The sequence below is a fragment of the Strix uralensis genome, chromosome 15, assembly GCF_047716275.1.
Source record: "Strix uralensis isolate ZFMK-TIS-50842 chromosome 15, bStrUra1, whole genome shotgun sequence".
Taxonomy (NCBI): domain Eukaryota; kingdom Metazoa; phylum Chordata; class Aves; order Strigiformes; family Strigidae; genus Strix; species Strix uralensis.
Window position 1 is genome coordinate 941,107 of NC_133986.1, and position 1,153,433 is coordinate 2,094,539.

Here is a 1,153,433-nt window from a genome sequence, read left to right on the forward strand (position 1 = left end):
ATAGACTGTTGCTTTGTTTTTAGAAGGTCTGGATTGTCACTACTGATAGTTCACTTCAAGTACAAACTGAAAGTTAAGTTTCCCATGCTGCTATTTCTGGTTTGCTGTGAGCATTAGCTGTTCTCATTGTGTATGTGTTTTTCATGTGTTTATGGGCTGTTGGTAACCATAACAGACAAAACAGAATGTAGAACAGTTGAGATATCTCTCTTTGTGGTCAGTTTGGTATCAAGTTTCTATATGTGGTCTTATCTAAAACTTACATGCTTGATAACAGATTAAAGAACAGCTGTCATGCTTGTTGGATTAGAGCAAAACTGAATCGTAATTCAGTCTTCTTGTTGATATAGTCACTTAGGTGGAAGATTTGCGACAGTCCAAGGCTGAAAGCTAGGTAGCTTTGAAAACATACACTTGAGGAAAATTTGCGGCCCTTGTAGGAAATGATTCTCCTGTTGATAGAATCGCGACCTGGGTTCTCACATCTCTCAGAATCACAAGCAAGCAGTGGATAGATGAGGTATGTACGCTTGATGTCACACTGCTTCACATAGGAAGCTATAAAGTAGTATGAGGAAATTAATGCAACTAAAGAAAACTAATACATGCAAGGTGAAACAAATGGAGCACTGCCAGCAACGTCAAGTATGAGAGTAACCAGCTTTTAGCAACAGGAAGGAAGAAGAAAATGTACAGTACTTAATATATCTTAGTGGAGATGTATTGGAGGTAGAAAAATGTTTCTGTCATAGCCTTCTCATGTTATTAATGGTATCTTTCTTACAAAAGCTCTGAAGGTCTTGATATGATGCTGTATGTAGCAAAATATATTTTCTGTAGGTAAAAGTTAGCTCTAGATAAAGTGCTGAGTGGGTCTTCAGATCAAACATCCAGTTGGAGAGAAATATTTTCAGTAAGTGTAAAATAAAAGGGGTTTCCATACATCTATTATCTGAAAAGTAAGTGGATTTTTTGAGATTTCCACAGTCAGGAGGCTTGTAAGAAGAGGTTATAACTTGAAAGGGTTCAAAATGCATGATACACAAGAGGCCAATCAGCAGGGAAGGAAAGGGGCAGGCGATGCTTTTGCTTCTGTGTTACCCTGCTTTTACTGAGCAAAAGGAGGAAAAAAAGAAAAAAAAAAAACCAGGAGTCAACATTTCTTTTTCCTCCCCTTTGATTAGGACGGTTAATAGAAGGATTAAGGTTACATAAAAAGTCACATGTTGCTGTAATTGGAGAGAAAGCTGCGTTTTAGCTTAATTCATATTTTTCTAATGCTTGTTTTCTGAAAGTGCAATGGTGGAATAATGTTGCTGTCATTCTCTTGGCAGCATTCCTTGCCTTCTGAAGTAGGTGGCTGGCTTGCAGCTATTAAATTCCTTTATTTATAGCAGTAATCTATTCCAGAATAAAATACAGGGAGTTAGAAGTTTAATACTGCATTTCTATAGAACTGCTTTATTCCTAGTTTGTTATTCATCCACTAACAAGTTGCATGACTGTATGAGAAGAGGGTTTCCTATTGAGCTGTTGCAGCTTAGTATTTTGCTCTCCTCACATGTGAGCAGATCTTCTCTAGAATACAGTAGAAAAGGATCGTGATGTTTGCTGTTAGCAAGCAGTTGATTTAAATCTGAAATTTATAGACTGGCCCTTCACAGAACAAACACTTCAAATGTAACTTAAATAACTGAAGTTGCTGAGTTGTTGTGTGGCTTGGGGTTTTTCTTTTGTTCTGTTTTGGTTTTTTTTAATCCACCTACTCAAGCTTTTCTCTTTCAGAAATTTTTCCAGGTCAGTACTTGGTGGGAAGGGAGTAGCTGTCACTTTGGAGCATATAAATTGATTCATTCTCTTTCTAAATGTTCTGCTAATTTAACTCTGAAAACAACAGTAGTCTATCCACATGGAAGGTGCAGGAATGTATTTGGAAATGTGCTGCCAAGGAATGCTTTGGACAAGGCAGGACCGGGAGCTGTAGGAGCACTACAGCTAAAATTATATCAGTTCTTTTTATAAGGAAAGGCCTCTTTCTGGGAATAACTTCCTTACCATGGTAAATATTTCACTGTTTAGAGCAGGGGTTCTCAACCTTTCCTTCACCGCAGACCCCCTTTAAATACCTTTTGTGGCTGCAGAACACCAAGACTTAATTCCAGATTTAAAGCACTAGACTGCATCAAGTATTTATTTCAATTTTCTCATGAAGGGTCTCCAAATTTGGAGAGAAGGGGGAATAAGTTAATCTGTTAATGCACACACTCCTATTATAAATCTTTATTGCAATGAGTCCATATGAATTTAAAATAATAGCACGAACACTCTTCTTGCTCAAATGGCCCATTCTATGGTATTTTAATGTGCTAATTCTAAATTTGATACCAATTTTTACATTAAAATTTGAAAAGTTTTACAATTCTTCTCACCTCCCCCCTTGTTTGTCTGTGTTCAGTCACCATATATTTTTGTGTATGGGTCCAGGGCCACCACTTGGAGGAACAGACTTCAGCCCAGTTGTGGCCCTAAAGAGGGCCATTAGGTTAAGAAAATGTTTTTAGGAGAAAAAACGCCTAGTTAAAGTGAGTCTGACCAACCACAACTACAACCACATGGAACCATTAATACAACATACACCTACAAAAATCAGATGACAGTGAAAGCTAGAAAGCCTGTGTGGACCCCCTGCTATGACATCGTGGCCCCCCAGGGGTCCACGGAACACAGGCTGAGAACCACTGGTTTGGAGCAATGTTTGTTGTAGAAAGGCCTGTTCCTCCTGCACAGGCTTAAAGTGTTACATTAGGGATTGATTGCTACTGTTGACGTCTTAATTAAAACTTGCAGGCTTTCTGAAACAAGTTTCCTCCCTACTTCATTTTGTGCAGTTTCTTTGCTCTTGTGACGTAGTGCTCCGGTGATCTATTTGTTCAATAATAGTAGCTAACTTCCAGTAAATGAATCTTGAATTCAGAAGTTACCTGGAAAAATTCCTACAGCTGGAGCTGCAGTCAGCAAGGACAAATTCACTATTAATATGGCTAACAAAGCAAGTTGACAAAATGGGTGTGAAAAAGGGTATGTAACCAAATACTTATTCTTCTTATAGCTAGTAGTACTTAGCACTCTCCTAATAATACTTTTATTATTTAGCAGCTGTAGTTGCTCTGCAGAAGAGGATTTGGAGATAAAATCAAAGGGAATACCAAATATGGGAATACTTAGGAGAGAAATTCAAAGTATACAGAAAATGTCTAGGATTTCTATCCTATCTGTGAATTTCAGTCCACATCCATTCAAACTTTGAGTGGTTTATACTAGAAATACTTGAAACTTTAGGATTTTTTTTTTTAAGTCTTGGCAGAACCTATAGAAGGTGAAGTTGTATAATCATGCAGCTCGTAAGGCCTTTTTTTTTTTCTTCAGTCTGTAACTACTAGAGAAGTTAAGAATGCTCATCATAGTAATGTTCTTTAAATTAAGATTATTTTATTGTCAGGGATAGATCTGTCCCTCTGGGTTGTTCTCTTTCCCCTTTTTAGTTTTTTCTTTACCCTTAGGCAAAAACTCTTCGTTTCTCTGCAATCTCCAGAGCTTGGGACTGGCTAAGTACTTGGTCTACAAACTATGTCATATTGGCAGACTTGATTTGAGTTTGCCTTATTCTTAAGGCTCCATTTGAAATTATACATACTGAAGAGCCCATATCGTTGATGCTAAATATGTATCATCCTTATCTTGTGCATGTCCCTGTATCTGACTGTTTGGAGATGCCCCCAGTGTTGTTATGGTGTTGCTTGAACTCCAGATGTGCTGTGTTTGGCTGTATAGCATGTAAGAGTCTCATACCTTCCCACCCATTCCTTTTTGATTAAAATACAAATACCCTGCTTTAGCCAAAGAAAGGGTTTCTGTTTAGCACCTTCAAGTGAGTGTGAAGTGGCAGTGACTTCAGTGGTGTTTTCTGTTGCCTTGGAAGGGTCCAAGCAATGCTCTGGCTCTTTAAACATTTTTGAACCCTTCAGAGTCCTTAGCAGATGAATCTGCTCTCTTGCCTCTCTTGAAGGCTGTGCAAATACCATATGCTCATTGCAATAGCCAAAGCATTCTTGGAGACGTTGAGGGATATCCTGGGTCCACTCTGGTTTTTTAGGGCTCATCTCACTGGCCTCCTGTGAAAGGTACAGTTCACTGGTCACACAATACCTTCAGTGACAGATATTGTCTAGAAGGTTCTGGCTTAGACCTACTTTAATGCATAAGTGACTTTCTAATTAGGTCACAGAGCTAGTAGTAGAGAACTTCATCTTTGCTAGCTGCTCATTCTGTAACAATAGGACAGAGGAGGTTGTAGTTTAAGAAGAACCTCTTGCAATGCTGTATTTCCTCTGGGTGTTTCCACAAATCTGTTAAGAGAAAATTGTCTTTAGTCTTCTCACCTTTGCACCTGAAGGTTCTGGCTATACAGATGCTGCTAAATCAACAGACTGCTTTAAGCAGAACTGTTTCAAGCAGAGGCAAGATACTAATAAATATCAGTCTTGACTTTCCTTGCACTGGTGACTGGTTGCTACCAATTTTGAAGATGCATCAGAGAATATGAAACATCTCTTCATCCATCTCCACTCTTTCAAGACAGATAACTCTTTTGTTCCAACTTTCAGTAGAGTTTGAACTGTTCAAACTGGCTCTTCTGTCTGTATCTGCCATGCTGTATGTCTCATACATGTCCCATTCTCACATGAGTCTGTCTAAGCAAAAGGTAACATTCTTTTTTCTTGTGGGAAGCTGTCCTGGACCAGCTGGAGAGGAAGAATTATTGTCAGCAGCTATTTTCTAGCACTAAGAAGGGAAGAGAAATTACATCTCATTTGCAGGAACTAAGCATATTCATGCACAAATTCAAGTTGGTGATTTTAGTCAAAATGATCTTGACTTTTCAGGCACATACCTTTTTAACCTCCAGGGTACCTATTTCTGACTTTAGCAGGGACATACTTTTTAAGAATACTGGCACTTAATGGTGGGTAAAGACTGCTTTGGGAGCATGTTTGTCTGCCTTTAATATCTTAACAGAGGTACTCAACTTGTTAAGTCTCCTGATGCACTACAAAAAGTTGGAATTTGTCTTGCAATGTCAGAGCTACTACTTCTGTTCATAATCTCTTTGAGATTATTATCAGTTAGTTGAGTTTCTGTTAAACGCTCCTTGTAGATGAAGACTGTGCTGGTTAGTAAAAAGAACTTCCCTAGATGTGTACCTGGATACACTGGATTTTCTGCCTAGTATTTATACCAACTAGTCCCTCTCATCCTCATGCATCTGTTCTGTTCTATGGTCACTGCATCAGGGGAATTAATGTATACTTGCAGGAGTCTTAACTCATAACTGTTTCTTGGAGTGTTCCTCTCTTTGTTCAGTCTGTAGGCTGTTCATGGCTTGTGCAAGGCAAAAGAGCCTTACAGGCATTAGCTGAGTTATGGACATCAGCTAATTAGGTGTTGCCATATAAACAAAATGGTATTACTGGAAGGGACAAGGAAGGAAAGAAACAAAAAGAAACGAGATGCCAGGTGAGTCCTTATAATAGATATTATTTATGGTTTTGCTACTTAATTACTTGGGTCTCTGTATTTCTAACTTGGATCTTCTATTTGGACTTTCTATTGCTCTGCACTCACTTATTCATAATTGATGCCCAGAGAGACACTCACTTTGCCCATGAGTGTTTCCATTGTCTTTAAACAGTGCAGGGGAAAGGGTATTTTTTTCAGTGCATATGCAACAGCTATTGATCTATCCAACCATAAAACCAGAGAGTAGAAATTGTAACAGTAAAATCAAGCAAAATGGACATGAAAAATAGAAAAAATATATCACAAAAAGCATAGAGATGAAGTCATTCACGCACAAGAACAGCGCTCCTTGGCTGCAGTTGCAGGGGCAGTTTCTTGTATAAGCAGCAGCATTATCAGTGGAGTTCTGTGCATTCCTAATGGGAAGTTAAGTTTGAATGGACCATACGGGGAAAAACCTGCCTTGGCCACCTCTCTCAGCTGCCATGGTAAATCCACACCGTGGATCTAAGCTGGCTTGTCCAGTTCAGTCAAATTGTGCTGTGATCCAAGAACCCAAGGCTCACCAGCTGGCTGCAATGCAAGCTTGTACGTAAGAGAAAGGTTGGTAATATCTATGGTATTGACATGGAAATGATTCTCAGTAAAAAAATAATTGCAAATTTTAGGTTGTTCCCTGTCTTGGTCTAAATTGCCTACAAACATTAGCAGTTACCTTGAATTGTACTTTTGCAGAATGGCCTGTTTCTTTATTCCGGCAGAAGTGATGTAGTGTTTCTTACTGTTTTTACACACTTTTGTCTTTTGATGTTACTTTTAAGAAATGTGTAAGAAAGCATAGTGGACAAGGAGGTGGACTACAGATCAGTAGACCTGAATTTCACAGAGCATGTTCTCACAGATACCGATGTGTGCAGGAACAATCACTCAGTCTTTTTACCCCTTTGACAATTTGTGTGACTTGAATAGGATTTAAGCTGCTTTGGGCCAGGATGATTTCTTACTCAGTTGTACAGTACCTAAAATACTGGAACCCAAACTTGTTCAGATCTCCAGCTGCTATTTTAAAATCATATTTATTATTTCTTTAACTTTTATGGTGGTTGTTTTTAATAATGCAATAACATGTTTTGCTAAACTATTGTACTATTTATAACCATTTCATTTTCTTGTATTAGACTATTGAAAGCATGTATAATTATTACTGTGGCAAAACCCCATCACTTCATAAAATAGAATACAGATTGGGTCAATGTTTTTCACTCAAATTCCAAGATGACTTACCCTTTATTTAGCCTTTAACTCACAACAGGAAAATACAGTCTTCTGTAATTCATGTCAGATCCTTTCTGTCTGATCTACAAGGTCTTTGGAGCATAACTGTATCTTACTTGATTATAAAATGGCAAGCATTGTTGCTTGATTAATAATAATAAGATACTATCTCCAACCTCCTTCTCCTCCTTCATAGTAGAAAGGGTAGTGAAAATGATCTGGGTTTAGTTTTGAATGGTTTAATTTAAAAAGAGAGTACAAACACATAATTTTTCTGTTAGAAAGGGTGAAGTCCTGGCTAAGAGTATGACTTGCAAACCAATTAGGGCCAGAATTGTCTTAAATTAAACCTTTACTCCTAAAAGCTAATCTGCATTGTTGATCTCTACGTTGAAGAGCTAGGTTTTGGGCCAGGCATGCCTTGATTCATTTCCTGTCTTAAGTGAACAGCTACAGAGTTGCTTTGCTTTTACAGAGTGCTTTCTGTAGGCAATTAATCAATATCTTCTGGAAAGCTTCAGCATAGGCTGTGGTTATAGTTGCACAATCACTGAGGCTGCCAAATAATCACATGCATTTACTGTTTGTAGAAACTTCCCATAATGATTTGTTCAAAAAACCAAAACAAACAATTCCCCCCCCCCCCCCCCCCCCCCCCCAAAACAAACGGACAACCACTCCCCAAGCCCAGATGACTATAACTGAGGGCCTTATAAATCACTGGAAGACTGACAGCTCTAACTGAATTACCATGCTGTAGTTAGCTTTTTCTGGTGTATAGGGGAAAGAGAAGATACTTCCCTGGTGCCTGAGGCGTGCTAAGCCTTAGCTGGTGCCTGAGGTAACTCAAACTTGTAAGGTTCCAGCTCCTCTGGTATTGGTGAATCACTGCAGAGGGATCTGGTACAAAGGATCTGGTCTTTCATACCCCAGTAACCCTCAGTCCCTGCCAGCAGGGCACATGACAGACATGATTCAGCTTAGATGTTTTTCTGAATTTCTTGAAGGTACCCAACTAAATAACTGTCTAGGAAACTTCTTCTCAGTATTTGAGTTGTGCTTGAGGCTGGGTTATAGAAATGTTCATCTCCTCTTTTGAACCTGTGGCGGCTGAGGCTACATGCTTCCCAGCAGAAAGTAGATCTGTGCTTCAACTTAGTGGAGGCATCTCTGGCTCTAGCAGAGGCAGAGAAATCCTGGGCAGAAGCTCATGGATGTGCAGAGCACTGGCACAGCACACAATTTGTGTACAGTGCAATTATATGTTCATATGGCATTATGGCAAATTTTACTTCAGGGTTATATGGCCAGGTGATTGAGATGAATTTAATTTATCTTCAGACATCTGAAAATTAGCAGTCTAGACACCTTGTATGGCCTATGGAGGCCCAGGGACTGGCATCCCCAGAGGGGATCCTACCCTAAGATAATGATCTAAGGGAGGTGGAATGAATCACTTTGAGGAACCTGTTTCTGTCTGTTGCCTAAGGAGTGTGTAGATGTCTAGACACTCAACATTTGGATAGTTTAAGTAAGAGAAAACCCACCCAGCGAAACAGTAGCTCAGGCATTATCTTTGTGATTTGATTTGAATTAGTTTCCAATTTTAGACCTAATTTACACCACCCCCCCACCCCCCCACCCCACCCCCAAGAACAATTGGGTAGGATCAAGTTTATATGAGCCTTGATGGCTGGCTCTCTAAAACTTAAAGGGAGATTTCCAAGAAGAGGCTTGCATACAGGTGGTATCCCTCTACCAGTTCCCTTCATATTTTGGCTTTTATGAGAACTTTTTTTTGTTACATGTAGGGTTTTTTCCAAATTGTATTTTAGGTCTGCTGTTTCAGCAAATGTCAACAGCAAACTTTTTCTCGTAGTGTCTGCTAAACTTAAGAATTACTTCTTGTGCATCTGTGGAAGTATCTAGCAAATTATTGTCTGAGAAATCCAGATGGAACTCTCACAAGCTTTGCAATAAGTACACAAAGGCAGTAGAGTGTGTAATTTAGCAGATGGGCAGCGCAGGGGTGAGCGGGGCCCTCCTCCACGGGGGTATGTACTGGAGTCACCCCTGCCCCTTTCAGTGGGCCTCCACAGGTTTAACCTATTGAAGGCATGTGCCAAAATGCAGAGATGGGGTGGGCGTTTTCAGCTTTTATTGCATCAGGATCCCTAACGATGTTGTTAATCTACTGCGCTGTTTAATTAAATTTATGAATGCTCTTTCATCATATCCTAAATAATTCATGGTCTTGAAAGTGCATCAGGTTGGTACTGCCAGCACATGAATTCTGTAGATGGAAAACTACAGGAAATTGCAGGTCACCATGGAAATGCTCACTGGAGCAGGAAATGACACAGATGTATTGATCTAGTGAGTAATCACAGTTACCTACCCTCTCCCCAAAAGTGCAGTACCCTAGCTCTCATTACCTTGTCATGCTGGGCACTTCCTCCCCTCTTTAGAACAGTTTTCTTTGTATGAAATTGGGACAGTCCTACACTTCTCAGATTGGCTCACTGCACTGCATGTTTTGAGAACATTTGAAGTTAAAATGTCAGCTGAACCCGAGTACAGCTCCTGTTGTTTTGCTGTGTCAATACTGGGAAGGGGGACTAGTATTAATGCTTCTACTATTAATCAGAATCTGAAATGTTAACTCAGCAAGCAATGTAAGCTTAAAATAATTAACTGAATGGCATTTGTCTAAGAGGAACAAAAGGAATATAAATAAATGGGGACACATCTAACACACAGAAAAACTATACATGATTGTGTGTATATATGTCTAGAAAAACCAAGGCCTTAAGTACCGCCCCTGCTTTATACATCTGGCTTGGGAAGAATGCAGACAGCCTAACGTGCATGCTTGGGGCCTTGTTTATTACTTTGCTGTGCAGAGCAACTGTTTTGTAAAACAGCAGCTGTGAACTGATTCTCCAGATTTGTATGATGTCACCTTACCACTGAATCATAATGGCCGAGCAGTATCACAGGACTCTGCTAAGTTGATTTCCTCAGAATGTGAAGTCTCAGCACAAAAGTATTAGACTTTAGGTTTACAATTTTACTAATACATAGGAAAAATGTTATGACACCTGTTCCATATCTGATCCTACCATGGGTCCCCTGAGCTGATGCAGATGACAGTACTAGCCCTGGCTAACAGCAGAAACAAAGCAAGCCTCTACCACAGCTAACTCTGACTTTGGTGTAATTTAGTATTAACGTGAATATTTAATTCAAATCTGCAAGATTCTTCTCTGAGAAGGGCCAGTCACCCAGTATTCTACGCTCTGAAGTGATTAAATCTTCAACTGCCTACAAAGTCTGAAAGACTATGCAGTTATTCTTTAAAGGGTCAAACAAAATCACCATAGCAATGCAATCAAGCCTTCACCTCTATTTTAACTCTAATGCTCTTACCTTACCCTGCCTTTCTCAAATTTCACTTGGTCCTACCAGAAACATCTCTCTTATACCAGAACAAATTCTATAAACTCTTCATCCTCCACATACTTTATCAAACCAGTTGAAGACCCTTTTCTTTCACAAACTTACGTGTTCTCAATAGCTTTGTAGATAAGAAAATTCTGGGAATACTTCACACATCAGATCCTTCAGGCATATTCACTGCTAACATAAACAAATCCTAAATGTACAATTTATGTTGTTATAAACTTCAAAATATTTGAAGATAAAAATCCTACTCAGATGGTTGCTTTCCTCACTCCAGCCACGTATTTATGCCAAGTGTAACTCCGTTGTCATGGCTGCTTGGTCAACTCCTAAAAAATAACATTTCACTAGTCTCCAACTACCAGCTGTATGGAATCTGTTGGAGGAAATGGATGTGGGCTCCATAAAATGAATCCAGATGAGCCTGTATCACTTTTAACATCAGCACATTAAAAGCACACCATTCAAGGAATTTCTTCTACCTAAACAATCTTATTCAGTCCCTGAACCTCAGAGGTGAAAGGCCTGAGTTTGTTCCAGACTTGGTCATTTGGGATTCTCCCCCTCTGCTCTCGGGGGACCCCCCTGCAGGGCTGAGTCCAGCTCTGGCGTACCAACATCAGAAGGACACAGACCTGCTTGAGCAGGTCCAGAGGAGGCCACGAAGATGCTGGAGCCCCTTCCCTGTGAGGACAGGCTGAGAGAGTTGGGGGTGTTCAGCTGGAGAAGAGAAGGCTCCAGGGAGACCTTACAGTGGTCTCCAAGTACCTAAAGGGGCTAAAAAAAGCTGGGGGGGGGGGGGGGGCCTCTGTATCAGGGAGTGTAGGGATAGCACATGGGCTAACAGTTTTAAACTGAAAAGAGGGTAGATTCAGATTAGCTCTAAGAAAGAAATTCTTCCCTGTGAGGGTGGTGAGGCCCTGGCACAGGTTGCCCAGAGAAGCTGTGGCTGCCCCCTCCCTGGAAGGGTTCAAGGCCAGGTTGGACGGGGCTTTGGGCAACCTGGGCTAGTGGAAGGTGTCCCTGCCCATGGCAGGAGGGTGGCACTAGATGATGTTTAAGGGCCAGCTGAGGCTTTCAATGTGCAGCATGTGCAATAAGCAAGTTAATAAACGTGGGTTTCTCCAGCTACATGTAAGAGCAAGCTCTGCCGTTCTCTTTGCTGCACTAGCTCTCTGGAAACTGATTTTGAGAAGTAAGCATGAACTGGTAATAAACTGTTTTTTTTTTTTATCAGTCAGTGCAGCTGCCTAACCTGGGTTGTGACATAAACTAAAGTTTGTAGCAATTATTGAAGGTTGTACTGAAATCATCTAATCATTATTTGGATTTATTCACAGCACTTGAAAAAACCTCCCGCTAGCATTCAGGGGGAAGCTTCTGTAATTCTGTACCCAACCCCAGCTCTCAGCCATGGCTTCCTCCTGCATTTTTACCCAAGAACAATGCACGTGCAGACTTATAAAGATGTTTTGACTCTTGGAAATGCCAATTAGAATGAAAATCTGAACATAGTGAAGCACCATGCTCCAGCTTGAAAGAGATTTAGTCTTCTATTGGTACCAACAGTCCAACAGTTACGCTTCTTATTTCTTGGAAGTAAGTAACCAACATGTAACTTCCCTCAGGAGGAACCTTTAAATCAGATACAGACCCACTCACTGAACTGGACACACCTGGTGGAAATTGTTTCATTGTAACCTAGTTCACCATTTCAGAAGGTAAAACTTCATGACTGAACAGGTAGGAAATGTGTTTTAATATACAATTTTTTCCCCCAGTCCTCCTGTGAGTGTATTTATGTTATACCTAACATTTAACAAAATTAATACTAGCCAAAGCCATTATCATTGATCAATTATATTGGTTTAATTTTGACTGACTTTACTATTTAAAATGGAGTACGCTCTATTTACATTTGAAGTACAATGCAACTCAAAAGCCACACAAAGTCAGACCCACTGAACCCCCAGCCCCTTGTCCAGCTTCGCTTAGGCACAAGCACTGCAGTCAAGCACTACAAGCTTAACAAGTAGCTGAAGATCAAGTGAAGATGCTCCCACTCCTGATCTATGGAAATACCATTTTGATGCATACCCTGCAGTTGTAAGAGCCATTTTTATACCAGTTTCAAGAAACCACATCTGTTCACACTAACTGCATGTACATTTTTCAAGTGTCTTACCCTAGAGAGTAATTCCACTGTTTAGTGGCATTTTCCACTGTGTCTGTTCTATTCCAGATTTTTGGTCATGGTTCTTACAAGAGTTTTACTCTTCTCTAACAGAGTTCCTAACTCAGTGACTAGTTACAAACAAGCCAAGCAGCAAAGCCTCCATGCACAAGTACATAAGATCATAGTAATTACATTTTGGACCGGGCAAGAATACAAGGCTTTAGTTATGCTTTCAAACAATCTACAGCTGCCAGCTTAACCTTCCCCAAACTTTTGGCAAAAAGAGTGGGTTGCACACTCTGCTCCTATTCTCCTGAAGTTTTGACTACAAATTGTTTTACTTGCACCTCCTTCTGCTGTTGCCTTTTTCTCTCACCTCTACAGTAAATTTAGTTGAAAACTACTGGTTAGGACTGTTCTTTCATGACTTGTGGTTCCTCTCCATCTTCAGCTTTGCAGCACAGGGGAATGAAGTGCATTGTTTACCTAGTCACCTGTAACTGAAGTACATAGAGTCCTATTACAGTGGCATGCACCACTAAACTGATCAGCTGTAACAGCAAAGTTTAAATACCAAAGAAAGTAACAACTGACTTGGAGAAACCCTAAGCCTGTTATTGTAACTGCTCAATTTCTCTACACTGCATTTTACTACATTCAAAACTGCAGTTCTGAAACAGCAGAATTTGGAATTTATTAGGAGAAAATGAACCTTGAAACTGTACTTACGTTTACTCTATCCCAATAAATGATATTTAACCACAGAACCTTAATGAGTATGAAGGACAGCCACTTGGGAAGCACCTGTATCTACCTACCCAAGATCAGACATGAAGTGAGGGTAGGCCCTGCAGCCCCTGCAAATCTATCATCAACTGTAGTACTCTACAGGTACGATATGCTTTCCTAAAGATTACTGTCATGACTGGGAGGAACAACATACTGGTAAAAACTTTTCTGGCAGCCCCGTGCCACCACTGGCTCACCACTATTACACAGAAGTTGCAGCTACATCAAAAAAGCAGCCAGCTCCTGGCCTTGAGATACTTAAGTGTAGTTAGTGCTTTGCTTTCTTTCTTAATTGAGCTCAGGTCCACAGAAGTATCCTGCTCTCCTGTTTACTGCTGGATATGCCACATTTCTGAAATGCAGAGACAGTGTTTTAATTGTCATGACTTTTTTGTTAGCAATTCAGAAAGTTGAAATACCCTTTATGAACGTCATTTGGTTTAGAGCAGCACTGTAGCAAGTTCCCGAGGCAGCTCGCTGAAGGAATTGAAGTGCCAAGCCAAGTGTAAGTGGAGGTGGGAAGCCTGCCCAAAGCCTGCCCTTCCAGCAAACGGCCAGCCCCAGGAAGAACCAGACCCACTCAGAGCACTTTAAGGTGCAGAAATGCAAGCTATCCTTCCCCTCTAAGAAAGCCCTCTAATGTCTTCCTGTGCTCCACTTTCTCATCTCCCACAACGCAGAAGACAGTATTTACTCTAGAGCACTTCCACCACAGGTAAAAACAAGTTTCAGTCAAGGAGACACTGCTGTTTTGCCATTACAAATACATGACTTTACAACAACTAAAGTCAGAACATGAACAAGGAAGAAAGTTTCACTAGGAACAAAGTTCTAGGAAGTAAGGTCTTTTGAGTATTTAATGGATGACATTTCAAGCCTGTAAAATGCAACATCATTAAACCCTTCTGTGGGGTTTTCCTACCAATCTGATTTGAGAACCAGGCAGCTAATAGTCAGTGCCACTTGATGAAGAGACATGCATGTGACCTAGGGAAAGTTCAAAGCATTAGGAAGTTAAAAAGCACATACTCACTCATAAAGCATACATTAGACCATAGGGCAAACTCCTACCATTTCTTCAGCAGAAATCCTGAGTTTTGCTCCTGCCACAGCAAATCTGTGGTGTCTAATCTTGTCTGTGACCTTATTTAGAATTCATTTGCATGTCAAGACAATTATAAAAAGACTCTTTAAGATGGGCCCAGTCTAAGTCAACTCCCACTGATGTTTCCTTCTGTAAGTAAACTAGTTGTCAGTCAAAGCTTTTCTACTGGGAGACATTCAGAAACAAGTCAAGTATCACAATGTTTATTGATAGATACAAGTATATAAAATCAGGGCATGAACATGTCTTGATAAATTAAGTAGACTTAATTTCAGTACTATAATAGAGGGACCAATTCCAATTTCTCACGATGTCATGTTTCACACCCACAAAAACCTCTTTTCCAAAGGGCATTAAACCATCTCTTCAGCTGATCAGTTTTTGTGCAAGTAAACTGTTTCTTTTAAAAAGACTTGTGCACTTGCCCAGGCTCAAGGATATTAAAACCTAGCACATAAAGCCCATTACTAGAGGTAGAAATACAGGCAATATACTATTACGGCAACAACCATCGATTACAGTTAAGGAATCTCTGTAACAACCAAATGGATAATCAAATATTGCAACAACTCAAGTATTACACTGAGCAAAGTGCATTTCTACAGTATTCAGTGTTGCTATTCAGTTTTCTAACTTAAAAACAGCCTATGGTAACTGGCAGCAAAGACGACCCTTGCAACAGACTGCTTCTGCTCGAGAACTTAATGATGTAATTATTGCATGCTGCTAATACACTGTTATCTAAACATTAAAGATCCTCTAAAATATTTTTATTGTAGACTATTAAGACATACTACAAAAACCTTTTGCAGAGGATATCCTATTGACATACTTCTGCTTTAAATATTGTGAAACATTACAGCGGAATGAATTTTCGCAGTGGTTAGGTCAAATGCAGTTACATCATAGCAACAGTATGTTTGCACAATTTAAGGCTTTGGCTGGTTCTTTAGTCAGCTTCTTCTTCAGATTCTTCTTCTTCAGCAGTTTCCAGCCAGGTTAGCCACTGGTTTACCTGCAGTTATATAAAATTGGTTTAAGGGAAAAGGAATTATTTCCCCACCATGTACTTCTGCAGAACACTGCTTTTTTCCCCCAGCTAATTTTAAAAATCTTTCAGCCACACTTTGCAGTAAATGTAGGTCTCTAGTAAAGGAAAAAGGTTTAGTTCATCTTGCCTCACTCCTTCCTAGTGGAAGTTTCTAGACATTAACAACTCCTAAACACTGTTTGAAAGCGTTCTCAAACACTCCAGTGCAGCAGAGCTCACAAGAGACAGATCTCTCATGTTAGCGAGTTTACCTGGAATAAAGCTTTGCCTTTCCCTGGAAACTCTTGAGTAATATCTTCTTTCCATGCCAAGAAGGCTTCTTCTTCGATGATCTCCATGTCATAGAAATGAACAAAGAAGCGCAGTAACATGCCTATGAAGTAAATTTAAATTTCATTAGCTTTGTACCTTCTGAACAGCTTGCTTCACTCTGAAATGTAGTGGCAAGCCTAAAAGCCATACACAGACACAAGTACGTTAAATTTTGGGTAAGAGCTTGATGCACATACCTTTTGGAAAGTTATTGTTGTAGCAGTGCACCTGGAGTGCATATAAAGCACTCACTTGCAGATCAACATGGTCATGGAGGAACTTCTGCATCACTGGCTTGAAGGAAAGAAGCAGTTGTTTTTCCTGCTCTAGCTGCTCTTTAGATGGAGCAGATGAAGAATCTGATTCGTCACTAGGTGGGTTTACTTCACTAGAAATATACTGCAAGAAACTGACCAAAAATAAAATAAAGGTAAGTCCTGTAAACTAAGATACAGCAGCTAGATTTCTGAAACAGTAATACAAGTACTCTCAAGGTCAGTTTTCTAGCTATTACTAAAAATACCCTCCTGCTTCTACCAGCAGTTAAGTGCATGCACAGCAGATTAGTGTTGTGGTTCAGCATGCACTGTGAAAATCCTAGTTTTACTTCTGTTATGAAAAAGAATAGACAGGTCTAGAATTCTCCCTCCCAAGCAACACCAACGCTTCAGCAACACTGATGCAAGCCTATAAATGTGGCTTTCTTCTCAATATAATGGGTGTTTTAATACAGGGAAGGTTCACTCAAGATTACCTACCTCCCTGCGTACTGTATGTTCTTCTGCATAGAGCTACAGGTCAGCCTTTACAGTGAGTGACTTACTGGTAGCTTAACAAAACAGGGGCCTAAACTACATCACGATTAGCATCTCACCTGGTCATCAATATATTCACAAATCCCTTATCTACATGAAGTTTGGGTGAAATGTTATCTTTAATCCACTTATAGATGGCTTGAGGGGATGGATCCGATTTTATTTGCTTTAGCAGTTCCTTCTCCAGTTTCAGAAGTGGGAACAAGAAGCTAAGCCCCTTCCCTTCCAAGATCTCCAGCATGCGGTCCTTGTTCTGGTCGATTTCTGACAAGGGAAGACAGACACACTTCAGTACTGGTGCTAATCACAAGCTGTAATCAATGGTTCATGGGTCTAACCACCTCTTAGCAAACACCATTCTTTATTACGACAGTTGATTGCATCAAAATAGCCTTCTATGTTATTTCGCTCTGCCGTAAAAAAATACAGGTAAAAACATCTTGCATACACTAATAAGAGGTGTCATACGAGCTACAAGGTAACTCTTACCTGGTAACATTTTCTGCATATTCACTTTGCTTTGCTGGAACAGTTCTGTTAGCCATTCACGGTCTTGTAACTTAGCTAACTGCTGAAGGCAAAGCAGGAAGAGAGGGAAATGGGTGCCACTTTCCAGTGGTTGAGCCAGTTCGGAAATGCTCACCAGTTCTGAAATAATGGCACGGGCTGCAAACTGTGCTAAGTAGGATTTCACCAATGGGATGTCCACCTCCAGTTTGGGGCACTGGTCCAACACATTCAGGAATGCCTAAGGAACAGTAAACACCCACAAGTTGGAATTCTTTGGTATTTTGTTCTCATGCACAAACTTACTACACGTGAGCCTTGACCCTTTTCTGCTTTCAATCACCTGCCAAGAGGTTCCCCATTTCCAGTTCCTGAAATCCTGTACCTATGTTTCTTCTTTTCATGACTTCTTATGCCCCTCACAGCTTTATACATTATGTTTATTACCTCCTCAGATCAACAGGACTTCAAAAAATCTGCACACTGCCCTTACACAAGCTAAATACCATTAACAAAGCAACAAGGACTGTGAGCCTATTAGATTGCAGTACCTGCATGAAGTTGTCACTTGTGGCTATTCCTTCCTGCTTGAGCAAGCTGATCAAAGTACTTGCTTTCTCTTTGTCTTCATCTGATCTATCTAGGGATTGAATGATTACTTTGCTCAACATCTCAGGAATGAAGTGTTTCGGAGCTCTCATTTCTCTCACAGTATTGACAGCATCATTAGCATTTCCATTGTTCAGATACTCAGTCACAACAGCTTCCTAGAGAAAAAAAAAGTATAAACATTCATTTTTAAAGAGCATATACAAGGCTTCAAGCAAGCACTATTACATACTTAACTTACAGTTTGTTTAAGTAGCTCTTCTTTAGAAGGAGGTGGCTTCTTGGTGGTCTTTGCAGGCTTTTCTTGTATAAGCGGTGGATTTGTTTTAAGACCAAGTTGAGGAGGCTGAAAAATAGAAAACTAGAATTTGTTTCTTTTATCTACCTACATTTACAATCAAGTTTAAGAACACCAAATACGTACAAAAGCAGATCAAAGTCAATTAGGTTCTCATACATTTTTTCCATATAGCCTGCTCTGTGCAATGAAGACTTCTCTCCCCCTTCCCATATGAGAAACGGGTCCAAGTTTTACATGCATTAAGAAATTAAGCATAGCCAACAATATGCAGTAGTTTTTGTATTTACCTGTCCCAAAGGTGGTGTCTGAGTGCGTGGTGGTTGAGCACTGGGAGGAATCATAGTTATCTGGGGCTGAAGCTTTGGCACTTGGTTTTTATTCATTAGAAAAGACTGAGCAGGTCTCAGGCTAATCTGTAAACAGGTAAGTCAGAAAAAACTCAAACTGTTTCAAGTAGTCTGACCAAGAATACACAGTCATGGAGTCACACCGATCCCACTGAAGCGTGACTTTTCCGTTTCTACAATGTTAACACTCAAATACAGATTAAGACACATGTGTACTGAAATTCCCCCAAAAGCACGACTCGATGAATCACAACTTGCTGCAAGTTACTGGTATTTAGTTCCATTGGTATAAAGATGTGGAATTGCTCCTTTTAGATGCAGTATGTTAGAGACCCAAGAAGATACTTCACATGTTTGCTGATGTATTTTACAGACAAGATAAGACTCTACCAATTGCTCAGAAATCAGGATACAAGTCTGGTCAATACTCAAAATAAGCAATGCAGTTTACTTAGCATTTGACATTTTGCCTATCAGCCAGTTCTAAAAAAAAAAAACTAAATTTAGCCTGGTCCAGCACTTCAGGGTTTCTAAAGTGTCTAAAGTTCAGGATTTTCTGAAGTTTTAATTCAATGTTATTGCTATCAGTATGATGCATGGGAACTGATGTCAGAGTAGTGTTCTTGGGGAGGTGTGGGGGAAGGGACACCCCAAGAAATTGCCCTCATATCTCAGTCTTGCTCATAGGACGCTGGTACCCTAAGGAAAGTGAGGGATAAGGTGAAAAAGGAAGGGACAAAGAAGGAGGAGGAGAAGGAGAAAGAGTTCCAGCATTAGTCCTCATAATAACGCGTCTTGCTATAATCATTGGGCAATATTTAGAACAGGCTTTAAGTAATGTAGGCATGTAATGTACCTCATCTGCATTAAGCTGTCCTTTCTTAGAAAACCGAGGTGGCATATCCTTCGACTGTCCTTGTTGCTGGGATAAGAGTCCCTGATTCTGGTTATGGTAGAGCTGGCTTTGCCCCTATTTCAGAAAGGGAGATATAGAGAAAGAAGTGCAGATGATGGAGTGGCGTACATCATATGGTAAGTAGTACCAGAGGGACCAGAGGAACAAAGATTCTATTTGCCAGGAAGGGAGAAAGAAGGAGCAGGGGTGGTGGGAGAGTAGCACCTATCCCTAAAAACAGGGCTATCTTTTAAATAAAACACACCATTCTGACCCACCAAAGCCACATGCACCTTTTCTTGCAGTAAAAAAAAAAAAAAGAAAGTGTATTCCTTGCATCTCTTGCACAATTTAAAAAGTGGTTTAGAATTTTTGTATCAGCTGAGCATCAGTTCTTATCAGAATCAAATCTGAGGAAGTCTTTCAACATAAGCAGACTATAATCCATAACATACGCATCTGTAGAAGAGCTTCTAAACAAGCTGAAGTCAGCCTGTGAACAACATCCTCCTTACCTGACTTTTCAGAAAAGATTTGCCTAGTTCTCCAAACTGGGATTGAGCAGAAGGCATGAGGTGACCCCCATGGCCATTGAAAAGTTGGTTTGAACGATGGCGTCCCATGGTGGGTGAAAATCTATCCTGAATAACCCCTGGACCAGTACCAATTCCGCTACCTGTATTATCAGGGAGACAAAAGACAATTTTAGTTCTTGTTCAGTACAGAACAGCTGCAGTCATCGCTCATATCAGCCCTGCAGTTTCAGTGTACCTGGCATTTGTCCAAACATATCAGCAAGCCCTCCGAGTGGGTCCCTGTCAAGTTTCATCCTGGGTGGCATAAAGGGTCCCTCCAGAAAGAAGTCGCTTCTCATCCCTTGAGACATAGGAGCAGGAATAAAAACTCCCAGATCCTTTAAAACAGGAATTATAGCATTTTGGTCAGTTTGGACTAAAAGTCCCTGAAAAAGTCAGGTTTTTAGCCCTCACCTCTTAGAAGTCCATCTGATTTTAACCCTTAACCCCTTACTATCACACTCCACTGTGACAATTACTTCCAAGTAATAAACAGCATAAATTTGGTGATGTGGAATAAACAGCGTAAGGGATCACTTTAATAAGCAAAAGCCAAGCACAAGATCTCACATGCAACACTTACTTTTACTGCATCTTGACGGATTTGATTGATAGTCTTTGGTCCATTGTCAAGAAAAGCTTTGCGAGGAACCCAGTTGTGTTCTCTCAACTCCACAGTATCCTTGGAACATAACAAATTATTAGGAAATGATTCAAGACAGTGTTGTGACAAAAAGGAAGCAGTAAGCAATTTTATCATACCTGCAGCAGGAAACGAATCCTTGCTGGCAATTCCTTACTTGACATCAAGGAGCGCATACGGGCAAAGTACTGATCCATTAAGGACTGGAGGAACAAAAGCAATGTTGTAAGTGAGGACTAATTCTATCAATGTCTTGAGTATTTTCAAGAAAGGTGACCACGATCAACACATCTAAGACCAAGTAACAAAACAGACTGCCATTTAAGGAAAGCTAATGCATCAGGACATCTCATCTGAGCGAAAGATGAAAACCTATCAAAATCCTCATTACTATGGCACCATTTCAAGCTTACATTCAGAACTTGCATGTCAAGGTCGAAAACAAATCTGTCAGATCACCTAGTTGTGTTCAAAAATTCCTCACCATATCTTCTCAAGCAGCATTTAGAGAAACAACATTCTTACTTTTATGACTTCCTACTGACCCTAACTGCATTCTGGAAAGCCATTTAAAACCATTTCAATTGATATTCAGTGGATATGCACATACCTTGGCTTTTGCATGGTCTAATCTAGGTCCCACTGTCCTCATTATCTGACAGAGGCACTCCAAATCCTCCCCCATATCTTTGAGTTGGACTCTCTTCTTCTTTTCCAAAAGCTAAAACATTCAAGGAAAATTAGGTATTTCAACGTATTATAAATGACAATTTGTAATAAGTAGCAACTACACAGATACATGCAGACATTTCATCTTGTTCTGAAACAAACGGACATGAAAATTAAGTTTTTAAGAACTGCTAATTGAAGTTCTTGTTACTCAGAAGCCTGCGTACTTTGAAGTACCTGTGGTACTTCTGTCTAGGCCAAACTACATCTTCACTTGGAGACAATTCCCATGGCTTTGAACAAAGCCAATTTTACTTCTTAATTACACCAGAAGACTGTTTATTTCAAATAGTGGGGGGCAGATAATCAACAGGAAATATTTTTTACAGTATTTTATGCTCCAAGATTCCTGAAGCAGCATAAACACATTTTTTAGTTTACAAGTCCAATTTTGCTCTTAGCCCCCACCCAATACAAATACTCACTGTTTTGATGCACTTATGAAGGATAGATTCATGAATAAGATCAAGCTTGCCAAGTTCTCCAATGAATTTGATGTTCCCCAGCATCTTGATCTTGGCAATGGCTCTCTGTTCCTCCTCCTCAGGGAGGAGGGGACCATCATGCTTATCATAGACTGTAAAACAAAGAAGCCTGTTTAACACGGCTGTGGAAAGAGAAAAACAAGTAAATTCTGTATTAAAGTGGTTTTAAAGCTTACTATCAACATTTCTGGTTCGGTTTTCAAATTCATCTTGAAGTTTAGATATTAGGAGGCGTCTGAATGTCTAAGAAAAGAGAACAAAGAAAACAAGATAATCAGTGCAACTATACACGCTAGCAAAACTTATTGTTTCAGACTGACATATACTCACTGTGCTTTGCTTCTGTCCTGGATGACTCTCTGCTGATGGGCCATCAAAGTTGGGTGCATCTTCTGCCAGTCGCAGACATAGTTGAGCATACAGTGAGCTATACTTGGGCTCTTCAAGGGCTTTGTCTACGATCTAAATAAATTTGGTCTGAGTTAGGTAGCATGTAGTGGGATGCAAATGTTACTAGCAAAGTGAATTGTCATACATACAATGGAATATTACCACTCTATGGCATCTAGAACATCCAACTACTTTTTGCTATTTCATCAAACATACAGAAATAATTAAATTTTATTTTGACACTAATGTCAAAGCAAACAAAAAAAAGTTACTCTACGCTACCAAACAGCTTCTATACTCCTTAGCCAATAAACGGGACAGATTTGAAGTCTATTATCAGAACACCAAGTATGTCTAATCTGAGGTCAGGTTGGTGATATTAAGTGACATGATCAGTTAATCAGTGTAGTACCAAGAGGTCACCTGTGGCACCTTTTCCAAGACCATTAGGCCTGTTTGTCAGGAGAACAAGGTGGGGGAGGGAATTAAAATTGCTGACTAGCATCTTAAAAATTATTTAAAAAACCCCAAACAAAAAAATCCCCGATCATGTTTAGTGATTCTTGAACCTTCTAAAATGGAAAGTTAAGAGCATTAAGCCTGCTTCCTCCCTAGTATATCCTTTTTACACAGAAAAGGAGGAATGGTATTTCTGTCTGGATTATCACACATACTAGCCACATTACTCCTGTACCCCAACAAAACCAGGCAATCTCTTTAGTTTTAACATGCATGAAAACTGTAGTTAGAAGAAATGCAGCCAGCTTACCAGCAGTATGACCCCTTTTAGGATGAGCTTAGATTCTACACCCACATTGAGGAGCTCAAGGCATAGCTTGTCAAACTTTTCAGGAGTAAGCTTATTTAGTATGCTAAAGAGGAAAAAAAAAAAAGATTACAGACAATGTAAGCATGCCACAAGTAATTTTAGACCCAAATTTACCTTTGCTACTTGAGTCTATTTAAAAAAATAGAAAAGTGTAATTTTCAACTATGTTTTTGGTATACCTTTAGAATGTAAAGTATTACTGAAAAGACTAATCCCCTCTAGAATTACTTCAAGTATTTGCTGCTACTGGCCTCTCAGTTTCTGCCTCCTTCCCTTCAAAGGAGGCGACATGCCCCCCAGACCAAACTCAAGACCTGCATCTCTTCCTTTTCTCCAGACCATTTATTAGAGAGATTATTGCTGAAAAAAATAGTAAGGAAAGAAAAAAATAATCTTACAAAGGACTTACCCTCTTACTTTCCTGAAGATTGCATCATGTCGTTCTTTGTCATTTGCGGAGTCGTCATCTCGTCTAGTGCTTCGTGAAGGAATCCATTTCTGAGCGTTTTGCCCTGGGGTTTTCCCCAGGAACTCGCTGCAAGATTTTTTAAAATTGTTATAACAGAAACAATTTCAAGAACTGGCCTTCTAACCTTTAAGTGTTGCCTTACTTAGGCTAATTTTGTTACTAGCTTTGTTAAGAGCATGCACTCACCCCTACAAACACTGCAACATCTATGGCATAGTAAAGTATTCCCTCAACAATAATCATTTAAAAGATACCCAAAAAACCCCTCTAAATTTTAAGTGAAACGCATGAAAAAAGTATGTGCACCTCATATCACTCATGACAAACACTTTCAACAGATGATATGTTTATCCCGCCACAGACTGGATGGTATCAACATGTCATGAACTCTTGTAGGTAACTCCTTAAAGATACTCTATTTTCAACTCAGTATTCACCATCAAGCCTTTGAAATCACGTCAAATCAAAGAGTAAGATGACATACCTGTTGCTGGCAGTCTTGGGATAGTGCTGAGGTGCACCCCTACCACCTCCTCCGCCTGAAGAAGCACTGTTAAAAACAACCATGTGATCTCGTGTAAGTTCAAAATCCCAATGCTTTCAATTACATGTCAGTTTTGGTATAAACATGAGACAAATTTAAATTCTCCTCAAAGGAATGTTTCCACTGCCAATTGTTCATCAAACAACAACAAAGAGCACTAGTACCTGAAACGAGAAGCACCCCCTTCTGCAATCGCACTCTCCACTTTGGCGGCTTGACAACGAAGAATCTTCAAAAGAATAAAATTAAATTGACGGGGTGGGGAAAAACAAAACCTAGAAAGACAAATCAAGCATTCATATTATAGTTGTTTTACTAGCAGCCATTGTATCTAACTTACAATACAAGTACAGACGTTTGTTAGAGAAGAGGAACCCTCAAACACTTAACTTCATAAAAGGTAAGAAAACTCTTCATTATGCAATACTTGCGATACTCACAGAAAGGCCAATTTCATCATTATAGCCATGTTTTCCAACTGGGGTGAGGGAGGGGAGATAAGGGAATCACGGACTGAGAGAGCAAGAGCCTCAAATTTACCCTGTCAACCCCCCGAAAAGCACTAGTAGGGGAAAAAAAAGTTTTCCGCTAGTACAGCATAATTAAATGAATCCTTTATTGATATGCTCTACAAACTACGATTAATTACGAGACAAAGTAGTCAAATTTCAACGTGAGAAGTACCAGACCACAAAATGCACACTGAATACACTTAAACGGATATATTCTACACCGAAGTCCAAACGGCCGATTAAGCTACTAAATAATGAAAAAGATATCGCCCCTCCCCACCTCCAATTTTAGCTTGCAGGACAGCAGCGGGAAGAAAAATCTCACTGCACTGCTCACGTAGCAGAAAGCTAATCACGGGTATAGAAGCGACTGGGGAGCACATAAAACACCCCAGGGGCATTTTGAGGCTCATTTACCGATCTGCTGGCAGCCCCAGCGCCGAGCAGCCGGTCACCTTTCGGAGAGGCGGCCCGAGCAGCCCCAACAGAGCGCTGCCCGCCCCGGCACGAGGCACGGCTTCCAACATGGCGGCCGCCGAACAAAAGGCGCGGGAGGGGCGCCCCCCGCAGGAGGCAGGCACTGCCCTGCCGCACGCTGCTGGCGGCTCCGGCCACACCGAGCCGCCTCCCCTTCCCCCACCGGGCGCCGCCCGTTTCCAGGCTCGGGCGCCGCCAAGAGCCCGACCGGCTCTTTGTTCTCTGCCAGGGAGGGGAGCGGGCTCCGCTCCTCCGCCCCCGGCGGAAAACGGCGCCCTCCACGCGCGGCACCCGCCCCGGTCCGCCCGGAAAGGGGGGGGGAGGAGGGAAGCGGCCAGAATGCCCCCGCATCGCCGCCCCCGCTCGAGCGGCGCCTCCGCTTTACTCGCCGCCCGAGCCTGAACAGGAAACATGGGCGAGGCGAGGCTGCCGCCGACAGACACGGCTTCTCGGCAGTCCGCGCTCCCTTCCCGAAGGACCGACAGGAGTAACCGAACAACAGCAATAAAAATCCTCTCGCCACCGACTCTCAAGAACAAACAATTTTCCTCCCCCCTCCCGCCCCCCCCAGCAATGCGGATCCTGGAAGATCACAAGACCGCACCCGCTACATGTACCGAGGCTGCCCCCGTCCAAGGGCAAACCTCTCGGGCACCCGCAGCCCCCAGAGACCGCTGCTAGAAACGAGGATCCTGCAACCGACCTCCTCCCCCGAACGCCAGACCTACAAAGCGGCACTACCCGACCCCATCTCCCTGGCCGCAGATACGCGGCTCTAACCTCAAACGCTTCTGTTCAGCTTCCCTTCCGCGCCTAGCGGGGGCTGCCACTACCCTCTACCCCTTCGCTTAGCATCCGCGGTAATCCGAAAGCAGACAGCAAGAGCGGTCATCGACCCGAGCCGCCATTTTGTGCGGAAGAAAGAGAGAAGAAGCCGACGAGAAAATGGCGGCCACTCCGGACAGCCGCCATTTTAAGCGGCAGCTGCGGCAGTACCCGCTCCCTCCCGGCCCCAAATCACTCTCCCGCTACTCCCGCATTTCTCACCTTCCCTAAGGCCTTGTCAGCTTCCCCGGGTCCCGGCGGCTACCAAGGGCAGGGGAAAAGGCAAGAGAAGGGGGGGGAAGGGGAAGGGAGCCGGGGACCGGGGCTGGGGAGGGGAAGGGGGAGCGCGCGAGACAGGGCGAGTCTCCGAATCACCACAACAGGAGCAGCAACGGCCCAACGCTTCCCTCCGCCACCTCCATAGAGAGCCGACTCGCTGCCGCGTCTAAAGCGCACCGCGGCAGCCCCACTAACTTTATTACCCTTCACGCAACCTACCCCACCTCCCGTCAGCAGCCGCCAATGGCCGCCAAGGGCTCCGCCCGTCTTGCCAATCACAGCCGAGAAAGGGGGTGGCCTTAACGTCGAAGTGGGCGGAGGAGAGAGGAAGTTTGGTTGAACTGTGCCATCGCCGCAGTGCAGCATCCGTATTCACGAAAGCTGTTACGCCACATGATTGGAGGTACGGCCTAGGAGGGAAGGGGAATTTGCGCAAGTGGCGTACCCGGTTAATGGCGGCAGCTTGGCTGCCGCTTTCCTTCTCTGTTTGCTCCTGTGCTTCAACCATCAGAGAGCCCCAGTTCTAGAGGCCTAGAGTGTGAGTTACAGTTGATTCTGTCACAGAAGGTTAGTTTAATATAAATTCCCCTAAGAGTTTGGGGTTTTTTTTATTTAATAAATTTATTTAAGCCCAGCTTTTCCTTTAGTCAGACCACACTTCAAATTTGGTTGAGGTAAAAAATTAGCTGATCATAGACTGTAGTCCTCGGCTTGCAGTCAGATCCGAAGGAGGAGACTTGCTATTTGAGCTCCAAGAGCCTGTTTGTACGGATCCAATTTCAGGTTTGCTTTCTGGGTTTGGAAACTATTTCTATCTCTGTATGTGCTTTTAGCTATTAACTGGCCTGTTCTGTGGCAGGGTGTCCTGTAGGCAACCCATAGACGACCAGGATTCTAGAGAGATATTTTTATGCATTTATCATGCTAAGCACACAGCTGGTGGGGTTTGCTTGCTCCTGCTCAGTTAAACAAAACAAAGATGGCCAGGCTTTTAGCTGTAGGTGGAAGTTTGAGTAATGGGAGACTCCCAGAGACTTACCAGTGGGAGGTTTTATTCTTTAACAGTCAGGGCTCAGTCCCAGATTGTGGCTGAGGTAGCAGCTACCTGGACTTGCCAAAGATTTGAACTTATTTGCCCTAGATGAGGCAGGACAGAAAACAAGAGCTTAGTAAACCTGACAACAGGCCCCACAAACATCTACATCTGCTTTGTTCACACATACGCCTTCCGCTTTCGGTTTGTATGACTCATAATTCAGATGACTGAGAGAAAGTGATACATGTAATAACTCTTGAACCATATAGACGACAAGTCCAAACAAATGGTATTGCAGAACTTCCAGTTTCCCAGAGCCAACCTCATTCCTAATGCTTTCAACACAGTGTGCCACAATGTACCAAGGGTTATATAAGGCCTAAAGTGTGCTGTCATACAGGAGTTCTTATGTTGCTTGTTATCTGGGATGAAGTTTGTTCAAGATAGGTTTCCCCATCTCATACCTGTAAGCATTAAGGACAGTTTACTTACCAGATTGTGTTACAGAAAATCTTGAATAAACGACCTGAAAGCCAGTTTTGAGCACAAACGTATTGCATAAGGGTGAATGTAACTGTGACAGGTACTTGTCATACCAGAATTTTTATATAATGACTCTTTCCTGCATTTAACAATAGCCATATTACTGCAAGGTCTTAGACCTCGTGTATGAATCTGCAAGAACAGAACTGTGCAGAAAGAACTCCATTGAAATCAATGGAATTCAGTTTGAAAGAAGGGGTCAGTGGGCACAGAGGCAACAGCAAAGTCAACAAGATTTAAACCAATATTAAAACCAGTTAACATTATTGAAATAAACATTCTCAGAGTAAAAAGTAGTAAAAATACTTGCAAATCTTAAAAATGGCACTGAAAGCAAGGATATTTTTTGCATTGGATGGCAGAATATTCTCATGCAGTGTTCCCAGCATAAGCATTCCAACACTGTTTAGGGCAGAGACTCCATAAGTGAAAATTAAGGATAATTTATCTCTTTTTCTGGGGTGGGCAGGGGGAAGGGGAGGAAGGGGAGAAGAGAATGGAAAAACCCTCAAAACATGGTAGGTACATGTTGATAAGCCATCACGTTTTTTTATTTATTTTAAAGCATACTATAAAATACTTATTACCATAACAACAGAAAAAAACCCAACATTTGGTCGGTAAGAGAATAGCAGCAAATGATTGCTGTTTTCTTAAAACTGTGACTTTTTTTGGGACTCAATCCTGCATTATATTAAGACCAGCAGGATATATGCTATTCCATAGCTCACACTGACTTCGGCAGGTGGGAACCTAAGAAGTTTCTGCACTTGGCTGCTCATAGCTTTCTTTCACATCTGAGCCACATTTTGTCAGCCTCATAGACCAGCTGCACTAGTACAATTGATGAAGGCAATGAACTGTAGTACAGAGGACAAAAAAGATTGTGAAATACCTTCTATTTTATACATCTCACTTCTTAAATTCCATAATGTGGAAGACACCATTATTCATGTCTGAGAATGTAGCAGCCCAATTGTTTATAGGATTATTCAGTAACAAATTTACCTAAATAATTTTTTTCAATTTGTCCCCTTGACTTCACAAAAAGAATTAAAAAAAAATAATCAGCAAATGAAATTTAATAGCTATCAGTTTCAGTATCACCTTCCACCCATCAGACACCTTAGTGCATTGTCCAAATTCCCCCCTGCTTTGTATTTTCCCCCTTTCTCTCTTCCATTGGCCCTGAACACCAGTGATGCTTTAATTCAAATAAGCTGTTTTAGAATAGACATAGTGGTAGTTCTGGATTTGTTTCTGCAAGTCTGAACTTGCAGAATCTATGCTAATACTAACTTGAGTGCACTGCCACTGGGTATTTAGAGGAGAAGGGTTGTCTGTAAAGTGTCATGAGGAACCTACTGTGTTGCAGACTGTGTGGCACAGAAACAGGAGTTGCTGCCACAGATGCAGCATCTGGCTGAGAGGAAGAGGAATGCCTCTTGCTGCGCATATGGCATGGCTCAGAACCCGGACTGGCTGCTGTCGTCTACCAAAACAACCCACAAAATGTGGAAAAGGAGCTTTGCAGAGTTTTTCCTTACTATTGCCAAGCTGGAATCACCATGACTTAGCCTGTGTAGTAGGTTCCATCACAGTGATTACAAAGCTGAGTCCTGCTGGGTGGAGATTCCAGATGGGTTGCTGATGACAGGGTAGCTGTAGCAGTGTGGCATTGTACCATCTCCACTAAATACTGCATCTCATCACTGTACTGGTTGTGGATCTAGCTAGGTCGGGTTTTATGCAGAGTGCCCCATTAATGTAGTATAGACATGCATATAATAAGAACCAAAGCATCCATGTAGAGAATTGCTGCAAAGTAATTCACACCCTAGCTTACTCCATGCTCATTTCTCCAACATAATCACCTCCTGCCCCTTCTTACTTTCTAAACAGCTTTTCTGCCTGCCTTTTCAAGCAAGCCTCATTTTCCTACAAAGCCATGTATACCTAGTTCCTGACCCACCCCATGAATGAAGCAGCTGGCTCAAACTAACCGAATGTACTCATACAGTTTTTCCTGTGATAGAAGTCTGTCTCAATGAGAGCTGTACTGTAGAAGAAAGGCCTGGGGGAAAAAAACAACAAAAACCAAAGCCAAACTGAAAAAACACACCTATATTTTTCATTTAAACATTTTTTTTGGCACTTACACTGAAGCAGAATGCTCTTAATAGCAAACCCATTTATACTGTGCAGATGCACTATTATAAGAATTGTTTGCATTGTCTTTTGGAAAAATGCACTAATATATTGGTTATATGCCTAATTTGTACAATATAGCATGGGTGGTGTGAAGGTGTTGCAGAAGGCTTTGTGCTTGTTCTCTACAAGATTTTAATTTGCAGAGTATATACTGGTATTAAACTTCTGAATATCTGTAGAGATGACTCTTAGTGAGGCTGATTTAACAATCCTCACTGAGGCAAGAGCATTCCAAACCTTCTAAACAGTGGTGGACTTTCAGCCACCTGGGAGGTAATTTCTTTTTTCTCTTTCTTTGGAAAATCCTTTGCAGTAGATTTCAGTGAGTCTTCTATCTAATAAAATCAATGATTTCACTTTCATCCAGTTGTCTTCTGAAATGCTGTTCCCTATACCTTAACTCAGCACCTGGATTTCCTGCTGCTCAGAACCAGTCCTTTATCAGATACATTTTTTAAAAATTAAGAAACCTCCTTATTCTCTATTTAAGACCCTGAAGACTTGCTAGATTTCTGAAGTATAGAAATTAGTCTGGCAGTTACAATTGCACAGGTCTCTTGTGGTGGTTCTTTGTCAGAAATTTGGAAAGATATTTGGGGTGTGACTTCATAGTTAGCCAGTGAAAACTGCCTAGAATACTCAAGTGTCGGAGATACTGATATTTCATCAGTGAGTGTTTATACAGGCAACTAAGGAGAGTGAGACAGTGCCCATAACAGTACAGCTTGCTTTGCTTTCAGAGTCCTATTTAGAACAGTGAATATTTTTAGCTGATATAATTGTACTAATGCATAATCATCATAACTTTCAAAGAGGAAGATTGCATATGTATTTCCAGAATGGTTTAGGAAAAAACCCCAAAAAACCCCCAAACCCAACAGAGACTGTCTTCTCAGGAGGTCTAGTTCAATGAAACATGTAAGCTGCAAAATTTTTACGTTCTCTAGTCTTCTAAAATGACAGATTTGTTCATATTCTTTAGCATCAGCGGAGTGAGTGTGATGTACTGCAGTGTTCTGTTTCTGACATTGGTTAGCACCAGCTTTACAATAAAGTAAGAAAGCTTTAAAATTTATCGTTTTCATTATTTGCCAAAAGAGCTTTTTTTTCTCCTAACCACTGCCAGTTCGTGTTTGAACTACCTTAAAGCATGTCTATAATTTGTAATTTTTGGAGTTATTAGTATTTCAATTTTCTATGTTAATGTCTAATTTTGACACGTTTTAGGCCTCTCCAATATCATGTCTTAGTGAATTCTGTGGTTTAATTCTATGGTCTTTAAGAAGCAATAATCCTTGTATCGGTTTTAAAATGTATTGGCTTGATTCCATTGTAATCTGCCTGCTTAAGTGGTTTTGTGGCAGTCATGAAATACCATATTCATAAACACCTACTGGAGCTAAACACAAATTACAGCTGATTGAGTTGGAAGAGCATCAGAGTGTCCTATAGCTGCACTGCATTACTCTTGTCTTTATAAAAATGTATTATTGATGAACTCAGAAGCATGGATAGGAAATTACTATTATTAAAATGTCCAAATAATTTTGTATTGTATTACCTTTTTCACTGCAGAAAATGCTGTGTCACGGTTTGTCTGTGTAGGAAACACTAGGAATATACCATGGAACATGTATATACTTTTAATTGCTAGTAGAAAATTACTTTTGTTGGATGTAGTGAGCTACTCCTTGCTGTTTGCCTTACTTTTCCATAGTCAGAAATGTGGCATGTTTTCTTACAATTTAAGGTAACATTCACATATAGTTATCAAAGGTTGATGTTAATATAATTTCGATTAATGACAAAGGATAGCATTAATACTCTGTTAGGTTTCTGTAACGGCCAGATTTTCTCTTATTTAGGGATGGAAGATCCATCTGATCTAGAAAAAGGTTGAGGAAAAGCTACTTACTATCTTCAGTCATCAGGAGGAAGCTAAAATACAGGGAAATCAGGCAAATAGTTATAAATCCAGGTTAACCTTTTGGAAGTCAGTGAAGTCTTGTTTTTCCTTGTTAACTGAAGTTCTGTTTTTCCTTGTTAACTGTCTGAACAGTTCAAAACCTCTCCTTAATATGATTACTTGTACATATGAGCATATTATTACAAACCTGTTATTTTTAAATAGGTTCAAGAACATTAAATCATTAGATTACAATAAACAGCATTTCCAGTTTTTGACCTATGGTTCTCTTTATTAAATCCAGTCTACTTACAGTGTGTTAAAATTGTTTTGCATTTCTGTAGAGTATTTTTATATTGCTATTCTTTAGTCTTTAATCCATTTAAAGCAAGTGCAGCTACTCATTGAAATTATGTAAATTTTTCCTATTTTGGTGAAACCAGTTTGGTTTCTAAAGAAACTGCATAAAGGAGGCTTTTTCCCATTCATACCCAGATTGTTGCTTATACCTATTTTGGGAAGAAAGTCGGGGGAAGAGAACCGAAACCACTATCAGAACGTGACCTAAATCAGGCCAAACATCTGAAGACTATCAGATACTTAAAAAAAAAAAAAAAAGCTAGATCTGACTCTGAAGCTTTTATTAACCAGTAGGTATTTCTGGCTTCATGTGGCATGATTTTATGTCATACAGTAAAACTTAAGCAGGTTCAGAGGAGGCCACAAAAGTGATCAGATGACTGGAGCACCTCCCCTGTGAGGACAGGCTGAAAGAGTTGGGGGTGTTCAGCTGGAGAAGAGAAGGCTCCGGGGAGACCTTAGAGTGGCCTCCCAGGACTGAAAGGGGCTACAGGAAAGCAGCGGGGGGAGCTCTGTATCAGGGACTGTAGGGATAGGACAAGGGGTAACAGTTTTAAACTGAAAGAGGGTAGATTCAGATTAGATATAAGGAAGAAATTCTTCCCTGTGAGGGTGGTGAGGCCCTGGCCCAGAGAAGCTGTGGCTGCCCCCTCCCTGGAAGGGTTCAAGGCCAGGTTGGACGGGGCTTTAGGCAACCTGGGCTAGTGGAAGGTGTCCCTGCCCATGGCAGGGGGGTTGGGACTAGATGATCTTTAAGGTCCCTTCCAACCCAAACCATTCTATGATTCTATGAAAATGTTAAATGTGTTCTGGAGATTGACAATATTTACGTTTCTGGGGTAACACAAGCCATTTCAGCACCATAGAAATTATTTCCCATTAGCCAGCTTCACAAGTTTAATGAATTTACAAATGAATAATCATTAACAAAAAGTAAAAAGGACTTCAGAGATGTATTTGAATAGCATGATCTCATTTCTCTGGATTCTCTTTTGTGCAATTTTGAGTAAAAATGGAAGGTCTGAAAAGAAAAGATCATGAAAACTTAGTTCTTTTGCAAGTTCTGAGCTAGTATGGCCTTACCACCTGGCAACAGCCTCAAAAGCAGCTGTGGGAATTGCTGTATTATGGTTGGTGAGCAATCTCATGAAGGGTTGCAAGGTGAATGGGGGAAGAGGTAAGCTCTATGTATGTTTATTGTAAAATACCCTGTAATCAGAAGAATCTCCAACTGGGGTATTTTTTCCTGGATTTCCTTGGTAAAAAGGAAGTGGTTTTGTTTCTGGATGTTTGTTTTTGTTGTTTTAAGAGAAAAAATACAAGTAAACATAATTTCATACTAGGTAGTTATTCTGCTTAATATAAATGGTTACTGAAATGATTTTAATTTTGTAAGGCTTTCGGGCTTAGCATTTACATGCAGTGTGTCTGAAACAGAAGTCCCACATACAGTGAATCCAAGTTAACACACCTGCTCACAGTTTGTTTCGGATGTAAAGAGCTGAATCCCTAGATTGAGGTGGTACTGGGTTGAATTACAAAATTTTCTAGAGATTAAGTTCCTAGATAATTTCTGTTTTCAGCATTGTTCAGATACTGTGAGAGCTGAGCCTGGTCGGGTTGAAGTATTTAAGAGAGTGACATGAAAAACACTCTTGAGCTAGTCAAAAGCCTTTATTCCTTCTATAGACTCAGTACTGTATTTTTAGTGAGTGGAACTCTGTTTAGGCCCTAAAGAAAGGCAAAAGGACATAGCCTTTTAACTACTGATTTAGTTTTCTCGGGGATTATTTTGACTCAGCATTTTGTATACTTTATTGACTCATTTAGCGAATGTGTCAGCTCAGAGAATTAGCTGAGAGCAGAGCTATAAAGGTACTTGCTTCAAATATACTAACTCAGATTTTCATCTACCTCCATTAGAAAATAACAGGTTTATTACTGTTGTTTCCTAAATAACATTGATGGAAAAAGCTTAAGAAAAATAGGAATCGGTAATTTAAAGCCTGTTCTGATTAAAGGAAACAGATTAGAAGCTAGAGTAGAAAACATCAGCAAGAGCTCAGCTTTTTACTCCTCTAAAGGGCTAAAGTACCTAGAGAAGCCAAAACATATACAAATGATGTCAGAACTATTCCTGCCAATGGCTGTTTCCATTCTCAGTTAACTTCGTAAAAGCTTTCTGGTGTTCTTTATACTTGTCCTTCTCTTCCTTGGTCATGATTTTCTTAAGTAATAAATACATTCTTAGCCAGCTCCCCGATCATCTTGCTTCCAGCAACCACATTGTAAATATACTCACATTATGTCTTTTACCCAAACAGATACAGAATCACGATAGCACTGTGACAAATAGAAAAAGCACAAGGCTGAGGATGTGTCAGCAGAACACTCTGGAAGATGAGTCCAAATGCACAGAGTTTATGGATTAATTGAAATTAGAATTTGGATACTTTCTGCCAGATGTCTTAAATTAAATTATTAACACACTTTAAGTAAATTAAAAAAAAACCTAGTTAAACCAAACCAATTTTGAGCAATAAGAATGCCTGATTATAAATATAGCACAGTTTAACTGGTAATTAAAAAAGGTAAGTAGGATTACTTTTCCTGTGTATACCTACGTAGAAGCCACAGAGAAAAGTTCAAGGACTTAAGCAAAGCAGCTCACCTCATATAGGTAAATAAGGACTAAGGCTGGCTGCCTTTAAAGTGGAGTGAAACAACAGCTATATTCTCTGAGTCTTTATAAAACTCTTCTACTTTTTCAGGACTCCAATCTCTGTTTCCCAGTTTCACTTTTCATGGCAATCAGAACCCATAAGGGATTGATTTCGAGTAAAATATGTACAGAAAAAAAAGTGCTTATTTTGTAACACTAACATTTGCAAAAAGGAAAACAAATGGTATATTGCTCCTACACAAATATCAGTGACATAGGATATGGTATTTGGGTGTACAAAAAATGAAAAAAATATCAGTTGTGCTTTATTTAGCATAAACTTCATTTTTGTTCAGTCTTTTTTGTCTTTTCCTGACTACCTTTTCCTCATAAACAAAAGATACAGCTTCCTTATTTTCAGATTTGTGCCCTTAAATTAATAGTAAAAATACAATGCACATTTGTTTCTTTAACAACAGATTTGGGTGGCATCCTTAACCTCTGTAGTTCTTAGCAGGAATTATGGATACCATTAATTTCTTCAACATGAGCATTATTTTCCAGGAAATTGATAATGAAGTTTGGTAGGCAAAAGGTGTAGTCGCATCAGTCAACTAAGATGAGGAAGAACTAAGCTAGATTATAGTATGTATGGGAAATTATCTATCCTCCTACCTGTAATCATCCAACATTATACTCTTCCTGTTTAACACACAACTGTATCTACAGATAATACATTGCCAAGAGGGTCACTTGCAGAAAAGATGGCTTCTTTAAGAAGACTACACTTAAAGGGACTGACAATTGCTTTGCGCTCAGTGAATTCTTCACAGCAGTACAACATGAAGTGGCAAGGCAAAGAAAGATGCCAAGAACAGTTATACTCCATTTGAATTGACTGGAGGTGAACTTTGGGTGCAGAGTGCTCCACTCTGTTTTTTCTTTATGGTATTAGCAAAAGTTGCAAAGCAGCAGAAGCCAAGTTACAGAAGACAGATTTTATCTGTAACAAGCTTCATCCTGCCCAAATTGTATCATAACTGCTACAGAAACATCAGATAGAATACAGGCAAAAAAACCCAACCCACCTGAGCATGTACTCTACCTTCTAGCAGCTATGTTTTGGATGCTGCTTCTGAAGTCTTTTCTCTCTTCTTATCAAAGGTGCATAGACCCTCTAAACGTTTGAGTGTAATCTTGTCTAGTTCAGTGTGGCCTCTTTATCCTACCTTGAGCACCTGTGTGAAAGCGGAACAGGAAATTTAACTCTATAGTTGCTGGAGATTGTTGTCACTTCTCAATGGAAATAAGAACAAAAGGTCTTTTAAAAGAAATTGTAATTCACGTTCAGGTCCTTTGACTGTCCAGATCTGCAGAAATTCTGAGTAAGATACAGCATTTGAAGATCTGATATTTGTGTTGCTGATACATTAAACTCATTAGTGACTTCCTCCATTCTGATAGTGGTCTCTTCACAAATCTTTGCAGGACAGGTGGCTTTAACAGGTTACAAGTCTTTATCAAGATCAAGGATATTTCAAGAGAAAGAACATCCTAGTTGGTATTCAGTCAATTATTGCTCCTTTATTCAAACTGCTATTTCATCGATTTACATATTTTAGGCAAAAAGAATCTAAAAGAAGTTATCAGGCTTCTTTAAAAAAATGCAGAATGTCACCATGGTATTTATGTTTTCAGATGTGAATTCATATCAAGAATATTATCTTTTTATTATGTCTGATGAAATTTAATATCTTTTTCTTTTCCAATCCCTGTAAATATTGCTAAGAAGCATTGTTTTCTTTGGGGTTTAGCCAGCTATCAGAAAAAAGAGGGAAAAAAACCCCACTTCAGTGTTTATACTCTAGGCCAGCAAAGTCTCAGAATCAGTGAACCTTAGGATTCAATAGAAGCTTTTGCAGCTGGAAACTTTACTGGAAGGTAAGCAAACAAAACTGATGTCAGAAACCTCACTCCTCAGTCCTTCTAGAGCTGATCTTAAAAGGATTGGCACTGATGTTTCAAACCGTTCATTCTTTTACAAGATGCAAAGCTGTCACTTCTGCTGTCCCTCTCAGAATTGCTGTCATGGAGCTCTTGAAGGGAAATCACTACTAATGCAACTAGGCCTGCCTGGAAGAAAAAGAACTGAGAACTCTGTTGGCCTCCTTTTGATGTCAGTTGATGATCTAGCTTCATGTGATGCCATCTCCTCTGTATGGTGTTATAACCTATTACAGGTAACAACTGTAATTAACTGTAATCTAATAAATTGTGGTCAGACTACTATAATATTGATTCTTGCTTTCATGGACTTGTTTTTTAAGAGGGAGAATTCAAAGGAATTCGCTTGAAGGACAACATCTTGTCTCACAGGCAGGATTTGCCTGAGGTGTACCTGACTAAGAGGACAACAAACACAGAATGTAGGATGGGTATTTTCTACTTACAGTGAGAGAGTACAACACTTGCTTTATCTCAATTTTAAGTATGGTTACTTAGACAGGGAGTGTAAATCTCCAAATCTGTAGAGGAAAGAATACAAAATATGCTTGCACCAAAATGTCTTTTTTTGTTATTCCGTTGCAGGATTTATGCAGGCCTTATAATTACTAATTTTTGAAAGGAATTTTAGAAATGGTGAAATAGTGAAAGTGTGGTTTAGGTGGTAAAAAGAAAGAGGATAAGACTACCTAAAGCAGTGTATGCTCTACTGACATTTAATTGAAGAAAGAGTGGCATTACTACCTTGCTTATGATACTGTGGGTAGAATTTATGGTGCATTTAGCTCGATAACCTTTGCTGTTAGGCCAGACAAAAAAAATGTTTTGGGCTACATACATGTGTAACATGTTTTATTATCAACTTTAATTGCTAAGACAGTTTCTTGGCTATTCGCTGGTGTATAATTTAGATAGATAGAAAAGAGTTGTCACACTTCATACAGGGGGCGTTTAAATACTCACCAGAGCATGTCCCTTTCTCCACACTGGAGTAACCATAAGTAACCAGGATTACTTGATCTTGGTTGGGAACATGAAGTACTTTGGTTTCTTGTGCACTGTGAAGCGTAGGAAAATGTCAAATGCAGAGTAACCTGTTACTGTCACAATACACCAAGTAAGATGCATTGTCTTGTATATTGGCAACATAGATTTGTTTGCAGGCAGTGAGTATTCTAAGTAAGTATGTTCATAATACCAGTTTCTTTCAATTCATCTTACAAATTAGACATGATCTTTGCTATGTAATTGGCAGCAGATCTTTGGCTATTGTTTAAGCCAATAGTAATGTGGAAATACGAAAGTGGGGTAGGCAATGTACTACTTTCACAATGAATTAAGAGTTCAAACTTAATGTTAGATTTCTTGTGACTTGTCAAGATCAAAATAAAAAGTTGGAGTGAAGAGCAGAGGTCAAATTACAGGTGCGTGTCACTGAAATTAATAGCTCAAGCTATTATTTCTTATGACAGAGGAAAAAAAGTAAAAGTTGGATTCTGTATTTATGATATCAGATCAAATGGAAAGATTACCACATTGCCCCAAATGAGGAAACTAATTACTTCTGCCTTGGAGGTTTCTATCCAGTTCATTCTTTTTCAGAAACTCTATGAAATCAGTGTTTGAAACTTGTGAGAATCAACAAGAGATCAGAGCAAACTCTGTGCCTCTACTCCTCTACAGTTTTTTTCCAAAGAGATTATGATTTTTTTATGTTGACCACATGGATTTCCTTAGAGCTGGATTGTTCTGGGGATCTGTGAGAGATGGGTAGAGAGGGTTGACCACACTTTTTTGTACGGTCTCAAAATTGCAGATGTGTGTAGAAAGACCTAGAAACAATGCTTTTCATCCCAGACCATCTATTCTTTATTGACAGATCTCTGTAAACAGCAGGTGTCTTCTAATGGATGTGTGCAAATAAGTACTATTGTCTCTTAGCTTTTTTAGCATAAAGGTGGTAGGAGCACAGGTGATTCAATTATTGGAAATCTGTAAATTGCTATTACACAGAAAGTACCATAATGAAACAGCCAATCAATTTGCATCTCAGTAAATTAACACTGGTTGAATTTCTGTACGATTCATACGTCAAATCTTTGCTTGCGTGTCCTTCATTTTTATCTGCTTTTGCTTTTCCAGATTTGTGTAGTTTCTATAACTATAGTGTATGAACAATATAGAAAAAATCAGTAAATTCCTGTTTTATTAGGACCTTTCATGTAGTAAATATGATTTATGTCCCATTTAAGGGTGTTTCACACTGCTTTAACAAGGACAAAGGAGCCACAGTACAAGACCAAATCAAGATGCAGTTAATTAGTCTGTGTAGTAGTCTCTGCATCTGGGAAAGGAAGATTAAGAAATAAAGGCGTTGTCTTAATGGAAAAATTAGTGCTGTTTAAGTATGAAGTTATGGGCTATTCTGTACAAACATACATTGTGCACAGTGAAAGGGTATTTTCATGCCAAAATGCAAAGCTGCGTACAGCATCTAAAACTACACATAATTAAATGAGGGAACATTTGAGAAGCAGGATGTATATGACAAGATGAAAGACATGCTGCTTTCTGATACTGAGATTTTATTTTTGTAAAGCACTGCATTGTGGAATATGATTACACCTTTGGATTTTACTAGGACTATCTTTGTTCGAAGTAGTTTAATCCACATTCAGAGTGGGAAAAACTGCCTTTGCTTTCTGTGTGGTGAGAATGTTTAAACTGGAAGTTAGATCAGAGTTGGTACTGTGTTCTGAATTGAGCCTAGTTTCCCTTTATGTTTACTTCCTTGTGTAGACAAACCCCAAGTAAGTGCGTCACACAGGAAGTCTGTGGAGTTAGTCTAAGATTCATGCTGGTGTAACAGACATGACAGAAATTTTGTGACTGTTTCTGTCCCAAGCAGATGGAATACTGTTAAGTGACAGCTCCAACAGGAGCAGATTTTGGGATGTACTGTCTTAAAGGCTTTGTTAAGGAAGAATTAAAGAAAGGTTGGATAGCAGAAAGATGAGTCACATGTCTTCTTCCAAGTTTAAATAATGCATGAATGTGCATTACAAGTCCACAGTGCTTATAAGCAGTGCTGGAATACTATCCAGTGGCCTCTGTTTTCCCAGTTTTAATGTAGACTAATCTATTTAAATTTGGATCATAAGGGAAAAAGATCAATGTCAGTACTTCTCCAAGAAGTAAGTACTTCCAATCTGCTGGACTTGTAGTATGCTGCATATCCTTGGCTTGTGACCTTCCTGTTCTACTTCTGAAGTACTGAGAGAAAAACATTTGTAATATTGAAAGGACTGAGAGAAGAGACTTTATGAATGTGTTAAAAGGCATCAGTGCAATTTTAAAGCTCTTCATAACAAAAAAACCACAAGTGTGGACTTTTGCCTTTCCACAAGTGTAGTAAATCTCATGAAACTTTCCATTAGTATCATACTGTGTTTTCCAAGAAGAGAAATGCCATAATGTTCATCCAGTTCAATTTTTAAAAATATCTCTCTGTGTCTCCAGCTTCCAAACATTATTGAGGGGGCTGGACAAAGTTAAACACAGCAATTCAAAAGCCAGATCCATTAGCCAAGATGGAATTAGACTTTCTGCTAAAAGAAGAATAATGATGAAAAATATTGACAGAGTGAACAGACTGAGGCTTTCTTTAATTTATATATTGTAGTTTCTTCCTACCACATATTTCCTGAATAGATTTCACTAGATAGAATTGATTTTTTCTGGCCTAGCATTTCCCTTTCTTCAATAGCCCTATGTTCCTTTTTGTATGATACATTAGATACATTAAATAATTCTATTCCATTCTCTAATCAGTATTTGTTAGCTTCCAGGAGTCAGATCTTATTGCTAGGCAACTAAACAAGAAATCTCTGTCTTTGTATTAGGCAGTTTGCTGTATCCATGCCTGACCCTATGCTTATCTATACATACATCTATAAAATTACCTAAGTGCAGCTGTAAACACCAAATGTAAACATGCTGCATATATTATGCATATTGAATTTATCTTGAAACTGAGCTGTTAGTAGTCAAAATAGCTTGGAAAAAGACACAGATTTTTCCCTCTCCCTTTTTAGATGTATTTCCCTCACATGCAACTAGCTTTAAGGGCAGCCTTGGTGCTGAAAATTACTTTTTGTCTTTTGGGCTATTAAAAGAAGAGCTATTTATATAATAACCACTAGAATCTTCATGAGAATACCTCCATATTTTTATTAATGTCTCTCTAAGATTTTGATTACTGTAATTCTCTGTTTGCAAATTTTCCAAAAGAATTGTGAGACAGATGAGTCAGTCTGAAAATACAACAGCAGGGCTTCAACAGATTGTACAGGCAGCAGTCTTTCTGCAGTTTTAATAGAGCTTATGCATTTAATATTTTAATGAGTTCATATCTGCCATCTTGGTGCTTGATTGCATTTCCAGTGCCATCCAGCTTATTTTGTCGATCTAATAATAAGATGTCCTCAGTAACATCATAGTTGTATTACTAAGGTTTTATTCTTATTTTCTTTAGTGTCATTTTTGTAGCTAGAGTATCACTGTTCTGCCACGGAGAAGAAGGTTTCTGATGTCACACATCGGCATGACTTTTCTTTTTTTTTTAAACTATTTTATATTGATTTTTAACCAGTTCATGCCATGCTTCTAACATGCATATATGTATGTGTGATGTGTGAGTCTTGGTTTTAGAATTGTAGAATTAAGATCAGAAGGGATGTGTGGAGGTCATCTAGTTCATAGTTCTGCTCAAGGCATGGTTAATCTCAGAGGTTCAGGGCCTTGTCCTGTTCAGTTTTGAAAATCTCCACAGGTGGAGTTTGTGCAGCATCTCCAGGGCCTTGCTCCGGTGCTCTCATGGTGAAGATTTTTTATCTTGTACACAGCCAGAATTGTCTTTTGTTCTTTCCCTGTGCACCTCTGGAAAGAGTCTGCTTTTGTCTTCTCTGTAACTGCTCTCTAGGTGGTAGAAAACCGCATTTGGGTTCGTTGCAGCCTGTTCCTTTTACTTGTTAAACAAATCCAGTTCTCTTAGTCTCAGCTCATGTAATGTGCTGCAGTCCCCTAGCCATTGGGGGAGGCTGCCTCTGGACTCCTTCCGTTTTGTCTTTCTCTCTCCTATACTGAGTGCCAAAACTGGACACAGTATTCCACTAAAGGGTATTCTGGATGTGGCCTCACAAGTGCTGAGCAAAGGGGAATAATAGCTTCCCCCAATATGCTAGCTACGCATGTGCTAATGCAGTCGGGTATGTGGTTTGCCTTCATCACTGCAAAGTGCATTGCTGACTCACGTTCAACTTGCTGCCGTCTTGTATACTGGTGTTTGGAAGCTCCCATCTCTGTCAGGGCCTCAGTGCAGATCCGCAGAAACATCATAATGAAACCAAGGTGACAGAGAGGTGAATCTTACAGGTGTTTGCTTAGCCATGCTACTGTCACCACCCCTTAGATGATCACTTAATTTAGCTGGCTGAATTACTTAGCCAGTTTTCTATGTCAAAGCTTTGGAGAGAACAGGCCCTTTCCAATACCCAATTCTGTGTTTTGAATTACACTTTAAACCAGCTTCTGATGCTCAGTATCTACAGGAGCTTATGGATACTCTTTTTTTTGTTCTGATTCACTCATATAGGTACACCTAAAGTTGGTTAGTATAAATAAAGGAACTGAACTGATCCATTTTCTGTTCTAATTTTGGTTCAGCTGTGATTAAAGTTGTTCCGCTGTCCTTCCTGTTCAGATCAGAAATAGATTGGTAACTGACTCATGTTAGGAAATATGGCATTTAAAAATAGAAATGATTGCATGCTGTGGGTGATCCCATGGAATGGGACTTCAGGTGGAGGTAGGCTTTAAACCCTTTTTTCTGCCTTGCTGTCATAGCAGTGCTGTTATTTGCATTTCCCACACAGCACCACTGCTTTTCTCACCTCTTCAATCTCACTTACTGTTTTTAGGAACTGAGGCAATCTGGCACGTACAGTTGAGGAGATGGAGAAAAGCTGTAGGTCTGCACTATACTTAGTATTTTAGTGGTGCTCTCAGCTGTGCCAAGGAGGTGGGAGATTGGAAGGGAGATGCTGAAGCCCTCTCAGTCTTGCCCTCCTGGAAGTATGTATAGACACAGGTGTTTGTACTGTGAGAGACGCTGTTACTTTTCTTGAGTGGAGGGAAACACAGGCTGATGGTGCCAAGCGGGCGCTCGCAGTGCACTGGTGGCACTGGGAGCACACTAGTGCTCAGGCTAGCCCATGTGACAGTTTGTGGTCATCATGTATCAGTTGGCTGAGTGCACAAAGAAGGCAGACTGTGTAGCACAGATCACAGAACATGTGGAAATAGCGTTTCTCCCTCCATTTCTGCCAATTTAAAGAGAGCAGTTCTAAAGACGAAATAGTATCTCACTCTGACATACCTATGCAGCAATTAGCCCCTCCTTGAACTACAAGAATAGGTGACAGATAATGCTGGTTGTGGTGATGTACATCTCTGATGTAAACCAAACTAACAACACAGGTATATTCCATATAAGCCACCAAATAGCTTTCAGGTTAAAGAGAGGCTTGCATCCTCCCATTAGGAATACACTAAGCTGTCCAATATCCACAAAATGATGTTATATTTCATATTGTTTGTTCAGTTATAAATTTCAGTTTAAATCCCAAGTTGCTGCATCCAACCAATCTGTATCTACTATAAATATTATTCTTAATGTAATATTATATTATACCTCTACACTGGCTATTTTGTCTTACTGATTCTAGCCAGTCTTTTTTTTTCTTGTAATATGAGATTTCTGTTGCAAAGTAGCTAGTTCTAAGATGTTACAGATGAAAGCATGGAAACAATAAGTTATTTAACAATTACAGATAACACCTGCAACATTAATATTTTTATATTGTATGCCATTAAAAAAACCCCTACATTTTTGTGAGTTTAGCTTGGTTTCATTTAAAAACCCATGTCAGTTTTGGTTTCTTATAGGTCAATTTTCTTAATCTACTTCACGAAATCTCTAGATTATAAAAACTTCTATCTACATTTTCTATGGACTAAGATTCTGTGAAGATATAATTGGAACGGGCTTCCCAGAGAGGTAGTCGATGTCACTGTTGGCATCTGGCAACTGCGAGGCCTGTCAGTGTTGAAGAGGCATTTGGACAATGTCCTTATCAACGTGCTTTAACTTTTGGTCAGCCCTGAATAGGTCCAGCAGTTGGACTGGATGATCGTTGTAGTTCCCTTCCAGCTGAACTGTTCTGTTCTGTTCTGTTCTGTTCTATTCTATTCTATTCTATTCTATTCATCTATTTTTCATTTTGTTTGACAGAAAGATTGGGGTTATTTTCAAAAATGAGTTCAGTCTCCTAATAGAGCTAGTTCATCTACTCTCCTCAGCCTTTGGTGCTTCAAAAATAGCAAAACTCATCTCAATTGTGAGTTCATATCCAGACTAAATAAGTGTGTTTTATTCATCTGTCAGATTTCTTAGTTCTCTCTCACTGATTTAGCAGTGATTTCCAAACTTTTTACAGTGCTTCAATGGAGACATGAAGCTATTTGCCACAAAATATTCTGAAATAAGTGTACATAGGTTTTTAAACCTCAGGTAAAATGTGTTGGAGTCACAGGATAAGCATGATAGCAGATTCTAAACATGATAAAAAACTATGTAAGCCACATATTCATCTTTGTACATGCAGATAACATGCACATACATGCATTTAACATGCCAGGCTGTGATTGCTAGAACTTGGGAGTTTCCACCTTGAACTTCCTGACATATGTGAATCTAACTTGCATCCATTTCTCCTATGCAAGCAAAAAGATCTATTTTTAAAACAATTTCATCAAAGGAAATTTTATTAAGAGGAAAGCTGAGATGGGAGAAGGAAATACATCCTGCTGTGCAAAATTTGGCTCCAGCCTCCCCACCACCCTGAGCTGATACTGTCTGTGTCTACATTAGCAAGTAGTGCTGTGCAGTAAGAGCCAATCTGTAGTTGATGCTGAGAACCTGATGTCCACATGATATGTGAGTGGGGGGAAAGGAGGGAATCTCCTTTGAACAAACTCCGGTTTGCTCCTGCGAACTGGAAGTCCATTAATAGTTGGAACACATTAGATGCTCTGTAGAGTGCATATTTCAGTTTGTTTCATTTGGGGGATATCTAGCTGTACTCTCTGATCTGTGCTGTGTGAAACAAAGTAAGATAAGAAGGAATGAACAGAAGATTCACTTCAGAAGCATACTCCTGATCTGAACTTAAAGACTCATGTAGATGCAACTGTTGATTGGATGGTTTGAAAAGCTAACATATTCAGCCAGGCTGGAATTAGTACCTTCTCCCCTTTGAAAAGAAATTACCTCTATATTCACTGATGCTTAAAAAACCTATGCCAGTATATATTCTCTGTGCTAGGATGGGAGAGAGGGAAACATCATAGAATATAAGGGTGTTCACAATGGAAACTACTTGTTAGGTTAATAGCAAAGGGCTAACCTGTTAAGTGATGACATTCTGTTTCAAAACTAAAATGGAGGGTACATGGACAGAAATGTATCTTCTAGATATGTGATTTTACTATTTGAAAGCCTTCACTATTTACTTTTTTATAAAGCTTCAACTAAGAGAACTTGCCCCGATTTCAAATTTTTTGTTCTCCATAATCTGAAAACTGATATATTTAAGACCTTGCATGAAACCCAGTACACCACTTAAGCCTATAGGATTAGTTGCAGACAATACAGACTACTGCTACTTTTATTCTTCTGAGTCGTTACTGTAAAATACTACAGCAGTGAATACAGAGAAATATGATAGTTCTGTAATAATGATGGAACTGAAGAAGGTTATGTAATTCAAACACTTGTGAAATTAGTAGAATTATGGATTTCTTGCCAAGACTTGTCTTCTGAGACTGCGGTTGTTTACAGGAGCTCTAGCATAGAAGCCCATGAGGAAAGATGGTATGAGGAGGCTGATTCTGCAGTCTTATTCAGATGAAGCAGGACTTGCTCTGAGCAATGGATGCATTCATTTTCATGAGGTAGCCTAATAGTGGAGTACTAAAGCATGATGGAATCAAACCCTACATCTTAGTGTTCAAACTCTGTTTACATAACTGAACACATAATGCTTTATTGCACTGATGTTTGCTATGGTTCTCAATGGAAACTGGTAACATAGTATATACTACATAGGTAAAAAAAAAAGTGGCCATTTCATTTTCTATGCAGACTTTGCTAAAAATAGGTAATTGATCAAGCAACAGAGGTAACGAGCCATATAGAAATTTGTTATCAAAGCTTTTACAGGCCTTAGCATGTTAGCTGCAGCATTTATGTAGCTTTGAACACGAGTATTATTGGCTTTATGTAAAGGAAATCAATCCAAATATGTGTAAAATGAGAATTCTTTAAACTCAAACTTTCTCTCCCCTTTTCTGAACCACTATATATTGGTGTTCCACATATGGTACTTCCTTCAGCACTATGTCAGCATGTCTGCTGGTCAGTGGGAGTTTTGCCAGAGTACAGTCTAAAGCAGTTTCGGGCAACCCATGATGCAGATTATGAAAGGCTGGCAGCAGAGCTAGCATGGGGTTGGGAGCCATAACATACTGAGGGCATTGGCTAAGAGAACCAATACCTTCTTTGGAACTCAGCAGAAATCCCAGAGTTGGGAAATCCCTTCATCATACTGCTGATTTTAAGATCATTTGGTGAGCAGTGTTTCATTTGTTTGAGTTGGAGGGGTTTTTAAATTCTGCTAGGTTTCTGTCAGCATCCTCGGCCTTTTATTTGGGAAAGGATAGTATAGTCTAGTGCAACACATTTGAAAAGCCTCTGACCCCTGAGCATTTGAGCTTTGATATCTTACTGTGAACGTCTGTTTTGAATCATATTTAGGGCCTGAGTAATTCTAACCATTGCTTGATTATTAAGTGCTAGGGTAGTTTTTTGAAAAAAGGCTATGGCATATGTAAGAATTAATTAATTCCCTGAAGGTCTTTGTATTCTCTTCAACCCTCAGTCTGATTTTCTGCATCTTTCTGCATGTTCATATGTCTTCAGCAGCTAAGCAACTATGGTTAAAAAAAAAAAAAAAAAGTCACTGTAAAATACCAAAATGGCATTTCCCTCCTCCAGCCTTTCATAGGGTAACTGCAACAGAGAGGACCAGGAATTTTACTGCCAGATGATTTCAGACCTAGGAGAACAAATAACTACACAACAGTTTTTGCCAGTGTAATCTTTGTAGATAATTATTGATTGAAATGAAGCTTAAAAGTATGTTTCTTCTAAAGCCTTTTGAGAAATGTTGGCTCTTGATACACATTTAAGGCTGAAATATCTATCACCAGTGCTGTAAAGATGGTGAATTAGTTCTGTTGAAGTGTGTGTGATGCCTGGGAGAGCTCCTCAGTCTCTGATGGTGAAATCAGAGGTTACTGTAAAATTTTGGACAGAGATGGAGGAGAACAACTTCTGTGCAATGTGACAATTTATGGGCAATGAGCCAGTGTAATATGCAGGTTAAAAGCACCTTTTTTGAGAAAACAGCACAGCAGAAAGTATAACATTGTGTCCTAAGATCTGATCCTACAAATATTCACTGTTATGAAAATTATTCAGAGCAGTCCTGTAGAACTCAGAGAGACCTTCCTGGGGAAAAATTGTTTGAGTAGAACTTCACTAGTTTCATAGGGTTGTGATCTGATTATTTACTTCTGTGAAACTTATTTAACTTCAAATACAATTAGAATTATATTCCAATTGGATAATTAATTGGATAATTACAAGTAAAAACATAAATTATCACAAAGATATATTTATATGTTAAGAAAAAAAATAAATCTGCAAACTAAAGCATTTAAAAAATAGGAAATGCCTCAGAATTTGAATTAGCTGGGCTGAATTGTTTGATCTGAAAAGTAGGAAATAACAGTAACTGAGATCCAGAAAAAAAGGATTTCAAGCCAAAAGCTTTCTATTTATTGCAATTTGTGTGAGTGTAATTGAATAGGTGACTCCCAGGTACACTCAGGTGCATTTAGATACATGTAATACAATAGGCTTAGTTTACATGCAGGTGTGTACACTACTCGAAAGCACATCCATGGCTGTATCCTGGACCAGTGAAGTCTTATGATAGATGTGAGAGATGTATACAAGTAAAGGCAAAGTAAAGTTGTTGCAAACCAGAACACATTTGCTAATTGTTTTACTGTGTATTTGGACAAGTTAAAAAAAACACTTTTAGAAGTAATCACTAATTTGGGAGGGTTTAAGACAAATTTTATTGCAGTTTTCAGAAGTACGAGCAGTTGAGATCAGTGAAAGTTGAGGATTTTGAGTACTTAAGGAAACTGACTCAATATTTTTGGAAATCAACTCTTTCATATGAGCCTAGTACCCTTTAAAATCCTAGTTTCACTCACCTCTGAAATTTTTTGCCCTAACCTTAACAGAATGACCATAGCCTATAATCTCAAAAGAATATATTCTGATGATTGAAGAACTCATGTAGAAAAGACTTTGTTTTTTTCTCAGAAGTAAAAGACAACATATTTCCTGCTGCTTTTTTTTTTTTTTTCCCCAAGGTGATATTTGACATCTGTCAATTCGAAGGTCCTGCACAGAAGTGGAAGTTATTTTACCAAAAGTTAGGTGTTACAGAAATATTTGATTTTCAAGTGCATGGTCACATCTACAAAGTCCTGAGAAGACCATTTTCACTAGTTTCTACTCCAGAAGGCAGCAGTACATATTTACATTTAAGAAAAACCAAGTGTGAAGAATAAAGACAGGTATGTTCTGGTAATATATACAGATTATACTTAGTGATTTGGTTAATATATTATGTACAGATAATCTGTAAACTCCCTTGAAGTAGAATAAAAGTTTTAAAGATACTCTTACAATCTAATTTATGATATTCATAAATGTTATCACTGAGGAAGTAGAAAGCAATTTTTCCTGAACTTTACTTCCGTGAATAATTGTTGACAAAAGGCTCTTTAGAATGAAATGCCACATCTTTTTTTCCTGTGGCTTGTGATAAGTCATATAATCAAAATGTTAGGGTGACTAATTTTTTGTTAGGAAAGAGTTTATTATGTCTGCATGCCCAGAGGTTTTCAGTTCTCTGTAACTGAGGCCACCATGTGTGATGGAAGTAAAGGAAATCAAGGTAATATTTATGCCTGCTAGTACAAACACAGCTGTACCACCTCTTATTAGTGAGATAAAATTCTGTCTGCAAAGTTCAGATCTAGAACTACATATCAAAGATGACCAATGTTAAATTTGTTGTTTAGCTTAGGTCCAGTGTTTGTTTCCTACCATAGTTTTCTGTGCTTACACTGGCAATCCCCAGTTGCATAAAACCAACTTAAACAGATAATGCTTTTGCCTCTACAGCTTAATAAAATAAACTCAAAAGCAATTTTCTTTTCTCAAATACATTTATGTCTTTTTGGAGTGCATTGCTGCATAAAATTACTGAGTAGGGTTGTGACTCTTTTTGTCATCCTTTTAGCCAACCTGGCTAGATTGGCAAACACTTTCAATTATAGATGAGGCCTTATTGAGGATTTTTGCAAAGATTGGATTAATTTATTACAGTACGTAAAGCAAATGTAATTTTGACTCATCCTGTGTATAAATAGCTCCTCTAAGGTACTAGATTTTTCTCAATTACTCAGATTATCCATATGTTTCTTAGGTTATAAACACACTTTTTTTATAAAAAGAAGAAGGAGGATTGATTCTGACATTTTCTCAGTTGTGTGCAATGACACATTTGAAATTGTAACAGTGTACTGCCAACTATGGATGTTGACTCAGGCATGAGATTTTCAAAAGGCATGCTTACTTTAGAGATTAGTTTATCATGTTTCCATCTGTTGGATAAATATTTTTTTGACTAAGTGTAAAACCCCAAATACATGTCATCCCAGATGCTCAAGAAATTTTTCATCTGACTGCTGAAATGCAACAAGATGAGATGGAAAATCCTTTCAAAACACCTGCCAAGCAACACTGTACAATTCTGTCTCAGGCAACTAGAAACTCCTTCAGATTACATTTGGAACTGTATCAGACGGTAGTCACCTGAGATTTTGGACTTCAACAATCCAGAGATTAAAAACAGCAATCTGTGTGACAGTGTGAACAAATCTTACTGGTGGATAGCGTATGATTACCCAGCAGGTGGGAGATGTAAATCAGTAGCCTGGAGAGAATCAGGAGATATGAGAATGGCAGAGGGTTGTATGCTCAAGTGCATGCCCTCTGCAGCTGAGTTCCAGGAAATTTGACCTTGGGTTATTTTGGATGCTGGCTGATAGAAGCTTCTTTCTTGTTGTCTGAGCACTGTGGCTGGAGAAAATTGCATTCCTACTTTTTGCATTTTATCCTACTGGCTTTACCAGACAGGATTGATGAGAGCAGGTGAGACTGAAATCCCATTGTGTAAGCTCCCTTGTTGGCACGCAGAGATTTCTCTGTCCCTCACAGGGAGTATTTGGTAGATAGACCTTGGGAAGTGTTCCTTTAGGGTTCTAAAACCAGTATGTTCATTTGTAAATACACCTCTTTTTCCCTTCCACCATTCACTGAGATAAAATAACGCTCTGGTGGTACATTCTCTGTAATCCTTCTGTGGCTTCACTTGAATAGACCTGGAGGGACCTGTTGCTCAAACAGAAGCCTCCTCTGCAACACCAATGTGCTTTCATTGATACAGATTTTTTTCCTTTTCTTTATATTGTGTCTATTGATGTATTTGCCTAGGAAAAAGGAGATAAAGTAGAAGAGATTCAGTGAGTATGATGGAAGAACAACTTCATACTGTTGACTGCTCAACAGCAGGTTTGATGAGAGCAGGTAAGGACAACTTTTTTTTTTTTTTTTTTTGAGTCAGTTATGAGTTTTAATTAATGTAGCTACTAGGAGACTTTCGGTGATTTTAGCCATGCAGTTTTCTCTTTTACTCTACCAGGGTAACCTGAAAAGCAGGTTGGTTTCTTTTCTTTTGTATTCAAGTTTGATTCTGACCAGTGAACAACTATGGTCTTGGTGTAAATTACTGCTGTTACTTTCCCAATACTTTCCCAGTCTCTGCCTGCAGAATAGGAATGTGAGGCTGGAAGTGACTCTTTCGATTATAAAATCCACTTCTCTGCTGCAGCAGGCATCACATCTCATAAATTGTGTTAAAAACAACCAAACTCAGTCCTGAAACTACTTCTTCACCCATTTCACCTGTATTGAGATATCCTACATTGTTTTAAAAATGCTGTTCATGAACTTCAGAGGCCTCAGCCCTGCTCACTGCTAGCAGAGAAGGCCTCTCTGCCAAGTAAGGCCTCTACTGCCAAGTAAGATTTTTTTCAACTGATAAAATGCAGGAGATACACATGAAAATATGGTGTGTAAGTGTTTGTTTCTTTCCAGAAACTCCTGCCAGAATGCTGTTCTAGGACCCCACTGATTAGAAACCCAATTTTGTTGTCCAACCTTTACGGCTAGTCTGCCTGTGCTTGAAAGGAAGTTACCCAGCTTGCAGACTTGATTGTGCAGTTTCTTGGGTTCTCAGAACTCTTTTGGGGGAGGTTTGTTTAAAGCTTTGTTTAAGATACGTCTAATATTTCTCACTGAAGTGAGTTATAGAAATGTGCAAACTATTATTTTGTCAGTATGTATTCCATAAAGAATGTAGAAATAGGGTGGAAGATCCAGGGTTGCTAAATGATACTGTAGTAGGAGAAGAAATGTTTGGCTTTTCTGTGTATTACAGGCTGAGACCGATTACAAAAGCCTTGTAAATAGGAATATTTCAGAACATCTCAATTGTGTGCCTAAAGTCAGCATTACAAATTCTTCTCATCCATAGGGAGGATTTAATTTTAGAATCCGTTGAAAAATAGCATTAATGTCTCTATGATAGCTCTTCTAAGTCAGTGAAAAAAAAAACCTTCAAGAATGATTCTATGATTTTGTGAAAGGTAATATATGACCCAAGCCTATGTCTTCTAGCCAGAAACAGGAAAGAGAAAACTCTCCTTAGAATTTGTTTTCCAGCTTTTTTTTCTGATTCAGAACTTCCATTGTCTTCAGTGATTATCTGAAATGAAATTCTAAACATGCAGAAGTTTATGCATCCTTAGCCATGCTATTAAATTGTTCTCTGTTCTTCCAGTTCTATCTGATTTCCTGGACTGATACCATAACAATCTGAATTGATTCCATAATTTATGACTATTATTATAACTAAAGCAGATTGCTTTTTTTTTTTTAATTTCTAAAATGGAGGTTTACGTAGATTCCATCTTCATCTGATATTCTAAGGACTTATTATTGACTTCTGACAAGAGAAATAATACGGATTTTTTAGAGAAATGAAGAGAGAAATAGAGAAATGATAGAGAAATAAGCCACGTAGTTTGAAAAATACCTGTCTAGCACTGTATTTTTTGGATTCATGTGCTAGTAATCATGGAGTTGTTCAGGGGAGATTTTACTGATGAGGTAGGATGGGGCTCTTTCACATATACCTTAGAACTGCTTATTGATGCTTTCAGGTGACAGATGCACAAATCACTGCTTTTGGTAGGGCTCTGGCAAAGACAGTTTGATCTAAGTGCATAGAAGGGTGAAATTTAATCCTGTAAATGGGACTGTGTACTTCTAAAATTTTAAAATGGCTGCTTAGGGCTTGGTAACTGAGGAAACCCCCTTTCTAACAGAATTGCAGATCATCTTAATAATCCTCTCTTTTATCCTAATATCAAATATTGGACATTGCTTCTACATTCACAGAGTCTGTCAACAGTATTTAGTATTTTTGGCTGCAAGGGGTAGCAGCTGTAGATGGAGGTTTTTTTGAGTGTGGGTTACAGGGTCTGTTCATGTGTTATTCTGCCACATGATGTCCTCCTAACCTAGGTTAGAATCATCGAATGCATGCGCTCCAATTTCTGTAAATGTAAAATTTGGTAACACTCAGACATGTATTTATATAAAAGGTACCAATCTTGCTACAGACTAATCAGAAGGATCTATATAATTTTCTCAGTTGCTGTATATGAATTGTGAACATTTCATCAGAGTCTGAGCATTATAAATACATCCTTATAAATACCTGCGTTGAAATCCAAAGCTTAAGAAACTTGAGCGTTTTCATTTTGTTCTACTGTAATTAACACAGTCCAGTTTAGTGTTATTGGTACTGCTCACTACTTTTTACAAATATTTCTTGCTAGTTGTGTATTTTCTGCACCAAGACACAATTTGAATGTTGCACACATTATGTGAGAGTTGTAATTAATTTTGTTATGAATAAATTACTTTGAACAACATTTCTAGCACTTGTATTTGAGATACGGCACAAATACAGACTTTAAATTTAGATACAGCATACTAGTTGTCCCTTAATTTGTGCCATGCTATTTCTTGCTTTAAGTAATTTTTTTTGTCAAAACCAGGTATACTTTATAATGCTAAGGTAGCATATTTTTGTGTACTTAAGACTTCACGAATGCTAGTTTTCTGCCGGCACATAAAAGCAGAGGGATAATCTCAAATCCTCCTATTCCAAACAAAGAAAAATATTTAAACTAAAGAAGAATTTCAGCTGCCGTAAGAACAGTGATAGAGCTGAACATCTGCATCCATAGGAGGCCAGTAATGCACTTGATGCAGTGTGCAGTTGGGCATTGACTCCTCCCAGCTGTGTCACAGGGATTAAATCTAGTGGTTCAGAATATTAACCAAAAAAAAAATTTTTCAAAAAAACTCTACTTTGTTTGTAGAAGAGTCAACAGATCTGTTTTCTCTCCATACTTTATCCATGTATATCTGTGTATATTGATACATGTACCTAGATATGTATTTCTCACCACATAGAAACCAACAGAGATAGAAGTAAAACTTCACCTTGTCCTGCTCATCTGATCTTTTACTATGATAGGGATTTATGTTGGGTATAAACTATTTATAATAACACACATTTTACAAGGTGGCTCAGTAGTAGCAAAAGGAAAAATTTCTAATACAGATATCTAAATTTTTGAAAGTTTACTTGCAAATCTGACTCTTACTGTGTCCACTAACATCTATGTGTGTCCACTGAGATTTATGTCACACTGCAGGGCTTTCTTCTGATACAGAACTTAAGTTAGACCTAAACTTCAGTTTAGGATTTTTAAATGAACACATTCCTCAGTTAAAAGAATTAAAATGGTTACATAGAACATGTTATTAGGGAAATGAAAGGAACTGGTTTCCATGGAATACTCAGTAATTGGTCCATCTCTCCCCTAAATGCACCCAGTACTATTTAAAGTAATTATACTAATCATCACATTATTTAGGCATAGATTACATTCTTCATGAAGAAAAATGAAAATGTTCTTCTAGCGTGCCAGTGAAATCTGCTTTGACAAGTTAATCCAGTATTTATTTAATTAAACAATGGTAATAAAATATTTAATTGCACTTTAAGATTTCTATTTCTGTCTTCTGACCAGGCAAAATATTCAGAACTCAATGTATGTCAGGCAAAGAAAATGCCTCAAGCACATCCAGTACCACCACATTTTATAGATTAATGGCAGAAAGTGAGCTGCAACGTGCACAGGTATAAATAGTTAATTATTTAATTCCCTTTTTGGTATTTGAGGCTGAAGCAGAAGGGAAATATTCCTCTTCTCCCCCAACCCAGCCCTATTTGTTTCTGAGGAATGTTAATCAGCTTCCTAGTGCCAGCAGGCTACAATCACCAACTACTAATTAGTTTTAGATAATACTGGTAATGAGCCTCTAGTTCTTCAGAGGCCGTAGACTGAGCTTGACTCAGGTTTACTCAGTTATTTATCAAGAATGTTATTGTGACAAGCAATGTGAACAGTTTGAGCATGTTTAATGCCAAATATTTTCCTTTAATTTAATAGTATCAGTGCACCATTCTTTACAGTTTTTGCTGAAATAACAGCTGGTTTTAAATTAACTTTCCATTAAACAATGTTAATATTTTTCTCCTTGTTAGTCCAATTGTTTGATTACTCTCTTGGACATCTTTACTACTCAGGCAGTTATCTAATCACCTGAGGTAGGAACACTCAATTGGGCAAGATTTTTAAATGAACTTCCTGTTATATTGTCTCTCTAGGAGAGAGACTGGTCTAATATCAAGCAATGATCTTATACTGCTATTTTTACAGGGCATGAAATTCTCTGGTTTGCAGTTAGGTAGGTATTCCACGAGCAAGGTTATAGTGTGTTGCAGCTGCCAACTGTGAGGGGTAGAGAGAATAGTTTAATTTTCACTCCATGTAGAGCTATTGCTGTGATTGTCAAATACAGGGTTATTTTGTATGTTCCAAAAACTTATCCTCAAAATACTTTTCATCATTATGGCATAGAAGGAATAACATTGTCCAGCAGATGATAACAAATATTATGGAATGATTTCAAGCCTGGAACTGCAGTAGGGAAGCAGAAATGAGATGCTTTAGCACTTGAGGATGTCAGCTTGGTGCTACCTTTCTCCCTGCTAAGTTTACATTGGGGGAGGATTGTGTTTAATGGGTAGACGTGGGGAAAAATGCCATGCCTGTTTCCTTGTAGCATTGCATGTTGAAAATGAGACTACGGAAGGCAGAAATGTAACTTGCATGTTTCCTGACTGATCTGTCTCTGCTCCTGCTAAGCATTATAGAACTTATTTGACCTTTAATCCCTTAAAACACCAAACTCCTGTCAGAAGATTAATAGTGGATGAATGTAGCATATTGAAGCATTCTGGATTTTGCACTCTTTTTGTCTTTCGATGGCTGTCTTGTGTTTATACATGTTCAGTGTCTTAGAGTAAAAGCCTGAATCTTATTTCTGCTCCCAAAAGATTAGGTATTTAATTTTTCTCAAATCCACGTTTAAATTGCAATGCTGAAAATGCTTGCAAGTGCTTTCTGGTGGCACATGTTGTCCATTTTTGTTTTGCTTTTGTAATTGCAAGTTCCCTAGTACAACTAAAACTTTCTCAATTTTGACCAATTTTTGATTAGAAACTAATGGAATTGTTACTCTTTTGTGTGAGTATGTGGTGAGTAGACTTCAAGGCATATGTAATTGTATTTATGCCATCAAGAAAATGTGTGGTATTTTTGTATTTCACTCAACAGAGCATTTGTCTGACAAGAGGAATATTTTGAGGTTTTGTTCTGGCTTCCAGTAAAGTTTCTATCACTAATAACAAATGTAAGAATCATTAATGAGATGCTGAGTTGCCTTCTCACATGTGATCCTTCCACCTGGCCCAAGAAGTCTTGAATTATTTTCCTTACGGTAGTGCAGCTTCAGCTGAATGTTGTAGAATAGCTTCCAGCTTGCTTGTTAATATGTTCTCTGGGAAAATGAGAGACATGATTTGAGCTCCCTCATTTTGAAGAGAAAATCAAAACCAAGCTTTTTATTTCATAGGTGACTGCTAGCCTCTCCCATGAACAATAGAAACTTCTTTTCCTCAAGTAATGTTTTACAGGAGTAGAACATGTGCCAGTCAGCTCTTTAAGGAATCTGTACCTTTCCTAGGGAAGGGAGATCTAGGCTATGGATGAATATAGTGAATGAAAATGCTTTCCATCAAACCTGAAAAAGATATTTACAGACATATTATTGTCTATTAAAAAAAAAAAAAGTTTTGTCTATACTAGGTTTTGGCAATGCTACTCTTTTCCTGCTGACTTAAGTTTGTTGTATCCTTCTTGAGCCCTGTGTGGGACACGTGGCAACTTCTTTTAAGGTCATGGACTCTGATTTGAGACCAAGCAGCAAAATATACTTCTTACAGCCTCTCTATGTAAGCTTTTTATTGTATTTATAATTTTAGTCTACTTATGCTTTAATTATTCTTAATTAGTGTGGAATCTTCTGCAGCTACTGTTGAATTGCTTTTATCTTTGCTATGTCATGATTTTCAGATGCCCTTCCTCAGACTGTGAGAAGATAGTAATGAGTGTTTTAAAAAAAACAAAACAAACCAAAACCAGCCCAAAACCCCATAGAGTCCTCTGATCCACTTACCAAAGGTATGCTTAATTTAAATTTAAAAAAATAACACAGTCTTGGATTTCTAACTCTCTGACAAGGAGATTTAAGTGAAGATTTCATAAATTAAGCATGAAATTGAAAGTGGTATTAATAGTACTCTGTACTGGTATTTGCTATATGGAAATTCTGTGGTAAGTAGCAGGGTGACAGTTCTGCAAATGTTGGTACACAAGAGTTACAACTTTTTCTGAGTGTATGAAGTATCCAGCTTTTTGATTTCAGGTTATACTATATCCTCTGTTTGGAAGAATTGCAAATGGAAAAAGCTTGATTTTTTTTTTTTTTTTTTTTTTTTTTTTTCTGTCCCTTTACTGAAAAGGAAACTAGAAGGCCCAGTCAGCCATTTGTGTAAGAACACCTATGCCTGTACTCTCTGACATGGTGGCAAGTACACGTTTGTCTAAAGAACAGCTCTACTTCCAAATAAAAAAATATGTTCTGAATGTTGCAGCCTCATAATCAGTCCTGTTGAAGACCAAGGATATCAGGATGTACCAGTTATAATGAAAATACAGGTTCTATGTAAGTGAGAACCTAGGTTCTCATAGGATTTAGGTCAGCTGTATCTTTCTCCTCTGCTCACTAGCTGTACTCCATCCACATGAAATTTGTTTTAAAACAGGCCTTCCTTGTATTAGGATTGTAGAAAGCATTTTTTTTTAATGTAATGGTGCACAACTCTATTCAAAGGATTATATTTTATAAAACCAAAATTGTCTAGTAGGTAAAATTGTATTTGAAGTTAATAGTATTAGAATATGCTAATTTCTGAGTGACTATGCACAGTTGTGAACTTTGACAGTTAGGAAGAAACCTTGAATCAGGAGCAGGCTACTTCATATCTTTTTATTTCGCATGTTCTCAAAGCTTGTTTATCAAACATGGGATATGTTCCAACTGTGAGATAGTGGAATTTGACTAGCAAGATCCCAACGTGGCCAGTAATGTAACTTCTTTGTATTTTGACTCCAGAATTTTATTTGTCCTATCCAGTTATTTTGTGATATTTGATTTACCATTAATTGAGCTATTTAGATACAGTACTACTGATATGTAGTGAAAGAAGCTTAGCTCCATTTACACTGCAGATGTCATAGGTTTGTTTTACTTCAAACAAATTGACATTTAACCCACTTTCATCCAGGACAGTAAATATTCTTTTCTGAAAATTTCATTTTGGAATTGCATTATTAAATGCTTACTAAGAGTTTACTGTATGACATAACCAAATGGTGTTCTGTAAACATAAGAATCATGCTGCATTTATTTTTCTGATAACTCATGAATCTGGGTGTGTCACAATTTTTTTTTGCTTGCACTTTAAGGTTAGGGAGTTTCTATGAAACTACCTGTGACTTTCTACTTTCCTACCACTAATTATTTTTTTGAGACCATACTATGCCATACTATGTAGCTGATCATTTGGTGCATGCATATAGTTATTCAGAACAGTAATGCATAAAGTCAGTTTACTGTTAAAATCATAAAGCATCTGTTTTGTTGTTTGCTGTTCCGAGAAATTTAATTGCTGTATTTCTACCTTCTTCCTCTAGCTTACAATTTCTATGAGCATCTTTCAGGAGGAATTTTAAGGGGGGAATAGACCTTTTCATATTCTAAACTACAGTCAGGTGTGTTTCTTCCAAAAAAATAGACATAGGAAGAGTCAAAGAATTTGAGGAGGAATCATAGAATACCTTGGGTTGGAAGGAACCCATAAGGATTGTTGAGTCCACCTCCCTGCTCCTTGCAGGACTACCTAAAACTAAATCACATGGCTAAGAGCATCGTCCAGATGCTCCTTGAACTCTGAGAGGCTTGGTGCCGTGACCACTTCCCTGGGGAGCCTGTGCCAGTGACTGACCACCCTCTCAGTGAAGAACTTTTTCCTATGTCCAGTCCGAACTTCCCCTGACGCAGCTTCATTCCATTTCCTCGTGTGCTGTTGGTGGTCACCAGAGAGAGGAGATCAGCACCTCCCCCTCCGCTGCCCGCGTGCCAAAGTTGTAGACTGTGATGAGGTCGCTCCTCAGCCTTCTCTTCTCCAGACTGAACAAACCAAGTGACCTCAGCCGTAAGTCTTGCCCTCGAGGCCTTCCACCATCTTGGTCACCCTCCTCTGGACACACTCCGCAGTTTGATGTCCTTCTGTTGAGGTGCCCAAAACTGCACCCGGGACTTGAGGTGGGGCCGCACGGGTGCAGTGTGGAGTGGGACAGTCACCTCCCTCGACAGGCCAGCTGTGCTGTGCTTGGTGCACCCCAGGACACGGTTGGTCCATTTGGCTGCCAGGGCACAGTGTTTACTCGTATTCAACTTTCCAGAGCCCCAGGTCTCTTTCTGTGGGGCTGCTCTCCAGCCTCTTGTCCTCCAGTTTGTACGTAAAACCAGGATTACCCCATCCCAGGTGCAGAATCCTGCACTTGCTCTTATTGAATTTCATATGGTTGGTGATTGCCCAGCTTTCTAGTCTATGCGGATCTCTCTGTAAGGCTTCTCTACCCTCAAGGGAGTCCACAGCTCCTCCTAGTTGAGTATCATCGGCAAACTTACTGTACATTCGATTCCTGCATCCAGATCACTTATAAAACCAGTGCAAAACACTGGCCCTAAAATTGAACCCTGGGGAACCCCACTGGTGACTGGCTGCCAGCCTGATGTAACCCCATTTACTATAACTCTTTGAGCCTGACCTGTCAGCCAGTTGCTCACCCAGCATGTTATGGTTTTGTCTAACTGTGTGCTGGACATGTTGTCCAGGATACTGTGAGTGACATTAGCAAAAGCTTTGCTAAATCCAAAAAAACCCCACATATATTGGCTTCTGTTGTTCAACTAGATGGGTGACCTAGTGATAAACGAAAATTAAGTTGGGTGAGCAGGACTTTCCCCTCGTGAACCCATGCTGACTATGATCAGTGACTGTGTTCTCTCAAGTGTTTTTCACTACCAGAATAGTGTTCTCCATAATCTGACCAGGCACTGAAGTGAGATTAACAGGCCTGTAATTACTAGAGTCTTCCTTCTCACCTTTCTTGAAAACTGGGACAATGTTTACCAGCTTCCAGTCATCTGGGAACTCTCCGGACTCCCAGGATGGTTGAAAAATAATGGAGAGAGGTCCCACAATAGCATCAGCCAGCTCTTTCAGTACCCTGGGATGAATCCCATTGGGCCCCATAGATTTATGTGCATCCAGCTGGAGCAGCAAGTCTCAGATGAGTTCAGAATTGGCTGAGAGTTTATCATCCTCATGGTCTTCCAAAACAAGGCTCTGGGAGTTCCAAGGCCCATAGCTGGTGTTAAAGACGGGTGAAAAAGGTGTTAAACATCTCTGCTTTGTCTACATGGCTATTTGTGAGGTGACCAACCTCATCAAGTAATGGACGAGTGTTATCTCTGATCCTCCTATTGAGGAAAGAAAAGAAATGCATAATACTGAGAAATCCAAGTATGAGGGTAAAATGAGAAGATGAAAAGAGACGAGGGTGAAGTAAAGCAGTTTGGTTCTACTCCCAAGGGTCAGCTAATTTTCCCTTTTCTGCTTGTAAGCACATAATGCACATGGACGTTTTTCTATTTACACCACACCAATTTTCTGCTTCCTTTTATGATAGAAATATGAAGTGATTGTGGCTTACCAAGGTGACAATAAGTGTGTACTTGTTCAGTGAAGAGCTGATGTTTTATCGTTTAGGCATGCCATATTGTCGTGTGTCACACAACATCACCCACAAAAGGGTTATGATGTGCTTAAATGACAGATGCATCACTCTTTGCCAAACCCCTCATGACTTGAATGTCTATATTTGTTTGGAAAAAACCCTTAATGGTGGTGATTTATACTTCAAATCTTCTGTTAGCTTCCGTTCTCTTCAGCCTGTCTGCTGTGTGAGAAGTGTAGATCATGAACTTGTCAGTCAGGCAAAGGCAAGAATCTTTTACAACCTTTTAATTATTTGAAAAGAAGAAAAAATTTCTGTACACCCATTTGTCCAGTGAACTTCTGAGTGTAAATTTATCTTTGAAGTCTGAGAAGTATGACAGAGCAATGTAGTAGCAAGTACTGCTACTTGGAGGAATTCTGCTGACATTTATTGTAAAGGATGCATTTAAGTTGACTCTTAAGCTTGCTTTTCTGCCTAAAGATATGAGAAATTTTTTTTTCAACTCTAGAGAACTGTATGAACCAGATTTACAAAGCTTTCAAAAATTTGTCTGGTTCTTTTGTTCAGTCAATGCATGAATTTTAATAGAACTACTGTAACAGAGCTTTGTGTTTGACATTTGCATATGTTTCAGTGGGAAATTGAAAAAAGTTCGTTTACCCAGGAGCATATTTTATAAATATGAAATGACAAAGGAGTGAATAGATTGCTAGTCACATGAACAAACCATACATTTTTGTATCCAGAAAACATTATGTAACATCAGAAAAGTAAGATTTCCATCAGAATATATTCTAATGATAAAAAGTGAAACTATTCATGGGATTTTGAAACTGTTCATATGAATATTGAAAAAAGAAATCCCACAAAGTGGAAAGAATTTGAATTCCTTTAACAAAGAGTTAAGAGTAGTGCAGCAATGAGGTAAAGCTTGCACTAATACTGAAATTGCTGAAATGTCTTCGGTCACTTTAGCAAGCCAAAATGGAAGACTTCAGTTTCAGAAACAGAAGTTTTGGGTTTTAATAACAATTTTCCTCTAAAGATTTTCAATTTAACTGTTGTTGGGATAAATGGATCTTTAATTTTAACTGAATTGAATTCTGAAATTCGTTTGAAAAGTTTCCATGCAGAACTAAGTTTTGATACATTGACCAAGAAAAAAAGAATCTGATAGTGGTGGTATCTTATTTTTTTACCATAACTTAGAATATTTGAATTCTGCTGTTCCAGTGTACTAACTCATGAAAACTGTTCTTCAGTGTCCTCATTTTCCCACTGTGTCTTGAGGGCATGATTTTCTTATGTTTTTATTATATTCTTCTGTGTAGCAATAAGTTTTACAATGAAGAAGAGACTAGTCCATAAAAGCTATTGTCCTATTGATCAGGGAACTTGGCCAATGGTTTTAGCAAAGTGTGATATACCTGTTAGACATCATGGTAGTATATCTGACTCAAAAGATTTTACTTTTTATCTAAAATACACTTACATTCCCCCCCCCCCCCCCCCAATATTTTTGTAAATAATTTCAACAAAGAGCTTTGAAGAGGTAAGGGTATGAATGACTGTGGCTGACTACCATTTTTGGTTTCTTCATTGTTAGAAAATACAAGGAAGTGACGTTTGCCAGAAAGGCAAAGCAGCATGTTCTTTTGATTGAAGCAACTGTCTGGTTTGCCAGAAAACATGGTGTTTAGCCCTAGATTACTGGTTTTGATATCAATTTTCTGAAAGCCTGTAAGATAATCCTTTGTTTGTTTGTTTGTTCAGTCTATCTTCCTGATAAATAAGTAACAGCTATTTACTAATGTTCCTGAATGTGGCTTAAAAACTTCTAGTTTATTTTGGTGTGTAAGAACCTTTATTTTTATCATGTAGGAAACAAATGGGAAAAATTCACTTTCTCACAGATATTTTAAGTAAATTTCAGATCTTTTAGTGTTTGTATGTGTATATCTTGGCTGTTCATACACCTTGAAATATACTTTTTTTTTAATGAGAAAAGCACAATAAAAATGAGTGAATTAATCCAAATTAAGACCAAGAGAGTAGAACTCAATGGTTATCTGTAACTTTTTTGGTATTATATTCTGAAGATCTGTGATAACTAGGTGATGTGTTTTCATTTAAAGGCAGTTTTATGCAACCTTATTTAAAATATTTTGAAATGTAGTTTTAGAGTAGCTGAAATGGAGATGGATGAAGTTCATCTGACAGTTCAGTCTGGAAGATGCATAAATGATCAAGCTCAAACTCAAGTGTACTAGTACTTCTGTCCAAGTTTATGCTATGATATAGCACATATCAGAGTTGGTTTTGTAGACCTGTGAAGGAAGACAGTTTTTCAAAACATCTACTGTTCTTCAGCTCTTTCCCAGGCTTGTAAGACAACTTTTAATGCTATCTCTTCTCCTTCTCCTCCCTATCTTTTGTAAAATTTATTAGTAGTATTCTCTTGCCTCAATCTTTATACCCTAGGAATTGCAGATTGGAATTCAGAGTTGTAAAAGAAGCATTGCTTGACTATCCCTTTAAAAAAAACAAAACCATATCAAAGCAAAAAAACATTTCTTCACTGTGTCAGTTGACTGAGAGGCTAAATAAGTTAGCACTTTGGCAACTGTGGCTTGCTTACCTCCTTCCTCAAGAAGATAAAATGGATTTTTCATAGTAAGGCGCTTGTTCAAATATATACATCATACACCTATTTTTCAGGAACTCCTGCTGTTTCAAGTTGTTTTTCTCTTTCATGCCAGAATAGTGTGAAATGTTTTGACCATTCTCCTGAAATTGAGTTGTTAGAATTTCAGCTTTTTGATTTTGGGAAGTATGCATGTGTCTATCACCAATATGTGTATCATGCATAGAGCACTAGCATGAGATGTGGGAGATAAAGACTTAAATATCTCTTCCTCTTGGTTCAGAACAGTTTATCCTGCATTACCCAGAGTCAGGCAGAGCATGAACTTGAATATGGATCTTCTATTTCAAACCATGCCAATTAGACAGGCTTATCGAGCCAGAACGCAAGTATATGTGAATATGTACATATGTATTCCTCTCCTATGGTATATCTCTGTGCAAAGAATGCAGCTTAAAACAACATCTTATGCTAAAATTTCATTTAATCAAAAATACCCTGTCCATGTCTATGTGTATAAATAGCAAATAATTAGTTATACTCAGAATAACTCATTAAAATTCCATTTAAAGCCATTAAGGTTAATCTGGGCATTTAAAAGGTCATTATCAAGCAATTAGTTTGCTTTCTGTTTAATATTGGATTTTTTTAAAAATGGGTCTAAAAGGGGAAATTGCAGTGGAAGAAACTTTCAGACCAAACAACAAAATCGAAACAGCTTGATGTCTGGTGAAAGAACCCTCCAGAAAAGCAGATACTAATTTCAAAAAGTAGGCTTTCTTTCTGATAGTTTGTTCTTTCCCCTCCCCACTTAGCTCTGCAGCAAAGTTATATTTCTGTCACTTTTACCATTTCTATTTTGGTTACATCTCAGAAGATGAAATTATTTCCTGAGTGATGAAACAGGAGGGAAAAAAATACTTGAAAGATAAAGGCCTTATCCAAACACTAATTACCAAATTCTAGCATTCCATGATGGAATGAAAAATAATGTCTTAAACTCTCTATTTCTCACCATCACAATCCTGTGGAGTGGTATGTGTTCTGCACAGTAAAAGCATCCTAATCCGTGGTTGATTTCCTCAATTTTATCTTTTTAGTAAAATAATTAGCAGGAAAATGGTGATATCAATATTTTAATCGTATAAACCTTGAGAATTATCATGACAGTTGAATGGCTGAGAGAGTACAATGTCAGAGGGACCAGCTGTGTCAGGTCTCTGGAGACTCAGCACATATTACCTTTCAGTAGTTACTTTTTTATGCTTGGGGATAATTAAAAAAAAAAAAAAATCAATGCCTTAATTCAGGAACACGATTTGATGGTAATTTGAGTAACAATAAGATGTTATTAAGCAAACATGAAGTGATTTAGGTACTGAATGTGATAAGAAAGGAGATGATAGAAATTAAGCTGTTATATACTGATAGTGCTGTCGTCTCACCTTCCTTTTTTAAAGATGGGTTTAATCCTGTACTGAGATCTTTGTCTCATTCTTCTCTGAATTTTGCTTATTAAAATGCTTAAATTCTCTAAACGTTACTGCTTTGTACTCTGGAGTTATGTATGAATGGGTCTGTAAAATAAAATATTTTCACTGGTGTGTTCACAGGGTAGCGTAGCAATGTATTCTGTAAATTTCTAAGAGTTTCAGTCTGAAGAAATTTCTGGTAGTCCTTGTTGTGAGGTAAAGGGCGTTCTACCTGACACTTGAACCAAATTCAACTAGTAATTTGGATTTTCAGTGTTATCACTTGTCATGAAATCAATGAAGTATCTAATTCTTTCCCAGATATTTTGCTCTTATTTAATTAGTTTCATTATGCTGCCGTGTTGGGTGTGAGCGAAGGCCAGTGCTCCCTCTTGATGATGCCTCATCGTTGCCACAGTCAGCAGAGGTGCAGGTGCACCACTCTTCATCTTTGGGAACCAGGTGTCTGGCTCAGTGTTGCCTCTGGCAGGCCTTGGTCACTGACTGTGTTCTCTGCTTTTATTCCAGTTGTTTCCAACCTGTTATCTTTAATGTTTTTAAGTGAAGGATGCGACAAGGAGCTGGCAAGTTAATTGGAAGGGGAAGGCAGACTTAAATTTTTAATTCTAGGGAAAGGAAATTGTTGTAGCAGTGAAAGAGGGAATCCTGTTAAGAGCTTTTAATTGACATCTTGCCCACTGAGATCAAGTAGATGGGCAGCACTCCCCCCACCTTCACCCTTCCTAAGGACATGTTACATTTCAGAGAACCTGTGTCTTAGAGCAGAGAGGTGTGGGCTGTCCCATGAGGGAGAGTGAGCCAGGAGCCTAGAGTGACGACAGCACAGGCAGGATGCTGCCCTTGTTGACCACAGCAAGGTCCCTGGGCCCTTGGGCAGTGGCTGTGTGAGTGCAGGTCCCAGGTCAGGGCATTTACAGGCTGTTGGTGCACTCAAGGCCCTGATGGAAGGTTTGTAAAGAATAGATGTCATTGGTGAGCTGGCAATTTTATACAATTTTTTTGTGCAGCTGGCCTCTGGCACAATTTGAAATACGTTAAAACGATTTAAATTCTAAGAGAAATATTCCCACATACATACAGGTTAATGGAAGACACTTTCACCTTTTTCTGATACAATATACTGTATATTCTCTCTGGTGGACAATGGCTGAGTTAATAGGCTGAATATAAAGAATTTAGTCTATCAATATTCTTCAATATTACATGTTTTTGTTCGATTATGCAGAGCACTGTGTTAGTACAGAGGATAAAATTAGGCATACTGTTTAGTCTTTGGAGCTTTTGGCCTTAGATCTTTTGAATCACAAAACTTTTGATTGCAGCATGGACCTTCTTTTAAAAAATTTAGAGCATTTTATGCACTCATTTCAATGGTGGAATATAATACAGAGTACTTCAATTCCTTACCACATAGGTTTCTCAAAAGCTTGTACGAAAAGAGTGATTAACATTTAGACTTTTAGTTGCTTTCTCTATAAGCTTCAGGTCCAAATAAGGTTTTGGATTTAGAACTGATGTTCAATCTCTGTTTTGCTAATGTGTTTTATCCTATTGTACAAATCCACAAGTATTAGTATGTGTGATTAGTTAGCTTGAGTAAAAGATGTAAGAATGGGGTTTGAGGTTAGAAATAACCAGTCCTTGAGAGACTGTAAACTGGCAGTTTAAGGGAAACCTAGGCTGCAACAAGGCAAGTATTAACATACAGATGCTGCAAAAGATGATTAAGTACCAACTTAACTGGTACTTGCAATAGTTATGCTATCAATTTCTGTGTGCCTGCTTACTGTTGGTTCTGGTCTCTAATTATATCTTGTGTTAAATGAGATTATGAATTGTCTGCGTAGTGACTTAAGCATAGAACTTTAAAAAAAAAAAGTGTTTTCAGCATAATTGAAATATTTTGCAGAAGTTGTCTGGTCTGTCATGTGTTTAGGCCAGAAATGAAATGAAACCTGTAACTTTTATATAAGGATCTGAAATCTTTTGAAGACAAATTGTGACTATTTTTTGGAACTGCTTTTATGACATTTTTCACAGGAGTTACCTCCCCTCCCATTTAAATCAACTCTGCGTCGAAGTATTTCTTCTTGAGTGTTTTGCTCTGCTAGTCTAATGGAGCTGTAAGCTCTAATGATGCTTCTAGATGCTGCTGCAATACATATATAAAAAAACCTCAATAAAATAAAACAAAACTCTAAAACAATGACAAAAGACCCAACTCCCCATCCCAACGTGCCAAAACTTCTCAACGCCTTTACGATCCTCACAGAATGGATTAACCTGGACTGTTAATTGTAAGGCAAACACAGCAGATCAAGGCTCTTTATGCCTATTTGAATTAATTTGGTTTTGTTTCAGCACAAGCACTCTGCAGTGACTATTCCTGTCATGGTATTTTCCAGAGTGCCTCAGAGACACTCACTTTGATTGGCAGTGCTGTAGTATTGGGCACTTCTGGAGAATTTATGCCTGTTATAGCAGCCACTCAATGTTGTTACTTAATGTGCACTATACTATCAGGGCTATAATTTACAGCAAATTGAACATATTTCCCAGTCCATTTAAAGACTGTTCCATTGTTAGAAGGCTTGTGTCCTCTTTTATGTTTTGTTGTTATTTTTGTGGAGGTTTTTGAGCTTTCCCTGGTACCAGTGGCAGATTTATCTTGCTTCTTCTGTATTTAATTATAGTTCCAGTGGAATTCTTGCTGTAAAAGAGTAAGTCTGATTTGCATTCCCTCTGAAGCTGTTTTGACAAGTAAAACACAATGACTTTCTGCATAGTGCTATTCACAGTGTTTCAGGCCACATTTCTGGCACAGAGAAAATAATTAAGAGAAAGGAGGGATACTTGAGAAGTTCTCCTTCCTCCTGTTTTTGTGGTGAATAGTTATAGGGTCTCTGTTCAGATTTGTGTGTCATGCCACGTGAGGTACTGTGGAAACCTAGAGCTCTGAATTTATGACTGCTTGTCCCTCAAAGCTTCAGAAGCTTGAGTAAGGATACACAGATCATACTCACCCAGAATTTGTTTTATCAGTAACATAAACCTGTCTTGAGTGTTGCATCATACCTTGTGACTGTTTTTCTGTGTGGGCAATAAATCTTTGTACCCATTTTTCCTTCTCATATTGCGGGTGTGAGCTGGTAACTTCATGGAATTGCCTTCAGGGAGCCTCATTTGTTCTTTTTACCAACTTTGCAGTACAGTTGTCTTATTTAATATATAGTTCCTTCTTTTGGTTCATCCCTAGGTGGTGTACTTTGCACTGTGAAATTAAATTCCTTTTGTCTTTTAATATAAAATTCTTTAAATCTGGTTACACAACTCTTTCTTTAATTTTAACTTGCTGCCCTCTGTCCCATGTAGTTATTCTTTCAATTTTTTTGTCAGCTTTTACTGACAAACCACTGGATATATAAAAACTCAGCCCAGGCTGATGGAAGTTTGGTGCAAACACAGCAATCTTTCCTCCCTTTGCTTACTTCAGAATTTGGACCAGAGGAAACCTTTTTATTCTTCTGTTGCTACGAGAGATTTGAGGACCAGAAACATCCTTTTCTACCCCTTAGCCTTTCTGATCTCTTCTTGTTCTGTTGATTTAGGAGACTCTAGTCCCTTGCTCTATGCTGCCTATGCAAGTCATTCCTAGTGTGGTGTTGCTCTGTTCATGTTTCACTCACAACGTTGACTTCATAGGAATGGCTGTTGATTCAGTGTCCTGTGTTCAAGAACTGGTTATCATTGCTTGTAGCTTGAAGCCTGTTTAATCTGAAGTGACTCTTTGGCTACTCAGGTGGCATCAGCACCCTGTTTGTGTAATTTTTCCCAGTGTGGTAAGGTAGCATGTGTAAATGGTGGTTTCATAATCAACTGCCTTTACGTCTAAATATGTCAAATTCTCATTTCAACTCTTGTAGCATTCACAGCTTTAGGGATTTAAATGTGTACCGGGTCTGGCTGAGCCAGAATTGGTTTTCCCCTGTAGCAGCCCTCATGGTGCTGTGTTTTATGTTGGGAGCTGGCAGGGTGTTGATAGCACACTGGTGTTGTGGCTACTGCTGAGTAGTGCTTACACAGCACCAAGGCTCTTTCTGACATTTCCCCCGCCTCACTGGGATGGGGTGGGCAAGATCTTGGGAGGGGACACAACCAGGACAGCTGACCTGAACTGACCAAAGGGATATTCCATACCATATGACTTCTGCTCAGTATAAAGCTGGGAGAAAGGAGGAAGGGGGTGGGGTCACCCTTGGTCCTCCGAGGCAACCACTACGTGTATTGGAGCCCTGCTTCCTGAGAAGGCCCGACATCGCCTGTTCATGGGAAGTAGAGAATAAATCTGTTTTCTTTTTTTTGCTTCTGTGCGCAGACCTTTGCTTCGCTTTGCTTATATTAAAACTGCTGTTGTTTTACCCACAAGGGTTGTTTTGTTTTCCTATCTTATTTTCTTTCCCTTCTTTGCCCTATTGAGAAAAAAAGGGGAAAGGGGGGGAAGTGATAGAGCGACTTGGTGGGTACCTGGCATTTAGCCAAGGTCAAACCACCACAAAATGGAACTATGTTGCTTTAAAACAATGAAAAAGAAATGTCCTTTGTTTTTAATATGTTTTTGTGATTCTTAAGCCATACTTGCTGTGTTGTAGCTACTTAAGTAGCCACACAAAAATGATGGGCTATTCGTAGCGCCTGGAATTTAACATGTGCTCAATGTTTTTAGTATTAGGTTCATAATCTCTTTTTACTTTTCTGTAACTACTTCTGTTTTTGAAAAGTAGGACTATTTTTTTCACTTTCCAGGCTGCTTTCAGTTACAGTGAGACAACAGTAGGCTTTTGACAAATTCTATCAAAAAATCAGACTTATGCTTCTATCCTTAGAAAGAATATTTCTTGAGCTGTTGCATAAATGTGGTAGGTAGTAAGGTTGACATATTTTCCACTGAAATTAAATCTCCTACTTAAAGGTATAGTAAAAAAAGGATAAATGCCTCTTCATGCAGCTCCAGCTGCAGGACTGAGGTATAAATGAATGCGGAAAAAAGTGACAATTTGCTTTCAAAGGATTCAGTAATCAAGAATTTTTTTTTTTCTCCACTGAAGAAAGTTACATGCATAACTATAGCATAACCAGTGCATCAAGGCATGCCTTGCTATTTTTATCTGTTGTTTTCCATGTTTCCCATCCAAAATGTCCTCATAAGACTTACAATCATTCCTGATTATTGTAGCTGCTATTTCTATCTCTGAAGAAAGATCTTTCTGATATTTCACATTTCCAGTCATGTTCCTAGTTTAACCAGCTTCATCTTCTGCAATGCAGTAATTAGAACATCTACATGCTTTCTATTTGTTACAGGGGGATATTTCAGTATTCTGTTTTTCTTGATTTCTTGTCTATTTTAAAATACACTCTATTTTGCAATATTGCTTAGTTATGACACTTATTTCTACAGCTGGTTGCCCATTATAGTAATTCATAATACTATATGAAGTGCACATACTGATTAGACATGCGATTCTGTGTACGCAGCTGTGCACCTCATCTGTTGCGTCTTTCAGAGGTTGGCCCTTTATGCCTGTAAGAACTGGTTTTGTGGAGTGAAATTCTGCTTTTGGATAGCACCATTGACCATTTGGTTAGGCATCCTTTACCACCTTAGTAAGCTCCTACTACTCTGAGGACATTTTGAAGAAAAATAATTTTACTGTTTACTTATGGAAAGAATACTCTGTAGGGTGATTTATTCTGAATAATGAAACCCACACACACGCTTGTGCTACAGTACCTGATACTGTGCATAGTTACTGTTATAAGAAAAGAATTTGATTGAATAAAGGGATTGTCAGTACACTAAGCCCTCGTTAGATTTTGCGCATGGAAAGCTAAGCACTGAAAAGGTGCCTTTCTTAAACTAAGGTGGGTTCTTGTTCTTGCTTTGATGTCTTACCTTTTTTTGTCTAAGAATTTGGAATAATACTTAACACTGTAATTACTTCAGTATCTTATGATACATGAAATCTCTTGCAGAATGGTAGAAATAGAAAAGTTTTCTTTATTTGATTTGGAAGCCAGGGAATATATTGGGAAAATTACTTGAAGAATGTAGCCAGAAAAAAGGTGGTGCTTTTGAATATCGTAAAGATGACTACACCAAAGGAAAAATCTTTCTGCCATACCTTATAGGTAGTTATTGTTAAACTTGGAAGTTAAATACTGTAATTTTTCTTGGAGAGGCAATATTGTAAGTAGGACAGTGGTAGCAAGCAGGTGATAGAGCAAGAGCTCCTGATTGTGGATTTGAGTTTGGCTAGCTATGAAACAGTGTCTGATTATACTGAGTATGGATTTACTTTGCAACTGGGATTAGAAGATACTTGGAAATTCTTTCAAGAGCACAGCAATCTTTCAAGAAGCTTCTTAAAATCACCATGTGATTAATTTGTCTACTTTGTCTTCAATCAGTGCCTGTTAAACATCTGAGTGCCTTTATTGACGGGGGCAGGGAGACTCTCCTGTGCCTACCAGACTTTTGCAGCAGATGCTGTTTGTTTAACAAAGACATTTTGTCTGATTTAAATATGAGTTTGCAGAGGTGAGACCTGATGTGATAAGACCCAGTACGTGAAGGGATATGATGGAAAGTAAAAGCACTATTTCCCCCCAACTCTTTCTCTGAAGCTCTGAATTTAAGATCAAGCAAGGTAGGAAGCAGAGATAGTGAAAATGGAACCAGAGTAGTGGAAAACTTTCTTTCTGGTCTGGTCAGACAGTAATGGAATGAGAACTGGTATGTTGGAACCATTCAGAACTCCGGAGAGGAAAGGAAAGAATAGCATCACGGACGCCTATTCTTCCTTCCTATTTGTATAGGAAAGAAAGTAGGGAACAGGATGCTGGTGATACAGGGCACATCTCTCTTTGCTTAAGTATTTGCACCTCCCACAGCTCACAAGTGCAGAGAAATTTGTCTGGGATTCTGTGGAGTGTATCTTTTTGGGTTTTTTAATTTGCTCAAGAAGAGTGTATATCCAAAGAGATGAACTGGGGAAAGAGTCTTGTTCAGATACAATGGATTTGCTTCCATCTTGTATAAAAAAATTTAATCTTGTCAACCTTCGCTTAGCTTTTTCACAGTTCAACTCCAGTAGATTTAAACATAGCAGCTTCCATGTTTATAGTATCTCTCTTTCCTCATAAAATTAGTTGCCATTAGGCAGTCATGACAATAAATATCTGTGCAAGTGTATTATCAGAAGCATGTTACTTCTTTAATGCAAAATCTTCAGTTGCTCCCTGGTTTAATAGTTAACTCTAAGGCAGATAACTTGTTGCATTGAATCTATGATAGGAATGTTGTCTCTTAGGCCAAATGAATCGAGGTGTGGCACAATTTTCAACTCCATGAAAATCCAGTGCTACTTGTCATTCTCGCACACCTCTGCCATCCCAGTGACATGTATAATACAGACAGACATATCTTTCTGAATATTCATAACATAAATGTATTATGATAGGTTTTATCTGAGCTAAAGCTGTCTCCACAATAGGATGAAGAGAGAAAGAGGATATAGACTGTCTTTCCACTGGATGTCACTCTTAGCTTACATCTGTGGTAGCTTAATACTAAGGCATTGTCTACATAAACCTGATACCTATTTGGTGGGGTTTTTTTAAGATGAAGTTTTGAAGAGGTTTATTTAACCTCATAGCTTTAAGAATTTTTTTTAAGTGAAAAAAAAAGTGCCTAAAATGTTAATGATGATCTATGGAGTTAGTTTTTATTTGTGTGATTCCAGTGTATTTCTTAATAGGGGATGAATTTGTGAAACTTAATAGTGTAGAGAAGCTCTTGGGTAAGATTCTCAGGTATTAAGAGAATGTATTAATATAAGTCTGTTACAAGCAATTCCCCTGTGCTGTGTAGACTTGATACTCCACAATAAATTTTCTTTTTCATCTGATATTTAACCTTTCCTTATTTAGTCTCTTTGCTTAAAGTTGTGTTTTGGTTTCTTTAAATAGAGTTAGTGAATAAAAAGCTTCTGCTAAAAAAGATGTCTGCAAAACCATCGTCATTTATGTATACAGATGTAGATATCAATAGAAAACTTAATTTTGTCTTAAAGCTTTATAAAACTCATTTCTGTTCTCATGAATTCTATGTGCTTTTAGCCTCAAAAGATACATTATATGCTGTATTCATTAGTATTTGTTCATGTTTACCCTACTTTTATCGATGGATAAAATAATTTTTAATAAGAAAGAAAAATGTTACTTGTCTGACATGTCTTTCAAAAGAAAATTCCATATCCACTTTCAAAAGAAAATTCCAAACAAAAGTTAAAGAATTACTTCTTCGCTGGAGGCAAGAAGTCCAGGGGTTAATTGGATATCCAAGTATAGCTTCCCCCCCCCCCGCCCCCATTTAGGGGAAGAATGTTGCAGCCTGCCTTACAGTATTGCTATTCACTAATCCTTAACATTGAACTTCCCAGTTTATAGCTTACAGAATGGTCAGAATGGTTTCCAGTGATTGCAGGGAGCATTTTTCTGTGGATCCAGAAGCGGCATCCTTCCCTAGATGAAAGGATGCTCCAGTATGCCAATCCTATTTCTACTTCTTACTGCCGTTGAAACAGTAGGATCTCTGTGGATCGCAGTGGGATACTGTGGGACTGAGAGGATACCAATCCAGTATTTGCATCTCCTGATCCTCAGCAGAGCCTCTGTACATGAGTATTGGAGCATGCACAAATAAAGCCGTTCCTTTCTCCAGTGTGAAGTGACGAGGGAGATACAGCTTTTCTACTGTTCTGAGACAGAAGTGGCTGGCATGGAGTGGACAAAATTGCATTTCTTTCCATCACTTGCTGCCCATTTCATACATTCAGTGTACAAGAGAGATTTGACCCTAGTAAATATACTCCTGAAAGTCATTTTAGGTTATGCCAATGAGCTAAACTGCTCATTAATTGATGTTCTGTAATGCTCCATTAGGAGCAGCAATTTAAAATATATCACGCATAGGTTTTGTTTGTCTGTGTTCCATTAAGTTGTCACAGGATGCTTCTGGTTCTGTGGCATTTTATTTTGCACTGCTCCTCAGGGTCACACAGAACAGCACACAGCTGTCCCTCTATAATTACATTTCAATGACAGACTCAGATGTTTGGCTCTTTGGCTTGACACTAACAATGTCAGCATATATTGGCCACAAATGAGCTTTGAAATTAATGTTCATTTAAGGTGATTTGTGAAGTTCATATCTTTGGTTCTTAAATGTCACATTAGTTTGATTCAAAGTCAGAGCAGAGGGGACAAAATTTATATGCAGGAACCTCCTCTACCTTCCCTGTGACTGCATGTTACAGTAAACACTTATGTGGGCTGAAAGTGAAGCACCAAGGCTGAGTTTGGAAGTTCCATACTATGATGGCTTTTGCTCCCACAGAGCTAGTTTGAACAGCTGATGCAAGTTTGAACAGCTAGAAACAATACAGAGATTAAGTATGCCCATCTGTTTTAACTTATAAAGTTTTTCAGTTGTCAGTAACATTTAGCCTGTGTGTGTCCTGTAGATGCCAAAACTGTGTTTGTATTCCAGTCTCATCTGTGAGTTATTGTACAAACATAAGCAGGCCCAAATCATTGCAGCTTATGCATGGCCCTTGGCTGCCTTCCTTGCCTTGGTCTTTCAGGCACTGACAAGGCTGATTTCTTGTCACTGTCTGCTGAAGAGCTGGCTGATAGTCTGTGCATGGTCACCTGATCCCATGTACAGCCTCTGGAGTGGGGAACAAATGAAAGGATAATTAAAGAGCAAATCGAATGTAGAACCCATGCTTGTAGAACATCTGCATGAACTCCAAGAAACATCCCACCCAGAGAGCAGCGGCTTGGATTATTTGTTGCAGTATCTGCTCTGCTAAATGCATGAGGAATCTAGCCTGTTTTTGTTCATGCCAAGTGAAGGGATTTTGTATTATGGTACTTTGGTTTCATGTTACTTCTGTACAGACATTTTTCCTGTTTGGAAGAACATACTTTTAATATTTATATTCAGTTTTCTTTTGACATTTCTATTGAAAATGTTGGTGATGATGATGATTAATGTATTTGATGATAGTATTTGAGTATTCAGGATCTACAACTACACCTCATACTCTACAATCTGAGTAATTTTGGAGGGGCTCTTGGTAAATAGCAGATATTGGTAAACAGCAGCGTCTTCATGCCTGGTCTCCTGCTAAAAAGGGGTTGTCCAGTTTAGAGGTAAAAGACAGTACAAGGCAGCTTAAACAAACCATTTTTCATTCCCTCTCTTGAAGCCATTAGTTTTCAAAACCTGCTATATTATCCTTTGTAAAAACCATAGTCTTTGGCATTGATTTTGTATAGCTCATGTTTCCTAGAAGTTACAGGATGAGTGACCTCCCAATTCTATCTCTGCGCTCTTTTTTTTTTTTTTTTTCTTGGAGAAACTTTCAGCAAAACAGTGGCTATCAGTAGCTGTGTCTTGCACTGGTTTGAATTCTAGGCATAGCATATGATCTAATTACAGATTATTTATAAGGTAAGTTTAACTCTTTAACTCCCATTTGTATTGTGAAATACAAAATAAAAATTTTGTCTTGAAGTAATTATATTCTGAGCAGCTTAAGCCTTCAGACTTGTGCTCAGAATGTGCATTTGGGTCATTCACTAAAAATGAGAAGCTGACATACAGTCTGATCAAACAGGCATTTACTGATGAGAAGAGACACTTTGAATATTTAGACCTTTATGTGCAACTGGGAGAATTACCCCTCTCAGACATTTTCATCAGACATTCAATATGTATAATAGTAAACCTAAACCCCTCTCTCTTTGTCCATCCATAATTGCTTAATTTTCAGGATGTGTGGTTATTCCATCTTATCCTGAACATATGTTTGCATTAGGCATTGAAATGCAAATTTTTAATGGGTTTGATTGTATGATTATCTCATAATATCAGTCGTCAGGATTTTCCTGTTGAAAGGCAGAAGTTTGTAAGCACGATGTTCCCTCCTTTTCTCACCTTCCCTCTGGCAAAATAGACATGAACCGAATGGCATATTATAGCTCTACAGAACAGTTTTTGTTTCAGTTTTTATAAAGGGAAACTCTTGAGGGGCTATTTCTGTTAGATTCACAACACTTGCTACATTCATTTATATGCTCATTAAGATTTTTTTAAAAAAGATTGTAAATTTGTTTTTTTACATTTCTAATATTAAAAACAAAACTGTGCACAACTGATGATAAAGAAAAATGGTGTGATTTGAGGATAATATCACAGATGGTGCTTGGTATTTGGTTCTGTGCTGAAATAAGATCTTGTAATATGTGAATATTGTCTGAGCCTTGCCTGAGGGAAGCCTAAGGAGCTGATGGAGTCATGCAGGCGTGGAGCTTAGCTGGAGATACAGTGATGCTTTCCCATGTGATCATGTAGATCAGTTGTTCCATTAAATACTACTCATTTGTTAAGTTCGATTATGCTTCAGTAGCAGGGTATTTAGTATTTTATTTAGACTGTATCTGATTTGTTACTGTTTTAAAATGGAAGAAGTTGTACTCTGTTTTCTTACATTTGGGAATATGTCTTGCAGTAATTTTGAGTGTGAATTCAGTAGCAGCAACAGTGGACTGTGTCTAGGTGTTGGAAAAAATATATACTTATTAATATTTATCTGATAGAGCTTCTGAAGGGTAGCTGCCTTGTCTGAAATAACCATGTAAACAAAGGCCTGGAAGGGAAAGAGGGCTTAAAATGTTCACAAATAGATGCTTTAAGGAAAGGAAAACCATATATATAAAGGACTATGTCTTATCTCTTGCTCTGGAAATTAATGGCAGGAATCTCCCTGAACAGCAATGGAAACAAAATATATGTGTGTATATATATATATATTATTTTTTCCTTGAATCACACAACAATTCATAAGCAAATACATTTAGATGTTTTTACACACTAGCAACGTGTAAATTTTCTTCCTGCAGGTAGTAATCCAAACGCGTGGATTAGTAGCACAGTGAATCTCTCTGCTAGTGTAGGAGTTTGTTGCTAAGAGTCAGACTGGAAGGTATTGGTCCAGCATGCTGTCGCAATTCACTCTGGGAATCATTTTTAGAATGAAATGTACCAGTCTATGAGAAATGATTTAGTTGATCTCAGAAGAAAATATTCATATAAGGAAATGCAGCACAGTGTTGCTAACCACATCTGTGCTTTCTACTTCATATAAAGAAAGAAGGCTGATGCAGTGGCAACTGAAGTACCAGATCATTTCCTGAATTGTGTGTAGGAAGAGATTAATAGTTAAGCGATGTTCATGGCACTGTCAGTGGGGGCTCTAGGAAATATGAAACAGCAGGGTGCAAGAAGTGTGTGCGTTTGACACCATATTTAGGGTGACAATGAATTTATTTGCAGGCACCTATAATTCTGTTCTGACTAACAGTATTCTGTCCAGCACTTTTAAGGACTTCCCAGATTAAACTGTTAAAATTAAACTGGGTATAGATGTCAATTTAGAAATGCTCTCCCTGGGCCAGGATTAAGACTCATGTGTTAAATTGCTGCTATCTAGCAGGTGCTAATTGTGTGAAGAAATGGAGAATTTCCCTCTCCACATTTGGAAAATCTAGTACAATTCACAGAAATCAATTTTGCTTTTTCTGGATTTGAAACAGGAAATATAGTGATAGAAATCAATGTAGTTCTGGTTTCATTGGAACTATCTGCAATATTAAATATAGATGAGAGTGCAGGTATATGTGACTTCTAAACAATGTGAGCCTTTAGACACTTAAAGGAGGAAGAGGTGGCAAAAGTAAAGAAAAAAGGATGAATTGAACTCCTAGTTCTGCTTGGGGGTTCCTGAAGAGATGGAAGGGTAGGAAATTTTGCATTAAAAATAGCATCCAGAACCATTATATGTTTTCCTCCTGCGTTACGGTGTATGAGGTCCATTGGTCAGAGCCCATTCCATGTTAAGTACCTTAGAAACAACCTGCCACTGTTCCAACCTGGATTCATTCTCCTTTGGCTGTCTTGGCATATCAGGCTTGTTACTGAACATAGATGCCATCTTTTTCTTTGCTCTTGCATTTATAGTTTACATTAGTACTACCTTTTTATTGCCTTTGCATGCATTCATTTAGAACCAGTCTCTTTTATTTGATGTTTCAATAGCAACAGGATTTTTTGGGGGTTTAGGTTTTTTTTAACCATTACTTGTTTGAGAGTTGCAGATACAATTTTGGTTTGTGATTTGTGGCTTGGAAATGCCCTAAATATTGACTTATTTTTACACTTCTGCTTCATTATTTCACCTCTTAAGGTATGTTCAGCATCTTATTTGGAGTCTTGAAGGTTTTCTTTTGTAAGCTGTCATCAAAAAAATAGTTGACAGCCTACTACTAATCACTTCATGACATGGGGAAGTTAGCAGTGGAAAGAAGAGGAAACAGCTTCTCTGTTTTGAAGTGGACTACAGAACAAAAGCCAATGACCCAACTGTACCAACATTATTATTTTTCCTAAGATACGGATTTTTTTTTTTTGCTCTTAGGCCTCCAATGAGTGTGGAATTAAAGTATTAGTGTAGGAAGAAAATGGCTGAAGGACTGCTTACTGAATCAAGCTTTGTAAAATCAGTTTGCTTTATTTTCTGTGTTGCATTTCTATTGTTTTCTTCATAAGGAACAGTTAGCATTTCTGTTAGTTTATTATCTCTTCTGTGTTGTTACTTTGCATTATATGTTCTGCAGAAGTACCTCTGAACTTTTCTCCGTGGCTTCTTATTAAACTGTGATCATCAAAGCAGCGTTGCAGAATTAGGGTGTGTGACTTCAGAGCTTTCTGTGTTTGGTCTTTTAAGAATGCGGAAATACCAACTGACATAAATTCAGAAGTTTTAGAATCCCTTTCGGGAAAGCTATCAACTTTTGACATTTCTAGTCATTTTTTTTACAGCTCAAAAAGAGATTGAACTCTTCTTTTTGCAGTTCTCCTGTCAATGTTCTTACGATGTTGTTTTCATAGAATTCCAGGGAATAATAGCCTTGATTTGTTTGACTCTACTTTTTTTTTGTTTACATAAAACTGTGGAAATTTTTTTTCTAGCTGACTCACTGCATAACAAGATTGCCACAATTCCTAGGCAAATGAGTCAAAAAGTCTATACCACCTATCCTGTCTTCATGGTAGAATCAGTTATCAAAGCAACTTATGTATGACCTATCATTTATTTTTTGCTAGTTAGGGACAGGTGAAAATCTACATTTCTGTCTTGTGACCTGTTAAAGAATATTTATTTCCCTATTCATATACTGTTTCTCACAGCTGTTGTTCAGCTCTCCCCCCCCCCCCCCCCCCCCCCCCCCCCCCCCCCCCGCCCCCTGAGTTTATGTCCAGTTTTTAACCAAAACATATAAACTGGAGATTCCCTGGAAAAAAAATCAGTCACTGCTTGATATAGGATGCACAGTGGAGAATGTTTGAACATAAATCCTGTTTGTCATTTCTCTTACATTCTGGGGAGATGATCTAACCACTGAGCTCTTCTTTTTACACCTTCAACTCAAGTATTTCAATTGTGTGGTTTGTAAAGCAACTTCCCACGCAATTACATCAGCACAGTGAAGGCAGGAGTGAGTGTGGGTCAAAGGCTGATGCAGAGATAGGGAGAAATTTTTATATGGTGGAGAAGAGAAGCTGCAACCTTTGTCCTCACATATATACAGGACCAAAATTTCTCCTTATACACAAGGAAGTCTTTTTTTGACAGAAGCTATATTAAAAATGTGGTAAAATTTGTGGGGGTTTTCTGTTTTTCCTCCCCACCCCCCCATTTTCTCTGCTGAAATTTTTTTCTTGTTGAAAATTTCCTAGACATTTCTAATACCAACCTATCCATCCCAAAAGAAAATGCATATAGTGAAATTTGGTTTTATCAGTCAAATGTTGTATCAGACACTTTCACATGAACCCATTTGATAGTGTGTGTGTGTGTAAATAATGCAGGATAGGTTACCTAATTTCTACTGATGGGCAGCAGGACCACTTAGAAGTTTGTACAGTGCTGTGGTCCTAATCTGTAACTCTAGTTATAGAGTAGTATTTGTCATGCTGAGAGGTAAATCCAGTGTTATTGCATTTAGCGTTGACTTTTCCCCCAATGATCAATTTACTTGGATTATGAAGCTGGCTTGCTGCAACAGCATATTTGCAGTAAGTGTAAGACTCAGTATGTATAAAGAAGAGGATGTATACTAGCCTTCTTCTAGAAAAAGTGAGAAATGGCTTCCATTCACTAGGCAAAGCTCACACTTGCTCTAATGAACATGAAAAATTGGAATTGTTAAAAATAATAATCAAACTCTGTAAAAAGCTGGACCTTGTTGTTGAAGTTGCGTTGGTTTTTGCATGAATAGGAATGTTAAATAACCTAAAAGGTTTGCAGTGAGCTTCAAGAGAAACTTGCTGTCATGAAGATTTTGTGGATATTCTTGTGCTCAATGATGCATGTCTGGATTACAGCTAATGCTCTAAGAAGCACAACTGAGTCAACTTAAATTTTCCTAGTGTGTTGAACCAAGCTTGCCTGTTGACAATAGCATTACAAGCTCATTTTTCTAGTGAAGATTTAACGGTATTTGCGTTTTCCTTTGCATTATATTAATTAAACAACTGTGATGCTGCTCAAGCTTCAGATCAAGTCCAGCAAACAGGAAAGAAGGTGAATCATAACTAAGCTAATAACCCAAATGAGAGTAATAAGACATTCTAAGCCTATTTTCTATTTCAGTTCTGGGCTTTGAAATTCTTGTTGAATCAGAACAAGACTCAACTGTAATCTTTGGTCTATTTCAGGTAATTCTAATTCCAGTATGGAAGGTCCTAAATCAGTTAATGTTAACACAGGTAGCTAGGACAGCTAGCTTGGATCATACTCTCCTTACATTTCAGATGTCACTAAAGCTGTATTTAGAAACTGAAGAGTTTCTTGGGCCATAGTGACTCAGAAATTGCAGGTGCTCAAGAAACTGCTGGTGACAGGAATGACCTTTATCCCAAATGATCTCAGAAGGGGTTACAGGCAAATGTAGAACTCTGCACTGAGCTAACTAGCTTCCATGTCAGTGGAGCCTTAATCAGTTTGAAAGACAGAGCACAGCCAGTCAATTGTGAAAACCTTCCTTAAATGTGTGAGATTCATTAACTTCAATGCTCTTCCTAATGGTGCCACTGACAGGAATGACACTGCTTGGATCACTTAATTTACCTTTATAAGAGATCTTTTGTTGTACAATTGCAAAGAGTTATTAAAAGATCCCTGACTCTTACTGGTTTGTGGTGTGCATAGGTGGAAAAAAAAGTTAAACTAAACTCTTATTTTTATAGTGATTTACGTGAGAGACCCTCATGCTACTCTAATGGATGTGTATGTGAACATAAATCCTAGAATGATCTGTTTCCACATATTTCCACCTGAAATACTTTTTTGAAAAATACTAGCAGTTGGTATCATCTAAGGTACTAGGTATGTTTGAAACAATGAACTCAAAATTCAGTTGTTTTCTGATACTTTTATATGCATGAATTTAATTGTAATTTTTTATTCTGCTATCAAAGATCTTTGAAGTGTCTGTAGTCCTTCACACTGGCTTTACTGGAGATTGAAGCCTGTATTGTTAGTGTGTAGTGGCTCATTTTTCATTAAATCAGGTGGTCTTGGTGTGACCAAGAAATGAAGGAAATAGTATGAAATGGGAGAATGGGCACATTCAAGCACATATTTTTAAGATAAAGGTTTGTTTTTTTTAATGTGCTCATTAAAACTAAATAACCTTTAGACCATACTTGAATCCAGTGAGATTTGATTTCAAAGTTACTTTAAAGGAAGTTCTGTAACTTAAAAAATGTGTGCCATTAATTTAATGGTTTAATACATTTAAATTATGTAATTTGAAAGAAAATTACTTTGCGATCTCTTTGAAACTTTCTTCCATTGGTTTCTAATGGGACTTGAATTCTTTTCCAGATATAATCTGTTTTAAGAAGGTGGCTTCTCCTTTCATTTCAAGGACTTAACTCCTTTTTTTCCTTAATAGCATACTCTTGGCAACTAGTACATAGCAGTTTCTTCTTTCAGTAGTAAGCTGCTTTTTAAAAATTACACTGAAGCTCTGTGAAGTTTGCCTAAGGGCACTTCTTGATGACTAAACTGAGGTTTATCAAATATCTGAAATGTTTCCAATGTGCAAAGGGGATCTCAAAATCTTTGGGTTTGTTTGCATTTCCTGGACCTAAGAAAAATGTCTAGGGGGTTGGACGTGAAGGATGAGAAAATGGGGAGGGGGGGTTGTTTGCTGTGGGACTGCAGCACTGTTCACTTACATCAAGAAGTCTGTATGCAATATTCCCAGATCGATGGTTCAAAACCCTGCAGTACACCCTGGGAGAAGTCCCGATAGTTTCTTGCTATGTGAGAAGATTGTTTCCAGTACCCGATGCTGGTGCATAAATGCCTGTTTTATAGTGTATTTAGAATGACTCCTGCTCCTCAAACACAGTGGAAATGGTATACCTTAGTGCTTTTCTGTTTCAGTGCTATTTTAAAAGCTCCATTTAAGTAGATGTAGCTGATTCTGCAGTGTCTGAAAGGACTAAGCCTGCAGGGTGTCTCATTAGACTGTTTATGTGTTTTTGTTTGGCTGGAAAAAGAAGTACAGTGAAAGGGGATGTGACAAACTTGCCTTCTTTTGTAACTGGAAAGTCAGGTGGTGGGCTTCCAATAAAATGACCGTTCCACTTCAGCTAAGCACTGTCAGAAAACAGTCTTGTCCCATCAAACATGGAATATTACTACGTTGTCTTTATTAGCTTGGTCTGTGTTTTTATATATTGATTCATTTAAAGAATAAAGATTGACAGCCATGTATGATAGGAAAATGTCTGCAGAGGCTCTGAAGATAGTTACCATTCTTAGATGAATTTAGAAACACTTTTTCAGTATACAACTGGTTGATGAGTTGCTCTGTATATTCCTCCATTAATTTAGGAGTTTGCTTTAACTATGTTCTTTTCCTTCCCAGGTTTTCCCAGATTTTCTCCTTCCCCACTCCCTTTCCCCCCAACATTTCTGGGCTACCAGCCTTGAAGCTAAATCATGATTCAGTCTTTATACGTCTTCCCGTTCAGCTCAGGTCCAGCTGATCAGTGTGTTATGACTGGAGGGTCCTTGGTGGAGGCTATGATTGCCTTGCTAGCTGTGTGCACTGATTAGAGGAGAAACAGCTGCCTCTTGTGTCCTTTGTTCTGGTGGTCCTTTAAAGATTGGCCCTGCGTCAGAGCCTGTTTGCGTGTCATTGCTTATGTAGCCTAAAATAGTTGGGTGCACGCAAGGTCCTGGCATACTCAATGGTTTGTGTTCTTTATTTAAAAAAAGGCAAACCAACTCTTCTTCAGTTAACCCTATATGCCTGCATTACAGATCTCTATTGCTTGTATTGCTGCATTGCATATGGTTTGAGAAGAGGCTATTGGCCAATAGCAGTCTGCATTATGGAAAGTGATCTTTTCTGAGTGAAGTGTGAGAATCTTATCTTTCAAATTGAAAGATACATTAGGATCTAACAGTTCTGCAGTTACATGGTCTGTGATGCAGATGCTCACCCATGTATTTATACAAGCTCCATAAAACAGGATGCTCAGAAATGTAGAGGAAAATGTGAAATAACTGTATATGCACAAGTGGCCACTGGCAGTTCTTCCTGCTTCTGAGAGTGAGAAGCAAAAGATGTTCTTATTGAAAAGCCAAGTCAGAGAGTGTTAAAGTTGGCATTTATATACAGCCAACAACCATATGCCAGGTATAACTGGATGGTAGAACTTTGAATTGAGCCAGTAGTTAAACTCAGTGCTTTGATGAATATAACATACTGAATGAGTCATGTGCTTTGTCCATTGAGGCAAAATGTTAATCTTTAATCTGAATTAGTTCTGAGTCCCTCAAATACAGCTTTAGACTGCTTTGCAAATCATGCTGCAAGGACCTGGAGTAGTCCTCAGCCTGGTTACAAGTGTTCTAGCTAACAGGGTCTACATGTTGGTGATAGTGTATGGCCTCTCCTTAGACAGTAAAACCATTAGAAATTCATTTAAGAATAGAACATATATTTTTGCATGGTTTTATTATGTTTTACTACCTTTCCTGTTTCAAAGAACATGATATAGAAGGAACCTTCTTAGAAAATCTACTTTAAATGCCTTAGCCTGCCTATCAGGAAGTAGAATGCATACTTTTTGGCATATATTTCCTAATTAGATTTTAATTACTGGGGGGAGCTCTAGAAGTTTACTGCCTAGATAAATAAAGAATATATGACTTAGAATGTATTCTGGTAGCACTCAACAAGTTCTCTAAGAGCCAGGGTTCTGCTCTGTGTGGCACTATACATCTGGACTAATGGTTAGACCGTATCTGAAAGAGCATGAAGTCTAACTAGACAAAACAGTTGAAAGAAAAAGATTCTTCTTGCACAGATGGAGAGAACAGGGTCACAGGGGAACTTGGTGGCAAAGCTGGATATTGGATTAATCTTTTTATAGTGTTAGTTTTAGTACCTTTTCCATCAGAAGACTCTTTTGCTTTAGTTCATTTTAGACAAATGTACGTCTTTACTGACTGTAGGTCAGAATGGAGTTCTATGACTCTCGTGCTCTCTTTCAAATGGTAGGAGGGTATAAAATACACTCTTCTAAATGGCTATAATTACTGAATATGTTGCAGTTATTAGGAATTAGAATTGGGTTTGAGCAAAAGAACCAATTAGAGTTGGTTGCATTGATATGTATTTTCATTTTTAAGGAATCTTCATTTCAAGCTGAATAATCAGCTTTCAACAGGAACTTTCCGGTATTTTCAAAGATTCTTATGTGATTTCTTTTTTCTCTCAGAATTTACTCCAGTCAATAAAGTCTTTCCTTTGTTTTTTAATGTGCTCTGTACTCAACCTCTAAGGCTAAATACATAAAATAACTTAAGCCACAAATGGTTTCACTGTCATGAATAATGGATTTGTGTACTGCTAGATCACTTAACCATGAATTTGATCTGGATCAGACATGAGGAGAGCATCACATTTATGTTTAATTATTCAGAGCATAATATAGGCTATCTATGCCCACAGAAGTCTTTGGCATCTTATTTTGTCTCCTGTAATGCACGTATGTCCTGTTTGCTTTTATCTCCAGTGTGTCACAGTGTGCCTTCTCTGTTTTCCTGGGAGGATATTTTGAGGTTAGTCTTGGGGGAAAGATCCTAGTGGAGTTGGTGAATGATTTCATGCTGGGGCTAAAATTCAGGAATTGGAGTTGGATAGGCAAGAATTGTGAAAAACATAAAAGTTGCATACTTAGTCCATATCAGATTACAAGATGAAAGAGAACTCTGTCAGGAGACAGAAGTAGAATTGACAGATGCTGGAACAGGGGTAGAAAGGACTGAAGATGTCTATTCCATTGATCCTGAAAGAGTACAGAAAAGCCCATGCCTTCACACCTGCCACGGTCTTATGTATGTGAAACCTGATTCAGTTGCTTTTTTTACCTCCAGTCTGGATAATTTCAGATATGTTTCTTAAGCTTCCAGAAAGGTCTCTTTATCAGGTATTATGCCCTTCTTGGGTGGGATTGGTGTTCAGAGGTGAGGGCAGGTAAGACTTCCTGATCCTGTTAAAGCTGTGTGTCTGTGCAGAAAAAAGGGCAGGATTGCATGGGCTAAAGAGGGAAGGATGCCTTAACCTATATCCCAGTGATGAAAGCACTTACCTGGAAGTGAGCAGGCCTGGTTTCTAGTCCTTTGTCCAAAACTTGTCTATGTATTTTACGCTGAATATTCACTGGGTAAAATGCTTAGATATAGATACCAGTTTGTGATTCTGATGGAGTAGGAGAGATCAAACAGACTTCAGAGGAAAACTTCAGAGCCTGAGGAGTAGGAGGGTACTTTTAGTTGGCAAGTCTGTAGAAAATTGGACACTTTGGGTACTGTAATGAAAAAAATCTGCCAAAAAAACCCCAACGCTTTTTCAGTAGCCGTGAAGGGTTTTAAAAAGCTTGTGTTTCCAGTGAAGATTATTAAGGATATTTTATTTTAGATGGGTTCTCAGGTTGTAATAATGATTTACATTTTGCAGTAGGAACAATTAACTACCTATATCTAATGACTTTGAGGGAGATTTTCAAAGACATACAGATGCCTTTCTTGTAATAGCTAAAGAGTCATATTAAGGACATGACATTAACATCCCTTACAACAAACAGAATCTTGCAACTGCAGAGCTCAAGGCTGCTTGAAGTGCAAAGCAGCTGCTGTAGCATGAGATGTCATGTGCAACCCTGCTGGGCACTGATGAGCAGCAGTGAGAACTGGATTTTGTTTGTAAGGGTATTCCTAGGAAGGCACTTCTCTTTCTCTCAGGCTACTAAGCGTATACACACATTTCAACACAGTAAGTCATTTTCAAAATAAAATCTGAGAGATACGGGAGGGCACCCAAATATCTCTCTCATGATGCTGCAAGAATTCCAATCACATGCTAAATGCAAGAAAGATTGGGTCATAGTTCTGCAATTGATGTATTGGATTACTGCATGCCAGAGCGTACAGGGTACCTGACTGTGTGTAATCAAATTGTGACAGAAAAAATACAAGTTCAGTGCACTTGTGGATGAGGAGAATCTTCCTAAAGAAGGACCTTTATGCTATATTTCTTAAATTACTCTAAGTTAGTTCAGACCTTCAGTCTGTTTAACACTAATGCAAAAGGCATACTTGAGATAGTCATACCTCCTTTTTTTCAGGGCAATGAGAGTTGGCTTGTGTATTGCAGTCAATTTCAGAGCACTTCAAGTCTGTCATGAAACTGCATTTATTATTGAAGGAGTTTTTCAGCAGGGGACTGTAGAAATCAAATACAAAATCAATGGACCAGTTCATATCACAGCACAGAGAAAGCTGGTGTTCTCTAAGTTTTCAGGGATTGGAGGAAGAGTTGAGAATATGGTGATTTTCTGGAAATTAGTTTGGCAAACAATTTATGAGTGTATTCCTGTGCAGTTCTTCTCACTGGTGGCTGGCCTATTGCCCTGCTTTAGTTTGATTTTTATAACCTGCGTGTAAATGTTGACTTGGCTGTAATTCTGCATGCAAGTTCTTGGACTGCTGAAATGCTTCTTGCCCTTGAAAACTGCAGTTCTATTAGCTGGCTGCTTTTTAAGAGTTCCTGTTTTGGAAAGGAGAATTTGAGGGTTTAGGATTCCACTTGGAATCATCTTTATGCCTATTATACTATTCTTATAGAAGAAGAAAGATAATAGAGCATGAAGGACCCTAACCTTCTCACTGACTTCCTTTAGAACTGACAGAAAAGATAATGCCTGTTTCTAGGTTGTTCCTACACTCCCTGATGTTTTGTACCGTTGAAGGCACCGGATCATGGAGAAAAGTTTGTACAACAGGTCTGTATTTACTTTCCTTTCTTAAAGCCTTCATGGTGGTTTTCTTGGGGACAAATTCCATAAAGAGCCATGTTGTCTTGACCTTAGGAGGCTTGGTGCAGGTGGCTTACTTGGAATGTTCCTGTGTGTTCCAGGAGGCAGTCTGGACACCCTGTCCTCAGATTCATTTTCTTTAAGAGTTATTGTAGGCTACCAGGAAAAGTGATACGGACTGCGCTTCCGTGACCTCGCATGCCGTAATCCTATTATGTCAAGAACATCCAAAGTGCTAAAAAATTCTGTGGTGCAGGCAGGGTTTCCAGCTCGCTCTGATGGACTGATCTGGCTGCTGCATCATCAACAGACTGCTGAGATATTTATCCCTAATCGTGCTGGGAAATGTCAAGTGAGACTCTTAGGATATTTTCTTACATGCTGAATCTGCCTGAATAATGGACCAACAGTACAGCTTAGTCCCTACCACTGTGTTCTCACCCCCTAACATAAGCAGTTCATACAGAGCCATTTCCCACTTGTGTCAGCTGCTGAGTGGTGTCTTGTGTGGAGCTGCTGCGTCACCAAGAGTGTGCCTTTTTCCCTTCTGTAATCATAAGTGAATGTTATTATGCTGAGGTTCAGCTGAGCCTTTCTATTTGTTCCCTGATGCACAGTTCCAGGGAAGTGATATTATGCAAACAGGTCATGCCTTGGTTTTCCTGTTTTTCCACTTCCGTGCATTGTTTTCCACAAAACACTCATACAGCACCTTCTTTGGACTATCTCTAATGTTCTGGAGGAGGATGAAATTTTGCAGAGCCTTTGGAACGTGCTTGCTCTTTCCAGTACAGTGTTAGCATAGGGAATGTAGAACATTCAGTGTCAGCATTGACACTCTTTGCCTCTCTTTGCATTAGCCTCTCAAGGTATGTCTCCAGTGATTCTAAAAAGTAAATAAAGAGAGGAAAGAGTTTCTCACAGAGCCAGTAGTTTTCTAGCAGGAAGTTTGGCATTCAGATGGTTTCCTTAATCTTTTCTTCTGCTTTTCTAAAAGTAGCAGCTTCCATGCCCAAACTGGACTTCTAGGAGTCACTGTCATTGCTGTGCTCCAGCAACTGCTGTACTCCAGGAAAAGAGCGGGATTGTCAAGACACTTACAAATAACTGCTTTTAGTGATCAGTTCCTGGCTATTCAGGTAGAGGATAGATCTGTGATATCCCTTTTACTGAAAGTAGGGTGTAAAGCATCTGGAGATAAAAAGTTACAGTTTGGCTCTGTGGAGTATGAGTGCAAATAATCACTCCAGTTCTGAAGTTACTTTACAGGTACAGATTATCAGGGCCGTTCTAGCAAAGATGTGTAGTTGTACTTTTCTGCATCTGAGTCTAGAATGTTTTCTGGCCCAAAACAAGTGTCAGGTTATGATTCTGGTTTGGCTTTGATACATCTTTGACACTAAGACAACTTTTAATGCGGATGAACTGTACATACAGAGGAAAGAAAGTATTTGAACTGCGCCTTTAATGGAATGTGCATGTGTCCAGTGGGCTGGGCTTTTATTTCAAAATGTCAGTTTTTGCTATAGATACTCTTCCTTGCAAGACCCTACAGTGCAGTAGTATATACTTGCAAAAAGGTAAATAAAGCAAAGTGTTTTACATGGATTAAGCCTGGTTTTAAGCTGTGTACCGTCAATGTCTTATGACTACCCAGCAGAGACAAAACATACTTGATTTGCTTTATACTTCTCAAATAATTTTTAGAAAGTGTGTTTTGCTTTATCAGAAGCTGCATTGTATACACAGGCAGTACTTTTAAAACTAATTGTTCGGGGACTTGAATTTTCAGAGGCATATTGGGAAGAATGTGTTTATGGTGTGAAGAGAGAAACATAAGCCAGCCAGTATGCCAGAAGAGTGATGCAAAGAGGCTTGGTGTCACCTTACTTTGTGCTGCCGAGATATTCACCTAATTGAAGCCTGATGCTGTTTTGACTCCCTATGTTCTTGCATGTGTTCAGTTTACGTTTTTATTTTGTAGTTGCTTGGTTGATGGTTAGATAGTGTGCTTTTGACCTTGTTTGCTTTGTTAGTGTAAACTGAAGCCATCATAAGAACAAAGTACTTCAGCAGTTACAATGCTAGTTAGCTAGATGAGTTGGGAAAAGTCCTACTGTGTTGAGATCTAGGATTGTGTAGCAGTGAATGACTTCTGGATTAATTTTTAAGTGAACTACCTGATAGATATTAAGATATGTTACTATCTGTGCCACAAAGATACATGATTGTAGTCTTCATCTTCCATCCCTGGCTACTGAAATATGTATTTGCCTACTCCTCCAAAATTCAGACTATATATCCAAAACATCCCTGATATATGTTTTGGATGCCTGTATGCTTTGGGATATGTGAACTAATATTGGGACTTCAATTTTTCCACCTTTGTAATTGTTAGTCATGGAAAGTCATTGATGCTGGAGTTTGGTTTGCTGCCCTATGAAGCACTAGTAGTGAAGGTGTAAGGCACGTGAAAATCTTGATTTGGATGCTCTTTTTAATTGTGAGTGTGTTTCTTGAAAGGTGGTGTTTCTGACTTGCAAACATTTGGGTGATGATGGCTTACAGCAGAGCTTTGCACTGAAATAGTGCAAAAAAGCCCCTGGTTGAATGATTTTAGCAGTCCAGGATACATGGTGAAATTAGCCTGTATGAAAGGGAACATCCTAGTCCCATCAGATGCATATGGGAGAAATCCAAAATATAACAGTAAATATGTTGTAGGTGGTATGACCTAATAAAATACAGCTGAATAATATAGAGCTGTCTGTAGTATTGTTGGTAACACATAGTAGGGGAGAGAGGGCAGAGGGTCATCTACTGTGACTGACAGAAAAAGTGGCCTGGAGATTCAGACGGCAGAGTCAAGGGAGCAGAGCAAAAAATAACCAAAAAGTGCATTTAACAGCTGTTCTTCCTTAGACCCATGCTGGCTGAATTTGAAAGAGGAGATAGGATGATGTGTCTCCCCTTGTGTCTCTTTTTGGAATGGCTGTCACCTGCTACAGCTCTGGACTTCTTTTATCCTAAAGGTTAAAAAGTACAAAAATGGGAGTATTACTTCTATCTTGGTACAGATTTTATCTTAAATTGTCCCTTTTTCTAGAATTCTCAATGCATCAGGATCTATGAAAAGTGATATACTCTGTGGTGTAACAGTTTAAGATGTATGCTCAGATATATGTAAATAGTAAATAGCATTACTCCCTTGTGTGCTGTAACATTAGATCTACTGCATACTAGTTTGTAGTCAGTAGAATCCAGCTGCTTGAACAAAATAAATGATAGGAACTGTCCTGAAGAGTAAAAATGTTTGCATACAGCCTATTCCAAAATAATAACCAGATTTGAATCCCTTCTTTTTAAGACATTACTTCATCTTTTATTGGATAGTCAATCTTGTTATACTTTCTTCTTATGTATCCAACACGTAAAGGAAAGAATAAGTGGATTTATGTCTTGGACAGTATACCAGCAGTGCAATTAAGTGTGATATAATGTCATTCATCACAGATGCTTTCACACGTTGATGTGTGGCTGGGCCTGAGTGAAATTCTTTTCTTCTGTTGATAAGCAAGTAAGTGAAGTTGCGTGTGTTTATTATCCTCATCTAGAAAAAAGTTATTTTAACCCATAAATTCAGGTAATTTAATTCCCCACCCCCCTCCCCCCCCAACATGTACTGGCAATTGCTTTTTGTTGCTGGTATTTCCTGTATAATTTTGAACCAAAATATCATCATGGGGAAATCTGTCTTTTAATTCTGTCTAGCAAGATCAATATGACCCTTTTAAAACTGTCTAATATAAGTAGTAAGCCATTTCTTTGTGACTGTCAACATGGAGAAAGACAACACTAGAGTCTGTGGCAGACTGTATGATGATTTGCTTGTAGAACACGTTTCTCAGGACATTGTCATTAGTAGGGAATAAAATTTCCCTACTATACTCTGTGTTCCACAGTGGTTATTACAGCAGTTGCCATCTTATTCCTTAAGTTTAAACTAGTATAGAAAAACAACTTGAAAACTGTGATTGATAAAACAGCAAATTGAAGGGGAACATATCTACTCTCCTATTGTTTCAGTGTTCTGATTTGATTTCTGTAAGAACATTCTCCACTAGTGACAAGTAAATCCCCAAACTAATTTACTTACTTTGTCTTCAGCTACTTCATTGAAAACTAATCTTGTTTGGGTTTCATTTTTGTTTTCTTTTTTTCCTCTAAAGGAACTTGTGGACAAGTAAATATTACACTGGTGGTTTCAATCTTGACCCTTTGTAATATGATGCAAGAGAACAGTTTCTTTAAAAAAAAAATCACTTATGGGATTTCTACAACCAGAATACCTTAATTTTACCCATTGACAATTCAGATGTTAAAAGAAACTGTGTTTGCTAAAAGAAAATTGTGCTTTGGCTTTTTAACTAGACCAATATATAGTCCCTACTTGCATCCTACTGCTGAAAGGAAAAATATATAAAAACATTCATGGAAGGGTGTGATTTCTGAATTTATTCAAACACCAGAGAAGGAGGTAAGAATCAAGTCCTGAGTATTTTAGGAAGTTTGCTTAACTGATTGGTGTATTTTGAAAGTGAAGATGCTTCTTACGCTTTAATTTCTGTTCAGCTCCTCTTCCGCAAAGGAGAAGTTAACAAATGTTCAGCATGCTTTTATGGCAAGTGTTTGGCTTTTTTAGGCAAAGAGACATTGGATAAAATTTAGCTCAGCGTCTGAGCTTATAGCTGCTTAAGACTTTTTGAAGATCGCATGCTAGTTCACAAATGCTTCTGTCTGAAGTCCAGTCGGTCAGATTCCTATCCATACTCTTATCTTTATTTATAAACTAGAACTATTTGTGCACAAAGAGTCCACGGGCATGAGATGTCTATAATTGTATAATTACACTCAGATATAATGTGTGCGCATGTTTCATGTCAAATGCATTAATGCTGAGGACTAGTAAAAGAACAGAAAACTTCCTTCAAATCGAATCTCCATGTATAGACCTGTTCAGTATTCTAAAAGCTCTTTTGAAGAAATTTAAAAATTTCTCCTTGAGTAGATTTTTAAATTAGCTTTTCTTTCATAGGCTACAGATGCATAAATAAAAGGATGTGCTGGGTACAGAAGCAAAGCACTGCTGGCATTTTAGGACTGTTATCAATTTGAGAACAACTATTAATTCTGCCCTCCCTTGTCTTCTAAAGTTATTCCATGCATGTGTTATACAGAGCTTTCTATGTATTCATCCATTTATCTCTGTCTCTGGACATGATAACAGTTACTTAAACCCTGGAATTTTAATTAGTTGTGGGAAAAGAAAAAAAACATTTGTGTATCAGTTATCTCAATTTTAGCAGTGCAATCTTATTGAGATGCATAATTTGCATCAGTGTCACCTGTGTCAGAATTCAGAAAGGATGGTAATATATCACAGCATTATACAGAAAGAAATAGGTTAAGGGGGAAAAGGCACTATCCATGTGTATAGGAACATTAATAAAATCAGATAATCATTTCTGCATGAAGCAATTTTTGAATGAAAAATACCTCCCTCTGCTCTTGCTTCTATTATCCTGAAAGTTACGAAGTGATTTAACTTGCCTTTGGAGCACTTTGTAGGTGATGCTAGCTCATCTCTTGGCATTAGGATCCAGCTGCTTCTTGGGAAAACAGGTGACCTAAACAGCAACTAGCCTGGAACCCTCTGGCAGCAGTTCAGATAGTCTACCAGCTGAGCCACAAGACCCAGGATCAGTATTAGATATTAAGGGGGAAATTATTCTGTACTCAAAGCATATGTTTCAGTATACAGGTTTGTACACTGTGTGAAGTATTGTGTTTTAAAATGCAAAGATAAACTTTGGACAGAGATGAATTATTTAAAACTGTATATTTAAGATGGAGGCTGGGAGGATGTGACTGAGTGGGCATAAATAGAAATAAGAGGAGTTCTGACTGCTCATAAGGTCTGTTACAAGGAAAGCTAAGCACTGGAGCAGCTTGCCCACAGAGGCAGTGTGGTCTCCATCATTGGAGTTTCTCAGGGCTTGACTGGATAAAACCCTGAACAAGATGGTCTGATCTTGGAGCTGACTCTGCTGTGAGCTGGAGGCTGGGCTGTGAGACCTCCCGAGGTCCTTTCTGCCCTGAGTTTCTCTGTTATTCTGTCAGAGTGCCCCAAAGTGCACATAGCCTGACTCAGGGCATCAGCATGCAGTTCTTCACTTTGATATTCTGCAATGTTTCTAATTGTTGCACGTGTCTAATTCTACTTGAGATATATTCTTATCTTTAATACTTCATTGTTGTGACTGTCTGTGCGTATATTATAGGAAATACTATTTCCCTCAAGCTGCACCAGGGCAGGGTCAGACTGGCTCTTAGGAAGTATTTCTTTCCAGAAGGGGTTGTTGGGCGTTGGAATGGGCTGCCCAGGGCAGGGAGGGAGTCCCCATCCCTGGAGGGGTTGAAGAGTTGGGTTGACATAGCGCTTAGGGATATGGTGGAGTTGAGAACTGTCAGTGTTAGGTCAATGGTTGGACTGGATGATCTTCAAGGTCTTTTCCAACCTAGATGATTCTGTGATTCTGTGAAATCAACCCAGTCTCTGGGGAACAGATTGTTTCAAGCTGAGCGTGTAAATTTTAGGTGGTTGATAACTGAGCTCTTCTGGGCTTTCAGCCTGGCTATGAATTTCACATCAAAGGCTGCAAAAATACTGGAACAGACTTGTGTCTAGGTTTCTGAGCCCACACCCATTTATTTGACAAAACCTGTAGACAGATTGCTGGAAGTGCTTAAGTGCTCGGTAGCCTTGAGGAGGTGTTCTGCCAGAGAAGACTCCGGTAAAAGATTTGCTTGGTCGATCTTCCAACCTATGCTCTCAATTTTGAATTTAAACCATTGAAGACTGTAAGATTGCATTAATTCTTTTTTCTTTTTTTTCTTTTCTTCCCCCCCTCCCCCCCCCATGTCAGTAAATCTTTTTACCTTTGAGGTGTTCCTCAGACTTCTGCAGGCAGTATGTGCTTGTGTCTGATTATTTTACAATTTTCCTCTTCAATACTGTTTCCATTACATGGTATGACTTTTACTTAGTATTATTTTATCACTACTAAGTGTCTGTACCAGTGTATTTCAGATAAATATATTACAGCCCATAATCATGCCTCAAAGAATTTACAGAATATGTCAAGGATAGGTATAAGCAAGCTTTCAAATATCATACTTTCAAATATCATCAGAGCTTGGTCTTTCAAAGTACTCCTGAACATATTTGTATTTCTGAGCATATTTGTATTTCTGCATGCAGGCATACTTGAAACAAGGAGGCATGAAAATGCCACAAAATGGCACACAGTGGGAATGACAAGATTAAGTAAAAATACTTAACAGGTGGTAACTTTTTCTTAAGATTGTCCCTGAGTGGTAGATCTAGAGAACTAAAACATCTCAGAAATTCGGAAACACAGCTTTCTTTTCTGTACTCCCAATCCTTCCCCAGACAGTCCACTTTCAGAATGTTATGCGAAGAAAGTGCTTCTGTGTTAGAAACTAGTATCAAAGTTACCATTACTTTAAATCACAAGGGGCCTTATAGTATGTTAGATACCTTAGTTAGCCATTACAGGCAGCCATATCATTTGATCACTTTCATGTGTGTTTTTGAAGGTGCTGCATATAAAGTCAGTGTGCCTTCCTGGAAAAAAAGTTTGGGAAGTCATCTTTTGCTTGATATTTATTATTTTTTTAACAGTACCCTTTTTAATCTCCTTTCATAGAAGAAAGATCTTACTCCTGCTTAGTACTATCACACACTTAAAAACCACCACTAATGCAGTTAAGTCCCTACCTCTGTTTAATACCTGTAGGTAACAGAATTATTTTGTTTACCTTAATCCGGAAACCTCCTGAGTGCACAGCTGTAACCTTTGAAACAATCCATGATTGGATCATAATCTTGTGTATCAGAGGAAGTTACTGCAAGTGGTAGGCTCTGTGCTGTTCTTTTGAAGAAAAAAAATAATACTGAAGAATAAAAGCAATGGAAAAGTCAGACAACAGATTAATTTGAAAGTTTCACAATTCTTAATTTTGTTAGTTTTCACCTCCTTAGATTTTTTTTTTTAATTGAAATTCTGGCTTCCTAGGAAAATTAATTTAAAAGTGCAGTGGGCCATCAGTTCACCCCAAACCTGGTACCAGTCCTTCCTCTGACTCCATAGTGATTCTGAAAATTTGCAGTCATTCCTCTTGAGCTTATTCTGTTTTCAGTGGTAGTGCTGACAAAATTTAAAAGGCCATGCTTCAGACAGAGAAAACCTTTTTATAGATCTCATCATGCCAGTTTCATTGTGGTAAAGAGGTATTAATTGGAAATAAATTCCATTAGGGAAAGTGAGATCAAACTCTACATCCTTTATGCAAATTCTGTCTGATACTCTTCTGCCCAATGCAAAGGATTCATAGTGTGCTGCTTTGTTATTTTTCTCTTTATTCGCTTATTTTATGGAATTTCTATCCTGTCTCAGGAAAATGTCACTATGTCAGCTACTAACTGCTGCATTTTTGCTTGCGTACGTACCCTTGGGACCTTTATGTATTTATAGCTCAAAGCTAGATTCCCTTTGCTTCCATTTGTATGCGACAGATTTCCCTTCATTTATTTTTCTGTTGTAGCCTATTATATTTTCACTTCAACATGCAGTGTGATAAAACTAAATGGAAAAGGCCACCAAACCAAGTAGTTACACTCTGTTCCTGTAGACACGTCTTAGTTTCCAAGGAAACTTAAAAATGCTAGATAATAAGAGAACTCTACTTAAAGGTTACATACTTCCTTTTCAAGACCCAGAGAGGGCATCAATGCTTTCAGCTTATGGGTATTCAAAAGACTATATAGACAAAAGCTGTTATTTATTTTTATGGCTGTGGAAGTTAGATAAGGGCTGTAACAGAAGTGTCCTTTGCAAATAATTGACCACCTGGGTCCATACTTGAGATCTGCCAAATTAAGAAATTCACTTTGTCATCCTCCTACTAATTTTTGGTGGATTCAGATTCCATTTGTTTGTGTAAGGGTCTTATTCTCTGACCGCAGCTGGGTTGTTACTCTAGCTGGGTCAAATGAGCACACTGATTTTTCTAAAGTTACAGAATGATATGGTAGAAGAATGGTTCGAGTTGCCTATTTTGTTAGTTAATTTTCCTATGATTAAATTTAATTAAATTATCTCTTTGTAGTCTTGTGTGTGTGTCTATGGGGACAGCAACTTCAGCAACTTCAAACCATCTTAAGGGGTTTTTTTATAATAATAGAAAATATTGTTTTATTTGGAATGAATTAAGTAGATGTACTGTGATGTGATTGAAATTTTTGAAATTCAGAGATGGGAACTTCTGGAACACTTCTATAATATCAATAGTGTCAAGAAACCCTAACTACTTTTAGGGTGGAGCTTGATCTGTTTTAGAAGAAAGTATTATATTATGGCTCCTTGGATATGATAGCCAGCGATCTCTGAGTTTAGTATTCCTGTCTTTGGTGTCGATCCAGAAGCAGTCAGCATCAAAGATTGGTGGCAGTGGAGATAGTTAGCAATGTTAAAATGGATGGGTTGTAGCTCATCTGGTATGGCATTCACTCTTCAGTGGAGAGGGTAGAAGCAGAAACCAGAACAGTCGTGTATATATAAGGCACTGATTGCAGGAAGAAATAATGGAAAAGTAAGAAAGCATTGGAGGAAACTAGAAGAGCAGAGTCCCAAAGTGCACAGAGCATGTAGAGAAAAAGCATGTCTGACTGCCAGAACTAGACATCAAGCAGATCATGGGGTTGCAGAAGACAATTCCTAGATTTAACCAAATAGAAATCATTGGGTGAACTGGATACTTGGAGCTTAGACTGCAGGGAATTAAAGAAAAAAGAAAAACCCAAATTGCCATGCAGTGAGAGCAGTCATCAAGAGTCAGTACTCCTATGGAGACTCACAGAGGCAGCAGGAAACACAGAAGAGAATATACTGAAAGGAACGAAGATGGGAATAAAAGAATGGCTATAGAGAGAAAAGGGAGAAAATAGAAATGCTGCGATACCACAAACGACCCCTGCAAGGTACAGGGAGTATCAAATACAGCGGAAGTGAAACAAGTGCTGGAACACAGGATACTATTCTTCCAGCTATATCCAGTCTGAGGTCAACTACAGCATAATCTTTCAGCTTCAAAGAGAAAGAACTAAAAGAAAATAAGGTTGAACTCTCTTTCAAAGACAGCTGATCCCACCTGTGCTAATCAGTGTATTTGTGTGATACTACCACATTACTAGAAAAGCTGTAGTGGCATGAATGTTGAAAAAAGTGAAGTTACCAAGGTTTTAGCAACCTGCACCCTTTTAGCTTTAGCATTTGCTTCTATTTATACAACTACTAGGAAAATATGCATTTTACTTTCTGCTAGACTATTGTAGGTGTAATAGCACTGCAACTAAAAATATATTCAGAAAATATTTGATTTGCAGTTGATGTTAGATGCTCTGCTATTGTCAGGATATATCTGATAATCTTTCAGAATGAATGAAGTAGTGAAGTAAATTAATGTTTGAAATTCTTGAAATCAAGAGACTTGATAAGTGACAGGGTGCAGCTGTATTTTCAGAATCCTTATGTAGACAACTTTTACAAACTCAGAAGTGAATGGGGGACTATTTTATTCCTGTAATGTTCTGATTCACATTATACCTTAAAGAATTTATTTCATGTTGATTTTTAAAAGAACTGATGTAACTGAATGTTATTGGTAATGTGTTTGCTTACAGTAGGTGAAACTGTGCCTTATATTCTGACTAGAGACTGTAACACATGTTGTGCTTGATTTAACATGCCTGCCTGCTCCTCATTTGGAAATTGAATAGTCAGTTCGAAGGTTTAATTTGAAGTTGAATGTTCTTGGCTTGCTGTTCTTTTTTGAAGACCCTAGAAAAAGTAAGAGGCCTTCCTTTCCTTTGGTAAGGGTGTTACATGCACTAAGAATGCCACCAGCACTCCTTATAGGCATGTGGAGGTTTTGGCTGTAAGGTAAGGAGTATGATCCTGTGTTACTGAGGAAGGTAATGAGAAAGCAATAGGCAAAACCAGAGGTAGTACCTTCCTCCTCTTTTTTTGTCCTCCTTCTTCCCTGGTGGGATTAGTTTCACTGAATATAAAGCACATAGGTCCCCTGACTACGTAAAGTTTTCCCCCGCTAGCTGCTGAGCTTCACTTTAATTGTAGCATAGGCATTACTATTGCAGGTTGCTTTGAGTTTCATTATGTCTGTCATTCATTTACTCATAATCATTACAGTGAAAGCAATATGGAAGATGGCTAAAATGAAAAACCAAGCTGAAGGAGAAGAGGAGCAGAAAGAGAGACATAATGAAAAAAAGAAGCTAGATATGTACCACATACATTCATGTATCTGCCTTGTTTATTCAGGACTATTAATAGAATAATAGGACATTGAGCTCGCTCTGGCTAAAAGGCCTGGTAGTTTGAGGGGGTTTGGTTTTGTTTTGTTTTTTTAAAGCAAAGACTTTTTGTAGAGAAAATGCATGTATAGGAACATAGTTTAATAGTAGAAGCAGCTGATAAGAATTTTTCCCAAAAGAGACTGTAGGTGAGTTATATTGTGTATTTTAATATGAGTTTGTTTACAATTAGTTTCAAGGTAGCAGGAGAAATACGCCTGTGTGCACAAGTCTGGAATATTAACAGTGGTTATGGCACTGATAGAGCTTTACAAGCTTAGAATCCTTCTGTACTACTGCACAAAACTATACAATTGCAGAGCTATAAAAACCTGTTGAGGCAGACAGGAAATTGTGCATCACATATGCACTACTTTGAAATAAAAAATCCTTTTTGTTTTGGAATAATTGCACTTTTCTCAGATTTTCCTATTCTGCCATCTCTGATGCCCCCTCAAGTAGTCAGCAAGGGAATGGAGAGGACAGAGAATGGGCAGAACCTTGATGAAACCTTGCTGCCTGTGTGCTTCACAGTGTAGTTAGAGCAGCAGGTCAGACACCCCCCCCCCCCCCCCCCCCTCACACACACACTCACACACACACACTCTGAAGAGGTGTGATAGACTGTTTTGCCCTGAGGAGGAAGAAGATAATCTCAGCTCATCATCTCCTTTCTAGTTGCTCCATGGGCAACAATACAATGATTTGTACTTTGGACCAGGTTATATACAGGCTGTTTAGCCCTTACTAAATTATTTGATGTTTGGGTTTTTTTTCTGTAAATAAATGATGCATTTTACTGTAGTTCTTTGTGCAACTCTTGGTGCACTAAAGTTATCAAACAAATAGAGCAGAAGCATGTGGGTTCTCCCTGTGGCACATCAGGAGCTTACAGAACAGTTACATATTAAAGAGCTTTTCATTTCTGTTTTCCACAAGCATTTGCACAGTGGAGAAAGGTATCCCAGAGCCTGCAGGCTGCTTTAAAGATGTCATTTTGGATAAGTTATATGGTGGAATAAGTTCTTATAAATCCTCTACATCAAAGGTCACTGTAACTCTTCTTTTATCTCCTGATTTCACTTGTACTTGGGGTCTGGAGAGAGCAATACCATTTTCTTGTCCATTAGATGTAAAAAGCAGAATTTCTGCTATATAACATGCAGTACAATGTGCAGCAACTATGCAGTCAGGGAGCTGGAAACCTCAGCTATTGGCATGCAGCAGATCTCCTCATAACCTGTTTTACCACTGTTTCATTGAAATAATTATTTTCTTATTATGATTGGATACCATTGTCAAATGAACCTATGTCATAGAATATGTGATATATCAGATTTCCTTTGGAAAACCAACTTTACTCATATAGCAGGATACTCCATTTTGATGTAAGAAATAGACACTAACTTTTCCTCCACTGTTATGGATCAGCAGAGGTAGGTGAATTTGTTTGGGATTGATGAAGGGCTCTGGAAAAATGTCTTGACTGCGATCATATTTCTGAGCCTTTCCCAGCCATGGCTATAGAAGAAAGCTGTTAATTTCCTTTCTCACTGGAGTTCCTGGAGAGAGGAAAGTGGCTGTAAGTCTGGCTGTGTGGCTTTGGGGGTGGCATTTTAGAAATAAGTCAGGATAGGCTTTGGGTGACATAACATGTTTTTCTTAGAATATGGATGACAGTGTCCAAAACTTAAACAAGATTTCAGAAAATCCCTGTCTGCTTATTTTCAAACTCTGTTAGAAGGTGACAGAGTGAGTGTAATGGGATGAAGCTGAGGAGGAGAGATTATATTAAATGTCAGAAATAAACCTCTGTACTATTTTGGAGTAGTTTCCCACGGGAAGTGTGGGATGCTTCGTATCTTTGAAGTTGTGTTTAAAATGAGACAGGGCTAGAAAACATAGTACAGCACAGTAAATGAGTAATGCATCCTGCCCTAGGCGAGAGAAGGAAAATGGGTCTGCTTGGTGCTTTCCAAACCTGATTTCTCAGATTTTATAAAAAATTAATTAAACAATTTTTCAGGCATAAAAATGCTTTATCTGAAAATATATAGTGCATCCATTCACAGAATATATTTCAAAATTCTCTTCTTTGCACTTGTCATTAATCTAATTAGCCATTCTATAAAAGCCAATTGTCATTAAACGTTGTTATAATGTCACTTGGGAGATTATCTAACAAATGAGATTGTATTTGACAAATCTGATCTTTACTTTTCAGAAGATATGTTAAAAATTTTTATCGGACATTCCTCTTCTTCATACTCCCAGCTGAGTCAACAAGTGTTGGCAGTTGCTGCTGGCAAGATGTTGGCTCACAGGAATAAATGGTCTGGTCAGATATGGGAAATCTCTGCCTGTTTGAAAGCCCTGCACCCTGACTTTGCTCTTGTCTTTGTGGTTGTGTTTCTGCACTTACATAAACCCTTGACCTCTTTAACGTAGGTTTGTGACTACCCACCTGCATCTTACAGCTTTGGGTAGGATTGGAGTTTTTAGAATTGTTGCATTGCTAAAAAAGCTTCAAATCACGTTTTAAAATATCAGGAGTATATCCTCTGAAATGGTCTAAACTTAGCTTTCTGCACTAGACAGGGCAGGTTAGACTTGATTCATGGGAATCCTTTCTATTCTGTCCAGACCTCGAAGATACCATGCTACTTCACAGTAATTCATAGAATCTTCCTTTTTTATGCCTTGAGATGTCTACTGGCTTCCTGTTTATTTGCTGTCCTTTACCTCAAGGGCAGATGTATTTTGAAGTATATTCAATCTGTAAAGGTCATTCACAGGCCTACATGCAAATGTAAAATGTTACTTGTACTTCATACTCTTATTAGTCTTCCTAATTACATGAGGCAATCAAAACGGGTGGAGGCAGAGGCTTTAATCAATACTTAACCTCAGCAATAAAAATGTATTGCATCAAACCTATTAAAAATAACAGTAAAGGTTAGCTGTCTGAATTCGGCATCGATAAAATTAACTTAATCTAACCCAAGAATGCAATCAGCAGATGATTAATACTTCACAAAAATGCACATGTGAGTGGCAGTAGAATTAAAAGCAAGTACAATTTAGTTTGAGCTGGACTTCCTGTTATGCTCCTGACCTGTACTTTAGCCTTATTTTCCTAGTTTCTGTCCAGAATTTTTGTTGTTTGTTTTGCTAGGTGAATGTGAATGTGGTTGTGGCTCAGTGCGTTTTCTCAAAGGTTCCATGAAATCAACTTCTTCAATCTTTATCTGCTCTCCAAACTTCCATAATAGAACAGTTTTGTGAAACGCCATGGTTTTGTGGTGATATGTAGTGGAAGTTTTATAATGATTGGATTGCCTTGACTTGCTTTTTTTTCCTTGGTACCTCCCACTGACATGGAACAACATATGCCTTCAAGGCTGATAGAACTTATATAGCAAACACCTCAGCACAGTGTATTTCTGGATTAATAGAAAGCTCAGTTCCTTTGCAAAAAAAACGGTTGTGGGATGCTTCATCTTATATTTGACTAAAAAAAAAATCTGCCGCCTTTTTCTGATGTGTGTTGTCTTCATCTCACACCCTCTCTCTTGGAGTTAGCCTTCTGACTCTCACACCCCAACATGTCACACCCTGCTCTTCACACCACAGGGCGCTTGATGCTGATGATGGTGCAGAGAACAGCTGGAACGCATGAATAGAGAACAGAGGTGTCAGACTGGCAAATGTGCATCTTGCTGTAACATTACCTTGTTTATAGCTGAGGTACCCTATCATATAAAAGGCAGTAAGGTTTCTGAGGGGAAATTTGTTTTGTTTGTAAGGTAGTATCTTTTGTCGGATCAAATGACACACATTAAAATGTTCATATTTCACTTGCAAAAACAGTAGTTAGTGCCAAGGACTAAGAGTATATAAATGTATTGTGCTTTGTTGTTATATGATATATAAATATACTTTGTGTTATGTGCTAATGATATCTGTGTGTATCATTGAAGATAAAAAAGGATGTCTTAATATAATGTGCAAAATCCGTGTTTTGAAAATCACTGCACATATTATGGCTCTTGGAGTTTAAACTTATATACACTGTACAAAATTTAGGCATCAATAAGCATATTTTAAACTTCTAATCAGAATTAATTCAAGATTCAGAGATATCTGTAGCTTCTGCTGACACAGGTAGGAGCTGAAGATGCCATGTATTTTTTGATGCAAATAGCTGTTTTCATAATTGCTACAGTTAAAACATGCAAGAGGGAGAACTTGTGTGTTCTCTGTAGTAAGTGTAAAGTCTTGAAGTAAGTGTTAATAGCTTTATTGTGCTAAATGATGTAATGCTATATACCATTCTTCATGAAATCACAGTCACTTTAGTTTTGTCTCTTTGCTTTGGGTCATAGAGGTTTGGAACATATTATTTTCTAAATAAGAATAAAAAAGTAGCATCTCCATTTATTATATTACTAAAGTTCCCTTGCATATCTGAAAATATGATTAAATGTCTTCAAAAGAGGAATTTATTCTTCTGGGCCACTGATACTGTAAATTCTTGATGTTCTTTGAGTCAGCAGATCCAGATATTTTTCCTGGATTGTGGACTTTTTAAAGATTTTTTTTTTTTTTTTTTTTCCCCCCCTTAGTCTAACTGTTCTTTTCTTTGAATGAGAACCGTACTATCAGACATTATTGAGACAAAAGATGAGCAAGGAAAAACCCTCTGAACTTAATAGTATTAGAATTAGAAACATCTATGGGATATTTTCTTTGACATTATTTTTTGGAGGCTCAGACATTGTAATTTATCCTTCTGAACTCTGTCCTGTTTCTTTCTGAACTCATGCTGTGATACTGAATAGATAGAAGACTCATTAATTTGTTTCAGTAAAGAAAGTAATTAATTAAAAATAAATGAAAAAAGTTGAAATTGAAGAAATTAATGAAGTTTCTTTAGTATGTTTCATTAAAGAAGACACTGCATAAAATCCTTCTGTTTATATATAGAATTGGAAGGAGTGGGGTTAATTTTGCAGACCCATAGCTTAATGTAGAAGTTTTTACTGACTTTTATTTGATGTTCTTTTTTAAGACAATTTTCTGTGACCTTCCAGGAAAAATTCCTTCCTGGCAGGAACAGTTGGACAAACCTTGAGCTGGCCAAATACTAACATGCTTATCCAACACTGCTTCCTTGTTGAGCAACTAACTCTTTTGGAAAGGTTTGGGTTAGCTAAACAGTAAATAGAAACAGTGCAGTTTATCATGAGGAACAGAGGACTCAAATATTGCTTTATAATTACGGAATGCACTGAAATCTATACAGTGTTTTAGATTAAAATAGATTCTATTGAGATTTATGTTTATCACTGGCCTAGCCAAGGGCATTTCAGGAACTAATCCATTATTCTTCATGAATACTTTTACCAAATTTTGCTATTTTTGGATACTGCCTCTTTGTTACAGTTTAAATCTTTACAAGAAAATACTGAAATAAAAAATCAAGGGCAATCTGATGTTTTTCTTATGAATGATGTGGGACTGGTACAGGGGCTTGTTGTGAGCTGCAGAGATCTTTCTTTCCAGTCCAGGACTGGGATTTGAGACAGCTTGGTCATGAATTCTGAGTAACATCTGTGAAATGAATTTATTTCCTCAGTCTAAGTTCTACTGAACCAATAATGATGCTATTTGCAGTATGACTGACTGTGAGAAATTGAAATCTACATAGCTATCAATTATGATGGAAAAGCCTTTAGAAATACAGCCGATAACATTCTAGGGAAGACCTTTGGTATATTTTTGATATCTTTTGAAAATACCATAATCTCTTCTTTGCTTACTTATCAAATATCAGAAATAGGTTCTATATCCAGATTCAATTCTGTCCCTAAATTAGTGCTTTCAGAAACTGATCTGAGTAAAGTTGCTCTTTTTTACATCAGTGTGACTCAATATAGAATATGGACCATTAAAGCTGGTGGGAACATTAGTGACACATAAGAGTTAAAGACAAACACCCATCATTACTGGAGATCTTTTGATAGAAAAAGTGTTGCATAAATGCTGAACACTTTTCTGTTAAATAGGGAGATGCTGACCAACTGTGCTAAAATTGGTTCTTAACCACAATTGTGGTTATCTGTCATGTTTTCAAATGTAAAGCTATTATGGAACATGGGACTTGGACAGAATTACAAAAAAATTGGACTCCAGGGTGAGCATGGGTCTGTTCACTGTGCTGTTTTTTTCTTAAGGTTAATAATTGTCAAGATAAAACAGAATAGCCTCAGGGCTGTTATATAGTCAGGGGCTATATAGATAGAATCAGGACTAGGAAAAGATTATAGGAACTTGATGAAGACTGAAGCTGCTATATTTATTTTTAATTAACATGGTATTGCTTTACACTGAATATTTTGTGAGGATGAAGTGAAAATATCTCACTTCTGAAGGTACTTTGGCTATCGGGGAAAAAAAATTCTCTGTTCAAGCTGTCTTTCATGGAATCACAGAATGGTTTGGGTTCGAAGGGACCTTAAAGATCATCTGGTTCCAACCCCCCCTGCCCTGGGCAGGGACACCTTCCACTAGCCCAGGTTGCCCAAAGCCCCGTCCAACCTGGCCTTGAACCCTTCCAGGGAGGGGGCAGCCACAGCTTCTCTGGGCAACCTGTGCCAGGGCCTCACCACCCTCACAGGGAAGAATTTCTTTCTTAGAGCTAATCTGAACCTACCCTCTTTCAGTTTAAAACTGTTACCCCATGTCCTATCCCTACACTCCCTGATACAGAGCCCCCCCCCCCCCCCCCCCCCCCCCCCCCCCAGCTTTCCTGTAGCCCCTTTGGGTACTGGAAGGCTGCTGTAAGGTCTCCCCGGAGCCCTCTCTTCTCCAGCTGAACACCTCCAACTCTCTCAGCCTGTCTTCATAAGAGAGGTGCTCCAGCCCTCTTTATACAAAAAGGAACATTTTATGAAACGGTGTACTGACACAGTGACCAATCCTGACATGAAGAATTTTTCCCTATATTTGAGGTCAAGTTTGAGCTGTGGGAGCTCATCAAGTGTTTTGAGCCAGTCTGGCCTGCATGTTTGAAAAGCAATGCTAATATAAGGCCTTAATGGACTAATCAGTAGCCTGTTTCTTATGGTAGGTATGTCAGAAGGGGGCAGAATTTTATTAAATTTATGTACTACCAAGTCATTCCCTCAGAGAGTCATGTAGTTTGATTACAGAGCTCATAAACATTACGAAAATTTCTTAAAATTATTTGAAGGCAAAAAGTACCTCTATTGTTACCTTAGAACAGTTATACCTAAAGATTTTACCTACTGTAGTTCATATTTATTGCGTACCGTTGAACTTTGATCATTGAGCAACTGATTGAAATTGTAGGCAAAAATTTGTGAAGCATTGAACCACTCGTGAACAATTCTGACATTAGGGCCTTGAATAAGTGATCTATATCTAATGTAACTGTAAGCTAGTTCTCGTGTCTTTATAAGGCTGAACCATTTTTCAAATGGTTTGCGCTTTTGGGGTGGGGTGTTACTAACTCTGCTTGAGTTTTATCACTTATTATAGTTACTCTCCTGGTTGTCCAGACAGAGCTCAGACTTCAGAGCTCAATATGGTTGCACAAATTTTTGTGTCTCAAGTCTTTTAAATCATTGGCCTTGGTTCTGTAAACAGATCCATACAGAAAGAGTTTGAGATCTGTGTTTCTGATCTACTGCAGTCAGTAGATATCAGCACACTGAGAAAGTGGAAAGTAGTGCAGAGCTGGCTGTGGGATGGCTGCTGCCACTGTAAAAAAAGCACAGAAAATACAGATAGTGAGTGGGTAGAGCAAATGCAAAACAGGTGAGCCTTATAAGTGAAGGGATTATTCGGTTACATAAACTAGGTAGCTTGATGATGCATCTAAGGGATGAAAAGATATTTGTATATTTGCATAAATAGAAATGTTAGATGACTGGAAATGAAAAGACACTAACACAAGACTATAAGACAAAAGCATGGTGTTAGACAGCTCAGTTGCAGGAATGTAACTGATAAGAAGCATTAGCAGTGACAAAAGTCAGAATGTCTTTCTGTACATTAATATGCGAAATGTTGAATGGGAAGTGGACTACATCAACCCACTTTTGATCAGCCTGAGGAGGACCATGAAAGACAACATTGCATTGAAATTCTACATCAATAGATTAACTATTTCTTAATGTAGTTTAATTTAACCATTTAAATTAATGGCCATTATTAAACCACAGGCACACCCCCACCCCCCCAAACAAACAAAAGCCAAACAACAGCAAAGAAACCCCCAACACCAAACACACACCCTCCCCGCAACAAGCAAACAAAAAATCACTCCCATGCCCCAGCACCAATCCACTTGACTTAAAAACCTCAACTGGAGGCTAAACTTTACTCAGCAAACACAATGGGACTTGCAAGTGGGTAAAACACTATGCAGTAGGTCATAGGATCATAGAGTAATTCAGGTTTGAAGGAATTTTAGGAGGTCTCTAGGCCAACGTGCTGCTGGTCAGACATAGTCAGACCAGGTTGTTCAAGTTTTTATCCAGTTGTGTTTAAAAACCTCCAGGGATAGAGACTGTACCTTGGGTAACCTGTTCCAGTGCTTGACTGTTCTCATGGGGAGAGAGTCTTTAATTTTCATATATCCAGTCAGTCTCTTGTGCTTCAGATTATGCCTGCTGACTTGTACTCCTGCCATGCATCTCTTTGAAGAGCTTGGTTCCATCTTCTTGATGATCTCTTTATACTGATATGACTGATGTTGAGATGATTTGAACTGTTTGACTTAATCAACAAGGTTAAAATTATAATTCTAGGTGATTCAATTTGGAGAGGACAGTCCTTTGATACCGTAAAAGTCGGTCGGAGAAGAACTCTCTAAAACTCAGAAGTCAGAGTGTTAGAAAGCAGGCATTCTTTATTTCAGCGCTGGGTGCATGGGGGATCTCTCCACCAAACACGCACACCTTAAGCCAATGAAACCCCGACCTAAATGCAGGTATCTCATACATATTCACAAGGTCTTACAATACAAACATATGTATTCATAATGATGTGTAATTAGTCCTGGAATTTCTGTATCAACAGTCTCTTCCGCAGGCCATAAATGTATCAACATTGTCATGCTTTCCTCCATCTTATCAAAATGTGATATGATGCGCATCCTTGATCGGTGCCATCTTCCTTGGTTCTCGGTTTGATGTGTGATGCATATCCTTGAATGGGGAGTCATCCTTTGGGTTGCAAATCACAGGTGTCCCTCGTCTGGGGGGGGGTGGGGTGGGGGGGTGGGTGCAGGTGTCCTCCATCTCCGGGTATGCAGATCTCCTCCATCTCCAGGTGTCAGAGGCCCCAGTCCTTTGTCCTTGTTTTACAGTTCAGAAATGCCTTGCTTTTACAGCTCAGAGATGCCTTGCTTTTACAGCTTAAAGGAATTTTAGTTTAAAGTATAATTTAAGTTTACTATAGCTAACTATGTTACAGTTATGCTTAACTTTCTTAATATACCTATATCACTTGAGGGAGAAGAGAAAGGAAATAGTTGAAGTACCTGATTTTGAGCATTTCTGCTACTGTCTGTGTCCTTCTAGTGGAAGGATAGGTCACACTTTGAAAGAAATCAGTGGAAATAACAAGCTGGGAGAACACAGATCTTTCTTTACTACTTAAACTGAAAACACAAACAAGTAACAGAACAGCCAACACCACTATTGATCCTAATAGTTTTTTGGAAATGACTTGAAACCATGGCAAACTCACACCAGGTGAGCATTAAAGATCTGACAAATAAGCTGTTCTAGTGTTATTTTTGAGTTTGTTGTTTCAAAACTTGATATTGCAGTGTGATGGTTTGCCAACTGAACATTGCTCCCTGGTGTGCCGACCACCCCTCTGGTCATACTTTTTGTTCCTCTGGATAGGTCATGAGAAATTCAACTCTCAGCTATAAAGGTATAAGATCAGTGCCTTAGCACTAATTTACTTAAGATCTGCCAAGTTAATAGTGTACAAAGAATTGTAAACAATTAGATAAATAATCCAGTAGACCTCTGGGTGCATTTGATGGGGATTTTCTGTGACACTAGATTTGCATGCAAAGCCAAACTTCTAGCACTCCATTTTACATGAACCAAAAGAACTTTAAAAAATAAGCAAGAATTAAGTCCTGAGCGGAAGTGCCCTCTTTCAGAGCACTTGCAAGTCATGCAGACTCTTAGCTGCACTTAGTGTTGTCCTGATCTCCGCATGGTGATACCTTACAAGATGTTGCTTTTCAGCTGCTAATGGCTATTTTATCCTTGTTCAAAGTAGAATCAAAAATGCAAATGCTTCAGAAACTTCCTCTCTGCAACTGGGCCTATAGAATTCTGATGGTGAACAGTAGCTTTCTTGTCACTACAGTAGCATCTAATCTTCAGAGGGTAGCTGGAGAGACCAGGAGCTTGCTGCCCCAAAACGCTTGCTAAATCATCTGCTGGAAGCGTGCATGCTCCTTCATATCTTTATCTTGCCATTGAGAATGGAGAAAACAATATATAAAAAAAAGTATAATATATGGAGCAAGAAGTATATAGGAAGATGAATAATTTTTGTAATCTTAATAAGAAGTCCTTGGAAATTGCTTGAAGTAGTTATGAAAAAGATGGTATCTAAGGACTATAAAGTTTATTATGCTTCTTAATGATGGTATTATTGATGAGCTGAGCTTAAAACAGCATGTTACGTAGGTACAATATTACTGCTGGCATGGCAAAATCGTGAGTTCTGCCAACAAGTTTAATACATGATTTTCTGACACTAACAATAACATTGTGTGAATATTAATTTAGTAAGTTTGAAAAGTGAAAGCTAGCTCAAATCTTGTACAGCTTATGTGTACATCTTTCCACTAGCTTGGTCAGAGTAAGTTTCTTAACATGGTGATTTCAGATAGAAATGGTCTGTGTGACTAGCCAAGAGTGACCTGGCTCAGTTTTCCAGAAAGGGTTAATTCTTGCTCAATTGATTTCATTTGAGTTATGTACTAGTTTCTGATATTTGAACTTGTGCAGCCAAAATGCAATTGAAGCAGGAGGACTTAAGCCAGATAGATTCTTACCTCTGACACTTACACTATTTAGCTGGAATCAAAATGTCTCTCTTGCACTCAGGAACAGCAGAAAAGTCCCTTGAATAACATCCAAATACCTGAGTAGTTTTGCATTTTGGGGTGGTGACATGCTTCTATGTTGCATTTGACAGCTATTTAAATGAAGGATGTGTAAGCTGTCCAGCTTCAATAAAGTTTGATCAGATACCACAGTTAGAGATGGGGTTTGATTTGTAATCTAAAGTATGTGGGTTCTTTCTAAAGGGTACACCATGTCATATATGTCCTACAACAGTTGACAAATACTATATTTCTTTAATCTGCACCTTTGTGGGACATAAGATAGAGCACTGGAAAAGCTGAAAATGTGTGTTACTGCTATTTGAAATAAGAGTGGGTTTTGAAGGTTGGAAGGCCTTTCCTGTTTCATTTGAAGAACTCCTGGAACAGCTTCTTAGTACCACTTTGGAATGTTGCCTTAGTGCTTACAAAGTCTTTGAATTGTAACCAGTCCTTTTGCAATGCTTCAGCTATTCTGTGACTTTGCTTGTTTAAATACTAAGGGAAGGTAGCTGTTCCATTAAGGTGAGATTTGAGATCAGGTTAGTGTTTTGCCTGACAGGTGAATAAAAAGCTTTTAGTTAGTGACTAAAGCATTTTTCAATGATCTGGTAATGGCCTTTGTTGTCCAAAGACAAAGCTTGAGTTTTATTTATGGGCTATAATCTTTGGTACCTCTGCACTTTGTTACCTAATAAAAGAAATGGTAATCGCATCATTTACAGTAGAACAAAAATAATCTACTTGTCATTTGTTAAAAATAATTGTATGTTTTCGTAACTGCAAATTACAGATTTTTTAAAAAAAATCCTCAATACTTTTCAAAAGGCATAATTTCCCCATTGGTGATTTATTCCAAAAGCTTTTATCTACCTAAAAAAGAAACTTTCATATGTAACAAAAGAAAATTTTGTTGAGAAGGCTATTTTCTTTAACAAATAATGCTTGTTTCTAATGGCAAAACTTGTCTTGGATGGAAATAAAATTTAAGTCTATTACAAGACCATAGTGATTTATTAGGACCTCTGTTAGCTTTCAAAACAGTAGACTTCAAATCTGTAGCTTTCCAATCTGTAGACTTCTATGTGCTGTTTCCTGAAAAGCCTGTCTTTAATTCCAGAAAACTAAATTATCATTTGAAACATGTCTGTTGAAGGAGAGCTAGTGTGGTGAATCCACTGTGCTGTGCTAGTGAGTTTAGTGATGCTAGTATATTATGACAAGAAAAGTATTCAGACAAAATACTAGGCTGTTACGTTTTAAAACTTAGGCTCCGAGACTGGCTATCCCTAATTGTTAATCATCTGAATCATGTTTCTTTTTCAACCCCTGTGCTTTACTAAATTTCCTCCCACCTCTATGTTGACAATGTCATTAAAGTGATCTCTACAATGAAGCCTTTTGCGTATGCACTGCTCTGTACCTGGCCAGATGCCTTAATGATTCATGATCTGTGGTCTTCAGTGAGAAAAGGTTTTCATCATTCCTGAGAAGTCATTCTCTTCTTTGATTAATTGTCCTAATGAGGTCAGGCTTTGGCTTACCTTAATATGTCATATATTCCAAAAATAGTTTAGGCATTGGAAGAACTCTCACAATAAAGTATTTGCAAAGATGGGGAAGAGAAATCCACTGCACTAAACCTATTGTGAGTACACCATTAGAGGCTGGAAAAAAACAACAGCATAAGGGCTGCAGCTGATCTTACAGGGCAAGTTCATTAGTATAAAGTTAGCTGTATGAGGATGCAAGAATCAGTGGAACAGGAGAGGCAAAGGAACTAATTTAAAGAAATATATTAGAAGAAAGTAATTTTTTTAAAGCCCTTCCATGCTCATTATATAAAGTTGGTATAGGTGGTTCCCTCTTTGATCAATAACATTTGCCAAATTGGAAATGGAGTATAGGGATAACAAAGGGGACGGATACTGGTCTAAAGATGCAGAGATAATTAGTTAGAAATATTGAGGGTTTTTAAAGTGCTATGAAGACTAACAGAAATTTTAAATGGATTTTCAAGTAATGTAGTGAGCAGTAAAAGTCAATTAAAGTCTAATGACAGACTGACAAAAAAAAAATCCTTTAAGCTTTTTTTTTTTTTCATTTTGTGCAGAAACTAAAAACCAATGATCCCAAAGGTGAGAAGCTGGCGAGACAATAGAAGGAAATATATTGCAATACACTGAGACATACCTACAGACACAAGAATTGCCTCAGGCTAATCTGGCTGTCAGACTAAATGCAAACACCCACACCATCCTCCAAACCCCTAAACCACAAACATCATCCTCCCCAGGATTCCTAAAACACTACATGGTTTGTTCTCTGCTGTTCTACACATAACGATTTTGTGAGTGTATATATAGCCTTAATTGGCTATTTATATATATACACACACACCCACCCCCCAAATAGCCATGGTGAGATGACAGAGACTTGAGCAACCATATCTATAATGATCATTGACATTCAAAATTATTAATATCCATGGCAGTACTATAAGAATTTGGAATTTGAAATCTTTTCAGACAATGGTCCCAGTAGGTCCTAGAGGTAAGTATTTTGATCTGCAACAATATTTAGTTATTCAGTGGGGAGGTTTGCTTGACCTGTAATGAAAGTATTATTATTTATATTTAATAAGTATAAATGACAACCTAGATTCACTCTATTCAGAACTTTCCTAAAATCTGATTGCTGCATTTACTAATGGTGGTTTAAGACTGTATTCACCATATTTCATAAATATGTATTGAGCATTGAAAAGACTATGTAATCAGAATTATGGTGTGTTGTTCATATTTTGCAGACAAGTAAATAAAGCAGTCCTGATTTAATTTTGATATAAAAGTATTGCAAAACATAAACTACATTGTACTAATGAAACAGCAGCAATAGCCTTGGAAGACTAGTCTGGACCTTAACTGGACATTTTACCCCATGGATAATTCTTTGCTATATGTTAGGAATGGGTACAAGTGGAGTGAATGAAAGATCATATGATATGAATTATAATTTGCATGAATGGGTTGTTGTTTCATGTTCTGAAGACAAATTTAGTAGTTATGAAAGAAGCTACTAGAGCAAACAGCCAACACTGAGGTATATTTATATGTATCTTATAAATTTTTTGTGTTCTGTTTTACATATGCATTTCTTGTCACTGAGGCACAGCCGATATAATTAACTTCTGCTGTTGAGAGAGCTTAAGCTCAGGGTCTAGAAGTTGATCTTTTGTCCTTGAAAATCTTGATGAGTAAGCCTGCTCAGTGGGTTGTCTCAGCTTGTCGTAAAATATTTGTTGAAAAAGCAAACAGTAACAAATCAGAGAGAATCTTTTTTGTCAGCAGCCAGGGATTAATAGGTCATCTTTGCAGAAAAAAATGTTGGAATACGTTTCAGGTTTGAGAAATATACACTTCATTGGGGTGTTTTCAGGTTCATGAAGCAAGATTTGTTATAATTTACAGAATCAGTGTACTTCTCTGCAGTTTCTTAGATAGCTATGCGTGCTATTTCATAAAAACTATGTTCCTGAGATGAATAGTTTTATACTTTCTGCAATGAGAAAGAAACCAGATGAATAAGCATTGATTTTAATCCCCAGTGATTGGAAAAGAAGGCAGGCAGACTCTGCTAGTATCTTTTACTCCTGTCTTCGTTTGCACGCTCAGTCTCACTTTTAAGTTCTTCATAGCCACGTGAAGGATTTAGAGGTTTACATGTACACTTCTGTTTATGCTGGTGTACCATTTAATCTTTTTTGAGCAAAGAGACCAAATCCTGTCCAAACATGTATTGGGTTTTTACACATCAAACCATGTAAATATGGCCAACGTGCAAGTATCCTGGGGGAATTTCAGGGTAGATTCTAGACTGACTTGTTTCTGTGTATATGCTGAAATTACATCATTACATATTCCCTTCAAAAAGATCTTATGTGCAGAGTGGGGTTTTTGTTTGGTTGGTTGTTTGGTTGTTTATTTTTCCATGAAAAATCCTGACCTTTCTTATAGAAAGGATTTTAAAAAGCTTTAGAAAAATCATTGAAATGTTCCAGAACACTATAAAACAGGCTTGAAAATGTTCAGTATATGTTGTTCTTAGGAATGAACTGTCTAAAGAAAAACTTAGAGGGTTTTTTACACACTGAAATGAAAAGCTTAAAAAAAATTAATTCTGGTATGCCCTCAGTATCCAGGAGATGGTTCCCCAAAGTTTAATACTAATTAAAACAAAATTAATCAAAACTGTAAATTTTCTAACTTTTGAAAAAGACAAAAACTGAATGCTTGTTATGAATTACAGAAACTGATAAGATTCTGCACTTTAAAATATGTTCAGGTTTTCTTCTGACGGTAACCTAATACAATTGTTTTGCATCACTTGGAAGAGTTAGTTTGGCAACAATCATTGACAAATAAGAAATCTGCTAGGAACTTTCTGACCTATAGGTACAGTCTAATCACTTTTGCAGAAGATAGGAGAAACTTGATGATAACTGGATGCCACTGGCCAACACTATTGGGATTGAATGTAAGAATTCCATGAAGGTTTATGTTGTTCTAACATTCCCTATGTCATTTGATTCCTACCCAGGAGACTGTATTCCATTTGCATTATGGAAAGAATAACATTGTCACAAACTGAGGTCTGGGTCATTATCTGAAAAGGTCTGAGTAGTTCTATTTTACATCAGTGTCAAAAAAATGAGCAAGTAAATTATCTGACTGTTCCATTAATTTTTAGAAATGGCCTTTGGATTTTGTTTTAGTGAAGCCAAAATAAATTTAGTTTACTCTCAGGTTGGCTAGCAGCCATTATCCAATATTGTGTAATTCCCACTTAAGAAAGGAGAAAATGAGGGAAAGATGTTGTACAATAGAAGGCAATTAAAATAAATTAAGCTAGAACTATAGTGAGCTGATTTGCCTTGAGTCTTGTTTATGCTGTGCAAGAGGACTGGCAGTTTGCTGGTGCTTTCTCCGGTATCACCTAAGTCTGAACTGTTTAAGGCAATGGATCAATTTAAAGTTCAGACTATTTCCTGTATGTTCTGGACCTCTAAAACCTGGTAGTGACATCTCTGTGGATAGCGGAACATAACCATAGCTTGTGCAGTTGGGCTGTGTTTCGAGTATCTCATGATAAGGAAGTTAATCTGAACCTGTTCTGTTGTTTCTGGTGTTTTGCAGTTTGGATTTTATATACCTCATCTTTATCTCATATAGATAGCACTGAACCTCTATGAACCTTGATCCTTCATCATTTTGGATCCATCTAGGGCATCTAATGTTTTGTCTCAGAGTTTGTGATCTTAATTTGACTAATATGCTTGTAAATGTTAATTAAATTTCCACAAACTTTTGTTTGAGGACTTGAGTGGTTGGAATTTACCATAAAGTTCCAGCACAACACTTGGAAAGGGTTAGGCTAATTCCTAAAATCGGTTAGCTGAGTTAGTTGCTAAATAAATTAAAATGGGACCTAATTAAAATACTTACCAAAATAAACATTTGCTGTGAGGATTGATAAATAATTTCAAGTAACTGCACTTAAGTTATTCAGTTAAAAAAAAAAATCTCTGCTTGCTCTAAAGAGTCAAATCTTGAAATGTTTGTTTCAAGACAAAATATTATGTGCTGATGGCACAGTTTGAGACAATGACAAATTTCTGAAATTATTCTAAATGTTTATTTGAACAGTCTTAGCCCATCATATGCTTTTACTATGGAAGGACTTCTAAGCGTACTGGTATGAATAAATCTTCATTTTCTGTACCTCAGTGATTGCTGTGCTTGTCTTCTAACAGGATGCAAGTCTCCAAAACTCCTTCCTTCTCAAAGAGAAACTGTGCTGTTTTGCCAGCCTTGAAGCTGATAAATACTGTCAGTGTTGTTCCTGAGTTCTTCTAGGACTGGCGGCCATATGCTTATTAAGATACCAGTATTGCTTGTCCTACTGTTGTCAATCAGACAGGTCACTTTTCTCATGACAGTCCATTACAAGCCAGTCTTTTAAACATACTAACCAGCAGAGGCAATATTGTATAATTAATTTTCCGGGTAGATTTAGCTTCTTTTCCCAAGACACTCTGTGTTTCAACATCAGAAATGCATGGCAAATTTTATCAAAAAGATGCATTCCTTTGAGCTGTTACTCTGTTTACAGACATTCCCAATATAATTAACTCAGATTCATGATGCCTGTCACAAATGACAAAAGTAATTAATTCTGAAATTTGGACTATGGCGCTTTATGTGGAATACTTACCTTCAGGGAATTAGGTCTGAGAACCATTTTGGGTCATCATTTATTGTGTCTGAGACTAATAGCATGCCAGCTTTTGTAAGGTTTCAATTATGATGTTTGAATAATGTAGGAAGCAAAGAAAAAGTAACAGTTCCATGTTTATTGTATTAATTACAGTCAACAGAGAAGTAACACTTTGCACTGGGGGCTACAAACATGCTAACTGCAAAATTCTGTAAAGTCTGCAAACAAAAGTAGGTTATGTTTTCAAAACTGGGTGAAAGTTGCTCATGCAAACAGGCAATGAAAGACACCAATATGACTTGCATGCTGATATACAATAAATGCACACCTACAAGTTGGTTTTTTTCCTCTATTTCTGTCAGAATGTTTCTAAGACCATTTGTGTATGCAGTATGTGTTCTTGAGGTACAAAGTTTACAATAATGCTTGAAATATGTGGCCAAAAATATTAAATCCTTCATAAGCAATAATATGAAGCTGTAATTTAAATTACTTGCTTCAGACACTGCTATCTGCTGTAAGCACATCTCAGAACAAAACAGAAAACCCATGCTAGTGTTCAGTAATCTTCCCTCTCACACTGGAGTTTCCCAGTCTTAGAAATTTTCAAATTTTTTTTCTAAATTTCAAACATGGTTGCTTAAGGGTAGGAACTTTGAGCTGTGTTCTATTGCCTGAATAGATGACTTTAACTTGCTAATGACACCTTTTCTGTTTTTATTTCTTGTACCATTATTACTAATAGTTGTCATCATTATACTGGATTAATTGCTGACTGTGGGTGACTATGAAACTGTAGTTTTCCGTTTATGAACCAGTGATCACTTGTGAAGTAAACTGCCAGTGTGCACCTTCTAAATCTTTCAGAACAGCCAAATCTGAAAATGTCTGGCACTGAATACTGCATTTAGACTCTTTAATCTTGCTTGTCCGCAACATTTGGTATTTAGGGAAACATTTTTTAATGAGGATGACAGGAAAACTTCAAACTAATATTTTGAAAAAGGTTATTTAATATTAAATAAGTAACTTTGGGGTGAATTTGTTCAGTAATATGTTTGAATAAGTAAGTCTGTGACTGCTCATCCTTCTGAAAAGAATGTGCCAACGGACCATTTATTGTATCAAACTGCAGCACAGTTCATGAACTCCAGATCACAAATACTCTCACGTGAGAAATGTGAAAACTATCTGGTGTGGCTTCCACTCTAGTACTAAAAATATATTTTACAATCAGAAAATTATTTTAAAGATAACATAGTAAATGAAGCGAAAGTTTGCAGCTGCTAAGAAATGGTTTCCAGATCTGCAGAAAATTAAGTGGACAAAGAGGAATTTATCATGGATGGTTTGATGAGATGCTGCCTCTCTGGAGTATTAAAAAATATAAAAATGAATGAAAACATATTAGAGACGATGCAGCAACCATCCTGTTGCCTAGGGATATAAGCTATATGACCCAGAAGGCCCTTTCTTTTCCTGAAATGCATGATTCTGTCTTTCAGTAACTAAACCCTTTTTCCTTATGTTTCTCTAACTTTGCCCTGATGCTTTCTTTTCTGACACAGGAATTTCACAATTGTTTCAGTTAAAAGCAAGCAGAGTTAGTGAGAGAAAGTTTAATGCTTTATTTATTTATTTTAAATGGACAGATGAGACTTTTTTTTTTTGGTGAGAGTTTCATAGTAAATTCTCAGTCTAAAAAAAAAAAAAATTGTGAACAGCAAACCCTCACCGTGGAACTTACTTTAGTGTTAAAGCCAGACAGCTTTACGTGCGGGGACCCACAGAACAATTGTATGCTACTGATCACTGAGAGAATTTGTGTTGGTTAAGCGCTTCCTGTAGGCCAAAAACTGGCTCCAGGCAAACCTACCTGAAGTTCCTTTTTTCTGAAGAACAGTTATGCCCAGGATACATTCTTTAAGATGAGTAACTTTGGTCTGGGCAATTTCAAGATGAGAAAGATCTCATCTTGACAAGAAGTCTGACAATGCCAGCATATTAAACTGTTGGAAAGGTTTGCACCATAACTGTGGCTTCTGTCAGGAATTGTCTATGTGCTGCTTCTGAGTCTTTCTGTACAGGGTAAATAAAAACATGATGCTAGAAAATAGCTTGACCCTATATCACTGTTTTCCTTTTAGTTAACAAGTGAACCAATGCAAGGCTATGAACCACAGTGAAGGTGCAACTGGACCAGCTACTGCCATCCTCAGCAGGTTGTGAAGTTGATATGCCTCCTACAAAAGACTGAAGAGAATCATGAGCTTATGCCTAAAGGCAAGTGGCAAGTCGCTTATACTTTGGAGTATGTAAGAACATACCTGAGTATAAATTAGGTATTTTACATTCCTTGGAGATGTATGAATTGATTGTGGCCCTGTAAATCAGGTTTTCTCATTTGCTTTAGGCCAGCTGATGTGCCCATAGTAAATGCGTCACTTCTTTTAGGAACTCTGATGGTATTCTAACAGTCTGCTGTGGAGGGATGCTTTAATGGAGTGAGTGGAAAAGCAAAAGTTGCAATGCCATTCCCTTGCCTACTATATATATATATATATATATATACACCCCCCCCTTACCCATGCTGAGCTAAGCACAGTCCATCCCATGGAGTCATGTGGTAAAGTGAAAAATGACAGGGAGAAATCATTACTATGACAACCCCACAGTGAGTGTAGGGAACATAGGATTCACTGTAGCTTTTTGAGTTCAGTAAGTCAAATCCATAAGCAGCTGGCCTTTTTGTTTAGCTCTAAGGGTGAAGTGGAGTAACAGTCCATTTACGCTCCGGAGACTGCCTGATGTCTTTATAGGAAAAAACATCCAGCATGTGTGCCTCTACATGACTTTTTCTTCTTTTAAGCATGTACAAGGAAAAGTGACAGAAACAAGATAGTGGAATTTGTGTATCTTTTTTCTTCCCCTCCCCCCGCCCCGCGGTCCTTTTATGTATTTTAGGGCACCTAGAACTCTTTCTCTCTGTTAATGTGCCTATAATTTTCAATTGTTCTATCTTTCCATAGCTCAAGTGATGGAGGCTGTTAACATTTGACAGTGAGTAGCAGATGACACACAAGGGGGCAGCTGCAGGCAGTTTACAACAGGAAGCTCTCCTAGGCAGCCACCAGTTCTTCCTTATCTGTGTGGTAGAATTACTAAGCAGTCTGTGATGCAGATAAAATACTGACTGCGAAATGGGTTGTGTCCTGCCTGCCTTTTCCTGCCTGAGGAAGCTGCCACTTGATACACATGTGCTGGAATGCCCTGTTTTTGGGGGGAGATTAAGGGGATGAGAGCCCTTAATCTTCATTTATTAAAGTATTCTCTGACCTTCTTTCAGGTGCCTTATTCTCAGCCAAAATACAGTTTTTCTTCTGTTTGGTTTTAAACAACATGTAGAAACTTTAAAAGTGCTGTTGATTGCTGTTATGACATGTTAAAACACATTGATGGGATGCCTTCTCAGATGCTCTCCCGTGAATTAAGTTTGTATATGATTTTTGTCTCGAGATGCAGACAATAACCTTTACATCAAGAAATCCTATAGTTGGGAAACTATTTCACTATTTAATGACATTTTATTTTCATGTGAGCACAGATATTTGCAAAACAGATTAAATTGATGATTGTGAAAATTCGTATTTTGTCCAAAATTCAGATATTTTAAAATGTTTTAAAGAAAAAGTTAAACTGCAGTGACTGCAACCAAAGGAAGTAAGAATACGACTGAACAAATCCTCTCACTTCCTGTACTGCTAAAATGTATGTTATCTGGGATCCTGCATGCATCCCAGTGCTACAGCAACAGATTATGAGGTTGTATCACCAAGGGTAGGATGATAAGAAAAGTTTAGGTTTCAGAGTTTCTAAGACTGACTCAGACTGTTTGCAAACAAGATTATACTCCTGAATACACTTAGAATTAACAGAAGTGATAAGACATTCATTTGGAAGCAAGACTGGTTTTGGGGACGGAAATAAGGGCTGTTGGGCATGGCTGGAGTACCTTGGGTTGGAGAAGACAAATAGAGAAGACAGATCTCCATTGTGACTAAGAGAATGATGCGACCTTAATCCTGAAGAAAACCTGAAAGGCTTTCTGTGGCCAGATCAGGGTTAACTCCTTTGGACTGCACTGATGGCACTTAATGTTCTGCAGCCTCTCAGATTGACAGTTGCATCCACCTTTTGCATAGCGGTTTAGGTTTAATAGTTAAGGCACATCACAGGATGCTTGTTTTTAATGTAAAATCCTGCAGAGAGGTGAACTGAAGAATTCATTAGCCAAATGCTGTTTCCTGAGTGGGCAGGCTTCTGTACTTGCCTCTCATGTACCTGGCCAGACCTGCTGTCAGAGACAGGATGCAGAGTAGATCATTCTCACACCTGGTCGGGTTTGGCGGTTGCTGTAAAAGGACACCAGGATGTGGTAGCAAGTTCTCTGCTGCTTTCCTTAGTGTATGCTGTAGAGCTCTTACTTCAGGACAAATCTAAAACTATGGTAATCATGCATCATGTGGGATGTTCTTCCATTTTTCTTTTTGGTAGCTGTTTGAAAGTGAGTAAATGACTCAGTAGAATTAGATTCAGGGACAAAAGCATCAGAGACCTTGTCACTCTATTCCTTTCCTCTCACTGGAGTTACAAAAAGTGGTATTCAGATGTGATCTAATTATCCTTGTTTATTATTTAATATGTTCTGCTGTCTAATTTTTTACAATCTTGTCTATGCAAGTATGCTTACTTAATAAAAAAGCAAAATCAGAGATGAAAAAAGGCTCTTAACAGTGCTGTTCACACCTTTGGGGTAAGGGGCTGATAGGTTTATGCCAATTAATCCTTCACTGAGTGTTCAACAGGATGCAAAATAGGCATACAGTGCAGTAGTCTAAAAGGAAATTATTTTCTCCATTTACTGTTCTGAAAATAAATGAGTTGATTTTTCAGTGAATGTGGGATTCATCTGAAATTTACATGCAAGGCCCTGTTTTACGTAAAGCTGGTAAAATCCTGAATTATTCATGGTTTTCTCATTTCTTTGGTTATCCTGGAAGGAAGGAAACTAGAGTTTATTCTACAGGCACTCTGTCTTTATTGCTGTAATGGAAACATTGCACTGGTAATTATAGTTTTACTAATTATACTTACTCATTTGTTTAATCCTTATAAGAAGAATATTACTTAAATCTGCTTTGCTGTTTGACACTGTAGCTAAATTATGAATTGTAAGCAGGAAAGAGGTCAAGTCTATTTGTGTGATCTTATCCCTGATACTCTATTAGGTTCCTGGGAGGTTTCTTCTGAAAGAAGGCTCCGTCAGTTTTGAATAATTCAAACAGTCTACAGACCTATGCTTGTACAGTGCAGATACACGAGTTACAGGAAAAAAATTGTAGGATTTCACGCCTTACTGTTGGTTGCATCTTGCTATCACTGTTGCTTTGTTTTATTGCTTTGTTAATAAAACCTTTAATGTCTTTCTGTCAAGATAATTCTCACTGATAAATGTAGAGGACTGCTCTATTTTGTTCTGCTTAGAGATAGTGCTTTCTTTTTTGAAGTAAGAAATGGGCTGCTTCTTTCTTCACAGAGAATATAGAGCCAGATCCAAAATGCTTCTAAAGGAAGAAGGTTTAAACAGACCTTGGATCAGGCTTGTTACTAACAAATTTCAGAATTTGAACACATCAGCAAAGTACTAATCCCAATTCTAGATTGTAATCTGATTCCTGTGGTTTTCCTAGGTGAGTTGTGTTACTCATGAAGTATTGAAAGTCAAACAAAATCCCTTTAGTTGCTTTAAGTTTATGTATACACTTGTGATTTATTTAAATGTTTTACTATGTGCAAAATCAGAATGGCTGCCAGTAGGTAAGACAAAGAGCAAATAATTATATGATGTCATGACTAATTGTGTAAAGTTCAGTGAATTTTAATAATTCTTAAACATTCAAACCTAAATGTACCCAACAAAGAATTTATGTTCCATAAAAATCACCATTTAGCACATATGTAAAGGCAGGAAGGGCTCCAGTCATGTAACACTGTCTGTAGAAATTGGGTAACTGTTACTACATATTGCCAATGTTATTAATATGAAGTCTTTCATTAGTTGTGACAGGAATTGATGCTGAGGCTGCAAATAATTAACTCCTGAATATCCACTGAATGTAAGAAGTTTCAAAGATGGTAACCACACATCAATTTCTGTGTTAACTTTTTAATCCCAAAAGCTTCATTTTCTATTTGAAAGCAGCCAAAACTTTTTAAAGGCCAGTTCTTTTAGCTGGAGTTAACATGACCTCGTAACATCATGGGCTGGATCCTTTATAGGAGTGAACTGGCAAGACTGAAATTGGTGCGAGTATGCTAAAGCATACCACCTGAGACTGCAAGACCTGAGCTTCATAAGAATGAGATTCCTATGACGCTGTCATTACTCTGTTTACTCCCTGTGGAAAAAATGCTTTATTGATAAAGGAAATTCTAACTAATGAAAATAACAACCCATGTCTCCTGATTGCTATGAGTGGACAGTATTGGTAGATGAACATCAGTCTACTCATTTGATGAAAGAAGGCAAGTGCATGGTTCATTATTTAATAAAGCACATTAGTCTTTGTCAAGAAGTTCTGAGGCTGTTTCTCAAGCAGCTTGAATTCATCCACCGAGTTGTATCATATTAGATAGGTAGACTCCTATTTTTTCAGTGAGAAATTTGCCTCTTAAAGAAACAAGCTGAATGACCTGGATTGCTTGCTTTCTGCCAGTCATAATTCACATCTTCCCCCTGTAGTGCATGCTTGGGTATAGCAGTTATCTAATTGTCTGTTTCAGAATGGAGTGTATTTATTATGCTTCATATGTTAGTGGAAATGCTTCTTGCATTGGCATTTGGGAATGTTCTCCCTTTACTTTTTTCATAAATGATTTATCAACTCTGTTATTGCCTGCATGGTCTTTATTATGCCTCCCAAAAGACTTTTCCGGAACCCTCTTTTGCTTAAGGATCATAGGAAGAGGATGAATGAAGCTTAATATTTGACCAGGAATTTACTTTAAGTCTTTTAAGCAACATTTTGTAGCCACTGGCACATCCTTAATAGTCCCAGAGGAAAAACAAAGAAGGCAGCTGGTCTAAGTTGGATATACATTTAGTATCTTGTAATATGCACTGAAAAATAGAGACTCAGGAAACCAGCCACATACTTTCCCTAGGAAATCTTCAGAATATTTGACAGCAGGGCTTAGTCCTGACAGTGTTTTGCTCAACTTTGAGACTTGCATGACCCTCAGAAGCTTCTGACTCTCACTGGCTTGTGTGTCTTTGGGTCCTAATTTGTTACAACTTCCAGTGTAACCCTACAGTTTATCTTGTTTTAACTCCTTCATGGTTGCTGTACATATGTTTTTGTCACTACAGGAAATTACTACAAGCAGTGATGCCCCTGGGTCCTTCTACATACATAGAGACTTCTGAATGTGTAAAGTACTATAAAACTACTCAGAAGAGAGTCGCTGTTTTCTCAAGATCTATCAAGTGATGTAATTACACTGGCATGTACTTCCTAGTGGCCCATATTCCTTCTTGTAGGATAATTCATCACTTTTTACCAGGAGAAAGCTGAAACAGTTATTTGTTAAACCTCATAGAAGGCATTGGTGTCAGAGCAATGCTTACAATTTTGGATGACTTGTCACTCAGATTGACAGGTGCCACCTCTCCTCACAGAAATCAGACTGGAAGTTGTGCTGAGCATGCTGTCAAAATGGCACAGCCTCTGTCTTTGATGGCATTGTCTGATGATGAGAGCTGGGACAAGAACTGCAGGTCACTAGGGGTGAGTAATGTGAACTAGAGGGGTTCTTTTAGGTGTAAGTTCACATTTTGCCTGTACAAGACTGACTGTATGCACTAGGGCGCATCATGTTTTTCTTCCTGCTGGAACCAACCTGAAGTCAGGTACTGGGTTGCCATTCAGGCTACTCTGCCTGTGGTGTAAATGAAGGTGCTCCGGCAGCGAGCTGTCTCTGTGCATGCACAGGGTGAGCCTTGGATTGGCAAGTGGCCTGAACTTCATTGTGGGTAAAGATACAGTGTGGACACATGGTCCTGGAGCCATAATGGAGTGCAGCACATCAAACCCCCACCCCTCCTTCTTTGCGCTTCACTGCTTGATACTGTAAATGCACCAAATAACCTGGAATTTCTAGAAGGTGTTAATTTCAGATTATGCATATGTGAACAAAAGTGTATTCTTAAAATGAATTGTAACTATTTGAAAAGTTCCTTTATTCAAATTATATAGATACTTTGTTTCTGGTTTTTATGTTGCAACTGAATTACTTGAGGACTTGGAATGCTCTAAGTTTACATGTTTTTTTCCAAGAACCTGAAGTGGAAGAAACTGAGACTGAGTTTTGAAATAGCTTTGATCAAATATACACAGTAATGTTCTTTGGGACAAATTAGGGAAAAAAGCCCTTAGTTTTTCAACACTGTGGTAACAGTACTAATCAATATGAAATCGTATTGGGACATTCCACAGGACAAGCTTTGCCCTTCTAGATTAATGTATAGAGCTTTATTCCTCAGGTATGTGAGTGTATATGCATCTAGCCTCAGACCACAGGACACGGATATGCATCTTTCTTCCATTCATTTTGATTAAAACACCCTTACTCTGTCTTTTGATCTGTTCCATGCAGTATTTAATAAACAACAGAAAATTTAAAAATTACCTGCAGCAGGACAAACACATATTTGCAGGCAAGCTTTGTAGCTTTTCTTATGCGAGATCCATCTTGAGTGACCTGTTAGCACTTGTTCAGTTTGTGCATGACCAACGCAGAAGTGAAATAGTACTGCTTTAGACAAACATTAGTCAGGCACGTTTGTCTAAATTGCCATGCTGTGATTTGCCAGAGCATTTTCTTATTGTGGGGCACTCAACATAGTTTGGGGAACTATAAGAAAGAGAGAAAGGGAAGGGAATTCATAGAACTGAGATCTGATAGGGTATGGGGAAGGTAACAGAATGTAATGGGATCCTTTCTCTGTATAGTATACATGACTTCTGAAGGATAGGTGAGGAATGCCCCTAACTCAGTCCTGCTTATAGAATATGTCAAACCAAAAAAAATCACTACTTACAACCAATCAGCAATGTGAGGAAATATTTTGTCTTGTGTTTCCACATTCCAATTTCTTCCTGGTTTTTGTTTTTGGGTTTGGGTTTTTTTTTTAATTGTCTTCAATATTTCCACATTCCTGATGCATTATTTTCCATTTTCTATTCTCATCATCTGTTCTCAGCTCATCTTCATTCAACTCCTCATTTACTCTTGCATGCTCCTTCCTCCCTGGTACTCTTCCTCTGATTTCTTCTGTGGTCATTCTTTTTCAGTCCTCTGCTTCTGTTTTTTGTATACTGTAAGAAGAGAGAAACTCGTACTTCCTGGATGTGGCTCAGTATGAGTTTTAAGTTGATAGCATCCTTTTGAACACCATTCCAGATCCAGATATGCTAACTTTTTCTCTTGTGGTAGGGATTGTGAGTGTTGAAGAAGCTTTAGAAGAAATTTCACACCGAAGCATTTGACAGCAGCAGTATTATTAAAAATAACTCACTTAATGGATCATCTCTCAGGAGAGGTGAGACTAAAAGTAATGCAGTCAAGTAATCTGTGCAAGAAAGGTAAAAGATCCAAGAGAATGAAATTAATAGCATCATTTAAAAAAAAAAATCTGCTTCAGTGCCTTTAATTTGTAAAGAAAGCAGGTTAATGATAATGTAGACAAAGGGTGAGACATTACTGGTTTCTCTTTAATTAAAATCCTTGCAGTGAGTGCAAAACCATAGAAGTATACCAGATCAGAAAGCCTCAGAATCTTCGTTCTTCATTTATTCACAGAACAGGAGCATCGTGACAGAGCAGTTTTCTGTTTCTTATGTCCTTGGTATTCCTTGACACAAGGCTTAAGAAGCCACTTTGTTTCCTGTGTTTGCCCATGAACAAATTCTATGAAAGAAGGTGGTGGAGAAGGGCCGTATTTCCACTGTATCTGCTCAGACTGCAAACAAAGGTGCTGAGTCCTAGGAAGGTAGGAATTACAGCTCTTTCCTTTGCCCTGGGCCTGTGGGCTGTGCTGTAGTGTGCCAGGATTATTGAACATCATTTCTGAGATGCTGTTTAGAGGCCTAATTCTTAGAAAATGCTGGATTGCTGCCTTTTCATGGCATCATATTCTGCATACCTTAGGACATTTCTAGTGGATTCACTGCTGGTAAACTCACCTTACATCTTACTACCAGTCAGAGCTGGTTAGCAAAGGTAAAGATAGGAGAACCTAGTGATGGTTCATCTTTAAACCTCTTTATACAAATCTACGCTATTTGGGAACTGCTGTGTAAAAGGATGATTTATTTTATTTTTTTAGGATTTGAAGTCTGCTTTGAATTTTTCTAGCACCCTTGAACAACAGCACATATTTGATGTGTCAGAGATTTGGGATCTACCCAAAGCAACAATTTGATAAGCTCTAGACTTAAGCTCTTAAAAAAAAACCCCAAAAGTATTTGTGTACCAGGAGGCAGAACTTGTGTTTTAGTAGTTATCCTCTTCTAGCATTTTAGAGCTCTTGTAGCTTTGCTTATCTGCTGAGCTACATCCAGGAAAGAGAAACAAACATTACTTTCTAGATAGCCTATAATTATGTGAACAAATATCAGAAGGAGAAGGAAAGATTAAGTCTGCTTCTAATCTTTTATATTAATCATGCTTTCTATCAAAGCTGTTGTAAGAGGAAGTTCCTGATGATACTGGTTTGGTTATCAGGTGTACAGCTATAGTTACATATGGTTCTCTGAGAGGCACCTGCAGCTACAGCAAGCTCGGTAGGTGACTAGGCCTTATAAAACATACGTGTTTGTGTCTCTGTTCATGCACATGGATGTATATACGGGGAAAAAAAAAAATCTTTAAACACATTTCAAGGCCATTCTGGTAATGCTGTCTTACCAAATACTTTTTTTTTATCCACAAGACTGAAACCAAAACATTTTAATAATTCTCCTGTAAATTCCTCCTTTTAGGAATGGACATTGAGACTACAGAGAAGAAGGTTAAATGTGTATAGTGATACCCTATTAAGATTGCAGCATCTGCTGTACTTCAAAAACAAGCTATTTTAAAATTGAATAACATTCTAAAAAAATCTGTCAAAATGTTTTCACTTGACTACATGTAAAAATTGCTGCTGGAGCATTCATATTATCATTTTCAGTATTTCAAAGGGGCTTTTAGGCATTTAGATGTGTATCTTTTGCTTTTAGTTATATTTAGGAATTGATGCAAAGATGTGTATTTCTTTGTGTAGTTTACTCTGGTACCAATGAATTGGGATTTCGTATTTGAGTACTTTGCTGAATCAAATCTTTTGAAGTTTATCTTTTCTAAAATATTAGCAAATGCTAGCTTTGAGCTAATGAAAGCAAGACATTTGATTCACAGTTTTCCAGGAAAGTAATGTTAACACTTTTCTATGGCTTTATTGAGGTATAAAGTCAGACCTAATATGTTATAACTACAGAATAAGATCAGAGATTTTTTTTTTTAAGCTGCATTTGTTTTTTAGGTACTCTGAAGGTGATCTGTCTCCATTCAATAAAACTGGCTAGTATTGTGGAGGAAAAATAAATATCCGTAAATATTTAGGCATATATGAGTGAGATTAATTACAGATTGTAAATGTAGAGTTGGTCCAAGTGTTATCTTGCTCTTCTCCTGTCTATTTCAAGAAGTATCTCTGCATTAGAAATGCACTAGAGTAACGTTGAAAAGATTTTATACAGTCAATCAGCTATAGAATATGTTCTAATTCTTATTAAATACTCAGATTTTATTGCAGAATAAAAATGTCTTAATGGTGTAATTTGTCTATACCTACTGTATCTGTGACAAAACCTAAAAATTCTTAAAACATTGTTTAGATCAGCATATTCTTCTGGGATATAAAGGAACTGCCTATACTGAAAGCTAAGCAGATTCCTATTGTTTGAAATACTTTATTGTTTGAAATACTTTTTCTTTTTTTTTTTTTTTCCTACCCTGCAGAAGTTCAAAGGTGTGTATACAGGCAGAGCAGCCATTTTGGGATGAGCCTGTCTCCTGAAATTCTTGGTATCTTTCCCTGTCCTACAGAATTGGAAGTTTTTCTCCCCTTTCACATTACATCTACCAGCCTGCAGGCATGTGGTCTCTACATGACTTGTTTCTCAAGTAGTGTAGTCAAAGTTGCCTGTCCCAAAGGGTGTGTGAGGAGAGGGCAGTGAGGGCAGACTAAAACTGGTGGAGAGACAGGAAAAAGAGGGTAACAAGTCTTATAGATCTCTTCTCCTCCATTTTCCCTTCCCCCTGCCTCCACAGTGCACATTAGGACACTTCATTAAGAAATGTTCACTGCTTAAAGTTGTGTTTCCTCGTAGCTAGAGGTATTTTCTTTTTCAAAAAATGCACAGTGATTTTAGGAACTTGCTGTGTTTTTCAGGTAGGCAGTGAGGAACTGAAGTCTCAGTGGACAGTGGCATTTAGGCTTTTTAGTTCACTGTCCTATAAAGGTACCAAAGTTAGCTCAAAGCTGTCTCTGTGCTGGTAGCAGTCATGGTGTCAGCATTTGAGCTAACAGCTCTAAAGAGAAGCTTCCTTTGGGTGTTGTGGTTGTTGGATATTCTGCTTCCAAAATCTGGACTAGTATTTTGGAGACATACCAGGCAATTTGGGGACTTTGACAGATGGACTTGGGTGATTTAGTGGGAGCAGTTAGGAGTTCTGTCCTTGCCAGAAGTTCCTGCCCCAGAAGAGTGAGCTGTGTGTCAGTGCTTCTGCCCCCCTCATTCACAGCTTAGCATTTCAGTTGATGTGAAGTTGGTATTATTATGCTATGCGGTGAACTTGGGGAGCAGGGTTGCATGCATGTACTCTGATATGCTCTGGTGTGGAGGCAGTCATTTCCTGCAGAGGGGTGAGATGGACACCTGGGAACCTAATGTCTTTTGGAAGTGGTACTTACCCACTTCCGTTGCTTAGGTGGAAAGCTCTTTTCAAAATATTTGTCCAGGTGACAATGTATCAGTGTTTCTTGTGTGTCCACTATTGCTGTCTTGTGGGTTAATAAGGAATAAGAAAGAGAAAGTGGGGGGAAAGAAAAAAGGATTGGAGCAAGACAGAGAATGTAATGCTGATAAGGACAAATGCTGACATTGGCAAGGAGGTGATATAATTGCACTTTGATAACTGACATTTATGGGTTATGAAATATCTGCAGAAAATCTCAGAGAAATAATTGAACCAGACATCTTTCAGTTCTGGTGACCTGTGAGCAAAAGATCCAATACTCTGTGGTTTATACAAAAATCAGTTTATGCTCCATTGTACAATACAGATCTAATGATGAGCTGACTTTCTAATTATACAGCATGCACTTTTGATATATAGCTGTATGGACTGAGAGATTTTTATTCCGAATTCCAAATTTCTAGTGGCTTTGGACTTCTTCCTATCCTTGTCCCTATCTAATTCATGTTGTTTCTTTCCCCCATAGAGACTTACTCCTTATTAAAGAAGAGACAAGACACAGAAGGGTTCGCATATTCCTAGCTCCTTGGAGAGGATGAAATAGGAACAAGGTAAGTGGAAAGATTTCTTTATCAAACTAAGAGCCAGACTCAAATTAAGAATTGAAGTTATTTTCTAGAAACTTGCTGCTGTGAGCTGTTGACAGTTTGGACGCACCAGCTCCCTGCTCATGGCCAGTAATGGCAGCAGAAATTTTAGAATAATTGACATGAATGAAATGAAGAAAGTTCCCGACCAATTACCAGAGAAAAATGGAAGAGCACATGTGCCTCTTCCATCTGTATTATTTCAGACTCATTTATTTTCTTGGTATAGCATTTCCATTTTATTTCATGGTAACATGAACTGTCCTTCCTTCCTCACAATTTATAGTTATTCCTAAAATTATAGTTATACTTCTTTTAAATACCTGTGGACAAATCTTATAGATGTGGATGAGACTCAAATACAATTATTGTTTAATTCAGTCTGTGGGAGCGGATAAGGTTTTATAATACATACTTTACTGATGACACAAACTTGATTTTTTTCAGTGCTATTTGTAGCTGACCACAGCTAGTTGGTCAAAAGGAGCACTGTTTCTCACCATTTTTTCCTTATTTCCCTATTTCCTTCCTTGGTTTCCCACCAATCTATTCCTTATTTGCCAAGGGATGAAGATTGCAACAAAGCAATAGGTCTGAAAAACTGTCCTATAGGTCTGAGAAACTGTCCTATGTGCAGTAAATTTGTGCAAGGGAACTACAGAGTGATGTTGTTGACACTGATGGAACATGCCTTCTTGCTTGTTCACCTGTTAATGTCCCCTCAGTCTTCCCTTTGTGTAGTTTCACTGTATTACTCTAATCAGGAACCCTTCATGTTGCTCCTGGCAGTGCTGAGAAATGCAAATATTCAAATCTGATGTGGCAGCTTAGTTAACTGTATGTTGCTAACACCTTAGGATATAGCCCATAGGCCTGTGTGAACACTGAGGATAATACAGGGAAGAAAATGTAGGTGTGTGAAGTGCTCATTTGGAGAGTTCTGAGGGAGTAAGTACTGTTATTTGCCACTGCTTGCTGTAACTCAGTATATCATTCAAAGAAACATTATTTATGTTTAAATCTTGCTGATGCTACAAATGGATTTGCTCTCTTCCCCAAGAAAGCAGTTGAGCCATATACTGTTGTGACGCTGCTTCTTCACAAACTGAAACTCCTACTAATTCTAAGATTTTTTTTTTTTTTTTTTTTATGGTTTTCCCTAAGCTCTTTAAAACGGATCCATTTCTATTCTGTGATCAGAGCCATAGAATGCCGTATAACTGAAGCCATATCTGGGTGTTCAGAACTGAACCAGTTTATACATTTTCAAAAGCTGTACATATTTACCATCTTCTGTTGACTTGTGAATCATTGGTCCTGGTGCACTTCTGAGAAGATGAACATCAGCTTCTTATTTCATAAATATTTCACTGTAGATCAGTCTATGCTTATTTGTAGACAAAACAATGGGATTTTGTTTAGTTTTGTTTTCAGATCTTTTCAGTTATAATTTTAGAGGTATGTAGGGCTGAGCAAATAAGCTTTGTTTCCAAATATGTTAAAAGTTTAACAATGTGGGGAAAAATGAAGGACAAAGGCAGTATATAATCCTTGTGAGATGAAGTGTAACAATGGAAAAAATAATTTATTTGAATGTCATCAGTAAGAAACAAAACAAAGTGAATGCAAGGACTTATAATTCTATGTCTAATTCATTATTTAATCTAAGGTCAGAATGGTAGAGGAACAATAAAGGTTGAGGTAAATCATATAATTTAGTTATGTTCCTAGCACATGTTAGAACAGCTTAAATGCTGTTCCTGATGGTGATTTGCTTCAAAAATTATGTAGAACAAAACTACCATCTAACAAAGCCAATGGAGAGCTATGAAGTTTTAAAGAACTGTAAATATAAATTATATTTAAACATGAAAAACTAGTATTCTGTATCTTGAGTGGCTATTTTGAATTTCTTTGGCTCACATGCCCTTGTGATGATTACTGATACTGTAAATGGGAAGAACAGGGAATGACCAGCAATTCAAGTTGAGGAACATCCAAAAGGTCACAGTAATAACATTTACTGCCATCTTTCAGAGGTAAACAAGGCACTGAAATGCTGGCTTCTCTTTCTTGTGGCAAAGATAGAAACAAATGTAGGATGTGCCCTTTCATGTTCTCATTTGTTGGACATGAACAACACAAGCGGATTTTATTCTCATCTTCTAAACATGTACTTATCGGTGGCTCTTTTAAAAAGAAAAAATTAGTTAAAAAAAAAATAGTCTGTCCTTCAAATTACTAAACTGCTAAGTAAAGACAAGACAGACAAGGGAAAGCTGCTTAGATTTAAATATATTCATGAAGGAAAAGCTAAAGAAATCTGGGACTAGGAAGCTGACTAAAGGAGAATAGCACTTAGTTAAATACTCATATGGTTCCCACAGATTGTAAAAAGCATATGGCTTTGTGAGCTAACCGTCTGGGTCCTGTGGGTTTGTGCTATTAAGCAAAAGTGTCCTGGGAAAGGGAAGGGAAACTGAAGGCTCTTCCCCAGACTGCAACTGCCTGCCACTGAGCCAAGCCTGATTTTATTCAGTCTGAGTATTGGCTTGGATTTTTGAAAAGGAAATCTTGGAAGTCTGCCTCGTTCATCAAAAATAATTTAAGGTGCCACCACAGAGGCAAGAGGGATTCTCATTATTGTTTCCTGTATTTTATGATGTTGGCGTTCTTCCTGAAATGATTTGAGAATTGCAGATATAAAAATTTAGATTGTAGAAAAATAGATCTCAACAATTAAATTCATATTTTATCTAGATTTTGGTAAAGTGCCTCTTCCTCGGTAAATACAACTTTTTCTGGAAATGACATCCTTACACTGAACAATAGCATCATTATGTCAAGCACTTCTATACAAAACTGAAGTATAGCAATTAGCAATAAGTGGAAAAAAAAGAATGTGAATGCTCTTAGAAACTTCTATGGACTATTAGCAAAGGACTTTAAAAGCACAACCTACTGAACTGAAGATTCTTAAAATAAACCACTTGAACATTTCTGTGTGACAAAAACCATTTTTTGTTCCCTGCAGACATTTTCCAACTGAGCTTGCCAGTGAGAACTCAAGGAAATATTTAGGAGATGTGCAGATATAGAATCATAGAATCATTTAGTTTGGAAAAGGCCCTTAAGATCATTGAATCCAACCGTAAACTAGCACTACCACGTCCACCACTAAACCATGTCCCTAAGTGCCACATCTACATGTCTTTTAAACACCTCCAGGGATGGTGACTCCACCACTTCCCTGGGCAGCCCCTTCCAGTGCTTGATAACCCTTTCGGTGAAGAAATTTTTCCGAATATCCAATCTAAACATGCCCTGGTGCAACTTGAAGCCATTTTCTCTTGTCCTATCGCTTGTTACTTTGGAAAAGAGACCAACACCCACCTCGCTACACCGTCCTTTCAGGTAGTTGTAGAGAGCAATAAGGTCTCCCCTGAGCCTCCTTTTCTCCAGACTAAACAACCCCAGTTCCCTCAGCCGCTCCTCGTACATGTGCTCCAGACCCTTCACCAGCTTCGTTGCCCTTCCTTGGACACGCTCCAGGACCTCAGTGTCCTTCTTGCGGTGAGGGGCCCAAAACTGAACCCAGTATTCGAGGTGCGGCCTCACCAGTGCCGAGTACAGGGAGACGATCCCTTCCCTGTCCCTGCTGGCCACGCTGTTTCTGCTACAAGCCAGGATGCCATTGGCCTTCTTGGCCACCTGGGCACACTGCTGGCTCCTGTTCAGCCAACTGTCGACCAATACCCCCAGGACCTTTTCCTATATGTGGCTTCATCCCTAGATATGTAGCTGCTTTGGAGAGAGGGAGCCTGACAAATGTAGTCTTTTTAAGTGTTTCCTTTTTTGATTATACAAATGTGGCTTATACTAAGAAATTTAATTAGAAATAAAAAAAAAAAGAATTGCTGCATACTTTACAACTGCCAGTAGTCTGCAAGTAAAGCTATTTAACTTAATCACAAGAGGCCTGAGTATTTTAATTATGAGTGGTCAGCAGCTGAAACTAAAGCATGGAAAGCAGCAATAAGGCAAGCTTCAAATGCTTTAAACTTAAATGGTAAAATTATTTAGAATATCTTTTCCCCTGACTGAGAGTGTCAACCTTTTTAAAAATTGAACTGAAGCTGGAATTTTGGGAGATCTGGGAATAAGACACTGAAGATCACTGAATGAGAGATTGTGATGACTCCTGAGGTGATAAAAGGGAGCAATGTTTTCATTCTTCCTCCATGTCATTTAAGAAAATAGGAATGACTCTGTTGTGCCAGACTGAAAGTTCACATGAGCATCTGTGACCAAAATTGAAGGCTGTAAGAATAAGCAAAAGCTGTAGTAGACCCTTCTCTGACTCCTCTCCCTTTGTTCAGCAATTTGCCAGATTTATATGATTTCAGTTATCTTCAGTGGCTTTCCATTTCATTAATTTGTCCAATCTCATGTAAACCTTGTTCTGAATATGTACTATGCAGTATGATTTAGCAAGTTGTTACTAAATCAAATTTAGTATTGCTAAATAAAACATATAAAGGACACAGTATTCAGTATACAGACAATAGTACAAGCAGCAAGCAGAATCATAGCATAAAAACCGACAGCATAAAAAGGTTGTAACAGGTTGTAACCTAGCTGCTGAAATATCAAGTTAATTGCAAGAACTCTTCTTGTGCCTAGGTTTACTCAGTATGTGTAATTTGGGAGATTACAGAAATTAGGTCAGGTGTGGTAGCTATAAAGTCTTGTGACTTTTAGATTTTTTGAATTAGATTTTGTCCTAAATGGACTGACAATAATTATTCTCCACTGCAGTTGGGTGAATTCATAGAGTCTCCCACCCAATAATTCAAAATGGTATAATTCCATCACCACCATTCATGAGTTAGTTTTGCACACTGAATTATTCAGATACAGTAGGTGACAACCTTTCTGGACTTGTGAAATACACTGTCAGGTAGGCCCTATCAATTTATGAACTTGCTGTGCAGGGTTATAATCCTTATTTTGGATTTTCAAGATCTTTCTGCTCTCTGTACTACTTTATTCTGGGAGTTCCCTCAATCAGGAATTCCTTTTCTGATGTTCAGAGTAATAATAAATGTTTCAGGAGGACTAGATAAACTGGATGGATTTGTCTGGAGACAGATTTCATGATGGCGCTCTAGATAATATAGTTTTCATCCAATTCTTCTTTGCGAAGACATTTTTAAGTAAATACATTAAAACAGACTTTCTTCATAACAAAAGCCTAATAAGATCAGAAAGCTGGAATTCCGAGGATGCTTTGTGTTTTCTTCTCTACCTCTTTTAAGATGTTGATAAGCTGTCCTGAGTCAACTGTCTACAATAAAATTCTGTCTTAAGATTCATAGTAGTGTATACAAACACGCTGTGCACCCTGACTGTCAGATACTATGTTAAAGTGTTGAAGTTAACTTAGTTTAAATCTCAGTTTCCAAAGTGACATTGGCAATGTCTTTCACTGAGGCTCAGAACTCATCTGTAGCTATGTGGTGGCATAATGGCTACCTTACGAAGCCATTTGTTGTAAAGTGTCTAATTTTCATAAAATCTACAGCAGTCAGTGCTGTGGTGTACAGCTCTGTTAAATCCCCTTGTTGGTGTCTCTGCCAGTGAAGTGAGTCAAGGGGTGACAGAAGGAAGAATCCTGCCTATTTGCAGGATGTAAAGGTCTTGGAGTGCAATTGTTTCTGGTACTCACTTCATAGTGCACTGCAGGAAAAATCATGTAATACATACGGTTCAGCAGTAGGAGTAGGGAGCACAGGATACTTGCCCACACTGCTGTGATTTAGATGAAGTTCTGCCGTGTAGAAACAAAGATTCACAGGAAGTGCCTAATGCCTAATGAAATATCTTTCGAGCAATGTTTTTGTCAACTAAAGTCATCTGCCATTTTGAGTCCACACTGAGCAAAATTGTTTATCCTAATGTAAACTATTTGACTGATTAATTTCACAACTGCTTTTGCCATTTCTTTGCATTTAATTTTGTTTCTTTGCCTCTCCTGGACAATCATAGGTTTCCCTGCCTATAAAATTCCGATATTAAGTTTTTTAATAATATGGGGAGAATTTTAAGGTTTTTGAGAGTAAAGTATAACATCACCTTAAATAGATGCATCTCAAAAGCAAATTGCATACTTAATTATTTTTAACTGTGATTAATGACATAAGTGCTTTTCACATCAGCTTATTATTTAGATTTCTGAGTAAGATGGGAAATTCTGATTAGTAGTCAGTTTTATTCTTTTTGACTCCTGAGGGAGGGACTCTGCTGTGTAAAAACTTCCATTAGCTGTTATACAAACAAACTGCATGACATGCTTATGATATGCCATTATTGCCTGGTAAGTTCTTGTATTTCCTATTTGTCAAGATCCCTACCTTCCTTTTCAGTCGGCAGCCTGCGTTACCATTGCAATGCTTAAAGAAAGCTCTTCCATTTCTGCCCTAGAGCCATAATTACATTTAGGCCTTGAGCCAGAGATAAGCCTGTGCTAACAAAATGTTTGTGTGTATCTTGGAAATGTAATATCAGAATGGTGTTAACTGGGTTCATGCAGTACATGTGATAGAGGCAAACCCAGCAGTCTTCTTCTCCAGAGCAAGTGATTATCTTTATCAGATTCGTTCTCCAAAGAATTGCCAGATTCCAGAGCTATTTGATAACCAGTGAAAGGGATGTTGATAACAAAAGTTGCGAGTCCAAGTTTCCAATTCAACAAAAGATGTTTAACATGTATAACTAAAATAAATGGAACAATTCCTATGTTGTAAAGATGTGTTTACTGGATTGATGCTCAAAAGTTCAAGTGAAATATTTTGAAAGGTGTGGCTTTTACTCTCCCTTGCATGTATTATATGGGGGAAAAGATTAATAATGGCCTTATTAACATGGTCATCATGTACAGATATTATATATTTTGACGGTTCTTGATACCAGCATAACAGTATATTGCTACTTAATCTGTAAAAAAAGGGAAATTTCATTGCTTAAGCTTTTATTTCTGTTTTTGCCAGAAAAAAACACTTCAGCATCTGTAGAGGTTGTAGTGAACTACACTGTAGTTACAAATGTCTATTATAGAGAGTTTCTTCTCTGAGCACTTACAGAAGTGGCAAGACTGTATATGGACAGTTCTTATCAAATAGTGCTTTTCCATCTTAGCTGGAATAAGACTGACGGATGGACATAATAAAGGGAAGAGAATGCTGGTTTCCCCCATGCACTCACTAAGTTTTCTGTCCGTCAGAGCAGACAGAGGAAAAAATAGTTCAGACCAATATTATCTCACAGTCCCCAAAGTGGAAGGCTGCACGTGAGAGAAAAAGATGGACCGCAATCATAAAGCCTGTTCAGGTTTTTGTATATTAAATGATGGGGAGATGTGAGAAGGAGAAGGATGGAAAGCTGAGGAATTTTATTTTAATTCTACCAAAAATAGATAAAATTTAGGCTGCTTGGTCTGAACTGTTTTCCATTAATGTGGATGAAAGGCATAGGACTGGATGCATATCACAGCCTTCAGCTAGGAATGATGTGAAGTATCTATTAGCATGTTAACTACATTTTGTAGAGTAAGAGAAGCCTAGTGATCTAACTTGAGCACACATATAAGTGCTTGTAAAATATGTGGGTTTTACCTTTCTTTGTTTCCCAAATAATGTGATGATTGTTATCTGTTCTTAAAATTTAAAAATAATTTTTATTACTTGTTTTTAACTTGTCCAGACCTGTGTTAAGAGCAATTTCAGAAAGGCTGATTGAACCTTAAGTGTTCCATTCTGACAAGGAGTGATTCCAAATGTGATATAACTATTTTCTTGAGATGACTAGCTTTCACACTCTCTTCCTCAGGACAACAAAAAGTCAAGAAAGGCTATCTCTACATAGCTACCCAGCTGATGCATGAAATTGATAGTTTAGGGATTGATAAAGAAGAAAATATTTTTCACTGTTAGCCAGGAAAGCTTTTTGTGTATCTTAAGATAAATGTGGAACTACATGGTCAGACTCAGGGTTGCAGAATGGTGTTTAATATAGGGTGTTCACGGAAAGAAATGAAAACTAGAGAACATTCCTTCACTGTGCCCTAGAAGACGTTTTTTGTATTTCCTGCTTCCTCTGAAGGGCTTTTCAAAGAAAAGAAGTGATTTGACACAAAGGAAAACTGGGATGAGAGAATTACTAGAGAAAAAAGGATGGATTCACTAATGTTTTGATTTAAATCAGAAAATTAAATTGAAATTATTTTCCAGCACTTAGTTTTAAATCCAGTTATGATTTTTCTGGCAGAACAGTAGTACCTTGAAAAATGTTGATTTAACAGACATGTATTTTATGTCAATTCATCAATATTTGAAGGGAAATGACAGGTGAGCCAGCTGGCATGAAACAAGGATGTCAGGCTAGTTGGCTGAGCAGCTCTGTGGTTATCCAGAACTCAGAGTTCCCTAACTAGCAGCTGTGCAGGCTGCCCAGTGCTGTGAGTTGTCTCGTGTGATGGCTGCCTGGCTGGTAAGGGTTGTGTGGCTGCCCAGTCACACAGCAATGAGGCTTATCAAAGGGATAATTTTTTGTATCTAAAATTTTCTTTGTCTGAGGGATTCTTTTGAATGTCAAACCAGTAGGTGCCTGCCTAAAATGCAGTAAAATTAAATGTATTTTTAAAAGCTGATAGATTAAAGCCAAGTAAAAATATAAGACAGCATAAAAAATAATTAGTTTCTTCAATTAGTAATATCTTCAGTAGGTATAATGAATTTTGCTTATTCTAGCAATGTGCTTTTCTGGTGCCATTAGACTTCTTGAGGCTAAGACCACAATATATTTAAAGGAATTGGAGTTACTACAAAAAACATTACACAAATGTATGACTAGTACCATCAAAATCAATACAGTGACTCATAATCTCACATAATCTGCATATATATTAGTGCTTCCCTGTGTTAGATCCCTGGAATTTGAATTAAATAACAGGTGTAAGTGATACAGGAAAAAAAATTATCCTAACCCATGTCAACTGAAAGCATATAGGATGCATAGGAAAGTCTTTGAGAAAGAAACACAGTATTTATGCTGCTCTTTTTATTGTATTATTTTGTCCCACTAAAAAAATTCACATGGCTTTTAGTGAACATTTGGAAAAGGTAAAAGTAGAATTCTTTCAATGCAGGCTAAAATTTCCTAATATTACATAAAAAATATGTAGTTAAAATTGATTGTGCTTTTCTTTGCTTTGTTAAATCTTTGAAATTGAATATATATGCCTGTGTTTTTGTATTAAAATAGAGATATATTTGTATATATATGCTCTTTCTGTTGGAATAGCTTTCAAAGAAAATTGTGCATGTTCTTGTTTAAATATACAAATTGGATTCTATTTCCTTTCAATTTGAAGAAATTAGTGCTGCTCCAGTAGTCCTAGAAACTGCAAATAAGAACAGAGTGTTGACTATAAGCATCGGCAGAAATTCTGCATACTGTATACTTTTCTTCCTACATAAGAAGCTAAAAGAACATTTCAGAAGAAAACTTTGTTAGCAATCTACCAAATATAGCAGCAGCAATTTGATTGTTACTTAAGTCTTAATGGTGGCAATTGTTAGGACTTAAGTAAAAGGCTACTCTGCATTTGCTGTCCACCATCTCTCAAACGAATATGGAAATACGTTATCTGACATTAACAAAAATCCCTCTGATTTGTAACACGCTACCATTTATGCCTTACACACCAAAGAAAGATAGAAGTTGCAAGTACTCTTCTACAGTTAGTTGAAAACTTTTGTTATGAGCATATGACCTTAGTATCTGAATTATAAAAATTGGGTGTTAAAACTCTATACTAAGTATCTGCTTAGACTCCAAAAAGGTATTGGCTGTCTGTAAAATACATAAACGAGAATATATTTGTACCTTTCAATACTGCAACTACAGATGCAGTATTTAACTGCAACCGATGAATTAATTGCATATGAAATTAGTAATCATATGATTGCATGGAATTACCTGATCTGATTTGCATGCTTGACTGTGAAGAATTATGCACATGAATGAAGCTTAGTAAATAATTCATAGCTTATCCTATAGCTAACTAATTTAACATAATTTTTCCTTTTTTGCAATTTGTGTAGGAGTGCAGTATTCTCTTGAAATTAACAGTCTTTCAATTATAATTACCAATATATAGGAATAAGTTCTGGTTTGCAAACTTTTCAGTGCATAGTAACTAATGCTCATTCAATATTTGAATAGTGTTGGTTATTTCTAATTGGTCACACAAACCTCCTTTTTCTGTTTTTCTCACCTACTTAAAAGACTGCTTGGGTGTAGAGTACTGGTGTGAGTACATGCTTTAAAACCTGCATATATTTCATATGCTCCCCGTGCCTCTAAATCACAGCCTTTGATGTCCTAGAGAGTAAAAATAATTGGTAGTGGGGAAGGGAACTAAAGATCAGCAGCTTGGTTATTGGCCATAGCAAATACCTACAGTGAAAATTAGTACTGGAAAAATGTTGTATTGGGTTTAACACTAGAATTTGGCTTCAGGTAAATAATTAGAAACCATAAGGTTCACAGTATTTTAGGGCACCTACTGCTATAAATTGGGCAATTACTGGCACCTAATGATATTGCAGAAACTGCAGTGAATTTATTAATAGGGTACAGGGTTGACTACTGGGACTTATCAATGAAAGAGAAATCTAAATGAGACAGTTCACTGGCAAAGTGAAGGAAAGCATGTGAATGGCCCTTCCACGCCTGTCGGGGCAAAACTAAAAGAATACTAGGTATCATTTAAGAATTTTCTTTAAATGTATGAAATGTTTTAATAGTTTGAGTCCTGGTTTCCTCTGAGATTGCACTCTTTCTTATGTTATAGTGGCAGGATGAAATATTTTAAGTACAGAGCGTACATAGTGCAAGCAGATTTGCAAAAATATTATGAAGAATATCATAGTGAAGTGTTTTGCTGTTTAGGATTCCCATAGAACAAGAGATCTAACTCCTTTCTTTAGTTTAAGAGAGAGGAAATACTTTCATTCTTCTCAGGTTTCCCAGTTTAGTAAAGTGTGTTCTTTTTTAAATTCTTGAGGGTTTTTATTTGAAATTTTGTGAAACCCTCCAATGCTTCTGTGAGCTCTTCATGTAGGTTTTATTATTAATGCAAGTCTAATACTTTGTTTATGTTGCCTTGTTATAAAGCCACTTGAGGAACAAGATATACATACATTCAGTGTCAGTCTGGCTTGTTTATTTTGCATTTGTATCTTGAAAGGGAGGGCAAAGGGTGAAAAATCAATTTGCGGACCTTTTTACTAAGAAAATACTGCAGAGGAATTATTCCACTGCAATCTACTGCTCATGAAGAGAAGCAGCTTAGAGAAATCTTTACAGCCAAGGGAATCTTAAACCCAATGGAGCAGGAGGCTATGAAATCATCCCTAGGTTAGAAAGGGAGCCTTATAAGATAGGAATTTTGGTTAAACAAGTTTGCTGTGAGTTAGCAGTTGAAAATTTTTATGAGTTTATGCATTTTGGATGAAGAATGTATAAATTCTCCCTTCACAGTGGCATAACTGCTGATATTGTAGATTCAGGTTTTTTCTGTGTTCCCATTTTGCACTTTTAGAATTCCATTGGGACCTGCTGCTCTTCCTGAGCGACACCCAAAGCATCTGAGTAATATCAGTTCTGCCCTAAGAGATCTGCAGAACTGATTTGGCCTAAAAGATTGATATCTCTGTAGCATGTTTCATGCTCAAAATATGTGACATTACTGTATTATAGTCAGAGCTTTGAAAATGATATTGCTATTAGAAGGAATACTAAAAATGGGGTTGAGTAGATTGACATTTGTCTAAGGACATCCGTTGTAGCTGTGTCAAACCAGACTAGACTGTTCAGAATAGAGAAGTGATGATCAGTTGAATTAGTTATCCTCCCTCTGTTTTCTAGAAAGGCTTAGGGCTGGAGGGGAACTGTCATACAGCTGAGATGCAGAAATATTCTGGCTATGAATTGTCCAGTTAAAATTTAGATAGGTAACATTTTCAGTCAAAGCTTGAAGTTCCCTCTCCTACTTTTTCTTCCCCTTCCACTACCACTAAAGCTATAAAGACCTTTCAGACCTTTTCCAAACACAAACCAGGTTATATTTAGTCTGGATCATTTCAATCACCTGATTTACAGCATGGCTTCAGAAACAGCTGTGTCATTACAGCAAAGAGGAGGGAATTGAAACGCGATGGGCAGGATGAGCAGACACAGGAATATCAGGGGCTTCTTAGCCCAAACTCTAGACACTGGAGTCAATATCTCAAGACACCACAACTGTCATGTTTTGTAAGTCACTTGATCTGTCAGTACGTCTGTTTTCCTTAATATATGTAAGTGGGGTGGGGTGAAGGATCCTGACCCACATCCTGCCCTCTCTCCTACAGAGAGTAGTCTCCTTAGAACTTTCACTGTGTGCTTAGAAGAAATTGGGAACTCAGTCTTCTCTGAAGCTTCTGTCAATTTTAACAGATCAAGGAGAACATTTATCTAGGATGATAGATATTTGGGAAATGTTAAACATAATTTTAATAAACCTGCTTATATAAATATGTTGTGGTAGCTTTATAAAGTTGGTCTGTTTAGGTTTTTGTTTGTTTGGTTGGTTTTTGTTTTGTTTTGTTTTTTTTTCCTGAAAGGAAAACCCTTTATTAAAATTCCAATTTTATGAGAAAATGTCTCATAACTGCCTAATCACACTTCCCAGTTTATTTCTGCTACCATTTTCAACTTCTGTTATTGTCAACACCTATTCTTAGAAAATGACACAATGATTGAATTGTTTTAACAAACAGTATTTCTGTTGATATTTTTACACCTTTTTGTTTGGTTTCGCAATAATATGCACCAATATTTTAGGAAACGTTAGGTTCCTTGTTACAAAATCTTCTGTCTACTTCACTCCAGAAATGTTTGTAAGGGAACCAACACAGCTACCTATGTGCTCCATAGAGAGATCATTTGAGTTCTGTTAGTTTGGGCATGATTTGTTAGAAACAAGGCTGGTTTTCTGCTTGTCTTTCCTCAATGTCTGAGGAGAAAATGATGTATGCAGAGAAGCATTTCCAATTATAAATTATTCCAGGTTTTCAACTGACTGGTTTGAGACTTGATATTCTGTCATGATTCAAAGATCAGAGGATTAGGTTAAACAAACCTTTTCTTTTAACAGCAGGTAAGCGGATAAGCACTACAGTAAAGTAAGATGGTTACTGCAACTTAAGTGGGATTTTGCATGTGGTGAAGTAATTTTTTGACAGTTACTCTGAATTTCAGACACAGGCTTTTTCTGTTTACTGTCAGTGGAGAAGTTATTCCTTGTCATAGTTGGAAAAAAAAGTTTTCCTCCACAAACTTATGCATTTGAAATCAAACATGAATTTTGAATAAACATGCAAATTCTTAATCTTATATAGAAGACTTGTGAGAATACAATCCTTAGCTTGGGTAATTGAATGTTTGTTTGAAATGACTAGTGTGTTCCGACCTGTAAAATGAGTTTTGCTGTATTAAATTAAGCAGTGAAATAAGTGAGATGAAATAATGCAGGACCCCTGGTAAACGAAAGCAGATAAAAATATTTTTCATATGCTTTGAATATTTTCAAGATGTTAAAATATTTCTTATACTACATCAGGCTGACATTTTCAACATAAGAGTGAGAGCGGAGAACCAGAACGTGGCACAGTGGGGATTTGAACTCCATGGTTCAAGGGGGATTGCTCTAAAGGCAGCCCAAGACTTTTAAAATACTTTTTTTCCTGGCTATCCTGAGGGAAGGAGAGGGGAAAGACAGGGCCTGACATGTTCATGCTAGTGTTGAGGGATGGAATGGGAGGGTAATTTTACTGGTGGAAGCAGTCTTTTCTTTCAATCCCTGCTCCTTGCTGAGCTCCTGTTTCACTCATTGTAGCTTTTCCCTCCCTGGCAGCAAAGGCAGGAGTAGGGAGGGAATTGGCTCGGGCTGTGGTGGAGGGGCTGAGGCCCTGGGCCCTGAGCGGTGTGCTGCTCCCATCACTCCAGAGCACCAGACGAGGACCTGCTTTGTCCATCCCTAGAACCAGCCTTTGTTGTCCGTACCAGGTGCTTTCCTCTTCTCCCCACTCCTGCAGGTCGATATCTTTCTTTATGGCCACACACGGGTCATTCACTCACTTTTGCCTTTGGTAAACTGAAAAACAAAAAATCCATAAAAATCAACATAATCCCGTATTTTCTGACAAATAAAACCAACCAGTTCATTAAATGGTTCCCAAGTGGCATGGGCATGATGTTATGTGAAAAGTGGGACCGCATGGAAAAGGGGAGAAAGGAACTGCTTGTAAGATCTCAGATGAATGGTATTTGTTGCTGAGCTTATATTACTGTATTTTTAAAAAGGCAGGACAGATTATGAATGTTAGATCTGAAGCCTTGAATATCCGTTTAGCTATCTTAATGATATCAGTGTAGTCTTGTTTGTCTGCTGATGAATTACATGAGCAATCAACATAGCACCTATTTCTAATACTATGCTGAAGTTTTATTCCACAAATTTGCTGTTGACCATAGACACCTTGTCAGCAGAAGAGAGTTCAGTGTTTTAAAAATATCTTCTTAAATCTTAAGCTTAAATCTACATATTTGTGGAGTCAGCATATTAGTTTTGTGAAATCTGGTTAAAACTGGTGTAACAGAGTGACAGTCAAGCCTATTAACATCAGCCAGAGATGTAATCTTTTCTTTTACAGAGATTTTTGTATGGAGATGTCTAGGTTTTCACACCGCTCTTTTCTTTAAATTTTGGGATGAATGACAGTAAGAAATGTATTCGTTCATTTCACTCAAAAGGATTCCGTAAGATAGCCATATAATTTATTTTCTGAATTCCACTATTTCATACCAACACCTAACGATCTAACAGAAATGTAACATTGCCTTAGAATTAAAGCTATCGGTATGTAAATGGGAAAGGGGGAAAAGAACTTTATGTCGTCTTGCCACATAACCTTGTTTGAACTTTGGTGTCTGGTGGTACCACACGTAGTATATCATGTACATTGCTATTAACTAAATCTGCAGCCAGGAGCAACTTACATAGTCATCAGCAATAATTTGCAGAATTGCCTGAAAATGAACTTTTGCGGGAGTTTGCTTTAATTTGTTCATTCGAGTCAAGCAATTTCAACACCACTTGCATTAAGGAAGTGGTATTTATCTCCCATCCTGTTCTGGACAGATTATTGTGCAGTTTGACTAATCTTGTAATTCATGTCTCTCACACCCATCTTGTGTGAAGATCAGCAAATATTCTTTAGGAAGGACTCAGATGTGCTATGAGCCAACAAAGCTGAAAAGGATAGACTGTGAAATAGCAATGTGATAAGTATGCTTAATTTTCAACAATTGCTTATAATCCTGTGGCTTTCCATGTATATTAATAGAGCTGATTACGAGTTTGTCACTTACTGTTTTGGATTCTATTTAATGTAAGCTAATATATTCAGTGTGCTAACCTAAAGGATAATATGAACAAGAACTGAAATATTCTTTATAGCTGCGGAGATGAGACGCATCCCCCCACCAGTCTTCTAGTAGTTTGCAAAATTTCCAGAGGCTGTAGGATAAAGCCAAACCTCCGTAGATGTTCTTCATGGAGGCTGTCTATGAAAAGACTAAACCATTTGAATTAGACTATTTCCAATATGGTGAAGGAAATGAGAGATTAAGGAGGACTCAAATGGTGGAAGTGACTCTATGACCATGAAAAAATAAGGAAACAAAACCAGACTGAATACATGGCAACTCTCACCCCTTGAAAAGTTCTTTTTGTAGGCCATAAGGTCACTACCTCGAGAAGACCTCCATTTCAGGCTGAAAATGAACAAAGTGGACCTGAGTTGTACAGAGAGTGATTTCTTGACTTGCTTTAGAGGTGATCAGAATGTTTCCTGTGAACTTTTTTTCTTCTTTGCTACTGACCTTTTAATGAAAAATGTTAATATTTAACATTTTAACCATTTTCTTCTTCAATATTAGTTGAAAATTCATACTCATTACCCAACAGCCAGGGACACTCTATGATTCAATGACAGTCAAGGCCTTTTTTAATGTGATTTCTGACTTTAAAGTAATAATTCAGGACATAATTATGATATCAATTTTCATATAAACACAAAATAATTTGATTACAGTGGCAATATTTCAAAACATGTCTTTTTTTGAAAGTTGTTTCATTTGAAAAGAAACATTTCTTGTTCATTCACGTGAAGCAATTTCAACAATACTTTCATTAAGGAAGACTCCCCTCCATTTTAATTTGAAAAGAAACCTTTCTTTTGAAAAGACAGTGGTAACTGAGAACTGGCACAGGTTTCCCAGAGAGGTTGTGGAGTCTCCATCTCTGGAGATATTAAAAAGCTCTCTGGACATGGTCCTGGGCAACCTTTTGTATGTGTCCCTGCTTGAGCAAGCAGGTGACAAGATGACTTCAGAGGTCACTCTCTACACCAGTGATTCTGTGAAAAGTCAGTTAATTGGTCAGCACTGTTTCAGAGTACTCAAAACAACAATGCTTAAGTAGGTGCTGATCCTGTAGTATAGTTCTCTCTGCTTTTCACAGGCCACTTAAAGTTTTGGGTTTTCCCCTTCTTTAATTTGTTTGTCTCTTCTTGTTTCCATTTTCTCCCTGTGCCCATCATTTTTGTTTCCTTTCTGTTTCTTATTTTTCTTTGTTTCTTTTTACTGAAATGTATCTTTTGTCTTGTTCTGAATGCAGTAAGTCTTGTGGCTCTCCTCTGATAAAGAATTTAAAAGCTTCCTGCTGTGAAAAACCAGTCCCATCCTTGCAAATTTCATTCTTGACTGTGAAGAGCTTCAGGGTTTGTTGCTTTGGGAATTAAGGTTCTATTCCAAGCTCACTGAAAATTAGTGACAAAGTTTAATGACTTTAAATGCAGGATCAATTCATCACAAAAGGCAGAGAGTGATACAGTGTAGCTATCTCGCCTCAAAAAGCAGAACTTGATTTAGTGTAAATCCCTTTTTTCTTTTTTACGTAATATTTTTTTCTTCCAGGACATCCTTAAAATTAGAAAAAAACAAACACACAGTGGTCAACTTTCCAGAAAGCCTAATGAAGCTTGCTATTGAATAATTAATGAAAATGACTGGTATCAAAGTGTGTCAAAATTACAGCCTCCATTCCAGGCTTGGTATACCTTCAAATAATTGAAAATAATATCAGGCTTTGAAACTATGGTTTAATTATGCTATTAATATTACCATAGCTTTACTGCTTTATCAGTATAGACTTGTCGGTCTTAGAAGTAAAATTAATTTGTTTATACTTTCCTTCTGATTCTGTTTGTTTCAATAAATTGCAAAATGTGAGCCTAATCAACCATCAGGCATTCAGCTCAACTGCATTTAATTTCTTCAGTAGAGCAAGCACCCTATGATATCTGATGGGCCAAAACAGACATTTTGTTAGCTTACATTCTGAATACACACAGGATAAATAATTATAAACTCAGTACAGTGTGAACTGTCTAACAAAAAGTGTTATTTCCCAAAGAATATTGGAAGAGGCAGTATAATATCCTTGCAAATTTACTCCAAGAACTGAATTTTTTTCATGCACTGTAAAAGGATGTAGAGTTGGAAGAGAAAACTGTAAGAATTGTTCCCTATTTACTCCCCTTTTCCTTCTACATAGCTAATATGACAACAGAACATACTTGGATATAAAGAATATGCCTTGAAAATGGTATAAATGCAACCAAGATAAGGCAAAACATATCTCTGTGAAACAAGCTTCTGTTTATTTTCCTCAAACTTTTCTGTATACTCACACAACACAATGTTAGAGATTATTGTTCTAGAAAATTTCTGTAATAGTTTCTGTAATGAAATCTATGCAGCACACATTATTTGACGATAGGTAATATCAGATAATTTAGTCTGCTGGTCTTTATAGCTTTTAATCATTTTATAGGCATCTACCTGTCTAACTTTCAGAAATTTATTGTAGACTGGTATGACATTTAGGTATCTGATGATCACAATACAATCTGGTACTGCTTTTAATGAAGAATTCTTTCAGTATTCCAATTTCCTTACTTTATGCCGTTTTAGAGAGCCTTTACTAACTCACTGTTTCCTGCAGAAAAGCACTGATTTACCTTTATACGACCCAGAAATAGACCTGCTAAGGTCATCCTAAACAGCCAATAGATTTGTCAGCACTGAGTAAGTACTTACAAAAGCAAGACCTTTCAAATAAGGGTTCAGACTCTGCTGTAACTCTTTGTTCTTCTGCCTAACAACTCTTAAGAAGTTTTAAACAGCAGATCCCTTTACAATATGCTGTCTACAGTTTGGGCAAAGAAAATCAGGATGTATTAGTTTGTTTCATTCAGTCTTGCTGTGGGGGGACTGGATTCTTCAGAGTGCTTTGTTTATATTGTATTACTTTTGGAGGGAGTCAGCTTCCCTTTGCTTGTGAGCCACTTGTTTTCTACATGGCTGCCATCTCTATATATAGGCCAAGTTGCATAAAGAGCAGATCCTCTGGCTTGGAGACTGGTAGGAAATGGGTTGATAAGAACTTTCTCTAAATTTTTCGCTCAGGATTTAAGACTTATGTGCACACGAATGCACCTTAGCTTTCAATACAATAGATAAATGGATACTGCGACAATTAGTCCATGATAACTATGTACACAGATACTCTGACCTCTGAGTAAATGCAATGTGACTATCACTGTGGTTGATCTGCTTCACATTTTCTATGGTACTAGAATATGAACACAGCCTGTTACTGTCAAGTGGTTGATGTGCTGTCAGTTGACATCCTAGCTTTCCCTAGGGGGTCAAGGGCAAGGTATGTTTGGAACCAGTGTCCCTACTGATACTGGGTTAAAAGCAGTTGAGAGCTGCTTTAATTTTGGCTGGGGCTGGGCTGTACACCATCAGTGACCTGCTGTCAAAGATTTTCTGGTCTCAGTGGGTGCTGAATAGTGCTTGGCTATGGGAGAGAATCTTCTGAATTTCCAAACCTGAAGGATGTAGGGCTATTTTGGCATTATTGTTTTAAAACTTTTTGTTTGTTTGCTTAGCAGACTGAGACAATCCAGGTTAGTTTCCACAGAGGACTGCCTACTGAAATGAAAAATAACAAGTTGTGGGGTACTCGAGAGCCTCACATTGGTATGGCAGTGTTTGCCACTGACTCATCTTCTCCAGGACGTTCGTTAGCTGAGTCCTATTTCTGACTTTGAGGACACATTCACTTTATTTGTTTACAGTTGTAGTTTGTTAATGGACCAATTTTTGTCTCTCTTCAAATTAATGAGAATTCTGCCATTAGCTTAAAAGTATCAGGATTTGGTGCTGTGCAAATTATACAATAACTATGGCGCTTTGTGTATGGTGGGGATGGGAAGAGGGAGAGTGAGGTCTCTTGCATAACAAAACTTTGGTAGCTTTAAAAATATCAAAGCAAAAAACTACTGTGTGTACTTGTCTTTACTCTTCCAGTTCTCCAAAGAGACAGACTGAATCCTTCAACAGTCACCCCTGTGCAGACACATATGTTCAATACAACCTTCATTGTCACCTTCCAAAGCTGAATCTTAAACAACTGTTAAGAAATGTGCAGTGTGTGGTAGAATTCCAATCACTTTCAGCAAAGTGGTTTCTTTCTTTTTCTCTTTTAATTTATTTAAATATCAGTCTCTCTGCATTGTTCTTTGTCATGTGTCTGGAAGGTTTGAATTGGGCAAAGCAGCAATGAACAACATGTATTGTATTTATTTTAACCTAATAGTTTTACTATGTGACAGAACTTGTCATTATCATTTCTAAGGTTTGTGCAACCAGTTGAAGTAGTAGCTATGTATCTGTGTGCATGTACATATATATTCTTAGTCCCAGTCTGGTGCTTTATGCATAAGAAATTATTTTTCTCTTACCCATGTGGTTATTTGACAGTTTATTTATTTATGTTTATACTAGAAACAATAAGCAGAGTGTATGTCTTCTCTTCCCTTTAAAAGTGCCTACAGCATGAAAGATTTGTAACGGATGACATTTGTGCTTTGCAAGATGTGGCATAAAATAAATCCTTAACTGTCTTTGTAGATCCACACGTTTTCTAATGTTTTTACAAAACTGCAGCATCATCTGTTGTGTGCACATCCAGAGAATTACGACAAAAATAACCTCTTACTCTTTCACTGAATCTTCTACAGTGTATTTATGAACTGCTGGGGGATAAGGTGGCTCTGTATCTTTTGTCCTCTGCATAAAAGCTGGTAGAAATGTCCTGCATGATTAGCCGCTTCAGCATTGCATTTATGCTGTGATTTATTTTCAGCTGAGAGAAGGTGGGTGATATAAGACAAGATTTCATTTTCAATTTGTCAGTCTTACTGGTCAATTTGACAGTGGGAGAAAAACTGGTATCAGCTTCAAGGCTTTATGATGAACTAATGCTTTTAATGCAGCTAGAGCCCTGTGCATTATATTCACGTTACATTTGTTTAACTCCTGAATGTGAATTGTGATTAGGACCTGATTTTCCTGTAAATCAAAACCTTATTATATTGCTAGAGAGATGTAAAATACCATTCAACCTGGATGAATGTTCTTTGGCATCTGTGTAGACTTCTATACTTAAGACACCCTTATAGTTGAACAGCGAGAAGTTGTGATTAACAGTTGGGGTCACATTCTCTTGCTGAGGAGGAAAAAAACTCCTGAAAACTTCTCTCATCATTACTGCCTTGCAGGTGTAGGAAGGCCATGGTTGGGCACACACAGCTACATCTTACATTTATTTTGTTGTGCTTTGCACTGGCATTCTGGGGTTCTTGGCTGTCATTCTGGTTGAAGTAGATCGGACAGAGAATGATAAATTTCATATTTAAAATAGCTCTCAGACTGCAGGTGAGGAAAAAACCTGTAGTCTGTTCTGAGATGTTCACAAGGCATATGCCAAACTAATGTAGGAATGGCATGCATGGGTATGAAAATGTATTTTTACTTTGTCACTTTTTACTTAAAAAAACTTTGTGCAGTCTACTTTAGAAGGGTGAAAAGTCTCTCAACTTAATAACATTTTCCCCCATACCCCAGTCTTTATAAGGAGGAGTAAACGAAAACTTCTCATAGGATCTCTTGATGTAAATGGTTTGAATTAAAATCTTGAAATATTCTGTCTTGGTCCAAAGAAGAATGATGACACTAACATAGATGAAGTAGCACAGAAGTAATGATAATACTCCTTGGCTAAGATTAGGGCTTTATTTAACTCTGTTTTGCACATACTTGCTTTATGATAGTCCTCTAGCTTTCTGTTCCACTTAGCCACATGTGCTATTTGGTATTCTTAGCTGAGTACTATAAGAATTTAGTGGGAAAACAATTTTCAGTCTTATGAAGTCAGAGCCATTTTTTTCTGAATGTTTGAAGGAACTTTTCTTCTGAAAAAGTAGTTTTCAGGCCAGATTTCTGCTTTCCAGTTCTCTGTCAGGTTAGCTTCAGAGTAATCTGAAGTCATAGCCATTATTGATTTGTTTTAAAAAATATTCTTTATAGTCATAAATGCTCAAATTTTCTAAACCAATTGATGAAAGCATGCATTACTTTATTCATTACTTCTAAGAAACATGCTGAACAATGTTTTAAGCAACATGTGACAAGGGCTTAAGATGAAAAATACTCATACATACATAAATTTTGAACCTTACCATAGTAGCTGCTACATTCTGTCTGTACTAGTAGAAGCATATGCAATCCTGCAAGTCATTATGCATATAGGCAGCTTTATACATCGAAGTAATTGTATTTACTACAGTGGGACCATTACATAAGTCAGACTATTTGGCTTCTGTTAAAGTCTTTGCAGGATCAGCCCTCAATGAAGTCTGTGTAGTGTGGTTCTCATTGAAATTACTGGACGTTTTACTTTCAGCATTGATTTAAAAAAAAAAAAAAAAGGGATGAAATTTCTTGGGATCCCAAGAGATTATAATGGTCTGCATTTTAAAATCTTGCCGTGGAACCTGCACTGCAGAAGAAATGATACTGTATCTACTCTGACATAGAGTCCTGGACAGAAGCATACATGCATAGAATTACAGTGAGGAGGCTGCAGAAACCTAAATTGCATCTAGAATGTTGGAGGAGGCAGAGGGGAAAGGAACGTAAGGTTCTCAGTTCAGTAGTACTGATTCCAAACATGAACATCCATTGAGCCAACCTTTAAGTCTCTTAAATATTTTCAGCTCTTTAACTGTCATATTAATAGTTTATGTTGCCTAGTACTGCAGTACAGTGACTCATATTTCCCCTTCATTGTGGGGACATCCCACTTGACCTGAATTAAATGATCCTGAATCTGACTGCATCAAAATTTTCAATACTCGTGCCATAATCAGATCTGGATGTAATTAAAGTAGCTCAAATTTTTATATTCTCAATTAAGCAATAAGATTGCTCTCCATGTGTGATTTTTGTTATGCAGAAATGTTCATGTATTTCTAGGTGGATTAAATAAATTCCAGAGTCATTACAAAGATTAAGCTAACAACAAACTTGAATCCCACTACCGTATATTGTGGTACTGAAGAAAGGTTTGCATAGGACAAGAGAGGAAGAACAGAATAAGTAGGATTAGAAAAAATTTCTTCTAACTGGATTGATAAGTAAGATGTTGTTCTGATGGGAAAACTAATATTCTAATGACACTCAGTGAGATGCTTACCATATGTGAGGAAAGCATTAGTCATAGTTTAGACATATTTTTTTCCCTAATCAAGGGTGATATTGTTGGAGTCAGAAGGTGGAACATTGCACAGAGCAAGTACATTTGGTGCTGTCTTAAATGCTTAAAACATGGCGCTACACTGAACTCCTAAGCTCCCTCTGTAAAGAAACCCCTTTTCAAATTAACATAATGAAGAGTAACTAGAAGTGTGTATAATTGCTTCAGGACCTAAGGAGAGATTAGATTTTGGTCTGGCTGTTTTTCTTGTTTTACAATTGCCTGAATCAAAAGGAAATAGTAAATATTTACTGCATGGGGGCATTGGCTTGACAGCACATGTTGTATTTCCTATGTTCAGAGAATGCTCTAGTCTAATCTATGCTTCAGAGATTAAAGGTAGTATTTCAGTGATCATGTCCCTTACAGGGGGACTGGAAGTGGAGAGTTAAATAATTTATTCAGTATTTTGGATAGTTTAATGCCAATCCCATTTTAGGCCCTATGTTGGCAGAATCTGTCAGACTCTGGCTTAGGAAAGTTCTGCAGAAGGGTAGTAAAAGATAGTAAGATTTCCCGAGTTGTATGGTCTTAGGTGAAATATTTGTATTTGGAATACATTTGAAATATATTTGGAAATATATAGCCTATTGCTTTGCTCTACGGCAAGATGAGCTATTCTTAAAGAATTTGTGACAGAAACCTGTCTGGTCTGCTCTGTAAAAACCTGTGGCTATGGAAAATCACAACCTTCCTGGGCAGTATTGTCTTCTACTTCCCTGTTATTTCTATTACTAAGTTTTTTATATAGCCTGATTTTAAACATCCCCCTCTCCCCCTTCTTGCATTTAAAACACATTCTTTCCTGTCTGTTTAAGCAGGACATGGAGATTTGTTAATTTCTTTTCATAAATTTAAAGTCTTGTCTTCTGTCATTCTTTCCTGTTTAGACTCTAGAAAGCCTGGTGCACTTGGTCTTTCCATGTGTCATGCATTATCTCCTCTTAGGATTCCAGTGCTCACATCTATTTGTGTTTTTTTGAAGTATAGTTCTCCAAATGAGACACATTACTGTGAACAGCTGGGTGGATTTAGCAGGCTGTGATTAGTGTTCCAATAAAGGCGAGGTTAAAATTACATTTAGTGGAGTATATTCCATAGCTGGGACAATGATTAGTGAAGTAAATATGTCTGAAGTGGCTGTATCTGTTATTGGATTCTTTTCCGCATTTTACACTATTTTGTTGCTTCTATTGTTTTGAAATTTCCATTTTTAAAAGAAAGAAAATGTGGATATTTTGGATATTCTATTTAAATACTCTTTGAGTTTTTAACTAAACATTTTGCTTTTATTTCTTTGTAAAAGTGCCTATCGGTGTGATACCCTAAATATTATGAACTCCTTGTTCTTTATATTAAAAAGCAAATCACTTTTTTGTCTCTTTTAATCTCCTGTAATGTCTCTCTAGCCACAGTATTATTAAAGATTGATTCAATACGTCTTCCGAATGCTTCAGAGTCAATGTGCCTCCATTTAGCTTGCATACTTGTTTCATAAAATCTTCCTCTTGGAATGTATTTGCTTTTTCCCACGTTTGAGTTTAAGAAACAAGTATGTGAGATTACCTGGGGAAACAAAATGCAAATGTGCTGAAGTGTTTGACAAATAATCATACACCAAAGGAGGTAACCCCCCTCCCCCCCAATCTTTAAGAAAGCTTGCAGATTGCTATCACCGCAAAAATTAGCACGTCTATAAAGTTAGCACTTCTGTGTAGTTCTGACACGTGGAAACAATGAAACTGAGTGAATGTTCAAATGTCTGGTAACTTCAGTAGATTTTCATAGAATGTGAAGCTATTTTCTGCAGTGTCATAATTCAGGTGTACCTGTACATGCTATCTTGATGCCAATGCTATAACAAAGCATAGACATTTTTATTAATTTCTACTTGGGCAAAATTAATAATAGAATCTATAAACCACATTCAGGCAGAACAAGAGCTAACAGCGCTGTGTCAGGAATGAATTCAGCCTGTTGCATCCATGGCTCTGTTGGCATTGCATTCTGGAGTATGTTTAAAGGACAGCTTTTCCCAAGAGCTAACTACAGTCCAACTCTTTACTCCTTTTTCTTACAACAAAACAGTGAGAAGGAAATAAAATGCTCTTCACATTCAGAGCCCAGCAGGTCAGTGTGTTCTGTTTTGCCTTTAACTGTTTCAAAATAAGCCAAGCAGTCTGTGCTAATGCTTTCCCCTCTGAATACTTTGCTACTTCCAAAGGAAACTTTTTTGCAAGTTAGACTTCATGAGAAACAAACTTCAGGTGGAGGGGACAGTTGTTTCTGTGATGAACAGCATTTCAGAAACTGCAGGTTTTTGGATGGCAGAAATTACATTTTCTTCCCTCCTTGATTTTTAATCTTTGTTTCAGCCACCCTGGAAATAAAGGAAAATTGGAAATGTTAACAGGCTGGAACAGGATGGATGAGAGCACTATATGTTTCACTCCTTGTCTGTGTTACTTTACTCTTCAGTTTCCTTTGATTCTTCAGCAGATACTGAGGGAGGTGTCAAATGTTGGAATTTATGTGGATCACAGAACTAACACAAGGGGTACCCAATAGATAATACTCAAGAAATTCTTCCTTCTCTTCACAGTAAAACAGTCTTATTTATCTTGATCGGTAGCACATTGTGTTCTAATATCAGACAGGCTCTGTTCTGAAGAGATATGTAATATTACTAAACTATGTATTATATCATCAAAGTGACTTTGTGATTTAAAGCAAAAAACCAATTCAGAGCAGTAATTAACCACTTTATCATCAGACACTATAGATTATGTTATGCTTGATGTTAGATCTATTTGGGTTTGAATTTTATATTTTTTTTTACAATAGCTAATCCCATAAAATAGAGGTACTCTCGGACTTAGGTGCTTATACAGTTGTTTATCACTTTAGTTTATTTCTGAGAGTCAAGACTATATTGATCAACAGAAAGAATAGACTTAAAATAGTAGTAAATTTTTTCCACGAGAGGCTTAGTAAAATGCATTTTGTTTGTTAGCCTGCAGCTCTAGGTAGTTGAAAGTAGCTTCTATTTAGAAGCATGTATGTGTTCAGAGAGTAAAGCAACAGCCTGGTTTTTAGAAAGGTAATATATAGTCTCTGACCTACTTTAGAAATGGATAATATGAGTCAGCTCCTGCTGAGATCTTTCAGATGAGGAAGGGTCACTTTAATATTACAAGAAACCCTGTGGAAATGGAGTCTGTTGGATCTAATGGAGTGATATTTGTCCATTGGGTTTAGTAGCAGCGATGGAAGCAGTCAGTCTATTGCTCAATCTAAAATCTTCATAAGTGCTTCAAAAAACTCAGATGACCATACATTTTCTTTTCCACATCTATGATGACTTGGTTTTATAACCTTTTAAATTTCCATGGCCTTGTGGTAAGCATTGTACTGAATGTTCCTGACAAATGCTATTGGCTTTCTAGTTACACAGCTCTTTCCATGTGCTATATCTGCTGAACATTTTGATCCAAAGTTTAAGAACTTCTTTATTAAAGATATTTCAAATTATTTTGATTTCTAAAAAGATTAAAGCTTTAATAGGAATACCTTTAGAACTGAGAGAAGATGCTTCTTCTGAAAGCAGCCCATGCCCTCAAGAGAAGGTGTAAAGGGTTGCTGCCAGTTGGCTCTGAAGACTAAAGAGAGGCTGCAAGAAGGGGAAGCCACTTTAACTGGTATTTTAATTTTTGTAGCTGGATGTCTCAGAACTCCATCCAGGTCAGGGGCCTGCATAGTTATTCACTAGACATATATAAAGAAGAGTTTTCAGTCTTCAACAGATACAGTCTAAACAACTAGAGAGATCAGATAAATGAAACCAACAGATGGAAGGACGTGTAGGAAGAGAACAAGTAACAGAAATAGCTGCATATTTTGACATAAATGAATGGGATTCACTGTTCTTGACATATCACTGTCTATGATTACAACAGCCCTGCATGTTCAATGTAGGTAATTAGCATCTCTTCAGCCACTAAACCAAAGTTTGCATGGCATCTTTTGCTGAATAGCAACCTTTAATTTTACGTTTTAAAATGTTGCTTTGTCCTCAGCGCCAACACAAGTTGCTGACTTTTGAATATAAAAAGTAATGATTGTGGAAGTTTTTAGCACTAGCTTTTGATTTACCTGAAAAATGTCAGCTTGTGTTCAGGAAGGGAAACTCACTGTCTATTTCCAGCTGAATTTGCAGTTCTGCTTTCAGTATAGTAAGATAACTGTCACAGGATACTGGATTCATGCCAAAGTAAAAAGTTTCTAAAAAAAAAACCCAAACAAACCACTGACAATACTTTGTTATTGAATGTATTATTATTGAAGATCACCAAAGAGCTGTAAATCATTGCCTGATAAATAGGAACACATTAGAATGACAGATATTTCAGTGTTGAGCCAATGTATTGTAACAATATATGATAAACCTAACTTAGGAAATGATTGTGTCCAAGAAATTTTTTGGGAGATATAGAATACTGTTCTAATGGAAGAAAGACTGGATAGGCAGACTGTTTTATAAGCAAGTCATGCTTATATATAGAAGCTAGTTTTTACTTGTATATAGCCTTAGATTATTGAATATTTAAATAGCCACAATAATGTCAGAGAAAGACGGGACTAGACTTGCTCTGGAAGTGTCTCTCTTTTTCTCTCTCTATTGACTAGAGAGGGAGATCTCCCTCACTAAGCAGGAGCATCCAGCTTAGGCTAGATGTCAGAATTCTAGGTGACTGGTTAAATGAATCCCTCACTTAAACTTTATAGTTAAAATTTAAGGATATCAGGAATTATCTTCAGCTAAACTCATAAATTAAGTTCAATGAATCAACAAGTGTCAAAACCTTAGGTATTCCGTGATTGCTTTATCTATATACTCATTCTGAAGCAAAATCTGAGTGACTAGTCCAATGAGTTCTGGTCTATTAGGCTTGCCTTTGAAACCATGAAGAATATAAACCTACCTAGGAAGCAGGTATTCCTGTTTGCAAGCTCTTACTTTCAAGAGCAGTTTGTGATTGGTTGATTGGTTTTGCAGCTTTTGCAAGAGACACATAGGATTCCAAGGACACCGGCCTTTGGTTACCCTGATTCTAAGTCTTGCCTGTGAAGTCAATAGGATTGTATGCATTTTCTAGGCTTAGTTCTTCATATATTTTTCTGCCATGTTCTCTTGAAACTTCTCTTCAACCTATCACCCTTGTACCCTATTTATAGAAGTCCTTACATTTCTTCCCATTTTAGTAAGTGTCCATGTCTTGCATGCATTATACAAAGGAAAATAATTGGCCTTCTTGGTCTGAACCTTTGCCTTAGTTTCCTCTCCAAACTGTTATGAATAATTCTTACTTCTTGGTGTTTAAACTAACATGCTGATATTTTTGGTTGTTAATTGATTAGTCACCTGTTCTTTACTACTACCTGGAATTCGTATCTGTACATTAGCTTCCTTAGAAATTCATGTTGCCTTTTGTTTCTGTTGTTCTTGCAAGAAATAGCAGGAGTCAAAGCTGCTTTTCCATTCTCTTTGAAGATTCTGGACAGCACATTCATGTCCCAAGTCAATAATTAATTACTGTGAGATTTTCTGGATACCTGTGCATGCATGTGAAAGTTTTAATCGGGGATTATGATATTTTTCACAAGTGTAACTTCAGATATAGTAAAACTAGTCTAATCATGTTTTTCTTAAGTGCATCATGAAGGACCTTATTCCCTAAAGTTTGTTTCCACAAACAAACCTTCTTTTATTCTTTTGAAATGTAGGCACTTAAAGTAATTCTTACGATGTATCCTGGGCACATCATTACATTCATTCAAGTTTTCTACAAAGCATTACAGCATATGGAGAATATGTCATCTTTTTTTCTTCCCTGTAAACATATTGATGTCATCCCATCTTAATGGATAGCATAATATCCTTCACTATAAAGCTTATGCCCCCTAGTCTTTCCTCCCTAATAAAAGAGTCTAAACTAGGTAATTTTGAGAGGCTCAATTCTCCAAAATACTGCCTTTATTTTTTTTTTCCAGCAAGGCTGTGATATAATACATGTTGCCTCCAAACTTTGGATGGATCAAAACATTGATACGAATATCCTAATTGTCATCTTTTCTGAGGCTTGCTTGAACATTTCTTAACAGTTATGCTTTTCATAAAATAATGAGTCTCAGTTACTAAAGTGGGGCAGAGAGTAGATTTCTCCATAATCTTTCCTGTGTTGTTTCATCTATGAAAGAGGAAACTATCCATAGGCAGACCTCTTTAAGCTAGGAGAGAGAAAAACAGCATGTCCCGTCTGTCAAGTTCATGTAGTTTCTTGAGAGATCCTCTGTGAAACATCACGTGTATGGCAGTTTTCACACTAACAATATCAGGATTATACTCAAGGACAGAGAAAATATGTAACTTCAGTGCTTCCAAAAGTTCATATACTTTTGGAAGTATTAGGACTCATACAAGAATGTGGCAATTCAATTAGAAATATAGCCAGATAAGTAAAAGCCAGCATGGGGAAGCAAAACCCATTTCTGCAGTTGTTTCTTCACACAGAGATCCTTATGCCCGTGCCAAGATTCATGGGGTCATTGAGATTCTGTGTGTATTGAACAGCAACAGCCTCAAGCTCTAGAGACTTCTTTGATTCAGAGGTTTAGAGAAAAATTAGGTATGCATGCATTTCTTGTTCATTTGAGTTAGAAAACTAAACATATAGCCAATTCTTTCTAATTCTGAATCAAGTCAAGCGATGCAAACTCAGTTGAATGAATTTTCCATATAATTAGCTTTATCTATGAGCCTATAGTGTAACACTACTTTTTGTTATATCTAACACTAAAATGTATCTGCTTAATACACAGGAGTAGTTATGTGGTTTCCAAATGAATAGAGATCACCTAATTTTACAGAAATCATGCTGTATTAGTTCTGTTTTGTGCAAGATGGCAAATAGTAATGTTAATTAAAAAGTATCAGTGTCAAATAATATTTCTGTTAAATTTTATGGAAATAATTTTCTCAAATATATTTATAACTGAGATGTATGCAAGCTAACAACTATGACTTCCAAACTCTTTGCTCTTCTGAAAGTGTCATAAACCTTACCGACAGGTTCTAAGCTTTATTGAGGTCATAACATTCAGCTCCAGCATCTCTGGGAGATCCAGGCTTGTGGTATTTGTGTGTAGAAAACATAACAACTGACTGGAAGGGCCATTTTCTAACTGGTTATAGTACATACGTGTGTTGCCGAATGATGATTGTTGACTTCAGTGGGACAATCTGCATGCTTCAGGTGGGGGACACACTTGGTGTACTACTAGAAACTAAGAGGTGAATGAGTATTTGAAGGTTAAAGACTAATGTAGCAGCTAAACATGCACATCTCTGGGTTGCTCTTTTTTAAGTAAGAGAAATATATATGTGAAATACATTGTTTCTCTTAAACATCACTGGTGACATTTTACCAGCAGTAAATTATTTCAGAGGCTCAACTTTTTCACATTTGCTTTAGGCCCAAATATGCTATATAAAAAAAAAAAAAAAAAAAAAAAAAATCCTGTCTGTCCTTATCCTTTCTTGCTGCACGAGTATTGAGACTAATGGGCCAAGCCCCTACATGTGTTTGGATTTGCTAGAAGCTTCCTCTGTTTTTCCAGGCACAATTTTTTTCCCAGATGCTGTCTTTTTTTATTGTTAGTGTTACTTTGTTGGAATTTATTTTCTGTGCCAGCTTCCTATATGAATTTCTTCAGTAGGACACCTGGTTTGAGTCAAATTATACATAAGCATGCAGTAAGCTTCTGATTTCCTGGAATAGCTCAAAGATGATTATGCTAAACAATAAAATCATTAGGTTGTGAATAATTTGAATTTTCTGCATTGGTTAGAGACAGTGATTATTTTAATCAGTGAATTGTAAGAAACATTTGACTGAATTGATCTAAAAATACATTTAAATATCTTCTGCAAGGATATAGGGACACATCTCAAGATTCCTCTTGATTGTTTGGTTTTTGTCTTTTTTTTTTTTTTTTGGAAGATGCAAGTAATAAGTGGTCATGTTTTTCATCAATGTTTCAGTTATTTTTCTAGACATGAAAATAAAAATATGTAGATTAATAAAGTGCTCAGAGTGCAAAATAGTGAGAAAACGATAAAGTATGGACAATTACACTATATACACTAGATAAGGGGAGAGGGTAGCTTAAAGTCTTTTAAAGCTGAAAGTCTTTTGGTCTGTGGTGCCTCAGTGTCCTTCCATGAAAGGAGTACAATGATTCTCTTAAAATTTGACTGTTCCACACATATGCATTATAAGCTTTTCAGTGTAGGGTCAGCCTTTCACATGTACATCGTTTGGAACGATGATACTCTGTTTTGTGAGATAAAAGGCCCCTGCGTGCACTTAAAGCTCAAAGACAATTCTCTAATAGTGTTTTAGATGGAAAATCCTTGTTAAACTTAGCAAAAAGACTTCACAGTCTCACTAAGGATTGGTCTTCCATGCAGTTTTCCCACATAAGCCTATGTATGGAGGGGTCAGTACATCTGTGTCCTTTGCATTCTTTTCATTGCTCACAGCCTAGTTTGGTCAACAGGCTCTGGGTAAATATGACACCAGGGTTGTTGGTTTTGATGATAGCCAGGAGGCAAAGGTGCTTTTTGAAGTGGCATGATGAAATGACAGACAGTGAGGAAGCAAATCTGAGAAAGGGTGTGTATCTGAAGATCTGATTGCTTTCTTCCAGCAGTTACCAAGAAAAAGCACGGCCTCTTCTAACGACTCTTGCCTAAGTCCCTGGGTTGTGGTGGCGCGGCAGGAGCCCCCCTCAGGGCCGGGGCTGCCGCCATGGCGGCGCGGCTCTCCCGCGCTCTGGCGCACCCCGCGGCCGTGGGCACGTACGGCACCGCCGCGTGCAGCCCAGCGCCGCCCCCCGCCCCGCGGCGGGAAAAGGGGGGCGGGGCCCCGGGGAGACAGACACGGCCCTCAGCCAACCAAACGCCTCGGCCAGAGAAGTTTCTAGAACGCTGGCCATATATCACCACAGTTCAGATCCGGCCAGGCTATAAAATGGGGCCCTCACCACAGCTCCGCTTGAAGCGGTTCTCTGTGCAGCAGCTCTGTGATCGGAAGCGCTCCCCTCGGATTGGGATGGCACCCAGGGAAACTTCCTGGGATTGGGTGCCCTCACCCTGCTCCCTTGGTGAGTGAAAACTTGTTCTGGATATCCTTGAGTGAGCCCTCGCCCTTTCAGTGAGCGACTGCATGTTTTGGGTACCTTGAGTGAGAGGTTTCCCCCTCAGCGAGTGAGTGTGTGCGCACTGGGGGTTGTGACTCTTACGCGGGGTTGTCCTTATGTGGTGGTGTGTAGTAATAACTTCCCCAACTGGTATGCTGAACCTATAGTTTCTTGAATGTTACTGGAGCATTGTGTTGATTACCTTGTTGTCTTGTTGGTTTCAGCTGTTTGGATTTAGTTACAAATTGAAGTTTGTTCAAGTTTATTATCTGTATGAAGCTGCTTTGGTTTACCTCCATAACATGTGGCTTAACCCCAGCCAGGAACTAGGCACAACACAGCTGCTCGCTCAGTCCTCCCCCCTTCAAGTGGGATGTGGAGGACAAATGAAAAACAAAGTAAAACTCATGAGTTAAGAACAGTTTAACAACTAAAAATAATAAAAATAGTAATAATTGTAATGAAAATTAGTATTTCTTTACAGAAGGGGTTGTTAGCCATTGGAATGGGCTGCCCAGGGAGGTGGTGGAGTCCCCATCCCTGGAGGTGTTTAAGAGTAGGGTCGACATAGTGCTGAGGGATATGGTGTAGTTGGGAACTGTCAGTGCTGGGTTGATGGTTGGACTGGATGATCTTCAGGGTCCTTTCCAACCTAGATGATTCTGTGATTCTGTGAAAAGGAAGATAACAGAGAAATAAAACGCAAGAAAGACAAGTGATGCACAGTGCAATTCTTACCACCTGCTGATCCATGCCTGAGCAGTGATCAGCCCCTCCTGGCCAACTCCCCCCAGTTTATATACTGAGGATGACATCCTAAGGTAGGGAATAGCCCTTTGGCTAGTTTGGGTCAGCTCTCCTGGCCGTGCTCCCTCCCAGCTTCTTGTGCACCTGCTTGCTGGCAGAGCATGGGAAACCGAAAAATCCTTAACTTAGGATAAGGGCTACATAGCAACAACTGAAACATCAGTGTATTATCAACGTTATTTTCATACTAAATCCAAAACACAGCACTGTACCAGCTACTAGGAAGAAAATTAACTCTGTCCCAGCCAAAACCAGTACATCAGTACTCCAATTCACAAAAAATTGAACACCACCTTTTTTGGAAAAGTTGTCATAAAAGCAGAAATATTGCTTGGCCAAAGATAGTTTGCAATGCCAGCAACATGAATCATGTTAAGAAAAGATCGATAGGTCAGCAACTTATGTCTTTCCACCGAGATGATTTCATGCTGAGTCACTGACAATATTGTAACCATAGACTCACCCGTTATTGGAGCACGTTATGAGTTACAAGATGGATCAGAAATAAAAAATATCTGTGACCTTGTTTCTCTGCTGTGATGAAAAAGGAAAGCTTCTTTCATTATATTGTCCCACTGTAGATCAAATTCTCCTAGAGTATGTGTTCAGCAACCTGCAAAATGACAAGAAAAATATTCTCATGTACATTTCTTAAACCAATTCTGAAGGATCACTTTAACAATGTAGGAGCCTTTTTGTGACATAGATCATGCTTTCTGTGATGTAGGTCCCATTCAGGTGATTGTATTTCACAGCATTACAAGTTTGAAGTCAGATTTTCATTCCGTATTTTGTTGGTTTACCTGGGATATTTCATCTGAAAGGACTTTTAAAAGGCGCCAGCTGTTCCTCAACACTTAAACCTGCCCAAAGGTATAAAACTTTCAGAATGGCAGCGTAAAAATATGCCATATGTTTTGAAATGCAGCTGACTATGCTGGCACTGTGTGCTGTTATTGTCAGTTCTTAGGTATGAGATAAATGACATGCAAAGTCTTGCACACCCTCAAAAGCTTTACTTCCCATCACCCTCACTGCAGAGAGTATAAAGGTTCTTTTTCCCAGTAAGGCTACTTCCATCCAGGAAAGACAACAAGCCCTGTTTTTTGGGGAACAAAAAAAAAAAAAAAAAATCAGTGAAGCTAGGTAAACAGTAGGGAGTTTACCACTCCAAACCTGTTGATAATGACTGTGTATGGCTACAGAAGCCCTCCTTCCTGTACTGTGCTCCATCAGCAGACCAGGCCTTAAACCTCTGTCAGCCTCTGCCTCTTTCTCATTATCTATAACCCCCTTCTTTCTTTTTTTCTGTATTTGGCTTTTTGTCTTCCTCTTGACATTCCAAGATTTATTCCACCTGCCATTTTATCTACTTTTTTCTTACAAATCTTCTTCTAATCTTCCTCTCTCACATCTTCTGTTTTTCTTTTTCCTTCTCATATATGGCTTTGCTTATACGTATTTTTCACTAACTTTGTCACCCTAAAAACCTTCTGTGATTGCAGCTGGTACACAGTAGTATCTCTCTCGCCATGTTATCCTAGATAGTCCTGTGTGATAATTGAGGGTAGATGTTGAGATTTCCCAGATCATTGTACCTCATGACAGGCTACTAAACTGGTGTTTCAGAAAGGACTGACAGATGCTTTTGTTTGTACACATGGTTGTCAAAGCTGCAGGATGCTGGGAGGTATTCAGATGAGAATGACTGGACAAATCAAGCCCTTCTTGTGAAGTATATTGGCATTGTTTCAGAGGGATTCTCCCAATTTTTAGGAAGGAAAACAAATCTATTTCAAAGTTTTTTTTAAAAAATCTTTACTCTTAAGATAATTGTAGCAGTTTATCCATTCAGGGAGGTTCAAAGAGAGGATCCATGAAGTGTGTTCTTAGGATTCCAGAAGTATTCAAAGTAATTACAACTTTTGGCATCTCTACATAGTGGCATTCCAGGACAGATCTGCAAACTTCACTGTGTATTTATCCATGAATTACATTGTGATCTATCACTTTTATCAAAAGAAACAGGATGAGGACACGTCTGTTAACTAACCAAAAGCACAGTATCAAACAAACCAGTTCCCTGAGAAGAAATCCATTTGTCAATTCAAAGGATAGCATGGAATTCACAGAAAATAGAACACATATTTCTCGGCAATAAATTAGCCTACATGTACATAGGCAATTCACATTTCACTTTGTGTTATTGTAGCTGTGCAAACTGTTATGCAGAAAAAGACAACACAATCTTGCTGCAGACTGAACTAAATAAAGCATTTACTTTGGCTGCTTGTAAATAAATGTTGCTAGATTTCCCCAATGCATTTTCAGGGTTTATTTCTAGAAGGTGGTTGGGTTTGTTAGTTAGTTTGTTTGCTTGTTTCTTTTTGCTGATTAATGTTAGTACTGGGAGTGGAGATGGTAGTTTATTGTCACAGAAAAATACCTTGAGCACCTTGTAGCCTGGGGGCTGCACCGATGAATTAGAGTTTAGGAGTCTTGGGATCTTCTTAATCATTCATCTGCTGCTTGGCTTCAGTAAGTCTCTTCTGTTTTCTATGTTGTCCCTGGTTTTGGTAATTAAGGAGAGCGAGGACTGTCTTCTGCGATTACATATCTACATTTTAATGTGATACATATGTACATTGACATAGAGGCTGTCCCCCTCTCCTTGTCTGCCCTGCCTGAAGAGCCTGTATCCTTCCATTCCAACACCCCACTCATAGGTGACATTGCACCACGTCTCTGTGATGCCAATAACATCGTAGCCCTACAGGCGTGTGCGTGGCTACGATCTTACTGGCATCACGATGACGCGGATGATGGACCATAGATTCTCAGAACTGTGAATTGCATGTAGTTATCTTCCTTTTCTATCTTCCAAAATACTGCAGCCAGGAAATATTCATGGATTCTCATGTATTTCCTCAGTACTGATGCACTTTGAATTATTAAAATGAATTACCTCTGTGGAAGGTGACAAGGAATAGGATACAGTCCTTTATTGCAGGAATCAGTATGTTGGGTCATCTTTATGGGTATGATTTTCAGAGGTGAGCATGTCCCATTTCTTCTATTTTTGTTCTTGAGCTGCAGTGAATTCACTGTGTTCCTAGAGAAGGCACAGCTGAGTTTCTCTTTGATGTGTGGCCAGACAACCTTTTTCTGTGAGTTTTAAAAGATGGCAAAACAGAGCTGGTGCTCCAAATGCTGCTCAGAGCCTCTTGTTTTATCTCCCTACCTATTTATTGCCATCAACTGCATTGGGAAGAGAGGAAGAGTAAGAACCCCATCTTTATACCAATTGTGCTGTCTCGTAGCAAAGAAAAGGAAAAAAGCAGAACTTCCTGTCACTTGTTACCTGGGAAAAGAGACCTACACCCACCTTGCCACACCCTCCTTTGCAGGTAGTTGTAGAGAGCAATAAGGTCTCCCCTGAGCCTCCTTTTCTCCAGACTAAACAACCCTAGTTCTCTCAGCCCCTCCTCATAGACTTTTTCTCTAGACCCTTCACCAGCTTTGTTGCCCTTCCTTGGACACGCTCCAGGACCTCAGTGTCCTATTTGTGGTGAGGGGCCCAAAACTGAACCCAGTATTCGAGGTGCAGCCTCACCAGTGCCGAGTACAGGGGGACGATCACTTCCCTAGTCCTGCTGGCCACGCTGTTTCTGCTACAAGCCAGGATGCCATTGGCCTTGGCCACCTGGCTCATATTCAGCCGGCTGTCAACTAGCAGCCCCAGGTCCTTTTCCGCTGGGCAGCTTTCCAGCCACTCCTCCCCAAGCCTGTAGTGTTGCGTGGGGTTGTTGTGACCCAAGTGCAAGACCCAGCACTTGACCTTGTTGAACCTCATACAGTTGGCTTCAGCCCATCGATCCAGCCTGTCCAGATCCCTCTGCAGAGCCTTCCTACCCTCCAGCACATCAACGCTCCCATCCAACTTGGTGTCATCTGCAAACTTACTGAGGGTTCACTCGATGCCCTCGTCCAGATCATTGATAAAGATACTCAACAAAACTGGCCCCAATACTGAGCCCTGGGGGACACCACTTGTGACCAGCTGCCAACTGGATTTAACTCCATTCACCAACACCCTTTGGGCCTGACCAGTTTTCTACCTAGCAAGAGATTGAGGGCAAACTTCTGGTTAACGTTTTGTGCTCATAGCTACAAATGGGCAGCAGTGAAATGCCGGTGTTAGAGTGTTAGACAGCATAATGAACCTTTTCCAATGACAGTGCCTCAGTTTGTCCAGGAAAGAGGCTTTGGTGAAGAATGAAACCACAGATCTGCTCAGGAAGTATCTGCTCACTCTGTATCTGGTTCTTGGTTAGGCTCATCTGCCTCTACTATGGACTGCGGTAGTTGATGCTAAAGGACTTACGGTGGTAGTGGTGATTATTCCATTTCTTTTGAGCCTTTTTGTGTGGAAAATACAACAAGTAAATTCTTGTTGCATGTTTTTCTCATGTTTCTGCATTCAGTTACAGTATACATCTTAATCTATAAATTTCTTCATTCAGTTACAATGTACGTCTTCATGTATAAACTCAGTATTCAGGAGACACCAGGTTTTAACACAGCTTTCTGCAGAACTGTAATGTTGCAGTAAAACAATGGGTAACATTTATTCTATACTACATTGTTTTTACTCAGCAAAGTCTCAGAACCTCCTTGCTAGGAGTAATGTCATGTTTTGGAGTTTGAGTAATGTTACACATAAAAACATACATTAACCATCAGTTATGTTACAAGTGGGAGATAAAGTACAGATCCATTAGTATATTAACTCGTTGGCAGTAATAAAAAATAATTATTCATTATTGCAATCTCTTCTTGACATTTCTGCTGCTGAACTTTTTAGGGGAACTACAAAATGTTCTCAGATATATTAGAAATCTATTGATGGATGTTCAGTTGGTATCAAGCTCTTGGAGCAAGCTGGTCTTCTGGATGGCTGCCTAGTTAATTGGTGATTAATGAAAGCTACCATTTTGTTTATGAATTTGGAAGCCTGTGTTCTTGGCATTGTTGAAGTATGTAAATGTCTTCTTCAGATAAAACATGACATGCAACACCTAAAATACAAGTGCTTTGTTCTGCTACCTGTCAGATCCAGGAAAAGGTCTAGATTCTTAAAGCTATGAATTTAATTGGAAGAGTAGGTGAACTGGCAAATACTCTCTACTCAGTTCTTTTTATGACATTCTCTTGAGTCATTTTGCATAATGAAGAGCAAAACCAGCAGATGAGATATCCAAAAATATAATGCATTTATAACTAAAATCTGCAGGCTGCTTAAAGTAAACATTTTTAAAAAGCAGATACACCTTTTGTTTTGTTTTTGTGGTTTTTTTTTTTTTTGTTTTTGTTTTTTTGTTTTTTTGTTTTTTTTTTTTTTTTAAAAAAACCAAATCAGGTGCCCTACCACAGGTATGGCTAGGTATCTGAAACTTCAGAAAAAAGTACTGATTTAAAAAATCCAATTACTATTACTAGGTGAAATCCTGGGTGGTGATAAATGCTGGCAAGGTCCTCTGAAATTAATGGGAATTGTGGGTACTTCACACTTCCTAGAATTTGACCCAGAGTCTGTAGGAATGGCCTCTTTTAACTGTTGGTAATTAAATGGTTATTCTTGCAATTGAACTGCAAGCTGTTCTAACCATAGTCTGCAATCATTACCTTGGAATTAATTCTTCTTTAGGGCTTTCAGAAGTAGCTCTTGAAGCTGACAGCTGCAGCCTGCCACGTATCAAGTGCTTTATATAACTACTTTAATGAAAACTCACATGAGTGTAAGGTCAGTCTCTCCACAGTATGTTCTAATTAGATTTCCACTTTTCTTTAAAAAGCAGATCACATCTGGTCTAAAGACAGAAGCCCATTGCGCCACACATAGAATAGAATAGGTGTTGTTTTCTACTTCTCATCTCAAAGATAATGACATGGAAAATTAATTCTCTTCTACTCTTTAGTAATCTTCCATCTGTTATTGTATTTGTGTGTGCAACTGGATACAAAAGCTAATCGCAAACCTCTGCTTTAAAAGAGTGTTTTGTTAGCTCCCATGTCAACATTAGCTTATGCAGATGAGGTTGTTGAAGCAGAAATTTTGCAAAGCGGTGTGGAACATCGCTCAACTGTATATGCAAGACTGGCTTATTATCACAGCATCCATGTAAAGTAGCTGCTACAAATTTCCAGGATATTTTCATAGCTTATTGTCCACTTTATTAATGTTCTAGGTGAGTCCTCTAGCTCCTTGTAAAGCTGTCTTTATACTTGGAGCAGAATGTCAATATTTCTGTCTCGTGGATTTTAATCTGAACTCAAGGAAGAATTTGGCCCAGTGGATTTCTAATATTCCGTTCTGAGATGAACAATTTGTAGACAGTATTTTTGTCACTTGTGGAATAGCATGTGTTGTAACCCACAAAAGAACAAAACTGATTTTCTAATTTTGGAGAAGAGGGTGGAAGCATGCAGATGGTATCTGGAGGTGATATCACAGTTCTGCTGGTGAATCCTGATGTACCAGAGCAAAAACCAGGTATGTACCAGACTTTTCACTTAGTAACATATGCATGGCCAGACATCAATATATGGGCTTGAAGGGAACATATCTGTGACAAGTCTTGACTCCTTTAAAATGCCCATAATTTCAAAAAGGCAGAATTTCACTATAATATTTTCAAAGAAATTGAAATTACTTGAAGGGGAAATGACAGCTGTACAGGAAAGAGTCAATCCCTGCATTCTTTTTTACATAAAATATTCCTGATGCTGTTACTCATTTATTTTTGCATTGTGTCTCAATAGGACCAAAGGTAGTAATTTCTCTCTTGAGCTGTTGGCCAGAAAGGCAAATCCAAGTGAATTTTTAAGAACTATCCTAAAATGGGCAATGTTACCATGAAGATACGACAGACACACCATGACTGGATGTTTGCTTCTAAGGAACACAGAACATAAGAAAACTCTGCAAGAGCAGGCTGGACTGCAGAACTGAGTTGACTGGCAAGCACACAGAGAGAAGAAATCCCAAACTGTTCTTCAGGAAAAGAGCAATTAATGCTTCTAGATACTGAAATGAGTGTACTCTTTGCTTGTCCATTCTGACCTAGGGACCTTAAGGTACTGTATTCTAAGCAGTTAATAAATATTGTCTTTTCTGAAAAGGCTGTCCTGTGTCACTGTAAAATGCCTCCTTCTGCATGTGAATTGTGAGAAGGCTAATTCCCAGTGGAGATCCATCCTCAGGGAAGCCAAAGTGAGAAGCAGGGTATATGGAAGGAATCCAGTCATAATGGATCAAAAAAGTGTTGCAAAAAATAGAAGGAGTGATAATAGGTTGCTTTAAGCCCAGGGGAGTGAGATTGCTGTATTGCTCTTTGAGGCCAGCCAATTGCAGAGCTGTAACAGCAGAATACTACTTCAGTGAGTTTGGTGAACGATTGATGCTCTGGAAGGCGGTGTTTTTTTTTTTCCCCTGCCTATTACTTTGTGTAAACATACTGTCATTCAGGATGCCTAATTGAAGCATGTGAATAGTTCCATTGAAAGTAATAAGATTAATCATGCTGGAACCATATGGTTAAGTGTCTTCCTAACCATTGACTCCAGAATCTAGAACAACAGTGGCTCAGGCTTCCTTGGGGCCCCTTTGTTTTGCCGTAGTACCTCCAGTGAAAAAAATATGCACAGTAAATTACTAATCTGATAAATCTTGTTCATTCCTATGAATGCTGTTCATAAGTCCCCTAAACATCAAAACTTTGTTAGCCTTTTCAATTTTATTCTTCAGTACAGCCATCTCTTCCATTATTTTATCCACATTTTTAAATAGATTCCAAAACTTATGAGTGTTTTATAGAGAAAACATTAGTTATTTATAGATAAATCATTAGGTATCAGTAACAGTAAAAAATGGAGAAAAATATGTATGCATATCAGAATACAGAAGACATAAGCAAAACGCGTATCTTCCTATCTGTTAGTTGGGAAGGTATGTAAACCTTTTACTCATGTCATACTGAGTTTTATTTTTCATATCTTTCACTTAAGGTGTCAGTGTAGATAGTTTGTATCCTTAGGTTGAAGTCTCTTCCTGTCCTTTTTCAACCATTAGCTATGTGCATGATTGAGGAGATTGTTCATTCTGCAAAGAACAGCTGCTTTGGAGGAGCACCACGGAGCCACTTGTGTTGAGTGAAATGCCGATGTGTTCCACGTGCAGGTAACAGAGAAAGTCATCAGGCTTAGGGGGAGCTGGATACTTTGATTGTAGCCATCCCCCTTCAAATCTTAGTTTTGTTTTTGTGAGCATATTCAGTGCATCTTTATTCTAACTTTGTGCCATATACCTTGATCTTTTTCCTAATCTCAGATTTATGTTAATTTCATTTGTACAGTACTAACCATACAATCAAGAGAACATTCTATTTGCACATAAAAAATTCAGAGTTACACACGTGGTGAAAACTTCTAAACACTGAACTCATTGGGGTGTTGTGGCAGGTGCACCTGCCCAATAAAAATAGGACTTATTGGCTGCTGAAGTGTAGCAGCTCCTGATTGCCTTTGTTCTTGGGGCTTCACGGTAGTTGGAGTCTTTGGCCAATAGGAGCCACTATTGGCTACAGATCAGATTCACCTGGGTATCAATAATGTCCCCTGAGGAGCCACTTTGAGTTTGTCCCCTGGAGCAGCACACTGTGGTCGAGGCCTTTCCCCTGGGCTTGGGGCGTAGCCCAAGGAAACTTCTTGACGTGACTTGGGTCTGGACGCTGCCCTGAGCAGTCCTCGAGGGTGAGAGCCCTCACTTGTCAGATGAGTGATAGAGCATTTTGGGTTGTCATTAAACCCTAGCGAGTGGTGGTTTGTTCTGCGTTTTGGGTTGTCGTTAAACCCTAGGAAGCTGTTCTGTTCTCCTCTCACAGATATTCGAACCTGTAATTTGCGGAGGGCTAGTTAGTTGTGTTGACCATAAGTTTTTAATTTTTGGTGGTTGGTTCTTTATTTGAGAGCCTCTGTAACAGGTGTATAGTCTCCTTCCTATAAACACCTACCTTCCATAATGGCAGTGGTGTTGATGAATGCTGTACATCTGTTATAATTTAAGCAGATAGAGCACAGCTTTCAGTCTTTGCGTATCTGCCAGATTTTTCAAAAGAAAATGTATACCTGCTAAAATGAAAGTCCCAGGTTTTAAAGGGCCACTGAGGTGCATTGTTGTCTTTGAAGTCAATGAGGTGTGAGTATTTCTGGGCAGCATTTCTGACTTGATGGCTTGTGAGTCCCAAACTGGAGATAAGGAAAGGGCATAAGGTATTGAAAAATGATATGAAAAGCTGCCCCTTTGTTTCTGGCAATTTTTACACATTTTCTATCACAAAAATAACAGATGATTAAAACATTTGACTTGTAAACAGGTAGTTGACCTGAAAACTCTGCAAACCATGCCTAAGCTGTACAAGGTATATGCTTTTTAGATTGTTTGGTTGTAAGTGAAAGAAAAGCTGGTATCCAGTTCGGAATTTGCATTTTTGGCAGCTTCAAACAGGAGTTACAGTTTGTGGTCTGGGCTGAGCTCTCCAGAGGAGACAGACTTGAAGACAGAGTCACAGTCTGTGATTCATTTCATGTCATAACGCTCTTTTAGCCACATGAAAAAATTTCTGATGGTGGTGCTTTGATGTTTATGAATGACACAGTGAGAAACACCTAAGCAACCTACTGCCCATCCTTCACAGGATCTAAGTGGCTCACAAGCAATGGATGAGCAATTAATTTTAAGTCAGAAGTAGCTATGGTGTAGGAGAGAAAGAATGTAATTTACAGCAAAGGTTTTAATGCAATCCTGAGAATATTAAGTAGAAGTTTTGTTTTATTTGGCACTTTTAGAGGTCTCCCAGTGGAAGACTAATGTTCACAATTCAGCAAAGTTGTTGATCACCAGTGAAAAGAGCCAGTGGAATAATTAAAGCATAGGAAAAAAATGTATTAAAGAGGAAGAGTTCCAGGAGGTCAGTCTTCTTAATCTTATCAAATTTAAGGTGAAAGGGTGGTTGTAGTAGTCATTATATGAGAAATATAATTTATATGTTCTCATAATATATGAGAAATGTTATTTTCCTGTGGAGGGCTTTCTAAAAACTATCAGATGAAAATAAAGCAAGTTCTGATGTTTGAAATTGACAAACTGAGAATCAGGGAATTAAATATTTTTTAACAATTAGACCCCCATTTGCCAGGGAAGCTATGGATTATGCTTCCCTGGATGCATATTAAATCAAGAATAGATATTGCTTCATAAAATATGAATTACTGGAATGAGTTTTGACTTTGACTCTCAACTTTGTGCCTCTGCTTTTTCAGTTTTGTGTTATTCTTGACAAGAAAGTAAGTGTTACAGATTGGTTACAGTGGTTTTGGATGTGGACTAACGGCCTTTAATGCATGCTTGTTTTTCCCTTAGGACCTACTAGGATTTTAAAAGTCTATTTATAGAAACAAATAGCTAAAACATTCCCTTTTCCTACTTAGGAGCCAAAACACAATTGCAAACAGTTATCTGTATTCACTGAAGGTTATGTTAGATGTTTGACAATTTTAATTCAAAGTAGGTTAAACTTTTGCATATTATTTACAAATTAGGTTTCATAAAACATCCTGACGACATGGAAATGACAGTGATTGATGTGAAGTAACATACAATTAGTACTGACTGAATTGCTAATTACAGGATTGACATCTCATTTGCAATGAGATGCCGCAGGTCTCTTGCAAAAACAACTGACAGTGTTGTCGTGTTATTTCTCTATTTCCCTCAGCTTGTAGTTTGATGCCCTGTAGTTAAAGTTTGACCAAAGATTCATTCTCATCTTGTAAAAATCTCTTGCAATGTAAGAAAAGCCTTAGGATGAAAAGCAAAATGGTCACCACTCCCCAAGAATTAAATCTCTCCTGACACTTTCTCCTATCAAAGGAGATAAATTGTGCTACACTATTGTTACTTGTTTTATTAGTTACACCAGCTTTCTTACCCTTTCTGCTTTATTTCCCCGGCATGCAGAAGAAGTAAATACTGCTGTTACAGAGGTAAGTTACACAGGAATCTGGCTTGAAAGGAAAGTGCATTTGAAATGGTACATTTTATTAAGGAAACCCTTAATATCTGGAAAAAGTAAAAAACTGCATTTTAGAAGCTATGTTGTGGAGTGGCCCTTCAAACAGTAGTTACATACAACAAATGCTGAAAGGGACTGGCCAGATGTAATCTCACAGATTTGTCACAGTTGAGGGTCTGCTGGTTGAGATAATCCAGTTACCTTGCCTGGCCACATGTATATAAAGAACAGTGTGGCTATTCATTGATCAGAGCAGGATTATTAGTTACAAGGTGAGGAAGGTTTGAGAGGATTTCAGAATAAATGCTGTAGTCTGGCATGTGCTGATTAGTACTGTAGATAGAGAAGAGGGAACAATAAGGAAGCAGAAACACAGAATGACAGCACTAACACTGACAGTGGAACCAGAAGCTGCAGGGTAGAAAAGAAAGTGACTGTAAGGTGTGTTCCCAACTACTTCTCGACTGACTTAATGAATAAGGAAGCCAATGGGATGTATCCCCAGCAGTCTTGCAGGTTTTGCCTCAGGCTTTCTCAGAAACAGAGACCCTATTTGTGTGAGGAAAGAGTCTTTTGGCTCAGGTGATTTCAGAGGTATGTGAACGTTTTCTGATATGATTCTACCCTTCATCTATTAACATAATTTACAAGAGTGATGTATGAACTATGCTCCCTGTGGCCTATGGAGAGGATCAAAAAGGGGCTCAGTCAAACTGAGCAGTGTCCAGAAATGTCTAGGAGTCTGAAATATGAGAAGACTCAAGTAGAAGCGCAAAGGAGTTTGAACTATGAATATCCTAAGGCAGAAATGTTTCTTTACCTTCAGCAATAATACAGTGTGCAGACAAGACCTCTGCATTCCTCCAAGCATTCTGCACATCTGCCCTGCCTGTGAGGAAGAAGATTGAAGAATGGCTTTTAATCACACCTGCAAAATGAAAACAGTATTTTTTTTTTTTTTAAGAGATGGAAGGAAGCAGCTGCATTATTATTTGCATGGCTTATCTGAGACATTTGGTTTCAGTGAGATCTGTAAGTGTGCACTACCCAGTAGAACAGACTTAAAGATGTGCTTGCTTTTGGCATTTTTGGGGGCTTGTAGCATTGCAGACAATCTTGCAGAAGGGTAGTCTTAGCTTGGACTGCATCCTCAACATGGGTGCTTCAGTTAAATGGCTAAAGTTAGGTGGGATGAATGAGTTGGCCTCACAAGTAGGTAAAAAACTCCAACTCTTTAAAAGATCTTCAATTAAGGGAATAGAGTCAGTAGGTGTTCCGAGTTACTCCATGCCTTACTGAGGATTGCTGGGAACAGTGGGGGAACAGAAATGTTGTCTTGTAAGTAATTATTCAAACAGTGGGTGACGGGTTAACAGCTTATCACCCTGATTGTGCTATTTGCCTACAAAATTGTGTTTTATACAGTAAGCATATATGGTGTCAGTCTCCCATGTCATATAACCTTCTACCTTTCAGGTTCAGTGGTGACAGGAGTGGAAAAGAAAAGCTTTGTTTTCTTGGAAGCTATTTCATTATTCTCTCTGACAGAATCTTAGTAACGCCAAAGTCATTTGAGATAGAAGAGCAACTTAAAGTATTTTTAACAGCATAAGGTTTGAAATAAGAGCAGTGTCTAACAATTGTAATCCTTTACTGGTCTTCTTAATAAGATAGAATATGACAAGAATGCTAAGTACCTTCAGTTTAGCAAGTGGACCTCTAATTCCTTCTTCAAAAGTATCTGGTTTACTCATTCTGACAGCTAAAATGTGAAAATAGCTAGAAGGACATATACCTATGTCATTAAAAAATGTCTTACTTTCCCTATTAGCCAGGATCTGCCAGAAGAATGTGCCCTCTATACATCAGTTCTTTTATTGCCCTTATTAATACCATAAGGAATGGAAATACCATGGTGTTCAGTGGATTTTCTAGATTAAAATATGTTTACATAGCTGACACTGACAAGAGGGATTTACTAATGGTGGTGGAAGAAAGATGGCACACAGAGACTCAGAAGAGTTTTTCAGTAATTTTATGCTTACTCAACTTTCTGTCCAGTCTTTCCCCAGATGAAGTCCAGGGGAATATGGCTTTAAGTTCAGAGGCAGGAGGATAAGGTACTTATGTTTGCTGACTGAAGTCGTGGATATTTTTAACATGATGGACTGACATGTTGTAGCTGAAGTAGAGCATAGAAGCTGTTTTCCATACATTAATGTTGCTGAACTCAAGAAAACCATCCAGACCTGTCAGGGAAATCACCACTTCTCTTGTTCATACTTGCACAACGGCAGCATGTCATTCTGTAAATCCCTGTAGGGGGATAAATATTGTATGGCAGATTAGCTAACATGACGTACCTAATAAGTTACTAGAAAACTAGGTCTGAGGTTGGCAATATTTATGTTAAGCTCAGTATGGGTTTATGATAATGAAAGTGCCTGATGGTGTTGGCCCACTGCAAGGAAAGTTGCTGTAAGGCTAGCAGTGATGGGTGAAGGTGGAAGAGATTACGTTTAAGAAGTAGAACTGATTGCTTGTCCTGAAAACAAACATAACTTCATCCTGTAGCAGTGAAATGGTTTTCTGCTAGGGCCAGCAAACAAAGAATGATAAGGTTTTCCTGGTAGAGGCAGTTTATTATGGTGATAAAAGGAACCTAAGACTAACAGTAATAATAACAAAAAAAAACTTGACATGGAAAAATATAGGTGACTTGCAAATAGCAGAGGTGAGAGTGATCATTCTTCCTGTTGTTTTTGCAAGGTACTTGTATGCATTACATGTATGCATTACACTATTAATGTATGCATTACACATTGTTTTTATGGGCTTGATTGTCCTGAGTCATGTGAAAATATCTACAATTTTAACTGAAATTAACGAGTAAACTGGCTAAAGCTGAATGTGCGTTTGTGTTTGGAAGATAAGATAAAACAGTGAAGCAAGAGAACTAATAGTTTTCTCTGTTCTGTTTGAAGAGGACAAGAACCTCTTTTCTGCTACATAGGTCATGTTCGAGGAGAATGGAGGACACAAGTAGTTTGCACCTGAAGCTGTGCTCGTATGTGTGTTTGTATGCAAGTATGTGTCTGTGTGCAGGTAAAGACAGAAAACACATGTTTTCCTCTGTCTAGCTTAATAAACCACTGCCACTGATGTGAGTTGGAGCAGTGGTAGTAATGAGCTTGTCTCAAAATTAGGTTGATAACTCCAGAGAACTTGGTGAGGTTTTTTTGTACACTAATACTTGCAAATATGCAGTGTATTGAATTTATGTACACAATTTTTATGTACTGATGAGTAAATATGGTATCCAAACAGTATGTAAACTGGAGTCTTAACTAATAGTTAATAATTCAACTCTGTCTTTAAAGCTGACTTACTTTTTTGAGGAAGTCATCCAAGTCATCCAGTTTAAATGGGCATATACTGGAATTAGAGCGTTCAGGTCTTTCAGTGCTACCATGTCTCTATATTGCCTCCTAATCACTTACCTTGTGAATTTAGAAGATCTAATTTGTAACTGTCTGTGTACCTAATTACTAGTAATATGCAGTTCTGGATACAGAACCATAAAAGGCGATGAGGCCACCTTGTGCACACATTTCATAGAATACATCATACATACAGTCACAGGAAAACAGCATATGTACAGCAGGTGTAATGTATGGGGGAACAGGATGTAACAGAACTTAGCTATTTGGCATTGTGTTGAATCATAAAACTGCTTCAAATACACACTGTTCTTTACTTACTAAAAACAGTTGCCTTTGAGGATCACACTCCTCCTATCTTTGCTCATTCAAATTTAAGACCTAATTGTGAAGAAAGACTACGGCCTAGGTCATCAACTGGTAAATCAAATCTGTTCACATCCAATAAGGAACCAACATATTTAATAGAAATTAAAAATATATTAATAAAATTAAAACAAATTATTAAAAATTACTGAAATGAGCAAATACTTATTAATCTTGAAATATAAAATTAATACAGTTATGTTATAACATTTAGGTAATGATGTAATGGTCACACATAGCTTCTAAAGGATATTTCTGATTAGACTCTGGAAAAAAGGCAATTCTGATTTTCCTAGGCAACATACTTTCTCTCAGAGAAGATAGAGAAGTTTCCAAAGCTTGAAAAGTTACTGTGGACAAAAAAATGATAGGATGACACAGAGGGCTGCTGTCTACCATCACCAGTACATTCCTCTCTGGGAACAGAATTAGGGGCCAGTATACAAGAATGATGGGGAAACTGCTTCTGTGATACAGAGGGTGGTAAATAAAGAATTAGGTTCCAGCTCCAGACTTCTGTGAATAAAATGAACTTCCTTTGTACCTTCGTGCCAATGAAAAATGAACACGCTGGTGAACAGATTTATTCCTGAAAAGAATTTCTTTATACATGCTATGTAGTAGAAGAAAAATGAGAGACAGCACACTTTGTCAAGCAGTATTAAAATATGTATTCATCTAGCTGAGAGTTTTAGGGATACATTTTTTTAATAGTTATTTCAGTATTTTATCATTTTACCACTGGCTGGTTTGATTTGTCTAACTGGTTTATTCTTTATCTGGTTCTGTTTTAACAAGTTTTCACTGTATAGCTTTGATCTGGAATAACTGGGACGGAGGAAAGTTTTTAGCAGCTCTTTTCTTACACTGTAAATGCCATTTCTTTACAGATATTACATTCATAGATATATTAAGACATCATTTTTATTAGGTCTAGTCACATAACAGAACTGGAAGTGCAAATACTCAAACTCTATAAATAATGTAGATACAAGGACCAACTTTTCTTTCAGTTTCCTGAGAATGACTATTTTGGATAAGAATGGCAAATGAGCTAGTGCAGCTTACAGAAAAATGTACTTAGCTGTGTGCTATGAGTGGTTAAGTGTATCCATAGCTATAGTACTTCAGGTCTATGCTTGATTCTCATTGTCCTCAGTAAGCCAAAAATACATTATTCAGTCTTTTGCTGAACTGGGCGCAGCTTCATCGAAGTGCTTTGGCTCCAAGTTTCTGGAGTAGGAGGCTAAATATTTTGTTGAATCTGAACTATAATGCATTTGATTATGAAAGCATTTCAGGGAGCTTTTCTTAGTAAAGCTAAAGTTGAAAGGAACACAAGATATTCCCGGTAAAATGAAAGTAGGTCTTAAAGAACCAAGTACCATTTCTTGTTTATAAACAGAAGACTGAGAATGTTTCAAAGCTTAAAAACTAATTCTAAGGGCAGAAAATAAGTACTTCCATTTTCTCTTTCCTAAAGTGTTAGTTCAGATATAGAGCAAAATTGCTGTGGGAGAAGAAAGAAACACTGGCTGCATATAAAAGCAAATACCTTTGCAACGCTGTAAATGGGTTTTAGAGAAATGGAGAAACAGTTAGTCAGAGCATACTTTTTCTAACAATTCCCAGTTTGATGCTTAGCTAGGCCATTTAACTTTTTTTTAAAGAGTCATGATTAAAATAATAACTAGAAAGGACTGAAAAGTAGAATCTTTCCTGGGGGAAATGCTATTTCAAAGTTGTTTTCAACCTGAACTAACAAAAAAGTCCAAGTATCAAAACTTTGCTGAACGAAAGGCTCAGAAAAATCTCAAATTGACAGTCTAAGAATAAAAACCTCTGAATTGAAATGTTTTAATTTCTAAACAGGTGTTAGTGCAGTTGGCAGGTGTGAGAGGCTCCCTGGGACATGGTGCTGAGGTGCAGGGGACAGGCTCAGCATGGGTATGTCCTCAGCTGGCTCAGGAGAGTAGGCATGCAAGCGCCACAGGGTGAGGAGGTAATCCTTGCTAGGCCCTGATGAAATGAAATAGTTCCTGGGGTCAGGAAATGTTTTGGCCAATTCATGACCAACAGATGGCTGAAAGCCCTTCAGAAGGCTGGATATGCAGCTCTGAATCCAAATATCCCCCAGTGTGTGCATGTAAAACTGGTTTCTCAACAAATCCAAAATTGTAGAACCAACATACAGAAGTTTTGCTCTATAGTGACTTTTTACAAAGGGGTTACTACATATTTAAATGCCTTTGCAAATAACACTTCCCAGTTATTCTGAATAAAAACATGTAATTCATGAGGTGATCACTAACATTCATGAGGTGGTTACTAACATCAAACAAAACCAGTGATAACTGCTTAAACTCTTGCCACAGATCACTGGTAGCATCACTGACTTTATAAAAATATTTTATAAATGGGCGCTGTTTGGATATAAAGGTTACCTAGACATTTATTTTTGTCATGGTTTGTTGGAGTTCAGACAAATGGATGGGGATTTAAGCTGCAGCTGGATGTGGGATGCACAGAGTGTCCTAGCCTACAGCAAAGAAGCTGCTGTGAGTATCTTTGCTGCTTTTGGGAGCAGACAGGTCCAGAAACACAACTCCAGCTGCCCTGGGGCCTCCCCACTGCCTGGTGCACATTGCTCCCCCAGCCTCAGCAGCCGGGAGCACGCAGCCTGCCTCAGCGAGCATGCTGGTAATACTGAGGGCTGCGAGCTCTTCTGCTGCTAGGCCCGTACATGTTATTATAAGAGATTTAGGGGTAGATGGAGATAGGAGGCAGCTTTGTTACTACGCCTGCAGGACTGATCCTTGCCTGTGCTGGAGAGCCTAGCAGAGGGGCAGCTATCAGGACACCTGGCAGATGAGCAAACAGGGGAGTCGAAGGCAGGTGCCGCTGCCAGCCCAGCACTGCTGCTCTGCCTCCTGGAGACCTTTCCAGAAGGTTCCGACAATGGACATTCCCCCTTAGGTGGCGGCACACTGCCCTGTGCGTCTTGACCCAGGGGCCAGAGGTGAGTGCTGATCATTTTGTGGCTCTTTAGCCTTTCAAAAGGCTGAGAGCAACCCAGGAAAGTGAGTTCAAGCTTGATTTTTTTAATCTGAGAGGCAAGCAAGCATACCACCCAAGCTGGCATGTAAAGTAGGGGTTTGTATTGAGAGCACTGAGGAAACAGTCAATTCCTGCATCATGTATTAAAGCAGGACACAGTGGCTAAGTAAGGCAGCCTTCAGCATGCTGTGAGGTGCAGTGAGTCTGTATACTGTGTGCACTCCAGGTGTAGATACAGAGGATTTCCTGTTAATAAATCTTCTCTAAAAAATCCAATGGTGTGCCACCTCCTATCTTATGGTGCCTCCTACCTGCCCTCAGTGATTGGAAGCTGGAGGTAGGCTGTGTTTCAAAATGCATTTGTTGCAAATAGCCATATTTCTAAAAACTTCCTTGGTGTGACTGGAAGAGATGACTCCAAGAGTCCCCAGAGGTGATGGCAGTGTTCTCTCACGGAGCCTCAGGCCAGCAGTCCACACTGCTGCATACTGTGGGCTGCCTCCTACAGTCAGGCTTGGTCAGAAAAGTTATGTTGTATACCCTCCCAGTCCCACCAGGTATTCTTCTTTGAAAAGGCCAATTGCTTTGGTAATCACAGCCCTTTTTTTAGACTTCTTTATATAGCAAAGACTATTAATTAGCCCACATTCCTCTTCTGAAGCATACAGTGTGGCTATAACTGCATGTGTGTAGTAGATAGGTTACTTGTTTTTTAAATTTTATTGTAATTACTGCTATTGGAATGATATATATGGAATACAGAAATGCTGCTTAGTTATATCTGTGGAGCTACATTAATAATGTCTTTGTGGAGCGACATAGTGGCGTCCTGGGTGTAACCTACTGCCATGCTGGGATTCAGGGTCAAGGTGTAAGCATATAGAGTGGTCTGCGGTTTAATAGTGTCTGATGAGAAGGGGCGGTGTGAAGCTGAGCTATCCCTAGAGATATCCGTGATAGAGAGGGACTTTTTTTTGCAAAGAACTAGAGCAGTAACTAATTTTCCTGTAACTGTTGTAGAATTGTCCTCTGTAGCATTGCTGAAAATACGATTTCTATTCTGGAATAAATATTTTATTTTAAACTCAAATTTGAGATATGGTTTGAATGTATTTTTATTCATGGGAGCTATTTCAGTTTTATCTGCAGCGTTAAAGCAGAATAAAGATAGCGTCATATTTTGCTCTGGCTGTGCAGGGAGACAGTCTCCCTGTAGGCAGAGGTCTTCCTCTCTAACAATGGTAGTTCCTTCTGACCTGCTTACTGAAAGATGATGAAAAGCTTCAGAAACAGTTGTATTTCAGCTTCTTGAATGCATAGTGATTTGTTGCTAAGTAGGGATTTTATGGACATTGGGAAAAAGGTTGATGATGAAAATGGGATGCTGGAGGGTTGTGCTTTTCTTTCCCTCTTGACAAAGAAATATGTATGTTTTGTAGCATTTCATGTTGTATTGCTTATTTCTGTAGTGCGTTTGTTTATTCAGGAGTGCAAAGTGTTCAACTGTTACCCATATAGCTGTAGAATGAGTTATTTCACATGGTTCTGTTGAATAAAGGAAACTTTACAGTTTACAGGTACAGCCTCTAACAATTCACTGTCTACTGTCACGGGAATAAACCTATAGTTCAGTGTATTCATGTGTTACCTCCCTTCTTCCAGCTTTTAAACTGAGGGTGTGTTAGTGCCAGCATTCTGCAGCACTTCTATTTTGTCAGTATATCAGAAATGGAGAAGTGACTTCTCACAGAAGTTGCAAGCTGGATGCTCTTGCATGGGTAGTGTGGCTTCAGGAAGTAGGCAGGAGTACGTTGTGGTTAAGGCATTCTGATCACAAATTAGTCTACTGCTTTTGTTGTGGCTTCAGCTTGCAAATGTTTTTAGTTGTAGCTCAAAGTGATGCCCAGTGATGCAGACTTGAGGGAAAGGCACAAATGAAGATGCAGCCCCGTTGAACTCAGCAGGAATTTTGTCATGGGTTTTGTGGAAGGCCCTCAGAGCTAGCCTGAACCTTGCTTTATGGTCTCAGGATTATTTCTTCTTCAGCAAGGACACTGCTTTTGGAGAAGGATAACTAGATTTTTGTGGGGACTTTTTATCAAAAGGCAAGTAGTCAGTTGCTTTATGTATGTTTATGTTTCAGGGCCTTGGGTTGATCTTCAATGTGCATCAAACATTTTGATGCAGTCACATATACTCATTCCTGCACAAAGTCACTCTGTATCAGTTTTTTCTCTGATTCTGAAGTTACCTTAATGTTTGCTGCTGACAAGTGACTTTTTTCCTGAATAGCTGCATTTAAATGTGTGTTCATACATCTTTAAAGATACTCGGTCCCTGATGATGTCAGCCTAAATCTACAGGTGCAGATCAGGTATCTGTTTCCGTTTATGTGAACTTGTACGTGTCTATATTGAGGCACTTAGTTTAGTCACTAGGATTCAGTCTGCATTTCTCCTCTTCATGGTGCTGTAAAATTTGTTCTGAAATGTTTGGTCTGTTCCCTTAAGCATTTAACTGCAGAAACGTGTGAAAAGATCACTGCAGCGTTTACACGTTTTGCTAGTACAGCACATGCAAAGCACATGCATTGTTTGTCACTGACTCTCTAATCTGTTGTTTGCACACCTCTTTCCTCAGAGGAGGCAGAGGTTCATTATGATAATGTCTTCATACATGCAGAGCTACAACTATTTTTGTGAAGAAACTGGCTTTAATTAGGAGCTTTTGTTTCCAAAACATGCAGTGAGTTGAGTTATTAGCACATAAAACAGACCTCACGAGTAAAGTGAAGTATGGATTTTCTAATGTGCTAGTATCCTCTGGTAACTACGTACGTGCTTGGCTTGACCTCATGATTAATGTGACATTTCTTAACACAGAATAGCAGCATGTCTATGAATAACTATCTGAGGTGCTGTACATTCATACCTTTAAATAGCTTGTGATAACTTTTTCAGGTGACTGTATCCTTACTGAATTACACAGTTCTTACTGTACTGAATCTAAACCATTAAATTATTTAAATTTTTACTTAATTTTCATTCTAGTTCTTCTGGCTTTATAGTCTGTAGTACTAAATGCCTTTAAGAAAACAGGCATTTATTTTGATAGGTTGTGAGTGGAAATTTTCTGTCCTAAAAGACCCTTCTATAATTCCCCAAGGCAATGAGCCATTCTGGGTAATTTGTTTAGTTCTGTGGAGTTTTTTTTTCTATATTGCAGCACTTTCTGAAGATTCTACTCAAACATTGTTTTATTTGTACAGTTGGTTTCAACAAAAATGTTTGTCATGGTCAGTGACTGTGCATTTTTCAGCTCAAATAACTAATGAAAAGCCTATGAAAAAGAAGCCATTTATAAAAAGCAAAACCCAAACAAACGAACACCTAACAGATTTTAGCCTTGAGTACTTAATAGAATCAGAAAGTGTAAGGAAGTGTCACACTCGCTGTTACAAATTTGAGACTGGTATCTCGTTTGAATTTGTCTTAGCTTCAGTTAGATTGATGTATTTTTCTTTGTTGGATTTTTTTTTTATTATTTTTATTAAGAGCCAAAACATCTCCTCCGCAAGGCAGGGTAATGAATGAATACAGAGCGGATTGCTCAGGGCTTTATCTAGCCTGGATCTGAAAACCTCAAAGGACAGATATTCCACAAGCTCTTTGGGCAATGTGTTCCAGTGTTTGACTATCATCTAGCTGAATTCTTTTCATTTTGTGTCAAGTTATGACCATTGTCTCTCAACTTCCTGCCATGCACCTTAGCAAAACTTGCTTCCATCTTCTTGGTCAGCTCCTCTTAGGTATTAGAACAGGGTAAAACTACTTGAATAAGAAATACAGTCATAAGTAACAAGTTCAGCAGTGATGAAGTCCCTTTTTCTTCTTCCCATTTTCTATTCCCCTGTGCAGCTGCAGCAGGAATATTTTGCAAGAAAATGTGGTAAAAAAACCCCAGGATACAGATTTTTGAACATTGTTGGATCAGAAATACTAGCATTTATCTGGCATTATATCAACAGCCAACTATATACTGGAGACACAGACAAAAATCGCAGGCAAAGCTCATGTACACTGGCTGCACGGAAGTAGTCTAGAGGCATATAAGAAGGTTTTAAACTGGCTAGTCAGTTACCATTAATGATCATTCTGTAGCAGTGTGGTAGTGCTGGCTACATTGTTCTGCTCAGAGCTCTACTACGGTATAGTTAAGAGTGGGTTTTTTGGGATGCTGTCCATCTAGGTAGATATTTTTCTACAGATTTGAATGGTAAAAACCCCTCAAACCCTCTACCTATACATTGCTTGAGTATCACAAGATCCCAGTGGATTTCTAACCCAGAATGTGAACCGATTTGCTATAGTACAACAGCTATAGACAAAATTTGCTCTGAGAAACATGAGAGAGCTGAACTGAAGGATAATATTAAGTGTAATATTCACAGGACTACTGGCACAAAGGCAAAAGTCAAAAAATGGATTACAAGTAAGCCTGCTTGGTTTTAATTTTGTGATCAATATGTAATAAATTAATTTATTATATTGATGATACTCATAGTTTCTTGTACATTCTTACATCATAGACATTTTACACAATTGTTTGAAGGCCTTGCAAAAAGTTCAGTGTATATAAAGATATACTGCAGTTGATACATTTCTGGGAGAAGTTCCTGACAATCTGAATGGAACTCTTTCTGGATGAGCATGTATCATTAAGGTATCACTTGTACTTCCAAAAAGTGTGTCATAACCATAAGAAAATAAACATCGTAAACAAAAATGAATCTTTATCATACAGTCATAAAGAAATCATAATATCTTAAGACAAGAGCCAATAACAAGAAGACATTATAAATAGGTTACTGTGTGGGTTTCCTTAACACTTAATAAAAGCTGTTTATTATAATGTCAAAATGCAAGCCTTGATAATTCAAGAAGGATTGCAATATTTTTGAATGGAAGAAGCAGAGTTCTGAGAGCACTTTAGAAAGTGACAAATGCGTTTTTTTAAATAGAAAGACAAAAAAAATTCTCACTCCCAAAATATCTGTGGCAAGGTCCTTTCAAGTGTTCTTATAGGGGTACTCAAGTACTGCTCCGCAGAGTGGGAGCTCTGTTATGGACAACACTCAACCTTTTATCTGAAAAGCACACAACAAAATTCTGGCTCTTAAGCAGAAGAATATAATAGCCCACATAGATTTTATAAGGATGGACAGCTGCTCTGTCAGCACAGGAAAAAAGTTCCACAAACCACTTGATTTGCACTTGGCAGATATCCAGTTTGTGCTGTGTGGCATGACTATAAGACAGTACTAGGGATATTTATTTAAAAAAATTCAAGTTGCTGCCAGGTAGAATAATGAATGGATTTGCAGCAAAATAAGCACAACATGCCTTTCATCTGATGATGTATGATGGGGAGACTGCTGTATTGGTAATGTTAGAAAATTTCTATGCTACTTTGGTTTTATCTCAGCTGTGCAGAAGGAAAAAATTAATAAAATGAAAGATGTGGCTTCATGTTTAGTCACCCATCAGTCAGCTACAGCTTGTGAATTTCACACATTCTAGATTTTTTTTTTTCTACATCTTTTATGGAATGTTTTGTTTCTACAAAAAGCATTACTCTTTTGCAAAGTAGGCATATTGGTGTTTTATTTTAATATAGCAGTACTTCCTGACCATGATTCTGTGACTGGTTTTGGAAGGCACAATCAATGGGATTCTCCAGATGATAATTAAGCGATGAACTATTTTGCTCTGACTCCTTCATTTTCAGTTTAGTTGCCTTCCATTCCTGCTGTGAAAGAGGCAGAAGCTGAAGGGAGCTAGTGCTATTGCATCAGACATCTGTTTCTTCCTTTCAGAAGGGAACTCGACAGCTGATGCTGTGCAGTCCTGTCTCTGCAGTGCGTCTCAGAACCTGGTGGGAGAGGTAGGGCAGAGCAGGTACTGTTTGGTACAAACACACAAGTGACATGCACTTTGCGGATATCCTTTTGGCAGAGCCCAGGAAGCTGGTTCATGGAGGTTTCAAGTGCTGTCACAATGGTTGGCTTGAATGAAAGCAGTCAAGTGGGGAGGTCATGTTAGTTGAAAAAGTCATCATGTGGTGTGTTAGGACTAGTATGTAGCTGTGCTGCAAGCATGTTTAGCCATGAGTTAAAAACCATAAGTTTGTGAATCTGGAAATCTATTTTTCATAAAACTTTTATGCACTAGAAGATTGTACTATACTAAGTTATAGTAATATTAACCTCCAATTTGTGTTCTTTCCAACCAACCAGATACATTTGTGCACGCATACTCAACCATGCTGCAAGTTAGTGTGGTTATCATAAAACTGCTCTATAGCAGTAAGACTTTCCCTGCCTGGGGAAAGAAATGTATGGTATAAAGTGTACTTTATACCTGCATAATTGTGGCCATTTTGGGATTTTGGAGTAGCATATCAGTGAAACATCAGTTTTGTGACTAGAGAAGTCATACCAGTCCCAATTTGAACCTGTAGACTGATGTGTTTACAAAAGAACTGCCCCTAGCACTTCTGTTGCAATTTTCATTTAATGTTTCTCAGATAGAAAGTGCTTAATATGAGGATCTCAATTATGTTGTCCCTGGTGCATGTCTTATTTATGTGTTGAAAAGATGAGATTTGAGTTTGTCTTCTGAGAATTACAGATTATTACTTTAGCTGAGGAAATGAGTTATACTGCTCCGCTCCCTTGAATTATGTATTTATTTGTTGCTTCAGGTGGGTTAGGCTGTATCACTGTATTGTTATAACACCTTTTAACACTTTAAAAAAATCTTTTGGTTCAATATTTCATTATTCAGAAAAAGTTTGAAATATCTTCCTCTTTAGAGGAAGAGCCTAGGCAGATACAAAACATGACAGTTGCATTTTGAAGTGTTGTGATATTAATGCTCTGAAGGCCTTAATGTGTGTATTGTTGGTAGGGTGCTAGCTTTACTGCTTCTTTCATGCATTACCTTAAAATTGAGAATCATTGTTTTATTTTTATGGCAAACCTATTATGAGCTTATATAATACTATGTTTTTAATCAGCAGTGCTTCAGATGATACTCCAGCTCAGCAGTAAGAGCTTGCTTTGGCTCAACTGTTATTTTCCCAAAGCATATATTAATGCATCTACTTATTCAAGTTGTTGTCACACTAAGAAGCATAATTACAGGCTGCATGGAGACTCTTGATAAGAAAATGGGAAAAAAATATATCGACATGATCAAAGAAGCACCTGAAGTAATTAGAAATTAGCACTGAAGTGTAGCCATCAAAATGCTTTAATTATTACTGGAGGTTAAAAAACCACAGTATGATGTTGCATGTTGGTTAACTTTACACCAGAGTCCTTCATTGTATTAATTTACACCTAAGATAACTGAGAGATTAATGACTTCTAGCCTAAAAGAAAGACACTAGAGATGTCATTTGTCAAAGGTTTCTATTGCATACAAAGATTATACATTTTTAGATATTTTTCACGTCATTGGTGCCTCCTACAGTGAGGGTGATTAGAGAAACCCCATTAAAATAGGGTGTATGATTGATGAGTAAAACTGAATTACACTGTTAAACTATTTTTTTTCATGCCAAGATCAGGAAGGTGCATATAACCTTATCATCAAGTTTGTTTCAAACCTGAAGCCTATCAGAGAACAAGTGTCCCTGCCAGTCACTGTTCACTGTGTCTCATTACTTGCAACCAAAGGTATGTAGTGATAGCCAGGCTCTGATAAAGGTCAGAGACCTAGAACATGAGTCAGGCCTTAGGTCAAGGGTTAGCATTTGCTGTCTTATTTGGACAGCTCATAGATTAATAAGGATTGATGGTCATGGGGGAAAAAGCCATTACTTACAGTTTTGTTCTTTAAAGAGATTAATTCTTTGTCCATAAGTGATGATGTTATCCACAAAGGCCCAGTAGAAAGTTGAATAAATCCAAGCATTCTGCTTTAGAATCTAGCTTGTCAAGAAATATACGTATTTCTTTGATAACTTTTCATCACCTACATATTCTAAATCATGTTTCTTTCAATTTAAAAGGTATGATTATATGCTTATGCTAAATGAATTATTCACATTTAGCTGATGAATATAGGATATTTTCTTGCTTATGAATCTGCAAACAGGTTATAAATAAAGTCAGTTGAAAAATTTTGAAGAAATCAAAAGATCATTTACTCTGTTCTCAACCACTGGCTGTCCATAAGATTTCAGTGTTACTATTGCATTTTTTTTTTAAAGTACAATCTTACGCATTCATTACATATGAAAAAAAAGTGTATAGGGAAGCAAGGGTGAATAATAAATGAATGTGTTACAAACATCTGGAATCTGAACTCATTTTGATGAAAGATATTTTGTCTATTTTGTCAAAAATAGTTTGTGAATTACCTTACAGACAGGGATTTAGAAAAGCTCAAAAACCATATTTTTTTTTTATTTCTGTGGAAGTAGTTGTACACATTTTTAAAAGTGATAACTCTGTTCCTTGCTTCTTGTTTCGATTTTTGTTTCTGGCAGTTGCTTACAACAGCAGTGAGTATAAATCTGCCAAGTGCCCACCTGCTGGTTTCATGGATCATTTTCAAAGTTGTCAGTAGCAGATATCAAACTAGTCAACTGCAAAAGTACTACAGCTAGGAAAGAGCTAGCTACTGCATAAGAAACTGGTTTGATTACAGTAGATGTGAAAACCAGTAGCTAGAGTATATGAAACTGGGTTATCTCTCATTTACACTGGCACAAAATAGAAAAACTCTAGCAAAGTAAGCAGTAGTAGTCCAGTATCAAGCCAAAATGAATACGGTGAGAATCCCTCAACAATACTTTTTCCCATCTTAAATCCCTGGTAGCTATCCTGAACAAAACTTCCAGTGGAAGCTAACTTCATTAATATTTCAAATAGAAAATATAGTGGCATCTGCCTGACTTTCCATCCCAAACTAGGGTGGAAGGATGGAAAGTAAGTTGATCTGGCTGTGTGTCAATTGATTCACAAAAAAATGCTCAAATTTGTGGATTCTTGTATTTGATAACTAAGCAAAAACTGCTGAGGAATGTTCTTCTCAATGTACCTCTAAATTTCTCACCATCTTTGATATCCTCTGGCTATATTTTCTGTCAGTGCTTTCTTTCTGCAGTTTTAGTCTACATTTGTAAGTGTCTTATGATTATCTCAGGAATACAGGTGTGGTCATCAAATTTTACTAAGAAGATTTTAAAATAAGAGGTTTCTGGGGCACAAGATGGACTGCTTATGGTATAAACAAAGCTACTGTGTCAAGCTCTTGCTGGCTACTCTTTCTGTTCTCTCTATTCCTAAACCCTGTAAATTTTCCAACTCTTAAGTAGTGTTTACTGGAGGGATTATTTTAGTCAGATCGTTATGCATGTTTCTCTGCCTACCCAAAGGCAAGCTTTGTATGCCAGATGCATTGGCTTCATTCTCAACATGTTCCAAGTTTTTGTCTACTTTTCAGGATGATTTAGTAGATGAAGGTTGTGTGCTTCCGTGATTAATACTGGAATTTTTTAGTGTGGTTTTTTTCCTTAAATTATACTGATTTATTTCTACAGGCATTTTTTCTTTAGCTTAGCTTTACCTGTCTGTAAACATGTTAAGGGTAGCAAATTTTAATGCAGCTGGATTAAGAGACTTGGACATGGCTTCAAGTACATAAAATTTGAAACAAATACATTTTTTCATTTTCTTCCAAATATCAATGATAGATGCACAGAGAAAGTAATTGTTTAGAATGTTAATGGCTATCCCGTTCATTTTTCAGTTTAGATAGAATTTCTTTCAAATCGGAAAAAAATTACCTCTTTATAAAAAATCTTTAAATTTAGTATTCCAGGCTTGAAATAAATATTATTCAGTTTTAAGTAACATAGCATATTTAGTTATGCTTATATTAGGCAGTTATGTGTCCTAGTCCTTAGCTTTTAGCAGTAGCATATTGTATTATACATTGTATGACATGTAAAAACCGCATTGCAACTGTCTGAAAAACTTAGAGATCCTTATTGATAGACATACAGTTTGACCTTAAGCTGCCGAATGCCATATATCTGCATTATCTGCTCTCAAAAGGAGCTGGTGCATTGTTTTCTGGTAATTCAGTGCATCCCTCGTAATTACACAGCTAAATTTAATTCTCCCTTTGTTGTACTGTACATGTACTGAAAGCTGATGAGCAACAATCAATAGTACTTTCTTTAGCATAAATGCTTTTAAGGTAATTGCTCTGGAATCTTAAGGGGTTTGGGGTGTTTTTTCTTTTTTAGAGCATGGTCTTTCATAGGAGGATGATTTAAAAGAAACTCTGATGTGTGCCAGTGATGTTCTAATAGGCAGGTTTGATGACATTTGAGGCATAGTCAGGATATAGTGAGATCTCAGAAAGAATTGACTTGTGTGAATCGTAAAGACAAATGCATTCTTTCAGATGAGGCAACTTTTCTTTCACTGTCCCCACCCCATTACTTGCAGGGACCAGAGCATCCAGGTTTCATTAGAACGAGGCATCTTTGCCCGCTGGGAGAGAGGGGCAAAAAAGCAACCAGCAGCTTCCGCTCTTTGGTTGAAAAGCAGAGGGCAACTTTCCTGTCCTTTCCATGGTATAGTAGATGGAGAAATTCCCCTTCCGTTTGCTCCCTCTTCAGTCCAACAAACCTCCTCCCTCCTACTCCACTGCTACTATGATAAAAAGCACCAAGGGATTTTCAGATGCTAACAATGAGAGTGAGTGATTAGCAGTTTGCACTAGAGAATCATGTAGAGGTGCACAATGGAAGCCATTTACAAAGAGAAATAGTTCTAATGAGTCCCAGAAAATCCAAGAACCAGGAGAAACAGAGAAACCCCAAGATGATCCTTTTGCAAGCTATTTACATATTTACTAGTATACAGCATCTTGAAAAAAGAATGCCACTTCATTTAGCTGAATTATTGTTTTATCATAAACTAAACTCCTGTCAGGCTATGTTTTCACATTTGCTTGTTGCACAGTTTCGCAGATGATATTTGGTCCTTGTGGTTCTTTGTGAGAGTGCCCTTCCACTATAACTGGTACTCACAGTTTGATAGCCTGATTGTGTATGTGGCGAAAATCCAGGGCTGGGTTATAACTGCAGAACTGAACAGTATTTATTACTTACATGTGGCTTTATCATTGTACCTAGAGGCTTTCAGGTCAATGCACTCTACTGGAGTTTAACATCTGTGTAGGCCCAGATTCAGATCACTTTTTTGAGTATCTTAAGGTGGTATGAGTGTTGGGGGTAGTTCCGGGTTGAAGAAAGCTGCAATCTGAAAATAGATTTTATTTATTTGTTCTGAAAGCAAGCAGAGTCAGAGAATTAAAATGACTTTTGTGTGGCTGACTAGCAGATAAGCAGTAAAGCAAAAAATGGAATCACAGTCTCTTGGCACCATGACTGTTGCATAAGCTCCTTGACCAGACTGTTTCAAAGCAGATTCGTCAAGCAGTTATCAACCATGTTTGTAAGCAGGCAGTTGTATAAATGGTACATGGTGAACTGCCAGCAGCCCTCCAGACTGGACCCTTCTGTTTGCAGGAACCAAGTCAGGCAGCTTTTGATTTGAAAGCAGAGAGAAAAGGCTGCAACTGGCTTCCACTGCTTTCATACCAATTGAACAGACTCTCTCCATTCCATTTCTCCTTCCACCTCCCTTCATTCTTCGTTTCTCCAGCCTACCACTCTGGCAGAGGTTAGTGAACATGATGCTGACCCGCTTTGCACCCTCGAGTGAAGGATGGTGTGCATGCTGTTCTCTATTTTGAAGTGGTACAAACATTGTACTGCATCTGGGTCTCTGACTACTGGCCAAATTAAAGACAATTGGTGCAGATTTTAATTCTTAACAAGTTTCAGGTATAAAAAAGAAAAGACTACTAGATACTAATCATAAAATAATTATTTTTCCTAAAAATGGAAGATACTGGCTTTTATTTTCCTATAAAAGATAAAATATGGTTTCTGGGGCCATATTTTATGGTTTGTTTTTTAAGCAGAGGGGAGTTTGCCTTAAAAGTAAAATTCAAACACATCCCATTGTAAATTTTTTTTTGTTTCTTTGCCAGCATGTTTTCTACCTAGGTGTTCAGCTGTGCTAAGGGCTATTCAAAGTAACAGCCAATTGTTAGACTGTACTGGAAACCAATTTACTACTTGTACACCCCTCTTACACCCCTCTGCTCCAAGGATCAGAATTATTTGTTATAAACACTTTGCCCTTTGAGGTTCATTTTGAAGTACGGTTATGCTTCTACAGCACTTCATAGTATCCCTCATTGTACAGTAAAACAAGGGATGATGCTGAGTTTTGTAGGGTGATACAGAATGACTGACTCTAATGTGATGGACAGATGAGATCACAGCTCTGATGATGAGGAACTCTAATCCAGAGACTTTACAAAATCCTGGAGTAGGTAACAAAGAATCTTGTTAGAAGTGAAAATTTAGGAAATGGGAAGAGCCTGCAATAATGCCTTGTCTCTCTCTGCCCTTGCCTTGAAAAGCTGCATGTTGGATGTAGGGTGCATTAATACAGTGAGCACTTTACATGAGTTTTACATCCCCTGGAGAAGATTCCATGGCCCTAATGTTTTATTTGTCTCTCACTGGATGAAATTTGACCACAGTGTAACAAAGGTTTATGCTTTTCCTGGTGTTCTCTCACTATCTTGGATTCCAAATTCTAGTATAAACAATATTTTAAGTATTTGGTGCTCATTTTTTTAAGAGGCATGAGAATCCCAACATGTCTGTTAGATTTTAGTTGTTCTGCAGCTGCAGTGAACTGTATGAGTAACAATTCTTTAACTGTATCATAGTCTGTGATTTGAGGAACAGCAATCATATATGCACACGCTCCACTTCCCTTTAAAGCAATCCCTTTTAACACAGTAAGGCACTTTTTTTACCCCAAAATCCTTTCTGGAGTTGGGGAGAAAGTTTTACTCTGAGTGTGATTTCTTAAATTCTTGAAAAATCACCGGCAGTTTTCACTTGCACACCTCTTAAGAAAGGTCACTGTGGAGCTTTTCGTATTGTTGCCTGCTGATTTTTAAATACTTTTAAGTCCTTGTACTCTAGGTTTTAAGTTACTTTACAATTTCCTATAGAAATCATAGGTAGTGATGTCCAGATCAGTAGAATTCCAAAGACTTTCAAGACCTTTGAGAACTTTGCTATGACTTTACTCAAATTGGTGAGCACCAAGGAGTGCAGATTAATAATGCACTACATACTGGACTGCTACCCATGAAATATTTGTCAAGTTCATTCCAAACTGTATAAACAAATGTCACTGTTGAAATAATTTTAAAATTTGTATGCTTTATCTGCTGCTTCCTTGGATGTGGGAAACTGCTAGCTTTCCATAGTCTGAATAGTTTATAAAGCATAAATAATAGGGCAAATTAACCTTGCCTGATACTACAGTGATTCAGTGAGCCGTTAATGGTATGTACAGTTACATAGAAATTAGCCTTTGAAGAATAATGTTTACAGCTGCTAGTGAGATATATTAAGGATTTCTAAAGTTTACCTGAAATTATTTGAATCTATCTGTAACTGATGTAAATCAGATTCAGTTAGCATATAAAATGAGAAATTTTTTGGATTTTGAATTTTAAGTCAGGTTGAGGTTGGTTCATAAACTGTGGCTTATGACATCAGATAGACAGAGGTGGACTCTACTTCTACTCTGAATACACAAATGTTGCTGCCATTAATCAGGACAAATCCCTGAATTGCTTTTAAATACTCCAGAAAGCAAAAGCTACTTACTGCAGTTGACTACTTTGCACATTTAGTGCATCCTCATCCTAAACTGATGACACTTACCTGCCAGTACAAAGTCAATCAACCAGCTCTCAAGATACCACAAGATAGCAGTAATTTCTGTCACCACAGGGATATTAGTATACTTCAAAATTGGAAGGGACCTGAATGAATGTGGTTACTAGTTAATGCTTAAGTTTATTCATTCAATATCGGTTTTATATTGGTTTATGCCACTGCAATGTTGTAGCTACATGTTAATAGCAAGTAGTATGTCCAGTTTTATGATGTCAGTGCAAATCAAGGAAGACTACATTAAGGTGATGAAAGAATTCATTGTTGACTGAAGTTTATGGGGACTTGGTTTTGAAGCATTTAAATGAAGCGGTGGTACTAGGTTCACAGCCTCCAGATAACTGAAAGATGCATTAATGTTAACATAGTGGGATTGCTAAATGAAGACAGTGAGGCAGCAGGATAATTGTGGTACAGAGAGCTGGAGACAGGACTCGGCTTCTGCACTTCCCTGGTACGTCAAGAAATTGGTAACTTGTTACAGGAGAGTCAAGGAAAATTACTTAGAAGAGAGAATCTTGGACAGCAGTGTCAAGGTCAGGTAAAGATACTGCTTATAACCATGATGTCTAGCTTGGGAGAGGGAAGTGGCACCTGGCTGAAGTAAGTGCTATATACTCCTTAATCTGGATAAAGACTGTGGAAGTTCAAAGTCTGGTGACTGGCCGCGCTTTCAGCTAAGTAACAAGAGTTTACAGGCTAGCGCCTGTCTGCCTCTTCTGAGCAAGTAACTTGCTTGAAGCGGAAATAGTTGCTTCAAAGGAGATGTGCAGAAGTGACAAGAGTGCAAATTTCTTTTGGAACTACTGTGAGATCTTAATCTTCTTGCATGTGAAATTTAGCTCTCTCAGGAGATAGCTGAAAGCAACAGGACACAAAACAGTTCAGAAGAAGAGAATAGTTTCTAATGTCATGGGGATCAATTGTGAGGAAATCTAGTGGTTTGGTAATCTCTTCTCTTTTTCCCTCCGAATGTGTGAGGTATCCTTTCAGGCACTATGAGAAGGAAGCATTGCATTCCCCTGGTGCTTTCTGTTCACATAGTCAGAATCACATGAAGAGATTTCTGACGAAGATGCAGCTGGTTGCATATATGTATTCTGAGTCTGATATAGCCCATTTTCAGATGTTACAGCTTATTGTATATATGTGTGTGTGAACAGAAAGAAGCATAGGATATAACAAGTTCTTGCTCACTTCAAATGGCATGCAAGTTCACATTAATTAAAAAAATACACCGACCCTTTTATTTTTCTCAGGCATCATCTTTGCTTTCATTGCTAAGGACACAACAAATCAATCCTAATTAGAAGCCTAATTGAACAGTCCAAGGAATAATTAATATTAAACCAAATGCTCTTACTGGTGATCTGTCAGCTTTCTGTTTAGGAAGCTGCCAAAGTCGTATCTTTACTTTTAAAATTGCTTTATATAAAGATCTTTCAGATGGATTTTAAATCAGCACCTGCTGGATTATCTGTGTCCTTCATCAGAAATGGGTAGCCTTAATAGTAATCTGAAATCCAAAATTACTAGGGTCACTTCTAGTAAATAAATGAAAACTGCAAGGTTGAAAAACAGTATTTTTTTAAAAGACCTAACCCTCTCATCTCAGCTAAAGCCCAAACTCTTTATGGGCCAAGGTTTCAGCAGGTATATATAAGCTGATTTATGCCAGTTAAGGATCTCATGCTTAGAGGAGGAGGCAAATTACATGTTTTCCTTTTCTGCTCTATATACTTTACACTAGCATATGAAGAAATGGTAATATGAAAGACAGTGTAGTAAATCAAGAATTGAAAGAATGATGCTGGAAAATCTCAACAGTAGTGTCAGCTAACAATCAGTATAAAATTAAGCAGTGTATTGAAAGCTGTGCATTGCCAGGATAAATCCTTTCATATTGAAGGAAAATAAATTGAAAGTTCCATGGGACTCTTAAACTGTCCTATGACAATTTAAATTAAAACTTTTTTTTTTTTTTAAATGAGCATTCAGCCCAAGTTTTTTCTTAATTTCTTTGAAGCCAAATGTGTGGCAGATCCTGATATCTCTAGATGGAAACATTGAACCACTGTGTCATGAAGAACAGAAACAACAACACTCCCTCACCCCCTAGTCCTAAAAGCAAGTTCTAAACTTTGGAAACATTTATATTTTTATCCAGTAACAGAATTGCAGTCAATACCTGCATAGTATGTTTGCGACAGCAATTTTAGTTAAATATTTTTTCATTAAAAATATGTCTATAAAGCCTAAAAAAAGAACTATTTGATGGGCAATCATAATATAATATTTAAAGGATAAAGTAAAAAAAATTACTTGTTACTTTCTTACGTTGAACATTTTAAGAAGTGGTAGAGTGGCAAATCGGGTTGAAATGCGAACACCATCATGTGCTATCCTTTCATGGAATTACAGCATCATGCTCTTTCCGAGTTGCCATTTTGAACTTGATTTTAGGGCTGTGAAGCTTTCCTTGCTGCAGTCATAGTTCAAGTCATTTCAGAGTGGTTCTAGTTATTCAGATCTGATTTCTCTTTGTGTGTGAATCATAAATCATTGCAGTTGTCAATGTTGTAAGAGGAGATTTTTTTCTTATACTGCCAAGCTCTTGTTCCTGTCCTCTATTAAATTAATTAAATCAAGTAATCACATAAATCAAGTAACTCAAAATAATATTTGGAAGAACAGCTGTCTCTTTCATAAAAATACAACAAAGTAGTAATCTGTCTTTTAATTACATAGGACCCTGCAGTTTGTAATTTATGAGACTAAATCTTTCTGCCAACTTTAAATCTGCAATATAGACCAGTTTTCTTCATTTGCTAAGATTCTTATGAGGGGAGGGAATAGCATGTTCATAACAGCTACTATTATTCCCAAAATGTCCTAACTCTGATTTTGAGATGATCCATAAAATGCCACTCCTGTCCAAAGCAGACTTGAGATAATGATGACTCTTTCATTGAGATTTCCTTGCTGTAGTGCGGCATTTTATTAGTATGATACTTCTGTTCTTCAGTTAAAACCATGAAAGAGACCTATTTCTTCCTGGCTTTGTTTGTAGTATGTTTTTATCTAGAGGATTGTCAGTGAAGAGTTACACAGGTGTTTTCTTTGGGACCTTAACCGAGTAAAGTGTTAAACTTTGCAAAAATACAGTGAGTTTTATAAAATGAAGTATTAAATATGAAATATAAGAACAAATTGAAAACCAAATAGGATTTTTTTTAATAAAGTCCTTCCTCAGGGGACAGTGAGGTTGACACTCTGTAAAAGCTTTCAATATGTTTAGAGAAATTGGAAAAGAAAGATGATTTAATTCACAAATGGTAAAAGTAATGGAGATGTGGTAGACATCTGGAAAGAAAGAATGGCAAATGCTCAAAATTCTGCTCCTACATCAAGCAAAACCTCTGTGCAGGGAAATCAGATGTTGAATTGGTCTCCAAATAAAAACTGTAAGTTGTGTAGTAGAAGTAATTTGGAAAATGTCTTTTTATTCATTCAATAGCCCCGTAGCTTATGTGCGTAAACTGTGTATGGCAGTAATATTCAGGGAAACTATAATTATTCACCTAACTACCTTAAGTTTTCCTTGGTTTTGGTTTGTAACTGATACCTGTACAGTGTCTTGGGCACTGTATGGAAGTATTCTGATATAAACATATTTGGTAAAGTAATGTCTGTTAGATTTATAGCCAGCTGAAACTTGGGAAGTGCAGTAAGTAAGTCCTTGCCATTTTAACTTGGGTGAGGCAGCTGGGAAAGAAGAAGGTAAAGGACCTGGAACCTTGCATCTTGTGAGAATGAGAACTAAGCAGCAGCAGAAGTTATACCTTTTGGTTGCAGATTAGGAGGATGATGGGAACCAGATGTAAGGGAGAAAGGCCAACGTAAAAAAAATTGAAGAGAGTCTTGTGATACTAGTAAAGGCCGAGAGGAATAGCAAAAGTGAACTGCTGGTAAAGCAGGAGAAAGCAGGTCGTACAAATTTACACTGAAATCCAGTCAGAGTCAGTTGCAGAGGAAAGCTGTGTACAGCAGGTTTTTGAGCTTGGCCTCTGCGGTGGGATTCTAATGCACCATGAAGGGAACACTTCATTGAATCAAGGATTTTATTTTTCATCAGAATGTGATCTGACAAACTTTCATCTGATCAGACTGTGACATCTGGCAGAAGGTTGTGTGTGGCATGATAGCTGGCTCCAGTGCTGTTTTCTTAATCACAGTGAACATGGGGGTGGGATGGGGGAGGAACAAAACCTCTTGCTTTTTCCTACTGCAGAGAAAAAAATTGTGGATATCTATTAATTTGGTTGGGTAGTTTTCTCAGATACAGGTGAAAAACAGACTGAAGAATTACTTTGAAGGAGGCTACATGCTTCCTACTACCTCACACCTCACACAAATGACCTTGTCAGGTGGCATAATAGCAGGCTGTGATGTCTGTCCAGCTTACTGTGTTTGCCAATGTAATTGAATTCTGAAGTTCCTGACTTCTGAAGGATTTCCACTGTTGGACTTAGAAGACTGACAGTTTAAGTCACTCTAAGTAGGGGCTATGGAGGATGAAAATGTGCAGGAAAATGTAAAAATTTTGTTATAAAAAAGAGTGTAGGAAGACTTTTTTTAAAAAACCTTGAACCTGTTGTTCAGGGTTTGAGAGTTGGGGTGGATTTATACATTATTTGAGCATTTTAGCAACCTGACTGAAGTAGAAGAAATGCATTATGAATCAGAGTTTTGGCCAGGCACATCTGTAATCTGCTGGAATGTGACCACAAAACATGAGCAGCAGAAGCTGTAGGTGCCAGGCTTCTTTTTTCTCATCTTACTCTCCTCTTCACTGTGTATTTTTTCTTAAGAGTGTCATGTTACATACTATCAGAATCTGACCTGGTTTCCATCTTTGAAACTAGACACCCGTCAGATTTTTTTGTCACGTGAAGAAGGAGGCAAGACAAGGAGACTGGTCTGAGAAATAGGTGATATTTCCTGTGTTTAAGTGCATTTTTCTCCCTCTTCTGTATACATTTCTGAACGTGGAAAAGAATTTTAAAGCACAAGAGTGCTAACTCAGCTGCTGTCTCAGTACAGCAAAAGGTAGTATTAACTGTTTCACTTCTTATCCAGGCATGCAAGAACATTCTTTCATTTCAATGTTAACATTTTCCAAAGTGTGCAGGAAACAGGAGGAAAGGACTGCAGGCCTTTAAAAATGCATAGCATTAGGATGTCAGAAGTCTCTGGGAATCAAAAGAGGAACAGGAGGCCTAGCCCTGGTTCAGGGAGGTTGCTCTGGTGGCAGATGCAAACTGCTCTAATACTGTGCTACAGTGCCACAGACAACTATCTGGTCTGTTAGAATTCCCCAAGCACTGGGGCCGTTTAGCTGGCTCACTACTTGCCTCACAAATCCTGGCTGAGACACCTGGGCATCTGCTTCTGCAGGCATGCTGATCTGGAGAGTGGGACCTATGGTACAGATAAAGGACTTCACACTGCTTTATTTTTATTGCCTCTGTGAAGGACAGGTGGCATTAGAGGCTCATGGGGATAGTAACTAGTGGAATCTCAATTAACACTGGTTTTCAACATTTTGGGCAGCTGATTTTGCAACAAAGGGAGCAGAGAAGAAAGTGGTACTGAGCACTGTGCCCAAAGATAGCAAGCTACGTACAATGCTGAAATCTTGCCTGTGGGAGTAATTTCTTTTTCTGAGGGGCACACATATTCAGTAAGCTTATGCCTTCAGTTACGCCTTACAGCTGAAAACCTTTAAATCATTTGGTATCAGCTAACCATTCACTTTCAGTCATAGTCTACATATGCCTCATATTCTTATGATTTGTTCATTGCTTATTCTTATGTGTTACCCTAACTGTAAATATACCTCTTGATTTGTCAAGTGTCTTGGCACTTAATATGCTACTATACCTATGAGAGATATTTTCATAAACAAATATTTACAGCAAATCTTATAATCTGCTATATCACGATGTACAGGTATTTATTTGTTGAAATTCTGTTCAGAATACATTCACTGGGACAGCAGCTGGAGATTAAAGAAATGCATCTGGAAATAAAGAGCTAATATTTACAAAGCTGACAATGGTACACATCTAGTAGCTATCGCAGTTTTGACAATGGACGGTAAAGTCACTAACAAGAGAAATTGTGTGTCCTTCACTCTCCATTTATCCGCTTGTCCTACTACTGTGTGCACAGCTATGAAACTAAGGCCCTTCTGATATGTGAAAGCAAACTGTATTTATGGTAACAGTTATTGTAGCCTGTTATAATCCAGAACTCTTATAAAGTAGTCTGTTTTTATAATATTTTCTTTATGAAACCAATTGTTTTAGCATATGTTTATTCTTCATGTATGGAAAAAGAAATGTCTTGTAGTGAAGTAGAATCAGGTAACAGTATCAGTTAATGCCTGATCACCAACACAAGACTTGTCGAATTTTCCCTTTTTTCAGGACACAGACCCAACCTTATCCATAGAATTTCAAAGCTTTTACAGGCCACACACCCACCGATTGATGCTTGTTAAATTTCTCCTCACCTTTGTTCTTTCTTCTGAGCCAAGGGAGATTCCAGTCACATGTTTGGTGCATCTTTAATGCTGCAGTCATACTGCCTTACTGGAGGTGCAAAGTCCTGGGAAGTCATTATCAGGAAATGATAAATTGAGCAGCAATTCAAGGATATATGAAAGCACCTCACTTACTCCCTCCTCCTCTCCGCCTTCTCCCCTCCTAGTTCTTCCAGTAGTAGGTTGCTGTCAAAGTTTTTGCATCTTGTGTTGTGGCATTCAAGCTCAACGCTAAAGTCCTATTAGTAGTATTGTCTCGGTGGTAGTCTGCTTACCAAGGTGGCTAAGAAGCTGTTAATGCTATCACAGTGGGAAAAATAGTGTGGAGTGGGTCCATGCTGCAGTTAGCAGTACAGTTGGTTTGGTGTGAATTGATTTCCCTTCAAACTATTGCAGTTAATTTTGTGGCTAAATAGCTATCTCAGGCAATATTCCTCAGTCATCTTTACAGTAATTCTGAGACACATAAACCATATAGCTACTCTCTCCACATGACCTTTAAAGGGATGAATTTTATGCAAATGAACCATCTGGGGAACAGGTTCCTAGAGGAGATCTTTTTACTGTAGAAACTGGGGCTGCAAAATGGTGTGAGGCATTAACTGTAAAGAGCAGCTGGCTGAATTCAGGCCAGAGAGCACAGTCTCTCCTCCACATATGCCTGCCTAAAGCCATGAAGTCCCAAGGGGCAGCTAGAACTGGCCTTTTCTTTCTAGCCAGTAGGAGAGGGGCCAGAGGAGCTGCGGTACTGACTTTTTCTCCTTGTCATGCATGCTGTAGAGACTGTTTATTTTAAGGTATTTTTTGTGTTTATTTCCTCTCTGCATTAACAAAGTGAAGCAGGTGGCTGGCTGTCCTTGTCTTGTCTTTTAATATATTTCTTACACATCTGTGCCAGCTTCAAGGAGATAATTTTGAAAGAGCTTTGTCTTGTAAAGCAAGTCTTTTCAAGCATAAATTGATGCCGGATAGACTCAGGTGAAACAGTCACAGATACTTGTGAGATGACACTTTCTTGAAGGGATCAAGGCAGCTTTTAACCATCAGTGAAGGGGGTGGAATTTTTTAATGAATCTTGAGTAGTGAAAGCTAATGTATCTTTTGAAAACTAAAAGTGACTGAAATAGATAGTGCTTCTATGAGGTTATTTATGATTTTTCAGGACTTTTATACTGAAAAAACCAAAAAACTCCAAGCAAACAACAAAAAGAAACCAAACCAAACCCCAAAACCCCCACCTTTTCTCTCATACTTGTTAGTCAATGGTATTCAACCAAAGAAACATTGCTTGACTGAAATTTAAATGAGATCTGACCACCAAATAAATATATTAGATATTTTAATTATTGATCTTCATTATCCTTTATTCTATGGTGCTTTTATTTACTTACTATGAAATTGATTGTTTACTTAATGTGAAGGATTTGTGTGCCTGTAATCTTTTTTTTCCAGCTGTATTAGTTGTCTTAATGAAACATACTCTGTTTTTCCACATCCATCACTTCTCTCTGAAGTTACTTGTCTAGTTCAGTTAGCTGAGAGGTGCCTAGAGGGAATAATCTCTCCTATCCTAATAAAAGTCTGTATCTGTGGGGTGGACTGCCCTCTCCATTTGCCTATCACTCCTGACTGACTGTAGAGGAAGTACTCATGGGTGATGGTGATTCCTGAAGTTAGGGGAGAGGAAACCCCCCCGAACTGTTATGTAAATAAGCACCTCTCTACAGAGCGCTCATTTGCTAGGAAGAACAGCAACAAATTTTAAACTATGTTTTTGACGCCTGCATCTTTACAGTTTGTTCAAGACTTCAGAAATGACTGTTTTTTCCAGTGTGTGATTGTTCATACTAAAACACATGACAGACATGTGATTCTTATTAGAAGGTGTTAAGCACCTACCTTTGGAAATCAGGTCCTCTTAAGGGTATTTCAAATTAGTCATCCAAAATCATGAATTGTTGCTGATAAGGGCACGCTGCGTTACCATGTTTCATTTTGGTTATTCAGCACTTGTACATTTAAATGCCATATATCCCAGCATGTACCCAGGAGCTGCTCCTAGTTGTTTGTATTTCTACATAGCAGAAGGAGAGAACAGAGGTTCTTTTTTAACTAGAAACACCCAAAAGTCACATAAATAAAGATAACATTGTGAATACTAGGTTGGAGTAAAAGGTATTTAATGAACTCCAGATTTTCAGCATAGGCATTCAGTCACTTGCCACATAGTTCTAAGAGCTTCTGAGTTGTCAGAAATTTAAATTTGAGCATATTTCTTTTGGTATCATGCCACTGTCTTCATGTGCTACAGCATTTCCAAACTTTGACTTACTGATCCCAGGTGCAGAGTTGTATTAAACTGCAATGTGTTTAAAGTGCAGTTGACATCAAATGGTAACATTTATCAAGAGTTCTCTCTGCCACTTGTTATCATATTTCAGTGGTCACATTTAACTTCAGGCAGTATTTAGCTAGGTTAAATGTTACAGGGCCTGAAGAAAATTAAAATATTGATTCATTATTAATATTTTCCCAATCTCTAGGTTTTCTGTAAATCAGTATGACTATTTGTCCTGGTTTTGGCTGGGACAGAGTTAATTTTCTTCCTAGTAGCTGGTACAGTGCTGTGTTTTGGATTTAGTATGAGAATAGTGTTGATAATACACTGATGTTTCAGTTGTTGCTAAGTAGTGCTTATCCTGTCAAGGACTTTTCGGTTTCCCATGCTCTGCCAGCGAGGAGGTGCACAAGAAGCTGGGAGGGAGCACGGCCAGGAGAGCTGACGCAAACTAGCCAAAGGGCTATTCCCTACCTTAGGATGTCATCCTCAGTATATAAACTGGGGGGAGTTGGCCAGGAGGGGCTGATCATTGCTGGGGAACTGGCTGAGCATCAGTCACCAGGTGGTGAACAACTGCTTTGTGTATCACTTGTCTTTTCTTTGGGCTTTTATTTCTCTCTTTTTGCTATATTCCTTTTCATTACTATTACTATTATTTTTTTTTACTTCAATTATTAAACTGTTCTTATCTCAACCCACAAGTTTTACTTTTTTTTCTGATTCTCTGCCCCATCCCAGAGCTTAGGTGCTGGCTGGGGATAAGCCACGACACTCTTGAAGGAACCATATTTAATGTCTGAGAAGTATCTTAGCAATCGCTCATATGTCACTGCAGAAAGAGGGTTGCGTTTCATAATTTAGAGGAACTTCAGTGGAATATGATGTCAAATAGAATCCCATTCCTTATTTAATATATCTAAACTTCTAAACACATCCATGTGCAGAGAAAAAGGCAATGTATACCACATGAAAGATTTCTTCAGACAATTCTGTGTCAGCATTATAAAAAGCTCTCAACACATTCACAAGGTCTGAACAGCACAGTATTCTTACTGTATGTTACCTGTTTAATAATAGTATTCACTTTAAAAGTTAATTTTACTTTAACCTATTATTATTTTTTTTTATTAAATAGAGTTTGTTTCAAATCAGCCTGTGGGAATAATAGTGTACATGTATTTCTGGCATGTCTTACTTGCATAGTAATAAAAGATGAGACAAAATTAACTACTAGTTGCATATCTTCAGTATGCTGATTGGTGCTACAGCTAAAGAGAGGAGATTGCCATTCTGTTGTATTGCCACGTACTTTATTCCGTCTAAGAGTGTTGGTTTTCTTTCTTGAAATCCATGCGAATAGATAGGAGAAGATGGGTGAAATCCCGAATGTAGTTACACTGATAATCAGTAATGGATAGACAGCTCTTTATTAGAGAGAACACTTTTCACATATATCAAATCTCAGACCTCCCATTTCTCAAATCTAAACCTCAGTCTTCAAGGGAGATTTACAAAGTGCTTTTAAAGTCTAGGAAGTAAAATCTGTAACTGCTGCTTACTAAAAAAACAGGTCAGCAATAGAAGCATTTGTGTTATGGCCTGTTATAATCTACTGATCCCTCTCTGTTGCAAAGATGCTATTAATTAATTTCTTCTTTTATTTCATGGGCCTATCAGATCTTCCCTTTCTAACATGAACTACTGCTTTGAGTGCTATCTATATTCTTGCTTTCCTGGTCTTTTTGATTAACCCTAAGCTATCAGCATAATTCTGCTCATTACTAACACCAGTTCTACCAATGTAACAGCTCATTCATGTGAAGAGGGAAAGGTTTTGTCATCCCTGCTATGTTTTTCCCCCTTTCTCCCCACATCATGCACCTGGCATTTACCTTGTGTCAGCTCTGGAGTTCAGAGCCCGCTCCTGGACAGATAAAACTGACAACTGGTGATGTGCCTTTATTCATTGCATAGGGAGAAAAGTAGCAGAGAAAAAAAAATAATTGACAGATTCCTGCCATTTTAGTGAATGTAGTTGGTGCAGAGAAGGATACTGGAAGCACAAGAGCCTGATCAGTGAGGGGAACTGGTATAGCAGTGAGGCAGATGAGTCGGAATGTGGGAGGATAAAGAGCAGTAAGTGGAAACGTTGCTCATTTTATTCCAGCCATCCAGCAGATCAAGTTATATTAAACTATAATTCAAGAGTAGTTGCAAATCTGGTTAAATAACATTTTGTTGGAATTTAACTTATTTTTGTCAACTCTGACAAAGGGGATCTATTCTGTGTGCTGGACGTGCTTTTAAAAAAGAAACTGGATTTTCTTTTAAAGGTGCCTTTTGATACTGTTGTGGTTTAAACCCAGAGGGTGACTGAGCACCATGTAGCTGCTGGCTCACCCCTTTCCCCTCAGGGATGGGGTGGAGAAAAGAAAACTAAAGGCTCAGGGTTGGAGACAAGGACAGGGAGGGATGGCTCACCAATTATGGTCATGGGAAGAAGGCAGACTCAGTTGGGGAAGAAAGAACATCAATTTAATTTGAACCACCACCACTAATTTACCAGTCAGAGTAGGACAATAAGAAGTACAACCACATCTTAAAAACACCTTCCCCCACCCCTCCCTTCTTCCCAGGCTCAGCTTTGCTCCTGATTTCTCTGCTTCCTCCCCTGAGCAGCACAGAGAGCAGCGGATCGGGGTTGTGGTTGGCTTGTCACCCATTGACTCTGCTGCTCCTTCCTCCTCAGGGGGAGGACTCCTCACACTCTTCTCCTACTCCAGCATGGGGTCCCTCTCACAGGACACAGTCCTCCACAAACTTTCTCTGATGTCAGTCCTTCCCACGGGCTGCAGCTCTTCAGGAACTGCTCCAGTGTGGGTCCCTGACACAGGCAGGGCTGCAGGGGGGTCTCTGCTCCAGCGCACCTCCCCTCCTCCTCCTCCTTTCTTCAACTGATCTGGGTGTTTGCAGAGGTATTTCCCTCTCAACTCTCACTCCTCCTCTCAGGTTCCATTTCTTAAATATGTTATCGCAGAGGCACAGCCACTGTCACTAACTGGCTCAGCCTTGGCCAGAGGTGGGTCTGACTTGGAGCTGGGAGAGCTTTGAGAAGCTTCTCAGAAAAACCACCACTGTAGCCCCCTCCCTTGCTACCAAAAGCCGGCTACACACAAACCCAACACAGATACTTTTGTATTGCTTCATGTTTTGTGTTACGTGTATGGTATTTATTCATACAGAATAAATAAAATGGCAGTTTTCTTCAGCAAAGACTTAGCCCACCAAAATGAAAGGGAATCATGGGCTATATTCAAAGTTAGATAGAATGCCAGTCAGGGTCTTGCTACACTGAAAGTAGAACAAGTAACTGGTGTTCCATTTATTAATGAGTTTAGTAGGTGAAAACAGTTGAAGGTTCCTCAACAGATAATAATTTCAAAAAGAGGAAAAGTTGCATGGGCAGTGAAGAGTCAGGTAGTAGTTTGAGCTTTTACAAGGTTTTTCTGCTGAAATGCTGTTTTAGCAATTTCTTTTTAACCTTCTTATTTAAAAAATAATTAAAACAAAGATTGAGCTATTGATCTTTTACCTCAGATGTGCCATACAAACATCATTTAATTTTTATGTTACTTGTCACAGATCGAGGTAGCTCATCACAGTTTCTAATTTATATGTATATAGTAAAGCTGACAAGAATGTACACTGTATTATAATGTTTGGTGCTGCTCAACAGTAGGACATTACCCAGGCCAACAAAAGTGCTGGGAAGATCCATGGAAAGCTTCTGTATCTACTTGATACTTCAGGTTTACTTCAGGCATTTTGTTGGTTCACAGGAGACACTTCAACTAGAAGATTCTAATTCTATCCCATTTTCTAGAGCTGCTGCACTATTCTAAGTCAAAACAGAAAGGGCTTGGAATGAAAGTACAGGACTTAGGATATGCTTAGCAACTCCCAAGTTTGGGCACCCTAGTCATCATATAGACAAATACCAAAAGTTCCTAAAGGAATGTACATTTAAGGTGAGATCACTTTAAAATGTGAGAAGAATCACTTTTCAAAATACTTACTGACACCATCCCTTCACTTCTTTTTGCTGCAGAATTGGGATTCTTCCTTTATAGCAGAGATACCTAATATAGTCTGGAAGCAGGAACTTGTATCTTCCCAGAAAAACAGACCTCAGGCAAATTATCAAAATAAAATACTGTTTTCCTGCTAGCAGGTATTCCTTGTGGAGTTAACATCACACTTCTCTCACCAGTGTTCACCATTTCTCCTGGAAGGTTTCCCGTATTTCAGTATCTGTTTTTCAGTCTTTTTTGATTGCCTTCTGAAAGGCAAACAAACTCTATTCTTTTTGTGCAAGTAACTTAAAATGTGATGATCTGGACACTGACTGGACCCCTGATTTTCCCTAATGCACATTCTTTTTATCATGCCATATTATTTCTCCAGAACTGAATTAAAAATAACGTGATCTTTTTGACTGCTCAACAGAGTATGCAGGAAAAGAGTTTTTTCACATTTAGAAACATGAAACTGCCTAAGATATTATGCCATTATCTGTAACGTCAGTTTTTGGGTAATTGAAATCCCCTATGATCAATGAGACAGGCTCTTTAAAAGCCTCTGTTAGCTGTATAAACATTGGCAGATTTGTTTTTTTCATCATGCCCCAGAGGTCTATAACCACTTCCATGATCTTTCTTTTTTTTTCCATTCCATCTGTAGCCTTAGTTCAAATTCTCCAATGAAGTTGCTAATTTTCATGGGTCCTTTTTTTTAATTAACATACTAATGTCTTCCTTTACTTACACTGCTGCTTTCTATTTCTCAACAAGTCTGAGTTTCAGCTAATACGCGTTGAAATTGGAATATCCTAGCCAGCTTTCCAATTGTGTATTTGACTATATAATCCTTTCTCAAAGAATAAATATTTTGCCACTGCAGGTAGTGTCATAATGAGCCAGTCACCACCATTGGATCCCTATATATATATCTAAGACACGTGAGCTTATTCTTCTCAGTTCTACAAATGTTTCTTCTCAGGTATTGTAAATATATTGCATTCATATATTTAATAATTTGTTTTCTGAGTGCTTCTGCACTGCCTTTGCTCGCAGCCCTGCAATGTTTTTACTATACTATTCAATGAGAAAATAAAACTCAACGCTTTTTAGGAATAAAATAAGTTTTAATTACAGCACTTGGGAGGAGGGAAGGCAGCACAGAATGGAGTGACAATTCTTGAGCTATCTGTATTTCCATTCTCAATTTGTATAACTTTATGACTTGGATTTGTGGCCTTTGTTCTTAGGGAATGAGTCCAGAGAGGAATATGTAGAAAAAGCAGTGTTGTAAGTGCTAGTCAATGAGCAGGATCCTGATGGCACCTGAATGCCTGTCTGTATTTGTATACATCAGCAGCAGTTTCAGCTGAAAGAAGCAGATGTTTAGAGTGAAACAGAGCTGAGGACCATACAAATTGCAAGGTTCTTTTATTTCCAGTAACTTCAGTCTGGTTCTACTGGCTGAATGCCCATTTACTACTATAATAAGTTAGGTGACCTTCTGAAGCACATCTCCCAGTTTATTTTAATCTGAAAAAATCCATTTTATGAGCTCCAAAGATTGTTCCATAATTCAAACTAAAACACCTTAAGTGACAACAATTGGGTTATTTGCTTCAAAAGTGTGCTACTGATCTGAACTGAAACATTAATGTAGATGCCCTGTTGTGGGCACATGTTCACCAAAGTCCATTGGTGTAACTGCTACTTCTAAAGATGTGGCTAATACTGCAAATTTCAATAGAGCACTAATAGTGCAGGTTTTGATCATTGTCAAGTACTTTCAAAACTTGCAATGTGTACACAAAAGGTTTTATATATTCCATGTGGGAGGCTGTGCTGCCACAACGGTTCTTCTATAATCACTTAATCTAGGTAGGCCTAAGAGATAATGGATATTGAAACAAAGAGCAGGAACTCCAGTCTCACCTCTAAGTAGCGATGTAGACAAATCTGGAGTTAAACAGTCCTAAAGTGGGCTCATGCACTAGCATTTATTCAGTAGCTCAGAGCAGAGGTGCCTTAGAAGAGCCATCAGAGAATGCCTCCAGTGCTCCTGCTCTTGCTGTGTCTGTTCACTGGAGAATGGATTCAGGCTTCAGTGCTGCCCATCAGGCATCTCCTCTGAGCTCCACAAGACACTTCTTAGGTCTCTGGGCATACAGTAGATCACTCTTCTTGCTATTGTCATTATACGGCAGATGTGCTAGCTCCCAATTCTCTCCCTGAATGTGTGGGTATGGGACTCTTACGGGATCAAGCCCTGAATATTTAGCTTCCTTATGAATGTTTGACAACAGCCCAGCATGGTGTGCCCAGAAACATATTTTTTCAACCCAGCTGTAGCACATCCATCAGTCTCCTGCTTCTTTTCTGCCCTTCACCATCTAATTAGCCAGTTTAGGTCATGTAACTTGCCTCCAGCTATGACTGGCTACATACCCAAAATTGTCATTTCACTCCATTGCTGCAATTTCTAAATAAAATATCTGAACCTTTGAAAAGCTGTCTCTGCTTTCTCTGTTGCCATTTATATGCAGAAGACATACATGTGGTTAATATGCACAGTATATATATAGTACCAAACAGATTAGGAGCTGGTTCGAGTGAGGAAAGATTGAAGAGGTTTAACACAGGATCATCATCAGAGGTAGAACTTTTATGAGGGTCTTCATCTTTTCTTGTAGAAGATATGCCTTCTGCCAGGCATACTGTGAGGGTGTGTTTTTAAACAGAGTTTATTTTCCTGGACGTATGTTTTTGAGGTTCTTATTATGGCATAGAGAAATAAAAAAAATATTAGAAAACAGTCACCTGAGTTGATAAAATATAAATAACATCATAAAGTCATGACAGTATCATGAACTGGATTATTTTTTTCATGGGAAGGGAGACTTCAGGGTCACTGCCTTCATGAGGATGCCCTAAAGAAATTATCCTTGGTGAATTTCCTCAGACTATCAACTTTACAGGATGTATCTCCCATACTCAGGTGTTTTCAGTCACTGAAGCTGTGTTCCATAGATAAGTATGCTGGACAAAAGACCTTAATAATAACTTCATTTGTAGGCACTACATAAGTGGTATCATACTTGATTCAGATAAGCATCCAGTGCATGAATAATGTTGGGGACAAAGCTAAAACTCAGTTTATGTGGTGGCTTCCTTACAGGTGTTTGTTGGGATGGGTGGCTTTATTGGACAGATTGTGATTTCAGAGTTAGACAGATACGATATCCTCAATCCTTGGCAGTTCTTTCACGATGAGTCTCCATTGTAGCTTCATTTAGAGGGCTTTCTCCAGAGGAAACCAATTTCTGCAAAGCAGCTTGTGGCTTCAAGGAGGGTTTTTCATATTCTAAGTCTGCTCTTGTTTGTATAGAGAGGTTAGCAGGGCTATGATGTAGCAGCAAGCTGATGAAAAAATTAAAGGAGACAGATGTGATGTGCTAATGAAGTACAACATTGAAGAGGATGGGCTATCACATATAAACCATGGAGGTGAATTGTGGTTTGAATACAAGATCATAGAATAAAATCACCTTATTTCCCAAACCATTCATTCATTTATCAGATATTAACCAAAATAATAATCTGATTTGTAGTAGTCTTTCGCTTTGAAATCTCAACTATGTCTGAACAGACTGCAGAGAATGCCAGAAAAGAGTTGGAAGCTTCCAGAGGAATAAGAAATTAAGTTTATTCCAAATATAGGAAAATGGGGAAAAATAAAATGAAAACATTCCTGTTCCACCGTATGACTTTATGAGCATTTTAATACCTTTTCTATTCATATGTCTATTCATGAAGTATATTAATGCTTAGGGGGAAAAGGCAATACTTCACCAAAGCTGGTAATATATTCAGACACTTTTGATTACTATTTCTTTTATCCACACATAAAAGAAACAAAAAACCCATAGCAAATAAATAGTGAATTCAGGTGCTAGCAATATGCCAAAACTGCAGGAAAAGCTATGGAAATCAGTGGCCAGTGAAGCTATAGTCATGGTTTTTTTTCTGATTTCTACCTGCCTCCCCCCACCAAAAAACCCCCAACAAACCCAAACAACACCTATATCAAAAAGCCCTCCACTTTTTCTCCCGATATAAACCCCTTCTCTCCCTGAGTAATCTTCTGAGTATATTCAGTGGGTTTATGATGCATAAAAGGTTTGTATTTCTTTAAATATTTTTAATTATGCCAAAGAGAATAATGAAATAAATTGAGTCAACCTATTCACCTAGCTGAATAGTCAAGGAAAAACAGGGTGAATAGTGCATGAAATACCATCAGTACATCAGAACAGGAGCTGATCTTGGGATCTGAGCTTACAGTTTCATCTCAAGATACAATTCTGTGCCACACCTGTCTTCGAATCATTGTTGCATTGTTTACGTGACTTTAACATGCATCTGACTGATGAAATTATGGCTGGACTTGTTTCTGCCCAGAGAAGCTAGGCAGGCAGTAGAAACTCTTTGTAAGTTAACTACCGACAGTTTTGAATTATATATAATTTGTATGTGACAGTTCAGTGAAATATTGTGCTATGATAAGCATACAAGCAAGATAGACTTAGGGCTCTGAATGCAACTTTAGAATAATAGTGTCTCCTCACTTGAGAGTTCAATCATGTGGTTTTAATGTTCTCTGAAGATGTTTTTGTATGGTATACATGCTCTTGTATTACATACAGTAGGTAGAGTAGGACCTTCCACTGTGTTCCAACTTAGGTTTTAGTATCTGTGTCTTTTTGATAGCTAATCATCTGTCATTATAGTTAATTCAAAGGTGGTGAAAATATTTGTATTTTACTTTATTATACTTTACTATATTACATAAAATAATATACTGTTTTATACTTTTTCTGAAAAGTTTTCTAGTTACTTTCTTTAGCGTCAGAACAAATTACAGCCTTGGGAAGATCTGTGGTGCTGTTAGTTATGCCATGCCAAGGTTCTGTACTACAGTATTGCTTTTATGGAAATGGACTGTACTAAAAGCCAGAAGACATTTTCTTACTTTGAACTCTCATTAGAATGAATTCTAAGAGCCGTTCCCTGAGACTAGGTTTTGCAGACAGAAGACATTCTGGAAAGAAGTCATGCTAGCATGAAGTCTTTCAGTCTATAATGTTTAGTTATTTGAACCTGAAACCAGATGCATGTATCTTATTAATTTCCTCAGTTGTATACATTAAAAATAATATTATGAATCTTTTAGACAGTCTTGCACAGGCTCTGCCTAGCCAAATATAAAACTGCTGTAGCAGTGCACTACATGCCAAGGATTGGCACCTGTATTTGTTTTATTACTATAGAAATTACATGAGGAGTTATCACAATTCCACTACTACATCTACTGATGTTCCCGGTATTCTCCTCTACCTCTAGGGAGTTACCTGAATCTTTAATATTTTTTTAAAAACTGTCATTATCTTCCCCTTCTTCACATAAAAAGGCCTTCTTGTGTTAGATAACTTTTCCTAAAAGGGATATAGGAGGCATACAAATTAAAAAAAACCTCTGCAAACTAGTCTCTTTTAGTGAAAAGTTAGTTGTGGGTATAGGGAAGGTTGCTAAAATTAAAACTAGATTTAAGATTGACATGTAAATTACTAAAATATTCTGTTAAAATCATTCTTGCTTGAGATTAACATGATAATAATGTCCTTTGCAGAGTTACAATATAGTGTAATGTGGATGTGAATTGCTGAAATTAATGACATTTGCAGTCTCGGGGACCTATCAGAAGTCAGTAGATGTTTAATTTTTCAATAACCAAGAACAATGTTTTGTCAGGTTATTTCACCTGAAAGAAGGTGAAAAAACCAAAAGCCTACAAATCTGTTCAAGCTATTTTTGAACTATTCCAAAAGTGACCTTTTAATTAAAATTTCCAGTAGAAATGATAGTCGGCAGGAAATATGCTTGGAAATAGAATGCATTGTAAAATTGAGAGGCCGTGATTCTGTTTGCTACTACCCAGAATAGAAGGGTATCAAACCTTCCTTACTAGCATTACCAATTTAACAGTGAGTTTCAGCAAACACTCAGCTGTGGCTGAGTGACTAGTACACCTTGGTCTGTATGACTAAAGAAGTCCCGTTTGGATCTGTTCATAACAGATAATTGTGGCTTCTGTAAATTGTATGTTGGGACAGAGCATTTTGACCATGTTTGATAAATATCTTACCTGGAATTTAGTAGTAACTCTCCAGTCATTTCTGAGTTGGAAGGAAATACTAAAAGCAACATATTTTTTAGTAACGTAAGTTCCTGAGGTCAGTATTCCCACAGATGGTTCTGAATGTCTCAATGGCTGGATGCAGAAGTTGGCATCACTTTGTTCTGCTTTTCTTAGAATGACACCCATTACTTCTGTTGGAGTAGTTGGCAGTTGCAGTATTCACCAATTTACTTCAAGAGGAGTAAACAAGTAAAGAAATAAATGGGATGAGCATGAGGATTAGCTTAGACCCTGAAGAACATGCACAAAAAAACTTGAAGGCTGAAAAGTCACAGTATTTAACCAATTAACAGCATTATAAATTAAACACTTTACTATTAAATCTACAGCAAGTGTTTGATTGAAAGAATTGAATAACAGGCATTTATTATAACTGAGACTATCTTTCTGCAAGATCTGTGAACAGATGTCTGGAATGTTTAAGTGTTTTTATTTTTGTGACAAAACTGATAGTTTCCTTTTTATTACATATTTGCTTTACTCATACTTGAAAACAGTAGGATCAAAACCAGTTTATATCAGTGACTGTACACACATTTGATACACATATAGTCTTTACCCAGAAGAGGTTATCATAGAAATATACAAGACAAATTGAAGTTGAGAAAAAGGGAGAATTAGTATTTCTGTTTGAGAAAAGAAATACAAATGGAAAAATAATCAGCACTTAGATTATTAAGTCTCAGTGATGTCACTGGAACTGTCTAGGTGAGTTGCTTGCAATGAGTGTTAAGGGTTAACTGTCTTGTCCAGTTGGCTTTTCAGAGTCACCCTGGACACCCGTGACAGCCTGGAGTGTAACTGAGATCTGTTACTAGTTGAGTGATTCTCTGAACTGTGAAATCATCCAGCTGTGAAACATACCTGCTATCTATAAAGCTGGGCACAGCATGGCTTCAGGGCTCCACTAGCATGAAAACCCAGCAGCATATTACTGTGAGGAAGGGAATAGCTTATCAGCTTCAGGAGGGAAATGTCCAGTTTCTGTGACTTTACAATGAAGTTCACAGAAGGGTGAAGAGGAAGTGTAAGTCTGTTGTTCCAGAAGGAGAAATGAAACCTCTGATCAGTCTATGGGACCTGATGGGATACACCTGAGGGTGCTGAAGGAGCTGGCTGGGGTGCTTGCCAAGCCGCTTTCCATCATTTCCCAGCAGTCCTGGCTGCCTGGGGAGGTCCCAACAGATTGGGTCAGAAGGATGATCCAGGAAATTACAGGCCTGTCAGCTTGACTTCGGAAACTGATGGAGCAGCTCATCCTGAGTACCATCACACAACATGTGTGGGACAACCAGATGATCAGGCCCAGTCAGCATGGGTTTATGAAAGGGAACTGGGGTTGTTTAGTCTGGAGAAGAGGCAGCTGAGGGGAGACCTCATCGCACTCTACAACTCCCTGAAAGGAGGGTGCAGAGAGGGGGGATGAGTCTCCTGAACCAAGTAACAAGCGATAGGACAAGAGGGAATGGCCTCAAGCTGTGCCAGGGCAGGGTTAGTCTGGCTATTAGGAAGTATTTCTTTCCAGAAGGGGTTGTTGGGCGTTGGAATGGGCTGCCCAGGGGGGTTTAGGAGTCATGTTGACATAGCACTGAGGGATCTGGTGGAGTTGGGAATGGTCAGTGTGAGGTTAATGGTTGGACTGGATGATCTTCAAGGTCTTTTCCAACCTAGATGATTCTGTGATTCTGTGATTTATTACCCCAGAGGTATGTTAAAATTTGGGTTTTAAATTGGAGGAAATTAAAAGAAGAATGTAATGAAGGATGTAGTTATATACTTAAGAGGTTTTTTGAGAGATTTTTGCATTTGATGTTTTTAATCAATTTTCCAAGGAACAATAAACTGAACTAAATTAAAAGGCACGTGGAACAAATTTTTAATTTGATTAACCAAGCTAACTGTATGATTAACTATTGTCCCTTTTTCTCATGCTCACCATTGATCTCCCTTAGGTACTTTCTGTCTTTCGTAGTACATTCCCTAGTATTGCAAAATATGTTGTCTGCTCCAAAGGTGCCTTAATATGTGGGACCCATTATTTTGAACTTGCTGCTAATGCAATAGGAATACTAATATTTCCTGTGATCTATCATTTGATCTTATTTATTGCTCCATATTTAAGTTATAAGCTCACACAGGAATGCAGAAAAGCATTCAGAGCTTTTTTGACACTAAATAAGTAAAATATCAACAATAAATCATAAATATTTGCGACCTTTCAAGGAATTCCAATAGCAAAAACTGAAGTGCAGCTTACAAGATCCACTGCTAATAAATAGCTGGTTCTTCAAAGCTGGTACATGCATAATGAGCATTTGCAGTCTGCATTGCAGGCTTTCGAGAAGATTATTGTAACCTGACAGCAATAGTTAGAGACTGCAATTTGCATTTCAATAAATGAATAATTGATTTTAAATATCTCTTCTAAAAATTTGAGCAGTGCCTTTTCCGGTGGTGAGCAACAGCAGCATCTTAACTAGCTTAGTCTCAGTAACTCTGAGACCCATTGATTTCTATGTCATTCCACTGATGGTTTGCCTTACTCCCTTAGCGTTTAGATGTTGCTATATCCAAATGACAACCTACATAATGAAATTCTTCTGGTCATTTAAAAACATGGACAAACTATTTTTATGTTTAGCAAAAGAAGCAGTATGTTTAGCTTCAGCTACTAATATCTACACAGTAAAATGATACAGTTAGTAGAAAATCTTGGACTAACACCTTTGAAAATTACAGAGATGTTCTCAAAAGATGTAAACTGAAAATCGTGCTGTTTCTTAGTACAGCTTGGAATTCTTCCTAAACTCTTGTGTGACCAGTTCAGAGTGGTCATATGAGGAATGACAGTGTGAAAAACAACTGCAGACCTGCAAACTGTAGTCTTGTTCATTTTCCATTAAACCACCTGGTGCCCTCCAGTGAAGCTCTCACTAACACACTGTATTGCCACTCGAGAAGGAGCAATGAATGGCACTAAGATCAGTTTATATCAGTCATTCAAAACAGTCTAATTTTTGCTAACAATTCACTTGCTCATAATTGTAATTTTAAATACGTATTTAAATATCTGTAAAAGCTTTAAAGAGAACTTGGAGTCCTGTTTATTTTGCAATCCCACCTAAGGCAATACTGTTCCTAATATAGCTCTGAGACTCACTTACTTCCTAGGCCTCATAGTGTCTCACTATTTCAGACTGCTCAAAGGAGGAAAGGAGATGTTTAGCATTGGCAGAAAGGGGTCCTGCAAACCCAGTAGCTACAGGAGACTGGTATGGTGTGGGAGTTTCCATTTTGCAGATGTAAATTTTATTTTTAATCTCAGTGTGATGGGTTTACCACAGCCAGCAACTAAGCACCATTTTACCCCTACAGTGAGAAAACGTGTGTTGAGATAGACAGTTCAATAAACAAAGGAAAGAGGAAGAAAAGAAACCCCAAACTGATGATGTGAAGGCTATCACTAACCACGTCCCATAAGTAAACTGGTAGGCCTAGCCAGTCTCTGAGCAATGTCTACCTCCCCAAAGTGCCCTCCTTTTTTTTTTTTTTTGGTTGCTGAACATGATGTTGTACAGCATGGGATATCCCTTTGGTCAGTCTGGGTTATCTGTCCAAGGTTGTGTCCCCTCAACTTCTTGCCCACATCCAGCCTACTCACTGAGGAGGGACGGGGAGGGTGGGCGAAAGAGAAGGCCCTGCCACTGTGTAAGGCACTTGACAGTACAGCCATCCCAGTACATTCAGCTTCATGATTTAGCACATACTCCAATGACATTCACAGTCAGTCATCAACAGTGGAGTAATAGGTGATGGATGGAGGGTCAGTGATAACTGAGTTCCAGCTGGAATGAAGCATGTGTTCTGCATGTCAAGGCATTTTCAGGACTTGCACCACATCTGTTCTTCCTGGCATTCTTGTCAAACAAATAATGTAGTATTGATATTTTTTCTATTAAGCTTGTTGTTTTCTAGTAGAAAACAAGGAGAAAGGAAACTTCTGTGTCCCTTGTTTGTAATTTCATTTTATTGAACAAGAGTGTTTAAGGGAAAAAATTCATGAGCTGTGGCTCACAGTCTAATATCACTGATGCCAGCAGTTTCCAAATCATTGCTCTGGTTGTTGTCTAGTTAAATATTTAGGTTATTTGATTGCATGTTGAAGGAAGCATTGTAGGGCAAGGTAGCGAGCTAAGAAATGAGAATTATTATGTCTAGTTCCTTTTTTATTTTGTTGTTGTAATTAAATCACTAGAGCATATTGTTGGGAATATGTTGCTAGTAGACCAGCAGTGCATGCATCCTTTATTATTTAAAGGATATACACAGTTTTTGGAAATCATACAGGACACATTCCATGAGAGAGCACAGCCCTCTCAACCCTGTCAGACTTTAACAGGAATGGAACACACGATGTTATAAGAGGGCAGTCTAAAGAGAGATGTATGCAGGTGCAGTGTGAATAGATGAAGGTGTGGTGAAATTAATGTTTCACTTGGTTACATTTGCTGCTCCATAAAGCTCACGGTTTGGGTTTCTCAAGTGCCTGTGATAAAACCTTTTAGATAGGTCAGTCAGTCATCAAATGGATGTTAGAATAGAGAACTTTATTTCTGGTGTTAGCTGTTTTCTTGTTTGGGAGTTGATTCAGGGTGTGTTTAGGTGCTTGCTTGAGTCAGGATCTTTGTGTAAGATTTGCTGCCAAACTCCTTTGGCTCTCTGAGATTTTGCAGCTTATTGCAAGGAACTCTGGGTTAGGCCCATTTAGTGTCTGGGATAGATACTGTAAATACAGATAAAGAAGGATGCAGGTTTAATTCTGACCCATTCCTTTGACCTGCTGGAACAACTCTCACTGCTTTGAAACTAGCTCTTACTATTGTGTCTTTGTCTCTGTTTCTCTAGCTGCAAGCATGAATGATATCTGTCTTGCAGTGTGTTTTGAGGTTTACTGATGTGCCACCATTACTTGTTATTATCTCCGAATTGTCCCTGGTGAATTTTACCCAAATGTTTTCATTAAAGTCTTCCATGGAGTTTGGCCACTGCAGAGTGCCAGTGGGAATGTTCTGGAGGATTTTCTTTCTGTTGACACAGTCCTGACATCAGCTAGTCCAGAGCTCTTGGGCAATCAAATATCCATTGCCTTTCATCAGGAGCGGAATGCTGGATCTTGGATCAGAAATGTTAGTATGTTGATGCATTCAGTTGTTAAGTTGTTATAGTGCAGCAAGTTCACTGAACTATTATCTGTGTTGTATTCATACAGAAGTGTTTGAAGTGTTACACTTTGCTGAGACATCAAATACGACATAGGTTAGAATTAAAAGTTTCTATTGCTAAGATCCACAGATGTTCATTTGTTTACTTGTTCGAAATAATGGGAAGCTTTTGCAATTCTAGGCTGAGAATAAAACAGTAGGTCCTGAAATAGAGATACTGTAATTGTCTTAAATTTATATTATTGTACTATTTAGGCTCACCTCATCCTCAGAAGAGGGTTTAAACTGAATTAACCTTCTCTACCAACAGTATCTCAAGCAGTTTAAATAATTGTATACGTAGTTTTCACAATCGTCTACACTGAGATGACAAGGTTCAGCTCTCTGTGTATGATTTCTGTATCAGCCATCTGATACAGAAATGAGCCTTTCTGAAGCACACAGTATCAATCTGAGTTTCCTGTCCTTGAAGGAAATGGGAGTTTTTCAGTCAGAGCAGACATACTTTACAAAATTGAGAAGAAATAAACTCGGTGTGTTCTGAACCATCAGGGTAGAAAAACTAGGTGTTCAGTGGTAGGTACTGCTGAGGCAAAGCTTCTTTTCATAGCTACCACTGACCTTTTGTATAGGACCCTCTCCCAATAAGCTAATTGCATCAATTAGCCAGTTTAACTGACAACTGAATGGCAGCCTATGAACTCCAGTTTTGTCTCTGTTTAGATACTCCTGCCAGACAGAAGAGCATAAATCTATGTTTGTTCTCACTTCACTTTGTACTTTTGTCTCCTCGAGATGCCTTTTGTATGGTATTATTAGGACAGTACAGGCTATCCTACCAATTGTAGTGCACAGATAGAAAAGATGTTAATATTTTCAAAATAAAACCCTTTCTCTCTTCCTTTAAAAAAACCAGCATAGTTGAATGAAGTAGCTTTCATGGCTGTCTGTGATGGATTTGAACTGTGATGAGTATTGAATGAGCTACCAAGCCCTGTACATCACTGAAGACTTGTCTTTGGTAGCCAGTTGGCTGGCAAAGTAACCCTATCACATTATTATCCTAAAAGGTATATGACTTGTGCTTCAGTAAGCTATGATATTGTAAAAGGTTCTGGAATATCATTGGAAAGAGCCTGAATGCTGTATTTCAGCTCATGTAAAATGCACATGGATTTGATTTGGAATCCAAATGAAGATTTCTTGACTGACCTGTTTGTGAAGGATTGGTTCTAGAGAATTTTGAGAAAAATGCCAGCTATAGGCTTGTTTTGCATTTGCTCTGGAGATTTTCTCTTTTATTTTTGCCTGCTTATCCTGGCAGTGTTTGTGTTCTGTTTAGATGCTTACAGAGGCAGCACAGCCCTCTCTGTTTTGTTTTGCAAGCTGTTCTTGCTGAAGCCTTCTTTTTTTTGTTCATTTTCTTAGTCTCATCTGAGTCATTAGGCTTATCTTTATATGTCAAATGATACACATAGTGATGACAAGGGGGAGTAATTCAACACTTGTACTTGACATTTGTCATGTCAGGCGGTTCTCAGAATGTTATGTGTAAGTAAAATGAGATTTTGCAAAAGCAGTCTGCATTTGGCTGAGTCTGTACTCCTTAAAACCAATTACACTTCAAATTCTTCCCACACTATAGAGGCCTTTATGTTGCATGTATTTCTTTATAAATATTTTATATTTTAAAATGATACACAAAAAACCAGGTTTTTGTATACAGAAGAGTATACATGTGAAGGATTATGAAGGGATAAAATATATTTCTTTGCCATATTTTAGAACAAATTTTTTTTGTTAAATGGCAAACTATTTAAAAAAAAACCCCTACTTCCTGAACCTTTTTTTTTTTTCCTGCCATGTTTATCCTGCAGAAATCTTATGCTGTGAAAGATAGCTTTTAATTATCTTGCTGTGTGGAAATTGCTTCTTGGAACTGGATGGTTCAATAAGTGCTAATATTTAATTTCTTGTGATCTGAGTTGAAATCTTGACTTATAAAGGGAAGTTTGTTGACTGTACAGTAAAGGAAAGGAACTAATTGATTTGAGGGAAGAACAATCTCTTTGAAGAGGCTATTAAGATGCTAATGAGTAGGTGATACTTAAGTAAAATAGGTGTCTGATTTGTTCTGATTGACTGCAGTAAGAAAAGAATCATTCACCACTAGAAGTTTTCTACTTTTCTATTTCTTTCTTTACTGTGAATCCAGACTTTACTTCTAGCATAAACCATATTTACCAGCAAGGAAAGATAGTGATGCTGTTCAGACACAAGGCTGGGGCACATGGCTCCTTTTCCAGCTATGAAAGATTTTCTGTAAGAAAAATGCAACTCCTGTGTTCTCTCTCTCCAATTATCCCATTTGTAAAGGAAGATAGCAAAACACCATTTGTTGATGTGGCAAACCCTTAATAGAAGGGACAGACATGTACAGTATGTTTCTACAGTTTCTTCCTAAGATCTTCCAGCATTTGGAAGAAGATAGGATAGGATGGTGGGTGCCCCTTATCAGACAGTGCTCTGTGTCCAGAGAAATGAACTCCTACCTGTAACTAAAATAACTAAGAATGAAGAGAAAACACCCTGCTTAAAGGCAACAGAATGCCAGTGAATACTCTGAGAGTTAACTGACTCTCATAATCAGAATGTTCTCTGTGAAAATTGGGGGTTTTAACAAAACAAACCAAACGTGGTTTTTTTGTGGTTTGTTTTTTTTTTTTTTTTCCTACTGGTAAATCTGAATCCTACATTTTGTAAAAGTACCCTGAAATGTTTAATTTCAAATCCACTAAATAACAGATGAATCAGAATTTCCCTGTTAGGGAAATTCAAGTTTCCATCCCTCAAACCAGAACTGTCTCAAGGTTCCTCTGTGATTTTGTCCTTGCTTTCCGCAGTCTGCCATAGCATGTTTTAATCAAAAGATAAGTAAGTTATCCATAGAGCCTGGTCTATATCAGAAAAAGGACATGAGAAGTTTGCTAGGTATGTATCCAGTTGTGACATATTGCATATAGAAGGTGCAGCTTAACAGTTACCTGGATTGAAATCAAGTAAGTGGATTCCTTGCTAAAAGTTTAATTTTATTGAAAAGGTTGAAATAAAACTATTTAGTGTTCCCAAAGCAAAGATTTTCAAACTGCCATTCATTAACAGTTTTGAAATTTCTAGGTGATTGGTGATGGATGAAGAAACAGAGCCAGTCAAGTGGTGGTCCTTTTGGGAAAGATCACATAAAATAGCTGTGCCATTTCTCATTATTTTTCTTCCCAATGCTTGCAAGTACCTCTGACTCACAAGAGAGTACTGTTCATCATTCAGTTTTGCAATACGTATTTGTGTTAATACGTCTTGTCTTCATGTTACTTACATCTTTCTCCAAAATAGTCTTCTAATACTCTTACTAGAGGGGTTTTGAGCTTCTGACTATTGTTAGTCCACACAGTTGCTTATGGTATAGCTGTACTCTCTTTTTCATCATAGCTCGGTGTCACAGTCTCTGTGTTACAGTATTTGAAATAAGTGAAACTGTGTGTGAGGGAGGAAAGCTAAGTTTAAGCATGCTTAAGGTAGAGCAGCATGGATGTGTCTACACAACTACCTTCATCTATTAACAGGAAATTGTGTTTATAAGGGTGAGTAATTGTATACAGGCCTTAGCAATTTCTTGACCTTCAGATGACATTGTTCAGACGTTGGAGGTATTGCTGTTTTGTGAGAAGTGCTGTGGCACAATGCCAGGCTGTGAACTGTGCAAGGATCTAACAAGAAGTGGACCCGAGGGACACGGTTTTAGGGCAGGCTTAGATCGAATCTTACCTCATCCCCTTGAGCCACCAGTACAATAGTTAAATAAAAGACTTTTTTTGAGACCCTTCCTTCCTCAGAAACTCTTTGTGAGATGTGACTAGAATCTGTCATTCGGTAGGTCTTCCTTTACCATGTTTTTGATGATAAAAACAGTTTTCCCTGGTTGAAGATGGATTTCAGCTATTTAATTGTCTTGTGTGTGATGCACTGCACACCTTATAACCTGAGGCTGTCACATGTCTTCTCTGCTCTGTAGGACCATGTGATGGTGAAGGGTCTCAAAAAAAGGCTGTTGATGCAGGGGGCAGACTACTCTGAGGAGTGACTTCTCTCTTATTGCGGAACTCCAAGCTCCAGACACAGCTGAGATGCCAGAAATGTGTGAACTGATGGTGTCATGAGACAAAAAGTAGACAAAGGACAAGTGAATGATTCATATTTTTTTTTGCAAAGGTGATTAAAATCCAAGTATGTTGCATCTTTGAACAGATCATCTTACATGACTAGATTCCAGAAGATTCACATTTACTAGCAACAGGTTTTTTCTGGATGTTATTCACACTGCACAGACTTTAATTGTTGATAAGGAGTTTTGTAAGGTGTATGTTTAATCTGCATTCTTGTGACTCGCTTTTTATTGAGACAAAGTATTTTCTAAGTATTTCCTTTTGTTAATGTTTAACATTCTTCTAGTGATTCATCCCTTACTTCACCAGTTGTCCAATGAAAAGATATGGGACTAAACTGGGTTTTATTCCATTCTGGTAAAATAACGAAGCAGGAATATTGTTCATTATTTCCTGTGCACAGTTATTGAAACAGATGAAGCAAGAGAGGAGTGCTTTCCTTAGTGAAGAGGTTCTGTAAATGGTTTAATCTTTAAAAAAGCAACAATTAGAAGAGGACAGCAGAGTTTTAAACGTTCATAGTAGCAGGCTAATGAACAGAGGGACAAGAAGAGGTGAGAAAAAGGATTAACTTTGCTTATATGGACTTCTTGAGTGCCATGTGAAATGATTACTTCTTATTTCTTTGTCTTTGTTCAGAAATATAAGCATATAATAAAATATGTCCTAAAAGTCTGATATCTGGCCACAGAAAGAAGGTGCAGAGGAAATCTAAAATTTTGAGGGCCTAATCCATACTCTCAAGTGGTCCAGAACCACTCCCTAGCTAGCCTTCAGTCTGGTGGAGGTCCTGGGCACTTCAGCTTCTAGATCAACTCAAGAACCATGACATTGCACAAAAGGTCCCTTAGAACCTGTAATCACCAAAACCTACTCCATCTCTTTTGTATCCTCATCACTAAGAAGTAAAGCCCCAAATCTCTTCTGTATACAATAAAAGAGAAAGGGTAAATTATGTGGTAATTAAGCTCCCATCAGACCAGGGAACAAATAGTGTTTACCATAACTGGAATAGCCCATTCTCGTGGGTTACCTGAGAACTTCATTTTTCATCAGATTCACATCCACTATTCAACAGAAAAACAAATGGAAATAATTTATTGAGAAAGTACTCTAGGTCTAATGAATTCTAGGAGGAACCAAGTCATAAATGGACAGTCATAAATGATTACTGGATGGAAAAATTTTGCTAAAATATCCTTTCAGTGAAGTGCTTTAGACATCTTATGTCTCATATGATAAAATATTTAATATAAAAGCTCAAATACTCTTGGCGTAATAAAATGTAAACTTCCACCATCAAAAGCTTCTGTAAAGTTTTTGTGCCAGTTGAATGGTCTGGTACCTGTTTTCTCTGTATGCAGGATTAGTTTGATGGAGAAAGATTTGTCAAAATGTTGAGTAAGATGCTATCACCTTTTAAGGCCAGGAAGAACTCGGGTTCTTATTTCACAAATTATTGATCCACTGAACAAATCTGTGCAACACAAAATTCCCATTGTTACATGGATGCAGTTGTTTGTGAAGTTGTAAAAACATGTAAGGTTTATCATCAGTCAGGTTATGGCCACGTGGTCAGAACTTATGTAGTGAGAAGAGATAAAGTATTCCAGTACATATTTAGTATAAAACCTGAAATCTTTATTCTTGATACATTAGTAATTCAAGATTTCAGATAGGTAATCAGTGAAAAGAAAATGCTTTTCTTGTGACATTACTTTTGCAAACTGGAATTACACATCATGGCCTGTGTGTAATATCACCTTTCATCACATGTATTTGTCCTTTTTTGTACTGTGTGGAGATAATGATTGACCTTTTTTAATGGCTCTTGACCAACACTGTAATGCTCATTGTGATACTTTTCAATTGGGTTGTCATAATAATGAAGGATTAGGTCCAAGAGCAGGAGAATCTAGGTCCTGAATTGGTATCCAGTCTTTTTAATTATTACAGTTAATCAAATAATTTTATTTAGTAAACACACATGTGCAAAGGTACCAGCAGTTAGTCTATGTGATGAGTAGGATTGAGGCATTTTTCTGTTTAATTTTGTTTGAACCTCAGTGTCTGCAGACTTAACAATTAAATTCCTGTCTTGTTCATCACTTGATGATACTGTAATGAGGAGGTAGGAAATAGATAAGAAAGCCACTTGACTCTAAAGATCCATTTCATGCTAGGACCAGATTCTGATGCACGTATTTCTGTTACATATTACTTCACAAGTGAATTAAATTATAGATTAAGCTTTAGATCAGTATAAATATGGCAGCCTCTGGCATTTAAGGTTTTTTGAGGCAGAATTGCCAGTGACCATAAAATGACAGCCCTTGAAAAATCTTAGATCAGATGACCTAGTGGAATTACAGTCCAGTCTCTCAATGTTTCACAGTGCTCGTTGTTCAGTAGCATTTTGGGTTTTGTGCACCGTTATATTGTCTGAAACATTTTTAACCTGCATTCTAAATCCTTATATTGTACTCATACGGACAGAATATAGCTGGTCCTTTCAGGATATTAATTCTAGGTTTAGAAGAAGAAAAACAGCTATCACTGTAGCGCTCCAGCCCCGAATACAGCTCCCTAAACATGCAATCCACAGTGCCTGTTCTTATTTACCCTGGTGAGAAATGTAAATATGAATCCCCTTCAACTGCTTTCTCTGTTGATGTTGCTACGCAGAAGGCAAACTTGGCAGCTGTATGACCCAGATACCAAGCTCTGGAAGATTTGCCAATTGAAGAATCTGCATCTTGCTTGCTCATTGAAAAACAATAACATTTTCTGTTGCCTAAATTTTAATTGAACTGTTATGTGCAGGTTTGTAATTATTGTGATCATCTGATGTTTTTCTTTAGTAGTAAGTGCAGCCATAAATTATTATACTAAGTGTAGAATTTCATAATGACTCAAAAACCTTCTCAGTAAACAGGCTATATTATAGACTGATTATTATACAAGAATTTCTGTAGGATGATGTTCTGGCTTCGATCAAAATATGGAAAGGGATATGACATTGGCGACCCTAGCTATTTTAAAAGACACCTTGGATAGTCTTTGGCATCACTGATGAAGGTTCTAGTACTGTGCAGTGCACTGGAACTCAGTAGAGTCATCAGATGATCTGCAGTACTCATAGACCATATGTGATAGCACTCTCGAATCCCTAGATTTGAAATTATGCATAGATAGTGAACTGAATCTTGTTTCTTTTTTAAATCTACACCTTATGTCAAGCACCTTTCTTGCTGTGTACTTTCATGCCAGGAAGAGTTTCCCCCTGAGTACATACTTATAGGAAGGTCACTGTTTTCATGAATTACTTGCTGTGGCAAACCTAGTGATTTGAAGCTCTGTAATATTTTTACCAATAGGTTTCTTACATTGTTAAGCAGAAAAGAAGAGGGAGGATAAAAAGTGTTGGAATAAGTATAAATTGGTGGTTCACAGATGTGTGCTGCTGGCAGTTCTGATGGTACAAGGCAGTAAGCGTGTTACTTTTCATGTAGATAAAGCAGGTTATTATGTGGTGAAATGTTTATGTATATCTTTCAATGAAGGTACTTTTTTGAAAATTTAGTGGTTTATCTTAAAAGTGCCTGATTTTTTTAAAAAATGTCAAATGTTACCTAATTGTTGCTGGTAGGAGGTGGGAGACCTGGCTATTCGTAAACTCAGGGATATTCTCATTCAGTCCAAATTACTCTCTATAATGAAGAACACACGGGACCTTCTCATTAAGCTCATACCTCTGTTGTATCTCTACAGCATTACTGAGATACTTGTGCTTCATTTGATATAAAAGCTCCCTTATTTATTACTAATTCTGTTGATGTAACAGTTCTTGTGGTTCAGGTGAATCCCATGAGACGACAAAGAAGAGTACAGTTCATGAGAAGCCGAGTAAACCTTGCTGTGGAGTAGGTCAGGCAAGAGCAATGTGGAATCAGTGCAAAGTAAAAGGAAATTGGAGAACAATGTCTGTTTCAAAATAAAGCAGGATTTCATGTTATATACGTTTGACATGCCTAGACCTAGAGCTTAACTTAGATTCAAATATGGTAATAAAACAACATGTTGTTTATGGGTAATTGTGGACAATGCTTTGTCCTTTTCAGTACTTTTCTACTAAAAAAAGTTCCCTATTCTTAGAATAAAAGTAAGAGATATTCTAGGTTAGGTCTGTAATTTAAAAAAGGCAGGGAAAGCAGCTATTATTCATGTGGACTTCATTAATAAATGACAACAGCAGTATCTGATCTTTAACAAACAGTGAAATAAATCAGTGCACTGGGGCTGTAGCTCCAGAGCTGAGCACTCAAAAACTAAAGTGTAGGTATCTATCTGTGAGAACTATTAGCTTGGTAATCGATAGTGGAGGACAAAGAAGGGTTGACAGAGTCCCTTCTGCCAAAAAATCTTGACATTTTCTGAACTGAAAACAGGTGAGAATAAGGATGAATGTGTGTGTCTCACATCCACCTTTGACAGAAAATCTCTGAGCCTGATAATGAACTTGACTGTTTTAAGAATGCTGAGACAGGATGAAATTGTTGTACCAGTTCTGAATGGAGAAGATGCCAGATGCTTTTTAACAAAGTTAAAAAAATTTGGACAGACTGTTACATGTCAGAACCCACTGTCTCTTAAGCTTCTAAATATATTACCTTTGTCACTGAAACTTAGATCCAGACATTTTAGAAAACACCTCTGTGCAGTGACAGAAATATTCAAGGGGGATGAGTCCATAGCAGTTTTGTTTTGATACTTCTGTATCCAGTGAGAGAGAGAAATACACAAATTAAAGGTGGAAAACACCTGCTAGGTCATACATTCAGGTCTCTCAAGACAGAATATACAAGAAAAGTTAGGAGCGATGTAAAACCATTTTGACCTTGTAGCAGAACTTGTCAGCACAAGATCTGTTCAGTAGGATGCTCTGTGCAAACAGCTGTAAACAGTTTACATTCTTTCTGGGGCTCCCATTTGCAATAGGAGACTTAATTTAACATGCATGCCAGTAGGAGGAGAGCATGATAGACTCATCCTGACATGAGTTTGTGCCAGAATGGAGACTATGTAAGAATGGTTTCAGTGTATTTCCTTTGCACATTGTTCCATTTTCCCAAGAGGTGCCTTCCAGGCTGAGAGCTTCAAGCACAGAGTGTGGTTACGTGGCATCTGATGCACAAGAAAGACATTGATCTTTTTCCATTGTAAATGTAGAGAGATTATAAATTTCAGGCTCGGTGTCTTTCAAAGAGTAACTTGATTTCATTTTGCTGTCTGCAAATTTATTACTAGATTTAGATAAGTCAACAAACAGCTAGCCCTTCAAGAATACCAATCTTTGGTACTATTTGGAAATACTGTGCTTTTCTTAATAAATTGCAAGCAGAGAGAAATAAATCCATTTGGCTGTCTGAAAATGGTACCGGCCAAAGGCCCACTAGAGTTAATGAGGAGACATTTTATAATATTTTATCATTACAAGGGCTTGGACATAAAGTCCTTGCCTTCTGTCGTGGTCTAACCCCAGCTGGCAACTAAGCACCACGCAGTGCTCGCTCACTCCCCCCACCCAGTGGGATGCGGGAGTGAATTGGAAAAGAAGTAAAATTTATGAGTTAAGACAGTTTAATAGGACAGAAAAGGAAGAAAGTAATAATGACAATAATAATAATAAAATCATTAGAATATACAAAACAATTGATGCACAGTGCAGTTGCTCACCACTCGCCAACTGATGCCCAGTCAGTTCCCAAGCAGTGGTGTCCAGCCAGCCTTCCCCCCAGTTTATATCCTAGGCATGACATCATATGGTGTGGAATATTCCTTCGGCCAGTTGGAGTCAGCTGTCCTGGCTGTGCCTCCTCCCAACTTCTTGTGCCCCCCCCAGCCTGCTCGCTGGCACTGCACGAGCAGCTGAAATGTCCTTGACTTAGTATAAACACTACTTAGCAACAACTAAAAGCATCAATGTGTTATCAACCTTATTCTGGTACTAAATCTAAAACACAACACTGTTCCAGCTACTAGGAAGAAAATTGACTCTATCCCAGCTGAAACCAGGTCACCTCTAAGCACAAAAGGCCAATCTAAGTTGCAAGCAATTTTCATGCACTAGGCAATATCTGAGATCTGCTAAGCAGATCTAGTAGAATCTGTATTTTAGGCTGTTTAGCATTAAATGACATCTTAATTTCTGATAATGAAGTGGAGAGACTGCTCAAGTGTTTTTCTAATATTTGCAATGTAATTTCAAAGGTCAGTGGTAACAGTTTGCTTAAGTGTTCAGAGAGCCAAAGGCTGCCCTGAACTATCCTTTCTTGAGAGCCGGTTACCTTCTGTAGCTTGACATGTTCTCTAGGACCAAGGACTCATTCAGATAGGCTCTAACTGCAGTAGGCCTTTCCCTGGCAATTAATGAAATTTGAAGGAAATACCAAAACATCTCAGTTTTGAGGATGGATTGTACTAAATGGTTTTGATTTGTGTTTCCAGAATAAAGCTGAATTTTTGTTCCATCTTTCTCATCCCTCCTTCTCTTTCATTCTACCTCGCTTCTACTCCCTAGGAAGGAAAGGAAATAATAGAACTGTGTTACCAAGCAAACTAATTTTCAACCATCCAAGTACCAGCCTACGCTACACTGTAATAGTCACGTATCATTATAAACTGGCTGCACTAATGAGAGGGTAATTTTACTTTGTTAACTCAGTCATTTATTGTGCTACTTCAAGTGTTGATTTTTATAGCACTCAGAAATGTGCTAGATATGTCCCAGATATGTATAGGATTAAATGATAATGTAGATAACCGAAAACACTTGGATATAAACAATTGTGATACATAAGCATGAAGTTCACAGGAACAGTTTCTATGACTAACAGGGAGAAAAAGTTTTTTATCTTTTTATCTTGCAGTGTTTCATTTTGGGAAATTTGTAAAGATTATTGTTTCTGGAGAAAATAGCTGAAATTGATGATTTTTGCTACAAAACTGACATTTCATATTTTCTGTTCATTACTTATTACAGTAATGAATTGACGTGAATTTAACAAAAATAATGAGTTGCTACTATTAAGTACAGAAGTGTAAAAAATACAGGAACTGCATAAAATGCAGTAAAATAAAAGCTGCTGTCTTTCAGAGGCAAATGGGTAGACTAGATAGGTTGTTGGAGCATGAGACTTTTATACCCTTTAAAAATGTAGGGTTTGGGTGAAGCCTCTTAGAATTGTACGGGCTAACATAAAAAGGAAATGTGCAGTATGACATTGCAGGAGAATGAATAAATTTGTTGCTTATATATCATGTGTTACGTCATGGAGATGTGGTGCTTACTGATAGGCATCACTAAGCCTGTAAGTCAAGATGGGGCATCAGAAAAAGATTCTTGCACTAATTATGCTGAGACTTTTACTTGGAAGACAGCAAAACAAGGCCCAGGCTCCTTTTATCTTTGTTTATGCAATATATAAAAGTTATGCTTGGAAAATACAGAGTTTATTATAAAAAAATGGTTGCTTTAAATGGAAATAATTCCATCAAGAACTATGAAAGCATCCCTATACTTCCCTTTTTCCCTCCTAAATGGGCCAATAGCCATTTAATCCTTTACTGAAGAAATAATGTGGTTTTAAATACCCCTTGGGCAGAGTTAGACACCGAGACCAGATTTCCTTTTTGTAAAGGTTTTAGCCACTGAACTAATGAATCAAAAGGAACAAATTATCAAAACTTTCCAAAATAAAGTTAGTCCTAGATTCTTGAAGAAAAGCATGTGTTATCGCAGCAAAATCTCTTCTCTGCTTTTCTGCATAGCTATCTGAAGTCACCTGCCTCAGCCTGGTAGCTTTAGTGACCTAGTAGCTGACACGCTGTTCACTGGTATGCCTCAAAATCAGGCGTATCCCTTGAATGTTACAAATCCTACCACTAGCAAGGCCCCGCTACCAAACCACACCAAAGAACAAGGCCTTGTGATACCTCTGTCTCCCATGACGACACCTGCGTAAACCTAAGTTCCAATTTATGTAGACAGAAAGCTTAAATGTTCCTGTGAAGGTGTGTCCAGATAGCTTGAGAAACAGATTGTTCATCAATTCTGATAAACAGAGGTCTGATGACCAGAATTAAGGAATTTCGTATGCCTAGTTTTCCCTGTTTCTTTGTTCTACACAGAACAAAGCTATAGCTGCTCATTTTCCAACTGAGCTGACAAGTGACATGACATTTTGTTTCAGTCAGTATATATTTTGTTTATTCTGTGAGTAGTTAAGAGGTAGGCAAGAATTTTCTGTTACACTGTGTGAATTCAGAGTTATTTAAGCTTAACATGACAGCATCATTTTGCCCTTATCTCAGTGCACTCTTGCTTTGTTTCTATATTGAAGACACCTAATTTTCTAGGAATACTAGTGTGCCTTTTGGTATTAACAAGGTTATAGGGTTTGGCATCATTAATTGAGCTGCATCACTGCTAGTATCTGGATATCATTCACACATGTCTGAGATAATATATTATTAGTAGGACCCATTAATTAAGTATGCCAATTTGTTTATAATTAACTGAAGAAATTTATGGCATTAGAAAAACTATTACAGTAGCTGCTATAAACACATTTGGTAATGATAGCAATGCCAAGTTTAAATGCTTCCAAGAAGAATTACTGATACTGATACCACAGTGATCACTGGTCATGTTTGACAGCACTATGTAGATGTGGCAATTATGAGTTTTATGTTCTTTTAAGTCTACTTTAAATAGCAACTTGCACAATATTAGTATTTTTTCAAAAATATGGCAGAAAACCATTCCGAGGCTATAAAACTGTAGCACAAAATATGCATGCTCCATAATAAAGAAAATCTGAAATCTCACCACACTCAAATCGAAGAGAAATACTTAGATTTATCTTTCCTGTGCACATTCTGACATTATTATGCACTTAAAGATAAAGTGGGGAATTGTGCTTGTGAAATAACTCATCCTATTAAATACTGAAAACAAGAAAAAATGAGATCTTGGTTTAAAAAGAGTGAAAAATGGCTCTTGCATTTGAACATACAGGTTAGGTTTTTTAATAATTTGCTCATTAGGCAAGTATTTCTGTTTTACCTCAAGAGTAACAAGAAACTGATCTTTCATTGTGTAGCTGCATTTCAGAAAAGAGAATTACTGCTTTGCCTATGTATTACCTATACTAGAAATATGTTTTCCCCACCTTAATCTCCATTTACTAATAACCTTAGGTTTGTTATGTCACCTCAAGAATTCCAAGCTACTCTTTGTCATGATTAGTACTTTTAATTGTCTTCTGCAAGGACCACTATCTAGTTGATGATCTAAAATTTACAGTTCACAGTGATGATAATTGTTAAAAGTTAGTAATTGAAATAAATGATTGATGACAAAAGCATCCTAAATACTAGAAATATTGGAACTGAGGGAAAAAATCAGGATATAAATTAGCAAGATTTCTGTTCTGTTGGTCTTCATAGATAGGAAAAGTCATGATGAAACAGTGCAAAGATGAATGGGGATTTACTACTGTCTTGAAATACATTTGGTTACAGGTGTCTAGTTTGCAGGCAGACTGCAGAATTTACACTTATACACTTAATTTTGGCCTGAATTTCTCAAAGGTGTAAGTGCTGCTAATCCTACTGGTTTTGAAAGGATCTGTTAATAATCAGCAGTTTTGAATGTTGGGTCATTTGAGTCTAAAAGAAGAACCGTTAGCCTACAGGAAAGGCTGAGGTTTTTTGGTGACTAGACACTTGGGTTTTTTTAGTGTTATGAACTAAACCAGACAGTGTTGGACACAGATTTTAAACAAAATCTTTCGGGGATAAAACCCCAAGTGTAACTATGTATGAATAAGATGGGAGAGATTTCCTTTCCAGTGAATCAGTACTAAGTAGAATGCATATGTCTAAGCTTTGAGAATGTATTTCTGCTTCTATAATTGCATGGATAAGACTAATTATGCCTGTTACACAGAGACAAATATGTTATCTATCTATATGCAACTTCAGGGCTTCAGCTTCTAGCTTGGAATTCTGTTGACACAAAATGAGAAAAGTAAATTCAGAGACTTGCCTAAAAATATGTCAATAATTAAATCTGCTGTTCTCAAGGTTAAGTAATGTATCTTTCTCTCTCTGCTATGTGTAGAGGCAGTGATGAAAAAGGGGTTCTTCTCGGTGTTTCTAATACAGACTAATTTGGCTGTGACATTTTTTTCTGGATTATAAAATGAAACCCATGTGGTGTTCACTGCCTGGAAAAGGAAAAGTGGTTATTGGATGCAGTAGTGACTGTGCTCAAAAGCAAAAAAAGCCATTGCCTAACAGCAATGACAGCCATTTCTTAGAGGGACTCATTAAAGAACACAGCAAGGCAGAAAAATAGTAAAAGGAAAAAAAAAAATTTATGCATGAGAGAAACTTATGTAAAACTGCATTGAGTTGTTGTGAACTAGATAAACAAATTATGCAAATGACCAACAGATTTAAATTTTTATTTCCTCATTTATTTCATAGTTATAGGAGATTATTACCAGTTGTCTAGTTGAAAAAGTCAAAATTAGTATTTTAGATGACCTCAGAAGGAAGAGTCGGTTGTGTTTTTAGCCCTTGGTCATGCTGTCTTCTCTTGCCACATGAAATTAACAAAACATTCTTGCCTCACAAGATAGTTCTCATCTGCCTTGCCAAAGTGTTTATGCAGTTGGAACCTAGGGTTTAGGAACTCAACTGAGGAAAGAAGATTTAACTCACTGGAGAGGAGTTTATGGGAGGTGTCTGATTAAACTACAGTGAATCCCAGAGATGAAGGCATCTTTGTTCCTGGACCTGGGATTACCTGGACTTGTAAAGCTTCACAGACATATGACAAGAAACTAAAAAACAGAAAATAATTGTCCTCCACCTCACTTAGACCAAGGGAATCTTCAATTCAGATGGTTCATATTTGTAATATCCCTGTAAGTACTCAGTTTTCTTACTCAGAACTCTGTTAAGGACTGTGGCTGCTGTTGGATGTCCCCAGCTGAAGTTTTAGTCTTTCAAGGCTTTCAGAAGCCAACTACACTCAGTTGCTCTTGGAGAACAGTCTCACTTCGTAGCCTCACACTCACAACCGAGTAGAGGACAGATTTTAGTCTATATTTTTTACCTACTTTTCCATCTGTCTTCAGTGTCTCACTTTACCTGAGAGAACTTCTCTGATGTAATTTTCCAGCCTTGTTGCAGTGATTCAGCAGCTCACAGCAACCTGAAGAAAATCTAAGGATGAAACACATCATCTTCAAGAGTTGTCCTCTAAATAACAACTTGAGGGTACACTGCCTCTATGATCAGAACATCCTGTTGCACCCCTATGCTGATTGAGAGGCTGCTTTATATCTTCTTTTTAATTTTTTGCTGTGTGGAAAAGGCAATAAGCAGAAAGAGAAAGTAGTTTTACTCTCTGGAGTGCAATTAGTGAATAGACTGTGATCAAAGATCTTGCACAGCTGCACAAAAGGCTTAAGAAGAAATATCATTCATGCATCCTCAATCCCATAACCCATACAGAGGGCATTTTCAGTATTATGGTGTAGACAAATGTCACACCATCTTGCTGTGTCCCTCAGTATCTTCAAGACTAAATCTGTTAGAAGGAAAATCCTCTGCTCTTTCTTCTGAAAGTTAGTTAGAAGATTTATTTCCATTAAGGTAGGAAAAATAGGAAGGTGCACTCTGGAACCACTGTGCAGCTGTATGCAAAGTGATGTGAGGTCTCATATTGCCTCTTCTCCAGATGTCTGATAATAAGATCTTGTTTGCTTTGGTTTCTGAAATAAGAAATTTCACCAAATGTTGAGAATTTCTGCTCTCCTACTCTTCTATCCTACTGTTACTCCAGGGACTGATTGTTGATGTAGCAAACTGTTCTCTGGTTCTTAAGCACAAAGATCAACCAATCTGCAATTACAAACACACACAGCATCATGATAGATAATGGCCAGGATTTAATTTAGTTCAGTATATCAATTCTGAGATACTAAACATTTTAGTATTCATTTACAAGTAATACATAGCACCATGCATAGAGATTACTTGCTAAGCAGGTTATTTCAAGGTCTGAAAGTTCAAGTCACTTCTCTTCTTTGGAGCTGATTGTCATTGCTGCTGTCTTTAAGCAAAGCTTAATATCTGACATCACTTATCATACCTAAAAAAACAAATCATGAAGCAAGTTCAAGGGGGAACATTAATATTAGAGTTATTGAGAAGCTGAATATATAGTGGAGCAGTAATACGTGATTTGTATTTATACCACACTTCCAGTGGAGATAGGCAAGTTGTGAATATAGCTGTATATGCATAACAGGTACACATATTTTATTGCTGCAATTGCAGGATATTGATATATAACCAGTGAAAAAGATTCTGGCAGTGGAACTGAAATTAATCAACTAATTAGCATCAACTTCACTTTGCCAAACTGGTACTGAATTATTTTTATAGTGAAGTTATGTAAGTAGGGTTACAGAATCATAGAACCATAGAATCATTTAGGTTGGTAAAGGCCCTTAAGATCATAGAATCCAACAGTAAACTAACACTGCCAAGTCCACCACTAAACCGTGTCCCTAAGTGCCACATCTACATGTCTTTTAAACACCTCCAGGGATAGTGACTCCACCACTTCCCTGGGCAGCCCCTTCGAGTGCTTGACAATCCTTTTAGTGAAGAAATTTTTCCTTATATCCAATCTAAACGTCCCCTGGTTCAACTTGAGGCCATTTCCTCTTACCCTATTACTTGTTACTTCGGAAAAAAGACTTGACACCCACCTCACTAGAACTTCCTTTCAGGTAGTTGTAGAGAGTCATTAAACATGTAAGTCCACTTTCTTTCCTCAGCCAAGTACTTCTGACTTAAAATCCTAAACCTGCAGTCTTGGAAACATATGCATAACTGATTGCTTTAGAAAACTTCTGTGCATGTTAGTGAGATATCCTTGTGTGGGAATGAGTAAACTTACTTACTAGCACTTTACAACTGTCTTAAAAATGCCTTCTATAAAGATCAAAGGTTAAAGCTGGATTAGATGACTTGTAAAAAGACATTTGTTTTGGTCTCTGCAGATCTCTAAGTAGTCTGTGACCAAACTGAAATTTTCCAGGTGTATTTTCCATAAGCGTTTTAAGAAATTATATGAGGGAGGACAAATTCAGTTGCAATGTGAACACTGGATAGTTGAGAGGCTTTTAATACATATGATAGTGAACACAATCCCATACATAGGTCAGGTAATTAGTAAGCTAGCTACTAACAAATAATGCGTGCATTGGCTACCATTCCTGACTCTGTTTTGTACAGAAGTAGAATAATATTCTTTAAAGATGCGGTCAGAGCAGCATTGTGTTCATAGGTAGGCTCTGCATATCTATGCATAATCAAGCAAAATGGTAATTTGGATATAGTATCCATGTTAGTGGTTTTTGTGAAGTGAGACTCATTAACCAGCATTAAAATTTCCAAAGAAAATCATAGTTGCAAACGTGTAAAACTAGACACCTAGTTGTTGGAGAAAAACATCCTGATTTCCTTTTGAAACTGGAGAAAATACGTAAAACTGCATCAACAACAACAACAACAAAAAATTGATGCCTGCAGCTATTATAGGTAGCTAGTTCTATAGCAGAACACTGTGGAGTCCAATTAATTTGAGAGTAAAATTAGCTACACAGGGTATCAGGCAGCTACCATTAACATTCAGGTTTGAACAGTAACATGTTTTCAATACTTTGCCATAAATTGCTTATAGAAATAGTGTTTTTCAAAATATAGCGCAGTCTTAAAGTTCCTTGCATTTTAATGGCATTTTATAGCCGTACACTTCCCAAATTTACTGAAAGGGAAATGATGTTAAAGAGCTAATACACTGTCATCTGCGTATTGTCCACATAATGGAATATTTAAGAAAATAATCTTAATGAAACAAGTCAGGGAATTAATACCGTGGTATTTGCAACATGTCGGATTAAGTTATATTTCCAGTTCTGTATACAGATTCATTGGAAAAAAATTGCATCACACTTTACATACTAAGGATGTCCTGAAAAGTTTAAAGGTTTATCTCTGAGAAAGCAGGTCAAGGTAGCCACAAAGGCTCAGTCACAGAATCACAGAATCATCTAGGTTGGAAAGGACCTTGAAGATCATCTAGTCCAACCTTTAACCTAGCATTGGCAGTTCCCAACTACACCATATCCCTCAGCACTATGTCGACCCTACTCTTAAACACCTCCAGGGATGGGGACTCCACCACCTCCCTGGGCAGCCCATTCCATTATTATATAATGATTACATGCAAGGATATTCACATAGTTAAAAATAAGATACCACCATTTAAACAGACACTTTTTCTACTCTCAAATAAGTATTTTGCATGTAGTATAGGGTTATTTATATTTTCATGTTTCTTCTACACAAATGATAAGCTCACACTTTCAGTTTATATACACATAGCTCTCCATTCTATGCATGCAGAAGTTCAAGAAACAGTTACCTCATTTTGACCAAAACAGCTGCAGGTTCTATGCATGCTTAAATGTAATCCAGAAACTTTGCTCAAGTTTCTTTTGCTTAACTCCCCTGAAAAGTCTGCTGCAGTACAGATTCTCAGAGCAGGCCATAGCATCAGGTTCTTCAAAGACTGTTGTTTGGTTTTGTTTTTTTTTTTTTTTTCTTTTAAAAAAAGTTTCCGGAAGGGACTAACACCCAAATTGTTAGAATCTTTGCCAATGATGTATAATATCTTGTGCTCAGTCCCAGTGAATGTGCTTTCTTACTCGCTATTGACTGTGCTTATCGTGAGCACAACTGAGGAAAAAAAGAAAAAAACAAAAAAGCACTCAACTTCAAATTAAAGCTGCTCCGGGCCTGAGAAAGAATAGCGATCTTAGGAGTCTAAAGAAATTTTTGTTGGAATGTGTTTTGTGTATTTAAAATTAATTTATTCTAACCTATCTACTGCTCTGTATTATGGTTAGCTTGAAAACCCCTATAAATGCCGCAAAGGATTTAATTTGTCAGAAGATACAAGAAAAGGATGACATCATGGCAACAAAATGTCAAAACACTGTAAAACATTAAGATTTTTGAAGTTTTTATTGTAGCCACAAAATGCTAGTGATACTGAATTTATCACCAAAATTGTCATCATATTCCCCATCCCTAGTTCTTCCTGCTTCCATGATTCCTTGTGATGTATTCAGTCCTGAAAGCAAATAAAAAGCCAGTACAGGTTTGATGATTTTGTGTCAGCAGCACAGCTTATCTTAACTAGTATTTACTATAGTCAAAGGCAATCACTTTTTTTTTTTCACTTGTGGGCAACTTTAGTTCATGGAAAATAGTCTAAGGAAGGAAGTGGTTCATTGTAAACATCTTATTACAAGAGGAAAGAATGAACAGATACATACATAAAGATCTAAATTTAATGTATAAACGTCTTTCCCAAAGCCAGCAGCATTGTCTAACAAGCCTATGAAACACCTTGTATGATTGTTCTGAGACATTTGAAAAAGCATAGTAATAGAAATAAACTAAAAAAATGGAAAGGATGTGTAGTTACTAGAAAGCAAGTACAATTTTCTGCCAACCAACATGGTGAAGAACTGTTAGGTAGCAAACTTAGCACTTGGGTAATTTCACTAGTATCAACAGAATTTTATTTGCTTATAACTGGGTTAATTTTGGCCCTCTAGTATCTAATATACACAGATTAACTGCCAATGGAGAACTTACTGCTGCTTTAGACAAAAATAACGTAACTCAGGAGCTTACATTCAGCAAACAAATTCACAGTGGAAGGTGAAGCTCTTCAGCTTCTATAATGAATGAAGTTATGCTAAATCAACACACACAGCACCCTCTTAATTTCTTGTCAAGAGATTAGGCACAAAAAATTATTGAATGGGATTTTTTTTTTGCATTTACAAAAAAACTTAGTAACAAGCAATCTAGCAGGAGGGCTGACACTGGATTGTACCTGCAAAACAGAGCACATATCTTTCATATGTTTGTAATAACAGAAGCGTTCATTACAACCAACAGGCATAATTGTTCTCCCACAATGTTGAAAGACCACAAATACAGAACATTAATAAAAAAAATGAACTATAGTTTTTGCTCTTCAGTACTATCCATTCCTCTTTCTCAAGGAGTCTTACAGTTTAATAATCTTAGTGAGCATTTGTATTCTGTTAATGTTAGTTTTCCAGGTAATGTTTTATGCAACTTACAATGCACATTCCCCTCCTTGACTTACTTTTTGTGCACCTGTTGAGCTAGGAAATACATGCACATACAGTTGGTGGCAACACAACTGAGGAGGTCATACAGAAGCTTTAGCCCTCCACATTAATTTATTGTTGTGACATCACAATGAACAATGAGAAAATACATAATCAGGAAATTATGTCATTAGTGCTGAATGTACCTCCTCAAATTTACTGTATTAGTAGATTTAACAGTTAATATTTGTATTCCCATATTTTTATTTATTTTTAAAAGTTTCTGTTCAACTAAGATTAAAATAGACATGTTCATTTTATGAACTTCTTGAGATCCTGATAAAAACATGACAGATGTAGAATGTTTTCATTTTGAAAATCATTGCTCAGTCTTACAGTGACAAACAGCATATGTCTGTCTAAATACTGTTACACATTAATCTTGCCTTAACCTTACATTCCACTAAATCTTTGTTCGCCTGCACATTGAATTCACACCAATAGATCATCATTTGGTCATTTTGTCAGCCAAACAGGCTTTGTCTCTTACTCCCTTGTCAGCCTGAGAGTTAATTACACTATTGTAGTGTGTTGTTGCTATTTGCACATCATAAAAATTTAGATTCAAAAGCAAAGCAGCAGTTTCCATTCCAAAAGGAGGGACTTCACACATTTAGGCACGCTCAAGTCAATTTAGTTCTATGGGAGTCCTGACATGAGTAACACTGGTAACCAACGCAGGTGTTCAAACAAATATAGCTATGTGGTGGGTTGACCCTGGCTAAATGCCAGGTGCCCACTAAAGCCACTCTTAGCACTCCCCCTCCTAGGCTGGACAGGGGAGAGAAAACAAAGGGAAGGCTTGTGAATTGAGATAAGGACAGGGAAATCACCAGTTACCATCACGGGCAAAACAGACTCAAATCGGAGAAATTAATTTAATTTATTGCCAGTCAAATCAGAGTAATGAGAAATGAAACCAAATCTTAACACATCTTCCCCCCAGCCCTCCCATCTTTCTGGGCTCAACCTCACTCCCAATGTTCTCTGCCTCCTCCCCTCCAGTGGCACAGGGGGATGGGGAATGGGGGTTGTGGTCAGTTCATCACACGTTGTCTCTGCCACTCCTTCCTCCTCATGCTCTTCTTCTGCTCCAGCGTGGGTCCCTCCCACAGGTGCAGCCCTTCAGGCACAGGCTGCTCCAGCGTGGGTCCCCCGTGGGGTCACAAGTCCCGCCAAGAACCTGCTCCAGCGTGGGCTCCTCTCTCCACAGGGCCACAGCTCCTGCCAGGAGCCTGCTCAGCGTGGGCTTCCCACAGGGTCACCGCCTCCTTCGGGCACATCCCCCTGCTCTGGCGTGGGGTCCCCCCTGGGCTGCAGGTGGGTCTCTGCTCCCCCGTGGGCCTCCCTGGGTGCAGGGCACAGCTGCCTCACCAGGGGCTGCAGGGGAATCTCTGCTCAGGCCCTGGAGCACTTCCTCCCCCCTCCTGCCTCACTCACCTTGGTGGCTGCAGAGTTGTTGCTCTCACATATTCTCACTCCTCACTTCCAGCTACTGTTGTGCAGCAGGTCTTTCCCTCTTTCTTCAATACATTATCCCAGAGGCACTACCACCATCGCTGATGGGCTCAGCCTTGGTCAGCAGCTCTATTGAGCATGGGGGAAGATTCTGGCATTTTCTCACAGAAGCCACCCCTGTAGCCCCCCTCCAATACAAGCTAAAATATCACATGGAAGCCAGTTCCTTCTCCTGATTTTTTTTTCACTGCATGTATCACAAAACATTAAATAATCCTGAAAGATATTTAATCAGGAGAGTCATCATATATAGACAAACAAAAAAGGCTCTGCTCAGTAGTATTTTATAGCCAGCTTTACAATTATCTTTCAACTGCAGACCTAAATTAAAATTCTTTAACAAAAATCTAGAGATTTCAGCATTACATGATTTTTTTAAGGGCTTCAGGGAAAGCAGTAGTAATCAACTTTATCCATATACAACACGTTCTTGCTTTACACGCCCTTTGTAGCTTTAGGCTCTAATTAGAGTTTGTCCTTCATACTTGTATTTTTTCCTTTCAGTAAAGTCTAGCAAAGTGAACATAAATTGCTAATAGGTTTCTTGTACTGACCTACCCACTTAAATTCGGAAGTTGTGAGATTCTCAGAAGCAGAGAGCTTTGTTAGAGCAGACACCAAAGAAAAATTTCAGTCCTCAGTCTCCCCAAAGAAAGAGTTTTGTAAGGTTTCCTCACACTACTGTGTCTGAGCACAGGAAAACTTGCCCTATGCACCTCTCTCGTTAAAGTAAAAAAATTGAGATCAGCAACACGGATTGCAAACTGCAGAGACCTCCAAAAGTAATTATGAAGCGGGGGGAAGGAGGAGAGTGAAGAGGCCCCAGGTGTAAGGAATTAGGTATGATGGCACACAGCTGGGGTGGGGCTACCGGCAGACACAGCTGCAGGAGCCGGTGCACTCTTGAGGGGAGGAGAACAGTGCTGGTATGGTTGAACTTTAAAAGAAAAAGGTGTATGAGGGAGAAGAATAGAGCATTGACCAGTGTTGGTCAAATGACTCATTTGTCTTTGTCACTACTAGTGTGACAGAGTAGTGGGTATTTTCTAGTCTTGCATTATTCTGAATCCTAGCTGTCCTGGACAGAAGATGGGGCTGGGTGACTCTGCACTGATGCTGGTGACTACCATAAGTCTTCCTGATCTGGGAACCAGGCAGCAGAATTAGCTTAATCATAAATCCTCTCCAGTTTAGCCTGCTCCTAGGCTGAGATGTACGTAAACGGTAAGTGTTATTAGGGTGATGGGCTAGTTATTATTTAGGAGTCCTTTTCTTAAGTTTCTTATGATTGTGTGTACTCTTCTGCTTTTGTTTGTAGTAATTTTTTTTTTCAATTTACTTGGTGTGGTATTTTCATTAAGTACTGAGTGGTGACCATTTTGTTTTTAGGAGCTGTTGGTTGCATTGTTGTTTTTTTTTTTCCCATTCTTGCAAGTTGAGACCCTGCTAAGTTACTGAGAAGGCATCGCTTTGTGAGGAAATTGGAGAGAGATAAGGTTAGTGACTTTACTTGGGTTTTTGCCTATGTTTGACTGTGTTTTTCAGACATTGCCTTTATAATTCTGGGAGTTTCAGAGTGCACAATGACTGAAGCTTGTTTCTGAACTTACGTCACAACTGATATTATCTAAAAATATGCTGAGGTAACTTAGAAAACCTGTGAGTACTAGATAAAATAGCCATTAAATCAAACTTTAAATAACTTGTCTATCTGTTATGTGCATAAAGAGGAAAAAAAAAATCCTGAGTTTCCACTTTTTTTTTTTTTTTTTAGTTCTCATTCCTTTACACCTGGTAGATTTCTGAAACTCTAATCTACTGAATTACTGCTCTGACAGCAAGCTGTACAGAGCTGTGCTGCTGATCTTAATAGGGTGATGACCCCCTTATTTGTGGTTCTAGTTGTCTCATCCTAGGTAAGAGAAACATGAGATGTTGGCTCACAGCCATTCAGGCTTTCCTGACTTTCTGATGAGTGTGGAAGTACCAGATAAATTTAAGTATTTAAGTACTTGAAGATAAATAAGTACATCCAGTTCGCTACCCTATTGTTAGAACTCTTTTCCTGCCTTTTTTTTTTTTTCAGAAGGCTTTCTTTCTCTCTTTTTCTTTTTTAAGCTCTCTGAAGTCATTGTATTTGTCTTAAGAGTCTATGATTATGACTACTTCCAAGGAAAAGGCTCAAGGAGGGCAAAGATTCTTTAATCTTGGTAGATGCACAGCTGCTTGTCACTAGTGGGCTTGTAGTGTTGATACTGTTATTTTGTACTTGTCATGAAAGTTTAGTTTAGGATCTTTGAATTCCTGGTTGTACAATTAATTTAGAAGTAATGAAATACTGCTGCAGTCCAACATAGAGTTTTAAGCTGTATAAAATTTAATATGTGTATAAAACTGTGTCACAATTCTATACTGCTGCTTCTGCATTGGTGCTTTTATGATCTAATAAATTGTGAAATCAGAGCTGTTATTCAGGTGAAATAAATAAGGTGGGAACCTTTTTCAGATATAGTGACTTAATACTGCTGCTACATGTTAAATTAACCATTTACTAACTTGCCCCAGGGTGTCTGCTTCAGGTTTTCAAGTGATGAAAAGGAAGCCGAGATTATCTCGACCTGTATTTTCATGGCCATGTACATGACTTAATCAGCTGAATCAAAATGTAGAAGAAAGGAGTTAAACATGTTGCTACCATATTTTGGGGTTTTTAACCTACTTTACATAACATCTGGTAGTGACATACTCTAGCTGAATAACAGTCATGTACATGGCCATGAAAACATGTGAGAAGGAACAATTTATTTCAGGTTGTTCTGGAGATGGGCTAAGAAATGATGGTAATCATTTCCCTGAAATAGGTTAAATGCCCCCCAAACTTATTACTCTGACTTTTTAGCCCAATGAGAGATGCCTAAGAAAATTATTCTTGTTTCAGTTTATGTGAATTACTGTATGGGAACTATAAAGCAGTTACTTGTTTGAAATTTACATTTTTGTGAAAGCCAAGAGGTATTAGAAACATACTGTCTCTGTGAAATAACTCCGCGCTGATATCTGGACAAAACAAGCATAGTAAATTTTCAAAACTTCTGGCCTTGGTAAAGCCATGGTGTTCTGATGCGATAGAAAGGATCTGATACCACATGCCCAGAGATACCAGTGAAAACAGGCATGATTTGACCAAATGTCTTACACTATGGTCTCCTGATGTCATAGCTCATGAAGATATTCCCTGGCTTCTCATTGACTCTGGTCATATATGCAGGTGCACGTTTCAGCAGTAATTTTTTTCTAATCAGGCAGTCATTGCTCCCTGGAGGGAGGGAATGTGAACTTGGCAGCCTCTCTGTAGGTGGCTGTTACAGGGTGTGTGATTCTCTGTTTATTGGTGGTTTCAGCATGTCCCTTCTATCTGCTTTTTTTCTTTTCTTTTACAGGCTTCCCTTTTCTACACTAAACTACATATGCTTTTCTGTATTTTCTGGGTAATATAAAGTATGTAGGTGTGTGATGAAATGAATTAATACTGAGTTGTGTGAAAATTGTCATTTCACTCTCGAGTACCTCTTTCACATGAACCTAAAATCTTACTTGCTCTAAGAATTAAAAGATGAAGTTAAGTAAAACATCGTGGATGCTGAGTTAGGATCTCTAATTTTCTGTGTATCAGAGTTAAATAACGTACAAACATTTCTCTAGACATCTAGGTTTCCCCAAGACAGAGTATCAAATAATATGTGATTTAACTTTCTTGCAGCTAGAAATGCAATGACCAGCCTCAACAATTCAGGGATTATTTGAGGAATACTGTGAGGTTTATTAAGACTAAGTCCTCTACATAGCTTATATGTTCTTATATGGAGGACTGTATATATTTTACAAATGCCAGCTAAGGCAGAAGGTGATAATGGACCTGGAGAATGGCCTGCACAGCCTCTCCCTCATGTATGGTTTGGCCTGTGAAACTAAGGAGTTTGGGGTCCCACGAGAGCAAATCTGATGATATATGCACACAGAGTTACTGTTGAAGAAGGGATGATATCTTTGTAATTTTCTGACCATTGCACAGTTTGCACCCTAAACTATCATTTTATGTAACTTTGGCATAGGAAAATGTCTTCACATAGAAAATTAAGACACATGAATCCTGTAATGTGAAGTGATTCATGAGATGACAGCAGGATTCCACACCAAGTAGTAGGTGAATTCTGTGAAATGCCCTTGCATTTCATTATTTAAGGCACAAATCCATTTCTTGACTATAATGCTGAACAGCTGTGAGAGACACTTGTTTGTCTGCCAGTTTCTGGGGAGAAGTTTTACCTGACCGAGTAATGCAGGACTGGGCCTAGAATCGCTGCCAAAGTAGAGTGTAAAATACAACGAACATATGTAAAATTGCAATCTTGGTGGTCTTATGCTATCCTTTCAGATTTTGTAAACCTCAAGGAGAATCTTATTAATAAGGATATTGAATATTTCTACTGCTTCTTGTTTTAGTTATAGATTTTTGCCTGTGAAATTGTTAAATCTACTCGTTGTCATTGTAAAAGCTGGGCAACAAAGAAAGGTTCATGTGCTCCAGTTTGGAAAACTTAGTCACTTCCTGTATTTTTTTTTTTTCCCCTTTCTCAGTCAGAAACTGTATTATGTTCTGATGGTGAATGTGTTAATGTAAAAAGAAAATTCAATGTTTACTCATATTAAGTAGTAAAATTTAAAACAAACCTTGAGCATTAAATGAATCAACGTAAGAACCACGAGCACTCTTCCAGATTCACAAATCCTTAATGTAAAAAACCTCCCACTTTTTTCCAATGTCAGATGATACTGGTGTCCTTTTCAATTCATTGTTATCTTGGTAAAGTCTTTCAAAGCCTCACTCAGATAGACACCATAACGGATCTCACTTCAAGTTTAAAAAAATTAGATTAATTTCTGGGCTGAAAGCTATCATTTTCCTTGTGAATGCAAAACATTTCTGTTAAACCTGGAGTGTGTTTGCTAAAAGAATATGGCTAACCACTGGGGTGGCTCTCACTGTTGGAAGTATTACAGTTTATGTGCTACTTAAGGCATTGCAAAACTCACTTTATTGGATATAAGTTACAGTTTTCTCTGTAGTTGCAAGAAAACTTCAATAATTATATCTCATGTGACTTCAGTTTTCTTTCCCTGGGTAATGATACCTGGGATTTTTGTCTGGTATATTCACAAGGGACTTCCTTCAGGGGATTTCTTGTTATCCTTGTATCTGAAGGCAAGTAGTGATGTAAATCTTGCAGACCAGAGTTCAAGCAGACTGCTTGGAAAATACGCTGACTTGGTTTATTTTAAATTCTTGATTTGTCTTTTTCTGTGCCTGGAAAAATAATTTGCATGCAAAAATCTGCTTCCCTTGAGGGATGTATTTTTTTGCTTGGTTTTCAAGTGAAGTGGGTGAAGTGGGAAGGCAGAAAGTGACTGTTGTACGCTCGTGCAAGTCAGTAAGTCATTGCAGATTAGCATTGTGTTTTTTTCTTAGGCATTAGAAAAATGCAATTTTCTGGAAGACATGCTTTTGTTTGCCTAAAAGTTATGGATTGGATACAAGAATCATCTGGAGAAACTCTGTAGTCTACATCCTGTTTAGCAGAACAGCTACTTAGGCCCTTTCTGGCATCAAAGTCTGAATTTGTGTTGCTGTGAAGAGTATTAAATCTTTCAATGGAGAAAACAAAATCTCAAAAGAAGAAATATTGATATATAAATTTAAAATAACTTCTAGCTATTTGTTTAGAAGCTCTATATAGTAGAGCATAAAGAATGTCATCAGCCCTGATATGTAACTGCAAATGGAAGTAGTTCTGCAGTAGTGCAGTAATAGAGAAGTAACAGGAGTTAATGTGGATGAGGAAATGAGATTATTCCTTGTAGAAGAGCAAGGAAAAAAATGGGTCCATTCAAAGCTATGATGGGAATATGGAGAAGTCCTGTGTTTCACCTAATGTGGTAGTCCCGGAGAAAGAGAAGTCTCCCAAAAGAAGTGTATTTTTGGCATAACTTGTTAGACTCTGACTCACAGGTTTGAGGCACCCTCATTCTTGTATAGCTCAGCAAATCTCTGTTAGTGTATGAAAGTTTGAAGCCATGAAATAGTTGGATAAAATTCACCTGTTCATATCAGTAAGTGGCAATGAAAGAGCCACCTGAGAACTCTAACAAAAAGTGTATCTTTTAGCTGAATTAAGCTCTGGATCTAAATTTGGAGAATGGCTTACTTGTTTTAATGGAGAAATGAGCATTCAGTGCCAAATTCCCTTGAACTTCAGGGAAGTTCAAACCTTTCTCTCCTTTAAGTCATGCAGTTGTAAAATTTTATGAGTAATAATGTAAGAAGGATTAACAGTATGAGTATGGAGCTTACAAGAATGATAAAAGATTTTATTCTTGCCTCTTAGAGACTGCAATCCAAATTAAACTGACATGACTCATTGATAATATTTCCAGTCTAGATTTGGGCACAGAAGTGGTTGGTGGAGATGTGTGTGTTGGTTTGGGATTTTATTTGTTTTGGGGTTTTGTGATTTTTTTTTTTTTTTTTTTTTTTTTTTTTTCCCCCCCTGTTGTTTGCTTGTTTTGATTTTTACATAGCTGGAGGGAAAGTGAAGGTAAAAAGAATGAAGGGAAAAACACTCTAGACTCATCAGTTTAGTAAGTGGTTCAGATAATAAGCCCAGCCCTGGATATTTTGACAGGATAACTTCTATGTACTTCCCTTTCTATCTAATGTTCATGCTGCAAAGATGCTGCATTACAATGATGGAGATGCCACCATAATCCTAGGAGGACTCTCCTGTCAGTGCTAGCCAATTGTTAGAGTGGAAAGACTGAAATATCTTTAGCAGCTATTCCTTCAGCTAGTTCTCCTTCCACTTGGATACACTTCTACGCTACAGTTCTTTATTGGTGAATAAATTTAATGTCTGTTTTACTGCTGAAATTACAAAGCTGTCTATAACATCTTCTTTAATGACTAATCTTATTCTTTCACACCAGTTGTATGGTAAACTTGAAAGAAAAATTGCAACTGTGCATCCTTGTAATGGTGCTCCAGCGGCTGTGGAGGGGATAGCTGGTTGCCACCTTACTTTCCTGGGTTTTAGCAAGGCAGAACCTGTGCATTCCATGAATTTTCTTCCTAGTGTTCCAGGTAACAAATAAAAAAGCTCCAGTGGACTCTGTACTTCTGGGTTTTGCAGGACAAGAATTCCTCTTTTGGTGTTCATATGCTTGACCTTTAAACTAAGAACTCAATATTTCCCCTCTCCTTTTCTTTTTTTTTTTTTTTTGGTGGTGAGGGCAAGCTGTGATTGTTTTGGTAAGGAAAAAGGTGAGAAATATTGGGAAAAAGAAGACTCTTGGCTTGTCACAGGGAAGAAGATAAGTGCTCTGGAAACAGTTAAAAATACAACATCTGTGCTTCAGCTTATTAGTAAAATGGACCTCTTCATAAAAGGTTCCACGGGGGGGGGGGGGGGGGGAGTGAATCAGACTTGCTGTGCATCTTTGCTGCTCAGCTCTGTTTAGCATTAATTTTGATTTAGAATATTTCTAATGTTTGGAGGGGTAATTATAAGGTGGACTTGAAGTTAAAATCTTAGGTGGAATATTTTCAGTGCTAAAATGAATATATGGCCACTCGCATTTCTCTTATTCTTTTCAGAACTGTAGTGGGTTATTGAGGTAATTCTCTATTAAAAGTATGTAAAATGTCTGAGAATAAGGGTAGGTATTACTATGCAGTGAAGGCAGACAGATGAAGACTGACAAAGCAGGTGTCAGAAGAACAGATTGGTTGCTCTCCATTTTTATTTTTTTTCTACTTTGAGATAGTGCTGACTATCTCTCTAAATCAAGTATGTCCACAGATTAAGTGGCAAGCATTTCCATAGAATACTTAAAAACTCAATTGAGTAACAGAAGTGACATGGTTACAGTAATGATGACAAGAATTATAGCTCTCTACAGCCAGCCAAATAAATGAAATATTTCACAGTGAAAAGTATCAGTAACAATAGTTGGTCTATGCTTAAAGAACTACAGTTGTCTAGTGGAAATATTTGAGAAGCACTCTAGTTCTATACATTTCCTGCTTACAAAATTTGACAGCTATGTAACTTTTTTCTCATCTATGCCCTTGTATCTTATATTGCTAGGGAATCTGTGTAAAAGGAAAACTTGCTTTTCTGAATCGGTCTTCCTTTTTCTTTTGAAATGCTTATTGTTTTGTTATAGAGTAATTTGAAGTGATTAAGAAATATTTCAGATAGAAATATAACAGCCCAATGACTCAATGGTATCCCTTTCTTTTAATTCAGTGAATCAAACTCTTCATCCTGCAGAACAGCATCTCAGGTTATTTCTGAAAGAACACGTCTGCTGTTTCGAGCATAGCTTAAAATGTTTTAATGTGTGCAGATAGCACACAAAGTCTTATACAGACAAGACATACTGCTTTAATTTTGTACTCATATTCTTGTTTTAAAGACTACTGAGTGTCATGGTTTAACCCCAGCTGACAACTAAGCACCATGCAGCCGCTTGCTCACTCTTCCCCCAGCTGGTGGGATGGGGAGGAGAATTGGGGAAAAAAAGTAAAACTTGTGGGTTGAGATAAGAACAGTTTAATAATTGAAATGAAATAATAATTGTAACTAAAAGGAATATAACAAAAAGAGAAATAAAATCCAAAGAAAAGACAAGTGATGCACAAAGCAGTCGCTCACCACCTGGTGACTGATGCCCAGCCAGTTCCCCAGCAATGATCAGCCCCTCCTGGCCAACTCCCCCCAGTTTATATACTGAGCATGACATCCTAAGGTAGGGAATAGCCCTTTGGCTAGTTTGGGTCAGCTCTCCTGGCCGTGCTCCCTCCCAGCTTCTTGTGCACCTCCTCGCTGGCAGAGCATGGGAAACCGAAAAGTCTATGACTTACTGCTAAGCAGTGCTTATCTTAACTAAAACATCAGTGTGTTACCAACATTATTCTCATCCTAAATCCAAAGCAGAGCACTGCATGAGCTACTAGGAAGAAAGTTAACTCTAGTCAAAACCAGGACCCTGAGGAGCTTGTATTTTCCTTTCCTTTTAATCTAATTTTATATTAGAAGCTTTTAGAGCTGAAATGGTGGCAAGCTTCTCTTTTTTTATAAATACAAACTTTCACAATTGAAATATGCTTAGTAATGGTCAAATAGTTCTTTTGCTTAGGTAATTCAGTTGTCAAATTGACTTGACTATTGAAGAGTCAATAGACTCTTTAACAGTAATGCTTGTGTTTAGTTGCAGACATAGCAAAGCTAAAATAATCCTGGAAGCAAGTACATTATTTTTCTTTGCCCACCTATTTCATTGCTTAGGTGCTCTAGTCTCATTGGTTTCAGTTTTAGGAAGTTTATGTTTGTCACTGCTTTTATTAACAGTAGTAACTCATACCTGAGTTTTCTTTGGTGTCAGATTGAACAAGTACTTTGTGATGAATTCTACAGCCAACACTAAAGTATGTTGGTTTGGATTGTTTTTTTTCCACATGAATGATCCAACAGGGGGAAATCTGATAACTTTGCATCTGTTCATCCTATGGGCATCAGGCAGTACCACTGACTCATGTTAGCAGTCTGTCTTGTTAATGTCTGGAGAACATTGTACTTTGTACATTCCATTCACAGAAAATAAGCCATATATTTTTTGATCTGAAAAACAGTTTGGAACAAGGGGTACAAATAGAAGATGAAAAAGGGAAAAATATATTCAGGTTCCATGAAAAGTTGGTGACTGTTACTCACTCTGGCAGGAATCTTGAAATAAACTCTTCAACTCGTGAGCCCTATTGCTGGTAAAAGGATGAACTTGTAATCTTTTAAAAATACAGCTCAAGAGTATATTTTTAGAATTATATACATCACAAAAACTTCTCTAAACAGATCAGAATTCCTGAATGAGCTGTAGTTATTAGATGCCCTCAGAGCTCAAACTACGACAGATACTTTTAGATTCCACTGTCTAAAGGTTAATTTTGCATAAGATGTGAAAATGCCACTCTGTGTTAAACTTAAAGATAGAGGTAGCGTTAATTAAGTAAGAACATGCACTCAGTGCCTTCAGCTTTCCAATGTCATCTTTCATTGAGGACTGGGGTTTAAGGAGCAGAACATGCTTTCAAACTTCAAGTGAATATACTTTCCGTTTTTAAAAGAATGCTTTACTAGACCCCTTCTTCAACTTCTCTGTCAAAGAGCAGGGGCTTGTGAGGCCATTAGTGTAAGCCAGCCCAGTTTAACCCCTTGTGAGAATGTGCAAAGAGTAATTAAGCAGAAAGGAAGAAATTAAGGGAATAGTCTTTCTTTTCAGTTTGATTGACAGTGTAGATACCAGGACCTGACTTTGTTCAGTTTCCCATTGACAGATAGTCAGAAAACTCTGAAAAAGCAACAAAAGAGTTTTTGCTCCAAGCAGCCATGAGATTGGTTTTCTCTGATGTGAGAACATAAAAAGGAAAGGGAGGGGAAAAAAAAAGGCAGCTTCCTCTCTCCCCATCCTCTTTTCTTTCACTAGTTTCTAAATAATGCTTATAGTATAGTCTGTCAGTCACTTAAAAAAAGGTACAGACTGAATTTTGCTGAAAGTGAACGGGTCCAAAGCTCCAGCTTATTAGTTTTCCAGTGACATCTAGATGTGACTGACTTAGTCCTTAGATTTTAGTGCTGCCACAGGGGTTTTAATTTTTTATGTTGGCTGTGGCCGATTCAACTGGTCTGTTGCTGTTCTGAATTTGACAATATATTCAGGGGAGCAAATGATGCTCCCACTATCAGCAGCTGCAGGTTTTTTTAAGCGAGTAAAACCAAAAGCTGCTAAAGATAGCCTTAAACTTGAGGCTTTTCTCCTTGGAGCCTGTTTCTGCAATGGTGTAAGCCTACCAAATATATCCAAACTGCTAAGCAAGGCTCCAGTGAGGCAGGCTGGAATATGGCGTATCTATTTCATGAAATATTTGAAGGTGTCTTAGAACAAAATCAAGACTCAGATTTCTGTGTCAAACAGAACATTGGCTCTCCATAGATAACTGGTTCTTTGTGCTATGCTAAAGCTGAAATACTTTGTGTATAATATTTTTCCTTAAATTGGAGCTTCTAGAAACATTAAGTTTCTTCTGAAGCAATTTTATTTGAGTGTGTCTAGTTGTGGGGTGGGAGGTTAGAGGAAATGTTCTTGAATGCCTTTGAACAGCTGTAGATTGACCCCTGTACACTACTTATAACTGAGTCCTAATGCCCAGACTAGGAAGAATTGGTCTGTCAAATCTGCATCTCTCCTGACATACACAAAAAAGAGGAAATATATATACTGAATGACTGTTCTTTTCACTGTTGTCAGGAAGATAACAGGAAAATAGTAATTGTGAATACTTTATAACACCTCTAAACCAATGCATCTTTTAAAATTTTGTTGGTTATTTTCTGTGTTCAGTTAAGTGTATGTTGGTTTTGCAAAGACCGTGTAAATCCTTCTCAGTTAATCTCTTACTTTTGCAATGTCATGCTCTTAAATAAAATGCAGTTCAGTCATGATCTTTCAGGGTTGGCAGCAAGAGATGTGAAGGCATCAGGCACTGCTGTTTTATAAGACTTTGGATCCACTTTGAAGAGTTAGGAAAGGGGAAGGAGCTGGATTCTCAAGAACAAGAAATCCAACTCTTGTTTGAGGAAGCCTACACTCACCTTTTACCTCAAGGTTTTCTGTTTACCATTTAACTTGGAGTTAAATTTTCGCACACTTGTAAACTCTGCATGCACTCCAACTGAATTGGTGACACATGTAGTTGTAGCTAGTAAAGAAGCTATGTGAGATGAACCTGCAACAGACAAGTTTTTTGTAGCATAGGGCCCTCCCTGGTAGGGGGAAAAGTCTTTTGTAACTTATTTACACATCTTTACATCTTTATCTTTCTTGGTTAAATAACAGATTTTAGCACTCTCATGGGCAGATATTTTTAATATGACAGCATATAATATACAAGAGGGACTGCAGTGTTGCAACAGCTTGGTCTATTAAGCTAATCGATTAGCAAGTTGGGGTCCTGGTTTTGTTTGACTCTTGCAGTAAGCCTATGAGTAACAATTCCTGAAGCATTAAAAAAAAATCAAAACCCAGCCAACCAAAAAACACACTGCCCCCCTAACTGAAACAACGCACTCTTGTTTGAAAAGAGTAGTATTCCAAGCTACTTCGGAAGGAAATCACTGTTCTCGTTCTGTGATCTTGATGGTATAAGGCATATCCAGTGGCAGAAGCACCACAGGTCCCTCCTGAAGTCCTGAGCTTTGTGATGTGGAGTTGTGTTGGTGATAGCAAAGATTAAACAAGTTGTGTGCATTGTCATGTTCCAGTAGAACACAGCCTCCTGCCAAGCAAGCTTTCAATTACAGCTTGGGAAAACAGCTTGGTGCCTGTTCTATTTTTACAGCTTTGAAACTCTGCCTTGGTCTACATGTCAGTGTATGCTCAGGGTTTTTTCTGTTTTGTATTGGGTTTTTTTTTTAAAAGAAAAAGTCATGAAAATATTCTGGAGATGCTTTTAGTTTGACTCCCTATACTAATGTAACCTCTGTTTTTAATATGACAGAGGTTAGTTATCCTGTTGTTGTGGTTTGAGCCCAGAGGGCAGCTGAGCACCATGCTGCAGTTCACACCTCCCCAGTGCTGGGAAGGAGGAAACAAATCAAAAGGCTCAGGAATGGAGATAAGGACAGAGAAGGGTGTCTCACCTAATTATGGTCACAGGCAACAGACAGGCTCACTAGGGGAAGACAAGAACATCACTTTATTTCAAACACTAACATAAAAACCCAACCCTTAACAGGCAGAATGGGACAGTGAGAAGCCTTACCATATCTTAAAAACACCTCCCCCCACCCCTCCCTTCTTCCCAGGCTCAGTTTTGTTCCTGATACCTCTACCTCCTCCCCTAGCAGTGCAGGCACAGGGGAAGGGGGGTGCAGTCAGTCTGCTGCTTCTTCCTCGAAGGTGGGGCGTAAGCACTCTCCTGCATTCTTCCCCCTGCTCCATGTGGCATCCCTCTCATGGGAGACAGTCCTCCACAAACTTTCTCTGCCCTGAGTCTTCCCCACGGGATGCGTTCTTCTTGAGATGCTCCGGCGTGGGTCACCTCTACATGTTGCAGTCCTCCCAGTGCCAAGCTACAACAGTGGGGGCTGCTTCTTCCCACAGAGTCCTGGGGGTCCTCCACAGGTCACAGGTGGGTCTCTGCTCCTCTGGTGGCCTCCATAGGTAGCAGGGGGATGGCCCTGCCATCCCACCACAGAATACGGGGGAGTCTCTGCACCAGCACACACCTCCCCCTTCTCCTTCCTTTCACTGACCTCGGTGTTCACACAGGTGTCCTTTTAATGCCTCCTCACAAGTCCCAACCCACTCCCAGGTTCCCCTTCTTAAATATGTTATCGCAGAGGTGCAGCCACCATTGCTAATTGGCTCGGCCTTGGCCAGAGGGTGGGTCTGACTTGGAGCTGGGGGAGCTTTGAGAAGCTTCTCACAGGGGAAACTGCTGTAGCCCCCGCCCCTGCTACCAAAAACCCCACCACACACACAAACCCAGCACACCTGTGATATCATCTTAGAACTGTGGCATTATCTAAATACTTCAAAAATTAAAAAGAAACAGCTATGGTGGGAAGTATCAGAGGAGAAATATGACATATATATGGCAAAGGGCTGTTTCTTCTGAAGCACAGAATCAATTTCAATAAACAAACTAAACTGGGATTTACACCTTGATACACCAAAGTGATATTCTGCCACTTCGTGACTTCATACAATATGAGAAATTGGTTTTATAAAACATGAACCATGTGTGTTGGTTTTATTAAAGCAGGTACTCCTCTACGTTCTCATATCCACGCTGACAGTGACTACTTACACGTTTTGGAAAAGGGTATTTTTTGAGTATTACTGAGTTTTCTGAGCAGGTTGTTTCTAAGCAACCTTAGAGTTTGAGTCCAGAGATTTGTACTCAGGTGAATAGCTTGGTTTATATTCAAGGTTTTTATTTATGCATTTTAATGGAGTAATAGATTTCATATCCAACAAGGCTAAAAATGAGGTCAAACGAAAAGTTGAGCTAGGTGCAAACTTGGCACAGGTATATTCAGAATATAGTCTGTGGTTTCTGCAGTCTAACTTAATTTCTGTTCATGAAGAGTACATACTTCAGACAGTATATAAACTTTGGCATTGCCAGTGTTCTCACTTTTCTTGTTACGCCACACATCATAAACCAAAATTCATGCCTTGATCTGCATACTGGATCTAATTTGGTCTTTCAACTTTCTAATGTTAATGTGTTTCTCTTGGGGAAAGTGTCCTGCTTCACTGCAGCAGGAAGTAGCTTTCATTTCTTCTCTGGATCAGCTGCTTGTATTGTTCTGTTCTTTTCAACCATTTAGACTCATGAGTTACCCTCTTTATGTCTCTTTTCTCAGAAATCAGAGCTGTGCCTTGCTTTCTCAAGAAGTTTAGGTAGTTTAGTGGATGGAAGCCACACAGCTAGAACAGTTCAAAGAAAACACCTAACCAAATAGGGCCAATATTGTATCAGTTTTTTGGTTTTGTTTTTTTGGTTTGTTTTTTGGTTTTTTTTGTTTGGGTTTTTTTTTACTGGTTTAAGGCAATTTGGAATTAACCACTGGCATGAGACTTTAGTGAAGCAGGCTAGTAACATTTGGAAGAATTTCTGTAGAAATGTGGTAATACTATTGCAGATTCTTAAGATCGTATTTGCAGAGAATGCTGATGCCTAAGCGTTAGTACATCTAGTCAGCCTAAGGGACACATTCCAGTGCAATGTGTATACTTCCAATCCAATGTGGTATATACTTCTTTGGGTGTGACAGCAAGCTTGCTTTCTGTGACGCATCTGAAATAAGGAAATGACATACTGAAGTAGATGGTGTATTGACTTATTCTCCTGTGGTACATCAGTAATGAATTTCACTTTTTATAACTGGAACAACTCTAGGCAGCTAAGGCTGTTGCTTGGTTTTGCATATATATATATATATATATATATATATATAAACCCACATATGTATGCTTTATATATTTATATACAGGCACAAAAGATGTTTATTCTGAAGAGCTTAGTTTTATTTCTTGTAAAATAGAGGCAGATACACCAGTATATCTCTATCTGTTTATTCAGTACTTTTAAGGACGTTTTTGAGAGTCTTCATCTGTTTGGATTTGTACCATATTCCTCTTCTCATATTTATATATTGCACAAATAAGCAGTGCCAACTATTCTAGACACATGTAATGTTCCCTGGATCTAGCAGATACTTTATCTGAACAAATAAATTTTTAAACCAGGAAGATTCTTTACCAGAAAAACAGTAGTGATGCTTTCTTACTTACTACTGCAGTGTCAAAAACTGTTGTAAACTGTAGCTCGTATTTTGAGGTCTAGAGTAACTGTTATGATTTATTGCAGGAGCAGATATGCTCATCTCTCTCCAAGTAATAGCATTGTATGCTGAGGTCCCTGTACACTGTGGTCAAAATGTTTACCTAAATAAACATAGGTATTTAATTTTAAGTTCTTGGAAAGCTTTTATTAGACATGACATATTTCTGGGCTAGCAGCATCTCAGTGAAACCTTGAAAAATATTTTAAAGGGTAATTTAGATGTAGGATTATAATCCACTATGATAAATATGAGGATTTGTATTTGGAAATTAGAGTCTCTTCCTCTACGAGCTGGCTGATGCTGAAATCTTGCAGTCATAAGCAGCTAGACTCTTGCCTACTCTCCAACTCGAACTCTTCCACAAGGAACTGACTTTAATTTGTTGGGGTTTTTGTTAGTTTGTGTTATTCTGGGATTTTCTTTGTTGTTGTTTTGGGTTTTTTTTAATCCGAAATATGGTCAGTTTGGGTATGACTAAGGAAGAGTCCTAGCAGTGTAATTTGTCACTTGGAAACTGCATTATATTTTCATTGCAAATATCTACTTTTTCATCAGTGTTTTCCAGTCATTCTGTCAGCAAGATAGAAGACATCCCACAGAACACCCATATCCTGGATCTCTTTAACATTTGTGAGTTGTGATGGAAAAAAAATTAGATTTTAAATATAATTATTGTCTGAACAAGGCAAAAGAATCACAAATGTAGGCATGTGATAGAATTAAGTTTACTCTTGCTAAAACGTAAGTAGCCACTGATTTGTCTGATTTCCCCAATCAGTGTGACACTGATTGTCCCATTATTTGATGGCTATGTCATGGAAATTGGAGCTAGATAACTTTTTATGAAGCTTTAGGGTAAAATAAAGCAGCTTAGGAATGGTGTCATTCTCCTCTCTCTCATGCTGCTGAAGCTGTAGTAGAACTATTAACAACTGAATCTTGACTGAAGCTTTTGACAGGCCCATCGTCTGTAAGAGGAAAATGGACACGTGCTGGTTTTGGCTGGGATAGAGTTTATTTTCTCCACAGTAGCTAGTATGGGGCTACGTTTTGGATTTGTGTGGAAGACAGTGTTGATAACACAGGGATGTTTTAATTACTGCTGAGCAGCACTTACAGTGAGGAGGCCGGGGGTGCACGAGGAGTTGGGAGGGGACACAGCCGGCACAGCTGTACCCCAGCTGACCCCAGGGGTATCCCAGACCATGTGGCACCATGCTCAGCACATACAGCTGGGGGAGGAAGATGGAAGGGGGGGATGTTCGGGGTGATGGCGCTTGTCTTCCCAAGTAACTGTTACGTGTGATGGAGCCCGGCTGTCCTGGAGATGGCTGAGCACCCGCCTGCCCACGGGGAGTGGGGAATGAATCCCTTGTTTTGGTTTGCTTGTGCGCACGGCCTTTGTTTTACCTCTTAAACTGTCTTTATCTCAACCCACTAGCCTTCTCACTCTTACCCTCCCAATTCTCCTCCCCGTGCCACTGGTGGGGGAGGAGGGAGTGAACAGCTGTGCGGTGCTTAGCTGCCAGCTGGGGTTAAACCACGACAACACACTTTAAATTCTGACAGTATAATAAAACTGCCAACTTAAGTAATGAAGAGGGTCACGCCTTGTCAATATTGCAACAGCATTCATACTCTGTGGAAGTCAAATCGGTGTCTGTGGTAGTTTAGATACAGGTTTCTTATGGAGCTATGGGTTTTTGTTATTTAATTTTATGACACCTAAACGCAAACGAGGCAGGTAAGAAGGTCTTTCTGTATATAAGAAGTGGAGATGCTCTTACCTTGATTTTTCTTGGGCCAGTGCCTACTCTCCCAGAAGCTGCACTGAGGTAAAGAGCACAAAACACCTACAACCTCCTTAGCCCCTTGTACACATCACTGGGAAGGAAATGGCCTTTCCATTTCAGGAGAGAAAAATGAGACACTGTTGTGTTTTTTGGTTTTGTTTGTTTGTTTTTTCCCCTTTAAACAGTGACTATATGCTGGAAGCTTGAAAATTCACAGCTGAGATCCACAGTATTTCTTCTCAAAATGGAAAGGCTTTTTTATTACTAATTCCTATTGGACCTAAAAGCTGTACTGAGCTCAGCAACAACAGACAGAAGCAACTATAGTTCACATCTGTTTTGTACCTCCTTATCTCTGAATACCAGTAGAATAAATGAGGACATTCTTGTTATGATTAAGTTAAAACTGGACTTTTGTACTACTGTTATTCAAAAAGGGGCAACCACAAAAACCAGTCCGTTTTCGGTCTTTGAGACAAGGGTATCCAAAGTTAATGCCTCTAATGCGGAAAAGTTTTAGGAAATGAGAAACTTCTCTCAGCCACTTGCCTCCAAAACACACTTAATTTCATAGTTTCTCATTTTCTTTGTCTAAGGAACTTGCACTGTTATAAAATAATAAAAATGAAAAAATCCCTAGAGCCTTACAGAGTGCCCTGTTTCCATCATGCGTAATGCAGAGGGTTATGCTGTGAAGTTGTGATGACTGCATTTGGCTGTACACTTCATACACTTTCTGTATTCTATATATTTTGATTTTGATTGCAGTATTGATTGCCATGTCATCAAAGGCTCAGTCACACTGTTAGTTAACCCCATCACCGCTGAAACAGTAAATTAAACAGAAAATCTACCAACTGCTTACAAAAGCCTTTTACCACTCTTGTTAAGAAGTGTACCTAAATGTGCAGCTAAATTTATCTGTTTATAGTGTGTATTGAATTTGCTTATGTAATTTTCTACATACTCTTAGTGTGTTCAAAGGTGAGGAATATTTTCCCCAAGTGCATGTGAGGATGTGTTTTTTAGTTTAATCTTTACAGAGTGTGGTTAAGCTTTTTTGTAAGAAGGAAGGGGCTGTCAAGAAACTTTGGTGACAGGGTCTATTTGATTTTTACCTGTTTCTGAAATTAACATAGAAAATAATCTTCAGTGAATTGCCCTGAATGTAACGTTGTTCTATGCGTTTGTCTGAAATGGAGTTTTGTCAAGGGACTGGTGAAAGATGAAAATAGGGAGGAGGAAAGAGTAACTGGCATGGCTGATCAAAGTGTATCAATTCATAAATAAGGAATGTAGCAGGTTCTGAAGATCTGAGCTTGTAGCTCAACCCCCTGGGAAGACTGAGCTGCAACGATTGGTACGATAATAAGCTGGCATGGTAAAGACCCTATTTTATAACAAATTAAATGCTCCATACTACCTTGTAGAAGAATTAACTTCTGTATTTCTGGGACTTCATTTCAGAAGATGTCATTCGTCTCTGCCTATCAGCTCTCTGCCATACATTCAAGTTCTCATTGTTTTCTAATACAGAAAGGCAGATTTGGAAGAAAATTCTGTACTGAATCACAGTGATGAGCCTGTAGACTTTAGATTGTATGTGTGTATGTATGTATTTTTTGTTGTTAATACAAGAGTAGAGGTGTTATGTCAAACTGTTAAGGCTGTTGGGCAGCTACTAATATTCTAAGAACTACTGAGTGTTTGCTTTCATGTCTTTCAGTGTTAGCACATCTCATTTAAATTTGCCTAGTTGTGGGAGCAGGGACAGTGTATTAAAAGGAAATAATTATCAAACCCAGTCTGTTGATCTGATGTCCCTGTATTTTATTTTTTTTTTAAAGACCTGTCACCCCAACTTGTGTTTACTTGCTGTGCTTTGGAGTTCTTTTCTTTAAGTGATGTTGATGGGATTAAAGAAGGACAGCTTGCAACAAGAATGTTACAAAATTATCTCAGTAAGTGTGGATTTTTAAAAAAACTTTAAGCATTTATCCAGAGGAGCCTTTTATTTGCTTTAAGGTACACAGAAACAGGAAAGGAAATGGTGGTGAGCAGTTATGGAGGCAAGGCTCTTAACCATTTTATATGTGGAATGCCTTCCTTGGATTTTAGAGTATAGTGGTAATTTATTTCATTTTTACAAAGCGTTTCAGTGCTGCCACATAATGCAGAAACAGAGCTAATTTTGAACAACACACCACAGGTACAAGAGTAAGTCAAACTTGATTTTGTGATGTCCTTACAGCATAAGCTAAACCTGCATGGCTGTTGTGTACACAATCTCTTTTAATGTAGCTCAGACTCAAATGTCATACTTTTTTTCCACTTCTTTCTCTAACCATATTATGTGTTAAAATTCTGTCCTTGTCACCTGAATATGTTCATAGGTTTTCCATTAGTCATTGACCATGGAGATTCAGAATGAGGGTTTTTGATTTGGGTTGTTTTTTTCTTTTGTTTTTGTTTTCTTGGTATTAATGGCTTGTGTTTTGTTCTTTCAGATAAAATACAGTGTTATTACTTCTAGGGGCTTACAGAATAGTTGCTCTTTGAATACTGGAAGAGTGCTAGAATATGAAGATGCTGAACACAGAAAATAAGAGGTTTAACATAATACTGATTCAGCTACTGTATTTCAAGGAGCTCAGGAGGTGAGGGGCAAGGATGTAGAGGAGGGCTGCATCTCTTAGCATTTTAGCAAATTGTAACTGAGTGTCCTAAATGGGGCATTTATTTATTTAAAAACTGGTTAAATTTTTCAGTAATTGCTAATGACTTAAGATCTTCTTTTAAAAATGGGTCACTGATTTCTAGGTTCAGGATAGGTTGTAAATGCTGAAGTTTTAGGGAAAGACTACTCCTACCTGATTGCGGATTTTCCTGATTTTTCTCATGGGTAGTTTTCACCATTGGAGGTGGTGTAGACAGTTTACTAGTATTTCTCTTAGTTTTGTAGATCTTAAAATGGAGCAATTTCAGAGCCTTAAATTCACTTACATCAAGAGAGAGCTACTGAAGAGTAGGCTTCCCCTCAGCTTGCAGTTTACCCGTCAGACTTCTGGAGCTGTTTAAAACGGTGCATAACCCCACCCAACAGCACTCTGCAGATATTGATTAGTGCTTGCTGAAGTGGCACAGATTTCTCCAGGGCTCTTCAAAAGTCAGTGTTAATTTAGAGCACAGAATCATCCTGAATAGTAGCTTTCCATTAAGAGGAGTTTTCTATCAATTTCTGTATGAAGTTCTGAAGTTCAGACTGTTCTTTTCTCATTTCCTAAAGACTACGCATGACTGACTTAATTCAGCTATAGGATTTTGCAGTTCATCGGAAAGAACAGTTGAATTGCTTTCAACTGAAGATCAAACAAAAATTCTGCTTGAAAGATTATGAGGATTTTTCCTTTATGTTTTAGTATTCTGTAGAAAGTTCTTGTCTTCCACACTCAGCATGGGAGATATTTCAGTGCCCTAATACTGATCTCATCTGTGTGTGAGCTTTTCAGAATCTTTATCATTTTCTGTGTAAAATATTTTTACTTCTCAAGTTTTGGTGTAGAAGTATGACTGTTAATACATTGACAAGTATAAACATTAACAAGAGAGGCTGGCCTGTAGCATGTAGAGTATCTTGATTATTAATTGACAAGGAAAACTATTAATCAGCAGAATTCCTTGAATATAAATTATGAAGCTTTGCTTGAGAATTACTTAGGCACTGGTATGAAATCAGAATCTGAGGATAACAGACTCTCTTTAGGTGCCGAGAATAAAAGAATAGATGAGTTTTATGTGTCAGTAGCAGAAACATGCCTGTAAGATACAAGTTTTCTAAAACGTGTTTCAGTAACTTTGCATTCTTCAAACTTCATAAGCTGATGCACAATCCAAAATGTAATTATGAAGAAAAAAAAAAGTCTTATAATGCTCAGTACTTTCTAGGATCTGTGTTTAGTAGATAGGAAAAGAAAGGTTTTTAAGGTTTGGTGGTTTTTTTTTTTTTCCTTCCTCATGTACTTGTTCATTCAGAGCTGGAAGAGATTGGCTGCTGTGCCATGCATCTATATCCCCCACTTAGATGGAGATGGAATTGATTAGAGGCTCACAGAAAGGTGATGAATATTTTAATTTGCTATCCCGGTAATCTGCAGCACTGAATGGGGACAAATTATTTGTTGGATTATGAAATAGAAGCTCTAAAGTTTGCGCCTTGAATATTTTGCATCCACTATGTTGAGCCACTTGGAATTGTTAAAAATGGTGGTCTGCCATCTGTGCCATGTCACAAACAGCAGCACTAACTTCACAGACAGATTACGTATCATTTGGACTAACCAAGACTCTGGAGGAAAGGAAGTTTTGTGGCTGTCTGGAGTTCAGACTGAGTCTGATTTTTCTTACCCCTGACAGACTTGATGAGTGACCTTGGGCAAGTTATTTCCCCAGTCTGTGCTTTGTTGTTGTGTTGGGGTTTTTTTGTTGGGTTTTTTGGTTGTGTGTCAAGGCACTAAGTGTCAGCCTGACAGGTATATTGGAGATTAGGTCATTGTAGTTTGTAGAGGAAAGGGAAGTCTTCCAGTGGAAGGTACCACACGAGCATAGCACTAGATGCTCAAATTAAATGCTGGAGGACAGGATTCCTGGGTATTTATCATCATTACTTGAGGGTGTTTCTTTTGATGGCCTGGTACTCAAACAGTACAGAGTATAATAAGTAATTTTTCTGCACTGGGAGTCATGTACTGTTACTTTCTCAACTTCCTAGAAGGTGCTTTTCTCTCCTGTCTTTCATAAGTTATTAAAAAGAAAATGAAAATACTAGCCAGAAGAAACAGAAATGCTAAAGAAAAGCAATGTGTTTACTCTGCATATCAAACTGTTTCTTATCACAGGTAGACTCAGTGCTGTCTGTACAACTGTCTGTATCCATCAAAAGTCAAGTTCTTTTACAGCACACACTGGCAGATACCAGATTGCCAGAGGCTTCGTAGCAGAATGAGGAAGGAGGAGCTGGTGTTCTGCAGCTGTTCAAGGATGCATGAGATTCTCAAGACCTGTTGTTTAGAAGTCATGGTCCTTTTACAGTTTGCATTATTGCTATTAAATCATCTCCCAAGAGTATAATATAATGCACTTTCCTTAATGCCATTCCAGCTTATTTATTTAACTTCAGTGCTTCTTGGATGAAGAAAGCTTTTCCCACAGTGTTTTTTTTTTTTTCTTCTTTCCCTTTTTTCTTTCTTCTTTAAATGTATAGTCTCTACCCATGTGGCTTAGAATTTGTTTTTCAAATTAATTTATGAAAAAGAATCTTCAAATTATTTTGTTGCAACTGCACCTTTCTTAAATTCTTTAAGGACACTTCTTGGCATAAATTGTGAAAATAGACATCAGGAGCACAGGGGAAGAAAGCTGATAGCTTCATAACTTAAAGAGCATTGCATGGAGGGTGACTGTCTTCAAGTGCATGTTTTTTCCTTTTTGGACTTCTGTCAGCCTCCCTTCTGAGTGTTTTTCACTTAACAGTAAAGTTGTATTTACATCTTGCTTTAATACCAAAGGCAAGTAAAAGCCTATGTTTCTAGCCTGCCCTGTTCAGATCCTATTAATGTAGGGAATGAATTGCATAGGATATCCATCATAAATTTTCAGGAATAAACACAGTGGTTAACAAAGAAGGAGGGGGGAGAACTATTTATTAAAAGAGTAAATTAGAGGGGAATAGGCTATATTTTTTTTTTGTTCCATGTCTCAGATGAAAATAATTGGCTCATTAATCACAATATCAGCTTGGTCATTTTAGGAAGGTCAGGCTGAAGAATGAATAGAAACAAGGCACATCATTTTAAAATTTAAAAAGCAGACATTAATAATGTCAGTGAAAGAAACTTCAGTAAAAAGCCCTTAACATCTTTTTACTTTATATAAGCAAAGTTTTAGGATTAAATTTATTTCATGCACCCCACCCCGCCAGCTCATTTGGAAATAAACACTGAAAATGTGAAAATATTGAGACAATATAATGAAAACTATTACTGATTTCTTACCTTCAAATTTTTCTGTATGAGTAAATGTTCTTTTGGTTTTGCTGCCTTCCCATGCATCCACTATTTCTTTCCCAAGCTATCTTCTGTTACCTTTGAGTACAAGTAGCTGTTGCTAAAGCATGGAGGAGGCAGAACAGAAACCCTGAAAGCTTTCCACTCTGTAGGTTTCCCTTAATGTTTCAGATGTCATAATTTTGTGTGGTAAGAAAGGTTTTGTTTTAATCTCAGCTTTTGAAATACTGAACTTTCATAAGAATATTATTTTTATATTTGTTATTAAATAAAAAAATAAAGTACTTAGGAAAAGTCTCATCTGAATATACAGAAGCCAGAGAATTTATACAAGTGAATAGCTTTTCATATCGTGTTTAAAATTAATGTCATGGTTTAGAAAGCTTTCAGATGGGGATGGCAGTATCATCTGTTTGTCTCTCTCCTTTACGGGGGTTAATCTATCTGTGTTTTCTCCCCTGGTTCTACACCACACTATTATTCTCTGATACCATAGTCTCTAGAGTGACATAAACCCCAGAGCTGCAGTACCACAGATTACTAACTCTACAGAATATGTCATGGTTGCTCATTTTTGCTTACTTCTTTTTGGGTAAGCTCAATACCTTTCCATTAGTGCATTTAATTTCAAAGGACAACTACAGCCATATACAATATACTAGCATGCCATAAACCAATATAATGAATGCCAGGATGATATCCTATTTCTGCTATAGCCAGTAGGATTTTTGGCAGACAGAATTTTCCAGTTGATCAGTACGCAGTGGAAGAGGTAGTGAGGTACTTGTTTTGTAATAACTTAATAGACACTCTGGAAACATTTGTGCCACAACCAAATATTTTCTTGAGGTATAGACAGAAAAAGGGGTTTCTTTTAAATTACTGCACATACGCAATCATCTGTCATGAGAACAGATACATATGATTAAAAACCTACAATTTTGCCATGGATTGAATTATGAGTGCTTCTGAAAGGTCTGGAACCAGCTCAATTAAATCATCATTTGCTGCTGCTTAAGCTATGTGTTGCTTCATGGATGAAGTTCTAACCCTGATTTTTGTCTCCATAAAAGATTATTCACTAATGTTTTAAGGCTAGCTAATTCTTTAACCCCAGTGGGTGCATGCTTAAATATAACATGTAGCTTTCAGTGAGGTACACAAGAGTGTGTGCTTAAGTCCTATGTATACTGATATATTCACAACTTTTTACTTGATTGGGAACGAGTACTATCAAAATTGGTCATTTTTGATAGAGATTCCGTGAAAGAAGGGCCTGAGATTTCAAAGATGGAGAGAGGAGTTGGTCTGTTTATGAAGCAGCAATACTTGTACACCAGTGTAAAAATACTGTGTTCCTTAAGATTCCCCTAGAAAAATCTAAATGAAGTCTGAGGCTGTCCTATTTGATATATTCCTTTTAAATTACTCATTTATAGGGGAAAAAACTACACAAAAGCTATCTATGCTCTATATGAAGTAGTATTGTTTGTGATTAATCCTGTCAAGTTAGTTTATGTCACTTTACCTGCTATTCTTTATCTGAAAACTCAAGAGAAAACAATTGCTAACCTAATTTTGTATGTATCTGTGCACAATAAGTGTTAACTCTGTATTTGAAATCAGTGAGTCCGGTCATGGATGAAAGGGGCTAATTGGTGCCATATTTATGCTAAGGAGCTAAGAAGGAGGTATGGTATAGGAGGAGAGATATGAGACCTTCCTATGATTTTTAACTGTCACTAGCCCAGCTGCAGGGCTTTCAACATGTTAAAATATCAAGCTGAAAATTCTGTGGATGTGGGAAAGGCCTACTTCTGTATTAAGGGCACAGAACATTAGTGCGTGAATCGGGAGCTTTGTATTCTGAGGCTTCAAACAGCTTTGCAGGCGAGCCGTATTTTGTAAAGGATAAAAGGCAGTTTTTAGTATCTGATTTGTAGGCGAATCAAGAGAGAATCATGGAGTTAGATGAAAAGAAGAGATACGGGAATTTTGCAAACAGTGGCAATAATGATGTTAGAATTCTTGGGCGAAGTGGAAGATAACCTATATAGAGACTGTGATGAAGAATTCTGCTTTAAGCCCTGCTAAATGGCAAGGGGAACGTTCACCTTTTGATACTCTCTGTTCTCAGAGAGGAAGGAAAATGCCTGGAGTAGGACATACGGCATGAATTACCCACTCCAAGTGTATGTACTGAATTCCCTTTTGGAAAAGGACAGGAAATGCGCTGATTCTCTATCAGCTGCTGGAAGCAGCTCCAACACCGAGATAACTTCTCTGCTGTATAACACTTCTCTCCCTTCCTCCACCGAAGTCCAGAAGTCTATTTCTGATGTGAGAATTGCTCTGCTCTTCACTGGTTGGAATGTCATACTGCAGTTCTTCTCTGTTAATGAGCCAAGCTTAATGTGTGATAGGGCGAATCAGCTAGTAATGTTTTTTTCCACAGCTGCAAGGGCTGTAACTTGTTTTCATTACTCCTCTCTTCTGTTCATTTTTGTTCTCATGGTTTTTATTTTCTTATTGTCTCCTTTAAATATATCTTAAACAAACCTGGTGAGGGTCTTGCATGTCTGAAAGTTCATCCACTCTTCCCTGTGGTATCATCTAGTCAAGAAGACATTACCTTTTCCTTTATCAACCTTGCTTGAAGTAAAGTCAAGACAAAACTACATTTAATATAACCTTTATTTTACTCAGAAAAAAATCACATGTGAAATCAACATCAATTCTGTTGAAGCTGAACTTGTTATAAAATATGCCAGTTCAGCTATGACAAGGTTGACAGTATTTGGGTCAGGTCAAAGCTTATGTTATTAATTCTTCACAGTTTTGATTTTTTTCTTCTTTAAATACTTGTATCTTACTCTGTTTACCTAATGTGGGACACTTATAGTGCATGGACCTTAATTAACTACTGTCATCTGGTCTTCAATTTAAACCTACATAAGGACAAAATCTTGCATAATGGAAAAGCACTGTTTTTGTTTTGCTCCTCTCTTCTCCTGTAAAAAGCAACTTCTAAGTCTGGAAATTTGAGATATTCAGAGCACATGGATGAAGGCCAGGGAGTTTTGACAATTCCCTTTTCAGGTCCCCTATCAGCACATCATGTTTGACAAATTACTCCAAGATGGGACAGTGTGCTTTCTTTTTTTTATCCTGTGGTTCACCCCTGTACTGTAAATCTAAACTAAAGAATTCTTGTTTCAGAATTAGCTTTAAGACGTGTAAATAATAAATCACTGCAATTTACTTTAAAACCTTCCCTATAACATTCCTCGTGTCTGGATGGAATATAAACCCATTTAAAATACTGAAAAATAAGTATGTCTCAAGTAAGCTCACTACAGTAAAGACTCCAGGGGCACCTTTCAGTTCTTTGTTAATAATGACTGTTACTTCTGGTGAAGGAAATCCTGTCTAATGACAGGAAGCTTCATATTAACCAACTGGTTCCTCCTTTCTGATTTTCATTCAAGAAGACTGTAGAGGACAGGACTGTATTTAGCAGGAGATGTTTATGCACATAAATCATTCAAAGAAAATCTGGAAATTTTAAGATCGAAGTGTTCCAGCAATTGTTTAGCTAGGTTCCATTATATTAGTGCATTTTGCCATTGGTCGTTATAATGAAATGGAGATTATTAGAAAAAATACTTAACTCCTTTATATTCATTCTGAATTGTGTTTGTTGCTTCTATTGATTTGAGTCAGCATTCAAAGTTGGGTCCTCAGGACTGATTTCAAGGTAGCTTTTCTGAGTCTCTGAGACAAACTTTATCTGATCATTTCCTTGGTGAAGACCGTGAGAATACACAGGCGATTCTGTTTGTCCACCTAATTTCCCAGGCGCAAGAGCTTGAATATTTAGAAAATCTAATGCCAAGAGGATTTATGTCAAGTTCTTTAGCAACTTGGCAATCTTTCAGTAATAATATGGCTAACATTATATGGATTCTCCTTGAAGCCACAAAGTTAATACTTTATATTGGGATTTTGAAAGGACTTTGAATATGTCAGGTGTTCAGACAGCAAGCGCAACTTTAATGTTACCTGGCTGTGCACAGACTGACTATGAGTTTGAGCTTAAAAATTTGATGTCAACTAGTAGCTTGTCTGCATCAGTGTGTGTCATGTTGACAGCAATTTCCTTAACACAAGGAAGCTAAGGTAATCTATAATGTTTTCTCCCCAAACCAAGTTGCTATTGTTTTATAATGAGGTTTGTTTTTTTCATTTAGGCATTCAAGTTGATAAGGTTTGTATTGTCCAACTTCTAATGATTTTTTTTTTCTTGTTAGCAAAATTACCCTCATACTATATATTAACACTGAAAACTATTTCTGAAGTGGAATTAGGAAGTTCACTATTTCATGCTACAGAGCTGTGTTCTACATCGTTCTACCGTCAATGCATCTCAAAGGGAAAAGAAATCTGATTATTTTCCTCCATAAATGGAATAGCTTTCAAAGAACTGTTAATGCTGATGAGTTCATCAAGCATTTATCATGCCCAAGTCTTTCTTAGCTGAAACTTCACTTGAAGAAGAAGAAGAAAAAAAATCTATCACTTGTATTTGTGTTTAAAAAGCAGACAAAAGTGCTACTGGAGATTACATTCCAAGTGCACAGCTATAAATGGAGAAACTAGCTTTCAAGAATGGTTTTCTGCAGTTGCTTCAAATAGAAGTGCTTTATGAGCTGATTACAACAGGAACCCCAGAACTGACACTTCCCTTTCATCCTGTACCTCAGTTTTTTCAGCTCTAGAATATTCAAATGACTGCTTGCGAACTCTGAAATATGCATATGGAATCCTACAGCATTTCTAGTCCACAGCATTTAAAAATGTTGTGTGAAGAATGAGGCTTTCCCAAGAGGGGGAAAATAAGATGAATATTATGGCAAACAAGTGATTAAGTAAACCTGCATTTTTAAAGATTTGTCCCTAGCTGGTAACATGAGCAAGACTGTCAGAGAGCCAATACAGATACAGTGTGTGGATCCCCAGCTTTTCTATTTAGATGAATAATCCTGTAGGCATCAGTCGGATGTATCCTGCTCCCCTTCTGTCTTGATTACTTCTGAAATTCCAGAGATGTTCCTTGACTGTAGTATGCCAGATTTCCCTGTGTAAAATAAATAAATTCTCAGAGGAACTGTCTTGCTAGAACACTTAGCAGGTGTAGGCATGATAAGACGGCCAGCAGAAGACTTCCAATTGCTTTGTATTGCAAGTAGCCATCTCAGTGAAGTAAAACACAAAGTTCATAAATATGTCATTTGTTGTAACTAGTTGTCTGAAACAGAATATTTCCATGGATTTCAGTGGGGTTTCACTGATGCACAAAATGAGAATGCAATTTTAAGATGCTTTTTCCTTTAGATGAATCTGATAACTACTTAACAGCAGTTGTGGTTTGTATTTGTCCTCTTAGCACACTAGCACATGTTCTAGATTTCACAAAAAACATAGAAACTCCTTGGAAGTAAAAGAGACATGATAAAAGGTATGTGTTAAAAAAACAAACACCCCCCCCCCCCCCCCCCCCCCCCCCCAAAAAAAAAACCCCAACCCAAAACAAAAATCAAAACAACAACAAAAAAACCCAAACAAAACCCCCCCACAACTTGTATGTGCTGAGAAATAAAGTCTGAACAGAATAACCTAGCTCAGGACACTTGAATGAATTTTGGGATGCCTCATCAAAATATGACAGCTGGCATCTACAGTGCCAGACTTTCCTAGATAGTTCTCAACATGCAGTTTTAGTTCCCAGTCCATATTTGAACTTCAAGTTTTTAAGTGAGGCAACTGTAAAATCTTTGTTCATGTGAATATTCTCTACCCGGGATTAAGTAAAGTAAGTAAGGTCTGCCTATGCCAAATTTTTTTTAATCAGCCCTCTTTCTTCAAAATGTACTAATCTCTCTGTACTGTGACATAGCTGATGTATCCAATGGGCATTTTAATACTACTAATTTTCTGGGGTTTAAGTGCTCCATTTCTCAACCTTCATTCTGCCCTTTTTTTGCATGGAACATTAAATCAGTTGTCCTTGGTTTATATCCTCAAAAGGTCTGACTACATATAGGAAACTATTGCTGAGATCACAATGGAGCATTTACTTTCAAGATTTTTGCTTGTTCACGTGTTCTAGGTTTTTTGGAAAAAATGCAATTTGTCAGGTACAGGCAAGCTTTACCTTTATCCAGAGTAATGTCCATTGTCCGTATACTGCACAGTAGTTCAGAGATGTTCATCTTTGATCCCTTTTAGTCAGGGAGCTTGGTGGTTAGTGTAGTCTCTTTAACTGTATTCATTTTTATATAGCTCAGCAAGTCAAGACTTTATGTATGGCTACTGCAAGTACATCTACAGGAGATATTATTTAAGTTACACTTGCATTCTACTTTCAAGTGCATGTTTGTCTAAATAGACCGTTTTGGGTTTTTTCTTCAGGGTTATAGTTCAACTGTGTATCTTCAGATTCTGTCCAGTCTCCCAGCATTCCTGCAATTACTGTTCCTAAGCAAAACAACAGATGTCTAATGCCAAATTATTCACTACACAAAACCTGAGAGGGGAAGCTTGTTCTCCCACCTTGGTTTGCTTAATTTAGAATTCCTTTTGGCAGAACAGTGTTAGAGGGACAATTCTGTTAAGTGGGCATGGTCCAACACTGAGCTTGCTGAGTGAGCTTCTGTTCTGCCATTGCCCATGGGTCCATGCTAAAGCAAGTCCAGGGTGACAATCGCCATTTGTGCCCTACTAACAAGCTAATAGTTCTTGATCTGTTGTAAGCTGGAGAAAGAAACTGGATGGAGTTCTCAAAGTTGCTATTTATGCTTTGTGCTCCTTACTGTTACTTACTTCTTCTAGCTGGCAGATCTTTGAACAGACTTACTCCCTATTCTGTTTTGCTTGCTTGCTTGTTTAGCATAGTGAACCACTGGAAATACTTACGATTATTTACTCTGTTACATTGTATTATGCCTAGAGGTCAGACTGGAACACTACTGTTCGAGATGCTTATAGCTTAACAGTACATCACAGATGGAGGAGGCGTTTTGGCAGCATGTAGAGGTGAGGGTAGCAGGATGTTTGTGTTGACAAAGTTGTTTATGAACACTATTAGATTAAAACAAGACAATTCCTTCATGTCACATCTGTAAATCATACATACTGTTTTCTTGGAGATTTGTAATGCTTTACAGCCTTGTGTTAAGTCTGTGTTGATGATGCTTGTCTTAGTTAGGATTGCATTGAGTAACAAAACTTGTGTTCTTCAGGGGAGGAAAAAGCATTTGGCTTATCTTCTGAGTCCAGGGAGCTGTGAAAAGGTGCAGTTCAGAGATCAATAGCTCTAATTATGACTGAGATTCCCATTTCTCTCAACAGTGGAGGGCAGCAAGAGTAAATAATTTCTTTACAAAAAGTTTCTTATAAATCCAAACAGACCAACTTGGTTTTAAATAGACTGAGTCAGACTGACAAGTGCTGATAAGGATGATTCTTTGAAGACTTTAGATTTTACAGATAGAGGGGAATGTGTATTTCTACATATAAAAAGAACACTTTGAAGAAGCTAGTACTAGTGGTAACAGGAAGATCATGCTATTTAGGAAATGGCACACACAGCAGAAGACAGAATTAATTCCACAGGGAGATTGTCATCATCCTATAACAATGAATAAAAAAATCAAGACAGACAGTGTACATTCACTATCACTTTTTCTGTCTCCGCCTTATTTATGTTCCTTTGCAGTTACTAGCCAGAATAAAGCATAAGAACTGCACTTTGTACTGATATATAGAGTTCAGTCATGGATTGTGGACATACTAAAGATCCTAGCAATAAAAAAAAAGTCTCTTAGTTGAGTCAGTAAACTCGCATTCTGTTCTAAAGGTCCCCTGTTTAATCCCTGGGGGTGTTCACAATAGTGGTGATCAGTCATCCACTAACCCTTTTAATGGATTAGTTTTCAAACACCATGAGGGAAATATTTTTAAGATGTGGGAACTGAGGGTGAGATAAGTCGTGTACCTTCCTTGAGGTCACATATAGTCTTTGGCAGAAATTTTGGCAAGGTGTTTTCTCCTGCTATTGTCATAAAATGGCAACTGTACTGCTACTGTAGTAGTACACTACTACACTCTAGGGTTTTGTTATGGTGGGATATAAGCAAGAAAATGTTTTGGCAAAAGTCTATTTGTGTTCTTGCCTATGTTAGATCAGGCTGAGAAATGACCGAATTGTCTGTTTATTTCTCCATACCCTCCCTTCTGTCTTCTAATGGTGCACATTTCTGATGCAGAGGCCTTGACAAACTTTTCCAAAAGGAAAAGAAGGACAATTGACTGACAGTGCAGTTTTGTGGCTGTGCAGAACAGCATAACAAATGAGAATGCATGGTACTTGTAAACTCTGCTTCTCTGACTTCCTAGGGTAGGCAACAACAGAAAACATGAAGAAAAAAAAATACTGAAACCCATTTTAGCTTTGTATTTTCTAATTATTAGTGCTGGGATTCAGCGTTTAGCTTATGGAAATTAAACGGCATGAAAGCTGGGTTTTATTACAGAGTTCAGACTATGCACCCCACTCTGTTACTGGAAGCAACTAGGGAAACAAAATCCACCAGAAAAAGATCACTGTGTTGTTTGTACTAGTTCTCAGTGGACTCCTAATGGTGTTGTACAATTTAAGGAAAATTGTAGCTTTATGTTTTTATCTCAGCAGACTAGGTGCCTAGGACAGTGTATTATGCCTTGCTACACTTATGTGTCAGAATGTACTTTGCTTAGTTGTACCTGGTATGCTCTGCATGTGTTATTAGTTAGGATGATAACAAGTGACTGCCTTCATGACACAATGAAGTAAAACATCTAAGATGTTTTCAGATTCTGTATGCTTGGTTTTTTTGATAGTGACTTATTAAGAAACCATACATATGGGAAAATAAGGATGAGTGGACTGTGGCACTCTGATTATGCTTTTGCTTTATGTTTTATTTTTCCCTTTGGTCCTATCATATCTTTGTGTGTCAGTGATTGTGTGCAGCCAAAAAAATCAGTCAAGTATTTTGTTTCGATAGGGAAGCACCAAGTTATCTATTCCAGCTCTCAGAACTGTATGAAGTGGTATAAACTAGACTTTGAACTGTATTTTTTTTAGTTAATTATTTTCATATGAGCATTTTTAAAGTTGTGTTTATAATGTTCCCTGGACTGAGGACAGCCATTCTCTCCCTCAGAACTTTGTTCCTTCCCACAGATAAACACCCTCAGCTCTCTTTCACTGCTTTCTGTGTCTGAGCCCTCACCTTGTCCTTCTGCCTAGCTTGTTCTTTGGAACAAACAACGCATGTGTTCTGTAGCTGCTCCACTGCTTTACTTTCTCTTCACTTGCCTCCAGCTCCTCTCCATTTTCCTTATATTTTATCAATTTATTTTGTGCATTTCAAATTGGGTGTTCTATTCTTCAGGTGTTTGTGAACCGAATACAAGCACAAGTGGATGAATTGGGGCCAGAAACACAAAATTGGGGTAGCCTTCGGACAAATTTGGGATTTTCGTACATAAAGGAACTTGAAGGCATGTATTTAACCAGGGAGGATTCAGAATCTTTTGTTTTTAGAACCAGTGGCATCTCATCAGTTATTCTTCTTTTAATAACCAACAACAAATTCATTAGTTCCAGACTGCTTTTTCTTTCTCTGTCTTTTTCAGCTTTTTGTTCCCCTGTCTTTCTCCTGTACCCCATGACACCGGAGAACTTAGATTAAAGTTCTCTTTCACTTCACCCTCTGTCCTGTCATCCTATTTCAGCCTATATAAATAACCTTTCTTCAGAGGGCTTGCTCTGAGCAATAGCATTTCCTCTTGATCATGCAGGTGCCTGAATTGCTTATCCTGGTTTAATGCTAGGTAGTGTCTTTGTATTTGAGCCTAGGTTTCTGAGGATAAAGACTCATGCATTACAAATACTTCTAGACTCTGTCAGGATGGTGCTGTCAGCTTTTTCTCTGCTACTCCTGCTTGCGTTTAATAGAATGACTGCTCTTTTCTTTTTGATACAGACCTTGACAGGCAACTGTGGTCATCCTTTGCTTTCTTTCAAACATCTTCCCAAAGGTTCATATGCCATTTCTGTCTTTCCATCTTGGCTGGATATACTCTTCTGTTTTTATTTCACTGCCCAAGTGATAACACTTATTTAGAAATGTAAGTGTAGGGGTGGATTGTGTATGCGTATGCCTGCCTACATGCAAAGAACATCTGAGACCAGCCAGCACCATTCATTCTTTGTGCATGTGGTATTCTTTCCCTCTGCTTTTATCTGTCCTTCAAATTGTGAATTCTTCAGAGGAAGGATGATGACTTCTTATACATTTGTAGAGCAGTGGGCATTCTGTAAGTGATATTGCAATAACATGTATTAGAAGCATTTCTTCTCAGACTGAAGGCCCTGAGAGGAGGCAGTTCAATGAATAACGAACGGTTATAATCCCTGGAAGGTACCAGAACTCTTGAGTTCTGCATTTCTTGCTGAAATACCACTGGCAGCTCTTGCCCGACAGGCCTGTGTAGTCAGTTATATGCAGTTTCTCTGTGGCAAAGCAACGCTGGCTTGTAGTGTTACGAAGGCCCTGGATGAGTGTACGGGCTTCACAGAATTTAAGCTGTCTACAATAAAAATCCAGTACAGGTTTCCATGTGCTTCTTATGTAGTCATAAAAGCTTTAATCTATGGTGTTAGCTCTAGGAAAGGAAAAAAGAAGGGCCATCCAGAAAATAGGTAACCAAGTAACTCTATCTTTCTTCTTTCTAATCCCCACTCCTAGGCTTGCCTTGCCCCAATCCCCATCCTCCCCCCAACCAAAAGCAAAAACCAACAGATGTAAAATTGTGGCCACCTCCTCATGTGATGGGGTGAGAAACTATTGCTTTTTTTTCCCCTGAGTTTATTTTCAAAGTCACAAGTTTAGGGTACATATTTCTATGTTCTCAAGGAGGATCTTGCCAAATTTTAGTGCTGTTCTGTCTGATTCTAATACCCATTAATAGTGAAGTATAAAATCATTCTGTACTGCTTCACTTTTTTTCTCAATGAAATATATTTGGATCAGCTTGTCTGTCTAGCAAAGTATAATTTTACTTATGTTTCTATCTGCATAATACAGCATGCATGTGTTTCAGTAGTCAGATGCATTACCTGACAAGATCTTTCTTAAAATTCCTATTCCCTGCTTATAGCTGAAACTCAGCATCTGTATGTTTGGAGGAAATATTAAAATATTAGAGCAGGGTCTTTATGGTGATGCAAAGTGAACATAAACTTCAAAATCGTGGTCTACTCATTTCTTACTCTAGATTAGTTCATAGATTACTGAATGGTCTGGACAAAGTACTTAACTTCTCTATGCCTCATTTTAACTCATTGTACAGTAGAGATAAATTAGTCCCCTATTTCATGGGGATGTTATAAGGACTAATAAATTATTTAGGCAGCACTTTAAAACACTGGTATAAGTAGGTGATGAGTATTAATGGTGAAGATAGTCAGATGCACAAATGGCATTTGGACACTTAACAGCCATTTCTGCCTCTGAAAATTTTCCCCTGGCTATTGGTGGTAGTGATTTGCTATAGCATGTGACCTGAGGGAAGCTACTTAAGTCCTCTGCCAAACGGGAAGACTAATGATGTACCTCAAAGGCATTTCATCTGCAAAGAGCTTTGAAATCCTCAGAAGAGAGGGGCACTATCAGTGAGCTTATTAGAGTTGTCGTAAGTCATCTGAGATTTTTTGAAAATGTTTCAGCTTGTGCTTCATCTTGCATAAGGATGCTTTCTATTCCAAATATCAATTTTATTAATTAATTAACATAGCCTATGCTATACATGTGTATAAATATGAGGTTACTTGGCAGACAACTGGACATGTGGTAAGAATATGATCCATATGTGATCCACATGTGCCTTAGAAGTGGCATTGATTTATTCTTCATGTTCTTACAGAGGCATTGTTACCATACCTCTATATGGTAAAGAAACTGGAAAGTCAAGCATTCTAGTAGTATTGTTTCACAGTGTTGAGATGAGGAAACCAAGCCAAACATTTTATTGGAATGGGAGGAAAATTGACTGTCTGTCAACCATGACTAAAGTTAAATACGATGGTTGGCAAACACTGTGAGGTCAGTTGTTCAGAATGCCTTAGAAGATGTCCAGATGATCAGAATTGAAAACACTTGGACTCAATAGAAACAGGCTAAATTAGCAGCAGTGTAACTAAGAGAACTTCCCTCAGTATGGATTTTTAGTTTTCTGGCCAAAATTAAGACTTTGAAAAAAGATGATCAGAGAACTTTCCACATCTCTAGCATAGCACTCTGCCTGCAAACTCCACAGTGTCAGTTAGCTAGCAGTGTTACTCACAGAATATCAGTAATGTTGATGAACAGATGTTTTGGCATGGTAACAATAGGAACATGCTGCTGGTATTCTTGAAAAGTAGGTCCCCTGAAACCTTTGGCCCGTGATAAAACACTGCACCAAACATCTGTGAGTTAGCAGAGATGGAGGCAGCAGTAGCTTTAATTTTTCTTCATGGAGTATGGTTCCACTGCAATAACTTAGAAACAGTGTGATAAAATACACTGAAGAGGAGAAAACCCTTGCAAGACTACTTTAAAAAGGTGTTCTTAGGAAAGTCACTCCCCTGAAAGTTGGGGAAAATGGGCTTTTATTCCTCCGGAGAGAAGGCTATTTAATATAACTGCCACTTCAGTGTGAATGGTCTTAACTGCTGATAAAAAGGTAAAAAAAAGGTGCACCATCTTCTCCTCCAGCTATTTTTGAGTAGCGACTATTCCTTTATGGGGGTGCAGAGAACATACCTGGTCACATCTTCTGGAATTGCATCCCATAGTTCAGTACCTAATAAATTTTTGAAGCTGAAGGTTGAAAAATAAATAGGTGCAGCAGAGACCTTTCTCTTTGTGGAAAGATGAGCAGGTACTAAGCAAAACCTGGGTCAGGGAAGGATTCAGTGTTTAATCAATTAATTACTGAAATTAAGCACTCTATTTCCTTTCAACTAGTTCAAAATTTCCTAATGTTTGAACATAAGTTTTCACTGATGTTTCTTTATAAATTTCCCTGAATGTCCTTATAGACTTACAACTTCCATATACCAAAACCTGCAAGTGTTCTAAGTATGGTTTCGCAGAAAGCCTGCAAAGCAAAGTTGGGCAATAGACAACAGTGAGAAATATTTCACTCAGGCTTGAGGTCTGCCAAGGTCTGAGAAGGAATTCAGAACAATGTAGCTTGATACTCAGATGTACTTTGATTTTTAAACTGTGAGGCCTGTTTAGTACTTCTCCAGAAATACTTTAAACCATATATTGTCATATAATACTACTCTTTATCAATAGTCTGAATTTTGGAAAAAAAGATAAAAAGCTTTTCTTTTTTAATTTTCCTTTTTTTTCCCTGACTAATTATATCCAGTCTCTTGACTCCCAGGTTGAAACATTCCTATGTGTCCTTTCTATTGTTTAATCTATGGTAAGTGTAAATGCCTCATTATAGTAACACAAAATTAAGTTCAGTATTTCTGTGGAATTGCTGCTGTGCCAAAATGGTCAGCAATTACGAGGTATCAATTCTGAAAATGTAAATGAATTCTAAGTTGAAATAGCTATAATGCTTGGTCTTACAATTATATAACATCGTTAGAGACATAATTAAACAGCATCATTAGAGACTGAATCCTCATGTCCGTCCTGGGTTCTTGCCCAGTCTGTCTTTAGGAAAACTCTGACTATATGTGTATTGCTTATTTACAAAAATGTGATCTTCTGATTCAATAGCAAATAACTGGAATTAGGTATGTTGACTTAACTGCTCTGAATGCATCACTAAGAGGAGTATTTAGAAGCAGATGATTTTTGATGTTTAGTAGATACAGCTCACAGAAGAGCATTTATGAAGTGCTCTTGATGTAGAAGGCAGTGGCATAAGTAATCTGGCCTGTCAGTGCACACTGGACAGCATACAGACTAAATATAGACAAGCTAAGGAACCTTTTATTAGATTATCAGTGTCCATTAGATTGGCTACTGGGAAAAGGAGTTTGCAGAAAACAATAGTTCATACATATTGTATTGCTGTCTCTTCAATTGCATTTGCAAATGCTTCCCTGTATACAGCAGTTGCAAATTGCTATATGTAAATATATGTAGTGATAAAATATAATATATCCCATGGAGCAGTTCCTTGGGATAATTTGTTGGGGAGTTTCTCCCAGAAAAAGTAATATTTGAATGCATAGGATTTGTTAAATTACCAGTTTGCAGAATACATTAAAAAACTAAAATGGTATTCTCTTCTGTTGCATGAGAAATGACAGCACTGTTGTGAGGTTGTCTGAGTACCTGTGGGAGTGAGGAGAGCAGGGCTGGCCCTGAGTTACTGAGTTGTCAGCATGGTTATCTGCAGAACTGTGATGGTAGCTACTTCTAGTAACAGCTGTAAAAACCAGTTGATCCCCACTGTGTATAGCCAGTGGCTATTGTGCTTGCAGTTTCTCAGGGACTCATTTTCTAAGGTGCTATAAGTAGACAGAGTGCAGCACTAAAAAGAATCTGCAAGATAATTACAGATAATTGCCTTTGGCACTTTGAACAAAATAATAAATAACCAGAAGGCTGTGCTAGGTAGTTTTCTCAGTGACTAGCTATTAAACATGTTATATTCTTCCAAGACTTCGCAAAAATTTGTGTGCAGTCCCTCTCTTTACCATACACATACCCACATACTGGAAGTTCTTCAGTCAGTCACCTTAAAGTGGACTTCATATCTTATGCACTTTGTATCCACTGCTTACACCTAACACTTTACCCTCAGCACCTTGTCTTATGTGTGGCACAGCCTCTGTTAGGCAAGAGGTAAGGCTGAACAATTTGAGAATCTCTCCTACCACTGAGAAGTGTCAAATCTTTCTGGGTTTTGCGATCTATGAAGCCGTCGCTCCATGTTTCTCCTGCAAGATGTTGCACTTCAGTGGACCGATTTGGTACCCCTGTGTCTCACACCCTTTCCCCACAAACCTGCTTCTCTTCTCAGCTTGTGCTTTCTGACCCTTTCTAAGTAGGAGGAATGAGTGTCTGCAGCCGTAACTTGGCTTCTGGTTCTCCCTTCCTGGTCTGTAGCAACTGTTTCAGCCAAACCAGCTGCTGTGCTAGCATTCCCTGTTTATGCAGAGTGCATTGGGAACAACTCAATCACTGAAAAGTGCAGTCTTCAAAAATGACAACATAAAGCAAAATTCAGCCCTGCCCCCCTTTTTTATAGTCTGATGGATAAAGAGATAAGGGAAAATATTTTGATGTCTGTGGTGCTCAGTGTTGCCTTGTGCTGTTACTGATCACCAAAACTTATGTAGAAGACAAAAATGGACTCAAGCTACCTGTGAAGTACAAGCAATGTTTTCCTACCAACAAGCTGATGGATGTTATATCTGTTTCAGTAGAGCCAAATTTCACCTACTGAAAAATTCTTGGGTTTTATGTATATATGTGGGCTGGAAGTTGGAGAACCAGATACCAGGACTTAAGGTATTAATTAGAATTGTTATTTTTCTGAGCAGCAGAAGATACCCCCTTTTATTTGTGTAGATCTAAACTGCATGCTCAAGAGTAACAGCTTTAAAAGAATTCAGCTCTTTACAAAAGTCCATTTAACAATAATAAAGATACTGTTAGTCTGTGGTCCTTACTACAATTGCAGTTAAAAGCAGTTGTTATGGCAACTATTGCAGTATCTCTGTCAGTATTTCTGCTGTTTGGGAGAGGCAAAAATCTCTTTTGCTCAACTGCATGTGACTGATAGAATGGGAGACTGAGATGCTCCCCGTTGCCAAGTAGTAAGATGAGGATTCTGGTAATGTGTTTTAAGGTAACCTCCCCCTTTCCTAGGGGATAGGGAAGCAAGGGCTGCTCATAAATGCTAACAGATTGCACACAGACAGACACAGGATCGGAACGCTATTTCCAAACCTCTCAGTACCCAGAAGGCCTGGCTGAAAGTACAGCCAGATGGTTTCACGTGTCAATCTCGGTAGCCAAATCTCTGAGCTGCTCCCAGGGAAGTGTGATGTGTGTCATTTATTGAGTGTCTGGAGGTCCTATCCAAATACCTGATGAGTCAGACAGAAACTGTTGCCTGTGTGCGTAATGGGTAATTTAAGAATATTCTGAAGCAATGTTTGTATTACCTCTGTGGATAGTCCCTCAAGTGCAATATTGTCCAGTTGTGAAATTGGGTTTCCATTTGCATGTTTGTCTGCAGTTTACCTGCGAACTTGTGTGTGCTTGCTTGACTTGGACTAATTTTTTCCCAGTTTATTTGTTTCAGTTGTTTTTGTTCACAGTTGTTTTCAACTTTGTTTTACACTATTTTTGTGGTGGTTATTACTTTAACAGTGGAGCACCTGCAGAGGTCAGAGAGGTGTTTTGTAAACCATTGTTTCACAGGCAGCTGTTGGCATATATCATGCCAAAGGGATTTCTGCTCAGTTTTTAAAAGCAAGGGTAATACAGGTGCTATTTCTGAGTTAAACACTGGACACCTGTAAGGTGCAATGTGGAAAAACAGCTAGGGTCAGCATCTGCATTGTGATGGATTTCTAGCTTTAGCAGCAGGAGTTTAGCACTTGATGACTGGAGGAAGGATGGAAAATGCGTAAGTTGCAGAGCTTCAACAGCTAAGTGAGTAATCAGCACGTGCCTGTCTCGCCATACATAGCTTTGTGCTGTCTTTTATGTCAGGAAATAAACTCACTTTAGGCAAGTGTAAGCTGTGTGATCAGCCTTTTCTTTCTCTTGTGTTCCATATTGTTTTTCTGCACCTTCGTTCTAACTGAATAACTGCCTTACTGCTAGGGTAAATACTGTCATCAATATCTACAATTGTGCTTTGCTTCTTCAGCTGTGAGCTCCTAGGGACATTTGTGGAAGCAGAATAAAGTATTATTGTTTGCTCTGACTTATGAGTCTTATATTCTGTCGGAGAGGTGAGAAGTTCTAGACCCCTTCGAAGACACATCTGTCATGTTAATACCACCTTTATAAAGATGATAAAATATTGACTATGTGTTTCTTTTGCCATATGCTGTGTACTATTCAAACTTTTCTGTTAGATTAAAGAACTAGAGAGCATCTGTGATAATAATCACTAGTTTAGGAGCCAAATGCAAAGTTTCACAAATTACCACTCATGAAACGCATTTTCTTGAATGCTTTGGAAGGCAAAAGTGAGCTGGACTGCAAGCAAACCTCCTTGTTCATCCCATGATAACAACATCTCTTTGATGAAAAGGAGAAAAGCTATGGCCAGATATATAAAACCCATAAGTAATGTACTGAAAAAGCCAGAGAACTTAGAACACTCATGAATGTGATGCCTTCTTGGGCATAGTGGAGAAAAAAGCTAAGTGCATTCTGAGCTGTAAAGTTTGGCTTTATGAGTAGGCTATAATTTTGAGCAGGCTTTAAGTGAAGAACTTGTTCTTCAGTGTTTGAATAAAAATAACTGTTAAGCACAAAATGATGTTCCTTTAGCACCAGAGGTGGGACACAAGGAATTAATTAAGGCTAGCATGTTCCTACTTTGATCTGAACAGATCAGTCGATAAAATTGGAGAGCAGAATGTGCAGCATTATGTAATCCCACCAGGAAGAAAGTGTACTTGCATCCAAGGATTCCTAGGAGTTGCACCATGGAGCAACCTGGCTCTCTGTCCCCATACCCTGTCCTATTCCCTCTTCATGCAGTCCCAGCCGTGCCTGGATACAGAGGGAACTGCTGGCAGGTTCCACTCCTGCAGCCTCCTTCCAGCAGTCTCACTGTCAAAATAGCAAATTAGCAGCCATGATTTTAAGAGACTATTGAACTCTGACACAGCTGATCATTTTTAAAATTTTCAGTGATATATATGTATTGGAGAGTGCTGTGTGGGGTGTGACTTGTCAGCAAATCTGCTGGGAAATTCAATTTTCCCGTATCTCTGCCTCATGTAGTAATCTTTAATAGTCTGTTGATTCTACAGTGCCCTTAACAGTGCCAGACATTGTATTGAGGTAAAAGAAAGGTATGGATCAATAGGCCACAATTCAATTAATAATCAAGAGTCAGGTTTTAATAACGATGTTCCTCCTGGAAAGCACGTGACTGTTCAAGTGGTCCCACAGAATCTGACATACAGAAAAGATGATAGCTCTCTAGCTAATTGGGTTATCTGATAATATTAATCTTTCATGGAAGGACATGAGAATGTTTTCCATAAAGTAAAGGATAGCTTCTGCAGATGATCTAAACTCTTAAGTGAATAGACAGGCTTCTGAAACTACATTAGTAAACCTTGACTTGCATGAGTTTAGATATGATACACAATGTTCTTTTCAGATCTTTTCAGATGATGAAAGCTCCATGTGATTTAATCTCTCCCAGGAAACTTCAGGATTTAATACCTGAAAGCATCACTTTTAAGAAACAGAATTATTTAAATTTGCCATCCTTGGCAACAGTTATTGATTGTGAGACCAAGTAGACAAAGTCATGCTGTGGAACAATACAGTGGTTTAAATACAAACTGTTTTAAGTCTGAAGTGTCATCTTGAATATTTCTGTCTGTCTGCTATCAAATTTGAGAGTAGAGAGACTTTTTTCTTTCACTTTTTTGACTACTAAACATACAGAAATCATAACAGTAAGATGCCTAGTCACAATATACACAGATTGGAAAAATGGAGGTGGCATGCATTGCAGTCAGCGTAGGCCGAAGGGTTAGGTATCTAATATGTAGCCAGCTAACGTGGCTTCAAAGTAATTCAGTTTAAGTTGGGACTCTATTTTTTTTAGAATAGGAAAGTAAAACAGATTAGAAAAGTGATAGGTGCCAGAAATTTAAAGATACTACTGATACTGGTTTTGTGTGGCTTTTTTTTTTTTTCTTTTTTCTTGTGTGATGTGTACCCACGTAAAATGTGTTCAATAGCAAAGCACGTGAGGAACAGTAGAAGTCCAGGTGATTGACTTCTCTCTAACATAATGATGATCTTTCTTCATCTCTTAATAAAACAAGCTCTCCCCAAATGGCTGCCAAATCTGACTAGGTATGTTCATCAAAAATACTTAGAGCACAAGATCTGTTTTGGAAAGTTCCTGACCATGGGATAACTTCTAATTCTTGTATTTGAAGTGCTTGTGTTGTACTTTTCTAACCATTTAGAAAGGTATTCTCAGCATCTAATTTGGCTGGTAAGATCTTTTTTTTTGTATAGGTTTACAGTGTGTGTGTGAGTTCTGAACACCACTTACATGTGTAAAGAGGGGTGATTTGTGGAATTCAGCACGAGTCTTGCTTGAGGAGTATTTTGGGGATCCAGGCCAATTCCTCATAATTTGGTATTGATGCTGTTCCTCAAAGTCGGTTTATGTGTGGTAACTTACAGTAGGTGAGGACTCGTACCTGTTACTAACAGGTATTGGCACAGCAGGTTGCACAGCATTTCAGTATTTTCATGCTAATGTTTGGCTCTGGATTTGAGTAAGAACTGCTTGGTGATCTTCAGACTGTCAAAAATGGCAGGAGCTCTCAATTTGTGATTTGTCAATCTGTAGACATGTTTGGGACATATTTTTAGTATCTCCTCTTTAATTGTGAGCATTTCCAGAGCATTTGGAACTTAAGTCATAAAAGACTTAGTTTTCACTATATAGCTGAACAATGTCTAGGAGAATATAGAAAATTATAAAATAACAGTAAAGAACAAAGATACAATGCACGGAAACCCCTTCTTAACAGAGGCCGAATATAAGAATGTAGCCTTTGGTGGTTTGTTTTGAACTGAAATGAGGGCTCTTTTGTCAGTGTTATCTGCAGCAAAGTATTCACCACTGGTATGAGAACCACTGTCACACAGAGGCACTTCAAATACAGGTATTTAGTTTTGTATCTCTGTTTTCAGAAGATTAGCAGATCCTCCTGAGATTAACTGCTAGTATGCCAGTTCTAGAGCATGGGTTAAAGACAGGGAAATAAACACTGAGATACAAGTGATTTCAACAGGGAGAGAAGTTAAGGGAACTGTATGAGCCAAAATGACAAGCTGAGGCTTATGGTATTCTTTGTGTGTGCTGACAAGATGCTTCTCTTCATTCTCTGGCCTGGCTGGGATGGCAAACCTCTGCAGCCAGTGTGCTCTGTGCTGTGCTGGAGCTTTGGGGACTAGATTCACACTACTACAGATTTACTAAGTTGCTGCCTTTGGCCAAGGAGATACATTTTTATGTTCCCAAAAGCTGAGGCGTGAATAGCCCCCTGGATTTATCTGGACAATCTGACTTCCCTTTTGTGGATAAATGAGTGAGCGAACACTGCTGGACAGCTGTGGACTTGGGTTATGGCACAACCAAGTTTAGCTGCCAAAAGAGGTAGGATTTTGTAGAGCTTTCTAGTAGTAAGAAAGTGTCAGTATTTTAAAAATTTTGTGTGCTGTTGTTCATAAAAAAAATCTGTACCACCCACATGGAAGACCACTGACCAAGGATGTCAGCAGAGTTTTAAAGGCTGGACTTGACTTAACCTCTTGATGCTTTCTTTGAGATCTGAGCGGTCCTCACCTTCTAAACTGTGGTTCAGTTTCCTTAGAATCATTCTTCCTTTTAAAAGCTGAATTAAAATTGTATTTACCTCTAGTCTTTTGCAAGTAACACATATTTGTTTTCATATACTAAGATGGAAATATACATACTTTTAATTGGAAAATTCTGTCCTGTCATATATGCACTTCAAATGAGCCTACTTCACTGGAAATAATATATTATGATGAAAAATACATTTCTGTGGTGTTACAAGAGTTTTCAGATGGCTTATCACAAAGATCCCTTCTGTGACTATGCATAACAAGACTGAATTCAGGTAAACTAGTCCCTTCCACCTGACAGTTCAAAGCTAATGTTAGTCAATAAACAAAAATACATTGCTGTTTCAGAACATAGCTGTGAATGACATTCCTGAGCATCATATTCTGCACTTTTTAAAGTATTTTCATAAAAGCAAGGGGGGGTGTGTGTGTGTGTATGTAATTTAAGAAATACTACAGAGAATCAGTAGAAAACACGCTGTTAGTGAAAGCCTTAATGATTGTCTCCCGAGCCTTTGTATTGGCACATCTATTTTGTATTCTGGTTTTGAGAAGTTATTCTGACTTAACCCTGTGGAAAACCTTTATTTAAACAAAAGTTGAAATGTTCTGCTTTTTTTGTCAGTGTTAAAAACAGAAGTAGTGATGAAGGTATTCTGGATAACACAGTCATAAAATTGTGACCTTAGGTCTCAGAAAATGCACTATAATGGTGCTGCTTATGTACATTCATTATTTCTACTATACCATTTTAGTAGGTTTAGCCACAGATTTAAACCCATTTCCATTTTTTTCGTAAGTTACCATATAAAAATGTTTACTCTGTGATAGAAAACAAAGGTAAAAGTGTATTATAATGCAAGTATTTTACATATAGCTGAATTGCTGTAGTATAAAGTAATGTTTCAAATCTGGATTTATGTCTGTGTCCGTCGTGTCGTCGTCATCCCCCCCGCCCCCCCGTTTATTTTGGTAATTCCACTATAGTTACTAGAATTGCAGTGCAACCACATTTAAACCCGCAGGTACCACTGAGGGGTTCCTGGTAATGTTGTTCTGCTTTAGAAAAGCTGTAGAAAACTGTTGCTCAGTGCAGGCCCCCTGGGAGGCTGGGGGAGCAGCAGCCTTAGGGCTGGTGTGTAGTGGGGAGGTATGGATGGATAGCACCAGGCACAGCTTGGAGGACGCTATATGGCTTGCTTAATTTTTTGTTGTTGGTTTTTTTTTTTCCACTTAGCAGTGAACATCAGCCCACTGTTGGAACATAATCAGGAATAACTACAGTTGTCTCGGGCAAATGCTAGACATAGAATATTTATTTTGGTATGAAATAAACTAGTTGCCTCTTCCTTCTACTTTTGTTAAGTCTTTGCCAGATATCTCCCTCTAGTGCTCATAAAAAAACCCACCAAACCAGAAAGTGACTGCTCAGAGCGCAGGAGGCCTGGAAGAATCAAGCGGAGTCTGGTTTGGTCCATACTGCTTGTTTTTCCCTTACGGCTGCATCTCCATGCACCTGAACTCTTGTTATCTGTGCTGAAAGGAAGCTTAGTTTATTTCCTGCTACTCTGTACGAGTTCTGTGCTTTTTCTCTGTCCTCCTTGTTCATCTGGAATGCCTGTTAAAAAGTCAGTCCAGCAGGTCAGTGGGGGAAGTTGGGAATGGTGACGATGGCTCTGCAGGCTGTGTGCCCAGCCTTCTCCCAGCGGGACACCGCACGTGCTCCAGTGTGCAGGAGGCTTGGCACGCCTGTGTAGCAACCTCACATTCTCTCTACAGGGTGAAATTAAAGCTGCTTTATCTTGTCTGGCTGTGGTACCCCGACACTCAGGTTATTGATGCTCTTCAGAGGTTCTAATTTTAATGGGAATTTTCACTCAAACAGGCCTGAGGGACCTCTGAAGTCAGTCAGAGTGCAGGTGTTAAACCCACCTTTATTGGCTCTTAACTGTTTTCTTGTTGTTGGCTCAGTGTTTTCTTCTCTGGGAAGCAGATGTATGGTAACTATATATATCAGAAGGTTGAACACACATAATTAACATTCCCCATAACTTATTAAACAGTCATAAGAAACAATACTGCTAGTTGGTCAGAATGTGAAGCCAGTCTGTAAAAGACAATTTGGTACATAATGGGCTCCAAAACAGGTTATGACTGTTACTTTAAGGTAACAAACAACAGAATAAAAAGAACAAATAGAGTAATAAAAGAAAGAGAATTTACACACAAATAAAAGCAGCTGGAAATAAAGAGGCCAGTAATCCTAGTATTCTGGTTTATCTCATGAGACCGATTCTGCCTTGCCTCATCCCATTCTTAGCTGAGATAAAGTGATACAGCATTGCATTCACACCTCCTTAAAGGGAGGGAGGAAGAGTGAATTCATGCTTTTTGCTGTTGCTCTTGGATGGTAGCCAGGCAGCAGTGCATTTAAAAAAAGAAAAAAGAAGTTGTAAGAGCTGTAAACAATTGGAAGGAAAGTGCAGTCATTGAAATGGAGGCCAACCCATTGAGAAATGTCTGTTGGTTTGTTGGTTTTTGTTTTTTGTTTTTTTTTTTTTTAATTTTTCTTCCAGTAGCTGCTACTTTTCTCCTGTAGCTGCTTTTCCTTCTTTTTAATTAATTCTCTTCCCTGCCTTGCTTGTGCCCCAGTGTTCTCTTTGTGGTTTTATTTAGTAGTACTGGTGAGGAAAAGTAGGTGGGTGCATATTATACACCTCCACACACCACACCTTCCCCTGTATTTGCACACTGGTAGCTACAGTGACCCAGACAGGTGTCCCAGGAGGGAGAAAGGAGAAAATTCACCTTCGCTGCAGCTACAGGTGTGCAGGCAGGACTTTTTACCACAAGTCTGGAGAATACTGATGCTTGCCAACAACTTGCTGAGCATCAGTATTGGGTTAATGAAAACGATGAAACCACCACTTAACTTCCAAATGGATTTCCATGGAGACAGCTAGACAGTAATAGTGTTTAGACTTTTTTATTCAATAAAAGTTCGAGTTATAAATATTCTCAATTTGTTTCCTATTTACAGTTGTAAAATATTTCAGGATAGCCTACCCATCACCTGTCATTCAACGTCTCTATAAATGCCATGAAAACATTGTTGTCAAATAAAAAGTCTTATTTTCAGCCCACAAACCCAAGTTCCACACACTCACAAAATAAAATCAAAGGAACAAAAAAGAGGAGAAAAGGAACCAAGGGGATGGGGGGTGAGAGGAATACAGTACAGCAGGCAACAATGCAATATTTGCTACATAGTAGCAAAATAAATGGGTAAAAAATTTAGTCTGCTATGATGACAAGCTTTTCAGGACATTTGTTATAGACCAGCGTTGTCCAGTGCATTTCTGAAGGACGAGTTGAAATCCAAATTCATTTTCATTGTTTTCCTGCAATTCCAGGCAACGCTTGGATTTTCGGTTCTGGATTGGACCTCCCTTTAAAGAGAGGGGGGGGGAAAAAAAAAGTGTTTGTATTAAACATTGTGAAATTGTTGCATTGCTACTGTGTGATAACATAGATTAGAGAACATCCCAGTGTCCATCCACTGAAGTCCACTGCTACTGTAAAAAATGTTTCGGAGCTAGGCTGAAATCCAACCTAGCTAAGCACTAGATTGGATTGGGAGCGAAGGTTCCCTTTGTCACAGGCTGGTTTAATCCCTGATGCAGTTTAGAATAGCCTCAAGTGCCTGCTTACCATTTCAGCAAATGGGGTTTCTAGAACCAAGCTGTGTTTCTAGCCATGCTTTTTAACCGTGAGCCAAAAGCTTCCCTGATTGCTTTAGTTACCTAGCTTAGTGGCTCTGCTGTGCCTCTGAAACAAAAAAAAAAAAAGGCAAAAGAGGACCAGTGCCTTGGCTAGGGGTGTCCTGTATGTAGGATAAAATGCAAAAAAATTCATCTCAGAACTCAAAGAATAAATAATGTTATGTTGCTATTCCTCAGTATTGACTCTCTGTTCAATTCTCAGCTTAATACTGCCATGTTAAAGCCCTACATTCACTGCTCAGTTGCAGCAAATCTTAAATCACTGGTGCTATTGCAGTTAACTATAGACCTAAATTATAGTTAAATGATCATGTAGGTGACATTTTTTTGCCTTTAATTCTGGTTTCAGTTGGTTCTTTCACCTCTCTCCTGTCTAATAAAGATAATAGATAACTTGTACACATTAGTGTCTGGGAAGTTTCTTTCAAGATACACAGAGTAATTTGCACAGAAGTCTGAAATTCTGACTTTCTCTAGAGTATCTTGGACTTGTGGAGTAGAGAATTACTGGCTTAATCTGCAAATCAAAGAATGGAGTGTAAATCAGTACAGATTAGTACATTGACACATGGAAAGAGCAGCCACATGTAGATCACTTATTTGTACAATGGGGGAAAAATAGTTCTATAAAAAAGACCACACCACCACCCAACCCCATACAAAAAAACCCCACCTCATCGGTTTTGTTCAAGTCTGTGTTATCCCTTGCGTTAGAAGGTCATAACTGTGATTGATTTCTATTATCACAAGGATATTGGAATAAATCCCATAGAAATGCTGAGTTTGCTTTTTCAGAGAAGGCTGTTCCTCAGACAAGGGTAGCTCGTGCCATTCAGTACAGGTTCTGCTTTGTTCACGTGGGTTACGGGGGTCTCCTCTCCTCCTATCCTACCAGTAATACTTAGCAAGTACTGTCTCTGAGAAGTGAGTTCTAAAAACATTTTTTGGACCTGGCTAATGAAATGCAGAATTAGGTTTGAAAGCTCTAAGTTTTTTTTAAATATGGCTTTAGGTAAGAGAGACCATTTCTAGAGTAATCCACAAAAGTCAAGATGTAAGTCCTCCTTGGTAGACCTACATGCAGTCTAGATACAAATTTCACTTTATGGACAGGCATACAGTAGGCATTTTAATATACCTCCATAACAAAATGCTGAGTGAACTGTATTTCCCACTGCTGTATAACTATTATTGACATTCATATTAATAACAGCAGTTAAATTTGGGTGACTGGTAGGAGCATAAACTCTAAGCTACCTATAAGCAATAAAACTGCTTGACGTACAAGAAATTTGAAGAAACTAGGATGGGAAATCAGCCAAAGCTTTATTATATGCTGTTTTTTACCTTATCCTAAACAAGCACCCTACCACCCCCACCACCTCCCCAGTTATATTGGTCTTCTAAAGCTTACTGTGGTGAGATCTTTTTCTTTTCCTTTTTTTTTTTTTTTTTTTCCCCCCCAAATGAATTCAATGATGAATTAGGTCCTTCAGATATAAAACTCTAAGGTAATGGATGCTTTCTCATTGCCAAAAGAGTTGTGTTGGTTTGTTTTCTTTCTTTTTCTTCTTCTAGCAAAACATAGGGTTTCTATTCTTAATGAAAACTGTTGATTATGGGTTTTCGCTGCATACTCAGTGTTGTATGGCACCCAGGGTCAGCTCCCTGGGTTTAAATTGGGAATTACAGTTTACCACAAGGGTTTCTGCCTAAACCCAAGATCAACTTCCTTGTGCTTCCAACTGATGCTGGAGGTGCTGGTGTTGCTGTCATTTAGGTTAACTAGTTCTGTATCTTTCATTTATCAGTTTAGTCCTTGTCTCATTTCTGGTGTCTAAGACACCCTCAGCTCACATCTTGCACTAAGGAAGCAGGAGAAATAAGTTTTCCCCCTTTCTGTCTTGCCAGAAAACTAACCAGTTATGGGAGACTAGTTCAGCTCCATTACTAGCCTGATTTTTGGACCTGGGGGATGCATCTGGGTAGTATGGTACTTTTAAACCTCTCCTGTAATCTCTAATTTACTAGCATAAGTGAAGGAACAGAATTAATTTTCTCCATTTCATGTAAAGCATGACAGCTAAACCACAAGTGTTCCCTGGTACAAAACTCTTGTGGCCCCAACTCTGTGAAATGAACTCTTGAGAACAGCCTTTATGCTTATGAAGAGGAATGCTCAGGTCTGGCTGGCTTCAGCAGCTGGGGTGGGGCAAACACCTGGTTTGCTGGCTGCACTTTGGGAATCTTTGGTGCCTATTTTTTCTCCCAAGGACTGTGTGTGGGGCCTAGTCTCTTAACTGAGAGCTCTGTTAGAGGAAGCCACAGCACTAATGCTTAAATACTGCCATGCTGAGTTGGAATTTCTGCCTAACTCCCATTTGTTTCAGTGGTCAAGGGTTTCTTTCACTTGAATGGGCAGATTTTGGGGTAGAGGAAGGAGGATGTTCACAGTAGAGACAATGTTTTTTCTCTACTCTAAATCTTGTAGAGCACACATAGGTGTTACAGTAAATGCATTCATGTGAAACACTTTAATACAGGCAGCTACATAAACAAAATTTAAACCACTACTAAGGAGAAACAAGCAAGCAACCAAAAAAATCACACAGAAAGCCCACCCCACTCCTCTTTTCCTGATGTGCCCTCATGTGAAATCTGGCTTCTATTTAGCAGAAACAAGTGACTCAGGAGATAAAAAGCCGAGGAAGTTCTTTTTGATGTGCTGCAAAGCACTCTGCAGCAGTGGCTACTGAAAATCACCCTGCTGAGTACATTGGAGCCTCCATGGAACATAAGAGTCACCAAAGTTAAGTAGTGGCTAAAATGTGTGAACTGAGCGGTGTAGAGAGCAGGGATGCTTTTAGTAGCAAGATTATTTTTTTTTTTTTTCCCCTCACAAGAAAGAGAAACGTAAAGGCTGAAGTCCTGTTAGAACAATGTAGCTCCTAAGAGATGTGCGGTCAGCATATAAATGACAGAATTGCTCTGAAGTACAGGGAGAAGGGTTTCTATAGTGCTTACTAAAATTTCATTGTTAGCCTACTTAATTGTGTTCTTCCCCCCCCCCCCCCCGCCCCCCTTCATATGCCTAATGCAAACCTGTGATGGTGGTATTGGCCTGTTATCTCTCGGGTGATGACAGTGCACCCACTCTGTGTCGCAAAGTCTGAACTAGCAAGCTATTTAATCATTAAAGCACACAGACTGAGTAACTCCACTGAAAGAAGCGAGCAAGCAGGACTGATGTGCTGGAAGCTACCACTACATTTTGCTACTCTGACTGGTTTGGCCTCCAAATTACAGTATTCCTGAATGGTCTCTACAGTCTGTTTCATTGTTAGCATTTGGAACCCTAAAGCCAAATGCAGACAAAGGTGTCCTTTTAGTTAATTCTTTTTTTTACATAACCATTTACTAAAAGCTGTATGAAACTGACAGTCACGTTTACCACTTGCTCAGCAAAATGGTTTACTGTAATACTAACTTCAGGCTAAGTGAAAGGCAAGTTGCCTATCTGGTTCCCTTTCCCCATCCTAGGTAAGAGCTCTACTTTCCAATTTAGAGGCAAAAAATTGATAGCCTAGGGTAATATCTTTAATCATGATACATAAAATACAACTCTATAGGCTGAAACGAGTTAAAGAGGAATTCTGCCCAATCGAACAGAATTAGGGTTATGATCATGGACGATGAGAGGCAGCTCAACAGCAGAAGTCTCGAGAGAATAAATAAATATTCAGGTCAACTATTTTATAAAACTAGACTGAATGTGACAGCACTAACCAGCTTGACTGAAAACTTGATGGGTTTTGCAACGCAAATTGAAGCAATTCCTGTGAGAAGCCGAAATGCTCTCAACTCCTGCTGGTAGCCCTAGACACATATAAAAGTGAGCGCTTCGTAAGCATGCTTGTAACGTTAACACCATCTCAAGTCACGCATCCTGTTATGACCAATAGCTATTGGAATGTGTCCTAACATAGTGGGAAGCAATACTTTTGACTTCCTTTAGAATTACTGTACTTTCTGCATATCTGCCATATGTAAGAGGTTTCCTTTCAAATCTTTCACTAAGGCAGAATTTATTCAACAATACTGCATATCGGGATGCTGTTTGTGCCTGCGGACTGCTGCGGTACAGGGATGGTCCAGCCTGTGGTAGGCAGGGCCATGTGTGTCTCCTGCATGTAAAAACCAACTTGCTTTTAGAAAGAGCAGGGTGTTGCAAGGATACAGTTACATATTCTAGGTTAGAGCTGGAGTACTAATAAGCTGTGCAAAGTGATTAGACAGTCTTTGCTGAACTGTTCTCTGGTTTTTGTTTTGGTTCATTGGGGGGTGGTGGACGTGCAGTTCCCAAACCTCCCCCTTTCTGTATTTGTTCTGCAGGGCAGTAAGTGGGATGGGTCCTCTCTGTAATACTAGTCCTTGCAGAACCAGGCTTCATTGAAAGCTGTTATAAAAGTTTCTCTGATGTCTAAAAGGCCTCCTATCCAGAGGGTTACTAATGGGACAGAGCATTGATACAGCTTTCTTTAGTAATACCAGAGACACTAAATAAATTTTTATTTTTTAAAGAAATGTGTCTAGTGTACACACACCATGTAACCTGTGATTCCTGCCCCTCCATACCATTGCTACTGCAAACTGGTGTTATATATCATTTCATGCTCTTCAGATAGACTCCCTTCAAAACAAAGCATGTTCTGAATTCATGACAAAAGATGCATTGAAAGTTTCTGTAAACATGTACCTAGCCAAAAAGTTCTGAAGAACTCATGGGGTTTCTTGCCAAAAATTTCATCTTATGGTTACTTATTATTTGTGCTGAATGACAGGCCTTTTAATCAGATGACATTTTACTGGTCGCAGGGTAAAGTCTTTTTTTTTATTTCTGGCTGTATTTAACAGAAATTTACCATTATATTTACTCTCTGATTTTCTTCAGTAAGAATTCTCTTCAGCAAGAACCAAGAAATTTTCTGTCCTTTGTTACTCTGAAGTCAGATTGCCAAGGTTATGTTTTGGTATATGAACAAAAAAAGCACTCGACAGGAAAAGAAGAGAGAGGCTACTTCACATAGTTTAGGCATTTTAAAGGAAGGATTCATATGTGGATAGGTGGCATCATTAAAGCTGAATAAATAATTTGCAATATCTAATTGACTTGGTCAGTTTAGGCATTGTTTGTACTTGGCACATGTGCTAGATGACATTCCATTTAGGTAGGCTTTATGAGCTGCAAGTTGTACTCCATTTCCAAATTTCTCAGAAGAAGCAATGTAGAAAGGGAAAATGGGGAAGTGAGGTTGTTGCTTTAGACTGAACCAAGGCTTCATAAGCTAGTTAAAGCTCTCGGGCATGAAACTTAAGACAGGGTTTGATCACTTGTAATAATGAAGGATAGTAAATAAACGCTGGAGGTTGTCAGCATTACTGCAAATCAGACTGAGGGTTCTTTTTAACAAGTTTCTATCAAGTGTACACTTTTGTTACAGAGTTTAAACCTACTTTTTGCTCATCACCTTAAAGCTCATGTTATTATACCTAAAAGAGGAAAAAAAGAAGTGCTCTTATCAGCTTGCCTAACCATGGCTATTTCAGAAGAAGGTCTTACAAGGTTATTAAGTGTATCCAATCTTGTATCACCTATGCTGTATAGATCCTTGCATTCACTAGTCTATAATTTTCTATTTTTATGTCAGTCAGTGACCTCAAATATCTAAATTTGCTTTACCTTTGAGGGAGAAACTCTAATCTTCACTATTGCTTTAATACATTTGAAACAAAGAATTATGATGAGGTACATATAACATGGATAATCTCCACTCCAAACAATAGGCATGATCTTCTCATTCATTTCTCCAGAATACTGGGGTAAATTTTTCGGTGACTGTTAGTACACCAAATTTAATCCTAAGAAAATTTCCCAAGTCATTTTGTCTTCTATGTGGTCACTTGTGGATATTGCTGCAGTGAGAAAGTGTTCATAGGAAAAAGTGAGTAATTTATTCCATACAGTAATTCATGTATTTTCAGTATTGCCCATTGCTTGGAAATACTGGATGATGTTACTGAGTCTAGAATTTCTGCTTTATAGTTGTGTAAAGATATAGGTGTATATATAATGGTGTATATATAGGTTATGGATTAATTGCTTCTCAAATCTAAAGCAGTATGACAAATTTTCCAACTCCTTGGCAAACAGGTGCTCTATAAGTAAAGCAGAGTAAGCTCCAAAAATGCTGTGAGAGATGATGCACAGGTTGACATTTTCTGTTAAAGGGGATGCTGTTTGTAAATGTGTGTCTTTCCTGCATCCTCCATTTGCCATTTACTGCCCACTGTCCTACTTGGCAGCATTCAGAAAACCGTAAATGCAGAACTCGCTATACTGAGTAGTCGCTGGCTACTTAGTGCTCTAACTTTGATACTCTAAAGTTCTGAAGTAGGATTTACTTAAGATGTGTTTCTACACTAGATAAGTTAACAACTGCTACATTTTACACTTCCTTCTACGAGCAGGAGTGTTAGATATAGGTAAATCCTGTGTTTCTAAACATCTCTGGAGCCTTGGCTGACATGCAGACTATAGAAAAGAATCCAAAGTTAGTCCTCTGCACCAGTGTTTTCTGCAGGGTGATTTTTGCTCTAACTGAAAAATTGGAAAAATTTTTCTTATACAATTTTTCTTTTCACAGATTGTGCCATACAGTAGCTGCCCCTAGAGAAACAATATGATGATATAACAAAGAAAAAGTTGGGAGTGCTGGATACATTGGCTTTATTTGCATGTTTTACAAATACAGTTTGTGTAAAGCTTGGAAATGTTACCTTTTTCTCTTTCTTTCTGAGATTACATATAAATGACTTCTGCAAACAAATCAGGGTTGATTTATCTGCCTTGATCTAGGCTTGCTTCAAGATGTCTAAAGTAGAAGACAGAGAAAGGCAACAAAGATGCTATAAAGTGTGATGGAATATTCAGATGGTAGGGAATTACAAAATATACTAAAATGAAACAAAAATAGGACTTTGCTTAGCATGTAAATGAAAATTAGTAGGATCTGACTTCACAGATATTCATGCTTTTGATCACTGAATACCAGTGTGAAACTGGTAAATGAACTTTCTAAGGAAAAAAGGATTGTTAGAGTTAGAAATTTGCAACAACTACTGTGATTTATGTGGGTATAGGAAACCTGTTGAATTCACTGTTGCAGGCATCAATGTTCAGTGACTGACGGGATGTTTTTAGTGGGCTGGGTTAAAACTACTTTTTATAGTCATGCCAAGATGATCAAGTCTCGGCCTTCATGACAAGGGCACATTAGGGGTCCAAGAGGGATTCCTCCTCCTGGTGTTACAGTGACTGCTGGCTCAGAATAGAGCTCATTGCTGTGAAACAGCAACTGCTGACCATTGCCTGAGGCAGCCTTCTAGATAAGGTAATTAATCTAGTGAATTAATTTTCTGATCTGTGATGTGGCAAATTGTGTACTCTTAGATTTTGCTTTTTTGGTTTTGAAGCAGTCATCACTTCTGTTTATGCTGCTTTCTAAGGCTCGTTCTGCATTGCTTGTTTGTGCAAGACTCGTTAACACGTCTTCCCTTCCCACTTTTGAGGGTGCCCAAGATGCAATATTAGTTTGGTAATGAAAATCCATTCACAGCATGCACCTGAAGATCATGCCCAAGAGCACCTTACTGCCTTATTCTTTCTCTTTTTGTCCTTATGGATGAAAATATTGTTCTAATCTAGAAAACTAAAGAAGAAAAGTTCACATTGTTATTTACCAGCCTCAGCATAGGGGATACCTAGTTATTCATCTTCAGCCAGACAAATAAGAAACTCCTTTCAGCACAATTAGAAAACCCAAGATTTTTATATTTTCCCTAGGAAAGACAAGATCTGTGGGTTTTACATGAGAGAAAACAGGCATTCCTATTGCTTTGTGAGACGTAACTCTTAACTAAAATGTAACTCCTTTGGAAAACAAAAATACTGAATGACAATTTTATTGCTTTTGTGTGTGGTGTATTTAATTAGTCTAGATTTTCTGAGTGCTCAGTATGAAGGCTTCCTATCTCATTTTAACCCAGAAACTGAACTGCCTGCATTGTCATTATATGCTTATGATTAAACCAATCTCTAGAGACCAAGAAATAAATTGAGTGCCAACTGAAGAAAATTAAGAAATGAATTTGCACTAGTATTTCAATCGATCTGCACATTCTAACATGGGAATTTAGGTTAGGCTCTTTGGTCACAGTATCTGGTTATTGAAAATGGCTTTTTCCCTAGTAACCATACAAATCTGTTAGCTGATCAGAACTCATACTGGGAAAGGAATGTCCTTGCAGCTGCAGCACAAACCTTGCACAGTTTACTCAGACAATCTACTTTTTTGTTCAGGATGCTGGACTTGATGGCCTGATCATCTCACTAAATAACAAACCTTCCTTTCTTGTCATACATATCATTATTACATCCTGATTTAACTGCCTTCCAAGTGAACATTTTTCTGAAGTATCTGCATCTCGGATTTGTAGGGTGTTACCTCAGAGCTAAATCTTGCTTATGTACATACTATTCTTGTCTTCATTGGAATTAAAGATGCAACTTCTATTGACTTGATCAGGACAGACTTTTGTTTTCATCTGGGAAGTTAAAAATAATTAATTTGAATGCTAAAGGTAAAAATACTTCCATCCATCTCACAGCTGAGGTATGCAGAACCCAAGAAGTGATTGGTCCAGTAATGCAAAGGAGGGACCAAGAACAGAAGAGCTCAGATCTCCTGAAACCCAGCCACTTCATCTGGTAAGTGTTGGTTATCAGTCAAGTTGTAGAAAACTTTCTGGCTTTGGCCATTCTTTTGCATAGCTGTCATTATAATGCCATGCGGCACCTTGTCAGCAGCAGCTGTCATCTGTGATTTTTGGATGGAGCCTGTCTGGACATCTGAAATTAGGAAAAATCAGGTAGAACTAGAACAACTAATTTCTTTGTAAATGCGGTGTTTAAAATTATATGCTAAAATATGCAAATAGGGTATCTGTTTTGAAGGAAAACCATGGGTATGTGTTAACTTCCTTCTAAATTAATTCGGCACAAGTGTCTTTGGAGCTTAAATGTAGTCCTCAGGAGAGTAAATACTGCATAATGTGATATGCTGGAAAAGACTTGAAATGCACCCACTAAAAGCTCATTTTACTGCTGTATTCACACACAAACTTTCTAGCTGGCAAGTTCTACACCCAATTTGCAAAGATTAAAACTTGCTACTAGAATAACACAACTATACTTATACAAGGAAATTTTGGTTACCACTAACTACAGTAATAACTGCAAGCAAATTTAACACCAGTTGTTAAAACACAGCAATATATAGTAATATTTGTATTTAATATTTTTCTGCATGTGTTTTGCATATACATTTTCATATTTAAGTTAAAGTCAAGTATTCAAAATCGAAAAAGACTGAATGCTTTCAGATTTTTGTACTTCTAAACAATTCCATTGTGCATAAATGGGATTAAAGAGTTTGTAGGCTTCTGGTGTGACATAGTTCAAGGAGTATAAAAAACTAATACACCTGTTTTTATAAAGTGTTTAGTATGACAAGAAATGGTTAAATTGCACATGAATTAGGGACAAATTTACTAGAGCAAAAAGAAAATTAAAACATTAACTATCACTTTCTCATATCTAAGCAGAACAGTGTTTCAGGTTCCTTGCCCTCCAGTGCCATTTGCCAGTTAGTTAAAACATTAAGTACAATCAGACTATGGTAAGAGTTGGTCAAAGACAGGCAAAGAGTAGCTAAGTACAGAAAAAAGTGCTGCTGATGTACCGGACCCACTCACCAACACTGTGCTGGCTCCCCTGGGGCTTGTGGAAGTGCTTTTGTGGTTAAGGTTTAAAACTGGACACTTGGCAACACGGGGTATTTCAAAATCAGCCTCACTGAACATAGTGGTGTAACCTAGTCTGTTAGCTCAATTAATTGAATAATTAGGTTCTGTTTTTCTTTATATTTCTCCTGCAGGATCAAAATCTGTATCTCTTTTAACAGGATCACAATCATTTTCTGTTCTGAGCTGCCAGGCAGATAGCACTGCACAATTATATAGCTGTATAGCAGGACAGCATGTCTTACACTGCAAATACATATTAAGTGTATCTGCATCCTTTGGGGTTAGAAGTACAGCATAAATTCAAATTCTTGATAAATTAATGATGCTGGTTTTCTACCCCGTGGCTCTCATAATGGAAGAATCCGAAGAAGTTCATGGGGACCATTGTTCCATTAGACACACAGCTCTACTGAAATTAATCCCTCTTGTACACAGATGTCCTTGGCTAATGTGTGGGTTGCAAACTGGGAGTGGACATTAGAAGGAAAGTGCTGTTTAACAGTGTTAGTCTCCACTTCCTGCGCTGTGTGTGCTCAGCAAGGGGACGTATGAAATTGGTACAGACATTCTCTGCCTGCTTCACAGGCTTCCAGTTTAATCCTGCCACCCAGTCTGCACCTTGCATTCCCTTACTTGTCTGGGATGTGGTTGTGGGTAATGGTTCTAGCCTGCAGTAGTATTGCACATCCTTTAATTTCATAACGTAAAGGTAGGTAAGAATAATTCAGAGTGACTGTCTGACAAAGGCCAAAATCTGTAGGAGAAACAAGATGTAAACACTTTTCAGTAATTTTAAAGTCTATTCTTTCTTTATATGGCTACATAGAATAAGGATTTAATCTATTACCTCATATCTATTTAAATGAGATCTGGATCATGTTTATCTGTGGAATACTGTAACAACTGAGTAATTAATTTGCTCTCGTCTGTCTTCCCTTTTCCTTCCAAAGCAATTCCTACTATGGTATTTGGGAAATTACACATATGGTAACTACTGTTGCCAGCAGCAAATTTTATTTACAGCTTCTCAGGATAGCATAAACCACCCCCTCTGAACAGCCCTGAATGGGAAGATTTCCTGTGGAAGCCTCCAGCACTGACTAGAATCACAATTCTCCATAGCATGTAAAAGCAACAGTAGCATCACAGGCAGCTGCGGCTGCTAGTGGACAGGGTACAGGACAGTGCTGAGCACAGGCTCTGCACAGCCTCTCCCTCCCATGGACTCTGCAATGAGTGTCCCTCCTACAGCTGCATACCCTTCTTACCTCTCCGTGGCAACCACAATGTTAGCTGAATTACTTAAATTAACAGAGCTTCCTGTACTAAAAAGAATTCATCGTGGAACAGCCTTAAAACTATTAATCTCAGGTTTTTAGCTCTGCCTCGTGTCCTTTCTTACACCTCTTTTTACCCAGAGCCCTCGCCTGTCAAGTTTCTCACAACAGCAAATAGTGACAGCAGAGCAAGTCTGGTTAGAAGCATACAAAACAGTCACATCGCTATCCAACTAAATATAAACATGAAAACACTTCAAGATAAAGAGTAATTACAGAAAACCTTCTTTCTTTTGCCTTTGCTATGCTGCTGGAGGAGTCCTAACATGCCGTAAGTATATTTTCTAGATGACCTGCTGTCACCCAGGTGATGTATGGAGAGATGAATCTCACTCACAGGCAGGTGTTGTCACAACTGCCTTTCCCTCAGCAATAAACCTGAGAAATCAGACTGGAGACTGAGAAACTTCTTAACAAAACAAACCAGTGCACCCCTCCAAAAACCCCAGCTGCAGCATTTAGAATGTACTATTTCTTAGCACACCAGACCAAACGGGGTAATGGGGAATAGTTCAGAAGAGCATGGTTTGGCCAGGAGCAGTTTCTACTGAAAGGTGTCCCAAGGAGTTACCTGTCCAGGTGCACTGGCCCCCACCTCCTCCATCTCCGTGCCCCCTCGCTGTCACAGGCCAGACCCTGTACCGCAATCCCCCGGCAGGCCCCAGCGCAGCAGCTTCCCTGGGCGTGTGGGCAGTGACAGACGGGCAGGTGTGCTGCTGACCTGGGGCTTCCCCCAGGCCCTGGGTTGCGGCGGGGAGCAGGCGGCTGCTGCAGCACCCGGCTTTGTCCTAAAGAGCTTGCAGGGTGTGAGCAGGATTAATTGTTTAGTACTAAATAAGGGCAACTGAGGTTAGTTTTTGTTTTCCTAATGGTTCATGATGCCAGAGCAGCTTCCTTGATACCACATTTAAATTGATATTTTAGTAAAATTCTGACCATTTTACTACCCATATAATTCTTGTAATTCTATCCTCTCTGCCTTGCATAATTTCTGGTGATTACTTACTCTTTTGCTGTAAGGTCTAATTTTGTTCCAATTAAATGAAAAAGTGGCAATACAGACTGAACTAAGTGAACTGTCAAACACCTAGAAGACTTTTCAGCATAGACATATTGCCAAAACAAGCATTTCCCTATCAGAAGACTTGACAAACAACCTGAACAATAGAATTCTTGAGTGCTACCCAGTTGATGGGAGTCTTTTCAGGGCTAATTGACACAATTTGACATAATTACAGTTATAAACACTTGAAGAAGCCTTGGAAGGAAGAATGTCACTGAAGCCTACAGTTTATTGGGTCTTGTTGCATTTGGCAGCTGTACAAAACTGTGGAGCATGGAAATTTGCTTTGACAGATCTTGATTATACAAACACATAGTACAAGCTTTGAATGCTCAATGCAAGTTTGTCCTGCACAGAAAGATACCACAGAGTCTCTCAAAGCCCCTGTCCAGCCAGCCACCGTGATGTATAATGAAAACAGTTTGAGGTACTGGTGGTGGTTCCCTCCACGTGACTGCTCATTAAACTACTGCTTTGTCCACAAGGTAGCAGTGGACATCTGAGTGTCTGACTCCAGCTGCCTACAATTGAAGGTAGCCACATAACTTCAAATTCTAAAACCAAAGTAAAAGATTAACTTTTTAAAAAAGATATCATTCAATATATATATATACACACACACACACTCTTCTAACCAAAGATGCAAATTAAGAATTAAAGAATTCTGTAATAGATCTACCAAAGCAAGACCACTACCTGAGGATGACCCCTATTTTCTACTTCTGTCATAAGAATTTCTCTCGTTACATTTCAGCAATGCAAGGGAGGAGGAAAATGTTTGAAGAATCCTTTTTCCAAAAAGCTTTACGGTCTTCTATCAAACAGACTGAAGTCCATCTCCCACCACAGACTATCATGGTGCCTCTCAGAATATAAGTGTGTTCTGCAGAAAAATGAGAAAGTTTCCTCATTCAAATTTTACGATACATGGCTAGAATGAGGGCAAATACTGATTTTTGTGATGGTGTTGTTGCCATAAACCTGCTCAAGTGATAAATGGATGCATATGGTCAAGTGGATTTGGGGAAGACAGGTAACAACACAATAGACAAGGGCTAATTTGAGCAATGCACACGCCTGACCACAGCACTGGTCAATGCCTGAGTCAAGTAAAATCTGGAAGAAACGAACATCTGTAGTCAGTATAAAAATATAAATCAGTTATCAGTCTTGCTCCATAAATAGGGGACAGCCCAGGGCCTGCTGAGCTCTCCTGCATGGCAGGATCTCCCCTTGAGCGAGGACATCTCTAAAGGTTACTCCTTCAAGGTTGAGCGAGTCCTTGCCGCAACAGGTTCTCGGTAAGGAATTAATAGCATGCTACACTTTGAAATCTTAGCCAAGTGATATAAAGGATTGATTAGGCATACATAATCCTTTAGACATAAACCATTGACCAAGTCTGGGACTAGGACTGGCCCCAGCCATGCCGAGACTCCTCTTTGGGAAGCAGTTTAAAACATAAGGGAGTCCTTTCTGGACCTCACGACTCAACGGGAGGGTCTCCCTGACAGTTTTGTCTGACCCTGTCCTCTATGCAGTAAATACTCAAGCGTACCTTGCCATCACATCTTGTTAAACCACTGTCGCATTTACCATTGAGCTTTGTTAACTCACCGTCTTATATCAATAAAATATATTGTTGCTTCTCTCTTGTGAGTGAAGTGCATCACTCTATCCGTGACAGAGAAATCTAGTTCAATTAGTTCATCCTGCTCTGGTTCTTAAGTCTTGCTCCCTTTCCCTTTGAGACAATTCTCTACTTGCAGTGCTATATTTTTAATTATCTGTATCATCAGACATTCTTGTTGAATGGCTAGAGAGTCCAGAGAAGTCAAAGCATACTTGAAGCCAAAGGAAGATACTAGAAAAAGCTATGGCCAGCATCTACATTTTAATTAGTATTTCACAAACTTCAGGACTACATCAGCATCAGTACTTATAGTCCTGTTTATTTTTAGTAGCTCTGCGTATTGCATAATATGGAAAATAAATACCAGAGCTTTAAAAATGTAATAAAAGACTCTTTTCAGATAGACAGCTCCCAGTGTATTCACAGAAGCATCCTCTCACCAGACTAAATAGATGGAGTTCATCAGCTGATATTGGCAAGCCTTGAATACTCTCATTAGCTTTCTTCTAGCTTACAGAACATACAAGGGGCTGCATACCATGCTGTATGTTGAGAAATAATGGCATTTTAATTGCATTGGGTATTAACAGACTCCTTTTTGAACAGCAAGCTTTTAATTATTTTATTTGTCTCTTAAATTATCATAAGGAAACAACTAATTAGCTTTCACTTCTCCTGGGCAGAAGTTTCTTTGTAGAAGACTTAAGTACAGTCCACAGAGTGTAGTTTACCAGCACTAGCACCTTCACTGGGAGATTGTATTTGGAACATGGAATGGAAATACAGACAGAAAACAAACCTGAAGTAGTTAAATACCATTTCTGAAGCTTTGAATAGTTAAATTATTAATGCATTGTACTGCTGCCCCCCAAATCAGATCTGACATAATCAGTATTACAAAACAGCAGTGGTATTCTGGATTAGAAAGCACTGTCACCAGATTGCTGGGAGCAAGCACTGAATAGGTGGACAGTACTAAAATGGTACTGAAATACTTTTTAAATAAATATGCTAATTATACTTTTTAAAAATGGTACCAAAAATCAAGTACAGAGATGGCCACAGTGAGGCCCCCCCCCCCATGACGAGACTATTGTTACAATTTCAGAGAAGGCATAATTGAAACTCTGCCCTTGAGAAGACTGAAAGTGAAAGCTGGGATCTCTCTCCAGGTTAGGGATTTAAGGTCTAGTCCTTGAGAGGTACCCTTTAAAGACAAAGATCTAGATTACTTTCAGGTATAACTACAAATTACCTTAATACTGTGCTCTACTGATTACTGTCCAAATGCTTTCTGCACTAAGGTAGGTGCTAAACTGCATTACCAATGTCTTAAATATACCAATCATGGCTGTTGAAGTCAAAGAAAAAAACAACTAATGAAGTGGCAGAAAAGACATCTGCAAACCCACACGGATGATACAGAAAAATCAAATGCAGGAATAAAATTACCTTAATGGTGAGCCTCAGCCCATTGGCTGCAGTACACAACTAGATCTGTAGCCTCAAAACTGCAGAGGAGCAACTGTGACCAGTCAAACTCGCAGTAGCTCTTAAATTTTTCACAGAAGCTAATACTTGTTTTAGGAAGTACTGTCCTCTCATTTTATTTATCCTAAGCAACTGCCATGTCAGTACCTGATATGGTAGACTTCCAATGTCTTAACTCTTACCTTAGGAAAATCTTACCTTCCTTTGAAAGACTAAATTTGACTGTCTTTGTCTTCAGGATAACCTTTGTCCCTCTGTGGAAACACTGATATGCTTTGAGTCACCCTGCCACCTCCTCTTAGCCAAACTGAATAGAGTGATCTCCATAGCATTATATCGCAGAGCATGTTTTCTAGCCCCAGAACTTTTGTGGCTCTCCCTTGGATTTGTAAATCAGTTATGAAGTGTGGACACCAGGCCTGGACTCAGTGTCCTATCAGCATTCTCATCACTGTGAAATAAATCACTTCTCAGCCTTTACCTGCACTTCTTTTGTTCTCTCTCTCTCTCTTGTTCACACAAGTCTTTTTAAGTCAGGAACTGCAAAGGTGTTGCCATCAATGATCCACTACTCCCTTTTCTGAGTTGCTACTTCCAAAAAACAAAACAACAAAAAATAGCTGTTTGTTCCTAAATAGGTTACTTTTTGCATTTGACTCTACAAAAATAACTTTTTTTTTTTTAGTATTGAGATAATTCTGTAGCATTTGCTCTGTCTTAGAAACAAATAATTTATTGTGAACTCAGAAAATATAATACAAGTTTTATAACCTCCTGAGATAGCTGACATTGGGATCAAATGTAAACATAGCTTCCTAGCTCTCTGCAAAGAAAGCAAGGCTAAATCTGGTTCTGTTCTGTTAGTAAACAGATTACCCACACTTCTGATCCAGAAACAGAGCTTTTGAACTTTCTGAAATGTCTGCTGAGTAACAATTACCTGAGTAAACTGCCAGTAAAGCTTCATTCTCTTGGCTTTGGCATAATTGCATTCAATGAGCCTGGGCCTGCTGTTCACATCCACCAGGCATCTGTTGTCATCATCGTCGATAGTGGGACTCAGAACACCCACATGGAGCTGCTGATTGCTTGTGTAATAAACATTCTGCAACAGGAAGCACAAACAAGATTTGTGGCCTCTAGACAGAAGCAGCACTTTTACCAAAAAGCTAATGGCAAAGATAAATATGCTGAATAGCAGTAGGCTGACCCCATAGTGGCTTTTAAATTATTTCCTTTCATGCAGGAGGCAACACAACATTTTTAAAAGTTGTTCTAAATTAACAATTAATTGTTGCCAACAAGTAAATGTTGGTTAACTACTGAATAGGAACTATGCAAACAAAACTGACTGTTGTCTCATTGTGTGCCTTTTTACTTCTGTTTCCTATGGTCATGCACCATGGGTCTTCAAAGACACCCTCTAGCAGGAAGTGGGGTTAGTTTGAGTACTGCCATCAACTCTGATTAGACTGTTCCATCTGAGGATAATACCTAACTGGAGAGGTAAGAAAGGAGAACAGCAGCACAGCAGTTCAGCAGGAAGGATCTCAAGCTTTTATACAACAGATAGATAAACGAAGGTTTTCTACAAACAAACGCCAAAAAACCAAATTTGAGGCAGCTAACCAGAATCCAGTATATACAATAAAAAGTGATTAACAGTTGGTGACAGACAGATACATGGCAGGAGAGGGAACAGAATGGCCATGTTTCAGGCTATTTGTTCTCATTTCATTTTGTATATGACAATAGACACAGACACAAGAGACTGGAAAAAGGGACCAGACACTGGCTGATCTGGATTTGTAGCAAAGGAATGCTCTCATAGGCCTCAGTGATTACACTCAGGACCGAAGCGTGAGACTGCAATATTACACCAATTCTTTCCACTCTGACTACAAACAGATATGTGAGAGGTTTCTCTAGAAGAAAGAAAAAGAAGGGGAACGAAGGTGAGTTTGCCAAAGTCGATAATGTGTCCTCTTGAAGATAACAGGTTACATATAGGCTGAGAAAGGTAACACAGGACTATGCCAGGATTGTCTGTTTGCTAATCACAAATAGAATTAATTTTGCTACAGTCAGACCTTTTTCTTGAGAGGACCATGAGAAAGATGAAATGGCAACATCATGCTTTAGTAGCCTTATCTGATAAGGGTAGGTGTAAGGCTTTGACAACTGCAGTTGGTTCAGAGTCAAAACAGACAAGAGCTGGACAGAAGCACCAAATTAATGTCCCGGTCATCCTACTGTATCCGTTCTGTGTGTCTGTAACAAAAGGGGAGCTGAAAGTGATGCGGTATGTATTTGGGAATCTCTTCTGTTCCCAGAGGTTGATGGTACTATCTCCTGGTATCTGTTCAGTGTTGATGTTGTGTTGATGACACAAATGGTGGTGTTTGTGTGCGAGACTACATCCTCTGTTTACCCTCCTGGAACACTTCTGGGGCAGATCCGCAGCAAACTGACTAGCTGCATAAAAAGTTAATGAAGTTGCCCTTAATGGTTCACACTAATCAAAGGTTTGGCCCCCTTCATCAAGTTTCATTCTTTTCACCCCACAGAAATGATGACATGATAACAGAAACCTGAGCTGGCTAAACTGAGGTGAGTCTAGGTTTTAAGACTTTGAATAGAGAAAAGTTGACTAGTTCAGTCATGCCTTACAGGAGAAGGGAAGGGTAAATAAAAGGACCTAGCAGAGCACATTTGCAAAACGCTTGGTTATTACTGATTGAAGTCACCTGTACAAACTGTGGAAGGACTAACAAGAGCACACCCCAACAGACTCCATGCATAAATTAGATAATTAACATTCCTGCAAACAGAACTGATGCTTTAGAAGAGCAATAAACATTTAGAAGGCGCTTTCTAGACAGACCAACAGCAACTATTTGAGATACGTTTAAGATCTATCCAGATACTTTTTCTTGGAGAGATTGGGGTAGTGATATAGGAAGGCAGTAAGATCAAGATGGTCTCTGAAGGGGATTGTTAGGACACATTGACTCTACAGATGAACATTTTGTTGCAGCTGGTTTGCCTCTTACCTAAATTGTTACTAGAAAAATGAGAGGGAAATTGTCAGTTCTTTGCATTTTTTACCAATAGGAAGTGATTTGTTAATTCCACTTTTTCAGCACGTTATTACCACAGAAAATATGGAAGAAAATCAAAAGGTTTTGCATTTTTTTCTTTCCTTAAAGATACACATCAGTCACTGAAAACAAATGAGCAGGCTTGGCCGTAACTCTGAGAAGTCCACACTCAGGGTTGCTCGTGCAAAAAAAAGTGGTGTACCTGCAGACCCTCAGGGCTGAGCTGGTTTTATTAACTCAGTCTCCTCAGCCTTTCACAGAGTGGCCTGAAGGTAATAATTTCCTTTTCCTGGATAAAGCAAGCCCAATTCATAGTGCAACTCCACCAGCTTTTTTTGTGTCAAGTCAGCAACAGTTCAGTCTGAGCATCTTTCTGGGCAGAAGCAGAAATTTGACAATCAAATGCAAGTATGCTTAATAGAAATAATTAGCAGGTTATTGCTTATCTCTAGAGAGCTCACCCTACCTGCTAATATCACTTCATTTTTCATTGTGGACCAGTTTAGAAAAAGAGGTGTGAAATCTTGTATTCTCACCTAGCATTGGGAAAGGCCCCTTTCAGCTCTTTGAGTGGCATGTAAAAATAAGCTCAAACTGAAACAGACTATGGTATGGTGGCAGTTAGTCCTTCTGAGTAAGCTCTTTCAGTAATATGGATATTATTTATTTAAGTAATATGGATATTATTTATTTAATATATAAATTTATTTATATATTAATTGTTATGGTAGATCCAATAATACCATATCTTATTTCTGAATTGAAAACATTACACAGCCTGGTAACTTGACTACTGTGTTCTACTAATGGAGGAATGGCATCAAAAGCACGTACTCTATAAATTCTACTTGAGCAGCATGCTAGCTACCAGTGAGGTTTGTGTTGCACTTGGCCGAAAATGTTTTCTTAAAACCTATGGTCAGTCCCTGGCTCCTCTCCCCCAACCTGAGAATAAAACAGTCCCTGCAATGGGACAGCCTAATAGTAACTGTGTCAGGATGAAGGGAGGACATCCATTTGGTAAAACTGAATTAAATATTGGCACTACTGATTAAACTTGAAATGCTCTTCTAGTCTGAAACCCAAATTATTAAACATGAAACCATGGTAAAGCCTCCCTTTAAGTAATTTTGTATATTAAGAAAAATATTTTAATTGCTTTCACAGTATATCTCCCTGTTTCCATTTGATTAATTTTTCAAAATACTTTCTGGGTTTCTTTTTTGGTTGGCGCAGTTTTTTTTAGTGGTTCAGTTTTGAGTTTTTTTAGTTTAAAGCTGGTACACAAATTACCTTTCTGGAGTGGGCAGTAGGAGATTAACCAGCTGAGTTACTTGAATTGAATTACCATCTCATACTGTACTTGCTAGGTATGCACATATATGACTTTTTATTGATCATACTTTAAACTGACCTACAGGTAAAATATGATTTTAAAGATTAAACCCATGCTCATGCTTGTATCATTTTATGTGTAGCCCTATAACAAACAGTTGGTAGTTGTGATTTAAATTAGTGGTTAAATAGATAAATGCCCAGAGCAGTACTTCTTCAAAAGGATGCTTTTAAGTATCAACAAGTACTCAAGCTGGTTTGCAGTCTTAGTTCAGCACAAAATGGACAACTGAGGCACTTTTGTTTAAAACACTTCAGAAGATACAGGCACATTTTACCAGGACATCTGTTCCTACAATATTGCAACATCCCCATCAACTAATACAACAAAACAGAAATTTTGCAGTCATTTAGGAAAGTAATTTTTGAACAATCACCCCACTACTTTCTTTTTTCAGTCCAAATGACTGAATACTGAAAACGAACTATTAAGTCATTAGAGTAACTTTGAAAATTTTACTGAGAACTTGGACCTTTCATTTCTGCTACAACAGTAAATGTCACAGCAGTCCTTGTTCAAGGGACTGGAGACTCAATGGCCAAACATTTTCTTAGTTCCACTGAAGTCAGGACACTTGTTGTATGCTGATTTGCAGCATTCATTCAAAATTCCTTTGCACTTTCATTGAAGACGCAGCCTCAGCAAAACACAACCACACATTTTCACATGACCATCACATACATACTCCCTGAGGAGCTACTGAATTTCCACAGAAAAAATCTTGCTTGGATGTTGGTACCAAAGCACATGATTAAAAAATCCCAACTCCTTTATCCTGTAACAAAATAAGCCTCCTTAAATTTCATGAGTCTGTTCTAGCCCACAGCACTTGACCATCTATTTCCTTTCCATAACAGTACTGAGGTACAACTATATCTCCTGGGCAACTGGAAGGAAGCAGCTTTGCTCAGGAAATGTTAGGTTTGACAAAAGGCACTTATCTTCTCAAAAAGTGAAATTATAAGGATTCCGCATTACTGTCAGTTAGAAATTCTATAAAAATGTAGGCAGGATTTCTGATCTGCAAAGTACCCAAGTCAACGTGGGGCCTGAGCCTTAAGCACGTCCACATCTCCTCCAAGCACACTCCCACCAGGTGCTTTGCGAGGGTGGATGAGCGCAGGTCACACGCTGACAGGCTGGCTCTGGAGGCTGCCACGTGCTGCCTGCTTTCCCTGCCCTCACTGCAGGTCCAGCCGCATTCAGTGTCCTCAAGAAATCTCCTCTGGAAGTCTGGGGCTCTCAGCAGATTGCAGTGATGCAGAAGAAGTTATTCAGAACAAACCCTGGTGTTATTAATCTAAAGATCTGCAGCAAGCAAATGATTAAAGTAACAAAAGCTTCATACCTGGGTCTGAAGAAAAGTGTATCGGTTGCCTTCAAAGCTTGACACACGTCTCTGCCACAAGGCATCTGTGTTTCAGTCTCGCTTTTGTTCTTGAAGAACAGCCTCATAACTAATCACCTTCATTTCCCCTGGACTGTAAAAGGCGGGGTTTTTTGTAAACCGTTTCAAATTTTTTTTATATATGCTGAGAAGCTTGACCTGCAAATAGCCTTGTGCCTATAAAATGGCATTTTCCAATTAAAGGACCAATTATTCCACAGCTTTCTTGTATTCCTTTTCCTAGAAGTATCCTATCTAAGGCCATTGCTTCATTTCCTGTTTGCTTCACCTAGTAATCTCTCTGATTATTCACATTAAGTCAAAATATAAGACAAGCAAACTCAGATTGGTATCACATCAATAAAACTAGTAAAATGGTTCCCAAAAATCTTCGTAAGGTGAGAGAGAGATTTAGTCAAGGCATACTTGTTATTTTTTCTAAACCATTTTTTTTTGAGAACAAAAATTATTTGTCCTAAAAAGACAACTAAAACATGAAAACACAGATGAGTGGTAATTGAGAGCTGCACAGCCTAGGATTATCAAGAAAACTTCATAATGACTAGGAGCTATTAGAGAAAATTTGGTGTCCTAAATGTCTTTCCCACCTGCATTTCAGGTGAACTAATTTGCTGTGTATTATTTTTTTCTAATACTCTAAGCTTAACTTTTTCTGAAAATTTGCTTGAATATCAGGAAAACTTACAATAAAATATTGCGATGAAAACTTAAGTTGTATACTTAGGTGTTGCATACTTATAAATGTTGGTCTGCTACTCAAGCCATCTCCACAATAAAGGAGAAGGAGCTTCACCCTTTATTTGCCATTGGACCAAGCCACACTCTTGCTCTTTTTTGGGTAATGTAGGGACTCCCCCTCCCTCTTGATGCAATCTCATGTAGCAAATCAACATGGAGGAGAAAAAGGAGATTTCATGCCTGGAGTCAGAGTCTCCCCTAAATCTCAATCGTTACATTCAGAACAAAGGGTCCTTTTGCCCTTCTGTTCCACCTATCTATCTACTCTGAGACAAATTCTGCTTTCAACTTTAATCTTGAAATACCACTTGCATAGCCAGTCATCTAACTGGTAAACTAGTGCTCACTGGGAAAAACATGTGCACAGCATATGCAAATGCCAGGGGCATCAAGTGAGCATAGCGAGAAGCAGATCTGCACAAGAATGCTCAAAATCAGAAAGAAAAAGTGTTTGTGATTTATAAGAAGGTCAGAGCTGAGATAATGCATACTGAATCCACCATATACATGTAGCAGTTACCTCTTTATGAGTGTTAGAGACCATCTGACAAGATTTGGCTACCTTTGTTTACACGGGGGGAATCATGCTAAGACTAATTTGCAAAATCCCCTGTTAGTACTTCAGTTCCTTCATGATGACAGCAAGGCTCAGCCTAGCCAGATGGAGCGGACCAAAAGCTTGGGACAGCCTTCACTCGTACAGATCAGCCAGCCAGTCAGGGCCTGGCAAACTGAAAGGTGTTGCTGTTCCTTCTAGAAGATTACCAACTGGATTGCCATGCAGGTTTCCTGTAGGGCTAGAACGGTAATTTTGGTGGGATACTCACATCTTACGTGCTGTGTTGCAGTAGTGCAGTACAGAACACATCCTAAATCTGCCATGAAAGCAATGAAGGCCCAGGTAATTCAGCCAACTTTTTTGCCCAGCAAAAATATTTCAAACACCTACAGGCAATAAAATCTGCACAAAACCCCATGATGCTGTAGAGTACAAGGGAAGGTAAATGAGCTCTGCTTACTCAGACAACGAGGTGATGTAGAGCTGCTATTCATGAGAAGTTGCCCTAAAAGGTCAGACTGTGATTCCCACTGCAATTAACACTGAAATTCCACTGACTTTGAGTGCAATGAGGTTTTTGGCTCCAAGTTTATTATTAAACTTTGAAAAGCCACCAGAGTTGATAAAGACTTCAGAGCTGAAGTGGGTTGCCATTTGCAGTAAATTATTCATAGGACCTGGGTTTATCATGTTGCAAAAGTTAGAGTAAGATGTTCAACTTAACACAAGATGATTATCTGAAGGATAAATTGCCAACTCCCCGTTGGAAGTTTAAAGCAATACACACCAATTTTCAGGCTGAAAGCCATTTGTAATCCTTATGGCAATGTTCCCAGATGAAATCACGCAGGAGACTGGTACATGACTCTGCATTTATAACGAGCAAACTTAATGCTCACCACCATCAGTATTATTTGCTACCCTGCTTTTGGCATAATAACTATGAGGAATAAGAAGCCTGATTCACCACTACTTTATTCCATCTTTGAACCGTATTTTTCTTCAGATGAATCCATGAAGTCATTTATTGTCAGGAGCAATATATTAACATATTAGGTCCAAAGTCTCACAGCAGATTCATACTTGACTACAACTCCAGCTAAACAGCAGTCTGGTGGATTCCAGTAAAGCCAGACTTAGCTAACATTGCCATTACTTGGCTATTTATATTGTTCCTGACTTTTATTCCAGCATTTCTTGTTACATAAACACATCTGAATGGAAGAACTTTTCAACCCTGATAAGAAAACTCTTGACAGAATCTGAGTTCATTATGAGTAACACAAATACATGATTAAGATAAAAATCAAGAGTCTTCCCATTTACTATTCATGTAGGAAGTGACAGGAGAGAGAGGCTGAGCCACAATCAACAGCATCACTGCATCTTGTGCTGCCCTAAAAAACTTACTGGTGAAGTACAAGCACAAGAACACAGGCTGAGAATTACAGCTCTTCAAAAGATTCCTGTTATTTTTCTGAGGTAGGTTTTCAGCTGTTGCAGCCTGACGATACAACTTTAAAACAATTATAACCATATTTTAGCCATGTTGAGGACCTATTCACTATGAAACTTGTCTTATGATGAGCTGAAAAACAGCTAGTATACCAACTGTAGCAACACTGTAATTTAGACTTGAATTGTGAAGTGTGTAAGAAGGAAACTACTATTTCACTTCAGTGTTTAGATTTATATCTACCGAGTTAACCCACCAGCATACCGATCATCTGACCTACTTGCTCTTCTTCTTGTCCGTGCACTAATTAACTTCTGAACTCTAAGCAGCAATACTTGATAGCAATAAAGCCAAGGTGCTCAGAAACTTTAAATAATATAGCATGATGCTATAAATATAGGCTTAAAGATACAAAAATGTTAACATTTTAATAGAAAACAGACAGGAACTCAATGCCAGACTTTTAAATTTAAATTCATGACCCTATATTGCAGTGGAATACCTAATTCTGCTGTTGCCTACTTTGGTATTCTGCTTTGGTTTTATTTAAAACAAGCAAACAAAAATCCCCTTACTTAAGCTCCACTTTTAAAATTGAATAGAACTGTCAATCATTGTTTTTATATACGCTTTCAGTACGTACTTCCATAGTTTTCCTAATGCTGGTAACCACAGAATTAACAAGACCTGGATAAATGAAAATTTTAGTTGATTCACTTCCTACAGCTTCCCTCGGTTTTGCTTTTATCTCTGCACAAGATCTCTACAATTCTTCCACAGGGAAGAAATAAAAGGCAGTAAAAAGAAATAAATTGGAGCCATTCTGGCATAGGCAACTGTGTCCTTTTTTTTAAAAAGCATGCTGTGTTACAGCTCCTGTGTCTTTGTCCTATCTGAATTTTCCTTTTCCCTCTCCCACCAATCCCTCTTTACCCTTCACAGATTCCTGCAGAATCCCATGTCTGTCTTACCCTGCTTCCTTCTCCTTCAACACATACTGACCTGCAAACAAACTTAGCCATTGTCCCCATATGCTGATGCACTGGTCTGTCCTTTACACCAGATTTGACTCCTTCTGGCCAAATTGAAATCTGAGCTAGTTCACTGCCATCTGTGTATAAGCATTTGGTAGCTCAGCATCAAGAAGTTTAAAAGCAGATTTTTTACCTTTTCACAACTAGACCCGAGTGCTTCAGATTACTACGGACACAGTCACATTCAGGTAATCATGCATTTATATAATGCACATCTTCATCTCAAACCTCTTCCAAAGTCATCAAATCTTGTTATACATCCTTTTTTTCCTGCAGAATGTCTCTAAAATACAGCTTTTCCACTCAGTTGACCCTTGCTGGCTTCCTCACTGATACCAACACTCATGCCCTCTTCAAATCATTCCTGAATGCTTCTGAAGACTTGGGTTTCAGGTTGCCTTTCAGGAAGGCAGTATCCTTCCACTTGTTCTGTTTTCCATGCTGCATAAACTGCTTGTCTTCATTTTCAAAGCCCTTCTCAATGCCTTCTCTTGTTACTTACCAGCCTAGCATGTATGAATAGGTTATCTTCCAGCTCCTAATTAGATCAGGATGCTAGCCTTCATTGGTCACATTTTTCGAGCAAAGATTCCTGCAAGCTAGAAGCAGTGCTGGCATCTTCCAAAGAACTTATCTTTCTCTGCACATTCCACAAAATTTCCCTTTTGCCCACGTCTCAAAAAAAAAAAAAAAAAAAAAAAGGTAATTTTGCAGATATAGCAGAAGCATCACCCAAGAATGCTATCAGTATCTCCTAGCATTCCTTTCTCCTCTCTGCCACAACCTCCTGTTCCAAATATTTCATTTGTAGACTTTAGCTCTTCAAGTCAAGGGTGTACTTTTTATTACGAGGTTGTAGAGCACTTAATATAATAGACTTCTGGGTCATTATTGGGATGCCCAGAACTACAAGAATAAGTGTAACAATAAAAAAATGTAGTGCCAGGGATGAGTCAGGTAGTTTACCATTTCTCAGAAAAAAGGTATGTGTTTTTTTCTAGTGGTATAACTTTCTGAATGTTCATTAAAATACATTGTGTTATTTCTACTATTATTACACCTTTTCCTAAACTGAATTTGATAAAATCTTACGTTTGCAACTGATAAGTCAGACAAATTACAAGCAAGTGCCACGCCTTCTTAATTAAGATGCTCTACTAACATCTTGGTCTCGAGGGTTTGGGTTCTTTTTATTTAGTTTTGGGATTTTTTAATCCAGTCCTGTCATCTTTAATCCCCTATGGTAGTGAGCAAGGACTACAAAATACAGAGGTCCTTTAATTCCTTTTGCATTCCAGAAGCACTGTGAACTTTTGTCATTTTGTGAAGGGAACAAAGTAAGGTAGTTACATGTACAACTTTGAGAAGAATTCCCAGCTCCCTACAGATATTACTTAACCCCTAATGCCTACTGGCTTTCCTGCCTGCACTGAAAGCAATCACAAACCTGTTTCCAATTTCAGAAGAGCCAGATCTCACCCATTCTTCTTAGAATCACGCATGCATTTCATTTAAGGTTTCCAGAGGTACCACAATGACCCCAACATACGCAAACACAATAAAAATTGTCTAAAAATAATTATTTTGGTGCCGAAGACAGTAAAATACAGGCATGAAAACATCTATGTGGAAGTGAGGCATTATGTACAGAAAAGGAAAACAAAAAGATATGCAGCACATTTCAGCCTAAGCTGGTTAGTGAAAGTCTGATTATCTTCTATTTAGGCTACCAGCAGGGACATACTTATTTTTCCTCACAAAACACAATGAAACACCCACAAGAGTTCATCAGTCAAACTTAAGTTTATAAAGTGTCTTTCTTGCAAGCACCTTTGAGAGAAGAACAAATCGAAATGCAAAACCCACTTGCTCTAAATGTCTTAAAGTCTCAGTAGTAGTTTTTTAGTCTGCTACAACATGTAAAGGAGTAAATCCCATAGCAAGAAGAATGGGGCTTGATTCATTCACAGCAAAGCTAAAATAAATCTGACATAGTTCCCCTGAAATCAAATGAACTGTCAGGATCCAAGAGAGTCTTTTCCCTTCTTCCTTTGCATGCGATAAAGTTTATAGATGATCTGTAACAAGCAGCATCAATACTCTGACCTAAATGAAAACAGGCTGATTTTACTCTACAAAGGCTGCAGTCAGAACGCAAGTGGAACATCTTGTCAAGACTGAGGTGAAGTTGGAAACTAAAGATCCTGTAGGACTCTCAGAATGTTAAAAACAGTGAAAGGTGCTTCATACTGAGATTTTTAAAATCACCTCAGATTTTATGGGAATGTGGGCTACCTGTCATTCCATTTAGTCTAGACTAGCAGAGTAGCTGATGCCAAGCTATAAAGAACCCAGTTAGAGACTTAAGTTACAATGGACTGAATACACTGAAATTAATGTGCAAATGGAAGTTGAAGGAACAGCCTAGGACATCCCACAGTCTGTCACGGCTCTCTGACAGAAGGGAAGCTCTGAAGGTTTCATCTAGTCCTGTTAGCTGTGTTTCCTTCAGCAGCAGTTTTAACCTCCCACTTGATCTCCTAATCTCTCAGTGCTTGGTGTTAAATAATTATACTCTAAAAGTCTTATTATGGGTATTATTAAACTCGAGAATTAGTTAGGAACTCATTATAGCAAACCAAGAGATGAGCAGCACTAGCTATCTATCTGGAGTACCATCAATGTCTAACACAGTGACTAGTTAGAAGAACCTCTGCAGTGCAGCAGAGAACCTCAAACACCAAAACAAGGAAAAGAATTTTACTTTGTTTAAACACAGAAGCGTGAGAAAACTCAACACAGATGCACAGCACTTGCATCGACATTTTTTTTGCAGTTTTACTCTCTTGCATGGCTTCAAGGATTGTCATGCAGCTGAGATTGTGACATACTGCCACCTGGGAACTCCATCTTAAAGGCTTATTACTCGCAGGTATATTGTGCATTTCCATATACAGAACTTTTATTGCTGCAGTTTCAGTGGTAAACAGTTCTTTTACCAAGCCCTGCCACTTGAGCTGCGCAGTGGATACTTCTGTAGTCTTTTCCCAGGTTACAATTATTAGTCATTTTTCAGAGTAAAACCCTGACACTATTAAAGTTTGCACAAGTTTTGCCTCAGGTTTTCATGTCATATACAGCCTATAATTACAGAACAGGCAAATATATATGGCCTACTTTCATGCTCGGTAGCATTATTTTTAATGAAATCTCTGCCAGGTTTAGCAGCCATACATTTTGTATTTAAAAGCACCAGTGGCACTTTGTCATAATATGAACAAAATTTCAGACACCTGATGTTTATGCTATGATTTCCTTTTCTTTAAATGACTTATGTAACTTTGAATAGCCAACTTCACAACAGTATATTCATGGAGGATGAGTTAAGTTTGAATACTGATGACGCAGACATGATTGATAACCACCAAAGAAAAGAACGAGCACCTGTACCATTTTCTGCTGGTCATTTCTGTCATCGACAGTTAAGCTTTTCTCAACAGGTATTGTCACATTTCACTTTCAGTTTGTGCTAACTGCTCTAACAGATGAGGGCCTGTGGCATGGTTATTCAGTGGGTAGGGGTGAGAGGTGCAGATTGGGGCAGCTCTCAGTCCCCTGGAGAACAGAGGAAAGTTGCTCAGTGTTCCCACCCTGACACGTTCTGTAGTATTTTGCCTCTTAAACCAAATTAAGCCCATTAAGCTGAAGAAAAGAATGTGATATTGTAAATGGACAGCATCAAAATTAAAGCAAATCCGTAATTACAGTAGCCTACAAAGAGTAAAAACCATTATTCCTTAGCTGTAGAGGATGTATTTCAAGAGACAAAGTCTATCCCTTCAGCTGATTTGTTTCGATCTTTATTGTTGGTCTCTCTGTACAGACTGACAGAAACTCATGAAATTTTATCCAAACTAACAGTATCCTGAAAGAAAATTTCTTTCCTGAAACATTTTTAAGCCTTCCAAGGCAAGTGGAGAAATACATGTACCTCCACAGAAATGGCACTTTTCCCACCTACCAAATGTCTTGAAGTAGTGGCTCCACTGTTGGCAGGGTGACAGCAAATGACACTCAGAGAAAGAAGTCAGCATCTAGAATTTAAATGAAGAGTCTGTATACTATGACCTCACGCAAAAACTGTAGCTTCGATCCTGCCTGTGTTCATGAATAAATTGCAAAGTTCACAAAGCTCTGCAAATAAAATCGAAACGTGTCTCAGGCTGGAATACTGTGCTGACATCCCAGAGATTCCTCCTTTCTTCTGCTCTTCTGGTCCCCAAGAAACGGGCAAAGAAAAGCACCACCTGATACATTTTCATCACTGAATGTACTTTTAGTGCTAATGACATTTTTTAAAGGAAAGATGGAAACGAGGGAGGACATTAGAAGTAACCATACTTCAAGATTTCTTACCGTGAGTACTTAAGTCTTAAGAAGACTTTCAAGACTAGCAACGAATAAATAAATAAAGCTGTTTGAAAAGCAGAAAATTGCTTTCATGTCAAGCAGGACGTTAATGCAATTCCACTGTCCTAGCAGTGAGCCTAGGGAAGCCTTACTGTGCTTGGCCGAGTGAGCTTCATTTCTCCTACGACTAAGAACACTGCCAACTTTGTATTGTGCCCCTTGCACAAATCAGGCTCTAAACCTTGGCAAGAAGTGAAACAGTAAATACTGTGATATGCAAAGGCACATTGCTTAATTGTGCAAATAGTACAATACCTTCTCCCCTGTTTCCATTCATTAGGGCTTAATTTCTGGGACTTTCCATCACACTGTGAAGGCTCGCCTATAAACTTAGGCCTTACAAGTACCCACAGGCCAAGTAGAAGCAGCTCAGCTTTCCTGAGTAACGGTTTATCAGGTGGATGAGGCAGTAAAGTAAAACCAACAACTCTAAAACCAGGTTGTTTAAATGACCTTCAAGTACAACAGTGAATAGCTAAAACAGTTACGCTAAGCTTCAGACTGCTGAGGTATCACTAGGCTGTGAGGTTAAGCTGCCTTCATCATGAAAGGCAGATTATGTCACAGATTTTCCCCTGCATTTTCTGCCTGTTTTAGGAGGCTTTATTATCTGAAGTAGATTATCCTATAACGGTATCTGCAGGACACAGACCTAAAGAAAAGAAAAAGCCCTCTGTCTTGCTGTTTAGAATTAATACAAAAACTAGGCACATCAGTCACTCAAAAGTCACTGAATATTCACAATATAAGGAATACAATTATTTCAGGACTCTTAAGTAAATTAATTTTACAATGTTCTTTTGATTGTTCTAAAACAAGAACTACCACTGTTACCAGCTTCCTAATTTGAATATGAATAAAAACACTGAGAAGGATTATTACATTTGTCTATTGTACAATAAACTATTTAAAGTTTAAAATAAAGTGACTTATACTACTTTGCGCAGCTGATTCTCCTCAAAGCACAAATCTGTGTCCCTACATGGGCCCTCTAGGCCCAGATCTTCCCTAGGGGTGCAGGGGCGGCAGGGGCATGCACGGGAGAAACAGTGGTTTGGGAATTAACCGCTCCCTCCCAGGATGGCCCATGCCCCTGACAGAGGCAATGCCGTGCTAAGACACTGCCAAGGGGAGACACACCGCTTCTGTGGCAGCTTGCTCTAGGTGACCCTGCTGGAGCAGGGGGGTTGGACTAGATGATCTCCAGAGGTGCCTTCCCACCTCAACCATTCTGTGATTCTGGGGGAGTCTCCCATGAACACAAGACTGCAAACAGTTGGAGAGTGACAAAGTTGGAGGGACAGGAAGAATCATAAGAGGTAATGTTTGTCTGATTAAGAAAAAAGTTAATCAGCATTGATTTCCGTAAGTTTGAAGAGTGCCAAGGAATGAAAAGAAATAATCATCAAACCTGCCACAGTTCTTGTAGGTGTTGGTTTTTTCCTCTCAGTGACCACAGATACAGTTATCATCTCAGGTAATATTTCCCAGATTACAATATTCCTTCAAATTATTTATGTGCAGTTATGAATGGAGACTACAGTGGGCAGATTTAACTTTATTTGAAAATAAGCTACATAAGGTATTAAAATGTATTTGGAAGCCAGGAATGGGAATTCTGCAGCAAACAGTTACTCCATAATTATTTAGCATGGCTCCTGTTGAAAGTTAGGTACTTCAGAGTATTAACCATGTATGTCACACATCTGGCAGAATAACATTTAGCTCACTTGACAGTTTGTATTTAAATGTGCCTTGAGTGCTCAAGAAGGTCCCAGTTCTCACAGTCCATCACTGTGCAAACACTTATATTTACTCCTGTTACTTATCATAATGAATTAAAAAATGCAACCTGGGAAAAAAGCAATCTGGTTGCTCCAGAAATTCTTAGAAACCCCAAATTCATATTTACTAACAAGAAAGATCTTAAACTTCATGAGATATTTCAATCAATCCAGTCGGTGAAAGGACTTAAGTGTCGTGACACTGAACACAAATAAATAAAAACATGATTAGTCAGTCATTGTCATAATTCTATCCAGCAACTGTAAGTAATTTTTTGAGGACTATATAATGCTGACATCACACAACATTTTGAAATCATCTGGTACCCACTATATGCCCATATCGTGAAAACACTGTGCAGGCACATTATAACAAAGGAAACCTTTTTATCGCATTGTGCTACACTAATGCAATGGTATTTGATAATTTCTATTTGAACAATGAGAGATTTCCTAATTTGAACACATTTGAGAACAAATGAAAAAATTAAGGATTTGGTTCAGTGTTAATATAAAACAGAAGACCTAACTAAACCGCCAAACCAACCTGAAATTCACAGCCAATTTACCATCATTGGCATGATCTCCTTCTTACATACTGAGTTCTGTCCCTGTGCCTTGATCACAGACCTCCATACTAAATGCAAAGCAGTATGATCTATAGAAGTTCCACGTTTAATATGGCAACCTGTCTCAGTTTTCTCCAGTTTTTCCTTTAAACTTCATGTTATTTTAACAAAACTTGTGAGTTCGTAAGCTGTACTGCTATTTTTTCCTTCCCAAACTGATGCCATTAGTGAAGCAGTCAATGCACACCTCACTGTTTTAAGGGTAATTTCAGAGTTTGAAAGCACTAAAAATAAATGCTGAAATGGAATATGCATGCTGAATAAATCACTACATCTTTAACATAGCAGGAGCAACAAAGCTCCAACGTTCGCAATCAGTGCAGTTCCCTGCTAAACAAATACAAAGTTAATACTGTAGTAACATCAGAATGACTTAAATGCATTCATCAGCTTTTTCACTTGATTGCTCCAAGCTGTTATGGACAGCCAGCTGAGCAGATAGGCTTGGCATAACAGAGCTATCCCTGTATAATCTGTTTAATCACACTTTAAAGGGGGAGGGGGGGGCGGGGGGGGAAGGCAAATGATTCCAGAAATTTAGCAACTATTTTTAAAGGTATAAGGTTCTTCACCTTACAAAAACACATTAAAAAACGCAATTTCTTTTAAGGCATACCATTATTCTTCCACTGTAACAATCAGTGTTATTTCTGTATATTCTAAATTGAATCGTAATTCAAAAAAGTACTAGCTGTGGTGGCCACTTAGTTGACATGTTAGTAGATTTAAAAGCCAAAGAGGACCATTTGTTTTTTAATTTTGATCTTCCACCTGCTTACCTCTAAGTCCAACAACTTGTATCGCATTAAATTATAGTTTCCAGAATTGTATCAGCTTTGATGACTTCAGCAGTTACTGTCAGTTACTGTCACTGCTGCTTATGATGGCTAGTCATCTGCTCTGATATGAATATGCACCTTATTCCTAATTTGTATTCAGCTGGCTTTAATTTGTAGCCATTGGTTCTTGAAACAATGCTAAATTAAAGTCTCTAGTATCCCATATTTTCTTTTGGGGAAAATACCCTACTCCATAAATATAACCAGGTTTAGATTGAACTCAATTGTTGCTAAGAGCTAGTTTGATTGCTGATTTCAAATAAATTATCTGACAAACACAGCTCTACTCTTGGCTTACAAATCAATGCAGACTTTTTTTCAGAGTTACTCATAAATATTTAATCAAGATTTTATGTGAACAAATAATTTCTGATATTCTTTCTGCTTCCTGATTGGACAAATCATGGTTAATGAACAGGAGAAAAAAAATCCCTTGTTCACAGAAACACACTGTAGATACAATCATTCCATAAACATTTCTGCAAATACCCCTACTCTGCAAGTGGTGAACAATACCGGAGAGAAGCTAAGCTGAAACTGAATTGCTGATCAGAATTTGAATGAATGCTGTGAAAGTAATACGGCTGGTGTAATTACAGAGGGAGTTAAATATGCTTTCATGGGGACTGAATTTGGTCCATGAATTCTAAATGAGCCAGTGGATGACTTCAATTAATGGAATGACATAATAAAATTATCAATAAAACTAAAATTATAAAGTGAATCTTCCATCTACTGTATTAACTACCTTCTCTAACAGTTAATCACATACTGTCAAGAAATTGAGAAACAAAAATCTGACCTTCAGAACTTTAACTCTGATGAAGTAACAAATGAGATAGTATAACATCAATCAAAAGAATGTTTAAATTGACAACCATCCCACAATTACTACAACATCAATCTCCAAGTGCTATACATGTGTTCCAATAACTATGTTGGTTTTATGCTGAATTTGTATTGTAAGCGACAATTGGTTTTAAAAACTGGTGGTTGAAATGTCAATTTGCAATGAGAAGAGACATCTTCAAAATATGGATAACTCTAGTAATTGCTACATAATACGCTACTCTGATCTATTTCAAATTAATGCACTTACAAAATGTGAAATGCTCAAATAGTATTTGATTATGAGACACTCCAGGTACCCAACACAGCTGCTTTATTTCTCCAAAAGCATTATTTATAAAGAGTTTTAGCTTAGCAAAAGAAAGCTCCACCCTTTTTTGATTGTACTGAAGTATGGAAATTTTTAATTGTTAATAGATTGTTAATAGAAAATGGGAAGTTGATTTCACTTTTAAAAAATATTTCAACTCAACACTGAAGTAGCGTATGGAATATCAGGGTACTGTGAGTACGTGGTCTCTGATAGCCACTTAACACACTGAAATGGTTAAGATATAACGGAGCAGGGTGGAGCACACTTTTCACCAGTCACATCATGTCCAAAAGCCAGAGACAGCTGCCGCTTCCACGTGTGGACAGGAGGTATGGCTCCTAGCTCAGTGCAGTGCTGTGGACAATGATGTGCTAGTGCAAACAAGACCTACGAATGGTTCGGTCTGGCCATCCAGAGCGTACCTCCAGGTGGAGTAAAGGCAGCTCCACCCGGGGGAAGGTGGGGCCTACAGTCCCTGTGGCCCCTTGCCGAGCTGCCAAGGCCAGGTGCTCTGCAGGGCCCCTCTGGGTGCGAGCACCAGGCAGTGTAGCACAGGTGCACTGTCCCAAGGCCTGCACTTCTGTGACGGAGATCCCGAGGTGTTTACAGCCTCGGTAGCACCATGGCTGATGGCCTCAAGCCAGTGGATACCACTTCACTGATGCTGAGCTACACACCATACGCCCTTCTGAAGATACGTGGTCCCCCCGTGGCAGTCCTTTATTATTTTCAGTGGGTCTGGTACCCGTGGTGAGGAAACACCCCTCCTCACTCCAGACAGGTAGCGCTCATTTGCAAAGTGCTTGAGTGAGATCTGCAAGTGGGCCAACTTTAGGCTCCAAGATCAGGCTATTAGCCAACCGCTGCAGAAGTCAGCAGCAGCTTCAAAAATACAACAGCCAGTATATTTTGGGGGTGTTGGCTCTAAAGCCCTTTGGCACCAGCTCACTGGGTGTATGTAACAGTCTACTGTAAGCCTGTACTCCTGAACTGAACCAAAAAGGAAAGGCAGTGGTACCTTTAATTGGCTCAGTGTTCAAGCATAGAATCTGGATCCAAAATCCAGTGTCAGGCTTATCATCTAGAAGTTCAGCAATATTTTACCTTCATGTTTTCAATGATGTTTTAACTTGCTGAAATCCTTTTGGCCAAAACAATCCATACAAAAAAATTACTTACTATAACACAAGAAAAAAAATTGCCTGGAAATGTATGTGCATTTTTATTTCCCAGATGAGAACAGTTTTGAACTACTGTATAATATTCAGGCTAACAACTCTAATCTTTTCTAAATTAAAACACTACATGAGAGCTTGAAATGCTCTGATAATTTTAAATTCTTAGGCACTGCAGTTGCTCGCAACGGTTTGTTTCAATTACATTTTCAATGCAGTTTTTTTTTTACTACAGATATTCTGGGCAAATTGCTTTAAAAATTTAAAGTAGGGAGGAAAGTTCTTACAGTGACCATCACAAACTTAGTAACCATTACTTGAATCTTATAAAATGCAAAAAAATCAAAAGAAGACATCAACTTTAAATATCCTGAAAACCAACTCCTTTGATATTCCACTTAACCTCTTTTCCTGCATCAGCCTCACCTATTTAACAAAATGCTGAATAAATTGTTTCCAGTCAAACTATAGAGACAGCAGATATATGTCCCTCTCCTCCTATATCAATGACAGATCAACAGTGGACAGGATGACCAGGCAAGATGATAATGATGCCAAAGTAGGTTTTGTCACCCAGAAAAGCAACAGAATTCAAGATGAAGAGTATAACCCAAGGGCTGAGTGGCAAGTTACAAAAAATTAAAGCAATGCAGAAAACGTGCAAGGTAATGATGATACACAAAACATGAAGTGGAAATAGTTAATAAATTATTAAAGAATTATTCTGGGGAGAACCTTCTGTAATGTACAGCAGTATCAACTAACCACTTTTTCATATTAAAAAAACCCAAAAAAACTGGACTGAACAAGCCCCACATCTGTGAGCTGTATGGTACAACAGAGAACAGAGGTGTTAATTTATTAATCCTATTGTTTCTGTGCACAGGCATTCTTTGTGGTCCCCGGTGTACGTCTCTGTGCACTCAAGTTTTCTTACTACTATTTTTTGCTGACATGATGAATTATTCTTTTCTGCAGTGTGTGATAAAAGCTGTTTATCAAGTGTAGGTAAGTTACATCAGAATTTTTGCCAGTTGAAGTGTCTATTATCTCTGTTGAAATCCTGCTTTACAAGGCAAAAGCTTTCTAACTGAACGTCTTCGATAGCACTTTCTGAGTACCCTTCTGACATTACTTCTGATCAGCATTTGCAATCTTTCCTCCCATTAAAGGTCAACTTATGCTTCTGTATCTTTTCAGCACATCTTGTAATGTATGTAAAATTGCACCAGTACTCTACTGTGAAATATTAAATAGTACAGCTATCTTAAAAGAACTCTTATCCATTCCATTCTCTAAGATAAGCATTTCCCTTTTATTTAGAAGAACGGATGATTGAACAGATACAGCATATCACAGACAACTGCTTTTATTCCTCTTATATTTTGTGGTTAGGGGGTTTGTTGCTTTTTCAAACACATGTTACCTGTAGCACTGGCCAAGTTACCTTTGGCTCTTCTGCTGCATTTACCCACATAAAACAAGCAGTCATTTCTCAGTCAGAAAAATGCTTATCAATTAGCTGATATTAATTAAAAAAGACCTTTGTTTTCTTAGAGCCTTCTTGGCTCTAAGTTTTCAAGTATTTCAAGTTTTTAATGTTCTTCCTTCTGGTCTTAAATATTCATAGTGCTCAAAAGAATTGAACTACTTTTTGAATTCTTGCTTTTTAACTTCAACTCAGGTCCTGGAACCTGAACATCAAAACCACTGCTTTAGCCAGACCACTGATTTCAGCTTATAGTAGTATTTTCCTTTTTCGTTATTCATGCTCACCTTCACCAGTGATCCTGTACACTAGGCAAGAATATAGACTTCAAAAGCATCTAAGACATTTGTCAGTCTTTTAATTCTAGGCCATCCTATCAAAGCAAAGAAAAAATTTCTTCAAAACAAAAACACCTCTGAGAGTACATAAATGCTATATGCTCCCAAATGAGAAAATCAATGTTACTCTTAGGAAAAAAAGATTGTTTTTCAGCTATTTCATTTCACCATGGTTGGAGTTTCAATTCCAAGTGATCAGTTCCCTCAATTCTCACAGGCATACACAATTTTTTTACACTACATAGTTTCAAACACAAAAATAAGTAAGCAGCAATATCCATCCCATTACTTCCAAATTGCGGGATGTAGAAGGTATTTCCTCTGATCCAGAATAATGCAGTTCTACAGCATTTTTTCTTTGCTTTTGTTTTTAATCAGTGAAGTGGAACACACAAAAGACCTATCCTAGGTCTGAAACCTGAAGAAGGACCTCTTGTGCTCACTCTTTTGATTTCAAGGGTCTTTTACACTGTGAACAGAAAATGACGTTCACTATGCCTGATACTTCCACAAAACGAAGAAGGTTAATCTCTGGTCCTACTGTCATAAAGACCTACGGTCAGTTGCAAAGTGCAGTCTACAAATCGCTCACCAGTCTGTGATCAGATCCATACTTTTTACTTTACAAGATAATAACACCACTGATCTTCACCTCTGAATGAACAAGTCTCTTCAGTTTAAGAGAATCTCTCCTACTAGGCAATAGATACTGAATTTGAATTAGGTAAGCAATACAGAAGACTGGGTAACAGTCATATTATCTATATCAACAGAAAGCCTCTTGAATCAAACCACAGCAAGTACAGAAATAATTTACTCATGGGAAATGGTTCAGTACATTTTCTCCAAAACTAGAAAAATCAGATTAACAGATTCTCTCTCTGAAACTTTGCACTTAAGTAAATAATGAGAATTTGGCCCGAATCAAACTTAAGGAAAAAGATTTTTAAAAGAAAATAATATACAATGTGAAATGATATATTAGTCTTACTCACAACACATCCTGAAGAAGAAAGTGTTGTACTGCCCACGCTAGGCCAAGGAAGGACTGGTTGGTTTTGGGAACCTCTGAAACATCTCTGTAGCTCCCCGATGCATCTGTCATACATTCTAAAGAGGCTGAAGCTTTGAGAAAGCATTTGCTGGATTTAGCTTCTCAGGCACGCATCAGAAAAACTCTGTACTTTGAAAGGCATTGCAAAAAACTAACACCAGATTTTGCTTCCATTGCAAACAAGGTCACAGTTTCTATTAACTTTACTATGCTCAAAATCAGGATTTATGCACTGAAAGAAATTAACAGAAATATAAATAGTCTCAATAAACTCCTCAGCAGGAGTGTCTTATATAAGACATTAATTGCCATGGCAAGCAGGCCCTTTACAGAATAGGTTTAAAATAAAAATTAGAATTCATTAATGCTTATAACCATCCTTGCTAGGCAGTTTCACTAACTCTGTAACTTTATCTTCTATTACTTGGACCTTTACTTAACTGAGCAACCTAGATTAAAAAAAAATAGCCTTCCTAGTTCCAGAAGCATTTACCCTTGTTCACAGAAAGCATGTTGTATGGACATAAAGTTAGTATTAGGCCCAGTGCTTAGATCATTCCACAAGACTTAGTGAAAAAGGCCAAGGAAACCAGTGAGCCCGACTGTGGTGTGTCAGGTGCAGCCTCTGGAAGAACGTGAAGAGAAGAGTGCCCTGTGCAGGGACACCAGGAATCAGGCCGACCAGCTGAGCTGCCACTCTCCATGCAGCTGCTTCAACTTTGTATGAATAATGACATACTCACTCTGGCTGCACAAAGAGAGGAATGACTACTCTCTCTACCACATGGTGTGACTTTTCACTGCAGAGTAGCTGGACCAAGATGTAATTGCATGTTTTGTACTGTTAGATTTCTGTATGGCAGCACTCTGTATGTGTCTGCATGCATAAAATAATCATTGCAAACCAGGTAATTGCTAACTTCAGACCAATGCATTAGCAGGTCCTTAGAAAGAAATGGTACTACGCAGAGCAGGTGTCAGACACAGATGTTGAACATGTCTAACATTTACCTTGAAGACAGACGTGAACATCAACCCTGAGCTTGTATGTGACTGACAGCTGTTAAAACAGCTGCTGTACTTCTTTTTATTGCTTAAAAAAGACTCCCTGGAAATGTTGGTTGGAGACATTTTTAGGGCAGTGATTTTTCAAGTTTGAAGGGTCAATCCTTGATCCACATCAGCAGGTTTTATTCTGTTCTTCCTTATTCCCTTACCATCACTGAAATGTGCTAGTATCAGTGGCTGCTAGATGTGGGGCCTTCTGTTTAACTTTTTCTTGCACAGTCTCAGTTTACAATGCTTAAGTGCTTTTACACACACACTTAAGAACATGGTCCTTCTTACATATATAACAAAAGACCTGTTGTTTTCTGAAATGTATGTATTTCATAGCAGGTTCTTAGAATGCTGTTTTTTGGCCTAGAATAATTATGATTTCACTCTAAGTTTAATATTCAGCTGTAGGAGAAAAAGAATGCATATTCACAACCATAAGCCAGCTCAAGATCTGAGTCATCACAGCTATACACTGTTCTTAAACTTCAGAAATTCCTTTATCTGAAACTTTTCAGGACAGCAGTATTGTGGTGCTCTGTTGACAGCAGTGTTAAGACTGTCAAGGAAAAGCAGCTCCAATATTCAGTATTTCCGTGATTATTTTTTTTTAAAGCAAATGGAAAGGTGTCATGGAAAGCCTGACCTGTAGTAGATGATATAATCACGTTTTGTCTATTAATTTCTCCTTATAGAATGTATATAATGCTTCTTGGTCAGCATACTTCACATACACAGAATGCCACTAAGAGGGCTGCTGTTTCTGCTTTCAAGTGTCCTTAACACTCAATCTGACAGAGCACGTGGTTCTTCTCCCAACTTTCCTGGGATTGATGATTGTCCAATACGATGTGAATTTCATTAGACACAGGAATCGAAAGAAAATTTTTAACATTGCAACAGAGTTATTAAAATTAAGGCTCTATACTCAATTCTGAGATGTTTACATTTGTAATGTGTCAATAACATGAAGATCACACTAACTTTAGTCCAGAGATGTCTAAATTTTTAATTTAAAATAAACTGACAAATTTCTTCTTTCCCCCCCCCCCCCCAAATTATTTGCAAGGCAATTTTAATTCCTTTGATAATTATTTGCTGAACATTGATTAATTGTTTCCTCTCCTGGGTTTTACAGATTAGACTAATAACCATACAGTGTTTGTGATCAAACCTGTAGTTTTTTACTGCAACATAAATGCCTTCAGTTTTAGCCTTTTTTAGTCGTACATGTTCTTGGTTACAAATTAACAAATATCCATGTATGAACAACCACCATGCTTAGAAGTTTCATTGAAGAAAAAATAGTTTTAACAAAAATATATACAAATAACATTTTAAAAGGACGCCTCATGAATCATACAAAGAGTTTTTGTAACTGCTGTTTCCAGTACTTCAGACACTGTCCTTGGAATACATTAAGCTTTCAGGTCAGAGTCTCATACAGTGTAAACTGGCATAGCTCTACTTGTTGGCATGACCTCCTTTCATTGCCTTCAGCAGAGATACAATAATTCACACCAGGCAGGGCTGTAGTCATCGGTTTCTGAATGTCAGTTCTGCAATCTCTTGCAAAAATATGAAAGGATATGAATGGGTGTACCTTCTCACCTGCATTTCTTTTCTAGTAATTCTCCCAATCTAGTCTTCTGACCCTGGTCCTCTACTTGAATTCCTCAAAATCTAACTGGTTTGTATTGACTTTCACATCCCTGGATGAGCTTTATGGTTTAACTGCTTATAAATTGAGAAATATATGAGCCAGAAGCTATTGAACAGGGGAACACAGAACTGCCCATTATCCCCTCAATCACAAGCGCTTTGCAAGGTAAATCTGTACTTAAAATATCACTTCATTGACTGAGGGTAGTTGTTTATTACCCAATAGTTATAAAGTCTCTAATAACGTGGTGTTTCATTCTCAAAGAATCTTCCCAATTACCACTCAGGAATAGTTTTAATGCAAGTGACACACTGTCATCAGTCTCCTTTCAAGATTACAGGCCTGGTTAAACAGCAGTCTTAAACAACAACAAACATTCAGGTTCAGGCAGTGCCCAGAATTAGGAAGGGAAGGCAGTCAAGCCTGGGGCATATACTTACTGCAACTACAAGTAACCCATCTTCTCCATGCAAAATGGGGGCACTGCTGGAAATGGACCTTTTAAGGCCTAAACGTATGACTGAATTGTAGCTTTGCTTCAACAACTTCAAGAATTAAAACAGTACCTTCATCCTCTTCTGCATGAACCACTTTAAAAAAACCATCAGAAACCCCACATGGACTTCATGTTTTGTACTGTTTTGCCACCACAATTCTTCTGCCTTTCCTTTTTCCCTTTACATTTATCTCTTCTTGCTTTCTCCCTTACTGCCAGTCTACCTCATCTTCCAATTTTCCTGTTTCCCTCTATCATCACACTGACGGGGGGCTGCTTCCTCACACCCCCCCAGCTGTCTCCAGTGTGGTCTCTTCTTTGGCCAAGAACAACCACGGACTCTTGTGCTTTGCCTCTGAGTTGTTCTCATGCAATTAAAGCAACATGATTTCTACCACCACCACTGAACAGTGCAGTAAGAACCAATTTATCTACCATCGTTGACTATTTTACCATGTTGCATTTAGTAACGTTAGTGATTTTAATAGCTGCAGAAGTCAGTGTTGTTCCGCTGTTGTAAGCAGCAGCAGCACTGCACAGCAGCAGAGGCTTGATACGGCAGGCTTGGACATTGGCTCAAAGGCCCTTCCAGGCGGCTGACCATCAGCACACCAGCGGTACCCAAACCATCTTAGGGCCTTGCTTCGTGCACATCTCATAGCTGCCCGGTACGCACGCTGGCTACAAGTGATAGCAGATGCTCAGGTGTGGTAGTGATGTTCTCACTGACAAGTCTGGGGAGTTAAGCCAACATAGGGTATGCTGTTGTACAGATGGGAGTAGTAACGACAGTGTTGACTCTGGACAGATAGTGACTAAAGTCAGAAATAGAAGGATGTGATGCTTAGGAAGCAACACACTCCGGCAGCAGAACTGGGGCAGGATGAGCAACTTAGAAAGTTATGCTGTTCAGATGCTACCACTTAGAAAGACAACGAAGTTCTCAAGAAAATCTATAATCAATTGTGAAACATTTTATAATGAAATAATTCTTACTAAAGTAACAGCAATTCTTCCCTTGAATTAATGAGAACGCATTTGCAGGATCACCACCCATTTTGTTTTCTTCACTGGTTGAACATGCAAGTTTCTCTACTCAGTGGATGGTATCATAACTCCCCAAGCATCCAGGCTCCTGGGGACCAGGACAAAATACAGCAACCCCGGGAAGCACTCTCTGAAGACAGAAGGGTGGTACAATACATACCTAATAGTGGATTCTAGTTTTCCAAGTGCCCTCTGTCTTTTCAGGCCAAGTCAAATACCCTCCTGTGTGAAATTCCTTCTCATTAGTAGTATCAGAGGGCTAAGGAAACGGATAGATTATGCTCCCATTTTCCATTCCATCCTGTTATTTAACTACATACAAGATTTGCATCAATTTCTCTATTTGCAGAACAGTACTATAAAATAAACACGGTTATAAAGCACTCGAAGATACTTGCAGGAATGAACTGTGAATATGCTAATGTTAGTTACAGTAGACATGGAGTGGATTACTGAAAGGCTGGGGAATCTGAATCGCAGAAGTCTTGCCATCGCTAATTCTGATGTCTATTTAAAATGAAACTGAAGCACCCCAGAGAAAATTATTTCTGATAATTTCATTGCAATATTTGCAGGTATTTCCTTGCCAATTTTACTGCTTCTACTTACGAAGCTACCCAGGATGTTCTCAATATTGTCTGCAAAAAACGGAGCATGGATTTTTAATGTCAGGTACGCAGTTCCCTTTCTGTTGATTTCAATGATTTCTTTCTTGTATAAAACATGCTAAAGGGAAACAGTAGTTGTACATACAATTCTGAAACTATTACTTGATGTCAAACACCTCATCTAAGCCATTTGCTGTGCAAAAAGATGAAAATCCAAAAACATGTGAAAGATGTTAGTGGGGGAAAAAAAAGGAAATTACCTGATTTAGAAGAGAGGCTACAGCAGTAACTAAGAACAGCAACCTGAACTGCATGTGAGGAATGGTTCCTGGCAGGCAGATATTTTAATGCACATCTAGATGCAATTGTACAAAGCCCTCTGTGGTGGCAGCTCTAAAACCATAAATGGTATAGCTGCAACAGTAAAACTTTGCACCAGAGCTTAAGAATGGCATCACCAAAACCCTCAGCCATACAAGCAGTCCTGAACCAAGGGACTAATATATTTTTGACTAATCTATTTTGATAAGGACTGCCAGGTGGGAAAAATAACCCCCATCTCACCACTACTAGAATAAAACTAGCATCTCACCAGTATTTTTTGCAGTTACTGGCAAGTTCACTCAGATTAAAAGGAATGTCTATTCAAATATTTCTGATATGCTAGAGGAAATGTAAATGGCTACAGCTCTGCTTAATCAAGAGATGCAATATGTGCAGTGGGAATCTTGTAGAAGTATGCTGAATAACGTTTGTTAGTGCTTACCCTTTTAATACCATAATCCCTAACATAGAGAAAGTCTACTCCTCTTTTAAAGAAAGTTCTCATTACCAGGATCTTGCTCATCTCAGTCTTTCTTGGGGTTGTTTTTAACATCATTATTTACAAAATAGTAATGGGAAGGAGACAGAACGTTGCAATTATGAAAGAAGCAAAATCTTGTCAAGAAAAGTTTCCCTTGCCTCTCTTCCCTCTGTCATTTATTTGCTGCTATCTCATTTATACAGAACTTCAACTGACATTCAAAGGTAGTTTTCATCTGGTGAATACTGAACTGTGCTAATTGAAGTGACTTTTTTATTGTTGTTGTTGTTTGTCTGTTAACTATAATTAAAATTTCTAATTGGAATTTAGAGCCGTGCCTGTAGTGTGTTGTTACCACAGATGATATGCCAGAAGAGAGTTATGGCACCCTCCCAGAAGATGAAGAATAATGGCTCTGGCTCACAGGGGAATTACACAGTTCCTTAGTGAACACTGAGGACTAGCTTAAAAACCTCCTGGAGGCAAACAGTGGCTACCACATAATTATGTGACAAACAAGCCACAGCCCATGCAGTGAGCGAGTCTGATGGATGGGATCTTCAGATATTTTTGTCCTCATCATTCATAATTTACTCAAGCATGATGCCACTAGTGATCAATATTAAAGGCCCTCAAGCGAAGGAGGCCAGCACAGAACACAGTTGCAGCATGTGTAACTCGGCAAGGAAGTACAGAATCTTATCTGCATTTCACCAGACTCATGTTGCCAGATCACTATGAGATCCAGGTACAGAGGACAAGACTACCTTGTTGCTCTGTGTTTATTTCTGAGATATTAGGAGGATTCATCTGCTGTGTAGTCAAATCAAGTAACTGAGAATTCCATGGGTAAAACCACATTCCATAACCTAACCAGAGTATAATAGGGTCCTTTTGAGAAAGCAAATATAAAAGGTAGCCAGAGAAAAAATGATTCAAGCTGGAGGGATTTTTCAGTTTTTCCAATCACTCCCACAAATACATCCATTTCCTTTATGTCATTTTTGCTTATGTTACTTTTCAGAGTTAGATAAACTGCACATCTGTCTTTGACAACCATGTTCTAGACCATGTAATGTTATTTTTATTGTCAAGATTTGCCTAGAAATACTTTCACCTATGCCCATATACTTAGCCACTTGGGAAGATACAAAGTCTTAACCTTCTTGTTTGCCAAGTTAGTAAATCCAGCTGTTGTGTAAGAAAATTGAAAGGTTTTGGTAATTTGAGTCTTTGGCACATACTAGAGGACAGGACAACAGCAGAGAAAGAAGAAAAGGAGCTTTAGAAGAAGAGCTTTCACAAGAACAGGGTTTAAAACTTGATACAGCTGTATGGTGTGAAGAAGGTGGCTGTACATTTCAGATTTGTGAAAATGAAAAAGATGGAACTTCAGATAATGTATAAATAAACTGTAAGTATACATATGTATGTAAAATGTCTTAAAATGCATTGTTTCATTCACGACATGCACAGTTAAAGATCAGAAGTCAAAACATTTATCAGCAAATCTGGGTCAGTGCTGACTCTTGTATTCCTTAAATTCTTTCAAAATGAATAAACAAACTTCATTGTCAAAGAGCTAATAAACCAGTGATTGTTAATTTACAGCAGAAATAATGTTCTAGCTTTCTGTAAACTAAACAGCTTACAGAGGTATTGTTGCAGGAAAACAATGACAGGTACAAGACAGTTCCTCCTACACAGTCTCCTAAGCACAGCACAGTATCCGAGATCATCAGACAAACTAACCTGTGGTGTCATTCCATGGCAGATATACACGATTGGGATATTCTCCGTGTCTGGCCCTTGATCAAGGCACAAATCACTTTTCAGGGAATTCTGCAGCTATAATAAACAAAGAAGAAGAAATCAAGCAAGTTGTAGATGAGAAAAAGATAGTGTGATTACTTTCAAAAAAATTCATATGTAGTTGAGCAAGAAAACACATAAAATTAAAAATACTTGTAGTGAAGATATTGAAAAAAAAGCACGTGGACTAAATTCTTCCTTGTAGATCATTTAACACTACTGATTTCAAAAATGCTGTTCAATGTTTCAGGGGGGGTAAATTTCAGAAAGCCTTCAGACATAGCAATAATTTTTGATACACATTTTTAAAATACTGTCTAATGAGTCTCTGGTACACGCTATATACAAAAGACAAATTTTTTCCCAGTGTAGCTAGCTGAGCAGTACGGATGGAGTTTCAAACATAGGAGAAAGCCCTGTAATTGAACAGTTTTTCAGAATCACTCAGGAGAGTCTTCTGATTTCTGGAAATAATTCAAAAAAATCCTTTCTGCTGACACTTAAGAGACTTCTGGCCAATTGGTATGCACTAGCTCTTCTTTGCATTATTCCAGGCTAACTCACGCACAGCAATCTAGCTACGAACAGACTGCAGAGTACTTGGCCCCGTTCGTCACAGAGCCCTATCTATTACTTGTGCAATGCTGAGAAAGAATTTTCCGAAAGTGAAGTGCTAAATTAATGAGCACAGATAGCTGGAAAGTCTTTTTAGAGTGAGGCCAACGATGTGGATTGCAAACCCATGGGCAGGTATTAAGGTGTTCAGTGGTATAAGATCAGTTCAGAGAACACGAGAGAATTGTCTGATGGAGGGTGTGAAGAGGTGATGTGGTTTGCAACCATCTGTGATTAACTGAGCAGTCCTGTCAGCTGAGTACAGGGCCTCCTTTGAGAAAAACAAATTGATATGCTTAGAAAGGAAGTCTAGAAGTGCACTAGTAGGTAAGAAGTGGGGACAAGCCAGAGACTGAAGCCAGGCAGTGAATAACATCAAACCCATGAACTCATCTCTACAAGATTTCCAACTCCAAACCTAACTCGAGTAATAGACAGGACAAATCTCAACATTAAAGAGAAAATATGCATTAGGTATCAGTATTGGTGTTATTCTTAGCTACAAGCCTTGCAAATGAAGTAAAGTTTCCTTCTCTCAAAGCTTTGCATTTCTCAGCCATAAACGTAACCACAACCATGTCTCTATTTGGATGTTAGACACCACTCTCTATCCAAACCAATGATAAATATCAGCCTTATTAATTCATGCCTGGATCCATGAGTACCTTTGACTTTTCAAAATCTCTTCCACAAACTCAAGTTCTAATGCTTGTTTTAACCCTTATCTTACAACCTTCTCCACAACAATCCCCATAATAAAGGAAGCAAAAAAATCTGCCTTGACCAACATCAGCATGCGCCTTAGCTGAGAGGGCTGACCCAACAGTACAACACAGAGACTTTGGAGTCCCAAGCTCTTAAAAACAAACATGACCTTAACCCTAACAGCAGCTGTCCGGTGATCAGGCGCTACAGAAAAAGAGACAACATGCTATATTCCTTTCAACACCAGTGCTCTTCTTATGAACCTTAAAACCAAAAAAATAAAACGAGCTCTTCAATTTCTTAAACTCTTATCCCAATCACAACTCTACAACTAACTTAGAATATCTGCAGAGAAATGATCCCTACAGAAAACCAAAAAAGCCACTGGCCTGTTAACTAATAATGCTGTTTCAAAATCTGAGGCCCAGACTCTTAGGAACCATCCATTTCCAAAATCTAGTGGCTTTGTGGCAACCAACAATTAACTTGGGCAATGCAGTTTTAGACTATCAAGACTTAATCTTAATTGCAACCCAAAATATAATCAGGTTGCCAATCCCCACGCTGAAAATCTGAAATAATTAGTCAATGCTGCCATTTGCTCCCTTTCAAACTTAGAGCCTTACAGAATACAGAGATAAACTAGACAACTGAAATTTTGAATTTGCAATCTTCTTTGATTGTATGAAAAGCCAGCATGATAATTTTAATTGATCATCAAAGGGGTCATGGAACTTTGTGGGGCATACAATCACTTCATTTGCCAAAACAGAGCAGCCATACTGGCAAACTGCACAACTCTGACTTCTTTTTGAAGAGGAAAGTCTCAAACCAAATCCTTCACTTCTATGACCTACTCTTACTACTTACTTATGTTTCCTAATTGGGAAACATGCAAAAGGCAAATTTAATGCACAGAAATCATTTTTTATGAATATGACACTGGATAGAGAACATGAAAAGGACGTCCTAGCTCTGCTAGCTCATGGGCCTGTAACTTACTATATGCTCATTTTCCATGTCACGCACTCCTGCCCTCTCTGTTCAGACTGCAAGTTTTCTAGGGGCAAGAAGTGTCTCTGCTTTAATTAGCACACTACAACTCAAGCATGATTTCAATGCAGAGAAGGGTACTACTGTCACACAAATAATGATGATGATGATCCCAAAATACAGGCATTTGAGGTTCTAAATTAAGATCTGGCTGCAATATTAAGAAGCTTGCAGTTGAAATACTGAGCCTATTTTGTTAATTCACCTGCTACCACAAACTTTCCAACTGAGAGCTCCAACATGTCTAAAAAATCATGCCTTGAGTATCACCAAGGGGAACGCAAGCCATGAAAAAAACAAAGTATCAGGGAGGAAGATAATGTTCAGAATACCTCAGCATAAAGTACAGCAGACCAGCTGTGTCTGTCAAGTAATAGGCTAACAAATTATTTAACTAGTGACTTCAAGTTTATCTGATTCTTCTACTTAGAGCCAGGCATTGTCTTCACGAATTACTTCCACTATTACACCTTTTCAGAATGGGAAATGTAAACAAGACCCTTACCACTCCGTAGGCGACAGTATCTGAATACATTCTCATTTCTGGATACACGCTGACAAGATACCACCTAAAGGTCTTGCACTGGAGCTTTTTCCTCAAGGCCTTCCTCTCAGAAATATCACCAATATCAATTCCAGAGTCCTGCACATAAAACAAAGGACAGAAAAAGCAGAAAAGACATCAGCGATACACTACTGAGTAGACTAATCATCCAGAGTCTCTCTCATTGCAGAGATGATTATGACCTATGATAATTATCAGCTTTTGGTTGTGAAGTGAGTCTGTTACCTACACACGCTCCTTAAGTGCCCCATTTAAAGATGATACAGGTCACCATGGCAGGCTCTCTTTCAAAGTGTGCTTTGGTCAGTGGAACCACTCCTATTGACTTCAGTGGGGTTTAGATCTAGCTTCCAATGAAGCTGATGAACAATGAAATTGTTCTCTAATTTTCTGGCACTTTCCAAATCCAAAAGTAATTGGCAGGAAGTAGCAAGTTGCCCTAGAAACAACCTTATTGCTGCCATCCCGCTGTGGCCTAATCATTAGTATATGACACCTTCTGGCCATTTCTGAAGTCTGGGTTTACTGCTTCACCGCAAAAAGCAGAAGCTCTGCTCCCCTTCCTGAAATATGACTTATTAAATTTCTCTTGTAATGTAAAAAGTTGTTATTTTTGTTCAAAGCAATTGCAGAATAGGCTCTCCCCTAATTTTTATTCTCCTTTACATTTCTGGCTAACCTAATTTCCACTTATCATAAAAGCAGATCATAAACCGTGAGTTTCATAAAGTCCCTGTATATAAAAATCAATAATTTATCACATTAAAATAACGCAGCAGAAATTTTGAGAGAGGGATCTAAGTGCAAATCCATGGCTGCTATTTGAAAGGAAGTTAAAATGAGACATTTTGCTCCACACTGTTCTTTACCACTTCTGCCTCAGAACAAAACACAGGATAAATAAATTTTCATAGGGAAATCCTATAATCTACCTACTTAAACAACAGCCTTTACTGGGCCATAAACGCCCCAAAGATTTTGTCAGCCACCAGATATGATTTTAAAATAACACCGGAAGCATTGAATTTTCGTAGTTACACATCAAAAAGATATCTTTACACGCATCTAGGTTTCTGAGCTGCTGAAGCAATGACTGCTTCTCACATCCCAAAGCACTGAATTAATGTTAATCTGGAACAAGTATAGCTTATTATGGAAGCATTTTCTAACTAAAGTAAAACTGACTTCCACATTAGCAAAATATACAAAAAAGTAGGAAACTGAGGTCTGGCATAAACTGGCATAACTCAAGTTAATCCTTAAAAATGATTACTTCCCTCAAGCCCTACATTATTCATAAAAATTTATGTGGAACTACTCCTTAAGCCATCATTTCTTCCTGACTTTTCTAGCAAGCGATAGACAGAGAAACATGGTGTAGGGTGCTGTAAGACAACGAACTGATCCCACGGACAAATCCTGCTCATGCACCACTCTGGCTGCACTTGCACTTGCCAGTGTATCAGCCACCTGTGTGAAGGAAAAGGAGGATTCCAGCACATGGATACCTGACTTTGAGCACTAACAAGGCTTCCTGGGATCAGATACTAAATTGGTCAGTGCATCCAAACTCCTTTCTCATGCAACCCTGCAGACACTGATGCTTGTTTCCTCACAGTTTATTGTATAAGGTAAGAAAGAGCATCTGGGGCCTCAGTAATCGCATCCTCCCATGCAGCTGGAGAAGTAAAATAGCTTACATGTAGCACACTGGCTTTATCACCAGCAACAACTCAGTGTATTCCCCAACGCTGAGAATATGATGGGAGGAAAAAAAGAAAAAAAACAAAATGAAAAAGATATGGGAGAGCTCTTGCTTCTGGGAGTTGAAAAATCTTTCCTTTGGATTTTAAGTGCTTTTCTGAATCTGTTTTATCTAGGTAGTTACGATGCAGAAATCACCATGGTGTCCAAGATCCCCATTTGAAGCCCTCAGTACTTCAGAGCCACCCACAGAGATCCCAAGAGGGCAGTCACAGCACACTGCCAAATGAGTCTAACTCCTTTTTATTATTATTAGCTCTCGAAGACTAAAACCTTTGGAAACATCCTACTACGATGCTTCTCAGAGGTCTGGGAATACTTCCATGGAAAAAACAGGTCCTGTGGTTAACATTTTGGAATAACATATTTCATGGAAAGTCTTGACTGCTACAATTGAACACATTTTTATTACCTAAACAGTCCATTACCAGCGGACTATTTCATCAGCTTCCAGAGAGAGAATTACTCCTGTAGTTACCCACTTGTGTAACAGTATTTGGCCATGCTATCTGTCTGTCCTCTCTGCATGTCTCTCACACTGATGTCTCGACATCTTTTTGCCTAATCTGAAGCTAGGTTTGATTTGAAAATTGTCCCTCTTTGGTATTTCACCAAAGAGGCAGAAATACTGCCATCCAGTCTGATATCTAAATTTGACCTAATCCATCCCCAGCCTTTCTCTTCTACCATCTCTTTGTCCCCTGCCTACTGGAAGTTTGCATTACAAGTGTCCCATAAGCTTTAAGTTATTTTTTAGATTGCTTCTTTACACTGAATACTCTCTGTTTCTACTTATGTTTCTATACCAGCCAGAGCGTGTGTTGGCTCCTAACCTTTTGATGTATAAAAGAGGAGTCCCACTAACGATGTAGGTTTTCTTTATACTGACTGATCCAATTACAGTGCTTGGGAGTGTGATTTTGTACTGTATTTTCCTCTTTCCCTTAAAAGGCCAGAAGCTTTCCTTAAACATGCACTTGTTTCCTACTGCTCTAGAATTAGTTCAGCACTCATGAAGTTTAGCATGGGAAAGGAAAAGGAAGTCCCAGGTCTTTGGAGCTCTCCCCCTGATTCTTGGCACCAGGCCTCACACAATGAACACAAAGATGCTTACAACAGCTTCAAATTACACAACTGATTTGGGATACTGGAGCAGATGTCAGGCTTCCAGAACAAAACACAGCCCCAGCACTCTTTTAAGTCCTTCCCTATTTTCCACATGGCAGAAGATGGAAGCTGGGTGAGCAACACTTGAATGTACCCAGCTGTAAGCCACAGAACCCATCTGACAGAAAAACCCTCTGATGGTCACAAAGGTGCCATACTGTCTCTGAACATCCTGCAGCAATTACTAGGTAATGAGTGGATACAGGCTTTGTACACCTGTTACAACTGTGAAAACTGTTTCCCAGTATGTTTTAAGTAAGTATATGGGCATGTGTGTGTTTATTTGGTTTTCTACAGCAGTGAGAAATGCAAATGAAGGTTCTCTGTGTGCTATGGGTTCTGTACATACACATAGTAATAGACTTCTCCCTACAACAGAGGCATCTCATTGCATGGCAGGAGAGTACCACTATGAAAAGCTGATTTAGTGCTTGCCATTTCCAGCTTTTAAGTCTGCACTACAGTTTGACAGCCGTAGCCTTTGTGAAGATGAAGAGAGAATATAATCTGCATTGCAATTTATTCAAGCAGTTCAGTGCAATGATTAGTACATTTGTGGTTGGAAAATGACTGAAGATTGAAGTAGCAAGAAAACTTGTTATTCCTCTTCAAAACGGTGAACAAAATCAGTTTTGGCAGTACAAGATCTACTGTACAAACATTTTGATACACTTTGTGACCTGAAGAAATCAGTTCAATCCACACACTGCACTTGTTTCTTTAATAAATGAGTCTTAAAATTTATTATAACAGGCTTATTTTTTCTGATCTATTGGCACAGTCAAGACTGTGTTATTATTACGTGTTAAATGGAAATTTAACAAGTAGTAATAACAACTTATCTTTGTATTCTTTAGGAATTTGATTTCCAAATTGCATTCAAATAACTTTGCACATGGTTAAGCACCACCACCATCATAGCTGGATGAATATTATGCAAATACATGTCTAGTACTGTATAACGTGGTTAGCAAAAGGAATTTCTAATTTTTGTGTCAATAAATTGAAACTTGATCAATCGATGAAGGTCAAGCAATCTTCAGGAAAATAACTAACAATAAAAAATAGAAACTGAAATTTAAATCTTACCAGGTTATTCACAAATAAAATCCATTCAAAATTGGTTTGATGTAAAATAAGTAACCCTATCTTCCAGAAATGTCTTTATTCTTGTATGCACTGCTGTGCGACTACTCAAAACAGGGATACTTAAAGGTAGCTTGGATTCTGTGAACATGGAACTAACTTCCAGAAAGGTCCTTTCCCTATACCAGATCACAGAGGATTTTTTTCTGTTTTCATGGTATATTATGTGGCTAATTCTGCAACCTGAAAACAGGACAATAGCTTCCCCACTTGGCCAAAATTATCCAGTTTTAACCATGAGAGATGAAGGAAGCTATTGGAAGCAGCTGAATCAACATCAGCATTCACACATCTAGCTGGTTTTTGGTTTCTAACCTTTTTCCTTATTAAGCTAAAGGAGGAAAAGTACAACATTTTATTTCTCAAACCAGAAATTGCAGCAAAACCAGTTTCTCTGAACAGTTGCAAAATCACTTAGAGATATTTTACAGATATTTTATTAAAGAAAAAAATAAATTGCCCAAGTTCGTTCATTAAGTCGAGAATATTTGCTTTTGCTGTGATGATGAGAACTGCATGCTGTAAGTCAAACCTCAAGTTCAAAGAGAGCCATGGTTTCCAACGTCTAGGTGGAACAACCTATTCTTCATGGATCCCGAATATTTTCCAGACCAGGTACAGTCACCTTTCTCAGAGCCCTATAGCTCTTAGCAGTTCATAGATTAAATACCATTGACTACAGAAATGCAGAACAACTTAAATCAGATGTCAAACTGAACTCTTACGTTAGCCATCCAACATTGTATTTTCAATACAACGGACCAACTATTGCTCATCTATGAAAAAGAAATCCGGACAAGCAGGACAAAAGGGAGTTGCAGCTAGGTTCTGCAGTATGTCATGACATCCACCAGCCACCCTTACTCTGATGTGAAATTACTCAAGAGGGAGTTAACACCCCTTGCCCCTTAGCAGAACTCCCCTCACAAATCTGGCGGAATTATAGCTCTCTGTGATGGTAAATAAGAGACCCAAATTCAAAGTAAGATGTGTAATACAGATTTGATGCTTCTTTTTTCCACATTTCTGCAGCTACTAGATTAAAATCTCCATGAAGACTCATCAGTGAGCATAATGAACTTGACAAAAAATTCATTTTTAAGGAACCTGAAAACAAAGGAATTATTCTAGAATAAGACACAACTACGTACATATTTTTATATATAGATGTGTATATGCCTACATGTAAGACGTAAGTACATACATACATGTATACAAATAACAAAATCCTAGCAGAAAAATCAAAATCCAGAATAGGAACCAAATCCAAAAGGCTCTAAAGCCAAATCTTGCAAATGCTCACCTCCTGGGGTATGTTCCACGCCATATAGACATGGCTCTTAAATTCATCCATCCAGACTTCAGCCACTCTTAGTGCATTTCTCCGGACGTGAGCAGTTAGATCTTCAGTGTATGGTTTATGTGCTCTTTCAATGTGGGCAATCCTGGAGCAAGGTAGAACCTCAACACTTCCTCCACACTGCCATACCTAGAAGGAAAAAAAACATTCTGCTAGTGAGAGCTCCCTACACCACTGTCTTTTAGTAAATATACCAAAATTATTTTATTTCTATGCTTGACATTGTTACAAAGGAGGATAGCTACTCAAGACTTATTTGACTATACACAGGGGTTTTTTAGACAGTTGTGAGAGGAGTTATTACTTTGCCTTACCATGAATTATTACTACTACTTAACCTTACTACAGAATTATTACATTACCAGTAGCCTCTCATCAAAAACTTCCTGGATCAATTTAGCTATTCTCAAGATTATCAATAAAATTTTTTATAAGGTATCTGTAGGAGTCTGGGCCGCGCTGGGAGAAAGTTAGTGCAGACAGAAGAATGCAAGGACGAAGACAAGGCCAGCAAAATAAGGCTGGCAAAAACACACAAGATAGCAGATAAGTGAGAAACACCTGTGGTCAGCAAAAGCACACAAGTCTGAGCAAAACAGGGTATGAGATAAGGGAGTTTTGGCAAGTTTTGGGCTTTACGTGCTAATTGCAATTAACCAATGCAAATGCTTGTAGAGGCGCGTGAACAGCGCGTGTAGATGACCTGTAGCCTATTAGAAGATAGATGAGTGCGTGTACGGAACTTAGTAGAATATAAATGTAACCAGAAAAAAAATAAAAAAAAGATGGACGACCTGATCATCACATTGGTGTTGCGTCGTTTCTGTTCCCGCATGGAGAAATAAGGACCCCGGCTAATGGTGACCCCAACAGGTATCCAAAACAATAGCATCTGAGTTCAAGTTTTAATGTCCTTCAGATATTTCTCTAAGATTGTGCACAGTCTATCTCAATGCATACACACACTATTCAGAATCTCGAACTAGGCTGCCTTACGTAAAAGGGAAACTAAACCAATCAACATTTTAAGATCACTAAAGTTTCAGGTTCTAGGAAGACTAGGGATATAAATGCATCTTATGCTTTGCTTTAAACATAGCTCAGAAAGGATCAAGTTTACTTCTGAGGAGTGGACTAAGACTGCCTGTTGAAAATGTTCTATAAAAAATTTCAATGCACACTACTCCTATAATACATTTATAATCTAGGTTACTATACCTGCTCAAGTGTGTTTCAGTTTTGCCCACTACCGCAGTTGAGCTAAAGTCCATAATGTTAATCATAAGTATTGCATTCCTTTCTGATTTTCTTTCTTTCTGCTTTCAACTAAAGAGAAAACCACTTTGGCAGCCTTAACATTCAGTGAAGTACTTGAATTATTTTACATAGAAGCTCTTTTTCTGTGTATCTTCTATTACATAAACTTCCTAACAAGATCAAGGCAGCTCATTCATTTTGGTTGAGTGGATGCTGCTCAGGTGAAAACCCAGATGTACTCAAACCGTTTGATCCTGCTGAACAAGTACCTCGCTGTCCCAGAGGCAGGTGTACACACTGAGAAGTGACAGAGTTTGCCTTCTGGTACTGCTAGCAGAGAATCCTGAGGCTTGGTATCCCACACCAAGAGATCAAAAAATGAGAGTGAGGGTGCTTCTTCCTCATACTGCTCATCCAGGAGAGAGTATATTTTGGTCTCCCTCCTAGTGGCCAGGGATGTGGGTTGGCAGAACATCATGTTCTGGAGCTGATCTCAGACTCCTCAGGTCTGTCCCTCCTATATACATATGCTCTACTAAGGAGGCACTTTGTTCAGTCGTTCATTTTATATATTTAGACATCTGGCTTGAATACAGCATTTAGGCATTTGGCAGCTCCTGAGACCAGAAAATGTGGCATGGATTCAGAATGTTTACAAAGCCTTTTCTGAACTGGTGCCTAATTGCATTCAGCATATGCTGGGAAAAGGGATAGAGCCTTGGTTTTCAGAGCTCTCTGGAAGATGAGCTATCCCATGAACCTACTGTACAGTCAAGAATGGAGCTGAAAAGACTTTGGCATGTATCTGTGTCCAGAACTTGGAAAACTGAAAGAGTAAATAAACATAACGATTACCAACATCAGGGCAAAACTGAGATGATCATAAATATTTAAAAATAAATGGGCAATTGATCTGGCACAAGAATAATCAATCTTGAAACAACATTTGTGGCCTGTCTTTCTAAATATAATATAAAGTGGGCAATCCAGTTTAACAATCTAACAAAAATAATAGTTTGTCAAACATTTAATTCTAAATGGTTCAGCTTCATTTCCTAATAAAGATTAAATGTGAAATATCATCAGGCTTTGCTCATACAATGTCTGCTTTCAGTCTGAGCCATCTCTCAGTACAGCATTGACATCCAGCTATAAATTGTTTCAGAGTTACTCACTGTACACTGTTTAAATTAGTATCATAAAAGACAAGGAAGATGTAGGGATGGTCATAACTTAGCCTGGGACAAGACAATTCACACACCACATGAGCTGCCTACTCTGCCTAGCCTTTGCTCATTTTAACTAGGGATGGCCTTGATCCAAGTCCAACATGTGAACACCAAATCTTCTGTGGGATTTTCAGAGTTAGATCTGAATGTCATCTTGACAACAAGCTGAGCCAGAATTTCATGGTCTATAATAAGCTGAATTTCCAAGTAAATTTCTAGGATCTGAAAATCTGAAGAGCGGACTCATTTTAGTACTGATTCAGTAATCAGTAAAATCTGATTTGACTTTTTAATGAAGTCATATGTGTTTGCAAAAAACATCCTGAGATGACCAAGTCTTTAATATAGTTTGTAAATAACAATTACCCCCTACCTGAATAAACACCAATTAATCAATCTGATGGCCAATCCTTTCTCTCAGACACCATCAGTCTTTGTTGTATTTCCAAAGACTAATTAATTACTCTGCAAGAACCATGGATTCACTTAAAAACTTAATGCTAAGACGGAGCTGTCAATACAGATGCTGACAGAACAGGCAGGTTGTATTAAACAACTTGAAAACCAAATCCTACTATTTCTAAGCAAAAATCTTCTGCAATCCATGAAAATGTGATTAGCATGCACCAAAACGGGACTAGAGATATATGCCAATAGTTTTCCATACATCGAGATGAATAAAAGTCCTTTAATTAATGACTTTTTAAAGAGGAAGACATGAGAAACATATGTGATCTGAAGATATGGGAATCATAAGTTACTGTGTGTGCAGAGCTTGCAGTTACAGCACTAAACAAATAGCACTACCCTAGATGTAGGCTACAAAGCCTTGCAGAATACTCGCAGAGTGAAAGCAGATGCAATACTTTATAAGGGCAGAAAGTACAACCCTGACTTGCTCAGCTGGTCCCATCTAGGACAAGCCATAGTACCCTTCTCTCCCACAAGCATTTGTTGCCAGTGGGATTACAGTACTATGAGAAAGCTCTTTACTCTGAGCATTTCATTACACTCAGGGAGAGGGCAGTTGCAAAGAAAGAAAATGTAGGTAGGCATTAAATTGGGATTTTCAAATGACATGAACCTCTCCTGGAATCTCAAGGGATTCTGGATTCACAGCTCCCCAAAACATGTGCAAAATCTCCAGCCAAGGAATGAAGGGCTTTGCTAGTCATACACTAAATATTAAACACCAATGTAACATGATTGACTGCTACAGAAAGTGTTAGGCTTTTTCATTCTTCCCTCATTAAATCTGAAATAAGGGAATTTCTAGGTCAAGAACACCTATCCATTCTTCCGTTCTTTCCTTCTCAGACCAACTGTCCATTTGAATCTGACCACTCCTAGCTCCCCTCATCTTCTTTACTTGTGTAAACAAATCCATAGTACTCCAACCACTGTGCTGGGGCCACTGTGGATGGTTGGATGTTTTTTCAAGACGTCTTAAAAAAGTATAAATCTCACATGAACAGTGCAAGGACGGACTCATTAACTATTCTGAACCAACATCTTTTGGTCAAAGACATTTTTTAGGTTGTTTTTTAATTAATGTTTTAATACTAAGAAATATATTTTCTTAACAGCTCAACTCAAAGGGAAGTTGCAAGGCCTTTTAGAGTGGTCTGCTCCACATCTAATAAAATTCCTGTAGACAAGAGATTGTCTTTGTAGTTAAGAAATAGGAATAGCAATTGAGGGGTCAATTCCTTACAACTTCACACGTTTCCCCTGTGAATTTCACAGCTATTTTTTTGCTCTCATTAGTGATCTTTATTCAGGCTTCATCCATACTGAATAGCACCTTTCTAGTTCTCCAGCACTGTTACTTTCTGTGATGGCTATAAATAAATACAAAGGTTTAAAATCAGTGAAGCCTTTCCAAATTATCACCCATGACTTTAGCAGGAAGTCTAAAGATAAAAGAGCTTCAAAAACTTTTTTTAACCACTTGGAACGGTTTGAAGTAAAATGTTGTATCTCCGAGTATACTGTCGCTGCAATCAAGACAAACCTGCTTATACAAATTGCAAAGAAGAAACTTGATGAAATTCCTAAACCATGGTTAAAAGGAAACACTGCACCTTTTCCTGTTGCCCATGAAGATGTTTTATGTATGTTAGCAAGAGGTGGAAATTGCTAGCAACAGTCTCCATTTCCTGCCAAATCCCTGAACATACACATATGCTTGTCAATAGCAATTCACATTTCATTCTGTAAAAGCCTCTATTACAAAACTGTACCAATGGGTTTCAGGCTTTCCCTTAAGGCAAAGACCTTATAAAGCTTTCAAGTGTGAAGGACTGCGTATCTTTGGGAGTACTTAGCATGATTGCTGGAGCCCCATCAATGCAGAAAGTTTGCTTTGCTTTGGAGGAATTTCTTGAGGTTCTGGTCCTGCTGGTTCACTTTGCAAAAAAAGAACACATCGACTGGAGTTTCCCTTCCAAAGAGCTCTGAGAGTCCACTTCAGTGTGTTTTCAATGCTCCCTTCCAAGAGGACCTTAGAAAGGACTCTTTATTCTTGAATTTTCTGAGGAGGTTAATATATTTGGTATAGCCCCAAGAAAGGCTCAGAGGGCTTCCTCTTCTTGAAAGGGTTCCTTCATCACCAGCAAAAGGTAGTAAAATTTCATTAAAAAAATCAAGGTGTAAAGCGACAGTAGCAGTGCCAAGGTGACTTCTAACACTTACAAAGCTGAAAGACTAAAATCAACAAAGCCTGTGACCTAAACTAAGAAAACCAAGTGGGAGATGATAGGAACATTAAATGAACAGAGAACCTATTGGGGGGGGGGGGGGGGGGGGGGAAGGGAATTTCCCTTTTAAATCTTCAGTTGTTGTGACATGTGGAAAACTTGCCCAAGCTCTAAGCACTTCTTACTGTTAATTTACCAAAGGTACATTTACATGTAAGCTGTTAATTGTGACCCTACATCTCTGTGAATTTATGTCCACCAGGGTTAAAGTATCCCCCCAGAGCAAATAGAAAACATGTTATTTTCATTGGAAGAGCCAGGAAAGCAGAGGACACAGAAAACTGCAGAGAGAACAGAGGTAGTGGCACAACAGATCAGCTGCAACTTCCACTCTGTTAAAGGAGTAAAGGACCAAAGTACTGGGCACTCCAGCAGGAAGGCACAAGGGAGGCAGCTACAGAAGCAGTAACACACCAAATGGCTTCCTTAAGCATTCTGCAAAGGCGCAAGCCCTAACACCGCTATGCTGCCATCCCTCACTCGTTCCCACCAAAATGAGGGCAGTAGTGACAACTTGTGCACAGCCTCCAGTGTGCAGCAGAGACTGGTGACTCACACAGCCTTAGAAATGTCTAAATCAATCTGGTTATAATTTTTTTAGAGCAAATTCCATTCACATCTGGAAAATCTGCTTCACTAGACAAAGGGGCTCCATTTCTGTTTAGTTTTATTTTTAAATCGACATCCTTTAGTGAATCTCTTTCAATTGCATTGAAACATATTTGAATTTGCATATTTAATCAAAACAATTACAACTCTGAAGCTGATCCCTCTCTTTAATATTTAATTTATACTTCATTATAAAATGATATAACACTTCTTCATTAAAAGTGTTTCTTTTTATCTCTTTAATCACTGAGTGTTCATGTTGTGGAAGCTTAATCTAATAAAAAAATAAACCCTACATGATGCTGAGCAGTTTATTAGCATGTACTGCATTCATTAAATTTACACAGATCATGCAGTATCTGCAAGAACTGATGTGACCTTGTTTGAAACCAGCATTTCATTTGGACTGCAAACAAAACTTCTTAATAATTAAGTGATTTCTCGAAAAGCTGAAGCAATTTCTAGCTTCTGTGAAGTCTGCAAATGACAAAATTAGAAGAACTCATTAAAGATGCCCTGAAGGTAAAAAAAAAAAATAGTCAGTGTGAATTAATTACTACCGTTAATAGAAACAAATAGTCACCAATATCTTTTAAATATATTCTGGGGAACAATTTAATGCAAAAAATATTTATGAATCTTTGTCATTACCATTAATTTTTTACTGATAACCAATAATGTACTTGATGCTTTACAAGCAAGTATGAATAAACTATTTTTATTCAATACCATGAGCTAAGTCTGTGATGATTTTGGGTCTGCATTTTTATTTTGGTATCTTGACAGGTGACTGCAGAAAGGATAGAGGGAATGGTCAGATGCAAATATCACTGAAATCAATGTTCAGGTTTCCATTAGGAATCAGCGGGTTTTGGATGGCACCCTGAAAGTTTTTGGATTGTCGTGTACATTTGTGTATCTGTCTCTGTACACCTAGAAACTATACTCACTGGATGAAATAATCTTTATTTAGGTTGTAACTCCACTGAGGTCTGACAATCTTCACTAAATAACTGCAGAGTGACAATAAGTACTGGTGGGTTTGGCTAACCTTTCCCAAATTCAGCAAGAAGCCAGGCACAGCTTTGCCTATGCCGCTAAAGAAGTCTGCCCAAACAGTAGAATTAAACACAGAGTCCTGGCCTGAGTCACATAAACTCAGGATTAGAAAAAGGAGAATGTAGGTGGACAGGGAGAGAAAAAAAATTAACTGCTTACTGAAGCTATGATTCTGGTTTACTTCCTGCTTCTAGATGCTGAATGTGCTGGAAAAGAGAATAAAGTCCTTGTTGTGTACCCCTGCAGAGTGGGAAATTAGGATGTAATTTAATTTCAAGAGGTGACTGCCTACAGTCACGGCTCAGAACAGTATGCATAGAAAAATCAGAGACTGAAGAGAGATATTTTTAAAATTACTTCATCTGTTTTACTGAAGCCCTGTGAGGTTTTTGAAGACTATTTTACTTAGCATCATCATACAGACCTGTCATACTTTCAGGTAAACTTACCTATTTGAGTGCAAGAATAGCTTTTTTTCATAACCAAGCTGATAATCCTAATATGAAACTGTAAGCAACCTACAAAAACACACACCCACAATCTAAAAGACTTTTTAAAAGGAAATAAAAGGCTCATAACTATAGCTCGTAACTAGAGCTGCTCTCAATTTTTAAAATGTAAATTATCCCTTAAATCTTACTTCTGAAGCCATCATTAATTGCCTCATAGGTCTCATTTTACATTAATTGTGCTTTTATAAAAGACTCTCATTTAAAAAGTAATACATGTAAAGATTCTTCCCGTATTAAATTGTCAGTAGTTTCCTTCCTCTTTTAGCTAATTGCTTCATTATGTACTTTTTAAATTGTTTTGTTCTTCAGGGATTAATTTTGCACATATCTTCATGAGCTGTGAAACTTTTACAATGTATTGTTAAACTACGTATGTTGTGTTGCTGGTTTACAATTGCAGGAACTACTCTATGCCTTGTGTTACTAAGAGATAACGTGCTTCAAGGGTCACTGAAGGCATATGGATTCAGTCCTCTTTCAAATATGTCTATCTCATTGCTACGCACATCAAATAACTGACACATAAATCACTACACATTGTCAAGTTTAAGTCATGAATAGGAAGTAAAAGAAATCACTTTTCATCTTAAAAGGCAAAAAAGCAGCAAACTGAATAACCAGATCACCACTGGTTTAGTACCATTATTCCACTGTAGTTTTGACACAAAACCAGAACAAGCCACAGAAAGCCAGTTTCTGTTGATGTTATGACTGACATCCATTTGGAGGCATAACAATTCCTTATTTTCTCCTCAACAGAGGCTGTTTTGTTTTGTTTTTTTTTTTTTTTTTTCCCTGTTGGAATTATCACCATGTAAATAGAGAATTTTAGTCTGTGCCATCTTGGGATTCAGGTTGTTAACACAGTGAGGTACTTCCCCCCGAAAAATTAACCTTAGCAATAATTCTGGCCACACTGAGAAGCCACTACTGATTACACAGGGTGCTAGACAAGTACTTACACTGTACTTACACTGCCAAGGAATTATTTTTATCTTGGTGAAAGTGCGGGCTATGAAGAGCATTGGCTACATCTTGTAAGAAGTAATATTTGGTCAATCTTTACAAATTTTTTTTGCAGGGTTCAGTTTAGAAATGATCTCTTCTTAATTCACAAAATGGATAAAAATAAAATAGACATATTTCTATTTAAAGCTTTAATTAAATCACTATCTTAAAAGCAGTATTTAAATGTTATCTAAAAGTAATAACTAAGAATAATCTTAGTCTTGTACTTCTTAGCCCTTCCCCTTTGCACATCATCAACCTAATACCGTTGAAGAGCACCTGTGATCATACACTAAGGATGTTTTCTGTACTATGGCCTACTTGTTAAAATCAAGTTAAAAACATGGCTTTAAGACCACAGCAAGTGATGGTAGCTGTAAGTGCAGGAATGGGGGACGTCTAGATTCATTTTCCTGAAGGGAATTTAGGGAAGATCTACATTGCTCAGTGGAGTGCCATGAAACAGGACCCAGCAGCAAGGACAAAAAGGGACGCTCTGCACACATGACACATCCCACTGCTCATTTTCCATGCAAACAGTTCCACAATACAGCAGCTCAGTGAAAAATCCCCTCACTCTCTGTCCCTCACAGTCATTTCTACCTCTTGGCACACCAGCCTCTCAATTTTCCTAACACAACAGTTTGTGAGGCAGCATAGTAAAGCAAAAACTGATTAACATTAAAACTAACTCTGCGGTTTAAGCAAAATTTAAAATGTAAAGGTTTACTTCTGAACTGGAGGTGTTCAGAGACAGTGGGTACAGGGCAGCCATTCAGACAACTGTGCTGGCAGAGCCAAAGCACCGGTGTGCTGCAAGAGTGAGAGCAAGAGGATGGCAAGGAGAAGGAGAAAAATGTAAACCAGTGTAGCTGTTTAAGCCTACATGTCGTGAAACTACACGCTAGCTTGTGCACTGCAAAGGCTTTCCTTAATAAAAACAGACATCTATTTACATGTAATATATTAACAATCTCATATAATTCGTGGCCTCTAGTAGAAACACTACTGGTAAAATTGCTGGAAATTTCTAGGGAAAGAGGAAAAAGTTCAAAATGTTTTCAGATAAATATGGAGATTTGGGGGCAAATGTAAATATCTGCACTTGCTCATGATTATCAAAAAGAACACTCTTGCAAGGACATATTATAAGAAAGAGATCTCAGGTGAGAAACAACTGGGATACGCAAACAGTTTGGATTGGAAATGACTGGACATGTAAGCCAGCAATAGGTTTCTGTGCACCATATCAGAGACTGGGTTAACTAGTCAGCAATGAAGAGTCATGATCCCAAGAAGTTGGGCATGGGGGGTAAATAAGAAAGAAAAAAAGATATACCCAAAAGCATCTTCAAACAAAAAAGCAACACTAAAATAACTCTACCCCAAAACAAACAAAAAAAATGAAAGCCAACTCTGGAATTTGAGAAAATATAGATCAGGAACAGGCATGACAAATTTCACATCTGCTTGCTCTGCAACAGAGGGACCCTACCGTATGGAGAATACCCTAAAGGCCACTGGGCCTATTTTCTGGTGTAACTCACTCATGTCTGCCGTTCTCTTAATAAACTGCATTCCTCTAGTACTCCACCAACAGAAAAAGCACCAGTATCAGCTTCATGTAAGTTCTATAGACAAACTGCCAGACTAACAAGAAATGAAGCGGATATATTTATTATAATGCTATTTTACTGCAAATACAACTAATTGCACTATGGCAATATACTATATAAAAGTAGAGTGCCATACTCAGTCTGAACTATAAAAGCTATTTTCCTCCTGGGTCAGCTGATGTAAAGTCTTGATATATCGTTTAGCGGGAGCAAGATCCATTCCTTTTCCCTTAAAGAGCTATTACCTTCTAACAAAATTTCCTCTTACCCATTTAACAGGGCCATTATATCCCTGTGAACACGAATTCATCTGCAAGCACAAAGTCTTTGTGACATACATAATTACTCTAAGTCAAAGCCTGGGCTTACATTCCCTTGACTCTGATGATGACTTAGTCTGTGACCTGAGGCAAATCACTGAATATCTGTTCAGGCATCCCTAAAAGTGGTACAAACAACTTTGTTGTAACAGATATTGGGAAGCTTTATCAAACATGTAGGCTGCTTTAAAAGACAAAATGATTGCTACAGGCTTGCTCTTGATAGCAAATCTTCTGCTGACTTCAGTAGGAACTGGAATAGGCCTTTAAGAAGCCTACTGAAAACTACAATTGAACCATCTAATGCAGGATCTAACTGATTGCATCTAATTACAATGGATTTGCGCAGTTCCTATTTGGTCTCTTGGATAAGCAATGTGATTCCAGTTTGCCCTCCAAATGCAATCTGGTCCATTAAAAGCACACTTAAGTCCATTCAATTGGGAATGACTGAGCATAAACCAAAAAGAAGCATTACTCATCCCAATGTGAATTTAAGAATATGATTCTGGGGCACAGTAAATGAATCTTTCAAAAATCCCAGAAAAAGTGACTGAGCTGCTCAAAAAGGATGCTGTCAAGTCTTGCATCAACCAGCCTAGCCTGCCTTTATTTTCTTATTGGGCAAATAAATAGCTTTGCAAAAAGTATCTACTTGAGGAGAAAATACATTCACATTTTGAACTCATCTGTCAGCTTCTAGCTCAAGGCAACAGAATTCTATTAATATTTATTTAATAATATATGTTTAAGATATTACAAATGTTATTACAAAGCCACAGACAAGGGTAAAAATCTTAGAAGTTAAAATAATACACCAAATTAGAGATAAAAAGAGCTGAGTAGAGAAACTAATTAATCAGTCAAGAGAATAATCCTCCAATCAAAGGCCTGTTTTCTGTGGCTTGTTATAGTTTACCAACAATGGATACTTCAGATACAGTTTCTAGTACTTGGGGATTTTCTTGCACTCATATAACATAAATAACTATTTGTGCAGATGATGAGGTGACAAAAATACCCCATGGGAGAGAATACTGGGATGAGTCTCCATATTGTCAGGGTCTAATTGCAGTCCCTGCACAGTAAAAACCCCAAGTTTGGCTCACAGTAGTTTTACATCCTCTGGAACAAAATTAGTAATGTAAGGACATGGGACCATGCTCTACTTAGTGTGTTTAAGATAAATGGGTAGCTCAAATGATCCTAACTCTTGCTTCTGTTTCTGTAGTTGAAAGTAACCTCTCCTGTTCCTGTAGGTGTTTGTTCTTACATGCCTATGCAGACAATTTCCCAATGCAAGAATTGACTATCCAGTGCCTAAACACTGCAAAGAATGGGAACAGGCTGTGTGAAATTTGCTTAGAAATTCAAGCCATGAAAAAACTTAAGGAAATTTCACTAGATATCAACTCCATCATATCAGAGAATATGATATGTAACATCCTACTTCTTGGCTAGCTGGATACCAGGACAGTTTGGGCACACAGTGTCTGCTGCTCCACCCCAACACGATAATGCATATCACACAGAATACTAGATGAAGCTACATTAGTTCTTAGGAAAGGAAAATGGCAATGAAAATGAAGCACAGTGAGCAATCTGTAGTCATGGCCTGGAGAGCACCATTTTAAAATGGAAACGTTATTTATTGCACTAATACTATAATTATAATGTAGTTTTTGTAGAACAATTACTGCCTTTATTAAGTGATTCATTGCAGGCCTCACAGTTGAAAGCAACACAAGTAATCTAGAGATGACTGTTCACTGCTGCAGAGAGAAAAATGTAGATCAGCAGCAGAGACAGACCATCTGGCCTGAAACCACCTGCTGATACAGTTTTACACGTACCCCTACCTAAAGGAAATGAAAGGCAGCCCCTGGGAGCTGCACCTCTAGGGACAAATGCTTAGGATGCACCTGAATGACACAGCTGCCCACCATAATATGAGAGCATATTTGAAGCAGTCACCTGTATTTTGCCGAGGAACAGTGTATGGCCCCAGGTGTGCACCAAAAGCAGGTGACTTGAGGGAAGGAGCTTCCTTTTCAAGCTTAACATCTGCAGAAATAATATGTGCTTCCCAGAAGCTCTACTATTGCACTGTACATTTATATTCATCCTGGTTATTATATGGGATATGCTGAGAATTGTGAGAAGAATTGGTAATAAACTGCTGAAAAAATCTTCATTACAGCTCAGTAATTTGTTTTGATATAGGCAGGAACACAGATCCAAGTCAGGATAAAGTTAGATGAGGCAGCATACATTATGCTACCTTGCACACTACAATCTATTACAGATGAAAGTATTTTATGTAGGTCTGACACTGCTTCCCTGGAGACAGATGAGAAGCCGTAAGGAAATCAGAGTAGTGCTGGGCCTTATTCCAGTGATCCAGCCTACTCCAAAGTTTCAATTATGCAGAAATTTGTGTCTTTCCGGTCTTGTCTATCAAAGTACTCTTTCCAGTCAACTTCTGCAAGGCAAAGTATAGCAGACTGGACAGCATATCTCTCATGATGCAAAACTAGGTAAAACTCCTCACAGTCACAAGGAGATAATAGTTTTGTCAGCTGAGAAAAGAAAGTAAAAATCAAAGTGACACTAATTTTCAACTCGTCACAACACTGAGCTGCAAAATCAGGTTTTGGGAACAGAAGGCAGGTCTCTGGTCCTCACAGTGAGGAGAATCGTGTTATCAGAAGAAGCACTCCTGCATTTCTCTCTCCCTTTCCTTAAAACTGTGGTCTAATGTAACTGAGAGGGGACCTACACTTCAGTCTTGCTGCAATAACGCTTTATCTCTGACAGGTGGGAGAAAAAGAATTCCAGGAACCAAGAATTAAAAATGAATATTTTTTGTTATATCTCACAGTCTTAACAGAGAATTCTATATTTTTGAAATAAACTCCTTTTTTTGCTATTGTGTAACAGTATGCTTTTATTCTAGCAACTAAAAAGTACAAAATACACGTTTTCACTAACATTTCATAGCAGAGTTCAGAATTTAATTTTATAACACACATCATACCATTTTTCATTACCAACTATCTAAGAATTTCTCTTGTATCAAAAACCTGAAGGATTCTCAAACAGAACAGCATGGTGTTTTCAGAATGGTATTTAGGTGTGAAGAGATACAGAAAGTGGTACACAAATCACACACAATACTGCATATAGCACACAGATGAAGAGTGTATGATGGAAGAAGAAAATATGCATACTTACATACTTTATGGATATCTTAACTCCCCTTCAGAGAGAAGGCTGTATAAATGCCTATGTATTCCAGGTTGCTCCATAGTGATTTTCCTAATTTAAATAAACCAAGTAATCTAGAAAGGCTTTTCCCATTACACCTGTGAGAAACTATTCTCCTTACTGAGTCTGGGATCGATCACAGGTAAGCTGGGAGTTTTAGGTATCATCTCTGCAGAATTCTAGCATTGTTACTTGAACGAAAGAATAATACCAAATTCTGTGTTTCTATTCTTATCCCAGATAAGTTCTTTAAAAAGATATAGGAGCTTTTGCTCTTTTTTTTTCCCCTCCCTCCTCAAACACAACAGTTCATACTACAGCAGAGCTGTGGGTCTCCTTTGCATACCATCATTCATACATTTTTGACTGTGTCTTTCCCCTGTAATAAGCAGCAAGCTGTATTTTAAATGTAAGCAACCAGTGTTGGTGGACAACGTTCCTTACCCTGATTCCAAGCTCCACATTCTCTCCTCCGTATACTTCCATGCCTTCATCCAGTAAGCCAATCTCTTGGAAATATTCTCTATCTACTATGAAGCATCCAATCAATGCAGGACTTCTGAAAGAATAAACCAGCAGCAACCAAAATTGACAGATAGAATATGAACAATTTAATTATTCAGAAATAGATTATAATTGCTGGATCAAATGGTGTGTCAAGACAGATGCTTAGGGAGGTGTGTCTCAGATTTTTTCATTTTCGTCTTCTAAAGTTCTTGATTCTATGGTGAAAAAAGCACCACTGAAGGAAAACAGACTCAAAATTATTTGACATATTCACTGAACAGGTAGGATTTCCGTGCTAACAACGCCAGACCCCAACTTTTCTGAGGCACCAACCATTCCAGTCTCTATCCCTGCTAAGACCTCAGGTTTCTTGTCTGTGATAATTGACAAGGATACTCAATGATGCACAGTTTTGTGTGTTTAGCCAGACGCGAGGTTCATCTACAGCTAATAAAACTTGTGTCTGTAAGCTTATGTAAAAGAAGAGATTATTTCTTGAATAGGAACATCCAGGTAAGTTTCTATAGTACAGAATCAACAAATGTCTGCCCTTACCACCTTACTGTAACATTAGTCCATTGTCCTGAGCCAAATTTAAACAAGTCACATATCCTTACCGAATCAGTAAGCTCTATTTATGTCATGACCTCAAATTAACCAACTTTTACTATGCAGAGCCAATCTTAAGGTAAGAGTTCAGGCACAGAGAGTACAATTTTACCTTTATGAGATGCAGTGGAAGAGAATACAGAATAATTTAGCCTTTTCATTTTTCTCCGACCTTATAATCCACAATGGCAAGAAACAAAAATGTCTTTTCTGATTATTATGCTGGTATCAAGAACTCTGGCAACAACAGGGTATTAATTAGCAGTACAGGGGAAATCATTCTGCATTTAGTGGGAACATTCAAGCTGCAATAAGAGTAGACATCTGCTTTCAAACAGATTATAGGATGTCTCAATCACAAACTGTACACTTCTACAGAAATCTATACATTTATGCCTTTGACTTGAAGTGCTATAGTACTCACTTTATAACAATGAAAGACTGTTTCTGATGTATTTATTGATGGAGAAATAGCAGTTAACATCACTTCAAAACTTATGCTTCTTTTATAACAAAGTACTCTTGCTTTTGGTGTTGTTTTTAAAGCATTTTTCAGAGTACCTGCTTCCCTTTGTTATAATTCTAGAAGCATATTGGAGGCATGATAAAAACCATCAATCAATACACGTGGCTTTTTTTTGTTTAATTATTCAGCACACGCATGCAGTGTACTGCACTGAATAAAAGGTGCCAGGGAAAGGGCTAGGGAACAAATCTAAACATCCAATATTCTTAAAGGACATTCACTCCACAACCCTCATGGAGAACAGAGTTTTGGGGTAAAACGGAAAAGTACATATGCTCTTTACTTAAACTTTTGCTCTTTTCTTAAACTTTAAGTTTAAATACTTCTAATTTTAAAAGTCACTGTAATTAATATAGAAGGTTTGCCTCTCCAGGACATAGTAGAATATTTCAAAGCACTTTCATAATGCTAACAGAATTCATTAACACTGATAACCATTTCTAACAATGTGGAAATTTCCTCCTACTTTCCAATTCTAGGTCCTGTTCTAACAACCAGCATGTGGGCCAGTGCAGTTCAGAGTGTTTAAGCTGACAACTCCCTGTCAGGTGCCGGCCTGAAAAGACGGAACTACTGGATGAAAGCTACCCCTTACACTGACTCCTCGTGCTGCCACTGCTATTTAAGGCTCTGCTTTGCAGCCGGTGAAAAGTCTTCACACTTTCTTTCTGCAGAGAGCTAGAGTATAGGTACCAGTGACCTCCTTGGTATGAATGCATAGCTAGAAGAAAGGCCTGGAATCTCAACAGAGCTGCTGAGGGGATGCAGAGGCACCTAGCCCCCTCCCTGAGACAAGGGTATTGTTCTGTACCAGCCTAACAATACTCTAGACATGATAAGAAAGTACAGAGCTAGATTGTATCAAAGCAAGGATCTAATACAGTCTTTGCTCACACACTATCAGTGGACCAGCATTAACTCCTAGGACATAACACAGCTGTAAAGCTATGTGACAGTGTTATAAAGAATACAACTGTCAGATCAGTTCTGTTTATATGATGTATTTGTAAAGAAAATTTTGCTTCTGGCCCATCACCACTAAATTAGCAGACAAGACATTTAGAGAAAGCAGTGCTGCTGAGCATTCAAGTCCACCATTTCACTTCAGCTATGTGTTCTGCCACGTGCTAATAACAAGGAAACCTATTTAAAAAGATCTACTAAACCCAACAGTTTTCTTGATGACTGTATAGGGGTCAAGGACAAAAGCTGAAGAAGACAGCTCAATGGCATTTAACTAATTTAACATTACTGTCAGGTAAAACCTATTACATAGCTGAGACCACTCACCATCTGTCATATCTAGATGAACGTTTCCAGTGACACACTATTCTAGGTCACAGTTGCATCTTACCTTATCGGAGCAGTTGTGTTCTCCAGTTTCCACCACGACTTAGGAGGGTTCAGATATCGGCACCACAGCTCCCAGTCAAACCCCTGTGCTGATAGGGGATACTCCTCTATTTCAAAATTGTCATACTTGATGTTATCAAATGATGGAGAAATTACTCTTTTTCTGTTCTCTTTTATCCTAGTGAGTACTGGTTCAGCCCTAAAAAAAGAAAAAAATGTTAAGATTATGTCAGTAGAAGCACAGCACTGATGGAAATCATTGAACAGTTTGTGTTCAAAGGGACCTTTAAAGGTCATCTAGTCCAACTCCCCAAATGAATAGCAGCTTATGCTGTATTATTTCAGAAGGGGCAAAGTCGACAGCTGTTACCCATTCAGAGCTCCTTTTTCTTTGAGATGGGGTTTTGACAGAACAGGACCTGCCACAAAATAACACACTGCAATATTTTATCTAGGATGCCCTATTATTAACCTTGATGTTAGCTGATGAATGGAAGAAATGAGTATCTGCATATCATAGAGCATTTACACCCTTGCTACCAAATAATGATAACTTCAGGCTCTCAATATTATCAAGGACATCAAGATCAGAGTTAATAATAGATCTATCCTAGGGACAGAAGCTCCTGCCTTTTTACCATCTTTTTTACTCAAGAAGCAACAAAAGAGATCAAATCCACAGTAAATGAATTAAAATACATCGGTTTAGTTATGTGCTACTTTTGCACAGAGCAGCAACCTCAGTGCCAAAATGACACTTCTTTGTTTACACTCTAGAACATAAAAGAAACATAGTATTTTTAATTAAAAGAAGATAAATTTGCCCCTATGGGCAAAGCGCTACATTATCAGAGGAGGTTTGTAATGTGCAGTTTTCCAATATAGTTTAAATACACTGTAATTAGATCAGGAGATAATTCACACTATAAAAATTTATCTAGATTATGTTACACAGCACAAATACATTTTTCATGCTTGTGTCCATGATTGTGCTGTGATTTCATTAAAAAGGTCAGAATGCTAACTCACCCTGTATATGCAAGAGAAATGCCACTCAGTAATTTATAAACACAGCTTAGAAAAGGTCCCTTAGAGAAATTCAAGAAGACACATACCATCCCACGTTGAATTCTACATGGGCATCAAAGAGAGCAACTACTGGTGCTGTGGCTACTCTCCATCCACTAACTCGAGATCGAATCAGCCCCTCTTGTTTGCTGTGTCGAACAACCTTGATGAAGCCAGGCTTACGGGCATTCACTTCATCAACATACTTCTTTAGTTTCTCCTTGAGTTCTTCTGTGGAAAGGAAAGAATTAGATGTTAACAAGATGTATCAGCTCAAAAAGATGTAAAAACTTGTTCTTTCAGCAAAACAGGAGTCTTCACACATGGAAACACTCCCTTCTGATTTAGCTGCTAAGAATTCTCAAATAGTCAAGGCTAAAAGGAGGCAAATAAAAAGTAGAAGGACCATAAATTATATAGTAATAAAAAAAATCCAGGTGTAACTATTTAGCCTACATGATTGACATCAGAATCCTGCCAATGTTTAACATTAACATGCCACAAAATAAAGCACTCAATCATAAAGTACCATAGCTGCAGAAGTGCATATTATGTTACTGTAGCAACAAACAAGGTAACTATCTTATATTTCCAGAAAAATATGTCCAAGTATTGTCCATGAACTTTCTTTACCAATATTTCAAGAAAAAAAGGTTAAGAATAAAATGAATTATTTATCCTTTCTCCATTTTTCTTTCTAAACTTCAGCAACTCTTTTCTATCTCTACTACAAAGTTCCATGACTTCTGCTCTTATCTCAGCAGAAGACCAGTAAAAGTACTGGAGAAGAATAATTCCTAACTAAAATATGATAATTTTCATATCAACAGCTATCATATCTCTGGTTTAAAGACCACTGCATGAGAAAATCCAATATGCAGAGCTGGAGTATGCTGTTCCTACTATTATTAAGTGAAAACACTGTTCACTACTATTCCTTATTAGCATTGCCATGTGCTATTTATGCTATGATACCACTCCGAATTCTCTTGGTGTTAAGTTCCCTTTTTTCCAAATCTCTCCACAAGTCCAGAAATGTCTTTGCTGTGATGCAGAATAACGCTCCTGTGGTTACGATGCTAAGTGAATATCATCAAATCTGCATTAAGAGCTCAATGCTGCCTAGCCCTTTCTGTGAAATCTTGAGCAAGCCACTTCTCCATAATCAACTCCCCATCTGCAAAATGGGATCAGCACACTTATTTCTTCTTTTCAGTTTATTCATACTTTAAACTCTAGAAAACAGCAGTTTTCTTTCTCTCTGCATTTGGCCAGCACCTAGCACTCTGGGGCACGGAGCTGAAGGGAGGCTGCATCAGCCAAGGGACAGCACCAGTGCCCAGCAGAGGAAGGAGCAGCACCCAGCAGTGTGGGAGGGAGTACAACTTCTGTTAGGTTGGCTGGCCCAGACTGCTTCCCAATAAAATACAACAGGGTTTTTCTTTTAAACCTAACCAGTGAGAATTTCCCTGCTATAGTGTTGCTGGCATTAGGCAGGGGAACGTTTCTGCATTGAGCCCAGGTAGCTTCTCAACATAAGCAGCCAACCACTCTGGGAACTGGTCATCTCAATCAGATCTGAACAACATGCACACTAGAATGGTTAATACAACAGAAAATTAAAAGCAAGCACACTTTGTTAACCACATTAAATACATGTTCATCCTTGGAAAGGATCTGGATGTGTCCTCTCTCAGGCTGAGAAAGAACAGAGCTGTTTCACAAGCAGTCCTTGAAAACTAGACTGTTACAATGCATATGGTCATTACAATGACCTTAGTGGACCTACTTCTCTGAGGATATGGAGGAAAGGACAAGATGGTCAAGTACAAAGAGTCCTTAAATTCACCCCTCTTTGTAAAGACTCCCAGGTAGCCACCAGGAGTGATGCTCTTGAAGCTGGTCCCACTGGCATTGCAGAACCGTGCATGCCACATACTTTTGCATAAATGAACTCTCTCATGGAAGTGACATAACACCAAAGAAAAGTGCTGATACAGTTTTTCATAAAGAACAAGAATTAAAAAGAGATAATCTGATGATCATGTCCACCACAGTACTTAAACTGCAGCTATATTTTAGGAATGGACTCAATATATTCCTAGAATTTTCCGCATTATATTATGAATAACTATTCAAATTGTTTATCTATGGCTGCATCACCTTGAATAAACAGTATGAGGCACTTATACACATAGCACAGAGCACTATTCTACTTTGTATTAGATTTGCTGCATATTGCTCAGTACAATTTTTTTACTTTATAAAATCAAAAAATCATATTCAGGTTTTCTGTCACGCTTGTGCAAAGCCACATGTTCTTATTGTTCATCCCCTAACACATAGAGATTTGTAGCAAGCACGAAACTATCAAATCAACCACCAGCTAACAGCACTTTAAATTCAAAAGAAGACATTTACCTTACTGAAACTGTGCCCACCCAAAAATAGTGCACACCAGTTCTCTATTCCCAAAATGTAACACTGTGGAGGGTGAATATCAAAACATGAAGATCAAAGCTTTGTTCTCAGTGCAAGTGGCTGTTCATAGCTTTGCAATACTGGGAAGCTTTATTTGCCACAACAATGCAGCACCACCGGGTATAAAATCTATAAAAGGAAATCAGGCTCTAATAATGGACTTGAAAATCAGTATCCTTGATAGAGTCATTGTTCTCTCAATCACCTTCGTTTTTAGCAAGTGGGCTATTCTTACTCCTGTCATAGACTTTTCCTAATGTGGACTGACTTTATAAGCTCAAGGAAACATAAAATCTTTTTCATAGCTAGTTGTAGTACAGAAATAGGTGGAATTGGAACAGAACCCAAATCTTGGCTTACCACCAGCACGACTTCAGCTGCACATTATAGCTGTGACATTTACTAGGCAGTACACACTTCTAATTTTCTGGTTACACTGCAGTTTTTTGCAAATGAAGTGAATGGCCTAAGAGGGTCTCAGGGGAACCTTGAAGCCTTACCCATGGTCAGTCAGAATGGAGGAATCCTTCCCTGGACTTCAGTATCAGCCGCAGGAGGCAGAGGAAAGTGCTGCATTTTACCTAATCTTCAATACTGGCCCACAAACAGTGACTTACTCTGTAGCATGTCCACAGGAGGCAAAGCAATATTTTGCAGTCAGGCATCTTCTGGCCTTTGTTATTTAAAACAGATTAGCCTTACTTTGCAAAGGCAGAGCGCTGAGCAGAGCATTATGTGCACCCTTTGCTTACAAAACCTATTGGGCAGACTCTCCCAGAAGAGAAGATAAGACTACAAAAAAAAGTATCATTTTCTCTCAGCCACAGGACACAGCAGACATGTAAATGAAGCTAAAAAAGTCACTATTTCGGGAAGAACATTGAAGACACCCTAGTGGGATACTTAAGTCAGGTTTTTTCATGCATTCCACATTTTCTTGAGTTTTACATGAGAAATCTTGAGTTCAATTGTCTTTGACAGTTTTAGAGCACCCTGCCCAACTGGACTGAATGATGGGACTCTCCCCCTAGAACTGATCATACACTTTGTGATGGCACTGATGGTCTTCAGCAATGTATTTTTAACCCATGCTCTGTTTCTTTCAACCTCAGATATGTTGCCTGAATAATCAAGTGTTTTTCATTAATTATTGTGCTTCACTGCTTTATGCCACCATAGGGAGAAGAAAGGGAATGAGCAAATGTGCCATCCTCAATACACTGTTGATTCAGTTTCTGATTATGGAAACAGGCTTATAAAGATAGATGCGTTTGCCTTTCAGCGCAGAATCTCTCAATCTCAATTTGACTAAGCTGAATGAGTATCTGCAATTGGAGAGAAAGAGCAGCCGTATATGGAATGGGAAAATGGTGCCGATCTGGCGCTTGGAAATGTACTCTACCACCTGCATTTAGATGGTACAGATGTCTGGAGAGCACAGCACAACTCTCCTCGTAACTGTAGCAAACATAACTAATGTGCCATAATTATGTTTAATATTAACATAATCAAGTTCTAATACTTCTAAGAGGCTGTTGGTTTGTTTTTAACAAATCCACAAAGATTTTGGTTGTCAAGTTTCCCTATTCAGCATGACAAAGCAGTGCTGAAGAATTCATGCAACTTTGCCTTAGGAAGGGGCAGAAGCAGAGCAGGATGAAGGCAGGGAAGGCAGGGAGCATAAGGGTCAGATGATGTCAGCCATCCCAGAGTTACAGAGATTGTATGTGAAGGGATCATTTAGTTAATGAAAACCCCTTCACAAGGCATCTTCCTTTCAGGATATGGTCTGAGAGAATGGTGGCTTGAGAGAGGCCCTGGCAATGCAACTGCTGTCCTTACAATACTGCCGCTTGCTTGGCTCGTACGAGTGGCCAGTCCTGGCTCAGAGAGGCAGGCTGGACCACAGTCCTGCCTACTCTTCAAACGCTGGGGGGTTGCTGACATACAGTATGGAAAAGATTTCTCCCATATGCCCCAGGATGTTTCTCAGAAAGAAAACCATCTACAGATCATGCCCTTCATCCAGCCACATGCAAGTGGCCTACGTTTTACATGTCTCTGCCCTCCCTATCAGGCTAGATGCTCAATGATATAAGATGCCTTAGCCCCTTATTCCAGTGTGCTACAGCAGCTGTGGATCTGCCCCAGACTTTAAATTTTAAAGTTACTGATACAAACAGTGTTGTCATAAATAATAAATTACTGCCTCACCTTCACAGAGAAGTAGCTTAAAGAACAGTCAATTAAGCCTCACTTTCAATAACTTTCATGCTTTAATGCACTCCCATTCTGAGTGCTTAAATGAGTCTTCACATCCCTCCAAACAATTACATTTGTAAAGTCTGACACTCATGCCTCGCTGAGACAGATGCATTTTACTGACTTTTTAAAACTCTTCTTCTTAGCTGTAAGTTTGGCAACAGAACTGAAATAATAAATAAATAAATGCGCTCTCATAATTTTATGCATTTTCTAAAGCCTAAAAGTCCCTCCTGACTTCAGTGCAGCACAATGCACGCTGGATGTTATTGCCACCTCTGCAAGCCTTGTGCTTTTACTTTTAGGGAAACATTTATTTCCATGTCAAAGGCCCAGGTTACCATGTCCCTCTTCAACCTTAGCCCTTGGTGCAAACGTGGCTTCTTTTACTGTAAAGGGAAAGAAATTATTCTTCAATACAGAATGGGGTTTAACATGACAATTGTCCTCCCTGTGCCAGAAATTGTGGATTCACACATTATACGAAAGGTGCAAAATCCTGCCAATTCATTATTTTTATGCTCTAGCCTTGTGTGTTCATTGAGCTGCCTAGAAGGCACACCGGTCCCCAGGTAAAGAACCACACCGGATATTTCCTTGGATCATAAAAGACACTTTTAAAAGCAAATCCTTACAGCAGCTTCAGGTATAAGGTGGAGCCTGTCTCGGAGGCAAGAGACCACTGGTCAGTTTGCTCCTGGCAAGGATCCCAGGGCCTTCCAGAACACCCTGTGCAGTAGGCCAGAACAGGATCCACTGCCTCGCACCAAGGCAAAACAGCCAGCTGGCAAAGCACAAGAAGTCAGCACGCCATGAGAGCTGCTGCCATACTAGGAGCATCTCATCAGGTACATCTTGCTTCTGCATGAAAGGCAAGTAAATTGGCAAAAAGACAGAATTTGCACAAACCAATTCATTTTAAACCAAGATTTCTCCATCTTTATCTGATTATTTGTGGCTCAAAGTCTTAGGAAGAGTTGCTTTCCACTCTTTCAGTAACAATTTTATAGCCTTTAGGAAAACAAAATGTATTAACATAGCTAACTCTGTTTCTGGCAAATAAAGAAAGCCTGTTATACCAGGTTTGCTGCAAAAAAAACCCCTCTCTTCCCTTACAGTCACTCTGTAGGCATACAACCTGAATTCATGTAGTAACTTGAATTCATGGCAGCAGCTAGGCATGTAAGAAAAACTGTTTGCTGCAGTTTATCTAATAGGCTTATACATTGGATTATGTCACTTATTTCGTATGCAGCTCAGTGCTTCATAGTTTTTATTTTCCTTTCCTCTGGCCCCTTATCTTTCATGCTCAAGTGATCACCTCTCATCTCTGTAGCAGAAGCAGATAATTCCAAATGGAAAATATTTATAACCAGATAGAGGCATGTCATTTGTAATGCACATGTGTATATAGAATGTTTGCAACAGAGGGCAACAATGCACAAACAGATAACGAGGGCCTGCTGTGCACATGTATTTAATAACCTCATGTTATCTGGTAATAGATAAATCACCCCAGGGAAATTACCAACATGATGCAAGGAACTGATTTGGACAGACCTCAAAAACAAGAAAGCAGTATAGTCCTTTTCCTTCATTACTATACCTAACTTGTATTGTTGACAGAGATGCATATGCTAATCTCAGAAGTTCAGGCTACCCACATGTAAAGCCAGATAGTGTAATGAACTTTCATAGTCACAACCTTTGTATTCAGCAGTCCAAAGTCTCAGCTGCTGTCACACCTCCCCACATCTATTAAGATAAATGAGGCCTACAACAATTCATTCCAGCTCACATCTCTGACTACATGCCAAGGATTTCTTTAATCTAGCACATGAAGAGTACCCTTCTCCCACAATAAGGGCAGAAAAAATATACATTTCCCCTCTCAGCCCCTACACACAACATGCACTCTTTCAATCGCCCAGGAGAATCTAGTAGACAGCAGTGGGAAGCACACATTGCTTTCACTGGGTTTGATGGGGGCTGCTTCAATCCTCTCACAAACATCATGTCTATGCATTGAAAGAGCTTAGATGGACACTTCACTGAACCCTCCTGCTGGTTGTAAGGTCCTGTGAATCTGACAGCATAACAACCACGTACCAGCAAATAATTCCCCTTCAAAACAGTAATCAGTAAACTAGCATACCTCCCAACACAAAACAGGCTTTGCAGAAGAGACCTGTGCCAGCAACTATTCCTCAAGCGATCTAACAAGACACGTACACTTCTTGGGTTCATTTTGTTTTTTCACTAAATGATGCAATCACAAGCCATGAAAGTAGGATACCACCCTCCAGGTCATTAAGTCCTACCTAGAAATATTGCTGCAGCTTAATAAATCCCAATGGTATGGGAAGAACAATGAAAATCATCTTTTGGAAACTGACATCTGAATACTATGTTATGGAGGAGGGGGATACTAGAGAAAGAAATATCACATCTGTTATTTTTTGTTAGTACTATTCTTTTGTAGTAATGTCTTTGTAATAAGGGCCATAAATCCCTTTTATTTCCCTTTTACTATTTATTGAGTAATGTTCAAAGACAGTACTCAATTTCTGCCCTAAGGTGCATCCTGTCATATGTATCACTGAGCCCACATTCTAGCAGCAGAGTGTCTTGCAACACTTTGCAAGACAGAGAGATAAATTGAGATGCCAGATGAATCTGCAAGGTCACACCAGAAGTTGCAGAAGGGCAGGAATAGAACCTGAGTCTCCCAAATCCCAGGGCAGCACATTAACACTGCAGGATTTCCCTGTGGCTGAGATTCTGAAGTTTGAGCCATGGCCCATACGGAGCCCAGAGAACTCCGTGCAGATGCAAGAGCTCATCCACATCACTGGGTCAGGATTAAGAGGCAGCTGATATCCAGAGCTCTTGTTAACGTCAACAGAAATACACCGCAACAAAGGAATTAAACACAGCCTTTCCATTCCCCTAACAATGGGAAAGACTCACATCACATGCTTACATCTGAGTATAGAGTAGAGCTTACTAAAAGTAAGTGTTAACATCAGGAGAGGAAAAGAAAAGAAATCTGCTCTCAAGAGAACATGCCTTCCAGCTCTTTAATGAATTTAAGTGTATGCGGCAAGGCAGGACTAATAAAAAAAGCATGAAGTGTCTTTTCTTAGATTACAAAATTCTCAAATTAGAAAGTTCACAACTGACAATAAAAGACAGTTGGGTGTGTATGTGCTTATACCAGTGAACATGCAAACACAAGTTAAAAGTAGCACGGGGACTTCCCAAGCACTGCCAATAGCTACCAACTGCCATACAAGCAACAAAGCAAGGGTACAGAGGCTGCTATGTATTTCTTCATGGCAACACCTAGAACCCTTTCAACAGAAAGGTGTTTAAACCTTCAAAACGTCTTCCTGATCTATGCTTTACAGACCTGTAATTATATAATCTTAATTGTTCCACTCAACTTTCTGATTGCTGGATGCTTGAATTCATCTCAGCAGAAACACTGTTCCACTCTGGTTTACTGTATATGACTGCTTCCCACTTCAGGACTGTTACTGGATATATTATGGCCACAACAATGTGATCACAACAATGGTTAAAGCTGGTCAGGAACAAGCACTATCACTGAAATCAGACATTCATATCACATCTGATGCAAGAATGACTGCTGATGTTTACTTGGATACAACAGTCTTAGAAATGGGCCATAAAGTGAGAAGTACCCAAGCACCAAGACCATGCATTAGAGCTGACACAGTGAATATAATACACTGCTGAAATAGTCATTGCCAAAATTCTGAGTTCATAATTTCACTTCTTGGTGTTCCTGGACTCATTTGTAAAATGACCTTTAAATGTTAAAGAGAAGTGCCTGAGAAATGCATTCTAATCCCAGCTGGAGAGCAGCTGTTTCCAGTAATCTAAGTGGCGCTTTTTTTTTTCCCCCCAATATACAGTATTTAATTCCAATCTATTTCTTGGGCGTGTATGGAACAGAAAAAACACTATTCAGAAAAAGAAACTAAAAGCCTGAACAGAGCCAGAGCAGACTGTATAAATCTAGAAAATACAATCTAAAGAGTACATTAGAAATACTCTATATTTCTATAACCATAAGGCACAGCAAGCCTCTTGCTGTACTGTAAACTTGACAAATAATCATGACTCCAAGAAACAGCATGGCAGTTCATGTTATGATAACAGATTCATAAGGAAAAGGAAACTGCCAATTAAAACACAATAGTCCAAGTGTAACTACTTTATTTCTGGAGTGTATTCAGAGGAAATCAGTCACATAAGTTGCATTAAAAATGGAATATGCAAATATCCAGTTAGAAATGTATGGAACAGAGCTGCTTATATTCCTCTCTGGATCAAACCTCTCTCTAACGTCAAGGAAGTTGACAACAGGACTATAAAAGGAAGAGGAAACAGGAAGAAATCACAGAACACTTCTGGTTGGAAGGGACCTCTGCAATCCATGCCCTGACTCAAAGCAGGTCCAATTAAACAATATTAAGTAACAATCACTATTAAAGAGTTATTTAAAAGAATACCAGAGAACACTAAAAGATAGGTTCTGGTTTTAATAAATAGGGCTCAGCCTTGCATGCCACATTGGTTTTTATTAAAATCTTACTTTATGTCAGAAATTATAATCCAACTTTATACTCATTGCATAGAATTACTTGCTTGGGAGCAAAACAGTAGCTAGCACGCACTGAACCTGATGATACTATGAGAACATTCTTCAGGGTCAGGACAGCAGTAACACTATTTCTCCTTTTGAGATCTCACTGTACAAATCAAACTGCAGTTAAGGAAAAACAACAAAGCCCCTTCTGCGGTGCATTTTTTTTGACCTTGTCCAAATGTACAGTTACCAGCTCTTCTTTTGAATGAATGACTCTTACTCTACCAGAGAACTCTTACACATGCAATGCAGAATGTTCTGTCCATATTCCAGGTCAGAAAGATTGATTTCTTGACTACCTGTGATCATGTTGTGCGTGACCTGCTATTTTCTCCTTTCAAAGGTTGACTGCCACTTGCAGAAGAATGCAATCCACCACAGCAATAGCAATGCAGCCCCCAGTACACCAAGGAGAAATACAAGCTGCCTGGGCAGGAGGGCTTTTTTCGACAGATGGGATTAGTTCACAAAAAAGACTTGGTTTACATCAGCAGAGCTGCATTCACACAAGATCCTTCTGTCAATAGACAGAACTAAAAAAAAAGGGCAAATTATACCAATATAAGCAAGTAAAAATTTTGCAGGGTGATATTGATTACCTCTGAAGTCATTAAGAACTCTTCAGAAAAAAACTCCTACATGTCCAGACCCTGAATGCAACATCACACATGACATCATAACAAGTGTAAGTTATAATCAGCCCTTGTAAAAGCCAGTTCTCAAATGCCCTCGTATCATAACATACAGTCTTGAAAAATTCTGCCAAAACCAATATATTACATCATACATCCATCAGAGTCTGCTAACCTGGCATAAAAAGAAGCAACACCTATCCCACCACCTACCAAGCAAGCAAAGAAGAGCCTTCAGTGTGCACTTTCACTACAATCCTAGGAGGAATATCATCTCACAGACCACTGTCAAGTTCATTGGGGACAATCTGGTAGGTATCTACTGTGCTATTTAAGTCATGGGTTTCAATTCACATCATTTGGATAATTTGGAAGTGACAACTTCTCCTTTTTGAAACTTCCTAAAAATACGGACAAAATCCAAGCAGTTCTTACTCCTGTAAAGCACCCATTCAAACCAGAAATGATTTGGTTTGAATATCATAAGAGCTGCAGGATTTGTTTCTATCTAAAGATAGAAACTGTTTTTTTGGAAGAATCAACTATGTACATTTTCAAATTAAAGCAACAAATTCTGGCTTGCTTCTTTCCCAGCATATTTGATTACTCCTTAGGAGTAACACAGTGCTGGGACCGTGCCATTTGGTAGCTGTGGAAAACCTCTAAATCCAGCATATATGATCTCCAAGTAAAGGACTGCTTATTATAATAGTGTATCATCCACTGCTTCCTAAAAATCCCAAACTCCAAAACTGAAGAGAACACAATAGCATACAATTTGTATCTTTAGACAAAATATATGAGCATGCAACAAATTATTCCAAGCCTTTCATCAGTGATTAGAAAATTTCTCTGTAGGCATCTTATCAGAATCTATCCATCAGTTTTAAAGAAACGTTTGGGGTTTAATTGTTATATTACAATTGTTGTTCATGTCCTGCCTTTTTGTATCAGAAACATGTGAGGGACAGTAGCAGCAACCTTCATGTTTTCTGAAAAAAAGGCGAGGCATTAAAAATTACCCAGGCAGTAGCTTGAAACTAATACCTTTTCAATGCACAATACATGAACTGTATTGTTACTAGCATCCTATTGCAGTCTGGGAAAGATCTAGTTAAATCCTGCTTAATTGGGAGTATGTTATTTTAAAATTAAAGTATGTTAATATGGCTATTAGTATGCCTCCCAGCAGGGTGGAAGCCTTGCACATAGCACAGACACCAGCCTTGCCTTTCCTGATCCCCAGAAACAACCAGCAGTAGTGTCAATATTTTTTGACGTTATAAGCAGTAAAAGTGTCTTTTCACTGTGATGAAATAGGACAGAATTCCACCAACTCCAGCACTCCCTCCTGGAATTACACCCAAGTAAGCAGCCGAGGCGCAGGTGACTGGGCTGCTCCTGGTTTCTGCCTTACGCTGCAGATGGCTGTACCACCAGGGAAGGACTGTACCTGCTCCAGACTACAGGAAGCAGGCTGGGCTACCAGGTCAAGTTCTCATCTTGTCGGCAAAAGCAGAGCTGGTTGGCACTGGCTGAGAAACCCATGAGGAAACAAACACACCTGGAATTCAGCAGGCAGCAGTCATCTCTCTGAACTGGTCATGCATCGAGACCCGACGCTGCCGCGCGCAGCAGCTCGTGAGGTGCTATGGATAATGGTGGCAGAAAATGGGCTGAAATCAAAAGCACAAACTGGGCACTGAAATGACTTAGATCCTGGGAGATCCCACTGAAGAAAGTTTCCATAGGTGAAGACAATGCCTAAATCTAACAAAAACATTTGAATACCTTCTAGCTTACACTTTTTTCATTGCGTATTAGGCAAACAGGAGTCCAGAAGAATATTATTGAATTACAGTTTCTCTCACTAATATTTAGATATATTACAACAGGTTTTTCAATGTTTGTGTTCTGGTAAAGATGACATTAATTTTAGTTTGTTTCTCATTATTTTTTGTCACTTAATTTTAGCTTTTTACTTCAAAATTTACCTTCTAAAGCAACGTTTTAACACCTGTGGTTAAAGCAGAGAGACTCTTGGGACCCATCAGCCACTGCCCAGTAAGTACAACTCAGGATGTTCATGTGAAAAGCTACGCAGGCAGGCATTTGTATCCAGGCCCTCCCCACCACATTTTTCTGATAGCTTCATTTTCTCAGTAAGTGCAGCAAATTTAAATGGCTTCAGTAAGAGCTCTCAGCATTATTTTTACTGATGTTATTATTTCTTATACACATTATACTTCTGAATCCTGACATTTATATAAAATTTTGCTTGGGAATTTTAAGGTCTTTTCTAGGAGATCTTTTTAAGGCGGACTGTTAGCACAAAGGAAGTACTGTCTGTATCTCACTTAGCTAACTGTGATGTGGTGTGTAAGCACTGTAAACCTACCAGACTCCATTTATTATAGAGATTAAAAGGCTGGAAACTATCGCCTCCTACCCAATTCTTCCAGTATACCATTGGACCTTTCATTGTGAATAATGATTTTGCACAGATACAGGCTAATTTCCCTTGGAGTGGATTTTGATTTGCAATTATTTGCAATTTGATTTGCAGTATACCCACATTTTTCAGAACAGTTACTTTCTGACTTCTCAGATTTCAACTTTTTAGCATCTTCAAAAGAATGCTTCTTGCACACCTAAATTTCATAATGAAATTCCACGATTAAACTCTCTCCAACTATCAGAATTAAATATCTACCTTCTCTGCATATTGCAGTATGTTGTATCGAAGACCACCTGACAATTTCAGACTGGGTAATGATTTCATTTTCCTATATGGCTTCCATTTTAGTTAACCTTAGAGGGTTATTATAGAGCTATATTATTATTACTATGTCGCAGAAGGAGATTGCTCCAGAATGTAGTAAACTCAGAGTTATAGTTAATAACCAAGTCTTTAAAATCCTGAGCCATATTTATTCCACAGAAATTTCGGTGATCTTTCCAAAGCTCAAAAAGCCTCAGACACGGGTGTCTCAGAAAGCTTAACAGCAAAAACATCCTCAAGGCATGTGACTCTTCCATCTTCAAGGGCCTCACATCTCCCCACTTTCTAAATCTGCCCCCATATGATAAGTTACAAATGTGTAAATTGTACTCTACATAGCAAACATGGCCATGCTACCTATGTTGGAAAGAGTTAAGCAGCCTAAACGAACTGCAAATTAACATAAAATTTCTGTGATGTTTTGAGTTGGACTAATAACTGTATATGAACGTCACACAGACAGCCAGACTGATGCATTTTCCCAAGTTCTTCACTCTGTCACCAACACTGGAGATTACAGTTATAGCCACCATACCACACTGGGAGAAGGCAAGATAGATCAAGATAACATGGACATTTTGGACTCCGCCTTGATTCCAAGACTGTCATCTCATCCATGACATGAACCAGTAGGTTACATTTCATCTGACCAGAGGAGATGCTGCCTTGATGTTCACTGCCCTACAAGCACTGGCTAGCCTATACTTCAATCTGTAAAGCACCAAAAGAAGGTCTATATAATAACACATCTGCTTATTAAAGTTAGGCTATAATTACACCTAATTTATCACCATACAAATCTTTGCCTTTGGATAGCAAAGTGGCCCAGCTTTATACAGCCATTCTGCATGGTATTTCCATCGAAGAAGTTTATACACTCCCCAGAAGAGCTATTTACAAAGCTGTTGTCAAAGGAACTGGCAGGGTTTGCTACCAGAGCTACATCTGCAGCTCACATGAAGAACCTGAACCACATGCTGCAATTCCCATTAGGGAACTCAAACCAGCAAAAAAAGCAAGTCCAGTAAATGCCACAAACATAGGAAGTCAAAATGTTTGAAGAGGTAAACAAGAAGTGGTCACAGTTCAAATACTACAAACTGGAGCCTAGTGAAATGTTCCTGTCCACCACAAACAAATCAGGGTGATTAAAACAAAACACAGAGAGCTTGTAGGTTTCATAACACCTCTTTGAAACACATGACAGATTATTTTTTTCCTCTGTTAGACCATCCAGAACAAAAAACCCCAAACCTACTCCACAGCAAAAGCAAATAACCTACTGAAATGCAAGAAGATCACTAACTTGCAAGAAGTCTTTTTGCTAAGCTGCACATGAAAACTTATGTCAGTTTCTTTTTTTATTTGCTTTGTGAGTGAATCTTCTCTGTAGCTAAAAAGTAAACACTGTGGGTGTTAATTGAAATAATTTGTGAAAACTAATTAAAATTGCTGCAATCATGCTTCAGAAAAGGTTTTTTATATCAAACCCTAATAAAGATTTGTTTGTCTTGTACATGCTTTGTTTAATCCCTTCAGGTAGATAAACAAAGAACATATCAGTCATATCTTAACAAAGACAGGGAGTGGCAATTCTCTTCTAATCAAAGGACTTTCTCTACAGTTAAATCTAAAGCCATTAGTTACTTGGTACAAATTATCCCCAGATACATACAACTCTTAAACAAAAGGATGTCAAGATAAGCACTGGGAAAGCATATTCCTGGGGAAGACAGTCAAGCAATACCACTTTTGGAGAGGTATCAGTGCGTGCCAGAAGCCACACAAGTACATTGGTTACAGTTTGGAAACGAGCTGTTGCTAGCTTGTGATCAGTCACCTTGAACATAGCTGTCAGGCTCTGAAATACTCCACTGATGTAAACTTTTGCTCCTCATCTCAAAACAAAACTGGTTTGTGTATCCTTCCAATACTAACCCATGCCACCACTTCTTTTGTATAACCATTCCCTAATGAACTACCTATACATAACCAACAATGTGATATTTTTCTACACCCTTCTGCTACTTTGGTTTTGGAATTCATTGATCCCTTTGGTTTGATTTACACTGTATCGAACAAAATCAGCAGCAGTACCAGGGCATACGTCTTAAACGTTCTTCACTATTCGCTTCACTAAAATCAGTCAGTTCTTTCTCTTCATAAACACTTTGTATTTCACTACTACATGACCAATCACCATTAAAACTTCTCTGAAAGCCCAAAATATCCACTAGCGTAGTGGATATTTTATTATTGGGTAAACATGATTGGGATTTACCATTCAGCAAGTAAAGACTGTTCTACAAGGACAGGGCACCACAGCACCCAAGGACACAGCTATGCTGTGCAGTTCGCAGCACACACAGCCACCTGCGCTAGCACTAAAGAACTGCCATGTCTGCAGACGGAGTGCTGTGCAGATGTACTGCCTCTAGGTCTGGGAGCAGCTTGACTGATTTACTTGCAAGACTGAGCCTACAGTACAAGACTGGGAGGAAAGTTTGTAGATGTTTAATGTTTAAGGTAGCAATGACAAAGAAATGGTCTTTCCAGTATAAGAGAACAGGAACAATTGTAACAGAAGTAGTTCATAAGGAAGTCCACCCTACAGGTTTGCCTGCATTTCCATTGGAAGACTGTCCTCCAGCCAGACATGTGTTACAGCTCTGGCAGAGAGCTCTGTAATGCCAGAAGAAAGGACCTGTCAGCTACTGTCTTCCACCTGGAAAGCCGAACACATATTTAGCTCTCCTGGACCCAGCACACCTGACAGATAAAGGCTGAGACCTTAGATCCACTTCAAATTGTTAAAAGAAGATCACGCAATGCATGGGACAGGCTGCTACGTACAGTACAACACAGCTCTGTGGCTGAAGAAACATACTGCAGTGCTTTGAATTAATGGCAGTTCCCTTCGACGCCAGCCCTGCCTATCTCACACTACCGCTGCTCAGCCAAGGAGCGACCCACAGCATTCATGCCTCTGGCTGGGCACATCCTTTGGGCTGACTTTACTTACCCACACCTGAGGCATGGTGTAAAACCACCTGAGTTCGTTCATGCACAGCTATCTCAGGTCCATTTCCTTGACAAGTGCAGTATCATTTAAATTTTTCATGCCAATATGCCATTCTTAAAATACTACTAACCATTCTCTTTGAACCTGTATTTTTAATAACAACACTTTAGTCATGTGAGACACTGCTCTGAAGCTCTATACTTTTAATGGCTGAAGAGAAGGCACTTTTACAATTCCCTAGCATCTGGCCATCAGAAATACTTCTGTGAATTAAGATGACAAGAGCAGCTTCAGTAAGAACTATCCAGTGTCTGAATTAAGTAAATAAGAGTCAGTGAGGCTCAGCTGGGCTCATAGATCAAAAGAGGTTATGTCCACATGCAAAAGTGCAGTCAATTTTTTTTATGTTTTAACTTTGTATTTCTGGCTTAACTTCCCAGTCACTTTAAATCTTTTTTACTACTGTTACAAAGATATTACTGATGTTGGAGATTTTGAAAACCTAACTGGACATGGTCTTGGGCAACTTGCTCTATCTGACCCAGCTTTGAGCAGAGGGGTGGGACTAAATGATCTTAAGAAGTGACTTCCTACCTCAGCCATCCTGTGACTCTGTGATAGACTTCACATCTTCCTTGGGAGAGAATGCATTTTTTTTTTTGATGCACACCTACCTTCTGATAAAATAAACAAGCAGCCATAGAACAAATGACAATACTGAGTAGATGGTCTGACAGCAATACAGGAATTGGGATGCATATGATTTAGCCCTTGAACACTTCCGTGAGTTTGCAACTTCTAGTCACGATGTCAGCAAACCTGATTTTAATAATAATCTATTTTCAATTTCAGAGACAAAGTAAAACCTTGCCAAGAAACTAAGTGCACATTTCTGAAGCTGTAGGGTCAAGATTTTAGAAACAGGTATCTGAAGCTTGACTCCTAAGCCCAAGTTCAGGTGACTGGAGTTTTCTGGTTTTCATAGATCTTCATAGATATTAAAGCTAGAGCATTCAGGTGAGTGAATGGGTTCACCAGTAGTGAGATAAAGCGAGACTGTTTCACTAATGTTTACAAAACTCTGCCTATCAGTGACTAGAATTACAAACCCCTTCCACTTCAAAACTACATACATCAGTTAGTTAATACAAACCAAGCTGAAGTTGTTATGTGTCTGTCACAAGCCTTCCAACAGCAAGTTTACTAAAGAAATTGAGCTTTGCAATTACTTGTTTGCAGATGGTAAATGAGAAAGCATTAATGTGAAGTAATATGCACCATAGGGTGTTATGCAAAGAACAAGCTGTGAACCTTTTTATATATACTCTCCATATACAATTCAAATGGATTTCAGAGCCTGACTGTTTTTCTTTCATATGCAGTGATCTCCGTTTAAAAGCATGTCACAGAAAAATTTTGTAGTGTGGACATAGTCAATGTTTACCAACTACTTTGAATATTACAACATGAGATACTAAAGATATTTCTAGTTCTGTCTATTGGCACAGGAACATTCACAGGGCTGTTAAGGGCTTTCAGGGGATCTAATTTTTCCATATTTGTCTAAGCCTCTGTGGCAGGTTGACCCTGGCTGTAGGCCAGGTGCCCACCAAAGCTGCTCTATCACTCCCCCTCCTCAGCTGGACAGAGGAGAGAAAATATAATGAAAGGCTCATGAGTCGAGATAAGGACAGGGAGAGATCACTCAGCAATTACCAGCACAGGCAAAACAGACTCAACTTGGGGAAATTAGTTTAGTTTATTACCAATCAAATCAGAGTAGGATCATGAGAAATAAAAAAACCCTAAATCTTAAAACACCTTCCCCCCCATCACTCCCTTCCTCCTGGGCTCAACTTTACAATTTTCTCTACCTCCTCACCTCCAGCAGTGCAGTGGGACAGGGAATGGGAATTGTGGTCAGTTCATCACCTATTGTTTCTGTTGCTCCTTCCTCCTCAGGGCAGGACTCCTCACACTCTTCTCCTGCTCCAGCGTGGGTCCCTCCCACGGGTGCAGCCCTTCAGGCACAGGCTGCTCCAGCGTGGGTCCCCCGTGGGGTCACAAGTCCTGCCAAGAACCTGCTCCAGCGTGGGCTCCTCTCTCCACGGGGCCACAGCTCCTGCCAGGAGCCTGCTCAGCGCGGGCTTCCCACAGGGTCACCGCCTCCTTCGGGCACATCCCCCTGCTCTGGCGTGGGGTCCCCCCCCGGGCTGCAGGTGGGTCTCTGCTCCCCCGTGGGCCTCCCTGGGTGCAGGGCACAGCTGCCTCACCAGGGGCTGCACCAGGGGCTGCAGGGGAATCTCTGCTCCGGCCCTGGAGCACCTCCTCCTCCTCCTGCCTCACTCACCTTGGTGGCTGCAGAGTTGTTGCTCTCTCATATTCTCACTCCTCTCTCCCAGCTGCAATTGCTGTTGTGCAGCAGGTCTTTCCCCCTTTCTTCAATACATTATCCCAGAGGCACTACCACCATCGCTGATGGGCTCGGCCTTGGCCAGTGGTGGGTCCATCTTGGAGCCAGCTGGTGTTGGCTCTGTTGGACATGGGGGAAGCTTCTAGCAGCTTCTCACAGAAGCCACCTGTGTAGCACCCCCGCTACCAAAACCTTGCCACGCAAACCTAATACAGCCTTACAAAATTTTGAGGTCAGAAATTATTTATAGTAGAACAAAAATAAATCCACCAAATATAGAGAGCTTTCTACTACTGGTTGCACCTTTTCCACCTTATTTTCAACAGGATGAATAGCTCCTGTGATATTTTTATGATGGTCAGAACCTGTAACAGTTTTCTTGGAATATGAAATTCCTGCCCTGAAAATCCACATGTTGACTAATCACTGAGTTTTTATAAACTGCACCTTAGAGCTCTTCTGTTTAAAGACCAAAAATTGTTTGACAAATAAAGAATCAAGGACTGCAGCACTGAACGGACTTCGAAAGATTGTCTAGTCCTTCTTCTTGCCCCAACGCAGAAGGAAATATGTTTTGATTAATCCTGACAGAAGCTTGACTCATCTCTTTTTAGGTTTACTCAGCAAATATTGCCCCATGTTCTTTATAGGTGGATGAAACAAAGCACACAGTAAAGACAAATATATTAACAGCACACATTAGTTTGTTGTCTGGCACAGTTAAAAAAATCATAATACCCCAAACCTACGGTGATTAAATCTAGATATTTGCATTTGAAACCATAAAAAGAACTTGCTTCAGACTAACTACTTACAAGAACCATGAGCCATAAAACAAAAGAACTGCAATAAAAGATCTAAAACTCTGTGCAATTCTCCACTGACAAGAATAATTCTTCCTCCTAAATCCGAAGCTGAGAGGAACTCTTGAGTAACAAACCCTTTTGAACATTTGTAAATATTAACATATTTCAGAAAGAAAATTCCTTGTAGCAACTTTGCTTTTAGAGTTAAGTATTTCAGGATCACCTTTCGATGGGGGAAATGGAATGACAGAGAGCAGTATCTCTCATCGCCAAGCTGGAAGATGCTTTTTTTAACAGAAGTTCACTGGAAAATGCAGTATCCTCCCACGAGCAATACTGAACAGTCACATCAGCAGCTTGTGGGGGGATGATAGCTTTAACAATTTGGCAAGATGGATAGCTGGCTCTAAACACCACAGAGTCATCAGTAACATGTAAAAAACAGCTTTTACATGGAACACACAGAATCTGTCCAAATTTGCTCACTGCCAAATCCTTGAACCAAAAAAAAAAAGCAAAGAACTAGTTAGAGAAAAAAACACTTCAAATACTGAACTGCAGAAGAAATAAAAGAAGAAAAAAAAATCATTTGACTTAAAAGTTAAATCAATAAAAAATCAAATACATCAAATCACACCACAGACATAACTGATTCAGGGAAAAATATTTTACAGGCCATTAAAAAAAAAATCAAAATCTACTAAACTAAAATCAGCTGACTAAGAACAAAACTGATTATTGTCTCAGACAAAAAGTCTACATCTGTTTTGTGATTTGCATTGATTTCCCTTTCAGATACAAAATAATTTGGTTATTTCAATTATTCTCAATTATGTTAAAAGGAAAAGGGTGACAAGAATCTGTAGCTTGTCTAATAAATATTCCAGGCAGTTGTCACAGTACTTAAAGTCCCTCGGATATTTTTTGGTTTTAGTTTTTTTTCTAATGTGTATACCAAGTCTGTGTAAACTGGCACTGTGTTTATGGAAGCCAAGACATTGATGCTCCTACTCATGACTTACAGCACCATATGATGTGAATATTTTCACTGAATGTCACGGCATTAAGGAGGATGGGATCCATTATGAGTCTGCTAAATAGCACCTTAACCAAGGAGTGCCTCACTGTTTCCATGTGATAGCTCACAAAATAATATAAATCATGCAACTACATCAGGCTTACAATCTATTATAAATATACACAATTGGCTGTGAGCAATTAGCTAGGCTTTATGATTAGGGTGACACTAGCGTTCAATGCCTAATGAACAAAACAGAACAGTTAAAAGAGTTAGATACTTTTCAAAAGGGGACTAAATTTTAAGTGAGATTGTCTTGAGTTGGCTTGTTCCCATTTTTGCATCTGTGCCAAGAACAGAACAATAGCAAATGAGTTTACTGACAGAAATGCCAAACAAACACATTGAGGAGCCTGGAACCTGGTTCCAGGGCCAGACCTCAGCAAGCAATATAATTCCTCAAGCCTTCTTCAGCAGAACTGCCATTTGACATGTGTTAGAGAGGCATTTATTTCCTACAGAGAAAGGCAGGCATACCCTGCATGGCCACAAGAGCTGTCCTCACTCCTCCCTGCCCTGGGACAGCTCACCTATGCCAAGCAGTGTGCGCAGTGTAGATCCACTCCTGGTCTTCCTCCTCTGGGGGCATGTCCTGCATATTCCTGTGTACTAACTTCACTCACTAGGCAGATGACCCACAGCAATAACATAAATTTTTGTCTCCTGAGGGAGATGAACGGTTGGAATCAGAATTGTATTAAAAGTACGTGTTGCAGAATATCTACAGAGAAATCTGACTAAATTTTTCGAAAAGAGTATCGGACATAGCAGAAGTGGTGCCTCATACTACCAAGGAAACACAGAACTATTAGGTAGCTACGCAGGTACTCTCAGTATTGATGTACCGTACCTACACTGGAATTTTCAGAAATGAAGTGCCATCCCAAGAATCTGTTCAATACTGCCTTTAAAACCAGCTATTTATTCTATATAATTTGTGCATTCCTCAGCTGTCTGTCAGTCAAGCCCCTTTTGGATGCTACTGAGCCCTTGGGCTGAAGCTTATGTCAACAAGGGTTCTGCTATTAATAGGATAATGCAGGCAGAGTTTACCCTGCAATTTCAACAATATCTTTAAGCAAATTATCCAAAACTCAAAGAATGCCCTTTCATTTCTAAAAGAATCCTTTAAAAAAATAGAAACTTATTTATTTTATACTTACTGATGATTTTATGGGCCTTTTTTTAGTTGGGAAACTACTGAACAGATAACTGATTACACAGGTAACTATATGATATTGAAAAGTGATATCAAACTTTAAAAATATAATACAAAAGAAGAGAAAACACTTTTCCCCTATCACAGACAGTTATAATACATCACAGGGATTTCTACTGTAACGGGCACACATGGCACAGGCAGAAATGCAGTTTTCACACTGATAGGAACCTTAAAAATTGCCAGAATCAGAAATCCACTTAGTTGAACTGAAAATGGGTAGGTAGGGGAAGTTAAGGCAGCAGAAAACTTGGCTCTGATAACCAAAGTAACCTGCTGCAAAAAAAGTTTCTGAGGGTGGACTGAAACAGATTTGCTAATTTGGGCTATATCTGGTGTAAATTAAGTGATCATTGTTCTGGATTAAATAAATTCTCCCCCATTACTGTCCTGATAAAAAGAGGGAAGTCAGCCACAGTAGCAGTGTAGCAGAGGATAGTCCATCAGGACTCTAAACCATGGGGTGTATACAACACTGTGCAGCACCATAAAAATTAATGCAATTTGTGGAATATGTTTTGTCATATATCAGGGCTAAGTGTCAGCATATAAGATCCTGTGCGAGAGAGATAAATCACACACTGCTGTTTTTCATGTGACTTCAATAACTTTGATAACCCAATCCCAGGAAGTCAAATGAATTACTGAACATACATCTTCTTTTACAGCTCTACTAAATAATTCCTCTGCTTTCTTTCTTTCTGACGTAAAGTTGATTGAGCTATTGTGCAGTAATCCACAGTTGATTAAACTCAGTTTGATATATTCTGATGCAACAGGCATATTTTTCTAGGGCACTTTCCATTATAATGGAAGATAAGACCCTTTTTTCCATTTTACTGTAACCAAATCATCTCTCTCAGTGTTCCTAGTTTAGGGCCATAAAATGAAGGTTAGTTTAACAGACCATTTTATTAACTCACCTCCCCTGAGGTTTTTCTTTTTAGATATTTTAAAAGACCCCTGACTTTCTAATTTTTGTGCCTTATTAAAAGAGTGCTAAAAGAACAAATATTGGACATGGCTAACCTATGCTGAACATGCAGTCAGAATTATGTATCTCTGAAAGTGACTGTGGCTTAGCTTTGCATTCATCTTCCTGGTAGTCTCCATGGTCCAGTCTCTCAGGTGGGAGTTCCAAGGAGCTGAAGCTTCTGATAAGAACTGACAGGATCACAGAGGTTCCAGTTACATCCATTTGGGAAGACAACTCTTAACAATGACCCATTTCTATTCTGAGGAGGGGGGATATGTGAGCTTCTATACTGACCTGACATCACTGAAGGATTGGATTTCCTTCATATTGTGGTAAAACTCTCTAGACTAGTTATACGACTTTATGGATAATATTTTTCTATGTCACAAAACCACCCCTACATCACACTGTAGAACACAACCTATTAATGTAAAAGAAAGTCCTAGGAGGCAGTAACCACCTTTCAAGATCAGCACTTAAACTAAAAACAAAACCCAAAAGCTTTAGACATTTGGTAAAGGTATAGTGCTGACATAAGCAAAGGGTACAAAAGCTCTTCCTATAGGGGGGAAGAAAAAAAAAAAGTAAGACAAACCCCAAAACTTTTCAAGTAAGGGAATATGCTCTTTTTTCCCCTTCCATTTTTAAGAATAATTTTCAACTGAGAGCTTTCATGTATCTTATCTTGTTCTTTAGATTTGATATCATGCCTAGTTTAATCTCAGCATCATTTTGAGAACGGCAGCACACCACAACTTAGAAAGAGCTGTGTGTGATGGAAGCTTGAATGCTACAATTATTGTACCATTCTCACCTCAGGGACTATGAACATACATCTGCAAAACCAACAGAAAATCCAGTTCTACAGTGTGCAGTAAAATGGTAATTCTGACTGCCTTAAACTGGATTTACTGATCTGTCTTCTGCTGAAATGCTCATACCTACATGATGCCTGAAGTTTTGTAGAGCATTCCAGGCTGTTGTAGGACCATCTAAGAGAGGAAGACAGAGTACTTCACGTGCTCAATGTACTTTCAAGGATATGAACTACCAATCAAACTCTTTCCAGAACTCCTACTGGGGCATAAAATAATAGAGCCACTTATTCAGATTTCATATGTGAAGTCAAGAGGAGAATGGATCAGTGAAAGTTTAGTCAGAGTTGCATAAAATACTGCTACATTTCAGCGTCAACTGAATATCAGGCAAGCTGTAAAGTACTGCTATATCACTGTACAACAACTGATCTTTTCAGGCTTGTAGGATAAAACTAAAGTACGAATTCACTTATTTCAACTGACATGTTTCTCTTCCTATGATCAATGTGATCATTCTCTTGGAATGCCATCTATGTCTACATGTGATGATGCTCTTTTTACCAAGCCATTGATGTTTCTTGTAACGTCATTATTTTCTACTGTTCTTCTCTTTGGGAAGACATAATTTCTTAAGTAAAGACACAGACTAGATGAAAATTTCAAAAGTCAGACACTGTTTACTTCAGATACCTCTAGCAATGTGCAGATCTAGACAAAAAAATAGAAAAAGGCAAAATAACCTTGACGGTGTTCTTCTTGCTCTTTGGGTAGTCTTTGGGCTCTCCAGAAGTGAAATCTGGACAAGGTTTTGTTTCTCAGTCATAAAATATCCCTTTCTTTTTCACAGCCTACCTTTTTTCTTGGCCGTACTATAGCTAAATCATTCCCCTCTGATTTGAAAGCATGTTGCATTGCTTCTGCCTAGTGCCTTCTTCCTTGCCTCTCTCAATCTCTCCAGTTTGCTAGAAATGCTGGTAAACAACAACTATGAATTCCTAACCTCTCTGTTCAATTTCTGATGAAAAACCTTTCCTCAAACCTGTTTTCTAACATTGGACTAATGCTCCAAGTTGAGCTGGTGTAAGATTTACTCCTAGCTGAATGGGAACCTTTAGTGACTAGCAGTTCTCCAGCTTCCCACATCTTGGAGACACTGTTCCTAGAGACAACAACTTGATGGTCTCAGCAAGAATCCACCTTGGACACAAGGCATTCCAGAGGTTGTCATGGCACATCCTCATTCAGTTCTTGACCTTCTATACAATGCTTTAACTAATAAAAATTAATGCTATTTGTGGAATATGTTTTGTCTTGCATCAGGGCTAGTCTCAGTACATAAATTTCTGTGTGTGAGATAAACCATACACACAGTCACACAACTTTTGCTACAGTATTCCTTAAGCTTTGTTTATTTGTATGTGTGGAAAATGGGTAAAAAGAAAAAACATTCCCTTGGAAACTGAGAGATATCCGATGAGAGAACACAAAACCAGAGGCAGTGCTACATAGTTTCACTTGCAGGTTCAAAACTGATTGTCAAAGGCACAAAGAAGTTTCAAGGGCACAAATATCACTAAAAAGTAATCCTAGACATTTCATGTAAGCAGCAGGCTACAGGGAAATGTTTTAAACTTGTTGCTCATACAGTAATAATAATACTACAAGGGAGGGAGACACAGTCACTTATTTGACATGGGGATGTAAGTACATTTTCAGATACTGACACTGCACTTGTTCATGGTAATAAAAAATAGAAATCATTGTTTATTTGCTGGCACAGGAGTTGTCAACTGTTTATTTGCTGGCAAATGAGTTGTCAACTTGTTTTCCATTTTAGAAGACCTTGTTGTTCTCTTTCCACTTTGTGCACATGAGTAAGGATTGAGATTAGGGACAATAGGTCAGGAGGAATAATCATTCCATAGCATGTAAAACTGATAGACCATGTATTCAGCCACAGAAATATCTTTAAACTTCCTAAAACTTCACCATAATTTGATTAGGTATATGGGTTTTTTTTCAGCTTCATAAACATTAATACTGTATGCATCTCATTTTCTTGGATGTCTGTTTTGTTTTTATTTTTTTACTTTATTTTTCCAATTATTTCTACTGTATGCAAATCTGCTGGTATTTGTACTGCTTGAAAAGATTGCCTAAAATAGAAATGGCAGCTTTTGAAACATTAAACAATGATTAGACAGGCACTGGGCCAAAGGATTGTGTCAGGAGCACAGGAACAATGCAGCAGTCAACAGTAAACTATCTTGAGAGAACTGATAGAGCACTTAATTCCATCAAGATTTTCTTTGCTGCCAAACGAAAACAGCAATGATTCATGCTGCCATATTATTTAGCATTCATCATGAATCTAAATCATTTATTGGAGAGTTTACACTGCAGTGCAGACAAACCCCGTTGAATTTAACGGAAGACAAACTGTCCTTTGAATTGGCACCAAAAACATCTGTGAAAAGGCTTTGGAGCACCTACCATTCCTCTCAGATTACACTTGAAGGGAAACTAATATTTAAAAAAACCCACCTCATTGGTTTATTTGCAAATGCCATTGCAAAATGCCACAGAGACGTGGCAGGAGGCTAATGGGGAATACAGTTCCATGCAGGTGCCCCAGTCAGAAATCTTCGCCTATCAGACTATCAGGAGAGCAAGATCTGCCCTATCCTGTAAGAAGTAGATTGCAGAACTTACTGAAAAAACTAACAGACTTCTAGACATTTGTGAACTTCATAAAGAACATAGAGAGTCAGGTTTTAGTATATAACCTGTATCTCTTTCCATATGGACTCACATCTATATTTCTCTCTACCCAGACTCTCAACACAGACTTCCAATGAATGGTGTTAACAAGGATGCTGGTTACGGAGAACCAAGAAAAACAAAATATCTTTTCCAAATAAACTGGGTGAGGAAAAACAAGCAGAAACTTTCACTCTCTTACAGCCTAACCTCTAAGTCTCCATTCTTCCCACGTTAATTCCATCATCGTAAATGGGAATTTTAGCTTTCATGCCTAGTTTCACCACAGTTGCCATAAAGTTTTAAACAGAGTTTCCCGGGCTACTACTTGAAGCATACTACTTAAAATATGTTACTTTTCCATTGCAAAAGGAAAGAACACCATTTGAGTAATGGCCCCACAAATAACTAACAGTGAATGAGTGAAATCAAGTAATTTAAAATTTGGTCATTCAATATACTCGGAAAACACTTTCAAAATCTACAGGAAAAGTATGCCAAAAGAGAAGTCAACATTAATTCATGTTTTTATTCACAACAATTCAAATATCCTTTAACAAAAAGCTTCTGTACTTGAACTTTAGACTTACACTAGGTTCCAAAATGTCTTTAAAAAAATCTAGTAATGCCTATACCTGCGCCTTTGTGTATGCCTATGGGGTGAACATAGAATAGTCTGTAATTTATTCATATATTTTTGCTAACTGATTTTTCATCATTTGGTGATACACTCAAACACCCTTAGATACTTTCTTAGGCAAATCTCTTATCATGTCTTGGACCTTTCAGCATATTAAGAACTTTCAGGTTCTATCACTAAGAAGCCAAAGTGTTTGAAATTATCAGCTCTGGCAGGAAGTTTTACCACCAGTTTAAGAAATCAGCATTAATTTTATAAAAGTTATCTTATTATTAATTTTTCTTTTTAAGAAGAGTATGCTTGGGTTTGGACAAAAAGGTAAATTTTAATAAAGTTCACTTAATAGGCAATTTGTATTTCTTATTTTATATAAGACACAATCTTTTAACTCCTTTGCCTAGCACTACAAGGTATTTTCCCTACCCACTGTCAAACTCTTGCAATTATAAGCACCATTCTCTTGATAAGGAAAGAGAAAGAAATCCTTTAAAAAGTCATTTCGGCTCTTAATAGCTTACATTGCTAGAGTATCTCAACTACAAATTCTACTGGATGCAAGGAGATCTCGGGATACTTCATGGGAAAAGATGTCAAAAGGAAATAACCTGATCAAACCACAGTTACCTTACTGACATCAACAGATATCAACACCTCCCTCAAGTTCTACATGACTGTTTGTCACTGCACCGGATCTGTACATATGGCTGCTATTTCAATTAAGTGAGATGTGTTTGAGAACATTATCAACAGAAACCATTCAAGCACTCTTGAAGGCAATATAATCTGACAAATGTGAGAGAGGGGGAAAAAAATGGAAAAAAAAGTTTTTTCAATCAAGCAATTTCTCAGAGATCTCTAGTAATTAATTTTAAGGTTAAATCACAGTGATGGTACTGAGGAGTGGACTGAGGCAACATTTATATGATGGCATTCTCACAGTCAGGATGCCCCCAGCCCATAGCACTTCCAACGCACATGGGCTGAGCTCATCATTGCCTGTTCTTACTGAATTTGACTGCAGTCTTTAACACTGTGGGCCACATACAGTTTCTAAATCGCATGTGACACAGGTGATGGGATTTCCTATAAATTGGCAAATCATTCTTCCAAAAGATCCTAAAGTGCCAATATGCAGCTACTTACCATCACCTATAAACTTTAGCTGTATTGTCTGTATTGGGCTTTGATACTGAGCACATACGACTGTGCTCACACTAAGGATTGTGTCATTGGAGGATGACAGAACAAAGTGGGGGGATTAAGAACAAGAAAATATTCAACATATATAAGGCACACAGCATATGTGAAAGAGATCCACAGTATGAATTGGTACACCGGGATTCAAGCTAAAACAAAACCACAAAAAAAAAAAAGCTAGCATAGCTTTCAATGTCAATATGAAAAAAATAACATATAAGAAAGCTGTAAAACTGCAACTGAAATCATCTCTGGGTTTTGTTTTGTAGCTCCAGTTTTTCATAATTTCCTGTATTGTAGTTCAGACACTCCACTTTACTACCTTCCATTAGGATTAAATATGGTGTATAGATACCACTGACACTTAAATTAGTTCCTCCCACACCGAAATCAGATACATTGTTATTCTCATCTTAAAGCTTAGTTTAATGGCAATGGGCTTGCCTTATGAGAGAAAAAAGGGAAAAAAAAAAAAAGAATTATCTGGTGATAAGATTTGGAGTTGCATAAAATAAATTTTCTCTATTCTGCTGCCTACATTAAACTGCAAGTATGGAAAATGCTGGTTTTAGAAGTAGCTGCTCTGTCCTCTTGGACTTGCTGTACTGAATCTGACATAGAAAAAGGTATTTACTAGACTGCAACATGACAAGCATATTAGGACTGAATGAGTTAAATTACCTCATGGATGGAATAAAAATTAAGATGACCACATACTAACTTTCAACAACTGCGGCTAGGGAAGATTCAGTTCATAGTATTATATGAACATTTCAATCAAAAACTCTGATGTCAGGAGACTGCAATAAAAGCTCTGCTGCCCACTGCTGACCCCTGATGTGGACGGAGGTTATGCTACCAGCTTGCACACACATTGAAATTTTGCTTTTCCAACCATACAGACTGAACTATACTATATTGCAGATGATTAACTGTTCTTTTGAAAGGCCACTTTGTCACTGCAAGGACCTGCTGAGCACACGCTTCCACAGAGGCAAATGGTGCAAGAGATGTGTGAGTTCCCTGGGATGCACCGAAGAGTCACACTTCACGGCAGTGGTCCTGCAGCCCCCCCTCACTCTCACAGCACTGGAGCTTTCCTAACCTTCCAGAAAACAAAGGCTAAGGACCTTCCACATCAGTTATAAAGAATAGAGAATGTGACAGTTCCCATTATAAAACAAAGCAAACTGTATGCTGGTTATCAAACAGCTTTCATACAACTGTAATCACAGTGCTACAAAAAGTCTTGCCTCCAGCAAGGGATGCTATCCTCACCCCGACCGGTGACAGTGTAAGTCAACACTGGAGTCGGACGGAGAGTTAGAAATGCTGATCTAAAAGAATACAACAGCAGTAATTTTAAATGAAAGCAAAACAAAATGGAAAACCATGTCTGAAAATGAGGCATCAGAGAGAAAAAGGAGGAAAATGGGAGAATGATAAAAATATGCCACCAAGGAAGGAGCAGAACGCTGCTGGGGGAGGAGGGAGGGAGAAACAGACAGATGAGTCAGGCAGGAGTGTAATTACTGTGGCTAAAGGCAAGGGGGAGCTGAATGATGAGATGGGAACAATGGAGGAGTGTGCTTCGAGAGAAAGAGCAGCAAATACTGGGTGGAGGACATAGGGAGAAGATAAGAGGCACTGGGTACACTGGAATTTGAGAACATGCAAAATGGAGACCCCAGCTGAAGGACACAAGCTCATATCAAGAAGGATGAGGTGTATGATAGGGGTGTGAGGAAGTGAACACCTGAAAGGAGCAGACTGCCAGGGTGGAATGAGAAAAAGGAAAGTGGACTGAGGGAAGAAAGACCAGAGATATAGACCACCCCCGGATGAAAAAAGAAGGGAGGAATACAGTAGGAGAAAAAGGTATGAATAGTGATAAATCAAAGCAAAAGAGGGACAAGAATAATTGGGACAGATCGCTGCCTCCATCATTAGTGTCCTCTTTTCTGCTCTGTTACTCACTTCCTTTTGATATCTTACTCCACAACCTCTTTCCTTTAAAGCAGGAATCAAATACAGTGTCACAAGGACTGACAAATAAGAGGAGAGACCAGTCTGCAGCCACTCTAGGACATCATCTTCAGGACCTACTGCCCTTACAAAAATCTCACAGTCCATTTACATCAGTGGTTCTTAATTTTTTCCACAGAAGTTTTAAGCTGCAGGCCAGATGTCATTGAGACATGCACCAAAAGTGTTCACATGCTCCACTCTCTCACACCTCTGAGTAAGAACGACATTCCTCATTCTGCTAACTGCTGAAACAGACCGTCAGTGGACTATGTTTTGCTTCTGGCTATTTTCTTGTTACATATTTTCAGACGCATCCACAGTAGCTGGCACACAAGCCAAGACACACCTCATTGCAGTTCTAGCATCAGTACAGAACATGTAGCAGTAAACATATGCTCAAAGAATTGTCTCCATTTATTCGAGTTTCAGTGCTAAATGTTACTATGCAAGTAAAATGCAGAGTTTGTAACACTAAGGTAATGTTTTTCTCAAAAACAAAAAGGAAGTCTACAGAGGGTGGAAGCAAGGACAGGTAGCCTGGGAGGGATAACAGAAATTGTCCAAGCAGTCAGGGATCAGGTAAGGAAAGCCAAAGCCCTGATAGAATTAAATCTGGCGAGGGACATCAAGGGCAACAAAAAAAACTTCTGTAGGTATATGGGTGAAAAAAAGGAAGACTGAGGAAATGTAAGCCCTCTCTGGAAGGAAACAGAAGACCTGGTTACTGGGACATAGAGAAGGCTGAGGTACTCAATGACTTTCTTGCCTCAGTCTTCACCAGCAAGTGCTCCAGCCCCACCACCCAAATCACAGAAGGCAAAAGGCAGGGACTGGGAGAATGAAGAATTGCCCATTGTAGGAGAAGATCAGGTTTGAGACCACCTAAGGAACCTGAAGGTGCACAAGTCCACGGGACCTGAGGAGATTCATCTGCGGGTCCTAAGGGAACTGGCAGATGAAGTGGCTAAACCACTATCCATCAGATTTGAGAAGTCATGGCAGTCTGGTGAAGTTCCCGCTGACTGGCAAGGGGGAAACATAACCCCCACTTATAAAAAGGAAAAAAAGGAAGATCCTAAGAAAAGCATGGACCTGCTCAAGCAGGTCCAGAAGAAGGCCACGAAGATGATCGGTGGGGTGAAACACTGCCCATATGAGGACAGGCCGAGAGAGTTGGGGTTGTTCAGCCTGGAGAAGAGAAGGCTCCGGGGAGCCTTAAAGGGGGCCTACAGGAAAGCTGGGGAGGGACATTTTACAAGGGCATGTATTTATAGAACGAGGGATAACAGTTTTAAACTGAAAGGAGGTAGATATAGATTAGACATAAAGAAGAAATTCTTTACTGTGAGGGTGGTGAGACACTGGCCCAGGTTGCCCAGAGAAGCTGTGGCTGCTCCCTCCCTGGAAGGGTTCAAGGTCAGGTTGGACAGGGCTTTGGGCAACCTGGGCTAGTGGAAGGTGTCCCTGCCCATGGCAGGGGGGTTGGGACTAGATGATCTTTATGGTGCCTTCCAACCCAAACCATCCTAAGGTTCTATGAAATCTCTGATGGAGACAAGATTTCCTGGTCTATTCATAAATAAATGCTTTTTAGCATCTGATTCCTAACTAGCATTACACAGCCCTCTTCCATATCAATCCCTGAGAACACTACCAAACGCTTGCTTCTGTAAAGACTATGCAATAATATGAATTTCAGCATCAAGACCTTTAGCTAATTGGGGAATGAATCTAGGCAGATAAAGCAAAGCCTTCACAATGCATAAAGCATGGCCCAAAAGTGAATGTGGGTTTGCATAAAGTTTGGCTTTTTGCTTGTTTTTAAATGTTTTTATTTGTCTTTAAATTTTGTTGCCATTCAGGTAAGAGAACAACAAGAAGCCAAACAGTAGGACAGCAAGTCCTAAAGTTTTCCCTAGGACATGTTATTAATAGTTTTTTTTAAAATCAACATTCATAGTTGTCTGGTCTAGAAGTAAGCCATCTTCAAATTATGTGGTAATATGAAATCTAGCATGCATTTGAACAGTACTTTTAAGTTTATGTATCACTGCTTTTGTAAAGAAAAAAAAAAAAAATATCAATCTTCTATTCCCAAATATCTCTTAAAAATAACCAAAGAAGAAATACACCTTTCTAATGAACAGCTCTGGATGCTTTTTGAGAAGATTTTTATTCAAGGTTTTAAGGACAATGTTGCAAATCTCTTGAAGGTGATACTGTTGCATCTAACCCATTTTCTACCACTCTGCTAATTCTCTTCAACACTGCAAATCATAAAATTAGCATCCTGTGATATCCAGCATTATTACTGCAATTCAATAGCTGTATTCATGGAAATCTCAGGACAAAATGAGAATCATTAAAGTGAACACGTTAGAATATTTCATTCGTAAGTAATGATTCAAAGCAAAAGGAAGAAACCCTATGAAATCTGAGCCTCTACCACAACATTTATTATCAACTTTAATATGAAAAAATGTCATAGAGGATGATAATTACTGCTATAATATAAAATTTTGTAAGGCAGACTCTGGACACATTAATGCATACTGTCTCCCCATGAAGCTGAACACATCATGGCTCACAATGAGCTTTCTTAGAGAGACTTCAAATCATCTTAAAATATCTTCAAGAGGTGCTTCATAATGCAGCAGGGCTCAATGTCAGCAAAAAGACTCAGAAGCCAAGACAGGACTCCAGTGGCACAGAAGGTTGGCACACAACAAGCCAGAAAGTGAATAAAACACTATTCCAGTAGTTTCCAGCTGAGGCAATGCTTTTTCTAAATACATTTCTGAGGTCTAATTAACTACCAGCAGTCATGGGCATGGTCACTTAATGTTTTTTTAAAGCCTCTTCTCTGCAAATCTCTCTCCTCAAATGCATTGAGTCAGCTGGAAAAGTCTGCTACTTCTGGAGGCAAAAATGAATAAATTATTTTATTGCCAAGTTATAAACTAATGAGTACATTATCTCTGAAAAGCAAACAGTGCTCCTGAGGAGAATGGGAAAGATTCTGATCTGACAGACAGCACTTAAAACTACAGTAAACCAGCTGAAATCTGTGCAGTTGCTCTGTTTCACACCAATGTGACTGAGACCCCAATGCGACCCAAATGAACAACACTGTTACTTGGTTTGGTTTTTTTAATACATCTTTTGTTCTCATTATACAGTACACAGGCTGTCACTGAAATACACTTTTTTTTAACCTTCAATTAAATTAAATTCTAACACTAATGTACCTAACAGCATATATGAAACATTTCAGTGCTATGTTTATCAGAATTCCACTGGAAAAGATAGTACAGTGAAATACATACACTAAGCCATGCAAATGGCTTTATTAAAATGAAGGATCAAAATTTTGGGACCTGTTAAATCTATTTTTTGCTTTTAAATGGCACACACTGGCATTTTCACAGCTTCCTAACTTGAAACATTTATTTTAAAAAAGGGAAACTTCAAGAAGAGATTAATTGAGGTCTTCTGAAACATAATCGAGAACTTGAAAAACTGCACTGAGGTTTAGAGAATGCCATAGATAATTTGCTTGACGTACCCTGAAGTGCATGAAATAAAATACAATAGCTTATAATGTTCAAGACAAATGTACAGACTTTGGCCATACACTTGAATATGCAGTTTCTGAAATCAGCCTTCTAGAATTTTAAAAAACAAGTAGTTCTTCCACTGCTCTTTTCTGAAACACAGAAATTTTTCTGAAACTCCTGAAATTAGGGATGAATTCAGGTGCTCATTACTAGATTCAGGGTTTGGCCCACATAAAGAATTTATACCAGTTTACCAGTATATCACCTCTCCTCAGAAGCAGGAAATTCTGGTGCCCTCCTCTAGTGCCAATCATCATATCTGCTTTTATTTTAAACTACTACGCTATGTGAATCGAACCAAATAGCGCAAGAGACTCAAAATAAAAAATGTGTTGATTTGCACTCTGCCTGATCTCAGTTCTCACTTCTTCTTTCTAGTCACTTCTCATAGTACGATGTTTCTTGCCTGTAAAATTCATCGCTGTGGCATCACAGAAAAAAAATCTTACATTAAGTTATAAAAGTTGCCAACCCCGGCAAAAGCCTGAGAGTAAACATACTTCTTGTAATTAGAATTCTGACAGGTCCCTGCGAGAAGCAGAGTCTAGAGCCAGATGCAAGCACAAAGTAAGCTTTTGCCCCCTCAGGTAACATTACAGGGAAACCCAGAGTAACGCACTTATCTTACAAGCAGCAACACTTGCAAGCTAAAGAGCTACTAACAAAAACATAGAATGACACTAAATATAAAGGATTAGTTTCAGCAACGCTAGAAGGGAGAAAAAAATTGAAAATAGAATACTGTAAAAGCAAAAGTAAATTGTAAAATAAATATTTCATGATTTAAACTAATAATAGAAAAGCCCATAAATCATCTTTATAATCACTCTCTTTCCTACCCAAACATCCATCCTCTCCAAATGGATGCCTATTACCAGGTCTTCAGCATACATTATGGGATAAAGAGGACTGTAGGAATCTAATTTACTACTGCAGGGAAAAGACGCCAGAAAAAGGGTTGGAGGAATAGCAGAAAATCCTGGAAAGCACTGAATTTTTCTAGGAGACTAAATATCACTCTGCACAGTATGATTTTTGTATAGAATGACATGTCACACCAAGCCAAGACAGTGAAACCAAAGGTTACCTTCCTCTCAATTTCTGTCCTCCTGTCTGGGCCCAGGACCCTAAGGATTTAAGGCACTGGAGGGTTAGAAAGGCAAGCCAGAATAAAAGGCACAGCCAACCATAAAAATATGATACTGTACAGTACTAATACTGGTACTAAAAAAAATGTGGCTGAACAGGTCTTCCTGAAAGATTAAGTGGTCCCTGTGATTTCATTCCTATTTCAGGTAAGAAATTATGAAAAAGAATAATTTTGACTAGCCCATAGAGCATAGTGAAAAGCGTATTTGTTAGTGAGCTCATCACAGTGATGACAGGCTCTGAGAAACACTGATATTTCTGACACTGTTCTGCAATGTGCCCACTGGAAAACTACCTGTAAATTATAGAAAATCAGACTCAAACTCCAGAAACCACTTTTTTCAGCCAGATTATTTTTCTTTTTCCATGGCTGCATTGTGACCAGTTCCTCCATGTCCAGAGGCCTCAGGCCCTGCAGCACCCACAGCCATTCAGATTCACTGAGCTCCTGGCATCATATTAACCTGTTTGAAAGATCCAGGAATGAATTTCTACAAACACATTCCAGAGCCCAAGTCCACCAGTAAAAGTTGTTTTCCCATTTATTTTTTTTTTTCCTATCAAACTTCCATGTATTGCATGAGGGAGTGGGCAAAAATTAAGGCCAGCAAGTGTGCATCAGTAAAACAACATGTCAAACGACAGAACTACATGCTGAAGCAAATCAAAAGTCTACCTCAGTTCACGAGCTGTTTCTGAATCATGTGTATGCGTGTGCACACATTGATTTTTATTTTCTTTTACTTTGCCCATAGTTTACTGTTTCATGTGATCTTTCATTTACTTCATCACATTGCTACATCATAAATTGTGCCATAAACTAAGAGAAGCTACTCATAAATCCTACACGCCGATTTACCCACACTGTTCCATGAATAGGTGTTTCAAGAAAAGCTTGGTCAGCCTTAGGTAACTCTAAACATGGTATTATTCACTAGAACAGGAATTAGATTTGACATAAGCCTACAGCAAGTTGGTGGGTTTTGTGTGCACTTTAAGAGAGTCAGGATTTTACTTTTTCCTTCATTGATAGTCAGCAGAAGAGGAGATGAAGCGCATAGCCTCGGGTGGGGAACTTATTTACTTGTTTCCTAATATGTTTCTTTTCCGTACAAATCTGAGATACGTTTATGATCAGCAGCAAGTCACAGGATCTAGCTACAGGGATCACGTAATAGCTATAACGATGGCGAGGATAAGAAACATCGTTTGTTCAGCATTTTTCTTCAACAGGATAAATTCAGATTCTCCTTGTATTTTAGGAGTTCAGAATTAAACCCCCCAGCAGAGTAAAATTTTTCTTTAAGTTCAGCATCCTGTGCTTTTTAAAATTTCATCACTAAGTCTACCAGAAAATAGGAAGAACCAAAACCTCTTACCATTATTACTGTTATCATCAACTAAAATAATCTCTTTGAGCAGATGAGCAGGAGTCCGGTCAATGGCTGAATGAATGGAGCGCAGAATAACTGAGAGAGCTTCATTAACAAATATGAATACAATGCTGACCTCAGGAAGCCTGTCAGGAAATGTAAGGTTTCTGCACCTGAAGGGGGAAAAAAAAACCAAAACAAAACAGTAAACTGTTGGAAATCACAGTGTCAATACAAACTGTTTCAGAGAAATCTATGTTCAGCCATAAGAATAAGAGAGCTTTTGTAGGCACAGATCAGAAGGTCCCCATACCTGTTCAGAGCACACACAGGTAAGAACCAGATGAAATAGTATCTAAAAAAAGGAGTCCCTGAAAGCAATTCAAATTTGTGTTGAAAGCCCTTTTACCAATTTATATCTTCTCAACTGTCAGCAAAATGTTTGTTTTTTTAATAAAGCTGTAAGTTAATTAAGTAAAAGTAACTAATTTTCTCTGAAATCATTCATTAAAGAAAGGTCATCTTCTGTGCTGAACAATCTCTTACAGCACTCCCTAAAAACACTGCGTAGATGACTGAGTAGGTGAAGCAGACAAAAACTGACTTGGGCTCAGCACTGTCAGTTCTGAGGTGTCAGTTCTTTGGCAAATGTGAATTTTAGGTGCCATCAGGGTTAGGTGGCATCTGAAAATAGGAGTTTCAAGGTGTATATTTCAGGCTCAAAGTGTCTGAGATGCCCCTGTACTTATGATCACACTAGAATTTTTAAATACTAACCCTCACAGTTTTCCAGAAGATGCTAAGACCATTACAGATCCAGCTCCTTGAAGAACAGACCTGTTTGTGGCACATGGTGTGTGTGCATGTGCATGCCATTGTGCATTGACAAAAAAATTCCATATGCAATCTGGATACTATTACTTTGTAGATGTCATCTATTATACACAAGTAAGATGTAAAAATTTGCGTGGGCATAATGAGAAATTACTAACAAAATTCAAGTCTCCTGCACACCTTTATAAAGCTAGCACATTTCTGTTTGATGTAATAATTGAAATTTCATGTAAGTTTTGAAAATTGGGCTTCAAACAGACTATGAACTCATTAATGGGCTTAAATATACTTAAATAATTTTCAGTATTAGCCTGTAAAGAACCTACAAAGCCTGTTATTTTAGTGATTCACTTGCAGACAAAATGCACACAGACATTAAATAGTCCAGCAAACAAAGCTACAGCCAATCTATCCTTTAGCTCTCCAGCTTAGGCATGGTAGTATTTGTTATCCTCGGCCATACCAATGTACAAAGATGATACAAATGAAACTCTAGCAAAAATGGTAAGATATGTCATGTATCAGATAAAGACTAACACAGCGATTTTGGAAAATATTTTAAATGGCAACGAAAATACACTGAAGATAGTTTAAAGAAGTTGCTTCCTTAAAAACTGTGTTTCTTCCTCCTTTGTTAATTAAGCTAAGGCTGAGATATACGTAAAATATACTTTTGTAAGAAATTAGTGACAAACTATATTCCAAAAATGTTCCAGATAACAAAACTGGCCCCCAAAACACTGCTGCCCTACCATAAATCCATGCATAAACTGAAACGTTCAAACAACATTTCTGCTTCTGACACGTCTTCCCTTCATTTAAAGGAAATTATTTGTATTGTCTTTCTTACCTGCATTAACTTACATCTTTTCAAATTAGATCACACTTGACAGGATTTCCCATTGTCTGGCACCTCGTGCAAGACAAGAGAGAAGTGTTTAATGCTGTGAATGTCATTTGACTCCCTTTTTGCTCCACCATACATTAAAAGATAACTACACATGATACAGGAGAACAGAATTAGGCTCTTGTGTCTAATTTCTTTAGTCTTTTCAACTGGATTCTTTTTCAATGAGGGTACACAAACAAGAAACAGCTACAGAGAACGGATGCATGTATATGTGTATACAACATATGCTGAAGGGGGAAAAAGAAAACAAATTGTATGGATCAAAATCTTAGATCCATTAAGCCCTAAGAACTGAACGGTTGCGAAGCAACCAGCAACATACAAGTTTCTATGACAGCTCTGCCTCGGACAAGACCCCTAACCTGCCCCTCTGCAAACTGAGGCTCTTGCTAAAAAAACCAAATCCACAAAGTATAGAGCATGTTTCAGTAACATGACTGATTTTTAAATATAAATTCTAAGTATTATTTAGAATTACAAAAGCAAGTATCATCCCAACGTAGCTAAAAAATTACCTCTAGCAACCTACTCCACTAAATTACATTGGGCTAATAACACTAAAGTAACAGTTGTCATAGTTACCAGAAATTTAGAGAAACTCCTGGTGTTCTATTTCAAGCACAACTCTGGTAAATGGAGGACAGCATACATTATGAATCTTCTTTCAAATATTTGTCCACAAGAAAATTATATTCCTCCAGAGTACATTCATTGTTATAAGACAATTTAGCCAGTCACATTAAAATTAGTTTAGCATAACTATGCAATAAGAACAACAGAGAAAGAATCATTTCCTGTATTAATAACTTCTCTGAGACCTTCTACAAATACATATATAAATTATGAAAAACAACTATTTTCTGCAATTTTTGATAACCTTTCAGCAAGACTTACATGGGTATCGCAGCCAACAACAGAACACATTTTTTGTTTTAATCACTAAATTACATCATTCACTCCACATTTTTCTTTAAAATACAGGATGCAATAAAGCATATTACTAAAAAATTTGGGGTTAAGGTATTGTTTTAAGAACATATGTGGGAGGAAGCTTTAGTTCCAAGAGAATAAGAATTTCTCAGAATTTCTCAGAAGCACAAGCAGTATTGTACTTCCTTCAAGATCTGGTAACTTTTTGTCATTAGCCAAAATGGCAAAGGAAAGTTCAAGACATATGGGAGGAAAAATGGCATAAATGAAATAAATAGGACTAAAACTCTTGCAAAAGAACCGAGTCTTGTAAGAATTCCAGCTCAAATATTTCTGTTTATAATTTCATTTTATGATTGTTCTTCATTTTTCATTTTGCTATTAGCAGTATTTTAGGTGTTAACTGGACTATCCTAATAAGGCTGGCATTAAACAATATATAAAAAGGGCTTTTTTCCTGATCTCTGAGGATTACAATCTATTATTACAGAACTACAGCCAGCAAGACAGTACTTCTGCTGCAAATCTAGAAATCTCTGTGGTCATCATCTTCTATTACAAGGGAGCAAAGACAGGCATACAATCATGTGAGGAATTCAAACATAGGGTTACCATATAACTATAAGCAAACATGGCTAAAAATTTTTTTCTCCTGACATCAACCCCCCAAAAAACCCCAAAAATTTGTAATAAGGAAAGATTAAATAACAGGCAGGGAACTTGATAAATATGCAGATAAGTTCCAAGATTGTAACACAAGAGTGATTAGCTCTTGGCCTCCTAAGGGTCTTACAGCATAGATTTAATTGTAACAGATTGATTCCCCACTCCTTTTAATAAAAGCTATTCATGTCAATAAAATTATGCAATAAAGGTCCATTTTCTTCTTGGTACTTAAAACCAAGACCTCTCTCTGAATAAAGCAATAAAAACACTAAGCTGACTGTTGATGATCTCAATAAAACTAATTTTTGGATGAACACGAGAAGAATTCTGTATAGCTATTTGGCCAAAAATTGTTAGCCTCTCACAGTATTATGCCATGTATTTGAGTATGTTTTAGTGTAAATGTATGCCAAGTGAAAGAACATTCTCATGTTATGACACATTAATAAGAGACTGAGAGAGAGCAAACGAGAGAGAGCGCACACAGATTACTGCATCTCATCTTCTTTCAGTTAAAGGAGACAATAGTAGGGAAGATCAAAACCAACAAGCGTACATCACTATTAACTTAGGTTATTATAGCAACTTGGAGACTGCAGCTGAATGGATATCACTGCTAGTGATATTAAATACTTCTAGAGCAGCCATTTGAGGAGATACATTCAGACAGGACAAACTGAAGCGCAGATGAGAATCACAAAGGGTGGCCACTCGGGCAGTACATGACACTACTATGAGTCAGTTTGAAGGCAGGCAACAGTGAGCCAAGAAAAAGAAGAATCAAAGGTAGAGAAATGAGTAAAAGAGAGCAGGAAATATGACAGAAATAAACACTAGGTATTCATTAAGAATGCTGAATAATTCGGTAATTTTAGGACTTCTGTCCAAAACAATACAATAGGTAAAGTAGCAGACTTTGTGATCTTTTTAAAGGATTCCTTTGAAACATCATATACAACATGCAATATTTATGCTATCTTTCACGAGTAGAAACAAAAGAACTGGTTAGAAGTGAACATGGAGCCGTACCTGTAACTAACATGAGCCCAGCAAAACAGAACTGCAGGTCTGCAGGAGCTGGTTCTTGGGGAGAAACATAGCTAACATGCAAATGCCCAGCCTGAACCTCACAATTTGGGATCATGATTTTCTTACATCAGTTTTAATAAAGGAAAATCTACAGGTTTATAGAAGTCTGACATCTTGCACACTACATCCAGGACTGCATATATCACCATAACACTGATGGATATTTTGGACTGATGTACATACATACACAGCTATTCTCCTAAAACACGTCACTCTCCTCAACCAGTCAATGCTTAATTTTTCTCCCCTGTAGTTATATTTGCATTCAGTGGACATCGCACCTGCTCTATTTGTGCCCAATTTATCACAAACCTAATTCTGTTGCTCTTCAAGGCTTCTACCATTGTTCCTTCCCAAACTGAGCTTCAAAGTAATACAATTTGCAACTGGTGAACTGTTTGAAATAAGTACTTAAAAAATGGCCAAAGCCTTTCTCAGCACAGGAAACAGGACATCTCCCCTGCACTTGTCTAGACACCAAACAGCACTGACTCAGCTAGCAAAAGGGAAAACCTGATGCAAGCCAAATGCTATACTATACTATTTAGCAATCTCTAAAGAAGAAAAAACATCTGAGCTTTAAATGTTTCTTTTCTCCCTCCACCCTCCCTGCCTTTGCTTCTTTATACAAATATTGGTTTTACGAACGCAACAGAAGTTTGGCTGACTGAAATTAAACTGACTGACAAGGTTGCTTTATGCCGACTGGTCAGCTCCTTCACATCGTACAGGCTATGGAGGAGCAGAACTCTGCAGAATAGCTCCTCTGCTGGGGTCCTGCTGCACACCTCTTTTTCCACTACCTCTCACTCTCTCATCACATTAAGCAAAGAAGAATGTTATCTCTCTTTCCCACATGTGCTTTGGCACACTGGATCACACAACAAAAATTTACAAGCCAATGAAGTCAAATCCTAAGTGCATCCACTTGAAAGGAGTTTTGGTACACAGCTTTAGGATCCCTAAACAACCGAACATTTAATAATGTATTTCTATGTGAGCTTGTTCAACATTTCACTAACCACAAGCTTTGTGGGTACTGCCTGCCCTACTTAAATGAGCACAACAAAATTGTAACTAACACAGCTGGGGCAACATTGCCTTCCTCAACGTTTCCAGGCTCATTAGAGCTAGTAGTTATTTGTTAGTCTGTGATGTAGATACGTTATGGGCTAACAGATGCACATAAGGGTGGTAAACAACAGAGCACCCGATTTCAACAGCAGAAAATAAATGGAGGCCTTGGGAGAGACTGTATAAGCAATACTCCACAATACTGCTTGTACTATCTACTAAATACTGCAAATATGAAGCCTACTTCAGATGTCACGATTACTTCAGGAGGCTGGGACAACCAGGGGAGTTATTTCTTACAATCTGTATTGTAACAGCTTATTTTGGACTGTGCTGGGGACTTTACTGTGCTAGCACAAATATTCAGTGAAAAGTAATCAAATTCTGAATGTTTTCTCACAGGACATGAGGTTCATGGCTATACAGAGGGTTAGAAACCACTCTGCAGTACCTGAAACACAAGATGGTCCCACTGCAAGGTGCAACAACTGCCACGGCCTGACCCAATTGCAGTCTGCTGGATGTTTCCATTCGATGGTCATTTTTTTCCAGAAAAGCCAGAGTTCAGAGGCTTGGGCAGAGTGCACTGCACTAACTACTAAATGTGGTCTCCTACCTTTGCATGCCACCCACACTGGAGGACTGGGCTAGGTTGAATATTTGCCCTCTCCTCCACATGTGTTGTGTCTCAGCAATCTCCATCTGTCCTCTGGTTTTCTCATGGCATTAAATGTTGATGATATCAACCCTAGGAAATCCTCTATGCTATAATACAGGGTTATTACATATGTGGAGAGGCCTTTCTCACAGCAGAACCTTGCAAAGAAATACTGAGTACCCCTGCTAAGTTATTTTGATGGGAGTTCTCAGAGCACTGCAGGCAGAAAAAAGGTCAAGGCTGAGTCATACCAGTATGATATAAAAGGGCCTACTAACACCACACACTCTTGGCAGATAACTTAATTCTCCCAGTCTTAACTGGGGCCAACCGTATATGAATTACATTAGACTTCAGTTATACATATTTCTGTTGTCCTTCCAACTTCCTATACTTCATATGATAGGTTATGAACACAGACGATAGACCACAACCGAGCCCAGACATACCTCTGTGAACTCCATTCCTTTAGCTACCTGCCCACAAGCCTTTGCTGGGATTCCAAAGCCACACTGACTCTTGCAGAACCACTGCTAAATCCAGGCTAACGAGCTTGATTAGACCTAGGCTAACTCTGTCCAGAGTGGTACCTGTGCCATAACTGCGCTTTCCTGTGTTTCTAGTCAGAACAGGAATACCACAACTGACTACTGTTCAGCAAAGTTGGTTAACTCGGTCTCCATGCCACTTGCTGTGTGCTCTCTTCAGACTAAGCTGTCCTTGGCCTTCATGCTATGCTGCCTGAGCCTAGTAACTGCCCATGGATAATTTAAATACATCTATATAGACTGGAAATGACTAATGCAATTGGCTTTAAAAACAGGTGCTACAAATCCTAAAAATTGATTATTATAGTGAAAAATATACTCCTGCAGGGTAGGGTTTTTTTCCACAATACCCATGCATGTGCTCTCACACAAATGAGAATTTGCATATCAGGAGTCGGAATTCTTTTTTTTCAGCAACATGACTTTCAGAATACCCTGTAGCCCTATTCTCCACAGGGTGCCACAGATACAGCAAACAGTTTACATACTACCTGACAACATGCTTAATTTCCCTCAGTATCAGAATTTACTACATTTCAGTGTCAGATTACCTGCTTGGTGCTGAACAATAATAAAGGGTGGGGGGAAAAAAATTTTTAAAAAAAAAATCTTCCTGAGCTACCATTACTAGGCCATTATTTCGTATGCATGCGTCCATAAACATATTGTAATGTCTAGTAAGTTTCTGGTAGAAAGTTAATTAAGGATCAAAAATTTCACAGAAATTAGGATCATGATTCGTTTCTAACTGGAGTTTCTTTTAACATCCCAACCTTAATTTATTTCTTTCAGCTATAGTAACATTCATTTTCTCCGTCTTTTCAATTTTTAAAACCCATAGTTATAAAAAATTTAGATTTAAATCATTCAAGAAAGTAATTTCAAAAGAGATATAACAACAGAAACATTTCTGTCATTGATGTCTTGTTAGTGAAAGAAGATTTATTCTTCCTCTAAATTAGTTCACAATTTTAAAAAGAAGAGACTCTCCCTGCAGACAGTGCTAAACCGATTTAACCAAAATATAAATATAATTGCATGGACTTTGATTTCCTTAAAGTCATTATTTCAGCAAATCTACAACATAAATATTTCTAAAATGTAATATATAATAATATATAGCATAGATATATTTAAAACTGCCAAAGTGATGCCTGAGATGGCGTTCATATGTTTTCATTAATATCAGACAACTTAATGTGTGGCAAAATGCACTTGCTTATGGCTTTAGTTATTAAAACATTTGGTTAAAATAAGTGAATAAGATCATATGTTCAATTCAGTAAGTACCCATCATGTTTAAGGATTTTTTTTTAATGAGCTACAAAAAAGCAGTTTTCTCTCCACCCATTTCCCTATCCCCAGAGCTACTGTTTGTTCAAAGGATCAGATGTATCACTAAGGCTGAAAGAAAGTTGAGCGTTAACTGTCTCTGTGAATGGTCCTACCAGAACAGGCCTCAAATGCACTGAAGGGAAGGCTGTTCCCTACATTGGTCCTGTCCATCTCACCAAGCCACTGTGGAATAACAGTGGATGTTTCTACCCTGCTTGACAAGCATGCTCCCTAGCAGAGAGCAGCCCTGTGAAGGAAGCTCCATGGGCTTTCAGCTGGTACACGCTGCTTGACTAAATGGTGTATTTCACCTGCTTACTTATCTTTACCAAACAGTTCTTGGCTTTCAAAAAGAACAGTTCTTATTAGTCAGATCTTGTAATAAAACTGAAACTTAACATAAAAAGGTTATTCTTTTAGCAATAAAACAGTTGCTATCTAATGTAAATTGTGGGCAAGATTAAGGTTCCAAAGAATCTTGAGGAACTTTTAATGGATACTTAGTGGGATTTTAACAGGAGTTAATTTGGGTACTCCAGTGTTTCAGAAGACATTTCAAACTTCCAACCTTCATGTATTTGACAGAATTACTCATTCTGGCCACCATATGTAACCTACCTTCTACGTGATCACACAACATAACACTTCCAGATGAAAAAGAGCCAACAAGACACTACAATTCAGAACCTACAATGCTAAGCTGAACTACAGCACTCACCCGTTAGGCCTAAGGTCAGGCAAGGGCCTGTCCAGTGGCAAGCGATCGCTCAGGTAAGCATTGTAGCCGTAATACTGGAATTGTTTAAGTGCGATACGTCTGTTTTCTGGACTGAGATCCTGGCCCCAGTGAGCAAAGAGAGATGAGTCGGTGAATGCTTCAGCAGGATTTTCTTCCGGTTTCGGTGGAGCTTCTACAAAAGACAAAAAGAAACAATTTTAGACTTTCATTCCAACAGGCTCTAGGATACGTTACTTTAAAAGCATAACATTAGAGAGAATACCACATAGAACCGCACGTGCTGCCGGCTTACAGCTGCCTGTAAATCTTCACGTAACACACCCTTCACATATCTCTTGTGGCAGTCTAACTATTAGCACCTAAGGCTCAAAATTCAATATTCAAAATACAGTTAGTTAAAACCAATTTTTTTTCATGACAATCAGTCTAAAGGGTGGGACTGACAAATCTGTATTAATTAAATTTCAAAAGGATTCTTATCAGACAACAATAATGTTATTTTGTTTTTGTACACAGAGATGAACTATTTCATTTCAGCCTGAATGATCTTTCTAGAAAAAGATTAAAGTTTTGAAGGGGAAAAACAAAGACAAAGGAAGAGAAAAGACAGTCTGTACAGAACACACAAAATGGCTGCCGAAGCCTGTGTGTAAAATAAGTTCTTTGAAACTAGAGACTCAACAGAGAGAAAAAATTCACTGCACTTGGCATCCATTCAAAACCAGTTTCAGTCACACAATAATTTTATAGTCCAATTTACTAATCCAGCCTATTTGAATTTTCAGTCCATATTTAGGTATGCACAATGATGCTACTGGAATGGTCACTTTGTAGTATTTGTGTCATTATAAAATGCTTTTATTCCACACAGCCACATCTCTGGCTGCTATAACAAATATAGAAGATGGGTAATGATATACCTAGAACTTAATTTAAGAAATGCTCCAGTACAATGAAATCACAGCATTTGCTCTCAATATTTAGTCGCTCAGGATGTCTGTTCCAGGTGACTTGTAAGGCTCTCTGTAACAGCACTGTCTGACCCCTCCAACCAGCCCTTCAGTCCTTATGCAGTTGACCACACAATCTAACCCAAAGAACCCTTTGTCTCTGTAAACACTTTATGACATACAGCACACTAGTAAAGAAAGATCAAATGCCTTACTTGACCCGAATAAACTAGAGCCTCACAAAGAAAAAATGTCTTCATTTTCTGGAGGTTCTAATTATTTATGAACAGTCTCCATAGCCATTAACAACTAACTGACTAAATAAAAACTCTGATCCCTGAAGAGCTGTACTCACAAACCATAACTGTTTGGTCACACAGAGACTTATTAAAATAAAAGCGAATCATTGGAAAGTCTTCTACTTGTCCAATAGGCAGAAACTTCAACTTTGTCCGAAGTCCTCCTCAGGACCCACAGTGTCACATACAGACCTGACAGCTGGCTTAAAGTTAGCTGCATAGAAACACCTAAAGACCACAGTTTATATACTAGCAGTATATACCACCAGAATCCTGACTCCCAAAGAATGCCAGGAAGCATTCTTTGATCTCTTACTAAAAAGATCCCAAAATGCAAAAACATAAAGTGAGAAGATTAAGTTGAGTCATTCAGGATGTTTTCCTTTTTGCCCTGACAATACTGACAGGAAACTAATGACACTCGCTTCCCTGCATTATTTTCCATCCTCTATTGATACATAACGTTTCTCTACTTGTCAAAGTACTGCCTCCCTGCCTGAATCCTGGAATCGGCTCCAGTTCGACAAAGATGAAAGACAGGCTAAACTCTCAGTCAAATGAGGAAACTACTCTGACAGGCCCTCCTACCACACAGATAAATGTGATAGAGTGGGGCTTCTCAGTTCACATACAACTCTGCAATGGAAATTAGGGAAATTTGATAAATTCAGATCATTTTAGAAGGTCTTGAGAAAGGCAGAATAGTTTTTAAATACCAGGCCAAAAATCACAGCAACAAGGAAAGTCACAAGTATCTCTGTTGTTTGACAACTATGTGATCTCCACAAAACCAACCTGAATTTACACAAAGAATCTCCAACTATCTTCACATCATAAGAGATATTTAGATCAGGTATGCTTCTGATCCTGGCCAGCAGAAATTAACATTGTTCGGCACTTTTCAAGAACATTCATGCTAATTGAGAAAACTATATAAGTATTTGTTCAAGCTGTTGTGTGTTTCATTAACCTGGATTTCTCCAAATCAGGCACGCTTTCCCTGAAGATTTTATCTTTTAGATTTATTATTACACTTATGGCAGAAGACGGTAGGATCCACCCACATGCAAACAGCACACCAGTGAAGGAAGACATCTGAATAAAAGTAAGACTCACTGCAAGAATAGTGCATGCATATGCATTTGTAACTATGGCAGTTCCAAGGATAATTTTCCATGGATGAAGAGCCATCCCAGAAACAACTGCCTTCACAGAATCACACTCACTCAGGCACCTATTGAATTTTATCTAACAATTCTGTGGGTGAGAGTATTTTCTAAGTGAGCCATGAATCCTGTGCTGGTTTCTGATTGAAAAAACGCTCAGTAATCCAAGTTGTATCTGCAAGACTAAGACTCTCCACCAATGGATACCTGTGAATTTAGTTTACAAGCTCAAATAAACCACTTGCCAAACACAGCCATTTTTTGTAAACTAAGCAAACATGTTATTTCAATACGTTATTCTACAGGAAAAAAGCATTAACAATAACTTTCTATTACAATTCCAATCAATGGATTTAAGCATGCACGTCTGATGACATAGCTTTTCTTCCCTTTATTTGGCTGAAAACACTTGGGGGGAAATGACTTTATTCAACCAGTCTCTCACAAGAAATAAAAACAATTATTATAAGACTATCAGCTGTCTTTTGACTTGTCAACAAGCGTATCTGATGCTTTAGTCTCTGTGAACAGATCTCGGCCTGAAGTCTCCCAGACAGTTCTTCTTCTTACCACTTGCTTCTACTATCGCAGAATGATCATGGGAAGCTAAGGCTCAAAGGTGAGCCAGTAAGCAGTATTGCCTGAAGCAGTACAAAGGTAGGCACATTTATCTCCTCAGTTATTACTAAAAAGAAAAGATCAGTTCCATTTTTCCTGTGGGAAGAAAGCTTACCATCCATAGCACACTGATGCAAATGTTAACATGGGGTCTTCTCTACATTAACTTTTCACACCATGCGAAAAGCAGCACTGTACACAGATAGGAGCCTGGTATTAACTCTTGGCATACTGACACTTTGCCATTAAGTCAATTGGTACCAGAGATAAATCAGAGAGATGTCAGCTGGCTGTATACCTGGGCTGAGGAAGTCTCCTTCCAGACATCTGGCTGTTCATGGCATCGGCATGGGGTTGGTCACACAGTGCTTACCTGAGTCAAAAAACCTCACAGCTTGTTTTCCAAAAGCATCTGTGTGTCTTCAGCACATACTTTCTGGATCATGTTTACCAGTTATGCAGTTAATCTTAATATAAAATCTATTTCTCACTGACCAGCCTCCAAGACAGAAATTCACTCTCCTCTTTCTGTTGTTCATTATATAGAATAAGTCGGAGACACCAAATCAGAAGGCACTGCTGAAATCCAGGTTGTACATGACATGAAACCAATTCTCTCCTAGTAATAAAAGATATTTTTAGTAGTAACTGAAGCTCGAATGATCTTGTATGAACACTGCCCTTGTAATTACAACACACACACACAAGATTCAATAGCTTTTTCTAGTGTATTGAGTACAAATAACAAGATTTGGGTAGCAGAGAGACTGCAGGAGTGGCCTGTGGGAGGAGGTCAGGTCAGGTGCTGCCCTGTGCCAGACATAGCCACTTCCCCAACAGACTCACTGCTGGCCAAAGATGCACCCATCAGTGAAACTGGTGGTACTTCTGTGAAAAAATATTTAAGAAAGGGCCAAAAATGATGAGGAAGAGGGAACAAGAGTACAAGGGAGCAGCAAAAAGAACAACAGAGGAAACAAGGAAATGAGAGAAGACCAATCATCAGGAGAGTAGTAGGTGCCCCATGTTGTCATTTCCTAATACCCATGTTAGTAAATAAATATTTGTGTTAATTAGTAATAAATTAAAAAATTGCTTTCTTCAGAGGTTGTAAAACCAAACAGCAAACAGACAATAAAATGTCTATCCCTTATTATTAGTAAGGAACTGCAGAGAAGCAATGTCTTAGAAGCAACAAGAAAAGACAAGACAGTCCCTATCCCATCAGAAGTTATGTATTTACTTTTACTGATCTCAACTGCTGTAGTGTATGAGTGTATCCCTTTCCTTCCTCTCCCTTCATTTGCTATCTATTTATAACCTACACTTTGCTAGTTTTTATCAATACACATTTGTCTCTGCCAGTTTTCATAAGGCAACTCACAACAACTGGTACTCAAAGAACACCACAATAAAAAAACCAGATCAGACAGTAAGGATTCATGAAAGATTTTCTTGATTACCAACAAGCATATTTATAGCATCATTTGAGAACAGCTAATAATGGCACAGGAATCATTCTGCCCACCATGAAAACACAATTGTTTCCAGAGTAGTACAGGACAACCACTTAATTTACAACGACATTCTTAAAGTTGTAAAAGGAAGGAAATGAAGACTGTTGTATCCAGCTGCAATTGTAGTAGCCTTCAAGTATCTTGGCAAAATATAATTATTTAATTACCATATACATAATATAATTATTTAATTACATGGGGGATATCTTCTACCCATCTCTGTTTCAGAATCACAAATAGCACCTCTAGCAGCACTGATGCATCAACTATGTACAGGTTTAGCAGTGACCTTCCTTGAAAGACTGCCTTCAGTTTTGTCACGAGTATAATTTTATGTTGCATCAACATATTTCTTGCATACCTGCTATGCAAGTACTGATCCTGCCCACTCATACCTCCTTATCAAGATTTAAGAAAGACCATGAAAACATGTGTGGCTCCTTCAAGTTTCTGATGGCCTTAAGTAATAAGTTTGTGAACCCATGTAGTAACATTAACAGCTGGCACTTAGCAGATTAAAAGGGTAAGGAATATTGCCATATCTAATCTAATTTCAGTGGTAGCTAAGGCACAATGATACTAAAGCATCTATAGCTATAAGGAATAACTTTTAAAGCAATTTAGGCTCTAAATCTATACTGTGGCACTGTAGCTGTTTGTATTCTATCATGATCCATCTGTGGAAGACTTTAATCCCCAAAATAAATCAGTTGTCCTCTCTTTCAAGATGCACCTGCAGTTAACATCTACTTGGTTTACAGAAGAGGACATAAACACAGCCCTGAACAGCAAGAGTTCAGCAGTTCTCAACTCAGTACGCTGCACGTGTCTTATCCTCCTCTGATGCTTAATATGGACCATCAACTGCTGCATGCAATACACTTTTTTCCTTTTATTTTCCTAAACTGTACATTGCATAATTTTTACCCAATTTATGACTGATGCTAAACTGACTCTGTTGTGATGTTTTCCATTATTTCTTATGTCTATCTCTCCTTGAAATTTCACCATATAAGAACAGCCTCCTTAGCTGTCATTAACCATTCCTACAAAGTGTACCATGTCTTGGGTTTGCGTGGCAAGGTTTTGGTAGTGGCGGGGGGGGGCCTACAGGGGTGGCTTCTGTGAGAAGCTGCTAGAAGCTTCCCCCATGTCCAACAGAGCCAACACCAGCTGGCTCCAAGATGGACCCACCACTGGCCAAGGCCGAGCCCATCAGCGATGGTGGTAGTGCCTCTGGGATAATGTATTGAAGAAAGGGGGAAAGACCTGCTGCACAACAGCAATTGCAGCTGGGAGAGAGGAGTGAGAATATGAGAGAGCAACAACTCTGCAGCCACCAAGGTGAGTGAGGCAGGAGGGGGAGGAGGTGCTCCAGGGCCGGAGCAGAGATTCCCCTGCAGCCCCTGGTGCAGCCCCTGGTGAGGCAGCTGTGCCCTGCACCCAGGGAGGCCCACGGGGGAGCAGAGACCCACCTGCAGCCCGGGGGGGACCCCACGCCAGAGCAGGGGGATGTGCCCGAAGGAGGCGGTGACCCTGTGGGAAGCCCGCGCTGAGCAGGCTCCTGGCAGGAGCTGTGGCCCCGTGGAGAGAGGAGCCCACGCTGGAGCAGGTTCTTGGCGGGACTTGTGACCCCACGGGGGACCCACGCTGGAGCAGCCTGTGCCTGAAAGGCTGCACCCGTGGGAGGGACCCACGCTGGAGCAGGAGAAGAGCGTGAGGAGGAAGGAGTGGCAGAGACAACGTGTGATGAACTGACCACAACCCCCATTCCCCATCCCCCTGTGCTGCTGGAGGGGAGGAGGTATTTCTCATGATCCTACTCTGATTTGATTGGTAATAAACTAAACTAATTTCCCCAAGTTGAGTCTGTTTTGCCTGTGCTGGTAATTGCTGAGTGATCTCTCCCTGTCCTTATCTCGACCCATGAGCCTTTCATTGTATTTTCTCTCCCCTGTCCAGCTGAGGAGGGAGAGTGATAGAGCAGCTTTCGTGGGCACCTGGCCTACAGCCGGAGTCAACCCACCACATACCACAAGGCCCTGAAGTAAGGAACCCAGATCAAAATACGCAACAGAAAACGGCAACAGAAAGGCCCATTCCTAATGACAAATGGGAGAGTCTGGTAACATAGTTACACTACGGTAACTAAATGAATAGGGTTCTGCCTTATGGACTAGTAAATTTTGTAAAAAGCTCACGTGCATATTGCATACCTCAGAAAGTCCCTTCAGAGCAACACTGCTCAGAATGACAGGAATAAAATAGTGAGCTTCAACAGAAAAGCACACTGACATCATTAACTATCTCCATATAAACCTTTCAAGCTCATTAAGAAACACTGTTTCTTCAGCTTCATGAAGATTTCAACACCTCTTCCTAAGAAAGGTTACCATGAACAGGTTTACAATTAAGAGAAAGGATCAAGCCATAAAAACCTGCAAAAATAGTTGCAGAGACAGAATCAGACATGTTAGTTGTGACCAGTCCATAGGATTTGTTTTGGTTCTACCCTCATTTGACTGCAGGCCTACTCACAAGAGCAGTAGTGGTTCATATCAAAGCTTTACCATTGTGAAAATGCCTTCCATGGCATCAGAAGTGCTTTACAAAATCTGCAGTGTAACCATATACGCTGATTTCAGTAAGTGCCAGGAACAAGAAGTGATAAACAGTAGATCAGCAAGAATACCCTATCTGCAAAAATACACCTATGTCAGCTAAAGACATGCAGAAGGCATCAATAATTGAGCAAAACTACACACACTCAGGTGTAACAGGTAGATCACAAAAGAAAAAGGAGTTAGAAATGATGCCAGGTTGCAGGCAGAAAGTCTTTCATCATATACGCTTCTGAACTCTCTGGTGTTTGACACTGACTTACCAGCCTAGAAAGCAAGGAGCATGCAATGATTAAAGAGGTAACGCAGCAACCATGCCTTACTTTACAATGTGGACTCATGATGCGAATCTAAGTAGACTATCATTAGAGACAAAATAAACCTCAGTTCTCTTTGATGTTCAGCAGCTAGATTTTTGGGAAGTCAAAACAATCTAGTAAATACTTTTATGAAAGAGTACCATAGTTTGAAGAAACTGACTTTCTCACACAACCTCAGCAGCCTTCAGGTTCTTGAGACAATCACGAAGCAGCTCACAGCAACTTTGTCTGTTAGACTGTCTCTGCTGGTACTTTGGGAATTGTTTCATTATTTTAAGTACCAACATTTTCATAGGCCTAATGGCCTCAGACTCTGGTTCCCAGCACTCAGAAAAATCTACATTCGATTTCCTGCAGGCGATAGCATTTCGGCTTTCTGTGGAAGGAAGGATCCTTTTATCCTTTTCCTCTCTACATGTGCCCTTCATCTGTTCACCAATCTATACCCTCTATACCCTCTCGCCAAAGGCTATTCTACGCAACAGGTAAAAATCCAAGACTTGCATTGGGTCATAGAGCCCTGATATAGTTTTTATAAATGTGAAAACTTCACCTAAGTTTTGCCACGCAGTAAGATACACAGAGGAAGATCCCACTTTCAAAGTCTATTGTAATTAATGCAAACACATTATCAGCATCCTTAATAATTACAGTCCGACAATTCCTGTTTTGGAAGGCTGATCCCATGCAGGACACTGCTATAAATCCTCTACCATATGAATGAACCGCTGAAATGAAAACATTACCTCCCTGTTTGTACAGCATGTTGCCAAAGCATTCTCCCCTGTAGTCATACTACCTAGATTTGCCCATTCACTGTTCACTAGGCAGGACTGTGGGGAACTATTTATCAAATACACACTCATAAAGGGATTAAGTTAACTGTGCCACACATTCTCAGTAATGTACTGATTTGTCATTTCCCTTCAAGGACTTATCAGAAATATCAGGGTATATTAGATATTTGGTGATAGAAAGATCCATGAGATCTTTGAATTCAAATCAAGAAATTCATATTATCCAGTATTTTCGGATCTGAAATATCAGAATGAGTTAATATATTGCAAGAGACTGAAAAAGGGATGCTAACATGTACTTACTGAGAGCCAATGACAGCAATTCAAGTTCTTACACAAGCAAATGGACAGCCTGGGTACGGTAAGTCTGGTTTTCAAGTAATGCAGGTGTAAGTCATTGCAGTGATGATCCAATTCATGAAAATGTCAGAAGGCAGCTCACTTCTGCTAAAGGGTCACGTAAGACTCAGCTTCACTTTGCTCAGGATCAAGGCACTTGCAAATATAAGAGATCCAGATGCTTCTCCCAAGGAGGAGATCTAGGGGAAGCCACTGGTCCCAGAAGGCTGCAGGTCACTGGTACAGAATACTGCAAGACCTCCTACCTACCTGGGCTATGTGTCCTGAACTTCATTTTATCTGATGGTTCACTTGTGGAGACACCTGGCTGCAAACATAGGCAGCTTTCGGGTTTTAACAACTGGATGTTTGTCTCATTTGTACAAAACTATGCCTGTTCTACATAATAGATATGTGAGTATGTTCACCCAAAAAGGGCAGATGTTCGTGTAGAGACGTTGGACATTTCCTGCCTTGGCAGGCTTTGATAACCTAACAGTTCCTAAAAAGTCATTGCACAGAAGTTACCTTACACGTTTGAAGACAACTCTCAAAATGTGCTCAGCGCTAGAGGGCAGTGTAAGAAACAGGAAAATTTGTCTTCTAAGAAATCTGAACTTTTATGACTTCCTAAGAACTTGTTAAAAAGCTTTCAGAACTGCAAGTAGCAAACTTGTAAACCGCCAATTAACCAGCAAATTCTGTTACAGTGCTTATTTCCTAAGGGTAAGAAAACATATAGGAGAAAAATAAAGTTATTATTATGTCCTCAAGCAAATGCTAAATTCTGTTGTGTGGATGCACGCAAACAACACTTTATAGGAACAAGATCTTGGTAAGGGCTCTATATTTCTCCTTTATACACTAGAACTAGCCTATTCTGATCTGAAAACACTATAAATCCTGGCCATTGTTGTTTCTACTAGATATCTTCTCACTACTAGACTACTAAATTCCCCTCTAGCCTTAACTGTGCCATGGATATGAATCAGGCTAGACAGGTCCCTGCATCATTGTGGCAAACTTAACAAAGTTACTACAAGCCTGGGCAACCTGAAACTAGGGTAAAAGCTTTTAACTTACTGGAAAAAGACCATCAAAGGAAATATGTATTTCCAAGTACAATCAATTTCTCCTAATATTATTTACCAGATGAAGAGATAGAGCTCTGTGACAGGTACCAATACTGCACTTTCAAGGCTTTCTGCATCCACTGTCACCAGTATTTTAACACAGACCAATTTTGTCTTCTCAAATGGGTAAAAGGCTGATTTTCAAAAAATACACTATAAGGACATTGAAGACTAAGGAGTACCAAGTTCCAAATCTTCAGACTTTCTAAAAACATGTTTTTAAGATTGTCCAAAACAATACCTCTCTGCATTTCTCATACTGGAAACCAGATTATAAAAAAGCATTGATTCATTTCAAGTAACACATAATCGCTTAACTACAAGCCTTCAAGATAAAGTATGGTCAGAAGAATTATTTATTGACTATCACTTAAAAGACTACTGTTGTCTCCACTACAAGAAATACATTTTAAACTACAAAATTATTTCTCTCATTTCAAAAAATTCTGTACTTAATCACTAATTTAACCTGTAGGCAAACATGTAACAATTTTTGGAGTAATAGTCTAATGATACAATAATAATCTGCCAAAAACTTCCTGAAAATTCATTTGGCAATTTTTTTTCAGTTTGTAATACATAGATCTCAACATTATAAACTGCAGGGCAACTGCCACAAACTGGTAGTTGTACCCATAATGGAAACAGAGGAATGAGATGGACACAATTTCCCATCTAATTTTTCAGATAAGCAGCAGCGGTAAATCTCCTTCCAAGTCATGGTTCTGGTTAGCAGGAATAAACCTCCCGGCAATGCTGATTGGATCAGATTGACAACTGAAGTGCTAAAACAGTTTAAACTCATCATCTCTGATCTCTACTGTTTTGTGAGAGTTATGGCACTGGCCTAACATGTTTCCTGTCTTGGACCAAAAAGAGCGTGCTATTGCACATAAGGGCCACTTTTTTATATATTTGTAATAATAGTTTGCAAATTTCCCATCAATTTTCATTACACTGAGCACTGTACAAGCAAAAAGAAAAGAATGTACAAATTAAAACCTAATTTTACAAGACAGCCAAATGTTCAGTAACTTCACACAAAACAAGTTCCACCGACTTTGGCGTCTTCAGGAAGACTTGAAGAAATGACTTCCATGTGTACAGCCTCATGTTTGCCTAACAGTTTTTCATTACATAAACTGGTCACACTGAGTATTTTTTCCAAGCAAGGGTGGAAGACAACAAACAGTTCACAAATGAGAGATCAGCTTACATCCAGGAAACAGAGAGGTGACAGAAACAGACTGCTCCTACCTGATGTTCAGTAATAAAGCTGAATTTCTAAAAAAACTTTTCCTCACTTCCTTATTACCATGGAAGAAATAAGTGGAAACACAGGAGATCACTGATGGAAGGTCTAGTATTATACAATTATACTACCGCATTTACAAGCATTTTTTATTTGTAAATGGATGTAAAACAACTAAATTACTGTGGAACTTTGGTTTGGGCTTGTTTTTTTTTTAATTCAGAGATTTACCTCAGTTTGAACTGGAGTCAGATAAGATTAATCATTCTTGGGTAAGAGCAGTAACTTAGCACTGGTCATTGGATTAAAGCTATGAAGATTTTTGCTCAAAATACAGACCTCTCCTCTTCCCAGCAAGCCAAAAGGGTGAGCAGAGGTTCTCTGAGAGAAAGGAAAAGGAGAAGAGTGGACTTTGAAAAGGAGGAGGAGAAGCAGCAGCAAACCCATGGACCCTCCAGCCAGACTCCCAGGACTGAGTAGGCAGGGAAAGAAGTGGCCATTCCAGGCTGACTTCCAGCCTCCTCCTGTCTCCTCTCCCTCACTAGCACCCAATCAATACCTCCCAGCACAGTTACTAAAACAATGAAAATCCTCGTTCATTACATCCTCCTGTCATCACAGTTGAGTAAATACTTGAATATCGTAGGCACTATCATTCCTCAGTTCTTAGAAAGTGTGGAAAGGTTAGCAAAGCAAGCTTGAAGGGTACAGATGTACAGTCAATAAAATCTACATATAAAGAGCATCCTGCAAAGGCAACAGAACAGACCAGGTGCCACAGAAAGGCATAGGGTCAGAGACCTCTTAAAGACACAGTACAGTGAGTTCCAGTGCAGAAAAGGAAATAAAAAGATTCAGAATATTCCACTGATTATAACTGCACATGTTCCTAAATTTAGGCATCAGCTTATGTGCTTACTAAAAAAGGAATCTTATCTGCATTTAATGAATAGCAGACCACATTTTTCTCTGGGATTAGTGGAGTTTGCATCTGTGCAGCTGAGAGGATTTAAAAGCTCAGTGTGTTTTATATCATAAACCCAAATCTATGTCACCTGAAGTAAACACTAAAGCACTTAACTATTTTGAAAACTTTATTTTGCCAAGAGCTGTCAGGCTGTGATGCTAATTAGTCATACATACAGCTTCTACTTTTATACAAACCTGAGTAGTCACGTGAAAAGTCAAGTCCACACGAGAAAACTGAAACTACCTTTCTTCCACACTCACCCAACTCAAAGCACTAAAAAAAGACTTCCTCTTTCAGTAATCACATAAAATGAGATTTTCTCTGCTTAAAAGGGCTGTACTGAGCTTCGGCAGATTAGTTCTCCTTCACCAATTTCCCTTCGGTCTGCTGAGGAATTTTGTTTTGGCCTCTTCTTTACAAACACAAAAATTTTAAAGAGCAGCAGCTCCCCCAATCAAGACAACCTTTTCACTTTCCATAAATGCTTTCAACATCATGATAAACATAGTAAGCTGCTTCACCACTTCCACCAAAGTATATCACTGGCATCTCCGTAAACAGCCATTCTGATAAGTAGGCCTGCGCTTGACAGGGCTCCTATTTCAAAAGTACTTTTCAAACACCTGCAGATGTAATTGTACACGCTTGGAGCTAGTTCATACTTTCAAGATCTTCCCTAAGCTACCCCAAGAGACAGGGATGAGCTTCAGTTTTAAATGAAACCTGAAGAAACCTGAAGAACAACAGAACAGTTTTGAAGAGCCCACATGCACTTCTGTAAAAGCATCCCTATCTGCCATTGCTCTTTTCATGCTTAAAGCACTAGACATACACAAATGCAGTGGCAGGGAGTAAGTACATTTAAAAGATTTGCGAAATACACTGCAATAGAAAAAAAACCCCTAAGCATAATCATCTTGTCTTTGCAGAAAAGCATAAATGATTAAAAAAATTAAAAGCACTCTCCCATCTTTGATACCAAGTAGATGATTTGTGCTAATGTTAATAGCAATAATAAATGAGACTGTCAAGGTGTCATGAATTCTCCCTTGATAGAGTAAGAAATAGTAAAGAAAATGCAATCAAATGGAGTCCTCAGGTTTAATAGGTATTTGGTAAATGCTGTAAGACTATACTTATCTTTAACTTAGCTTTGGAAAAAGGACAGTAAGTCAAAAACATGCTAAAAGAAGTCAAGTCATGTAGACAACCAGAAGTCTGCATAAACAGAAGACAAAGAGTATTTTCCAGATTACACCCAGCAAATACTTTGGTTTGTTCACCATTCTCAGTTGTATGTACTGTCTATCCTACAACTAGAAACTTTGAGAAACATCTACTACCTAATACTCTTCTGTGTTATTTTAAGAACTGTAGATAAAATGGCTTTAAACCTTACATCATTCTGCATTTCCTCTGCAACCTTAAAAAAGCAGAATAACATTTTAAAAGATTTTTTTATTTGAAGCTGCATTAACTCTACTCTTGCTCTGCTTCAGTTGTGTGAAGAATGGAAGTGCCTGACCAATATCGGGTCTGTGGGGTTCTGCTCCATTAACAAGATTGTATTTTTGCTGAGTTCACAAAAATATTTCCAAAATTTGATAAATACGTCAAAAAACCCACTATAGAAGAGGGTATCTCCCCAATGTTCTCCACTATCAAGGTCATGAGACTCCTCTAAAGAGGAAATGAGGAAAGAATAAAAGCAGAAAACTCCATAAGCACTGCTATTCATCAAGACAGAGAAAAAAGATGCACTTAGTTCTCACCAAAGCATACCATTGCCCATGGACTTTGATGAGGGAAGAACTGAATGCTGAGTGTCGCTCCACAGCAAAGACTATGAACTTCAGATGAAAGGAATACAGACACAGATTTTAAAAGCCCTATCTTTGTATCCACATTTGGGTCCTCTTTGGAAAATCAGGCAAGAAAACTAATAAAACCAGCAGAACAGCAAAGCTCCATTATTTAATATTTGTTAAGCAGATTGAAGAGATAAAACTGTATCTGTTTTATACTGCTCTTTACAACACACCAAGTTGATTCCTCAGAAGGGATATTGTGTGGTTTTATGGATAGGGGAGTTACAAAGCCATGAAAGATCATTACGGGGGGAAAAAAGGTGCAGTGACAAGATCATTCCTCCTGAAAGACATCTAAAAGCTTCAAACAACACTGTCAGAATTTTACCCCCCCCCCCCAAAAAATTACAGCTAGATTAATGAATCAAACTTATAGCTAGAAATTCATTTTTAAACTGAAATAAAACCAAAGGGAAAAATATGAGGAAGCCAAGAAGAACTGAAATCGCTGCCAAAAAAGGGAAACTAAACAAAAATAAAAGAAAATTCAATTTATTATGCAAGGTAAAATAGGCACTTTAGTTAGTAATTTCTCATCATAGGACTACAGATTTCCCTGTAGGTCTACTATGACTTCAGTGTGAGAAGCGTTACTGAAAAGGGCTGAAATTCACAAATCAACCTCTTGCAAATGTGCTAAATCCACACAGAAGAACATAAGTAGAAACATCATCTGAAATTTTTCATGTGCTTCCTTTCTTGCAACATAAAATGAAGTTACAATTTGCCAAAATTCAGCCATGTCTGTTTTTTTCCTGTCCTCATCCCACATCTGCAGACCAGCTTCTAGTAATCCCACAAAGCAAAAAGGACGAGAGAAAAAACCCACCCCTTAGTGGGCATATATTTTGAAATCATAATTTTCTACTTTTCTCTTTCCTTCTAATAACCCTGTGTATCTGTCATGATAAATCCAGCCGGCAGCCAAACACCATGCAGCCACTCACTCACCCTCCCCTGCCCAGGGAACGGGGAAGAGAATTGGAGGAGTAAAGGTAAGAAGACTTATCAGTTGAGATAAACACAATTCAATAATTGAAATATAATAATAATACAAAATACAAACAAGTAATGCACAATGCAGTTGCTCGCTGACTGATGCCCAGCCCATTCCCAGCTAGTGATCCCAGAGAAGAGAAGATTCCGAAACCTTGATCCTGGAAGCGAGAGCACCAGCTTCCCAGCCAACCCTCATCTACACACCAATTGTGATGTTGTACGATATGGAATATTCCATTGGCCACTTTGGGTCCGTTGCTCTGGCTGTGCTCCCTCCCAGCTACTTGAGCACCTGCACACTGGCAGGGCCTGGGAAGCTGAGAAGTCCTTGATTTCTTAGCAACAGCTGAAAACATCAGTGTATTATCAACATTCTTCTCATACCAAATCCCATACTGAATCCAAAACACAGCACTATTCTAGCTAGTGAGAAGAAAAATCAGCTTCATCCCAGAATTGCTCCAGTCCTTTTAATGGTGCGCACTACTACTGCACCCCAGTTTAAGCCAGGGCAAAGGAGTACTGTGCCCACTGCACAGCACCTCCAGAAACATCAACATCTTACTGAGTTACCGAGAAATACTGTTACTTACTGAGTTTGCTACAGTACCTCTGCAGAAAGCCTGTTCTTCAAGTTATGCTTATCACCAATATGGTCCAAACCCACTTACTATAAACACTGACAAAAATCACAGCTGGACATGTTATTGAAGAAATGCACCTTTTTAATGATTATTTTAACTTAATCATGTCTGCAGTACGCTTCAAAGAGGAGAAGACTGCACCCAGCAGCAAATGCATATTTACCCTCATGTTGTTGCTTCTCTGGAAAGTCCCTCCAGTGCTTTGATAAACATGCCATTTAAAATTCTTTTGTGTTTTCAAAAAAAACCCAACCAACCATACAACAGAAAATAGCCTGGAAAGGTATAACTAACAGTGACTGGGAAATGGCTCAACTTCTAGGCACTTAATGATCTTAGCACACTCATACCCTTCAGGTGGGACACAAGTGACACTCAGATGTCTGCGTGCCCATTATGAAGACACTCAGGCAGGCAAGAGAAAATGCAAAGGACAGAGAGCCTTGCCTCGAATCCTGTCTCCCGCAATGACTCATGCTTCCTGCTGCAAGGAAGCGCCTTCTTTCACTTGTGATTCACAGCCCCAAACACTCTCCTGGATTTATGTGTTCATGCATTCTCTTTACAACAGCCCCCGAGGCCTGACCTTCCTCTCTAAACAATTTGGAAAAGGGTCTTGCTCTTTACCCAATACTATGCAGTAAGAGCATCTCTGCAGGATACAAAGCATTCAGGTTTACTTCTCTCTCCTGTGTAAAGTGATGTGAATTACATCAAGGCAGTACTGGGACCCATGACAAAGCTGCTTACATGAATGACAGCACGAGTGCTACTACTGATTTGTACCAAAGATCTAGAAGAACATTTGAAATAGTCTATTATAAGATGAAGTTTCATCTCAGCTATATTAAAATGGACAGGAATAGAAATTTGCTTAAATTCAAAAAGCTGCTGAAGGATATCACAGTTACATTTCATGTAATTGCACAGAAGTATTTTCTACAAATTCTTCTATTCCACTGTAAAAGAGAGCAGAATTGGAGCCAGATCCTACAGTCTGTGAATTAAATAAAGGAGTGCATTTAGCAGATCTCATATACATGTGATCCCAGACAGGTGGTTACTAATCCTAGCTGTTCTGAATAGAAACAGATTATTCAGGACTGTTATCAAACATCAGCAAAATGCTTAAAAATTTGGGTAATGAAAACAGACTTTCACCAATTTTGTGGAATACCTTTAATAACAGAGGACCAGAGACATTACTATTATATTATTTATTATCATTACTTTTAGGAGAGACTATTAGGCTAGATAGCAGAAGAATATACTCTGATAAAACACCAGAGAATTGTGAGACATTCAATTTTGAATTTACATAATGCTTTTAGGAATTGTTATGCATGATAACAGATTTCATTAATCCTGAGGTTACATCCAAAATGAAACACTGCTTTTTTTCATTTGCTCCACCTGCAGAGCAGGTGCTTGAAATCTGCAGGACTTGCAAGTTAATTACTGATGAGTCACTAGGGTGGGATGGGCTAATTAAACAGTATTTGAAAAAGAAAAGAATAAACAAATCATTTTACCAAAAAAATTTAGGATATTAGCTGCAGAGTAGCAGTGAAGGAAGAAATTCTAGAAGCAGCCAGCTCTGAAGAGAAGACTTGAAAGGAGCTGATGTTACTTTGGAATAGCTATTCATCAATGAGACCAAAGATTTTCTATATCCACAGTAGAAGTAATTTTCTCTAACAGCAAATGAAGATTCTTAACAGTTTGTTTCCAATTAATCTTCACTCCTGGAGAAAAGCTGCCCTTTAATACTTTGAGGCTTAAACACAGTTGGCATAGATTGACAAAAATCAGTAAAGGCTCCAGGAATTTTGTAAACAAATCCTAGCTCGAGGCAATGCCAGAGAATTGAATTTCTTACCTGGAAAATGGAATCTGGGATATTTTAGTTCAATGTTTTGTTTTACCTGAGTTGTTTTCTAAGTGCAATCTCTGAAAAAGGAATAATTATGAGAGAAATTGAAGCCAACTAGAAAGTGGGAGGTAATTACGCTGGCAGGAGAACTAAAGCTCATTGCATTAGCCCTAATCATGATCTCCAAATCTTAGCTGGAAAAGTTTCCTGAAGAAGACTCACACAGTGTTTTCATTGTGTCACTGGGGAAGAGTGACTCGGTAAGCCTGCTGAGGAGGCACAGCTTTCTCCATGAGCAGAGCCACAATTTGGCTGGGAACATTGTAAAAAGGCTGCTTCTCTTTCCATCTAAAACGCACACATGGAATCCATCTCTCCATACTGTTGACTCAGACTTTCTCAGCGTGATCTTGATATCGAAAGTTATGTCAAGGTTACTTCTCTGCCCCATACTGATGTGTAGTGAACAGTCATTGTCTGAAAGAGGTTAGCAGGTGCACAAGGGAGTTGGAGATTTAACTCAAACGTCTCTCTTGCATTTTAAGGTAATTTGCCAGAAAAATATGTGTCTCCTTTTTAAGAGCTTAATGCTCCCAGACAGCAAGTTTTTGGTATGCTACCCAGGGCTAGTAAGCTTGCCAATGCTTACTCAAACACTGCTGAAAAGTAGAAACTGATATTAAGAAAACTCCTACACTAGTTTCACTCCATCCTAGTTTCAGATTAGTGGCCTGCTAAAAGGTTCAGCACAGGAGTGCTTCTGACTGTTATTAATGTCTCTTTGCAGCTGTGTACCTATGCCAATGCAGGAGTTTAAAAATACATGCAAGGAAATACTGCTGAGACCTTTTTCATCTTGTATAATTTACATGAGAGCAGGTTAGTCAGAATCAGAAAACCGAGTACAATCTTGTACCATTTCTTCTCCAGTGAATGTTGCTACAGAAGGTTCTGTCCCTTCAGACATTTGCTCTGCTAACACTTTCTTGTTTATGTACTTTCCTGCCAAAGACATAACAAGTTGTGGAGGAAGAGATCTCTGTTCTTCCACTGCCACTTTTTTGGCTTCATCTACCACTAGGTTCTCCAGTTCCCCAATGCTCTCAGAAATGGAACTGCAGATACCAAATATCTACTTATTTAGGTCCTCAGCTTCACCTACAGTCAATGGAAGATCTGCCATTGTTATTTTCCTATATACTTTCCAATCTAATTTTACACAGTTTTCATATGAAGAAATTTCTACCGGTGTTCATGATTCAATCTCGGTATTTTTCGTCTGTTCTCCCTGATATCTCTACTTCCTGACCTTTGGCCTGCTTTCAAACTGCTGTGAAAAGTAACAACCTATGGACACATGGAGTGTGCAAAGCTGCCTAACACTGGGTAAGTTACTTAGGTACCAAAGCATCTCCACCTTAAAAAAAAAGTGCCTAGCCTTCAATGCATATTCCCAGGATAGCCTGTTGCCTCATACCAGAAGAAGGAGAAAATGCTGAAACTTAAGAGCCAAACTGTCCACAGTCACAAACACATCCTTTGGCCTCCTGTGGAGGATGATGGTTGCACAGGGAACTTACACGAAGGGTAATTTTCTCCTGTTGCTGCTCATAGCATCCTTCAACAGTGGTAAAGGAAAAAGAGGATTTAATTTTCTGCCTAAAATAATTCCTTAATTATCTTTGTACAACTGAGCACTTACAGAAAAGCCAGAATGTTCTCCCTGTGGATCTCATCTTGCCATTGTAAAACAGGAATAGCACTGCTTCCTCCGCCTTGCAGGAGTACTAAAATAAAGCTACAATTCTGAGCCACTCAGTACCAGCCATCACTGAAATGCCTATAAAACCAATAAAAATCCTCTTTCCTCTCATTAGCAAAGATGTTAAGAGCAGCCATTTTTCACAAATTCTTCTGCATCAGCAGACAGTTTGCATCACCAACCATCTTCAATTACTCGTTGTCCCTGTCCCACAAGAAGTTAATGCTGAAGATGTCGGTTTCACTGTTTCCAAGCCACCTGCCTCTAACAATCTCTCTATTACAAGGAGCAGATGTTTACTACAATTCCATTTCCTTAACTAGTAACAGTGGATTTGTTTTGTGCGTAAGGAGATTAACTAGATTTTCAAACCTCTTTGGAGTTTGGATTGTGAGGAATATTTAATATTTCAGTAGAACTATCTTCCCCGCAAAAAGTCACGTGGACTCAGATACTCATTGTCTTACAGCCCGATAAAAATTTGGTTCTGTGAACAACAAACGTTAAATTGTTACGAAGAGGGTATCTATTCCCAACTGACTTAATCATAGTGTGTAAAGAAGCAAAAATGCTAATTTTCAACTTAGTATATATTGTACACAAATAATTTTGTTCAGGCAAATTCCTTTCTTTAAGTTATACCTTTCGGCCCTAACAAAACGTGCACCACTTCACTTAATTATACAGACTGCTTTACCCCTCTCTTTTCCTATTCCCCCTTTCTGTTTTGTCTTGCTCAGAGGTATGAAAACCATCTGTGCAGCTAACATGGTCTAATAACTATCTGCAAATCTGTTTCCCTGAAAGGGACATTACCAAAGCTGAAAGGCCAAAGAGTACCAGCTGCTTGCAGGAGCACAGGCTTGCACATCACAAGGTCTCTTTGATTTGCTCACTCCTCCTCCTTCTACATGAAAATATCTTAAGACTCCACAGTTCCCACATTTCTGCTTGGGTCAAACACACCTGCACATTTTTTGATTTTATCACACCAAAGCATAGTATTTCGGTTTAAATGCCAGTATTTCAAAGAGCTGAGTTTCACATCTCTCATTTCTTTGAGAGACAATGTCCAGTAGACATTAGACCCATACTGAGAGGACTTCTGAAGAACAGTTTTTTCCATTGAGTTTAATAAAATATTGGCACATATTCCCAACATACTGGCCAGTACATATACTTTCCATATATGCTGCACTTTGCTAGTATCTGATACTTTTTTTTAAACTGTTTTTCTTTATTGAAAATCTTCATCCCAAAAAGGCTAATATAAGTGTTACAATCTGTTCTTACAACACTAGACCAATAAAAACTTTCTGAACTTTTACTGAAAAGATATTTAAATTTTATTCTGATGATACTTGCATAATATAGAAACATATGCTTATTTTTATCACTTTTTAAATAAGATTTAAGTGTTAGGGATAATTAAAGAAACTCCAGGGGATTTACATTCTCTATCTCTGAAGAGGAAGATTCCAGGTCAAAAAACCACATCCTTGGCCCACAAAAAACCAAAGTATGTTTATACAGCTTCTGAAAGTGTCTGTCTTCATTTAAATTTTCACACTGTTTTCCCTTAGGTTATATTTTGGGAATCTGGTTTAGAGGTTTACATGAAATACTCCATGTTACTTTTTAAATTGAATAAATGTACAAATGATATACCTGAAGTGAGATATTATTTATACAGTCATACCAGCAGCCAGAACATCTCTTTAGTAAACAAGACTATTTTTACTACAAGAGAAACACTGACATAATCTTACTTTGAATATTACTGGTGTAAACAAGACTTGCAGACTTACAACAAAGTAGGAATGTTGCACCTGGAGCAAAGACATAGTTTTGACCAAAGCTAAAACCTGTCTCATAAAAAGACCCCTTTTTTCCATGGTTGGGGAGAAAAAAATAATCTACTTTTAAGTACACTCACAGACTCAGAAGAGCTTCTTATTGAAGTTATTTTCTTCTGGTAGCACTCACACGTTAACGCTCACAGCTTCCAACCCTTAAGAAAAGCCATGTTCTGTAAAGCATGATGGTAACTCCTTTTGAACTTGCACTTCCTTTAATAATAACATTAATCTCAGCTTAACTTCAAGTATTTGGATATCTCTTAATATATCTCTTACACTATATTGCTGCCAGTGTAGGGAATGGCAAAAGCAGGCAAGAGCAAGAAGAGAAAGCACTTTCATTACGTTCCCTCCAATGTATTAACCAGCAAAGCAGAGCTACTGCATGTAAAATAGTAAATTATGCAGGGAAAAAAAAAGTCATTATAAATCTGTTTTCTCTTGGAGTAAAAGGATAATCTACATGCCACAGTGTTGTTCCTTCTCAAGTTTTCAGCAATGACTACTCAGATCCTCCTACTGGGGACCAACTCAGCCCTTGCTAATTTTTAATGTAAGTACTAATTTCTGAAACACACCTTTGAGGCAAACAGTCCTTAACAGAGAAGATAAAATGTAAAGGGACATCGGAACAGTAATTCCTACATTGTTTTAACATTTAAGGAAAATAAGTTATTCTTTCATGAGTATCTGTTCAATGAACAGCTTTACACAACATAGATTCAGAGTACAAGGCTTACAGTAAGATGAAATATATCTTCCCAAGTGATAACAAGACATACTGACAGAAGAAAATATTGCTGGGAAACTATGGTATAACCCAAACCTTTGTTTCACTTGTGACTGACTGATGGATGATTGTGTCTTCCCAATGCTTAATGGGATTTTCAGGGTCTACCTTTTAACATGATCAGCTGTTTGTCTTCTAGCTTTGCTGAAAAATAAAATCAAGTAGTTTGGATTTATGCTAGCTTCTTCTCAGAATTTCCATTTATAAACAGAATTCAAATTTCTTATTTAATATTTCTCATTAGAAAGGAACAGGAGAATGAGCAATGAGATTTTGTCATATTTGTTATATAATTCTATTTGATGTCACTCCTCTTTCAGTGATTTTTATCTGCATAATTTAATAGTTCATTATCATATTACAGCCATTGAATCTCAAATAGCTGGTAACGATCATATTTCAGAACATGTTAGCATCTACTTGCTACAGTCTTGTTCTTCACATCTTCCAATTGAGCCATTTCCAGCTGCTGGGGGGGGGGGGGGGGGGGGGGGGGGGGGGAGTTTTAATAGTATTGAAATAGCATAGAAAACTTGCATTGTATCATTCAACATCCCCAATGTTCAGGTGGATGTTTCTGACCATTCTAAATAGGTTTCTGTGGAGCTTTTAGTAATACTTTATATGAGACTCCATGTGCATTATTTAAAATCAACCATATAGGTTAAGTTGTTGGGGCTTTCTTCTTTTTCTCTTTTCAAATATTTAAAAGAATGCTTTTCCCTCTAAGGGAATTAAGTCTATATTTGAATCTAAAAATCATTAGTACTTCTTTTATCTCTGATGCTGCCCAAATCATACTCTACTCATTATATAAAAAGTCTTTATCTAAAATCAAGAGTATAAGCACAGTTAATTGCGCATGAAAACACATATGGACTCCTTGGCCAGGCAACCAAGCTGGATTTTCTGCCCCCCATTTAATTTTTTCCCCTCTTCTTCCTCAGAGTAGTTTCCATACAAGTCACTGTAATAAGCTGAAACATTCCTCCTATCCTAGTTTGTGGAAAACTAGCTCCAGAGGACTGAAGGTCCCACAAGGACGTTCGTAATTTCATTGTAATTGCTGTTGATCCTCCATGATAAATCCAGGCAAACTCAGGATTCCTTCCAAGGTCAGGGAGGCCAGACTGCATTATTATTAAAGATTAATGCCTATTCACACAAAGTCATATCTATTAATTTATTCCCCCAGATCAAGAAAAAGCTAATGACTCTGTAGCTGATAAAAACCCCCACAACTGTCTGCAATTTCTCTGTTATCACAAAGATCAACCTGACCCGCAGTCTTCATCTTAACAGCAAAACCAAAATTCTGTGTCAGGGCCCCATGGGTGTCCAGTTTCCATTCAGACAAATATTCTTTGATATCCAAACTTACTCTTTTCATTACTTATACTCAGTATATAACGCAAAGTTGACTTGGATATGTTTTTCTGTGGCACTCCTAGAATTAATTTTTTTGTTAAAAACTATTTCATAGAATCATAGAACATCTCGAGTTGGAATGACCCATAAGGATCATCGAGTCCAACTCCCTGCTCCTCGCAGGATTATTTAATGCTAAACCACATGACTAAAAGCACCGTCCAGATGCTCCTTGAACTCTGACAGGCTTGGTGCCGTGACCACTTCCCTGGGGAGCCTGTGCCAGTGAGCGACCATACCTATATTTACCTTATAGGAAATGACTTTGCAAAAATGCAGCTTGTAGTTCTATATATATCTGATTCTGTAATATGTAGAAAAATGTGACTATCAGGTTGTCTTTACTACATCCTACAGACTGCCATGACCTACAACCTTGCTGAATGTTCATTTCTTGGTGATGTATGTTTCCATCAACATTGAAATGCAGCTACTTCTGAATGCGTGAAAAAAGGGGATATCAGATAGAAAGGTATCAGAGAGCTTGTTTTAAGCAAAGAAACTACTGTAACCAAAGACACTGGGGGAAAAAAAATATTTTAGAATAGTAATGAATAGTGAAGGGTAGGTATAACTGGAATATTCCCACAATTTCTATAACAAAAACATTTTTCTAATCAGTTAAAATTCCCTGAAGCAAATACATTCATGCATTTAGCTTACACATAGATGGATTATTTGGATGAAAATTCAAAAACTTTTAGAAAGATCATTACTCTTTCTGTGAAATTAAATATCACATTGTTCTCTTAATAAATGGAAGCCTTCATGAAAAGCCAATGAGAAACTACTGAATGAGAATTTAGATGAGGTTTGAGAATTCTGTCTTCCAGTTAGGAAAGCTGTTTGCATTCCTAACAGCCACCAGCACTATCAAGCTCATTACTTAATGAGGGCAATCTAGCCAGTAAAACCAACTGGCAACTCAGAAGAAATAGCTTTTAAGTCAAGAATACTCTCTGGTGACACACTACTGATGATTTTTATGTCAATAGCTACGAGAGATGCAAAACATGCAAAAGCCAGAGATTTTATCTACAAGGTCAGACTATCAGATGTACAGAGTACTCCTCAGAATACAAAGGAAAAGATTACTTGGTTTTAGTAGTTATTGAGTGCAATTATCTATTCTGTACCTTGCAAAAATTAAAGTGATCTATAAAAAAAAAAGAAGTATTAAAAGCATTTTCTATGAGTTTGATGATGCTATTTATGCCTCTTTTTAAGAGCCCATAAAGCAACTTGTGAAACTACAGTCTCCCATACTAAGTAACTTGGCAATGATGCTGACACATCAGCTTACTAATTAACACATACTCTGCAACTGCAATTACGCTTTGCTTCTTTTTAAATGCCTTTGTACAATGGAAATACCTCTACAGCTCTGTGATGTTCTCAATATGCGGTTAAAACCTTTATCATATTTATTAACTACCCAAAGACAATTTGTGACAAGAGTCTTTCCAAAGAGTATTAATGTTAATTTATATTACTCAAGCCCAACTTCGGCTTGTGGATTTTACTCAATGGAGATGATACCTATTAGGGAAAAGTTTCATATCATTTTAAAGGTTTGACATGGTAATAACTAAGCAAAGCTCCACTAAATAACAAGGTGCGTTGGTACTTTCCTGTAGAATTTGAAACAAATGTTTCACTCCCAAAAGCAGAAGAACTGTTTTTATTATCCTTCAGACATTTCGGTGAAAAGTTCTCCCTCTTTCTCCCCAGCTCTGAATACATTACTAGGATGTGTACTCTTCTACACGCAGTACAGAACCATCATCCCACCATTCTCCCATCTACTCTTCAGTTTGCAGATACACTTTACAGACACAATATTTGTTTATAAACTTCCCTATCCTCTCACCTGAAGCTTATCTCTTCACAAATACTGCTCTCTGCTTCCTCTGGCACACATACCACTGGTTAGGCTGGCTTTCTCATGGTTCTTTTCTTTGATTCTCCTGTCAGGTTTCCAGTCTCCTTTGGAATGGTGCCTGTTCTCCCCTGAAGAGATCAGGACCTTATTTTGGTACCTTGCTTGCTTTGTACACCGTTCAAAAATGTAGTGGCTGTAATACATCTAGAAAGGGTTGGAGGAGATTTCCAGTGGCACAAAAACAACAGAGGAAGATGATAAATCCTTTCCTCCCAGCACAAAGGGATACTCGGGCTATTCCAGCTTAAAGAAATCATTTCAGATCAGAGAGAAGACCAGACTCAATGTGTAAATTAAACAAGAAACACACACTGGCTTCTCTTTCCCTTCAGGCTCTGGCTTCTGCAACTGCTGTATGCCCTAAAGAAACCACAGCTCTGGGGTTTTTCTCAGCTCTTGTGCAGATTCCTGCCATTTGCAGTTCCTTCTTCTATGAACAAAAATGCCTTAATTTCCACTGTACCATGTGGACAAGGACAGCTACAACGTGATATCAGGATACCAGTTCTGTCCAACTTGCCAGAACATCTTGCCTTCACACATGGACAGAACTTCCAGGGTACCATTCTGAAAACTCAGTGCAGCTTGTTAAAATAATCTGCCAATTCTTGCAAGACATGCTGAACAAGACCCAGTACTGAATAAAAACTAGTGTTAAGAGCATTGGGATGCCTTTTTATAGGATCAGCTATTGACTGTGCTTACTTACAAAAATTTTATTAATTTATCACTTTTACTGATTAATATGGGAAATTATTCATATTTTATTATCTGCCTGAACTTTAGCATAGCCATCACTCTTGCTAGCAATCAAAGTGCTTAACAAATAGCTTTTAAGATGGTACTGGCCAACTAAAAAAAGACTGACAACCTGAGAAAAAGTGTCAGCAGAAAGAAGTTATCTTCCACAAGATACACCTGGCTCCTGAAGCTGTGCCACAAACACACATCAATTTGGCAGGTGGGTGGAAGAAGCAGCTGATGCAGACAGATAACCTATCAACTCTTCCAAAGCATCTTGAAGGTCAACCAAATAAATACCCACAGTGATTCTGAGGTGTTTTGATAGCTAAGTAACCCTCCTAAAGGGAGCAACAGCAGAGACCACAGCAGTATCAGGTCTTGACACAAGCATTCAGCAAGCAACCTTGTTTTCAGAGAACACTAACCAACATGACTGCAACTCATTTAAGTCAAATTTGTTGGGTTGGATTCAGTTTTGATCCTTTCAACCCATAATCCATCCATAATAATAAACACAAGTTTAGTGCTATACCAGAACATTTCCACTTCTACACACAAAGCTGAATCCACTCATTAACTGTAGCATTATTAAATCCTCACTGTTCAGCAACGTGATTAGGAATGTATTTTAGCAAATGCTCTAAGGAACAAGAGATTCCAATGCTCTCTTATAGTCTCAAGTATCAGGACAGACATTCTTAGTTTCTCTTCATCAAACATACACGCTAGCTACCTCTATACAGCTCAGCTGTACTTGTGCTCCTAATGACACCCACTGGGAGCTGGGAAAGCACCCCCTCATCCAGTATTCCCTACAGCAAAACAAAGACATTGATTTTCCAGTTCAAGCAAGAGCAGCAGGTTGCCTCAGTTTCCTGCTCAGTTTCATCTTCAGCAAAACGTTTGCATCTTTACAGTTATTAACCTCATCACTCCATGACATTAAATATTGCTTTATTTTTCCTTTTTAATGGAAAGCTCTATAATTCTCTAATACTTAGCTTATTGTTCTTTAGTGGTAAAATATCATCTATCAGGTGCTCAGGTAAAGAAAAGAACTCTTCTGTTCAAGATCTATTTTCTAAAACTACAGGTATGTTTGGCATGGGATTCACATAAGTGATCAAAACACAGAAATGTCTTCAGCCCCAAGCAGCAGACAAAGCCTTCCAAAAATTAAGCCTGCAGCTGGTGCTGAACTGACTAATAATTAGTACGTGGCATTGATAAGGTGGTAAATTTAAACCCTCCAAATAAATAATGTCTTTAATATGGTCTAGAAGAGGGATTTTTTTTAATTTAGCTTCTCTTGCTCCTGATATTTATGTTGAAAAACTAACCTGGGACCAGAAATAGAGAAGAAATGTTGAAAATGAGATACAGCAACTGAAATGAAAGAGCCTCGAGCATAATGCAGCTGTGCCTACCTAACAGCTCTCTTCTCAATCTGTTGGACTCTGCAAGGCTGTCAAATCAAAATTTAGCACCTTTTAAGAAAAAACCCAAGAGTTCCCGCCACACTTGGAAATCAAATTTTTAGCTGAGCCGATACATGTATTTATACATTTTTTGTAAATGCTAGGTTTAAAGCATTGTCATCTGCAGTTTTCAGAAGATCAAATGGAATAACAAAAAACTCAAGGAAGATTACCATCAGCCCAGAGAGTTTACAAAACAGGAAGCGAGTTGTGAGTAGGGAATGTTTTAAATTATACAGTGGTTTTTTGATTTCACACACTGAAGTATAACCTCAATCAGATTCTTTGCCTTCCAGGAACAGAAACTCTGGCTCTGCTTCTTGACAGGCACAGATGGTAATGGACAGCCTCATCTCAGCAAGCCTTTCTACAAATGGATTCCTCTAATATTGACCATGACCCAGCCGTGCTATCTGCCAGCTCCATCCTGTCCCAGATTCCCTTATCTCGACCAGTAAATGCTGAGCTAGGTCCTAGACCACTGGAAATCTATACTCAGTCAGTCTCACAGAAACCGCACACTCGTGTTTGATAGACGGAAGTGGGATTCCAATTCTACTCACAGCACAACTGTGTACTCCCCATCCTCACTTCTTAAAATACCTTCCTAGTTATTATACACACTTTTTAAAAAAACTTTTCAGTATCTAAACTTTTCAGTATCCCTTCGGAACAAAATAACTTCACATCCCCAGGAGTACACACAGAATTTCCTGCTGTGTTCTTTTTAGACTGTATCATGGCAGCAGTGCTTTCAGCACACTTCAAACGAGGCAGTTTTGCTTAATAAAGACCACACAGTATAGATAGCCTTGTATTCTACTCCAGCTGTGCTTTACCCATGCCTCTATGCTCAAGAAAAGAAACACCTGTGAAATATGATAGATTTAAGCTACATCCCTTCCCAAACCAGTAGATCATCAAAACAGAACTCCATTAGTAATGGACATAGGACTAAGCTTGCAAAAATGCCTCTGAAAGCTGAGCAGCTCAGAAAGTGCTTCCATTCTTTCCCTTACCTGTCTTTTGTTTTTTTAATAACAATTCACAACTCCAGACAGGTTGACAACTTATTGAAAATGGTTCTTCTTCAGAAAAATGCTCATCCCTTACTGTGTACCATCTTTGTTACATTGGTACTGACATTTAACACTCAATAAATCTGCAGCACTTCCGTGGAGCTCTGCCTCACAGTTAAACTCAGACTTCTCCTTTTCCTTTGATAATTAAGGTTTTCCAGGGACCAAGAGTTGGTTCCATATCTGGCACTTAATTACCATGCAAGCCACCTGCATACACTCCCTCCCACTGACATGATGAATCAAGAAGAAAGGGGAAAAAAAAAAAAAAGATGTCCTAAACATCTTTCACAAAATTTCACAGCTGCTTTTCTCTCAACATACAAAATCAAGTTGCATGCCATTACATTCAGCTGCAGTTTGTAACTTCCCCAACAACAGTCACTGGGAACTGAGTGAAGCAAGACTGACAGCTCTCCCAGCTAGATCTTCTGATGCAAGGTTCATCCTGAGATCCAGCGGGGAAGGGTCAGGGGATGCCGCTGATTGATGGCTGTCTCTCTCAAAATGGGGTGATGCAATAACTTCTCATGTAAGAATTCATGCACAGAAACAAGCCCGTGACTGGGGAAGGAAGAGCATCAACGCAGGAAGGGCTAGGAGGTGTCAGAGAGAGGACTTTTAGACTCCAACTCAGAATCCTTTTACTTGGGGGGAACATGTTCAGATGATTTTCAACTGGCAGCAGAACTCGCTCAAGAAGAGCACTACACAGGGGTTTGTAGCAGGACTTGGTGCGAAGTGATTCAAACTCACTGAGATATGACAAAAAAGGAGAATTTGGTTGACTGACTTAAACTGGGAGCACACAAATGATTCCAGAAGACTTTTTTATTCAACACCTAATTAAGCTATTAATACCCGTCAACAGAATTAAGCCACAGAGGCAATTCCCTTCAATGTTTTATCATTTTCTTCTAGACGCCCAGAATTAGTTACATCCAGTTAATTTGATCTACAGTGGATTTTCAGAGAAGCTCAAGAGCATAGGTGCCTGAAACAGAGGGTCTGGCTGCTTCAGAGAGTTGTCAAACCATTCCATCTCAATGGATACCCTTTGTTAAGACACGTATACAAAAGGTCAGCAGACAATTAGTGGTGGAAGCTGTCTACTGTACCTCACAGAGCACAAAGCAGGAGGATTCTCATTAGTTTACAGAGGACCACACTGGAACAGAACACAAGCCTGCTGGAGGCTGAACAAGGGAAGCGGCTCAGGAATTACTTCCTACACAGGTTTAGAATTTCTAACAGGGGCGGCAAACCACAGAGAGCAGAGACTCTTAAGCATTAAGCCTGCGATCTCCAGGCCTAGAACAATGACCAAAAGAAAGGTCCAACAAGAAAGAGAATTGTACTTTAAAAAAAAAAAAAAGGCCAAGTACGTAATCGGAGGAGGACAAGGAGTCAAAGACTTGTGATGGTGAGTGATCAGGAGTACCAGAAGTGTGCTGACAGCCTGCAGTCAAATGGGCTGGATCACACCACATCACAGTGCCAAATCATTATTGAATGACATAGGAGAGGGGATCATAAGTCTTCAGTTACTTTGATTAAGCAATACTGAAACGTCTTTTTAATAAAGACTTCAATAGATGTTCTGCTGCTGATTCTGAACAAATAACTTGTTTTCAAGAAGCTTCAACCTTTCATCTTCTCTGTCAGCTACGAACTGGAAAACTACACTTCTAGATTCTCAGCTGTTGGAAATTGGCACTGCTCCAGCACCAGAAACTGCCTAATGCCTGCTAAGACTACAGATGATGTGACCCCTTTACATAGAGGATGACAGTGAATGAAGAGTGAAATGTGACAGCTGATGTATTCCTTGGGATTATAGCTCCCATTCCAAGTCAGAAATTAAGCGTATGCAGTGCTTCACATGCATGTGATGTATGACATGTAGGAAAAACAATTCTTGTTGGTTTATTGAGAGCTTTCTGTTCCTTTGTAATGTTTCTTTTAGCCATGAACACTTGAATTCATAACAACTCCAGCTTTCCTTAAGAAAAGAGAATTTCTAGCACTCTGACAGCAGACTAAATCTGCAAGTCCTAAAATGTGTAATAGAGAGCACTCACGAATTTAAATGCACCATGGAAACTCAATATTTTAAAATCATACCTTTTTTGGTCAATCTTGTGATTCAGGTATTTGACTTAAAAATGCTTAGATTTGATAATGTTACACTTATTAATCACAGTATTTTATTTTGGCATACAACGCACACTTTAACACCAAATTTGAGTCTAGGTTGTAAAGAAATTAAATTTAACTATACTCCCTCCAGAAGCCATTTTTAGCTTTTAGTATAGTACACAGCATTAATAAGCCATTACTGAGATGTGAAACAGTCCCTTTCTTCCTCTGAGAGACTCTGTAATTCACTTTCTGAAACAAGAGCATGAACATAACAGAGAAGTTTTGTATACTGGTATATCATCATCTTGACTATTTCTTCATTTGCCCATGCCCGATTTCCTTCATATAAAGGTTCCCAATTTTAGTATGTCTCCATAACTGCATCATTCTTCCCTGCTCCCACCGTAGCAGTACCTCGCTGTCTCTGCTCTCACCCAGGCTCTCTTTAGCCATGCCTCTTACCTCAGGACAAACGCTGAGGGCATCCTGTACCAAGATCAAGACTATTCCAGTCTTTTTGTTCTCTCTGCCAGTCCCCAGCCCGTTTTTATCAATACCTATCTATGCAGTTCACAAAACGTTTGACAAGAACACACTGATTTTCTGCCTGGTTCTTTGTTATTTATGGTGCAGCCAGACAAACATAGCTAAAGCCATTTCAAAATGTCCCCCGGGAGAGGGCTCATAACCGAACCCTCGCCCATATATCAATCATTGCAGGAAGGTGTTCAAGACACCTGATTACTGACTCATATGACACGCCTTCTACCTGTCTCAGCTTACCACCTCTCACACTCAGTACTATTTACATTTAAAATTATATTTGCCCCAGCAGGCCCAGAGGCAGATTCACTGGCTGTTTGACCATCTTTGTGTGGCTGCTTCAAATGTGTTCTTTCATTTCATTCTATTCAATTTCATAACCTCCTTACAAACACAATAATATTATCACTGCATTTAGCAACACTTAAAATATAGAGATCATTTGTCTAACATGTAAGGAATATGATTTACACAACTGTGTAAAAGAAAAAAATGCTGTTGTGAGCTAACTAGTTGTCATGCCACAATCACCAGCAAGTTCATTAAATAAACCCTTCTAAAATTTTCAGCCAGAAAAAGCACTTTACAATAAAAATGATCTGAAAGTTGTAGGGCCTGCTCTATTTGTAATAATTCTGTCCCGTACTAATAATTACATTGTCCTACACTATTTAACAATCATCTGCAGCATGCAACACAGTATAAACCAGACATCTACCTGGCTCTGTACCCTACTTTCCAGTGATATAGATTGCAAAACCAGTGGTCAACAAAGTATCAGTGCCAATAACTAATTTTATAATTAACATAACTTGTTCTTGATTAAAACATAAGGAGAGACTGTCTCTAAGGACATAAAATTCTATTAATGGCTCGTACCCTTGGCAAGTAAAACAAAGATACCATATCTGATTTTAGCTTTGTGCCTGATTCTCCACAGCATTCTGGTTTAAACATTTATTTGTACTTGTGTAATGTGATGTGATATACTGTCACCAGTGGCCATGACTGAAGAATATACTAGTCTGCTGGCCTTTTATACCCACTTCACAAATTCAAATGGCTGCAAGAAGAGAGCAGGCCATTTCATAGCATTCCAATCCGAACAATGTGAGCAAGGAAGCACCTGGCCCAAGATGTAGAACGCAACATTAAAGGCTACCTAAGCTTTTAGCAATGGATTTTTGATAGCAGTACTGAAAGTATTCCACTAGGGACACCATGTCTGTAGACAATACATTTCACCTTGCACTTATTTGTTATTCATATTGATGTGCATACTCAATGGCTTAAGATTTTTCTCTAGGTTTTTACACAATATGCTTTTATTCTGGAATAGATACACTGAAAAAACAAAGTGGTCATTGCATGATTCATTCAGAATAATCTACCATTACACAACTTCAAACACGTAGCACATGATACAATAAAATGCCAGAACTTTGTCCCTTTTCAAAGATGGAACTGACCCTAAAACACAAGAGAAGATACTAAACTAGTATACTGGCATATTACTAATAAAGTGAAGTATTTATTTTAATTACCTTTAATTTCACCTTATAAAAGAAATAATCTGCAGATATATCTGTCAGCAAGATAAAACAGTTTTTAATTAAAAAATCTTACATGGATTCATTTTTTTCAGTACACATAAAGTCATTGTGCTAGATTTTTAGTTTGAAGCATGCTAATAATGGAGTCGCATACAAATGGATGAGCATTGATGCACAGTCCTTATGGATAATAACACTACTTATTCTACTGATTCATCTTGCTATCATTCAAGTACATTTCTTAATGCTAAAATCCAACATCTTATCAAAAGAATAAGATACTGGGTATATTTAAGTAATCAAAAAGTTTCCCTATAAAAGTCTACCACTGGAGTTTCAGCTACATACCTAGACAGTTCAGATTTCATTTTAACTCAGTTTTGATGCTTTCTACAGGATCATAGTAAAGTGCTGAATTACATATTGCACACCCAGTTTTCCAAGGCAGACTCCATATGGAAATACAGAATTCCTCTATTTTTTAATTTTATAAATTGTTACAGACTATACAGTTTGGACTGATTTTTCCGAATTGACTATCTTCCCCAAAGACTACATAAATGAAACAAAACCTTCAGGCTACATGTATGTTAAGACTGTTTTCTTTTTCTAAATGCCAAGCCTTTGATTAATTTGATTCTATCCAAAATGTGAACATGAAATGCAAAGACTCTTTCATCCACCACAAGAAAAAAAAAACCAAACCCAAACCAAAACACCCTTAAATGTAATCCATTAATATTCCTAAAGTGAAAGCCATATCTATGGAGTTCCTTTTTTCCTGAAATATTTAAAGCAGTCTAACAAATATACAAGCTGTTATTTTACCTGTAACTATAGCCTATCAGAAAATTTTCAATAAAATATTTGTTGTAAGACAATAATGAGTCATCAGAAAGAAAACTAAAACTTTTGCTGACATATATTCAGTCATTGGTACTTAATCAACAATGATTTCTGAGGTCTAGGCACTAAATTTCTGTCAATGCCAAAAAGATGTTTAAACCCTACACTGAAAGAAGAAAAAAAGAAAGATCAGAGATTTAAAATCACATCCCACATGACCACCATGACTACTGGTTGGTTACTACCTGAAGAATCAACATATTCTCAAGCCTCTTTTAAATGATAACCAGCAAAAACTCCTGAAAGTCATCAAATGAAAATTTCTGCAATCCCTGAAAGCTTCTGGTAATGATAATATTGACTTCTGCTTAGTTCTAGTCATACAGTGAAAAATATTAAGAGGGAGGCATGCTAGCAGATGCCTCTATATCCATTTTAAAATAATGTTGAACTTAGTGAAATAAATCTCCTCTTAATCAGCAATGCTTTAAAAGCTAAATTACAGCTAGAGTATGTAATGAAGAGATAAAACTCTCTGAATAAGAATCAAAATTAATATAAAGAAATTAAGTTATAATTGCTCGAAGAGAGGGAACTATCTAACTTTATGAGACAGTTACAAAAGGCAAATCACAGTAGTTTCACAAAACTCTTGTTCAGAGCCTGCTTTTCTTCTGATCTCAAAATCTCCGAGGACCCAAAGCAGAATTTGTGTAAATTTTAGGACAACACACAAAATCTGATCCCACCTTATCAGACTTGATAGAATGTCGTCATTTTGAAATTTCCAAAGCATTGAAAGCACTGCTACGGGGTATGCATGAGTAGCATAAATCAATTTAGAAAGTCTGTTAAACAGCAGCATCTTTCCTATTATCCAGGAGATTCAGCAATGCTCTGTAACTTGTAAGTATGTTATTTTAAAGCTCCAACTTATTTTACAGATTTTTCAAGACAATGAAGCTCAAAGAAAATTATCCTTTTTATTAACCAAACGTCTGCTTTTCATAAATAGAACCAACTGCTAAGAAAGAAATAGAATGAGATATACAAAATATACAGGATTCTTAAGACTTGAATGTCATGTATTTCTCAGTTACTGAGAAAACACTAATACCACATCCTCTGGCTCAAATTAAATCATGAATTCTCACACATAAGAGCAGTAACGGAAAAGCAATTTGCAAATTTTCAGCTTTCTACTGGGTGGCAGGCCAGCACCCATCAAGTGGTGTCAGCATATGCAATACAAAATGTATTCATTACTTATTTTGAAATACATACTCCTCCTTGAAAGGTATACAAATATTCATCCAGGCATTCTACTACAGGTTTATTCTTTCTCTGTAATACAGCTCTAAAGATGATGTATTTCCATGGATGACTTCCCTCAAAATTTGTATTGGATATGTACTCTTTCAGTCCTTTGTCTTACTAAAAGGTTGCAGATGTCAGAAAGTCCCCCATCTGAACATCACTGCATTAAATCAAATCCCACTGACAGTAACAGAAAAATTCTTAGGAGGTGCTGAGTACTGACAGCAATGCAAGACGTGAATGCTTAAGCTCTCTGAAAATAAAAATCCGCGAAGTGGGGCAACCATTGAAGTTATGTGGCATCTTTGGATGCTCTGAATTACCAGCTAACATCTTGCTGATGCTTCAAAGCAGAATGACCTGAACTTATTATCACGGTCATGCCCTACAAAGCTAGGCTCCTCAGACACATTCTGAGTTGCAGCTTGCAGTCCAACTGAGAACCAGCACCCTGAAATATAAAATTCCATTCAATGTTGGCTTTATTTCAGTCCTGAGAAATGCATTACCATTCAGGGAGACCTACTGCTGCCTTTACCGAGTGGCTTAATCCAAGAGCTCTTCCTCTGCTTTATGAATCTACATACTTTTGTTCTTCCAGCAGCTTCACAGTTGTATGATCAAAGAAATTAATCTAGACCATCTTGGCATTATTCAGAGCCACAATGAGTAGTCGCCTTAATGGTAGGGCAATAGTTCAATCTTGCAGTCATAACCATGATCACAAGAGACTCCCTCTCACCTGATACACCCTGTTTTACCAAAGCAAAATTCAACTGCACAGGGTTATATACCAAACCCAGTCTGCAGTCTGATAGATTAGCTCCAGACAGAACCAAAAATTAATCTTCTAGAGAAGCTGGGAAAGAACTAATGGAATTTCAGTCTCATCACAGAAACTTACACAGACTGTGCCATATCACAGGAACTAGGTGGACCTTAAATCCTAGCTAGAAAGATGGGAGAAGAGGAAGAAACTTGTAGTAAATGTTCAAGTGAATCAAGTGTCTGCATTCAGTTCTTCTGATATTTGACTGGTTTGCTTCAGACAGATCTGTAACATCAGGGAACTGGAATAAAAAGCACTTTCTAAAACCTTTCAGACAAAAAAAATATATCTCAGTATCAACAGTACAGATACATTCATATGGATTAAGCTGAAAGTATCTATAGAACAAGAAGAGGGGAACAGATTTTTCAGAACACTGCTTCTCTGATAAAGCAGTTATTTCTGGAGAGACAAAAATTTTCGTTAAGTTACTTTCTTTTCTATAGCTTTTGTTTCTCTGCAAAAACAAATATTTCTTTTATTAGTGTTTTTTCTTTTCTCATATTGAATCTTTTTTCTCTCTTTTTCTCCCAAAATATCTGGGCCAGAGCTTTCAGAACTAAAATGGAGAGCATTCTCTCATGTTTGAAAAAGAGACAATATTGGAATAATCCCCTAACAACATAAATTAAAATTTTAGATTTTGACAATTTTCCAGATAAAATGTTGAAAAGCAAGAGAAAAGTACCTGTAAGCTGCAACAGAAGGAAAGCACTAGAACTAAAATAAAATTAAAACATGGTTATTTGATTTTCTTTTCCCATAACCTCAGCAGATAATTGATACTACAAATTGAAAAGCCTGAGATTGTATATTTTCCTTTATTGTTGCAGCGATACCATGGAAGGAGTCTGACTAATTTTAAATAAAACATATGAAGTCTTGCCTTGTTTTCATTTTCTGCAAGAAAATGGGAGTATCTATTTAATTAGCCTGAGGTCTTCATAAATCTCTGGGTTTGTGACTCTGTCCATTCACCTGGAATGACAGGGTAGTGAGACATCAGTAGTGTTGAGATAGCATATCAGAAACTGTCATTTGATTTCATGAGTACTGGGATAAGAGAACAGAAAGGAGGGAATTTAGCACTCAATTTTAGGGCCAGTGTTTTGCACTGGTTTTATAAATGATCTGGATGCAGGAATCGAATGTACAGTAAGTAAGTTTGCTGATGATACTCAACTAGGAGGAGCTGTGGACTCCCTTGAGGGTAGAGAAGCCTTACAGAGAGATCCGCATAGACTAGAAAGCTGGGCAATCACCAACCATATGAAATTCAATAAGAGCAAGTGCAGGATTCTGCACCTGGGATGGGGTAATCCTGGTTTTACGTACAAACTGGGGGACCAGAAGCTGGAGAGCAGCCCCACGGAAAGAGACCTGGGGCTCTGGCAAGTTGAATATGAGTAAACACTGTGCCCTGGCAGCCAAATGGACCAACCGTGTGCACCCCAGGACACTGCACCCGTGCGGCCCCACCTCAAGTCCCGGGTGCAGTTTTGGGCACCTCAACAGAAGGACATCAAACTGCGGAGTGTGTCCAGAGGAGGGTGACCAAGATGGTGGAAGGCCTCGAGGGCAAGACTTACGGCTGAGGTCACTTGGTTTGTTCAGTCTGGAGAAGAGAAGGCTGAGGAGCGACCTCATCACAGTCTACAACTTTGGCACGCGGGCAGCGGAGGGGGAGGTGCTGATCTCCTCTCTCTGGTGACCACCAACAGCACACGAGGAAATGGAATGAAGCTGCGTCAGGGGAAGTTCGGACTGGACATAGGAAAAAGTTCTTCACTGAGAGGGTGGTCAGTCACTGGCACAGGCTCCCCAGGGAAGTGGTCACGGCACCAAGCCTCTCAGAGTTCAAGGAGCATCTGGACGATGCTCTTAGCCATGTGATTTAGTTTTAGGTAGTCCTGCAAGGAGCAGGGAGGTGGACTCAACAATCTTTATGAGTAGCTTCCAACTAGAGATATTCTATGATGCTATGACTCTTATAAACAGAACAAAAATTTATCTCACAATACTTGTTCGTCCAACTTAATGGTGAAATCCATACTTTTTTCTCTTCTAGGTGATACTCTCATTCCTTTTCACATAGCCATATTTCTTCCCACCATCTAACTCCTTTTGAGAAAGACTGTAAGGCACTATAAGGGCTAGCACGCATGTCACATGCAAATACACTCACTAGTACTTGATGCAGTAAGACAGTCTACAGTAAAGCTTATTTATTTGTATTTTGAAACTAAAACTCAAAATTTGGCAAGAATGAGAAAGCTTCCAAACTTTCTTTCATTTTTTTCTCTGTAATTTTGAAGAAATTAGCAGGTATGAGCTCAAGATTCTTCATAATGCTGATTAAAATATTCCATGTGATATAAAGTATGCAATGAAAGTATGATATGATAACATTGCCCTGTGGAGTCATTTTATAAAGAAACAGGTGTCTCTGCTTTACCTATTTATTGCTACTCTAGTGCTCACTTAACTGTGTCAGTACTAGAAGAGTGTAACCTATGTCATATAACTCATTATCACAGGCTGGTTTAGACAAATAGTATACATGAATTCACAAGCAGAACAGATACTTTCAGATTCACTGAGTGATTATTTTCACTGTGTGTGGTATCTATCACAGCAATTCCCTGAAGTACTAATTGCTGAAAGTCAGAAGACTATTCCAGGGAAACTACCACTTAAAACATTTTTTCTTTTCTCCATATGCATTGGCTGCTGCCAGAGACAGGACAACAGACTAGAAAAACCTTCGTATGATTAGCTTTATATTCGTTATATAAAGCATACATTATATCTTGTATTATGCATTATACAATGCAGTGCTCGTTACGCAATGCATACATTACATAACACACTGACAACTTCAGAAGCAGGTAACTAGGCAATGTAACTGACCAAGCAAAATCCATGCAGCAAATTCTGATCCTGTGAAATACATGCGATTAGGCATTTTTAAAAACTAACAAAGTAAAAAGAAAATTGGGAATAGAAGCTTGATCGGCTTCTGCTTGGTAATCAACAATTTTTTTGACACCAAGAATCAGATATGCAAAAGCTGTAGCTGAAGTCCCAGAACTGTATTTTCATTAGTATATCTGGCCAGAGAAACGCAAGTCCCTTTGTCTGCCATGCAGTGCTGGTCATGCACAAACTAAACGCATATAACACATCAATTGTAGGTATTTACAGAGACTTAATTCAGAAAAATAACATTCTAGTCTTGTGTACTGGCCTGAAAGAGGCTAAATAAAAATGCATATGCTTTCACTTAAGTAGGAGAGCTATTAGTGTGTTTTGTTACAGCAGTGAATTAAAATTTAGTTGTATTTCTGTTACTCTGCACTTTAGTGAGAGGGAAGGTATTCACTATTCATAGTAGTGAGATATTCATTGATGAGAGCCTTAGTGACGAAGCAAAATAAGCAGAGTACCACATGATCTCTTTCCAGTTTTGCACAAGACACCCTTCTGAATCTCGGTATTGTACTTGCTTAGTGAGGCTATGCCAAAAGGTCAAAGCATGACAGGTATTAAAGAGGGTAATTAATACAACACTTGGTTCTGCCTTACATTCTTTATAAGGTAAAATGTAAGGGCATGTCAGAAAAAGAGGTCAGCTGTAATCAGCAAGTGAGGAACTAATCTGCAGTATGAGCTGCGGTGTTTCAGATCAACACAGATTACATTAATCTGTGTGACCTGCCTGCAGTGATTCCTACCACGTGACACAGAAAACAGTCAGCACTGGGAGTCGCAAGAAGATGTCTTCAAGTTCCTGCAGATTAATGCGTTCACAGAAGGCGGGGGGAGAGGCACTCAGCACAACTCATCACCTCATAAGAAGCAGAACTGACAGCACAAATAAGATAGATTTCCAAGCAAAGTACATCGTACTGAATTTATATGTCACTCGGGTATGCTTGCATTCAAACGCAAGCCAACAGCGACTTGTTTTCATGTCTGTGTACGACATTCTGTGGTTTTAAAGACAAGTTTAGTAACAACCTCTTAAGGATGCAAATGTAAAACCCCTCTTGTTTTCAAAGGGAACTCTCACCTCCTTCTTGAATAGAGGCCCACTGAAGGACTTCCATGAATAAATTTCGTTGTGGAAATCCCAAGGCCATTGCTGAATGAACAGCAAGCACCTTTCAGAGGTGCTGTGTCAGTAAACCTTTCCTTGTCTCCATGAGCAAAGACATACACACAGCCAAAAAGCTGCAAGGGGGGCAGTCCCACACACAAGTGCTATTTGATTTGTATAAATAGCTTTCCATTTAGCGCTATTAAAAACAGTCATAAAAAGAGTTTATATTCCTGCAATGTGCTTCAGTTCCCAGTTTAAGCTTGGTTTATACATAAAGGTTTTTTTGCTTTTAGGCAAACAAAGAGATGACTATCAGTTTCTTCATGGAACTCCACATGCCAAACTCTTTATAACCCAGGGGCTTTAGTACATGCATCTTCATGCCAGAATGTGACATTACTGATCTGAGCTTTCATTTTTTCTGCACTCACCAGCCTCCATCTGAAACAGATCCAACTATACAATGATTTTCCATTATTCAGTTTTTTCTAGGATCCAAGTTCCTTGGATCCCATGTTCCCTCTGGGATTTATTTTTAGTCCAGATAACATTTGTTCTAAGAGTCACAATATGCAAAGAGAGCTGGATTTAGTGTTTACTACAGTTAGCATTCATTTCTCAGGAATACGCTTGAAACAGGACCATTTCTGTGGACAATGTAGGATTGCTTCAGAAAGCAACTGTCATTTAACGGTAAACTGGCATTTATCAGCCATCAACAAAAACTGGATTTCTTCAGATTAAGCCTTAACAGTGTTTTCATGAAACTGCATCTTGAGAATACAATAATTATATTAATTTGTGAGAACAGACACCTGATGAACCATTAAGGTTAAAAGGGATGAAATTCATGCCTATTCCACTCAGATTCAAACCTTCAATCTCCACACTTTCCAGCAAAATAGCATAGTGGAAACTTTCCTAGTTTCACATTATTATAATTTTCAAAACTCTTCTTTATCTCTCACTGCATAGACAATCAGAAAGTTTTTTTCTGTGAAAGACAGTCATGGATTTTCCTCTTCAAAATATAAACCAACTGTACAACAGAAGATGTAAATCGACAGAACTGTCAACTTCAAAAGACAGATGAACCGTATACTGCCCTAAGAAGACTATTTGGGGCAAGACTCAGGTGATTTCCCTTTAAAATATTCTTATGTCTGAATGAGTCTTCGAAAACACTTATCAGCAGCGCAGGGTGAGGATACAACAGATAAATTTCCTCTCCTGGGTTATGAGGGGTTGTCTTGACTGCTGACATCTTCAAGAAAGAACTTTTCAGCCCTCGTTTTAATCATTACAGAGTAAAGTAGCCCAGGTGAGCAAAGGGCAAACTTGCCTGACAGCTTCCAAAGCACACAAAAACTTTTAATCTATTAGAAACTGCTATAAATAAGTTTGTCCTGCTGTTGCCACAAAGGCTGCAAGATAGGTATGAGATACACCCATAATTCAGAGGAAGGCATCAAGATCTGGAAGGTCCCAGGAATGTATTCAAGAAACTGGATTATTTAACAGCTACTTATATTTCAACATACTGTTTCTCCACAAGCACAGTGGGAGACAGGGTAGGTTTCTGTCTGTGCTATCAGAGGCTGGGATTCCTCAGGAGAAAACCATGTTCTTTGACCGGTGCAACTGCCACACTGCTGCATGTCTAGATTCCTAGCTGGCATAAACTAGAATCATTCCACCTAATTCTATAAAATCATACCAAGAACCTGATGAGAACCTACTCTGTCTAATTAAGTAGTAAATAACTTATGGTGTAGTACAGTATAAAGGTTTTATATGTATTTATTCAAAGTCCGATTTGTAACTGACTCTCACTTCATAAATTTACAGTGAGTAGCAGACAAAAATATGTATCCATTAATATTTTTCTCAAGAAATGTTTATGCTGTACACATGTGAGAATAGCAAGATATACTGGCTAAAATTAATTAGAAACAATACTGGTTGATTAGATTGCCATCTTTATCTATGCCAGTTAAGGATTTATATCATCCATTTTACTACAGTCATCTGGATTTAACAAAGCCATTATTAGAGGAGTTCAAATACCTCTCTCACCTTTTGCAAAAAATATTTTGCTAATAAATCAGACTCATGCATAACAAGTGTACACATGGAATAAAGCCTTTTGCATCCATGAAAACATCCTGTGGCCACCCGTTCAGAACACTGATTTTGATTTAGGAAAAAAATAGCCAATAAACTCATATCTTTTTTAATCCAAACTTATGTTAATTCTTCTTAGAAAGCACAAAGAAACTAGGGTAAACATTTTGTGTCCACACTGAGTAGGTCAGATAAGTAGTGGCTGTTATCCAACTAAATGGTAAAGGAAACCATGCATGAACAAGAAAACTGTAATGCAGCCATGGATCACTTCTGGCACTTTCAATTAAGGTTTTGTTTACTTAAGCACTTACAAATTTTAATGAATGGTTTTGCAAAAAATTAATTAAAAGATTTCCAGTTTTCTTAAATTGTCTGACTTCTCCATAAAAATGTGTTGTATTTGTATTTTATTGTGTTCACACATTTCACTCCCAGATAACTGCACTCAAGAGCAATACTAAATTCTGATACTGAATTCTTTGCAAACTAAGGGCTCTACACAGAGTTTGCTCTTCTTTTAATTAGAGACATTTACACTTCAACATTCTTAAATTAGAAACCATGATGAATTTGTATTATTAACACAGTAATTTTTTAGTAATTCTATTTCAAGAAGACAGGATTATTCCATCTACATAAATGTATCTAGTAATAATTGAAAAGCAACTTTACAACTGAAACTCCCCCCATAATTAAAGCAGAACCTAAGTAAATGCCTACTGTGAACTTCAGCATAATGGTTTCATCTGGCAACGCTCTCCTTCCTGGTATTTACTGAGAATGTGTGTCACTGAGATACAGGAAAAATCTTCATGGTATTTGCTCATACTCATTTTACAGCAGTACTTGTAAAAACACTACATCTCTGAATGTTCTACTTTGAAAACTTCTGTTCTGTCTTTCCTTCCACAATAATTTTCATTCCAACTACTCTTGACTTTATCAATTACCTTAGGAATGAAAACCCAACTGTTGGGGGAAGGGAGTGAAAAAGCAAAATGCAATTTTAGTTTTATTTGTTCTCGGATGCATCAGACATGTAGAATGGTTGCCCAATCACAGGCTGGTTTGATGGCTGATAATGAGATCCACCAGGAAAGAATCAGCACAAAACATACAGCTTGAGATAACTTTGTTTCAGTAAAAGAAAACAAAACAAACCAAGAAAACCCTACAAACAGCAGGTCTCACAATTCAATTCATACTGCAGTTATCTCACACTGCATTTCTTCTGGAACCAACACAGCAGAACCAGAAGGAATCCACACTTCATGGACTGCATTAAAACTATGACTACTCTGACAATAGACGTATAAAAAAGCATACTTTCTTATTGCACTAGCAGTTTATGATCTCTTGAAGATTCACGCACCCGATAACCCCTCTAAAACACTGAAGGCACTAGGCATACACTAGCAGAATAGGAGGTAACGCAGTAAAATACTCTATGACACTGAAAAGCCACTCTCCCTCCAGTAGCATATGATCCCTTCAAGCTTTTCCTAGACTTCAGTTTAAAGACTTAAAATTAATGGAGTTGCCTCAAATTCATTAATATGTTCTGAAAACTCACATCAAGATAAAGCTCTCATGGTATGAAAATCACCGAACTGACAGATTAAGGCCTCAATCTTACAATGTCATTAATGAGATCTAAATACAATATAAAGTCTCTAACTCTCATGATCAGCTTTAAGTGCATCGGATGCACAAACAACAAAGCCTCATCCCAGAGATTTTTACACCTTGCTGTAAATCCTTAGCACCATGTGTTGTCATTTAATTCTGCCTGAGGAGATTGAATTATATGCACTAAGACCATTAGAAACTATTTGCAGTATTAGCTAAAATACAGGGCTAACTCTATAATTAAAAGTGTGCAATTATTGTATTTCAATGGCAATTTTTTACTTGAAAGAAAACAACATAAATTGCAGACATCCACTCCTATGGCATTTCACAATTTCAACATTTACAAACATAATTTCTTTCAACAAGGCTTAATGTCCCTCTTGAAGTTGTTCAGGAAATTTGCCCAGGTTTCATTCACTGAAAACACAGGGGATTTAAGTCAGAGCATAAATATTCCAACAGTGCTGCTGTTCCTATTAAACAGCAATACATTTCTACACCATCCAAACCAAGAATAACAGAGTACCTATTCTCATCAACATGGAGTATGTTCATAAAAATTATTACTTTGCTTTTATTTTGAAATTAATAAACTTTAAAATAGTTTAATTAAATAACGACCTACATTATCATACTCTCAAATGTGCCTTTTTCTCTATTTCTCAAACACAGCCTGAAGAGTACGCTTGTTAAAAAAGCAGGAATGTATAATTTGTGGGTGAAGTCACATTGATAAATCACAAAGACGAGTGCTAAATTACTTTGCAAAATCAGAGATGTTGTTATCTATAGGGCAATTAATTTGATTTCCCAAGAAACATGTTTCCTGACTAAATTCATGCGTGTTTATGGGATGTCAGACACTATCCTGATCTATCCCCTAAATCACAATTAAATACAACAGCTAGCTAAGATGCAAGGGAAAAAAAAAGTCCTCTCCCTGTTTAATAGCTTGATGCTCTTAGTGGCATTGTAGCTGTCATAAAACCAATAGCGTGCTTCGTATTTCAGAATTGCTGTGTACGTTTAGTGGAAGAGAGACAGAGGTTGGTATCAGGAGGTACACAACTGGAGGGGGGTCATGAGCATTGATCAGCTTTGGGCCCTCTCCATGCCTTGTCCCAGCTAGGTTAAACTGCAGTTGCTTTGCCAGGTGAGTGGACAACATTTCCTCCACGCAGTATTATGTGGCCATGTTACCGGGCACATCATTAGTTACTTCCATTTAAAATACTTCATGTCTCAACAGACTAAGGATGGGCCAAAGGCCAACCAGATAAGTCACTGGTCCTATACTCCAACCAAAGGCAGTGAAGGACATGGAGGTCTCTCAGTTTATGTAATGGATTTTAAAAATAAAAATCCCAAAATCAAACAAAGAAGGGAAAAAAAAAATCCTAATCAAAAGCTACTTGCAGCTCTCAGTCTGGAAAATAAAAAGTTTTCACAGGAGATAGATTTGGGCCACTTTCTCTAGTTATTTTTTTCTTTCTCAGGAGCACTAACATACTGTACAAATATTACAGAATTAATTCCATCAGTAACTTTAAGCCTCCTGCTTCCAGCAAAGTTGATTACAAAAAGATATTCATGCTTGCTTGGAAAGCAGTCAGACACAGTAGAAATGGGCTTTTAAGTTTACAGAGATTTCCCAACCATATCTGAGAACTCGCGCAGTTTGGTGCTCTCTTTACAAAGCAGCCTTCCAAATCCACCACCGATATAAAACCCCCTAAACTGAAAACTCCTTCTTACCTTTGTGCTGTTTAGAGAATGATTTAACCACTGTAATGATACCTTCACTTAGCTTTGAAAGATCATTAATGAAGGCAGTTAGTGCAACACAACCCTCAGAAATACCATTAAAGCATACCTATACATTTATTCATGCATACGGTTGACATTACAACCCTTATTACTACAGTGTGCTGTTTTGCAAGTCAATATTTTTTAGAATTGTTTAAAAACTTACTTGCTTAACAGCTGCCTACAGAAAGAGTCCACAGTCATTTTTTATTCACTTCTCATTATAGTTCAAAATTCTAACTATGTGGTATCATTTTGTGGGGTTTTTTAACTATCTAAGACAGGTTCCCAGTCTGAAATGCTGTATTTTCTATTTCTGGGATGTATATTTTAAATAACTTATTCACTACCAGTGCCAAAATGCTGACATACCACAATATTTTTTGCATGAAAACAGTACTTTGTCCCTTGTGTTTATGCAATTAAGCAAGTTTTTTTGTTAAGCAGAGGTTTTGTTCCTTCCTATTTTTCACATAAAAAGTTACCCAGCATAGCAATTCTATTTTAGTTGATACTATTCAAATAGAGACCACCGACTAAGCAATGCCAGGCTCCAGGCAGCTGAAGAACAGTTAACACCAGCAACACAGGCTGAATACCTTGTAGACCAATACATTGCTTTTTAAAAACTTCATATGCATAAATCCAGCCATGTCTTAATTATCTCCACTTCAGTTAAATATAACTCCAAGCTATCTCTGGAAGTGCTTCTTACATCCATTTATGCTTGCTGAAATCAACAGAGTCTGTAAGTACCCAGTATATCCACAATGACATCAAGCTATACCTTGAATAAGATGCAGACTCCTGTTCATATTTGAAGACTGTTACTGGGTGTCCATCAGAGATGAGTTTTCTTTGAAATGATCACTGGGGGCAAGGCATCTGAGTCACAACTTCAAAGTCAGCTGAGCTCATCTCCCAGTTTTCCCAGGGTGTTGTATTTCATGGCTGACTTTGATAGGGATTCAGCTATGCTTCTTCCCTTAATCCTGAGCCACTGTAATCGCATTACTGAGATGGAGTGCCTAATTAGTTCTGGAAATGGTACGGAACTCCAGGAGGAGTAGGTTGGCTTATAACACCCAAGACATTGTTCTTCAGAAACAGGTATTCTCTGAGTATAGGATAGCTCACTGAACTAAGGAACTCAGAAACAGTCTATGGAAATTAATGGTCTGACACCCTTAAACTGTTTTCAGATTCACAACAGCTGCTCCTAACAGCCGAACTGCCATCCTGGAATCACTCAGTTGCAAGTGACCTCAAGTCCCCATTCCACATGAATTTTGTAGGAATTTGAATCTTACTGGCAAACAGGACAGCACGCCTCTGCAACTGCCTGGCTGCTGGAAACAGGAGCCTCATTTGCCCTTTCTCCACTCTCTTGGAGAAACACAGGCATTTGCTTTGCAAGATGAACAGTCCCATAGAAGTCATCAACACAGCTCACATGTTCAGTGTCTACCTCTCCTGTGTTGTTTTTTTTAACTTTTTTCTCACAAAAGTGACAAGAACCACATCTGGAGAAAAAAACATGAAGCTGAAATGGGACAAACAGTTGCTTACTATTGCAAAAATTTTAAGAGAAAGTGAGCGCACTCAATCAACTCTAAGTTGCACATGAGTTCTAGGCTGATATAAATGCAAGATGGGAAATATCTGCCATTTGTTAATGACTTAAACCATCTCTGTAAACTGAAACTGCTCTCACACAAGTGTCAAGACAATATTATAAACAAAATCCAAAGGAGTTACCATATCAGAAAAGATTTTTGGTCAATCACCTCCAGCATGCTGCATCCAGCAGTAGCAAAGAAACTTACGCTTCAGAAGAAAACCAACTTTTGTCTACAATATACTTAATTGGCCTCCACTTGAATTGCCACTCACTACTCTCATGATGACTTCTTTCCATAAACAGACCCTCATTCCACTGGGAAAACTCTGCAATTGCAGGATATTGGAGAAGGACTACAGTGCAGGAACATACAGTCTTTCCTCAGTCCAGGGACTGTGGTCCTTCCGTACGCTGTGGATGGGGCAGATTAACTCCAAAATAAGAGGGAAGTGGTCAAGGTAAATTTTATTGCTAAGAAGCTGAAGTGCATTCAAATAAACTGTATTTAGAGCAAAGCCCATCAACCAGCTCTTTCCAGACAAAACTTTCATATCTATTTCAATTCAGCTCAGCAAGCACTAGCTGACAGGAAAAGCAAAGTAAGCACTGCCAAGCCACGAGAAAAAGTATCAGTATCCTCACTAACTGTGAAAAAGAAGATAGAACTTTCTAAAAATAATTTATTTTCTTTTTAAATAAGGAATCAGTTGAAGAAAGACTTTACAGTTAGATTAAAAGCATTCACTATTTTTCTCTGAAACACAGACTTGGGCAAAACTTACTTTCCCATTTAGTAGACCAACCAAGTTTTAAGTACTTGTTATGTCTAATCTCCTCCCTCAACTGCTACAGCTCAAGATGTCTTTGAGGTCTACCCTCTGGAACAGAGTCTTCTATACTACCATAAAAGAAGCATGTAACAATCAACAGCTTTAATCTGTGTCTGATGTAATGTATGATTCTGACTGGCACTGCCCTTTGGTCCTAGTAAGATTTTCACTACCCAGCACACAGGGTAGCATAAACTGAGCGGCTGAACTAATCAGCAGGTGCTTTCACTTCATCCGCTTCACCTGGCCCAGGAAATGGCAAATAACAGTACAGCTTTGCCTGTGCTGCACACATCTAGTTCCTCAGAGACTGGGCCCTGGCAGCAGTGCATCCATTTAACAGAGTTGGGAACCTGTATTTGACACAGGCAATATTCACAAAAATATTTTGTTCCAGTAGCTTTTTGATTAAGCAATAATGCAAAAATGCAGCCATCAAATGTGAATTAAGGCCTGCTGCAATTAAGAGGATGATGTATTTAGATAGCAATTCATAATTTCGCTATGCCCAGACAGACGTGGCTGACTGTACCTTACAAAGCTGAATTAGGTAGTTAATCTAAAAGAGGGAAAATTAAAATTGGCCAGCAGGGTTGCTTCTGATGATTCTACCTCAATCAGACATAATTATTCCAGGTCCTAGCACCACAGTCTGACAATACAGATCTCAACTAAGTGATTCTCAAAGCTCACCAGTTCAGTTTGCTCTTATGTTTTACGAGGCATGCCTGCTCTATGCACAAACGCTTGGGTGTCTTAAGAAAAGTTTCTCTTGCAATGTGCTGGCTGCGGGAAGCTGGCTTTTACCCACGGATGGCAGATGGCATCATCAAAGCAGCACAGCTGTACTGTAAGTAACTCGTACACTAAATGAATTACTGCCTCCGCTAATGGGAGTCACTCTGTCTCAGAAATGAAAACAACAAATTCAAAGAAAGTGGAAAGGCAACTGGGCAGCAGTATGGGGCATGGGACTACCTTATCGTCTCTGTTGCACATCCCTGGCAAATCTGCCAAATGCTAAGTGTCCCCAAACTGCAAAGACTCTCACACTACCAGCTAGAGGAGGCATGGTGTTCAGTCACTTTTTGAGCCCATGGCCTGGAAGTCCTAAGCTGTCCAGTGCTGCTCTATTTTTCTAGCCACAGAGATGACACTAGCAACAGAAAAACACTACGTCACTGCTAATATAGGACGGGATCTTTGTTCTCCAATTTTATTACTGCAATACCTATCAAGAATTTTCTTAACCACTGCTCAAAACAGTGTCCTAGTGCTGGTCTGCTTTCAGATACAAAAGATCAGCGTGGCCACTACAGTGGCCACCTCAGTGCTGCCCTGTGTGCTCTGCCAGCTACATTCCTAACAACCTGTCCTGCCTCCTGACTTACCTTCCAGGCAGAACAGCCAGCACTGACACACACGAATCTCTCTACTGGCAGGCTTAAAGTGGCTCTGATGTTCACAGTACATGACAGAGAACCTTCTGCACACCAGCATCAAAATCCAGTTTGCGCGTTCCACAGACAGGTACAAAGCCAACACAGTCTGCAAGATAAAACACCAATGCCACACTACTCATGTACAGTATTTCATAGGACCAAACCAGGCAGCCAGGCACAGAGAGGAAGAATCCTCCAAGTCACCTAGTGCAATGACCAATGGCAACACATAGGGAAATTTCTGCATACTTTTGCCTTGAAAAGAACATTGATGCATATGAGCTACACCTGGTTAAAACTGGTGCAACACATTTACAAATGAAAAGGCTAAAAGCAAGTTACTAGTATAACAGAAAAAAATGCAAGCTTTTATTTTACACCACAAAATATATTTTAGTATCGCAGAGAGGCAAAGCTGTATCAGTACATTTTCAGAAATTATTAGATCTGCTCTTTTCATGGTAAGTAAATATTATTTAGCATTTTAAAATATCACCAGTTTATTAAGTGGTTCACAGATCATGAATAGGATGAGCTTTGTCGTGGTCATGCCATGATTTCTAAGGCACAGAAAACTTCTGGATCAAACGGGAAGGAAAACTACCATGCAAATGTCAGCATTTCAAAATGAAAATAAACAAAACAAAATAAAAAGGAAATAAAAACCCAACCTTGCTTAATGGACATATTGTGCCGGATCAAGACTGAAAGCAGTATATTATTTTAACAGAACATCAGCCAGGAAGCCAGTTGACAAATCTTATTCTGTCCCCCAAGAAGATAGCTGGACTGTGGAATAAACAGAACCACTAAACTCTCACATTTTGCACAGCTGCAGAAGCCTGTCCACGGAAGAGTCTGGAGGTGAAAAAAATGAGCTACTGAAGCACTGGTAATGAATGGTGAAATTACCAACTTTACCAGAGGATTCTGATTGACTTGCACTCTTTTTCAAAGGAAGCCAGTCAGTGTGAAAGGCTGGGGGTAGGTACATAGACAAATACATCAGACAAGTCCAGCCACAGATTCTCAGCATGCTACATTAAACCAACAAAAACTCAGGCCAAGAAAGCACAACAGAAAAAAGCAAGAGCTTTCCATAGGTTGTTTGCTGCAGCTTCTACTGAAAAAAGAAAAAGCTATAGGAGGATTCCATGTATTGCAGAGGGGGAAGTCCTGTGTCTCAGCTGTTCACTGCTATTCCCTAAACACGTCTTATTGTGGGTTTTCAATCCCAAAAGAATTTCAAATTTACAAAACCAAACAGATCATATAGAATACCCCATCCTAGCACGAATCATATATTTCACTATTTTGTTGAAGTTAAAATCACTTAAGAAATGCATCTCCTCTTTGCTCATGACCTCTCTATATTGTCTGTACACCAAATAAATAAGCATTTACTTTGTTTACATATGTATCATGAAAAAAGGTTGTCCTAAGTTTTTAAGTACTGTGGTTTTAAATGTGACTGCTGACTGGAGTGAAAACACCATATAAAGTGGTTCACAGGCTTTATGATTAAAGATTTATATTTGTTTACATAAAAAGCTATTTTTGCATGGAAGAGGATAGAAGTTGTCCTTTGTCAGGAGTAAGTAGAACTACTTCAAACTTGACATCTATATACAACTCTGAATACCATCTGAAATACGGTTACAGTGATAGTTAATGACCTTGTATATAATATTGTGACTGATCAAAATAGACTGCTGACTAAGATTTTTTAAAATCTTTTCATTCATCCAACTTATTACATGCAAGTATTACAGTTATTATATGAAATACTGTAAGTTTGCCCAATAGGAGAAAGAAGATAGAAATACAACTTGCACATCTAAGAAAATAGAAACGTTCCATTTCTTCAATGCTATCATATTGAAAATATCTCTGTCTTGACAGTAGCAAGAAAAAAGGATCACTTCAAAGAGATCTTAACCTACAGAAGTAACCCTTTCTCCAACTCTCAAACCTGTAGGGGTGGTGGGTTTTGGTTTTGCTGTTTGTCCCATCCACATCTGAGTTACACCTACTAAGTAGCTACTTCAGAATATACTTGGATTATTTTAACACTGCTCTTACATTACAATTTCATCCAAGTCACAATTTTTTCAAATGTTAACTTGGCCAGATTCTTGAAAATGCTTTCTATTCTTGTCAAGGATACTTAAGGATACTGAATGCTAAAACATCTCCATTATGAATTTACAAAGATTTAAACTTGACATATTGGGTCATTAGAAGATCAATTACCCTTTCAACTCTGAGAATAACATACTTTCTCTAAAGTTAAACTACAGTGCATATATTCTTAGTAATTGTAATATTATGTCCCTCATAGAAATGAGATGCTGAAGACTTTTAAGTAGACTTGTCAAGAAATTAACTGGTTTTTAAACCTCCATAATCATAATTACCAAAAGTCTTAATATATAAAAACCTTAATATAGTGAAGAACACCTTTGAATTGAGGTATTTATATAGCTTATAAAACACATAAAAATATAAATTCTGTAGAACATGATCTAAGGGAATCATATCTTGAGATGTTTCCCACCAAAGTCAATTGACCAGGCACAGAAATATACCTAACAGAGAAAGGGGACAGGCAGAAAACTTTTATAAAATGGAGCAGAAACTGTTCAAACTCCCCCATTCCACTGCTTATCTCACGGAAAGGAACTGGGATTCAGTAAAGATAAGAAACTATCTATAATAGTATGGTTTCACAAAATAATATAAACCCAGAGTAACTTTATCAGTGTTGTAAATTATTATCAATTATTACTGCTGCAGCCGGGATCAGAACCTATTCCCTAGATGACAAAGAAGGTAAGCAAATATTCAGCACTTATTAATGCTAAAGAAAGGGAGAGCAGTGCTTCTTGTCTTTGTTCTTCCCAGCTGCCTGACAGAGCACAGGTAATCCATCAGCCTAGACTGGTGGAGGTCACAATTTAGAAACAGATTCTCACGCAAAGTCAAGGACACCCCTGAAAAACACAGATGACACAAAGCATCTGGCTTCTTATCAACCGTTGCATAAGACAACAAACACTGATGGTTCTCTCTTTGCAAATACAAGAAACTGCTTCACAGTCTCTTGATGAGATAGAGTAAATCTCCCAAGGCCAACTGTCACACATTCAGCAAATATCCTTGAAATCTTTCAGTCTTTTCTTTTCTTCTTCTTTTTAATTTACACTACATTTTTATGTGGCTTTCTCCTTCTTTATGTCAAAAAACAGTAAACTCATTAAGTACTTAATATTGTTCAAACAAGAGCAAGAACAGATCAAAGAACTAGCTACAGTAATTGGAAAGTCTTGCACTCATCTTGAATGCCAGCAGATCAGCAAATGCCCTTGGCCCAAGGCTAGATCCACTGCACTGTTCAGAAGGCACACACTGCAGACTCAACAGAAAGGTGGCGCATAAGCCTCCTGCACTCAGTCCTGTACTTCTCCACAAGACACAAACCTGGGGTAAACCTGCAGAAAAGTCAGCATAGCAACACTTTAAGTTCACCCACGATATAGGAGGGAATCATGACATACTCTAATAAACACTGTAATGAACCAAAAGAACTATATCAAGATGCTAAAGAGAACTGCTTTCATTTTGTTTCCCAACACCAATGGCCTGAGCCAGAAAACCCACTGAAAGTCTGTTACGATCCTGAAAAACAGAATAGGCCTAGAAATAGAGAACAGCTGAAGAGCTTTACTAAATATATTGCAACTCGGTGATCATTTATATCTCCTTGTGCATCTCACAGGAAGCTGGTGTCTCATAAGGCACTCCTATGGCTGCCCTTGATAAATGTTATTTCAGCAATGGATTTGCATTATCTTCCTACAATTCTCTAAGCGCCCGGGTTTTATACAGGAAGAGACCATTTAATTTTTCAGCTTCACAAAGAATAGAAATGTCTCAAAATTAAAAATTTAAAGTGATCAGACACATTGTTAGCAATACTTACACTTCAATTTATGTGTGTGCATGAAACTAATTAATAAACTGCCTCTTTCCTTGGAGTTCATCTCCAAATTTGAAGGCCTCTTTCCCATGTAAACTGAAGAATGATTAGGGAGACGCATATACCTATTCATATAAATTTACATATACATTCATATAGCACATTCATACAGCACATTCATACAAATATTACAGCAGTCAACACATAAATGGGTGGGTGGTGTGTGGAGTGGGGCAAATTCTCCACACCAACCTCTGCACTCTATTACCCATTTCTGTTTGTTATTATAATATCCATGATTCCCTGTAGCAAACTCTGAATTTGCTGCCCTAAAGAATACAAAGCATGTGTTAATAGCACACAAAGCAAGGTAAGATGCAGGTCATGAGAAAGCAAAAACTGGAAAAAAAAAAATCATAGTGTACAAGCTCTTTTGGTCTTATGTTCAATAATCAGTCATTTTGGAGGGTGCAGTGTATGATATATTGCTATCTACACCACCCCGTTCCCCTGGAATATCTTACACTGAAGCACAGAACAACCAAACCCTAAAAATCATGTCCTATAAGTCCTCTAAAAGCAACATATTGTTTGCTTAGAGATAGTTAAGCACAACTAATTTATTTGCTTCCCCTCTCCCCCCAACTTCTTAGATTAAATAGTAGCTCTGTGAAAGAAGAAGGATAGCTGTGACTCGACATTATCAGAGTTGTTTAAGAGTGAGAGATAAGCGTAGAAGCACTACCCAGCCAGATCCTGCTCACTTATGCTGTCATCCAAGAGAAGTTCGGACCCATGATCAAACAAGATTTTCTTTGCCAGCTGAGGTGACACCATAACTTTTGAATACCATAGCTGGTGAATGCTCTAGGCACCCCATATTCCAAAGGCACTTAACATGTCAATTTGCTGGATAATCCTCTCCCAAAAAGAGAGGAAATAAATTATTCTACTTCAGCAAGTGAGATTCAATAGGTAGGAAGAAAGCTGGGAGAACCCCAATCATGTGGGGAAAAGTGGCATGGAACAACAAAGGGAAAACACAAGAAGGCAGTTAAGAGAAATGAGACATAAATCATATTGCAAAAAGGAAAATGAGGGCACAAAGGAGAAAAAGAATTTGGAGAAGACCTCAGACACTGGCCTGAGGAAAATCTTTTGCAACTATAGCTCACTGAATCCAATTCTATAAAATAGTTATGTGCTGACTTTGCCCCATGTCACTGCCTGCGGTGGGGATAAAAGCAGTAACAATTCTGATGCCTTCAAGAATGACAAGAGTGGGGGCCTTCAGCTAATTTAGCAGGTCATTGTCTTTTTATTTAACCACAGCTCTCCATTTTATTCTAAATTTTAATTACAATTCAAATGCAACTTCCAGCAGAGAATGGCTCTTACCATCCTCGCCTCCGTGTTTTGGGTTTTTTTTTGTGTGTTTTGAGGACACCCTCCTGCCCTAAACTGGAACATTCTGGCAACAGTAACCCTACAAACACCACGACCACTATATTTACAGCAATGCTCTGGGGGGTGAGGGTATGGGGATTGCATCAATGAACCTCCAGTTTACAAGTCTGAACTTCTACTGTCCATGATAAGAAAGGTCTTTTCGCACAGTCAGCGCTTCTGTGTCTCCTCATGAGAAAGTTTGGGTTAACATATGCTTATCCACAACCTCTATCACCCTTGTATAACACTGAGGTTACCAGCACTTCACAAATTAAGAGATATCATTAACTTCCCTTACAGATTGAGAAACTGGGGACAGTAGTGGGACAGAAACAGGTAGTGGCTTGTCCACAGTCACACAGTAAAACAAAACATGGTTGGTTCCCATTTCTCTACTCCAAAAGCCAGAAAAGTCTGCCTCTATTTCCTGTCTTCTTTTATGCTTTAGAATTTTTCTGTCATGTATACACCACCAAAAAGACTCATTCATCTGTTTGTACATAAAACAATCTGGAACTAGAAACTAGTGCTTCAGATGTGTTATCAACAGCTGCTGCTGCTCTGACTGGATGAACACTCATTTTGAATTTGCTGGATTCCAGGATGGGAAAGAAAAAAATATTGCAGAATAACTAACAGACCAGTTTAATTTTGTTGGATTAAAAAAAAAAAAAAAAAAAAAAGAAAAAAGCACAGCTAGATGCAAAGTCATGCATTTTAAAAAACTATTATGCCTTTTGTAATTTCCTTCCAGGTTTTTGTTTATATAAACTATTTACTTTTCAAGACTATTACAATCTACAAAAGTAACAGCACTAGAGCCATTCTGATGGCTAGGTAGACATTAAGTTCACCACGAGTGAAAACTCACTCAGCTTCTTCATAGCAAGGACACAAAAGCAATGCCTTTTATTTATGACACTGTTTTAACATTTAACTCATTTGGAACAATGTAAGCGATGTCCTTATACTGACCCAAGAACCCCCATACCTGCAAAACATTATACTTCAATTTATGCACAAAGGAATTTTGTAAGAGTTCTTTATATTTGCAGGCTAAAGCCAGAAAGCCCATTAAGTTCTACCTCCCGCATAGCAGCTCTCTAATCTCACCCAGGTTTGCACTGACCCCAGTAACTTGCAGCATATGTTAAACAGTCTTTCCAAAGCTTAATCCAAATCAGGTTTTACCCTGTAAATTCTGCACCAAACTCAATGTTTCAACTATGGCAGTCTTTACTTAAGGACAAAAAGCATTAAGGTCTACAGTTAAATTTAAAAAATACTCCTGTCATTTACTTTGATCATTAGAAGTTAGTCTCCAATCTGAATTTAGTCTAAGGTTCAAACCTTTGTATCTTGCTATGCTTTTTATCTAACAAACATACAGTTACCCCTCACTCATTTAAACACTCTGGTAAAGGACCATAAGGTCATCCTTTAACCTGTGTTTTTCAATTGAAAAATAGACTTAACTTCAAGTCTCTGACTTTAAGAGACACTGCTAGTCTAGTTGTCTAGGCCTTTGCTAATCTGCAACACCAACACAGCAAACAAAAACTTTCGACAAAAATCAACCTTATATCATAGCTTGACCCTGAAGAAAAATGCTTCATAAACAATACCTTGCATAGCAAATAAGTGGCTATTCTTCTGCCACAGGCCTGACAGTGCGTATTAAGAGAAAACAAGAATACATGAAAGTCTGACTTTGATTTATTTTTCCCTGCTAGCATTCCAAAGCCAGTGCCAGTGTTGGAAAGAAAAACCAAACTGAATTCTCTACTGACCAATATTTCTTCAACAAAATTGTTAACTAGATTTTGATTGCTGAACATTTACACTGGGGAACACACAAGCCAGAAATAAAGAACCACCTCACTTGGCAAATCAGATTGTTGGCCTTTTCCAATAGCCACTTGCTAATTTTAGTTAAGACATCAGTGTTAACAACTGATGCTTTCTCTTCCTACAAGAAACAATTTGCAACATGGTCAAAGGTACTAATCCAGTACTTATTTTCAAGTCACAGGCATAATGATGCAGAAATAGCTAGAGCAAAAACAAAAAAAAGCAACCCAATATCACTAGTTTGTTCTTCAGTTTGCACAAATACAGGTATTCTCACTGTAAAGCTAACACTGGCAGTGAGACCCATCAAAATCTCTTCCTAACAATTAAAAAAAAAATTCACTTTGCTTGTAGCATTGCCCATTCTAAGTATGAGAAAATTATAATCAAAACCAAGGGAAAAAGAATAAAAAATGTTGATTTGCTGTTACTGTTGTTTTTAATGCAACCTTGGAAACAAACTATCTGCTCCTTCGGTTTGATGCTGCATATCTCTTATTTTCACATAATTTCCTTACCAGCAATTTTTCTTCCTGTTTAGTAAGCAACCAAACAGTGACGACAAACTTTTCTACAGCTTCTGATGTTTCTTAAATGCCATGTTTATAAATGTAACTGCCGATACAAATTACTCTTGCCACCTGTTCTTTAAAATGCAAGGCTGCCCTTTAAATGTTTATTTTACTTGAAGTTCATCCATGTTCTGGAAGTTAATGAGCCCCCTGAAACTCCTCCATAAATTCCTTCCTTTCTGCAGCATTTCTTTTCTATAGAAAGTATCTGGGGAACCTCTATAAAGATCAGTCATATGTAGTAAGAGCCATAACCTTTCACCAATTTGTGCACCTTAAAAAGAGAATGAGACTCTTTGTAGCAGTTGAATACCAGGTGAGATAGCACACAGACTAATCGAGAAGTGCCATTTCTTTCCCATATTCAAAATACAAACAACAATAAGAACATAGAAGGGCATTACCTTGACTACCAGGATGCCTGTCTGTTGGCAGCAACCCAGGCTTGTACTATTTTGGCCTACTGAAGGCGTCCATTCAAAAGCAATTCTGCAATGCCCTTGCTCCCATTTAGATCTCACAAACAAAACCAAGGTAGAAACTTTACTAATTGTTCTCAGTGGGAACAGCTTAGAGACATTTGTTTCATATCTGTTATCAAACATTCTTTAAAAATAAAAAGACCTAACTTTTTAATATCTACCTTCTCTACAGGCAACATTCATTAGCACAAACGAGAACAGTACTGGAGTGAAGCTCGTGTCAAATAGTTGGAAATGACCCAGGTTGTAGCTCAGGTCTGTGCTCTATCTATGTGCCTGTGTTTCTCCTGGACGGAGGACAATGTTGTTTGTGAACTAATAATTACACTTCATGAAGTTCTGTACAACCTTCCTTATTTTAACTATTAAAGATGTCTTCAAAGGAGAAAAATAATTCCATCACTTTTTTCTATAGCCCCTCCTTCACATTCCCAAGATCATCTGGCAGTAGTACCATGATTCACATGGTAGGATGTCACTCCATTAAAAGCAGAGTTACTTTGTACTTAAAATCTTGAAAGGCTGCCTATCTCACTGCCTTCATCTTAGGACTTATTGGGCATGGGGGTAGAGGGGCAAAGAACAGCCCATACGGCTCTCATGAGCAAGCCTTAAGAATTCCAGTCTGCTCATTAGTTGCTGCTATAAATGTATCAGGTTTCAGAACTGTTTTGCAACAGGAAAGATGATGAGCATCACAAACTGGATTCTGACTGTGTGTAAACCCTCTTTAGGTCAACTAAATTGCCCTCACTTTCCTCAGTTCTGGACCAAAAACATGGAGATAAATTTTGCTTTTAAGTTTTGTCTGTGCAATCATACTCCTTTCAATGGTATCACATGGGAATAATTATACTAGAATTTCGTTCAGTGCATAGGAATCTCAAGATAATTTTTTTCATGTGAAGAGCCATCAAGGAGAACTAATTTTAAAGAACTATTTTGATAACATGCTTTTAATGGCAATAATGTTACGATCTCTGACCTTTTTTTCCCATTCCAACCTTGACAGACATCTTTCTGGACTGCAGGCTGCTTGAGAATATGTGCATAATGCTCATCATGTGAGTAACCCCACTGACACTGGAAACCTCAAAGACAAGCACATGACCAAGGCAGTGTAAGGAGTGCTCATTAGCAACACATCTTTTGGAAAGCAAAATGAGAAGAGGGATATAAGCTAAAGAAAAGCTCTAGCATTTTGACATAAGTGTTGAAATAGTAGTGTAACTTTAAGGGTCAATACAACTATTACGGTTAGACCACATATCACAAAAATAATGATTATGATACACCTTTCCCTATACATACCTAGTTGTCTTATAACAAAGTAGAGTTAGAGTCCTCATTCATATAGCACTGGTGATTATACCTGTAACCCCTGCACACCAAACTGAACTTTTCAGCCACAGACCTGACAACAGTTCACTGAGAACACAAAACAATGTAATAAAATCAGAAAGTCAATTTCTTCCCCTCTGTATAGTATAAAAGGAAGCAAACAGATTTGCTAAAGACTAGGTACAACTAACCCAGAGGAACAGGAGAGTTAGTTATATACCCTTTCTATTGACTTTAAAAAGGGCATTTGATACTAGCTTAAATCCAAAGTTGACAGTCTGTACAAGAGCAGTAGAGGCTGCTGCAGCCCCTACATGAATTAATTCTGTAATACACAGCAAGTGAAAGAGAATGTGTGTACATATGCTGAAATGTGTGAAACCAGAACAAAAAATGCAGATGGCTTGACATACCAGATATGATCACTGTCTATTTTTAACAGTATTTATGGAAGAGCAATTGAGGGTTCAATATTAAATGAGTAAGCCTAGCTATGCATGTTAAATTGATCAGTCCTGTATGTACAATGATAACTCTTGTACGTACTCAGCACAACCTAAATCCAAGACTTTATAATTTATTAGAGAACAGACTAAATTGAAATAATCATGAAAAAAGGTAAGGCGACTTGCTGTAGAACAGTTTATTAAAATCTTTAGTAATACAATATCAGGCCCTTTGTCCTCTGTAAACTTCTACTTGCATATTATTCTCCAGGAGATCTACTCTCTCTCTGGGCTGCTGTGGTGCTGCTAACTGAAGACATGCTTTTGAAGGGTAGTTCACAGAAAGGCCTGCTTATTTCATGCTAAGAACTAAAAATAAAACACAAATGTGAGACACTAAATAACACGCTTAATCCATATGCCAAATCTAAGGTACCAGTTCCCTCTTTGCCAGTCTCCTGAAAATTGGGCACATTTAAAGAAATTCATCTTGGTCTCAGCAATTCAGAAGATGAGGTAAATAAAGGGTGAAAATGTAGCATAAATAAGTGGGTGCATAATGATCAGAACTAATGATACCTGGTTTCCCACCACCCTCTGTTTGGTATTTTGATTCTCTAATAAGATACAAGCTCTAGCTAAGCCTGCTTGTCAGCTAAGGCACTGATAGGGTGTATGTGTGTTCAAACTCTTGTTCTCAGCTCAAGCTCATACTGCAACACTTTCTGTAACAGGACAACATCAGGAGGCCATTTTTCACCTGGTCAACTATTTTCCAAAAAGCAGTAAGAACTACGCACCTTTAAGATCTCCCCTTTGTAAAGTTTAGGCCAAAACCCATCAGGTTCAGAAGCTCCTGTATATGAACACACGTTCTTATACGCATAGGCAACCTTACAGCTTCAGGACATTAAACTGCACTTTATCTAGTTTTCCATAACAGTGAAAAATAGAAAACTCTCCATCTTTTTTTTTTTTTTAAAACCCTTATTTCCATTGTATCACACATTTTTCAACTACATCATCTTTACAGACTGACTTCATGAAAACAGCTAATACTGTCTGCACCTCTTAAATTTGGAAGTATAAATCAAGTCAAAGAGGGGGAAAATATCTCTGTCCTCTACTTACACATTAAAGCAGCCATTCTTGAAACAGGAAACCTTAATGTACTTGGTAACTGAATTTGAAGAAGCTGAAGGTTAAATAAATGTCTTCTCTGCCACATCCCCTACCAGCTACACCAATGACATCTGCCATTTCCCTAGTGCACAGAATTGGTTAAGAAAGGGATAAAAAGGTGTCGAGACAAAGGTGATAAGTCAAACCTGAAGGGAAAAAAACAGGCCACAAGCTTGTAATTTACAGTTAAATCTGCAGAAAATAATGAGCCACTCTGCAGAGAGATCTGATTCATGTTGAGACATCTTAAGTGTTTTAAGTAACAAGTTGTCCATGTGTTGCTGGCTCGAGTTTCCAGGCTTCTCACTACTGGCAACACATGCACTGAACACTGCAAAAACAACTGTTGGAAACTCAAGACTGTCAACTGCAAACATAGCAGACACTGCAAAAACACTGCAAGCTCCTGAACATTTAACCTTCCAGTCTGAAAGGAGATAGTCCACATATTTTATCATCCCTCAGACTACATTCTGTCAAGCAAACAGAAAACAGACTCTAAAGAAAAGATGATCTGAAGTCAGAAATGCAGAATAAATCAGCTTTCTCCAAAGAAAAAACGAATGAAAGCAAATGCTAAAAACATAAAGACATCAAGTTTCTGTAACTGAAGACAGGCAACATGTTCAGCCACAACAATAATGGACTTTAAGAAACACCTCAGTAAGTTTATAGTCTCATACTACGCTTTTTAGTATTTCTAGTGCTTTGATGCTCCAAATCAGTGACGCATTCTGTCCACAGGAGTGATAGGAAATAGCTTTTGATCTTTCTAAATTAACAACAAAACTACTGCAACAGCACTAATGCTGCGTTATTATTAAATTCTTTCAAGAGGGGTAAAAGGTATTTAAAGAGTGTCAAGGACATGGATTGGTGTTGGGGGAACTTACTGGCTCTCCTGCAGCCTGACAAACTCTCTCTGCTCAGCAGCTGAGCTGGTCTCCCCACACCTGCACCACCAAGCTCTGTGTAAAATGGCTGAGAGGGGTAAGAGACACAACCAGGGTGACAGCCTACACTGAGCAGCACAGATTTATTGGTACTGCAGCTGCAGCACTGTGGATCACTGATAACGTGTCATTGCCCCATCAGAAGGCACAGTACTATCATAACAGCAGTATCACTAACACATACCTGCTATTTTTCTGCCTCCAAGAGCCTGCACGTCACACAGAATGGAGCAGGACTTTATACGACATACCTGTAAAAGCTGGCCCTGGAATCACTGTAGCTGTCTCAGAGGCAACCAGTTCCTCTGCTAAACGTGTGACTCCCTAGCAGCTTTGAAACAAAAGCTAGTGGAGCAAGAGAAAGTTTTTAGCCCAGAAACAACTCCTAGCGCAACAAACTGCCCCTACAGTTTGTCCCATGGCAACATTTTGAAGCCACAGAAATATCAGTCCTCAAACAGATCTAATTTAAATAAGTGACTAACCCTTTTCAGAGAGCCTAAGCAAACAGAGTGAAAAAGCAAGATTTAACCCACCATTACTCAGCCTTTCTTTAGCTAACATGCACTTTAACTGCAAATGATTTAATGACTGCACTCTACCAGTTCCATAACAAGTTCAATGCAGTTCACCAGGCAACCTTCAGGAAGTCACTTTACCAGAAGGCATTCAAATATGACAGTGGTTTTAAAAATTATTCTCAAGTATTATACACGTAGGGTTTTTTAAATCAACTTATGAATAAAAGTAATAAGCAGCAAGAAACCTCAACCAGCTGGAGGATTGGTTACAGTATTAATTTTAGCCTCAAACTCTAAGAGGTTGACTAATTGCCTCTGCAAATGTTGTCTCAATCCAAGTAAGATCGGCATGGCTGCCTGATTAGAGTTACAAGGTCATTGTTTCTACCTACCTTCTCCAAAAAAAAGAAACCAACATAGCCCAAATCGCCTTTTTTTGTATAATTAATGCACTAGTTTAAATATTCCCACAATACTGCTACATTTGCATTAGCAGTCTGACTTGCCATGCCACTGATACATCATCATTTGACTCTGAACTTCAACTCCGATTTATCTTTGGTCTCTGTATCACAGTCCACCATGAAATATCATTACAAAGTTTTAGGCCTTACTTGCCAATTTTGATAAGAAAGGAATCTTCATGCAGGGGTGCATCACTAACTGTTAATCTCAGCAGAACACCTCCTGGACATGCAACATATCCAGGGAACTGCAAGTGAATTCATACCAACAAGATGTTTAATTACTAGGCACTGACATTACAAGTTTTCCCACTTCAAGACCACTGTTACAGGTAGAAGAGCAGATTCTCCACTGCTCACAATCCCCTTCAATTTACCGGAGTCACCTCACTGTGAACAGTGATGCTGAGAAGAATACAGATGGCTACAATCAATGTTTTCAATCAAATGCTATCCACTTACAATCATTTAAATTATTAGTAGCTGGTCACCTGAGGTAACCAAGGTGCCATTCTTAGTAATGACTAAATTTTCTGTATTTGTAAGAGATGCTGAATGTGAACAGAAAACTCAATTAACAGATGCTTTTTAACTTTGATGCTTTTTGCTCCCTGAACACCTCCAAACCCATTCTCTTAGTATCTCCATAAATCTCTTCTTTTGCCTTTTCTCATGACATCCTCTATATTCAGAGCAGGGGCTTACCACTTGTCCAGAAATCATCCTTTTTCCCTGCATCTCCCTAGCACCACTTTTTCACAAATTCTTCTTAGGGTGCTAACATCCAGTACTGATGTGGTCTCAGCCTGCCCAACATATTGTTCCTATCTGTGTTGGCCTTAACATATCTCACAGCAACACTAAGAGAATTCAGTCAAGATTCGGGTCCCTTTCTTCATTTCTTCCAGTGTGTGTCATGTAAACTTCCGCAGGCAGGTACCTACTAACACTCCCAGAAAACAGCAATCAACAGGTCACAACCCAATCTGCCACCTCACAAAATGAACAGAAGCCCAAAACCAGACTGTGATCCAATGGAGTATTCTGTACATTGTCAACTTCTGACATTTCAGAAAAAAGACAAGGAGAAAAAAGCATACATTCAAGCTACAAAAAGTTCACTCTTCCTCATAACACTTCAGCTAATTTTTTCTTGGTCCCTGAGATTAGTTTATTTTATAGTCTAGAACCTGGATATAAACAGTTAACGCTAACAGAGAAATGATGCAGTCTGCTCTTTTGTAAACTAAAAATAAAGTTATACTGTAAAAGGCTTCATAAATAAATCCTGAAGACCCTCTTAGGCCCCCACTCAACTACATTTTCTAGGACCTTAATAAGGGCACAATGCAGAAACAATCTAGTCCATCAGCTTCTGCTGTAACACTTGAGTACTCCATCCTCTACAATTTTTGAGCATGTTAGAGGGGCTCATCCTTGCCAGTATGTCCTCCTCACATACCTCAAATGACTTGCTAATGAGCTGTCCACTCTGTTTCTCTGTCTGCATTTCATGCAACACATTAAGCTAGAAAAGTAACAAAAAATTAGCGTATTAAGAAAAAAATAAAAAGGGGTACTTTGAGTAGGCACTTCATGTAACAAGCTGCTTTTGCTTAGTGACAATTAATTCTTCTTAGCTGATTTTTCCACTTACAACACTACTGCGAAATCACTGACAAGAAATACCAGGAAAGGATAACTAAACACATGAACAGAAAAAAGAAGAAAGGCCTATCTTGAAATCATACCAGATCTTACATTATTTCTTTTGGCTTCACAGATTCAAGAAAGATTTCAACAAAGCATAACTGTTCTAATAATTCTGCATTACTAAAACAAGTCCGTTTCAAAGTAACGTGGTATTGTGCACACTGATGCAATTAGCAGTGTTCAGAAAATTTGCTCATAATGTTATACCTCTTTAAAATAGGGGGCAAAGGCATGAAGCCAACTACATACTGCATAAGAGTACATTAGCAAGACCAAACAGTAGTAGATACCGAGCTGTATGCTATTTGTTCATTGTCTTCCAGGCCTCAGTCCAAAAAAGCCTTTCAATAGCAGCCTAACTTCATAGCTACTCATATACTTCAAGTCAGCAAAAGCACTCAGCTATCTCAAAATGGAAAATGATAAATACTTTACTAGATCAAGGCAGGCCTAAATCAACAAATAATTATTCAAACACCTTTATTTCAATCATCTGGTAACGAGTTACTTTCTGCAGTTTTGCTACCATAGGTTACGTAGACTATTCTGGGAGAAGATTGCAGTTTTTGTTTAGAAACATGTTTGAAGTTGTTCAAAATATGGTTTTTTATGTTTTCCAACATTTCATTGATCTCATCTGGGATATCAAATGACAGGCATCAGAATGCAACAGTAACATATGCTTTTTCAAAGAATTGTGACATCCTTTCCTCTCAAGCTCCTACAGATGAACAGTTAGCAGTGTATTCCTTCAGAGGTTCCCATATTTAATAAAAATGGATCCCCAATACACAGGATGAGAGAAAAAAATGGCATTGCAACAAGAGCAGTGAGACACCATCTCTGAATGCAAAGCCTGCACTGCAACCTATCTGCTCCAAATGCAGTGCACTGAGGCTTCTACATTTCTTCCAGGAATGAAGGGCAGCATGTTACTAGTAACAGCCTAAGGCAAATGGAATGACATCACCAGCATTCTCCTGCAGACATCACTGGCTTCTCAATCACATTGCTACTTACTTGTGCTTCTTTTGCTATCTTTTGTAAAATTTCATGTACATTTAGATGAAATATGTATGAGTGCATTACACAGCAAAATCTCAAGCAGGCTGTGTTTCTGTGCAAGCATTTATCTTCTCTACAGCAAACCTTTTAGGTGTATACAGCCTTATCTTCTCATCCATAGTGAAATCTCACAAAAAAAAAAGCAGAATTTTGCTAGTATTCTGGCTGATCTTCTTTTTAGCAAATATATTTTCATCCTTTGTGGCAGAGAGCAGGTTATATGAAAAGTATATGTGAAGAAATGCAATTTTGAGAAACAAAGAATAATAAAAGTCAAAGCCATAAAAAAGCCATTTGAAATAGAAGTCTAACAACGTTTAAGACAGACTGCAGCTTAACTTCATTTACTCTTCATTCCTAAGCTTTAGAGATATTTGAGACACACCATTCTGAGAAAAATTCAGAGTACCTAGTGATGTATATTCAAAAGTCCCTGAGACAGTAATGTCAATTTAATGTAATATAAAGCATCATCAAGAAAGCCACACTGAAGCGTAAGTCACCCTCTTTTGTATGCCATCCTTAGCTGCCAATGCTAGCATTAGCTATATAAAGAAAATGTAATATTAAACAATACGTTTAAATTAGAGTTTCTTTGAGCAAAATGTGAATAGGCACAGGTCAGATTTACAGGACCCAGGGATGGAACAGTGACCAGAAAAACGCAAACAAAATTATTACTACCTTAGATATTTTTACAAGTTAATGTGAACAAGATCAGTGAATTGCTTTTTTATTGTCCATTAACCAGACTATCAAATTTGTACAAAATACCACTGACTCCGAAAAGGAGACCTGGCAGAATAAATGTTGTGCTAAAGCTTAGCTTTGGAGGTGATTGTCCAGTGTGGTAAGGAGCAGAAGTTTACACAGATCGAAGGGAGAGATTCGACAAGTTCAGGGCATGGAAAACCACATTAAACGCAGAAACCACAATTATCTCAGTAAATTGATGGGCTGAAAATGGTCAAGTCTCAGAAGGAAATGGAGGGCATTATCATGCATGCTCGCCCTGTTCTTGTTCTTCCTTCTTGTTGTTTATAGCTGCTTCTCAAGACAGGACATATTCTGTCTGATCTGGTACAGCCTTTCTTACATTCTTAGGTTATGAAAAGAGGTGTAACAGGAAAACAGACTGGACAGAAACACTACAAAGAGCTCCATACCACTGCCTACAAAAGACACAATCCAGATGGAAGTCTCCAAAATTTCCCAGAATCTGTCATCAAACAACATTTGATTCAAAATAGCTTTCAAATCCAACGGCAATCTGACAAAGGTCAACTGGCCTCAGCCTGTCGCCATCTGAAGAGACAGATAAGGTGGCCTTCTGTGGGCTAACACAACTGTTAAAAGGAATTGTGCACATAGCAAGGTCAATAATAAAGTACCTTCTAATCTTGTCTGCATTCTCTTCTGTCATCTCACCCATCCACTTGCTTGTTGCATTTGCATACTATGATTTGTTTGTTGCAGTGTAAATTGTTCAAGGCAGGAACTGTCACTGATATTTGTAGAGGGCTTTGACACAGCAGGTAGCATTCAGTAGAAGCCTCTGGCCTCTACCAAAACAGGAATGATAGAAAATAAGACAGGACAGCAGCTGAGGGTAATGGCACGTTGCTTCTCTGAAAGGAGGATTAGACCTAAAGTGAGCAGCGGAAAGACTAATAATGCAGAAGGCATTTTATCTCTGACACATGGCTACACATCTCACATTAGTCCTTTCTTAAACCTCACTTTTTGTGAAAGGTAATTTGTTTATGTTCCACAGCTTCATTATTCTATATTAACAAAAATTAGCTGTCTAATGAAGTCCAAGTTTAGTTTTTATTGTTAACTGAACGCTCATCATCTCCAGCAACATCCCAATTTCTCTCCTGATTGCTTCTCTCTTCCATGTCTCTTGCTGCTCCATTTTGTCTTCAGCCTACCTGAATACAGTAAATCCATCAAAAGGGCTTTTCTTTTTCTACGTGCAAGGTAAACATAAGACCTGAGTGACTGTTTTAATTCACGTTACTGCACAGAAGGCAATCAAACCGGCACAGTAATAGAGCATCACAGTAACACAAGGGGAGCTTTACTGTCACTGACTCCAAATGAAGATTTTTTTCTTTTTTTTGGTAGCCTTGTGTTCATAGCATTGCTACCTTCAATATTCTGCAGTTTTCTTTACTGCTCATACAAAAGTCCTGGTTTAGTGCTTCCTCAGATCTCAGTTTCGTTTAGCATTCTTACATCTCAAGAAGCAAGTACAAAAATTAGCCAGGGAACATTGCTTTGTCTCTGATCAGAATGTTGAGAGAGAATTTACAGAAGAAACACTACGGTCTCTCTTTAAAACATATCACAGGAAAACTGTGTTTTCAGTGTTTAAGAAAAAAAAAGATCTTGCTGCTCATCTTGGTTTCCATCATAATAATACCAAAAAGTCAAAATAACACACTCCTAAACTTAGCTACTTTGACAACACTGTTCATGCAACGTTTCTACTTGTTCTGGTGATATTCTTAGTAAGTCAGAGATGTTGTTAATTTCCCTAAATTCTCATATGCCAGTGCAGAAATTAATGACTCGTGTAATTTCATCCATCTTTGTCAAGTTACACCGATTCACATTAACTCTAAATTTGTCTTACAACTCAACACTGTTCTCTCATATAGGTCTCAGATTTCTCAACAGCTTTCCTTAGAAATACTTTCAAAATTTCATTAAGTTTCTGGGCCTTATTATTCTTCAAATCCCATCTGGGCCATATCACTTACATGTCATCAAATAGAAGTAGATTCCAACAGCTTTGTATTAATGTAACATCACAAAATGTTCTTGAAATTGGTGTTACTGACCCTATTATCTAGGTAAAATCAAACAAGAGTTGTACAGCAGAGGGGAATTAAGCTCTCAATCTGAGTTAAACAAAACCCAAATCATCTTCCCCTCTCTTTCTAAACTGTGAGATTTGTGTACAAGTAAACTTTTGGAGAAGATCCCTCAGAAAACTATTCTCAAATCCTCTGGCCTACAAGGTCTGAAAATAACACTAAAGAGAACTTGTCTGATTTGTCTCCCAGACACAGCATGCTATTGTTTTTCTTCACTCCTACTCTTGTTTCATACAAAGCTTTTTCTTTCCAGTGGCATAAAAGTTAGTATATCTTCTTCTGTCATACACAGCATTTTTAGCATACTTTTAAATAATGAAGAGAGCAGAAAAGGGAATATTACATGGCTTGATAGTTATTAGCAGTTTTTAACTCTCTCTCTGTTCCTATTTTGAAGATCATCCATAAACCTCTCTGAAATAAGAGCAAGCAACCACAGAAGTAAAAAATGTGATCCTCTTCAGATCTAAAGTCTTCACTCTCTGCTACACAGTCTTTTTGTAATACATTAAAGAACACTTATTTAAAAAATAAAAGCAGATATTGTTTGCCTTTGGAAGGCAATTAGACAGCAAGAAGCAACAGGTCAAACTAAGCAACGTTAGTTTATGAACTGGTGAATAAAATGAAAAGACTCGGTTGCCAAGTGAACAAAATGACAAAAAAAGCTTTCAAAGCAGCCTTATTAAAGCTCTAGAATACCTCATGCTATCAGAGGGAAAATGACAGCAAGAAATTTAACAACAAAAAAAGTAGAGTGGATTATAGTTAACACTGACAACTCGAAGGCTATCACTATTTCCAAAATAAAATGTATCATCTCACTTGATTTAGTGACACCCATGACCAAAAGTAGTAAATAAACAAAGCGAACTCTGCACTAAGCTTTCATTCTTCCTCTCTTGCCCTCCTGTTTTAGAAACGCAAAGCTCTGGCTCCCTCCCCAAGCTTACCAAAGTGGTAACTAAAATTGATTTCTGAAGCCTCAGGCAAAACACTCCCATGGGTTTGTTTCCTTATGGTGGTAGAAACTTGGGATGGATGCCCTAAGTGAGCACAGATTGCCAGACTGGTGAACAGCTATGGAATTTGCACCTCTATTTCACTGAGCAGGCTGGGAAGCTTAGCTGACAATACAGCTTGTCTTGTCTGCCGGGAGGTGGGAACAATAGGCACCATCTGTCCTGTCTCATTCAGAAGTGCAAGAATCTGAAATGCAGGATCCAGAGTACCAGAAAATTATTGCAGTGGGGAGCTGAATCCATACTGATTAGCACAGCATTAGGGTTCACCTCATACAGGTACTTACTATGGGCCTGAGCTGAAAGAAAGTTTCTATTTCACACCAGTGATTTCTGCTGTCCCCATACCCTGCAGTAGGCTTGGCACTAATGATGTACAACGAAAAGCCTAGTAACAACAATAATGCACTGCTTGTCAAATGCTGTATAGCTGGTCTGTCACCAGTCACAAGAAGTCAGTGATCTGATTGGATGTCATACTCTTAACAAAAATATATACAGAGAAATAATAATTTAAAAAATCCCTTGGCATTTACACATCACTTAGGTAACACAAAGCACCTTTATATACAGGAATTGCACTCATTTTATAGAGTTGCAAATTTACAAACAGAATCCATTTGCCCTATGGGTGCATTGAGACAATTTATTTTACACAGACCTCATGATAACACAGAAGTCAAGAATTAATCCAGAGCATAACAAAGCCATAAGAAAAATTCAAAGATCACACTAACTGCGTTTACTTGTTACAGCTGCTGTCAAGCTCCTTATCTTAAAATTAAAAACTGGCAATAAGAAATTATTATAAAACTTGGGAAGGAAAATGTTTATGTTAACATAGGGTAGTTTTAAGACTCATCTGTTGCATATTCTTACAAGATAGTAATTTTCTTTAGTCTCCCATTTCATCATCAAGATCTCCTACTTTACTCCAGATATTTGTGTTGCAGCTTCTCCAAAGCAGAAAATGCAAATGGCCAAAGTGTTCAGTCTTTGGACATGGATCTAACTATATCTCAGCTACCAATGTTCCTGTCTCCAGCTGACTGCTGCTAAGGAGTGAAGCATCAGACCTTATAATGAGAACCCTAAAGGTATTTTCAAACACGGGGCGGGTGTTTTTGCATCCCCACAGCAAGTTTTTTTATTTGCATGTGGACATTCAGTACCATTACTGAGATGAAGTAATGCAGTAATTAGGACATATTTATCCGACCAAAGGAAGGTAATTTGCTTTCATTTTTTGTAATGGAAGCAGAGGGGTAATAGGTGAGAAAAGAAGTGAATACTGACCCTGTCAGAACTTTTCTTTCCAAAGCAATGAAAAAAACATTCTTTCAGAAAAATACGGGGTTGAGCCAGCAAATTTAGCATTTGCATAATAAAGTCCCATCAGGTTACACAGTACAGAGTAAATCACTACAAGGAAATACTCCATATAGAGGACAACTTTTCTGGAACACTCTCTGCAGAACAACTCAAGAGTGAAGATACATAAAATATGTCATTATTCATAGAAATTATGTATATAGATCCATAGATGAAATGTGAGGAAATACATGAAAACACCTTTATATAGAAAAATATATTATCTGTCTATACGAATATTATAACATATATTATATTCATATAATAGTTATATGTATATATACACTTATATGCATATATACATATATATGTGTATGTATATATTTATATATACACATTATATATGTATATTTTATATATATAAAAATCTGTCAGTAACAGGAAGAAAAGCCATGCAAAACTGCAGTGCAATGAGCAATCATTTTCTAGGCAAAAGCTCAGCAGGTAAAAGACATGAAGCCCCAAGAAATCTTAAAGAAAAGCTCCAGTACCTTTTTTCACACCATCACATTAGATTAGCAGTGTGAACAACTGCAAGTAGAGAAAAGGTTGAATATGGAAATCAATATTCTCAGTCAAAACAATAAGGAGAGATTACCAGGCTTATAGAATACAGCTGCAGCTCTGTATATTAATTCAGACATGCTGCTGTCAGTGTCCAGTGACACTGAAAACAAGGATTGACTTGTTTTCCTCAGCACTGTCAAAGACTGGCTGTATTTTACTTAACACCCCTGTAAACCTTTGGGAAATATGCTTACAGCACCTCTTTCACTAACTTAAAATCTGAGAAAGTCAGCTTTTCAGCAAGGCAGAAGGATGACAGAATAATTCATCAGAATACTTAATAAATACCATGTACACACACACAAAAAATAATTCACACATCCCTCCTGTAAGACTCTAATATGAATTTCCAAATATTTTGCTAATATTGATCACAAAATCATCAGCAGCCGCATCCTCAAACTACAGATTCAGTACATGGTAAACTTACTCAATATGCCAGATGGGAGTCTTCTATTCCATTTTCTTCCTGAGCAGTACCTTGACACTAGGTGCTGCCTGGCACTGCCAGTTTAACTCTCATGAGAATCTCATTCAACTCCACAGATCTGAGAAAATCTTTTATGTATCTATATCTCAAGGACCAATTTAAACACAGCTACAAATTTACACTCATCATATCTGGGAAGATCCCCATCACTGAAACTGTGGAAGGAAAAATAACTCCTTCACCCCTCCCACTCTCCCCTCAAAAACCCAACAAACCCAACTTGACGGTTCTAATTAATCCCTTTTTTCCTCAGAAGCTGAAAAATCACTAGTCATAACCTAATAGGGAGTTTATTACTAGTCTTCAAATACAGTCTATGGAAGCTTTGAGAGTTCGCTAATTCTCAGAAATTTTTATGATGATTTACAATTACCAAGTATAGAGTCAAACAATAAAGAAGCGAAAAAGTAGACCGAGTTTCTTACAAATCACTTACCCAAAATTTTGCCCAAAACTAAATGCCATTGGATATGTACTAAAAGTTTTAGAGAAGCTGAATAGGTCAATTACATTTTTTTTTTATTTTGTACTGGAATTTTTATGTTCAGCAACTGAAGAAAGCTAAATAGTAATGTCTGACACAAAAAATGCCCCTTTTTTCCATGAAGTTCCTTTTTTGCTGTAACTTTAATTTTCACTTTGATATATTTCCAAATAAATACAGTAATAAAGAATGCAACATTTTAGCTACTATTCCTTTGCAAAAGTTGAAAACTAAAAAATGGCCTGATCATTTAAAAATATTATATTTTCAGAAAAAAAACTACACACCTATGTCTATAAAATGGAAAAGAACAGAGGCCATTGGGATTTTCTTCATAAAACTATTTCTTTTCTTTTTTTTTTTTTTACTATCTTAACCATGCATGAAACTCGAATCATTTGTACAGCAGGTGTTACTGATTTGCACTTCCGCTGAGATATCTGTACTATCAAACCAATTCCACTTTTCTAATAACCAGCATCAGGTATTTAACTTGCTGTGCAACTGACTGGGTAATTCTGTGTAGCCAGGAAGCACACCCTTACAGTGGTATTTTGAAAACAGAAGCAAGGTTGAACCAAAAAAAACCTCTAGAGCTTCAGTAAAGTCAGGGCACAGGTCTGGGGTTTGTTTGTGGTTTTGTTTTGAAACACTGGTGTAATTATGGTTTCCATTCAACTTGGTTGGGTATTCACTCCTTAACCACCTTTGATAAAGTTACAGAAGAACACATCAATTTTCACCTCTGCCTATGCCACTGCTCTATTATTTTTTGCCACCATTTTCCAAACAATACAACAGTCAAGGAACGTAACAGTAGGAAGCTAAAGAGAGCAAAGCACAGGTCTTCAGTCCTAAGTGTGCTAATGATCTGTCTGCTCACTGATAGGTGAGAGTCCTCCATCCTGTCTCACATGGCTCCACCAGTGCTCTGTCAGCAGTCAGCCTGATTTCAGAGAGAATGCTTTCAGATACCAGCATCTATGAGGGGACTCTACCAGAGCTTCTGAAAGCAGAGCAACAACTAAGTTGCTCCAGCAGTCAACCATGCTCCTTTAGCCTCCTCTCCGCATCCTAAGCTGTTATACTTGGCAACGACTACACACCTGGGTACAACTGGGCCTTTTCTCCTCTGCCAGGTAACATTGCCACAGAGAAATGACTGTAAAGCAGGACCAAACCCAGCTGGTAAAAGCAAACTGAACAACCTCAGACTGGTCTGTTAGGCCACACATTTCAGACTGCAGCAAAACATGTGAGCGGTCAGTGCTCACTGTTCTGGATCAGTCTGCAAGGCTTAGGCAGGAATTGGGTTAGAGTTACATAAACCCTAATTCAAAAAGGATTTCAGCCTCATTGTCTGGTTCAGTTAACACAATTACAGAAGAAGCTTTGTCAATACACTGAAAAGATTTATTCTTTGTAAATGTTCCTGTTGCATTTAGAGTCAGAAGGGAATTAGGACAGAGACAAATGATGCCCACTGTTTAGACAAAGTTTCCAAAAAAGACACAGAGATGCAGAGGAGTTTGGGTTCCTGCTGACACAGCACAAATGATGAGGAAGTTAATTCTACTAAATTTACAACGGGGAAAAGAAAAAACCCATGCTTTTTCCTTAAGAGCTGTCAGAATTTACTCTGTTGACTGAAATGCAGGGGTTATGAAATATAGCTTTGAAAAGTTTTTAGTTAAAGCTGCTACAAAAGCCTAGAGTGACTGTTTAAACCATAAAAGCATTTTATACAAACAGACTGATTAGAAGAGCACAAAGAACAAAAAAAGCTGTGGTATTCTCAGCTTTCATTGGTTTGAATGCCTCAGGAGGTATACAAGTAAGCAAAAGGCATCAAAGAAAAAGCTCTAGACTCTCTTTCACAATATGATCTGCTAGCCAGCACACCTTCTTTAACATACACATATATACTGCCCCACAAGATTTGCAATCAGCACACTGTCCACAGAAAACCTGTCTGATCCCCACTGAGTAAAAAAGAAGAGATCCAATTTCAGCACGTATTACTGGATTTTACAAGCCAAACCTAAATGTCTCCTAAGTTCTCCATCTTTCACTTGTTCAAGGCACTGTCTATTCTACAGCAAGAAGGAGCTGGACTCTGCCTGCCTCAGGTTACACAGACAAGAAAACAGGCAAGAGCTTTGGTTAAAAATTGCAGAATTAGGTAAAATACAGTATCAAGCCAAATAACTTTGATATTGAATGTATGTTAATATTCAAATCCATAATGCTGTTCTCTCTCACACATATTGTTTAAAAGCTATTTTGACTAGGAAAGGAGTAGTTGTACTGTTTTATGGAAACATACAGTTGATTCCTACATGCAAGGTCTGCTTGATTTAAGAGACTTCTGGAGCGCAATTCTGCAAGTAGGTTCTGTGGAAAAAAAAAATATACCTGAAAAATCATGTATATCAATCCTAATTATAATGGCTGAATGAGAATTCATCTCTCCAATCTTTGGCACATTTGAAACACATAGCATTGGTATTTCTAGTGATATTTCCAAGTGCTACTGGTGGTCTACACATAGTCATATACCTATGGGAGACACAGACATTATTAACTAACAGAGTGCACCAGTCAGAATAGAGAAATTGCTTCAGAGCAGTTTGCCTTCAAGTTTCACATCTGCTATATTCAAATAATTGTCATGCATGCCAAACTGACCCGCATGTCTCTCACTTGGGGCCTAGAATGTGCTGCACTCTAGGCCCCAAGGCCTAGAGGCTCACTCTTAGAAAATGCTTTACCCCATTCATGATGGGTCTCTTGAGTATTCTTCTCAGAATGTAAAAGACACTTTTCAATTTTCACATACAACACTTCTACAATTATAAATTGATGAACATTCTTGCTCTCCAGTACTGGTCATAGCACAACTCTTGATGACCACAAAGAGAGTCACATGTAGCACACAGCAAAATTTATTCCCTGTTTAGTCATTACATTCCTACATCATTACTATTCTTTTCCAACCAGAACCATAATTAATAGACTTTCATCAGTCAGAAGCGTTGGGGGGTCTGAATGACAAAGTAAAAACACAGAACTGAGATAAGAGCCAGCAGCTAACCACAGTAAAGGCACACCAGTGAATTCTATTAGGATATAAGAATTAATCATTCTCTCGTGAAAACAGGCAAAAGTTTTTCTTTTGAGGAATTCACATGTCTATGGCAGAACACAGAACTGATGCAAACCTGAACACAGACTTTCTGTGATTACTTGAACCAACCTTTGGGTTTCCGTTTTTAGAATTCTGAAACTCTTAAAAATTCTTCAGAGAAAAGAAAAAAGAAGTGGAATTGCCTGGATACCTCTGAGAAAAGTAGAATGATATGTAAGGCAGCTGTGGGAGTATTAGCAGATCCTGAGAGTAAAGATAAAACAAGAAAAAGTACACATTACTTTGAGCCTTAGAAAAGTCTGGATTTAACTCAAAGGAAAGTAGGCTGAGGGTTCCGAGTCACTGTAATGGAACGCTATGCTAACTGAACTACAAAGTCATGAAACTTGGTTTCTGTTCACACTAAATCACACTAAACAAATTTCACCGTGGGATGAAGTTCAGCTGCTCAATCTACAAAGCAATACCGTTTTTTGGCATTATGTATGTACTGCCAAAAACACTGTCTAGTTCATTTTAACACATTTTCACCACCTTGAAAGCTAGCAGGAGAGTACCAACTTCAAAAACTAATGTGCTCAAAACACTATGAGTAAAATTATCTTCCAAGAAGAACAAACCTCTGACTGCATTTTTAGTTTAAATATGCCTGCACTTGTTTTCACAAATCCGGTTATTTCTTTGTAGTGTGACTTCCTATACCCTGTAGTTTTAGCCACATAGACATAATCCAGGAATAAGATACAGCTAATCAGTAGCAAACTACCTCAGTACTAAAAAGGAAAATAAAGGAGATCTGTTAATAGCAAATAACCATGACGGAAGAGCTGGTAAGGAAAAAAAAAAAAATATCTTCAGCTTAAAAAGACAAGAGAGTAAACTGTTCTTTCAGAAATGAGAAAATAGTTTCTCAGAGCCCCACTGTGTGAGTGGAAGTAGTAGGGTACCAAGATTCCTGTGGAAGAAACCTTACAAGTAAGTGAGATGATCACTGAACTATGGATGGATTCTCAATTCAAGCAGACATCAAACTGGGACATGTTAGCCATTTACTAAGCTAACAGTTGCTCTCTAGAAGCCAAGTTTTCCCTTGATATACAGCAGCCTTTAAGATCAAGCTATTTGAATTTACTCTCAGAATTTTTAGCCTGTGGGCTTACTGGTGTCACAGCTATTTTAAAATAGGAATCAGCATTGCATAGAGATAAGGCCACTGCAGCATAAACACCTGCCAGCTAAACTGACAGCTCTTCAAAGACGTCTCTGGACACCAATCCCAAAAGAGCTAATAGCAGCTGAAATAAGCTGGAGGTTCACAAATGGGCTATGTGAAGAGCCCAACGCATACAGACAGCTACCTCTCTCAGCCTGAAATTTCGCTGTCAACAGGGTTCAGAAAATCAAATTAATATACGATCAAATTCCTGCAGCTTACAAATAATTTTTCTCATAAATTAATTAGTAAGAATCTACAAATCATGTCCTAAATTTAATGCACACATCTTGATTTGTCAGTCATATCATCACACAAACACCAGTCAAGCATACATGTAACACAATACTACTGCCACATAAGCAGCCTCAACAGCCACCACAAGCTTCCTAAGCTAAACAGAGACACAAATGTAATGTGGTGTCATTTGGTTGATACCAGCGGTGTGACATTACGGTCGAGTTGAGCAATGACAAGTATGCATTTTCTGTATTGATCTCAAAATATACCAGTCTATGAATCTACAGAGAAGTACAAAACCAAAATTAATAGTATCTTCTAGTTACAGTGAGTAGCTTTCTACAAAACGGCTGCACTCCCACTCAGTGAACCCAACTGTTCTGAACGTTCCCTCAGCATTTTTAATTAAATAGCGACATCAAACAAAAAGAAAAGTTTTCTCAATTCGAACTAAATCAGCAAGTCCTTTCACGTAACCATAAAAGGGAAATGACAGGATTAGTGTTGCACTCCCTGCCTTCTCGTGTTCTTCGTTAATCAGCTGCTTCACCACATGTAAAATGAGGCCACACTTCTTCAAACAACTCTTTTCTGAGACCACTATCTACTTAAAAATTTATGCAAGGCTATTAAGTTTTACAATGGTAACAGGGTTAGAGTGCAGTAGAGATGTCAACCGCAAGACTCTTCAGGGCAAAATTCACATATTTCACTTATTACTACCAAACTAAGCTGAACGCACAGAGAAACAGTTTATTTAAGCCAAATAAATACCATTTTGTGATTCTTTTAAAGCAAATGGAGCCTTTAAATTACATACTGCCTTCTCTGTTTGTTTATTATTCCCTCATATCATAGAATCATTTAGGTTGGAAAAGACCTTTAAGAGATCATTAAGTCCAACCATAAACCTAATACTGCCAAGTCCACTACTAAACCATGTCTCTATTGATACAAGGAAATGCAAATCAGTCAGAGCAGTGATACTGCATCTGGGATACTGTAAAGAGGTGTAAGACAGGAAACCAAGGACTGGGTAGTATGGTAACAAGCAAGAGAACACAGAGCAGATAGAGAATTTCTCAGGAAATACGTTTAAAAAACAAAATAGTTTTCCTGGGTTCCTCCATGTCACAGACATTTAAATACAAAAAAAGTAGTTGTTAATAATTCTATAATTTGGCAGCAAAAATTAATAAAAAAGAGGGTGAGTGGCCTGAAACTGAGGACCCACCAGGCAAGCAACAGAAAGTTCTCATCTTCCAACAGGAAACTTAACCAACAGGGTCATGAACAAGAAGCTACTCACAAGCAGCACTGTTTTGTTACTCTGTTTATGTAGTCAAACGCAATCTTGTTGCTCACTTTAATTTGGCAACATATCAAAGTATTCCATATGACTGGAAAAGTCCAGTCTTACTTGTTATTACTGCCCACCCATGATGATTGCTGTAGCACATGACCTGGAACACCAGGAAAAATAAGACTGAACAGGGCTGCCTTAAAAGGGAATATACTACCACCTTATGTAACCAAAGCAGAACCTGAATATTCAGGTTTGCTCCATTATCTTGAGGTACTCCACCACAGCTACAGTAGCTGCACATCCACCCCTTAATGAAAATAAATGCTGAAGCACATTCCTGCTTTGGGAGACCAGACAGTAGCTCATCCAGCTGTTTGAAAATCTCTATGTGGTGGTTAACATCCTTTTGTTTTATCATCTTCTGCTCTGCAAGTTTCATGATTCTGGTATATCAGGGCTCAAAAGAAATGCTGGATAATGTGAAAAAAAAATGTAGCTATTTTAAAATTTAATTCTTTAGAAACGTGAGTTAATTTCATTAATAGCTGTTCAGATTCATCTTTAAAAGTATACATGCAATACAAACTCCTAATTAAGCAAACTAATGTTGCTGTGCTATCACTAGATATTTTTTATGGCTCAGTTACAGCAGTCAAAAACCTCCACTGGCAGGATGTAACAGCAACAACAAAAACCCTACATAGCAAAAACATTCTGTGATTTTAATAGGTTGCCATGGAAATATTTTTCCTTCAGTAATATCAAAGTAGCTTCACACACCCAAGCAGAAGATTGGTTGCTCAGTCATAATTTGATTCACTTTCAGAAGCTTTCTCCATTTACAGGATGATAACAAGCTAAGACCCTTAGTAAACAACAAAAAAACCCTGTTCCAAGGTAGTATAAATAAATAAAAAAATCTAAATTGACAACATGGAAGATAAAACAGATAAAGAGGTAAGTTACATCCCAGAAAAATGGAATTTCATCAGTCAGAGAAGTTCTGCAGTTTGGTAGAAATCTATTAAGTTCACAAAAGAGAATTTCTCAGCTCAGTACAAAATGTGCATTTCAAGGTTAGGTTCTCAAAAACATCTAAGAGGGCAAAATGGAATATCAGATAACATACCTTGGCATGAATCATTTCTTTGACTGTAAGTACTTCAGCAATGCTCAGGTACACGCAGAAGGTTTAGAAAGCAATAGAGAAACAAGCCCACTTCAGCATCATTACAGTTTCACAGGATACAACAGATGATAGTTCAAAGATGGAGAGATGTGACAGCAATTAAATGTATCAGCCTCAGAGTCCAGAGACTTGGATTCAATTTGCAGCACTTCTATAGACATCCTCAGGCATACGACATCTATACCCATACATCTCTGCTCCCTCTCAGAAAAATGGCAATGAACAGCATCTTCCTATTTCAGGAGGAACAGTGTGAGGATAATTACAAGAATGTGAGGCATTCAGACATAATAATAGCAGGAATAAACACATCCCTAGAACAGGCAGAAGAGTTAGTGCTATACTTGTATGTACATAGCTCCTTTCCCTTCCTATACCTCTAAACAACTAAGCATGTTTCAGAGAGACACTGTGTCTCAAAATTGGGCACAATTCCACATTGTCCAAGTTTCCAACATCACCTTAATTCATTTTGGCAGTTTCACTACAGAAGAATATATCCCAAACTCACAGACAGCTATTTCCAAGATGGCTGAAGTGGTTAGAGAACCAGGTGTTTTCCATGTCCCTCTCCCAGTATTTGCTACCCCCAAAGAGACTGTGGTCTCTCAGGACTGGATACATCTTCTCTTCCATCATCCCTGTAAAAAGGATAGTGACTTCCACCACAGTCAGGGACCGTTACTGCTTGCCTTGGTTTTGGCTGGGAGAGCTAATTTTTCTTCTCACTAGCTAGAATAGTGCTGTGTTTTGGATTCAGTATGGGATTTGGTATGAGAAGAATGTTGATAATACACTGATGTTTTCAGCTGTTGCTAAGAAATCAAGGACTTCTCAGCTTCCCAGGCCCTGCCAGTGTGCAGGTGCTCAAGTAGCTGGGAGGGAGCACAGCCAGAGCAACGGACCCAAAGTGGCCAATGGAATATTCCATATCGTACAACATCACAATTGGTGTGTAGATGAGGGTTGGCTGGGAAGCTGGTGCTCTCGCTTCCAGGATCAAGGTTTCGGAATCTTCTCTGGGATCACTAGCCGTGAATGGGCTGGGCATCAGTCAGCAGGTGGTGAGCAACTGCATTGTGCATTACTTGTTTGTATTTTGTATTATTATTATTATTATTATATTTCAATTATTGAATTGTGTTTATCTCAACTGATAAGTCTCCTTACCTTTATTCCTCCAATTCTCTTCCCCGTTCCCTGGGCAGGGGAGGGTGAGTGGCTGCATAGTGTTTGGCTGCCGGCTGGGTTTAAAGCACGACACTGCTTCAGCTATCGCAGCTATATTTGCTCTTCAAAAATATAGGCCCTGTCTTCTTTGGGCTAATCTGAACATGATATAGCAAGCACAGCTGCCCTTACTGCTGACAGATGCCAAGGAAACTTTGTCACCCCAAAGTGGTACTCATTTTATGTATTGTCCCTTTAGTCAATCTGCAAGCTTATGGGAGTGCATATTTAGTACCTATTAAAATCTTCTAGGAGTTACCCAACAGGAACAAGGTCAAATTCCTTCGCAAGTATCCTTATATAAGCAGGTTGTTTGTTTAATTAAGTCAGGGGTCCGGAAAGGGCAGGTGCTTCAAGCTAGCACTGCCCAACTACCTAATCTAAAACAACAGCAGTGAGGTGAGTGTCAACATACAGCACTCAGGAGGAAAGTAAACAAAAGGAAACCCTACATCAACCACAGCAATTATTTTTTTTTTTACTTTGTCTATAGGGCATTCATTATATTTTACATCGATTTGAAACTCAGAATTTATACTTGGTTTTTAGGTGTTGCTGGGATAAAAATCTCAAGGGCTTATCATCCATGAACATCTCTATGCACTGACAGTTCTAGCAGGAGTTAAAGGAAGGATAAAGGACGAAAGAAGGGAAAAAAGTGCAGAAGACATTAATCTACAGAAAATCCCATGAGACAAGGTCAGTACACTGGTCACTGTCTGTCTGGGGTGAGAAATTCAATAAAGGCAGAGGATAGAAAATCTCCTGATGAATCTTTGTAACATCTTTCATTTCTGTAACAACTTTTATGGCTGGCACAAGGTAAAACACTCTGTGATAAGCAGCTCTTGAAAGTCCCAGACAACTGCAGCTGCCAGCCTCAGAATAACCAGAGATAGCTTGCTGCCTTGAAACGTCTACCAAAATTTGGCAATTCCACAAGATTTTCATAGCAAAGCCCCAACTGCACAGAATTAATACCTTAACACAAATTGTTTCTTTGTATCATGATACTCTCAGAAGTCCCCATCACATTTGGGGACAATTTTATTCTGTCACTATGGCTACATAGGTGAAGAGTAGTTATCCTTCCCTAATGTCACATGCAAAGAGTGTAACCTGTTTGTGGATTTTAAAAACCTTTTGCTACCACTTTCTTCCACACAGAGCTCAAAGAGCCTATGTTTCTTCAGCCCCATCAAACCAGGAAATTCAACAAACATTCGTTATCAGAAATAGAATTTGAACAACATAGTTTATTACTAACCATTGCAATTCCTAAAACAGTATCTTGATGTATCTTCTAGGAACAGGCAGCCATAAAAAAAGATCTGGTGGCCTGAAGTACAGATGCACAGTTAGTGCACTGACATACTTTCCCCCCGCCTCCTATTTCAAATTGGTGGGATGGGAAGCCTCAATTAGGAAACAAATAAAAAAGACAGAATTCACTAGTCTGACCTAATCAACAAAACTTCTGAAATTAAATGAAGCCATGATGTCACATCTGCCCCTGAAAAACAGGCTGTTTTCTATGGGACTGGTTACCAATTTCTTGGTTGGCCTTAATTTCACACCACCAAACATCATCACATACATTTTTTGCATTGATGCATCTAACACTGTCAAGAGTTTGGAACACCATGAACTGAACTAATTCTGTACTGAAGTCCTGAAGAAAACAAAAAGATGTCAAAGGCTGCATGCTCGCAAAACTTTCAGATTAAAACTTTGGCAGCAACCTCTGTGGCCCCGTATAAAAAACTCATAGAAGAGTCTTAAAATTAATTTGACTTAATTCATTCTGTGATGTCCACAAATTAAATATTCTTATTAAATATTAAATGAATCCTACGACGAGAAAAAACTCCTTTATAAGTTAACACACCGTATTTTGTTTCCCCCATAGTTTAAGCACCCCTAATTAGTATCTTATAAGCACCAACTGTTTAACTGTTTGTACACACCACAGTTAAACGTATGGAACCAGTCAGCTTTAATTTGCCCAATGCCTCAAATTATGTGTTCATTTAACTTGAAGGTGTACAATGTGCAAGAACCTTGTTTCTCGCTCTCTGTTTGCTTTCTTGGGGTTTTTTTGCCTTGAATCTTTCCATTTTATGTGGAGCCATTCTAGAACTAAATAAATATACTGAGTTAAATAAATCTGACTCAGAAAAACTTTAAAAGGGATCTTCAGGGAAATAAAAAAATATGAAAGTACTTAATAAAAAGGCACTGAGGTGAGACTTGCATGACCTTCAGACTCTCTCCTGTCATAAATACATCAAAAACTGTAACCTGACATTGCCAAGTCAGGTAACAAGTTGTGACAACCAGTTGGCAACTATGCATAATGTTATACTGTTCTAAAGCACGGGCCTATTTATATTCATCTTGTCTTTACCCAGTGCAGCTCATCAGATTGTTTTATCTGCAGATTGAAAAAAAAAAAAAATCTACCTATGGAATTTCATTAAATCCAGGCTTTCTAAATTGCAGGCTAGCATTGTAGCTACTGGAATCACCCTTCTTGGATCACACTGATTTTAAAGGAATATTTAAAACCCAACACAGAAGCCCAAACTAGCTGTGAACAGGCCGGTCTGCTGGTATAGCTCAGGGCAAGGCTGGACCTCCAGAGGCAGGAATGGCCCCGTCAGGACAGCAGCCTGCGGAGGAGGGGGTCTGGGGAGCCCAGGGGCCAGCAGCACCACACAGCCACTCTCCTTTGGCGCCAGAGGTGCACAGCCAGCCTGGGCAGCCCATCACCCCTACGCTGCATGCTACAGGCAAAGCCTAAATTGCACTCATGGTATGATTTCTGAACGCCTAGAACAATGAGGCCTGGTCCTGTTAAGGCTTCGATCTACCACTGAGACAATTGTAATATAAAATCCTGATAATTAAAAAGGCAGACTGATTTACACCCAGCATAACACATTCTTAACTATGTGGACTAAAATTTATTTTACACTTGATCTCAAGAGAGCTGGAGACTATTTAAAGAATTTTATAATATGTTAATTACAGCATATCAGCTGCTTCTAGTTCATCTTTGTTTTGTAGGGTTTTATCCTTCTTAAAAACAACATGCACATTCAAATGCTAGCATATGGTATTGGCTTGAAGAACAGCTGCCCTTCTGGATCTCCGATGGGTAAGAGATGACATGCAAAACACTAAAACCACCTTAAGAGAGGCTCAGGTTATCTGTGAAACAGTTCATACTTCAAGCTTTTTGTCCCATTTTGGACTTAAGATAAAGCCTTTAAAAATCAAAAAATTCCATAATCTTTACATTACAAATTCCTTCTAAATTGCAGCATTTAAAACCTTTCTTTTTCCTTCCATTTTTATTATTTTTCCTGCTAGTAAGACACAGTGTTACCCAAACTGCTAACCAAAACCATTTTAGAATGAATTTGAAGCAGTTAAGTTTAAGCATACACTTCCTTTAAAAACTAAGCTCTTCGGGTTTTTTGGGGGTTTTTTTTTTTGAAAGCAAGAAATGAGGTTTTGTCATTTCCACAATTTTTTCTACCTTCTGTGCTTTCACGCAAAATCCAATTATTTAGGGTAGCATTCAGCAGACTTGCACAAGGAATTAGCAGAAGACCCGACTACATTTAATTATCACCAGAATATTATTACAAAACTTTGCACTAAGGTAGGTTTCAGTCTCACAGAAGCTTTTAGGAAGAAAAGCAAGAAACTACAGAGAACAGAAGACCCTCTGCAACACTGGGACTTGTCTTCCTCTTCTTACCAGACAACACCATACTATATAGAAATGGAGAGAAATACTCTGTTTTCCTACTGATAATCTTAATTCAACACTTCCCTAGAACAACAGATCATGATGAACCTCATACTTGCAAGCAATACAAGCGAGAAACATCAAATGCATGCTGTGCCCAGAAAACTACACTACATACCATTCCCCAAGCTACAAACAATGATGCTATCATGCATTCAAGGCAGAAGAAATTCAATTCAAAAGTCAACTCCAGGCTAAGTGTACCTTTTAAAATACATCCTGGCCTTCACCAAGTCCAAGAAGGAGGGGATAAACTCTTAGTCAAGTTTGTTGATTTGGTGTGTGTTTTTCCCCGTTAAATTGTGATCAACTTAAAAATCTCAGGCAAAATTCTAAAAGATATCACAGTAAAACTATTGATTTGATTCAGTAAATGTACTAGGAATAAAGCAAGCTCCTAGTATTCATTTTTCTCCATTTTACTGTACAAATACACTTGCATGTGGATATTTTTCTTTCTTTCTTCCTCTCAGCTGCACAAGTAAATAAAAATATAGAAACGCTGCACTGGAATTCTCTCTCAAGATGATTATTTCATAAAAATGTTTTTCAAAGTTTACCTTGGACTTTTTTCAAGGGAATAAATGCGTTTTTCCCCAAGGTGAATGACTAACATTTGACCTCTCCCTCTTAACTGGCACACGGGGATAAGCTGAACTCATCAATTCCACTGTCATAATAAATTTTAACTATGTTCTGCACACACATTAATTTTTTTATTCTTACATGACTGAGAAGAGAAAACTTGTAAGAAGAAGGAAAATACTACATGTTCATAATAATCTGGAATATACAAAATAAACCACCCAGGCTTTTCTGTATTCATAAAAACTAAACAGTGACTGCTTCAGCCATAGCTTTCCAAAAATTACTCAAGGAACAGGCTACAGATTGGTGTGGAAAAACAACAGAGTCAGAGTGGAACTAATTTCTATTAAAATGCGTAGTGGAGCAGATTATACTAGTCTCACTCATGCTGACTACTACTTTACTGACCAAGTCAGTAGGACTGCTGGAGCCACTAGGATTAAAGAAAGAGTAAAGTACTGTGCAATTCAGAAAAGAAAATATTTTGTCTGAAAAACTTCCAGGTCCAATACAAGGAAAATAAATTGAAATAAGTAACTTTTAGTAGGGAATTGTGCATGATGGGAGGTTAATCTAATGTAGCATACGTTTTCCAGATCAGAAAAATCAAACATGCAAATCTTGGATGTTTATATTCTGGAGAGTCATTATGGGAAATTCTATGTGTGGAAGACAAAATGGATATACAGAATGAGCATTTCCATTAATTAAATTCCATTCTCAATAAAACCCGTTTATTAAACCCCCTGAGCACCTAAAACTCAGTGAAACTTGGGGGTAGACACCTTTGACTTGGAATACTTATTCTGAACTGTACAGAAGCACTTCTGGAGTAAATCTGCAGAGCAAAAAGCTGACACTGCTGACTTTGTTTGTACCTTAAGGCAAAAAATAAAGACAGCTGAAGAATCAGTAGTTTGAATCATTCCATTAGAAGGAAAATGTTCAAGGAACTGAGGCCATTAGCATAAGCTTAATGGAATTAAGATATTAACAGAGTAAATGGCAATCCAGCTCTTCTGTAAGTTATATTGCAGTTCTGAGTAAACACCATCTTAGGCAGATGGAGACATAAGGGTCAGTGTTTCAGGGATTTCAGAGGCAGTGGGAGGAAGGAAAGAGTTTTTCATTTAAACACACATTATAAATTGGTGATTCCTGGAGAGAGATGTATTAATAATTAAACAGAGCTTCTGGGTTGAAAAACCAATCAATAATATACATTAAGTTCAGACATTCCTTGAAAAATTGGTAAACGTGGGTTTCAGAGGTTATGTATTCACACATAAGGATTTCTATTTACATCCTTTATTGTCATTACTGTATCAAATTCCTTATTGTCATTCCTATATCAAATCAATGCTAAACTCAAGACTTTTTAAACTGTAGTTCCTTACAGTGTTATGTTTAAAGTCTATAGTCATTCACAAAATATTCCTAGTTACCTACCAGAATTTTCTTTATTGTTCCTCTAGTCAAAGATTTAAGGGTTTGTTTTGGTTTGGGGTTTTTTTGTGATCTACATGGAAAGAATTTAATGGAAGTGAAATTTTAAAAGAAAAACAATTGCCTTCTGTCATTTAAGTTGCTAGGCAATTCTTACTGTGGCATAAATTAAATTGGGGTTTACTGTGATAAGTATAAACTTACCCTAAAGAACAGAAATTCTTGTTCACGTGTAGTACTACTATAGTTCTTAATAACTTTGTTGCTTTTACAGTTGCCTTTTCAGACTTAATTTGAGGAAGTTCTCCTAACATGATGTAAAACCTTTGCTCTAGCACTAAATTAAATTACAAGAAATCATAGAAAGTATATGTTTGATAAAGCAACTATACTGTAGTCAGCAAATGAAATAAGATTTTTCAGAAGTTTCAGTCATTGTCAAGACAATTCATAGCTCTACAAAAGCTTGCTGGCTGAAATTTTGCCCATGTAAGAGAAAGTAGCAGAGTTGGCAACACCAGAAGCTGATGGACTATCAGAGTTTCCCTTGCTATGCCAGACTTCACAATTATTTTTTTTTTCCCCTGAACAGGATATGCTAACACTACACTGCAAACATGCCTGCTTAACTGCCTTGAAATAGCACTAATCTCAAAAAGGTGGAATAAACCTACCTCTGTACCATAAAAAGCTGCTCTCAAAAAGAAACACAGCACCTTTCTTGAAAATCCTTATTCCTTATTTACTAATTTAAAAGTGTAAGGTAGTATCGCTTGTGCAAGGCAAAGCAAGAAAAGGAACTTCATCCAACCTAGTGACAGAAAAGAGTAACAGAAGGGCCCCAGTCTCAATAGCCAGTCTCAGTGCCTATACACAAAACTGTCACAAGGTCAACTGGCATTTTACCAAAGCCGTTAGCATATAATTTGACCTGAAGCAAGAAGAGATAAATACGGCCCTCTGACAAAGAAAATTCCTAAAAAAAAGCAGGGAAAGAATTTCCATTGTCGAAGCAAAAAAATGCACTTATTAAAAATGTAACAACGCTTATCTTCCTGCTGCAAACATTCTTTTAGCAATTCTATTCATTGCAGAGGGCCCCAAACAGTGTCATGTTTTTGTGCTTCATTTCATAAAAATATTCATACACAGGCTGATTATGATGTATCCCAAACACAATTTGCCACGTAAATATAATGACTGATTGGATTTGACAAGCCTCCTTCTAGAACAGTAAACACTGAAGCTTTTGTTTAGGGATATTAATCAGCTCAGCAAGCCAAATGTGTCACCTGTGCCAGAATGAAAGAAAAATCATCCCCACCTGCTGGTAGAACAACAACCGGTAATATCAAAAGGAGGCAGGACCATTAATTGAGAGAATTAATCCAGATTCCAGCTATTCAAAGTGGCAGGCTTTCACCAGACACTCATCTTTCCTGTAACTGATCACTCTATTAGCAATAATGATCCTGCTCTAATGGCTGTGGACATCCAAACTGAAATCTGGAATAGTCTTCTGCAAACTAAGAACTGCAAATACAGCTATACGTTATAATTCCCCTCCAGACTGGTCCAGGTGCCTGCATTCGCACCTTAATACAGAGTGAAAACAATGCTGACTACACAGAACATACCTTTATGTTCTATAAAGCTGACCTTAATTTGAGAATAATTAGAAAACACAGATGTCAGGGAATAGTACATCAAATTTTTTAACTGCAGCTTGGCCTTATTGACATTCTCACCTTCCTCTGCCAGTGGCAAAGAATATTAGTGAAGATCCATTCTCAAGTTCAGGTTCCTGTAGAACAGCAAATTATTATGTACAAGTCAACTGGCTAACTTAAGTGGTGAAGCAGTGCTCTGAAGTATGCCAAAATGTTGTCCTCAGCTATAAAGTGCTAATTTATTATAGGAAGGTATCATACATCCTGAGCAAACAGGAAAAATCTTCAGACGTTGAAAGAAATTACTCTCCATGAATTCACACATTGAAACTTTTATCTATCATGCCCACCTAGGACCACAATGCAAGGCTCCGCAAGCCACAAAGTAATTGTTATAGTAGCTGTTCTACCTTCTGAAGTGATAAATTTACACATTCCTACAGCAAAACAAATCCTTTGTGAAGTATTCTGCAGATGACTGTACAATGTATCTGAAGATTTTTTCCAAACTAGGTCTTCAAGTTTCACATCTGTTAAATGTATGTTTTAACATGGCTATTACATATATACATTCACACATACAAACATTCATGAATGCTTCACAATAGTTTCTGCACAGAATGATTCTTTTCATTTTCTACATCGTACCTACTACTCAGAAAACCTATTTCCCTCCAGATTGTATGTGCACATACCAATACATACACTAAAAATCTCTAGCATGACTACCAAATACCAGTGAGATTCTGCAGTAGGTGTGTCACAGCCTAAAGCCAGCATGGCCACACAGAGAATCAAGTAATTTGAAGGTCATCAGTCCAGAGGAACAACATATGTTTTGACATTTCCAAGCTTAGAATAATTAAGCCCAAAACCCATCAATAGCTGACTAATGCTCCCAAGCTCTGCAAGTATGCACATACAGTCTGGCAACTTCCCATAGAGATTTCACTTATTTTTACATTCTCAGCCTTAAAATAGGACAGTGGGCTCCTGAAACTAAGACTAGAGTGGTGAAGCTTAAAGTTTCACTGTCCCACTCTGAGAGATGCTGGATTCCAACAACTGCTGTACTTCCTACTCATGACCTCTAAAAGACCATATGATCCCTTCATCGTCAAAGGAAATCCTGAAGCTACAGAAAATGGACAATCAGCTAGGAAGATAATCTGCACAATGTATGAAGATAGCAGAGTACACTTTCTGTCTCATTTATTAATACTGCTACTAATTTTGCTGTGTCCCAGTTTTTTGGCCATCTGCAATCAGAATTCAGTTTAGCTGATAAAAAAGCAGATGTGCTGCAGTACAAACCAGGAAGTTGCAGTCATATTAGGAGAATAAACAGTCCATTTTCTGCACAGGAATTCTTTTCAAGAAGCTTAGAAAGGACTTGGGACACAATTAAATAAATCAGATCACTGAGCACAAGAACTAATAATGCCAGTTTTCCTTTTAATTTACTTCTGGGGTTATGCAAGTCCTTTTGAAAATTTTCCAGTGTTTAGAAAATTACTGGGGGCAGGCGGGTGTTCTTTTCCATGCGCATTCTCTGATGACAATTATTAATAAGTGGAGTTTCTCAGCTGGCACAAGGAGAGTACCTACAGAGTCTCCCTCTATTACCTGTGGGAGACTCATATGGATATAATGATTTCCAAAATTTTCAATCTCTGATTCCCATCAATTTAACTACTAGATTCCAAAGTTACTAGAAAGGTAGTGTGATGAACAAAACATTGCTTTCTTATTAATTCACATTCAGAAGTAAAAGATGTGAAGTTGGTATTTGATTCTTCCTTTTAAGGCCAGTGTTTCTAATGATTTTAAACAATTACATAATAATCAAATTTTACTGTGTGAACTCCTCAGAATTTGTATTAGTTGGTCTTTTACCTCTAGTTCTCTTAATGGGAATAGCTACATAGCATGGCAACACAGTACATTTACAACTTTCAAATCTGAGATAAAAAGATTCTATCTGAAGTCAGCAAACCAGCAAGCACTGAACGTGAACTGGCCATGGGCAGACACACCTCCACTGACACAACGGAATTATAACATACTGCTGACACAAATTCTGAATTTGTCCTAGAAAACAACAGTATTTAGTACAACTAACAGCCCTTGTGCTCTAGAGAAGCACAACCATGTAGATTTAATCACTACTGAGCCACAGTTCAGGCACCTGCTGAGGCAGAAGTAGTACACAGTCAGGCTAATGGTGTGCTAGCTACGCTACTGATAGCCACTGGCTCCACAGATAAAAAGCCCACCTTCTGTGATAGGTAAATCACTCCTCTCCTATTGGAATGACACCTCTACTCCTGAATGACTTAGTCCAAGACAAACCAAACATCTATCTGTAAACAGAAAGTTCATAGTTGTGTTACTAAATAGTAGGACAGCAATGGAATCTAATATTCCATGGTATCACCGTTGTCCAAGGAAGCATCAACATCCTTACAGTAATTTTAAAATCTGTTTATTTTAAAAAAATATTATGGACTGTACACAAATAAATGTATATACACATGTATACACACATGTACATATGACATGGAAGAAAAGTACTGCAAATGGTATAACTACTAGAGTGTGTCTCATCTGAATTGTAACACCAGTAACACATGTGGAAAAATTCTGAGGGATGGCTTAAGCAATTTGAGAGAATTTTTTTTTTCCCTCAGAAAGGTAACATGAATTAAAGGAGGTTAAGCAGTTGAGGCTTCAAAGTCACTTATGGAAAAAATTTTCAAAACATATATATCTAAGATACCCATAGAAATGGGATTTACAAGTTTTTCAAAAACATTATACTGAAAGTCTGCTTCTCTGACAGTCATGAGTTTTGTCATCATTTCTAATTTGAAGGTTTTTACTCACGCTGTCTACTGATTTGACTGGACTTTTTGTGTCAGGTAAAAGGCAGTGCTAAAACATGTCAAGGCAATCAAAAGTCCATTTAAAATGTATATATAAACACTCTCCTTCAAGAAGCTGCATACACCAAACAACTGGGAAAACAACTTGCATTCGGACCCTGGAGTATTTGTTGCAAGGTCTATGTGGGGCTTCAAGACTGAGACATTCAAAGAATGGCATTCTTCAGGAAGCAGAAAGAACAGGCTGCTTCCAGACTTCTGGAAAATGAGTTACAACAAGGATATAAGGAGACTAACCTTACCTTCAAACACACAAGAAACAGGAGGTTTAAATTTTTAATTAAAACTACAAATAATGCAAATTCTGAGCTTAATTTGCACAACTGGAAAGAACCATACACACACAAGCCAGAACTATTTTGATTATACACACAAGTCCACTCTCTGCAAAGGTACATAGAGGAGAGGGGCAACTGCATTAACTGGCACACAAAGGCTCCAAACAAGCCCATGTCCCCCTGTCCTTCTCTCCCTTTTTAGAATACAAAGGAGTTTCCTTGTTAAGCAGCACACCATTACTCTGCCTAAGTAAGACCTAATAAGAGGGGGCAGACATTTATGTTACAAAGGCTTTAGAGTATTTAGACATTTTGCCTGTGAGAGAACCTACCAAAAAAGACCCTATCTATACATATAGCCTGTTTGTTCTATACAGAGAAACTGAACTGAATAGTGACTTGGCTATCTTGGAAGAAGGAAAACTCACAAATTTGAAGGTAATTCTAAAGAAAGAAAATATGTTGAAGTAGAATTAACCTGAACACAAGTTTCACAGGAAGACATTCTATTAGAAGTCAACACTGCATCAAGATCACTGTTCCTTTGATGAGATTCTTTAACAGAAGCCTCCAGCATCATGGAGGAAGTCTGCCACCACTTGCAAGGGTTAACCATTTCTGGGTTGTTCTTTTTTTATTAAAGTGGATTGAGTTGATGGGAAAAAATGAATTTTCATTCCCACTTAAGCTATTTGACATTTTAAGTGCTCATTGAAATCTGGCTGATAGTTTAACACACTTTTTTAGCAGCCACCTAGTATTTTTTCAAAAATCTCTTTTGTTTAATCTTTCTTCACAGAGATAAGCAGCATGGGAACTCCTACACATTTATAAGAGACATCCCATGACTGAACTTACCTTTTCCCAACCACTTTTATCCAGAGGTTCCCAAAGTCAACTAGCTGAAAACTCCTAACATTACAATACAGGTCCACAATGTTTAAAGAGTAGGGTTAACACAGATGTAAAAGTAACACTCCTAGAAAACAAAGTAAGACATCAGCAGAGTTTGGCAAAACGCAAAATAAAAAAAAAAAAAAGAATTAAAAAATTGGAAGTTATCATGCTCTTCACTGGGCCATAAGCACGTCTTGCCATATGGCACTGCTGCAGTGCTTTAAACTATGTAAATTTTCATCCAAATTCTAACTGCTTGACTGCAACCTTGGTTGTATCTCTAGTTAACCCATTTAATTTACATTTTGTTTTTGGAGCTGCTAAGGCAAGTTGTAACAAAAACATTGCTAGACATGAGATATCTTTAAAACAGATATCTCTCACAGTGCTGAGAAAAGTTACGGGGCCAAAACACCATGCCCAGGTCTCAATTTTCCTAAAGGTAAATATCATGACTGATGCTTTCATTTGTCCACTTAAGGACAATATACCACCTCCCCTTAGGAAGTTTGAACTGAAAGAAGTGAAATTTAAATGTGTAAGTTTCTTCAGCCAGGGCCTTCTACTTTGGGTGTTATTCGCACTGCCTGAGGTGACTGCACATTCCTGACACAGCAGGAAAGGTGGAGTTGTGCCAACAGCATTAAGGCTATGCCAGAGTTGGTGAAGAGGCCAACAGTTTAACTCAAGAGGGCTAATTCCCATATTGCTGCTTTCACTGTTCTCTGGTGTGAACTGAGAATGACTCAAGCATGTATTTATACAGGTGTGCAGTTCAGTGAGAAGAAACACCCTACAAAGAGCTTTTGTTTATCTTACTTCTCAAGAAGCAACAAAAACTTATGGTTTATCATGTTTGAGTCTTGAGAAAATTATTGACCTTACTACACTTCAGGTACTGAAGAAGGGCATGAGTATGACTTCATAGAATCGCCTTTTTTTTTAATCTAAAAGACACAGCTACTCATTCTGATGAAATTAGTCAGATTCCTCTTGAGTTTATTTTAAATTCAGTGAAAAGGGTATTTTTTCCACCTTGTGTTGAATTGGCCCTTGTAGGTAAATTGCTTGAATAAACCCTGCTTGTTGGATGATAATTTAATGAGCTTGGGGAATTTTGCCGGTTCCAGGTGTCGAGAAGCTGGGAGAAAATAACATCTGTTCTCATCAAATAGCAAAAAGGCAAATTCAAAGTCACTCTTATTAAACTTGTAGCATGAACATTAAAAACGATTTTTTTAAAAGTACAAATGTGTGCTTTTTATTAGCTTATTGTAGCAAAGCTAAGCGGCTACATCCCACATTGTTATTTTATCATTTTTTTCTGTCATACCTTGCACTGTCACCGTTTGTCATTGTTGGCTAAAACTCTCACATTCTCTGCACCATGTTCACCGTAAAAACAGCCAGACAATTACATGGCTGTACACTGACATACAAGAACAGCCTGGCTTGCTAGGTGCTAGATAAGCACAAGTTTTAAAAACAGACAGACAGCAGAGAACACGCTGCGAAGGATTTGCCATTGCCTGTAATTTAACACAGCAATTTTACATAACCCCTTTAATAACCACATTATCTTTTATACTTGTGGATACTTTGATTCTTCCTTCCCATCCCCTTCTTTATGCTTCAGACCCAATTGCTTAGATGGTGATATGAGAAAAGTAACTCCACAGATGCTAGGCAAGTAAGAGACACCCTTCTTGATCCCAACCAGTCCTGTGGGTATCCAGGGCAGAATTCTGAGGCAGCGGGGGACTGAGGAAATGACTTATTGCTTTTTATACTGTTCTGCGCAGATCATTCTGCTCAGTTCCAAGCCCCACAGTATCTCAGATGTATGAATTACTGCAGCGTAGCAATGACAGAAATTTCTGAGTCCAATACAGGAAAACATTTAGAGCAAGAACCTTTGAGTACATTCACACTTACTGAGAACTCAGTCCAGAGACCCTCTGTTATGTGGAAAGAACGTAATTCAAAATAATATCTATCAGTATTTTAAGGCTTCTAATGTAAGGAAAAATTTCAAGACAGAACAGCCCCTACCAGGACTTCCTTGTTCTCACTTTCACATAAAGATGTCATAACTTTTTAGTAGCAGAAAGGGTGCAAATGCACAGTACCTGCATAGATGGCTTTACTATTTAAAGTTTGTCTTAACTGGACAGTTAAAAGGATAATTCAATTGCTGGAGAAGCAAATATCTAGAATTATCTTCCATTGAATTTGTGCCAACACGCACATTATGGAGAAATCCTTCCCTCCCCGTATCTTCTTTCCCTAGGGCAGCCAATCGACTTTTTATGGAAGTTACACGGCATTCTTACCTGGCAAAACCAGCCACAAAAGCTGTTACATGCACATGATGTTTGACTTAATCTGCCAAAAAACCCTCTATTGTTGTCCCAACACTGCAAACATACTGGGAGTTCTTATTCATATAAGCATGTTCATAACTTCAGCATAGCCTAAAAGCTGCCCACACAAAGATAATAACAAAGTGTAATCAGAAAATCATTGGTGAGTATAACAAAGTATAATTTAAAAAAAAAAAAAAATTCCTCTCCATGATCTGCCAGTTTTATGTTTTCCACCTCACTGTATTAACAAAACTTGGGGGGATGGGGATTACTCTGTAACCTAACACTTAGTTCCACAGAGCTAGCAACTGCGATCAGCACGTTTTACTGTGGGCAGCCGCACAAAGAGTACCTTGGGCTGAACAGCTGATAATCCATCAATTCCTGTATAACTGATACAGGTGGTAAACAGCCAGCCACATGGGACAGCATTTGTAAGGCCATTTTTACACTACATCACCTGGTAACTGTGTGGTTTTTTTACACAGTCAACATCTCTTTCTCCACAGTATGCAGAAAATACCAGTATTTGACCAGGTACTGCAACCTTTCACCAGACTATAACCAAAGCTTTTGTTTTCCTCTTCATCTCAGAACACAAATAGTTGGGGTTTTTTAATGTTAATTTTCAGGAATGTTGCCAATCCATTTTTAGCAGATGGCTTGCTATTTAATGTCTCTAGGCAAGGCAGAAAAGCTTTAATCAATAGAATCAAAAGGAATGTTGAGAAATTACATGCAATTTTACAAAATCAAAGGCATTTCCTACATATTGTCAAGCCAACAAAAGTGTATTGACATGTTGTTACTGCAAGGAGCCAAGGAATGTTTCACACATTACAACATGAAATTTCCTTTTACGTGTCTTCAAGTCTCCAGGCTTCCTGATAACATGGAATTTACTCTTTATAAACTTAAAAATTCTCCAATAGCAGCTTATTTCTCAATTATGAAAAAAGAATCCAGGGCTGAACGATTAAAAAAATCTACCCTCAAGAGCTAGAAGCTGCAAGATAAAAAGCTTTAGCTTTGCTTACTTCTTCAAATGAGAAATCAATAGCGTGGCTCCCCATTCACTCTGTGACCCAGTGTTCTACCTGGTTCTACAGCAGTCGATCATCCTGAAAACAGCCTCCACTAATAACTGATGAAATGTTCAAGGTTCACTTTAGCCATCAGCTATTACTCAATTACTGCAGAGACCGCTAACAACTGTCTGAAAATCTGATTCTAACACACTTCAGGCAATACTTCTGTCCTTCGCATTTTCAGACTGCAGGAGTCTCTTCCTGTTGCCACCATACTGAGGTACTATGCAAACATCCTCCCATTTGCTCTAATCAAGTTTTGTTTCAGTACTTGTATCACCATTTACAGACTTGTTCATGTCAGCCCATATCAGGCAATGGTGAAAACCCTTCCTGCCTTCAAGACAAGACATATGGATCTGTAGCGTAACCATTAAAAACACATACATACATTTATACATAGATATATAATTATTATATAGAGAATATTTTATGTATATTAAATATTTGTATATATAGTTCCATATTCATTTGAACACAGTTTTTCTCAATACTTAAATGAAAATAGAGTAGAACTAGCACTATGAAGGTGCTTTTAAACTATTTTCATGTAAGAAAGACATAACTGTGCTGAAAAACTCATGTCTGTTGATAGAATTGCATTTATATGAAGTATAACAATAAATCAGTTAGATTAAAATGTTTCTATACCAGAAGCATTCCTGTTACAATGCCTGCGTTTAGAGAAATGAGAGCTGCAAGGGGGAATGATCTATCCAAATGCACGTCTTCTGTCATCATTTTGCTACTGCTTTTTCTGGCCTTGCTGCTTTTAGTGCATAAATTCACTAGTCTTCCTGGCGTTATGTATGGCTGGATATATCCCTTTGGAACTTGTGGGATTTTTTTTATTGTTGGTTTGCTTGGTTTATGTCTAACAGTTCGAAATTAATTTTAAACTTATATGGCTTTACAACCATGTGAAAATATTAGCTAAACACAAGCTTGAAATATCTCATTCAATTACATCTATTTAATGATGTCATAATCCTTTATGGCTGACATCATGTTGTAAAGTCACAGAGCACTAACTCTACTGCCTCTTGAAAAACCAGGATCAAAACAACAATACATGATTATATATTGGAGACCAACAGTGATATAATTTTGGTGCCAAGACCAGTATCTTGCTTATGATATTCTGACTGTATGAAAGCTAAGTATTTCTTACTTCATTAAAGATACTACACGTTTTAAAAGGTCTATATAAACTAAATTAAACAGATTTAAGTCTTCCATTTTGAATGCTAGATTTGGTTTTAAATAACAAGTAAATATTTGTAATAAACTACTAGATGTGAAACTGGCTTTGAGAGCGACAAGAAAGCAAAAGGCTTTCAAAATAGAATCAGAAACGGTGCGTCACTTCTTTCCACTCCATGGAAACTCAATAGCACTAGTTTCACCAGCTACTGGAAGCTCAATAGTTTCCACTCAGTAACTGTACTTTCATATTAACTAAAAAGGAATAAAACATTCAGGTAGTCCTATGCAGCCTTCAGCTTTTTCTATACTTCTTTCCTCCCTGACCTTCCTCATCCTTCAAACTGTTACACATGAAGTGAACATGTCTTCTAAACGGAAATACCATAGCAATTACAGCATGCTATTCCCCCACCCTTTGCTTGAGAAACTTAAAATATTCCTGTTAGCACAAGTAGAAGAGGGAAATGCTGGCATCATGTGATCATACAATATACAGCTGGTAAAATTATAAATACCTCAGAGAAAAACAAACAGAACAAGGTTATTTTAAAAACTATTCTGTGCATTCTTCTGAAAGCCTTATTTATTCTGTGCACAGAGAAATCCCAGAAGGCGTTGTCTCTAGCTGTAACTTTATTGCAATGATAATTCTGTAATGTACAGACTCACTGAGTCTGCTGTGCTGGAAAAGTTTATCTGACCGTTTTTCTCTTACCTACGACATACCAAACCTTCTTGCAAAGCCTCCAGCAAGTCATGACTTGATGCAGAAAGAAAAGCTTCAAAGGAATTTGAATCCACCATGAAAACAGGGACAGGTAATTCACTGCATTAGTTGGATGATTCATGAAACAGATCTCTAGCTAGATCCAGATTACACATGGGCAAGTAACACAATCTAAAAATCTCTATTATCTCCCTAAAATGAATACGAGAATGACCATTTGTCTATGAAGAAAAATACAGAAATACTATCTCTTCTATTCTTCAGAAAGCTGCTTATAGAAATCCTCTTTTCTCAGAGATCACCTGTGACAGCTCTAACAAAAGGAAAATTCAACCACTCATTTAAAATAAGGGGTTTGATGTAGGAGGGAGGAAATGGCAAAACCCAAACTACAACACGATTTCCGCATTCCCACTGACATTACTGACACAAGGTCACTGAGATCATGAATTTTCAAGATACGAGCAGAGAATTAGGCAATTATGCGGTATTTAAGACGTGCTAATTATAACATGCATGTTGGAAGAGATATCTAATCTCATACTTCAGAGCTCATGTCAGTCTCAGATTCATATCAGCGAGGCCAAGATCTACAGTGGGAGAACAGACAAGGCTACTACATGACACTGTGATGTTTGCCTACTGCAGGATTCACACACTCTCTCTGGGCTGTTACTAACGGAGAAGACTTGACTTTCTGTCTGATTCATCTGAGCAGCTCCAGCAGTGAGTCAAACCTGCCACCAACAGTCTGTATAAATTTGGCCATATCAGTTCTCTGTATCTCTCTCCTCTGCCCAGCTCCTGTAGATCTTATCCATGGAGACCAAGATCTCTGAGTCAAGGGTTCCATTACACCTTTGTACAGGACTGATCACAAGACAGCTGGGATTTCAGCTAGCTGTCACACTGTTACTGTCATAGAAATACTAAATTTTAAAAATTATATAATTTAAGTAGAGAATACAGTAAGAATCCATTAAGGATGTGAGAAGACACATTCTGGCATTTTAAAGGCAGAGAATTTCAGGGTAGCAACTTTGATCTTCCATCTCCATATTATAAAAAAAAAGAGTTCAGAATATTCTCATTTGTTCATTTTCAAAGCCAAGTAGGTGCTGGAGAGCTGTAATAATTACAGTCATGGTTTTGGCTCCTAAAGATCTCTGCTTTTGCCTCAGGAAACTCAGGGTATCATGTTAAAAATAGCACCTTGGTTACAAAACACCACTTGAGCTGAGAAAATTTATGAAGAAAACGGAAACAATGTTGGTACACAGAGAACACATCTGCTCTACACAACTGCAGTCAGAATAGATTTAATGGTAACAGGAGCATGAAGGCAGAATTAAGTTTCAGTTACCTGGCAATTTCAGTGTATCTGTCCACACTGTCCCACCCAACAGCCTGTTACTGACCTATTTCTCAAGTGAACAAAACAAGGAAGTGACTTAGGGAACAAAACAAGGAAGACTAGAAGATATTTTTAAATAAAAAAAGGGAAATTAAAAGGAAAATAATATAGCAGACAAATAAAAAAGAATTCACCTCAGAGGAGGCATGACAAGATACAAAGTTAGTTTTCACTTTTGCTTTAGACAGAAAATTAACTTAAGTAGTTTTGCTAGTTGTGGACCAGTAAATTACTTCACTAATTATCGGCAGTCACACAGTATCTGCTCTGGACTCAGGGACAACCCCAAGACATCACAGCAAGTCCAGGCTCCAATCTCTGGGCCAAGCATAGCTAACAACATGATCTTATGGCTGCAATAAATGAGGACAGCCAAAGGTGGTCAGCTAAAGATGATTCATGTCCCCTTATGTCCCTTGCCACACTCCATAGATTAACAGTTGATGATCAAGCTCCTGGGCTGTTCTAATGGCAATCAGGGACTCCCCATCATCCTCGGGAAGGCAGCTAAGCCATCTTCACAACTGTCACTGCCACTCAAGATCTGAGCCCAATAGTCACTTTTTAAAATCACCATAGATTTTTACGTATCATGTCTCCAACATTCAGATGGATAATATTAGCTTATCCCATCAGACTGCAGCATATGCATGCTTTCATAGTATAATGTTGATGCCAAGACCTTTCTGTTGAACACAGAATTAAACTGCTTCTGTACAATGTTAGGTAGAGGCAGGCAACAATTTCAACCTTTTGGCCCTAGAGACAATGGAGAAACCACACAGCCCATGTCAGGCTCGGTGATAAACAAGTGTTTGTAGTCTCTTTTTATAATATAATGGAAAGCCTCATTATTTTGCACACATGCTCTTGCAGGTCCAGATCCTGTACTACTGGATGCAGAGTACCAGACTCTTTCAGAAACACTCAGCTCATGCAAGAGAAAAAAATAAACTACAGTAGTCACAAACAATACACTGGAATGTGATTTTAGAGTTTTGTCCTGTTCCTTAAACAGAAGGTAAGTATCATTAGCATATAGGAGCCAAAACTCTTGACTTCAATGTACAGTAACACTCTTGCATTTGTTTCAGAAATATGGACAATGTACCCTGGGTACAGATACAGCCATCTTTTTCTGACCCAGTAAACAAGAACAGACATATCCCATCATTCAGCAGCCTCAGCACCAGGCTCCTCTGAGCAAAGGCTCTTCTGACTTCTAGGCCCTGAGAGAAGTCACACCTCCCACTGCTCTCTTTGCCTGCCCTTGTATGCACAACAGTTAACTGGCAGATCACAATCCACCCCAGGCCACGGTATGCCCAAGGGGAACTGTTTTTACATTGGGCTGCTAAGGCAGATATTGCCATGAGAGAGCATGACACTGGGACGAAGCTGATCTCACACATAATGCATAATTCCCAGCAGCTATGTGTAGGTCTTGCTTTATGTTTCTTTTAATAGATATTTACCTATATTTTGGTCATGTAGAAATAATCACTCATTAGTACTAAAATGGGTGTAACAGTCTAGCAGAAACTCAAAAGACCTAAGTTTGAATCTCTTCACAGCTGCAGGCTGTGTCAACCTGAGCAACATTTCCGAAGTGACACCTAGCCAGCATAAATGAAGCAATGAGCTGAGTCCAGAACCTGAAGCAGAATAGCTTCATCTCTAAATCTCCATCTCTGCACAGCCCATAAATCATCTGCTCAAAGACTGTAGTACTCAATCTGCTCTTTCCACTGAAGCTGTGCCATTATGCAGAGATAACAAACGTCAACAAAAACGTTTTTCACAGAGAAAAAGCAAAATTCTCAAGCTTAGCAATAAGGGAACTTGTAGAGGGCACAGAAGTCACAGTTAGCAGCCTCTGCTCCCGAATCATTTTTTAACGTTTTGTTGAAGACTTTTATGTGAACTACAGAAACTAGCTAGATTGAAGGAACAGAATCCAGGTCAATTCCCTTTCCAACTACAAAGCTACCATTCACTCTCACTTTGTAGCCAAATAAAATTTTTCTTGTTTCTGGCTCAAAAGACATAATCTCAAAAAAAAAAAAAAATAGCAACTGGCATGCTATTCCCTTTATAGAAACCTGAAGAATTAATAGAGCAATCTAGCTGACAATCAGAAAAAAAACAAAAACGCCAAAACAAAACCAAAACTCATTCTGAAAAAACAACTTTAATCATGAAAGGAATCATTCAACCTCCACTTGCCTTAACAAGGCCAGACTACTACTCCTTAGTTTTGGCCACTGCATCCTAACCATAGGAAAATAAATCCTTGGTGGAAGAACCACCAAGGAAGAATACAGATAGAACTAAAGATATTAAAAGCACAAAAAAGTTAACTTTAATAATACTAATAATGAGCAAGTTGTAGTCAACATAATCAACATCATTAAGTCTTCAGTAGATGATCCTTGAAATACCTGCACCTCCAGCAATGTTTGAAAATTTAGAGCAATTTAAGTCTTCTAGCTGAAATCACTTTATTAAGGTTTTCTTTAGTGCACCCATTCCTAAGCATGGAAGAACATGAAAGTTAAATTCAAATTAATCTGCACTGACATGCAGCAATCTAGAATAACTTGAGAAGTCACAGCCTAAAGACAAAAAAATAATGGGATTAATCCTGCACGTCTTACATATCCAAGTAATTCCTTCTCTTGCAATTAGTTACGTGGGGACAGCAGGTCTCTCTGCTTGTACAGAGGCTGTGAATAGAGGGCCCCTCTGTAGTGGAGCAAGAGCTGTGTTCCCAGGGCTACCGTCTACTGCTGATTTGTTTCTCAGTAGAATAAATACACTGCAGTCAGTGATAAACATGCCTAATTGCTTTTGAGCTTGAGGGAAATAAACCGGGGGGATTTAACAAAATTGATTACTCCCAAAAGGAAAGTACCACAAGAATAAGAGACATGGTGGGGTGGCCATGCGAATCCTAGCAAGTCTGACTTTATGGAGCCCAGGTAGATAGCCAGGCTGCAAAGGATAGCTATCGCAAACCAATGTTTATATACTACATTCTTCCCCACCTTTGAGATCAAGAAATAAACATGGAATTTACTTACCCAAACCTTTAGACTGCTAAAATTAAGAATCTGGGTTGACCTACTTCCCATACTCAAAACATGGAATTTCCGAAAGCAAATCATTCCACCCCAACACCTGTCCAAGACACAAGGAATGATCCACACACTGGAGATCTCTCCCTCCCCCATCTGACCACACAGGGTGATTAAATATCCCACTATGGTATAGTTAACATCAGCTGAAGTAAATCCACAGAGCAAATCATTCTAAACAGCAGGTTGAGACATAATACATACACCTCCTCTCTTACAAATTTCCTGAAATAAGTCCACACAGTGCTTGACATTCCATTTATGACAACAGATGCAGCAGCTTGCAAAGATGAGGGACCAAAGTCTAGTACAACACAGATGTCTTCGTAATCATCCATTGATCTTAACTAAGAACTCAACTGGTCCAGAAATGAACTGCGTGTTTACAACTTTAACTTAGATGTACTCTATGTATTGACTGCATGTAATTCATTAATTCTGTTTAGGTCCCAAGGGCGGGGGGTGTGAGGAAGCAAGTGCATTTCATAGACTTCACAGTTCATAACCTTTTAAAATAATGCTGGAACACAAACATCATCTGATTAAACCTAGGAAAACTGAAAAATATTAAAATGATATTGCATAAGAAGACAACCAGGACAGCATGCATGAAGGTGGTTTAAGTGGTTTCAGCTTAATCACAGCACAGCTTTTCAATGAAAAGGTTTAACTCATTACCTATGACGGCCTACAGCTAGGCTGCAAAAAGCAATAAATTGCTCTCTTGCCAGTGTTTTTCCTCTTGTCATTGTTAAAAACTAAGCATCAGATTAAGAGCAGCCTGCCTGCTCACACGATCTTCCAACTGTACACGCAACTTAGGGCAGAGCCAGTGCATGATGCATTATTAAGATGTACGATGTGTTGTGATCTGTCTGAAGCACTCTTGTATTGATTTTAATACAATGAGAGTATTTGGGGTTTTCTGAACCAGTATGTTCCTTGTGAACTCAACAGAACATGCTGTTTTCAGATAAAATTGAGAAAAACTGATTTCAAATCCTGGGTTGGAACCACAGATATTTTATTTAACACAATATTCATTAACCTTAGCCCTTTAAAGTATACTTTCTGGTAATAAAGCTCATTAGTGCTATATTATACATGTACCACACACCTTTATTAGACATAATGAAGGACTGCATTTTGCACAAGACTATCCATCTGGTTCTTTCCTCAGTTTCTTTCACACACAGAAAACACACATACAATCTCAAAAAACACACCATCTTGTTTGCAAACTCAAAAGGAAGAGGAAACTAAAAGTTTCTCTCAGTGGGTTGCCTGCTAGCATAAAACATATGCCTCCTACAAAGGATTTGGGGTGGGGCAGGAGAACCTTTTAGTACTAGCCAAGTTGTATTCAGATGTAATTAACACCACAATCACCACAACACACTGCCACAGAAATGCATGCACCTCATCATCACTGTAAGAAGGGGAAGTGACTTGACCAAAACCATCTTGTAAACTGTGGCAGGCCACAAGCCAAGAAGCCATGATTCCCAGGCTGAAACTTAAGTTCCAGCATCATGCTTTCACTCCACAAAATAATTCTTTCTGGAGTCCATACTGCCCAACTAGACTGCAGTGCTGCCAATCCTGCCCCAAACTGCCCACCACAGAAGTCAGTACACAGACACATGACTCGTACAGCACGCCCACAGGCGACATGACAGAAATGAACATAACGAGGAAAGAAGGAAGCAGAAAAGTAACACACAGGCAGAGCAGGCACACATGCTCTCACTCCATTTCCAGCACCCAGAAAATGCATGCAGAGAAATGATTATCCTACAACATTTGCAGAAGTGTGAACACAGAGCAGTGTAAGATGTGCAATATGGCAGGTACATATCTGTGCATTAAAACTTTTCCATTCTTGGCCAATACCAGTACCAATATTTCCCTTCCCATACTGTTTTTTCCAAACGCGAGGCACACATACTTTCATTCTCTCTAAACTTCGCTTAGCTGGAAATCTCTTTACAGTCTGATATCTATCTTGCTGTGAAAATCTCTTTTTAAAAATACATACTTTAAAAAGTGTTTTATATAAAGGCATTTCTTATTCCCTCTCATTTCCAGGACACTTGATAAAATATTACAAGACTGAAATTTATATGCTAAAGGAATTCCCAGATGGCATCCAATTAAACAATTCAATCAGAAAACAAATTAAAATGAAATATTAGCATAACCCCATGTGTAAACTGTGGCAGTTAAAGCTCTCTGATTTGCAGGATATCCTACGGAATGCAGTTCTATTACCCGTGCTAATTTCATGCCTATTCAGCACTGCAGAACATCTGAGCTACTGATGCTTCTCTCCAACATAAAAAAGTGGTCCAAGGAAAAGTTTAATAGCAAACTACAGATAACCCTCACAGCCCTACCCAGAACCATTACAGCAGCTGGTTTACCCAATTTACGGCAATGAATCTCAAACTTATAATTTCTTAAAACTGACCTTCAAGCTCATCCCAAACCCAGTCAAGTTTGGGATATTCCTTCTAATGACTTCAGTGAGTTTTGCACCATGACCCAGAATTCAGAGCATCTCACACTGCTAAACAAAATCTGATTAAAATAACATCTTATTCTGTAATCTCTGCCACAGGAATTCCTTGTGAAACCCAGTTATTATGATTGGGCAAGTAAAAGCACCAGAAAATCCACTTAGAGATAATGAGCTGTGGTTTTTATTTATTTATTTCTCTTAACGAGTAAGTGGTTTCATTAAGGTATGAGAACTTTGTAAACTTCATTTTTTTTCCTCTAAATTTATTTTAGTACTTATTACCAAACCATTCACTTTATTTTTAGCATACTCTCTTCAACTTCCATACAAATGTTACTTATTGGAAAATATCTTCTGGTTTGGTTTATGCATAGTTACAAAAAGTCACAAAAAAGTTTATGCTCTAATCCACGCTATACCTCCCTGATTTAAGTACACCTTTCTCTACTACTCTGAGAAGAACCAAAGGAACATGCCGATACAGACATTGTTATTTTCCTTGAAAAAAAATAAGAGTATCTGAGCTTCACAGCAAAAAAACAGACAGAGTTTTGCTCCAATCTCATCTGAAAAGTCAATTAATTTCATTTATCTAACTCTTAACAGAGCCTTTTGAAAAATCCCTGCCTTCATACATGCTTCCACAGTGCACTCCACTGGCACACAGACAAGAATGTACTTCCTTTTTAAAATCCATTTTGGGAATCAAGAAAGACTTAGGGACTGCATAAGAGAACTTAAAACTTGCAGGAGCTGCTATAACTCATCCTCCAGAAAAAAAGTAGTATTTTACTAATTTACGCAAGATGACAAGAATATCTGAGAAATGAAGGCATGGTGACGATGTGTGTCTGCTCCACCTTTCTTCATATTCCCAGAAGTCAGTTGGCCAAAGCTGCCTGGAAGCAAGCAAGATTTTTTTTGCACTGGTGATAGCTATCCTTTACTAGATGGTTTGCTCACCTTTTTCAGATTTAGGAGAGACTACAATTGGGATTTGGACATTCAGCAGAGATTATGCAGAAGCAGACAAAGGTGGTCCCTCTAGATTTTGTAAGAGCTCTCACCTACCCCAACCCTCAGCCTCCTTACTATCCAACCCACTTAGCAGACTGAGGGAATGACTGTATGACGCCATGCAGATGATGAAAATATAAAGGAATACACTAAAGATCACCCAGCAAAGCAAATTCATGTAAAATCCCAAACTCCCAGGAAATAATCATATTCTCCCCCACTGCTTGCCCACTTCAACCCTCCTCCCAGAGCTCCCGTTAAAAGGAGATCAAATTAAAAAGGCATTACAGAAATGAGAGATTGCCCCAGTTATAATCCCAAGTGTACCCCAGCACTACAGCAGCACTAAGGCAAAACCTTGAGCACACCCGGACACACACAGACTCTCGGCACGGATTAGCAGAGTCAGGCTCACAGGGGGAGGAGAACAAAAATTCCCCTCGCAGCAACCCATTTTGGAAAAGAAAAATAACAAACACAAAACAACGACGATAACATCAGGATGGGAAGAGGCTCCCCTGCCCTTCGCGCCGAGCCCTCCCCGAGGACCCCCGACTTCAGTAAACCACAGCCAGACACGGAGCTGAGGTCGGGTTTATTACAGCACCAGGCCGAGCCCCGTCCGGCGGGGCCGCCGCCGCTGCCCGGCTGCTCGGGCCGAGTCGCCACGGAGCCCCCCGCCCCCGGCTCGCCCCGGCACCCAGCCCCGCCGCCCCCGGCCCACTCTCCCCGGGCTGGGGGGGGGGGGGGGGGCTTCCCGCAGTCTGCGGCCCCGGCTCGCCACCCCGTGCGGAGGCCGCCCCAGGAGAAGGGAGGGTAGGGGGGCAGGTGTCCCCCCGCCGCTGCTCTGGCCAGGCAGCGGGCGGGCACCGCCGGGGCTCCCGCAGGCAGCGCAACCCCCGCGCAGCCGCCGGCTCCGCCGGGCTGAGGAACCGCTCTCCACGATCGCGACAGAAATGTCACAGGCGCACACGACAAACGCGGCGGGAGGGGATGGAGAGCGCACACGGCAAGCGGCGGGGTGGGGTGGGGAGGGCAAGCAAGCGGGGGTAAGGTGGTACCTTGGATGTGCTGCTTGATGACATTTTCCAAATGGTCCAGCCTTTCTATAATCCTTAAAGTGTCCCCTTTGTCTTCCTCTAACTTTTTTTCTGAGATCGGCTCCTGCACTTTCACATAAACACTGGCAATGTAGTTGGTGACCCAGCCCACGTACAGCAGGCAGACGATGTTAGTCATTCCACTCAAAATCACGCAAGTGGACACTAAAGTTTTGGTTTTCCTGGTGCACACCATCCTGAGATCCCTCCATATAGCTCCAAAAATCCTGTGATCCAGAAAACAAAAATAAACTGCGATGAAAATAAATCCTTTCCCCGCGATACGGAGAGCACTCAGAAGTCAGTAAATTTCCATGCAAAAAGTTCTCTAATCCACAGAATAAAAAAAGATATTTGTCGCCTACCTAGCAGGAGAGGTGGGGGTGGGGAGGGCTGATAATTGGAATCCTGGATTTTAGTACATTAAAATAGCTGAAACTTTGCGCTAGCAGTGCTGACAGCAGACCAGCGAGGCGTGCCGGCCGCCTGGCCGCCCGCTGCTCTCAGGCACCGGCTCCTGCCACGAGCATCAAGGACGCGAGCAGCCGAGCGCCCAAGTGTTGCAAACTTTGTTCCCCCCGACGCCGCTCCCCATCGCAACCGGCCACAGCTCCAGAGTCAGAGACGGGGAGCAGCCTGCCGGGGAGCGGGGCTTGCTCGGCCGCGGATTGACAGCCCCCTCCTCCAATAAAGAGCCTGCTCTGGCACGGAGGTTGCTGCCATCACCGTATGGCCGACAGGGACCCGCGCGGGGCGGGGTTACCGCGGGGCCCACCTGCTCCTCGCGCGCGCACACATCCAGGCGCGCACACACAGATACACATACATACACATACACAGAGGCGCGCACACACACAGAGGCGCGCACACCCCCCAGAGAAGGGCGTTGGAGCCCCTCCGCCGAGCTGCCGCCCGGGCCCCGCCGCCTCCCGGCCATTCCCGTCGCTGGCTGCAGAGAATGTCCGACCCGGGTAGGAAACGGCGACCGCCAGCTCCCGGTTGCTGCGAGGTGAGCGCTCGGCTGCTCGGCTGAAGAGAGCAGCCCGCGTCCTCCCGAGACGTGCTTACACGGAAAGCCATCCATTTGCCTGGCGGGGGAACACCGAAGACGTGCCTTTGGCTCATCGGAGTTACCGGTTCCGCAGCTCCAGGTACCCAGCGACCACCCACTGTTCCAATGCGTTTGTCTTTTAGCCGGTTTGCGTGCCCTCCCCAGGGAGGTTGTATTTGCAATAGCAATTGTTGCTCGCGTCCACACCAGCAAGCCCCAGTATCCGTCCATCGCCTCCACCGCTTCCACAGGAATACACTATACCAGAATACACCCTGTCCAGAACGAGCTTCAGTATCAGAGACAATACCAGTAACTCACAATTTAGTTCAGCATATCCATGCTGCCTTCCTCCCTTCAGCTCACGTTTTACATACACTTTTGGAAACGCACTAAAAAGGCAAATTCCTCTCAATATGAAATCCCATCGATTTGAGAGAAGGCACACAATAGATGAATCTCTGCCACTCCTATTAGATAGGGATTTTTATACTAAATGAGAACACTTTCTTTTGGTAGTCTCATGACAGAAATGTAACATTAGCATGACCAGTATTAGGAACAATAAAACACCTGTTAATTAACATCCCAAAAATATTTTAAGTACTTATTATCCAGTGAAAGCAAGTAGTAACAAATGCTGTGGATCCTACTGTAGCACATACTCGCCCTCCACAACTGATCATTACACTGGGGTTGTCCTGTCGGTGCAAAAAGCACAGCAGATACCAGGACTGACTACTCCGAAGCATACACGTGTGAGCATTCAAACCTTCCGTATCCTGAATGTACATTTCACTATCTTATTACAAGTAGATGCTTTGACTTAGGGTTTGGAGTTGCTGTTTTAAAATTAATTATAAGCAAGACCCAGTATTCAAGAGAGAAGGCAGGCAACTGTCCTGCCCAAAGGCAGAATGACTTCTTCCTTTCCATCAGCTGATACTCCATAGAAACAGTAAAAATTAAGGATACTCCAACACATACAAAACCAGCACCAATAGAAGCTGCAGTAAACTCTGCCAATGAAGCTCAAAAACCAAACTGCCACCTCAGTCTTCTAAGCCTCTCTGAAAACTAACTGAAATTTCTGCCAATTTACAAGTACTTCCCCAGTGATACCACTAAGGGAGGCCAGCCCAGGAGAACTCCTTTGGAAAGCAGAAAATGTACACAAGGTCTATGATGAGGAAAAAGTATACATTTACATTTTTAGGAAAAAATATCAACACAGGAAAGTTTGCTAGACAAACCAGTCAATGAACAATTTCAAGCTTTGTAAAGACAAAATATTGACAGAATATACCAGTATAGCTTCATGACATAATTCAGTTATCCTGCATGGTCTGCGATGAACATTTGTCTACAGCATCATTTATTTTCCTATTTCTTTATCTGTATACTTCAGCGTTACGGCCTCGCATCTGGTAGGAACCAACAGCACTAAGGCCGTATCATTGGTCTTTAATAATAATGTTATCTAGACTTACTGTAATCTTTGTAAATTCTGCCTGCAGTCACAAAATACAGGTTCTTCAGCTCTGGCAGAATCCAGGATTTAGCCTTGGACTTCGCAATTTACAGTAAAACTTATCTGAAATACATCCAGATAACGGACAAGTAACAATCATTAATAAGTCATATTTTCCATGGAAGTTTATAAAATATTAACAAACAACTGCTTTTGTAAACAAATATGAACAGTACTTGTTACTAATGTCTATCAGCACATCCATAAGTGACATAAAGGTTTGAAAAAAGATGGCTAACATGTCTCGCAGGCCTAATGGGTTGCTTATAACAGCACATAATTGATTAACCTTTTATTGCAGTAACTATTAATAGCTCATTAGCCCTTTGCTCCCAACAGTTTTCTGATCATGTTTAAAATGTAATTTTGTTTATAACTACATTCTCCTACTACCAAAGCTGCACTCCTCAATAGCAGAACAGTAATTCCCTATCTCTTCATTTGAGCCATTAAAACTTGTTTGACTTCATAGCAAAACCTCCAGATGCTTTAATACATGAAAAATACGCTTGCTTTCATGTCTCTGGTAATAATATTCTGGACTGGTCTCTTTAGAAGTTGTCTTTTACAAGTTTATACAAGGTTGGAAGGCATCCAAGTGTACGCTGTTTAGAAATTGCTTGGTTTTGTCATTTTGATTTATTGTATAGTATGACAATCCAGATGAGAGCCCTTTGTGCAAGGCATTACACAAATACATAAGCAGTCCACTTTTATAATTTAATTGGAACAAAAACAGGAAAACGAACAATAGGACAATAGAAATGCTGCCAGCCTCACATTACAGTCAGAGATAAAATTAGGTGATAAAAACCCTAAACGGTTGTTTGGGTTTTTTTTTTGAACATTTAAATTATAGGGGAGCACAAGGTCTGTGAAATTTGTTCTCTTAAATCACAGTGGTGTGTCTGAAAGTTCTACTTCAGGTGTTTAAGCTTGAAGCAGTACAATCTACTGCACAGGTCATTAAACTAGGTGTCTGATTTTATCCTTGTCCTGATATTGATCTGCTATGTCATGCTATGCAAATTATTTTACTTCTGTTTCACTCTAGATAAGGGAAGAAATAATTTATTAAAATCTGTATGTAATACAGGCTTCAATATGGATCGCCCCCAACTATGCTACTGTAATAAGACACCATTTCAACAAGTGCTGAGAAAGTATTAACCTCATAACCTAGTAAATACAGCCACCACTTAGCTTGCATTAAAGTGTTCTGTAAGGAAAGTAATTCAATTAGTATTTCTTACCTATCATTACAGTTCATGGAAGGGAAATGATGGAAAGGAAGAGATGTTTAAGCACTACATTTTTATTGATGCATTTTGATGTAGGCTAAAACATTTTTATTAATAAGAGGGGCAGTAGTGAAACATCAGAATCAACAGTATTCACATCCCATTTTACAAGAACAGGTTTCTTACACCTTGTTAGAAATCAAAGAAAAAGCTTAACTTTGTAACATTATTTTGATTGTATTCTATTCAGAGTCTTAGCTGAAATCCTATTAGTTTATGGAGATATCATCTACATTATTATCTAGTCTGAGTAGATTTTCTTCTATTATTCCTTCCCTCTAACCCACAATGATCACATCTTTTGTTTGGAAAGATGATAAAAAATTCCAAAGGCACCCAAGAAGCAACACGATATTTTACATTGTGGAGAGAGACGACCAAATACTTGTAGAAAAGTCTGAGTTACCCTGAGTAGGTAATTTTTTTGAAGCTCTGATGTCTGGGTCTGCACACACATGAATCAAAAACGATCCATCTCTTGAGCAGAGATTACCCCTTCTGCAGATGAGTTCTTGCCAACAGTTCAAGTTACAAACCTTTTTTTTTTCAGCTCCCCAAAAGAAGTAGCTTTCTGTCTTTTGAAAGTAAAAGTCATGAGTTCAGTCTCCAGGGAATGATCTTCGGTACCTATTGTCCCTAGTCATCTCTCCCTCTAAATTTAAACCAATCATAAAACTTTTATTAAATCATAAAAAGACATATGCAGGTATTGCCGAGATGCCTTTGCATATTCTGGAGCTGGGTTTTGAAACAAGGGATTTGTTATATGGATGTTGTAGATAATGATCATGAACTGAATGCAGAAAAAAAAAAGGGGGGGAAGGAAAATAGGGAAAAAAGCTGAGTGGATGAAAAGGGGGGTGGAGGAAGACAAGAGAAAAATAAAAATTGATTTTTCCTTGTTATGATGGGATACATTATCATGATCTTTACCCCTCTGGCATTTTCTCTCTTTCCCACTCCTCTTACTCTCTCTTGCCTTCTTTGGGTCCGTATCTGCTCTCTTCTGTTATTCGCTGTCATCCTTCTCATCCCTCATTTAAAAATAACCACTTTTAAGTTTACACTAGTTCTGTTACACATCATCCTTTGTGACATTTTTATGAGTCATCAGTTCATTAAGGTTACACAGGACTCCTCATTTTTCACTGCCTGGCAAAGACTGCTAAGCAAAGAATCAACTACAGTGAAATTCAGCCCCATATCGCCATACTGCTGCAGTCTCCTAAGGAGGAGAGGCAATGTGGTGCCCAACTCGCAGACATTCGATGGCATTTAGATAACTAACATCCATGAAACATCATTTCAAAATCATTCACCTAGCACTGAAAGGAAGAAATTAAACAATATAGAACATACAGAAACATGAGAGAGAGTGTGTACTACTTCAAGATGAAAACTGAATTTATGTTCTGGATTGAGCTCTCACTGCACATAAAGCAATGAGAAAACCCCTTATGCAAAGGGAACAGAACAGAGCTAGCAGGAATATTAAAACATCTAATGGAAACTTATGTACAAAAGCAACCTGCAAGAGATAGGGGCACATGGGTACATATTGTCTTCTCCATCACCAGATTCATGCCTTAAAAGACATTTGCCATCCCCCTTATACAGCTGCAATAAAAATTTATGTCTGTATTTTTTGTTTCCAGATTGCATTTTCCATTCTCAGTGTTTGCCAGGCTTACCTTGTCCATTTGTCCTTCCAAAATGTTTTTCTATCCAAAACATCAAAAATCACTTTATACTTTAATTGATCTCTGCTATACTGTTTTATTGGTTACTTTTATGTGCCGGTGTGATTTATTTTTTCTGGCAGCATTACACCGCATTATTTATTTGCGGCAAAACTCTCAGTTAATCCATCTCAAGTGAATCATATGTGGCCAGCGATTCACCAGTATGAGTAAAATATGCACCATATGGTCTTTTGCAAGTGGCATGTCTACAGTTACTCAGAGTAGCATCATGTTCTGTTCTTTTCAAAGCTGTCATGCGTCTATCCCCCACCTCCCCAACGACAACCCTGTCCCTAAGCAACTTCAAGTATCTTCATTTTTGGGTATTAAACCTCGGATATATTTGAAACAGATTTCCAGAGACTGCAACCCACTCAATCTCTGAATCTTTTTATGGTCAGAAGCAAAAAATTAGTAAACGCAAAATCATTTGTGATATCTAAAAATCTTGCCTTTTCAACCCAGTTCTCAGTGCTGTTTTTTCTATCTTTAACTATAATAATACAAATCATTGTACTATGTCCACCAAAAACTGATGCAGCTGAATATCCTATTTCCAAATACCGTCTAGCTCTGAACATTGAGGGACAAGAATAGTCCTTTTGCCAGGCAAAGCCTGGCAAAGCTTCAACACATTTAATGACTTAAAGACTTTGTGTCCGAGGTTGCAACCAAGTGATTGCTTACACTAGCTATATAAGCAATTACAAATTAAAAAATTAATCCCTTTTTAAACCTGTACTTTCTCATATTCCAAAGAAACACAAACAATCACTTTGCAGGCATCTTTCCATCTGTGATTCTACAGGCCTATGATATTCCTTCTTAGGTGGCTCTTAGCCAAGCTTGTATATGCCGCCCTTTCTCACATGACAGAACTCCGTACTTCAATTGCTTTTTGCCCTTTTCTACTTTCACCTTTTTTTTTTTTTTCTTTTTGAGATGGCAGCCCAGATTGATGCATCATTTCAGCTAACACTGTTGGCTTTCTCAACTCTCACCAAGCCTCGTTAACCTCAGCAAACTAGTCACAAAGATCTCCTCCCCAGGTACATAAAGACCGGTAATAACCTAGATGTAGTTTTGTAGATCTTTATAGGTGTAGGCTACCTCAGATTTTGCTGTTTCATCAACTTGTCATTCAGGGTCACGGCTTCTCCAATCTTTTGCAGTCAATTTTAGAAATTTCTGTAGTGGATATGGTATCATCACTATTTATATGCTTGTCTGATCATTTCTACATATGATGAACAACACAGATCCCAACCTCCTCTACTCATGACTGTCTTCAGAAACTAATGATTTCTTTTTCTTCTTATTCTTTGTTCTTTCTGTCTTAATCAGTTTTTAATGCACGAATGGAGCTTCTCCTTATGCATAATAGGTATCAAGAGCCTTTGGAGAGCAAACTCCTAGGAAGGCTTTGCAGCCCAAGTACCAATTAAATCCAGCATCAACTGTATCACCATTATCCATATGTTCTCGGATGTCTCAAAAAAAAAAAAAAAAAAAATCAGTAAAGGTGGAAAATGACTTCCTTCGATTGCTCATAAGAGAACTATTTATCTAGATAAAATTTGGAAGAATAATCACCCTCTGTCTTACAGGAAAAGGAGTATTGCAGATTTTTAAGCTTCTTAAAAGGATTTTTTCTTTGTGGAGGCTTGGAGTGTCATTTTGTTTCAGAGGAATGGACACCAAGGCATTCAAGAGCATTATGTCAGAGTAAAGAGAGGTAATAAAAGCCACTACCAAGTTAAGGGATAGAACCTTAGAAGTGACTGTAAACTCAAAACAGGTATCAGAGAGAACAGAACATTAAAGTAATGGTCCTTTTTAATCTGAATTGATGGTTAGAAAAAAAATTGATTACTTCTGTAGGCTCAGTTCATTGTTCAACCAGAAGTTATAAAGAATCTGGATGATTCTGCTTTACTGGTTTAATGCTAGGTAGGACAGACACACATGAAGGACAATGCTAGTGGAATCAGTTGGTTCAATTCTCTCATTTCCCAATCAACATTATCCCAGTCTTTTTAAAGATGAGTTTTGGCCAGCTGTCCTTCAGCCAGTGTTACAGTAAATGCACAAGACCCTCTATTGACATTCTTTTCCCAAATTCACATCTAAGCATGTAATTCAGTTGAAACATGCATTCTACAATTTGAGACTGTTGAAACAATTTTCTGGATAACACCTTTCATCAGGTACTGCAGCCACAGCTTAAGCAAACCAACAATTTACATTAAAATGGTAGTAATCCATTCTCTTTTTTAGGTAGATGAAAAAGTCTTCAGTTTTGGGTGTCATTTTGCTTGTTTATGTTTTTAAAATTATTTGATGATGTCAAGGAGTAAACCCTTCTCTAATCTATTCACTGCATAAAGACCACAATGACACTAACAACAACCCTAAAACAAACAAAACAGCCCTTATGCCACTTTTAAACAAAACAGACTCCACAACAAGAAAGCTTTCAGTTCAGCTTGGTATTACAACAACTCTCACAGTATGAGAAGAGATGGAAGTTTTATTTTGTTGGGCCTGGAATATCACACCAGTCTGTGCTGCAAGAATGTCTAACCAAAGTAAGCAACATATTAATACTTCCAAAAGACTTTTTGTTTAAAAAGAGACACTTAAAAAGTTATCTAAGTAATCCAAAAGGAAGCCTGCAGAGGAAGAAGTGGATTGGAGCCAAGAGTTATTTCAGTCGCCAGTACAGTACCAGCCAGTACATCTTACCCAGTACATGATTCAGAAATTTATACGTAAGTCTTCAGTCCTTCACATATCACTCCTCATTTTAGAACTGCTGAAAATAATATTTCAAAGAATAAACTTCAGACAACTTCTATTTTTTTTTTTAATAAAAGAAAGGTTGGTACTCATAAAAAGACATTTTAAGAATCCCACATGCAGTTCCAACCAGATTCTCTCCTTACTAAATAACAGTATTCCAGATGGTATACATTTGGATCACACGCACATACTCTTTTGATGTGCAACAATCACATTCCTTGCGTTTTATTCACTGGAATACATATGCTGTATGGTCTTCAGCATAACAAATCAAGCTCACCTCCATCTTAGAACTGTTCAAAAGTGCAGACATATTGAGTTACAACATGGCAGTAAAGTTCATTTTTTAATATAGCACCTTATCTCAACCTGCCATCCTGGGGTAGGCTTGTATTAGTTGCATCTTCCAAAAGGAGGTCAGAAAAGGATTTATGATTAGATTATAAGCACAATAAGCTTCCATATAACCACTGGCTTCAGTATGCTTGCATCAATTAAAGATACACATTCCTAATTTACATTTTCAGAATTGGTGGCTCTAAAACACACTTAAATACCATTAACTAAAATTTGCATTCCTCTGGGAACAGACAGCAAATATTTCTTCTGTCACACCTTTGTAGAGCCACAAATCAAAAGACCTCAGTGTTTGACACAGACAGACATTAAGTTCAACGCAGGTTACAAACACCCTTCAACACGCTGAGATGAAGCACAAAGAAATTCATGTTTCAAGCATGAAGATCAAGCATGAACAGTTCATGAATGTGAACTATGCAGATTAAACAGATCTGAATTGTTACTGGAATCAGACCTAGACCACCAAAATCTTAGCATTTACTTCTACAAATTAAGTGTTGTCTTCTTGGTAAATTAGCTCTTCCATTCTACATCATACCTGGCACAACTAGCAGCAGAGAGCCCCGGTACACCAAAGGAACAATAGCGTTTGAACAGTGGCTGAAGCAAAAGTAACTCCCTACTGAAAAGCTTCCTGAAGCTTGCAATGCAACTTGGAGATCTTGCATAAAAACAATGACCACGGCCCCATCAGAAACTGGTTTCAAAAATGAAGCACACAGCCTAAGTGAGAGTTAGTTGTATAAATGAAGAAACACCCGAGGGACCCAGGCTTGACCAAATATCTGAAAGGTCCATATAAATCAATAAATTCTCAGTTACCAATATAATCAAAACCAACGGGGCACTAGCAAAGGGATTTAACAAATCCAAGCAAGCTTGAAGCATAAAGTAGCATTAACTTTTATAGAAACTTACCATATCTCTCTGAGCCTAAAGAGTTATAAATTGGTCAAAAAGACAAAAAACCAAGGAGAATAGTTTGGTACTTGTAACATGAGGAAATGAAGCACCAGTTTCACTGACATTTTGCTTAGATTAAAAGGACTGGGCCACTGAAGCTGTAAGCATGAAAAGTTGGATGAAAACAAACATAAGGATTTTAGAGAGAAAAGCTATCACATGGCTGGTAATATTGCCATAACTGTGCAAAAGCTCTGGATGACAACTTGGGGTGACTGGGAGTTATTTGAAGCAAGGAAGAACGTTGCTTCATTGTACTTCTGTGAGTTAATAGTATAACAGGTAGAAATAAAATACTGTTACGTAATTTTGGAAGATTTCGAGTCTAGAAGCTGGCTTCAGATACAGTCAATTCTAGGCTCCAGTTGTAACATTTACAGCTTAATTTACAGCTTGAATTTTTATCAGCACAACACACACAGTGTTGTGGTTTGAGCCCAGGGGGAAACTGAGCACCACGCAGCCACTCACTCCCCCCTTACCCCTCAGGAATGGGAAGGAAAAAATAAATTAGCAAAAGACTCAGGAATTGAGATAAGGACAGGGAGGGACAATCCACCCATTACAGTCATAGGCAAAAGACAGACTCATTAGGGGAAGAAAAAGAACATCAGTTTAATTCAGACACTAACAACAACACTTAACAGACAGAGTAGGACAGTAAGAAGCATTACCACATGTTAAAAACACCTTCCCCCCATCCCTCCCTTCTTCCAGGGCTCAGTTTCGCTCCTGATTTCTCTACCTCCTTTCCCCCAGCAGCGCAGGGGGAAGGGAATGGGGCTTGCAGTCAGTTCATCACCCAATGACTCTGCCGCTCCTTCCTCCTCAGGGGGAGGACTCCCACACTCTTCTCCTTCTCCTACTCCAGCATGGGGTCCCTCTCACAGGACACAGTCCTCCACAAACTTTCTCTGACGTGAGTCCTTCCCACTGGCTGCAGCACTTCCCATGTGTTGACATCCTCCCAGCACCAAACTACAACAGCGGGGGCTTCTTCCCTCAGAGTCCCGGCCTTCTTCAGGCACAGCTGCCTGCTCCAGCATGGGGTCCTCCACAGGCTGCACATGGGTCTCTGCTCTTCCAGTGACCTCCATAGATGACAGGGGGGCGGTCCTGCCATCTCACCATGAGCCACAGGGAGGTCTCGGCACTGGTGCACACCCCCCCTCTTCCTTCCTTCCACTGACCTCGGCATTCACAAAGGTGTCCTTCTTGTAACTCCTCCTCACAACTCCCAGTCCTCCCAGGCTCCCCTTCCTAAATACGTTATCACAGAGACATGGCCTCTGTCACTAATTGGCTCGGCCTTGGCCAGAGGCAGGTCTGACTTGGAGCCAGGGGAGCGTTGGGAAGCTTCTCACAGGGGGCCACCACTGTAGCCCCCTGCCCTGCTACCAGAAACCCCCACCACACACACAAACCCAGCACACACGCACAATCCACAGCTTCTTTAGGCCAAATAAAAGCTACAAAATGTATTTTGTAACAGGCACCCAGCAGTTCACTAACCCACAGCTTTCATTCTAATGACCACATGGGAGGATTACAGAAATGCCCAGGCTTTTTTGACTGAAGGACTGCAAGTGAGAACATAATTTATTTTTTTTTTAGTGTGCTCAAGTGGTTTCACCCTTCCTCTGTATTGTCTTTTCTAGTCCAGTTCAGAACTAAACAGGACTCACACCGTCATTATGGCTACCATTTTGTTCATTGCCAAATTCATACCGGATGTCAGGAAAATATCAAACTATTTATTCCTTTGTTGGTCTTAAATAGCCTGCACACTAAGAAAAATAATTTTGTTTTGTAAAAGTCACCTACTTTTATAAAGCTCAAGACAGGGAAGGGCATGAATTTCTAATTGGCTCTGCTAATGCCAGCTCACAGTACATCCAGTCACAGAGTAAGTTACCACCAATTACCAATACTACAAGATCTTCTAAAGAAACAAGCAGCTGAATTTCTCTGTGTAAGCATCCCAGTTTACCTTCCTGTTCATTATAGTATGTGCTTCATACATGCTGGAACAACCTCTTCCAAACTCCCCTCTGCCCTACAGAGCACTTTCATAAAAACATTACTGGCTCCTGGAGTCTAGAACAGAAAGTAAGAGCTCAAGCAACTATTGGAATCCTTCCTGTTATTGAAATAACAAACAGCACGTGTTTAAATAAAAAAGTCGACTGTAGAATGACTACTATGAAAATTTCATGAGCAAAAGATATTCAAAAGTATAAATTTATGCACTAGATCTGTAGTACTAATTAGGAGATGGGATCAGAAAACATCAGTTCAGAACAGGAAAGGGCATAAGAGTTTCAGAGATTTTTAAAAATCCTATTTTTTTTAGCTACCTCAAAATAGTCCACATAAGAGACATTGGTTCAGTTCCTTAGGTTGCAACAGCTTTAACGAATTAAATGGCAATTTTTAAAATCCAACAACCTGACCAACTACTTATTATGAAGTCCTGGAGGATAGCTAAGTAATTATTTTTCAGCCACTGAGATAGCATCCAGACACTTTAAAGGTTGCTGTTGCTTGTGTTTGCCAACCTAGAGTTTCCAAAAAGCTACAAGATAATACGGGTTTAAGAGTAAGGTGCAATCCATTTCAATCATACGACATCTCTTCCTCCTTCGCACCCCTTGGGTGTTTTCACCTACCCAGTTCTATGGAGTTGGTTTTGTTAGACAATTACCTATATAAGATTACTTTCCGTTGGCTTCTTGCCAAAACCATTCAGCCTAGAAGAGCTGAAATCTTCAACCATCAACTAGAATAGTGTAGCTGACATATCTTCAGGCAACTGCAGTGTGGTATCTACAAACAGCACCGTGCCAAAACAAATTTCACTAATCTTAAACATCACTTCATGTTGAGACCTAGATATCATTATACCAGCAATGAACATAGGCCAGAACTGTTGTGTTTAATGCCACCTTCACAGCAGGAACTCAGGTTAACCTCAACCATAAAACAGTGCTAACCACAAGAGCTTTTTTCAACACAATTGGGAGAAGGGCAAAGAACTTCAGATGAAATAAATCAGCATAGATCTGTTGAAACCATAGAAGAACATAATTCTCTATCAGCTAACAGTCTGAGTTTCTTTCTTTAATGTCCTGTTCAATAAAAGATCTTCTAATTTGTTGTAGGTATTGTTACAGGAGGCAATTAGCTGCTTTATGATTTAGACAAGCCCCTAGTGAATGCATGGTGTGCAAGCTGGCTGTGTTTCCAACTGGCAAGGTAGCCATAAGATACTCCAAAGTCAGTTGTCTAGGAATCATAAAAACCAATTCCCACTTTAGAGCCAAGAATGCCCCATCTACTACTGAAGAAAACAAGACAAAGTTGAATCCTGCCATCAGCCTTTTAGTTAGTGCTAACTACTGAACAGACTAAAAAAACTGATGAGGACAATTCACTAAGGCTAAACAACTTGGACGGTGTTTCTACATACGGGTTGATAAAGGAGGGCAATACAGACCACAGATCCCAATTTGTACAGTATGTAAATTGCAGCAGACACTGCTTCTCTGTACCTTGTAAATAATACAGCTATTTTAGTGACAGAAATTCTGCTCAAGGCTCACGTGTTATTTACAGCAGCCTCACGCTTTCCTCCCTAAGGCCTACCTCAGCAAACTTCTGTTTCTTTCAACAGGGTGTTAGAAAGGTTCCATTGCAAAAGCTGCAGAAATAAAGTTTTCAACTCTGAGAATTCATGTCAATTCTTGGTGGGTCACTAATGCCATGGAAAAGTAGTGTAAAGTGTTACTACCTAGTAACTTCCTACCTGACAACAGCCCTTCCTCCTCCTGCATCTGGACTTCTCAACTGAAGTCCCTTAGGAACAAGATGATACAGAATCAAGATTCACATACTGATTTGCACAGTAAACAATCCATACAAAGACCATTTTAAGCTCTTGCAGTGGAAAGTGTGATGGTTTAGCCCCTGCCGGGGTCTGAGACTACGCGGCTGCTACCCCTCCCCCACAAAGGGAGTGAAATACAAAGCCCCAAGACTGAAATAAAGAAAGGTTTAATACAACAATGCAATAGCAACACAACAAACAACAACAATAACAGTAATAGTGATAGCAATGAACAGAGCAAAATAGCTACCAAATACAGCAGTTTCAAGCACGATGTACAAAACCATGAGTGCACCGCGCTCCGCCCAGGAAAAATGTGACCTGCCAGGATGTGAGGAATAACCCGAATAACCCGGCTAGAGCTCCCCCCCCACTGCTGGGGAAACTTAACCCTATCCTGGTTAAACCAGGACAAAAGTAAAGAGCAAAGGGTAGATAGAAGGTGGAGGATTATGAGAAGACAGGCAAACAACTCAACATGTAAACAAAGAGAAAAAACAAGGTGCAATAAAAAATTTACATTTATTAAGTGTTCACCAGTGACACAAGATACAATTCTATGCTTTGTTTGTTTTTTCCCCTCAAGGGAAGGACCACTGGAAGGACTAGAGAAGCATCTAATCTGCTGCTTATTTTCTCGTGATAGTAATTTATTTTACTTCCTGCTGTAAAAGACAGAAAAAAACCCCAACCATGTTTCAATGTAATTTTTCCCCCAGCTCAAGCAATTTCTACCAGTTTTAACTTAGATTTATCTATCGCATGCCAAGCATTATTTCATTAAAATGCTGTGTTCTGAGGATGACTCATCAGTCAAATAATATTTCTGTAAAATATCTGCAGAACTCAGTGATGCCAGGCTGCAGAATACACTAGCTGTTAAGAGCAGTAATAATTCTAGTTGCCATTTTTGATGATAAGAAAACTAAGCAGCCGTAATTTGGGAGTTATCATTGGGGTTTTTGTTAAGCAGGACCTTCTGTTTGCTACGCAGAATCTGAACACAAGTTCATCGTTACCCATTTCTCTCAGTAGATCTATTTTCATACTTGCAAGTACATTGTGATATCAAATGACATTTAAAACACTCAGCATACAGCAATAAGGTGACTTTGGTGTTTCGTGGCAAGTCACCTGTTTGTAACACGTTTTAAAGCCAGTTTGTGGCAAGAGAAGAACTCGTGAGACAGGCAATACTTCTTCCATGGTGCTAGGAACTTAGATGTGTTGCACTTTCCAGAAAAGTCAAACTGATATCATCTTAGAACACCTCTACCATCTTGAAAGTTCAATTGCAAGGTCCTTTGTACAAGGCCTGAAGAAAGGAGTTAAATGTCCTTACATCTTCAAGGGCAATATAAATGCCAAGCCCCTCAGAAAACTTGGAAAAAAAACTTGAGCCAGTCCTCCTAGACTCACCTTTATAATATTTTTTTCTTTGTTTGTTATTTTGTGTTATTAAGAACTATAGGAAATAACTTTCCTTGTTATTTTTTGTTATTTTCCTTAAAGCAAAACAACAGCTGTGACAAATGCAGGAGTAAAGTGCTGCAAGCTTCCTTCGTTAAAGCATGTTTTCCAGTTCTCTGTTTGGTGGTAAGAGAGCCCAAGAATTTCTCTACAATGCCAACATTGCTTCACTATTTTTGTTTTGTTTAAATGAGGCAGCACACATCAATCCAGCAGCAAGAAAGAAAGCATCCTCTTTCTCGTCTGCATGTGGGTATATGCAATGAAATAGCTTACATTTTGGCTAACAGATGAGAATTTCATCATTAGCACTGTCATAGTGAGACAAAGTATCACTTTATTGATCAAAGGCTAGAGAATATTACTACTTTGGACAATAGGGAACAGAAAATATTTCCAACTAATTCATGTCTACTGTTAAGAAGATACTAATTTATTCAAATAAGCTTTTTAAAAAATGAAAAAAAGACACCCAAATATGACTAAATAACTACATTATTTCTTTAAAGCCATTAACTTTAGGCAACATGCAGCACAAATACAATGAATAGCTCATTGAGAAATAATTCATTTCTTCCCTGGGACCATTTCAACAAAGATGAAAAGCATTAGTCTCAAATCTGATTTTAAAGCCTTTGCCTAAAAACTAGGTGTGGGGTGGTTTTTTTCCCCAAGCTTTTCCACAGAAAGCATTCCCTTTTTCAGGAAAAAGTATTTTAATTAGAAAAAATTAAGAAAAAAAATGATTACACCATGCTACCTTACATTTTTTTCCAATTAAGTGGTACTTTTAATGCTGTATATTTATGCTTCTAAACTGCTTCATATTCTTACAATGAAATAAAAAGAAATAAGTCAAAGGACAAGTAAAGCAGAAAGAATCTGTGGACTAGTTTAGAAAGAAACTAATCCAAGAGTAGGTTCACAACCTTGTAGGATATTAAGAAGACTTTCTGAAACTGTAGTAACTCTATCATGCTTTAAAAACAAAACCAGAACACCACCATCACAAAAAGAAAAAAACCCACTCCTTTCCTGTATCTTACAATCTAACCTTTTAGAAGATTGCTGAAACATTTACTTTCAACCTTTAAGCCATCTTTAATGGATACCTTAAATCAATATGTAAGATGCCACATGATTAATTATCCATCTTCATGAATAGAAATAAAGTATCTTTCATACCAGATAGGATAAAAAGTTCTTGCACTGTTTCTGTATTGGAGAACATTACAAAGTTGAATACATCCTGTTCTGCAGCTGGAGTTTAATTAGGTTAAATAAAGTTTATTTCCTTGTTTTGTTCACTGGAGAAGGAGCTAAATTACAACTTCTCTCACAGTGGTACAGCCACTCACAATCCACAGAAGGGGTCACCTTAGACAGTAGGTGTTCTCCCATATCCATTCCTTGTTACTTGGTTGCCAAGCAAGGTATCTGGATCAGATAACTAAGGTAAAACCCTCCCCTAGTCTGTGTGTCAGTCTGTCCTTCCTAATGATGGCACTGCCTCACAGAGAGATCAATGGTCCTGCTTATTGCCTTGATCAACAAAGCAGGCTCCTCTCTCTCAGGCAGCAGAGGCTCAAACAGCTCAGTTCAGCTTCTGCTATTGACTTAGAGAAGGAGCATTATATAGAGGCTTCAGGGCACAAGAATAAGACTTCCTTAAGACAGAGCTTACAACTAGAAAAAAAAAAATAAAGAAAAAAAAGAGGGCAAAGCTTCTCCAGACTTTATACAGGAATTTAGGGAGCACTGAAGTTTGATGCTGCAGTAGGAAAATATACAAAACCTTTATTAAATGGGCCTATCTCAGGAAATGCTGAGGAAAAAGTTTATCCCTACAACAAAGAAAGGCTTTACTGAGGACTACAGACAACAGCACAAACCCCCCAAAGTATTTACAGAGGTATAGAGAGCACTCATGGGAATAAATCAGGAATTCCTAGAACAAAACTGTCATTAAAGAAAGGAAGGGGAAAAAAAAAATCCCACTTTTGTTAATAAACAGTTAAAAAGCACCAACTACACCAATTAGAGAGAGGTGGCCTCAAGAACAGAAGAGAGAAAAGATCCTCTTATGGACCATGCAGGTACACATTACACCAAGATTCAATCAAGACTAAAATATTCAGCGCAACAAAGCTGTGAAGTTTGCTTGAAACTAGTTTGTATCCCCCAGTGAGTGTAACTACTTGAACAGAGCTAGAAGGGTTTTGCCTTGACTATACTGGGTGGGGGAAAAGAAGGGCAGGGGTTGAAAGGAGTTTTGGTTTTGGGTTTTTTTTTTTTTGAGGGAGAGGAGGGAGCACACTATGACAGCAATCATGGCATAATGGGAAGACTCTACTATTGCTGCTATTGCTCTTGGCAAATCCATCACATTGCCATGACAGGATCTTTTATGTGTTATTTACTATGTCCATCAATGCCACTAGGTGGATAGGTTTCAAAAAATTGTGCAACAGCAGAAGGAGAGTAAAATTCTTAAGGCTGACGCAGCCTTGTTAATCTGAATAGACCATACTGATCTTAAAGCAGTGATATGCTGCCCCTCTGTTCGCAAGCTTGCATGAAGGGAACACCAGCAGAAACATCGCAAATTGCAGGATCATAGTATTTCAGACCAATTATACCACCCAGTATTCTGACATATTTGTGGACATTATTCTGAAAGCACTCGTTGAGAACAACAGGGATGAGTGACCCCAGCTCATGATCCAGCCTCAGCCACCACTCACACAGAAACACTGTATTACCAAAAGGGGCATATCTTGGGGCAGGTGGGTGGTGGTGAGAATTGATTTCATTTTTTTTTATACTTTTTAAAAATTCTGTTAACAGTGGAAGTTTCCATCACCTACCATAGAAGGCTCAATAGCCTCACATATTTAAGAAACCATGAATTCGACTGGTTTGTATTACATAAATAAATCTTTGACTGTAACCCACTTATTAGAGGAATGATACTCCAAACAAGATTAATATATGGTATGGTAGTATTGTTAAATGTTAAGTAATTCCTTATAGAGAATAGAGTTCTGACACCTATAATCTTAACTAAAGTTTTAGAATTGGCAAAGAAATCATGCTTAGAGTTTCTGTTTTCAGTTTCCTTTCAAAAAGGAGAGGATTTCCCTTAAAATCCTTGATCTGCTCCTCTCTCTCCTTCCCTTTGTCCACTTCCCCCACCACCACAATTAAGAATTCCCCCAGTGTTTTAGAAGTTTTTATGAGTTCCAGTTAGGCAGCGAAATCAAATAAAACCTAACTACAGCAATTATTACTCCAAGTGGAGACAAATAAAAAAAAAAAAAAACCCAACCCAAAACCAGGAAAACCATTCAAACTCTGCAACTGCAATTACCTCTCTACTTTCATTCCTTAAATATAAGGACCACTGAAGTTGCCATGAATGCCACCTTGTAACTTGTGTCACTGGCAGTAGACATCTAGAACCCCTACTGAAATTTTGCTAGATCCCATTGCCAAAAGCTGCATTTTTTTCTTCCTGCTAGATAAATATCTAGCAGAGCTGAAAGAGAATACAGATGGAGGCTAAAGGAGGCTTAACACCACTAATTCACGCATCACTGCTGTTGGGTTTTGCTAAGCATTTCACCAGACTGCTTTCTTTCCTGTAGGCTAACACAATGAATCTGCATCAGAGAAAAATAATTTAATTAACTGGTTGAAGCTGGTTGGGTTGGAACACGAAAGATTTGGCAAGACTGTAAATTAGAGGGTGTATATTTACACAGTTTTCTCTGAGTGCAGCAGAGTTCATTCATAAAGAAACTTAATGGACAGTAAATTTTATTGCATCTATTAAAGAAAAATTTCCAAACATATTTAGCTGACAGCTCAAGTATGAAGGAAGGGATTCTGCAGTCACTAAGCTGCAGAAGTGCTTATTCAGGAATCTAAGGTTACATGTTTGTTCTTTACTGGTTACAAGTCTTCCTCTTATAGTACTTTCTCTTTCCTAGAGGGCAGTTTCCACTAACCACATGTAAACATGAAATCCATGTACACTGGCTGTAAACATTGCTGCTTTTCTCTCCTAGTTGCATCTGGAAATATAAAGTTTTCCTATTCCAGACTAATAAGATTGTCTGACAGTTAGAGAATTGCAATATTGTTAAACCTGAGATTGCTCAGAAACACCAAAAACCTGTTTTAATGGAATGCCCTTTCACATCAAGCCTATAGAGTCACAGATTGAAACCATGATTCTCCTACCTTTTTACATACTATGTTGCTTTTGTGACACTAAAGTATGCCTTCTGTGGCTATTACTCCCCTCAAATGAAAAAATAAGGATTTACAAAACTTGCAAGAACAGGAAAAACGTATGACTACATCAAAGTTACTTACAAAACAAAAAGTAGCTTCTCCTAGTTTTTGTGGTATTTGGTATTTTACACGTTCAGGCAACAAAGCACTCATTTTTACTTTTGTTTGCCATGAAGAGTATTTCTATGTGCCTCGTTCATCCAGCTTCCAGTGCTTGATGAATCAAATCTTCAAATATTGCCCCATCAACACATCTCTCACGCCAATGCCTTTAGTTATTCCCTACTAGATCTGGACTCTGAACGCAACGTATATACCTGGTTTTTGTCATGAAGAGGATGTTACCACACCAGTCTTTAGAAAAAGCAAGAGACAGAACATGCCCATGCTTCCCAAAGACTTCTATCCCCAAGAACTATCCCTGAAGTGTTGTGCTGCTTCTTCACATAGAAGGTTTCAAGGCAAGTTGAACTCTTCACAAAATGGTCATAGCTGACAATTATAAAATCAACATTGGCTCCTCTCTCATCCTTCCCTCCCACTCCAAATTAATCAGGTGGAATACCTAGGGTTTGACATTATGATGTGGCAATGACTGAAGTTTATGCACGTACCTTCATTCATCATCAGGTAACACAAAATTAATTCACTGTGGTGAACACAAGATGCACCTAAAATACATCTACAGTTTAAGACAGTAAAACAGCTTCACTTCCTCCAGGCTGGGAAAGCCTTATGAAAAGATTTTGCCTTTGAAACCAGTAAACGTGAAAAAATGACTACTTAGCAGCCAATAATTAAAAAGACAATTACACATTGACAAGCAAGATGATAGCATTTCATTGACGGTTTTATATAAAAATACAGAAACCCAAAGAACTTCTCCATTATTATTTTAGTGCTAGACTCAGCACCCTTTTATTAACAGACGTTTTCTTCAGTAGATATTAAATGTGATAAATGTCATGCTCTCGTGTTACTGAAGGCTGCTTTTCTACCACTTGCAGATTAAGTTCAACTGATGGTTGGGCAGATGGTGAGAAAGAGGGTGCAGAATGTGTTCTTGATCCGACTGACACAGATTATACTCTTCAAGCAGTACTTGAAGCACTTTGATATACCATTTCTTCATCCAGGGCCATCAGACAAGGAAGATTCCTTACTTACATTGATGTTGCCTCCCTAGTAAACTGTATTTCAATTATTATGCAAGTCACAGAGGTCTATTTTAAGATTCTTTGCTTTTATTACAGTACATATGGAGGAGGTTTTCTCCTGACATTTGAATAATCTGTCTTCACGTAGCAGGTGTGTTTTCCTTTCAGAATTTTTTTTAATAACCTCCTGAAAAATAATCAGGAGAATTGGAAGAGAATGAACTAGAATTATGCTGATGGACATATGCACTTTGTTTAACAGTGCACAAGAACTGTGCCATACTAAAAAAAGCATTTAAACCACATTTATGGCAGAGTCAGCAAATCAAGTGCGAACATCCACACATTTCATTTTCAGGTCAGCACACAGCTCCCATATTCTGCTCCTTCTTGTGCTAATGGTAATAGTCTAAGAGTTGAAGCAAGCTTGGTATCATTCACCACTCCAGCTAGAACCCAGCTGCTGGTAGCAGAGATCTTTTCAAGCCACTGCCTCAGAGGAACACAGTTACTATCAGACAGATAGTCCTCCTTCAGACATGCAGTGAAATGGATCCTATCACAGGCAGCTAATGTGCATTCTTCAGGATCTTAGAAGGACTTGGCATTTTTTTCTGGCAAGCATCTCAGAAGTCAGTGAACAGATCCCAGCTGAAGAAATGTTTCAAGAAGCAAACAACAGATGTAGCCCACATCCTGATAGAGCATGCTCAACTGTTACCAATTAGTTGGGAGGCTTCTTGTTCAAAATACAACTCATTGTATAGTCCTTCTGCAAGCAAGTCCTCTGCAACTGGATGGTTCAGACTGACAAAAAAAAAGTGAAAGTAAAAAAAAGGAAGACAAGCTTAGAAAGCTCTGTAGAAAGATGAGCTTAGCTGGGGTAAGGGAATATACCACAGTTTTATATGAATCTAAGCCAACTTGATGAGATTCATTTCAAATAATCTCACATTGAGTTTTATGACAACCTGTGACCTCCAGGCCTTGCATCAGTAGGTGGTTCAAGTAGATTGAATAAGGAGAAAAATCCATAAATGATTTGATTTTTCCAGCTCAGAGCTTTGGCCATGTGCCCAGTGAGCTCTCAATTATTTTAAGTCATTCAGTTACAGCAATGAAAATATCTCCTCATTAATAAGATAAGAACTAGATGTTTAAGTGCCAGTTTACAGTGTTAGGAAAGACAGAATATCATCAATTTGCTGACAGAAAAAACACTGGAAATTGCCCTCTGCCCCTCCTCTGAACATGATTAAGATGATCTCATCAATGCCCAAAGCCATGAGACAGCAGACTGCACAGGACTTCATCGTACTTGTACTGTTAGCCAAACTGAGGTGAGTGGATTCCTTCCTTCAAGACAACCATTGTGCCTTTTCTACAGTCTCTGCCTCTCTATTTTGTGCCAGATTCTAAGTGACTGAAAGGTGTGCTTCTATCTCAATGACACATATAGTCATTTGATGCCAGCAGCAGCATGGACTTCTTTCTCTTCAAGCTTGGGCACAACTTATCTGGTAAGTGGTTGTAGCAGCAGGATCCTAAATCAGCCTCCTTCCAGAGATCATCTCAGGGCTATTCTTAGATGTGATATTTGACGCTTGTGCCTCATGACTTGCATGACTTGATCAGCATGCTTATTGTCTTCTATTTCACAGGTATGTGCAATCATGTAAAAATAAAAGCATGCCCATTTTTTAAGAGGATGAAGCCAACAAAGAATGAAGAGGCCACAAAACCTGCAGATTTCAGTGCTCAAGGAAAGGCAAAGCCAGACAACTATTTAGGCAAGACAAGAATACAATGACTCTAAGTTGTGAAGATGTAAGAAGTTTTATGGTATGGTTTAGCTAAAACTAAGAACCCCAACACTCACACCATTTTCATTACTATAGGATATTATTAGCTGAAATAGAGGAGGAAAATAGTGGGTGCATTGTTTATAAGGAGTCATTAGCTGACACAAAGGTAAAAACACAACTGCAGCTGAAACTGCTATTTAAGCAATTAGCACTGGTTACACAAAACACTAAGGCACCTGTAAGGGGGTCTATTTAAGAATGCTTGCTTTAAGAGTGAAGATTTATAATCATGATGTTCTTCACACTTTCAGCCAACTGCAGTTTCCCCCTCATGAAGAAAAGCTTCCCTTCACCTCCTGCTAAAAAGATCCCCAAAGATATGTTAATTTTTCTTTAATGTATTATCTGTTCTATCACCACAGCTGTCTTATCTGCTTTTTCCTCAAGGACTGATGCAGTTGCAAATACTTTTCTGCACCCCATGATTGATTTTATTAATGACATCAAACACTGTTTCATGCTTTGCCTTATTATTAAGTTCTGTGGTGGTAGCGGATATTGCATGCCTTTGTGTAAGTTCTGTAATTTTTCTGAGTTTTGATAAGGCCATTAATCACAACATGACTATGCTAATCCAGACTATACTGGTGTCCAAGACAATGCTAACAATAACCACTCTTTAATAACCATTCTCCTTTGCTTAATACTTACCTGTACAGCTTTCCTCTGCTCAGGTAGTAGCCTTTTTTAACAAATACGGGAGAAGATGAGGACTAAAGTAACATGATTGTGTTTCAGTAAAAATTTGTTCCAAAGAGTCAGGATAGGGCTGACCTTATGAGTTGACCTTACAAGCTCAGCATCTCATTATGTCCTAATTGACCTCACATCCTAGTGACTTTACTGGTAGTTGAAAATATTCAACATCTGGCAATATTTGGACTTGAATAATGCACAGCACTTGAAAATTCACAAATGAAAAGGAATACAAATAGCACTGAATTCTTTGCTCCTCTGCATGGTAGCCTGACACTGCAAACCTTCTGCTGACTGCAAGTATTTGTGCTCCTTGCATTTGCTAACCAAAATGCTGGCTTCTTTCAAAATAGCTTCTGAAAGGTCAACACCTACCAAAATCACCTTGATAAGGAGCACAACTGAGCAGCATTTGCCAGGCTGGTCTTCTCAATCCATGTTTTGCTCTAAATTTATCTCAAAGTTTTTTGGTTTTGCTCTATTCCAATTGAGTAGTAAGTACTATTGAGAGGTACATTTCAAAATTATGTATTTTAGTCTTATTTTATTCTGCACCTCACCACCCACAGAGATCACATATATGCCTGTATGCACATCCATATATAAAGGACAGGCACTGTATTACATATGATCCTCAAAAAAACAAGGAACATAGTAAAGAAAACACAGACTGAATCCATTTCCTTCTTGCAGACAAGGTTTGCTTCCTTTGTAGCACCTACAGCCACCTACTTTATTTTAGATTTCTAAAGTACAGAGATTACTTATCCCTAGATAAAGTGCACTCAGCACATTAGAGGATTAAAACCCAGCAGGTGTTAACTGCAGCAGGGTACAAAAAGAGCCACTTGCATTATACCTGCATATAGCCAGCCTACTACAGGAGATCATCTAGGAGTAAGGCAGTACAACTCCTAGAAGTCTGACTCCTTTCCTAAACCCACTAAATGTTTAACACACTCTGAACCACACAGGTCCGAACAAGTCTTTGTTTGAACTTAGTACCTGTCCTCTACGGCAGACTATAGTAAGTAGCCCAGAAAGAGCATTTATGGAACAGAGTTGAGTTTTTTCTCCAAAATATTCTTCCAGCCTCCAGGATTTACAGTAGGCAGAGTTCCTGAGTCAAAGGTGGTGCTCTGGTGTCTTAGAGCCCTGACTGAACCTCCAAGAAATACAGGAAATTATTAAAGTAACCTGGAATGCAGAGAAGACCCAACCCTTGACAAAAAAGTTCACTACATACGCACAGAGTAGCTTCCCTCCTTAGTTCTGTTTCTTTCTCCCAACCTTTCACCATCTGACACATCTAGCTGTATTAGAGGACAGTCAGCAAGCATTCTTTACCAACCACCTCAATTGACTCTCTTCCATTTTTAGTCTGATTATCCCTTGTTCAGAGGACAATGTTTAGAGCAGATACACATATCTGAATGCACAAACTGTTTACCCCAGGCTATGCATGTCAGCTCTTTTTCTAGAACCAGCACCTGCCTAACCCAACAAGGAGGATTTCTGGCAGACATTTCAGCTCTCTGAGCCGACTTGCTGCAGAGTCAGCCATGCATTAGAGCCCTTGCAAAGCAGAGGGTGAGACTGTATGCTAACAAGCAGCCACAAAAGCTACAGCAGTAAAAAGCTCAGCTTCTGAGGAACTGTGCGGACTCAACTGCTCTGTAACCTGGCTACTTCTTCATATACTAGGCATGAGGAAAGCAAGCTCCCCCCCATCAGGGGGTGGGTGTAAATTACATGGCAATCTCAGGTACTAGCTTACAAATAAAGCTATGGTTGACCTTTTTAGGTCAAAAGGTGTGTTTTTTCAGGTACAGTGTCAGCTACAGGTTTACAGCAAGACAAGAAGTGCACTCATGATGTACATTTATCATTCAAGTTATTTCAGTGCTCTCTTATGGAGTATTACAGCTTACTGTGCTTGGAAACAGGCAATATAATTTCCCAAGTTTCAATAAACTCTATTAGTTACCTCACATTTTAATTTTTCTTCAAGGAGCTCCCTAATACCAGCTCATTTTAGAAGTCTACAGACAGCTAGCTTTGGTTTTGTGGAGGGGAGGAAGAAAACATGTTTGTTTTGCTTCATTGTAAAAGCTTACTTTTAAATTGCTTTTTAACTACTAATAGCATTCACACATAATGCACCTAGTGTTTAATAGTACAACAGTTAAAAAAAAGATCCTTCTCTGGCTCTCTTACAGCTGTGATTCTGTTCTCAGGCAGCCCAACATACATTATAACTGTGTGACTGGAAACAGGATTAGGTGTTCTGCCTGTAACAGAGTAAAAGCATGTCCTTCCTGCGCCTTTCATGAAGCCATCTCCCTGGTAAAGTGTAAGTAATATTATGATAGACTGAAGTTACACTAAAAGTAGGTGATCCAAAAGACAAGGACAGAAGGCACCTGGACCTAGATGCCAAAGCACTGAGCATAACACACCAGGAAAGGACTCAGATCTAAACCTCCCTACTCTTTGTGTGAAACTTCAGTGCAACTATTTGAACATAAGCCCGTATCTAACTGGATGCACTAACAGGAAAACCAATTTAAAAGGTGGTATGTGCAAATATTCCAGAAATACAGGAAATTATTACAGTTATCTGGAACGTATAGAAGACCCAACCCTTGACAATTCCTAAGTTAACCAGAATCAAGATGTGCTCCATATTGTTTTTTCTCTGGAATGTTAACCTTGCTAAACATTCATACGTTTTGGAAATCTGCCCATCAGTTATGCAGTTCATGCTTTCGTTACAGCAACAGCATCTTAAAAAGAGAGCGAAAGAAAACCCTGAGCATATCTTTTTGTTTAGAGCAGTGTAAGTCTTTATGATAGCAGAGTCCTCTTTCTGTAAGTGAAATCACTGTTAGCTACAAGGAATCAAGCAGAGATTACCATGACTGATCCTTTCACTTCCCCTTCAGAATAATAAAACATGCTATTTAGAACCATTTCTTAAATTTGGAAAAAGGGAAGGGTAAGAACAGATCTCATAAACCTTTTCAGTTCTGAGACCCCATCCCTAGGTACCCACGCAATCTATAAATAAACCCAAGAGGATCATGCAGTGCCAGAACATGCAAGTCCTAGAACATACTTTTGTGAAAATGAGCCAGATTTATTCAAACATAAGCTAGAATTAGAAAAATAGCAGATGGCAAGTTGCAGCACCACTGAAATTCCAACAGCTTGTTTTGAAATGGTGAGTTAATTCTGAAAATAAGATTTTAAGAGTTCTGTCTTGATTTCGGCTAGGATAGAGTTAATTTTCTTCCTAGTAGCTGGTACAGTGCTGTGTTTTGGATTTAGTATGAGAATAGTGTTGATAATACACTGATGTTTCAGTTGTTGCTAAGTAGTGCTTATCCTGTCAAGGACTTTTCGGTTTCCCATGCTCTGCCAGCGAGGAGGTGCACAAGAAGCTGGGAGGGAGCACGGCCAGGAGAGCTGACGCAAACTAGCCAAAGGGCTATTCCCTACCTTAGGATGTCATGCTCAGTATATAAACTGGGGGGAGTTGGCCAGGAGGGGCTGATCATTGCTGGGGAACTGGCTGAGCATCAGTCACCAGGTGGTGAACAACTGCTTTGTGCATCACTTCTCTTTTCTTTGGGTTTTTATTTCTCTCTTTTTGCTATATTCCTTTTCATTACTATTACTATTATTATTTTTTTTTACTTCAATTATTAAACTGTTCTTATCTCAACCCACAAGTTTTACTTTTTTTTTTCCTTCTTCTCCCCATCCCACTGGAAGGGGGGAGAAGTGAGCAAGTGGCTGTGCAGTGTTTAGCTGTTGGCTGGGGTTAAACCACGACAAGTTGGAACAGATTCTCCAGGGGTGACAGGAAACTCAGTTCAGACTCAGCAGCTCTGATTATTTTCAAAAACTGACAGGACACCATTACCTAGCTGCATTTTTTAGCATTTTCCTTCCATCAGAAGGCTGCTTTAGGTGGCCTTCTGGCAGCCATCACTGAAGATTTTTTTTTTAAGCTATCCTCACTTTAGACCCGTTTCTCCTGCCAGGCTTCAAAGACCTCCTCACATCCTCCTCCCCAGCCCTTACCATCCAGCTCTGAAGTTGGTTTTACTTCAGATGTAGTAACTTCATAACCTCGTTGCCCCTCTGCTGTGGGTCCCTACATTTGGGAGCAAGATCCCTCATAAAGACTAAGGCATAATATTAATTTCCCTTCCAGACCATATCTACATTAACAAAGAGGATAAGAACAGGAATAAAACTACTACAGATGGAAATCCTTGGTTTTAGTGTCCTTAATAGAGACTGAATTCAGCCCCACTGGCTTCCAGTTCAGACTGAACCACCCATTCAAACTGCCCACCAAAAGTTTCTTCTCTTTCTTGTGAGAAATAAACCTTTTTTTGGGAGCAAGGGGAAGAACCTAACCTTCCATACCTAGCCTTCTCCTCTCTCAAATCTGTTAAAGAATTAAAAATAAACAGGATAGAAGTTCTTTTCTCCCCCAGAAAACACTTTTCCCCATATACTACCACCAGACAAATTCAAGATACTCCAGAAACCACCCTGGTCTTGTTGATTATACCATGTCTTTGCGTAAGGAAAAACAACAAAGGAAAGCCCTGCTTTAAAGCTGTGATCAAGTGCTTTTCATTACTCTTAGAAACTGAAGCGCTTACATTGTGAATCCCTTCAAAAGGAGCTTGCTTACAGCTTTAAGGCAAAAGGGCATTAAAAATGGAAGCTGAACACAGAATCCCAGGCTAGACGCCATACGCAGCATTTTGAGTTTAGCGCGGGCTGTGCTCAACACCCGATGCAAAAGTACTGTTTCAAGTGCTCAGAGACTTACTAAGTTCCAGACGCCGCGCGGGTCCCTCGCACCGGGCTACCGCAGGTCCTTCCCCGCTCCCAGCGAAGGCGGCTGCTCCCTGAGGCGGCGGCGCGAGGCGGGGCGGCCGCCCGCCGGCGCCATCTTGCGGCCCTCGGCCGGATTTGCTGGCGCCGGGCGGACGGGCCGTTGCTAGCAGCAGCCTTCCCGCGGAGCGGCAGGCGTGCGGAGCCCGGGGTGCCCGCGGAGCCCCGGGGGCCCGCGGAGGCCAGGGTGCCCGCCGCAGGCTGCCAGCCCCCTCCAAGAGCAGCCCAGGCAGGCGCGGCGCCTGGGGAAGTTGCCACAGCGAGGGCAGCGGCCTCTTCCCGCGCCCTCAGCGCTCCTGGCGCACCCCGCCGCACAGCCACCGGAGATGCCTGCCCAGCCGCACGGGAGAGCCTCGCCCTGCTGCCCTTCACCCACTGCACGCAGAGAAGGCCTGACTACAAAAGTAGCACCAAAATTTACAAGCAAAACACTCCACTTTCACTCTAAGGATTAAAAGATCTAGTCCCCCTCATAATTTAGCCTCATCACCTACCAGCAACTTCTCTTGGTAGTGCAGCAGCATTTCTCCTCTCAAATCACAAGTGACTCCACCTTTCTGGGTCCAAAATGCCCTTCCAGAGCTCAAGGCGAAGCAGCATGACCACCAACAACCGTCTTTTTCAAGGCCGTGCTTCCTTTTAGAGCAAAAGCAACAGAGCCCTTCCACAGGCATTGCCTTGTGAGAGGCCCAGGGGCAGCGCAGAAGGTTCTGGAAGTGCAGGACCAGGTGGGCCCGGTTAGCCCAGCTGGCAGCCACTCCCCGCAGAGGCTCAGCCAGGCTCCCCTGCACACAGGTGTGTGCATTTTGCTGGATATCTCTAAGCAAACATGAAGCACATGATTTAACTTAACTGCAGGTGAATGCAAAGCTGTTTTTTCTCTAGGGCCGTTGTTGAAGTCAGAGCCGTGAGCACTTCACAAAATGGTCCTGCAGAGACAAAGTTTGTCCATATACACCGAGTGTCATTAACATGGTAATAGTGCTTGTTCCTGCCAGGGTCTGGCACAGGAGAGTCTTAAGGCTTTCCTCCTCAAGATTTTTGCTGTTCTGGTCCTATACCAGACTCTATAAATAATTATTTGTGCATATGTTTTCTTTTTTTGTGTTTCACTGTAGAAACAGATTTCTCATACTCAGTATTTCTTAAAGTACAGCTTTTCCAGCAGACAGTCTGCAAGACTAACATTGAAGTCAGGTCACAATTTCCATTACAAACACTGATTTCCAGAATCTTACTACCCTTGAATAAAAACGTCCTGCAAGCAGAAATAAAACTGCAGAAAGCAATTAGAGAACTAAAACAGAGGCATAGTTTTGTACCTACTACCACTGGTTTTATGAACCTATTTCCACTTTTCATGAGTCAGTAATCTGACTCTTTAAAAACTGTATTTTCCCAGGGCAAAGCAAAGCAGACACATTGTGCAGATGACGTCCGAGCACTTATCATGATGGATCAGCAGCTGCAAGCAAACCCTCACAGCCACCATTGGGCAGCAGGGACAAGATAGTTTGTACTGCTTAAACAAACATGCTAATGAAGGTTTGTTTTAGAAAAAATGAGAAGCATTTGAGCACCCCAGACATTAAATCCTCATTTAATGATGGGAAGTGTTGTGTGTCCTTCCAACACCCAGGCACAATGCTACAACTTTTACAAGCTGCTTAATTTTCTCTCTAATGCCTAAATGTATGTGATGGACATATGGTGTCATATCACCCTCAGCTGGGGATTGCCTTCACTTTATTCAGCTGGGAATTGCTTTAATTTTATTGTTTTCTGTCATAGTCTGTATGCTTGTCCAATGTTTTAGTGATTGTGAAATATGAGTAAAGGAGGATTACTTTGAAACTCTTTGAAATGGAAAAAAATCCAGCAAGGGAATTTGAAACAACAGTAAACGTGACACCTATTGTACAGCACAAAAGATCTCATGAGAAGGGGAGAAAGCCTTTCAATTGTGAAAAATAATGAGAGAGAGAGATGCCACTGCAGGACCACTACTGGAAGATATTTAAGAATCAGAAAAAAATAAGTACCTAGCTTTTGGGCAGTATTTTGTTCCCAGGGTCCCATCCTTGTGGATCGATACAGTACTTACTGACGGCAGAGATTATGAGTTACCGCTGTTGCTGTTACAATGGACATCTTAAATGCATTTTCATCAGTCTTTCCCTCTAAATTAAAATTAGTGTGCCAACTGTGGTCCAAATTCAACAGGAACATAAGCAGCACAGTAGTATGCATTTCCAACACATGAATGATGAACAAGGATCTTTTGGGCAGTTTCATCACAGCCACAAAGCCAATGCTGGCCGAAGAGGCAGTACCACTCTGCCTACTAGACATTTCCATCCCTTATCTGGTTCTAGTATCAACATTTGTCAATTGACCTGACAGTAACTTTTTTTTTTTTTAGTCGAGTTTCACCATAATGCAATATAAATGATAGAACTAGCATACAGGAGGTGAGTGGGAACTAGGCCCCAGCTTTTAGCAGTAGCACAGAAGCCAATTGTGAAGCTGCACTTTCTCAAGCCTAGAAAATAGGAAGCAACATTTATCAAGGCAGATGACACATTTTATTAGATGACCTAATGCAGCTGGGAAAAAACCTAGCAGTTTCGAACACTCAAGCCCTTCTTCAAGAAAGATATCTGCTGAGGAACGGATTTGCCAGTCAGTTTAACACTGAGAAAGGCAGTTACCTGTCAAAACCAACCAAACCAAAGCTTTGATAATTCTTTGGGCCAAAAGTGAAAATGACCCCACAGGCTTGGTAGTTGGATGATTTGTTTGTAAGACCAAGTGTAGTTCCTGTTGCAATTAGTATTAAGTTATTTTATATATAGTGAAAGTATGTGTCCCTGCCCATGGCAGGGGGATTGGAACTCGATGATCTTTAAGGTCCCTTCCAACCCAAACCATTCTGTGATTCTATTTCATATTCACATAGAATACAGAAAACTTGCAACAGAATATTTGTGATCCTATTTGCTAACATACTCTGCTGAGAGACTCAGATTCTGTCTCCAAGTTGGATGGACAAGTGAATTAAGCCTCTCTTCCCTTCTTGTGCTAGGCAGGTGAAACAAGCTTGTGCTATTCAGTGTCTATTGGGTGTTGCCACATCCCTTGTATTTCCAGGAGGACTGTGCAAGCGGGAAAGGCAGGAAAATACATAACTTGTAAAACTTGCATCAGCTTTGATTTGGTAAAAGTGCCATGATGTTCAACCTATAAGCAGTTTTTCACATGAATAGTGACTGAAACTTAGTGGATGCTGACCTTGTGGGTTAGGTGGCAGTTGCTGTCTCAGGAGAAAGCTCTTACGAACAGTCTCTAAGTGCATGAACCTGTTCTGTCGGCTACTGAATTTCTTCTCTTTTATCTCTTGCCTGTCATCAAGGTTATTCAGTTCCTCTTTATCATACTGTAATTCTCTTGCACAGTAACAATGTTTCCCAGCTGCATGCCAACAGCAAGTTTCATTAGCAAACTCTTCCTTATTGTGCAAAGGTCATTAATGAAAGCATCACATGTTTGGCCCCAAGAAAATTCCTTGAAGATATCTAGTGGCAAACTCCCTCTAGCCTCATAACTCTGCTTAAGGAGATGCCAACCTCATCTTACATCCTTAAATCTCAAAGCTTCATTATAATACCCAGCATGTGAGTTAGCTTAATCTGCTAAGTACAGAATTAATAATGCATTGTAATGCTATCGTGAGCCATACTGCAGAAGGGTGTAGATTTCTTCAAATGCAACATGTCTATACTAATTCTTGCATGTAAGCAGGAAAAAGATAATGGCCTAAGACAATAACAGTTTACCAGAGGGCTAAAAGGGAAAACATTTGAGTTATATCAGAATCAGACAAAACAAGATCAGCTGACCTGAAATACAGTGGTCTGAGTAAAAGCCACACGTGCAATCTGATTCCAGCAACATCAAAGAGGTAGCAAAATTCTTGTTATTAGTTTATCAGGAAATAATAAAGAAAGAAAATGCAGTTTTTTCAAGAAGCAGAAATCTATAGGTATCACACACTTCTATTAAAATATAAGATTGGATATGGATTAATCAATTAGTCATCTGCATTAATCAAAGAGAATGTTTTACTATTATCCAAAATTAAACGAAAGGCCTCTTTAGACTTGCATTGCATGCCAAGTAGTTAGCACAACCACCCACCAACCTGGCTAGCAGAAATGTTCCCAACAGAGGAAACATTTTTGGTCCAGTCACCAAGTGGTTCTTGGAGGTGTGCAAAGGAGTTCTCAGAACCAAGATGAATCACTGACCTGGCTGATCTGAAGCCCCTATAAAATGAGTAAGGTATTACATCCCTTACTGTGTAACAGTTATCAAAAGTACAAGATACACCAAAGATATTTAACAGCTACTGAAAATAAACAGGGAGACTGAATTTTTGTGTTGTTTCCTGATGCTGTTAGATCAGGATCTTCTTCCCTCCACTTTTTCATCCACTCATCATTTTTCACTCCTTCAAGGTTCACAGTTACTGTGCAGAACCTATTTCGTCTCTCCAGTCAAGAACTCTGTCATGTCCACTTTGGCATCAAGCCTTGCTTCTTGGGCCATATCACCTGTTCCATTTTTGTTTGTTTTGTTTCATTCCTGGCAGATTTTTCAACTGCCATATTCTGCACTATATCTAATAGTAGGTTAGCATAATAAAACATGGTTGACTTGTATTCACAGGATTAGGTCTTCTTTCTAGTCTGTCATCTAAAAGGTATCTGGCAAGTTTATTTGGGGCATATCATCCTGAAAAGCATTGTTTACGTTGGACAAAATAATAAGTAACCCAAGATGAACATAGCTGTATGCAAACAGTACATCAGAAGCTTCAGAAGCTTTTTCATTTGCTATTGTTTATATTATAAACACACATACGCATCTGAGTACAAGAAAAAACATGCAGATCACCACTCAAAAATTTAAAAAAGTAAACCATTATGAAGAATACAGCATCATTAAGCTAAGATTTCTTAAATATGTTTATGTATTACTTATAAGAATAATTTACAAGGATATGAAAAGTATATCCAAGAATTAATGAATTTGGAAATACCAGGATTAAGAGTACGCATATTCATTATGATAAACATCTTTACTACGTGAACATCTCCTATTTCTTTGACATGACCCATGCCTTACTCAGTGTTAATACAGACTGATTACTCTCTTACTGAACTGCTATTCACTATTTGGTTTTGTTCTTATTTGTTCGCTGGGCAAAAGCCAGTACTGTAGTCAGCACACACTACTCCATTACTGCCTTAAAGGAGGAATATTGGACTTTAGTGGATATGAATCTTTCTTCCTCTCCTTTTACATACAAAAATGATTTCATAGCAGAGAGAGGCCAGGTCGGAACCATGCAATGGAGCATAATGCAGAGTTAATTTGACTATTCCAGTAACTCCACAGCAAACAGAGCTCATGCTGTCCACATCAGAGGATAAACTATCTTGGGTCCAAAGACAGGTTAGAGCAGCACCACACCCATACTGAAACACTTGACTATCTAGTACAGCTACTCAGAGCTGACATGCAGTCCTGCTTGCAGTGCCATATGTGGCCGAGAAATGTCTTCTGTGCTGCACAGATACAGAAAGGGCTGACGGGCTCTTGGCCTCAAGCCTGGTTATTATAGGGAAGATTAAATCTACAGAGTCTTATCCCTTAAACTCTATGACCACGCATCAACTTTGATGCTGTTGACACCTACAGAGTAAAATATTTTAGAAAAAAGCATTATTTAAGGAAGAGATCAAAATTAGTATGCTTTAATTAAAGTGGTTTAATCCAAATGGCATTTCTGGTGGAAGTGGTGAGATTTTCCAGTAGAGCTCTAGAACTAGGAGGACTGTTTTATTGATCTAAAACACATTAAAAATTACTGGATAGACACTGGACAGTAGATAAGACACTTTGAACCAGGCCTTGAGTGACTAGCCCCAGATACCCTCAACCAGCAATCACCCTTGATATTACAACCTAAGGTATAGTACCAGACTTTTTTACTGGTAAATCTAATAGGTCCTCTTATTAATGCAGTTCCTTAAAACAGGAACTTCTTGCTTCCTAATAAACCAACATGCTTAAATGTCTGAAAGCCAATAGAAAATTATGATCTTTGGTGACATCTGATGGAAGAATCAAATGAGGTTTTTCTCATCCCATTCACTGTCACATAGTAGGGGTCAGACACCAGGATTTTTAACTCAGTAAGGCATGAAAGGTAACTATGGCATTCAGTTATGTGAAATAAAGACACTGCCAATGAAGACATAAGTGAAAATACCCATTTGTTAAAAATGCCTGAGTTTGCTTTAAATGACAAAAAAAAAGTGTCAGGAATGCTGTGTTCCTCTGTTCCTAAGGCCCTAAATAACTATTAGTATGTTTGTATGTGTTACACACTCCATTAGCTTCATAAATATAATTTTAATTTATAATATATTGTTTGAAAATAGGTACTGTTGGAATGAAAGGCTGTACTCAGTGGATGTCTGTATATGCTAAGAGAACTGAAGGTCAGCCTGTAGCATCCAGAAGATCTTGTTTACTAATTCATGCAGTGTTTCACAGGTGTGCTGTAAGGACACAACAGCAGCATTTTCACTTCTTGGTATTCTGCAATGATGGAGAGCTTATTGGATTTTTCTCACTTGCCTGTCATGCCCTAAGGGTTTCTAGATCATTAATGATCAATAGATCCATTTAGATAAGAATGATAATTCAGACAATTGAAAAACATATATGCTTCCTTGATGGGTCTGTGGTGTTAGTTGCAAATGAATGCGCTGTTTAACCCTCCCCTGAGTAATAAATGTGCTATTTGAAGAGCATATTTTAGAATACCAGTTATTCTAGCTTTGATGATTCCATAACTGCCATGTAGTATTTGGTTTATTTGTTCAAACACTTTACAAATATGCTTCCTTTAAATTTATCAAGATCCTGAGCTCTGTTTAGACCTTATGACCTCATTGTATATTTAGTTACCGCAGCAGCCTCTGCAGTTACAAATGTAAAAATGATCCCTCTTAAGGAGCTGCTCAGTGTTGTCAAAGGTTATTTTTAAGTCCAAAGAAGGCAAAGCCCAAGATCCAAGAACAGAGAGTCCTTATTGTCCATACCTTTGAAGCCAACTTCAGTCTCTGCTTTACATTCACCACCCCTTTTGGCCATCATCCAAGCCCCCTGTATGCATGCAATAACGACAGGCACAAATCTAGAGTTAGACCCATTGGGAAAGCAGCAGGCATGGGGTCCACACAGAGTAGCCAAGGAGGCCACATGGTCAACTGCATGTAGGAAGGACAGCCACGACACCCCACACCAGAAAATACCCATCTAAGGAATTGCTTTCCTTCATATATCACATGCACTCCTTGCTTCTGCATATGCCACAGACATTTCATACACATACACTTCTATTTCCATCCATCCTTCCTGCTTTGCTGCCTCCTATGTATGGGACACATTCTCCAAAATTCCTTTGTCATCTGGTCTACACACCACCCAGTCCTTCCTCACCAACAACATGCACACTATGTCATTACAGATATCCTGCTATTCACTCCCTTCTTATTTGACCTTCTCCCTGGAGAAACATCATAATTTATTTCCCTAGTGACTCCTAAAAATACAGATTTTTGTCTTGCTTTAGACTAATGAAAACAAAACAGAGAAAAGTCATCATGGGTGAGACTGCATGGCAGATGCAAGTACCTGGTATAGTAATCAGAGGCACCTTGAGCCAATTCAGATAACTGAAAGAGTGGCTGAGAAACTTGGTTTTCTCTTATTTCTCATGTTTATCCAACTCTGATAGAGATCTTTCTTCCCAACAGTTTTATCTATATGCTCAGTAATCTTAATCTTTATTATCAAGTTTACCATCTTTTGAAGGATAGAAGTCAGACTCATGGTCCATCATTCCCAGCATCCTTTCTAGAGCCATTTTTGTGGACAGGACAGACTCTGCAATCTTCCCTGTTTTCTTATATTGAAATAACTTTTAACTATGATTTTTTTTTTTTGCATCTTATGCAAGGTACTCCTCAAATTCTCTCTTACTCTTCTTAATTTCCTGGTTATATTTGATCTGCCATGAGTTATGGACTTTCCTGTTCTCTTCTGGAGGACAAACCTTTCGTCATAAATGCCAGTCCTTTCTACATGATAATCACCTTAATTTTCTATTGAGCCATAGAGGGTTTTTACTGGACCACTCTGTTTTCTTTTCAAATTTCAGCACAGAGTTTGTCTTAATTTCTATCACAGTATTTTTTAAAAGTGTCTAGACTATCTCTAGGCTTCTTGCCTGCTCCTCCCTTAATGCTTTCTCTTCCTTTTGACCAGTTGCTTTATTAGTATGCAGTTCCCTTTCTTTAAATTAAACACTTGTGTTCTGGATTTATTTTGTTTAGTCTCTTCTGCTGCAGTGTTAAACCTAATTGCTATTACAGATCAGCTCTCCCACATATTTCTTGAACTGGCCCTGTTCAGGACTATTCAGGACCAAAAACAGAACAGATCTTTTCTGGGGTTAAAGACTAGTTCTGGAAAGCAGCTACTGACTACCTCCAAAAAAATTATTTCTATGTCCTGTCATAGATGATGAGGCGTTAGTTCTGTTGGTAGCTGAAACATCCCAATATTAGTACCTGTCCTGAATTTGCAGGTTCTCTAAACTCTATCCTCTATCTATATCCTGATTGAAGGTTGAGGTAATTATACAGTCCAAATGTTACTTTACTATTACAGTGTGATACTTCCAACCACAGGGATTTCATACCATTTTCTCTTTTTCAACAATTTCATTGTTACACTTCATTTTAGACTCCAAAAACAATGCAACCCCGCCACATGCACATCTTATTCTATCAAATTGTGTAAAGTTGATAGCCTGGGAACATCACACATACCAATTACCCTCTTTCTGCAAGGTCTCCGAGCTGCCTCTGTTAGGCTCATCATATGAAACCAAGCATCCCAGTTCTCCCATCTCATTTTCCAGGCTTCTAGCATGGGCAAATTTTGCCCTTGGCCTGTTGCCAACTATACTGGACACATTGTCAACTGACATAGGAAGGACTCTGATTTGCAGTTGTGCTTTCTTCCCAGCCTTTTCAGACACGCACTGAACAGTAGTCATGGCCATTTTGGGGGATCACAGCCATCTGACATCTGTGCTCCTCCACATCTGCCAGCTTCCTCCCAGTTCTTAGCACTTAAGTTTTCAGAGCCAGCAGCCTGGCTCCTTTCTAACCAAGGTTTCAACCCTTCCTTCCTGTTCTTCCTCTTCTGAAATATTCCCCAGTTCCTAATGTATGTAAATCTCTTATCATAATATCTAAACTAAATAATTTCTAACTGAATATTATGTTAATTTCTGTTCATGAACAACAATTGATCATCATCATCTTAGAAACTCCCCATCTATTACAGATGGGACTGCTACCAGAGCACAGAATTTCTAAAATGTTTGAATTTTATGAAAGGTTATTAACAGGCAGCTGCCAGATTATTAGCAGGCAGCTCAAGTATCCTATTTATCCAGACAATAACAGTATCAACACTGTAGTGCAAGTCTTTCCCATACAACTCTATCAGTTTATCTCCATCATGCCATTCCAATAGGGACAAGGGATTGTAATGAGTCCCATGAAGCCTCATTCATGTCAAGCTGTTACAGATAATGATTCAGAAGGGATAAAAGGATGTGGGGCAGCATCCCCAAGCTAGGAAATAACAGGGTGTTAAACAACCAGCACCTGTTTGCAAAGGTCAGATAAATACCAGGCAAAAGACATATTTGCTGATCCTTCAGCTTCACCTTACAGGGTGACAACTAGACTCCAGCATGTGTGTAGAAGGGGAAGTTCAGGTTAGTTGGTTAGTTTTGGTTTGTTTGTTTTTTTTGGGTTTTTTTTTGAAAAAAGAGTATCCCATCCCAGAAATGGTTCCTTAAGAGCAGCACAGATACATTTTAACTTGCTGCACATCTGTGTTCTCATTTGGACCCTAGCTTCTGAAATCACAGGCAATTTCAGCAGAGGGAGGACTGTTAAAGGTATAGACACAAAGGCATATCGCAAATAGTAGTGACTTGTAGCCAACAGCAATTCACCTTTCAAACAAAATCCTATCCCTGCACCTCTTGAAAGAATTACCACTCCTATGACTAGAATAAGCAAGTTATTTTTGCCCCTCTTCATTTTGTCTCTTTAGTTTGACTTCCGGAGTTATTCATCAAACCATATACAGTGGCATATCTGATTTACAATGTGAAAGGTATATGGTAAAAATCATCATATTCAACAGAAAGTACACCATTTGGAAATGTCCAATCACTTCCCAGAGCTGCTCAGTCCTGTGATAACTGTCAGGGGCTAGATGAACACTAGGAATGAATAAATTCATGTTTCAGATCTGTACAATTTCTGGTTTGGAGTTTCTGTTGCAATTAAAAACAGGATTTCCATAGCAGTCAGATTGGATCAGTGAAAACTGGTATGGGAAGTCAGAGCTGCAGAAACCATTCTGAAAGACAGGTGAGAGTTAATGGTCTCATCTTCATGTCAGAGAAATATCATAAAAAAGCCTCCATCACACCTGGACAAGGCATTGCTATAAACTAAGAATCAGAATGGGGAAAGGGTAAACAATATATTGACTGCACTGTCTGGTGTGACAAGCACATTCCTCCTTGTAGGAATATGCCACAGATTCCATGACAACAATAAGAACTAAGATATTTATAACTTTGAAAGCAAGTCTGTGTGTCAATGCCACAGTTTGCATTCATGGGCCAAGGATAATTTCAAAAAGGTTTGCAAGGAAGTACCTCAGCTGTTTAAGGGATTAGGTGTGCTTTGATTCATGTATGACCTGCAATTTGACAACATATTTGAAAAGTAACATTTTCCAGGATGGTAACTACCAGCAGTGCTGGGTGCTTTAAGCAATGGTGAATCTGAAACAGTGCAGGAAGACTGATCAGTTTTGAAGTGCTTGTTGGGCTACAGGGAAACATACTGATCTGTACAATTAAAGTAATCATAATCTGTGCCCCTTCCCTTCAAGCATCACACAATTTAAAAAATAGCTTGATGAGTCTGTCATCTCACCTCTGTATGGCCTGCAGACAGCATGTGTGTTTTGACTTCAGCATCATACCCATACATCATAAAGGAAGGATTTTCTTGGATACATACATATTGATTCAAAGAACGAAATTAAGGTCTTAGACTTCAATGAGCTGAAAATTTCAGTGAAGTTTTCAGTCCTTCTGCAATATCCATTTTATCCTCAATAAAGCAACTCTCACTCTCTCAAAATTAAGTCTTTCTATCCAGATTTAGAGTTCTTACATATCCCCCAAAATCCAAGCATGCTTTGCATGCTGTCTGTCCTGAAACAGTGATATTCAATACACTGGGCATTTTCACATATTTCTCCCCAGTGCCTTTCTTTGCCCAGCCAAACACCATATTTTTCCTGCCATGATGACACAGTTTCCAGAAACAAGATCCTGTCACCTGCCCTTTGACTTGAGCACAGCCACTCGGTCCCACCACCTTCTCTGTGTAAGCTCCAGTATTCATGAGGCTGGGAGGTGAACTCAAGCCAGTTAAACATCACAAACTCTCAGTTTATTTTTCAGATTAACTACTCTGCACAGCTGCTATACGTAGCACATAAGCTCATGACAGCACAAAAAAGCAACAGAATGAAGTGGTCTAGGCTACTCTTTTCACCAACAGCCCAGAGAAGTTACGTTAAAGAGATGGGTCACCATTGCCTAAATAATTCATCAGCACAAATAACATATTGTCCAATAACAAGATCACAGTTTATAAGTTCCCACCTGTGGAAATGGTGTCTCCAGTAATGTCAGGAAATCAAAAGAATTTGTTTTAATAGCAGAATAGATGGCAGAAGATGCAGCTCATACAGGTCTTCACACACCATGGTCTTCTGACAATTTCACTGATGGTGTGCTTGCAAAGGCACACCAGAACCTGGCAGATTCAAAAAAATCAGTAGAATAGGGTTTCTGATGTTTGATCTTCAGTGAAAAAGAATGATTATATAATTCACTGCACAGTGTACAGAGAGCCAGTTTAGGACAGACAGTAACAGAGCAGCCAAGTGAAGAGGCAGAACATAAGAAGGTTTAAAAACAACTCTCTCTAAAGATGCATTTTGATGTAGTGAAATGAGACACATTCAGAATTCATAATCATAGAATCATAAAATAGTTTGGGTTGGAAGGAACCTTTAAAGGTCATCTAGTTCAACCCCATGCAACGAGCAGGGACATCTTCAACTAGATCAGGTTGCTCAGAGCCCCGTCCAGCCTGGCCTGGAATGTTTCCCGGGCTGGGGCATCTACCATCTCTCTGGTCAACCTGTTCCAGTGTTTCACCACCCTCATGGTACAAAATTTCTTGCTTATATCTAGTCTGAACCTACCCTCTTTCAGTTTTAAAACCATTACCCCTTGTCCTATTGCTACGGGCCCTATTAAAAAGTCTGTCTCCATCTTTCTCATAAGCCCCCTTTAGCTACTGGAAGGCCACAATAAGGTCTCCCCGGAACCTCCTCTTCTCCAGCTGAACACCCCCAACTCTCTCAGCCTGCCCTCACAGGGGAGGTGCTCCCGCCCTCTGATCATTTTTGTGGCTTCCTCTGGACCAGCTCCACCAGGTCCATGTCTTTCCTGTGCTGAGGACTCCAGAGCTGGACGCAGCACTGCAGGTGGGGTCTCATGAGAGCAGAGGGGCAGAATCCCCTCCCTCAACCTGCTGGCCATGCTTCTTTTGATGCGGCCCAGGACCACGGTTGGCTTTCTGGGCTGTGAGTGCACATTTCCAGCTCATGGCCAGCTTTTCATCTACCAATACCTGCAAGTCCTTCTCTGCAGGGCTGCTCTCAATCCCTTCGTCCTCCAACCTGTCTTGATACCTGGGGGTTGCCTCAACCCAGAGGCAGGACCTTGAACTTGGCTTTGTTGAACCTCACGAGGTTCACAGGGGTCCACTTCTCAAGCTTGTCCAGTTACCTCTGAACGGCATCTCATCCCTCAGGCGTGTCAACAGCACCACTCAGCTTGGAGTCATCTGTAAACTGGTTGAGGGTGCACTCGATCCCACTATGTCGTTGATGAAGATATTAAACAGTACTGGTCCCAGTATGGACCCCTGAGGGACACCACTCACTGATCTCCATCTGGACATTGAGCCATTGACCACTGCTCTCTGGGTGTGACCATCCAGCCAATTCCTTATCCAACAAACAGTCCATCCCTCAAATCCACAGCTCTCCAATTTAGAGAGAAGGATGTTGTGGGGGACCATGTCAAAGGCCTTACAGGAGTCCAGACGGATGACATCCATAGCTCTTCCCAAGGCTTAGAATATTATCACACAGTACAGATGGTTCATAGCTGGGTACAAATTTTATTTATGCTTCTGAATTTCAAAAGTGCCGAGAATCTGAGTGCTATCCCTGAAAGTTTTTCTCTAAATACGGACTACAAGACTGAATTGGATATGAAAGACAAGCAAGGCTTGTTAACAAGTATAGCAATATGAAACATCACTTTAGTGCACCCAGACTTGAGTTTTCCTTTTTAAGGTGTTTTTCTTCTCTTCCATCTTGCCTCATTCATTGGTGTATATACAGAATTCATTTTGAACAACCTAAATTTTTGTCAGAATCTACTTTCATAATACAAAGAATAAACAGACACCATCCCAACATTTTGAATGCCTACCAAGATAAGCAAACTGCAGTCACTAAGCTCACTTCCCCAAGCAGTCTTGTATGCTCTATAACCTACAGTACTGGCACAACCCAACCTACCAGGAGACCAAGAGAGATGTTCCTGCTTCCTTTCTGCAGTATCCTAATTGCACTGCTGAAAATAGCACTTACCTGAAGATGCAGATTTGTCTAATGCAGAACACTGGGGGAATGGCACGGGAAAATATTAGAGAATTGAATTCTGTGTCAAATGCAAATAAAGGACCAACAACTAAGTCTCTCACTGCAATCACAGGAAAATAATTATGCATATTACATTCATTTGTTCCCTTAAGTGTTACTGCAGAAGTTATACTAAAGTTCTTATTAATTTTATTTAAATCCTATGTTCGCATGAAAGGATTCATCCTGATATTATGACAAATGATGAAACATAACATTAACATAAGCTTATTTATATGAGAAACCCTGCTGACAGAGTACATGCTTCTTCATTTTATGTTTTACATTCTCTCTTTCCAAGGCACTCAGTCAAGTCTCCCATCAATTACACCCATGCAAAAGAATAACTTCAATAAAGCTTCTATGAATTCATCATTCTAAGAGTCAATATGTAATAGTAAGGTGGTTTTGACAAAACTAGTAGATCAGAATAATAAAATTCAAACCCAAAGTTATCTATATTGTCTAAGGAAGAGACTACTAGCTTTAGAAGAAATAGTACAGTATGTATGATTCTTTCTACTTGACTATGCAAAATTACTTGTGCTAACAGAAAGAGTCTGGCTGTGTTTGTTCGGTTTAAGTTAATAAGAGGGATCTTTCTTTTGCTGTATCTGTACTGTCCACTGTTAAAAAGCAAGCTCCAATAAGATCTTTGCTTTCCCACAGACAGAGAGCTTCTCTGCTCCACTTCACACCTGGCACTGTTGTTCTGCAACTCATAACTACAGCTCGGAAGTCTCCTTCACAGTACAGTGAACTCTACCTACTTGATTCAGGTAACCTCATTACTGTGTGCTTAAAGAAAAACAAGAAGTCTACCACTACTCAAACGAATGGTCATACAGTAGAGCAATTTATGCACCACAGTCAAAAGTCTCAAGACACTTCTAAAAAGAATTGCTTTGACACTTTTGTTCCAGAAGAAAGTATATACTCAACGAAAGACAAGCAAATTCCAAAGTACAGTGGTAAGACAACTTAAACAATGGCAAAAAATATTCTGTGTAACTCCCAAGAATATTTGGTTTGATTTCTCCCCTTTTGGGAATTAGAGCTGAAAAAGCCTAACATGGATTTTTTTTTTTTTAATGTCTTTTACCTCTTAAACTATGGTGCAGCTATTTCGTTAAAGAGCAATGTAAAAACAAAGCAAGTTAAATGTTGGATTAGCAGACAGCAGCTCTTCAAAAATATTCTTATTAAAGTTGCTCAGAGCACCAGAAACAGGTTTTATGTTTTAAAAATTAAGTTACAGGGAAGGCTTCCTCCCTCCTATATCCTTGAGGACCTGTGAATACTGCTGTGGGTGGCAGTGTGTTGGCAAAGCAAATGTCAGCAAACTGCCTCCCCTTAAACTGATAAATCAATCACTTGTGTAATAGAGCTGTAAATCGAGAAAAATGTTCCTCAAGCCTTAACAGTGAACTACAAAGCATTTTGGAGATAGAAGATGGGGTGGGAAGGGTTTAACTTTAGATGAGCATTCCGTTTCAATTATCTGAAAATATCCAGCTTGGGTTTGATGCATTTTTTGCTCCACGTTTGCTTCAACATCAAAGCATACATGTTTTTTTACTGCAAATAATAGTAGGTTTTCCTTCAAGAAAAGGGGGGTGGTGGTGTAGATTTCAACACAAACATTGTTAAAAATATAAATTCCTTTTTTGTGGTTGAAACCAATTCTGTTGTGTAAAAAAGACAAGGAAAGGATGGGGGTAATGGGTACAAGTTAGTCCTGGGGAGATTCCAATTGCACACAAGAGGAAAATTTTTCACAATGAGAACTGGAATAATGTCCCCAGGGAAGTGGTGGATTCTCCAACATTGGACACTTCTAAGATTCAGCTGGACAGAGGTGCTGGGCCATCTTGTCTAGACCGTGCTTTTGCCAAGAAAGGTTGGACCAGATGGTCTTTGAGGTCCCTTTCAACCCAGTGTTCTATGATTCTATGAAAAGTTTAGTCTTCAGTTGAAAAGAAAAAAGCATTTAGCTGATAAATTTCCAACTGTTTCTAAGTCTTACACCACTGGAACACCAGACCCCTATTCCATCTTTCACTAAATACTGGCAAATACGGCAAGGAAAAGGCCAAATACTCATAGAGATTCAGCAATATCTTTAGGCCTTCAAACCCTTTCCCAGGAGCTGTGGCTTTAGGAACAATTCAGGCACATCTTCTGCAACTTTGTCTGCAGCCCAGGGGAAATAAAAAGACACCAATCACATGGGATTGGCCTCATAATAACGGTCATTTGTTGTTTTGGTTGTTTTTGTTTTTAAAGCAGTGATTGTCCTTACTGGATCTGTTCTAATAGTCAAGAACACACCACAGTATGGCCTTTGCCCTGCTGCAAGGAAAGAGCAAGGCAACAGAGAAGAGCAGGCAAGAGTAGTGAGGGAAAAGTGGCTTCACCCTTCCAGCACATCACATCCAACAGCTTAAATTCTGCAATGCCTTTTAAATATTGACCTTCATTAGCTTTTGCATACCCTCTGACCTCTTGAAGGTCTTTAATACACTCAACTTGATAAAGTGCAGTCTTTTCACTATTATGCCAACTCTCTATCTCTTCCTACCACAATCTGTAGAATTTTTTTACACAATATTTAATTCAAAGTCTGAGCTCTCTACTTACCAGAAATAGAAGCCAAATAATACTGATCTGTTTCACAAGAACAACTTGTTTTTACTACTGAACAAAACCCCAAAATCCCCCAAATGCAAGAGCTTCAAAAATCCCTATTATGTCCATGAAAGTCTTCCGTATTTAAAGGCAATTCAACGTATTTCAAGAGTGCTAAAATGCTTCTTCTTCTGATAGTCTGGGAGCACATACATGTGCAACGTCTCTCTATTAGATTAAATGCACTAAATGTTTAACATGCATTAAGTATTACTGAAGAAGCAAACAGCAAACTCTGGCACTTGATGACTTTCCCTCAGTGTTTTTCTTGCCTTGCCTTTGTCTGTTAGAATTCAATCAGTAAGCTGTACCCTCAGCCTTTCTTTTCTGGAAAATAATCAGAATAAAATTAGTTTTTATATAGTGGACATGAATATGATCAACTTCAGTGGGAAGACTACATCCCATGAAATTAAGCTTGTTTACTTGCTTCAGTCTTTTAAAGTATTGTAGAAGCAATTTTTCAAGTATTGATACAGCAAATGATCTACCAAGCAGAGCACCCAGGCAGAAGTGACATGTGTGCTAGCTTTAGTGATACAGTCTGCGTATGCCTCAGCCTTGTCTACTGCTGACTCATAGGACCATGTGCTACCTGGAAGCAGTATCTCAATGTAGCTAGTATTAGATTTTCTAGTTTCTCAGATTTTTGTCTCAGAAGCACATTTAAAAGTAATTAGTTCGTGAACTTGAAAGGAAAGAGAAACTCAGTTCATTCTAGAATCCTATTTACTCTAAGTTTCAGAAAAACGTCATTTTCCTGACTCAACTTACACACTGGCTAGAGCATTACAAACTTAGAAATTCATTCAGCTTGAAAAAACAAACTTACTGAGCCAAGTCAATAAATAATGCTGTTCAGTATGGTCAATAAATAACCAATTTAGCTCCTTTCCAAATCCATTTACAAGTAATCATGCAGACATTAAGCAGTTTTATAACTGATACCTAATGGCTACATAATAATACATTTATTAGAGTTAATAATTCCTGTTATGCTAGTAAATGGACTAGCATGGTTCATCACCATCCCTAATAGTCTCTTTATGAACTAAAAGGGAGGCTTGTCAGGGAGTGAGTGGTATACCCCATGAACAAGGCTTCTTTAATGCACTGTTTCTTTTCTGGAGAATAATGTTCAAACACAGATGTCATGGGCCTGTCATGTCACATTATGATAGATTCACTCTCCCAGGTTTTGTCTGAAGCATGCAGTGACTGCAGCAGACTGGAACATGGAGAAAACTAGAAATCTTAAAAAAAAATGTACAAAACCAAAATATTATCCATGCATATTATCCATCTTGAAAACTCTTTCTGCCATTGCATTTCCCATGGAAATGTGCAGTTAGGTTTCACCTGTCAGTTAAAGCTTTCAGGTCCTCCACACACACTTGACAGCCTTCAAGCAATTTGTTTTGCAGTTAGAGTTGGATAAGAAATTGTTTCTATTCCAAATGAGGTCCTCAGGACAGAAACCAAGCAGGAGAAAAGCAATTCTGAACCCCCTTCTTTGTGTTCCTCAGGCTTTAGGTGAGGCTGCATGTCTTCCTAGACCCTGGTACAGGCTTAGTTAGCCCTAGCTTACACTTTGTTTCTCAGAACCCCTTTCCAGGCCCTAGGAAACAGCTGTAGCACAGTATACTTCAGCTACATCCCCATCTCACCCTTGGGCTATTATTTTTATTATACTGCTATATGTTCCTCATGTCAGGGCTAAAAGTAGGGCTGATGTGAGCCATTACACAAGTTACCCTCTACAGTCTTTGAAAAACAGCCATGGGCAAGGATATTTATTAAACTGTTTCCTCTCTCTAAGGTCCTTTTTATATCACCAGAGCTGGGGATTGCGCATACAATTCCTTTCTATTTAATTTCTAGAGAATGTTGCTTGGCATTGATTATGTCAAAATCCCATTTTTCCCCTACCACTTGCTGAAACTTCTTACAAAATGCTTAAAAATCCTCCCCACTTAAGCTTCCTTTCATATATCACAAAGTGGAAAAAAGAGCATCTTTAAAAGAAAATCCACAAGCTTGTGGACATTTAACTAATATATTGACTGTAAGCAATGTGGATGGGAAGACTGATTTTTGTCTGCTACCTTCTATTGTTTTAGCTATGTGTATCCCAAGCAGAAGCTTGTAAGAGCCCTTCATCAGTGCAGAACATCAGCAATATCCAGGACACAGGCTCATCTAGCCACGAGTGTCCACTCTGCTGCGAGCAAGGAAAATGACTCACCATCCCCTGATGCCTTCTAGAACCACCTCTGGTGACTAGGAAGGGAATTATCGTATTTTTTACTGACAAGGCATATAAAAGATATGAGAAAGAAACAATACTGCATCAGTGTCAATAGCAATAGAAATGACTTGCTTAATCTGCTGGTAGCTTGAGATAGAGAATGTCACTGAAAAAGCTTACCTTCATAACATTGCATTTGCAGGCAAAGCCTTGTCAGTTGACAGCCTCATTTATGGTTTCCTATCTCTAATCTATCACTGAAGAAAAGTTTTATTAAAAGTAACTGACAATATCATTCCCTTCCTTGTCACCATCTTAGCCTGAATCCCTGTCTGTTACAGATATACTGAAATCATCTTACTTGGGATAGCATTTCCTAAGGGAAAAAACTCTACCAGTGCTGCCCACACCCCTCCTCCTCCCGCTTCACCTGTCTCTGAGTAACCATTCTTAACAACAACAACAACAATTAAGCCAAAATATAGAATTTAAGGCCTGTTCATCCCTTGCTTGAGTAAGTCCCAGTGAGGGGCCATAGCATAGGGGTTAAGCAGAAGCTTGCACCCCCATGCTCCCAGCCATGCTCTGACAGGGACTGCTCCTCTCGCTTGGCAAGACCAGGGCAGCCATGGGACTGACTGGCTGGCAGCACGCACCCGGGGCTCCCTGGCAACTGTCCAGAGGGATTTTGGTATGGGGCTGGCCCATCTCCTCCCATCCTCATTGCCTTGGGTCACAAATCTGAACAAATGCTAAGAAATTCAGTGGAAAGAGATGTCCTCCATGTTCCTTCCTGTCTTGGGAAGGCAAGTAGGAGGAAAGGTTCCCTGTTCCTCCTTTTTTTTTTCAGCTAAAACATAAATGGGATTTTGGCTTCATAATCTTTGCCAGTCAGCGTCATTAGTATAGATCAGTAACACAGCTTTCCTAGGGCAGAACATGGTTTTACACTCAATACTCAACCTAACCTGATTCTGAGCTGAGCATTGCTGAACTGAACTGATTTTGGTGGAAGTTCTGCCTGAGTGAAGAATTCTGTCTAAGGTAAAGTTTGGACAAAAGGAATGAGCCTTTTGTTTTATACATCCTATTTATTTGAAGCTACCTTTTTATTAATAGTGATTAAAATATCATAAGCTTTTAAATAAAAAATACAGTTATATTAGCAAAGGCTAATAAATATAGAAGAGAGCTTGAACAGAATATGAGTTGCATGACAGATGAGATCCTCTACATGTCCAAAATTTCTATGATGTGGTATTAAATTGGTGACTTGTGACTAGCATGTATTTTAAATAAGAGACTCCCTTTTTGTTTTAAACCATAATGCTTCTTAAGGATGATTCCAGAATCCCTCACCACAAATGCGTTTCTTATGAGCTGAATTAATTTTTGCTGACTTTAACAAATAGTCATCAGTCACCCACAACATGTCCCCCAGAGAATCAAACAGCCAGTGAAACTTCACATAGCTCTAGACTTTATGTGCTTAAAATATCCATTAAGTATTTCAAACCAGTTCTAGGATGTTTTAGACCATAAGGTCTGCTGTCACCTATTATAGATCATTGACTCTGCTTTACAAGAGACATTGTTTTACAGGTTCATAACTCACCTATAAAAATGTGCTCCAGGCTAAAGCTCAGTATAAAAAGGTCTCAGCTGAAGGGTAGTTTTTTTTCATTACAACTTTTTTCTGCTTTGTTTAGCTATTTAAGATTACAGGTGTCTAAAAAAAATCCCCTTCCACTCTAGGATTATTACTGCTGTGGTTTTTGCTCAGAGGGCAATGGAGTACCATGCAGCTGCTCGCTCCCTCCTTTCCCCCCAGTGCTGAGAAGGAGGGAAGTGAAAGACCCAGGAAATTGAGATAAGGACAAGGAGGGATGGCCTTATCCTTTAAGGCACAGACAAAATACAGACTCATTAGGGCGAGAAAAAAGAACATAAATTTAATACAGACACTGACAACAGCACTTAACAGAGTAGGACAGTGAGCAGCATTACCACATCTTGAAACCACCTTCTCCCACCCCTCCCTTCTTCCCAGGCTCAGCTTTGCTCCTGGTATCTCCACCTCCTGCCCCGCAGTGGTGCAGGGGGCAGGGAATGGGGGGTGCAGTCAGTCCTGCCACTTCTTACACTTCAGTGGGGAGGAAATTTCTGGCATTTCTCCCATGCTCCAGCGAGGTCCCCTCTCACAGGAGACAGTCCTCCACAAACCAACTCCAGCAGGAGTCTCTCCCACGGGCGTGTGGGTCACCCCATGTGTTTCAGTCCTCCCAGTGCTGAGCTACAACAGCAGGGCCTCCTTCCCATGGGCTCCCGGCCTTCTTCAGGCGCAGTCACCTGTCCTAACGTGGGGCCCCCACAGGCCGCAGATCCGTCTGTGCTCCACCAAAGACCCCCGTGGTGGCAGGGGGGCGGCCCTGCTGTCCCGCCATGGAATACAGGGGAGTCTCTGCTCCAGCACCCCTCCCTCCCTTCTCCTCCTTCCTTCCACTGACCTCGGTGTTCACACACATGTTCTCCTCACAACTTCTCCTCACAACTCACCCAACCCCTCCCAGGTTCCCCTTCTCAAATACATTACGGCAGAGGCACAGCGAACTGGCCCAGCCTTGGTGCAAAAGTGGGTCCAACTTGGAGCCAAGGTAGCTTTGAGAAGCTTCTCACAGGGGGACACTGCTGTAGCCCCTGCTACCAAAAAAACCCCTGCCACTCACTCAAACCAGGACAGTTACCATACCAGGAGTTGATTTATACTCTAAACTGCAGGGAAGAGAAAAGTAATGCAGGTTTTAAAAAAACAAAAGAACACAACCCCCACCCCCAAAATGCTGGAACTATGTGTTTTACACAGTCAAGGCTTTAGATCTTTAAGACAATATATTAGAACACATTTTTAAAAGAACGAGAATTTATTGTGCACTTCAGACCATACAAAAGGATATAATGTAATTAATGTTACATTACATACTGGGAGATGTGTGACAGAGTGCTCCATCAGTGCATCTCTACATATTGACAACCTGGAGTTCTTCAAGGCCTGGAAAACCACCACCTAAAATTGTTTGGTCTGTTCGTTTCAGAGGTTATTCGATCTTAATATACAGATACATACTCAGGGTTAATAGGCCAAGCCCAAGAATCTAGTTCGAAGAGATATGCCAAGTACTGAGAGGTATGCTCAGAGACAAGGCTAAGCATACTTAGACTTCAGATAAAATGCAAGGTTAAGCGACTATTGAAACACCTTTCTTACGATTTTCTTGCAAGTCAAGATTTCATTCTTCATACATAGGTGACCTAAAGCTTTTACAGAAGCTTAATACCCTACAGAGAGTATAATATTTCATTATCTCTGAAAGAAGACCTGGGATGCATAAACACAGAGAGAGAAACAACTTTAAGAAAAACTCTTTTCATACAGACCTATGTTCAGAATGAAACCATACAGTACTTCACTCAAATCAGATTGAGATTCAACCTAGTACTGTGTGTAAAGCCCCACCTTCGGAAACATACATTATTTTTTCCATCTCATAGGCAACCACTGTTAGAAACATCTCCCTAAATATAACTGGGAAGAAGACAAGAAAGTCAGACTGAAATATCTGCAACTCGCCCAGTGAGCATCGCTTAGGCAAGCTCACAACTAATTTAACATTCTCAGAAGCAGAAAACATTCAGCTCAATAACATCCAGTGAAGTCAAACTTAGGGCAGGCAAACTTCAGCAACTTGAGCTCAACTATTCGGCTCATAAAAGCTAAATAGGTGTTAATGCCTATAGGGAAAAATAAGAATTCTTAATATTAAGTTATATGAAACTACTGTAAAAAGACAGAGTTGGGGTTTGTGGTTTGTTGTTTTGTTTTGTTTTTTTTTTTTTTTCCCTAACAACTGCAGAAGGGATATTGTTGGGAAAAGCTGACACATGTTTTTTCCCCAGTCTTATCCAGAGTGAGAAAAATTCCTGTACTTTGTTAGGTTTCTGGACAAGTTGAAGCTGTACTGTTGATTGGAGACTACTACACAGTGAGCATACTTGGTGGAGAACATATGCCTCAGATCCTGGACATCCACAGCACATTCTGTGGTTATAATACCATGTCTGTATTCACTGAAGTGTGAAACCTTTTGGGATTACTGTTTATTTACTACATAGTTGTTCTAGGCATACAAGGTAGAGTTACACTTCCTAGAAACATCAGAGCTGTCACTTCTACATTTAAGACAACCCAGAGAAAACATTTCTAGTTCTAATGGTTATATAAATACTTCAAATGCCATGAGCCTCACGAGAGCATTTTATACATCTTTCACAATCATATGGTCACAAGTGTTACAGGACAACCCAGTTACAAGCTGCCATCACATCCTCTACAGTAATATTTCCCTGGTGTTTACTAGTAACCCTAAAATACCTGGTAGCCCACCACACACCATCATCATCTAATTATTAACTAAAAATACAGAACAGCAGTATGTTTCCATGGATCAATAACAGACTACGTATGCCTTCTTAGACCAGCAACATTATGGAGACCATGCTGTACATCCAGTTTTGCCTAGTGGAGTCCAAAAAACCCACAATCAAACCAGAACATACCACAAAATCCTGTGGATAGTGTGCAAAGAAAATTACTTCTTTATGAAGAACTTTCTCCTGATCTGTGTGATATTAACCTGCAAAACAACACTGGTGATGCTCCTTTTACTTTTATATAGTCATCAATCTTTGACTTAATAATTATTAAAATTAACATATCCAACTAAACCAATGCATTTATTGTCTATTAGTTGCCATCCACGTGTGGATGGCAGTAGTGGTGATTTCACAAGTAGCATGTGCCACACTAGATACTACATCAGACTTTACCTGGGAGGTTAAACTTGGTTTTGAGAATTATAGGAACAGTATTAAAAGTAGAACTCTACTGACGTAGGAAAAAAAGTTAGGATTTTCAATGGCAATCTAACTTCACTCATAAAAGTGAAATTTACTGATGATTAAAACTAGAAAGGAGAAAAGCCATTACGGAGCCTCACCTCCCTGGTTTCCATCTTTAAACTCCATCACTGTGGTAGCAGCTAGCTCTTATCAGTCCCGTTCAGAGCAGTAAACCCATCATTTTTAGAAGATCCAGTCAGACAATGCATGACCCACGTTATAACCATGGTTCAAATGCCTTTGGTTAGAGTGCTCGCTTCGACGTTCTCAGTAAAACACTGGTCATACAAATTTCACAGATTTCTGTGGGACTGTTTCCACAAACAGTAGTGCAGGATGATACAAACAGAAGTGCAGGTAGAGACTTCCCCAACATGATTAAAGAAGCTTAACTAAAAAGAAAGGAGGAGTAGGAAATATTCTTCATTTTATTTATCATTTCTGTTCTTTCTGTTCATTGTATCTGGACAAAGTTTTAAACCACCCTGTTATTAAGCCTTTTTCTGCTCAGTGAGGAGGACATAATTTTAATCACTGGGATGAAGTTACAGTTAAGTTAAAACACCTCAGCCCTGCTATGGATGAGAAGCATTTATCTAATAATCTGTCGGAGGGAGTTCTGCCACTCAGTTTTCTGCCACTCCCCTAACAACAGGGCTAAAATGATGAAGGTGCCCAGACTGAAATACACCCTTTCTGCTTAATTCAATTTCTAAATCTCATCAGGAATGGAATACAAGTACAGGCTCTATTTGTACTAATGTGAACAGAAACGCACACAAAATGAAATGACTCATAGGAGAGACTCAAGGACCTGGGAGAGACTGTAATACTGTATCTAATTTTGGAAACACTTGATGATTTCTATCTCCTCTCTCAATGCCAGTGGAAATAATGAAAGTTAATACCAGGTGCACCGATGCTTCCTGGCAGTTTTGACCTTTAAAAGAAAGAACTTGGATTTACAGATGACAAGATTCATTGCAAGCACATTGCACAACAGTGAGCTTCTGGCTTTCAGACTCACTAAGATTCACTGGAATACCCCAGTCCATACAGCAATATTTTAACACCCACAGGAAGGGAAGTTTTACTAACAAACATCCCCATCTGCAATTTTTACCAGTAATTCCGGAGACCTTTTTCTGCCTTCAAAATCATGTTAAACAACGTGATGTAAACTTATAATATTTTTTCTCATGAGACTCATTAACATTACACATTGCAAATCTTATACTAAGGCCTTTTCAGTTGCATATAAACACAGTACAAATATAAACATGAAGCAAATGTGGATCGCCTGATAATAAAGTCTAGTGCAATTAATGACTTCTGGCAAGCAAAACTAATTTAGGCACTTATCCAGGAACTTGCTTTTTGGTTGTTTCTTTTTGAATGCACTTACCTTACTGAAACTCACCTGAGATACAGCTGTAGGTATTTCTGTACAAATTTATTGTATTTTGGACACATATGTTTTCCTCACTCACACTACATAGAACTTCTAACATGTGGAACATCTACAGGTTCACAGTAGTTATGGCCCAGTTCTTAGAATTCTTAACTTATAGCTAAGCATTTACATTGCAGGCACAGCCAACCAATTTTTCTGACAACTACACAGTTTGCAGTATTGCAGTGGGGTTTACCTGTGGGAATCACAGAATCATAAAATAGTTTGGGTTGGAAGGAACCTTTAAAGGTCATCTAGTTCAACCCCATGCAACGAGCAGGGACATCTTCAACTAGATCAGGTTGCTCAGAGCCCCGTCCAGCCTGGCCTGGAACGTTTCCCGGGCTGGGGCATCTACCATCTCTCTGGTCAACCTGTTCCAGTGTTTCACCACCCTCATGGTACAAAATTTCTTGCTTATATCTAGTCTGAACCTACCCTCTTTCAGTTTTAAAACCATTACCCCTTGTCCTATTGCTACGGGCCCTATTAAAAAGTCTGTCTCCATCTTTCTCATAAGCCCCCTTTAGCTACTGGAAGGCCACAATAAGGTCTCCCCGGAACCTCCTCTTCTCCAGCTGAACACCCCCAACTCTCTCAGCCTGCCCTCACAGGGGAGGTGCTCCCGCCCTCTGATCATTTTTGTGGCTTCCTCTGGACCAGCTCCACCAGGTCCATGTCTTTCCTGTGCTGAGGACTCCAGAGCTGGACGCAGCACTGCAGGTGGGGTCTCATGAGAGCAGAGGGGCAGAATCCCCTCCCTCAACCTGCTGGCCATGCTTCTTTTGATGCGGCCCAGGACCACGGTTGGCTTTCTGGGCTGTGAGTGCACATTTCCAGCTCATGGCCAGCTTTTCATCTACCAATACCTGCAAGTCCTTCTCTGCAGGGCTGCTCTCAATCCCTTCGTCCTCCAACCTGTCTTGATACCTGGGGGTTGCCTCAACCCAGAGGCAGGACCTTGAACTTGGCTTTGTTGAACCTCACGAGGTTCACAGGGGTCCACTTCTCAAGCTTGTCCAGTTACCTCTGAACGGCATCTCATCCCTCAGGCGTGTCAACAGCACCACTCAGCTTGGAGTCATCTGTAAACTGGTTGAGGGTGCACTCGATCCCACTATGTCGTTGATGAAGATATTAAACAGTACTGGTCCCAGTATGGACCCCTAAGGGACACCACTCACTGATCTCCATCTGGACATTGAGCCATTGACCACTGCTCTCTGGGTGTGACCATCCAGCCAATTCCTTATCCAACAAACAGTCCATCCCTCAAATCCACAGCTCTCCAATTTAGAGAGAAGGATGTTGTGGGGGACCATGTCAAAGGCCTTACAGGAGTCCAGACGGATGACATCCATAGCTCTTCCTTTGTCCACTGCTGTAGTCACTCCATCATAGAAAGCCTCTCGGTTGGTCAGACAAGACTTGCCCTTGGTGAAGCTATGCTGGCTGTCTCAAATCACCTCCCTGTCCATCATGTGCTTTGACATAGCTTCTAGGAGGATCTGTTCCATGATCATCCCAGACACAGAGGTGAGGCCGACAGGTATCGTTCACTAGATTACATTGCTCAGAGCCACAGTCAACCTCAACTTGAACACTTCCAGGGATGGAAGCAACCTGCTTCAGTGTCTCCCCACCCTCATGACCAGAGGCAGTCCTCTCAGCCTGCCCTTGTGTGCCATGTGCCCCAGCCTCTCACCATCGCGAAGGCTGGGCCCACACCCCACACATCAGTGTCTTTCCTGGACTGGGGAAACCAGGAGCAGACAGGGGTCCAGATGCAGTCACCACAGTACCCAATAAGAGAGGAAGAAAACTTTTTAACTGTTATTTTCTTGGTTTAATGTTTTGGGTTTTTTAAAACTGTTTATTGCCCAACCTTGGAAAGAAATCCTCATGAAGCAACTAGAAGGGACCTTCATGCTGAAGGCCAGTCCTTCTTCCTGGCAGTACTGCCATTTTCTGCTCCTCCAAAAGAACTGCTGTCTAACTCATTTGCTTAATCTGTTGCTGTTCTTCATGCATCACCACAGAGGGTCTGGCTTCACCTTCACCCACCCGTTGGGTAACCTTCCCATCCTCAGACTGAAGAAATACCACCTCCAGGCCCCAGGGACCTCAGAGACCATCTGAGGGCCAACTCCTGTTGTACTAGCACAGCAGCCTGGCAGAATCCAGGTTGTCTCATCCCCTTTCCTTAGGGCTCAGATCAAAGGAAATGACACTCCTTCAGGACAGGTGGGGTGGGAGATGGGAATGAAGGGCTCACACCACCCATGGCAATCAACACAATAATTGTTGATGCCAGGAGATAGAATGGGTAAGGCTACAGGACAGCCAGGTGTGGAGGCTGGGCACTCCTGCAACGCTATGTTGATGGCATTACTTAACTTTCAGTAATGCAGTACCACAGAAAAAGTTTTTCTGCCTTCATAATATATCACTAAAATTTACAACAGAATTTGTTCCAGAGATCAGTGATTAAAATTTGCTGTAGACTAAAGACTCATAAGTTTGCAGATCTCACACAGCTAGTTTTAAGATGTTATGTACATTAAATTTTCAATTAAAAAGCAACTCAACTGCAATGTCCTAACTTGAACAGTCCAGAAACTTCATTAAGTCCACCTTGTATTCAATTACACTGAAAACAATACATTGCATTTTTCTGTATATGTCTGAATTTGCCTCCAGTTGCTCTCAGACTTCTCTTCTAGTTAAATAAATATGCCCTCACAAATGTGAAAAAAGTCCCAGAACAGCATGCAGTCTCTGAACTCCCAAGTCACCTGGCCTCCCAGTGACTTTAATATGCTTTAAATGAGATCCTGTAAGAGACTGTTCACAGCTAGCTGCTTTTCTTTGCCATGAAGTGGCCCATAGGCCTCTAGAACAAAAATACTATTTGAAAAAAACATTATTTTCACATTTATAAGGGATATAATTTTTCATATATTAAGACATTTTTAAAGTAATTCATAAGTATTTTTTAAGATGTGATTTATCTGACCTTGATAACTGAGGAAATATGCATGTAACAGTGTGAAACCTTTACGCCTTGGACTGCTATGGCCAATTTATGTCCAGTTATCAACTGAGAAGGAAAAATATTTTCAAGACAGCACCTACCTATCTCAGTGACTTGCGCAGGATTTTTCTTTAAGCCTCCCTTCTTTGAAAGAGACACACATGCTTAGCTTCAGAAAGTCAGGCAGTATAAGGGAAGCCAGCAGTAACACTGTATTCAGAATCAAGTACGTGTTTAAGCACTTTTCCAAAAAGTTAGGTCCAGTGGGACCCTATTGATATTCCTAGAAGTTATTCAGCTGTATTTTCATTCAAGGCTGTTCTCTCTGCTGATGTCACCATTAACATCAGTGGCAATGACGCAAAATTGTTTTAGTGTCAAAGATTTTCTGTACATGCTGGTGTCCTCCTGTACCATTTTCTAACTCTATCACAACACCTGATACTCATTCAGCAGAAATAGTCCATACTGGTATCAGACACCTATTCAACAGAAGTCTTGGTAGTAAGAAAATTTCTGAATGTTACTAAAATGCCTTAAGGTAATGTTTAGACGGATGACTGTGAACCCAACTTGTTCCAAAACTACAGTATTATTCCCAGAGCACACCAAGTTCAGCAAAATATCATGAAGAGACCTGAGGTTTCAGCAGCAGCATGCTATGTATCAATCAACCCGCAGGCTTTTGAATATTAGTACTTCATTGTAAAGACATTCAGTAGCTATTTTCTTAACTCACCTAACCATTCCTATGGAAAAACTGCAGGATAATACAGATCCAATATCTGTTTCTGAAGATTATCTCAAGAACTGAAGAATACACGGGCTTTTAATCAGCAAAATACATAATAAGCATGGTCCTAACTGTGTCACAGAAGCCTGATAATGTTTTATTGAATCAGATCTAGAGTTAATGTGAGTCAAACTTTGTTCAAGGAGTTGCAATAGTGCTATGAACCATCTTTGGGCATGTAAGAAGCAGAAAAAGTATTTATTATTTTTTTACTGTTATTTGCCTATTTTTGCACTATAAAATATTCCTACAATGTTGTGGCCCCTCAGTTCCAGAATAATGAGGAAACACTTTTATAACAGTGCTTGAGTGGAATAAACAATGCTCATTGTTTAATAACTTCCACTGTTTAATAAATAACAATTAATACTTAATACTGATTTGACTACATGATAGAAAAACCTCATTGGGAATGCTGGTTTGATCCTATTCATTAAGGAGCAGAATCTGCTCTCTTTAGAGATGAGTGCAAGTATTTATTCTTTGATATGTCTCTCTGACTACAGGTAGTCAGAAAGACTATCTGTACTAAATGTTCTGTTCACATTCGGATACAAAAAAGACAGTTTAGCCCAAGCCAGCATATAGCCTGATTATATTTTACCCTAAAGTCAGGCCCATGAAAGTAAATCACGATCTGCTTCACTTTGTGTAGCATGATGCACAGATCCACCTCTCTTTCTTGTTCCATTATATCAATTGGCAAGTAGAGATTGCCACAGCACAATCTTACTCTTCTCCCCTTCATGGTAACTTAGAAAACAAACAAGCTATAGCCCACAGAGATATTATTTATTTCTTTTATTGACTGAAAAGTAAGATACAAGGTGCCTACCAGCCACTGCACCACAGTAGAAAAGAGACTACTAAAATAGATGCAAGGACCAGCAATGAAAAACACCAAGCAATGAAACAAATTATATAAATTATTGAAAGTAAAGCTAAAAATCAATACACTGCTTTTCTGAAAGACCGTGCTCAGTTTTAAAAACAGTATAGTTTCTGCTGAATGTTTAATTATCTATAGATTGTTAAAGAAGGATTCCAGACCATCTGGAGCCTATTCTGTAACTTGATCCGGAAACCTCGAGCTCAAAAATAATCCCTGTGGGAAGGCGCAAGCATACATACCACAAGCTCATCAGCAAATTTCTGGTATATATTTCAGATAAAAATATGCCATCTTTACCTCCCGGGAAATCTGAGATAAAAAAATAAAAACCAAACATTCCAGTAAAATACTAAAATACTAGAAACAATTGGAGAAACAAGGTATCTTTTTTTAAGAGATCAACATGAGAAGGTTTAGACCAAAAAGCCTGATGAGCAGCTTTACTTTCTAAACATTAAGAGATGCAGTTACTCAACTATGTCAGACAATCACCATAATGATGATGATACATCTTCTGAGTTTTTACAGAAAGCTTAAAATAAGACAACACTGCAGAGGCACAGAAGTCCCCATCACACTGCAGGGGAAAAAAAAAAAGGAACACCACACAAACTGAACAAAAGATGTCCTAAAATAGAACTTGGAATGATGCCATAGTTAATAGCTATAAATACACAACACAGTGATGTATTAACCATCATCTTTAAATACAGTTTTAACAAGAAGGAAAACAAAAAGGCAAATCTTGACACAGATTTTGGTCAGCACCAGCAGTACAAAGAAAACTGAAATAATTCTAGACAGTGACTAGTGAGAGATTAGGGTTTTTTAAAATTATGTTAGATAAGACTCAAAGGGTTTCTCCTTGCTTCTACACTGGGGATGGAAGAATTAATAAGATACATCACAGAAGCAGAAACACAATTTATGTATGATATTTGAACAACAGTCCAGATGGTGAAGTTTCTCCAAGGGTAACCAGCAAATAATATTATGAAAACAGTATAAAAAGCCCTTATTATGCAGTGGACATACAGTCTGCGTAAGAGATCTTTGCTGCTAAGAATCAGAGCAGACCTTTCCAGAGTATATTTCTTTTTTTTTTTTTAATAAAGGTGGTACTCTAGGAATCTAAAGAATGGGGACTGAAAGCATAAGAACTCATTTTGGCATCGGAAAGGGTTTCCAGAAAGAAAATAAATGAAAAAAGCTATAAAATACAGATTAACTGCTTAACTATTTGAAAAACAATAGGCAATCTGGAAGCCAGAAATGAATATGTATCTCTAACCTGGCCCATAACTTAGTGATACCCTGGGCAGAAACTTCCCAGTGGGTGTTATAGGCAACCTTTCCATCCTGTTCCTTCCCATCAAGAAGTCCAGCCTGTGCTCGCTGTGTAACATACTGATGTGGGTACATATTTTCCCATTTAGACTGGGGCTGCATCTGGCTCTGCACACGGTAACACAAGAGTATTTCAAGCATCAAATACATTTCCTTATAACCCTAGGTATGTTGTGAACTACAAGTGTTGTGTTTAGAGCTGTTCAAGAACTCAGAAAACTGTTTTAGTAAAACCTCTTGAATAATTCTCATTTTCACAAAAAATATTGACAACATAATTGATAAATCAAGATCCTTATCAAGCCTCCTTCAATGCTTAGCACAATTCCAAACACCCCTGTACTACAGCAATTCACCTGCATCTAAAAGGCCAGTTTTAAATGGCATACAAATGGTCTTTGAGGGGTGAGTACGTATGAATACAATGGAGATGTACAAAGCAGAAAGTGAAGACAAATGATTCAAACTATTTCTCCCCCAAAACCCCAGAGACTGTTTCTAGATGCAAATTTGTCTCAAGATTCTTAATACAAAAAAACATTTTTGTACTTCCTTCTACAATTTTCCTTAATGTTAAATAAGATTAAATATCTGTCACAGACATCTTTGTATATTATTTTAGCTTCATTTAACACATTACTGTGCTGCCTACAGGCAACTTTTTCTATGTTTTATTGATTTGCAAGGATAACACGCATTACAATTAATTTATAAAGTGTTTTTTCTAAAACAGTTTCATACTAACTCCGTTTCCTCAGAAAAGCTCACAGAGAAAGCATTACATATGTCATCCCATAGGGACCCCTTGTTTCCGCAGTGCTCTTGCATCATGTCACAAAGGATTCTCCCTTTTACTCAATTTCTTCAGTAGCAACACTGTCACTGCATCCAACTTCTGAACTCCAAGAATTCAGAAAACAAAAAAGCCACAATATTCAAGCCAGTCAATTACACTACATTTAACTCATAGAAGAGGAGGAAAGGCAGATTACTGTTGCTCTACTAAAGTTCAAGAGGAGGGACTGTGACAAGCTATCTTGAAACTCATACCAGTCTAAGCACCTGATTGTACAGCATAATACCTCAAGTAGCCAAGCCCCTGCTCTCAGCAGCCCAGTCTCCTTTAGAATTCATGGACTGAGCTTCCTTAAGAGAGTTCTTCATGAATCTTGCTCTGACACTCAAAAGAAACATTTTTGATCTGTGGCACCAATTTGCAGTCCTTCAGTTTTAGCTGGGATAATTGGAAACTGATCTCTGCATCACTTCAGTTTCACAGGGGCTATGAAAATTTATCTCCCAAGTGTTGCAGCTCCCAGACCAATATTTTAATATATAATATTATCAATGGTGGTCTAACTTAATAATTTAGGCTAGGAATGGCTGCAGCCCAGAAGCCCACACATGGTCCTTCTGCTACCTGAGCTGCACAGACTCCCAGCAGCTTCTAGCAAAGAGCTGGGACAAAATAATCTTTTAAATATCCCCACCAGGAATGACCAGAGCTTATGAGTGTGCATGCCAACACTTCTGAGACATTTCAAGTGCCTTGGGAACAGTCATAAGGAAAACACATCCTCACAGTTAAGCAGTGCTCAGTGTGGAGTCTGCAGATTTACATGTTCAACAAAGGTGCATAACATCATAGCCAGATATTCAAGTGGCTGAATCAATGTATATTGGCTTTACCGGGGAACCAGTAGTGATTGTTCTTTTCTATATTTGATTTCTGCACTAACTTCTGCAGGAATTGCAATTGCTTACTTTGGCTTTCTAGATACCTATTGGTAGGTTTTCATGACTGGAAGGGTTCTGGATAAACAGAAAGCTTCATTCACATGCCTCAAAAGCTTACCTGTTGCACCCCACTGATCTGAGGACAACGGCCAGCAGAACTCACCAAGAGCCTTTGCTAGTTTTTATTGGCAATGCAGCCACAAATATGGTGCAAAAGAGGTAACATTGCTCCTTTCCTTTCTAAAAGAGCACTGTCATTAAAAAAAACTCTGAACAGAAAGCTCAGATATTGGAACTAGCCTCATGTTACAAGGGCCCACATCACTGGTATTATGAGACATTTGCATAGAAAACAACTGACTAATTTTTTCTACATTCACTGTTTCTCTTCCTTTAGCACATTACGGAAAATGTTAATTCAGTAAGATCAAAAAAAGCAGTAATAATATCATACATACTATATTTAAATCAGTTAAAAGTCAGCTGCAAAAAGACAATGCCTACACAAATAATGTAAGGAAAAGGAAACTATGGAAAAAAGTCTTAGGTCACTGGCTTCTTGACTCACTTTTGAATCCTGGGAGAAATGGTTTGATGATTTTAGAATTTATGTATCTTTCTATTTTAGTAAGCTAAAGTCAAATTGATAAGATCATATGGCTTAAAGCTAAAGTAACACTAACAAAAACTGCTAAGACAGTAAAATGAAAAGAAAACCTAAACATTTCTCCTAGGGTGAGCCCAGACGTTTTCTCCAGCTGTATAATTTTTTTCTCTAAATATTTTTTTAATTGATTTCCTATGCTTACAATGGATCTGCTTTTGAAAACATCGGTCTCTGCAAATACATGGTCTACTCCAAAAGAAAGAAAAATTTATAGACCAAAAGTCATTACTGAAGTAACAGAAATGTAAAACATAGGTGCAAAAGTGTCCATGTGAGACAATACTATTTCACCTACTTACCCACATGTCTCTAGTTTTTTCACTACACAAATCACAAATAAACAAAGGCTCTATGAAAAACCCAGCAACTGGGAACAATTCACAGCAAATGCTCCATGCTCAGAAACATTTGATCACTTGACAGAGGCCAATCATGGAAAAATTATTTTTTATTCCTACCACATAAAACTGAGCTTCTACCTAAAACTGTCTGTGCTTAGGAAGCTGGAATGAAAAAATCCCTCCTTTAAAATGGTGGTTGAAATTTACTGCAGCCACTTGTGAATTTAAAAACTTAAAATTGTCCATTAAGGTATACTTGAATATAAGAAAATATCCTCTGCCTTCATTAGGTTCTGTTAAACCTTATCTATTTACAAATACAACTCTGTGGCTTCTACAACTCTGACATGCACTGAAAGGAATAACAATACTCCCATGATCTAAGCTCACACTCTCTTTTTCTATAATAAAAATAATGGACAAGCAGCCACGTAATGCAAAGATATAATTCTGCCAAAGTTCTAGTGATATAAACCACAAGAACAAAGCCCTGGGAGCATCATTACAGTTAAGAGTATCCTGGTACTTTTGTGATAAACTCTGATGTACGGTTCAGGCATGTTAAACTGCAAGATGCTCCAACTTCTTCTAAAGGACAGGCTAGATGTAAATCCTTACGCACAACAGAAGAGCCACAAATAAATCAGATCATTTGGAACTGAGTGTTAAACAAAGAACATACAGCTATTTCAAGGACAGAAGCTTTGGAGGGAGGGAGAAGCTACTTCCTTTGGCTGCACACTTCCTGTAAAATGAGATGGGTTTTTTTAAAAATGAAATGACAGTTTTTCTGTGCAATTATGTCCACACATACTCCTCAGCAGATGGTCAAGGCATCTGTACTGTTTTAAACTTGCTTAAAAATTTTAACAGGTTCACTTGATGGATCTGCATTCTTCCCTCTCCTTTGGCACACTAATTTCATCACTCCCAGCAATGGTTTTACTCAGCACTTCAAAGACATGCCACAGCTTGACAGCTATACAATTTACTCTTACTAACAGCAGAACTAAATGCATTTATGTCCCATTAGACTTACTAAAGTCTGTCTTGGCCTGAGATTACAGGAGCATTAAAACTTCTATTTTGCTGCAAAAGAGCAAACTCAAAATTGACTATTTTTCCTTCTTTTAAAGGATCTTATTTCTGGTGCTTGATTTAAGGACCACTTTACTTTTGTAAGACAAGCTGGTGCAGACTAGCATTAATGATTGTTTGGTACAGTGCCTTTCATTGCATTCATCTTACCATTTGTTTTCTTCAGCGTGTATGATAAATAAGCCCAAGTCCCAAGTGGGACCTTTACAACTAAACAACAGCAAGAAATAAAACCAGACCAAGTTCTTTGCACAATGTGATGATACGGCTCACTACTGTCAGTGGAGCAGCATGCGTTTTCATCAGCAGAAAATATAATCCCATGTTTTTAGCCAGAGGATAGCTACAGGATTGTATATTCAATGGGCTAAATAATTCCAACAGTACTTTTGGTTCATTCTGTACTGGCAAGGACATTCTTGCAGGGGACATCTTCCCACATCTACTATTCATGCAGATCCCCAGGGCAAACATGAACCTCTATTGATTGTATAACAGCAGGTAATGAATCATCTCACATGTCCACTCATGAGGCTCGGTGTATTTTGAAATCAAGTTAAAATGGAACTCTAAGAGATAGTTGATCACTCTTATACACAGTTTTTTCCTGTTTCAATGATAGATATATAAAACTGGATGTATCCTGGGAAAACATTTACTTCTCTCATTTAATCTTAGTACTCTCTCAGCAATTTTCTTTAAGGTATGATCCAAACCCTACTAAACAGAGAGATTTCCATTGACCTCAGCAAGCTTTGAATCAGACCTGTAAATTAGATTCTGACCCCTTTCTCTAGTGCATAGGATTTATGGTCTGTACAGCCTATCCCTGCAAAATTAGGACATGATGAACTCAGTGTTTTATGCGTCTTAAAATAATTGCCAACAGACAGTGCAAACTGTGCTGTTCATTTAAGCATATCCTTGAACCCGTGGTTATTTGTCTATTTAATTTCACTGTAGCTGACCCCTTGCCCCTGATTATGTTTCCTTCATCACAGTAGTTCTAGGCCACCCATCTTTCCGTTTGGGTATTAAGCTCAGGCACAAGAGAGGAAAAAACTGTTTGGCCATCTAGTCTCAGATTAATAATTTAAAATTTAGTTTTAGCATTTCTTATATTATATTAAAGGAAGCAAAAGATGAATGATTAGCAACAGTCATTCTTCACTACTTTAATATGGAACATCTAGTTAATATTTAAAGAATATACACGTTCATATGCAGAGAGAAAAAAATGTTTGAAGTTTAACTGAAATTTTCCCTAATTCCCCACAGTTCAGCCATACCCTCAATTTATAACATACTCAGTGATATCACACTCACTTCAAACTGAAGTGACCAGTCAATCACATGACATACCAGACCCTCAGCTTTGCCATTCTGATACTGATTTAGGCAAATACTCCAAAACCACTAAATTTCACAGAGTTTATGTTCTTGCTTTATGATCAGTTTTCAAACAACAGAAGTCTAAAGGAAAGAAATATATCATAAGTCTGGAACTTCAGACTATCACAAGGAGAACACTGTAATCCCAGGCTAGGTCCACCTTGAGCAGGAACAGCTGGTTGAGTACTCTAACCCTGGACCCTCACATGATGGCACCTGTTTAGGGAAGGAACAAACTAACAAAAAACCCAAACCAAAAACCCCTGTGAACCACGTAGCTCAGCCTTTTTGCATTTTGGAGCTTCCTCAGGCAATAAGCCAATTCCTTTTCCACCTGCACTTCGCAACTATAGTGTTCAATGCCAACAGAAAAGATCTATGGCTGAAAAAACATCACATCCCATTTAGAGCCAGTTGCACAGGAGAACCACTGGAGTCGAGAGCAGCCTTGCAGTGGACACCCAGCCAGTGCCAGATGTCTGACTTGATATTGTCTTCCAATAATTCACAGGCAATTCTACAATGTAATATCCTTACTTAAAAAGGATTACAGCACCATGCTCCATTGTGACACCTCTGAAGTTACTCACCTCCATGCTACCACTGGTGTGACCAAGCAGGTGTTCTGATTTAGTAGCATTTTAAACACTGTTTGGAGGCATAAGTGACTCCATAAATAGCAAGGCAGTGAGAAGTCAAGGCTTGCAAACTTATATCAGCATTTCTACAGTTATGGAGAGACTGGTATGTTTTAGCAGAAAGTCTAATTCATGTTTTATTCACTAACGGCTTATGGAACCCATACTATACACTAAGACAGTTTTGTAGCACTCTCATTTGACCAAACTTTTTACCATTAATATGATGTTATACTTGAGGAAAAATATGGACAGAATGGAAATGTTGCAAAAGCCACAGTTACTGAAAGAGAAAAAGAGTAGCTAAGTACTTCTTGTTTGAGTAGCTATTTGACTGGTATATTTCATCAACCACGTCACAAGATTAATTTCTATTTGGAAAATAAAACACTTCAGTGGTCCCTGTTGGCACAACAACAGAATTCAGGCTCTATTTACGTCTACTTGCAAATTACTGACCTTTCAGGGTGACTTTGCTCTTCATTGATACTCTGCTTTGCCATAGCTGCAGAGATTTTCATTGTTTTGAGCTTTGAAGTTTCCAAAGAGTTGCAGTGAGTTTCTATATTAGAGGCTCCCATTTGGTGCTTCTAGGTTTTCCACAATGTTTTCTAACAAATAGATCTGATTTTAATTAAGGGAGGTAAAGAAATAGACCAGATGCTCTATAGTTATAGAGATCCCTGGTCAAATATTCTGTCAGAGGAAACCCAGTGGCAACAGAACATTGGCTTAAAACTCAACAGCAGAACCCAACCTGGATTGTACAGAGGGGGAGAAACACTCTCTTGGTTCAGAGGTTTGATGTATTTTGATTCTCCTACATCTGCCTCAGATAAAAATACTCATTTACTAAAACTTTAGTGATACACTGGATGAATATTCTTTCAAATCTGACTTATGCCTACTCTTTTGTAAGCCTCTAGTTAATAAAGTCAAAACTTATCTAGAAGCTGCCCAATACATGCATCTATTTAGCATCTGAAGTCAATTACAAGTATATTTGACTAACACAAGTACTATGGAATTTACACAACATTTATTACTTATAGATTTCCCAGAAGTAGAACAAGTAGTGGGAGAATGATCACATTTAAAATAAATGTAGGGAAAAAAGGGAATTTGAGCCTCTAGAGACTTCCTTATAACTAAAGTTTTCTAGGCAGTCTTGACAGCTGTCTACCGGTGGGGATTTACTGCTATGTATGTTTGGAATGAATCCATAATTTAACATTTATGTTAGTTTACATTTGTTTAAAAGTCCTTCACCTACTTGATTGACTCACATGCCCCTTTCATCAGATCAGCCAGGGAGATCATTATTTAATTGAAAACAACCTCAATTTGCAAATTACTTGTATCTAATGGGGCTTTGTTTCATTACCATGCTGGCTGCAATTCTAAGTCAACATTCATTACTTGCATAGTTCTGTTTTAATGCAAACAACTATGCATTGATGAGAAGTTATTTCTAATATCCTAAATACTTTATTCTGGAAGAACATGTACAGTTTGGCCTAGAAAAAAGGAATAAAAAGTCTATACCATTCTATATTAAAGATATCAAAATCTGAATTCAGAGCTTCCTTACCTGCAGTAATGAAGGCCATACAATTAAAGAGCCATCTATCCAATATTATATACAATGAGGATGCATTATTTCACTTACATATCTGCTTCCTCACCATATCAAGAGCCTATCTAGACATGAACTTTGGTGACAAACTGCTGTTTGTTTTCTTCCCACTTTCAAGTCATCAAGAGCCAACTACTGCAGTATGCCATTAATCCATTTCCAACCTGAGCCATACAAACATCAGAGTCAGAACTCATTTTTTCCACACTGTTGCGGGGGCAAGGGAAACCAATGGGAGCACAGTGAGACAAAATACATCCTTCCATGGATCCGTCTCAAATCCAGCCCTTCTCCAAGTCCAAGTGACACATAACATCCTGCATAATGAACAGGATGACGTGTTTATTGTTCTTTCATCTGTAAAGAGATTAAAAAATCCACCAGCACCAAACCTAAACAGTTCTACGAAGTTCACTACTATTTCTAACTCCACTGCATTTACAGGCTGGATATCCAGCCAGCCTGGATAGCTGACTTCAGGGCTGACTTCCAGATTTCTCTTAGGGATTAAGGTCTGAACATTAACTCAGAATCTGAGATGTGACCAGCTGTTTTCCAAATTAGATTTTTGTTCTGTCAGCCTGCTTCCAGTCCTAGAACAGATAAACATTATAGTTCATTGCTTCCAGTTTCTGCCCTTGTATGGACAGCTTCTGTTTTACACATTTAATTGCATCTTTGTGAATTAATGCCCTTCAGCTCATGTTCTGGTTCCTCTCTTCAACAACAGAAGCTCAAACCTTACCAGGTTGGTCTGTCCCACCCAAAACAGTTAACTGATAGCAAGAGGCAGAAAATATAAGTTTACAATGTGCTTAATAGCCTGTCTGTAGCAGATCCCTTTCCAAAAATCCTTTAAGTAAAACAAGTCAGGTACTTAAATTTTAAACAAAACACTGATGATTTCTTAAGAAATTTTTCTTATATGGGTCACTGCCCATGAACTAGTAAAAAGTAACCTATCCAATTTGAATGAGCCTTGGCGAACACTCAGTCAGGAACACTCAAAAATCTCATGGAATGCCAGAGGCTCTTTTCCATTTCCCATGTTTGGTACATTTCACACCTTCCAGAGGATGCTTATTTAAGATAGGACATCATCTCAAGCTGCTTTATCAGGAGCCAACCATTCAGAGACTGAAACTTCAGTGCCAGAATTCTGCAATCAACAGTTGCAACCAAGTTAATTAGTTCAGATTTCCTGGCTTATAATTCGCTCAGTAACACTGTTAACTTTAGCAAGTGCATAAAACCACCAGAATCCAGACTGGAACTGTTCGCAACTCACCATGGTAACAGCGCACCAAGGCCAGTTATCAAAACTCACCCCTCCACTAGATGACTTAGTTTGCAGGAATAAACAGAATATCAACAACCCTCCTCTAAACTCCCTTTTAATTCTAAAACAGATTTCCCTGCCGTGCTTTGAAAATAACATGTAGGTTGTTTGTAGTGTTTTGGTTTTAGTTTTTTGTTTGTGGGGTTTTTTATAAATTTTTCTTTCTGTACTTAATTGAAACACTGAAGAGCTCTCTGTGTAGCCCCCTCCAGAGATCAGAAATAGGCCAAGCCTGCTCCCATTAATGTTAATAGAAGCCTTGCAATTGCGGGGGAAGAGAATCAAGCCCTGTAGAGTGCAGTAGTATGTTAATAAGCACAATAATATTTGTTTCACCTTCACCCATGTTAACCTCTTCAAAGGTTTAAATTTATGGGCAACAGTGTCTGCTCCTCTTAAGGGGGTTTTGCAGATGCATAGCATTAATCTGTCACTTGATTTTCCATTTGAGCTAGTATAAACCGTGAGGCAAAAAGAAGCAGTAAGGTATGTTGGTAATGACTCCCACCGATAAATCCATACATATTTTACATGGGGGTGTGACCCCTACACAGATTCAGCTCTTACTCCCACAAAACTTGAGTTGCATCTACTTGGCTTCCTTCCAGATGGTGACCAGAAAGTGCACCAGGGAGACATACACAAGACACCCTCAACATTATAATAGCCTCAATATGGCTTTTGGATTTATGACCAAATCATTCCATTACTATACAGCTCTATTGTAATACAACTATAAGTGTAATTATGTATGATAAAGGCTATCCTTCAGTAAGAACAGCTCTATAGCACTAGCAGTTTATTCTTACCTGATTCAGCATATGTTATTTTATTCATGTATTTTGAAATAGGAAACAAGAAAGATGTCTGTCGCATCATAGTATACATTAAACATCTGCTACACATTTTCTCTGGTGAGTCTTCTTGCTCTGAGTCCATACTTATCTTTCAGCTTTACCTTATAAATACCACTGATGTAGTCATTTATTACCAAAAAATATTTCTGATACCACATTTCTTTCTAATGTCACATCAGAGATGAAAGCAATTAAAACAGGTTCAAGAATTGCATCCTTTTCTGCATCTATACACAGAATCTATACTTGCTGCAAGCTGTACTTTCAAAATGTAGTGATTCTAGTTCAAGCATGTTTAAAGTAATGCATCTATTAATGCTTAGGTATGGTTTTTCTGTAGGTAAGTCAAAAAAACCAACTTCTTTGGTTTGCCAGGGAAATGGCTGAGAAATATTTGACCCTTTCCTGTCCCTAATCCATCTCTTCTGATGAGACTGAAGAAAGCAACTGCTACCTCCCTGTGCTCTCTCTCAGGTGGGCTCCATGCTCACAGGCAGTAGGACTGCAGTTCTGCTTTGTCCTTCCACCCTTTCAGCAAGTATTCAACACTGTTGCTGCTGCTCTCACACCACATGCCTGCACACTCACATGAGACCCAAGAATTTGCTCTTAAACTTCTGTCAATGCAGGTGTTAGTTTGTGCTACTGCTTCTCATATAAATAGGCTCTTGCCTTTTGGCAGATCATCAGTTCCTCAGGTCCTGAGTACCCCTACTTCCTTTCTTCCTTGCTGGCACTCACCAATGTATCTGCCTCACTTAACAGATGTGTGATGTAATAGTTTCCCATTGCAAATATATTACTTCTCTGAAGCATCCTATGTAATTATATTTTATGTTAAGATGGCCCCTCTAGGCCACCTCCATGCTAGTTAGTGATTGGCAGTTATCTTCATGCGAGATCACACTGCAATCAATCAAATTTTTAGCTCTGTCCTTAAACCTGCCAGTTCTTGAGAGAGGAGTTTGCTAATTCCCAGATTCCAGGCATCCCTTTCAACAGAAATTACTCTGTGACTTAACTGCAGTGAAAGCCGTTATACCTGATCTGCAACACAGGACAAAATGAGCAGGAAGAACCTGTTTCCTCAGTCTGGAAACGTATCAATATTTATAACTTCTAGTGAGCAAGTATCAGAGTCAATAAAGACCCTATTTTACTAAGCACCAGACTCATATTTGCTGATGATCAGCTAAGCCGCATTCTCTTATTTAGGTTTTGAAACTGAGACATCTTTAGTGCTGCACCACAGGTTCTCCTCAGCTTCCATGGTGGTTGTGGGAAGCCAGAGCAAAGTTAGGATTTCATGTCATGCAAGAGTGATTCCACCTCTGTCCTGTTCAGAGCTGCATGACAGAAGTGGTCTCTCCTATTCACTGTCTCATCTCACTCCCTGAACAAGCACATCTGCACATTAGAAGTTGAACAGATCATACTATTTATGACTTTTATAAGAGAATTAGTGCAAAGTATAAAAATATAAAATACAACTGCTGAAAGCAAAGCACAAAAAAATAGTTGCCTCCCCACATCCCTGACTAATTGCACTATGCTTGAATGTAGCAACACTGGCAGAGCTGGTATTACCCTGCAACCTCCTACCCAACACCCTAATATCACCTGACATCTTGAAAATTAACTCCATACTCAGAGACAATTAAGAAATTAATGACTAAGGCATTCATCAACAGTCACACAACCCTTTGTTTTAAGTAACGAGCCATTTTTTATCAATTATGTAACATCCCATGTCCTTAATGTTCAAACATCTCAATAGTAGCATATTCAGAAATTAATTCATAATCAATTAGCTCAAAGCCTTCATATTTGCATATTAATCTTTGCTTTCTAAATCAGAGAAAGGTATTTGAAAAGCTAGGAGTGCTTTGATCTTCTTGAAAAGTAAAAATGTTAGGATCATTAGAATCTGAAAGCCTTTTGGGAAATAGTTTTAAGATCACTGATCCTCATATATTTTCCTCCTTGGAGTTCTAGTTCTTTTACTAAGAAATCTGACTTTAAACAGTTCGATTTTATTCCTGGTGCAATCATAAACCAGCTTGAGGGTGTATAGCCTACAGCATTGCATAGCAAATAAATAGACTAAAATAACAGATTTTTCAAAGCAAAATTTTAAATACATTCAGGATTAAAGCACAAAATTGATTTTGCTGCTTGTATGATTATGGCAGAGACATTTCCTAGCAGAAAAGGGTATAAATGATGGGAGGGACTACCTTGATCACCAAGTTGAGTTTCCCTGAAGTCCTAAACATATGTAGTAGATGTTAAATTAAAATTTAATATCAACACCCATTCTGCCCATACATACATAACAGTTGAACAACACTCCCAGCCTGTAATGTATATCTTTAGTATAAAAGAAAAAATCCCAAACTTTCAGATATCACACAGAACTAAAGAGCAAGTGTATTTAGCAGCACTATAGGTCTTCCACTGTCAGGGAGTTACAGCAAAGCAGTTCAACTAAGCCCAGGAAGAGAACTTTACTCCATAACACAGAAGAGCATGGAAAAATTAAAATCCCAACAGCCTCTGCCAGTGTAAGCAAGGATGAGAGGGTGGGGGGAGAAGAGAATTCCTTACTTCTCTCCAATTTGGCAACTGCAAGCCAGATGGCATTGCCAAGCACAGGCAGAAAACAAACAGGATCCTGAAAATACCCCATAGGAATAACAGTATAGCATGTTCAAACTGCCATCTTTAGTTCCCAGCAGAGATAAAACAAAGAAACAACAAATGTAACTATAAAAAAATAATAATGCATGAGTGAGAGCCAGGGGAAAGAATCCTTCTTCAATCCTTCGGGTAATTAGTGGCAGTCCTCAACTAATAGATAATTGATTAAAAGCGAAAGATACTCAGTTTAACAACTTTTCCTAATCCATTTAAAATATTCAAGAACATCCTAGCCAGTCATATAACTCCTTCCTTGAATCCATCAAGATCCATTTTCAAATTCTATGTTCCTTAGCCTTTTGCTCTACTTCAAAGTTAATTTCATAACTTCAGTTCTCCTGGTTACAAATCCAGTCCCAGTCCTGAAACAGCAGTGAAAACATTGCATAGATCACAGAATCACAGTTCTTTAATCCTTACTAATGGATTAGTTTCAGAACATTCAATAGCACAAAATATTGGAAATCTATAAACTTAATTATCATTGTATTTTAAATTAACAAGAGGCATTTCATTACTATCAAAATTTCACACATGGCTTCCAAACACTAGGTGACAGGACTGTAAATGTTACCTGGAACAATGCTTTAAAAAGGGACCTCAGAAAATGCAAGATATTATATAGAAAATATCAGTAAGAGAGCTAAAGAAAACTCCCCCCAAGGATCTCACTGATTGCCTTTTCCAGACAACAATCCAATCCAAAATAAAAACCAAGCTTTCCTATCATCTCTTCTCCATCAAGCCAGACACATTTATCAGCCTGATTTCTTCCCCTGAAGAGGTCAGTTTTATTTTAGTTTTCCATCCTCATTGTTTTATGCTAGCTTCATCCTGAATTGTAATGCTGCTTCTCATTTCCCGTTCCCTAAATAAACAGAAAATTAGGTTCTCAGTGCAGATCCCAAGTCCTATCTTCTGTCTTTCCTGCCAAAAATAACTTGTTTCAGTGAGCTTGATGGAATCATCATGCTCAGATTTAGCAAAGCTCTGTTTTTATAGCCTGTTTAAACAATATATTTGATGGTGTCCCATCTGCAGCTGGTCTGAACCAAAACAGAAATATTCACATGATCTTTGTTAAGCTACTATCTCCACCGTTAGGAACCTAAACTCTTTATATAATCCACATAGCATTTCCTTCAGAGCACCTTCACTGTTCATTTCAAATCCTTAACGAATACCATCCTATTCAACTATAGTTAAAAGATTCACTATGAAGGCAGAATGTAGTCTGCAGAGTCTTTATTCCTCTTTACACAAATTAGGAAGAACTAATTTTATTTTTGGTTCCAGCACTGAATTTCTGGCTGGTGAATTAGAAGGTGTATTTCCTCACCTACAGATGGAACAAATCAGAATGACATATTTCAATGCCGTTGAGCAGCACATTTCAGAGCTGAACTAACTGACTAAAATGGAAGACCCATGGAAACTGTGACTCCAGAAACATTAAACGGTTCAAAAAAATCCACTTGGCATTCAATATAAATATCAGGTTTCTTAGGTCAGGACCCCGATAGTAAATCTTAAGTCTGTATATGTCAGCATTGAGACAGAATTTCAGCTTGTTACATACAAATGCCATTACAAAAAGTATTGGAGATTTCCTCTAGCAACCTCTGAGCTAATAACATACATATCTTTCATCACTACATGTGACTCATTCAGGAGAAATCATAAAGGTGCTACAGTCTTCTTATGCCAATTCATTTCTTAGCAAGGGATTAACATGTTACTTAGATTGTTATGAACCTATACTGTATTATGCAACCAATACCCTTGAGCAATGTCTCAAAAATGTAAAGTCAATTTGTAAATGAAAGGCATAGCATTTGCTTACTCTGTGCTATTATACTGAAAGTTATGGTTTGGGGAGCTTTCATCCTTCAGAAAAACACATTTAAAGGCTTTAGACTCACAGCAGGTGTTAGTGCTTGTTTTTATTACAATACAGTCAAGGTTTCTGTTTCTCAGTTGATTTTTCTTCCAATCCTACTTCAAATATTCTCCATAAAACATCCTGCCTGCAAACTTTTGTTGTTGGCAATGCAAGTATCAAGGTCACACATCAATACACGTCAGATGTACACAGCTCCATTTCTACTCACTCCGAGACTGGAATTAAAAAAGCTCTTCCTGCATACGTAGCACAGCTCTATCTGGCAGAGTAGTTTTCAGAGCCTACATTTTGGTTTAGTTTTCATAACATTAGCTTAGTTAAATATGCTAATGGGAGTTGAAAAACTGAAGCAGAAAGATGCTTTCAGCTTGTGTCAGAACTGTTGCTCTCTATGCTAGCTTCACGTTTCTGTACTAAAACCAGCCTCTTCCCTCCATTTCCAAGTGCACACAACCATGTGGTTGGGTACTTGAGACACAAATACCAGCAGGAGAATCCCAGAGGACAGGAGCAGGGACAGCAGATAAGAGGAGTTAACCGTAATAAACCAGAGATCAGTTCTGGGGAAAACCAGGGGCCATCCAACATCTACACTGCAGGAATGGATTCCCTGGAAATCAAAACACAGCAGGGGAAGATGCCAGAAACAGGAGCAGTATCTACAAATGTACACAGGAAAGTATGCAGTCTGGAGCTGTTTGATGGTATGTTATTATAGGTGCTTCTCTTAATCCATGGACACTCTGGATTTATCTGGCCTCTTTTACTTTACGCGAGGAAAAGTATTCATGATGTGAAAACCTAGCAGGCTTTCCTTTGAGCAGCCAGCCCTTTTGGGGATCACAGAGCATGACAGTGTTTATGGTTACACAGAATAATTACAACATCTTTGCTTATTCTCTCCCTTCCGTGCCTTAACACCCCATAGTTACTTTTCATTCAGATTCACCATTCCATTACCATTCTGTTTCTCTCTTCTTTCCATTCCCACCAATTTTCTGATTCCCATTCCCATCCTCTTGCCTCTTACCCATATTTTCTAATTCATCATTCTTTAACAGTTTATGTACCACTTAGCTACTCTATTTCTTCTACTCCAAACTGTTCTAACTTTCCTCCAGCCCCTATTTCTAGTACTCTGTCTCTCAATAGCTGTACTTTTGCCCTTCACTTTCAAAAGCACCTGTCCACTTAAGTCCGTTATTGATAATGGTGGAAAATACAGCCTTCCATACTTAGTGCAGGAAACAAATATAATTCTCTTCTGACTGCTCCTTCTGTCTATACCTTCTGCTGTCCACTTCCGGTGCAAATACTCCATGTTATTTCTGATTTTCAGCTTTTACTCTGGTGCAGGGATTTGAGAGAGAAACAAAGAAACACCTGCCCCAGAACACTGTAAGGCACATTCTTTTTTTAGCCTACTTCAACTGAAGTGTTAGGATACTGTCAGATGTTTTATCTCAATTTTGTCAACTACAAGAAAATTCATTGCAAGTATCTTTCAGTGACAGGTATTTTTATAATCTAGCATTTCTGCAACAGCTCAACCATAAACAATCAAACCATTGCCTTCAAATGTACAACTTCTATTACTGCTCCAAATCTGCTGAGAACCCTCCTGTGATTCCTTAATCTATTGTTTCCACATAGGCCTGCACACAAACTGAGCAAAATAATCTGCCCTTTGCTAGGATTGTATGGAGTCCTAAATGGCCTATATGGATTCTGGGATAAAGACTTCTTTCAGTTACATTTAAAGACTGAAAGCTTCCTAAATCTTCCTGTTTCTTTACATCTCTGCCCAGATTCCTGAAAGCTTCCAAATATTCTCAAAACCCCCCTTTTTTCCAATCACATATTCCCATATATTCTGTCTACTCTTTCCATTACTCACAATTCATGCAGACACTTCTGCCTTTCTCCTGTTATTTTACCTGCAAACTCCTGTATAACTTTTAATTTACCTTTTTTTATTCTAAGACCCTTCCTGCTTCTTCTCCAATATCTCCCAATTTACTGTTATTCACAGTTAATTGGTTTTTCCTTATCTTTCATGTGTTTTCTTCAACTATGCAACTGAACATATGTATATACAATCTTTCACCTGTCAAGTGTGATGAACTGTAAATATTTAATATATATATTTTAGGACATATAATTTTAATATATAAAGTATATCATTTGTAACCTTAAAATGATGTCTCTTTTTATGGCTCTGATACAGAAAGGTATGTACTATTAAGAAGTTAGTCTGTTAGGAAGGCTTAATGTTGCTGTATCAGATAACAGCTCCTATTTCCTGAAAAGCTCTTCCATAGCCTACAAACTTCTGTTTTGCCTAATTTGTTATGAATTATTCCTGAATAAACAGCCCAAACATCTGAGGACTTAATAATGAGATTTTACTTTATACAAGCTCTTCTGAAGTAAACAAGGCAAACTGCTACTCAATTTTGCCCTGCTTTCCTCTGTTAAAAAAATCTTGTGTTTATCTGAAAACGGGTTTTGAAGGAGCCTGTGTCATAGATAAATATCAAGCCCTTTGCTTAAGCAAATCACAAAATTTTACTCTTCAGGACAGCTCTCATTTCAACTCTCTTGAATTATTCTTTTTTATATGATTAATTTAGCTATTCTTCTGCATTAACAGCCTATCCTTAGATGCACTTTACCTTAATACTACTGCTTTTAGGTTTTATTTCATTCTCTTCAACCTCCAAAGGATTAAATACTACCAAATTTCTTCTTAGCAATACTGCATAAAGCATAAAAACTATTCATTGTGCCACTTTCCAGGTAAGCCATTATAATAGATAATGCTTAGGACTAGGTAGTATGTATTGTAGTTATCACATTGCCACTTAAAAATTTATATACACCAAATGGAACAGAAACTAATCCCAAACATGACCATATAAAATCTTTGCAAGCAATAGCTTGTGTTTTTCTGACATTTTTCTGCTTTAAGTTTATTCCACATCTATTGTGGAGAAAGTGGAATCTGGCCCAAAGACAACTTGTAATAAATCCTTTCCTTTATAGTATAAATGTTGCTATTCACAATAGAACATATGTTCCTCTAATTATGTTTTTGAGCAAAAGTATTTATGACATTTTGACCATATGTCTACTTACCCATTTCAGAGTAAGTTTTATTTCGACACATTTGCATTATATAATGGTCAGAAACTTTTAATTAAAAGTTTGGGGTTTCAATACATCTTATTTGCAGTCAAATAGAAGCCAAATGAAGATCCATCCAATGATTTTGAGCAGTACTCAGCTACTGAAAGGATTTTTATGATCATTACAACATAAAGTACGCTTTTGAAAAATCTATTTTCTAATGGTGCACCTTCATCAGCATATGAACCACCTGACATTTAAATGTTCATCTTTGCCCATCTCTGTAATACCAACATAAATCCTGAAAGCATGGAGAAGTAAAATAGGATGGGAATTTGTAGCAGAACATATCAGTGTTTCTGATTGAGAAGCAAATTTCGGTAATCTGGTCATATTCAACAGTATCTGCATATTCTTTCATGACTGAAGTGAGGTATTGAAAAAGGAGGTGCTCCTCATTCTTTGTATGTTACTTCTGATAGTTTTTAGTCAATCAACATGGCTTTCCAGAGTGGCAAACAACTACAAAGCTATCCTACAAAAATCACATATACAGATAATATAAACTTGGATTAATATTATTCTAGCACTGCAAATAAACACACCACACTAAAAATGAGAATAAAACCATAATTCAGCATTTCATTAAAATATTTGATACGTGTAACATCAATTTACATGGTTTTCTATTATGTTTTCTGAATACTTAGAGGGAATAAGCATTGAATATGAATTATTCAATACTTATTCATTGAAAATTAAGACTAAGAGGGGGGTCCCTGCCCACAGCAAGGGGGTTGGAACTAGATGATCTTTAAGGTTCTGTCCAATGCAAACCATTCTATGATGGTATGAATAACATTATCTCTCTTCTTTCTTTTTATTCTTTGTATTAAGCTCAAGTGGAAGGAGTACTACTGACTTTTGAGTCCTTAAAAATTAAATTTTCTATTTATTTGTGGGTCAGGCAGATATAAATGCTGACAGAATTAACACATGATAAAAGCTACATCATAAAAGTTTAGATTTTGAATTAAAAATGCCACTATAAAGGTTAAGAGTACCTCATTCACCAGTGTCTTTCCAGCATGCTTCTAAATAGTCCTGAAAAACACAGTAAAACCCAAACATGTTTTAAATGTTTTGTAAAAAAATAAATTGACTTAAACACATATAGCAATACCTCTAGAATAAAGGACCACACATGGTCACTGCTGATTAAACCAGTGAGACCCATTTGTAACAAGAATTCTCATCCACTAGGAAGATGATAAATTAATTTCATACAGTCTACTAAAAAAATAACTTCTGACTTTTAATGGTGTGGGTGAGATTTGAAAGTGATCAATATTGCATCTCATCACCAATAACATCAATTATTTAGTTTCCTTAAACAATCTCTCTCAATTTTCTGCTACAGTATATCTTTTGAATTATCTTCCTCTTTAAAGCAGTATGTCTTTCAATTTCCTTTGCAAATAGGTAAGGCCAGACTTGCTCTACTGCCAGGATGTGTGAGTGAGGAGGCAAGCAGCAGCAGGCTCATGGAGAATATCACAGGCTTTACATGACCAGGAGGTTAGATTCATGCTCTCTGTCTTTTTTAACCAAAGAGAGCTGGAACGATGGAGGTGTGATCACCCGCAGGAGCCAAAACAACTTTCAATGTTTGAACTTACTTTTCTCAAGCTCTCACACATTGCTATTCACATGTTCCAGTTCAGTTCTTACAACATCCCAGAAGATGTGTTAAAGTGGAGACACCAGCCTCTACAAATGAAGATACAATCAGGTACATTTCTTCTATTTACTTAGACTCTATGCTGGTGTAGGAAGGAAAGAGCAAAATTCAGCATTCTTTATAACCCAAGGGCCTGACTTTTTTCTCTTAGTATCATTTATAACCATGGCTCTTCCCTCAGCAATTTTAGAAAATGTGTTCAAAGCCACAAAAGTAAGTGATGCTAATGCTAAGTTAGCATTTGAGAGGCTGTACTGTGAATCACTGAAGATTAGCAGAACGGCACCAATAAACATCTCTAGGTACATTAAAGAAGAAATTAAATAGTCAATTCATAAATTCCAGTTTCAAAAAGTATCAAGATATGAATTTTAATATCTCCAAACATTAAGTGAAATGACTTGGGCTGTTAGTAGGAAGTTACACTTGCAGACTAAACCTAACTTAGTTCTAGAAGTGCAAACTAAGTGACCACCTCTCAGTAAAACAGTACCTTAGCGTGATGGATTTTGAGAAATTAAGAGGCAAGCTTATTTTTTTGTGCTCAGCATAAAATCTTCAAGAAAATGAAAATACAAGACTTAAAATCATACCACCCAATATTTTCTTAAAATAACCATTGCTACATAGGATAGCAAAGTATAGTTCCTTCAGTATTTTAAGTATGAGAGAGACATTTCTCCAGGCAATCATGGAAAATGTTTTCCTGATTTAAGAATGAAAATGGTCTTGTTAGCATTTTTGCCAAATGGAATATCTGAAGAGAGTTATCAAACAGCTGTAGGAATTAGAAAGTATTATCCTTCAGCTCACAACTCATGCTGTAAAATCAGAATCACAGGTAAAATGATAATTACAAGAAAAAAAATATGTATCTATATTCTTGGGAAGCTCAACTGCATCCAAGACAGCACAGTGAGGATTCCTGTAATTCCAGGCTTTTTATCCCTTATGGTTAACGCCAAATTGATAGACTTGTTTTTAGAACCAGAAATGAACTTGACCTAATTCCTTTTGAAGTTAATCAGTGGTGCCCTGAAATCAAATAAAGGGATTGCCCTGAGGTAACTGAAGATTGATGCTTCTAATGGTTCAAACAGCAGCTCTTTCATCATCCCTGATTATTTATAGAGGGAATAAAATGCAAAAAAAATATCAAAAATTACTTTACTCACCTTTCTTATTTGGTGTTCCTATCTCTTTACAGGATTTACCCTAAAATTCTGACTCAGCCATTGACTTCAGAGACAGTAGGATCAAGTCCTGAAAGAGTAAAAGTACACAATAGACAGGAAGGGAAATATGTATGAATCTGAAATTAAAGTTCCTGTAAAATCTTTCTGCTTACCGCAATTGAAACAATCAAATTCCAGGTTTGCAGCTGAAGTCTCAGAAATGAAGCTACAGTATTAACTAGAGCCACTATAATCATGACGAAGAATCAAAATAATGATATAGGTTCAATACAATTCACAAAACTCATTACAGTCCTGGGAATTTATTTCCATCGCAAAGCCTGCAAACATAGCAGCAAGTGAAGGAAACTCATCCAGTCCTGCGACTGATATTGATATGTAAATTCAGATAACACAAATGAACACATCTGTCAGTGTTTCTCTCACACACTGGATAAAATGGAAATATTAAAAGCTTCAAGACATCCTGAATAGTGCAGACAATATTATTACCTGAAGCAATGCTGCCATCTTGCGAGGGAAATACTTAAACCAACATTTTCGTTTTCTAGATTTATCCTAAGTGACTAGGGGTTTGAGACACAGAGGTAAGGAATAAACAGGGATGTGAACTGGACATAAATAGGTGTTCATCTGAAATCAGTGGGGATAAGCAATAATGTCCGTGAACTAAGAATTCTGAAAAGTAAGCTCTGGCTTCAGTATCAAGCAGAACATTCAATGTTGCAGTGGTAAAGTCAAAACTAAGTGAACTGGCATTTCAGGTGAAAATGAAAGCAAAGGAACTACAGACAGTCTATGCTAAAAAGTTGGTGAGTTCCACTTTCTTTCTTTTAGCTTTCACTATGCAACTGGTATCTTGTATTGCCAGAATGGAAAATCCAAGCAATTAAAAAAATGATTTTGCAAGGTTAAATATTTAACTCAGTTCTCGAAGTTAACACACATCCATCCTTGACATTAGGGATGAAGGGACAGAGTGCAGTTTAAGGTATTTTCAAGTCATTGACCAAATAGCAGGTCATTGTATACAGAGAGATGTTTTCACTTGTGTTTTCTCACCAGGAAGTTATGAGTGTGTACTGATGTCCTTCCTCTATGTTCTGTCTCTAACTCCAATATAATATTTCATATTTCTCTAATTCTCAATCTTCTAATTCTAATGCGTACACAAGGATTTCAAGACAAGAACTATAACCACTTAGAGTTGGATTGAATTTAATAGCACGGGCTAAAGAAACAGGAACTGCTATTAAATCCAGAGCGAAATTTTCTAACATTTTTACAGCTGAAAATGTCACTTCAACAAGTGTTACACAACCTCAACAGGAATCTATTTTGAAAACAAATAAAGTAGCTTTAATAAGATCAAAATATTCTGACCTCACCTTTGTGAAAGGAATATTTCAATCTTCCATTTCCACGTTTAAAATGTGTAATGCAAAAAATAAAATTTTAAAATGTTTAATTTTATCAAAGTGAAAGTAAGAAGAAAATTTATAGTATTACAATGACCATATGCCACAGAGTCTGCAAGCATATTAAACTTTCACCTGGGAATACTGAAAATCTCCTAAAATTAATTTTATTAAACATGCCTAAAGATTTCCTGTGTTGCTAGAAAAAAAATCACCTGCTCTTCCTGGTTGCATAATCCATGCCTTCCTACAAACCCCTCACATCAGAAACAGCTTCATGCTGTTTGGGTTTACAGTTGTAGCTATAAGACAGTAAGCTCTCCACATATGTAGATTATTAGAAGATATTACAAGGAGTTACTAAAATAATTCCTTGCCGGTGTTACTAAAATGAAGCTGTTACTTTCCAGTTGAAGCAACTGGCTAGTAAGCAGAGGACTACTGGTTTCCATCATTGCTGCATGACATTAGATTTTATTCTTGCTCTGTCAGCTATTATAGCTCTGGGTCTTCATTTATTCCATTGAAAAATAGTATAAACCACTATCTTGCTATGTGTAATTGAGTAACACAAATGTAAAATGTTTTTCTATCTCTGAAGCGAAGGCACTACAGCTTCAGTTACCAGAAATTTTGGCACTTACTAGTTGAAAACTAGGTCTAACATTCATTAGCTTGCATCACTACCCCAACATGCATCATGCAAGTCTGCCCCTGCAGAAGGACAGAGGAGGGAAAACTCTAGACTTCCCAAGAAGAGGTCTTCACTGGGAAACTGTAAACCAGAAAATCTGGCCCTATATAATTAGAAAATGTTTCTGTTTGAATTAGCAGCAGGATCTGCTCTTAGTAATTACTCAGAAGTATACTGAATCAAGTGACCTATCCTACCCGCTTCTCTGCAAAACACATTGCCTTCTATTCACCACAACAATGCCCCCTAATTTTTTAATTCAATATACTTAAGGTGTCTGCAGTCTCAACTCTGTACTTGGATATTTATTCAATCTGAAACCACTGCCTAGAACAAATCATGTTTAAGGAAAGATTAGAATATGCTGTATTTCTCCTCCCTCTGCAAGGTTGTCTTGGATTCATGGGTAATAGCTTCTGAATCCTTTGATGCTCTCCATCACCATTTTAATACCTGTAAATATGAATGCTTCTTGCCTAAGAAAAGAGCAGGTATGGGGAGAGAAGGAGGGATGATGTGACAAGCATGCATGAGCTTACCCACAACTGCAAAGAAAACCCATTTATATTTCCTGATACTGGTTACCCAGTTGACAATTTGAGATTTTTTCATTTACTGGAGTTTAAGAGCCCTTAAAAAAAAAAAGAGACTTGGGAGATGTATGTATTTCACTTGCAAAGCAGCCTTACATTGTCAGCATTCATGATGCCCCTTTAAAGTTAAGGGGCTTTGGTTTTAATGTGTTTTATATGTATATCTCACTTCTGAATGTTAGTCTGCCCTCATTTTTGCTATTCCTACACACCTGAGCTTACTTAGCTTTCTTGAACCTATGGAAAAAATGACAAGCATTACAGCTGTGGGGTACAGATGACATGTTTGCATGGGTGAGATGTTTTATAAAGCATAATATTTCTGTTACACTACGAAAATTCACATCGCTGAGCAGACCAATTAGCCTTCTACTGAGAATCCTATCTTTAGAAGTGGTTGGGATCTGCAGAAGCCCTTCAAAGGAAGGGACAATTGCAGTAGGAACTTAGTAATAGAGACTATCAAATGAGGAAGAATTTAAGAAATAAATTCAAAAGGTAGTAATCTAATAAATAGGATTTGCCTTATCTGATTTTTGCAGGTTTTCTGTTGATATAGAAGGACCCATTAAAAAAATAAATATACCTAGTACAGTACAATCTAAACTAAGAAAGTCAGTCCTTCACTACCTTTATAGTTCAATCAGTTTTGTAACAGTCCAAGACATGGCTCCTGGTATGTATACATGGTGCTTTCTTCAAACAATGAAAAACCATAAAATTTATCTAACTGACTAAGCACATCTCCAAAGTCAGAAGATGCCCAGTGAAGGAATTGGCTAGTAGAGTCTGGGTGTCATCATGCTCCCCAGCCTGCCTCTGCAGCCTTCAGTTCACTGTCAGCCCCAAGACCACAGCCTCCTAGAAGTGCCATTAACAGCTCTTACAACCTGGACCACCCAAACTCTGCTCTAAACAGTGCCAGAACAAGAACTGATAGGTCTGAGGTCCTGAGCTCCACTGAGCTGAACTGAGCTTCCTACATGAAATTCCCATGTCAGAACAATAATTTTTTTTGGCAAGCAGTGAAAATTCACAACTATTACAAGTGAAAAGGGACTGAAAAGACTATGCTACTTCCAGCGTTATAAAATTCTACTTTTATTATTTTTTTCTTCAAAGCCTTTTTTTCCTTTTCTTTCTCCTTTTGAAGGAGTGTCAGTTATGGTTATATGTTCATTGGGGAGATCTACAAAAGCAGCTACAGGCTGAGTTCAGCCAAGTATCCAGCACACCTATCATCAGTCTCTCAATCCATCATGAATATTCAGTTTTTAACTGGCTAATTTTTATTCTAACTGGATCTCTTATCAGCAAAATGAAAAATCACTTTCTGAAACTGGAGGAATTCTTACTGCAAAGCTGTTTAGCAAGCGAATGTTTCTAAGCATTTTTCAGTAACATAATTCAGCAATTTAAAATATCCATTTAAGATACAGGTCCTCACTCATCCAAAACCATGACTAAATAAATATGACTTCCAACAGATATACAGAGTGCATTTTGAGAATACCATAGTAGGAATTTTCTATACATCTATTATCTGAAGTATTGTACATATTGAAACTATTTTTAGCCATTTAAAATATCCATTTAAGATACAGGTCCTCACTCATCCAAAACCATGACTAAATAAATATGACTTCCAACAGATATACAGAGTGCATTTTGAGAATACCATAGTAGGAATTTTCTATACATCTATTATCTGAAGTATTGTACATATTGAAACTATTTTTAGCCATTTAAAATATCCATTTAAGATACAGGTCCTCACTCATCCAAAACCATGACTAAATAAATATGACTTCCAACAGATATACAGAGTGCATTTTGAGAATACCATAGTAGGAATTTTCTATACATCTATTATCTGAAGTATTGTACATATTGAAACTATTTTTAGCCATTTATAAGAGTATGGTAACGAATGCAGAATTGTAAGAAGAATCTCCATGAGAGTTTCTGAAAAGAAATTATTTCCTGAATCAAAAGCTAAGGATTCTGATCTATTCAGGGTATAGTGGGTCATCCCTCAAAGAATTAAGTTAAAATACTAAGTATTTCACCTTGCAGGTATAGTTTAATGTATTACAAATGTAAAACAAAGAATGAGTACTTACCTAAACTGAGGTTTTTCAAGAGATCTCATCTTACAGATCTCTTGAGAAAGTCCACAATTGTTAATGCTACACACAAGGAATATCACCGCTAAGAACAACATTATTTGCACAAAAAGCAATTTAAGAAAAGCAACATATATTAAAGAAACTACAAAGAAAAATTAAAAAAAAGACAATGTATATTTTTGACCACTAGGCTGTTCAACATCAACTCCTAGAATAAATTACCTTCACTTGAACTATTCTTCACACTTTAGGCTTGTACTGCATATTGAACTACTTTCTCTTTATTCATTCTTTGGTTGCCATTCCTAGCTGCAGTAAATATTTCTGCACCTCAAGTAAATATTTTGAGTACACACAGCAAAATAATCACAGAGGAGCCAAAAATTGTTGAAGGGTTTTACCATAGAAGCAAAGGAAAGAGAATCCCGTATTACTTTGAAATTGGGGGAAAGTAGGATGTCACTTGCAGAACTTCTCTGTAACAGCAGGGAATCTGCAGATAGTGCAACCCATCCAACAGAAGGTCTGTAGAACACATCAGTGGTCCTGAGGACCTTGCATCTACAGACTATATGCATTTCTAGACTGCTTGACAAAGTGAGCCAAACAACATTAAAAAGTAATAACTGGGAGATTTACTCTGAAAGCACATTCCTGATCTGAACTATAACATACATGTACCCTGCATATTTTAGTAATTTAGAGATTGGGTTACGGGAAGAGATGATCAAAGAAACTGTCTTTATAATACTCTTGTTCAGTCCCTGTATCTGGTTCAGTCCCACCACAATTCGGTGGAAACACATAAGTAATTTGATGTTGAAGAGACCATAACACATAAGTGACTTCCTGTTGAAGAGACCATCTGGATGGTCCTTTGCTTTTAACTGAGACCTCATTCTTCTGACAGTTCATATCAAAGTGCTACCAAATTAATTGCAACGTCTCTATTAAAAAATAAGGTATAAATAAGCAGTCCATTCCACAAGGTTGGAGCATCATCCTTTTGATGAATAGCTTAATGACTACTTACAAAAACTACTATAGAAATAAATCCTTAAAATTATTAAACTTATTACAGGAATACCTAAACATCCAAATTCCAGTATGTTAAGTGCTAACTGAACACAGGAAGAATTTCTACTCTGAAAATGATGCTATATAACAAAAGTAAAATACTATCTCTATATGAGAACTCTATCAAAAGTCAATCTAAAATAGCAAGCAGCTAAGTTGGCACAGTGGAAGTGAGTAGAAGTGTAGAAATGTAAGAATGCCAGCACCTTTTCTGCACTTTGATAGTAACTTTCCAAAAATCTAAAAATATCTTCTCTTGCCTTCTCTATTTCCCACATTATCTTCACCTTACCTGTTTAATTAGGAAGGCTTCTGCCATCAGTATTTAACCAAATCTGTTTATGCTCAACTTGTTAACAAGTCTCACTTTCACTGTTGTCAATGAAGGGTGTTAACCCATTTCCATATGGCCTTGCTAGTTCAGGTACTTTTATCCCATTTTAAATAAAAAATCTGATAGATATATATAAACAGGAATCTGAAGCTACTGTATTCTACAAATTGAACAAAGTGCATATAATACTTTATCCTTTCTTGAATTTTTTTTTTTACTTTATTTGCACTTTCAAAACCAGTAGTCAGACTAGAAAACACAGATGCCTTATCTCAATAACAAGGTCTTCAGACTATGAAAAGTAAGGCACCTTGAATATTTCACTAAGACCTAGAAAAGAGAGAGTGCAAAGTTAACAGACGAGCAGCTTACCACTGTTCTGTTGGAGCTATGACTTAAGTATTTAAGAAGGTTACATCTGAAGATTAGAAAAAAATATATATGGGCAGTGCAGATTGCTAGATGAAGGACAAAGATCATGCCCCCTGCATATAAACAAAATACTGAATTTCAAATTAATATAGACCTCTAGAACACATACAAGCGGCAGTAAATAAGAGTGTTATTTAAATAGCTGCAATGTTTAAATCAAAAGCTAGTATGAATTCCCTTAATGAAAAAAACTGATTTGCCACAAAGATAAGATTAACAGGGCAAGCAAAATACTTTCATTTTACCTTTGTTATTTTTGGACTAGTGTTAAACTATTTTTTAAAATAGCAAGAACACACAGCATTGCTTTCTCATACTTTAAACTCCTTGAAATTTGCTGGACCTAAATCCAACCAAGTGTCATTCAGTTCAACTTGTGCCTCTCATTCTCTTTTCCCAAAACCAAAGTCAAACCACTACTAACTACACAGAAACACAGACATGCTAGTTGTTCCTTGAAAATAACAAAAACTATAACATACAGGAAGTTATTCTAGGACTTCAAAGATACCCAAGATGCACACATGACATGGTACCAAGGACAATTCCTACAGTATCATAAAAGAACAGCATAAAGGTTTTTCTGTAGTACTGATAAAATCCTTCCCTGTTTAGTTGACCTTTCTTTCGAATTACAGAACTTAACATTAACTTTGAAACATGGTCACTCAACTTCAGTTATTCAGCTAAGAACCTAATTAAACTATTCCCACCTCAGAAATTATGAAAAGGTACATTCTTATAACACATCTTACCCAGCTGATGATGTAGAATGGAGCACAGAGGTCTCTCTGGACATTATTGTGCAGAAGGTTTAGGAAGAATACAGACCTCAGTAAGGTACATCAGGCATTCTTTATCTCTGCTAGAGGTGTAATAATTTCAATATAAGAACATACTTCTTTCCAACCCACTCGCTACATTCTGCTATACTGAAATAGTAAGTCAGCCTTAACAACTTCCAGTGAATCCATGTAAATAATTCCTTTTCATTTGCTAAGCAGTGGAACAACAAGGATGTTTTAGTCTTACTAAATTCCTGGTGTTTTGTTGGTTCCCCCCCCCCTGTTTTCTGGCACCGGGTTCATGCATGTTGTTCTAGAAAAGTCAGCATCTGAATCACCTTTCACTGTAAAGAAACAAGATTAATTAAGCAGTATCTAAACATAGTTTACCTCATTAAATATCTGTGACTTGGTGAAATCACCATATTCACTTTCCTGTGAAAACACTACACCTGCAGGAAGATGTTTACTGGTTCCAAATGTTTACATATGCTTAGAAAAAATGTGAAACCACCACCAGTAGCTTCTAATGAGGAAAACACTCCTGTAATATCATCACTTGTTCTAATTTTGCAAGGCAAACTGAGGTCTAGTCACTGTTTGAGTCAGTCTGCAGTTATTTCCTTAGTTAATAAAGAGGTGGCTAAGGCTGGAGAACTGAGAAAGGTCTCTTTTTGCATTGCACACTCTCTTGTTGAGGAATTTCTCTTCCCCATCTTGCTGTCATACTTCATTGGGAAACCTGACTCTCAGCATCACAGGTTTCTCTGTCCCAAGACCCCTGAGAAAACTGTAAAATACTTCTACAGCATTGGGGAAGAGAGGTGGGAGGTGTCTTTTGAGGGAGGGGGGTGGGGCAAGGCTTTTAAGTTCTATGTCTGTCTATTCAAGTTTTGTTTACAGAGCAATACTGACAAAAACAACTTCTGGATTTAAAAAGCTCTTGTCTATGATCAAAACTACTGCATATTGCTTCAGTTTTCAAAGTCACATGACAAGCTCCCTTTATCCCTTAGGCTTCCTTCATTGAATTCAAGGACCAAGCTTTAAATTTTCATCTCCAGTGCTGCTAGACTAGATGACAAAAGAGACACTGTACTGCCAGTACAGCTGTTAATTCCAGTGGCATTGGCTACTAGTAAACAACCAACAGAGACATCCTTATGCAATTTCCTGTTCTCAGACCTCACTCTGATTCCACCACCAAAACAGCTCACAGCAGGATCAGGAACCTCCTGTTTGCAAGTTGTCTGACACCTAGAGCTGCCTCTGGAATTCAGTGCATTAGGTTGTTTTCTCAGCCACAGAAGACTGTTGTGATAAAGAAAGGAGGCAGAGATGGTTTTATTCAACTTAATATTAATGTTTTAGCATTTTTATCATATAGTAGATTTTCTTATCAAAAGCTTTCTTAATTATCAGTATCTACTGCAGTACCAGGAAATAGCTTTATTGCTTTTGCCTTCTCCCTTATAAAGGCCCATGGAGAAGTGTGAAGTGTTTTGGTTCTTCCCAGAATCTCTTTGGATACGGAGGGGGGGGGGGGGAGGGGGGGGAAAGCAGCTAGACTATATCATGCTTGTTCTTATAAAGATGTTTATTCCTTTTATGATCAGTGTCATAGCTACCCATGACCACCACCACCCCCAATACATCCAGGTTCTTTTATTTTATAGAGATTAGATTTAGTTTTCTTTTCTTCTCCATTTGTCTCCCAATCTTTTCAGATTTGTCTTTCACTTTGCCATGTCCTTTTTTGGAGGGTTCTCTACCATAAAGCTAAACTTCAAGTTTACATAAAATAAGCAAGTTTAGTTCCTTTTTTTGGGGTTTAACCAGGAGAGCTTAAGAGAAAAGTCTTAAAATTAATGGGAAAAAAACTAGTATATGTAACTTGAAAAATTTTAAATGTCATGAATTACATCATGCATAATAAAGTCTAATGTTCACACACAGCTATGTCATGCTGTTCCCATACCTGAAATTTCCATATACTTTTCACATGCTTTCTGGTGATATGTTTACCAAGCACAAGGAAACATTGTTAATAATTATGTTAGAGCATACTATTAAAATAAAATATTTTCTCTGCATACATAGAGAGATGTTAATCTACTCACATTGAGTCTTAGGATAGTGATAGATGAAGGTGTAATTGTGCTCAAGAAAATCTTAAATTGATTATTTTAAACAAGATTGATGTTATAAATTCAAAGAAACAAGAGGACATCATGCTGCAGTTAACATTTCACAACAGGATTCTAACATCTAGGTTCTTTTAATGTGTAGATACATCTAGTTTACAGTAGAAAAGTTGCCTGAGTTACTCTCAGTTTTAAGAAACAGATATTTCTTTCTCTGGGTTCAAAATAGCAGGACTCATCCATACTCCAATTATTTCAGGATCAGCATACTTGATACAAACCTCTAAATTCACTTATTTCAGCTATGAGAGAATATGGTTGTTAAGCAGTACTAGCTAATGTTAATAAATAAAAAGTAGTATATAATAAGTAAAAGCACTCCTGCTTGAAATGTAAAATAGCTAATGAAATGTAAGTGGATAGTTCAAAATCATGAATCCTAGCTATTTCCAAGGTTTAAGACTGCAGCAACACTCAAATACATTAAACATCTTATGTAAGAATGCCAGTTAGAGACTCCTGAAATGTGCACAAGCCAGTAGTCATGGGATCAGGAGGACCAAATAACATAACCATGTATTTGAAATCATACTTCTCATATCGCAAGACTTTGTACAGATGAAGCGAGTACTGCATAAGAAACACTGGCTTCTTTTTTTACTTTGTATCTAGCTCTTCAGTTCTGCCTGTGAATGTCCCACAGGTATTAGGTTTTAACAAGATTTCTTCATGCTACACAGTAGCACCAAACTAACTCTGTGGTTGAAACAACATCTTACCTAACTGATGTTTTACAACATAACATTGCCTAGGAAAAAAGTCATTAAGCAATCCAAGGGCATTGAGTGGCATCATTCTCAGTCACATGCTGGATGTGAAATAGCCAGAGCAACACAACTTGAATATCCCAAAATATTCGCTTCCATTGGAGGATTAAAAAATAGCCTGTCCACTTTAATTCTTACTACTTTCACTTTTCCCCCCTTCCTCAAAGTCAAAAAAAAATTAGCTACTTCATCCTAAGGTAAAGCCATGGTTTAAGCAGCCAAAGAACCAGAATCCAACTAGCAGCGAGGTTCTGAGAATTATTTCTTATGCCATAAATTTCTTATTTCCAACAATTAAATATCACAAAAAGGTCTTCAAAACACCTCTTCATTAACATTATTTTATTCATTTTAATATAGGAATTCTTGGTTTGATTAACTGTTTACTAAAAGTTGCCCTTTCAATTTTCAAAAAAGGCACCATAAAATTGCTATTACTGCTGATGAACATACAAAAGGACCCTAAAGATTCTGTTAAGTCTACTTTGGCTGTACAGAAATGTGGCAATAGTCTTTGTATGTGACTGCAGGCAATAACTACCATCGCAAGTCTGCCAAGAACATGAATGTTTTTATGAGGTAGTTAAAGCTTCATTAACCTCTTCATGCCTGAAACATATATACTACAATAGTGCCATCCTGAATAAATTCACAGACATGAAAATAAATAATATTAACGAAAGATGGGCCACTACAGTTTCATGCTGTCTTTGAAGAAATCTGGGACCAGCAAGAACAGGAAGAGACTGAAGGAGCAGCAATAAAATAGGGAAGAACATACCGTAGGATGGTCAGGGTATTAGCAAAAATCCTACAGTTAAAAAACTATGTTATAGTCAGGCTGTTATTTTTCCTAGATTTCAGTGGTTAGAACCTAAAAGATAAATATTACTATTGTCTTTCTTTATAACCTCTTGGGCAGTTTTGATAATAACCCTTTGATGATCTGAGGCTTGCACTTAGCTCATTTCAGAAACTCTCTTAGACTTAAAAAAATCTGCAATACAACACTAATCTTGGATGCAGAACAGGATGGGGGCTTTATTGTATATTCAATTTTTCCTGTACATATAGGTAAACCTAGAATATCAGGAAGTTTCTGGATGCTTTTGGCTCACTTATCCTGGTAGACAGCATTCCCATCCCCAAGTCTGGAATTTGGTTTCCAGTAAGTAATTCCATTACTGACTGTTTCAAAAGCACAGGTCTATATGCCTGTATTTAAAATTGGTTTGTGCTGCTTGATCTAAATCTTTTGTTACCATAACGACCACAAACCCAGCATATATGTGAAGGCCTAGAGCATGAAAGGTACACATTTCCAGTGCGAGGGCATAGATTAATTCCATACGTAAAACACCATGGTAAATACTACAGTACCCAGCCTATCATTATATCTATGAGCCTGGCATTGAGACCCTTCTAATTCACACACCCCTGCATTCCATGGATGCACCCTACATTACTAACCAGCCAAAGAAAACACCCCAATGAGCCCTCTTCCTTCAACATCGCCATATAAAAGAACACTCTGCTGAAGAGCTAAGTCTCATGAATGGATTTGGATCCAATCCAAATGATGTGGAATTTGTCTCTAACTATCTGAGCATCTTTGGTAGACACACTTACATCTAACAGGCCCAGTTAACAAGTCTGGTTTAAATCACAGGTGATAGTCAAATGGTTATGCATTTCACTTATAAGAGCTGGCACAATTGATTGCAAAGAAGTAACAGTATAAAAAGACATTTACTTCGTGTGCTAACAGCAAATAGGAGATTCTGATTAGCATAAATGTGCACACTGTTCAAAGTTCTGCAGCCAAGCCTCTAATCAAAATGCTGAAGAAACACATGTGCTCTCCAGAGGCATCTTCTCACAAAGGCAATGATAACAAGCAAGGACAGTAGTTACCAGGGTTTTTTTATTATTTTTCCCATGTTAATTCATTCCAACCAACAGATGAATTACAAACATTTAAAAGAAAGTCAATTAAAAAACCTTAAAATTGAGATATATGTGAACAAAATGATTGTTTTTAGAAACTACATTCTTTCTTAAGACTCTCACTACCTCGTCCTTTGCCTTAATTTTTCACTCTTAAGAGAGACTACCAGTTCCACAGGATTACTTTATCAATGTAGACCCCACACTCTTGACAGGCTACTTACAGTCAGGTCTGAATACAAAACACAACAGTCAAGAGCCAGTAGCATTTCCTTATATATGACCCAAGCAACATAGGAGACAGCTTGCTGGGAGATTTCAAAGGGCATCTTACCACCGTCAGGATACTCTGTACACAAGTCCTTGCCCAACCTGACTCATGCTGTGTCCACACTGACATTCCCCCTGTTCGCCCTGTGACAACATTCTCCCTGCCAGAGCTCCAGTGCTGGCAGCTGCTCTAGACTGGCAGCTGACATTTTAAATGCTATGTAAGACCTCTGGCAGCTCCCTTTGCTGCTGCCAAAGGTAAAGCTACATTAATTCATGCAAGAAAGTTTAGCAACCCCCACAGCCGACTAGCCCTTAAAGCCCAAGAAAGCTGCAGATGTTCAGGGGACAGTCTGTTGCAAAACAAGGGCAAGGTTGAGCTCGGAGAACCACAGAGCCAGCATCAGGTTTTAGACCAAGCCTCCCAACAGCTATGTGCATACTACCTAAACACTATTTTAGAGACATCTCACTGCAGGACACTGAGCCCCTGCCATTGTGGGGACACAATGTTTGCTATGCTATGCAGACTGCACAGGCAGGAAGCTACAGGGCTGCAGACACATGGCCCTCCTGGGATGGACAGGAGGGAGCCCTGGCATGAGGAATGACCACAGATGAAGAGCAACTCCCCTCCCCCCAGAGACCCTAAAAGAGTTATAAAATAACCCAGTCCACCTCAAAGTTCCTCCCATCACCAGTGGAAGAAAATTATTAGTGAGGGCACAGAGCACAGCAGGAAGAGTGGTGGCAAGCACTGTCAGTAAGCAACATTCACAGAGAAATGGGAAGGGAGGTGACAGCCCCTCCTGCCTTCCACCCCTGCCCAGTAGAAAAGGCTGGCAGGTCTCTACTCCTGGGCAGTGCAGAGGCCAAAGGCAGCCCAGGGCACAGATCCTGCTGCAGGTACTGCCCTTGCACTCAAAGCCATGAAACGGCACATTCAAAAGATGCCAAATGCTGCACTTCCTTCCCTCCCCTCACTGAGGGGATGGGGTGAAGCCCAGGCAGCTGTGAGCTACCACTTCACACTGATAATCATGAACACCTTACAAAGGAAAAGGTGAAAAAAATATGTTTCATCCAGGGGAAGGCCACCTAGGAACTTAAATCTGGGATGAGGGAATGTTCCCTATGTGCTACAGTTTGCTGAGGATGGGAAACCACCTCCTGCTTGCCCAAAAAGCTATAAGGAGTATAATTAGCACTTGCTTGTAACATTAAATGTCACCAAATTTAATCTGAAGGGTCACTGGGAACCCCTAATGCAAGCCTGAACTGTTTAACTTCCCTGGACCCAAGGGCAGCTATAAATACTTGGAGTGTCCATACTGAGAGCAGCCCCATGAGAAGAGCTAAGCTACTCTGCTATTTTTGCACTCGTACAGTCTTATTTAGTGCTGCCATTGCACTCTTACAGTGACTCTCCAACAGCAACGCCTCATGGGCGCTAAGTGTTAATTCAATGTTTTTAAATATACTGGCTATGTCACTGTGAGCTTTTTTTGAACCTCTGAAATAACTGAACCATTTTGGTGACTGACATTACCATCACAGTATGCATTCAAGGCGACTCTCCTCATCTTGCTTTCCCATAGGTAAGCCTTTACTGTGTTGCTGTGCATAAAAATGCTTTCCCCCTGCCACCCCCCAGCCTTAGAGGAGGGTGTTAGATAACATACTAGCCCATATTCCAGAAAGGATGTATGCAGTACACTCTACTGGTCTGCACATTTAAAAAGACAGCAGATTTCCAAGCTACAGCACACATTTTAGATGGGTTACAGTCTGGCCATGAGCCTAAGCCAGCAAACTCCATGAGGGATTTGCTGGGATCTCACAAACTCTGTATGATACCAGCCCACACCTATTTCCAATCTCTCACCACACAAAGTGGAAGTTGGCCTGCTACTGCATGTGTTTTACTCCCAATGACACCAGGAAGGTTTCAACAAATGCATCAAGGGGTCAAACACCCTCAAACTGTTTTGTTTAGATTACTAATGCTAGAGACTGCCTCTGTAGCTTTAAGTACACAATGTTGCAAATCCTAAATCAAGCCGATAAAATAATTCAGTGTTAATAAAGGAATCCATGGTCCTGCAAAGCTCTCTGCAGGTTTTCTATTTCTCTTTACAACTATAACTTCAGCCCCAAACTCCTTTGAGAATTCGTACATAAGATTAATGCTATATGGAAAAGAAAACTTCCTAAGCTAATATCTCAACACTTGGTGTTTTGAAACCAGAGTAAAAAGATAATCTTTAACAAAAATGTCAGTGAATCTTGGCCCCTGATTTATAATTAATTAAAATAATCCCCTACTGGTTTTGATTAAAAAGGTCTTGGCATGAATTACGATGTCAGAGGACAGAAAAGCACTTGCATGCTCATACAGAGTATAGCAGAAAACACTATTTAAGAACAGCAGAAACAGAATGTTTAAGCAGAACAGAGTGTTTAGCACTGAACTTAAAACAGGTTTTTTTCTTCATTTCATTAAGTTTAACTTCAGAGGGTTGCTCACCTATCTTCTAGACCTACAAGATATACTACAATGGTCTAAGTGAAAGAATTTTTTCCATAGTAAATCTCCCATTTAAAGCTTTAGTTTCCCAAGCATTCTCAACTCTTAGAAACTGATTTATTTCCTAAAACCCTGCATATGCTTCTCCAGACATGGAAAACTATAATCTCTTTTTTTATGATACAGATCATAGAACATTATTTAATAATTCCTTATCTTTAAATTAATACCTTGACTCCAGAGCTTAACACATTCAATATACAGTCCATAATGGTAAAATATAAAAGTCCCCCTCTAAGAACAGTTAGAGAAGAATTAAAAATAATCAGTGTTCCTTTTTAAAGATCTTAATTTGCTCTTTAGCCTTTCATTATCCTGCTTCATATTTAGGGAGATAAGATCCAAAAAATGGAACTTTAGCAAAAAGCACCTTAAAAAAATGCAGAAAGCTCTAATTTTCCCTTCTTTACCTTGCACTAATTCTACTTCTCGCTAATAATTCTTCACTGTTCTTCCCTCACTCTAGTTCACTCCCTCCATGTAAGGGCCACATTTACTGATTATTTTTTTCCTTACTGAAAGGACAGGATAGTGCATTCAGTAGGCTGCAGATTTTCAGAGAAATGCTTTAAAACTTCCTGTGCAATTCTGGAAAAGTTACTTGGGACTCAAACAGCAAAGTAACCAGCAGTGCAATGAACTGCTGGATTGAGATATCCTGAACTGTCACACATCTCTTCTTCTCTCAGTAGACATGGACTTGCCAAAGATTGAAAAGGGGAGAGGCCTTCAGCTGGTTTTCCTTAAAGTGCTGACAATGCAGGAGAGCTCTAAAACTGCATCAGCATTGGGTACATTTCTACTGCTGGTAAATACAGAACAGCTATGTCATTCTGAAATTCATCTGCAACTTGCCAAGGGTTGCAAACTTCAGGTTTGGGGTTTTGTGGGGGTTTTCTTTTTTTTTCTTGTTTTTTTTTTTAACAAAACAATACAGAAGAAAATGAGCAGTGCAATGCTGGCTCTACAAATACAGCCACTAACCTCTGAAATAGGAAATGGATCTCCCACCAACTGCCTAGGTGAAAAATGAAAACTTAAGTGTTTCAGAGAAGACATCCCAAATCGATGGTATTAGTCTACACTTCTCTTTACACAGGATTTCTATTTCAAACAGGTAGGATAATATTACTTCAGGAAAAACATCTGTGTGTATTCTGACATTTATCTGTTTTCTTAAGATTTTGCACCCCTAGAGCTCTTTGAATATAACTGCGCATGTGGAAGAGCTAGATGGCAGCACTCCCTTGATTTATTTTTAACTTTTTTCATTATTCATCAAATCTTGGATATGGATGTTGGGACAGGAGTGAGTCAATTCTTACAGAGAAGGAGAAATGATTAAAGTAGAAACTTTAGAGGTTGCAGAGGGGGGAGGCATCCCTCTCCCACAGACTGAAAGTTCATCATCTCTTTTAATGAAGACCTGCTATTTACTCTAGCATACTGATGTTGCATAACTGTATTTCCATTAATTGGATGTATACATTAGTGTCCAAGTACTGTATTGACTAAAACTAATGAAGTGTCACTGACACTTCAGCGCTCATTAATGCATCTCTGAACAATAGTTTGATAATCAACAGCATAAGAAACTTATCTGTAACTGCAAATCCAGCAGCATTTTTAGTCTGAGATATCAATTTTCCTTCTTCATGCTAATAACAAGTTAAAACTGTGGTATGTTAAATAAGTCTTTACATAAGGCTAGGATTCCCTTCATGAAAGTCAAATTCTGAATATTCCTCTTTAAGAAGTCTCATGTAGAGAGATTAAATACTGTAGCATCCACAAATTACAAAAGCTCTTGGAGATTTAATTATTAACTAGAGATTATTACTGCATTAAAGATGTTTCACACACACATGCTACACTAGATGTTTGCACAGTTTTAAAGGTTGGCAGGAGGATCTAACAGAGTATTTCTTTAAAAAAACCCTCCTGATTCTTATCTAGTGAACACATATTTGTGTTAGTCACCTCTTTAACCCAATAGAACAATAGTTTTTAATTAAATTCATTAAGTCCCATAGCTTTGCCCCTTGTTAAGCACAAATGGCAGCCAAAAAAACCCTGTAACTTTTTAGAAAATCAAAAGAACTTTCAAAAGTGACATCTCTGAAAGCTCCTTGTTCCTGACCTCTAGATTCCTTACAAAACAGAGGAAGAATCCCCCAAGTTCCAGAGCTTTAGGGGTGCATGTCGCCCCAACAAAGGGGAGAAAAAAGAAGAGTAACACCAGGCCCATCAGTCACATACCACTGTTGAAGGTTCCCAGCCAGTGCTTTGATGATTGTATAACCTTCTATTGCAAGCTTATGTCTCTGTTCTGGCTCTTCAACTCAAGTACTTGCTTGCTAATCTCATGGATCTTTGGACACCACTGGACAACAGAAGATTACCAGGCAGCTGTGCTTCTTCCAGTATCTGCAAATTTTGACACCATTTTTCATTTATTTTACAATTATATCTTTTTCTCCCATCAAGATGTTTACAGAAATCCCTCTCCAAAAAACTCCAACTAAATCCCAAACCTTTTAATCAACAACACAGCTGATAAGAATTAATAAAAACCCTCTTTTCTAAAAGGCATGAGTTCATTAATTCCACACTGTCTTTCTTATTAAAAGCCCCCAACTCTTTTACATACTTTTCCCTCTTGTAGAGGGGTAACTCTACACAACCCTGTGCTTAACATAAAGTATTATTAAAAGCAAGAGACTCCCAGGTTCCTGCTTTGATGCTTGATTTCATCATATTAGAGCTCAAATGTCTGAGGTGAGGGGCTTTCAGGTGCAACATATTTTAAAACTAGAGGGCAAGAGCTCCTCTCCCACAGAGCCTTCTGACCTTTACTATATAAATAACTTGATCCCATTATGTAATGAAAAACAAGTCAGAAATACACTTAAAAACTGCTCTGAGTAAGTTTTCAATGAAGGGATTTCTGTGCTTAGTTCACAGAGCAGAACTGAAAAAAAGAAACTTGCACCTACCATAGCACACTTGGAATATGAAAATAAAACTACTGATTTTATTATTCACAGAAATGACTGCTTTGAAGCCTTTTTTAAAATGTTAAAATACTATACTAATATAAATACTAATAACATAGCCTGACTCTAAAATGTGCTACTTATCAGACCTTTGAAAAAGCAAGGTCACAGAGGAACCTGCAAAGTTAGATACTTCAAACACAAAAAAAGAATGCATTTAATCTTACTAAGTCTTTACAGTAGATTTCTAATAACCTTCAATACAATGGGTTTCAAAAATCACCCAAAACCCACAAAATTTCTTGGACACAGAAACAAAAAATATACTCTGTTTTGCATTTTTCCACAAGAGGACACTAAAATAATGAGAAAAATAGTTGTACAAAAACATAGAGCTACCACGTATCATTCTTCTCCATTAGTTAAGTAGAATGTTTTTCCACTTAAAAACTATTTTGCAGTGGACATCAATGTGTAATTACTTTTTAGTAATGTGTATTTTAGTCATTCTGGTGATTAGAATTTGGCTTTTAGTGTGCCTCAGGCAGCAGAAAAAACATATCTAAGCTTGTTGTAGACAAAAATCAACAACTCAGTGATGCCACAGAACTAACCTTGCCTTTCATCTGAAAACTTAATATTAAACCTATACTTACAGAGAAGAAAGCATATTTTTCATGCTATGCTTTTAAAGAACAACTTTTAGGCACTAAGAAAAGGTAACACATGCTTGTGGGATAAAGCTGTGCTTACTCTTCTACTCTTTCTGCAGGGTTCCTGACAGCACAGCCGAGCCCTGCAAAGTTTTTCCCCAAAATATAACGAAAAAAAGTCAATAAAACAAACTGAAGTGGAAGCCTGCATCCCCTGTACCCCTTGGCTCTAACAAGGGCCCCTCACAAGCAACAAGGTGAGGAAGCTGTGTGAAGAAACAATGATCTTTGAGGTGTGTGAACCTGACTGGCTCCCATAGTTCCCCTTACCTCAGAGCAGCGGCCCAGCTGCCGAGTACACTGAAGGCCCGCCTGGCCAGTCCCGCTTTTATGAGCAGCTGGAAGCCCCCACGCCCACGGGGGTGTTTATAAGCTCTCTCCCGCACCTGCAGCCTATGATCTCTGAACATGCTATCTTCTCATTTTTCTGCTACAACTCAATTTTTATCACTTGTTACTTTTTCCCGCGCTACCACAGACAGGACTCGGCCGCCGCGCCCGGCCTGCCCTGAGGCCCGCGCCGGGCTCCTCACGGACGGCGTTCAGTGAGGCAGGGTAATGGGGGGTCGCGACAGGCCCGCGCCAGACACAGACCCGACCGCGAGGCGCGGCGCTGCCCTGGCCGCCGGCGGGGGTTACGTGCTGTGTTTCTTACACCGCTCCTCGCATTCAGGCAGTAACTGCGCCCCTCGGCCGGGACAACCCGGCGCCGAGGGAGGGAGAGAGGGAGCGCGCTGAGGGCCGCCGCGCACTGCCGGCGGCAGCAGCCGGGGCGAGGACGAGCAGGACGGCGGGACGCGCCCCGACGAAGCAGGGCCGGACGGGCTCTCGCGAGAGTGGCGCCGGCGGCCATTTTCCCCCTTGATTGGAGGGGGCGGGGGCTGGGGCGCTGCCTGCGCCGGCTGGGGCGGTGGAAGAGGAGGAGGATGAGCCGCTGGCGTCCCCCCGCCTCTCGCTGCTGACGACGACGCTCGGATCAGCCTGCTGCGGGCTCAGCGCCGCACCACCGGCCATGGTGCCCAGCGAGGAGAACCAGCTCGTCCCCAAAGAGGTGAGGCGGAGCGGGCTTGGGGCGGGGGAGCTGCGGGCCGGGCTCTGCAGGGGAAGGTGGCGGCGGCCCCTGCAGCGTGCGGGAGGCCCGGGGTGCCGGGGCCGGCCGGGGCGGGGGACGGTGTGGAGGAGGCCTGGCCTGGCTTGGCTTGGCTGGGCTCGGCTGTTTCCCTGTGAGGCCCGGCGGGAGGGAGGGCCCGTCTTTGTGAGGGGGCCGGGCAGCCCTTGGCCCGCGGGGGGCCGAGCCGGGGGTGAATGGTGGTACGCGGAGAGGAAGGGGCGGCTTTTCCGTGTGGGCTGGTGGGGGGGGAGGAGGCTGGGGCCGAGCCTGGGCTGCGCAAGGCCCCGGGGCGGCCGGAGAGTTGCACCTGTCTGTGTCGCGGCATGCGGGGAGGCCGGCCTGCGTGGCGGCGGGGCTGGGGCTGGGGCCGGGCCGGCGGCGCCTGCGCTCGGCCGCGGGCTGGGCCGCTCCCCGTGTCAGAGGTCTTGTGGGAGCGCTCCGGGCGGGCAGCGCGCCTCCGGGCGGGGGGGAGTGGAGGCGCCCGGTGAGGGCCCTGAGCTGAGGACGTGGAGGAGCCGGAGCAGGCCCTGGCGGCAGGCGGGGCTCTGGGTGCCCGAGGGCGTCCTCGGTGTAGGGAAAGGGGCCGACGTGCGAAATGGCAGCCGGGGGGGGCCGCTGCCGAGTTTGCGGGGCCGCTCCGTGCCCTCCCCGGTGCCGGTACTAAGCGCTGCGGAAAACGGGCGGTAGTGTCTGCGGTGGGCGCCGGAGCAAACGTGGCTCGGCTCAGCAGTGGGTTGAGTTTCCTTTATTGTGGGCCCCTCATCTCTTCTCTGCCGCAGAAGGAAGGGAGAAGGTTTGTTTTTGGCTATAGGCTAAAGATAAGAGTCTGCGTGTAAGAGGAAGGCCAAGCCTCTGTCCTCCAGCGATAGGCAAGTGACACGTGTCAAGTAAGAGCGGTACTGTTCAGGGGAAGGAGTCTTTGAGTGATGGCGTGAAATGTTTAGAAACAGTTATTCTTAGAGTAGAATTAGCAGAAACTTTTTCATGAGCAGGTATGCTTGTGTATTCAGCCAACTTTTCTGACAGTTTTACTGTTCTGATGAACTACTCTAACTCTTCCTGTTGTTTTTTGTCAAATGTCAGTGGCTTGCTACATCTACCTATTCCATTGCAAATTCTTGTGGGAAGCTTTATGAGGCAAGGACTTCTGTTTTGTAGAGTTTAACCAAATGAGATGCTGATCCTTAAATGGTGTCCTTGAGCAGAACTGTGAAACAAATACTAATACTGAAATTTAGAAACTAATTTTTGTGGGTACAGTTGTACAGGATGTATGTAGGACAAAGGTAACTTTGCCTCTCGTTTGTATCCTAAGGTTTAAAGGACTGTGTTAAGTCTTTCCACAGGAAAGAGAAACCTCCAGAAACTTCAAACAAGGCATGGGGTGCAGTAGCTAGTATGCTTAAATATTTGTTTTAAAAATATATCCAAAAACCATAAGACCAGGGATAGCACATAGTAGCTAGTATACTGAAATATTTAGTTTTGAAAACAAACGTAGAAGTAAAGGAGACTGGCAGGAGAAACCTTGTGGCATTAGTTGTAGTTAACTGGAACACACGAGATGATTAATAAAAGCAGCTAGCTGTTTCTTTAGTTATATGTATTAATAGTATCCCTGTTGGCTTTAAACTTGTATTCAGAATATACTTATGATTCAGATGTGTATTTTTAACTGACTTGTTGGACTAGGATTTTGAAAGTGCTTTTATCTCTAGGGAGGAGAAGTATGGGTAAAGGAAGATGAATACATGTTATTACAGATAGGTATATCTTAGACACACAGTGCGAAATCTACAAACTTTGTACATTAACTCTAGTGTGAGGTGCTTTTTCTCAGCAAGTGTTCTCAAGTTCTTTATTGTGCTCCTATGCATTTTGTAAATAAATGAAACTGAACAGAATATAAGAAAAAAAACAAATTGAGGAGGAAAACAGGTTAATTATTTGTGTTAAGCCCAGCTGGTTATATATATATGTAGTAATAGAAATTTATCTTCAACTTTTCCAATGTCTTCCAGTATATCATTTTTATTTCAGTGATGCGAAGTTTAACAAATGTTATGCTACAGCATTCACATTAAGTCCTTCTGGGATTCATTAATAGTCTCATTTCAGAGAACACTGAGTTATGGGCAAACAGAAATCTCCAGGTCTCCAAGTTCTCAACAGCTTTCTCCTAAATATTCCTATTATGCCATTATCAGCAGCCAACCGTTTGGAGTTTCAGTTCTGCCCTTTAGGGGTGGATAAAGGATTACAGTTCATGTTTTTTGTCCCTTCCCAAAGGGCTGAGTGGTATCACTTGTGTAGCTCACTGTCTTGTGCTGTTTCAAAGATTAAACTTGGATGTGAACCAATGTCTGCTAAAGATGAGTACACAACCATATTTTTTATTTGCCATTCCAGTGTAAAAGAGCAAGAAGAAATGTAACGTTGTTTGCTTTAGGCTGATGTGGGGAATGACTAATCATCTAAAGAAGTGGATGGGAAAAAGATTTTGTTTTTTGTCTACAAACTTATGTGATGCCATGGTAGTAGGAGGTATCTATAACATTAACAGCCTCTTTGTTTTAAGAATGGAAAGATGGATATTGGGTGTTCATAAGGCTTCAGTTTGTATGTATATGTATTTGAGTATGTTAACAGGAGCTCAGATTACTCTTATTAAAGTATATTGCATGGATTTTTTCATTAGCTTTTGAAAAGAGTAATAGCATGTTTTCATGGATACAAAACACTAGTAGTTTCACTGCTGCACTTAAAATATCTTTTATTTGTCTCTTACAAAAATTTTTTTTGGATGTTGTATAGGTTCAGCTGCATCTCTGAAATACAGGTAATAGGGGCCTTGGTATTTTCTATTGCTCATAACTTTGACATAAAGTTCTTTTCCATTTGGAACAGATGTATTAAAGCAGTTTCTAATAACCCAGTGTTGGGATGTCTTTTTGTATTAAGATTTTTGCCCAAGTTATGCAGGCATTTAGTAAATTCATTCTTGCATCCCTACCACTGCCTGATGTTTTCCCAACTGTTCCTGTAGTTGTGTGACCAATAATTCCTTGTGGTGGGGGCACTGAGAATCCCTGTTCATTAGATCTGGGGTTCAGTGTTCCTTTTCCTTCCAATCCTCAATTCATTTTCTCTCTTCGTGTGAATTCATTCCATTTAGTTGTCTTTTATATCCAATAAAATACAAGGCATTGAGTAACATATAGGACATTGCTGCACCGTGGTAGTAAATGCTAAGCATGTTCTTTAAAAATTGTTTTGTTATTAGGCATAAAATTTTTCACCTGTTAGCCCAGTAAAAGAGCAACCCTGGGGAGGGAGGGGGAATAGTATAAGCAAGGTAATAATGGAAGTAAGAAAATGCTGCTATTAGAAGCTTCTATGGCTTTCAGTGTTTCTTAGAGGAAAAGTAGACTTGAAACTTATGTTGAGCAAATCTACCTCAAATAGAAAATAATTAAATGTTCTAATCAACACATTGATGAGGAAGTTAGATGCATATGTTTGTTTACTGGTAATATAAGTGAACTTTACTAAGACCTTTCTTGAAAATCAAGATGTATCAGAACTTAGTGAATATTGCCCAGAATCGGTCAGTATATAAAAAGTATGTTCTGTTATGAGGTTTTTGAAGTGTCTGTGCCACTAATTAAATAAATGCTGTGCAGATACTTTCTCAACATGTTCCAGCATGAACTGTCCAAAGTACACCTGTCAGAATAAATATATAGATGCTTTGTACTTGCTGCCATTGAATCAAAGACGGTAGTGTGAATTCTTTCTCAGCTAACTAATGTGAGTCTTTTCATCTCTACACTAATGAATCCATCTTAATCTTGTGCACTGAAAAAATATGTTTCTTGATGGGTATTGCTCTAACTTCTTCATTAGAAGAGCAGGAATCTGCTTAAGATATTTTGCAATTCTGTTTAGGAAAGGGATGCTGTCTTTTCAATGCTGATGATATCCTCGTTCTTTCATTCCTGTGTATTAAGAGAGTCTACAAGTTGTTACAGCTTGTGTAATTTATCAGTTTTTCCTGCTTTCCTTCTGGTGTTCTATGTTGTAAAACAAAGGTATGATTGTGAGAAAGAGAAACTGACTGCTTCATTGACTGAGCAGATATTCTGGAAACCAAATTTAGGAAACAGAGAAAAAACACACAGATTTCAACCAAGTTATTTGTTCCTTGCAAACAGATGCTTTCTGAATGCCATTCAGGTAGTAATAATTTCATTTGGTGAATAAGGCATGAGAGTAGAATACCAGATCTTTCCCTGCTTAGTTCAGCCACTGGGCTTCTTAGTCACAGTTCAGTTCCCCTTGCTATATACATCTGGGTATTTAATCTGTAGTATAAGATGGTCAGGATAATTATCTAATAGCACCTTGAGATCATCTGATGAAAAGTTCTTTTCTGGGAGGTACTAACTACCTCTTAGGTAGTACTTAGTACAGGAACCTCAGGCTTTAAATGCTGCTAGCTAAAGTTATCACTCAGTAGAATAATCTGACAACTGCATAACATATCACTTTAATGCTTGTTTTTACCATGGTAATACATTTTGAACATTACCACAAACAAGAAATATTTTCTTTAGTGTTTTGTGACTCACTGGTGATTAAAGTTTCTAAATCAAATGAGTACAGTAGTGTAAGTATAATCCTTATTTTTTTTTGTGCAGCTACATACTGTTTCTCAAACTAGTAATGAACTTTTTCTGTGAAGTAATTATCTGGAGGCAGAGAATACTTTAAAGATCTGTAAATGTAACATTCTACGTTGTCTTTCTTTTGAGCTCAGGATATCAGTATACAACAAAAACTAGTATAAAACAAAAAAGTTTCTAGTGTTTTGTTTGCTACCATTTTTAAATAAAGTCTGCTAATTTTATTTTCTGTTGTTTTTGTAACTTAAGTACCTGTGGATTTCGATCAATGTGGCCTTGCATCACAGTTTTAAAATATGAATTGTCCTACCACACAAATACTGATGAAAATCATTGTTATCCAACTCTTTTTTCTGGTAGAATGTTTTGATATCAATATAAAATTAAAACTTGTGGAGACTTACTGAAATAGACCAGTGCCTTGACTTTGGGTTACCTCTGACTCACATGTTTTAGTCCTGTCAGAATTAAACTTGGAGTGGGGGGTGGGGGTGTATGTGTATTATTTTAAACCTTTTTCCCAATACATTACAATTGATACAGTAATTCACTAAAACATGTACAGGTGTTTACATATCCAGTCACAGCTCCACTCTTTCTGTTGTATTTGAAGATATATTGGGTTTTATGTAAGAAACTAAGTGTGAAAGTTATGTCTCTAGAAAATTGAGTGATTGAATTACATATACATATTCAGCCTTTTTATTCAGTTTGAAAAAGTTTTTGATTCCTTTTGTGAACACTTAAACCTGATACTTTACAATTTATTCCTTTGAGAATTAATATGATATACCTTCAGGTGAGCTGCCTATTTAGCATTTTGTAATTTTTCTTGTCTTGAACAAAATATTCTCAAAACAATGCTGCTAGTAACTAAAGAACTGATAATTGAAAATACTGGTAAGACTTCAATTTGTTTTGTAAACTTCTTATAAAATGATAACCAACTTGATCAGTTACAGCCACTGTGAAGTGTGTAGTATTTGTCTTTTGCAATGTTTGGCGTGCAATCAGCTTTCAGGGAACAGTCTTGCACAGCAGTGGCAGATAAAGTAACTTATCAAAAGGACATTGGCCATGTTCTAAAAAGCTAAGGGCTAAAACTGGTAAAAATCACTTGATTCAATTCTTTGAGATTGTGACCACAAGGATGCTTTAGGTGCTTCTGAGAAGTGATAACAGATTGGTTTTAGAGTGGCAGTTCTGTGGATATCTTAGAACTGGTTATTGTGCTGCAGTTCAGGTGTATCTTCTCAATAATCACGTGATGAAAGTCTTTTAAGGAACATGAGGAAGCAAGCATGATTTCTGTAGGATTGGTGAATGCTTTAATTTTGAAGCTGTGTGAGATATGTACTTGATACACTGTGGAAGTTTTCACTGTAAATAATGTCTGAAAACATATGTAAATAGCGTTTTTTGAAGAAGTCTGGCAGAGTACTGCAGGAGCCAAAGGAATGAAAGGCAGGTACATTTACTGATTTGTGTAGGTATTGTATTGAGATCATGCCAATGAAGGAAAAGGAGAAAAAAAAATAGCAGCTGTAAAAACTTAGATTAGTATCTGTTTTTGTAAAGGGAAAATCATCTAGGTCCTTCCTCATATATACACTGTCATATCTGTACCTTGTGTGGAGACATTGTGCTTCAGAGTTCGATGTTCTCCCTGGAGCCCTTTGTGGTAGTGGTAGCAGATAGAGTTTATGCCCAGGCTGCATGGGCGCTTATGTTCTTAAGCATTATCCTTCATTCTGTGCAGTATTGCTGGAGAACTACACAAAGAATCCCTGCTGACCCACCTTGCTATTCAGCTTCTCTTTATCCTTTCCCAGGAGCAGGTGGACAGTTTAAAATTAGAGAGTTACTAAAGAGTTAAAAATTACCCCTGTACTCATATGTTTTAATCTCTAACCATACAAGAGTTTAATTTTTTAGCATACATATCTGTTGGTGATTTTTGTAGTGAAATTAACCTTCATTTCAAAATTGTCCAAAAAGAGAAAACTTATTATTTTTGCTTGGACTCTATTTTTTTTTTTGCTAACCTTGCATTTGTAACTCAATCCAGCAGAAAGTCCATTAGAATATTAGCAGTGTAGGAAAACATTTCAATAAAGTTCATGGTAGTTCCATACTTAAAGGAATAGAGGGCAAGTATGAAAGCACATCCACTGCTTCTGTGACTCTTCATAGGAAATAAATTATGTGATTATAGGCTAATATATAAAAATGTAGTAAGCATCTCATGATGTTCTTGCATCCTCTTTTTTCAGATTTTTTCTTTTGAAGGAAAACCAAGGAGCATGGTGATTAAGAAGGTGGAGAGAAGATGCAAACAAAAGGAAGCCGTATAAAGATGAGGCTGTTTGAGATCTGAATATAAAGTTTGCACTGTAATGAATGCATAGAGGCTGGCAGATAGTTTGCAAATATAGAGAACTGCAGTTACATTTAATTATCACAATTATTTTAGTCTGGTTACTTGGAAATTAAACAATTCAGGGTCACAGGATGAAAGAAAAAAAGATTGGTTGAAATTATAACCTTTCGAAATAAGTGAAATACACAAAATGTCCAGTGGTTAAGAGAAGACTTTAAATTTAAGAGAAGACTTTAGATTTTAAAACTCATCTGTTACTACTGTGGATGTTTTCTTTGTTACCACATAATTTTCTTAAAATAACAATGTAATAAAAAGCGAAACTTTGTTAGAGTTATTGTGTGATCTGTAGGCATGACCGGGAAATATTTGTACTCTTTTATTATTGACAGTTGCTACGTTTGATTTTTAAGTTAAGTAATTTACCTTGAATCACCTTCATTTACTATATTTAAAAGACCATTATGAGTTAAGCATAAGAAGACTGGTTTTTCAAGACATTCTTAAGCAAGACATATTTAAAGTCTTTTGAAATATGGTACTTGGATGGAAAATAGGCTCTGTAGAACCGAAAAGTAAATGTGTTGATTTCTAGTTCAGCTGTCCCCAGATGCATGCCTCTGCCGATGTATCCTTTTCTATAGTCTTTTGAACACCCTGGGTACATGTACCCATCTCTGACCCTATACCAACTGTTTCTGGTTGTCATTTCTAGGCTTTTATAAATGCTTTTTACAAATGACCTAGTAATCCACAATAGTAGGAACAAACTCTCAAAGGTAAACCCTAGCCTCATAACATACTCTTTTGAGGCATAGTGTTATTTTTGGACATGTTTAGAAAGTTGGAAGTATTAGGTTTTGAAGTGTGTATGTGTTATAAAAATAATTTATCCATATGCATTTTACAGGAGTGACACTTAAGAGCTGGCATGCAGGTCTGTTTCAGTGAGGTGGCAAACATTTTTGTTTAATTAAAATTTTGTTACTAGAGAAACATTTCTGGGGAGGTGGTCTTTGGAAAAAAAAAATCCATAATCTACATGAGGCAGAGGGGAGAGTAAAACATGTATCCCTTTTTCCAAAAGGAACAAGATCACAGAGGCCTTGCTACAGAATTTTATTTTGTACCTCTTCTCCTTTTTGCATTGGGTCATCCACTATAGGAAAGCATTCTTAGGTTCACGTAGCCAGGGCCATTAGTCTCAGTATGGCCCCAGTCTTCCATGATCTCCAGCAGTTACCCTGTATGTACAGCAGGCTGGAAAACAGAGTGAGCATGTCATGAGGGTGAAAGCAATAGGATTGCTACAGTAACAACACTTTCTGCTCTTCTAGATAGAAGGGGAAGTCACTCCTCTGTCCTCTGAGCAGCACTGACTTTTACAGGGACTCATACCTAAGGATGGAGGGTGTCATTTCATCACTTCAGTCTTTCAGGATACCAAAGAAACTTTTAGTATATGCAGGTGGTGTTGGTATTTAGTAATTTAAGTACTACTACATACAATACATGCATTTAAAATGCTACTTCTCTGCTGGCACTGTTACATCACTCAGTCCTTTTCCAGGAGAGTTAGGATTCTGTTGTGAAGCTAGAGGGCTGACTGAGGTTAAAGCTAGCCCACTGAAAAACCAACCAGAAGTGATTAATTTTAAGAAAGATTAGCTATCTGAGCCTACTCAGCATATAGCTGCATGACCATTTGTACCAGCACGAGAAAGGGGACAGTGTGGGTGTGGAAATAAGCAGGTGGGAGCAAGACTGCTTCTCGTGGCAGCAGTTACAGCTATTCACTCCTTAACTACCTGTATAACTGAACCAGTGCTGTGTTCAAAGTTTTTTGGCTGCTGTGTATGTGTGAAGTGTTATTAGTGAACTGTAAATTCATCAAAGTCTTACATGTTGAGTTTCCAAAATAGATGGGTATGTTCTTATTAGTCTTTGAATCCTTGATATCACATCCCACAAAAAGAAAAGGGAGACAAGGTTCAGTAATTAGTAAAGTGGTCAGTGTCAGGGTATATATTGTTGTCTGTGGATGGTATTTTAGCCTCAGTGTGAAGTGTTTTTTCCTCATTAACTAGTAATGGGACAGAGAACCTCTATTTAGTTTCACTAGCTTCAAAGCACAGTTGTTGGATTTTGCCTGAAGTCTCTCCAGATACAATGAAGAATTTGAAGTTGAGGATAAAGTATGTTATTCAGGTACTCAAAAATCTGATACCACAAAGTCAGTCAGATTCAAAATTAAATGATTGTGTCTAAAGGTTGTTCAGAATTATTTTGCCTCAGGAAACATTCCAACACAAGATATATCAAGTTAACAGCTCAAAATGATTCTGTTTATTGAGACATCCTGGGATCAGTGCTTAAAAAAAAAGTGTATTCACTTTGCTGTAAGTGTACTAGAAAATACTTTTTTGTAAGGTATGTTTTGATTCCGGCATTTGTAACAGAATTCTAAGTGCACTGTTCCCTCATTAAGTCAGACTAGGCTGCACTGAGGCACATATGTTGAGTAACAACTCAAAATGCTCTGACAGAATTAGTAAGCTTTCAAAAAGAAGTTGCTTCTTGCCTCAAGAAGAATGCCAGATGTGAGTCTGATTTCTTTTTTCTTCAGTAGATGAGTAACTACAGCAGTGTCCAGGGCAATGGAGACCACCCGCTCAATGCTTTGTGCCTTCCAAGGACCTTTATCACCCCTTGTTTACTTCCCAGGGGAGTGACCTGCTCACCTGGCTGTATGAGGGAAGTTGGCCTCTGTAAAAAGGTCTTTGGCCTGGGAAAAAGCATGGAGTGTGACTAGCCCAGTTGGAGAAGGGAGTTGTGGGCTTAAGGACTCGCTGAAGTCTGTAGTTCAAAATGCATGGGGTAAAGAGTTTTTTAGAGTGGAGGTGGTAACCTAGTGTACTCTGATTATTCTCCCCTTGCTGGCTGTATATTTGACAGGTCTTTGGCCCTCATGTTTTGTGCAGAATGCAGTGATGGCAGCATGTATCTAGTGTGGTGTTTAATGGGTTGAATCTCTTGGAATAGATGAAGGAATTCCAGAAATATCATTGTGGTTTCTCAAGGAGCTGATTTGATAGCAATTTGTAATTCCTGGGAGTTGAAACAAATTTCTGTTCAGTTGAACTGTAATTAATGTCTGAATGTTTCTATGTGATGATACTTTAGAAGTAAAAGGTACAAGAGCAGACTATTTTTTTGTGAATGAAACTACCAAATTTCACTTTATACCTTAAATTGTTGGACATGTGTGCCAAATCAGTTACACAGACTTGGAATGTACCCCCCAAAGTTTGACCAGCAGTAATGTGATAGGCAGTAGTCTCTTGTGTGCATTTCATACAGTAGTCTTAAGTTGCTGAAGATACATGAAGTTTGAGAATTGCTTTCTTAGGCTTAATCATTCAAGTCATTTCGTGAATGTAAGGGTGATGTCTGCCATTGCCACTTGCTACTGATCTCTTTGCCTTTCCTCTGTATTGCAGTGATCTGTGAGAATTATTTATAGGGTGTGGACATGTAGGAGCTTCTCTACTGGTGATCATTTTAAGTCTCAATAGGCCATTAATTTTACTTGGCAGTTAAACTTCACACATCTGTTATTTAAACTCTTAACCTGAAACTTGTGATTTTACTTACTGATTCATGCTTGTCAATGTTTTTGCCTGTTGGAAATATTGGAATTTGGAAACGTTGGGTAAAATCTACATAAAGCTTAAGCTTAGCTTTAGGTTTCACTTTCAATCTCTGAAAATAATTTTATAAAAGAAGTGAAGCAGGAGTTAAAGTCTTGGGAGAATCTTCTGTCATTTGAAAAATAAAATATGTTTGTATTGGTTTGTCCTCATAAGGTTAGTAAAATGCTGCTATAGAATTTTAATTAACTCGGCAATTCAGAGCTGGAAAATAGCAAGCCACATCTAAATGGAGTGTTAAAACCACTAGAGTTTTGCATTTGAATATTGTTTTGACAGACCTGGTAACACTAACTGTTTTTTGTTCTTCTGTTTTCAACAAATATGGAACCTATATGGTCAAAGCTAATGTCTCTGTCTTGCAGATGATACTTAACAACAATGCTTGCTTTGTTAGGATATACAGAATTACAGCCTGAATTACTTCACTGGAACAATATGCTTTATGTGCTGCAATTTACAGATGCAGATCTTCATGTAAAAATATTTTTTAGAAAGGTACATGCATAAATGCTTATGTAGAATGACACTCTAGAATGTCCAGCAGTGTCATACCTGTGTCTTGATTGCATGTTTGTATTATAAAGAGTCTTTTGTAAGTCTGGTCTAATACACAGTGAGAAACCTTCTACGTGCAGGTTTGAGAATGTCATGTCCTTTCTAGAAATGCAAGAGTGGAAAAGATGGGAGTGACTTGGGATGAAAGTGTCAGTGTTTCAATATTTTCAGAAGGTTAACATTTGAAATTAGTTTCAAATATTTATTGACCAGAATGTTAGCTTGAGAAGACTTCCGTGGTAAAATAATCATAGGATGGTATCCTGAATTGTAGCCTTAAGTAGCAGTTTGCATTTGCCTTTTTAGATGCTTATGCAGTTGAGGGTCTACAACTTATTTTACTAAGGTACTGGTGGTGTGCATGCTATGTCATAGTATGGCAAAGTAGCAATATCTAGCTTTAAGGACTTCTCACAAGTACAAATAGATGTGCTTGCTACCTGAGTAGCTGCTATTATCTCTTCTGAGGAAAAGGCAGTAGGCTATTTTTGTACGTACTTGTGAATACCATGTGTATATTCGTTTGAAACCCTTGAACTACGTAGTTAATATGCTCATCTGTTTTGTGAGGTGTAATTATTGGGTTTGGTGAATTCCAGAGTCATCTCTATCAGGGTAAAATTTAGGCAACTTTATGTAAAGTACAATCTCTTAATTGTGCTTTAAAGCATAAATTTTTGTGGTGGAATGAGCTTTTCTGTGAAATGTGGAATTGAACTAGTGATTATTATAAAGTATATTCAGAGCGGTGGAGTGAATGCTTGAATTGAAAAGTAGGGAATGCTGCATTTGAAGGATTGACATATCTGTGTGATTTTTGTGATTTGTCTTGTCAGAGCAGCTGAAGGCTCTTAGTTACTCCTAAAATTCCTGAACATCATATGAAAGTGTAATTTGTAAATTTGATTTGTTTGTGTTACGTGGAATATTGAAAAATCAACTTCTGCCATTCAGAAGTTGTTTAGAGTGAAATAACTCTAAATTTCAAGTCTTCCATCAGTCCTTTACTGAGAGATCAGAAGCTAAGGACCCACTCACTATAAGAGCATTTTTATAAAAGAAGCAACCTGTAAATATGTCTGTCCAATTTGGGTGAGGCCTGGAGTCTGTCCTCTCCTTCCACCCTCCACTGCACACACCAGGTAAAATAGCACCCTAGAAAATTACACATGCCCCTGTGTATACTGGATTTAATTTGCCTGTCTTTGGAGAGAAGGAATTCAGGCTAAAGTAAGGGCTCTTTGGAGACACTGATTAGGAGGAAAGTTGGAAGACTTAAGTCTTTGGCACAATTTATATTGTGGTGGTGATTGTTTTCTGTTTTGTTTTTTTTTAAATTTTTAAAACCTCTGTCAAATCTGAAATTACAAACAGGTGTGTAAAGAAAACAATTACTAGATACAGTTACTAGTCTTGGATTATTAAAACTTCAAAACTGGAACTTCAGTTCTCCGTATGCAAAGAAAGAAATCTTGCCTTATGTGTCATCCTGCTGAGAAGTTAAATACAGTGGTCTGATTTGGGCTTTGTTTGTAGGTCATTTGGTGGGGCAAATAGGGCACGTCAGTGAAGATTATGTCAGTATTTTATGTTTTGATAATCTTGACTGAGGGCGCAGTTGAAGAAATCTGGAAAAGTGGAGTGATGTTATTAGCATCTTCATTCTCACTTCCTGTTTTTCCTTTCTGGAAAAATACAAAGTGTAATGGTTCAGATTGAGAAACTAGTGGATTTGCTGTTTGTCCGTAGTCAGAAAACAGTTTTGTACAGGCAATGTTTATTGTAGCATTTTTGATGGTACAACAGAGATACTAAGGTAGGCTTTCTTTAAGAGTGTTAGGAATAAGAAATCAGTCACTTAATCTCTTTATTACCTTCAGCTGTGTACTTCAAAATGGGTTCATATTAATAAAAACTTTCCTAGGGGAAATAATTCAGGCATGAAGGAACAGTTTTTGTATGGAACTGGATAGCTTCATAATTTATAAATGCAGTAATAAACTGAATTACAGGGTTATATTCTAATCTTTCACTTGAGCCACTTAAGGTAAAACATTTACCGATGTCTGGAGGGCTTTTTTAATAGAATGAAGGAATTTGTTAGTATGAATTTGTATTTTGAATTGTTGTTTACATTTCCTTATACACTTCCTTCTTTTTTTTACTTTATGAAATGTAGTCTGTTGTGTATTACAGCTTAACTAATGTTTTATGTAACACTGCTCCAGTGATTTATGTGTTAAAATAGTGTGCACTGAACTTCCTGTTAGAATATATGGAGGCTATTCCTTTTAAAGTTACTCTGTGAATGGTGGTTTGGAGCTTGGTAATAATATTTTACTTACACTATAAAACTGACTTTATGCAAAAGAAAAGATCAATTTACTATTTTAAAGGATTATGACTTGTTAATTTTGTTTTTATATACTATAGGATATGTTTTGGAGTTGCAGACAAAGTATCTTTGCTGAAATGAAGAAGAAATTTGCACAGGTAGACAGATGAAATAAACTTTATAAAATGATAACCAAAATACATAGTAACAGCATGATGGTGTAGCTTTTGTTTATTTCTTAACATGAGCATGAGCTATAGAATTTTTTGTGCATGTTCTTGAATATAAAAATGATATATGTATTAAATGCAGTCTTAACAGTAGAAGCTTCAAATTAAGTATGTGTTTATATGCTTTTACACTGGCGTGTGAGTGTTTGGCCCTCTAGCTTTTCATTAAAAAAAATGGAATTGTGTAGCTGTCATAATATATCAGATGATGTAATGATGAAAATTAAGATTTGTGTTTACTTTGTGGACTCAGTTTGATAACAGCCTGTCAAAATAGTTGAGGCCTGTCACTGGCCAGTATTGTCTTTTACACTATTTTTTTAGTAAAGTAGCTACAAACAAGATGTTTGCACTGTTGCCTGCTAGTTCAGATGGTATATGTGAATGCTTGCCATGAATAGAGTTGGACTGAGGTTATTTTTGCTTTATCTATTTACTGTGAACAACCTGAAGCGGTGGCAGCGTGAATGATGGCTTAATACCCTTTGCTATACTAACGCTGAGTTAAACCAGTTCAGTCTGTCAGAATTACATCTGTGAACAAGGAAGAGAGGATTTGTCTGACGTGGAACATCCAGCAACCCAACCAGCAAATCTTCTGTAATCTTCTATAATTTGTTCGCTTAATGTTATTTCTACCCATCAGATACTGTGTGTCTAATTATTTTCAGTAGTAACTCCAATATAAGTCACACATGATTTGCTATCAAAGGTAGTGGAGAAAGTGTGAGTACGAGGAGTTGAATTTATAAGTGTCTTTTGCAGAGTGGAGGGGAGTTAAGGTCTTGGTTACGTAAAGTCAGTAGGACAACAAGGAGTTGAGTCTCCAGTGGAGAAATTCTGTTCCTGACATGTTCAGGTATAGTGGCAAGTCAAGTTGCAGGATTAGTACAAAATTACTGTGGGAATCATTAAATCTGAATTAATTTACATTTTCCAAGATGAAGCTGTATGAGTAGTAGCAAATGCCTCTTAACCTCTCTGCACTGTTCTATAGAGGAGAGTGGGCTTCCACCCTGAGCAAGCTTCTACCATTGCTGGGGAGTCTGGGTTGTAAGCATAGGTTGATCTTATGAGTTTGGGTTTTAGCTGCTGCTCATCTTCTCCACAAAAATCAAGAAAGTAGACCACTGAACAAGCTTCATCTTCTATTTTGTAACCGCACAATGAAAGAGGCAGATTGTGTGCTTGTTGTTTAGAGAAAAAAAAAAAAAATTAAAAATTGAAGAATGAAGCTGTGGTGGGAGATGTAAAGGAAAGAACCCAGGAGAAGTAATCACTGGTGAAATTTAATTTTAGTTTCTCAAGTACAGCTCTGTGTGTCTGTAGGTGCTGTGGATGAAAGTGAATGATATATGTCAAAATTACTCTGACTTCTAAATTGTGTTTTCTTCTTATTGTGTGGTTAATGTTTCAGGAATAATTTGTCTGTTGTCTTGAAAAGTAGTTCATAAACATAAAATTCTCCATTAAAGATTAAATGTATGAAGATGGAGTGTTGCAGATTTGTTGGAAATGGTGCCTTGAGTCTTTCTGAGCATGTAGTTAATGAAGATTTTCACACAGGACATAACATTTGATAAACATAGAGAAACTGGACTTTAAAGCCCTAAGAAAAATCACAGTCTAAAGCAAATGAACGTAATAATGGATTGGGGGGGTGGATGTGTGTGTTATTTGTCTTTCTCTTGACAACTTTTTTCTGATGGTTATAGGAATAGGCGCTGCAGTCAGCAAACATTCTATTTTATAGTTGTGTGAAGACTTGTCAGCTGATCCTGAAGCTGATTTCTTTCCTTTTTGAGAGGTCGGTGATGTAAGAGCTTTCATAAGGGGCTGTACCACTTTGGCGATGGTCATCTGTGTTGCGAGGCTGGTTATGTAGAAATACAAGGGATGCTGAAGTTGTTTAAATATTCTTTGTAGTTCTTTATTCTCTAGAAGATGCTTATGACATGGCTGACAGTTCTAGCATGAACACAGTTCTTAATATTTATTAATGTTTTTATCCACTAAAATCATGATAGTAGTGCATGTATCTTTTTGCCTGTTTAGGTGATTTGCCCTTTAGCCATGGACTGAAATTTGGGTGCTCTGATGTGCATTGCTAATGCTTTCTATGTGTTATAAGTTAAAAAGCCTGAGTCCTTGGGGACTAATTATTCCTTTTACTGACCTGATGTGTTCTTGTGTGACCTGTATTTAAATATTAGTTGTTCCTTATTGTTGTACGACTTTGGATTATTGACAGAATTAATTGATTGTGCTTAGATCTTTGACTTCCTGGGTTTTCAGTGTTGAAAAGGGTTGGGAAGATGCCATTTTCTTGGCTTACCTGGGTCTGTAAAAATTTATCCCTATTCCATTGCCACCATCATTCAAGATCATTACTTTTCCCATTTCAGATATATTGAAGTTGCTGTTTAAAATCTATTTACTTTGCCTAGTAGCCATTTGGCAGTGCTCGCTTTCTTACTCTGTTCAGGCAGAAGAATTTCTCTTGTAACTCACGCAGCAGTGGATGTAGTAGAAGAAAGTTGGTGGCTTGATTATGAAACTTTTTTTAATGGTAAGCTTCCAAGATTATTTGGAAGCTTGCAGATCTTCTGGGTTGCATTCCTAAAAGTCACAAAATGTATAATTCTACCTCAGCAGAATTTATGATCATGTCAAAGCAAAATATGAGCTTGAAGTGATGATTTGAAAGTCTGTTCCTGATTTGAAGCTGTCTTCTATCTGCTTACTGGCTGAAGTTCAGTGCAGAACTCAAGCAGTTTATCTCTCTACACAGTGATCCACCCATACAAATTCCTTGTTCTATAAAAATGGAGCTTGCTTTTACATAAGTTTTCCAAAACTGAAAGGTTCTTAATTTTCTTTTACCTATTGTCAAAAATAAAGCCCAGTTTTAGGATCCTTAGTTTGCAAAAGTATACTACATTTTATTGATGAAGTCTTGTTTTGATTTTTCAATTCAATTCAAATGTTCTTAACTTTTTACTCATGAATTGTTGCCTGCTGTCATTTCAGGTGGAAAGTGCTGCTGAGGAACCCAGGGTGCTGTGTATAATACAAGATACCACAAATTCCAAGACAGTAAACGAGCGTGTTACCTTGAACTTGCCAGCTTCCACACCACTTAAAAGGCTGTTTGAAGATGTGGCTTCAAAAGTGGGCTACGTGAACGGAACTTTTGATTTAATGTGGGGAAATGGAGATAATGTAACTGATACGGTATGGAAAAAGTGCTTTTTATTTCATCTTGATAGCAAACATTTAAATCTTCACATTACAGAAAAGTCTTATGTGTATTGTGTAGTGCTCATTTGATTCCTGTAAAAATTTGTGATAGTGCACCAGGGCAGACTGACACCACTATTTTAACTTAGCTGTATTGTATCTGCATTTTAGTCTCAAAATATGCTCTTAATTGGTATATGTGTTTAATCAGTAAACAAACTAATATGATCATTCAGATGTAATGCTAGTTTTCATTACCAATATGTATTTTTAATAATACCCATGATAATTAATCTCTTCTTGTTTCCTGTGGTCCTGTTTGAGAAGTGTTTTCTTCTCAACAGAAGCATGTTGTGTAGTCAGTTTTCATGTTTCTTATACCTATTTGAATTTATTATATACAAAAAATTATTATTACTTCTGTGCTTTATTGTGAATTGATGTTGGGTTTAGTTAATATGATTTCTATAGATGCACCTAGTAAACTTTGTAGGATTCCGTAAGAAATAGACCTTAGCTTATTTCAGGTCATGTTTATGCTTGCTAAAATTCTTTTTTAACTTTAAAAAAAAAAGTGTATGCAAGCTATATAGGATACTAGATGGTTTGATGTTCTGCAAGAAAATTGCAGACCAGTGTCTTGACTCCTGAGTACATTAACCAACTTCTAACGATTCAACTGTACTGTAATACTTAATGTACACTGTTTCTTAAACTGTTCCCAGGTTCTTTCAGTATTATTGATGAGTATATTTTGTTTATATGGATAATTACTTTCAATTCATCTTAGTGTGTCAGAAGCTACTTCAAGCAATGTACTTGGAATCTGTTAATTGTGTATAGATTGTTTTTTAAAAAAAGTGTTTGGTTGTTTTTTTAGCAGACTCCAATAGATCAGAAGAGTGACAAAACTATTCTTGATGCTGGCTTTGAGCCAGGGAAGAAGAACTTTCTGCATTTGACAGACAAAGATGGTGAGCAGCCTCATATAATGCCAGTAAGTAAAATCTTCACTACACAAGCTATAGTGTTGTGGGGAGAGAGATGTATATTCTGTGTATTGCTGTTGTGAGATCAGAAAATAAAATAAAGCTGGGCTGTATATTTCATGCAGTAAGCTTCTTCAGGAACCTTCTCAACAGACTTTTAGTCTTCTATTTTACACTACTAGGTTTCTCCTGAGTAGGACCAATTCCATTAGTGGTGATTTGCTGTCACTGTTTATTCATGTCTGACAAATATTATGTAATGCTTTGCTGTGAGTAATTTTCTAAGGTTATATAATTAATTAATCTTTGACATGCTTTGAGATAAGTCTTAATAATACAGGTTTAATCATATACCCAATCCTTTTCCTCTGAGTGTTTGAAAGCAATATGAGGCCGCTCTGATAGAATTCTCAGAAACAGCAGTCCTATATCAAAAGCAGTTACCTGCTTCCAAATTTACCTTCAAGGAAAAAATAAATATATAAAAGAAGAGTTACTGTCTGCCATAACAAAATATTTGATATTTCTTATTTCTCACATACACGATGCAGTGAAAGATAAACACAGCTGCAGTTTATTTAAATCAGGGATCTGATAGACTAGTGATATATTAAGATTTATTACTCAGCTGTCATGACAGCATAATGCTGGCCTACCTAGCCTTTGTTGTGGACATGATTATCTGTAAAGGGGAAGAAAACCTGATGTTTAAATAATTGTGCACAAGATCAGAATTTGAAGGTGATTCTGAAATAATACTGCATTGTAGTTATTATCTCTGGAAAAAAAATTCTGTATTTCACTGCAGAAAACTTGAGATATAGGAGTTGCTAAATTGCAGACTTGGTTGTTGTATGCATTATAGTACTGTATCTGATTATACAGTATTCTAAAGGGCAGTTGCTTCCACTAATGCAAAGAATTATTTCTCAAGGGGTTGAGAATTTGGAGGGCAGAATTAAAGTTACACAAGCAACTGTATATCTGCAATTTTTTAAAATGTGTGTGATACACTTAGCAAAATTGATTTCTTAGCCATGAGAGGAAAAAAGTAAAACTTGTAGGTGTTTCAGTAAAAATTTGTTGTCTATTTTTTGCATAAAATCAGTGTATTTATCTTTTCAGGAGGAGTCGGGTACAACAGATGACAGTGTGCAAGACAGATTTATAGGCCCTCTTCCAAGAGAAGGCTCTGTTGGCTGTACCAATGACTATGTCAGTCAAAGCTATTCTTATTCTTCAGTCCTGAGCAAATCGGAGACAGGTATAGTGTTCTCTCTTGTAAAGGCAATGCTAATTTGTAATTATTTTAGCACATTTCAAATAGCAGCGCTTCAAGATCTTTGGAATAAATTGCAATTTATTTAAAAAAACCCCACATTACTACTACACTTACCATCATGTTTTCTACAATATTCTCACATCACTTCAGGAACAGAAGAGCTGTATCCCATCCTCTCCTTACTTGGGACAGTGCAATTCAGACACTCTGTCAGGGGCCCTCCTTTTCAGTTTTAATCTGCTGCTGTGTCCCTAGCTGAGTAGTCAGATTGTACCACCAAAAAGTATTCACCTCAAGCTGTGTCTTCACTCACAGCTTAATGAGTACTTGATACTCTGTTATAGAGGGGCTGTTGCCAAATCTCTTCACTCTGCGTGTTAACTGAAGTCTTCCTACTGTAGCCACTGGTTGCAGATTCTCTGCCTGCCCCGTGATTCCGCAGGAGGCTCATCCTCTGCTGCCCGGCTGCCCACCAGTGAGTGGAGACTCCCTCTGGGAGTGAAGGGCAGCTCTGCCTCGCACGCGGTGCCAGGGCACATCCCGGGGGGGGTGCTGGGTGCCGCCTTGTGCAGGGGGGCAGGAGGAGACAGCAAGTCACAGGTCAGTAATGAGACAAACTCCTGACACTGAATTTGTGAGCAGACAAAGATGACATTCATATTGCACCAATTCGTGCGTGTTCAGGATTTTTTTGAGAGACAAAGTTTTCCTGCCACATACCTTTTTTCATTTAATATAATGGAAAAGATGACCTGTATAGAGTAGAGAAATAAAATACACATTTTTAACTCAGTCTCTTTGCAGAAAATGCCTGCGTTTTGCACGGGGTAGCTGGCTTTGCATTGCTAGTATAGAACTGAGATTTATTGTTTTAAAAATACTAAGAGCTTCAGAATATAAATGCGCATATTTAATTTCTTTATTACACTGTGCTACAGTATATGCTGCTTAGTTATATTGTTAGTATTGTATATTTTGGAGAAAATTTTAAAATTATGGTAAGATGAATATAAGTAAATAATTCCCTTAGCTAATAAAAATGACACTGATATTTAGTAGTTGTTTTAATTGGTTATTATGGGAGAAGGTTTTAGAGGATACATGTGTGTGGGCACTAGGGGTTTTTTATTTATACTTCTGAAATTATATTACAAACCAATGCAGATAAAATTCTATTTACATTATAACTAGGATACTTTTACTTGACATCAGGCAATAAGTAACCTAGTACACAATTGTTTCTTAAACTCTATTTTTTTCAGTAAAGTGTTTAAATCTACTATTAAAATATTGTTACCTACATCCCCATTGGTGCAATATTCAACATGAAATATTGGTCGTTATTGCAAAACAATTTACAAATTACTAAAATAGCTTTGTGTCATTCAGGGAAACTAATTCTGTTGTGTAAACTGTTACATCTATTGCTCTCAGAAATGAGCCATTATAACTTTCCCTCAGGTTTTACAGTGTAAATAACAATAAATGACAACAGTGGGATACAGTTCTTAAACATTATTACAGAATTGTTTTCTTGTCAAATGTTTTAACTCTTTAAATGATTTCCCATCTTTTTGCGTTATTTCCATCTATTATTCTTGTATTTTTAGGTTATGTGGGGCTAGTAAATCAAGCAATGACTTGCTACTTGAACAGCCTTCTACAAACACTTTTCATGACTCCTGAATTTAGAAATGCATTATATAAGTGAGTATGTAGAATCAAAACCTGGTTTTAAATTTGTGCTGGTATATATTGGTAGGAAACCCTTTTGAATTCCTCCTGTCAAAATTTCCTTGTTTGGATACTGAAAAGCGTATTTGAAGTCAAGTTGGATAGGCTTATAAATTATATCTGCTTAAAAGCTTCAGATTTTAGTAAAATACTAATACTTTATTGGTTGTGGCATGGACAAGCTTTTTAAAGAATTTGCCCCATCTTGAAAATATCAAACTTGAAATTAAGTTTGATACTAATTGCAGTTCATGTCTGTATTTGTGCAGTGAATGGCTTCAGCATTATTTTGTTTGTTAGATTTGTACATTTAAAGAATAAGTTGTCATTTATTCTTTACTTGTCATTTACTGCAGAAGTGGAAAGCAATTTCATTTTACTTTTCCGAAGAAACAGAGCTTCAGTTAACCTCTAATCTGGCAGACCTCTTGAAATGTAATAAATGCTGATTTAAATGCCTTTTTGAGTAATGTTTTCAAAGCATTTTTAATTGTCAAATATCTTGTGTTGTGTATAGATGGGAATTTGAAGAATCTGAAGAGGATCCTGTGACGAGTATCCCCTACCAGCTTCAAAGACTGTTTGTTTTACTGCAGACCAGCAAAAAAAGAGCAATTGAAACAACAGACGTGACACGCAGTTTTGGATGGGACAGTAGTGAGGGTAATATGCGGCTATTAAGTTTGTGTGATTTGCTTCAGCAGCTGCCTGTTAGGGACCTAAACTGCTGTTGATAGGGAAAAATACCAGAATAATTAAAAATTATTGTTATAATCCACTTGATTTCAGTGGAAACAAAATAGCCTACATGGATACTTTGTTGTTGTGGGTGTTTGATTTTTAAAGAAATTGTGAGTTTTAAACTGTTTAAAGTAAAAAGCATTATATTTTTGTGATTAAGCTATCATTGTGGTTGTTAATTGCTTCTAAAGAAGTAGCTCTATGAGGAACTTGCATCTGTTTTTGAATCACAAATGTTAAATGCACATGTTTTACTTAAGTAGAAAGCAATACAGAAAATTATGTAAAATCAAACACTGTATTTCTTTTTGATGCTTATATGGTGTAATTTTGCTGCATAACCTGCTAATTTTTCCATGGAGTAATCACATGATGATAAGGAGTTGAAAATTGAGTTTTAGAGAATCAGTGCAAAGGGGGAAATATGTCAGAACTAGGTTATTTTATAACAGTGCATATTAGCATTTCTGTATTACATATTCTTCCTTATGTACACAGTTCTTGTTTATGCATAATCATTGTGAGCAAGCTGGCTGAGTACTTTTCTAACTTAACTTGGGAGACAGCTGCTTGTGGAATTGAACACTGGCCCAATAGTGAATAGTTTGGTAAATAACAGGTCCAGACTTAAACAAATTGGTAGATTTTTGGATATTATTCTCAGGCTAGAGTTAGCATTGGAGCTAATAACATCCCATGTTTTAATTAAAATTAATTTCAATTTCTAACAGCATGGCAGCAACATGATGTACAGGAGCTTTGTAGAGTCATGTTTGATGCTCTGGAGCAGAAATGGAAGCAAACAGAACAGGTAAGCATATAAAAACTTTCTTCCGTTCTTTCAGCGGTGTGGTGTTGTAGGGTTTTGTTAAGAATGATTGTGGAAAACATTAACTGAATTCTAAATCCCAGGTCATTGAAAGTCTGCAATAGTTGCCAGTTTTCCTGTTTGATGCAATAGTTTCTACTGTAATGTGTGAATTTCAGGAGTGTGTTACTTATGTTTTCCTCCCCCAATTAAAAGTCAAATATTCAGAACTCTGGATACTTGGTCTTTTTTTGAAGCACAGAAAGTAATTGTGTAACTCGTGTGGTAGCTTCCTCACTGTATTTATTAGGCTGCGTTGCTGGCTCTTGCCTGCTATTCTGATGTAGGAGAAGGTTAGGGATATATTCATAATACATGCTACATTCTGGTAAGTGGCCAACTGTTGTAGGCCAATCTTCAGATTTGTAGATTGGCAAATACTCGCTTTATCTTTCTGCACCTACCTCTGGAGACAAGGAAGGACTGCAGCATCAATCTGTTAACAATGTCTGCACAATCAGGCTTGTTTTTAAATCATAAACTTCAGTTTTGGTAGTTTTGTAGTCAGTCTTAAGACGTGACTGTAAAATACACTGTGAAGCCTATACAATGTGGTTTGAGAAGCTCATTTGATACCTTTTTTTGTGCAGTGGTGGGGCAGGGGAAAACAAGAAATCAAGAGATGGATGTCCTGCTGGGAATGGTATTCTAAATGTGTAGCTGTACAATTAAGACTTAACTAAAAAAGGCATTTTCTTGTAAAACTGAAGAGTGGAAATACGTTCTGTTTCAACTGTTTAAAGCTCTGTTGAATATCTGTTTCAGGCTGACCTCATAAATCAACTGTATCAAGGCAAACTGAAGGACTATGTAAGATGTCTAGAATGCGGCTATGAAGGTTGGAGAATTGACACTTACCTGGATATTCCTTTGGTCATCCGGCCGTATGGCTCCAACCAGGCATTTGCTAGCGTGGTGTGTACTATTATGCTGACTAATAGTGCATCCATACACACATAGAATACATAATGCGACAGTGGTATAATTTGTTACGTGGTAAGTATCATCCTAGATACTCCATCTTGGGGTGTTCGTCTTTGTGCAGTGAACCAGCTAGCAAGTTCTAGAAGATTTTTTTTGGCTTTTTGGTTTATTTTTTGTTCTGTTTTTTTTCTTTTGCCCTTCAATGAGTCCTACTGGTGCATGTTATAAGGGGAGGGGAAATGCAACTTTATTGCCTTAGGGCTGCAGTAATCAATTATTTTCTTCCTGATAAAAACTTCAGCATTTACTTGAGATATTTTTATGAGATCACTAAGTTTTATTTTGGTTGTTCTCTTTATTGGCACATCTGCTAAATTTTCATAGCGTTGTTGAAAAGCTTAGTGAAAGAAATTTTTAGTTTAATTGCCATGTTGTTGCTGTGCTTTTTAAAGTTCACTTCTGAAATACCATATGCTTTTAACAAGCAATTTAATGATAAAAAGTCCTATCGTACATCAGTGTTCTTGGTCACTTTTGCTCCAACATTACTGATGTTGGCAAGCATATATATTGCTTGGTAAATCTGTGGAAGTTTTTTTCTGTTCTATTTTTTTCCACCCCCCTGCAAAGAAGTGATTACAAACTGTGAAATACCACTCTTGTGGCTTAAAATACCTGTACTATGGATGAAGTTATGAGGAAAAAAAAAGAATAAATCAAACAAGTCTTTCAGTAAAGGTTATTTTAAACAAACATTTGTTGTGTAATTGGCTTATCAGGATTATTATACATAAAGTATTTTTCCTTTTGTATTTAGTATGCTGGCAATATTTTAAGCACTAATGGTCTGTAATTCTTAACAGTAATTCTGTTAAGAATTGTTAGTTAGGCTAAACTGTAGCGTAGGTTCAAAGTACTTCGTACTTTAAAACTTTAAATGCCAATATTGAGCAATAGTAATCTCACAAAAAGGATTCAAGTTAGTAAAGTCCTTTGAATTCTTTTTAAGATTGAATGAAAATTTTTTTTAGAACTGTCCTGCTAATTGAAGCTGTATTGATACAGACTGATACTTTATGTAGATGGCTTCCCTTTTCACCTTTTAAAACTCATTTCTAGAAATATTATCTAAACCAAAGTTTGTTGTAATTTTTATTCAATAATGAGATTTTTCTGATCCGTTAAAGTAATGAAAGCTCTTCAGTTCATGTAGTTGTATTCCGCATTTAACAATGCATTGTAAATGTGTCTCAAATTGAAAATTATTTTTCCTTTAGTAGAGAAGTCTATAGAGGAATGCTAAAAAAAAAAGGACTTTGTATATTTGTAAAAAGACAGAAAGCTTGAACAAATAAGAACCTGGATATCAGATTACTTTTAGTAGTATTTGATATTTCTCCTGTAAATCAGCACTTACTGGGTTTACTACATTGAGGAAAATAGTTCAAGATTTTTGTTACACAGTTACATGGTTGCAGTTTGTATTGATGCTTCAATTTTTGAGCTTTTTTAATTCATATTTTGATTATATTCAGTTGATTCTCCTCCCTGCATTTGTATTGCCTATAGCAGATGTAATTTTTAGTTTTGTAGTCTTCAACAGTGGGGAGATATGGAGGATACTTGCTTTTGGAGAAGGGAAAAATCGCCTGTTTCTAAATGGAATTCTCTGAAGGTAGTATCCTCCATTGATCCATAGGTGTTGGTGATTTAGTAGGTGTAGGTAAAAGGGTATGAGTGAGAGATCAAAAACTTCACACATGCGCTAATAGGGCTTATAGAAGGGAATATAAAACTTTTTAGACCTTGCTAGTCAGCTCCTGAGGGAACTTGCAGCAGGCGACACAACCCAAGATAGGGGATCTAAGGAGGATACTACCTTCAAAGAACTCTAGTTAGAGGTAAGTGATTTTCCATTACTTTCTAATAAGAGAGAATGGATGTACAAGCTTTAAGTAAGGTTAATTTGTAGAAGCCACATAAAGTGTATTATCCCACTGTTCGACATTGTGTACTACCAAAAAAATGTAGATACCTGAAATGTTGCATTTACCTATAAATACATATGTATTACTTCTAAATACATGGGAACATTGAAGAACTGGGAAGGATAATGTTATGCTTTTTAAATTTCCTAATACAAACTAATTCTGAAATTCTTCGGTATGTTTTTAAGGTTTGCATTTTGAAATTTTTTTCCAATGCCCCACTCCATCCCCCAAGTTCATGTAGTAAAACTATATAGCTACAAACTCATTAGGGCAGCTCAGGGGCACTGAGATCTTGTCAGTACATGTATCTCAAGATAGTTTCTGAAAAAAATGTGTTGTTGAAGGGCATGGTTTAAAAAAACCTGAGTCAGTGTTTTCTTGAGGTTGGTTGAAATACAGACATAAAAATGTATGGTTTATTTCAGGGAGGTAAATGGGAGCAGCAATTCACATACCGGTTTTTTGTAGGTACTAGTATCTTTTGTATAGATGCCTGAATTTAACAGCATTACACATAAACAAAAAAGATTTTTCTGACTACAAAACATAAAAATTTTGCAAGATGAAGAACAGCTGAGAGAAGAGTATATGCAATGGGGAACTAGCTGGCATGCTGAAATTATGTTACTGAAAAACAGTGGAAATTACTTTGTAATGGCATAAGACTTGTAGTACAAGTATTCTGGAGATGTAGCAGGTACAGTTCTGTTTTGTTAAGTGTTGTTAGTTTCCACTATCTTTTGTATGTTAGCTTTTCTTTTGAGGGTGTAAGTATGCATAAAAGTAGAGCATTTTTTGCCAGAAATCAGTTTGGACTTCTGTGTGAACTTTGTGGTGTCATTGCCAAACTTAAACTGTTGAAGGTAGCTAGAATGTGGATGATGTGATATTTACTTTTAAACTAGATTGGTAATAACAAGGTCTTGTATTTTTAGTTGAGCATATTCTTTGGACATGGGAAAACTAAATGAGCTCTGAACATCTGAGATGGCAATTAGTTTCTATTTTTTTCCAAGAACAGTTTTGCCTAATTGCTATTTATTGTGTAACTCTTCATAAGGGTTCTACTTCTCCTGGTCACAGGTTTTACAAATTTACACATTTACAAATGCTTGCAGTAAGATACCTGTTAAACTACTGACTATATCATAATGCATTTTTGTGGAGGAGCGTGTGTCCGAAGTGCCTGTCTTTAACCAGACAAAAGTTAGTTTGAACTGTTTGTTACGGCATTTTAGTATGCTAAATTTTATAAATCTCATGATCAGAACATTAAAAACTGGCTGGAGAAGGCTCTGGACAGTGTGCTTTAAGTTGGACCCGCTTTGAGCAGAGTGTTAGGATCAGATGATCTCCAGAAGTCTCTTTCAGCCTATATTGTTCTTTTGATTCTGTGAACTGTAAAAAAGTTTAAATAGCCTTTGTCATACTAATCTATTGCTTGATCATTTATAGTGTATTTTGAAGTGTGTTGGGAATGTTGGAAATGCTTAGTAGCTCTAAGGCTATATAATAGTTACCTTTTTGAAGATAACTTCAAAGGTAATGCTTACTCTAAAAGTACAGTTGCACAGAAATGGGGCATGTCATGTGATAGGTTGTGCAGCATAGAAGCTTTGTCACTGGTTTTGCTGAGTAAACTGTTAGAGTAGAAAATGGTGAACTGCATTAGAATAGGAATTGTATTAAGAAACATCCTAATCAGCAGAACTAACTTTGGTGTAAAGATTATGTAGGAGAAAACTGGAGGAGACAAATGGGTAAACCTGAGGAACAGTGATGTTCCTTATACAGGGATTGAAAAACACATGGATATTCATATAGCTCGAAAATAATGGAGTACTCATGACCTTTAATCAGGTTTTTCAAAGCACAGCTCACTCTGTGTGGTAAGCAGTGAAACCACAACAGTAATGTAATAATACTTCATTCAGTTTCTGGGAGTCTGAAGGATCATTGCTTTTTTCCATATATAAAAATTTATCTAAGTTTCCTTGTTAAATTGCACATCACGTGAGTCTACGTAAGCATTACGTAATCATTTATGTCCCATCATTCCTATATTCCCATTTGTTCATGTTGATGCATGAATCGCAACTTTTTTCTTACACTTGAAATATATTTTTATTGCCTTAACTGGCCATTATGTGATGTTTTCTGTGTTGGTTATTAACTTTTTTGCTTTCATTTAAATAGTTCTGATTATTAATTCCTTAACTAGTTTACAGAACAGTCAAAATGCAGTAATCCATTTCTTGCCTTTTCTTTTTAAGCAGAGTTATAACTTAGTCTTTTTTCTTATATTTTAGAATAAGATCCTCAGTTTTTAGTGTATAATCCTACTAAACAGTAGCTACTTGTTGCCCTTGAGTAAAAAGAACTCAGCCTCTGTAGTGTTTAGGAAGTAAATACGTAGACAGCAGTTCAGTTCAGGCCTCTAAAGTGTTCTCACATGTCTATGGAGTGTTTCTGTCTAAGAGCTGTGATTTCAGGGCTGTTCAAATTCTGGCTGAATCCAGAAACAGTGAGGTGACTGCCTGCAATGTACAGTTCTATTCAGTTTGGCATATTTTTCATTTATGAGTAGTCACCTGGAATACAGTCATTTTTTAGAGTCCTTTTTCCTAAAACAGCAACAAAGCTTTTGTAAAACATTTGTTTTATTATGGTTCTTGCTGCTTCCCTGAGTTCTCAGAAAGGGAGAAGAGAAGAATTGGAGGCTTTTTGAAGAACTAGACATATCTTTGATTTCCTCCCAAAGTGTGACTTATCAAACCATGTTGTTTAAATAGTAATCTGAAGTTCTGTGGCAGCCATATGACAATTGATGAGTTTACTCTGCCCAGTTAAGCCCCTTCTTTTTCAGACTTCAGGGAACAGCTACAGTCCCTCATAAGAGATGATGATTTTAAAATAATTTTCTGTTGGTATTCTTTACTTTAAGCTGAATGTTTAAATATGCAAGTTGTATTTGTTTTCACCTCCACAGGTGAACAGAGAACTTCTGGGTTCCACTTGGAGTTCAGATACCCAGAGCCTATTGGCTTGCAAGCTGACTGGGTTAAAGGTTTCCACTGTTAAAATCTCTGGGAAAAATTCTTGACTGAACCCATCTCAATATTCTTGGTGAATTTTGTTTGAATAAGTTTTCTCTCAAGTATATATGATTTATGTGCAATATCGTTGTTGCAAATTATGTTGGGGGAAGACTAATGATTGGTTTGGTTGTATTTTGAATATTGTTTGCTGTGGAGAGGAGCAAAGTAGAAATCATTAAACTCCTGGATTTGAGCATTAGTGACAGAACAGGCAGGTGTCATGGGACAAAATTCCACTTTTGGTCAGTTGCCTTTACACTAGGAAGTTAGTCCTGTCTTTACCAGAGATGGCCATACCTGATTCTCACCCCTTTCGGAGTGAAGCTCAAATATTCTCCGTCTGTCCTTTCCTCACCTTTCACTTGAAAGTAGTATCTTCAAATGTAGTTTCCTAAGTCCCTTTGCAGAATGGCACTAAGGCTGTCTTCAGGCAGGGTACTGAGAGGAATTGAGTAACATTTTTTTCTGCCACCTCCCCACCCCCATGCCAGTAATTATTGGGTGGTATCTGTTGGGGAAAAACTGCTCCTGAGATGCAAAACCATCTCAAAAATCTGGGAGAACTGGGTCAAAGCAAGGTTAAAAATTAAGCTTGTTTTCACAGCAGTTGACTGAACAGACATGACTAAATGTGATGTGCAAGATAACAGGAGTAAATGTCATTTTATATTGTATGTTTATTAAAACAAAGACAATTTGGATTCATCAAATACTGAATGAAATACAGTTAGCAGTAATTGTGGTTTGACTGTTTAACCTTGGGCTGGGTAGAAAGGTTGGTTTCTCTTCATAGTTTCCGGACTCTGTGTCTGTATCAAAGTTCATGTCAATCAAATATTGGTTGTAGATTTAGTGTTTGCAATTTCATTGTAAATTTATCATTCTGATTTATACCTACAGAATAAACATTCTTTAAAAATCAGGTACCATTTTTTTGTTACTAGGAAGAAGCACTGCATGCTTTCATTCAGCCTGAGATTCTTGATGGCCCCAATCAGTATTTTTGTGAACGATGTAAGAAGAAATGTGATGCAAGGAAGGTAAAGACTGTCCAAATCATTTGTGAAAATCACTTTTGGTAAATAGCAATCCTGACAATGGTAGCATAATCTTGTCTTTGCTTTGTTTAGGGTCTGCGGTTCTTGCATTTTCCATATCTGTTGACATTACAGTTGAAGAGATTTGACTTTGATTATACCACTATGCACAGAATTAAACTCAATGATCGTATGACTTTTCCTGAGGAGTTAGACATGAGTGTCTTCATTGATGTTGAAGATGAGGTAAAATATTTGGTTTCAGAGAATAGTCTTTAACTTTTGTGAAATTTTTCATTAATAAAATTAAAATGTTGGTCTAATAAACCCATTTTAACAACAATTCATCTACATAAATTATTCTTCAGCCATGGCAATGTTTTAATTTGAAGTTTTTAAACTTGTCCATGTGGATTTTCGATGTATTGAAAAGGAAGCAAGTCACTGTAGGGTTTCCATGCTTCCATAAAGAAGCTGTTTCTGATTTCTTGTGTCTTCACACAAGTGATTTAAAAGCACAAGTCTCAGGGCTTCTACATATACTGCAAATCCAGAAAGAAAGATACTTCTTGAATTTGTGTCTGAATCTGTTTTGGTCACGAGAGGTGATGTAAAGTTTTGAAACTGAATGCTGAAGTTAGTCCAGAAAACATTAAAGTAATTCCTTCCCTCTGACTCACAATGTTGTGTATGCTCTAGAAATGAGAATTTTAAAATTTTATTTTTCACTTCCATCTCTTTTGGCTTTTAACTCTTCAGGTTTTGGCCAAAATTCATGTGGTGTAATTACATTCGCCGAAAAGTATTTAATGTGCCTTCTGCATTAAAGGCTCAATTTATTCCTCTAATTGCATTCCTGAAAACATTATGTCACTTTGCTAGCTTGTAGTGGTATAAGAGAAATACAGCATTGATACACATATGGAGAGGCTTTTCTCACTCTATACAAACCTTTGTTTTATGAAGTATGCCATTTAAGCAATTTGATACCTCTCAAAGTGTTTCTGGGGGGGCTAAATTAGAATGAAGATTGATCTGAGAGAATAGAACTTGAGACAAAATTAACAACTGTCAGAAAATCCAAAGAATTATCCAGAGGAAAGAGGATCAGGTAAGAGATGGATATACTGACTTGTACTAAATGAACAGCATTCATAGTGTTGTTGACATCATGCTTTTAAGCTAATAGAACACTAATCAGTCTTAGTGTAATACCTTGATGCTGTCCAGTGAGTTGAAATGGAATAAAATCTTTGACTGCGGATGAAAATATTTCCAGCCAAATCAGTTCCGATTAACGGGGTCATGTTACAATAGGATTTGTTATCTGATATTAGACTTCTGGGTATCTAATTGAATTAACTAGTAAACTGAATGGGCTAGTAACAGATATAATCTTGTCAAGTATGAAACCAGGTAATTACCATTCAGTTGCACGCAAGACCAGAAACTATTGATCTAAGAGGTGGACTGAAGACAGTTACTAACAGAAACAAGTCTGTTCTCAATGCTGAATTGCAGATGTCTCTAGGATTTTGAGTTTCATTGTTTAGCAGATAGGAATTTTTTCATTTCACAAATTTATTGTTATTTCTTGTTCTGTGTAACTTTAAGTGTCTTATTAGTATGTATGTCTTATTTTTAAGAAGTCTCCTCAGACTGAGAGTTGCACTGATAGTGGAGCTGAAAATGAAGGCAGTTGTCACAGTGATCAGATGAGCAATGATTTTTCTAATGATGATGGAGTTGATGAAGGAATCTGCCTTGAAAGCAACAGTGCAGCAGAAAGAATTTCTAAAGCTGGCAGTGAAAAGGTATGTTGAAAAAAATGTTGTACTGGGTCTGATAGGGATGGAGTCAATTTTCTTCATAGCCGCCTGTAAGGTGCTGGTTTGGATTTGTCACTAAAACGGTGCTGATAGCTCACCGGCGCGTTAACTCTTGCTGAACAGTGTTGCATAGCACCAAGGCTTCCTCTAGTTCTCATTCTGCCCCTGTAATGAGTAGAGCTAGGGGTGGACAGGAGGCTGGAAGGGGATACATGGCTGGGATGACTGACCTGAATTGACCAGAGGGATATCCATGCCACTTTCCCTGCCATGTAATGTCATGCTCAGTGGTAAAAACTGCAGGCTTTCCAAAGTAGCTGTTGCTCAGAGACTGGCTGGGCATTGGTCTGCTGGTGGGAGGTGGTGAGTAGTGCCTTTGCATCATTGTGTAACTTCCCCCCCGCCCCCCCACTTCCTTCACTTATTAAACTGTCATCTCCAGCCACAAATTTTGTCACTTCTGTTCTTGTGATTCTCTCCATCCCACTCAAGGGGAGGAGTGAGTGGTGGGGTGGGTGCTTCGTTGCTGGCCAGGGTCAACGCACTACAAATGTAAATAATAAAAATATAATTAATTCTGTTATTGGGGGTGGGGTGAGGAGGTGGGAGTGTGTGTTTTTATTCAAATTCCAAAAATTGACACTACAGCAAGTGAAAGCATGCAACTGATTTGGAGGTCACTTCGCAGCTTGTCAGACTGAAAATTCCCAGATAACTTGTTTTGGCAGCAGACACTCAAATTGAAGACTGTTTTGTCGTGAGCAGTGTTTTTCCTTGAGGCCAGCTGTCAAAGGACTACCAGCTTTGGCTGCAAAAGCTTCTTGCAGCCTAGTAGAAGATTGGAAAGTTTTGATCAGTCTTTGCCATCCATTTCTTGTCCTTATGAAAAGAGTCATATAGATGAGGCCATGTTAAATATTCATTCAGTCATCTTGAGTTAATATAAAGGATTTGAGCAGCAAGTCAGTCTGGCATAGCAGTTATCCTTCTGTGGGACATAAAGATTAGCAATGATCTTAGAGTAACCTGATTCAGTTTTCTTGCCAATGCAAAATTCATCGAAAATCTTGAGTTTTATGGTCATGTCTGATGTGTACTTCATGTGTCATTATTCAGTGAACTCATCTAAAACTTGGCTAATAGCTTTTAATCAGACTTGTTAGGAAGCTGGCTGTAACTGTTACTTTCATAAATATATAAAGGTTGACTTGCATTTTAATCTGCATATCTGTCCCTGTTTGCATTTACCTTAAATCATTTGGGAGGGTTTTTTGAGAAATGTTCTGAATACTGTCCATCTTAACTGGAAAAAAGAAAGAAATTAATATATAGTCACTTGACTGGGACAGGGACAGAATGTTGTAAGGTATCTGTAATGCAAGTGTTAAGTCCTAGTATTGACAGTAGCTTTGGCCAGTTAATTCATACAACTTGTTCTCAAGGCAAAGTAGCTGTCAAGCTCTGTTAGGTTTTTGGTTTGGATATCTTAATGCATGCAGTAAGTGCTAAGAATTTACAGTGCATTTCCTCTATATAATCTGAAAATGTTCTTGTAACACTTATATGAGTCAGTATTGTTCAGTTTCATTTTTTAATGTATACACAACACTAAAGGTGTGTCCTTAGTAACCTTAATTTCCATCCCTTTATCTATGAAAAGAAAGGTTTATGACCCCAGACTGAGTGATGCGAGAGAAATTAATGCAAAGTGGTGATAAGCATTGAATGGCGTGTTGCTGGTTTGCAATATATGTTAAGGGACAAAATGCAATCTTAAAGAATGCAGAGAAAGGTGATAGCAAATAACTTTGTAGCTATGGACAAGTTGGTCGTTACTTTTGTTTCTTGTGTGGAGATACGTTTAATAGGTGTGTAGCTAAGAACTGACAAATTCAGAGCTTGTACAGAAAAGTACTAACAGTAATGTATTAAGCCAGTTCAAAAATGTTTCCATAATTTTTAAGTCATTTGGTCTTTTCTCTCTCTCATCCCAGCAGTGAAAAGGGAAATTTTGCTTTACTTCTATTACATGCTCTTGTATAATGTTCAGTATATCAGAGCTGATTTTGTTTGGTGTCTATTGCAGTAACACATTTCTGTTATACAGATCTGTTTTGTAATGTACAAGTATTTATATATTTGGGTTTGTGTAATTGTTTTAAAACTTTTTAAAAAATGATAATTTGGTTACATTTTCTTAATATATATCACACCTTTATCTTGTCTTTTCTTGTCTCTTCAGAGTTCTTTATTGTATGAGCTCTTTTCTGTTATGGTTCATTCTGGAAGTGCTGCTGGTGGCCATTATTATGCCTGTATAAAATCTTTTAGTGATGACCAGTGGTACAGCTTTAATGATCAGCATGTTAGCAAGGTAAAAACAGTATATTTAGTTATCTTGTGTACCTACAGATGAATCAATACGTTTGTATTTTGCATGTGATTCTTCACTTAGATATAACGAATCTGGTTTCATGTGCAGGTATTTGAAGCCTTTACTTTGTTTCATCTTCTCTTCCTAATGCCCTGCCATATACATATGTTTCACTCATTAGCTTAACTGATTTCTAGGTTGTTTTATTTATTTATGCATGCATTTTTGTGCCTTGGTGGGGAGGAGTGTTTCTTCTTGATGGTGAGTGGGGGGATGGTTCATAAAGAAGCCTTTATTCGTGTGCAGACCAGGCTGGATTTAGAATTTTGCCTTCTATACATGTTGCTTAGAGAAGTGTATTTGTAGATCCATTACAATCCAGATTGTGCTGTTAAACCTGTCCCAATGCATTTCAGGTGTTACATGTATCCATAAACATAATTGCAATAATCAAGGACCTGGGTATTGTTCTTCTAAGAAATTTCTACTTTAAAAGAAAATATTTGTTTACATTCATTGTAAAATGAAGAGGCAGATCACTTTGAAACAGGTTTTTTTACAGTCAGCAAATAAACAGAAATATCTTTAAAAATTAGAATGATTACTACTGTGTGTTAATTATGTAATGCCATTTTTCCTAATGAGAATAAATGCGTCTCGATTAGCACAAGTTTCTCAAATCATCTTTAAATTGATTTTTCTGTTAGATAACTCAGGAAGATATTAAGAAAACATATGGTGGATCTTCTGGAAGCAGAGGCTATTATTCCAGTGCTTTTGCTAGGTTAGTAGTGTTGGAATACTACTTTTCTTTCTGGTGGTGTTTTAATGTAATCAGATGAATGTACTTAATGTGTTAGTTTAAAATTAATAGTAGATGCTTCAAATAGTTATAAAAACTACCCTGACTGCTGTTTCAGATTATTAAAATTTATGATACTTACTTTTGAAAATCCTTTTTGGTTAGTGTATTGTTAAGATATATATGGCGTAGCTCCTTACTGAAAACAAAACAAAACGTTTGAAGTCAGTATTGTCCTCCTATCTGATAAATTCGGATGACTATTCTTTTTTCCACCAGCTCCACAAATGCGTACATGCTGATATATAGATTGAAAGATCCAATGAGAAATGCAAGTAAGTATGTTTTGCAGTTCTTATCTAGCAAGATTCTGTTGTAGAATAAAGAGATATTTTACATGTGATGAGTACTAATTCTTGTGAGGGTGGTGGTATTGGTATTTTTAGGGTAAACTAAAGTAAATTTCATATACTTTATAACCAGCCCTTATTGTTTGTGTTTCAGTTAGGAGGTGAGGCAATATACTATAAGTTATATAGTCAGAAACAAATCTTGCATTTCAAAGTCTTTTATTCCCCTTTGTAGCCCACCAGATGGTAATATGTCCAGTGGAGAAGGGAATAAAAGATCTTTGAAAATAACATTTTGTTTCTTACTTTGCTGCTGTAAATATTTTAGGAGGGAGATGAATAATTGTCTGCTTCCTTTAACTGTGTTGTGGGTAAAATTTTTAATTCCACCATGAGAAACTGAGGATGACTATTAGCAAGAATAAGGAAAGAAATGAGCAGTGCAAGGATGTGTAAAACAAGCTTTAATGTTTTTTGAAATACAAACTAAAAAACCCAAATTTTATTTTTTAAAAAATCCTGACATTAATAAAAATAGACTTGCAACTACTTCTATATTAGTTTATTCTAGAAAGTGTTTTATGATACTTGTAATCTTATTTCAACATCCTAATAAATACAAACTACATTTATTTTTATCAGCAATTTGTTTCATCATACACAGAGTCCTTTCAGACATGTTCTATTTTTCTACTGTTTTCTTTTACTTTTCTACTGTTTTCTCCATTAAGTTGAACAATGGTGTTTTCTTTGAGGAAATAGGGAGGGGAAAAACTAGGTCTCACAAAATTACTTTTGCTGGCTTCTCTTTGTTTCTGAGAATTCATGATACAGGCCACAATGCAGTTATAAAAATATGTTACTTAGTTTTAAAGTAACAGTATCTGAAGTAGATGCTTTATATAGTTCTGAAATGCATTCAACACAAGAAGGATACTGTTAAAACAAAGCCTTTTAATCAACAAATTGTAAAAAGTAGTAAGTCTTAAGAGCAACAAAAAATCATATTGTTTCAATACTTGAATGAGTGAAACAATATTGTTCATTCTGAACAAGAAGTGATTGTAAATTTTATGATGTTTAAGAATAAACAGCAGCCATAAACAGTCTGTGGGTCAAGAACTGTCTTTGGAAATAGATTTTCCTTAAGTGCTATGATTGTTAATTCCTCAACAAGCAAATAAAGAAACTGAATCTGCTATTTCGGGTTTCTTGAACATGCCAAACCCATTTTTAAATCTGAAAATTTATTTGCCTGATTCTTTGCAATAGGAGTGGCACCAGGTTTGGAAGATAAGTGCATTTGCAAAAGTTGGGTTTTTTAGACTTGATGAAGTATTGCACATATTCTGGTTTTGTTTCTCTTTATGAAACAAAATCTCATGAAGTACACTGATTTGTATTAAGTGCAATATTTATCACAGTATAGATGATATCTTGTGACTTTTATTATCAGCTAATTCACTTTCTAGACCAGAATTTACATTTATTATAAAAACAGGCTCAAGTGCAGTCATCAGTCTTAGTGTATTTCTTTACACCAGCAAAGCTTCCCTTGCTGATACTGGAATATTAATCTTGTGCTAACAGCATTTTCTTGCGTTGCTGATGTATAATTAGGGGGAATAAAAGACTGACTTTGGTTTCATTTGGTTTCAAGTGTGAAAAAGAGAGCAGAACATGCTATAGTGGGAAATTTGGGTGGAGAAGAGAGCGGGAAGAAGGCAAGAAAGATGACTCTTAAACATACCCATAATTTCTAAGATGTTACCCACTGTGGAAAAATCTTTGAACAATGTTTTTTAAAACTGTTGCTTTGTTTTTACTGGCAGAGTTTCTTGAGGCACAAGAGTATCCAGAGCATATTAAACAATTGGTACAGAAAGAAAGAGAACTGGAAGAACAAGAAAAGAGGCAACGTGAAATTGAGCGCAACACTTGCAAGGTTAGCATTTCTGCTGAGTAAAGTAACAATACATTTCGAGAAAGAAATGTTTCTACAGTAAATAGTAATTTTTTACTACAATTCAAGGCCTCTTTTGTCCTAAGTGTATTTGTATTAATAATTCTTTAAAACTAATTGTACACCTTTTGGAAGCCTATACACATTGAAGGCATCTATTCAGGGTATTCCATGTGAATTTGAATTGGTATTAAAACCAAAACTAGTTAATCTGACATCACTTGATTTCAGCAAAATTCCAGAGAGTATGTAATGCTGTATGTTAGGTGTTTCATACTGTTAAATCTTTTCATATTGTGACCCTTTGCTTTGTGATGTTTCTTAAACTAGTTTAAAATAGCTACTTGACAGAAGGAGTGGAATCTTTTTCCAACCATAGATTCAATAGTAACAAACAAAATGACATCTGTGACTTATGAGCATGACAGTCAGCTGGTCTACCTATGATTCAAGTGCTGGTTTTATTAGAACTTTCTCTATGGTTGAAAATATGTAACTCTGTATGTGAAAAAGGATTTTCACATTCATTGTTCCTATGTGTATTTTGTTTTGGAGGATTTACACGCTGCCTACAATTCCAGTTATAGATGTACCTTAGCTTGCAAAAAGATACAGATATACATATATAGATATTAGTGTTATGTACTGCATTCTTTGACGTTTTTTATCTGCAGTTTTGTAACTAACTGGAAGGTAACTGTCCTATAGCTGACATAGAGCTGAAGATGTATTAGTTTGTTTGAATACAAGGTTGTAAATTTAAATGTACTCTGATATGAAAGGTATTTGCAAATACCTTCATGATCACTTTTCTTCCTTTGGTATTTCATAGATTAAGTTGTTCTGCATGCATCCTGCAAAACAAATAATGATGGAGAACAAATTAGAGGTTCATAAGGACAGGACACTGAAGGAAGCTGTGGAAATAGCTTACAAGGTATGCTATGCATAACAGAATAGTTTACTTGTTAGATGTCACTTTTTCTGCTGTTGTGTATATTCGTTATTAAATTTCTAATGCTGTGGGACTGTTTGGGGGCAGTTGGCTGTGGGATTTTTTTGTTGTGGATTATTTTTGGGGGGTTGGTTTGGAGTTTTGAGGGGGGTGTATTTTTTTAAGAAGTGTTCTAGTTGGCAGTGGTTTGACTGAGTTTTCTGTTAGTAGTCATGAGGTGATTTCTGATTGGATTGATATAGCCTGCCCTTCTAAAAGGCAGTACGTTTTTACGACCCTTAATTTAAAATCAGACAGTGAGAGCTGATGTTAGACTTGCCATAGCCACAGTAAGTTGAAAGAATTCTGAACACTAATATTTTTATTGCAGTTAAAATGCTGTATTAGGTATGTAAAAAGAGAATTTTTTCAGGAAACCTCCTGCATAGCTAATGCAATAACATCAGTGGGCACCAAAGCATCTGTTGATCTTTGCCTTCCAGAAACAGATCGAAGTTGAAGACATCTATTCTTGCTTACCTACTTGTAGTCTTTGTTTCTTGCTATATGTGTTGTTGGCTGGGAGAGTACCAGCAAGGCAGTTATGGATTTGGAATGTGTTAACATCTTGGGATGCATGGAAGATAGTGGATATGACTTCCTTGGTCCTCTCTAAGATGCCATCTGGTATAACGGGTGGGCAATGTATTTCTCTGAATATACTTTTGGGACCTGTCTTCATGTGCTTATATGCATACTTTTCAAACTTCACTCTTCTCTGCATTTTGATGCAGGCTTCTCTTTTGATTTTGAAAACATGTAAATATATTGCCTGCATGTGGATATAATGATGTATGAGTCTGTTTTTTCTAAAACCAAATTGAAATTTGTCAATTCAAAGGATTCCTGGATATATAGTATTGGGATATTTCTAGCTTACAAGGGAAAAACTAAACTCACAAATCATTATTAAATGTTTTGGGTGGGTTTTTTTGTGTGCACGATTTAGCTAATGGATTTAGAAGAGGCTGTTCCTTTGGATTGCTGTCGTCTTGTCAAATATGATGAGTTTCATGACTACTTGGAACGATCTTATGAAGGAGAAGAGGATACACCAATGGGTTTATTACTTGGAGGTGTCAAATCAACATACATGTTTGACTTGCTGTTGGAAACAAGAAGACCTGACCAAATTTTCCAATGCTATAAACCTGGTGGTAAGACATGTTATTACTTATAGACAAGGATAGACTAAAATTGTATATTGCATGATGGCATGAAAATAAAACTTGTAAAACATAGAACTTCATTATGATATGCGCAAGAAGAAAAACTTTGTACTAAATTTTACGAAGTCAGTACTCAGAACTACGTACTGTGCTGTGTTACCAGCTTGTTGCTAATTGAAGTAGTTCTAAGGTATACTAAAATTTGTCAAACTGTGGAACACGTTTGCCTCTTTGGCATTAAACTTGAAAATGAAATTCTGAAATTGGACTGCTTTTCAAATTCTTTACTATTTGTATGTATTTAATGTAACCCCTTAACCATCAGTACATACAATCAGTATGTGTGTTTTCTTTGCCTGTTGAATTTCCTCTTTTTTTATATATATATATGTGGTTTTGTTTTCTTTTTTCTCTTCCCTGCAGAGGTCATGGTAAAGGTTCATGTAGTTGACCTAAAGACTGAATCTGTTGCTTCTCCAATAAGCGTACGAGCTTATTTGAATCAAACAGTTTCAGAATTTAAACAGCTAATTTCAAAGGTAATTTACAGTCATTAAAGACTTCTGTTACAGAGTTTCATTCTAACTGTGAAAATGTGTCATAATTTAAATATCTAAAATGAGACCCTGCACCTTTGATAGTTTGTACTGTGTGTCATGCCCAGTAGGGTTAGGTTAGTTGTTAGTTGAGCTTGTCTGTCTGCTCACTGCAGCAGTCTGCTTCTTGCTTCCATCCAGAGTTCTACCCTGGCTTTTGCACAAGCTTAGCCACTGTCTGGCCATATTGCTTACTAGCTTACCAGATAATAAGTTTTTTGGGGAAGAAGTCAGGTTCATTTTCTTTTGGGTTAGTAACTTGAACCACCTCACTGAGTAGCCAGTCTGTGGCAGAACTAGTGAACTGTTGCCATATAACTGAACCAACATGTAACTTCCCCCATTGGCTTCAGTAATTAAAATTTAACATCCAAAGCTGTCTATGTTCTCCCTACAACCCTCCTTTTCATCCCAGCAGCCACTTGTTAAGATGCAGATTGATTTTTAGATGATCTTAAACCATAGGATGTTGCTGCTTCTATTGAATTGGAAGACGGACATTTGACTTGGTCAGTTCTGTGTCATATAGTTCAGTGGTTGGTATAACTTCATAATATTTGTTATGAAACATGATTTCAGTGATTTGAATTGTCTCATTCAGAATTAAGTGAATAGTGTGCAAAACTTCATGGTCAAGAATAAGTCTCATTTTCAGTTGGTTCATACCTTAAATAGTAAGACTGATTCCTTATATTACTGGTCATTAACAGTTTGCCGGTTCTGTGCAAAGCCAAGCCACTTCAGTCTACTGACCTTTTGGAAAAACTAACATTTGCTATGTATCAAAGGATGGAGGAAAGAAAGTGGGACTGAACAGATTTGGGAGGCTTTCCCTCACGTTGTCTTCTGTAATTTGTAATTTAATAAACCTTTTCCTTTTCCTGTGAATAATCTCAAAAAATGAAATACCTGTTCCAGTATTTGAAATTACGTATAATGTGCATGTTACCTTATTGCCAGTGTTGTCTTTCAGGCTACACACCTGCCTGCTGAAACAATGCGGGTAGTATTAGAACGTTGCTATAATGACTTGCGTCTTCTGAATGTTTCCAGCAAGACACTGAAAGCTGAAGGCTTTTTTAGAAGCAACAAGGTACATACTCTGGGTTTTAAATTGTTCACTTCATGTATTTCTAGACTTCAAAGGTAATTTAGAAAATTGACTCCATCTCAGCCAGGGCCAATACAATACTATAGGCTATATATGAAACCAAGTGTACATAACAAGGTAGGGCAGATTTGGAATCAGACATCTGGTTGATGCTCAGTTGTTCAAATGATGGTAGGTTAACAACCTTTACGATGAAGATTTTTAAAAGTCAACCCTTCTCAGGGAACAAAGGTCGGCATATTACTGTGAAACCTGCCTAATTTGTTTTCTAAACCTCCTGAACAGCTGTGCCTGCTCTCAGCATTCAAGTTCTTAAGAAACAAATGTCAAAACTAAGAGCAAGTTTTTGGGTGGGGTTTTGCCTTAATTTCAGTAATTTTTACTATGCAAATTCCTGCTAACCAAACTAATACTGTTTTTCCTAAAAGACTTCTAATAAATGTTTCCAGTAATAGTTGTGTAATGTATTCCGAAAAAGAGTAACTTCATACTTAAATAATTTAACATCTGTAGCATTGCCCTTTTTACTACAGTAGTAATAGCATGTCTTTTAGTGCATTTTGTACATCCTCTGTCTCTGAAATTTAAGCTCAAGAACACACTACCCTCAGTGAAGAAAGGTTAGTGAAGGATTTAATGGCTTGTAGCTGAGCAAAACAATGGCACTGACTTGTTACTCAGTTACTTCAAGCCCTTTCGCATTGACATTGTCGCTACAATGCAGTGGCCTTTGATAAAGGGAAAAGATAAATTTGTTCCCTTGTGTTCTAATTTGCGCCATTGCTTACCCAGGTATACATTTAAAGATTTCTTAATTAGGATGCTATACTAGAAAATAAAGAAAGACTGCCAACTGTAGTTGTGAGGCTCATTACTACCATAACTAGTGTTAGTGTACAGGTGAAGGATGCGCATGAAGTGATTATAAATACACTTCTGAACGTAAGAGTTTACTGCAGCTGGTCAGTCTGGTTACAGTTCACTCCAATCTTAACATGATTATGAAAGTTAAATCATTATTACAGACTCCTTAGTCTTTTTCTAAACCTGTATTTTAGTTTTTTTATAAAAGGTTATGTTTCTCAGTGACATAATTTCTAATGTGTGCTCAAACCTATCTGTTTGCTGTTGTTGCTATTACTTTATTTAAAAAAACACTACATGATAAAACACTGTTATTTTATGTTCAGGTATTTATTGAAAGCTCAGAGTCTTTAGATCATCATGTGGCATATACAGATTCTCATTTATGGAAACTTTTGGATCGTCATGCAAATACAATCAGACTATATGTTTCATTACCAGAGCAATCACCTGGATCTCAATTTAGACGAGCAGTTTATCTGAAGTCTAGCGGAGATTCAGGCAACCTGGATGAAGCCTGTGAAAGAGTAAAAGGACCTGTAGGTAATATGAAATCTGTAGAGGCAATTCTGGAAGAAAGCACTGAAAAGCTTAAAAGCTTGTCCCTGCAGCAGCAGCAGGAGGGGGATAATGGAGACAGCAGCAAAAGCACAGAAGCCAGTGATTTTGAAAACATTGAATCACCTTTAAATGAAATAGACTCTTCAGCATCAGCAGAAAACAGAGAACTTGAAAACCAAATTCAGATTTCTGATCCAGAAAATCTCCAGTCCGAGGAGCGGTCAGATTCAGATGTAAACAACGACAGGAGCACCAGTTCAGTGGACAGTGATATCCTCAGCTCCAGTCATAGCAGTGATACTTTATGCAATGTGGACAATGCCCCACTTCCCTTGGCTAATGGACTTGATTCTCATAGTATCACAAGTAGTAGGCGATCAAAAGCAAATCAGGGGAAAAAAGAAACCTGGGACACAGCAGAAGAAGATTCTGGAACAGATAGTGAATACGATGAAAGTGGCAAGAGCAGAGGAGAAGCACAATATATGTACTTTAAGTCAGAACCCTACACCTCAGATGAAGGTTCGGGAGAAGGGCAAAAATGTATGTATTCTTTAAGTGCCTTAAAATATTCCAGCTTTTTATTACTATTGAATTCATATGCTGTGTTAAAAAGTCTAATGACAGTATTGAAAAACTTGATTATATGTCAAATTAAAGCTAATGAAAGTGCAAAGATGGGACGTGGTGTCATGTTCAGCAAAAGTCTAGTCTGATCTTGATCTTGTAGTAAGTGATTACATATTTGAACAGTGTCTTGCTTTTTTTAAGAAAATGAAAAGCTACCTCTATGGTACATGTTTCCTTATATTGAAAGCTTTTTCTGGCGAGCAAGCTGAGCTGTCTTCCAGTGAAAGGAAAATAGTTGCATCTGATGATGATGATACACCAGTTTCAGATTATTTACTGTCATTCACAGAGCAATATTCTGTTAACATTTAGGTTAACAAACCTGAAAATTCCTAGGTATTTGACCGTAAAGAAAATTCAGATATACTTGATATTGATCTTCTAATTCAGTAAACTGTTGCTCTTCATTGACTGAAGTACAATAGGTACAATGAAGTGTATGGCTGACATGAAAAGGTCTGAACAATTTCAGTCTAAGAGCCTAAGTAGTATATTAATTGTCATAAAGATAAATCATTTAAACAATGCTCAGTACCTGCATATGTTTTATAACTAACAAAAGAATAATTAAAGGACAGCATGATATAAGAGAAATACTTTGAAAGGCAAAGGTTTTCCTTTCCAGAATCCAGAAATCCTGATGTAATAATAATAGAGTAAAATCTTTTTTGCAGATTTTTTTTTCTATTTCTGTGAACAAATATTTTCATTTTTAAAACTACAGGGAAATCTAAATGCAGCTGCTAAAGTTTTACGAAAATTACTCCTTTAGCCTGATAGGATCTTTCTTTGGGGTTAATCTTGAACTACTTTAATTTTTCCCTCTTTGGTAGGACTAGTTGGATAAAGAAATTATTTGTTTACTGTAATTTTGACACTTTCATAGTAGGCTGTATAAATGATTATCCTGAGGGGAGAGCTTTTATGTTTATTTAGTATGACAACATGAATGGATTTATAATTTAAATCTTATTTGTTCAGTTAAATATTCTGAATAGGAATTTTTTTCTTCTAATGAGTCATGACACAATATAATACTGTAGTCCAAATTGCATCTATTAAGAAACACAATTTCTAAAGATAAAGTATTCACTTTACCTTCCAGAATTTCATATTACTACAGTGGCTTTTCCTTAATTACAAAATCATTTCATGAAAAAGTCCCTTAATCTAGACTTGAGCTTGCCTTGTGATATCTTGTGACATTCCAGACCACAGAATTAAACAAAATTTTTGATCCTGAAAGCCAGCAGAAAAAAAAGGTTTAGTGGCATGTGCCTGGCCAGCCCCAACTCAGAAGCACTTCTGTCTCTCCATTGAGATTATCTGCAAACGCTCCATCTGATTCTCTCTGTTGTTTTACAGAATGGAGTACTTAATACTTTGCTCCACTATTTCACTGATTGCAAAATAGGGCAGTTTGGAACTGCTATGTCTTCCAGGAGTATCTGCCCATAAACACTTAAAATACAGCAAAGCTCTGAAAGATTGCAGTATCCTCAGATAAAATGCAAATGTGGGCATTAACTATATTTCTGACTTTGCAGTACTGTTTTACTGCAAGTGATAACTGTGAATATATGGAAACAATATAATAGAGTACTTTTTATTAGTAGCACGGTGTTTTATGCTTGTTTTATCTTTATTTTTGCTTAGGGCTGATGGTGCATGTTGATAAAAGAATTACACTGTCTGCCTTCAAGCAACATTTGGAGCCTTTTGTTGGAGTTCCATCTTCTCACTTCAAAGTCTTTAGAGTCTACGCCAGCAATCAAGAGTTTGAGAGTGTTCGACTGAATGAGACACTTTCATCTTTTTCTGATGACAATAAGGTTATTCAGAAGTTATTTTGAATCATTAAAAATATATTGGTACAATATAGACAAACTTAAGAAGATAATTTATGATTTTTTGTTAACTTGCCAGGTGAAATCATTACATTGGTCTTCGTAGCATGTTACAAAATATAGTTCTAATTTTGGTATCAGTTCTAACAGATACACCTTTTGCCTTCTAGATAACTATTAGACTTGGAAGAGCCCTTAAGAAGGGTGAATACAGAGTCAAAGTCTATCAACTTTTGGTAAATGAGCCAGAGGTAAGTTGTTGAATATTTCAGGACTGATTCATGAAAATATTAATATGTGCCTTGGCCAAGGTTTTCCCCTGAAATCTGGGAAAGAAGAAAGTCCCTCTTTTCTCTGCATTTTCCTGCAAGTTTTCCTGGATTTAGAAAGGGAGTTTGAGATTATTTCTGTTTATGCTGTTCCAAGTATACAACTGGAATGGGATCTACAGTATCTCTTACGTGTCTCTTATTTCTGCAGTGTAAATGGAGGACAAATGAAAATAATTGTTTCTTTGTTTTCCTTAAATGTATGAAGTCATGTAGAATTCTTTCCAAATCAGAAACTGTTTTTGCTCATGGTTGCAGTTCTCAGTAATACTGTACTGATATAATTTGTCACATTCATGCACTGCAGACAGTGCTTACCAGAATTGTGAACTGGATAATAGTCTTTTCTCCATAGTACAAGCCTGAAACAAAAATGCCTCTGTTGCAATAGCACAGCTCGCTTGTTACATCTTTTGGGACATGAAAAGTGTACAAGTAATTCCACTATATAGATTTCAGTCTTTAAAAGCTGACTTTGTATGCACCTTGACTTCTGATTCTGTTTTTTGACCAAACTACAGCATAAGTATTAATAATGGATAAGCGTAAGAGACCGAAGCTGAACCGATGAAGCAGATAATTAAGATAAACTTAAAAGTAACTTCCAGTCATGGGAGTTCTGGTTTGTCTGACCAATGAAAGCCAAGAAAGTGGCATCTTTATTATCATATGGCTTATTTAAAAGTTCTGTTTAGGCTGTTAATATAATGGTAGCAATTATATAGACACAAGACACTATTTCTGCAGTGGCAGACATGCAGAATGTTTGAATGACTTGTCAGAGGCTGCTGCTACACAAATTAGCTAAACATAATTTAATCAATTCACTGCCTACCTTGTTAATGAAAAGCATTCTAATGGTCATTTTGCTAGTTGGATGGGACTGGTCACAAAACATGAACAGGAGGCAAATCTGCTTTCTTTTGTTAAAAAAAAGTCTTTAATAATTTTCTGTTTGTGTTCACAGCCATGCAAGTTTCTTCTAGATGCGGTTTTTGCTAAAGGAATGACTGTCCGACAGTCAAAAGAGGAGCTGCTTCCTCAGCTTCGAGAACAATGTGGCCTAGACTTGACAATTGACAGGTAAAGAGACTGCAATACATTGAAGTTACCTGATCAGATGGTATTTTAAAATGTGGGTTTTGTTTTTTTCTCTTGTGGAGAAAGGAAGTGGTGAAAGGAGCAGAAATAAGTTACTGTGGTCTTTGAATCAGATTGTGAATACAAACATAAATTTAGAATTTAGCGCAATTCTTGGCTTTCATCTCATGTAGAATGATACAGGGAATAGTATTTATGTAGAAGTGTGCAACATGTCTACAGGTTTAGATCTGAGAAGTCTTATTCTCCCTTATTATGTAAGGGTGACTTCCTTCAGAAAGGAGAGCATTGAGTAAATCAGTTCACAAAAAAGCCACCTTCTGTCTAGATGCAGGCCCGGTGTAGATCACTGCAGCAAACTGCCTCAGGCATTATCATAGGGTTCAGGAGGCCTGCAGATTCCTATAGACAAATTTGTCTTTAAAGTCAACATAGCTGTTCGGTCATTTAGTAGTTTTCAGCAAAGTGTGAAAAACCACTCATCTTTTGTAGTGAAGTGCTAATACTGCTGTGGTACTGTCTTCCCTTTACCCATAATCTGTTAGCTGAACTCTTTGGGGCCTTGGTTCAACATACTCTCTGCTGTTGTTTCCAAGTGATGTGGTATTTACTGTGGAATAGCTGACACTGTATTCACTGGAATTAAGAGAAACTTGTAAGATGTGGTAAGCAAGCTGGTGGGGCCTTGATGTATGCCTAAAATCAGGCTGGAGCAAAACATTGGAAGACAAACATTGGCCCTTTCCTGTTGAGAAAAGGAGTAGAAACCTACATCTGGACCGGGTTTTTATCCTTTCCTCACCATGACTAGGCCAAAGAATTTTGACTGCTGTGCCCCCTAGTTATGTTCTCTAGTGCCGTATAACTATGGCGCACAGCACAAAATTTATGCCTGCTTTTGTGTGTGGGAAAACCATTACAGTTAAAGTTTTGTACTCATGTTTAATCTCATTTTAGTTCTTTATACCCTTATCTCCGTATCTAAATCAAACCTCATGCTTTTGTATTGTGACTGGATTGATGCAGTAGAACTAAGACACCAATCTTCTTTTAAGCCTCCACCTCTCCCCTTCTTCCCCACTTCCCCCTCAAAAAAAAAAAAAAAAGAAAAAAGGAGCAGCAAAACTGTCTGAAGTGCTTGGGAATACTCTGTTTTCCTATCCTAAATAGGAAACTGTTTTCTTCCTCTAAATCCCTACACATTTCTTTCAATGAACAAGAACAATACAGGCTTGTTTTCCTTATGATTATGAATAATTCAGCACTAAGAGCCAGTAGTGATACCTTGCTGTCAGGACTATCTCAGAATGTTAAACTCATTCCTCATAAACCTGACTAAACCTCATATTAGTTATATTTCAGTTTTGTTAGAAAATACTCAGTTTTGAATTTTGGCAGTGGTTAAGTGTTTATGAGCAGATAAAAACCTCAGTTTTCTTCGTGATGTATTTACAGGTTTCGCCTACGAAAGAAAACCTGGAAGAACCCAGGCACTGTGTTTCTAGATTATCATATCTATGAAGAAGATATCAATATTTCAAGCAATTGGGAGGTTTTCTTAGAAATACTTGAAGGTAATGATACAGTTTAAAGAGAAACTAAAGATAATGTTAGAGATTTTTTTTCTTTAGAGAACACTGGAAAACGGATCTTCCCTTTTTCCTTTTTTATAGACTATTACTGACATTTTAATAGCATTTTATTAGGAAAAATAGAAGCAAACAATTAAAAACAAATGCTCTGCATGAAGGCAAGGGGTGTCAGATTGTGCAAGTGTAGATTTTCTGTGGCTGTGATGAGCAAAAGGTCTAGTAGCAGCATTGGTTTGTAGGTTTATTGGAAGCTTTTTGACATACTGAGTACTGTAGGCGTGTTTTTGCATGGGTATGTTTTCATTGTACATAAAAACTGTAGGAATACCTGTAAATTATGCTTTTATTTGTGTTTTGGACTAGTATTGGTGATGTTTGTACTTAGCTGAAATATATGTGTGTGTGTATACATAATACATATATAATTTATTTTTAAAGTCACCACAGCTGTTCAGTCATTTTGTAGTTTTCAGACAAAGGTTGAAAAACATCTTTTGTCATGAAGTGCTAAATTTTTGAAAAGACCTTTTTCATCAGAACAAATTTGGAATCATGTTACAGAGCAGATTTGTTTCTTAAATTCTGCTTAAATATCATTCTGCTTAAATATCATTAAAACTATGGCATTTCTTAAGTTATTCTTTGAATATGCCCTTAAAAGCATAATTTAAGGGGGAAAAAAGTAAGCCATGCTGCTTTTCCTCTAGATTAACAGATACTGCTGTTAATGGTTAGAAGAAGAATGTGAATTCTATTCATTCAGGAACTTTCTTCACAAGCATAACTGGCTTAAGTCTCTTTTAGCTGTTACTCCAGTATTTTGGCAGCTGTTTTCAATCCTGGTATTTTTAATTTTCAACAAAATTGTGCTAATGCAAGTATCAGAATTTGAAATGAACATGAGAGGTTCAGGAGGCCTGTGGATTCCTATAGGCATATGTATCAGCTCACGCTTCAGTTAAAACTGTACAGTTTTAAATATATTTGCATTAGTTTTAGAGTCATTGCTGTACTGTTTCTGTAGTGAGTAGGTCTTGGAGGTACTACTTTTTAGACCACTGCAGCCCACCTAGTTCACAGACGTGCCCTATTATAGACTACCAGGCTTCCAAGTATCCTGTAATATTTTGTATAACTGTCTAGTTCTGCCCAAAATGGTGCTACTTTAATCCAGTTGTAGAAGATGCAGCTAGATACCACTATATTCTGTGAAAATTAAGTTGTATATACCTGCTGCTACCACAGAGGTTGTTGGAAGAGTGTAAAGTCAACCTTTTTTAAAAGTCAGGATTTGTAAGGCCTACCACCACCATTGCTTTCATCTTGTTCTTCAGCTAAGCACTGAAGACATTAGGCAGGTAAATAATGCAATTTAGAATAATTTACAGTTAAGTTTCTTAGCATAGTAGCTTTACATCACACTGTTGCAGTCATATTTAAATTAGTTATTCTCTGCCTCTGAATAGAATTTGTGTAATTGCTTCAGACTTGAAAATAAATCCCAGGAAGCCTTAGGTGGTTGTATCTTCATTTTGGACAATAGGGTAGTATTGAAAGGTGGCACAAATGTAGTCAGAGGCAAGGACTGTAGAAGGTATTCAGGGAGAAGCTTAAACAGTGGTGGTGGTTTCATGCAAAACAAGCGTGTAATAGTAGACATAAATGTTTAAGCCACAAGTTCTTCATACTAAATTACAAAATTATAGACTGATTTAAAATAAAATGAGCCCTTTGATATCACTTCTGCTTATCTGATTGTAACAGTATTACCCTGTCAGCCAGAGAAAGCTCTGTTACCTGAAACTGATACATAAAAAGGTGGGAGGCAGTACATATTAAAATTCTTCAAGGCTGTAGGTGTAAAGCAGGCTTTAAGTGTGTAGTTAGTGTGTGAAATATAGAAGTCGAAGGTGGAAAGCTTATTTTGGTAAAGGAAGTGAAGCACATGGATAAATACCAGGTTGCTGAGGAATGTCTCATGCAAATGCAAGATCTGGAGGTCAGCCTCTGGTTAGGTGGATAGATATTGTACCTATAACTGAGCTGGGAGTGATGGAAAAATGTGCCCTAAAGAAGAATAAATGGTGTGGCTTCTAAGAGATGCTGCCTATGAAAAAATTCCTTGAAAGGAGTTGATAACAAAGAAGTTCAACTAAATCCTAGCCCATGACCCCCTCCCTTTTTTTTGGTGGACTACTTGCAGCACACTTAATAGGTTACTTAGTTTGTCTATGTATGTGTAGTGCAGTCTTCCATATTTGAGTATGCTTATGCTATGGAAAAGCCCTTATTTGAAATAGGATGTTTTGTGATGTTAATGTAATACATTTCTCTTTCTTTCCTAGGAGTAGAAAAGATGAAATCCATGTCACAGCTTGCTGTTTTATCGAGACGATGGAGGCCATCAGAGATGAAATTAGATTCTTTCCAGGAGGTAGTACTAGAAAGCAGCAGCGTTGAAGAATTAAAAGAGAAGGTAAAATGTGTAACGTGATACAAGTTTCTTGTGGTATCTAAGAGCCTTATTGATGTCCTCTGTTGGGAAGCCCAGAGATGTCATAGCTGCAAAAATCTTATTGCATTGTGACTATTTTTTTTCCTCAGGATCTGAGAACCTGTCCTGTCCTATTAAAGCCGTACAAATTACCAGCTTTACTTCATAGTCTCATAGAATGGTCTGGTATCAAAGTATTTAGGTGAATGTATGGGGAAAAAAAAAGTCGTATCTTGAAGTTTTAAGAAGCATAATATTACCTGTGTCCCTTTCCTTAAAAAACGCACGTGAGAGAAAAGCTAAACTATTGTTGCGTTCTTTTTTCGAGCCAGTATTTTGGTATTCCAAAATACCAAGCCTTTCAGCCTCTTCATATTTGAATTTGAGAGCAGTTGCTCAGGGACAGTGTAACTGCACCAAGTAGATTGAACTATGTTTTGATTAGAAGGAAATATGGCTTTGGTATGTTTTTTTTCTTTAAGGCCAGAACCCTCTAACAGGGTACTTTCCTGGCAGAAATCTAGAGCGGAAGTGTGTCTTGTATTGAGGCTATTTTATTAATCCAGTATATCCAGTTTCCACTCTTAGGGAAATTATTATTTATATGTGGCAGTATCCAGATGTAAGAAGGCCACCCTGGATGTTGAGGCCAGCAAAAATCATAGTATCCATAAAGTCTGCCAAAGTCTTACCCTACTAAAACACTCAGCATTTGTGAGTTAGGCGTTAGTTTGTAGGCTGGGGAGAGGAACATTGTTCAGCTACCACAGAATGCAACAGCCTGGGATTTGTGTATGTACACAGACTAAGCCACAGACTGGTTTCTTGTGTTCTTCAGGTAGAGATGAAGTTATGACTAGAGGTTCTTGCATGCAGTCTTCAGGATTTCCTCTTCACTTCTATCTGAAGGAGTTGGCTGCTCTTGTCTCTTGTTTTAAGAACTGATGTGCAGGGAGCAATTTTAGCAGCATTCTCCCTGAGAGGCCTTAATCTTTTTGCTCCCACCAGTAATAGAGAAACCTGAATTTGACACATCTGTAGTAACAAATTTTATTAGCAGAGTGTAGGGCTAATACATTTCAGAATTTGTCTGGCTTTTGTCAGGATTGTTTATTTATCCTAGTTTCCTAAGGAAATGAGAGTTAGAAAGTTACACTGGCTGTTAGTCTTTTCTCACCATCAGTTTAATTTGAACACGACTGCTTTAACAGCAGATTTGAAAGAGGTGAGAATCTTAGAGAGGAAATCTCTCCAAGTGTTGGGAAAATAAGCTGCCAGAGATAAACACAAATCAAAGTTGGTGCCTGCATTGCCATGGAGAGGAGACTGCAGCCGCACTTGAGTTAAGAGTGAGGCAGTGATGAGCCTGTGTGCACTGTGAGAGCGCTCAGCGGAGGGAGGGCTGCACCGAGGCCCTGTACCCGGTGCCAGGGCTGGGCAGCGCCCATGGGGGACGGGATGGGGGACAAACTCTGTGCACTGGGGGGCAGGGGCACTGCAAGGGGAAGGAGCAGCCAGTGGTGCTTGCTGGGGAATTGCAGGGTGGTTACGGTAGGAAGTGCAGGAGTGTGGAGATGGCGTTTAGTTGTGCGTGTTTTATGGCTTTGCCTGCTCCCAGGTTGACTGGGGAATAGCTTTTGTTTTGTACAGGGAAACTGCCAAGGGCTAACTGATGGACCTGAAGGCTTAATGTGAAGCAGCTGGTCTCTTTGTATCTTGGAACTTGAATGTTCTTAATCGTTTCTATTGGTTTTTTTTCTGTCACCCCTCACTGTTAAGAGAAGTGTGATGAAATGCTATCATGGCAGGTGTCACTTGCGAGATGCTAGTAACCTCGAAATATAAAAAGTTTCTACCTTGTCACTGTAATTTTGTACTAATACTTTGGATCATTGGAGGACTTCCAAATAATTTTAATTGACTTTTAGATTTGGCAAGTTTATTGACTTTATATAGACACAGCGTAACGTTGTTGTGGACTGGTATTAAATCCACCATTTTTCTTCACTTGACAGCTGAGTGAAATAAGTGGAATACCCTTAGAAAACATAGAATTTGCAAAGGTAAGTAAGGTTTTGTCTATTTTTACTTTTCAATAGTACGGATGTGTGAGTTTTATTTTATTCACAAAGTAACTGCTTTTTCTCAGGGTAGAGGAACGTTTCCATGCGACATTTCCATACTAGAGATTCACCAAGACTTGGACTGGAATCCTAAAGTATCTACATTGAATGTCTGGCCTTTGTACATTTGTGATGATGGTGCAGTAATATTTTATAGGTATGTATATTATTACAGTATAATAAACCATGCAAAAAATCTGTGTATAAGATTTGGGGGGTGATGTAATCAAGTGAAGCATAAAAATACTCTTCTGTTGTCTTAAAGAGGGTTTAAAATATTGAGATGGAATGTTTGTGCTCCTCAGTCTCCTAAAAACCTGAGTATTAATTATGTTAATTGTTTAAGAAAACAAGCATTTCATCCTTTTACTCAATCCTCCCTCTCAAAAACCTGAAAGTAATACTGAATGCAACACTAGTTGCTATGCTTGAGTGTGTATCTGGATTTCATCTCTTCAAATAGAACCATTATTCCTTGTGGAGTCAGAGTCTTGCCATAGGTTTTAGAGAGCAGGGATTTTACTTCCTGAGTTTATTTCTTTGAGAAATTAGTATGGCTTGTTTGGAAAAAAGGATGTTATGACAAAAAATTTTGTTAACATGAAAAATGTTCATCATCTGGCGGCAGCAGCCGCAAGGTATTTGAGGACGAAGAGCTTGAATATTGTAATTTCTGCTAAACTGGGTGGGTGGGGCAACCTCATGAACACATTGCTCCTACAGTATTTTTCATAATTACATGTGAGTTTGGGGGAAACAGCTGGTTGATAATGTGCTGGCTGTGAAGAAAATGATTTGGGAGAGCAGCTGGTAGTTTCTAGGTGGGTTTTTTTTCTAGTTTTCCAGCTGGCAGCACCGTGACCGAATAAAGTGCAGAGTTGTAGTTGTCTCTGAAGAATAGGAGTTACCAGGTAGATGGAGGAGTATGGGCTTGTTTCTTGCTGCTTTCCCTGGGTCTGCTGTCAGTTAGGATACTGAAAGTCTCTGTTAGAAATGCAGGTTTAGACAGATTGTTAGTTTCTGGAGAAGAAGAAAATCATCTGTAAGGAGTATTATGCTTAGTTGTGCTTTTTACCAAGTTGCTCCAAGTGAAAAAAATTACAGAAATCTAATTATGGTTATTGTATTAATCTGAATTTTAATACCTTTTAGGGATAAAACTGAAGAATTAATGGAATTAACAGATGAGCAGAGAAATGAACTGATGAAAAAGGAAAGCAGCAGACTCCAGAAAACTGGACACCGGGTAACCTACTCTCCTCGTAAAGAAAAAGCACTAAAAATTTATCTGGATGGAGCACCAAATAAAGATTTGACGCAAGACTGATACTTGCTATAGCATTTTCCCTGGGGAATTTTTTTGTTTAAAATAAAAAGGTTCACTACTACTGTGTAGTGCCATTACGGCAGGACATTCATTAGGTGTAAAGCGCTGACACCAGCACTGGTTGGGCCGTGTTACCAATCAGCAGCGCAGTGCCCCGTTGGGTCACTGTTTGACTTGGAATCATGTTGTGCACTATAGTCAAATGTACTGTAAAGCTAAAAGGGATGTGCAAATAAAAGATTAGAACTAAAAAGTGGGAGGGGAGGGAAACGAGTGGAAATTTTTGAGGACAGTGTGCACATAGTAGCTAGTGAAACTAGCCTCAAACAGGATACTCATAGCTTAATAATAAAAGCTGTGCAAAGGCCATGAAAGAATCCTTTTTTCTGTTTGTTTCACTGATACACGCATTACCTCATCAGAGAGTCTGAAGTAAATGTTAACGCATTGGTTCTAGAAAAGCAGCGGCAAAGGGTCGAAGATGAAATGGAAGTGCTGCAAGTGTAAGGTTTTAGAATATTCTTCCATAAAACAGGTAGTCTGAGAGGTGTCTGCAGAAAGCTGCCAGCAGGTGTTGGTTCATTTTGCAGAAGTGCTGTTGTAAGGTAACTGGTTTTTAATAGGTTACAGAAGCCGGTGAGCAGCTCTATTATATTGTGTTCAATGTGTAAATAAAACTTGCCCTATCCATTTACCAGAACTGCAGTTCAGCTATTTACCATGGTATTTCTTTTCACATATCAACCTTCATTGTGTACATTTGGAAGTGTAGTTGCCTATTTAAATTTGTATTCATTTTATGTTTGACGATGCTGGGTACTTTAGGGTTGTATATCCCCTTGTTAATGAAGTTTTTGTTCAGCTACTTTTTGTACATTTTGTTTCTGAGACTATTACAAGTTTGCATCTTCTCCACTCACTGAAAGTCATTTTATTTTTCCCAGAGTTGATTCCGTAGCTATATGTAGTTGAATATTGGGGCAACCTCTTAACACCTCAACACACAAACTTGGTAGTTCAGGTGGTGGTGCAAAGACTGATGCAATCAACATGATTTCATTGCAAAGCCTAGGAACAGCAAGTTTTTGCTTTGGTCCATAAAGATCAATAGAGAACAATCCTCCGTAGTTTTTGGAAAACCACCTAATTTATAACAATCAAAAGATTTTGGTAAACTTTTTCATGCCAGATGCTGTTTACAACAATGAACATGCCAATAAAACATTTGTTCATTCTGCTGTGTTATTTTAATCATTAAATGCTGTGGCTTTTATTTGAAAAATTATGGAATTATTTCATGGAAATAGAGACTTTCTGAAGGCAATGTCAGCATTGTAAGGTGCTGTGTGTATGCACACACCTTACACGTGTATGCAGTATTACAGGAAGTGGTTTATAGCCTGTCTGCTGCTCCTATTTACTTACTCATGCCTAATTTTTCTTCAGCTATAAGTTTCCTTTTCCAGAACTTAATTTCTCACCAGTGAAACTTCAAAGCTCCAGCTATGAATGGCAGCTAAGTTCTGCTCCAGAGAGGAAAAAGGATTTTCACTAACTGAACATTCAGTTCTTCCTTTCATGCTGTCCCACAGCAACCTAAAAATCCCAGGGACTCTGGCAGTTTGAGAACCAGGCACTGCGCAGAGGATTCCCTCCTTCTATCTGACCTGGGCCACCTCTCATCCAGCGTAGGTGAGGTGGAAGCAGGAGCAAAGGAAGCATGGAGTGAGTACCAGCCAGGTGGTAGAGTACTTCATTAAACCACCATTTACATACATATATAGACTGCTGAAGGATCCTTGGAGGTTTCGGAAGAGAGAAGAAAGTTAACTATCAAATGGGTCATGAATTTTCTTTGGACTTGGACATTTGGAGAGGCAAAAATCTAGAGATGGCATAAAGTAGGGTTAAGAAAAGAATTCCAAAAACTGCTTGCTTAATCTCTAGCCCTATTTGGGAAACTTCCATTGAGAACTGCTTTGAAGAAGTTCATTTTAAACCTGTAAGTCTTGGCAGGAATCTGGATAGAGGACTGAGGGGCATCCTTACAATGATTTCCTGACCAGCGCTGCACTTCCTTCTGTATAAGTGTACTGGGAATATAATCTGCGTTGTTCTGGGAGACATTCTTCAGCATCTGCTTTACATTCTGATCATTTCAAACGTTTTTGAGTTTTACCATCGGCATTTTAAAGAAACAAAAAGCCTTGAGTTTCTAATTTGCTTAGCTCAGCATAAATCTTGCTGACCTGATGAAATACTAACACTTTATCTTTCAGGGATTGTGGCATCAAGAAACTTGAAGGGAGAATAATGCTGTCCTTAAGGAGGGCAGTATTTACAGACAATTATTGCTCTCATGAAGTATTTTTTTAATGGGAAAATTGCAGTGATACTGAATTCTTTTTCTATAGATGGGCTGTCTCTAAAGCACAGTAATTTTGTTAGGGATGGAAAGGAAAGGTAAATTCAGTGGACTCAGCATATGTATGTGTGCATGTGTTGGTGTGAGAATTGGTGGTAGAAATAAATTCTTAAATTAAAAGACTGTTCTGATGACATTTTCTTCCTATTCATAATGATAATGGTTAATAACATTAATTCTGGTACCTAAGGAATTTGTTGAAAAGCTTTCATGGACCAGAAGTGGTGAAAGACTTGCAGGCTAGTGGCCCAGTCTTGTAGCTGCTCTTGTTAAGTTACTGGTGCTCTGCTGTTCCAAATTAGACGTAAGCAAGTAGGGATTTTTTGGGAAGAAGCTCCATGAAAAGTTACTTGGCTGGAGCTTCATGTCATTTTTTTACCATGTGCAATAACAGATGGTGACATCTGTCCCCCAAAATCCATTAATAGTGGAAGAGCCATTGTAGCAAACTGTTGAGACAGCTGGGAGCTGGGGTGTTTGGTGGATTGGATTTTACTCTTAGCTTGCTATTGATTTCTAGAATCAGTGACCTGTTACGATGGCAATGATGATCATGTTTTGTAACACATTTACACCTATGAAGTGTATTAAAAGCACAAACCACTTCTCAAAGAGTTTTCTCTGCGTGTAATGGAATCAAGTAGGAGAAGCACACGTCTCTGCATGCAAGAAGCTATTTAGGTTGTCTTACTGCTAAACTGCAGTAATGAATTTATGTTCACTGCCTCCATCTCTCAAAAAGTGTAAGTGATGGTGGAGTAGAGTCAGCAGATCCTTTAGTCAACATTACCCAAGAAGGTATGTTCATGTAGTGCAGAATGCTGCTGTACAGCTGGCACTGTATTTAGCTCTAGCTTAGGCATAGCCTTGTAACTGCAGCTGCACTGTTCTATATATTGATACTTTATATATTCCGTCTACAACAGAGAATCTGTTTTCTTTGTAGTCATCCCAGTCAGCTGGGATATATGTCTTGCCCAGAGAGATGCCCTGAACAGCCAAGTTCAAAGTTCCTATATAGAAACCAGTGTGTTATATGGACGTAAGTGTGCATGCTATTTGGTGTTTGTATGGAAAATGTAGGCTTGTCTTGATAGTATGTTCCTCACAGAGTGGGGGAGGCCAACAATTATTGTAAATGAAAGTATAAAACTCAAGGGATGCTCTAGCTGTGGCACACCAGTTCTGAAGTTACACTGAAGGCTGCTGCAGGACAGGTGCCATCCCTCGGACCCAGCTGAGAAGCAGCTCTGGGTATAATCAGCTAAACGGGTAAGCATCCTTTATCTGTTCTGTCCTTTCACAGGCTGTGTGTGGTGGGGGGGGACATGACACCCAGAATTTGTATGTTAGTTTCACTGATTATATTTTCTAAACAAAAAATAAAAAAATTGCTTAAAATTGGTGACTAAACCAGTCCAAAGTAGATGGTTCTTACCCTAGAAAAATGAGCAATTCTAAACATACGTACTTCAAAGTCACTTCTACAGTCACTAATAACTTAAGATTATTTATGCTTATGTGTATTTTTTAATGAGTACAAGTATAGATAAGTAATGTACAAGGGGAAAGTTCTAATGCAGAAGAAACACTAATATATTTCCCTTTGTCTCTGACAAAAGGTTTGGTCCAAGGATTGAATGAATTCAACAGTAATTTGAACATGCAGGTTTGGTGCACAGAAAAGGATGCTCACTGAAGACCTTGTTTATTGCACTTCTATCCAGCAGTATGTATTTAGGGTTTACATAAGCAAGACACTAGACAAAAATTTCTAGAAATAACTAATGAAACTCTGTGGTGTTTGGACTTTAAATTTCATCTCCCAAAAACAGCTCCTGAGCTGAGTCAGGCTCAGGCTTCAAACCTGCTTCGTCCTCCAGACTTTCTAATTCTTTACGCACTTCCTGAATGACACTGCTCTCTTCATAATCGGAAAGAATATCTCTGGGTATCAAGCTGAGAAATGGCATCTCATCCATGATTAAGGGATCTTCTTTTTCGTTATTCCTGGTCTCATTGGCAGACAGTTCACACACAGATGTAGTGCTGTGGCTGTTGGGAAGAGACACATCTGGTCATAAAGTACATCTTTTCATGTTCTTGTGCTAGCTCCTTAATAAAATTCTTCCTGCCTTCCCAACATGAAAGCATGCTAAATGCATAGTACTGTCAGATCTACCACAGCTGACTTTAGATAAACATCTGATTTTTACACGCTTGACAGCTGGGGAGTTAAAGATGAGATTTCCACATACAGAGCTAGAATAAAGATCCTAACAGCAAAAAATGTTTGATACTGGAACACAAGATGGCAGTGGACCTCAGCACAACCTGGCCCTTCTACCTACAAGCACTCATGGTGATTAGTCCTTTCTCTTCATGTTATAATACCAAGTTAAGAAACAGGATACATACTTGCACCTTAACTAAAATTTTGGTGCCAAAAGGATGGGATCAACTCTGCTTCCTTCTTTAGATCACAGTTATGAAACATCATCCAATTACTTTTCATGCATGAAAAAAATGTAGAAACAGAGTTGGACACAGAAGAAGACAGAAATATTAATCTACATCTCTATCACAGCTATGCTGTCATGTTGAAAGTTAGTATAATGAAAATGGTAGCGTAGGCACAAACCTAGAGAGCTTATTTCATTAGAAAACATGTAGGTTTTCTAAAAATGCTTTTAGTTCAAAACTGAAATGACCTCGCTTTCTCCCAGTGACATTGCTGATGATGCAAATACTATCCTTTTAAAGAATAATTAAAGGTGTGATATATTAGAAGTTTTAGCTTTTAGCAGAAATACAGAGTCAGCCTGCTGCTTCTTCCTCGAGACTCAATGATACTGAAGAAGTCTGCACAGTACGAAGTGTTTCAAGTCTGAATGGCAGATCCTGAGTCAGTGGTAGGGAAACTGGCTTCTCAGGTTTGAAGCAAAGTGCAAGCAAAGGTATCTTTTCTTCTTGGGATAGAAGTGACCTGTCAAGCTGATCAGTAGCACAGGAACAAGCCTGTTTATACTTACTGCATGTATTAAAATGTCATTAATGTACTTATGTATGAAAGCAAGCACAACTCTTAATAGAAGCCCCATCTAACACAGAAAGTTGGTGGACAAGAGCTGTATGTAGAGAATTAAATTGGAAAGATACATCTCAACAGCTGTTAGTACTTTCTGACCGATTAAAAAGCTGTACCAGCCACAAACTTAATTCACACTGGATTAAGGTGTTGCCAATCTCAGGTATATCTGTGTGAGACAAAGCAGTAAGTTTGAGAAAGCTTCAATGCTACTGCTGAGAAAAGCTGTCAAGATGCTTTATAGTGTGGCAGAATCAGCAAGCTCTGTATCTACTTGCCACAGAAAGAGATCCCTCAAAAATTTCAAGCAGTTTGCTTGCCCAGTTTTGATCTTTACCTCTGAGGTTGGCAGATCAAGCCACTTGCACAGGGGCATCGCTCAAGTACTCCATCGGGTTCCAGTTCCCAGGTGATCAGGTTGAGAAGTTGGTTTGAAGGATCATGGCAGGGTTCACCTTCCTCAGGTAATGGAGTGCACACAGGAAACAGCAGTTCTGTATGCCAGAGTAAATTAATGGTATGAGAAGTCGTTAACTGTCTGCTAAACTGAGATGACCTAATTTTTACGTCTACACGCAAGATAAAAAGTGGTCAAGTCTGTCTTTTTGTAAGTCCCCTTACATATTAGGGAGCCATAACATAATGTTCTTTCTACTAGGTGGGAGTAGGAGAGTTGAAGTTTATGCTTAATGACCAAGGTCAACTCCTGCTTCTTCATGAAGAGACTACTGTCAGTAGAGTAGTACTGCACAACTCCATCCCTTGGAGATTTGAAAGACTATTCTCAAAGCAAGAAAGCGAACCTTAGTGAATCCTTTGTGATGCATAGCATTAATGGTTTAAAATCTGAATAGAGAAATATCTCTATATTTTAAAACTGTTTTTTTTGCTATTTCTTCTATGTTTTTGCAGAGGTTTCAAATACAGACCAACTGTTCAGAGACTTAAATGAGGTTACAAGAACTACTCAGCCATTTCATTTCTTATAGTAGTTCTACACTAGGTAAAGCTGTCTGATGGCGTTTGGGGCTTGGCACCCTTGTTTCTGCACAGGGGTGAATTTCAACCTGTGTAATAACTTTAGAAGAATGTGTCGTTTGCGTTTCCTGGTGCTACTAACTTACAGTGTCAGTCTTGAATTCAGCTTTTCCAGACGTTCCTATCAAACCTCCTTTCCTCCCCTTGCCTTCATTCACCTCATTCTGTCTGGTATAGCAGAATAAAGTATGTAAAAAGTTCATAATTTGAGTTTTTAAAACAAGCTTGGTCAAAATATATGTATGTGTGTGTGTATACAGACACACACATATGCTTTAATGTATATGACTTACCAGTTCCTAATTCTGAAACAGATTGTATCTTAAGCAGTAAATGCTCCATAGTTTACTACAATTTTATATAAAAAATATACATGTAAAGACAGTCCAATCTTTATTAGGACAACCTTTTGCAATACTCGAGTGACAGAGAAAGGCCTTGAGGTTAGGCCTAACCTGAAAAATCCTAAAGCACTGCTAAAGCAGACTACTGCAGAGAATAAAATTCTATTGCTATTAATGAACAGCTCTGTGTAAAGTTTTAGTAAATGTTCCATTGGTTTTCGTCAATATTCTTATCTATTGTATTGTTCCTTCCTGAGATACAGGTTTGTACTAAATATCATTTCAAGCCAAGCACTAACTTATACTCAAATTAGTGTGAATGTCTTATGCAGCTGAAATAATCATCACAAAGACACAGCTTGTTTGGATCCCGTAGGAAATCTGGGCTACAGAAGCAGGATTACCCTCAGAGTAGACTAGCCTAGTGCTACTAACACCAATGGATACACACTGCTGATTTGCTCATCTCTGCAGCATAAGCAGAGATTCAAAGTCCTGCATGATAAAAGTAATAGGCATTTATTAAAAGTGCTCTTTCTGTCTCATTTCAGAATTGGAGTACAAAGAAATCTCTGACAGAGCTTGGAAAACCTGTAAATGCTTTAGGCAGAAACCTGATAAAGAGGAAAATAAAACTGCCCTAACCAAAACTTGCTGAAATTGAACTTACTTAACATCGAAGGTCTACTATGTAATGCTCAAAATTAACACAGAAAAGCTGAGCAGACCCACTTGTCTTAAAATGGTGTTTGAGCTTTTTTCTTTGTTTTCCAGGAATGCCCCAGCAGCCTGATCCCCCCAGCAGGCTGGCCCCGGAGAGGCAGCCCAACTATCAGGGAAGGTACAAGGTCACTTCTTGCTCACAGCAAGAGCCAGGAAAAACCTACCTAGAGAATTATCTACCTGGTGCAGAAAGGTGGTTGGAAGAGTATCCTGTCACTGCAAAATTAAGGTGAACTATGATAAAAGCTGCGAGGAACTAGCAGGTATAAGGCAGTAGAAGAAGCTGGGGCCTGACCAGGCAGGATTTAGGACTGCTTTCAGGCCTGATACCTTCTCCTCCTCTCCTCCCTTTGTAAATCAAGGTTCACATTCCCCTGTGGACTGACAACATAATCTGGAACATCATTCCTCTACGTATCTTGGCTGTCTGGTCAGTATTGCATAGCATATAAAACTCAGAGTATGAAAGGGATCTGCAGTCTGATTCTGATGGTCTGCTTGCTGATGATGAAAGAAAAGCCACTCTCAGTAATCTCAATTTATTTTGGACATTTTTAATTCTTTTATTTTTGCTCTATTGGGTGAAAATTTGATGCAGAACTCTACTACTTTTAAATGTCTGAGACTCTCCTTTAGAAACAGTAGATTTTTGTGCTTCTCATGCTGATCTCATCTCTAGCATGCAATAGGCTTTTTTTTCCACTATTGTCCACCCCTATCAGACTGCTTCTCACTCCTAATTCTATTAAAGTTTTATAATGAAGTTAACCGTGTGCTCTACAGGCAAAGGGAGAATGACCTATTGATTCTGTAGAGATCTAACCACTTCACCTGGGCAAAAGAGCTAAATCCTAATGCTCCTGTATTATAACATGAATAAGAGAAAAAGCAAAACCTCTGTACCTTTCTGAAAAGCACAGCACATTCCAGGGTTGCAGTCATGTTGATTCTCACAAATGGTGCCGTTCTCTCCTTTTGAAGTGGATTTCCTGCACTCACCCCAAACGCAAAGCTGGTCTCCACAGCATTCAACATCCCGTGAGCAGTGCTTGCAAATGGAAAAAGCACATGACAGAACTGTCACTAGCACTAATTGCATATAGCAACGGATGGCTAAACACAGAATTAGACCCTGGTCCTGAAGACAACTGCATATATGTGCTTTAAATACATGCATGTCATATTCCCACTGTTTAAACAGAACTGCTTAGATTCTCAGCTTCAAGCATACACAGAACTATTTGCCAGACACAAACCTCCCCAGAAGAGTAACAGCACTCCTTCTGTACTACTATACTTTCAATCTTACAAAACCTGAATTCTTATCTTAGCATTTACATCAAAATTGATCAGCAGCCAGATATCTGACAGTGTAACATGGATTTCAGGGTGGCCTTTTGCAATCAAGAAAAAAAAAAAAAAGAAACATTATCAATGGAAAACGTTACTGATTTTTTTTCTATTGTTAAATACATTCAGGAATTTACAATTTGTTCAGAAGGATTGCTTTTAAAGAGCAAAGCAAAAAAGTCTTACTGAAGTCCAATTTTTAGTTGTAATAAGAACCAGACCTTGTTTGTAACCAAGAATCTTTGAAAAAAATCTCTTTGAATAAAAGTTCTTTGCAAATCAGAAATGCAAGTCTCTAGCTAAAGATAGCTTGTATGACAACTGCCCCAGTGCTTCAACTATACACACCTAATAAATCAACCTAATAAAAGTGGTGTGTCACTCTTTCTTTTTTTAGGTACTTTGATAAACATCTTAAAGATTCCTAGTAGGTCAGCATTTTAACAGCTTTTTTCTGTCTGCGTAAAGCCCTGTCTGGGCAGCCATACAAAATCAGAATTTCTTTTCCAGTGGATCTCACAGGAAGTGCTTAACACAGGGCAAGAAGTAGGACTATGCTAGCACTATTAAGACCTGATAATTAAAAAGAAAGATGTTTTTTAATTGTGGGGGTTCTGGGTCAGGGAATTGATCGCACCATCTTCAGTCTAAGCTCACTTTAAAACAGGAGTGTAGCCAGACCCAATTTTTACTTTCTTTATTCTACAAATGTTCTACTGAGGACTGCAAAGAAGGGGGGGGGGCAGTTAGGTCATTATAATCTTGATTTTTAATTATTCCATGTTAACATGAAAAATTATCAGTTTAATATTTTTGAAAATATGAATAATAAGGTTTCTTAATAACACTTGAGCATATATTTGGGACTTGTGTTTAAACAAGCATTCAATCCACTGAAGTCAACAGAGCTCCCTGAAGTTATCAAGATAAGTTATTTAAATCATTTCAGGAACAGCCTGTTTTGGTTTTAGTTTATAATAATCCTATTGATTACATGACTTTACGCAAGGTTTGCTTGCTTGTAGACTTAACTGTCTGCAAATGTTTTAAGGAATGAATTTGTTTCACAAGAGGCCATCAGCAGAACCTAGATGAAAAGGGACAGTCAGATAAAAGGCCTTTTTTGACAGACTGCTCTTAAACTGGATTTTCACCACAGAAAAAGCCTGAATGTCTAACCATAATCTAACCACAGCTACTACCAAGAACGTTTACCTTTTAGCTCAAAAGACAGGAATTTACTGCTTCCTGAGGTTCAGATCCAAATAATGTAAATGATCCATGTAAGATGATCGCTTACAGTAACAATTGCACTACAGCATTGTACAAGTTGTCAGTGAAGGCAAGAATGCAGGCCACTGCAATTCTCTTTGTGAATCAGGAGCTGGAAATGACCAACTGTCAGCTGAGCCTACGGAGCTGGCACAGTATTTCCTTTTTGCCCATTCCACTGGCAACTTACAATGCGTTAGCTTATGCTGTCCTTAGGCCACCTAACAAGTCACGCTTGAGTCAGGAGGAGTGGAGTGCAGGTTTTAAAGAGTATAAGAACAGAAACCTTAAAACTTAGTTAACAGGCAGAAAAAAAACAACACAAGAAACTCTACACACCCATTTTTGAACCTCATGCAGAACGTTCTGCGTCGTGTTTTCTATCAATTTTGACTTGCGGACATTAGCAACAATAACTTACACCCTGAGTTTCTGGAGACCACATACAAGCACATCTCATTCAGGACTTACTGTACGCTGGGTTTTACAGAGCTGACACTTGTATTCAAAGGTGGAGAACTGGCAATATTTCCCTGTTTCACAGTCTTCATCAATGATACACTCCTGAAGAAAAGGATAAAAGTGTAATTTGCCACTGTGTGACAGAAATCCATACCTCTTCTTGAAATACCAGAAGGTCTTGGTTGATTATATTTCTTATTTGGGAACCAAGGAAAAAAGCTTGCTTCAGCTCTTCATACCACAGTTCTGTAACAGAACAGTGCTATCTCCCTGGCATATCTAAATATTGTGGCCTCAAAGTGTTAGGTGGCTTCACTTCTTGTATAAGTATTATAATATCAGCAACCTCAAGAAAATAAACTATCTTATTCTGCAGGTTTTTTGGGTGGGTTTTCTTGGGGGGGGGGCTGAAGACATTTGTATTAAATTTGTTCTTGTATTCCAGTACGATTGCAATTCATTACTTGTTGGCTGTTTTTTCAGATGGGGGGCAAGACCAAAGGGAAGAGGCTACACTACAGCAGCTGCAGCAGCCAAGAGTAGCTTTACACTCTGTGGGACACCCTTCTGCAACAGCTTTCTTGATCCCAGGCCAGGTAGCTTTATGCTGTCCTCCCTCCCCTTCCCCAGCAACATTAGTGCTGACCTCAGAAACTCCACAGCATGGTTAGCTCCCGTAAGCCAGCAAGGACAGTCCTATGGGAGAAGGGAATTGTGGTTCCTTTTCCTTGTAACTGCTCCTCTGCTCCCCTTTGCAAGGGCCAGACAAATTCTTCTTGAAAGCATCTTTGTAGTGCCTGAGCATTTTTGTCAGCAACAGCTTCTCCTCTGAAAAATGCAGTGTTGCTTTCCACAGGACTGGTAATGTTAAACATTGCTGGCACTTTATGGCAACAGCAGCACTACCTTAAAGCTGGTACTTCTGGGAAGCAGTAATCATACACCATCTGATTTCCTTTTCTGGGTTGATGGTGTGCCTCCCATGTACCTATCACTGCAGCCCATCACCTGCAAGCTCACAGCTGCAAATGTCTAAATACCTACACATGTAAATTTTTAAATCCTTACTTTAATTTAATTTGAATATTGCAAAATATGCAGGAGCAGATTCTTGGCTGACATTATTCCTCTGGCTGTCAATGGAGTTAATTTACATTTAGTAATCTTCTAGCCCGTCGAAGAACATGATTTCCACATTGCATGTCTTTGAAATGCACATAACAAACTCGGTGTTTCCTCTCACTTTGTTTGCTGCAGCAGTGCTCGGCAGACAGGTCTGAATACTAATTTAAGATTGACAAATACTGAAGAGCCACATATATCCTAGGGAAAAAAAAGCCGCACAGTTCCCTAATGCATCAGCCTTTGCTACCCAGCTAAGACACTAGAGTAGGCCTCAAGCTAGCAAGGTGCTTGAGCATGTTTAGCTTTTCAAACCTGGAATCATTTCATGGCCGTAACAAAAATGTTCATGTGAGCGGGACACCTGAGTTCCCATCTGAATCACAAACTCAGACTGACGCTTCTTCACTCAGAGGCTCTACAAGCACTGTGGTAGAGATGGCTCACCCCTCATTCATGCTGCACAGGGTGAACGTACAAACTGGTCAGAAATTCTTCCCAAAATACCACTCTGCAGGTATGGCAGGGATGATGAACGCTAATACAGAGAGTAAGTGTGTATGTTTGTGTACCCCTGAAGGGTCTGGTTCACAGGGAGGGGGTGTTTTCTCTTTCCATCTAATGGTTACCTCTTAAAAATTGAGTGATTAACCCTGTTCTCCAGAATGTGTTTTCTCCAGGCTTCAAATAATCTAGTCAACAGAAGAATAACTCATGGCACCTTTCTGTGTCGCTTGTACTCCATCATTGGTTTGTACCATCATAAGGTTGATGCTATCTTTTTGCTATTAGTCAATTAAAAAAAAAATAAAAAAGAAAAAGGAATTATACAAAAATCCCTGAATTCTGTGAAGAAACTAGTTGACTGCTCTTTGGCAGATATTAATCTCACTTGCTGGAGTAGATCAACTGTCATCTGTGCAACCTTTATTGAAAGTTTCCACTAAGTGTTTAATTTTCTATTTCTGCTTTTTTAGATCACGTCTCCCCAAACTGCTGACTTCTTTCACCCCATCCCAGTTGGTTGTGTTTCATCTGGGATGAAAATTAGCTCAGCAAGAAGCTTAAGTAAGTGAAGTTCTTAAATTACTATAATCACTGAAAGAGGAAAAGATTACACTGTAAAACAGCTATACTGTCTTCAGATCAACTATACTGTCAGCTGACAGTATATATACTATAGATACATATATATACGCATGCATATATATACTATACATACAGTATACATACTATACTGACAGCTATACTGTCTTCAGATCAAACCTGATGGGAGCTTCTTGTCCTGTGTGAGACAAGGCTGCTCCGCGTGAAGAGGAGTGCCTTGTCTGAGTTACCCATTTTGGCCATTGGAGATGTTTTCAAACAGTTTGATTACCCAGAACATAGAACAGAAGCCAAACATAGTCTAGGGCCTGATTCTTTTCAAGTCAATGACATGATATTCAGGTTATATGTTTATACTTAAGAAGCACTCATTTCAGCTGTTTTAAGACATCAGTATTACCTGGTCTAAGCTGTTATAAATTATCATAATGTTTTTGCAGCTTCATTATTCCAGAACAGTGTGTGTTCTGCTTGTTTGCTTTTGTGTTGCTACATAATCAGGTGGAGCAAAATCCAAATGTTATATAGTATGTTTGAGGTTTTGTGGTTCCAAGTTAGAAGTTAGCCACTTCTCTTCAGCAGCCATGCTCTTCCTGGCCAATTTTCTGTCTGTAGCTTTGTCAGCTTCTTTTATGAATCCCTCTGTATAAACCATACTCAGAATAAACTATACTGTTTCATTCCTGTTCCATCCACTTTCAGGCAAACAGCCAGGTCTCAGTGTAGTCAGTTTTTCCAACTGTCCCTTTCCACAGAGGAGTAATCTTGCCATAATCATTTTTAAGCTCATGGAATAACTCTCTAGTTCTAAACTCACCTAACACCAGAGTTGCAATTCTCCAGTCACTGCTTTCTCTTGCACTAATGAGGCCCCCGCCAAAAAACCTTCTTTCCCCTCTTACTGAATTGTGTCTCACCAGTTCAGACTTCCAGTTTTATGAGGGTTTTCAGTTGGGGAAAAAAATCCTTTCACAGTTTTCTTTCCTGGCATGGAAAAAGCTTGCTTTCATATGCTCTCTGTAAAATTTTGTGCCACACTCCAAACCAACTTCCTTCACCCAGGTATTATAATCCATCATCAGTGCAGAACTCAGTAATGTTTATATATGCAGATGTGTAACTGTTTATCTTTTTTTCTCTTTTATTTTTTTCCCTTAATCAGGCTACAGAACTTTTCTAATCAGACATGAACACTTGCTGGACAAGGTGCAAACCTAAACATCATCGTCATCAGCTGCAATGCATTCTGAACAATCTGTTTTCTTCTGGAATTCTGCAAAGTAAGTAATTTCTCAGAATATTTTGTCTTTGCAAGAGCAACACTGAGGAGAGAGGGTGCTGGCTTCGGACATGCAGCAGAGTATACAAGTTGAGCAGATAGCTTAAAGACAGCATTAGCTACATTTTTAATGACTACATCTCTCTGAAATCCATTACGACGTTATACCAGTTAATTTAACATAGCAGCAAAGGAGTATGCTGTTTGAAAAGTGCTAAAGAATAATGCACTGTGAAAACAGGATTGTCTATTTATTCATGGATATACTAGGACTCATAAACAGAAGCCAGAATGGAGAAGAGCATGCTATGTACCTGTAAGTACATACTCAGCATCCTGTGGGCTCTCATTATAATATTGTACTCTACAACGAATATCCTGCAACACCTGAAAGTAATTTGGGGGGTTAGGATCTGTTCCAAAACCAACAGGAAAAAAAAAACCCAACACAACAAAACACTGAAACTTGCAGAAAATTTTCCCTGTATTTTAAGACCCTAAAACAACTGCTGCTGAAAGAAACTTCAATTTTCTTGTCTTTCGCAGATTATGCCAAGCTATCATTTGCTCTCCTAAAGAATGGTTAGTCTCTACACTTGAGAATAAAAAAAAAAAAATAAAAAAGTGACTGATAGTGAAAGTGAAGTATGGTAGTACCATGACTACCAGAAAACTGAAACTGATGCCTGCGTGCAAGGTGGTGCAGGAGTGTAGAGGTCAGAACTGGTGTAACAGGTTTTGATAAGAGTACTTTCCTTCTGACTGAATGTTTACATAGACATGGCAAGGCACAGGAGAAAAAAGCTTGCTTTCAGTGTGATTCGACAATCTTCACGCTGCCGCCAGTAGCAAGCCTGTGGCTGAGAAGGTGCTATGGCCTGTTCTGGCAGACTGTACTTGACTGGTGGAGTGTAGCCAGCTGCAGTGTGGACCACATTATCCTCTGCCCATATAATACACTAAGGATAAAGAGGCAGAAGCAAAGAATTTCTCAGTTCAAGTTATGAAAGCAAAACTCAAGGCCAGAGTTAACCTACCTTCACATAGAAAGCCACTTCATTTGCAGGGTTCATCAGCTTTCTGTACCTCACTATGGTAATATTTTTAATACTGTTTTGCTGGTGATATAGTACGTACTGAAATGATGCTCATTTTGCTTTGCTCTTCTTCCCCTTATTTCCTAATTAACACCCTAAGTGTAGACTCGAAAATATGCTCAAGTCTATTCTGATACTGACTTCAAAATGGGATCATTGATTTTAAATTCAAAGTTGACATTTGATTTGTTTATTCCCTCTCCCCACTCACACTCACCATACCTCTCACTTTCTCAAAAAGTCCTTCTTCAAAGATAACTTTAAACAAAACTCTCTCTTCACTATTCATATCTTCAGCCAATATTTGTCAGGGACAGGCAAATGACTGTCTGGAATGAGCTTTCCTTCCCTTCTGGGCTCTTTACACTTTAGCTTAGAACCCAAGAAAGCAGAGGAAGGCAGTGTTGATGATTTTATGTACTACTTTTCAGTGGCGATTAATACATCTATCAAAGCCAGACACTGAACACTAAGGGAGCGGGGGGGAGGATATGGAACAGAAAATGTCACAATGGGTAAGGGGCAGCTGTAGTGGAAAAACTCAGTAGCAGTTGCCTGCCAAGGGCACTGACTGCTCTGACATGAGAACAGTAGGTGGGATTCAAATAGGAGAACCACTTTCCCCCTCCCTGTGTAAGCTGTATGGCCCAGTTTGCTGGCTTATTCTGATCCAGTTGCAGTTTGTGACTACAAACCTTCTGAAACTGCCTAGCAGCTGAAGGAGAGGCAGGCTTTTTTTTTTTTTTTGCCTTGGCACTGTCTGTACAGCTGTAAGCCAAAACAGCCATTCCAAAGTGCTCATTCCTAACCCTCCATGGATTTCAAGTTCACAAGCCATAAAGTATGGAGGCAAAATTCACTGATTTCAGAGAGGTAAGGAAATTTTGTCAGCAGGTACACAACATAGGAAGCAAATGCTACAAAAGCAGCTGGTGAAACAATTAGAAAATGATTCTTAGTAACAACCTTGGAAACACATGGGGTCACCTCTCACAGTCTACTGGGACAACTATGCTTCAAAAGCTTCTCTGAACAAAAAGCCCCTTTACATGTTTCTTAAAAGCTCCTGATATAAAGAAATTTCCTTTTCAAAAACCTGTAACTCAAGTACAACTCAATGGTAACCTCCATAAATGGTAGCTACAGATCCGTGCCCAATAGTTCCAGAGCTCACCCAACTGTATCTGTGAGACAATGACAATTTCAGCCACAGCTGAAGTGCTCTAGCAGAGCCACTTGTTCACACTAAACTGACATTTCTTAGCAATTAGCACTTCTAAGAGTTAATATTTACTTCTGTGTTTACATATCCTCTTCTAGGTTTTGTTTTAATTTCTACAAATCATTTCACCTAGGTCTGGTCTCCATTACTGCAGCAGATGGCAAAAACTGCTGAGTAGCAAGGAAAAAAAAGCACAAAAACTGTTTTATATCCTACATGTACTACATGTATTAGAAAAATGGCAGAATTACATAGAATGAAATATTGTTTTATGGAAATTACTACCATAGTTTGAATTGCAGTAGTGTTCCAGTTCCTAATCTCTTAGTTGTCTAGACAGGGCACATAATGCATTTGTCTTTAATAAGATATGAATTAATTTGCCTTGAAATACCTCAAAACCTCTATAATACTTTCCAGCAGAGCAAACCTCTTACTGCAGTCCTGCCAACTACATAGCACTCATAAAAATAAGGACTACTGTTAAAAGAAGACATACCAAAAAGAGCAGACATGTGAGTTGCAAACTATGGTATTAATCACATCCCAGTGCTATGTGGGAAAGTCAGCTATTTGTCTGGCTGTTCAACAGGAATGTGACTTCTGAGCTCAAAACTAATAAGTAAGAAAATACAAGTGACTCCCTCAGTTTTGTCTTGAACTTCTCCATAGAACTAATCTCACCCATTTCCTTTTCCCCCGTCAAGAAAACAGAAACATTTTAATTGGAAAAACTTCACTCTGGCTCTCCACATGATGCAATACGGATGAATGCAAAGTATGTCTGCATGACATAACCAAAGATGGCTCAAAGGCACTCGAGCTTGGCTTCAGGTACCAAAAGCAACATAGCTACATTAGCCTTAATATGCTGTCAAAAAGCCTGGGGAATTAACTGAGGCAGGTTCTAGTCACTCAAACTGCCTGCCACCAAAGCTAGTGTAAGAAGTCCCCCTCTTTCTAGACCATCTGCTTATTCTCACCACAAATACAGTGATCCCCTCGCTGATAAGACCCTTACGCAATTAATGTTCCAGGCCAAAAAAGAAATAAATAAAATGTCATATTAGCCACAGCTTCAAGGAACTGAGACTTCAGTGAAGAAAAAACTACACAGAAAAGAAAAAATAAAAGATTCCTGACAAATGCCTCAGGATGAGAAAAATTATGCCTAGATGCTCTATCAGATCATGTTCTGTTCATGCATGGTCAAAATCTCTGTATGTCAGGTAGTAATTTCACGGCAGGTCACTCTGCAGAAGCAGTCACTTTATTTTCTTCCCTCACCCCCACTTTCTCTCAGTAAGCAATATAATAATTTGATCCTGGCAAGACTATAGCCTCTGCAAATGCTCCTGGGTAGGAAACACTGTGCAAAATACTTATTTCAGTCCATTTTGCAATGGTATCAGAGGAGAAACACTAAAATAACTGTTCAAATTTGGGAGAAAAACCCCACAAATTATCATCTGACAGGTAATTAATTTAGTCTAGAAACTACGAGCTATCCAACTAATATGGGAGCAAAGGTCTGTGTATATATATCTATACATGCATACATACATATATGTATATAGGGCTACACATTGCAGTGACTGTCTGCAATAGCAGAAGTCTCATCTCATCCCACACATTTGCCCTAGAGCAGGCAGGACAGGTTATGACATGAAATTTCTCCTCTTTTCTCCTGTTTGTCAGGTGTACTGTAGGCAGAACAGGATGGTAGAAATTCTGACAACGAAATCTTCCCTTAGGCCTTCTGAAAACCTGGTGCCATGTTATACACTCAGTCCATTGCTTTTTAAATACACACAGACTCTATAATCTTCTATATCCATAATTAGACAGAGAAGGAATATTCTGAAGTTAGACAATCTGAGACCCCAAACCAATAGCCATGTGCTCCATGATTAATTGTTCCATGTTAAGAAAAGCTTTTTCACATAGTATGAGATTACCAAATGAGATCAAAATACTGATGCATGTTTATAAATAAAGATTTTCTAATGGTTTTGCAATTAATTTTGTCTTAATAGAGAAATGCATCTATCTGTGGATCTATTAATTGAAGAACAACAATTCTTCGACCTTTGATAACCAGATGTGTCTAAAACCTTGAGGTCTAAAAGATCTTGGTTTTTACTCTAAATGCCTTGAGATACAGTTACAGAAACACTGTAAAACTGTGCTACAAAGCTCTAAAGTGCCATTATTTCTAAGTAGTCGGTAATCATATAAAGATACAACTTTCATGTAATGGCCTGCCCAGGGGGTGAATTTTAAGGCAGGCGGCTCTTCTTTCTGCAATTGGCAGCTACAAAGTTTCCATGATTCACTACCAAACTATGTAAATTTTGAAAATTTATAAAAACAAAACAACACAGAGGAGTAGCTGTACACAGCAAGGATGTAAAACAGCTGTCCAAAACCAGCTGAAAACAAGATTTCTGTACTTAATAGCTTCTTGCTAACCTTAATCACTAAATTAACAGTAGTACACTAAGACACGTACCTGTGCCCAATCCCTCACAGAACTTATTTCAAACCCTGATTCTTATGTGCTTTGTTCTTATATCACATACTGGTTTGGTACTTTACAGTTTCAACAGACTTATTTACTGTGTTTAAGGTGTCAGCCAAAGATAATAATACTAGAACAGAAATACATGGGTAAGAATTCACCTACAATGGATTTTGCCTATAGCAGAGTTGACAGTGTGGGAGACTTGTTACTGTAGAGGAAAGGGAATAATTTATTTTCCACGAGCTGTAGATGGAAGAAGAAGGGGTTTAAATTACAGCAATAGAGACTTTAGAGTGAGCATAAGAAAAACATTGGAATAAATTGTCTCCAGCACTTGGGGATTCTGAGAACACATGAGATGAATGTCTGCCCAGAGATCGAGTAGGCATCTGGGTGGTAGATGTTGCCTTTTTGCAAGATGTTGCCTTCCAGACCTCCTCTTTGGGGCATTTGTTGGGATTAAAATAGAGCCTTTTTTCCCCCCTTAATTTAATTCTCTGTCTGAAATCATGTGTCTAGAGGATATCAACAACACGAGATGGTGACTATTCATGAATATTAATTCCGTTCCCTAAACAAACTCCAATGAAGAAGAAATTATAAAGGGTCTTCAGCATACTCTTTATGTCCTTCCAAAAAGAACATATGAATGCGAATGTATTACAGATTCTATCTTGTATAAAGTCCAAGACAAACACCTACTAGGGGACCAAAACTTTCCCTTGCTGATGGCTGTGAAATACACTGGACACAGAAAGACGAGTAAGGTTCCCCTTTGCCTGACACCATGACGTCAGCCTCTCTACATGCCTTAAAATGCTTCTTCCTCCCCCTGGGATGAGTGGACTTTCTAAGAGAACAAGTTTGAGGGATTCCTCACGTGATACAAATTCACAGAACAGGCTCTGAGTAATTTCCAGACAGAATAACAACAAATCCGAAACTCCCACCCCACCCTGTATCTCTTTTTACCAATTATGCAATATTATGATGTATTACTAATTGGAAGGGAGAAGTGGCATCGTTATTAAGGTAAAAATCAAGAGACAGGTAGAAAAGTTGGAAGGGGCTTCCCTCTATAAGCTGCCATGGTGAACAACCACAATTTGACAGCTAATGCATTCACTGGTGCAGTATCCCTCAGTGCTAGCTATCAGAGTGACTCAGTCCCTCAGAAGGCCAGGCAGCCACTCACTCCGCAAAAGATGCCAAAATGCTGGCTTTGAATCAGATGTGAGGAAGGACAAAGTGAGACTTACTCAGCTGACACAGAAATGCATTTCTCAAGGGAATACATTTGAAGTCACCATTCTACAGTGCTTTTTTTTCCCCTCACATTTGCCAAATCTTTGATGAAACAGAACTAAACAGAAACTGACTTCATCACTTTCCTTTAATTTTCATACTTTACCTATGTAAGTCATAGCGCAAAACACTATCAAGGTGGACTATTAGCATCTCACACATCTTCCTGACCATAAACAATTGCACAGAAGGGCAAGCGATCACAGATCACATTCATTCTGTCTCCTCCTACTCACTGGTGTAAAATCAGTATCATTCTACTGATTTTGATGAATCTACCCCTCCTACAGTCCAAGAAAAGGTTAGAGAAGACTTAGGCTCATCATATATTGAATGATGTGTTACTGGGCCAACCTCCCAGTCATGGTGAATTGGTACCATTCTGCCACCTTAGGTATGACAATACAGATGTAAACCAGCTGCAGATGTAATCCATTCATTTGTATCTCAATCATTCTAAGATTGTAACAGATGTAAATAAAAAATAAAAAGACAAAACATTTATGTTTTACATCCGGTACTGTAGCCTGTATTTCCTAAAGCCTTTGCTATTGTTCCCCTACCAGCTAAAGCTTACTGCTTAATTAGATAATATGGTTTCAGCTACAATCTCAAATAAGCATCTGCTGGAGCCAATGGATTAAACCATATAATCAAAACCAGTGGAAAAAATTTGTCTTTTGCCTTAAAGCTTTTCCTCTCATGTGATTAGTTTTGCTACATGGGTCTGACCAGAGGAAAGAAACATTGCTGATAAACTTTCACTGCTGTCTAAAGACAGTCCATACTATGATCTCTTAACAGATGTCAGTAGATCACAGAATTGTCACCAGCCCACATAAAAGATTCACTGCCCTGACTGTATCTGTTGCCTTGCAGAGAAGATAAAAAAACATTTAATTTCTCTTAGGATAAATATGTATATCTAGTAGAGGCAGAAAGTAAAAGCATTCACGGTGATTTGTTTTTAAATCTCCCTACAACTTGGACATGATCCGTAAAAGACATCTGGACAGCCTTGGTTCCCTGAACTCAGCGTGTTATGTGTGAGAAGATTGAACTATAACCAGGGAAAAGGTGAACAACTGCTCTTTGATTGACGCTACTCCCTTACCATGGCTTGTTTGCAGAAGAGTTGTACCAACCAGTATGCAAACAAGGAAGAAGCAGGTAACTGAACATGATGCATACCTCCCCACAGATGAAAAGTTTCAGACAAACCAGAATTTATTTCTACAACTAAAAAGAATGCTGTAAGATCTAGAAGTGGTGCATGGCTCTCAGATGGACACTGATGAAGCAGTGGGTGAGCACTGACTCTCTAAGAGAAAGTCTGTTTTGTATCCTTCTAGAGACCAACTTAGTGGTTACTGTTGTGTTTTTACTAACCTTCACCTAGAACACTGAATCAATTTTAGCCACTGTTACTGTGTTACAGTAATAGCTTTTTTTTGATGAGGAGAAATGTATTCCAAGAAAATCTTTCTCTCTTCAATATTTAGCTACTCAAAGGGTAAAAGTCCAGATAGATAAAAATGGCGAGGCCGTTCTTCAGCCAACTTGAGTTTGTACAAAAATCAAAAATATTATTTTTCTTTGGAGTTTGACTGGAATAGAAATACCACATTACAGCACATGATGATCTGGCAAACACAGACATAGACCTGAATTGCTAATGAAGAGTGTTACTTGCAGAATACCTATTAGTACTACACAGTTTTGTCTGTCTAACTTGACAGAAAAAAACTTACACTCAGCTAGACCAATAGGAAATACAAAAGAAATCCTAGTCACTCTTTTATTTTTTTTTCATTACTAGCAAAGTAAATTTACTAAAGTTTTCTAAATTACTTCAGATTTCCACTGACTCCCACTGACTCCCGCTCCAAAAGAGAGCAGGATTTGATACCTTTAGTTAGCCATAACCCCTTTGCTATTGCATCAGCTATTTGCCTGTAAATCAAAGCCACTATTTAAGACCAAAAAACCACAATGTGATAATGATCTGTGTTCTCTGACCTTTGGTGGTTGTGTTTTCAGCCGAAACACCTGCCTGGTTTGCCTCACCTCTCAGCAAAAGGCACCTTGCATCTCTTCCCTCTGATAAGGTCTAGCAGCTGTTTACACCTGCTTGTTTGTTCGGGGTCACCAAGCATGATATCTGATTCCATGGAAACTCCAGTCTCACTTTTCTCCACATCATGGCCATTGCAGCACTATAGTATTACAAAACCATCTTATGTTTGTACGCACTATCCATCCGTGATTCTCTGCGTGGATCTGTAACTTTTTATACAGCATTCTGTCTGAGGAAACAAGCCAACTCAGAATGGAGTAAGTTCAGTAAATAAAGATGTGGACACTGAGCTGTATGACACACACCTCAGCTGGAAACTACAGAGATTTCCCACTTTCTTCCTCAGACAAGTTTTTTCACGCAGGATCAGAGGCAACACATGTTTTTCAAACTCTTTATGACAGGCTGAAAAATGCTTTAAATAAGGCCATTATAATGGGGATGCTATCCATTCTATCTCTACAGATAAATGAGTGACCTGACTGCCCCATCAGCTTGTAAAAGCAGCTCCACAGTGGTACAGTCCTCCCTGCCCAAAGCTGCAGAGATCCAAACAGCAGCCTCTAACCATGGAAATAAAGGCCTGGTATCATGGGCCCTCTCCCCTAAGGACCTGAGAGTGTTTGAAATTACTTGTTAACCAGCTGCTGTATTTGCAGAAGGTGGGTGCCAAATACATGTGTGCATACAAGCACACAACCACCTCTCCAGAGAAAGAGCAAGCACCTTGCATAGAATCACACTGAAGGCACCTCTCCCTACTCTCCCACAAAGAAACTTTGGCGTGTACTGTATAACTGATGAGAAGTCACAGTCATGCCCTCAAGAGTCTTTGCCATCAAGGGCAGGCAAAAGAAAGGAATGATTTGCATAGTGCCAAAGCCAAATGAGAAATGCATGACACTGTCCCTAAATATTAGCATCTTCATAAATCTCTCTCAAGAAAAAGAATTGAAAGCAACCAGATGTACTTCTATTAAAGTCTGAGAAAAAGAAAGCCAAACTTGCTAGAAATAAGCTGTTGCTATTTTTATTTATCAAATTAACACAGACAAGAAAAAAATCTTAGGTACGCTAGCTCTGAATTAGAAGAAAGAGCTTATAGAAAATACTACTCTGAACACAACTGAGAAGAGATGCAACTACTCCTTGTGCAGCAAATCTTACCAGTACCAACTTTGTTTCCTTTTATTTTTCATGCTTGCTTTTCATTGATTAGGCTAATGTATCAGAATTGAAATAGGACTAGTCAACAAGCTAGAAAGGATTTTGATTTTCATATGGTAATAAAGAGTGCTGTTACTTTATCTGTGTTCTATACTTGAGCTTACTACTGGAAATAGTTAATTTGCAAACTAACCAATGTTCCCCAGAGAAGTAAATTATAGAGTATTTGAGCCTTAAACCCAGAAGCAAGTGGATGTAAATCCCTGCACAGACATGAAAACATGCACATCCAGCTACCTCTTGCCAGTATTCAACCTCTTTAAAGATACAGGACTATTGGATCAAAGCCTATCATCTATGCTGGTGATTGTCAGTCCTCACTGACATCTGAGAAAGTGAATGTTAGTCTGGGAATGCAAATGGCGCCTCCAAATAATGCAGCACCTTTGAAGAACTGGATTGCATTGCCAGAAATGGCAAGCAGCCCAATTCCTCTTCTGGAGACTTAAAATACTGATAGTCTTCTGGCCATCAAAATACTGTCAAGTGAGCCATTCAATAACAAAGAACACAGTCTAAAGAGAAAACTTGTGTGATGCAAAGCCAAGGAGAAATACTGTCCGAGAGGGAAAAGTGTGTGTGTAGGATTATGCCTTACATTTCTGTAATAGTGTATCTGCACTACATGTATGTGTATAAACTTATATATATATTTATATGCACTATATATAAGTGCATATGTACCTGTTTGCAGGAGGACATAGGAGGGGCACAGGCACTGTGATTTTAAAAAGCAGACACAACCTATTTTCCATGAAGCTCCTTTGCCAGTGCCAAATTTCATTCCAGACAGTATATGGATTTATTATTGCAACACAGACCCGTCACAAGACACTTCTTTGCCTCCCTGTGAGGCTTTTGTGCCATGTCTCAAAGCCTAAAAATGTCACTGGAAAAACTTTCAGTGATTTCAGTGGCTTTTAACTCAGTCCAGAGAATAAATGTGAACTGAGGGTTATAGGGTTCCAGTTATTACTAATCACTACAATAATAAATTATATAGAGTTTACATTTCAGAGCAGGTGGTTTGCAAAGGTGTTTGATGAATTCTTGTATTTACCACCCAATTTTGTACCTAAAGTACAGGAGCTGTGGGAGTCCTTAATTTTTTAACGGAAGCCTGTAAACTGAACCTATGAAAGAGGTTTAGTTTTCAGCAGTTTCCCTACAAGCATAAAAGTTGAGCTTGTGTGACAGCATGTGCCTATTTCTTTTACTTTGCAGACTGAAAATAAAAACAAAAGTGCTGTTCTAAAGAGGCACCAATCTGAAGGCTACAGGAGTAGCATCAGAACAGAGGTCCTATTCCCAACGGCTGGCTCCCTACAGCCTCTGCTACCAAATTCTCCCTCCCCAGAACAAAATGTCAGTATTGCCCTTTTCAAATGACTGTCAATATTTACAGCTAGAATTACACAAACCTCTTCGTTGAGTTATACTGCACAGCAGGATGAATTGCTGATGGGTATTAAGGATGTGTGTTACAGAACAGCATATACTAGCTGTATTTAGAGATTCACTGACATAATCTCCAAACAGATTTCAAAAGGTTTCCATTTTTAACTGCCTGGAGAATACAAAACCTATACATGTATTACTTTGTTGCTAACATTTAAAATAAGCAGCAAAGAAGCGGAACTGCTATTCCACCATCCTGTGGTCTGTGAAGCCTGCAGCCTGGAAAGTGATTGGGACATCCCACAATGTCACACGACACTTTGAGGATGAGAATTTATGTATATAAAAATGACCTAAGGGGCCAGCGCAAAGTTTTCTACAACTCATTTTCCCAGTACTTTTGTCTTAAGTTTACAAATCTAAGCAATAGTGCTTTTTAATTTCGACAAAATTTTTCTTCCACTTGGTAGACCTCACCTTGGCAGGAGAGATCTTGCTGTAACATTTTTCTTGCTGTAACCCAAATTTTCCAATTCTCAATCTCATGCCATTACTCCTACAATAGTTCTTCACCCTTGTAGTACCCTAAATAATTCATATTCCACCTTAACGTTTAAAGTTTTCAGATATTTTCAGATTTATTTGTTAGGCATCTCTGAGTCAAATTAATATATGTGTGTTTGTCCGCTCTCCTTAAGTAACAACCAAATACGTCTGTTGGTTGCTTTTCCCATTTAGCTTTTTCTCTAACTTGGCAACCTCTAAATAAGGTGTTTGTACCACGGGCATGCTGAAAGTTCAAAATGAGTGTGAGAGAGGAAATAAACATTAACAAATGTAGTTTTGTTTCAGCAGCTGCTGCAGTAAGGATGTTGATGAATAAAGCGCCCCAGGATTTAAATGATTAGAAGTTAACATGATCAGTTCCAATTATGCTTACTTCCTAACTGAATAAAGACTGCCACCATGAAGGTTGACAAAAATTTGTATTCGCCCCTCAAATTCTTTAGCTGGAAGACTAATAACAGTATTGGTTCTGGATGCAGCACTGGCTCGTTAAGTGAGGCAACCTTCCCATAAGGAAAATACAGGCAATGTCACTTGATATATGAAGCTTTGTAAGGAACTTTGATGATTGTTGGTGAAAGCTGACTTAGAAATATTTTTTATAGCTGTGAAGAATGATCAGACACCACAAACAAGCCAAATACATTATGAAATAACACCAGTGTTGTGTCCCAGTGCTAAGAAGGTTGAAAAGTTTGCCTTTGTACACTGGCTTTGAAGATGATGACCATATTTGCTTGAAAAAAACATTTGGATTGCCTTCATTACACGTATCTCATTATTAAAAAGCATTATGGAATATGTTAACACTTTTATAAAACCAAGCTGCAGCTTAGAACAGTTGCAATTTATTTTGTACCTTGACTTACCACTTCATCTATAAGATTCACAAAATAGTAAAAAAAAAGAAATACTGCATACATAAGCAACTTTACTTTTCTTTTTGCCATTCTCAAACTTTAGTAGCAGTATAAAAATATGAGCTAAAAGGGGGAAAACTTAGTTAGAGGATAATAGCAGAAAAGATGCACTAATTTCAGGTTTTATGCCCATTAAAAATAGGAACTACTGCCACAATTTTTTCTTTTTTTTTAACGTTTTATAAAATAAAGAGCTGCTTCTGTGACAGAACTGGAAGAAAGTTACTCTAAAAAAAGCGAGGGCATGTTAAACTAAATTAAACCACAAACTATTAGTCAGATAAAGCCAGCTATTAGAGGAAACACCGGCAAGTCCTGTCTTAGTTAAGAGCACAAACAAGTCCATTTTGGTAAGACTATAACTGAAGGAAACCTAGCGGTTGTTCTGAGTAGCAGTACGTGCTGAATTTCTCATGGGACTTCTCAGGTGAAGGATATTCTTGATCTTTTAAACTTCTTTGAGAATCTTAAACAATGATATTTCCAGGGGGAAGGGGGATTTACTGTCCCACCCTTCTCCCCCTCCCCAAAGTGACATCACTAGGTTAGGCTGAAAAGCAAATAGTCATATATTGTTCCACAGACTCCTCACAACAGACAATTTGGGGTTGATTTTCTAGTCTTTAAAGTCTATAAAGCAATTTTTTAATGACATCCAAAAGCACTGAGTGGACATACATGAAGTACTGTTATACTAAGGGTTTATTCACACTCATTGGAAAGGGCTGTGTAACTATCTTTGCTATTTGAGTACAACATTTACATTTGACAGGCAAATTGAATATTCAGATCAAGCACCTCAGTTAACCACAACTTTGAAACTCTGCTTCCAATTCATAATATAATATTCCTAAATTAAATTAATTAAACAACAAAAACATTTTTGACTGCTTACCCCTAATGGTTTTGTGTGTTTTAAAGAACTCAGAAATTCTGCTAGATGAACTAGCTCATCTTCTTCTGAATCATGAACCCCAAGTATCTGCTTAATTTTCAAAATGAAAAAATGTGTTCACTTACATGATTTCTTTTGTTTTCTCCATCTTTTATAGATGTAATAACTGTCTCAGAAAAAACTGTCGATCCAGTTTTGTTATCTGTAACCTGATGTGGCAAAAGAAGAATAAAATATCAGACGGTATTTTTTATTAGTCTTTAGTTACTCTCAATCCTACATTCTGCAATAATTAACTCATCCCTACTCCCTCCTTTTTTTCCCATTTTGCTGTCACTCATATAAAATCCTAATCTGGGGGGGAAAAGCAGACGACAAAGCTACCCCTTATCTATTTAAAACGTCACTGCAATGAAGCTAACTGAGCAGGAGATGGTCATTCTTTTATGACCCATGTAATAGCTGTACCTGTGTTCTATTTTTAGCCCGCACTTTTTTAAAAATAAACTCTTATTTCACATTAACCTTTTATGACATATGCCCCTACACAGCGAATAGGCAAGCAAATAAGATACAATAAAACCCCGAAGTAATTATCATTGGGAAAGTTTGTACTCCAAATTATCTTGTCTCCACAAAATGGGCAAAATTGGTTTTATTTTTGAAGTGAAGGTTGCATAGGAACCAGCAGTTTGCTACATGTATTTTCTCATACCTTATCAATTTCTTGATGAGTCTGAACAGTTTTATTACCAATTCTGGTTTCCGTGTTGGACTCATTATGGTAGTTGGGAGGTAAGTTTTCAAAGTTTACTTCCGACAGTTTTTTTGCCCCTTCCTCTTCAGCTTCCATCTGCCAAATTTAAATAAACCAACTGAAAATTAGCAACAATTACACAAAAGAGAACAACCAACACTTCTTGTGCAGCCCTCAGTAACACCCTGTTTCATTATGTGGTGCTGCTGGTACAGATCCCCCTGTATGGGAATGCTTACTCTGCTGTTTCAGACAACCACAGCAACTCTTTTAATGGACTAGAAAAACAGTGGAGAGCTAAACCCTTGAGCTCTGGACTGTTTAAGCCAAAGTCAGTCCCCATGAAGAAAAAGTGTGCAAAGACTAGTGACAATTTGGTATCTCCACAGGCTGATGCCAGCCAAGAGCCCAGCTTTCTATTTTTCCCAGAAAATCACTAAACACTTAAGACAGACTTTTCCATCTGACAAAGAAAAGAAAATATTCTGGCAGGACAAAGAGTCATAGCCAAAGCCCCTTGAAGTCAACAGAAGCAGTCCTATAGAACAGCATACACACATCCAGAGTCTCATTCTCTATTTCAGTTCTCTCTGCCTGCCAGATGAAGACTCAACACAGAAGAGGAGCGCTCTCTGAATCCCAAAACATAGTAAGCTTAGCAAAAGGGCATGAGTCTTGTAAACAACACAAACTCCGAATAAGTCGTGTCCCTTTGTTATTTGCAACTGCTGTTAACAGAGCTAGGAGGCCACAAGTTCAGGCGGGCTGAACAACAGAATTTTTCCCAAGGCAAAATTTCTCTTTATGGTGTGTCTGTTTATTTTAAATGACAGCTGCAAACCTTTTTAAGTGTAAAGCATTTATCTGCTAAGACACAGCTCAGACAATCCACATTTTGTCCTGTTTACAGACCGTTCCTCAACCCAGAACCGACAATAGGAAGAATAAGAGAGATAGAAGCTTTGACTACATCCTTATTTATAACAAAGCATATTTTCAGCACTGTGAAGAATACTTAAAAAAATTGTTTGTCTCAATGTGTTTGCAGTCTAAATGAAGTGGATGACAGAGGTGGATTTCAGCAACTGTCCAGATGACAGTAAAAGTTCAGAAATTATCTAATTATAGTAAACAAAGGTCTGTTTTCTCAGTGGGTTGTCCGTAAAAGGCTTTCTCGGACTACGTATTTTGGAATGAGAGGAAAAGAGAACTTGGAAGGAAGGTTCTTATCATGAAGGGGAAAAAAGCGCAGTAGGGGAATGCAGGAACAGTCTTTTGACAGCGATAGGAGACAATGGCTCGGCGTCTAGACTGTTCCTGGCTTTGAAAGACCCTGTGCGATTCTGGGCAAGCAATGTGAGATCAAGACACAGAATTACACCAAAAGTAAACCGCTTCTCCACACGCGTTTTCAGGACTGTCTTACACCTTTGAATCCTGGTTGGGGGTAACCACTTGCGTCTTAGTTCCTGCCGGACAAAGATAATAAAGTAACTCTTCGCTCCTTCCCTTGCCACGGGCAGTTATTTCCTCCCTCTGGGATCCCGGCGGAGGGGTTTGCCGCATTTCTGCCTCGCTATCTGCCCGCACCGCTGCAAGAGGGCGGCTTTCCAACGCCATCCCCCGCGCCGCAACCCCCCGCCCGGAGAGCCCCGCGCCGCGGGGACGCGCAGCAGCCGGAGGGTGCCGAGGCGGCGCGGGGGAAGCACCCCCGGGGCACCTCCCACCTGCGCCCGCGGCCTGCGGAGGGCGGCCGCTCCGCGCGGGCGGGGGGCGGCGGCCGCCGAGCTGAGGGGATCCGCGCGCAGCGGCCCCTCACGGCGCGCGCGCGGGGATGCGGCTGTGGGCGAAGGCGGGAAGAGGCTCCCGCCGCGCGGCGCTGCTCGCAGGTGCGGCGCGGCCCGGCCCGGCCGGGGGGGAGTGAGGGGGGGAGTGAGGGATTCCCCCACAGCCCCCCAACCCTGCAGGGTCCCCCCCGACCGCCCCGCCGCCCCCCTCACCTCTTGCACGGCGTTGCGCAGCTTGTGCTGCGTGTCCTCCATCAGCGCCTCCACCTCCCGCAGCATCTCGCCCAGGCTGGCCGCCCGCCGCCGCCCGCCGCCCCCCGCCGCGGCGCAGCACAGGGCCGCCAGCAGGGCCGCCAGCAGCGGCCATCGCCGCCCCGGCCCCGCTCCTCGCCGCATCCCGGTGGCGCCGCTCCCGCCGCTGCCCCTCGGCGGTGCGGGCTGGCGGCGCGGAGGTGGGGTGGGGCGGGGCGGCAGCGGGCGGCTCCGCAGCCTCCCGCCGGCCCACATCGGCCTGGCCCGGCCCCCGCAGCCCCCCGCCGGCTCCACAGCGCCGGCCCGGCCCCCGCAGCCCCCCTGGAGCCCGCGGCCCTGGGCCTGAGGGAGGCAAAGCAAGGCGCGGGGCCTGGGGGAGCGGGAAGGACAGAGGGGAGAGAGGCTGAGGGAGTGGGAGAGATGCTCAGCGGAGGAGCAGTGCGACTTTCCCGTTCAGACCCGGGACCTTCCTGCTGTTAATTTTTTGAACAGGTTTAATGCGAAGACGATGGAGGAAGCTGCTTGACATGTCTGTTATGTATTCTGCTTCCCAGTCTTCAGCGAAGTTTTTCAAGAGATGTTTTCAGCTCTGAGGATCAGCCAGGTCTCTAAGAGGTGACACATTCCGAATCTGGCTGGCCAGCACCCTGCTCTCCCTGATTGTTTCCTTTCAAACTTTTTTGTAAAAAGTTTCAGACATCATCATCATCATGTTGTATATGTTTGCATCTTCCCCACTTTCCACATTATTTTTCCTCTTCATGCAACACCCCAAGAATTTGATGGACAGTTTTTGCTGCAGTCAGCTCGCTGCTCCGGAGCAACATTGTTGTGCCAAGAGAGAACTGACCTGTAAGTCTCATTTTATTTTGGAGCCTGGGTGAGAGGTAACAGCGAGTAAAGTATTTTTGCAGAAACTATTTAAGTCCTGAACATTTCCTGCAAGTGCATTATTACAGTAATCACCAATATAAAATCCAGTATTACTGGCAGCCTAAGGCAGCTCCAGTCAGCTCTGAATGCTAGCAGAAATGCAGCAGAGAGCAGTGGAGATGGGAAGGCCCCCATGTCCCCACAGGGAAACCCTTCCCTCAGCACATCATACTTCTGTTGAATGCCACAGAAGGTTTCATTCTGGACACACCGTGAATCTTGCTTTATTGGTACAATAGTTTCATTTTTTTAAAACGTAAATCTCTTGACTACACAATTTAAGTAATAAAGAATGTTAGGAATTATCTGGAATGAATTAATAGTTTAACTGTGTTCCATTACATTGCAGGAAGTATGGCAATTGAAACAATTCTGTACTGGCAGAGAAATGTTTAGGCAACACACTCCTCTTTTCCACCTCTGTTCTTTAATAGTTAGGTTTCCAGTTCATCCACTGCCTTAAATCAGCATAATAATATTGACAATGTACAGGTGACACTTAAGTAACATTTAGAATTTTAATTTTCTTAGCTTTGATGAGTAACTGAATGTTAGATCTGACACAATGAAAACATTTTAAAAAAAGACCTGAGGCCCAAATTCCTAAAGGTATTTAGTCATCGAACTCCCAAGGAAATGGAATAGAAACTAGACACTTCCTTGTAATATCTTTGTAAATTTGGGCCTCAAACCAATTTTCCAGGCAATCTAAACATATGTAAGTGTTAATTACTTAAATACTTTAGAAGAGGTGGGTCTAAAGAACTAAAGTCTCCCTCTCTTGCAGTAAGATGAGGGCCATAGTCCCAAACTCTGGCTTGGCAAGACCCTCCCATGCTGCCTTTGATGAAAGTGGTTTAAAAAAGCCAACCCTGACATTGGCAGGGCTGACAGGATATCAAGTCATGCATTGTTTGACCAATTAATGAGATGCTGCAGCATACACTATTTGGTATTGTTGCAGTGGATTAAGACTACATTCATCTTTCAGTATGGGGAAGTACTGTGGAATAAGCTTACAATGCAATCATAGTTACTCTGTTTTCACATACCTGAACTCAGTTTTCCTAGCTCCTTTCGACTGAGCTTTCTTTGGATGGGGATTGAGCTGAGTAGTGAGGGTGCACTTTTGTCCCAGAATGGAAGATCTGCACCTGAAGCCAGTGCAGAGCAGCTCTTCTGGTTTTCTGCTGTCACCTTTGTTTACTTCATAATAACTTCTTTGTGCTCACAAGGCTTTAGACAGACTATGATTATAGCCAGGTGAGCCAGATGATGTCTTCTAAGCTCAACCTGCAGCACCCTAGAGCACCTGCTTAGATTTGCACTTTGCTTTGGAGCTGCTGGAGTCCCCTGCACCTGTAACTGTGTCTGGAGGAACACAGCCATGGGCACGGGGGTGGTGTGCCTTGCTCATATGTTGAGCTGGCGAGACATGAATCAGGTCTAGTTCACAGTGACCCTGTGTTGTGCCTGAGCTCATTAGCCTTACTGAAAGGCAGGTATATACATTAGGGCATGGTACTATGCCAGCAGCCTGACGTGATTCCTGGCATGATTAGGTTCTTCCCTGCATTTGGAGCGAGGTGTTTTCCCCTCAGTATCACTTGATCTGCTGGTATAGGGATGCTGCAAACTAAGAGGGAAAAATTGTCATAGATGGTAGTGCACCTAAAACTTAGGATTTGTAATGACTAATCTTTATCTTCTTTCTTGGCTCAGTCCTGACTGCCTATGCAAAAGGATTTATCTACATGGAAAAATTTGGGGTGCACATTTATTCTAATATGGTTGCATTACTACAAACCTCCAAATCTGTACTCCTGTTCTAGTGCCCAGATACTTTTTTGATTTACAGTTAAGCATGCAGCTAACATGAGAGCTGTTACTGTTTTTTTTTCTTTCAGCAGAATTTGAATGCCCATGTAGAAAATACACCCTTATAGCTGTATACAATAGTGCAGAAAATAGCTACACTTGTATAATTATACTGACATACAACCTAGATGAGGGCCTTAGGTACTTTAATTACTTATACTGAAAATGCTAAACCTAGATTATCTCCTACTGAAGTTAGTGGAAAAATTCTCATAAACTTCAGTGGGACTTACACTCTCTCTTTAAATAGAATTACTGAGGATTAGAAGGAGCTTGTAGTATTGATCACCTCTTCCGGTCATTTGCTGTACCAATTTTATTTTGTGTGATTAAAGCAACAGTGGCAAAAAAAAATCAAAAAAGATTAAAATTCATCTGTGTTTAATGTAACAGAACCCTATAATCAGGTTATCTCTACTGCATTTTTACAGTAGAAAACAAGCCATGTCTGTATTGAAAATACTGCTTCTGTTTAAAAGTGTGCTTCTGTGGACACAGAATTAACTATGGATAGTATGTTCTTATGTTGGACTGGTGCAAAGTCTTGTTTAAAATGTTGTTATGTAAAAAACAGAGAATATGTTTTGGACTGTAAAAAATTTTCATATCTAAGGTGCAGCCCAGAGAGCTGATATTTTTCTAAGACAAACAGAGCTAGCGCATCTCTTCCTGAACACATATATTACACAGAAAACCTACATTACGCAAAAACACATATGATCTTTTTGCCAAGCTATAATTTATTCTTAGACATTAATTTATTAATTTAGAAAGGACATCATAAGATGGAATAATTTTAGCTGAAGACATAGTTAAGAAAAGCATATCCCAGCAATATTACATGAAAAACATTTGTAAGATTTAGGTCAGCCTTAATACAAAACCCTTAAGGTGGATTTGAGGCAAAAATGGCCCCCCATCATGGTGAATGCACTCTTGTCAAAGGCAGACATCATCTGAATCAGTGATTCTGGAGAATAGAAACCACCTTCTGGTTGGATGAGTTTTGAGACAAAAGACCATATTCCTGAAAGCAGCAGGGTAGGGAGTTGTGCATGTTTGGTTTATTTTTTCCCACACATTGTTTATTCATTTAAAGGCAGTATATTATATTGTTTTCTGTGTTTCAAACATCTGTTACTTTGCATGTTCTTTTACGAATTGAGTTCTTTTCCCTTTCCAACAATTGTATTGCAAACAATCAATCAATTAGCTGCAGAAAAAAAAAGAATAGCAAGATGTCTGACTAATAAACAACCTATACTATGAAAAGGCAGCCCTCCGAAGTATGCAAGTATAAACAACATCAAATATCTGTACAACAAAGACAAAATCTGTCACCAGCAGGCAAAAATTCCAGGAACTGAAAGCCTAAATTCCCTGCTGAAAGGGTAAGGAGAGCATGAGAGAGGGAGAGCAGAGTTAAGAGAGGGAATTAACAGCAGTGAAATTTGCAGTTTCTACCATTTTAAGCCATATGTGTCTGGGCTGTTCATGTGACTTTCCCCACAGAGGCTGCACCACAGGGCTGGGGTCAGGCTGGGGGGGCTTCTGAGGCTGATACCTCTAAGGGATCGTCCTGCTGCCAGGCTGACCCTGTCATCTGCAGAGAGAATTCCCCTTTACTCCCCTTACTCCTTGCAGTGCTCCTTTCCCTTACTCCTCAGGTATGCAGGACACCTACACCGAAGTACCCATTTGTGGCTGTTGGCCCATGATGGTTTTGGTAGGTGTCTCACTGAAAGCTGGCCAGCTCAGTGATGGGTGGTCAGTGGAGGATCATAGTTGACATCCAGCAGGAGACTGTTGTACCAATGAGTCCCTGCTAACAGCGGCTTGAAAGGCCAGGTGTGACAGCAGCCAAGGGCAAATCAAGCTCAGCACAGCTAACTGATGAAGTGGAATAGCAACAAGTGACAAACCAAATGCTTATGGTCTACAGTGAATTTATGTATCAATGCTACAGTCTTTAAAAATATTGTTTAGCATGTCAGCAGTAAGTTTAATTCCCTGGTGAAACCGATTGATTCATTAGTACACTATCAGTTAGGGGTTTTCCATGGCAGAGACACTATCCAGACAGATCAAGATGTGATAACAGTATTGATTGCTTGCTCTTTTTACTGGTCATTTGTTTTTTCAGATTGTTTGGATTTACAAAGCTCTGAGTTGTAGTACAAATATTTTTCTACTCACATGAGGTTTTACAGTATGGAAACTTATAAATGTCAGGACTGAATAACTTTAAGTATATAAAACCACAGAGTTATTTTGCTGCGTCAGCTCAGTGTTTAACTTTCTGGCCATTTTCATGTATTAAACATACATAAAATTTTTAGCTGAGATCTAGGAGCTTTAGGAAAGATTTGGGAAAGAATTAGCAATTTCAAAGCAATTCACAGAATCACAGAATCATCAAGGTTGGAAAAGACCTTGAAGATCATCTAGTCCAACCATTAATTCGAGTGGAATCATTTAATAATCATAGTTTTGTCAGGTCTTGCTCAGGTAAATAGGTGTTAAGGACAGTGAAATGCTAACATATATTTGGGAGAAACCTGACTGCAATGAGAAGAACACCAACAGACAGAGTTTTCCTGGAATTACAGGTCCTGAAAAATTCCTAATTTAATACTTTTTAGAAATAACTGTGCCTCCTTCTAGTTTAACTTGCTCTTCAAGTTGATTAAATCACAAAGTAGTAAGACCTTGTTTATAAAATGCAAGAGTATCACACATAGATTTGATTATGAACAGTTACTGTATTTAACTTCATGCCTTGTCAGAACCAGAGTAACGTTCACGTGTAGGTGAACACTTTGTGGGCTTTTCTTTAACAGATTGAAGAAGAGATTTTTGGTTTGCTCAATTTTATTTTCTTAAAGAAAGGGACTTGTATTAGTTTTATCTTCATAGCTGCAGTTTAGAGTGGAGCTCTATTACCTCCTTTTGGCCTTCTCACAGATGATTGTAAAGTTTTCTAGAAGTTAGATTATCATATGTTAAGGACTTATGAAATATTGACCTATCAGCACACAGTAAATCCTTAACAGTCTTTTCAAACACAGTCATCATGTGGCAGCTGTACTTTACTCAGGAAAAATAGAATTATGCAAATACAAATATTGTTCAGTTTTAATGGCACATTATTTAGCAAGATAGCAGCTATGCATTTGAAATATGAACATACTTTGATCTCATTTTTATTGCTTTGTGGACTGTATTTTCCTTTTAAGATACTCCGGGTTTTAACTGTTGAAGACCTAACTAATCAACAATGCCTTTTTTTTTTTTAGTGTGCCTTGTATTGTCCTGGTTACTCATGACCAGAGCGGATGGAGCAGTGAGTCACCTATCAGATGTTATTAGAGCTGTGACAAGAAACCAGATAAAACCTCTGAACTGTATCTGCTTTCCAGACCACGGAAATACAGCATATTGAATTTGCTTTGATTTACGCAAACTGCAAAGCCTGGTAAGGACTCTTTTCTGTGTGCAGATTATGTACTTAGGCAAATGGCTGTATTCTAGTACACGTCTGTCATGTCCCACTCAGATGAGGGAGACAAGTGACTCAGATTCATAAATCCCCAATGGAGTGGACAATGGTGAGACAAGTCTCAAAGTCCAAACAGTTATTAACTTCCCACAATGTACTGATTGGATACACGATAATTGGCTAACTATATAACGGGTTGTGGCAAGCAATACAGCATGCCTTGCGTTTCTTAATGGTAATGAAGGAAAAGGGGAAAAAGGAAAGGAGGGAGATGGAGAGAACAGAGGAATAGAGATCACTAGTCTGGGTTCCTGTGTCGATCCCACCAGCGAGGGTTCCAGGAGGCATCAGTCTCCTTCGCTTCACTTCACTCTCAGGGCACCCCCCGCCCCTTGCCCCGCCTCGATTTATACCCACTTTCCTGGGGTCCGTCCCCTAGGTCGACCCACATACCTACGTATCCCATGGATGGGGAGGGTAAGGTGTTTCATGGGATGATGTAATTAGCATGATCTTGTTAGTCTTCATTAGCATATTCAGGGTGTTAACTTTAACATGCATTTCGTGGATAATGAAGCAAAGGTCATTCACCAGACAGATGGGCCTTGGAACTTGACCAGGTGCCCCAGAGCAGAACTGTCCTGTCTCCACAGGGCTCCCCCCTCCAGCTGCATCCTGTGTTACTGGGGCAGCCTTATCAGCTTCGACTTCCACACTATCCACCCCATGACTGTAGTTTCGTTACTTGCAAGTGTTTGAGACATTCCTCAGCTCGGAGGGCCTCCACTCCCCCTGCTAACCTTTATCACCTTCTCAGGCTGTTTTTCTCAGTCCTTGTTTCTCACAGGCCTGTTTCTTTCAGGGCCTGTTTTTACAAGTCATCTCTCACAATGTCCTAGATACTTTAAATGCCACTCCGAGCCATTGGCTCTGTTTAAAAATAATGACTTGTGGCAATAAGGTTCTGAAAGTTATAAGAAAGTATTTATTTCTATTTGTAATCCATAAGTCTGTGGCAGTGGATGGAAATCTTTTTGTTACCCAAATGTATTGTCCATGTGCATTCAGACATGTAGATGTGGCACTTACGGACATGGTTTAATGGTGGACTTGGCAGTGTTAGCTTTACGGTTGGACCTGATGATCTTATAGGTCTTTTCCAACCTAAATGATTTTATGATTCTATACAATCAAATTACACTTCAAAATTTCTGCATGCCAAATTATTCTAACTATCCAGGAAGTGCAACATTGTCTAATAAATGAAAATGTAAATTCTTTTCATGGAGGTGTGCACATACATTTTTCCTGGGGAGTGGGGAGAGTGACAGCTGACAATTCATAACTACAAACACTCTTATGAGGACTGTCATAGTATTTCATGTTTTTAAGACTTGGTGGTTAAGAAAACTGGGATTGAAATACAGAACCTCTATCTCCTGATCTTTTTTAGAGTGTATTTCAGATCAGTAAGTAATGGTTGAAAGTTTTTAGAGATTCATATGAAATGAATCAATGTTTCCACTCAGTTTGTAATTGATAGATAGTTGATTGCTTTGTTGCTACCAGTTCCAAAAAGCAAGAGGGCTGGGTATCAAGCAATATTAAGCCATTCTTTCATTATCAGAGGGGATCCTTCCAGGCCACCATTGTATTGTAGGGCCTGGATAGCATAGGGAAGCAGGTTCCCTTTTGCTCAGAGGTGATATCTGTAGAGAGAAGCCATCCTAGAGTCAAATTTTTTTAGTCTATTCCATGACATTACTTGGTGACCAGGCCTGTTAGCTCCAGCACTTCATAACCTGAAGTTAGGGGTGACCTAAGTCTTGGTACAGATCTCATCTCCTAGCTCCAGTTCCCCTAGCCTGCTTCTTGAAATTGTACTATAGGCAAACATAACATGTATATGTGAGAGTTGGGACAAAAGAATCAAGAAATGGGCAAAGAGCTGCTGTGAAATTGGGCCAACCGTAACTCATGAAGATGCCTGCAAGAGAAAGAACCAAGTGTAGTAAGAGATGAAGTGGGCTGAAGTAAGGTAGACAGGAACTCCATACAAGGAGGATTGAAAAGATAACCTCTAGAGCAGTAGGGATGGTTTTTGAAGTGATAGTGAGAAGCCTGGCTTAGGACATGGGAAGAGAGAAGCAGTGTGAAGGAAGAGCTGCAGAGAAAAAGTGCTTGGGAGTGCTTGTATGAAAAAAAGTCACATGGGCAAAACAGTGAAGCTTTAGCAGGGAATCAAAAAAGCTAGTTCAGAAAAGCAGATGACTGGGGGAAGGGAAACCTGAAGCTAGTTTAAAAGAGAATGGAAATAGAAAATGTGCTTGCATGGAATAAAGGACATAGGAGAAGAAAGAACCAAATGCACAGTGAGAAATGGAGAACTTTTATCATACATGTAATACACAAAAAGAGGCATTTAATTTGAGGAAAAAATTATTTGCTTGCCTCTTATTTTAACAAAGTATAGAGAATCTAATGTGTAATAGTGCTTTGATTGTGTATGGGGATAAAAATTTTTTCATCCCTTGGCCAAGAATGTGTGTCATACATTGGCCAGTTTTCTCCTCTTTTATGCTATAAATTGCACTTGCTGCTACCAAAACCCACAAAGATAATAGTTGTGTTAGGAAAACTTTATAGATCATATATCAACTGTCTACTTTGATCTTTGCAGATTCTAGGCATTCAAGAAATCCCCCAAAGATCACACAACCATTTATTCCTCAAGCCTTTCTCAAAATGGTAAACAAGCGGTAACAAAATACACATGAAGTTCACAGCTTGGCAGCAGCAGCAATTTCATAGATGACTCACTAGCCAGCAGGTTCTCTAAGGATCTGCCAATCATGCAAGCAATCCAATCTTCCCTCTTGTAGATTTAGTGAAGCTATGTCAGTGTTATGCTAGACGGTGTTTAGCCACATATCTTAAACATGTATGAGGTCAGGAGAAATACAAAACTGTATATTAAAACGTCATCAAAAACATCAGGTATAATTGATTAAGACCTAACAAGGTAATTTGTCTTCTGTAACGTATATAGTCTTTCTCTACCAGATTTACAGTCTCTCTAAATAGTACATTATAAGTGAGCATCATTATTCATCATTTTCTGGTTTAGTATGTAGACTTAGTTTAATGTCATTATCATTTCAAAATAAAGAAAAATGCAAACTGTGATAAAACCTAATAAGAAATTCAATCATTCCTATATTCTGATTTTCCATTTCCTATTCTAAGTATATCTTATGAATGTATTTCCCCTGTGCCTGTGTATCTAATATCACAGGGCATTATGATTTATTTATTTCAAAAAAGGCAGAACAGAATTCAAGCTAAAATTGGGCATTATACTTTATTTTGCAGATTTTAACAGATTTATCATTATTTATATCCATGTAAGAAGAACAGCTCCAATATTTCCAGTTTTAAAATTGCCTGCCATTCTGAACTGTGGTCTTTTGTACATCTTTCCATTACAGAATTGAAGTTTGCTTGCACTAATATTCCTTCAAGGATGGGTATTGCTGACTTTTTTTTTTTTTTTTACTGTTTCATGCCACAGTTTTTAGTGATTGTTATGGTGAATAAGTTTGTGTATTAAATATAAGAGAACAGAAATCCCACAATAAAGGTTAGCCATTCACAGCTGGCTGCTTCCCTGAGGCTACAAAAACACATGAATCCTTCATTTGGAAAGATCTGACTTTTAAAATTCATAAATTAAAGATGCTCTAACCCATTTGCTCAAACTAGGACTAGCTAGTATTCTCAGCTGAGTGTGTATCATCAAAGATGCTAGTGCAAGTACAAAGTCATTGATACACTGATATTTAACTTGCATATGGTCCTTGTTAAAGTACACAAGAAAAAGCTGTTGAATGATCCAGAACAAAAAAATGTATTTCATTAAGAAAAAATAGGTGTATCTTGCCTTACTTGAGCTTATGAATCATTATATGATCCATTTTTTTCATGGGCATATTTTTTTACTTTAGCATACTATTTCCCCACATCATCTGCTTTTCAAGGTGGTTGTTGAAGCCAACAGAACAAGGATTCCTATGTGGAAACCTGTTCACTCAATTTCTCTTGCAATTTTTCTTTTCTGATGAGAAATGATCACCAGTGATTCAAGTTCTCACATTTGAGGGCACAGGAAGGGCTTAGGAAAAGGAAAAGGTGGTGGACCCTGGTAGCCCCCTCACAGACCATTAAGATTTGGGAGACCCCCTCCCTGTGTCCCTCCCTGCATGTCCTACTGCACCCTCCACTTGCCTGCTGCCCTGGAGAGATCTGCCTCTCTCCTGCAGCATTTCAGTTGCTGCTCATCCCCAAGCATGGGAGACATCTGAGTGAGATTCCACTAAAAAGCGGCATTTGGGAGGAGGCATCAGTTCTGGCATCATTGGCTCCAACCCTCTTGCAAAACCAGTAACAAATAATTGCAGGAGCTGGCAACAGTCATAAATATTCTGAGATGTACTTTCTGAAATAAGATAAAAGAGCTCAAACCAGCATGCTGTCTTGAATGTGTATTCAGCTGCTATTTTCTAGCTTTTTTTCCAATATTCTCTGGCAAGATACTTAAATTCCTATTAAACTATGAAAGGCAAAGTTCATAATCCATATGGAATATAATCTGAAAAAAACATTACTGCATATCCCTCTAAATTCACATCATCTGCAATCTGTTGGGGCTATTATTATTATTATTTAGCTTTAATACAAAATTTGTATGCACACAAAATATTTTTAAACAGTTTTCTTTTAAATTAAGGATATCTTAAAATTTAAAGTAATGGACTGTGATATCTCTTCCAGATTTTGAAACTAAATTTTTATTGTTTACATAATAAAACATAAACCTACTAAAATAACAGCACTGGGACTAGGTCATCTACATGGAAAAGTTTTAATAAGCACCTTGATTTAAAAAAAATCAAATACTTCTGTGTTCTTCAATGCAAGGGAGGATTCTACTTTTGATGGAGGCCTGAATCCTATGTTATTTAAGAATCAGAAAGGATCTGGGAGCAGAGGCAATGCCCAAACTATGAAGATTACAGCAAGTACTTTGTTTTGCAAGTTATTTTCAAGTATTTAAATACTAGAGGGCCAGAGTGGTACTGTGGAGTGCAAATAAATTTTTGTGGTCACATTTTAGGAACAGGAGTCATCAGCCCCATACAAAATAAAATCTTGGTGACATTAACATCACAAATGACCCAAAGGAGAGGTAAACTGTGCTAGAAGAGTGGCATATGGATAGCAATGGCAACAAGAATTGCTGCATTGCTGCAAGAACTGTGAAAATGAACAGCAAACTGGTACCATGAAAGCAATCAGGACAAGACCTCCCAGAACATGAAGGTTGTCATTGCCCATAAAACGCTGTTAAAACTAACCATCAGAAAGTACAAATAAGCACTAAAAGGAGATGGTTTACAAACAGCAGATGGTGCAACACAGCAGCTGGAAGGAGTGGCAGAGTGGTGACACCAAAGCAGCTCGAATGGAGGAGGAGCGATTTGCCATTGTTGGCAGGTGCCATACATGTTACCAATAGATGTGTGGCTGCATTGCAACAGTTGAAGAGGATCACAGATTGTTAAAAAGCATTATTGATAAGCATTTAGCTTTTGCACTTAATCTGAAAGTTACAGAAATATGACTTTCCAGAAGGCTGCAAGCCCTGAAGATATATTCCCATTGCTGATTGTATACTGTGCAAAGGTAGAAAAAGAAAGAATAGTTGGAAGATGTTTACATCATATCACCAAATTTATCATTTAGGAACAGGCTGTCAGAAAGAATAAAAAAAGATGGATGATGTGCTGAGCTTTAAACAAAGAAAAAACAATAAAATCACAGTGCCTGCAGAAAAGCAACATGTTCATTAGCTGTAGGGAACAACTGGAATTGAAAGTACAAGTTGTGGAAAGAGAGCAATTATTGAAAGAAAAGAATATACTCATTTCAACTAAAATTCATCAAGAACTTCTCAAAAGCATTAACAATGGCCACTTTAATATGGTCTTATGCGAGAGAGGAAGAAACAGCCATAATTTGCCCAAAATGAATGAATGGATAAAACAAATTACCATTTGTGCAAAGTAACAAAGACAGAATGTAGGGGAGCTGAGGAAACATTAATGATGTGTCCTACACAGCCAGGCAATCAATGACTGATTTGAACACAGACATACAACTGTCAGTCATACTTTAAAATAAACTAATGAATCAGCATGGTTGTCAGCCTGCAGCAAAATAAGTCATGATAACTTTTTAGATCATGCTCTAATGAGATGAGATAATGGGTGCAGAGCAGATGTGAGACACCTACACGGAGACAGTGCAATAAAGGACTCATCTGCATTGTGGGTTTGCTCAGGATGAGTGAATCATTTACTGGGACAGTGACTCAAATCGCATTCTTTTCACCTATGAAGCCCTTCAGTTTTTGAATAATGTGAATTCTCTGGCTTTTAGAAGTGAGTTAGTCTTCCAAGAGCATATTTTTTATTTCAGCACTTTTGAATGTCTTTCTGCAAATAGGCTACAGGTTATATCCTTGTCCCTTATGGAGAGTATCAGTTGCTGAGGATCTTTGATTTGTGTACTCTACCTTGGGGTTAGGAGACAACCCTGGTACAGACAGCGCTGTTGAAAGCCTTTTTAGGGCAATGCCATGCAATCTGGTAGAGGCCAGATTTCACATGATTTCTGAATTCTTCTGGGTCACACCCTTCTTGTTGTGGTCAAACAAGCTGCCTAGCACCTAGGAGCCAGGCTGGGTAAGGGACAGACCATCATCTTCTTTCAAAGCTTTCTTTGTTGTGCCCACCCTAATACCCCTGTGCAAGTCTCTGCTTTTATTCCCTTGGCATCATGCTATGGCTGGCCCCAGGGAAGATCTCTGCTGACATTAGTCAGCTGGTCCAGAGTTGGCCTTCTCTTTCAGACTTGCCTAAAAATCAGCTTGCAGTTTCCCTCCTTCCTGCTCCCCTAATTAATTAATTTTCACCGGTGTGGCATCTAGTTCTTTATCTGAGATATTCTGAAGTTGATGTGAAAACTAAGAAACATGCAAGCTCTTGGTACTGATTTCAGTTACAGCCTTCCTCTTGTTTCTTTTGAGATTCCCTTTCAGGGCTTGGGCTGGCATGGACAGATGTCTCTGAAATTAGGGTAGGAAGGCTGGGCTGAAGACTGATCAGTGGAGCACACTGAGCTCATTCCTGGACCTAAGCCTGGGTCAGAACTGGGTCTGACTGATCTAATGTGACAGGTATCTCTACAGCTATTCAGCTGGCGAGGTTGGCTTTTAAATGACAGTCAAAATAGTTGTTGTAGGCTTTGTGCTTGTTTGATTAAAACTGGTCCGTATGTCCACCCCCCACCACCACCCCATGGTGGGAATGATGTGGAAGCAAAAAGATGTGTTTGTGTGATAAGGAACTGTGAAAATGAGAATTGCTGTTGAACAACACAAACCATGATACTGTTAGCATTTTTATAAAAAGATAAGAGAGGGTCATATTTGCAGTGTGGAACACAACAAAGCTGTAACAAAAGCATTTTCTAGTGACTAATATTTTGTTGTAAATGACAGAGTTAAAAATGAATCATTAGAAATTACTGTCTTTACTGTTGTCTGTATAATTTCATATACTGGTTTGGGCTAGATTCTCAACTACCTGTGCATCATTCTCTTTTCAGCCCTATAGGACTGGAAAACAAAAGTGGTTTTTAATCTAAGGGATTCTGTAACCTCCGTTGTACTGCAAGGGTGAGCTCCCTGATGCCTCAGCACATCTCAGAGGGATGCACAGCATCCGGGAGTCTGCATCATGCACACACTTATCATTGCTTTAAGGTAAAGACTGATGAACTGCCATCCCGCCTCTCCCATGGTGCTAACCATTTTCCGTCGGTCACAGCCACTGGACTGTGGTTATAATGATCTGGTTTGTAGTTTTTGTCTAATACTGTCTACCTACTTAATAGCAAGCTTTCACCAATGGTATTTCAGTCTTTGGAAGGCTTTCACTTTGCATATTTGAGAAGGGATATCAACATTGCATGTGCATGAAGTTAATTTAGGCATTTTTTTAAAGGACATGTAACACCATGTAAGTGTCAAGAACAACTTTTTAAATGGAGTTTCTGATTATTTTCTTGCAATGATGTGTACTCAAACTGAGATATAAGATGTTCCCCACAACACTTCGAATACACTAGTGGTTTTTTAAGTTAATGGGATGTTACAGTTTGAAGAAATATCTATTTGCTGATAAACAAAGAGACTGGGCAAACACTTCTCTGAAAATATGATTTTGCAAAAAGTATCTTGCCTTATAATAAAAATTTGATTTAGCTTGTCTTGGACAACTTTTTCTGGCAGTTCCACTGGATTATATCACTGATGCAGGAAAGCTGTTAAGAATTAAGCTTGCATCAACTACTGACTGATGGTTTATTTCAGGAGAACTGCCGGCTGTGGATAAATTGTCAGTTTTCTTACTCATGGTGTATACAAGTAATGAGATGGGGCTGTAAATTGTTTTTCCCATATGTTATACACTCTAGAATGCCTCTAGTTTGCCATTTGAAATACTTCTGAATAAACAACTTAGGAGGGGGACAAAGGAAGGCACTTCAGAGAATTTGAATAGCACCTAATACTTAAAAGAAAGCTAGCTGTGTCAAAGAAATATAGCAGGGATCAAGGAGTTAATTTGTTCTGGTGGATCATCCCTACATACTTTTCTCAGCCACCAGCCAAGTTATTTCTCAAATGCCAGCCAAGAACTCCTTGCAGCTGGCAAAAATCCACAGTTATCAGTGCAATGGAAAAGAGGTGAGACAAAAAAAAGAGCAGTGTGGCCCTGTTGATAGTGAGGTGTGGGTTCTTGTGCTCTTATCCAGCCTGTAGGCGTAAGAGAATAAATAGTTAACGAAGATAACATTTATACAGTGATTCAGCTCAGTGGTATGTGTGATGATTTCCTAGGTCTCTGGAATCTGTTTTGTGCTGTGGAGTGTATGAAGTTCATACAGGACCTGTGGAGTTCATATAGAACCTGGTTTCCCTGAGGTTCATGGAAAGACCATTTTAATTGTAAGTGATTTCAAAAAATACCAGACAGCTAGTTCTTCAGTTATTTAGGAACACAGAGAGGTTGAGAGTGGGAGAGAGCAGATGAAATACCGGTAAAAGAACACAGAAATCTTTCAAAATCATGACTATATGGTGTTTAGTGTGGAGAAAAGGAGGCTCAGGGGAGACCTTACCACTCTTTACAACTCCCTGAAAGAAGGTTGAAGTAAGGTGGGTGTTGGTCTCTCTTCCCAAGTAGCAAGTGAGAGGACAAGAGGAAACAGCCTCAAGTTGTGCCAGTGGAGGTTTGGATTGGATATTAGGAAAAACTTCTTCACTGAAAGGGTTATCAAGCGCTGGAACAGGCTGCCCACAGAAGTGATTGAGTCACTACCTCTGGAGGTATTTAAAAGACGTGTAGATGTGGCACTTAGGGACATGGTTTAGTGGTGGACTTGGCAATATTAGGTTTATGGTTGGACTCAATGATCTTAAAGGTCTTTTTCAACTTAAATAATTCTATGATTCTATGATGCTTGCAAGCAGAAAGTGAGTGGATCTAGCTGATCCCCAAAGCTTTCCAAGCCTGTGCAACATAGGGTGAAAATAAGGGATACTTCCATTTCTGAAGTTAACACCTATACATAAAATAGGACCTCATAAAGCTCAGCATTTCTGTAACTCCTTGTTCTTTGTGGACCCCATTACATAGGAAGTACTGACCAGATTCTTACAGACTGAAAAAAAATACTGGGCTGCAGTAAAGAGTCTTGCACATAGTCACATCAGCCAGCTGAACACATACAGGAGAAAGTGAGCCATGGAAGATTTGAACTGGGGGTGAATATTGCTTTCCGAAGAACTGGGAGTACCAGATAGGAGAAGCCATGCTTCTTGTGGCTGGTTGGTAATCACCATGGTTAGTTGATCTCTGTAGCTTGTACTAAGGAGTCCTGGAAAATCAGACCACTGAAATTACAAAAAGCAAACAGCATTAATGCATTCTGGTGCCTTTTTCACTGTAACTGATGACTGTTTAATACACTAGATGTCTCTCACTCATTGTGCAGTCTTTTGCGCACCACATACACATAAACACACACATAAATGAAATCAAAGTGTCTGATTTTCAAGCAAACCTGAAGTATTTTTAAAAATTGTAATTGAGTTTAACTAATACCAAACACATAAGGGCCACTGAAAAATTAGTCTGTACCCAAAGTCTTGCACGTCTGAGTTGCCTAACTGTTAAAGGCTTTAGAAGCGCTTACTCCAGCTAAGAAGCAGCAGGATCTGTACTCCATTTAGGCTCTTGAATACATATATGTGTGCAAGTATGTATGTGTTTGTGTGTGTGTGTGTGCACAGGCACATGTTCATCAGTTCTTTCTGATGTAAAAAAATTATTTGGATCTGCTGCTCTTTAAAGAGAAAATCTCCCAGGGTGTCCCAAACTGCATGTTACTGCTCTGAAGTAGTATTTATAACAAGTTAACTCTGATTCTATCCAAAACTCGAGAATCTGAAATGTGGATATGAGCTGGTGTTGGTACAGTGGGTGCACTGAACACTGCTGGGGAGGCCAGCACATCCAGGAGCATCCTATGGAAATACCCCCATCTAGTGGGTGTCACTGGGCTGAGGACACTCCTCTGGCATACCAGGACACTTTCCACTGTTTCTAGAGCAGTTGCACATCTGCTGTTTTTCCAAGAGAAAACAGCAAAAGTAGGAACTTCCTATTATCTGTAAAATTATTTCATATTTTACGTGGGTATTCTAAAAACACATACAATATTTAATATGGTCTTTCAGTGATAGACTGTTCTACTATTCTCACTACAGGGTATATTGAGTCCATTATGCCTAAATAAGATAAATTATCTCTGATAGTTTGTCCAGAAATTTTCTGCATGAGTTTTAAAAGAAATGAAAAACACTGAAAAGTTTTCAGGCTTGACATACCCTTCCAACAGTTAAAGGTACTGTTTTCCTTGGAATATATTTTATATAAGAAGGAGGAGTTCATTGGGATTTGAATATTTGTAAATATTCTTTATTGTCTTCAAGACAAAACGTGATGGCAATGTGAAAATACAGTATTAGCCTAATATGAGACGTGGCTACAACATCCTGTACCTACTCTCTTCCCTATCTTTTTGAGGGAGTTGTTTTTAGCTGGTGAAAAAAGAAAGTTTGTTCCTAGACCCACTAAAATTAGTAGGAGTTTTGACATTAATAGACTTAGGGCTTAGTGAGGAATATTTCAGGAAGGAATACAGCACAGCAAAACCTCCCGTACATTCAGTCCTAAAGAAAGTATAGTACGCATGTAATGGTCACCTAATTAGTGCTTTCTTACTTGTCTTTCTCAGAAAGGATTAGTGGCTGAAACAGTGTAATAGTTATTTAAGGGTGGTTGAATAACGTAATGGCATCTAACTAATCAGATGCCTATTGCTGATATCTGTAAACAAGGCTTCAGATTCTCCAGCATCCCATCCAGGCTGGGGATTTCTGTCTTAAATCCACGCTGCAACCATTCTGTGGTTTTAGGCAGAAGATGAGAAAGGTTTCTGAGAGGAACTGTGCAGCACCTCAGGTGACTGAGATTGTAAAAAGTCCTCATCTCTCTTGTCACACTTTTTAATGCTTATCCTATTATCAACACCTATAGAACATACATAGTTTTACACATACACATATATATATTCCTAAGAATAGGTAAGATCCTTTCCCTATGAACACATTTATAGATAGATATTACTTTCTTATTGAGCTGGCTTGTTACATATATGCATGTTTTTTCTTCTCAGCAAAATTTCCCACAAAATAATTTGCATTACAATCTACAAGGTATTGTTTTAAAATGTAAGTTTGAATACTGTGGTTATGAAACCAGGAGATTAATGTTATTAGCTCAAGACAGGCACCATGGAGACAGGTGCCGTGCATGTTCCTCTGCATAGCTCTGCCAATGCACATTAATCTTGATCTGCAACATTCCTGCTATTCCAGTCCTGGGCCCCTCTTGTGCCAAATTTTATGGTTTATTTGTTTATAGGTATAGCAGTGTTTCCATTGAAGCAGAAGTTATTGTGAATACCTTTTTCTTATTTTGAACTTTTGCTTTTTACTCTGCTTGTATGATCTGTCTTGTCCATGGTGCCTGTTAGGAAGGGAAGCGCCCAGACATGGGGCTGACTGTCACTGAAGTAATCCCATGATTTTACACGATCAGAATGTGAAAAGCAAAGAACCCCGACGTTAATCATTGCTTACTATGACTGACTCAGCCTCTCTAATCCTTTTCCATCCTCAGTCCTTGTCACTGTGCCACTTGACCTGCTTCCTCAGGGCTGGACTATGTACCTCCACCGTGCATTGCACAGGAATCCAGCCTGGGAAGGGGAAACAATTCTTGCAAAGCTTTAGGGGCCAACTCTGCTCAGACCAAAAGTCGCTGGGGAAGGGATGATGCCTTTGAGCTCACTGGACATAAAACTTCATATCTCAGGCAGTTACTCTCCCTTCCCTTCCCTTCCCTTCCCTTCCCTTCCCTTCCCTTCCCTTCCCTTCCCTTCCCTTCCCTTCCCTTCCCTTCCCTTCCCTTCCCTTCCCTTCCCTTCCCTTCCCTTCCCTTCCCTTCCCTTCCCTTCCCTTCCCTTCCCTTCCCTTCCCTTCCCTTCCCTTCCCTTCCCTTCCCTTCCCTTCCCTTCCCTCCCCTTCCCTCCCCTTCCTTCCCCTTCCCCTTCCCCTTCCCCTTCCCCTTCCCCTTCCCCTTCCCCTTCCCCTTCCCCTTCCCCTTCCCCTTCCCCTTCCCCTTCCCCTTCCCCTTCCCCTTCCCCTTCCCCTTCCCCTTCCCCTTCCCCTTCCCCTTCCCCTTCCCTTCCCTTCCCTCTTGCAACAGAACTACTTTAAGTAGAGAGGATCATCCAGTTTCAGACAAAATGGACGTTTGTATACAGGAGTTTTGCCTCCAGGATTGGGAGTAGAGATACAATCTCCTGCCACGACCACACCCACCCTGAATCTACAGGCAGTCATTTTTATTTCCTTTCATGCTATTCATCACCCCTGGCAAAGGGGTAAGGACAGCAGAACTCTGCTGAGCAATTGATATGTTTGTGCTGCTCTGTATTAAGAAGTAATGGTTTTGCATCACTTGGGTTACACACTTCTTGTATATTGTAACCCACAACTTAATCCTTTTAGGACTTTTCTGCCAGCAGGCAATATGGAATGATACATCTTGCTCCTACTTACCTCAGATTGTCTACTTCTCCTAAGGAGTGATATATACCAAGTACTTATGACAGTAACAAAGTGCAAGTTTGTCATAGACTCCAACTGGGCTAGGATGGGGTTTGCAAAAAAACTGCGTGAGGTGATATCTAGATTTCTAAAACTTTTCCCCTTACTTTCCCGGTGTCACTGTTAGCACCCTCTACTAGCTCAGATGCAAGAAACAGCCCTGCAGGAAATGACAACGTGCTACAGCAATCTGCCCAAGTGAAACGTTCTCAGCACTGAAACATCTGCCCTGACACACAGTGCTTGGCCACTTGCCCAGAGCATACTACTGGTATGGCTGGGAGCAGTGAGACCAAGCTCCTTCTGCACTAACACTTGTGTCCATAGGGGTGAGGAGCCAGGTGAGATGGACATTCCCTTTCCATGTGGGACTGTGGTATATATTGTATCTGCTGGCATGAGATCTCACCAGAGACACACAACATACAGATGGGCATCCTTCAGTACTTCCAAGATTTCACTTGACTGCTGCTCGATACAACAAATAAAAATCAGCAGGGTCATTCTCTTGTGCAGATCAAGAAGGTATTTACAACTGGCACTTTACCAGCAAGAAAAAATAGTGTACAGTACCATAAGCCACAAGATCATGTTGCTGATATTTCCAGTTTTAAGCAGTAAAAATCTGTATCTTAGTTCCTTAAAGCATCCAGCTGGTGGTGCCAAATAGTAACTGCAAAGGACATTTTTTCTGTATTTTGAATGCTTGGAATATAAATTGTTTGGATAAAGGCATCTTTAGAGTTGTTTCTTAGACTCTTTCTCTCTCTCATTGAATTTAGGATGTCAGCTTCTAAAAGTCAACTGTTGTATGTTTATGCCTCACACAAAGGGTATAACCTCCTTCCGCTCTTATTTGAAAGCTTGCTCTGTGCATGGGGTGTAGAAGATGTATATAGATGTACATGGATGATAAGCAGTGGAAGATTAGACTCAGGACATTTTGACCTGGAATAATGTGTTTATTACTTCAAAAATCATAGTAAACCTTGAGAACACATAACCTGTTTTCTTGGGTGGTGGGTATCTCGGTACCTGACATTCATATAACCTATATGATCTGATGTCCTGTCCAGGATCTTTAACACATTTACTATGGCTTGTTGATGAGTCAGCCTGTGACCTTCTTTTTCTGTGAAGTTCAGTAGTTAAGAGTATTTAGCTTGGAAGAAGATACCTGTTTTCAAATATAAAGAGGGAGGCAAGGGAGAAGTGGTAAAGGAACACCGTGTTATGTTTCATTGGCCAAACAGTGACCTATAAAATGTGCTGGTGAGAACAGAAAATGTAATGCACCAATGACTGCAGCCACAGTTTGTTTTCATTCTTTTTGATATTTGATTATAAAGGTTAAAGCAGGGGAAAGGGAGTGCTAACCTGAAGTGTTAGCTTTCCTATGGCTCCCTGCCACCTAAGTCGGTGCTGATTTGAAAGAGTCAAGTTCTTTGCAGGCAGGCACAAGGCAATGAGGATTAAACCCCAGGAAAGCCAGTTTTTACGGGAGGGTCATAGATATGGTTATTTTAGGAAGTGTTTTGCCCTGTTCTGGAGGGTGCCTACTGTTCCCACGGGCCTCCTGCTTCCCCCCTGAGAGGTTGCACCAGACTGCTGCTTGCGCAAGACATGGGTTTTGCTGAGATAGGCTGAGCAGATGGCAGAGTGCAAGTATGACCAGTCAGGGCGGGGAAAGAATCAGAAAGGTGAGTCAGGCAGAGAGAGGCACGTGGAGAATGGCACAACTAAATCATGCTTCCTTCACTTGGACTCCAGAACTGGTGGACTCGTGGCCAATGCAATTCATCAAGGCACCGTGACAGTGGTTTTTCAGAGCATAATATTCAGATCTTTGGTCACTAAAAGAAAGCAAATAAATATTATATGCTGAGTGAACACTGAGAAGGACCTGGCTCCAAAGGTCTCTGCTTAAGATTTCCACTTTTCCACATTTCCACTTACTAAAGTAATTCCTTAATTTGGTTTCAGGGATGAAGGCACTTCAATATGCACGTTCATGGTAAGATCATGATATGAGAAGGAATATTAATTATATTGTCAAGAAAAATTTTATTTATAATCTCTGGTACAGTAAAACCAGTGTGATTGGTTTGTTCAGTATTTTAAAAACACACTATGCAGTAGAAATATTAGAGGAACAGCTCTCTTCTGAGATCTTGTGTCCAACAGGTATGACTTTGTCTGTGTTGTTTTGCTCTGCTAAAGTGTACCTCCTGAAATCTCCTGAAGTATTCGCTGTGCAGCTGTGGAGGCTAAAGATTTACTCAGACTCATTAAGAAAATTAAATCCTCTTAAAAGAATTATATGCAAACATTCTGCAAATGTTTTGAAACACAAGGGCTGCGCTCTGCCCCTAGTTGTTCTTGTGAAATCCTGCTGTAGTGAATGGAGGCTATGTGTGAGGACGGGGCTGGACTACAGCCTGTTGGTACTGGCTGAGCAGTTATGGCTTGTGTTGCCAGCATTTCTTCAGGGAAGCGAGGAGCCCATTTAAAACCCCCACGGTACCAGTTGTCCTTGTCTCCACAGTCCCTTGAATCTGTCTTACAAGAATGGCTTGAGATGCAGCAGTGGAAGATATATGGGACAAATACTGCTGTCTTTTACATCTGCAAAAACAATGAACATGTCTGAACACAGAGAGGTAAAGAAGCAATCACTGGTTAAGCTCTGGTTGCTCACGCCTGGATTGCATGACTACAACTAAGAACAGAATGCAGCTGATTGCCCTTATGTGTATGTACAGTCATTTGCCATTTGATGAAATCAAGAGGATAAATTGTACCATTGATGGGATTTCTCAAGATATGTACATGTTGCCTTTAATCCTGGGTGTTTAGGTAAATGAGGCTTTCCCACTCCTGCAGGCAAGCAAATTGTTTTCTTTTTGCTTTTGATCTCTCAGGACTCTGTTTTTTAGCCTGCCTGTCTTACCTTAATGCCTTTTTGATAAAAGAACCCTTTTATGATGCATGCTAAAATTGTAGGATAGGTCTATTTGACATGCTGTGACAAACCTAAATAATCAGCATTTTAAATGTCATGTATCACTTTATTTTTCCATATGTCTCATCACTAGATTTCACAATATCATGAGTGCCATGATTTTTGGTGTTTTTTGTTGAGCTCCAGCTTCTGGATTTTTTTCCTTAAAATAAACATGAAAATAGCTTACACATCAGGCTCTTCTGGTTGCAGAAAAGCACTTAATAACCTGCTCAGTTGTATGTGAAAAGAAAATTAAAAGCATATTTATTGTGAAAAATCTTCTGACTGGGAGGCCTGAGTCATAATTTTAGAATGCTTGGGATTGGTGCTATTTCATACACAGTTGTTTGTTGTTTATTAGCAGATAAGCAACAGGACACGATTCCTCTACTGGAGAATTTTGGATTAGGAATTTAATGACTATTTAGCCAGACTTACTGACCCTGCTGTTTTAGGCATGTGGTAGTTTTCAACATATCTAGAAATGTGACTAATAATTTAGCCAATTACTGTGAAAATGAAATCTATTTTTATGGGCTGGTCAGATGATCTCCTACTTAGGAGTTTTTCTAAACCAGAAATATCTGAGCCACTTCATGGGTGTGGCTTTTAGTTCCTGGGAAATCTCTACATTGAGCATTGTATTTTAAGGAATGACTAGAAAAAATAGGATTTGTAAAGCTTTTCTAAGATAAAATTTGTTATTAGATATAGAATTGTAAACCCCCCCCAGCTTTCAGGGTTTTGTTTGGATGGTTTTTTTTTCTTACTAGGCTGTTTTGTGGCTTGGAAGCAGCAACCTATTTTTGTACCCTGTCACTTTTATTTTAAACAAATAGATTAGCATTCAAATTTCCTGTCCTAATCTAATTAACACAGTGTTTTCTGTAGTAAATACTGGTAGCATCTCCTTTGACTTTTCAGTCAGAAAGTATAGAAAGATACTTCAATTAGTTCCTTGATTTTTTCTGGTCTACATTTTAGAAACTTTTTAAAAAAATTGGAGAAAGACTACTATAGGTCTTCAGTCTGCAAGGATTTAAGCCCATATGGGATCTTGATGAACTCTAACAATGTCATTTAGAAATGACAGTTCTTTTATTATATTATGACTTATTTTCTACATTTAGCCACTGCTACTGTGTTTCTGACTTGTGTAGCTTTTCAAGACCTTAAGATTAATTAATACTTTTAATAAATTTCAAGCACAGGTTTGTTCAAAACCTTGAATTTTGCAGCAGACATCCTGTAATGATAGAGGGGGACTTTTATTTGTTTATCAGGAGTGAAATCAATGCACAGGCACAGAAAACATATTTAGCTGTGAATTTGCTGTGGAAGCTATTCTCTGATAGCAGGGACATGCTGTTATAAAATAGTTTGCATTTCATAACCTCAGTTTTACAGGCATCATATCACTGCAGCCTATAAAAAAAGAGTTGACCCATTATGCAACTGTTAGAAATGAACTATAAAGGATAACAGGAAGCGATAACTTCTAAAGAAGCATTCATACCAAATGTTTCTATTACCAGTGAAACTATTTTTTACATGTGATTTATAAAATAGATGGATTTATTTTATAAATAAAGGACAGATTCTGCACTAAATTAGGTTCTTGGTAACATGCTAAAGATTGTTTCTTTATACATGTAATACTTGCACTGTTTGAATACTTATACATAATTTTCAGATAGGCAGCAATTTCTGAATTTACGATTCATACTCTGGTCTTGTCCAGTTTTTCTTCCACTAGTATCTGAGTCTTAACTGTACATTGATCTACAAAACCAGCAGTAATCACTGTTGTTTTTTTCTGGTCTTATTTTCTTCATAATGAAAAAGTAAAAAATATACGCATTAACTGTCATTCATTCTTCATGTATAAACTAAGTAAACCAGATGCCAGGTCCAAGTAGATGTTTTCCTCCTCTTTTATTTCCAGACCACTTTTCATTTTTGAGGTGTTTATTCCTAAAATATTATATGATTTTATCTCTATGAGAGAAGGTGTGTAAGCAACAGGGCAGAGGTTTTCTAATGAAAAATGCCAAACTAAACACAGCAGAGCTGTAGCAGATCCCCAGATAGAAATGCTCATGGAGAATTAGAGAATCTCCAATATCAAACATAGCAGTGACTGAGAAAATACTTCTTACCTGACACATCTATAGTCTGCCTGATGTTTTAGAATATATTTTGTTTGGACACCTCTTTTTCTGCTCAGTTTCTCTCCCCTCAGCAAAACCATACAAAACTTGTTCAAGAAATGCAACTGTTTTCCCTCAGATTAAACTTCCAGTGCTTTACACCGAAGAGGCCAAATCCACAGCCAAAATTTTTGAGGTGGCAAAGGCAGGGTAGCCTAGCTCAGCTGAGGGCTATAAGCACTCATTACTTAGCTGTTAAATTAAACAGTAGCTTCTCTTTTTCAGCTCTTCTTTCTAACCTTATCTTGGTGGTTGTTGTTACAGGTAAAAGCCTTACAGCGTTTGTACTCTGAGGTATCCAGGTAGGTATCCTGTTTGATGATTTGGCGTATGAAGATTATTTTTAAAAAAAAAAAAAAAGAAGGCTTAGAAACAAAGTGGGGAAAACATTAAAATAAGCTTTGTGTCACTGCAGAGTGCAGAATACTTGTGTCAGAAGAAAGACTGCTACAGCACAGGTCCCTCCCTATCTTTTGCAGATGTACTTAGCTTTGCATGCTGATTAAAATCCTTTGAAGCTGATAGGACTGAATAGTTTTTGGTAAATTTAAGCTGATAACTAAATCCTCAAATGCTGCATATTCCCAAGAATGAGGTTCTATCAGAAGCCATGCTAACTTTTTTCTTGTTTCTCTTGTATCCTTGATAGGTATAACCAAAGCTGGAGTTTGCTCAATGTTCCAGTTATGACCCTGACCCTTGAACATCCCATTTAACTACTCACATGATAAAGTTATTTGTAAATGTTAAATCTTTGCAGGATTATGATCTAAAGGAGAATTAGACCCTGATCCAACTACTTCAGGGGCCTGCCCTAGATTTTGGTGATCAGTGTATCACAGCCATACTAAAAGGATTAAGATGTTGCCAGTGCTTACTGAAGATAGAGTTTTCCTAAAAGCACAGTTCCATATTCTAGTATTGACACATCCAGAGCATGTGATGTAATGGTGCACATTATATACTGTATCTCACCATATTTAGGCTAGCATAACTCTGATGGTTTACAGTGGCTCCAGTAGCCTTCACTTTATTTATGCTTTCATAATCCAAATGCTTAGCAGTGTAAATATTTCCTCTGTGTGGCTATACACAGAGAGATGTATTTACTTGTATAATTTGCAAGGCTATGTCATGGAGAAATGTTAAGTTTTTTTCTAGCGTCTGAGATGAGTGGGTTACCTGCTGCAGTGACATGGAGGTGTTGGGCAGGCTGCTGTGGCCCTGTCCCAGTGACTCTGCTATGCCCAGAGCTCTCCAGGAGACTAAGCCTTTCTTTAGAGAGGGCAGCAGTGCAGAATTAGAATTACACTTTATAGCACTTCAGCAGCTTGTATATATTAGGCTTTTGTAAAACATAAAGGAAGAAAACATTAGAACCCTTTTCCCACTGCTGTTACAAAAATATTCTAGGGTCTTCTCTTTTCCTCCATCCATTTGTACCCTTTCATTTTACTTCTCTGCCTTCCCTGTGTCAGGAGAAACTTCCCTTTATTTCACAGGTGTGGCAAGCAGGACTGAGGAAATGATACAAGGGGAGATTTGGCATTTCTTTCTTTCACCAGCTGGCAGGAGATACAGGATGACTGACAATGGGAGAAGAGTGCCGTGAGTATCTGTGGAGTATTGCTGAAATGTGAACCAGGTGATTGAAGACTAGCCAAAAAAAATAATTCCTGTGGCGAGTCCTTTTTCTGCATGTGAGAAATCTGCTAATGAACCAGAAAGGCTGGAGGCCTGGTAAAAGCAGGCAACATGCCAGACTAGATGTCAGACTAGAAGATTTTATGTAAAAAAAAAAAAAAAAAAAAAAAGGGTATTACTTTCTCCCACGTGGTTTGCAATTTATCTCAGGAGTACAGAAATTATGTTGTCTTGTTTGATATGATGATAGTCTTGTTATCATGTGTGTTACGGCCATTCCATCCAAGCAGCTTTACACTCATCACAAACACACATTAGTTTTGCTTAAGAACACTAGGACAAAAATAAAAAGGAAAAAGTATTATCATTTCTGTTTTCTGGTGAAGAAGGTGAGGGTCTGTGATGTAGCTATGCCATATGGACATGGAAAACTTATTGCAGCCAGAATATAGGTTCCCTTGCCAGATCTGAGTGTCTAGTTCAAGAATACTTGCTTTCTTATTATGTGACATCATCATGAACAAACTGATATTAAATGGTATAAAATCATCATTCTTACATAATACCTTTCATCTCAGGATTTCAAAGCACTTTACAATCATTAATCTGTACCTCTTAACCCAGTAATCATATGAGTAAGGTCTTCTTAACACAGAAGAAACATTTCTAAATACTTTCACATCCTGTTGAAGATGAGAGGAGAAGCAGAGTTTACCCAGAGAGGAACTGGGATTAAAACTCAGTACATCTGCTCTCCGTGAGTATCCTTCTTCCTTTCAAATGCATCTACATATCCAAAAGTCCCAATAAATATTGAGATATAGGTGGTTTTGGTTCATAGCTGCTTGGTTTAAATTCATGATCGCCAGCTGACACAGGTCTGTTCTGTTGCTTCGCAGAGAAAAATTTCTTCACAAACTGGATTTTGTTCAATATGCATTACCAATTCGGGCATATTGGTCAGCAGTGTTTGGGACAAGAATAATACTTAACCAGATGAATAGTCTTCTCCCATGTGAATAACTGTAGTGAATTCTAATCCACTCAAACACTCTGTATAGAGAAGGTGTAGAAATAAAATCTATTGATGGGACAGCTTAACTCAGAAAAAGCTTTCAGAATATTAACTGCCAGTTACTGGAAGATTTAAACTCTTCATAAAAGACAAAATATTGCTGTGACTTTTCAAAGTCAAATGTTATTTGTCATGCTTTGTGTTCCGATTTTGCCGTGATTTTGGTTTAGGGTCATATTTGTTTGTTCTACGGTGAATGGGCTTAGGGCCAGTATAAACGTGGATTTACTGTCCGAGAGTCAACGGTGTCAACTCTGTGAAATTGTTTCTTCTGATTGATCTAACTCTGCCGTAGAAATCCACAATATCAGGCTTTGATCCCTTGCATCGCTGCGATGTATGATCCAGTTCAGCCTTTCGCTATCTTTTTCTGCTAAGTCTTGGCCATCTTTGTGCTTGTTTCTCATGACCAAAAAGTTGCCTGTTTGATATTATTTATCTTTAGAAGGAGGAAGTTTGGCAACAATTCATTACCAGAAAATAAGTTGGCACTAAGTCATTCTAAATATAACCACTTACTGAATTTACTGATTTTATTTTTTTCTTTATATGGAATTACTTTTCAGCTACTGTATCCTTTCGGATTCAGGCTGTTGTGTTATTACTGAATCTTCCCATTTGAGAAGAGTATTTCAAGCATTTGAACGTTTTACCATTAGTAGAAGAGTTCTAGGCTTTGAGCCTGTTACCACCCAAGATGTTGTGAAACTTGCCCACACCTTTATTTACTGTGGACTGGATTACTGTGTTTCCTGCCAAACTTCCTGCCCAGACACTGCTACTAAAAAGTTTTGTTAGAGTTAATATATGGAGAGCAGAACTTCATGATCTTTTTAAACTTTCAAATCATGTTATTCTGGTATTGGTTCTTTGCATTGTGTGATGACATGGGTCCCTCTTGATTCCTACTTTTATTTTGTTGCATATGTTTACAGCTTTGATTGTAGTCCAATAATTCACAGGATATAGCTGGGATGGTTAAAGAATTTTGTGATCAAGCAGCATTTTTACCAAATTGTAAGATACAATGGACTAAAAATAGGTGATGTACCAGTATTTAAACTGGGAAAAGGTATGGATCATGAATTTCAGAGGAGTAACTCTAAGACTGCTGGAGGCAAAATCAGACAAAATCTGAGATGGGTTGCAATAAGAAAACAAATTATTGATGGTGGCATAATTAATAGCAGTTGACATAGTTTTATGAGTGATAGACCTTGACAATGGATATGTAATGTGCATTTGTAAGTGTGGCTAATAAACATACCTGTGTTGATCTAATATATGATTTGATCATCCTAAGGATATTGGACATTCTGATTTAAAAAAAAGAAAAATGCTATATTAAATATCTAGTTAATAAAAAAAAACCTGAGGTAGCTAATAAAAAAAAAAAAGGCTGAAAAAGTGGTTATAAGAGAAGATTAGTTTGAATTGTTTCTGTTACTGACAAAAACTTGTTCTTGCTCTGGTGAAATGCCATGTTTTTATCAGTCAGCAGGGAAAATGCTGAGGACTTCAACTCACTTACGAAACCTGACTTGAATAATTTGATAAGGCATGATCACTTGAGTAATGTGTGTTTGCATATTAACAGCCAATGCTTATGGAGGAAGAGTCTAACAACGGCTAATTTATTTGTTTAATCCAAGAGTTAGCATTCATCACAGCCCACAAGTAAAGGAAAGGTGACTGTCAGTTCTATAATCAAGCAGAAGAAACACCCTAAATTTGGAAGCAGAAACTGGATACATTCAAGCCACAAATAACCTGCAGCAGCAGGTTTTTTATTCTGACGCAAGCTAGTTCTTGGTGCAATCTTCTCTGGTATGCAGGAGCTTTTTTAACACTTGAGCCTTTTTAATAAAGACTAAAATATTTCTAAAATGGGTACTATAATGCAAGCAGAAAGTATATGTTTGAAAATTGACTTCCTATCTAACATGGGCTGTTAAATTAAATGATGATAAAGTTCCCTGGGTCTTAATCTATGTATATATCTTCCTTTGAATCCTATTTTCCTTCTGATTATTAATAACCTCTGATATCAAGGGTATATTCAACATGTGTTGAAACAGTAGAAGACATGGCTCCATTCCTGTTATTTTCTATTTCCACATACACATACAACAATTCTCACAGAATTTTATCAGAACCAGCAAAAGTAGTGAATGGTTTTAAAATAAGCCAATACTTTGAGTGTTTTAATGTTGTTTTGGTAATAAGCAAATCATAAATCAAGATTATCCATTTGCTTTGCATGACAATGGCATTATTGTCAGATGAGTTGCTGCATCTGGGGGAGTAGTAACTCCTAGCCAACAGAACATGACTGAGTTTAGAAATCACTTAACCTATGCTATCTATAGCCCTGCCTTTTTGTCACATGTGAGCACTTCCTGAAAGAGCATTGAAGAATATAGTTAAAATTTGTTGTAAGAAATTAAGTTATTTTCTCATCACTCAGATGCAGATCTGATTCTGCACCACTGAAGTCAGTGGAAGCGGTATGAAGGAAAGTGTGTGTAAGGCTTGTGAACTTTTTGTATCTGCAAAAAAGTGTTCATGCTGCATCCCTTCAGGTTAGGAGACAGAGCTCCCTCTGGGGCTAGCAAGACTTTTTCAGAGCCAAGTTAGGGAAGAGGCTTTAATCCTACTTGTCACTTTGGAAAATCTTCTCTCCCTCCTGAGTAAATCAGCAGCCTATGGTGACAAGTTTCCCTAAGTAAGAGCCTCTGAGCCTGTGGTGTTGGTGCTTCTTTTGGAACTATTTCTGGTATAATTGATTGATTCTTGCTTCTCAAACATTTCTTAACCAAAGGCCAACTGATATATTACTCCTTGGTGAGTGTTTGGTTTTATTGCTCTATCTAACAGGATATATCAGTAGCAGTTTGTTGTGTTTCTTAATTTGCCTTGTCTTGATGAATTTTTCTTTTGCGGCCTCCCTGGAAAGGTACACTGAATGACCTATGGATGGGATGTGACCAAGCTGAACTCTAGCTGGTTTGCTCTTTTCATCCACTTCTGAACTTACCATATCAGAGTAGGGAGGAAGGTGGAAAGGAGAAAGTAAGCAAGTTACCCTCCACAGAAGAGGGTGAAGGAGTGGTTTAAGAACACAATACAAACAGGGGCCTTGGAAGTAATACTGGTGCCCAGTATTACTTTACTTTTTGTTATGTACTGTATACACCTCATTTCACTCCATCTAATCTAAAAAAATGTATTTATATAATGACTTTTTGCTAAATAAAAGATACAATGTTGAACTGTTTAATCATACTTTGGCTGACTTGCATGTATTTTCAAATCCTTATTTCCTAATAACTTTAAAGGAGATGGAGTTTGCCAAGGTCTCTGTTTAATTATTTCACCTATGTTTACTTGGGGAGTTTTCTTTTTAATCCAGTTTCTTTCCTCTTTCCTTATTCTTTCCTTCTTCTTTCCCTCATTCCCCTCTGTTGCAGAACACAGCCCCAGGCATTCAGATTTAGGCAGTTGTCCAAATCTATTTTAAAAGAAAATTTTAGATCAAAACTTCTTGCAGCTATAGGGCGAAGGTCCCATGTACTTTCTCTGGGTCAGCAGAAAAACTTGTGATGACATTGCAGATCCATCTCTCTTTTCTCTTCCAGTAAATATATGCATAATGTAGAGCTATAAAAATGTTTATTTTTCAGGAGAAGTCGAGGTTACCTTGTCCCATATAGGACCAGTTGAAAGAACTTTGGCTCAGAAAAAAGAGTGAAGGTAGGCATATTTTACCTAAGAAACTTAATTTTTTTCCTGATTAACAGCAAAGACTTAGCAAAGCATGTCTAGATTTTGCAGTGTTGACAAGCAGGTTCATTATTACCATAATAATATCACTTGATATCAGAGGCAGAGAACTGTGGAACCTGAAATGCCATTCGGAGATGGGAAAAATCATGGCATTTTGCAGATACTGAGATATACAAAGCTTTTGTAAGTGGTAGTTCATTGTTCACACCTTCTGGCAGTTTTCCATACAGTAAGCCTGTAAGTGATGTACAAAAGTAGATACTTTGAACAAAACTTGGAGTAGAAATAGATGTTAACACATTACATATTAACACATTTCAGCTGCATTTGTAGCTGCAAACATTCTAGTATTTTGATTTTTTTTTTTCCCCTGATGTTTCTATGGTAGTTATCCTTGTATGTTTTTCAGCTGCTTTTGAGTCACTTTGCTGTACTGCTGGCTGTGAAAGTGAGAGAACAGCTTCTGCAGATGAAAGTCCAGCAATGATAGCACTGGAATGTGACCTCAGACGTTTATCAGAATGACACTGCCTGTCAGATGATACGGCATTCTTATTTTTCCGAGCACTTTTGGCATGGAATCAGGTCAGTTCAGGATGGCGGCATATATTGCCACACCATGCATATACCCATAAATGGCATATTAAGTCTCTCAAGATGAAGTTAGCTTAGTTAATATGAAATCAGTTTCATTTCAAATGCCCTCTCTTGTTTGTAGATATTTAACATGTTCCTCTGTCACTTCCAACCTGTTTTAAAAGTCTGCTTGAAAGAAACCACTGGGATTAGAGAAAGACTGGCTATTCTCTCTGAAAAAAGTTTGAAATAAATATCAAATTAGGATAATTTTCTTGCTGTGGATCACGGGTATTCTTCTGCTTAATAGACCAAGGTCTCCTAAACTGTAAGTGATTATTCCTTCCTGCCTCAGATTTGCAAAGTACCTGAAACAATAACAGAAAAGAAGCTATTATCTAAAAGATAGATTCTGAGTAAATGATGTTATTTGGATGTAATCTCCATAGCTTCCTTCTCCCTACCTGCCATTGAAAATACTGGAGGCATGTGTTTGGCGGACAGACTATGAGGCTGAAAACTGGTACTATATGACAATTCCATTCTCAGCCTGGCCATTGGCTTGAACTGTGAGCAAGTTATTTCCTTAAGCCATGACATCCACAGCTGCAAAACAGGGTGAGACTCGAGAGTCCTCAACATAAAATACTGTTCTTTGTAATGCAAATTCTATTATTTCTATGGTACTACTTCTGAGGTGTTACAGATCTGAGATTTAGTTGTAGATTGTGCCCCTCAGGAGATTCCAAAGGGTCAGGAATATTTTGGGTTTTAATGGTGCATACAGATTAGGACAATGCATGCAGGTGGGACTGTCTTTAAACTAGATGGTTGAAATGCCAGAAAGTCAGTGCTTTTACATGTGGACAAAAGGAAATACTTCTACTGCTCTTTTACTGTGGAATGTGGAAAAAATTCTGTGGCTGTTTCAATGATGAATTGTGCAGATAGTAGTTATGCATGAGTTAATGTTTTAGGATGAAACGCCATCCTTAGTTTTTGATAAGGCTTCTGCTCTTGAAAGAAGAATTGAGATTGCTTATGTTCTGTATTCCAGTTCCATCTCTATTTTTAACAATTTCTAACATATTCCTGATCTAGAAAAAAAGAATCCGTTTAAACAGTATTTTGACTCATCAGTCAAGTTTTAAGCATGCTCATAATTTTCTCACTGGGTTTGAATCCTGTGTATGGGAAGTGCCTGGACTGATTGGCTGAGTCATTTTCTGGTGATTAAGTGGTATGTCTGAACAGGAAACATACTGCAAAAGGCTTGAGGGGGTTTATAAATAGAAAATGTTCTGAGGGAAAATCATTACTCAGAAAGCAAATTCTATTGATACATGACTGTATAGATGTTGTCTGTTGTACAAGACCGGTATTCTTTAATGGAGAATTTTATTTCTTTTTTACAAAAACCTTTAATTACTTAATACTATTTCTTTACATCTTTATCTTACACAGATGAATGTATAGGGACAGTAACCACTTTTAAACTTCAAAATAAACCTCCTTGATAGCTGTCCTTTTGTTTTCAAGGCCTATGCTTTTGATTCCAAGAACATATATTTCTTTAACCTTACCCTTGTTAAACTGACAAAATCCTGATTTACTGTGCGCTTCCTATGTGCTTTCTTCTGTGATACAGTATGTATATGTCATATGTCGTACATACAGAGGGAGCAAGGAATGCGACACAGAAGCTAGGAATTCCTGTGTTAATACTGCTTCTGCCATTGTTAAATTAGTGAGTCGCCTTAGACATGCTTTCCTGTAATTTCCCTAGTTTTTCCTAGGACTGTGATTTGTCTTCACTTTGTTCTTCTGGAAAGGTAGGATGACAGCTACTCCCCGATTTCAGAATTGTATTTTACCACAGCGTAATAGGATACTGTACAATTCCCTTGAAGTCAATGACTTTGTCCACAAAACCAGAAAGGGCGTTTTTACCCCTCTTCAGTTAGCAGCAATCTTAGGATCCCTGTCTGGTCATCTTACAGTGTAACTTGCTGACAAACTGCTCATTTGACTGAAAAGAGCAGTCCTGTCATTGTTTAAAGAGGAGCTATAGTGTTAACACAGAAAAAAAAATATTGTGGACAAGTAATGGAACTAAAATCAAACTTCCCTAATTTATAGCCGGATCCAAAGTTAACCAAAGCCAGTGGGAGTCTTTCCACTGACTTCAGTAAACTTTGCATATTTGTCCACAGAAGTGCTCCTAATACAGTCCAGCCAGGCCCTGGGAGATGCTCCAGCCCCTTGTTCTCAGCTGACCTTCTTTGGCCAGCATGCAGAGCTTCTAGGGTGAAAATGGTATTACATACAGTATCAAGAGCAGGCTGAACTAAAACCTGAAACAAAAAAATGCTGTAGGAAAACCCTCACTAAAGAAAAAGCTAAATAAATAACAGTAACTGGTAGCAGTATTATGGGTTCTTTTGCCTCCAGGCAAGCACCTACACATTTATAAGTAATGACATGCAGGCATTAGTTTAGTTTAAGATGCTTATTGATGTTTTGTAGACAAAGTTTTAAGCAAAACAGAAGGCAAGAGTGGGCAAGTTTCCAAAATCTGTGTGTATTGTGAATTAAAAAAGTACATACAAGCTTTCTCTCCATGAGTACACAGTGAGTGTGTGCTAAAAGTCCTGCTACAGTAGTGGCTAAAAGTCCTACTACTGTACACTAAAAAAAAAATCCTACTCTATCACTGCCTGGAGTAAATGATAAGAGAAGTGGCAGGGCTCATGAAGGAAACCAGCCATTTAATTCAATTAATTAAAGACGTAAGTCTGCTTTGAAATGTAGAATGTTTTTTAATAAGGAAGTTTCACAGTAACCCATTCTCTGAAACGGTCTGTTAGATAGCAACTGTATTTTATTGAAGTTAATATGAATTATCCATGTATATCTAAACTTTTGTTTACTCTCTGACAACAAATATTTCTCTGTGTGGGTGAAAGTGAAAGGCCAGACAGTGATCTCTAAATCACCAGGAAGTATTGCACTACTGTAAATAAACCATTTGAATCTTGTGAAGTTATTTCAAATTGAGTTTTATTAATACTGAAAATACCTTTTAGTCTTTAGCTTACATTGTTAAACAGTATGTTGGTGAATGGGTAATGCCAGATGAATATCTTGAAAGAGCAGCATAATTGCTGCTCATTAAGAAATTTCAAGGATGCAATATAGCTAAAAGAAGCATTTCGTATGCAAAAATAAGCTTTCAAAGCAGGAGGGTAGAATGGCAAAAGAAGACTTTTCAGTTGTGCTGAGTTTCACAGGTCAATCTCATGTATGAATTTTGAATAACCTGTGAAGGGGGCTTGAAAGAAATGCAGTTCTGTGAACAACATGGAGCAATCACACAACAAGCTGATGGACTAAGTTTCTGCTCAACAGGATTTCCCCTGGAATGTGGCAGTTGTTAGACGTCTTCATTTCAGCTGTTGTGAAAACGCACTTGTGCTCAGGCTTTGTTTTCTCCCCAAGTGCTGCTGTTACCATTCCAGAGAGTTCAAAGTGGTTTTGCTCTCTGTGTGTTCAGGCTTCTCCTTCACCAGCTGAAATCTGATATTTCAGACTCTGGGTATGCACAAGCAGGAAGGGTGGAGGGATGCCAACTGCCCTGTTGACAAATTTGCAGATGCACAGGACCTTTTTTTTTTTAATTAAAGAATACTTTTTTTATGCTGGCACTGAGACTGGAAAGCTATTGGCAGATGGTGCAACTCTGAAAAAGTCTCTCATTAAGCTGTGCTTGTTTGTTTGAAGTTGCTAACGTGACATGTTTAAATACTAAATTATGGAGTTCATAAAAATATTTTACAGGTTGTCAGGAACAATATTGCTTGTGCTGTGATCCAGTGAGATCACATGAGCTAAGAAAACCCAAGCAACAGAAAGGAGGCTTGTTCAACAAGCCTTAGCGTGTTACCCTGAGAGCTGGTGGCAGCTCATGAGGTGGCACGTCTCTGTCAAGCACCAAGCCAATAGCCAAGTGGTCGTAGGAAACGTGGTGCTGCAAAGCATGCTGTCTCAGGGGGATGCAGCCCTAGGACTGAATGATCTGCAACATCTTCAAAATCTCCAAAGCTTACGGTAGGGAGGACAATGGCCGTGGCTTTATTCCACCTGTGGTCTCAACATGTCAAATGCTTGCTGTAAAACTTCTTTTGCTCTGCCACTTGTCCTCCCTGTTATAAGCAGTGCTGAAGAGGGTTGGTCGTCCTGAGCCACTCTATATTTGGCAGATGGGTTTTGGTAGCACTGATGTCTGTGCATGGCCTGCGTCTGTAGAGCAGTGTTGGGCTCCTCTGGGAGTGGAGGCATTATGTAAGGCTGAGCTCTTCCCTATAAGTTTATGGAAAACTGACAATGCTGGAAGGGAGCCAATTTACCTGGGAAAACTAAAGTTGACTAAGCTTGAACTCAATTATCACATAACGTTAGAGGTAAATGGCTTTAGGCCCCATTTAAGAAACCAGGGATGAAAGGGTGGAAACAGGAATAAGCTGCTTTTTTTCTGTGATCAGATAAGAAAGAGAAATGTTCAGTGCTGCTTGTAGCTGGATATAAAATAAAAAACCTGAAGTTGCAGTGGGTAGTTAAAAAAAAATTAAACTTTCAAGAACATATTCCTGAGTAGCAGTTTGAGAACACTATTTTAACTTTTATGCAAAAAGAAGTCCAGTTTTTTGAGGATAATTTTCCTAGGATTAAGGTAGTGATTAGAGATCATAACTTTATAACACTAGGTTTAGGAAAAAGTCTCTTTTGTGCCTGTACGGTGGGTAGCCTATCAATGCTGTGAATATCTTTAGCTTTAACAGTTGTGTGGCTGTGTTGCTATTTGGCCTCTGGTGAGGACTGCAGAATCCTTGGTTTTAACAGATGTCTCAGTCTTTGTTGTTGTTGTTGTTTTTGCAGTCGAGTGAGGTCAGAGGAAAAGTTGGTTATTGGTTTAAGTGAGCATAGGATTGACTCCAGTCAAAGATAGGAGGCTGGATGAAATTGTTTTTCTTACCAATAAGCATAGTAGTGAAAAATGTCAATATGTGTATTTCATCAAGCACAACCACTTACCTCTTGAACTATGACAACAATTGAGTATTTCTGAACAAAGTTTATGTATGCAAATATTTGTAACACATATAAATCAGACTAAAATGCAAACCAGGTAAACCAAATTTTTATATGTATCAACATTTTTCTTGCTGAACTACATATAACCATAATACACACAATTTCTGTGGAACCTATAGGCACTTAGTTATTATACTCTTATTGACAGTATCCTTTGGAAGTCAATGTCAACATTAGCCTGAAGAAAGAGTAAATATGAAAGTAAAAATGTCGGTGACATTAATTGAAATTTCCTATTCAGAGTAGGAATTCAGAGCATGGAAAGGAACTTGAGAAGCTGTAATTATACATTGGCCAGAGCCCTAATTATGACATGACAGTAAAGTTCACATTTCTTCTTCACCCAGACCATGAGTTTGCATTTTAGTTGCACTGTAATAGTCTCCAAGTACATCATAGCCAAATTTCATGTTTTTATATAAATCCTGATTGTCAGTTGCATTAAACATGCATAACTCTTGTTTCTTAGCGACCTTATTTTTTAAACAAATGGGGGTTGAATACATAGAATTTATTTATTTTATGCTGTCAAGACAATAATGTATAACAGACAAAACTGATACCCAGCAGTTGCTGATTGTTTTCTATTATCTCCATAGAGCAAGTTAGAAACATTTGTGTTAGATAATTTTAAAAAAAGACTACATCTTCTTAGCCATTCCTTCCTGGCTAAGCATGAGAAGCAAGGTCATCTCTTCTCCAATACAGCATAATGCAGAGCACAGTAAATAATCAGTCACTAGAATCTCCCAAAGTAAACTCAGGAATTGCCAAAGAAAGTACCTCCTTCCTCGAGAATGAAAAAAAAAGAGATTTGGCATTTAACTTCTAACATGTGTTTGCTCATGCATATGGAGTCATATTCATTAAAGAAACAATTAAAAAATAGCACAGACTAACTAGAAGTGTTTAACTTAAAAATGAATGAGAATCTGTGAAACTGGAAGCATAGCAATTAGAAGTGCTGTGGTTTCATCTTTGAGCTAGGCAAGTATGTCTGAGTGTTCAGCTGTCTGAGAAACACTAATTTCCCTAAAATATCACCAGAGACTATCTCTGCACTCAAACTTATCATGATGGTCCTCACTGGTTTGAACACTCTGTCATTCTTCCATTAATGACTCTTAGGGAAGACTTTGTTCAGTAACACCCACAAAACATAAATAACATATAATTAAATAAAGTCTCTGCTAAGGTTTAATATGCTAACATCAAAGCATCTGGAAAATGATCTTTGTCTCTGACAGGAGGTTTCCCACAGACAAGAAATAATCTCAAGTTCTTGCTGACAACACATACAGAACAGTTAATTTGTATTAAGCATGTATTTACAGAAGATTCCCTTTATTCACCAACAGTCACATTCTAGGAACTGTTTTCATGCAGGTGTGTGCTAAATACACAAGTCTTTTGTGTTGTTTTTATTGTTTTGGGGTTGTTTCCCACAGAATTTCCCCACCATCTCTATCACAGATCACTATATTTTTCTCCTGATACAATCTGAAGCAGCCTAGCTGGCTATTTTGCAATGTGACATCCTTTAAGCAGCTGACAGTTACTGGCTCATGCAGATGTTTTAGCACCCTAACAAAGCATAATCTATTTACCAGCTGTACGCAGCCTGGAATCATTTGGCTTGAAAGACTGTGTGTTAACTTAAATTTCTTTATCACTTTAGCTGACATTGATGTTTCACTTTGCTCTGCAAAGTCTTAATCTGAAATCAAGTATGACCAAACTCAGAGTACATTTTCAGGGAAGGTGTTAGCACAGCAGTGCAGGAAGGAAATCTTATCAGCTTTGTTGAGCTTGGTCGGTTAGTTTTACAGAGAGTCGTTCGTCAGCAGAATCCAAAGCAGCAAAGCTGCAAGTACTAGCTAGAAAGGTGAGGCCTGATCCAAAGCCTATTGGGATCCATGCAAAACAATGTTTAATTACTTGATCTTTTTCTCTCTGAAGTCAGTGAGATGTTGACATTTATTTCAACAGAAGAAGTACCTCTATGCTTTTGATACTCTCCCATATGTATTTCTCAGAGTAGTGACTTCTGCAAATCAAAGCAGAATCAAAACAGTAATTGAGCACATAAACCCAAGTGTCAGAAATTAAAATATAAAATATCTGTGGAATAAAGCCCTTAGGGCATTGAGGACTCAGCATTAATAAAATGAAGACTTCTAGTGATATTTCTTAGGGAAAAAATCCAGATATATCCCTATGGAAGACTAAATCTTTTAGCAGCTCACTAAATACTGGCTACAAGGACAGAAAACAGAAAAAAAAAAGCAACTCTTTATAATAATGATTTATTGTATCTTTCATAAAGTCTACCTTATCTGATTATCTGTCAAATCTTCTCAAAATTCAAATATACCTTACAAAATGGTGTGTGTCCCAAGAGAAGTTTCAAACTTCTTAAGGTTCTGGTGGTTGCTTTTCAGAACTCAAAAAATGTTTCCATGATTTGTAATTACAACATCACCAAAGCTGACATTATCCCTTACACAAAGCAAAATGACACTGAGATGTGACTCCGTTGTAGGAATAAATACAGGATTATAATTTTATGCCTTACTAAAATGAGAGTTATCCTAAAGATTGTGAGGCTCATTTCTTCTGTCTTCAAAGAAAGAATTTTTTGATTAACGAACTGAAGATTTTGAAGAGGCTGGTGCTGGCTAGCTGGGTACGCTCTATATGAGATTGCAGTTATCAAAGTTTCTTAGGAAATTAATCAATTAATATTTAATGATACTGGGAGCAAGAGATTGTCCTGTGCTCAGATTTGGTGTATTATTAGAAAGTTCACATCAGTAAAATCCTTTATAGCTTCAGGGAGATTTAACCAGCAAAGACATGTGATCCAAAGAGTGAAATTTCCTAGATTTGTGTCAGTAACCTGCATGAGACAAGCTCTATCTCCTTTTTGTCAAAATATCAGAGAAAATATTCACATGTGGAAAAAAAAAACCACCACCCAAAACATCCTCCACACATGCTCAAACCTCAAACAACAGAATATTTGTGTTGAAGAAAGGAGGATTAATGTTACCAACCTGAGGATGCATTACTGGCCAGGTGTGCTGTGGGATGTTGCCAATATGAGGCAGGTAGGGTGATGAAGGACCCATCCCCTAACTTCCCTAACAAATGAACTTGTGTAGTCATCTGTGGGAGGAGGGCTAGAAAATTAGCTAGGTGTGTTTTGTTGGTACTTCTGTCTAGTTTTTTAATTAAGAAACAAGGATCCTGTGGAATAGTTTAAATATTCATTATTTACCAGTGAACCAAAGTGTTCTGAACGATTCCTCAACAGAAATGTTTAAATCTGTTAATGTGTTTAGAAACTTGAACAAAAATGTTGCTTAGAAGGTGTCTCACACTGGAATAGTTCCATTATATGCTAAGGGTATTATCTGATACATTCAGGACGGAGTAGGAAGGGCTATTTCCTGCACATGTGGTAAGAAAATCCAGCTATTCCAGGCTCCAGAAAAATTATATGCTCCCACATATAGAATTCAGCTTCCTTTCCTTAGATCTATTTTCTTTTCCTCAATCTATAAAGCAAAATTTCTTTAAAAGAACCACTCTAATGGCTTTATATGTTCATTTAAAACAAAAAGCATTACTGAAGGAAGAGAATATGAAAATTTGTATTTAACTACTGATTCTCACTGGAGATGAATGTGATGACAAACTTCAAAATAAGAACCATCTCTTTTATATAAAAAAGTTCAGTTAGCTTTGAAGAAATCCACAGTTAATCACAAAAGATCAGACAGGTTGTTTAAATACCACAAGAAGGGCTTTTATTGTGTTGGATATGTAGATAGCATTACATTTACAAGAATTTGAATGGATAGGCTTGCCCATGGCAGGAAGGGGAGTGCTTTACATAATCAGCCACAGTGAGGGGATGACCACCCTACAGCAGAGTTAGCAGGCACAGCTTTATACTAGTTGATGAGGCTCGATTGTTTTTTATAAGGGCTATTCTTACTCCTTTTTCCTATCCTTTCAACGGGGCAGAACAGGCTAGGACTGAACAAAAAAAATTTACAGAGCAGCTGCACTGTTAAAAATAATGGGTTAGGAGCTTGGTCTCACTCAAGGGGAGGCTGTACAGCAGCCAGGGAAGTTGCTTTTTCCCTTTCTGGTTGCATTTCCCACGCTTCAAGTAAGGGAGGGTGGGCTAGGGTAGCCAATAGAACCACATGTAATATCAAATTTGTGGTTCTTGATTAGCGTTATTAATCTAATCTTTACTGAAGTGTGTTCATTTTAGCCCAGAGTGGTTAGGCTGTATCTTAGTTATGTTTTCCTTTGCAGAGAGGTAGGTGTGAATGTGAATAAAGATTCTCAATTCTGGTTAAGTAACATCTGATGGAACATAATTTTAAAAGATAGTTATGATAATAGTTAAGACTAGTGAGTGTGAACTGTACATGCATCTTTTGGCCATTTTCAAAGCTCAAATATTTAAGGGCAATCAGTAAATATACAGATTATAGTTATTAGAATGGCAAGATCCCTGGTGGGATCGTATGGGAGTACATAAAAATTTTGGCAAGACTTGGCAGGAGAAAAGGTTATCTTTTTATGGGCTTACTAACTTTTTCTGAGAGGAGTGGAGGGAAGAAGACAGGTGGTAAAGGTGAAGAGATATATGGGAGGCCAGTGCTGTATCTTTCCTAAAGAAGGAAGTTTTGGAATATTTCCAGGGGGGGTGGGGGTAAATTCTTTTTGACTTTGTATTTTCTGGGTTTTCTGTGGAAGAATCTTGCTTTCATTTGGCTCTCAATGCTGGACTGAAACTAAAAAGACTTTGTACAATATATAGATGTTATTTCTTTCACACACCCATCCCTGTTTGCTAACTACAGATCACTTTTGCTGGAAGTTTGCCAAGAGCATTTTCTCATTCCTTCCTCAAGGCTGATAAAGATGACAGTCTTTTAGATAGCAGGGAAACGGTATGCACCATTATTTCTGTATTCTAGCTTTTATCACTTGGAGGAAAAAGTACATTTAATCTCCCAAAGTTCAATAAGCAGAATAACATATTGCAATTCAAAAATTAAGGACTAAGTAAAACTTGGGTTCAGCCAAGCACAATGGAAGAAGCTAGAAGACAATTTTCAACCCAAATGAGAGATGTTTTCTGCAACAAAATGCTTACCTTGAGGTCAACAAATTATTTTAGAGTTGGTTAAATGCTTGGCTCGTTGGAGCTTGTGTTACTTGTGTTCAGCTGTGCATAGATAAATAGGGCCATATTCACACTTGTTTTCTCTCCACGTTATCGAAAGCAGCTTTAAATTTGGCTCAGAGCAGACAGGTGTGAAAAAGGTCAGGTGACTCATGTCAAGGGAGATTAGGGTCCTGCTCCCTTGTTCTGTCACAGCTGCCTTCGAGGTCACTTAAGGTATAGTGTCTGTGTGGCACCTGCCAAAATATTTATGAATGTTTTAAGTTCACGAACAGTAGGCCTGCTGAGGTTTTTATCAGACCTTTAGGTTAGTAGATAGGAGCTTTAGCTGGGGAGCACTTTACCCTCCCTGGTGCAGCAGTTACATCCTAATTGTTTTTCTTTCCTTTTTCATAAAACTTCACTTCTACCGTTAGCAAGATGTTACTGTTGATAGAAATCAAGGAGTTGTGGTGTAAGTGCTGTTAGTTACATTACCAGTCAATCCTGAACTTTCTTTCCAGTAGTTTTCTATTTGCTTCCTGAGCTAAATGTTCTTAAATCTCCTGAAGCTTCTTCAAATACAGAGCCTGAACAGACACAAGAAGCCCCTTCTCGGTTGCCCACGCCGCGCTGTGCCGGACGCGCTGACCCACGCACCGCTTCCCCAGCTCCCGGTGGCGCCTCCGCCGCGGCGGGGGAAGCGGATGCCCCCTCCTCTGGGGGGTGGGGGGGCCGGGACAGCCGGTGGGCACCGGGCACGGCCGGTCCCGAAAAGCCACGAGAGGGCGTGGGGGGATCTGCCGGGCTGTGCGGGAAATGCACCTTGCGCGAAGCCCAGGGGCGCCCGGCGGCGACTCGCCCGGGACTGGGCCCGCCCGCCCGCCTGGCCCGCCCCGGCCCGGCCCCGCCCCGCGCTGCCGGGAGCCGCGCCGAGCCGCGGGCAGCATGCGGAGCTGCCGCCGCCGGGGGTAGGTCGCTGGGGCGGGGCAGGGCAGGTGCGGTGGGAGCGGGACCGGGGCCGGAGCGTCCCTCGGCGGGCCAGGGCACCCGGGGCCGCGCTCGGGCTCTGCCTCCGCGGGTGGCGCCGGTCGGGGCGCGGAGGGCTGCGCGGCGGGGACCGGTCGGAGCGCCGAGGGCTGCGCGGCGGGACCGGTCGGAGCGCGCCCGGGCGGGTTCGGGTCGTGCTTCGGACGGTTTGCCGGCTGAGCGCTGTACCTGTCCCCGGCGCGTTGGTAGGAGCGCGGGGAACTGCGGGCTCGCTCTGGGCTGGGTCGGAGGGCGACGCAGGGAGAGTAAAAGTCATCTTTAGCTTGGTAAGTACTCCGCGGTTAAGACAGTGAAATGCTTTCCAAATGTGTTACAGCACTGAAGTGGGCTATTAGTTGGGACGCGTCTTAATGAGCGTGTTAATCAGTGTAACATCCTTCTCTGCTCACTTTTTGGTGTAATTGAACATGGCTTCTGTTGGTTTTTTCTTTGTGCTTTGAAGTGTGTGTTAACCTATGATAGTAATTGTCTTGTCATGTTCGCTACCTTTTCAATGTGTAAATTCAGCATGTGATTTGAATTCAGCTAACTAGTTGGCCGTGGGTTGGCTTGAAGACTGATGACTGTAGATTTATTTGCCCCTAGGCTTACAGGGCTGAACCAGTATCAAAAAGTTTTAAATTCTCTCTCAAGCTTATCGGAAAAGATCTGGAGGTCTCTGCTGACTTTAAAAACCGTTTACAATTGGCAACCTTGCTGGTACTTTCAGCCAAAATGCGATCTGAGCGTGGAAACCAAACTGCATTCATGTATCTAAAGATGGTCCCTGCAGGTCAAAACTGAGGCATGTTGGCACGGCCAGGAAACTTCATATGAGTGTGGACTTCTTTTTTTTTTTTTTTTTTCCCCTTCCCTTAGAGACTCTAAATGTTGTAACGAGGTGGAGCAGTGCAATCTCATGCCACCAGGCCCGACTATGCTATTGGTTTTGAGGAAGTTCTTAATCTCTCTGTGACTCAGTGTCCTAATCTTTAAAATGGTTTAATAAGACTTGTCACGCTTGCCTCCCAGGGATATTAACATCTAATTGATGTTCATGAAGTGCCTTGATCTGGGAGAAAAGAGGGCATCTTTCTTCCCTCATTTCGCCACTCTATATTGGTTGCTAATTATACTACATGGGTGGAAAACAGATTATCGGACAACTAAACTGGAATTCATGTCTGTTATCAATTACACAAGCACAGTAAATAAGTGTATGTCCATTAATGCTTACTTTGAATAGCTGGGTATTTCTCTAAATATGTGGGTTTTATCCTTTCTGGAGGATGCATCTGAAAAATGTGCTTCTAAAATACTGTACTGAAGCATGAGCAAACTATTGCTTCTAACTCTAGGGATATTATAGAGTTTTTCTCAGTATTATGAGATCAGTAAACATTTTAAGAATTAAAATTGTGTTCGCTCTCCTAACACTCAACACATCCTTGATCTTAGTCTTACTCAGACTGAATTCTATGTTCAGTCTCAGTTTTTGTAATGTCTCGCTACTTCAGAAACTGGAAAAACGTACAGTTTTACAGTTCTCTGCTTGAAAATACAAGTTGTCTTTAAAATACAAGTGCTGTATTTATCTTGTAACCATTTTACTTGTTGCCCAAAGCAGTAATTAGCCACTTTACTCCCCTGACTTGAATCTTGCCCCACCTCCTCCTTATCGCTGCGGCCTCCCCCGTCGGGCAGATAGCAGAGCCTGCAGTGGTAACTGCGCAGGGCTGGGGTAGTGGGGTCACAAGCGATGTAGGCCAGAAGACATCAGTGTTCCATAAATCAGCTGGTGCGAGTGGACACACCTACTTACAACACAGGCATAATGGTCTTTTTCAGCTGAAGTCTTGCGTTGAGAAATTCTCAGTCCTCTTCCTACACCTTGGTTTCTCCATACCACAAGGCTGGAGGCTGCTTTATGACGGGGCTGGCGAGCCAGGTACCAGCGGATTTGACTCATGCATTTTATTCAGTTCTCTTTTTCATGATTGTTGCTGCAAAATATATGTTGTTCCCCATGTTCAACAGACCTCTAAAGTCGATAACATGACAAAAAAAGGTTTTAAAATGCTGCTTGACATTAGTTAGTGCTGCTCTCTTCATAGTACTAGAAAAAAATATTGGAGGTGCATCTTATACTATGTGGTGGAGAAATGAAGTTCTGATGAGAAACTGAAGGATCCTGCATTCTAATTCCTTTTGCCTGCAGCAAGTGACATGACTTTTTCTGCCCTGTCTGTAAAACTAGGTGAGTTCTTAGCAAACCAGTACATAGAAATGTATAGAAAAGCATACAGAAATGAGAAGTCATCTCTGTTTGAAACTCTGATTTATTTTTTTTTTTCCTTAGTTGCCTTAATGTCACTCTAGAGGTGTATGCAGTACAATATCCCTGATATTGGGGGGGTGGTTGCGCTGCTGTTTGTGAGGAGTTCAGATTTCCTTCAGTTTTGTCTAGAATCTAGAAGTAAATATGATCTGAAAAGATTTTTTCTAAAATATTCTGAAGCAGCATCTTCTTGTCTGGTGGCCATGTCCCATTCCTTATGGAGATGAGAGCATCTATTTTTTGGCTGGAGATGTTCTTTAAGTGTAAGAAACCATAAAACAAGAGAGGTGATTGCTGTTCGGTTTCTTTGTGAGTATGCTTTAAGTCTTTCACCTCTTTCAGCACATACCTTGTATCTGCTCCAGCTGTCTCACTGCTCTGGTATTTTATAATTAGTATCTTGAAAACTCAAGGGAAAACTTTCAAATGCTATATATTTCCCATGTAGCTCTTCCATGTAGCTGTAACATTTGTTGTGAGTCCTTGGTAACGTGTATCTGTTCCTCAGGAGTCCTTCAACTCAGTTTGATTCCCCTGGCGTCAGCAGAAAAACCTCTGCTTTCTACTGGAAGAGGATTTGCTTCTTAGGGACACGGTGTGTTCTGATTCCCTTAAAACGAAGACAATTTCAGATGACTGAAATTGAGGTCTGCCTCCCTGTATGGTCCTTGTGTTTTCTCAGCTTGCTCGCAGGTTGTATCCAGAGCCAACAAGCTTCAGAAAGGCTGAGGGGTTGTTTTGTATGTCTGTACAGGCAACCCGGCATGCGTGTATCTGTATAATACATGAGTACATGTATCATCTATATTTAGCATGTGCGTTTTGTATGTGAGTAAATTGTTTCTTTGCACCTTCTCTTTTCAAGCTCTTTCTGTGTGAGGAGTCCATTAATTTGAAAAATGCAGCCTCTGCTCTGTGTCTGGCAGCCTGGCTGCTAAGGGATGGCACGCTGTTTGCTTTGCTCATCACTGGAGGGTTTTAGAGGTGTTTATGCTGCAGATTGACTCCTTCAGAAGTGGTATTAGTAGTTTGGGGTATTCCAGCATGGTACATTAGGCTGTTTCCAGAAAATACAGATATTCTAAATTAAGGCTATTAAGTGTCCACTGATTCGGTAACTGTGCAAACACATAGTTAATATTGTATTGTGACACATTCTAGAAATTGCTGGGTTTATTTTTGACATGGAGAAGATGACTAAGAATAACTCTTTCATCTATGCATAGTTACATTTACAAGCAAGTAAAAACGTCCCCAAAATGATCTTTAGTCATATTTAGACTCTTAGTTCCATGAAAGGGAAAAAATTCAGATATGCTTAAATCTGAGCTGTGTGTGCTATCAAGCCTTCTTCCTGCTCTGAGTTCATAACCCCCCATTCAGTGAGGGGTTATGTCTTGGGAGGTTTTGTTTTGTTTTATTATCTCCTCCAAATTTTTGCTGGCAGTTTACTGTGCAGGATGGGGAGCAAGGGAAGCCCCATTCTGTGTTGGAAAAGGCAGACCCTACCACAAGCACAAATTGTAATAGACACTACTGCTCTAGCTTATATTTAGTTTAAGTTCTGATTATTTTTATTTTGGTGTCCCAGTAACACTGATGTAACTAGGAGGAAATTTGGGTTCATTTCTTGCTGCTTTTTTCCTCCCTAGAGTTGTAATGGTAAGACGTGGTGAGGAGGGAGTGATTCTGAAGACAATCCATGAGTTCAGAGATCACCTGCCTGTCTGCTTCTGGACACTTTGCTATGTTTTGTTAGCTGGCCTCTGAAAGCTTCCTATCTGGGGCCTGACTCCTTCAGGCAGATGGTTTATTGAATTGTGTGATGGGAATATGTGGATTAGATTTAAACTTTTGTTCTTGTCACTGGCATCTCATCTGCATTGGTCTGAACATATGCCAGCAGTTTCTCCACTTGCTGCATTCAGCCAGGTGGATATTACCAATTCAGCTTTTAGAATGACTATGCCTGCCGTTGTAAGTGTGTGTTGGGGAGTTTTGTCTTCCTAAAAAGCAGGTTATTTGAATCTGTTAGTCCACGATAAATCCTTCTCAGACCTTTTAAGCTTGCAGCTTATTGCCTGTGTAGACTACAGTAATGCCTAAGGGGGTGTTACAGTTCATCCTCATCTTTCTGTGTAACTGCCATATCTAAGCATCGAAACAGAATTTCCAAAGCCATGTGAAATTTTTGTTGGGAATATGTGGGGATGTTTTGTAATCAACTTTAAATAGTCTTATGGTAATTTGATTGCTTATCTTAACTCTTCTGCATATTTTATGTTTGTTTTTTTTATATAGTGTTACTTGTGAAAGACTAAGTGGTTCAGATAACATATTGCCGTTTTCTTACCTGAATAGGCAACTCCAATAGCCAGTTGGAAGGATTTTAAATCCTCCAAGATGTTTTTTGCTAGTCTGTTGTGTGCAAATCACATATGATTGGAATCCAGCAAAAAAATTATTCACAATTTTGAAAAAAGCAAAGCAGAAGGTAGAATAGTTTTCCTCTCTCTTTGAGAAGATTTGGGTTTGGCAAATAGTGGAATTCTTTTTTGTATGTAATCAGATGAGAGTGTATCACAGTGACTATAATCTGTGTTACTGGCTGAGGTGAGTCCCATCTGTTAGTGGTGTTAGGGATGTGCAATACCCTTGGCCTCTAAACTTCTGCACATGGGGAGTAACAAAAGGATTTAGAGAAACAAATGCAGTCTCTGAAGGCAGTTGCTAAAAGCAAGGGAGAAATTAATAATGCAACGCAATGTTCTCTGCTGACACCCTCTCCAGCTGAAAAAAACACCTGGTTAAACATTAGCCTTATAACAAACTTTGCAAGATGCTGGGTAGTTTTTGGTTTCTGCTTACTCATGAGATCAGCTTCCTTTTGTACAGGATCATCTATTGTATATGCTTGTTATCAGGCTGTTTCTTATGGATTTTTTTCATGCTCTGTCACCTTGTGCTGAGCTGGGGAATAATTTTAAGTAGCAATATGAGCTGATTAGGAGAAAATTCAGGGCTTGTGTTGCAGGAGGTACTTGGACTTGACTTCATGGTAGTAAGTGTGTAGTCACTGCTGCTTTTTATTTATTTATTAAAAATATTCTTGTCAACATCATTTCACCCCAGCTGTGGATCTGGTACAGTATATACTTGTACACTTGAATCACCATTGCTTTTCTTCTGTTAGAGGTTGTAAAGGAGTGAGCGTCCTGAGAAGAGAACTTACTTCTCCAGGTCTCATTTCCATCCTAGCTGGACTGAAGGAACTGTTGATGGAATGTGATATTTGGGTTTGGATAATTTATGTGAATGAGTTCTCTTTCAGATCCAAACTCCTAGCCGTCTGCTCAGTATTTGGTTTTCCCCTACCACTGAGTGCTACTAATTCCTATGGTTGCCACCTATGCAGCCTTTCTATCAGTTCAGAAAATTGTTTAAGTAGTTCCATGGCTGTAGGGACAGAAGAATATTGAAGTCTGGAGCCATTTTTCAGATTTCAGAGTTTTGCTTCGTAAGATGGATGCAGAATGTAGGTTCTTCCCATTTCTATCTATGGATTTTTTAAAGTAACAGCTGACACTTCTCCATACAGTATTTGAGTTCAGAACATTAATGTGGTTGAATGAATATCAGAAATGTGCACGTGTTCAAGGCTTGGAAACAAGCTCCGTAAATATGAACTATTGGTGCATATTCAGAACTGAATTTGGTGGATGTAATCAAATACCTTTTGCTGTAATTACTCTCTGAAACACTGCCCTTGCACCAAGTCAACATTAGGTGTTCTAGCAAATGCATTAGGAAGAATAGGGCTTGTATAAAGAACTAAATACATCCCAACAGCGAACATGTTAAGACAAAAGAAATCACCTTTCTGTTGTTCTGATGAGGGGTGTATGTGAGAGGGAAGAAGGATTAGGGTGGTTGACTTTATTTCCTGGAAATGAATAGCATACATTTTTCAGTGCATAAAACGGATATTACTCAGTTTGTGACCTGCTTCCTAGTAAAAGTGTCTTGAAGCGGGGATTGGTTTAAATCTGTTGCCTGCATTCCTGACATACAGCATTGTGTGATGCTATCTTGTCGCAGAGGCCTGCAATGTGCCATGATGTATAAATAACCCTGTGTGTCAAAGGTAATTTGAGACAACGTGCCAAATATTTAATGAAGCGCTGGGTCTTGTCCTGGGTACCTGGTTTATATTTGGGTGTAGGTATCTGAGCTGAAACTGCGGCAGAGGGGTGATGAGTAATGTAATACTCCCCAGCACATACTGCAGAGCTGCTCTGTGTGGTACAGTAAGGCATAACCAGCGCTACAGATCAGCCACATCTTATTCATAACTTTGATGCTTAGATAAGCGGCCAGGAGAATAGGTTAATGTGCACTAGGCCAACCTGCTTTGTGCATGTCATCAGGAAAAAAAATTGCCCTTGGTATCCTCTGCAGAGTAATTTTAATAAATACTTCACATATCCATTTTCAAGATAAATCTAGAATAGCATACAGAGGGGAATGGCTTTATTCCTTCAGAAGCACCAATTCTCCCCTGGAGGTGGACTCAGTGGGATGCTGACCTTGGACCTCTTTATGCATGCATGCATTTAAATATATACCACGGAACCTGTATATAGCTATGTCTTTAGCTACTACCTGCCTTAATGAATGAATTGATGTTGTTAGTAACTTGCATGTAGAAGCATCTTCAAGCTTAGTTATGGAGGTGAAATATTTGTCTACCATTTATTTTATGTTTATCATGCATTAATAGAGAATAAAAGGAATTACACGACTGTTTTGGAGCAAGGTGAGATGTTTTTGTGTGTTGCTCACAATACTTTCCTCCTACAAAGGTAAATACAAGGTTCAACGTGACATTCAATAAAATACACAAATGACCTAACACTGTGTTTGATAGAGTTTCTTGACTCAGCTTTTCTTAATGGAGCATTTGTATGCATCCTTCAGATGGTCAGGTAAAGCAGGTAGTTTTACAAAGTAATGTCAATATGAAACTCTCTTGCCCTTTGAGGTAAAGCTTTGTGTGTTCTTTGACAAGTAAAACATTCCACAAGACATAACTGACCTAGAACTTAATAGGATACCTGTCCAAAAGGTGATCTGGCTCATTTGAAATCTCAAGCCAATATAACTACAAACACTGGCTTCTGGAAAATAGCTGTATAATTATTTGTCTTTTAGTTCGCTGATTTCTAAGATAAATAAAGGGATAGCAGGTCTGCATTTGCATACAAGATTTAATTTAAGTATCGATGCAGATCTATCACAGGTTTTTTACTCTAATAATTCTAGTGCACAAAGAGACTGTGAACCACTTTTCAGTTTTATTCACTCTACCGAAGTAACATACAGACGAGCAAAGAATGGTAAGGCTTTCCTTGTCTACCTAATTGGCTGTTGTGCAGCCGATATGCCAACCCATGTGCAGAGTCTATTGAAAATGTGTGAGAGAGAACTACTGGTACTTCTACAAAGTAGAAAGCAACTTCATTACTTTAACTTTCCTGCTAGGCTTTGTAAGGTTGTGATCAGTGCTTCTGATGAGTTCATGGAAGCCTTCATTGCATTGATTTTTAATGACTGTTTCTCTAATGAGGAAAATACACCTTTGACATACTAAGAAGCAGCTTATGTTTTGAATCCAAATTTTCCTGCTTTCCTTATGGATTTTCTCTGTTGTCTAGTATTTTGTGGGGATATTATGCCAGATGCAGGGCTGAAATGAATGTATTTTTTCATTTTGGAGGAGGAAGTGAAGCCAAACAGTGTTTTTTTTTTCTTTGGCTGTTGATTCCATTATGATTTTAATGATTATTCTGCTTTCTTGGGGGAAGATATCCAGAAGAGAGAGAGCTTTTCTCTTTTCTACCAGGTCTGGGGAATTTAAAATGAAAACTAATTGATTGTTCTGGACCTAGTCATTAGAAACTAGTATTGACAACCTAAGTATTACCTCTCGCTATTAAAATTAAGCAAAAAAGGCAACATTTACAGTAATTATTTACCTACCTTACAGGCCTGTATTCACATGAATAGTCTCTGTCAAGTGTATCTGCACTCACCTTTCTACTTTTAGAAATAGGATCCTAATTTCTAATGTTTCTTACCTGATACATTTTAATCATAAATAGAATAGTAACAGTCATTGTCCTGTGTGAATGGTTGTTTCATACCTTGTGATGTGGGTTTTTTTTTTTCTTGTTAAGGCTTCTTAAACTTAATTAGCAATGTTCTGTCTTTTCCCATATTTACAGGTTGGTGGGAGGGGGGAGATAAGAAGAAATTACCTTTTATTTTTCAAATTGGTGGTTGGGTATTGACGTACCCGAATACGTGCTTAGTCATGTGCTGTGATGCTGATGAGTTTCGCTTGGCACACCCCAGCAGATGCAGTCCCTCCCCTGTTTTCAGCAGAGCCATCTTCTCTGTGGTGCAATTGTAGATGACTGGATTTGTTTTACAGCGGTGACACAGTGTAATGATAACCTTGCCAATGCTAAGGAGAGGTGGAAACAGCTGAACTTTTTGCTTGTATTGCATGTTTAAAAATTTCTCTCAAGATACTGTGACTTGAAGCTTTTGGTCAGTGTCACTTCCAGAACTGTCATGAACTTCTGTAAGAAAGTGTCAAAGTGGCGGAGACTTGGGCCAAAGGTTCTTTTTTCTTCCACCAAAACTGTATTTTAGTTGCTCATTCATTTTTTTTTGCCTTTACCTGTTTTTTCTCTCCTCTAAGCCTATATTCTAGTTTATGTTCTTATCGCCTTCCAGCAGTAAAATTTTCAGCTTTAAGCTGTGAGATGCACTGGTGTGCAACCTCATAGGGATCAGAAAAATAGGATGTAGGCAAGACTGTAGAGAAATCTATTTGAGAACTCCTGTGGTAATTGTGTTGGTAACTGTTGCTAATAATCTGGGTTTTCTGTCTGGGAAATATGAACATGTTGTATTTATTGTACTTCTTAACACGTGAAGCATCTGTGCCTATAAAGTTACAGCAGTCTGTCAGAGCCTGGATGGACACTCTGCTCTGTGAAGGTAGTGCCTGCGAGTGCAATGCACTTCCTCTGCCTGCTCAGGTATTTTGTAGATCCAGAGAAGTGTCTGTGCTGAATGTCCTTGGTTGAGATCCTTGCACTGCCTGCTGGGTGTGTGCCTTAAGCAGATTTACTAATCTGACCTTTTAACCCGCTGATGATTAATAGACCTCTGCCAGAGCACTATGAGACATGGTTCCTCTGGAGTGGCCCTGCCAATAAAGGTCTGCCACGAGGTAAAAGGAGTAATTACGTAAGTGCAGCTGCCCCAACTGCAAGAAGATGGCTGTAAGGGGCCTGTGCAAAGCTGTCAGCTTCTGTTTTTAGAAATGAGGGGTGCTTTTCAGCCAGTTAGGATATAGTCTGACCTGAAAATACCAAGGTGAACTGTTCACACATTGCCATACGCTGCCTGTCAAGATGCCTTGGGGAAATATGCTCTGCAAAAATTGATTCATAATTAGTTGATACGCTGGATATTAGGAATCCAGTGAAGTGCTGCCTTTTGCACTTTATTCTCCCTTAGACCCAATATAAAGTGGTGTTTCACATGCACATTTTACGAGGAACGACAGGAGAGATTGTAATGGCCACTCATGTAACTCAACATTTGTAATTTACACCTCTTTAAAATTTTTTTCGTCTACTTCTTTTATGAAAACATATGGCATCTTTTGTCACAGTGAAAACAAAATAAGCTGCTAATTGAAGAATCCTATCACGTTAGTCATAGAAAGCTAGGAATAAACTGTTCTGGATGTCACTCGCTGCATTAGGGCATCTGGTAAGCAAACACTTTGTTACTATGACTTTTGAATTTTTCTCGGTGTGCTTGTGTTGCTCCCCCAGAGGCAGTACACTGGTCATGTTCACTGGCTGGACTGCAGGTCAACAAGGGACAGAGGTGGAAGAGCCCCAGCTATATGTGGTGGGGCAAAGAGGGCTTTGGATTGTGCAGCACAGATAAACTAACATAGGGAATAAAACAAAAGAGTTTCTCATGAAAGGCTCTGCATTGTTAGTGGCAGCAGGAGCCTTGGGATATGTGCTTAAATCACTGTAATATATCCTTGGATCTTTGCATGTGTGGTTTTAAATGTGGCAGTTTAAGGTAGCAGGTTAATCTGGCTAGAAAGGAGCCCGTTTTCCCTAGATGCAGCCAGTGGTATGTCTGATGGACCTCGTTTGAAAGGAATTCCCTGAAGTTGATGGCATCAGTGAAGAAGTCATGCTCAGTCTAGCTTTGATAGAAGCCTGAGGTCTGACAGCCCTCTCTCTCATCCTGCCTAGCTGCACCAGGCACCAGAAGCACCATCAAAGAGACAGTGATATTCAAAGCCTTTGCTATGATAATCTGTGCTACACACAGGGGAGATTCTGGAGTATTTGAACTTAATGTATTTCATAGTGATCTGCGCTTGGCAGGAATGGGGGCGGGGGTAAAAACTCCCATGTTGTACTTTAAAGGAATGGACTGATTTGGTGACTGTTGCAGTCACTTTCTGCCTCCCTTTCATAAGGATTTCTGATTTAGAAATGCATTATGGAAATATCTTGACTGGCATATGAGCTTTTTTCATGCTGATGTGCCTTTTTTTTTTTCCTTTGGCCTCTGGTTTAAGAGTTTTCTTGTAAGTACTATCTGGCTGCAGATTTGCATGCAAAAAGCACCATTCCTTGAAAATTTTGCTTCCAGAGGTCATATAAACTTTAAACTTGTTCCATACTTCTTCCTCCTCAGATTATTTCATTTGAGGTTTAGATTGTACGTTGACTCACTTTTTCTTTTTCGATGGGAGTGAGCTCATACTATGCTGATTGTATGCATTTGGACCTGGTGTGCCAACTGTCCAAAACTTCTGGTGTATGTCTTTTTTTTTTTCTTCTCTCCATGCAATAACTGCACAATACCTGAAACGCAATTGTGATCACATGCCTGTGGGTGCAGCATGTACTGAAGAACCTGTTTATAACTTTGGTTCAAAATTGAAAGGGGAAATACTGCAATTTCAGATGCATCATAATTCAGCTTTTACTTCAGAAAATCTCATTGCTTTCCTTGTGCTTTATGCAGTGTATCACTTGCTCATTCTCTCTGGTAATCCAAGTAGCAGTTTCAAGCAACTGTCTGGGGGGAGAAAAAATAAAAATATTCATGTATCCTTTAAAAAAAAAAAAACAAAACCACCCAGCTGGAAAGAAAAGGTGAAGAGCAAAACCAGTCCAACAGTACCTCTAAAGTTCTTTTTTCTTTTTTTTCTTCCCCCACCCCAGTGCTTTACAAAGCTGAAAGGTACTAGATTATCTTTAGGGGTGTTTCTGCCAATTTGGATTTTCTTTGCAACAGAGTAATGAACGGTGTTGCATGAGGGTCCTTAGACTGCTCATCCCTAACCAGCATCTATCACTGTGCTGTGACGGAGGCAATGGCAGAATTTGGTCTGGTCCAAACACAGATCTGCCCTGCTCTATCTGTGCCTGTCCTTCACCAGCCACCTGCATGCTGATGCCCAGGCCAAAAGTCAGGCTCAGTATGGCAGTGGCAGAGTGAGATGCCAAATGCAGATTGCTACAGGCTGTAATGAAATAGCTAAGGAAGTGCAGCACAAGTAAAGGCTAGTTTTGTGCTGTTTTCATGGGTTTATGAACACTCAGAGCCCCATGTAGTGAGCTCCAAGGATGTCCTACTTTTGAAAGATGCTGCAACAAAGCCTACGCTGTTTTTTGCATATAGCTCTTGGGGCAGTGGTTGCGTTAGCATTTAATCACGGTGGTAATACAGGCACTGTATTAGGGCATTAGCTAACTCTTTATTCCTAGTAAACTAAAGCTTGATAACTGGAGTGTAGATAAAGATCTGGTTGCACATTTCAGTGAAATAAAAGCAATACTGTTTACCTGTATGCAGAAGAGAGGGAGAAATCTGTGCTAATGTAAAACTGGAGAGAAGTCCAAGCCAATGTAAGGTCTCAGGCTCAGTAACAAAACTTTTTTAAAAGTCATATTTATAAAGTGGAGAACTTAAGAATATTTCCTTTGTGAATAGCTTGCATCCAGAAATTTTTCTCTCCATCTTTTTTCTGATGGTCAATTATCTGTTTTCTTTTTTGGTATCTATAAGTTGGGGGATATTAAAATTGTTTGAACTATATGTGAAGGAACTGTAATCACGAAATACATCTTCATGTCTTCAGTTGGTTTGCTTTATGTAAGCATCTTGGATGAAGGGAATTTGGGTTTTCTTCTGCTCAAAAGTTGAGAAAAAGCTTTCAGTATTCTAACAGTTCCCGTTCCCTAGTTCCTGCTCTTGGCAGAGCAGGCGTGGGGAGGGAGGGGGTCAGGCTGTGCGGGCTCAGCATCGGAGACCACGCAGGGGCCATGAGCAGCCCATGGTGGTGGGGGCGAGGGCGCAGCCACCCCACGCCCTCCCTAGTGCAGCCCTGGGGGCCATCAGCACTGCAGCATGGGCCAGTGGGCGTCCAACTGGCTGGCAGAGGCTGGGCCATGCTAAAGCAAAACCAATTTGACCCAAGAGGTTTCTGTAAACCACTTTCCTTCCTAAATTGTTGTTTTCTCTCAGAAAGCCAGCTCTAATCAGGACCTTGTGTACCAGGCACTCTGCAAACCCAGAACCAGTTAATCCTTTCTCTCTCTGAAAATTACAGGCTGTGAGAGTTGAGGCACCAAAGCAGCTTTACCTCTGTCTTCCTGTAGCTGTTGAAAGGGGAAGAAATGCAATGCATTTAATCTACTCTGGTACTGCAAACATTATACTCAAGTAAGCAACATGTAGTCACCACATGATGTCATTTCAGGATCCCCAAGGAACCCTGTCGCTGTTACGTGTAACCTCATGTGGGAATGAAATGGTAACACTGTTTTAGGACTTTCTGGTTGTGTCTAACATACCTGCCATGTTTTTGCACTTACAGGTGCTCAACTCTTTGAAAGCATTGTTGACATTGACTTTTAGATATGTATGTGTTGATGTTGGCCATAGTCTCCCTACAGATGCATTCTTTCATTAAGAAATTTTGAATCTCCTATAAAGTGCGTGTTAGGACTAGATGACAGTGAGTAAAGTAACTTTTTAGAAAAAAGTGACATTATTCCTTGCCTTGGCACTTTAGAAGTGCCCACGTTCCTACAGTGTCTGCCCACTTACATGCAGTAAAGTACCCGTACATGGAAAAATAAATTTTCTAAATGAAAGAATGACTAAAGAGCCTCATGATAACATCTTCTATGTGTTTAAGCTTAGGTCATTCTGCTTGGTAGGTGATTGGTAGCAAGTGGCCAGTGTTGCATAAAGACTTGAACATGAAAAGGTGCATCCACCTCTGACCTTTAATGTTGTTGACAGGATTAACAGAGTATTTAAACTTCAGGCTTTTGGAACCATGCTGTGTGATAAACAATTACTGTTAAAAAGTGCTTTTTTTGTTTCACGTTTTCTAGTAATCTTTTTTGTGCTGGAGAAAATGAATCATAATTTAATTCTGACTATATCTCAGCTTGCCTTGTGAAAACAGTGATGCATTTGTCATGTCTCCTATTATTGGCTAATGATGTTATACCCTCAGAGGATTTTTTTGAAGAGGCTGCTTCCTAACATTTTATTCCCACTGGTGTTTGTTTTTTCTGATGGCTTTCCCAAAAATAATGTTTCAAGATGTATTTTCTTGTTTGAGAGAATTTTTCTGCAGCAGAAATGGATGATGTTTTTGTAACTCTATTGGAATCTTTATTTGGGTTTTTTATACTTTGTTTTTCTTCATTTTTTGGGAAGTCAAGGCTGAGAGAGGGTAGAAATTGTCCTGAACATTTTCTTCCAAAAATACTGTTTCTACTTTCAGAAGCGATGTCTTTTCTAGTCTCTTCTGGTAACTATGGGTCCAGTTTACAAGGACAAAAAAAAAAAAGAAAACAGATATATAGCAATCCCAGTAGCTTGCTTTCTTTTTTGTCTTCTCATGTAAATGTTCCCTGGAGCAGAGTTTGGTGTTTAACCTACATTTTCTGGTTTTCCACCACCCTCTGGCTGACTTGTCTGGGTGAGGCTTTGCAGCTCTCTACTGTCATTCAATAGCTGGTTTTCGGTGGTGAACTGACATTACTCTAACCAAGGAACCTAGCATTCACAACCCAAAACTGTTTTTTTTAAAAAAAAAAATTCTTTTTCTCTTTCTTTAACTTGTGGTTCCCATGAATTTCAGTGTGACTGATAACATTAATACGCCAATAAGATGCAGGAAGTATTGTGTGCTAGCTTGCATTAAAAAAATTTTAACAATGGAATGTGTTGATTCCTAAAAGCATGTGTGAATGCATATGAAATATTGCCCAGAATGTTTTATTTCTTTGATGATTGGCAATGCAGTACTGTCTGTGTTTTCAGTGGATTAATCCGAGTTACTGATCTGGAAGTCTGATGTCTACAGATGAGGGCAGCTCTGCCAAATGAATTATTGTGGCCTGGAGCTCTTGGGGTCTTGCAGTCCTTGGGCTGACTGTTTATTCCTCCTGTTCAGCTCTTGGATAATTGCTGCAGCCCGAATAACAAGAGGGGAACATACTGGAGAGAAGACATATAACCAGAGATCCACACTTGGAAAGACAATCAGAAGCATACTCCAGAGAGCTTTTGGCATGTGCTCTGTGAAAGTTAACATTGGTGCTGTTCTTTTTCTTCTTCCAAAACATATCCTGGGCAGTTTCCTTCAGCACAGCCATAATTTTATATTTTTGCGTAAAAAACCCCAAACAAACATTAATTTCCTTTGTCACAGAAATCCTGAGGGGAAACAAAAGACAGTCTTATTTTGGTATCTGCAGTTCTCTGGTTCCTCACTGCAAGGCACTTTCTGGTGTCTCCAGCTGATGTCTTTCTGCAGCTCTCAGTTTGAGTAGCAGCAGTGCTGGTCACCTTTCTCTGCTCCATAGTTCGTCTGGGTCAAGAGTGGCCACAGTAGGGGACAGGGTGTATCTGGACATAGGGTGGCTTCCAGCTGGAGAGAGCAGGAAGGCACCGATGGTGGCCCCTTTTGCCCCATGATTCCTGCTGGGGGCCAGGAAATGTGATGACAACTCTTCGGGCACTGCGAAAGGCCTTGGCAGTCTCATGTTGCTGTGTCAGTTCATAGCCTATCTAGCTGCCCCATCCTTCTGGATTATCCCTATTCGCAAAGTGTCACGAACCAACATTATTTCCATGATTGCTGACTAAGAGAGTCTGCTTTTTCCTGGTTCATGTGTTTGTTCTTTTTCATGGTGTATTTACCTCCATAATTATGTCCCCATGCATACAAAGGGAAGCTGTACTAGAGGAACCTCTGCTGCCAAATGTGGCTCAATTTTGTTGGTATAGCTGCATCTATACGAGGGATTTTGCTGACATAGCTCTGTCAGCTAGTGGGTATGCATTTTTTCATGCTCCTCACAGACACATCTAAGTCTTCCCTGTGACCTGGGGGTGAAGAGCAGAGAGGAGGACGTGGGGTTGTGAGAGGGAGTGGGATGTCAAAGCTCCCACTGGCAGCCAGGCAGGAGTGGTGCCAGAGCTCCCTCTCCATCATCCTCTCGTGTCATCTGCCTCTGCTCGATGTGCCTGGCCCTCCCGCCTCCCTGCTGGATGTGATTTCGGTAATGGTAGCTGGGATATTACTTGTTCTCTGAATTAGTCTGGCCCAGTGTCCTAACATCTTACTAAAACTAGAAGATCTTGTGCTGATTGAAAAACAGCCAACCCACTGCCTGTTCTGTGATTAACTTTTATATCTCCGCTGTTCCAGTTTGTGAGCTTGAAATTAAATGTCACTACAGGAAAAGAAAGGCAGGATTTTCAAAGAGCTTGAAGTTTGTCCTTTTAAATGTTTTCACTGACGGTATTTTCATAACATCTTTCTAACTTCAAATAACAGGTGCCTTTTCTTAAGAGGTGCACGCACTTGCTGGCTGATGTTATCCTTATGTTATACTTTCTTCCTTTGCTCTTGTGATCCTAACTGAGGAAAACATCAGCATAAACTTTCTACTGTTGTTTACATTGTATTTCTAATCTACTACAACAGAGCTGAAAAATGTTCTTTCTTGTAACCAGTCTAAACAAGAGTCAGGTTTTAATATCTTGTTTATGTACAACATTAACCCCTAATGACTGTGGCTTAATCATGTACAGTTAGCTTTGTAGATATAGACTATATGGAAACTTGTGATCTAGTAATAGAGCTTTTAGCAGCCCTGTTAGAGATCATTTTAAATACTCACTGTAACCTGCACAGAATAACTGGGCTAGAGACATTTGTCCTCAATATCATTAGACTTAAAAGTTTAGAGTTACAATTTTACAACTCCTCTGAAATGCATCAGTATTTCTGATGAACAATTTTAAGTATATGTTGCATACAGATGCCTGGAAAACTGTGTATTGTCATTCATTTGAAATACTTGTGCGTGTGCTTTGCAAAATGAGTATCTGGTGGTTTTAGTGATGCTCACAGGACAGGACTTCCTGTGCAGGCGGCAGAATGGTGTGAACCCTGTGATTGCCAGTTTTCTGTTCTGTGTTATCTGAACTTTGGGTTGCAAGAGTGGCCATATGGCAAAGCTAGTACAGCGTGCCCTGGCCCACCAGTGGCTGTGGCAGGGGCAGGCATTTGAGCCTCCATCTCTGGGATTATGCCTGTGGACCCTTGGGCATCATCCCGTTCTTTGCCTGTGCCCATGCTGTATGTCTGCATGAATGGAGACATATGCAAGCAGCTGGTTTATGTGGCTGATCTCATTTTACTTGTCAGTGTCTTAGTGTATTCCCACAGTAATACTGGAAAGCTCAGACCAGTAATGTCAAGAAACAAACTGGACTATTTTTTAAAGCTTTCAACTTCAGAATGTGTGGAATGTGATTTAGTCCGTGTGGCAGATTAAAATAAAATTACATACCTGTAGGATTTAATGTGATTCTTTGTGAACATATCTAAAATCCTCACTGCAAAGTGTTAGTGTACTTGTGCACATGCTTCCAGCTATATTTTATTGTGGTATGATTCCAGATGTGGCAGGTTAAACTGGCACAGCAGCACTTGTTGGAAGGCTTATGTTTGAAATGTCTCATATAACTTTAGCAAAACAAGCTGATAGCGTGTACGGTAACCTGGTAAGTTCATAGGCACAGAGTGTCTCGGTAGGAACTGTTTTGAATTCCATACTTGGCCTGAAAAGTTATTTTGCAAGAGTTGTGTGGAAGTCAGCTTTTTATAAAAATACAGAAGAGTAATCTGTCTGTTTATAAAGAGAGACTGTTTGCAAAGCTTTGTTCAGAAGCAATTTCTGTTCATTGATGTTTCTGTTAGGATTGTGCATCTTAAGAAATGTGTTTTCTATTTGTCACCAATAGAAAACAAGTATTTTAGGCAAATGTACTTTTGTGTGTTTTAACTAGTTTTATAAGCAAAGCAAGGGAGAGCTTCAGTTATTACCAGAGTCAGATATTTTTTTTTCCTTTTATGTTTTTTTTTCCTTCGGTTCTAGGAAAACATGCAAAGAAACCAAACCACCAGAAAGCTATGTTTCCTTCAGATAGAAATAATTATATTTAAAACGGTCACTATGAAAGCAAAGTGCCTAATGAGAGTAGAAACTAAGTTAAAATACATAGAAGATCCTCTAACACAGCTAGTCTCACTTGAAAATTTCACTTATCATAATCGTATTGAGATTTTAGACAGTTATGTTGAGGAAGAGACAGCAGAAATACTGCAGCTTTTACTGGTGATGAGGGAGGGCCAAAGGAAATGATTACTACAGATGCTGCAGAATCCAGTCTTTCGTTTCTGTTGATGTTTCTAACTGTAAGCAAACAATAAATGTATTGTATCCTGCATGCCAAACTGAAGTCTTAATAAAAGAATTTATTCTCGGTAAACATGGCAGAATTAGGGCTGTATTGAAAGTGTAATCAGGATTAGTGGTATTGAAATGTGGGGAATTTAATTCTTTTCTAATCTCCCCGAGGAACATGTTCTCAGATATTAGAAACAGACCATTAGGGGACTAAGGAAGGACTTAAGTGCTGCAAGTTTGAATTAAAAGTAGAGTTGTACTCTCTCTGGTGGGACAACTAAGACAAAAATGGTTTTAAATTTTTGAGTATACTACCTCAAAACACTGGTGACAAGCAATTCGCATAGTACTGCTGTCAAAAATTTAAGTTATTTTCGTTTAATGACTCCTATATGTCAACTTTATTGCTAGCTCTATTATGCTGAAAGGCTTCATGTGCAGTTGTGAACCAGCTCCATACATCCATTTAACTAGTGATAATTAGTGGAATTACTGACAGTGAAGGCATTTTTTTACTCTTCTCAAAATCATCTGCAGCAACAGAGCTTGTTTCACTGACAGGAAATATCAACCAAGACTGGAAGCATTTGCTTCTGTACATGCACCATTGCTTTAACTTCTATTTCCTCCCTGTCCCTTTTGCACTGCTTTCCTTTAAGTTGTAATAAGATCTTCACTTTCTTCCTGGGTAGCCACCAGGCATGAACAGCACTTCTCAGCTTTTCTTATATGATATTCCTGTTTGCCCCCGACTGGAGGCGGAAAGGAGGTTGGGCTCACTTGCTACAGTAGAAGGGATCATCAGAATGCAACCCTTCTTCCCAGTGTCTGTGCTTTGTGTCTGGGAGCCCTCCAGAGACTCCTGTAAATACCACGGGAAGCTGCATGGAAGGCCAGATTCTTGTATGTGCTTAATACATCATGCCTGGGACCTAAAATGGCAGTTCTTGTTAGTTGTGAATCTAACCCGTGGATGCTTCAGTTCTGACTTAAAAGAACTGTTTGTCCAGACTGTTTCCTTCTCTCTAATTCTCTTCCTTTCTGTGGTCTGAATTTTTATTTGGCGCTGTAGCACTTCAGTAAAGTTTCAGATAAACCCATTATATTTTTGGATTGTGCTTCCAGAGGAAGTTCAGTGGTCACTTTGAAAAGCGTAGTTTGCAGTTTCAGCATCAATACTCAGCTAGATGAGACTTTTGGATCTGTATTTCATCCCCATATGATATATGATGAAGGAAGAAAAAGGGTAAATATAATACTCAAAGAACTCGCGTATTTCCCCAAACGCTGTTCTTTTTCCACTATAGGTAAGCAGATTATGCATTGCCTCTTAAGTCTTTGAGACAGTTACAGATCAGGAAACTTTAATTATAGTTAAGAATTACTCCATTCAACTTCTTGTCCTTATTGCATTGTTTCTAGTGAGTTATGTACAATACTACAGTGAAATACTGGTGACTCCTCAGAAAAAAATGCATGCTTTTCCATGAGCTGCGGATACTTTGAGCACCATCTTCCTCTCCATCATCTGTCAACACAGTGTTCATGCCAAAAAAAAAAAAAAAAAAAAAAGAGAAAGAAAAGCGGTGTTTCCAGCAAGCCAGAAACCCCAGTAACCCAAGTCCACTGTTTCATCCTGCCTTTTTGACCACAAAATGTGGCTTTTTTGGAGAACATGACCTCTGACATAGCGAGGAGAAATGCTTCACTGGTGAGCAAATGTCTCTGCTGAGATGCCACTCCACAGCTTTTTGGTGTGGACAAGATGGGAGTGTTTTGGAAGTTCGCGAGGAGATTTTGTGCCCAGAATGAATAGCCTCAGTCCTGGCTTTGCAGTGTTGCAGGAGTGAAGTTCTAAGGCTGGGGAAGGTGGTGTGGCTGTCCTTCCCAGCTGCTCTCTTCCCCAGTAGAAAGGCAGAGGAAGCCCAGGCCTGCCACATGTGTGTGTGCAACACCTACTTCCACTGGTTTGCATCAAACTAAAAATGTTTTCCTCCCATTCCCTTTGCCTGCAGTGGCTCCTGCTGACCATCTCTCTGTCTTCTCCTCACTGTTATCAGCGCTGGCACATGCTGCTCTTTTTCTTTGGTTGGTTCAGATATAACTTTACTCTTTTAGCTTTTCTCTTCCCCTGCTTCCTTGCTGGATGGAAACAGCTGAGGCTATAAAAATCTCCTCTCTGTGAGCGGAAAAGGTATTAAATTAAAGAGCTTGTGATCAGACTCACTTATCAGATATGCCAGAGTTAACTGTTAAAGATATTTGTGTTATATGAGTGTGATAACAGTCTTGTGGTGAGCTAATGAAAACAATGGAGAGCAAGTGTTGTTTTATAGCTGTTAAGTTGGTCAGAGTCTTTGGTAGCACTGAGGCAGTAGCCATGTGAGTTTATAGCGATTTAAGAAAACCCAATTTGGCTGCCACTCCCTTAGCTGAAATGTCTAAAGCGGAACACTTCACTGACATTTCCCCACTCCCCAAGAAGCTATTCATAATTATTTTGAGAGAAGATAAAAATATTTTGGCTTTTCTATTATAAAAAATATCTTGGGCAGGTATGGAAATCGGTAAAGTAAGTGTTTATCCTTGATTTTAGTTATTTTTTTTTCAATGGGTTTTGAATCCTGGGGTGCCTCTATATCAAGCTGTTTAAGCAGCATTGTAGCATCTTAGACTGGGCTGTTGCTATCTTTAGTTGCCCTGTTTGCCTTCCCCTTGTAATAGCATTCATGTCTAAAGCTTAAGCCCAGACATGTATCAGTGTCTTCGCATGGCAGTCCCCTACCTTTCCCCTTGCCTAGGAACTTCTGTATCTGTTGACCCGAAACCCACTGTGTAGCTCTGAGTTCCCAAAGCCAGGGTGGTGAGGGGAACACTGGGCCCCCCTCGCAGCCGCACTGGGGTAGCGAAGATGGCCAGGCTCCCTCCTGCATGCAGTTGTTGGAGTGGTTTGCTCATTAACCATTGAGGACTTGAACCTGGAAAGGTGCTGGATGTCCTGAACTCCTGTTGAGTCAATGGGAGTTCATGGCACTCAGTTTCTTGAAAAATTAGACTTTCTAGAAGTCAGGGCATACAAAATGTTTGTGCTTGTACTTCACAAAGCCACAAAGCTCTTCAGAAAAAGGGCATGAGCATGCTATAAATGAAGTATTCAGAGGGGAAAACAAAAATTTCCTGACTTATTCTTGGCACCAAATATTTAATCATGACATTTGGTCTAACTCTCAACATTGCCAATTTATTTTACCCACAAACCAACAACAGACTGGTGATGTGCACACAAAGGTTATTTATTTTGAGTGCAGCCAGGGAATGTGAGTATTCCAAATGCTTCCTTATATCTCCCAATGGGATCTCTTTAATAAGTTGCATAATATTTTTCTGTATTAGAGGATTGTCAGATAGACATGGTAGGTCTCTTCTTTACTTAAATACACTGGTTTTGTTTTTCTTTTTTCTTTGAAGGAAATGCAGGCCAAGAGTGAGTAGTTTGTGAACAGTGTTAAATTAAAAAGCATAACTTCAAAGGCCTTTCTAACAATTTATTCTAAAACTATCAGCCAACAGATGATGTTCCAAGCAAAATAACTAATTATGTGGGAGGTTAGGCAAGCATTGATTTAGTTTTTGGTTTCTTGGGCTGGTAGATAATTCTTTAATAGCAAGAAAAAGAATACATGACTTAAATCTCTGGACTTGAGTCCAGGTAGACCCTCTTCTGAGGACAAGTTTATACATAACCTGTAACAATTTTCTTGGAAAATGTGAAAACCAATTGGATATTTTCTGTAGACCTTGACTGACTCTAAGACACTCCCCATTAGAGATTGAGAGCAAGGTTAAAGAAAGATAAGGGAGTGCCACAGTGAAAGTATTTTAGTTCTTTCAAACTTATGTTGATTTAGAATAACATTGCTCTTACAGAATGTAAGGGTATTTGGAATATCAGGCACAGTTTGACAGTGATCATGTTACTAGGAAAAGCCACCGGGCCTTAGTGGGCCAAACATCATTACTTTATATCATCAGCACATGACAAGGTAAGACTCCAAACACATAACTTCAGCATTTAGCGTGTGGAGATGTGGAGATAAAATTCCTTTATATGCACTAGAGCACTGAACTCTTTCTCGTTTTGGCAAGAGAGTTAGAAAAAGAGGAGCTCTCTGTGGTTACTTGTTTTCTGTTTCTTCAGTTCCGGTGTAACCTGTTTCTGCTTAGCCTGTTTTGTGCGTTTGCTCGTGGCAAGTGATTCTGCCAATTCTAAATTGCTCTGGCTAAGCTGCAGTCTTGGCCCAAGCTTGTGCAACAGGAGAAAATTCCCTCAAATAGTGTTGACTTTTGGCTGCAGGTTTCTAAGAATTCTTAAAACTAAAACTTTACGAGAGGTGTACTTGCTGTGACATAAATTCTGCTTGGGAAAATCATCTGGACATTTGATTTTTCGTTATCTAGCACTTATCACTGAAAAAAAATTAAAGAAACCCTTTCAGTGAAGCTGGCTGTTTTTGAAGCAGTAGACTTGAGTTTGTAGGGTTTTTATAGCAGTCTTTGCGAAGTAAATGTCATGACAGCAGAAGTATGGTATGTTTGTTTGTAATGCTTATCTTAGATGCCACTACTAACTTTTTGTACCTGGTTGTCCAGTCCCCATACTCTGTGTTTTTATGTTCATATTGGATGTGCAGTTTGTGGGTTTAATTTGTCAGGCAGAACCTGCTTTAACAAGACCTGTGTTTGTCTTTTCTAGGAATAATATGCTTGGAAGTACTTGCTAGTGTTGATCACCTGTACCCCAGCACAAGAAAGCTCCAGCTGAATCCTTTTCAAACACTTCTCTCAGAACATGGGGGAAAACGATGTTGAAAAATACAGTCAAGCTGGTCAGATATTTGAAAACTTTGTACAAGCATCAACATGCAAAGGTACTATTCAGGCCTTTAATATTCTCACTCGTCAACTTGAATTAGATCCTTTGGACAATAGAAACTTTTACACCAAACTGAAGTCAAGAGTGACGACGTGGAAGGCCAAAGCTTTGTGGAATAAGCTTGATAAAAGAGCAAGTCACAAAGAGTATAAACGTGGAAAATCTTGTATGAACACTAAGGTAAGTGGAGTTCAGTTTTGGATTTCACAGCTTAGAATCTTTTAAACTTGTTTTTCTGTAGAAGCAAGGTTTCTACCATCACATGCAATGTGTCCATTCAGGTAACCCTCCCTTTAATATACTTTTTGAAACTATGGCTGGTATCAACTGATTTTGACAAATTTTCAGGTATTTTTGTTCTGCAAGCTTTGTGGAAACACACAGCATGGAAGAGTGATCCTAAAAGCACCCTGCTTTACAATCTGCCTCAATCATGGCAAAAAAGTTTTCTGCCTTCTTTAGACATCAGCATCAATCAGGCATAAGATGTAAACTCATGAGGCAATAGGCTTCATTCATTCTAGGGTCACAAGAACTACTTGCTTTATTAAACAGGGTTGTGCAAGGTGCAAATCATAGCATATTCAGCAGACTCCTCAGTTTGCTGCTTGGTGCATGCTGTAAGAGACCAGGGCTGGCCAAATGTGTTTCAACAGCAGTTCTTAAACTGTTCTCTGGAAAATGCTGCTTGGAGGTCTGGGGATCTGTCTTTGTCACCTAGTATTGGCTCTAGTTGCTAAACAAAAGCAGAAGGAAATGCTGTGCTATTTCTGGATTTAAGTACTTTCTGTAACTGCTTTTTTGCAAGCAGAATGTAGATAATTGCTATGTGGTAGTTACTGAAGGATATGGTCGTCTTGGTTGTGTAAAGGACAGGAAATTATCTTCTCTTCAGCAAAGCATGCAATACCATATTTTGATAGAGAGAACCACTGAACGTTGGTATAAATGTTGACAAAACGGTACAAAATACTCTAGTTCATGCCACTTGTTTCATCTAGCTATCACAGAATATTTTTAATAGCTTTGTCTCAGAGCAATACATTTATTTAATGCCAAATGACAGCTAAACGTTGCCCCAGGAAGGATGGGTTTTAAGAAGCTACTTGACTGTATAGAGGTAGAACAGAGAGGAAGGACACACTGCGGGGTAACTAGACACCAAACTGGAGGGCTTTTTAATTAAAACTATTGCTGAAATGTTATTTTATGGACTCAGCAGACAGGCGGTGTTGAAAGTCTCTTTCTTCTTGTTTGCATCATTGCATTGAAAGTTCTCAAAAGCACTGCGCAGGAGGACACCGTGGTATCTTGTATTGGGTTTGCGCTACTAAAACCTTGCCACACATGTTGTAACCCCATGGGGGACCCACTGCTGGAGCAGTTTGTGAAGAACTGCAGCCTATGGGAAGGAGTTACATTGGAGAAGTTTGTGGAGGACTGTCTTTTGTGGGAGGGACCCCATGTTGGAGCAGGGGAAGAGTGTGAGAAAGGAGCAACAGAAACAATGGGTTGTGAACTGACCACAACCCCCATTCCCTGTCTCCCTGGGCCCACTGGAGGGGAGGAAGTAGAGAAAATTGGCAGTGAAGCTGAGCTCAGGAAGAAGGGAGGGATGGGGACAAGGTGTTTTAAGATTTAGGGTTTTTATTTCTCATTATCCCACTCTGATTTGGTAATAAATTAAACTAATTTCCCTAAGTCGAGTCTGTTTTGCCTATGATGGTAATTGGTGAGTGATCTCTCTGTCTTTATCTTGACCCACGAGCCTTTTGTTGTCTTTTCTCTCCCCTGTCCAGCTAAGAAGGAGTGACAGAGTGGCTTTGGGCACCTGGTGTCCAGCTGGGGTCAACCCATCACATACCTTCAGTACATATAGAGGCCTCTGTTTTTATTTATTCATTTTTAATAAGCTCCCAATTATTATTAACTTTTTCTAAGGTAATAAATGTCCTTACTACAGTTTTCTTTAGAAAATGAAGAGTGCTGTTACAGCTATTTGCACTGCTTTCCTGACAGCCTCTGTTTTTCTCCCTTCCTTTTTCCCTTCATTTCCCTTTTTGACCTGTGCTTCCTTCCTCCTTTTTGTTCTTTTGAAAAGGCCTTGAACGTATGTCATTGAGCATCTTTGTAATGAAAACGGGCAGGAAAGGGAAGGAATGAGAAAGTGTCTGATGATTAACAAATTATAGGAGATATTTCACATGCACCTCCCCTCACATACAGCCCCAGGTCCAAATTTCCATGGTTAGTTTGAGGAAGTATTTGCAACACAAAAAAGCAGTTTTAAGACGCATGGGAAATGTAAAAATGAAGTCCTTTTCCCTCGAGTGTGACATTATAAAGCCAAGGCCTGGTTCTGCAAAGTTCTTAAGCAAAGTGATTAATTTTTATATATGGTGAGAAGACCCGTGGAAATCAGTTGGTACATAAAATACAGCCTGTGTAATGCTTTATAAGGTTGCCAAGCAGGAGACTAATCAACATCTTCCACAGTCTTGAAAGTATGGTATTACTGCTCTTTGAGATTAAAGATTTATTTTTAGTGGCATGGTGTAAGTATTTGCAGAAACTAATGGATGTATCTGATGCACATATGCTCAACTTGCAAATGAATATACAATGTCTGTATGTGAAAACTGTGTGTATAGATATTCTGTGAAATACTTGTAGATGTTCATTATGAGCCTGGACCATGCACAGACCTGCACTGCACTGTGTCATCACTGATTTAACGAGCGAAACATGAATCTTCAAATTGCTGCAAATGAAAGCAGTAACCGCAGTCTGTGGGCTCTGTGGGGATATCTACCAAACATTCCTCCCATGTGAATCACAGTCTGCTGTGAAAGCCTATCTATGCAACATGAATGAGAGGAGATATGTTGAGAGAAGACTGGACTCCCTGATCATTGTGGTGCTGTATTCTGACTGCCCCACTTACAGATAAGGAATTCTCAGAAATGCTGGCAGTCCAACCAAAATGCCAGTGCAGAGAGATTAGGCTACGATATACATACCATGATTTTCCTTCAGTGCAACTTGTGATTTTAAGTTTCTGTCTTTCTTGCATGTTATGCCAGCTACCATTTTTAGTAGTGAAGCAGGGAAACAGGAGTTAGCAGGCTAAATCCTGAAAGCTCTCACTTCTGTGGAGTTGCCTGGGGACTGGTTGAAGTAGATCAGCCCTGAGTACAAATCTTACTTGTTAAAGCAGGATCAAAAAATGAGCTAAGTGGATTTTAGCAATTGCACTTCTGTAAACAAAGCCAAGGTTGCTAGTAGGCATCATTTTAAAAAAAATATGACTTGAAGGCTTTCTATGAGGTTGTGGCCATGAGCTCTGTAGCTGAGTCTGCAGTTTACAGTGCTGAGGTATGGCTTTGCAATCTGTCTGGCTTCTTGCAATCTTCCCAGTCTTTGGAGGAGATAGAACCTGCTGCCTCACCCAAAAACTGTTCATTTTTTTTGCACAGTATTTAAGAGCTGAATGCTGTACTTGTTGGTTTTTGTGCTTATAAACTGTTCAGCCACACTTAAGTTACTCATTACAATATACACAAGTTTTATACATACAGAATGTTCCACTCCAACTAAATAACAATAGTCCTGTGTCTTAACTGCTCTTGAAGAACATTGCCAAATATGGCTTTCAAAGTTTCTACAATGATATGATTTTAAGCTGGATGAATAAAACCAGTTGAACAATTTTCAAGCGGTTCAAAGCCACTTCTATTTCAGAGTTGCCTTAATGTGGACTATATTTCCCCTCTAATTCTTTGTAAAAGAAAAAACAAAAACAAAGTGCTGCAGAAAGACATGCAAAAATTGGGGCAGAAACAAAACTTTTTTTTGAAACTGTAGGAGTCCATCTGTATGTATGTTAAATCTGTATCAAACATACACTTACTTCCATCACAAACTTGTAAAATAGGAATGAATACTGTTCAGAATACCTGTTTCTGGAGCTGGCATTTGCACATTTCACCAGCACTATAGAGAAACAGAAGTCTGTCCTAAGTAGCCAAAACTCTAGAAATCATACTGTGATTTTTGCAAATATGTCTAGAAAAAGAGTGCAGCTTTATTATCCTGGCAAAGTTTCTCTCTCATTTTCATCTTTTACTGATCAGTGCAGAGTAGCATGCTTGGAGTCTGTAATGATTATTTGTTTCTTCATGAAATTAAATGTAGCTAGACAGTTGCAGAAGATTAAAGGTTTAACATATGTTGTTCACCATGCTACCAGTTTGAATGTCTCTCTAAATTTTTGAACATGCAAACCATAATACAATGATGAACAAGAATTCATCCAGCTAGTTGCAGAGTGTATTCAATAACCTTTTAAAGACATATGTGAGTGTTCTCTAAGCATTTATTTGAACCTTTCTGTATGGAGTAGACTCGTTCTTGATTTACTGGCAGTTTACCTGTGTGGTAGAGATATGTGCATACACATATAATTGAGGCTCCCACTGGTGTTTGAGGTATGTATGTATATGTATCAGAGGGCAGGACCTGGCTCATGCTGTGTACCTGAAAATCTGTCTCTCCCATGACTATAGATTCATGCTTGAGGAAAGCAGAGATTGCTGCACATGAAAACATCCCAGACTTACTGTGAAGGGAGGTGTTGATTCTCTAAAGCATGCAAATGTGGTATTGTCTTCCCCCTCAAACGTGCATGCTATTTTTTCAAAACACATGCTGACACTTGAGGAGAACTAAGGAAACTTTGTTTAAAGTGCTAATGTATAAGTATCAGATGCCTTGGTAGGCTCTCTCATTTATGTCTGTATATACCCAGTTTCAGATGATGGTGTTGTGCATTTGAGGGGAGGGCAGTGGCAAATTCCTTGTGCATGGCTTTGGTCTTCTGAGCATCGTCTCTATTGTAGGCCCCGCCTTGGGCACAGTTCCTGGGCAGAGGACTTTTTTCCTGCTCACAGTCTGAGCAGTGGTTTCGAGGCCTGTCTGGACAACATTAGCAAAAAGCAAATAAATAAAATTGAGCTAAAAAGTTTTGAGTGCTGCATATATAAATACATGCGTATGTGCAGTTGTAGATGTATGTGTGTATATATATAATACGGGTTCCTGAAAAACAAATGATCTTGAACTCTATCCTTGTTGGCCTCTCTTGTTTTCCTCATTCCTGGACTTGGCCTTTTGAAGCTTGTTTTATAATAGATTAGGTTCCCTTCCAAAAATTCCTGTTGGGACACTTATTGCAAGAGAATGACTCTAAAATTACTTATGACCACATTTCCAGGGCTTGCATAAAAACACAGCGGCTCTTTTCATATGCTGTCAGTCCTACCTGGACTCAGTGGCATTGGCATCTCAGCTGTAGGGAAGGCTCCACGGGCTCCTCTGGTGGGGTGATGCTTTAGCTGAGGCAGCATTACAGAGAGCGTGTGGCTTGAGGGGGGACGGAAGTGAAGGGGAGTCGAGGGCCAGGGTGTGAGTCAGCTGAGGAGGAGCCCTGGGTGAGAAATGGAGATGGAGGCTGGAGGTTTTGTGACTGACTCAGCACTGGCTCTGAGCCTCGTCTCCCTGTGCTAACCACACTGGTGTGCCCACGAATGATAAAACGGGACAGTCTTTATCTGCCAAACCCCTTCTGCTCCTTTTCACGTTGTTGCCATTACCAAAGGCTGTCAAATGAATGCTTTGGAGGTTAGTAGAACCTTCCTCGCCTGGTGCTCTCCTTCCCACAGAGTTGAGAAGGGGAGAGGTACTCCCGGGCTTTGCTGGGTGCTGCCATGTTACATAGCTGTAGGGTAATCAGCAGGATGAGGAGTGGATACCAGGTCTCTCTCCTTGTTATTAGGTAGAAATTGGCTTCCTACCAGTCCTCAGTTGTTTACAAACTTCCTAATCTGCAGTCTTGCCCCTCATAGTAAATGAGGCAGGTTGGTTTCTAGATGTCTTCCTCTCTCCTCTCTCCACCTTCCTCTGTAGCACTAAACAAATACTTGTTTCTTAATTAAGCAAATAAGCCAGTATGTGTAAACCTGCTGGTATTGTGGCTAAATTTCCTCCTGAAGTGCTGGCATTAGTTGATCCTTGAGAGACAACTTGGATTTTCAGCTGGGTTTCTTCTGTTTTGTATATACTGGTAGACAAGCCAGTGAGTTAGTGTGTTCAAGTGTTGTGATTGATTGTGTCCCTTGAGACAGATATTTTTTGGGAAGAGGGTAATTGAATTGTAAGATGAAAGAAGGGAATGCCAGTTGTGCTCCAACTCAAAAATATCCTTACCATAATGAAAACTTTAACCTGTTTATTCTATAAAGAGCAGGTATCCAGATGGAACATCCCTTTTGCTGGACATACTAATCTCTTCAAAATAATAATTGAAATGGGGAGATTTCCAAACCCAATAATCAGGATTTATAATGAACACACCAAATTTATCTTAGATGTATTAGAAAGCATTGCTAACTCTCTTATTGTAATAAAATTCCTGTGAAGGTCATAAGACTTGAAACTGGAAGTTGACTATTATATTATAGGAAGCTTAGTGAATGAAAGGTTGTAACTTTTCACAAAAAGATATTCAACTGCCTTTTTTTTTTTTTAATCCAAACACACAGTGCTTGGATAGCAGAATCCAGAATGTATTGAGGTGTTGAGGTTATTAAGGACCACACATTCTACTGACATTTTAAGTGACACCTAGATGTGTTTGGTACACTTGAAAGACAGGCTGTTTATTTTGATATCTGTGTTTTGCTTTTGCTTTTAGGACAGGGCACCTAAAGCCTTGCAGTGGATTTCCACTGTAAATTTATTTTTAAGAATTTTAATAAGTAACTTTTACAGAGTTATTTCAAATTAGTAAAAGATATGGGACTGATGGGAATGAGTGGTAAGGAAGATTTGTTTTGAGCTGAGGGGAGAAGCAGCAAATCACCTATGAACATGCAATAAAGCCACAGTTGAACATTGTCTATGCATTCATTTCTCTAAGAATTTTTAGAGGGAGGCTGGGGAGAAGCTTGGGTGATGACAGGACACACAGCAGACAGGGTTCTTTGGAAAAAAAACAAAGTATTTGACTCTGAGCAGTGTTTTAAACTGAGATTGGGCCAAATTACGTCAGCAAAGGCAAATGTTTGGCATGCAATTTGGTAATGAAATCACTTTATTTTTATTATCCTACAGACATGTCCACAAACACATGATTTTTCAGATTTATCAGTCATGAAAAGCAGTGAAGCCTGGCCAAAGTAACATAATCAAACAGCCTAAATAAGATTTTCAGGCATTTGGGAATTTTAAAATTTTTGGCTTGCAAGATAGCAGTAGCTTTACATCTGTACTTTAACTGCACTGTGCTGTTTCTCTGTGCCTTGCTTAATGGCTTTGCAAGAAATGGACAGAAGGGAACTGTCCCACCCTGACCTGATTTCCTAGATATTTTATAAAGATTCCCACAGGGAGTGACACCCAGTTACTTTCACACAAAACACTACTATTGTCACCGCAAGTGGCTTAATTAAGTTTGAAACAAAAGGTTATGATGGGGTGTGTGTTCCCATAACTGTGTCTTTGTAGTGCTTTTGGGTTTGCCGGGCTGTGTGTCCATCCACACATGTCCAGGGTGCTGTGGGGGCCGAGGGGGGCTCCAGCCCATGCCAAAGCTTTGCTCAGGTCAGGCCTGTCTCCTGGTTTCAGAGAGGCCTCTGTGGTGCCTGATGTGCTCAGGGCTTTGTTGTTAGCTGTGTTTCCATCTTCACTCTGGTAATGTTTGTGTACTGATAAGTGAGGAAATACATAACTTTTGCTACCAAGGAGTGATTTAACACTTGGCTGCTAAAAACCAGATTTCAGACAATAAGGCAATTTCCTGTCTCCTACAGATCAGGTCCTTCCCAAGGTTCCCATGTCTGTCCTGAGAATTGGGCTTTTGGGAATGTGGTTGCTCTCTTTCCTCTTTCTGCTGACAAATCTAATCCTACATTATTTTCTGTTTTAGATATCTGTGCAGATAGCTTTTAATATAACTTTTGGTAGAACATAAAACACCACAGTTCTAAGAGATGCTGTAGAAGAAGTGAAAATGCAAAATACTTTAGTAGAAGCTGATTTTCTTAAGCAAACAACAGGATTTCTATTTGCATTTCTCTCTAAAAAGCCTTAACAGTGATGGAGTTCATGGTGAAAAAAAATAAAGTTTAACTGGGATCTGTTGTAAAGACCAAGTAGAAATTCCCTTTTAATACCCTTGAAACTAGGTTAATTTGTTTCGCTTTTTCGGCTACAGTGTAAAGGTGGATTATTTTGTGCCAGTCACTTCTCAAAATTCCCACATTCCCTAACATGTCTATGCTTACACACAGAATCTGTTTGTGTCTGCAGCCAGGTTTCTGCAAACTAACCTAGACACCTGTTTGCCATTTCAGGTCTCTAGGATATTTCTGTCTTAACCTGTATATCTGATGAAAAGTGCTTATTGACAAATAATCTGAGTTTATACCATAATGTGACATTATTACAGTTTTCTAATTCTCTAGTCTTTTAACCTTTTCCTCAGGTTGGGAATGTTTGGGTGAGTTTAAGCTGTGTTTTGAAACAAACCTGGCAGCAGGGGAGATCTGAGTATTTCTGTGGTGAAAAAGCGTTCACAAGGAGAGCTGTTGTCCCGGCAGCTGGTCACATTTTGCTTCAAATTTTCCAGAACTGTGAGAGTCTGGCAGGTACCCAAATGGGCCTTGGTTTTGTTCTGGGTCCTGGTGATGGCAGAGAGAAGGACAAGCGTTACATCATATCAGCTAACAGAAGAGCTATACTTCACATCTACATAAGCTTTAAATTAGAAATACATGAGAGCTGTGGGCCTGTTATACTAACTGCCTGGGAGATGAGGGATGAAGTGGGTAATGGTGACATCTTGCATTGATTGTGAACGCTACAACCAGATATACAGGTATCTTCCTCCTTTACAAAGAAACTGGCCCAGCATGTCTGAAGGAAGGAGAAATTGCAGTTCTGATTTGACCTTCATAGAGCCCTTGCTTTAACAAGCAAGCTTACAAATGCAGTTTACGTTAAATTATGTCACACAGGCAGCTAAAGAACTGTACTTACAGTGATGCTAGAATAGTGTGCTGCCAGACTGGGGAAATGCATTAGTGGGATTTCGGTGATTCCTGTTGTAGACTGGTACTTGTCATGCTTATTAAAAATCTGAGTGCTGGATCGAGGAGGTGCAGACATAACCGAACTGGAATGAGCTGCAAGTGCTTTGAAATGCAGGATTAGAATTTTTTAAAAATCTTGAGAAGTTGAAGAAATGGTCTGAGATCAAGAGGATGAAATTTCCAAAAGCTACTAGAAAATTATGATCCTTCTAATGGAGGAGTGCAACACCCCAAGAAAGTTGGGAATATGCTGAAGAAAACGATCTGGTGCTTATAATGGACCACACACAAAGCCTGAGTCCATAGAGTGTAGTGCTGGCCCAAGGGGAGCTGATCCCAGGAGCCTGTCTAAGGAGGCCTGTAGTGTGTTGGAGACTGGCGTGGTCTCCTTTCCATTTAGTTGGTGCAGATGAGAACCCAGCTGAAATATTTTGCCCATATGGAAGTATGTCTTATAGTCAAGAGGCAGATAAACTAGAGCAAGTCCAGAGCAGAGCCGAAAGAGTGGTCAGAGCTTTAGAGAATGTGACCTGTAGCAGAGGCTTAAATACCTTCACCTAATCTATGTTAGAGAAGACCCAAAGAAGAACACTACATAGTTACTTGAAGGACAACCAGAACTGTTATTCATTTCACCTTCTCTCTCTAGTAGTGTGGCTAACGCTGCTAGATCAAATTCTGATTCATTTTTCAAAGTCTGCATTTTGCCTTGGACATTTGCTGCTCCTGTTTCGGCTCTGGAGAACAGCTTGTGTTTCCCAAGGTCGTGCCTGTTTCTGCTTAAGAAACCAACCGAGAGATACTGCTTTTCTTGTCTTGCATCACTCTCTGGATTTGTTTATTTGACTAAGATACTAACTTAGAAGGAACCATGTGGTTATGCCACACTTTGAATTAGTCTTGTGATGTTTACTTCCACTGCCCCTTTGAATAAGTTACAAGAGCAGCTTTAAAAGGACCTGTGCAACAGCACATACTCCTCTCTGTGACTGGTGTCCACCTGCCCATCCTGCCTGTACTCTCTGCCATCCTCGCTGGATTTACAATTCAGATAAAACAGCTGCCCCAGGGTAAACTTCAACTCAGATTAGAAAACATTGCGAGAGATGGTAGTGAGCTTCCTGCTAAGGACTACACACCCAGATCATTAATAACAAGTTATGATGATCAGCAAGTGCTCAGTGGAAGGCAAAGGCATTTCTCTCAGATTTTTTTTTTTTTTTTAATTTCCTTTTTCTCTTGTTTGTTTTTTAGCGAGGTAGGAAATAATTCCATAGGGTCAGAAGCCCTTCCTGGCAGGTGAGGACTGCTGTGACTGGTGGGGCTGCTGCTGGGGCTGCTCACTGCTGCCTGGCTGGCCAGGGGGCTGCAGGGGCCAGGCTGGCTCATTCCATCTCCTGCTTGGCTGTAGGCATCTGGGCTAGGAAGTTCACTGCCTGTCAGCCCAGATACAGCCCTGATAGTGGCAGAACAAGCACAGCCGGAGTTGTTGAGGCAGGTGCCACCATCTGAATTTCACCCTGGCTGGAATGTGAAAACAGAGTCATTAATATGTGGCCATGTAAATAAACACTGATCTTCTATGTATGTTCATCCTCCCTCTGTTGTATCAGAGACTTACACCTTGTGATGTGCAATTTGCTGCCAAATTTATGTATTCAACTCTCTGCCACTCTTTTTGAAGCATGCTCTCTTTCATATTTTTTTCACCTTCTTAATATTTACTTTTATTTTTCAAGACTTTCCTTTGGTAAATAAGGGCTATTATGTACCTTCTTTTTTTTCCAGACAATAAGGTTTTGGAAATAAGAACTGGAGGTGCTGAAATCTATTTTTTGCTGTGCCATATGCTGCCAGCAGCCTGGTTTGTTTGTTCTGTACAAGTGTAACTTTCTCTGCTATCAGAAACCTTCCTAAAAACTGTTACGCTAAAGATAAATTTTCTAATTGTTTGAACTGTTCAAGTCCATCTTGCTTGTTGATGCTATCAGGTGCCATATTGCTAAGAAGTGCTGGTTGGTCAGTTCCTAGTGTTTTCAAATTGTAAATAAAAATGTAGAAAGTAAAATCATTGTCTACCCATGGTAAACTGGTATGTGCAAATGACCAGTTAAATAAACTGGGGGAAAAAAAAAAAATCAGTTTATCACTCTTTGGAGCTGTATTTGACTTTGCCAGGTAAGTGGCTGTGAATTCTAGCACGGCAAAAGGCAGTGGTTTTGAAGACTGCGTAATGAGCTGGAAGAAAATAAACCCCAGGAGCCCAGAATTGCTGCCGCCTTGTACGCGTTGCATTCTGAGCTGGGCTATAGCTGTCATACACTACTATACAGTCATTCTGCTTAGGAAAGTTAGAAATGATGGGATTAAATGATTCAGCTCTTTAAAAATAAATAAATAATAATAAAAATATCTGGATTATGACTCTGACCTGATGGCTAGTTCTGTATGAGCTCATCTACCCAGTACTGGCTTCTAAAAGCCAAGTCTTAATTGGATATTGGTTAATGATTCACCTAATATAAAAATTGATTCTAGAATATATTTTAAGGTCATTTTGCAGAATATTTTGAAATAACTTGACTCACCACTTACTTCAAAAAAACAATTTCTAAGAGAAAGCTTAGCTGATTTATTAGACTGTTGTTTAGTCAAAAATTTTAGGTTCAGTGTAGTATTTCACCTGTTTAGATAGACCAGGCTGTAGCTGTAGCTACAGTGCTTTGCTTTTTTTTTTTTTTTTTAAAGCATATTGCTAACTTCTTCCTGTAGCAAAACCATGGCTGTTGACCAGCTTGCCTGTGTGCTTTGGATGCCTTAAAGCATGGGTCTGTAGATGAGTCCTCTACTGTCTGGTCAGCCCCTACCCTGAAACCATGTAGAGGATTATTTTCCTGCAGTCATGATCTCATGAGTGTCACTACTCTCAAGGCTTCCAAGACCCAAGGCTTCCAAGACCCAAGGCTTCCAAGACCCAAGGCTTCCAAGACCCAAGGCTTCCAAGACCCAAGGCTTCCAAGACCCAAGGCTTCCAAGACCCAAGGCTTCCAAGACCCAAGGCTTCCAAGACCCAAGGCTTCCAAGACCCAAGGCTTCCAAGACTCAAGGCTTGGTCTCTGTTTAGTCTCTGCTGTGCTCAGAGGTGAAGCTCCTGGTGCCTTTGTTTCTTCATCTCTGTTCTTCACCAGTTCTCCATTTCTGGATGAATTGTTTTGTTTCATGGTTTTATTTTGGGATTTTTTTGATATTTTTATAAAGATAACCTTAAAGCATTATCTCAGTATGACAGGCGTAACCCTACAAAAAAAAAGACCAAGTACTTAAATGCTGCCAACCCTATTCATGACCAGGACAGTCAGGCAACATTCTTTCTGCAAAGTTTATCTTGTTTTCATTTTGATTGTTTAAGCAACTGGCCAAAAAAAAAAAGAAAAGAAAGCAATCTCTTGTTGTTTTTGGGTGTGGGGTTTTTTTCCCACTTTGATTACAATGAAAGACAGGTAAGAAAATGGCAAATATGCTCTTAATTCCAAAGGGTGTTAGAGGGTTCATTTTGAGCTTTATTTAAGGAGTTTTTTGGATTAAAGTACTTGCCTGATTTCTGGTGGATAATCTGTTTATTAAAAATAGTATAGCATTTCTTGTAAGATGATGTATGCAGGTTTCCTTCAGATAACTGTATCTAGTGCAAGGGAACTGAAAGTTTCTAGAGATACTTTTCCGTATTATGTCTACCAATTGCAGTTTTTTTAAAAAAAATATTTTTGTAAATTATTATAAAATCTCTGAGATCAAGTCAACATATTTAAATATGGCCAGTGCCGCCTGAGAGAGCTCTTCAGAAAAGCTCCAGATAACAAAGTCCTGACAGCTTTGGTGCATCAACAAAGGAACTCTTAACCTTCTAGATCACTGAATGCACACAGCCTTTCTTTAATGTGTTGCATAGCAGACTATAAGTTTCAGATGTCTTTCATACCATTGTTTTAATTTCAAACTATGGAAAGGTTTTTATATGCAAATCTAATATTAGTACATATATCTGAGAGACAGAGAGGATGGATGGACAAGTGTGTCCAAATTCATCCAGGAAAAATGAAGGCACATGTTTTTTTCCATGCAGAAGCTTATCTTCCAAAAAAGAGAAAAAAATCCCAGTAAAGATGAGCCAAATGAATGCAGTAAATGTACTAATGTTTCACTTCTGGCATTTTGACCCAATAAAACAGGACAGCAGTAAAGATAGATCCTCTGATCCCTGGATTATGCCATGTCCAGCTGCGAGTGCAGCAACTGCAGGGTGTGGAGCTGGGGAAAGAGCTCTGTCCAAAATCAGCCTGGATTAGGTAGCTGCAAATCCATGATACGGTGTTTTAAGAAGAAAAATAACAATGTCTTCGTTTTTGCCAATTGCCAGTACAGGTGCTTTTGGTGGGACATTACAAAACTGCGTATGTGCTTAGATGGGAGTACAAAGGGTAAAATACTGGTGGGATCGAAAGCAGAAAGGGACTCGTCATGTTGTGCTTCCTGCACCGGGACAGTGTTTAGGGGTGCGTGAGCCTCGCTGTTCGCAGCTGCCTTTGAACTTCCCCAACAGTGGTATTTATGTGGTGTTTACTCGCCAAAAATCTCTGTTCAGCAAGATCCAGCTAGTCTTAATAATATTTTAAGGTAGATTTTGGAACTAGCTGTAATGCATTTAAGTAGTGTTCACATAACCCTTTGGAGAGTTAGGACCTCTCATTAAAATACATTTAACTGAGTATTATGAAACATTGATGAAACATTTTTAACCTTACTAACTTTATAAGGAGCTCATAAGACATAGTATAATAGAGGAAAAGATACTTTTAGAGATCACTTTACTTTTGTAGGGTGAGTTTAATTAGCTCCTATACCACCTTCTCCACCTTCCTTTGATGGAAGAATTAATTTCTTTTTCTGCTTTTAATATTTGCATGTAGTATAGATCTGTTAACCACAGAAATTTTGGGTATATGTTTTGGTATTTGGCCTCTTTCTAAAAATGAAGAAAAAAAATCTTTGTTTTAGGTTGGCACTGTCCCTTTTCTATGTATGTATGTAGTTGAGTGGACACCTTCCAAATGACTGTCATATTTAGCTACAGTTATCATTGCTGTTCTTGACAGGGTCATGTTCTGTGCCTTTTAGTAAAACCAGTTGTATAGGTGTAGCAGTGTTCAAGTCAGGCAGCAGGCAACGAGTACAATCATCTCATGCAATGAAGGGCATTTTACTGTCAAGAGAGCGCTATACTCATGTAGCTCTAATGTGTCTGGTAACAGTTATTTTATAGAGACACGTCCTTCGTTGGTGCCAGTGGATGGGCTGGTTTGTAGAAAAGGAGATGACAAGCACTATGTATGGGGGACTTCATCTGGAGAAGCAGCGAGTACCTGAATAGGGTTGTTGAATTTAGGGGAGCAATGATATGTTGAAGTGCTTTGGTAGACCAGGGCTGTAGCAGGATTGGATTTGCATCTTAGATTGACAAAATGCATCGTGCCTATTGTGAGCGTAGCCTTTTTTTCTTTTTTATATATTTTTTTTTAAAACAAAGCTTTAGCTCTTGACATTTTTAACATCTGAAGTGGCATACAGAATTTTATTTTTCAGTGACTTCAATTATAGTGTTTCAAACTTTAAAAGCTATATTGGCTACTCAGTGGATTCAAGGGTACGTTTGACTGCACTGTTGTATCCAGTGGCTGTCAATGAATTTATGTGATAAAATCTGAGACTACAAATGCAAAATGAACTGTAAGTCAGTAAGTCAGGAATGTCCTACTGAGCAGTCCTATTTTTGCCAGAAACATTTTCATGTCTAGTAAAGGGGATGAAGTGAAAAGCGTTGTGGTGGAGAGAGCTTCCCGCTGCAGCTTCTGGTAGCCGTCTGCCTTAGCTGCTTATGCAGCTGTTTCTCTTTGGAGCCTTTCCAGGAAAACAGTCATTGCTGATCCAGAAAATGTGTTGTTTCGTTACATTTCGTGCCTATCTTGTGTTGCATCACATTTAGCTCTATCGAGAATAAACACTTGCCCAAATCCACATAGAATGTAATGCTGTGGAGTCAGTCAAATTAATCCTTGGTGCTTCCCTGTCACTTTGGACATTGTGCGTAGGCTGGGGCTGGTGTGAAGTCCTAGATCTGGTGGCTATGGAAATGGACACACCTGAGGCCCAGAGCAAATGATGGAAGAGGGTTTGCCATGGGAAGGCAAAGCATTCTGTTCCTCTGTGTCCTGTAGGCTGTCTGGGTGTGGGCAGAGCCTCCTGTCACTGCGTGGGGAGGCCCACAGCCAGGGGGGCACCTGCAGCACCTGCCAGCAGCTTCGAGGCACCTGGGGAAAGCCACCCCTTGGTGCTCATTTCTAGCAGCATGATCTATTCCTATAGGTTTTAATTTCCAACTGGTGATTTGGGTAAATATTACATATAAGTTAAAGGAAGTTAAATAATTTAGGCAGATGGCTTTCACTATTTTTTTCAGTAGTATATGTGTGCATTTCTACTGAAGAGTAGAAGTGGTGCTTCTGACATGGCATGCCTTAAGACAACAAAGGGTATCTCTGTGTCTATCCAGTTGCTGTTGAGGTGGAGTCTAAAATTAATCTCCTCTTTTTCACCTCCAAAACAACTGAAAGGCAGAAATGAGAAAATCTTGAATTCCTGGGGTGATAGTAGCTTCTGTCTTCATCCCAAGAACATATGGGGAGTGAATCGTAACTGAACATACTTTTATTTTCCAAGACTAATTTAATGGTTGGGTACCTTGGGTGGGAGAGGAGTGAGGGATTTAGAGTTGGATGATACAGTGTAAAGCATTGAGCTACAACAGGTTTTGTCTATTCTTAACTGTGCAAAGAAGTGCTCTTTGGTTGCATCCCCTGCCCGCATGCTCCTACCACCTTGTAGATTCCTTGACTGTGAGCACGTAAATGCCAAGAGCTAACTTGTGGGGTTTTTTTACATTTTTCAAACTCAATGAGTAGATTCTGTCTTTCAGTTATTAAAGTGAATGATATCTTTGTGACTAGGTCGTTGTGGAGTGTCATTCTCTTTTGTTAAACCCAGTGCTAGTATTCTTGTTCTCTCCCTTCTTGCTCTCAAAACCTCAGCTGTTTCTGTAAGCTTACTTTACAGTGTGAAAACTAATGGAGGCATTCTGCAAATTCTCAGCTGTTAAACTGCATATGGTTTTTCCAGAATGGGATATAGGTGTCTGGATTCACAGGCTGGCAATTTAATAGCAGGGGACGGGAGGAGTTGCAAGAGGCCCCTACTTAGCATCCCTCTCTCCCTTTCCTCCCCTTCTATTTTGTAAGTCATATATTTGTATGTTATATACAGGAGATCATATCGAAAACCTGCGCCTGGCACAAAAGTGATTCTGCTTTTGGAGAGGTAACTTGTGCTTACATTTAGCTCAGCAGTAAGTGCTCTTATTCAGTGTAGAAACATTTTCTGGAGATTTTCAAGGCACTGCCATTCTTAAACATACAAATAGAGAGAAAGTAGCATCTCTTACAGTCAGATTGACCTTTGAGTTGAATCAAGCTTATGAAACTTACCAAATGCCATGTATGTTTATATTATTACAAGTGAAACTTTCTGATATCTTTTAATTGTACTGGGGAAAAAATATATTAAGTTTCTGCTCTATTTCAGTCTAAAGATAAATAATGCAACGAAGAGCTTGCTTGGTTATAGTGTGGGACAAGATTTATACAGAAATAAATAATTATCTTTTAGTACAGTACTTTTTAACAGTACTGTAGAAACATAGAATTTACTCAGCAACTTAATTAGACAACTCTTATAAAACATGTATGGGCTTATTACAGTTTTATTTTGAAGTACAAAAATTTCCATGCTTTACTTAATATTTACAATTTTAAACTGAAATAGTCCTAAGTTTATCACTAGGCAACTATTACTGTCCTGTAAACTTGCATTAGTCCTCTTCAATGGGAATTTTGTAACTGGTATTCTAAAAATGCTCTTGTAGAACTTTAACTCAAACCAGCATGCCCATTTACCTATGATAATTTACATCATAAGTGTAAAATCTTCATTGTCACATTTATCATAATCAGTAATTCATATCCAGGATATTTGCAAGAAGAGTAGATGAATTTAGCTCACATAAAATTCTCATGAAAAGTCCTCATGGTGACCATTGCTTGTAGGAGTTAGTACTTACAGGCAGTCTCTTCAGTACTGCCAGTTGCTGCTTAGCAGGAGTTTGGTGCAGGAAATTTGCTGTACGTAATCTTACGCAGTCCTGTTACCAAGGAGGTGACGGAGCGCAGGAGTGCTGTGCGGGACAAGCCACTGTCTGGGTGTGTGCAGGGTGTTCGTGACACCCGGCTTTTCTCCCCTTGGCTGGGGAGCTCGCAGGCACAGCGCTGGGCTGCCGTCAGGGCCAGGGAACGGCCCGCTGAGGCCTTGTCACAGCTCCCTTGCTCAGTGTGTGCATTTCCTTCTCTACAAGATGGGTGCTCAATATTTTAAGCATTTATAAGATCTTTGGATGAAATATATGCAAAGATAAATTATTTTCATCAAGGATAAAGGAGGAAACTTGGCATTTTAAAATCACACGATTTCATCTGCCACATGAATGCGTAACTGTGTTGTTTTCTCCATCCTCATTTATTCTTTCTGTATTTTTGCCTCCTCCTGTCTTGTAACATAGGTGCTGTTCTTGAGGCGTGTGTTAGATTTAATGAAGCTTTGGATTTGATAGGAAGTATTTAGATACATTTGTAGGCAGAAAATCAGCCCTTTATACTATGAGGTTTTCACTGAGAAAAATGCCTTCTCTCAGTATTGCTATCTTGCACTAACACGATATACTCTTGGTAGTACAACAGGATATAGCATGCAACGTGGTTCTGATTCTTCAGGCAAGTCACAGAAGTCTAGTTGTGATCTTATTCTTGGATAAGCTGCCCTGTAATCTATACAAGTCCTTCTCCCTTCATTTCCAGCCTGAACAAGCAATATGCAAAAGCTCCTAGTCAGGCCTCTTCAGCAACTGTTACTTTGAATAAATTGTAGAAGATGCTTTGAAAAGTCAAGTTACCCTTTACCTTTTTAGGAGATGATCTGGCACCATTAAAAGACAGTTGAGCTGTGAATGGCAATGTGGATGTCAAGAAACTATTGGCATTTGTCCAACCCTGTTTGTTACGTTTCAGGACTGATCATTTGAGACTTCCTTATGTGATGTCAGTTGTCATGATCTGTGTTAAATTGCAATAAATTAATTTCAAAAGCAGGCCCTGATGAGCCAGGAGCCTGGAGTAACAGGAGGTGAAAATAGGAAGCCATTTAAGGTTTGTTCTAGGCTGACTACAAGGAGGTTTCTCCTATGACTTTGCAAGCAGAGAGCTGGGAAGGGGGGGCAGGGACATGACAGTGTCCCTCTCCTTAATAAAGGTGGGAACATAAAACACAGTAAGAATTACCTTTGCAAGGGTTTTGTGCTGGTTTTGACTCCGGAAGTTTCAAAAAAGATGACAAAGTGTGAGTAGCTCTACACCAGCAGGAAGTGTCCTTAATAAATCAAATAGTTCTGAGACATAGATAAATATGTTTATGGAAGGTAACCATGGATCATGACAAATATACAACCACTTTTCACAGTGTCTCTAGGCAATTAGGGGGATATTTTGTCAATGGTGATAGGAGGAGGGGAAAGGGCAGAATCCTCCTTAAAATTGTAACATACTGCCTTGCAGAGCACCAGGAGGAACTAACAGCGTTTTCTGTGTGGGTTTTATTACTTGGCAGGATCCACTATGACTAAATCTCAAAAGACTGCTTTTTTAAAAAGTTGCATTTATTTATATATAATACAGTTTGTTAGCCAAAAAAACAACCCCACCTTATCAAACCATGTTTGGTCTTTATTTGTAAAATGTTTCTAACTGCTTGCTAAACATTACTGGAAAACTGTGTAGCTGTGAAGGCAGTCACTTGTCAAAGCTCGGAGTTGCCATATTAGTCACGACAAGCATGTGCAGAAAAGACCTGACCCAGACTCCTCTTCAGTCAGAGTAACATCTGCACTTTATTTTCTTCCTTTATATAATTACATCTGTTGATGTTTTCTTAGTATTTACCATGCAGTGAGGAGTATTCTTCTGAAATTATGAAATAAATATGTTCTTTTAAGAGGAAGAAAGCCAAGTGGCTAATGCAACAACCTAACTTAACTTATTTAATATCTCTAGTTAACAAAACACTTGCCTAAAGCAAAGCAACAGCACCTCAAAGGATCTCTTCTTTCATTGGGAATTTATTCAAATTATTTATTAAATTCTTTTAAAAATTTTGCACTTTTACATTTGGGTTGGACAAAAGTCAGCACCAGATAATTTTTGCTTAAGTTGTTAAATTTGAAAACAAATTACAAACAAACCAAAATAAATAAATGACTCTATTTTATGAAATTGAAATGTAATGGGAACCAGGCTTGTATCCAGTGAGCCTCCAGATACAGTCCGTGCTCGCTTTGAAACTGTAATCGCTGTCTGGCTACGTGTGCAGGACACAGAGGAGCATGTCTGGCGTGTGAGATAATGGGTTTGGATTTGCAACACGGCACAGCTCGGCCCCGCAGCCAGAGCTCTCCCCTCCACTCAGGCCCACTTCGTCTCTCCCTGCCCGAGCCTGGTGCTTGAACTGATGGCACAGACTTTGTGAAGTCTGTGTGGTTTTGGGGGGTTTGGGCGTGGTTTAGGGGGAGGTGTGGAACAGCAATATTGTCCAGCTATAAGACTGTTTCTAATCAGTTTTCAGTAATCAGTAGGAAAATGTAAGCATTAGATATGCTTGGGGTTTAAGTAATTTGCTTTCTGGAAATGCTCTGCTTGTTAGTCTGTGAAAACTTACAGCTGTCAACTAACATTTGGGCAAGAATTCTCTGTAATCATTTCTGAAGCAATTCTTCTGAGGATGCTCAAACTTAGATTTAAGCTCCTAAAATGTGATTGTCCTGAAGGTGAGAATGTTGACCACTGGGTGAAATGGAATAGGAGAGGCTAAGTTCCCCAGCTCTGGTGAAGCAGGACAAGTCTGCTGACTTCTTTTGATGTGCCCTGCTTCACAGCAGTAGTGAACTAGGCTGTGATATTCAGGAGATGCCCTTGCTTGAGAGTAACTAATACTGTAAGACTACTGGCTTATCATAGATTTGTATAACAAGCCTAGCAAACGTACACCAATTTCCTCTTTAAAACAAAAAAAGCCTACACAAAGACCACTTATTTCCTTTCCCTTCCTTTTTATGTAGCTGTAATCCTGTTTACTGCAAGCACTTTTGAAGCACTAAATGTGAGTTAGAAATGTACAAGCAGATGCTCAAAAGTGTTTGGCTTTTTGCTGTTTCTTCTGTTACATCTTTGTATCAGATGTTTTTATGTCTGCATGAAGCACAGTTTATCCTCTTGTATAAATTGACCAAACGCCACATGCAAACAAAATTTGATTGTTTATTGATTTAAATAGATGACTTGAATACACTCTCAGTAGCATAAGTCCCATTGAATATCAAATCGTACTAATAGAGTAAGTTAGAAACTGTGTGGAAGTCAATACAAAACCCTGTGTAAGACTCCTTCTTTTCTCTGCTAGTGTTTAATTATTGGAGGTGGCCCATGTGGCTTGCGGACTGCTATAGAACTTGCCTTCCTGGGAGCCAAAGTTGTCATTGTGGAGAAGCGGGACACTTTTTCAAGAAACAATGTATTGCATCTATGGCCATTTACAATCCACGACCTTCGGGGACTGGGAGCAAAGAAATTTTATGGAAAATTCTGTGCAGGATCTATTGATCACATCAGTAAGTATCTGAGGGCATGGGCACTGTTCAGATAAGAGGTATACTGAAGTCAGAAGATTAATGGAAACTTTCTTGATTTGGCAGAAAGCTCATCTGCCTTAAACATGTGCAAGTGTATGCATGCACACACACAGAGGAAAAAAATGGTCTCATTTAAGCGAAATGGCAATTGAACAAATGCCAGTCTTATGGAGCAGCTTTTTTTGTTGGTCTGGATTTGTTAAACAGTAGGGTTTTATTACGAAGTATGAAGAATATTGATATTCATTCTAGTATGTTGAAGGCAGACACAACCCTTAATGAGAAAATATACAGAAGTGGAGTATTTTACAGGGAAATATGCGGTAAAATTTTCTGTCCTAAAATGGTCAACATATTGTTTAGCAGATCCTTTAAATATCATTAAGAAGGAAAGCTCTCAAAAATATTCTAAGAAACTGACTGAAATAAATTTTATTACCTATGAGATTGTGCTGCAAGAGGAAAATGAAATGGAAGAGAACAACATGCTGTGGTGGTTGCTACATTTGCATTCATCACAGTATGGGAAATGATAATGCTGCAATTGCAATGAATATCTGTCGGGTGGCATACTGGTAGCAGCTGTGATTACTTACATATTAAATATATCTTTGTTACTTGCCGTCTACAGGTATTCGACAACTTCAACTAATCCTCTTCAAAGTTGCACTTATACTAGGAGTTGAAATCCATGTGAATCTAGAATTCGTTAAAGTCCTGGAACCTCCCGAAGATCAAGAAAACCAAAGTATTGTTTATCATAATGTAGTTCTGTTCACAGTAACTTCTTTTCATGTCAGGCATTATGTGGAATCATTCAAGGTAGTTGAATTCTATTTAAAGAAATAGGAGCTTCTTGCCCTTATTCAGCTAGGTTTGCTGTATGCCGTCATATGCATGATAAGTATAATTGTGATAGAGCACTGATAATTCTTAAGATACAACCCAGTCTGAGAAGTTGAGGTTTTGCACTATGCCTTCTGGCATGTGTTTGAGGCTTTGCAGGGAGTCTGGTGTGGCTTTTTGGTATCCCATTGCAAAAACAATTTTTGATTGATAATATAAATATTGAGGATGGATTAAACTCCCTGGGCCTCATTTTGCTTTCACATTTGATACAGCTCCCACTGGCACACAGAGTCTTATCAGCCATCTTATGCAAGATTTTTAAATAAAATAGAGAAAGATTTCTCATTGTTTTTTTCTATCTTTTTTTAAAGATTAGTATTTAGGGTGTAGTAGCAATAGAATATTTTAAAATTTTACTTTAATTAAAATACTATGCTATCTCTCTTTAAATGGTCATATAGTGACAGTAGGATAAATATATTAAGTAGTGAAAACATGTAATTTTAAATACGGACAATACAAGCATTTTCACATAATCAGCTTTGTGTTAATGCAGATATTAAATTTAGCTTTGTCAGTATGCTTCTGTTTAATTTCTATTTAGAAGACAAAAGTATTGACAATGGAATGCTATTTTTCTTCTTTTAAAACCCAGCCCTTACTTGCTGTTATCACATGTATATACTATCCTGATGAGGTTATTATGGGGCTGTTTCTGTGAGAATGAAGTGCTTAAGCATATTCTTGTGATATGGGTCTGAGAAGAAGTGTAGTGCATTAGCTGATACAAATGAAGGGTTCCATTTTTTTATCGTCAGTTTACGAGTTTGACACCTTTCTAATATAACCTGAATGTATCTTTGACTGCAGCAGCACCTCCCTGCATCAAACTGAGGCAGAATTCAGCTCTGTTTGAATGAGAAATGGACTGTTTATCTTAATGCCCTGTCTTCAGACCCTGAAATGACTTCTTCATTGTATTACTGAAGAATGAATAAATATTATTCTCTGTGTTTTCAGAGATAGGTTGGAGGGCCGAATTTCTCCCTGTGGATCACCCTTTGTCAGAGTATGAATTTGATGTTATCATTGGTGCAGATGGCCGCAGGAACACATTAGAAGGTAGGTGAATGTGTGCTTTTAGCCTTACGGTCTTTAGGGTATTTTGGAAGATCTGAAAGGAGAACACAAAGCAACAGGCTACCTTTCAATCCACTGAAGTCTGCGTTGAAACTATTTTTTATGTGGTATTTTCTGCTTCAGTTGTTAAGTTGTAGCTCAAAATGAAGAAATTTAATGTCATCGCTGATTCTCAGTACTGTGTATCTGCATTGCCTACAGAAAGCATCATGATGTCATTGGGCTTGCTTCAAGATTAAGTAATTATGTGATGATTTAACTTTTAAGGAGGCTGACAAGATACATGTCAGGAATTGCATAGTCTTTGCTGTTGTGCCCTAAATTTGCACTGTGTGTTTGAACTAATGAACAAAATGTGACTGCCAGGTATTTAGTGAAGGCTCTTTTATAGAGGTGATTTAACTTAAGGAGCAGTTAGTTTGGATACTTCACAGTCAGTCTCACCTTGGAAATGTAACAGTTAAGCCACTGAATATTTTTCAATTCCTAAAATCTTTGAAAAACCTCGTTAGTTGGTAGTGTTCACACCTAAACACTGTTTTAGATGTTTCTGTTTGTCTTTCTCTGCTGCTTTTGACTGCTGATCTCTTGCACGTTTTTTCCATAAGCTCTTTACCACCTATATAACAAAAATCTTATTTGATATTTAGCGTGTTAAGAATGTGTTCCTCCATTAAATTTGATCTGCTCTATTTCTAATCTGTTTTTCTTTAGTCCTCATTTGTCCTTCTTCCTATGTTCAACTTCTTCCCATAGTTCCCCTCCAGACTTTTTTTTTTTTAATGAGACTTTATCTTGAATGCTGTACAGCTCTAGTTTTGCAGCTGGAATTTGGGAGAAGAGACTCTTTGCATTCCAGGGACTTTTGGAGGAATGATGGAAACTGCTGATGGTGTGTTGTTTGATGAAGTGTAGGACTAGACATAGGAAAGAGATCAAACTGCCTTGAGCTGACCCTCCCTGAAAGTCCAGTTTGAAGTTTCTGGTGTTTTTAATTCTTTTCTTTGCTTATCAGGTTTCAGGAGGAAGGAGTTTCGTGGAAAGCTGGCTATAGCTATCACTGCCAATTTTATAAACAGAAATACAACTGCAGAAGCCAAGGTAGAAGAAATTAGCGGTGTTGCTTTCATCTTCAATCAGAAGTTCTTCCAGGACCTTAAAGAGGAAACGGGTGAGTGCATCCTCATTTTTTCCATGACCAAATACAAGAGGCAGTAGAGGAACTCTTTATGTGCCAGGCCACCCTTCTCTTCCTATTAACATCAATTTAAATTTATTGTATATTTTTAAAAAAACAAACCAGGAAGTGATAAAATGATGTTGATGTCAGAATCTTGGAGATGGAAGTGTCCATTTATGGTACAGTGGGATTTTTTTTTAGCTTGGGCGTTGCCACATCATAGATTGTTTTAGTGTTTAAATTTTTCTCAACTGTAAAAATGTCTGCTATGTTGAACAAACTTAGAAGAGCATTTTCAGTGCTCAGAGATTTCCCTTAAGACATGGTTTGTTTGGTTTGCATCCGTTCACATACTGAACAGCTTAAACCCTGTGAAAAAGGGTCTGCCCTTCTGGGAGGAGTTTATTCTTGCTTTTTGATGTGTAGATCTGATAAACTGAAAAGAACTAGACAGGAATCTGCCATAAATACTTAAAATATAAACTGTTAAAATACATCTTTATGAAAAGGGGTTTCAGAATAGTTGCATCCACTGGCAGTACAAGCAATTCCATTCTTGATTTACAATTGATTTTATTTTTAAAAAATAATAATTATTATTATTATAGAAACCAAAACTCTTGGTTAGACCCAGTGCCCTGGAGCCCTAGTAACCTAAAAAGCACTTTGTTCCCTTGGCTCTCCTTTTTGACCTCGGAAGATTGTTAAAGCTGTAGTTAACTGGCTGTTCCTGAAAAGGATGCTAAATAACTTTTAATAATGCTGAGACAAACTCTTGTGGGGTAAGGCTGATCTCCTCTTGTTTTGTTCTATATCATCTTGTCCACTAACGCTTCATCCCAGCTGCGAAAGTGAATGTATCCCAAGGAGACACCTCTGGGGACCAATCACATGTTCTTAGTAAATGACATAGACAATGTACTGTACTTTATAACAAATGTATTATCTCTTTTCAGGAATTGACCTGGAGAATATTGTTTACTATAAAGATAGCACTCATTATTTTGTGATGACAGCAAAAAAGCAGAGTCTTCTGGACAAAGGAGTGATTATTAATGTATGTAAAAATGCTGGCTAAACAACTATTTTATTTACTGGGCACAGAATAAGTGTGAACATCTGCATAAACATTGTTGCATGTTATAGAGGGTGTTCTATAGACTTAGGAGATCACTTTGTTAAAGCTCAGATCACTTAGGTCTTACTGGTTTTTTTTGGTTTTCCCTCCAGTCAGCACAAAGTTTCTGTAGAGAACTGAAAACAATACTTCCTAAATTTATTGGTTCTGAAACTGACTGAAATGGGATCTTGACTCACCTTGGAAATATGTGGTGTGGTCATCACACCAGAAAATAAAAACCTCATTTATTTAAGGGTGATCTTAGCACAGCTATATCCAGTTTTATCGGGCAAATAAGGAAGCATTAAAACCTACCCCAGGCTAAATTTCAGATTCTGTAAAGTGGGTGAAACATGATAAAAGGAGGCTATAAACACAGTGGCCTGAACTTTCAAAAGTACATGGGACTGAGACCTTTGTTTCTTTTCTTTTCTCTTTTTCCTTCTTCTCTGTAAGATGTATGGGTTTATTTTCTTTTGTTGCTAGAAAGTGTTTTGGCACCATTTAAATTTCTCTCTCTGGAAACCCAAGAGAAGTCAATTTTTCTTGCAAAGTAAGACCGTGCCAAAACAGTCGAGTATAATTTCCCAAAGGAAGTACTTGCGGGGAGCTATCAGGAGGCTTCTTGGCTTTCTGATGGGACCACTAAGCTCAGTGCCACGATTCCTGCCCTTTTAGAGCACAAGGGCTCCCAGGGCAGAGCAGCCAGCCTTGCCCAGTGGGGGTGGGAGAAGGGAAGGGCAGCAGCCCCCAGCAGCGAGGGGGAGTGGGAGGTGGGCCCTGGGGCTGAGGGGCTGGTGTTTGTAGGTGGGGGCAGTCCCACAGATCTGTGGGGAGTCTGGAGAAGAGGAGCAGCAGCTGTGGCCCATCAGAGCTGTTTTCCTGCTCTGCTCAGGTCTGAGTGGAAGAAACCCCAGTCTGCAGTTCTGTGGTATCATCCCTGCGATTAGGGGTCTCATCTACGATTAAGCTGTAAATAGAAACTGCCTTAATAATCACTGGCTTTAAGTAGGGTGACCTGTAAAGGCAGGGTCCTCCACCACACTGGCCAGAAAAAACCCCAGCCCTAAACAGAACAGAAAAGCTTCTATGATCCAAGTTTGAATGTGTCGTTACGGAGATGTTAAGTCAAGCCTTCAGGCTGAGACCCGCCTGTTACATCATCAGTATGTCGGCATTTCTGCTCTCGTGTGGTTTCAGATGTGGGGTGCACACATGCACAAAAGCATTGCAGTGATGATGATAACATCTTCTGATGGGAGGGAGGTAATGTTATGAAAATAACACATAACCAAGGAACTGGGAGGCACTATAGTATTTGCTTATTCAGTGTGGCATAGAGAGTTCCTATTTGGGGTAGTACAGTAACTTATGCTTGTGTATTAACTTTTTGGAGGAGACGACAAATCTCACTTTGTTCTTTATGCTGTGAGATGTGTGGCTGCCACTCCTGCTATGAGACTGCAACATTCCAATCCAGAGAGAATAGTTGGAATATCTAATCCTAAATGCTTCTCTCCTTGCAGGACTATATTGATACTGAGTTGCTCCTCTGTGGGGAAAATGTGAACCAGAGCAATTTGCTGTCCTATGCCAGAGAAGCTGCTGACTTTGCAACCAATTACCAGCTGCCTTCCTTGGATTTTGCAATTAATCACTATGGGCAACCAGATGTAGCAATGTTTGATTTTACTTCCATGTATGCATCTGAAAATGCTGCACTAGTGAGAGAGAGGCACAGACATCAGCTCCTGGTGGCGCTTGTTGGAGATAGTTTGCTTGAGGTATATCTTGGAATGTCTTCCAAGTAGTCTTTTTTTTTTTCTTTTCCTTAATTCAGCCATTCATTCTACCCTCCAGAACAAACTGTCCTCTCTCATATGTCCTGAAACAATGGTACCTTCTTTGGAATAGATTGTTTTTCCCTTTTTCTTTCTTCTTTTTTTATGCCATAGTTTATGTCATAACTAATGCTTGGCTGGCAGTCTCTGGCTGAGATCCTGTTTTGCTTTGTGCAAGTTGTATTTCTGTCTGAAAACTGTGAGCTGTGTGTCCTCAGCTTGGGTGCATGGCATAATTTTTCTGACTTCCATCATAGAGAAGAACTTGGTCCAAATTTTTATTGCAGTCTCTTTGCCTTAATATGTTATCTTTTTCTCTTTCTGAAATGAAAAGTTATGTTGCAACTAATGTAGCTTTTTTTTTTAAACTCATTGCTGACAGCCTGAAGTGTTTGAAAAGATCAGTCCAAAGTGAAATTAGGAGATGAGAAGAAAGGCATCTTTTTTCCCTTTTTTCCTTGACTAATTCTTGAGTATTGAGTCTTTTTTTTTTCCCTCAGCCTTTACCTTTTGAGCTTAGTTTTTAAATATAGAAGTTAAAAAAAAAAAAAAAAAAAGAAAAAGTGAAAGAAGTCTTTTTCATTACCTAAGACTTGGAAGAGAGAAACATCTAAAAACTGCAAGGGTTGGCTATGTTGTATTTTAACTCTTTGTGGGATACTTTTCTAAGACAATATGAAACACTAGACTCCAAATTCACATTGCCAGTTACTTTTGTAACAAGACCTTGAGAAATACGAGGAATTAAAATGTAAATGCTTCTTACAGCCCTTCTGGCCAATGGGTACTGGCTGTGCAAGAGGCTTCTTAGCTGCTTTTGATACTGCATGGATGGTGCGGAGCTGGGCTCAAGGAAAACCCCCGTTAGAAATCCTTGCTGAACGGTGAGTGCTGGTTTTGTCTTTGTTGTTTCCGGTGTTTTAAAGAGTTGCAGTATTGGTAGAAGGCAGTGGAATTCAGAATGCCAACAGGAGAAATACTATTCTTCACTGCTATGGCATTGGGTTGGAATTACTTATTCCTTCAGATTACTGAACAATTTACAATAGCAGTAGGCCATTGCTCTGTAAGCTTCTGCACACTAATGCAGAGATCCAGCAATGTGCATGACATGGGTTTAAAACACTAATTGAAGTCACTAACGACTAGAATTAAGTGTGATCCTTAAGGAAATGAACCAAAGTTATCTTGTGTCAAAAGACTAACCCTCCAACCTTCTCAGCACCTGTTTTTTTCAGTTAAAAAATAATAATTCCTGAAACAAGTCTAAATAAATAACACTAACAGCTTTCATAGTTGGTATCTGTGATTTTTACTCTGCATTTCAGCTGATGCCTTCTTTATTTAGACTGATAAATATGTGGCCATGGAGAATTGCTATAATTCTGCATCATAAGCTCCTCTATGTAATGTCTTTTTGACCAGAGCAAAAAATCCGTTGTTAAGTACACCAGCAGTCCTGGTGTCGCCATGTTCTGATGGTTGAAGTTGCTTACTTTGGTTCTGATGGCAACAACCCTGCTCCATTACAGCTGCTCAGGCCGTTTTGGGGCAGATATATAATAGAAATAGTCATTGTTGTGGTAATGCAAGTAGAAGCATTACTAAATACTGTACTTTGAGAAGTTTTAAGATAGAAGCCTGTGGGATGACTCAAAACACGGCATAGTCCCAAATGGAAAACTGAACAGCATAATAAAAAAGGCTGTGGTGGTTATAGGAATTACAGAATGACGGGATTTAGTGCTGTTATGTGGTAAAGAAGTTACTCCTTGGGTGGACATTAAAGCAAAACCAGATGACTGAATGATGTAACCTCCTTTTTTTTTTTTCTTCTTTTTCTTGCTTGCTTCCTGCCTCAGGAAAATACAGGCATAAGTTCTAAGAGTCTGTCCTTTTGTTGTCCTTATTCTGGTTGGCATCCTCCTGCTGAGTGGGCATAAGAAATGGGATGGATGCATTATGCACTTAGTGCATAACACTTGTCCTGGTAGAATCAAAATAAGGTGCAGGTAGCTGCAAAAATAAAATATTGTTTATATAAAAAAATATGTTTTAATCAATATCTCTTGCATCTTTTTTTTGCTATAAGAGAGAGCATTTATCGGCTCTTGCCTCAGACCACCCCTGAAAATATTAACAAGAACTTTGACCAGTATACCATTGATCCGGGAACAAGATACCCGAACTTGAACTCAAGCTGTGTTCGACCTCACCAGGTCAGTACTTGAAAGGCTTGCTTGTGAAATCACAGCTTATCCTTTGTCCAGGAGAAATAAGGCCACAAGTAGCGTGTAAACAAAATCTTTAGGAGACTCCTTGATTTAGAACCAGCTGTTGATAAAATTAACCTAGAAAGAAAGGTCTTTTTTTCTCTCCAAGCAGTTCTAACATTATGCTACTAATTGCTTTTACTTGTAGGTGAGACAATTATATGTTACCAATGAGTTACAACAATGTCCTCTTGAAAGAGTAGGCTCCATTAGAAGATCAGTGAATCTCTCAAGACATGGTATGTGATATCTCATGTTTGCTGTGGCTTAATATTTGGAGCCTTTTGAACATACAAAAACTGTTCAAAATGTTTGCTCTCCACTGTAACTGCAGAGTCAGATAGTCGACCGAACAAGCTTTTGACCTGGTGTCAGAAACAGACAGAGGGGTACCGTAACGTTAATGTCACAGACCTGACTACCTCCTGGAAAAGTGGCCTTGCATTGTGTGCAATTATCCATCGCTTCAGACCTGACCTCATGTAAGTGACATCTGCAGATCTTGTTGAGTGTGGGATATATTAAGCATTTACTAAATTATAGTGTAAGACCAACCAGAACAACACTGATGCTCTACAGTCCCCTTCTGTTGCTGTTTTTTTGCGAGGAGGTGCACACCATTGCCCGGTTTGGGGGATGGAGAGGGTGAGGTTGTTTTTGCTTTGTTTTTTCTGTATGTCCTTGCATGCTATTTAAAATGAAATATATATGCTTTCAAAGAGCTAGGAAGGCTTTGAACCTTATGATTTATGATCATGTTTATGGGAGTTACATGGCTATTTAAAACAAAAATTGCAGTGCTTAGAGAATGTGAGAGTTGTCTTCCCAGGTCCCTGGAGACAGGTTCTTAGTGTGTGTTTAAAACCACAGCATAATGGCACTGTCATGAGTTACAGAAATACCTGGATGAGCCTTAAATGAACCATCCTCGGTGTGTTGTAGTGGTTGCTGTGACAGTAGCGCAGGGAAATGGTGGGCCATGGAAGTGCACAGGAGATGGGGGTTTTGCACAACTCATTGTCCAGAAGAGCATGGTGCCCTTGCACGTGGGCTATGCAACAAGGGCTGGCCCTTGAAAATTAACTGCTTTAGGCCTAGAATGTAAGCTAGCATTCCTCTTTTGACAGTGTTTCTGGGGTCCTAAACCTACAAGACCTGACTTCGTATGAATATTTTGTCAGGTTCCTTAGTTAAATACAAGAAGGTCAGTGTGTAACAGGTGCCAGGAAATGGCAGTTGCTGGCAGGAGGTTAACTGGGCCTGCTGGATGCGGTCTGTGGTGGGGTGGCTCTTGTGTCTTCTCACCAGTCTCCAAAATGCATTCTCTTGCCTTCCTACGCAGACTTGGGGTCACGAATGAATTACGGTCAGCCTCCCTTTATTGTGGATAAATGAAATAAATGATTGAGCTCTTTTATGAGGTGTGATAAGTTGGAAAAAAATAGAAGCAGTACACGGGGTGCTTGTTTATACAGATTTGCCAGAGGAAGAGCTAACATAAGAATAAGGTTTGGGGTTTTTTTTTGCCTCAGATTAGTTTAAAAAAAAAAGGGGGGGGGAATTATGGATGACTTTGTGGATATAAGGGGGGCAGAGTGTAGAAAGCAAAGCAATCTTTGCTTTCTGCAGAAAGCGTGTCTCTTAAGCACTTCTCTCTAGAAAGTTGATAGACTTATCTTCCTGAGCAAACAGACCTCCTGCTGTTTAATTCACGTTGTGTTCGGATCTTGTTGGCTTTTTGTATTAAATGGGACTGCTGAAGGACTTGGCCAGATGAAAGCAGGGCAGGCAAGAGAGGCGTCTGCTGGTGGGCTGTGGGCAGGGCTGGGATGGAGGGCAGCCTGCAGCCCCCTGGCTCCAGAAATGGGCGTAGTGTGTGGATGCAGGGGAGAGAGAGAAATTCTTTGGGGTTCAAAAACTCACATTCCTTATGAGGAGAAAGTAAGTACCCTGCCTGGAGCTTTGTAATTTATTCTCGTTTATTTTAATAATGAATTTTGGAAGCTGTTCAAGGGATCAGAGTCTTAGAATAGGTCCCACAGAAAATGGATTAGAGAATGGATAATGGAATTCCAGATGTGTGATGTGCTTTAGTGCACTGCTGAATCCGGTTACGACACAGACGGGAGGTCCTTATTCAAGCTGTGTGTGTAACACCCTAAAAAGAAATGTAGTGCCCGTGCATTTGTGTGCGCACACATATAAAATGTTTGTTTCATAAAATGCTAGCTTAAATTTACTCCTTCTGGCTTTGATGATTTATAGATCCAAGTGAGATGAAAAAGTCAATTGCTAACAGGTGAAATCGGTAGTACCACAGCTGTATTTGGAGAGGAAGAAGGTTTCTTAGCACTTCTGAGGAGGAATTGCATTTCTTCATAAACAAGGGAATCCTTTTTCATGGGACTACATTAAAAACCAGTTCAGTGAAATAGCATTTAAATTACATTTCTGGCAAAGCCAGGGTTTATAATAATGGGATTTGTATGAGACTCTTACCTTTGGCATTGGTAGACCCTGTGGCTTTGACCCAGTGAAATGCATGTGCACTCATTCATGGTGCTGTTCTGCACCTCTCTGATGGGCAGGGGAGCACTGCATGTTTCTGAGGGGGCAGAGAGCAAACTGCCAGTGATGCCAGTGTGTTGTCCCTGCAGTGACTTTGATGCTCTGAATGAAGAGGACATTGTCAAAAACAACCAGCTGGCATTCGATGTTGCTGAGCAGGAGTTTGGGATCCCCCCTGTGACCACGGGAAAGGAGGTGGGGTCAGCCAGGGAGCCGGACAAGCTCAGCATGGTCATGTACCTCTCCAAGTTTTATGAACTGTTCAGGGGCACACCTCTGCGGGCAGTAGGTAAGCTGAACCCAGACTGCTCAGAGTTCTTGCAAGTTTGGGGAGTAGAGGCACTTCATCCAGGCTGCTTACAAGCACTGCTCTTGAGCCAAGAGCCCTTTCCCAGCTGAGCTATTCTGGCATGGAATTGTGCCTGCTTCTGTCTGCAATAGTTACCTTGTTCTTAAAAAAGGAAAGGGGGAAAAACTTGATTGAGACCAGGGTTTTGTGGGTCCTTGGTGGTTTCAGAGAATGAGAGCAGCTAGATAACTGCTGCTTGACATCATGAAGTTCATGTATCGGGTTGTTAGAGTGATTCTCTTGTAAGGATGACTGCAGACAGTATGTCCATTCCTGGGTGTTTTTCTTCCTTTTTTAAAAAACTCACCCTACATTGTATGTATTTACTTTTATTTGCCTGGGTTTCTTATGTATAATTGCTACCAGCATGCAACTGGAAAGTTCTGGCCTAGTCAAAGTATTTAAAAAAGAAATTGGAACAAAGATCCTAAGCAGTTGTTTTTTGAACAGATGCTGGTGACAAGCAAAATGGAGAAAATAATGATGTTTGTTCAGCAAAATCATCGAACTTCATCTTTAATAATTATATCAATTTAACTTTACCAAGAAAGCGAGTACCAAAGGTAAGTTGTGAAGGAAGACTTAACCCTATAAATCTTTCTCATTAAAAAAGATGAAAAGAAACTGTCAGGCTCAGAAATAAGGGGTTTATGTATATTCTACTATTAAAAGACCTGTAAAGATGATTTTTGAGCATATTAGAAAAGTAAAATAAGATTTAACAGTAAACAAAGCTAACACACACATGCACACTCAATCATTATGATGTTTGTAAGGATAAAAGTGAAGCATTATCAACATCAGATGGCTGAAGCATTAATAAAAGTCCCAGTTAAGTGTTCTCTGTAAATGCAAAATTTTGAATCATGGTGAGAATTTGGGTATATTTGGGGAGAATTTGTATCCATTGTCCATGTCAGTCGTCTTCAGTGTAGGTAAAAGTGAGAGAAGGAGGATCTTTTATTTGGTGTGTTTATAAGTTGCGGTTTTCAACTTGAAATATTTGAGATCTTGGCTCTGTTTTATATATTGTCTCATGATTTATTTTTGGAAATCTTTCAACAGGTGTTTTTAGGAGGTTTTGTGCAATACTAGATGCTATGTTTTTTATTTTGGTGGGCTTTGGGTTTTTTTGAGATGGGAAACTCTGGAATTTTTCTGGGCTATTTCTACCTCTAAGAAAAACAGTACTGTAGTTCTGTATTCCTAATTAAATATACAGGCATAATATTATATATCAGTTCGAATAATCACTGGTATACTAGAATGCTTGTTGATTGGGAGGGAGTACTGTTTTTTAATGAGAGCAGTGATTTGAACAGCTTGTGCATGCTGTCAAGGTTCTGGAGGGAAGTGTTCAAACCCTTACGGGTGTATAAAGTCTGCAACAGTGACAGTGGGCAGGTTGACTATCATGACTCTGAGATAATGATCTCTTGGTCATACCCATATACTTTTCTCTCTTGGTCACTTATTAATGAAAACTTATTGACATGCCCTGTTTACGTCCCTATATAGAACACATCCATGCCCATATGTGTTGCAATTAAAGACTCCGTGGCCTAGAAGGGTTATGGAGGGTTATGGAGTTAATACTGTCTGGAGTAGGACTGTGTGTACTGAGAGTGTTGTCTACATGTTTCTGAATTGATTATAACTTCAAAAGTTTTATGTTATTTAATTTGAAAGCTACTCTAGTGAAATTATTCAGTAATAAACTGTTTCACCTTCTTCCTATTCATTAACTTGGTCCTCTTCTGAAAGGAGACCTTGAGGAGGGGCTCTGCTTTCACAGCCAAGCCTACCTTCATTTTAACTTCAATTTAAATGGGGAGCGTCTGCACAACCTGGCTTAGAGGCAGCAGTGTCTCAAGTACAACTCTTGCAGATTAACCAGCACAATTTAGACAGCAGCATATATTCCTCTGTATTCCTCCACCAAAATGAATTTAACTTACGCATTTTCTGAAACACAGCTTATGCAAAACTGTTCCAGGTTGTGAGTTTTCTGGGCTAGCCAGAAACTGTGTATCAACTACGATTCTCAATTTCCTTCTTTGGTTTTGCATTTGGGTTTGTTTGGGTTTTTTTCGTTCAGGTTTTTTTTTTTTTTTGAACAGAACTCCTTAATGCTTAACTGTATTGCTTCATTTGCACCTATGCAGAGACTCTTAAGTTTTGCCTGCAGAAGTACGGATTTCCTACTTCTTTTGTATTTCAGTGTCCTTAATAAAAAGTTTAGGTGTACATGTATGTACTGCATTTCTCAATATTTTAATATATTGCTTTTTAAATTTGTTATTATCTTCTCAGTTTTGGTAGAAATGTGATTCATTTCCACTCCCCATCTGCACCCCCACATGAAGAATTGCTCCAGAATTTCCAGATATTTCCTAGACTGACTTACGTCTTGAATATTTTCCATCCACAAACACATTTGGAAAACCTGTGGATAGTCAATTGCCCAGTAAGCTCATACATCCTTGTTAGGAAATAACTTTTCCCTGCCACCCACATATACACAAAACCAAGTGACATGTTTCCCAGCTAACCAAGCAGTGAGAAACCAAATAGGCAAAATAAACATTGCTTTTTCTTGTGGGGGCTTCTTTAGAAGAAAAACCTTTTTCATGACCACAGTGGTGTTGTTTTTCCATGAGTTATTTGCAGAAGTAAATAGACTTTTAGTAGTGGGAGAGCTTTCCACTACTAAGCCATACAGCCCTCTGACTAACCTCCCGTCATGAAATACGCCTTCTGTCATAACAGGAGGTACAGTTCTTGGCACTACATGAAAGCATGAGGTGATTTGCTTGACAGGCCCCTTTGGTTTCACATTAGAGGGTCTCATTTGAAATGAGAAGTGGAAGTGATATTTTCCAAATCAGCTTGGGGAGCGGGACTGTCACGACCTCATTTTGTATGAGGCTTTGCACCCCTGTCACGGATGGGGCGTGTAATTAAGCAACAAACACAGTACTTAGGTTAGGACAGAGACTTGTGAGTGCCATAACCATCTGAAACTAGCTGGGAAGTGATGTTCCTTGGAAAGCAACTGCTTGAGTTAAGAGTTTGGCTGTGGCTTCAGTTTTATGGTTCTTTTCTCTGCAAAAAATGGTGCTGTCATCCAGGTATGACAGTAGGAGAGCACTCATGTATCACAGAGTCAAAAACCAGCTGGGGTAACAGTGTCACTAAATTTTCTGTACCGTCTAGTTTGTCCTTTTATTTGGCTGGAAGAGGGATCCTTATCAGGGTGCAGGTTGAGAGACACCAGGGAGCAGGGGCCTCGAGCTGCTGTGACAGTAGCTGTTCTGGCAGTGTGTGCTAGGCTGGATAATGTTTTCCATTCTCCTGTGAGTGTCAGCTGGGCTGGAGAGGAACTGAGTTTTCCTGTGCTCCAGACTAATAAATGAATGGAGGTGTTTACACAATGAAGGGCACAGTCCTTTTTTCTTGGAGTTTTGCTAGGCAATTAAATTGCTTTGTCTTTCACTTCTTTGTAAATACATTAATGAAAATCCTTTATGTAAGATTTTTGAAAGGCAACATCGTGTTTGCTCCATTCACTTAGGCAAATTCTGCTTTTATGTGGTACCGATTATTATGCAGAATACATTGTGTTGTTATGTTGTTCACTCTTCCTTGGTAGACTAATGACTATAGGTAGTGTAAAACTAGGTTACTGAGAGCTGGTGCTTGAAAGACAATATACCAAAGCATACGAAGTAATCAAAATATTGTCATCTGATTCTTCTGGTGTTTGCCCAGAAGTTGTTTGGGATTACTCCTATTCATTGCGTAATGATTTATTACAAGCAGTGTATATGTAAAAAGGAAGCCTGTATTCTTTGATCTTTCTCTCTTTATTCTTTTTTCTTTAAGTTGGCTGAACAATCACTTAAGTTACAGCGTGGGCAAATGCAACTAAGTGGAATGTAGTTTGTTGTTTGTTGTTCATAAAGTATAACCTAACATGACATTTTTCAGACAAAAAAAAAAATCTCCATTGTACCAAATCTTCAAGACGAAGTTTAATAAGTACTGATACAAATTTTTAAGCATTGACTATTTTGCAAGTTTGTGCCGACTGAGTATGAAGTATTACTCATTATTTATGTAATCTCTAATTCAGTAAAATTATTAAATATGTGCATAGCTTGAGCACAAAAAAGGCAATTTGGTTGCTTAAGTACTGTGATGTAAAGCCATAGCCAGGGAAATTAACCTTACAAGGGAGACAGACCTTTAAGGCAGACAGTAATTGCTCCAAAAAAGGAGATATGTCTGCGCTATGAACACATGATCTGCACGTAGCTATCTAGGTTAAAATAGATATGGAGTCTAAAGTGAAAGACTAAGGGGTTTCTGGATTTTGTTACTTATCTGGAAACCAGTGTAGCCTAGTTTATAATTCACAGAATATCTGATGTTGTAATGTCTTTTTCTTCAAGGTTTTGCTAGTGCTTTATGAATTATAAACTATTCAGTACTGAAAGAGGAAAAGGTAGACACCAGTGTTGTAGGACCTGTGTTCAACAGAATGTATGAGCATGTATTTTCACCCATCAGAGTCCAGCGAAAGCTTCCAGTCAGGGGTTACGGGGCAACTTTTACGTACGTGGTAGCTGTCATGAGGGCCAGCAGGCTCCTCGTATGAGGATGATCCTGCTGAGCTGGGGGGGCCCAACAAGGTGCACCAGCGCAATGAGAACCTCCACGTGCTGGCAGTGCTCACCTGCATTTGCCTTGCTTAACACAGGCCAGACCACACTTGCCTGGTTATGGAAGTTAATATCCTGGGAGGAACTGCTTTGGTAAAACTGGTAGCTGCTGCAGTAATCCATAGAAGTTGTTTTGGCTTTACCGTTTCAGGTTGAAGGGAAAACAGAAGAAAATGAGACTAACAAAAGACGTCGAAAAGGTCTTTTTGGTGTCTTTGAGGAGGTTAGTGTTCAGTCGTCTCCACACATATCCAGCTCCTTGATGAACGCCAGAGCTGAGGAAGAAGCAGGAGTTGAGGTGCCAAGGCTTAGGCTCTTGTCCTTGTCAGGAGCAAAAAGCCTCTCCCCTTAAAACCTTGAATTTACTGTGGTGTACACTAAAGAGCTAAATTTATTTAAATCATTTGGTAGTGAGGAGAGCATTACCTGAATTGCAATAGTTTTCTTTCTGACCCAAGAACATTTAAGGTATTGGGGTATTTTGTTAACTTTTCCCAACTCAATTATTTAAACAAATTTTTGTTTGAAGAGTTTGCATTGCAGCTTGCCCCACTCTGATTAGTTATGTTTGTGATTCTGCTTTATCATCACCAGCACCAATTAACATTCCCCTTTTACTGTACTCGGGGACCAAAGAAAATATTTTTTGTTGACTCTTGCATGCTAAACAGTGTCATTTTTAATATACTGTAGACTGTATTTCCTTTCACCCTTTGCTGATAAGGATGTTATCTCTCTCTTTCTTTTCATGAGTGTCATAGGTAAACACAAAAACCCCATATTTTGTTGTTTCCTTGCAGGCTTCGGGCTTTTCAAGCCAAGAGACAAATGCTGTGAAAGAACAGAGTGATGGCAGAGAAGGAATGAACCAGAATAAAGTTAAATCAATGGCAACTCAACTGTTGGCTAAGTTTGAAGAGAATGCTCCAAATACAATTTTTCGCAGGCAGGTAGGTTGTAGATGAACATAAAAATAGTCTCTGAAATTAAAGTGTAGTTGCTCCTTGTGAATGTGATGCAGACTTCCAAAGGAAAAAAATGGATCGGTTATGTGTTTGAAGTGGCTTGTCTTTGTTTGACATTTTATGCAAATTAAAGGTATTCCTCTCAATACTTAGCGAACAAATATGACTAATATAGATTGACTAATGCATATCAATATAATCTATTAATATACATGATATTAATAAAGTGTAGTGGAATTGTAATATCTAGAACTCTCTTGTAAGCCAGTCTGTAGAATGTTTGCTTTGTGTGGAAGTCTAAGCTGGCTGCATACGGTATTACAGAAGAGCTTTTTTTCCCTATATTGTATGAATAAAGGACACTACATATCCAGTGGAATCTTTGTGGAAAATTTAGAAAGTGTAAGAAGGGAACCTAATCTCTTGCAAGATATGTCTGGCTGCCATTTCCATTCCGAAAGTAAACATAGTGGAATGTATTTGTCAATTCCACAGCACTTTCATGGTGTATTGTTAGTGTGATTAGTGATGCTTTAAAAATAATCCCATGCTGTCAAGGTAGAGATGATCAGCTCAAAATCACATTTTAGCCAGTGAGATGGGTTTGAGTAAGCTGAGTTCAGGTCTGTCACTTAAAATACCTGAAGGAAAGGTGAGCAAGGTGTCGAGGTTCTGTCAAGGGTGGTGGCTTTCTTAATTCTTTGTGCTTGTATCCATCTGTTTATTTACATATTTAAGTCCTCCAGAAGAGTAGGCTTTATAGACGTCAGGTGACTTTCTCAGTGTGTGAACCACTGTTGCTTGCACTCTACCTGGCTACTTATCAATGTCCTGAGCTTTCTGCATGTGATATGTGTGCAGAGGTTTACTTGGTCGTGTTGAAGGAAGCCTTGATGCGTTACTTTTTGATCATAACCTCTCCTAAAGAATACTGAATGTGCTGAATTTTAAGTATATCTTTGATGGTAGATGGGGTTAATAAAATGAGTGACAAAAATCTCCAAAATGTGTCGTTAAGCTCCATAGTAACATGTCTTTAAAAGAAGCTTTTATTTCTTTCTGCCACAAAAGAGCTTTGAATCCTGTTTACTGTCATCTTCCTTTTTTTTTCCACTCTGTCTTTTTAATTTTAAAAATGCTTCACAAGGAGCTAATAGATAGACCAGACCTGCTCTCTTCTGACCCTCCTGTTAATCCTCGCTTTGCTAAACCTAAGGATCCAAGTCTTTTTCCACCTCAACCAAAAAGGCAGGTAGGAACTCGTATGGGTAACACTTCACAAGTGCACCATTTCTCTTACTGCTGGAAACTCGATGTTATTGTGTAACTACAAAATATATGAAACAATATTTAGATGTTATCTGCAGAGTTAACAGATACATTTAGCTGAGAATTATGAAAACTAAGTTAAAATTTAAGGCTATTTTACACCTGCTTGACCAGATGAGAAAACTATTTGAAAGAATGAGTAACTGTGAAAACAAACCCTAAAAATATAGGTGTTGATTTCTGTGTTATCACATCTAGACTCCAAATTGTATAAATATAATTACACAGTTATATTTAACATGTGAGAAAATTACAGCAGTACCTGAAAATTTGTCTGTGCATGTACTTGATACTTTGGGTGGTTGTAATGATAAGGCAAAGGGAGTTTTCCACCCCGAGAAACCTGGCAAAAATGTCTAAGATAAGAACTTGAGTATTGAAAAGCTGATATTGATGCCCAGGTGTTTTTATTTCTTTAAGTAGAACTTGTGATAAGACTTTCTGCTGAAAGCTCTGTTGGAGCATCACATACATGGAGCAACATTTTTGAATACATTGTCTAAATTTTTCTCTTAGTACTTCCAATCAAAGTAATCTCATATCAAATAGTATTGACACTCACTTTACATTAGAGTTTTAAATGGAAGTAAATATCCTGTAGTGGCATTTCAAGAGTAGTCTGCAGTGAAACGAGATCTGCATTGCATGTGGAAATCTGCAGATCAGCTTGATGAAAAATGCAGATTCATAAACTGGTTGAGAATTGTTGTTTTAAAGGCAGGTGTGTGCGATCCTGAAACATCAGAACACACTGCAAGTTGATTGGCATTAGGTTTTTTAATTTTAATTCTGAGAAATTTAATTGGACAGATAGGATGAAGTAGAAAACTGTCATGAAAAGACTAACGGGAAAGTCATTTTTAAGACTGAGATTGATAAAGCTGAACTGGTTCAGCTGTTTCATTTGCTTCAAATGCTATTTTATATGAAAATTCAAATTCAAAGGCCTATTCTGAACTCCTTGGAAAATGCTTTAAATCTGAAATACGTTTTAGCTTGACTTGGGTCAGACTAGGTCTAGAATTATGCCAAGAACCACAATGATATTCTTACAATTTGATTGTAAGTTTAGTTTCAGGCAGATGTGATGCTAAAAAAAAAAAACCAAACCCCAAACCTTTGTGAAAACCCTAGAAGGAGATGTAGTGTCACATTCTTCTGCACTGATGCTATCTGGGGTTATTCATAAAAATGGACACAAACCTAGAGAAGGATGTCAAGACCTGCATTAGTGATGTAGGACTAATATATTTTAGTGCATGGACACAAGCATCAGAGATGCAGTAGATAGTGTGCAAGGAGTCATGTGAGAACATCTTATTTCTAGTTATGTGCATGACTGTGCTGTGCTTTCAGAAGCATCCTTAAAAGCTGCATATACTGCATGTAGTGCAGAAAGATTTTTTTTCACTTCAAGTGTTTCCCAGTTTCAGGTGGTAGCTAGAAGTGAACACGAGGTCAGGGAGCCCAAACAGTCTTTAAACGGTTCTGATCATATGGCCAGGAGAGCAAGGACTGTACTAAAACCAGATACCCAGCCCAGTCTGTCAGAAACCTCTGAAAATCTTGCATCTGCCTGTTCTGCTGCATTTGTACTCTCTGGAGTGCTTGAGCGACTTCAGCACCTGGAGGAAAAAATGAAACAGGTGACAAGCAATTTCTTTTCCTTTCTGTCTCTTAACTGCATGTGTTAATCTGTATGCTGTATTTTCCCTGGATGTGCTGGCTTTTTCTCTGTTGAGCTTAGGTTATATTAAGACAATAAAAAGTCTTTCTATAAACTTGCTGTATTCTGATGATGTATGTGACATTAACTGAAATCTCTCTCTCTTTCTTTTCTTGGCTTCCTTCCCTGGCTCTTACTGCAGAAAAGAGCTCAGACCATAGCAAATAGGGAATTCCAAAAAAAGAACATTAAAGAGAAAGCAGAACATCTTGCCTCAATGTTTGGCTACATGGAGTTTCCAAAGGTGAATATTAGGTTTTGCACCTGAAGAAATGAAGTGGTTTTGGTTTTAATTTTCCTTTCATCCTGGGTAGATCTGAAAAGTAATGTGGATTCCACTGAAACTCGTAAAAAGCTTTATTGCATGTAAATTGTAAAGCTGGTCAGAGTAGTTTAGCACAAGAGAAACGTGTTAGAATAAACCATGTCTTGTGCTGAACTGTACACTGGTAGCTCACAGTTTCTAATGAACTGGTGAGCAGTAGCTCTTGGTGCAATCTGGCATTTCTTATGTTTTGTCGTGCTTTCTTCCGGCACTATCTTACCTTACTGCCTACTGTAAATATTTTTGATAAAAAAACTGAGTACAATAATACCATTTGCCATGAAGGTTTTGCCGTGATGATTTCCATGGCTCCTCAGTGTGCAGAAATAGAGGAAAGAGCAGAATTGTAGTTATTATCTTTCTGTTTTTTTGATGCATGACTGTGAAATTGTTCTCTTAACCTGTGCTAATGTCACTGTCTCTTGGATAACTTTCCTGTTTCTGCTCTACACAGAGTAAGCTACCTACTAAAGGCTTGTCCCATTCTCAGCCCCCAACTCCCTCTTGCCTTCCACCTCATGATTCAGCTGCTGCCTCTTCTCCATCATCTGTCAGTTCAGCTTCCCCTGCTGTTCCTTCTAGACAGGTATTCTATTAAAAGCTTTTTCCTCTAAAATCCAAACTTGTGGTAAATCTGCTTGAGAAATGGCTTGGATGGAAGGCGCTGCTGGCAGATCTGTTGTATAGGTTGTATTTCACATTTGACTCAAACTTTACTTTGTTAGCTGTTGTTAATTCTACCTGTTTGTAAGAGGAAAGTCATCGTTAAAAGTGGTTCAGGTATAAAGCTGAAAAACAAAGCAAATAGTTAACAAAATTTTTACTTCAATTCTGAAAATTTTGCATTGCTGCTTATTTTAAATGTTCTGTTGTTGAATAATGCCACAGACATGCCTAGCAGAGAAAGAGCTTCACATTGTATAGCTGACTGGATGTTATGGGATTGGTTAGTTGCACGTCTTCAAGTACTGTGGTACTGTGCGTGGTAATTTAACAGTACATTTGGACCTCTCTGCTGTGAATATGTACCGGTAATAGCCTGTGTTTGTGTTATCTTGAGAGTGGGGTTATAGGACCCAGAATTTGTATTTCTGGTCTCTGTCTGAGAGATATCACTAGGCAAGCCCAGACTTCAGTATGAAAAAGGGCTTTTAGGGTTGGTAAGCCAACAGAAAGAGTCTCCCTCATGTTGCTCGCACTGTTTCTGCTTTTTCCCAGCAGAAGAACAGAAGATAATAGAAGTCTTTTGAATTTTGTAAGACTTCATGAGATATGACCTATAAATATGAGCACCCTCCCATCCTTTAAATAGTACTGTCATTTTAATTTCAAGTGAGTACTGAGATTGTTATCAGACGATCCTCTGCATCTGTTCATTTTTCATTGGAACAGTATTAGTTATGGTGGCATATTTCTTGGAAATGGTGGCTAAGAAATCATACTGTCTTATTTCAGAAACCTGTTATTAAGCCTCAGTCCTGAAAGGAGCACTTGAAAAGAAGGCTATGGAAGCATATTGTTTCTTTTAAAGACATACAGTCATTACAACTTATTAAGCATTCATTAACTTCTATATGACATTATATGCAAGTTGTCATTAATAATCAAAGCTACCTTCAGCTGTCAAAATTCAGATAGGTAGGATTATGAATTAACAAATAGTGTGTTACAGGCTGGGCTTTGGTTATTCCTGTTTTCTGTTTAAAGTTGGATTGACCTTCAGAAAACTGTGTTCATCTGAGCTTTGCATGAGTGAATGCACACAATACGTCATAAGAACTATGAAGATGTTGCAATCAGTAGGCTTTGCTGCCTGCAGAGTTTGGACCAACTACTTCCCTTCAGTGACGTGACTCTAATTACCAGCAGTAAGCAGGGCTTGGGTGTTTCCTACACACAGTAACTTATTACTCAAATGTTGTTTATCTCAGAGGTAAAATATATGTAGCAGGTGGTACCAAAAGTAAATAAATTGCCCTCAAAGCAAAATAAGCCCAGGAAAATCATTAAGGATATAAACAAAGGGGAAGCGTTGTATGCTTTTGCAGGCAGACAGCATGTTTTCTTTGTTTTATGAAAATACTAATGAGACTTACTTGTTGGTTGGCTGTGGTATTATAAATAATAGCACAGGGAAATACAGAAGGCAGCTTTCTCTTCCCACATAACAACCACCCTGATCAACCTGCTGAAAAGCTTTGGCAACATGTCATTGACAGGTCAATGGTCTTAGTAAATCACAAACACTTGGGGGATTTTTAAGTTTTTTCTTGGTTGTTTCCTGAAATTCACCATGTAAGGAAACTCTAAGATTCCTTTCCAACAAAGGATTTAAAGCTACTGGTATAAACCTCGTTGAATTGTGAGCAGTAGCCTGTTACATGTTGATAGTGGCCCCAGCACTACAAAATTGAGTGTGTGTGTGGGACTTCACGTACACCAGTAGCCTCAAGGGTAGTAAGTGCATGGGCAAAATATAAAACCTATTATGTGTATACTGAGTTTCGAAGTTACATGAGTGGCATCAGGCAGGCAGTGATCTGTGCACTGTTGACCAAAGCTAAGCTGTGTAAGAGCTGACAGGTTCTCTAAAGGAATGTGTATAGATTTGGGGTCAGGCCCTTTCTCCTGCAACTGGAGTTTGTTACATTTACGGGCTTAAATGGGTGAGGATGTGATTGAAGTCCTTGCCCATAAGCAGGGTAAGATTTAGAGAAGACACACGGGGGATTGCTTGGCGGTTGTGCTGTTGTTGCACAAGGACAGAAGTCACAAGCCTTGCAGGACAGGTGCTCATGAAGCTGCCACAGTGAATTTTTGTCCTGCCCTGATATTTCTATTTTGTGATTGAATGGCATTTGAGTAGAACAGAATATTTCAATTGGAAGGGACCTACAACGATCATCTAGTCCAACTGCCTGACCATTTCAGGGCTGAGCAAAAGTTAAAACATATTGATAAGGACATTGTCCAAATGCCTCTTCAACACTGACAGGCTTGGGGCATTGACCACCTCTCTAGGAAGCCTGTTCCACTGTTTGACCACCCTCTCAGTAAAGAAATGCTTCCTAATGTCCAGTCGGAACCTCCCTTGACGCAGCTTTGAACCATTCTCACATGTCCTGTCACTGGATACAGGGAGAAGAGCTCAGCGCCTCCTCTCAACGTCCCCTCAGGAAGCTGTAGAGAGCAAGGAGGTCTCCCCTCAGCCTCCTTTTCTCTGCACTAGGCCAACCCAAAGTCCTCAGTCACTCCTCATAGGACTTGGCTTCCAGCCCCATCACCAGCTTTGTTGCCCTCCCCTGGACACATTCGAGTACCTTCACATCCTTCTGAAATTGTGGGGCCCAGAACTGCACACAGTACTCCAGGTGAGGCTGCACCAACGCTGAATACAGCAGGACAATCACCTCTCATGACTGGCGGGTCATGCTGTGTTGGATGCAGCCCAGGATGTGGTTCCCCCTCCTGCTGCCAGGGCACACTGCTGGCTCACGGTGAGCCTGCTGCCGACAGCACCCCCAGATCCCTTCCTGCAGGGCTGCTCTCCAGCCACTCCTCTCGCAGTTTACACTTGTGCCCGGCGTTACTCCATCCTGGGTGCAGAATTCAGCATTCGGATTTGTTAAATCCCATTAATCACTGCCCAATGCTCCAATCTATCTAGATCCCTCTGCAAGGCATCTGAAAGGTGCAGTACCAAGGCTGTAGCAAACTGATCTCCTCTTGACTACCCACATACCGATTCAGTAAGGAGAACTGGTAAAGATCTTCCCCAGTAATATGTCCTTATTAAACAGTTTCTCTAAAATGAGATCTAATCAGCCCTGAAGTCCACTTGCTTCCTGCCTTGCCCCCTGGTGAGTAGCAACAGTGTTTGTGTTGGTGGTTGTTGATTAGAAGACAAGAGCAGTCAGCAATCTTTTGGTTGCTGGATTAAATTGAAATCCCATTTGCTTTTACATGGAATGGGAATTCACATTCATTACAAGAACATTTCCTTTTAATAACGTTTTCTAAAGTATGTATAAACATGCAGTTTTCTTGTTTTGACTACTTTAATGTTGGCACAGATTGCTCCAAGGGGTGGAGAATAGAAATCAACCAACCTGATGAATTGCAAGGTGTAGTTCACATTCAAGGATACTTTTCCTGAAATTCAACTACTTACACTTTAAGCATAGCCTTATTGTTAAACAGATTGCTCCAGTGTTTAAGTAGTTCCAGGTAAACTTTCAACTGACTTTGAATGCTTTCTTTTACCTAGGAGCTCATGGGTAGTAGGTTGTATGTGGCCTAAAAGATGCTGAGCATATTCAGAGGTGCAGAATTTGGCGAGGGAAATTTTGTTTTCTGTGATCTTAAATAATACAAAGGAATGTAGTTTTCCTGTAGTAGCAAGTAATCTCACTTCTCTTATTGGTTTATAGTTTAATGTACCACTTAGGACAGCATTGTGGTATGTAATTAACAGTTTACTTTGCTGTTGTTATCCCACAAAGTGTGCAGATATTGAATAATATTAAAAAGTCTTTTTATATTAAACAAAACCAAACAGTACAGAAATCTGTCCCTTGAATGGCCTTTGTCATCTTAACATACGTATTTTGTATCTGCCTGGATATTATGTTAATTATGAGATAACTCTCAAAAGGTAAAGGGAGCATAAGTAGCTGAACATGTTCCCAAATTCCTGAACTTGAATTTTTTTATTAGAAAGAATATTTTTATCCATCATAATTTTTGAAAACACACCCACAATGCATTATAATTGTTTTTAAACTTGATAGAAAATGCTTTAAAATTATTTTAAAATATCATGAATACCATTGCATTTATAGTTTTCTCCTTTCTTCATGGTAACTCGCTGATATATCAAACCCTTTCTGTTAGCAAGACTTGATGTGGTGGCAGTAGAAAAATAATTTCACTGAGAAGTGTGAGACTTAAAATTTGGGCTCTGTGGGAGGCAAATGGAGCGTAAGATATGCGATCATGGATCCTCTAGGGGAAAAAAAATATGTTCTGACTTCAGAAGCAGAGTATCGGATCCCTGGCTATACCAGGATGGCCCTTGCTGCCTTTGCTACCAGAGAGATTGTGGGATCTTATATTGACTGTAAAACTAAAATCAAAATCACTACAGGAAATTTGGCTTAGGGGAGAAAATATTTCAGTAAATCTGTGAAGTCTTCACAGTCTTTTTTCCAGGAACAGAGAACTAGAGTATCTACCTACCTGCCTGCCTCTCACACACACATGGACACGCACACCCACCTTTCTCCTTTTCCAGTCCCCAGGCATGTGTTTTGGCACAGGAGCCTGGACCATGCAGTCAGTGAATTGGCTACAGTGTGTTTGGAGTCACAGCCTAAGGAACTGCAGTCTCCTTGCAGGCCTATTTGATAAATTTGGTTAGAAACAGCCTAATATTCGTGGCTGCCACAGTGTGATGAAGCAGATTAAAGGAGATGTCTGCCTTTCATGAGCGTAGTTTCTCCAGTTTTCCCTGACATTAAGATGAGTCCCTGGGGAGAGGGAGAGTGGTTGTTCTGTGAGCATCAACCAAGTATTTCTGTGCAGGACTTCTAATACATTTTCATAGAAATGCCACAGTCTGTGGTCCGTTGATGTGAAATTTAGTCTCGACCCCCATTCTGAAATATAACAACAAAGTCCCAAGAAGTCAAAGAGAACAATAGAGGGTTTTTTTAATCTGTCAGAATGGTCCAACCCTGATAGCCAGGCAGTAGCTCCCAGCCCAGCCTTTTGCAGAGCAGGGCAAGAGGCCTTGTGCTGTGGGAGCAGCATTTGCTCCCAGCAGCTAATTCTCCATGATCCGTAAGGAGAAGTGTGTAGTCTGCATGGAAGCCTTCTGTGGCCGCCAGCTGGACCATGCTGATCTCGCATGAACATGCTTATGCTCTGCTAGACTTGGTCTCTGCTCTTTCTCCTAGCCTCTCTTTACCATTGTTTGCATGTTTTCAGATCATTCTTGTCCTTTTCTCATTACATTCTTTTTCGAGAATAACTAAAGCTCTTCCTTCTATTCTTCATCTTCTCCCCTTTTCTGGTTAGATGACTGTAGGAAAGGTCTCACGTGCAGTTGGAGCTGTGGCTGAAGTTCTTGTCAATCTCTATGTGAATGATCACAGACCCAAGCCACAGCCTCCCCCCCTTGAACTGGTAAGACTAAACCCACAAAAAACCAATAACTCGACTTAAGAGTGGTGTTTCCAGAATGTCATCCTGACTTAAGACCCTGGTTGTAGAGCACTTTAAGTGTTATGAAAGGTCTTAGTCTAACACTTCTTAAGGAATCTAGTGCATATTGGCAAAATATGCTGATGTGTGGATGTGCTGGAAATGTTTCTCACCATGTCTTCTATTTATGTTTTTATTACTTGTCTGTATGAATTAAAACTTCGGGAGGCTTTTATTAAATGTAATTACTGGTACAATTAGTAACAGAAGACAATTATTAATCAGCGTGGCTTCTAAAGAAAGTTTTCTACAGTACATGTTTATGCAGTTATTTTTAACACACAAATGCTGAATCACCATGCCTCATTTTGAAGAGAGCTGTTTTTAAACTCTGACGCTGTTCTGTGTTGAATTCAGAAGCAGTCTCTGGACAGAGCTACAGCTTCTTGCCCTGTTCCTCATTCTCCATGTCCTGCCTCCACTGCTCAGAGCTGTCAGATATTGGGAAGCAAAGTAAGGTGTTGTGTTGTGGTGATGACCTTATTAGCCAGCTCTAAATTCAATTGCTTCCACTTCATTGTAACTATCTGTTCTATTAACATTGTATTTTTAAAAATGCATTTGTATATTTTTCCATTTGCATGGTTGTTTGGAAAGTTTCATGCTCAGAAATGATCCATCACAGCAAAATGAATTACTAATGGAAGATTTGGAATAGGATTCTCAACTTCTAAGCACAAGACAATGTGACAATGACGGTCATGACTTGCACTTAATATTAAAAAATTGTTCCAAGGCCGCCTTTTGCTGGCAAATTAGAGTTGTGTGGACTGTATGCTGCTGTCTGAATGTGCCTGGACTCTGCCAAGCCTGTGCCTCCTCTGTCTCATGCATGGTACCTCTCCTGTGGCAGCAGGGATGGTGGAAGGGGAGAGAGATGGTGATGGCTGTGGTAGAGACAGGATGCTCATCTGCACCAACCTATAACTAAGCATAATAAAATAAGGCAAAGTAACATCCTCATACCTGCCTCTAATAAGAAGAGGGAAGCCCAGTGGCATCTAATCCATTTATAGTTTACTTTTCTGTACCTTTTGCATGTATATCTGGAGAGGATGAAATTTGTGGCAATTAAAGAATGTTAATTGCCAGCCCAAATTCAACAAAAACTTCGAAATAGTTTCAAGTTGTTAATATGGATCATATTTTAATGTCCAGTGAGTTTAAAATACTCTGAATGTCTGTGGTAGGAATTAAATTAATTTATAAAACAAGCCAAGCCCCAGCTTGGGCCGTAGTCTCATGAGGGACATGGCTGAGAGGGGAGGCACGTCTGCAGCCATGTAAATGGTAGTTCAGACACCAGCATCAAAGACTGTCAGTTTTTCTTCCTGAACCTTAAAGCATGAGCCTACATTTTCCTCCAGAGTGTGTATGAATTGAGTCTTCAGGGTGTCTGTTTTCTGAGCTCCGAACATATGTCTGTTGTTCGAGGCTGGCAAGGTCTGCCTTTTCGCTCTGCTGAGAAACACCGATGCCCACGACCTGGAGACAGCAGTGCCCGAGCTGGGCCCTGCGAGCAGGGTGATGGATGAGCATTTGGGAGTGGTGCTGCTTTTGTACCTGAGTAAACACAAAGTGTTGGTGAACTCCCAGAGGAAAACTGAATTCAAGTCCAGCTGAAAACTCACCCCTTAAAGTCCTTGTGATGTCTGATTTATGAATTGCCGCATAAACCTACAGAATTACAGCAAATGAGTAATAAAAAAGCTGACTGATGCTTATTTTAATTGTGTGTGGAGGGTGCTGTGTAAAACCAAGCAGCTAAAGCAGCTGCCCACTTAATAAGAATTTATATCTGGCTGTAGTGCAACGGCTTTATGTGCATTTCTGTTTTTATCTTTTAACAGGGATCTCTGCGAAAAGAATTTCCTCAGTCTATTGGGGGGAGTGACATTTGTTATTTCTGCAAAAAACGGGTGTATGTTATGGAGCGGCTGAGTGCAGAAGGCCACTTCTTTCACAGGGAGTGCTTCAAGTGTGAAATATGTTCTACAACACTCCGTTTAGGGATTTATGCCTTCGATGTTGATGAAGGTAATATAGGAGCTATTTAAGAATATTTTAAAATGTCTGAGTATTAATGCTTTTAATGGAACTAGGGAAAAAGACCTGGCTGAGTAGCTCAGTCAGGAGGAGGTCTGCCAAGTATGTTGTTTGCATCCGTGCTGATCTTTGAGTCCTTGTACTTGCAGTTCTAGTCTTTCATAAGAATCCAGTAATGACAGACCTGAGCTTTAAATGAAAAAATCCTCAGTGGAAAGTAAGTTCAGTGACCAAAATGCAGTTTGTCCAATCACAGGTCAAAGCAGGGGGGAAAAAAAGTTATTTTTCTTCAACAATACAGAATTATTCAGATCTCTCATAGCTGGCCGTTAAATAACGTGATCTAGAAGGATAAGCCGTGATAGTGGCAGATTTACACGGATGGGGGGAATATAGGTTATTTCTTTCAAGATGTTACGGCTCAGGAGTTGAAAGCAGTAGCACTGGCCAAGCAGCAGTGTAATTTCTTCCAGTCTGCTGTAGAACAGGATGTTCGGATCTTGGACGCTCAATCCCTGCTACAGCCTGGAGTTTGAAGATGTGGAATTATTTTTTGCCTTTTTTTTTTTTTTTCTTTTAGTTTAAGGGAAATTATTAAACGGAATTGAAATTCCCTTGCCACTTCCAAGTGGTTTGAGTAGACTGGAGTATTAACCTGAATCTCCTCCTACGAAAGGATTAAAGACTCAAGGTCAAAGGTGGCTATTTTGCAGTCCAGAAAATCTTCTGGAAAGACTCTTTTTGAACTGATTATCTGACATTTTGCTGCTTGATGTCTTGTGTTGGTTTGTGTCTTGGTGTTTAGAGAATCTTGGTTTTCTGTTATTTATTAATCTTAAAGCTGTGTGGTAGATAAATGACCTTGCCTTATTTAACAAATGTCTGTACTATAAAAGAAACCCATTCAGACCTGTGAGCTATTCAGAGTCAGTGGCAAGTTTCCCATTCTTTTTGCTACCCAACCATTAATTATCCTAATCTCATCTTTTTATAGACGCAACAGTGGGTTTTCAGTCCATATACATATAGATAAAATGTAATTTATTTTTTCTCTTGTAGGTAAATTTTACTGTAAACCTCATTTTACACACTGCAAAATCAGTACGAAACACAGAAAGAGAAGAGCAACATTACAGATCCAAGGAAAGGTACGTATTGGTTATATTACTAATGCAGGAAATGTTGAGGCAGCTTTACCTGGAACAGGGTGCAATACTTGTGTATGTATATGTGTGTGTAAGATGTTTTCTACCTAATGTCCAGAAGCAGTAAAATCAGTAGTAAAATATAACAACCTGGTTCTGTGAGTTTGGTGTGTTTATAGTTTGGTTTTCAATGGAATTTAGCTTTTTCTATACAAAGTAAAGTTGAATTTAAGAACAATTGAAAATAAAAATATATATAAAGACTGGAAAACAATAACAGAAACTGGACTTTCCATATTTTAGAAGTATCTTTAACATTTTTTTTTTTTTAATGCTTATATAAGGAGGCAACAGGAGCATGGAAGCAAGAGGAACCCAAACCCACAGAGACCACCACAGAAAACACTTTGTCTACTGCTAGCAGTCCAGAGGACAGGTCCCCAGGTATCCTGACTTCCTTCTTTAGGGGCACGCTAAGCTGGCCCCTTCGGGTGACAAGGGATCTGCTTGACATTCCCAGACGCCTGTCTAACTGGATGCATGGTTTTCTGCACGCTACCAATCTTCATTTCAGGGACAATGCGTATAACTATACCTACTTGTACGAACTCTTGAGCCTTGGTGTGCCATTCCTCTGTGCTCTTCTAGAGGTACTTACTCATATGTACCGGGAAGCAGAGCTATCACTTGAAAATGTGCTTGAATGGGTGAAAAAATTCTGTAGGGTTTAAATTCTTCTACATGTCTTGCTCAGTTGTGCCTTTCAGATTTTCAAAATGAACAGCCTCACTATTTTCTAGAGGGTTTTTGTTTAGTTGTTTTTTTTTTACTTTTCATGCAATTTAATGTGTGACTTAAATGAATGGTGGATTCCTTCTGATATAAACGAGGTGCAATCACAATTTTCAGTATAAAATGTACTGTATGTTAGAGCATGAAGGGCAGCGTCCGGACACATTTCCAGAACACGGAGACGGATGAAGGATATTTTGTAGATTCCCCCCCTCCTCGGCCTTTTATCCTGTGATCTGACCATTGTGGGCTTGGTACATTTTAAAGCCATTCTTCTCCCTGCCCCACCCCCCCACCCCCCACCCCCTTTTTTTTTATTATTTTCATTAGACCAAGAAAGAACATGTGTTCCTTCAGGTATTTGGGGAATATTTGACAAGTGACTGGGTTTTGAAACCTGAATATGGCGCATACCTTTTTTTTTTCTTGCTTTCATCTTTGCTCTGGGTTATGAGGTTTATAACTTGCATGAATATGTTTTAAAAAAATAATAATCATGTACTTAATTGGCATTGCTCCTAGTCATGCCTTTTACATTTCTTACATGCGATAGGTACCCTTTGCTGATAGTGGGTATAATCTTTACTACTAATTTATTTAAAGTTTTAAAATAAATTTGAAGAGCAAATCTTAGTTGAGCGAAGGCTTGATTGAAACTGTAAGTCAAGGGAACTAGCAGTGTAATTAGAACTGACTTATTCCTCAATCAAGGCTTCCTCATTAGGTGGCTGATTTGAGGGATATCAATTTATGGAGCACTCATCTGTGACTGAAGTCACTGCTGTTGTGCCTCTGGGTAGGCGCTGCTCCTATTGTCTTTTGGAATTTTTTAAAAATACAAGTTTAGAACAAACAGCAAAAACCTACAAACATTCCAAGGAGATTACTTCTCAGTTGGATATTTCATTCATTTCAATGTCTAAAGCTGATGGCAGAAAGGTGAAATTCTATTATCTGGAGCAGCTGTTAATTAAATGTCTTTCAGATGTCTCTCAACAAGGTGTACCTTAATCAGGTGTCAGGACAGGTTAAATAAGCTATTTAATGGCGAGGAGACACCAACATCCCAAATTCTGATTACTTTCAGCCTAGTCAGCCAGTGAGGTAAGCATGCTCCCTGCCTCTCAAATACTTAAATGTTTAAATTAAGAAGTTAATCAGGAAGTAGGTAAATACATAAACATTGGTAATATGTGTAGCCTAAAATTAAAGCATCTGTAACATTTATTTCTAGTGAAAAGAATGTGGCTTAAATAACAGGAAATAATGTTGCATTCAGTTAGTACCAAAGTTGAGGATCACCTTCCAGTGATCTTAAATGACTGCACTGCTTATGGGCTGGCAGTTTTTTTATTTTTTTAAATATAATGTGGGAAAAGATTTGAATTGTTTTGTTTCTTAGGTATTAAAAGGAAATGTGTCTTCTGTTTAAAATAAATGACAGACTGGATTTTTCTTCTAGATAGTTTGACTTTCTTTAAACTACAAGGATAAAGCTTTTCACATTTTAGAGTAATTATGTATTTTGGGAAAAAAATGTTAAATATATGCACAGAACTTGAAAAAGTACTTGAAGAAAATTGTTTAGTTATAAGGTGGCATTCATTTGAAATAAATTACCATTAATGCTCGAACATGTATTCAACAAAACTTTGCTAGAATATTGACTGGACACAGTGACAATTGTAGTAACATGGTGGCCATCTGTATATATGTAAAGAAATGTATCTGTACCTTTTTTAATAGCATTTTTAAAAAACTGCTTTGGAACACTGTATACTTTTTCATTATTTGCTAATGATAGTAATTGTTTCACCTTAAAAAGGAAAAATCAGCAATGCAATTTACCATGTTACTCTTGCAACACAGCAAGCTGCTAAGTGGTAAAGTTTTAAAATTTGGCTTGTCATCAATTTTGATTTCAGTTTGTGAACAGCACAGTCTTTAGGAAAACTTTTTTTTGAAATTTTCTCCTGCTGTTTACTACAGCAAATTTTCTGAGTGAGCATAATGGTAAACTTAGAGAAAATGGTGATATAGTAATAAACTTGGAAATCTCTGTCCAATGAATTAAAAGGAAATGAATCTTACTAGTAGAAAGTTTTAAATTTTTTCTTCTATTTTTAAAGATGGTATTGGCTTTATATAGATTTATATAATAGGCAATAAAATCCCTACATTCCCACAACAGAATTCAGGAATTTGCATAATGAAAACATTTTCCTGAGGAATCTTAATTACACTGCATATTCCACTGGGATTTTGCAGGTGATTCTGTTAGTAAGGTTTTTTATTGGTATCAATCTAATTGGTAGATTTTATTTTTTTTTAATCTCTTAATATTCTGCTAGTAAGATTTATACCTATTTGTCCTCGTTCATGATTTAATGAAGAAAGGCTGTTTCATTTTGGCCAATTCTTCTTTGTGCCTAGATAATCTTTCTGATGCTTTCCTATATAACCAAGTTAAGTTCTGTGTGTTTTTTTTTTTCCTGCTGTCTTCTCTGTCAATCTCCCTTGTTGCTTTTAGTCCATTTCATCATTCCAGTGCTGCACCCGCTCACTGGCTGAAGCCTTTCTGCTCTCAGGTGAATTTTTCCGCTTGCCAGTTCCAAAACTGTGTGACTAACACTGTTGTTTGAAAGCATTTCATTGCACCTTTTTTAAGACTTTTAGAGCAAACTGTGTGTGTCTGGTATATTAATGGATGCAAGCTTTGGCATGGTCACTTAACCTGTTGCTGACTTCACAGTTCCAGAAAAGGTAACGTCTATGCTCTCTGTAGAGAATGTTTTTCTCTGTGTCTGTGCGTGTACACTTCCTTGTGCCTTTAAGGTAAGTTAGGCAAGTAAATTCTTTCTTGAAAGAACTAGTTAAAGCCTTATTTCTTTCAAAGTACTGAAGGAAAGATTTAAGATAAGGTCAGGACAAGGTTAGCCAGCTGATTCTCCTGGTTAGTGTGAGCACCTATTTCCATTGAGCTCAAATACGCAATGAGCAAGCAACATTTGAGCACTGTGGTGCTTTCTAAGCACTTCTCTGCTTTCATGCTGGAAAAGTACAATATAAAAGGATTCTGTTGAAAAAGTAGCCAAAGCGATGCAAATTCCAGTCTTCCGCCCCAGGTTAACATAGTAGGCAGGTCTAACAGCAATACATGTGCATGCTATTTTTAATCTGTTATATCAGAATGACAAATTTATATAACCAGAGTGTTTTGGTTTGAATTGGTTTGTTAACTAATTAACTAGGCCCCATTTGCCACTCTGATGAATGGATTTGTCTTGCTGCATGAGACATTGCCACTACTCTCCATGACAAATTTGTGTGATTATCTTGTATGTATTTTTTACATAAGTTCCAGTGTGTGTAATCACATGTTGATAATCTAGAAGGGAAAATTAATCCAAAAAAGAACCAAGGGCTCAGTCTGACAAGCAAGCGCGCTAAGGTTTTGGTTGACGTGGTCACGCCCCAGCCTTCCCTACCAAGGATCCCTTTCAAAGGGAAGGGCCTTTGGGAACTGATCTAAGCAGCAATTTTCAGGAGGGGCCAAAAATCCTCTGCCACTTGCCTCATTTCACAGGCCTCAGCCAGGAACGTGGAAGGACTGCAGGATCGGAGCCCCACACTCCTTATCTTGCTGACCTGTATGTTTGCATGACTAAAGCAATAGTATTTATTTGTGTGGGTATCCTGAAATATCTTGATGGCTTTGCAAGTCCCCATGCTATGCCCGCACAGAAACCTCTGTGTATTTTAAGCGTCACTTCCTGCACAAATGGTTAGGACATGACTTCCTATGTATTTCAGGGCTACAGTGTTTTGTTACAAAGCTCAGCATGCTTTGAGATGAAGGTCATGACATAAAGGTCTGCCATTTCAAACCACTTCCCATTGCTGTGTTTTTTACCCTCTGTTGCAGAGTCTTCCTAGCTCTTCCTGACCAGTGAGGATTCTGTCCTTCTTCTCCTAAATCTGTCTTCATTTTACTTTATAATATTAACTGAATATTTTTATTAAATAGTTCTTAACGCTGTATTTAAATTTTCACATGGAAATTCACATGGAAATTTTCACATGGAAATGTATTTTGCACACAGTGAAAATTGTTTTAGCATTATTTATGATATCTGCTGTAAACAAAAATAAATGTAGTTCTTTATAAGTCTCCTTGTTTCATCTTTTCCTTTTAAAAGTATTTCCTGAGGACAGAGACTTAATAGTGACTTCACACTCGTTTTGCAAATTCCTTTTCTGGTGGATGCTGTTGTGTTATCTTTGTTGTGGCCTGACCCAAGGCCAGAGAATTTCACTGTGGTGGTATAATCACACATGTGTCCCTTTTGAAGGGGATATACGTTGGGGTCCTTGACAAGTTCTCCCATCCCCTGCTGATCAGGAGGTGCCTGGTGTTGGGATTTATCCTTCCTGGGAATGATAATTTGGTGTTGGTGAGCATGGGGGTTGCTTGTATTGCATACACAAATGGCACTTGTCCTCTTCGCTTTGACTTCTGTTACCTTTTCTTGTTTTTATTTAACATATTAACAAATGTCATAAAGGTCACACTAAGTTAATGTGCTTGGGATTTTATACCGTGTACAGGAAAAGCAGGTAATAACTGTGGGTAAAGCTTTACCTTTACAACTGGCTCTGGAGTGCTATTTGCAAGCTCCCTGTATCTCCTGGACCCCTGGAAGCAGTAGCTAATGGTGACCTATTATCTGTTAACAGTGGCCTTGTTTTATTTATTTATTTTGCCTTCCTTTGCTCTGGTGTGGTTTATTTTAATTTTCGTTTTTGTTTTTAAAGCTGGTGATGTGGTTCTTTTTAAACAGCAGGTTCTCCAAAAGAGCTTTCTTAAGTCGTCTTCCTCTTTATCTTCTTTCTTTTGCTTGCTCTGCAATTCTTAAGCTATAACCTCTTCCTTTGTATTTCAAGAAAAAAACAAATCCCAGAAAGAATAGCCCCAATAATTTAATGGAAAAATTGTGTGATTTTTTTTTTTTAAAGTTAATTCAAACTGAGCCTCACTAGGGTTGTTTGAATGGCAGAAATGAATTTTTTTTTAAAGTGTTGCTAATGACAACATTGCTAAAGAACACCAAATGTTATTCCCAATGAACTATTCCATCTTCCCTGCCAAAGAAGAAGCCACCATACACAGTAGAAAGTTGGCTGTCCGAGGCGGACATGATTTGCGTAATGAAAACATAGGGCAGCAAATACCATTTAAGACAATACTTGGCACTTCCTTAATTGCAATGGTCAAAGCAATTCGGGTAAAACTAAATTTACTCTTTGCACAATTTATGGTTTCGGAGCAGGCTCATCCCTGCCATCTTGATCATTTTAGGCAGAGGCAGTGGCATGGAAACATCAGAAGAGGTTTTTGTGTCTGCAGAAGGTGATGATTGGTTTGACACTGAAGCTTTGAGAGGCATCAGATGTTCATACTGTTCTCATAAAGTTTCACTTAGTCCTGCTAAAATATCAGTACCATGACTTGCAATTGGGGTAATGTCAGAGTCTAAATTTGTAGTAATTGTGTTTCTCATGGTGGCGCAGAAGGCCCAAAAAGTCAAACCACTAGCAAATCCTATCACTAGAGGGATATACCTAGCAGTAAACAGTCCATGCCCTATAATGTTAGTGAACAAGACAGGACACAGTGTATGGAAAAGAAATAAAATAGACAAAATTGAGGGAAGCAAGTTCGTGTTAGTTCCCTCATTCTCAGTCAAAATCATTACACAATAAAACTAAATATTCCTTGTTTTGCTACTAGTAATGCTGCTAAAGGAAGACCTTACTGGGTTTAATTTCTGTGTGGATTTAACAAACCTAATTTGGGACTCCTGTCCTCCTCTGACCACATGAGCAGACCTCTGTGTGTGTAGGAGGCCTGAATCCTCCTGCTGCTCTTGTGTTGAGCTCTCTCCAAAAGCTCCAGTGCTCTCAGGCTCCAGCAAACACATGCTGTTATAAATGCACCCTAAAGCAGTGATGCTTTGTCCCTTTGTATAGCTGGAATTGGCAGCAGTGCTGGAAAGGCAAACAGGCTGCTACTCTGGTCTCGAGCTGCTGAACTGGGTGCCTTCCAAAAATCATGCTTTTGGAGCAGATGATACTAATGCCTCTTTACATAGTTAATACTTTCTAAGACTTGAAAGCTACTTGATGTTATAGATGCCATTATAGCACTAGAAGTGCAGAGATGATGTTTGCTGTGTCTGGCAGGCTCAGGAGCTGCTCTGTCTTTCCTCCTCTTTATACTGGTTCAAATGGGTTCTGAACTTGTCTGTTGTCTCTAGGGCCACTTGGATTGGAAATACATACACAGATGCGCTTCTTTGAAAAGCCAGACTAATCTTTTATTCTCAAAGCAACGTGGTATTACCTGCCTAGATGTCTGTTAATGAAAAGCAAACATGTCAGGATTCTGTAAAGGTAACCTTCCTTTATTATAATTATGCTAATGATTTATAATAAAAAAGATCTTGCTGGTTTTAAGCACGCTTGATTTGGAAAAAAAGAAAAAGAGCGTACAGACAAAACTTGTTAAAATCACTCAAATTCAAATGTCAGCCTTTCATTAAGTCTACCAAAAAGAGTAATTTCTATTCCTTTTGGTTTCTTCTAGACTGCTACAGCTATAAAATGCCAGTGAAACTTGCTTCTGTATGTATTCCAACCTCAAGCAATGGCTATGGTCTACGTTTTCCCACAACATTATGGCAATTAGTTACTATAATTGGCTCTAATTCTTTTCTGGCTCACTCCTTCCTCACATTCCAATCAAAACAATGAGTTCTGAAATGCACTGAATTTTGCATTAATATCTGTGTTTTTGAAGGCATGACATGTTTGCATATGACTTGATTTTTTTGCATGAAAGATCATGTTGCTGAAGATCAGAAGACATTATGTATTAGTGCTTGATCTGAGTATATATATTAGTCATGTAAATATTTCCCCAAGTCTCTTTCCTTTTCTTCATGAACTGTGTTAACATAAAAAGAAGGGAGGATTTGATCTCATCTCATCAGGTGGTGGGCTCCAAACTTGTTTGAAAAGGCTGGAATTTCTGATATGTTCTTTTGAAATGTGAAATCGTGAAGAAATTTGCATGTTACTATAGTCTTGAATTTGCTCTTTCAGCATTTATTCTGCAGGTATTAATTCACATCTTTGTTTTAAGGTTTTTGGTGCTTTGTGTCTGTGTGCAAAAAAAAATGTTTCAGCAGACACTGATCACTCTAGAGACTGAAACGGTTGTGGCTGCACTCTGAATTCACAAATATTACATGCATTAATATACCAGACTAACACAGATTGCTCTGATAAAAATATATTTACTCTAAAATGATTGAAATAGTGTTATCATAACAGTTTTTGTTTGAGAAGCAATTTTCCATAAATATATACATTCAGTGTACCTACTAGGTTTTCAGTGAGTTGCTGTTTCCTTTATCTCTATTAATTTTTGCTTAGTTTGTATTAGAGCATTAACATGCACTGTCCTGGATGCATTCAAAAGTCGTGTACTTTGGGCTCTGTCTTGCTTTGCCAACTTCAAATTCCCTGGTTATATTTTGTGCCTGAATTCTCAAGTGTCTGTTCATTGAGTAAGTAATGGATGCTTTGAAAAAGTGTTTTGCTGCTGAAGAACTTGTGTGGGTGCTGGCGTGGGCCCATGGGGAGGTGAGAGAAGATGGGCTCCTGGCGTGGAGACAGGAGGAGGAGGCGGCCATGGTGGAGCCTGTCACTGGGTCATGGGTGGAGAAGAGGCAGCAGGAAAGCATTTGCTTCTGGTGATTGGAAGCTGGGCGGGCGACAGGCCCTGTTGCACAGGGAGCTGTGTGCCACCCCACGGAAATGGGAGCAATGGTTGTCTTTATTCTTTGCCCTGTTAGCCACCATATCATGGAAATGACTTCTGTAGATATATGAAGGAGGCCTGAGGAAAAACCAGGAGAAGGGTGGCGAGAACTGAAATCTGTGACATGTCAAACATCGTATCTTTTACAGGAGTCCTTTTTCAAGGACAGAAATCTGCCTGGCAGTTTCTTAGGTGTGATGAAAACTCAAAGTTTGGACAGGATATCAGTTTGGGAATGCTGCTAGAAGCCCTATAGTCTCTTAAGGCAGATCTGTGAAATACCTTAATGGGATGTCTTCAGTTTCAAACTCTTAACACGGGCAATCCTCCCATGTAGCCTTACACGTTTGCAGGCTCAGGCTCTGGGGCACAGCTGAAGCTGTAACAGGTTTGAGCCTGGGTTTCACTCCAGTGTGGACTGGTAACCAGTGTATTGCTGCAAGACCAAGGTCTAACCAAGCTGGTGTCATAGTTCCCCCAGCCCCTCTCACAGTCCCTCATGAACTGTGCGTGGGACTGTGCTTTCTGCTCTGTATCTCATCCCTGTGCTGTCTGGGCTCATTTCAGCTGTGCTTCCACAGTGCTGGTATGAAGACACCTTCCTTCTGCCCCACAGCTTTCTTAAAGCACCGCTGTATTATAAGCGGGACTCACAAATTATTTTTTTTTATTATACAGTAAGAAGTCAGAGAGACAGTGAAGTGTGCTGGGTGTGCTACAAATCAATTTGTGGTCTGCTGACTGAATTTCTTAATGTCAGCTTTTGATGCCAACTGGTGTTTGCTTTCACCATCAGAGCTGCCTACATATATGAGTAACTCCACTTTAAAATTGTTCATTCCTGTCATTGCCTTAGTCAGCAGCTCCATACAAGGCCAGGCAGAGTCCACTCATCCTGTGAATGAGTTATGGGGTGACACAGTTTAATGGCAGGCTAAGAACCTCAGGATTACCAGCTGAAAAGCAGGACACAAGCTGGGGTCTTTATGGGAGGCACTATGTTGTCTTGGGCCAGTTGCACAGTGGGGAAGGTGAACCAGGTGCCAGCCCTGGGTGCCCAGGCACCCTCCTCCCACTGACAAAAGCAGCACCTGGAATTTCAGTGGTGCTTTTCACCCGAGGATCTGAAAGCCCTTTGCCAGTCCTGGATGGCTGGGGCAGCTGTGGGTAAGTACTGTGCCTGCTTCACAGCTGTTAGGGAGTCACAAAAACGTGATGTGTCAGAGGTGCCAAAATATCACATCCCAAATGCAGGTTGCAACACCAAATTCCAGTAGATTTCCATCTGCTGAACAGGGCCATCATGCAGATACACAACATGGGTAGGCCTGTAAGAAATCGGTCATTTCTTTTCTGCTTTTTCCTGAGCCGTGGGGTGGGTGCCGGACTGCCTGGCCTCAGGGCAGGGCAGTCAGGACAGGGTCCCCTCTCACTGCCAGCAGCAGGTATGAACAACTTCTTACCCCCTTCGAGGGCCCAGCTGGGGGTTCTCCACCTGCTCAGCCACCAGACTTTGTGTTTGGTGTGAGGAGCCCCCCAAGCCAGATGGATCGGGGCACTCTTGGGGGTGTTTTCTGGACCAGCCTCTCTGCAGAAACTTTCTTCCTGACCACCAGTACACTGAGGCTGTTGTGGCCCAAAGCAGAAAGGCTGATACAATTTTAAAACTTGTTTCCTGGCTCTGTTTCTGTTTTTCATCTGCCTTCGGGGGTGTTCTCTGCATTTGTGTTAGTTTTCATACTTCAGTTAGCTCAGCAAGGCTCACTTCCCCTTTCTGCTTGTGCAGGGCTCCCATTTGGTCTGACTCATCTTAGTCAAGTAATACTATGGGAGCTCTCGCTGTACCTTGCTTAAAAATTCATTCCCCTTTCATGACTTGAAACCAGCTAAAGAGGAGGAGGGATGATAAATGTGAATGCTTCTGGTTGTCTACGGCATGGTGGTGTTGACTTGATGGGGAGGCTGCTGCAGCTGGCTTGGTTGGGGATTTTTCAGTGGAGCATCTTTGACCATTTTTGTCCAAGACAGACAGAGGCACACACTGAGCAGCCGCTCCTGAGCAAAGCTGATAAAACACAGCTGCCCTGAGCCAGCTGGTGTCCGAGGCGCTAGGCCCAGTGCTCCCAGTGGGGAGGGGGACGTTGTTTGGCAGAGTTCAGGCTTTGTGCCGTTGTGGGCAGTGTGTGCTCTGCCTGAGGTGAGGGGGAAACGGCTGACCCGGTTCAGCTGCCCCAGCGGGGGCTTGGCTCAGCCCAAATTTGGCTGGTTCCCGAGCCCTTGTCATCTCACAGTAATGTGATTTGCCTGACACTGGTTTGGCAGATGACTCAGGAGCATGAGCAGCCCATACAGAAAGTCAGGCCGCCTTGTCATCGGTATGAATAGCATCTCCTGCTTACGTCTGTCTGTTGGCCCTGGCGTTATAGGTGGGGGCACTCAGATGTTGGAGTGATCAACGCCTTATAAATGGTAATCATAGAAGGTGCTGAGAGCCATCTGTGAAGCCCTGAGTGGGTGGATGCTAAGCCCCTTTGGAAAGGGACTCTCCTTTGTCACATGTGCAGTGGCACGCTGCTCCCGGGCAGGTTTCTGAAGGGGACCCATGCCAGGGACTGTCATGGGACTGTAGTGTTTCCATCAGCTAAGCAAAACCCATTGTAATTGCACCGCCAAGCATGGCATAACATGGAAATAGGTTTCGGTGCTTCTCTGTGCAGTGCTGAATTGGCACAGTGTATGTGAGACACCAGCGTGTAACTCAGCACCTTTCCCTCATTAAATCGGGCCGGTGTATTGGCAAAGCCTCTGGGACCAGAAGGAGGGACGTGATGATACATTTATCTGTTTTGTGGTAGCAGAGGGAGCTTGCCTGCTAGTAGACTGCATTTAGCAGTTTGTTAGTCACGGAGGAGCAGTAAACAGCTCTGAGATTTGAGCTTTCAAAAATCTGAGCTTGAGCTTTTTGGCAGAGCGGTCTAGTAGAGCTGGCACAGCCCAGCCACGCCAGGCAGTGCACGGTGGTGCATCTCGGAATCACAAGGCAGCATCAGTCCTGGATTTGGGTCTGCGCAGCTCAGTGTCCCCTGCAAACCCTCCCTTGGTCCCCACAGGGACTGGCAGCGATGCCCTGTGATGTAGGGAGGGTTTGCTGTCTTCCAGCATGAGGCTGACAGGCCCCCACAGCCACGCTGCTCCTGTTCAGCTTGAGCAAAACCAGCACAGGTGCCTTGTAGCTGTGGGGGAGACCTGCCCTGTATTTCCACAGGTATAAACTGCCTTAAAGTCACTCCAGGAGAAAATGACTAACAAAACTAATTGCAAGCTTTCCAGGGCTGTAAGGATATTCTTGTAGCTCATGTCTCTAATATGCAGCATATTACAGACAAGAAAGACCTCTCCACTGCTATGTTTGGCTGTCAGCTTTGTCCTTGTACCTGAGGGAGGAAGGAGAACCTGAGGTATTTGCAAAATGTCTTGAGATCCCCAAGTCCCTGATCCCACATGCAGAGAGACTTCTTCATCTTTGTTTCTGGGCTTTGGGATCACTTGCAGGGCTGTCCCCACTGCAGAGCTGGCTCTTGGCTCTACACGCATGGTCTCGCTGCCATGTTGCCTCCTTGGCCATTCCCAGTGGGCACAGAGCCTTTGCAGGAGAGCAGTGCTGCTTGAAGACCTTGTTAGATGCTGAAGCACATCCAGACCACTGAGGATGCTGGTACAAAAAGTTATTTAAAAAAAAAAAAAAAACCAAAACAACCCAAAAACCAAAGAGGCAAAAATGCTTTTAGGTTATGGTGGATCATCACTGGGTATTATTCTGTAAGCATGTGCATTTTACAAGCCTGTCATTGAGAAAATGACAGTTGCAGTGATCTTTCAGGAGCAGAACCATACTGAATTTGCATGCTTTTTGCTAGCATGAAGCTGCCTTGAGCCTGTGTGCTTTCTGCAGGGCTCGTCCAGCGACAGCGTCTCCAGAGAGATGGAGGGGAAGGTCTCAAAAACTCCTGCAGCAGTGCTGCTGCTGGACTTGTATATGTATACAGGGACCTCCAAATACCATCATTATATTCCTAATTAGAGGCTGCTACTTTGCTGAGCCATAAACAAACTACAGTTCGTTTCTCAGATTTGATCATCAGCTTGAAACAGGCCCCTGCCAAGGTACCAGCCCTGCCCAGCTCCTGCTTGGCGGCCGTGCTGAGATTGGAGCATTTTCATACAGCCCGTCCTCCCCTAAAGGGGGGTGAAGGATTTTTGAAGGGCTAGGGCTCTGGGTGCAGGCTGGCAGTCCAGCGCATGACTGCATGACCTTGCTGTGTCCTCCCAAAGGCTTGGGTCACTTTGCTGCCTTCTTTGCTCCTTGGTACAAACTTCCCTGAGTGGTCCGGTATGCTCAGCCACAGTCTCTGCTGGGTCTCATGGGTGTATTCCTGCAAGTCCCCCTAGAAGCCACAAACTGGCTGAAGATGGTCTTGCTGACCTAATGTTCTCACTACTTTAGTGAGTAAAATTACTTTAGTGAGTAAATGACTGTGGTGTTTGGATTATTGGTGCTGTGGGAAAAAACTGAGGATTTTTGCTTCTTGACTATATCTGTGCAGCTGCAATAAGGCCCACCTCCAAGTTTTGTAAACCTTCCTAGTGTTGCAGAGATCTTGTAACATCTTTGTCCCTTGCTGGCTGCATCTCTGATGCATTCGAGACTTGGTGCAAAAATTGCTGTCCGAAATGCAAGGGTGAGCTGGCATGATGTTCAATTGAGGAAAACTTGGCATGACACTTAATGCAGAATAGAAGTGTGTTTTACTGGAAAGAGGTTTGCATCTGTCTGTGAGGTCTGCAGGGGCTCTTTGGCCAAGCCCATACGTTGGAACAAGTTTTGAACAGCCCTGACCTCTGGGTGAGCGCCGACCCAGATGTGAGCCCTGCAGATGAAGCTTTAGGAATACTTCTCAGTTACCACATGGCTTAGCTAAATCCTCGCCCTGTAAGGAAAACAGTCATTTCTCTCCCCATGTGAGGATGAGGTGGGTTTTGAAATACAGACAAGGGAGAAATTGTTTATCCAAATTTTTCATCGTGTTTGAGTGGGAAGGTCAGAATAATACCGGATTGTTCTGTTGAAATCACTGACTGTGTTGCTGCTGTTTAAATAACTGGAGGCAGATAAGCTCCACTCCTTACATAGAGGAGAGAGCAGAATCGGGAGATTCTCCTAAACCAAAAAAAAAAAAAAACTAAAGTCATGTTATTTGCTCTCCATGCAAGTCAGTCAAGAACTTTAATCAGGAGACCTCTGACTGCGGAGAGGCGGAGAGACACTCGCACTGAAGAGAAGAGCGGTAGGGTTTGTGTGTGGAAATGCTGCTGCCAGTCTGGTACTAAAGCAAATAAACGTGATCCAGGCTTCAGCTGGACAGGCAGTGTGTTCTCCAATGACCGGTTGCCCACGCCATGGTGCAGCGTGCCCTTTGTCAGTGTTTTCAGTGCTGTTGGACTAGCGAGAACAGCCTCACCTCCTCCTGCCTGTGCTGTGCCCGGCAGTGAAGGGCAGCCACTGGCCAGCGTGCTTCAGCCCAGCCTGGCTCCGCTCTTGATTTGGGACCCGTGGTTTTGTCACGGGGTTTAGGAAAGGAAGTGTGAGGCTGGCTTTGCAGTAGCGCAGAGCTGTTCTCGTTGCTTTGATGAGCAGAGCTTCTCCAAGCCCCTCACCTTGGGCCAGGTGGAGCCAGCAAGATGTCTCCAGCCCCAGAAACTGCCCAGCTCAAACAGACCAGCCTGTATCTGGGTGAGGGCTGTCGAGGCTTGGAGCTGGAAGAGGTGGGAAGGGAGCACCCAGGAGCCTGCTGGCTGGCAGGTGGTAGTAGGGACATCACCCTGGGAAGGGCTGCTGGGGAAATCAGACAAGGTACAGTGTGCTTGGCAGAGGAGAGGAGAATCAGGAGATTAATGAAAAAGACAATGGTGTGGCCAAAATAAAGCACTGGGGCAGTGTGATGGGTGAGGAAGGATCATTATGTGGATGACGGTGGAGTAAGGAGGAGGTTAACAACAATTTAAGGAATGGAAAACTTAATTTCTCTTAATCCCACCAGACCTTCAGACAGCAAGTTACAGTTGTGTGAGTGTAGTCCATAAAACAGACAGCATAAACACCAGGTTGCATAGGCTGTGGAGGACCTGCTGCTCCTTGCTGAGCAGAGCCAGGAGGGCTGCCCTGCCTGCTCGCTTCCCCTCACCCCTGCGCAGGAAAGCACCAAAGGACATGGAGGATTTGGAAATTAGCACGTTAGCTTCTTGGCTCGCTTGTACTGACTAGCTTAGGAAACTTCAGCACCTGAAAAAACGCAAGTCAGTTGTTGTTAGGACGTTTCCACTTTAACTGGCCAGCAGTGTGCTGCAAGATACTTGTGGCGTGTGCTGCCTGTCCCTGCAGCCGTACTTGCATGACAGATATGGTCGACTGACTGCGACCTAAGATTAACGCCTTCCCATGCTTGTCCGTGCCCCGCCGGGTAAATTATTTGAATGTTTTGGCAAAGGATTAGTAGGCACTCCAGTTCAAACTGTGCTCCAGAGCAGGCGTACTCACTCCTGGAGGTCTTTAGCACACTGAGACATAGATAGTAGGATATCTGAAGTGAGCATGATGGAAATTAAGTAAGATCTTACGCAAATGCTATTTTGAGTGACGGTTTCCTGAGGACTGGGTTCTCCTCTGATAACGTTTGGTGCTGTCCTATGGAGGTCAGTGGCACGGCACCAGTTTGCATCAGCAGAAACAAGGCTGTGCCCTTTTCTGTCCCACAGACCGGATGTGTCTCTAGCTTTTACATTGTATGTGTTTATCTTATAAAGTTCAATTCCTCTGACTCAGTCTCTTAGCTTCTAGTAGAAAATCTCCTGTCGTGGGGAGGAAACCTGATGCGGAGCGAGAACGCTGGCTGGCCACGGAGGTGCCTGCAGCATCACAGGCTGCCTGGGTAATCCCAGACAAATGGCTTAGTCCACCCACATGCCCGTTCCCCTTTAGGGAGAGCAATAAGGCCATTTTTGTGTATTCTGGTGTGAAGAAGTAGGATAACATGGTAAGTACAGCCAGGCGCACATACTTATGAAAGAACTCAAGCACTAGCAAACTTAGGTATCTTGGAGCTTATGTGGTAATTGCCACCTTGGATTTAGGAACTGAATGTCCACCTCAATCCTTCTGCAAGAGCTTGAGTTTACCCAGAGAGCAGGGCTGGCAGGGGGGGTTGCTGCATGTGCCTAGAAGTAACGAACAACTCGGGTTTATCCCCTGCCTGAGCAGAGCTCAGCCTCCAGCGAGGTTCCGTCTGCCTCCTCTGCGAGGGCCAGTTTATCAGCCAGCTCAGTGTGTGAATTGCAATGGTCACTAGAGGTGCCAGTCTGAGGTACTTAACTCTCAACCTGTGGTGTGATGGAAGTCAGGGCACTAAGGTTTAGAGCCTGGCTTCCACCCTAGAGTCAGATTTCCAAAAAATCAGTGTCCTCCTGCTCAGCATCGCTGTGCTGATGTCTCACTGAGGACATGACTGCTGGTGCTGCAAGGATGGGTGGTTCAGGATTTAGGGAGAGCTGCAAGGCTCCCAGTTGAAATGGAGAGGTACAAGGGCTGCTTCTTATTTAGCCTAGCATCTGTTCAGGAGCATGAATGTATGCCTCACCTTTGTGTAAGTAGTCTGAGGCCTTTGGGCTGATTCAGGAGAAATTAGTTCAGACAGCCCTTTTTATCTTTCTGTGGAAAATAAGAGCCTTAAAGAAGTCCCAGCTTTCTTTTTAAATTCCTTGTTTATATCAGATCATATTTCTCCTTTTTGATACTCCTTTAAAATTAACGGCAGCGATGGCCAGCGGCAGAGTCACAGCTGATGGCCGGTTGGATTTGTTTGCATTGCTGTGGAGAGGCAGGTAATAATTGCCAGGCAGACTCCAGACCTGTGGAGGCTCCAGGCTTTTGTTTGAGTTGGCCACGCTCTTCCTCCGCGGTGTTTACACAAATCCAGCAGCAGCTTGTCCCTGCTCTCTGTACTCAGTCCGTACCCCTTTTGTTCTCAGGGATTGAAATCTCTCTCTTGCAGGAGCCTGAAGTGGTCTGCCAGGCTGCATTTCACCATGCAGCACCTGCCTGCGGGGCTGGGGGTTCGGGCTGGCGCTGCAGGAAGGGCTGCTTTTTAGGAGAGACCAGTCAAATTCTGTAACATCATCAGAGCCTACGAAAAAACCCTGACACGGCCGTCTGGGACATCTTTGCCTTTTGTTTGAGCCTGTAACAAAAAAGGGTGCAGCCCTTTGATGAGAAACAGCAGCGCTAACTTTAATCTTTTCAAATGTCCTGCAGAATGTATAACCCAGTATTTGAGTTTCTGTTCACACATGGGCATCCCATGCACTGAAACACCAAGGCAGTCCAGTTTCTGCTTTTATGGAGTTGAGTGCAATGTAGTTTATTCAACTTTTTATGTCACAATACAAATATTGATTAAATATGTTAGTAAAGAGTGGGTTTGCTTTCTAATCCTAGAGAGGTTTGGGTTGGAAGGGACCTTTAAAGAGCTAGTTCAACCTCCCTGCCATTGGCAGGGACATCTTTCACTAGGTCGAAGTGGATGCTAATACAGGATTCTGATTTTAAACCTGATTGCTGTGAATGCAAACTTATCTTGGTCAGAAAGGATTCAGCTGTCTAACAGATTCCTGAGAGGGTCAGCTTCTCTGTGCAGAATTCAAGAAGGGGAGATATCATGATTTAAAAAAAAAAAAAAGGGAAAGAAAAAAGAAGAAAAGGAAAAAAACAAGTACAGGAATGTAACTGAAGAGAGAGGTGACAGTGCCGTCCATCACTGTCATCCGGTGGCCTGGATGACATCCTGAGGTCCTTCACCAGCTCTGACTATTATGTCTATAATGACTGAAAACTGGATATGTAACAGGCTATTGCAGAGGGACTTGCTGACTGGAAGTCTGTTCACATTCAGGAACCACGCCGGGAATAGTTTTAGATAGTCTGTCTGTCTGTGGGTTTCGATGCTCTCCAGCTGTGTGTCTGTTAGTCATAAACATGTTTTCTCCTCTTTCCTGTTAGCGTGGCGGGGAAAGCATCAATGCACGGGATGGGAAGGGAATATGTACTGAGCATGCAAGCAAATAGCAAAACTGACTTTAACAGCTGCTTGCAGTGAGCTCGGGCAGTGCTTATTGACAGCATGGGTACAAAGTTTATAGACAGAGCTGGCAAACTTTTGTTTGGTTCTGCTTGCTCTGATTCCCATACAAAATGCAGCATCTTTTATGGAGAAAGTTGAGTTGAAGGACTTCGGTTTTACAAATTCATTCACAAGATTGCTTTTTACTTTGCTTCTGGAGAGTAGAAATGGCATGTCATGGCTCATCCCAGCTCTGGGGGAGAGGGAGCCATTCCCAGGGTGTTTCATGCCCCTGTGTGAGGGAGGGCAGCTGTGCCCTGCTCACCCATGGACTTCCAAACTACCACCTGAACACCGCTGGGTTTACTGTGCACTGCCCAGGAGTGGCTTTGGGCTTGGTGGCCTGGCTGGGCCAAAGTAGAAGTCAGACATAAAAATTTGAGAGGAATGAATTTCCTCCATCTCTCAGAGGAAATGAAATCTCTGTGGTCAAGAAACATGTGGCTGCTGTACTGCTAGTGAGCTAGATGCAGAAACTGAGCACGTGTTTTCACATGAGAGCATCTTGCTCTGGAGAAGCAGCAAGCCACTCCTCCATTCTCCTTGGCTTCTTGTACATAGAAGTTGAAGAATTAAAAAAAAAAAAAAACCAACACACAAAACTCTTGTGAGCAGTGAAGTCTTGAGGAGATTTCAAGACAAGAAAATACGTTGACTTTTATGAAAGGTGAAAAAACAGAGCTCACAACAGCCTTTTGAAAAGTGCAGTGCTCTGTGCCGCTTAGGAAAAGTGTAATCAGTAAAACTACTAAACGAAAGGTGACTGCAAAGCCATGTTAGTCTGTGAGTGCAAGTAAGGGAGCTTCACCTGGCTGGCACAAGTGTTATACCTGTAGAGCAGTCATCCCTGCCACCAGCAGCTGGGCTCTCCTCAGTGGTGCTTATTTTCAAACATAGAAAGGGGGTGAGCACAAACAATAACTGGGAGAGGTACAGAAGCTTCTCCACCAGTTTTCTTTTTGTGGGGGAGGCTGGGAGCTACCTAAATCAAGCAAAATAAAGGCATAGTTTTACTGTCACAGCTTGTTTTGAAGCCCTCCAACAATTGTTTTCAGCTCCACAGAAATGGTAATGGGGGAGAGGACCCAGGCTGCGACCTGCAGCCATGTGCAATGGCCCAGGGACAGATGCAGGGACTGCAGGCAGGGAATTGCTGCTCGGAGGGTCCTGTGGGCCAGCGCTCGGGCTCTGTGGTGTATATAATCCTCCTGCTCTCGACATGTTTGTTTTCTGTGTTCAACTCATGCAAGGGCTTGGCGTTCAAGTTAGAAACCCTTGCAAGGTGGAGGACGGGAGTGAGTGCACTCCTGCTATAAATGGAGGAGCTGCAAGTTAGACGAGTTTAATTGTTTACTAGATAGTTTGCTCTAATAGATGAGAAAATAAGCCATATCCTAGGTCTGATTTTTTTTTCTACTTATACAGGTGTAAATTAGAAGCAACAGTATTGAATTAAATGTGGTGAAAGCACCACATGTGGGAGGTGAACTGAGCAAAGCCACTCTCCTAGACCTTGTCATTTGTCCCTTCTGCACTGAGTCCCAGGGGAACTTGCGCAGCTGATACATTTGTATTGGTTTGTGCAGGAGGTTGTGGATAGATGATGTTGCTCAGAAATTAAGGTTTTCACAGGGAGAGATGATCTCCTGTCTTTAGCTCTGTCTGCATTACCTGGGGTGAGTGAGGGAAACTTGGCTTAATTCTTTATTCCTCCTGCTTGAATGCGATGTTCAGGAATGGTGCTGTTTAACTGCTGTGATGCTGCTTCTTTTCCCAAATCAGTGTCTGCATTTGCTGTACACATTCAAAAATAACCTGAAGAGCCTGTGTCTACTTTGCTCGCTCCCACTGTCCTAAATTGACCTAAACTTGCAATAAAAGGCTAAAGGTCCTCCCCTAACACCCTGCTATCACCTTTGTGCTTTCCCAGACCACTGCCTGCCTGCAGCCGATGAGCCCATCTCCCCGAAGAAGGCGAAGAGCATCCCTGAGTGCCACAACATGGAGAGCTGGTTCTCACCCCCTTCCCCCGAGTGGGCCACTGTGAGGGTCATCCCCGAGGAGGAGATGACTGAGCACAACCTTCTCGCTATCCGAGTCATGGTCACCAGTGATGCAAGCAGGTACTTTAAAATACAAGTAAGCCTATAAAAAAGGCCCATAAGTGCAGCTTGGTTTTCTCTAGAACACTAAGGAAGAATATAACAAAATACAGTACTGAATGTACTTACAACTGGAGGGGGAAAAAAAAAAAAAGACAAACCGCTCAGAATAACAATTGTTCTTTACCACAGCCGTAAATCCCCCAGACACATGACTCACTTTGCAGGAAATCTTCAAACATTTGCATCCCACACAGGGGCCTGAATCAGAGAGAAAAACATTGCCCTGATCGGCCCAGGTTCAGTTCTTTGTGTACCAAAAAATGTCAGTTCAGGGATTAGGGCAGTGAGTGTGTTGTGGCAAAAGGTGCATCCTGTGACGTGGCCACCTCCCACCTTGGGTATCATCCTGCAGCTCTGCACCCTGGGCCTCTCCCAGGGCCTTTGAGGACCTGCCCACCCCTAAGAAATCTGAAATTTTATGATCCTTGGGGACCTGCCAAAGGAAGCCCAATTTCTGTGTACAAATTAGAATATATTGGCTTTCTGGGCAGGATTCTGTGGGTGTTCATTCCATCTAAAGATTAGATTGGTATCTTCTGAGTAAAGTGGTTTTCCTTATTGAGAACTAAAAAAGAAGAGAGGGAAGGAGAAAAAAAAAGGCAAACCCAAAGCCAACTGTTGCTCTGTAAGGAAGCTCATTCAAATTCTTGACATGTTTTAAAAACCTATTTGTGGTGCTGTGTGTAGATTGTGGAGAGCAACGCTTTTAGAAATGCAACTTTCTGCTATTCCCTGTGGTGGCTTTAAATGGTGTTTGTGCTCTGCCACATGGGTCTGGGTGCTCTTCTGGGGAAGGATGAACCCACAGGGAATGGAGAGCTCGGGGAAGGGTTTCCTACCTGTTTGACAGACCGCCCCTGCGGAGCGTGTGCTTGTATCCCTTGCTAATACCCTCTGGCTCATGGTGGCCCCATGGCACCTGGGCAGCAACGAGAGCCGACTAATCCCTCTGATCTGAGGGCTCAGGTCCCTTCCCTGCGGCAGCTCCTGTGGCTGGACAGCAAGGCCTTGGTTCCCCTCCAGTGGGATGTGGCACAAGGGGTGATGCCACATCTGTCACTGGCGTGGCTGGTGCCAGCAGCTCCGAGGTCAGCCTCCCGCTGCTGTGGCTTCTCAGACACCCTTCAGTCCACACCGCTCCGGCAGGCCACCCCCTGCCTAAAAAGGGGGGGGGCGAGAGAAATAGCAAGTGGCAAATGGCACTGCTGAGCTGACTTGGGGGGACTCATTGGGATGGGGAAAACGACCAGCACGGTGACACAGCTTTGCAGTTCAGGCTTTAGGTACTTGTGAATAATGACCACCTATCAAGCAGAGATCATAGGACAAGCTTCATACTATAGCAGTTAGATCCTTGCCAGCCAAGGAAAATAAACATTTTGCTCTTTAAAACAGAAATATATCAATCAATGTTAATGGTATGTCTTTTTCTTTTGTGTGGCACTCTGCCCAATCTCAGTGTGGTATCTCCCCATCCACACAGCATCTCAGCTATCAAAGACTTCATGTATTTATATTTTTTTATATATATCTGTATGCTTGACACAGCTTGAAAGACACCTAAAAAGTATGTGTTAGTGGTGAAATTTAAGGCCACTCTGATTCAGCCTACTGAGAGAGCAACACACCTGGAACAGTGCTCCTATCCTTGCTGCCTTGCTGACCCTGGCCTCCCAGTACTGCTGGTTTGATCTGAGAGAAGCAGGGGTGCAGGACTGGCAGACACTAACCGTATGGTATTTACCCTGGCTTTATACTGTCTGCAGCCTTTCCTTTAGCTCTTCTTCCTCCTGCCTCCTGGGTTGTGCCTTGGGCTGTTACAATAAATTTTTACTTTCTACAAGGCAGCGCTATATAAACATGAAACAGCTTTCTCCTGCCACACCAACAGGACTAATCATGGCATAAACTCCTCTTTTTTTAAGGTAGAGCTATTAATCACAATAAATCTATTAATTAGGTTAGCAGTATTGTTTGCATTAAAAATAGGCCAAATGGGATGGTGGCACGCTTATTTATGGCAGTGGGAATGCGGTCACATCAGAAGTCCTGAAAGTGCCTGCTCCCTACAGTCTGGTCTTTAGAGATGAAAGAAATCCTATGATTATTGAAAAAAAAGGACTAATAATCACCTTAAAGAGTTATTCTCCTGCCTAGAGGCAAGGTCATGACGTGTGTGCCATTCACGTGTGTTTGTGTGGCATATTTTTACCTTTAAGGAAGGGTATGCCAAAATCTGCCTCCGATCAGCTCAGGTGCCTCATTGCACTCGCTGTTCAATGGGTGTCCCAGTGGCTCCCAAAGAGTTAATTTCCTTATTTCCTATAGGTGTCTTTTGCATGTTTGAAGGCTGTTCACTTAGCTTCACTCAGTTTTCTCCTTCCTAGACTGGTGCTTACAGTTTCCTCCAACTTCTTGCCTAAGCCCTGTTTGCTGGGCCAGTGGCTGTCCTCACCCCTCTCCTTTGCGCTCCCTCCTTGTCCTGTATTGCAGCACCCAGAAGTGGGCTCAGGACCAAGCACGGTAGCTCAATGTGGTCCAAAACCCTCCCCATGGCTCCATGAGGTGTCCAACGCATGATAAGAAATTATGCTGGTGCAGTAACAAAAATACCCAAATTTTGCAATAACAAAATACCTGAGTTTTACTGAACTCTTATCCTAGCCATCGTCATCTGTCACCTCAGGGTTGAAATGGCTGATGCTGAATGATTTCCAGCATGGGTTCCCCCAAACTGCTGAAGGCTAGGAGAGCCTCCCACCCCTCAGCATTTCCTCACCCTCCTTGGCTTTATCTTCTGCCAGGAATGCCTGTTTGGAGGCATCTGCGGTGCAGGAGGGGCTCTGCCTCCCCGGCTGCTTGCCAAAGGCTCAGCACTCGGCAGCTGCAGCCGCCCAGAGAGGGGAGCTGGTTCCAGGTCCCAGATGGGAGATGAAGCAAGGTCCAGAAATAACAGGATGAATTGACAGGTGAAGCCCACCTTGTGGCTGGAGTGGCCTGCCCTGGATTTGGCCTCCTGTGAATTCCCTACGCATGCCTCTTTTATTTCCAAAAATCTGTAGGGAAAAAGGTGAAAAGTGTAGAGTTTTGACCCTTGTGCCTTGCTTTTAGGTGGATTACAGCATTGCAAATGCTGCTATTTCCCTTTCTTCATCTTGGTACAGCTTTACAGGCTCTCTTAGCCCTCCCTGCTAAGCAAGCAATGTGGTGTTTCACCCCAAGTCTCTCTTGATGCCAGTTTGATTCCAGGCGCTGAACGTAGCGGTTGTGGGTGTGAATCTGGGCAGCAGAAGTCTGATGGGACTAGGGATACCAACAGTGTAGCAAATTACAGTTCTGGAATAGCAACAATGAAAAAAGCAAAATAAGGATGTTGGTTCTGGCTGCAAATCATCTGTTTCTCTGCAGCCCGCATGGCTGTCAGGGCTGACACTGGTGCTTGCTGCACCACTGGGAATGAAGGGGAACAGAGCTACGTGTTTCTTCTGATATGTCCCACTTTCCATCTCACCTTTTTTTCCCCATAGCTCTGAGCTGGAGTTTGATTTTAATGGTAACTCATCAAACTCTGAAGTGAGCGAAGGACAGACCTCGCTGCTGGAGCCCCCCGCCTGCCCCAGCCCTGTCCGGAGGTGGGCATCGCTTGCCAGGAGCCCTGTGGCACCGGAGGAAAGTCCCAAAACATACAAAGTTGCCGATGGTAAGCAGCGTCCTGACCCAGGGATGCTCCAGCACCCTCTCCTGAGGGCTGAAGCAAGGGCTGGGGGGAGAGGTTTCAAAGCAGGGGCTGTTGCGTGAAATGTGGCCAGGTTGTACCCGTTAACGGTGTCTTTTTAGGGGGGATTTCTGCCTTTAGTGTGCTGTAGCTGAAACAGCGTTTCCATGATGCAGGGTAAAAGGTGCTTTGCTTGCAGGGGTGGGCTGAGTGTTTCCCACCGCCAGAAAGTTTGGACACGGGGAGCCGATGCGATATGTGCAGTGCTGCCTAAGCAAGGGTGACGGTGGGAGGCACTAGAGAGCTCTGCTTGGTTCACTTTGTGTTTCTATCAGTAGCTGCTTAAAATGTTTGTATCCACTGAAGGCACAAGGAGTAAAGGGAGGGGAAACATTTAGGAACAGTCTGACTCCACGTGAAAACTCCTTTCTGGAGCTGGTCAAAACTAAAAGATGTGCTAAAACCAGCCAAAGAAATGGATTTGCAGAAAATAAAAGGCCATCAGCATTCATTTCCTCCTGTCTGCCACCACCCCCACATCCATATATGCATTTTTAATCCAGACAGAAAAGAGGAGATTTCATACAGCGATTTAAATTGACTCTTGAATACAAAGCCCTTGTTTAGGGCAAAAAAAAGACAGTGGCAAACATCAAAAGGTGCCCAGCAGTGTGTGTCCCCGTGCAGTCACTGAAGGATTTTAGACTTTTTCCTCCCCAATTTCCTGCTCTCCCCACCCCCGGCTGCTCATGTCACCTCCCTCCCCACCATGCCAGCCGGGTTAGCTTGATCTTCATGAGCAGCCTGGCTTCGGCTCCCCATCGTCACCCAGCTGCTTTATAGCGCCCTTAATAAGTTTTTACTGCTTGAGCCTGTCCCCCCACCTGTCTGTCTGCCTGCCTTTCTGCTCGGGCCGGCTTCGCTGAGAAAAGAGCCCGTGTCGGTTTGGGGATCAGCGGGAACAAGGGGAGCGCTTTTCCTTGGAGCGTCCCCCCGCCGGCCCAGGGCCCTTCCCGGCCGGCTGCGCGCTGCCCCCTCCCGGCCGCCGCCGCGGGGACACCGGTAGGAAACTACCCACCGCCTGCTTTATTTCCTTCTCTTTTCTGTTTTTTTGGTGGGTTTGGTGTTTTTTTTTTTTTTTCTTTTTCCCTCCTTCCCCCTCTCTGTTTTCACTCTCTGGCTTTTACTACGTTAGTTGACTATGTGTCTTTTCTGTTTCTGTTCAGCGCTACAGAGAGCCAACACTTTTCACTCCACGGCGTTAAATAAGTATCAGAGTTGGAGAAGAAAACTCCAAGCAAGTGAGTAAAGCCTGAGAAGCAATTGTATCTTCTCTTTATGCTGTATCCTGTTTTCCTGTCTCTTAAGTTTCTGTTTTTCCTTCTTTCCTTTAAAAGTTTTGTATTTTTGCATCAGTAGCTGGGAAAATTGACATCTAAAACATGCCAAGTATTTATTTTCCATTTTCTTGTCCTGAAAAGATCAAATTCCCTTTTTGCATGACTGTCCCCTACATTATTACACCCACTGGCAAGTTGTGTCCATGCTAATTCTCCAGCCAAGAAAACGCACCCCTATCCCAGAGCCTGTCTCTAGCCCTGCCTTGCACTGGTTGCTTTTGATTAGGTGCAACGCTGGGTCTAAGATTTTGAGTATCGCTTATTAGAACTGCTCCTGGAGGTGCCCGTTTACACCCATCTACAGGTGCTCTATCACCTCTTTTTTGTTGGAAAAAAACAGGTGATGCTTCTGGATTACTGAAAGGGAGAAAGTACTACCAACCATCCCAAGAGGTGAACTGATGAAAATAAGTGTTACTAGTTCTTGTCCACTAGCAGTTTGACTTGGCTTGGGCTGACCCGTCCCTGGCCATGGGAATCGCACAGGCACGCAGTGATTTTGATAGCAATCAGGTCTGTCCTCAATTCACTTCCGAAACACAGTGTGGTCACCCCTCACAGCTGAGGCTGCATCTAGGTAATCTTCCTGGGCTGTGGTCCCGAAACAAGGCAGCTGTCCTTGGTCATACCTCTGCTGCTTGTGACAGGGTTGCTTGCCCGCCTTGGCACAGCCCCTCTGCAAGTGCCCACAGTGCCTACCCAGTCCCCACTAAGGACTCGCAGGTACCTGCCAGGGTTGATCATACCATAATGGGAGCTGTGTAAGCTTACCAGCATCCCAAACCCTCTCAAAACTTGGTTAGAAACACAGTTGTATCTGTTAGACTGGGGTGTTGACAGCCTGAAGTATAAAACATGAATGTACAGCAGTGGAAAGAAGAGATTTGTGCATGTGACCGAGTGCCACAGTTTCTGGGCATGGAGACAGCAGGTTTTGGGGAATGGTGGTGACAGCTGCTCTTTAACCCTGCCCTCAGCTGCCCTCTGCAACAAGGGGGATTACTGCTGCTGCTCAGAGTCCCAGTTGCCTTCAGAGAAATTAAGGTTTCTGAAACAAGTAGGATCCCTATGTCTGTTATGGGCCCAGCATTCAAAAAAGAGGCATCTTGGCTTGCTTGGTTTGAATGCACAAGCAAACTTGACGATTATTTGCACGTACCCACTGTGAGATGAATTTTTACATCTTGAAAGAGGAGACAAGCTGCATCTGTCCTTCCCAGCACCGGCACAGGGCTCGTCTCTGAGTCAGATGCCTGCAGGTACATGTGAGCCCTGTCACTACTGACCCTGCAGTCCCTTGGAGGCCCCTGGTGCAACACATCTGGGATAACTCAGGAAATCTCAGCAGAGCATGTATGGGGCTATTTCATGGTCCTGAGAGGATGCTCCCACCAAGCTTGGCTTCAGCAAACCAGCCCCTTGATGGGCTGTCCCCAGAGAGGCAGCTGTGGGGGACAGACAGGCAGACGGGCCGTGATGGGGCTGCGTTCCCTGGGATTCACTGCATCTCCAAGGTGTGGAAGACTTGCTGTGCTCTGCAAGGCCTCCCTGGAGCAGCTGCACGGGATGTCCCACCCGGGCAAAGGGCATCCCATGCCCTGGATGGGGAAGCAGAGCAGGGTGCCCTCAAAGTCTTGTGGCATCTGTTGTCAGCCTCAGAGATGTCTCTGAGCACTGTACAGCATTTGAGGTTTGGCTTATAATCAGGTGTTGGCTTCACCAAAGGCTTGGATTTAAAATCTTGCCTTCATTGATCTCAGTTTTTAAAAGATCAAACAAAAATTATGCTTATTCCAGGTTTGAGGAGAAAAAAAGAAAGACTGTGAGAGAGGGAAGAAAAGACCAGGGGTCACTCTTAATTTCCACTAATTTTCAGCTTGTTCTCAGCAAATGCATCGTTTGCCAATTATTTTTCCCATCATTTTATTAAAATCTTCCGTGGGCCTCTGAAGGGCTCTAGAGGGAGCTAAAAGCCTGTGAGAGGAAAGGGACACACTACATGATTTTGTCTGAACCTCAAGTATGCTGTTAAAACGAGGTGTAAAGCACATTCAGTGTATACTGGGAACAGAATAAAGGCATTTTTTACTCTCTAGAGGAGCACTGTAAGTCTTAGTTTCTGTATTTAAGCCACTTAATATTTGGTTACAAGAATGCATATGATCATCAGTCACATGAAAGAAAAATCTGTCTCTTTTTCAGACTTATTTCCCAAAACACATATGTTTCATAAACAGCATGAGGTACGTGGCCAAGGAAAGGAAATCAGTGTCATGGTTATACTGGCTGAAGGTCTCAGAGCAGGATATTACCTTTCAAAATCTTTAATCCCTGTTGCACAGCCACAGGGAACACTGCGCTCTTAATTTATCTTGGTCACTTGGAGTAGCTTTTGGGCCAAGCAGATCATGATAGGACCCTAGGGAACTTTTTTTTTTTAAAATCCAATGTTGAATGTGAAGCTGCAAATATGGGTTCAACATCTTGGCGGGAATAAATCCATTATCTCTGTGAAAGATGGCAAGCTGTGGCTTTGCATGAAGCAATGTTCTTGCGTGTGCATGCCCACAAGAGCCATGATGGGAGGTAGTTCTCCTCATGGGCACGTGCTGTTACCCTGCAGACTCCTGGGTGATGGGGTTTATGCCTTCATCGCTGTTATGGCTGTTGCTGCTGCAGAGGCTGCATTTCCCCTCAGTGTGCTGAGCCATGACATTTGCCCGTGCCAGGAGGCTCAGGACTTTAGTGGATCAGGCTAATCCCTTCCCTGGCTCACTTATGCAGGTGATGATGGGATTTTTTTTTTTATCCTAATTCTGGATTCTCATGTTTTCTCATGGCTCAATTCACTTTACAGAATATAAAGGTCAGCCCCTGGTTGCTAGTCACTGCGGGAGTTCCTTAACGAACTCCAGCGCATCGTTTCCCTCCATTCTTGACTGAATGCAACAAATTGCATCAAGATTGAGAATGAATAGGTGAGACACTGAGAGGAAAGTAAAGTTGGCCTCTCTCCCTGGCTTACCTTTTCTGAATTCCGTGTGCAGGAACTGTCTTCTCTCTGGTGTGTTGCTTTTGTCCTTGCTCATTTAATTCCTATGTAGAAGAACCAAAGTTCACTTTGGGAACCTTTGTGGGTTTCAGAACTAATAATTGGGTTTGAGAGTTAATAATTCAGCTATAAATATATTTGTCATGCTATAGCTTGACACGGTAATATCTTGGCTCAGGGATACTTCTGTTCGGTTCAAATATTATTTATTATGTAAAATTCCCCCAGGCACAAATATTAGAGAGCTCTCCTGACTCCCTTCAGGTGCAAGTTACCTCCCTACTTTTTCTTCCAGCAGGTCTAAGTCTGTCTGTGCTAGTTTTGGTTCAAGGCCTTTAGCAATTACTTACCTTGCCTGATCCTAGGAGAGCCCCCAGCATGCTGCCTGTTGGCCTGGCTTGGGAGACAGCAGGATTATTTCTGCCCTTACTGCCTGCAGGTGGTTGCATTTCCTATTTCTTTCCCATTCTGACAGATAGCCCTCTCAGAGGTCATCCATTTTTTCACTTCTCGGATCTACCCAAAGTTTCAAAAGTCACTGGTTGTTTTGACTGCCTCTGCTTTTAAGGCCTGAAAGCCCTCTAAAGAGGGCTGGTTTTCCAGACGGTTTCCTGGAACTCAAAAGCTGCTTCACTATGTCCAGCCAAAAAGTGAAAGCAGTTCAGGTCCACCGCTGAAAATGTCAACATGTGTTTGGCACAGTGTGCACACACATATGAGTGAGTCCATAAACTTCATTACTGTAGGTCAGCTCTTCAGATACAGCTGTATCCTGACGGCTGTTTAACTTTCTACTCTCATTCTTTAATTGCAAACTTTATTTAAGACAAAAATAATACCAACATGATGGTAAAATTTGTGTCTTTGTCAGGCTTCCCTCTACTGTCCAGCAAGAAACCTGGGCTACACTGGAAGGACAGCTCAGCCAGCTGTCAGAGTGGTCCTGGAGAGGATCACTCCCAAACACAGGTACGATGGAGAATGTGCAGAGCAAAATGAGCGTCGCTACTGTTGGGGCATGTCTGCTCTGGGCAGGCTGTCTGAGCACCCCCTGCTCTTTCAAATAGTTTTGGTTCTCACAGTAACCGCTAAAGTTGGAGTTATGCCTGTGGGGGATAGAGACTTTGATGCTCTGATTGATATAACCATTCCCAAATCATGTGGCTAAGTCACATTCACTGTGGGACTCAGACCTTGATCTGACTGAGAGTTAGGTACTAATCTGTTGCATCAGACAACATGTAGGCACCACCACCCTGCCCTTCCCTTGCATCATGGGGCTTAGCTGCCACTGGAATTTCCTTTGTGCCACAGTTTCTGCCCAAAGGAGAGGAAATCCCCCAAACCTCTGTCCCCTGGTGCTCCTGAGCTGGCTTTTGGTCTGCCCATGTGCTTGTAGGGCTGGATGGAAATGTGTAGCATGTTGGGAAGGCCATGTGCAAGCAGTGGTGGGGTGAGAGGGTATCACATCTGAGTGGCTTAAATGCCACTTGATAGCAGTGCATCACTGGGCGAAAGGCAAGTGCCAACACCAGCCTTGGAGAGCAAATGTGGGACTTGAGGTAAGGGCTCGCATAGTGCCAGCCATAGGAAACCTGGCATAGGAGACTGGGGGATTTTTTAGGCCATTACAGCCCTTAGACATAGGTGTGCCCATGTCTAATGTTTACCACTTGCATCCAGTGGGCATAAGACTTCTTTTCTTAATTTGCAGCAGGCCCGTGGCTCCACACTTCCCACAGCTCAAGATCATCTTCAATTTCCTTCAGGACCTAGTATTTCCATTGTATTTTTAAAAATTTTACTTTTCCTAAGGCTGAGGAAGGGTGGGCCTGCCGTAAGTGCAGCACTGCAGCAGGAGTCATGACCAACCGTACAAGCAAAGGGCAGCACGTCCCCTGGATTCGGAGTTGGGTGGAGTGGGGACCAGCCCACGTCCTCCATGTCCTAGCCCATTGTCCTCACCCTTGGGTTAAACATGATTAAAATTGCTTGACCTCAGGGTCTGTGTTAGAAAAAAAGTCAAGACTTCCATGTCCACGGTGGTGGTTGAAATCCGGTCTGGGACAATAGGGCCAGGAAGGGAACGTCCCAGGGGAGCAGAGCTGCACAATGCTGCCTGGCCACGCCACGCAGGACGAGAGCTGACTCCATGCAGCTCCCACTCTATAAGCAGTGCTTAGCAGCCTTTTTCTTACTCTAAAGAGAGAGGATTAAGAGGGTGTTTATTTGTTTATTGGTGTTTCTCATGTTTTTCTATCTGAGATACTGGCCAATATTAATTTTAGTCATCAAATACAACTATGAAACAGGGTGTAATCATTATTGCCTTACTTCTGATGCTTCTGGGAAACAAGAAGTCAGACAGATTAATGGCTTCACCCGTGTGAATTTGGGAATCTGGCACATAAGTGGAAACAGGCACTGAATCTTCACCCCATTCATTATCACGTAGCATTGAGAATAAAATGCCTCTCTTCTAAGAATGAAAAAAACCCTCTAGTTTTTGTCTGCTGTCTAAATAATGTGGGCATTTATCCTTGTTACTATCTCCAGCAGAAAATTTCAGTGGCTAGAGTAATGAATTTAAATATTCACCAAAGGAAAATAATTATAAAAGAGAACTAATTGAATTGTTTAAAACTACCATCTTGCATTTTACAATCTTTTCTGGGTTACTTCATTCATTCCTACCTGGGCTATGTAAGCATGCAATATTATAAAAGCAGCTGGAGCAGATGGATGACGGTCTCTTGTGCTTGCTGGAAACTCTAAGGTGATGCAACTGGGATGCACATGGGAGAATAGAGCAGATCTGCTCTTGTTTATTTTCCTGTACGTAGTAGTGTTTCTTTCTAAGGAAAATATTAATGGCACTTCATAAAGATATGACAGATTCTCAGCATGAATAACATTATTTTTAGACTATTAAAATTTCCAGTAGTATTAGATCTCCACTCCTAGAGAAATATTAGCCCTTTAGGGATAAAAGCTTTGCTTCTTATTGTATTATCATCTACATATATATATGTATGTATATGTGTATATAAATTAAATCTTATGTATATTAGTATTACGTTATGATTAAAATATTATATGAAATAAAAGATGCACTCAACTGTATTTTTCTACCCCAAAATATTTTTTTCATGCACTTCACAGTTGGCTTCTTACAAGAAATCACCTGAAGTTACAAGAGGACATTTCAAACCCTACAGCCCAGTATTTCAAAGAAAAGAAAGAGTCAGAGAGATGCCTGAAGACATCAGTCTCTATGTACCCCATTGTCCTTTGCAGAGCAGCACCAGAGGTTTTTCACAGACCCCTCCTGGGAATGGGACAGTGGCTGCTGATTTTTCTGATCCTGAAGATATAGATAGTGACATTGGGACATACACAGCCCAGGGCTGGAAGGAAAAAAAACAGAAATATACCTCTGAACAAGAAGATTTTAACAGGAAGACAAAAGTGCTGTCATCTCTGGATTTGAAAGAGAAAGATGGCAGAAATACAAGGCACCCAGAAGAAAAGCCTGAGCGAGAATCAAAGGAGGCAAAAAAGAGGCTGTTTCTTTGTACTCAACGGCGACCCTTGTCACACAATTCAAACGGGAAGGACTTAGGTGGAACCAGTCCAGGGTATCAAGACAAAGGAGCACTGTGGACTTCAGAGGAGAAGGATGCTGATGGGACAAAAGATGTGTTCAAAGTATCTGATTGTCCTGTGCCTCTCTTACTTGCAGATGATGCTCCACCAACTTTGCCAGTTGACAGAAAAGATGCTTTAAGGAGTCTAGATGCAGCTGCCAGGGAGCACACAGCTGGCCAGCCGAAATCACCACTGAGGCTCATAGCCAATGCTATCAAAAGGTCCATTTGGGAGCCTCTGATTTCATCTCCAGAAGGACTAAAGCAGAACTCAGACAGCGAAGTCAAAGCCCCTTCAGAAAAAGCTTTCTTCAGCTTCCCCAGTACTCCTGGCTATTCCCTAAGCCAAAGGAACGGTAACAATAATACAGCAAATAACACTCAGCCACAGGAGCTTAAAGTAGGGGAGTGTGCAGGAGAGTATTTAGGAAATGGGAGCCCTTTCTCAAACCCATACAATTTTTCTGTCAGCTCTGAAGAGAGATCTCTAAGGGATTACAGTGAGGAGGTATCCTTCCCAGTCTACAGTCCTCACACCAGGCTTTCCAAATCAACCAGTATACCTCAGAAATCATCTTGCACTAGGATGGAGGATGTCCCAGGACTCCTAGAAAAGTTTACCTTTAAAGAGACTCCTCCAGGGGCTCCCATGGATGATGTGTTTATCTGTAATGAAAAGTACCCCCTTCTTTCATCTTCAGAGCCCAAGAACACCTCCAACGACAGTCTGGATGACTCTGCACAGAATGGTAGTCTTGGGTCACTCTTTGATAGACTGAGAAGTAAAGTTCATGACAGAGAAGGGAATTCCTTTGGGTCATCTCTGCCTTTCATGGAGGACTGTTCTCCAGAAGACAGGCTATGTTATCCTTCCACAGGTGAGGACCTGAGTAGAATTATTTTTATTATTATTAAATTATTTATTAAGTAATAGCACTGAACATTTCATAGACCTGTGTGTGATCATGCAAACACATATCTGTTGTATGTTTAATTTATAGTTACTTTCTACATAGGAAGATTTAATAAATGTATTTTTTGTTAAGATTTAGGAGTTGCTTCTGGTTTAAAGGAGCAGAGCAGATTTGCAAGCAAAGTGCAGCTCACTGGACCCAAGTTTGGTCTGCTGTTCACTGCTGTTCAAATGTGTTTGGGTCAGGAAAATGTACTTGGTGAGGTGGCAGAGATGGTGAGGCAGAGTGGGATGCTGTGCAGAGCAGCTGCTGCTGTGACACTGGGTGTGTTGTGGAAAGGGGAGTACAGCAGGCAAGTGGAAGAATGAGCACTGAAAACTCCAGTGCAGTGTAGAGTACATTTGCTACCCTTTCCATGAGGAGCTCAGAGACTGAAGCAATATGGTTGCAATAACAAGAAGCTTTGCTTTGTGTATGTGCCTTCTCAGCAGGTGTTCCTTCAGCTCTGTCCGCTGTTGTAGTGACCAAATTGTAGACATACTTTTGGGAGCTTTGTAGTGTCATTAATATCCCCCTGTTATTTTATTTGAGAGGAGATAGCACCTTATTGACCTACTCTGACCTATTTGTGAGTCTATTCGGGCAGTGATTAAAAGGCATCAATTTTCATGTTTGCTTGCAAGAACAAGGTTAGTATTAAAATTGCAGATGAGTCTGAGAAATATTGATGTCAAAGAGCAATCTGAGTAATCTGAGCATAGGCTCAGAAAGAATTGAGTGCAGCACAGTTTCAGGTATGAAATATGAGGTATGAGAGCTGCACCCACCTGTCTTTGTGATTCATCTTTCCACTAGCCCACTGCACAAAGTCACAGTTATTTAACTAAATAACCTATTGAATTTTATTGACATACCTGTTTGTTTCTTTCTTTATTAAATTGCAACCCAAACTCTAACCCCAAAGTTGCTGCTCTACTGCAGCATTAACATAACAATCTGTATGTAAAATGTGAAGTCACTGAAATGTTCCCAGAGAGCTTCCAGATCCTTTTTGCATCCTTTCTGCTTCAGAGCTACTGCATACTGTGAGGAAGATATACAGTTTATAAGAGACTTGATCTGAAGCTCATTAAAACTGATAGAATAACTCCTGTTCTCATTTCTGAATTTTTGGATTGGACTCTTGGAGCATCCCTTATCTAACAACTCACAAAACGAACTATCCCCACTGAGCCATAGGATGCTAAGGACTGCACTGAAGCCACAGAGTTGCTGGTGTTCACACTTGTCATGCTGTGGTCTTAAATGGGAGACTTTACTGAATCTATACCTAGTCATCACCCTTGCTCTTAACTAAGTGTAGTACAGTAATTGGTATGTTGTGTTGTTACTAAAATGGGAAAAGTTCTTAGGTTTGAATAAAGCTATACTTTATTTATGTTTTAAATAATTTGGAAAACCATGCTGGTTTAATATGTGTTAAATTCCTCTGCTGTGCAAGTCAAAAGAGGAATTATTAAATTATTATAATTATTGAATATAGGCATTGCAAAGTCTGTTCGGAAGAAAAAAAAAATGGAGCTTTGATCTAGCCATTTGCCCATGAATCTGTCATCTTCAACGTTTCAACATTGCAGCTCCCTGAACTTTTAAAAACATTCATATTTGAGTAAATCAAACTGGTAAAGAGCCAAGTGCTGCTTGGCTCTCTAAAATGGCATTTCTGTCTCATACTGGCACTTGTCTGAGGCCCAGGCTTGGCAAACTTCAGACATGAACTGATGGCGAGCTTTAGCCCACATTACATGTAATTATTTTTCTCTCTTGAAATTTACCATGAATTTCAGAAAATTTATTTTCTTTAAAGAAAAAAAAATACTCCCAGCACCTTGCAGAGACCAATTTAATGAGGCTGTTTCTCATACTCCTCTTGGTTCTTTGCAGTAGGGCTTTTCTATCCTATCTGAGACCCGACAGACTTGTTCTGTGCAAGTATGGTTGGTCTGGTGTTTTCTCCCACAATGGGCTTGTGGAGCCAAAGAATGAGCTGGGTGATAACAGTCTATGGACTTGAGATGGGACTGGACAAGCTCATTGAAGAGAAATCCGCTGAGGAGTACCAAATGCTTAGAAATCACTTTCAATTTAGAAAGTTCCTGAACTGAAAAATGCTTGGAGGCTGGATGAGTGTCAAGGGGAGGAATCAAATAAGACTGTCCAGTACCTATAGCATTCCTTTAGACATCCACTGCTGGAGACAGACTGGAAGGACCTTCAGTCTCACCCTACACATATACTTCTATCTTATCTTGTTCATCTATCCCTACCTATACCTTATCTTAGTTACTTCATCTGCAAGTACACGTCCAGATGTCTTTCCTGTGCTGATGACTTCTGCATTTCAGACCCAGGTGTCTGTCCAAACTAAAAACTGTATTCTGTCCTTCTGTCATCTCCTGCCAAGTGTTCAGCCACCAGCTGAAGCTCAGCATGAGGAAGCAAAGATCTTAATTACTCAGCAGCAGATTGCCTGTCACTCAAACTTATGTTTGCAGTTACACCTTCCATATGGGCCATTCCACCTTCTGATATCCAGACCTGGTCTAAAGGCTTTCTGGCTAACACTTTCTTTCTGTTTCACAAGAGCTATTCCTCAGAGCCACTTGAAAATTTTGAGCTGTCCAGAGATCCAGCTGCAGAGACTACCTGTGTGGGATCTAGGGGGTCATGCACTGTTTTCAGTGAGAGATTAGTTTTAAAAAAAATAAAATCCTATGTAAGTTTGAATGTAGAATATACAAATGTCCCCAAATAGCCAATAATCACACTGGAGTTTCTAGGTGCAATTCTAGATTTTTGATTTACTGCACAAATATCTGAGGCCTTTGTCCTTTGATTCCTCCTTTGTGTTCCAACCTGCGCTTAAAAAAACAAAAACCAAAAAACCAAAAACTTGATCAATAAAATTGATCAATGAGATGGTTAACTGTTCTCTCCTAAGCCTACTTGACCTTTTGAATTTCAAAAAAATGCCAAAGTGCCGTGTTAGTTATAGATACTAAAAATCTAGAAAAACAACAGTAAAAAGAGAGCTAAGCCAGGTTGTATGGGAGAGTTGCAGTCAGCAGGGTTTGTAATGAGATGTAGTAGTGGATCCAGAGTTTAGGTTACTTTTGACTTAGAGCTTCTGAAGAGCAGCCCATGAAGGTTATTGGTTATTGGCAGATATTTGTGACTCTGGATTTGCTTCTTGATAGTGATGGACACGTGGGAGGAATATTTTTGTCACTGACAGAGTAGGGATCATGTAAAAATATTTATAGAATTGTCCCTTAGATGAGATGAGTTGTGACTTGTTTACATGGCTCCCTTCATTAAGCAGGACAACCAGTTCAGCTGATGAGAAAATCAGACATGTTATGAACTCACTTTGTTGTTCTTGTGCACTTTTAGATTGAAAAGGGATTGTCTGCAAATATTTCAGGTTCATACATGGTTCCCATCACTGCATCTTTGTACCACTGACAGTCTGTGTATTTGCAATGTTTCATATTTTAGAAGGGGAACTGAGGCACTACAAGATTAAATTACATGCCTAAGATCACATGAGAAATCTGTGGAGAAGCAGACATGTGAAGCCAAATAGTCAAGCCCCACTCTTGATTTCTACTAGCCTTTCTTCTTGTGTCCTACCTCAGGTCAATTCCCATCTGGTTTGAGACAGCAGTGCCCTAAGAGATATGTTTAGCTTTGCCTCTCTCTTGTGTAAAACACTGAAGTACTTAGAGTGGTCATGATTAACTCCAATGACTTTATAAAAATATGCAATCTTGGACACTTACAGAGGAAGCCAACAGATTAATATAACATTGTGTTATAAAAACAGTTCCTGCTCCAAGACTTTCTGTGCTCCAAGACTTTGTTTAGACTACAGTCATTACTGTGACACAAAAACACCCCAGGAAAGGGAGGTAAGCTGTGACATGCAGAGTGACGGCAGTGGTGGTTTTCCCTGTGAATCTCCAGGACATTGAGGAGCTTTTCTATGTCTAACAGAAGATATCTCCTTCTCAACATTTTCAGATGACATCTCCCCCTTTGTTCAAAGGACCTCAACTCTCATAGGAAAACCCGTACCTTAGATTTATATGTTAAGGGAGGGGTTCTCAAAGCACTGGACTTTGGTCCAGTTCATCACTCTGAATACAGTGAGGGTTTTACTACTGACAGCATTCAATGGCAGCACGCTTAGGCCAGAGCAAAGTGTCTTCGAGACCCACCCTTGGATTATCAAGCTGAAATGAACTGGAATTTTAATTTTATGGATATAATTTTTCTTATTTCTTATGACATGCACATATGAGTATACCAAGTCCCAAAATCAAGAATTGGAGGCCAGCTTTGTACTTTGAAGGGTATTCCGTGACACTGTCAGATTCAGTAACAATTAATACTCATTTTCCTGTGATTTGACAGCTGTAAATCAGGCATGCTGTAAAGGTCTCTTGACCAAACTCCTAGTAGCTACTGTAGGTAGAAGTCAAGAATAGATTAATAAAAATTTCAGAAATATTTGTTTCTTTACCCTTTATAATTAAGAACTAAAACTATGGCTGACCGTTCCTGGTAATCCAGAGTCATCTTAGCTGGGGAGAAAAAGCTCTAGTGTAACATGTTAATTTGGAAGTTAGGAAGACACTAGAGTACTTAAGAAATAAGTAATAAGTAACTCCCATTTTGAAGGAATGAGATGGCTAGAAAGAGAAAGCCCAAGTCTAGAATAGTTGAGTTAATATTTGGAAAAAAACATATGTTTTTAGATCTTTTCTGTAGCTATCAAGCTTTAAGGCTTGACGTATTTGGAGTGGACAGATTATTATCTAACTTTACTATTGCAGTTCTAAGTTTCAGATTTAAATGACAATGAGTGTTTAAATAAACAGTGAGTGTAAAAGTCCCCGAGTTGAACATTTTTATGTGTGAACTCCTTGTCCAAATCCTCACAGCTGGCAGCTAAATTCTGCCTATCCCACCCCTTTGGAGATGGGAAAGATTAATGCTTAGTCATCTATAGTAGAACATATAGATGCTATAATATAGAAAAGTGTTTTGTGGTTTTTTTTCCAAAAATAGCATAAATGTGGTATTTTTCTCTAGCTCTACATAAAGCAAGTTCATTCAGTGAGGTAATTTCTCACTCTGCTTGTTATAGTCGTCTTGAAGCTGAAATTTGCATCTGGGGTACATTTTAGAGCATATTTCTGGTCTCTCCTACAAATAAGTAGCCAAAGAAAAATAGCTGAGCAGAGCACTGTGTGGCTGCTCTTTTAATGTTGAAAGAAATGCACTGTCCCACTGTTTCTATTTCCCTGAAATGTGTCAGGACCACACATCTGGGAGCCAAAAAACTCTATTCTCATCCCAGTTCTGTCACTCTTCACTGTGTGTTTCCGGGCACCTCCTTGGAGCAACCCATGCTTCAATTATCCACATTATATCAACAGAGAACATCAGTGCTGTGAAATGTGTATGCAATAAATGTGACAGAGACCATAACTGTCAACGCGCACAGGTAGATCCATCAGATGCCTCAGCACCAAGTGGTTTCATGTGGTCCTTTGTCCTGTAGGACACTCAGGTGGACACAAAGAAGGAGTAGCTGATTGCAGTTATGTGGCTGTTCTCACAGGGCTTTGGGTACTGTGTCCCTTGAAAGGCTGAGCTGTTTCAGAGCAATCTAAATGGCTTTTCTCTGGAAAGCAAGGTGCAAATACCTGGCTCTCCATAGCAGATAGGCGTTGGGAGGACTGTGGATGTTATGAATCTATTCTGTACACAGACAATTGGCTTATTCATGCTCATGAGATGGCCCTTGGAAGTCCTTGGGGAAGTCATTGACCCTCTCCCTGTCACAGAAAGGCAAAGAGCTCATGAGTCACACCCCTGAGGAGGCAGCAGGTGCCCTTGTGTTACAGCAGTTTGCTTTTCCTCTAGACCTTGTAACGCTATTTAAATTATTGATATCATTCAAAGAGGAGGACAGGGGGAAGCAGTCACTTATTCCCACAGCTGAAGAAGAAAGGGAGCATGTAATTGCTTGTGTTTCCAGCCCTGCTGGGCTGTAAGGTTTGCCCTTTGCATATTATGGAATTTGATTTCCACCAGCAGCGTAACCATAGGGTAGTTACTGCAAACTTCTGGTTGCACAGGGAAAAGCAAGGCAGGTGAGTTTACTCCTCAAAACAAGTAGTGACCGATATTCTCCATGCCTTTCTCCATCTCATGCACTGGAAAGAACTTTATGGCTGACTGTCCCTGCTGGGGGCAGAGATGGGGTGCAGCTGGATATGCACACTTCTCCGCAGAGCATGAGGCAGTGTGTGGCACTGGTGCGACCCCAGCAATTGTGAGTCATCGGAGAGTCCCCAGCGGGTCAGCAAGCAGGAGCTGTGGCCCTCCTTCAAGTGCTGTGAGGGGAGGTGTGGGGTAGCAGCCTGGGCAATCCTGGGGCAGGGAAATCACCTGGGGGGCTGGACACCCACCTGGAGGGCTACTGCACCTCCCTGCTTTTGCTTGCAGGCATCTGCTGCCCAAGGACTTGTCCTGCAAAAAGGATGTTGGCACCTGAGTCTGCTCTGCTGGGCACTCTGAGCTTCCAGCTTCATTGAGCACAAAGACTGGTGCTTCTAAAATTGAGATTGCTGAGAAAAATCAGAATTTCTGCCTCAAATTACTTGAATTTGATTTTATTGCTTTACTGTCTGGCATGAAAGTGTTTCATGGATCCTGATTTTAAATTAGGACTTGAGACAGAAGTCTTACTTCAGGACTGGGATCCAGGACGAGGCAAAGAAGAAACATTTATGCTGGGAGAACGGGAAGTGATTTTAATCTGAACACAACTTGCACATAGAAAGCCAACTGTTACCTCACAGATACAAAGAAAAATGGCACTGTTAGTTTTAAATAATGTACATTTCCAAGATGTTGCCCAGCTGTTAATCGTTAACCCTGTAGCAGGTTGAAGCATAGAGACAGATGTTCCGAAAGCGGTTTTATTTTCTGAAATAAAGAGAATGAAGCTATGAATTAGACAAATTAAGAAGAAATTCAAATATTTACACCCAGTTGAAACAAGATGCTGGAAAAACAGGCATGATAAAATTGCTGCAATTAAATGTAATTTAATTTATAATTCTGAAAGCATGCTTCTTCTAAAGGCAGCCTTTGAGTTTTCCTTATGGAGCGCATTGTTGTGATGTATGGATTTTCCTGACTTATTATGGCATTTTAATCAACAGTTCAATGATGTGATAATATTCCTAAAGCAGAAAAATAAGTGACGTTTGTTTAGACATAATTAATGAAATATTTATGTTGCATGAGGCTGTGTGATAAAGCCTTGTTCTCTTAGTCCATTTGCTTCTGATTACATTTGTGATTTTTTTATATGACCAGACATTCTGACGCCAACTATTTTACACTGAGCAGATGTCATGTAGTAAAAATGGGTGCCAGATGCTACAAGCCACATAAGGGTAATTTGTTTAAGAGCTGGCTCAGACTTTTTGCATTCAATTACACTGTATAGTGAGCCTTATACAATCATTTGGGTAATATGGCTAACTTCAGATATACATTTTAATGAATGTTGAGTGCATTCAGAAGAGCATGCTACATGCAGGGTGCTCAAGGAATTCATTTATTTGTGTGTAATACCTGAAAAAAATCAAATACACCCAGAGAGGGTTTTTGACAAGGATCAAAAATTTAATTAATGCCATCAACTGAATTTCCAAATTGCTCTAGGTGCTGCTGATTAGAACTCAGGGCAGGTGCAAAGTGTCTGTGTAAGTTAAAGAACAGTATTTTTTGCTTCACTGACTGTTTTGTTCCTGCCTTTTAGGATGTGAACGCCTACCTGTAAGAAAACAAGCTACTGAGTATTCTACTTCTTCCTCTGATGATGAATTTGAATCCAAGCCTTTATTAACACACAAGGTAATCTTGACTTGGAAACAGAAAGATATTTCCTCAGTTGGACTGTATTTAAGAGTCATCATAGGATTTTGATCTCAAACACACGGCAATTTCTCAAAGTGAGGATTGGAATGCTTTATCAGTGGAGGTTATGTGTCATGGAGAGAAAATACATTAAAACTCTTTAAGACAGATGAACATCAAAATTTCTTTTTTCTCTTTGAATCTTTAATTCCCCCGGGTTACACCGGCATTGACAGAGGAGGTCTTAATTTGACAAACAGACATGTTTCACTGAATCCACTTTGAAGCTGCATTCTTAAGTGGCCTTAATACGTAGCCCAACAAGCAAACTATTGAAAAAATTAAACCAAACAAATGCAGATTTCCCTTGGGGAAATACAACTTCATTTGAGAGGCACTACAAGCAGGTTGCATGGAAAACACTGTGTTTATCCTAATCAGCATGACTGCGTGAGCCACGAAGTCGCACCCAGACCCTCTATGCCGAAAGGGCCGGCTGCAGACCGGGGTCCCCGAGTCCTAACTCGGTTCCTGTGTCTAGCAGGTGGGGTTAAAGTACCAATGAACTCTTGGTACCCAGCTCTGATGTGAAGAAACAGAGCTTTTTTTGCCTGAATAGCTCATCAGAAATGTGTTTACCTCTTTCCTGTGAAGGGGGAATATCAGTAAGTGGAATTAATAGTACAAGGTGGCCTTTTGGTTTGTTGCCTTTGAGGGGGGGGGGGGTAAAAAAAGGAAAGCAAAGCAAGAGGCTGCCCAGTACTCTGAAAAAACAGTGGAGCTGAAAGGTAAGTGGGTCTTTGAGTGGAAATCCAGTTGCACAGCTCCAGAGGAACGAAAGTGCCAGAAGGCAGAAGCACAGCAGTGTGTGGCGGCACATCCCACCAGTAGCTCTGTGTCAGGCTACGCTGATGTGTCAGAATTCATCATTCATCTTTCCTGTTACAGGAAAGACAAGGTATAGTAAGAAAATAATTTGGTGAATTAAATGAAGTTTAAGCAAAATTGAGCAAAGAAGGAAGACATGGGAGAAAACTGGAAAGGAGGGATTCCCAACAGTTCAGGCAGCCGCAGAGATGGGCAGGACCAGGCAGCGCTGCCAGGGCAGCAGCCAGAAACGGGGTGAATGAGCAGCTGTTGCACGCGGGCATTAGCAGTGACTCAGTTCTGATACATGTTCCCCACTCAGCTTGTTTCTCTCTACTGCCTCCTAGCACCTCTTTTCATGCCAGTTCTGGCTGCTATTTTGACAGTACCGCCATTTGTCTCTGGCAAAACTCGGGGAAAATTTTAGTGGCTTCCTGGCTTGTTACGTTTTTTAATCATCTTGCCTATGGTATTTTTTTTTCATCTTGGCTCACATATTCTGTCTCGTCCAAAATGAGAAAACCACAGCCTTGAAGCACTTCCAGGTAGCCTGGGTCAAAGGCAAGATGGAGCAAGCACAGACAACTCCCTCGTCAGCCCTGCAAGCACGTGCTGCCTCTCTTTCCCAGCAGCAGTGGTGGCTGCCCCACGGAAAGGCAAAAAACCTCTGTAATGCAGGAGAGAAATGGTATTGAGGAAGGTTTCGTAGGGCTTCAGGTAGTGTCCTGTGATGGCTATTTCTTTCGGAAATGTCCCTTTTACCATGTTACAAGCAATCCAAAGTGAATTTTACTACTTAGCAGCTACAGCAGTAGAAATCGGTTGAGTTTCCTTAAACTGGTGCTTCCCCTGACCTGTGCCTGGCTTCTTCCCTGATCATGGTAAAGTCTGCAGAAGCCATGTATACTGGTATGTTGTGTAGAGTCAACTTTATGATTCAGTCATTTTTTATAGACAGACACAGTTCACACTCAGGGTTGCAAAAAGAGCTTGTAATGATTTAAAGTCAATGTAGGCAAATGCATGAAAATATTCCTACATCAATATTTTCATTTCAGTTAGGTTGCCCCACGCACCCTGCAGTAGCTCACCTCACTTGGAGCAGGGGAGTTGGATTAGACTGTCTCTGGAGGTGTCTCCCAACCTCAGAGGTTCTGTGATTCTGGCAAAGGTTTAAGGAAACCTGTAATTGCATACTTACGCTTTGATTGCCTTTCTTTTGGATCTCTCTTTTGTAGGCAAAAAAGGCTCTTAGAAGAAGGAGGAAGCTGGAAAAGGAAACAAAGCAACTGATTAAACAAGAGGAGCTGAAGAGGCTTCACAAAGCACAGGTGAAAATGTAGCTTGCAGATATCCCACTTGTCTCCCAAGAGTAACTAGTGAGGACAGAGGGTGTCCAGTGTGGGCTCTGCACCTCCCCTCGCTCCTCACTGCAGCTCGCTGCCTTCTGTGTTGAAATCCCCCCAAGCCGTCAGGAGCAGTAAGATGTATGTGGCAGGGCCTTCCATCTCTATTTGTGACACATCCACATGTGCCCCAGGAGATCATCATAATTTTGTAATTGTGTATAAAGAACAAGAGGCAATAGTGACTGGCAAAAAGAGAATAATACACCGAAGAGGGAAAGAGATAGAAAGGGGAAATAACATCAGCCCCTGAGAATGTAAGAAACTCAGCTATTACTCCTATGTACTACAGGAGGGTATGAAAATACAGTGATGGTTTTTGTTCTCCCTCTGTCATAACAGTGAAAGTGAACTGTTTTCTTTCTTAATGATGCAAAGTCACTGCACTTTATACAGGCCCTGCTCTTTGGAAAATGCTGGAAAAGCTCTGGACTCTGCTAATGATTTATTGTTTCCGATTGCAGTTCAAAGATTTGTGAATGCATTTCTGCACAACTTGATCTCAGACTGTGGTCTCTCAGGTGGCAAAATTTTCAGGTTTATCTATTTCACTTATCACACATACATATCTACATGCACACACACACACAACTTAATGGCTTATGTGGCCATTAGCACTTTTTGTGTGTGTAGCATAGGGCAGAGAAACCTGAGCTACATTTAATCTCATTAATTCAGGTTGTAATGGTAATCACGATGTGATAGTGGGGAGAGCAGGCTTTTTGAAGGCAGAGTTGTCCGTCATCTTCTGTATCACTATAGCAGGGGGAGAGTTTTGGATGGAGCTTCTGCTTGCTACTTCTGTACCAATATTAAATTAAAAAAGAAAACAAATAAGTTGTTTTTCAGATGTGAATCTGAAATCTCTGTTTTAGTAGACTTCACTGCTTTTGCAAAATGTGTTACTGAAAAGGCAAGAAATTTTGTGTTTGAACCAGACAGTGGATTTTAGAAAATGCTAGTATCTAGCCATTACTATAAAATCCGTGACAGAATAAAACCCATGGGGGAAAAAAAATAGTGTCTTATTTGATCCAAAATAAGAGCAACTATGTTACAGTTTTTATCTGAGAATTCTAAATTACCTCAAGGTAAAATTAGATGCATACGTGCCTTCTCTTATTTTCCTGCTTTGTGGAAATAATCAAGTCCAAACTTTTTGAACCATCTTTCATGTTTATTAGGCTGTTGCTGAGGGTTTGGCTTGGTATGCCCTAACACAGCCTGAAATGGGAACTGCTGAGCATCTATCTTTGACAATTCAACCTTTTAAGGTGTTTCATGCCTATTATCTACATGGCACCTCTGAAAATTATATTTAAAAGGGGATGGACCAGTGAATGTAGAAGTCCTTCCTGAAGTGCCACTGAATTAGCACTTCTTAGCTATTAGATCCTTCCTTCCTGTGTCAAAAGTTTGTGAAATATGAAAGCAAAATAAACAACAAAACCCCATGGACAGCCAAATAGATAGCAAAGCTTTCTAGCTGTAAACCTTCCATATTTATATGAGCTTTATTCATGTAGCAGCTCAGAATATGTGCCTCTGAATGTGTAAGTATTGACTCTTCACGCCTTGCCAGACACAAACATTACGATCTCTGTTTTACAATTGGAGAGCTAAAGTTCAGAAAAACTGATGTTCTTTTAGTACCTATGATACTCACATAAAAATGTGGGTAGATAGCTAGTGGAATTATTAAATTGCTTAGGCGCCTAATACACTCAATGAGTTTGCAAATCCCGTGACTCCTCTGAGACCTTTTCAGGCTGTTTCTCTAACCACTGAGACCATCTTCTGTCTCTGAATTTTTAAGCTATGTCTGTAGCTTTTATATCATTACAATTTTGCAGGCAGTCCAGCGCCAACTAGAAGAACTGGAGGAAAGACAAAGAGCTCTGGAGATTTTTGGTGTCAAACTGGAGAGAGAACTAAGAGGAGAATCAGGTAAATGAAGCAGTGTTTGGTTTTTTTGGTGGTGGTTTTTTTAACCTTTTCAAAGCAGAGTGATTTTAATGATTGTCATAGAAATGCAGTTCAGTGCAAAATCTGAAATGAAACAGTAACTGGAAGGACAATAATCATTGTTTATCCTTTTCCTCAAACTGTTAGCTCAAGCACCTTTATGCTGAATGCTATACATTTTCTGTTGGTTATCACAGATTTGCCTTGCTATTTGAACCTGCGTCTACATTTTTTCCCCCTATCTTTAAAAATCCCATCCTGAGCTTAATTTCATCTTCTGGGGGGAACCAGTGAGCTGTATCTCAGTTACCAAGCCAGCAGCAGCCCGTGCCTAGTAACAGAGTCCTTAATGACTTCTCCCAGAGTGTGAAATGCCATTAATACGATTAGAGCCGGTGGCCATGCTATAGCAACAGCAGCATGCAGGCATACAGACCCAAACCACACAGCTTTTCCCCCAACGGGGATGTCATCCTGGCCCCAGTTGGAGGCAAGGTTTTCCCTTGCTGGAACCGACAGTCCCAAGCAGCCAGGACTGCAGCATCCTCCCGCCAGCCCAGCCTTGCCACTGCTCCCCATGGCACATGGGGTGAAGCTGGGGAGACCTCCCGCAGAGCAACAGGACGTCTTGGGGCTCCTGCCAGGCTCAAAATGGGGATGGGAGTGTGAACCATGTGTGTAAGGGACTTCAGAGGGGGCTGTGGTTCTGTGCTGAAAGGACTCAGGAGCTGACAGCCTGATTGCAAACGTGTCTTTATTTACCTCTGTTTTAGAAAGCTGAACCTTGTGCTATCATGACTACACTGAAAACCTGGATATGTTTTGACACCTGATCTTTCTGTTGTCTTAGCTAGGCAACCCAGCACAATCTCTACATGCTGGCTTTTTTAATGCCATATTTCTTAGCAGTTACCACCCCTTTTCTAACACTGAACTAATCAGTTCAGCAAGGGAGCATTTGCCCAACCTTTCATATTTATTAACTAATTTCCTATAATTGATAGTGCCAATGTATTTCAAATGTTAATTAAAAGGCTAGCATCTTTTTTTCTTAAATGAAAACATAACCTTTTATCAAATGGCACCCACCTTACTGCCTGTGAGAAAGTCTGCTAAAAAACTTTGAGTGTCTGGAGTGTTAGCTTTTTTCTTTACTGCTGAGTTGTATGAGGGTTGTTTTTTTTCAGAACTTCAAAAATATAGAGGGACAAGAGGTTTCCAGCTCTTGGGATAGACACTGAATACCAGGATAAATGGCCTAAAGCCACCTCTTGTTTTTGCTGTTTTGACAATCACATTTCCTAAAGAAGGCTGTCTGCCAAGAGATTGATGCTTCTCATTCTCTTCCCATCCTTAGTAATTGGATTGCCCTCATTAAGGTGAAAGCACTACTTTTTCTCTCTGTTGATTGTTTGTGTGTAGGTGGCTAGTTACAAATAGGGCAGATACTGAAATGTAGCATGTTACTGTCTCTCAATAACTCCTCTGGTGCGAAAGCACAAAGCCATACGTTTCCCAAACAAAATGTGAGTGCTTTGTTGCTTGTAATAACATACGTGTAATGATGCAGGAATTGGTGAGTTTAATATTCTGTTCAAACTTCTTAAAAATAATGAGCGTTATTGTTTAATGAATGACCAGTGTTTATTAGGTTAAATTGTATTCAAGCAGGTCTGTGCTTATGCAATTCAAGTGATTTAATAGGTATTATTAAGGTAATTAGAAAACGATCACAGTTCAGCAATAATATTGAGCTGCAAAGGTTGTGAATAACCAAATTTAGAGACAGGCCTGCAAACACTAGTCTTCAGTGACATTTACGCAACTCTCCTCTAATAATTCTGTAAGCCCGGGGTGAATGGCCCCTTTGTTAGGGGAGTTATTCATTAGCTCCTCAACTGAATTAGAAGAGAACATGCGTGGGTGCGAAACAACTGCCATGAAGACTGATGAGCAAAATGAGGCTTTGATGATCTTCTAATTGTAGTGACAACAATTCATGCATTTAAAAAAAAAAAAAAAAAGAAATAATATCAGTCCTGTGAATAATTTTTTATGCCAGTTATTCCCTTTATTCTGGTTCAAAATACCAAATAATAAATCACTGACGTACCATCGCTTTGTTTTCCACTGACATTTGTGGAGGCTTATGGAGATCTTCTGCCTACAAGAAAATACAGAAATAAAAATCTCAAAACACGTTTTCCACTGAAATTAGCATAACGGATCAGTTGACTAAACAAATCATGACGAAAGATGGTAAAGAAGAAAATCTGTGTTGAGAGAATGTTAAGAAATCTCTCCATGTTTTAGAAGGTGAATAAATATCTGCACATGTTGCAGCTAGTTTTTGGTTTCATAAGGAGCATATCCGAGGTTTTCAACAGAGTCAAAAGAAATCAGTTGAAAACCTGAAGGAATAAGGAATATGAGGTTTAGCTCTTCCTAAAAAGGTGCAGACTGGCTGAGCCCCCTTTACTTGTGACTGCTGTACAGAGGGAAAGCATAGCATCCCTCTGGAGAACAGAAGGTTGAAGTTTTGAGAACAATGTTCAGTAAATACTTCTCTGCAGCCTGTCATTCCCTCAAAGGTGATGAAAATATAAATAGCTACAATGTAATTAGAAGAATATCTGACTTTCAAACAGGATCTAGGTTAAAGGAGACTTGGGTAAACCAGAAGGAAAGTTTTGCTTTAGCAATGCTGTTAGAAAAAGCCAGCGTGGCTCACAAAACTGACTCACAAATTGTTTTCCCTCTAACCTTTAAACAGATCTGTTGTACCGTGTTATGCAAAAGACTTCATTGGCTTGTTCTGCCCTTGGAAGGCATAAAGCACTCCATCAGACTTAAATATCTATTAACATTATTATTAACAACCATCTGAAAAGCTCAGGGGAAAAAATGCCCCTGGGGACACCTGGGTGGCATTCTGTGGGATGGAGAAGGAGGAAGAACAAGGGCTATTTTTATTTCAGCTTGCACTGAGGATTTTGCTAAAATTTTTGCAGAGTACGTTACTCTTTGCCTACCTCAATCAACCTGTGATACACAGTCTTTTATTAGAGATACAGAAATGTTAAAAGAGGAATGTTACAAGAGTATATATTTGCCTAATCAAGAAAACAGCGAAAAGGGAGCAGTAACTCTGTGTGTGTGTGTGCAGGACATAGGCATACCTGCAATTGCAATGTTTTTACTGACAGTAAGATAGATCAAATTTTGATGATAACTTCTGGTGGTGGCATACAAAGACCTAAGGCTCTGAATACTAATGCTGCATCCCTGCATTGGATCTGTGAAGAGCCACCATTGGCGTGTCCCAGTGAGAACTGCTCCAGCAGTCACTATGAGAAGACAATTTTTATCACCGCTTGCTGACCTGGAAGATCCCACAGGAACACACCCATTACTGCCATGTTTTAATGGAATTGGGCAGAAATCAGACTAAGATTGCTCTGCCCTCTCCTGCTGCTTTATCCTCCCATTTCATGGTGACTTCGATTGGGATCAAATCCTGATGAGAAGTCGCAGAACTGCACCCAAGCTATCATGGCTCCTGTTCTCAGCGTGGTGGCCCATGTAATTCCTCCGACGCTGGCAGGAGGTGACCTGGGCTCTCTGGGATGAGAGTGCCTGGTGAAGGCACACAAATGGGCTGGTGATCCCAAACACCCAGCAACTTTCCTCCTGCTCAGGAAGATGGTGAAAGGGCTGCATTGGACAAGATCATTGCTGCCCAAAGGAGATGGGCTTTAAATTGCTGTTCTTGAGTGGAGTCAGACCCTGGCTTTGATGTTAAAGTGAGGGACAGCTGAAGCATTAGAGGCAAGAGGGTAATTCCTGAGGCCGAGAACAAAACGCATTTCAAAATGACAACAGAAAGGCATCCAAATCGCTGCTGAGCTGTCCAGGACACTGGTTATCTCTCCACATGGTAACCTAGTTTAATGATACTCTTGTAATTGTCATCTCTGGATCTTGAACCTGAGACCTTTGAGCTTAAATTTCAGTGCTCTCAGTCATCTGAAATAAAGGTGCAGTCCTCTTAAAGTAGAAGAAATCACTTATGTCTCCATCCACACAAAATAGCCAGGTTGGTTTACGGGGGTTTTCTGCTTGGTTATCTAGCACTGAGGAGGAAAGAGCTGTGTTCCCCTGCCTGCTGGTGGCACCTCCTTTTGCTTTGTCCCAGATCCAGCTGTCCCTGCCGCCAACACGTGGCAGCAGCGTGGTGGGGTGTGCAACTACCACATGCTGAGGCAGGAGCAGGGGCTGGCTGTTGGTTTTATGCTTCTAAAGGGGTCAGCATGTCACCAAAATTGTTACCTCGACCTGGAGTAGTGTAAGATATTTTCTTCCTACAAGCAATTGCTATTTTGTGGCAACAGACGGCGGATGGGTAGAGCAGACGTTGTGGGAGGTGTGTTTGCAGTGCTATCACTGCTGCTGTAATTCTGCATCAAAGGGTGGTGGGGTGGTTTTGTTTTGTGAAGAAAATGAATGGAAAATGTGAAGTGATGAGCGTGTTAAAAAGGACAGCAAGGAAAACAAATACATATGTGCTCTGACTTGCCACTTAAAAACACGCAGGGGTTCTTCATTGCCAAAGATTTTTGTACAGATGGCATATAGAAGCAGTAAAGGCCCTCACCTGGTGAAAGAGAAATCCATTCTTCTCTTCAGCAAGGCAGAGGCAATCTGTGAGCTCCTTGGGGGAGAGACCATCTCACGTTTTGTGTCTGTATAGTGACCACCAGTGATGCCCTGGTCCAAAGTGTTACAAAGTCACCGAGTAATAATAGATTTCTCCTGTCCCACAACCTTTCCTGTCATTCAAAGCAGATGCAGATTTAGAGGCCAGTTGGTAAATGAATAGAAATTTGTAGAGGATTTGACTGTGTGTCTGATGCCCACTGGAAGCAGGGACCAAGGTGATACTTTCCAGCATGTACATCCTGAAGTCCGATTGCGTTAGCGGAATATCCATTTATACATATGGTTCAGCTGCTGGAGTCCAGAATCAACAGAAAAACTATGTTATCAAAGGCAGAACTAACAGAAAGAAAAAGTGCCATTAAAAAAAGAAAGTCTATATGATTATTTGAAAGAAAAAACTTAACTTCCAAAACAAAAGTGGTTTTACATCTAATGTATCTTTAACTGCAATAAACTACAACGTTCAACCAAATGAGACAAGAATGTTGTTATACCCAGACATCACTGATGTAAGTTACATGCTGCAAAAAAATCTACATTTGAACTCATCTTGGCTTACAAATGAGGACTATTTGAAGTGAACCTAAGTGGCAAGAGCATTGGAAGGAAATCTGGTAATGCACACTTAAATCTCCTATTTTAAACAGATTCAGGCACAAAGGATGAAACTCAGATGCTACACGAATGGTTTGAGCTGGTCCTGGAGAAGAATAAATTAATGCGTTATGAGTCTGAGCTTCTGATTATGTAAGTAAGAACAAGCATTAGTACTAAAGATGGGGAAGGGAGAGGGGAAAAGTGTGCTCACAATATACCCGAACACCTTGATGTCTGCTGCAGTTTGAGACTGTCATGGAATAAATGTATCAGAATAGCTACAATCTGGTTTGAACACAGATTTTCAGCTGAGCCCTTCTCATCCTTCCCTCTCACAGGGGTTCAATTATTTCAATTCCATATGATACTCTAACCAGTATAGCATATTGGTGCTCTGTCTTTACATAATGAGGGTCTAATGAACACTGGGGCACTTTCTCCTGTGGAAGAAAAATAGTCCGACAAGTTTATCTCAGTTTTTATTGGATATAGGAGAAAAGATCTAGGAATTCACTACTGTGATGAAACAAGCAGATACACCAAGCAAATAAAAACTGTCTCAGATGCCACTGTTTGTGGTTGATGGAAACAATACTGGCTGTAACTCCCTCACCTCGCCTCCTTGGAAACACAGTCAACAGATAGGCGGAGGTGAATCTCAGCTATTTTCTCCACTATTTCTGGGCAATGTGGGAAGGCGATGAGAGCTGCAGCAGTCATTACTCACCCCTGGATTTCACACCAGTCCAAGCTGCTCGTGGCCATTTATCATTTCCATATCATTCAGACAGCCCCACACGGTGTGCAGAGCTGCAGCCCAGCCACTAGCTCCAGCTGCACCCCAGTTTCTCCCCAGCTGTGCTGATGCTGCCAGGGGCCAAACCTTTTCTTTCCCCTTCATTTGTCATTGGGTGTTGTGGTAGTAATGCTTCCTGCTCACGCTGTCTGCAAAGCAGAGTTAAAAAAGCAAAAGCCGTCTGCTTTTATCACTGCAGGACACAAAATGTTGTCTGGATGTGTTCACATGTGTTCATTCCCTTGTCTCAGGACCCGTTGCTGTGCAGAGGGCCTGGCAGTGCCCTTTGTGTGTGAGAGCATGTAGTCCTATCCAGAATCACGTTGTGGGTGCCACCGACAAAGCGCTGCTGGTTAAAGCCTGAAGTGTTGCAATGTATGAGGGATCTTAATCTGATACATAACGTAAAAGGTGGTAGTGGTACTTCTGGTGTTGCTGTGGCAATGTAGGCACAGGCAAGGCTTTTTGCCTTGACTGCCCACGAGGAGAAAATACTGGATAAACAGAACACAGAATCTCTTGGTTGAAGTAATATTAACATATATGTCTTTACTGAAAAAAAGCTTATTCTTTAACATACTTTTTATTGTACCTAGAGCCCAAGAGTTGGAACTGGAGGACCACCAAAGCAGGTTGGAACAAAAGCTGAGAGAGAAAATGGCCATTGATGGTAAGTCAAAGGGACTCTAGCCCACAGTGACAGATCACACCCATATGAGTCCTTGCTTGCTCCAAAAAGGACCAGAGTGTCTGAGGCTCTTCCTCCTGTGCTCTTCTGCGAGTGCAGCTCAGCCAGAAAAATGCAACTTGTGAGATCTCATCTGCCTTCTAATGAAGACAGCTAAGCTAACCTGTCCAGTTTTACCCTGAAATGGATCAGAAGCAAGCACTTGCACATGTAATTGAAGTAATTGTGCTGTGCAGGCAGCAACATCCAGCTAACCTGTGATGATGGCCAGCAACGGAAAGTAATTTTTTCAACCACCTAAACACAAGAGAGGTTATCTGCTTTTACGTTAATTGTAGCATTGGTGGTTACTGCAGTATTTTGGAACTGCTTTTAGGTACTTGGGATTACAGTTTCGGCTTGTCCTTTCATTTGATATTAGAAAAGAGAACATGGGAAAAAGGAATGCAGGGAGAAGGGGAGTTACACAGCACTGAATACCCCAAAATATCCTGTTGCATTCTAAACATGTGGATTGTAAGTGATGGCAATTTTCAATACTTTTTCTGAAAAACACTTTCATTTTCTTACAGGTACTACATTTCATGGTTGGGCTTTTTACCTTGTATAAACTAAATTTATACTCCAGCTTAAATGTTTTTATAAACAAGTAGTGCTCTTCCTACCCCTTGCAGTCTAAGTTTTGCTGAAAGATTTACTCTATTAGGAGCCTTAATGGTCAACTTTAAATGGCCGAAATGCAGGAGAAATTTTCCCTGAACTGTAACATGAAAAATATTAACTGCTATCGACTTAATTTGCCATTGACTATAATATTAATTCAACCTGTACACCAACAGTTAAAATGCAAAGCGTAACAACAGTGATCTGGATTTTAACCTCTTGGTTTTTGATCTTTTAGACAGCCTTAAAGATGAGATGGATCTGAATGAGGAGGATGAAATTTTTACTGAGATGATGAAAGTGGTTGAAGAAAGGGACAAACTTGTGTCTACCTTAGAGGAGCAGAGAGTGAAAGAAAAAGCAGAAGACCAGCACTTCGAAAGCATTATATTATCTAGAGGCTATCAGCGGAGCAGGATTTAAACAGCCACATGCAAATAAACATGATTTCAGCAATATTTGTAATCATGGAGATACAGACTTCTGAAAAATGAAGGAATTCAAATTTAATATCAGTTTATTTGGGAAACATGTCATTTTGTTATCAAAAGCTCTTAAGCAGTTCTTTTGCTCATACTGGGGTGAGTCATTTCACTATCAGCTTAAAGGATCACCGAATACAGAATAGGACTGAATTTACTTGTCTGATGGGCATCAGGGTCTGTGAAAGGGAAATCAGAGCTCTGTTGTTTTCTTGGAATTTTATTTTAATGCTGAGAATAGAGTTCCTGAGAAACATGATGACATCATTTAGTGTTTTTGAGATGGCATTGCTTCCATCTGTCTGAATCTGTATGTGGTTTTTGTTAATGTTTTGGTACAGCCAACCCATGTTGAGCTACTTAAAGGTCAGAAAGCAAGCATCTCATAAAAATAAGGTTAATTTTTATTTCTGGTGGAGGAAGGGTTGTTTGACTAATAACTACATAGAAGCACTCATTAAAACTACTGTAAATGCAATGTCAGAAATTAATTTTCCAGGTATTTGTAAGTTTTAGTGCACTGTGTATTTTTGATCAAGAAGTTAAAGCAATATTAAATCCCTACATTTTGTAAAATGGTAAGGGATTATCAAAGGAGTGACTACCCTTAAGACTGTTACATGCTCAAAAAAGCTTTTGTATGTCACAGGTTAAGGTCTTCTCTAAAATATGCTAAATGATAATTTAAAAATAGTAATCCAGACTAACATCACAAATAGTATCATAGGATGTGATGAGTGGTGTAGCAGTTAAAGATCTCCCTGAGAGTAATTCCTCAAAAGGATTCCAAAAAATGTTGATTTTGCAATATCAACATTTGATAGAAAAAGTTGTAGGTATATTTAAAGAAGATTTATCTTGCTGCTCAAGAACATGTGTGCATATTTTTTGATTAAAGGAACTATCTCTTATCTTTTTTGTACATGCATTTGTAGATACTGGCAAAGCAGATGTGCAGAAATTCTCCTTAGTATTTAGTGTAATATAAGTACTTTCTTAAATCTGAGATAATCCTGCAATTTAAGATTGGTAGCATCCCCAAGTGTATGTATGATGCACTACATTTTCAAACTGAAAAAACATGGAGAAACTGAAAGACTGTTTCTTTTTGAATATCATTTTACCTCATGCTCTGAGAAGATTTGATGTTCTCATTATTTCCTGAATGGTGCTAATTTGCAGCAGTTGCCTATGGTACAGCCAAAGCTTGAAGCATTCCTGTTACAAAAGTTTTAAACTAAGAACCTCTTGGTAAGTACTTGTAGGGTAATAGACACACTGGATCCTGTCACAGTAATTTATGAATGATCTTAAGTTTTTGCTGTATTGTAAGAAATTCAAAATACCCTTTCTAAAGATAAAAGCAAGATTTTACTGTTGACCACAGATAAATAATATACCTCTATTGGTGCAAGGAATATACTATTGTTCTGCAATATTTATGTATTTATATTTATTTATTAGACTGTTTAAAGAAGATAAGAGTGTCTGGTTACATTTTACAGTTTGGATGTTGTCTCTGATTTTGATTGATAAATGTGTATTTCTAACAGCTATGAATAGGTGAACTGTGCATAGTAGATAGCTTTATCAGCTTGGTAAATAATTAGTAATAAAATATGAATTAAGATTTTTAAACAACTTTTTCAGTTACCATAACTTGAAGGGATACCCTTAAAACATAGCATGTAGGGCTTTAACAATATAATTTGTCTTTCATTGCAGTGGAAAGACATAGCAGAATCCTTGAGTATGTTCCAAAATTACCATCAGACATTTTTTTTCCCATCATTCATAGGCTAAGCATACCTGATCTTCAGATTACATTTTTATTGAGGTGGATTGCAGCGATTGATTTTTAAACTAACTCTATTACTTAAGATTGACACAAAGTAGGAGCAGGCAGGGCAGCAATAAATATTTTAATTTTCTCTGTTGACATCTGCTGGTATTTCCAGTTTTGTGGAGAAAATTTCTGGATTTTATCACTGTTCACAGAAGCCTCATGTAATCCCATAGAACAAGACTGTCTAGAACATATCTATCACAGTTTTCTGTAAAAAAATGGAGAGTCATAATGCTTTCAAAGTACTTTTTAAATGTTTTAAAGCAGACTTCTTAGTGCTTTGCACAGGAGGGAATTAGCAGACACCTCCAGTTATATCAGTCAAAGATTGTTTTTTTCACCTCACTTTTACAATGTAAAAAGTCCATTCACCTTAGTGTTGCTGCTGTGCAAAGAGGAAGAGGAAGGGCAGGTTCAGAGAAATATAATGCCCCTAGTCCTGAGGAGGAGATGGCTCTCCTCTACCAAAGTCCAGCCTGCTGCCCTAGGGGAGGTGCCTACACTGCAATCAGTCAGGTTCAGGTCACTCTGAATTGTATGTAAACCTGAGATTTCAGTTTACAGCAGATACCTGTTAGGCTATAAAACCAAATGCAAAAGCGTGCTTTCCTTTTAGCTCCAAAGATTTGAGTTCTTGAGAGTATTAGAGTCAACAGAAGGTGAGGGCCATCAGCATCTTACGGACCTCAAAAATATTCTTTGCTAAAAAGATACTTTTCTGGATGCCATGTGGTCATAACACATGCTTCACCCAAAGCTCTGTCTGCTCTTGGGAGGAAAAACCTGTTAGGCTACTGTTACCCTGCCTGATATTAAGTACCTCACAAGATCAGAGCCAAAAATGCACTGTGCAAGTGATTTAGGAAAACAATAAACTCTAAGTCATTTAAAGCAGCTCTTCATATATCATAAGAGTAGAGAAGGAGGGGAAAAAAAAGAGAAGCTATGTGCACTGTTCACAGGTCAATTTAATATGGTTGGCTTGTATTAGAAATGTATTTAAACATTGGTTTGGTTACAAGTCTTGCTGCTCAATCTTTTCTGTAAATTGACTCACTAACATAATAGATTTGTTAATTTTTAGTCCTTGGCACTGTCATTGTTGGGTATAACATGATGTGCTGGAACGTATTGACTATGTCTAAATGGACTAGATGTGAGCAATTTTCTATTTGAAAAAATAAAATTATATCTCACTCTCTGAAGTCCCTGAATCATTTCCATAGTAATTTCTCTCCACCAATATCTACAGTGTAATAATGTGTCTCTAGGAAAGATCTATAGGTAAGAAATTATATTTCTTAATTAATATACTGGTAAGTAAGTCACACCATCTTGCAGTTCACAGATTCATTTTATTGTTTAGCAATAATGACACCCTGAGGTTAGAGGGCATTCAACTCTACCTTTAACACAAGAGGCTGCAAATTCCACGAGATCAAAAACTTCCTCACATTCTTATATAGGAATTCACCACCTATCTTCCTTAGGCATGATATAGGAATTATATCAGCTCCTTGAAGACTTGGAAAAGCGTCACTGAATGGATCACTAAGAATTGGTGATCAGAACCTTAATTGCCAATTTTCAAATTCCACTAACCTTACTTCTCTTAGGTCATCTCGTTTTGTTGCTTTCTACCAGTGGGAGAGCCTTACAGAGCAAGACAAGGTGCTGCTCAATATGAGAGAAGTGGATAAGCAAGATCTGGGCTTATGTTAGTGCCTGTATCCTCGTTCCCTGCTCAATGACTCTGAACTGATGGATAGTTCTCTCCTCTTCAGAGGACAGATGGACGGCTGCTTCTCTTGAGAGGTCAAGGTAATTTTTGGCATATTTGAACTGAGGTCTTTCTTCTACTGTCATGTCTTTTCCCTTTGGTCTAGTTCTGTTCTTCCTGAAGTCAGTGAAGGGTGTTACTGTAGGCAATCACAGCAATAGCAGTAGGTCGATAGAGCATTTTTGAAAATTCCATTTCAATTCTTTAAATGACCAAAAAGTCAAAAGGCTAGAACAGAGGTACACCTAGGAGAAAAATGTTAGGAGAAAACTCCAAGACAAATTAATAATTTATTGCACAGCCTTTAGAGCTTGGCTGCTGCAGTGCTCTTTCTTAGTAGCCTATCGCATGGTTGGTATGTTATGTACCCTGCCTCTTCTGCCTCATTTGCAAAGTAAGACTTAGTTTGTGATCATTCTGAGTCGCATAGTAAAAGAAATAAAAACCAGGTGCGCATGGACAGATGTGCAGGTGAATAAGAATTATTTGAAGTATGTGGATTTATCTTGCTTTTATTGCCTGGCAAAAGTATATATGTGATCAGGATGCAATTAATTTGAGCTACTGGTTGGCTCATCTGCAAGAACAAGGCGCTGACAGGGAGCACGGTGAGAGCCCTTGTGGTCTGCTCCAGACTTCTATATGCCAGATGCAGTGGGGCCAGCCTGAATGGCAGGCTGCTGACTACTGTGTCCTGTGCGTGGGATCATGAGCATGATTGTGAAAGTATTCAATTATCGAATATAAAGCAGAGCAAAAACCTAGCCAAACAAAAATCCCCACTGAATTTCTATTACTGCAGCTTTTATTTGTGGTTAAAATACTGTATGAATAAGAGCTAGGCATTTAAAAACAATATTCCTGTATCTTTCATAACTTAGACCTTATGCATACCTATAAGGCCTTTTGTGCTGAATGCAATATTAATTTAAGTTCATATGTTCATATATATTCCCAGATCAAAAGAAAAAAAAAGTAGCATATGTAGTTCTAAATTTAAGATACAGGGGAAAAAAAAAATGTTGTAACAATCCTCAAAGAGAGACGACGTAAGTGGAAAAACACAGCAATATGTTATACTCAAAGAACTGCAAATAAATTCTGAAAGAAACCCATAAAAAAACCAACCAGTAAACTTAAGTCTGTCTGTCTGCTTTAGCATTAATAAAGCACACAGTATTTGTTTCCAGATCTGATAAAGTTGATTTTAAACACATTAATTTTAATTTACAATTTATTTTCTCCTTGTGATTTGAAACACCCATAGCTCATGAGTCTATTAAATAAGTAGTATTGCATTTGTCATTAATTTACATATACTGAGTGTAGTCAAATAGGAAAGAAAGATGCTAGGTCTTTTCAGCTATTTTGTGTGAGACTTGGCATGTTGAATTCTGACTTTCCCATACGGCACAACCCAGCACCCGCTACTGTTCATTAGGTATCTCGCTTGTTCTTTCTGCCTTTAACACAAACGTAGTGGTACAAAGGCAAGCAAACTTGTGCTTACCAAAATGCTGTCTCTTCTCCTGTGCCCACAAAATTCTATATTGATGTCTATCTATAGTAGGTTGGGTGCAAATGGAGATTTAGTTGGGTCATTGCTCTGTTTGTAAATGCCACAGATTCACATGCATATAAAAAAAGGCTTGACATGTTTGTTTCTCTTCTTTTGAAACAGTCTTTTATTATGTTCTTAAAAATTATTCAAAGCTGTTCATCTCCTAATCTGTACACTGTGTGAGTAGCACTTCTGTAAAAAGAGAGTAACGTGTGAAATTTGGACTGCTCTGTAGACAACAGCCCCTAGACACAATCCGTGCTATGGGTCAGAGAACAAATGTAAGGAAAGGAGAGATTGTGCTAACAGCTTGGGCTCTTTCCTGCTTTTAACTGATGGCAGTATGGATGAATAAAGTTTTTCTCCAGGGCATATACTAACTACATGCAACAGATACGCATTGATGTCTACCTCCCATCAGGCTAACCAATGTTACCGGCTTGTAAAAACACAACAATTATTAGCTGATTTAGAAATATCCTCATGGTAATTTCATTTCACTTATTATATCTAATGGATAGCTAGATATTTGCATGAAGTGTGTGTGGCTTTTTGCCTGAATTGTTAATCGGGTGATTAAGTGGTAAGTGAAAGTAGTGCATCCAGATGACATTAATGCTGTTCCAGTCCTGGGTGCCTCCTGAACCAGTCACAGCAAATTATCAGTTTTAAAGATACTTCTCTCTTAAGCTACTCATCTGCAAATCAAAGCAGAGTTGGTATAGGCAATCCATCATGCTCAGTCACCTTTTTTCCCCACTGTCTTTTATACTGGTCTAACTACAATCATTGGTTTCTTTTGTAGAAGTGGATATGACGATGCCCACCGCCTCTGAGCACAGCTGGAGCTGAAATGCACAGGCAGGAGAGCTGCTTTGCGAAATGCGCTCACGACTGAAATGTAACTAGTAAGCTTGAACTTTAACTCGCACAGAACTACTTCACTATTTTGTTAGTTCTTTTCTGTCGGTGCTGACCACAGGGTGTAGGGACATCTGCCTGCAGCTGCAATCCTTCCCCATCCTTCACTGGCGAGTAGTTACGGGTGGACTGAGCTGCCTGCGCCCTAGTCCCGCCTGTCTATACCTGCGCTTAACTTTCGGCACCGCTGTTAAGCCGCGCTGCGGTGCCGGTGTCCCCCACGGCGGTGCGTTTGACGCGCCCGCCCGCGCCAGGGCCGGCTGCGCCGCGAGGCCGCGGCGGTGGATGGGCCACGGCGCGAGGCCCTGGCGCGTGCCTCCGGGTGTGCAGCGGCGGGTCCCTCAGCCGTGAGGGGAGCGCGGGCTCCGCGCCCCCGGGGCTGCAGCCCTCCCGCAGGCCCCGCCCGGCTCCTTCCCGGCTGTGTGAAACACCTTGTCCCGAGCGTGCGGGACCAGACCCCGCGGGCAGGGAAAAACGAGGACCCTGGGCCCGCGGCCGAAGCCCCGGAGAGGGGCAGGGAGGGGCGGCCGGCGGCGGGAGCCGAGCGAGGGGAGCGGGCCCTCCCCGGCGGGCGCGAGGGCGGGCGGGAGGGAGGGAAGGAGCGGGAGAGCCGGGAGAGCGGAGCAGGAGCTGCCTCAAATGCTTGAAATAATTCCGCTTCCGTTCAGAGCCGGGAGCAGCCTCCCACGGCATCGGGGCCTCGGACCCGGCTCCTCCATCCCCGAGCGCCGCCAGCGGCTGGGCCATCATGGCAACCTCCCCTCAGAAGTCCCCTTCTTCCCCCAAGTCCCCCACCCCTAAATCGCCCCCGTCCAGAAAGAAAGATGACTCCTTCCTGGGCAAGCTCGGCGGCACGCTGGCGAGGAGGAAAAAAGCCAAAGAAGGTAAAAATTACAGGTTTGCACGTTTCCTGGGAGTTACCTTAAAATGTGGGGGGGGAGGAGGAGGAGACAGGGGGAGAGGAAAAGGCTCTGGGGAGCGGGAGGAAGGGGCTGACTGGGGAAGGACGCGCGGGGTGGGGTGGGCAGGCGAGCAGCGAGGGAGGAGCGCGCCGCCGTGTCCCCGCGGCTTCGCCGGGACCGGGCGGGGGCCGCGGCGGTTCTCCCCGCTGCCGGCGCCTCAGGGCGGGGGGAGCGCGGGAGCGCCGGCCCGGAGACACCCCGACCGCCCCCCCCGCCGCGAACGGGGCCCCCGCGCCGGGGCGGGCTGGGCGCTGCGGCCGAGGCGGGCCTGTAGCCCCGCGGGCCGGGCGGGGGGGGCGCAGCCGCGGAGCTCGGCCGGGGTCAGCGGTGCCCCCCGCGTGGGGGCAGCGCCGAGCTCGTACCGCGGGGGGGGGGGGGTCAGAGCCGGGCGGGGCAGGGCGGCCGGGGGTGCCCGGGCCGGAGAAGGGCGCGGTGCCCGCAGGGGGTGAGGGCCGCGGCGGCCTGAGGGCCCAGCGCCCGCCAGGGCCCGCGGCTCGTCCCGGCGGCGGGCGCAGCGCGGCCCCTCAGGAGGGCTCGCCTTCGGACTTGGGGCGCAGAAACCCCAAAACTGGATGCTCAGATCCTCCTTGACGCGTAACGGGGTGCTTTATATTGGTGTACAGCATGGTCAGTACGCATTGATCTGAGAAACCAGTGTAATGCACGCCACTGATTTAATGTTTAGAATAGTAATCGTTCACCAGAGGCTTAAAACGTGATTATTCTTGTACTAAGCAAAAAACCTTTGTCTCATGACCTTTAGTGGACCTTTGAAGAACACAGAGCATGTAGTGTCTGGTTCTTTGTCCATACATGTGAACTAATATCCACCCCCTACTGAGTTTGCCTATTTAAAATCCCATGAGACAGGGAATTGGAATTTAACCTCACTCACCCATCATTTTCACAGCTGATGTTAATTTAAATACAATGCAAATAGAGCCAAAGTAATGGTCCCTTCAAAATAGTTTTTCAAGCAACATCATTGCTTGTAAGTGTGAAGAAGGGCATTATGCTCTGACCCTTGCAGACCCTTGCTTCTGATGTATACACGCATAATGAAACCAGGCACAAAGTTACTACAAATACTACAAAAACGTATTTCAGAGTAGCACCAGTGCTGCGGACAACGATGATACAACTTTGGCGAGTACAGCCGCTCATTCTGTAACTATCACGTCATCTTTCTGAGATGCATGGTCTTGCTTTTTAATTAAAACGCATGTTGCACGATTGTGCTCACGTTATTTGGCTTTTTCTGGTCATTGCAGATGGTCCAGAAGTTGATGGAATAGTAAATAATGGCAAGCTTTCTTAGTTACCCACTTTGTTATATTATTCTGTTAGGGTATTCGTGAATATTAGCAGCATTGAACTAGCAACAGTTTTCTGTGATGAGTCTATATTGTAGGTATGTTTAGAGATCTTTAATTTAGCCTATTTATAGTAGATTTAGTATGTCCATTATTATTAGTATTCAACAATACTATTTTTCTCGGTGACAGATATTGTTAAGTACAAATCTCCAGCAAACTGTTAGAGGCAGCAGTTACTTTTATCCACAATCTTATAATCCTACAAAAAGATGTGTTCTGTGAAATAATTTTTTTTTTTTGTATTAAATTTATTGACTGAAACCTGCACCTGCCATTTCATTATCTCATCATGTTGATATTTTCCCTTTTGAGATTTTGGAACAACATTAGTGTTGTCCTTGTCCTTTGTGTTTCCCAATTTTCTAAAGTCTATTTAAACATAACAGTGGTTTGGAGAATTTTTTTTTTCAATTTTGTGAGGAGTTTGTTATTTTCTGATGGAAGAAAAAGTCTTTTATTAAATTCACCTTAACATCCTTCTTACTTCTGCATGTATATGTCACATTTCTTTAGTGGAAGCATATATAGGGGTGAGATTGATAGTATGCCATCTTCCTTGTTTGTTTGTTTGTTTGTTTGTTTGCTTTTAGCAGATTCAGATGACTTCAAAGCTGGTAAATCCTTACTGTGAAGCCTGTCCTTTCATCCTTCCCAATCTTTCCTCCACTAGAAATAAAATATGGGTTTGCAAACTATTAATGAGTCATCTTGTTTTTCGCAGGCTGTGTCACACACACATGGATTCTATCTTAAGTTGTGCTGCCACAGCTTCTAGGGCTCCAGGTGTATTTGAAGTCTCACTAGGAACTTCATATAGGAAGTCAGATTGCTTGTTTGTTTAGGCTCTGTTCTTTGATTTTTTTCCTGCTTTAATTGACCTATCTAGTGGCGGGTTTCCTATAGAGATAGGTCTTGGTCACAGGAGAGCACATAGTTATTCAACTGTTAACACACATAATATATTAGAAAGTGTTCAAATATAACTCATAGGCATTGAAAAAAATGGTTTTTGTACTAGCCATGTTTAGACCTTCTACTTTTGTAAACTAGCATGAAGTACTCTTAGATGGCACCTTTAGTTTTTCTTCATATTTTTTGTAGAACATCAGGATCTATTCTGTAATGCAGTTAGCTAGTCTGATATAGATATCTACCCCATTTTGTTGTGAATGTTGATCTCTAATCATGTAAGGTCTCTAAATACAATGAACTGTTAGTAACTCTTCAGAAATAACGCTGTGTTTTTTTCTGTATAGGGTATTCATTTCCCCTTTTACCTACTTAGTCTTGTACTTTGTGATTTTGATATTCCAGTAGAGTAAATCCACATTCTGGATTTCACCTATGTCAATATTTCTTCATAAGGCAACAATTCTGTCTATCTCAATTTATTGTTCTCTTTAATGTATGGGCAGCAGAACAAGTATTCTTTTAGCTGAATGTAGACCATGCAGAAGATGCCTCTGTCATCCCAGTCTTCTGATCAACTGGGTTATAGACCTGGCTAGACCTATTATGGTTTTTTTCCAGACGTGCACTCTCAGGGGCTACCAGGGGGCTGCTGCATACACACCTCTGTTTTGTTCCTCTGCTACATACCCCTCTGTTATAAGCCAGACCATGCTCAGGGTACACATCTGGAATCAACAACTTGGGAGCATACCCAGGTCTTAGAGCTTAGCGATAGATCAAGAAAGTCAGTGGGACTTGCTACATTTGTGAGAAATAAGGGGCAACTGAAAATTTCCCTGTCTTTCAGTTGGTGTAAGTTCTGCTGTTATACAGAGGACAGAAACTTACTGATTTACTTCTGTATTTTACCACAAGGGCTAAGAATTGGTGTTTTTAAATGCAAAAATGTTTTATCTCTTGTAGGGAGTACACTAATTACATTTTAGTACTGTCTGTGTTATATATGTAGCTAACTGTTGTAGATGGTATATGATTACACATATATGGGTTTTGTATTTATGCTATCAATAGGTATTTTGATCATTGTCAAAATGGTATTTTTATATATTGCAACAATAGACCCAATGCCAAAATACTCCACCAAATGAAAATCCATTGAAGTGACATTATGGTGAAGAGCAATGAAGATTATGTATAAAGAGAATAAAGTCTATGTAGTTTTAGATGTAGTAAAAGTAGTTTATAATACACTATAAAATGGATTTTCTGTAATAACATTAATTTATATATATAAATATATAGCAAACCTTTCCTCATGAACTTTGAAGTTCTTCGCAGTGGTAAGTATTCCACCCATGTTAGAGATGAGAATGGTCTAGACAAGTGAAATACATTCTCTCATATCACAGTACAAGTTGTTGACCAAAACAGAGAGAGTAACGCAAGATACTGTTACTTGAAATACCACACGTGATGTAAACAGGGATTAGTCATACCTTAAGACATATGTTAATCTAGAAAATACATTGTCATTAAATATTAGAGAATATTTCATAAAATCTGAAATTTGGAGCTCAAATTTGCTTAAGTTGTCATCTGTCAACATAGTGTCTTTGCCTGGTTTTCATTTATGGTATCTCATCACCATTGGTGTAATTTAAGGATGAGAACATCGTACTTTAGTCTTTCCTGTGAGAGCGTGAGCAGCTGCATCTTTAAATAGCGTATAAATTCTGTTAAGGTAACAAAAATTACAAATTATTAAATATGTTTGGAATTAACTATAATTAGCTTTTTATCTTGTGATATTGAGAAAATTGTGATATAATACTGGAATATTTGATGACCTGTTTACAACTGAATTGTCATATGCAAAAATTATTTGCAGTTTATAGTAAGATTCCATCCATTTTACTCCTGAAAACCATTCAAAGACTGAGCCACCCCATATATACTATAGGAAGATTCCAGTCCTTATCTATCAGGAGTTAAGAGGCATGGTGGAGCTTATTGTATTAGCAAAAACCAAACATAAATTAAAATTTTTTGTAAGCTCCTTATAGTAGTCTGCATTGTCTGCAGACTACTGCAATGTCTACTATAGTAGTCTACATATCTTCTTACAAGTGCAAGGAGAGAACAGAATGACCTCTTTTTTTAGATGCAGGGGGTGTGTGTTGTGTTATCTTATGAATTTTTCATGGTGGGTTCAGTAAGGTCATGTGTGATTGTCCTCCTTGAATTTTCCTGGCCTGGCAATTATAGACACAGAAATTTCACTCCTCTTAATAACTTACCTCAGTGGAGAATCTTAAGAATTGGCTTCTGACGTGCTAATAAATCTGTGACACATTTGGGAACGGAGAGCAAAGTTCAGAATTGCTTAAATTGCATAGGAGCAGATGGGAAACAGACAGCTTGGACCCATGAATTTGGTAGAGAGCAATTACTGCTCATTGTACAGGCTCTGTCAGTTTTCCAATTGATACGACATCAATTTCAGTAATTTGACTGCTCTTCTGCCTAGTTTATTTGGTGTTGATGGGCAGGAGAAGGAATGAATTTTCTTCTAGCTTCCACTTATGATATTTTTTCTTTTTCTTTTGTATGCTTGTTTTGATTTAATTTTGGTATGTGAGGTAATGGCAGACCATATTCTCTGTATGCCTAAGGGAAGAGTATGTTAACAGTCTAAAATATTCTTCATCTTTACTTTGTTGCCATCATACATTTCATAGAATAGTATGAAATTAGAACAAATTAAAAATAGAAATTAAGAATAAGTGTAGGGTGATGAGAGCTTTGCAGGTTAAAATTTTTGTCTTTTTGGAATCCATGACTCAAATGCCTTGCCTTGACTCACTGACAGAGAGATCACGCCTTGGTCTGGCTATGGGCATTTTACTATGAAATAAGTGTATTTTTTGGTATACAAGTAGTGTTCTGCTGAATTTTAATTGACATATTTGAATTATTTTCTTTGGACCTTTTTCTGCAACTTCTTTTTGAGTAGGGTAATGCACTGCTGGAGCAAAGGACTTTTTTTCATGTCAGTAGACTTTTGTTTTGCTTGTCTGTTTCTCATGTGAGAGACTGGCTTAAATGCTTTGCAGGCTTTTTGTACTGCTCTCACCTGATGCTCTATTTAACATGCAAATGAAGCTGAAAGAACTGATATATGTCTTACCGTTGTATTTGCTAATATGTAGTGCAAACAATGAAAATGGGCCACCGAATGCTAATTGTGCTTTGAAGATGGCATATAGGGTTTTCAGTGAAAAGGAAATGGCATGGGGAAGGCTTTATCGTCATTTTTATATCAGTACTTTTGAATTTCTATCTTTTACTGCAGCATATCAGTCCACAGACCCTAGGCCTTCATGTGCCATCAGAATAGCTGAGCAGCTGTTTTTGATGTCTGGCATAATGTGCTTTACCTCCAACCCTAGAGCATAGCAACTGAATGTGCTTACAATGTTTCCCTTCTATACTGTGTTACACATCCCCGTGTCCCTGGTGTATCGCCACAGGCACATCCTAGACAGCTGCATAGCTGATATCGGACAAAACCTGTTAGTACCACCATTGAAATAATTACTGCCTTGGAGCAAGTTCTCTTAAGTAGATAAAATATTTCTGTTAAGTGGAAGGAACGTGGAAAGTGAAAAGAAAAATAGAGGAAGGACTCACCTGCTTCATTTGTTGTCATTTCATTGCTGTGAGCCTTCTGAGCCCGTCTACAGTGTATGAAAGGAAGAGAAACTACTCAAGGGGGGAGAGAGCATTGGGGTTTTGTTTCCATCCTTTGAATCCAAATTGTCAGGGGATATCTGGGGAGGCCCCTCTGTTCTGACCGTTGAAGGGTTTGCTTGGTAGAAAGAAAGATAATTGCTCTGAAACGCTTCAGTCAGCATAGATGGAACACCCAACTGTTGCTTATGCTGTGATGGCAATAACCCTCCAGATGCAACTCTCAGGCATATACGTACATGGCAGCTCCGGCATGCTTGAAGCTGTTTGTCATCTGTCAAGCCATGCTGTGCTGGGTTTGTTTGGGTGAAGGAGTAGCTGCTGTATAGCTGGTAGCTTTTGGGTCTGTCTCTCTTGCCTTCCTGCCTCTGCCTCCTCTTTCCACAAGTGCTGCTCTTTGCAATAAACAGAAACTAGTCAGCACTGTTAGCTGTTATCTGCAAGATACTGTTAAGCATCTATTATTTTTTATATGTGGCTAAATCAAGGGCCAGGTCCTATTATGCTAGGTACTGTACTTTCACAAAGAGTGCAAAGAGCCCCTGCAGGCAATAATTTACAACCTAGAGCTCTATCTGTATATATTGCATATTCTTCTGGCTTTTTCCCTCCTGTAATCTGCGTTTTAACATTATTTCTGGCATTTCAGTTTTGCTAGGACTCATTATCTCATTTGGAATTTTACGTAGTGCTTTTTCTTTTTGTTTTTGGATTGAGACTTTTTTTTTTTTTTTTTAATAGACTCTGGCTCTGGTTGTTTCAGAGAAAGATACGAAAATATTACCTGTGAATGCATTTCTGAATCTCAAAAGTCACAGATAATCCCAAAATTATTCTAAAAAATTAATTGTTTTAACCAAATATTCATGTAGGGCCCTGTCCAATTATGTTTAGTTCATGTGTTTCATCTACAGCAATCAAATGTGTAGGAACATGTGAGTCCCAGATGCCTGCATTTTTGCCAGGTTATTGAGTCTCTATCCAGAGGTATTCTATCATGGTAGAGCTGAGTATATCAGTGCCTGCTTTATGTGAACGTCTCCTAGCATGTGTAAATATATGTGAAGGGGTTAGATCATATAGGATTGTAAAACATAGGATATGTAAAATGCGCTGACAGCATTGAGATTAGCACAAAACACAGCAGTGCCAACCTCTCCTCTGCCAGAGAGGAGGCAAAGGGGCCCTGATGGAATTTTTATTATTTTTTTTTTACTCTGTGGGTGATTAAGTTCTGAAACTTATTGCTATAGAATGTTTTGGATGCCAGAAATAATTTTTGAAAGGGAGGGGGTGCTAAAAGTGGGTCTGGGTAGCTTCTAGATGGAAAAAAAAAAAAAAGTCTGCAGTGGCCCACATGTGAATCATGTAAGCCATCAATAGACATTTCAGATTCAGAAATCATGAAATACCTACCATGAAATCCATGGCTATTTGGAAGCTTATACCAAGGGAGAAAATTCTGTTGGTTTGCCTTTCACTGTTTGTATTGTTAAGAATGCATTTCTGCCAGGGCCCAGGACCCTGGGCTTTGATCTGCTGTTTGGACCCATACAGCCAGAGAACTGTTCTCTAACTACCTGCATGTGGACATAGAGCCATTGAACTCTTGTGTTTGCATTGGACTTCCAAAAGCAGCCCTAGATTATGTGGGCAAGTCAGCTGCTACAGAAGTATGCCTTCTATTTCCTCTATTTTTCCCATTTGTGCAGTTTCTTCATCATCTGAGCCTATAGGTTTCATAGAGGATAAGACTAAACTTGCATGGAATGGGTTAAAGGAAGGAGAGTGGTGAAGAGGAGCAGAGCAAGGCGTCTGGCTGCAAGAAGCAGCTGCTCTCTGAGGTGCTGCTGGGCTGGGAGGAGGGACAGGGCTGGAGGGCAGGGGGAGGGAAGATGTCTGCCCATAAGGCTGTGTCCATCCCCTCCCCTCCTCTCTTCAGCAGCAGCTGCTCCCCCTCTCTCCTTGCACTGCCTTGGCCGCAGTGGTCACTGCTGAGCTCTTTAGGGTGAGCAGACATGGATGAGGGTGCTTGGTGGTTTGGCAGTGCTTGTTGCTACAGCAGCTGTTCCCCATCTGTGGGGAAGGGGTGGTGGCCACAAGCTGCCAGCTGGACCGTGCTGTCATAGGGACTGACAAGCTTGGGTTGCAGAATTATTGAACAGTAACAGTTGGAAGGGACCTCTGGAGATCATCTAAAGATTCAGGTGTCTGATGGTTCAGGATCTCAGTTGAGGGGAAGTGGACTGGTCTGGCCCACCAAGCTTGTACCTCTGACTGGCCTGGTGTGATGAAGGCATGGTGACAGCATACTCCGTCAGTTCTTTTCATTATCTGCTGTAGTTGGCTAGATGCATAGCAATTATCTAGATGAAAGGTAGAAAAGATTAAAGTGGTGAAGTAAAATCAGCATTAAACAAGTGGTTGAAGAGCCTCCAGTGCTTCCAAATTACAGGACAGAGCCATGGAAAGAAGAAAAAGAAAACAGCTAGAGACCAGCTTAGGCTGATGTACCTTTATTTCAATGTTAATTTTTTCTTTACATCTTCAGATTTAAAATATGCTATCCCTGATTTTAGACTCATAAAAGCATGCGTCCAGTTTTCAATGTGAAGGTGGATATAACCAAGTGAAGCTGTAGAAGAGAGTAAATATGAAGTTCTCATTTTCATCCTCAGTAAAGTGAGCATGCTGTCAAGGGAATCTGAAATTTTAGAACTCTTGATGTTTCCCTTAGCTTTTAAGGAATCTGCCCTGAAGGTAAGAGAAGACCAAGAGACTCTGACCAAAGTTCTCACTGGGTTTGATTACTGCTTGTGGGGTTCTACATCTTCTGAAACTCCTCAGCTTAAAGGCAGCTTCTGTAAGTACAGGTCTGTGCTTCTGTGAATCTCCCTTGGACAGAATCTCTGGGATATATCCTACTTTTTCTTTTCTGTCTTCAGTGCCTTCCTCAACCATTGAACCACGCCCTCCCTGCAGACTGAATAGTTTAATACTGGACTTTCTGCCTTTCTCACTGAGATTAAGATAAGGACAGTCCAGTTCTTTTGTTACTTGACTGTATCTGAGATCAAGTGCTTCCTATTAACTTAATCCACAGAGTTCTGCAGTCTTTTTCAGCAAATGCTGTTGTTGCTGAAGATGAAATCAGCAGTTGTAGGGGCACAGTTCTTTGCGAAGTGAAACTTTAGAAAAGTGGTTGAGGTGTACCTAAAATATTGCCGCTTTTCCATCTGCTGCTTCTGTCCTCCCCACACCAGCTCCTATTAAAATATGTGGTGCTGTTGACTTGTATCCCTAATGACAGGCTATTCTCTTAGCTAAACTGCAGCCAAAACCAAAAAAAGAGATGACCCTTGAAAGGACAGTTAACACTGCACTAAGTGCAGTCAGTGCTGTGCTGGAAGCAGCGTGATGCCATTTTGCATGAGAGAGGATGAGCTGGAAGGCAGGATATTTTGCAGTGCTTCACATTTTCACTTGCAGCTCTTCCAAATGAAGGGCTGGGGTAGGCCTGAAGGCTTAGCTTGCTCTCTGTGTATTCCTTGTGCCTTCCCTGGCTTGTAGTAGTTTCTGTGCTTGTTTTGAGTGTGTAGCTGTACTCAGAGCACTGACTAGGCAGTCAGAGCCTAGCTCTTTATACGTGTCATCATACATTTTCTGTATGGTATGCTAATACTTATTAATAGATAAAATTACTTGGTTTTAATACCCTTGTCCCTCTTGGGATTGGGTGTGTCATATGTGTGTTCAGTGCGCCAGTGAGTTAATTCACTTTGGTGACCGGTCTGAAATACAAACACAAGATGTCTTGGACCAAAAGCAAAATCAGATCAGCAGCCTTATGTGAATCCTTAGCCTACCATGCAACTACCCCTTGACAACCCGTGCTCAGGCCAGAGAAAACCAAGGGCCAGAAAAAAAAAGAAAAACAGAGATGTGACTGGTCAAGAGTGAGTTGTATTGGCAGAGCTGTATTAGGAAGATTAGCTACCATCTGTTCACCGAAATCCTGCACCTGGCTCTAGACTGTGCCACTGTTCAACCAAGTGATGATCTTACTCGAAATATAAAAGAATTGCAGAGTTAAATAACAAGGCTCCACAGTCTCCCAAACGTTCTGCTTTCCTTTTAGTTTTGTAGTAGTCCCTGTGAAATAATTATATGTGGTGCTATAAAATGTTCTTATCATGTATGTGGATTTAATACAAATTTAAAGAGAGCACATGGGTCATGAGTTAGCAATACTGCTTTTCTTTTAGTCTTTGCACTTCTCTTCCTGATTTCTTATTGATGTTTGTGTTAAGCACCACAATAGTGTACCATGGTTGACAATATCTTCCTCACCTTGTTTTTCTTAAACAATTATTTTTGCAAAAGAAAACACCTGAAATATATTTCTGTGAGTCATTCTTGGTAGTTGTAGTCATAGTTAAGTCCTTTTGGCTTCTGTGATTTCCACTTAGCATAGCAGTGGGTGAGATTAACCTTTATTCATAGTGAAACCTATGAAATTCCACTTGGAAAAAGGGACTTTAGTCAGGGTGGTAGGAGAGGAGGTGCAACAATTGTCAGTGACCAGTGATCCCCTTCAAAAGCTTTGAGCAGAGACTGGAGGGCATGGTAGAGTGAGGAACAGCTGTTCATCACCAGACCAGTAGAGATTTCCCAGACGTGAAAATGCAATTTCATACTGCAAAAGCTTTGAGAGCATCAAAAATCCTATATGTAGTCTAAACATTATAATTTTCTGAATGTTTCTGTAGTATAGGGTTCATAATTTTTTAATGGAATATGTGTTCACAAGAAGAAAAATCTGTCACCACATTTTTGGTATTTGTACAGAAGTCTGTAGTATTTGAATCTTTTTGGCCTGCCTTTGCATGCAGTAAGACAACTTTTAAGTTCTCTAATTAGAGCTGGCCTCTTGTCTTTGGTGGCTGCAGCAGCGCACAAGCAAACAATTCAGGTGAAGTTTATGCTAGAAACAGGATAGAGAGAGGGAGTTGTGAAATAAGTTTTTTCATACGTGTTTTTCTGTATTGTCCTTTGGAGATACCAGCTTTTTCCACTAGCCCTGTTTCTTTGGTCATTTTCATATAGTGCTTTGCTATGTTTGTGTCTACTAAAAATATGTAAAGCTCCATGTTACCAGTGATGTTCAATAGGTAGACTTCAACCTCACTCTTTTCAGATAGTGTGCAGGTAATGACTGCTGGTTTCTTTTATGTTACAACTTAATGCTCCAGCTTCCCATTTACTGCAGAGGAAAAGTTTAAGTTGCTTGTCATGGCCTGGCTGCGGGCTCCCTGGCCCTAGCTTCCAAGAGCTGTCCTGCCAGTTGTACCTGCACTTCTTTAGCACGTGATTGATGGTATCCCTGAAATTACAGATAGTAAAAGACTTGGGTGTTAAACGATCATAGGGCTATGGTGGACCACCTTCCTGGCTCAGCAAACAGGCAGGCATCATACTTTACAGACAGATGGACAGGGGTACAGGGAGCCTAGAGAGCACATGTGCAGCAAGGGTGGATGTTAAGGTCAGAATTTCCCAGACAAGAATGTCTAAATTGCTTTGCCCTACTTATCCAACTGTGAGCTGGATTAATGAAAGGGACAGTTTAGACAGAGAAGTACTTTGGGTACATTTAGAGGGAGAAGAGAGAGATGTTTTCTTTTGTATCTGTACAGGTGGTCCTTTTGAAGCAAGCCAAAATAAGCTTCCTCACCTGGGTAACGGCCTGAATAGGTTGGCAGGGTGTGAATCCATTTTCAATGTGTGTAAAGAAAAGCGTAACAGTTTGCCAGTGTACAGCCTTCCATTTATTTTTTCTTAACAAGTTTCTTCTTTGGCCATCGAGTTAGGCTGAGGCCTAATAATTTTTTTTCTTTTAACTGTAGGCAGTTCTAAAGCAGCAAACTATTAATAGTGAAGTATTGGTTTAGAAGAACACTAATGCACAGGGGATTCTAGAGCAAATGAGGCAATGCTGTCAATGGTTCAGATTGTTCTTAATTACAATAATGGCATTATAGGAGCTGCAGTTGCTGTCGGGCACAAAAGAAGATAATGATAATGTCAGAGTGCTCAGAGTAAATGTAGTATAATGTATTGCAGTACTGGATTCAAAAGATGATATGCCTAACTTGTCGTCAAAGTGCATGAAGAAGAAGAATGGTAAAAGGCCAGAACAGTTTTTGTTGTAACTATGTAGTTCAGGGTTTTGAGTTTTGTGGTTTGGTTTCTTTTTGTGGCCTGTGCTTTCAGGCTTAAGAAGAAATGTCAGGTCTCATGTGTTTAAATGATATGTATTAATTTTACTAGAAGGTGTGATAACATCTGCCCTCCCCACTTGGAATAAAGAAAATCACTCTTGCTTTGAGAAGGAAAGGAAATATGTATTGGCTCAATACTCTCATACCCTCAACACATTTGATATTGATCCTTTTAGAATAAAAGAACATGAATATGGTAGATTTGGCCGTGAGTCAGAAATTGCCCCAGTAGCCTCTGGAAATATGTCCAGATCTATTTGATGCATGTGATCCCTATTTTATAACGAGACAAAAAAATTCCAAGCCTGAGTTTTGGGGATGTTTCAAAGCTGGATTTGAATTTATGGCTAGAGGCCAGATCTGAACTGTAGCACTTGTAAACATTTTAAGGCCGTATGCTGTGCACTCAAATTCATTGCTGTAGAGTAAGAGACTTTACTGTTTTACTGCAAAATAAAACATGCAGCAAAGCAGCTTGTGGTCTTGGATTCTCGTCACTGTTTTGTTATAGTGCTCAGTTATAGATAAGAACAGATAATAAACTGGAAAGTAGTGGCAATGTTCCTCATACCACAAGCGTTCGAAGTGACTTAGTGCCTTGCATACTTCCTAAAAACTCGTTGCAGTGGTGGATTGGATGGGAAAAAAATATCCAGCATCTGGTTGATTTGTGTCTTTATTATTTTGCTCACGTTTACCTGACTTGAAACAGTTACTCACAAATGAAACAATTTGTGTAGAAGCCGAATACATATTTTTCAGGAGTTGTCTCATGTACAGAATGCCAGTGTGTAAATAAAAATTTTCCGGAACGGACAGCAGGGTGCAGGTGCTCTGTAGGGCACAAGGTGGCTCCAGTTCACGAGGAAAGCTGGCCTGAGCGAAGTGCCAGTTCACAGGAATCAGCTACAAGTGTGTCAGAACGGGGCTCAGCATTTCGCTGTATTGCAGGTCAGGTATTTTGAATATGAACTGAATGTTAATGGGTCTTTGGAAGAAGACAGTGTCTAGTCTTAGAGTAGGACTAGTAAATTTAGATTGCATTTTGCATCTTGTATTTCCTTTTTAGAAGGAGTTACCCCAGTGGATTTTACCAGATGTTCTGAGCTAAGTTGCTTTTGTCTGAGTTAAAGGTAACAACTCTATGTGCAGAACAGCATTCCCAGGGTAAGCTATGGAGAAAACAGAGTTGGTGTGTACATTAAGAGCAGAAATGTAAAGTAAGCTAGGCAGAGGATGAAACAGAGATTGAAAGGTTCTTGAGAAAGGTTTCTATCAAGCAGGTCATTAAAATTTAATGGGTAGAAGAGAGAACAGAGTAAGTTGATAAGAAAATCCCATATCATAACCAAACTTAATCAAAAAAGCTTTGTCTGTTGTTGGTCTTGCACTCTGTAACAACAGCATTTTTGTTTTCAGTCTTTTAGAAGTGAATTACTTGTCCATTTCTATTTCCAACATAATAATAGCTGCTAATAATCTGCCCTTAGAACACCTTCATCTGAGCATTTCTAAACACCTGAAAATTTTTGAGTGAGGTCAGAAAAGGAGAAATGTTCTATCCATACCATCTGCTTGGGGCAACTGAGGCAGAAAAAGATGAATTGAGCTGATTTGCTCATGTAATCTTCTACAGGGTAAGAAATAGAAAGGAACAGTGTCTCCTAATTTCAGTGTTTAGTCTTGTTCCATTACATAGTGCTTTGTGCCATTCACAGTTTCTGTTGTTTTTTTAACTCTCTGTTGCATGTCTTGATATGGTTTAGTTTTTTGATACAAAACCAAACTTTTAACTGAGTTTTTTAGTTTGGGTTTTGTTTGTGGGTTTGGTTTGGTTTTTTTTTAATCTGGTGTTTAATTTCTTTGTTTGTGTGAACTAGGCAGAAGTTTTCTGGGTTTTGCATTTTTTAATTTGCTTTACATACTGTTGTAGCGGTCATTATCTTAGATAAATATATGAAGAAATTGCATTTCTGAATGTGTTGTTTGCCTCTATCCCAAAGAAGGAGGATTTGGTTAAGAGGTTTAAGCTGTTTTACTTAATAACAGTCTTTCTGAAAGTAATGTCAGGTGTTAAAACAAATTCATAAATCTAACTTTGCCACATAATTTATTTGAAAAGTCTTGAAGCTTATAGTTTTCCTCTCTAACATCTAATGTTAAATACAGCAAAACAGATAAGGTACAAGACCGACATAGAGTTAATATTAAAAATAGTGCAAAGCACCATTTTGACTTAGTAGATTTTCTGTATTTTCAGTTTTACAAATGAATTTTATTAAAAGTTAACTGTGGGCATGATTATAATTAGTGACTCCCCATATTAGATCTAATCCCTTTGTTCTTCATTCAGACAGAATGCCCATTAAGGTTAAAGAAAGTTTTGACTGAATAAGGAATACAACAACTGGCTCTAGTTTTAGTACATATAGGGCCAGATTGTGGGTCATGGCCAGCTTAAAAGTGTACAGCTCCAGTGACTCCAGATCTTGTGCATAATAGGCAGATCCTTCACACTGTTATGACGGTACTTTATTAACATGTCAAATACAAAGAAAAAAATCTGACAATTTTATGGCTGTGCAGAATCTTATTAGCATGTCTTAATGTTTTGTGTTTCTGAGCTGAAATTATGCAAATATGTCTTCAAAAACATTTCCCTGTTTTCATGAGAGAGTGAAGAAAATAGAAGTAATCAAAAATTGGAATTAAATACTCGAATAGTTTGGCCAATTAATAAATCTGCAGTTGCAGAATAGAAGGTCTGTGGGCTGGAGCTGGCTCTTAACTTAATGTTAACTTACATTTAATTAGCCAGACCAGATGGAAGCTGGCTAAGCTTTGCATGAAGGCTTGTGGGAAAAAGACATAATCTTCCATTTTGTCAAAGGAACTAATACCACAGATTAAAGGTCGGTGTTCTTTTCAGAATTTAAGGAGTGGATGCATAGTGGCTGACAGCAAGAAACAGCAAGGGCACTAACAAATTAACTTAACCCCTAGATGACTAGTATGCCAGCTCTACTTTATTTGATTGCCCAGTTCAAACCATTAGTCTCCAGTTTCAGTAATAAATCCCAGAGAGATAAGAATGTCTGTAAATTTTATTCTTTTGTCAGGAAAGCAGAGTCGTATGTGGACAGTTAGCATGGATAGAGAGTTGAAGCTCTGGGAAAGGTTTCTTACTCAACCGAGTAAAAATTCATGCTGTTCAGATGCTAAGGACTTGGGATCAGTCTGACAAACCACTTAATTCCTCGCTTAACAATAAGCATGCAAGTAGACAAGTCAAGTAGACAAGTCAAGAAACCATTCATGTGCTCAAAGAGGTGCATACATAGATCAAGTTAGTGTGCAGAGCTTAAGGACTAAATCAGGCACATACTATGTTAAGGCTTGAAAATGTCGTAGAAAGCGTGAAGCGGATCTGTCAGATTGAACCTTAAGCTGCAAGAAATTAAACATTTTAAAAAATGGGGAAAGTAGAGTCCATTAAAAAGAGAAAGAAAGAAAGAAAGGGGTTAGGTTTATGCTAATTGAGCATTTAACCAGTCTTTAGGGATGCTTCCTAGTGGTTTCTGCAAGGTAGGAGAGAATTCTTTCTGAAGTGAACAATAATAACTTGCATACCAAGAAAATAAGGCAAACTTAACGTTGCCATGAAATATCAAATGCCAGATTTCTGTGCAGAAAGTAAGGTAACTCTCTGCCGTAGATAATAATTATTATAACTTTGGTCTGCTATCTTTGTATATCTTTTTTACAGTGGAAATACTTGCGCTTGGGAAAGGAGGCTGGGAAATAAGCACCTGCCTTTTTTTTAATCAGGTTTACATCTGTGTTTATGTCCAGCAATAGAGAATTAGATATCTGGTGGACTTTACCAGCTGAGATGCAGGCACCTGTAGAGCTGGTGGGTATCTTTTGGATACCCAAATACATACCAGATCTCAGTGATTAAATAGCTACTTAAGATCCCACAATGTCTAATCCCCTGTTAGTCTAACACAATGTATTTTTAAACACTTAAAAACAAGCCTTTCAAAACATTCTGGAGCTTGCCTCTATTTTGTAAAACTTTTTTGCTACTAGACCATCTTGCTTAGTTTGTTGCATCTGAACTTTCAGATAGTGGCCAAAAATCCACTACCATTTGACAGTTGTATCACTTAAAATTATTTGGATGAGATTGGGTCAATTCTTATGAAGAGTAGAATATCTTGCAAATCTCAGTTAATAATCTGTGCTTGCTGACAGTCCCAGGAGAGAGCCTAGGGAACTGAATGAACATGAAAACTCTGCAACCTGTTTATGATTGCCTTGTGTAGATTGAGATTCGATATGCTGAGGTGAGGAAATCTGTGCTGCTGTTTACTGTAGCATTCTTAGAGTGTGGATAAAGACAAGACTCCAGCCCACACTCTGCAAGGTGCACAAATTAAAAAAATTAATTTTAGGGGGGACAGCTTTTCTACTGTATCAGCTGAATGGGAACACATACGGATTTGGAATCCTACCAAGTACTTTGAAAGCTGTATTCACATGTATGTATGCTGATGCTTTCGTCTCTTTTTTAATTTTTAAATAATTATATCCTGGGGATGGAAGAAGAAGAATTTTACTAGTCACCATTTACTAGACCACATTTAGCTACAGTTACCAAATGGTGGCGTTGGAGATACCACAGTTATTTTCCATTTTGAGTTACTGACATATTTCAGATACCACTTGGTGACAAAATATTTGAAGGGAATGGTAAATTTAAAAACAATTGTAGTTGCAAATGGCGAAATTAGCATTTACTTATCAAGTGGCTCACTTCAGCCGTTGTAAACCCAGAGAAGTATAGGAGAAGGCAGTGCGCTTTTGGGAGAAGCATAGGTAGTATGAAAATACTTTTTTTTAACTTTCCTTTTCAGATAAAACTCAACACTGCACATCTAAACGCAGCTTCTGTTCTCTGATAAATGCCTACTGCCTCATGTGGAGATACAGTATAGCTCAGTCAGATTTGTCCCAACAAGTACATTTGAAGAGAACGTTTAGAAACAAGGTGATTCATTCACCTTTGATAAGTGTGTTGGACATCTTTGGGTGGGGATCACCTTCACGTTTGTAAGGGCATGAGTACAAATTCTACTTTCATTAAACTCTGTTACAAAAAACACTGTTGAAATCGGAAGAGTTTGGGAGCTGCCCTTTTCATGGAAGACTGTGCAGTATGGAACTTGCCAAAAACTAATGGATTGTTTGCAGGAAATTGGAAGTTAAAGTGCATGAGTCAGTCTACTTCAAGGCTGAACAGTTTCCACTGAACTTAAATAATGAATGCCAAGACCTAGGGACAGTACAATCAGCTGCAGCAGTTTTCTTCAGTGGTTTCATCCAGGCACTGTAGAGGATTCTATGTTTAGTGGAGTCCTCCTTGGACTCCTCTTTTAGTTCATCAGGTTTTAAAAGTGTTAGCATACATTGTTGTTACTGTCATTGAAACCTTTGCAGAAGAAGCAGCAACCCAAGCATTTTTATTTTTGCTTCAAAGCAGTTACTACAGAGTATGGGCTAGAATGTGCAGTTACAAGGATTTCATACGCAGAAAACAATCACCCACTTTCATAATATCAGTCTCCAGAAAAGGAGAGGATCATTTCTTTATTCAGAAGTGATATATGTTAGCTTCACACTCTTCTTATCAAAGTACATGTCACTTACTTCCTGTTGTGTACAAGGATTTTGATATTTTGATATTTGATATATCAGAGAACAAACAAAATAATTCTTAATAGATCGTATGTCCAGAGCACATTTGTGCAATGCCGCTTTTTACCAGGATACTAAATGAATCTAACTCTTTGTAGGAATTCAAGAAAAGAACGAGGTGCTCCAGTGTATGCACATGGCTTAGATTTCCTTAATGTGAGTTAGTTACTTGATGCCTGTGTTTGTAAAGAATGGCTGAGGGCATGCATGGCCTGGTGAATTCTTTGCTCAGTTCTGTGCTCTTGCAGTGGGAGGCCTGTTCCCCAATTTGTATCAATAGTTGAACCTTCTGAGCATTTCTGGGTTGGAGAATCACTGTGTGTACCACAGCCGTGGGACTTTGGATTCATACAGGCAGTGTGACAGGAGGTGGATGATGTGTCTCCATCCATTGGCAACTGCTCGTGACAGTGTGACTGCTGAGCTACAAAGAACACTGTGTGCCTGCAGTCACAGAATTACAGAATGGCTGAGGGTTGGAAGGGACCTCTGGAGGTCACCTGGTCCAACCCCTGTGCCCAAGTAGGGCCACCTAGAGCCAGCATGTCCAGATGGCTTTTAAATATCTCTGGGGATGGAGACTCTACAACGGCTGTGGGCAACCTATGCCAGTACTTGGTCACCCTCACAGTAAAAATATTATTCCTGATGTTCAGACAGAACCTCCTGTGTTTTGGTTTATGCCCATTACCTCTGCTCCTGTCACTGGTCACCACTGAAAAGAGTCTAGCTCTGCCTTTTTCACAGCCTCCCTTCAGATATTTGTGCACATTGATGAGATCCCCCTGAGCCTTCTCTTTTCTAGGCTAAACAGTCCCAGCTCTCAGCCTCTCCTCATGAGAGATGCTCCAGGCCATGAATCATCTTTGTTGGCCTTCACTGGACTCTCTCCAGTAGCTCCATATGCCTCTTGCACAGGAGAGCCCAGACTGGGCACAGTACTCCAGGTGTGAAAGTGCACGTGCAAAGCTCTCCCCTGTGTCTCCACTGCTTTTCCACCATGCACAGCATCCATGCAGCTCTTCAGCTGTGCCTTGGCCAAGAGTGTGGACGTGAGGTTTTAAGAAAATTTGAGTATGTTGCCATATGAAATTCATATGAAGTTGGCCAAATGTTTCTTGGTGAGATTTACTCTGAGTAAGCTTAACGTTATTTAGAAGAGCAATGAACCACTTTTTCAAATAGTGAATAGTCCTGGATCAGGAGGAAAGAATTTATATTCTTTTTCTCTTTTTTCTCTTCTTTCTTTTTTCTTCAATTAGATGGAAACATGACTGGGGTTTTTAAAGGCAACTAGAGAATTTTGCTGCACTGACTCAATATAACATTCTGTTGCCAAGTCTACTATTTGTCTCTGAAAATCCCAACCTGAAATGTGCCCACCTAGAGCACACCTCCTAAATAATGGCTACAGGCTCAGCTGTATTCATTTACATGCGTGGACCAGGGTGCAGCTGCTATTCCCTTTGCCCCCCAAAGGTAAGTGTTTCCTCTGGGTGTTTCATTGGAGAAGACTGTCTAAAGGCTCCAGAGAAATCTTACCATTTCAGGTCTTGAAAGAAAAGCTGAATTACACCAGTGGGTATAATTATCTGGCACTTCTCTTATGTTTACCATCTAAATAGGAATGTTAGATTTTAATTTCTTTTGTTAATTTAATATTTCACTTAATAAGCATTTTTTAAATAAATAGCAACTATCTCTCTTATATCTGCTAGTTAGCATAAAAACAGGCAAGCAAAGGCCCGACCAGCTGAGCACTTACTGGCCAGATATGTACAGCTGTAGATGAGTATGAGACACATATGCTGGCTTTCCAGAATGCTCTGCCAGCCTCCAACAACTTGTCATTGGCAACTCTTTTTATGTACATTTACTAAACCTCTCTCCAAATATTTTCTTGGGTGAATTTTCCCAGTTGGTCTCTGACCATGTGAAGTTTTCTTCAGTGTGCTATATAAGGAGTTTCTTGGTTTTACCATGAGCTTTCTGAAGACCCATCCCTTAATGTTGGTTGTATTTTCTGGAATGCTGTTTTTTGAGTGTGTATTCCCTGCTCAGCTCTGCTGAGTGATCACGTGGTCCTGCGTGTGCATGATTTCATGTGCACAGCAGAACTTTAGAAAGTTCCAGCATTAATGCCCTAGTTTCATTAGTCTTACAAGCTGTCTGAAAGATGGTCTTTTTCTGATCATAACCCCTGGTGTGTCACCTCTCTTGAGCCAATTCAGGCATTTGTGTGGCTGTGGAATGAATGGGATTGGGAACTGACATAGGTTAAAACTAACCTTTTTTTGTTGACTGGTTGGTTAGTTTTAATCTGAAGCTCTTCCTGATGTGATTTATCATAAAGCCATGTGAATGCTTGTGCAAGAGATGATCATGTGGGAGTGAGAGTGAGCAACAGATTTAGGAACAATGTGCAATCACCCCTTTCAAAAGCAGTGGCCGTGGCACAGGTTCTTGTGTTAGGTTTGGTTATTTAATTATTGTGTGCCTCAGTTTCCAGATACATGAAGCGAAGCAGTGCAAGGATTCAATTTGAAAGACCATTTGAGCTTTCTAGATGAAAAATGTTAAGGGTTATTAAGTGTGAATGTGGTGAAAGGCTTAGCAGACAGGTGTGGCTTAAAGAAATGGTTTGAAATCCAGCAATTTAGGTCTAGGTTTAATTGAAAGTTGTAATCCCAGCAATTGGTGCCAATGTCTTCTAGGATTTAAATCTAGCGCACTGAAGCGTGTAATTTAAGGCTTTGCAGAACAGTGTTGGAGCATATATGCTTATCACTCAGCACGTGTTAGTATTATTCCTGTGGAATGCTCTTAATTAAAATCCAGGAGTTGCTTACAGTGCACTTGATGCTTACTATCATGAGCGCTCAGTCAAATTAGCAGAAAAATAAATTTAAAATGAGAATTATTTTTCTCGGAGGTATAATATAATTGGCAGATGCTTTTGTAACTGATGTTAACTTAAAGGAGGTTTCAGCAAGAGGCTCCTTGTTGATCAAATTATTTCTGTTTTCCTTTTCCAAATCCTAATATTAGCTTTAGTATGAGGAAAGGAACTTTAAGAAAGTACACCAGAAAACAGAACACTTTGGCAGTGAAATAGCCACTAGGGCATGTCTAGCTTACACATTGTACTCCAACATCTCATACTTAAAAGCTAGATTTGTTTTGGAAGTTACACCCAGAAAATCTCTTGATAAATTGGAGGAATTTTTTGCCTTTTTTTTTTTTGAAGGGGAGGAACACACACCAAAAAAAGTGTTTTGTAATATGGTATTGCTCCTTTCTAAAATTATATATCGGGGGGTTTTTTGGCTAGTGGATAGTTGGTGCTCAGTAGATAGGGTTAATTGTTTCAGTGTGAGCAACCAAAGTTTTCAATATGAATTCTAACTTTTTGACCCCATTAATCATAAAACTGCCTGACCTATCTTGCTTACTGTAACACTGCTTTTTTTTAATTGTTGAGTCATGAGCATATATTAAATACAATTTCTTTAAAGATAAAAAAACCAGCCCTGACTGCATTTAAAAAGACTTTGTAAGCTAAGGATTTAGCATATGTATGTCAATGCATACTGCAGTGGGCTTTTGATATAATAGTTTCAATGAAAATTAGATCCAAATTAAAGTAGACTTTGAAAAAGGGTCGTGGGCACATGTTTCTGGGAGTGGCTGGAAGAACTTAACTGTAGGGGAAGGTTCAGTCATGTGTGTGCTCTACCTAGAAACCAGATAGGGTGATGTTTCTGGTTAAAGCAAGATGCAGAATTTAAAGCAAGAAACCAATGAATATGAAAATTAATTTTTGTGTTTACCCAAAAAGTAAATCTCCAACTATGCGCTAATTCATTTTCTTTGCTTTCCAAAAATATTTTTAGCAATTAAATAAAAAGCATTAAAGTATTTCAACAAACCAGTTGGTTGGATTTTGTTTGTTTGTTGTTTTTTTTTTTTTTGTTTTATAATGCCATTAAAACTTCTTTGGAGAAAAAAAACCTCTTGGGGACTAAAACCCTGCCCTGTGTTACAGCCAGCACTTATGGGGGCTGCAGAGCTGTTTAACCCACTCTGTGCACAGTAATCATAGAGTTAGAGATGAGAGAAGACTGAACAAAGGCTGATGACAAGATTTAGTTCTATCTGTTGTTCAGTTCAAAAACAAGTGTGTTTTGAAGTCCATAGCCTTTTAAATGTATAAGAATATTTAACTCCTGTATGTCTGTGAAGCTGTTCTGCTTCAAGGCACGGGAGATGCTGCTGCTTTGTATTTCAGAGCGCTCCACAGAACTAAAGCGAATCCTGGCAGTGCTCTCCGTGGGCTGTGATTCCCCCATGAGTGGGTGGGTGGGGAAACTGAGGCACAGAGCTGTGATCTGACTTCTGGTGCACCGAGTTCCACCACCTCCACTGCCTCCTCTGCTCTTTGGACTTTCTGGATCACTCTGTTTTCTCCCTACTGGCTTGCCTTCTTCCAGGTTATTTTGTTCCTGCATAGCTTTGACGTTTTTCTCCCAGAGACCAGCCACTTGTTAATTTATCTAACAGATAAGAAATTGTGTGTACAATTAACAAAAGCCTTCTTTGGTTGCATTCACCCTTACCCCTCCCCCCCCCCCTTTTTTCTTCTAATTCCTGGTGACCCTTCTTTCACTTTTATTACCTTTTAAGAAGTGGCAGGATCAGGCCATTAAGTTGGAGTGAGTTATGAAATACTTAACCCTCTTGTCTCCCTCTGAAACGCCAACCCCACACATACCAGTTACACACAGAGGCTTCTTGCAGAAAATTTTAGAGGGCTTTTTTTGTAGAAAAATGTGACGTGTAAGTGTTTGTCTCTAGCCTGGATTGTGCCATGTGTAAGATACAAGAGGGATAAAACCAGAAAATTAATTTCCTCGCACTCTGAATTCCTTATGTCTCCAGGAGCTCTACTTTTACCATTTTAAAAATGAATTTTGGATAAAAAATACACTACAGGGTTCCACGCTTTATTCAAGGAGTTAAAAGTCTGGAGCTGTGCTTGATGAGCCAGATGGTCTTTAACAGTAACATTGTTCATATTGTTTAGATTATCCTGTTGCAAGTACAGTGCCTCGTTTACCTTTTATGGAAGAAAGTGTGGAAAATTGACCACAGATGTAAGTAACCAAGAATGATGGCTGAGGCAATTCTTACCAGGCCTCCCTCTCTAACACGCCTGATCCTGCAGATAAAAATAAATAGAGAAATGTGAGGCAGCATGAGAAATATCTAGTGTTACCTATTTAAGTGTTTAATTTGAGCTCTGTGAGCTACTAAAATCTTTATTTTCTTAGACTGAGATTTCTTCATATTGAACTGGTTTCAGTCTCACAGTGTAGGCAGCCTGAATGTAGATTTTTATCCAGGTACTAAATAGCACATCATTATATATTCTTTCCATCCTGGTTGAAAAAAGGGGAGTGGGAAGAAGCCAACTACACTGACCTCAAACACTGTTTATGGTCCAAAAATCTTCATGAGAAGATTGGTACCCATTTTGTGCTGTAATGAGACAACACAAACTCCCTATTAATATTGATTTGATTGGTATCAGAAGCAAAGGCTGTGCCAAATTAATTAGAGGTAGCTCATTGTTACTCTAATAATGGACTGCTGAGCTTGTGAAGCATCTTGCAAGACAGTTCCAGATTGAAATAAACTTTTTTAGACAGGTATCTCTTTTGTGCAGTATCTGGAATTGGAAGGCTCAGTGCTTAAACAGAACAAAGAGAAAATGCCACAAATGAAAGCAATAAAGCCCTGTTTTATGAAGTCCTTTTGTCTCCTATCACTTTTCTTTCTCTCCCTCATTTCCTTCCTCTTATTAGGAGCTGCTGTCAAACTGCATTTACTTATGGCAAGTGGTTCCCTTCAGAGCCCCTAAGCTGATATCACTGCATTTGCATGCAGGTGCTACTGTGGTGGAGCACAGCCTCTCGCCTGCCCTTGTCCCCCTGCCCTGGCAAAGCAGAGAGAGCTGTAATTATAAACCAACAGGTTTACCGTGTGAGGGCCCAGAAACTGAAAATCTCCTGTTTGTTCATCAACATGGGTTGGCTGGCTGGTACTCTAACAAGGTGGTAGATTCCTTTGACTATTAAAGGCAACATCTTCCCTTTATTACACTAAGCCTTGATTGATCCAGGAAATATTTTCTTTTGCCCATGCAGTGCTTTCAAAATTAATTCTGACAGTGTTGGTGTCTAGAAACATAGACTGTCAGCTTCTCTTTCTAATAGTTTTTAAAGACCTTTTAAAAAAATTGTCAGGGAAAGTTGTTTTACAGGAGTCACAGGAGGTTGGAGATTTTGCTGAGAAGTACGCAATCTAGGATGTAATGTAAAATCAGTGGTTAACACTGGAAACAGACGTTTAAGGCAAGGTTCAAACAGTCAATTTAAAGTGCCACTTAGTGGGCCAGGAGAGAGTTAATAGTCCTTTTCATATTTTTAATACCTGCATTCAAAATATGCTTAATTGGATTGGCAGCATGGGGCACTTTTTCATGGTTTAACTTCTGGTTCTGCTCCCTGCAGGATCTGGAAAACAAGATCTATTGGACATACCAGTTCTGGCTCTGTGCCTGCAGTTGTAGGGTGGGGAAGGGGGAAGCTGTGAAAGCACAGGTGGGGAGGAAGTAGCAGCAGCACCAGAGTAGGAGAGTGGAGAGGTGACAACAAACAAGGGCCTTGGAGGGAGGGATGGACAAGGTGACAGGAGTGTTCAGGAGGTGACCAGTTTGAATCAGGATAAAGTAGGTGAGAGGACAGTGATGCTTTGAAGAGTTGGTGAAGCTTAGGGTGGGGGACTGCTGCTGAAGTGGACTAAGCCTGTGTCTGGGAGCCAGCAGCCCTTGAGCGCTAATCCTGGTTCTGTTCTGAGCCTGCATGCAAATTCTCTTTTTTTGTCTGTTTTCTTATCCATAAATTATCTGCATCAAAGTGGTGTCATGAGGTTTAAAGTGCCACTGTAGTTCTTAAACGGCAGAGATGTGTTGAACCTTCATTTGTGCCCACAGTTAATAGATGCTTACCTCAGTGACAAATTAAGGTTTTGCCTTCTTCTTCCTGTTAACACTACAGAGCAACCACAGCTATGGAAAAGGATTTGGACACCATCCTGACTACTACAACAGACTTGTTAACTTAATTGCAATTGGGCTGCACAAGTAATAAAGGGCAGGATTTGCCTGACGCCCTGTAGTACTAATGAAAATGGAAATATCTGAAGAAAAACAGAAGCTTTCACGTCCTTGGTTATATCTGGAGACCTAACAGAAAAACTAGGATTAACTTGTTCACAGATGTAACGTTTTGCAGCAGAGTTCTAAAACTGATCCAGATCTGTCAGAGAGATCAGGTTTTATGCTTGAGGTGATCATTCAGCCGGGGAGCCTCACCTGGGTTTTAACTCATTCAGACTAGAAATAAATACTAAGATCAATTAAAGCCTGAATATTTCAGAAAATCGTTTTAAAGCAAGGCTTTCCAAGGATGAACACAGATTGCCATCTAGATTAAGCTGCCAACACATGATTCACAAGACCCCAGAGATTGCCCATTAGATAAAGCAAAACTATTGATTGGTGTTAGTACTCTAGAGAAATAAGATGGAAAAGTTCTCATTATCTGGGCAGGACCAGTTGAAGAGAGCACATAGGAAGAACAACAGTGCCACGTCACACAGTCAAGACTGATGTGCAAGTCACTTTGCTTCTGTGGTCATAAAATATCCTACAGAGGCATGTGCTGAAGACACAGCCCTGTAGAATTTAGCTGTGGAGATAGATTTTTATACCTTTAGTCAACGAAGGCATTATTTGTTAAATTTTACAGGAAGAAGGCAAAGAGTGCTTTATCGGTTGCAGCTAACCAATTCAGTAATTCCTAACTTGGTCCCTAGAGGTTAGAGTCAGCATATCTATATCTAGAGCTCTACTGTGGTTCTTACAGGCTTGCATCACAAAGGAGACTCTTTCAAGTCAGTGAGACCTTCCTAATCAATCTTTCAAGTGTTGTGATACAGTTCAAATAGACCATAGAAAACATAGGTTTGTGGATCCAGAAACCCAACTAATAATGTTTAGAGAAACTGAAAAGTAGCCTTTTCTGCTAGTCCTCTTCAAAGCAGACTATGAATTCAAGTAGAGCCCTGTAAGACATGCAGGGAAGTGTGAGGTCACCCAGATAGTGACCATCAGATTGCTCCTTGAATGGACCGTGTGCTTTGAACCCTGGCACTTCCATTTCTGGGATTAAAATCCAGATCTCAAAGATGTAGAATAAATGCCAGGTTTACACAGTGGGTTGTAGAGTTAGCTTTTATCTCACCATTCCAGAGTGTGCCCACATAACAGAAGTGCTGTAAACTGTCCAGTTCACTGAATCTTTCATGCAATTCAGTATCAATCTACAGAAGCCCAGAAATAATTCTGCTGGATTTGGAGTTGCCTCAGTGGGAGTTAGTCATTGGTTCTGATCAGCAGGATGGCAGCAAAACAGTAGTGTGTATACTAATGATTTTATCTGAAAAACTAACTGAAAGTTAGGTTACTGAATGTGGAATCAGAAATAGTCTGTGCATGCGATGGGTGAGATCCCTGTTTTTCTGGTGCCTGTGTGGTATTTTCATTTGTTGCTCTTCATCTGTTTATAAATGTAGGACTCAGAGTACAGCCGTGCTGCAGAGGGACTGTGAATAGAGGGAGTGCTCTTTCTCAGCAGGACATGAGCCCTAAGCTCTAACAAGCATTACTTGATTTGTAGAACAGACTAAGGTCTTCTGATGAACAGCACTATGTAAATATTAGATACTTTTATTTTTAAAGTGGTGTACCCTACTACTTCTTGTTTCTGACAGATATGCTGGGAATTTCCTTTTTCACAAACAATGCCTGTCTTGGTAGAAGCCTGTTTCCATGACTAAAACTATGATGAGAGCATCAACTTAGTATGGTTCCAGGAATAACCTACACATCAGCTATACTCTGCCAAGAACACAGAGACTGGTTATTGAGATGAATGGTTTTGGTTAATATGCACCACAAAGTAGAAAAAAAGATGCCTATATATTTTCGTTCATAGATAATTATCAAGAAATTGTGTATGGAGAAAAATAATGTATGGTTGGGGAATAGAAATATAAGCCTTGAACTTCCTATCCTGAAAATATAAATCACTGCAAGTTTTAAAGCACTTGCATGACTCATATGCAGAGGTCATAGACCAAATTTGCTGATGGAGGCAGGATGAAACAAATTCGGCTGCATTTTTATGATATTTTTCCTGCTGCTCTTAGCTTTTTATTTACCCAAAGTAATACAATTTTCCAGAGAAGTGTAACAGCTCCAACATATGGAACTGCTATCCAGTTCACTGCTTAGGTGCAAAACTGCATGGGAACAGTGGTGTGTCAATAAATAGCTTACTGCATGTCAGGGAAAGTAGTCTCTCGGGAACCATATTGCCAGCTTGGCAGTATTCTAGAAAAGGAGATCTCAAGGTGGGATTGGTATATTAATGCAGTTTAGTGAATAGGACCCAGGCCTAAAGGAAATCCAACTCAAGTAACATGAAGACTAAATGGAAGACAGAGAGAGAGTAACAAGAAAGAGGGGCTTGTTAATGCACAGGTCTATAAATCAAGGGGTTTTTCCCCTTACTCTAGCACAAATTTTGAGCCAATTTTGGACATCTTGTAAATCAGTACACAGTAGTTTTTCACTTGAGAAACAATATCATAACACTGAGTAAGCTGTTTGGTAACCAATTGTGCTGCCTTTACTCTTGCTGAGTAATATTTTTGTGCCACAAGAGAAATCAGCAGGAATTATGATTTAGGTCTGATCTGCATGCTAGCTTTATGTTGCTGAGATTCTGCTGACTTTGAGGTTGTATCTGTATTCTCAGTAGCATTGCTGATGTTTAGATTTCAATCCAGCATAATTTACTTAGAAAATGAGAGGAGAGTAATTCCTGCACTCAGTTTAAATTGTCAGCACATAACAAGTCAACAAGCCTGGCTCCAGGAGAAAGTTTTAGACCTGAGTTTGTCATGATTTAATGGTAGGGAATGAGACTTGCTTGTTAGGAGAGAGGCTGTGTTATTGAGTGTTCCAAATGATCTGATTTTGTGTGTATGTACAGTTGTATTATAGTTTTGTTTATGATATATGGCATTAAAAAGTGTGTATATTTATAGCTATAACATCATTCTCTTTCTCCTGTGTGTTTAGGGGAGAAGGTAACAGGTCTGCATGCATTCAGTAACACTTGGAGCTTGCAAGGTGCACTACAAACAATAGTGAAATACTGGGGGAGCTGTTACCCTCAGGATCTTGTCAATGCATTTTTAGCCATTTGTCAGCTATATTATAGGTGAACTGTGTCATGTCAATGGTATTTTATTTTTATCAACAGTCTAATTTTTTGCATTTGCCACCTAGGTCTAGGTGGAATTGCCCATTTTAAATGACGTTTGTCAACACTCACCTGTGTTATTTGGGAAGGACACAGTCCGATAATTTGCATGCATAAAAATATGACTGGTGTCTAACTCCTCCCTTTGCATTACACAGTCTGTTTTGGAATTCTTCACTTCTCGATTTTAGCCCTGGTGAATGGGGAGGGGACGTTAAGTGTCACTCATACCCCCAAAGCCACCCGTGAAATCCCAGATACCAGCCTCATGTCATCCTTTTGAGGACTGGGGAAGGCACGAAGGCAGTTTGGAGATACCTCTTTCCTCACTGCAGTTATACACCAGTAGATGGGCACTGCCAGAAATCTGACCTATAATTTCTTGGTAACTTAACGTTTTATGAGACTCCCAGTTTGTATTGCTCCTGTTTCTGCTTATGTATAACGTATGAGTTCTGTCTTCTCATCTTCCATTTACGTGATTCCTGGCATTTTAAATTCAAGTAGATTAGATTTAGACTTTTTGTAATGAATTTGCATCATTTTGTGTTCTGCATACTCCTGAAATAGCCTGGGGGAACCTGATAGACACGATTTATGTGTATCATTTAGAGACATAAGAAAGCATCTGATTGGTTTAATCTTTCTTTTGTTAGCTCTTTCCTATAATTCTAATCACTATTTTACTGTAGCATTACACTGTTGAGGAAAGTATGATTTTTCGAAGGCAGGATGCTTGCCATATTTAGAAGTGGTGGTACTTAAAGGAAAACAGCTTCAAGGTCTTTACAGCAGATTTTCTCCTGCTGATTCTAGTGGTAGCTCAGATCATAGTTTGCAAGGTAGAAATATATCTGACATGTATTTTACCAACAGTAAGTTTAATTCATCCATTTCTGGTATTATTTCCTGACTTCAACAGAATATGATGTAGGTGGCATGCTTCCGTGCAGCACTGAGCTCTACTGCTGAAAAGCAGTTTGTATAAAAGCAGAAATGGATGCTGATACTCCAGTGCATTGTGTATGGCAAAGGAGAAGAAGGACTGATGAGGTTTGGCAGCGTTTATTGCTGTGGTGGTGAGATGCTTGGAGTCTTCTACATGGCTCCTAGGTCTCTGTCACTTTTGCACAGAGCGGAACGAAGGAGACAGAAGCATTAAGGACCTGGCCCTGTAATTTTCCAGTTGAAATCAATCAGTATAAATAGTAAGCCAAATTATCTTCTGATATCAATCAATGCTCTTCTCTTGGCTTTAGTAAGGCTGTGCCATTTGCAGTAGTGGAGAATTAGACTGTTGGTCCCCTCCCAACCTTCCTGATGACTTAACACAATTTTTTAAACATAAAAGTCTTGTTTCAGGTCTGGGTTGTTGGCTTATATGTTTAAATTGGAGCCATGTCAGTCCTCATGTAATCAACACTTTGAAGAAGATCCATGACTGAGGTTAGGTAAAAATGCATTTTTTTTCCTATTACTATCTGGATTTTCTCAGAACCTAGATAATTTTATCCCATTTGCATCAAACATGCAGGTAACTTTAGAATCCTGCATCTGTATTGTTTCTAGGGAAGCAAAATAAAATTACAAATGACAGTAATTGACATTACATGCTTTAATTAAATTTCCTCCTCTGTGAACCAAAACCTTTTAACCAAGTATTGCAGTGCTATTTCTGTATTTATTTGTTACATGGGTTAATGTGCTATGTGGCAGATACGGTATTTATCCATTTTCACAAATTAAGCTATCAGTGTCATGTTGCCTTTGAATTGTTTCCTGTATTGATGGCCAAAACCGCTTGAAAAAGACTTTAGTCCTCCCTGGCTATACTTCTGTTTTTGCAAAGCTGAAAATTGCGGGGTTGAAAGTGAACCCTTAGAACAGTTTGGGAAACTCTAGGCCCAAAGCATCTTACTAATCTGCTGTTTTTTCCCTGCAGTGATCTCTGCTAAGGGAAGGGGGAAGTGCACAGGCTTTTTGAATGATGGTTTTGTTGTTGTTGTTGTTAGATTATAGGAACTAGAAATTAAGTCCCACTTGAATTTATTTTTGTGGCAAGTGAAAACGGATTACAGAGAGTATGATTAGAAATTCCTCTACTGGGTCCCCAAGCTATGCACTTCAGACCTGCTATTGTCAACTTCTCACCATGCTGAGAAAGCAGCTCTGCTTTAGCTAATTTGCAGCTTTCTTACTCTACTGGAACTACACCTATTAGAACAGTTTACCTGGACAAGATCTTTTGGCTACTACTGTAGGTATGAAAATTCATCTTAAAATAGAAAAACTTTAATTTACTATTTTTGTAAAATAGCTATTTCTGTGCATGCAAAAAAGTGCCACTTTATATATAGGTATAAATAACTGCTTATCAAATAGGTTGAATTGATGATGCACATTGCTGTGGCTTCAGACTCTATGAATTTTCATGACATATAATCACGTTCAGCATCTTCCTTGTTGTTTCAAGTGGAGCGTGGTTTTTCTTTAGCTGTACTTACCTCGCAAACAGGATTGACATAATAAAGTATCTGGGACACTTATGGTTCTATTCAGAAATTAAGAAAAGGAAGCTTGGTAAAGAACTCCCAGTTTAGTATTGTCCTGTAGTTGAATGCTGTTATTCAGCAGTTCAGCAGTCCCGTTTCCCAGTGCCAGAAAGCAGTGGGACTCCAGGAGTCAGAACGGGGAGCCCCATTACTACTTGTGAGCACAACATGAAATAGGACTGTTGACAGGGGAAAGGTGTCTTTAGGAGTGACCCAGTAGCTGCAGACTGATGTGTATCAGATACTCCTTAGAACTGGCGAAGAATGTGGTTTCAGAACAGTGATGAGAGCTCTCTGTCTCTTCCTGCAAGGAATCACATCTGATATGAAACCTGGGGGAAGAACGTTGTGTAGCACAGCTGAGTAACCCTAAACAATAAATACCTCTCAGTTCTCCATACTTGCCTTTTGGCACTGATATTTCAAAATGCAGCTCAGTTGGAAACTAGAAAGGTAACCACTTTCCACGACTTAGAAATGAGCCAGGGATGTGTCACCTCCCTCATCCTGCTCCAAGTTGAAACAGACACTTAAACATTTTACAGCTTCTGAAAAGTTTTAGTCTGTAGAAAACTTCATAGCAATTTGATTTTTAGCCCGAGTAAGTAATTGCTTTAGATTATCTTTTCATTACTGTCTCTCTTTGGAAGGATGCGTAGCCCATAAAGCTTTCTTCTTCATTTCTTACCAGCAGTTTATTATTCTTTTGATGGCTCATACCTCTCTTTTCCTCAGTTTTTTAGTTTTTTATATGCTTTGCCTGTTTTAGAGGTTAATCCTCATTCCACATGAGTTTTGCTAATTATTTCAGTAGGGAAGTATTTATAGAGAAAGGAATACTGTGATCAGAGCCTGAATTTGGTAATATCACGTGTGCATCTCAATTCTGGCAACAGGATTCAAGGATTCTGTAGCTTTGGTTGACCAGCCTTTGTTTCACCACCACCACCCCCCTCCCCCACCCCCCCCCAAAAAGAAAAAAAGAATTTCCAATATTGCCATGTCGGTGCCTAGACCTATGCTTTGAGGGGAATTGTGACTTTATTTAGTTTTAAGGGGAAAAGGTACAAGTTACCTACAGCAGAAACAGATTGCAATTGGTAAAAAAATGTGCTTTACACTTGCTGATTGAGTATTTTGTTCAGTTATATGACTGATAACAAAAGCACACAGTCAAAACTGCATCCTAGCATTCACAATGCAACTTACCAAGCTGCGAAAAGCAGATTTAGTTTCTTTTGCAGATGGTCTATGAGTCTCATGTGGCATCATATTAAATTATATAGGCAGTCAGTCACTTGTTCTGAAGCGATGCTCTGAGCTGAGAGTTGTGATGTGCTTGGACCATTCTGTTGGAAAACAGGCTCTAAAGCTAATACAGCTTCTCTGAAGAACAGCAGCAAAGGGGCCTGCAGAGCTAGGGGCTTCAAACACCTTAAGGACTGCCGTTCTCCTGTGATGCACTATGAGGGTGACCCAGCGACCCTATGATGGGCTGTGGAGCATTTTGCCCTAAAGGTAGGAGACTAGACTGACTCAGTTATTTTTCATCTTCATTTCTGTGATACTTTAGGAGTATTGTTTTATGACCTTATGTTTTTACAATGGTAGTTAATTTTGTTTTGTAATATTTTGGAGATAAGAATGGGAGTTTATTTTCTTCTTGCCCTTGTCAGACTTCATTTTTCCTGGGTAAAAGAGGAAGAAAATACAGTAGTTTGTTAATTTTGAATGCTATTCATGAAAATATTTCTGCAATGTGAGTGAGATAGAATTAGCTGTTTCATTCTAGCAGTATTTTGTAAGAGTATGTGTTTCTGTTAACTTCAGTTTGGTACAAATTCAGTCCTTAAGTAATACTGGATCCAGTGTGAAAATAGTGATTTTTATCAGCTGAATTTTTTCCAGGGAAAGTTGTCATTTGTAGTGAAAAGCATGCTTAAGATAGCAATTTTGAAATGGGCTATGTGTCATGCAGTAGGTAAGTTTTAACGTTTATGCTTATTAAAATGAAAATTTTGTAGCACCAAACACTCTCTGATAGGAATATTAACAAACTTATTTATGACATCAACAACAGAGTGCTGTAGGTTATTTCTGGGAATCTCTGAATGTGTTAGTGCTATGAAGTAAAACTCATTTAAGGTTATTTACTTGGATGACTGAACTTCAATTTTTGGTGTGTTCACCTATGAAGTAGGACATACAGCCACAGCTACTATTGGTATGAACGTTTTGCATGCTGAAGTTGATACATTGGTAATGACAGCAACCAGGAAATGCATTTAACAGGTAGGAGTTTACACAGCGGAGTTTCCCTTGTCTGGCAGCGCTTGACAGGTGGTAGCAAGTGCTGCTTCGAACCTACAGCTTGTCTGTGACCTCTCAGAAAAGACGGTTGCAGTGCATGTGCAGTTCAGAGCCGAGGGTTTACACTCACAGTGCTGGTGCTTACATTGCTTGCGACTTGTTTACTGATAAGAAACATGTGAACACCATAATCAGATGAACAGCTCAGTAAGGTAATTTTTTTGAGACAGGGTATTTGGAAGTTGGAGCAGCTGTTTGAATTTTATAAGGAAATGAGCAAAATCAGGAATGCACAGGACGGTACCAGGCATTGCCTGTGAAGGGCAAAGCACAGGGCTGGATGAAAATCGTTACTACTGGTTATATGAAAAGAAGGGTGCTCTCTTTGCTATTATACAGGTTTGGGAAACGAGACACAGGTATTCCTGTCCATTCTACATCAGCCTAAGTGTAACATTATAGACAGGTTTTTAAGGCTGTATTTCCAAATGCCTAGCTTCCATTTTACAAGTCCAATTTGTGTCTCCAGAAAGGAAACATGTAAATATATCCCTTAATCTAGAATTGTGTCACTTTCTGAGCTGCAGAATGGGGATAATGCTATTTTCTTTTGTTGGTGGGGTGTTAAATGAATTAATTCTGATTAAGGAATTTGAGAACCTAGACTGGAAAGTGTGGTTTTATTTCCTGTGCAAATTGAGAGCTAACTCTGCTTTCCTAAGCCAAACATAGTTTCCAGTTTGTGCTACCAAAGTCCTGTCCTGTCTTGCATCATCATCTTACACTTCTGTGTAAAAGTGTTTTAGCTGTTAACCACAGCCATACTACTGATCACACCACGCTATGATTTATGCCAGCTGACCAAAGTCCTCTCTCTAGTCAGGGATTGCCACAGCCCTAATATATTCCTCTCCATGCCTTGACCCTTCATGCTGTATGACTAAGAACAGGAGGGCTTCCACACATCAGATGTGCATCTTGGTGATCCAAACTCATATGAAATAAGGATGGGGAAACAAGTTTACCTTTTCTATAGTCCTTTCTGTAGCAGTCCAAGTCTGAAGTTTTTCTGTTGTCACACACATTGGTCAAGAGGACCCCAAAGGGTAGTTTACTCTTCAGTATGCTAGACTATGTATTTCTGCCATTTTAAGGTTTTATTTTTCTGCCCTTCACCAAATACAGCCCATTTTCTTTAAGAATGTAGCTGGGTTTCTGCTGATCCAGCCAAAACCACAGCGTAGTTTTTCCATGTTGAAGGCCTGTCTTTAGATCCCAATTCCCAAATTAGATCCTGATTCTGTCCTTGACAAAAAACTTCAATTCCCTAGGACACGATGCAGAGACTTTTAGAAACCATCTGTGTCCTAGGCACAAATATTAAACATAGCAAGAAATTGAAAATCTTTAAAATGGAGTAGAACAAAAAGAATTAGATGTTGCAAGTCAATTCTCATTTGTTGTACTGAATCTGAGAACCATGGTTAGATGCTCAAGATTGATGCAGAAGGTAGCAAAGCATGGACTGCAAGCTACCAGTTATGCAAATAAGTAATACATCTGCATATTTGTATCCACTATTATTTTAATTTATTCAAGTCACTCTTGTCCCATCTTCCTTGTGTTTGCTACTTGTCCAACCTTGGTGTCACCCTCAAACTTTATCTTGATTGACTTTGATACCAAAGAAAGATCTTGAAGCATGAGGAGCTCTCAGAAGATATTAAGGTGGTTTTGGTTTTTCCTTCTGGGATGTAGAAATACTTGGCCACTTACTACAAATCTTCTGATCCTTTGTCACAAAGTCATTCCTTCAAGGTGACCAGATGCTTATATTAAAACACAAGTAGCTCTAGGAACTACAGTTTGAAAATCGTAGCCATGTGTGATACATAAACTAATTTGCAGTCCCTGAAAAAGAACTTTAACTTTCCAGTAAATGTAGTCATTTTTCTAATTCTTCTTCTAAGAAGAAGTCATCTAGATCACTGAGATACAGTGGGTCTGACACTTAATTTTTTCTCCTTCAAAAACAAGGCTTATATACACAAAAAGAAAAGAGCAAGAAATTCAGGAAATCCTCAGCTTGCTACTAGTGTGCCCTCACATTCCTAAGAACTATTTTTGGGTTTCCTCTTAGGAATAGCTAGAACTTGTTGAGCTGGGAAAGACTTCTTGGAACAGATCTTTGGTTTTGTCTTTTCTGCATGAGCGCCTCTTGTTGATGTTGGAATGACTACTATTAGCTGGTTGGTGATTCAGAGAACAAGGCAAGTCAGTCCTATAAAATCAGCTTCTCCACTCCACAATATTTGGAAAAAATGGTTGCAGCAAGCTGGTGAACATATAGGATTAACAATTGCCTCCACTTGCTTTGGGTTAGGACTATGCCAAGAGGTCTATCTGACTCTCTTCTGGATGTTGCTACTGCAGATTTGGTATAACCAAATACCAAAATATTGGTGAGGAAGATACAAATGCTCTCCCTTCTGTCTCCATATACCCCCAAGCATTCCATGCAGTTCTGAGATATCTCAATAAATCAGTTCTGAGATCTCTCAGTAAACATCTCAATAAATAGGAGATCTTAGCTGTCAAAGGATTTGTTTCAATAAAATATTTTTCATTATGCAGACCAGCTAACAACCTGTAGGTATCTTTTGCACAAAGACCCTAGCAACGTTATCTGAGGCCGTTTGAAGAGTTGTCAGGCTGGAATCAGATTCAGTGCATCACATTTTGATAAGGACTTGAAATGGTCACAGCATTTCTCATATGCATGGTTTGTTCTTCATTGGAGGAAAAAACCTGTCATTCGAACTCCTGTTTGTATTTGTTCCCAACACTGACTTTTGGTTTTTTTTCAGTTCACTCCTATAGGGTGACAGGCTTTCCAAAACATCTGCAGATACTGCTTATGTATTTTAAAAGATGTGTTGAGAGGATATGTTGAAGGAATGAATGGAATGACTGGCATCTGTGTTAGCTTGACACTACACCACTTACTACCTCTTAGAAACTACAGGAAAATTCTGGGAAAGAACCTTCATCCCAAATGAAATGTGAAAGCATGTAAGGCTTGATGAAGCTACTTGTGACATGGTGAAGAAAATCACATGTACTCTTTAAAAGGACTGTTTGCTCCCTGTTTTGTTGTTGTTTTTTACCTACTCAGACCAGAGATCTGTCAATCTATGGAGGGTATTTTTCCCTGCTAATTGCAAAAAAGAAAGGAACAGCAATGAGGTACTTCAGAGTAGCTTTGGACTTTAAAGAAAGTTCAAGGCAATAAGCATTTAATTTGTACTGCATACATGAAAATTAAATTATAGCGTTTCTCACATTCTTTTTTGTGAACACCATTTCTCCCGTTCTTTTTGTGTGTATGCCATGTTTGGTTTAATGGAGAAATGAGAAAAGAAAATAGATTCTTTTTTGGAGACTGGGTACTAATGCAGTAACATTAAAGGCAGGCACATTGTTGTCAGCCAGTTTGCATATTTATTTACTTTTACAAATGGTTGGCTTGGAGTCAGCAGTTAATGGAATGAGAATGATGTTCCTGTACAGATCATTTCCTGAGAAACATTTTCAATTACAAACATATCTCTGCTTTTCTTTCCTCATTTGTTATGTCTTGGAGAATAAATGGGGAGTAGCATTTACAACTTAAGGTTTATGTTCTGAAGACAATTTTAACAATGATCCCCACATAAAAAGGCCCCTTTGTAGTTGCAGACATATGTTTATGATGTTTTGTGCTGTGAATATCAAATTTCTGGTGGACGCTGTCACACTCTGCAAACTTGTAAACATCTATAAATCCATTGGATCATTTTAGTACCATGTGTAATGCAGATTTATTGTCTTTTGTGTGGATTTCTTTTGTTTCGGAGTTAAAGCTGAGCTGCCAGAATCCATATTGGATGAATTATGTATTCAAGAAAATTAGGCAGTACCATTTTAGATTAATATTTTCTTTTCCCTTTGTGGACTTATAAGATGCACACACACAAGCATTAGAAAATAACATTTTGGATGGATGACCCAGAAAGCAGTTGCATAAGTTTGCTTGACTAAATAGTGTCATTCTGTAAAAGCTTAAACTAGGACTTTTTGAAAATGGTTTTGCTGTTTTTTCCTCTCATTCTCTGACCATCTTAGGTTATTTGAATCTCTCTTCACATTTATCAGTACAAATTCAGAATTACTCCACTGGAATTATATCAGGGTATACAACTGGAGTATGTGAGGAGGAATAGGAATCACACTGAGCCAGTGAGCTTGTATAAATCAGCATAAATCCACTGAAATCTGTGTGGATACAGTCATTTACACTCAAGTCTGCATTGCAGACTATCAAGTCAGTAGCAGTAAAGCTGCTCTTGTGCACAACTGGTTACAAAAGCAAGACATCAAGATCATGAGCATTTATCAGAAATTTGCACCCACCCAGTAAAGACAATATGAAACCAAAACGAATTCATCTAAATTTGTCTCAGCTATAATTGAGTGAATTGTTCTGTCTTACACAAGAGCAGTAAAGACATTTCTTATTGAAAATCAGCGTTTTTCTGACTGGCTGTAACTTATGGCTACATACATAAACATATGTAGCATAAGCAAGCATGTTTGAATATGGGTGTGTATACAAATATCCAGTGTTACTCTGGCAATATGATGTCTGTAGCTAGCCTTCCAAGTTGTGCTTGTTCCAGGAAAGTGTAGCTTAAGATAGAGACATGGCATGTAAAGCTACTGTCTACCATGGTAGTTTACAATATCAGGTAGTTTGTCCTTTGACTTTTTATAGAAAGCTTAAACTCCTGGAGTCATGTGACTGTCAACAAATCTCAGCTTCCACAAAGAAAACCCCCACAACCCAAAACAAAGTCTTTGCAAGCTTAAAAATGGGAGAGAAGACCTTGAATGGAAAACTCTTACATTAAAGAAAGAAAGGCAGTTAAAGAACTGCAAAAGTGTGTATGTATATATTTATGTAGGTGTGTATGCATGTATTTAAATCTCCTGGTTTTGAAAGATTGAGGTTAGAAATGTTGTGTCACTGTGCTCCTCCAACATTAGGGTTCAGTTCTAGTTAGTCACAGACTTTCAGAATCTGCCTGTTAGTGTTGTAGCACTTGAGTAATTTTAGTTTTGTAAGTACGGAATCAATTATATGGAAAGACATGGCTGTAGCACTCAGAGGAGAGACCAGTTAACACTACATCTTGCTGTATTTATTTTATGATTCATTGGATAGATATGCTAAAATACGTCTAAACCACAGAGAGTGCATTGGGTGATGTGGCATTTCTGAGCTCAGTTAAATAATAGGATGCGTTTTATTCAAATCAGAATAACATTAAGCCCTGAATACTAAACAGGGGAGCAAAAAGCCTTCAGCACACAAAATAAACAAGTAAAAAACCCAAATGAAACTGTCTAATAAATACAATGTGGAGCAACAGGCTGCATGTACTGGAGGAATTAAGCCAATTTAAACCGTATGGGCAGTACTCCACTTTCATAGAATCATCGAATCATTTAGGTCAGATGTGCTCGGCATCCAACGGTTTCAATGGCAGTTGGATGCATGCATCAAAGGGCAAAGTCTGGCTCGGAGCACCCGCATGGATTTGATAGCATAGGTTTATGACCCTGTAATCCTAGAGCATCTAAACCAGTAAGAACTCTATCCAGCTTAAAATAGCTGCTGTAGTTGCTGTTGATACAAGCTTGTGGGCTCCCCAGCTCTGGGGCCAAATTTGGTGCTGGCATGGTAGGAGGAAGTCTGTTGACAGCTGATAGCAGTGGAGTTGCACTTGATGACATCATAACAAATTTGACATGTGAAGCTGAATCAGAAGTCTGAGCAGAAGTGTCCTTTCCTTATCCAGAGTTAAAACGGACTTTCACATAGAGATTTGTCTGGCCCATGTGTAACTTGCTTTTAAGGGTCTTCCTTTAAAAGTACATTCCACCCCCAGTTCCACTCAGCCTGGTGACTGTAAAAAAAACCATGAAGGACTGGATTTTCCTCTCATGTCCAAAAGGATAAAGTCCCTAATCATGCCAATATAAGCATGATGAAAACAAGCCCCATGGCAGCCAGCACACCAGGCTGTATCTGGGCTGCAGCAGAGGGTGGGAACAGAAGGATGTTCTTCAATCCAGCTGTGGGGTTGTCCAGTGGCCAAGCTGTCAAGCAGACAACTCTGTGGATACTGCCCTTCAGAGGAACTGCCATGGGTCCCAGTGCACTGATCTGGCTCCTGGCCACTGGTGTGGTATAAATGACCTGCTGCAGCTATGTCCCCTCTTCCCTTCCTGGGTCTATACACTGTAAGGCTCAGAGTGGAGGTCTTGCTGATGCTCCAAATCATTCCTCAAAGTATTTCAAGAAATGAGATTATTTTAATCTCAGCTGCTGCAGAAATTGTCCCAAACCTGTCTGCTTTGTTTTTATTGAAATACTAAATTGCTGAAGTGATTTTCATGAAAATTAATTATAACAAATTAATGAAAAGCAGCTGAAAAATGGATTCTTCTGCTGAAACTGTGGTATGCAAACTCTTAACCTCAATCACATTTTTGTGGTTCCTCTATAAACACCTAAGTATAATAGTGGTTTGTCATGGAACGTTTTTGATAGAAATTCTTAGAAAGTGAGGCTATACTACATAATACATTTTCTCTCCCTTTATGTACAGCTTGATATAATTCATGTGTTCTTACCTGCTCCTTTTAGTAGTCTTATTAATCTGTTGTTAAATCTTTTCTCTTTAGTATTGGGAAAGAAATGAAAAAGATGCTATCAGGCTCGGGGTTTCTCTATCATGTTTTCTGCATGTAGGGGACAGGAGGGCAGGAGGAGTCTTTATTATAGGATGAATACAAACCTTGGGCATGGGTTGTGCACTGCAGAATGCTGAGGAGGAGCTGTCCTCTCTGGCAAACTGGATCCATCTGGGATCTTTGGGTCATCCAGAGGTGGGTTGGGTAGGTTCTGCATGTGGCTTGGGCAGGTGTGAAAAATACAGGTGATTCGAGTGACCTGCTTGGGGGAACAAAACCACCACTTGTGTATACCTGTGTACAGCAAAGTAGGACTTAGGCCCTGCTGTACAACAAATACAACACTTGCAATGCGTTCTGGAACAGATCAATGTATTAGTTTTTCATGTATATTTATTATTATTTTATTTGTATTTTATGTTCCCTTTCTATGCAAAGATACGGCATTTTTTTGTTTGCTTTCTCTTATTTTCAGAAACTCTGATAATATGATGAAGGTTATGTTATTAAAAGTAGAATTCAATAGTTGTGCACAGTGGAGGACAAATATGGGGAGGTTCTGTGGGCCTTGTAAAGAATGCCTTAAAACATTCAGCCTTGAAAGGTCCACTCAGTCTCCCTGGAGAAGTGTCAGCAAGCTCTGCCAGTGGGTCCGTCCCTGGAGAGAGGAGCCAAAATCTTTCCCTCCTGTCCTTCACTAGGAAAATGAGCTGAGTGCTTCCTTCAGTGTGTCTTGCTCAAGCAGAGCATCCAGCCCTTCGGGATGGGAGAGATCAGTGGAGCCAGTTGGCTTGAACGGATTTTATTTACTATGCTCCCTCTTGGGATTGATGTGAAAAAAGCGTTTGCTTCCTAGGAACCTTTGTGTGGAAGTCATCCATGCACTAAACATTTCAGAACAGAAAGACCTCCACATGGAAGTTTTCTATCCACTGACATTTTTATGCCCATAACCATTTTGAACCAAAATTAAAATCAAAGAGGTTAATAAAACCAGCAATGATTTTCTCTAAGGAGTGCTAGCAGTTCAAAAATTGCCATTAAGTGTAAACAGTTCCTGAGATTGTACATGCTAGACCAAATTCATCCTTTCTATAACTCCTCAGAACTCAATGAAGTTACATGAGGGATTAATTTGGTCCTTTGCTCTCAGCCATCAATTTTAGAGGATATACAACAATCGAGGGAACTATTATTGTCAACATTATTTTACAACTTTTTAGAGCTCCTCAGTATTTGTATTTTACAGATACATAAGCAGGGTGAATGTATGGAGTGAAGTTAGTGTTTCAGTATTGAAGGCAGTGGATTTTTCAAAGTTATTTCTGTACAATTAAAAGTAATAAGCATTCTACCAGCCTTATTGGTATGAATCTCACATAGATGCCTGAATACAGCTACACACACTCTTGAAATGTGCACAGGCATTTCATCTGGCAGAGCACAAAACATTTCACAAAGCACAGAAAATATTTGGAAAGTCTTAAGTACTGTTATCACACCAACTGACTAATTATCTCAGTGTTCATGTGAAACTTAGCTATACTTACTACACACAGGAAGTTAAGGCAGAAAGGTAAAACTGTTTTACAAAAGCTAACTTACAAGGCAGTCGTGTGGACAGGAACAAAGCACAAGGTCCCTTTCTACTTTTCTGTTTTCTCCAAACCTAAATTGTTTCTGTAATAGTCAAAAGAAACTGAGGAAAGCTTCAGGTAGTAAATCTGAAATGTTAGATGGTAAATCTGCATCTGCATATAAATCATACATTTTAGTTCATGTCAGAAGGTGTACATACCTGAATCTTTAGGACACGTGCAGAATGGTTGAATTAAGTTATTTAAGTTTAAACTCTGACTGGAACAGTTGTATTGTTGTTGTAACCAGTTCTATTAAAGGTCTGTACACTGGAAAACAAGTGGTCAAAACAACATTACTTACTTGTCATTCATAAGACAGCGAGACTCTTTCCTGGTTTGGTAAATCAGGTTTGCACTGATTTCTTGGTTACAAAGCAACATACAAACTTGTCTGATCACCAGAGTGGGTTCTCTCCCTGCACAGTGCTTTGTGTTCTTCCATAGTGGTGGAATTAGTGTATTGGCTTGTTTGTATTTATTCTGTTATGGAAGCATGTTTGGGCAGTGAAGGAAGGGTTTTGTCTTTGCAGCCTATTAAAGTTTGGGTCACCCAGAGGAATGAATGAAGTTGCTCTGAACTGTACCAGGTACAGAACCTGTACAACACAGAACTAGTGGCAGGGCTGCTTTTACACTTCTCTGGATCTCTCTGCTCCTGTGTTCTCAGACCATGTATTATAAGAACATTGATTTTTGCAGTGTTAGGGGACTTTGGCTGAGCAAGAACTCGTCCATATTTCCTGACAACTGTGGGCATCTCCAAACTGTGGGATCTTGGATTACTTCCCCATTCCTGTGTCCATATTCTTTCTCAACCTATGTCTGAACTCTGCACAAAGGCAGTACTTTTGCGGGTTCATCATCTTACACCTGTGTCCTGCTGCCATGGTTTCTGCTAAAGAAAGCCCAAGAACACAGGCCAGAAGCATCCCACAGTCTGCTCTAGTTGGTCTCTGACCTGAACAACAGAGGTAGCCGTGTGCTGCGACTGCACCTTCAGTCCTAAATAGTTTATCAGTCTGGCAGCTCCTGTGTGGTGGATATATAGCGAGATCCAGCTCTTCTGAAGTATCTAAACTTGAAGCATCTCCAGAGCAAGGGTGACACGGCTGAGAGCAGTAATCATTTCCCTCAGCTAAAATGATTCATTAGTGTTAAAATGTCAAAACTATTAAAATGCAAGGGAACCTTTTAAAATTTGAGGACAATGGGCCTTATCCTGGAAAAGATTTGAGGAAATTGCATTGATTCCAGTCCCATTATCCATGAAAAATCTACTCATGCAAGTAAAGGTTTGTTGGCTGGGCCTCCCATATTTGTTAGCTATGTTTTATTGCTGTAATTACACCTAGTGGCTTATCTAATAGAGTCATGTTCTTATAAAGAAATTAAGACAATTAATGCTACTTTTAGCAAGAGTGAAATAGTAAGTAAAATTGAATTGAAATTTGACCAAGCTCTCCTTTTTTATTTCCTAGTATCTGAATTACAGGAAGAAGGAATAAATGCCATTAACTTACCTCTCAGTCCAATTCCATTCGAACTAGACCCTGAGGACACTATGCTAGGTAATTCACAACAATTTTACATCTCAACATAAAAGCTTGATGTAAAATAAAGTGTCATGCCTGTAATAGTTTCTAATATCTTTCTTTTAAACCTTCCAGAGGAAAATGAAGTACGAACAATGGTTGATCCAAATTCAAGAAATGACCCAAAATTACAAGAACTAATGAAGGTAATGAAAAGCATGTAAACACTTTCAGGAAAGTGAAACTATTTTTAAATCTATCCCTGCCTCTTTCATTTGAGCACTTCAAAGCACTGTTTAGATATTAATTAAATGAAACCACGGGGTGCATACATCCCAGTGAAATGGACAGGTCATTTGTTGCAGTATCTTGTTCTAGATACGGCACAGAAATACTTAAGAATTTGGATTAAAATCCTGAGTTCAGATTCTTAGTCCCATCCCACCCCCAATCTAAGATCACACTGACTTCCCTCATAGTCTTTGTGATTCTTGGGGTTAGAACTTTAGCAGAAAGTTTCATTATAACTGAATTCAGCACCTTTTGCTTCACAGTAAATGTTAAAATACTACTGACAGATTTCACTCCAGAAAGCACTGCATCAATCCAGTATTTGTCTAGACCTTGTGGTGCATTGACACAGACACCTTAAAAGAATCCTTCCTAAGTCCTTCCTATTTTCTTCTGATGGTCTTTCAGACTGATTGTATTTTGAGCCATTGCAGCTTTGGTATTCTTTCTGCTAAATAGTTTCATCATTGTACAAAATGACATGTGTTTTAAATTGCAAATGAATAGTGTATAATACTGCCAAATTTGTGTTTCCCATATAGGTATTAATTGACTGGATTAATGATGTGTTGGTAGGAGAGAGGATTATTGTGAAAGACTTGGCTGAAGACCTGTATGATGGACAAGTATTGCAGAAATTATTTGGTAAGAAAAAATATATGTGCATGCTGTTGGGGCACTTTGTCAGTAAGTAGATCACTTGTTCCTACTTAGAAGCCTTGGTATCATCTTACATTTATGCCACAAAGTGATATAAAAATAGCATTGTATTATGAAACCCTTGAGCAATAGGCTGTATGCACAATCCTTATAGCTACAGTGCAATGTGTGGTGCTCTGTAGTTGATGAGAACAGCATAAAGCCTACCTGGGGTGCTAGAGAGGGAGGGTTCTTGTCTTGGCAGCAGTATACACTCCAATTAAATTTATTATCTGCATATGTGCTGTACAAACTTAACCGTGTTACAAGTGGAAAGTAAGTTTGAAGGCAGGGGTATTTTCAGTACAACGGTGGATGTTTTTAATCTCTGCTGGTTCCATACTGTAGTTTATTCACATCGCGAAGTTCCTCTGGAAAGTTGGAATTTCTTTCTGATTTGATGTCTGGCTTTTAATGTTACTGAGGTAAATGGTACCCGGTGGACTGCAAACTGAGCTTCAGCTGAGAAACAGATAGAGAAAAGAAACTGCTAATGCAGAGCTGGCATGTGCTCTTTTAACTGTTGGCTTGGAAGCCATTTTCTTAGTTATTACAGCTCATAAAGTCTCCAGTAAATTTCTTTTCAGTATCTTAAATGAATCTTGAAACATCATGTGAGCACTTCTAATAAAGACTACACAGACTATTCCCTTCTATGAATGGTTAAGCTATTTAATATATTGTGATGGACTGGATATGCCCCAGACTGAGCAATTTGATTCTCATGGGCGGACCTCCAGTGGCTTCACCCAAAACCCCAAAAATGCATATCAGATACAGCCTGACTCTAAATGTGTGTATACTGATCCAGCACTTATTGATTTCAGTGGAATCTTTTCCATTACTCTTAATTCCTTATGGGTCAGGTCTCTGCTAACTAAAGACTTTGGTCTTGTTGTGAGACTGTGCACAGACTGATTTCTGTGGAGGCACAAGAAACCTGTATCTCTTAATTATCTCTTAAGAAGATACTTTCCATTGTCTCTTAATAAGATATTCTTTCATAGAAGTAAATTGATAGGTGACCAAGCATTTTGTTTCTGGTGTTATTATCAGGGAGATTTTACTGCTAAATGTTCTTTGCTTACTATTTAATGGTAAACATAAGCCATGTATGTAATACACCTAGCAATCTGTACTAATTATTAACAAACCAATTCAAGGTATTTTAAAATCTATTTTGCTACTGCAAATTCTGCTATAGTTTCATAGAAAGAAATTGCTCAAGGTTTTAGTTGTTTTCATACCTCCAGAAATACTTGTTTGCATTTTTTGGGTGCATCTGCCACCTCTATGAATATGGTGTCACATCACTTTTATCACAAACGGACCGAGTAAAATTTTTAAATCTCCTGACTCTGAGGGAGAAGCTATGAGGCTGAGACTGCTGAAACAAATCTTCTTAAAGTTAGTATCTGTTTCCTAGGCTGCTGTACAACACACTTGCATACAGAATACCCTTTATCCAGTAGCAACAGAAGTAATGAGCCTTACTTTCGAGTCTTGTGTTCCCTAAAGGGAGTTGCAGCAAATATTTGTTAGCCAGTAGTGTGGCTTTCATTAATACATGGCCTTTTCCTTGGCAATGGGTAAATAAAGCGAAAATGTGAACTGTATCTTTAGGAGCTCAGAAGTGTGGGGGGAAAGTGGTTCTGGAAGGAAAACCAGATAATTTTAAATCTAGGAAGTCTTAATATCTCTTGAATGTACATCTGGGTGCATGTAATGTCTTTGTGTTCTTCATGGAGTTGACAATGGTTTTTCTTGTTTTTTCTTCTATTATCACTTCAGAGAAACTTGAAAGTGAGAAGCTGAATGTTGCTGAAGTTACTCAGTCTGAAATTGCTCAGAAACAGAAGCTACAGACAGTGCTTGAGAAGATCAATGAAACCCTTAAACTCCCCCCCAGAAGCATTAAATGGAACGTTGACTGTAAGTTGTGTGTTTTCTATGCTGTTCTCATTTGTTGACAGCCCAGAGTTTGTAGCTACTATCTGGAATTCTGAAATATCCAGCGATAAGGGAAGGCTGTATTTATGGTAGGAGCTGCTCTGCAGGGCACTTCCAGATGTGGTACGCTCTACCCTCTTTACTGGTGCTCAACCTCCAACTTAAATAAACTGTCTTTTCAGAGTCTGTCAAAGTATGGTATTTCTGCTCTTAAGTTCATGCATGCAAGCTTAAATTTTGTGTTACTCAGTTGGTTTGTTGAAACAGCTGAGTACCTACATAAATGTAGGAGATAGACAGAAGGAGAGTTAGGTCCTAGGACTCTTTGTCTGTGTAAAACTTGCAACGTAAATATGAATAATATTTCTGATCATTTAAGCCTAAATCTGAACCACTGATTTGATTACAAAATTCTCATCAAGATTAGGACTCCACTCTTCCTGTTTTATTGTATTAAAATGAACATAGTAATATCTAATAGAAATGCCCTCAGTGGCCCAACACAAGACATTTTAGTGCATATGTGTTGCAGAAAGCAGGTTATCATCAGTTTTAGAAAATAAGGCCTCTTAATCTGTTTTAAGTTTGGTATCCAGAATCATTTCACACTGGTGAATACCTTGACCAGTATATAGCAGTTTCCCTGTCTCCTATACCTGTCTTGAGCTGAGCTGTTTTGTATCCTGTTCCATTCACAATAAATTAGTGAGAGGGAGAGAAATAGCTCAAGGGAGGAAGAGTGAACATTAGGCATCTCTGACTTTCCCCTTTGTGTGGTTCCACTGAGTTTTCTGTCCCCATCTCTCTTCAGTATCTCCCCAGGTTTTTTCCATTCTCTGTTAAGCAGCTGGAGGCAGGGTGTTTGGAGTGGCCTGACAATTTAACTTCTAGTTTTAATTTAATGTTTTACATGTGTTTTAGAGCTAAAGTAGAGATAGACAGCAGCAGCTGGAGCCAGCTGTAGCACACACCGGTGCTAGGCAGACAGACATCTTTCTAGTGTTTGGCTAAAGCACCTCATCCGTGACCACTGGCACCCCTGCAAAATTTGACAGCAATACCACATTTTATATGAATGGGTATCTCCACGGCATAGTTGAGACTTGCATTGGAAGATAATGAGGAAGGATATTTTAGTGAATCTGACCCTGCTTTACCAATGAAGTAAGGTAGTAGTTATTGGTTAATTCAAGTACAAAAAACATTACTGTAGCTATCAAAGGTCATTCCTAAGAATACTTACTCTGGGGAAGACTCTAAATGCTAAAACAAAATAGAAGAATAAGAAAGGCAACAATAATTGGAAATTATTCATTTTCATGCCAATGGTTTGATATTTGATTAGGGATTTCCTACAGTATGGCTTTTGATATCTTGTAAGTCATGTTAGTGTTAACTACCCATATGAAACCTGCTGTGAAAAAGGTTCAATAACAAGAACTATAACAACTTCATGAGGAATGTTTGAGTCATTGAGTTTAGTAAGTTACTGCTTAAGGCTTCTGCCAAAATAGGCTCATTTATCATCCTGCAGACATTGTGACACTTAAAAATGAATAAGTGCATGTTATGAGTACAAAAATATCTTTCTGATAGTCCATAAATCCTTACTGAAATAAAGGGAATAGAGGAAAGGAGAATGCAGAGACAGCACTGCTGTATATGAAATCTGGCTTTTGAATTATCTTTAGATTTTCATCTACATAAGCCTATGGCATCCAGACATGTTGCAAAAAGTAACGCTTTGGTGCTGACAAACATTGCTGACCTGTTGAGCAGGAGGAGGCCAGTAAAGGCAAGGGGTCTTAAAAGTGCCCTCTGGCTCCAGGTGGCAAGAGGAAAAAAAGTCTCGTAATCCCTACCTCCTAAAAAGTAAAAATATGTGCCCTAGTTACTTTGCAGTTTGTAACTTGTGCTTTTAATATCTATTTCAGCTGTTCATGCTAAAAGTCTCGTAGCAATACTTCATCTTCTGGTTGCATTATCACAGTATTTCCGAGCACCAATCAGACTCCCAGATCATGTGTCCATTCAGGTGGTGGTTGTGCAGGTAAGAGGGTTGTGAAACAGCTCTTGGTAGTGTTGTGAAATTGGCTGAGGGGTTTCTTGAAAAATACATCTAGAGTTTCTGTTTGGGCAGGCATGCATGCCTCTCTCTGGCTTACAAGAAACACACGTGCATCTTCCCTGCTGACAGTGCTTCAACCCGAAAGAGGCAGAAGTGCTTTCCCAGATTGAGCTGTGGCTCAGAATATCTTATTTTGATTGTGAAGTGGCCAGACTCTGACATTAAAAATATATGAAGCATTATTATTGTTGGAATGTGTTTATCACCCAATATGATCTCTAGAATTATTATTTTTCCCATTTTTGATGGTCTTCTCGCTTGTGTAGAGATTCAAATCATTCTTGGCACTGAATGATGAATTGTCACTGTTTATTACATTCAGATTCGTGGTAGGTGACTAAATATTCTTTTTCAGCCTTGTGCATGCTAATTTAGTCTGATTACAGTGTTGGCTTTCTCATAAGCATGCAAAAAATACCCCATCAACTAAATCTTTTGTGTCAGTCAGTCTCCTTATTAGAGCCTCCTCCATCCAAACTCCCCATGTTATTCTGTTGATCGTTTTTCTTTCCGTTGGACTTGTGCTTGCTCTATCTTATTTGGTCTCTTCCCATTTAATCTGTTTTTTTTTCTCTCCAATTAACTTTGCCTTTACTTTTCACACTGTTAACTGTCTTTATTTATGTGTTTTAACTGATGTTACCCTGAGTATCTGGTGCAAAGAGCTATTGCTCAAGTTTTGTGTGCCTGAAAATCTGTGGGACAGATCTCCTTTTTCCAGCATTTGAACTAGACGAGTTTTGTAATTTGTGGAGGAATCTGAAGGAGAGTCTCTGGTAGATGTATCACTGATGCCTGATGATGACTCATTGACTCTCAGATTCTGCTTCATGGGCTTCTCTACAGATGATGAAAGAGAACCCCAGCAAATCTGCAGTTACCTATCTAAGGGTTCAGAGGAACATAATTTTCAAGAACTTTCCTTTGGCTATTATAAATATCTTAATGACAGTGGTTTATCTCGAAGCTTAAGAAAACAGGAGTGCAGCAGTCAGGGCATCTTTAGGATGAGAAACTAAACCAGAAAAATAACACAGTCCTAAAATAGAGAACCAGATCTTGCATTCTGCTGTCACTCCATATGTCCAGACAAAATTCCTGTTGAAATCAATGGATGTAATTGTCCTCTCTTTAATAGGCTAATGTAGTTCAACAGCAAATCCACTGAAATCAGTACAGATAAACCAATTTAAAAACAATAAGTAGTGGGAGAATCTGGCTCACTGCTGTGCCTCTTAGCTACACAGCTGTAGCTCAGGCGCCAGTGAATTGCAGAGAAAGCAGTTGCACCAGAATAAAATCCAAGTAATGTTGTAGAAGATTTCATCCTCCAGACACAGTCCTTGGTGAAAGTCAATCAGCAGAACTCCAAGGCTATGCTGATTCTTATTAACAGAGGGTGGGGGCCAGTATTCTTACTGAGATATTTTTTCTTTTTTTTTTTTATGGTGGGTTGGGTTTTTATTTTTTAAATCTGTCTTTCATGTCCTGTGGGATTGGTTCTATATAATTCATCATGTACCCTTTGTTTTAATCAACAATCAGCAAATCCTAGAGCCTAATTTTAATGTTCAAACTTGCACACCTCACGTTCTAAACCCTCATACATTCTGTAAAGTAAGGTCACGCCTAGGGAAGTTTAACAGACCATGTGGTAGGTGGTTTTAAATTCTACTCTGTACAGTTTGATAAAGGGAATAGTAAAGAGAGAGAAATGAAGGAACAAAGTACTTTTATGAAGTCTTTAAGGAAGACTATCTTCATTCATTCATGATTTTGGTAGGTTAGAAACACATAAAATGTGAGGGTTACCCTGTTGGCTGCGTATAGTTTATTGAAATAGAAACAAAGATATTTCTGAAACAAAAAATGTGCTAATGCCCAACAGGTAATCAGCACAGTTCTTACGAAAACTTGTTTCCTTTCGCTGTTTTGTACAAAAGCTGTTAGTAATGAGACTAATACGAAATCTGGGTTATAAGCTAATTTGGGGAAAAATGTGATAGTTGGACCTTTTGTAGCTATTTTGTTATATTATTTTCTTTTCCTTCCATAATAATAGAATGAATAACTTTGAACAAAACTGAGGCTTTGTGTGATCTTTTCTACTGAAACAAGTGAGAGCTTTTGTGGAGAGCTGGATCTTGCCATCATTTTGCCTCTTTTTAAAAACTGTTTATTTATGTCATCCACAAATGGTTAAATGACAGATTGGTTGTGTGCAAGAGATGTAAGTCAGAGAGTATAAGACTGCATGGGCAGAGCAGCCAGAATGGCTTCAGCATATTCTGAGCACTGCAACAGCAATTCTTGAGTGCATAAACTACTGTGAAGCAAAGCTAGGAAATTAATGAGATTCGAAGAAGGTGTACATCACAAGCTTAATCTGAGATCATTGGTCCCATTGCCTGGGAAGGTCCCAAATGGTTCCGAGCAGCATTGCCTCCAGGTTCCCAAGAAATCTTCTTTTGAACCTGACTAATGTATTTGTTCTTTCAAGCTCCATAATAGTTCTGCATTTCATTTTGGTGGGGCAATTATAAAACATGATTCTCCAGATGAAATGGATAGCAACAATACATAGGTAAAACCCTTTCAAACAGTGGGAAGGTTTTCAGAGTGGGACTTTGTATGGGAAATTAAGCAGTTTGCCCTCAGTTACATAAAACTGCTGACATACAGCTGACACCAAGAGAGATGAAGAGGCAGCCCTTTCCATTTCCAGATATATTACCCAAATTTCGGATGTATTTTTTTGTTCTAGAGGTAGTCACCAATTTAAAATGATCAGTGATTAGGAAGCTCTTTCATGGCCTTTAGTGGAGTCTTTCAGCTGTGAGGGAAGAAAATGACAAGCCTATCCAAATAGTCTTCTGTGGTCTCTGGAATGTGCACTGAGCTTTTCTCTTTAATGAGGAATATTAATTCATGCCTCGTTTCTCAGTGACTTTCAAATAGTAGATGTTCATTTTTATCATTTGTTATTTCAGTTATAGCCACTGTTGTCTTTAAGGAACATCGCTGGACACTCTTTTCAGTCCTCAGTAGCACTTCTTTGTATTTTTAGGAAGATTGTGTTATTCTCTCTCTAGTATAAAACAAACTTCACAACAGGTGTCATCAGTGTTAGGGTCAGTTTTGAGGTGGAGAGTTTTTAAAGTGCAAAAGATTTATGGGAAGCAGCCTTCACAGAGAAGGTGCTTAGACTAGTGTTTCTAAGGTCCATTCTGATTGTTGCCATTGAGACTTTTTCACCAGTGTCTTACAAGTCAAGAGCATTGGAAAGTCTATCTTGAAATGTGCTGGTCAAATAAGTGTCCAGTGGGTGCATGTTGTGTTTGGGCAGTGTGGAAATTCCATTAATATTAGTGATCAGATGCCAGGTACAAAACTAGGGCTTGATGTCTTGTCATCTCTCTTTTTTTTTTTTTTTTTTTTTTTTTGGCAACAGTAGGATTAAGGTGCAGAATTCTTATTTATATTAATTGCAGTTTATCAAAAAGGGAAATATGTTTTATATCAGTACTGGAGCATGTTTTAGGCTATTTTTGCACATTTTCAGAGGGAAGGTAGAGTACAGGTAGAATCCTTTTTCTTCTCCCACATCACTGGACTGGGCACTGAGAAGTACAGTTCCCATTGCTGTGGTGCTCAACTCATCTAGGAGACAAGAGTGATAGGGCTTCTGCTCCAGAAGGCATCATTGGCATGTTAGAGTCATCATTGGGAGAAAATAAGTTTCCTTTCACCCTGCAGCAAAGGGAAAAATAAACAAAAATGCTAAACAGAGTAGAATTCTAACTTGACCTAGCATGAACTAGATTGTTACTTCAAGTGCAAGTCTTGCACTGTTGCTGGCTGCACAAGCTGGAAATGAAGATAGACCTAAATGATATTTTTCTCCAGGTTTTCAAGGTATATGACAGAAGATGTCTCGGCAGCTTTCTGTGCCCCTCTTTTTCAGTATGTAGCACAGTGGACTCCACTCTGTCTTTTTAATGTTCGGATGCCTCCCTGAATGCATTTTTAACGGTGTGCAAGATATTTAGTAAAAGTGCTTTAAAAAATATAATAACCCGTGAAACTGTCATCTAGCTAAAAGGACAGTTCAGATTACTTCAAGCGCCAGTCTGAAGTGAGCCAGAGGGTACCATGTATGGCTTTCTTGCAGAAAGTGAGTTTGATCCTCATATATTTTAGTAACGCAGTATAGAAGTAATAGACTCAAGCCTGGCCAAATCCTCAGCACATGATACACCAGGGACTGCCTCGGGTAGGGATGAGCTATCTTCTCTAAGACAGGGAAGAACATCAGTCCCAGTCCACATGCCATGAAGGACTTTTCCAAAAGGTTATTCTCCTTTTCTCTTTCCCACATAGAAGGCAAGTCTAGGACCAGCGTAAAATTATTTTTCTCATTTCCTTTTATGACAGGGAGTGAAGAATCATAAATAATTGCCTAATGTCTAGACTTTACATGCAGTCATCAGCATTTGCCTGACTTTTCTTTTTGTACTGCAAAATTTTACTAATTCCAGTGAATAGAATTAACACAAAAAGAGGCAAAACATATGTGCGGTATTTACACCACCACCACCAGATGACTGTGATCAGCATACTGGAAACAATGTCAAATTTTTAAACTCCTTCATTTTCCAACTGACTCAAATAGCAACCATTTGAGTTGGCTTCTGCCATTTTGTGTACAGCTTCTAGCCACAGGCCACTCACCACCATGTACAAAGGGCTTCTCGCATCTGAAGAACATTGAACTCAATGCATATATTAACACCAAGATGACTAGGGTCTGGAGCAGGCTGTGAATGGATTATCCTCCATTTTGATTTTCCATCACAAGCAAATAGAGCTCTCTGTGTGGAGAGAAGTCAGAAGAGGAAAACACTGAGGCAAAAAAGGGAGTATGAACAGGGCAGAAAGAACAGATAGCCTGGGGGCAAGATTTTTGCAAAAGAGAAGCATGGGCACCATCTGCCAAGCTGTTCATTGAAATACAAGGTTTAATTCAACTCACCTAGACATACCTCTACTAAAATACATACATATATGTTTAGGTTGTTTCAAATGTCTTGCTGAATTGAGGCCTTTAAAAGAAAAGTGAATTAAGAACGATGGAGAAAGGAAAAGAAATACTTCCTTCTACAGGTGGAGTTTCAAGTTTCTTGTTAATGTACAAAAGAATTTTCTGAAATACTTGCAAGGTGAAATAATATATTACTGTAAGTTCATTCTAAAAAAGTTTTTATTTTACAGGTTTCTTATCTAATTATGTTTGTGGATCACAAATTTTTACTGTACCCTAAACATTAAACTTTTCTGAGAAAAATGTCATTTTTTATTTTTTCCAGAAACGTGAAGGAATCCTCCAGTCTCGACAAATCCAAGAGGAAATAACTGGTAACACTGAGTATGTCAACACCACTTTTGCCAGCAGTTCAGTAATTGAACACAGATGCATCTCAGAAATTCAAACATTTGCTGATATTTAGATTTTGGTATTGGGGTTCCAGGGAAGATGATGCATCAGCCAGTGACTGTGTTTTAGCCTTTTCAAGAGCTGCAAACATGCGTCTAAAACTATAAAAGGGTGAGGAAATAGAGAGCTGGGGAACTAAAAGCAGGAGACTAGGATAGAAGAGAAGACAGAGTGAGGAGATACAAAATCTCTGTATTTATCTGCTACTGATTTATTTCTTTATTATATTTCTTATTATTTTATTCAAAAGTCCTTCAAACAAGCAAGAAAGATATGCCTCATTCTTTTATGTTGGTATTTATTTGATAGAGAACTAGATTCTTTCAAAAAGCAGTGTGACATGACTAATTTTAGATGTTTGGACTTCAGGAATGTAAAATGACAGTAGTAAGCCCTGCACATGTCATCTCGCCAAACAGTTTATAACAGAAAAGTTATTCCAAACCAAAAACAATAGTAGAATATCCTAGTTTCTAATAGAATGGAAAGAAGCTGGACTATTGATTTATTAATCTTTGGATTAGTTTACATGTAATAGTTATATGAGGGATTAACTGGAGCTAAATGCTGCAGTCATTAAGAACCCAGTCCAAGCATTGTTTTGGCTGAAATTGTATTGTAGTTGGTGTGGTAAAAGCATCTTTAAAACAAAGGGAAAAGTTTTCACAAAATCAACATGAAAAAGCCTTCTTCACTCAGGCAAGGTGTGTTGATTTGATTCAATAGTAGAAAATCTGAGATCTGTCCTCCCATGAGACTTTAGTGAAGCCAGGAGATATTATGCTGATGGACTCCAGACTAATCCAGATTCTCAGCTGGAGTAACTTGATGAAGGTTTTCTTAATTCCATGGATCTACTCCAGTTTTCACCAAGCTGAAGATGGCCATGTATGCTGTTTTCTTTTGCAGCACAGTGTCTGCAAGTGAATTATACATAACTGTGTTTTGTTCTTTTTGTTGTTTTGTTTTGTTTTGTTTTTCCATAGGGCATTATCAGGAAGGCATGGTAAGTTCATTTGATTATTATCTTTTTCTTGAGGCAGCCAAAGTATACATTAGTTCTGCAGTGGGTGGACACTTTGATCAAACTGCAAGGAAGTAGATGATTTCAAGTTGCCCTGGCAAATACATAAATATATGCACCACAGGCTATTGTGGCAGTTAACAAAAGGAAAAAAGCATTAAAATCAGTCTGACCATCTTTAAAACACATTTCATTGCTTTTTAGCACGTGTTAATTTGAAGGTGCTTTGTGTTTTAGCCTCCAGAACATTACTGTAATAGTATTAATGGTCATAAGTTCCCAGCATAATATGAAGTGATGTCTTGTCTTATAAACCAGCTGGTGAACTTGTTGGCATTCTTGCATACATTACCTACTTACACTTTATGACTTTGAGTCATTATTCAGCAGGCTAACCATGCAAGTTCCTGTGCCTTGTATGTCTTACTGCTAGTACTTAGGCTGGCCAAATGCCTGGCCAACAGAAAACACTCATCTGAGGAGCTTAGGTGGAGTCCCACCAAGAATTTAGCATTTGCTTCTTGTATTATTTCAATGGCTGTCTTACAGCTGATATAAAAGGCTACATGCATGACCTCTTTTCCCAATGATATCCCTGAGCAGTCTTGCTCTGTATAAAGTCTGCCTTCTACAAATGCCTTTGGATCTACTCTAGCATTTTTTTATTGAGGAATATGAATGTAGCTTTTTGTGGACTCATTTGCTATCATTCAAATGATTGTCAGGGTGAAAATTGCTCAGAAAAGTCTCTGGTGCCTTTTTATATTTTTTTTTTTTTCTATTTTCTTAAGAAGGTGACTACAGTAGCACTCCAGTCGTGCTACCCTAGGTTGTCTGTCCTGCTGATAATGTCTTAAATTGCATATCAGAATGGCCCAAAAACATCTATACAAAGGATTACATTGCAGCTATGTAATCATAAGCTTGCCTGAGGTGGTTAATAATGTAGCACACCACAATGCAGTCAGTGGCCCATGGGGAAAATCCTCCTCTATAGATGTAGTGATTCCAGATGTAAACTCCTGTTGTTCTGCACAAAATGATTTGGTTACTTAGCTCCCTGTATCTGGCTGTTTAAGGTTTTATACATAAAGATACCATTCTTTGTTCATTTCTGAGAAACAGGGTTATTATGTAATACAAATCCTACTTGAAAATGATGCTTTTTATAAATAATAGAGAATAAGTTACTAGCAGCTTATAGTGAGAGAGCAGTATGCAAAACACATGATACTATACTGAAACCTTTTGCAGACTGTGTTGTCTCAGACATGTATGTGCCTCAATAAGTATTTATTCTGCATTTGGACAACTGCTGCTCAGTGTATTAACATCTCTGAATGTTTTTCAGAAAGAGATGCATTTGACACTTTATTTGACCATGCTCCAGACAAGCTCAATGTAGTGAAAAAGGTTGGAAAGTTTTTATTTTTAAAATACGTAATGTGTGCATGTGCATGCTTGTGTGTATCTGATTGTACCTATGTAGTGAGTGTACATGTATATAATATATAATTGGCATAGTTTGCATACATTAAATGCAATCAAGCTTTATGCTTAAACAAATATACAAATTCATGATTATAATGTTACTTTTTATTAATATTCAGCAGCATGAACCTAACTTTGGAACACAGAACAACATGTAGTTATCAAAGTTTCCATCAAACAGAAGTTCTCACAAAGTGTATGTTGAGTAGAACCCAACTGGTAGATTGAGTGTACTGATGCCAGAGAGGTATCCAGTTTATAACTGCCAGGGGTCTGACGCAGAGGATTTTGGCTGCTGTCAGATTTGAGTGGAGTCCAATTACCCACTTCCCTATAGTCTATGTTTTGACAGTGTATTTTTATTTATATATATCACATTAATTTTATTTCTGTTCTTCATTTTTGAGGAATATTTTCTTTTTTTTTTTGTAATGGCACATCTCCATTTTAAAACTTAAAAATTGTGTTGCAGTCTCTTCACTCACGCAGGTGCTCTTCTGAGTGGAGTTCATACTGCATGCATTGAACTGCTGCCCTACTGAATAGGCCTTCACTACATTGTTTTCATATTTCAGACTCTCATCACTTTTGTGAACAAGCATCTGAATAAATTGAATTTGGAGGTCACTGAACTGGAGACCCAGGTAGGATTTTACAGCCTTTCTTAAAGGGAAGGGATAGTTGCACTATGTTATGCACTATGCCCCCAACTTCAGTCAGAAATTTCATTGAATTTTTATTGATTGAGCTCTAAGATGTTATTTCAGTGGGAGACCCTTAAATTCTAAGTATGTTTGTATGAGGAAGACCCTCACCAATTAAGCAAAGAAATCATGAGAGCAGCTAAATTTCTCTAAAGCAGTTTTGTACTGCTATTAGCATAAAAATTAATTAACAGATGCTACCTCTTGGGCACTGCCAAGTGCTGTAAGCAGAACCTGTGCTTGTTTTGGTCAGGAAAGAACTCTGTCCACTTGGTTTGATCCAGTGTCAAGCTGAACAGTTGTTTCCTGCCTACCTTTCCACAAGCATGCAATCGTGTGGGATTACAATGACTCTATTCAGTGAGATATGCTCTTGAGAGTAAAGCTAGTCAAGTGTATAGGCAGCTGTACAGTTGGGCTGCAGGCTTGATTGCACCACAGAAATAGCGTGGTACATGGTCTTCTTTCTTGTTCTCAGCTGCTAAATTGGCTGAAAAGAAGCTAAAAGAAAAGCTTAATCCTACTGTATTAATACCTCCCCATGCGAACAATTGCAGCAGTTATCATAAGAAAATTACAAGGTCAGGCAGGAAGGATGATCCGCACTACCAAAAAACCCCAGGTGTCTTCAGGATGGGCTTTATTTTATATCTTGATTCATGTTATTAAGAATCTCTGGTTTATTTAAATAGCTATCAATCAAAGATTTTTCAAACCTAAAATTAAGATTTAGGTGGAAATACTGTGTAAGGGTTTTTAGAAAGCTGTTCCCTATGCTTGCTTATTGCATTGTTTACTTTTGGAAAAAATGTATTACTCAAATATAGCTAGAAACCCCTTAAGCGTTTATCCAAAACAGTATTCCCTAAGATGAGAGACTATTTCTATCAGTTGAAAGAAAATTACCTATCTCAGGAAGGTGATGGGTTGCTTCAGGTAACTCAATTTGATTTTGAGAGTATCTCAGTGCACTGGTAGACCTGATGCCACAGGGGTGAGAGTGAAAGGCCTTTAACAAAATCTTATGGATGTTGCTATTATTTTAGCTAGAAATGAACATATATCAATTAGATATTTTCCATCTGTAATTACATACACTTAAAATTAAATTGACACAGACTTGCAGAACATGAATGAAGATGATTCTTTGTTCCTTTATTTCTTCCAGTATACTGAATTTCAGTGCAGTCATGAGATTGCACCTTCATGCTGCTTTTCTCTGCTCAGGGAATGCATGCCATTTGAGAGCTCCAAAGGTGGCTGTTCCCATCCCCCACAACTAGCAGAATAGAAAGCAAAGGCATAGATCAAAGCCACTGACCACCTCCCTTTCCAGGAACTTTATTCTGCATATATATTTTAGCATTAGTTCAGTTTTGGAGAAGGCATAACAGAGCATACTAACTAAATAAAAGGAATCAAAGCAGTGAGATGAGATCTTTTACTTGCAATTTAAAAGATTTGTATTTGTAGCTTGTTGACAGTTCTTCATTAGACAATATATATCTTGTTCATTAAGCAAAGCAATGAGTTACTCTTCGGAAAATGTACTGAGAAATGTCTTTTTTACAGTTTGCAGATGGTGTGTACTTAGTCCTGCTAATGGGTCTCCTAGAAGGCTATTTTGTTCCTCTACACAGCTTTTTCTTGACTCCTGATAGTTTTGAACAAAAGGTAATTAAGTTTCATTTTTCTGGTAAAACCAAATAAACATATAAACATGTCTAATAGTACCAGGATGACACGAAGTTTTCCACGTAAATTTGATGTAAATAGCTGAAATCAAGAGAGGACTGTACTGGTAACCATTTCCAAGCATTTTTAAGGTCTCTGTATTAATGCTTATCTGGAATAAAAGTGAAAATTATATTAATGATGGGACGGTTAGCAAGTATTAACTGATTGTGGCAGCCATTGTGTGATGCTGTCATTGAATCAGACTTACTGTTCATTAAGTGTATAAAGAATTATACACATGAATTGATGACAGAACTGATTTTTTGTGTCCAAAATCCAAGAACTTAACATTTGAAAGGTTTCATGTTTTTGGAAGCATAAAGACATATATGTACAATGCAGCATTTTAAGACCAACCATTACCTCAGTGTCTGTTGCTATCCAGGTAATTCAGCTGTCTATTCAAGACAAGAGCAGTTCATGGACCATCATGTTCCAATTTTTAAACTTGTGGGAGGTGGGCTATTCTTACTTCTAAGTAATTTTTCTGTGGGTATTATTAGTTCACATGTTATTTTTCAATTACTTTGTATTTCTGAAACCATCATCACCACCTAGAAAAAACAAAACAATGGATTGTCTAGATTCCATGGACCAGATCTTGAATTGATATATGGAGCCCTGACTATTTTTTCCTTCGGAGCATCTGGGTCTGCAGCTTTAAATACATCTTGTTTTGACCATTTATACTATACTGTATATAGTTCACAATAATGACTACCTTTATTATATTACTAGGTCCTCAATGTATCCTTTGCATTTGAGTTAATGCAGGATGGTGGATTGGAAAAACCAAAGCCAAGACCAGAAGGTATCTATTCTATTTTTTTTTGTATCTCCTTAAAAATTTGCGTTGGATGCAGATCTTATCTCATAGGATTATGGTGTAGCTAAATGAAGGTTAAAATGTTAATCCAAGAGCTAAAGGCAAGATACATTTTGAAATGCTCAGGTAACTCTGTATTTTACATGGCTGATAGATGTGCTTTTTCAAATGTGGTTAGTCTTCCTTTCTTGAATGGCCAGGGTAAGATTTGTGTGGCCAGACATATGCAGAAATACTCAGATATTCACCAAAAGGAAAAAAATACAATTGTGAATGGTGTCAGTGGCAGATATGAATTACTCCAATTGCTCCATTGTCCCCCATCCCACATCTTCTTACTAATCCTCAAGTATTCCAATATAATTTACAAGATTTTCACAAAAGAGGTAGATGATGTGGAAGAAGAATTTCAAATGTTCACATAACTGCCTTTGAATGCAGGACCTAATCATGCATATTTAAATTAGAGCTGGAGACTGAAAGCAAAATGTGTCTTCGGGGCAGATGAAGGTTTTGCTGCTGACTTTAGCAGGACCAGGATTCTACTCCTCTGTGCTCATATAAATGCAGGGTTTAAATCCAGCTTTTTGGACTGGTTATAAAACCCTTGATGCACCATGTTATAGGGTACTTTTGTGATTCCTCCAATGAGAAGTTATCACTTCTTACCATGCAGGATCTGGACATGCAGCTTCTGCTCCACTCTTCCCAACAGGGATGGTAGCTGGGCTTCTGCTGGTTAACTACCATAATAATCAATATAGATGTGTTTTCAAGACCCACTGCAGATTCACATTCTGTGGTGCACACAGTCTTTTCCTGCCGTAATATTGGATTGTCATTCCCTGAGGATTTGATATAAGCTAATGCTCAGAGTTTTACTTATAGTAAGGGCTCTCTGGAGATTCAGGCACACATCACTGAATCGAGTTCTGCTTCATTCTACTTACTCTCCATCCCTCCCAACTTCCAGATCAGAACAGCAGCAGACATATGCACACACACAAAAAAATATGTCTCAGGATTGAGCCTGTGCTGCCTATGCATTTCATCTGGACCTACCCAGCCTATTTTTACACTTTTTTTGATTACTCAAACTCTTATCCGCAATCATGTTTAACTAAACCAGTGGTGACTGTATCAGAAACTTTTATGTTTGAAATGGTCAAAGAAAGAAGGGGGAAATAGTGAAATCTAGGGATCCAAGTAAAACAGAGAGTATCTGTGATCCCTTACTCCCCATAGAGGTTTAAAATTCTTATGGCATTTAATTTTTCAGGTATTTATTGCTCTAGGGGACAGCTAATTTTTCCAGTATAAATCAAGCCATAAGGATATTTCAGCATATATAAGACATTTCTTGTGCAATTATTGAAATGCTTAATATGAAACTTCCTGCCCAATGTGAATGGAAAAACACATCTGTTTTATGTGTTGTTACATTGGGCACAATGCCCGTACTTAAAATTTCCAGTGAGCAAAAGAGTATTGAAAAGGATCTTACCCTAAATGTGTATACTAAATACTCTTTAAATTCCTACACTGTTTCTTTGAGGTTCTTGAGGAAAAAATATGCTGAAAAGTGCTTTAGAATATGAAAAACATATTTAGTGGAAAAAAGAATGCGGTTAAATAAATGAGTATGAAAACCAATGATTTTTATGGGGTCAACAGTTTATTTGGGTTATTTGCAATATAATTGAAAAGGTATTAAAAAGCTTTCTGTGACCTTTTACTTTAAAAATGGCCAGAACATTAATCTACTGAGTCTATAATGAATTCATTTGCAGTTTGAGCTTTTTCAGATTACTTCTTGAAATGTATACATCAAAGCCAAACTCAAATTTCTCTTTTTGAAAATTGCAACCAGTAAAATGTTATACATGTTGGTCAAACACATGTAGCAATGGAAATAACTCATCTTTCTCTGGAAGCGTGCTTTTTAGTTTGGACCTTTCTGTGGAATTCTGTTGTGATGGTGGAGTCTTCTGGTAACTTTGCAAAGACCTTTCATAACAAATGAAAAGTTATCTCTTTATTCATTTGAAGTTTCTGTATTAGAAAAGGAAGGTGTTATACAGCTTGCTGCTGGCCTGAAAGAGGAAACTTCCTGAGTTATATGCGAACAGTATTGCAGAATATAACATGATGTTGTGGGAGCAATGTGCCCTTCCTATAGCCTTTAGCATTTTCTCTTCATTTTATACCAAACATTTTTGGTCTGCTATATTAAGAGCCACAAAATCATGTGGCCATGGTTTCACAACCATGCATAGGCTCAGCATAAAATCTAGGTTTGAGTGTTTTCACCCTTTGTCCATGAATGTCAGTTTGCCATGTAGCTAATATCTTTAGCTCTTCAAAGTCTGCATACTCTGGGATACCGTGCATAGGTTTGATTGGATTCATTCTTCAAAGTATAACCGCTTCATGATCTATGAGAAACATCAGTGTACATAAATATAATGGCAAATCTCTGACGATTATATACACAATTTACTAGCTTACTTGGAGGTTTTGAAGATAATGGGAGTATGCACACCATCTGCTTTACACCTTCATGGCCAATTCCAAGAACCAAGGTTAGGACACTGAGTTCCTGTACAGTCAACAAAAAGAGATAAGACAGTTCTAATTCTGTTCTGCTCTTTCTGAGGGCAATTCTAAGTCCCTATTTGAGACTGAATATTCCTTGAAGCTCTAGGATAGACTGCTGCAGTAGTACTTGTCAGTTTGTTTTATAGATTTCTTGTGAAATAATATTGACTTTCTCAAGAACTTCTCTTCAAAACAGAAGGTATTCGTTAGCTTTTTATTTCATATAAATCCTTTCCCTTAGACATTGAGTTTCTAAGGACTGATTCAGCCATGTACATCAGCCATCGCAAAGTATTTTCAGAAGTGTCTTCAAGGGGCACTTGTATACCTAGCTTCTTTAGATCCTTTACAAAATGTAAACTTGCCTCTAGCTGTCTTGCTGAAATTAGGCCTAATAAAGAATGTTGCAGCCCAGAATGGGTCAAGTCCTGCAATTCTTACATAAGAGAAGAGTTCCATTGATTCCTGCCTGATGATTTTTTCAAAATCATTGCTTTTCATTCACAGCTAACTGAAGATTCAGTCATAATCCTAGGCACAATTTGTCTCATAGGCATCTAAAGCTTGGTTGCATTTCTACATCAGCACCCTTGGCCATTTGTATTCCTAACTAAAAGTGGTTGACATACCAATTTTTGAGTTGCCAGTTTAAAAACTTGCTTTATTTATATTTCTACTCTTTCTTAGTATCCTTGTGATTTTAATGTTCATGGATATGGATCTGGGCAAAGAAAGGGAGTAGAGAATAGGTACTTTTTCTGAAAAATGTTTTGAGCTAATGAAGTTACTAATTGGTTTTCCCTTGTCTTTTTTCTAGATATTGTAAATTGTGACTTGAAGTCTACGCTGAGAGTACTGTACAATTTGTTTACCAAATACAGGAACGTGGAGTGAAGAATTGATTTGGGTCATAAAGGAGTGTTAACAAAGAAAGCATCATAACTAGCATATTTTTCATCGATATTCCTCTGCATCTTTATCCTAAAAGGAACTAAACCATTTATCTGAAGAATTTTTCATTGATTATTCTTGCACTACTATTTTAATAGTAGATTTAAAACTAAGATAACTTATGAAGAAAAAAGGTTTGGAGGAAGGTATTTAGGTGAATTAATGTCTTAATAATAACTGTCTTCACACTGTTTTGTAGTAGGTGGAACAACAATATAAAAAAATTTAGTAACTTTAATTCAAATCAGCCTTTGAAGCCAGTCATAGGAAGATTCTGTACTGAGTGTCCATTTTAATATTTTTTACATATATCTTTTCTAATCTGGGGAAGGGAAGAGTATTTTCTATCCATGATGATGATTGCATTGTAGTTATGAGAAAGGTACATTGGGATAAACAGTTAAGTACTCTTGTTCACATCACAGCTAAAAAGAGGAGACTTTCTCAAGCACTTAACTTGATTAATTTATATTTCCAGTGCTATTAGGCTTCAATTTTAAGGGTACAAACTGAAGTGGCTGCTCATTCCTTCAGACTTGTTATAATGTGTTAGTCTGCTTTAAATATGTGTTATTGAGCATTCTGCATATGCACACTTTGCAACTTGCCACTTGGTTTTGTTCAGGAAAAGATCTTTTTTGCAAAGTACACATTTCAGGAAAACACACCTGCATAATACAGTTTCCCTATCATATTTGTATTATTACATGGTATTAGAAAGTAAAAGAATGGCTTGTTTTTCTTTTAGTAGTTTAAACAAAAGATTACCAGGTTGCAAGTTTAGATTTATTGCTAAATAGGAGTTAAAATTTGTCCCTTTGGTTGATTTTATGATGAATGTATTTTGCTGCATTATGTCCAGCACAAAAAAAAAAAAAAGATGAATTTTCTAGAAACATTCCTGTAACATTTCAGATACAAAGGCACTGCTTTTTGGTCAAAACTGCTCTTGTCTGCAGAAGTCCATTACAGTGTAAGGTTCTTTGGTCATTTTACATGGCTTTAAAGAATACTTTTATCTAATCATCACCAAGTATAACATGTTATCTGTTTGGTTTTAGCTTTAACAAAGACAGAAAAGAGAAATGGGAGTTGATTCTTCCTTTGGACTGATATCAACCACTAGTTATGTTTCCATAAAGAAGCTGATGGAGACTGCCAGAATCATCAAAACCTGCACTGGCACAAGTTGAAGTGTAAATTAATCATTTGCTAAAAGTCTTGATGTTAGTATTAGATACCTTTCTAAATGAAGTGTTCCAATGCAACCACAGATTTTTGGGATCCTGGGTTACACAGTAAGGAGAAAATTCTTAGGCAGAAATTACTGGATGACTATTTAGAAATCTTTGGACTGCTTAGTGCAGGAAGGAGACTTGTTCATAGTCATCCAATTATGGCAGAACTGGTATAGGTAAATGGGGAAGCAGTCTGTCAGCTCTTGAGTCTGTTCATCTGAAGAACGCAATACTGGCAAGAACAGTCAGTAACAGCTATATGTTACTTATTATATAAAGCATTATGTATTTTTCAATTTTCCAGGGCTTTTTTTTTTTTTCTTTTTAATGTAGAGCTTTCCAGTGTGACATTAGCATAAAGGGAAGGACAAGAAATTACATTGTATCTTTGATGAACACTAACTGATGTTTAATAACCGGTTGATACTGACTTCGAGGGGGAGCTAGAGAAATTAGTCTTCTGAGAAATAAATATCAACTTTGTTAAAGGAAAGTCAATATTTAATTCAAAGGACAATACCTGGATGTTCTCTGAACTCAGAAATCGTTATCTGATTGTTATAAGCATTCTAAATACCTTTATTAAAATATTTTGTTACCTCTGTATTTTTAATTGAATTTCTGAAATTAGAGGTACAGAAAATAACAATTATTTACCTTTTACAGAGGGAAACAACTGGACATTTTGACCTCCATGAAAATGAACATGTTTTCACTATATCTTTAATATCTGAGAAACTAAACGATAGGAATTAACCAAACATTTTTGAGCAAAGTGGGACAGATATTCTCATGTATATACCAGCAGCAATTTCAGCTTATTTTGATGTTTAACATGTAAGTTTTTCATTTACACACCTAGTTTTTAGTAATTGTAATGGTAAATTAAAAAGTGTATGATGGTTTTTCTGCAGACTATGCTCAGCTGAAACACTCTTTTACATCTCGACAATGCCAAAACATTTTGATTGCCCTTGTTTTAAGGAGTGCACTTTCTTTAAAGAGGATATTTATGTAGGTAAAGGAAAAAGGTTAGGAACAGTGATACTGGTTGTTGCCTGGACTTGAAAATAAGTATTCCCATGCTATATTGGTATAACATTATTGAAGATCCTGAAGTCAGACTCCATTTTTCATCCTTTCAAAACATAAAGCTGAGACAGAATGATGAAATCCTCATGCTGAATGCTTATGTAGAACCATAGAAACATTTAAACAATATCCAACCTTTACACAATTATTTGTCCTATGGTAAGAATTTATGTGAATTAAAATCTGCTATATAGTGTCCTATGTAAATATAGACCCATGTGATAGTTTTAACACCTTCACACAAATAGTATATGCTGCCATGTAGGAGTGAGTCACTGCTTATATTTTTGACAGTATAGATTTAAATAGCTGTCAGATAAATATGAAATCTTATATACAGATTATATCTAATATTTATTGCTTTGATACAGAATATTATAGAAATATAGAATACTACTGTAGACAGTTTGCTTTTCAGCAATCAGTGTAGGCCAGCACCTTCCTTCAGGGAAGTGAAATGTTAAGTTAGCTGGGCCAAATTCTGCTGACACCTGTGATGCTTTTATTCTTGATACACAGCAATCCATACTGATGTACAGCTGAATGCAGAATTTTCCTCACTGTTTATATTAATACAGAAGTCGTTTTAAGTCAATCCTGGTTTTATTTATAACTACTTTATATGATTAAATAGATCCAAATCAATGGATTTAGCCCATGTAAGATATGAACAGTCACCTGGAGAGGCCAGTTTCTCTACTGGTCCTGGAGGGAGCCTCTGATCTCAAGGCTGCTATCTCAGCGCTTTGGCTAGGTTTCTAAAGCCAGGTGGTATGAATCCAAGCCACTGCCTTAAGATCTCGTGGTGGTATCTGGATCTCATCCACCAGACCAATGTGCTTGTCTGTTGTGCTCTTGTCACATGAAGGCCCACAGGTAGCTGAGTCCACTGAAAACTGGCAGATTTTTAGCCTGCCTGGAGTAACAAAGAAACAGTAGACATTTCTGCTGCTGGGGCATTATGAAACTGCCAAAAGAAGAGTTTTCTGTGCTTCTCTGACTTGAATCCATCTATTGCATCCAGCAATATGGTATCCAGATTTGTTTTGTGGTTGGAGATAGGCATCCTTTTGCTATTGATGGATCCTGGCATGCTCTGTCAACCACACAAAACTTAGATTTTTCAAAGGGGAGCTACAGATTCTTAATAGTATGTCAAAAAGATGTCAAAATAATTATCTAAAATCTTAATATCTTGAGGTCAACTCCTTTCAGATTTCTTTCCCAGCTGACTAGTATTTAGTTGCCATAAAGAACAGTTCCTAGAAAAAAGGTATTGAAGGAATCTTTGCAAAATTTTACCTGAGACACACATATAAAGTCCAGAATTGGATTGCTCTGTATTTCTGATGGAGTACAGATGAACCAAGTTTCTTATTAAATGAGCTGACTGCAGAATATCTAGTTCTTTGCATTTCTTAGGCTAGATATCTTCCTGTTTTCAGGGGGCAGCAGCCCTTGCAGCTACATAGTTCAGGAATTCAAGTGAGCCAGTGAGTGCTGGAATAAGGTCCTAATCTACTTCAACTGACTGTGGACCAAGTTGCTGATTGGCATATCTCCATGTAAACCAGCGGCATTAAATCAACAGAGAATTTGGTCCTTTCTGTTTTGCGGAGGGTTACATACTTAGGAATGGTTTACATTCAGGAAGACTATTGATTGAGGCAAATGCTACTCAGTTGACTTTTGTTCTTACTTATTTTCTTAAAATATGTTTTTAAATTCATGTTTCAGATTAGTTTAGCAGACACCTTGCTGCAAGCCACAGTGTTGGAAAACAGAATGGCTTGTAAAAGTATGGGGTTTATTTCATTAGAGAAAGATATATATGATATTTAATACACTAGATACTAGCTTTAAGTCTAGTTTTTGTTATTCTTGTCTTCCTATCACAACAGCCTTCATGAATGGCCTGTGTGTGTGCTAAGCACCCAAAGAGACAACAGTGCCTTGAAGACCTCTTGCAAGGTTTTCTACACTGTTACCTAATAGACTTTTGTCATTTTACTGTAAGAATTAGTGTGGGTCTTCTCTTTACAGTTAAAGTACAATTAAAGGCTGAAGAAATTCTATGTAGAAAGTTATATTTAAAGTAAGCTATTTTTGTTTTGTTGTATCACATGAAAAATTGAGATACCAGCACCAAAATTCCAAAGTTATGCATACCTCAGCATCTACAGATTTTCCAAAGAGGCTTTGAGTCATTTAACATTTACTAGGGCTGATTTTATATATTTTGACAATATTTTCTCTGTGACTATTATCTTTTTGCAATAATGAGATTTTCTTTTCTGTCTAACAGTTTAATACTGCACACTCTGCAGCAATGTTAGTGTCATTGAAATATGTGGTTCTCAATTTCAGTATCAAACTAGTTGAGAAAAGAGAATATTTGCAAAATTTGCTTCTTAACATGTATCTGAAAATAATGGTTAGTTTAAATTAAGCTGCATTGCCTTCAACTGCAGGGTTAGTAGCTTTCACAGAATATATTTTATGTACTCTGTAAGTAAGAGACACTCTGTTGGTGATTTTTGCCTGTGCTTTTCCTGAAACCTTTGTTACGATCCACAATAAAATCTGCACCTGAAAATCAACACTGTATGTTGTTGTTGGGTCAAAGTATGAGATGTATGACAAAGAATTAGGAAGGCTGTATGGTTTATGTTCTCAGAGCTTCCAGACCTCTCTGTGCATCTAACCCATTTTCAGTTACCTCTTTGTGGGTGTACTAGGTGTTTATTGTTATTTTCTGTGGGGGCTGGTGACAGCTGAAAGTGGGTTGGCAAAAACACATGTAAACATATGCTTGAAATGATTAACAGCAGCGGGTCAGAAAAATGCCATATTTGACTAAAAATAGCAAAGTATACCTTTGCTTCAATATTACTGTGCTGAACTCTTTCATGGTGATATTGTAGCTGGGTATAATGCAATTTTCTGCAGAGTAATTTTGTTAATTTGAAATTTAACAAAATGTTAGTGAAATGTTAAAATGATCAAAATTAAACTGTCCATTTCAGAAAATAACTGCATTTAGGAAGATTTTTAAATCTGTTTTTTTATAAACTTGTTTTTGTTGTGACCCTTTAATGCAGGAGCTTCAGTGCAGAACTTGGAACCAGTCAAAAATATAGGCATCTAAAGTGCTACAGATCGACATTTTTAGCCACTGCATTACAGTAATGAATCCAGAAGCAGGTGTTTGATCTTTAGGTCGGCTTGTAAAGCTGAAACCACCAAGCAGAGCTGCCTAATCAACAGGGAGCACTAAGGACAGGGTGAGTTTTAATGCCATTCTTCAATCCCAGCCTATTACTCAGGGCTGGAAGGAAGTATTTCTGTCTGCTTAGGATCCACAGTCTTAAGCCCCACCATATGCACATAGCTTTTGCCCTGAATTTTATGGATTTTCTCCTGAAGAGCAAGTAGTCTTGCTCTCCTTCAAACATTGCAGTACAACAAAAAGGTCACGTGTCTGGCTACCTCAATTTCTTCATTGCTATTCACCCAGAAAGTAAAAGATCTGAGTTTAATGCCCTTATGCACCTGTGGGAGTTATTTCTCCTCCTCCTTAGAAGAGTGCCATAACCTGCAATATGAATTTAAGGTGATATGCTTTTTTTTAGTGTTGGAGGGGCACTGTTGACTCATAAGCTGAACGCTGCAACTCTGTGTATAAAGTAATTCCACATTAACTGTCAGAGAAAGAAAGACTTTCGGGCCTCCTGTAAGGCCTGTTTCTGTATTTCAGTCAATCAAAGGGCGCTAAAATAGCAAAACACATTTTGAAGAGGAACCAGGACTAACATCCCCTCTGTTTCAGTGCAAAGTTCCTGCTGAACTTTGGTCACTGTCACTCCTCTCTTCCAGGACTCTGCTGCCAAAACAGCCCCAAGAGAAGATATTCCTACCCCACACAGCCTGCAGTCTGAGTTAGGTTTGTGTTTCCTCAGGCAAAGCAAATAATAGTTTCATCCCTGCTTCCTACCTGTTCTCTAGCCGTTAGGTGAGCTACAAGCTGTGTTTTAAGAAAATGGCAGACACAACTGTATTTTGTCTGTAAAGCCAGCTGAGGTTTCTTGGGCCTTCTCCGAGCACAAGTACTGGATTGAGTGCTACATCTGATTTTTGGATCCCAGCCAGGTAAGAACTAGAACTACTCGGTCCCATTGAGACTGGGTCAACTTCAAACATGGGCAGGCATAAACTGCTGGGGATTTTTCAACTGAAAATCAAGGGTGAAATTAAGATGGCTTCAGGGGGAGGTGGTGCTTGGAACAGATTTTCTAGGATTGCAACCTTGGTTCCTATATTCTGTGTGAAGAGCAGAAAATCTGTCTGGGGCCATGTCCCTCACATGGGTGGGGGAGGGAAAATGGGAAGAGCATCTTCTTATTCCCTTCTGAGACTTCCATGTTGTGGCAGACTGCACAGGCTGTTTCTTACTTGGCTCATTTGAATTTTATTGGGAATAAGCCTGAAACCATGCTTTAACTATTCCTCCCTCTCTTGGATGTTTGCACTGTTCCAGTTAGGTGAAAATTAATACTAAACTAGCATGTTGAGGCTCTGAAGTCTTCAGCTGTGACTAATCAGCACCATCCACTGCTTAGGGCTTTTGATGCTGAGAGGAATGAACGGTGCTGACTGTAGGCATGTCTCTGAATGATTAGTGCATTGGTTCACATGCCAAATTTATAAGTGTTATATTAGATGAACAGATGAGGGCTATTAAATTACGTGGAGGGGAGTGGAGGGGAAATTGCTGTGACCAGAACTTTCTTTTTCAATGTAATTTTCTTTTTTTTTTTTGTTGGGTGGCAATACTTAGTTAAGGGGGGAGTACTTATATTCCTGTGCACAGTCTGAATTCACCAAAGTACTGAATTATCTTTAAATACGTGAGAAAAGCCCTTGTGGTTTCTTTGAGTCTGTTTTACCTAGAAATGGATAAATATTCGTATCACCGTGGGAAGCCTCAGTCACATTTACACTGAGGCCTGCATTATATTGTCTTCACATCCTAGCACAATCCTATATAATTACACCCACAAACCCATTGCTTTTGAGGCCTGCCTTCCTCAAAGGATCCCTTATAGGCGCTTTGTAAATTAGCTCATAAAAGATATGTGCTTCTTGTCCACTCTTGTATTCATTAAGAGTTTCACCTGTATGAGGGTTGAAAAACCAGGATAATTTATGTCTTTTGTGAGGCCCTTGGAGATCAGATAACTAAATCAACTGCAGAGTAGCAGAATGCTGCTGTCTGCTCTCAACCTTGGCACTAACTTTTAGGCAGATATAACTCAGGTGTGCTTATTACTGCTGTTTGGTTTATATCCATGCCTACAGGTTTGTTGCACTAGCAGCTCCATGAATGCATGCGATGATACAGTCCTTGTCTTGAAAGGCTCACAGTCTTACAGGAATGTGGGAGGAGGAAAGCTGTAAGCAGACTTCTCTAACTTTACACAGAAGATCATGACTGGTATGGATTAGTAACCAAGTTCCCCTTTCTGTACCCTATGTGTGCCTTTAAATTGTGGTGTAAAACAAGGAGCTAGAAAGTTACCAGTGAGCCTTGTGTGGAATGCTAGTCCCCAGGGAAAAAGGGACCAGAGAAGTTATAAAGGCTGTTAGCTTAAAAGATTACTGCACTTCCTGTGGTAAAGATGTAAGTGCTCAGCATCAGGCCACTGAGGCAAGTTAAGTGTGTGGGGTTGTTAGGTTGCTTGGGGAGCAATTTCCCATTGAAGTGCAGCAGGGCGATCAGCTAGGAGGGAATTGCCAGCAGTACAAGTTACATGCATGTGATTTAGACTTTTCTCTGTGTGACAGTAGCTTAAACACTTTCATGTGCGTATTGTTACAGTAATAGAATATTGAAGGTGTCAGTCTTGGATTTCTAAGACTTCTGTACCTCCAGATCTTTCTGAACTGTTTGTAACGGCACTTGAATAGACAGAAAGGACATCATTAGAGCAGACCTGTATTCTTAATTGCATAAAAACCTTGTACATCTACTGTCTGAAACCAGCATTCAGTTCAAACAGTGTCATAACCTCTAGCTTCATTTTTTCTGTGTTATCAGGACAAATTAACCCATTAGCTGCACAGACTCTATTGTGAGTCAGAGGTATATGAGTCATATGAATAGAACACATTTCTATTCTGGTTTTAATTAACTTGGCCTCCACCCAAATCTTCCTTACAAATGAAAGATATTAGATTAGCTGAAGTCTACAATACATTTTTATGGTTTGTGCTAAACTTACATGTGTATTTTTACGCTACAAAAAAAGATTCCCGTGAATGCACTAGCTTAAAAATTAAGCAACAGAACTGCCTTATTTGACAGGCTGTTAAAGTGTTGTAATTAGTCTTGTTCATTTGTTTGCATTGCAAACTACAAGAGAAGAAAAAAAGAAATGCAGAATTCTAACCCATTGGGAAATTAGTCCCAGTCTTGATTCAGATGAGCAGAAAACAAGTTTATAGTGGTTACATTTTTGATAGAAGTACAGTCTTAGGTGTCACTTCCCTTTGTGATTTTCATAATTTTGCTATCTGGGAACTTTTCTTTCTTTTTAATTGATCAGGATCCCTATCAATATTTCTAATTGGGTCACTGTGCCTTCTCTTAAAGCAACATCAAAATCAGATAAACTCCTCAAATATAAATTACAGAGAGAGTAATCTGAGCCACTACTGAGTGTAGCCTCTCAAAACGGAAGCGATACTAATTGTATTTACACAATTTAAAAAGAATTAAAAACAAGAAAATGAAACCACCTCACTCTGACCCTCACAGAAATCAAGGCCTGAATCTTACTTAACACTAAACTTTCTTCATGGCACCTTAGGGACTCTTAATGCAAATGAGAAGCAGGCATACAGATACTTTGAGGAGCCTTCCCACAACACTACAATCTCTAAGAAACAAGCACAGAATACAAGCAGAGTGTGAGAGGAAGAGAGAGAGATGTATCTTTCTGTGAACACTTTGTAGTTTGCAACATGCTCATATAACACAATGAGGGTGGGCCAGCTGGTCGTAAAATAACCTAGACTGATAAATTAATCAGGAGTATGCTCTGTGTGCCACCAACTGTCCTGTGACTAATAAGTTAGTTTTCTACTGTGGCAGGTTCCATGAGTTTACTTGTAGCATGAAGAGGAGAGCTGGAAGAAAAAGGTCAGGTTTAGTTTGAGGGGCTCTGAAATGAAAACTTGCATGTGGACCACTAACTTCCCAGACTCTGCAGTCCCACAGTTTAATTCCAGTTGCATAGGGCACTTAATCAAGATCTGCCTTCAACTCTGCCTTCCGCCAGTTAGTCCTGATAAAGCCCTAACTTGCCTTCTCATTGCCTAAGTGGTGACATTAGGACTTTCATCAAAGCAGAGAAATTAGAGGCACGTAGCAGACTCAGCTTCATTTAGCCAGAGCTCCATGTCCAGATCCAGAGATTTTTCTGTCTTGGAAGGACAATGTGCCTGCAAGTAAGATAGTCTGGCAATGAATTTGCTACAATATTCACTTCCCAATCACTGTGGAAAGTTACCAAGTTGGTAGGAAGCAGATTTAGGGCACAGATCTATCTACTGAACAGTTACACTGCTTTTCAGGAACATACTTATTCCTCAGTTGGAAGTTTTGAGTGTTAATTTCTGAAATTCCATTGCTGATAACTAGATTTTGCTTTTCATTAGCCACAGTAGATTTTCTACACACATTATTTGAGTTTGGATTACCGAAACTGTCTGGATTCCTGTTTTATGCTTACAATAATGTCTCTCCATTGAACAGAGCTTCTTTATATAATCTACAAAGCATTGTACGATCCACCAGGGTGCAGAACACGATGTGAAGATAGGATACTAATGGGCAAGTTTCTCTGAGTCAGCTCTGCCTCCTTTTGGGATGTATGTACAAGGAAACCTGCATCAAACCTCAGGATGTCCCTGTTACCATGTGTGCTCATAACAGAAGAGATCTAGGGCTTTCCTTCACTTTATGATTAACGAAGTTATGTGTAGTTGTACTACTAGAAGGGGGAAGAAGCTGTTGTACCCTGATGTGAGATAGAGGATGAATATTGCTGGGGCAGCACAGTCTCAGCACCTTTATTAATCTCTTTCCTAGCAGACCGGTAACATGCACTTTTAAGAAATAAACTGAACTATCTTGTGTTGCTGGGTCTTTTGCATGCACCTTAACACTTTAACCCCAGAAGTCTTGTGGTCCTCTATTCTTTCCTCTAGTATGACACAACCTCACCCAGTTATTTTGGTATCGAGACTGTAGCTTCTGCTACTTCTAAGACCTCTTTCCCAATGGCTCAGTTACCCAGGCAGACCTCTGGGATAGGGAGTTAAACCGCAGTAACACCAACAGAAAACTTCTGCTGTCTTAAGTCAGGCAAAATTTTCCACTAGGTGAATTCCCCCAATTAAAAATCAGAAATTTGTTCCAGGGAATCAAGACACGCCTGTTATTTAAACACAATTTCTCTTTTATTACTGGCTTATTAAAACTTACTGTTCTCTATTAATCAGCATTTCTTAATTAACATAAAATTCCCAGGGCCTGGTACAATTCCACCACCCACAATCCAGTGCTATCCTGTTTGTTTCTATTTAGAATAAATATTGCTAGAGTATGTAGGATTATATTGCATGCTGCAATTATTTTCATAGAGGACTGTGACACTTGGCCTTGAGCTTGTCTTTCTCTAGTACGGAGCACTGTGCAAGTATCCTATAATTATTTATAACTTGTTGGGGGGAACAACAGAGGCTGTCTGACACTATGCACTCTCTTTCTCTTTACACTTTAATTCTTGGATGGGGCTCTCGGGAATTACAGGGAGGAGAGCTTTGCCATTTGGAAAAAAGGTCTTACAATTTATTCAGAATACAATTTTAGCCAACCAGCTAGTTCAATCAGCCAGTCCAATTATGGTGTGGGTTGAGCAAGTCTCTGTGCTCAGGTTCCCTTGAGTTGCTTTTAGTTATGAAATAAAAATAAGAAATTGGGTCAGTTATGCTCTATTGACTTCTTCTAATCATACAGCTTCCACGAGTATATAGCAGCGTAGCTTTGCCTAAATTAATATTTGGCATCTCACCACTATGACTAGGCTTTGCCACCAGTTGAAAGCTAAATTGGGAACGCTCATTCCAAATGGCAAATTACATATGTGCTTGTCTCTGGACAGATTTTAACCCTTGCAGCACTGCAGGTGAGTACTCTCAGTCCAGTGCTAAAAGAGCTGCATCAGCTCTCCGGTCACCATCTGAGAATAACTGATACTTTCCTGGGTGCCTTGCCCCCACCATTGGTTATTTCCTCCTTGACTGACTGTCCTGAGATCTTGTATAAGCCTTTCTACCAAATCTATCCTACCTACTTTAATCCTTCAAAAATTCCCAGCTCCTAAACCCCCCTCCATCTGATCATACCTTATGACCTACCTCCTCTTCTAGGTGTCCCTTCTGGTTAAGGTAGCTGATCGACCCAACATCCAAACAATCACAATCATGCAGCTGATCATGCCATTGCTTCACCAAAACCCTATTTTTTTTCCAACTGGTCTTAAGCACTATGTCTTTTCTGTTCCTTTTTTCAAGCAGCATTAAAAGCTTTGAATGGTTTCTTTATCTTGCTTCATGTAACAACTGATAGAGCTTCTTATCAACAAACTCTCATGTTCTATGGACACACTCATAACACTTCCCCACTCATCTCCCTACTATAATTTTAAAAGGTAGGATTGAAAGAGCTTGTATCAATCGGTTTTTGCCACAATCCAGCACATCCTGCAACGTAATTTGCAATAACTTTTTCTTCTCCTGTAAGGATTATTTTAAGAAAAAAATCCAAATTCTGACCCAGCAAACAGCCTGTGGGCATTGCTTCAATCATGGCTGGTTGAATATGTGTTCACACAGACTGCAATTTAGTGACTGCATAATATGGAGAGTATGGCTGCATGTCTCTGCCCATTACACTGCAGAACAATATTAAACCAGAAAAGTGTTGGGAAAACCTCAAAAGTGCCCAAGTTTGGATACATCCCAAGTGTTTTGGTTTCTTGTGTGCACTTACAGAAGTCAGAAGAGAAAACAAAAAGATGTATAAACTGCTATTGTTCATTCCCCTCTCTTTAATTCTCTGATCTTGTCCTTTTAGATGGCTGCAGTCTTTATTCACTCTGTACTTTTCATTTCACCCCTCAGTTGCAGATGCATGCCACTTTGCATACAGTGCCATGGAAGCAAATTGTTGAAAGCAGTCCCATTGTTGCAAAGTGAAAAGTGAGACTTGAGAAATTAACTAAACTTCTTACAGATTAGTTACAAAATGTTACACATATGAAGGGTATTACTTGCAATACTGCAAAATTAGCAAATTAAGAGGTTACACTTCTCACATGAAGTTGAGTTGCACCTGCAGATCTCTGTGCTACTGTTGGGTTTTTAAGCCCAGATGAAATGGAGTGGTAAAACCTGCTTCTATACTATTAGTGTTCTATGCACATGAAGACAGTTTTCTCCACTGATACCACTCTGAAGCTTCCTATTTTATGAAGTAAAAGCTGTGTATCTTTATATCTAGAATTAAGTCCTCCCTGCTCTGCAGAGGATGAAGTTGCTTTTCTCTAAATAATTTCCCTTCTCTCTAGCAAGTCATGTGTCCTTTCTAGTAGCCTTGCATGCTAACAGACTCTTCATATTTATTGCAAAGCCAGTGATAGTCTTTTCTCAACATCATTAGACATGGGTCAGGCCAGACTTCCAGAAAACAGAAATAGTATTTTCTGTTATCCCCTGAAGTAGGTAGATTACATGGTATGGTCTGAATTATTAAAGAAGTCAGAAATCATTGTGTAACACACCAGAATTAAACTGTATCTAAAAATGTATTTTGCTAAGTATAAGTTAGATCTTAACATTTGAGAATGATTTGGGTTTTAGAATAGTAGGAGAATTAATTCCAGAAACAAGATGTAATCAGTTTACCTTTCTTGGCACTGTATCTTGCTAAATGTAAAAAAACTCATTTCATTTACTCTATAATTATCCTCATGTATTCTTGAATGAAAGCATAGCAAAGATCACATTTCTGGCACATTTGGGAACAAAACAGTTAAATTGCTAACAAATAATGTTTTGTAGTTTGTATGAGAGCCAAGAAGATTAATGAAATGTTCATGAGAGAGTCTGGCAAGTGGCCACATTCCTATGGGAACATTGCTGCAGTGAGGTTTAACGGAGCATGAGGGACATTAAGAAACAAATGTGTGGGAGTTTTAGGGTGAACTGTAAATGATCAAGAATCTAGTAAAACTAGATATCATGTATTTTGCCTTTGAGGCTTTTCAGTGGATCTCTGTAACATTTCTCATCCTTATCTAAAGTCTGTGAGGAAGATGACAAAGTGCATCCTCCTTGGGTTTTTTAAGAGCAGCTGTCAAACACTTGAGCTCTACTGACTTCTTTGAATGTTACAGCAGATGTAAACTCATTAAACAAATGGCTACAAGAAATAAGTCTTTTAGCCTGACCAGTATTTTTGTGTAGAAGCTCTTCATTTTAATGCTTAATCTGCCAGCATGCCCAAAACTTGCATATACTTTTAATTGCAAAAAGCTGCATTCATTTCATTCTTTTAGACAAGCCAAGGAGAAGCTGTGTTACTACAGTATTATTTCTATTTCTGCTGTACCACCACCTCCTCTTTCACAGCAGTTGTCTCTGAAATACATCCTTATTGACCATGCATATCCACTAACATGCTGTATTTCAATTAAGTTAGTGAATGGTATATTTAATCAAAGATAAAGAAACAAGCTAAGTTTCCTGTTTCAGAAGAAAAATTCTTTATCAGTGAGATTGCTAACAGCAGTCAAACACTTCTTTTTACCATACCAAAAGATAAATTAAACAGGAAGCTATTGATTTCCCTGAGAGCAGGGCAGGCACTGAGAAATGTATGGACTTTACAGTATGCTTTCTAAAGGTTTTCCAAATTAGCTAAAATAATCATCAATGATCATCATGGATAGCTATTAAAGTGAAGGAAACCTGTGTTCTTACTTACCTTTCCACTAGATGGCAATGGTACACGGTAGTTACGTGTGCTTTAGTAAAGGAAATCTTTAAAAACGAAAATTTTATTAGAGGTTTGAATATCTCTTTAAATGAGGACAGTTGTGCTATTAACATATGCTGAAACTCAGCTGTCTCAGCAGTTCCTATCTCAAGTAGTAAAACTAATTTTCTTTCTTTGCGTAACAAATGCAATATCCAGATTTAGAAGTAACACAGATATGGATAATAAGCCTGTTCAAAAGCAAATACAGAGCTGTGATGACAAGGCTGTCTAAATTTCTACTTTTATGCTGGATGAGGCATACTTTTTTGGTATTAAAATGAAGAGACAAACCAATTCTTGGAGTCATTTCACTGACTCCAGTAGAGTCACATTAGGGATGGACTCGGTTCAGGGCTTTTGCATTACAAAATTAAGAGTGCTCACTACTGTTTGAGGAGGGGAGAGGACTATTCTTTCTGTGGTAAGTCAGAACAGCGTTCCAAAAAGTGTCTCCTTTATAAAAGCTGCCCCAAAGCCATTTGGGGGCATTACATCCTAAAGGAGGAGATGCTGGAGGACAAGGGTGAGAGGGAGAAGAGAGAAAGCAAAGAATGCTTTTTTTAATATACCTAAAGGTCTGGAGAAATGCAGTAGACATTCGGACAGATGGGATATCTGAATCAGGCTAGTGGTTTGTTGGCATCTGTGGAGCCCATCTGAGGCCTGTCTGTAATTCAGAATGCACCATGGTAGAACTGCTTTTTTCTAAAGCATGACAGCTTGTTGTGATGCAGATTAACTGTTTTGCTATGAAATAACCCAGAGTGGTCTACCTGACCCCACAGGACTCACTTCACAGTGGCTAGGTAGAGAATGTGTGGGTATTAAAGTGTCTTGATGTAAGGAATATCTTTGATGTGATCACAAATGCATATCAACGTAGAACATTTGTCCTATGCTAATCATGTGCTTCAGACTGGAAGTTTTTTTGATAGCTACCACCTACAGAACTTTCAGATTCATTCCATGACAGAACAAGATCAAATTCAAAATACAAAAGTTTAACTGCCTCCTAGCCAAAACATTAACCTAGCAAGATTAATAACCAAACCTGCATTGCTAGAGTTCTGTGTTTAATTACTGTTGTAACCTTATTTTTTACCATCAGTTCATCATCATATTATTATTATTTGGATCTGCTTCTGGTTGCAGCAGCAAACCAACCAGTTACATTATTATCAGGGAAATATTTTAAGAGTTTGATTGGTTTAGTTCTTCAGTTAGGATTGCTTATGACTTCTGAAATGAAGTACAATACCATAGTTCAGGCACTGAACCATGTCTCTGGCAATAAGATGATTTCCTTTGCTTACCTGGCCACCCTGTTTCCACCATGACCATGGCTAATTTACTTGGACTTGTCAGATGTGCCCACTTCACTGCCAATGTCAAGCATTCCTTACTGTCTGGCGCCAAGGCTTAGTCAACCAGGAGCTTGAAGCGCTAGGACTGTGGTGGGCACTGGTCTAAATAAATCTGAACTGCTGTCCTACATCCTCAAAGGCCTAGTTCCTGCTAATACAGATAGGATTTAGGTGCCGAAATATTGTGAAGGACTAGGCTTTTGTTCCTTCATAGTCCTCTAGACTGTCACTTTAGCATCTTTGGAGGTCAAACCTTATGAATATCCACACTTTCTAACATTTAACTCCTCACAAGTTTCATAGGATGTTCAGAAAAAACCTTGCCCTTTCATCACCCTCCCAAGTGCACCCATGTTAGTCTGGATAATACACACATGGATAGCCAGGGGCTGCCAACAGCCCTCAAGACAGCACAGCTAGCCTGCACCACATCAGCCTCATGACAACAGGATATCTGTCAAGAAAAAGGGCTACCCTCTGATATAGAGGAGTTCATCAGCAAGCTTCAAAGATGCCATTTGTGCTCCTAAAGCAGTAAACTCAGAGCCATTCACATGATCAATGGTGAGTGTGCAACCAGAGCAAAACATGCCACATTTTCACGGGTGCTGGCTCTCTCAGGGATAGCCCTGTGGTATGATGTTTGAAATATTGGCCCTGATGGATGTTCTTTTGCTCTGTGCAGGTGTATTAGCAAAGGGTTTATGTAGCAGCCTCTTCAGACTAGCTCTGATATTCCGGGGGAAGGTAAAATGTTGTATAGGATTCTTTCAGGCTTGAAGCTAGCACAGGTGGTGAACTGCACACATGCCTGTATCTCTCAGACTTATGCAGTCTGTAAGATCCTGGTTCCTCCATCCCCAGCATGCTCAGAATTAGTTTGCTAGGCCAGGCAAGTTAAAGGTGGGTAGCTACTGTACCCACCAGAATCAGAAGAATGACTCCATGATTGACTGTTAGCTTTGTGGGCTGTCCTTACTCCCTTTCCTTATGCCCTACACCGAGAAGCAGATAGGTTCATCTCCTAGAATCACTGTTACTGACTCCCATCCCAGACTGACTGTCTTGATCTCTTCAGGCTTGTCATGAGATGGAGAGGGAGGGAGGCCCTCAGCATCATATGTTTCCCTGACACGTGCAGCCAGGGTGTGAGGAATGAAACTGTGAGATACCGTTAGCTCTGAAAAGAATCTGGAACTGAGTCCCTTCTCCCTGGGATCTGTTGCGTTGACTTGGGGAAGGATCAAGATGACTGACAATTCACCGTAGTCTTCGCAGATGCTCATGGAAATATAGCTAAGAAACGAGCTTTGAAGGCCTGCCCAGAAATATCCCTAAAGCCACCTCTCCCATAGACTCAGTCTTTTTCTCCCCATGGCTGTTCCAAAGCACTAGTGAAGCAAGATGAAGACAAAGTGACTCTTCTGTTTTGTGTGTGGAATATGTATAGCATCTATGCCCAGCACTTCAACCTGTGCTTGCTCTGCAGGTGTTGTCACTGATGTGCACTGTTGAAGAAAGGGAGTAACTCCTGGCCCCTTCTTCTCTGTGGTTCCCAGAGCCAGTACTTCTGTTCAGGAACAGAATTGCTCCGAAGCTGTCACAGATTCCTTTTTGTCTGGTGTGGTGGTTTTAGTCCTAAGAGAGAAATCTGGACATAGAATGCCTCTCTCGAAGTGTCAGGGAGGCTTGCAGAGTCCCAGAGGTCCCATTGTGCTTTTCAGAAGCCTCGTGGTTACAGCTGTATTAAATCAATCCCTATAGCTGATGAAAAGTCATGTTCACAGTTGGTGGACATGGCAACACATCATATTCTGCTACATTTTTGAAAAAATGCAATTTTTTTTTACAGCTCAGCTCTAGTCAAGGGGTCTTTGCAAAAGTCCGGAAATACTGTCAGGCAGAATCAGTATTGTTAATATTGTCAAGCTCAGACCATTTTTGAGGACAGAACTTCTTCAGGGAAGAGAAACAAGCAATACAATCGTATGATTAGGTCCCATTTTGTCACAGAGAAGTGGATTTCATTACCTGCTGTAATAGGCCCAACTGCAGTTGTCTAAGTGGAAGCTCTGGCAGCGCTTTAAGAATGATGTTGTGGGGTTATTTTTGTTCTTGTTTTATTTTATTTTTTGCATCCATTGACTTGTGACAGCAAGTGAAAGTTTCTGGTTAGTCATGAGGAAATGACAATTCCCACCATGTTACCTTGGTGTTACCTAAATTGATTCATATGGTTCTACACAAAAAAAACCCCACTTTTCAGTGTGTTACTAGTGACTGGACACTTAGGCAAAGGAAGCCAACGTTGCTTCACTAAGGGCAAATCGTGCCTGACAAATTTGGTGGCCTGCTATGATGGGGTTACAACGCTGCTAGGTAAGGGAAGAGCAACTGATGTCATCTACCTGGACTTGTGCAAAGCTTTTGACACTGTCCTGTATGACATTCTCGTCTCTAGATCAGAGAGACATGGATTTGATGGATGGACCACTCAGTGGATGAGGAATTGGCTGGATGGTCACACTCAAAGACTTGAGATCAAAGGCTTGGTGTCTGAGTGGAAAGCGGTGACAAGTGGCATTTCTCAGGGGTCAGTGTTGGGACCGGCACTGTTTAACGTCTTTGTTGGTGACATGGACAGTGGGATCGAGGCACCCTCAGCAAGTTTGCCCGCAACTCCAAGCTGTGTGGTGTGGTCGACAGGCTGGAGGGAAGGGATGTGCAATCCAGAGGGACCTGGACAGGCTGGAGAGGTGGGCCTGTGTGAACCTCATGGAGTTCAACAAGGCCAAGTGCAAGGTCCTGCACATGGGTTGGAGCAAGCACAAATACAAGCTGGGTGATGAGGGAATTGAAAGCAGTATTTCAGAGAAAGACTAGGGAGTAGTAGTGAGTGGAAAACTAACTGTAAGCCAGCAATGTGCGCTCGCAGCCCAGAAAGCCAACTCTCTCCTGGGCTGCATCAAGAGAAGTGTGACCAGGAGGTCAAGGGAGGTGATTTTCCCCCTCTACTCTGCTCTCATGAGACACCCCCCCCTGCAGTCCTGTGTTCAGCTCTGGGGCCCCCAACATCAGAAGGACATGGACCTGTTGGAGTGGGTCCAGAGGAAGCCATGAAGATGATCAGGGGCTGGACCACCTCCCCTGTGAGAACAGGCTGAGAGAGTTTGGGATGTTCAGCCAGGAGAATAGAAGGCTCTGGGGAGACCTTACAGCAGCTGTCCACTACTTAAAGGGGCTACAGGAAAGCTGGGGAGGGACTCTGAATCAGGGAGTGTAGGGATAGGACGAGGGGTAATGGTTTTAAACTGAAAAAGGGTAGATTTAGATTAGATATAAGGAAGAAATTCTTCCCTGTGAGGGTGGTGAGACACTGGCCCAGGTTGCCCAGAGAAGCTGTGGCTGCCCCCTCCCTGGAAGGGTTCAAGGCCAGGTTGGACAGGGCTTTGGACAACCTGGGCTAGTGGAAGGAGTCCCTGCCCATGGCAGGGGTTTGGAACTAGGTGATCTTTAAGGTCCCTTCCAACCCAAACCATTCTGTGATTCTAAGAAATCCTTCTTTCTTCAGTATCTGTAGAGTGGAAGATATGCCCCAAAGCATGGGGTTTTGTTCTAGAATGCTTTTCTCTCTTGGCAAAAAGATTAACAGCTCTTGCAGGATCTGTCATTGCTCTGACATCCACAGTTAGCCCAGAAAGCCAGAGACAAATGGTTAGATCTACAGCTTTCCAAGGAAGTTACAAGACCTTTTGTGGCCTCATGGTTCAACCAAACGTCTGAGATGGCTCTTTGTAGTGTGGCTGTTCCAGTGGAGCTCAGCCAGTGGGCAGTGGTGCTGAGGAACAAGAAAAAACCCTTTCTCCCTTTGCTGGGAAGTTCATTTCAATTTGGTCTCATGCTCTTTCATAAAGCCTGTTTTTCTACATCACACCCTGACAGTTTTACGTACTGGACGACAAAAATACTCCAGCAAATCAACTGTAGGGAAAGCAAGGGCAAGGCTGTATTCTTGGACCCATGTAAAGAACTCTAAATACAGTCTTGTGTCTAAAAAAAAAAATCACAAATGTAAGTTAACATCATGGATTTTTAAGGTCTGAGTCATTATTTTGTATACATGTCAACAACAATCCTGCTTTTGATTTGGTGAGGACTGTAGATTCAGATCCCTGGGTTTGATTTTGTCTTGTCCCAGCCTTACTGGAAATGGTTTCAAGTGTCAATACCTTAGTGTATTGATGGTGTAATACACAGCAAAAACATAGTACCACACATAGTGGTGGTCCTTGTTTTCTTCTTAAACTTCATAGCTGAACAAACTATGAAAGTAATCTTTCAGTGTTTGCGTGATTCAGGCATGTTCTGTTTGTCTGTCACGTGTGTCTCAACAAATTCATTGAGTTTAAGGAAAGAAACTTGCAGGCTTTTGGAGGAATATTTAGCCAGTTAATCCCCAGCAAAGACTGGCTATGTCTGGCCATAGCATGGGCAAGGAGGGGCATAGTCTTTTCCAGCTCATCTTCCTGTCACTTTACTTCCAGAAGTTGGGGCACAGGTATATCCCCTACCCTCTACTGGTGCATCAGCAGAGCATTCACTCAATTCTCCCTAAAGACCAGTTGGAGGAATGACTCCAGAACAGGGTCCTGCTTGGTTAGTCCCCCTTTGTAGCAGCCCTCAGATATTGTAGTGATGAAATCGGTAGGAGTGTGCCTGTGAGAGGGAATAACAGGTTTCCTCCTGGCTTGCATGAGACCTGAGTTGCTGTGTGAGGACTGCAGCCGCAGCGCCTTACTCCAGCAGGCTCCGGGGCTGGTGTCGCAGAACTGCCTGGCTGCCAACTGCGCTCAGGCGTCGAGCAATAGTGCACACTGGTTATTAATCCCCACTGTGAAGAAGAGGTGAGTGATATTCTACAACTAAGGTTTTCCCAAGTCATTTTTACTAATTAGTCAAGAAAATGAATAAGTATGTTCTTTCCCTCAGAAGGCTCTAATCCCACTTGACTGAGCAGTATTAAGCAATCCTATCAAAGAGAATGTATTTTTGAAGCAGTCCTTAGGGCAAAATTAGAGCTTCAAGAATAAGAAATAATGAGAGATGTAGGGGGGAGAGACTTTTTTATTTTTGGAACAAATATTAAAGAAGAGCCTTTGCTCCTGAGTCAAGTTCCCATGCTTTTTCATTATGTTCTTTGGCTGAAGTGGTCTTTAGATAACAAATGTGTCAAGCTGTTCTGTCTCACTAAGTTAGAATTAGGTTATGTCTGTGCAGAAGAAAGTTTTGGAATAGCTGCAAAAACAATTACAACGCTGCTTGATTCACTGATGATGTTAATTGTAAATCCATATTAATCTAGGGCTGGGCAGGAGTTGCCAGAAGGATTCATTTTCTATGTACCATGACAGATGCTTGTCTCCCTTTCCTTTTTTCTGGTGCCTTAGACCTTAGAGATCTCCAGTATTTTCTGAAAGCATAAACAGTAGCCTTAAGCAAAGTTACAGTTGATAGGAAGGTTGCAATGGCCTATATAAATCTCCTTACATGACTTCAGCTCTCATAAAAGCAGCTCATAATATTTTAATCATATTCTGGAAGTCCTTGAATACTAACACATAGGAAATATTGTACCAACAGCTAGTTTCTTACTTAGGAAACTTTAAGGTGAGTGTTTCTTTTTTTTGATGTGATTTTTAACAAGAGACAGATACAAAATGCAATCTGGGAGAGAAAGTAAAAAATGGAAGATAAAAATGTTTTTTTACTACATTTTAAATTTAAGATAGAAAGCTGTTCTTTCCAGTCTTTGCCATGTGTCTTCCTGTTTGCAAGAGTTTTCAAACTCTGTGTCTGCTGCTGAGCTATGGAAGGCTACTTGTGTGGGAAGTATTTCTGTGTTTGAGGTTGTGCATTTCTGAAAGCTTGTCAGATTCATATGCTCTAGTGTGCAACTGTTTAAAGCTGCTCAGATGTTTACAAGTTGTCTTAGTGATGAGGAGAGCATGAAAAAATACAACATACTGGTTAGTTTTGCCTATTATAGATAGATGGTTTGGCAATTTGTATGTGGTAATACCAATTTATAAGCAAGCTTAAAGATACAGAGGCACGGTTTGGGTGCCAGGAGATGTAACTTTGGTGTGGGTTCCAGGTTACTGATGTCACTTCAGAGTGACAGGGTCTGAGCCAGAGGTGAGTTATACAGCTGCCTGACTGAATGGAGAAAGTGGGAATGATGTACCATAATTCCACACATTTTCTGCTGTAGGAAGAATGCTGAGATAGAAACAGCTGCTGAGAGATTCCAGCAGAGTATAGAAACAAAGTGAAATGTCCTGTGTCTGTGGCAAAGCCCACATGAAAATTTCAATTAATTTTAGTATATTGTTGAAAAATTATCAGTTCCAAGGCTGTGAGACCAATGAAGCTACTGATTAATATGAATAGGGCAGTTCATATTCACAAGCATCTTATTAGGCTCTCCACAGACTCAGGAAGATCTTGCTGTTTCAAAATACATTTGAATCACATTTTCTTCATAGCCATAAGAGCTAAAAAGTTGGGGGAGGGGAGGGAAGCAGTTAATGAATAGCAAAGATGGGTGCAAATTCATGTCACAGAAGTCTAATAAAGATCACAGATCTTCCAGACCCTTCTGTAGCTGGCACAAAGAAAGGAATCACTAAATTGTTCCTGTAACAGAGACTGCACAGCCCGTGAAAGGGTCCTATTAAGTGTGCTTTTACCCAGAACATTTATAACTGTAATTGCTGATGCAAGTTACTTGGCACAGCAACTGACAGTTCATTCATAACTTGGTGGTTTCTTCACTAATAAGTTACCCCCTAATTAGTTCCTGTGAAGGTACTTTATGAAATCATAAAGTCATACTCTTGTAACTTCTCCAGTATGACATCTGCCCCATGCTAGCCACAAAGGACTGGAATTCACCAGTCTGCTGAGCTATAGTTGGAAGATGACTAGAAATGCAAGAGGAAGATGTCAACTGCTCTCTGTGCTTCTCAGTCCTAAAATTAAGGGCTGAACCAGGAACAGCATCAGCTAGGGCACATAGGCCCCTCCAGCATCCAGGTGGTTGGTGGGGGACTAGAATGCATCCCTGCAGTGGAAAATAGCATAAGGACTACTAATTATGGTGACATTGTGTCCTCTGTGGTTCCTCACACTCAGATAAGATCCTCATCTGTAGAGGTTTGAGGATCTGACCATGATTTCTTTTGGTGGCTTATGTTTCCCTCTAGTTCTTGTTAAAGAAATCAAATGCATTTTCTATAGCTAATCCAAGGATAAACTGGTCTTCCTGTTTTGCTGTGCTTCCTCAACCCTCTTTTCAATATTCAAAGATCATAACACACTGTCCCTTCCATTCCCTTGCTTTTGTTTTGGGTTGTTTAAATGAAGTTCCAAGTCTATGACCTTCTGCATCAGTAGCACCATCTGCTTGAGAGTGACATTTTCTTCATCTTGGCAACCAAAGACCTAGAGTTACAGCCCTTTACACTGCCTCTTACTGTGCAACAAAAAGAGCTTTTTGGAGAAGTGAAAAAAAAAGATTATATTTTTACTTTAGTTTGTAATTTGTCTTGCTTCATGCATACCCAGGCAAGTATAGGTTACTATCATCCAGTACTAACTCACCTTTCAGATTAAATTCAGAGCTGACCATTATCTGCACTGAGACCACTTAAGTAGGATATTGTCCTACAGGGGCTGCACAATTTGAGATTAATTCAATGGTGGCCTTAACTCAGGCATTTTGCATGGGCTTTTTTCTTTCTCTAGAGTTAGTGGTCTGAACTTCAAATCCAGGTGGGTCTGAAGTTATCTAAAGGGTCATCTCTGGCACCCCAAGTCCATAGGAGAAATTTATGAAGCTTGTGTGGTTATATAGTTAATAACGATCTCTCATCTCTGTAAAATATATCCAAGTGTCAACATAAATCTGGAAATCTTTTGGCTATGTCTTTTTCTTAGTCTCTGTCTCAAACTTCAAGGAAATGCAGTTTTCTAATGCTTTTTAGCTAAAGGTCCCATTTAAGCCAAGTACTTCGTACCTGAATATTTCTGTAATGACTAACTTAAACAGATGTAGTACTACTACAGCTAGGTCTCCATTACTTAACCCAAGTTTCCTGCTGTTACGTTATTTATTAAGATGGTTATTTCTTGAATTGAAATTTGAGATACCTATTAACACATGTTATGAGCTGAACAGATGGCTATATATTTCTAACTCTAAAAAATATGTTATGCAGCCAATACAGCTGTCCTGCCATCCAGAGGAGTCATAAAAATTAAAATAAACTAATCTTTACCTAACATATTTATATTATTTCTTTAAAATATTTATTCAAAAGTTTCTGAAATGCAAATTTAATTGCCCTGGAAAAATGCTAACTTTCATAATACTTCCCATGCTATAAAAGATCATCCCAAGGTAAGAAATAACTGCAGATCTAATCTAATAACTGACCTGCAGAGCAGCAGTTTAAAAATTAGAATGTCAGTTTACAAAATGGCTTACACCAAATGATCAGATATGGCCATTACATGAACAGATGGTGGGGACAGCCATGTCACTGCTAGGTTTTCTTGTGGTCCAGAGCATGAAGTCATGGCAAAGAGTAAAGTGTCTTTTTGCCTCATCAAGTGCAATTTCTGAACTGGAGTTGAGCAGCACAGCCCAGAGCCACTTTTAAAGCTACTGAAGTAGCTTCAGTTGCGAGTGGAAGAGGGGTCTGCTGAGGATTTCTCCTGGAAGGTGTGTGGTGGGGGGGTGTAGGGACCCAAGGGGCCTGGTCAGTGTGGCCTAAGCCTCTCGATGAGTGGAAGGAGCATTAGTAGTTTGGCTGTGTGTGATGCTACGGTCAGTCATGCCAACTTGGCGCTTAATATCAAAGTGACTTTTTTGCAACATTAAATGTTTTTATTAGTTTTTACAACATCAAATTTTATGGGATTTCTGTCAACCAACTGCAATCATAACAACAATAAAAAGACATGTTTGTTTAGTGGATTGAGTGCTGTTAGAGGTCTTGTATTGGCTGCCATTGGAGCTGAAGCTCTCCAGTTATCCAGGGAACAGGTGTTGGAGGTCAGCAGTAGGACAGGCCTGCCCAGCTTTGCTCCCAGAATGTGCTCAGCCCATGCTGGCACATGGCAGTAGCATAAAGGGGGTGAGCAAACCTCTTACTATGGCTGAGGTGCATTGAAACACAAAGGGCTTAAAAGATTTGTTTGAAGTCAGCCCTCCAACTGTTCAGAAAGCCAGGAATAAACCCCACGTTTCTGCAGGTTCCACCAGCTTATTTCACAATTAGGCTATCTGAGTTTTTTTCCAACATCAACCGCTAAGAAATGCACTAAGACCTGTTTGTGTGTGATTTCAATAAACCAGCCATGCTACTCCTTAGGGAGGAAATGCACAGTGCAAAATTATGGACTGCAGAGCCTCGTTACTCCAGTCACCCAGACCGCAGCTCTAACCAAGGGCTGCTTCATTGACTCCAGGGAAGGGAAATGCTAGCTCTAGTTCCAGTTCCTTTGGGACTGTTGTCTCTAGCACAAATGTGGCATTACAAAAGGCTGACACTAACACATACGCAAACTGAAGTCCCTTTTTTATTATCAAAACTTGAGAGCAGGGCTACACTGGCACTGTAGAGGTACTTGATATTGCAGGGGGTGGCAGAGCTTGTCTGAGTACCACAAGTAACGCAGCCACTGCAACCCAAAGCACCACATGGGCTAGTTACCCTGTGAAGCAGCTTTGTGGGATGACAGTGAAGCGACTCTTGTTACCCAAGCCAGATTGCTTACCTGGCTCTCTGCTGCACTGTAGGTTGTAGGGAAGGCATTCCCATGCCTCTTCTGTGGGGGTACATGAGGAAATCTGAACAGCCTTGGTTTGAAACTGGCCACTTCCATGGAGAAGGGACAGGAGAAGTGTGGATTAACACTTGACATGAACAATGATTTTGGTTCTGGATGTTATAGCTGTTAAATCTGGAGTTTCACTGAGAGGTATCATGAAGGTCCCTTCCCAACAGTTGTTACTGTGAAACAAATAGGAACATGAAACAAATAGGGGCTACTGTGCTTAGAAAAAAAGGTAACAGCCTCATTTAAAAATTGACATCTTTTGAGAAAATAAGTCTTTTATCTAGACAGAACAGGACTTGACGCAGTTTTGGGGAATTTATAGATGAAAGGGGGAAATTTTAACTACATTTTTAAAAAGCACAGAAGTTAGATATCCTTAGAATCACAGTTTGCAATTCAGCTGGGCTGGACAGTTTGGGAGAGCAAGAAGGAAATATATGTTTACACTATAGCAAACACAAAAGAAGAATCTTAACTAAATTATGTGTGATACCTTTTCTGTTTGCTTTTCTTTGGTATGTTGTTAGGAAACGGGCCAATTTCAGGAATGTAGTTTTTAATTTTCACTACTACGGTGGGTAAACTGATAGCCTTTGCAAAAATACGGAGTAACGTTCTGGGGATAAGGCCAGACCACACTGACTGACACAGAAAGAAATTGTCTCTTTAGAAAACATAAACCTTTAGACTACAGAACTGCAAGGGATTTCAGAAAATCACTCAGTCTAGCCCTGTACTAAGGCAGGATCAAATACTCCCAGACCACCCTGGCACATGCACAACCTAACATGGCTGTGTTATGTTTATAGTAAGGACTAATTTGCACTGTCATGACAATGTAAAGAATTGTTAAAGTGAGTTTCACATTAGGTTAACTTAAACTTTAGGACCTTTTTATATTGCCGGAACAATATGAAGGGTCCACTAATGTAAGTGAGAGTGAGGCTCTCAGTTTCTGATGATCTTTCTATGGCTGTAGACTAGGAAAACTCTCTAGGACAATGATGGTATTGACTGCATAAAGAAAAGGAGATCATTCCCTCTTCTCTGATTAGTGTTGTACAGTGCCAAAATTCAAATTGTTTGGAAGCAATAAGAAGAACTGCATTGATAACAAGAGAGGGTACAAGATTCTGAAACCACCTGTCACATATTTTAACACATCTACAATAGACTTTTGATGTAATTTAACAGTTTTTTCCCATGCTTTGTGTATCCCATCTTCCTCAGTTTAACGTCGAAGGAGAGCTTTCAGATACACCTATGTCACTGCCTTGTGTGGTACATCCCATGTCCAGATGAAGCTGTACAAGAGACCCCACAAGGTAAGCCTGCAACTCCCATCATCTGTACTTCTGCCTACCCTCTCAAAAAGAGCAAAACTTTGCAGGAGACAACAGATTGCATTCCTCCTCTCTTTTGCTGAAATCAGTACAGCTCTTTTCCATTTCTTCCCCTACTTGAAATCACCTGTTGATCTCCAGACAGCTCCAGACCTGCATCTTACCCATTTGCAGAGCAGCCCTGCAGCTTCCCCTCCTCCATGACCCCATATGCTGGAAGCAGCTGGTCGGTCTGATCTGATCTGTGATCTATTAACCAGCTGCACTTGGCACACAGAGTTATGGAGGAGCAGAGAGTGGCTGCAGGTGAGGGTGTGCCTCTGAGCATAGCCCCAAGCTGAAAGAAAGGCACGCTCTTCAGCTGCAGCACAGCACTGGGTGGCCTCCGCTTGCACGTGACTTGCATGCAGTGTCTCACTCAACACAGCAGCAAAAGCTGAGAGGCCTGAAAATCTGTTTTGTTGCATGATGTGCTGTAATTGACAGCAAGGTATCTGGTCTTCTTCTAGAATGCCTATTTTTAAGGATGTTTTCTCTCTCTGTGAATTGAATAAACCAGTTTTGCAATCTGCTACAGGCCCCACCCTGCCTAACCCTGGCTAGTTAACCTGTAACAGATTGCAAAACTGGTTTGAGTCACACAGTGAGGAAAGAGACGTAAATTAGGTTTTTAATAGTTTAACTCTCCTCCTCACCAATAACATAAGCCATCAGTTGTTAATAGTGGTGCCATAGAAGACACACAACACGTGTTGCTCAGTCATTCCTTTGCCACACCGTAATGGCTCCTTTCATGGTTTTGGAGATTAAAAACTATGTAGGCAGGAGTAAAAGTCCCTTCCCAATGCTGTGGCCTGGTTGCCTATTTCATATTCTGTATGTAGGATTCACATATATGCCATGAAAATCTCTGACATAACCGAGCAGCCATAGTTCCGCTGATACGCATTGCCTTGCTAAGCCACTGTAACTGGCTTATTATGCATCTGAGCCAATGCTGGAATGAAATGTAGGTAAGTATCTCACCCCCTTCAAACCTGGGCAGCAGAACAAACCCATGTTTCAAACAAACAGTTTTTACTTACTGCTTTCCACTGGCCTGAAGTCATGAGACACCTACAAGTTAGACAACAGTCAGAGAAAAGAAATCAGAACAAAAAGATATGGACAATGTTTTATACATGTAGGATGTTAATATTGATATGTTACTAAAACAACATGATCCTATGCAAGTTTATTTTCCCCATTGTTTTGCTATAATGCATGGTTAGGGGGAGCATGCGTGCCTAGCCTACAGATATCAAGTATAAAGTCAATGAATGCTGCTTCTGAGCAGTTAGTCCTTGCAACTGACCTCAGATTTCCCATTTCCTCTGGTCATTTTCAACCTTTAATTCTTTTATTGCAAAATGGAGCAGAGTGAGCAGGAGTTATAATGCAGAGATATCTTAATGCCTAATTCCAGTGCAGATGCAGCCAACAAGTAAATTTTGCCCAGGCTACACCGAGGCCACAGAATTGATGAAGTCCACTTACCTGTTTGAGAAGGTATACTGGTGGCCATGCTCCTGGTCTTGTGGAAAAGGAGGTATTATGTGCCATTTCAGTTCCCAGTTTGGAAGGCTACATCCACTAATGGCTTGCCCAGAAAAGCTGGAACAGACCCACTGCTTTCTTCTGCAAGGAGCACAGTAAAATGCAATGAATAACTCTGAAGGAGAACCTACCGTTCTGCAACAGAGCTGCCTCCTGCTAGGTAGTGCTTTCACCACGGGGCTTGGAGGACTGTATTTTTCTCAGGCAGAGAAGGACATTAAACTTAAGTTTCCTTCAGTCCTGAGTGGACCAAAGCTTATCTACTTTGCTACCAGGGAAGGACAGTGAAAGGCAATATGTCACCTTCTTCCTCTCATTGCTGTAAAGCATGGAGGCCAGCTGCCAGTTTGAAAAGCAAAAGCAGAGACACTCACCCTCAGCAGAGGCAGCTAGGGTCTGAATTGCAAGAGAACATCTCCTGTTATGTCAAACAAGGTGTCTTTATGCTGACAGAGGGCAGAGCTCTAACTGCTTTCCTAAGGGTTTTACTTTTAGCTAGTTCTAGGTACCTCTCACTTACCTGTGGTGAATGTTGTTCTCAGGCACCTGGCTTTTCCCATGTATTGCCCATTGCATCTCACGTGAAAGCAAACCTCTAAGTCATGAATTGCAACACTGAATGTTGGGGAGGTTTATCCTTAAGAGCATAAGGTCTGGGTTCACCTATGCCACTATGGGGAAAATGCTTTTAAAAGGAAGAAAGAGGGAAAAGACAATATCTAAAAAAAATTCTTGCACTGTGTTTTTGTTTGGGTAATTTTTTGTGTGAATGGTGTGACTCAAATGAGTGGAGGGCTTCTAGAGCCTTTTTGTGCTGAGAGACTGGTAGGTGGTGATGTACTAGCAGAGTTCAGCCATGTACCACTACTTTTGGCTAGTACGGACAAGATTAGATGAAGAAACACTGCCCAAGGAAGGGGTTACAGGCTTCTAATTTTGTCTAACTACTGCCCAGCGTTTCTTCTTTACTTGCCCTCGGCAGTTAGAAGTGACTCAAAAGCCTTCACCTGCCTATATGTATGTAAGGCCATTATTATTAATAAATCAAACTACTTCCCTTTGTATGTGCTTGGAAGGAGTTTAACATTGCTGAATGCTCTACTGCAGCTAAGAACGCAGCCATTCTGAGTTTCAGTTCTTTCCAACAGTTACTGATGTCAGTTCTGCAATACCTCTCTTTTACAAGCCATTTAATTGCTTGCTTTAAAAATTCACCAAAGCTCAGCTGGGGCCTGATTTTCAGTGAACCTCAGTTCTGTACCCACAAGAAATTTAGATGACTCTGTGACCTCATATTAAGTGAATAAATTAAAAAGACTTTTAAAAACTATTGATTGTACCTCACAGACACTTTGGATACAATTTCTTAAGGCACAAAAGTTATACTCATTTGTTTCTAGAGTATTTTGGAAGTTGACTTATGGACATGTTGGGAGTTTGGCTCTTCAACTGTATCAGAGACCAAAAAGTTGCAAGAAATAACAGAGCTAGGGAGAGGATTTTTATATGTAAATAAGAAAGAAAAAAGAACTACTGGAGGGCAGTGTGGTAGATGCGTTTGCATTAGGGAAGTGTGATCTGCTAGAGGCGTAAAGAGCAGTTAAAAATTGGATGGTACTGAGTTCTGCTGTTACCTTAGCTACTGTGAGGATTGCTTTGACTTCCCATAACAATTTCCAGTTGGTAAAAAGGAAGTACTAATGCTTAGGGCACAGGGGTGGTGTGAGGATCAACTGCTTAGTGTTTATAATGTGCTTTGAAAATTATAAATGCTATGTAAATCAGGAAATGCTGACAGACATCATCCATCTGGGACTGATTGTGAAAAATAACAAATTAACTAATTTCTTCAGGATCTAGAGGGTAAAGGAAGCACATAAAACATACAAGGCTGTGCAGGTGGTAGAGTAACTGCACTTGTGAGGTCACCTAAGATGAAATCATATGTGAAATGAGGTCAGGATTCTCTATGTTTATGATAACATTTGTCCATTACATCATCTCATTGTTTGACACACTTCCACCCAACTATTTAATGTCCATTTACAGGACCTGTGATTCACAGTTCCTTGTGTGTCCCACTTACCTGTGACACTCACTGTGGGCAGAGCGCTTTGCCCTGTGTGCTGTGTGGCACACAGCCCTGAGCCGAGAACACTTGCTGACTAATGTGACTTGCAGTCGTCCCTGTCTTCCTCCTGCCAAAACCTGTTCATTAAGACTGTACAGTTATTCTCCCACCTTTGAGAGGCATTGCTCTTCCTGCAGGATACCTGTTTGAGGTGGTTTGCCATTTCCATGGACCACTTAAAACACTGGCTCTCTATGTGACGAGCATATCAGCAGAAGAGCCAGAACAAAGAGAGTGTTTGCAATCAGGATTAAGCTTCACAGCAGCTAGTCCATCCACAGGAGCTTGCAAAGCTTCAAAACTCTGAATTTTAAGAGCTTTAAACAGTTGTTTTAATTTTAAGTAAGTAACACTGTCAATTCAGTTACTGTATGTCATAGCTGGAACATGACAGAGAAAAAGCAGTGAGAGAAGAGGCAGTCCAATATTAAAATTAAAGGTAGGGATGGATCCTATTCTGATGGACTAGAGCACCAGCTAGCCTCAGTGGCTCCTACATCTTCAGATTACTTTTCTTTTTCCTGTTTCCAAAACTGTCTTCCTAAATACAGGCTAAGTGAAAAGTATTTGTGGTTTCCCCTGGGAAGGCTGAGGAAAGGTTGGGATTTACATGGTGATATTTACTACTACAAATTCTGTAATGGCCATTCCAGAAACTTGATTCAGTAGTTCTCATCCCCATGAACTGAGTCCATCTAACTACATACCCATACACCATTATGATTTCCCAGCAGCTTTAGGTAATTTTTTCTTCTTTCATTACCCAACCAACTGCAAATTAGTCTTCATAATTTTCCTACCAAAAAGCCATGTAAGCTTGGCCTTCAAGGATTAGTTGCAGTCAGGAATGCATTACCTCTCTTTAGATTTCCTTTTATACTCATTTGAACATCCAAATAGTCAAGTTTAACAGGAAATAGCAATGTATCCTTCTAAGAGTTCCTTTCCTTCAGCTCTCCTCTTCCACTTGCCCCCTTCAAAAGTAGGAAGACTGAATCCTGCTAGGTTTGAACTGCCTCAGAAACAGTGCTGTGCTCTCTCAGCTCCCCAGTTCTGTCCTGAACAAACCTTGAGCTTTGCAGGTGGCTGGAACAAGTTTCTATATTATACCAGAAGCATATGCACTGAGAAAATAATGAGGCAAGAGGAACTCGGGTACTTTTTGCAGGTCTCATTATGCAGATGACATAGAGGAGAGTGTGACAAGAGGACATGTCTCTTCTGACTTTTTCCTGTCTTAGCAACATCAACCTTAACACCTCTGCAGAGCTGAGACTTCCTCACTTCAGATTTCTCCCTATTTTTTTTACCATGTGTGATTCTACCTGCATTATAAATGGAGAAATGGAAAAATCAGTGTAAAATAAAGGTAACTATATTCTAGTTGGGCCTTCGGTGTGCAACCTGTCCTACCTGCCTTGGTCATATATCGAGTATCCCTTCCAATTCAGATGAAGTTTGGTTTTGTATTTATCAGAACTTCCAGTGACACTTTGGACTCTCTATGGATAAGGAGTGTTAAACAATTCTTCCCTGTCCAGGACAGTTTGTTTTCACTTTAGACACTGTCACTCGTGGTTCACTGGTTTTGGTAGCCTTTCCCAATATCTGGCAAATTCTCCCTTAGCACGTGGCTTTCCAGGGATTAGGTGAAGCAGCAGCCAGGGGAGCCTGTGTATGTCTTGGTGTGATGGGGGAAGCGGCCTTTGCACTCCTGACCTGAGGCCGAGGAACCTCAGCAGGAAACACAGCAGTTCCATGTCACCCAAGTGCCTGCTTACACCTAAAGTTGTTTATAAACAGATAGGTCCAAATGCTGCACTGATTTGCACCTTTTGCAGTCTCAGCAAAGTCAATTGTGAAAGTGGAATTTGTCTTATTGCAGGAGTTGCTATCTCTAGTGAAGCTGCCTGGCACTTTCTCTAGTGAAATCTCTTCCATTTCTTGTGTTAAGATGGTATAATGACTCCCGTGTTTGCTGCTGCTCTTTGAAATTCGGTTGGTTAATGACTTTACCATCCCGTAACATGCTTCTTTCCATACAAATGATGTGGACAGATGCCCAGGCCAGGCCTAGCAGAGAGCCAGGTCTGTGGGACCTCCTGCCTTAGTGGTGGTGGCAAGGCGGCCACAGGCTAGTTTGGAAGCAGCAGCATTAGAGGGGACAAAGGCAAGGCCTGCCTGTGAAAGGATGCTCCACAGCCTCCGAGGCGAAGATAGGCGGTGGAGGGCCGGCTGTGCTGCCACAGGGGTGTGCTGAGACAAACTGACACGAGGAATAGTGTTTGTGTGTTTTTCTTGGTGACTGGAGAAGGCCTACTTAGAACTAATTCATTTTGGAAAGAAGAAAGCCTGCCTCTCCCTGTAAAAGTCACCTGTGGAGTCATTTTGGTAAGATAAACGAATGTTTGTGAATGACCTCGTACAACAGCTCTCATAGCAGATGGTGCTTTTAAGTGCTTCAAAATATTTCTTGGATGGAGATTTTGAGCATGATCCAAAGGAAGCCTCTAATGGTACTTAGGTGGTTAAGATAAACATTAAGGTGTCTTTTATTATTATTGTTATTGTTATTTTTATCGCTATTACTATTATTGTTCTTCAGGTGTCTAGATAAGTATTGCAATTTCCCAGAATAGGTACCAACCTAAAAACCATTGAAATCAAAAGAAATTAGGCACTTAGGTACTGAAGAGGATTAAAAATACCTACACATAACTTCAAGCATCTAAATACCATTAGAAATCTGGGCCAAAGTGAAGGGAGGGAAGAAAATATGCCATTTGCGTATTAAGCAGGCTGAGAAGTGCTCAGAAACCTGAAATTTTCTTGAATCAAAGAAAAGAGATTATTTGGGAATTTGAATAGCAAAGTTTTTCTCCTTTTTTTCCCCCAGCAGAAAATGATGGTAACACAACAAAATTTGTAGTGCAAAATACTTTTTAAAAGCCCAACCACCCAAGTGGTTTTCATAGCAATTTGTTTCAATCAGTGATGCTAAGAATTATTGCTATCAGTAGAGGGAATAGGCTGCTGTGCTGACATTGTTTGCTCTAAAGCAGGACAAGAGCCACACCATTTTGATGTTAGTGATTTCATCAATGGGAGAAATACACAGCCCTGGACTCTGGTCGTGTAATTTTAAAAATCTCTCAGTTCACCTTTAGAAATAAGCAACCAGAATTGTCTGAAATTATATATTTCCACTCTCTGTACTATTTTAACTCAGTTGGGCTCTGAGGCCGTGGTTCATGTCCTGGCTTCCTCTCGACTCAATTATTGTAATTCATTATTAAACTGTTACTTGTTTTCATTCTTTACACTGTCTGCTGCTTTACAAAGCTCAGCAGCTAGGTTTATAATATGGAGAGCTCTGTTCCATTACATTACAGATTCTCCCTAGTATTTTTGTTGGCGTGTTCAGCAACACATTGATTTGGGTATTTAACTCTTTGCACATTATAGATTAACCCTAATCTACATACTGCTTTTAAGCATTTCCTGAGATTAGCATTTTTTTCTAATCTGAACTGCAATCCAAATACAGTTTTAAAATTCTTTCAGTGTTTATAACCAAATTCTGTATCCAAGCATTGTTGAGCTTTGAGGTCCATTACAAGTCAAAATGGGCTCTGGATCTAGAATTTGCAAAGTCCATCTGTTTTTTTTCTGGCAGATGAGAGTTTACTTATTCCTAGAGTAAAGTAGGACTTCTGTTAACGCTGTATCTTTGGGTACTGTTTAACCTCTTAGAGACTTAAAAGCATCATCTGGTTTTGGGTGGCTGGGATGAAACATGTAAGTTATGTGCCCTGTACCTGGCATAGCTAACAGCAAAGGGGAAAGGAACTACAACTCTTCCGTTAGGCTCGCTAATGTTCCCTGCTATCAGTAGTATCATTAATGAAGACAAAAGTGATTCCTATACGTAAACCACAATCCAGCCTTCCTCTTACCTTTACGTACCTTCACACTTGTCTCCTCCCCAGTTTCAATAGGACTCGCACTCAAAATAATATTTCACTAACAAATGCAAGACTTTTATTCTCTAATTGTATATTCCTTTGCTTGTTCTTTCTATCCTTCTTTACCTTACTCCTTTCATTTCTAAGCTAATTCCCTTTCCTCACTGCCATCTCCTGTTTCTACTACTTCCTATTTTTCTTCTCATAAACTTTAGTCTCCCTTGCTCTCCCAGCTGGTTTTCCTTCAGCTGTTCTTTCTGCCCCACTGATTCTTCCGTTTTTCAGGTTTCCCTTTCTCCATTTTTATTCCCCTTCTTTAACTTTCCTTTTATTCTTCCTGCCTTCCTTCTATAGTCACAAATATTTTTTCTCACTTTCCCTTCTCTCCTCTTTTCTGTGTCTCTTCTCTTTCCCCGGTCTCTCTCACTGAGGTTTTTAAATTGGCATCCATTTCTTGAATCTCATTCTTTCTCTTTCTTAATAGATTTCCCCATATTCTTCTCCACTTGCATGTCTCCTTACTAGCTGAGATAAGCATTTGTCCCTAGAAAATGCCCCTGTCTGGGCTTGTCCCAATGTCCCTTTGTTTTCTTCAACTTTTGTCATTCTCAGAGCACCTTTGTACCTGAATAAGCCATTCATCAATAAACACAGGGCAGGCAGCTCATCAGAGAAAAGTTCTCTGCGTATGAATGTGCCTCCAATGTACCTTCCTTCTTCATCCACAGGGCCTCCAAAGAAGCCTACCCTAGCTGGATGACAACAGGCTGGATGACACTGATGTCTTTCCTCATCCTCACATTCCGTACAAATGCACAGACCTTCTGTCTCCTCAGTACATAATTTTTTCTGTCAGAAATTCATTGGGATTCCAGGTATGTATTTTCTGAAGTGACTGCTAATATGGTATGGCATGACATGACAACCTTCAGGTTATATGAGCCAAGAGGCAAGAAAGATCAATACTTGACAGAGTTTCCCTATCTCAGTGTTCAGAGGCTATTGGTTTTATCTGGACCTATCTGGCCCACAGACTTATGCTCAGCAAGTGCCATGATTTAGTCACCATACTAGTTTGCTGTTCATTTTGGCCTCAGATTTGGTAGTTTAATTGGTATAGTTGCCTGTGAGCAAGATATTGTCAGGACTCAGCCTTGAGTTGTAAACTGTGGATTGTGGACGAACTTTTACATTGTGCTAGTGTAAGACTTCCAGTCTTCCCCAAGCATTTGTTTTTGAGTTCAGAACCTGAGAAATAATCAGAATTTTGTGAGCTTTCCCTGATGCTCACAGTTAACAGCAAAATGTGCAGGCATCAGGTAAATTTAATTACCCTTCTTGAAAGAGTTCTGCATGGCAAAAGAGCTACTGAACTGTCTGTCTGCAGATACAGGCAAACAGCTACAACCTGGTTGGACTTTGATTTGTGTTCATCCACAACCATGGGTATAGAAACAACCCCTTTTTTTCTTTTCCACTGCAAATTTTTCATCACTTTCATTTATGAGAACTGCTATAGGTAAGAAGTTTTCAAACTCTTATTTTTATTTATCCATTGTCCAAAAATTTGCTATTCTCCCTCCATGTGTACAGAGCTATGATATCTTTTGGGCCCTGCACAGACGTAGAAATTAGTCAGCATTCTTGGCATTTTCTCTGCAAGCCTTACGGAAAAAAAATCACATTCATTTAAAGACTTTTCACATTTCTGTGCATGCAGTGAACATAGTGGAGTGACTTTAAGTCTAGTGACTAAAAAACTATGGTTAGGGGCAATATTTTTTCCCATTTTTCTGTTCCAACTTTGGACAAGAGTTGGTAAGATTTGGGAAAACTCAAGACATTATGAATTTCGTATAGACATCTGCAAAGTGATTGAATTTTACAAATTGTGCAGGCACTTAGACACTTATTAGACAATATTACTAAAGCTGTTTGGAAAGGAGGAGGGGAAGAGAAGTTCTGTGTATGTGTGTGTGAGGGGGTTCCTTGTAGCCAACTTTGGGGAAGAAATTTTTCAACCAGTATGGAATGGTGCGGGGAGAAAGTATTCTAAGATATGTTCATTTTTGCATTCTCCCAATCCTTTGTCCGATCCCTGCTCAAACTTTAGCTTCATTTGATACTGTTACTTGTTACATGTCATTCCTGTAGGGTTGGGTTTTAGGAGGTTTCAGTCAGTATCATTTATGTGATCAGTGGGAACACTGCATCTTCTGCTTGCACTGCCTATCATACACATTCTGTGCCTGGTCCTCAAAGGTAAAAACCAGTCGCTGCCCCTGTGTGAACCGCAGCGTGAGCTTTAAGTGCCTCGTGTTCGAGAGGCTCCTGGGTCAGTCTCAGGCTAAAATGGCAGCTGTTATCAGCATGGCTGTCTTACCGGGTTGGCACCACGAAAGAACCAGGACAGGCATGTTTCTGGTATTCACAGAGAGACATGCTCGGCATCTTTTCTTAATGTCATACTCAAGTAATATACAGGGCATTTAGTAATATACAGGGCATTTATTGTGAATTCTACCAGCACGCCATGAAGTTACACACAATGTGAGCATGTTAATGCTGTCTGATGACACCTACATGTGGTTCTTCTGAGGTTGTAATGTGATTTTCCTGACATCTCCAAAAGTGGTAGCCCTGCTGGGCAAACTTTCAAAGGTGGCTAGAAATGTATGTTTGCACATCAAAATAGGCAATTTATTTCACAAACAGGCACCGAGGTGTCCAGTTATCCACTTTGCTTATGCAAATACAAATTTTCACAAGCACGACAGCTGTGCCTGCCCTGTGATTATTTCCATAAGGTAGCGGATTATTAACTGAAGGAGACATGCCTTATGACAGCGCTTGGGGAGCATTACTGGGGGATGGGTTGTGCCAGTAGAAGAAGGATAGTCTAACAGCACTTAGGCTCACAACTAGAGTGGCGCAAAACTTGCATTGTGAAATCTGAAACTTGGGCCAGTTTTGTGAGAAGGGTTGTGACCCGGATTCAGGGTGGAGACTGTGGACCCCTGGGCCATGCTGTGCCTACGCTGAGTTGGGGGGTGATGTATACAAATCCTTCCCGCTCACCCCCTGCTTGGGGCTCTGTTGGGCCCCAGGGTGCTGCGGGCGGCCGCCGGGCGGTCAGATCCGCGTTCCCCAGGGCCTGACGGGGGTTTGCCCAGGGTTGTGCGTGTGGGGGAGCTGGGCGCCCCGGGGGAGCTCCCCGCCCCGCGGGGTGCAGGGCCCAGCCGGCTCCCGCGGCCCATCGCGGACCCCAGCGGCAATCCCCTACTTCTCAACTCCGCTGCGGAGCGCTGCGCAGCCTGTTGCGGACCCCCACCGCAGAGCGCCCCAGAGCCCCGCCGCCAGCCCCTGGCGAGGCGCCGCACACCCGGCTGCGGGGGCCCCGGTGCGGCAGACGCTCGCCCGCTCAGCTCGCCGGCCGGGTGGCCGCGGCGCGATGCCCCAGGCTCCCCGTCCCCGCCGCCGCTCCCCCCGCCGGGCCCCCTCCCGCGGGCTCCCCTATGAGGTCAGCGCGGCGCGGAGGCCCCGCCCGCCGCCCCGCCCGCCCGCCCGCCCGCGGCCGCAGGGGGCGGCGGGCCGCGCTCCGCCCCGCGGCCGCCCCGCTCCCGCGTTCATTTCATTCCTCCCCTCATTCCGCGCATTCCTCGCATCGCTGGCGCCGCGCAGCCCGGCCGGGAGCCCGGCCCGCCCCGCCGCCGGCCGGGCAGCAACTCATCCTCCGAGGGCTCCGTCCGCCGGCCCGCGGCAACCTACCGCCGCGGTATAAATAGCCAAGCGGCGGATTAAAAATAGGCGCGGGGCCATAAATAGCCGGGGCGGCCCGGGGGCGGCGGGCGAAGTTTGCCGTCGGAGTGCGGCGCGCTGGCGGTGCGCGGAGGGGGGCCGCGGCGCGCAGGTAAGAGGGGGCCGCGGGCGCGCACGCCACGCCGCCGGCGCTTTGTGCGGCGGGGCGGGGGGGGTCGGTCCCGGCCGGGGTCGGCCCGGGGGGCCGGCGCTCCCGCAGGTGCCGGGGCAGGCGGGAGAGAGGCCGCGGCAGGGGGAGAAGTTGTTTCCCGCGGAGTTTCTGCCGCTGCGGGGCCGCGGCCGGAGCTGCAACAGGCGGCTGCTGCCCGCCCCGCTCCGCGCTGCTCCGCTCCCCCGCGCCGCTCCGCGCCGCCGTCGCTCGCACTTAGTTGCCTGAGTCACTGCTCTGCAGCCGGGCGCGCACACAGGGGCGCGCACACACACTCACACACACACTCACACTCTCTCTCTCTCACTCTCCCCCCCCCCCCCCCCCGCCTCTCTCTCTCTCTCACGCACACGCGCGCACCGATCCTTGGCATTTTTCACATTTTTTTTCCACGGGGAAGGAGAAGTTGGAGCAGCCCCGGGCTCCCACAGAGGCTCGCAGCCCTCCGGAGCCATCCCGCGGCGGTGCGGGCGGCCCGGCCTGGCTCGGAGCGCTGCTCGCTGCGCTGCCCCGAGCTCTGCTTTCCTTCCCGCTTTTATTTTCCTCTAAAAGATGAAAGAAGGAATGTCCTTTTTCGCTGCTTCTTCTCCTTCTCCAGAGCTGCTGCTGCTGCCGCTGCTGCTGGTTAATTGCACATTCAAGTGGAAAATTTTCGGGAGTCAGCAGAAACATTGTATCCAAAAAAGACAAAGTCGCAGTTACAACAACACCGAGGAGCTTGTCCCTGGAAAACTTCCTTTCGGTAGGAACCATAGGGTTTTTTATTTATCCGTAACGTTTTTAAGAGATGTATTCCACAGATGTCCACAGTGCTGATGCGGAGGGCCGGTGGCAGCCTTTGTTCACAGAAGGAGCGTTTTCAAAGGAAGTACACTTCTGAGGGGGAGGGAAAAAGTTATACAGTACGGCTTTTGTAACCAAATTAAAACAAAGCGGCCCCCTCCAAACAGCTAAACAAAACCAACGAGGGGAAATAAAGTGAGAGGGGAAAAAAAAAATGTCTATTTTTACCAAGTTAAAAAGTTCGTGCTCCTACCTCAGTTGAACATAATCCTAGTCATGATTTTTCTCCTCTTGAAATCTGTTTTAAGTTGAATGGTGTTACAGTATAAAAATATTTATGAAACAATGAAATACCAGCCACCACGTTTCTCAGGAGAGTTGTTAACTTACTAGAAACAAGTGCCTGCCTTTGATATGAAGAAATGAAAAGTGACCTCCAGAAGTGCTGGAAAGTTAGGGAGCAGTTCTGGTCTAGCTTTCTGAATGTAAATGGCTCCCAGAGTTTTTTAACTGTTCGTTGCTGAACACCATCTGGGAAAGAAAGGCCAGGAAACATCAGATGGTACTGGCATTTTCTGACGTAAAATAGCATATATAAGAAATGTAAGCTGAAATGGCAGTGCCTCAGGGATAAAAAAGTATCTGTACGGCTGTATTCCTGTCTAACAGAAGCATATTTGCTTTCCTTTAGTGCTGATAAAGTTTAGAAACTCAGTATTGCCAGTTAGCGGTCTTACAGAAATATCTAACCTAGATAATGGCAAAATTTGGAGCTGTATGGATAAAATACTGTTTTCTCAAGCTGAATGTTCGGTTATTATGCAGTGCATCTAATATGGAAATCTCTGTGGGAATGCCTCTTACAGGAAAATTCATGTAAATAACTAAGTGCTACCTGCAATTGAATATGGAAACAAAAATGTTTATAATTACATTAGGACTTAATTTAAAATTATGTAGGATTCTTCTTATAACCCTAGATTGGGAATGCGTGTCTGTGATGTATGATGTATTCTGTCTCTATAAATAGTTGGGGAATACCATTACAGGGATATTAGATTGTACTGATGGTAAGATGGTGCTATCAAAAATGACACAGACCTCTATATTAAATTACTTCTGTGGTGGGAGGGAAGCTTGCATGTTTGTTGGTATATATATGTGTGTGTGTATACATATATAAAAATACATATATGCATACTTTATTTGGGAATAGAAATACAGGAATTCATACAGCGAATGTTCTTAAAACACAAAATTGATTTTATATTTGGGTCACATTTTGAACTTGCAAGTTTTTAAAATCAACTTTTTGAAATTATTTTCAGTAAGGGTAAACTTTTTTGAGGTGCATTTATTTTTCACCTTCATGGTAAAACGTGTCTTTTCACACTGCACTGGTTTTAAATTGGGTCAAAAGGCATTTTCTGTACCAATAGGGATAATTCTGCATTTTGTCTGCTGCAGGTTTTTATCAGCTGACCAAGCACCAATTTTGGATGCAAAGGATTTATTTCAATTTTTCTTCTTAGAAATACCTTTGGAAAGTACTTTATCACTAAACATGTTAGGTGTATTTTGAGCATCAATTTTACATACACTGCTTTGGTGAAGTAAATATTATTAGCCTTTGCAATCAGGAGAGTGTAACAGCGGCTCTTGAGATTCAAATTACGGTTTTATATTCTGTACTGTTTCTTAGTGCTGAGTGGGATGTATGCGAGCGGTGAAGCAGAGGGAGAAATTTTGATTTGACAAGAGTCTTAGTAAAGACAGCCTCTGCTTAAAGGAGTTTTAATTAAACAGCTAAAAAAGAACAACAGAAACTTAATTATGAAGTAGACCCGCCGTGAGTTTCCAGCTGAGAAATGATAGCATATTGTGATGTGTGGAGATGTGTGAGCATGTGTGTAACATGCTTGGTATAATTTGTAACTAGTGTTTTTTTGTTGTTGTTGTTGCTGGACGGTGTAGTGGTTTTGGATATCGTTAAAGTGGTTTTTAGGCTTTGTTTGTCTACGCCTGAAAAAGTTAAGCTCAGTTAGGTCACATGCAGGGAGAAAAAGATTTCTTCCTTCTTTCTTTTTAAGCTACCTTTGTAGATCATATTGTAAGCAAACTTTCAAGATATAGTACAGGCAAAAGTGTAATAAAGACCTCTGGAGCTACAGAGAAATTCTGGTCTCTTTCACTTAAAAAAAAAAAAAGTGAAAGATAAAAATATATAATTGTGTATTATGATATAGCTGTCAGTTTTCAATCTATAAGGTAGGATGGTACACTGTTGGAACAATTCCAGTAGAAGTAATCCGATTTTATTGGAAGGTGCCTAAGACTGTTTCCAAAACATGAAGTTTTTTTGTACAGTTCTGAATGTGTGTGTTTGGGAGAAGGTTACCTCCAAACATTACGTTTTGGACGCATGGTTTCTGACTGTATATACGCACGCATACATCCCTTTTTTTTTATTTGATATTTCTTTGTGGCATTCATATTAATACTATATCTTTCCAGAGATGGTTTAAAAACTGTCTTTCTGAAGTGATTCCATTTATTTAAGAAGAAAAGCTTTGCTAGATCCAATCCCTACTCAGGTTAAAGTGACTGGGATGACTCATAGGAATAAACATTTGCTGGATCAAATACGAAGATATTTACAGCATATGCTTTATGTACATGGTTAGTATGATATTTGATGTCTAAAGGACGTGCATGCTATTCAGTATCTTTGATTAAAAAGAATATCAGACTTGCCACACATTTTTTTGAATTTTTGGACGGGGCTTATGTTCTGCTTTGCTTGTAATCTTTCTAAAACTTGCAGGAAAATTTCCATTAAAAGTTGGTCACTCATTCCATTTCTGCTCTTATTCATGGCATGTGCAAATATGAGGTGAGGGCTGACTTTTTAAAAATCTGGTCTCAGTTCAGATTAATTCCATGGTCTTCATATGGCCTGTTGCTCTATTATGGTGGCTGTAATGAGGGTGCAAATTGGCCCTTTAAAAATGGTTCTGAAATCCCCAGTTCATCAGAGCAACCTAATTCTGCATGAGAGAAATAGTAGTTACTTATTTCTGGGATTTGAGATTTAATTACTGTTCTGTCACCATGCTGCACTTCGCCATTAGTGCTTGCCTCAAGTAGGAATGTTTTATATTCCTAAACTACAGTCATTTATTATTTAAAAAAAATAAATTTAAGTGAGTCTCAACAAAATTTTAGAACTCAAAAGAGGTAAATCATCTCCCTGAAAGAAACAGCTGTTAGAGGTTTTGTGGCAGTTTATGCAAGTACTGTATAATTTAAATTGTATCCTGTGATATATGAACGGATTAATGGTATTATTTATTGTAAAGCCAACTGACTCTAAGCCACACTGAAGACACATTTTTAGAAGAAAAATCTCTGCAATAAATTCCCATTTTATGACCATATCTTGCTCCCTGTTCTTGCACAAAACTCCTTTTGACTTTTGCAAGTGGAACAAGGATGGAATAATATTTCCTGGAATAATTTTGTGTTTGGTTTTAATGATTGCTCATTTCCAAAACATAAGAGAGTGAAAAGTTGCAGACTTCAAATCTGCTCCTCAGATTTGTCGCATAAAATTCAGCTAGGAGTTTTCTAATTTAATACCTCGAACCTCTCTTGTTTTTGTATGAAATCCTGATCCCACTGCAATCACTGTGAGTTTTATCTTGTTATTGGTAGAGCCAAAATTTCTCTCTGTGTTGATGCAGATTCAGCAACTTTTATACTATATCAGGTTTTTAAAGTTCCCCCAGAATTATATTTAGTTTAAAACACAGGGATTGAAGAAGCGAAGGCAAGAGAAAGAAGGCAATGAGCCTGTATCAAAATCTGACTCCTAACAACTAATCTGACTCCTAATAACTAACTTCCCACAGGAAGTCTATGAATGTCTCAGAATAACCCGTCATGTGCTGCATGCCCTTATTTATTAGATGAATTTTTGTACATATGTCAAGAACGCGATGAAAATCCGCAGAGTGTATAAAGGGTTTATAAATGCTTGCCTGGTTGGTGCAGGGCTGCAACCCCATTTCCTAGACCCTCCAGCTTGTGTCTGGGTTTGTCAGAGGCAGCCCGTTTTAGTTTGGCTCCTGTCCAGTTGAAGGTATCACCTACAACTTTTTGTTCTTTGTCTTCTAGTCATTGTTTACTGGAACAACGTGATTATTCCCTCTGCATCCTGTTGTACCTTTCCAAATGGCCTTCTTAGATTTCTAGCTCTTATTAACTCTTCACTAAACTTTCAAATCTGAGATAGTCTGTGTGGCAGCAGAAGGGTATGAGCACAAAATACGAGTTTATTTGCTAGCAGGTCAGAAGGTAGGATGTGAAATCTCAGTGTGCTGGGAGGGGGAAGGGAAGGAAAGTTTAGATTATGTGTAAAACTATTAAAATGCTATTGACTGGGAATCTAAAACAATGACGAATGCTGTTGTTTTTACAGATACATGAACTGAAAACTGCTGCTAATGATGGGAAATGTTAATTATGTGAGAACATATTGAACTTATATTCTCTGGCATGAACTTTTTTAAATGCATCAACTGTGCTGCCTTTTATGCGCACAGCTTTCTAATTATCATAATTCAGTACAGCTCTGGCTTTTGGAAAGAGTTCAAGTGCAATCTCAACTTAACATGAAAGGAGTGTGTTTTTTTTTTTTTAAACTGAGAATGTTCAAGAACAATTTGAAAAGATAATCTAAAAATGCTACATACTTAGCTGGGTATAAGTCAGAAAATAAATATGTTCCAATAACTGCCTATCAAAGCAGAACAGATTATTAGAACAGAAAGTTATCTATTTTTCTCATTATGTCTTTCACACTCCTACAGAACACAACTAAAAGCAGGTTTTCGTAACTGAACACCATAGATTCTACTATATATTGATTATATATACTATATATTGTTTGTCAGTAGTTTTTATTTTGTCAATTTTTGAAATGATTGAGTGGATTACTGTGTTGTTATTAAAAGATTTTTCCTCAAATAGTATGTAAGTAACAAAGATTTCATTGTACTAAATAACGTAAGAAGACAACTTTAATGATTTCTTGTGGTATTAACCAATTGTGTTTCTGTAACATATTAAAATCCCACTGTAAATCTTCCTTATTGGTCGGTATTCACACCTTGTCTTCGTGGAGCTTGAGGAGGTTGTAAATACCAGGTCTTTCTAAAGCTTTCAAAAGTGTTTTCAGGTTTTTTTTGTTTGTTTTGTTTTGTTTTTAATGAGGAGAAAATAAATTTCGTTTAACTTGTACTCCAATTATCCTTTCACGGATATTTTTTTTTTAAATTTTTTTTTGTATGTGATCAAATTATTAGTTGCCACACACACCCCATTTTACCCAGCTTCTAGCTGAAAAAGAATCAGAATTTTTTTTTCATACTTGTCTTTACTACAGTACATGCTACATTTCTAAAATGCAAAGAAAGCCCCAGTGAAACAAAATGACTTCATTTGAGCTGGCACTTAAGAGCAGAATTCACTTCCATAGTGCTGAAATAAAAGAAGCCAAGTGTTTTAAATAGCCACTCCCCTAGGCCAGAGTGTTTTTAGAAAAGCTCATTGTCTAGATTTGAGCTGTAGCAGTATGCCTGACTCTGTTAAATCTCCTGATCCAGACAGCTCGATTTCTAAAGTTGACATCTGGTTTACTCTTTGTTCACCTGTTTAAAAAAAAATGCAAATCCGCGAGTGTGCCATTGCCCTAGAGCTCTGCAAAAAAATAAGAATGCTGTTGACAGTTTGTCAAATAGTGCTTCCAGTCTAAGACTGCAGTAGCCTATTGTTATGCCAGCAACAGGCAACAGAAGTTGTGGCACCATATGGCTAGTATATGCTTCAGATAAGCTATCTGTTAATTTAGCTTATCAGTAGCGTTTTGATATGCTTCATGTTTGAATCACCAACCAGTATGGCCTTGGGTATTTTTGGTGCCAAATTATTCCTTAACATTATGGACATCACAGTTATTCCCTTGGTGGAATCTCGCCATTCATTCACCTCATGGTGCTGTGAACAATGGTGCTTATTTTTGGAATTAGCTGGCATGTTTTTCTACATGGTTGTCTTTCTGTTGGGAGATTATAATTCAGGAATGACATTTCGGTTTTGAGGGGAGAAAATGTCAGAACAGACTTTAGAAGAAAAGGTAAATTCATAGAGGTTTAGTGGATTAAAGCCTCTGCTATATGTATCTCAATTACAAAATATATAGTGTTTGAAAGGAAATTTTATTAATATTTAATCTACCACCACCATGTGTACACACTTTTCATCTTAAAGCTGGTTTACAGTTCAAAATAAAAGGCAAAACTCTCTAAACAGTTTCATTTTCCACATCGCTGATTTTACTTTTATTCTTTAAAAAACCCCAACCTTTAAAAACAATTGTGTCCCTATATCTGCTGTCAGCTGATCTTTGAAGATTTTTGGGTTTTTTATTTCTACATTTTCCATGATCAACTGAAAGCCTTGTAGGAGACTTGAAGATTCAATGGAAGTTCCTTCATCCTCCCCCTACCCCCTGTCTTTCTTTGGCTGTAATTATCTTGTTGCAGGAAAAGTCTCAAACCATAAATAAAGTCTTCCATTCAATGCAGCAATGATGTCCTTAGGGTTGGATTTGTCCCTATTGCTCTCTGACCTTGCAGCACATTCCTCTGTGTCTTCTGCCCTACAGGCTCCGTCGGGCTGTTCCTTACAGGGCACTGCATCCCTCTCTGGTTGCCTGGACCCCTCCTCACTAACTTGCTCTTGGGCAGTGCTTGATTAGGCTCTCCTTCCTAATCATGGTGGCTTTTTGTTTCTCTCCTTTCGCTATCCATCTTGCCAGGTTCTCCTTACCCTATTTCTACTGCTGCTGCTCATGGATGTGGTCTTGCTGTTTGGTCTTTTTGCCCATGCCAGTCGCCGTGCTGCTTCCACTCCTTCCTTGCCCTGGCTATTGGAAAGAAAGGACTGCTTGTGCTTGTAAAATGCCTTTCGTGTCCAGGATCCTAATGACCAATAAAAGGACCAGATTCTCTCTCAAAGAACAATCATCTGAATCTGTTTGCTGACACCACTTTTCTAGTAATGAAAGGAGGTCAGAGAGAAGAAAATTTTTCTTCTGTCCCTTTGGAACAAGCGAGTAGTATGACAGTCCAGAACAGTGGCGATTCTTTAAGTCCACCCAGATGAACTGCATGGAAAAATGCAGGAGCTGGCAGATCACCTAGAGGCCAACCAAGCCAGCAGTGAAGTGAGAGGTAGTGCTCCCACCTCACCGCTGTGCCTGAGTCAACATGGACACCTGCAGAAAACGGGAAAGGTTTCCTGCCCTTGGCTTGGCATCTAAAGCTGCTAACAGAGGCTTTCAGTTTCTCTGCAGGGACATGAAATGCTAGCATCTGTCCACTTAGAACTACTTTGGGGGTCACCTCAAATTTTAAATCTGTTTCAAATTCAGATTTAGAGTTCAGGTCCATGGTGTGACTCATGCAGTTGGATGATAATAGCATTCTTTGTCTTCTGGCTCATTGCAGATTAGACCTCTGATCTCTCATTCTGGTGTGACTGGGGGGAAGGTAAGCAAAGAGGCTGGGAAAGGAGAGATATTGAGGCTTCCAGTTCTCTGTCAGGCATGTGTGCATCTTCCCTATAACTAATGTCTAAGTGCTTAAATGTGAGAGGCAATTTTCAATCCACTAATGTATCTAGTTATCACCCGTAATGAGTATGGTGTCTTTGGACTGGTGGGTCCATTAAAACATAACAAATCTCTGTTTATTTAGTACAATAAGATGCATCTTTCGTATGGTTGTGGGGTTTGGTTTTTGGGGTTTTTTTTTGGTTTTTTAGTTAAACTTCAGAGCCTGTGAAGTTTTAGTTGATTTGGTATCTGCTTGACTTGGATTTACTAGTGTTTCATTAATTCCAGTCATTGTTTTGTGATAGGAAATCCATAGCTCCCAATAATGTGCATTTTGCACTTTAAATTGACTGTTATTTATGCACAATAATTTCTTGCTCTGCTTCTTGGCATATTTACTTTATACTTAATGACCAGTTGTAGATAAGCAGTTAAAGGGGCACATTTGAAAGACAATTTTAAAATACGCAGCTTTCTATACCAATTCACTTTAGCCTCTAGCATTAGTAATATTTTTTGTTGGTGAAACAATGACCTATAAATAACTTTATCTTCCAAAATCTCTAAAAACAATACAAAGAAGTCCAAAGTGTAGTAGAATTATCATAGCTCTTGGTTACTTGGAAAATGAACTAATATTCTGGCCTCTGAGATTTTGGAAATAAATTAAAGAATGCTTTTTTAGGTAGCAAACTGCTTTTAATGGTTCTTCTGTATTAAGGAAAGTACAGTATTGTAGGTTATTTATTTCTGGGCATGCAGTACAGGGTGAAGAGCCTGCAATTCAGCTAGCAATGCCTCTGTGCCCTGAGGTAAACTCTATTTCACAAAGGGAATTTTGATTATGGTCTACTGCTCTGTAGCATAGTGGAGGCTTCAAGAGGCAAGTGGTAAATGCTACCAAAGAAAAGCTGGATTTGAGCCACTGACGTCATCTAAGTAAATCTGCTGTAGGACTATAGCCATAAAATGACTGCCAGCCACTGAGCGCACTTTGGCCTTTTCTTGTCAACTGTTTTAACTGCTGGTTGTTTTTTTTTTTTTTTTTTTTTTTCCTCCAAGCAACATGCATTTTGTTTTCTTTTTTTTTTTTGGTGCTAGTTGTGCACATGGTGAAATATAGAAATGCTAACATCCCCCTCCCTCCCCGCAACACTGCACATAGCGTGTGAGTAGCTGCAGCTTGCAGTTCAAAAATTAGAAAGTAAACCAGTACTTTTCCATACATGAGCCTAGCAGAATTAAGCTTCCATCACAAGCTATTTTTTAGGTGCAAGAGCCTGGCAGTTCAAGTTACAGCATACTGATGAGATTTGTGTTGTGGGCAGAAAGCATTTCGATGCACTGGAGGGCATGCTTCCCTCTGGAAGAACTAAATGGGTAAAAATGGCTGGTTTTGAATTCTGAATTAGCACAAAACGCATGTGTTTGTGAGCACTTCAGATCCACTGTTAGTCATTGCTCTGAGATTGACCTCTGCAGCTTCAGTCACTCCTGAAACAAAACTTTACTGTTGTTTCAAACACCCAAATGTATTGTTTGTTACCTGCCGATCTTTTGATGATACTTTTTTATACCCAGCTAAAGAAACTACATGCATTAACAGTAGTAACTCTAGGATTCCTTGGTTAATATGTAGCAGTAGATATATGTATCTAGGGGTATATGTAAAATGCAATTGATATCCCACCTGTCCTTCACTTGAATTTCAGCTGTATCAGGACTGCAATAAAAGTATTTGGGTGTTTGACAGTGGATTTTGAATTCATTGTCAACGTTCTCTCGAAATGAATTTCCAGGAAGTTTAACATAGTATTTTTTTAAAACAGGGTGCACTGTAAAACACATAATTATTAGCCAGTGTATCCCATGACAATATTTGTTTACTTGATTTATGTACTTTTTTTAAACTTTAAAATAAAAATTAAGCATCCCTGTTTTTGAAGTTTGAGTCTTATGATCAGAAATATATTAAAACCAGTATCTTATCCATGAATCATTAGATGAGTCAGTTCCTGAAACCACTACAAGCCTCACAGTTCTTGGCTACGACTGAAAGCAGGAAATCCAGGCTTCAATAACTTCCTTTCCCAGTACTGGCTATAGCAGTGTTAGTGGTTAGTATATGCTGCTTTTGTAAGCAATAGGAAGATGTATGTCTGAGGAACAAAGGCACTCAAGTCAATTTGCTGAAACTGTTTATAATTTGTGGTCTTGATTTGAATGTCAGGATATATTGGCATATACTACATTCTGTGCTGCAGTACATTTTCCAGCAGTGATATTCAGAATATGAAATAGAGGGAACACATTATGGCACAATTCTTGGACAAAACCCATCTAATCAGTTTACCAGAAACCGGGAAGATATTTTAGTGATATCATCCAACTCCTGAAGAGTAATGGGAACAAGAACTGAACACATAGGAGTAAATTTAAAATGTTTATTTAGCAGTTCTAGTTTAGTTTAGTACTTTGTTTTATGCTTGTGCAACAAACTATTTTTATGCTGTTTCAGTGCTCCAAAAGGGCTTGAAAAAAACCCAACCCAAACTTGGAACTTGTAAAATAAAAACACATGATTTGTTTTTCAGTCTCCTTTTTTGTAGTGAAAACTGTTTGCCGCCTCATAATCAAGGACACATTGATTGTCTCTATGTCAGTGGAGCATTGTTGGCTGCAGAATCTGTCTCTTTAAATGTGGAGTGCCTGTACTCTCCGACATCTGTGCAAGAGGATGCAGTATTTACCTTTTTGAGCTAGCTGGGCCAGATTCAGATTTGGTGCAATGTTAATCTTAATGTGTTTACACCTGGAAAGTATTCAACCCTTTATGTTTTTCTTAAATATTATGAAAGATAGTTTGGTATCTTGTACTTATTATTTGGTTAATTTAACTCTCTAATTAATTAGCAGCACATAAAAGCCAAACCTACCTTCTTTAATTATTCTTTTTGTTCTTCCCTCCAAAAAATTGTTTATTCATAACAAACTGGGAAGAACGTAAGTAGTGAGAGCAATGAATTAGTGAGACACTGCATTGAAAAGCTACTTTTGACAGCATTGGTTAAACTGTATATGCAGTATTGATTAAAAACAAATACAGAGTTCTGCATTTAAACAGGCAGGATGGTTATTACACGTTAGGCAACAATATCTTTTGTATTAGATAATACGTGAAATTGCTTTAATAGAGCAAGATACAAGTTGCATTCTTTCTTAGTTGGTGCAGTTCAGTGCTGGTAAATTGACCTCAGTGTAACGGCCACTTACAGAGTTTTGGAGCCAACTGGCTGACACAGGTGATCCCATACTGGTGTCCAGTGTGGTATTTCTTGAGTCTTGTGTTTGTCAGGCAGTATGGAAGAAGATTGGGCTGGGGAAAAAGGAGGGAACACAGACCACCTTGAAGGCAGCTGAGAGCTGAGATCCTTTTCGTGTGGAGACCCATATCTGTAATAGAGACTTTTCCCACCTTGTCCCTCTGTCCTTGCAACTCTATGCCAATGGGAAGGACCCAGAGAGGGTCAATCCCTTGCTCAGACAATGACATTGGAGCCTTTGAGGGACTATTTTGAGTTATGGGTGACATAGCCCTTGAGGGAGAGGAAGAGACTTTTCTCTCCTGATTGACAGGTTTGCGTCAGCACAGTTTTCATGGGCATTTTCCCGATGGCCTGCTCTTTGTCCCCACAGTTGGGCTGGTAGCATCCATCCAGGGATAGGCTATTGGATGTGTTTTGTTACAATGGAGCTGTGTGTGAGGTGGGCTGCTGAACTTTCGGCGTGGCAGCGAGCACGCAAGCAATCTGCTTTGTTGATTGGAGGGGGATTGGGATTTCTCTTGGAATATTTAATGGGAGATGCTATTGAACCATGAAGGTGCAGATAACATTTAAAAAAATGTAAACAGGGTAACTGGTCCATAACTGCAATTCTCGTAACACCAACTCCTTTGGTACAGGAAGTTTGTAGAGATCTCAGTTTTTGATACTATATTTCTCCAAGTACCTGCTGCTCTGCTTCTGGAGACAAGCCTGTATCAGGCAGGGGAGCTCAGTACAGAGTCATGTCCCTGACAAGCAGAGATCTGTGCCATCAAGCTTGTGCAGTGCAGAGCATCATGTGAGCAGAGTGGCTTGGGCTTAGCACAGTGTAGCTATATAAACAGCTAGACTCTTGGAGGCAAGCTGGCCTGTCTCACCCTTCCTTCTCTATCACGTTTTAAGAAGAAGGAGCGGCCTTTGAAAGAAGGGCTAGATGCTTACATCCAGGAAGTAGGCTCCTGGGGAGGCATGCATCATTTCTTCCTTTCTCTTGGCTAGTTTAAGTGGTGCTGTGCTAGAGGACCAGCTGTTTGTGTATGTAGGAGAAGCAGCCTCAGGTGTGTCCCTTCTGCTATGGGGAGCCAGATGCTGATGCTTTGGGGATTGCAGTGTTCAGCATCACACCACCTATTGTGGATTTAACTTACTGCATTGTAATTAAATTCTTGTAATAACAATAATTATAATAATTAACTTACTGAAATAACAAGGATGTTCTTTATGCTGCTTCTGCATGTTGCTTTTCGGACACAAATCTTGTTTTCTGTTTAAGGGAAAATTTAAGCACTTTAGCAGTGGAGAATAGCAGTGAATTTTTACAGGATCAAAGCATATGTAAAAGGTATTGTTCATGTCTGTGACCATATGAAGTGTAATTTTATAATAATTAATGTTAAACAACTGATTGTTTAGGAACAAAGAAAAAAACCTTCAAGTGGAATAAGCATCTAAAAGTTTAGAAGCAGGTTATAGTTGTGCTTGACTTCATTTATTTCACTTGCAAAGAAATGTAAATGATTCAGTATTGTTTTCCTTGCTGAACAGTCCTGAATATGAGAATTGTAATGCATAAGATCTGGAGATACATTTTGATCAAGTTCATACACTTTAAATGTGTATGAACTGAACATCTTTGTGTTATTATCGATCAGAAAGATGCCCCGTTGCTCTAATGTGGATTTTGGTTTGGGATTAGAAGCCTGGGGCTTTGAATTGCTTACTGTCTGTAGACCAAGTCATCAGTGGCTAGTGACTGATTCATTAATTAAAATCAATTTAAATGGATTTGTAAGCCTCATGTAACAGATTATCTTATTAACAGCATGAGAAAGGCACTGTGATCTGCAAGGAATGTGTCGCTTTAGACAAAATATAGCACGATTTTTATGGGAGAATTTGATGAATTGCCATTGCTGTAAGTGATCTATGCAAATGAGCCTTGCTTAAATCCTACATTAAACAGACTCGTCCTGTTGAACATGTTTTTTTATTTTTTTTGTGAGCCTCCTCCAAAAGACTTGACTTTAATCTTAATGTGTGTGTGCATGCATGTGCGTGTGTTTGTGTACAGATTCATGGTCACAGAGACATGTTAAGTATTGTTGAGCTTCTGATCTATTCTGATCTTGGAGATTCTTATTGCTTTTCTGTAACATCTCCCTCACCGCATTTAAAAATATCCACAACAAGAAAAATAATTTTCTAAATTACTGAAAACAAAATGACAGAAAGAACATCTAATACTGTTTAATCCAGGCTCCGCCTGCTCAGCACTACTGTATGGAGGAGACACTTTGGACAGCTGGAGGGGCTGCGCAGGCAGAGGGGAGTTCTGGCAGAAGTGAAAGTGTTGAAGAGATGGCAATAAAGCTTTCCTGGCTGGGAGAGGGGAGGCTCCACTGTCATCTTTGCACTCGTTTTGTAACTTCTTTTTACATCAAGATGTATAGCAAGTCATTCCAGGCATCTGTGTATATATTATTATGCTCTGTGATCAGGCTTCAAGAATATCTAAGCGAAGGTGTCAGAAAGATCAATGTGAATTTTGAATTTAGTTTCAAACAGAGCAGGGTTGTTGCCTCCAAAACATAGCCTTGCCCACAACTTTTTAGTAATCTCAATAATGTGTGTACCCTCCATTCTGATTTGTAACCCAGGCTTCTACAAGAAACAACATTTTAAATTGTGCATGCTACGCTGTAGCATCACTTTACATATTTATTCCCTAGTTCGTGCTCTCTGTGCATTTGTGATTAGGGAGCAAAGTGAATTACATTATGAGATCCCTTTTTCATTACATGAAGCTAGTTTCACTTTACGTTTCCTCTGCTGCATTGTAGAAATGGAAGACTCTGTGAAAACAGGCAGTAATAAATTGTTGATATCAACTGAAAAATTTTAATGAACTTCTTAAAAAAACCCCCACAAAACAAAATCACTACCATCATATAGCTCTGAATTGCGTCGGAGCATCATCCATTCAATGTGTAGGCAATTCTTCAAAGCAAAGTGTTGATGAGTTTTGTTTGTTAGATAATCTTACTGTCATTTGCAGTATAGGTTACAAATCTTTAACCAAAAAGGTTTGAAACTGGATTGACACAGTAAACCCAGTTGTAACTGTATTTGGTGAAATTAAATTAATTTCTTGAGATGCGTGGAATTTGCCATGGTAGAAAGCTTTTCCATTGCTTGTGGAAAATTGAACAAGGTGTTTGGGAGATGCAATATTTTATAATGCAATACCATACTCATTTGATTTGCAAGAAAGCTTGGTGGTGACCTCCAGTTTACTCCATAGTTATCTCTTGATATTCTTTGTGTTTTGGCTTTGAAGGATGGGTGATTCACCTCACCATGCATGCGGGCATGTTGCCAGCCCACTGCCTACTAATGGCTCCAGTAAGAATTTGGAGGACGACTCAGAAGTGCACAAGGACAGTGCAAACTATCAAAACAGCAGCTCCTGGGGCTCCTCAGTGCACATGTACACCTTCCAAAAAGCCCATGCTGCCTGCTGCACCAGTCCCTTTCCTTCTGAGTCTGCAGCTGGTGCAGATGTGTTGGTGTGGAGGTTCATGGCTGTGTCCTGCTGGGTCACTTGAGCCTGGGAACTTGGAAGCTAGCATTGAAATCCTGGGCGTGACAAGTTATTTCATCCTGGACACAGCCCTTCAATCCAGGGAGAAAGCCGCCTTGCCCTGGCTTACATTAGCTCTTATATTAGTGCGCCAGTTTGAAATTAGAGTAGTCATGCAATAATTATTTATTTTGCGAACCCTTTGGTTTGGAAAGGAGCAAGGAGACTCTTGAAATTAGAAGAAAAGTGCTTATCAGTAGCATTTTCTTAAAAATGAGAGAAGAGAGTAAGGCAGGACATAAACAGGATGTAGCCCCCTCATTGTGACAAACTTGCAGAGAGGTAACTCTAAGGTAGAAGACATAGGCCATGACTTTAGCCCTCTCTTCTGGTACTGAATAGTATATGGAAGCGTAGTCCTTTCCTTCAGCTGCTTCATCTTACACATATAAATCCTCAGTTGTAGAACCACAATTTCAATTAATTGACTTTCTTCAGTTGAATTTCTACCATAGAGTTCTGGCTGAAAGGAGAAGGACATTGGTGAATAGCTTTTAAATAGCATACTGCATAACCCTGCCATTATGACTTCAGGGAATATTTTCCATTCTGTGTTTGTCTATAATATGAATCTTAGTAACATTTGTCTTGTATTAAGGCTGCAAAGTTTCTTGTATGTATGTTGCAAACCTTGTGAAATGTTTTTTATTCTTGCAAATTATAAATAGTTCAGTTGGCTCAACTATCCCTTTTGTAAGCACATGATTTTTTTATAATAAGACATAGTTATGGGGCAGTGTTGTACAAAATGCAATTGAGTTGTACAGTAATAAAATTTCCATGGTGTTCTATGAAGGCCAGTGGTATGCCATTAATTGCTGTCCTGATGACGGGTGCTGGGAAGGAAGTCTTGCTGCCCTAGACACTAAATATAATAATTAAGCTCAGGGGTTAGTATTAAAAGGATGGAAAATACATGAGTCTGTCATTAACACAGAATTTGTGCTGATATTTGTTTTAACAATACTACTGTAGATGTAGGTTCATGCCTTAATGTTACACTTGGCATTTATAGTTTCCATCTTCAAGGAAAGTGTCTGTTGTGAAGCTTGGAGGATGGGGTCCAAATTAAGAGGACTGGGTACTTAATTTGTTGCTAAATTTTTGGTGCTTGGTAAGCCAGTCTTACTAAAGAAAGTTTCTAGTTCTCTGTATAGAGGAGAGAGCTGTGTGCCTTCCCTCTGGCTTCCAGAGGGAGATCCTGGCCGTCCACTCTCTGTGCCTAAATATAGGTGGATGGCATCTCCCTTGGCTGAATATGGAAAAGTAGAAGTTTACTTGAGAGGGGGTAAAGCTGTCATTAGGTATGGAAATTCAGGTGTGGATTTGAGCATCTCAGTCTTTTGAATGCCTAGGTTATCTCTGCCTGTTTTATACTGCAGCTGCCCTTTGCTGGCCTAATGAAAGTGTGAAAGTGTCACTAGGCAAAGAAGGGAAAGCTTTGCAGAATAAGGAATAATGTATTTGAAAGGTGCCTGATTTAATTGCACCTGCAAACTCTCTGTTTTTTTCAGGCTCAGCAAGGTATCTCTGTTTTACTTAAGAGCATTTAGAAAAATTGGAAGAAAACAGTCAAAATGTTCATGTTTATTTTTACCCCTTCTTACAATGCAGTCCTGTGAATGCAGCCTGCCAGATCCCATTGTATTTAATTCTGCTGCCGTGCCATGAGGCAGACTTAGACAACTAGAGAGTGTTTAAAATATACCGTGTGGTAGATTCCGGTGCGTGAAACTCGTGGCACGCTTGTTATGGTGTCATGCAAACAAGGCATAATTGCGAGGAGCACAGACTGAATATTCTGCTGGAATAGGCCAGATTGAACACAAAATGTCATAACTGTGAAGACTAGGGGGAAATCTTGGCTCCAAAGAAGTCAAAGTCATAAATGAATGGAGTCTCCTCCACTTACACTTACACCTTTATTCACAAAGAGTCTTTTAGAGTAGCCTTCACTCACTGGCAAACAGAGTAAAGAAATTAAGGAAAAGTCAGGTTTATTTGGCAGTTCAATGTCTCTCCCCAATTTTAATCAAGTAGATTTCCTTGAACTCATAGCCCTCTTTTCGACAAACTGCCAAAGATGATAATTGTTCTTGTTTCTCCCCTGATTTTAAATGTGCACATTTTATGGGATGATCAGTTGGTATTAATATAAAAAGGCCAGTTTGCCTTGACTTAGTCCATCTTTGTGAGAGCCATGACTTGGAAATAGAAGAATGGTTCCCCATGGAATGCTGCTGCTGTTGAAGGCATTGAAACGTGTTGTGAATCACTGTGGCTAAGTGCTGTGGGAAATCATGATTAATGTTTCAACATAGGATGTGGAAATGTTCATAGATACTTCAGTAGAACAAAAACTTCTAAAGTGATGCTTTACAGGATTTACCATTCCCCTTGCGGACCAAACTTCAGTAAGCAAAATTGCTGTAGATTGAGAATAAATAGAAAGCTTAAAAATATTTTAGGACATATGTATGTATAGCATATACCAATTCTTACCAACTCATGTTTAGTCATTGAATTAGAGCTCTTCTAATCTGGTAATTTTAACATGCCTGGGGATTTTTTTACAGCTTCTGGGAAGAAAGGTGATCATGTGATTAAGGCACAAGTCAGGGGGCAGAGATTTGCATTTGGTTTCTGGGGCAGAGCTGAGTGAGGAAGCTGGGAGAAGTGTTCATTGCTTCCCCAGAGGCAGTTGGGGAAAAATCAGAGAAAAATCCATGCCATTGCATTGGGTGTGTGAGTTAATATTTGCAACGTGCTTTTATATACCTATGTAGAAAGTGCTGTTAGTGTAAGTGATTGTCTCTGAGATAGAGATTTCGCTACTTCTTTGCTTTACACAGTTTTCTGTAATTGGCCTGGAGTGGTGAGATTGAGCGTAATTAAGTCTCATAATTAATTAATATGAGAAAGCCTATGCAAAAGCAGAATAAGTGTTTCAGATTTCATGATTTGTTCCCTTCTGTAAAATTGGAGTAATAATACCTTGTTACTTAATGCTGTAAGCAATAATTGGGTAATAGTTATAAAGTGCTTTATTATGAAAATGTATGTAAAGAACCATTTTTAAGCGGTGAAACTGATGATAGGTCTCAGTCCTTGCAGAAAAGCTGATTCTCCTCTGAAGTAACATGCTGAAACTGGTGTATCCCAGGACTAAAAGAAATATCAAGTCAGTATTTAAGGCTGCTCACAGAATAATCACAGCTTCTTGAAATATTCTTGCTGAGGACTTGCCTTTTTATTTTTAATTTAAATAATAGTTAAAAAATCCTTAGTTGGAGGTGTAATAACAGTGATTTAGACCTCTCACTACACTAACAGTCACTAAACAGGCAAAACAATCATATACATAATTTAGGACATAAAATCTCCGAGCATGTTTTATGATGAACTGTTAATAGACTGCTTTCATCGCATGCAGCAATTCCAGGTCTGTGAGGATAAGGCAAGTTACACAGCCCCCTGGATCCCGTTCTGAGAATGACCTGCCAGCAGCTTTTCTTTCTTCTTTTGCCTCAATTTTGTAAAATTGAGTACAGGTATTGACCTGACACTGAATGTAAATCAAGGGCTGCCTGTGAATGTCTGTCCAGCAGCCTATGTGGAGAAAAAAAATCACCTGTGCTGCCTGTTTGGCAGACATGTCCACAGGTGAACAAAATGAGGAATGAGTCAAAACCAGCTGTCCTGATGGCACTGAGGACAGCAGTCAAAGGTCAATAGGTCTCTGCTGGCTGGTGCATTTCTGGGAATAATGCTTGGACTAGAGAAGGGCCATCAAAAAGCTCATTCTGATTGCTCCCTGGAAAGGTACAGAAAGCCATGAAACTTGGCCAGAACAGTCAGAGCTGAAGCTTTTCAGTGAAACCGCAAATGATATGGCTGCTAACCCAAGCAAAGGCAAGCAGTTCAAAGCCATGCCCAGACCATACTTTTATCAGCTCTTTGGCTTTACTGTACCAGCTTTGCAACGCTGAAGCAGTAGTGCAGGGAACAACCCCAGAGGAGGAAGGACGAACCTTAAGTAATTAGCCTTCCAGCTGTGCAGCAAACAGTATTTGTGCCTGGCAGGAGGCCAGGCCATCAATACTACGGGTGAGGATCTGGTGAATGAAGCTTGCTTCAAGCAGTCTATGACAGTCTTGCCTGAGTGGCTCTTGGAGGTCTTCTCTGACAGATCACTCACGGGACTGGTCAGACAGTGGCGAAGCGGTCCACTTTGTAACTCCCAGCACTCTGGTAGTATCCCAAGTTAAGTGAGGTGCCTGTTGACAACCTCAAAAAGAAACCTCCAGAACTGACTTGCCATGGGGAATATAGGAAGGGTATTTTGGAATATGCCTCCTGTAGATGTAGTACTAGCGATATTTAACTGGTATAAATGTAAGTTTTGGAAATGCATAATCTTGTATGATAAAGTTCGGCAGAGAAATGCAGTATTCTCTTTTATTGTTAGCTACATCCTTTTCCTGTGAGAGCTTATGAGAATGTTTTCATACTTAACATGTTTCCTTTCCTCACTATAGTTCATCTGCCAATCTGACCCTCCCAAGGAAAGTAAGCTGGCTCTGATTGTCAAATAGACGAGGGGAGTGTCATCAGGAAAAGAGCAGGCAAATTTAAGGTCTAAGCCTTTCTATAGAACTGGGTTTGGCTCTGTGTGTGATGCAGAAGGTGAGAGTCAAAGGCCATCTGTGTATCTCCACACCACTGTAACAGACGTCAGATAAATACACTGTCCCTTTTGTAAACTTCTTAAGAGAACTTCAGAGCGAACTGTTGTTTATAATGAAGAAGTGGCAGCTGCTGCATAGCTAAATCTGCAATTGAATTGCCATAGTATATGAGCCTCTTGCTGTGCCCCTCATAAAACTGCCCTGAAAGAAAGTCATATTTATCTCAAAAGTGGCAGGCTTGGCACGATGCCCTGGTAACTTTTTTCTATCAAACCTGAAGTGAAACTAGCTCACCCTAGCTCTGTTAGATTTGAGTTCACCTAACCTCCTTTTGAGAGACGCTGAAAGAAAGAAGGCGTGGGGAGAGAGGGTTACATATAGTTTTTTAGATTTCCCTGGAACATTTCCACTACCCCACATGAAAGATCTTTTTAAAATCACAATGAAGTTTGAAATATATTTAATAATTAAATTAAGATTGTTCCTATTCAGTTTTGGCTTTGCTGAGTTTAATGCAGGAGTCAAATAACTACTGGAGACATAAGAAAAACAAATGCTTGGCACTTTTCCCTATGAAGCTGAATGTGAGTCAGTATCTAAGAAGGCTTCTCAATGGAAAATGAGAAAATAATCTTAATAAAAAATTCAAATTATTCAGATGAGCTGCTTGTAAATTACGCACATAAATATAGTAGTTGCCACAATGAGAAACTTCTCTAACGCTTTTTGGCAGACATTAACTTGAAAATAAAGACTGAGAGATAATTACTATTATTATTCTTATTACTACTACTTCTGTCATTTTGGTTTGTGCAGCATTAGCATTAAGAGGCCCAAATGAGCATCCAAAATCCACTGTTCCAGACTCTGTTCTACTGTAAAGACATATTCCCTGCTCAGGAAACTTAGTTTTTAAATGCACAAGACCAGGCATAAGATAGGGTCTCAGGCACAGGAAGTTAGGAGTCTTGCTCAAGCCCCACAGGAACTTGTGGCAAGACCAGGGTTTAATCCTGATTTGCTAAATTCCAGTCCAGCCTTCTAACCAAAAGCTGCATCTCTCATGTAAGCCTTTTGAATTCCTCTAATGGGATGAGGCTCTACATTTCTGCAATATCAAGATAAGATATTAACATCATTTTAGGAAGGTTATACTGGACTCCAGTTAAATAGATCTTCAGGAGGAGGTCATGGGAGATCAGGATGCCTCATGATTTTTTCCTTTTTTCCATTTTCCTCCCCTCCGCCCTTTTTTTTTTTTTTTTAATAACATCCGCTGGTTTAATTTTTATTTCCTTTTCTGAGAGACTGCACCTCCCTCTCACAACTTGTCACACATCGTGGAGTGTGGAGGTGCAGCATCCAGAACCAAAAGAGGAAATGTGCTGATTTTGGCAGTTGACCAAAATGACCTCATTTCTTTGCTATTGGAAGTTTGTGCACTTTTCTGGCAGGCAGCACAGTTGAAAATATGATTGCCTAGTTCATAGCATGTCTTCATTGAAGAAAATGCTTGCCAGATACATAAATGCTTTATTCAAATTCCTTCTAGTAGCAGAACATACCTGATAGGCATAGGCAGCTGGACAGCCTGGACAGAAGGAGCAAGAATGAGACAATCGGATTTAGAGGGCAAAGGAAATGGGACAAACTTTTCATGCTTTGTGGATGAGGTCTGGTGCTTTTAGGGCTCCACAGGTGTGTGTAATAGAGGAGCAGCATAATGGAACACCTGTGACCTTGCACCTGGGGCTCGTTTGCCATTTCTGTGCTCGCCAGGTTTCAGAAGTGTTGCCTGCCTCCCTATGGTGCATAGTTTGGCATCCCAGTGGCTGGGCTGCTGGTGAGCCATTGCCCAACACAAAACTCTGTGAGGAATTGTCTTTCATTGGAACGCTACTGCCTTCCTCTCCCCAAATGAAGCCTGAGACCGTGGAAACTTCTGGTGAGTGATCTGGGTGTATTACTAAATGAGATTATTGTAGGAATGTCCTTTGGCTTTGGCTTGCCCAGAGGCTGTGGTGGGAATGAAACCTGCTAGTGCAAAAGGACACAGCAGCCTGATAGACTGATTTAAAGCTGGCCTGCAAGAAAAATGGGAATTATTCAGAATTGTAATTGAAGAGTCAGGTGAAAATTAAGTCTTCCCTTCTTAAGTTAAAAAAATCCTGAAAGTGGTTAATTATTCCAGGAAGAGAAAGTAGTAAAAATCTGCATGGAAAAATAGCCTCCTAGATCTGAATGTTGATTATGTGATTGTATCAGAGTTACAGATGTATGTGTACATTATAGTCTCCTAGAAATATGTAATCTTCCCAGAAGAACCTGACTGTAAATCACAGAAATCTTCTTTTACTACTTTCCACCCCTCTTGAAAATGTTTTGGGTGTGTCTGATGCATCAGAAGGGGATGAGATTGTTGCTTAAAGGTTTGGCCTTGGAGAATGTGAGGGCCACTGAAACAGTCGGCAAAGGAGTTGGAACAGCAGCAAATGGCCTATTTCCCTTCACCAGGTTAATTGTGTAGGAGCTTTCTTTTGTCCAGCATGATTGATTCTCTTTTTTTTGATTTATTTTCTGAGGATACAACTTTTGGCAACCCACTAACTATTTTGATTACTTTTGGAGACTGAAAATAAAGTGACAAAAGCAAATCTGCTGCAAACCTGCAGATATATTGATGGCCCATTATCTTGAAAGGAACTCTTTATGGGTAGAGTCCCAGAATCTATTTGAAATACTTGAGAATTCCTGCATCACACTGAACAAGTAGCCTATAATTAAATTACATCAGGCTCTTCCTAGTAAAGACATTGCAATTAGACATTGCTGCTTTTGGGACGTGAAACAGCTTTGTCATGATATTTGTTCCACTGTAGATGCAAAGCTTTGAATTCCAATAACAGCTTCTTAAAGGTTGGTTGGATTAGATGTTAGCTGTTTAATTGTACAATTTAGGTGTAACTGTAAATAGATAAAAACCTCAGCTAGAGACCCAGACATTTGAAATAACAAACAAATCCTGCTCAAAACTGCTTTCAGGTTAACTGAGAGTGACCATGGATTTGTAAACTACACAGAAGCACCATATTTAAATGAGTAATTTATCATACTGCATGCACCATATGATATAGCTATGCAACGTTTTTAAAAGACAAAAATCAGATTATCTTTGACTGTGTCACCAGATGGTGTGTAATGGGCAACAGACTTACGGATTATGAGACATAACTTTCACTCCTAGGTAACCTGACTGACAAAACCTTTGTGCCTTGTAAAATCAAGATACTTAGGGACTGAGTGGATGGCAGAATTATTTTTTCCTACCTGCAAAAATTCTGCTTGACCAGGAAACAAGTTCATACATGTAGTCAGAGAAAGAAACACGTAATCAAATGAAAATATTTCTACCTCACTCATATTGCTGTTCGAATTTTTTTAACATTAAAACCAAAATTGTTTTAAAAAAGGCTCTCTCCCTATTAAGGTAGTTACATTTCATTAATTGCTGTAACTTGAACCTTGCTAGTGTTCTTTGTATAAATATACACCAGAAATAAACCTGGAAAAAAACCCCTGTAATCTTAAAATGGAAGGCCAAGCTGTAAGGGATTTTGAAAAGTCTCTGATTACCTGCATGTACTAGTGTAAATTCTGATTTAGCAGAAGCCCTTGCAAGGAGGGCATGAGCCAGAGTCAGCACTCTGGGAACAGGGAAGCAGAGTGGAGAGGCCAGAGTGGCCAGTGGTTCCTCCTCCTTCTTTGGGTCCACTCACAAAGTGGCCAGGTGCTCATTCAGAGTCAGGAGAATTGCAAGCAGTCAACGGTTTGAAATGCGGGTATGTTGGATTTTAGTAGCCACGTCTGGTTCAGAAGAGAGGGCTCAACCCCCTTACCTGCCTGACACCCAGGTAAAGGGGGGCAGTAAATCTGATGCCTTAAGTTCCCTGACAGCGACGGGAAAGGCAGACTTACACCTTTGTTTTCTGACAGCCAGGAGGCCTAGAAATAGTCATATTTTTGAAATGCATGCAAATTTAAATTCTGAAGAGAGACATTTGGTCACCAGAGGAGAGCTGCCTGCCTGGAGCACTGGCAGTACTGTGCCTTTAAATTGATGCATTCACATTAAAGGGAGACATTTAAATAATGCAAAGGGGTAAACTAGCTTGAGTTATATGTGGTTTTAGCTGGGTGACTCTTACTGCCTTTTATGGAAATCTCTCATCTAAAGTCCTGCACAATTATCCCCAAGGGCAAGTATTAACCCCATAAAAGAAAGGATATCTACAGTTACGCATCAGACATTACGTATCTGTGTGATGGCTGTGGTTGACTTTGGCCAAAGATGGTGCTTTATTAGAGCCAACGCTGGTAGCTGGATAACGGGAAGCTGGGCTGGCTTCCTTTATTCATGAAAGAGAGGGAAACTCTTCAGGCAGAGTGATTAACCCATAGCACTAATTAAGCGCTCACATCATTCTACAATAATGAGGCACCGTTCATAAAGGGAGGAAAAAAAAAAGAAGGCCCTATAGTGGCCTCGTTTTTGAAGGCTGTGAGCCTGGCTGTGCTCTGGTGGGGCGGAGGGGGCTCAGGGAGGCTCCTGTGCGTTTCGCTGTGGGGCCGGGGCACAAGATGGCCGCCGTTCAGCACGTACAACGTCGCAGTCCCAGAGCGCTCTGTCACCTCCCTGTCAGAGGTACTGCCATTGCTGCCGTGAGGGTAACGCTGTCCCCTGTGTGTCCCTCTGGCTGGGGGGGCAGAATCGGGAGTGGGCTGGCAGGGTTTGGTCTGTGCTTTGGTGGGGCCTTCGGGGCTTACAGCAGGGGCCTCATGAACTGGTGGTTAGTACCACAGGCTTGTGAGAAAGTTGTTTATCGATTGAAGCACTGTATAGAGCAGTGAGTTAGCATTGCATTATCTGATGGGTGGCTGCTGTTCTCCTGTGGGCTGGCTGCCCGTAGCCAGAGCTGCTAAACCTTCCTTGGATTTATTAATCAGGTGATGTCACGAGTCCGGGCCAGTATGTCTGCACTGGCCTCGGTGCCTGTCAAAACCAATCTCTGGAAAAAAAAAAACCCATGTGCAGTGGGAGTAGTGAGCCTCAGTCTGCTGTAAGGTGCACATCTGCATCTTTGGGCACGCTGCTCTACCCCTCAGGAGAAACGCTGGCCTCTGCAAAGGTAGTTTGGAGCTTATTTGGGAGCCGCTGAGGCTGTGTCCACATGTCCAATACCACGTGACAGCTACTAACATCAGATAGCAGCAGTGTGCTTTCCTGAGGTAGGAAGAGAAGGAAAATACTGTCTCTGGTTGAAGATATAAAGTGAAACTTAAGGAGGGCCAAAGCTGGAAGGAAGCCCTGTCTGAGAGCTAGCCAGAACATCACAGCCGTGGTAATGCCCTGCTGCACCTGGGGAGGGATCTTAACAACCGCCTGACCAAAACATAGAGGGTAAAATTCTCTGTACAGCGATCCTTGAGGCTTCGGACAGGTGGGAGCTGCTGGCCTTTGGGTAACAGCAGAATTTACCTACCAGAGGAGTCAGTGCCTTGCATTTTCATTCTGGCTTTTCCCAGCCCTGGGGTTAGAGGCCAAAAAGGTACAGCACCAGTAACACAAACTGCAGATTGTTTTGAACCCTTGTATTTTATGTTCATTCACTCCCTGTTCTCATTAATTAAGAAGTAGCTCTCTATGATAGATTGAGCTCAATCTCTCTCTTTCATTCTTTTTTTCTGTAGTCTTTTTCTACAACTTTTCATTTTTTAGGAGGTAAAAGCAGACAGAAATATGTAATTACAAAAAAAAAATCTTTGAACTTATAAAATGCAGGTTGCTTAAATTATGCAGTTAAAGGATAAAGAAAATCACAGAGCAATTTTAACAAATTGCCCTTAACTGGATTGCACAAACAAACCTCTCATAAGAAATCTTAGAAAGGTGTGTTTGAGGGTGTAATCTTAGCTTGTGGCTAAGTAGAGTTAAACTTGTTTTTCAAGTCGGTTGTGTATAACTTTCTCATGCTAAAGATTGTGAGCATTCCAGAAGGAAAACAGTTCATCTGTGGCAGGGGTTTGATGGTAAATGTTGATTATTTCCAGTAATTCTGGCCCCTGATCCAGATACAGTACTTCATACAATGACTTTCCTTTTGATTTGTATTCTCGTTGGCTGAGTTATAAAATACATGTGTGTATATATTTTTATGAAATAGCCTTGATATTTGCAAGTAGTGCAGTTTTCAAATGAACCTGAATATACCAGACCAGACACAGTCCACTCACACTTTCAAATATACTTGCCTTTCTTGTCAGATGCAAAAAAATTTGTAAATTTTTCATGTATGAAATAGTGTTGTACCCAAAATTCGCTTTTTAGTAAACATCACTACCCAGTCTTGGGTTCCAAAAATCCATGCAGTTTCTAAATAGTTTTGTAGGATGGCCAACGGGTTTACTCCAGCATTTGTAGTTTATTTTCCAGCATATACCATTTTTGTTGGTATTTATATAGTGTATGCAAACTAATGTAAATATTAGAAGAATTACAATGTATGTATGTAAGAAAGCATGATACCTGCAAAACTCTTCTGTACAACAGCCAAGCTTATGTACATAAGAGAACTGTTGATGCTCTATTACAGTTTAATTTGTTAATGAAACAAGATGGACTGAGCTCCTACTACACCTCTTTGGATGTTTGAGGCTAGGCACAATTAATTTATTTGTACTGTCTGTGTAGGCGTATGCCAGCTAATGTACTGTAAGAGCTTTTATCTTTATGTTCATAATGAAGAGGGGCAGGTTTTTGGCAACTAGACAAGGATTTTCTGATGACTCATCCTCTCTGGAGTGTAAAACATTTTCTTGTAAAATCAAAAAAGAAAAGTAGTTCCTATTAGAAGTGGGCTCAACCAGAGTAGTTTGTCCTTCACAGTCAAGCTGCAAAGCAGAAAGAAGAAAGGCTTACCTGCTTTCATTTATGTTAATTGTAATTGGACCTCTGCTGAAAAATAAATCATATTGCTGGAGAGGGTGTTCTCATAAAAGGTATTAAGGCACTCTTGGAGTATATATGCTGCAGGTTGCATTGTCAAGTACCTCAGTTTATGCTCCATTGTCATTATAGTGGTATTTTGATCACCTTGGCAATGCATTGGACTTTTAGCTAAGTTGGAGTAGATCTCCTTCAACAGTAAATTGTGCTGTTTTCTTTGTCCTATTCACCTCCCTGCTATCTAGGAAGAAATGTAGAGTCCAGGATTTGGTAGAAGCTGGAAAAGGAGTTAGATGTGAGTATCGTGAGGGCAGACCTAAATCCATTTCAGTATAATATTTAGTATTGCTTTCTATTTAAATGACACATTAGTTAATGCCAGTATCAGGTAAACAGGGAGTATGCTCCATGTTACTGCTAATGGGGGAGAAGTATGAGCATGGACTATTCTAGGGGCCCTAGAAATAAAACAAATAAGAATAATTGGAATGCATGAATAATCTACTTTATTTAGGTTTGAGGACAGAAATCCTGCTTTTAATGAAAAATTATCATCATTATTTTACCTCATAGTACCTGTGCATGTTTTTATGCACACACACTCCTAGAAACCCTTCGTCCCACTCATGCATTTGCTTTCTCTCTCTGTGGGAAAAACCAGATTTTGGGCAGCAGAGGAACATCCATTAATGAACTTCCTCAGTCCTTCTTTGCTCTGCGTCACAATGCTTTTCCTGAATGACTTCTTGGGTGATGAAGCTACTGCTCCCTCTTATTAAGGTGATGTTTATGCAATCCAGAGTGGATTAATTTAAATCCCTGATTTTAATCACAATTTAAATCAACAAGCAGAGCACTTTGATTTAAATAATTAAGTGTAATCTTGTTTTGCATTTTTGCTTTCCAGTTACTTTCCTAAACAAAGGCTCAGTTTTATTGGTCAATATCATTTGCTTACCAGAGCTGTTTGTTGTACACAATTGGCTTTCTCTAAATATAAGTGTACTGCTTACATACCTTTGCTCATGTTCTAAATTCTTACATTCTTCTTATGCTAGAAAATAGTGAATCACATTTCTTAATAGAAATAATAGATCATTTTAATCTCATGTGATTCATGTGTAGCAAAATGTAGTTTGAATTCAATTAAAATACACAAAAGTGATATTTCAAGACTACTTCAGTGGTTTAACTATGGTGTTCTGGCATACAAGGCAAAAATTTATATCAGAACATGTTACGCTTTTAAAACTGATCTGTTACACAAAAGTAGTATGTACAGCTAGTGCATTGTGCCGATTGTTTCTGGATACTAAGTACTTCAAGTTTTTCAAACTACTTAAGTAGTCTATCATTGCACATCTCAATGTTATTCATGAATGGAAAGAGGAAAAGAAACTTTCCCGCTTTCTGAACTACTAATTGTTTTCCTAACTTATAATGAACTAATTATAAACTGAACTAGCTGAAAATGAAGAAAACTGTTGCTGTAACTTGCAGAAAAGGATACTGTTGGAAAAAAAAAACAAAACAGGGTAAAGCTTCAACAAACTGTTTTAGATGCCTAGGCAGTCAAAGTTATCCATTCAATGGTTTAGCTTTCTCCAGAAAAATTAACAGAATGAATAGTGACACACATACAGCTTCAATATAACATAAAATCGCGTGAACATTATTAAAAAAGTTTAGAATAAGGTAAAATGTAATATAGGTTATCATAACAATGGTTTTATTTATAAAGGCAAAAAAATACACTCAATAGAAGGATCTGTATTTTAATAATATATATTTAAACTTCTTTTTAATAAAGGCTTTTATACGCATGCAGGAACACTCCTCATCTGTCACTTAAAAATGAAGATTCCTGTGTACGTACCTCCACACCTATCTAACTTTCATGACACTTTTGGCGACAGATTGCTGACTGTGACAGTCAATCTTGCCTTAATGTTTTGCTCATTAGAAGCATCGTGGTCTGTATTCTTAAATTAGTGCCAGGGAGTTGTAGGTGGAGTCACAGAACAAAAGATTAAAGGATTATATATTCTTAGTCACTATACTGAAGTACATGAATTAGTGGGTCATAGCTACCACATAGATGTTAACACCTCCATTCACAAAATAAGAAGGGTGATTTAAGGATTTGATGCAAAGTATTTAAATTGTAAATGTAGATTCATTTGCTCTAAATGAGAGAACAACAGCCAAATCTAGATAATATGCACTCCAAAACATTATTTAAATGTTCCCTTCCACTTGATTACTCGGAAGAGGACTGTTAGGACAGCAAGTCTGTAATACTGCACGTGGGAATTGAAGTATTTAGTATCATCAGGGAAGTTACACAGCAGAGATGGGAGCTTGCTCAGCTTAAGATGTCTGAATTCCCTTCTGTTTCTTTCCTAATTGTAGGTTTTTCTCCTCTGGTAGTGTAGCTAAGGAGTGGGAGGTTGATTAAATTTAATTCTGGTTTATCTGGGTTCAGTCATGTTATCTCTTAAAATGTGTCTCTAAAGGTTAACAGTCCTTTGGCATTTTCATCTTTGCTTTCCTACCCTGAAGGAAAACTCAGTGGCTTGCATGTCTAGGGAGTCAAAGATAGCTGGTTGTATTTTTCCATATCTACAAAGTGATATTATATCTGGATTCATATCTGCTTCTGGAAAATTTTTTAGGCTTAATGTTTAATTTCCATACGCTTAAAGGGAAAGTTGTTAAATCCCAAGGGTTTCATTTCGCTTTGCCTCCAGGCAACTTACCAGTCAAGGAAAGGTCCAAAGTGCTGCACAACCCCGTTTTGTGTTTTGCTTCCTGCCCCACGCAGTGTGGAATAAAAGCTCACAACAAAAGGGAGCGTTGCCGGTGCATGTGGTGCCTTTGTGGTGAGGCTGAGGGGGATGGCGAGGGATGCACGTGGGGATGCTGACGCTGCCTACACCGGCTCTGCCCGTGCTCCTGCAAGGTCCCTGCTGTGGCTCTGCCTGCGGCTTGCTGGACAAAGTCTCCTGACTCTCTACTGCAGTCAAGGTTTAGGCCTTGGTAGTCCCACCAACTGTGAGTTTCCAGTAAGTAAAATTAACCACTGAAATGCTACCTGGGACTTGATACCCCAGTATTTGTATCAGAGGTAACCTGGGGCTTCACCTTATAATGGATTGTGCTTTCCAGTTTGTGAGTTTTGCAGAAATACCAGACATCTGTAACATATTTTGGATAGATTTTTACCTGTAAGGTTTGTGGGTTGGTTTTTTTTTTCACCTGAAAAGAAAGAAAAGGCAAATGAACTGAGTTTGGAGGGAGTGGTTTTCTCTCCTAGATTAGAGGATCTGGTTTCTTTCATGATGATTTTTTTTAAGTAGAATTCCAGCAGTCTTCTATAAGACAAAATATTTCTGGAATGCAACACCTGTGCAAAGAAAATGAATTACCATGTGTCAAAATCGTTCAGTAAATGCTGTGTTGTGTGGGTAACTTGACAAAAGTTTTGTAGCAAACCATAAACATCTGCAAACCATTTGAAAATCTGGCCCAGACTTGGGGCTGCTTGAATTCTATGGCATTTGTAATAATTTACTGTTCCACAATATGTAATTATTTGTGTGCACCTTAGGACTAATTTTCTTGGCAAGAGTAGAAAAAGGTCTGTTCTATTAAAGATGTAAGAATGACTGATATTCTTTACCTGTACAACTCCAGGATCCATGAGTTTATCTTCTTACTTCTGGTATGCATTTACTTGTCCCTATACACTTGACTATGTGGCATGGTTAGAAAGGGGAAAGGGGCAGCAAGTCCTGTCCAAACTGTAGACATATGTTGCTTTTTTTCCTTGGGGAAGCACCCAGAGGATTGAAGTCATTCAGCTAGCTTTGTTCAGCTGAGCTGAACTTTGAAAAAACACACTATGTGTGCTTTTAGTGAACTCTGGGCCTAATCCTAAATCTTTTGAGTTCAGTGACAGGTTAGAGTGTCCAAGAAGTGAATCATCGGCTGTACGCTAGCCGCAGCTATGACGCTGCACGGGGCATTGTCCTCCTCTGCCTGCTCATGTGAATAAGTAAGTATGGTCTCACACAGGAGTTTTGGCTTGGGCAGGTTCAGCAATGCACAGTGCAAAGAAACCAAAACAGCTGCCACTTTTCTTCTGTGAAGAGCACACAGATAGGTGGTTTCATCGCATGGTTCTTGCCCCAGCTTCCTGAAATGCCCAGTATCTATGCTCATTGCCAGATTTCTAAAGACCTCAGCTTCCTGGAAGGCACCTAAATAAGGGTCAGATTTTTGAAAAGAGCTTAGACCCAGCCTGCTCAGCTTTTCAGAAAATCTGGCACCAAGTGTCGGTGCTGAGCCTCTGTGGAGATGCTGGGAAGAACGCTGCCTTCCCACACGCCGCGCCGGGATAGTGCTGTTCGCTTTACAGGGCTCGCAAAACATTGTTAAAGAGAACAAATAGCAACAGGGAAAAGAAACCCCCCAACTCTGTTTTAACAGATCCGGGGGGGGGAGGGTCCTTTCCCTTTTTAAAGATTCAGTTCAGGCATTGTCAAAAGAAATAAATAAAGCAACATCATTTAAAAGCTTTTGGAACAATAGTCTCTTCCACTTCCCTCCCTCATTGTAGAGCCCTGGGCCCAGCTTTTGTTTATTTTGTACTGCCAGCCTCATGGTGCCTGATTGGTTGGTGTCTGATTTCATTCCTATGGGTGATGTCAAAAGCTGACCCAGAAGTTCTCGGCAAGTTTGCTTTTAGCTTTTAGTTGTTGTTTTTGTGCGTGTATCTGTGTGCACAAGAGTAGTTTTCAGTCCTAGGAGGATTCTGTTACAGGCTGAATATTATTCAGCTGCAAAACTAATAAGGAATAATATTTGTGTCAGGAACTGCACGGCTTGCTTCCTACAAATACTAGGAATAGCAGGCAATTCAGGCACTGTGAAATTGTGGAAGTTGTAATTAATATTAATTATAGTTCTGGTATTACTGTAAGATCTAAAAGGAGATTCAAAATCTGTATGAGAGTTTCATAACACAACTGAAAATTGGGATGATTAGTTAGAAAGGCTGATTTCAGGTTCATATGTAGCGTTACTACCAATTTTCTTTTTATAGCTGTACTAGAACTGTAATGCTAATCCTTATTTAATATCATTTTTATTGGTTGTCAAACTGACAATTTAAATATGAGGTTCTCACAGAGGTGAACATACCCCTGACAACAATATTCAATGTTTATTTTTTTAGAAAAATAAGCAGTGTTTAAGTTTTTTTTTGTGTGGTTTATCTGCCAATACTCCTATCTTTGTTAAACTTTGTTTTCCACTTCTCTGGCCTTAACACTTGGATATTTTTCCTTCAGCAGCCTCTGACCCTCTCCTGTGTTTCTTTTTGTTAGATAAGTAAAAGATGAGCGTTACTTTATAAGGACATAGTTTCATACCCTTGTCCTCTGTTAGAGTACAGTCAAGTTGCTTGTATAAACATGAACAGTTTGCTTACTTTTCAATTTATTCAAATGCCAGTGTAAGATTCTTCAGTTTTGTGTGTGCCCCCTGCCTCAGTCTTTTCACCTTTTCATCCCCTTGCCTCTAGGGAACTGTGTTGTACAACATCTTACGCACACGTAGTAGGAGTGTGTAACTAGTTCCATAGGGAGGCTATGTTGATGCTTTGTATTGCACAAGGTGTGTTTAACCTCTCCCATTACAGAAAATACTGTGTTATGGTCTGGAGGAACATTGTAAAATTACCTTCCTTGTCTCTCTCTCCATATGTATGTATATGGTTTTGGCAAAGGTTCATTGCTGTGTCAGATTTCACAGCAAAATACTGTTGATCAGAATTTTATTTAAAGAAAATGAAACATCCCTCCAGCTCTGCAATTCTGCATCCAGCAAAACATCTCTCACTTTCCTGTCCATGGTCTTTTTTTGAATTGTCAAGGCAAACAGAATTCTTGCCGTGAGTTTCCTTGGAAGCAGGACACTTAGAGAAATTTGGATGCTTCAGAAAGAGTCCAATGTAAAGAAGAAATGCAAGGCTTAAGTGCTTTTCACCTGAAGATAACTCATTGCATAGATTCAAACATGTTATTTCAATGCCTGTAGAATCTGTTTATGTTCAGGGAACATAAGAAGGATGCCATTCATTTAGGGAAGACCGCACAAAGCTCACCACAGCATCCAAGGGCTGAGACTCCAGAAGTTGGCCAGTGGATCGCGTAGTTTTTCGGTGTCCTTTCCCCTGCTTGGGAGCAGCTTGCGTACAGGGCCTGGGGCTGGCCTCACCGCTTGCCCCGGCGCCTGCCCAGCCCAGCTCCAGCATGCATCCCAGCTTCACCTCCCAGGTGCTCCGTTGCTTTATGTGTGGCTACTTTTAGAGACGGCCTCCCTCATCTCCCCTGGTGGAAACCAAACACTACAGTACAAGTGACATAAGCTTCAGAAAGAATTTGTTAGCTGATGGTGCCCCCAGCTCTGGTGGAAATGTAAAGAAGGAAAAATGATTTTATCTGCATTCTGAATCTGTTTTAAATAGTGTGCTTTTTATGATTTCCATATGATTCTTGGGGATTTAACATCAAAAGACCCAGATTATCCTAATTGGTGTAAGAGGTTGGAAAGGTTTTCTTCATGCTGGACTTAAATAGGGTTCCTGCTTGGCTGCTTTTGCACTGGCTTAGTCCTTTTGTGACATGAAAGCCAGTTGCAGTTAAGCAGATTCCCCTTTTTTTTTGTTTAATAAACTGAAATAACTATACTGTTAAGTATTAAAATGCAGAAACATCATGCATTTTTAAAGCTTCCAGAAATAGCCTACAATGCATTGCAGAAATTAGTGAAGCCATAGTTGTAATGAAAAACATTTGGTAATGGACTCTGGATCAGTTAGTAGGCTGATTTACTGCCTGTCCTGTGTTTTCCCTCCTCTCCATAAACTATCACTTACAGATAGGAACAGTGAGGATTTTTTGGAAACTTTTTCTGAGGAGAGAGAAAAACCCCCTAGATTTAAAAGTGCAGTGAATAGCTTTATACTGTTTTGCTCCCAGTGATTACTTTCCCTGTTTAGTAGAAAAGCACCCTTTTATCTTGAGGGTAGTTTTCCTACAGAGAAAGATCACGCCTGGGTCGCTGCTCCTGTACAATGGGCATATCTTCACTGCGCAGATGGCTGGGTGCGGGGTTGGTACCTGGCCTGGGCTCACCCACCACCTGGTGTCAGGACCGTTCCTGCCACAAAGCCCTGCCAGCCCCTCACCCCCTTCCCGGCCTACAGTGCCAGGCTCTGGAGGTGTACCCCGTGCTGTGGGATGTGCTGCGCTGGCAAAGCATCCCCTCCTTTGGGGCAGACCAAAACAGCCTGAGAAGAGTCGGGATCTGCTGCATCTCTCCGTATTTTGGCTCTGTGGCTTTGCACCTTGAACAATGACTGCTTAGTTCTCTACAAAGTGGATTAGAGATCTTCCCTCCCTCTGAGAGCTTGATGTCTGGGCATAAATGTCCATCTGAGAGGTCATAATTTCTATTTGCTTTCTGGTGAATTATTGGGTGAACACTTGAGGTAAAAGTATGCTCCACTGATTCAGCAGTTGCTAAGAGTCTAAGATACAGATTTTCCCTTTGCCCCTTTTTTACACTCTGCCATACTTGCTGAAGGCAGTTTGAGTAAACTACGTTTAGCCTGCTCACTACTAGCAACATCCTCTTGAAAAACTGGGCACCAGAACTTGTTTTGGGACTGAAAACATTGATTTGCTCCCAATATATTTCTTTGTGGTTATGAATAAAATTGTAAGAGAATAGAATAAAAAAAGGAAGATTGGGGAGTCAAGAGGGGCATCTACGTGCACAGGTTAGGTTTCCAGCATTTAAATAACCACTTGTTTTGTTGTGCTATAGCTTCTAAGCTATCTCTGTAAAACATTTACTTGTTTGGCTTTAATCTCACCCTTCAGGAAGTGTTTGCTTTGCACGTGAAACAAAGCCATCCTTAAGACTGTAACGAAACCATTAGTTAGTGTTCATTTAAAAAAAAGCAAAAGCTGAAATTGAACTAAACATTTAAACATCAATCAAGAATTAAAATAATAGCAGAGTTTCTAATGTGGGGATCTCAGTGCAAATCTTAAATAGAATCTGCGATGTTCTCTGCAGGTTTTAACTGATTTTGGTTTCTGTGACCACAGGTCTGAGGTCACAGCAGCCTCCTGATGTGTCTAACAAGAGACAGTTTTTATTATCGGCATACTGTTCTTTTTATTTCTGATTTCCATCTCATGGTGTGTAGTTACTGGACTATTCCTGCAGTTATCTAGGTATTTACTTGCATATTTGAAACTTGCTTTTTCCATCCCCCTCCTTCAGAGGAAAGTAAATCATTGAAAGGAAAAGAGTACCAGATAGAAATAGATGATTTATATAGCAGAAAAAATAAATATAAAATAAAACAGAATCCTACAGTCCATTGTGCAACAACCATCTTCAAGAATGGAAAAAAAGAGTGGAGTGGAAAAGCAATTGGAATTTATGTGAAACTCTCAGTGGGCTCATAGACACAGATAAAGATTCAGTGCTAAATGCCTGGAAAGAACATTTCCTAATTTTTGCCCAAAGAGTAGTTGTTTGCAGAACTTATGACATTAAAATTGTGGGAGAAAGACACTAGAAAGATGAGAAAGGAGAAGATACAGATAGTCATGATTTTGGCATGTTTTTTTATAGAAAACGTTTTCACTGAAAATACTGCAAAATACTGAAAATGCTACAAAATACTGTGCACACAGTTCCAAGTCCCTGGGAAAGAAATCTTAAAGTTTTACTGTGAGACAGAAAAGACTGACAAAATTTCAGAAGTCTTCGTGAGCTTATAAAGCATGCCTGGGAAAGTCCCTCATGCAAATCATTCGTAATCACGTCTGTCCAATTGTAAAAGCCAAACTCCCTGAAAACCAGAGCAATTTTGTTGGAATACAATGTAGAATTAAATATTCTGTGCTCCACAGTGAGTATGAAGTCACTGACAAGATCTGACACTTTCTTCACTTTGCAGGATTAAACTCATCATGTTTTCCAGCTGTGCATGAATGTGTGTATGTATTTGTTTTTCCTTTGTTCCTTAATATTCCTGTGAAAACCTTTAGGCACTAACAGTGCTGAGTGCCTCGATAGCCATTTCCTGGGTTAAGGGGAGATGTGTCTGATAGATACTAAGGCCTTTCATATGGATATTACGTGTGTCTCAGGCTGCTTTTTAAAAGTTATGTATCATCTGTCGAATTCACTGTGAAACTGGTGGGAATCATTCAGGATCAATGCTCTCTCACCCACCATGCCTAGCAACAGACATCTCATGTCCAGATTCTTCCACTGTTGCACAGTTTGTGCTGTTAGCCCTGACTCGCTGCCGATAGTCCTTTAGAAGCTTCATTACTTGAGAAGAGAGAGGAGGCCAGGCATGTGATACTGCGAGCCAAGGTGCCCTTCCCCTACTTGGAGTATGCTGAAAGCCTGAGAAAGCCGAAGGGGAAGGATTTTTGCCAGCTGCTAACTGATGTAGTGGAGGGTGCAGGGCAACAAGAAGCCACTTGTGGCTTCCTTAATCTGCATCACTGGGTCCCACTGTGCAGCTCTGCTTTATGGTTTTGGTGAGAAATCCCTCTTGCCTCACAGCTGCTAAAGTGAAGTTACTCTGCCTCTGGATCAGTCCTGGTGATGAGCTGGACTGCCATGAGCTGGTTTGTGTGTTACAGCAGAGCCAGGAGCCTCCCAGAAAATCTAGTTCACAAACACAATGTGGGAGATAGAAAACGCCCGTCTTTGAGATTCCACCCTTTGTTTCTGGTGCTGATTTGCAGTGCAGCCAACTCTGGTGTCACCCAGTGCCCGTGTACTCACTGGCCTCTGCCTTGGCCTGCTAGAGTATCTGAAATAATTTGAAGAAAGGAATAGAAGATTCAAGGATGGCTTGAGGATTTTTTCAAAATTTACCATAAATTTACTGTAGTAAAGCCTCAAGCCAATCTCAGATCTTCTGCTTCTGTTTTCTACATCGGTTGTCTAACCTTGATGTTGCCTGGGAGGAGGGACCTGTAATTCAAGTGATTACTCTGTCTTTCTCTGCATGGTGTCTAGGACGGAGTGTAATCTGGACATTCAGCTGTCTCCTCTTCAGATTTCTTCTTTAGATGATCAATGGTGGTTCCTCTGTGGGAGTATCATCAGGATACTCAAGAGACATTCAGAGTTTCTGCAGTCCCTGTACATCATTCTTGTGAGTCTGGTTGGGACAAAAGTCCTTCTATCAAGGACTTTGCTTTTGAGGAAGGGGAAGTTTGAAATATGATGTTTTTTTCCCTGAGTTATCTTTTTTTGTGGAGTAAAGAAGGTTGCAAAATCTCTATCAGACACAGAGGCTATTTTTGACTAGGCTAAATCCTAAAAGATTAACTGTCCAATTCTGCTGTAAGCCAATTTTTTATTTTTTCCGTAGCAAAATGGTTTTCTGCCCTTTTTGTGCTGTGAAGTGTATCCCCTGCTTGTACTATTACTCCAGAACAATAGTTTGACTCCTCATCTGTACTTCACGACTACACGCCCGAGTGTACGAGTCAGCCCTCCCTGCATGCTGAGCACAGGAAGCGGAGTGCTTCAGTGTGCATCAACACTGGGCTCTTCTCCACCTGCACCTGCAGTGTGGGAAGCAGGACACATGTCGACTTCTGGGTTGATCTGAAGATCTTCCTATGTGAACCTTCATGTATTTGAGAGCATTAGAGAGTGAAAACCAGAAGGAATTTGGTCCTTGCCGTACTCATAGCTGGCATATTGTAGCTGTACTTCTGGAGAAGGAGATCTCTCCTGGTAGCACGTGACATACAGTGCTCTCATTGCATGGGGAAGAGTCAGAGTAGCCCTAGGTGTCTTAGCTGTGGAAAGTGGGCAAAGGTAGCCTGGGGAGGCCTTGGAAATAAGGGAGCCATAAAGATGTTTGCCCCTGTTCTCTAAGTTGTTTGTGAATTTACTAGTGGAAACAGACTGAATCTTAAGCCCAGGACTCTTAGCTGATGCAGTCATTCCCACAGTGTGGTGCAATAAATAACCGTGCTTCTACATGGACATAGCTGGTAATCAGAAGCTTGCTAGGGACTTCTGCCTTCCTAAAACAGCTGCGTGCACTTGTGGGAATCTGAACTTTACGTACCCATTTTCTGTCAAATCGAGGAAGTGGTGCCTGTGATTCTGTACCTTACCTTAGCAAATTCAGTTCTTGTCTTTGCGGGGTGGTGAGTCCCCCATGGTACTAGTTGGCTTCACTTGACACCTCCTGCACTTGTGGGTCAGTTGTTGTTTGCCAACAAGGGCAAGCACAAGGTTCTGCACAGGAGGCCCTCCTAGGGCCCTGGGAAGGGCTCAGCAAGGCTCTAGTCCTACAGGGCAGTTGCAGAGTCAAAGTCCAGATCTTCTTGTAAAGAAGCAGGACATGCATCGGATGAAGTCTCATCATGACTTTAATCTTTTATATCTAAAGCACATCTCTTAAGTCTCTGGTGCTCTTCAGTACTGAGGTATGGCCTCCAAGAGAGCTGAATGCAGACATCCTGCTCCAGACATCTCAACGAGATGAGACCTGTGTTTACCACGTAGGAAGCAAGGTTCAACTGCAGTCTAGGAGATACAAGGGTCCTTGCTCACTTGGGCTGACTTCTGAAGTTACAGCCTCAAGGGTTTGGGCTTTCCTTAGGAGCTGTTCCCCCACATACTGTTGTTTTCTCCATCTTAGCCCTCAGAGCTTTCCTACATGATGGCTGTTGAGGGGGTCCTCAAATAGCAGCGTGCAGCTCATACCTAGGGGCACAGAGCCTGGTGCCTCTTATATGGGTCCGCAGACTGTGCCACCACAGCAAGGATGGGTGCAAAGTTTCAATGTGTGTAAAACAGATAAGGCCACAATTTCCTGGCAAATGAGCAGTATAGTGCTCAGGCAGACAAACTTTATCAGTTACAGCTTCAAAATATTTTTTGTGGAGATCTATAACGGTCACCTGTGACTTTTATAACCTCCCAGCTGGATTAACATGAAGTTACATAGGCAGCTAATTTATGGTGGATTTAGGAATGTGAGGAAGTGCAAAATGCCATCAGATGCTTGTGCTGGGCTTACATATTAAGTTCTTTGGTGAATAGACATGAATTTAAATACATACTTATGTGTACACATGAGTGTGACTTGAACAAGCTAAATTTCCCATTTTCTTCCTGCAAAATCTCCATCCAGGTGGTCACCTGTAAAGCCCTGAATCTTCTGGGACCTGGTTGTCTGTCTTGGAAGTGGCCACTGTCATCACAGGGTATAAGATTGACTAGGATATGCCTGCAGCCTAGACAGCAGTACATGATTTAATGTGTAATTGTTTCTATCTGATTAAAAATTGTTACCTGAGATAAATTTCCTGATGAAAAGCAGAATCAGCTCATAATGTTTATCCTCCATCTGCTGTCATTTATAATTAGACTGTAAACTCCTCAGAGATAGAACTTGCTGTCCTTCTGTACAGCTACAGTGCCAAACACACTGGGGTCTTGATACTAGTTGAGTTGCCATTAATAATAAATAGAGAGTAAAAGGAGAATGTGTAAATGCATTCAAACATGTAGTGACACTTTTAAGTATAATTGTTATCGCTGCAAATCTCTGTGTGGTTGGCAGCTGGGCTGCACTGGAAGTGCAGAGTCCCTGTAATTGAAATTTGCACATTTTACTGGTCTGTCAGAGCCTGCCTTTGATGGGTATTGTCTAAAGTACCTATAAAGAAGGACTCAGGGGCAGGGCTACTCAGCAGTAAAAACATGCCAGACGGTTTGCCTTCAGCTCCCTTTCCGAGAGACTTAAGAATGCCCAAGCTCATTACATTAGGATATGGCTCAAGGTTAAGCAACTTTTCAGTAATTAATACATAAACACAGGGCTATGATTTCCTCCTGGGCTCTGCCTTTTTGAATCCCTGTGTAACACTATGGAGAGGAAGCTCTCCACTGCATGGGGCACAGGGCTGAACAAGCCCACAGAGTTCAAGCATGCCCTGTGCCTGCACCCAGGTCTCCTTCACATCTCTACTGCTGTGGAGAGGTCTTAGAGGGGAAGGAGCTGAGAGCAGGCTCCCTCAGTTTACTTCGTTATTTTACCTATTAATTTCATTTTGTCAACCCTCTGTGTTCGCTTGTTCTCTGCTTTGTTTTGATCTGGTTTTCATTATTTGTTTGGATTGGTTTGTATTTTGGATCATATTTGTGCTACTAAGGTTTTCTGGTGCCAGTTTTAACAGCAGCAATACTGATTTTGAGAGCAGGATATCTGGAGCTTGTGACTATATTTATGTAACTCAAGCAATTACAACTTATGGTGGTTAGTGCTGTAAATACCGGAGGTGGATAAATTCCATAGAATCTGTGGGAGAGTTATTGGTGTACTGTAGTGACTACTGATGGTGGAATCTAAGCCGAGAATTTTTTTAACTTTTCTAAATTTGAACCTCTAGCCTTCAGGGTTTTTTTGGGGTCGGGGGATTGGTTCCTCTTTCCACCCCCCCCCCCCCCCCCCCCCCCCCCCCCCCGCTAAATTGTTCCCTTCAGTTCTGGACATTGTATTCTTGCTGTGAGTGTTTTAATTTCACATTCCCAGAAAAACTGTGTTTTAGTTTGGATCAGCTGCAGGAAGAGGTGCAAAAGTGTGGAGTGAGAGTAAGATTCATTTGGTAGGCGCAGCTGTGAAACAGAAATAAATCAAGGTGGCAGACTAGTGAGCTAGAGAGGGAAAGAAAATTAAAGAGTTTGTTACTGTAAATCCACATGGTTAGTAAATCCAACTATCGAACTGCAGCTGCAGTGTCAGAAAATTTGAATTACATTCCGTTTTAAAAAGAAAAGTGTATTAGTAAAACAGTGTGTAATACAACATCCTCCATGCATAGCAAATAAAACCACTTTTGAGCTCTGACTACAAATGTATTCATTGTAAGAGTAACATTCTTGTTGATCTGAAATCTCATACACTTATCTGCTATCATATCTATCTGTGGTGCAGTGACGTTGAGCCAAGAAATGCTGTTCAAAAAATAATTCAAATGTGAAAAATAAATGTCATTGGCTCTAAGTCATAATGTTTCTCTAGCAAGAGCCAAGCTTACTTCTATTGTAATGTTCATCAGCATTTTTTTTTAAACTTTCAAATAAAATTACAAAAATGTCATTTGAGGAAACCAACTGCTAGTCCGAGGAAGAAAGCCAAAATACTTTCTTTTCTCTGGGTCATTTCCTGGCTCATTCCCTTTCTGGGTCATTCTTTTTTGCCTGGGTCACTCTTTCCTTCATATTAATTTAATAATAATAACAAAAATACTCAAATGAAATACATTTGCCTAGGATTTCCAAGGATTTAACTGGCAGTAAGTAGAAAAGGACCTGCTTGGTTTTAAAGGCACTGGATCACAGCCTGACTGCGCTTCTCAGCAAAGAGGATATGGCAAATGGTAAAGCATAAGAAGGTTTAAAGAATCATATGGCAAGTCTGTGGCTAAGTAGGAAGAGAATCACGGGCAGTCTAATCCTTTTCTTGAAGTGTTAGATTTACTAGAAACACAGCTAGATAGTTCAGGATTGATAGATCTCCCAGAGACTTGTCATTTTGACATTTGCGTAACGTGCAAGTCCAGAAATTGTTCTAACTTAAAGAGAGGTCTACCCTTCAAGGACTGGAACCCTGCAACCTTGAATTTAAAAAGATAGAAGTGCAGGGTTTTAATGGTGTTTTGTGGTGATGAATTAAACTGTGATATTTGAAGTCCAGCTACCAACATGAAACCAGCCTTAGCCTCTAATTTGAGCCTCCAATTCTATTGGAGAAGCCATGCTACAAGTGTTCAGTTTTCCCTACAACAAAAGCATCCATTGAGTTAAAGGAACTTTTATGTATAGACAACATTATGAAAAACAGAGGTAATTTTGAAGAGCAAATGTCATTTAACATAATTTAAAAGTATAAATAATTGAGTCTATTTTTCTTTTTCTGAGCTTGACAAAATATTTTGGTATAGAACTGCGTGCACGCATGAGCATTAACTGTTCTTCATAAACAGATTTTGATACTGTCTAACCTTCAGATACTAAATAATGCTTGTGTTAGAGGCATTATATTTATACCAGACAGCGCAACTATCAGGTGGTTTTAGCAAGCTATTCTTGGCCGCTGTGGGCAGAGACATTTTTCTTTTGTCATTGAAGACATTATTGGCATTTTATTGCATACTCTCCTTACCCTGGGGAATCTGTAGAATTTAATATATTTTCATATTACTACAAAACTATCTCCTGAAGATCCCAATTAGGATGGTAAAACTATATCAAAAGCATTGAGGGCCCATCTTCTATCTCCTTCAGAAACCTTGCAGTCTAAATAACAGCATTGTTCTGGGAATGTGTTTCTGCCCACACTGGTCAGAGAACCAAGCTGGATGCTGCAGTGCTTGTGCTGTTTCAGAAGCAGCCTGTGCAAGCCAACACAACCGCTTCAGGTCTTCTTGAACCCGACCAGAGTCTTATGGAGAAAACATACAGTAAAACTAGTTACAGCAGGCAGTTTACATCACCCTCATGATGGCAACGGTCCTCCAGGTCTGTGTGCACCTCGGCAGGTTGCTGCTGCTCCACGCAGGAGCAGGTGCTCAGTGGAAGAGCCGGGTGTGCTCTGGCCACCGGAGCCTGACCAGGCACGTGGCCTTCACAAGTGAGTGACAGAGCAGCCCTGGGCTTGTGGCACGCAGATGTCTGAGGGCACAGTGGCAGCTCTGGCTCTGGAAAAAGGAGAAAACGTGACTCAATTGTTGGGGCGATTGCCCACGCAGAGAGGACTAAAGCCTTGCAAGGGTACGCTCTCCTTTTGTGTCCCTCCCACCAAACAGAGGAGGACTGGTCCCGAGTGAAGAGCAGTAAGGAACAACACGTGTCCACGTGTTTCCTTTCTGTTCCTCTAATATACTCAGTGGGTTTCTCTCATTGCTTTGGACAGGCTCCTTTCTGCAAGGCTTTCTGTTTGTGCTCATTTCCCAGCCACCTCTTCCACATGTGGCAGGGGCAGACGTTAGTTCCAGGCATGAGCGAGCAGACAGCAGTGAAAATCCCCGGCACAGACCTCTGTGTGGGGTTGGATGAGTCCAACACTCCCTTTCCAAGAAACAGCTTCAGCTGCAGTGTGGCAGAAGGGTGACTCTGGTGGGGGAGAATGGCAGGGGTCTGCTAAGCTTAGGCATGGACCTGGGGTTTTGGCCTCTATCTCACCAGAGGGCATGCACACCTTTATCAGGGTGACTCCTGAGAGGCACTTGGGCCTACTGACAGAGCTGGAAATAAGAAGCCAGGTCTTGGACAGGCAAGTCGTTCTTCAGACAGAGTGAGAGGCAGGTGATGATTGCAGGTGAAACTGTGAACAGTGAGCAGAGGGGGAGGAAGCGGTGCTGTGGCAGAAATGACAATGTGCTGTGAAATCGGTATTTCTGTTAAATTCAAGATTTTTAAAGTCCAGTAGAATTATGAGTATTAATTCCTGGGCTTGTACTTCTTGTTCATGTTTTTGTGTATGTTTTGTTTTCTGCTGCCCTGGACCGCTCCATCTCTTCTTTAGCTCTGCTGGCGTCCAGTGAATTCACAATTCTAATGGTTGCCAGCAAAGTTATTTTTGTGGAAAATTGACACCTCCTGAAGCAGGATTAAACTACAGTGAACAAGGAGTTGAAATAGACTGGAAACATAAGTCAGAGCTTAAGACAGAAATTGCTTCCTCAACAGGCGATAACTACAAGAGAAGTGCAGAGTAACTACATAACTATTATATTGAGTTTTGAAAATGCTATAGTTAGTCATTGTATGTTTTACTTATGTTTAGCAATTAAAGATTGCCATGGTTTGAGATTGTTTCAGTATCTCAGCAGGAGAGTGTTTTCTACTCCCTTGTAGAAGATGTAAGTCCTGCTGCTGCATAAAAGCATCCTTACTTCTCAGGAGAATCTTATTTGAGATGTCAGAAATAAATTTTCCATTGTGGACAAAATGCAAGCTATAGATCTGTCGTCATGTATATGAGACAGGCATACTGACAAAGTAAAGCCAATGCATTCACCACCTGTGGAAGGATAGGTGTTGGAGGCAAGTGTGAGATGGAAGAAAGAAGTTGGAGTGTAGAAGGGCTGTATTAGTAATGCTCATTTCCTTACATAGGAGGTTTCCTTTGTACTACATAGATAAACAACTCAGACTTAAAATTTAATTTGGCAGGTTATTTGTCCATAACACTACTGCTAGAATTTGGAAAACAAAATGAGTTAAAATATTTTTATTTGACAGCTGCTGCACTTGCAAACAAAATTATTGCTTTGATTTTTCTCTATACACAAAAACACAAGGTGGGGTTTCCAGTGTTGGCTTGCGATGAAGACAAGCCACTAGACATGTTGTGACTAGTCCACATGGACCCCAAGTCCTATCTGATCTCACATGCTGGTTTCTGAAATCTCTTTCTGTTTAGAGTTGGTGAGAACAAGGCCAGAAACCTGGGATTAAATCCCAGTCCTGCTGCTGAGGGCCTTGGTGCTGTGATTTCACCCCTTCCTTTTTTTTGTCTTGCAATTCTGTGTCCTATCACCAGAAAACCACAGCCTTTCCCAAAGTGAGCCTCCCAGTATTATCACTATTCTGTTTCTAGGCTCCTCCAGGGCTGATAGGCAGGGCCTTTTTCCAGCCAAAACAATTGCTAATGGAGATGTGAGGAGCTTCATTAAACTTGGAGTGATTATTCATATGTATAAAATGGCTCTGGGTTGGCAGAATCAGAGCCTGGGGCAGTAACTCAAGTAGTAACACCAAAGCAGAATAACACTGTTTCTCCTGGTTTTGCCTGATATGTAATCAGCACATTCAGGTGAGCACAAGGCATTCACAACCTTCTGTAGCAGTTTTAGAGGGATAGAGCATATAGGTGGTGTTTGGCAGTGTTTCTTAACTTGTAAAATGAATTTTAGCTAAAACTTAGCTCTTTCAACGAATGTTTGAGAAAGTGCATGTGTGTGTTTTTGCATTTGTGCAAAGGAGTGTTTGTATAACATCTGCAAAGAGGAGAATAAGTGGGCTTGAGGGATAAAAGGTACCAGTGCTGGATTCCAGGGGTGGCTTTGGCCAATTGGATGTTGCAGTTGTTAGTCCAAAACTTGCTTCATAGAAGAAGGGTCCTTCTTCAGCTTGGTGTAGGGAAAGAGTTAATCTTGTGGCTATTTCTTGTTTAAACAAATGCACCTGAGTAAATGAATGAACCTTTTACTTTACTGTGCCTTTTTTGTACCTTTTTAACAGAATACTTAAATCATTATATAAAATATTTTTTATATAGACGAAAGTTTTATGTTACATATGAACCAGTCAGACATTGGACCACCCTTCAAATAGCATTGGTTTTCACTTTCCTGACTGAACTTACATAAAGTTGTTCAAGCAGGTGTTTTTCTGTCCCTTTTCCCACCTCACTCAGAGCTGTTAGAGTGAACACTTATGTTTTTGCAGCCATTGTGGAAAAAAAACTTTCATCCTGAAAACAAGTTATTTTTTTTTAAAAAAAGAAAAGTCTAATATTGGAGTAGAAAACTAGTTAGTCATATGCCAGGAATAGAATAAGAGAGCTATGAACATGAAGGATTTGGTCTGGTTTTGCAAATGTCTGTGTGACATGGGAACTCCAATAAAATTGGGGAGGCTTAGGGCACTGGGAGAACAAACAGTTTCAGGGCTATGTCTAGACAGAACAACTTGCTGCCAGGTCCGTCATATGTGTGAGCAATGGATCATATGTGGTCCCAGCAGGATGCTAGTAACAGACCAGAGGTCAAGGATGTACCTAATTCTAATATTTATAATACTTGGTATATGTGGTATTAATAGTTCCTGTTTGGCTTCTGGGGTACAAAATAATTAGTCATTCTCGTGGATGCTATGGCTCAGTGTGCAGCTACAACAAACTACAAAGAAGAGATTATCTGTTTGCACATAGGAAAACCATTGACTGCGTTTACATCATTCACATACTCCCAGGTAGATGGGACTGAACCTGTGGCAAAACCACTATTAAATGCACAAGGTGACTAGTTCCGACTGTATCCTGGGGGTTTGTGTCTGTATCCAGGTCCGGATGCCAAAGTTACGTCTATGGAGGGAGAGATGAACACCACTGGAGCTGAAGGGAGGGCCAGTGTCTGTTTTCTTTGGGCTTTTATAATTCATAATTTGTAGAGTCACAGGGAAGGCACAGAGCCTCTGTGCAGACTGAACCCCTGCCTCAGCCTCCACTGGGTGACTGGACTTAAGGCATTCAAGGAATAGACAGTTGTTGCATGTAAGCAAGAACTGCATCTATTTTTGTGTCCCTTTTTTCAGTCTTGTACGCTAAAAAAGCCCATTGTCCTGACAGCTACATATACTAGTTTTTATTTTCTGTTTACCTGTGTTGGCAGCAGAATGAATTATAGTGAACTGCCAAACACATGCTCCATAAACATGCCCCAAGCAAAGCAGCCGCTGCAGAACTTACCCTGAGGGACTATACTATGGCCTCTGTTTATGAATCTTGGGGCTGGGGAGTGTTTCTTACAGAGCTGCAGTGCGGTAGTTTGGGGACTGGTATTTTCAGTGCCAAAGGATTGTCCTCTGGCCAGACCAAGCTGTTTCACTTGCCCTGGGAGTGGAGCCCCCCCGCCAGGTATGGGCAGACCCGCCTCAGTCACAGAGCATTCTTCTAAAAGCTGAATAATTGGTGAATGGCTGAAATATTAATAATCCCTACTTCACAATATAGCAGCTCTTGCCATAGAAAAGTCACAGCTGGAATACAGCTGGGGTAAGCACCCACGGCGTTACACTGGTAATAGATGTTGCTGTTGCCATTCACAAGCCGTCCCTGTTGGGTGACGGTAGGTGCACGATCAGCTCCCGCTGCAGAGCACAGCAGCTGGGTTGTTGCACAGTCACCTCCTGCAGTTGCAGGAAGAATGGCTTCTCCTGAGAGCTGGTAAATATTTGATCCTTTCCTTTGCTTCATGTTGGTAATTAGCAAAAGCAAGTCAGACACGATGCTCACTATTCTTCATTCCACTGAGTGCCAAGTCATATTTAGAATAATCTGTGTTGGTTACCACCACAATGCAGTATTTGAGCTGGGTTAAATCCCAGGAACACCCTTATAATTGAAACCAGCTGGGTGTAAATGAGGGCTAGCACCTAGGATGAATGTGACTGCTTCAGTATCACATGAGGAAGGAATTGTTTCTGAAACAGCTGTGACGGTAGTGAGATAGGGATTCACAATGGGTATGTTAAGATTCATCTACCCAGTGGTAACTTGGTAATCAATGCAGACCATGGACCACGAGTAATGTGTAGCCCCTTACAAAGCACTTCGCACACTGGATTGCTGGGCACTAGCTAGATGTTATGGATAGTTTGAAGCTGTGGCTGCTTGGAGAAGGCATCCTGGTGAGCCAGCACAAAGCTGACAGAGCATGGGACTGTGGTGTACTCACAGTCAGAAACCAGTTGTTTCCCCACTGAGGAGATGAACCATTTTATTAATTGTATGAAATTAAAACTAATGGAAAATAAAATTGAGTTGGAGTCAATGACTCAGCATCTTTACAACATAATTCTATATCAACAAAAGCAGCTGTTTGAAAAAAATTAAATGGGGCCCTCAGAGTGGTACAAAATATTCTTTTCAGTTGCATAAAGAGTGCAGAGAGAAGAAAACTGTTTGCAAAGGGAAGAATTCCCATGTATTAACATCAGCCCACTCTTTGCTGAGTAATCTGTTTCTGTAAGTAAAAAAAGAGCAATTCAAGGAGCATGCATTGTTTCTTTATAGAAATAGTTCGTATAATCCTAATTTCACATTTAGGCCTATATGCTGCCTACTCTTGCAGATCTAAGTCATTCTTTGTTCAGTAAGTTTCCTCACACTTAGTGAAAATACACGTGTAAATCATCTCAGATGAGCAGGGTACAGAGTTATATGTGAAGGAAACTATCACTTTACTAACGTTTAGTTACATGCTTTCGGTATTTTACACACTGGCATGGCACTGTCTGTCTTCCTGCTACTTTTATGCGTACTCTGAGTGCGGTAGTTGAAGGGAAGAAAGTAACTCTTGAATTCACTCACTACATAATGCACTTGCTTCAGAAAGAACCAGTGTGATGCTTTTCACAGGTGCTCTGTAGCTGTAGATGAACCGATCATGTTATTCCTCCACAGATCCCAAAGAGAAATCTGGACTAGATAGCTTGTAGTTAGTAAATAGTTGAATCTCAAGCGAGAAATAGTAACTTCAATCCTAGGAGAACAGAACTAGTTTATATGAATGATAGGAAGTACATGGAAGCATCCTTACATGCAACTATTTGGTTGCCAAAAAAGCACAGCATCAGAATTTCTCCCTGAAGTGTTCATGCAGTCAGAGAAAAACTGCATGAGTTTTTCATTTCAATGGCAAAAGTGAATGGCTGAATTAGTCTGACTGAGTTTTAAAGGAATACTTTATCCTAGAAATGGGCTGCTTCTCTCTCCTGGTGTTCTTTCTTCTTAGAGGGAATAATTGATGATAATTAGACCTTGTAACAACAATACAATATAGAGTCATTTTAAGCTAATTATTTCACCATTGGACGCTCTGTAAATTATTTGCATTTTTATTCTTTGTACTGTGTTATATCATTTCCTCATAAAACTAAATTACATATAAAATGGCTTGAATATATATATAGTGTTTTTCTGAAAGTAATGCCATTTGAACGCCTCAAAGAGTCAGAAAAATCCATACAGGCTTACACATCACAGCTACAACATCCAGCGTATGAATTGTTTTTTAAATAAAAAAGTAATTTTTTTTAAAGGCTGGAGTATATTGCTTGACTTGCATAAACACCTCAAAGATACTTTTACTGGCAAAGTAAAAACATAAATCCTAGTAAAATTCAAGCTTTCCACCAATTCCATATTTACTTTAATCAGTGCAGAAAGAGCTTAAGAAATATGGATGTGATATGGGGGATCGGGCATTTGACAGATATTTGGAAGGAGAACGGGGTGGCTGGGGATGAAGGAGCCTCATCTCCCAAAACTCCTAGAGAGAGCACCAACAGGAGAAGGAGCCTGGTGGTTTGCTCTCCCTCCCCATCCTGCCTGTCTTGGTGAGCTACTTCACAGGTGGCTTTTGCCAGTGATGCTCATGCAGCAGACTGCCCAGCGGCTGTGCAAGGAAACCATGCAGAGCAAAGGAGCAGGTAGCTCCACAGGCATTGGTGGTAGGAAGCCTGGTTTCCTCTGGATTTCTGTCCTGCAGCTGACAAAGCTGTCTGGTCACTAGGACATCTGTGAAGCCTCTTGGGCATTCCCCCATGCCCAGTTAAGGATGTGCTCCCACTGCAAGTTCTCCTCTGTTGAGGCGTTTTACATTCTATCTTGGCTGCTGAGTCTCATGGCATCATCTAGTTCATTACCTCAGAGAGGGCTAAGCATACCTGCATCATTCCTGAGAAGTGTTTGTCACCTGTTCTTAACAACCTCTCTCCCCCCAGCAGTTCCCCAGTACCCCAGACTGATCACTTCTGGTGTGTGACTGTTTGTAGGGTCAGAACAGTCTTACAAATGCCCAACCTACGGTTTTCTTGCTGCAACTTAAGTTCTTTGCTTCTTGTCCTATCCTTGGTAGAAATGGCCAAGAGCTGCTTCTCTGCTTTGCTGTTACCTTTTCCTTATTTGAAAGTGGTTATCTTCTCACATCAGTCTTCTCTAAATTTAAACAAACCTAATTCCTTTCCTGGTAGGTCATGTTTTCTAGATCTGATAACTTTCTTCCTCTGGATTCTCTCCAGAGCCTTAGTGCTCCAGCTGTGGATTTGCACTGCTGAACAAAGCAGAAGGAAAATCCCATGGGCCTGTAGCTTTTCAAGCTTTGAGAGAAAATTTGCCATCTGCAAATTTAGAATTAGTTGGTTTTTACTCATCTGCTCATTATTGTCTTGATGTTTATAAAAAGAGCTTGTTGGATTCTTGGTCCCATTGTTTTTATGTAACAGGCTAAGATGAAGTTGTTCGCAAACTAAAAATAAGATGTATTCTTAAAAGTGTAATTTATCACTTCAACACTTGAAATCTTTACCTCAAGAATTAAGATTTGTCTGAAAGACCTGTTTTAGAAATATTGGTCTGGTTGTAAGAATTATTTGGTAGCCTTCTGCAGCCATTCATAGCCAGAAGATCAGTGTGGATAACAACACTGTTGCTTTCTCACCTGCAAATGCCACTGCAGATTATCTCAAAAATACCTACACTTGATCCAGTTCAAGCAGACAGCTTAGAAGACTGGGCAGACATAATCATTTTTTTCTGACATCTCTCAGAATCAAGACATGTTCTTAGTCTTTCTTGTGTTCCTGCACCAATACCTGCAGAGTATTAATCCTCTTCCAGTGGTTATGTGATACCTCAGTGAAGGCACCTGTACACTGAAATTCAAGAAAGTAAATTAATTGAAGAAGCAGAGAAATTGGTTTAAATTTTGCAAGATACTGTAAAAATAAGATTCAGCTCTGATGACTCTTGAAAGACAATGTTTCCATGTTAGTTCATTGTGCAAGTATTGAAGGATATGAAACATATCAAGGCCTTAAATCTGCACTTGTCTCACACTCCTGTGAAGAGCTATTGATCTCAGTTGTTGGTCTGTGAGCAGCAACTTTCTGGGCAAGTCCAGGTTTGCATTGCTCATAAAGTGAAGGCATAAGAGAATGTTTTATGCAAGCAAAGAAATCATTCCCTTGACAAGATGTTGCAGACTATCATTTGGTTTTAGTTAAATCCATTGGTTGATCAGCTCTGACAATAGCTATCCTTGTGTCTCTGAGTTTTTAAAATAACTTTTCAAGTTACCCTACCAAGTGAATGTAATGAAAATAAGTCATATCTTGTGCCTCATGAAGCTGTATTGAGTGGATTTGCTATAAAAAGGTTTTATAAAATCCAGTATTTGTCCCTAATAGTTTTGCCATTGCTAAATGTAATATTGTGTTTGGAGGAGGCACACGCATAGAAAAAGTGTCTTAAAATCGAGTTAACTGGAGAGAGTAGAAATCAACTGCAAAAAAGATGCATTCAGGTTTGCAACTGAAAGAGCTTTATGCACAGGGGGAGCTGTCTTGAAATATGTAAGAGAGAGAGACTGGTGTTAAAAGGGAAACTGAAGAGAGACCTCCTAAACTGCAGCAGTGTGCTTGAAGCAATCTTAGAAAGTACCAAAAGGTTAGACAAAATCTGGCTTTGGTTTGGGGGGTTTTTTGGTTGGTTTTCTGGGCAGCACTGAGGTATTTTAATTGTGTTAACAGAAAGTACAAGCAAAAAATTGGTTCTCTAAAAGTTAACATGATAAAAAGCAAATACAGAACTCTTCAACTTGATCTGTCATGTGTGTAAGCTCTGCTTTTGGGGAGGGGGGGTGTGGGGGGGTGGGGTTTATTGCCTCCAGGAGATTAACTCTTCCTCCACTGAAAGTTCATATTGTAAGATTTGGAGTTTGCTAATATAAGGAAGGCTCTGTTTTATTTATTTCTATTTTTTAATATGTAAATTGGACTCTAAATCCACATTTTTCACATGAGATTTACAGCTCATTAGAAATGTGCAACAAAGCTCATCTATTAACAGCTTGTATTATTTCTTATAATCGCCTGGAACTTGAGCATAACAGGTCTGAAATTTTTCATCACAGTTAGGTCCTTAGAATTCAAGCTAAGAAGGTGGAATTGCCTTTTGATACATAGAGCTGAGCTTCAAGTGATGAACAGAGCAGCTCATTGTTTTCCTGAAAGAAGAGGGAGCCAGTTAGTGGTTGTGATACAAGGTTTTTTGCTCCTTGGTCCTCTAGCTTGATCTGCACTGTCAACATTCACCAAAATGGAAATCACTAAAAGCAACCTTTAGTACGAGAGGTTTTTTTTCCAGCAGGTTGTTCCTCACCCCGATTGTACAGATGTTCTGGAAGAAACACTTGGTTGTCTTACATTTTAGAGGCTGTAATAGTAACTACTATGGCTCAAGATGATATCCAAGTAGGTAAAAAGGAATGGGAAGGGAGATCGCACAGTAGTGAAAATTCACCAGTAAACACAGTGCAAGATCTAACATGAATATCAAATAACATTAATTACTTTAGAGCCTCTCTGTTTTCCTTGTGTGCATTTTAATTATTATTTCAGCATAATGTAATAACAAGGGCTGGTTTATAGGACGATAATAAGACTCGAGGCTATGACTGTGGCACATTTTGTAAGCAGAGAGTGGTTGGGCTGAGCGAAAGATGCCCGTGGCTGTGCTGTGCGTTGCATGCCGTCATGACTAGGATCAGGGAGGGGAAGGATTTCCTCCCTGAGTCACCTGTGAAGAACTGACCCAGTAAACAGTCCCACTCGGTGTTGTCTTCTGGTGAAATACTAAACCGTGGTCTCGATCATGTGAGGCCAATAAAATCTCCAGTAGCCCTTTTTCCCTGCACTGTGGCAGTAAAACTGAAACCCCCCTAATTATCCCAGTCAACATTCAATTACCTCTCGTTTACCTAAAAATCCCCCTGTAGTTGAAGGCTTAAGTGGACATGATTGTTTTTGTCAGTTCTTTTCCAGTATTGCTGTGTTTATGTTTTGGCTAAATCTTGCCTACAAGGTTCAAATCTTGCAAGGGTTGAATCAAACTTTCAGCCTTCTGAGAATTATGAAGAGTGATGTTTCACTATTCTGCAAACGTTTACATCTCCCTTTTTGTGATGAGACTTTAAAAATTTTGTACCTTTTGGATTTCCCAGACAATAAGTAGTGTATTTAGCCAGACTTCCCACCCACTTATCATTTGTGTGTGGTTCCCTGTGAATCCATCTGGTCCCTCATTATCAGTTATTAAAAGGCGTTCGAGACACTGATTAGCCTTGAGATTACTGGTGGGTTGGCACTAACATTTTCATAAGCTGTTCAGAAATGTTCAAACTAATACAAAGGTAAGAAATACCTCTTTGTAGAGACAGACATGCAAGTAAGAAAACTAAAGTTCTTGGAGGAGTCCATTTCACATGCACTGATCCCTCTGAGCTCTTTTGTTAGAGCCTGGAGCAGTGGAAATACCCCATACTTTGGACGTCAGACCGGTAACGTTGGTTAGCGAGACTGAGAAACTACTCCCAGTTTCCTCAGTTTCAGCTCTGTTTTTTTTTTGCAAGGCTCTGTAGCCTCCGAGGGACCGGACTATCAGGTTTTGGTTATCTCTAGTGATTGGTTGATTGGTTAGTTCAGGTGAGAGCTGCTGTAAATATTTCTTCTTTCAGGGAGTTCTCCAGCCCAAAGGTGTTTCATCAGAGCTGTCACGGCTTCCAAAGTACAGCCTCCCCTTTTTTCTCCATGGGGTGAATGCTGTTCTGCCACTTTTCACCTGTTATTTTATGACGTACTGAGACCCCACTGAGATGCGTATCAGGGTGAGGATGGAGGTGTGCAGAAGGGGAAGCCCCTTTCTTCCACGCGTGGAAAGGGCCTGCTTTCATCTCCCCCAGCAGAATAAAAATGTTATAGTTTAGAGTTTTTCGAGTGTTTAGCCAACTAACTGGATTTTTAAGTGCGTGTGCAGTTCATGCATGCATGTTTGAACACTCCCATCCATTTAGATCAGTTAGAGTCACCAAACTTCTTCGTTTTTCAAAATAAAACTGCATTGTGCCTAGACATGTTGAGCCAAATCTGTTCCTGGTGTTATTTCACTGACTTTCCGAAGAATTACACCAGAGGTGAATTTGGTCTGGTATAGCAGCTTTTTTGCCTGGAGCAAGTCTTTATAGCAGAGTTGTATTTCTCTCAAAAAATATAAAAGGAACACTGACAGATCTGCAGCTCTGGTGGTGTGAGCAGGTGCAGCTATATTAAATTATTTCTTATTAAATTGATTCAGCAACTTGAAGCTTGTAATTTTTGTTCTGCTGTGGTTCTGTGACAGAGGCCTTTTAAAACAGGGAAAGCATTCATCTTTCCTTGGAATTCCTTTCTCTGGTGTTATCATTTTAAAGATTTCCGTTTGTATGTAGCTCAGATTCTGATTGTATTATTTATTTGGGTAAGATCTGAAAATTACAGCCTTTTCCAGTTAATCACATTGAGCTGTGTCATCACTAGTGTAATTCCATTTACTCCACTGACATCTGGATGAATGTGAACAATAGTTTTTGCTTTTGTTTTTAGGTTTAAGTGGTTTTAGGCTCTGGTGATTGCTGTGGCATAAATTGGTGTGCTTCCCTCCCAGCCAGTGGAAGTATGCTGATTTACCCCTGCCTGAGGATCTGGCTTGTTATTTTAAGGGTGCCAGTCTTCAGCCAAATGAAATGTGTCATGTGCTGCAGTTTTCCCCAGTATTAAGACCCACTTTGGCCATCTGTGAAAAATAACCTGATGCTCTATGCCTTCATGTAATCACACACAGCAAATGTGATAAAGAATTCCTTTTCTGACAACCTTATTGTTCCACCTCTGCTGATTTGAGGTAGAATGGTTATTAATTTTTTTACTTTTCCTGGGTGCTTCCCATGCTCGTGTTATTGACATTATTGCTCAGCTGCTGCTAATTTAGTATCAGAAGTAGACAGAAATATTTGCCTGAAGTTCCATGTCTTTAATGCCTTTGGGGTTGTTTGTTTGTTTGTTTTGTAGGTTTATTTCCTTTAAGACTCCAGGCTTAGGCTTGGAGACCCCAGCCATCACCATTGAGCCCAGCAGCTGGAGCGGCAGCGAGAGTCCTGCCGAAGATATTGAAAGAATGAGTGATTCTGCAGATAAACCTATTGACAATGATGCAGAAGGTGTCTGGAGCCCTGACATTGAACAGAGCTTTCAGGAGGCTCTAGCTATCTATCCACCATGTGGGAGGAGGAAAATCATCTTATCAGATGAAGGCAAAATGTATGGTAAGTGGTACACATTTAGCCTTTGGAAATAATTGTCCCAGTGAGAACTGTAAAGCCCAGCTTGCTTTTACACAAAGTCCCCGGCTCTGATTTTGGTACTTTTGGAGTAAATCTTGAAAAAATCCATGATGTTGAGGGTGCTCAGCTGGGCTGATGTGTTGCTCAGGACTGTCCAGGACAGTCCCTTCACCACTGGCACTGGGAAGCAATATTGATGCAGAATTGTGTCTTTAATGAATGCTATGCTGTGGCTGAATGGGTATGTTTACAAGAAGCTTTTAAATGTGTCACTTCTTGAGCATAAAAAAAAGTGAAGATTTTTCTTTATTTTTCAATAAATTGTGAAGAGAGGAAAATGGGAAATACAGTCTACATGATCACGTGGCCCAATATACAATATTAAATTGCAAAGTGATAAAGTTCTTGTTGCATTCAGAAGTCTCTTGTTGAAAGAGGCAAGTTGGGTGTGCTTTTGTGCCATTCTTTTCTTCTTTTTTTTTTTTTCTTTCTTTTCCCTTCCCCCTTCCCTCCTTGCAAATGCTATAAATCAGGTGACATGCTGACAGCATTCCATAAATACACGCTCCGCGGAGGGGTACTGATCCCCCCCCGCACCATCCGGGGCTCTCTAGCTCTCGGCCGGCTCGCCCGAGCTCTCTCGCTCCGGCCCTTTACTTCTTTCCCGTTTTGCAAACTCCGGAGCCCTGGCTCTGGCTGCGGGGCCCGCGGGAGGCCGGGGGGGGAGGCCGGGGGGGCGGCGCGGCCCTCGCCGCTACCTGGCCGGGCTGTGCGGGGGGGGCGGCCCGGCCCGGCCCAGGGCCCGAGCAGATGGTGCTGCAGCTGCCACCAGCTGTGCCCCCGCGCCCCCCCGAGGTCATGGAAACGGGGACACTGTTGCTGCCGGCGGCCCCCCCGGGCCCCGCCTCCCCCCGCAGCTGCCATGTGACCCCGGCGGCCACGCGAAACGCCGCGTCTGGAAAAAGAGAGTCGGGAAGAAGCATCTCAGCTGCCCTCGGCAGAAAGTTGCCGGGCCCCGGTTTCCTGCCTGGGTGTTAGCTTTTTTTTTTTTTCTCCCCCTCTCTCTTTCCCCCCTCCACTTCTCTCCCTGCGCGGGGAAATATAATTTCTCTTGTCCTCTTTGCCCGTTTCTGCCTGTTTTGATTGCGTTTCAGTGGTGTTATTTTCTTTTGGAAAGGGGAGATGATTTGCTTAATTAGAAGGTTGTGCTCTTTCTAGGAGGACGTAAGCATGTACATACAAACAAGCTTATTGTGTATTTATGCTCAAAAGCTCTACTTAGGCTTGAACAGCCTCATCAGGCAAAATGGGGGGGGGCTGCATTTTTTTAAAATCGGGATCCCTACAACTAATCACCCCTGAAATCTGATTTTTGGTGTTTTGAAGCATTCTTTGTGCCATTATATAAATTAAGGAAGTTAATATATTTATCCATTCATTTTGACAATCACTGTTTTAATTTAATGGTTCCCCAATCCTGAATGTTAACAGTTGTTTAATTATATATGTATAAAACTATTTATGCATCTATATATCTAATTACTGATTAATACTGCTAGCTAGTCATACCATAAGCATATACGCACATATCATATTTGCACTCACCCTAAATCAAAAATTGTTTATTTTCAATCAAAAGGGGTGGTATGCATGTTTGATGCTGAAAACTTGACTTAAAGCGTTGCTCTGATTGGGAAGAAAAAACTGTGTTAGGAAGTGCAGGGTACTGTATGAGCAGAATTTACATTGTGACTTTGCAGTGGATGAACTCATGTTTTCATTCTTCAAGCTGAGTAACTGCTTTGTAGTGTTTGAGGATTTATTGAAACCATGCTAGGTTTCTGAGGACTTTCTAATAGAGTCTTATGGCCCTGAGAGCATAATTGTTCTCCAAGGATTTTGAAATCAAAACAGTGTAAGTGTTTTAGATTCTGTGTGGCATAATGAAAATAATTTAATGCCTTTTAGTGGCATACCAAGTTTATTTCACTTACAAGAGAGAGATTGCAATATCTCTAAGCTTCCATAGTGTTGGGGAATATTGTAATGTGTCAGTAATTCATGAACCATGTAAGACAAAAGGTCAAGAGAGCACCATTTCATTTTCTAACTGAAATTACCTTTAGATATAGGCACTAGAACAAATATAATCTTTACAGAGGCCAATATAATAATCACTCTGTGTGGATTAAGTTAAGCAATTGTAGTTTTTTATCTTTGGAGAGAGACTTCGAGAAGAGCAGAGATTTTGCTTGAAGAAATATTTTAAGTCTCTGCCTTTGATTTAATGAGAGCTTTGCAACATTCGTGTAAGCAGACGCCAGAGCTTCTTTACTGCTCTTTGTGGTGGTCTAAAATCGTCAAGAGCGGCGTTTCCAGGAGGGCTGTGTAGAGGCTTCCGGTTGGTTGACTTGGGAGGACCTGGAGGATTGCTCGAACAGGACTGGGGGGCTGGAAATCTGGGGTGTGTGCGGGGTGGGTGGCCGAGGGGCGCCTGCCTGTGGGGCTGCCTGGGCAGCAGCAGCGGGCTCATGCTGGCAGAGCCGCCTCAGTGGTACCGAGGGACATCTGTGACCTCTCTGGGCAGCCTGAACCGCTTCAGCTGTTCCTCTACAGCTGTGATCTTGGACGAAGGAGGGAAGGGAAGGGGGGAGGGCGTTTTCCTCTCTGCCTTCCCAAAAAAGTAACTTACAGCACTAGAGGAGGACGAGAACAAAAGAATTTCAATCCTACCCCCACAGAAAAGGGTCGCAGGGCCCCGTGGCTGGGGAGGGGGAAGGGGGTGTCTTGACTTTTTTTTTTGGCCCTGGGGCATCCTCAGGCTGTAAGGACAAAGTCCTTCCAAAGACCTGTAGGAGATCAGGAGCATTTCAGGCTGCTGCTGACCCTGCCACCAGTACAGAGTTATGGCTCCTTGAAGAAATCCTCAGAAAACAAAACAAAAACTTAACGAAACTCTTGTTTTTAAATCTATAGGAAATGACTGGGTAGGAAGCAAAGAGACTTTTTTTTTTTGGTTCAGAGGAGCAGATTCCAGGAAATTCTTGAGAGAAAGGGAGTGCGCTGTAAGGCCAAGGGACTGGTGATAAGATTTCTGCGGGAGAGCACTGTCTGTCACTCCTTTTCCCCTTTCCTCTGTGCATCTGCTTGTGTGGTTGTGTTGGTTTTGCTCCTAGTAAGTATTGACTAGTAGTAAATAAAAAAAAAAAAAAAAAGGTGAGGGAATAAATACAGAAGCTTGAAGGAGGATAGAGGAACAGATCTATAAATTGATGCTTACACTCTTTGTAGAAGCAGTTGAACATAGCCCATGGAGGAAAGGCTTGACTCTTAGACCCATTTTCATTTGTCTTGCAAGGGATTGGTAAGAATTTTTTTTATCTGTACAATTTCAAAAGAAGTATTGATAAAACATAAATATCATCCACTAATACGAAGCGGGACACCCTATAATTTGCATCTCCTCTCGGAGATCAATTCCTGTGAATTTCTGTGTCCGTGTTTATCCAGCACATAGTAAAACTCTAGCCCATTAGAGGGCATTGGCTGTCCTGTATTTGTACTTTGTTCCAATTGTTGGTCTTTTACCGCTGACAGTTTAGTTACTTGTAGCAATTCCTGTGAACTCACTTATTGGCAGGATATTTGCCTGTGCTTGTCTTTGCTCCTGGGAGAGTGTTTTGGAAAAGATTACAAGAATGAAAGCTGCTGTGAAATGCAGCCCTGCTTTTATCCCTGGTGTAACACTGAAGTCACTGGAGTTACCACGGGAATGGATTTGGCCCTGTGTGCGTGTTGTAATCTTTTTTTTTTTTTTTAATTTAGCTATAGCAAGATGTAGCTTTAGTGCAGCTCTAGGGACAATGCCAAAGTAACATAAGTTGCTAGCAAGTGTAATGATGCCTTCAGTCATGTTACTATCAGCATTGCTAATTTAGCCTCAAGGTAGCAAAGGTGGCTTTTGCCTTTAAGACAAGAAAATAGTTTGATCTTAATTTTTGAGACCTGTAAACAGGTCTTCAATTATGAATTAAATTAGTCATCATGATTTGCATCTCTGCAACAGAACTACTTAAGAGTGTATTCATGATTGTTTAAAAAGGAAGTTTTTCTAGCATGTTTAGTTGTTTTACAGAGAAGAATGAGTACTAATTAACGTGAGAAGGTGCATAGCAGCCTTTCAAAACTGTTGTATATGTTTATTAGGTCATGCATAAAATCTCCTGGCCTGCATTACCACGACAGTAAAGGGAAAATGATACTTTCATAAAAATTTCTGCTCGGATGATAGGATTTTTGCACGATGAGTAATAATAGTCTTCATTTCCAAAGCACCTTGTATAAATTGAATATTAAGATTGAACTTTGAACTAATATATTGACAAAAGAAATCCTATTCTGTAAGCTTGTGTGATTCGGTAGGTAACTGCTATTATTAGGTGTCTTTGTGGGTTTGTATTAGGAAACTGCAAGGTAACTAGCTTTATGAAGAGTACAAGAACATGTTACAAATTATTTTTACTATTGCTTTTAATTTTAAAAGTTCCATGCAAGTTACTGCTTCTATAAAGACATGACTACCTTATAAAGTTTCCACAAGTATTAAATATATTTGAATGCGAATAAGGTATTTGGAGTGATGAAATACCAGATGTGAAGTATCAGGTTGCATGTTTATTCATCTGTTATTGCAATCATTGTACAAAGATACACTCTTGTATTTTTTTTATTTTTTCTTTTTGGTCTCACAGCAACATACACAAAATGCACTAGAGATAGGACTGCTATTATGAAAGTTACTATTTGGGTTTCTTAGATTGTAAACAAATCTGTCTAGAAACATTCTTGCAATCCTGTGATTGCTCACTGTATTACATCATGGCACACAGTGCATGCATGAGGGCAGCCTGCAAGGGTGTGCTGAGCAATCAGTTAAAAGTGAAGAAAACAAAGGTCCCAAAGATACAGCGTGTGTCTGAAAAGTTACTACTTAAATTACTCAGTTTATGAACAAATCTGCCTATAAATGTTTTTGCAATCTGGTGATGTTCTTGCAACATCACCATGCTGCGCTTCCAAGAAGGAAATCTGGTTTTGTGAGCTGAGCAATAGGCCCTGCTCGCATTAGAAATCAATGGTATGGGGCTTACTCGTTGAGGATTTCTGAAATATGGAGGAACAGGGTTTAATCTTTTTGGGCTTTCAAGAGTAAATTGTCAATGGTTTGGGATAAAGTGGTGGAGTCTTCACGAGACAGAGAATCTTCAGGTTTTTTTCCTCTGCCATAAACTGTCATCCTCAAGAGAAAATCTAAATGGGACTGTAAGAGTTGTGCATGATAAGGGTATCATCTGCTACCTGGGGAGCAGGCAGTGGGAAGCACCACATCTGAAACTGTGAGTAATGTTTGTGTAAGGTCATACATGGCACAGTGATCAAGTGCTCCATTTGACTGTGTTGGATCAGGAGAATGATGTATTCTAAAGGAAATGGGAAGTCATACTAGAAAGTTTTACTGAAAAATTGTGCATCAAAAAGAGGAGGGCATCCTTTGGAAGTGCTTTTTAGCACTTTGGTTTTCATCCTCTCTCTACTAAATATGTTCTCTTCAGTCATCCATATGAAGAACAACTCACAGAAAGTTGTTTATAGCCTGTTTGTGGGAAACAATGTCAAGTAAACTGTATGGCTGCTGCCCACATCTTCCAGTGTTTACCCTTGTATAGACGAGTTACTAGCAACGTTAGTTCTTGCCTGGAACCAAGTGGAAGCTTCAAGGATGGGTTCAGATCAGACATTTGACCACTTTAAGAGTCATTTAATGGCCAATCCTATTCAAATGGCTATACTAAACAGAGTAAGAGGATGTTTTTCCTTTATGACATTGTTCCCCTTGTTTAGAAATGACGCATGTTAGCATGAGAGCACTGAAGTGATGCAACCTCACTGGAACATCCAGGATACGTTTAGGTGATTGTCTAGTATGATTTATATTAGCTCATTTTTCTTCCAGCACTGATTTCACAAGATGAACTTGTGATCCTGTAATTGCAGAAAGCATAGTTTTGCAGCCTTAAGAAATAGTGTTGTCGCACGAGGAGGTAGTTAAAACAGCCTTGATCAGACTGATGTAGTGTGTTAGTAGGTTGCACAGTACCGAGAGATCAAGATAATTGAAAATCCTGCATGTAGATAGCATAAAAGAAAATGTACTTATTTATTTGACCTAATTCCTTGCAGAACTTGTATCCCTCCTAGAAGCATGTTAGGGTGAACACCTGCTGGTTCAGACAACCTGGGGACAACTTGAGTTAGACAAGTAAGGCCCATATGCTCTTGGGGGTTATGATGGCCTGTCAGGTTTGGATTCCTCTTTGTGAGACCAGTATGAGATTATGGTAGAAGTGTCTCCTTTCTTACCCACTTCAAACACCAGTTGAATTATCTCACACAATCATAGCAGCAGCCCACTGACCCACATCCCCAGTAAAGTGCTTATGTGGCGATGTGGAAGGTGAGTTATATTCATGTTAGACACCCCTGTTCTGGGCATCCTTATGGAAGCAGAAGAGGTAAGTAAACATAGAAACTGTTGTTTTTATAAAGAGAGAGACTCGGACAGCTCAGAGAGCATCTTACATGACCAGTGACAGAAAAAAATTGACCAAAAATTGACCCCTTAACCACCAGCAGCACCACCACAGTCAGCACCATCACCATGGCTCTCACCAGCATCCAAGAGCTGCTGGAATTGGACACTCCTAGCTGGCTCTTCAAGCCAGGCCGTGCTGGGGCCAGTGAGATGAGTGGTGAAAGCCAGGCATCTGAACCACATTGGGAGGGGAACTTCATCCTAATGTTCTCCCTCTCCCCTAGTGGATTTGCTCAGTGTGGGTGTGATCACAAATAACACTACAGGGAACAAAGAGCAGTGGCAGCACAAAGAACTTTTTACAGCATCTTTGGTTTTCTGGGGACATGCAGTCTCCTGAGAAGTAGGCTTATTTCCCCCCCACACCTCACAGGAGTGAGCCCGAGCTAACTGTTGGAGAGTAAATGCTGCGGTGGTTGTGACATGAGTCTTACACAATTCCCCGAGGGCCATGCTATTCAAAATTAATATGTATCTTAACTGTGTCTTACAGGGATTTCCTCACAGATGCATGCAGGATTTTTTTTTGTAATGCCCTTGAGAAGTAGTAGTCATACCATTGTATGAATATTTTCCTATCCTACAAACAATTTAATGTGGGACATTTGGTCTGGAGCATCAGAAAGAAACACTTCAGAGTCTGGGCTTCCAGATGATTTTAGCCTGACCATATAGTTTAAGGAATTGGACACTAATGGATTAACAGTTTACAGACTTTCATTCAAAGTAATGGTTTAGCTAATAGAAAAAGGCTCCTCTGAAGCTTTTCTAGTTTTGTTCTAGTCATACTAAAATTTTTACATTGGATGATTAAAGGACATGTTTTTGTAAGCAAAAATAATACAAATTGGGGAAGGAGGAGAGAGATGAACATAAATGTGCTACCTCCATCTCATGAATGCTCTTTTAAACATATGGAAGTAGCATGGCTTGTTAGACGTATTGTAAAAGGGTCAACAATGCATCCCAAATTCACAAGGAAATTGAAACCCTGAGAAAGCATTGCACACCATGGGAGTTGCCGGGATGCCAGTCAAACACTATTACAATTTTACCTACAGAGGACTCAAATAAGCACTGTTAATAGAAACTGTGGTCAACACGCACATTCTCTGGTGTGCGAAGTCAGTGTCACTATTGCAACTGCTTAATTACAGCCTTCCTACAACAGCCATCTCCAACTAGGTCAAGCCTACTGAGGATTTTCCTGGATGTAGGCAGATTTCAAGCTTTTACTGAGATATCCTTTCTGTCTTGTTTAAAAAAGAAAGAAAAGCAAAAAACAAAAGAGAAATCCAGAGATCAGGCTGTCTTGCACCCATACAATCTGATAGAATTTAGGAACTTGGCACAGAACTGAAGTTAGCACAAAATCTGGCCTGCCTTTGTAAGGGAGCAGCAAGACTGCCAGAGGTTACCATGTGTATGAGCCATCAAAAAAGATCAGATTATCAACCCAATTCCTTGTTTGATTGCCCTCTTTGGAGGGGATAGACAGAGGACCTAACAGGAAGCGATGGATCTGGCTTGGGCTGAATCTTGGTTTGTCTGTAGGCAACAGTATCAGACTTGATGTCTAATAGTTTTGGGGACAGCAGCACAGAATATGTGCCTGGGGGTGTTAGGAAGCATATTCCGGTAATCTGTGTGGAAGTAGGTGAGGTAGATTATACTACATTTACAGATAAGGAAAGAAATGGTTTTTCAGCATGCCTAATCATTGCAGCTCAGCTAAAACATTTCAAGCTTATTTGCCTGAAGCTGCTTCACTTTTGCTTACTTAGACCTTAACATCAACTGGTGTTTGGTTAGCTTGGAAAAGAAAAGGATTACTTAAATAGAAATCACTGTCTTTTATGTCATGCTAGCAAGGCAAGTGAGTAGGGAACGCAGATGAAGAAAGCATCTTCAGCCACTTGGATTCAGCATCAGTTTTACTCCTAAACTAACAGGTAACACTACTGTCTTAGACATTGAGAAAAATAAAATGTTAACCCAAACAGTTCCAATTCCAGGTGGTCGGAGACAACAGGTTTACTGTTGTTTATAGGTATAGTTGACAACTGTAGATAAGTAGTAAAATAATTTTCCATAGTGAAAGTAGTCTTTGAATCATTTTAACAGGTACCTTCATGTGATCTGGTAACTTCAGCATTTAAGTCTTTGAACAAGAATTGCATTTTAATTTGTTTAGTTCTTCCTTGGATAGACTACCAGCAATAAACCTTTTAGTACAATTAGTGGTGAAATAAGTGCTTATTAATAGCTACGTACCTATATGCACACACATATATGTGCAAATATGTGTGTGTGTGTGTGCATATAATGTGTTCCCTTCCAGCCAATTAAAATGTATGTAAGAGATCTCAACAACGAGGTCTACTCACAATGAATTGGCCACCTCTTGACTGGGACCTTCCTTCTTTGCTTTGGTGACTGAATGCAACCTACTGTGAGAGCTATCTGCAAAGAAATATTATGATTCATATTTGTAGTTATTAGATAGGTATGGAGCCATATATTTAGATAGGTGAGTTATGCAGGCACATATTGTCTGTTACATACTTAGACTACTTGGTGTATTTTTAGCTATAGGAGGTCTAATCACCAGAGGCTGTGAAAGTGCTGAGGAGAATTATTGTAAGGGATAGCATACGGAGGAGCCACCTGCAGAATTTTCCATCCTGTGAGGCTGTGAAAGAAGGCCATTGGAGCTGTATAGCTGGGTTGCCAGAGGAGTGTTGTTAGGAGGTGGGACAGTTCAGAAAACCCTTTGGCCTGGCCTGGCCACCCCAGAGGCTATTGATCTCTCTCAGCCCCCATTTGGTAGCAGCTGTCCTAAGTTTCTGACTTCCACTGACCTCTGCAAGTGTGACATGTACAGAGCTGGTGGAGACAGCGTGGACTCTGGCATAGGAGGTTAGAAAAGTGGGAAATAATAGGAAAGATGCATTAGAACTGGAAATACTGAGAAAAGCTAAAAATGAGGTAAAATAGCCATGAGAAAACCCACTTCTATTAAAATTACAAGAGAGGATGTTTTACTAGCTGCCTTTACCCCGATGAAGAAAAGAAGTCTAGAGAGATTAAATAACTTGTCTGATGTCATCAAGAGTTTTATAGCAGAGCTGGGAATTGAGTCCTCTTACCCCCAGTGTATCTATGTTTTAATGCTGAAGAGGCCCCTTTCACAGTTTATCCAGTGACCCTTGGGGAGCTTAGGGCTACTGTGTCAAAACCAGGTTTCCTGCACCACATCCTGTGCGCTGGGAGAGCAGGCTGCATCTTCCAAAAAGTACAGTCTCTGCATAATGTGACCGCAGGATGCCTTGCACACCTCCAATAAGGGAGTTGGCTAAATGCCATTTTATTATTATTAGGCATTTGTTTAATATAGTAGTTCTTTGAAACCAAACAAGAAAAGGTCCTTGAGGTGCTGTATACCATGTACAAATAATGGACAGCTATAAAGAGTCTAACATTTATATGGAGAAGAGAGAGAAAGTGGATGGGAAAATGAGGCAATATTTAGCCCCATGTTGATGCTCCATGAGATGATGTACACAGTAATAGAGGCTGGTGAAAATAAGATGATTTAATTTGTTCATAACATCATTATTCAAAGAACAAAAAAGTATGTAGCCTTATCCAAAGACGTAATCTAAGAGGTCTTTACTCTGTGCCAAGCTAAAATTCTGCTATTTAATTACCGATTTAGAAAATATCTTGGGTTCAATTTCCTCCTCAGTTACACTGTTATAAATCTAATGGAGTTGTTAGAGATTTATGGCAGTGTAAGTGAAGGCAGAATTGGGTCCCTTATGTTTAAAACTTAGTTTGCCACATAAGTAATAATTTCTATTTTCTAGGCAAGAGTTTAAGAATCTTGCAGACCTCTGTTTCTGTAAAAGAAATATGAACTACAGTAGTGTGGGTGAGTGATTAATGCTGGAGGGGATGTCTAGGGGCAATCTGAATTGGCTGGTGTGGAAAATCCATGTGCAATTCAGATTTAGGATCTGTTTGCAGATGCCTCATAATTTAAAATGTCAAAAAAACCTCTGACCTTAGGCCTTCATGTAGTAAATTAATGTACTGCTTGTTCAGTGTGCAGCAAGCTTTGCTGAAGTAATACCCTCAGATGAGGCGTGAACTCATCCCATTCCCCTTAGTAAGGACTTAACTTCAATGTTGATTGTGACCCTTTAAATCCTAACAATATCTAAATAATTTTAAAAAATACTCCCTGTTTTGTTTTTATTTAAATCATGTATTTAATGACTTAAAAAGGAAAAACGTTGCCTTATTTAACCAGACCTAAAGAAATCTTGTGTTAGCACAGATGTATTTCATCCATTGGCTTTTCATCCTAATGCAAGGGGCTTTCTAATAAGCAACTGGCTCTTTACTGCTTTTCTCAGCTTTCACTTAGGAAAAGAGGTCCACTTTTATAGTCTTCATCTGAAAAGTGAGTTAGAATCTGCCCATATAGTGTACAGAGGTGCATGGTCTGGCCTGAGCACAGCCCGTGCAGCTCTCGCTCACTGGTGAGGCTCATCAGGTCTCGGTGAATGCCCTGGCCCTTGGGTTTGCAGGGGGCTGCTGTGCGCGTGGGCAGTTTCCCCAGTAACACATGGGGACTCCATTGGCTGGAACTATGCTGCCCTGGGATTTATGTCACTTCTGACAAGTTTATGTTTTTTCTAGAGTACTGTAGGCCTACAGTGCATTGTAGAAATAGTAAAGAATCATAATACAGAGCTATCTGGAAATATAAGCCCTTTAAAAGGAATGTATTTTGATGTCTGTTCAGAATAACCATTTTAATGTAAATACAGTATTTAGGTCCAAGGTATGTTTGTAAGAACGTTGGTTAGGAAGGAATTGAAGAATTAATTGTTCTAAGATTTCCAAGAATTGTAAGCTAATAATTTTTAAGATGCAAGAGAGTATAAGGTGATTTTTCAATGGCATTTTTATTAGCTGTGTGTGGTGGGTTGACCCTGGCTGGATTCCAGGTGCCCACCAAAGCTGTTCTAGCAATACCCTCCTCAACTGGACACGGAAGAGAAAATATAACAAAAGGCTCATGGGTCAAGATAAGGACAGGGAGAGATCAGTCACCAATTACCAGCACAGGCAAAACAGACTTGACTTGGGGAAATTAGTTTAGTTTATTACCAATCAAGTCAGAGTAGGATCATGAGAAATAAAACTAAATCTTAAAACACCTTTCCCCCACCCCTCCCTTCTTTCTGGGCTTAACTTTACCCCTGATTTTCTCTACCTCCTCTCCTCCAGCAGTGCAGCGGGGCAGGAATGGAGGTTGCGGTCAGTTCATCACCCATTGTTTCTGTTGCTCCTTCCTCCTCAGGGCAGGACTCCTGACACTCGTCCCCTGCTCCAGCGTGGGTCCCTCCCACAGGAGACAGTCCTCCACAAACTTCTCCAATGTGGGTCCTTCCCACAGGCTGCAGATCTTCCTGAACTGCTCCAGCATGGGTCCCTCCCACGGGTGCAGCCTTTCAGGCACAGGCTGCTCCAGCGTGGGTCCCCCGTGGGGTCACAAGTCCCGCCAAGAACCTGCTCCAGCGTGGGCTCCTCTCTCCACGGGGCCACAGCTCCTGCCAGGAGTCTGCTCAGCGTGGGCTTCCCACGGGGTCACCGCCTCCTTCGGGCACATCCCCCTGCTCTGGCGTGGGGTCCCCCACGGGCTGCAGGTGGGTCTCTGCTCCCCCGTGGGCCTCCCTGGGTGCAGGGCACAGCTGCCTCACCAGGGGCTGCACCAGGGGCTGCAGGGGAATCTCTGCTCCGGCCCTGGAGCACCTCCTCCCCCTCCTGCCTCACTCACCTTGGTGGCTGCAGAGTTGTTGCTCTCACATATTCTCACTCCTCTCTCCCAGCTGCAATTGCTGTTGTGCAGCAGGTCTTTCCCTCTTTCTTCAATACATTATCCCAGAGGCACTACCACCATCGCTGATGGGCTTGGCCTTGGCCAGTGGTGGGTCCATCTTGGAGCCAGCTGGTGTTGGCTCTCTTGGACATGGGGGAAGCTTCTAGCAGCTTCTCACAGAAACCACCCCTGTAGGCCCCCCCACCACTACCAAAACCTTGCCACGCAAACCCAAAACATTGTGAAAGCAGAAACTCTGAATGAACATAAATCATTTCAGTGTTTAATACAGTCCTGACTTGATGCATTGATTCATGATACCTGTGACTTCTAAGTATGGATTTTGTTTGTTTTTAAAATACTGATAGATTATTAATTACCTAAAAATTAGTTCAAATTTAAAGGAATAAACCACTTCGTTGTCATTTCTTGAGGTATTTTGCAACCTAAGCAAAGGCTCAGGTATTCCAGATATGATAGATGTGCAGATTGCATAAGACGTTATGCATTGCTCACTCTAAGATACAGAGTCCTGTCTGCCCTTAAACCCTTTGTTCTCTTGGCTGAATGCAGTTAATTAGCAACCGTCTCCATAGCAACTGCCTCATAGTCCAAAAACATTGTCTCGTTTTTGCAGTTTAGCTTATCACACTGTTTACCTGAAGGGCTTTTCACTGCGTTGAGTCTCATTTGAGTTGGCTGCATGCCTGCTCACGGAAGTGAATTGTCAAGATAGAAAAACACCATGGCAGCAAGATGCTGAACAGAGCCCTGTGTGTGAAAGCAAAAACATTTTAAAAGTTCTGTGGAAACAAAAGTTGAAGTTTGCAATGATTTACATCCAGTTTTAAAGCATGTGACTTGCCAGGAATACTGTGCATTTTGAAATACTGCTTTACTTCTGGGCCATTTTACAGTGTCTTGCAGCCTACTCTACACAGTGTTCCCTTGCCTGTTACACAGTCTCAAGCCTATGAGCCTTGCAGGCACAGACCTTCATCCAGGTCTGTGAGGAAACTTGCCTCCCTCCAAACCCAGGCCATTTCGGGCAGCTTCAACTTGTTCATTAAGAGGATGTCACTGTACACTGGTCAGCTGTATTGAACGTTGTAGTCCTATTCATTTTCCTTTACGTTAACATCATTTCAAGGGAAATCTGTGGCTGTTGGTTCCATATGATAAATTAATGAGGAAGGGAAGGAGAAGAGCTATTGTGGTCATATAAATCAAAGTATGCTGGAGATTTAGGCTTATTTATATTAGCCATTAAAGTGGTGTTAAAATATCTGCCATGTACTTATGACTCAGTTACAATAGGCATGGATTTGTACTAATATGACTTTGGCAGTGTAGGATGACGTACTTAAATTGCGTTTGAACTTTATACAGAGGTGTGTCCACATATGCACACACCTCTATAGAGGCTTACTTGAAGGTGTGTGTCATTGAAATGACAGTGAAATCTTAATGGTGTCTTAATCTGACATTTATGTCTGTCTGTGTCCTGAAACCAGGATGCTCCTGGCATGAGAGGCTATGTGAGAAGTACCGTTTTCCTGGTTTCTGGGTATTTTGCTTTTTAATGCTTGGTTTGTTGGATGAGAGGCTGATTTAGACTGGGGTAACTCTCATTTTATCCTAGGCAGACCAGAAGACAGAGCTTGTCGTTCAGTCATGCCAGTACGCAGTGGCCTCCCTTCCCTTTTCCAGTTACAGCTTCAGCTGGCAAAGGTCATTCTCCTTTTTAGCCCCAAATGGCATGTGGGGCTGCTGCATCTTGATAAAAAGGCTTCATTCACTATGATGGGTTTGAAACAGTCTTTCCATAGATTTGAAGAAGGTGTTTTGGGCTCTTTCAGGATAAAAAGCAGGATGCGTGCAAACTCCGCCAGTATTGCTGGTGTACTCCATTATTCCTACAGAGCTTCTGGTTGATAGAGAGTTATTCTCTGTTCATGTTAATGTCTCGTTCATACTATTCCACATTCGCTATCATTATTAGTAGTATTTGAATTATAGCAGTGCTGACAGTCTGCAGGCAGGATAAAGGCTCCATTGTAGTAGATCTTGTGCACACAAGATGAGACAATCTCTGCTCTGGCTGTTTACAGTCTGTTTTAAGACCAGTAGCATAAGTGGGTTTATCATATGAATAGCAGAGAGGGAAAGAAAATGCTACAAATGATAGGAAATCCATGGTTACATGGAGTTAACTTCATTTAGGTATCTCTGAGACATTCGGTGTTTGTTACATTCGTAGCTGTAGAGTAGAAGGTAAATAAGATGCTTTTCTTTTCCCCAGAGGGCAGTTGCTGCTGCACACCTCCACGGCCAGCGCTTTGGCCACATGGTGCTGTGAGGAAGCCGGGGGCTGGGGGCGGGTGGAGGCGGTGGGTCAGACAACTCATGGAGGCGCTGGACCCAGGGGTAGGCAAGGTTGGTAGTACGAGGGCTGCTGAAGGGGGGATCAAATCAACGTGGTAAATAGCCTCGCTGTCTATCAGGAGCAAGCTGTCTGCACCCTTTGGTCTACCAGGGGGCATTGCACAGGTTTGTCCATTCCTGTCCGACTTAGCAACCGACGCAGTTGAAACCACAAGACACTTGAAGGCAATCCCCCAGTAACTCTGAGCGTGTAAGATTGTTTGCTCACATTCACAGATCTTACACAGACTCATTTTGGATGGAAACCACAGAGTGTCCAAACTCTCAGGATATTTTCTGACTTTTAAAAAGGCATTTAGCATTGTCAGCACCTTTGAATCTATGGCTTAGACTTGCTAGGTACCTTTAGTGGTCCAGAAATGGAAAACTCTAATGGCCTGAAAACGCCTGCTAGAACTTGATGTTATTTAATTAGCTTAAAGTAGAGCTTGGCAGATGGCAAAACAGTGGAAAGGACCTCCCTTTTTAAAAATATGGGCCACATCCTCAGCTTGTATAAACTGGCAGAGCTCCACTGAAATAGATGTTCAGCTTCTGTCAATTAGCAGGGAAGAGAAAAACTTATGGAAACAGGAAAAACAGTTATAAGGCCACATAAATTATCGATGGGGTTCAGGTACAGAAATTGTTTTTAACATTTTTAAGACTGATCCATTTCCAAAGTAACTGTATTCTTTACAGTCTTGTTTTCATTGATGTGCAATTCAGAGAAAGAATTCAGCTCGCTTTCCCAGAGCTGCATTAAGTCTGCAGAGCTTGAAGTGGTGAAATGTACTGTATGCTGGTTGTTGCAAGTCATTCACTTATGAAAGTAAGACATCAATAATTCATTCTAGTAAAGCCAGTCTCTAAAGTTGTGTAAATCCACCTATTATGTGATAACGTTAACCAAACTCAACTAAGTTTTTTGGAAATAGATCTTTGATTGAAAGTTGTGAGCTCACCTCAATCTTTTCCAGGGAAAATTCTTGCTCAGATGAAAGCTCCCGTATGTTTAAAAGCTGTTGCATTCTTACATTTTAATGTTTCCCATTAATTGCTTGGGTTTTTTTTGTTTTTAATTGGAAACATGAAAACAAAGCCCGAACAACAGAGTTGACTGCTCACTTATCCAGCTGCATCGTATCAACCCAACAGATTCATTAAATCTGTAAAAATATCAGATCAAAATTAGAAGTGAATTGAACTTGCCAAAAGCAACACAGTGTTTACAATCTGCTTTCAGGCTGGCTTTTCTGTACCTGCTCATTTTTCTTTGAATTAGACCATCCATGTAATTTAAGGAGATACTGCAGGTTAACCCTGTACTATAGCATATTGGAAGGCTTCAGAGTACACTGGCTCCAAGCTGCAGATTAACTGCAGAAATAAAAGCAGTAAGAAGTAAAGCAGTAAGGGGGATTTGAGATATTGTTACAGGTTGCTAAACTTGGGCCATGCAAACAGTTGTGAAGTCACATTTCTAGGACAGGCGCTGAGCTATGCATGGGCAGCCTGTCTCTGCTCCCACCCACGGGGGCATGCAGTGATTTAGCCAGTAGGTGAAGGAAGAGAAAGTGGGAGACAAATTGTGTCTGGTGATGCGGGACAGCCAGCCGTCACTGCGTGGGTGCGGCCAGGCCAGACCAGACCGCTCTCTGGTCTGCTGGAGCTGGGTGGCTACCTTCTTAATTGTTTATATTTATTTGTGATTTATTTTATTATTTCATATAATCACATGACATTCCAAAAATTCTTCACATTCCATAAATCATGTGAGTTATGATCTGTTATGATTTATGTTATTTATGATGCCTCCAGCTGCAGCATCATTGCTGTCAGGAGCTCCTGGGCACCCTGTCCTGGCAGCTGGGGCGAGCTGCCTCCTCCCCAGTTCCTGGCAGGAGTGGGGACTTGCTACCCTGCCACAATGACTCATGCCCCAGCCATTCCTGCAATTGCTGCCCTCTCCTGCCTTGTGGACCACCTTTGCCCTTGGGAAGTTATTTTCTCAGCAGCAGATGTGTGCAAGACCTGGTGTGGCCAGTCCACTCTTTAGGATCTGGTGAGGAGCATCCTAACCCCCAGCAAAGGGTTGGAGAGGGTGGCCACTGGTGGTAGTTTTCCAGCCTGCACTGGCATTTGACTCCAGGGTAGCCAAGCAAGGGGCCTTTGTTGTGCGGGACTGAGGGGGAAAGGCAGGACACCCCTCTCCTCATCAACTCTTGACAGAAGTCACCAGGAGCAGAGTCCAGCTCTGTGCCTCTAGTGCGACAAGCTGACCCAGGTTTCTTCTGTCTTTCCCATCAAGAAAGATTCATCTATCCCCTATTAATAGATGACAAACCTTGGTAAATGACTTGAGAGCACTATTTAGTGGCTGGAGGACTATGCTATTTATGAAACCACCCATTAAAAAGAATGTATTTTTTTTATGTATCCTGTGAATTGGGTAAGGTTCAATGGGAGTCTGAGAGTCAGCATGTGTGCAAGCTAGGAGACAGGCACATGACGTTTTTGTGATAAGAGTAATATGACAGCTTGGCCTATAGTATGCCTGTTATTGAAACATCTGAGTTACCTGAAAATTCATGGCTGAATGAGTAGACTTGCAATGCTGTGTGTAATTCCAGGTCTCATTATTTTTGCAACACTAGACTTCATAACATGCAGTGCAAAATACTCACAATTGTCAAATTGCTTGTGAGAATTGGAAGTTGTACTGGACAATCGAATGAATTGATGGGCTGGCTACCACAGGCAAAACTTGATTTCTAAGCTTGTGTAGATTAAACTATAAAAGATAACCTAAGGTCATAGATATAAAGCCTAATAAGAGCTTTCTTTGAAGAAAATTGTCTTACAGGTTGTTAAGAAGAATGATGCTAAAATACAGAACAAAATTCTCTGGACAAAAATGTGATAGCAGGTTACACATAAAAAGCCAGATTCACCTGTGCAGCTCCACTAGAGTTTCTTCAGCACAGATGAGGTGAGATTCTGGCCTGAAAACCAGCTCCTCTGGGAAATTGCATCATGAAAAATCTGGCCCATAGCCACTGCAGTTGGGAGAGCGCTGACAAGGATTTTTTGCATATATTCTTACTGTTCTGTTTTAGGATGTCACAAGCCAGGATTTCACATTGTACTGAAAACTGGCAGGGTGGTTATTTTATTTCACATATTGAATATAAGTAAAGGACCACTCATGGGCAAAACTGTGTGGCCCATTAAGGTTGAACTGAGGTCATGGGTTATTTTTAGTGACATTCCCTCCAAATTAGGGTTGTGGAAGTGAGGATGCTGCATGCATGAGAAAACCCAGCCCACTGCACAATTTGCCTGGTGATCCTGTTGTCTGGGTAGCTGCTGCTCTGCTGGAGGTCCCTTCGCGCAGCTGGGGCTGAACACCTGTGCCATGTGTGGTTTAGTCTGAATACCCCTGGAGAACCCATACAAAATCAGTAACTTCTTGGAAATGGAGGCTCAAATTAATTTATTGGCAAAGGAATAACTGTTTAATATATGAGTTAAAAATTCTGTTCAAGGCTCTGACATACTACTTAAAAGATAAAGCTACTATGCCTAATAAATAGGGGTGTGCGTGCATGTTTGTCTGTATGCGTCTGACCACTTTGTGTGTGTTTTAACATAATGGGTTTTATTAGGAGCTCTGGGAGAAATCAACGAGGGAGAGGCATGTGACCGGTGAGTTTATTTTACAGCATTGCCCTCTTGATTTATAATCTAAGATACCAAGACTGTAGTGGAGGCTGAAGTGCAGTGAGACAGAAGGTGAATCCCCAGGTCTGTGAGTGTGGTGAGCCTAGGACAGGAGGTGCTGGTACCTGAGGGGAGAAATGAAAGCCCAGGGAGAGACATAGTTTTTGTGTCTGGGTTTCCTGCACTGGTGCCTCACTTAGAGGGAAATGCAAGCCTATGTGTAGAAACAGAGCAAGGCTGTATATCATTTAGTACCACTCTAGTTAAAACGTGTAATACTGATATCTGTTTAAGTACCCAGGTTCTTCATGGCATGGGCAGCTTCACAGAATTTCTGGGTCATCCGTGGGATTTTAGGCTTCATGATGGTTTTCTGAAAGGGTGTTTAAAGGGAAGATTTTGCCCCTTCAGAACAACGCTGTCCTCTTCAGCTTCCTGGCATACCCATGGCATGAGGGAGGTCACCTCCTGCAGCAAGGTAACACAGGTGCCTGCAGAAAGCCCTGTCACAGCTGATGGGTCACATCTCTCACCTATAACCAGTGAGGAACAGTGAAGGTAAAGGCTTGATGAGTTTGGATGGCAGGGCTTTAACAGAAGGAGTCAGGGTGGGTTAAACAGGAATGGCTGCTTTGTCAGGTGTGGAACATAGGAACAAACTGAAAAAATCCATTGTAGAAATAAAGAAATGGGGAACCGGAGGAGGAGATTTCAGAAACTAAGATGAATTCAGATTTTGGCTCTGTTTCTGGGCTGTAAGTAGAAGACAGGGAGTGAAATGACCATGAGAGAAATGTAAAGCATTTGGAGCTTAAGCAATGGAAATAATTTGGTGTTAGGCTTCTTGACTCTAGGTTGGTACTAAACAGAGGGAAAGATGTCCGTAACGCATAAAGTTACTAGGTAAGGAAACCTAAGTGTATTTGTAAGCAGTGGAGTCCTTCATATATAAAAACTAAGATATAAAAAGATTTTTTATGCCCTGTATTTTTTAACATGTTAAGTCACAGTGAATATTTGTGATAACAGCCAGATTCAGACCCAAAAGGCAAAATATACAAAACTGATTGCTTAAATCTAGACCTCTAAATCCATAAACAGGCAAGAACTAAAAATGACCTGCCTGTCAGAGGTGCTCACTGTGAGTTGCTGTGCCACCTCAGTAACCAGAGCTTTACAAATAACTGCTACGTACAGGGTTGTAGCTGAGAATGCTTCACATCCCAAAAGCCAGCCAGAAAACTTCCAAGCAACTAATGCTAGACATGTTCTTGAATACTCTGCTGAACTGCAGTCTATCAAGATTAAACACTGTTGGTGAGTTCCTGGTTTCAGTGAAATCGGCAGACTTTGAAAGAGCTTTCTTGTGTATGTGTAAAAACTGAGTGATGTTTGGTGTGCGCTTGAAGGGTGACACAAGATGGGGGCTTGGTTTTGTAGCTGAGATTAGTGGAAACTTGTCAGTGTCTTCAGTGGGATGTGAGCTTCTCCAACTCCTCCTGACCCAACTCACATCAATTCAAAAAATTCTCTTGGCTTCTGAGGGCATAAGGGGTGGTGCTCATAGCAAGCTTTTGAAAACTTACGGTAATATATTCTTTACTCTTATTTGTATTAAGGTAGCATGTAAGAAACACCGAGTAGAGTAGAAAGCTCGAGAGTTTACCATCCAAATCTATTTAGCTGAATCGTCTTTCAAATGGCAGCAGTGCAGTGGAGGTGTCACAGCCTGTGCTCCAGCCCTTGTTCAGGCCAAACTCCCATTTCATGGGACCTGCAGAGGACTGACGTGAACAAGGGAATTTTTGCTCATCTTGGGAGAGGAAAGCAAGCAACTTTATTAGAGCTTCAATGTTTGTTTTAAAGATAATAGGTTTATATAATTACTTTGTTGCACAGGTGTTGTTTTTTCTTAAAATCCCTCAACTGTAGTTTCTATAATTATGACTGAAGTTCAGTCAAGTTACTTTTGAATAGCTGCTCCCAAAGAAAATAAGTCTATTGCTGCTAGTGATGCTGACGAGGTAAAGTGTTCTATCACTTCACACATTTTTATTAAGCAGTGAGTTGAAAGGCAGCATAATTTGAAAGCCCTGTCATATCTTTGATAAATGCTTTCTAACATTGCTGTGTTTTGCCCAGTTATGACAGAACCCATTAGAATGACATATATTTCAGCTGTCATCGGTTTGGATCTGCGTACGTTCCAGGAAAAAAAAAGTGTTTCCTCTCCTCAAAGAAAAGACCTGTGCTGCAGGAGTAGAAGACCCTTCAGTATAGGTTTTGGGTGGTGGGCCACACATGACAGGCCCTGGCAGGATTTTTTTCCCTTGTTTCTTGGGTGTGACGTTTTTGTTCTATAGATGTGGCAGAAGTAGGAGGCAATTAGCCCTGCTGGCCCTGCCAGTTGGAGCCACTGCAGTGTATTTATTCATCTATTTATTCATTTTTTTATGTAGCACAGTGAGATTCTGCTCTTGGATTTGAAATAGAGGGTGCTACTCCATATAAATAATAATCAGATAGGTATGTAACAGGTTTCTTAATGCTAACATTCAGTTTAATGCAGCATTTTTTATGAATCATTTCCACAGCTCCTCTACCAAAGAGAATTTGTGTACCAGGTTTCTTTTGGCAAATATAGAAACTGACTGAATTTAAATACGGGCATTATTTGAAAGTATAGTGCCAGCTGCAAGACCCTACATTGTGTCTACTATTGTGTAAAAATTATAATGGTAGTTGAAAGAATATAATTTTCCTCTCAAAATTATTAATTTCAAAATTCCTAATATCTATTTGTCACTTTTGGGGGAAGACAGACAGAAACTCCACTGTTTCTGCCCTGCATAGTCAATTTGCTATGGTAAAGAGCTTTTTATATAAGAAGAAACAAATTCAGATACACTTACAAATAAAACTATGGCAAGTTTAAAGTCTTAAAACTAATTATTATCAGAAACCAGATTTAATAAATGAAACTGATTGGTTTAAAAAAAAAAAAAAAAAAAGATTTTGCCCCTTTAATTATAAGCAAAAAATACAACATGAAATGCCATCCTAACTAGAGTTGACAGTAAATTCGGCTCTGGATCAGACCTCACATAGCTTGAAGTAAAACAGAGATAGTACTCTGACTAATTTTGCATTGTAATAATTATTTAATGCTCACAATGAAGCCTTGTCCTTAGGGTTTTATGCTTTAGCTCTTTCTTACCCACGCCTTGTAGTTATTAAGTGCAGACAAAGCTGCCATTTTTTCAAATGGCATAATGTATATCAGTGTGTGTCAATGAAAAACATCAAAAATAGGCATTTTCTGGTATAATACATTAACTGTATGAAATCTGGAACAGTTTCTCCTTCATCTTTGGAAGTTTCTTAAAGCAGTGCATAAGCCATAAATAGATTTCTTTAAGTACCAGTGGCTGTCATTTCAAAATTTGACAAATCTTAATCTTTAGAAAAGTAGAATTACCCCATTTGTGTTCTGTCATATGCTTTCAGTCAATTCCAAGCTTGCTCTTCTCATAGTTAGCACACTCATTTCATCCTATTGATCAGCAAGCACTCTAGAATGATTGCCTTTTTTTATTAAACTACTGAAAACGCATATATTTTGCATTTCAGCATGAAAGAATTTGCTTGCTGCTGTGATGTTTGGTTTTAGACACCTTTTACAAGTCTGTAATGAAGGGCTTAATGCAGTACTGAAACTGAATTTTGCGTAATTACGGTGGTTTTTAATGTCAGGACTCAGGATTAGACCTAAACACTGTGTGTATCCTGGTGATCATGTAACAGGAGTAAATAGCAAGACTGGTCACAATAAATGTGTGAAAATTCAGAAGTCCTAATGCTCAAGTTAGACATTGATGGTACAGCAGTAGTGATTTGGGCCCTAGCTGGGGCCCTGAACATTTTATGGGCAAGGTAATTTTGGTCTGAATGATTTAATTTGAAGTCGAGGTCAGAATCTTTCCTTCCTGAGGGTGGGAGAAGCCACGTGGGAGTTACCCAATAATAATGCAGCGAAAATCATGTGCCCACGTGAAATAACGTCATGGGCTGTTTCTTGCCCTTGGGCGGTAAGTCCTTACCCTTGGAAAAGAGCCAGATGCTCACACTGTGTAAATCAGCATGATTTTCATAGGCGTGCATGAGTGCGTGCTCATTTACACCACATGAGGATGTAAGATCTTTTTTTCTCAAGCTCCTTCTAGTTGTGTTTCTTGACATATACTTAGATATCATCTAAGTGCCGACACTGTCAAATATTGTATTGAATATCAAAAGGCTTCTCCATCTCAGACGGCAACTGTGAGACTGAACGGGAGTAGTGTGAAATTGTCCTTAGGCTGTTGCAAGCCCTGTGTGTGAATGCAATTTGTACACGCAGAACAAATAGTTATGACTTTTTCTATAGTAACTTCTTGTAATTATGAAAGCTGTGTGACTTGGGAAGTTTAGCACTGTATTTGGTCAATACCTAAGGAATTACAGGTGATCAGGTAAAAGAAGTACTAATTTGAGGAAAATCTTCTTTTCACAAATACAGGTAAAGTAGCACTAATATGCAAAAAACCCCCAACCCATAGCCTGTGACTTACTTATTTTTGTAGCATTAGTATTAAAACTAGCTCAGCAAACTGGGCTGAAAGGAAAATCCACAGATGTTATTTAAAAACACCAGTTCTAAGGACATATATGTTGCATGTTTTTATGAAGTTCACAAAAGAAATCCATCCGTTAGCCTCTTCCCTGGGAGTTACCTAACTGCATGTTTTGTTTAAAATGTTTCTGTGTGCTCATATGACGCTGACCATTTTTAATGTAATATTACCATGGAGGTGAGTCCTTAATTTTTACTGTTCAATTTTCTCATCAGATTAGCTATCCTTAGCTAATTATAAGGGCCGTGTACTATTTTTCTGCACAAGACACTCCTAACAGGAATGATTGCTCTGACAGATTGTCATTAATCTGTCAATAATGAGATTTTTCCATTTTATGCTTAGATGTAAGCTCTTTGGGGAAAGGATCATCTCTTTGCTCCGTATTTGTACAGTGCTTAACACAGTGGGGTTTTGGTCTGTGATGGGGCCCCTCGGTCCCTCTGTCATACGTACCACTCCTATAAATAATTGTGTTTGATGTGGAGTAAGATTTGAGGAATTCTTTGTGTAAGGAAGATAGTTCTTTAAAACCTAAATAGCCAGCTGAAATGCTGGATTTTTTTCTCCTTGAGGGGACCGGGCTTTTCTCCTTAGGGTGTACAGCTGGCTGCTGGCACGGCCAGGCATGGCAGAGCCTGGCGCAGTGCGAGCGCGGGAGTGTGGGCAGCCCCCCGCCAGCCCCGTGACACCGCTGTGCTCTTTTGCGGGCACGCAGGAGCCGGACGCCAACCAGCAGCCCTGGGAGCAGGGTTATTTTCAGGGCCAGGGTGGTGTTGGTTGACTCTCCTTTCCTCAGCATGCCAGCGAAGTTCATAACATTTACGCAGATTTTTCTGGCCGGCGGATGCCCGCCCAGAAAGGTGATCGCTCTGTGCCAGGCAGCTGTTCCCCGGCGCCCCCCCAACACCCCCGCAAGCTTTTCAGTGCTGCCGGCCCCGGACCTGCTCCCACAGCGACGTGCTGGAAAGCTGAGAATGGTGTGGCCTCCCACAGCCCCAGGAACTTGAAGATGCCTATGAAAGAGCAGGCAGCCTGGTGCACTTAAACGAGGTAGAGCCCCATTTCTGAGTCCAGGAAGACACGGGCATTGAAAGGAGCTGGTTGTCTTACACAGGCACTGTGACTTTGGCCCAGCCCTGGAGCACAGTGAGTTTGGTAGGCACAAGAGGGTCTGAGAGCGCTCCTTGAAATGGGGAGAGCTGACAGTCAGCCTTAGGAAGCCATTAACAGCCAGCGTTATGTCATGTCTGTACTACTGCTGCCAGGACAGGTTGATGTTAGAAGTTGAGAGAAGTTAAAAAAAAAAAAAAAACCAAACCAGAACCAAAACAAAAAAACACAAAGAAAACCCCCAACAGTTGGGCTTATTTGCAATCATAGAGAAAGATGTATTTGCTTTAAATTACTCAAAGATTAAAAGTGCTGATAATGGAAAAAATTTTACCTATGGCACTTTCAGTTAACTGAGAAAAGTTCAGCCAGCGATTAAACTGCTGAGAGGGAGGAGAGCACAGACGGCATTTCAAAGGAAAATTCAAGCAATGCATTAACGGTTATTAATGTGTGTTATTGTTAAAATAATCATATTTATTACGGTCTAGCCTAGGGAGAACCAGCAAAAATGGAAGCCTTGTTCCGGAGACTGAAGAAACATGCACACAGTAGGTGGTCCCTGGCCTGAAGAGCCTGCAGTCTAAATAGTCATAGATGGAGTGGATAAAGCACCAGCCCGGTTAAGGGAAGAATGGCAAGAAGCACTGTTGGTTTGCATCTGCTTTGCAAGGGCCTGGATAGTATCTGTTGCCCGGTTCTCCTTTCAGTGTTTGCTATCGTTATGTGAGGGCTTCTGTATGATGCTGATTTAAAAACAAACACCCAGATGTGAAGAGTAAAGATTTATTGATTTATTGCTGGTATTGGCTCTTACAGACCTAGTGGAGGCTAAGGATGGGAGGCGGGATAACGTGATTGCCGTTGCAGTGTGAGCCACAGGCTTGAGTCCCCATTGCTTGGCCTTAATAACAAAAGAATTTTACACCCAGTTGTATAGATATAAACGTCACATATGGTTAAAAGCAGCAGTGGTTTAGTTGCCACTCAAATCTTTGTAATTGTGTTCTGCCTATTTTAATTGGCCTGTTCTGCTTGGATGCTTGTGTCCATGAATGCTTACTGTAGTAAAGAGTTACAAATTTCATCAGTAAGGGATACCAGTTTCGTAGGTGGAATAGTAAGTATACGGTTTTGAAAAGCAACCAAACCAAACCAAACTGGTGTTAGGGCAGTCTTCCCTGTGCATCCATCCATGCCTGCCATTACAAGCAGCTGTTTTTCCCTTGTCTTACAAATTGATGTTTCTAAGTATGTATTCCCCTTGTGCTTTTTATTATGCAATCATGATCAGTGACCCCTAATAAAGAATAAATTTGGTGGAAGGCATTTTGCAAAGCTTGGGCTGGAGGTGTATCTCTGTGACTTATTTAGGCTTGTATACGCTAGGAGAGGTTTGCTAGTACAGATGTGCTGATGAGCCCTCCATGGGGAATGCAGGTTGTTCTGGCAAAAGAGGGCATTTGCCGCTGTCTGATGCTTGTTCTTTAGACAAGATGTATCTGCTGTAGAGTTTTTTTTTTTGCTAGATAGTTATGGCTTCACTAGACCAAATTTTGGGTCCAGTTTAGCTACGCAAAGTTGAGGTTTCTCCCTCCTCTCCTCCAGCGGACTCTTCCCCAACCACCCTTGATCCACTGATCTCAGCACTGGCCATGCTAACCTGGAAGCCAAGATGATGTGTCAGCATGGCACAAAAAATGTAATATTTATAAGCAGGGAGCTCCTTGCTCCAGGCTGTGCTCCTGTGGCAGCTCAGTTCCAGCAGACTGTTTCGGTTGCTTTGTGAGCACAGGGCCAAGTACACACCCAGTGATGGTGCCTAACGCAGCCGTACAGAAAAAGTGCAGCAGGAAGGTCTGGTCATTCCTGCGTGAGGAATAAACACCAGTCACGCACTCAGAGAGAGCTGTGGCTTAGGAAATCCTGTCCTTCATTTCGCTTTGGTGATGAGGAGCTGCCTTTCCCTGCAGAGGGATATAGCTCTGCTGGCTGGGGCATTGCGCAAGGAAATGAGAAGGCTCTTCCACCTTCCCCCCTGGTGAAGAGGGGGGAAAACAGCCCTGTAGCTCTTGCTTTCTCCCTTGTGTTGTGATTGCACTACAGATAGCAGAGACCCCTTATGCTGCCTCTGCCGCCTTTGACTTACAATTCAGCCAGCTCTAATTATTAAAAAATAAACAACCCTGTAACTGCTTAAGAGCTTTAAATCCCCTAAATGACGGGGAAATAGCCCCTGAACACCACCAAAACAGTCTTCTATGTCTGCCTATCCTGGCAGCAGATACAAATCATCATTAGTGGGTCATTCTGACACAGATCCCTTAATGTAAGTGCTATGTTACATTAACAAGCAAGTCAACAATAATATTAGCAATAAATGAGAAATTAAATTCCTAGTCATTCATCCCTCTGGGTTTCCCAGAGTGTCTCTTGTGTTTTTCTTGTTTTGATCCTAAGCATTTTGAAACAAGAAGTGTCTTTATTTTGTGTCTTGTGGTGTGATCCCAGCCCATTAAAATGGATGACAGTACTGCTGTTGACTTCAGTTAGCAGTTATTGTAGGAAAGAGCACATGGTGTGATTCAGAAATTAATAATAACCATATACACTAATTGTAAAGAGGGGGTGTAAAATTGAACTTTCCAGCTGAACTGATTTTAATTCAAACTATTTTTTCCAAAAGTTTTCCAACAAAACAGATAAAAAACTAATTTGCATTAAATTGGCATAGTTTTACTTTTCTGGACCAAGACTGGTAGTGAGGGAGTCACCACTGCTAAGCAACAATAAAAGATGATGCTTTGTACACGCTAAGAAAACTCTATATGTGAGTGCTCCAAAGCAGAACTGGAGGTTCTGACAGCTAATTTTAATGGAAGATGTGGCTAGACCCTCAAATGGCTTGACAGCCAAAATACTTAAATTGTTTTGCTTGTGTTTTCTGTTGATATATGTAGACTGGAGCATTGTTTTGTTTGTTTTTTCAGATTACAGCAGTAGCTTAGTTCCAGTACGTGCTGGAAAATTGCTTATTGAACTCTCATGATCAGAAATCACTGATTATGGGATATTATCTGTAGTGCTTTTATGATGAAGACTATTAAAGACTCTACTGAAACCACAGCCTCATTCCTTTCAGAATTAATGCTCAGAGTAAACCTGTCTTGGCCCTGCAAGGTTAGTCTCCAGTGAACTACTAATTCTTTGCTTCTGACTTGCCAAACGTATTCACTGAATTGTAGTGGTGGCCTGAGTGTTTCTAATTTTACTGCCTCTATATCCAAAGTGAATCTGCAGTACGTTGTAGCTACAGCTGGTACAGATTGCATGTAATCAATTATGGAACATTAAGTATTGCAAATATAACAAGGCAAGAAAGGGGAAAACTCAGTGCTGAGCTCTCTCCTGGCACATAAACCTTCCTGAAAGGGGAGTGGGGTGCTGAGCCCTGCAGTGAAGGCTGGGGTCAGGCATGCTGAGGGAGACTCACAGCACTGCTGGCACATAGGCTGGGTGCCCCTGCTCTCTGCACCTGAGGGGTTTGGCTCACTGGGAGCAAGTGGGCCACAGTTCCCTTCTCACCCTCCTCTGTGTATGTCCAGGAGTTCATGAGGATGGTTCTGTCCTCCAGTCCCCAGAGACAATTCTGATGGTGGTGTTTAATTAATTGTCATTTGGGATGGCTACTTTGTTACTGGATGCGTCTGTGTTTTCACTGATTTGAAATATCATCCCTATTTATGGCTTGATGGTTGTTAGTGTGCACTTGGAATAAAGCACCCGCAGTGGCGATGCTGCATGGCTCCCAGGGGTTGGGAAGTCTTGAGAGTCTCCTTCCCACTCCCTGTAGTGCTCTGGAGATGGCTGAAGGCTGTTCAGGCGTGACTGAGCATCTTCACCCATTTTCTCTTCTTGTGCCTCTAGGACAGACAGAACAGAATAGATCCATAGGAGTAATCCCATTGAATTTAATGTGTGAAGTTAAGTAAATTGGGGGGGGGGGGGGTGGAGCAGGAATTGGTTTTGATTACCACCAAGTCAGTAAAACTGTATTTGTAGGTGCAAAATGGAACTGCAGAATGGAATACCTGGGTCATTAAAGAAAACAAGTCCCGTGCACATAAATATTTTGAGGGGACTCTTACAGACTTAACTGCTGAACTGTAGGGCTGGAAGGAAGCGGATTTTCTTTAACAGGATACAGTGGTAATCCTGAGAAATTCAGGTCCTTCTTCAGTACTATAACTGTAGCACGTGAGATACAAGGGAAGATCAGGTATTTATGTGGATAGTAAGAACATGCAACTATGCTAGAGGAAATAAACGTTTTATAAGGAATATAACTTTATATTCTAAATGTCACAAACTGGGAATAAACTGTGGGCAAGTTATTCTGTCATGTTTTTGAACCTTATTTGAACATCTAAAGCTTGTAACTGACAGAAACAGGGTATTAAACTAGGTGAGCTACTGATTGAGGCAGAACAGGAGTTCTTAGTTTCCAAAGGACTACATGATACCAAATGCTAAAAATGTTGCCATATTCCTCCATTGTAGGGTTTTGGGGATTGTGTTTGGATTGTTTTTTTTCACCAGACTTTCGTTCAGTATGAACTTATTCTTTGTGGCTTCCTTAGATCTACGGACAAGTCTAAATAAGATAAAAATAAATATTTATAATCTTTAAATATGATACTTGCAATCTACATATCTAGTCTTTGCAGCCTTTCTCCCAAGGAGCTGTTATCCCATGTATTTTTCCACAACATATGAACTCAATCATTTTCTTTTCCACAACTCCCAACATTTACCTTTGAGCATTATACTAGTTTTTCACCTACTTGAATCCATCTAAATGCCGTTACTAAAGTGCTGATAACTCTGTGTCTTCTAGGTTTCAGCATTGCTGTTGCAGTGAGGTCAGCATAACATTTTCCCTGTAGGTCATAGCTTGCTGACCAGTGTGGAAATTTATGAATTGCTGGAATTGTGATGTCAGTTAGTAATAAATTTAAGCAAATGTGAAATTTTCATTCTTTCAATCAAAATTCTTCCAGTTTATGATCTAAAAAGTTAGGCAGGGCTAGTTAGAAGCAATAAAATGGTTAAATCCATAGGCATATATTGACTTTGTCTCTTGTCCAGTGATTTCATCTTCATGGCTGCTTTGCAACAGCTGCCATAAGCCTTCCACTATGGACATCTCATGCAATTTATCACTCAGGTTTGTAATGTTTTGTTTCAGTACAATTGCTGATCCACTCTGGTCTTGCTTAAATTTACTGACCATTTCTTACAGCTGTTCCAAGTTTTCAGTGAGTCATAAAATATTGCACATAGGTCAGCTACTGTGAGAAAATAGTTGATATTTGTTAATATTTGCCCTAAAAACACAGTCACGATGTCTCTCACAGGGTTTTGGCCATATTCTTCACTGTGTCTGGGAATTCATACCTAGTTCAGCTACGAACCCCATGGTTCTTGGGTTTACCTCCATATTAAGATGCATCCTCACAAGCAAGCGTTAATCTCTCTCATGCCTCAGATCCAAAACAGTGTACCACACTTGAGCCTACACGTGTGAATTTATAGCATGGGAAATGAGCATCAGATTGTGTGTAAGTGGTTTTGAATATATACAGAAAATTCCTGAGCAGTTAGTCGTACCGTAGAGGGCAGTTTGAGTCAAACTTGTTTTGTCCCCTTAACTCCCGTTTGGCTGTTTGTTAAAGCACTGAACAGCAGTGTTACTCAGCATGTGGTCTGTGGATGTCTGGAGGTCCATAAAACATCAAAAGATATTGTGAGAGGACTACACATTTCAAAAACTGAAACAATCCAGTCCATGCTAATGTTCCCATACTTGCAAGTAAGCAAAAAAATGTGAGGAAATAAAAGTGGCAAGTGATTATTTGATTTTTAGCCTTAAATTTTATTAGGTGATGGAAGCGAGAATCTTTGTGGCAGCACTGCACAAAGCGCTCCAGGATTTTTTTCAAGAAGTCTGGCTTTTCCTTGGTGCTGCAGAATTGAGGAAGTTTGCTGTGTCTGGAAGACTGGGCAGCCTTGCATGCTCTGTGTACTTCAGTTCCTCCTCTCAAAAAGGAGAGCAGCATACGTGGATAAGATTCAAAGAGGGTAACAAGGAGGATCAAAGAATTTCACTATGAGCAGCTTCAGCACAAGCAGTGACTCGGTGGACTAACTCTTCAGTCCAGAAGAGGTGACTCAAGGCAGCTAGGGTCAAAGTCTGTAAAATCGAGTTGCACAGAGAAGGTGAATGAGGAGCAGCTGCTCACTGCTTCTTCTGCATCAATTTAAAGTTTAGGTGAGAGGGTCAAAACAAACAAAAGGTGATAACTCTCAATACAAGATCTAGTTCAGCTATGAAACTCTTTGGAAGATATAGTGGAAGCTAAATGCTTATGTAGGGTCAGAAAGCAAATGGACAGGAGAAAAATCCCATGTTATATCCAGAGGCACTGCTTCTGGCTCAGGACACTGTTGAGCTGCAAATTACTTGAATTTGGGAGAACTCTCTTGAGCTGTCCCCACATTCTCCCTCCTTTACTCAGGGGTGAGATGTTGGCCTCACTGGGCTTTCACCAGGCCGATGCCCCATCTCATGCATCTGGTACCATATTGCTCTTCAGTGTTTTTTCTTGTCCAGCCAGAGGTCTCCTTGCTGTTCTGCTCCTGACCGTCCACCTGTTTGTCTTTCCTCAAGATCCTTGTGCTTCTCAGTGCTTTTCTCCCAGCCCAGACTTCCTCTGTTTGTTAGAGATTAGAGAGGCTGATGCTGGGGCACGTTCCCTGTCCTTGGAGGTTGTGGAGTGTTTTAGAGGAAATTCATTTTTTCATGGAGAAGCAGCACACTGTATAGATGTCAATAGAGCTCTGGCAGTGTTTGAATTGCTTTGATTTGCCTACCCCTACATGTGCCAAAATTTATTTAAAAGGAGGAAAATACTGGTTACTTTATCTGGCACAGCTGTCAGGCAATTCTTACATCTCTGCTGTGCCTTTCGCCTGCCCATTACATCTACCTGTTTCTGATTTTCTGTGCTAAGCAAGCTCTTAGAGAAACTGTGTTTTTAAGCAGCCAGTACCATGGAATTGAGACCTCAAAGTAACTGCAAATATTGCAAATAATAAATAATATTATAGTTATGTAATTATAATGTGATACTAATTCCTTTTAAGAGGGCCTTTGTGTCAACCTGAGACTGTGCTGTGATTAGAGCAGTTCATTTTGCAACTGCTGTGTCATCAGGAGTTTTTAAGATGATGTGTAAAGTAAAAGGAAACACAACCATGAAACAAACTGGCAATTATTGTGTATGCTAGTTTTTGCCTTTATTTACAGTAGATTGACTGCAGTATTGATCTTAGCATTTGCAAACCATTTGTTTTGGGCTCAGTTTTTCCTTTTTTGACCAGAGTACCCTCAAGACCATTCATAAGAATGATAGAATATGCAACCAAAGCAGTATTACCAGAGGCCTGTGAAGAGATGCCATATATTGCATGGTCTGATGGCTTGTTACCTAGCTGAAGCACTGAAAATATGATTGTCTTGCAGTACTCTAAACTTTATTTTTATTATACTAACTACTGTGCAGTCACAAGGAGGAGGTGGTCTCCATCTGAAAGAACTCACTGTTGCAGAAAAGAGAACGGATTGATATTACAGAAAAGATAAAGGAAGCCAGAAGGGTTTGATGATGCAGAGTCACAACATGTCAGCTGCCTTCCTGTTGTGAGGGACTGGTTATTCAGTAGAGATCCCGCAGAGTGGACTGACACTACAGCCTCCTCAGCTCAGCAGTGGAAGGAGAACAGTGGCAAAGATGTGTTGCTGGAGCAAGTGCCTGAAGGAAGAAAGACTTGACTTCAGTCTGTGCTGTAGGTCTGTTAGAGTAAGCACAGCATTTATAGTCTGGAGCAGGACCTTTTAGGAAGTATTTTGAGATTTCACCTATGTTTCTATATGGAGAAGTTTGGTTTTGCCCCCATAAATTCATAAAGAGGCTTTTGAGAAGTGGCCTGCTGCATTCCTGGGGTAAGAAAGCATGATGGGACCTGTCAAAAAAGGTATTGTTACCTCCTCAAAAGGGTGGTTGCTGCTCAGCAGAGGTTCAGCAAGATAAAACCAGCCTTAGCAAATCAAAGATCTGCAGGGAACATCTCTGCAGACACAGTCATAAAATTTGCTGTAATGTGGTGCTTGGAAAACATGCTTGTCTGGTTTATCTTACTTTTCACCTGACGTTGGCTCTCACAGCAGCTGAGAGGTGGCAAAATTTCATCTGTCTTGAAAATTAGAATGTGCTTTGCTGTGACTTGCAATTGATTCGATTAGCTAAGTACATTTAGGGTTTATAATTAAATCTGAAAAGCTGTGTTCTTCAGTGAATGATATTGCACCTATAATTATGGATTTTTTTTCCCCCAGGGATTTAACTTATGCAAAGTTCAGTTTAAGCAAGAAGTCACTTCTTCTGTATAAACATTAAATCTGCACGAATCCAAAAGTGATTGGACATATTTCTGTAAATAAGTCTAGGGAGACAACTTCATTACCTTAGATAGACTTAGAATAGATTTCACTGGTTTACTCTGATCAAACATAAAAATATAGTGTTTATTATGTGAAGTCTAAATCATGCAGACTATACACATCTGCCTTAAAGAACATCATCAACATGATGCAGCAGTTCAACATCTTCATCAAAATAATGGAATAATTTGCAACACATTTTTAAAAATCTGACACTGTCTTGTAAATAAAATAAGTATTAATCAGCATTTGTATAGTGAGTGCCTTTGTTCGGTGAATCTACTTGAACAAAACTATGCAGGGTTCAGAATCAGTTATGCAGGAGCATGAGTAACTTACCAGCTGATTTTAAAACTGCAGAGGTCTCCTTTTTTTAAGCAGAGTTTAGGGTGCACTAGGTTCCATTTTGACCTTGCATGCTAGATTTGAGTTTTAAATAATCGGATACATTTTAATGACTATTCTAATTAAATGTATGACATAGAATTGATCACAAAGTGATTGCATTTAGTTTCATATTGTTATTTAGTTGCAATGATTTTCCTTGTTCTGGTGTCTTTTCTGGAGTGATGAGCAGTCAGGATTATTGTGGCCATGCATTTTGGCTAACAGAAGCACCACATTCAAGTAAAACATTAATAGGTCATGGTAAAATACTGTTTTCTACTTCACACTATGGGAGAGAAATTCTAGTTGAAGAAGAAAGAATGTGCAGAGTTGTGGTTCTGCTTTTCAAAGCACATAATTTTGGAACGAAAAGATTCAAGTCTTTTTATTTGAGGATCTTTTTTACATGGCAAAAATATACTGGTAACACGATGGAAACAATTGAAGTAATAAGAATTATGAGAAATAATAGATTATGTGTAGCAACAGACTAGCTTTTATTTTCTTCGTAAATGTTCTTTTGGGTGTTAATGTGGAGACCTACTTGCTGGTTATTGTGATGAGGGGAGCTGCTCTCCCAGCTCACCTGAGGGGTGAGGGGTCATCACCTTATCCCCTCTTAATGTGCAGTTGAGGGCTGGTGTGCCACACTCCGGCCTTGGAGAGAATCCTGCTTCCTACCTTTTTTGTTCCCTAGACTCGTTATTCTACAAATGCCCTACTAAGATGTTGTAGCAAGATCAAGATGGATCATGTTGGTATCAGAGGCTGTAAGGCTGGTTGACAAGGAAGGAGAAGTCTCATGGGGAGTCATAACATGGGGGATGGGAGGAGAGTCAGACCTGGGGTATGTTAAAGATCAGTGAATAGTAAAAACAAGTTAAGGACAAGAGCATTAACAGCAGATCAGATCCAAGTTCTTGTGTCAAGTGTATGGCTGACTGTATGGGTCGTTATTTTTCATTAGTGTAGGGCTTGGGGCTTGAGCAAGAAGGTAAGGAAAGGAAAAAACACAGGGTCACTTTTTTTGTGAGCAAACTGTCACCGAGTCCTTTGAATTCAGTGAGCTTAAACCAATGTGAGATCAGATGCAACATGTAAATATTCCCTCCTGTGTTGTGGTCCTCAAACTTTGTCTTTATTCCAGAAAGAATTTGTCTGAATTTATTCATGTGCAAGAATTTGACTGAATTGAATCATGGCACTGCTGGCAACTTCAGAAGTAGTCACTCATTTGTGGGGCAGGGACAACTGAGACACTGAGGTGGAATCCTGTCTTGAAGTCCATGGGGATGCCTGGCCAGACACTGCTTCTTGCTGACTTTGTCAGAAAGCAGAGGGCATGATGTTCATGGGATCACTAGTTTGTTATCATCTTTCTGATTGCTCAATTTATCTAGCCAAGACCTGGAAATTCGTTTCTAGGTTGGCCAAAATCATAGCTCCTGTTTACCTGGTAGAGAACTGCTGGCTCCCCACTAACTTGCATTTGTGGGGATTGTAAGTTATGTGTCTAGAATCTGTGGAATCTGATAAATACTTTAGAGCTGATTCTCCTCAGACAGACCCCAGTTTTACATCAGTTTGATTTTGTTGCCCTGTTTGGTGAAATTACTCCATATTTAAACCAGAAGAACTGATATGAGAAGCTCAATGACTGTGTGGAAACTTGCTTAGAATTATTTGCCTGCTGTATGTTTTTTCCTAGATTTTCAGAATTTTCAATATGATTTTTCATAGAGAAAATAAATATATCTACTAAATATTTTTTCATATCATTATTTCTGGAGGAAAAAAAAAACATTTCAAAGATATCATAACCCTTGTGTTTTTAGACTTATTTAATATCCAGCTTTATATAACTCATTCTTAATAGCGAGTTCTGTCGTGTTTGAAATCCAAGAGCAGTGGTTGAATTCAGAGTTTGCAGTATGGGCTCTGACATAAAATTTCTTCCTTTCACCATTAGTGGAATTGATTGATGCCTTTGCTTAGCAGAAAGATTGCCACATGAATACAAAGACATCATGTTTCTTGATCTGCTTAAAATGCATCTCATGCCATTTTGCTTTTAAGCATGTAGTTCAGAAGAATTGAAATGCTAGAGCCCTTACACCCATCAGCTTGGGTCGAATTACAGCAGAAGTATTCTCCTCCTTTCTGTGGCTGACAACTGTCCCCTCGCACAGCCGGGAACTTTCATATAGATCCAGTGTCAGAGTTTCCCTTCAGCCTGGTGAGTTTTACTGGGTCAGAACAAGAAAGTCTGTGAAATAAATTGTGCTGTAAAAGAAATCAAATGAAGGTACTCAGTGGTATATCAGTTTCAGTCTGAAAAGATTGACTTTGTTTCTGTCTGACCATGGAAACCCCAACTCAAAGGTTGTTACAGAGCAAGTTAAAGAATATCATTTCTAGATGGAACAAAAACGACACTTTGTGAAGATGTAAATCTGCTGCTGCGTGCAGGGAGAGGAGGCGTTCTGGCAGGTGTGGGAGCTGGTAGCGGAGGATGGACCAGGCCCACTTCTATACTGTCTCGGTAACTCCATAGATGGTAGAGAAAAATGTTAACAATAGCCGGACTTGCAGCCAGTTTGCTATTCTGCTGCCAATATATCCTACTGTTGGACACACAAGGACTGAAATTATGCATTCTTGGTCCCGTGGCGTCTGGCTGGAACAATTGCGGCACTTGTTCTGTGATCAGCACGTTGTTAGACAGCAGAGTCTTTTAATGCAGTCAGCAGAGCTGTATGTCCACACTGGTCTTTATGCACTTTATTTTATAGTTGTGCATACAGAAGACGATTGAATCAATTAGCTCCTTGTCTTGGGAATAGGGCACAGCTTTCCAGAAGAGCTGCAAGGGTGTGTCTGAGAGTGAGGCAAGCTGGAGATTTCTCTTGGGCAGTGCGTGGGCTGGTTTCAAGTTACTCCGTATTTTATTGTCTCCTATTTGCTGAACCTTGGTTTCAAATGATTGTGCTTGTTCACTGTGCTTCTTAAAGGTGTAGGTTCTTCGAGCTCCCCCAGTCCAACACAAGGAAGTACATGTACGCTGTATCCTCCATAAAGCCAGCTAATGGTTTTCACCTGAGGGTGTGTACAGGGAGCCAACAACACACGTTGTTACTGACACACAGTGCGTAGATAGAGGGGTTAGGCAAGAAAAAAATCTATTGGCTGTGTATCTTGGATTAAATAGCTTATCTTCCCTGCATTATTCTTCAAAGAATAACCGTCTCATTACTATAATGAGTTTTTTCTCTTATTTTTTTGTAGTTAATAGGGGCCAATTTAGTAGGAAGTACTGCGATGTTTTGCATTCCCATAGTTTTACCGTACTTGTCTTACACTGACAGCGTATCTGTGTACTTTGGACCCGATGCTCTGTGGTGTGGAGCATCCCCATATTGTGTTAAATGTACATCGGGAAAAAGGTCTTCCTGACAAACGTCTTGAACAAATCAGACAAAGCTGCAGTGAGTTAGACATTGATAATAGATTAGCTGGGCCAATCCTAAAATAGGGAAATCCGCTTTGAGGTTTTTTTATGTCATTTGACTCAGCACCCTTATTTTCCTGTGAAAGGGCTGAGAAAGAAGAAATATCTCCCACTTCATCTGCAACATCTAATATAAAGCTTTTAAAAAGCTTTGCAGTTTCTTGAAGTTCAAGTGCTCTTTATTATTTTGGCCTGTATCAGTGAAGCCTGCAATTATTATTTAAAAACAGCAGCTAGAGAGGTGTTGCTAATAACTTTCTGTAGCAGTGATTTCACAGGTTGACCATATGCTGAGCGAGAGATCATTTCCCTGCTATGGTGCTGAGAGTGCTCAGAGATCCTTTGGATGAAAGGCACTCCAGTCAGATGAACCATTTTTCCAGTATTGTAATTATTGTTATCTTCACAATTAAAGAACAGCCAACAAAGAACATTAAAAACAATATTTCTGTCCCTGGCAATTGTGAAAGAGGAGCTTCACCTACCTCTTCACTTGTCTGTGTCCATGAGTTGAAGTCCAACCACCGAAGACAATACAAAGAATTCCTATACCAGCCAAACATATAGAGAAATGTATTCATGTTTGAAGCATAGGTGCTTTCTTTAGGCACTTGTGTTTCAAAACTGTGTTTTGTTGTATGTGCTCTTTTTAATTAACCATCAGGGCTTTTTGTTTTGTTTTCCTAATAAAAATTGCTTTAGTTTTATAACATGAAAAATGGGTTAATGTTTTTGATCTGTTTGAAATAAAGGGCTTAAAGAGTTGGGTGTGCATCATGAAAATAGCTTTCCCTGTCATCACCTGTTTTTTCCTAAGTACAATAATATTACTTGCCAGTTTTCTGCTTCCAAATCCCAGAGATTTGTCCGTGCCCCGTCTAAGGTGTCATTTTAAGGGTATGTTTCCTTAACTCACATTTAAGTGTATTATCCAAACCCTGATTGTCAGGGCAGCTGGAGACCATTTTTTGGTAAAACAGTAAAATGTAAGGGTGCATTTGATACCTTTGTGTTAAAACTAAAGAATATGATGCCAATGCTTTAGGTCCTGCTATAGGCATCTTTAAACCCAGCAGTGCTAAATTAAATCAATTTGTAAGGTCACTTTTTTCTTTCTTGTTTCACTGGTAAAGGATCACTTAATGATCCTAAGGCTGTTCCGTAAGAAACAGGATAAATGTGAAGTTGTACCAAAGATGTCAAGCTGCATTCCTGGTGAGACTTTCCTAAAGCGATCAAGGTTTCTTCTGCTTCTTGCACTAATCATTAATAACTATGCTGTTGTCACAGCTCAGAAACTTTCCTATTGACACTTCAATCATTTTTAAAGATCTTGAATGTTCGGCATGTATTAAAGTAACCTTTTGCACTCTATTAAAATTTAAGAACTGCTAGATTTTTAGTGAATGCCCAAGCAACTGGATCATGAAAGCATTACCTTGTGCCAAGGGCATGATGCAGAGCACTGATTCCTTTTTAACAAATAATAAGAAGTTTGACTTTTCATTTACACATTCTGCCAATTGCTAACAAGTTTCCATCTTGTTCAAACACTGGATTGATCCTAAGAAATTGAAAATATTGATTTAACCCTCTGCCTGATTTGTGCTGTGGGCACCTGCTAGTACAGTCTTAGCACATTACAATTGCTTGGCCGTAATTCCTCAGGGGACCACTAATAACTACCACATTTGTCTTTTCATCTTCTGAAATTATGCTAGCAGTTGTCCAAGTCAATTGTGATTCATTTGATACTGCTCTCCTTCAAGACATATTGCAACCAAATAGACTTGCTCACCAGTAATATATCTGATGACATAGTTAGTTCTAGTTAATTGACAGAATGATTCAGGCTTTTATGGATGGCATTAATTGGTCCCTGGTGTCCATGCAATAATTGACCAGACAGTGTAGGCTACATTAGCTTCTCATCCAGTCGGAACAGTGGTGAGATGAGGTAAATGTGGTACAAATGATAAAATGGCTATATTTTAAATCAAACATTTATAAACTATAGAAGTGGGAGATTGTGGCATCAAGAGGGTCTGAATAATGGGAATACATAAATGTCCACATTCTAGAGTTGTGTTTTCTTTTTTTTTTCCCCCACCCAATTAACACATGTGGTAAGTCACATTTAGATGCCTTAATGGACTCTGTTTGAATCGTGGTTTAATGTGTAAAGCGAAGTAGATGAAAGGGCTGCTCGTGGTGTTTCAGCTTCTGTGTGTTTATATGGTACAATTTTAAGCCTGGTGTTAAGCATTAGAAGGAAGTTAAAGGTGGGACAGGCCCTTGCATTTACAGTGGGTCCTTATTTTATATTTTATTTTATTTTATTTTTCCCTCAAAGAAAAGGAGATGACTTGTGGAAGTATTTTGGCATATTCCAGGTGTGTAAGAATGCAAAGTGTGTGCTTAAATAAAAAGTGTAATTTGTTAGAAAAAGTGAGACAAACAAGGAAAGTGACATCAATACAATACTAACTTGCCACAGCTGTTCTTGAAGAGGAATCATCCAGTGATTTATCACCTCCTACTTTTCTTACTCTCTGTTTTGTGCAAGAAAACCAGAAAGATAAGCAAGGAGTGTCTTCCAGGTGTGGCTATTAAACTCCCAGGTTTAGAGGAATGTAACTGAAAAGAATCATAGTATCATGGAATATCTTGAGTTGGAAGGGATCCATAAGGGTCATCGAGTCCAACTCCCTGCTCCTCACAGGACTGCCTAAAACTAAACCATATGAGCCTAACTAAATATCAGTACTGGTACCATAGAGTTTTGAGTTTGGGCTGGTTCAGGGATATTTGTATTGCAGGCTTATTGCATGGTTTGTGATGTACTTATCACCTGGGGCTCTGTTATATGTGTAGATTTTTAGGTCATACAGGAATAAAATATTAAATATTGGGGGAAAAAAAAGAATTGGTGGAAGGTTCCTCCTCTCGGTATATTTTCTAGTGCATTTCCCAATTTAGCTTTTAGTGCCTCAACATGGGACGTTCTTTGGAGCTTGTTTTAAATCTGGAAGGTATTTTCTTGCTTAATATTTAAACTTTGCTTTGTTAAGATCATCCCTCTGTGTATATTCTCACATATCAAAAAAAAAATCTCTTTTCTGCTTCTCTTCTGTCTCTGTGCTACTCGGACGTCTTCCTTCACGCTGCAGGCAAGAGAGCAGCCCCTGGCCCCCTGCGCTGCCCTCCCTGCCTCCCTTTACCAGCCCCTTTCACTCCACCAGCAGTGGGTACGTCCTGCTGCACGCTCCCCCCCGTGAGTGCAATGTAGTGCCAGAGCCGGCCTGCAAACCTCTCCACATACAATACCCACAGCCCTCTAGATTACAGCCTTCTGAAACACGCGAGAAGCACTTTTACTGTGATTTGTAGGAAATGAGTATGTCAATAACAGGTAGGTTGAGCTGCTTCGGGAATAGTCTCTAAACATAATACAGAGATTGCTGTATTAATAGAGGATGCCAGCCACCATCAGCTTTGATCACTTTATTCACTTGTTACACCCTATCCCTTTTGCTTAAATCTTTCTAAATTGCAAAGTTGTCACAAAATAGATCATGCATTCCTTCAGCATCTAGTTCTTAGAGGGTACTGCCAAGAACAAACAATAAAAACAGTCGTTGCCCTGCTTTAATTTTTATGAATTGTTGAGTGTCCTGAGCTCCCACTGATTTCAGTCTGCTAGTGGGAATTGAGGGCATTCAGAGATTGCTGGGAGACTCAGCCTTTGCACCATGTACATGCTGATTGCAGTGTCTCCACTTCGTTGTAACTTCTTCACAAATCAATCTTTCCAATCTACTAGTAATTTACTGCTCTCCCAGATGCCTTCAGCATGCTGGTATTTTTTTTGGAACTGAAACCTGCATTTGTGTTGCAGGTTGAGTGGGTTGATAAAGGAAAAATGGGAAAAATCTTGACCAAAGAAAGCCTTCTGGAAATGTGTCCATTTCTCGTGAAATGGGTCCCTTTCTCTGTTCTTATAGACTGACCTGCATTTGGATGAGACTGTTCCTAGATGAAGTGACATAGTTTCTTTGTTCCTGAAAAAAAGTGGTGTGTGTTTATACTTGAAGCCTGTTTCTACATGGCTCAGTAGGTATTTCTGCCTTATTGGATGTAAGCATATACTGTCCTTTGGGAATACAAGAGGCGTTATATTTCCGTAGGTCACTTTAAGATTATGATCATTCAAAATACCAATTTTGTGTAAAGGGATGTTATTTCTGGATAAGGAACCCTGCCCACTGGTTAGGTCAGATCTGATGTAATCTGTTATCGGATGTATTGGATTTTATCTTGTAGAAAACAATGCTGAACTTTAGGGCCAATGATTTCTACTGAGCCCAGTATTGAATGCTAGATGGTTTTATTTCTCACATTTTAGGATAAAGAAAAGACATTTATATGAAAGAAAAAATTATTTTTTTAAAGTGTATTTTATTTATGACAGCAGTTTTAAAACCCCTGTATTTAAAATCAAGCTCTTCATTATATCCACACCTTAAGATACCACTGACAGCAACTTCAATGAAGCCTTTCAAATTCCAAGGAACACGATTGACCTTAAGGGGGCTTAAGCACAGGGATTGTTTGCCTAGTTTATATAATTTGCACTGGTTTTAAGATTCTCAAATTAGAATCAATTATAATAGTTAATATAACATAGTGCAATTTACTCATTCCTAAAGCCAGATAAAAATTTATTTAATGTTATAAGGTCAACAGTTTTACTATCTCAACCTCTTTATCCATAAATATTTTGACATTGTAAAATATTAATAATTTCTACTTAATACTAAACTATTTTAAGCCCAAATTTAGTAAGAGGTATGTATTGAGTATGTGAACCATCAGCTATACAAAAGACCAGATGTAGGAACTGGATTTGAATTTGTTATTTTTGTCCACTAATGTCTCCAGAGCTTTATCCCAAGTTTCTGTTACCTTCTTTGCTCAAGCACAGCCATGGAACTACAAGTTTAGAAGAGAAAATACTTTTGAAGAGGAAAACTTCTTGATCTACTTTAATGTCTGTTCTCTTCCTGTGATCTTTACTGCTTAATACAAGGATAGAGGATCTAGATGGCTGTGATGAGTTTTCTTCACCCACAGTTTGCAATCATGTTCAAATGTCATAATCAGCTGAGCTTTAAATTCAAATTTGAATACGACAGTGAAACAGGACTCTCTCTCTTGAACTTTTCCTTTGCCCACAGCTCCAAAGTGGTCCACAAATGTCTGCCTGTCAGTTCTCCCCGGTCACTTCTACAAATCCTTTGCTTATTGTTGACCAAACTGGAGAGGTGATGCTCTTTAGGAAGCATCTTTTAAAGCTCCTTGAAAACAGGAAAGTGGGTAGATGGTAGAGAGACCCCGTGAGCATCTTGCTGGGGAAAGGCTGAATGTAGCCCTCGGGAGGTGAGGGACCAGAATCCATGCAGAAGCTCACTGTCGGGACCCAGAGCCATAGGAAACCAGACCTCCTTGGTCTGCTGCTCGCAGAAGCACTTGTTCAAACCTACTGTTGGCAGCCATACAAGGACAACTCTTAATTGAAGAGGGAAGGCTGGCAGGATGAACTGTGGGCAGAGGATAACAGTCAGGAGTTCTTCAGCAAAGGCAGAGACTAAGAAAAGGCATTTTCATGTGAGACACTTTGGTCCTGCCACAGCATGGTCCCATGCCTCCCCTGCGCAGCGTGTATACGTACACCACCAAGGGCCTACCTGGTAGACATAGATCAGTCTGACTACATTCTCTCTTCACTTTTTTTTTTTTTAATCTGGAGAATAAAAAAGAGCTCTTTGTACAGGTAAGAATGGGAAAAGATGCAAACAAAAGCCTGCCATAACGTCAGATGTTAGAATAGAACATAAATACTAGGATGGAAAGATCTGAGTTACTGAATTTTAAAAACTTATAAATTGGCTTACATTTTAATTGAAGTCTTTAATTAATCTAGTGGAAATGAAAAGATGAAGGAGAAGCCAGAGTGATCGTTTTAAAAGCACTGTAATGACACTTTCATTTTCAATGTATTAACTTGGATTTTTAACAAGACTGGAGTATCAAGCACTGACAGGTGTGGTAGGCACTCATGATGAGTTTCTTTAGCTAGAAGTGAGTGCTGTGAATACTCAGGCAGTTCAGCTTCAATCACGATACTACAGCAAGGCAATGATTTGCCCTGTACAGATTTGAAAATGGGTGTGTCCATATTGACTTGTCTTAAGTTTATGGAAATAATTGCATTGGCTGTTTTCTGTTTCATCAAGCATGCACACACTGCACTTGAGTCTTCAGCCATTTGCAGCAGTTGCTGTAGCAGAGATTCGGTTCTTCTCTTCTGACGTATTAATGTGGAGCATGAGAGTTTCTGAGGGATCGTTTTTGTTACCCAGGTTCTTTGTTTCTTTCAGAAAATGCTACAGCATAACTGCAAGCCAAGTGTCTGATGTGATTAGGAAAACAGAGTTTCAGTGATTTGCTTTAATGCTTCTAAGATTGAGTGTTCTTTTGATATCTGAGGCTTATGTTATATATACCCTCTTTGAGAGGACCATAAGAAAGATTTGAAGACATGGAAACTGTTTCTTGAGATAATGGACAAAAGCTTATGTGATAAAACTGTCATACAGTCATTTTGGCTGACATTGGCACGGTGCTGTCCTCAGCCTTCATTGTGCTGAGCATACTTCAGAAACCCTGTAGAAGTGGCGAAGTTCTCCAGCTGGAGTGAGGGATGCCGGCATGTCCCTGTTTCCTTAATAGACTTTCTGTTTCATTGTGGATTTTGAGCAAAACTGTTTTCTTGCTCCCACTCAAGATCTTGTTGCTGGTGTGCTTCCAGATGTGAGACAGAAGGGATAGCTGTGCTTTGGACTCAGCATCTCCCATTTAGTTTTCACATTGAGCAAAAGATTCAAGTTAACATCATTTAACCAAACACCTGCTTTGAGACTGTGGCTTTCACTGTAGATAAAAAATCAGTGGGGACTATACAGCATCAGCCTTCTGATGGTTCCACCTCTCTTCTTTTCAGCACCATTGTGCTGGACCTTTGCATAAATTATGTGTTTCCTTTTTTTAAAACAAATCCAGCTGGGAACAATAGTTCACGCATAAGATTTTCTAGCTTTAATTCCCTTACCATTCTCCTAGTAAGAGTTGGAAAGGTCATTAACTGCAAGGTATTCTTTTGCACCCATTCCTACTTTAAAGCCTCATGCCTGAGCGTACAACAGTCCTAGACAGCCATAAGAGAGAGATCATTCTGCTTCAGGCTTGCAGAAGCTGTCCTGGAGGTGGTCTTTGCTTTTGAATGTCCTTTTGGCATGAGGTTGCCATCTCTGTGAACACACTGCTAGATGTGAGGGTGGTCTCCTGTGCAGTAAGTTGTCCCTGCTGCTCTCTGGTGTCCATACAGTGGGACACATCCCTCAGCTGTCTGCTGGTGTGGCAAGTTGTATTTACAGGTACAGGAGAAACTTGAACATTTTTTTTTCTTTTATCTCCTGTGTTCCTTTTAAATCTCTGTTTTCACATTCGTAGCTGTTCTGAGAAATGTCATGGCAGCAATTCTTCCACTCCTCTGACTGACGTTCTACAAGTGAAATGTTGCTGTTTGGCAGAGCCAGGTTTTCTCACTGGCAGGGTGCAGTGTGCAGTAGGGATGCAGCCCAAACTATTATTGTCGACATCAGTATGATCAGTATTAGGCCCCTGGGGAGTGCTGCAGTACAGTCTCCCATCTGGCTTAAAAAGAAAGGAAAAGAAAAGAAAAAAACAAATCCCTTAACTCCAGGCAAGGGGGCCACACGTGTTTTAATGACAGATACTTTTTAAAGCTTGTTTGCATTTGGGTGATAATGTACTTTAGTATAGTAGGGGAAATGAGAAACTTCACACATGGCGTCTGGAAATCCTTGTGGCTCACTACCCTCCTTGACAGCAATAATGTGGCTATAAATTTCCCCCAACAGAAAACATATAACTGCATCAGCCATACCAGAAACAACCTTTCATTTTCTTTTAAATGAATGTGTTGTTTTAAATCTCAGCTTTTTAATAGCTTCATATAAACATTTGTGAGCCTCTGAGGTAAGTAAGTATAGTTTTACTTCTTGTTCTTATGTCATAGAATCATAGAATAGGTTGGAAAAGATCCTTAAGATCATCAAGTCCAACTGTTAACCTAACACTACCAAGTCCAGTGGTCCTTATGGAAAATCAGCCTGTAGCTCAATTTAGTGTCTGGAGGGGTGAGTACTGGTACAGTCATACGCATCTCACAAAAGATGAAAGGGTTGTCACTCTTGCAAGCACTCTTGATAAGTCTCTGCAGCACTAATTTAATCTCTTTGTGCATGTGTTATAGCTATGCCTGATGTCAGGTGGAATTTCTTTGGCTGACTCAATGACCATTTCTTTATGTCTTTTAATAGAAAAAAGCCTAGTGTGGGCTAAAATGTTGATACTGGTGCGATTGCCAGGTTCAGGATGGATTTGCCAGTTGCCTCGGTGAAAATGCCTTCATGACCAATACATATACTGTAAAAAGATCATAATATAGTAGAGCACTTGGAAGTTTTGGTGCCAGGTGGACTTGGCAGAAGTTACACTGCCTGTGTTTTAGCAAAGCACTGGGTGACTATTTCTGTACTTGCATAGGCAAAAACTTGTGAATTAGGAAAGGGGATGCTGATCATATTGCCACTGATCTGAAATACCCTTTTGCCAAGGGGCTCATCTGAATTCAGACCAATGTAAGAAGGTCGAAACCAACTGTACATTATTTAACACTTTAACACCCTTATTCATTTGTTGGTCTCAGCCACGCACCAGTGAAGTTCAGGACCACTCACTCACTCGACACTGCAGTTCTCCATGTGTCAAGGTGCATCCATCCAGCCACCGGCCAAGTTAGAAGTAAGATGCAGGAGTGTTGTTCACTGCTTTGCCCATTAGGAAGTAGCACCTGCAAGATAACCTTCCCATGGTGTGTGTTCATTAGGGTAGAGTCTGTACGGTATGGGCTGGGCAGAAGGGCAGTGATCTTTAAAGCTGAACCAATATGGGATGGAGGGTTATCCTAGAAACAACTGAGGAAGGGGAAGGATTGGTATTACTTGTCCTTGCTGTATAAGGAGGCGGGGGGGGAGAGAGGAGAGAAGGGGGCAGTGGGGCGGGGAGAGAGAGAGAGAGAGAGAGAGAGCATGCATCGAAAGAGGGGAGAGAAAAGTGCATAAAGTGCCATCATTCAAAAGAAAAATGAAATCATTTTATGCTCTGGAGACTACAGATTACCACATCAGCAGGTTAGACTAAACAGATGATATAGTCACATGAACAAACTTAGAGCTTGGTAGGGGTAGAAATCTCTAAATAACATTAATAATTGTTGAATACAATTCCAGATCTGTGTGTATTTAAACTTCCCTTCTTTGCTGCGTGAGGCTGCCGTGCTCACAGCTCTGACCAGTGCACCCATCGTGAGTCTAGTGATGTTAGCTGTGGGGCCTGTGCTGGCACATGTGCCCCCTGACCTTGTCCTAATACCAGCGCTGGGCCCGCAGCCCCCAGCAAGGCATGTTGGAGCTGAGAAGCAAAGTCCTTCTGCTCCTCATGAAATGTCCATTGTTGCTGTCAGGACTGAAAGCCACTGGCAGCTGAGGCTGTTCAGCATGATAACCGTGCTGGCATGGACACGGGTGGAGGGGAGGCACATCAGGTAGAAAGTGGGCTTGATCTTTCACACAACTTTTTCACCATGATTTTTAGAGAACTAACCTCTATAACAGGCAAAACCTGTGAAGAGTATAGGGAATCAGCAAGGAAACACGGCAGAGCTGCAGTTGGAAGCCCAGTCTTCTCTCCCAGTCCCACATCAACGGTACTCAGCCACAAAACAACCTGACTGTAAAGTTCCTCTCCTGCTGCATCAGGCCTAAAGAAAGTGGGATTAAGGATTACGCACAAAACTGTGTCTGCACTCCATTATTCATTTATCTAAAACAAACAAAGAAAAGGTTTCCAAATGTATGCTTTTTGGATGAATGTTATGCAAAGTGAAGGCATGAGCTAGGAAGCAAAAGTAGTGATTTACCATAGAAACAAATAAGTGGTAAAAAGATGATAAATAATTGTAATTTTCTTTTGGTTCTCTGGCGTGTTCTAGCCCTTAAAAATTATTTTTAAAAGAGCCCTCCCATCACCCAAAGCAACCACTTTAAGTAAAATAATATATAATGAATATTACAAATATTAGGACTCTAATGCATTTGGTGAATACAAGAAGCAAAATTTTCTTATGATTCTCCAAAATAATTCTGCAGATTTTGAAAGGCACAAATGGGTGATTTAAATGATAATGAAATCGGCAACACAGTATTTGCACTGCTTGGGACGTATGGTGGACTGCTGAAGTTGCTGGAGGCTGTGGAGCTGGTGCAGAGGGGCAGGAAGGGTCTGGCAGGCATTTTTCACTCTGATGAATGAGTAGGTTATGAGGAACACTTCAAAATTTAAACAAAATACATTATGGTGTGGTATTATTTTATTACTCAGATCTTCATTGCTGTCTCTTGTAGCTGAGTTTCAAAATAGGCAGTGGTATCTTTCATTCTTTAACAGCCTGTTGTGTTCTCATACCTGCATTCAGGATGACATTAAGATTTCTTTTTTTCCCCTTGGGCTGGTGTCCTGGAGATCCTTCAGAATTGCAGGGATATTGTTCTCTACTTTAGCTCAAACATCAGTGACCCAGATGGGATCAGCAGGGAGGCAGAAATGGGCAACTGATATGGACAGGTTCGTATCACATCTGGAAGTATGGACAGGTCTTTCTTTAGGCTAAAAAAAGAGTTAAAGGAGTCCCAATTTTAAACATGCTTTGAGGCTGGGCTTGCAAGAAATTACTTACCCTGTAGCTAAAGTATGTTGTGGGTCTCTCTTGTGGGTTCATAACTGGAGCAAAATATTTATTGTACTGTAGCTAGAACGACATTGTTAGCTATAAAATCTCCACAAAATGTTACTTTGTGCTTGTGAAATAACTTGGAAACCAAGGTTAGTGTTGGATGTATCCCAAGCTCTTTCATATGCCGGTCAAACGTTTCTCCACTTGGCCCATCTGCTGTCAGAAGCTGTCATCTAACACAAACTGAGTCCAAATACCCGGGACATAATGCAAATTTAAATACCTCTTTGCACCTGCTGTGAAAATAAAGCATCTTAACTGCATGGGACACAGACACCAAATAATTCATAAGCTAAATAAACAGTTTTTGCAAAGAACTGCACGAAATGCCAGTGCAGGGTCTGTGGAGCTGAAAATGAAGGCAGCTCATGGGGTCCTCCCTTGCCTGCAGCTGAATGCCCCCTCCCCGGGAGCCGTATGGTGGGACCACGTCCCTGGCTGCCGGCTCTGGCATTCACTTGTTTTAGACAGCCTCTGGATCTGGCCAGAACCCCCATCACAAAGCGAGAGAAGTGACCTGCTCTTTTAAAATCTCATTATAGTAAATGCTGAGTTGAGAAATCATGTCACAGCTTTTCCTTTTTGTAATGTCATCAGTGAAAGAAATTTACCTCCTTAATGCCTCAGCTTTGCTTTCTGTTAATGCTGCTGTAGGGCATAGTGGGATATATCACCAGTCTGCAGTCTACCGTTAAAACGGGACAGGAGTTCAAAAACATATTTGGTAGTACACAGACATGTTTTTTAAAATGTGCTGGATTTTCTGGATGCTGCTTGCTGTCTGCAAATCAGATGTGTGAGCCTTGCAAAGAGGGGGACCTCCACTACTTTTACAACTCTTGTTTGACAGACAGGTCTTGGTTGCTTTCCGCAGAAGTAAGAGGAGATGGTCCATGGATGTTTCTGGAGTTTCTACATCTGTTTGCCTACTTGTGTGCACTGACTTCTTCACACAGATTTCTTTCAAAGTTATATTGTATAAACAATATAATGCTATTCTGTAAGGCAAGTCTTTCATTATGTTACTTTGTGCAGCCATTTCTGAGTCTTTTAAGTGCCATCACGGTGTGCAGTATGAATCTAGTCAAAAGAAACATGCAGTATTTCAAGCATCTTGCTCTTACTGTTTTTGAGTCACAGGCTTATACTCAGAACCTCAGTGAAGCATCAATATGCAATTTAAAGTAATTTTGGGGTCTTTTTGATCATCTCTCTCTGAACTCAAAGTACTTTTTTGGGTATAATGCAGCTTAGAAACATGTAAGCATTAAGATATACATACAGTTTAAAGTGGTTAGAACATTGTAGCTGTGTAATATTTTAATATTAAACATGGGGGGAAAAGGATACTGTTGTAGTGATAGTTAAAGTGGATTTCTTAAAGAATAAACAACAGAAAGCAAACCGACATCCAAAATTTCTCTTCTGCAAATGAGCGTTACTTAAACAATCGTAATTCCTTTAAAAATGAACTTCATTTTGCCTAAGAGACAAACAGAACTGAAACCACCTACTGAGAAATTCTATTTTGCTAATTTTTATCTATTCTAATGCAAATAGTGGTTTTAATCCCCTTAACTCATCCATCATGCATGACAGGTCAGCCAGCCCCATTGTCTGTGTATTTCAAGGATTCCTGTCCAAATCAGACTTTCTGTCAGTAGCATTGGGCAAGAGTCTTCTCCTTTCTGAACTGCTCATGTGGCTGAAAAATTGCAACTACCTTGGAAAACAACACAGCAATTACATATGCATGTGGAAGTCGCACAGGGTCTTCACAGATAGGTTATGAAGAGGTCCTGTCATAGCAGGGGGGAAAAACAAAAAAACCAGAATGTCAGATTAAGGACATCTAGGTTTTTGTATAATCTACTAAACATCTGTAGCTGATCCAGAGAGATGGCAAAGGTCAAGTTTGGGGATTTTTTTTTTTTCCTATGGGCATCTCTTTGTATTTTCTGAAGCCTAAAAAATTACTGTTTGTTTTGAAATGCATTTTTGGTTGCAGTAAAATACAGTTTATATTAAGTAGAAAATAATATAATTACAAGGGAGCAAAAAATTTCCATGTATTTTTGTAACATTTAAATTTTAATTAAATGGGGCTTAGAGTAAATTGTAAAACCCTCTTTTGTTGAGACAACTGACACTGACAAAATATTAATTAATGAATATTCAGAGAGATCTCTGGATCACTCCTCTCTCTTTGAAATATGTTCTGTCTGTATTTTTAAAAACTCAGAAGAAGAAAATTAATAAACATTGCTTATGTGGAATATTTCCCAGTATGAAGACCTGCCAAACAGAATCCAATGCATTGCATTAGTGTCAATGAAGACTTTTGAACCAGATGTGTCTATGGGTCTTTTTCGTTGTTTTCTTTAAAACCAAAGCTGGGATAAAAGCCAAAAGGTTAAGACTTGACATGAGGAGAGTATCTTTCCGTGCTACTATTAGGTCATTTCCCTTTTGCTGTATAAATTAAATTGTGGTATTGCTTCAATCTGGGATCATTTTATTGTTGTTTTTAATACAATACACAAAAAGTTCTTTTCTTTGGAAGCATCATTAAGATATAACTTCAGTGACTCATTGTAATTGTTCGCTCATTAGCATCCAAAGGGATTATTTCGGTTATTTTGTTCCTTGGATCTTTTCTTTTCCCTCTCCTCTTGGGCAACCCAGTTACAGTACACTTTGCAAGCAGTTAATTTGTGTATAATAATACTTAAGTGGCTTATTGTAATCTTGTACATGTGTGTCTGCATACACACACCCCACTCAGGCAGCCCTTATAACCCATTTTAGGAACGCTGTGGTCTTTGTCTCCTCCTGGTCCTGGCCTGGGATGGCCGCTTTTGTGCGTGGTCCCTACCTAAATTCAGAGCCAAAGTCTTGACTCTGGAAGGACTCTGTGCAGAGTTCAGCAACAAGCTCCAGCAGGTCTAAGGCACTCAGTTATTTATTTTGCCCCCACTCCATTCCCTGGGGGACTATGGGGACCTGCCTGCGTCCTCGGCTGTGGGTGAGCTGGGTAGCCACGGCCCTCTGACAAATGCCCACGCAGCGAGATGGAAATCCTGTGCTTGATGCAAGTTTGAGGATGATTATTTTCACTACAAAGCAAGTGAAAAGCAGCTCCCATTCTCTTCCATGGGGCTGAAGGAGTTATCTCCTGCCTTATACTCCCATCATTAAAGGTTGCCTAAACTGAGTGGTCCCACAGCTTTGTGGATTTGGGCTAGGGAATGGTAAAATCCCTAGATAGGGTCTCCCCTTTTTACTTTAAGGCGTTACATATACTGCTGCTTAAAGAGGAAAAAGAAAAAGAAAAAAAAAAGTGGAGGGGGGGGATCAAGGGAGTGTTTGCGTTGGCTCACTTGGCAATTAAAAATACATAAGTGAAAGAATTGCCATGAACTTGCCCAAAGGGCTATAATAAATAACATCCTGCATAACTAGTACATAAAGTGTGCTCTATGGTTTTGAATGAAATGACTGTGTGTGTTTTTAGGGTTGTTGGCTGGGGTTTTTTTCAGAATCGTAACAGTTGGAATACAAATAGGCTCATGTTTCTGTAATTGTGGTAAACATATTTTAAAAATAGCTGTTTGATCAACTGTAAATATTACCGGTTCAGAGGTTAAATTCTGTTGTTGAAGTCATTCAGGGAAATCCAGCAGAAGTGTAAATATGGCAGAAAAAGCTAAACAATATGGCAAAGGAATATTTGCTGACTTAAGAGTGCAGGATCAACACCAATATTTTTCCAGTGATGCTAAACCTCTTGTAACTGCTAAATTGGATTTGTAGTTGAATGAAGTATCAGCTGCTGTTGGACAAGCCCATAAAGGCCGGACGGCTGGCCTTTTGTAGGCAGGGCTTAAAGGACGATTGATATGTTTTAGCACTTTTGGGATTATTGTGATTAGGAGGAAGCCATTCTGAATGATAGAGAAAAGGGTGTAAAAAACACAGTCCACAGCTGGTAAGCAGCATGTGTTTGCTATAAGGAGAGGTCACGACTAGTTGATCCTGCTGGTTCTGGCATTGATTGACAGTCAAGAAAACTTGATATTATGAAGCAGACCCTTCTTCCCCCTCCACCCCCCCCCCTTTTTTTTTTTTTCTTAAAGAAGTGATGCTTCTGTTGTGTAAAGCCAAAGTGTTTTAAAAAATCTGGAACACTCACCAGTTGCAAGCTAAACATTCACGAGACACAGCTGCAAATTTGGAGTTGTTAAAATATCATCTAGAAATTAGTATTCAACCCATATCTGTGAGAACAGTAAATAGGAGTTAAAGAATTAGCTCTGGTGTTTCTCTGTTTACCTTTTTCATATGTGTTAGTCTTAACTAAAACCCTCTTTGCCATATAGTAGAAAATTTATGCTAAGTATGTGGAAATTCCAAGTTTGCTGAACTTGTTAACTCTTATGTCTCTGGTATGTCTAAGATATTTAGCAAGAAATAGTATGTGTAAAAAATATTTTACCATCTGGAAAACAGTTTTATCTTTTTATTTTTATTAAACACTTGCCCCAGAAAACATGTAGGCTATTTCATCTTATCTCCACAACCCACTTGGAAATGTAGCGCTTCTTTTTTTTTTTTTTTCTTCTTTTTTTTTTTTTTTTTTTTTTTGTGAGCAGCCATCCGAAAGCTCACAAATGCACATTTAAATAGTTGGATCTCTGACTCTTTTTAGTGGGGCTGTACCTCTTTCAAAATTTGAGTTTAGCATACCACACAGGAAAGAACACAAGCTTGCCAACTCCCGCTGAGCGTTTTTTCAAGCCTGTGAAAAGAATGAATTATTCAGCAGTAAGCATGCTTACAGCTGGCCATTTGGGAGCTTTGATGTGCGAATCAGGCGGTTGCATGAATGCCCTTATTGTCATGTTATGTGTACACAGTGTGTGAATTATTGAAAATAGTGAGGCCTGAGCCTCATCTGGTAGAGATTACAGTGCAGGCATGCTGGGTGAAGGTCTGTAATTGAAAATCCCCAGATGCTGTTTATTTGGCCTATGTCACGTGGCCTTCTGCAGAAAGCTTGTCTGAACAAAATGCTGCCCGCCTGGGAAGCGCCGCCCAGCCCCCTCCGAAGCCCTCGCAAAATCCAGTGTGTGGACGACTTAAACACCTGCCCATAATATTTTTAAAAGCTTAAATTAGATTTGCCTATAACGTTTAAATAGAGGATGCCTTACTTAAGGGTTTAAACTGCTTAGCCAGTTGTTGACTTGCAGAGCTCTTTTATCTACAAGAGGCTTTTTGTTAGCCAATTTAGCTTTAAAGCGTCTTCAGAAAGCGGCACTGGCAAATTTTAGGCAAGCTCTCCCAAAGCCGGATATTCTGCCAGCAAAACGGAGCAGAAAAGTGCTGGAGCCGAGCACCAGGGCAGAATGGCTCTTCCTCCACAGGCTGTGAGCCCAGCCACCCAAGGGCCCCGTGGCCACGTTCTGATGGAGGAGAGCGTTCAAACCAGCCCATCCCTGATGACAATGTCCACGCACAGACCCATGCGACATCAGGTGGGACATGGATCTGGCCCATGCTCAGCAGCAAGATGAAGGGCTCTCACAGGGGCTGTCCCAGGAGAGCGCTCACCTGACGTACTGCAAGCTTGTCAGCGGGCTCTTCATCAAGCATAATTACTGCTAGCTCTCAAATTTGGCCCCTGGGCACATGTGCAGCGCTTTACGATAACCAGGCTGTTATAGCAGCTTTGAGTAGAGGTGACCAGAAATGGTGTTTACCAAAACCAGCTGAAAAGCTTTGTCATGGTGAAAATACAGCCATGAGCATGACCTGGGAGATGAAATCTTTGTGCAGGTCTGTGCCCAGACTTTGAGCTCAGGATGTGAAATACCTGTTTCGAGCGACCGTCTCATAGAATTTGGAGAAAATCGTAGTCACCGTTATCTGAAAAGAATAAGCTTTTCTACTTAGTCATTACTTGAATTATTTTGCTGAGTATGAAAACTTTTTAAAATTAGCTGATCATTTTCAAATCGCTAACTGGCTTGATTTCCCGCACTTGCCTATTTTTGTCACGTTCGGATTGTGCCTATTACTGGGAGCTGGGAGGGCGGAGGTTTAATTTGTGTCATTAATGTTCTAAATAAAGGCGCCCACCCGCCGCGTGGCCGGCAGCTCCGCAGGGACATGATGCACCGGCTCACTGCCCCATTGCCAGCAGGGACCAGGTTTGAGCAGTGACGTTTGTGGCTGGGACGTGGGGAAAGGAATCTGCCGTGGCTGGGGGCACATCCACAGCTCATGTAGGTCCTGGTAGCACTGCCCGTGGTGGCCTGGTGGTTCTTGTGCAGAGGTGGTGGTGATGTTTTTGGCCCATGAAAGGGTTGCCAGTTATGCCCTCCTCACTCAGGGGTTGATTTTCATCTTTGGGGGCCTTGCCCATTTTGGGCAAGTGGGGCCAAACCCACTCTCAGCACCAAGGGTGACACCCAGGAGCCTTGTGGAGACCTCTGTGAGGACTGATGCTTGGCTGCTTTAGGCTGGTTTTGGAAATAACGCTAGCGGGGGAGGCTTCCCCACACAAGGCCCCTCTGTTAGAGCAACAACTGCCTCCCCTGGGGAGAGGCGGGTGGGAGCCTCCCCACTTTGCAGCTGCTTCTACTTATTTTGAAAAAGAAGAGCAGAAATGTCAGTCCTCCATGCTGCCTGTGAGGTGTCTGGGATCATCACGCACTCCTTTGTTTAGGGTGATGCTCCTCAGGGATGGGGCAGTAGTTTGGGAAGGCAGCTGTGTCCCCCTGGTTGACAGGAGCAGGGCTGCCCTGGGGGCCCAGCCATTCCCCCTTGGGGGCCACAGTGAGGCTTTGGCACCCGGCAAAACCTTGCAGGTTTTCTAGCATCTGCACCATTTTCTAGCTGAACCCCCTTTTTACTTTCTGCCATGATTAAAAAAGATGTTCTGTTGTGTAAAATGCTTCTTCCTCAGCATCAGTCCAGGAAGAATTATAGTTTGCAATTTCACTGACAGTACAAAAGGGCATGACAGATAAAGTCTGAATTTAAAAGGGGAAAAAAAAAAAAACCAAACCCACAAGAAGAAGCCTATATAAAATATTTGTTGTGGTCCTCTCCCGATCTCTTCAAGATCCTTGGAAAAGATTCCTGTGAGGTGAAGATGTTTCATCTGACTGGGCACTGCCCCACACCTCGCTTTGATACCTGAACCAAAACATTCAAAGTAGGAGACTGTCATAGCGGATGACAAGAAGAAGGAGCTGAACATTTACAGTTCATAAACCTGACCTCTTCTGCCAGGCAATTTTCCAGATATATATGACAGGGAGAGAGAGGGAGGGCATGTATGGAAAGTATTTCCACAGCTGAGCTCTTCTTAGAGAAAAGCAGATCTATTTATTAGTGAGCATTTTTCACCCTAAGGTTTCTAATGGCCAATTAAAGAAGTTTCCTGAGCCTCCTTTTGTTTCAGACTCTTCTTGTTCCCAAGAACAGGAAAGGGTCTTTTCAGGATTATTAAGCCTTCCTTTCTTTAAAATCCTCTCTGGGCCTTAGTTGATGGGTAGATAAGATCTTTTCTGTTTGTATCTGTCAGAGTTGGTAAAGACGACCACCTTTGTGTTTGGTAGATAACATAAAGGCTGTAAACTTTTAGTTGGGAATGTCTATCTTGTATAGGTCAGGCAGTGCTTTATGTTTGTGTTTATGGCTTTTTGATAGTCCAAAAAAGAAGTTATGTCTTTTCAGATCATTGTGGCTGGGCAGAAGGTATTTAGTGAGCCTCATGAGGCTACAATATCTCCTGCTCTAGCTAACTAAACCTGATGCATGTTTCTTTGCTGTATTGAAAACATGGCCATAAGGAAGACGTAAGACTGTTGCCTCGGCCGCTTTGCATAGTTCCTTGTAGAGTTCCTCTTCCCTGTAAGTTAAGTCAAATTATTCCACCCTGTTGACTCTTCTCAAGCTAGGCTCCAGCTAGACTTCACCTTAAGGGGAGGTGATCACTTGCAAAATCACAATCTTGTTAGTCATACCCCTGCCAGGCTAGATAGCAGCTAGAGAAGCCCACCCTTGAATCAAGCCAAAGCACTTCATGGATAGACTGGGGCTCAACTGGAGACAGCACTTGACTGGTATTTTGAATTATACAGTCTAGACTTTCAGTGCTTGGTGTTTTTTATAAAGCTGCTTCTCCTGTCAAGTGGCTGCCTGGGAATCTGAGCTTTCCTTTAAAAATAATTTTTTAGCTCTCTTGACTGGGAAGAAAACTGTGAAACCGTGAGAAGGTTTAACTCTTCCTTCCTCATCTGCAGCTGAGGGCTGCATAGGACTGCTTTAATGGGCAAGGGATGGCTGGAGTGATCTGTGCTGTGACCGTGTATCTGAAACATCTTCAGTACAGACAGAGGGACAAGAGATGGCAATGCATCCTTCATATCACTTTATAAAGTCGTTGACCCTGCAGTGTCACTGGCTGCTGAAAGGGACAACCTGACAGTGCTTTTTGCACGAAAAAACTATTCTGGGTGCTTAATGCATGCACATACTCATATATATGCAAAGAAGGTACTTTCTGGAGGGGGCACATTCCCCAATTAAATCAAAATGTGCATTCAGAAATATGACAATGTTCATACCACCTGTCATACTAGTGATTCCAGGAATACAGTCATCTCTGAATCTCACCAGGTTGCAGGGGGCTACTCTTGCAGGCAACCACCCCTTTGGGCTCCCTGTTAGCAGGTGGTGAAATGCATCTTCCTGTTTTTCTTTTAATTTTTGTGCACCTCTTTACTCTCTGCTAGCCTAGTATTCATTAAAGGGACACTGCAGAGGCAGAAAAAGTACCAGGCAAGAAGGTTTTGTAAAACTGTTGTCCAAAGCACATTTAGTATGATGTGCCATCATTGTGTATCTTTTCCTCTCCCTTCTCATTGCTGTAGCCTTAGGCTCTCAACCTCTCTGTTGGTTCCTTTCCCAAACTGTATGATATTTTTCCACTGTAGAGCTTTTCCATCTAGTATTAATGAAGAGTAGAGCAGCTCCATTTCTGTCCATGCCCAACACCTGCAAAGCGAATTTGTGGTCCTGTCACTGTGATGTAGCTGCTGTTACAGCATACGGACATAGGGAGACAGTCACCACTATGAAAACTATTTCTCCATATTGGAGGTAAATGGTTTGGATTATGAGGAGGAACATGAGAATAGACAGATACAGAGATTGAACATTCCCTAGTTTCACCACATGAATGCAAAGGCTCTTGTTCACTGCAAAGAAGTACCTTGTGGGCATGACAGGCTGCAGAACTTCTGTCCAGCCAAAAGACAAGATCTTTGCGTGAAATTAGGTAACTAGCTGCTCCTCTGTTTGCATACGGAAATCCCTCATTTGTGTGCAGAAATGTTGCTTGTTTGTGTAACTCTTTGCTCATGCAAAATTTACCTCTTGAAGTTTGTCCTGAAGAGACCTGCTGAAGAGTTACAAACCTGACATCGCCATTACAGCAGCACCGTTGCAGGAGATCTGGCACACAGTCCAGACCAAAACAAAAAGAGAATCAGAGACAACACAGCTCTACTCCGAAGCACGTTGATATTTCATATTCCAGTACCCATTTAGCAAACAAACCATGGAACAGACAGGAGCCATAAGACATTTGATACAAAGGATGTAAAATAAGGCTCAGAGTGGGAGACAGAAGAAAAAAGGTAAATGAAGGTCTAGTTTGACTAGCTGTGTTCAGTCTTCCAGTCAACAAAATGCCCTTCAGACATAGGCAGGCTACTTCAAAGCTTCCCCGTCTCTCCCCCACAACATCAGACTGAAAGAGTTTGAGTCCCTAGCTGATACAATGATTTTCTGCACTCCCCAGCTATATACTCATCCACTCTAAAATAACTCGGTGGGTGACAAGTTATTTTCTTAACCTCCCCATTTTCAGCTTGCTGCTAAATCAGTTTTCTCATTTTGTACACACAGACGGGCTGCTTATCCCCTGTGCTGAATGCAAATAACTCCATAACTTAGGACTTGTTGAACAAGTATATTTAAGTTATTACAACGCATGGAGAAGTAACATAATATGCAGTGAAAATAAACAGGGCACCACATAAAACTGTGTTATCTTCCATGTCAGCAATATTTAGGAAGGAAATTATTTGGAAAGAAAATGTTAGTTTGTATTAGGTAGCATAATGTGTGACTGAAGAAGAGTCAAATAGCCATTTTAGAAACTTGGAAATACAATACATTTCCAAGATAAATAGAGCTCTGAATAACAAACCACCGTGTTGATCGGCCTCACTGCAGCACAAACTTGGGCACCGCAGGGTGACCACTCTTGTGCGTTAGAGTTAAGGGTGTGACTGATAACCTGCCGAACTGTGATGTGTGTCAGTGGAGGAGGCAGAGTGCTTCCTGGCTGGAAGGAGAGATTTTGCTGTCTTCCTTGTAAAAATAAAACTTGGAGGAAAGCTGTTGCAAAACTGTAACATCTGGGTGATTGGCAGTTGGACTGGGGTGGCACACGACCTTCTCAAGAGCAGCTGCTCCCCCCAGCAGTGGGCCAGGGGGACAAACACCACCCGGCGCAGCTGGAAGCAAAACCAGAGGAGCCCAGGACCTTGTGTCAGAGAGATCAGCCTGGGCACCACGGCTGGCCACAGAGGTGCTTCTCTACCTGCAAACAGCTGCAGGACTTCAGTGGAAAAACACCGCACCTGGAGCCCCCTGCATAGTTTGTGTGGCACATACAATGTCTGTTAAGGAGAGAGAAGAGAAATACTGATGAACAATGAGAAAAACTGATAAACAGTTTGCAAAGGAAAAGTGAAGAATGTGTAAGAAAGCATAAGCCTCATATGCATGGAGTTCATATGTTTAAATGCGGTGTTTTGGTGGTGTTTATGGATGGGATGCTGCTTGTCCCTTATCATGAATTTTTCTTTGTTTCAGGTAGGAATGAATTGATAGCCAGATACATCAAACTTAGAACAGGGAAGACACGGACCAGGAAGCAGGTAAAATAACCCATTGGGGAAGTATGCATGACAGTGAATGACAAAACGTGGCATTTTTGGCTGCAGTGGCTGTCTGTGCTCCAGCTCTGATGAGATGATGTATTGACTTCACTGTTCAGATTAAATACATGCTGTTTAGAAAATATTTAAAACTCTGTTTTTTTATGTTGTGCATAATTTCAGTGGTGGTTTGAGGATGCATTTTTTATTAACCTGTGTGTACATGAAGCTATTATCCCCCTTATTTAGGAAAAAAATAATTCAAAAGTTGGAAGGACAAGCATAAAGCACTGTGCTTTATTTCTCTATAAGAACAATTACAGAATTTAATGATTATTTTGAGATGGTGAATAATGGAACTTCTAAAATTCCAGCCAATTTGCCTATATCATAGAGGTTATGATCCTTGGATGAGAGAGCTAAATAAATAAAAACTATCTAGCAGGACTGATCATAATCATGCTCTCAGCTCATGGGCAGTACTTGCTACAGGTTGAAAAAATAATTTAAAAATTCCCCTAAGAGCCTTCAGGCTCCTCGTCTGTGACCACGGTAAGATTTCATTCATCAAAGAGTCAGAATAAACCTGTAACCAGTCTTAAGTCTTTTTCAGATGATTATCACATAACCATTAACTTATCTCATATGACTAAATCCTTTAATTTAGAATATCCATGGTGATCAGCAGCCTCACAGAAGGCACATGCTCTGTGTAGTTTATGCAGCGGTTACTAAACCCTTGCGCTGTTTCAAAACGCTTTGCAAATGGCAGAGTCCCCTCGCTTCCTCTAATGTCAAGTGTGAGATTTTCACACACATGGATGCGGAGAAGGGCAAAGGGGAAGGCAGAGGCTCCTACACTTGCATGTGCTACGTGTGTTTTGTAGTGCAGGGAAAGGTGATGCTGAGTCAGCACACACAAAGATGGCCTGCTGCCAGTGCTTGGATTTAAAGCACTTTTTTTGCCCTGGGTGGTGTCCTTTGTCAGTTAGGAAGAAAACATATGTACAAGGGATCAAAAAAGACATGAGAAGGGAGAGAAACTGCAGCATGCGGAGAAGGAACAAACAAAAGACTGGCAAAGGAATCTGAAACAAGAGACAAAGTCCCAAGTTCTGCCCTGATTTGCCCATGCGAGCTCCAAGAGTTGGAGGTTATGCTGGGATCTTAAAATTACATCAGGAGTCAAAATGCAGACCTTGGGGCTAGATCCTTGGCCAGCATGTGCTGGTGGAGCTGTGGTGAAACCAAGAGGGCTGTGATGGCTTGTATATGGCCATGTTCTGCCTCTGTACTTGTACATCCCTCTATAGCTATTCATAAATCACTTCAGACTGTTTAGAGAAGTTTGATTGTTGTTACTTTTGAGTTTCAACTGAGCAATTAAACATTATGATTGCGCTTCTTGTATAACCTTTAACACCACTAATATCCCACTGAAAGCAAAACAAATGAACATGTGTGAAAACTTGGTCTACATGTCTGACTACAAAATTGCTTAGTAAGCAATAGTATGACTGAATTACTGCAAACTGGTTCCTGAACTGCTTCCTGAAGAAGTCTCTGAAGGTCGCCTTCAGGGGCTGTGCTCATTTCATTTATGCATTACTGTTTGCTTCCCTACTAAAAATACAGGCTTTTTGGTACTATTGTCATGGAATAATCTTATAGAGGGAGGAAATCAAGCTTTGTTTCTCCTTTTCTTCTGCTTTGTTCTTTCCCAGACAGGAATTGTAAGTAACTCAGGAAAAATGTGCAACACCTGATATGGCATGCCCTGGGTCAAGGAAGAATAAAAAATTTCTCTTTAGCAATTTTTACCATCACTGAAGGTTTTAAACCTTCACTCAGAGGACTGTAGGATGCTGAGCACTACTGAGCAATGCTGGGCAGCATCATTAAACCCCCATCATCAATAGCATGGATTTCAGTCTATGTGCCTGAGTAAACAGGAATGTGAATCTGGGCCCAGACTCTTCACTGCACCGGCAACAACTTCTGACCAATAACTGGTCTAGTGCAGGCCTGGGTTTACACAAATTTCTTACCAGAATGCAATGACATGGGCCAAACCTAGACATCACTCAAGCTGGTGTCAAGTTACTGGTCCTCACTTACATGAGTGTTTTGTGGGCAGACTTGATGCTGAGATTACCGAGGGAGCCAGCACAGGTTCAGGGACCTATGCTGTGCCAGTATTTTATTCTTTGTGCCAGAATTTAAAGCATTTCAGTGCAGTCGAAATGCAGCCTGAGGCTCCTCATTGGAGCTGCAGAACACAATAAATAATGGATAAAACTTCTCGGTGCCAAGTTATGTCTTGAGCCTAGTGGCAAATGGTCAGAGTGGGCATCTGCATCCCCAGCAGATGGGGTAGAAATCCTGTTGGCTCCCTGTGCGAGAGTGCAGGGCCTGGCCACGGATGGGATTGGTACCAAAGCACATGGGCTGCGTCCAACTGTGAACTGTGTCTTCTATCTTGTAGCTGAATGCACAAACTGGTGGGTTACCTTTTTTTTTTTTTCCCTTTTTTTTCCTTAATCAAGTCACTGCAGTGATGACCTGTATTGTTAAGCCTCGGTGCTAAGAGCTTGGTATCTGGCTGGGAATGTGGTATCTTTAACAGCAGAGCTTACTGAAGATGCAAATAACTTCCTCCCCTCAGAAAAGTTATCTCTTTTTTAAAGAAAAAAATAGACATTTTAAATTTGATTTGCTTTTTGTTTTTCTTTTGTTTGTTGTTTTTTTTTTTTTCCCTATAAACCTGAACAATGTAGGTGTCTAGTCACATACAGGTCTTAGCAAGAAAGAAAGTTCGAGAAATTCAAGCCGCCATTAAGGTACGTTTGGCTTGCCCAGTTGTAGGGGGCTTTTCATCTCCATGGTTACAGGCTTTTCCTTTGTTTCCTCCCTTCCCCTACCCTGCAGGTGTCTAGTCACATTCAGGTTCTTGCCAGAAGGAAATCTCGTGATTTTCATTCCAAGCTGAAGGTATGCGCTTTTCTGCTTTTGGGCTTGTGGTTGCTATGCCTGTCCCTTCCTCCTCCCCGCGGTGATGGGCGAGCGCCTGGTGCTGCCGTGCCTGTAACCTCGTTTTCCTGCATGTGGTAGCTGTCTGCGTCTCTTTGTGTTTAATCTCCGGTTTCTGCACTAGCATCCACATTAAAAACGTTGTTTTAACACTGTCCAAATGCAAAGTGAACTACTCTTTGTAACAGCTCGGCACCTAAACCTGATTTTTAACCTGTTAGTCAATTATTTTTTTTAACAGTTGAGTGCTAGGAGTGTATTTAAATACACGGGGTTTTTATGCAGTTGTGTAGACACTTTTTTTTTTTTGCTTTTTCCAGAGGGGTAATTGGGGTAATTGTTTTCCATTCCCAAATGTTTTTTGTCTGTGCTTTTGAAATGCTATCAAGAATACTTAAAATAGATCGCTTATTCCAAGTGCCAGAGAGCACAGTTTATCAAGATTGCTCTAACTACAAGGTGTTTCTAGAGTACATCTAGTATCACCTCAAGTTACATACTATTTACAAGATTCCCTGAAATTTAATTTTTTAAAGTAGAATATTGACATTTAATCTTTGGAGAGCCTCAATCAGAGTCCTGTTCAGGGAATATGAAGTATGTTTGCTTAATCTGATGTGATGAATTGTACATGTCCCCGTTTTCCCTGCTTTCCATAAAATATATTCTAATGCTAAAAAGAAACTCTTGGAAATGCTTAATAGGGGTTTCTTGGATTGCTTGTTTTTTCAAGTTTTCCAGCGGAGATCTTGGGACCCGTTTTGTTTTCACATTACTTAAAAGTGGAAGAGGGGGTTTTGCAATTTTTGCTGTTGATTTTTTTTCTTTTTAATAAAAAGCAAAGGAACTTGTAAATCTTTTACTTCCCTCCTTTTTTCTTTTTGTAGATTTTTTTTTTTTTCCAGATGAGAACAAATCACATTTTTGTTCTAGCTGGAAAGCAAAATGTTTCAGAAAGTAATTTCACAATGCTAAGTGGTGAGCACTGCGGATGCTTACCATGATCCTGGAACTGCAGCATATAAATAACAGCCTGGCTTTGTAACAGGCCTCCTTGACAGAAGCACTGGGTTTTTCGTCCGCAGTGGGCAGCATGCTGGCAAGCTTGTATGGCTGTTGGTGGCTGGCTTTTTAGCTGCACTGGCTGAGCAGTTGGGGTTCATAAAGAACAACTAAGACAACTTAAACATACTGCTTTTTAACCGAGGGTGCAATAATACAGAGATATGTAGCATTTTAAGCTTAAATTGTCAATCCTTGATGCCTAAAATTAAGTATGTAAATAGGTGGCCTTACTTTCAGAGGTGCTCTGCACCAGCAGCTCTCAGGGAGTTTTATAGGGCTGGTGAGCGCTCAGGGCTACAAAAATCAGGAAGCCCACTTAGATACCAAAATACAGGCCTAGGAGCCTAACAGAAATATTGGATTTACTGTTCTAAAATATTTCCCTTTCTGAATGCCCAAAATAGCTTAAAATATGAAGACACTTATAAAGCAAAAAAATATTTCTAAGTAATGCACCTGCTGTCAGATTTTTATTGAAGCTTTCCAAAGAAGCTAGCTAAACCCTAATAATATTTGAGACCTCTAGCCTATATGCCATTTGCAGTAAATAGAGGTTCAGAGGGACTTTTCATTTTAAGGAGTTGCCTGAAGAAGGAAAGATCTGTTAAGGCAACAGAATATTTTGTAAGGGCTTCAGACTTTGCTGCCCCTTCCCACTTGTCATTGGGTTGCAGCTCCCCCAGAGCTGAGTAGGAAGTGGGGGGAGCTGCCGTTTTGGTGCAAGGAATTGATTGCTTCAGGAAGAGTCTCCCACCTCCACTCCCCAGACACTCTGCAGGGGCTTTTGCTTTGACTCTCTACAACTGCAGGGTGAGGACAAAGTGCACACCAGGGACAGATGTTTGCAGCCCCTGGGTTTGCCACCCTCCAGGCATCACTGGCTGCAAAAGCTACCGCAGCCCTTCCCTGGTGGGTCTTGCTGGCCAGTGGGTCCTGGGCTGCTCCTCCTGCCCCTGCTCCTGGGTACACATGCTGCCCCCAGGATTTAGCTCCTCCAGGAGCTCTGACACAGCCCTGATGACTCTTCCATGGCCCCCAGCCTGAGGCATGCCCAGAAAGGGTTGAAGGAGCCAGGCTCTCCCCATCTCCCTCCTCTTTTTCTTGCCATTCTTGGTCTCAGCAAGCGATGTGCCATGGCACGACGTTTTCCCTCTTGCACAGGCCCCTTCCAGAGAAGTTGTAGCCTCCTACAGACCTTTTTCTCCCCACATGGAAGAGATGAACCTTCAATGCAAGAAGGTGCTGTAAGGAAGCTGCCTTTCTCATAAAGAGAGCCCTCGTTTTTTTCTGCCAGGGAGCTGCAATTACTCCCTGAAAGTGGAAGAAGCCGCTGGTTTTGGACCTGAGATAGAACCTTGCTCCTCCAGACATTTTGTTAGTGCTACTGCCCATTTTTCATATTATTCCTGTATTGAGCCATGTGTATGGTCCAGTGTCCTTTGAAAACTGCCTGAGAAGGATATTGCTGATGTGAAAGGAAGACAAGATGAATGTGTTCTGGCATCTATGAGTGTCTGTCATTTCCACGAGGGCCATTGTGGCAGCAGCCTGGACTGCCCCACCGACACATCAACATCCTCAGGAAGATGATGGGCTCTCATTCTCCTGGAGCAGGTGCTGCCCATGTTTCCTGGTGAAGGGGTGACCAAGAAGAAGATAACCAAGGGAAGCACTGCTTTCAACCCGGGCCAATCTCACCCTTTTAACAATGAACTGGTGCTTGCAATTACTTTGAAGAACCTGTGATTGGTGTCATCCAGGGGAACAGCTGCTACTTAAAAAAAACCCACATGCATCTGATGTCAAGTTTCCTACCTACAGCGTGAGGGGAAAGCACTCTGAATTAATGCAGAGATCCTTTATGCCAGTCCATAGCTACAAGTTCAGTCAGCTCTGACCCAAGGACATCTCCATCTCCCATGTTTCTTTTTCTTCGCCACCAGGCATCCTCTCTGCACACCTCCCATGTGTACACAAAGCAGGGTATTGCTGAGAAGCTGGTCGTTCCCGGTGTGCCAGCAGCACTGCTTTAGCTGAAATAATTGTGGGCAGGCTCTTGAGGATTGCAGGGGCATGGCGTGGAGGCTCTTGCCCCCAGCTGACATCTGTTGATAGCAGTTTTCTTCATAATGCCTTTTCTTATCAATCTTTTGGGATGTGGCTGATCTGTCCCATTGACCTCAGTTCCTGGTCTCTTACTTTGACGAAGGGTATAACAAATAACTCTTGTTCCCCAAGTACCTGTTGAATTTATTTTATACCAAGAGATCTTTCTGTCTTGCCTTGATCTGAATCCTGCTCATTGTGAGGAGAGGACTTGGGCAAATCTTCTTGGGTTTACCTTCTGCAAAAATCCAAATGGGTGGAAGGATTTCAACACTATCTGTGCCCATGGCATTGGATAGAGTATTATGGAAGCTTGCCTAATAGATTGGAATCTCACCTGTGTGCCATAAAGTCTGCTTAGTCCAGCAAAGTCCCTTTTCTTTGATAAACGCCTACAGTCGCTCTGGATGGGTGGATTCTTAGCCTGCAAGAAAGAGTTTTGCCCGTAAATGCTATTGCTGCATTTCAAGATCACCAGTAGAGAATGTCCCATCAGCCCTTCCAGGGATGTTCTACATTTTTGTTCTTTTTACAGCAGGAAAATACTCCTATTTTCGAGATTTTAATCTTAATTTTCTGAGGTTATTAAAATCTTCCTGAAGTTAGAGAAATTTCATCTCAAGAAAATGGAAAGAGAGGCTGAGATAAAGCTGTCCTTGGAGACAGATCTGAAAGGTGGCTCCTCTTCATGACATTTCCTCTCATGCAGTGACTGGAGGAGGCAAAGCAGAATTTTTATGCTCTAATGTTCTATTTCCATGTCAAGTACACCAGTCCATAGTGTTAGGTTACAGCATTTCCCTCCTTTGCACCGACAGGGAGCCAAAGTCACCTCTGTCCATTCAGGAGAAAAGATGGATTATAAGTTGTGCAAAATAGAGAGTAAAGGTCTTCACAGCAGGATATACATCTATCTTAGACTTTAATTTCAGATATTTTTTCATAGTGCAAGATTAATTAGACAGAGACAAAAAGAAACATTAAAATGCCTACAGTTCACATGTATTACATGTTTTAAAATCCATTATTCTGCATTCCGCATTGAGGTATAAAAAGAAAATATTGTTGTCAATTATAAAATGCTAAAGATAGCTCTATACTTTTTAAATGAACAATGATAAAAGCCTTGAAAAATTCCCTTTGATGTGAATGGAGTCTTCAGCATTTTGAAATACAATAAGATGGATTAATTGCTACTCATTAGGCAGCAAGTTGGGACAGCTTTGAATGCGCATTCTCTTCTTGGCATTAGCTATTGCCTGGCTGAAATAGCCAGCTTTTGTATTTACTCCTGTCTTCTCTAATAATAAGCAAATTGGAGATCAGGGCTAGAAACACTGAAGTGCTCTCTATCTTTTGTCCAGAACAATTGTATATTTTCATGATTTGTTTATCTTTTTTGAGCTACAGCTAATTATTGCAAAGGTTATTTGAATCAATACGAGATCTGAGCAGAAATAACATCTGCAAAATTGCTTATTAGGAATCTATTTTATGTTAGTGTTACTGTAATATTCATTTTGTGAGCAAATTGTCATTTCTTCTCTTATGTTATTTTTTTTTCCTTACAAGAAAAGTTTTGTATTTTAAATATTGGTACAGGTTTTAGGGCTTCTTGAATTAATACTGTGTTCTGTTGTGCTTACTTTTCCTCATATTGTCTTAGATTTTTTTTTCTCACAAAGTCATAGATAACATGGTATTCAAAGCCCCATTTATCATTCTAGGATAACAGTTTTTATTTTTTGCTGTAGAACTTGTTTGAACTAATTGATTGAATTATTCTTCTGTTTATGTTGGATTAAAAGAAAGTCAAGCACAAATCCTTTTGTGCTTGTCATGTAGAATTCTTGTTTCATGTGGGGCTTTTATAGATATTAAGATTAATAATTGGATGATACTGTGGAATTATTATTATCTAATTTAGCTATGTATTTTGCATTCCAAAACCAATGGATGAAAAGTAAACCTCAAGGGCCTGATTCATTAAAAGTTGTATAGTCTCCTTGCATTAGATTCTTAGCGCTAATGCCTTCCAAAAACAAAGTGTTTGCAACTGCAGCCAGAAGTAGTCAGCTAAAGCAGGAGGCAGATCTTGATCTCCGTTACACTGATGATAGTTTAGGAGTTTAGTGGAACTAGACCAGATTTCCACTGATTGTACTCTAAATCCACCTCAGTAACATTCATTACCAATTACGTACCACAGCGCAAAAGACTTTTATAAGGGCAGGGGAAGGCAGCAGTCTAAGAGTGCAGTCTGTTACTTAGTACAGTGTCATTCCTGGGCAGCAGCAATCCCTTCAGAGCTCATAAATTAAGTAGGGTCAAACTAGGTCAGGGCCAGATGGGACCTATCCAAGGAAGACCTTAAGCTCCAGCAGGATTTAATGATTCAGAAGGAGATACTGTCCCCCCAAGCCTCTGCTGAACCTCAGCATAGGACTCTGCAGCACGCTGGGCCAAACTTTTATTTTATGTAGATCAGCGTAAACCTCATTGACCTGAAAGGACTTATTCCAGCTTTACGCAGCAGCACAAGTGAGAGCAAAACCAAACCCCTTCTGTCTTGGACAAGATAGGAAACCAAAGTCTTAACTATTTGCGGTCATTAAAAATCCCACAACGTTCCTGTTTAGAGTAGGGGTGTTAACCCATTTGTCCTGGCCAAATTCCAACCTGGGTAATTACTGTAATCTGCCTGTTTAAATTACCCCTGCCATTTTAATTGGATATATTGCTTCTCTTGCTGCCTAAACTGTGATGTAATACCATTGTGTGTTATTAATCAGTTACCAAGTTTCATCCCAGAAGCAGCCACGTTGCAATGATAGGTAGAAGGACTTATTCCCTCCTGGTTACAAGCACTCTCCATTACGGCGTAAAAACCTCCAAGATATACTTGGTTTTTTTAAGTGGCAGACAAGCTAATACTTCAATTTAAATAAACAGCTTTAAAATGTGGTTTTCCCATTTGTTTTTGAAGACTATGAAGTCTGCCTGATTATACAAGTATAGACTACCACCTTGCAGCTCTCCAAAATATTCCTGGAGCTGAAGGTGCTCTTTTGCCAATGGAAGTCAGGACCTCTTAAGTATTTGTATTTGATTTTGAATTTAATTTCTTTCATGTTTGAATGTGAAGTTACACTTACTTTGAGGAAAACTGATCTTCCAACTATGCAGAGGTTCCTAAACCTACAAAAGGTGAAATTCCTGTTGATATATGTTGGTCTGAGTCTGTTGATGTTCAGTGGAGCTGGCCGATTGGTCACCATGGGGATACTTTGTAGGACTTGTTGAAACTCCTTAAGACTAGTCCTGTTGAAGGGCTGTAGTTCTGAGCTGTCATCCTAAATGTTTTTGCTTTCTCTCCACCCTCCTGAAAATGTAATTGGTCAAAGAGGATGAGATGAATCACCACCACAGAATACAGAACATTGTAAAAGGTGAAAAGCAGCAATTGGCAAGAAGGAAGGCACATCCCTTCTCATGTCACAAAACAAAAGATGTTTTCTCCCTCCAAAAATCCCTGTCACTGTTCCTAAAATTCAGGATCATCCGACTCACTGCTAATGGCAGCTAAGAACCACACAGGACAGTCTAAATGTCTCTCCTTCTGTGAACAGAAGGTCTTGAAGGAAGTATAGATCTTCAAAAATTTTTCTTTAGTTTGTCAGTTATGGTGGGATTTACCGGCCGTAACTGTAGCCATGTAGAAGTTGGGTGTCCAGGCTTCTATTCTAGTCCTCGGACAGCTATAACATTACAGGAAGTAATGCACTCCAGTTGGTTTCAATGTCTGGTAAGGAAGAAATACCTTGTCTCCTGTAGGTGCTTACTGCACTAACAATAGCAGGGAGTTAGCCAGCTGCCTTAGACTGGAGACTTCAGATGGCTAAAGTGAGGCAAGATGAACTATGTCCTAGATACGTAATTTATCCTGGGCTCATGCAACTCCCAGGTATGGACTTTTATACCCCTAACAAAGCTTTTACTTTTAAATTCTCCTTTAGTTTAGATCCACCTAATAGTAAGGCCATTGTAGCAGCAGAACAGAATGCATTTGGGAATTTGGCAGGAGCACAGGCACTGGCTGCACCTTCCTGTGGTGGCACTAGCATGGCTGGTTGCAGCCAGGAGGCAGCGCAGGAGAGGAGGCTGTTGTGCCACAGCACTTCTGGAGAGTAACAAGGGAGTCACAAAAGCAGCGTTCATGTAGTTTTGGAGGCTGCTAGGACACACATGTCTCTTGAATCATACATTTCACACAGAGGATTTCGATCCCCTGTGTGTTTGATTTTGTTATGGTTCAGCAGACTGTAGGTGAGATTTGCATGGTTTGGCATTTCCAAGCCAGCTCACCTAACAAAAAAAGGGGAGAAAAGGAACAGAAAAGTCTGGTGGGGCTAGCATCTCCATTATTGCTTAAGGACATCTCCTCATTTGTATGTTTTCATGACGGAAGGTCCTTCTTACTGTACAGGATGGTAGAGGGGTCAGCTTTCTGGAGAGCTGTCTGAATCTCAGGATACTGCCACCTCTGAACACCTACCAAAGTATTTTTTAGCCCAGTGGTCTGCAGACATTCAAAGGCAGCCAGTAAAACATGCCATGTGCAAACCCCCTGTGCACACCCTCCGGCCCTGGGGCAGGGAGAAGTGAGTGCCAGTAGCCAACAGAGCCAGCTCTTACCCAGGGAATTGGTTGTGTTTATATAGGAAAGATACAAGTTGGAGAAATGACCATGTTTTGCTCAGGCACTGATGGATACTGTGTCCCCCGCCTCCCGCCCACCGCACAGCAGCAGGACAGAAGCTGCTCTGTAGCTGCACTCTCAGCTGTGAGGATGTAGTCCCGGGCTTAGACAGGTCAGAAAGCAGCGGCCAGTGCCGCTGTGCGGATGCGGCTGTGCGGGAAGTGGCGCGGGCGAATCCGTGGGTGTTAGTGCTGCTGTGGGCAGCGGGTTGCACTCAAGGTTCGCATCCTGCAAGGTGCAGAGTGGGGACGCGCTGGAGCAGCTACTCCCCTGCTCCACCTGCCGCTCTCCCGGGCTGCATCCCGCAGGGGCTCCTTGCACAGGTCAGGGCAACGAGCTCTGCAACAATCCCCTTCATTCCATATCTGCAACTTCCACACAGGGAGGTGGGGGTTATTTCCCCCCAGTATTTTGTTGTTAGTTTTTTATCCTTTTTTTTTTTTCTCCTTTTAATGAATCAGTCCCTAGGTTAAAATAATGCATTTGTTTAAAGCTGATATTTAATGTTGAGCAAACTGCTCTTCCTTTGTCTCTTACTATTTTGTTCATATTTTGCTAAGAACCTGCTATTCTATACAAGCATTTTAATAAACTGTTTGTTGTTGTATCCAGGTAACAAGCATGGTAAGTATTTTAACTAAAGCAAGTATTATGTACCTTAGCTGTGCTTGGCAGAATTTTTGGCTAGCTCTTCCTGTACTTTCAGCCTGTGCTGTTTCTAAAGGAGCTATTCAAAAGAAGAAACTGCTCACCTATAGTACTACTACATACAAGCTTTAGAGGGAGCATATGTGCAAAGTCATATATCATATATAAGAGCATGCATCTCTTGCCAGCATGCTTGCTACTTTGCTTGTAAAATAAAAACAGAAAAAAAACCCAGAAAAAATCCTTGCCTAATACTGCTTGTATTCCTTCATTCTAAGTCACATACCCTAAATATTAGCACTTATTAATACAGTACTTCTGGATGAGGAACCCCACTTTACCAGCTAGTAACAGTCTGTTGTTTACTTATTTTACCTGACCTAAGATATTCACTTTAACTCTGTTGCATTAAGAGGCTTTCCTTTTCTATTCTGTGATCATATGTGATTGGCAGTGACTAGGACTCCAAGTGCTGCTCTAATACAAGTAATCAATAACAACCCATATTTTCCTAAACTTGTTCCTGTATGCTTGAAAACAGCAGAAATTTTATGGCTGATTGTTTTCTTTGGGAACACTGTAAATCAGTAAAATACCACAATTGGAAGTTTAAAATGTTACTTACATTTTTGTGGTCTAACTTTTAAAATACTTGTTGTAAAACAGAATCCAATATGTTTCTAAACCTATAAGCATGAAGAAAAATCTGTCATTGTTTGCGAGTCAGTGGCAGTTCTGTGTTCTCATTTTACAGTGTAATACAAAAGGCAAACTTCTCTTAGATCTAAATGATAGAGCTCAAATCTCAGTGCTCCCTGTCCTGCAGGCAGAGCCTTAGCAGCAGACCATGTTTTGTCCAGCCTGATTTAAAATCAGCAGAATTTGCCCAGATAAACAAGTGGGCAGTAGTTTGCTCTCCCAGAGCTTCCTGCATGTTGGCAGAGCAGACTGTGAGAATTCAGGTCTACCAGGCATGTCTGAGAGGAGGTTTTGCCTTGAGGTAGTTTGAGTGTTAGCCTCCGTGCTGTATTTTTTTTTCCTGCATGGTTTGCTATTTTTGCATTTTCTGTGTGGCTTTTTAAGTTTTTAGTTATGTGCTTGTAGCTGCAGTTATTTAACATAATTTGTTGTGCCAAATGTTTTAAGACTCCATGTAATTGTCATATTAAAGGATCAGACAGCAAAGGACAAAGCACTCCAGCACATGGCAGCAATGTCATCAGCTCAGATAGTCTCAGCTACTGCTATTCACAACAAGCTGGGCCTGCCAGGAATTCCCCGTCCTACATTTCCTGGGGCACCTGGGGTAAGTTGTTAGCTGAGTCCCAAAAAAATCCCTGTATTCTCTAACAATGTTCAGTAGAAAACTAAGGCTGAATGAATGGATTAATGCTTTCACTTGTTTTTGCAAAAGGAATCATGCTTGTTCAAAAATATCCAAAATCTTTCAACAAAGAAAACAATTGTTGGTCTGTTTGTTTGTTTTTCCTCTTTCAGTTTTGGCCGGGAATGATTCAAACGGGGCAGCCTGGATCCTCGCAAGAGTAAGTCTGAAAATTAAAATATGCTTCTACATGCAGTGTGGGGCTGGCTTGGGCACTTTTCTGCCAGAGGATATCAATGAGGCAAGGCCTTGCAAATTTTTCTAAAAAGGAGAAGATAGTTGTAGGGAAAGGAAGAGCCTTTACAGTGATGTGAACTCACATTCTAAAAGTTAGAAGAGATCCCAGACCTCAAAGCTGAGGCTGAATACCTAATGGGCACACTTCTTTTTCTCCCATTGCATGATGAGATGCAATGATGCTGCCAGGGAGGCAGCTGGTAAGGTTTTGCCCATGAATAAGTTTCCAACACAAATACTTCCATCCTCTTTAAAATATATGAGCAACACTGGGAACGTATTTTCCTGCAGGGCAGGAGATGCCTGCATGAGGCCTATTAGTGATCAGTGGGGTTACTGCCCTTCTGCATCATAGTAGCAACAGCACCGTATGGAGAAGGAAGATTTGCCCCTCTGTCAGGTGTTACATTTTCAGCCCTGCGGTGGTCTCTGGAGCAATGTTTCCCAGCCTTATTTTACAGCTTCTCCCCACCTTATTCCCTTCAGGTCCATGGGAGTCATTCTGCCCCTGTAGTTCAGTGTCCTCTGGATTTATTGGGAGTCGAAGCAATCCCTACCCATGTCTGCTGCAACACTTGCGACGGGCGGGTCAGGTTTCCTGCTGCGTGACTGAGCGCAGATGAGCTCCTCGCTTTAAGATGTTGGGTGTAATTCTCGTCCCCCTCTCTATTACCTCTTTTCTGTCTTTTATGCAAGAAAGAGATATGTTTGTGGGTAAAGGTCATTAACCATGTATTTTCTTATACTATGTGACTCTAATGGAATTTACTGTGAATGGCATGGTGCGTGATTTTTGTGTAACTCTTTATTCCAGCGTAAAGCCATTCGTTCAGCAGGCCTATCCTATACAGCCATCAGTCACAGCTCCCATTTCAGGTAATTCTTCCGTTTATAATCTCCTTTAAAAAGACTTGAATCGTATACTGAATGTGATGTATTGACTCCTGTGATGGACAGAGACATTACTCCATATTTAATGTTCCCTGTAGCCAAACCAAACAGCAGTCCCAATGTCTTATTACCTGATCATATAAGAGAGAAAATCATTGGGTTTGGAGGTTTTTGGGGTTTTTTTTACACTTTAGGTAGGAAGCCCTAATACAAGGAGTTGTGACAAAGTAACCTGCTCAGTTGATGTGGGGCAATTGGTGAACATTGTCTACCTGGATTTCTCCAAGGCTTTTACTACAGTTCCCCACAGCCTCCTCCTAGAGAAACTTATGGGTTATGGTCTGGACAAGTGGTCTGCGTGGTGGGTGGGGAACTGGCTGGCAGGCTGCACCCAGAGGGTGGGGGTAAATAGCACGTTTTCAAATTGGCAGCCTGTCACAAGTTCAGTCCTACAAGGATTGATATTGGGCCCAGCGCTGTTTAATATCTTCATAAGTGATCTGGATGATGGCATTAAGTGTACCCTGATGAAATTTGATGATGATACCAAACTGAGTGGGGAAGTGGACACTTCAGAAGGGAGAGCCACCCTGCAGGAAGACCTGGATAGGCTGGAAGAGCGGGCTAACAAGAACCTTACAAAGTTCAACAAGGACAAGTGTAAGGTCTTGTCCCTGGGAAAATGTCATCCAGGAGTGCAGCACAGGCTGGGATCCACCTGGCTGGGGAGCAGCTCTGTGGAGAGGCACCCGGGGGTCCTGGTGGACAACAACCTCAGTAAGAGTGAACAGTGTGCGGCGGCAGCAAAGCAAGCCAACAGGGTGCTGGGTTGCATCAACAAGGGCATCACCAGCAGAGATAAAGGAGTCATTATCCCACTCTACTCAGAGCTTGTCAGGCCACACCTGGAATACTGTGTTCAGTTTTGGTCCCTGCTATACAAAATAGATGTGGACAGGCTGGAGACGCTCCAGAGGAGGGCCACAAAGATGATCACGGGGCTGGGAAGCCTGCCACGTGAGGAAAGGCTGAGAGAGTTGGGTTTGTTCAGCCTTGAGAAAAAAAGGCTTAGAGGAGACATCACCATGTTCCAGTATTTAAAGGGTGGCTACAAAGACGATGGAGACTCCCTTTTTACAAGGGGTCACATGGAAAAGATGAGGGGTAGTGGGTACAAGTTAGTCCTGGGGACATTCCAATTGCACACAAGAGGAAAAATTTTCACAATGAGAACTGGAATAATGTCCCCAGGGAAGTGGTGGATTCCCCAACATTGGACGCTTCTAAGATTCAGCTGCACAGAGGTGCTGGGCCATCTTGTCTAGACCGTGCTTTTGCCAAGAAGGGTTGGACCAGATGATCATCGAGGTCCCTTCCAACTATGATTCTGTGATGTGATCTCCAGTCAGCATTCCATATTGTCGGAAAATGCTTTGTAAAAAATGAGTAATAGGATGCATGTTTCTTTTTCAATAGCTAAAACTGGCTTCCATTTGTAATGAAAATAAGCCTTAATTTATTTTAAGCTGAGGCTAAAAACTCTTCCAAAACTATATATGTTTAGCCTTAAGTATAAAACATCTCTCTGTATCTGGTTGCTGATAACTATCCATCCTCCTGAAAGTCCTACTCTGCCTGATACCATTTTGATAAGTACCTAATGTTTATTCTGACTTCCATTGCTCAAATTGATCAAGCCCTTCACATGGCTACTCCCCTACTCCTTTTCCCAAATTGGTTTCATGGCTAATTTCAGGAAAGATAATTATTTCTTTGCAGATGATAACTAATTTTACATCTCCCTTGCCAAATGACACCATGTTTCTGACTCTGAACTGCAGTTTTCTGATTCTTACCCAGTTTTTTATGATTTTCTAACTTGCTGCTATTTAATGCTTAAAACTAGGACTATCTGTATTCCTGATTATTTCTTTTTTTTTTTTTATGTTCCTAATTTATAACATTGTTTTCTAAGGCAGACATTTTGAATCATCTTTTATTCTTCCATGTTTTCTCTCAGAATAGGATTATTAGTATTCCTAAATCAGTCAAAACTCATGCATGAGTTCTTGCTTCATTAGAATTCCTGTTCATGTCTAACCAGTCACATTTGTAATTCCCTATTTCATACAAGCTTCACACCTTCATTGCCTAAATTTGAGGGTTGGAGTCAGGTACCATACCCCCATTATGGGATATGTACACACACTACCTGTGACTTCTCCCTGGTTCTCAATCTAGTTCAGGAGTATCTTTGTTCTCTAATCTTTGGTGCCTCTCCCCTGCCTTCCTTGTGCCAGCGTCTCTCCCAAGATCAGTTTTGCCTTCAAGCTGCTGCCTTTCCCTTCTTTCTTTACTGTTTTGTTTCCTTCTCATCTAATTTTCCATCATGAGGAGCAAGAGGTAGCATTTATTCTTTTTCTTGAGGTGAATTAGAGATGGTGGTTAACATCCCTTCTCTCTCTAGATCATGTCATTCCCTCTTTATTATCAATTTAAAACCTTCTTTTTCTTTTTAGGGTATGATTCAGCTCTCTACAGTAATTATTTATTATTATCTGTAATATAATGCTGCCTAAAAGCTCCAAAAGAAGTCAAAGACCCAATGTGCAAATACATAGTAAGAGACAGTCCCTGCCTTGGAAACCTTATACTCTAAATAGGAGAGAGGAATTGAGAGTGGCAGAAGAAACGGCAAAAAGAGAGGTGATTTACTTGTAACATGTGGCACATTAGGAGCCAGAAATGGAGGCCAGTTCTCTTGACTCCCAAGGCAGTAATATCTCCTGTGAGTCTTGCTGCCAGTTTCCAAGGAAGGGTCAGCTGTAAGTCTACATGAAGTCTCTATAAATCTCTACAATTTAGTATATAATTTAAACAAAAATTCTACAGTGAGTTACAGCCCCAAGGAAACAAAGAAGTAGATCTTGTATTTGCACCATTATTAGCTTGCTGAGTTGGGACCTCTTTTTCTACATATTGTTCTGTGTTTTTCCAATTTTAACTCATCTGAATTCATTATTTGCTAAAACAAATAGAAACATCCAAGGGCTACATGCATAATTCCCAATTATATTTAATTCAGAAATTATGAACTGAGGAACTGTCAACTTCTTCATGAAAATGGTTCCTTTATTTTAGGATTTGAGCCTACGTCAGCTCCAGCTCCCTCAGTCCCTGCGTGGCAGGGCCGATCGATTGGTACGACCAAGCTCAGGCTGGTGGAGTTTTCGGCTTTCCTTGAACAGCAGAGGGATCCCGAATCAGTAAGTGTTGCCCTTGTGTCTGCTAATCTTCAGTTTTTCTCCATAGCTCCCCACCCTCTGAGGATGCCTTCCAGGGTTAAGCCTAATGGAATATACCTGGTGTTTCTGCATTTGCTACTGCTCAGTGTAATATTCCTTTCACTCTAGTACTGTATTTTCCTTTCTTGTCCTCTTTTTTCCCCCAATTGCAGAAGTGAGAGACCTCTTTGAAAACAGATGCAGTTGGCTATGGTGCCTCATTGTTGACCTAGTTTAGCAGTTGTACCATATTTCATCGTGGTTTTGGCAGTAGTTCAGTACTTAGAGCCTAATCTATTTCCTAACAGAAACAAAATTAAGGACTTGCATAGAAACTATGCACATTATTTTAAATATCTGACATTTGGGATAGCCTCCGAGTATCAGGATTGTCCCTTCTGGTTCCAGCCTCCCAAGCATGTACCATTTAACTGTATCACTTTTTTTTTTTTTTTTTTAATTGAGGTTACCTATCTAAATGTCCAATCATTCAGTCTTCCTTGATCTTTAATTGTGTCTTAGGGTCCAATTCAAGGTTTGGATATTTTTTTTTAGGAAGTTTTTGGTTTGGTTTGGATTTTTAGACTGCATACTATACCTGCAAGGGTAGTTTATGAAGTTGGCTGTAATGTTTCATTTGCTCCAGTAAGCCTCGAACCTTGATATTAATCATCATATATTTGCCAAGAACATTTGTCACTAGCCTAGCACTGTTTCTACTGCATCACAAATAAATCAAAAGAGCTTCTTTCAGCTTGAACCTGAGAATTCTTACTGAGATAATTTCTGAAAAGCAAATACTGTCATGAATGGGTGACATAGAATGGCCATTCTTGTTCAGATGTTTGGTAAAATACAGTAGCTTGGAGCAGAGAGAAGCTATCACTTGCTCTTTATAATTCAGCACTGGAAACCATAGTATTTATGGGCTCTGGCCAGGGGTGTTAACCAGGGAGTGTTTACCCTGCATAATGGAGACTGGAGACATAGCCCAGAAACCTTACAACAGAGGAATGTTCCTGGTGGAGAAACATCCCAATGGAAATATACCATATCTCAGCTATTCATACACTAAATATGTGGCAGTCTGTTGCTTTGCTAAATGTCATGTTTTGCCAGGTTGAAGTAACTTTGAGGGAGGAAATGTTTGGCAGCAGGTACAGTTATCTCAGCACTTACCTGACTATTAGGTACTGCATGGTTTCCCTGGAATCCCTCTGCCTTCCCGAGGCCCTGATTCCCACGCTCTCCTAGCAGTCCTGGCTCTGGTGGGCTAAAGCTTCATCTTAGTGTCCTCCAGACTAATCCACAGCTGGAACGCCTTCTCCAGCCCCAGCCCCAGTTCATCCAGACAGCGGTTTGTATTTCTGATGTAGAAACACAACATCTAGGTTTTCTCATCAGGCAGCCTTATCAATAGTCAGCTTTCGGAGTCTTTGGCTTGCTGACCCTGTGTAATTTGTCATGCTGATTTATGGGCTCTGCCATAGCCAGATTGCTGCACACCAGGATGTTATGTGTGTGCCTCGAGGTTATCGGGAAAACAGGATGTGGCCATGTAACGCTCAGCATTACTGTGCTGTATGTGAATGAATTGGCATTTCAGTGTATTTTGATTTACTGTTTTGCTGGTATACCACCTAATTATCCTTTTCCCATAGATTTTTATAATGCAAAACTACTTGCAAAATCCATGGGCTTACACGGTGTAGAGCCTCTGTGTAGCTGCATAGCTTTATGTAGAAGAATGAATGAGAGTTGAGCAACTAAGTAACTTATGTCTTTACCTCTAAGAAAAATCTCCCTCAAACCAAGTATGCTCTAAACAGGTAACACATGGTTGCCCGTCACACCACTGATGTCTGCAACATCAAACCATCTGAGTGACGTGAACGTATTTGCAACATGACTGACAGACCAAAAATGAGAAAATGCTGCTTTAGTAGGGGACAGAGCCGCAGGTCCCGCTCGCCCATGGTGGCACGGCTTGGAGATGGTTGTGCTCACATACAGTGTGTGGGCCGGCGGCTTGGGGCCATGTTGGGGCTTTCATTTTTTAGGCAGGTGCAGGCTCTGAGGAATGCAACACATCCACTTGCATTGCAGAGAAGGAGCAGAGGCTTGAATAGAAACACGGTTACCCAGGATGGCCCCATAAATACTGTAAAGCCTTTTTTGGAGTAAACTAATATTATTTGGAATTCCTGAGGGTGCAGCAAGGCCCACTGGAGCTTGTCCCAGCTTGTGAGCATGCTGCTAAGAAACCCACCTTTTAAATGCAGAACACTTATGCAGGTTTACTAGAGAAGCAAGAGCATCAAACTACGCAGACTTGTTTATAAAAAGTTACTTGTGTGCTGTAACATTGCAAAAATGAGACACAAAGAAAAGTCAATTGCCAGTCATGCATTAATCTCAGTTTAAATCATTCTTTACACCCACGCTGAAAGTGCAGTGGGGCAGCGTTGTGCGAGGGCTGTGGGGACAGCCTGGACCGGGGGGAGCCGAGGGATAAGCCCCCATGGGCAGTGTGTCACCACCACTGCCTGGGAAAGGGGAGTCAGAAGAAGGGGAAGCATTATTTATATCAAATGAAGTAAATTTGATTATTTCTATCTTAAGCAAGGGCATAGAAAAAAACCCCAAGGCAGTGTGACCAGTTCCCAGGGCAAACGCAGGGGACGTTTGCTGGGGAGGCACTGGTGCACACTTGTCTGCAGGGACAGCTCTGAGGGGCCCTGCCTCCTGCCAGCCTTCCCCGTCTCCAATGCACACTTTTCCAGCAAGCACCGACAGTCCTCCTCGGAGGTGAGAGCCAACCCCCAGCCTCTTTTAGCACTGTTGAAGATAATGTGAATTCTGCCTGTGGTTTTGCACATCTTTCTTTGTGTTGGTGAGACATTTTATTGCAGACACAGTTTGTGCAGCAAAGGATGGGGTTTTACTACTTTTTAAGTAATAAAATTAGCAAGCCAGGCAATATGTGTGTTTTGCACAATGTGCATATGAAGTTATGTAGGCATGTGCTGTGGTTGCAGCATGTCCTGTGTGCCTTTGCTGACCTCAGAAACAAATATATGTGTACGCTGCTACATGAGAGCCATGTTAGAGTTCTCACGTACCTTCTGAAAAAGATAGTTATGTGTTCATTACACATCTGACTTTTAACAGAAAATGACATAAAGTATTATTTTGTTCAAATGTCTTTCCAATGTTTTATTAAAAAAAAAGATGACCCTGCCTCGCTCTCTCCCCCAACCCAAAGCCAAGCCAGAAAGCCTCATAGTAGTGGGGGCAAATAGACCAATTCCACCTTAAAATGTAACCTGGAAGTTTATTGAAAAAGGCTTATTTGACATGGCACCTGGGGCCAGGACTCAATGATCCTGGGAGGTCCCTTGCTGTTTATATTCCTGTACAGCAATTAGAAATTTAGGTGTGTCTGCCCGTGGTGACTCCCAGCGACTTCAGTGAGGCTGTGCATGGACACAAAGGTCCACCCACAGGGAATTCATTGTAGGAGTGGGGCCTTAAACATTTCTGGGGTTCTTCCAATGGCAATTGGTGTTTAAAAGTACAAAAGCCCCTCAATGTCAGGCAGTTATTTTAATTTAGAGTGGGCATTCTAGTGGGTCAGAAATGTGCTCCGTAGAGTCCTGTCACTTGTGGAAGGCTGTTGACTTTTTTTCCCTTGCCTAGCCACAAAATTGCTCCATTTACAAAAGAAAAAATTGTAGAAAGGAAACAATAAGCAACCCTCACTGTAACTCTGCATGGCAGAAGATAGCCTGGGAGACATAAGATGGCACAGTTGCAAAATCTTGGAATACTGACTCTGCAGTTAAGGAGGGGTGAAATTACTCCCCCTTTTACATGAAAATCAATTCGGTTTACAAATGTCAAGCTGTATTTTCCTTTTGTGGCATTTTGTGCTCAAGTACAATTCCCGAATGGTGCATAGAAGCTGCCCTTGCAGGTTCAAGCACCAGCGTTTTAGATACCTTTAATTATTGCCTACCCTATATAACTATATTCTCAACTAACAAACAAGTTTATGTACCCATCTGTTGCTTTCCTTAATGGGGGCTTTCCATTTTTACTGTAGTGGTTCTGTGAAAGTTCAGGACAAATGCTTAAACCAAGTAATCCCATGTTCCCTGACAAATATAAACTGAGTATGCAAGCAGATTAGAAGGGATCTAAGCAATTGACTTTTATGCAAGTAACTATAAAATTCAAAGACTATAACACTGAGATGAAAATAATTACTATTATTTTATTATATATATATTCAAGCTTGCTTTCCAACCAGGAAAAAAATCCTGGCACCACCCAACAAAAAAAAGCCCTGTCTTGTCTTCCTGTTCGAGGTTTCTCACTCTTGCTGTCACATTCATTTCAGCTTTGAGCACTTCAGACAGCTTTACATCTAAAATATCTATATAGGCCTATAAAGAACAGACCTGATGGGCATTTTCAGTATTAATCCACCTATCCAAACTGTCAGATTTTTGTTAGGTCCAAATTTCAAAATTTATTTTAAAAAGTGGTGAAGAAATAAATTATTCTTTATGTTTTAATTCAGGTTTTATTGTTGTTGTAAAAGGGCTTTGTGAGCCCAGGGAGAATTGTGCCTGAGAACGAGAAAGTGAAAGCAATTGCTCAAGGGCCATAAAACCAGCCTGCCATCATTAGCCAAATGCAGTAAAATTCACCAAAGTTAATCAAACCACCTAAGTGATGAAAAATAAATGAGATCTTTTCTAAAGAAGACCTCCATCTTTGAACAATATCCATTGTTACAAGCATTGTTTATCCTTTCCGTATTCCTTGTAAACAGTACAAACAAGAACAAACAGCATTTCAGTCATAAGGAAGTCCTCAGTTTAGTGTCTTTGTGAAAGGACAGGGAAGCAAACCCACATTAGGATGAACATCTTGGAGTGGCAGACTCAGGATTCGAGGCCATTTTAATCTGAAATCAGAGAAAGTTTAATTAAATGCAAGGGTCATTTATTTTGCAGTGCTAGAGAGCTATGTGTTGGCCCTGGGAAGCAAATGTCATACTCTGTAAGGTGTCTGTAGTTAGAAGGGCCAAGAAACCACTTTAAGGGGGTCTGGTATTGACATGGGCTCCAATCTTGAAGCGTGGCAGCTGACCTGCTGGCTGGTGGCGTTCCCAGGGGACCCTGCGGAGATGCGGCAGGAGGCCCAGGCCAGCTCCCCCAGCCCAGCTGAAGGGTCAGGACATGGGCTCTTCAGGGGAGGGTCCTGGGGTGAAGACGTGGTGGCGGGGGTAGAGAGACTGAGCAGTTTATTCCTTGAAGTCGACCCATGTTAAGTGCTGAGGTTGGGTGGAAAGACTCCTGGGGCATGACTGTGCTCTCCCTGCTGCCTTCCGGCATGCTCTCTCCCTTTGCTCAAAACCCACCACTGCTGCTGGAAATTTCCCAGCAAAATTAAAAGTGCTGCTTTTGCCCAGCTGGAAGAGGAGCACTGGCGCCATCAGCAACGGTAGCTCCCTCTGAGGGGCCCTGCGCCGCGGCCGGTGCCCAGCCCTGCCCACGCCGCGGCCCGCGCTCTGACAAAGCCCAGAGAATAGCCCGGGTAGGGGTAGCTGCCTGCCCTCACGCAGGGCACCGGGCCTGGCCGGGGAAGCGGGAAGGAGCGAGTGGGTGAGGTTGTGGAGTAGCTGGAGCAGAGCCCAGGTGCACAGCCCCTGCGATGAGCTCAGGAGAGCCGTAAAATCAGGGGGGTCATCACAGTGGGGGGGCCCTCTGCCCCCCACAGCCTTGCACAGCGCTGTTCCCGCAGGGAGGAGGAGCAGGGGGACGCGTGGGTCGGGCCGGCACTGGCGGTGCGGTGGGCTGTGGCTGCGCATCTCCCCCGCGCCGCCTGCCCTGCCTGTGTGCTGAACCCCGAGCATCCACCCTTGCTGTGTGCCTGGCTGTGCCTCTGCCCCACATTTTCACATCTTGTTCCACTGCAGCTTCCTCCGCCCCTACACCCACCTTAAAATTGCTTAGCTGGGCTGCAAAGTCAGGCTCTCAGAAGTTGGGAAATGTCCTTGTGCGTCTGCTCTACAATGCAGCTGTTAATTACATGCTCACATGTTCAGTTGTTCCTGCTTCATTCAGTGTAGATGTAGATGGCCCTTCTTTGATAAGCAACTACTCAGTAGTTTGTTTTCTTCTGTTGTTGAAATGCGTGGCCCGGTGCCCTGCTCGCTGTGCACTGTCTAACCTCTCCTCCAAATGGAATTAATAATTCCTCCCATTTGCATTTCACAGATGTATTAGTGCAGTCATTTTTTAGATGAAGGAGCATTATTACTCACATTTGACAAACTAAGAAGTTCAGGTGCAAAAGAATGAATGGGCCACTGATTTTGAGGGTCCTCTTTGATTTGTCATGAGCCTGATTTTGCAGAATACTTAGTGTTATTGAGAGCTTCCTATATTCAGGCATAATTTCCCCATCTGAGCACTCAGCACTTCTGGAATTGGGACCGCAGGGTCTCAAATCAGACAGGCCAGAACTGAAGGATGCATCTTCACTGCTGCAGGAAAGCTGATGAAAATGTGTGAGCACCTTGCCCAACCAGCAAGTCCCAGTTTCACACTGGGACTCCTGTGGCAGTATCTGGGAAGTGGTGGGCAACATTAATGTGGCAGGGCTGGGAACTGTCCTTGCTCATCACCTGCCTCCCCATTTCCGCAACCATAAAGTAGCCAAAAATCTCCTTCACTTTCCTGATTCAACCCCTGAGCAGATCTTGGAGTCTGAATGGGTGGAGGTCCTTGAAAGACTAGGTTGACCATGTGCTTGTATCGTAGCATAGAAGCACAGAAAGCTCGACTGACATTTCACATGAAAGTGTTAAAAACCTTAATAACAGGAGTTGGTACAGACTCCAGTTATAGCATTAAAATGTTACAAAAATAACTCCCAATCTGCTTCAGTGCAGAACAACAGCAACAGGAATGAAATATTCAGTTACTAGTATTTTGGTAGAAATAAGAAAACTTGTTGGCAGACCAAATTATTTTCTTACATCAGCAGGAAATTAAAGAGTGTCAGATTTACAAGATAGAGTGAGACAGCAGAGCTGAGGCTGGGTAGGGTACAGGTTAGAGCCACACACAGACTGCTGATATACTAGTGATTGGTTTTTAATCAGTCCACCCCTCCTGGCTCCTTTTTCCTCCAAAGGTGCAGTCGCTGCACAGGCAGTGGTACCTTTTTAAAAGATGGGTTGGACCGGTGTGTGGAGGTACAGAGGGAATCACGGCACGGTGCCAGGCACTGGGTTAGTGCTGTTTTCTCTCATTTCAGTGAAAGCTCAGGCTGTCCCACCTGCCTGCCACTCACCCGCTGTGTGCCGCTCCGTATGGTTATGTAGGGCCACGCAGCCCCAGTGGACAGGAGCAGTGCCAGAGCAGGTACCCTGGCAGCTTGGCATGCCCAGCTCACCTGCACCAGGAGCGTGAGAGGGTTGGCTTCCCTGCCATCTGCATCGTGGCCACCACTGTTTAATAAAAAACTTGGTCCTATACAGGCTTGTCAAGTCTTGGTGTTAGCTCCACAGGTGTGGCGAAGTGCAGGGATGCAGCAGAGAGAGCTGTAGCAATTTTCAAACCTGTGTTTCGTAGACTGGAAAGGCTGTTGCTTCAGAATGTAAGTGCAAAATTGGTTACAAATATATATGCTGGCTGATAAAACAAATGTAGGTGGTTTGTCTTTGTTCTGCACCAGCTTAAATGCTTGTATCCCCTGCCATTGGCAATTTGTCTTGGTTCTTTTAAATTCCTAAGTGGATTATAATTTTTCTTGTGGTATTATTTGACAACAGTCATATTTCATGGCTTTACTGCATTCTTTGGATAGTTAGGATTTTTTAAGGAAAGGAGCTCAGTAAGAGGCAGCCATCTCCAGGGCATGTCGTGTAATGCAGATGCTGAAGATATAGCTGAAAATGTTCTTTGTATTTTTATGTAGTTTTTATCCTCAGAAAATACAGGATTTGACCTACGAAGGTTTGCATCATCTAAAACATGTTATTACCCAATGCCCGATGCAAATCCTTTAAATGCTGTAGCATGAGTGAATTCCACAGCATCTAAGGTACTTCAATGACTCTGGAATACTCAGTCTAAAATATCAGTGAATTCTCAATATAATCAGGAAGTTTTTAAGCTTTTTAGACACTAACAGTCTCAAAAACATAGGCATAACACTTAGCTTCTTTGCTTTTATCTACGCATAAATTCCTGTCATGGAGTATGTTTGTATAAAAATGATAGGGATCACTTCAGTATCCATTTACCCTGCTCCAAATATTATATTATCGTTTGTTAGTTCATAGAAATATGCCATATCTAATTAGGTTAGTAATGATTGTACTTAGCATAGGAATTGCAGCAACATAAGGAGAAAATAATCACACATTGCAATATCAAAATAAACATTTCTGTCCTAAGAATGTTGTCAGGTGATGTCATACCATCTGTCCTACTGTACCCACTCGGAAATTTTGCTGCAGCAGCATCTGGTACTTTGGCGAGCTCCGCAGACAACTGTGGTAGCTTTACAGCTGCCTTTAACTTTGCTTTTATATTTAAACAGTATTAAGACTTCATGCTTCATGTTCCTATAAATGTGTTTGCTTTTACTAAAGTTTGGATACTGAGCAATTTGTGTATTTTCCTGGTTTGCAGAATAAGGTACAGTGCGTGAATTGTCTTGGGAATTTGCAGCTGTCAAACTACAACACCACTCTCTCTGCCTCCTTCACTGCACGGCCACCTTTGGGCCCGGGAGAGAGACTCCTTTTCGGGGAGGACACCTTCCTGGGTGCAGGAGAGCCTGAGCCCTCAGTTCTGTTCCTATAAAAATGTGGTTATTTGTACAACCTGGAACAATTCCAGCAGAGAAGACTGAGAGGAAACAATCTCAGAATAAATAATAACCTGGTCACTAATAGTAGGGATTGTTTTTCAAACCCTTACTCTGAATGAGGGAGAGCAGAGAGATGCTTTGGGGCATCTCACATCCCCAGGGGGAGCACAACTGCTGGGCACTCCTAGGCAGGCTACAGGGGTGCTGGGGGAAGGGAAATGTTTTGGTTTAAATTTTTCAGAGAAGGCTGAAGTGCTTACCTCTACTGGGGCATTCTCATCATTCTACTTGAAAAATGGAGATAGGCTTCCCTTGATAGCCAAGTGCCAAGTTCAGTGACCCAGCCCGTGCCCTGTCCTCCTGCACTTCACCCCTGGTAGCTTAGGAAAGCAACAGGAGCAGGTTTCCGGACTCCCTTTCTTGTGTTCCTGGCAGTTCCCAGGTATATGGGGCACTGTTGCATTTTACTGAGATCTAAGTTTTTCAGTAGGCAGCAAGATACATAAGAAATGTTCAGCATGACTTTTAGTTATTTACTCACAGTACTGCAAGCTAAAAATGTGGCAACAGTGTCCAAAAATCAGAAGTTGGAGTCACGGTGCGCTCTCATATTACTTTGCATTTTTTTGTTTTGTTTGTTTTGTCATGTTAAAATGTCTCCTTAGTCCACTTTTGCCACTGCTAGGTAAAGTAACATGCAAAGTCTGACCACAGACACTGTTATGGTAGGCACGCATGGTTGCTAACCAGTACAAGGATTTCCTGTATCGTGTGTAAAAGATGAGTGTGCAAGCTAAACCAGTGCTGGGGGAGGGCTAGCTGGCACACGTTCATGGGCACGCTCACCCTTGCACGCATGCTGTTCAGCTCCCCACCACCCGTTCATTTCTCTGCCATGCCTGTTTTCCTCTTCAGGGTAGAAACAGCTTCTCTGGATCAGCTCTGCCCCTTTTGGGCTCTGCATGCGCTAACTAAAGGCTGGGCAAGTTTTCCACTTATGCACAGAAGCAGCTGGAATGGCATTATTTTGAAAGAGGGCTGCAAGGAAAATCCATGGAACTGGTGCTCTCAGACTTGGACTTGCTTATGTAAACACCTCAATAAAGTGTCACGCTTTCCTTTTTCCTTCCACAAAACTAAAAAAGAAATGCAACCCTGTAAAAAGCGCAGACCATATCTCATTTTTGGCCCCATATACAGATGAGTGTTCTCTGATTCTAAATTCAGATTTCACTGCACTACATGATTTTTAAATAGATTTCGATTTAATTTCCTAAGTGAAGAAATCTAGCCAGTCCACTTCCTTTTCCCCAGAGTTTTGGACATCTGGTAGGGAAGACTCTGCTTACACCGAAGGAAGGCTCTGAGTGCTTGTCCAATTAATTTAGATTTGTCATTTCAGTTTGTTCATTCGGCAGGTATATTGTAAACAAAACAGCTTAAATGAGGTCTGCTTTGGGGTTTTAAATATTTTATTTGTGCTTAGCTTTTGGGAATTCCCCTTATACACAGCATCTGTTCAGTATGACAGGGGTTTTCTACTGTTCATTGACCGCATATCAGCTTTCCTTTAATTGAGTTAGCAAAATGTTTTGTGATCTGCATGGTTAAAAACCCCTGTGTTTAATCCTGCCACTCTCAAGCTCCTTCCCTCTGCTCGTGTGACACTCTGAGCTGCTGATTGACTCTGAGCTGCTGATTGACTGGGCAAGGGTCTTTGGGGTTTGTCCTTCCGCTTTCATTTCAGGTGCTGAAAGGTGCTCTCATCTGGGAGAAATGGCAGCCCCTAAAAGACCCTATTGGACTCAGTAAGGGGCTGCTGTGAACTTCACTGGGCCATGGATTTCCCCCAGGCAGGAAGGGGGTTGCTGAGGTGATTCCCATGATCATAATGAGGTGCGATTGGATGAAGTTAAGAAATAGGAAATTGAAGCTGAATGTGTTTTGGCAGAGATGGTCATCTGTAAGAGCTAGCTCCTGAGGGAAGTGGTAAAAGTTTGGCTCTTCAATATTACATGGGTCAAAATACTGGAGGACATACAATGAAGACCACTTCTATAGTAACAGGAACGCAGAATAACTGGCCGCCTTCTTATTGTCATTCTGGAGTTAAAAGAAACTCCCTTCTGTCTCTTTTAGTTAAACGGCATTACCATATGCTATAGATAGACGTGTGGAGTTTTTTAATAGACAAATGGGAGGTGTATATCTGTGGGCTCTGTGGCACTAGCAGAAATTCAGGCTCTGAGGACATGGGACATGAAAAGGCACAGTTTAAAGAGGCAGAAATAGGCTTTCCTCATGAGTATATTCATCTCCTGCTCTGCGAACGGCTCCTTATCACCGTGCTGCCGCTGGGTCTTTCAGTGTAAATTACTCCCTTGAAGATGACCATTTTGTGGTTTGTAGTAGGGACACAGGTTTTTTGATGTTGACCCTTGCTCACAAGGGGCTACGACACAATCACTGAAGTTGTTCATGGAAATCATACTGCAGAAAATCATAGTCCCAGGAGTAACGTGCAAGTCATTTAATCCATCAAAGCATGCTACCCTCCACAGGAGCACATGCAGACCCGTGCCATAATAAACCTCTGTTCTTTTTGTACAACGCTGATTTTCCTGTTTCTTTCTTGCAGTACAATAAACACCTCTTCGTACACATTGGACACGCTAACCATTCTTACAGTGACCCATTGCTTGAATCGGTGGACATTCGTCAGATTTATGACAAATTTCCTGAAAAGAAGGGCGGTCTAAAGGAACTGTTTGGGAAGGGGCCCCAAAATGCTTTCTTCCTCGTAAAATTCTGGGTGAGTAAGACATGATGTGGAGAACCTCTCTTGTTGATAAGGCTTGTGGTCAGTATTTAGCACCCTTTGGGGTGCTTGTGGAGATTTCTTCTGTCGTTATTTAGAAGTGCAAAGCTGTATATCCTTCAGGTAGGACGCTGGCCCAGAGCCACTCTTGTTGACAGCTCCACAAGAAGTCTGTGTTGCAGATGACATTCAAAGGCAGATTGTGCTTGACACAGCTGCGGGCAGGAACAAACAGGTAACGAGAGCCCTCGGTTGCCAATGGGGAACTGCCATCTAGTGGTCCCGGGAAAAATGGGGAAGCCGCAGAAACGGAGACTGCTTTTTAGCGTTTCAAATGTTGAACTCTTGCCAAATGCAAATAATGCAAGTGTCAGTCCTGCAATCAGTCCACGCTTATGCAGATAGGAATAAGTAGGATCTGAACGCAGTGTGTAGCAGGACAACTGTGAGCCTGGGAGGGTTCCAGGGTTTTTCTTAAACATTCGTTGGTTGCTAGAGCACGTATGCTTTCCCCCTTGCCTTTTTGTTAGTCACCGGTGGGACTCTGCTCCAAAAGTTATATCTGTTCCTATCAGTGGTGAGCAAGGGTGAAAAAAGAATTTGAATGGAAGGCTGAGATGTTGTATATTGATCTACTTGTGATAAATTTCATTGATACATCAGATTTTTCTTTTTGTATTTACAAAATGTCATGTTAGCCATGCTAAAGGCTCATCCAAAAGGATCATCAAATCTCCAGGCTGGACTGGAAGCTTTTTCTACTCATTACTTTGTTGGGGCATTTTTGGTGGTATACTCTCTTCCATAGCAACAGTTATTATCTAAACATTTTAAAATTGTCTTTTAAAACCTCAGTGAAAGGAGCATATTCAGGGTTTAATTACAGGGTGGACAGGTTGAGGCTGAAACCAGAAGAGGTTGATCTGGAATCACTGCTAATGATCAGATTTCCTGGTGTTTGTTGTTTTCAGTTAAGGTTTATCTATGTGACCCAAAATACTCGCCATCTTGTACATACCCCAAACTTCATATCTTGCCAAGAGTTTCTGGGGCACCAGATTTGGAACGGGAATCTGGGAATGAGGGAGACTCTCTTTTCTCAAATGTGGGGTGTAGAAGGGATAAACCACTGAGCAGAAGCTGGACTGCAGAAGAAATCTACTGAGAAATTCATGGGGCTTAAAACTGGGCATGGGAGCTGTAGACCAAGCATCTGAGGGCTGGCTGAGCAAAGAGGCCAGGAACAGGAGGCAGCAGAGAACTGGGAGCTGAAACATGGCAGGCACCAGGAGCCTGGTAAAGGCAGGTGGGAAAGCAGGGTCAAAAAGAGGGAGGCAGTGGGAAGAGGGAACATTTGGGATAAGGAGCCTACAGGGAAACAGGGATGAAGGCACACAGCAGAAACAGGTATGTGAGAGATGGGAACAGGACAAGCATAAGGGCAGAAGAAATCTGGCTACAGAGGAATAGAGCTTGCAGGTTCAGAGTCTGTGACCACTAAATACGTTTCCTTGCAAAACTTGGGCTTGAACTGAGGACCATCGTCTCACCAATCCACTTTGCATAATAAATACTTGCAAAACCAACTGGCAAAATGAATGTTACCTCACTTGCCTGTTCTAAGTTCCCACAGAGAATGACAAGCCTCAGACTTTATATTAGACATGGAAGCAACTTGTGATACAGTCATTGATGTATTGTATGTTCTACTTCTTCTCAATATGGAAACTGATTTTCAGGCATGCTGAATGCTCAAAGATTTATCTAAAGCCAGTGGAGATGATCTTTGGATCATTAAGGTCTGTGTTGTACGCATGACTTCGAAAATTCAAGTGCCAGCCTTCTCTGCTTGATCTCCTACAAGCAGTGCACACCTTTAACACTCTTGCCTCAGTTCCCCATTTGTAATATGGCGATGATACCATCCCTCCTCCTCAGGTGGTCACTGACAAATCAAACTCGTGACTGTTTATAAGGAATCAAGATAATGCCATGAAGAAAACCTTTATAAAATTAATAATTCTGTGTTCAGCACAGGGTTTGAGTAGTGTGCAGGAAATAGGGACTGGGCCACACTGAATAATGAAGACAAATAAATATTGTATAGATGCTCAGAGGGCGAGTGTGCAGTTGTGTAGCTAAAGACTGTATCATGATGCAGTTCAGCAGTCAGGATGTGCAGGCAACTTCAATCCAACATTTCCTAACCTCCCTGTGCCTTCCAACATAATGGTCTTTTAATACAATTTTGTGTTGTATTAACTTAGAGACTGAAAAACATACAGTGATAGCATCCTTCTGAGTTATACATTAAAGATGTGTTGAGAATGCCTTCCTGAGCCATGACCTTAAAGTAGTCCAGTGGATTTTCTCCCTCACTGAGTGAGTGAGGTAGAGGGAAGGTGCCAGGGACAGTGTTTGGGTCTAGCGAGAGTCACAGTGAATGCCTTTCTAGGAATAAACTAGGGCTCCCCATCTAGAAATATCTATAGGAAAAACAGAAGATGGCTGTGTAATTAGTCATGAGAATTAGATCCTAAACTGTCAGCTTACTGTCCTTAATTTCTTTCAGCCCAGTAGGACATTTCTTCAGGAAAAAGGACACTGTTCCCGTTTTTATGGGGAGTGTTGAGAATCTGTTCCAAACAGTCATATATTACCAGTGTAAAGCTGGCAAAGGTTGCTGACAATCTTTTTGATCCCGTTAGTAACTTCAGGTTTATTAATATGAAAATAGATTCATATTTGTATTCTTGTCCTTTTCTTTTAAATTAAGTATCCACTTCTGAATCAGTATCCACTCTCTCTTTTATCATCCACTACTTCCTCCTACTCTGAAAGTTCAATTTCTCCCAGGTTCTGTTCATGTTGCATGCTTATTACTTACAATACTCTCTCTCACCCTTTATTTAACGATTTCCCCCTGTCCATCCTTTCTGCTGTCTTCTCCCTTCATTATCATTTAACCAGTGATAGTTTGCTCAGCACTGTAAGCTAGTGCATCCTAGCATCAGTGTCCAGCGACAGTCCATGTTTTGGTGGAATCTGATTGTAACATGAGTAAAAGAGGAACATGAATTTGTGTTGGGCAAATAAGTACAGGTGGGAAATCACTGTGAGGAGAATCAACAAAAGAAAACCAGGGACTATGAGTGAAACAAATCAAGAGAAACCAGAGAAGGAAAGCAGGCAGGTGTCGTGGCATGTGGAAGCTTGAAAGTGAAGGTGATGATTTGATGCCAGAAGGGATGGTGAGCCTGTAAACAGATTTGAAAAGAAGTCAGCATGTTGCTGGAGGCAGCACAAAGGGTACTTTGTTTTTTGACATTAGATCTAGTGTGGAAAGGAGAGATGGGGAACAGGAAGACCAGAGACAAGCACTTGCATTGAGGATGGCTAAGGCAGAAAGCAGCTTAGCTCTGGTAGCCTGAAAGAGTCCTCCTCTTGCTCCTTCCTATGTAGTTCTGCTTGAGGCTCCTCAGCAGCATGGTTTTCCCTGTGATAAAGGTAATAAGGTTTGATTACAAAAAAGTGGGAGGGAAAGGTCTGAAATCTTGCAAGGAGACATTTGGCAATTGCGGAGTTGACTTTGCAAAGCATCACAGGTATGGAGTACAAAGCGAAGTGTTGCTTTGCTTTGCAGAGGTTTATTGGTTCATACAGATTGTATCTCCTGTGAAATACAGCCTGATGCTGCGAATGGGTGAGCTTCTGGCCTCAGTCCTGGTGACACATCTGGACGTCACACTTTTGGGCCTCTTCCTACCTAGCAGTGAGGGAGGTATAGAAGCAAGAGACTTCTCCTTTTACACCACCTCAACCAACCAACCTTACACCCCTGCAAAGAAATTTCCTGGTCCTTGTCTTGCACCTTGAATGCAGTGACTTTTTTCTTCTGTTTATCCCAGGTAGTTACTGGGAACCAGAGAGTTCAGGGAAGTCAGCCCAGAGACAGGCTTTTACAGTAATAGATAGAAGGAGCTTTACTTGGTATGTTGTGCATTCAGCACAATAGTAAATAAGGAACAACGTACTAATGATATGGCACAGGAAATTTGTGTGACAGTGATATGAAACCGGAGATTAGAGGGATATAAAATGAAAACAGAAATAAATGTTCTTAAATAAATGTAAAAGTTATTTCCTAGAACACTGACAAGGAATTCGGACAAAGCTGCAGAATATCTGCAGATGAAACCTTTCCTGGGGTGCAGATTGAGTGCACAATCCTGCTTCTGTTATGTTAGTTGCTAGCAAAGTAAGCCCAATCTATATAAAACAATCGGGTATGATTCATGCCATCTAATCTTAATCTAAGGTCAACATACCTGTTCGTTAGTTTGTACTTCAACTGTTTTTGTGACTTGAGAAAAGCCCTGAAGTTTTCTGGCCTTTGAAGTTCTGATTAGCCTATCTAAAAGCTAAAAGTCAACACATGTTGCCTCTATTGGTTTCTTTTAGCGGTTGAGGTTCTACTCGTATTGATATCTAACGCTATCCCCACTGATTACTCACTACTATTCTTAAATTACCTAATGCTAAATAATACACTTAGGCCTCCTCAAAGCATTCAAACTAAATGATAGATTGCACCTCCAGCTTTACCCCAGAATGTCTGTCTAAAACATTACTGCTGGCCTTGCCGCCTTGGCCCGCAGTGCTGATTGCCCGGCGCTCTGCCTCCCCTGGCCCTCCACTTTCTCTTACAGGAGGTTGATGGTACTTCTGTCCCACTCACACCACCTCCCTTTTGAATCCATTATCTCTCAGCCCCATCTCCAACAAACATCTTCATTTTGACTCTGCTGTTATGATCACCTGCATCTCCATTGACTCCAGCAAGGGAATTGCCCTGGGAAGGCACAACTCTGTATCTCCCTTTACACCCCTGCTAGCTTTGCTAGCTCTGTAACCTGCCCCTAGCGCTAGTTCATCCAGCAGACACTGCTCACTGCTAGGAGCACCTTTAGCGTTAATTCAGCAGCGTGTATCTGTCCACTGCAGCCTGGACTACATCCTTCTGATTTAGCTAATTATTTCTCTTGCATGTTTTGCAAATTCTGAGGCAGGGGTTCTCTTTTTGCATGACTTTTCTATGTAACCTACAGTATTATGCAGTGGGTCCATGCCTCTGCTGGGCTCTTTAGCGCTGGTGTAAGCACACCTTGCAGTAATGTGGCTGTGGATTTTGTGTCTCTGACACTGCCAAACGCTCTGTGCCAAGCCTGAACTCTGACTTCTGCGGCTACAAGAACAGATATGGGAAGCAAATCTATCTGAAAGGAGGAGGGAAATTTTCTAACTAGTGACACAGGAAAGATATCAATTAATATTGGGCTGATATAAATTAATATTGGGCTGTCAGACTTTCTACTGATCTGATCCACTGGCTTAATTTTAAATGTTTGAAGCAGCTTGAACTGTTCTTCAAACCAAGGAAAGCTTAGTCAGAGCTCAGTGAAACTCTGAAATAAAGACCCAAACTCATCTGAAGATGCATGGATGATATTAATTGATGTTTAAAATGAATGCCTCTATTTGCAGGAATCTGCAATGCAAACTAGGAGTTTTAGAAAGTAATGCATATTATAATTAGGGCAAGCTTTTAAAGATGCTTTGAAGTCCTAAACATTTTTGAAATTCAAATGTGGGATGGAAATAAAGGAATCTACACAATAAAGGGGCATTAAATTATGTCCCCCAAAATTTCACTGTTTTATAGATGTAAATCTATGCCATAATTAGTGGTAAGTAACATGAGGAGGATGGTTAAGTTTATTCCTATTCTTATTCAAAACAGCTGTGGCATGAAAAATAATGCTCCTTCTCTTTGTGATACACTGGAACAAACAATTTACCCATGTAATCAGTGTTCAGAAATGGCTTGCGCCTGTGGTCTCCTCCCACCCCCTCCTGAATTTATCCCCATGTGCCTCCAGCCGTCTTTAAAAGGTGCAGCGATTCTTTGTGCCCTTCATTCACACAGACACAATTGTGGCTACTGCCTTTTTTTTTTGTTCTTTCTATTTTTACATGTAATTTATATTGCACAATCTAGAATCTCGGATTTCCCTCCACACACGCAGACACACACGCACACTCGCCAGCTTTGACTGGCAAATGATCTGCAGCTCACAAATGGGAGCCGTAATGTGAATGGGTCTATGGCCAGCATGCAAATGTATGCAAAACAAATTAGATATGGAAGAAAGCAGTCATCCATCTTCTTTTCCCCATCACAACCCTCTTGGCGCAGGGAGCTCACGTGGTGCTGGTGGAGGACCCCTTCGCAAACTGATGCAAGGACATTAGTGCGTGAGGCTGATAATGAGTGGAGGGGCTGAGCAGCTGGGAAGCCGGAGCCGCTTGGCCTGTCCGTCACAGGCCCAACCATGTGGCAGACCTGGACACAATTCCTGAGCTGCAGCATAACGCGCGGCGAAACGTGCCAACGACCCAGATGCTCCCGTCGGAAAAAATTGCTTCACAATTTGGAATCTCTGCTCTTTGATCACTCTTTGGAGAGGAGGAGGGGAGGCATGATGCGGTCATATGAGTAACACACCTCCCTGCAGTCAGCAGTTGTTAAAACCTATATGTTGTTAATAAGTGACCTTATGTGCTTAACGTTAACTACTGAATGCCAGTATAAATTGTTCTGCCCTCCCCAGATCCCACTGTTTCCAGTAGGTGCTGTTTTCCTTCTACTCAGCAGGAAGGATTTAGACTCTTCTCAGCAATTTTTGCTGGAGTTGCTTTTTTGTTAGCCAAAGCTGTTATTACACAAGCGCTCTACCCTCTGCCCCCTGCCTTTAACACAGAGCCTGAGAGCTCTTCTGAAGTGAATGTGAAGATTTTTTTTTTCCCAATTTATTTTTTACTCTTTATTTTGGTTGCAGCCAGCTCTGTTTTGGTGCTTGCTCTGGCACACTGGCAGAGGCTTCTCCTCCATGCAGCGTATCGAACACTTAGTGCTCTTAATATGTAATATTTTCAGTGCTACCCATTGACAAGCTATGCTTTATTAATGAATTAATCATGCTTTTACACACCCACTGTAGATAGGGTGTCAGAAAACTGAATGCTTCTCCCGCCTCCAAAAGCTAATATAAATCTCAGCTATTAGAAATAAATCAAAATTAGAGTTTTACTCTTGAAAGTAAAAACAAAAAATTCCATTTGTGTTTTTAAGTTGTTGGGGTTTTTTTCCTAAATGGTATTGATCTTGCATTTTAAAATTCAGTGAGAAAATGGACTCCTGTTTGTCACATGTGATCATACCGTAATATGTGAAATGCCATACTATTTGAAATCATGCTAATATATTTGAAATCACCATTCAAAAGGTTATTTATCTGTATATGCTACAATAGTGCTCACCAACTCTAATGCCTGGAGCCATGGGTCAGAGCATAGTTAGATGAGAAGCTGTACAGAAGGGAAAGGTGGTTTACAGCCCAGGAAGACTTGCAATCTGAGTCTGAAATGCAAGAGAACAGCTAGAGACAGAGTACCAAGGAAATAATGAGACAAAGCTGGTTGCAGCATGAGAGGCTGCAAGCCCAGCGCTCCAGAAGCTTGACTGTTGCCACGTTTTTCACAGGGATCATTGAGGAAGGAAATTGTAAGGAGAGGGTTAATTGAGGTTAATAAGATAAATTACTATATTTCAATTTTTCTATTATTATATTTATCTAGTCTTGCCTCTTTTGTAATATAGGCAGTGAACCTCACTAAGTGATGTCTGCCTCCGGACAATAAGCCTACTTGAACTAGAGCATCCCTGTTAGTTGGATATTTAACTTGGTTAAAAAAAGACCCCAAGTAATGGCGATTCCACCACATTTGAAAATTATGCCAGCATTTCATTGGCATCAGGGTTACCAGCCTCTACCTTGTTTCTCATTTAGCTTTTGCATAGCTTTAGCTTTTCGTCTTTTAATGTCCTTTTTTGCAAGATTTAATCTATCAGAAGACTCTTCCCCATGTAGCAACTTGTAGGCTATGACAAAGTCGTGGAAAAACTTCCCTCGGAAAAAGTAAGTAGATGGAGTTTCATTAGTCATTCACTACAAAGGATGTTTTCCAGACCTGAAATCATTCTTGTAACTCTTTTCTGAACACTTTCCAATTTTCCAACATCCTTTCTAAAATGTAGACAAGAAAACTGGAATCAATACTTAGTAAGGAGCCTGCTAAAACTGAATACTGGGGTAACACATCACCTTATTCCCGCTCAAAGCTACATCTACAACTCTCATAGCCACAGCAGTGCCCACTTTTAGCAGAGCTTTTTTTTTTTTTTTTTTTTTTTTTGTAGTCTCATAACGTTTTGGGGGGGGGGGGGGGGGGAATTGTTACCTGCTTTTGTCAGTTCAATAAATACAATTTTCCTTTAAGATATATGTGTTTAGAGGAACCCCTTACTATGTAAGCCATAATAATATAAACAGCAAGTCCTTCACCATCATTTTTTAACCAAAATTTTGTATTTTACCAACAGGGATAGTCTTTCCTTCTTTTCTGAATGTATTCAGCATGGAAAAAAGCTTTGAATACCTGGTTCAGAATACTTCCTTGATGTGACAATCCCTTCTTTGCAATGATACGCACGCCTCCCTAGTGTTCATGTATTTGGCCTCCAGTGAAAAAGTTTGAACCAAGACTGAGGAGAAAGATTTGTTGTAGTATGTGAGAACAGACAAAATTCTTTCAGTATTAAAAGAGGCTTTAGTGAAGCCTTCATTTAAGAGTATTTACCATTGCCAACTTTTATGATTTTTATGTTGGTGTTACACTTTTCAGAGGAGTTTTAAAGCTTCAGCTCTCAGCAGTCTGTAATTAGTTGAACATGAAAACTGTTTAAAAGGAAAATTCTGTCCTTCCTTGAAAACACCTTTATTGCGTGCTAGACTCAAAAAAATAAATTGAATAACAAATAAACCAAATAAAGATAATTCATGCCTATATTATCATCATGGCACTTTTGCAACAATGTCATGATTGTATAAGAGTAAATCATGACATTTGAGCAATAATTTCAAGCGTTCCTCATTCAAACACCAGGGCCCCAGTCTGTATTTTTTGTGTACACAGGACTCCTAGTGATTTCAGCAAGAGTTGGAAGAGCTGTGGGAGTGATCAACAGGGTGCCAGATGGCCACATGTGTTACTTTTCCAGGTTAAATGTCAGCATGTAAATACAACAATTAGATTTTTTTTTTTCAGTGGGCTTCAAAATCAGAAGGCAGCAGGTAAAAAGTTATTCTATTTCTTTAACTCTGTAAACACTTGTTGCAGCTTGAAATGTAAGGTTTATGCAGTTGACTCTTTTGACAACGTTAAATTGTGAGGAGCATTTTAGTTACAATTCCTTAAATATTTTGCCCATATCTGAAAGGAAAAAAAAGAAAATGTTTTGATAGTAAAATTGTAATTGTGGTAGCAGTAGGAATAACCACTTTTTAAGAGATCATGACGATGATGATGATGATTATTTAATAACAGTGATAACAATGCAACTGTTTTATCAGAAATCCCTATTCTTAAGAAATTCCAGCGGAGTAGCTGTAGCATGGCTGATGGCTGCTACAGTTTGTCATGTCTAGATGTTTGTCATGTTTCGATTGCAAGCCAGCTGTGATGGCAAATTGCTTATTTACTATTAGCTCGGAACAATTCCTTACAGCTCACTGTGAACACAGTGCTTTAGATGTACATTAAACATTAACTGCTGACCTCATGCAAAACATGTGCAAGAAACAAGGTGTAATAGCGATAGGATTTCTTTCTCTTATGCAAAATACGTGACTATAGGGCTGTTTGTGTTACTGTGTGTAAACCTCAGGAGACTTCGCCACTGATTAATTTACTGAAGCCAGCCTGAAGTAATCTTAGACCTATGCCTTCTCTGTACCACAAACTAGCTCAGTATGTGCTATTATCAGCATATTGCCTCAGAATGTTGTACCACAAATAAGGACTGTAGACACTAAGTAGAATTAATGAGTTGTTGCCTAGTTAAAAATTAAATAGCAGTTACAAATGACCTGAACTATAGTGAAGGCAGGATTATAAATGTTCCACACAAACTAGTGAATAAACATACCTGCAAACTGGGTTTTTAGAAAGTCTCAAGGTAGACATGAAGGTATCTGTCAAAATTTTTGTGTTATGTTTCTATATCAGCAATAAAAACAAGCAGAGCTAGACTTGCAAGTGAAACAGCTGCAAAAGTGCATTTCCCTGCTAAAATGCTTGTCTCGGAGTAAGTTAAAAATTCAGGTGATTCTTAGATGTTACGCTGCAGTAGCTGATCAGCTATTTCCACATAAAAAGAAAACCCTGCCCACTCTCTCCTTGGGCACCAAAGATGTCAGCAGCGCTAATGCCTGAATCAACAAATCCAGCTGTGGATATCCCTAGACTCTGCCTGTATCCATATTAGTGCTCTTTTAAGCTGAAGGCTTTTGAAAATGGATTCATGATGACAAAGAGCACAGTGGCAGAACAGCTTCAGTGCTGCTGCAGGCCTGGGGAGGCTGCATTCAGCATGTGACCTGTGCTGTTGCTTTGTAGCCAAATTAATCATGCTGTGCACAGGACTTGGATGTGGATATAAATAATTAAAGGTAGCGCTGATCCTCACTTGATCCTGCAAGTCTCAGTCTCTGTTGCTAGATATCAAAGGCAGCTGGGTAGTTATTCAGGCTGCAGAGAAATACTGAACGAAATCAAATCGTTCCGGTAATATTTTATTGGTGTGGTAGGCACGGCTCGGTGCGCACACGGCTCCTGTGAAGCCTGTGAGTTGCGTCATACGGCTCTGTGAAGTCAAGTACTTTGCTGAATCAGGGCCATATGGCTTGACAGAGTCTTATCAGAGATCGATTCCCGTGTTGTGCAGCCGTCTCCCTTTGCCCTGAGGATTTCATTGCTTTAAGAAAGGGAAAGGGAGAAAGTGACCTGTGGCCCCCTCAGGAGAGGGATGGCTTGGTTGAATTCAAGGCCATGGGGCAGCTTCCCTCCAGAGGAGTCAGCTCTGGAGCCAGGCTCCTCACAGGTGATCATGCCCTTTGGGGCTTCATCAGCTATCTGCCAGACAAGAACATCACCTGTAGCTTAAAGAAATACTGGGTTGTCTTTTGTTGTTTAAAGTTTGAAGAAATTGCTGTTTCTCTAAGGTTTTTACTGCACCAATTAGGCAGGTACTTCCCTGACAGACTTTTTTTACTGTCACTGTTGTCACTAGAAAACTCCCTCTCTCCCTTATTTCTGAAAAGAACAGTGAACTAATTACAACTTATGCTACTGACACCGTCAAATGAAAAATAAAATCTTCAACATCTATTACTTTTCCCCAACAGGCTGACTTAAACTGCAACATTCAAGATGATACCGGAGCATTTTATGGAGTCACTAGTCAGTACGAGAGCTCAGAAAACATGACAATCACCTGTTCCACCAAAGTCTGCTCATTTGGAAAGCAAGTAGTAGAAAAAGTAGAGGTGGGTGTTGTGATGGGATGTGTGGGATGGTTCCTTTTCATTTTACTTAGGCTTTTCTCTCTCTTGTCTTTACCTTGCTCTTATCTGGCTTTTCCTTCCTTCCTCTAATCCCTCCTGAAAGAGTACTTTCCCTCCCATCAGTGTTTGGGTTCATTTTAAATCACTGTGTGAATGGTGACACTACAGTTACCTGTTGCTTTGGAGACCTTCCTCCACCCTGCCTGTGGCACCCTTCACTGGGGAGCCTGCAGCTGACATCAGTGCCACCTCCTCCATCACCTGGCAGAAAAGAGCTGAAGCAAAAATGCCCTTGCTACCATTTCCAAATACTTGGCCAGCCACATAACCTGTTTGGAACCATACTGCAGTGACAAGCTACCCTCCATCATTTAGATTTTTTAAAACATTTTAAAGCCCTGGATGGTGTGCTATGTTTTGTCTATACCCATGCTTATTTTATCTTATTTTATGCACAGAAAGGCATGCTTTCCTCATCAACAGCAGCTTTTGAGTACAAAGTTGCATATTTTCTTAACATGCAAGGGCCTTTGTTTATTTTCTACCTTTCCTTTTCTAAGCACAGAACCGTATGGCGTGGTCAGGTAGCATGGTTTATTGTACAATGGTACCGCAGCTATTTAAATTTTCTTCTGTGTACTAAGCCCCACACTCACATCTGTTATCTGCAATACAGTTTTTGTACAGGAATTTTAGCCTAGAGCTGCAGGTTGAGTCTTTATAGTTGTCCTGGTCACTGTTCATGTCCTTATACTAAATATGTTTTCTGTGCATGGTGACCATAAAAAGGTTTTCCATCATTTCCATTATTCCAAGCTTACAGAAAGCCAAAAAAACCCACAAGCCATTGAGTAGCTCATCTGAGCAATTGCTGGCTGGACAGCAGGAGTCCGAGTCACAGCCTTACCTTCCTTCAGTCCCTTGTGAGCCCCTACAAACGAATCTGTTCTGGTTTTCTTCCGGCTGTAGTCTTGCATCTTTCTGTCATTCATAAATTGCCTATTAAATCATGTAATAATATAGCTATGTTTATGTGTGTATATTTATGCATAAATACATAAGGGTTTTTTTTTCTACTGTTCCCTTAGCAGACAGTTGTCTCAAAACTACTGTAACATCATTGTACCACAAAGTTTTCTGCTTAATTCATTTTTATTTGACTTGAACTTACCTTTGTGTAATGCTCATCTGTTCAGTTTTTTAAATTCTCAAGTTAGAGAACAAGTAGGGATATTATACCTTTTAATAATTAAGGGCCCTTGAATTTTTAGTGAGGCACTGCATAGCTCCGGCAGGGAGTTAGCAAGTAGGGGAGTGTGTGTCTGAGAGCCACTTTCTCTTCTTTCTGTTTACACAAAGAAAGAAAAAAATAGATTTAATATTAAATTTTTTGCTATTTCTGAATATTCTAAATGATCTCTTTTTTTTTTTTTTTTTAGACTGAATATGCAAGGTTTGAGAATGGCCGATTCGTGTACAGAATAAATCGCTCTCCAATGTGTGAATATATGATCAACTTCATACACAAGCTGAAGCATTTACCAGAGAAATACATGATGAACAGCGTGTTGGAAAATTTTACAATTTTATTGGTATGGACTCACTTTTTATTTTTCCGTTTCTAAAATACTCTCGGGCTTTGCATGGCTTGCTTAACTTGTAATATTTAGAACCAGTTTCTGAATCCCTTAGTCATGTTGCTTACTAAACAAATCATCCCATTGACTTGGAAGTGTGCACTATAGACGCTAAGGATGAAAAGGCTAAGCTGGCTGAGGATATGAACAAACAGCTTTGTTACTTTCCAAAAATTCAGCTTACTTCTCTCTTTTTTTCATACACGTCTCTATTTGGTGTTTGTAGAGAGCCTGAGGCAGTAACTTTGAACCACCCCATTCATCTAATGTGTTCTTACCAAGATGTCAGTTATAATACTGCAAATGTCAGTGGTGTTAATTAGTTCTTGGGCCAGAAAAGCGTGCAGTAATGGGTACACCCAACAGGTGATCTAAAGCATGAAGAACAGTCCGTACAGTGGCCTTGAAGCCAGTTTCATCCAGTTACCCAGCTTGGTTTTGCTGTGGCTTTGTGGTGGCACCTCAGCCAAGCACTTAGAGCCATGCACTGCTGCTGCTGCCGGAGGATTCGGGCAGGACCAGGGGCTGGTGGCACGGGGAAGGGGTAGGGCCACGTGCTCCCCACTCAGCTGCCCTTCGGGAAGCGAACACAAGGTGACAAGGGTGTGCTGGTTCCCCTTTGCTGAAGTGGTGCTCACGCTGAGGGAGGCTGAGCCAAGACCACACGATGGCAGCTCGTGGCCAAGAAGGCCCGGGGTGGGATGAACCTCCGTGCCCTCCGCTAGGAGGAACAGCCCCAGAGCACAGCGTGTGAGCACAGTCACAGAGATCAGTTTAAATTGCCAAAGAGAGAGCAAGAGGACACACATTTCAGTCACATCTAAAGATTGTCTAAATTAAGCCAGTCACTTTTTGGTTTGGCCCTGGTGTTTCCAAGTTTGTAATATATTGTCTACCTCTGCCTTCCCCTCCCACAGGTTGTAACAAACAGGGATACACAAGAAACCCTGCTTTGCATGGCTTGTGTATTTGAAGTGTCGAACAGCGAACATGGAGCACAGCATCATATCTACAGGCTTGTAAAGGACTGAGCAGTTATTTATATATACACTTCATTTCACTTCTTTATCAAAACACAGACTGTAAACCTCAACACTAAGTGGCAGTGCCTCTGGCCCAACTTTCACCCACATTTTTCTAAATCCTGTTTTAGTGAAGTCATTTTTAATGTGTTCATATATAATTGTAGCTGTGAAATTCTGGTACAGTTGTAAAAATTATTTCTAAAACTAAGTGTTCTTCAAATTTGTAAACCACAGTTCTTTGGGAAGACTGTATTTAAGAACCTAACGCCTCTGTCTGTGGAGGCCTATTTTTAATTCTGGTAGAAAAATGTATGACAGAGCATTTGCCATGGGGAAAAACTGACAGCATTTATAAGAATTTATTTTGGGTTTTTTTCCGACATGAAATACTTGTTTTACAATGCAAGTGAAATTGAAATGAATCTTTAGCTATAACTGTAAATGAGTACACAAAGTTAATAATCTTTATAGAATTATCTTTGTAACTAATTAGGGTGGAAGATATGGACGAATGTAATTCACTAAATTATTTTTTAAAATGAAACATTTTTCTGTTTGAAACCAAATGAAAAATATAGCCTTAAGAAATGCCTGATAGAAACAGACAGGTCCTAAAATTAGGCAAATTTTGTATTTTTTTCTCAACACTAAAACTAATCTTCTAATCCATTAAATTTTCAAACAGGTATTGCAGAGAAAGAAAACATCATCCCTTATCCCTAACATATCTAGTGTATTTTAAAAGAGTATAAAGCTGTATTGTACTAATATGAAAATTTGATTATTTAATGAAAAAGATGGCTCATTTTGCAATAAGTAGGTAAATACTGAAGATTTAGACTTGCATTATATGTAGTCTTGTGTGTGCAGTTATATTTTATATGGACAACTATGTTTTCTAATAAGTTGAGTGAAAAACTTGCAACTCTGAAATTAACAGATGAACGGAAACAACTGACATTGCGACAGCATGGAGTAATTTGTTAACTGAAAGCAAAACACTAACGTGTTTGAAAGAAGAATACGTACACCTCTGAAAGGATCAACAGCTTTAATATCTATGAGGCACTAGAAAATCACAACCAACATCAGGCTAAGAAGATGGGAAAGCGGAGATTTTTTTTTTCTCCATTTCCTCTTTACCATGGTGCTCTTACACCTCTCCCAGTTGTCTCTCCAGTTCCAACTGGTGAAGACCTTATATGAAACAAACACGTACATACCACGTGGGGTCTGATGTCCTTTTGCATCCAGATGTGGTAGTATTCATCCTTCTGATATATTCAGGGAAGACTCCAGGAAGTGAAGTACAGCTGGAGATATTTTAATACTGTAAGGATTCGAACCATGGATGTGGGTGTGAGTGATTGTCTGAGGTACGCACATGTGAGAGAAGTAGTCTCATTCCTCCTGGCCACACCAGTGAGTGTTGCTCCATTTCTTTTCTTCTGCTGCACACCCAGCACTGCCCCTCAGTTGCCTGAGCAGCAGTTTCAGCAGGTGCTGGGCCAGCAGCAGGTTCTCATGCGAAACATTTGCATGAAAGGCTGAGGGCTGCCCGGCCAAGCACAAGCCACCTTAAAAATCAGTCATGAGATATCGGCAAAGAGCGTTCTTGGGAAGGTCTTTCGCAGTCCTGAATCAAAGAAGTTAACATTTAGCAGGTCCCTCCTCTCTGCCCTTTACCGATATGCGCCCATGCACAATTTAAGTGAATTTACTCCCAGGCACAGTGCTGTAGTCTTCAAAAAAGCCAGTTTTATTTTTTTTAATACGGTATTTCTGCGTAGTACTTTCTGTTAGAATTGCCCATTGTTGAATTATCTAGACTAGAATATAGCCTAGAGGAGGTAGCGGGTTGCTGTACATCTGCGTCAGACCATGTTCATATTAACACTGGTGAGGACTCAGGTTAGAAGACAATACAAACATCACCAAGGGGAAGGGCGACTGCTTAAATTCCTTAGCCTGCCTCTGATCTAACTCTAGTAGGTGGATGATTGCTGTGATGTCTAGCTGTTACCTGCTTGTGGATATTAGGGCTGATGGATGATCTTTCGGTTTATATTCCATGAACTGAACAGAGAAATATGTCCATGGTAAGGTCTCTTAACACTCATTTTTAACACTAACAATCACATCGGGAAAAGCACTGCATTGTAACAGCCTAACGGTAGCCCTTTATTGTAAGCACTTGGTGTTACAAGTCAAAAACTACTTTTTTGTTTTATTCTAAAGTTGTCTTTTATTTAGGGTTTGAATTGTGGTTTTGGTGATTTTTTTTTTTTTTTTTTTTAATAACAAGCAAACTTTTTGAGGCATATAAAGTAAGTCAATTTGCAAAACCAGGTACAGTTTTTTTAATAGAATCTGGCACAATACATATGCCATAACTATAGGGTATAAAAAGTCACAATGTTTATTGGTGTTCACATATGTAATATTAGGGAAACTACTTCCATCGTCTTTTCTTTACACTTCTGTAAATGATCCATACCCTGTATATGTTAATTCTTAAAAGCCTTAATCCTTCAACTGTTCAGTGTAGGGTGTGTAGTCCAACAGGCTGCCTGTAAACTGTGAGCTCTTTTGTAAGCTGGAAGAACTTATCTTGTTACTGTTACTTTTTTGTAGGAACCTTTTAATTGAGAGCTGCCAAAGCATTACAATATGCAGTGCCTTAGCATTATATTAGAAGTACCTTTAGCCTCTTAACATAAATTTTATATATTGTTTTATTAATTGGTTCCATTTTTAAAAATATCTGTATTTTTTCCCACAGAAATGCTCTTTGACTGCTTGGTCTAAACCAACCTTCTGTACAAGTCAGTCCCATTACTACGCAGTTAAATGCCTATACCAAAAGGAAAGGTTACAGATTCTTAGTTCTCCGTGAAAAGTGAATTGTATTAATAAATGCTGCCTTTTTAAATTTCATGACCAAATAATTAATTGTGACTCTTCTGCACTCTAGCATGAAAGTGCCTTTGGTTTGAAATTCCAGCTTAGAAAAGTGCTGCCATAATAATGACAATTTGTAGAGAGACCAAAAATATTTAGTTATCACCGTAATGCCTTTGGTTTATTGGAATAAGTTGAATCTACAGGCCTCCATTCACAAAAGAAAGAGCACCATTTATAGCAAAGTAATTTTGCTAATGATCAACCTGCTGAAAAATAATCTACTGTTTGCCATTTCTGACAGCGTTGCAAACCAGCAACTGATTTGTCTGTGATATAAAAATGATTCACATTTATATTCTCTTCATCCAGTCGTGCATCTGCATAATGAGAGATCCATATACTGCAGAATTTCAGACAGTGGACAAATGTGACTTTATTGTTCTCCTCTAATAATATTTCGCTATCTGTGAAGATTTTTTTGTTAGACAGAAGATTTTGTTTACAAAGTTGTGCATGCTGAAAGTCAGATGCATAAAATGATGACAATGGAGAACAGAGAACAGCTAGGGTAAATGCAATTGTGTGTTTTTAAGCATTGAAATGTTGAGTGTGAGCATTGTGGATGAAGGTGCTGTTAGAGAAACTCTGGCCAGCGTGGTTCAAAACACAGGGTTGTTTTGTTTATTTTTTCACCCAGATGATGTCTTGGAAAAAAACATTAGCTCCTCTTAATAATGTGTCTGTATTCGATACCTTCTGTGAACGGGGGCCATACTGTACACTACAACTAAAATTGGTGGGAAGAGGAGCAAGATTTTAAGACAACGATGTTAGAAAGAACAAATATCAGCAAAACCAAAAGCTGTCAGAGGGATTATATAGTTGTGAATACAATTTTAACTTGATTTTTAAAGTATTTGATGAAAACTAAGATTAACTTTTTATATATAGAAATATTGTGACACTGTGTGGTAAATATTGTGATAATTCAAGTTCCCTGTCTCTAAAATATTATTTTTGTTATTCCTTCAAGGTCTAAATCTCACTTACCTCTATAAAACAAGTAATCCTGTTGAACTCAATGAGACTGAGGTAGGGCAAAGACACTTTCGCCCCACAAATAGAGCATATATTTTCAGTTATTAGCAAACGTTTGAGCTGTACTAGTCAATACTTGTAATTAACTATACTTCTGTCTCATTAAAACAAGCATAATGGTACCATTTGGGGCTGTTAAAAATTACTACTAACAAATGTAGTTTTACTTACTTGAATTCCAAAATGATTTTATTTAGGTACTGCACCACTGTTTTGAAGGAATTGCAGATATAATGCCTGTTTCTCACTTTCCCTTTCTACCACAGCTACAGCTCATTAAGTTCGGCAGTAGCTTCTTCCGTTAAAACCTCCACGGTATAGGCTATTTGAAATAATGAAGGGTGTACATTAATGTTGAATGTAAGTAACTGGCCAGTTCAAGGCAGATACAACATTTGACGTACTAATCCATATCTATTTATTTTTCCACTGCAAGTCCTAGGGCGTACTTGCTTTCTGAAGCAGTTCCCCTTACAGTTTTCCTGGATCACACAATCAGTCATACTGAGAAACCTTTTGTCTACCCTTTGCTTGACCCATACTGATAACGTACCCGGTCACACAGCAGATGTGTATAATAGAGTCCAGTTTTGTACTTTTCTCAGGATGATCTCTTTTCCCCCTCTTATCTTTCCTAATGAGATCTTTAGCCCCCTAAAAAAGACTGAGGCTGGATAAGTCAAAGTACAAGAAACACTTCGGACATCTTCATATCTTAACTTTTCAGGTCATTCTTGCTGAGATCATGTAATTAGTTTTAGTATGTAAATTAAATCTTAAATGCACTCTGTTGACTAAAAGGAGATGGATCCCTGTTACCTCCTTACAGAATATGTGTTTTTGTTTTTGTTTTGTTTTGTTTTATGGGCCTCTGATTCAGGCTCATGACTGCAGACAAAAAATACAATATGTGCCTGAAAAAAAAAAAAGACAAAAGAATTTTATAACATTGAAAACCTGAATAGCCTTTAATTCTTCAGTACATTTTATGTAAAACAGGTTGGGTTTTTGTTTTGTTTCGGGGTTTTTTTGCCATGTGCATTTGTTCACATTTGTAAATGACTTAATGGAATTCTCACTTTATGTTTATTTGTGTAATGTGTATAAAATGGGTTTGTGACTTAAGCATATTCATATATGGTCAGTGGTTACTTTAATATTGTACTGCTGCTGGTAACTTTTGATGTAGAACTTGCCTTTTGATGATAAAGTACCTCTAGGTTAGACAGTGAGGGAAGGCTCTTTGAAAAAAGTGAATGTTCTCCAATGTTTTCTTAACATATTTGCAGAAGCTTTCAAAAGGAGTTTCAGTCAAACCTCTTGGCAGTACAGTATTCTTGTATTTGTTATTGTCTGTGTGTAGGTACTGGTACCTTTTTTTGTTTAAAATGTTTTAAGTGTTGGCTTTAAAGTGAATTTATCTTTAGTATGATAGTAATATGAAAATTATAGGTTTTGTGTGCAGAGAATTTTTTTATAAAGTGCTTTGTAAAAAAAAAAAAATGTATTCTAGCTTTCGCGGTACATATGTGTGATAACTTTAATATCCATGACAGTTAAGTGCAATTATTTCATCACTCTAAAAATGCTATTTTTGTGTCGGTTACTGCAGGTGTTTTCATGTCTTTGCAAAGTGACACATTTTGATGCCTTCTTGATAAAGTGGTAGAATTTTTGTAGCTTTCTAGAAACTTTGTATTCATACAGTATCGATTGAAAATAAAGAAAATGAAAGTGTTTTGTGCATTTATCTTCATCTCTTAAATCAATCTCTTTAATGGTGGGTGCAACTTTCAAAAGCATTTTCCAAAGTAGCACAAGGCCAGATTTGCAGCAATATCTGTGTACCTGCCTAAAAGTGCAATGGACATCCAGCAGGATTTACAAAAACCTGCAGGGAAGGTACTGGAGGCTGGCACATCTGGAAGCCGTGTTCAACGAGTCCATATGCATTCTGGCATTTTATCATCAAGAAGGGTGACTACCTCTAGCTTGTGTGTCTTCCTAAAGAAACAGTGGTGGATTTTTTTGAAACATCATTAAAAACTATACGGTTTTAATGGGAAAAGCCACCCATCTCCCTTTATTCCAGAAGCAGGAATGACCTGTTCAAAATCTTACTTAATAAATGGTATCAAATACATCACTAACGTGGCAACTAGGACTGACTGAGGAACACAGTAGTCATCTGAGTGTCCAGAAGGACACTGAGCTCTGTGGGAACAGAGGTCCTAAAAATGTGACATTTTTCAAGAGACTGATTTCTTGTTTTTTCTTAAACCACTTGCCCCTCAGCTAGCAGCTGTACTTGATATGGTGAGAGGTGATGATACAGGATCAACTTGCCTGCTACATTATGAAGTAAAACCACCTAGCTAGGAAAAAAAGGAAAGAAAAACAGAATAAGAGGGATATCCTGGATCAACTGAAATCAATGGGAACACAACCAGGACTTGGCAGAGAAAAAAAGATGTACATCTGGCTCATCTTCTGCTTCAAAAGGGGAGCAGTGGCTTTTGAATAAACCACATGCCCCTCCCACACACCCTAATTCTTTTGGGTGGCAGATGTTCCACTGCCATTTTTAAAATGCCAGCAGAGCACCCCCCATGTGCAAGATGAATGGGTTGAGAACAACACACGGATATGGTCAGTTTTGACCCTGTTTTCTCTTCTTTGTTCCCCATTAAGTCTACGGCTTCAGCCCTTTGAAGTGGGTTAGCTGTTTTAGAAGCAACCTGCTTCTTAATTAAGGTTCTGCTTCTTAATTAATTTAGGTTTAAAACCATAAATCTTCCACCTTTGGGAAAATGTCATGCAGCATTTCAGGTTGGGAGTCCCCATGTAACGTCACAGACCATTAGTTTATTAACGAGCTGCCTTCAGCACAAGCAACGGCCTCTCCCTGACCAAGCACAGTCTGGTTTACGCGAATGTGGCAGCATGGGCAAGGAACAAAGAAGACAGACCAGTTACTCCGTGCCATTTTATGAAGTGTAGAATGATGAGCTCTATGTGGTCCATGGACTTTTCTGGACGTTTTTTTTTAAAGCTGCAGCCTATTTGACATGACAAATACAGAACACATTTAATGCTCACAAACCCAAGAGTAAAAGGAGGGTTCAGAGCTAAGCAGTGTGTTAGCAGATGTCTAGAGTTCCCACACACAGCTCTAGCTGTCCATCCCAACCCTGATCTTTTGCAGCTTTACTATTATTGTGTGGGGCCCTCTGAGCAGAAACAGCTGAACAATCTGTTACACCGAACACCAGTATCTTAGCAATGTTCATAAATAATTACCTAACTTGTAGAGCACTGTGACATTTAATTGGTTAATGGTTGTAAATTGGTATATGATTGCTACTGTTTTCTGAGAGCTAGAGCTGTGCTGGAGACACTAGAAACGTGGTAAAGGTGGGAAGGGCAGGAGGGAGTGGGTAGAGAGACTGTACTAGGAGTGGGGTGAAAAGGAAAATTGTAGAAACTCAGAGTTCAAGTGACTGTGAAAAAAATGAGTGGCAGGTTACTGCTTTTCAAAGAAAATGAAAAGCTGAGGATGGGAGAAAATAGGAAGAAAGGAGGAAAAGGATCATTTGAAGACCTTCACTGAAGTCCAGAAGGAGGGAGAACTAAGACTAAGAAAAAGGCTACGACAAAACACAAACATTCACCTTCTAAGTCAGTGAACAGAATTGCACTTTTTTCTTCCCCCCCCTCCTGTATTGCTTCTTATTAGCCCTTTCTGGTTTTTGAACATACCCTCTTTAAGCTTAAGGTTAAGGGCTACTGCAGGCCTCCATTCTTGTGTGCCTTGCTGTGGGGAATCAATAAAGCCCAAAAATCTCAGCAGCAAGGCACCCTGTACCCTGTAGATGAAGAGCTGTCAGCTTGGTTTCGGTTGGAAAACAGAGAGACAGACAGAGAGCGTGAGCATGAACATGAGCAATAGTCACAAGAGTATCTGAAACAATCAGCTGAGCAAAGGCACTTGAGTGTAAGTGACTGGTCTCAAGTTACCCAGCACTGGCCCCCTTCCTTCCATCTATGTGTTGGTTTGGGTGTGTGCAGAGTCCATTATAGGTTAAGGCTAATGAATTTCAAAAATGTTGCTTTCCATTCTATCCTAGAGGTGAGAGCATAAACAGGTAACCTTGATGTTACTAAATTGGCACAGAAAGCCAAAAAAAAAAAAAATTCCTAAGTCTGTTTCCAAACATCTTTATCAGCTGTTAGAGATGTCCACACACAGGGAGCAGTTTTGGATCCAGCCTTAGGCATTATAGTTTTTCCCTAACTCTGATAAAGTCAATGTTCTGCTAAGGATGGTGGTTGGAGCCATCAGAGCGAGGTGCAGGAGCCATGATTAATATGTCTATGTCTCTTTTCATTCCTCTTACTTACACAGTTCAAAGAGGGGATTAGTTCGCTACTCATGCTTACCTTGCAATGCACCTTAATGCTTTGCTTTCTGGACCTCCAGTAAAGGCAGAATATGGCAGCAGCTTTCAGACTTACTCTCTGTTTGAACACGGCACTGAGCTGTATATGCAGCTGACTTTGCCAGTGGATTAACAAACTACAAACTGATTTTTTTTTCCTGCTTCAAGCATATAAGTTTATTAGACATATTAAAGCACCCTCTCAATTATTTTTTTTTCTGTTGGCGGAGTCAAAAGAATAGGGGTTTTTTTCCAGACTTCTAAAAATTCCTTTCTGCTAAGATCATAAATTCTCTACAGCGTTATCAGAGAATTTTTTTTTTTCCAAGATACTTGTCTTTTCTTATCCTTTCACCTGTGATGTTGAACTTCCTAGTGAGCATTATACTTGGCAAAATGTACAAGAACAGATTAAGGTTATAACCATTCTCCTCAGTACACTATAAGAACACTTCCTTTTTGATGCAGCTCTACATTAATTGAAGGGAATGGAGAGGGTAATGCCCGTGTCTTCATGATATTCTGCCCTTCCATTACTTTTTAACTGAACCCACATATGACAAACTCAGGCAATGACGTATTAGATTCAACTAATTGCACATATATTACACCACTGCACAGCACAGAGAATTTTATGGCTTCATTGTAAAATATATGTATTGGTTTTACTATGACTATATTGTATTTTCAATAGGGTTTAATCTAAGCTTTATCTTCAGAACACCATGATGGGTGGAAACTCGACAGTGCAGTTCATCTCCAGAGTTTACAGCAATAATGTGGGAGAGAGAACACTAGTCTCAGCAGGGTTCGCACTCCCCTATCTCCTCCAATGATCTCCTGTTTTGAGGGAGGTGGTGGTGAGTAATGTTTGGGAGGTGCCCCAAGACTCTCCAGCGATAGGCTCTGGATAAGCGCGAAGGGGCAGGTAGATGTGGTGCAGTAACAAGCAAACTCCAAACCTTTTGGCTTTCCTGCCCACTTTCACCCATCTCCCAGCCAACAAAAGGACACAATGTCATGTGGGCAGTGACCCAACACATGAGATCTGAGACCCCCTTATTTTTGCAGAATTTTTCTCCAACTGCTTCCTTCTCTGAAATGCTATTACTTGAGACTAGGATCACCAGGCTCACAATTCCTCTTCACTCTGGGTGAGGCACCACAGGGTATGCAGAGCACTCAGACACAACTATGGCATCAGCTTAGCATTTTTTTCCATGAAAACAAAACATCTTTCCATTAAGAACATCAGTGCTGGAAGTGGTACAATGGTAATAGCCACTCTGAGAGAGCAAGTCTAAGGGCTCAAGAGCCACTGAGAGGAGACAAACAGGGCAGGCACGGGCGGTCAGGCGGGCTCTCTCCACGTGCCCTGCTCTAGGCTTATGTGGTTTCTCAGCTCAGGAGGAGGTGGAAAGAGAACTGTCTACCCTTGCAAACCATAGCACCAAGGGAATAGGTACATGCACAGTGGAGAAAGTTAGCTTGAAAGTACCTGAATACTAATGGAAAGGAAGCATCAGCCACAGGGATTTGAAGATGAAGCTGATGAATCAGGAGATAGGGTAAAGGCTGTTTCAGAGAACTACAGAGAAGAAGGCTTTTCCACTACCTCTGGTCAGACACATAAAAGAGCAGAAACAAAAGTCAGTGTTAATCAATTGGAGGCAGCTGAAAAAGTATCAAAGAAAGAGAAAGGAACCCAGAGGACCAGACTGAGGAAAGCATACAGGGTGCTCACTAATATGAATTAATATGAATATGGCAAATAACCTGGTAAGGGACCACTGAGTGGTGGAAGGGGAGAACATCTCCCCTTCCCTGAAGATCTCCCTGTCCCGGAAATACTGAAAGAACAGGTGCAGAGCTCTGTGCATTCAAGTGGCTGGATAGTTGCGAGTGACCACTGCCAACATCAGAAGTTACGGCACAAATAGGCTTTCTTGGGTGTGCCTGTGAGATGCATGGGAAAGCTGTGGATGCAGCAGTAGACAGATTTACAGATAAGAAAGATCTGGGAGGGGGTGGAGAGTTCAAGATCAGGGCTGACCACAAGTTCCCTGCAATGGAGGCAGATGGGAGGTTGAGGGGAGCAAGGAGATAAAAGCCATGGAGATAGAGCTGCACAGTATGGACCTATGAAGTGGTCTGTCAGCTCCAGCAACCAGCTCTTCCTTATTAGAAGACTGTGTGGTGGTAGGAGGCAGCGTGGTGTGCTTGTGTCTGCAAAACAGGGGGAACAGGGAAGTGGTAAGACTAACAGCTCGCCAAACACACACTCACGGCTGAAAAAACAGCATGTCATCTGGAGCTCATTTTCGACTGCCTGTTGACAAGACAGACAAGTATTTATGCGTAAGAGATGGTCACGATTACAAAGGAGATCTAGGGACACTGATACCTGCACAACATAGTTTAGAAATTTGTGCAGTGTGGATGGTTTGTTACCCTCGCAGTCCACAACGACAGGCATGTGATCATGTAATGGGAGGGTGTCCAGTTTAACAAACAGAAAAGGAGGAATTCTGTATAATATTTAAGCTTTCTGTTTGAAGGTTAAACACAAAGATGCTGTTCAGCTATTAAAAAAGTACTTGACAAGAAGCTGGGACTCTGGGTTCAGAGCATGTGCTGCTCAGCTCTGCTGGAAACTAAGAAACAGCTTCAGTGCTGCAAGTGTGTACAGTCCCACATCATATAGGAAATGCCAGGCATACAGAGAGGCCATGGTAAGAGGCAAAAAAGCAGAAACTTCTCTGTCAGCAAGTGAACAAAAAAGCTTGAAAGACTGACCAAGATACAACCCAAAATATCTTTAAAAGAAACATTCATTCTTACTCCCTTTCCTTTCAAGATTGTATCAATCCCTGCAATAACTGGATTTAAGTCTCCATGTGATAACAAAGTTGGGTTTTGTGCTTATATGAAGTGTCACTTTGTGATCTGAACATCTGACAAAGTCCCCTCAGCCAGGAGCCCAGGACATTCACATATGTTCCAAATTTTCTCCTTAGTCCCTCCACCAAAGTGGCCTAAATCCTTGGGGATGCCCAAGAGAAGGATATGGCCCTAAGACAACAGCTAGGTCTTTGAAGGATTCTGGTGCTGCTGCTGCAGCACACTCTAATGTAGAGCATGGGGTGGCAGTGAGTCTCATCGGGCTTTGCTGTAGTCATTTCATGACTGCAGCATGTCTCAATCTGTCTACCTGCAAGTACTAGGTATAACCAGGTTAGATAAGACCATTACCACAGTATGTAACCTTTGGACTTTGGCTTGAGGCTTCTACTTTCCCTTCTAGAGAGAGCACGTCATATTTCACTGTCTGTTTTATTTCTTTCTCCTTTATTACAGTTGTGCTCAGTACCCTAAACAGATTGATTTTCCCGGAGGCACAAACAAGCAGACAGAATCTAGAGGATGTTTAAATAAAGGGAATCATTGTAAATGGTCTTTGAATTAATAAATATATATAAAGATAAATAAGAAACATAGAGATATATAGGACATATAGGTAGTACAAACAAATCATGACCCATCTGTCCAGTGTGCTCTGTTTATGTGTGCACTCAATGCTAGGATATTCTGGAAAGCAATAGGCCTCTGCTCTCCATCTTTCTGGACACACTTGTGATCCCAGCTGGGACACAGGAAATTTTCCATGATCTCAAGTGAGTGAAGGATGGATCCCTAGGTAATATATTGTGCCTAATAGGAAGAGTTTACCCTAAAAGAATACCTAAAAGGCACACTCTCCCTTCTCAACTAACTGAATTTAAGCTGACAGAATACGCACTTCCACTGTAGCCCCTACTAATTAGCACAAGAGAAAAGAACTACCAATTTAAAGATGCTGGTGACCTGCAGGCAGAGGGGGTCAGTGTTGTTTTTTAACAGAAATTTCTCACCTTTCTTCCCCCTTCCCTTATTCCTGCCAGCCACTGATCTTCCTTTGATCTGATGTAAATCTTGAAGGTCGTCTCCCTTCTAATTTCTAGGTCTGTGTTCAGAAATAACAGCTGCACTCATCATGAATAACTATGAACAGCAACTCCTTCTGAGTCTCCTTTGGAGATAGGCTGATCCCTTCCTGTCTAATTAACAGAATATTGAGTGGGACCCTCAGCAAAAGGCGAGTAGGATTTGGTAAGACATTTGTTTTTTTCTGTCTTCTCTAGCACGCAGTCTGAATACATAACATAGAAATTTATCCATCAGTGTAAATTAGACACCAAGGTTGGAAAGATTTGATCCACCTGAACAACTACTACAAGAAAATACCTGTTTGTCCTCCTCCCTTTTCTCACTATGGTCTGGTTCAGCAACACCGTTTGGTACTTGGGAATAGCTTGTATCTACTACCTCAGCCTATATGTATTTTTAGGGAACTACTAATGTATAAGCAAATGTAATACATTGTCTCTTCCATTCTCTTCCAAAGCTTTCCCCTGTAGCAGCAGCATCCTACCTGTCACATTCAGTTGCTAAATCAATTAAACATTCAGCTCTGCTGAAAAGAAGGAAAACTGTAAGTTACCATAACATATTGGTTTCTTGGCTTCTGCTGAGACAGCAAAGCTAACATGTAAAAAAACCCTCTAATTTTTAGTTCTATTTCAGAATGGTTGCTTATTTCTCTGTATTTCTTTGCATCACTGCCAATATAGTAAGTCATGCATTCTTTTGGCTTGGATCCAAATTCTCTATCACCCTGCCTGTGTGATACCCTTATGGCACATAAAATGACAAAGGCACCATCTCTCCTGGAGACGTCTATGTACCCCTGGAATAGTACAAACAGAAATTTAAAGCACCAACTTGCTTCCAACTACTGTCGAAAATAGATCACTGGAGGAGACTGACTTGGATTTTAGTCAGACTATCCTTGTATCCCTCCAAAGAAGATCAAGGCTAAATGCTGCAGATATTGGTCTTACAGGAGATGCTCAGTGGCTTTGCCAGTCCAGGAATACAGCTGCGGTGTGATACGTTGGCATGGGATGGTTTAAAAGCTGAGTGAGGCACCTCAATTGAATTACACATTTCAAGGGAAACCAAGACTACTAAGCATATAGAAACCATCTGACTCTCCACAGAAAAGTTATTACTCAAAAGGCTTTTGTGCTTACCAAATAATCTGATCTCTGGTTACTGCAAAATGGCTTTCCTTCTCTCTTTGAACTGAATTTCAATGTGTCCTTGCATGAAGAACATAATGAAGTACATGCCTACGGCAACTGCTGTTTAAAGCACTGTCCTTTATTCCTAGAGACGTTTCCAGGAAACACGAAGCTGCGGTATAAAGCACCTCTGGCTTTATCACAGACTCCCTCTTCTGCGTCACTTTTTGCTCAGGGGATGACACTTGGCTGGACAGGATTTAGCACAAACACAACCCGGCAGATCTCCCCCTGTCTGAGCCAGGCACGTGAGAATCATGCCTCACTGGAAGGCAGACATGACGGGGCCTGTAACCTGAAGGCAGCACACAGCGTTTTAGGAGAACTATGAGGCACAAATCCAAAGATCAACTCCTTCACCTCCCAAAGGTGTGCCTTTGAACAGGCAAAGATAAACACCAAAGAGACAGATCCCGCTGTTGGTGTCAATGCTGTAGAAATAAAACTGTCCAAATCATACCGCAAAAGCTGATGGGGATTTGTATTCCTGTTCAAAAATCCCACCCTCAGGGAAGTGGGACATTTGAAAGTGATTATCACAGCTCATTCTCGAGTGGCTGGTGACTCACCCTGGGCATTTCTTGTGCAGCCTTACAAGCGAAATAGAAAGTGGCATTTTTGTCTCTTTCTGAAGTGCTGTCCAGGAAAGGTCCCTCACGTTACACACCTTCCAAATTACTGACTGGTTAGGCACAGAAAGCTTTCCAGGCCCAGTGGTACCAGGCTACTCAAGATGACAGAGTGGCAGCAGTGTGGGGCAGCTGGCATAAGGGGCCAGACTCTCACTAGCATCTCTTAGTCACGGGTGTGAGATCTCTCTGCCGCTCCACCCTGAGGCCCAGGGAGGCATCACTATTTTTCCAGCTCTGGCTTTACTGAGTAACTCAGCTAATAGCATCAGATGAAGTAGTGATTTTCTGATGTTTGGCCAAGCTGTTAACATTGTCATTCTAGCACATTTTAACAAGTACAGACAGGTCTGGGCATTAGTCATATTTCTACAGGCAGGTGTTTTTTTCTTTGTCTCTTTTTTTCTTTTCTATCTTATCCATTTTACTGGGCTTCAAAGCCCTCAGTGGAAACAGATGTGTGAATGTTATAAAATTACATTGCTAAATCAGGGCTTTTTTCTGACTTCATACAAGTTGTATGTCAAAAGATGCTACAGGCAGGAAAGCCAACAACTACTCTGAATTGAGAAAAGCTATAAAAACTCTGGGAACCAAGCACCTAGTCTTAGGGCATGCCTAAATGAAAACTGTCCTCCCAGCCCTTGTTTAGGTTCCATGTATATACACGTTATTCTACAGAGTACAATCTCCAAACGGATGCTAGTGGTTTTGGTGGTACATCTGAAAGCACAAGCTTTTCAATACTTTATCACATCTTTGCTGGTCAACAGGTGGCCCCAGCATCATTAACTGTATCCTGGAGAAGGCCTTTATGGTATGTGAATACTTCAGAAGCACATATTTATTTTCCTGGGGCTCCTCTGAGCAGAAGTTCAGCCTGCAATCCGCAGCAAGGCTGTGCCACTCAAAGGTCTGTTTCAGTGAAGTTCACAGCACAAAAGCTGCATATGTCTCCTGGACTTGAATTAAAGGGCGGTACATGAAGAGTTTCTGAAGAAACCCTTGCAGTGAGCTCTGTTTCTTAGCATAGTATTGGGCCACTATTCTGCCTTGCCTGCATCAGCTGTTTGTGTAAGTGCCTCAAGACTTGCAGTCTGGGATGTGTTTGTTATGCATGAAGCAAATACAAATAAAACTTGTTAAGGAGTGGGAATGATTAGTTATGGACAATAGAATTGTGAGTCTTGTTACCGTCACTCCTGCTATGTGACTGATACTCACCGAGCAGCCCAGACACGGTGCAGGGGCTGCACAGCTCTGAGACGGCAGCTGAGCAGAGTGTGTCCCTTGCCCGCAGCCCGCCTGCTCCTTTGTGGCCCAACAGGCTGCAGCAAACGTGACAGCAGGGCTTGCACTCGGCAGAGCAACAGATTGCAAAGCATCCGGCGATACCGGGGCCATGCTTATGTGGCAAAATGTGCTACGATATGAAGAGGCGAGCTGCCTGCTGCACTACAGCAAAGCAGATTGCATAGCATTAGCACTGGTGACAACAGGGCGCTCATTGTGTGGGACAACAAGTCACACAGAGAATGTGCAAATGGGATTGGTTGGGCCCACTTAGCATATGCACAGCAGAGTGACATATGGCAATTGGTGACTTCCCTGCCACAGATGCTGAAAGGCTTTGTTTCGGTACAGTGCATGGTGCAGATCCAGTACAGCGTTTCCCCTTTGGTGGGGAGCAGTCTGAGTGCCAGCAGCGTTCAGGATTCCTGGTGCTGTGAGTGCTTCTAGCTGTGCTGAGCAGACTCTCTGTTACTGAAACCCTACCCATCAGCCAAAGCCTGGGGCATGCTGAGAAAGAGGTTTCATTTAAAAACATGATGGAAATGGACTCCCCGTTTCAACTCCTTGTGCCCTTTGCGTTTGGGTCTCTATTCCCATATATATAACACCACAGCCTGAAACAAACTATTTCTAAAACTGTTTACTTTTTCATTAGAACCTTTGTTTTCAATAGTTTCTCTCTATTAATGATATAAACAGATAACTAGATTATGATAAACAGTGACAGAATATTTTTTCAACTCTGTCAAGCAAAAGTTTAAATGAAGGTTAAAAAGGACAAAGCAAAATTATGTCTTCCTGGCCACAGGACTGAGACAAAACAGAAAAGATGTTCTATCAGCTTGCTCATGCAGGAAAAACATGAAGGAAGATTTTGAAAACCTGGCACAGGCTGTAGCTGTGCTCCCCCATGCAGAGCCATGAGACAAAATCTGGTAACTACAGCACCAGACTAGGGCTAAGATAGAGAGATCTATCCTCATCTCTGCTACTGACCACCTGTGTGACCACTGGCAAATCACTTCAGCTAAGCATGCCGCAGAAATAAAGACACGGTCCTCATCCCAGTGCACTGCTTTGCGATTGCCTGCCAGCTGCGGAGCAGAAGATGAGGTAGGAGCTGACCTTACAACACTGACTCATTTCGAGGAAGTTTTACCTTGAGACTAGCTCCCTCTGCAGCCTGATTTTCAGCACCCGGAGCATGGCACATCTTTTTAGACAAACATTGGTTTAACTGCTACTCACGGCTGGAAAAACCTTCTGGGAATGAATGGAGTCTGCCTGGGAAATCTGTGCTCCCCATTCCCATCGGGTTATTAGCTTGTCTCATGCTTCCCAATAGCATAGGGATGGTGGATAACTACCCCAGTGGTCCAGACTGAAAAGCAGTTGGACTTTCAATTTAAAGTTACATCACTGGAATAAATGTCACATCAAAAGCTTCTGATAAGGCAGTAAGCAAAGAGGTAATTTCTGAATTTCCTGGAATAACGGAGAGCAACAAACGGGCCGTGCATAACCCTCCGCAGCGCCTCTCGTTTGATCCCTCCTCTCGCCGGGAACAACCGTTCCCGGCTGGGGACAGGAGAGTGCAGGGCGGCTGCCCCACCGCGGGGCGGAGCGGGGCCACCGCGGCCGCTCAGCTCCCGCACCTCCGCGGCCCCGCAGCGACACCCAGCGGGGCCGCCGCCGCCACGGCCCGGCAGCGGCTCCCGGCGGCCGCTCCCGGCCGCTCCCCGCGGCCGCCCGCACGGCTTGAGGGCGAGCGCGCACCAAAGGCCGGCGAGCTCAGCCCGGGCAGCCCGCGGCGGGGCTGCTGGGGGAAGGAGCCGGGCACCCCGCGCCGGTTCCTCGTCCCACAACCGTTTGTCAAGGTCTGCAAGGGAGCTGCCACCACTGGAAATGTTTAAATTGCAGTCGGGCACTTCTCTAATAAACGTGTTCTCTTTGACATACAGGGTGAGCACGAAGCAGGAATTAAGCCAGGGAAATTCCACAATTTATATTATACAGAAAATCAGATTAGATTATCACTGTGGATCCTTCAGGGCTTAAACCTGTGAATCTGCTGGCAGATTAATAGCTTCTCTATCTCCCCTCATGAGAGTAAAAACCTCCCTGTGTGGCTGAAAGACCGGTTTTTAAGTGCTCGCTATCTTTATTACACAAGACACCATACCCGCTGGCCACCTTCCTCAGTTCTCATCTGCCCGGCACCTGGTACAAATTACACTGCTACGAGAGGCAGTTAACAAACTCCCTAGAAGTGTAGTTGTGCTTCATCAGCCAGGTCAGCAGGCAGGAGGCATCTCCCTGTGTCAGTGCTTTTCTGCCCCAAAAGTCACCACAACCAGTAGCATCGTTTGTGTTGGACATAAGCTGCAGCTGATATGTGATCGGGTTAGCGCAAGCCATTTGCCGAGCCAGTGAGCAGAAAGCACCATGAAGTAACGTTGTGCTGCTAAATCTGTGATGCATCAGGGCGTAATGGAGCTCAGAGCTGCAGGCATTGCCAAGGCAGAGTCTGACTTTACCATGGTTTCACTGAAAACAGATGAGTGCAGTACTGTCAACTTCAGCCAGCCAGAAACCATGTCACGCACCCAAAAATCATGTGATAGAATTTTTAAAAAGAACAATTTCAAGGAAAATTTTGCTTTTACCTTTTGGTGTTTCCAATCTGCTGTACCCAAGAGAATGGAAAACCTCCCTTTTTATGTTTATAATCATAAGACCTTTACACATCTCACACAATGCCCCAGGTCCACCTCGTAGGCCAGTGCTAAATATTGAGCCATATCATAAAACTGTGGGAATTGTCAGCACTGAATAGAGCACACATTTACAGAGACAAATAACCCCATGCAGACAGACACAAAGAACCCCCTTTCTTCACTGGACAGCAGCCAGTTTATGAGCAAGTGCCTCTTCCAAGCTCTAGACTCAGTGCTGAGAGCCAGAGCAAGCATCAGCCCAGAGCAATAGTATAGTCTGTCAACGCAACCAACACAGCTAGAGCATTTAAAAGGAGATAGCACATTTACCTGACTGTGTGAAGAGTTCAGGGCTCGTATATGCATACAATACAGAGAGCTTATTTTTCTTTGTTTACTCTCTTCAGGATTTGTGCCTGGCTTTCAACAGCCACTCCTAGAGGCTGGAGGGATGGATTGTTATTATATATAGAAGCCTTTAGCTAGCTAAGAGTCAGAAAAAAACCTGAGTAATTGTGCTGAACGTTCAAAACACAGTCTACCTAGTGAAAAGGCTGCATCATGTCTCCCATAAAAGGAAAAACTACCTGGTAGCATAAATTGCTCGTTTGCTGTAGAAAACATAAAATCCAAACTGGTATAATACAAAGACTAGTCATCTCTTTATCTGCTGTCTGCTATCAGTATTGTAAATTGGTCTAAGCAACAACAAGTCATTCTCTCACATAGATGTCTCTCATCTGTGTTTCATCTGGAGATGCATTTATTAAAGCTAGGTGAAAACACTCCTTTTTAGTGCCTCCCACTGGAGTAAAAGCTCATTAACAACATTGTGACAATAACAGTTTGCACAGACTACCTTTTCTGGGCACAGAGGAAGGCTTACAAAAGTGTAAGGCAAACAGTTTTCCTGGGGTAACCACTGGCTAGAGACCAAGCTGAACTTGGCCACCAAGCTGCAAAGTGGTACAACCGAACTCAAAGTAGTCTGTCCAAGTTTGGCAGTTAAAAACCGAAAATAGACAGTTAGGAGATTCCAATATAGGCTTCCTATGTTGCAACTACTTGCCAGAAGATCCCATTCTCCTATAGTCCACCCTCAAAGGACAGCTGGAAGAAGGCCTGACCATCTGGAGAAATTGTTCATGATGTTATGTGACATCAAAAAGCAAAGCAAACAGCCTGGCAAAATATTAGCCTGCTATCACACTAATTCCCATTTGTTTTCCCTTTTGTCTCTTGTGGAGCTGCATATGAGCCTCTGAAAACTTAGGGATAAAGCTTCGAGTTTGGCTCCTCCAGACAGGCCATCCCTAGCTACAGGTGGCCAGCTGGGAATTCTCAGCCACCTGGCTTCATTGCTTGATTTGCTCCAAGGACAAGCCCATCTGCTGGCTTTGGTGGCCAGCCTTCTCCTGCCACAACTGCCTCATCTCTAGCACACAGAAAACACACACCTGGACTGGCAGCACATTTGTGAATCTTCAGCCAGCGTGCTACCATGCAGCTCTGTCATATGGCAGGAGGCGCGTGACTGATATTTGTGGATGTGGTGCGAAGCAGCAATTAAACTTCTTGGACCTCCAATACTGTGTATACATGGGGCTGAGATGTTGGGCAGTCCAAGCAGCTTAACTGCATGTCTTTGACAATAATAACTATCCACAGTCATTATTAACAGTCTTGGCCTCTCCCACAGACAGATAAACTCCATGTGGGAGTGCTCACTTCAGCTTCCCATTCCTATTTCTGCTGGAATTTTTCTTTTCTCCCAGCTTTCATCATTCTATGCAATAAAAAATAGGAGGCTAATACATCACAAGCCTAAGTGCATTGTG

At 39.3% G+C, this 1,153,433-nt stretch overlaps 7 protein-coding genes, 5 long non-coding RNA genes and 1 other non-coding gene across 48 annotated transcripts; 8 read left to right on the plus strand and 5 right to left on the minus strand.

Moving 5' to 3' along the window:
- Positions 1-14,571: 14,571 nt before the first annotated feature.
- On the minus strand, positions 14,572-26,359 carry EIF4G2 (eukaryotic translation initiation factor 4 gamma 2). 2 transcript variants are annotated; one of them, XM_074884908.1, is made up of 22 exons: positions 26,198-26,359; positions 24,050-24,114; positions 23,826-23,891; positions 23,282-23,407; positions 22,813-22,915; positions 21,984-22,115; positions 21,830-21,896; positions 21,594-21,745; positions 21,050-21,160; positions 20,559-20,642; positions 20,380-20,478; positions 19,993-20,134; positions 19,737-19,897; positions 19,183-19,296; positions 18,267-18,392; positions 17,920-18,024; positions 17,621-17,836; positions 17,052-17,310; positions 16,622-16,826; positions 15,945-16,156; positions 15,687-15,808; positions 14,572-15,399 (listed from the first exon to the last, which is right to left on the minus strand). In XM_074884908.1, exons 1-22 carry the CDS (start codon positions 26,342-26,344, stop codon positions 15,334-15,336), a joined length of 2,880 nt encoding a protein of 959 aa, XP_074741009.1. In that variant the 5' UTR covers positions 26,345-26,359; the 3' UTR covers positions 14,572-15,333. The 2 variants fall into 2 exon arrangements, with proteins under 2 accessions (XP_074741009.1, XP_074741010.1); XM_074884909.1 differs by lacking the exon at positions 19,183-19,296.
- Positions 18,985-19,141, minus strand: LOC141950505 (small nucleolar RNA SNORD97). Its single transcript, XR_012631045.1, has one exon. It is a non-coding gene; the product is annotated as a small nucleolar RNA SNORD97 (small nucleolar RNA).
- A 1,802-nt stretch (positions 26,360-28,161) lies between the features above and the next one.
- LOC141950292 (uncharacterized) lies at positions 28,162-332,330 on the plus strand. Of its 10 annotated transcripts, none has more exons than XR_012630982.1 (9): positions 28,162-36,637; positions 36,742-36,936; positions 48,329-48,535; positions 50,523-50,615; positions 118,348-118,483; positions 129,810-129,894; positions 298,044-298,143; positions 307,332-307,374; positions 332,234-332,303. It is a non-coding gene; the product is annotated as an uncharacterized LOC141950292 (long non-coding RNA). The 10 variants fall into 10 exon arrangements; XR_012630981.1 differs by lacking the exons at positions 298,044-298,143; positions 307,332-307,374; positions 332,234-332,303 and adding exons at positions 56,711-56,818; positions 123,630-124,047; positions 169,144-170,076; XR_012630983.1 differs by lacking the exons at positions 298,044-298,143; positions 307,332-307,374; positions 332,234-332,303 and adding exons at positions 123,630-124,047; positions 169,144-169,448; positions 169,718-170,076.
- GALNT18 (polypeptide N-acetylgalactosaminyltransferase 18) lies at positions 214,244-540,383 on the minus strand. Of its 8 annotated transcripts, none has more exons than XM_074884912.1 (12): positions 540,271-540,383; positions 512,254-512,519; positions 405,651-405,843; positions 396,895-397,061; positions 361,005-361,188; positions 359,891-360,088; positions 357,339-357,453; positions 343,202-343,387; positions 337,762-337,899; positions 334,824-334,919; positions 305,705-305,869; positions 288,505-288,983 (listed from the first exon to the last, which is right to left on the minus strand). In XM_074884912.1, the coding sequence occupies exons 2-12, from the start codon at positions 512,486-512,488 to the stop codon at positions 288,837-288,839; spliced, it is 1,824 nt and encodes a 607-aa protein (XP_074741013.1). In that variant the 5' UTR covers positions 512,489-512,519; positions 540,271-540,383; the 3' UTR covers positions 288,505-288,836. The 8 variants fall into 8 exon arrangements, with proteins under 8 accessions (XP_074741019.1, XP_074741015.1, XP_074741016.1 ...); XM_074884911.1 differs by lacking the exon at positions 540,271-540,383 and adding an exon at positions 512,658-512,892; XM_074884913.1 differs by lacking the exon at positions 540,271-540,383 and adding an exon at positions 305,246-305,352 and having other exon boundaries at positions 288,856-288,983; positions 512,254-512,892.
- Positions 485,795-505,480, plus strand: LOC141950487 (uncharacterized). The gene is made up of 3 exons (XR_012631040.1): positions 485,795-485,906; positions 486,622-486,771; positions 505,394-505,480. It is a non-coding gene; the product is annotated as an uncharacterized LOC141950487 (long non-coding RNA).
- LOC141950295 (uncharacterized) lies at positions 513,073-592,235 on the plus strand. The gene is made up of 4 exons (XR_012630989.1): positions 513,073-513,443; positions 555,042-555,151; positions 590,703-591,012; positions 592,169-592,235. It is a non-coding gene; the product is annotated as an uncharacterized LOC141950295 (long non-coding RNA).
- Positions 590,910-611,628, minus strand: LOC141950293 (uncharacterized). Its single transcript, XR_012630988.1, has 4 exons — positions 611,374-611,628; positions 609,654-609,821; positions 592,137-592,224; positions 590,910-590,990 (listed from the first exon to the last, which is right to left on the minus strand). It is a non-coding gene; the product is annotated as an uncharacterized LOC141950293 (long non-coding RNA).
- Positions 611,629-611,988: 360 nt separating this feature from the next.
- On the plus strand, positions 611,989-666,133 carry USP47 (ubiquitin specific peptidase 47). Of its 4 annotated transcripts, XM_074884904.1 has the most exons (29): positions 611,996-612,154; positions 625,981-626,040; positions 629,143-629,346; positions 630,233-630,349; positions 631,467-631,605; positions 633,234-633,330; positions 633,875-634,020; positions 634,830-634,909; positions 635,732-635,881; positions 641,924-642,019; positions 642,110-642,262; positions 643,663-643,830; positions 646,088-646,219; positions 646,927-647,003; positions 647,301-647,356; positions 649,204-649,316; positions 650,167-650,271; positions 651,278-651,485; positions 651,921-652,036; positions 653,067-653,186; positions 654,395-655,172; positions 656,916-657,091; positions 657,277-657,357; positions 658,403-658,518; positions 659,992-660,110; positions 662,474-662,604; positions 664,638-664,685; positions 664,772-664,902; positions 665,898-666,133. In XM_074884904.1, exons 1-29 carry the CDS (start codon positions 612,116-612,118, stop codon positions 666,070-666,072), a joined length of 4,131 nt encoding a protein of 1,376 aa, XP_074741005.1. In that variant the 5' UTR covers positions 611,996-612,115; the 3' UTR covers positions 666,073-666,133. The 4 variants fall into 4 exon arrangements, with proteins under 4 accessions (XP_074741006.1, XP_074741005.1, XP_074741004.1 ...); XM_074884905.1 differs by lacking the exon at positions 625,981-626,040 and having other exon boundaries at positions 611,989-612,154; XM_074884903.1 differs by lacking the exon at positions 611,996-612,154 and having other exon boundaries at positions 643,666-643,830.
- Positions 666,134-670,186: 4,053 nt separating this feature from the next.
- On the minus strand, positions 670,187-696,504 carry DKK3 (dickkopf WNT signaling pathway inhibitor 3). Its single transcript, XM_074884919.1, has 7 exons — positions 696,272-696,504; positions 694,230-694,367; positions 693,640-693,723; positions 676,784-676,876; positions 674,594-674,738; positions 671,923-672,079; positions 670,187-670,552 (listed from the first exon to the last, which is right to left on the minus strand). The coding sequence occupies exons 1-7, from the start codon at positions 696,452-696,454 to the stop codon at positions 670,309-670,311; spliced, it is 1,044 nt and encodes a 347-aa protein (XP_074741020.1). The 5' UTR covers positions 696,455-696,504; the 3' UTR covers positions 670,187-670,308.
- Positions 696,505-722,807: 26,303 nt separating this feature from the next.
- Positions 722,808-728,194, plus strand: LOC141950477 (uncharacterized). Its single transcript, XR_012631033.1, has 3 exons — positions 722,808-722,865; positions 727,660-727,729; positions 728,172-728,194. It is a non-coding gene; the product is annotated as an uncharacterized LOC141950477 (long non-coding RNA).
- An 11,407-nt stretch (positions 728,195-739,601) lies between these two features.
- MICAL2 (microtubule associated monooxygenase, calponin and LIM domain containing 2) lies at positions 739,602-869,815 on the plus strand. 11 transcript variants are annotated; one of them, XM_074884323.1, is made up of 36 exons: positions 739,915-739,996; positions 762,709-763,068; positions 783,705-783,912; positions 784,565-784,681; positions 785,803-785,904; positions 786,938-787,093; positions 788,059-788,159; positions 789,749-790,006; positions 790,832-790,947; positions 792,156-792,282; positions 792,485-792,575; positions 792,671-792,818; positions 794,994-795,193; positions 795,704-795,816; positions 800,129-800,200; positions 800,778-800,927; positions 802,090-802,194; positions 803,705-803,917; positions 804,140-804,241; positions 804,777-804,908; positions 810,401-810,508; positions 810,944-811,039; positions 812,437-812,623; positions 813,692-813,780; positions 814,122-814,221; positions 833,615-833,807; positions 837,377-837,549; positions 838,791-838,865; positions 842,888-842,985; positions 845,179-846,541; positions 854,484-854,578; positions 856,687-856,779; positions 858,708-858,801; positions 864,186-864,285; positions 865,528-865,601; positions 866,521-869,815. In XM_074884323.1, exons 2-36 carry the CDS (start codon positions 762,805-762,807, stop codon positions 866,703-866,705), a joined length of 5,898 nt encoding a protein of 1,965 aa, XP_074740424.1. In that variant the 5' UTR covers positions 739,915-739,996; positions 762,709-762,804; the 3' UTR covers positions 866,706-869,815. The 11 variants fall into 11 exon arrangements, 8 of the variants coding, with proteins under 8 accessions (XP_074740428.1, XP_074740429.1, XP_074740426.1 ...); XR_012630905.1 differs by lacking the exons at positions 739,915-739,996; positions 833,615-833,807; positions 837,377-837,549; ... (7 more) ...; positions 865,528-865,601; positions 866,521-869,815 and adding exons at positions 739,602-739,651; positions 817,100-817,157; positions 818,495-818,737 and having other exon boundaries at positions 803,699-803,917; positions 814,122-815,673; XR_012630906.1 differs by lacking the exons at positions 739,915-739,996; positions 833,615-833,807; positions 837,377-837,549; ... (7 more) ...; positions 865,528-865,601; positions 866,521-869,815 and adding exons at positions 739,602-739,651; positions 815,555-815,673; positions 817,100-818,737 and having other exon boundaries at positions 803,699-803,917.
- A 3,733-nt stretch (positions 869,816-873,548) lies between these two features.
- On the plus strand, positions 873,549-942,022 carry PARVA (parvin alpha). 3 transcript variants are annotated; one of them, XR_012630959.1, is made up of 14 exons: positions 873,549-873,756; positions 917,146-917,235; positions 917,335-917,405; positions 918,033-918,135; positions 919,981-920,121; positions 922,074-922,189; positions 927,634-927,692; positions 928,748-928,767; positions 930,137-930,198; positions 930,852-930,920; positions 932,553-932,654; positions 933,456-933,528; positions 936,959-938,288; positions 938,997-942,022. XR_012630959.1 is itself a non-coding variant. In XM_074884764.1 (13 exons), the coding sequence occupies exons 1-13, from the start codon at positions 873,621-873,623 to the stop codon at positions 937,033-937,035; spliced, it is 1,119 nt and encodes a 372-aa protein (XP_074740865.1). In that variant the 5' UTR covers positions 873,549-873,620; the 3' UTR covers positions 937,036-942,022. The 3 variants fall into 3 exon arrangements, 2 of the variants coding, with proteins under 2 accessions (XP_074740865.1, XP_074740866.1); XM_074884764.1 differs by having other exon boundaries at positions 936,959-942,022; XM_074884765.1 differs by lacking the exon at positions 873,549-873,756 and adding an exon at positions 893,255-893,392 and having other exon boundaries at positions 936,959-942,022.
- Positions 942,023-975,608: 33,586 nt separating this feature from the next.
- Positions 975,609-1,139,071, plus strand: TEAD1 (TEA domain transcription factor 1). Of its 4 annotated transcripts, XM_074884732.1 has the most exons (14): positions 975,609-975,803; positions 976,459-976,602; positions 1,030,795-1,031,048; positions 1,089,961-1,090,025; positions 1,092,803-1,092,865; positions 1,092,954-1,093,016; positions 1,102,805-1,102,939; positions 1,103,131-1,103,177; positions 1,104,069-1,104,130; positions 1,107,287-1,107,411; positions 1,118,966-1,119,139; positions 1,130,512-1,130,652; positions 1,132,110-1,132,262; positions 1,133,225-1,139,071. In XM_074884732.1, the coding sequence occupies exons 3-14, from the start codon at positions 1,030,901-1,030,903 to the stop codon at positions 1,133,336-1,133,338; spliced, it is 1,290 nt and encodes a 429-aa protein (XP_074740833.1). In that variant the 5' UTR covers positions 975,609-975,803; positions 976,459-976,602; positions 1,030,795-1,030,900; the 3' UTR covers positions 1,133,339-1,139,071. The 4 variants fall into 4 exon arrangements, with proteins under 4 accessions (XP_074740833.1, XP_074740836.1, XP_074740835.1 ...); XM_074884735.1 differs by lacking the exon at positions 1,102,805-1,102,939; XM_074884734.1 differs by lacking the exon at positions 1,092,954-1,093,016.
- Positions 1,139,072-1,153,433: the final 14,362 nt, after the last annotated feature.

Coding starts and splice junctions, on each gene's coding strand:
- USP47 (XM_074884904.1), top strand. CDS start 612,116: ATGGTGCCCAGCGAGGAGAACCAGCTCGTCCCCAAAGAG. Junction 629,347..630,232: donor GAGATAATGTAACTGATACG/GTATGGAAAAAG, acceptor TTGTTTTTTTAG/CAGACTCCAATAGATCAGAA. Junction 657,092..657,276: donor CTTTTTCTGATGACAATAAG/GTTATTCAGAAG, acceptor TTTGCCTTCTAG/ATAACTATTAGACTTGGAAG.
- EIF4G2 (XM_074884908.1), bottom strand. CDS start 26,344: ATGCTGCACTGCGGCGATGGCACAGTTCAACCAAACTTCCTCTCTCCT. Junction 23,408..23,825: donor CCCAAGACTGCCAGCAACAG/GTATGTCATCTT, acceptor AAAATCTTGCAG/CGAGTTCCTGGGGAAAACCC. Junction 16,827..17,051: donor TATGCAGAAAATGTTACCAG/GTAAGAGTTACC, acceptor TTCCCTTGTCAG/AAATCGACCAGAACAAGGAC.
- DKK3 (XM_074884919.1), bottom strand. CDS start 696,454: ATGCGGCGAGGAGCGGGGCCGGGGCGGCGATGGCCGCTGCTGGCGGCC. Junction 676,877..693,639: donor GAGAAAACAAAAGAAATCAT/GTAAGTGAACAC, acceptor CCTTTTCTTCAG/GAGTGTATCATTGATGAAGA. Junction 672,080..674,593: donor GTGCTGTGCTTTTCAGAAAG/GTACAGAGGTTT, acceptor TCTGGCATACAG/AACTGCTGTTTCCTGTGTGC.
- PARVA (XM_074884764.1), top strand. CDS start 873,621: ATGGCAACCTCCCCTCAGAAGTCCCCTTCTTCCCCCAAGTCCCCCACC. Junction 920,122..922,073: donor CATTAAATGGAACGTTGACT/GTAAGTTGTGTG, acceptor TATCTATTTCAG/CTGTTCATGCTAAAAGTCTC. Junction 930,921..932,552: donor TCACTGAACTGGAGACCCAG/GTAGGATTTTAC, acceptor TCTTTTTTACAG/TTTGCAGATGGTGTGTACTT.
- MICAL2 (XM_074884323.1), top strand. CDS start 762,805: ATGGGGGAAAACGATGTTGAAAAATACAGTCAAGCTGGTCAGATATTT. Junction 792,283..792,484: donor GCTGTGTTCGACCTCACCAG/GTCAGTACTTGA, acceptor TTTTACTTGTAG/GTGAGACAATTATATGTTAC. Junction 842,986..845,178: donor AGGATCACTCCCAAACACAG/GTACGATGGAGA, acceptor TGCACTTCACAG/TTGGCTTCTTACAAGAAATC.
- TEAD1 (XM_074884732.1), top strand. CDS start 1,030,901: ATGAGTGATTCTGCAGATAAACCTATTGACAATGATGCAGAAGGTGTC. Junction 1,102,940..1,103,130: donor CATTTCCTGGGGCACCTGGG/GTAAGTTGTTAG, acceptor TTCCTCTTTCAG/TTTTGGCCGGGAATGATTCA. Junction 1,107,412..1,118,965: donor AGCAGAGGGATCCCGAATCA/GTAAGTGTTGCC, acceptor TCTTTCTTGCAG/TACAATAAACACCTCTTCGT.
- GALNT18 (XM_074884912.1), bottom strand. CDS start 512,488: ATGGTGTGCACCAGGAAAACCAAAACTTTAGTGTCCACTTGCGTGATT. Junction 361,189..396,894: donor TGATGATAACAGTAATAATG/GTAAGAGGTTTT, acceptor TCCTTTCCACAG/AAGAACTCAAGGAGAAACTA. Junction 343,388..357,338: donor ATGTGGAGCTTGGAATCAGG/GTAAGGAACGTT, acceptor TTTTCCTTCTAG/GTATGGCAGTGTGGAGGAAG.